General features: G+C 38.3%; 6 protein-coding genes and 1 non-coding gene across 12 annotated transcripts; 4 read left to right on the plus strand and 3 right to left on the minus strand.

The window, feature by feature from the left end:
• Positions 1-17720: 17720 nt before the first annotated feature.
• LOC105941828 (probable inactive 1-aminocyclopropane-1-carboxylate synthase-like protein 2) lies at positions 17721-19430 on the minus strand. The gene has a single exon (XM_012927008.3). It carries the CDS (start codon positions 19428-19430, stop codon positions 17721-17723), a length of 1710 nt encoding a protein of 569 aa, XP_012782462.3.
• Positions 19431-96101: 76671 nt separating this feature from the next.
• Positions 96102-639923, plus strand: PTPRK (protein tyrosine phosphatase receptor type K). 4 transcript variants are annotated; one of them, XM_058676903.1, is made up of 31 exons: positions 96111-96647; positions 218331-218453; positions 290864-291135; positions 370162-370243; positions 372325-372440; positions 388572-388746; positions 418178-418471; positions 509396-509698; positions 513956-514065; positions 515027-515228; positions 521015-521120; positions 534197-534470; positions 537058-537094; positions 598433-598571; positions 607510-607670; positions 609881-609916; positions 614205-614389; positions 616458-616545; positions 617484-617560; positions 620298-620334; positions 622164-622261; positions 622972-623088; positions 625169-625323; positions 627131-627266; positions 627754-627903; positions 628776-628949; positions 631998-632129; positions 632279-632404; positions 634972-635135; positions 635660-635795; positions 638418-639923. In XM_058676903.1, exons 1-31 carry the CDS (start codon positions 96551-96553, stop codon positions 638469-638471), a joined length of 4356 nt encoding a protein of 1451 aa, XP_058532886.1. In that variant the 5' UTR covers positions 96111-96550; the 3' UTR covers positions 638472-639923. The 4 variants fall into 4 exon arrangements, with proteins under 4 accessions (XP_058532827.1, XP_058532886.1, XP_058532762.1 ...); XM_058676779.1 differs by lacking the exon at positions 609881-609916 and having other exon boundaries at positions 598436-598571; XM_058676746.1 differs by lacking the exon at positions 609881-609916 and having other exon boundaries at positions 96112-96647.
• Positions 639924-674337: 34414 nt separating this feature from the next.
• Positions 674338-674444, minus strand: LOC118758363 (U6 spliceosomal RNA). The gene has a single exon (XR_004995661.2). It is a non-coding gene; the product is annotated as a U6 spliceosomal RNA (small nuclear RNA).
• Positions 674445-701622: 27178 nt separating this feature from the next.
• On the plus strand, positions 701623-920423 carry THEMIS (thymocyte selection associated). Of its 3 annotated transcripts, XM_058677019.1 has the most exons (6): positions 701626-701894; positions 762814-762972; positions 787332-787790; positions 804052-805100; positions 903325-903455; positions 920290-920423. In XM_058677019.1, coding segments are annotated over exons 1-6 (1890 nt in total). In that variant the 5' UTR covers positions 701626-701803; the 3' UTR covers positions 920291-920423. The 3 variants fall into 3 exon arrangements, with proteins under 3 accessions (XP_058533067.1, XP_058533002.1, XP_058532963.1); XM_058677084.1 differs by lacking the exon at positions 903325-903455 and having other exon boundaries at positions 701623-701894; positions 920290-920418; XM_058676980.1 differs by lacking the exon at positions 920290-920423 and having other exon boundaries at positions 903325-903640.
• Positions 920424-1000934: 80511 nt separating this feature from the next.
• On the plus strand, positions 1000935-1012797 carry LOC101522308 (protein LEG1 homolog). The gene is made up of 6 exons (XM_058677179.1): positions 1000935-1001257; positions 1002175-1002252; positions 1005138-1005322; positions 1005751-1005872; positions 1009630-1009868; positions 1012491-1012797. Exons 1-6 carry the CDS (start codon positions 1000942-1000944, stop codon positions 1012598-1012600), a joined length of 1050 nt encoding a protein of 349 aa, XP_058533162.1. The 5' UTR covers positions 1000935-1000941; the 3' UTR covers positions 1012601-1012797.
• Positions 1012798-1043010: 30213 nt separating this feature from the next.
• LOC131481231 (protein LEG1 homolog) lies at positions 1043011-1059574 on the plus strand. Its single transcript, XM_058669113.1, has 6 exons — positions 1043011-1043341; positions 1044876-1044953; positions 1053022-1053206; positions 1053646-1053767; positions 1056564-1056802; positions 1059435-1059574. The coding sequence occupies exons 1-6, from the start codon at positions 1043011-1043013 to the stop codon at positions 1059542-1059544; spliced, it is 1065 nt and encodes a 354-aa protein (XP_058525096.1). The 3' UTR covers positions 1059545-1059574.
• Positions 1059575-1132392: 72818 nt separating this feature from the next.
• C1H6orf58 (chromosome 1 C6orf58 homolog) lies at positions 1132393-1147014 on the minus strand. Its single transcript, XM_004587312.2, has 6 exons — positions 1146714-1147014; positions 1145166-1145252; positions 1143583-1143767; positions 1142116-1142216; positions 1133688-1133926; positions 1132393-1132487 (listed from the first exon to the last, which is right to left on the minus strand). Exons 1-6 carry the CDS (start codon positions 1147012-1147014, stop codon positions 1132393-1132395), a joined length of 1008 nt encoding a protein of 335 aa, XP_004587369.2.
• Positions 1147015-1153433: the final 6419 nt, after the last annotated feature.

The raw sequence follows: 1153433 nt of genomic DNA on the forward strand, positions 1-1153433 counted from the left end.
TTACTGTGAGTTTTAATTTGGACAAACTACCATCACTCTCACCACTAATGAGAATAGAAATAATAAATTATACATCGGAGAATAAGATTTAAATTTGAGAAACAAGTACAATATCACTCTTTAATCTGTATAGGATTAAACTGGGACGATGGTTTCTGGGTAAAATGTGACTGACTATACCTAATATTTCCTAAGAAAGAAATCTTTATGTGCAAAAACTCTATTTTCCTCAGATTTTGAGGACACTAATTGTGTGTATGTGAATTCTGCTTCTTAAAGAATCACTAAGGAGACTTGGGGATGATGGTCAAGTAGAAAGCTGGGAATCACCTGACTTGCAGATTCTAAATGAAGACTCCTACAATGGAACACTATTAGCTTTGGCATTCAGCTCCATGGTAAGCAGATTTGCATGTGTTCCAGGAACAGTTTGAATACAGCTTTCAGGAACCAAGATAGGCATAAAGAATCTGGTCCAAATATCAAGATTTATGCCCTCACTGCTGATTGCTGACCATGAGCTCAGAGGTGTGAAAAAACAGTCACTGCAGCTGAAAGTCTCCTCACTGCTGAAACCTTCACCCAAAGGGAGTTACAGGGTGTTTGAAGGGCTAGCACCCCTTTATTTCATTCACTTTTTTCTCATTTTCCATCTTTAGGAGCTACACATTAAAGAGTGGGCACTAAATAATGATGAGGAATATTACAACTCTCTGGGGATTAGCAAAGGTTCAGTACGGACCGGACAAGACCTTGAATTTATTCCGTATACAGATCACTGGGCAGTCTACAACGTTAAAATACACATAAACATACACACACAATGCACACAAGAAAAAAGACATTTCATTTCAAATTTATTTGTATTATTATTAGATTCAAATACATTTTAACAAGATATACAAAGAAATAGGAAACCATGACCTATTAAATGTGAACTCCAATGGAAACCATCTTTGCAATGAGCCCATGGCAGATCAATTGAATAAAAAGTATTGAGCAAAAAATGAGCAGAAGTTAAGGGACTTGTGTGACCCCATCAAGTGAGCCAAAATTTTCATTGCAAAAGTCCAAGGAGAAAAAAGAAAAAGGCACAAAAAGGATGTGTGACTAAATCCCAAATTTGATCAAATGAACTCAACAAGACATATAATGAGACAGAACTGATGTTTTAAAAACAATGACAAAGAATGTTGAAAGGAGCCAGGGAGCAGTGACTTGTTCATGTAGCTTCTTCCCCAAGGTCATAAGTAGATTTCTCATCAAGGTCTTTGGAGGACAGAGTCAAGGTGTTGTGGAACCCAAGTGATGAAAGAGTAGTCAGAGGGTCTGGAAGAGGAAAGATGGGTGCTTTATTGGAATAGGTCATCTTGGATTTACAAGATTGAAGTTACAAAGGTAGATAGTATTGATGATTGCACAATACGAATGTATTTCATGCTACCATACTATATGTTTTAAAACAGTCAAGAGTGTGCATTTTATATTGTGTACATGTTGACAAATGTCCCAGAAAAAAATAACTTGAGGAAAGAATTAACATAGTGGGTTGTAGTGTTCCCAATTTATATTTGTAAGAACACCTATTCTGCACCAGATATCTCAGCTATTGAATCATATTAAGTCTATAGGACGAGAAAAGTCCAGTAGAGGAACAGGAATGTCCACAGACTATTGCAGTGCAATATGATTAATTACAAAGGAAATATATTCAGGATGCATTCAGAGTTACATTAAGTAAGTAAGATCACAGATCACTAAGATGAAAGAATTTAACATCTCAGTGTCTTAAAACAATGGAGCTTATCGCTCACTCTCACAGTGGTCTGAGGCAGGAGTTTCTGATTCAGCAATTGTCTTCCAAGAAATGAATACCGGGAGGCTCCTTTTTCCTAGCAGCACTACCATTGTCAGCACAAGTTAAGGCAGAGTTAAGGATAAAAAGGAAGAGGAAGAGCCAAGGATCTTCTTTCTATCTACTGGTTTACTCCCACATGGCCACAATGGAGACATCAGCCAGGAGCCAGAAGTTTCTTCAAGTGTCCCTCACATTTTGTTGGGACCCAAGCACTTGGGCCATTTCTGCTGCCTTCCCATGCCATAAGCTGGGAGCTGGACCTGAAGTGGTGCAGCTGAGACATGGGCCAGCATGCGCGTGCCAGCATCACTGGTAGCAGCTTTACCCATTATAGCAGGACAACGGTTCCAGGATTGTTTATTTTAAGGCATTTATTAATTTATTTATTTGAGAGGTAGAATTACAGAAAGAGGAAGGGACACAAAGAGAGAGAGAGAGAGAGAGATCTTCCATCTGTTGGTTCACTCCCCAGCTAATGAGCCTGAGAAAGCCAGGTGCCACAAGCTATATTCAAGTCTCCTGCATACCTGACACAGTCCCAATCACTTGAACCATTTTCCTCTGCTTGTCCAGGCAAGTATCAGGGAGCTGGAGGTGGAGCCACAGCACCACTTCCAGGACACACACCAACACCCATTTGGGCAGGCAGTGGCTTTACCTGCTATGACATGGTGTAGGTCCTCACTAAAAGAATTATTTAAATTAGCCATTTGAAAGTGAAAAGTCACATGAAAGATCACAACTGGGAAGAATGTATCATCCAAGACTGAGAATTTCTGCTTCTCATAGTAATACCCGTAGTCTTAAGAACTTCATCAAGAATTCAGCAACCCTTGATTTTATTTGGTGGTCAAATACCTCCAAAGAGCAATAATATAGCTCAAACACAATGTGAATAGGTACATACATATCCCAAATAAACAGTTGTAATTATGTGCAAAAGCTACTCCTCATGGTCTTTTCATACTTGTCATGTGATAACGTCAAGAACTTTGCCTAGGTGACCTAATTTAACAAGAAATGCTCAAAAACTTTTATTTTTTTCTGTGATATGATGCAAGTAGTTTTAAATTAAGAATTTAATTCTCAATTGAAATTTGCCTGGAAAGAAAAAAAATCACAACATGTCAGTTTTGGTCTCTGACATAAATGACTTCAACTACTTTTCATTGTCATGATCTCTGCCCTTAAGACACAGAATCTGAGTTCCAGTTATGACATGGATTATCATTGCACAAGCAGCTCATATTCTACAAACTCAGCACTGAGGTAGGTGAGATAATGGTTAATTCAGTTTCTAGTCTCATCATATTTAAGATAATTTCTATCAGTCACCTTATTTGTACTTTAATAATACAGTCTAAAAACAATAAGCTAAATTCATACATACAAATAGGTCATTCCAGTGTGCTAAGTAATTCATCTACAAACAACAGTAACATTGATAATAGATGTAGTAGGAACAGTGACAGACGGTATCTACTGTGATTACCACATTAAGCATTGTGCTACAGAGCAGGGGGATACCTCTGAGTGGAGCAGGACAGGAAGAGGCTTGTATTTCAGCCCTGGAGACTCCTGGATCCTCACCTAGGACTATCAGTACGGGCACCAAGGGCTATATCCCAACTGCCAAGGAGACCACTGGAAATTGGACTGCCCTCGTAGACCAAGAACTCAGGTCATCCACTCCCTTTCGGAACTCCCACACGGGATGGAAGAACCCCAGATCCTTCCTCGCAGGATCTAATGTCATCAGAACAACAGACGGGAACCTGAGTGGTCCTCAGCAACAGAACAGTAAACTTCCTTCGGGACACGGGAGAGGAGCTTTCTCTGGTGCTTACTTAGTTCCAACCTTGGATCCCCACCCTCTCTTGCAATGACGAGCAGGGTCGCTCTGGTGCCCCCCCCCAAAATTAAAATTAGATTAGATAGACAAAGAGCAATAAGGAAAGCTTAGAACCAGACAGGATACGGACAGCTTGAACTCACATATACCTTACTAGGTAGGACACAAAGATTAGTTACTCCTCACTAAGGTATTGAAGATTTCTCTGCATACCCCTCCTAAAACTGTTTTGTGCCTCAATTGTTAACATATGCCTAGTTAGAATTATAAGCCGATTGGACTCTCCTAAAATTCTCAAAGTTCAGTAAAAATTATGCTTCAATAGTATAAACAGCTAAATATAAAAATGAAAATAGACACGAGACAGCTGAATAGTACCCTATAACCATTTTAAGGCGTATAGCATTGTGCTAAAATTTTAACATCAATGAACATGAAAAATTTAAAGAACTAAAATTTCAACTTAGAGAATAATCTCCAATGTATAGATGAGAAAACACAGACTAAAATTACTTCATAAGTATATTAGTTGACGATAGAAGATCTGATTCAAGACCTTATAGCACTGTATGCTAGTATCATCCCAATCTATCCCAAATTGTGGTTATTGAACCTGAGTTTTGAAAGTGCTTTGAACATTAAAAAGACATGTACCCCAAATCGGAAACTTAAGAAATTTAAGAAATCATATACTTTTTGGACCAAGGCAGATTGGTTACTCTCTGGTTCTGGGAACATCTATAAAATCTGTGTCCAGTATCACTCCCTCTTGCCTCAAGTGTTTGAAACTCTTCCTTTCCTATGGGAGCTGCGTGTATCCTATTCTAGGTTTTGGGATTAGGTGGTTAATGCAAGGGCCACAACTATCCTATGACAGAAAGTACTGTAGCAACCACTGCATGAGCCAGAACATGCAGTGATTTCTGATTTGCACAGATTAGAACTGATGTGGGCAGGAAAGTAGGAAACCAGCTAGCAAGCAGAAAGCGAGTTTGCCAAGCCCTACCTTCAATTCCAACTGTATTAACCACACTGTTCCCTGCATCAAAAAGCTGCAGTTTCTGTGGTTTCCCACTTACAATTTGTTCTGGCTAAAAATAACTAATATGGTTGTTAACACTCATTTTAAGGGCATACAATAATATTACTATGACTGACATACCTATGTCCATCATGATCGTGACACCACTAAATTTCTGTTTTCTGATAAAAGTCAAGGAAGTAGGTAGAGCACAAGCCTTGCTTGCAAACTCTGCCTCTTATGAATATTTAATTAACCCTTGTCTCAAACTCCACCCCCTCCGCTTCCCATTCATATAAAAGGATGAAACTGAATCTTGTGAAGAGCAACTGTTCCTTGAGCATGCTTTCCTTTCTGAGTACATATTTTCACTTTTCATGTAAATTAAATTTTACTTCTCTGCTGACTTTCACAAGCATCTTGTCCTCAGACTCTGCTCTTGTTCTGGCACGATGACATGGCAGTTACAGTGGCCTCTGGAAGCCAGCATCTAATATGGGTACCAGTTCATGCCCTGGCTGCTCTACTTCTGATCCAGCTCATGACTAATGACTTGGGAAAGCAGCACAAGACGGTGCAAGTGCTTGAGCAACTGCTATCCACCTGAGACCCAGAAGAAGCTCCTGCAAACTGGTATGAGCTGGGCTTAGCTCTGGATACTGCAGCCGTCTGGGGAGACAACCGGTGGATTCAAGATTCTCTCTCTCTCCCTATCTCTCCCTATCCTTCCCTGCTTCCTTCCCTCCCTCCATCTATCCCTGAGTTTCAAAGTGAATAAATAAGCATTTTAAAAAGAATAAACTATAACTTATAAATACATACAATTAATATTTAATAATTAAAAATAAAGTAACAAATGTGGGAAATGATAGTACCCTATTCTTAGAAGTTTCTAAGAAGATATAAAAATGACACAGATTTGGAACTTACCTATAAACTGGCAAGGTTCTCTTCACAACCATGTAGACAAAACTTGTGAAGGGCCAAATAACAGACACTAGGGATAGCAAGAAGGAAATTTCTGATATTACTTGGCCAACCATCCCTTTTCCAACCATCCCTAAACATGGGACCCCCTTGTAACTTTTACTCGAGGCCTTGTATTTTTGCTTTCTAAACTGGTTAAGACACAAATTTTGTCATTTGCAACTGGAAGAGGCCTGCCAAATACACACACTTTGAAAATTAGTACATCGTGTAGATGCATTTATGTTTTATTGTTTTCCAAATGAATCCACCATCTGTTCCAAACCACTGTTACTAGTCAATGCCCCTATTTAAACCATTTTAAGACATACTGCTTGCAATATATTGCCAATCAGGTGATCAAAGCCCTTTATAACAGTTCCCATTATTGAACTTGACAAGGGAAGAGGAAAAACAGATATGGGAGATAATCTTGGTGATAACTTGAATATAACTTAAATTCTTCAGCCAACTTTTCTACTGAGTTTAACATTTTGAACACAATTTGTAAGACAAAAGTGGCACTTGCAAAACATGTACTAAACAGAAATTGGCCGATGCCTCTTCAATGGTGTGTTTGTACTTTCTGGGCAACTACTATGCTGGCAAAACCAAATGACTTGTGATTACTAACAGGATTGTCAATATCATCTCTCACGTCTGGACCATAACATTCAACAGCTGATGCAAAACACCCTGTTGCTCGTTTGGGTAAGATTCTGGGTAAACAGTGATACAGAGCAGGGGCCCATGTCACTCACAAAACACACACGCACAATTTGAGAAAGACATAAACCTAAGTTGTTTGACTAACTGATATTTGGCATTGCTTGGTGTTGTAAATGGTACAACCTGTCCTGGTGGGTTTTTTTTAAGTGTGGAAAATGTGAATACAGCTTGTTTTGACAAAATAGGTTAAAACAGTACACTTAAGGGCTTTAAGTGACAGGGAAAACTGGGGAAAATTTTCCAGAATATACTTTGGTAGTGTATCTTAACAACTGATTAGATTATTTATTTTATTTTATCAGCTCATTTACTGATCCTATTACCTAATTTTGAAAGAGAAAAATAATTATTAACATTGAAAAGAAAGGGTTTACTTTCCAGGAAGCTCAGACACTAATTTACTTTACTGAATTTGCAGCATTTCAAACCAACTCTGATTACAGTTCTAAATTATGAATCATGTTACCATGTCTTACTGACTCCCACCAGATACCTTACTGTCATTTAATTTCCCCTTTTAAAATGTGGGGCTCACAAAATAATCAAAATTAATTTGACAGCACAAACATTGTAAATATCAATTAGTAGGGTGACCATCAAAAGAAGTAAAAATATATTACCTACATCATATAATCATTTGCAGAATCAAATGAGCTAATAATATATGTCCAATTTGGCATATGTTTAGGCAAGTGCTCTCCGAATGTCTACTGTTATTATCACTCATGTTTAAATCTTCCATCTAGGCTCCAGAGAATTAAAAAAAAAATTAAGATCTATCTATGTGTGAAGATCCAGCTAACACACAGTTTGGGAATTTGCTGTGTCGTTTACTCCAACGCTGGCTTCTCCTGGCTGGGCTTGAATGTCTAAGTTAAGGCCAACCCAGACCTAGATAGATTGCTTGGCTGAGCTATGCTGAGGTGACTGGAATGTTTACTTGAGTTCTTGTGTAATTTGTTTTTGAGCCTGTTCCCTCTCAACATACACCTAATTTCCACTCTGGGAAATACTGGGATCCTGCCTTTCCCAAGATAAGCCTAAGTGACAAACATGTGGTCCTCAAATATAACTTCTCTACACCAATTATCTTGCTTGTTTTTTTTTCCATTGAAACCATCAGAAAATGAATCCAGATCATTTTATTTCCCTCCACTTCACTGCGATTCGGGTTTTGGTCCACACTAACCCCTAAGGAGAATTGTTTCTGAAGAGTGAGAGGAGTGCAGGTGTTTTGCTTATTTCCTACAGGAGCATTTTCCCGTTGCCAGCACCTGTTTCCAGAGACGCCAACACACTGCAGAACCCAGGAGCTGGAAAACCACAGATAATGTTTACAGTGCACATTTATTAAAAGGTGTTAATGACTAATTGCTTAGCATCACCCACTTAAACACATCACAAATATTATTAATGGGAGTCTGAGGAACATTTCAATTCTTAATAGCTTCTTAAAAGAACAGGGTCCTACAGGAGATGCCACATTTCTGGCTTCCTCCACTGCAATTGGGAGACAGGATGTGGTTTAGCAGTTAAGGGGTTTGCAGTGAGTCAGCCACAGACAAATGTTTCCATGGTGACTTCCCTCATTCATTCAGCGGGAAGCCTTCTGATGCCCATGAGGATTAATGACAGGGCATTAAAACTGATAATCATAATGAAGAGAGCTGTCTGAGAGTGGGGAAACCCAACCCTGACATTTATGAGGAAATAGGTTGGAGGAATACAGCCAATGTGTAGAGGAAGAAAATATTGAACCACAGGGAGAGGAAATCCATTTCTTCTTTCTTTTACAGAATAGTTTTCCTGCTAGAATAAAACCCACTGCTGACAGACTTGTATAATCTCCCCTCTGGGAATTCTCTTAGCTTCACAACACAGGAAGGGTGGAAATAGACAACCCAAAGAAATGATTCACTGGTGGTCAAAAAACCGGTGGGAGAGACTACAGATGCTCAGGATTCAACTCCATTCATTTCTTATTTGCTTGTTGTTGTGCTGGTGATGGGGGTTTATTTAAATGTTATTCAAATGTTACTTAGGAAATCCTTATAGGAAAAAGCCTTTTTACTGAAAACATACCTTTTTCTGCAGCTTCATGTCAGCACTTCAGTCCCTTCAGGAAAAAAACCTTCTTTTCACATTGTACTAATAGCAACATTTCATTTAAGTCGATAGAGAGGCAGGCATTGTATACACTGACAAAGTGAAACATTAGGAGCCTACAGTCTAACTTAGATGCCAGCCTGGATAAAACTACAGTCCCAGAGCAGGATGCACGCGGGGTCTCTCCCGCAATTCCTTTAGTACCCCGTTGCCAGGGGGATGAGCCTGCTGCCTGCCACCCAGCCTCCCAGTCTGCGAGAGACAAGCAGAGGGACAGGGGTTCTGTCCAGCAGTTCCGATTTATTGGGGAAATTTAGTTTCTTATATAGGGTAAGGGATAGCCTTAGGCCAGGAATTTCAGGAATTCCAGGAGGGGAGAAACTAGGAGCCAATTACTAGGAGCGGGACTGCGGAAGTCACCTCCCATAGGCCAAGACAGGTGAGCGAAATGGCCCTGGCCAATCAGTCTTTCTTTGAAACGATGTGATCCCTACCCTGGTTCACGCCCAGGGCTCTGTCCTTGGTCGCCATCTTGCCCGCCACCTGTAACCCAGTGACCTTGACTGTTAGTCTCCATCTTATTGACTTAGTAATGCCTTTGCCCCTGAGCCCCACAGATGCAGATGTTCACAAATTCATGGAGGGCTGAGGTCTGTGGTTGAGTAAGTCGTCCTCATGGTTATCTCCTTGATTAAATTTCAAGGTTTCGTTGAGCAGAAACCTTATCTGATTCATCGCTGGCACTGTCAGAAGTACCTCTGCCACATGCACACCAACAGACACATAAACATACCTCCACACACAGGGAAGCAGACTCTGATCTAGCATGCTGCTTTACACCTCACAACATTGCTACGCTGTGGTTAAATGAGTGGATTTGATCGGCAATACAAAAGCTCAAATGAAACAATTAAGCACCTGTACATGAAGGTTAGAAATCCATAGAATCAAATTATAGTGCTTCTTAAAACTGTGTAACACGGTTTTGCTTTTTTAAATGCCTAGACAAGTGGATTTGACACAAATACAATAATGCCTGAGAGGCAGTAATGAAGAAACTGCAAGGAAAATAATCAAGAGGCTCTCAAGGCAGCAGATTGATTAAATAATAACTGTAGAATCTTGATGGCTGGACCCACCATACCATTTATTAATCAATCCTATATTTATTGAGCACCTACTTTAATAGCAATTTGCTCTGTGCCAAGCACTGTCCTACATAGTTACGCGTATCAACTTATTTAATCTCGTCTAAATACTATTATTAAAACACCTATGTTTCAGGCAAGTAATCTGAAGTAGAAGTAATGTAAGTAAATTGCCTAAATTCACATTGACAATAGGAGATGGCATTCCAAGTTGAACCAAGCTCCAGATCACAAGATCTTAAGAACTGTGTGGTAATGCCAAGCCTTGGGCTATGAGCTAGGGATATAACAATAACCAACAAGTAGGTACACCTTTGTTTCCACAAAGCTGAGAGGAAACATGCCAAAAACAACCCTCTACAATCACATGTGGCAAGTGCTGTAAGAGTCAAAGAACTCTTGCAACAAGTCAGTGCAAGTTTCCCAAACCTGGTTATAATGAGGAAAAGACAAGGGTAGTGAAAAGAAGTTAGTGCCATTTCCCTGCTTGACATCATTTGCTAATAGCCTTTGGGAATGAGATCTGACCATCTTAGCCAGAGGCAGGGGTTGGTTCACTTTCAAGAAGGAAAATTTCCAAATAATTCCTAAGATCATTGGCGAACTTTGAAAGATATCCCTCTGGGAGGCATGTCCCAGGGAACAAAGTTAACATCTGACAGGACCGGGACTATCAAAGCACCTTGACAAGCATTGACTCTATGGAGAGACAGTGTTCCCATGAAATGTGAAGTGTTGGTGTGAGCATTTCAGAACAGAGCTGAGTTGTCAGCAGATAGTGATAAACTCTCCTTGGGTTGTAGAACAAGTCATGGAAATCAGAAACTAAGTAGAGTCAGTCCCTCTTAGTTCCTCAAGTCATGCTGAACCTTACTCATTCATTAAACATTTCTGTTTGTAAACTAATAGCCAATACACATTAACAACTATCTATATGTCAAGCTCTAAGGCAAACTTCATGCAAAATACAAGATCTATAGACATATAGGCAAAATGCATGTACTATATAAAAGGAGCTGTATGAGACTATCATATCAAGCTATAAAGATACAATGCACTTTGCATAGCTACTTCCTGATCAGAGATGAACTCCTAGAAACTGTAAAATATATCTGGACAGTAGGATGCTGGACTCTGCCACTTGCCATACCTACAATTTCAGGATACACTTAAATAGCAGGATGATGGATTTATGACTGTTTTTGAAGTATACTATTGTAATAAAACAGGGGAAATCAGTGGAGGGAAGGAAACTAGCAAGAGAGGAGGGGAAGTCCCAGAGCCCTTGGAACTGTATCATAAAATTAATAATTCATTAATGTTTAAAAAGATGAATGGAGAAAAACAGCATTTCTATTATTATCTAAGGAAATTCAAAGTTTCTTCTGACTGATTAATGTTTGAGTCTGATGAAATGAACTGGCAACCAATTAACAGAAAAGGCAGCAGAGCGGCTTTTTGAGCATAGTTCTATGTAGCATGGAAGTCTTCAGGTTAAGGACCCTGGGTGAGCTCTTCATTTGATAATTGGTTTAATTGAACACAGAGAAATGTGATTGGACAAAAAGGGTGTGATCTAATATACCAACCTGAGGGGAAGCTCGGCAAAGCCAGTCTGTTCAGATTCTTTTTAAACTTTATGTACTCCATCCCCTCCATCTTAGACATGGAGCAGAAGCCTTTCTAGAATGGAAGGCTTTATGACATACAATTCAACAGGGCAGGGCAGGGAATTTCTTGAAAGCCAGCCCTTAGACAGAAAGTCAGGGGAAGTTGTAGTAATATGTTTCTGTTTGTGGTGGCTTTGGTAAAAAGGATTTCTGATTGCTTTAATCTGCCTGGAAAAGGAAATTTCTATGGCTTGCCTCTTGGGAAAAGGAGGAATAAACAAGAACAGGGAAAAAAAAAGTCAAGTCAAAGCTTTGTTGTTGAGGGCTTCACCTCCAAGCATCATTTGCTGAACCCCCATTATTGTTATTCTGACCTGACACACCTGGGATGGAATTCTAGGCCTTGTTGTTCCAAAGCCTGTTCTTACAGTAACTATGGTCTGGATTCCAAATGCTTGCTGGTGATGGCCAATGAGGCAAAGTTAATAGCAGTTGACAAGGAGGAACTTGTGACTCAGAGGATCTGAATGCAGAGCTTGGCCAAGCATCACCATATACCCCCTTCAGCAATTCTTCATTCACAGTCTTTGGACACAGATTAGAAAAAAAAAATGCGAGATATTTTTCTCACCTCAAAGTATGTTATGAATTTCAAATATTGGTTAATTAACTTCTTTCATTCATCATGGGTTATGACAGGACATCTAGGAACAGGACAAAGGGCTGATCAGAGGAGCGAGGCCTGGTGAGAAGCATGTTTTAAAATGTCAGTGAAGTCGGTAAACAGAAGACTCAAGAGGACAGACACACGAGTAAATATTCCAAGTCAGGAATTTGAGAGGCCCCAACACACAGCTTCTGATTCATCAACAGTGATGCGAGGAAAAGCAAAGTGCGTGACAACAAGGAGACAACCAGCAGAAATTGTGAGCAGGGTCACAGAAAGGTAGAGCAGGCAGGGAGGAAGCGAAGTAAGGTTGATATGACCAGCATCCTGGACAGACCCTGGCCTGAGGAAGCCGGATTGCTACCCTGGATGCTTCAGTCCCTCAACTCCCCGCCGAGCTAGGAAAGGCAGCACACATACTAAGAGCTGTGACCAGCAGTGGACCTGTGCATGGGGAGAGGCTACCAGTGAACTCGTTGAAATGATTAGAGTTTAAATAGTCACGAGGCAGGCATTCCACACAGTGGTTAAGACTCTGTTAGGGATGACAATACCCCATACCAAAGTTCTTGGGTTAGCATTCCAGCTTAGCTTTCTGGCAATGCACATCTGTGACAGTGCCTGAGGAGCTGCCCTTCTGTGGAACCTGCAGGGCTTTGGTCTGCCCAGCCCCGCCTGCTGCAGGCATTGGAGGAGCCAATCAGCAGACGGGAACTCTCTCTCTCTCTCTCCTTCTGTGTCCCTTGCTCCCCTCTTTCTCTGCCTCTCTCTTACTTTCAAATACGTAAAGGTCAATAATTCTTTTTTTTTTTTAAAGATTTATTCATTTTATTACAGCCAGATATACACAGAGGAGGAGAGACAGAGAGGAAGATCTTCCATCCGATGATTCACTCCCCAAGTGAGCCGCAACGGGCCGGTGCGCGCCGATCCGAAGCCGGGAACCTGGAACCTCTTCCGGGTCTCCCATGCGGGTGCAGGGTCCCAAAGCTTTGGGCCATCCTCAACTGCTTTCCCAGGCCACAAGCAGGGAGCTGGATGGGAAGTGGAGCTGCCGGGATTAGAACCGGCGCCCATATGGGATCCCAGGGCCTTCAAGGCGAGGACTTTAGCCGCTAGGCCACGCCGCCGGGCCCAAGGTCAATAATTCTTAAAACACATTCAAGTATAAATAAATAACTTAGTAAATAAAGAGTCTTGAGTTCCTTGCAAATCTACCTCAAGATAATGAAGCATTTTAGTTGAAAATACCATTTATTTACAGGAAACATTTGAAAAAAAATGTTCCAAAAATATTTTGAGACAAAAAGATCTTCATTTGTGAGTCCCAATAACTTTAAAGCTTTGTAGTGCTTCCTTCCTACAGCCATCCCACTGTGCTGTGATGTGCTGTATGCATTCTCTCCTGTCACTAACTACATGTTCTTCAAACAGATCAAAATGCGACATATTTGGGCATCTCACAAAGCACACATTAATCCAGAAATCTGTGTTGAAAGGCGCGTTGTGTGTGTCTGAATCAGACCTTCATATTTGATCAGAGCTACTTTGCGACAAGTCCACTAGTTTATTTTGCATCCTAGCTAGGATTGTTAAATATTGGGAAATGGGATACTAGCTTCCTTTGTGAAAGATGACAAAGCTTAAATAAATATATTTTCTATTCCAGGCATGAGTCTACATAGTTATGTTTCTCATTTTCAACAGGTAAGTTCAACATAAAGTTATTTTGTTCAAATAATATGCTTAACCCCTTTGAAAATCTATGACTAAATGGGTTTCTATGAGAGCTTTCAAAAACTAACCAGTTATGTAGCTGCCTTATTCTAATAAGTGGAATAATCTGTATTACTTATAGTAACTTGGGTGTACCTTTGGGAATTAAAGAGCAACAATTGCCTTTGCTGTGTGTAAACCTCTAACTACAAGTTGCTGCCTGGTGCTTCAGCTGACTTACTAAGGATTTTCTGTGTTGTCTTTTGTCCTTTTGGCTCCTGTCACTGTCTTCACTTTGCTTTTTCCTATGGTATCTACTTGGTTCTGGAATCTCTCTTCAGTTGCTTTTTCCCCTTTGTACAAAATGTTGTCTTGTCTTAGCATTTCAAAAGGCCTCCCCAGTGACTTGAATTTGAAGAAAGCTGCAGGGTCACAGCTCAGTGGAAAGCAGAATGGCAGTGAAATCCCTAAGCAGGGACTACTCTTCCTGAATCGGGAAACCTAAAAATAAAAATATGCAGCTGGGGTGGTGTGCCAAGACAACCGTCATTGCAATGCAGAGGAAATAAAAAAACAGAAACAAAAGCCATCTTGCTAGAAAGGACTCAGGTGTTAAATTGGTGCCAACATATGAATTTGGAAAAGGCTAGCTTCGTGGTAGGAGGTTTATCGCCCACAGATTATCAGATGTAGTGGGAGTTTGATGAATCTGAGACAATTCATGCCTAAGAACGGAAGAGTCCACCAGGAAATTCTGAATCTAGTAACAGGAGAGCTTCATGTTGTTCCGATACCTCTGCTGCCACGCTCCTTCTTCTGGGCTGTTTATCCTCCTTCACCATCAATGCTGCCTTGAACAGTCATTTCCAACTCTCAGTTCCCAATTCTCCACCTCTCATTCTTTCTGGGAACACAATTAACCTCTCTCTATCATCATTTCCTTTAAACCCACCCTTTCCTCTTCATCTTGGTCTCGCCTCCTTGTTTTTTTTTTTTTTTTCTCTTCGGTTTCAGGTTTCACCACACTCTAATTATGTATGTACACCCATTGAGCGAATCTCAAATTTAAATGTAATATCTACATCCAGCATGTTGAAAACATCTGAGAAAGAAAAAACAACAATCTTACAGACACAGCCATATCACCCATTTCTTTGGGGAATCTTTCATAAAAGCTTTCTTTCAGTTTCTTCAACAAAAGGCACAGATGTTTCAAATGTTCCACTCAGGTTTCAAAATTCTCATTATTCTGTCATTTTTTGTTATCATGTGAAACAGCACTCTTACTGTGTGCTGTGTGCTTTTCATCTGATCATTTATTCTTGCTCATTCTTAGTTTACAATTGTAATAACATGCTAGTTAACTTCTAATTTAGAAGGAAGGAAAAAGTTTTAAAGTGTGTTTTCCTGGGGCAGATGCTATGGCAAAGCAGATAAAGCCACCATTTGCAGCACTGTTATCCATTGTGAGCTCTGGTTCAAGACCCAGTTGTTCCACTTCCAATCCAGCTGCAATATAATGGCTTTGGAATATCAGTAGGAGATGGCCCAAGTACTGGGCACCTGCATCCATGTGGGACACCTAAAAGAATTTCCTGGCTACTGGTTTTGTCCTGTTATCTGGGGAATGAAGCAACAGATCTCTCTGTGCGTGTCTCTCCTGCTTTCTCTCCATAATTCTGACATTCATACAAATAAATCTGTAAAAATAAAATAACATACTTCTTCCCTACTACATTTCTTGCTTTTCTCTTCTATTGTTAAGAAGAGTTCTAAGCCACAGCACATGCAGGTGTATGCAAAAGCTGGAGTTGAAGGCAGGGAAGACTGGGCTAGGTCACAGCACCCATTGCTGGTGAGTGTCAGGGCAGGGGGCAGGCTATGTCAGGCTGGGCTACAACAACTGCTGGCATGCACAAGAACCAGGATTGAGGGTGGGTGGAGCAGAGGATTGTTGGTTATGCCCCTAGTAGACATTATTCAGAATTACCCGAGACTAGACTGTAGCACATGCTGGTTTGTATGAGAACTAGGGTGGGACTAACCAGGAAGCTGCATCCAGTGGTACATGCATTGAGCCCGATCCTGCACCAGCTGACTCACACAACACCAAATCTGAGAACCTCCTAGGTGAAGTTTCTTAAGGAGCCCCCCACGTAGGCCACTGTGCTCAATCTCTGGCCGCGGGAAAATCACACAGACATGTAGTCCAATCCTGGAGCACATGTATTAAGACTGCATCACCTCAGCTGCTGATTCCCATGCAAGAATGGAGGGCATACCCAGTGGACACAGAAAGACAAGAAAGCAAGCTCATCTAAGCCAACCTCTCACCTCCGGGGTAATGAAGCCTCAATTTCTCAGAACAACCAAGACCCTCCCAGTACTTCCTCCCTCCTTCCCTGCCCACCAATCCCCACCATGGACACAGGAGAGAAAATACCCACCTTCTATCTGACCCTGACACTTTCCATCCTGATTGGAGGCTTACATGAAACTGCAACCCTTTGCACCTTTATAACAAATATTAAAACAAAATTTTAAAAACTTAAAGAACAGTGTTTCCCATTCGTTTCCTTATCGTTTGTTCATTTTAACTGTTACACTTTAACATCAACATTAAATAATGCATGCAGCTGTTTTCTAAAACCATTCACGATAGTAATCAAATATACCTCTGCCTCGGATTCTGCAACCCTTAACTTCCTCTATTAATTCTTTAAACCATCTGAGCTCTCTCATATAAATATTTCTCATCACCAAAGGATTTTTTCCTTATTTTAGGAGGGAAAAAACCTCTGTTAGAACAGAGTTATATTGATGTCAAGGTGAAACCTAGAAAAGACCAACATTCGAGTAGACGGTTTATCACCCACTGATAAACTGATAGTTTGATGCAGTAGGAGTTTCTTTCTAAAATGTGATCCCAATAACACAAGGATAGACTCTGCAGTTTCCAATTGAGAGGATCTGCTGGCAGAGTTCCTTTGCCTTGGAAAGTAATGTTATTCCCACGTTTGATTGATAGTTGGTATGACTATGTAATTCTGTAGTGAACAGCACTTCTACTCAGCTTTGAAAGCACTGCTCCATAGAGCATACGGTGCTGCTACTAAAAAGTTCTCTGATACTTCAGTCACTGTTCATATATATGGTCGATTTTGAAGTTGTTTAAAAATGTTTTCAAACATACAGAAAAATTAGAGAACTTTTTTCCCCAGAGAACATGTTATAAAACTAAAACCTCAGCCTTCTATCTTATGACTACTTTATGTATAGAAACTATAATCTAAGATATTTAATATTTTCCTACTAAATAAAATGTAACTGTCACAATCAGAAAATTAATCTTGATGCAATAGACTATCACTTTGTTCTTTTTAGGCCATTTCTGTAGAGCTCATTCAACTTTAGCCAAATTATGCCTTCTAGTTCTCTTTAGTCCCATTAAGTCTGGAATAATTCTTCAGTTTTTCCTTGACTTTCATGAACTTTACACTTTCGTACAACATAGCACAGTGAATCTGTGGGATTCCCAGTGGGTTGTCTCATGTTCCCTCACAACTACATAAAGCATATGCATTGTTGGCAGGAATACCACAGAAGTGGTGCTATATTTTTCTTAGTGAATCATAATAGTTTTCAAAGGCAAAGCACATTTCTTTCTATACTTTGCTTTTAAAACTGTCTGTGCCATTACATTTAAAACGTATCTTTTTTTTTTAAGAGAATATGGAATTTATTAGATAATCAACACAAGAACCAAACCCATCTAAAATATGTACCCAGGCAACTCCCTTTATCCATCTAGGTACCTCCACACCTTCCCATCCTGATCCCAATAAGAACATTTTGGGTATAAAAGCAAAGAGTAAAAAGAGGCAAAGCTTCTAAAGATGGCAAATGCTTAGCTCGAGGAGGCTCATGATGGGTCAGGTAAGACCGTTCGTGGAGGAGCCTGTTTGCCTAGTCATAGTAACAGTTCAGGACCCCAGTCTTCACACTGCCCCTCCCAACCCCAAGCACATGATTGGATAGAGCCTGAGGCTAGGAAACAGACGCATCCAGCAGCATCTTCTCTATCTGTTTCTGTTCCTGAATCTGTTTCTGAATCTGTAACGCGTTGTGCAACCGTTGCATGGCCACTTCCAGCGTTGGAAGCTTTTCTGCAAACATGAGGCAGAACCAGCCAGGCTCTTTACACTTGAAGCTTTTGCCACGGGATAACATCACCTTCATGTCCAGAAAGTGCTGATGGAGGGCCAGTTCTTCATCAAATGTACATGGTTCTAGGTACGACTTCAAGTTGATCCAGATGTAGAGGCCAGCGACACCACTGAGAAACGGGATTCCCAATAGCTTCAGCTGACCAGTGACATAATTGTAGGCCTTCCTGAGCTGTGAGAGGTTGGTCGGCAGGTACACTGTGTTGATCCATTCTGTGTCTTGGAGCAGGCGGTGTAGTTTGTACTGGGCGGTGCCAGAGGTACTGTGGAGGTAGCCAAAGGAGCACACGGCAGAGGCCACATCCTTGTTGTGGGTGTAGAGAGCACCAAAGCGGAAGCCAGAGATGCCAAAATCCTTACTAGTTCCCCAGATCACGTGGGTCCTATTGGGGTCAGGCAAGCTTTCTATGCTCAGCACGCTGTGGAACTTGAGAGAGTCATCAAACACAGTGAGCATGTAAATCTCATCCATGATCACATGCAAGTAATTCCTCTTGGCAAATTCGAGGTATTCCTTCAGTGACTCTTGGGAGTAGATGCCACCCAGAGGATTCTGTGGGTTGACTAGCACGAGGCCTTTGACTCTTTTCCCCTTGAGTCTAGCTTCAACCATGGCTTGCTCCAGCTTTTTCACAGTGAGCTGGAAAGGACTGGTGTTCTCCTCGGTGATCTCACTCTCTAGGTGGACGCCAATCAGTTCAACTTTGGCATACAAGTAGGAGCTGAAGATGAAGCCACCATAGAAGGGAGTGGGGATGAGAAAAGCATCCCCTGGGTCACACAGAACCATGGCTAATGCAGAGAAGACAGAGCAGCAGCCATTAAGAATAACAACATTGTCTGGATTAAGACTGGCAGGTGCTTTGCAGTAGTAGGTCAGGAACCGAGCCACTTCTTCCCGCAGGAATGGATGCCCTCTCCAATCAGGATATTGCAGCAGGACCTCCTCGATGTGGTTCATGTCACTCTGGCACAACCTCTCAGTCATCAGATCAATACAGAGTTTGTTCTCACTGGTGCCAAGGTTAATGAAGCCCATGCTGTTCTTGTCCTTGTGGTATTTGTCTCTTTGGTAGGCCTGGTAGTCCTGGAATCCCAACTGGAAAGAGGCAGCGATATCAATTCCACGGCTGGAGAGGTCCTGGCTGACAAGTGTAGCTCCAGATTCACTCTGTTGGGGAGTCGGCCGGTAGGGTTGAGAGGACGAGTTCACCCTCTGTATACCCCCAACAGCAGCCCTGGAATTCAGGACTGGGAGAGTCTCCTGTAACCCCAGGCCACTCACAGCCTCGGACCACGTGAGGTTGATCATCACGCGTATCAGGTCGTTCAGCTGTTCTTCATGCTCACAAATGGCTGCAGTATGACTCTGTTCCTCCTGCAAGGTTCTCAGGTGCGTGAAGTGATCCTGCACAGACTGCTGTAATTCCAGTAGCATTTCCAGTAGATTGACATAGACCCTACAGTCCCTAAGGAGCTGGCTCCTTGACTGGCTGCGGAGGACAATAGGGGTGCCTGGCCGGTGACTCATCCTCCAGGTGTTCGTGTTTGCCTCAGCAGGCTTCCTGGAACCTACCTTCAGTTTAAACTCCTTATCACCGACCACTCAGTGAAATCGTCTATGACTGGCAGATCCCAAAGAGCTACAATATAGCCGCCCTCCTCACACCAAGCTTGCTTTAAAACGTATCTTGAAAATAACTTTCAGGGTGCTCAATTATTTTTTTAACCCAGTCCATCATTTTTGCCTTGTGATCAGAGTACTTAATTCATTTGCAATGATGTAATTTTATCTGTTATGTTTAGGTCTACAATCTTTCTTCTGCTTTCTAACCCTCAATTTTATTCTTTGTTTTTTCTCTCTTCTTTTGCATCTCTAGGATTATGAATATTTATTAGTAAGTCATTTCGTTTTCATTGATGGTTTATCACATATATTGTTCTGGTTCCCTGATTTGCAATATGCATTTTTGAACTCTTCACAATATGTCATCCTATGTTAGTAAACTATTTAAACAATTTACTCAACATTAAAGAGTACTATAGGAAGGGTTCCTCTGACAGGACACTGACCCTAGAAATAAACGCAGGAAGTATGGAGGTAAACAACCCAGAAGAGGCTTTGGAAAGTGACCCACTGGCATACATTTGGCTCAGGTTGGGGGCAGACCAGGCTGAGTCAGTTCACGTCATCCACTGGCAAATCCGAGTGCTGGAACTGTGAGGGGGCCTGGCCAGGTTTGGTTGCGATAACAACAGTACAAAACACCAAATGCCAAGGTGAAATGGCCTGTGCCAATAGGGAATGCAGCACCCAACCAGCACACCTCCCACTGATTTAGGTGAGGGATGAGTGTGTGATGGGCAGAGCCAGGAAGTGCTGCAATACTCATCGGATCCAATGGAGGTCGGGTCTCAGAATAGAACCAACCCAGGGATTACAACCACCAGCTGATCGGAGTGATGGACTGTGGCGGGCACTGTGCTTACTAGTAGTGTATTTAGGAGCCTGGACTGGGAACACCTCAAAGTTTCTTTGGGGATTCCCCTGAACAAAATGGAGGAATCAAAACATTAACCAAGAAAAGATAGAAGATGGAGTAGATCAATCAACCACCTCAGCTATATGTTTGCAGCGAAAAACTGGACAAGGGGAAACTCTAAGATGGACTATGTCAATCAGTGGACTCTGCACCAGTCTCATCGTACCTGGATTGTTGCTGATCTAATTGATCGAGGTGAAGCTCTGCTGGCTCTGCCCTCAAACCTGAGAGGGCCTCCCTAAGAGGCCGTTGAACTTGACTGGACAAGTGGGATGCTGGATTCTGTATGGTGTGAGCTTTTAATTAGGGAGTCTTGGTGGAACTTGGGCTGTGGCTATGCATCAAGGTGGGGGGACTCACCATGGGGGAGGGGTTTGGGGTGAAGGAGGGAGAATCCCAGTACCTATGAAATTGTGTCATGTAATACACTGTAATTAATGAATAAATGAATAGAAAAAAAAAGAGTACTATAAACATAGGCATGCAGTGTAGGTATTTTGTTGCTCTTAGAATACTATATCAGGCCACCTGGATTTGAGTTTCAGCTCTGTTCTGAATTCCAGCTTCCCATTAACATGGACCCTGGAAAGTCACAGGTAATGCCTCAAATAGTTGGGTTTCTGCCAGCCAGGTGGGAGACATGGATTGAGTTTCCAAACCTCAGGTGTTTAGGGAGTAAGCAAATGGATAAGAAGGGGTGTGTGTGTGTGTGTGTGTGTGTTTGTGTGTGTCTGCTTACAAAAATAAATAAGGTGAATTTTCATACACACTGTAAGCACACTTCAACGGTAAACTCACATTGCCCCACCATGTGCTATCGTTAAACATTTTACTTCATATGTTACAAGTCACAATAAGTCATTATTTTTCTTTAAATCGTATGCTATTTTAAATCAAATGAAAAATAAACAGAAATGACTAAATAGTTAAGAATTTGAAGTAAGATTAAAATGTTCTGTTGCCTTTTGGAAGATGAGGATGTATGGGAGCTTAATCAACACAGATGAGTTGAAATTGATCTGCACTGACCACTTACAATGATGAGCTCTAGATTATGTATATTTTACCATCAAAACATCATATTTGATGTGTATTTACCAATTCTGGCAATATTCATTGCTTGCAGTTAATTGGACTTCAGTCTCATGCAATTTTACTTCAAACTAAAGAATTTTATTTATTATTTTCAGATAAAATATACTAGCAAGAAATTCTTCAAGCATTTATTTGTTTAAAAAAGTTTGTTTACTTGTCTTTTTGAAACTATTATGTTGGGAAATATTGATAACCATTTTTCTTTTAGCGCTTTAAAAATGCGACATGGCTTTCCACTGACATTGTATTACGGTAGAGTCTGTGATCATTGTTACAGAGCTTATCGCCTTTGCTGAGGAAGTAACAATGTGTTTGCTCTTTGACAGGTCAATCATATGAAAACAGTGATTTCATATACTTGGCCCACTGCTCTAATTCTTTATGGGGAAATGGCAATGTGACTCTCTACTCAAAATGAATAGAATTCATAGATATTTTTTGTTACTGTTTAGTCCCTCAGGGAAGTAAATGGAGTTTACCATCCTATTTCAAAGTTATCTGTTGTACTTTGATTATTATTCAGCTTAAAACATTTTGTAACTGTTATCTTTGATATCATAGAGACAGTTTCTTTAATTTCTAAAAGTTCAAAACTTTTTCATATGCATTATGTTTTGCTAATTTACATTCTCTGTGCTCCGAAAACATATTCAATGCTGCAGTCTTCTGAAATTTATTCAAACATGTTTAGAAAATTCAAATATCAGTTCTATTGGAGAATGTCTAATGTGCATTTTAAAACACTGAGGATTTCGCAGTTCCTGGGTGTGCTCCATGGCAGTTAATTCAAAATAACCAATATTATTCTCATATACTGATGCTTTTGTCTAGTTCTGATAAGAGAAAGGATTGTGATAATTAGAATTGTTTCCTGTTTTGGGTTCTGTTGTTTTCTTTTTTTGCTTTAATTAGGAAGTTCTGTTTCAAAAAGTTTGTGAAAATGAAATTAAAAAATAATTAATGAGGTACATGCTTAGCACAGCTGTTAAGAAGCAACTTGTCCCATAGAAGGCCTAAGTTCAAATCCCAGCTTCACCTGCTACCTGTCTACTTGTTATTGCACCCCTGGGGGTTGGGGACAATAAGTCATGGCAAAAGCACCTTGGTCCTTGCCATACACAGGAGAGACTGCTGTTGAGTGTCTAGGTCGTTGCTTCAGCATAATCCTGGCTGTTGCAATCATTTGACGAGCAAACCAGATGATGGAAGATCTCTCTCTCTCTCTTCTTGTCCATATTCAACTTTAGAATTAAATCAAACTAAAGATAATTCACATTTTCCATGAGTTTTCAGAAGTCCCTTGTATAATTGTTGCATTTCCTTCTTAAGTCTGCCATTTGTTGTTGTATATTATTTTTTTTAATCTTTGTGTTGAAGTTTTACTTCACTTGACATTAAAATTGCCAACCTAAATTTTCTATGCTTATTGACTGCAGTTATAAACTTTTCCATAGTTTCCCTCTAATAAATTTACAGTTTTTCAAGCAGAATTTTTTCACTTACAGGTAGAATATAATTTGGCCTTACATTGTAATTCACGCTAAGAATATTGTCATTTAGTAGGACTTAAGCTAAGCTTAATTGATAATTACATTTGGTATAAATGAATTACTGCCTCCTACAAAAAGACATAAATTCTTATCCTGATCAAAGGCCGGACACAATTACAATTTGCGCTTGTTTCCTGTTTGCATCATCTATATTATCTGTCTCCATCTTCCTGCTTTCTTCCCTTTACATAGGTTAACTAAATTTAAAAAAAATAATCCTCTGAATGTTTCTATTATTTTTTTAAACATGTACATACATTTTGCCTCATGCTTAGTGAACGTCTTAGGATTATAAAATGCACTAACTACCAGAATCCAGTTAGAGTTAATATGGTAACAATTCGAATAAAAGATCTTAACTTTGTAAAATGTAAGTGTTGCTGACAAGTCCTATTTTGTCGTTGTCATCTGTGGTTTCCTCAATCATAAAGCTTTTAATGTTGGTTTTCACCTTATGTCTTTTAAGAAAATTGATATTATAGTAAATAATGCAAATTTGTTTTTGCACACATTTAGCATTTGCTGATGAGAGAAGTGGAATTTAGAACCAGAGCTTAACTTCTTATATTTCCTGGGTTTTATAATTCATTTTTCCTGTGATGGCATGAATAAAAGCACATATCTCCCCCACCCATATCTCATTGGGAAATTTGTTAATAAAAAGCAAAAGCTAGATTATGAAATGTCTTACTTATTTTTTTTCAAGTGCATAACATGTCTTTTCTAGAAGAATATATACAGATACATTGTGTATGATAAATTTGATAAATATTTTCTCTGGAATATGCATATGCTTTATTGCCAGATAAAATAGATTGCAACATAAAGCACATTATCAGATATAGAAAACAATATTGTACAAAGCTAAATCATTGCTTCATTAAGGAGGTTTAGCAAGTATACATCATGGCATTTCATTAAGTTCATGAAAATGTGCATTATCTTTCAGTTATTTATTTTATTTGAAAGGCAGAGAGACAGACAGGCAGAGAGATCGTACATCCTCTGGTTGATTCATCAAAAGTATACAACAACCAAGGCTGGGCCAGGCTAATACAATGATAGATTAAATAAATGATAAATAAATGATAGATAGATAATATATACTATGATATTTATATAATATTTTTGTTGCTTAATTTTGCTGAATCTTCCAAAGGACTCAGAGGTTATTACTTGATATCTTTGTCTTACTTTCAGCTATCATCTACATTTGATCTCTGCTTTGCTCTCATGCATTCTCACTCTGCTCTAACCAGATTGCTATGCATTACTTTCAAGCACTGTATTTTGCAGTTTCTAATCTTGAGCATTTCCTCTGGTCCCACTTCTGTTGGACAAGATATTAATCGATTGACCATATGGAAAAACACCTTTGAAGACTCAGTTCAAATGTAATCTCCATTTCCAAGACTGCACTTCTAACATCAGACACCCAGGTGGTAAAACACTGTCTTTCCATGGATCCCCAATACATTCTACTACTGCATTGGTTCAGATGTACTAACTTTTGTAACCATTTTTAAATGACAGAATATAATCTCTTACTCCTCATTATTCCAAGTTTCTATCACAGTGTCTGTGCTGGAAGATATTCAATGCACAGATGACCAACTGCCTAAATATATGAACAGAGGAATGGAAAAATATAGAAGTTTGCCTTTTACAGGCGTTTAGTCAAGCAGAAAAATCTAGAATAATAAAATTAGAGGTAAGGTAGTCTTCTCCAGATAAATAAAATTCAACTATGCTTGCACATTTCAGGAAGTGGTAGAGGAAAGAGATTTCAAATTCTAAAAATCTGAAGTTCAAGGCAGAGGGAAAAAAAATAGGCTTTTTCTTCTCTCTTTTAAATCAGCATTGAAGAACAGTTTTGACCAAGTAAAGTTTAGGCTAATTGCTATGGTGATTTCTGGAAAAGAATGAAGCTAATGAGTTTCTGAATGTCAACTGCAATTTTTGAGTACTTTTAATTTGCAATATTTTTAGTTAATGAAAAAAGCACTGGGGAATCACTGAGAATGTATTCAAACTGCATTTTAGATTGTACAGCTGTATTTTAGTAAAAATTATATTTTACTGCAATATCCAATCAGTTTTTGGAACTAAAGTCTTAGAAAGTCTCCACTAGGAATTGCATATCAGACATTGTCGGATTCCAAAAATAACTTTGCTCCAAGCAACACGGGATAAGAATCTTGCCTGATACACTAATCCCATGATCAAGAGCAAAACGGCCGATGGATCGCTTGACCTAGGAAATCATTCAGATAACTGTGCTAGGAGCAATGGCTATGCCATATTTTTAATTTAAATCTTGATTCATATACATTTTTACTGAAAGAAGAAAACTCCTAAGTAATTTTGAATATACTCTAGTATAAATGTCTGTCTTAGGTAGATGGAAAGCAATTCTCTCTTATGTTTGTGGAGGCAAACAGCAAAACTAACAAAGGTTTTTTTTGTCTTTGCTTGCCTTTTTGAATATTAATTCAAATAAATGAAAATAATACAGCATAAACACCTATACATTTCAGTCTACTTTGGCTTGCAAATTTATGTGAAGATCGAAAGTGAGAAGCCCAGGAAAACTATGTACACACATAAATAATTGCCATTTTACCTTTAGACTTTAGGATTTTGCTTTGCTCTTCCAGTATTGCTGTTTACACAGGAGTGAAATGACACTACAAAGCCTAATGTACCAATCACACACAGGAGGGAGGTAATGAGTTGATTCTCCTCATTTTCCTTTGTGCTTTTACTTCTTGAATTTTTTTCTTTGGCACCAAGGTAATATTTGATATCTTGGAAAAAAACATACCAAGATAAAACAATGAAAAGACAGAAAAAGGTATCACATCAGGAATGATGCTTTGTGTCTGCATTTCATATTCGTGCTGCCAATTACTTCAGATCAGGAGACTCAGGGACACAGCTTACCTACTAACACACATACATCATTTCCCTTTCCTTATGAGTCTGGTAGACAACATGACAATACATCTTTACAATATTTTGATATGCAGTTAATGGTTTCCTAAATCTACATTCAAACAACTATAGGAAAATATCTGCCCTGTGATTTTCTTCTCTCTTTACCATGTAATTGAAAGAGTTTAACAAAAAGTATTGCTAGTTCAGAGGACTACAGTTCACAAACACTGCACTGATTTAACAGTTTTGACCTTTGCCTGTCTAACTCAGAGGTACTGATCTCTGAAAAGCTTTACTCAAGATAAACACTCACACACAAATGAAGAGTTCAGTACAATTAGTTGAGGGGCAGAGAATATTAAATTTAACAAGCAATATATAGGCAATGGCCCATGATGTCTCCAGACCTATTATAATAAATTGCATCTAATTGCCTGTGCTTTTATGATAGCTGTTCAGGTAGTTTTTCCTCTATCAGTATTTAGGGAAAAAACACAACTTTTTTTCAAAGATATATAATTTTTTACGTTTATTTTTATTGAAAAGTCAGATTTACAAAGAGAAGGAGAAACAGAGAGAAATACCTTTCATCCACTGGTTCACTCCCCAAGTGGCCACAATGACCAGAGCTGAGCTGTTCTGAAGCCGGGCACTAGGAGCCTCTTCTGGGTCTCCAAAGTGGGTGCACATTTTCTACTGCTTTCCCAGGCCATAAGCAGGGAACTGGAAGGGAAATGGAGCAGCCGGGATACAAACTGGCACCCATTTTTTATTCTGGACATGCAAGGCAAGGACTTCAGCCACCAGGCTACATACCAGCCCTAACACGCATCTACCTGTATAGCAGTTCATAATCAGAACAATACTACATTTTAGTGACACCTCCAGGATTTTTCAACAAAAAAATCAGTATACAGTTTATATTCCAAATGTCAATCTGTAAACACTAGTTTCAAAAATCATACCATGCTGAGTGACATTTGTACAATATTTTAAAAATAGAAAAACTTTAAAGCTTTTGCAGACAAATGTTTTCTTTTAACAGAAAATAAACAAGGTGTTGGGAGACTAAATGACCTATCCAAAGTGAAAACTTGAGATTGTGAAAAGACCAAAACTAGCAAAGACTTCCCTGTTGGGAGATATAGTCATCAGCCCTGAATTCCATTGAGGTGTCTGAATGTTTTCCTTGTCTTTCAATTTTTTTTTTTTAGTAGTTTATATTTAGAATAGTGGCATTTAACAGCTTAGTTTATCATTAACTCCTCTAGAAATATAAGTTTTTTATTTGCAATCTTCAAGTATTTTTAATAATAATAATAAAACTCTACCTGTAAAAGACTGAAGGGCTCTGTCCATTATTTAAAAAGAAGAAGAAAAACCATAACGTTTGAAATCGTCCTTTAGAAATTTAGGTAAGTCAGTTTATATGTCACCATTTGAAATTCAAGAAGTTTATTCTCCAAGGGTGCAAGTGTACTTTACTTTGAAATATCAAGTAGGTATGAATAGAAATATTTGTTTCTGAGTTTTTTTCTCATTTCCATTTTTTAGATTTATTTATCCTTTTTTATTGCAAAGTCAGATATACAGAGAGGAGGAGAGACAGAGAGAAAGATCTTTCATCCAATGATTCACAAAGCAGTCGCAATGGCCTGAGCTGCAGCGATCTGAAGCCAGGAACCCGGAGCTTCTTCCAGGTCTCCCACTTGGGTGCAAGATCCCAAGACTTTAGGCTGTCTTCAACTGCATTCTCAGGCCACAAGCGGGGAGGCGGTTGGGAAGTGGAGGAGCTAGGACACAAACCAGCCCAACAGGAGATCCTGGCACTTGCAAGGTGAGGATTTAGCCTTTGTTTTATTGTGCCAGGACAGGAATTCATTAACATATTTCTGGCAACTGACTCCAATTCAATAACTTCATTCTAAGTATTGGTGGATTTTATTGCACATATGATCACTTTAATGTAAACAAATAGTTTAATTTTGGAAAAAGATTGTTTTGTTGGCACCAATTATCTCATGTCTGCTGATTTATCAGATATCTAGCAAATTTAAATGGTAATCAATTGAAAACATTGCTTAGGATTTTTTCATTGCTATGAAGTATACAGTTAGATATCTTAAGTACATTTCCAGCTGTAGCTTCACCTCTTACTGAAGATACCAATGAGTCTAATGAAGACTAACAATTCAAAAGATCAAATCAGAAAATTAACTAAATCACCAAAAAGTGCTCAATTAACATTAACAAACAGGTTCACTGATTTTCCTGTATAACTGAGTTTAATCATCATTCTACCTACTATAGCTTAAACAGTAAGTTATACACACACATACACAGGCACACAAGCAACTAACCTGCTTGATATGTAGAGATATGCACAAGTGATTATTTTAAATTGAATAGTCAGTAGAACCTGCCTTATAGGGAGCATATTCAGGTGATATTCAGGGCAGGAGGCCTGCCATTGTATGTGGCTTTGTATGTAGACCTCCATTCTAGCTGTTATAATGATGCTTTTTGTCATGATCACAAAGCAATTTAGAAAAGAGAGTCAAGAGCAACCGGGATTATAATTTGAGACGGGGAAAGTGACATGCAAAACATAGAGGGCATGCAAACAACAGGATAATAAACAATGAATGATTATAACGATCAACCTTCATGGTAGCACTGTATTTCTGAGCAGAATCTGCATTTTGGACAACAAATATAAATGCTTGCTACATGCCTTAGCAGACCTCCAGGGATCAGGCTTGCCTAGTGATGCACCACTAGTGGAGATACAGTCAAAACCGAGGTCCACAGAGTTATTTCAGTACACAAGGCAAATCAAGTGTTTTAGTGTATGCACAAGGGATCTTCAAGAAGGTCATGGCAAGTGAAATTTTGAAGTACATTTGTCACCAGTTATTACATAATGTTTCTCCTTTCGTGTAGTAAGCGTGATTATAATTGACACTCTCTTTTGCATTATTTAGACACTAAAAACATACGAACAAAATCATTTTTTTAATTATTTGAAAGACAACATTATAGAAGGCAAGGAAGAGACAGAGGTCTTCTGTCTTCCAGCGCACTCCACAGATGACGGATGGGGCTGGGCCAGGAAAAAGGCAGATATGTGACAAGGGCACAAGTACCTGGGCCATTTTCCACCGCTTTCCCACGTACATAAGCAGGCAGTGGAGCACCCGAGGCAGGAACCTGCAACCGTATGGCATGCAGACATCATAGGAAGTGGCTTACTCCACTACACCATGACGACTCTGGCCCCTGAACTCTTTTAGAAAGTGATGAGTAGCACAAAGAAATATATGTTCAAAAGATAACAACAAAGATGCTGATGATCATCAGTTCTTCCTTTTAAATCTTCCTCCCATGATGACAAATTTCAAAATGTCATGAAAACTTTTTTTGTCAGTCAATCTTTGTTCCAGGAAGAGGAGAATTTTAGCAATGTTCATGTACTTGTACGTAAATGTAATTGATAATAAAAGGAGAGGAACCTAAGAAGAAATGTAATTGTTTTCTTGTCATGTTCTCTCTGAAGACATTGTAGCATATGAAGGTGGAATGAGGTGGATGTGTGCTACATCAGTTAAGATGCTGCTTGGAACACCTGCATCCCCTAGCAGGTGCTTGGGTTGACAGTCTGGCTCCACTTCTGAATCCAACTTCCCAGGAGGAAGTTGGTGCTGACTCAAGTACTTGGGTCCCTGCCACCCAAGTGGAGGATCTGTTTGTCTGTAAAATCTTTCTCTTCAAATAAATAAAAATATTTTTTAAAACACTGACTTAAAAATAATAAGGCATAAGTAAATAAAGCCTCAGTGCTAGTTGAACATCAATATGAAAACTTTTCAGTGTTTTAAACGCTTCCATGTCCTGATGGTAAACACTTTAAATTCAGCAAATATTGCTACCAAAGAAGAAGCAAAACAATTGTGATTAGCAAATAAAAACTTTGCCTTCATATGGATTTACAACATTAAGTTTTCAAGTTTATCAGAAATTACTCTCAGTTATCATTTAATGCAACATAGGATTAAATATCTTCATGCTATGCAAAATTCCATAGAAAAAAAACATGGGATATGATAGTCAAAATTTGTTACTGGAACATACCAAAAATAGCTAATAAAGCAATGACACAATTTTACAGATTTTTAAAGTTAATACACAAATACAAAAAAATAAAATAAATATGGCACTTTCTCTTGAAAATGATTGGAAAAGGCTTGTTTGTGCAGAGTTGTGCTCTGTGTGTTATTTTGAAGTTGTAGAATGAAAGTTTTCTGAAATCAACAGGAGCTGTATGACAGTATGTGGATTGCATGAGCCACCACTGGTCCTTGTGAGATGTGAGTCCTGCATTTTACTGACATTCCCATTTATATATAAACATTCCCATAGTTTCCCTATCAGAGAAAAAATATATAAAGAAATGCAAATTTCCCCTTACATTAAACTTGTTTCTCAAGATATCAATTACACTGGACAAAATCACATATAAAAACCCCAATAATTGAAAGAATCATCTATACAACATTGGTTTTATTCCTCATTTTACTGGTATTTGTCAGAATAAAAAAAAATTACCAAGGGATCCATTATCCAGACACTCACAGTCTTAAACTGTAATTAAATAGATATAAGGTACCTGGCAAGTGAGCATGCAAACCACACAGATTGATGGTGGAAGACATTGTTAGACCAGTGGGTCCCAAAAATCAGCATCAGTGTTTGCAAAACTTCAGATTTTTCCTACTCCCAGAGCTTCTGCTTCAGTGTCTGCATCTTTAAACATTTCCTGTAAATTCTGAAGCCTCTGACTCTGGAGGTAGGGCCAGATTTCAAAATGGCTAAATATCATTTAGTTAGACCATAATCTCACCGCAGAAAGCATATAGGTTACTGTGACTTAGTGCCACTTAAGAGAGAATATCTATTTTGTCATAGTCCCCAAGAAGAACATGTCTTTCTGTCCAGTGTTTGGCTTAGTGATTGAAATGACACTTGGAACATGTATACCCTGAATTAGAATAACTCTTGGCTCTGCTTCTGAATCCAGCTTCTTCCTACTGTAAGCCGTGGGAAGAAACAGCTGATGACGTGGAGAGATCCAGATGAAGTTCCCAAATTCTGGCTTTGGTCTGGCTCAGCCCAAGTTGCTGTACACATTAGGAAGTGAATCAGTAAATATAAGATGTCTCTATCTTGTGCTTTTGTCTTTCTGTCCCCCTCTAGCTTTCAAATAAATGAAAATAAATGAACTACAACTACATTTAAAAAGAGAGTGTGAGTTTCTCATCAAAAAGATACCAATAGTCTTCCTCCAATATTTTCTGTCCCCACGTTTATGGCAAAACCTAACAAACACAGTAAAGACAAATTTAACGTGAGAGTATCACAGTAAATAGTCATTTTGGTTACCTCCCAACAAGTATTAATTATTCCCCATGGTACAGAAACCATGCATTTGTGGTACAGATGATCTTCTCCAGAGATGTGTCTTGCTTAAAATAAATCAGCTTAATTAATCTCATTCACTTTTGGTATCCATTCAGAGAAAAGTTTAGAACTTCTGCTCAATTGGGAAGCTATGCTTTCTTTCTTTTTATACATCGGGATGGGGAAACAGGTCACTCCAAAAGTTGTTGAAAGTCATTTTATAATCAAAGGGCAAGCTAAACTGAGAGCAAAGCTGAAACTGCAAGAGAAGAGCAGAGAAGTCCAGCAGGTTCTTCAGTGATGCGAATCTGAAGTTACGTTGCCATGAAAACTTTCATTCACATTAAAGCCTTAAGCATTTTTACTTTTCACACTGTTTAAATATGAGTTCTCTGCTACTTTAACAAACATAAATAAATAAAACAAATAGACAAACACACAAAGTCCTTCCTACACAGAACAGATGAGGCCAAGTAAAGAGCTAATAAGTCTATCATACAGGAAACCTTTTTGGAGGGATGAAGAGCCTCCATACAGTTTTCTATTGATAAACACGTAACAGAAAGTGAATTTGGCAATTTGAAGGTATAAGGGCTAAATTTTGTTAAAAAGCATTCTAAACCAAAACAACATCAGTCAAAGATATCATGTCTTGGAATAAACTAACAAGAAGATCAAATGATTCAATATTCTGAAGGATACAAATTATCCAAAATAATCGCATGTGGAAATGATTCTCATAACTGTTTCAAGTGGATCTGTACCAGAACGCATGTAGCCTCGCCTGAGTGCAGCTCCACTTTCTCAGTAAATCTTTTGGTGAGCTTCATTAAGTCTCACGTGAAAGAATCTTTCTGAATGATTGTCACATACAGGTTTCTCAATTGAGTAGAACCTACCTGTTACAGTAGAGATGCAAGGCCGAATGTGGGCAAAAGCAATCAGGCAGACACGCTGCCTTACTACGTTCAACATTCCATCTTAATTACACTTACTGTTGATTGAATGTACTCTGTGTATACCAACAGAAAGGAAACAAATATTAGAACCACAGAAAGTGAAAGTCTTTTCAAGAAAAATAAATTTGATTTGCCAGTTTGCTCATTAAAAGAGAAATTCTTTCACGATTCTTTGGTACCAGAGTAAAGTAAATCCAGTAAAACAAATGGCAAGTAGAAAAAGCATCATCTTGAGGGTGAAATAAACCTGAGTCTGAAATCCAACTTCTGCTAGTTGACTTGAAATAAACTACTTCATCCTATGCACAAGATTCCTCACTCAAAGAATAGAGACAACATACAGAATGTTTACATGTGACAACCAAATCCGACAACACACAAATTGACGTAACAACTGCACAATGTATGGAAATTTCCCGCCTTTCCTTTGTCCTATGTACCTCAATAACTTCTTAGGAAAAAAATGCTACACTTCTATAGCTAGGCTATCTACACGTTTGGCTATTCTTGGAGGAGGACAATCTTGAGCCTAGCTGCCCATAGACTCACCAACAGCACTGCTTATTGGAGGGATTGTCATCCTGAGGGTATCAGACAAAACTGGTCAAAGGACATTCACCGGGTAATTGATTTGCAGAGGAAATCATAATGACATGAGGACAACGTTCAGAAGATAAAATGACTTCTATAGCAAAATGTTTCCTGTCATGAAGAAGGCAGAGTCTTGATGCGCTTCTTTAATCAAATAATTCCTGACAAGCAGCTTTTCCGTTTAGCAGCTGAATATGAACCCCAAGGGCCAAGTATGTCCATGGACAGTAGGTCATGAAACAATGAAGTCACAGGAAAATTGCACAGTGTTTTAGGGATCATCTGTCAACAATGTTGACCTTGTGATCAAATTTACTCATACACACAGTCACAATTTCAAACTGCTGAGCTCAAGCAGATAAAAGGTTGCTTCGAAGTTTCTGCATATACTGTTCTTGCTATATGTTATGTAATAGAACTTACAAAATTGGAAGCTTCATCCGTTAAAAATAATGTAGATTTCCGGTTCCATATTTTAAAGGTTTGTATTTTAGATGGGTCTCTGGAATTTTGTTAGCTATTGTCTTTTTGGTTATTTTAACCTTTTTTTTGGCACTCAGTGTGTATTTTTAAAAGCCTCATCTGAACGATAGATTCACTTAGGAAAACTGTGGAATAGAGAATAAGATATGTAAGGATTTGTGATTTTACTGCCTGTTGCTGTCACCTCACTATTCAAGTTATATTCCTGAATATTATTCAGAATATCTAATATAAAAAGTTGATCTCATTAGAAGTTAATTCAAAGGCATTCCAAAATCACTATCACATAATAATGAAATTTTAAAATCCTATTTGTAAGAATATAGAGTTTTGTTTTAAATATTGATCTAGTGTTTAACATTTGCAGCTCATTTTTTTTCAATAAACACACAAGGAATTCCAATTCTAGCATTGCCAAAGAAATGAGATTAGAAAGCTCTACCAACAATTATACATCATTAAGTCAAAAATTATAGAGGACCATATGGACAATAAGTAGCTGGACTCTATGCTTGGTATATGTTTGCAAGGAAAGGATCTTGATTGAATTTGAACTGTAATACTGCATCAAGGTGGAGGAATCCACCAGGGGGGAGGGGCGGGGGAGGGGTGGGGGGATTCCCAGAGCCTATGAAACTGTCACATAATGCAAAATAATTAATAAAAAAAAGTACAGCGGAATCACAGTATTATACAGTTCACTATAAAGAATAGACTAAAATATAAAAATATAAATATTTTCTAAATTAAAAATTGCTGAAGTCATTTTACAATTTCAAAATATTCTAGATACAAGTGTTGACTGTGCTATGTATAGTTATGTGACCTTGAGAAATAAATTATTCTGTCCAAGCCCAGGTTCTGCACTTGTACACAACCAAAAATAATCATACTTATTTTACAAGTGACTGTGAAATTCTAATGAAATCATGTTATTCTGCAAGCATTGTCAACTGCAAACTATTATGTAATCCTTAACAAATAGATATTCTTGTCATTATAAAAGATCATTTCGCAAAAGCCCTCCTGATAAAACTAATATCAATTTCTAATTTTGTGACAGAGACATTTCAATTATATATTCTAGATAGTGGACTCCATGACATTAAGATTTTTGATTCCTTTGTTTGTTGGGGTACTCTATACATAGCAGTTGTTCAGTAAATGTGTGTTCAATAAATATTAGCATGGACACACAAAAAATCTTACTAAAGTTATGATGTTAATAATGACACGTCAGAAACAAGATTATGATTTGATGTTTATAGAAACCAACTGGAAATGTGAGAGAATTTTCTGGAGGGAAAGAAAGTAATTTGAGGGAAGTCTGTGAATTTTTCTCCTATGATTCACATTGGGAAAGAGTGGTCACATCGTACTTCCCTTGAGGCCAAGCAATAGATTGGCTTTCTTCCACAGATATGAGAAAGGGAATAAACCAATGAAAATAAACTAGGACGAAGTATTCAGAAATCTGAACATCTTTTTACCAAAAACAAACAAACAGACAAAAACATGATCTCTCTCACCATGTTGACACTCATCTGGCCCTATACTCTGTATCTTTATCTGTACGTACACTTAAAATGAATAAAATAATCATTTTGAATAAATGATTCCAAATCCTCAAGGAAATGTTTAATTATAGTCAATTTTTTCCTTAATAATATAGAGATGGGTAACATGTTTTACAAATAAACGCTATAATAAAAAGTTTATTAGTTTCAAGTTATGACATCTGCTTCTGTATTTTTTCAAGGAATTTTAATTAAACAACTACAAAATATAAGAAAAGGGAGCTAATTCAAAGAAGAAATAAGCATGTACCATGAAGCTGCAATTCAGTGACTGTACTCCTAGATCACTATTAATTACATATCAGATCTTTTTTAATCAAACTAAGAAGTTACATTGTGGTAATGTGCATCAGAATTGATATTTTAGATTTTTCCTGAGTAACTTGGCTATTTACTTTTTTTTGAGTGTTAGATTTAATTTTGTGTATTTTCTCTGTGTAAGAAAGTGTGAGTGAGGGTAATCCAATATTATCATATATTATTTTCTAATATCTTCCAGTGTGTTTGTGTGTGTAAATAAAATAACCAAAAAGAAAATACGAATTTTTGTATCTGCAAATATATATGTCATAAGGGCTGTATGAGACCCAACACTTGTTTCTCATAAAATATGGTAATTGTTTGCATAACTTCTCACTCAACAGTTGCACTATGGGTCTATTGGGAAAGGTAGTTTACTCTTACGAGCTTTTCCTAACACATAGCACAGCACCTGTATATTATCGACACCAAATACATGTGGAAGAAAAGTGGAAGAGAGGAAGAAAGAAAGGAAAGGAGTGAGAGGACGGTGGGTTGAATGGGGATAAATTCCTTGTGGATACATGTCACAGTCTACACAATCAAACTGACCACATGGTCTGAATCTGGAAGATGGTTAACAGAACTAAATATATTGGTGACAAATTATGCTGGGGATTTGAGAGCATAGGAAAAAAGGAAAAGAAACAAAGCAAGGAAGAATCAGTTTTGGATTCAGAATTAGATCATGTTTATCTATATGCCCTAGTTAATGTCATATATTCCTTCTGTCACACACAAAAGATTACAGACTTTTGAGTGGACATATAAACTTTCCCAACATATAAACTTCTCACAGCCAGAAGCTCAAGCTTCCATAACCTAAAGTTGAGCATTCTGAATGCTACCTCAATAACAAGGACAGGATGGGAGAGCACACCCAATTACATCTTTCCTTTGTTTTTATCTCAACTACCTGCATTATTGGCTTAACCTTCCCTTTTGCTTGGAATGCAGAGCTGTAAACACAAATTTGCCTGGTCTTAAACTTATGGTACCAATCTCTTTGTTATTACCCACCCCCACATCCTAAATAAGCAATAAAATGACTAGGAACTCACTGGGAAAGGTTCTGCCAAAAATTACACGCCTGCTGCTTCCAGATTTGAGAAACAGAAACTCCAAAGTGATTTACAGGGAAACAAAAGAGCAAATAAAAAGCTAGCCGTCCTACAGAGCAGGTTTTACTGGTAGAGCTGCAATCTTCCTAGCAGGCTATGTGAGTGCACTATTTCCCACCCAGGGCCATGCCCTTGGGCAGCTGGACGGCCTCCCATCACCACCCTGTCCCGAGAGGGTATGTATCAGTGGTAGCTGTTACCATGGCAGGGAAGATGTTATATTTTTTTTTTACTAAAATAAACTTGTTTTTGTTATTAAAACTTATGATGACTGCACCTTCAATATAGCTCAGCATGTGGTGTGTCAGCTTTGCTATGCATTATTTTCCTTTTACTATTCCGGGAAAGATCTCTATCAGGGATTGCCTGCTGAGTATGAAAGAGAAAAAAAGTGTAAAGTGGAGCATTATAACTTATAGTCCGGAGAACAGCAAAAGCAAAGGAAAAGCAGAAACAAAACAAACAAACAAACAAAAAAAAACAACAACCTGCCCTGCGTTCCCATATCCATGTGACATTTAGGAAAGGGGAAGATGAACCTGATTTGGGGCAGTTTTGTTCACATACACAAAGTTTTTTGGTTTTGTTTGTTTGTTTGTTCATGCCTACAAGAAAAAATGCTTCGGCCCCCAAAAATTGAAGTGCATTTAAGATGTGGAACAAAAAAATGCCAGACAACATATCAAAACAATCTTTTACCTGTGGGACATTTCCTGTCTTTTCCGAACTCCATATGATTCATCCTCCTCCACACTATTTGTGTGTATGCCTGGAATGTTCCATGTTGTCCTACAGTCTCTTCCATTCCCACCCTTGGTCCTCCTAAAAAAAAATAGCGTCAATGGTCCTTTGCTTGAAGAGACTTTCTCTGCCCTTTGTATCACTCTTTCCTGCTGGAGCTCTCGTATGATTTCTTCATCAAAATTATTATGAATTATAATTACTTAATCTATTTTTTTACTTCATCTGTTTCACTCAATAAAGTTTAATTTCTCAAAGTGCAAGTAACTTGTCTGTCTTTTTGATCATTATAGTCTCAACATCTCATTGATTCATGTATACTAAGTAATTAATTTTTATTGGGCCCGGCGGCGTGGCCTAGCGGCTAAAGTCCTCGCCTTGAACGCCCCGGGATCCCATATGGGCGCCGGTTCTAATCCCGGCAGCTCCACTTGCCATCCAGCTCCCTGCTTGTGGCCTGGGAAAGCAGCAGAGGACGGCCCAATGCATTGGGACCCTGCACCTGCGTGGGAGACCTGGAAGAGCTTCCAGGTTCCTGGCTTCGGATCGGCGCGCACCGGCCCGTTGCGGCTCACTTGGGGAGTGAATCATCGGACGGAAGATCTTTCTCTCTGTCTCTCCTCCTCTGTGTATATCTGGCTATAATAAAATGAATAAATCTTTTTAAAAAAATTTTTATTTACTTTTTTTGAAATAATTTCAGAAAAAGTTAAAGAGAGAGAGAGAAAGATCTTCCATCTTCTGTTTCACTCCTCAAATTATTGCAATGGCTGTGACTGGGCTACAATACAGCTGGAGCCCGAAGCATCATCTGGGCCTCCCATTCGGATGGCAGGGTACCAAGCCCTCTTGCCATAAACCTCTGCATTCCCTGGCACATCATCAGGAACTAGATTGGAAGTGCAGCATGTTGGTGTTAAAGATGGCAATTAAACCTGCAATGAAAAATTTCTGGCTCCAGCACTGAATTAATTCGTTGAATGAAGGAATAGTAAAAAGTGGTGATAAATGGACTGTTGGCCACTTATAAATCTTACAATTTATTTACTGTCTAACTTCGAGAGAGGTATTTACCTCCCTCAATATCTTCTGATTCTTTCACTTGTCTAACAATAGTAGTTTTAGCCATAGAAAGATACTGTAATAAATGAAATAATAAGAACCATATCCAATGAAGAAGGAATTTTGACAGTTTTCTCTGTCACAGCCATTGCATAAATGAAGAAAGAGAATAGAGAGAGATAAAGGTGAATAACTGAACCTGGAATTCCTTCATGGGAAAGAAAGACAGTTTTTTAAAGGTGAAAGACCTTTAAAAAAGGTGGAAGATCACCTTCTAATCCTTGGGTCTAAAGGAGGGAATCAATAAGCATATTTCTCCTTGGAAACATTCAAGAGATAAGATTTCGATAGAATTTCACTGTTCAGCTCTTTAGTGATTCCATGGTATCACCTCGCTGAAGCTCTTTCCTAGAAGGAGCCATCTCTGAAACAGTCACGAGAAGAACTGGATTTTCAGGACTTTGTGCCCAAGCCCATCCTATCACTACCAGCAGCCCCTCCTCCCCCCCACCGTGGCAACAGCTCAGAGAAAGGAAAAGTTTAGGAGAAAAGCTCTGCAACAAACCTGTGAGTTGATCTCTCACTTGAAGGAGATGTATGTTTGCCTTATTATATCAGACTTATTCCACGAAAACAAAGAAAATGTAAAAGACAATGATGTTGGGGAGATGTGTAGGCAGAATAATATCCCCCTCCAAAGATGCCCATATTCTGATCAGTGGAACAGGTGACTGTGTTAATTTACATTGCAAACAGAAATAAAGGATGCATGGAAGGAAGTAAGATTGCAAATCAGCTCACCTTGCAAAGGGAGATCATCCTGGATTTTTGCAAGTTTACTATATATAGATAATGGTTCTTAAAATTTGAAGACCTATAGAATGCAAAAAAAAAGATGAGTCTCTTTATATTAATAAAAGAACTTGTTTAAAAAATAGAAGAGAGTTAAATAGATACGTGGAGGCAAAAGCTAGGTCAGAGAGGTGAGGATGTGAATAGACCCAGCTCACGGTGCTAGCTTTGAAGGTAGAAGAGAGCACAAGCTTAAGAATGGTGGAAGTCAGAAGAAGCAAAAATATCAGATTTACCCCTACAGCCTCCACAGGAAAGGTGTCCTGGCCAAACCTTAATTTTAGTCCAGCGACACCTATGTCAGACTTCTAACCTGCAGAACCATACGACAGTCAATGTTTGTTGCTTTAGTGATCAAACTTGCTGTTACACCAGTCACAGAAAATTAAGGCAATAACTAAATAGATAATTCTTTCTTACAGGATTAGAGAATGAGAGACAAGACCTAAATTGAGGTAAGGGTGACAAGTGAAGTTAAATTACAAACTTCCATGGGGGAGGGGGAAATGAAATAATGATATCCTCACAAATGAGTTGAACTTTTACAAATATGAGAATAGAGTCAAAACAACTCCCGAACTTATAGTATGCAATAGGAGAGTGATGTTTCTCCAGAGAAAACATACCTATTTCTGAAAATTCTACCACCTGTCATGACATATATTAGGTTTTTGGAACCTAGAACATGTCATGTATTTATCTATTGAGTATTGGTGAAAAGGAATATGTTGGGTAAAAGCAATCAATACTAGGAAACAAAATTTCATAAAGAAATTGTTATCCTCCAGTAACAATATTTAATGTAAGTTTGAAAACAAATTGCCAACCCAAACTAATATGAGAACGAAGTACTTACCAATGGGTTCTAGAATAAATTAAAACCATACAAGTTAGAAAATATAAAATACAATTAAAATTATCTTTACTAATGAGATATTAGACTTCTGAAATTTCTGCTCATTCATTTAATAATCTAAAATTCTTAAAAGGAGGAAGAAATCTCCTCTTGAATATATTTACATGCAAAAACTACACATATAATCCAAGGCAGGTGAATTGTTCAGACAACTCATTATCAGGGCCAGACTTAACATGAGGCGTATGAGTGTTCTTGGACAAATAATTAAATGATTTTCATTTTCCCAAGAGCAATCACCTCCTTGAGTTGTGAATTCTGGTTTCCTATGTCAAGTATCTTAATGTCAAACGCCATTGAAGTATTTTACCAGTCTACTTTCCTTTACAATAACAGATACCCAAGGCTAGGTTTCATTAGCTCACAGCTTTGAAGCCTGAAAGTTCAAAGAACAGACGTTGGCTCTTGCATTAGGGGCCCTGACTATATTACCTGTCGAGGATGATGATAACGTGCCAGAGGGAGAGATCACATGGTCCAACAGGAAGCCAGAGAATGGGGATGACAAGTCTTGCTTTTTTATAATGAACTGTCCTACAGTAACTAACTGGAATTTCATAAAAACTACACTAATCCCTTCTGAAGGCCCACCCCCAGTGATCTAAAGATCCTTGACTACTTCTCACCTCTCAAAAGTTTCACTACTTCTTTATACTACCACACTGGGAAACAAGTTTCCAACACATGAATGCTTAGGGAGAAAAAAAATCACATCTAAACCACAGTACATAGTCTGATATCATTTTCTGTCGCTGTCCTGCAGCGATGGACATGGTGCACGGAGCCGATAATAACACGCTTGGACTACTGACTGATGATCAATAGCCAAAATTTATTAGGGGCAACAGACTTTATATGCTGAGGGTCATACAAGATTAGGGTAGAGATACTTAGTTCATCAACAGAACCATCAACTATTTCTATGCCTTAGTTTGGAAGTCCTTTTGCCTTGTATATTACTTCCCATTCAACTGTTCTTATACAAATGATATCTCATCAGGTATACAAAAGGTAGCCATACAGTTGTTCTCATGCAAAAGATATCCAATCAGTCACACACAAGACATCCATTCAGTTGTTTATCATACAAATATTGTCCCATCAACTGTAATCCTGTGCTCGCTGACTACAGTCGCTGACCTACGGTCACAATGTCCTCCTACAATTTTCCAAAATCATAAAAATGTTCGTAAAATTTCAAACATTAGTTTCATTTGCTCCAAAGCTACATTTTTTTTCACTTTATTTTGACAATCTTTAATTAGTTGACTAAGGCACAAAGGGTCAAGGGATACAGGAAGGTGGGTAAGACTATTGTTTCCACATTTTTTTTTCTGTGTAACTCTGTTGAGTGTTGAATGATGACAAGTGGACTATTCTATTTCAAGTAAGTCATACGTTAGTTTGAAGAACTGGGGCTCTTATAACCACATCAATTTTTGTTGGCAGTGCAGAAGAGTCCTCATTCAAAGCAGAAATATCTTCCCTGATGGGAAATGTCACTGGACATGCCGGAAGTGTGGAAGTCCCCTTCAAACACAAGTAGTTTTCTTTAGATCTGCATTGTCTTGATTTATCTGAATGCTACCAGAACAATGAATACCTCTTCTTAAATGGGTCTGGTTATCTCCACTGAGGACTTTCCTGATCGTAGAGCAAACATGTGGGAAAGGGAACTGTAGAGGGAAAGAACACTGTCCTGTCAGATTGTTTTTTACCACAGCTTCGGTCACAGAAAACTTTGGATCACTACTCTGAATCTACTCATGAGAAAGTGACCAATTGGATAACTATTTTGAGTCAGTGATTTATCACGTAAACAACTTCTGGCTGCCTGACTAACAAGGACTGGGATTATTTGGGATTTGGATTTTGTTTTTGGTCTATGTTTTCTTCATTTTTATAACTCTGGTCCTGGAATGATATTCAAGGTCACTATAACCATTCCTCATAAACAAGTAGGATTTTTCTCTGAGTTTTTTGTTTCCTTCCTTAGAGTTGCTTCTTTTTGTTAAGTATTTTTGGTCACGATATTGATAAATAAAATCTACCTCTTTACACAAAAATTAGTAACAACAACATTATATTTCTAAAAATTAAGAATATTTGAAATTTTTTTCAGAAAAAAAAATGAGGATAAAATTCATATGAAAACACAAGATGCTCCAAACAGCTATGGGAATCTTAAACAATGAAAGCTAAGCCAAAAGAATTGCAACAGCAGTTGTAATCAAAACCAATTACAACTACAGAGCAGTTATAATCAAAACAGCCTGGTACTGGCACAGAAATAGACACTTACATTAATGGAACAGAATACAAATCCCAGAAATGAATCCACACATCCACAGCCAACTAATTTTTGATAAGCAAAATGAAATTATTGAGGGAGAAATGGTGCATAGAAAATCGAATCTATGCCTACTGAGGTATACAACAATACCCTTACCTTACATCTCATAGTGAAATCATCAAGAATCTAAATCTACTTCCTGACACTACCAAATTACTTGAAGAAGACACACAGGAAACTCTGCAGGATATTGGCGTAGGCAAATACTTCTTGGAAAAGATCCCAGAAGGACAGATAATAAATCAAAAATAGATGAATGGGTTTATATCAAATTAAGAAACTTCTGCACTGAAAAGCAAACAATCAACAAAATGTAGCCGTAACTGATAGAATGGATGAAAATATTTGTGAGTTATGCATCTGATAAGGAGTCAATATCTAGGAGATACAAAAAGCTCAGAAACTCAAGAACAACAAAACAAGCCATCAAGCTAAGAAACTGTCAAAGGGCATAAACAGGCATTTTTTTTAAGAAGATGTATTTATTTTTGTTGGGAAGGTGTGTTTATACAGAAAAGGAGAGACCATTGATTCCACAAATGGCCACAACAGTCGGAGCTGAGGCAATCTGAAGCCAGGAGCTGCGAGCCTCTTCCTGATCTCCCACATGGGTGCAAGGACCCAAGGCTTTGAGCCATTCTTTACTGTTCTCCTAGGCCACAAGCAGGGAGCTGAATGGAAAGTGGAGCAACAGGGACACGAACCAGCCCCCAAATAAGATCCTGGCATGTGCAGGGGATGGAATAGCTAATTGAACCATCATGCTGGGCCCACTTTTTTCAAATAATGAAATATAAATGACCAATAGACACATAAAATATTCATGACCACTAGCCGTTAAAGAAATGCAAATAAATGCTATATGCTATTTCACCTCACTCCACCATTCTAATGGTTATCATTAAAAAAGTATATAAATATATTGCTCGTGAAGATATGGGGGAATAGCTACCCTGGTACAATATTGGTGGAAATGTACAACTACTGAAGAAGACAATATGAAGATTCTTCAGAGGTATGAAACTAGTTCTAACATATGATCCAACCATCCCACTCCCAGAACGAAATAAATTCTTCCAAATAAAATGAAAAGTTATTCACATCTCCATTTTTTGTAGCTCAATGTGAAATAGATAAGATATGGAATCAATCCAGATATTCATCAAATGATAACTGGAAACATTGTGTGTGTGTGTGTGTGTGTGTGTGTGTGTTATGGAATACTACTCAGTCATAAAAAGAATGAAATCCTGTCTTGTGGAACACAAAGAATGCAACCATTATGTTTAGTGGAATAAGCCCACTCCCAAAGGAAATTACCATAGTTTTCCCTGATTTGCAGCAAATAATGTACAGATTGACCAAAGTTGGCATGTTGAGATTGGATGTGTACACCCCTTGTCTATTCTTACAAGCAACTCTGATTTTTCCACTTACTGCTTGCTGAATTCTTTATTTTGTGCAGTGTGAAGCTTTTATTATAAACTAAACTGAAAGTAGGTATTATAAAAATTAAAAGAAATAAGAAAGTAAGGAAAAGGAAGTGTGGGAGGATGGGCAGAGGGGAGGGTAGAATATTAAGTATCAGTATGCCCTTAAATCTATGTTTGTTTATGTTGTATAATTAGAAAAGAAAGAGAAGAAAGAAAGAAGGAAGGAAAGAAAGAAAGAAAGAAAGAAAGAAAGAAAGAAAGAAAGAGAGAAAGAAAGAAAGAAAGAAAGAAAGAAAGAAAGAAAGAAAGAAAGAATCACCAAGTGAAACATTAAGCTTTTTCCATTACAAGTACTTAAGGTGGGACCCGGTCACTTGGATTTCCTAAAGTTTTACTGTGCAATATTGTTGAGGCTCTCCAATCCAAGAATGTGGAGAATGAGGGTTGTTGATAGAACTTCCTAAGAAGATATAACTCCCAACCTTGCTCTATATGTATTTTTAATACTCGGAGGAAAATACTGCTCTACTGTGCAGAATTTACTACTACAAATTCAGGACCTGGAGTTATTAATGGTGATTTGGAGCTGCCACTACTTCTGTCAAGATCATGGGTCAAGAGGGCAAGCATAGAAGTCAGAAACACTATTTTTTATCATCCAGCAGCTCTGCTGAACTGGCTCCTAGCCCAGCTAAAATCACTCTCACTCTCTCTCTCTCTCTCTCTCTCTCAATCTCTCTCAAACAAGCACGCACACACACACACACACACACACACACATTTGCACACACTAACAGATTGCTGGGATGGCTGCAGATGTGGGACACCTCAAGATTCTTTCATAATACTTATCAGTTTCCTGTTCTAATTCCTGAAGGTTGAAAGCAGGAGATGGATATAGCTGTTGTGCTACTGTAGTTGAAATGAATATCAAAACCCAGTGCCTGCTGAAATCAATCCCCAAAATTACACAAAATGAAAAGATTTTACATCATGAAAAGCAGTGTTTCACATTGGATTTAGCTGAAATTTCCTATGTGAATATTTGTGGGGTGCTTATAGGCTATGCAACCTCTGAAACAGTTACTTCTAATGTAATTAGATAGCACCGCCTTGAACATGGAAGTTTCACCATCTTATCCTCTGTCTCTTCCCTAAAAATAATACAATGTTTAGTTACTTGTGAAAGGTCTTGTAAGACACGATAAATTTGAATCATACCCCAAAAGTCACTGGAAGATTAAAGGTTTATAAGAAGAAAAATACAGAATTCAATTGGATGGTAGTGAACTGGAGTTGGCTGTCAGTTCTCTGAGAGAGGTAACATGTAGATATCAGAACATTACCAGAGCTTACCTTAGTGAAAAGCAAGGCAAATAAAACAGAATAAATAGATGGGTATACAGAGAGGAGGAGGAAGAGTGCTCACAGAAAGCATGAAGATCAGTTTGGGTCTAATAAAGTTGTATAAAATTTATCTAATTGTCAGAGAAGGCTCAAACCACAAGAAGCCCCAAAATAATGCTGCTAAAATATTATTCCTACACACTATGCACAATTTCTCAAACTTAAGTCTTTATATTTTACAGGAACATTCTCAGGTGTAAAACATGAATTTAGTGAAAATTTAGTTGAATTTATATAAAGAAGGCTTTATTACTTTCTTCATAAATTTAGTTGAATTTATATAAAGAAGGCTTTGTTATTTCCTTCATATAATCAAGCTACTCAAACCGACAACCTTGTAAATTCAACCATGAATCTGTCTGATGTTAGCTGTTACTGAATGAACAGTTTTTTAGACATTTGTTCCATTTGGAATTGTTTCTCTAGTTCCATACTTCAGTTATGTTACGGAACTGATCATGTTTAAACAACACTCAAGAAGGTTGGCATTTGGCTAGATTACATTATCACTTTGAACACTAACATCACCTACATCCCATTTCAGAGTATATACTAACTCCTCTGTGTCCCGTCCAGCTTCCTGCTCACGCAGGAAGACCCTTATGGAGAGATGAGCTCTGAACTTTGGCCCAGTGCACTGTTGGTTTTTGTAGGTTTTTAGAGGGTGAGTCAGTATATGGAATATCTCTTTGTGTCTCTAATTCAAGTAAAATTAAAATAAATTAGTAAAATTTAAGGAAAACAAGCACTGCCACACATCAGAAATTTCCAAAATCAACAATCCTCAGATGCCTGTTTTATAGAAAGCTTAATTGGTGACAAGGGGCTTTAGGGAATCTTGGATGTAGTGGATAATTCTTTATAATATAGAAATGAATTGAACAACATAGTCATCTACTAAAGAACAGAATCATTTCTAGTGTGGGAAATAAAATATATTGGGAAAAAGGCAAGAAAACTAAAGACAAGGAGGTCATAGGCATGGTATAAAGTGGGGTTCTCAACAATAAGAGAACTCAGGATAGAGGTTGAGTTCAGTATGAAAATCAAAATGGTTTCAAGGAACTTGCAAAAAGCAAAAACAAACAGGCAGTGAAAGCCCTAGTCTTTAATCAAGTTTGATTTTACATGTACAATGCAAAGATACAAGAATAGGGATTTACTGAAGAAAAGTAAAAGTTAATTTTCAAAAAAGATTTTAAAAATTGTAATTGGGCCAGCTTTGTGTAACAGGAGTTTAAGCTACTGACATTGATGCTGGCATCCCATATGAGCACTGGTTTGAGTCCTGACTGCTCTACTTCCATACCCGCTTCCTGTTAGTGCACCTGAGACAACAGCACAAAGTGACCCAAGTACTTAGGATGTTGCTATTCCCGTGGGATACGTGGACAGAATTCCTGCTGCTGGCTTTGTTCTGGCAATACGCTAATCATTGTGGCCATCTAGGGAGTGAACCAGTGTGTGGAAGATTGATATCTTTCTCTCTCTCTCTCTCTCTCTCTCTCTCTCTCTCTCTCTCTCTTTCTCTCTCTCTCTCTCTCACACACACACACACACACATCTATCTGTCTATCTTCTTTGCTATATCTCTGCTTTTCAAATGAAAAAAAAGATAAAAATTAAAAAGAAACCTCCCAGATCTGTCATCACATGAAAGTTACACAGTATATCAGTAGAATAGAGAATGGTGCTACATAAATAAATGAACTCATAAATAAATCTTGCTGAGAAAGACAGATACAAATATTTATGGCAAACTTTGTGCCATATTTACAATAAGCAAATTTATTTAATACATCTGAATCTGGAACAATTATGAGGGATCCTTAAAATGTCAAAGAAGATGTAGATTATCTTTGAATTTCATTTTCCTTGTGCCTTTTGAAGTACTCTCATTCAAGATTTCTAAGGTATTGAGCAAGACAATCCACCTATGTTCTCCAAGCAAATACACAGGAACTAAATCATAACAACCTGTAAGGATTTTTGCGGATTGTATGCAGAAGAGATTGTGGCCAGGGTTTGGGCAGTGAGACATTCAATGCACAACCAGTTGGCTAAGTTATCAAAATGAAGCACTTTGTCCTTAGCTCCTTCTACTCACTTACATGTTCTTTGATTTATTCTCACCACCCCACCCCTCCCCACTCCAGGCTTTCTACATTCTTAGGGTCTAGCACTTTCCCCCAAAGCACAGGCTTAGAAAAATACTCCTGAAAAATACACGTTTAAATGTTAGTCAATGGGGCGTCCCAAGTGCATGCTAGAGACGTCCAAAGTGCATGCTTCACCAGGCCCTTCCAGCAACACATTTTTTTATTCTAATACATTTTCTGGAAAGAAATACATATAGCCCAATCTTTTCCAGCAAATATATATCTTCCCATAGTCTAGAGGAATTTGACAGGATATGACATAAGTTACTAGTCATTATCCCTCATCTTTCCTCACTTATGCACTTTACAAGTACGGGCTTTCTGAATAATGGTAAGAATTGTGAAAATGATGAACAATTCCCCAGACAAAAGCAAGAAAAAAAATTGCTGAAATAAGAAAGTGATATAAGCCACATAGGTGATGAGATTGCATTTTACATATTCTATTTACATATCAATTTCCAGGCTAAACGAACTTTAGAAACTTAATGATTTCAAGGGTCATTGTAACAGTCAAAATGTAAGAAAGAGAAAATAATTGGAACAAAGAGAGAAATAGCAGAGGTACTGGAAAAGCAAATGGGGAAAACATGGCCATCTTATTAGAATGTTGATGTTGTTTAGTAGCTTGCCAGCAATAGATCATGATAAATTGTTCAATGTTTCTTCTTCTCTATTTCCTTCTTGCAAATTTTGTGCTTCTTATTTACTCACTGTAGTAGATGAACATGTTCCCATCACAGAAGTAATTGGGTGTGAACACTATTTGAACAGAGAAGGCTTTCTGAAAAAAAAAAAAGTGCAGTATTGCTAATGAATAGTATTATCACACACACAAATTTCTGAGAATAGTTTACAATGGCTTGCATCTGTTTTGTCAAAACAATTTTTGATAAATATTAATTAATATCATGGAAGCAGGAACAAGATGGATTTACAAGCCCTGAGGTTATCCTAGAAGCAGGCAGAATGTGAATTGCAGAACTCCTGTGACTCTAAATATTTATTTTTTTATTGTTCTCACAAACCTATGTAAACCTCCCTAAAACATTTTTGTTTCAAAAGAAAGCAATATACATAACCCACCTATTTTATAGATTTTTTAGAAAAAAGTAATAATCACTTCATAAAAATTTTCGTGGGATTCTAATCTTACCTATTCCAAAATTAGGCTTTCCAATGAAATTTAGGTTGATTTTCTTTCTGCCTCTAATTTTGCTTCATTCTCCTTAAGTTTTCCAGGGAACTATCTGTTCCTGATACTTTTTTCCTTTCTGTCTTCTTTCCAATGTTTATTTCCTATATTTGATGAAATGTGCCATTTTTTAAATTATTTTGTGTCTAGTACATCTGTTAAAGCTCTGTTTCTATCTTCTGTTTTCTCAATGTAATGTATGGTCCTCTCTGGATCACTTGTATGTTGCTCGCTCAATATTAGGGTTTCCTAGTATTTACAAGTAATAATTCAAGCTGCAAGGGCCAAGGGAAAATGCCAATTAGGGTAAAATTGTTAACAAGATTGGAGCTAAGACTTACTGCCCAAAAATCATTTGAAACTTTCATTCAATTGCCTAATTTAGACTTGTTTATTCTCTACTTTGATAAAAACACAAAGAATATTCTTTAAAAATATATTAGCTCTGTTAAGTATTTAATGAGGTGATGACATACATATTGTATTTTTCAGAATTTTAGTATTTCAGAACAATTGGAATAATCCTATTATTTTGATATTATTTGTTGGCATAATTCACTGAGTTTTGTTTAATTGTTTTCTTATAATGGTTTACAAAGGCAGTTGATGTGTTTTCCTCTCCATCAAATTTTCTTTCAAAGAAAATCAAAATACTTATTTGAAAGGCAGAGTTATTGAAAGAGAGAGAAGGGTCTTCCACCTGCTTAATTATTCCTGGAATGACTACAATACTTGGTGCCAGGCTAAATACAGGAGCCTGGAAATTCATCTGGGTCTCCCAGGTGGGTGACAGGGCCCAAATACTTAGAGCATCTTCTGCTGCTTTCCCAGGTGCTTGAAAAGGGTTGGATCTGAAGCAGAGAAAGCCAGGAATAGAAACAGTGCTCTCGTGGAATTAACGTCAGTTCCCAAATGGCTTTCTTAGCATTACTTGTGCTCCAAGCCACATATGCTATGGACAGCTTTAAGGATTTAATATATAAAAGGATCTAAAGACTGCAAATCATGTAGCTTAAAGTGACAGAAACTTCTCTAATAATTTTTGAGCCAAAAAAATCTTGAATGAAGACGCCACAGGGCAATGATCTACCCAAAAGCTTAAGAAGAGGAACCTTCTTTAACTCTTTCAAGGTTCTTTCAAATCCTTGAGGTGTCTTGGCTGGTGGTAAAATAGCTACCATTTTTCCCAAAGCCGTCTTCCTGCTTGTATGTTTTTCTATTTCTGTTTTCTCAGCACTGGTCCTTTGTAATCACATACCTCATCTAACTTGGTCACAACCACGCAAAGCTTATTTCCAAGTAAGTTTACATTCATGAGTAGATGGGTTGGGACTTGAACAGGTCTTTTTGGTAACAAAAGTCAACCCATACCAGATTCCTTTCCCCTTTTTGTTTTCAAATCTAAAATCATAGTGATAATTTTTCTTTTTTTTTTCTTTTTATTTTTTAATTGGAAAGCCAGATATGCAGAGAGGAGAGACACAGAGGAAGATCTTCCATCCGATGATTCATTTTTCAAGTGACTGTAACAGCTGCTGCCATGTCCACTCAAAGCCAGGAACCAGGAGCTTCTTCCAGGTCTCCCACCAGGAACAGGGTCTCAAGGCTTTGGGCCAACCTTGACTGCTTTCCCAGACCACAAGCAGGGAGCTGAAATGGAAATGGAGCAGCTGGGATACGAACCAGCGCCCATGTGTGATCCCAGCTTGTGCAAGTGGAGGACTTTAGCAGCTAGGCTACTGTGCCAGCCCATGATAATTTTTCTAATGTGATACATTATTTGACATTGATTTCTCTACTTAAAGTGCTTTTCAATATTAGCCATTTTCCTGATTGCAGTGTTAAGAAGATAACTGTCACAAATATATATCTGCTTTAAACAGGTTGAAATACAAATTTCAGTTATAAAACTTTATTTGATGTTCAAATGGTAATTTTGCTTTAACTCTTAATATATTATAAAAGCATACAACCCATATGTGAATGTTAATCAGAAACAGTAACATTGAATTCTGCAAAAACATATAGGCGTAAATTACTGTCTTCAAATCAACTAAAGAAAGACTATCCTGAAATGAAGTAATGAAACTCAAGCTTCCCTTGAATGGTAAACAGGTGTTAAAACCTAAATATTCCACAGCAAGTGAAGAGAAAACCTAAAACTCTGACTTTTCATTTCAGTTAATTATACTAATTAAAATTAAAATTCCCTCCATCAAAATTACCACGAGCTGTATGGTTCTTGTTCCTGTTGTAAGAGCATACAGAACATACTCCAACAGAATGCACCAAGACTTGTTTGTGATCGACACACCCACACAGCCTTGACACAGGGGAAAGATTGCAGGCAGCATAACTAATAAAGTTATTGTGCTCTTGTGAGAGCATAATAGTATGTTTGAAGACAGCACATTAACCCTGTTGTTAAGTATTGATTATACTCTGCAGTAAAGGAAATGAGAGAACAAAGGCAAAGTGTTTTTAATTCTTACTCTGTTTGCTCTTGCTTGCTTTATTCCATTTCAATTTACAACTATATTCAAGAACACAGAAAATACTTCACCTGGCCTCCAAGCTATTTTATTTTTCCTACACACTTTTGTAACAATTTGATACTTTGAAGAACAGATGTGTAATCTAACTTAGAAAGTGATAAGTAAGAAATATCTAAATTCAAATAGCTGTGAACTCAATTCACTCTTTACAATTATGAAATAAAGAGACAGGGAGAAGGAGGACGAGAGAGAGTGAGAGAGAGAGGGGGGAGATAAAAGAAAGAAAATAAAGAGAGAAGAGAGAGAAGTTAGGGGGGAACACTGTTATTTTGATTTGCTTTTGTTATCTTGGAAGATTTTTAACATTATCTACTTTAAACCTGATTACAAATTCTTTCAGAATATAGCAATAAGCAGAACATTTCAAAATTTAGATTTTGAAATTTAGAAAGTTTTTAAATGCCTTTTCATTTTCATTTCTATAGACTAAAGGGCAGAGACGTTCACTTTGCTGCTTCATGCCCAAAATGTCCACTACGGCCAGGGCTGGCCAGTGGAAGCCTGCAGTGACAGGAACCACAGCACTGATCCCACTGCCTCCCAGAGTGCACGTTAACAGCAAACTGGATCAGAAGTAAAGGAGTTCAGACTTGAACCAGGCACTCACTTTGGGATACAGGAAACCCAAGTGGCACTAAACCACTGTTTCAAATACCTATGCTTGAAGATAGAAGGTTTTATGATGTGCTAATCATGATTAAAAGTTACTGATGTTAATAATATGGTCACAGGGTCTGGGCCTTGGGGTTAGGGGGCAACTGCAACTCCCTGTAGTGTGGCGGCTGTGGGGGTTGGCCCTGCCAGGTCAGACCCAATGTTGGGGACTCACGCCAAAGACACTGCCAGAAGGCAGTGCAGGAGTCCTTGGCTTCCCCCAGGACCCAAGAGAACTCTTCCCTCAGGGTAAGTCTGCCATGAGGGAACTCCGGGGTTTTTAAGATATGTAGTTGCTGCCTGGGGACACCCATGACTAAGTCCAGTTTTAGTGTAGGTGAGAAGTGAATGTTGAGTGATTCCCACTGACAGGGTCATGAAAGTTTCAGGCATATATGGGGACTGAGACCTGGTGGTTTTGAGGGAAGTATCCAGAAGATAATTTGGGTTAGACAGATTCACCAGCCCAATTAGGAATCCAGAGATGGGCTGTTAGCATAGAACATCACTGCTCGCCACACACCAGCCCACACCAAAGCTATGGATGGGGCCCTCTTTGGCAGTGTTCGGTACCATTACCCGACTGGGTGGTGGAGTGGTGGAGTGGTCACATTTGGCAGGGTCAAGACTCTACCCAGTACGTGAGAGAACTTGGTCTGGGGGTAGACTCTGTGGGGTTGTGTGGGCCCAACCCTGTGGAAATGCAAGTCCCCCTGGTTAGCTCACAAGCTGGGGTTGCGATAGATGAAGCTAGGTGTGACCATGGCACCTGCCATCACTCACGGGTAAAGGAACCCACAACAGTCTGGGCAGGTCAAGGCAGCAGCACCTGAATGTGCATCCTTTAACAGGATGTGGGGTGTGCTGGGCTGCCACTAGGAGGGGGCAGAATGGGCAGGGTCGAACAAACCTTAACTCACAAAAAAAACAACAGAAATCAGGTTCGAGCACAGGTCATGCCAAGTAGGTCCTTGCACTTACTGATCTGTGTGAGACAGGGACGCTAAGCCACAGCATCCAAGGGGCCAGGACAAGTGAGGGGCTCTGCCAAGCTGAGTTAGAGCAACCAGTGGTCTGCATGTGATCTAAGGCTAGGAATAGGCCCGGTTGGGGAACTAAGGGGACACCCTAGCTGGATTGAGTTTCCCAACAAGGAGTGCATGGGCTGGAATTGGGGCTGCGTTCTGATCAGGATTTGATTGTAATCTCACTTGGCACAAGTGTGGACTGGGACTAGAAGCACCAAGCCGGGCCAGATTCCAACACCATCTGGTGCTCTGGAGGATCAGGGGAGATGTGTGACAGACTAGGCTAGGTCTCAGCCCTTACTTTACCATGTGTAAGCTGTATGGGGGTATGGAAGAGCCGTGGCTGGGTTGAAACATCCAACAGTGAGAACCAGACTGGGTTGAAGGCCAGTCAGGAAATACCACTGTTCCTGATAGGACAGGAGGTGAACTGAGTAGGCCTGGTTCATGGACCCACTGGAATGCACAAAATCTGGCACTGGGAGAGTTTCTGATGGAGGAGCCTGGACAACTTCTCTGGCAGGACACAGTCCCTGCAGGTAAGCACAAGAAGTACAATAGGAAACAGCACAGAATAGGCAATGGAAATTATCCCACTGGCATACACATGGCATGGGTCGGGGGCAAACCAGGCTGAACCTGTTCACATCACCCGCTGGCAAATCCGAGCACCAGAACAGAGTGTGGGTCGAGCCAGGTTCGGTTGCGACACATACCAGTACACATTAAGGAATGCCAAGGTGAGATAAGCCATACCAGATGTGGTTGCAGCGCCCAAACAGCACATGTGATAATCAGGGGGAGGAGGCAAAGCTGACAGGGGGTTGTGGGCTCCCCTGCTGGACAATTACTTCAATTGGAAAGTGTGAGTCGGGATGGGGGCAGATCAGACTAGGCAGGGCCATAACACCTGTGGGCTTCATGTGAGCTAGATAAGGGAAGGGCCATGGTGGGCTGACTGTTCCGACTGGTGCAAGCAACAGAGTGGGAGAGGGTTGGTTGGGCTTAGCCACAGCATTAGCTGGCACAGGCTGGCACTGGGAGCTAATTCTGTCAAGTCAAATGCCAGAACCACCTGGAGAGTGCATAATTTGGGAGTGGGTGTGGCCTAGAAGGGAAATAGTGGGCACCTGCCTCGGGGTTACCACTTTCACTGGACAGCACGAAAACCAGGACAGGGGCAAGGGTGGCTAGATAGCAAGGCACCTGCCATTATGTGTATCGGCTGGATAGTAGGTTGGTTGGGTTGAGCTAGGCTTCAATGCCCATTGACATATGCGAGAGCTAAATGGGATGTGGGACAGACTGGACAAACCTGCGGTACATACTGGCAAGCATGGGAACCACGGTAGGGGGCAGAACTGCTGGGGGTTATGGGGAGTTGCCCCAACTAGGCTGTAGCTCCAACTGGTTTGCGTGAGGACCAAGTATGAAGTGGGTAGGATCGGGCTGAACTACAACACCCGTTGGTTCACGAGGAAGACAGGGCTGGAAACAGAACGAACCCAGCAATCCCAACGACCAGCATGTGCATAAGCTGATTGGTGTGACAGACGGTGTTGGAGTCTGTACTACCAAACTCACGCAAGAATCAGGTCTGGGAACATCTCAGATGAAGTTCCTTTGAAGATCCCTCCAACTGAACTGCTAATCTTAGAACCCCAACCATGAAGAGACTGTCAGCCAGTGGACTCTGAATAGGTTTCATTGCGATTGGAACTGTGAATTGGCAGCAATCCAAAACTGATGAACTATCAAAACTGTATGAGCAGGACGCTCGGAGCGTGCCTCCCGTTGGGGATCTGGGATGGGTGGGAGGTTGGGTGGGGCTTTTCCCTTTGTTTCTCCCCTAACCCCAGATACAGGGAAAAATGATAATATTAGGGTGTCACTCTCTCCCTCCTCTTTCGAGAGGCACCCCACCTCCCGGCTTTTCGGAGGTGCTTTCCCCTTCCTCTCCCTTCGCTGCTCACCTGGTCCCTTCACAAATAAACTTATCTGTTTGCAACAGATTTCTGGCTTTTTATTTCTATACTAAGCTGAGGAAAGAACCCACCGGGCATTTCTGGTAACATATTTTCTCTGGCGCCCAACATGGGGTGTGAAAAAAGAGACTTAGATGGGAGCCACGTGGCCCAACTCAACCAAGAGAAGATTTCATAAGTGGTCTTCAGACTCCAGGTGGCCTTGAACATGCAAACTTGGATGACAACCAGATCAACTTCTGCCACAACAACTTGGATGACCCATACCATCTCTAGGGATCCCACACCTTTAGGGGGCCCCCAACCCAAACGACGTTCCAGTTCAGCAGAAAGCAGCCAGAAGACATCGTCGCCCCCTTACCCCTACAGAAATAGGGTGTGGGATTTCAAGAGGGGGGTCTGAACCCATCCAGGCCTGCTGAGGTCTTGGCCACACCTTCAGGTGGTTGGCACCAGCATTGCCCACCCATTTTCTAATGAAGAGACCACCAATGGGGAATATCTTACCTGCAGGTTCCCCACCCAAAAAGGAGGGGTCAAGGAAGGCTTAAAATCCCAAGACCCTTCCTCATACCTTTGGTGTCTCTCTCTCCTTCCTCTTTCGAGAGCCACCCCACCTCCCGGCTTTTTGGAGGTGCTTTCCCGTTCCTCTCCCTTCCCTGCTCACCTGGTCCCTTCACAAATAAACTTATCTGTTTGCAACAGAAAAAAAAATGATAATATTAGTGTGGAAACAATGGTATTACCCACTTTCACACTGTAGCCCTTGACCCTTTGTGCCCTAATCAACTAAGTCAGATTATTAAAAAATAATTTAAAAAAATAAATAATTTTTTCCTGCCTGCAAAAAAAGAAATTATATATATATATGGTCACAGATAGGAGTATTGGTCCAAACCAGCATTGTTATATGTATTCTTGGAAAGCCTACTGTGTGAGAAACAAGAGTGATGAAAATTATTTGGCTATTTCTTAATCATTATTGGGAAATTCTTGGAAATTCTTCTGCTGATTTTATATTTATAACACTAGTGCACAAAAAACATGGTATATGTAAAAACAAATGATTTCTTCTGTGTTCACTGTAGTGTAACAGGTCTGCAGGGCCGGTTCATAAGTATGAACTTGTGAAATTAAATCGATTCCATGTCAATTCAACAATGTATAAAATTTAAAACTGTAAGGAATTTTACATGTGAAAGTCATTACTGGATAAAGTTCAAAGTTTTTGAGTAATAGTTGATGCACATTTCTTACATCAATTATTAAAATAAACTAATATTTAAAATCAGTTAAATCTTTATGTTAATGAGCACCATTTGAAATTATCCTTTTATGATAAACAGATAAATAGAAAATCACTCATCTTTTCTGATCTGTTTCTTTTAAAGCAGAATTCATACAATTGCATTTCTCTCTCTGTCTGTCTAGAGGTGTGTCTGTAAAGATATTTGGCATCTCATCAACAAAAACAGGAGCTGGAGGAAGACCTTTCTCTGTCAAGGGAATTGCAACTTTAGGTGTTTTTCATGGACATCAAGGATTCACTGACATAACAGTGATTGCATTCTTTCATTCCATTATTTGTGCCTTTCCCTTTTAATGGAATGAAAACAATTATGGAGCAGAACAGATAAAGCTTCTCACTAAGAGTAGCACATTATAGTCCATGAGGAACAATAAGCTCACAAACACATATATAAAGTAGGTATTTACACAACAGAATACACTAGCTGTGTTTTCAAACCTGAAAAAGCAAAATGTATGAAAGCTGAACCAAGCTAACAAATCAATAATATTCTTAGATAGGCCAAAGTATTTTAAAACTTTTTATTATCATTCTAATTTATGTTTTTTCTGGAATTATCAGTTATTATTTATCTTTTTTTTAACTGTTTCTAATGCTATAAATTATAATTTTGAATTTAATGCATTCACGCATTGGTTGAACCCAGCACTGAACATGGGCCTCAGCAGGTGCTGAAGGCATTTCCATGAGTGGCTCCTTTCCCTCACAAAGCATCAATAACAGCACGTGAAGACCCATGCCTCTGATTGACTCTTGAAATTTTCCACAAACGACAGAGTTTTGTGCGAGTTTTCTCTCTGCTGCCTAATAGAGTGTACTTCAGTTTCACGTATTTTGCTGAGCGTATCAGGATTTTATGTTTTCTAAATGGCTGGCTAATGTTCTACTATATGAACGTAAGAATAGTAATTCTGGAGGCTGGAAAGGAGCTGAACGGGGGCACCCAGGAATATGGACAAACAGGGAACAAACACAGAAGAAATTGACAAGTTCTAGTGATTTACAGCAGTATGAGTGGGCCAGGATTCACCATGATGTATCCATATTGTCTAATCTAGGATGAGCAAGAAGATTGAAGCTAGCAATTTGCAAACAAAAAAGAAGGAAAAGCTAAGTTTCCAATCTCATCAGTTTCTGCTGTATATAAGTGTTAAAATTTTGCACTGTATCCACAGGGGGAAAAAAACACAAGTAATATATGGCAATGGAAAAATCATTACCTTGACTAAAAAACCCAAGCTTCAATTAAAAGAAATAACAAAAATATGTTTGATAGTCCTCGAGGGGCATATATGAGTTGTGGGCCTTATAAATTGACTCTGTTCGAATTATGATTAATTATCAGGTTATAAAAATGTGCAGACGAAGCTTATTCTCGTGTCAAACTCAGCATTCATTTTAAAGCAAATTTTTAAAATATAAAACAAATCTATGGGTCTTGTGGTAATTTCAGGAAACAGGTTTCACTTACGCATGGTAAATTGAACCCTACCTTGTTTCTATTCCCTCTGAAAATCAAAGTAATGCTAATAAAAGAAGAAATCTGAAAGGAAAAGGAAATTTGAAGGTCATGGACAGTAAAGGTTATGAACAAAATTTTGAAGGTGAAAAAGACACAGAGGAGCAGTGATACAGTTGACAGAGCAAGATAAAGTTGAACACCTGCACATAAGGTAGACCATTCTTCAGTAACAATTAGAAGTTTAGTATTCTAGTACTAAGTACATCATGGAATTGCAGATATAGACAAAGACAGAAAATCTGGTATCATATTGTCAAGATAAAATTAATCTGTTTCACTGGGAGTTCTCCTTTTATGCAGGGGCAGGGATGCCTACTGCCATATATTCTCCTTCCCAAATGTGCTAGTCTCTATGATCCAGTCCATCTTTGAGAATATATGTATATATTTGTTCACATTGATGTCTTTGTTTTGTGTTTTTGAATGAATATTGCCTTATATCTGAAAGAATGCGTGGTATTAGTTCTTTTTGAATTGGTTTATTTCACAGGGATTAATTTCTATTTAAGATCATCTATTGCAAATGGTAGGATTTCTTTGTTTTCTTTTTTTTAATGGCTGTGTAGTATTTCTCAGGGTAGATATGCAACAGTTTCTTTATCCATTATTTTTTTGATGGACATGTGGGTTGGTTCCATGTTGGGGGTTGCACTACTATAAACATAGGATTGTATATCATTTTTCATATACAGTTTTTGTTTCATTTAGATATATTCCCAGGAACGGAATAGCCTTTAAGTAATGCTACCCTATCTACAATATACAGCTATGCCTAAACTATTTATGTACATAGTTTAGTCTGCATAGTATGTATTCAAATCTCTCCAAACATATTACTTAAGACATTCAAAGCCTTGAATATGTCTCTAAGTTTTCCTTTTTTGGTACCTAAGGACATACAGATTTACGGGGTATACTTGATGTTGACACTATATATTGCACAATATTCCAAAATGGGCAAATATATCTCCTCAAACATTTATCAATATTTTTGGGTGAAAGCTTTCAGAATCCTCTTTTCTAAAATAAATATGTATGTATATGCATATGTAGATGAATACACAAACATATGATACATTATTATGATCTACAGTCACCCCATTGTGTATAACACAGGATCTTTTTTCCTATTTAACCATAACTTAATAGCCATTAATTAGCCTTCATAATCATTTAAGATAGATTTCATTGCAAAAATGGAAAAATAAACTCACTGCACAAATATTCAACTTTAATAATTATAGACATCAAACATTTGTTTGTTTTTCCTTGCTCCTTCTTGACTTTTTTATATTGTTTGCCTCACTTTCAAGTATGTTTGTTATCTTTTTATTTGATTTTCTGAAACTTCTAATAAAAGAAGCAGAGCTAGAAATGGGTACCAACCAAACAAATTTGAAAAAGGAGAATAAAGATGAAAGAATCACATCACCTGATGTCGAGACAATATAAAGATACAATATTCAAGACGGAGTGGTAATTGTAGAAAGGGGGAAAATAGATCAAAGAAGAGAATACAGAGTCCAGAGGTAAATACAAATGAATGCAGCCACTTGTGTTTGACAGAGTATAAAGGAAATTCACTGATGAAAGCCTTCTCTCTTCATCAGACAGAGTCGGACTAGTTGGGTAGACACCCACATGCTAAGAGAGGCAACACACAAGCCATACCTCGTCTCAGATACACAAGGAAAATCAAAGCGCATCACAAACACAGAAGCAAGTCTAAAACTATGAAAATTCTAGAACAGATAAAAAAGATTTGTTTCAATAGCTTAGATGTACTTCTTAGATTAAAATTTAAGGTATAAAATAAAATAAGGCAAAATCAAATCAAACTTTTGTTGTTCAAAATGCATTGTCCAAGAGAGTAAAAGGACCAGTTGCAAACGTGGAGAAAATATGTCCATATCCTATACTTGGCAAAAACTTACTGTCAGGAGTATATTTCAGACTGTCAAATCTCACAACTGAAAAATACAAGCTATTTTATTTATTTATTTTTAAAAAATTTAGATTATATTTACATAGTAAATCAGGGTGGGACTGATCCATGGTTAGGGAAAAGTGAGTGTGATTATTGTTTCCAAACTTTCTATTTTTATTTCCCATTTCTGGGGGAGAAGAGTGATCAGGGGAGAAGCAACACCCAGCCTCCCAACTGTTCCAATACCCAAGGATGGGGAATGGCCACTCAGCATCAACCCAGGATCCCATTGTGACAGATGCCCTGAGGTTTCTGCCCAGGTGGATGCAAAAGTTCTGAAACGCTGTCGATCATGGCGACCTGTGGATGAGAAAATCCTCCCAATGTCCATTGGCTGACTCTGTCAACCTTAGTGTCTTAGTGTCTACATTCACCCAGATATTTGCTGTCATCCTTTGACTGGGTTAATTGCTCAAGATGTTTTGTTCTCCATTCTCTGCTGTGGTACCGGATATCCTTTGCAGGCCCCAATGGGCTACCATATCCTGTATGTGTAGCAAGGCCTGTCGTCCACCACTCTATCACAAGCTAACTTTAAAAATGACTACACGCCAGATAAAACTGGATCATCTTTTGTAACAGAAAGTAAAGAGATGACCAAAACCAGGACAAGCAAGAAACAACCTTCCTTTCATGGAACTGTTACACAAGGGATGCTGGAGTCAGCTAACAGCAGTCTCAGCAGTAAAAGCTGAGAGCATTTTAGCAATGGAAACAAGTACAAAATAATTCTTAGATTATTTAAAGAAACCTAAGTCAGTGTATAAAATAAAATTTCTTGAATCAGTCCATGTTGCAATACATAAATGAATAAGTTTCAGGGTGAGGGTGAAAAGAAAAAAATTCCTATGTACGGAAAAATTCTAATAATGTACAAGTATGTAAATACTTCACCCTCAAAAGGGGAGGCATATAACTTCCCATATATTAAGTATAAGCTGCACATAGTGATTTCATTGTAAGTAGAATAATATGGAAGGAAGAGAGAAGGGGTGTAACTTTTAGCAGAGATTTAACAGACTTGACCTTAATTAGGGGAGGAAGGTCAGTGTCATCCATGATGAACTGATAATAAGAACCCTATAAATCCTAAAAAAATGATTAAAATGGACTTGAGCCATTGCGGTCTATGAAACTATTATCGTAGTAAAACCACTAGAAAAATATCAGACAGATCCTACTGAAGGAATCTCCTGTGAAATGCTTCGTCAGTGCTCTCCAAAACTGTCATGGAAGTCAAAACTGACACAAACAAAATGGACCTGGAGAGCATGACCCTGGAGAGAACCCTGCAACGACTACAGGGCAAGATGAAGAAACAAAGGAGCTGTGGGTATAGGTTGCAATCAGTAGTGAGATATTAACATTCCTTCATTAATCGCAACGAATGAGACACACTAATGGGATACATTAGGGAAACTGGGTGTGTGGTCTATGGGAATAATCTGTACTATCCTCTCAGTTTTTCTGTAAATCTATAAAACTGAGGTTTCTCCTTAAGGTTTAAGTATGAAATTTGATTAAATTCTCACCAAAAAAATATGCAGATGAAAAATAATCATAGATTCCTTCGCAAGATGGCCAACATAGGAGGAAGACTGTGAGGGAGCTCACAGACAGAGAGGGCTAGAACGAGACAAAAGCGTAAGTGGAGCAGCATAGAGCTACAGGGAGAAGAATGTGAAGTTTCCTGGACAGTGTGAAGCCAAAAAAATCCACACAACTCGGAAGAGCAACCAGGGAAAAACAAAACAAAGGGCAGGGAAGACGGTTTTCCGCTCCTGACCTGCTGAGTCACCTTTGAGTGCAGCCGCTGAGAGCCGCAGTCGACCCGCAGACCTCAGGATCCACAGACGCTGTGGCCGTGAGGACCAGCAGTGATCAGGACCCACGGGCACCTGCCCACCCTAGTCGCCAGGACCCGCCAGGCACTGCATCCACTGCAGACATCAGGACCTGACATCATCAGGACCCGCTGGCATCCACCAACCCTAATCGCTAAGCCCCGCCAGGACCTGCACCTGCCGCGGCAGTCTACAGGTCCTATTGGGACCCGCCAGTTCCTGCAACGGACGCAGTCGCCAGGAGACGCACCCGCGGCGAGGGTTCCCACCAGAGGAAGAGGCAGACTGCAAGAACCTGAGGTTAGAGTGAGTTGGGTGGGGACAGTGGTGGGTTGGAGGCTCCGGGAGTTGGCCCCCCAGGGGCATGCACAGAGCCTGAACACCCTCGGTGCTCATCTCCCCCCCTCCCCCCCGAGACTCCAGCATCTAGGGACACAGGGCGAGTGCCTTGAAACTGCCAAAACTGTGTCTGGGAGGTGACGCACAGCGGTCCAGTGCACTGAGGAGAAAGGCAAAAGGCACACGGAATACTCCCCCGTGCCTTTGCGGTCTGGCACTCAGCTGGGCGGTGCTATCCCACAGGGACCCGAGCACGCCTCTGGGCTGGGCAGCCCCGTGCTAGCGCTGGGGCGGTCGGTCCCCTGCAAGCGCTGGGGTGGGCGGGCCTGCGCAGGAGGCGCTTCCATAGAGCACCTGGAACACCCCACGCCCTATAGTCCCGTGCTTGGGAGACGCACCAGGAGAGCACTGCGGACCCACGTGCAAGAGGCGTTCCCAGAGAGCACCTGGAACCTCCATACACTGCAGTCCCTGGCACTGGGGACACACCGAGAAAGCACCTAGAATCCTCCGAGCCCTGTGATACCGCACACAGGGGGCACGCACAGAGAGTGCCTTCTCTCCCCCACGCCCTGTGGTAGCATACCTGTGGGGGACGAGCTGAGAGTGTGCTTTGAATCCGCTGGGCCCTGGAAGTGGCGCCCTGAGGTCCAGTGCTCTGGAGACGCACCAAAAGTGCCTTGAAAATTCCCACACCCTGCTACTCCACGCCTGCAGACTCTGATCTCTACGGGATAGTGCTTGGAGACCCCTCAGCACACTGGTGCCTAGGTCTCTCAAAAAAGAAACAGTAACACAATGGGAAGAAATACCAAAAAAGGTAATGATCCAGATGAGAGAGCCAACACCCTTCCAATAAAGAATCGAAAGCCAATGTCTATTTCGGAGATGCGAGATGAAGACATAGAAAAACTACCAGACAAGGAATTCAAAAAAATAATGTTAAAATATGTCGGAGACAATGAGAAGAATTGGGAGGACTTCAAGGAATTCAAGAACCACATAGTCGCAGAAATACAACAAATGAAAAGTAAAATTCTTGACTTAGAGCACAAAATTGAGAGCCTAACCAACAGAACAAATACAGCAGAAGAGAGGATCTCTGAAACGGAAGACACACAAAACGAAAATACCCAGCTCATGAAACAGCTGGAGACAAGTCTGAACAAAGCCAATAAGACCATACAAGAAATGAAAGACAACCTCAGAAAATCGAATATTAGGATTATTGGCCTTCCTGAAGGAGTGGAAAAAGAGTCAGGAATGCAAATCGTGCTCGACGAAATTATACAGGAAAACTTCCAAAACACTTGGAACATGAACCCAGCCCAAATCCAGGACGGTCAGAGGGCTCCCAGCAGATATGACCCAAAGCAATCTTCACCCAGACATATGGTGCTCAAGTTCCACTACAACGAAGACAAAGAAAGAATCCTGAGACAAGTACGAAGCAGAGAAAAGATCACATACCGGGGAAAACCAATCAGGATCACTGCTGACTTCTCTGAACAGACCTTACAAGCAAGAAGAGAATGGACAAAGATCTTCCAAATCCTGAATCAGAACAACTGTCAACCAAGAATATTGTACCCAGCAAAGATCTCATTCGTATTTGAGAATGAAATCAGATACTTTCATAGCAAAGAGAAATTAGAAGAATATGCCAGCACAAAACCAGCTCTACAAAATCTCCTTAAAAATGCACTAAATCCAGAAAAAAAGGAGGTGAATCATAAGCAAAGATGGCAAACAGGAAGGTCTCCCCACTAAAGTCCACACAAGGAAGGGCAATTACACAGATATCAACACCCACAAAAACAAGTATGGCAGGGCAAAATCACAACCTCTCAATTTTAACTCTTAACACAAATGGCCTGAACTCACCAATCAAAAGGCATAGATTAACAGAATGGATTATCAAACAGCACCCAACTATCTGTTGCCTACAAGAGACACATCTAACCAGAAGAGATTCTAAGAAACTGAAAGTGAAAGGTTGGAAACAGATATTTCATGCCAATGGACGAGAAAAAAAGGCTGGGGTAGCTGTCTTAATTTCAGATGATGTGGACTTCAATCCGACACACATCAAAAAGGACAGGGAAGGTCATTATATAGTGGTGAAGGGACTGATCCATCAGGAAGTAATTACCATTGTGAACATATATGCACCAAATTCAACCGCACCTAGCTACGTGAAGCAATTACTCAGGGACTTAAGGGGAGACATAGATATGCACACAATAATAGTGGGTGATCTTAACAACCCCCTAACAACAATAGACAGATCAACAAAACAAAAACTCAACAAAGAAACAACAGAGCTCATACAAACAATAGAACAACTGGACTTCGTTGACATTTATAGAATTTTTTACCCTAAGGCCACAGATTATACATTTTTTTCAGCAGTGCATGGCACCTTCTCCAGGATCGACCACATGATAGGACACAAAGCAAACCTAAATAACTTCAAAAAGATAGGAATCATACCATGTACACTCTCAGACCACCATGGAATGAAACTGGAAATCAGCAATTCAAAATGCCCCAGGAAATACAGAAACTCTTGGAGGCTGAACAATATGCTATTAAACGAACAATGGATCAGAGAACAAATTAAAGATGAGATCAAAAAATTTATGGAAACCAATGAAAACTCTGACACAACATTCCAAAATTTGTGGGACACTGCCAAAGCAGTGCTACGGGGTAAACTCATCTCAATTGGAGCTCATGTCAAGGCCCAAGAGAGGCGCCAAATACAGGAACTAAACACACACCTCCAGGAATTGGAAAAACAACAGCAGAAGAGCCCCACACACAATAAGAAACAAGAAATCATCAAAACAAGGGAGGAAATTAATCAGATAGAAATAAAAAAAACGATACACAAAATCAATGAATCAAAAAGCTGGTTCTTTGAGAAGATAAACAAGATAGACACCCCACTGGCCCGACTGACAAAGAAAAAACAAGAGAAGGCAAGAATTAACAGCATCAAAGTTGAAAAACGCAACACAACAACACACACCGCATCCATTAAGGAGATAATTAGAAATTACTACAAAGCACTGTACTCCAACAAATCAGAAGATCACCAAGAAATGGAAAAGTTCTTAGACTTCTACCACCTGCCAAAACTTAGCCCAGAGGCAACAAACGACCTGAACAAACCCATAACTGAAGCAGAGATTGAATCAGTGATTAAAGACCTCCCAACAAAGAAAAGCCCAGGCCCAGACGGCTTCACTACAGAATTCTACAAAACATTCTGAACAGAACTGACCCCAATCCTCTACAAACTCTTCAAAACAATAGAAAAGGAAGCAACCCTTCCAAATTCATTCTATGAAGCCAACATTACCTTAATCCCAAAACCAGACAGAGAACTAACAGAGAAGGAAAACTACAGACCTATCTCTTTGATGAATTTTGATGCTAAGATTCTCAACAAAATCCTAGCCAACAGAATTCACAAACACGTCACAGATCATTCATCCAGATCAAGTAGGATTCATCCCTGGAATGCAGGGATGGTTCAACATTCGGAAATCCATAAATGTGATACACCACATCCAAAAACTGAAAAACAAGAATCACATGATAGTATCAATAGATGCAGAAAAAGCTTTCGACAAAATCCAACACCACTTCCTACTAAAAACCCTAACCAAGGTAGGCATAGATGGAAAAATCCACAACATAATTAAAGCCATATATGAAAAACCCAATGCCAGCATCATAATGAATGGAGAAAAACTGGAACCCTTCCCACTGAGATCTGGAACAAGACAGGGATGTCCACTTTCTCCACTACTATTCACCATAGTCCTAGAGGTTTGCTGAGGCCATAAGACAAGAAAAAGAAATCTTAGGAATCCAAATGGGAAACGAAGAAGTCAAGCTCTCACTATATGCAGATGATATGATTCTTTATGTAGAAGAGCCAAGAGACTCAATACAGAGACTGCTAGAACTTGTACGAGAGTTTGGTAGAGTGGCAGGGTACAAAATTAATGAATAAAAATCAATAGCCATAGTGTATGCTAACAGCCCCAAGATGGAAAAAGATTTAACCAGCAAGATAGCATTCAAAATAACAGAGAAAAGTATGAAATATCTGGGAATAAATCTAACCAAAAATGTAGGAGACTTATTTGAAGAAAACTACAAACTACTTAAGAAAGAAATTGAACAAGACCTCAAAAGATGGAGTAACATCCCATGCTCCTGGATAGGTAAAATCAATATCATTAAAATGTCTATACTGCCAAAAGCAATATATACATTCAACGCAATTCCAATCAAATTGCCCAAAACATTCTTCATGGAACTGGAAACAATGATCCAAAGGTTCATCTGGAAACACAAAAAACCACGGATAGCTAGAACCATCCTGAAGAACAGGAAGTTAGCCGGGGGAATCACAGTTCCGGACCTCTGGACATACTATAGGGCAGTGGTTATCAAAACAGCGTGGTACTGGCACAAAGATAGAGAGGAAGATCAATGGAACAGAATAGAAACACCAAAAGGGAACCCAAACAGGTATAGCCAAATAATCTTTGACAAAAAGACAAACGACAATCCAGGCAAATGGGAAGGTCTGTTCAATAAATGCTGTTGGGACAACTGGTTAATAGCCTGCAGAAACAAAAAGAAAGACCCACATCTCTCACCATACACCAAGATCAGATCTAAATGGATAACAGATCTAAACCTACTTCCAGAAACCTTCAAACTTTTGGAAGAAAATGTTGGAAACACACTGCAACACTTAGGGGTAGGCCCTCACTTCCTAAAAAAGACTCCAAATGCAGTAGAAATCGAGACCAAAATAAATAATTGGGACCTCATCAAACTAAGAAGCTTCTGTACAGCTAGAGAAACAATCAACAAAGTAAAAAGGCAACCCACACAATGGGAGAAGATCTTCGCACATGACATAGGTGATAGAGGGCTGATCTCCAGAATATACAAAGAGCTACAAAACAACCAAAATGTCAAAACAAACAAGCCACTCAAGAAATGGGCACGGGAAATGGGCAAACACTTCACAAAGGAACAAACCCAAATGGCAAATAAACATATGAAAAAATGCTCAAGTTCCCTGGCAATAAGGGAAATCCAAATTAAAACATCAATGAGGTACCACCTAACGCCAGTAAGACTGGCCCACATGAATAAAATCACCAACAACACTTGTTGGCGAGGTTGTGGGGAAAAGGGAACCCTACTCCACTGCTGGTGGGGCAGCAGGCTGGTACAGCCTCTATGGAAATCAGTATGGAGAACATTCAAACAACTCAAAATCGACATACCATATGATTCAGCAATAGCATTCCTAGGAATATACCCAAAACACCTGTTTTATGAGAAGCCAACATGCACCCCTATGCTCATAGCAACACAATCAGTAATTGCAAAAACATGGAAACAACCAAAATGCCCATCAACAGAGGATTGGATAAGAAAGCAATGGTTCATCTACTCCATGGAATACTACTCAGCTATTAAAAAAAACAAAATGCAGTTCTTTGTGGCCAAATGGGCCAAACTGGAAACCATAATGCTAAGGGAAATGAGCCAATCCCAAAAGGTTAAATACCACATGTTTGCCTTAATTTAAGATGATATGATGTTATGTATAACATGTTATGTTATGAATGTTATATGTTGTGTATAAACTAAAATTGAAATGTAAGTGAGGTGGTCATAGAAGGTGGTTAAGAACTCGCATTTACTTTCTTTTTTTTTTTAAAGATTTATTTTATTTTCATTACCAAGTCAGATATACTGAGAGGAGGAGAGAGAGGAAGTGGAGCTGCCGGGACCAGAATCAGTGGCCATATGGGATCAAGGCGAGGACCCCAGCCATCAGGCCACGCTGCCGAGCCCAGCATTTACTTTTAACATATTGGTTACTCATTAATATGTCAATTAATTCCATAATGATGTAAATTTTTGGCTGATGGTATGTTGGAGCTTTCAATTGACTGGGATGATACTCTGCTGGCTCTGTCTTCAGACCAGAGGGGGTATACCTAAGAAGCCGTTGAACTTGACTGGACAATAAGATGCTGGACTCTATGTTTGGTATATGCTTGCAATGGGGGAATCTCAACTGAACTTGAGCTGTGGTTATGCAACAAGGTGGAGGAATCCACCATGGTGGGAGGGTTTGGGGAGGGGTGGGGAGAACCCAAGTACCTATGAAACTGTGTCACATAATACAATGTAATTAATGAATTAAAAATAATAATAAAAAAATAAAAAAAATTTAAAAAATTTAAAAAATTTAAAAAAAAAGAAAAATAATCATAAGCAGAGATTGAGAACATTAGTCACCGGAAAACATAAATCACAACCATAATTAGGCAACCTATCTGAAGTCCTAAAACTAACGCGCTGACCATAGCAAATGCTGAGGAGTGTTTAGAATAATTAAAATCCTGACACATTCCTGATAAGAATGTAAAATTTTGAAACTTTTGTGAAAATCAACATAGCAGGTTATTTAAAAATTGTATATAACCAAAAAAAATGTACCTTTTCCATTGTAGATGCTTACTCAAGAAAAATTAAAACAGAAATAAGCATGTGGCACAACAGAGGATGAGAATAATCTTGGGACCCAGTGCTCACGTGGGAGACCTGGAGAGAGCTCCTTTCTTCTGGCTTCAGATCAGCTTAGCCCTGGCTATTTCAGCCATTTGGGGAATGAACCAGTAAATGGAAGATCTTTCTGTGTCTCCCTCTCTCTGTAAAACCGTTTTTCCAATAAAAATAAAAACATCTTTAAAAAAAAAAAACAGAATAAGGACAAAGGTGCACTGCAACTTTTAAATTGTATAATAATATTGAAGTGTAACTTGCACATAGCAAAAAAAAGAGAGAGAGAGAGAGAGAGCTTTGTGCCTCAGGATTAAGGCTCTACCTAAATATAACTTGGTTAAAAGTAATATTCACATCAAGGAAATAAGGGAACATGTGATTGGCCAGTTGGCAGGATGAGGAGGACTAAAGGATGAGTAAACAGAAGCAAAAAAGGAAAGGAGGAAGGAAGAAAAGGAAGGAGGATTGGGTTAGCATAATCCCCTCCCCAAATTCTCTTACGATATTAATAACTTAACATATGAAATCCCATGTGCAGAATACATAAGCTGTTTTCTTTTGCGATCCGTGGATGAAAATACAAATGCTCTGGATATGTTTGAGATAAATGAGATATGGCCATAATGAGAGTTAAATGGACCAGGGCATAAACAATTTCATGATTCATAGAGCAGGATGGCAGCATAGTAAGAATGATCTATCAAAAACCTTTGAAAACATCCGGATTATGGCAGAAAAGCATAGAAATTTGGGCAGTACACAGCACCAGGAATCTACTTCAGGTATGTTGATAAAACAAAACTACATTTATATGTTTACCTACCTAATAGCCTTCTATTTCCCTCAATAACACAGGTGATCACATTTATTTGTTTGTTTTGATTTTTTTTTTATTGGAAAGGCAGATTTACAGAGAGAAAGATACTCTATCTGCTGGTCCACTACCCAAGTGACAGCAATGGCCAGAGCTAAGCCAATCGGAAGCCAGGAGCTTCTTCCCAGTCTCCCACCCTGGTGCAAGGTCCCAAAGCTTTAGACCATCTTCAGCTGCTTTCCTAGGTCACAGTTAGCTGGATGGAGCAGCTGGGACATGAACCAGCACCCATGTGGGATCCTAGCGCATACAAGACGAGGATTTAGCCACTAGGCCATTGCGCTGGGCCCACATTTATGCATTTTTAAATGCATACTCTTCAATGATAATGAGTGTTTTTCCTCCACTCTAATACACATGACTTTAATTCTACTTTGAGCAGTTCACAAGAATTCCTGAATTACTAACCCCTGACCAGTTTCTAAAAATGGCAGATTTTTAATGTTCACAAAAGTTAGCAGAGATTTTTCCACGATAGAAAAAGAAAACTTTCAGTTGAGAAAAAATTAATCTTGAGGGAATTTCTCCAGGTCTGCTATCTCTTGAATTCACAAGGTTAGATGTATATCAACATATCAGCCTTTATGATTTTATAACAGTGATTTGGTACTAATACCACATATTATATCCTCCACTGTTATCAAAAACATGAGTTTTTTTTCAGGGATATGTATCAACAATCACAAATATGCAAAATCAGGATGATAAATAGCAACATTTTCAAGATAAAGAATTTCAGAAAACATTTTATTCTTCAGATTATTTGGGATATCAAATTTCAATGCCCTAAAAAGGAGATAATAAAATTGTGATATAAAGTTAGAAAGAGTAAGTATGATAAAAAAATGAATACACATTTAAGGAGATATTTTAATTATTCCAATGCAAATAATATAAAACTATGCCTAATAAGATTTAATATATCTTATCCAAATTTTGCTCTTCTCAGAAATTTTACAAACTCACCTTGTAGTTTATTAAATATGTAGCCATGGGTTCATGAACCCAGTGTTTACAATGTTCACACTTTTTATCTACAGTGATAACGAACAGTTGGCGGAGCTGGGTTTGGTAGCCTAACAGCTACAGATCTCGCTTTGCACGCACTGGGATCCCATATCGCGACTGGTTCTAATCCCAGCAGCTCCACTTCCCATCCAGCTCACTGCTTGTGGCCTGGGAAAGCAATCGAGGACAGTCCAAAGCATTTGAACCCTGCATCCACATGGGAGACCCGAAAGAGGCTCCAGGCTCCTGGCTCCTGGCTCCTGGCTCCTGGCTCCTGGCTCCTGGCTTTGGATCAGTTCAACTCCATTCAATGTGGCTGCTTGGGGAGTGAATCAATGGACAGAAGATCTTCCTCTCTGTCTTTTCTCCACTCTGTATAATTTGACTTTCCAATAAAAATAAATAAATCTTAAACAAAAAAAGTGGTTGGCCACGTTGGTGCTTTGAAGTAGAAACCAGGTAAAAAAGGGTATGTACTAATGAGTTTCTATTGATACTGCTATTATTAGATTAAAACACTCAAGAATTGTGAATTATAATGCTGGGGTTGACAAAATTTAAGAATGGTAGTTTAACATTGTTCAGATAGGGTAGTGAAGATATACTTTTACATATAGATTCTATAATATGTTGAAGATAAAATGTCATGTTCCTATTCTATTAAGACCTCTTGTGATGCTGTCATCCGAGTCCATGCAGGGCAAACTTGTAGATTATTAATTTTTTTTAGACTTTTGTGTCAGAATCAGCATTGTGACATAGTGGGTAAAGGCATCAGTTGCGATGCCAGTGTCCCATATGGGTGCCAATTTGAGCCCTAGCTGCTCTGCTGCTTCTTATTTTTTTTTTTTTAAGATTTTACATTTTTTTAATGACACATGTTTTGTAGAATTTTTAGCTAACTTCTTCGAATAAAAGCTCAAAGTATACACATACTCCCTAAAATTGTTTTGGCAATATGTCGACCTGATCACTCCAGAACCACGTCAGGTAGAGTCTAAGGAGTTCATTCCAGAGCTCAAGGACTCAGGATCCCTTATGTCAAGGCTAACAATTAGGTTGTTTCATGTGTTCCCTAATCTGGAATCCAGTGCTTTTGCCACGCATTATCTAAGGAGCTTCCTCTGAATCTGGGTCATTCTGAGAAGGCATGACATCAGTAATGCTTTGTAAGCAATGCCCTGTTGCAACCTACATTTCTATTCCGTTGCCCAGAAGAATCAAGTAGCATCAAGTAGCACCCAGATGTTTTGAGACATTTGGTTAGCAGGAGTTCTCCCTGTGAACGTGTGAGGCATTTATTTTGAGATGTGTGCTGTTACCCTGACTGTTACTATAAAACTGAGGGTTGCTCTTTCTTTTTGTCATAGGAGTACTTTATAATTTTGGAAAGATTCTCTCCGCATGAAATAATGCAGTTTAATGCAGATTTCCTGCAGCAATCCACAAATACTTCTCTGTGGGATTTTATGTTTCAACAAAATCTATGTAGTCGTAACTGTTAAATTCATTTTTACTTACGTTTTTATGATGTTCATCCTGACTAGTAATTTTAGCCATACCATACATATTTTTTCCTTTTCTCTCAAAATCCGAAAACCCTAAAACTAACCAACATAAGACACAAAATTTTCTTTTTCTGCAATCTCCACTTCAATAGGGAATGACAAGCTATAGATCACAAAATGTTTAAAAAAATGAAAGTTATTCTTGCTCTTAATATGACGAGGATGAATTTAAAAATAAACTACTTTTAAAATAATCCTATTCTGTGCTAACTTGCACTGCAGTCAGCCAAGAGCTTGAACAATATCCCCTCTTGGGCACAGCCTACATATGTAATTGTTCTCGACCTCTGGGCTGCTTCCGTTGGCTTAAGCTTTTTAATTCTAACTCCAATTTCAATAAATTTTATTGGCATGGCAAGGAATGCAAGCATGGGTAGAATCCATAAATTATGTTTGTGACTTTAGGGCAAGCAGGTTTCACAGAGGTAATAGGATTTTTTTTCCTTGCATCTTCATTTTCCATTAAGTAAGGGAAATGGAAGAGAATGTTTTCGGTCTAGAAAGAAAGAAAAGAAGAGGAAAGAAAATGGACTTCTCAATGGGGCTGCTTTCTGAAATGAGTCATGAGCAGAAAGTAAAGACATTGTTTTAGGGGAAGAAATGAAATATCTATTTAGCAATTTACTGAAAAATAAGATGTGTATAAAGGGCAAAATGATTTTATGGGACCAGAAGTTCACAAAACTTTTGGGATCATTTTACAGGAAAAAAAATTAAAATTACAAATTCAAAATTGGTATCATAAGTCAATATTTAATATGGTTTTAAAAATGGCAAATAAAAAACAAAACTTAAAAAATTATCATTTTAATTAGTTGGTTATCTACTATATCTTTATAGTATTTCTTTTTCAAAGCTTTTCTGGCATCTCTCTGATCAATTCATTATAACACAATTCCTTAATATCCTTATTAGGAATGGACACATAATTCAGTTTGTCTTCTAGCAGAGTTGAACAAAGTTTACTTTAAAATAACAAAAATACTCTGTCAGCTTTGCAGCTTGTGTCTGGGATATAATGCCAGGATTCTCCTACATTTAGGATGTATAAAGCAAGTGAGTTTAAAAATCAACATTCATAGATTATATCAGGTGCTTACAATCAAAATGTCTCATATGAATGATCTACTAATGCATCTCAAGAAGTTATTAAAAAGGAAAAAATGAACCAGAAGCATAAAAAGTTAAAATTCACACCAAAAATAAGTGGATGTGAAGCTGAAAAATTATAAATCGAAACAAGGAAGAACCATTTTTTAAATATGAGCAAAATATACTTTTACCCTCATTGACAAAGAGCAGCAAAGGGGAACAACCAATTAAAATTAGAGACAAAAAAGAAATGAGTCTAAACTTTCTACTATTACATGGGTCATGACCCTGTTGGTATAGGCAATGGTACAAAGTCTGATATTCTGTTGCCCAGGTATATTTAGAAGTTTCATTGGAAGTCTACTTTTACTCTGTAGTATAGATGTATTCTGTTACTTTTCTTTGGTTTGTGGTACTCTGGTCTCCATTACATCTTTCATTTGTGAGGTTACATGTGTATGCTTATTCACCATTATTTTTCTTTGTTTTGTGTTTTCAATGGATGTTGTCATATTAGTGCAAACATGGTATTTATCCTTTAGGGATTGGCTCATTTGACTTAGTACAATGATCTCCAGTTGGGCTCATTTTTTGCAAATTATAGAACTTCATTCTTTTTAATAGCTGAGTAGTAAGTATTCCATAGAGCAGATGTACCACACTTTATCTTTAATTGGGCAACCAGAGCACCTTATGTTATAAATGTCCATTTCAATAATGTTTTCGCTACATGTCGTGGTCACTGATGTTTTTGTCTTTGTTGTCATTTTTTCAAAAACTTTGTATTTTTCTCTTATTATTTTCTTCAGTGACACATAGCTCATACAGTAATATTGGTTGCTACCAGAAGGTTTTTTTACTTTTGGTTTTTTTCTTTTTAATTTCTTTAGTGACACATAGATCATTCTGTAGCACATTATTTAACTCCCTGTTGTAAGTTTTCTTTCATCCTGTTGTTGATTTTGTTTTATGGCTTTGTATTTAAAGGGATGTATAGTAACTGTGTAATAGAGGCTATCAAATCCAGATGTAAGCATGCAGTGCAGTATGCATCTTTACTCCCAAATCAGAGATGGCCTCCAAATAAAACTGTTAAATATGTCTTGACAATGGGATGCTGGGCTTGGTCATCGTCCATACATACAATGTCTGCATACTTTTAAATTGAGGAATGATGGACTTGTGAATGTTCATGCATTGTAATAATACAGGGGAAGTCAAGTGGAAGAAGGGGACTTGGGGGATGGGGGCAGAGGAAATCCCAGAGCCTATGGAACTGTATCTTAAAGTAATAATAATAACAAATGCAAAAATATCCATTCAAAATAAGGTAGACCCAGAAAGTCAGATATTACATTTTCTCTTATTTGTGTACATTAATATAAAATATAAAAATAAACATTTATGGTTTTCTTAAAACTGCAGATTTTTACCCTTCCTTCATAGGAATTGTGTAAAGTCCATTTTAAACAATTTACATCAAAAAGAAAAAATATGAAGCTGCATTATGATGCTCCTGAGAGGAGGAGTTTTGTGTTGAATAAACATCTTCCCTTCAGTTTTGTGTGTCCGGTGTTTGGACACCTGATCTCACATTATCTTGTGACCCATGTCAGTCTTTCTCTTCTACCCGCCACATATGTCAAGAGCCAAGTACTGCACAGCAAGTCCATACGGTGATACTCTCTTTGACCTTACATCTTCAAATCATGACATTAGTTACATTAGCACAGAGTATTCCTGGAAACCATCTTTATACTCACACAGGCAGGTATAATTTAAGCACACATGTAGGCATCTGCAAACCAGAATGATGCTCTCCACTCAGCTGGGAATTCCCACTCTTGGCCCTACTGGCATTTTTGAAAAAGTTTCATTGCAGGATGATTCATTCTGTGAATTCCTGGATGTTTGGCTGGCCTCTTCTTGTACATCCATTATCTGCTATTAGCATCTCAAGTCCCTGCCACAGTTGTGACATCCAAAAATGTTCTCCAAATGTTCTCAAATGCCACCTGGGAATGGCAAAGTAACACCCAATTGGAAACCACTGTACCAGACAAAACTAATTGAATTCCAATTCATCTTTTCAATTAGTTATCAAAAAAGTCCCATACTATTTAATACCAAAACAAGACTTAAGGCCAATGAAGAGAAAAGAGACTGAGAGTTAGCCAGGATCTTTATGTACAAGTTTTCTTTTTTTTAAAGATTTATTTTTTTTTTTTATTATAAAGTCAGATATACAGAGAGGAGGAGAGACAGAGAGGAAGATCTTCCGTCCGATGATTCACTCCCCAAGTGAGCGCAACGGGCCGGTTCTGTGCCGATCCAAAGCCAGGAACCAGGAACCTCTTCCAGGTCTCCCACGCGAGTGCAGAGTCCCAAAGCATTGGGCCGTCCTCGACTGCTTTCCCAGGCCACAAGCAGGGAGCTGGATGGGAAGTGGAGCTGCCGGGATTGGAATCGGCGCCCAAATGAGATCCCAGGGCATTCAAGGCGAGGACTCTAGGCACTAGGCCATGCCACCGGGCCCACAAGTCTTCAAAAAAGTTTATGTTAGGGCCCTCTTAAAGTTTTGAAAGACATCCAAATGGCCCATCAAGTAAGCTCCAACAATCTGATTTAATAATAAATAAGTTTCCGCCTTTACTTAAGTTGTTTTGTATTGTTACCCAAGGGTTCTCTGAATTTAGATCAGATACTTCCAGTTGGCAGTAGCTGTACGAATTCAGCTACATATGAGGGACAGATATGGTGCAGTATTTAAGGTGGTACCTGGAAACTTGTATCCCATATTAATGATCCTGGATTCTAGGCCTAACCCTGATAACCACTATAACTTCTTGCTAACACGCGCCCTGGGTGGTAGCAGGTTACAGCTCAGTTCCGTGGGTTGCTGCCACCCACCTAGGACAGCTGGGTTAATTTCTAACCTCTGGACCTCTGCCTAGCATAGCTCTGGATGGTTTAGAAATGTAGAGAGTGAAACAACTGGTGGAAAATCTTCTTCTGATTATGTATCTATCTCTGCTGTTCAAATAAAAAAAAAATCAATTTTTTATTAGATACTAAATAATTTTGCTTCATGAATATTTTTGAACTTCCTTATGCACCACTGCTCTTTTCCATGTTCATCACTGCTCCCTTACATCAGTAGGGCAATACACCTGAACTCATTTGTGTCATGTTCATTTCTCCTCTGGCTCTTTAATCTTGATGAATATTGCCATTCATAAAGTTATTTACTTCTCATTTTCACATCTAAATGATCGCTTTTTCCAATGCCAATAAAAATATTATAGTGTTGTCAAATTTCACTAGAAGATGTAAGATTTAAATGAAATAAATCTTTCAGTTGGACATTTACAATCCTGCAGTAAAATGTGACCTACTAGCCAATGGCTCTAAACCATGCTAGAATTAAGACAAATTGTTAAAGTCCTCAAATTACAGTAAAAATTATAACAATATTTCATGGTTTCTTCTGTACACTGTCATCACAATATTTTTTAAGATTTATTAAATTGTCTTGGAAAGGCGGGATTTCCTAAGAGATGAAGGAACAAAAAGAAAGATCCTCTGTCCACTGGTTCACACCCCATGTGGATGCAATGACCAGAGTTGAGTCAATCTGAAGCCAGGAGCCAGAAGCTCCTTCTAGGTCTTCTCACATGGGTGAAGGGTTCCAAGGCTTTGGGCCATCCTCAACTGCTTTCCCAGGCCACAGGGTGGCAGGGAGCTGGAAGGGAAGTAGAGCAGCTGAGACAAGACGCCTGTAGGATCCCAGCACATGCAAGGTGAGGATTTAGACACCGGGCCACTGCATCAGGCCACACAATAATTTTGCTAAAACTAACCCATTCAAAAAAAAGTTGTTGATTTCCTATTCTGTAAAAACCGCATCTGTATTTCATATCTTGTAGTTTAAGTCAGTTAAGTTACCTCACAATCTGACACTTCTTCTATTATTATTAAGTGTGTATCACTATTGTTCTACCCAGTTATTGACTAACAAACTGAATTTACTCAGCAGGGGAGGGGTGTGGGAGAGTTACTCCGTGGAACAGTTAGAGATTTTCCTTGTGACTCGGATAACCGTAATAAACTTTGAAGAAAAAGATAGCCGGTACCTTCCTCCTAGTTCACATGCAGCTCAAGCATGGAAACGAATCAGAAAAAGATCTAGATATTCCAGTGACCCGGATATCCATGTTACTGCATTCTTGATGAGCTGTGAGGAAGATTTTTTACTGCCTCATCTTCCACAAGGAAGAAGACTACAGCAGCTTAGGTGAATTAATATGTACTTCTCAAAAGAGAGGTTCTTTCTTAAACAGGTTTTCCTCGTAAGTAAGAATAAGGAATTACCTATTGCAGTGAACTGAACGTGTTTTTTTCCTAAAATGCAATGTTTCACAAATGTACTTGAAAGTGAAACCTTTTTTGGGGTGATGCAACATTATCTCAATGGATACCACTGCTTTAGAGAACACCTGGGAAGGTGCTGGTGTAGTGGTAGGAATCTGAAATTTGGTAGCAGGGTATTTAGGATTCAAATCTTGGCTCAGGTCTTTCTTAGCAAAGTTGCCCTTACAAAGTCCATGAATCCTTCCAAGTCTGTGAAACTTTATCTATAAAACTAGGATCAAAATACCCATCCTGAAATAGTATTAAAGAATTTACAGTTAGTACATAGAGTGTCCCACAGAGCAACTGGTCTATGCTGTTAATGTTTGAGTGTGTTCTTTTCTGGAATTTTAAGGGAAGTTTTTAAGATTAACTTTGTAAGGAGAGTAAAATTTGCCAGTACTGGTTGGATACTGTGAATTACTCAGTTATTTTTGTTTAAAAAAAAAACAAACAAACAACTAGTTTGGCTCTGGGAGCATATAAACCATCAGTATTATCTAAAAAAAATGCTACTTTTCAGAGCTGACATAGCATATCTGGTAAAGCTGTCACATGCAAGGCTAATGCTCCATAGTATTCTGGTTCAAGTCCCAGCTGTTCCACTTCTCCCTTCCAAGTACTAACCAGGCCCGACCCTGCTTAGCTTCTGAGTTCAGATGAGATCATGAGATTGGGCATGTTCAGAGTGGTATGGTCATGGACTCAACTGCTCCACTTCTAATCTAGCTATCTGCTAAGGGCCTGGGAAAAGCAGCAAGAATCAAGTCGTTGGGTCCCTGCTATTCACATGGGAGACCTGAATGAAGCTCCTGGCTCCAGAGTGGCTAATTCCTGACCATTGTTGCCATCAGTAGATGAAAGCTCTTGCTTTTTCTCTCTCCATTTCTTCCTATCCCTGTAACTCCATCTTTCATATAAACAAATACCTCTTTTAAGAAAAGACATACTATTTTTCTTAATAATGATATGTATTACCTGTGGTAATGTCTGGGCGGGTAAGAATTTTGATGTTCTGCTAGTTTCTGCTGCTTGGTTTTTTTCTGTAGTGAACATGTATTATTTGCACAATGAGCAGAAAAGCTATTTTTAATATTTAAAATAATAAATCCCTGAATTCTTAAAGCCAAAATTCTGGTGATGCTCCATAGTAGGAGGAGATTACATCCCTGTAGACAATGCTGTAACACAGCATAATGATTCTAAGATATAAAAATAATCATAGTCTTTAGAACTAAAAGATCCTAAGGATCCCTTTTTTATTATGCTTCCAAGAAAAACACAAAAAAATTGGAACATTTGGGTGTTGAGAACTTACAGGCAGTGAGTTAATGATAGGACGAGGACTCCTGTGCTTCTCCGTGTGTTTATGTGTAGCAGATAAAGACTGGAGGGACAGGGAGAAGAAATGCCTGGCAGACTGAGGTAAACATCCATTATAAAGGTTTGTTGATGATTCCTGCGCTGTCTGCTTCATTATTCATGTCCTCATTCCTTCCAACTTATCCTACTAACCTGATGCTGTTTGATTTTTTTTACCTTTGAAAATGAACCCTCAATGGTAAGTTTAAACAGTTGTGGACTGCCTCAGCTCCTGTGTTTCTCCTAGTAGACATTGTCTCCTAAATATTGCACCTGTTCCTTCGCATGCACCCATTATGTCTTCATTCCATTTCTGGAACTTGAAGTCTCTATCCAAGCATTCACACCCACCCTTCCCATTTCAGAATGTTTATACTTCCCTATTTTCCTCATTCTATAGCTCTAGCTAACTCCAACTTAAATTTCAGTTTATTCAAATTTCTGGTTCGGTTTCAGAAGCCATTATCCAATGCTGTAGGCTATGTTGGATGTTCTTCCAGATAGCTAGCACTTATTCAAATTACAGTTTTAGTTCTTCCTCCTCAACTACACCTAAGTGAAGGCTGTTCATTTTGGTAGCAACTAACAGGTCTTAGCATGTGTGTGACTTCCTGGGTAGTCCACCTCTGATGGACATTTAAAGAAGGGAGATATGATGAAATCATCTTAATTGAGGGATAAATGATAAGAGATCTTCTCTTATGCCCTTTCTAGAACATTTGGATGTCTGCTAACACACATACAGTGCTGGCCTTTAGGACAAAGTGACTCCAAAAAGAGCCTTTGGTTTCATACTGCGTAGGTAAGCAGGTTGTGCTGGTACTCAGCCTTCTTGATTGTTGAAGTGTAAGGCAGTTAGAGGAGTCTAGCACACGATGCTAGTGAAGAAGGAAAAATAAAACACTGGGAAACACCCACAGGAGACTGGGGAGTCGGAGTAGAGGAGAGACGGAGAATGAGGAAATACAGTTGGAAGCAAATATGACTGGGAGCATTTCATAATACAGAAAATGGCAGCATCATCCTAGTAAGAGAGTTGTTCCTTATAGAGATTTGGTCACTTTGCTGTTCCTTCACTGCAAACAGCTAAATACAGCATCCTCAGTGGCTGGCATCAGAATAAATTTTATCCTCCGGTTTCACATTTTGGTAGCAGAAATTGACAACCCAGATCCCAAATTGTCCCCATTATAAGTGAGAGAAACAGATGGAAGGGGAATAAACAGAGTGAAGATATTTGTCACCCGTCCTTGCTAGGAAATGACAGAAATTAATTGCCTCTTCATCTGTTTGCACAGCAGGTTGTTTGTACCTCAATTGTGGCTATCATTTTTGCTTCATTCTTCGTTCTTTTCTCATTTGTCATTCTGTTTGCCCCCCATCCTCACCATAAGGCAGTAACTTATTCTCCTGGTTGTGCAGGATTTGATGTTCTGTGTCCACACTTCTCAATGTCCAGCACAGAACACTTTATGTAAGAGGACAAGGATACCCAAGAGCTAGAAAAGATGCAGAAAGAAATTGCGGTGCCTGGCATGATGACTCACTGGCTAACTCCTATCCTTGCAAGGGCTACAATCACATTTAAGTACCAGTTCTTGTCCCGGCTGCTCCACTTCCCATCTAACTCCCTGCTTGTGGTCTGGGAAAGCAGCAAAAGATGGCTCAAAGTCTTGGGGCCCTGCATCTGTGTGGGAGAGCCAGAAGAAGCATCTAGCTCCTGGCTTCAGCTCAGCTCAGCTCCGGCCATTACAGGCATTGGGAGAGTGAGCCAGCACATGGAAGACCTTTCTCTCTGTCTCTCCAAATGGTCTCTGCAAATCTGCATTTCCAATAAAAATAAATAAACCATAAAAGAGAAGACATCGCCGTATCAGAATTGTTTAAGTCATTAAGAAATAGATGTGTGTGGCAGGCTGGCTATTCCGGTGACCAGAACAGGGGAAATCCAGCTAAGCATTGAGGGAAGGAAAAGAAAACAGATAGTAATGATCAATCAACTGCAAAGAAAAGGTTTCAATTCATTTATATTTCTGTGACCTTGCCAAGAGTTTTGTAGAGTCTGGTGTTTCAATTTTATTGAAGTACTCAGAACCAACTTTTCAATTTATTCCATTGCTAAATAATTAATATGCCCCATGGGTTCCTTAGTAAACTGATCAGCATCTGTATTACTACAGGATAAACAGCACTGGGACAAGCCTTGTCACTTAACAACACAGATGTCATTTTTCTTCTTTGTAAAATGCTTCTGCACCCAAATCACGTAATTATTTTTTTAATGAAGGAGAAGGTTACCAGAACTTAAAAACTTTTATGATCCCTATATGCTATGTTCATTTGTTGTGCCTTACAGATTCTACACCAAGATTTATTTTTCTTCCCAATTTTGGTAGGAATTTGCAGGACTAGTATATCATCCTGATCACTTTCAGCAACACAGAGAACTTGCACCATGTCACATAGAGGAGATAGAAACGCAAAAGCCAGGAGAAGCTCATGATTCAGAAGTATCTTCAGAAGTATACTTCCAATTACATTTTAACCAATAGCACTGCTAACGTAGAAAGCGTACCTACTTCCGCTTGACCTAATGAATCACTTATTAGCCATTGTCTAACAGGTACAGTTGTTACCTCCTATGCAAGATTTTGCTTCGGCTCTCCAAGCAATAGTGGGTTGAAAATATTAAATTAAAATAACAGAAAAAAATCCATGAATTTCAGATATCTTTTTATTGTACATGGTTACAATTCTATTTTAACATATATGTGATTGCTGATCTTTTACTGCGTACAATTACTAAATTAAACTTCACCATGACATCTATGCAATGTTTACGCCATTTTGAAATTTCCCATCCTACCTATATTAAAATGTCTGAGTTTGAATCCCAGCACTGCTTCTGATTCAAGTTTCCTGCAAATGGGACACCTTAAGATATAGAAACTGATGACAAGTGTTCTGGAAACTGCTATGCATTGCAGAGACTTTGAGTTTCAGGTTCTTGGCCTCTGTCTGGGCCAGCCCTAGCTGTTCTGGGTATTTGAGGAGTGAATTGAGGATGGAAGCTCTTTTTCAATATGTCTTTGTATCTGTCCCTGCTTTTCAAAGATGGATAGATATCTATCTATATGTATATATATCTATATATATGTATCTATGTATCTATGTATATGTACATATAGATATATCTATCTATATGTATATCTATATGTATATCTATCTATATGTATAGATACATATAGACAGATATATCTATATGTTTATATAGATAGATACAGATGTAGATATATATAGACAGAATTTTAAAAATACAAATATTAATATATTGGAGAAATAATCAGTTTTGGGTTAGTGCTGTGGCCAAGTTGGCTAAACCACTGCTTTCAGCGCCAGCTTCTGATATCTGAGTGCCAGATCTAGGTACTGGCTGCACTCCTTGCTGATACACACCTCCTGGTAACAAGGTGGCGATTGATGCCCCAGGAGATTGGAGGGAGTTCTTGGTGGTGGGCTTTGGCCTAACTGTTGTGGCCACTCAAGAAGTAAACTAGTGGATGGAAAATGGCTGTCTTTCTCTCTCTCCCTTTTCTCTCTGTCACTCCTCCTTTCGAGTAAGTGAATAAAATTTTCAAAAAAAACAATCCATTTTCATTGTGTACTCCTCATGGTTTCAGGCTTTTGCTGTGACGTCTTGCAGGACATCCTTTAGGGATACTGGAGACCTCCACAATTAATAAATCATGACTGAACATCTGCTATGAAATCTTGAATAAGCTACCCATTCTTTCTGTGATGTGTCATTTTCATCCCAAAGTATCTAAGAAGCAGGAATATAGAATCTCCGGATTTATTGTCTGAATCTTTGATACTTAAGAACTCATCTTTCAGGGATAGTTTCTCCTATTGGTCATTTGGTGTGCCTCCTCATTTACATAAATGAAAATACCACCGTATAGTCCAAATGAAAAACCAAAGTAAAAAGAGACACAGGATAGAAGAGTAAAATAAAATTACTGAGGATCTGGCATTCACAATTCCTTAGTATGACTACAAAGTATCTCTGAGTTTCCTAGCAGCCAAGGAAAGAAAATTAATTACACTGCTAGTGTTAAATATAAATGCCCATTGTTTGTATGGAAAAATCATATGGTCCTTTTTTTAATGTATTTTTTAAAGATGTATTTGTCTTTACTGGAAAGCCAGAGAGAGAAGGGGAAACAGAGAGAGATCCACTGGTCCACTGCCCAAGTGGCCGCAATCGCAGGAGCTAAGCCAATCCAAAGTCAGGAGCCAGGAACCTCCCGACTCTCTCACACAGAGTCCCAAGGCTTTGGGCTCTCCCCTACTGCTGTCCCAGGCCACCAGCAGGGAGCTGGATGGGAAGTGGAGTATCTGGGATATGCACCTGCATCCATGAAGGATCACAGTGGATGCAAAGGTAGGTGGATACTCTGGATCACTCATCGCGCCGGGCCGCAGTCTTTCCTTTTATAAATTTATTTTATTCTTATTTGAAAGGAATATTTACAAAAAAATATTAAACAGAAATGAAAGAGAGAGAGAACCTTTAAGTGCAGTTTGATTCCGTAAATGGCTGCCCCAGCCATATTTAAGCCAAACCAAAACCAGGAACCAGGAGTTTTCCTTGGTCCTTTCATATGGGTACTGGAACCCAAGGTCTTGGGCCATCCTTTGTTGTTTTCCCAGTCTGTAAACAGAGAGCTGGATCAGAAATGGAGCATCTGGGACTAGAATGTGTACCAATATGGGCTACTGACACTTCAGGTGGAGGATTAGCCTGTGTGCCACCACGCCAACCCCACACTTTAGTCTTATATTGAGTCAATATTTCATTTTGACAATATTACACTGAATGCAGGCATTGGTTTTGAAAACAAAATACAATGAAAGTCAAACTTTTCTGATGTATTTCAAGAATTAAATTGGTTCTGGTAGTAACATTCATTTCTTCTGGCTCATCTTTGCATTTTATTTATCATGCCACTAAGGAATGAACAGAGCAACGATTTTCGAGTACTTCCTGCATGCTACATAAACACAGTCTTACAACGAAGGAAGAGCGATTAGGTTGGGTAGAGTGGCAGGAAAGATCCCTTAGTCAAAACACCATGAGTGAAGATGGTTTTCCTGCTAATTGGATCCAAGGGTCATCCTGCTGGTAGGGGGTTGTTCACTAAAGCGTTGTGCCAATGAAAGATGCTTGGAGTTAAAAGCATGAGCCTGGTTTTCTCTGCTGGCAATTACCTATGAAGGCTAAAATGTCAAACACTGAAATTGAAGGTGATTTGAACCATCCTAAAGTTTTAAGTGTGCACTCTCAATTTACTCATGTGCCTTGGGTTTAGGAACCGAGTTCCAAGCACCACTCAATGGGTTGTGGAAAAAGGGCTCAGACTCTGCATGTGAGTACTGGTGGCCACAACTCCTTGCTGTGGTTTGGGGCCATGATTTCCTGAGGAACAATTCCAGAAGTCATAATCCTGAATGTTGAAATTACAAAACTGAAGAATAAAATCTCTGAGAATCAAAGTCCTGAAATATAATTCTGCAAAACATAATTTAAAAAATTATTAACAGTGTCTTTACATTTTCAGTGGGACACATATTTGAGAAACATAAAAACAGTATAGTTAATTCTATAAGGCCACTTTAAACAAGCAAATAAGGAGTAGCACACCTCTTTTGGGAAACATAAATACTCGGGTATAATGGTGAACAGCAGATGAAATATATTCACAAAAAATAGGTTAAGAAATGAAACACGGGCCCGGCGCGATACTGTAGTGGTTAAAGTCCTCACCTAACATGCATCGGGATCCCATATGGTTGCAGGTTCTAATCCCAGCAGCCCTGCTTCCCATCCAGCTCCCTGCTTGTGGCCTGGAACAGCAGTTGAGCACGGCCCAAATCCTTGGGACCTTGCACCCGAGTGGGAGACCTGGAAGAGCTCCTGGCTCCTAGCTTCGGATTGGCTCAGCACAAGCCGTTGTGGCCGCTTGGGGAGTGAACCATCTGATGGAAGATCTTCCTCTTTGTCTCTCCTCCTCTCTGTATATCTGCCTTTCCGATAAAAATAAATAAATCTTAAAAAAAAGAGAAGTGAAACACATAAACGCATATCACTGTGGCTGTTAAGTGCATGCACTTAGCTCTATAACCATGGTCTGCCATTTGTGTAAGTGTGAAGGACAACAGTCCTGCAGTGTCACCCCTGCATATGCAATGTGTGTGTGTGTGTGTGTGTGTGTGTACAGAATACATGCGTATATATATCTGGAATATGTATGTGTGTATATGTCTGGAACATATGTTCTTGTATGTTATATATCTTTCATAAAAGTGAATTTACATAAAGAACTTCTCTCAATTTGAGAAAAATCTAACATCTTTGTGTGTATGTGCAATATGCACATACAATGTCATCATTGTGAAATGTGCTTCTTGAGAAGTTAAATTTGAAAACCTTGCAAGAAATGAATTGGAACTCACTGAAAATCTTTATATAATGTTTTTTTTATTTTCATCTTACCTGAAAGTTTTAGAGACAGGGAGACCCTCTGGTTTACAAAGGTCTTTTACCCTCTGATTTGCAACAAATGTCTGCAAGCAGCCATGTTTATACCAAGCTAAAGCTAGGAAGCTGGAATTCTGTGTCTCGCACTTAGGTGTCAATGGTTCACTGCCTCCCAGACGTATTCACGAGAAATTGTATCAGAAGTGGAGGAGCTGTGACCCCAACCAGCAGTCTAATTGGGGATATGGTTGTCTAAGCAGGGCTTTAACCACTGTACCACATATTGCTTTAACCCATTTACACTGCTAGAATTAAACATGATTCAAAGACAAAGTGAGCTGCAAAAAATAATAGTAAAAATTTCAAATAGCAGGCCCAGCGCAGTAGCCTAGCACCCACCAGGATCCCATATATGCGTCAGTTTGTGTCTTTGTGGCCCTGCTTCCCATCCAGCTCCCAGCTTGTGGCCTGGGAAAGCAGTCAAGGACAGCCCAAATCCTTGGGACCCTGTAACGTGTGGGAGACCCGGAAGAGGCCCTGAGCTTCTGGCTTTGGATCAGTGCAACTCTGGCCAGTATGGACACTTGGGGGTGAATCAATGGACAGAAGATCTTCCTCTCTGTCGGCCCTCCTCTCTGTATATCTGACTTCCCAATTAAAACAAAATTAAAATAGTAAGTCAAAATATGGAAAGAAGAACAAAAAGCTAAAATATAAACTTTGCATTTGAAGAAGAATGTTATTGGGATAGAATTTGGATTCGTGCCCCACTTTTATTTTTTCTTGTTATTGCATGGTTTTCCCCAGAGAAAATGGTCACATTCACTTTCCGAAAATGTTTTTGAAAATCTTCTGAGCCAAGTGAAGTGGCTCAGTGGCTAAATCATCACCTTGCAAACACCAAGATCCCATCCTTTTCCCATCCAGTTCCCTGTTTGTGGCCTGGAAAAGCTGTAGAGGATGGTCCTAAGCCTGCTGTAGGAAATACGGAAGAAGTTCCTGGCTCCTGGCTTCAGATCAGCTCAGTTCTGGCTGTTGTAGCCATTTGGAGAGTGAACCAGTGGGTGGAAGATCTTTCTTGCTGTCTCTCCTCTCCATGAATCTAATCTGTCTTTCTAATAAATAAACAAACAAATAGATCTTTACAAAGAAAAAGAAACATTTCTGATTCAATGTACACAGCTGAGAGCATTTGCCAATGAATTTTCCCCTCTTCTTTGCCTTTCTTCCACATTGTTCTGTATTTATAGGAATCCATTCTGAATGTACTTAATTGCAGACAAGAAGTTGAGCAGGCGTGATACTGGCTCTGAAGCAGCAGCACGTTGTCCTCTGATCAGCCAGTGAGTATTGTCACGGGTAACCTCAGCAAATTCATTGAAAGCTCCAAGAATGTTATCACTGAGATGTCATGCCATTGTATAAAAATGATACTTTAAAAATCTATTTGTTTATTAGTTTATTTGAGAGACAAAGCAACACAGACATATAGGACAGTACTTCCATCCTCCTGTTTCACTGCTCAAATACTCACACTTGCTGGGAATATAATGCAGGGCTCCCATCATTGCTGACACCTAAGGTCTTCATTGACAGAAAGCAGGAATCAGAAGTCAGCTCAAGGAACTGAACCGATTCCAGTGTGGGCTATAGGAGACAACCGCACCAAGCCTAATGCCCCTCCCTGACACTGCAGTGTTTGTGGTACCTTGACCAATATCTTCCCTGAATCTGGCTTTTTTACACCAGATTTTAAAAGATTTATGTATTATTTTTGAAAGTCAGAGAGAGAGAAAAAGAGAGAGTGAGAGAGAGAAAGAGAGATTGATTTAATTTCTGTCTGCTGGTTCATTCCTCAGATGGACCCAGTAACCAAAGCTATCCCAGGTGGAAGCCAACAGCTTCTTCCAGAACTCCCACATGGGTGGCAGGTATCTAAACACTTGTGCCATCTTCCCTTGCTTTTCCAGGCTGTTAACAGGGAACTATTTTAGAAGCGGATCAGCTGGAATGAAAACTGGCACTGCTATGAGATGCTGGTATTGCAAGTGGTGGCTTTACCTGCTGTGTCCTAAAGCTTGACCCTTCACTCCTCTTACATAAGAATTACAATTCCCGGGAAATGGGCTGTCAAGGTCTCAGCATTCAGATTTTTAATCTTTTAGAATTGTGAATTTTCAAGACATTTGATTTTGGGATTTTGGTATTTTGAGATTTCAGTATTTGGGATTATGGGACTCAGAATGTTTTTCGAGAGTAGGATCAATTTCAAAATTATTTTGCAGCAAAATAAACTTATCTTTTAATTCTCTCCACTTTATTGAAGTTCCTGCATATGAAATTTTAAATTCTAACAAGTTAGACTGACAGCCCAGAGGCCAATGAACAAAAGCGTCTTTTATTCTTTAGGAGGCAATGATTCTCAGCATAATGACCAGCAGATTGTTAAAGATCTACAGATGTGAGCAACATGGATGAGACGATGTGAGCTATGCACCTTACAGAGCCATGCATAGCACCATCTCAACTTTTCAATGACATACAATCTATGGAAGAAATCACAATGCCAATTACAGAAAATATATCAACTGTGTGATAGTCTAAGATCACTAATGATGTTAGTTATCTTTTAGTGAATATATTCCTTTCATTAAAAAGGTACCAGATTATGATTGGTAGCACTTATAACAAAGACATTTGTGAAGAATTGCCTGCATTATGAATCCAGAGAAAATACAAATATGTTCAGTAAAACTATAAATGTTCTATCGCAAAATACCTTTGTTTGGTAATTCAATATACTTATGCGATTGTAAATTAATGTTTTCAAGCAGCATGTTTCTTAATAAGGCTGACTTTGAAATCAAAGTGCCTGGATGTGCAGATGAACCTGCCATATAAATGAAGTGCTTAACCTATTTCACTGTCAGTTTTCTTCTTGTAAAATGAGTTAAGATTTATATTTCTGAATGTAGGCCAATCTCACTGGAGTTATAGGGATTCTCAATGTGGTTTTTATTTATGTTCACATGATAGCTAGGGAACCTGATCATTTTTTCATATGTCTATTAGCCATTTGAATTTGTTCTTTTGAAAAATATCTATTCATTTCCTTCATCCACATCTTCACATGATTGTTTGTTTTGCTGGTGATAAGTTTCTGATTTATTGGTAAATCCCAGATATTAATTCCCTACCAGTTGTGTAATGTGCAAAGATATTCAAACTTTCTGTGGGAATGCCCATCAAAAGAGGAATGGGTGAAGAAACTGTGGTACATCTACTTTATGGAATACTACTCAGCCATTAAAAAGAATGAAATTCTTACATTTGCAACAAAATGATCCCAACTTGAACACATTATGCTTAGCAACATAAGCCGATCCTCAAAGGACAGATATCATATATTCTCTATGATATAAAACAACCTTAATGATTAACACAAGAGCAATATATATGTAAATATATGTGTAAATTCGTATATATGCAAACATGTATATACATATCTTCATCTAGAGGAACTGGATAATGGAGACTAGCAATTGCAGTATGTATTTCTGCTCCTGAATAAATGACGGACTCCCACTGAAACTGTTACATAAACCCTGACGATAGGATGCTGGATTTTCTACCATTGACTATAGGTACAATGTCATGATAACACTTAAACAGCATAGTGATGCACTTTTTAAAGGACTATATTATTGTAATAACATAGGGGAAATCAGTTGGTGGGGGAGAGGTAATGAGAGTGGTGGGGAAAATCCCTTAGCCTTTGCAATTGTATCCTAAAAGAATTTAAAAATTATAAAAATAAGATTTAAAGGATTTAATGCAATAACTCAAACATGTATTAGTTTCCAATTGCTGTTATATCAAGTAACAACAAACTTGATGCTGAGAAGCCTGACATGGGTTTGACCGGACAACAGTCAAGGTAGTCAGCCGTGCCACCTGCCATCTCAAGACATGAGGGGGCGGTCTGTGCTCTTGAATTTTCCAGCTTCAAGAGGCATGCGCGCTCCTTGACTCCAGAAGCTTTGCTCCATTTTCAGTCTCTAGTGTATTAATTTCTTTCCTTTATGACTGCTACTTCTATCCTAAAATGCTGCCTCCTTAATTCTCCCTCAATTATCTCTCCTTAGAAGAACCCTTGAGAAATTTCTTGAACCCACAGTGATAAGCCCAGGATAATATTGCCATTGCAAGATGTTTAATCACATCTCCAAAATTCCTTGTCCTGTGAGGTTACATATTCATGAATTTCAGTAACTAGGTGATTATTTTTTAAAATGAGTGAGGTTTTCATTAGTCTGCTTACCATATCATGTGAAATGCTTTTTAATTAGCCAACAAAAACTTTGTATGAGTATAATGGAAAGTGGTTATTTTATATCACACAGAAACAAACACTGAGTTTTGACTTACTCACCATGAGATTCTTTCTCCCAGACTATTTTTTACTGGTTGTTCTCTGACTTTCTGCTGAGATCAGTGGACCATTAGTTTCTATCAGCTGTTGTTGTCAACAAGTGAAAAGTTAATTGACTATTTCATTATGGCCCCAGAGAAATTGCATGTGATTTTAATACTCTACTGTGCTCATGTGGCTATTTCTTAATGAATTCTTCTCTAGGCTTATTAAGTTAAGATACTTGCGAAGCTTTAAAAGGATATGAACTGATATTATGGGAAGTCTGTTATATATGCGATGCATTTCTCAACAGGGTTTCTCAGGTGATTTGAAAAAAAATCTCTCAATAAAAGAAGTCATTCCCAGGAAAAATATCACAGTCACTATTACTCTTTGGTCAACTATGAAGAACCATCTACCTCCCCAAAAGACTGCCTATGCTAGAAGTTCAAGCTTCAAAAAGTGATTTACCTCCAGGACTTCTTATCTTTCCTGCCACAACCATCACTCTAAAATCCAACTCCCAACTAGCTATCTCCCAAAAGCTTTTCCGTCCAACTATGCTTCACCATTTCTTAATACTTCGATTTCTGTTCCTTGGCTTTTAGGGTAGTACAAACACAGGGGGTTCCATCAGAAAGTTCATACAAAATATGGAGCAAATTATGATGTACGGATTTTAAATTTTTGCATAAAAATAACTTGACTTTTAATTAAATGTTCTGTAAACTTTTGGGAGTACCCTCATATACATACATAATAGCCATATTTATTTTTTCTCCTCTCTGTTCCATCAACTAGTTTGCTGCTGCCTATTTTTTTCTTGCCTGTTAAATGCAAATGTAAACTACTATTTCTTCTGTATCCCCCACAGAGTAACAAGCACTGTGCTGTACACTTAATAAATGCTTGCAAATGACAAAATGAATTCTTTGCTTTGGGTAAAGAGGACTTCAGCCTAGAAATGAGCCCCTATATTTGTGTGTAGGTTTTAATGGCTCATTTTCTTGTCAGACTTCCCCTGGTTATGAATGCTGTGGCAGCACCAACAGTGCTGAGAGAGGATTTTATTGAAGAACATTTAGAGGATTAGAAAAACCTCCTCCAGTGCCCCAGAAACCCCACATTTTGTGCTTAGACTTCTTCTTCATTCTGTCTCAAGACCACAATGAGGAAAGAAGAAACACAGCAAAAATCCATAGGGTTCTCTATGTGGAACCTTTGGAAAACTGGAGATATTCGAGAATGTCTTATTTAGCTGTGCTGATTTTCATCAGGCTGCAACTTTGCATATGAGCTCTTAACCCTATAAAATGTATTACTGAACGCATGATGCAAGCAAAGTATTGTAAGTGACCCTTTATTCTGCTTTTGTGTAAAATAATATATACACAATAACTCAGAATAATGCATTCATTCATAGCAAAATAATTCAATCAGGATTCAATGAGATACCATGTAGCCAGTGTCCTTTAGGTCTGTTCTGCTATAGTGAGCTACAAAAAAATCAAGTACATCTTTGAGGGCATGGAAAATACTCACTAACATAAAGGGAGGATGAGGCATCGTGTAACGTGTCAGGAAAGATAATTTGTCAAACACATACTGGGTTACTGGGAAGACCAAGCATTTTTTTCCCCCTGAGTTTAATCTTTGAGTAGCATCATCAGACCAGGCTTGTTTGAAAATGGGGAGAGGCTCTCAAGTGAGAATATTATCAGCCTTGGCAGTGACTGCCCTGTCCCATCTCTCCACCTCAGTTCAATTCGCACTTTTATGATTGGCTTCCTTTTTGACCCATGCTTGTTAATTATATCCAGCTGCAGGCAAATTGCTCTTCCAAATTGGCAACACTGAGCTCTCAAGCTGCTCACATTTTTTGCTTCCCTTGATAAAACCTTTGGAGCATGCATTTTCTTGACTAGTGTTTCTGAACTAAGCCCCAGTTATGGATATGTGAAAAGGTTCAAGGGACTCACAAAAATAATTCTGGTTTTGAATACAATGTACTCTCTACTTATTCGCTACAAGATTGTCTAAGAACATATAGGGAGGAGAATTTCCCTGGGGGTAAGGGTGTGGAGACTGTTCTTAATCCTGGACACTCACCATGTCCAGAATGAAGCAGGAAGTGGCCAGTGACAGCACAACATCAAGTAGCAGTTGAATTTTACTTTAGAAATGGATCCTTGTCCATAAGAACAGCTTTTAAGAACGTAACTTGGACTCTGCCTCCCACCTCCCCTGAAATCTCCGCTCTGTCCAAGGGTTTATTCTTAGAAAATTCTGCCCCTTCTCCTCCAGGGACCCTATTGAAAACATACCTACCGAATCAAAGACTTTACTGTAAGAAAATGTTTCTAGTTTTATTTCTTCACATTATTTTCACGTATTAACCCAAATGGTTTTGCCTGATAGGCTGGCATTGAGAATTTTCACATTTTCACACTTACATCTAATGAATGCTTTCCTTTTTAAAATATGTATTTATTTTTATTTGAAAGATTTTACAAAGAGCAAGAGATACAAAGAAAAAAGTCTTCCATCTGCTGGCTCACTTCCCAAATGGATGGGGCTGAACAGATTGAAGCCAGGATCCAAGAGCTTCCTCCAGGTGCCCCCATGTGGGTGCAGGGACCAGAGCACTTGAGTTATCCTTCACTGCTTTCCCGGGCCAGAAACAGGGAACTACTGAATTGGAGCAGCTGGAATGATAACCAGTGCTTAAATGGATGCCGCACTTGCAACTGGAGGATTAGTAGGTGCAGGTGAATGCTTTTTGGAGAGAATTAAGTTAATAGCAATTGGAGAGGAAGAAAAGTCTTAGAAGACCCAGGTTGGAGTTGCAGCCTTGCTATTTACCAGCTGCGTGAACCTGGGCAAGTATTTTAAACCCTCGAAATCGTGATTTTCCTGCTTGATTTGCTTTCTTCATGCAGCTGCAAGGAGGATGGGTTGAGATCTGTGGGTGAACAGGCTTTACAAATTGAAAAGCATGATATAACCAATTAGTTGCTATTAACAAGCAGAGAATATTTTCTAATTGCTTGTAAATACATGTTGTGTGTAAACTCATGCTCTGTCGCTGGATAAATAAAACCCCGTTTGTGCAGGATACAGATTTGTACTTAGACCTTCAGTGATCAAGGGAAGAAAAATAACATTTACTCAGTAACTATCATCACCTCATCATCTAAGCGTTTCATATCTATACCTATAATTAACTCTACCTGCAACTAAGTCTGTATTTCCTTTAAATCTCTGAAAAACTACTAGCCTCATTTTCATAGCCAGGAGGTAAAGATATTAAAGAATTCTTAAGGCACAGTTCCCTACATTCTGCTCCTGGAACCTTAAACTGGAACCATCCTTCAACACTAAAATATTATGTGTTCCAAAATTGGGAGAATCACAGCTATATTCCCTACCTCCCAGCAAATAGATTTATAGCACACAACAGCATATTGGAAATCCTGGAAAAAATCCCAATGTGAATAAAACCTATTTGATTCCGATCAATTCAAAGTTCTCTAAGCTTATTTGATTTTTTTAATAACATTTTTTGAAAGGAAAAGGGAGAGGAGAGAGCCCTCCACCCAAGCTCTGTTTGCTTCTCAACAACCAAAGTAAACAAGCTGAAGCCTGGAGCCAGGAACCTATCTGAGTCTCTCATCTGGCAGGGAGCTACATGCATGAGCCATTGTAGGCTAACTTCCCAGGCATAGCGGTACTGAGTTGGATGAGAAGCGGAGTATCAGAATTTTCACCCAAAACAAGACTGTCACATGTGATGCTAGTGTCCCAGGCAGAGGCTCCACTTGATGTACCACACTGGCTCTTTTAACAGATGTGCTATACCCACGTACTAAACACTACAGGAAGACAGAAAAGGGCAGCTATAAAATGCTGCTATTTTATTTATACTGCCAGTTAACATTGTGATTTGTGGGTATTTGGTCTATTTTTCTTTCTTGGTGGTTAGCAATGTTCATGGAGACTTTTGTCTTCTGAGTTTAATTGTTGTAAAATACAGATAATTCACTTTTTAAATTATTTTATGAGTGCAGTTTACCTTATACAATTCATCATCATCATCCTTGTGTGAAACTTTTTCATTTTTCCCAATGCAAACTTTGTACTGTCTTCTGATTTTCCAATCAGACATTTTATCATATTTCTGTGCTTTTTGGTATTTTTGTTATAAAATATTCTACCATTTCTCATAAATCGGTTATTTCCACTTTTGTCTTTTGTAAGTGATAATTTAGTGTATGTAACATTCTTATGTTGTTAGAGTAGCTACAAGAGAATATGAACATTTCAGTGATTTCTAAACTTAAGCTGTCAACTTTTTTTTGGACAGGCCAAATGTATGCTTATGGGTTGACTGATGTGGTCATTCATTCTTTCAAACAAAGTCCTAACATGGTTCTAAAAGTTGTCAACATTTAGCTATGCAGAAGGCATATTCAACTCTACTCAAATTATTTCAATTCATACTGGTTGATGGCATTAGCTACAGTCTCATAAAAATGGGCCTGTATGTTGTTTGATTGCATTTCTTTGGTCTCTCATGGGAAAATGTCTTGGCTGGTTTGCTGTTATCATTTTAAGAAACTTCCTTCTGCTTTTGTTTCCTTTTCTTCTGTCTTGTGCCTCTGGACAAATCACAAAATCCACAATCTTGTTTCTTCATATGTTATATGTGAATAATAATTGCACAATATCATGGGATACTTGCTTAAGCTCATAAGACATTTTGTATCTCCATGTATCAATGCAACATTGTATGCATTGAGATAGTATGTAATGCATTCATTGTAGGTCCTCTCAAAACATTACTTCTATTTACAGTACATAAAGTGAAGCATATTCTTCTATTAGTTGTCCCAATGGGCAAGAATTGTGTTCACTTTTCCTCTCAGTACTATGAATCAATCTCTGTGTTAAGACAAATCATGAACTCCCTTCATCTTTATCACAAGACCGTAGTAACCTATGGATTGGTATGTAGTTGGTGAGGTTTTGTTTGTTCTTACTGGGCCAAATTGCTGGTAAGTTTAAGGAAGTTCTGGTAAGTCCTTAAGTATTTTGTTACCTGGTATCCAGGAATATTCCTTTATCAAAGCAATAAGACTGGTGATGGTATGCTAATTTATGGATTAATGATTTAATAAAAAAATCTACATTGCCCCCTAAGGATGAACTCAAGTATGTTGAATTGAGTTGACAAGTGTTGAATGAATGAGCAAACTCTTTGAGACTCCAAATTCTGTTCAAACTATTATTCTTGACTATAGATATGTATATACCATATCTATAGTCAAGAATAATGTATATAGTACATGCTTTGTGTATTTTCCCTTATACTCCCGGTTCTGTCCTAAGTCTGGTCATTGAGAGCATATATTCTAGCAAAGGGCGATGGTGCTTGGTAAACTATGTGACTGTTATGTCTCAGTGAATTGCACATTGTCTTGATTCGCAAAGGCTAAAGAGAAGATGCTTGAGCAACTGACAGATGTCAATCAACAGACTATTGTATCCATGACATGATTCTGAATATAAACCACGGTTATATTTCACCGAGAGCACTTGGTTGTAATGTTATGGGAAAATGAATAAAATAAGCCATATATAGCACTATCCTGGAAGCCAGTAAGGTTGGCATATGGTGAACCCACTTCAAGCTGCCTCCGAAGGAGCAAACTGTAAAGCACTCCAATGTCACAGATAGCATCATGTTGCTCCCGATGACTCATTCGCTGCTGTTTTCAATGTTGGCGTAAAACCCTTTTGTTAAACACTGATATCTTAACTAATTGGCAGATAAGAAAACCAAAACCATAAACCCGCCTCTACTCCATCTGAGGCCATTCCTAGGTGAGGGAAGGATCAGCAAGAGGCCAGAAGGTTTCAGAACAACAAGCAAAGTCAGCGAAGCGGGGCATCCATTCAAACTATTCGCCGAATGACAAATAAACCAGACCAGAGACTCGCCAGCTGTCTATACTGGAAAGTTACCGAACGTTTATTCGGGTTCAAATTTTATTTATGACATGCAGACGGAACAATGCATTTCCTACGGGGTTGAGATGATTTCTGATTACGTGAACAAGGAACTGAGTTCTCTCGGCAGAGGAGTACTTCCTCAGAGCGCTTCTACACTCCCCTATCTTCCCACCAGCCGCTCCTGGGACCCGCACCTGGGGGACCTAGCCGTCCGTCGCCTGTCCTCGGGCGGCGGCTGTGCTCTGCGCTCGCCTACACAGGTCCGGCTTCCCTGCTTACCAAACTCGTCTCTCAAACTCCGACTTCTGGCACAGGCCAGCGAGCCGCGCCGGATCCGCTTTCCCGCTCGCAGTCCGCCAGCAGGCGCAGGCGGCGGGGTCCGCGCGGCGAACAAAGGCGGCGCGGGGAGCGGGGCGCGCGGCCGGGGCTGGCGCGCGTCTCTCCGGCTCGAGGCGGCGGCGCCGAGCCCGAGCCCGCATTCCTCAGAAGCTCCCGGAGCCCGCCGGGCGACGTCACCCCGGCTCCGCCCCCGGCCCTCCCCGAGCAAAGTAACTCTTGACTACCAGGAGCAGCCTCGGCGGAGCATGGAGAGCAGGCGCCGTGGCCGGCCGGCCACTCTTTCGCCTCCGAGGTAGTTTGGCGACCGCGCAGGAGGGAAAAAGTGCGGGAGGGCGGTGGTGGACTGCCGCCCTCAACGCGGGAGCTGCCCGGCGTGCACCTCAGGCGCGGCTTTCGCCGCGATTCCTCCCCTCCCCGCAGCGCTTTGCAAAGCTGCTTGAAACTTCTCCCAAACTCGACATGGAAGCAGCGGCGGCGGCGCTGCCCGCGTTCCTGGCGCTCTGGTTCCTCTCGTCTTGGCTCTTCTTGGGGTCTGCCCAAGGCCAGTTCTCCGCAGGTGAGTGACCGGAGGATGAGGCGTTGCGGAGCCCCGGCGGGTGCACCCCAGCCCAAGGCTGACTAGGACTAGGAAGCTCGGTCCTCGCTTGCGTTTGGAGCTAGGATCTGGAGGCAACTTTGGCGGCCCCGGGACGGTGGAGTGGGGGGGAGGACTCTGGTTCGAGGGCGGGATGTCCCTGGAGTTTGGGCCAGGTGGGACGTGGGGCAGCGGACCAGGCGCCACTTGGCGCAGGTAACTTTGGTCTTTGCCACCCATTGTTCCTCCTTGTAGCGCGCTGGGGGCGCAGGCTGCTTAGAGACTAGGCTTCTTGTGGGGGCAGCTGGTGGACTCGGCGTCCTAAACAGCCTGTCCCGCTTCGTGAGGGGAGAGAAAGAAAAAGTAGCTGGGACCCTGAACGCAGCTACTCTGTCGCTCGCGGCTCAGGCTTGTTGCTTTCTGTCCCTGGAGTGCTCAGGAGAATTCCCCGGGAAGCCATTGTCGGTAGTGTGGACACGAGAAGCGGCAGCCCTGGGCGCGCTTTGCCAGGTGCTTTTTGTCCCGGGAATAACCGCCCCGGACTATCGTCCAACTCCTTCCCTGTCCCTCCCCGAGTCCTCCTTCTCCTCTACCAGCTCCAAATCTCTGCTGGGCTCGCCCCGTGGGCTGGGTCGCCGCTTGGAGTCTCTTCCTAGTGTTCTGGCAGAGCAGTGCGCGGTATTTTGAAATGCGATCCTAAGGATCCGGTGCTCAGCACTCCTGGGCAGCCAGGTCTGGACGCCCGCCGGGTCGGGGAAGCCCGACCCAGCGCCACGGAGCCCGTTTGTCTGGCAGAACCGCCGCGAAGCTGGCCAGCACTTCCCAGAGCCTGCCTGGGTCACCGGGGCTGTGGACGGCTGCTACCCGCCAGAACTCCCGGAGAGGTCTGGGGAACGGTACCTCAGGTGGTGTCCTTGGAGTTCCCTGTCCAGCCACTTGGAGAAGTCGGTGAACCCTGGCTCTCCCAGCACAATCCTCGGTTCCGTTCCCTTCCAGTTTCGTGTTTCTTCCCGGAGATTGGTTGGCTCTGGCGTTTTCTTCCAATGGGGCCTCTGAAGTTTCGCCAGGTGGACGCTAGCGAGCGGGCCCCGGGACGCTCGTCTGCCTCCTGCCTGTCCTGAAAACTTTTCTGGCCACCACACCCAGTTTGGCGAGGTTAGGGAGCCATTGTGGCTGGCGGGCCAGACGAAGAGGTTAGAGGTGGCCTAGAGGGTAATCCAGAAGGCAGGAAAAGCGACATCCGTGCTCCTGGTTGAGGCCTCAGAACGTGGAGAAAATAACTTTGGACTTGACAGTTTCCCCACGATGTTGTGGCTACTCTGTTTCCCTGGAAGTAAACTCACATTGTTTTCCGGAGTAATCTTTTGTTTGTCTTCCATCACGCCTCTCCCCCTCCGCCGTACCCCCCCCCTTCCCCACCTCCGGAGAACTATAAAAGGACTTAGACAACAGATTCAGGTGGCAGCTTGTGTTGTACGCCCAGGCAGATATGACAGCACACACAGAAAAGCCGTGTGTATGTGTGATGTATGCAGAGGGCAGCCACTCTTTGCAATGAATGAGCCCATGGTTTAATTTAATTCTCTCTGGAGTGAACGTTGCCGCGTGCCTCTGTGACATACAAAGCCCGATAGGATTGGAAGCGTGCTTGATGTAGCTCATTATATGCGGGCAGGTTGGAGTGAGTATTGATTTCTGCAGTGTTTCTCACTGCACGGAGAGCCCACGCTCGAAGAGGCATGTAGTTGGTTAATTGAAAGTTTCAACTCCACCAGTGCGTGATTCAATTTACATGCAACCTAAAGCTGCAGCAATTAATGCCTCTGTAGTTGGTGGATGTATTTTGGTCGTGAAGAAACTTTCCCTTTTCTGAAATGTTATTTACCCTTGGATGAATAAGTGAATATTAAATTTCCTCCAGCACGATGTTACAGATGCGCTTCGCTGATACCTGGAGTCTAGATGTCTTGAATGAACAATTGTGTTCTAGACTTCCACTTCTAAGTAGTTTAAATCAACATGCCCAGCCTTTCTGTTGTGACAAAGTAAAAAATTTTGACTCTGTGGGATATTTGAAGAAGGGAATGTGTAGTTCTAATACATATGAATCTTGTATTTCGAGATTTTTGTCGTTTTTAGGATTCATGGCTATGCCTCAGATTGATGGCCTTTTGCGCCTAGATTGTAGAGTCAGATTGTGGATCTACCTTTAACCATAAATTAAGTTTATAACTATTTTTTAGGTATCATTAATTATTTTACAGTCTAATGTTTATTCAGTTACAGGTTTGTTGCAAAGACTTTGGAGATAGGTGATACATTCCTGTGGCTTTCTGGTTTAAATGAATGGCTTTTATTTGTTTTCAGAAATTCAAGTAAGCTTTAAAAGTCAAAGACATGTTCACTTTCAGAATCTTAAAACAGCAGTTCCTGTTCCATGTGTGTTTCACATCACGTTAAGTCCAGTTCACCACTTTTGGATATGACCAAGTGGTTCCTAATGAAATGATTTTCAGAAGTGAATTTGAAAAACTGCCAATTGCTGGACACTTAGGTGTCATCTACTTAGTCTGCTTTTTAAAAAAACCACCAATCTAAGAATTTTCATTCTTGGGCTTTTTTCCTCTGAGCTTTGGGAGTCAGATTGTAAAACTGCTGCATGGCATACCTCTTTAAAACCAGAACTTACTGAAAACCTCACGCTTATAGTCTTAACCTGGCCCTTCAATGGCAAATCAGGGGTGTGTGTGTGTGTGTGTTATATGTCAGGAGAAACTGCATCAAAGGTATACATCCAGACACCGAGTTTTCGTTCTCTGGGTTACATAACTGCCATCTCTGCTATCATAACATAAGAAAGTTTTCTGAAGTGGAACCACGATGAGTGATAGAAACCCATCAGAGATGAGGTGCCTCAACTTTCCCATCTGTAAAGTGGAGATAGCAATTCCTGTCCTACTTTTCCCCCTGGTTTTATGAGGATTCAGTGAAGTAATTTATGTGTACTAGTCCTGTGGATTGTAAAGCAGGCTGCAGCTCTCAGGGGTGTCATCATCTCAGATAATGTGTGGCCCAGCTGCCTTCCTCCCAGTTCCACTGTGTATTGCCCCTGAACTCTAGTGCCACTGAGTACAGGCTGTACAAGGTTTGTGTTTATGAAGGTGGGTATGATTCACACTGGCTGTCGTTCATTTTAATCAACGTTAAACATAAATGTCCTGGATTAGCCAGACCATAATCTTATCAGTGTAACAAGAGAAGTTATGCTTCAAAAATTTTGTTTTTGCCTGCTGCGTGTAAATCCTTACTTGAGTTCAACCTGTGGACTGACTTGCTATTAGCATTCGTGGTATGCTAATTGCGGAAAAGCTATATCTTTAGTCTTTTTGTTTAGCTGTTTGTTCAACTGTTGATTCAGCCCTCTCATCTCCATGCAGAGAACAATATATAGCTTTTAGATGCAGTCTTATCCATGACCTGGAGGGGGACTGTTGTCTCTCTGGTGTGAGGTGAGCCTGGGATGCTGCCTTAGACCCCGCCTTGAATGTACTCCCTGACACGGCAAACTGTTGATCCCTTAGGACCTTGCAGCCTGACCCAGCAGTGCCACTTTTCCTGCATCCCACTATTGTCTGTCTGTGTTTGGAAATAATTTGACTTCTATGGATTACCTGCTAGGGAGGTACCTTTGTGCCCGGCTTGTCTTTTAGTTTTCTGTGTTTATTGGCCAGGGTCCTTTGGTGAGATTATTGAAAATGCATTCTGTTCATCAGAAATGGTATGTGACTGGCCATATCTGGGATGGGCTTTTCTCTCATGTGTCCCCTTAAATCTGGCTATTGGTGTTTCTGGATTGCGAGGGGTAGGTGACTTTGTGTCTGGCCTGGCCAGACGGGAAGAGGCAAGTGTGGATGCTATTTGGGCCCTGGCATGAATGCTGCTGACAGCTCTTCTCTCTGTGTTCATGAATATGAATTTGAAAAATAAATCAACCCCTCTGCCACACTGCCCCTCTCCCACACGCCCCCCCCCCCACTTGTCTGGTAGCACCAACAGAACTCCAAGGACACAGACACAAAATCACAGCCTTTTTGTTTTTCACTGATCTCTTTTGATGTGTTCTTAAAAAACTGAAAATATGACTCATGCTCTACTCCAAGTCCTTGCCAGTTGTCTCACCAAACCTTATATTTCTGGCAAGGATAGTGTAATATATGTTGTAATCTTTGAAAGAATGTTTAATTCACGTAATTTGATTCTACATGGAGACAGTGTTGATCCACTCAAGGTGGTATTCAGGACAGGGTAAGCTATGCTCACTGTGGTTCTCTTTGCTGTTTATGGAGCCTGGAGGAAGAACAGTGGAAAACTGAGAGCAGGAAATATCAAAGACAAAAGAAGGAATATAAGGATTCTGTGTATAAATGTGTGTGTATGTATTTGATCTTTTAATTGTCAAAAGAGGCAAACTGCCCTATTTTTGGGCTGTTTTTTGGAATCAGCCTTTGCCTTTGTCCAAATGCATTCATTTCATATTCTGTCGATGCAAACGTTTTCCTCTGTGTATGCCTCTCAGACTTTACCTTTGATCATATGTCTCTGGTTGGTGTTCCTTTCTCAAATGGTGTTTCTCTTTTCCTAAAAAGGTTGTAATTGCTTTTGAACATGTCTTGTTTTTTTCATCCAAACTCATGCTGTTTGTCATGGTTACTGAAAAATAGTACAAGACATATCAATCCATGATTGTGTTTTAAAATGGTATTTGATTGTAAAGTAAGTGAATAATGTATCAATCAACCTAATTTTGATTTCAGTTGAAACCAGAAGCAAACTTGCTTATCTGTGGGATAATCTTTTAAACTTGCTAATCTGTGGGATAATCTTACTTATTTGTCTCTGAATAAGTCAGGGACTTAAAGCTACTTATTTGTAAAATAGGGATAGAAGATGGTGCTTGATTTTTGGGGGCATAAGAGATAAATTACATGAAACTATGCCTTAGGAAACTTTAAAAAATAGTGTGCTCCAATGTTTGTTATTGGGGATTTAAGAGGTTTAAGAGGTTTTCTAAGTTTCAGGAAAATTCAGTTGAGACTTGTTTATTTTTCTATTGTTGAGAGAATTCTTGTGATTTGTAGTTAATATTTCAGTAATAAAAATGGGATTCACGTACTTTACATCATCATGTGAAGCTTTTCAGAATGGTGAGATTCTGGGAAAATGTTAGGCTGGGGATGCGTTGATCACATTGATCCTACTATGGAACAAGGCCAGTTCCCACTCCACTTGGTTGGAGTGCTGGGCACTGTGCTGTGTGTATGTACCTAATCCCTAGCAGTCTCAAGTGGCTTATTTTGCCACTTACAGTTGTTTTAAGAGCACATTAACTGGTCCTAAATGAAATACTCTGTTTCCACTTGGTATGATTGTAGAGTTGTGTTAATAAAAATGATGAATGGTGCTGGCTGTAAGCTTCTACAAGTGACATGCTAGGATGTTTTAATAAGAGGAATTCAGAAACAAAGCCAAACAAAATAGTTTGAGCTTATTTGTACTTCTTTTCTTGAGAATCCTGAGAGCTAGATGGATATGTATTTGTGAATGTATGTGTGAATGTATTCTTGCAGTTTCATACCGTAACAGTGATAGTACTTAATCCTAAAAAGACTCAGGTTAGATGGAAAGCGAATGCTATCTGGAGATGGATAGAAACTATTGTTGGGGCTGGTGCCATGGCTTGATTGCCTAATCCTCAGCCTGCAAGTGCTGGCATCCCAAATGGATGCTGGTTCATATCCTAGCTGCTCCTCTTCCCATGCAGCTTCCTGTTAATGGGCTGGGAAAAGCAATGGAAGACAGCCCAAAGCTTTGGGACGTTGCACCTTGTGGAAGACATCCCTGCATGGAAAACATGGGGAGGCTCCTTGCTTTGGATCAGCTCAGCACAGCTATAGGTGTTGTGGCCCTAGGAGGAATGGACTAGCCAGTGGAAGATCTTTCTCTCTGTCTCTCCTTCTCTCTGTGTATCTGTCTTTCTAATAAATATAAATAAATATTAAAAAGAAAACTCCATTGTATTTTTGGACGAAGTATTGAAAATAGATCACTGATATTCCTATTTCATAGATGGGGTAATGGAGATGGAACATGAATGGAGTATGTTGTCTATATCATACTCGTAAACTTTGCCTTGATTTTAACACAGAAGTAAGAAATCTTCCCCTAGATTGGTGTCTATTTATAGCAGCCCTTCCCAATGCAGTCTGTTCCTTACCCAGCTGTGTGGAGTTTGACTGTCCAGACTCTGTCCAAGGCAGCAGCTGATCAGCGACAGAAATTCCCCTCATCTTTGTAGCATGGTGGGGTGACCTAGCAGCTGCGTGGTGGAAGACTGATCACAGTTATCTGATGTGATGTGCCTTAGACCACTCAGCAAATTCCTGAGTGGAGAAGGAGGCCGTTTGGGACTCTCACACTCACCGCAGGATTGATGGCTGCAAATCTTCTGGATCCTTGGCTTCTTCCACTTCATGGTACTGTGGAATTCTGCCCCTTGAATTGTGACCTTTGGGCCAGCAGCTTCCATCTCCCCTGGGAACCTGTGAGGGTCTGTTATCAGACTCCACTCTGAATGTGCGTTTTAATGAAAACCTTATGTAACTTCCTTGAACATTTCATTTTCAGAAACACCGCTTTATGTCAAGGACAGCTGAGTTTTAAAAGACTGCTAATTGCATGTTGCTGTAGAAATATGAGAGTGTTGTGAAGGATTAATTATGACATGAGACAAATGTCTGAGGATTTGTACTTATCAATTTTTACTTTGACATATCAAAACGACAGTATCATACAGGTTTTTAAAAGGTGACACTCTGGGGACTGGTTTTCCGTGGTATAGTGGGAAAAGCTGTTGCTTGCAATGTTGGTATACCACATGGAAGCCACTTCATTTTCTAATTGTTGCACGTCTGACCCAACTCCGTGTTTACAGCCTAGGAAAAGCAATGGAAGATGTCCTAAGTGGTTTGCCCCCTGCCAACCATGTGGGAGACAGAGCTCTTGGCTCCTGCGCTCCTGCCTCAGCCAGGGCCAGCTCTGGTAGCTGCAGCTATTTGGGTAGTGAACCAGTAGATGGGAGCTCTGTCTCCCTGTCTCTTGCTTTCTTCCTTTAACTCTGAAATTCAAGGCAAATGTATACATCTTCAAAAAAAAAAAAAAAGAACACTCAAATGATTTAAAAGTATCATAATTTTGCAGATTTTATTTGTTTGTTTTAAAGATCTTTCATCTACTGATTCACTCCCCAACTGGCCGCAGTGGCCACAGCTGAGCTGACCTGTCCTGAAGCCAGGAGCCAGAAGCTTCTTCTAGGTCTCTCATGTGAGTGCAGGGGCTCAAGGACCTGGTCCATGCTCTGCAGCTTTCCTAGGCCATCAGCAGGATTGGAAGTGAGGCAGCTAGGATGAACTGGTGCCCATGTGGGATGCTGGTGCTTGCAGATGGAAGATTACTTTGTTGAGCCACTGTGCTGCCCCTGAAATATCATTTTATAGGAAAATAATTAAGGGTATATAGTTTGATTGTGAATATCTAGTGTAAGAATTTTTAAAAAGTAAACGTCGTATTTAGGCCCAGTGTGATAGAGTAGTGACTAAGGTCCTAGGCTTGTATGCTCCAGGATCCTCTGTGGATGCCATTTAATATCCTGGATGCTCTACTTCCTATCCAGCTCCCGGCCTGTGGCCTGGGAAAGCAGTGGAGAATGGCCCAAAGCCTTGGGACCCTGCACCCGTGTGGGAGACCTGGAAGAGGCTCCTGCTCCTGGCTTTGGATTGGCTCAGCTCCAGCTGTTGCAGCCACTTGGGGAGTGGAACATCAGATGGAAAATTTTTCTCTTTGTCTCTCCCTCTCTGTGTAAATCGGATTTTCCAATAAAGATAAATAAATCTTAAAAAAAAGAGAAAATGTGCAATTTGTAGTATGATTTGATAGATGCAGTTTTTTTTTCTACCTAACGTGTTTTGTATTGGTACAGAAACACTATTTCCTCTAACATTCCTGGGTAGCAGTCTCTATAGTACTTTAGTTCATAGTACTCTTTCCCCAGAAGTGTAATTTAAAGTCTTTCTAATAAGTTCATTTTTAGGATGTCAGATTTAGTGAATGGGAGTTTGCAGGTGGAATCCATTAAGTAACAATAATATTCTTTTACTGTCTTTTGTGTTCGTACTTAAGAACAGATATTCTTTTCAATTTTCTCGGGAGAAAAATTATGATGTAACAGACAGTGTACACTATTCATGTCAAAACACAATTTTACTTGCATTTTATAGCTTGCTTTCACATTTCTTTTTGAAAACGAATTTCCCCAGAAGACCTAATTGCCTTCTTATTAATGAGCCTGTAAGCGTTTTTGTTATCCATTTGCGATTCTAAATGTGTCTACTTTTGCTAGCTGTTTCAACAGTGAAGTCTCTGATTAGATCACAACTGGTACATTTGTTTTTGCCATTCGCTAGTGATTCAGAAAATGCTGGCATAATGGCATGGTTATCGGAGAGACTAATGAAAAACAAGAAGTATAAATTAATGTTAAGCCTTAATAGTTGGTCGTATTGTGATATCAGCAGCTGGAGTTTGAGAATAAGAAACAGCAGTGGCATTCTCTGCATTTTAGCTACTGTAAATGCAAGGCTGCTTAGCTTATGTTGTTTGAAATACAAAAAACCATATATTTGTGTGGCGAACAGCTAAATTGCCATCAGTGTGTTTCCATGTCAGTATATCAGAGAATGGTTCTTCAACACAGTGGTTGAATGGACAAGTTGCTGTTGGAGGAGCTCCTACAATGGTGAGCTCAGAAAGGGACTTACCTATTCTTCACGAGCTGTGAGGTTGCAGTGTTGTCTCATGACTTTTCCTAATTTTCCTCCGGATTTTACAGCCTTGCTCTGATTGTCTCCACTTCTTTATTCTTGCAGCAATCAGCTGTTTCATTTATTCTCTCCCATGTTGGAGAGGAGAGTCCCTCCCCCACCACCACGCAAATAGTGGCATGAACCACCAAAGGAGCTGACACTGATTGAGAACTTTTGACCTACCAGGCCATAGGATCCATGTGTAATGTAATTTCTAATCCTTCAAAAATAGGAATCATCTTCACGTTACAGAGTGAAGCCTAGAGAAGTTGAATATGAACTTGCCTCAAGCTGAGTTTGTGACAAACTAGGTGAGCCAGGATTTGTTCATAATGCATACACATCAGTGAAATGATTAGATGTGTAGGGGGAGACAGTGTCTTTGTGAGAATTTAGCTCAGATGAGTGACAACAGAAGAGGAATTTAACATCACGTGTAGCTGACAGATGGGAAGGAGACTGATTTAGAAGTACACGTTCTTATAATGGGGAGTGATCTCTCTCTGCCTGCTCCATTTAGCTCCTGGTAAGGCTGGACATTCTTAGATTCCATGTGGAGGCAAATGGCAGTTCCCACCTCACAGGATGCATATCCACCATTGAAATGTGAATTGCCTGAAGAGTCCAGAGAGAGGCTCATGTGCTGGGAGCCAGTGGATCACGTGCGCAGTCCCTGAAGCTATGACCGTCTGGCAGGGAGATGATGTGGATTGGCGTTGTCCAGTATTCAGAGCTCAGCCCCAGATCCCTGCCCTGGCCCTGGTTACCTGGACTGATGAGGAAAGCTGAAGATTCCCAGACAGGCAATTGTTGATGCATACAGAGATGGGTTTTAGAAATACAACCAAACTGCAGTTTAGTTGCTGGAGTTGGAGTTGAAAAAGATTGGCGCAGCAATATAAAACGTGAGGGAATGCATCTTTCTTCAGAGGAGAACAGGAAGTCGTGGGAAAATGAGAGTTGGAGCAGATGATGTTCTATTCTGGACCACTGGGTTGTGACACCAGGAAAGCTTGTTGTGGTCTGAACCTTCATCTAAGGGAAGAAAGGGAGAGCAGGAAGAGAGGAGAGAGGCAACATGTGTCTGGTGAATTTGTGTGCGTTACAAATCCAGTGGATGTTTATTTTTTGTCTACTGTTTAAGCTTTGCAATGAAACAGGCATTTTATTATTTTCATCATTTTATTTGCTTCAGTAATGACTAAGCCTAACATTAAACTAATGACGCCTTCGTTTTCTGTCATTTGACTAGAGTTATACAGCTTGGCAGAACTTGAACTCAAAATCTAGGTTTTAATTTATACTCAAGTGTTGTTACTACATATGTGACATTTTGCTTATTAGGAATTGAAATAGATAATTATTACTTAAGATCTTCTGTAATCATTTTGTTTTGCATTCTGAATTTCTAAAATACTGTTTGCAAATAGGAACCTGACTTGAATCCTGGTTTGATTAGCTCATTAATAGAAATACAAGGTGGCTATATATGTTTATGAATGAAAGAGATTATCTTAGACAACTGTTTGGTTTTAAGGTATTTTATAAAATTTGTTTATACTCGCTTGTGCATGCATGCAATGGTATTCCTGTTGGCGCCTTTTTTTTTTTTTCTGGTTATAGAAGGCAAAGGGTAAACTAGTTGAAAGAGAAACCTACTAACTCTAGTTTTGAAAACTAAGTTTGAAAAATGCAACAGTTGAATGTGAATTTGCTTATAATTCTGATCACCTAATCTCTGCTCCATCTGTTTTATGCTTATCTGAGCATGTGGGGATTTTGTTGTAAGATATATTCTTGGGATTCTAAGTAACGAATAATACGCAGACAAGTAACAACTGTTTTTCCAGCTATGTTTTTCTTGTAAAGGGAAATTTACACAGCCTGTCTTGGATACATGTCCGTGCTAGTGCCCTAAGACTGGGTTTGCCTGGTGACCATGGCTGTGACTTTTAGGCCATGGAGCATCCTCAGGCATCTCTGTGGTCCACACTGGCCCCTTTGTGGCCACAACAGCTAGCCTGGCGTGTAGGGGTGAGGACAGTGGTGACAGAGGAAGGCTTTTTGACTTCATGATGCTTCCCTCTGTCACTGGAGTATTGTTTTCACAAATGTTTGTCTATTTTCTTAAAGAACTTAGTAAAGTAGCATTTATTCCCTGTGCGCACCTAGCTTTTTTCCCCTGTTCCATTGATATGTGTCAGTTGTGAGTCTTGAGTGATGAAGTTGGTCATAATTTCCCTTAGTAACTTGGCTAGGTTGGAATAGATTGCCATGTAGTGTTCGTTATCACTGCTTTTTTTGTAAAAACATACATCTAAGTACTCTGGAAAAATCTATCTGGTGTGGGCCAGTGCAGTAGTCTAGTGGCTGAAATTCTTACCTTGGATGCACTGGGATCCCACCTGGGGACTGGTTTATATTCTGGCCGTTCCACTTCCCTTGCAGCTCCCTGCTTGTGGCCTGGGAAAGCAGTGGAGGATGGCCCAAAGCCTTGGGATCCTGCACCCGTGAGGGAGACCTGGAAGAAACTTCTGGTTCCTGGCCCTGGATTGGTTTAGCTACAGCCGATGCGGCCACTTGGGGAGTGGAACAGCTGATGGAAAATCTTTCTGTCTCTCCTCTTTCTGTAAATCTGACTTTCAAATAAAAATAAGTACATCTTTTAAAAAAATGAAGTGCAAGGGATGGTTGCCACTTACTTCAGAGAGGAACTGATGCTTTGATGGTATGTGTTAGGGGTGTTTGAGTGTGTTAGGACTTGTTGCTATAGGATGGGATGTAGGCATCCCAAGCAGTATCTTTACTGCTGTATCAAATGCCTGGCCCGTGTTTCCTTTTTCTTTTTGGATATTTTCATGGAGAGGTAGAACATGCTCTTGCCATCTCGGTTTGGTTCATTTCTCAGAGTACACTTATGATTTTATATCCCTTGCTTTATTTTTTATTCCACAGCTCTTTGTGCATGTGTGTGCTGTGTGGCAGGGCTGTGTCAGGGCCTGCGGATAACAGCAGACAAGGCAGACCTTGCCACTATGTTTCCCAAGCATGCATGTTTTATGAGCTAAGGAGTGGTAACATTTGCACAGTTCCACAGTTAGTGATTCCCAGGTGAATGCTGGGGCTATCTTGTAACTGACCATACCCTTGTGGCTTGGCACGTCTCCATGCTTAATCTGTTTCTTTTTGTTTCCTGGTCCACCTTGCCTAGGATAATTCCAGCCCATCAGCAGTCTTTCCATGGCCTTAAGGCTACATTAAAAAAAAAGTCTACTGGAAATGAATTAAGCACAAATTGCCACAATGATAGTAAAATTCCACCAAGTGGAATTTCTCAAAATTGTGTAATCCAAAGTGTAAACAAAGCTGAGCTGGCAGAGAGCAGAGCACACAGTGATTTCTGGAGAGCTCTGGGAGGTTGAGGAGGTGCCTTACATTACCGACAATATAGGTCAACGTTCTGCACCTGTGCATTGATAGGCAGAGTCCCTGGTTGTTAGCCTGCAGATTCTTATTTGCTGTGACCTACAGCTGCTCTTGCACTGCCTCGGTGCCTGGACTTTGATCAGCTTTCCCTCTGCCGCTGTTGCTGTGAAACCCATTGTCCTGAGCAGAGGACGTTCCCTAGGGAAGGAAACCAGAGGCCAGCGTAGAGGCCACCCTAGTAACAGAACAAATTTACTGTGTGGTGCTTTGGTCAATCATTATGAAAGGGAAAACACAAAACTGCTTTTCTTTTTGTTTGAAAAGGAGAGGGAGAAATTGAGACAGAGAGAGGCAGACAGACAAAGAGAATTCTCTTCCCACCCTTGTCTTACTCTCCCCAAAACCCACAGTCGCCTCAGGTGGGTTCAGAACTGCCTCCCAGGGTGTGCATTTGCAGAGGTTAACTGGAGTGGGATGCGAAGCCAAAGTTTGAACAGGCACTCTGATAGTAGATGTGGTATCTGAGGCTGTGGGCCAAGCACCTGCTCTGATATTATTGACTTTTAAACCTTGGCATTATTTTTACCAGGAAACGGAGGTTTCTAACTTCTATCTTGAAGAAGGTCCATGTGACCTTCAGCATGTGAGTTCAGGAAAGAAGTCATTTTGAGGACGTGCACGGTGTTTTTTTTTTGTTTTGTTAGAAAAGTATAAATTGCCAGCTTATTCCTAAGTCTCAAAACTAGAGGTGTATTTTAACCCAGCCTCTGTTATTTTGTGGCAAGCATGCATACTCAATGCTGCTCTCTACTCGGAATGTATAGAGAGCAAAGTTTAAGAGCACAAATGTTGGTGCCCGATTGCTTGAGTATGAGTACAGTTCCCATCCTTTCCTTTCCACATTTTCTTTCAGTTTCCACATCTGAAAAATGAAATATTGAAAGTGTCTTGTCCAGATACTTGTTTTGAGGAATATTGAGTTAAATTGGTTTTAAAAGAGTTTCTGGCACACTCATAGCATTCATTGACTTCAGCTATTATTATTGTTATCAGCGTTATAACTGGGCTAAATTAATCAATGTTTGCAAAGTATGCAGTCCCATGCTGTTATCTTTCAGATTGTTCTAAGTGCATTGTCTTTTACTTTAAAGTAAAACCAGCTGAGAGGAGATAATAGGATGCCTAAAATAAATCAGCTCACTATGCTGATGAGCAAAGACCACAGGCAACACCACAAAGAATATAATTCAATGTTTATGAAAACAAGAGGCAGATTTACACCGATTCCTAAGAATCAGAATCTCAGGTTGAATGACAACAAAGTGCTAAAAATGGTGGATAGAGAAGCTTAAATACCTGTGAGAGAAGTATTGAGTTTTAGGCAAAAGAATACCCCCAATGTCTTTGGAAAATGCACTTTAAAATTTCTGAGGTTGGGTGATATGGGATGTTTTTGAAATACAGGAAACTACTTAGCCATGAGAGATTTATTCTCAAATAAAATTTGCAGTCTAAATTGGGGGATGAGATTAATGTGGAAATTGACAAAGGTGAGGAGCAAAATCTCTGTCACTTCAGGAATTACCCATTCCAATAAAATAAATGTATTTAGGAGCCCCAGTCAGATGCAGAATTGAAAGAATTACAATTCAGCAAAAAAAAAAAAAAAAAAAAAAAAAAAATTAACAGATATATCCTTAACTCCCCCAAAGTACTGTTTCATCTAAGGTTATGAATGGCAAAAGGCATCGTTATTGCATTAGACACGTCTGCTGGGAATAGCAGTTAGGATACTCCTTGCCTGTGGATTCTGGGGAGCAATTTTGGTTCCTTTTTTAGAGTTATGAAGAATAAAATAGTTTCAAATCTGTTAGAAACCCAAGACTTTTCCAAACCACTGTCTACTGTGCAAAATTAGCCTAGCACATGATGGAGAGATTTGGCTAAATGTTTGACAAAGATTAGCTCACTTATAGAGTTGTACTTTGACCAGTCAGTGCACAGAAAAGCTTGTGTGAGCGTCCACGTGGATTTTATGTTCGACTCAATCCTCAGATTTCTTGAACTGTAACAGCTTTGTATGATATCTCTTCTAGTTTTCATTGAAAAAACATTGCCTTCTCCTTATGCTTTATTTATCAGATCTCTAGATATTTGAATTTTTGTTAAGTTTCTTTCCATAGAATCTCTTTCCGCTGCAGACTTGAATCACACAGAAATGTGATATTTAATCGGTCATAACATTGTAGCATGTGTCCTGACTGCTAACAAGAGGGTCTTTGTGACTTTGGTGGTAGCAGGTGTTTTGATAAACCCCTGTGAGGTTAAGTAGTAAGCTTCCTAAGATGTCATTCTGGGACACTGACCAGCTTCATAGTTGTAGTCAAATGAGCGTTTATAGAGCCACCACACTTCTGTGACATTCTAGATTTAGATTTAGAGGTGTTCCAGAAGAGAAGATGCATACCTGTTTGTGCTGGGCTCCAGAACCATCCCTGAGTTAACTGCAGTGGACTGCACCATCTTGTTTGCTATAATACATAAAGTATATTGAGCCAGAAAATGCATGACCTATATATGGAATGAACATATCATATAATAGACAGTATAGATACGTATAATGATGTACGTTGGAAATTTTACCCAATCTGACTCAGACTCTGACCTCTAATCTGCCTGAACTAGGGAACTGGAGAAACCCACGACGAGGGAAGGTGAGTGCAGAGTCAGATCCCAGGTGCTGTGATTACTTGTTGTTTAGGCAGAATCTCTTAGAATCTGCAAGGGGATTGCAGCCTTTGCTGCTAATTCTTTACCAAGAAGCCTGGGATATCCTTTTAGTTTCAATGCAGAAAATCAGCAAGGTAATCTTTTGACTTTCCCAGTTTCACAAAGTAGCCATTTGAGAATATTCCTGGTCCGCACCACTTTGTTTGTGGTTTTCAGTCCACACATCATTGGGAATAAGTGCGTTGTCTGCACTATCACTCAGTCACTGTTATTCCACAAGCTTCTCCGGCTGCCAACACCGTTTATAAAAAGCGTGCAATTTTGTTAATAGTGCTCTTATTGCTTTCAAAAACAGTCAGTAAAGGGTAGGTGAGAGAGAAAAGTGGGATATTGTATTCACATCTTCCTTCTCAGAGGCTCATGCCTTGAAGCAGCAAGAGTTCTCCCTTTAGGTAGAGATTCTTATTGTTGTTGTCACCCCAAGTATTGCTGTTGGAGTAGCAGCTCTCTTTAGCCAAAGTGTTTTTGTGAGCAACGACAAAAAGAATATATCTTTTCTGTACATTGTGACAATGGACTTGAACTTATGACAGCCTGCCAAGATACTATCCTTCAGCACTTATTGATGCTTGTGATGCCCATCTACATTATTAGCACTTTTCTTGTTAGCAACACCTTGTTGGGGCAGGAGTCATTGATTTGTGCATTCACACGATTGATTAGGATGCCTGTTAGAGAGGCTGGTGAGCTTGTGGCCTCTTCCTTCAACAGAATGTGCCTGGCAGAGCTTGCCGCCTTTCTAGCACCTCTATTTGGTTAAGTTCAACAAATATTAAGTGCGTGTCTGTTTTGTGCCGGGCAGAGAGCTGAAAGATGAAAGCATTAACTGAGTTCCTGCACTTAAGGTTCTTACAGTTACTTAGAGCATCGAGCAATTTAAAAACATTTATTCAGGGTGGGAGGTGGAATAGACATGCCATCAGCACATGGAGAAAAGATGGTTGCCAGCTTGTGGTGTGATTAGTTGGGCTTTTCTGGTTTGGAAACTCACTGACCAATGAAATTTCCAAGAATGGACACATAAAGTGCGTGGTAAAACAAGAAAGAAATGTTGAGGTTGGTAAATATCCAGCAGTCTGCTCTGCAGTACATACACACTCACACACACACACACACAGAGCAACCTTCTTCCCCCAAATAAAGCAACTTTGATGTTTTTAGCATTTGTTAATATCCATCGTGTCAACATGTTGGAGAGTTCAGAATACTCAGAATACACCACTGTTGAACAGAATTGGAAAGAGAGGCACAGTGACAGGTTATATAATCTCTAAAACACAGACATAAGAAAGACTATATAACCTCAAGAATATGATAAATATTTAGGAAGTGATGAGTTTTGATTCCTTGTTTTTAACCATAAGTAACTATAATTAAGTTAAAATAATTTGATTTTTGAATAATGGCTGTGATAGACAACTGGTTCACAATTCCTCAACTTTTCGGTAGTTAAATTCCTTGTAGCTGGAGAGGGCTGGTTTTAACACATCGGTTTTGAACAGAAATGTGAGAGATTCAACAATAGCAGCTTTTTTTAAAGTGAAGACAATCCTAAGTGATCAAAGGTTAGTATTAGAAAGGCTGCCTCAGTTGTATCTGTTGGCAGCGGTTTGGCTGGCAACACCGTGATAGCCAGCTAAAGCTAGACAACCTTGACCTCAGAAGGCTATTGGAACATCCACTGTGCAGTTTAATTTCTGGAAAATTCCTGAGAAGAAGAGTTGATTTCAAGATCAGTTCAGAGTTCCCCAGTGCACAGATGGTTATCTGTCACCTTGTGTGTAGACTTGGCTGTTCAGGTGTTCCTTGAGGGCTGTGAATTTAGAGCTTGGGTAAGCCAGTATTGAAGGTAAGTCTTTCAATGCCTTTGAATTATGACTATGTTTCACATTAAGCATCATCTTTTCAGCGGTATGACACAGTAGTCTAGGGGATTCCAACAAATACAGCTTGAAAATTATCGCATAATCCTTATACGAACACATATCTTGTGTCCCGTGAGAGTACTCGGTATTTAAGTAGTTTAGAAATACTGGAATAAATGTTAGTAAAATTGAATGGATTTTTATCTACTAATACTGCATTGTCACGTTGATAGACTTTTTTTGGGGATGTAAGATTTTAATATGTACAAAACCTGTATTCCGTTTTTAAGAAATGTATAAATATGTCTACTTGAAAGCACAGAAAGAGAGAGAGAATGGGATCTCCTGTCCTCTCGTATATTTCCCAGATGCCCTTGATGCCTGAGCTGGGGCCTCCATTTAGATCTCTCGGATAGGTTCAGGAATCCAGTGTCACCACTGTCTCCCAGGGTCTGAATTAGCAGGATGCTGGAGCGCGGAGGTGAAGGTGCGTGTTTAAGAAGACACTGTGACTGAGACATCTTAACCGGAATATTAGCGACCAGGCTGAACACCTGCCACATTTTAAAAAGAAAATGTAATTGGTTACTGTATTTTTTTCTTATCTGAGCAGTAGAGAAATTGCATTCTACAATATGAAACTTTTTTTAATAATACTGTATTCCTAATTTGGCATTTTGTTTAATGATCTTTTGTTATCATTTACCCTGAGTTATCAGTTACTTTTAATTGTTTTAACTACTTAGTTAATAAAGTTACTCTTGATTCTTGTACTTGATTTTAGAAATTCTCTCATTTAACTTTTTCTGATTCTGCAGACAAAGGTAGAGTGTTGTTTTATCTCATGCTATTATAGTTTTTTTTTTCTGTAAAACAGTATTATTCCATGTCCTCTGAAAAGTATTCTGTAGGGTTAATGCAAAGCTAAATTGAAATGGCTGTGTGCTGTGTGTCTTTGTTGAACTCAACCCACAAAGAAGTTAGTGTCTGAAACTCAGATATGTATTGTGATATGTTTCTTGAAATTGGCAGATTGTGAATGTGTTGGGTATGTGTTTTGCTTTGGTGAGAAGAGCTTTTGTATCTGTGTATGTTGAATTTAGTAGTACAGAGGGTACCTAACTTGATGTTAGTTAAATGTTGTGATGGTGTGGAAGTGAAAGACATTCAGTAGAAACTTTGCCGTTGGGATTTAGATCATGTCCTGGGCTGGTGATCTGTGGTGCAGTCTTGTGCTGTTCCGTGCTAGGCTGTGGCTGTGAGTCAGCCTTCCAGTCATGAGTGTAAACAGTTGATACTCCCCGTTGTGCTGAGGGGCTGAGCTGTGATGCTTTATCTGTGAAATGCCTTAAATATGTTTTTTGTTTTATGATATTTTCAATTTACAGTGATTTTTTTCTCGGGCATAATTACATTGTAAGTCAAGGAGCATCTGTATGTGACAAAGTGTTAGCAGTCCCCAAGGGATTTATTTCGATAAAATGCACTACAGTGATTTCTCATTGTATATTTCCGATAAAATATTTTATCATATCTGAGTGTAAATCTGTTTTCCTCACATATACGAGTATTAACAATTTCCAGAATTTATAAACTTCACAGTTTCAAACTAGATTCTGTAACAAAACACTAAACAAAATATATATTTGTAATGCCAAGCAATTGGGGATCTGTGCCCTTGAGGAAACCACATGAGAAGAGACCAATTTTATTCCAAACTCATAAAGCTATAGTACTAATTGACTGAAAATTTTTCTTTTCTGTTCCCCTGAAAGAGCCTTTGTTAATATAAACTCAGATATATTTAAAGAAATCAATTTCTGCTGGATGACGTGGGATGATAATGCTTTAAACTGAATCCTATCACCTTTATGCCTGTAATACTATAATAATTAATTGATATTCAGAATGTTGGTTAAGTTTGCTGATCATAAATCACAGATGTAATTATGCAAGGTGGATTATAATACAGAAAGTTGAGACGCTTGTAAAGAGTGGTCACAGTGACTGAAATGAGACAACTCCTGTTTTTATATAATGACATGATTTTATTAACCACAATGACCTATTTTCGAACATCTGACTTCATAGATTTATTCAGTTTTTATTTTTCTCATTTGAGATTCAGGTAAGACAAACAGAAAACTCAAGAGAACTGTAGTGATTTCACTTCTCAACTACCAATGACAGTTGAGGGTGGGGTGGTCAAACACAGGAGAAATAATTTAATTCAGGCCTCCAAGGTGGGTGGCAGAAACCCAGCTACTTTGAGCAGCCTCCCAGAATGGACCTTAGCAGGAAGCTGGAATTAGGCATGGAGTAGTTGAACTTAAACCTCAATGGTGTGATGTGCACCAGAACTTCCTAGAGATTTTGGCAGACAGCTTCTGATTTGTGTTATTGTTGTAGGGTGCGAGCAAGACCATACCAGACATGTCTAAGGCTTATTAAGGAGTCTTTATTAAACAAACTTGGTGATAATAGAGCACAATAGCAAATCACAAGTCCATACGTCAACCCAACCAATCATAATCCAACCAATCATAATCCCAAAAGAAACAAATGGTCATCATCCTTAAGTCCATCCATTAAGCTGAAGACCTATGTCCCAGCTTCCCCAGCAATATAAGTTATCCTAAGAGACATACAGCAAATAACCAGGACACACTTACAAAGAACCTGGATACACTTACAAAGTTGCAGACATTCACCTTTCCGTGGCTTCTCTGCCCACATTCTACTACTGCTTGGCCTCACCCCTCTTGGAACTCCAGATAGTACACAAAGCAGAAACAACATTATTATAACCATTGCCTTTTCTAAGCAGTACACAGGGATCATGCTCAGGGGATTACCTGTCCTGGGTCAGCCAAGAGTCGAGGTGCTAGTGTAATGGAAGCACCTGGCCAGAAAGAGTGAGAGCCCCTGCTTCATGGGCCTTTTAAAGGGGCTTTTGAGGGGAGTGGTTTACACGACAATGCAGTACCGTCCCCTCTCAGTTGATAGGTGAGTCACAGGTGGGCAGGAGCGAATACCTAAGTGTTGTGGGCTAAGGAGTTGATTAGTGCTTGTTGGGATGCAGGGACAGGAACTGGGCTTGTAGCTAAAACACCTAGACTAATTGGACTTCCAATATCCTGGCTAATTTAGGATGTGGGGGAAGTGGTTGAGGATGGAATTAACAGTCCATTGCTGTTAGGACTCACCTTCAGGACAGAGGGTAGAGAACACAGCCAAGTTTCATTTGCCCACTGTCAATGGGTGCTGGCTATCACTGGTTGCATCCCTTGACACTTTATTCAGTAGGCCCTGATAAAGATCCGTAGTTACTTCTAACCCAGCAGCCATTTCTTTGCTGAAGCCTTATGACAACAATGCATGGACATCAGGGTTTTACCTGCTTTTGAATCAGAAACTGAGGGTGTTTGTGCTGTCATTTCAGGGGCACACACTATCTGTTTTTGAAATTGTTTGGTTCTAGTAAGCAATAATGCTAGAACTTTTGAAAGTATTGTTTTTAATAGCTCATTTTTTGGTGCTTATTTAGCCTACAGCATTGAATGACATCAGTTCAGTTTGTGTGTATGTGTGTGTGTATGAAAATTTATTTATTTGATAAGGCTAATTACAGAAAGAGAGAGGGAGAGGGAGGGAGGGAAAGAGGGAGGGAGAGAGAGGGAGAGAGAGGAAGAGGAAGAGAGAGAAAGAGAGAGGGAATAGAGCTTCCATCTGCTGATTCACTTCCCAGATGGCCACGTGGGTGGCAGCGCCTAAGTGCCTGTGCCACCTTCCACTGCTTTCCCAAGTGTTTTAGCAGGGAGCTGAGTTGGAAGTTGGCCAGGAGTTTAATCTGCACTCATGTATGCTGTGGTCTGGATATGGTTTAACCTAATGTGCTGCCATGCTGTCCCTATCAATGCAGTATTTTTAAATTACATATGGTTACTCATGTGGATACGAATTTCAATGCAGGAAGTAGTAACCAGCTTAATAAAGTAGTGAAGGGAATATTGTAAAAACAAACAAACAAGCAAACAAAAAACTCCTATATCTCACAGAGAAAGAGGAAAGTATTGTTTTATGAAAGTTTGGTTTTGGTTGAATGGATTTCTGTATGTTAGGAAATGGGAATTTGTTTGTAGTTGGGTTAAGAATCGTGGAAATAAGCCTTGGAAGCAGATCAGCAATTATGTATCTGAAGTTTTGCTGTTGTTTGATGTCTTGTTTGGTGGGTTCTAGCTCTCTCCTGGGACAGTTTGGGAGAATGTTCCCCCCCACACCAAGGAGGCTATTATGTCCAGAAATGGTGCACTGATAAAATCTTGGAGGAGCTCAGACAATTCCAATCTCAGAAAGCCTACCCCTAGTCATATCTCTGAGGAGAGGTGTGGGTGAGGGGATGAGAGAGAGAAAGCTCAGACTCATGACCATAAAAACTCCAACCTGAATATAGACTGTGTTCAGTTGTTTCCTGAGAGGCTCTCCTGGTCTCTGTCAACTGTATTTCTTTGTGAAACTTTGCTACTTCAGTCACCATTACTGTCTTACATCTCATCTTCTGGGGCTAAGAATCTCTGATTATACTGAGTCACAAAGAAAAATGAATTTCTAACTCTGTACCTGGCCGAAAAAAGTGGGAAAGCTCCTTTACTTTATAATACATTCCTTAATATAATCCTGTGAAGTTACTTTTCCAAGGTCACACAGCTGATTATCTTCAAGGTCATTTTTTTAAAACTATTATATTGTGGCACTTCAGGAGACTATAAATGGAAACATTTTGCTTCATTTGCTGAATAATTTTTAAGTTTGAGAAAAAAAAACCCTTTAAAGGGATTTAGTTTAACCTTCCATCTCAAACTTGATAGCCCACTATTATGTGATGAACCGAAGAGCAAATTGCTGTGCTACTTTGGTGGGGCTCTTGGAGGTTAGAAAAGCATATCCCCATAAAATACATAATGTGACCCTCACAACCCATTAAATAGATGACATTACCCTCAAATAGAGGATGTGGAAACAGGCAATTCATGTTTACAGGGCTGTGAGGGAAGAATGAGGCAATTTATGTAGACTCCGACTGGCTCTTTGATTCTTCACTCCTTAATAGACCAGATACTTTGACAAGAGAATGAGGATTTTGTGTCTTAAAGTATTTTTTTTTCAAATTCAGTCATCTACCATTTGCTGGGTCTGGAGTTGCGATTAGTCTTGTTGAATACTTTTCATCATCTTTTATTTCTTCTTTATGATAAAATGTTATGAATAAAGAAGCTATGATTTTTATTCATATTTACTCCTAATTTGGTGTTGCTTTTGATAAAATTAACTGAAGACAAGTGTGATTTGGTCATACCTGTATAAACTCCTTATTCACATTTATCATTAACTTGTAATTTTATTTGAAAAGAAAATAGCATTCATTAATATAACTTGCTCAAAATCATTTGGAAATATCCATAATGACACTTATTAGAGAATTAAAAAAAATCTAAAAATAAAAAGATATCTATCCACGATTTAAGAAAAACCAGAAAAGGAACTGCAACAGCAAAATAAATAAAACATCTCATTCAGCATAAAATTTTTGAATTGGGATGTTTTCTGTAATTCAGAATACCTGTCTATTCCCAACCCCTTTTCTCTCTGTCAGTTATTTTGTTGTTGGGGAACAGTAAGCCTCTATATGTGTGCTTATGCTATAAAATATCATCTAATAAATAATAAAGGGAAATATGCCTAAAAGAATAAGAAAATGCATGCATAGTGTATTTTGTGTGGCAGGATGGCATGGCTGGAGCGGTTAGAGTTGTGAGTGTTACAGGTGGATATTTCTGAACATTGATGAATAGAGAGTTATCTGGACAGAGAAGCATTGATTGATGCCTCTTCCTCCATCCAGCAGCCCCATAGTCCTGTCTTGCTAAGAGCAGGGAGGATATTGGGATGCAAATTAGGTTGAGGAAAGGCTCTTTGCCAGGTGTTGTTTATTGAACTAAGTAAATGCTCCCCCTTGGGTTGATGGGCTCTGTTTGGTTTAAGTGGGCAGGAAAAGCACTTCCAAGTACTGAGATTTCCTAAATAAAAAGGCCAAGTGGGGGGTTTCCTGATTTTTTTCCAGGTGCTTGGGTAGGAAGGCTGCTTCGCATTCAGGAACCCAGGTTGGGAAGAGTACTTGTTCTGCAACTGGCGATTGCTTTTAGTTTGACATTAAGGATGGTTAGAATGGAAGGTATGCTGTGATTTGTTTTTGTAAGATCTTAATAGAAGGTGTTAAGGAAACAGGAAGCTACAGTTTCTGGGCACTTACTTAACAGTTGCTACGAGTGCTACTGCTTTTTTTTCTGTACATTTTAAATCTAAATTCACTGCTGATATCAAAGCATCTATGTCTATTTCAGAGAAAAAAAATTTTTTTAAAGATTTATTTTTATTACAAAGTCAGATATACAGAGAGGAGGAGAGACAGAGAGCAAGATCTTCCATCCGATGTTTCACTCCCCAAGTGAGCTGCAACGGGCCGGTGCGCGCCAATCCGATGCCAGGAACCAGGAACCTCTTCCAGGTCTCCCACACAGGTGCAGTGTCCCGATGCATTGGGCCGTCCTCAACTGCTTTCCCAGGCCACAAGCAGGGAGCTGGATGGGAAGTGGAGCTGCCGGGATTAGAACCAGCACCCATATGGGATCCCGGGGCTTTCAAGGCGAGGACTTTAGCCGCTAGGCCACGCCGCCGGGCCCCAGAGAAAAATTTTTAAAGGACATACTTGTTGCTATATTTTCTAAAACATGTGTTGCTAGAGATAGTACTTCAACAAGCTACATTCTTTAAAAACATTCTGAAATTCAGATTTTAAGTGACTTGAAATCACTTTAGTTAATTTCTAGTTAATAAGATTTTGCTGTTTGTGAGTTAATAGTAAGTTTGGGAAACCCAGGCTTTTGGACAACTAATAAAAATGACTTCAGCTTGGGATTCAACCACAGACAAAATCAAACATATGGATGTATTACTGCTGGGAGAGAAAGCACAGGAATATTGGAATAAGAAATAAAAGAGGAGAAATAGGATAGGTTCATTAAAAAAAAAGTCAAAGTTTTAAATGATATTCCGTTTGATATTTATGTGATTAAAATGTGATAATTTTGTATTTAGCTATTTCAGAACAAGTTTAATTTTCTTTCCAGATTGTAGACTGAAAATTATATTTTCAGTATAGGTAACAAGGTATAATTAAGTGTAAAGATGTTTAAAATGATTTTATTTATGTATTTTTTTCTCTTCAAACTCTGGCATCATAATGTTGCTAATATTAAAATACTGAATGGTGCTTATGTTTTCATTCTGTATTTCTGAAGTTAGAGTTTACTTAAATACAGGTAGTACAGCATATAACTTTTCAACATTAACACTTCATGTGTTACAATTTCATAAGTTACTATTACATGCCATTGTGTATGTGGGAGGAATGTAGCATAGAAATATTTGGTTACCCTTTGTGGATATTACCCTTGTGTTATGGAAGGGGCAGAAAGATGGGGTCTTTTTCTCCCTCTCCCTCCCTTCTTTCCCCTAAGATTTACTTATTTATTTTAAAAGCTAGTGATGGAGAGGAAGAGACAGTGTAAAAGCGAAAGTTTCGTCCATTGTTTCTCAGCCTTTTGGCTAAGATCAAGTGTAAAAAACTTACATGCCCTGTGATTCACTCTCCAAATGGCCTCACTGACTTGGCCTGTCTCAAGCCAAATTTAGGAGCTTGGAACTCCAATGGAATCTGTCTCCCATATGGATGGCAGAGCACCAAGCGTATGGACCTTCTTTTGCTACTTTCCCAGGCACATTAATAGGGATCTGATTGGAAATGGAGCAGCAGGGATCCAGACCAGCACCCTGATATAGGATGCTCGTGTTGCAGGCAGTGGCTTAGTCTGCTCAACCACAGTGCGAGCACCCTTTTCTTAGTTCTTATAGGGTCATGGTTTATATCCCTGCACAAGAGAAAGTATTATATTTGTTTCTTCCATGTCTTCCATGGCATGAGGGCTTTTAAAAGGAAGATCCAAAGATTCAGAAAAAAGTGAGTTTTCCTGCTTAGACTTGATGAAGAATGGCTACTAGCTATGTAGAAATGCCTTTGGATTGAAGAGGTTGGATTGAATGTCATCTACTGAAGGCAGAAAACTCAGGAAGATCCCTCTGTTCAGATTCTCTTGACCTCTCTGTATAGCATTTTCTCTGCTCTCATGGAGGGCAGGGGCCCATCTGCAGTGAGGATCTTAGGATCCACATCAGGCTAGGTAGGTCAGATACGGCCAGTGCTTCACGCAGAATGTGGGGGAGGTTAGAGTTGTATTTTAGTCCGCTGCGGGTTACTTGGGGTCCTGGTTGCTGTGATTTATGCTGGAGAAAAGAAAGGCTGGTTGCTGTGACACTCTTGGGGCAGAATGAGGCATGGAAGAAACAGATAAGGTCAGGGAGACCTTTGTTCTGAGGCTCCTTCTGAAACTCTGATGTTCTTTAGTTCAAAGTACTAGGCATGCCAGAAGGAATTGTTTTCTAAGTCTGATCAAATTTTGGTAAATCTAGAGCCGCCCGGGATGCTTTGCAGTTACTGTGATGCTAACTCTCAAAAACATATTTTGAGATTTTGTGAGGAGAGCAAAGACATCTTTTTAAATAAAGAACTGCCATGTTAAATCAAGACAACAGTAATTCCAGGAACCACACCTAAAAATGTCATATTGCGTCATTAGTGGTTTACTGTCATGACTTGTGGAACTCTTAAGAATGTTATAAATTTCAAGGCAGTTATTCTTGGTCAGTATGATTTGTTTAGAAGATAATATATTTTTAATGGCTATAATTTTAAAGACTGTGAGAATTTCACTAGTGATCAAGCTGAAGCAAGAAGCATATTTTAAAGATCTGAATCTGTATGGTAGAAGACTGGGAAACTGTTAAATTTGGATCTGATGCCAAATCCCAGGATCCTGAATTAAGTTTCATTACTTCATTTGTTCCATTTTATATTGATACTAAAAGTGGTATTTTCCTAAAAATGCGGGTGCTAACTGTATGTGTGGAATTTTCTAGGAGATGTAAGGATACGATGAAAATTCCCTAAATGATGAGTATAATGGCAGTGATAGAGTCTTAAAATTCTCTGCTTTCTACTTTACAGTGGATCATGGCTTTAGGACTAACTCCCCTTTCCAACTGTTGTGCACTAAGATTTAGAAAAAAGAGTGTTTTCCTACAAATTAGATTACTGAAATCGAAGATGAAACTTCATTACGTATGTTTACGTATATATATATATATACATAATATTTAAAAATCATTTTATGTATTTATTGTGTTTCATCAGGAGGAGTCTAGGTTTCAGTGAAACCAGTTAGCAAGACGTTGTAATATGTGAGAGGCAGGGCTCGCTGATCATTTGCGTGGGTGTAGTGTGAGGGAAAGATGAAAACTGCCACTGGAGCACCTGGTTGGAACAGAATGTTTACCAAAAGAGAGAACGTTAAATTTGGGATTTTTGAGCCTGCCTTCATGAGGGTTTAAAAACATGTTTGTGTTGGGCTGGTATGGTAGCTTAGTGGCTAAAGTCCTGGCCTTGCACGCCGTGGGATCCCATATGGACCCCACTTCCCATTCCAGCTCCCTGCATGTAGCCTGGGAAAGCAGTCAAGGATGACCCAGAGACTTGGGCCTGTGCACCTGTGTGGGAGTCCCGGAAGAGGATCCTAATTCCTGGCAGCGAATCGGCTCAGCTCTGGTCAGTATGGCTGCTTGGGAGTGAACCAGCTGGAAGATCTTTCTGTCTCTATTCTCTCTGTAAATCTGCCTTTCCAATAAAAATAAGTGAAGTGGTTTAGTTTTTTAATGTGCTACTTTCCCTGTTGTTTTACATCTGGTTATTTTAGGCAGCATGATTGAATATTACTTTTCATTTTCAAAATTGTTTCCCTTTAGATTTTAAGATGTTTGTTCAAGTTATATGTGTGTGTGTGTATCTGTTTCATTTCCAAACAGCTGGATTCCTATTTCAAGCAACTTTCTGTATTGATTTTCCTTTGTACTTCAGCTTCCTTAAATTCTACCTTTGGTAACTTCCTCTTTCGTTATTTGAGAGACAGAGACAGACGTTGCTTCGACTAACTCACCCCATCTCCACCCTCCCCCCACAATTGCTGTTATAGTTTGGCTGGGCCAGGCTGAAGCCAGGAGCCTGGAACCCAGTCTGAATCTTTCACATAAATATCACTGATCTAAACTTTTGAGCCATAATGTGCTGACACCCAGGATTTGCATTAGCAGGAAGCTGGAATAAGAAGCAGAGCTGGGGCTTGAACCCAGGTACTCTGATATATAATGTGGACATTCTGTCTCTTTACTAGATTGTATATAAACACACATATGTTTTTGTGTGTGTGTAAATATGTATACACACACATCTGCAGCTCCACTTCCTCTTATAATTTCTATTAGACTACACTTATTTATGAGTGATAAAATGTGGAGAAAGGATGAAAAATGTCTGTTAAACTTTCTTTAATGGGTTGTTGTAGAAAATGGACACAGACCGGAAAGTTGAGAAATGAATGTGTGTTTCTGTCCATGTGGATGTAAGAATAGCAAAGGTTTCACGGTTTATGTATGGAAGTCAGAAAAATAGAAAGCTAAAACGATTCTTTTCCCCACACACTCTCAGGGCATTATGACAGTTTTAATGTGAATTGTAAAATGTAGGGAGGTATACTCTAATTCCCTTTCATGCACATAAATCAAGTTTCAGGCTCTTCGGGAAATGTTTACTAGGAAAAACATCATGGGCAGATTTTAAAATGCCTTTGGATTGCATGACTGCATGGTGCCACTTCGATTGAAGGCTTGTAATATTTTATTTTCTTTCCCAAAGAGTCAAGATAAATCCTGTAAACATTTTTTCTCATTTTGTTGTTTCTGTTGTACTGTTGTGTTTGGCTGGAACCTTTTGCCCCCAGGAAACAAAAGTGTTTTTTAACTTCAGTGCTCCTGCTGAGTGCTCCAGCTGTTGGGCAGCAGTTTCAAAGTTGTTCTTTATTTACACACTGTCATTCTGGCTGATCAGAAAGCTTCCTAAGATTTATCTGAAGCATGGTCTATCCATCTGAAGGAATACATCTTGAAGGGAAGTCTTTTTCAAAACTTGCCAGAGTGTAGCTTTTTTAATGCTTTCTTTCCTTAATATAAAGTGTAATTTAATCAAATCGTTGCAGTCCAGAAATTGGTTATGGGGAACTGAAATAGAAAACCAAGTCTTACAGAGATTCACCAGCCCACAGCTTCCGGTAGCAAATCATTCAGCATTAAATGTCACACACGTGGTAAGCTGCCTGTGTGTGCCACGCACTGTGTCAGTGTTGGAGACTTCGAGGTCAAAGGCATATGGTGATTAATGTTACGATTCACTTAGGAATGCTGAGTTGGGAAAAGTGAAATGAGAGGAATAGGCTCGGCTTGGAGAGATTGGGACAAACAGGGAGATTGTGTTAAGCTCCTCTGCTCTTGGAGTTTCCACAGAAAAGGCACAGAAGCAAAATGCTCAGACACCACATCTTCTCTTTGACCGAAATAAAGCGTTTGGATTTGTTGATTTTGGGGTTTCTGAGCTCTCTTCTGCCTGTATGAGTAGATGATGGTGCAAGTTTAGTTGAGTTGTGTGCTTTTAAACTAGGCACAGAGCATTCATATTTAGCAAATTTAAAGTAATTCTACTTCCCATTTCAAACTTGCAGTGGATTTAAGTAAATGGAACTTGCTCTAGGGAGACATCAAAGGGGAGAATCCTGGGTATTATTGCTATTTTTCACAAAGGGAGCAGTCAGTTCATTCAGTTAATGTTGTTGAGTGTCAAGTATATTCCTGTATTATCATGTGAAAATCAACTCTACATTCCAGGCCCTGAAGTGCTTCCATCCTGGTGCTGCACAAGAAACTGCTGGCTTCAGGGAGAGATGTAGCAATTGCCACAGGAGTTGAGAAGCCATAGAATTTCTGTGCCATCCCAAAAATTCCTTAGGGGGCTGGCCATGGAGATGGTGGGAGCGGGCCAGAGTATGAGAAAGGAAAGGTGAAATGGGTACTAATGGGCTCTCTTGAAAGTCCATGTTTTCGTAGGCAGAAATTGAGAGATTGGGCCTTTCAGTGGAAGAGAAGGCTCAGACTAGCTGAAGGCCAAATGGTCCAGTTAGGCAGTGGGGGTATGTTAAGAAGGATTGTAGGAGAAAATTTTCTACAAAATAAGAAGCATTTTCACAGATAGGTGCTGTGACAAGTATATTTATTAAAATCTCAATTTTGTAAAAATTCTTGTGTCTTTATTACAGTTTTTTCACCTCTTAAATGAGTGTAATACTGATGACCTCAAACTCATGTCAGTGTGATAAAGTATGTAGGATTGGACTTATCATAATATATTGGAATGTTTACCTTTTGTATTGCAAGTCCCAAGATAATGCAGAAAATCGTGAGTAGTGGAGTTGTTTTTATATAAACAAGCATGATAAAGTTAGTGTTTAGCCATTGGGAGCAGATTGGTGGAGTTTTCTCAGAAATTTATGCTGGCATTCAGGGTTGGGAGGGCAAGAGAGAACCACTAGGGAGGGTTCCTGTAGTGGGATCCATCAGGGAAGGGCTCAGAAAGAAGGCGGTCTTCAAAGAAAACTGGTGTCACTGAAGATGCTAGAGGTGGAGTTGGGGCTCAGTCCCTTCAGTCCTTGGATCCTGTGTCATAAAGGATTGACTTGACCTTGCAGGCAGTCTAATCTGATGTCATTAGAGGCCTTTAGATAGCAGGCTTATAACATCCAAATCCCACAGTTAGAAGGATATTTTGAATTCATTGAGTGTGGTCAGTAGTAAATAAGAGGGGAAGTGCATCACCCAGGCCTCTCCTTGCCTTGGAGCTCACTTAGGCTGTTACATGCCTGGCAGCTTTAGCATTAGCATTCAGTCTTTGGTGCTTGCTGTCATTTCTGCAACCTTTGTCTTTGCTACAAGAGGTTAAAAAAGTGATGACTTAATGGAAACCTAATGTTTATTTTAGTGGTAGATTTTAGTTTTCTTATTGCTACTAGAACCTTCAAAGTTAATCTTATGTTCTCAAAACAGTTTTTTTTTTTTTTAAGCTCTGTGCTTGACTGCAGGTGAAATAATTGAAAATTATTGGTGTAGCCCAAACTGCGTTATAGCTGCCAAATATGGATACACAGGTGCCAGGCTGCTTTTGTCTGCTTCCTCATAAACATTCTTTCCGCATTCTTTATCAGCACGTAATCCTGAAATACAAAAAGCCTTTGTGCCCCATTGGGCATGTGAGAAAATCAAACCTGTCTGTTGGGTTTGTTCCTGGTTAGTAGCCACTAACATTTCTATGTTAAATACCCAGTTTTTGAATTGAGATGAATGTGATCATCAAGATGGATCCCACATTTTCCCCAAAGATACTAGCGTATCAATACAAGAAATCATAAAGGCAGCCTGAAAATGTCTGTTTTCCTGCCCTTGATATTGTGATTCATGGGTAATTGCTAGGTAAGTAAATTTCATGAATCTTATCCCAAGGCAGGCATTATTACTAAAGACTGAATACTTTGCCCAAATTTTGTTTTGTTGATTTCCTAATTTCCTGATTTCCTATGCTGATTGTTCTTTGAAGAGGTAATTACCTGTGGCTAGTATCCTTACTAGAAAAGGAAGAGATCACAGGAATGGGCATGCATAGGAAATGGGCTGGGTAACAACACAATGAAGGTACACTCATCTAAAACAAAGAAAATATCTTGAGAGAAAGTAGCCTGCTAGTACCATAAACTTGAACTTCCAGCTTCTAGAACCATCAGAAAATTAATTTCTTTTGTTTAAGCAATCTTTCTTATGTTAGACTGGCAAACAAAAGCACACATTTTACTGTATGTATCATTGGAGACACAAGAGGGATCAAACAAGTGGCCCAGTGTCATACGACTAGACAATGACGAGTCCAGGATTCACATTTGGCGAACTTGATTATGGAATCAGTGTTTTTAACCAGCATGTCTTGGTTCGTCTCCAGAAGTTAGAGCTCCCAAGCACTGGCCTGCAGGCTGCTGGCATCTTCCTCCCCTGCTTTCCTCTGTTCAACACCCTGCCTTCTACACGGTGTCCAGGGGCTGTTCACTTTGGGCTGTACCGTGTAGGAATGATGCATCTGCAGAATCCTTTACTGCTGTCATGGTTGGTCATTTGCCCTAGCTCTAGCAATTGCATGGATCAGAATGAGCAGGGTCAGCAAACCCTGTTAAATTTTTCGTGTCATGCGTTAACTTCAAATAATGGTAAAACTCACCTTCATTTTTTTTCCCCCCAACGTTACTCTCATTATTTGTTAGACTGCTCTAGTAGTGTAGTTCCCTGACTGCCATCTTTTGGAAAAGAATTTTGGAGAAAGTACTCAAAGAAGGAAAATGAAGGGAGAAAGAGAAGTTACTTGAATTATAATGCCTGTGTTGTAGGAATGAGCACTTTTTCATTATTTGAAATTTTGCTTAATTGTTTTTAAAATAATCCAGGAAAAAATTTTTTTGTAGATCATAAAGCATAAAAACAGTGTACATGGAAAGTATGCATCATGCATTGTTCTGGAAAACGCAGATGCAAAATGGATGTGTACATCTATACTGAGATTGGTCTGAAAAAGAATTAAGTTATTTGAAACTATCAAACACCTCCTATAAATCTCCCATAGTACTGAATATAGAGGAAACAGATAAATTAAAATGAGTGAGAACTAAGACTCATCCCAATCCTCTTTTTAATGATGCGGTTAGGCAGGTGTTAAGTTGCCGCTTGGGAGATGGGTATTAAGCTCCGTTTGTGCCTTCAGCCTGGCCCAGCCATGGCTGTTGCAGCTGTTAGTCAATCTGTGAACACAGTATGAAAGATGCCCCCTTTCTTACTCTCTGTTTCAAAAAAGTTTCACAAAAGTCATGTAATTAAATGAAGAACACTTTGTGCTTTGCTGGGTACTCTTTGTAATTTGATACAGATATTAAGGTACAGCTTAAAATAAAATAGCATTTTATTGGGTAATATATTTGATTTCGTATTTTACTTAATTCAGAGAATTAGATGGTAAGTGTAGCTGTATTTCCGAAACTAGATCAGCATCACTTCTGTTATGACAGGGGCCTGAACAAATGAGTTATTTCTAAATGAGGTTTGTTCTCAACCCATGGTCCAACCCATTACCTAGTTCGTGTAGGGACCTCTTAACTGAGTTAGAGGACACAGAACACTACGTTGAGCTTTACTCTTTAAATGGGAAACTGAATACAAACTACCTTAGGAGAAGTTTCAAAGAAATTTTTTTCCGTAATGGAGCCACTGGTATCTCTGTATTTTTTTTTTTTTTTTGCATTTTATTTCAGTAGAAAAGATACTCCATTTTCCAAAAAAAAAAAAGTCTTTGTAATAATTTCATTTAATACCCAAAGGTGTACTCCTCCATTTATGTCCCTGAAATTGGTTGCTGTGGAAATATTTTCAAAGCTCAACACTTATGATTTGTGGAAAATGTTCCAAAGAATCACATGCATGGTTATTTATTTTTTTTTTTTAGATAGGCGCTTTGTTCATGCCTTTCCACAGTCAAAATAGATGTAAGTAAATTGTGGGAAAAAGATTATTTTAGAATGCAGTTTTTTTTTCCATTAGAAGTTCTTTATGTTTCATTGACTTTTTTTATGTTAGGATTATTCTGGTTTTAAGCCATTCCATTTGTGATTGAATGCTGAAAGAATAGCTATAATAGTTTTCATCAGAGCCGCAGTCCCTTTTATTTTAAACATTCTCTTGAAGATTGTAAAATAACTAAATATTTAAATTTCTTTATTGATCAACTTTAAAATCATTATAGCAATATAGGTATGATGATTTTCTGTTTCAACTGCTTCTCTTCCAAAAGCTCTCCCAGAAATGCTCTCTGGGATCCCCATTGGCACAACCAAATAGGGATATGGAGGTTTTGCTCTGGGCACTTGAATAAGCAATTTTACTGTGTAATTATCCAGCGTACTGAACATGAAAGATGCGGTAGAACCCCAATTTCAAAGATAATTATGTGCTTTTGTTTGTTACAAAAGCATGTTCTGTCACATCCTACAGGAGGCAAATGTGGTTGGTTTCCATGCACTTGTGTGCCCCATTCTGAGAGCAGCATCCGAATTTGCTTTGGGAAACTCCCATCCTTTCACTATATGCAGTCTTGGATAGAATCAGGGTGTCCCACCTTGCTTTATCCAGGGGTGCATTATTGAATTAGACCTGGGAAACAGGAGTCCTGCTCCAGGATTTCTTAAACTCTGTCTGAGAAAGTCATTTCCTCTTGGATGCTGAAAACAGGAAGATTGGAAATATCAGAGAGCTTGTGACACTCAGGTTCCTTCCCTGTGAGGAACACCTAGGGGAGTAGGGAGGATGCCGAGGGCTACTGGAGAGGCTTCCCCTGTCACACCCAGGGCTCCAGGGGCGAGCTAGGACTGGCTCCGTCTCTACAGAGCCCATGCTTTAACTCTTGAGCATTTCCTTTGGTTCCAGAAGTCCACATTTGCCTTAGCTCATTTATATTCCATTTATGTCACAACTATAGTGATAGTCACTTCAATCAAACAATTTTCCTATATACTTATTTGCCTTCTAAATGCATACATTTTTAGTAATTATCATCACAATTTTGTTTTCAGGTGTTTTCCCCCAATAAAGTAGTTATTTGGAGGTGTCATAAAAGTCCTCAATATGAATTTATGTCATAGTTGAGTTTTTCCAGTTCTTCTGTGTTACATATTTTGGTTTATTTTTGTTCACTTTTCCTTAGTAATGGTTTATTATTTGAGAAGAGAGAGAGAGAGAGATAGGCAAAGCAAAAGAGAGAGGGAAGAAAGAGAGATTGATCTACCCTTTCCTGCTAATTCTAAATGCTCGTGGTAGCTAAGACTGAGCCAGGCCACAGCCAGGAGCTGGTAATTCAACCCAAGTCTCACACCTGGGTGACCGGCTCGCAGTTGGCTGAGGTGCCTGGCAGGGTCTGCAGTAGCTGAGAGCTGGAGTTACACACAGCCGCCGTGACAGGGGACCGACACAGCCGCCGTGACAGGGGACCAACACAGCCGCCGTGACAGGGGACCAACACAGCCGCCGTGACAGGGGACCAACACAGCCGCCGTGACAGGGGACCAACACAGCCGCTGTGATACGGACCAACACAGCCGCCGTGACACGGACCAACACAGCCGCCGTGACAGGGGACCCTGGCGTCTTGGTGCCAACTACTATGCCAAGTGTCTCCCCTAGTTTTTTTTTTTTTTTTATAAAGATTTATTATTATTGGAAAGCCGGATATACAGAGAGGAGGAGAGACAGAGAGAAAGATCTTCCATCTGATGTCTCACTCCCCAAGTGAGCCTCAATAGCCGATACTGCGCCGATCTGATGCTGGGAACCTGGAACCTCTTCCAGGTCTCCCACGCGGGTGCAGGCTCCCAAAGCTTTGGGCCGTCCTGGACTGCTTTCCCAGGCCACAAGCAGGGAGCTGGATGGGAAGTGGAGCTGCCGGGATTAGAACCGGCTCCCATATGGGATCCCGGGGCTTTCAAGGCGAGGACTTTAGCCACTAGGCTATTGCACCAGGCCCACTTTGACAGTTCTTAATAAACATGGTCTTTTCACCCTTCCTTTTGTTTTCAAAGCCACATTAGCTCTGTGTCTTTTCTGCATGACTGGAACTTTGCCTTTTTTAATAAGAATATTGCTATATAGTAGGCATTATCTTGGTGTCTGTATGTATGTATTTTCAAGGAAGGAGTTACTAGGTAAAATACTATAACGATCATGAGCTTATAAGGTTACATCAGTATCACATGCCAGGAAAGTTTTCTTCTATTTTTCCTTCAATTAAGAAACTTACTGGAAACCTGGTGACGGTAGAACTGAATGAAGACTAAATAGCCTGATAGCTGATTAGTTATGTAGAACTTGACGATAAGTGTATAATGTGTGCAATTATAAACCATTGTTCTAAGTTTAGAATATTATTACTTAAGTGATTTTAAAAAGTGGTTGTAGTTTGATTGCAACAAAGCAATAGGCTAATAGTTTTATAGACTGCTAAGTATTTCTGATGATATTTGTAATCATATGGTTGAATTCTAACTATGCAGCTTGTGTTTACTTGTGGGTGGCATTAAGCCTCACATCATCTACGTTTGTTTTTGGTACACTGTTCTTCCTTTGCGTTGTGGTTCACAGATCCACACTAATGCTCTGATCCTATGAGCCTCCTGTTGTGATTGTCTGCTTGTTAAAATGGAAATTTAATTTTTATGAGGATTGCATGGGTTTTGAAGCAAATTAAAATCACAGTACTTTGTATTGTGAATTTGATTTGTATTTTCTGAAAGGAAGGAAACTATTGAGTTTTAAAAATGTGGTTTGACTTTAATAATGAAGGCTAAATAAATTTGCTCTTGAGGACACTATTAGATGAAAAAATTGAAATGGGGCAGGATTTTGTTGCCTCTTTTTACATTTCAGAAGCATAATTCAGTATTTTCCGATAAAATTTCAAAAATAATGCATTAACAAAATTTCCAAGTGACTTATTTATTTGTGTTTTAGTAAATCTGTTATAAAAGATTTGTCAGGAAATCGTTTCCTCCCTAATTTACTTTGGATCATAAGAACCAATATATGTTCATGTTATCAGTTGGTTACTGGCTCAACAACAATGAAATTAACACCACAGACTCAAATCTTATTCAGATTTGTTGAAGGTAGTGTTTGATTGTTTGACTTATTACAGCCAAGCAGAAATTTATAGAAGGTTAATAATTCACTTGAAAATTTAGCTAAAATTAGAAACAGAACTGATAATAATTTGTAGAAAGCATTACTCTTCTTAAAATAATCATAATTTTCCTGTTAGGAGTTTAAAATGTTGCTCAACATTTAATTTTAAGGCTTTTCAGAGAAGGAACTAGAAAAAAACCTTAGATGAAACAGTATCTTTAAGAAAATGCTAAGAGATCACTATTCATTAAGACTACTTTAGATTATCTTGAATATAATTTAGGACCAAGAATGATTGATAAACCCACTGATGTGACGTGTACAAGATAAATGACTTCCCCTACCTTTGTTTTTTTTTTGATAAACATGGCAGTCATAACATGTATATCTCGGATTTGTCTGTTACTTCATTTGAAGGGCGTTTTGGTTCCTAATTAGGATGTGTTTCTGGGGAGTCAAGGGTAGCTGGGACTTTAACAGAATCAAGGAGAGGGGAAAATAAATTGAAAAGGAAATGGCTGGCCCTGGAAATTATTCGGACATCCTGCCCAGGATGTCATTACCAAATCTCTGGTCTGTTATTTTTATAAAAAGATAAGATCTATGCCAGAGGACAATGGCAAACAGATACAGTGGGCCTGTGGACATCTTTTATCACAGAAGCATGATACATTTAATTAGAGTTTCACTTTAATTACAGTAAAAATTGTAACTAGTTGAAGGCACTGCCTGATAATGCCATTAAGAGATTTTATTGAGGGCCTTCTTTTCCATCAGGTGCTAGGCATGTGTGTGTGCAAACTGAAATTCGCTTGCAAAATAAGTTCATGACCTACGCAGGACAGAAATATGCACTTGTTTTAGTACACAAGTATTCTTTTTGCCTGTTTTTCTTGTTTATTTTGTAATGAATAAATACTAATTTTTGAAACATGGTTCAGTGTAGCATTACCTTAGTTACCCACTGATTTTGTAACATCAAAGGGAGAAGATCAGGAAAAGGATGTGAAAAGTCAGAATTACATCATTTTTCTGTTGTATTGTTTTTATAAGCATTGTGATTCCTTTTTTTTCTATCTCTTAAAGTGGGAGATCTCAGTGATCTAAATGGAAAAATACAGTTGCTACGAAAAAAATGGTTTTGTAGGAGTTAAATCAAACTTGCATTGTTTTTGAATTGTTTCTATGAGAGGTCTGCTGCTTTTTTTTTGTGCTTTTAAACAGAGTGATGGAAAACAAGACATAAATGAGTCAGAGGGATTGTTTTAAAAGTATATAGGACAACGTGTGTAAGCCTTGATAATGTAACAAATTGCTCAAACTTTTAAAAATGAATAGTAGAGAAGCTCCGTGTTAATGAATTTGTTACACTAAGAGCCCATGTCTGAATACTTAATGGGAATTGAGATTAGCAATTTTATTTTTGTGGGAATCACAGTTCTAAGGAAGTTCATCCTTCACTTGAATTGACTAAGCCAAGAGCAAAATGTGGATGCATCAAGTGGTTTCCTGAGCAGGATACCACCTGGTTCCTCCTTGCTGTGACTTCATTTGTTGTTGTCTGGAATAATGAGAACTGCTCATTGGCTCAGTGCCTTCCGTTGTAAGAGACAGATACTATTTGATCCCTTCATAAGAAGAATTCCCAGAATAAACCATTCAACCAGGAACAATTGGTGTCTTGTTGATTGCAAAGCGTAGAAGAGGGCATTCTCTATATTCTCTGCCACCTTGATTTTTCGGTCCCTTTGTGCTCATCAGTAGCAGAAGCTGTTCACTGAGCCTCAATAACTGAAGTGGTCCATGGATGGCTTGCGTTGGTATACTGCTTTTCCGTGATTTTCCTAGCGTTTGTGACTAATGTAATTCCTTAGTGTCTAAAGATGTACAGATTGCTACTTGTAGTATTTTTTTATTGAACCTTATCTCCTAAAGAGTGTGTCTGATTACATATATGTTTTTTATTTTAAATGGTTTTTTTTTCCTAGCCTTCAATTTATTTTCCAACCTCTTCTGTTTTCCATCCCGGGACCACACCTTTTTCATAGTCAGGGTTATTGTTAAATAATTTCCCATTTCAGGGTAGCTTAAGTCCCCTGTTGTGGCTAAAATCTAATATATTGCACTGTAATATAGACTGCGAGAAAAGAGAGAGATGCACATTTGGGATGCATTTGCAGTTTCACTTTATAGGCACCTTGGCCATTCTACTTGACGTTTTATCTCTTTGAAGGGCTGGGAATGGTTTCTAGTCTCACTCAGAACAAGTCTAGGTCTCGTTAGGGTCTGTTGATCTGTTCTGTTTGAAATGCTGGGGCAAGTGTGCAAAGTGAAGAATGGGGAAGGAATCATGGAAGTTGCTTATTTATAGAAGTTCCAGCAACATTCATTCATTTATTCTTATGTATTTTTGGGACTACATGTTGTGCTTAACAAAATTAAATTCTGAGAAGATATGCAGCTGCCAGTCAGATGTTGCATTCTAGAACTCCTTTTCGGTTAGTCAGTGAGTCTTTATTGTGGCTTGTTTTTGGGAAACTACTTTGCTATATGATGCTTAAAGAGAGAGAAAGCCAGTTATTTTTAAAGTGTGTATTTTTGGCACACTTTTTTGAGATGTACATAAGAATCACTGTTTCACTTTATTTGGGGCCTGGATTCAGTTGCCTATTGTATCCCTGAACCCACGTATTTGAGTGAGTGCTGTTTTGAGTTCTGGTGGCTCAGCTTCTTATCCAGCTCCTTGCTAATGCACCTGGGACAGCAGCTAAATATGGCCCAACTCATCTGGGTACTTACCATTCATGTGGGAAGCCTGGATGGAGTTCCAGTTTCCTGTCGTTGACCTTGATCAGCCTTGACTGTGCTGACCGTTTGGGGAATATCTCAGTAAATGAAGTCCTCTGTCTGTCTCTCCCTCTCTTTGTCTCTGTTACTCAGTTTTTCAAGACAGATACACAAATAGAACAAATAATTGTTCAAGAGAGAAAAATAGACAGCGAGTACAACAGTACACAGAGGTCTCATATCTTGATTTACTCCCAGGGTGTACCTACCAGTGGAATTCTGAGTCTGGGAAACAGGTAGGTGCTAGGAACTCAGTGCAGGTGCCCTACGGAATACTTAGGCTGTTATTATTCCATTCCCAGTGTCTGCCGTGGTGGGAAGCTGGAATCTACAGCAAAGCCAGAAGTTCTTTGACATTCTGTTGGGTGACCTGGGCATGTTGATCAGCATCTTAACCACTAGCAAAGATGACCACCCTCTTGAAAATGCTTTGTGGAATCTAAACATTCAATAAGTTAATCATAGTACAATTCAAAACGTGTCATCTAAAGAAATGGATCCTCGTGAAATATTTTCGAATACTTTAAAAGTAACTCTGCATTCATTAGTCTTATCCTTGCCTCGACCTCTGGGTTGGTTAGTGTCCTGGGGAATACTACACTTTTTTTGGTTTTTTTTGGTTTTATTTTTATTGGAATGGAGGAGTTAACACTGAGAGAAAGAGGCAGAGGGAGGGAGAGAAGGAGAGGGGAGAGAGAACGAGAGAGAGAGAGAGAAAGAGAGAGCTTCTTCTGGGTCTTCTACAGGAGTGCAAATGCCCAAGCATCTGAGAGATCTTCCACTGCTTTGCCAGGCCATTAGAAGGGAGCTTGATTGGAGGTAGAATATCCAGGACATGAACTGGTGCCCATATAGGATGCCAGCACTGTGGGTGGAGGCATAGCTTACTGTGTAACAGCGCCAGCTCCAAGTAGTGCAAAAGAGTTAAAATGCTGACCATTTGGAATACAAATATTGTGAAAGAAGAGGGGTTTTATATTGTAAATCTTGCTAATGAGATTAGCTATCCAGTTAACAGTTGAACTTCACTGGCTGTGTGCTTAGTTTTTACAGAACAAAATTAAAGATTGTGTTTGAAATGATGAAAACACATCATTCTGGAAAATATGGGGTATAATTTATATTTTAAAAAGATTTATTTATTTATTTGGAAAAGCAGATTTACACAGAGAGAGAAATTTCTGTCCACTGGTTCAGTCTCCATGTGGCCGCAATGGCTGGAGCTTAGCCGGTCTGAAGCCAGGAGCCAGGAACTTTTTTCTGGTCTCCCACATGGGTGTAGGGTCCCAGTGCTTTGGGCCATCCTCTACTGCTTTCTCAGGCCACAAACAGGGAGCTGTAAGGAAAGTGGGACAGCTGGGACACAAATAAGCACCCATACGGGATCCAGGCACATGTAAGGTGAGGATTTATCCACTGAGCCACCATGCTGGGCCCAGTTTGGACTTTTTTTTTAAAGATTTATTTATTTTTATTGGAAAGCCAAGCCAGATGTACACAGAGGAGGAGAGACAGAGAGGAAGATCTTCAGTCTGTTGTTTCACTCCCCAAGTGACCACAGTGGCTAGAGCTGAGCTGATCCAAAGCCAGGAGCCAGGAGTCTCTTCCGGGTCTCCTATGTGGATGCAGGGTCCCAAGGCTTTGGGCTGTAAAAGACTGCTTTCTCAGGCCACAGATAGGGAGCTGGATGGGAAGCGGGACTGTCAGAAACAGAACGGGTACCCATATGGGATCCTGGCGCAAGCAAGGCTTGGGCTTAACCACTAGACTACCGCGCCAGGCCCCAATTTAGACTTCTCAGTAACTTCTTTCTTCAGTTCTTTTAAAGGTTTACTTAATTTTATTGGAAAGGTAGGTTTAGAGAGGATAATGGAGAGAAAGATCTTGAACTGCTGGTTCACTCACCACATGGCTGCAGCGGCCTGAACTGAGCTGATCTGGAGCCTTGAGCCAGCAGCCTCTTCCAGGTCTCCACGATGGGTGCACGGTCTCAAGGACTTGAACCATCCTCTGCTGTTTTCCAGGATGTAAGCTCAGAGTTAAATTGGATATGGAGCAGCCAGGATGCAATCCGGTGCCCATATGAAATTCTGGTGTTGTATACTGTGGCTTAACCAGCTGTGCCATTCCCTAAATAAACTTTTCATTCAACAAAATTGGAATTAAAAGTGAAAAACTAGTTAATATTGTGGTTTTTAAGTTTATTCACTTGCTTTTACTGTCAGAAATAGAGACTCCTTCATCCAGGGTGTCATATGTCCCTAGTCTGCAGTAAAGTTAAGAATTTTATTGGTATGGATGTGGCCGAGAGAGTGATTGAAGAGGTTTAAGTAACGGGTAATGAGAAGTGAATGGAGAAAAGCGGTGAAAGTATTTTTAATGGTACATTAAAGATTCAGGACTCACTGGACCTGAGTAGTGAGTGGTGATGCAATGTTGAGAAGTATCTTAATACAGTGGCTAGAACACTGACGTGGAAGTCGTGATGTCCATGCTTTTGACGCTTGACCCTGCCTTCATTTAGGTAAGTAACCTTGAGTAACTTGTGTTTCCTCTTTGAGCCTTAGGCTTTCATGAGGAAATCTGGGCATTAGGCTGTTCTGCAAGGTTTTTTTTTTTTTTTTTTTTTTTTTTAAATGTTGTTCTGATAATTCAACAATTTAGAAGAATCTGAAAGTGTAGATGAACTTGGGAGATGTTCATGTGTGCAGGATAAGGGCTTGGGTTGGAATTCTGCTTAATGTTGAAGAGGAGATGATAGATTAGGGAGCTATGGTAGCCGTGAAAATGGGAATCATGGACAGATTGCATGTTACCCATGACGAAGAGAATCTAAACTAACTTCAGAGGATTGGCAGAACAGAAGTAATATTGACAGTTACAGGAGAGTGTGAACAGTTGCTTATCGTTGGGGGCAGAAGATGAGCTCAGGTTTTCAGCTGTGCAATTTTAGTTGACATCTGAGTGAGACGTCCTGCAGGCATGTGGAAGAACAAGCATGAAAGCAGGATGAGAGAGGTCAAACGTGGTGATTGCTGCTGGGTGTCAGCCACCGTGGCGGGCTGTCTCAGCACCAGAGAGTGAATGAGCTCGTTGAGCAAGGAAGGGTAAGGGAAAATAGGTTATTGTCCTAAGGTTGGATATTGGAGTGGGGAAAAATTCTTGATGTAATTCAAAACCAGTGGTGTGGAAGTCAAGGATAAAAACCAGTTAGAGAAGCAGGAGGAGGCCAAGGGTACCTGAGGGGTCAGGAAGCCACAGAATGTGATAATGAGGTAGGAGGTGCCCACTGAACAGTTTGCTTGAGCTGTTTCTTGAATGTTGAGGAAGAAGAAGGTAGAATTTTATGGAGGGAAAGGAGGTTGAATTTAATTTCAATAAGTGTGTACAAGTTCTGAGTGGGAAAATAAGCAGTGTTAAGTATAATTCAAAGCAATTTGTGTGCTAAGAGAAAAAAAGTTTTCTTTTTTTTGAATTTTAATTCTACTTTCAGTGAGCAATTAGGGGTCCTTTCTAATCATTCCTATCTCACATCCTACCAAAACTATACTATTATCTACGCAAGTGAAGCTTATCTTGCAGGAGTGCAAATCTATGTATCAGATCTGTCCTTACACAGCTACTGAGATGAAACCTATGCATGCCCCAGACTTCCTCTACACTGTGACCTTTGGCCAGTTTTGTTTCCTCATCGCCATGTACAAATGCTGTGTCTGGATTAAGATGGATTTAGTTACAGTGGGATTTTGGTATCAATTGGAATGGATTCATTATAGGACTTCATGGCTGTTTAGCTTTAAAAAAGAATTTGAGCCAAATTGTTAAGTGTTCCTCCCCAGTTTTCAGTTTTACAGTCATTTCTGAATCAAAAATACCTAATTTTTTTTTTCCCATTACAGTTTTATTGCCATTGGGAGAGTAAAGTTTTAGTGAGTGTCTAAACCACTGAACACATGATGTACTTTGTGGTAGGGCTAGAAGTTGTCTGAATCTTAGGATGTGAGCTAGTTACTAAGTGGTAGTTTTTCTTTTCTTTTTTTTTTTTTTCCGCCTTGACAGCAGTGCTATCAGCTACATTCTTAGGCAGTGATATTTACTGCTGCTTTATCCTACCCTTGAATCTAACCCTTCCTACTTCTTGGGAACTCTCCAAAGGAATTTGGGAATCTAGCTGATTGACTAAGAAAAATTCGCCCTGGGGATGGCTAAGATGAGGTTGCTATGGAGCTGAATGCTCCACTCCACTGTTAGTCTAGGAGGAGGAATGTTGCTTTTTAGGACCTAACAGTCCTGGTAATATTCTACACTCTACAATTGGAGACACTTCTTAATTTGCCTGTGTATTAGTAAAACTCTTAAAATGTTTCGCTTATTTTTCTTCTGGCTGTAATTCTGTTTTTCTTTGGGGGAAGGTGAAAAGTAAAGCAACTGTGAAAAATGTAATGCTAAATAACAAACACGGCATGATTGCGCCTGTGTTAAGCAAGCAAGCAAACAGTGCAGCCCCACGCGCCTCTGAGGTCCTCTGCCTCCTAGAGTGGGAAGTGTTACACAAATGCTAAGTACCCGTATACACTCTTGCTCTGCAGTGTGATTTTTCTTTGCCTTTGTCAGAAAAGAAGTCACCTTGAGGCTCCCTGAATGCACATTCTCCACTTTCCAGCAGAGATGAATGACTCATGACAGGTCTGAGCTGTCCCAGTGCTCTATATAAAATGAAGGTCCCAAACACTTCTCCAGGTATCAGCAGATGCACCTCACTGAAACCACAAATGGTGCACCGATGGCTCTGCACTGCATCCAGTGAGGTAGAAAGCAAGAGGTTTGGGTATTTGCTGGTCAAAACAATGGCATACGGTGAAATCATGTATAAGATGGGAAGGAACTAAGGAGTTACCCTTAGTTTTCTTGCCTTCCTTAGAGCCATTTTCTTCTTCTGCGTTTTAATTCATCAGTTATTTTTATTGTTGTGAAGAGGCACAAAACAGAATTTCCCATCTCCTGCTTCACTCCACAGACACCCTCAGAATTTGGGGTTGGGAATGCCAAAAGCAAGAGCTTGGAACTCAGTCTGAGGGACCAATCACCCAAAGCATCACTTGCTGTCTCCCTGATTAGCACAGAAGGAAAACTGGAGGTTGGGAAAGGAGCTGGGTCTGTAACTCAGACACTGCAGTGTGCACGTTTGAACAGTGTGTAAACTGCTAGGCCAAACGTCGGTTTTTATGTGCTGTATATGAAGCTAGCGCCTTCAGAATATCCTTCCTAACCCGTTGTGAGAGTCACCTGTCTCCCTCCTTTGCTTGCACAACTTCCTCCAATCAATCCTTTCTCTGTTAACACAGTTATTTACCTGAAATAAAATCCCAGTTATGAGTCCTGTGTTAAGTGTTCACTGCCTGCACATTGCCAAGCAAATATAGTTGTACCTCTCAACATTTTCTATGTACAAGGCAGTGTTTAAATATTGTGCAATCCTCATAGCAACTGAATGAGGTACTGGCCGTTATTATCTTCATTTTGCAAATCAGGAAACAGATACAGAGAATTTAAGTACTCAGCCCAAGGTCACAGAGTTGATAATTAATAAGGTTGGGTTTTGACCCAAGCAGTGTGATGCTAGACACCCTGTTTGTAAACATTAGGCTGTGGCGCTTCTCGTCTCAGCTTCCTGTAAAGGCAGAGTCTGAAAATCGAAGTAAGCTTGGAGAGAGTAGACCCATTTTATATTACATTTTTGATTGTGGCTGTTTTGCTATTTTCTGTGAAAGAGTTTGCTTTAAATTTTACAATCTATAATTGATGCTGAAAATCAGTGGTTCTTGTGAGTTGATAGATTCACTTATAATTCTTAGGCTATTTGTTGGATTGTGTGGTTTCAGTTTTAGTTGAGACATTGAGTATTCCTAAATGTATTCCCGACACTTAGTCATGATCTTTTCCTTTTAGCAATGTCTTTTCCTGCCCTGTGTTGTTGACAGGTTGGGCATACATTTTACTGCAGAGAAAACTAGAATGACACTGAGTCTTGGTATGAAGTTATTTCCCTTTCCACTTCCCTAAGGCCGTTGTGAGTTTTCAGCTATTGCAGAAGTTCAAGCCCCTCTAGCCTTGCCCAGACTTGGCTGTTGTAGAAATTTGGGAAGCGAACCAGTTGAAAGATTTTTCTCTTTTTGCTTTTTAAATGTAGTGGGTGGCAAAAGCAAAACAAAACAAAACAAAAAAAACAGCTCAGAAATATTAAGTCACATTTGTGTGAGTGCTTTCTAAGATTCCCTTAGAGAGTTTGAAAATTTTACAGCTGCTCATTTCAGTGATCCAAAAGTTTCTTAGACTATACAGAGTGCTTTATTGGTAACAGGTTCTTTGTCAGAATGCAGATAAAGCAATTGTGTGTTCTTGCACAAATAGGTGATCCCTTGTCTGCCCCTCCTAACAAAATATGGGTGGATGAAAGGTAGAGAAGTAAACACATTTAGTCAGTTTAGCTGATAGAAGAAACCACAGCTCCAAGATGAACTCTCACTTTTAGTAATTAGTCATGTAGAATATGACTAATAGTAATGACCTAAGAAGGGGAACTCATCCAAACTTGCCATATCCTTCTTGGTCTCTGCAAGCAGCATTCCTTTCATTCTGGGGTTTGAATTGAACCCATTCTGGAATGGGACACAGGGGAAGTGGTCTGTAACCTACTACAACCCCTCTGGGTAGGTGCGGATAGAGTTTTTTTTTTAATGATCAGTGGCCGTTCTTACACACAGTAAGGTTTAGGTTTTGTGGCTGATGCTTAGATATGGTTTGTATGTGTCTGCAACAAGGGGTTGTGCATTGAAGGCTTGATCCTGGAAGTTGAAATGTTGGAATTTACTGGAACTTGTAGGAGACAGAGACTAATTGGAGATGGATAATCAGGTGATTAGGGTTGCTACTCTCAGAAGAAATTAATGTTGTTCTTATGGGATGACAGTTCATTCTTGAGGGAGGGCTGTTACATGAAGACAAGAGTGGCTTTCCCTGCTCATTCTTTCCTACCCTCCCCTGTGATGGCTCCCTCTGGCACATGCTCCCATATGACCCATGTGCACACACATCCATTTTTCTGCATGTAACTGTGAGTAGCACTCACACCACTTGGTGAATTGAGCATGAATGACACTTACTTGTGCACACATGCCCAGCCATGTTAAGCCATGCGTGGCACTTAAGTGCAAACATACTCACTTGGTGCTTTTAGGACTGAGCAACACCCAGGTTCACACTGACACACTCGAGACCTTCAGTTGGAGAAGCACCAACCGTTCGCATTGATCTATTCTATGCAGCCTTCAGTGATATACACACGCACACTCGCTCACTTGGTACATTTAGCTCTGAGTGACACACATGCACAATCATATCTTACTGCCTTTAGCTTCTGAGTTGTATACACATCCATTTAGCACCTTTAGCTGTGGGTGAAACATGCATGCACACATGTACTTGTGTTTACTTGTATGAGCAAACACATGGACACAACAGTTTACTGTGTTTGCCTGTTAGTAGTGCACACATAAACACTTGCTGCATTTAGCTGTGCTGTACTGCTTATGTCGCAGCCAGGTGAGAACAAACAAACTACAAATCCAGGCTTCTGGGAGACAGTTCAGATTAATGCAGAATTCATGAGGAGAAAACAAAACAAAACAAAACAAAACAAAAAAAACCAAGGATAGAATGAGGAGCATAGGTCAGTAAAATGGCCTGATTGGGCCTGTTGTTATCTGTCTTGAGAGAGTGCCAAGGACGTCAGTAAGGGATGATGGGTGCAGATGGCTTCTTGCTGTAAGCTTCTCGTTGGCCTTCCCTAGTGGTCTTCTCCCTTTTCCTCACCTCCCCGTGTGTCTCCTTCACTCCTGTCCCCCTCTTTTTGACATCTGCAATTGGTGTTTTAGTCTTCCGCTCCCTCCCTGGACCATGGGCTGATTTGTTTTTGATACATACTTATTGTACACGAGTTCCATTAAAAACATTGATGAGAATTCATAATCTTCATGGCTAAGTGCACGTGATTTAAAACCCAACTCCGCACTGTAACATGAAAGCATCCTGTAGTTACCTCACGTGCGTTTATGAACACCTGCTGCTCTCATCTCTGGTAATTCAAACCAGGAAGGGGTGTCTTTACCAAAATCCTACTTGTCTGGTTAATTTCACAAGTAGGCCATTTCCTTCTTAATGATTGGTCTGCTTTCCTTGTAGATTTTGTTTAGAGGTGGATTTGTACCAATGCAATGCATTTCTGATTTCCATTTTTCCTGAATGTTAACTATTCTTTTTAAGACATCTGTTTTGCGTATATTTGATATAGTCTTTCTATGTTTCTGTTGTGCCATTAGAATCTTGTGTGAAACTTCTTGATAACTTTCCATTATCGTTGTTTGAATTCAGCGTGCTAGCAGTACTTTTCTGCCCATCGTCCAAAATGCCTAGAATACTCCATGCAGTTTTCTTCTTTCTATTTGTCCTTTCCCCAATTTTTACTTCTAAATGTCTTGAAAAGCAGACATGTATTTTGTTGGATAAAAATGGAAACAATACAGCGATTGTATCAGGTGTTTAGATCAGAAAACTAGGCATGCTGGAGGCCAGTGTTGTGGTGTGTTGAGCTAAGCCACCGCCTGCAATGCTGGCAACGCATATGGGGTGCTGGTTTGTGGCTTGACTACCTCATTTTTGATCCAGTTTCCTGCTGATGGCCTTGGAAAAGCAGCAGAAGATTGCCCGGATATTTAGGCCCTTTCCACCCATAAGGGAATTTTGTGAGACACTCTTGGCTTCAACCTGGCCCAGCCAAGCCCATTGTGGCCATTTGGAGAGTGAGCCAGTAAATGGAAGATCTCTTGGTTTTCCTCTCCCTCACTGGCTGTAACTCATGCTTTAAAATAATATATCTTAAGAGGCCTAGACATCCTGCAAAACAGCTTTGGCATTTGGTTTATTTATGACATTTGGGAAAATGTTGCACAACTGTATTCTCTCTTTTCAACTATTGGCCGTAACTACTGGTTTTTGCAGGAATACTAAATTAATTAAAAGTCTTCAGAACACTGTTACATAAAATTTTCTTTCAAATGATATCTGTCAGTTGTATTTGTTGAAGACATTATCATACTTTAAGGGGCCAGCTTATTCTGGCCTTTAATGTATTGTGAATTTGTCAGGTTTCTGTGCAATTTGATGGCTTGCTTTTCTCTTGCTCAGCTCCATTTTTGAGAGAAAGGACTTTACAGTATGAATGAATGCAGTGTAAATGTCTCCCCCCATTGTAGATATTAAGCAGTACAGTTAATAACAAAAAGTCTTTAGCCACTAAAGAAGAGATAGTGTTTTTTTTTTTCATAACCTAGAAAATGCCATGGTGAATTCATAAAGATCTATAGTTGGCAATTATTTAAAAGCAAAAATTTCTAATTAATCTTCAAACCTCAACCATCACTTTGTCTTGCCCTTTTTTGGGCTGGAGATAACTTGATGCAAAACTGAAGCATTCTCAACTTGAACTTGATCCTTTCCAAAGATGAGAGAGATGCTGTTATCAAAGCAAACTTGTTAGAAACTTACACTGAAAGGACCTGGCTTATTATGAATAATTTTGTAAACTTAGACTCCTTTATAAGTATGACTTTGTGTGAGCAAATCTTATTAGAGGTTAACACAAAGAGGTTTTATAGAAAATGTTTAAGCTTAAAAGACACTCCATAATTAGGTTTCTGGAGACAAAGGACTTTTGAAGGAATCTTAGAACATCCCAGTCTACTCTGTTTTATTAAAAATAAGGACAATGAAAGAAGAAATAAGTTATTGTTTTAGTGGGATTTGCAGTAGGTCATGAGGTTTTGTTGTGTTTTTGAAATTATAAATCATAGAAGATGTTTAATATCATGCTTAGGAAAACATGGTGCTATACATTTTTGTTAATTATGAAGTGTCTATTATATTAATTTTCTATGATTCTTGCAAATATTTGCAACAAAATTAAGGTTTCCAGGCATAGTGAGGTATTAACCTTCGTTTTGCAGGGTGAGGTCGATTGAGACCCACTGTCTACATTAGGGTGTGAGTAGGGTTGGTGCCTGATTCCTTAGGGAGGGTCTGTGCTTTTGCCCTTTTGCTTTCCAGGATTAACTGTTGTCCTTGGCTCACTGCTCCCCCTCCCCTGTTTGTGTGTTTAGCCAGTGAAGCGAGCTGAAGTTTCCCTCATGTCGTTAGCTTTTGCTCCTCTACTGCTTCCGTTTTTCCCTGTTTTGGGATACTTGTGATGATATTGGGTCTATCTGACTAATGTAGGATAACCCTCTGACCTTAGAATCTGCTGGGCAGCAGTCTTCATTCCATTAGCAAACTGAGTTCCTCTCTAGTTTGTATCCTCTCCTGTTTGCATGTTCTGTGGCATGGTGGCCATGCGAGAGGGAGCATTATTCTGACCGCTGTAAGTAGTCACCTCCATATTCATGGTAACAGCATTGCTGAAAGCAGCTACGTGCCTGTTTGTCTGCAGGCACAGAAGTGAAGTTCTGTGATTTTTTTTTTTTTTTTCATTTTGCATTTCTTCCCTTGTCCCCGACTCTTGGGTTAGAACATCTCTTGAGAGCTACTTTAGTGTGTTGATAAATAGCAACAGTGTAAGAAATGGCTAGCATTTTGTTTTACTGCGTTTCAAGTGGCTTCTCAGATCAGAATATAAATGATGTTGGAGGTGGTTTCAGGTTATTAGAAGTTGAGCTAATCAGCATGGTCTCCTTGTGCAGATGCTTTATTGATTTGTACTAGCGTTTTCCCTGGGTGTACAACTATAGCTAAATATACAAGATAACCTTTTGTTTCTTGAAAGATGGCTCAATATAGGCTTTGTAGTAGATAAAATAAATGGAAGAAAGCACACATTTGTAGTGGTCATTTCTATTTTTCTCAAGGTTAGATATTGGCCTGGTCTTGTTAATCTTACCATGGATACTGTGCTATTATTTTTCCACAAATTTGAAAAGTACATTTATCATTTGCACTCAACCAAATACTCTATTTCAGAGTTGTGAAACTCACTGAAGAAGCAAACTCATCTTGTGTTAGTGAAATCAGATACATTAAGGCTTTGTTTGTTTGTTTGTTTCCCAAAAAAGTTGTATAATGTGTGTATTGAAATCTCTTGGCCTGGGGCATTGTAATTGTTTGTTACAAAGATTTTAAGAAATTATTTCTGATTGAAATAGAAACATTTCAGCTTTAAAAAGAGTTGGCAAAAATCCCTGACTAAAAGTGCAAATGCTGGTTTGATGAGATATGAATAAGAGAAAGCTCCAGGGCCAGTAGAAATTTGTTTCTTGAGTAGGCATGTCTGGAAGTGAATTACCAGTGAGGAGGTTTAAGGGGGTGTTCACAGAATTCGTGGAACTGTTGATGCTTTTTGTGGGAAATTCTTTTCTTTAAATCTATTCCAGGACAATTTTCTATTCATGAGGCTTTATTATCAGAGAAATAGGCATAGCAGCGGTAGAAACTTGAACACAACATGAAAAGAGTCTATGTGATGACAAATTAGACTACTTGGAAATAAACTACTTGAAAATGTCCACTCAAGATTTTGGCAGGCACTGAAATGAGGGGCCTCATAAATTTCCGTTGAAAAATCTGGCTAACGAAAAGCTCAAGATGAAAGATTTCTGTGTTGTTGCCAGGCTGAGTTTTGTCAAAGATTGAGTATTTCTTACGTATGTGTGTGTGTTAAATAACATTGCCATATAGCCTGTCAATATTTCTGGAAATTGCCAGTATTTTATTAATTTGTTCTGATGACTCTATTCTCAGTAATAAGATATTTTCCTCTATTATAAGTTAATATTTCACGAGCAAGAATTATTTTTACTTATAAGAACATGAATGTTTATTAAATGTCAGGCATTATGCTAGATGCTACATGGAAGATACTGAAGATTGTCACATTTGGTCCCTGATCTCATGGCCTTATAATCTTTAAAAAATTTTGTTTAAAAATATTTATTTTATTTTAATTGGAAAGTCAGATGTACAGAGAGGAGGAGAGACAGAGAGGTAGATCTTCCATCCAATAATTCACTTCCCAAAGGCCAAAACAGCTGGAGTTGAGCCAATCTGTAGCCCGGAGCCTCTTTTGGGTCTCCCACATGGGAGCAGGGTCCCAAGGCCCTGGACTGTCCTTGACTGCTTTCCCAGGCCACAAGCAGGGAGCTGGATGGGAAGTGAATTTGCAGGGAATAGAACTAGCACCCATATGGGATCCTGGCACGTGCATGGCAAGGACTTTAGCTGCTAGGCTACTGCACTGGGCCCCGTGTTTATGATCTTAAAGTGAAGATACACATTGGTTAATTATATGAGGGCCTTTTGAAATGATATGAGAAATTTGTAGTACATAAAAGCTGTGTTTGGACTTTTTTCTGCATCAAAATATAGTTATTTCATTTCTACTTTTTCATGTACTTTCTGAATTTTTCTTGTAGAACATTGTGTGTGCGCTGTGAAAGCCATGTGTGTGCTGATAATGAACATCTGGCAGAGTTCCTAAGGTGTGATCTGTGACATGAAAGCCCACTAACATTAACATTGTGACATGGAGCAGAATATAGGAAACCCATGTAGCTGGCAGGTGTTAGAGCTTCAAAATGGAAGATTTTGACTCAGATAAGGATGCAGAGGAAGGTGGATCCTGGTTTAAATGGCGACAGTGAGAGGCCCTGAAAGGGTTTGAAACAGGAAGTAGTGGTAATCACATCGGATTCCAGTTTGAAAATCAGATTTAGGCTACCAGGTAGACAGTGGAGTGCTAGTGAGTAGTTGTGGTCCTGGAGAGATGAGAGAGACGCTGGTGATGTGGTGAGTTCTGAAGGATGTGGAGAGAAGAGGTAGTGTCTGAGAGAAAGCTGCAAGACGTTGGCGACTTCAGGATGGGGTGGATGTGAGCGAGAGAGAGAATGAAGGAAGAATGCATCTTTGGTTACCAAATGTGAATGAGAGATTTTAATTCCTGGGAGAGGGAAGCCTCAAGAGGGTGAGAATGGGGGAGTAGATTTAACCGGGAAGTATAGATGTTTGAAATGTCTTCATAACATGCAAGTGGAAAGTACTTAGTCCAGTGGATAGATGCACAGATGTGGTGAGTAAAGGGAGTGTCTGGTTTAGGGAATTTGAAGAACTCTAGTGATAACGTGATTAGCATATATAGTAGAATCAGTTAACAACAGATAAGACATTCCAGTGGCTGATTCAAGAAATTAGGATCTGCAGACGATATCTAGGAATGGCCAGAAAGTTTGAGAAGAGCCTAGTAGGTATGCATTCTGAGAACCCGGAATGTGCAGGACAGGGAGCCATCAGCAGGATTGAACTCTGTACAAACAGAAAGAGAAGTGAGAGCTGAAAGTTGAATTGCTCGTTGGGACCCCAGGGAGAGTGGTTTTGCCTAACTCAGCTCTTTAAGTTTTTTAGATGGGGTATAGTTCTGCGAGTGGCTATGTAATCTGATACAAATGTTTATTTGCTCTTTTGTAGAATTCTCATCCAAGTTTTAAGGATTTTATTTATATGATGCTTGTTTTGCTGTCTCAAAGTTAAACTGAATGAAATTAGCAAAATAAGATATACCGTTGTTAACAGCATGCTATTGGTTCTGAGCGTACTTTTATTTATCTATTTCTGTTGCCCAAAATGTAATAAAGCTGGTTTGTAATTTTTAATGTCTCTCAGTTTTAGCGGGTTCTTAATTTTAGTCTCTCTGACAGGGTGTATATGTTATTTTTCTAAGTTTTATTTTACATTTTATGTATGTTAAGGGTCTTAATCAAAGAAAATACTGTCCATTTTTTAAAAAATTCTTTTAATTTTATTGTAAAGGCAAATATACAGAAATAAGGAGAGACAGAGAGGAAGATCTGCTGTCCACTGATTCACTGCCCAAGTCACTGCAACAGCCTGAGCTGAGCCTGCCTGAAGCCTGGAGCCAGGAGCTTCTCCCTGGTCTCCCACGTGAGTGCAGGGTCTCAAGGCTTTGGGCCATTCTCTTACTGCTTCCCCAGGCCACAAGCAGGGAGTTGGATGGGAAGCAGACCCTTCAGGATGTGAACCAGTGCCCATATGTGATCCTGGCGTGTTCAAGGCAAAGACTTTTGCAGCTAGGTTGCCATTCTGGGCCCATACTGTCCATTTTTAAGTGCACTCTCCCCTTTCAATTAATTATAATTGTATATTCAGTTTTTTTTAATCTAGACCAAGCCATATTCTTTTCCTTTGAACTCATAAAATCGTAGTTTACCCCCATGTCCTTTTACAAAATAAAAAGGCAGATCTCTGAATATGTCTGCTATTTCCGTCCCTACACAGAGGAAGCATCACTGCTCCGCGCTTCTGCCTTCCTGACACTTCAAAGGCCCAGAGTGCATCTACAGACAGTAATTGCCCTGGGGCCAGCAGGAGGCCCCTGTGCATTATGCATAGGAACTGCTTCAGCTGTAATTGCTTTATTTTGTAGATTAAAAATCTACCTGTTGATATATTCATTTCTGCTCTCCTGCCCCTGTCATCCTAAACTTCAGTCCTAATTTGCTTTGCACTAAGCATGCATGATCTGACATGTTACTTAATAGGTAAGATGTATATTTAGTTTGTTTTCCCCCTGTTAGATTTCTAGTTGTAACTGAGACGTTGGCAAATGCTTTCTAGTGGATACTGTCTGTACAGAGTCATCCAAGTAAACTGGCTACAAATCCCCCTGTACTCGTTTTTCTCCTTAATCTGACTATTCTTGCTAGTACTCGCTTCGGGTAAAGGTAAGAGTTCAAACATTAGGGGACTGAAATTCAGATGAGGGTCTGTGCTTGGGATGTAACATCCTGTGATTGCTGTCTTAAGATTCCTGTAGAATTTAGATACAGACTTTTTTTTTTAAGATTTATTTATTTTTATTGGAAAGTCAGATATACAGATAGGACGAGAGACAGAGAGGAAGATCCTCCATCCGACGGTTCACTCCCCAAGTGTCTGCAATGGCCGGCGCTGTGCTAATCTGAAGCCAGGAGCCAGGAACTTCTTTCTGGGTCTCCCACACGCGTGCAGGGACCCAAGGCCCCGGGTCATCCTCAACCACTTTCCCAGGCCACAAGCAGGGATGGATGGGAAGTAGAGCTGCCAGGACTAGAACCAGCGCCCATATGGGATCCCGGCGCATTCAAGGCGAGGACTTTAGCTGCTAGGCCGCAGCATTGGGCCCTAGATACAGGCTTTTAAGATGGAAAGCCCAGTCGCACAATGGATCAAGAACTGGATACGTGGACCCTCTGCTCACATGCTTCCAGTGGATCTTGCCTTCTGAGTATGGCTTTTGGCTATCCAGCTACTGACCGCCACTCATCCCAGGCATTCCATTCTTTGTCCCTGGAAGATGCGTGCGTGCAGGAGTGCTGTTGTGGCAGCTATGGGCCAGCTGCTTATTAATCACCGTATAGGGCACAGGTACGTGTGAGGCTCTGCAGTTGCCCTGAATGTCAGCCCAGGAGAAGCTGACATTCAAGAGAAAGTAAAAAAAATTACCCTAACAATGAGAAAGGCAAAATATACGTATTTTTCTGGTTTTCTGTAAGAGGGCCACGTTTTCATTTTGTTCCGGGCAATTATGTAGTTGATTTTGGCGATGGTTAATAGTGAGCTGGCTCGAAATGTGTTCCACCTTTTGAATTGTTTTATGAGAACCTAAAAGAGATTCACAAAATATTTAGTTTAAATTCTGCTGTTTTCTTCCTGACATTATAAGACATTTGAGTTCAAAAATTTGGGTTTGTAAAATTAGTAGCAAATTTGTACAACTATTTCACCCAGTTTGAGTTTAAAAATAAGCTGTTTACTCGATGAAAATTCATCTATTTTGGTTAAAAAAAGTATTCATTTATAAGGTAGAGTGACACAGAGAGACAGAAAGAGAGATCTAGATCATGCCTGAGATCTTCCACGTGCTGCCTCGCCCCTCAGATGGCTTCTGCCAGTGCTGGGCCAGGCCACAGCCAGGAGCCAGGGTTTCCGTCCTGGACTCCCGTGCAGGGTGGCAGGCGCCCAGATGCTTGAGGCATATTCCACTGTCCTCCCTATGTATCAGCAGGAAGCTGATTTGGAATTGACAGAATTAAAACTTAAACTGGTGCTTTGATATGAAATACTGGAGTTGCAGTTGGTGGTTTAACACACTGCTACAATGCGTGGTTCTCCCCAGAATTTTAAGTGCTCTCTTTCTAAAACATTTCATTTCATGGTTTTCTGTTTGAGTAATTTTTTTTTTCTGAGTGACTCTATCCTATCGCATCACTACTTCTTTGTTCTGACTACTATCTTTCATGGTGTTGTTTCCAAACTGCTTTTGTTAGAAATTATAAATTTTGCATGATTGCTTTGTTGCTGATCGTATTTGCTTTGCAAAGGGTTTGCAATACAGCAGAGTGCTGTGTAAACTGTCCGTGGTAAAAATCTCAAACCTATTTTTAATCACAGAAAACACATTAAAAAGAGCAAAATTTTCAGCCTGTAACCTTGTGTCTTTTTTTATTCCCATGCCTGTTCATCTACAGTTTGTGTTGTCAATGTTTTAATTTAAACTGCGGTGATTTTTTCTTCTGAATAGAAAAACTATGAGTGATTTTCTGTTGATTTTATCCAAATTAACTTTTTGCTTGCTCTGTTAGATCACATAAATAGGTGTTATTAACGCATTTTTAAAAGTCTTTAAGTTTACTTTGGTGTTTGTGCTGCCATTTAGTAGTTCAGGATCTCTCATTTTTCCATAAATGAGGTTTGCTTCTCTAATGTACTTGTTGAGTTTGTGGAAATTTAAATAATTTTATGGTTAAAGCGACTGTATAACTATGTAAATATATATAGCTTTTATTTTCTGTAAAGTGGCCTAGTGCCTAAAATATTACGAAATAGATAAAGTGTTTGCGTTCCAAACATAATTCAGTTTATCTTTCAGCTTATCATGGAATTTATGGATGACATCACCTGCTTGAAAGAGAAGTATAGATTTTTACAGAAATAGCTGAATTATTTTGTAATAGCTAAATAAAATGTCTGAAAGTGCTGCTATTTTTTCACTAATATCTACTTTAATCTTATGTTATCTATAAGGGTGCTCTATTTCATTTTATTGTTTACAGTTTTGCTTTGATAGGCAAACATAATATACAGAGGAAGATGGAGGAAGAGAGAGAAAGAGAAAGGAAGGAAGAGAAACATTGAAAGAATGAGACAGAGAGATACTTCTCATATGCTGGCTCACTTCCCAAAGACTTGGAGCATTCACTTCTAGGCTAGGCCAAAACTTGAAAGCTGACTGGCACTCTGCCAAGATCTTTAGCCTGGTAACAATAATTTACCTACTTGACCCGTCACCAGATGCCACCCAAGGGTGCACATTATGGCTGGTAGATGGAGTTGGAAGTGTACCTGGAACTTGATGTAATTCTTTTGAAAAGGGGTGAGGACATCGCAAGCCAAGTCTTAATTGAAAACCCACTGCAATTTAACTTTAAAGAATAAATTTATTTCATGTAAGAGTACTTAAGGTAAAATATCAACGATATCTAAAGTATTAATGAGAAGCCTGAAATGTCTGGTGAACCTCGGCTAGGAATGACAATAAATTGCAGCTCACAAAGAAATTCAGTGAGACTTTAGTGACTTGATAAAGTGAATGTGGATGAAAGACGTGTGACATATAAGTAGGATAGAAAAGGTTATTAGTCCTGGAAATAGGATGCGCAGGTTGCCAGGTGACCAGAACACTGGTGTTGAACAGACTTTATTTGAACTGTTGTCATAGACACAAGGGATAGAACCAAAGCAGAGAGAGAAAACGAGAGGATACGCTTGGAAGGGCAGTGCTGAATTCGCCCTGATGGGAATCAGTTATACCACCTCTCAGCCCTTTCTGTGTCTCATGATCTGCATTTGTCATGTAACTCGAGTTATTAAAATGGTTTATTTCTGTTCTTGCTGATGTGTTGAGGACAGGCATACATAGTTCCTTATTTATTTATTTTTTTAATATAGTATCCTTGGTCTTCCTGTCAGTTAATTAAAATACCATGTCTCAGGCACTGTGATAGGTGTGGAACTCCAAAATATTTAAAGATAAAAATTTGCATCTGTCACTGGGTGTGTTTTATATTGTACTCCTTTTGTGTTCCGTATTCCTCATCCAGTGTAACCATTCTCATCTTTGTCTTTGGCTTGTCTCCTCATGTTCCACTGGCTAGATTTATGCTTTCCAAATGGTAGCAACTGGTTTTGTGTACCTTTGCGATTATTACAATAAATATCTAGTCTACATTGAGATCTTTATAAATGTCACATGGTAGAAATGATATGAAAACAATATAAATACTCAATAATTTGAGTATTTTATTGCATATACATGTTAACTGCATATGCCTTTTGCTTTCTAAAATCCAGCTACTATATACATGAACCAATTTATATTTCTGTTAACCTGTAGATTGGTTTTTCTCCTGATTATGTCACCTTCCTATTCATTCCTCTCTTATTCCCTAAAAAATATTTTCAGAGTCCTGAAACTCGAAAAAGAGAAATTTCCTAAAACCACTTTTGAAAATATTAGATGAAATATTACTCAGTGCTGATTAGCTATGAAGTGGTTTATTGCTTCTGCTAATATGAATGAGACTGAAAAATTATGCTAAATGAGAGAAGCTAAGCACGATTGCCTACGTAATATATATTTATATATCATTCTTGATATAGGTGAAATCTCTACAACAGGCAAATATTTGGAGACAGAAAAGAAATGAGAGGTTGGGGGAACAGGGGAAATTGAGAAAAGCTACTAACAGGCATTTAGTTTCTTTTAGAAGAGAAAAGATATAAAATTGGTTAGTAAAAAATAGCGCACAACTCCCTATGTACTAAAAAAGCTGAATTGGAATTTTATTACAATTTTTTTTTTAAAGAATGGTTAAATGTTACATCATGCTCATGATATTTAAGTGTCAACAGTCGTCAGGTGCTTTCCTGTTATAAAACTGATCAATACAGGTCAATGTGTGTTGGAACTTGTATTAGCAGTTACAGTATCTTTTAAAAACTACCATGTGTTGGTATTTCACAGCTTCATGCAAAATGGAATTAAAATCAGTTTAGTTTCGTGCCAATTGTTTTTTTCTTTAAAGATTTGCTTATTTTGATTGGAAAGGCAGATTTACAAAGAAGAGACAGAGATAAATATCTTCCATCCACAAGTTTGCTCCCATAGTGGCTGCAATAGCTAGGGTGGAGCTGAGCTGAGCGGGCCACTGGCTCCACTCTGGCCATTGCGGCCACTATGGCAGAGGAGTTTCTTTCTTTTTTTTTTTTTTTTTAAGATTTATTTATTTTATTGGAAAGGCAGATGTACAGAGAGGAGGGAAGACAGAGAGGAAGATCTTCCATCTGATGATTCACTCCCCAAGTGACCATAACAGCTGGTCCTGTGCCGATCCAAAGCCAGGAGCCAGGAACCTTTTTCTGGGTCTCCCATGTGGGTGCAGGGTCCCAAGGCCTTGGGCCATTCTTGAGTGCTTTCTCAGGCCACAGGCAGGGAGCTGGATGGGAAGTGGAACTGCCGGGATTAGAACTGGTGCCCATATGGGATCCTGGAGCGTTCAAGGTGAAGACCTTAACCATTATGTTTTTGTGCCTGACCTGGCAGAGAAGTTTCTTCCAGGTCTCCCACGTGGATTAGGGATCCCAAGGGCTTGTTCCGTCTACTGTTGCTTTCCTAGGCCTCAGTCAGGGAGCTGGATGGGAAGTGGAGCAGCCAGGACATGAACCAGCACCCATCTAGTATCCCTACGATTGCAAGGTGAGGATTTAGCTCCTAAAGTAAACATTTTGAAATTTATGAACAGGTTTTTTCATGATAAACTTTAAATACCCCCTTTTTTTGCAAAAAAGTTAAGTTTTCTGGTTAAGGAAACTTATTAAGCTATATCATCAATGTCTATATTAAATATATTTAAGTGTTTATTTATATATGTCAATATATATGTATTTAATTTGAGAACTAGAATGGTTCTTTCCTCAAACACCTACAAGTGCTGAGGGTCGAAACTGAAGAGACTGGGACTCGGTCCATGTGTTAGTTTGGTGGCAGAGGCCCAAAGAGTTGAGCCAGGAATGGTCTAGCCTGAAACCAGGAACCTGGATCTCAATCTGAGTCACCAATGTAAGATGCAGGACCCCACTTTTGAACCATCATTTGCTACCTCCCAAGATGCATGCTAACTGCAACCTGGATTGGAAGTGGAATTAGTATTTTAGACAGCCACTCTGATAGGGGATGAAGGAGTTGCCAAATATTTACCTTTAGATTTATTTTTAATGTTACTTCTCTTGGAAATAGAAATCTTGATGGTTTTTCTCACTATACTTGAGCCATGTGATAAATTCATAGTCAGTATTACTTTATAATGACCCATGATTTTGCCTCTTTTCCTATTAACAGAAGACTTTTGTCTTCAGTATAATGTTGTTTTTCATTAGATAAGCTCTTCTTGTCTTGTTTATTAGGAGCAACTCATAATGGTGAATTTGGAGACCTTAAGATGGTTATGAGTTTCCCTCAATCTATAATGAGCAGAGTGCTTTGTCCAAATGACCGCCTGTTGTTGCTTTAAGGCATCTGTTTTTATTTTGTGGCAGTGTCATGTTGTCATTTCAGGGCCCAAAGAAAGAAAGCAGCGATGGGAACATGGAACTCCAAGGTGTGAATTGGCAAGTGGAGAAGTGTACCTTGTTGACAGTGGAGCTCTCACTTGCCTTTTTGTTTTCTTTTGTGCCTGTGTTGGTTTTGGGCATGAAAGCTAGGAGTTATCATGAACTTTGGGAAGTTTAGATACTACACACTGACTTTAATGAAGCTAGGTATAGTAATTAATATGGCAATCTAACTGAGAGGAGGAATTGATCTATTGATTTATTGACTGTTTAGAACATGAAGAGATGCTGGCAGTGGGGTTTAGTGGGTAAAGTTATAGCTTGTAACTCCAGCATCACATATGGATTCAGTTCATGTTCTTATTGCACTTTGTCCAATCCAGTTCCTTGCTTAAAGCCTAGGAAAAGCGGGAGAAAATGGACCAAATATTTGGGCCTCTGCCCCTCCCTTGGGACACTCAAATGAAGTTCCTGGCTTCAGCTTGGCTGTCGGGGCTATCTGAAGAATGAACTACTACAGCTCTCTGTCTTTCTCTGTTGCTCTAACTCTGCCTTTCAAGTAAGTAAATAAAGTCCTTTACAAGAAAGTCCTTTGCAGAATCTGAATAATGAAATTCATCTTTTATTTCCAGATGAGGAGTTTGCCAAGGACTCCATACACTTCCAGTTGATCCTTTCCCTTTTTCATGATAGATTCCTGGTCATTTTAATTGATGGTACCCATCTTTCTTCCAGCTTGCAAGCTATTAGCATAGCTTTAGATATGCATATAGTTTTAGCATACATTGATTTGTTTGAAACATTTTGTCATTGTTAGAAATCAAATGTTACCAAAAAGGTGTTAATCATTCTGTGTGTGCCTTTTTATTGATAGTAGAGATGGGGATAGGAAACAATAAGGAGATGAGCATAATGGGTTTCTTTCATGTAATTAGACAAAGAGTTACTCTGTGGCTTTCTTAAATGGGATGATTCATTTCATCCCTCTAGCTTTGTCGAAGTATAATCGACTAATACAAGTTAAATATTTAAAAAACATGGTGATTTGACACATTGCGTTACGATTACTGCAATCAAATTTGTATGTCCTTCACCAACATTGTTAGCATTTGTGTGTGTGAGTGTGTATGTACATGGTAGTACACTTATGATCTTCAAATGGCTAATATTATGATTCTGAACATTGAAAATGTGGTAGCCATTCACTATTGTCAGTTGTAAACTGTCTGACTTATTCTCTTTGCTGAGATTTATTTATTTTTTTAAGATTTCATTCTTATTTTTAATGAAAATCAGACATACAGAGAGGAGGACAGAGGGGAAGAGCTTCTGTCTGTTGGTTTACTCCCCAAGGAGATTTATTTTTAATTTCTTAGTATATAGTCCCCTACCCTACATTGTGGATATATGGCTACATACTGTATGCTCTGTGAGGAGAGCTTTATCTGTTTATAAGCTATATTTATAACAAAGAAAAGATAGGACTTTGCTTGAGCTCATTGATAAGTAATGTTTATTAGATGATTAACTATGTCTTCCCTCCTTTTCCTGGCTTTGTTCTGCTTTTTCCTAAAATATTTTAATGTTGACCAAATTTTTCTGTTGGAAGAGAGAAGAGCACTGATTGCTTGAATTTTAGCATTGTTGTTGCTATTGTTTATAGTTTGTAACATTAAGAAGCTGAATGTGTGTCTCTATGGAGACTGCAATGTTGCCTTAATAGAAAAAGTTGAGGATACAAACTGAGACTCATTTCCTTGCTTTTGTAACTGCTTGGACATTTGACAGAATAAGGTGTTTGAGGGCAATACACGTGGGAAGTGCCTAAGGAGTTAACATTAATAGTGCCATGGCTAAGCAGATGGTGTGATTAGCCCACAGTGGGGAAGAACAAGGTTTTCATGTTTGGATGAAAAGGGCTCACTGTGGGTGGTTAGAGTGAGCGCTTCCAATTGACAGTACCTTGGGAAGACTGGGAGAGTGACAATTTTACAACTCATGATTTAGGCATTTATTTATGGATATCTGCACATTTACCTACAATCCAAACTGGCTTCAATGTAATGTTACATTTATGGGAAAATTCTTCTTAACTGATGTGCAAATGACCGTAATTCACTTTATCCCAGAAAGCATGGTTAAATATTGTGGAGGGTGTAGAAAATAATTTAATCTTTATATTCAAGCAGATAATTTTCTGAGACAAATCTATGCAACAGTGACTAATATATGATCTAGAAAATATTTTTAGTGGGAAAAATGTATTCTGAGTCGTTAGCTGTGTTATTACTCAGCAGAGTTCCATATTCTTCCCAGGAAGCTGGTTTCAGTAAGACACTGGAAAGAGGTAAAAGGACAAAATCTGTTGCTTCAACTCATTCAACATCATTTCCTCACTACCTGTGTGGAATAAAGGCTTGCTTTTATCAAATTCTATTTATTCTAAACTTGTCTGTATACTTTTACGTAGTACGAAAAGTGATATCGCAAGCAAGAAATTAATCGAATGAATAAAGAACTTCGTGAGCCTTTCTGTGTGTATATATTGAAAATATTTTCCTTAGTAATGTAGAAATTGAAATTGGATGTATTCTGTGTTCTCTAGATACATTTTTCTAATAATGCAAATTTAGAGTAACACCTCACACTTTGGTAATTATTAGAGAAATATTTGCAGAGATGTTTTTCCCCATCTCAGCCCATCTGCTCCTATGGTACACGCATAATGTGGAAACATTGACATCTCCATTATTTCCATGGCAACAAATTGATGTCAGGATCCCACATTTGACTTCCCTGCAGGACCAAATAGGATTTGGATTACAGGGGAGGATTGGGAGTTCTGATTGAAACAAAGTCTTCTAGAAAAGGAAACAGGAATATCTTTGGGAAATAATTTTGTGTATTTTTTTTTATAAAACCATATAGGAAGTGTCTGCATAAACATTTTTCTTTTTAAATGTAGAGAGACAAAATGATTGCCATTTCCTTGTTTGAAGCATCTCCAAATGAAGCTTTGAATCTGATTTATTTCTCTCAGAAGCTAAAGGGATAAAATCCAAGGAGTTGTCAATATTATACAATAGGAAAAGTTCAGTGCCATTCACACACACACACGATGCTTCCTCTACTTTAAATCATGTGGCCTCTGTGTCTGTGTTTGGTGACACACTACAGAGACATAACGGATTGTGGGAGCACAGCTTCAGAATCTTTGGAAAGCCTTTTCCTTTCTGTGTCATTTGTTATAATTTGTCTTGTATTCTTATTCTGCATAGAACCTCATTCTTTATCATTGACACTCAGGGGAAGCAGTTAGGATTATTTCCTAATAACAAATTTTGTTGAATGTAAAACTGTTTCTGATATTTTTCTATTTCCAGGCTTTGATAGGTAAGCTGTTGTAATTTCACGTTCAAGTTCCCTTGGCCTTCTGCATCTCCCGGCTGATTGTGAGAGAGCATGTCTTCTTCATGCTCCCGTCACCTGGTACCTAGTGGGTACTTTAAGTCTGTTCATCGAAAATGAACTGATTTCCCACAGTTTGTCAAACTGAGCGTGTTGATAGCTCCCTGCCTTTGAGTTACTGCCACTTGCGTTTTATAAGGTTGATATATTCATGTTCCCCATGTGGAGGAGACTGAGTCATGATAAGCAATCATTTATAATATGTAATTTGTGATAACCATCTTTATCTCTGTGAACTTCTGCTAATGACTGGGTTTATAGAATGGATCTTGTTCTAGATTAGTTGCTGCTGGGTGAACCCTTCCTTGAACTTGGCAGATTGGGTGTTCAAAAGTGTTGTGGTTGCTTTTTTAAAGTTGTCGCTGGGCAAGCTGCCAAGCAGTTACCTCTAAGATAAAAATATTTTCTCACTCTTTACAGGACAAGCTTCTCCCCTCCCCTAAATGTCATGCGCATATTCCCTGCAGTTAATTATTACTTGAGATAGTAGAATATGAATACACTCTTAATGGATTGGTTATTTGCCCATGGTTTAATGTTCCTGAGATGTACCCTGTTATGCCCAGTGCCCATCCAAGTCAAGAGTTTACTTTGCACCTGACCTTCTATTGAAATGTACCAGATCATTTCATTTAACATTTCTGGAGATGTGCTGTAGTTCTTCCAGACAAAACAGAGGGAAGGAGAGAAGTAGAGAAATAAATGTTCCGTAACATGTCCAGTGTCCAAATCACACCTGCAAGTATGTTGGAACAGCTGGAATTTGAGACTGATTTTGAAGTTGGGGCATTGCTGCTGGACTAATACACAGCCCAACAGGTTGTTTAAAGTAGAATGCATGGATCATGTTTTCAATTTTATTTTTGTTTTTACTTTAGTAAAGTGCCCTTCTTTCCCAACACTAGTGCCTCAACATCCACACCAAGGTCTGTCTTTGATCAGGTCACTGGATCCATTGATTAGGGAAGTAATCACCTCCGAGTGATCTCTCAACTGAGTTTTAACATCTAAAGTTTGTTCAAAGAGTGAACTGGATTGGGCTTCCTTTCTGTTTTCTTTTTCCTATGTTTCCCTTGTTTACTCTTTGTTTTTTTTTTTCAATGTTTGAATCCGTCAACCCAGGGCTTATGTCTGTAACATGTAGCTTGTGGGTTTTCTGCTTTTTAATTTTTGTGTTTGCCATGTAATTTTTAAAATTCAGTTGTTAGAATTCAAGTGTATGCTTTCTGGATTTTATCATTTCAGGATGGGGTCAAGTTGGGGATTTACATTAGGTTTCTAATTTCTTGTCCTTATTATCATGGTAGTTTGGTTAGGAGTTTAGTAGTTTTCTATTCTTTGAAATCTGCTTTTATGAGAAACCGATATTGCCTACCATGAGCAAACAGAAAATACCCAGATCAGAAAACTGGGTGCCTAGTTACACTGGACAGAGTGAAACCTGACACTTCGGGCCAGGAGTAGTTTCAGGATCAGCTAGAATGAGGAACATAAATATTCGTTTTCTATTTTCCTTCTTTTTTCCCTTCCCATCCTCTCTACTTCCCTTCCTCCTTCGTGATCTGTTGTTTATTTCTCTTCCCCTCTTTTTATATGCTCCTCTTCATTCTGTTTTCACTTTCTTTCCCTCCTTTCCTCTGTTAAACACACACACACACACACACACACACACACAGACACAATTTGAAGCACATTAAGAAAGGGATGGTGGGAAAGAAAGAGAAAGATGGAGAGAGTGAATGAATATCTTCTTTCTTACTGGTTCAGTTTTTCAAATGCTTGAAGAGCAAAGAGCCCGGGATGTGCCTGGTCAAAGCTAGGATCTTTCACATGGGTGGCAGTGTCCCATGTATTAGCAGCAAACTTGGAATTGGAAATGGAAACAGTGCTCAAACCAATACTCTCTGATATGGTATTTGGGCATTCCAAGCAATGCCTTAATCACTGCATTAAACGTCTGCATTTCTCACTTGTTGTTGGTGTTGTTTTTAATCTCCTTCCACCTTCCTGAATTGCTCCTCCTTGTTCATTATGCCTTCCACTGTAAGCACTGTTTATTGTATTATAGCTCAAATATATATGAAGATGGATTATCTACACTTAATGTTGGTAAGAGTGAGCAGAGATTTCAAGTAGTAAAAGTCCAGTTGTTTTCATTATAGGATTCATCATCAACCTTATACTCTAACGGTTTTGTAATTCATTTCAGACTGAGGCTTTATTCTTTGAGGGTTAAAAATTAAGATTTGCTCATTATACTGTAATTCATACATTATTCAGAATAACTTTATATGGAAGAAATAGTTTATCTGCTAGAATTGTTTGTTTACCTTGAAATATAGTATGTCATCGCATACTGGGACAATTCTCTTCCTTATGCATCCGTTTTTAGCATACTAAGTTAATGCTGCAATATGCCTTGTATTTTAAAAAATCTCTCCAGGTGATTCTTAGGTGCAAAGAGGTCTGAGAAGCACTACTCCAGAACTTGGATACATCACAAATCCTGAAATTTTGTTACTTATTATAAAAACAAATGTAGAAGACAGCTATTGTTATACCGCATGATATATTCTTTTGCCAATCTTTATCACATTGTATGGATTTTGTTCAAGGCAATTTCTGTAGCAGTGTTTCGGGAGTTGCAAGCTTGTATTTGTTCATATACAAACTGAAGTAAATGAACCATAGAAGAAATACTCCAAGGGCAACCTGGAGATAATAATACAATAGCTAACATTTGTTCAGGGCTTATTCTTTATCCAGCATTGAGATTAGCCTTTTATAACTATTAGCTCCTTTGAGCCTCCCAACATCCCAGGAGGCAAGAGACTAATTTCTCATGCAACCAAGTTAGATCCAGAAGATAAAATTTATTTCATTTTATATTAAAATTTTTGAAGATTTACTTATTTTTATTTGAAAGATTCACAGAGAGGAGAGACAGAGAAATTCTTCCATCTGCTGGTTCACTCCACACAAGGCTGTCTCGGTTGGAGCTGAGCTGATCCAAACCCAGGAGCCACAATCCTCCCCTGGGTGTTATGTATAAGTCCAGGGTCCCAAGCACATGGGCCGTCCTTTTCCAGACCACAAGCAGGAGGTAGATTGCTAGCGGAGCTGCTGGGACATAAGCTAGCACCTATATGGGATGCCGGTGCTTAAAGGTGGAGGATTAGCTTTTTGAACCTTGGTATGACCCTGCTAATATTTGTTTAATTGTGGGGATGAGCAAAGTAGTTTTAGGGTGCACTCACAGCCAGTGCCATGGATTCCGGTCCTCTGCTTCTTGCAGATGGGGTGTTTACTTGACTGACTGCATCCTTTTCGTGGATTCTTCCTACTTCCATTCTAGGGGCATAAAAATAAAATAGACTTGGTTTGCATCTTCACATTCTGCCAATGGAAAATAGATGTGGGTACAGCTGAAAATAATGATTGCATTTTGATTATGTCATTATAACTAACATTTCCCACATAGAATATGATACAGTTTTGCTTACTTATCTTCCTGTTACTATTTAATTTTTGAATCAGATTAGTTATTATTGGCTCTGTTTTTATGTCTAAGGAAATAGGCTTAAGGAAACCGAGTGCTCAGTGAGCCCCAGTGGGCTTGGACCCAGTGGCTGTCTGAAGACATAGCTCCAAATTCCTTACCACGAGATTCTGACCAAGTAAAAGAGAAGGTAAAAGGAATTTAGGGTTATTTGGAAAGGAGCCTCTGTGTAAGTTAATTGAAGGTTGTTTTCCAGCCAACAAGGAAGACACAGATAGTAATTAACAATATAAATTTTAGTGATTATGGCCCAATTAAACTCTCCTGATACTGGAAATTGGCCATGTCGCTATGTCTGGTTGGTTTCATTTTTCAGTTGTTCCTTCGTGTTGGACCGTAAAAGAATAAAGTGTTAGTAATTCTCAGAATTTTGCTGTGATTTTTCAAGAGGTGTTGCTCATTATCTCAAAATGAGTCCTTAGTAAGAGATCTGCCTGTATTATTCTTGTACGATGTGCTTCATTATGGTGGTAGAATTTGAATTTAAGAAAAGTAAGTCTATCTTTTTTCTTCAGTGATTAAAGCTTGCTTTGTTATTACCCATTTTTACCTTACCTAAATCTTTTAAAATTTAAAAGATTCTGAAAAGAATACAGTGCATTTCTTCAACCTTCTTGTTGGTAAGAACAGAATCGGCAACCAACAACATATAGCCTCAGCAAAAAGTACAAAATGCATTGCACTTCTGTGTGCCTTCAGAAGAATGAAGGAAGGAGCACGTTGTGAGCCTTTGTTTATTTATACAGGGGAAAGGTTTATCTGAGAGATGGAAATCACAGAATACCTAAAAGGAGACCAGAAGAAACGAAAGGCAAAGGGAAATTCAATGAACAGAGTTAAATGATAGCACTGAAACTCTAAGAAGTGTTCCAAATGGGTAACACAATGGTGTATTTTGGGAGTATGCCCAAGTTGCCACAGGTCATGTCTTCAGATAATGCTGGCATGACTAACATACCTTTTTTCCAGATTGTAGGCAGCTTGAAGGAAAGAACCAAGCATTTTCATTTTGTGTCACCAGGAGTTAACATGGTCTTTGGCATTTGGTAAACTCTATTAGAGTGTGAATAGAAAATAACCCTGTATTTGTAGAAGTGCTTCTTGGATTTTGTATCAAAATTCCAATTCTAATCGCTTAAGAATTTGAATGTGGGATCTAAGATTTTATCGATAAAGATTTTACATTTTGTTACATGAAAATACTTTGGTGTTTTCTGCACTTTGGATGGACCCTTTATGTATTTACGATTTTGTAGCATCATACATTGCTCAGTTGGAAAAATAACAGCTCGCTATGTTGGGTGTGGTTTCTAAAGGATGACTCATTTTAATATAAGTCAAATAAGTATATTTATTAGTATCAAAATGCTTTAAGTGTTGTAACTTATCAAATAGAAAATGGTGGATGAAATATTTCAAGGCACTAATGTTGGCTTCAAAGCTCAGAATTCATCATAAGTAACAGATATTATTATTCATTTTCCTTCATGTGAGAGGCTCAGTTTTCTTTCAACAAGAAGGTCATGGCCACTTCAGAGTGGTTTGTCTTCTTTCAGCCATCCATTTGAGTAAAAGTGATGTTTCCTGAAAAGGTTGTTTTGCTCAGCACGGGTTTCTGTCTCCTAAGTGCTTTTCATTGAAATCTATCCCACATTATTTTCCTATGTAGCAGACATGTGGTAGGTGCATTGCTCTTCATCACACAGGATGTTAAAAGGTCACGAAGATTGTGACTCAAACTTTTAAACCAACTTTTTGGGTTTATCATGGATATCCTCATGTAAAGCTACATTTTCTTTACTGTGACTGAACGTCAGTGAAGAGTGAAATAACTGCCAGTAGAATTTGGTGTCCCTGCCCTTACTCCTGCTGGTGGAATCAGCAGTTTTATCCACCCACAATTTCATTATACTGTCAACCGAAATGGCAAGCAGTGTGTTAGTGCCATTATGAAAATAGTTGTGACCTCGAAGATTCCTGCAAGGGTACTGTGAAGTGATCTTGGTTTAAGGGTGTTTGTCATGTACAGTAAAGCAATTAGTCTTCTAGCTAAAGATATTTTCTCTTAGCACATACATTTCTAAGTAGAATTTCTTCAACACATCTGAAGAAATGGTTTTGTTTAATTGGTTCATTAACAGCTTGAAAAAAAACCTAAATTGCTATTACAGAGAAGAGCATAATTTGTTTTTAATTTTCAAATAAATTAAGTACAATAATGCTTCCCAGTGAATGTCTTAATAGTGATCATGCTCATCATTAGAACTGAGTGTATTTCCTAAACAGCAAATATGACTTGAGAAGTTGACACTTTTCCACATTGATAGTATTAATCATTTCTTGCTTATAGCAGTTTAAAAAGAAGATTTAATTATGGAGACAGATTTGTATCTGCGGGTTCACTGCCCAGTTGGGTGCATGCTCTGGCCAGTAGAGCCAGTAATGAGGGCAGGGAGAGGGTCTGAGGATGAAGCACCGACAGGAGACCAGTGATGGTACAAGTCTCTGGGATGTTTCTCTTTATAGCTCCTTCACCACTCCTTAAATACTATTCCCTCCCACCCCTCCCCCGTCCTAATTTAACTAGGATATTTTATACAGATGAGTCCAATTAGTCTAGGTGTTTTTAGCCACAAGCCCAGTTCCTATTCTGGTGCATTCCAACAAGCACTAACCAACTCCTTAGCCCATAACAGGTGCATTGGCCCCTATGGGGCCAGTCAGAATCCAGGAGCCAGGAGCTTTGTTTGAATCTCCCAAGTGGGTGGCAGGGGTCCCAATCAACTGTGCCATCCTGTGCTGTTTCCCCAAGCCATCAGCAGAAAGCTGGAGAGAAGGAGAGCAGCTCGGGCGTGTGCTAGCTTCTGCGCTGGATGGGAGCACTGGGGCTTGCTGCTCTACAACAGTGGCACCAGTAATATTCCTGGTTTGATTTTTCCGCTACTACAGTTATAATTCAAATTCACACAATAAGCAGATGGGCAAAAATGACAAAAGTGTGAATGTTTTTGACTCTTCAGTTACTAGGTTCCCATGGAGCATGTTCTATACCTACATGCGAAATGTTGTTTAATAGTCAATTGCTTTGCTTAATACTCAATTAAAAAATTACACTTTGGCAAAAAGTATTCACAGATTTTATTAGAGGAACAGAAATAAAGTTCAGTTTTTCCAGTATTTTCTGTAATTATTGCCCTTTCAAAATACAGATTTGCTTTCTGAGGAAAAAAATTAGCATTAAAGTGTAAAGGAGAATGAGAAAATTGGTGTTCCATTAGGAAAATGCCTGTTGGATGTTTCTTCAGGAGTATTATAGAAATGTTAAGAGCAGTGTATGTGTTGATGTCAGACACTGTGAATGATCAAGTAGTAAATCCAAATAAAATGGTACATCACGTAGAGTTATTACTGGTTTAAGAAAGTCAAATTATGTTGACAAAGGAAGAAAATAACAAAAGATTTTAAAATAGGCTATCTTTCCATGTGTATGGTCAGTGTATTTGTTTGAATATGTGTACTATGAGATACATGTGTGAATTTGTGTGGGATGATGCTTAAGTCTACTGCATTGGAACGCATTTTATAAAACTTGAATGGCATAGGATAAAATCACATGAAATTGCTATCTTTTCTATTTGTAAAAAAGACAATTCTTTAGGGGATTGTCAATGAGTTGACTATTCTTTTTACATTTCATTAAGTATTAAAATTTGAATTGTGATTGATCTGAAAAACTTATTGCCCCTATTTCACCCAAATACAACTCTAACACCTGATGGCAAGGAACTGCATGCATAAATAAGTTATTTCCAACGATTATTTAGTTTCTAATATATGCCGTTGTGTGTGTTAAATGCTGAAAATGGAAGAGACATAAGTTAGCAGAGAAAATGTAAGCAGGGAGAAAAGTGTTTTGATACCTGTAATATGTACAGTGGCTTCATTGAGAGCTCATTTCCATTGGAGTGTATCTGTGAAAGAGAGAAAGAACAGAGTTGAAATCTTTGCAGAAGAGGCGTCCTGTAAAAACGAGTCCAGAAACTTGTATATAGTGTGTTATATGGCAGGGTCTGGATAAACTGACATTCACAGCAGACTACAGTCTAGCAGAGTGGTCACATTACTTCAGCATGGTTTGCTTCAGTTTTCTGGAGGTCATATGCACAAAGGGTCATTCAACATGGCAGAGCTGGCCATGTCAGCAGATCATGCATATTTGTGATAATTCAGAAACATGCTTCTTCATCATGGAATCTTTTCTAATATTTACCTGCTATACCTAAAAACAAAGCGAATTTTGTTTTTGTGCTGTATATATTTGTCTGTTAGGAATACAGTCTTGTACTGGAAAATAGCCAGGTTTTCCCACTACCTTAGGTACTCAAAATCTATCAAGCTTGGTTCAAATCTTGATCCCGCCACTAATAAGCTGTTGGATTCTTTACACTTTAATTTCTTCTGTTGTAGACTAGAGATGACAACAGTACCAGACTCCTAGCATTTTGTGAACCTGTGATGAGATAATCTGTGCGAGGAGGTTCCCAGCTTATGACAGATGCTTGTTGTGTGTTAGCTGTTATTATTTTTCAGTAAAGTACTTTGGTAAATTGTGTAGCGTTAGTCCTCATAGCAGCTGTAAAATAGAACTTTTTTATTCCTTTATTAAAAGGCTGGTAGAAATATTGGTATTCTCGGATGGCTCTGCAGTGCCAGCTAGGCGAGAAAGCTAACTTGTTCAAGCTGCAAGCTGCGTTTAGTGTTGATGGCAGTTTTCTATAGTGATGTGGTCCCTTTTTCCTCTGTGTGCTTACAGCTCTCCCTGTGTTCTTAGCTCCCGTCCCCTGTTAATGTATTCTTAAGAAGAAACTTGAAACTGCAATTACTCTGTCCTCGAGAAGCTTCCACTCTAACATCAGAAATAAGATAAATATTTAAGTAACAGTGCAGCAGAATATATAATTAAAAACGAAAGGACAGGTGTGACTTGGCTTTGTCTCATTTAAGCTTTAGATATTCTGAGATAAGAAGACATAACTTTGCAGTTGCTAGAAAAGGCCTTTGCTAAAGACACTGTTTTAAGTATTTTCCCCTACTGTTTTCTTTAGTTTTATTTGCAAGCTGGAGCAGGTATTAAAGATGAAGTGTTCTGGTGGGAGCAGTAGCCCTGGGGCGCTTGAAGCATTGCTAATTTCAAACCTTGTAATTTAGTTAAATTGAAACATAACTGCATTTAGATGAATGGGCTGCTAGCTTGGCTTCCCAAAGCAAACATGCCAACCTTTCATTACTTCTTGTCTGTGCTCTGGCTTCCGTGCTTTTCAGACTTATCGTTTATACATAGTTGACATGGAGCAGTTTACAGATTTTTTTTTTCTATTTTGAAAAAGGAATTTAAAAATGAGGGATGCTTTCTGTCACGTATGGTATCAGTCATCTCAGAGAGGGATTCCTGGAGATGGGATGGGCTCGTGGAGGGTGGTGTGGACTTGGTTTGGGCTTTTTCCAATCAGTCAGAGAGTCAGTGACTCAGTAGGTCTGATTACAAATACAGTTTATCTTCATTTGGGATCCATGGCTTCTATTAAATTTAATTACTTCCCCCCATGGCTTCTATTAAATTTAATTAATTTCCCCTGCAGCTGGCATTGTAGAGGTGCTGTTGCTAACTGAAGGTGATTGCTAATTGAGCGAGTTTTGTGCATGAGGTTTTACCCTTTCTCTCATGCGTCTGGAAGTCACTTTTCCAGTGAGTCCTCTCCGAACATTGGTAAGTAGTTGCAGGATTCACAACCCCAGTTGAATTCATCATTGTGATTTGGGGCACTTTGTAGGGATTTTTGCTTCCGACCCTTCTGTTTGCCAGTCTTTTGTGAGAGAGCTGTGTAGGATTCTAGACAAGAAGGAACGTGTCAAGCCTGTTACACTTGGAGGTTTCTGCAAACCATTTCCAAGATTTACTGTTGCTTAGTTTTAATAACCTGGAAGAAGGGAGGGAGCTCCTTCACCATTTTGAACAATGTGTTACTCATCTCACAATTGTTATTTGCAAGACACTTTGACATTAGAATGAACAGTCTGTTTAATAGAGATTATTTTGATTAGGTCATGCAATTTTCATCATTATATAAATGGCAGTACACATTCCAACCTGCTGTAATACAATGCTGGCCCCACAATGCATAGTTTTTAAATGCATCTATTGCCATTTCTTTGTTTATAGAAGTTAGCGAAATGTTTGGAAGAAAAATTGAGTACTGTAGATGACATGAATTCAATGCATCTGTTACTCTCAGCCGTTTAATTTGTAATAGAAAGGGACTCTTAATTTCTGAGTGCAGTACATGCTATTGCTTTCATATGCATTATATGTTCGTATATTTATTTAAAAATTTTAAAATTATGTTTTTATTTTTAGCTAATACATGAAATTGTACTTTTAAGAAGTATCAACAAGTGTACCGATGCACATATACATTGCTTTATGTTCAAATCAGAGCAAATATGACAGTATCCTCAAATATTTGTCATTAATTATAGTTGAAACACTCAAAATTCTTTCTTCTGGGTTTTTATCTGATTATTCAGCATATTATTGCTATCTGTAGTCATCTCCTAGTGTATAAAAGAACAGCAGAATTTCTCATATTACTAAATACTCACTAATCAAACTTTTCCTGTCCTTCCCCCCCACTTACTCTCTTTAGGCACTATTGTATTCTCTAATTATTTTAGATCAACAGTTTTAAATTTCACGTAGAGTGAGAACATACAACACTATTACATTAAGAGTTAGAATTTTAATGTGTGCATTTGGAGATGGGGCACTTCCATAATGTTTTTCACCTTTTCCAAACTTTGGCTTCCAAACTTTAACAGTCCAGCATATCAGTTACTTTACACGTAGCTTTCCAAAGTGAAGGCACACACCATTTGTTAAAAAAGCTATTATGAAAATGAGAAAAAGTGTTGGTGAGGTTGTAGGTAAAAGGGAATGCTTGTATACTGTTGTTGGGAGTATAAATTAGTGGAGGAATTATGGGAAACAGTATAGAGGTTTCTGAAAAACTAAAAATTGAACTACCTTAAGATCTAGCAATCCCAATACTGGTTGTCTATAACCAAGGGCAGTGAAACCATTCTGTCAAAGAGAGATTTTCACTCATGCACATGTTTATTGTAGTCTTATTCACAATAACCAAAAAATGAAAGCAACATTAAAGTCCATTGAGCAGTGAATAAAAAAATAGGGTGCATATGTACAACGGAATACTACTGAGTTACAAAAGAAATGAAATGTTTTTGTGACAACATGTGTAGGGCTGAAAATAAGAATGAAGAAATAAGAATGCAGAAATACAAAGATTGCATTCATAAAATTTTTTTCTGTGCCTCTTAAATAAATAAGCAAGAGAGAGAAAGAGAAGAGACAAAGAATGTGTGGGCAAGAGCAGGAGGAAGAACAAGAGCTTTCCTTTTGAGGGTTAGTCACCCAGTGACTGTAGTGGTCAGGGTTAGGTCGGGGCTGGGAACGGGGAACTTAAAGTCCAGGTTTTTCATGTGCATGACAGGAACTCAAGTGAGCCATCCTCATTGCCTCCTGGAGTCTACATTAACAAGAGATGGAGTCAGGAGATGAAGCTGGGTATCCATTCCAGGTACTCTGGTATGAGATGTGGGTTCATAGCCGGTGTCTTAGTTCTAACCTAATGTCTGTAATTACGTATCTGCTTTATAGATATGTAATTGTATATGGACTGTAGTGCAAATAGAACATGCATAATACATGTAGAGCTGCATATATTACATAACATTAAACAGAAAGCGCTCATGCGTGCACACACACATATTTTTCCTAGAAGTCGTGTGAAACATTTTTCAACACATGATGACTTGAGGTTCAAGTTCTTGTCTTTCCTCAGTAACTATAATTGTGTCTGTTGGTGATAGCTTGTGGAATGTCCTTGCTTTGGTGGAAATTCTCTTGTTCTTTAAATGGGCAAAAATACTTTTGATGACAAGTGCCTTAGAAAGCTATAACCCTTGCTTTCCAAGTCTCACTTTTTGTATTTTTCTTTAAAAAAAATTTTTTTTTCAGAGCGCTCTGTTTAGCTCAGACTGGACTGTCAGTTTTTCATTCTTATTAAACTTTTGCACGTTTTTAGCTTGATAATGTTGATACTTCAGGATGGACTTAATCTTTTTCTTCTAAATTGTTCCCTGGTCACAGAGCTACTAGTACCACTTGTAAACTCATTCTTGCCACTAAATTTCGATTCACCATTCTTGCCTCTAAATTTTGACTCCAGTCCTGACCTCTCTTCTGAACCTTTTAGAGAAACCAGGGATGGACAGTTAGTTGAAGGAGTAAAAGCATTTCATCCAGTGAGCTTGCTGTAGGAGGAAGGACCTTATTTTAGAAGTGTATGTGGTTCTGAATATCGAATGAGCATGTGAGGATTCTGGCTATGGGACAGGTAAAGGTCAGTGGATTCCTGACCTTTAGAGGAAATTCTGGGAACACAAATAGCAGGGGCAGAATTGTGCTTTAACAAACTTAACAGGATTCTTGCTGACTGAGTCCTGGGTGATGAGATAGCCAGCGATAGTGGTGGCAGATTATCAATTTAATAATAAGTGCAAGGTAGGGGATTCTTACTACGCTGTTCAGTGGGATGTTTCCCAGAATTGGGTTGCACCAGCCTGGCCAACCTTGGTCCTAATAAAGAAAGGAGCTCAACAGAGTACACAAAAAAATAGGGCAAACGGTGTCCTTGTCAAGCCCTTGGATTGTCCATCACACCTTATCTCCATTTGGTTATTTCCTATGCATGGCAAAATAGAATAGTCATATTCCTGTTCAAATCTGTAGCTTCTCCCTCCAGGCTTACCCATTAGCCTTGATGCAGCGATTGATGTTAGAAACGTTGAAGCCATAATTCCTCAGGTTTCTCCTTCGAGGATTTATTTGTTTCTTATTAGCTACTTTCCCTTTTAAAGTATTACCACAATGAATTCTAAAATCTGCCTGGACTATAAAATTTGCTGCTTAATCTACTTAATGTTTCCACATATCTTGCATACGCCAGGATTCCATTTGTGTGCCAGTTCATGTCCTGGCTGCTCCACTTCCCATCCAGCTCACTACTTGTGGCTTTAAAAATCAGTAGAGGATGTACCTGCATGGGAGACCCAGAAGAAGCTCCTGGCTTTGGACTAGCTCAGCTCCAGCCATTGCGGCCATTTGGGAAGTGATCCAGCAGATGAAAAATCTTTGTTTCTGTCTCTCCTTCTGTTTGTAATCTGCCTTTACAATGAGGATAAATACGTCTTTAAAGAAAATAATTTAAAAAAAAGTAAAAATTTTATTTCCATGTTGTATTTGTTATTCAGTTTGATTAATCAGCTGGATGTGTACATTACAGTCATCTACCATCAGTTCTGAAATTTACAGCTCTAGTACAGGCACACACATATATTACTCTTCACCAGTGCCATCAGAATTTGAATCTCTTTTACAGGACATCTTCATTTTTCTTCTCAGCTAGTCAATGTTTCTAATCATGACTTAGCTGATACTGTATTAATGTACTGGCTATACTAATTAGAGCCATGAAAATGCAGGAGTCAATCAATGAATACATGAGACCTTATCCCATCCTCCTGTATGTCCCTGGGATCATCTTCAGCTGAAGACTCTTTTTTTAACCAGGCAAGAGGATCTACTTGCCGCTGTGTGAAAAAAATAAATAACTGATAAATTGCATGTATGTAGGATTAGAAACAATCGGTGTATCTTATTACACTGTCTTTTACATAGGAGGCCCTTATGGATGACCATGTGTTTGCAGGTGTAAGGGCGTGGGACTTGTTTTAAATCTACATTTATTTTATAAGTTAAATACATTAAATAAATGTATTTCTCTAACTGAAATGCAGTTATTTGATGGGATCAGAGGTGCTTGGTGGGTTGTTGAGCCATGTATACCTGATCTACTGGGATCCCAGCAGTGTGGAAGCCAAGGAAGAAAATGTAGACAGATAGCATGAGGATAGGGAGACTCAAAGGGAGGAGGTGCCACAAGGAGGTTGGCAAGGTACAGATAAATGAGATGACCACAGCAGTAACACAACAGGATTTGACCTTGTGGAGAGAATTCAGTGAGAAACATGTACCTGCTTAATTTATGGATTTAGGAATAATTTTATTGTTCATCTTTTACGTATCTTTGTCTTGATTTGGAGACATAGGTTTGTCCTCTGATAAATCATCTTTTCCTGGCCTCCTTATTATTTATGAAAATACGAGTTCAGTACCTGAGATACAACTTTTAGTAGCTCCCTTGTTGACCTGTGTTTGGCATCTGAGGTCCTTATGGTTTAATTTTAATTTATTTTTCATTTTCCTGGAAAAGGAGACAAAGAGACAGAGACTGGCACAGAGAGATCCTCAATCTGCTGTTCATTGCCCAGTTGCCTGCGATAGCCACCATTGGAACAGGCTGGCACCAGGGACCTGTCACTCAGTCTGAGTCTCCTGAGAGGGTGGCGGTGACTCAAACACTTGAGTCACGATGTGATGCCTTCCACTGTTCATTTTAGCAGGAGACTCAATTGGGAGTGGAAGAGTTGGGACTCAGAGGACCAGTTCTTTAGTGAGGCATTCTGAGATGGGCTGCAGGCATCCAGAGCAGCACCTGGCCCACGACAAATGCCAACCACAAGATTTAGTTACGATGCTTCTTCGTACTTATTGAGTGTTTTAAAAAAAAAAACTTAAAAAAAAAGATTTATTTATTTTTATTACAAAGTCAGATATACAGAGCGGAGGAGAGACAGAGAGGAAGATCTTCCTTCCGATGATTCACTCCCCAAGTGAGCGCAACAGCCGGTGCTGTGCTGATCTGAAGCCGGGAACCAGGAACCTCTTCTAGGTCTCCCACACAGGTGCAGCGTCCCCAAGCTTTGAGCCATCCTTGACTACTTTCCCAGGCCACAAGCAGGGAGCTGAATGGGAAATGGAGCTGCTGGGATTAGAGTCGGCACCCATATGGGATCCCAGGGCATTCAAGGCGAGGACTTTAGCCACTAGGCTATGGTGCTGGGCCCCATATTGAGTGTTGATGGCAAGAGTGACCTACACTCAAGGGTTTTCCTAGGCTTTCTTTTCCCATTGCTTCAGTTTAGGTTTGGTGTTAGTGGAAACCATTTGTTTGCTTATTATTGAATAATGTGAACAAAACAAAACAAAACAACAAAACAAAAACCAGCTCCGTTGGTTTCATGTATGATTACCTATAGAGATAGTCAAAAGTTATGAAAATGCATATTATGAAAAAAAAAAACTAGGCACGGGGCTAAAAACTTTTGTAGCCAAACTAAATTGGCCTTTGAATTCCATATTACTAGGTACTTTTGAAGTACCTGCATGTCTTTTAAAATTACCCATCTGGTGGTTATTTCCAAGAACACCAATCTTAGTGGATTTGCCCCACTTAATCCCCCTTTTTGGACTGCTACTCTTTTGTTATTTTCATGGCAGAGGTGTACCTGACCCTCAAGCACGTACATATTCGTCTTCCTGGTTGTCTAGCACACAGACGGGGTCTGGGATAGTGGCCTGGTTGGAGGAATCGAGGAGTGACCGAGGTGAGAGAAACCGTGAACTCCAGTCTGATGAAGCACAAAAATAAATGCTGGCTTCTCAATTGGTTTATTTCTGTAATTTTTTTGATTTTCTTATTTATAAAAGAACACTGCAGAATACTTAGGCCAGGTTGACCTAGCTCTGGGGTAATTACTTTTGCCAAGTAGTAAGTTCTACCTGACATTTTGATTTCTTTCATGTGTCTAAAATAGTACCACTTAAAAACTCATTTGGGAGATTGTATCTTTTTAAAAAGCAAAAATGCTTTTTACGGGTTTAAGTGGGTACCAAAATTCATACTGTTTGTAAGATATGAACAGATTATTTACACTAAAGTAAATACATTTTTTTTTTTAATTTTGGAAGGGCGGAGAGGAGGTTGGGAGGGTAAGAAAGAGAGCAGTAATAGCCGTCCTGTGATTCACTTCCAAAGTCTAATAAATGACCAGCTCTGGGCTTGGGGCTGGAGCCAGGTACCAGTGACTCAGTTAGTTGAGCTGTCCCTGCTGTGTCTGAGAGCATGCTATGTCAAGAAGCTGGAGCTGAGAAGTAGAGCTGAGAGTGGTCCCTGGGCACTCTTAGGTGGGTCACAGGCTCTTTGCTGGTAGCCTACATATTAGCTCTCCCCACTTTTAGAGTGATGAAAAAGAATTCCTCTTATAATTAGATTCTTCTTATAATAAAAATAAAATAAAGTGAGAATTATACACTGTTTCTACTATCAATTTGATAAGGATCCCCAAGTTTGATAATACAATTAGTTGGGAAAGGTTTTGAAAGTAGGCATTCTTACATGCTGTTGTTTGATGTGAATGTTGGAACACATACTATAGAGTTTAATTTGGCTATGTCCATCAGCTAGAGATGGGCGGAATTTTCTACATAGACAGTATTCATTGCTTGTTATTTAATAGCAAAAGAGTGAAAACCAACTAAATATCTACCCGTTACGGAACTGCTGAAATGAATTATAGTCCATTCATACAGTGCAAAACTCTCCAGCTGTTTAAACATTTTTAATAATGAGACAGTTCTTTATATATCGTATGGAAAGTTCAAGACATTTGATAAAAGATACTTTCAAAAAGCATTTCAAAATATATATAGGGTACCTCTTTTTAAGTAGCAGAGAAAACAAGATGCATTTTCCCTTGCTTCATAAATACATATAAACATAATGTGTACACATATAGAGACATATATAGCACATGAAGTTTAAGAAGGATCCAGAAGATACTCATTATCAGCTGTTACCTCAGAAAAGAGTATTTGTAGTATTTTGTTGTATCTTTCAATTTTTAAATAAAATTTATTCTATTTTTATTTGAAAGGCAAAGTTACAGAGAGAAGGTGAGACAGAGAGAGAGCAATTTCGCATCCACTGGTTCACTCCCTGAATGCTGCAAAAGCTGAAGCTGGGCTGATCAGTAGCCAGGAGCCATGATGTTCTTCTGCGTCTCCCACGAGGGTTTGGGGGCCCAAGGACTTGAGCCATCTTCCTGAGTAGCTGGACAGGAACTGGCTCCCATAAGGGATGCTGGTGCTGCAGACAATCAGAGGCTTACCCTGCTGTGTCATGGCTATGGCTCAAATATGTTTCAAGTTTGAAAAATGTTATCTCTTGAAAATGGTACTTCAGTGTCAGTTCACTAAAGTGCATTAATTACACTGTTTCATATAATTAGTGATGTTCACACTGAACTGGACTCGAGGGAGGGAGAGTTTTGGTTGGGCATAGTAGGAGGAACTAAGCGGTTCTGTGAGGCAGCTTTCTCCCTACAGTAAGGACAGTTTTGAGATATGCAAAGATAGGAAATTAGGAAGTAGTAGTGGTTTTGCTAGAGTTTGGAAATCAAAGGATGCTAAATGCTGATTTAAAGCACTTGAACATTTTGCTTAAACCGTAGTAGAATGGCAAAGGAAAATGAATAGTTGTTCAACCACTGTTTGTGTTCCAAAAATGCAGCCCCTACTTAGTAAAGAAGTTTATGACCATTTATTAGCATGCTAATTTCCTAAGGAATTTTCAAAAGGCAGTTTGTTGATTACTGGAAAGAGCTTCTTAAGCAAATCCCATGTGCCCCTGGTGTTAGAAATGCAGCATTGGATAGTAGAAAGGATATACATTTGGAGTTCTGATTGGAATATTGATCCATTAACAATTAATGGTATTGTTTAGGTTATTCTGCTGCTTAAATTTATGGAAAACAAAGGCAACTACCTCCAAGACTTGATTAAAAAATGGAGAGATCTCTCTTGTGTGCATGGTATGCACTGGGAACCCTGTATAGATGCTATCCAGCATTTGCTGATTAATTGAGAAGCAACTCATCAATAAAAGCTTCAGTTGTGGCTTGGTGTCTGACTTTTGTCTTTATGCTTGCTTAACCTAACTGTCTTCTGGGACAGCCCTAGTTCGCTATTAGTATATATTTGTAACTTGGTGCTGAATTGCTCTTCAGGTGTGTAATGGCTCTTTGGTTTGATCCCGAAATCAAGGGAGGTAAGATGAAAGCAGATGATGAGGGTGAGGAATAGCTGTATAGAAGCGAAGAGAAGTGAATGCTGAATGACTCCACTTTTTCCCTTCTTTGCCCATGGCAAGCTATTAGCTGTTTCCTGAATACAAGCTTCTGTGGATCCTGGCAGTGATCAATTCTTAAAGCGCTCGCTGGTGCTCATTGCCAGGACTAAGGAGAAGATACTTCCAGTGGAAGAATCATTATGGTTTAAAGTGTTGGTATGTGTTTGATTCCATTAGGGAGAGTGAAAAGTCAGGATTCTCATCCATTCTGAAGTAGCCAAATCTTCATTTGTTGGTGTTACCCTCACATGTCAGTCTTTCAGAAACCCCCATGCTGGTAGGTGACTGGATCTAGCAAAATATCCGTTAGCAGGACCCTGATCTCTAAGGATAGAAACACCTTCTAGCCAGAGGTAGGAAGTATGTTGAAAGTTCCATATACTTTTGGGTCCTCATGCTATACAGTATCCACTTACTACCCTACTCTCAGCATGGAGCGTGGTTGCGGATACTGTTAATTTTGATGTGCCTGTGTTGCTCTACTTGTGGCTCATTTATTCTCATTCTGCATTTTCTACCAAGAATGTCTTCATTCTGCTATCTATTCCTGATCATAGACAGCTTAATCATGGCAAAAATAATGGCTAAAAAGGTCTGAATGTGCCTTTTTTTTAATGCATTGTTTTTATTTGACAGGTAGATTTTATAGAGAAAGGAGAAGAGAAAGAGAGGTTTTCTATCCCGGTTCACTCCCCAGATGGTCACCATGGCTAGAGCTGATCTGATCTGATCTGAAGCTTATTAGCCAGGAGTTTCTTCCAGGTCATCCACACGGTTGCAGGGGCACAAGAATTTGGGCCATTGTTTGTTGTTTTCTCAGGCCATAGTAAGAAGCTGGATGGGAAGCAGAGCAGCTGGGACACAAGCATGGGATGCGGCGCTGGGAGGTGTCGTGTTAGGCGGTAGAGTCATTGTGCTGGCCCAGCCTGACCTTTAATTATCTTCCTATCTTGTGATCTGGACAAGGTACCTCATACTCTCTATGTCTTTGTTTCCTATAAAATAGAAACTAAACTAAAATAATGCATGCAAAGTTCTCAGTATACTATTTTATGTGAAAAGAGTCCCTCAATGAATATTAGTTTTTATTATTTGACTGCCAACAAACACAACTCTTCATTTAGGTGCCATAAATGATCTCAATTGATAGAGTTAATGTTGCTGTATACTCAAGGCATGGAAAACAGCACTTGTTTTAGAGGAAAATAGCTTTACACCAATTTTAAAGTAACTGAAAAATTTGGAAGTTGTCTTTAGAAACTTTATATATATAAATATTCCTCTTCCATAAGATATGCAAATCTGCTCAGCTTTAAGCTCCAGAAGGTGAATCTATTTCAAAAGACCAATTTTAATAATTCTGCTGTTATAATTGTTGTTATGCTATTTAATTTTCTGTCAATCACCAGTTTTTGTTTTGTTTTGTTTTAAAAATAGTTTATTTTGAAGGCAGTTACTGAGAGAGAATTGGGGAGAAACAGAGAATCTTCCATCTCCACAAATGCGCCAATTGCTAGAGTTGGGCAACGCCAAAGCCTAAGCTAGGCCAAACCAAATATTTTCTAAGTCTCCCAAATGGCCAGAAACCAAGTACTTTCACTGTTTTCCCAGGTACTTTAGCAGGGAACTTGCTCAGAAGAGGAGCAGACAAGACTCAGCTGGGTGATGCTTGCGTTGAAGGCAGCAGTTAACTAATCCACTCAGTCACAATGCTGACTCCAACTTTCTTCTTTTAATATAAAATTTTTGAATATATTTTAAACCTTGGAAAAAATACCTATCAGTTTTTGGGGGAGGCTGTTCTTGGAAACTCACCATAATTGACAAAAATGCTTCTGGGGGAGGCAGTGTTGTAGTGTAGTGGATAAACCTGCTGCCTGTGATGTTGGCATTCCAAAGAAGAACTGGTTCTAGTTCCAGCTGCTCCCTTTCTGATCCAACTCCCTGCTAATGGTCTTGGAAAAGCAGCAGAGGATGGTCCAAAGTGTTTGAAACCCTGCTGCCCATGTGGGAGAGCCTGAAGACCTGTCCCTGTTATGGTTCAGCCCTAGCCATTCCATTCATCTATGGTGTGAACTAACAGATGGAAGGTGTCTCTCTCACTCTGTTGTAACTCTTGACTTTCAAATCAATCAGTCAATGAACCAACTGATCCTTAAAAGACAAAGCAAAAAATAACTTGTAACAATTTTGTTGCGACTTCAAAGAGTAGCATTTATATTATCCTTTTGCATAAAATGGAAGAATAGTCTTTACTCTCCAGGACGTCTTATGTTGTGTTTTTTCTCTTGTTTTGAATGGTTGACTGGAGAATCCGGCCAAGTAGTTGGCTTCTCTTCTTAAATACCGATCCTGTTGTCCAGATGTTGATTTCTGCTGTGGTTTTAAGCACATTTTTAAGAACTAGAAAGCATACATCAACTGGCTTACATTATAATTTGAGTACTTCTTTCTTGCCAGTATTTGTTTTCATACAATGGCCAAACTTTTTTTTTTTTTGGAGTAAAGTGCGTCATTTTAATACACGTTTACAACGTGTACAGATAAAAATCTTTTTGACATTGCTGTAGGAGAGAAGGCCCCACGCTGCTCCTGCTTTGCGTTATTGTGAATTCCAGCGCCCGTGCCATGCTTCCGAACATGAGCAGGTTGTTAGATCTGGCTGACTTGATCCATTATCCTGACTCCTATGCCTCCCAAGCTTTTTGCAGCTTCTAGTAATTACGATTCTGTTCTCAGATTGAATTTTTTTTTTTTTTACTTCCATATGTGAGAGGGAATATGAGGTATTGGTCTTTCTGTGTCTGACGTATTTCATTTAACCTTGTGTCTTCCAGTTCTACCCATTTTTCCTGCAAATTACAGAATTTCATTATTTTATATGACTGAATAAATATGTGGTTGTTTACTTACTGGATTTTTTAAATCCATTCATCTGAGGATAACTCTCTGCTTGATTCTACATCCTCACTTCTAGAAACAGTCCTTCGATGAGTGTAGTAGAGCAGCTATCTCTTTGACAGTGATTTCATATCATTTGGAGATAACATATATCTCCAGTAGTGGCACTGTCAGGTCAAATGGCAGCTCCGTTTCTAGTTTTTAAAGGAATCTGGAGAGGAAGGTGTTACGAAGTGGGTTAAGGCACTGATTGGGAAGCCCATATCCTGTAAGATCACCTGTTTACGCACCAGCTCCTTAACTTCCAATCCAATTTACTGCTGATACACTGTGGAGGAGACATGATAGGCTAAGTGCTTGGATGCTGTCCGCTCGTGGGAGACCTGTATCCACTTGCTGTCTTCTGACTTGCCTGCAGCTGTTGGGGGCAGTGATGGGGTTGGGTGCCTCAGCAGATGGGATCAGTCATTCTCTTTGTCTCTTACTCTCTCTGTTTGATTCTATTGCATAGCTTTTCAGACAAAGACTGTTTTAAAAAATTCTGTTGAAAGGGGGAACTCATGCCATGTGATTGTAGATTAGGCTGCTGCCTGCCATGCTTACATTGTATTGCGTTGCTCAGCTTCTGATCCAGCTGCCTCCTGATGTGCCTGGGAGAGCAGCTGAGGATGCTTGCTTCTGTATATATAGAAGACCTGAAAAGAAGCTTTTGGCTTTGATCTGGCTAAGCCCCAACTGTTTTTATCCATTTGGGGAATGAACCAGTAGAGGAAAGGTGTCTCTTCCCCTTTTTGCTCTGTAAATGAATAAATGAAATCATACAAAAACAAAATCAAGAGGAACAAGTCAATATCTGAGTGGCAATCTTTAAAAAAAAACCAATCTCTTACTGTTTTCTAGAGTAGCTGTACTGATAGTCCACTTTACTAGAGTTCCTTTTTTCCAGATCCTTACGAGCACATGTTACTTTCTGTCTTTGAGAACAGGTCTTCTAAAAAAGGGTGAGATGATAGCTCATTGTGGTTTTTATTTGCATTTCTCCCGTGGCTGTTGACATTGAGCATTTCTTTCATACATTTCTTGGTAATTCCTATCTTTTATTTTGAGAACTGCCATTCAGATCTTTGCTCTTGCTCTCATCTGTTGTTTTTTCCTGTTGTTTCAACATGTGATCCAGATTGTCTTGGGCTCTTGGCCTTTGTCCAGCTTCTCCAACGTGAGTTCAGATGTAAGCCACCGACTGCTTGTCTTACATCAGCAACACATCCAAGAGAAGAAAGTCATTTTAGAAAAGGAAGAGTAATTGTTGAATGTAGTGGTTGCCACTTGGGACTTTTGCCTATAATATAAAGTGCTTGGGTTCAAGCTGTGATTCATCTTCTGACCCAGCTTCCTGCTAATGTGTGCTCCATGCCTCCAGTATTTGCACAACTGTCATTCATGTGGGACATCTGGAATGAATTCAAAGCTTCTTGGCTACAGTTTCATTGGGAGTCCATCTTTGATTTAGGAGTAGGGATGCATATTGCATTGTATCTTCACATCTGAATGATTGTCTCTGTTACCCCATCACTATACATTCTCTTAAATGAGAAGCCATGAAAACAAAGTCAACAACAGGTATGAAGTTACAGCAAAAAAAAAAAAAATTGTTATAGCACCATGCATTTGAAAAGAATGCCACTGAATAACCAACACATGGGTGAAGAAAACACAAAAACCTCTTGGGAAAAATGATGCCACTGTGTGATATCTATAATATGGGGTGCTGGAGTGTCTGACATCGTCTGTGCCAGCAGTTTCGGGGCACACCTAAATAACAGACTAATGGACTTATGACTGCTTATGAAGGACTGTACTATTGAATAATATGGGGAAAATCAGTTGGGGGTGGGAATTTTGGGGAGAATCCTACCATATAATTCATAAATTAGGAAAAAAATTAGAAAAAGATACTTCTTGGATTTGGCATTTGTGTTGTACTCATTTGGGGGAGTCAATCAGTAGATGGACGGTCTCTATTTCTATGTCTCTCTACCACTCAAATGTAATTAAATTATTAAAAAGAGAAATTCACATTGCTGATGATTGTGAAATACGTCTTAAATCAGCTCGTTTTATTTTCCTAAGGCCAACATTTGTGTGGTTAACAAGATTGGATCTTGTCAGAAGGATTTTCATTACAAACCAATCTTTCAGGGCCTGGCATCATAGCCTAGTGGCTAAGGTCCTTGCCTTGCATGCACCAGGATCCCATATGGGCACTGGTTTGTATATGGGCTGCTCACTTCCCTTCCAGCTCCCTGCTTGTGGCCTGGGAAAGCAGTGGAGGACAGCCTAAGGACTTAGGACCCTGCACCCGCATGGGAGACCTGCGGGGAAGCTTCTGGCTCCAGGCTTCAGATCAGCTTGGCTCCAGCTGTAGCGACTACTTGGGAAGTGAAGAGACGAATGGAGGATTTTTTTTTCCTCTGTATTTCCTTCTCTCTGTAAAACTGACTTTCCAATAAAAAAAAAATCTTTAAAAAACAAAACAGTGTTTTTAGAAATATTAAGCTTTGACATTGTTTTACATAGCTATAGAAATTTTTCGGGAGAAACTCAACTACTTGTTTTTATTACAAACAGTAAAATGGGGAGGGTTACAGATGAAGAACATTTAAATTTCTTAAAATAATTTACTGTATACCAATTTTCAAATGAGGCAGCATAATAGAGATTATAATGGTTAAATGTGACTTTTGGAAACAGCTAGTTAAATTTGAGTTCTTTAAATAGCATATTCTGTAAATTGAGGGTCTCATTTGATATTTTCATCAAGTTCTGTAAATTGACTGATATAATAAGGCAGCAAACTGAGATTTTAGGAGTTTAAGCAGTTAGTGCAAGACTATATAGTTATCAAGTGATGGTGCCTGCTATGGTTTGGCTCTCAACCATGTGCAGCTGCCCTCTTTTTCTGCCTCATTCCAGATAAGAGGAAAGGTTCAGCTGTATTTAGTTATACTCTATAATGAGTTGTGTAAAAGGTCGATTTAGGGAGGTACTGTGTGCCTTCCTGTATATATATGGCCAGTTTGCTTGGGAGGAAAGACACAAGAGTGTAATTGTGCTCCTAGCCCATGGTTCTCCGTCGTGTCCTGATCTCTTCAGAGAGGTGCAAGGCACTGTTTGTGCTTCAGTTCACCTGAAGCAGTGTCACAATGCCGACTATCAGGCTTCTGTGATGATGGGCCCAAGCAGATCCCAGATTGTCATCTAAATGGATGAAGTGTGAGTGTGACAGCTACTACTGGCTAATTATGATTAGAATAAATGCTTCATCTGTGAGCTGTCTGCTTTGAGATACAAAGTGGTTTCAAACAAAAACAGGCAAGATAACCTATTTTTTGCATTTTCTCTGTGTGGCGACTGCTGTGCTTAAATATCTTCCTAGTGCCAATTCAAAAGGGGTTAAAACTGCTTGCATGTATCTAAAAATATAATTAGAAAATATCTGGAGATGTGGATAATAAGTAAAGGGTGTGGGATAAAAACTTTAAATTTGAAAGCAAGGTAAAATAAACATAGTAGAATGGCTATATCTTGATTTAGGGAAGCAAATTTCAAGTAAAATAAATTTTAGATGCAAGTTCATAATATAAACAGAAATGAAATTGCATACACCTCTAAATTAGGTTGCGATATTTCTATTTGTAATATAACATAACTATATAATAAATGTGACATTGCTTTAGATTCATCTCAGACATCATTCCTGTGCTCAAAAGACAAAACTGGAAGTCAGAGGCTGTTGCAGAGGCATACAGCCTAGTCTTTGTGGCACTGGCATGCTTTATGGGTGCCAGTTCCAGTCCTGGTGCTCCACTTATGATCCAACTTCCTGCCACTGATCTGAGAAAACAGTGTGGGATGGCCCAAGGCGTATGGCTTTTGCATTCACTTGGGAGACCTGGAAGAAGCTCATGGCTCCCAACTTCAGATCAGCCCAGTTCTGGCTGTTCTGGCTATTAGGGAAGAGAATTAGTTTATAGAAGGTATCTTTCTGTCTCTTCTCTGTAACTCAGATCTTCAAGTAAAATAAACAAATATTTAAACAATGACCGTCTTAAAAAGTGGGATACTTGTATCCCATGTGAGTGCCATTTCATAATTCAGATGCTACACTTGTGATCCAACTTATGGCAGAGGAAGAACAGCTGAAGATGGCCGAAGTGCCTGTGTACTTGCCACCCCCATCCCAGGAGACTCCAATGAATCTCCTAATTTCCTGGTCCAGCCCTGGCCATTGCTGCTGTTTGGTGAAGAGAAGATCTCACTCCCTGCTTTCTTTCCTTCCTTCTTTCCTTCCTTCCTTCCTTCCTCCCTTCCTCCCTTCCTCCCTTCCTTCCTTCCTTCCTTCCTCTCACTCCCCCTGCCTCCTTCCTTTTTCTCTGTAACTCTTTCAAATAAATAAGCATGTTTAACAAAATAAACTCAACTGACCCTTTTGTGAGAATGATTAGGTGAAAATCTTGAATTATTGAGTCACCTGACAGATTCATCTTGGGAGTAAAGGATGGATATATAGGTGTATTTTTGTATGGTTTGAATCAGAGCTGGTAATCTGATGTCTTGTAATGAGCCTAAATGGTTCTACAGTTTTATAAAAATGTATTGAAATTGTCAAAGCTGATTGCTATGTAACCATAAATGGATTCTTTTATAATAATAACTTATATTCGTTTAGCTCCTTATCGTTTAAGAATTATTCTCAATTGCACTATTTCATTTGCACATATGCCAGCAATTCATTTTGATGTAAATACTGCAGTAGCGGTTTTAAAATGGTTTAATTTATTATAGCATTTTTCTTTTCAGAAACATGAATCATGTTTAAAGTATACATGGGATTCCTATATAGTAACACGTTTTCTCTATCTCTTGAAAATTAGAAGTAGTTTTGTTTTCCTTGAGATTTCTCAGTTTCTGTTTTGAGTGTTTAACAACCAAATCCTTATTAATCAGTAGCCATAAAAACGGTGCACTGTAATGCTTTATAACAATCAGAGCAAATATCATGTTTTCTGTGATATAAGGGGGCCTTCATGCAAAATACAAGATCAGCAGATATACAGGTAAACATGTATATACATATATTCACCTAGAAGAACTATGTAATGGAGACTAGCATAACAGGAAGTGAAGATACAGTGCAATATGCATCTCTACTGCTGAATAGAAGATGGACTCCCAGTGAAACTGTTAAATATACTTTAACAATAGGATGCTGGACTTTATACCATTGTCTATACTTACAATATCATTATACACTTAAATATCAGAATGATGGACTTGTGAGTATTGCTGAAGGACTATACTGTTGTAATAAAAGGGGTAGCCAGTAAGGGAGAGAAGAGTGGGGAGTGTTGGAAGGAGAAATTACTGTGATATGGAAATGTATCATGGAATAAAAAAAAGGAAGGAAAAAAGATAAAGCTCACTAGAATTGTAAGAAGTTTGGTGCTGCATTTATGATCCAGCAGGAAGTCTTAGGATCAGCTATTACTCACTATCTTTTGTAGATGAGCAAATTCAATTGTTATTATTATTATTATTTTTTAAAGATTTATTTTTATTTTTATTACAAAGTCAGACACACTGAGAGGAAGAGAGAGAGGAAGTGGAGCTGCCGGGATTAGAACCAGCAGCCATATGGGATCAAGGCGAGGACCTTAGCCACCAGGCCACGCTGCCAAGCCCAATTGTTATTATTTTATGATAGAGTTCCATAGACTCTGGGATTTCCTGTTCCCCTCTCCAAGTTCTCTCCCTCCCTTATTGATTTCCTCTCTAGTATTACAATGGGTGGTCCTCCATAAATAATCATAAGTCCATCATTTTGATATTGAAGTATTCCCTAACGTTGTAGGCATAGACAATATCAGAGAGTCCAGCATCCTAGTGTCAGGATATATTCAGCTGTTTCACTGGGAGTCCATCTTTGGTCTGGATGCAGAGAGACTGCTGCACCATGTCTGCACATCTGAACAAGTCAGTCTCCGCTACACTTCTATTATAGATCCCCATAAAGAGCCAGAAAACACAGTCCACAACAGGGAGAAAAACAGAGTATTTACATCAACATTAAGTTAAACAATATGCTACAGAATGACCAATATGTTGCTGAAGTGATGAAAAAGAAAATCAAATACTTACTGTAGGAATTGATGCTACTGCATGACCCATGCGCTGCTGAAGAAATAGCAGTAGAAACAAGAACATCAATGGCTGTGAGATGTAGCAAAAACAGTGTTGAAAGGGACACTTACAACATCATGTGCTTACAAACAGTCAGAATGTCTGTTACGAATGATCTATTAATGAATCACAAGGACTTATGGGAAAAGACACAAATGAATAAGTGCAAAAAGGTAAGATTCACGACCAAAATAATTGGATTTGACTCCAAAACAAAATCAAGAAAGAGCCATTCCTGAGGAAGATGAGCGAAACCACCTCCAGCCTCATTAACAATGAGTATCATGAGAGGACAACCACTTAAAATTAGAAACAAAAGACAAGCGGTTCCAACATGTTGCTCTTTCCATGGGTCACAACACTGTTGGCTTGACATACCCCGGAGCTACGCGGCTTGGCTCAGGTTATGTCTTCCTAGAAGCACAACCTGGAGTTGAACTCCAAAATCCTCGTAAACAATGTCTTCTAATTTTGGATTTGATAGCAGAAATTCATTTTGGGTGTCCTACTTATTTTTAGGTTTGCTATTTAGCTAGTTATTGAGGTAATTGTCCCCAAGGCATTTGTTTGAAGCCAAATCATGTTGCCAAGTTTGAGGATAAGTATTCATTATAAAATGAAAATGATATCCTAAAATCTGTCCCATACTTCTTGGCTTCCTAAATGTTTCTTCTATGTTGTGTACTCTGTACATGTTGAGTACTTTCCTGTAATAATTCTTAACTGTTGGTCTTCACATTGCTGTTTTCCGTCCCGACCCCAGTCGCATCCCCTCTGTCACTGTGTTTTGTGTCGTCATTGTTTGTGTCTTCCATTGTTTGTGGGATCTATTTTCCAGGATCACTGCATTGTCATTGTTGATCTCAGTGTACTTAGACCTGTGCTTCCATGTTAATATAGACAATAGAAGATTTAAGATCTTAGTAGTCTAATTGAGTATTTATATTGTTAAAATTTGCCATCTCTAAGGCTGAGGGTACCAATGCTTAGGTTAGACCTGGTACAGAACTTTTAGGAACTAATCTTCAGTGGAATGGGATCATTTTGACTCCTAATCCAGTGATTCTATCAGATTTTTCAGAAAAGTAATCTGTTCTTATGCAATGTCCACAAAGTGTAATATGGTGTGTTGCTCTCTGTAATAAAAGCTACTATATCAAACATTGTTTTATGCTGTCCTCTTTGCTGATAGTGAATGGCTTGTATCAGCTGAGGAAAGATTGGTTGGGAATGCCGCAGCAGCCGTCTAGGCATTGTTGAAAGTTTTCACTGGGAGAAAAGCGAAAGTACTTAAAAGAGTCATTATGTTTTATTCATATTTTATATTGTCTTGTTCCTAAAACACACATTTCACTTTTCTGAGAAGAACAGATATTAATGCTTTCCAGTATCTTGAAATATCTCTAGACTGTCAGCAATGACAAGAATGCCAGCTGATAGAAGTGGCCCTCCAACCGTGAGTGTAGCTACACAGTGGCTCTTGTGTACTTTAATAAAAAGCAAGCAGGAGAAGTTGGTGGCTGAGAATGCAGGTTTGAAGGGACACCCTGGGTGCAAACCCTGAACCTCACATTGCCAGCTCGGTGACCTTGTCTGGATCACATCGTATTTTCCCAGATTTTGTTACTTCTGGAGGTTATATTTGATTGATAGGTAGATTGATCGAACATTGTTATGTGTAAAAGTGAAGTATCAAGTATAAAAGACACAAGTACTTTCAAGCACCTAGTAGGTGACAGTGTTAACTGTTTTGTTTCTGTTAGTATAACCAATGCTAGCTGATGCCCTTAACCGCATGTCCATTCAGTACTAATGCAGACTGGAACATGTGTTGGGGAAAAATACCAGAAGGTTGTACGCTTTCAACATTTTTGGTGTTTTTTATTTTGATAGAACTTGTGCTGAAATCTTAGATGATCCCTTACAGTAAAATTGAAATTCATAAGTACCAGGAAAAAGTACAGGCTCTGGAATCATTGGAATGTATCAGTTTGTTACAAAAAAAGAAAAATGTTTCCTTGACAGTTCATACTTGCAGTAAGAACATTGTGTATTTAATTTCAGGTAAATCGAGGAAAAAATGACTTTATAAGGTTATTTTATGCAGGAACAAATGTTCTTTTATGTTCACCACCTCCTTTAAAATATTAGTTATAAAACATTTTTTTAGTTGCAAATGACAAGATGACATGAGAAAACACTGAGTGAACTGAAATTGTTAGGTTTTGTTCGTACATGATTTTAAAAATGTGGTGAGTTTTGGAATTGTTGAGTCTTTTATTCATTTTTTTTTCCCCAAAGCAATGAACATTTGAAGGAGCTTGCTGTGTGATCAGGGTCAAAGGGAGTTATAAGAAGTTGTAAGGATCAGATTGAATTTGAATTTTCATTCAAGAAATTGTTAAAGCCCACTGTTGGGTGCTGAGAAGAAGAAAGAGATGAACAAGGCCCAGACCTTGCTTTCATCAGGGTTACAGAGTTTGAATAAAATACTAGGAAATAGTGTTCTCTGGGTGATGTTCGTTTTATCTCAGGACCTGTGGACTGTAATGGAAGTTTTTAAAAATGAATTGCTGTTTGAAGTGGGCTTCAAAAAAAAGGTCACATTTGATTAATATGGGTGCTGCTATGCATTGGGGGCCATGGGTTGGAATTGCATCCTGAGCAAAAGGAACTAGAATGTGCAGGAACTGGAGGTAGTCTCACACACACACACACACACACACACACACACACACACACACACACTGTGGTTGCAGAGATGGAGCTCCCAGCACCTGACTCCTTCTCCACATGCCCCCAACAACTGGGGCCGCGCTAGACAAAAGCTAGGAAGCAGGAACTCAGAAGTTAAATGTGGGTAGCAGGGACCTAAAGTGTTGGAACCATCACCTATTGCCTTCCAGTGCACATTGGCAGGAAGCAAGATTAAAAGTGGAAGCAGGACTTGAATGTGAGCGTCCCAGTGTGAGGTATGGGTCTCAAAAAATGGGCTAACCACAGAGCAGCAGAGCACACACTATGAAATCTCCTCTTTCAGGAAAATGCACAAATATCCTACGAAGCATTTTGGGATGGGTACTTTGTTTACAATATTTATTCATAAATATGTAGAGTCAATGTGGTGGAAGACCTGAGCACTGCAGTTAAGATTCTGTGGGTGAGTAGTCATGTGTGGAAGCTTCCTGATAAGGGTGGGCCAGCATGTTTTTGGTAGTGTTCTGTAGACTTCAGATGAGCTGGGATGGACTGGGGACTAGGAAGGGATTCCTGAGCTACATCTATCCTGTAATAAGCCACTCTATAGCCAGCAGAGCCTGAGGTCATATGAGACTAAGCTGAAGTGACTGTGGTAATTACGGTTGTGAAGGTTTGAATGTAAAGGTCCTACAGGAATAGAGCCAGCAGTTAGCTCTCTGATGTCAGCTGTCTCTAGTTATTTGATTTTAAAATACACTTTTTATTCACATGTTAATATCTCTGGAATCAGGAAATAGCTTAGCATTTAGTCACTGTTTAATTGTTGGTATCTTTCATTCTTAGTGGTCCATAAACTCAGATATGTGGAAATACCCTTGACATCAAGGATGCTTTTGAGGTAAAGGAATTAAGTAGTCTGAGACAACCTGGCACTTACAAGTTTAAACAGCATGTTCTCCGGAAGAGAGGTGACCATGGAAGAATTTGCTTCAGTCATTTGGGTCAAAGGAGATACTTACTTGATTCAGAGTTGAAGGGTGGCAGAATGCCGGAGCTGGCATTTCCTCTGACTTTTGCTGCTTCTGTAAGTTCTTTGGTCCCAGCAGTAAAAGAGATGGATCCTTTGAGCTTATGCACAAGTCACTTACTTGTTTCCTTGCTAGCCTAATTCTTCCAGCTAGGAATTGTGTATTTTTGCATAAAAGGCTGCTTGGTTGAGAGATGTGAGCATTAACCTCACTCTGGCCGACACTGATTTGATAGGACAGGCCTACCCCAAACTTCCTGTCTCTCCCAAGTGGAGAACATTATGCTCAGTGAAATAAGCCATTCCAAAAGAGGGAAATAACATATGTTCTTTATCGTACAAAACAACTTTCATCCAGAATGCAAAACAAAAGGATATACAGGTAAACAAGTATACACTTGTTATCTCCTAAGTGAACAGGGTAATGGGAAACAGACAGCTGTGATATGCATCTCTACTCCTGAATAAAAGAAGGCTCTTAATAAAGATGTTTAAATCCAATGTGGCTACAAGATACTAGATTCTCTACCGTTGCCTGTGTCTATAGAGATGTAGCACAGGTGAAGAGCAGGAAGGTGGAATTGAGATTACAGCTGCAGGGCTATAGGATTGTAAAATGTGGGAGACAATGGGAGGAGGAGAAGAGGGAGAGAGGACAGGGAGGAAGAGGGGGAGGGGTTAGACCTACAAAACCGTATAATGGAATAAAAAACAAAACAACAAAGAAAGCTTTTCTGTGTCTTACAGACTGTTTAGTGGCTGCCATTTGTTCCCTGCACTCGGTCTTCACACCTTACGATCTAAACACTTTAGCTATGTTTGCCCTGTAGCATTTTATTGGCTGTGATTTTTGTAAGAGTATTGTAAACTGTTTCAAATAAATTGACAACGTAGAGTTACTATTGTATGTATTGTTCTTCGGGCCTGAAGAATGAAAGAAGTAGTGTTTAAGTGGAGAATGCCCCAAACCGAAACGTTATGATACAAAATTGTTTTGAAAGGGCCTGTTTATTATATTTATGAATTACTGTTGCTCTGAAATAACAATTTGATCCCATCTACTTGCATACATATTATTGTCATGAAACTAATAGTGATTTTATTATTGTTATTTTCTTATAAAACTGCATCCTAGAGGCGTGAGTCTTTACCCTAATAATTAGAAGCTAATGTTCCACATGGGAGGACCTGGGTTCATTCTCAGCCTTCTGACAATGTAGACCCTGGGAGGTAGCAATGTTGGCTCAGGTTAATGAGTTCCTGCTGTTGACAGGCTTAAATTGTGTCTTTTTGTTTCTCCAGCTATGATCTAAGCACTTGCCAGTATTTGGATAGTGATTGTTTGGGTGGGAGCTGTCTGCCTTTTTTCATTCTGTTACTGTATGCTTGTTAAATAAAAACAAAGTTAAAAATATTTACATTCAAACAGAGGACTTTGAAATTCCTCTTTATTTGATAGGGTTTAGTTGCTTTGTAAGATTTTAATATATAAATAAATCTTTTTTTTAAAGGTTTATTTATTTTATTACAAAGTCAGATATACAGAGAGGAGGAGAGACAGAGGAAGATCTTCCGTCCAATGGTTCACTCCCCAAGTGGGCTGGTGCTGTGCTGATCCGAAGCCGGGAAGCTGGAACCTCTTCCGGGTCTCCCACGCAGGTGCAGGGTCCTAAAGCTTTGGGCCGTCCTCCACTGCTTTCCCAGGCCACAAGCAGGGAGCTGGTTGGGAAGTGGAGCTGCCGGGATTAGAACTGGTGCCCATATGGGATCCTGGTGCATTTAAGGCGAGGACTTTAGCCTCTAGGCCACGCCACTGGGCCCTGCTTTGTAAGATTTTAAGCTTTTTAATTTTTAGTTTGACTGTTGCTAAGATATGGGAATAGACTCAGAACAGTTTAAGTGTGTTACGAAGTACAGCTACTATATTACTGACCTGCGGACAGGTGCTACATGAAGAACAAAAGAAGAAAATCAGAAACCACGTCTCTTTGAAAGCAGAAAAGCTGGATTTTCTGATTTATTTTCTAGCAAAATATCTTAGTTTAGGTGATCAGAAAGATCATGTTGCTTATCATTGCTGGGAGAACTGAGCCTGTTTAAAGATGAGAGTATGGTAGTCTTGAGTGGGAACTATTGAGAGTAGGAAACAAAGAATTGCTTTAAAAATTTTTAGTTTTGGTGTGTACTCTATTTGACTGCATTGTTATGTTGATAACTTCATGTTTTATTCTGTGTTTTAAAATAATTTGAAAGAGCAGAAATACTCAATTGTTTTTTTTTTTTTTCTAATAAAGACATCTGTGAAACATTAACAACTCCTTGAAATTCTTTGAGAAAAGAAGTATTCCACCATGCCTTGACAGATGGGACCAATGAAGTACTAGTTAAACATCTATTGATTATATGCGAAGATTTGGCTGGAGGAGAAAATGATATGTATTAAAAAGACACAGGGGGAGGGCCCGGTGGCATGGCCTAGCGGCTAAAGTCCTCGCCTTGAATGCCCCGGGATCCCATATGGGCGCCTGTTCTAATCCCGGCAGCTCCACTTCCCATCCAGCTCCCTGCTTGTGGCCTGGGAAAGCAGTTGAGGACGGCCCAAAGCTTTGGGACCCTGCACCCGCATGGGAGACCTGGGAGAGGTTCCAGGTTCCCGGCATCAGATCGGCGCGCACCAGCCCGCTGCGGCTCACTTGGGGAGTGAAACAACGGATGGAAGATCTTCCTCTCTGTCTCTCCTCCTCTCTGTATATCCGGCTTTCCAATAATAATAATAAAATCTTTAAAAAAAAAAGACACAGGGGACATTGTCGGCATCCAGGGATGAAGTGACCAATCGACACCCTACAGTGGGAAGGTCAAGGATGCCGGAGCGCTTCGGAAGTGGGCTGCGAGACACAGACCCCACAAAGTCACTGTCTCCCTGCTTCCTTTCTTGTTGTGCATTGGCTTCCTTTGTGTTTCTCTGAGATGTGCTCCCTTTATCCATTCAATATTGTGACCCTGAGGAGTCACATCTTCCATTGAAAGTAAGTTTTGCTTGCTTGTGAGAGAGGAGGAAGGGAAGTAGAATTATAGAATAGTGGTAAGATGTCAGAATGATTGTGCACATATCTTGTGTATATAGAAATATACACATAAAATTCATACCTTGGAAGATAAAAATGATGTGCATAGGGAAAAATAATGCATCGTGAGTAATTAAACCCAGCTTGTTATCAAGACGCTCATTTATTCAACATCAAAAGTGAGTATAGCCAGGGGAATTCTAAGTACAGAGTACAAGGCAGCTCTGTTGGCTCCTGGTTGCAGGCTGGGGTGCTAAGGTGGGAGAGTCTTTGTATGTTGCTTAGCAATGTGTGTTTTCTTGTTTGAATGAGTCTAGCCTCATGATTCATCTGTGGTTAGTTTACAGGAATAAGTTACTTTTATAACCTGCCAAAAAAGTAACCAAACCTCGGTTCACAGGCAGTCTAAGGCAGAATTTTATCAGATTTGTCAGGGAACTTAATGAAATATGATTTGATGGTAATTATGTCATTATAATTATCCTATGACTGCTTTTTATATGCTGATCTTTGTGATTCTGGGAGAAACATAAACACAGGACTAATTAGACTATTGATCCACAATTTAGGGATATTCTGTGTGGTTACTGAGATCTTCTTGAAGTGAATTAAGAGTTTTCAAGTGTGAATGTCATAGAAGTATTTTAAGTGCTTTGCACAGATCCTGTTCTTGGGGTGGGCATTTGGCTTAAGTAGTTAAGTCGCCTCTTGGTATAAATATTGTGCTGACTGGTTTGGGTGCTGATTCCTCTGCTTGCATTACCGCTGCCTGCTAAGGCACATCCCAACGGATGCTGGTTCAGATGTAGGGACTCCTGTAATCCTAGAGGAAGCCAGCTTGAGCCCAATTTCCTGACTCTGGCCTGGGCGGCTTTGACTGCTGTGGGCATTTGGGAAATGAACCAGCGGAGAGAAGATCGTCCTCTGTCTTTTAAATAGAATAGAATAATAGAAAAATTTTAATACACACAAAAATTCTAAAAAATCTACCTTACTTCAGCAAGTTTTGAGTCTTTGTTGTGTGTTTACAGACTTTTTTATTCTTTATTTTATGACACAGTTTAATAGGCATTGGGATTTCCCCTCTCTCTCTCCCCGCCCCCCTTTGTTCTCCCCTCCAGTCTTTGAATGGATGAGTGTCTTTAGTTCCTCAGAAGTCCATCATACTGACTTTGAGGTGTCTCCCAAGAATGTAGGGGCTTATCTGTTGTTTGGCTGTGAGACCTTGCTTATATCGCTTGTACAGGGATGTGCTTCTCTCTGTTTCTGCCTGTGGACGTATTTATTTCTGCAGCACTTCCACTATACCTTCCCGTAGGTACAGTTCAAGAAATGGGCAAGGGAAATGAACAGACACTTTACAAATGAACAAATCCAGATGGCTAACAGGCATATGAAAAAGTGCTCAAGCTCCCTGGTAGTAAGGGAAATTCAAATAAACACGTCACAGAGATACCACCTAACTCCAGTAAGAATGGCCCACGTTCAGAATACCACCAACACCTGCTGGTGAAGATACAGATTTTTTCTTAATTGGGAGAAACCCTCGAACAATGAATACTTTTCTTATTTTCCGACTCTTCTCTATTCTCACTTATTTGGAAAATTGACTTAGACGCTCTGCCACAATCACCAATGTTGTTTTTAAATATCTGTGGGAATGGTCTGAGCACTCATCTCCCCGTGTTCTGTTTTGTCACCCTCTTCAATTCCAGATTGCAAAATTCAGTAATGCCAAGTTGGTACTTTCCGACTTAATCCTGTTTGATGAAATTTGTTTACTTCCAAACTTTGTTGCTTGATAAGCAACTGATAGCCTAAAAATACAGCAGAGTTTTATTTGCCTAAAAATGGCATTAGTAAAAATAGGCCTGATTTCATAAAGACTGATTGAAAGATTCTGAAGAAGTATGATTCTTTTTGCACAGATCACTAGAAAGTGATTTTGGAAAGGTGATACTGAAGTTCTGGAGGTGAAGGCAAACTGCTGAGTTAGCAAGTGACTTGATTCTCTTGAGATGTGCAAGTCGAATTTTAGTGTTTTGTCTGGAGTTGATGATTTTGCTTAAATTAGCCTTCCACTTTTTTTTTTAAGATTTATTTATTTTTACTGGAAAGCCAGATATACACAGAGGAGACACAGAAAGATCTTCCATCTGCTGATTTACTCCCTAAGTGGTCACAATGGCTGGAGCTCAGCCAATCCGAAGCTAAGAAGCCAGGAGCTTCTTCCGGGTCTCTCACGGGTGCAGGATCCCAAGGCTGTCCTCCACTGCCTTCCTAGGCCACAGGCAGGGAGCTGGATGTGAAGTGGAGCCACTGGGATATGAACCTGCACCCACATGGGATCCTGACACATTCAAGGTGAGGACTTTAGCCACTAGGCTATGATGCTGGGCCCCACTTTCTTTCTTTATTTGCCACAATTTTCCTGGTTTAAGTCCAAGCTACGCAATGCATGCTTTCCCAAATAAACAATGTGGCTTTCTGTCCTACACTATCTGCACAACTTAAATGTCTTACTTCAGCTTCAGTTGGCAAAGTAAAGTTTTGCATTTTAATTCCAGTGCCTTCAGTTCCAGGAGTTCTTCCTTATCATAAATGGCAAATGTCCAATGTATTACTGCTGTTCTCTAAGCTCTCACATGGTTTTGATTGTGGTATCTGTTGTACATCAGCACAGGATACTATAAATTGTAAGCCCTCTAAGAGCCATGGGGAGACTATTCCAGATATGTACTGTTGAGCCTTGTATGTAGGAGGTGGTAATTACATATTTATTAGGTAAAAATAAACGGTTGGTTCAGAGCAAAGATGGAAAAATACGTGCTTTAGCTTTTTGTTAGCAAGACTGTTTTCAAACCTTTTGAAAACCTTTTAATGTTGATTAAAAGGTGAGGGAGAGAAACAGAGGGAGGGATATAGAGCAGGAGACCAAGGAGAGCAAGATCTTCTTCCTGCTGGTTTACTTCCTAGATGCCTAATGTGGCCAGCGTTAGACCAGGCCAAAGCTGGGATGTCAGAATTTCATCCAGCTCTCCCACTAGATTGACAGGATTTCAGGTCACAGGATCATCTTCTTCCGCTTCCCATGCCATGCATTAGAGGGCATTTGGGAAGCAAGTGAAGAGCTGGACTTGAACCAGCCACTTCAGTATTTGAGGTGGGTGTCCCAAGCCACCACTCGAACTCTGTTAACACCTGTCCTGACCTAGTTAGATCTCTTTATTCTCAATAGTACAAATAATCATGTCTTTGCTAGGGACTCTTTGGGCTTTGGTCCTAAGGACCTAAAATGAAGCATTTTATACCTGCCTAAAGCAACTTCATGAGTTTCCACAATGGAGGGATTGAAGTTGGACGGTTCAGAGGCACAGTTATTGGATCCTTCTTTGGCTTCTTTTAGGAGTAACTTTTTTGGAGAAACAGATATTTTTCCTAAGTATTTTGTTGTTGTTGTTGTTGTTGGCTGAGCAGCTTTTGGTTGGATTTCTGGAGCTGTGGTCTCTCATGTTAGAACAGGTCTGTCTGACTTCCCAGTCCTGGCTCGGAGAGCCTGCAGTCTTCCTCAGCAGTCCTCACACTGCTTTGCTGTTGGACTTGTGTCTTCCGTCTTCACTTCCATTATTTGGAAAAAAGCGGCAGAGTCCACAATATCTTTTTTTACTCATCACTACATCGGTTGAATAGACTGAGTCTTATGTTTCAGATAATGGCTCTCTGTCCTTTCACTACTTTAGGAGTATCTTATTGTAAGATTCAAACAGATACACAAAAACTGGTGCTAACATGGATTTTATTTGATTTTTGATTGCTAATTATATGTTGGTACTTTGAGATTGTTGATACCTTTAAGTTTCTGATAAAAATTTTAGAAGAGGAGGAGAAATGATTAATTATGTTGTGGGGTGGTGTGAGTTGATGACGTGAGAAAGTGTTTCACAGAGCTACAGGGAATCTTTACAGTAAAGTATTTCTGAGTAGGGACAGGAACTAGAGACTGGAACGGGTAGAGGGAATGATTTATAAAGTGTCTGACACCGAATGCAAGCTATAGAGTTTGGCAGAGATGAGATTTGCTGTGGTCAACTCTAGCCTGGTCAATTCTAGTAGCTCTTGCTACTTCAGGTTCAAAGTATTTTGCTGCTGAAGGGGCTCAAGACATGGACGCAGTAGACAGAGTTAGGAGTGCATGCCTTTGGATGTAAAGAATGTAGAGTTTTTCACAGAAATGTGGTCTCTGGCTAAACTACAGTTTTCCTAAAGGGTAGAATTTTTTTTTTGGAGCATTTTGAATTTTGAGATGAGGGTGTTTGAAGAAAGTACCCTATGGATGTTAAATGACCATAACTTTATATGAGAGTAATTAAATGTGGTATTGGTAATAATGTTTTAGTTATATCTGAATATGATAATAGAGACTTATGGCATGCTAAAAACCATGCCTGCATGTTAAAGCATTATTTTCTTACAAAGAAAAAACAAGGCAGTTCACAGATAACTGGGCATTTTTTGCTTTCGCTTCCTCTTTCTCAGTATACTTGGGAAAGAATAGGCTGTATTCTGTGGAAAGTGGCAGACAGACTTGCTGAGAGTGAAGGCTGGATGGGGCTGCATCCTTTCTTCTCCTTGCTACCAGGCATATGAGATTTTCTTTGGCAGCAGGCTTGTACTTCAGGAACGAAGGGAAACCTGTGCGTTCATGGCAACATTATTAGGAATGCAAAATTCAAATATGGACTAAGTGACAAAAATATTATGATCAAAGAGATTTCCTTGTTATTAAAGAAATTAAAATGGTAAACTGAGTTTTATTGCATAATTACTAAATGTTTTTTGATTGGTAAAGTCAGAATTGTTTATTAGAGTGGTAGGTCCATTCGCTTTCCTGTGTCAAATCGAGATTTATCTCTTAGCATTAGCAAATGACTCCCATAATTTCCATTGTAATGTTATTGTCTTTTTTTCGATTTTCATCATTAACCATTATGTTTTCTATAAACAAGTAGTATATAGATTTCTCTTTGGAGGTACTGCTGTTTCATTTTCTATCTTTGGGAAAGGGTGTGTTGAGAATTGAGTTATCCATGTAGTGATTTTGAAGTTATAATTTCATTTCTGTTTCCTTTTGTATAACTTTAGAAACGACTCATTTTGTATTTTGTCTCTGAGGCTGTCTTAGTAAGAAGTTACCAGAAGTTCTAAAAAAGTTCATGGAAAATGTACATTATGTATAGACTTAATGGATTTAATAGTTTTTATAACAGCATATACTTAATTTTTAAAAAAAGCAGTTAGTTTTTCGACAGAGTGAGAGCGAGAGCGAGAGAACAGACTGAATCTCCTCTACTGGTTCATTCTGGAAATGCCACAGTGGCTGGCCTGGCTCTGGGCTGGAGCTTGAAGCTGGGAATGCAATCCAGGGTTCCCGATTCGATGATGCCACCCCGATCCTGTATTAACAAGAACCTGGAATCAGGAATCAGCATGAAGAATCAAGTCTGGTACTCAGTTATGACACACTGGCATCCTAATACCTATGCTGATTGCCTGCTACCTACAAGTTCACTTCTCTTTTCCACTAAAGCTTTGCACTACCTATGTGTGTGTGTAAAATTACACATGATTTGTCTGGCTTAAATAAGAGACTGATTGAATTACGATTCCTTCTGAAGGACTACACTATTGTACCAAATGGGAAAAATCTGACGGGGGTGGGAGTTTGGGGGGGGGGGATCCCAGCCTATACAAAAATGTACCACATAATTCAAAATTCAAAAAAAAATTAAAAAAATAAATATCATTAAATCAGAAGTCCTGAGACCACCGTGTCTGTGAAGTAGAGTGTTTATGGATGTGTTGCAGATATTAGCCAATCCAGGTCCTGGGCCTGGTTTCTGTGATTCCCAGAAGAATTAATAGTTGGAAATACTTACACAGTTGCTGCTCCTACACCTAAGTGTTATAATAAAATATGGGAAGGGAAAGCATAACCTGTTTCTATTGATGCTACATTGACCAAAGATAAGAGTAAGGCAGCATCAAGCAGGGAAACTTGGTCTTTGTTAATTTGTTGGGATTTTGAACACCACATGGTGGCACCTAGGTAACTGCAATAGGATTGAGTTAGGATTTAATGCACATTTGGCATGCAAAATGATATTTTGCTGCTTCCAGCCTATACCAGCTAAGTGATGAATATTCCCCATTTACCTCCTCTCTCTTCTTCTGCCCCTTGTAATTCAGGCAAGGACATTTTAGCATTGTGCCCTTTCCAATTTCTGCTGAGACTGTTAGCATTCTAATTTGACTTTTGCAAAGTAATTTTCTGTAATTTAGAAAGAATATACATCTTAGTATATTTGCATACATATATATGTGTATGTAAAATCGTTAATGTAAAAAAATGGTAAAAAAATTTGAAAAATACAACAGCTTATAATCCTAACCATCTGAAAGAAGTGCTGCTAAAATATCTTAAAACCTGTCTTTATTCATAAGTGTGCATGTATACATTCATTCATATCTGTAGTGAGTATATTCTGTATATCTATACCTTGTCTTATAATTTGGAATCTGAAGGAAAAATAAGACAACCTATTGAATAATTAATTACTTTTAATTAAGAAATGATGCTTTCAAGTTTATAGTTTTATGCTACTTTTCCGCCATAGTACACAAGGATGAGTTCTTTAATGTACCACTGTGTAGCATTGCCTTTTTTTTAAATCTTGAGAAGAAATGTAGGGAGACTGAAAAATAGAGAGGGTGATAGAGTTCTTATCATTTTGTTCATTTTCCAAACACTTGCAATGCCTGGTGCTGAAGCTGGGAGCTAAGAAGTCAGAGCAGTTCTCCCACCTGGATTGCAGGGACAGAGCTCTTCAAGCTATCAGCACCACTTCTTGGGGTCTGTGTTTTGGGCAAATTTGGGGCAGAGCTGGGAGAAGAACCATGGCACAACCACCAAGGACAGAGATAGTCACCGCTTTACAGCTAGGCCAAGTGCAGGCTTCTAGATCTGGTTTTATACGTTGCTTGATTCGTATTCTCAGCTCTCAACCAAACTATTCGAATTTTCTTTTTTCTGGAATTTTGAAGACTTCTTCAGATCTTGTCTGTCTCTGGTGTGTGTGTCCTTGTGCGGTTCATCCTTTGCATACTGCTAATGTGGTCTGTTTGAAACGCCAATGTCAGTAGTGTCCCTCAGCTGGCAGGTGAATTCATGATACGTTCATTACATGGTATCCAGCCTTCACTGAGTGCTATTTTCCTTCTGGCAGTTAGCATTCTCCTCTGAAACTGGATACTGGCCACAAAGTTCATGCTGCTAAAGTGTCTCTTCTTTGTACCTACCGTTTTCTTTGTTTGATAGTTTTCATTACTGCTTTACTTTTCTGTGAAGACTTTACCAGCCACACAAGCAAAAATAGCCCTTTTAAAACATTTATTCAGTTGTCTGTCTGTGTGCATGGTATTTCTCACTTTATAATTATTTGTTCAAATGTCTCTGGTCCCATTTATGACAACAATGTTTCTGTATTCCTAACCTATGATTTGAATAATTTGTATTTTAATAAATGTTTATTGGATTGAATTCTTTATGATTGACTAGATTCAGGGAGCTTTGCTGTCATCTACAAAAAAATTACAGGCCTCAGATGTAGAATCCCAATCATCACAAATGTGGCAGTAGCAGACAAAGTCTTTTTGTCTTATCGTACACACTATATATGATATGCATACATATGAATGGGATTTTTCATTTTGTATTTTTAATTATTTTGAATATTTATTTGGAATGTGTGTGGGAGCTTGGGGAGAAAGAGACAGAGAGAGAGAGAGAGAGAGAGAGAGAGAGAGAGAGAGATCCTGAATTCACATAGGTTATTGTATCTGAGTGAATAAGCATGAAGATTTTTTGCTTGGTTGTGGGGGACAATGTGTAAATGAAGTGAGGATATTTGTTGTATCATATCTTGTTTTCACGTCGTTATCTTCAAACACACTCCCCTTTCACATTGTGGGTTCTTGTGTCTCTGCTTCTTGAAAGTAGCAAGAGTTAGGTTCTCTTAGAAGGGAAATGGCCTTGAGAAATGAACACTAACTAAAGTATTTCATAGGATTGATTTGTGACAATATGGGTTTTTCTGATTGTATTTCTCAAATGACACTTTTTCAGTACTGAAATATGAATACAAATCTTTTGCATTTATTAATATAATAGTTAACTGTTATTCATTAAAAAGGAAAGCTTTCTTTGAATGTGATAATTGTCAGTTGCTTTGGGCAGGAAGCACAAGATATGTATGATGGTTCACTCCAGTTTTTCTCAAGAATAAAAACCAGAATTTGTAGAGAATGAATTATTTTTCTTTGATTTTTCATGTTGAAATCTTGTGATTGGGAAAGTGTCAGGTTACTAGGGAGGAAGCTTGGACAGTGATAAGTAGAGAGTCGATCCCATTGTCTGTGTTTGCTGCCAAACTGTGTCAAATCTTAAATTATGGGATCAAAGGAGTGCAAAGTAAATGTGATCTGTAGGAGAAAAATCAGGAGCACCAGCTTTAGTAACACTTTCTGGCCCTGGACAGGGCGGTTCTTCTTCCACTGCTCCCAGGATCCCGGTTGACTCTGTCAAAGAGGGCAGATTTCCCGGCCCTTCGGGAAACTGTTCTGCTTCCCACTTATCTACATCTCCCTGTCTTGAGTCACAAGATGAGAATAAATGTTTTAAATGAAATCAAATGTTTACATTAAAATTTCACATTAAGGGAAAACAGAAGAAATTAATATTTATGAATATTAAGAAACATAAAATTAAATGAAATGCTTATCAGCATGAAGTCAAGGTAACATCTGCAAGGTCTATATATGGTATGTGGTTTTATTAAACTACTTTGGTTACTTGCTTTTTTCCTTTTAAACTTTTAATCTTTTCCTGAAGTGTCGGGTTTCTCATATTCTATGTATCACATTTAGAAAAGCTTACAAATGACTTTATTTCATTGGGCTAACTGGACAGAGCAATAAAAGAGCTAATCTCTTTCAGAAAATGAGTTTTAAAAATGAGCAGTGGCAAAGCAATCTGACTTCTCACCTATTTGATTCATTTTCTAAAAATTAGATGAATGATACACAATATCTGCTATCTTTAAAAAGTTTTACTCTTCAGCGATTTCATTTATGCACATTATTTAAAAAATTACAGACAAGCAGAACAATAAATGTTAGCGGGTAGCATTCATTAGAGAAGAACTGTTGTAGTATGAAAGGGGCATCTATGGTTGGAGAGACTCGTCATTGACTGAATCTGGGAAAGTCGGTTAACCCCAGTAAACATAGAGAGAAGGGACTGGTGAAATAGCCGACTTTTCATTCTGAGTTACATGAAAATCTCAAAAATTTGTAATAGCCAGCTTGTTATTAGTACAACAAAATACCCACCAAAAGCTGTTTATTAAAGCGGGTTTACTTATGCTCACACTTGTGGAGGTACCCGTATAGGATAGCATGTCTCTCTTGGTTTGCTGTCTGGCTGCTAGTGCACGTACGAGGTTAGAACGTTCCCTGCAGGAAGGCGTGCGGAGGGATCACAGGGCAACCTAGGAAGCAGAGAGAGTGGGTACTCCTAGCTCTGTCAATATAACTAGTCCTTTCACAGGAATTATCTCCAAAAGACCCACTCAGAAATGATGGTAAGGACTTCTCACCGGTTCAGCTTCTTACCAGACTAAATGTCTGCAAGAGTTTGGGAGCCATATCTTATGCAAACCATGAGAACAATCTGTCTGCTTCTGAAACCTTCATACTAGGAGTTGAAAGAAAATTGCCCCTTTTCTGTGATTAGTTATCTTACTTACCATTGCGGATGTATTTAGAATAGCTCGTCTCTTAGTTTGCATTCCTCACTCTCTTCAGTCCTTCATAATGGCTGAAGAACGTTCACATTTCTCCCATTTGTGGTCTGTGAGATGTCAGAATACCACTGCTGTAGTTTCTGTTGCTTTCTAGTTCCTTATTAGCATGTGTTTGTTTTTATGAAAAAATGTTTTTCAGTTCATACAAAAGGATAGAAATAAAAAAAAAATTACAAAGTTTGTACCAACTTCAATAATAAACCAACAGAATTGATTATCTCTTTTCAAAAAGTTTGTTCAGTATGGGAGAGTAGTTGGTGTTCATGAAATGCTTATTTTGTTGGTATGATTCCCCTACGCATTCACCCCTGTAGACCTTCAGCTTAACCAGTGTAAAGTGTGATCTGAATTAAAATAAAAAATGATCTGTGCTTCAGTGATCCTTGATTTCTTTTCCAATTCTGGAGTTTGAAGTTGTGTTCCATGCGGAAAGGCATAGCTGTGGGAGGATCTAATTTCTTGCAAGTGCCATTCCATTGCAATAATCAAAAGATTTCAAAGCCAAACTGGAGGAATACCATTGATGTCTCAGTGGTCCTGGCTTTTCTGAAGATGAAGGATCGAGACGTTTCGAAGCAGATGTCGAGGGGCCATCTGTTCTGAGACTTGAGGACATTCCTGTGCTGGGTGGAGAATTGTACACTGGCCTGAGAATCTTTTACAACTCCTCACATTTTTAAACCTTCTTGTTTTACATGAATGGGCATTTAGAAAAAGTGGAATCCTGTGTTCTCCTGTAAAAACAGATGAAATTCTCGGAGAGGAAAGGGACAATGAAAATTCTTGCATGTGCCCAGTTCAGATAGCACTGTGCGGATAGGCGCTTGATAAATGCCCTTGATGTTTTGTTTCTCTCCTTTATGTTATTGCTTTGAACTCTGTCAGGAGTCAGGGTAGAATATCATTGCCTTGTCCTGCTTTAGCAATATGTAGGCGGGCTTAAATACAGTTACTATCTTCAAATAGCTGGTTCTAGTAAATTAAGAGTCCTTTAAGACGGAGGAAATATATGGGTTGTAGTTGCTGAAATAAACTGGGTTAAAAATATTTATTACACAGAAAAAGTACAGGCTGAAAGAGGCACATACCTTGTTTTCCCAATAATTGTTGTTTGTAAATGGCATCTCTAAAATTTTCTCCAGATTCTTCATCCTGGCTTGTAGAGGACACAGCTGAATCCCACCTGCCAAGAGACCATGCCTTCTTCCCCTGCTTCCTCCAAGAGAAAGAGAGAGAGAAAGAAAAAAAAAAAAAAGGAATGGAAAAGAATAGGTGCCAATAGCTTGCTTAAAATTCACTGGCTTGAGAAGTCTGAAATTCTAAGAGGAAGCTGCTACTCCATGATATGGAAGTGTTTGGAGCATGAAATCTGTTTTCCCTGAGAGGACTCTTGTAATTGGCCAATATTTGAGCAGACATATGTCTTCTCTCCCCACACGATCCTTCCTGCATTTGTTGGAATGTCTGTGGTTTCTTGCTTAACATTTTGAGGTTGCCATTTTATTTGCATCTTGCCTGGCTTACTTGTTGGCTTTTTTCTTCAAGTTTGATGTTGTTCTTCCATTTGAGATGCTTATTTCCAACCCTTGGAAAAATGTTAGGATATATTCTGGCTTGGTGCTTCACTGACAAGGTGAAGGCATGACCTTCAGCAAAGTGAGGTGTTTCTACCTTGATTTCTTTATCTGTAAGATGGAAGTGATAGTGTGACACAAAGTGAATGATTTCACATGGAATGCTTGGAACCCTGTTCCTCTGGAGCTGTTTTGGCATCCCTGGCCACTGTGAAATCCGTGACTGCTCTCACACGTGCTTCAGTTTCTACTACAGGAATGTCTACATTAGCACTATTATGAATTACCACACTGTTTACCCTGTGTGTATTCGTACCAGAAGTAGCATAGAAGATGAACAGGATGAAATACTAATATACTCCTAAATTAACACTCTTGCTTTTAGAAGGAATGGCAATAAAAGAACATCTGCTTAATTTCATTTTTATTTTAGACATTCTTGTACATTTAAATAATCATATATCCATATGCAAAGGAGAGCTAGCAACAATATTCAGGTAATATGAACTTATACTTAAAATTCCAGTGACATCAATTGTGAAATTAATAGTAGATCATTAGCAAAGAGATTAGATTCTTGAATTTCTAAAATGTGGTAACTTTCCTCAATATATCATCAATAAATACCAAGAAAATACAATGGGAAAGAATAGCAAGAAACACAAGCCAAAATATTTGTACTTGCTATCTCTGGTTGTGAGAATATGTGATCTTTCAAATTAGAAAGGCTATTTTTATTTTGTACTTACTGTGTGCTGTGAACTGTGTTAATATTTTTGGTATCTTAAAAATAGCTTTTGGCTTTACACTTCATTTGTATGCTGACCAAATATTTTCATTAATCCCCTTTGAGATCCATAAAGCCTTTCTGAGTTTTGTTTGCGCATTCTAATGCATCTAAAGATTGTAATTGTAAAGCTGCATTCCAAGTGGCACATATTGTAATTTGCTGCTACTTATATCAGCTTGAAGTTGTCAGTTTGTGAGAATAGGTTTGATCAGACGAGTGAAGTAAAAACGGCTCTCAGTTTAGGAGTCAAACTTTTAAAGACTCCTCCTCGTCTCTGTGTGCGAAAACAGATGTTTATATTTTGAGTATTATCTACAGAAGGGTTTTGACTTAGAAAGATCTGATCTTCCAGGTAACACAGAAATTGAGAGAGTGTAACGTGTCTGACACTTTGTGCCTTTGAGGAGCTTGCCTTTGCCTCCGAAATACTTCAGAGGTGTCAGTTCCGTGCTTTTTCTTTGGAGGTTGTGGTTTTGATTGTGATTATAAATTTAAGCCTGGGAAGGAAGTTTTACCACTGAAGGTTCAGCTTCAGCCAAGTCAGTGATTGGACAGGGAGTCAGGTTTCTTGCTAATCCTCTCTCTATGGTTCCAATTTTAGTGTATGTGCTGACGAAGTGAGCACAAACTCTGTTGCCCTCAGTTACTTGCACAGTAGTTCTTCTCGCTGCCTCTTCGAGATCAGTATTTTATAGTATATAAAGTTCTGTTCTTTGATTCACACACTCCTCACTTCATCCTTTAAGGTATAATTAATGCAACTGAGTCAGATTCAGTAGTTACTCACCAAGCTCTTAGGGTGTTTAATTTCAGTCTAACGTCCTGTCATGTTGAGGTCACCTCACCCTGGTATTGGCACCACTTTCAGTATTTTGGTATAAATCCTAGTTTATAAAAATGACCATGTTATTGCAGGTGTATCTTATAGGAAAAGCAACATTTGTGTGTTTTACAAGATGGTCAGAATATATTGCAAATAACTTTACATGGGAATCAGCTAATGTCTTTTGTGGATTACGCAAAGGAAGTGGAGTGGACTGCAGAATCCTGTCCAGTGATAATGCTAATCAATGAGGTATTTACTTGTAGAGCTGGTGAGTGCTGAGAGAAGGTGATTTCTTGATCTCATAGCTCCTTCTGCATGTGGCAGCCCTTCACCAGTGGAATTTAAACAACATTGAAGAAGAATCTGAATGCCTCTTGCTTGTCTACCTGTTTTCTTTTTTTTTTTTTTAATATGTATTTAAAAGACAGTTATGCCAGATTATCCATCCTCTGTCTCACTCCCTGAATGGCTGCAGGGGCCAAGGTTGGGTCACACTGAGCTAGCAGCAGGAGCTCCATCAGGGACTCTCACATGGTGTCAGTGGACTTTCTGCCACCTTTCTTGGTGCGTTAGTAGGTAGCTGGGTCAGAATTGGAATAACCATATCTTGAACTGGCACTCAGATAGCTGATACTATTGCTGTAGGCTGCAGCTTAACTCACTGTGCCACAAAGCAGGTCTGTTTTTGGCTTTTTGTGTATTTACAGATTGTTCTATAAGAGATAGGGTTATATGGATGTGGTGGATATCATAAACTTCCAGCCAGTTGTTACTTAGCTGTAGCTTTGTGACATGGATGAGCATCTCAAACTCCACTCCAGGTACAGCTGGTTCCCTTCTCAGTGTCTTTATTGCTCTTTGCACCTCCTAGGTCTGGTCAAGCTTAGCCTTTAGGGTCTCACTTTCCCATCCCTGCCAAGAGTCCCTTCTGTTCCTTCTTCAAGAGTCATTTTTGATTCTTCTGGCTGTCTGTCACTTGTTTTCTATGATCAACAGCGCTTAGTTTGTTTAAACACCGCATTGCATGAACGGGTGGACTATCAGCTCATTGCTTGCACTACCATGATTTTCATGCTTTACTTCCTCCAGGCCTCCTTCCAAACTTCGTCTACATCTCAGTAAAACTTAAGGTGATGTCCAAGCTGAGTACTATGGTTGGTTAATGATGGTATTGAGATGTATGAGGACAGGTTAGCAAGGGGCTTGATATTTGGTGATATTTCCTTCAGCTAACTAATTTAAGAGCTTATTTTAGTGGTTGGTCTTGTTTGTCCTACTCACTGGAATGTTTTTTTTAAGAAATTTATTTATTTTGCTAGTATCAGATGATGAATGAAAATATTGAATTTAAAAAGTTATAGGCAAATAGTAGCTACCTAGTCTCAGTTATGGCCCAAGGCTTTCCTGTAGATGTATGTATGCTTTCTCTGATACTATCGTCACCTTCATGTTTTACAGATGAAGGAGTGTTAGAAATGTTTTTGACATGTCCATCTCTATCATGCCTTAATTTATTTTGCATTTTTGTTGTATCTTAAGTTAAGACCTGAATTTGCTGAGGTGGTGTCAGGTAAACAGGTTAGGTTCTATGTTGTGTCAGGAAAACTACAGGAGTTTATACTCATAGCCACTCTTTTAAATAATCTTATTTTTGTTTGACTTAAATTGCTATTGAAATAATTAATCTTATCTTGAGTAGTTTGTAACAAAGCATTACTTTGCAAAAGTAATTTCTCTGAATTTTTTTTTTCATTCAGCTAAAGAGCTAGCTGAAAGAACAAATGGCTAGCGAGGGAAGCTTATGTATCTTCAATCTCTTGTGACACTCTTTATAGTCGTGCACTTGATTCAACATTTCTTTATCTTTTCAGCATCTTTGTGTATATTGTATTCCCTTAGCTTTTGCCCGATATCTGGTGGATTCAGTGTTGATTTTTTCCTTTTTTTCAGTGTTGAGTTTTAAAATATATTCTTAGCTTCTCTGTTGAAAATATCAAATGTTTAGGTTTTCTATATGAATTAGCTATTATAATATTATTATTGTTGATTAGTACAAAGTTGGAAGGTGTCTGCAAGGTTTTGCTGTTGGATGCAATTGAAAAGGCTCTTAAAAGTTGTGTTTTTTTTTTTTTTTTTTGCTTGTTTTTGGGGGATTAGCAGGCCTAACTTATTTGTAAGGGTCAGGTTAGTACTATGCATTTACCAATATTTTAAAAAGTTAATATATTTTAAAAAGACTTAGGAGAGACAGGAAGATCTTCCCTGCAATAGTTCATTTGCCAGTGGCTGCAACGACTGGAGCTGAGCCGATCCAAAGCCAGGAACCATAAGCTTCCGGGTCTCCCGCATGGATGCAGGGTCCCAAGGCTTTAGGCCATCATCTACTGCTTTCCCAGTCCATAAGCAGGGAGCTGGATGGGAAATGGAGCAGCTGGGATAAGAATCGGATCCCAGATGGGATCCTGGCCTAAGCAAGGTGAGGATTTAGCCACTGAGCCATCATACTGGGCCCTTAATACCCTTAATACCGACATTTTTTAAGGCTACATTTATAGAATTGAAGTTGCTGTGTAAAAGGTGAATGCATTATGAATTTGGCTAAATAAAATCAAATGGCTTTTAAAAAAGAAGTGCTGATTGTTTTGGTGTTATCCCATTTCTTGTTACATGTTTTATGATTTATTGAAAATGTTATGTGGACAAACTCATTTTTGTCACGATTTTCTTTTTCTTGAACAGCAAGGATACAAGATATTTTATAAATTTGTTGGCACTTTCATTAGTAGTGGTTTGCTTATTTTTAATTATTTTATGATACAGTTCATTGGCTCTGAGATTTCCCTTCCCCCCTCACCAAGTTCCCTCCCACCCACTGATTCCCCCATATTATTTTTATTTTTTTTCAAAGTCAGATATACAGAGAGGAGAGACAGAGAGGAAGATCTTCCTTCCGATGATTCACTCCCCAAGTGAGCTGCAACGTCTGGTGCTGTGCCGATCCGAAGCCGGGAACCAGGAAACTCTTCTGCGTCTCCCATGCGGATGCAGGGTCCCAATGCATTGGGCCGTCCTCCACTGCTTTCCCAGGCCACAAGCAGGGAGCTGGATGGGAAGTGGAGCTGCCGGGATTAGAACCGGCGCCCATATGGGATCCCGGGGCGTTCAAGGTGACGACTTTAGCCGCTAGGCCACACTGCCGGGCCCGATTCCCCCATATTATTAGAGTAGTATAGTCCTTCATAAATAGACCTTTAAGTCCGTCATTCTGCTGTTTAAGCTCATGCTGACATTGTAGGTCTGGACAGTGACAGAGAGTTCAGCATCCTATTGTCAGTATGTATTGAACAGTTTCATCGGGAGTCCATCTTTCATTTGGAAGTAGAGATACATACTGCATTGTATCTTCACGTCTGGGTATGGTAAGTCCCTATTACGCGGTTACTGTACATCCTGCTAAAAGGAATAGTTTGATTTTTATTAAGTATTTGTCAGGATATTCTAACCAGCCATATTTTAGAATAGTGTGTTTTATCTTACACATTTGAGGTTTGAAAATTCCAGAGTATAAACTGTGGCTCAAGGTGAGAAGTGGGACAAAAGCTGTCACCCTGCATAAGAGATACCACACTTCAAATGCTCTCTTCATAGTGCTACTGCTTTTAATCTATTATTCAAATCTGAGTTGCCAGCTTCTCTCTGCTCTTCGTGAAAATGGAAAAACAGCTGCAGGTTTTTGTGTTTCATTCTAAGGATGTGTATTTGTGCTTTTAGAGTCAACCTTACAGCTGAATATTTTCAAACGTGATCATAATGTGTTAGAGCAGAGCTTGAAGGAAAACTAAAGTAGGACTTTTGAATCAACAGGTTATGAAACTTCAGTCCGTTACCCAAACTTGATGAGGTCAGTACATTTCAAGTCTGTGGATATGTTCATGCCTTCTTTGTCGGGGATGTCTGTGCCTTCCCCCAATCTGCTGGAATTCACAGCAGCATTTGGCTTGTTGGCAGGGGCACTTGGCATGCTGATTGAGACGCCCGTTGGGATGCCTGCCTTCTGTTGCAGTGTGCCTGAGTTGGGGCTTACGCTTCTACTCTGGATTCTGCTTTCTTGTTGATGTGCACCAGGGAGGCAGTAGGTGGTGGTAGATGTAGTGGATTTGTTCTTGCCGTTTATGTGCCATAATGGTTAGTTTCTGGCTTTCTGCTTCTTCATGGGAAGTGACCAAGAGATGGTAGATTTCTGTCCCTCTATTTTTCAAATTAATAAATTGCAAAAACTGTAATGTCTTAAGTATGTTGTATTGTTTTTCCAGTCTCGGACCTGTGTTGCTCCATATGCTTCTAACACAGGCAGAGTCAGCAGCTTATGTTATGTATTTGTAATGCTTTTTTTTTTTATTTGTTTGTAGCCACAATTGTGACAGAAAGTGAATTTCCATCTGTTGGTTCACTCACCCGACAGCTGTAAGCTGAAATCAGGAGCAGAATTCCATCTGGGTCTCCTATATTGCTCCCTGGAGCCAAGTCTGTGGGCCTTCCTTCCCTTTGTCAGGTGCCTTAGCAGGGTATTAGAACAGAAGTGAGGCATTAGGGATTCAGATTGGTGCACATATGGGATGCTGCCATTGCACAGAGCAGCTTAACTTGCTGCACCATAATGCAGGACCCAGCATCTTTAAATTACTTGTTTTAACATTTGAGAGTAGATGAATTTTTGCAGTTTATCCAGTACGAGTACTACTGGGGAGTAAAATATTTTCTAAATTTCCAGAATTGCTCCCCATTTAAAATTTTGTGTAAAGTAAGACAATAGTAAGTTCATAACTATGTACTTCTCGACTGAAATCTTAACTTAATGATAGTGAATTCAATGTGCGTAGCAGTTAGTTTCCAGTGTCAGAGGGGACTATAGAGAGATTATCAAATAAATTGACGAAGTATCTCTAAGTAGGAATTGCATGCAGAAGCTGAACAGTGGACACCAAGAAAAGTCATTGTTTCTTTATTGACACAGACATAACACAATGAAGGCAGGGACTGACCTGTACCATGGTGAAGAGCAATATGCAGCCATAACCATTAATCACCTAAGATTTTTCATTATTTTATATGTGTATATTAGTAGTTTTCTACTTTTTATAAACCATTATTTTATGTGGCAAATCCACTAAATGGCAATTAGATGCACAGTCCCAAGAGAGGAAGTTTGAAGAGTTATTGGGAGCTCACAACTCATTTGGACTGAGATTGATGTTTTTAAAATCTGTAAGTAAAGTCTCCTAAAACCTTTATTAAAGCCCAGAATGATTCCTTTACAAACAACGTGACACTGGTTATTGACAGCAAGGATCCTGACAGTGCTTAAAACCCTTTGCGTGTGTTTATGTGAGTACTTTGAATACTGAATCAGGGACTATAGTTAGGCACAGAATGGGGAGAATCTGGTAATGTGTTCAGTCGTTTATGTGCTCGTAGAAATGATGATGATTTCCTGTGTTTTTGTTTTTGTTAAGATTTATCTTACGTATTTGAAAGGTGGAGTTCTAGAGAAGGGGTGAGAGAGGGAAGACATCTCCCGTGAGTTGGTTCACTCCTCAGATGGCCACAACAGCTGCAGCTGGGGCACACCTCAGCTGAAGGCAGGAAGTTTATGAATCTTCCACACGGGATAGAGGCCAAGAATTTCCGTCATTCTGTGCTGCTTTCCTCGGTGAATCAGCGGGGAGCTGGACTGGAAGTGTGGAGCGCTGCAAGTAGCAGCTTAGCCAATTATGACACCATACCAAGTCCTCCACTTTTAATATCTCAGTTCAGAAAAATAGCAGAAAGAGGCATACATCTTTACTCTTAAGATGATTCCTGACAACTGTGAACAAACATTGGACCGAATACTTCTGTTAACCACGTCTAGAAACATTTCAATAAAAAAGGCCTTTCGTATTAGTGAAAAACATAGAAAGATAAAATGCTTTGTTTTCTACTGCCGATAAATTTTAATTATTTAATGTGTTGGTTATCTGTCCTTTGAGTATATTTTGGAGTCTCAAGAAACTAACTTTACTCTTTTCAACTTGAACAGTTTTTGATGAAATCAGTCTAGCTTCAATTAGTACAATATGGCATACATCTCAATTTATATGTATATCTCACTTTAAAACTTAGTATTAGTTATAGTAATAGTTTGACTTGATTGCCAGAACTATGTTTGCAAGAAAATATTGGCACTCATTTCACACACACACACACACACACACACACACAATAAGAACAGGGGTTCCAAATAAAACACAAATATTACTACCAGAGTATTTCAAAAAGTTCCTGGCGAGTGAAATTTTAAAAAAAAGTTTAATGCAAAATACTTTAAATCTATATAAAAAGATTAGTGGAATGTACCTAAAATTCCTTGGCCAATTTCACATAAAACGTTACATTCAGATCCCCCAAGCAACTGTTAGCCCTTCCTGTAGAAGGCTATCTCCTGGAATTCTGTTTCACTTGACTCCAGCATTTCACAAGTGAAAAATGATGTGGTATGTATGGAGCTTGAGCTGGATCAGGAGCCACTGATGAAATCAGCCACAGTGTGTCTAGCATGAGTGAACTAAGAAATAAAGCAAAACAGAGGAAGGTTCAATGTGAGCTTGGGTAGTTTCCAATTTTGCCAAAATGTAAATATGGGTTCAGTTAGGAATTTTATTTTTCAGTACATTTATTCTCAATTACTTTGTTCACTGAGTTTTTATAGTGTATCTAATGCTAAGAGAGAAGGATGAGATTTTACTGGGTCAGTTAAAAGGATAAAAACCAGAAAAAAAAAAAACCCTGAGTAAATATGCTAAATGATGATCTCTGGGGAAACACTTAATTTCTTATCACACAGGTGTTATCAAGGTAGCTGCAAATATTGTCAGAAAAATTTGCTTTTAATTTGTTTATTTCTTATAAGTTACCAATATTTAATATAGAAAAGTCTTTTTTTGTATCGAGTGTAGGGGAATATGAGGAGAAAATTTGTCCAGCAAGAATCATAAGATGATGTTATGAGAATACCAATTTTCCTACTTCAGTAAAATTACTTGCAGACATTACCGATCAGCTAGAGTTTAAAAGGTTAATTCAATCAAGACCCTCCTCTGCGTTACTGGTTGCTTGAGAGAGTGTGACCTGTGCTGTCGCTGGGGAAGTTTACAACAGTATTTCTTCAAAGGATGGGGTAGGGGAGTGTAATATCTTTGGAGCACTAACTTGAGGCCGGGTCTATTACCCAGAGCTATCCTGGGTGGTTTGAAAAGCTCATCCTGCCTCATTTTGAGGAAGGTTAGTTTGTTGTACCTGTGTGGACTCCCTTCTGGGGTCTCTGTTCTGTTCCCTTGATTTTCCTCTCTGTTTCTGTGCTGTACCAGACTGTTTTGATTACCATTGTCCTGTAATATATATTGAAGTTTGGAATTGTAATTCTTCCAGCTTGATTCTTATTTTTCAGGATAGCTTTGGCTATTTGTGGTCTTGTGTGTTTCCAGATGAATTTGTTCTTTCTGTTTCTGAGATGAATGTTGTTGGGATTTTGGTTGGCATCTCAATGAATCTGTATATTACTTCTGGCAATATGGACATTTTGATGGTGTAGATTCTACTGATCTAGGGACATGAAAATTTTTTTTTGTCTTTTAATGTCTTATGCTATTTTTTCAATATTTTGTAATTTTCTTGAAGTAATATTTATATGAAGGATATGTATTGCATTTTACAACATTTTATGCTCAAGAGTTCCTTACTAATGTAAAAATTAAAAAAACTCGTGAAAGATAGTTACATATTTTTTGCTATCATAGTTCATTATAAAATTAAGACTGTATATGTAGTCGAAGGCATCTCTTAAAAAATGACTTTCGCAAAATATTCAGGGCTGTTTAGTACCTTAGATTGTACTTTTTTCCATCTCAACTCAAATGAAGTTTACCTCCAGACTTACTGAAAAGTCTGACTTTATGAAAGGCTTGGGTTAAATATTCATTTTTCAAAATTCTACAGCAAAGGTCTCTATTATTACATACTCTCCAGAACCACAATATTGATGCTACTCTGGGTTTAAAAGGACAGCCAGGAAGTATGTGGGCACTTCGAAATGTCGGTGGAAAAGTGAGATTCAATAATAATGTTTATTTTGATTCATAAGTATTTTGAAACCCATGTATAGTTTTTCAAAATACCCATTTTCTATGAATAAGCTTTAAATCTTTTTGTAACAAAATAATTATAAAGTAATTTGATTTTCTGTAAGGTTTTGTAAGTGCTCACATAGAGTTCTCTTGCCAGGTACATTTTTCAGGAGTTCGGGATGAATGTAGAATATAGAATGTAGAAATGGAAGGAATTTCTCACATGTCCAATTCAGCTTGATTTTAGTGAGCAACAATTCTTGTGAGTTAGCGGTTTGTCAGTGAGCAGTTTAGGAATGGAAAGGAATTCTGCCATGTCCAAATCAGCTTATCTTGATTTTTATTTACTGGTGAGCACGTTGCAAAGCCCCTTCAATAGCTTGCATTAGTAGAAGCAGACCCTTGCACTGGCAGACCTGTTCATCAGATGATTGCCATAGAGGAATTAGCAATCTTCGAAACGTCCTTCAGAAGTGATTTTCCTCCAAGGGTCATGGAGCTTTCGTGTCCCGATTTTCTGGCATGATTTGTGGCTACTCATTTTAGCCTTAGCAAATAGAACTGTAAATGGGAGATTCTTGCTTGCTTGATTTTTCTTCTCTCTTTCACTCTCTCTCTTTTTAATTCTTTATTTGAGTTACGGTGAGAGAGTTACTGAATCACTGGCCTCCTCCCCCCCCCCCCCCCTTACACAATGACCCCAGCAGCTGGGGCTTGGCCAGTTTGAAGGCAGGAATCAGGAGCTTCTTCCACATACCCTTGATGGGTGGCCCAAGGCCACACTTTTTAGCTGTCCTGTTTTTCTCAGTCCATCAGCAGAGGGCAGGGACAGGATGAGAAGTAGAGTAGCTGGCACATGAACCAGCACCCAGGTCTTACCTGCAATAGCCTTATACATTCCTCTTCTTAAGTAAATTAATTGGATTATTTAGTCTTGCCTTTTTCTGTTTCATTATCCAGCTCCGTGAAATTTAAACTCATGAGCGTTTTTTTTTTTTTAATGAAGTAAAAACTGGCTGTGTCATTTCTCTTTCAAAAAGATTATGGTGCCACAAATAAAGATGTTTTGAATCTAGGACATGCACACAGAGGGCTGTTTATCAGAGAAGACTATGTTTAGTATTTTCTGTTGAGTCTTAAATGGTCCAACGGGATTATGTAAGGTGGAATTAGCTCAATGTACATGATTTGCTTTTATTGTAATGGCTGAAGCACATAAGCTACCTTCTTCGCCCTTATTTCCGCTTTAAACTCAATGTGGACCGCTGGAGTTACTATTCTTTTAACACAAGGTTTGAATTATGTCAGACCCATGTATGAGACCATTGCATAGATTTAGTATAACTAGTGACAAGTCTAAACTCTTTTTGTTTAGACTTTTTAAGGTTTAGTTTTTATCTGTCTTGTCCATTGTATAATTTCTTGACTATTATATACATTACATGAGAATTCCCAGTGTGTCATGAACTTAGACTTTTACTTTTTTTTTTTTTTTTTTGTGATTGCAGAGCCTTTACATTCTGGATTTTCTTAGCTTGGCACATGTTTGCTCATCCGAAGAGTAGAATAGTGAAGGCTTCCCTTTCCATCCTGGCCTCAGGGGCCAGTTCTCTAAGGATGAGGCTCATGCCGTATGCTTCTCTTTGGCCAATATGAACTCATTCCACTGTGTGTGATTGTGTATATTTTCTTTCCTCTAATCCAGTACACTTTATTAACCCATAACTGAAATTCAAAGATCTTTATAAAATCACTGATAAAAATATTGTTAGCAAAGATTTATGGAAATTTGGTACAACTGGTAGGTAGATATTTAGAACTCTTTGATTGGAAATTATTGCAAACATTAAGTTAATGCCTCAAGAAAACCAGTAATAATTTTCTAACAGTTTCAGTTTGAGATATGTCTGAAATGGCAGTGATAAGCAACAAATAGCAGGGGTTGACCCACTTACTTGGCTCAGCTGCTTGTAGTTGTTTTTAATCACAATCCTGGAGTCCAGAATTAACTGTGGCCATGAAGGACAGCAATTAAGACCATTTGTCTTCCAAATGAGTCAATGTAGGTTCCACTGGCAGTTTAGATTTATTTCTAGAGGACTCCCATGCCTATAAAGGGTATTGGGGGACCTGAAGTTTTGTGTTGGAAAGCAATACATCATTTTAACATTGTGATAACAAATTATATTTTGAGATGAATTTTCCCCTTGCTATGTGAAGATAATATTTCCTAGCAACCTCTTTTCATTGATTAGTTTTAAATTAAAAATTGCATAATTTTTCATGAGTATGCATATAAAAAGGCTATTCTAAGTGTATTTAATAGTGGTAACCTTTCCAGCTGCTGGAGTATGGTTGTTTTATTATTATACAAATATGTGTGAGAGGCAGAGACACACAGAGAACTCCCATCTGGTACCTGTACTCATATGTCTTGAAGCCTGAGCTCTGCCAGATCAAACCTGGACCCGCCAGCGAGCCAGGGACTGTATTTCATTCTCTTGTTCGAGTGATGGCTCCCAGTTACTTTAGACATCATCCCTCTCTCGCAGATGTCTGCATTAGCAGGAAAGTGGAGTTAGGAGCTGGAGATGTGAATTGAAGCAACGCCAACACTCCTGATATGGAAGACGAGCATCTCCACTTCTGGTCTCTATTCCTGTTCCTAGCTGTTACAGAGTGATTAAGACTGATTCAAGGATGCACACCACACATTGGGCTTTTGAGAAGCATTTAGGGCTGTGCCGACATCTGAATGTCTCTGAGATCCTACTTGGCTCTTCACGGGAGAATGCGATGTCACTCATGTTCACACTGAGGAAAACTTGATAAAGAAAGCCAGAAGAGCAGAATTTATTTACTGAGGTTCATTCTTGAACTTCTGATGCACCTGTTGCTCAGCAGAGGATTTGCGACTTTCTTCTTAAAGGTTGTCATGAACATTAGACAAATAAGACATTTGAATGGTGGCTAGTTATTGGTTTTTCTCATGAAAGCCACTGCTGGATTTTCATTAGTTCTAATCTGTTTTCTTTTAAGATTGGACATAGGGCTGGTTTTCATTTTCATGATTTGACTAAACTAGAAATGTTGACTTGTGTGTGTGTCTGCATATGTAGGGTGACAAGGAAAAGTAATTATTCTATTTTTTTGCCATACAGTTGCCCTTAGAAAAAGAAGCTTACACAAAAAAGGAAGTTCTTGTTATTAAGCCTATTAGGTAGAAGTAGTGAATGTGTGTATTGGCTAATCTGATTGATTTTTTTGCTATAGGGTCTGCAACCCATTATGATTTCCTGTGCAAATAGTCTAAAAAAGTATGAGAGTGTCACACACCTCAACAATATTCTTCCTTATGAACTGTTATGTTTCATTTGCTATGAGTACAAAGAACTTACATTACGAGAAAAGCTAATTTTTACTGTTACTTCCCCTCTCTCCATTACATTTATTAAAAATGTCTTAAATTCTAGGCAATTTGTGCATTTCAGAAAAGACTTGGAATGTATACTTCTGGGGTTCTTTTTAATATTTCAAAGTCTGTGCCTCAGCCTGTTTTTTGAGGCTCAAATTGGTTTCTTACTCAAACAGAATATACTCATAGAAATTTCTTATTTTAAAAATTCTGTCTGCCAGGCTGCATATCTCAGTGATGCCTTTTGCTCCCCAGCGCCTCTCCCCTTGAAGACTCTGGATTGTAACGGTGGTCCTCTTTCCTCCTTGCAGGTGGCTGTACTTTTGATGATGGCCCCGGGGCCTGTGATTACCACCAGGATCTGTATGATGACTTTGAGTGGGTGCATGTCAGTGCACAGGAGCCTCACTATCTGCCGCCTGAGATGCCACAAGGTGAGAGTCAGTGTTGGCAGAGGAAATGTGTGGCTGCTAACATTTGCTTCCGTATAACCAGTTAACTTATTTGTAGTAATAAGCTAATTTACTTTAAACCTTGTGCACATCTGAGAGGCTCAAAGTGTACTTTGCTTTACATATAATAACTTTCTCAAATCCTACATAATAGAAAATATACTAACCCCTTTTCTCTGTTTTAGTAAAAAAAAATAAAAATTATTAGAAGGGATTCCATGTTTAATAGACATAATAAACTAAATCAAAATAGAAGAACAACAGAAATTCATTTTAAAACATCTTTAAACATGGTATTACCTCATTTGATATTTGTTTAATAAATCACACTGGTTCAGTTCACCCAGACTGAGGGAAAGCAAGAGGTTAAGACCCACTGGTGGGGAGAGAGGTCGTCTGGTTCTCCTGATGGCCATGGACTCATCTGCCAGGGGTTCCCAGAGGACACAGCATTGCCACAAAATTGTCAATGGGAGAAGGTCTTCCCAGTGAATTCCCGAGAAATAGGGCTGAAATCTTTGCATTCCTCAGGTAGACCTTGCTGCATGTTAAACAATGAACTATATTTTCTAATTCTTTGCTTGAACATTCACATAAGATATCAATATATACATGCAATTCTAGACTAATATTTTTTTTTATTTCAATTCTGCATGCTAACTGGCAGTTCATTGCAAGTACTGTGCATATATATTCAGCAATAAAGTATTAAATTATTAAAAAATGAAACCATACGAAGGAATTTTAAACTATAATACTAAAGAGGAAGGACTGTTTTCCTTCTAATATTTACAAAGAAATTAACACATACAGTGTGTAAACATATTACCATGCATTTATAGAATAAAATGATACAATTGTTTTGTTAATAAATGATCATGTAATTGATTAACTTGTCTATTGCTAATTATACTTGTAGCAGTTTTTGTGATTGTTCAACTGTAAGTGATAATAACTTTTCCTGAAAGTTAAAAATGTCCTTCCTACACCAAGGGTGAGTTTCCGATATGATAACTTCAGACATAATTATTTAAGGGTTACATGTCAATCCTGCTGACAGGAGAGGGAAAATGCCATCCGTGCACTCTAATTAATACGATTTTTTTTAAGGAGTGAAAACCTCACCCGTAATTAACAATGCACCCTAGAGCATCAGTCACAAAATGTAACCTAAATGCCCCCATTTCTGTATTTTGACTGGCAAATAAGCATAATAATTACATACTTTATCAAGTTGCTTTTTTATTATGTTTTTTATTATGTTTTTTATTATGTTTTATACACATTCATAGTGGAATGAATTAAATCTGCTCTGTATTCTACACTGTCACTTTCCATTGCTGAGTAGGCAAATTCTATTTATGAGGCTGAACTCAGCCTAATTTCCCCTGCCAAGTAATAGATTGGTCCTATATGTGCGTAACAGCCTTTACTTCTTACCATTGACGTGTATGTTGTTAGCAGACTCTCTGAGTTTTGTACGTAGGTTCCTATTTTTCCTTCAAAGAACCCAACTTTATGTTTCTGAGCATTTTAAATAAAGAGGCTATTAGTTTTGTTTGTTGTTGTTTTCATCTGAATTTCTCTGTGGCATATCTAGACTGAGATTAGTTGATATAAAAGTGTCTGGGCTGCAGTACCCACGTTTTGATTTATTGTCAGAGAATAATCAGAAAGCTGTTGAGTTATGGAAGTGTTGTCATTGTTAATTACCATTGACAGTAGTAATGAATAGCTAAAGAGATACTGCTCAGAAGACCTTGTTGGCTCACCTTTCATAAACAGCTTCATCTGTGCTTACAACAGCGGATGATATGCACAGAAAAAGAAAGTGTTTGAAATTTAGCCACAGCTTCCAATTAATAGGACATAAGTAATTAATCATGCAAAGAAGGGGGAAAGGTCACAGCCCTGTGATTTTTGCCTAATGTAAGTAACTGTGTTTAGTTTTCAGAGACTAGAGAATGTGTTCCGTTATATTTTTCAGCTGTATTGATAACTGTTTTCCCATTCTTCTGCTATTCCTTTAAAGTGCTGACTAAATGTTATCTGCTTCTGAATTGATAAAAAGGTGATATTTTGATTCACCTTATTATTGCATTTGGAATGATCCTTATATTTTGAAATAACTGCTTGCCTTAAAATAAGTCTGCCTTGATAAATAGCAAAATTCTGTCAAGCATTTGGCAGCTCTAAGTTAAGAAAGTTCTTTCTCTGATACAAACTTGTTAGTGAACTTTTTAGAATATTAACTGACTTCTGCTTACTGGTCTTTTTGAGTTAGAAACCAAGATAAGTACAAGAACAGTAACGTGACAAAATAAAGAAATGCAGAGAGCCAAAGAGAATTGAGAAATGGAAGAAATGAGTTCTCTGGTAGGAAGATAGAGTACCGTCAATTATTGTGTAAAATGTCCTGCAGCACTTTCCTGCCGCATAGTCTGCTCTTGTCAGGTGGCAGTATATCTGAAAACACTCCCTAGCCTGTAACAGCATGCTAAAGGAAAAAAAAAATAATAAAAAAATGGAGGCTTTGTAAAACTGACTTGGTGTTCAAGAATCTTATGAAAATAAACACCATATTAATCATCAAGATTATTCAAATTTAAATAAATATTACAAAAGGACTAGACACTCACTGGAAGGGTGCTAATCAGGAGCCTGAGTGCCGCTCAGGGGAGGAGGAGGAGAAACTGCCACGTGCTACTTTTCAAGAAATTCATGGAACCTTTTGTGCGACTGCCTCCATCGCCTGCGGATTCTTGAGAGTGTGAGGCAAGGAAAACTGGGGATACAGGATCACTAAAAGATATGCATGGGGAAATTTATAATACTAAAGTTTGCAGTAGTCTGAACCTGAACAGAAGTCAAATGTGTCAGAAATGTAATGTGTGAATAAGTGAGTATATTTATGAAATGGGATACTGTGTTGCAGTGCAAAGAAAACTATTGCTATACATAACATGATGGGTAAAATTCATAAACAAAACCCACACAAAGAAGCTAGTGATTATATAAATTGTAAAAACAATAGTCAAGGTCTTACTTGGCAGTAAGTAGGAGATGAGGGCAGGCAGTGTTTACTTCTTTACAGGTGGAAGAAGGGTGCTTCCTAGATAGTGATAATGATCTGATTTATTCATGATTTTTTTTCACAGGCTCAAACTGTCTGAAAATTACTGAGCTGTGCGTGGCTAGTTATGTATCTTTCAGTCATTCCTTACAAAGATACCTTTAGGAAACTAAAATAATGAGTAGTATTTCTGTGGATTAGAACAAGAGTAGAAGATTTTATTTTTTCCACCTTTTTGATATTCTGCCCATACTAACACACACACATCTGTATAATGTTTTTTGACACCAATTCTTTGTCTGCTTGGGGTTCATCCACTTTGGAAGGAGCTTCTCTACTGCCTTGGCACTCTTTGATCTCTGTTCTTCTGGCTGAGATTCCCCCCACTGTGTTTTGTACATTACACTTCCACGGAGGCTGTTAGGGTATCGTTTGTGTCTGTTGTTGTCTTTCCTATACTGTAATGTCATTATGAGCAGAGACCATGTTCCCCCCGAGCCAAGATACTACTTCTTCATTCCCGTACAGAAATTTCAGCTTTTCTAGCACAAGTCTTAAAACATTTTAATCTAGTTTAAATAGTAAAGGTTACTTTTTTCTATTGTTAGGGAATTTGTTTTTTTTTTTTTAATTATTTATTATTTAACTTCAGTAATTACATTGTATTATGTGACACAATTATATAGATACTTGGGTTCTCCCCACCCCTCCCTAAACCCTCCCACCATGGTGGATTCCTCCACCTAGTTGCATAACCACAGCTCAAGTTCAGTTGAGATTCCCCCATTGCAAGCGTATACCAAACATAGAGTCCAGCATCTTATTGTCCAGTCAAGTTCAACGGCTTCTTAGGTATACCCTCTCTGGTCTGAAGACAGAGCCAGCAGAGTTTGTTGTTAAAAAATTTTTTTTGCAAGTGTTATATTGAGTTCATACTTTAGCACTTAATCAAAAACTTTCCCATCATTATCAGTTTTTGACTTTTGCCTTTGTAAGTGTAGCTTACTTTCTGAGCTGAAGTGTTATTAATACTATCAGGAATTTTCCTCTTCACATTTCTTTCATTTTGTTTCCTTTGCTCTCTGTTATGTCCTCTGCTTGTCAAATTAACTCCTCTGTTCTTTAAAAACCTGTTATATAATCCATAAGGAATAAGAGGTGTTGAATGGAAATGTAAATTATTCTTTGACCTGAAATGCCTCTGTGCCCATGACTTTGTTTGCCAAATGTTCTTTTATGCTTATAGTCCTATGAAACAAATTTGTTGGGCTCTTGTAATATGTGCTACCCAGAATGCAAGAAGAGATTGTGACTTAACATCTCAATACACACATCTTTCGTTGTACTTTCTCTTTTTAACAGATTTTTATAAAATGACTAATTAAATTTTCCTTTGGGGTCTCTGGAGTACCCATTTGATAGTATTTAACATTACAACTACTTGGTGTTCTCAGTCTGGTCCTTTTTACTGATAATAATGTAAATGACTGAAATGCGTAGTGTGTATGTGTCTGTGTGTATTGATGATTGAAGTAAAAATTCATTCCTCCTTTGTAAAAAGTAGAGAGATGTGATTCAATAGTTTAAAACTTTATTAACTTGCATTTCTAACCTTCTTTTCAAATCCTCAAGCTAAAATTCAAATGTTACACGCGATTACATAAAGAAGAAAAATGCTGTCAAGAAATGTGTCTTTATATTAGCTTGTTATTTTTAGTAATGTGTTTCATTGTTTTGCCCTAGATTTTAAACAGCAACTTTTATACGAGTTGCTAAAAGAAGACTTTCCTTCTTTTCAAATATAGTTTTGTATATTCCCTAGAGAGTTGAAAGGGTCACATGATTCCTACCTTGCTTTAAATTTTTTTTTCCATTTCATATTGTTTTCATAGTTGAGAGGGATGCCCGCCTATGTCTACTTCTCATTCAGCTGGGGAGAGTCAGATACGAAGGAAAGTGGGTGGGACAAATGTTTGATATATATTTCTCCTTTCTCTGCATGGGAGTGGGAGACTGCTCCTTGCTGTCAGACTACATTAATATCTGGGTATGAAGGGCAGTTATTTGAGGGCCACTTAGAGACACTGATATGTGGAAGAATGCTCCAAAGATGTTTTATGAATGGTTTTGGTAGTGAGACATTGTTGGTTTCATTGCTCCAGGATTGAGAAAATCTTTCCAATGTCTATTGGTTGATAAAGTCCACCTAAGAGCATCTACAAACTCAGAAACATGCTGCGTAATTTGGAAAGGAGAGTTGTCCAACCTGTTCTGCTTTTCATCCTCTGATGAGACAGGAGACATCCTGCTGGCCTAGGTGAACTGGCTGTCATGTACTTCATGTGCATCACGGCACGCTGTTCACTACGCAGGTATCAATAGCTGAGGAGGCCCAATCCTGATACATGCACTCCAAGGTCAGATATTACATCCTGTCATTTTTCTCTGTGGCCAGCATTTGAATCCAGCAGTCCAGTTGAGGATCCTCCAAGAAATGTTGTTTAGGGTGACTTTCAGACTTTTGTTTGCACCAGCCTGTGGGGAGTCAGGTCCATTCTGTCAGCTGCACCAGCCAGTGCACATAACAGTGGATACAGTGGCCTTGCCAGTTCTGCTCCAACCCCATACTTCATGTGGATCAATGTTTGCTGAGGCCCACCCCAGACAGCCCATTACAGACATAGTCCTCATATATACCATTGGGTACTCCTGTGTAGTCAGAGGAACCCCAAAACTCCCAACAGGCCAGCTCCCATCCCTTGCTGTTTTCAATCATCAGCCCAGCAGGAGCTATGGCCTAGTAGAGGGGTTCTGTAAGTTCCCCTACCAGGCTTGCTCACAGCCCCAGGTCCCGTGGGGGCTGGTGGGTGCAGCAGCCCTGTTTGGTGTGATCTGCCCCCAGTCCTGGACTGGGTGGGTGCTGCAGCCTCTCCCGCCTGTTCTCCTAGCCTAGTTCTTATGAGTGTTAAGTGTATTCCTGTCAGGTGAATTCAGTGGTTCAGCCTGACTCAGGCCATTACCACCTGCAGCTTTCCATGTAAACCAGTGGATGTTGTAGTCCCAACGAGGTGAGCCCACAAGTCCCTTGCAGAATCTATCCCCAGATATGGTTCTTTTGTATTCTGGTGGGTACTATAGGTGGGTGTTATGGCCCATTTCCTGCCTTGACTTTTCACTGGTGAGTACTGTGACCTAATCCAGCCAGGCATACCCCTAGCCCCAGCTTTTGAGTGCAGCATTGGTTCATGGGTGATGCTGTTTAGCCCAGCCCAGTTCTTCCATGTGAATGGGTGCCTTGACCTGACCCAGAAATGCCCTTGTGTTTCCCACCTGTAAACTACGGCACCTCAGCTCTGTTGCCTTCCTGCAAGAGCTGTGATCCAGTTCAAGAAAGACTCCAGACGTCACTCCTCCTGGTCAAATAGATCCTCATCTGTTCCCACTCTAATACATCTGCAGAACTCCTTCTGTGGGTAATCTGCACACTACCGCCTGGGGGTAGGGATGTTGTGCGCTGGCCTAGTATTCCTTGCCTTACTTATCTTAAAGAAAGAAAGAAATAAGCAACTCTGCTGGCATACTGCTGTAGTTAATAGAAATTGGGCATGAAGCAGGCCTAGAATGCTGGACAGCTACTGCTTGCTGCTCTCTCTGCAGTGTAACACTTAGCTAGGTACAAAGCATCCTTGGCAGTTTCCTACAACTTGGGTCTACCTTGCCTTCTTCCTTAGTAGTGTACTGACAGCCAAATATTGATGTCACTTTTTGATGTATATAAAGCTAAATTTCTGCCAAATTTTGTCTGTCTCGGTAGTACTCTTTTAATAATATGGAATATATAATTATCAGGTATTGAGTAATGGATGTTTTATGCCATTTTCATACATATGAGAACAAATTTAAAGGAGTTTTTGCATTGCCTTTCATTTATAACCTGTGGTTTCTCTCTCTAGAAATGACCATCACTCATTAAAATTAGTGGATCGTGTTGTCTAAGTTTTCCACTGTTTATTTTAAAGACAATTAATGTTAAGGTATATGTTTTTACATGGTTATAAGTGACAAAATCCTCACAAAGCTAAAATAACTCGATTAGAAAGCAAAGCTGGCCGAAATAAACATGGCACAGTGTGGGAGCAGAAAACTACACTCATGAAATGTGGGTAATGCAGATACTGAGCTGTGAGCATTATGGCTGGTTTGTATTAGAGGACAGAGAAAATGACCCCAAATGCTTGCTTATTTTCTTTTTTCTATTAGAGTTTCCTGTGAACAGAACCATCTATGGTGTCTGCATGAACATGAATATTTGTCCTAAGCTGAATGGTCTGGTAGTAGAGTAGTTACAGGCAAAAGAAGATAAGGGAGTTAAGACAGATAAGATGGAGGATGGGTGAGAAAATGACTCAACATCCCTTCCTGAATACAGCTGGGAAAACTTTATGTCCTAAGAAGCCAGAAAGCCATGGAAGTGTAAAACTGGAACACTAGATGAATTCAGTGATTTTCAGATAATTTTAAGTAACAGAATCTTTTAAGCAATATTTTTCAGTAGTCAGTTGGTATTGGAAAAATGTAATCTGTAAAAAGGAACTGGACCCTTCCTTGCTTTGTGTCTCCTAGCTTCACTATGGGTCTAAAATTTAAAGCTCCAGGAGGGAGTATGCAAATAAGAGTTTACAGACTCCAACACTTTCAGATATGTATGTCTTAGATAAAACTACTTATTACAGTGAGCTACCAGTTAGCTTGCTGAGTTTTGAATCTACTAGGGACATAATATAGTTTTTTTTTTAATCCTCAAAGGAACTCTGCAAAATTGGTGGTATTTCAGATACAAATGGAGTGAACAGCTTGCAGTAAGACACCCAGGGACAGAATCTGAACTTACGTCTCTGGTTGTAATGTCAAAGAAGCTCTCACCCTTATCAGCTTTGTAGTGGCAGTTTGAGCCTCTTTCTAGATATGGGAGTTCAGACCTACTCTGTAACAAAGCATATAGATTTCTAAAAAACCTTAATCCACTATGGTTGTCCATCATTTCATTTGAAATATGGTTTCCCCCTAGAATTGGGCAAGGTTTAAATAACTGCTCCTTAGTCTTCACAGGAAGTGGAATCTGAAATTCACTACTGTTTGGAACTGTTGCAGAGCCTGCAGGCTTCTGCTCTGTTAGTTTTGTCTGCTGGGAACATACTTGACCTTTGCTTTGATTTACCTGGATGTTATATTTAGTTATTTGATGAACACTTGCAGCATGTCTGTATAAGCAATCCTTTAGAAACATGTAGATTACCTGATGTCTCATCAGAGTGTGTACAAGGATGACAGAGACAACATTTACGGGCTAAGGGAATGAGACTACAATCTAGGGTTAGAAGATACTTGTTCTACTGTGCTGTCAGTGGGGTATTTTTGGATGAGAATCACGGGCTAATTTCAACGTGTTCTCTCAAACCATGTTATCATGTGTCTATTGGTGCTTTTGCTCTAAGCACAGAGAAGGTAGTTTACCACATTTCAGTTGCTTATTAAAAACAATGAGAGTTGGAGACAGAGCAGGGTGAGAACGTGAAAGGTTATAATGGACTACTTGAAGGCTGAGCCACTTAATGAAGGCTGCTTTTTAATGTAAGGATTATAACACTTATCGATATAAGTGCAGCATGAAAAGTGTCTAAATTAGAGTGGACAGAAATGGCATGCTGAGACAGAACTTTTTCAGGTACATAATGTATCTAAGTTAGATATACCCCAATGTATCTATTGAGGTGGGGAAACCACTAGTATGAGAAAATGTGATGAGAAAAGACAATACAGTTGTTAATGCTAGAGAACTTCAAACCTCCCAATTAAATTAGCAGATAAGATTGCACAGTAATATCAGAGGCACTCACCTTTAACACCTACCTTAAAATCAATACATATTCCACAAAATCAAAATGACTTTCCCTTGGAAGAGGTGTGCCGGAAAATGCCGTTGTGACCTTATATATTTCTTTCTAAAAATAAGCTTGTCCTCTGATGGTGCAGGAGTGCCTCGGCTTAAATGTAGGTTATCTTTCAAGAGCAAGAGGAATGCCAGGAAAATGAATTTACAAACAAACAAAAACAACCGAAGTTCCTTGGAGATTATTAAATGTGTAAATATCAATGATCTCATGCAGGTAATATTGTACATGTTTATGTATTAGCACACTTATGAAGGTTGTTTTGCAATTTGGGAAGGTTGTTGGGTTTCAGACTTAATTTCGGCTGAGACACTGTGATATTTTTCAAGTCCCTTCTCACATCTCAGAGGAAGAAATTCTTGACTGAGAAACATTTCTCAATGAGAAGTCAATATTTTATGTATTTAGAACACATGACAGCTTGGAGATCTTCTATAACTGATGTAGATTAAAATGATAATGTGTACTTTGTTGTTTTATGAGAATAAGAGGAGATAGGACATTTTGACATGGTTCATTAAGCTTGGTATGCATTCAGACTACTCCACTTCCAAGTTAAGAGTTGCCGATTTAAATAGGGAAGTGGCATGGCAAATTCAGCTGTACATAAGTTATGTTTTGAAGTCATACGTTTTACCCTTGCTAGGTTAAACTTTAAAAAATTCTTTCTGAAGTATTTTTATGTGTCATTTCACTTATTTCTTAAAAAAGACCTTGAGGATATATGCTAAAGTCCTTCCATTGGTGAGTGTCCTAAAGTTCAGAAGAAGTTAAGTCAATTGCCAGAGATTTTATATTATGGAAAAGACGAGACGAAGCATTCAGGTATGTAGAAAATTACAGGATAGGTTTTCCTTTTGAACTCCGTGTAACCAAGTGATAATAGAGCTGCTTCCTTTAGAGTGTAGCAAGCACAGAGCGTCAGTGCTGGTTGGAAGTAGTTTTATGCTTTCTTAAGCGGGAAGTTGTGGAAAACTCAAAAAAGCTTTTGAACCTTAAGGAAAGTTGCATTCGTACAAAAAGATGTCAGAGATGTGCAAATCCAGTGGCTCAGTTATATCGTGAGGGATCCACCTGTTTGTGCTTGAATTCTGGTATGCCAACTGTGCCTCAGGCTAGCTTTCCTCATGGGTGTAAGATTGGTAGTTCTGCGGTCTCAAATTCAGACACAGTAGTAATCCAAACAAATGTTCCTGAAAGTGTAATGAATACATATTTTAGGGAGAAGTATGTTTGAATTCCATTCTTTTTTTTTCAGATTCTTACTTGAACATTACACTGTTTTATGTAACAGCATATCCCATGAATGTTTTGAGATGCAGCTCAACACAAAATCATTGTATCTTACATGCACCTGAACACAACGGGCTCTTCTTTCTGAGGTGTCTAAACCAGTGAGTGATGAAGATGATAAGACCATCCTCCAAACCCATCGGAAGTCAGTACCATTTCTCCTGGTGGCCATGTCTGGACAGGCTGTTAGAAAAAGAATGGGATGGCTGCTGGGTATGCAGCTGTATCAATGCTGATTAATGAATAGCTTATTTACTTTGTTGAGAATCCAAACAGCCTAGCATAAATTGTGACAGCAGTGCCATGCAGATGGCCTAGGGCAGATGACAGGGGCATGTGTGTAAAGAATTGTATGTCAACACAGGAAACTGGAGAACCACTCAGGGTCAGGCTCTGCCTGAATTACTGCTCACTCTCAGGAGAACTGACTCCAGGATACTGGCGTTCCCTCCAGACACCAGAGGCCCCAGTGTCCTAAGGACCTCTGGTAGGTCCACTTCTTGAAGATTCTGGTTTCTATAATGCTGCCACCATGGGAACTCCCAACATATGAACCTTTGCTGAAAAAAAAAATCGCCTCACAATAGCAAATAAAAGATTTACTATAGAAGCATTTACTGCAGATATACCCAAGTAAATCCAGGACTACATTTCCTTCCCTCCCTCACTCCCTCCCTCCTTCCCTTAAGATTTATTTTTATTTGAAAGGCAGAGTTAAAGAGAGAGAGAAAGATAAATAGATAGATAGAAGATAGATAGATAGATAGATAGATAGATAGATAGATAGAGATCTTCTATCCCCTGATTCACACTGGTAGGCTGGGCTGGTCTGAAGCCAGGAGCCAATGGCTTCTGTCATGTCTCCCATGTGGGTGTAAGGGTCCAAAGACATGGGCCTTCATCTGCTGCCTCCTAGGTCATAAGTAGGGAGCTGGATTAGAAGTGGAACCTCCTAGTCTTAAAGCTGTGCCCACAGAGGGTGTTGGCGTCACAGGCAGAGGCTTAGCTTGCTCTACCATGGCTCTGGCCTTGGGATTGTATTTAAATTATCTTGATCAGTCCCAGTTATTGCACATAAAAGTTCTATTATTTATTCTTTTATCTACAAACCAATGGAAAATATTCATTCTGTACAGGAATACTCCATTTGATGTATTTGGAAAAATACAAATTCCTTTAGACTTCCCAATAAGAATGGAGCTACTATTTTTTATTTTCTTTCACGCAGAGATACCATAAACATGGACTCTATGTAACACATCCAGTTACTACAGGGCTTGAGATGTGTTGGTTCAATTAACATTTGAAATTCTGCTGTAGCTACTTTGTTAGACATACTGTATCGGAAGAAATTCTTAATTGTAAGCTTTGTACATGGACATGGTTTTGTTATACAGTTGGTTTATCAAATTATATTGATATGAAAAAAGTCAGAATCATTTTGTACTTATTTGCTTAATTAATTTGTCACTGAGTCAAAAACAAAGCATAGAAAAAAAAAAGCAGTGTAAAGAAAGGAAAACAAAAGAAAAAGCTGTCTTCCTGAATTTCTGAGTGTCATTTGGAATGAGATGTATGTCAACAGTGTATTGAAGAGTTACTGTTACTATTTTCCCTGAAGGTCACACTGCAAGCAGTGAGGGTACTAACAAATCCCCAGGGTCTCCCACAAAGTGCTTATATTGGACAAATATTTTATGGAAACAATTAATACACAGGAAGTTGAGCTCCTGTTTTGGAATGTCTGAATAACTTCTACATGGATATTAGGAACTAATTAAAAAATGGAATATACCAAATCCATTTAATTAATTTTATATTCTTGGAATTTTTTGAGTTTTCATTGGCTTCCATAAATTTTTTGATCTCATCCTTTATTTCTTCTCTGACCCATTGTTCATTTAACAGTATATCGTTCAACCTCCAAGAGGTTACAAATTTCTGGGGCATTTTGATTTATTTCCAGTTTTACTCCTTGGTGGTCTGAGAAGGTGCATGGTATGATTCCAATTTTTCTGAAGTTAGTGACACTTGCTTTGTGCCCTATCATGTTGATTTATTCTGGACAATAAGATGCTGGACTCCCTGCATGGTCCATGCCCGCAATGATAGAATTATGACTGGTTATGAGCTGTACTGCTGTAATAATATGGAGGAAATCAATATGGGGGGAGGACTTGAGGAGCGATTTGGGGAATCCCTGAGCCTATGAAACTGTGTCTTAAAATGAAATAAAAAGAAATAAAAAGAAAGTAAATTATTTTGGATAATCAAAACTATTAAAAATTCTAAAATGCTGTGTAAAAATTCAAAAGACAGAATTTTGAAATTTCTCCTTTGTGTGAATTTAGGAGTCCAAAGAATTCATGTAGGGGATTGGTCACTTGAACAAGGGAATGATCTGTGTGATCAGAGCAAAGACTTAACATTTTTACATGTCTTATATCTGTATTTATAGTAATTGTATTCATGTAGCAATTATCTTAATACTTAATACTTAAAATATTGTAGTAAACAAGACCATGACTAAAATCACCTTGGTGCACAATATAATGGTCTAAGGAAGCACAGAAATACTGAGTCTCTCTTCAGATTCAGTAGCAGATTAGAAATCAGGTTACTAGCTCTTGTTTAGCAGATAGTGAAAATAGTGAAATAGTGACGTCAATTATTATGTTAATAAAGAGAAAAACCTAATTGTAGCCTGTCATTAATGTAATATTTGATTATAAAAGCTCAAAAATAAGTCCATCGAAGTTCAGTCATCTTTGCAAAAGGTTTTAGCTCTTGATATGCATATCCTATATTCCAAGGCAAACTTGTCAGAATTTCTTACAGTCATTTAAGCTTTGCAAGGTGTAATTTCTTTCACATTCTGAAAAAAATACTTTTCTTTTTCACAATGAAATTACTGTTTCTCTCATTTTTCTTTCTCTCATTTCTTAGCCTTCAGGAATCTCATTTACTGTATTTAAAAGACTGTTTCTAAGAATCAAATGTTTCATGTGAGCATGCTAATAATCAGAAGCTACCTGCTTGACACATAATAAACTAGACAAACTAGTTTATTAAACAATTAGTTTATTAAAATGTAATTAAAAGCAGACATTCCAAAGTTTCAAAATAGAATGAATGGCATTTGTAACTATTTTTGATCACTCAGGTATTTTTATAATTATTATAAAAATGCATTGTGTGCAGTAGATGGCTTTGTATGCATTGTGGCTGTATATTCTTGCTATTTCTTGTTTTTCCAAGATTTTAAAATATCTACCTTTTTCTGTTGTATTTTAACTGTAGTTCTTTCCACTTGTGGTTTTATTTTCATATTAAACTGAATTTTTGAATCCTATGAATAATATTTACAATTTCAAAACACTGCTCAAATATTTTTTATGCAGTGATAGACAGCTTCATCAAACTTCATGTTGAGAAAGATCTCTGTTAAATTTAGGCAGTAAACGAAAAGTGTTTTTATTGACAAAAATATTAACAAGGGAAGCGTTTTGTATGATACACTTATTTAGTGCATCATTACAATTACATCTGAAACTAGCTTTCAACTCTTTTTCTTGAACGAGAATTAAAAAGTTAATTTGGGGCCTGGTGCGGTGGCCTAACAGCTAAAGTCCTTATCTTGAACGTGCCAGGATCCCATATGGCCGCTGGTTCTAATCCCGGCAGCTTCACTTCCCATCTAGCTCCCAGCCTGTGGTATGGGAAAGCAGTCCAGGATGGCCCAGAGCATTGGGACCCTGCAACCACGTGGGAGACCCAGAAAGAAGTTCCTGGCTCCTGGCTTTGGATCGGTGCAGCACTGGCCATTGCGGCCTCTTCGGGAGTGAATCATCGGATGGAAGATCTTGCTCTCTGTCTCTCTTCCTCTCTGTATATCTGACTTTCCAATAAAAATAAAGCTTAAAAAAAGTTAATTTGAAATTATGGTTTTGATTTAATTGTTGATAGTGACTAAGCACAATTGTATGGGAATATATTTCTGTAATTACTGGAAATGCAAAAGCAGGTTTTTTTCTCTCAAAGATATAAGAAATACATTTACCAGAAAATAGTTACTTTTTTTCTAATAATTCTAGTGTTTTAGTCTATGCAAGGATAAACAATTGTTTAATTTTGTGTTATGAAGAAACCTAATTTTCCAATTGTCAAGACTTTTGTGACTCTAAACTACTAATTATTTTGATTTATTACCTTTGGCTCTTAAAGCAATGATAGGTAAAACAATTTTAAAGATATGCTAGTGTTTATTAAATGATATCCGTTTTGCAATAGAGTGAAGGAGTGTTGCCTCAAATTAAGAACACGGATAAGCAATACCACCTTTCACTTTCTTCACATTAGCACTGGACCTGACACACAGATTTGCTTTGGTGAATAATTGTTGCATGACTAAGAATATTTAAAATATGAATGTTTTTTCTCATCTTCTTAATTGAAAACACCTTAGCTATCCTAATTACCTTACTTTTGAATGATTAAGTAGATGGATTTAGAATATGGGTATAAGAGAAAAATAGAAATGATGTGAGATAGTAGGTTGAATCTACATTGTTATTGTTTTCCACTGTTGCTAAACTGGCTTCTTAAACATTTTGACATTGATGAATGGATGATTCTGGTTGGAGAAATTGTCTAAGTAGGCTTAATTTCAACCCTGTGTGATACTGTAATACAATTTTGTTGGTGGTGTTAATGCTTTTTCTGAATCCATGTGGAATATCTGAAAGTTTAGACATTTGTTGTGATACTGGAAGATAATATTTTTCAAGTCGTATTGTATAATTTAACTTGTGTATTTAGGATATAATTGTGACAATAAACTTGACTTTGTGTGTTAGGCACTGCTATATAGACTTTTAAAAAATGAGTTATTCTGAGAGCTTTATCTACAGTGAAACCTAGAAATATATTCTCCTTAGGCTGATAAAAGTGATGGCTTCTTCTCGCTTAATCAAAATTAGATTTAATGAAGAAAATAAACCAGAGTGAAGAAATGTTGCTGTGACACGTGCATTCCCCATTCCAGTGTCCAGATTTTTTCCTAGTCATAATGTTTCTGTGTATGCTTTGTACTGAATTCTGAAAAAAAGAAAACAACTTTCGTGTTGCCTCTTGTTTGTGTAAACTGAGAAATTTTTTAAATGAACAATGGCCGTGGCACAGGATTGAAAGAATTTTGAATGTTACATATCTGTTTACCAAGTGGATTCCAACAGGACTCAAGAAATCATTAGAAGGCAGTGAATGAAGAGAAATGAGTGGTCAAAAAAATGTGTTATATTCTTTGTATAGCTTTTCTTAGTGTCTGTTTTGGATATGTAATTTCTAGGCATTTATATATTTTATTCATTTGAGAGGCATAGAGAGAAACACATGGAGCTTTCTGCTTCTGTGTGAGTCACAGGTACCCATTACGGCTCCAATCTTGGGAGCCAGGGCTTCCATCCGGGCTCTCCATGTGAGTACTAAGCACCCAGCCAGTTGAATCAGCACTTGCTGCCTCTCAGGGAGTGCATTACTGGGAAGCTCAAGTTTGGAGTGGAGCCCAAACTGAAATGGGGGCAGTGGGAAGTAGGATGCAGGTTTTTCAAGCAACACCTTTACCTCCGGCTAAATCCTTGCCCCTACTCTCCACTTTTTACTGAACATTTGCTTATGTTAAGCACGAAATAGATCATTTTATTTGTATTTTACTTGCTTTTGCTATGCTGAAGCTTATAATAATATGAAGACAGGAAGGAATGATACAGACAGTGTAAAAATGTTAAAATTTCATCAGACTACAAAAACAGTGTTTCTACAAAATAATCTTCTAGAAGTTCTGGCAAGCATGTGCATTTGATAGGCAGGATCTGAATGTGACTGTCATAGCTTATTATCATTTTTCTTTTGGAAAAGAAGGAGAGAGAGAATGTCTTCCATCTGCTGATTTACTCACCAAATGCCCATTAACAACCAAGCCAAAAGCAGAAGCCCAAGACTCCAACAGGGTTTCCCTTACGGGTGGCAGGGACCCCAGTACTTCAGTAACCAGTCCTAACTACCAGGTTGCATCTTGTGAGGAAGATGGTTCAGAAGCAGAGAATGGACTTGAACCTACATTTTTAGTTGGGATGCTGGTATTGTAGGTGTTCTAACTGGTATCCTAACCAATGAGCAAACATTTGTTCTTATGTTTGCTTGTTTGATTTGTTTGTTTACCCAGCGATCCAGGGAAATATATTGGAGGGGATATTTGAACCACATTGACGATTGTCATGTGTTGTTATGAATGGGAGCAAGATATGTGTGTAAGTGTGTAGAAATGTGTGTGATTTTTTTCTGTGAAAATATTATACATTTAATATCACCAAAAACACTTAGTGGCAGTGATTCAAGTGTGTGTACCGTCTTTGGCTGCCTTTCCAATGCAGTGCCAGAAAACGGAATAGAAAACATAGCAGCTGGGTATCAAAATCATACCATGGTGTGGGTACTGGCTATGAAAACAGGATCTTAAGCTTCTGGGCCCCAACACTGCTTTTTTCTCCCTTTACCCTGTCAAAGCATTAAACAGAAAAATAAGCATTCGCTGAATTTGATACCAGTCCCTATAGTGAATACCCTGGATGATCCAGCCTTTTCCCTTGATGTAGCTGACTGATGTTAGGGAAAAATCACTTATTAGGCATTTCTCAAGTGTTTGTATATTAACATTGCGTATCAAAGATCACATATTTTTGGTTATATGAAGGCCATTGAATTCCTTTAGAATCTTCAAAGATAAGGATGTAATTTTGGTATTTTGACCAAAGAGCTTCTTATTTTTGGAAGGCTTAGACTCTGGCATATTGACTTAAACAAAACAGCCTTCTCACAATGTACTACTAAGTAATATGTGTTGCAGTAGTTGTTTTCTGATAGTACGCAGAGTGGTATTTTGCAGTGGTAGATATTGAATATTACAATTGGCTCTTAAGTTTTCATCTCAGAGTTGATTCTAATAATGATGAGTAATATTATTTTGCTGTTTTTAATCTTATTTGAACTTTGCATGAGTAATGATTGTACTGGAATGGAGATAATTATACATTATGATTAAATATTGGTAAAAGTATCATTTTTTTTAAGTCTGTGAATAGAGTGCATTTATTTTCTTTGCTGCACAACTCTTAGGGGCTCAGATTGGTAAGAAAATGATCCTTTCTTAGAATCAATTTGTCCTCCTCAGTATCATTATAATTCATGAATGCAGTGTCTTCTTCATCCATGAATTGTTGATGAGTCTCACAGACTTTTAATTTTCGCCATGTTTCAACTGGGTGAATATTTTTGTCTCAGTTGTTGACTTTGGAAAATGCATGCCTTAATAGATTACCTTGTTCCCAGTCCCAGGTCTAGCCAGTACCAGAACTGGGAAGCAAGATACGTTGTCTTACCCTGAAACCTGTAGATCTTATACTGTATTTGCTCTAAAATTACAGAAGGCATGAAAGAACCACAAAGGAGAGCACTGTTGTGGGAGAAGGTGGAAGAACCTGGAAAGACTCGATGATGAGAAAACTAAGTGTTTCAGGGAATGCATTTTGTTTAGTGCTAGTAGACTCCTGGGTAAATGGGAACAATGACTGTAATCAAAAGTATCATGTTCTAAGAAGATCGGCCAATCTTTCTTTTCTTTTCTTTTCTTTTCTTTTCTTTTCTTTTCTTTTCTTTTCTTTTCTTTTCTTTTCTTTTCTTTTCTTTTCTTTTCTTTTCTTTTCTTTTCTTTTCTTTTCTTTTCTTTTCTTTTCTTTTCTTTTCTTTTCTTTCCTTCCTTCCTTTCTTTTCTTTCTTCTTTCTGAAAGGTATAGAACCAAAGACTGAGAAAGGCAGGGAAAGAGATAGGCAAAGCAAAACGAGAAGAAGTAGTAAGGAGAGGAAGGAACAGTAGAGGGAGATGCTCCTCTGTTGGCTCACTCTGGAAATGATTGCATTGACTGCAGTTGGTTCATGCCAAAACCAGGAGCCTGGAACTACTTTTGGATCTGTCATGTGGTTGGTAGGGGCGCAAGCTTTGTGACCATCTTCTGCTGTCGCAGAAGCAACAGCAAGAACGTAGATTAGAAGCAGGGCTGTCTGAACTCTGTTCAGCACTCCCCTATGTGATGTTGACATTGCAAGCTGGTTTTTTTTAACCCATGGCACCACAATGTTGGTCTCAAAACTTCTTGTTTCTCTAAAATCTCTTTTTAATGCTGTGCAGCAATTTAGGAGTGTGCCAATAGTTGAAAGATGGCTACCTGTCTCTTGGTCTCTTTCATCACTTTGCCTTTTTTTTTCTTGAAAAAAATAGAGGCAACTGTGAAGTTACAGAATTCTATTTTGTAAAGATTATCCTATCTGAGACATGTATGTATTTCCAGGTATATGGAATATTTGAATTATACACTTCGGGTTTCTTTGAAGAGAAGAATGTGTATTAACTACTTATTTTGAAGTATAATCTTTATTGTCAGATTTCTGAAGAATTCTTTTTCTCTTCATTTGCATTTTTGGAAAATTTTATGCTCATTCTTTATATAATACAAATACACACATAATGTGAAAACCGCAAATGACTTAAAAAACAACCCATACAAATCACATCGAAGTCTCAAATGCTAGAGAGACCATCCCTGCTTGTTTATGCTTGTAGTCGTGTGATTTTAACATATGATTTCTTTATTTTTTTGCTGTGCTACTTAATGTTGCAAAAGTAATGAGCTTAGTTTCAATTTTTATTCATTTATTAATGAGGCAGAGAAACCAAGAAAGGGATAGAGTAACGGAGAGAATGTGTGAGCTCCAGGCTGAAGTTGCAAATGGTGAGTGAAGCTGACTCTTGGACTCAGTCCAGGTCTCCTCCTTGGGTATCAGGGACATTGTTAGCTGCTCTATCGTTGCTGCCTCCCAGGGTTGGCACTCGATGCTGGAGTCAGGAGGCAGAGCCAGGAATTGGATTCAGGTACTCCTTATGGAGATCCGTATGTCTTCCCTTTTAGACTAAATGCCCACTGCCCAAAGTTTCTGTGGTCATTATTGTATTTTTAAGAATGGTTGGTTCCTTAGGAACTGCTCGATCTTGTCAAGAACCAGGGCCTAGAATATGTGTTATGTGATACATGTGCTATCTAGAGCAAAAATGAAATGTAATGATTTTTTAAAATATATAAATATATAACCTACATGTTGAAATGTAACTTTTATTTTACTCTGTGTATTAGCTTGTGATGTTTCCATAAAGCTCTGTCAAGCTACAAAGCCTAACAAGCTAACTGTGCTCACAGAGTACACCTAAAACGTGATCTTTGTCTGCATTGATGTTAAGCCGAGAAAAGAAACAAGTGTTCTTCCTCAAAATTAAGACAGGAAGGTTTTTAATATGTTTAAAGCACAGCCTAATTTATATGCTTGTTACTGTTCTGAAGTTGATTAAAGTCTGTAGAGTGAATGAAAATTGCATGTAGTTCTCATTTTAGTTGACCTTCCATGTTAATTAGGACATTTTTTCATTTATGTTGGAGCTAAGTACATTTTCTTTGTCTGGTAAACTTTGATTCCTTTTATTTAAATTCTTTCTCTGAAGTTGATCACTTTTGTATCTTTTGCACTTTTCTTAAGATTTTGAATAGCATAGTTCTACAATGAAGAGAATTTCTTGAGTTTTAGCTATCCAAAACTGACTAGTTTAATCATTATTGCATTTATTAGTTGAAGAAAGTTTAGCTAATAGTACTGAAACTGAATCATCTTTCAGGCACTTGAAATACAATGCATAAACAGGGTAGACAAAATTCCTTGCCTTCAACTGGCTTTTATTTTCATGGGGAAGGAGATAACGAAACACAAATAAAATATGAAGTGTTGGTAAGTGCTGTAGAGAAAATTGGAAGTAAATACTGAGAGGGCTCATCGATGTACACACATAAAAGAAAGGCATTCCCTGTAGAGAAATCAGCAGTTGACAAGTCTCTGGAAGCAGGAATTTGGCAAAAAAAAAACACAAAAATTAAAATAAAAAAGGAAGTGTTGTGGTAGGAGACAAGGTCCTGGAAGCTACAGAGGAATGATTGTACTTCCCGTTGAAAAAACGTAGCAGAGTTTTGTGTGAGGTGATGTGATGTTTCTTTCACAGGTTCACACTGACTGGAGGATGTGGGGAGTAGACTTTACAGGGAAAATGGTTAAGAGCCTGTGGTGATGACCTAAGAGAGATTATTACCTCCAAACAAATAGGATCAAGATGACTGTTGACTATTAGCGTCCATTGCATTCAGGAACAGATTGCATTTATGGTATGAGACAAAGCACGGGCATATACAAGTTTTAGTGAGGCTGAGATGAGGATGGCTTTGGAGTAGGCACCTGATTTGGCAAGAAGGGAGTTAGAGTTTAGAAGTGGTTAAGTTTGAAAAGAAGGTAGTTTAAAAGATCCTGGAATTGAATTCTTGGAATTAAAATGTATCTTTTGGAAAGATTGAAATGCATATATTGGCTTCTAATGATACATATTTGTTTCATGAACTTTTAAAGACCTAACAAATGTGATATGAAATTCTGTTATTCAGAGGAGAGAATGTGTTGAGAAAAAGATGCTATTTAAAATCGTGAGACTGGAGGGGATCACAATTGTGTGAATAGAGACCAAAGAGTTTCCAGGTCTGAAGCTTGTATTAATTTATCAGATCAATGTTATCAGATCAATTATTAAGAAAAAATAACAAAGGACTTGAAACAATAGTGTCTTGCTTTGTTCAGAGAACTAGGTATAATATAGACATACAGCAACAGATATTAAACATGTTGCTGGAGAATGTAGAATAGAACTACTAAAAAAAGTCAACTTTTCTACTATCAGTAGTCAAAGAAAGTATATTCAGTGAATATCAGTGATAAATAATATCAATAATGTCAAACAGATATAAATAATATTTAACTATGTTGACTATGTCTTAAAAATTATGAAATGGGGAATACATACTCTGTTTCTTTAACTTTTTTTTCTAAGATGTATTTAATTTTTATTTGAAAAGCAGAGGTACAGACAGAAGGAAACACAGAGTAACAGAGCGTGCATCTGCTGGTTCACCAGAAATGGCTGCAGTGGCTGGATCCCAGCTGATTTGAAGCCAGGAAGCAGGAACTTCTCCCAGGTCTCCCAGATGAGTGTAGGGGCTCAAGAACTCAAGCCATCCTCTGCAGCTTCCCCACTAGAAGAAGGAAATTGAAGTGGAAGTGCAGCAGCTGGGACAGAGGGTGCCTGTGTAGTTTGCTGATGCAGCGGGCAGAGAACTAGCCTGCCCTCTGTTTTTTCTTTTTAAACGAGCCTGAGAAAACCTAGAATATGATGAATGCAATGTAAGAAGTAATGACATAGGCCCAGCGGCGTGGCCTAGCGCCTTAAGTCCTTGCCTTGAATGCCCCGGTTCTAATCCCGGCAGCTCCTCTTCCCATCCAGCTTCCTGCTTGTGGCCTGGGAAGGCAGTCGAGGATGGCTCAAATCCTTGGGATCCTGCACCCACATGGGAGACCCAGAAGAGGTTCCAGGTTCCTGGCTTCGGATCGGCACAGCACCAGCCGTTGCGGCCACTTGGGGAGTGAATCATCAGATGGAAGATCTTCCTCTCTGACTCTCCTCCTCTGTATATCCGACTTTGTAATAAAAATAAGTAAATCTTTAAAAAAAAGAAGTAATGACAAATATGCATATAGTGGGAACAATTTTATTTCTAAAGAGATGCATAACCACCTCTAAATATTTAGCATTGAGACCATGAAGTATTTAAAAACAGGCAAATAGTTTTCTCAGAAACAGAAATTTGACTGACCACTGACACCGAGTGAATCAGTAATGGTGAAGCCTGTATTTGAGTGCATTGTACATAGATGGATAAGGCTTGAATTCAGTACTTTACAGTGTTGAAGTTATTAGTTTCATGAAAAATACATTTCCTGGTGTAAAGTATGCTTAAGCAAAATTTTAGTATAAATTATGGAACATTAGTGCTCAAAGCTGGTTGCTTTTCAAGTAGATGGATAGTCTATTTAAATGATCAGTGCCATCCTCCTAGAAACTTGTGTTTAATTGGTTTGCATTAGGATCAGGGCATAGATCATTTAAAGCTTCCCATGTAATTTTAAGATCAATGTAATGGAGCCAAAGGCAGTGTATGTTTGTGTGTGTGTGTGTGTGTGTGTTGTAAAACTGTTTACTCTTCTTTATGCTACATCAGATTATTCTGCTTTTGTCTGAAGAAGTATGGAATATACATTACTAACTATTGATTCCTGTATGATGCACATCAGAATGTGTGCCTCAGCCTTATAATTGTTCTTAAGTATATGAAATCACATGATCTGTGAATCATTGGAACAAATCTTGTTGGCTAAGTAGCAGTTTTAATACAGGATCTTGGCTATGAAAAATAAAGGCTCCATGTATTCCTTACTTTCACTTGCAAATGTAGACTTTTTAGGTTAGATTATTCTTTTCTCTTTCGAAACTACATTCCTCATTATTTCTCAACATACACAAAATGTGCTATATCCATATTGCACTTGCTTACCAGAAATGTCTTTGTGATGTACCCAGAAGTTAGACATTTTCCTAGGTGTCAAGTAAGAGTCCAGATTAGATACCATAGTATACTTCCAGACCAGCCGTTCGGCCAGGCAGAGTATCATGCATGGACTCTTGCAATCCAGCATATCTAAATTATCTGTCCTCATTATTATTATCTGTTCTCAAAAACTTAGAGTCAGATAGGGAAGAGTGACTTGAGAAAACCTTTATGTGCCTGTAGATTTCTGGCCTACTTTTCCACTGTTTGGAAATTGTCTTTAAAAATTCAATTAGCGATGGATGCAGTGTTCCTGTGGTGTGTCTGTCCCTTTTTCTTTGATTTTCTGGCACACTAATTCTGTGAATGAACTAGAAGCTGATTTTTGTTTTTGTTTTGTTTTTTTTTAAATTATTTTTTTAATAATCTTACTCAGTTGATTAGGGTACAAAGGGTCAAGGGCTACAGGGTGAACGTGGGTAATACCATTGTTTCCACACTAATGTTATCATCTTTTCCCTGTATCTGGGGTCAGGGGAGAAACAAGGGGAAAAGCCCCACCCAGCTTCCCACCCATCTCAGATCCCCAGCGTGAGGCGCGCTCTGAGGGTCCTGCTCAAACAGTTTTGATAGTTCATCAGTTCTTAATTGCTGCCAATCTCGCTGTTCCAATTATGATGAAACCTATTCAGAATCCACTGGCTGACTGTGTCTTCATGGTTGGGGTTCTGAGATCAGCAGTTCAGTTGGAGGGATCTCCAAAGAAACATCATCTGAGATGATCCCAGACCTGATTCTTGCGTGAGTTTGCTAGTACAGAGTCCGACACCGTCCTTCATCCCAACCAGCTTGTGCACATGTTGGTCATTGCAATTGCTGGGTCAGTTCTGTTTCCAGCCCTGTCTTCCTCGTGAACCAGCGGGTGTTGTAGTCCAGCTTGATCTACCCACTTCACACTGGGTCCTCACGCAAACCAGTTGGAGCTGCAGCCTAGTTGTGGTGACTCCCCATAACCCCCAGCAGTTCTGCCCCCTACCCTGGTTCCCATGCTTGCCAGTATGTGTTCCAGCAGTGTCTTAGGCTTGAGTCCCCAGCATTCGGTCCCACCCAGCAGGGGCACCCCCCACAGCTGCCGCACTGCAGGGAGCTGCAGTTGCCCCCAACACCAAGGCCTGAACCCGGAAGCTGATTTTTTTGGTTTGTTCCTTTTGTTTCTTTAGATCAGTATTTACATAGCATTACAAAATGTCTTCCTGTCTATAGATTTCACTCCAACTGCCTTTTCCTTGCAATTTATTTTCTGCTCTCTCTGATAGCTTGTCGTTGATATTAGTTGGTAGTCCCACATTCCTAGAAAAATTTGTTAGAAATTTCAAATAAAAATTATAGGAAAATCACACAGTACATTGAACAGCAATGGATATTAACTGGATTAGAGCCAAAATAATAGGTACACATGTAGGGTAATAAGGCCAATGTTCATTCCATTCAGTTGTATGCCTCACTGTTCCTAAAATACAAGCAATTTTTCATGCGGTAAAATGTGATTGAATTCATACTTAAGCAGAGAGTCATTAATAAACCAAGACATTAGAAATGGACAATGAAATCTAGAAAGGAGCCTGTATCTTGAGATTTGAATATTTACTTTTTTTTTTTTTAAGCGAAGAAAATCTTGGTGGGTGGTTCAGAGAGTTAACAGGTTGATTCCAGTGACTATTTTGACTATCCCAGCATGGTAGAGAAATAGGAGGCTGTTTAACAAAGTACTGAGCTAGGCCAGAAATATGCTGAGGAAATGGGAGTGACATAACAGAAGCATAGGATGCACTTTGAGGTGTTCTAATTTATATCAGTAACTACCAGTTTATACCTTTCAGAATAAAGACACAAAGGCAGGAATGTAGCAGAAAATTGCAGATTACATAAAAAATCAATTAGACTATGTACAATAGGCATTGCTAACAACTTGTTTGTATTAGATATACATTTGCAATTAAAGTGTTGTTTCATGTGATTGATGGTGCAGTAGCCATTTGTTTTTACTAACTCCTCATTATAATGCTGCTAGAGTCCACACTATTTGAGCAGATGGGGTGGATAGAATGAATTCACTGGACAACGATTGTATAGGGAGGAAATTAAAACAAAGCAAGGTTTTTTTTTTTTTTTTTTTGTAATAGTGGTTTTGGTAATGGAAGCGTGTAGGAAAGTATGATGTAATTTATGACATATCCTATTGTTTCTGTTGATTCGTTGTCTTATTATACATGAAATGTTATCTTGAGAAGTTTTAATACTAGTGAAATTCAATTAATTCAATTATATTGAAACAATAGCCACAGAACAACACAAAGTTACTGCTAATGCTGATGATTGGCAAAAACCAAAAAAAGCATGATTTGTATTTACTATTATTGCTGATACTAGTTCCAGTAATATTTTTTAGAATGATTCAAAAGAGCAAGAGGCTTTAATTTAATGCTGAATTGTTATAATAATAATGATGCTATTATTTTTATCCTTAAAATAATATGCTGAAGTGCTTTTTAATGTTGGAAGTAGACTTTTTTTTTAGTGGTAGTGGGGGAGATAGGGATTTTGTGTAAGAATTCAGAATGTTTGCATGCTAATTTTTAACCTGTCTTTTATTGGGTAATTGTTTTTATTCTAGATAATATGCCATTGAGATATATTTCAAAATAGAAAATTAGCAGCTGGAGCGTTGGCTCAATTAGTTCTTTGTCTCCAAGCACAGTCATCCCATTTGGGTGCTGGCTCTTCCAGCTCCCTGCTTGTTGCTTGGAAGAACAGGAGAGGATGGGCCCCTGCACCTATTGGAGAGTCTTGGGAAGATTCCTGGCTCCTGGCTTGATTGGCTTAGCTCCAGTTATTGTGGGTTTGGAGAGTTTATCCCTGGATAGAGGATCTTTCTGTCTCTCTCTCTTTCTCTCTTTAAATCTGCCTTTCCAAAGAAAATAAATAAATCCTAAAAGAAAAAAAAACTGAAAAAAGAAAATTGGAAAAGCTTTGATGAATTGTCTTAGGTTAACAATGCGCTATTTAATAAATAATATTCCTATGAAAATATACTTAAGACCCATGAGGGAGCAATATTTTATTTGGGAAATGAAAAAAATTATCTGATTCAATAGCTTAGGGAATCTTAAGTTTTATTCCCTATTTTACTCTAAATTCTCTAGCCGCTGGCAACCAATTTAACTTTCAAACTCCTTTCCTCATTTGGGTAGGGAATGAATAATGCTTCGGAGCTACATCAATAACAGGGATACCCTGGTGAATGACGATATTTATTTAGTGCACGAAGCTCTGTGGGTGGGCGGGCAAGTTACTACAAAATGAACACAAGCTGTTATCACTGAACCATTTGTATTTAATGTAGTTATGTCTGGTACATGCAAAATACCAAATGACATGACCTTTCTGAACAGTACTCAGGCTTTGAAATACAGCTTTCATTTCTTATTCGATGTTATATCCAGTCTATTTTAAGATTTTGTGGTAAATAGTGAATAAATATTTTGAATGGTTTTAAATTTCCAGTGATTTGTTTCGCCGTAAGCCTGTTAGCTTTAGGAGAAAAAGACTTGTGTTCCCACAAAGATATCCATGGACTACTTAACCGATATGTGGTATGTGCCATAGTTTAGTTATCTACTAAATACAAGAAGAGTATAAACTAAACAATTTTTTAAAAAATAAAAGCCTTTTTAATAATTGGCTTGATCTTCATAATCTATGTATTTCTCAAATGTTTAATGAGTTTGAAAAAGTAATATAGATTGGGCCCGGAGGCGTGGCCTAGAGGCTAAAGTCCTCGCCTTGAAGGCCCTGGGATCCCATATGGGCGCCTGTTCTAATCCCGGCAGCTCCACTTCCCATCCAGCTCCCTGCTTGTGGCCTGGGAAAGCAGTTGAGGACAGCCCAATGCATTGGGACACTGCACCTGCGTGGGAGACCTGGAAGAGGTTCCTGGTTCCCGCATCGGATCGGCGCGTACCGGCCCGTTGCGGCTCACTTGGGGAGTGAATCATCGGACGAAGGGTCTTCCTCTCTGTCTCTCCTCCTCTGTGTATATCTGGCTGTAATAAAATGAATAAGCCTTTAAAAAAAAAAGTAATATAGATTTAAAAAAAATTATATATTGCAGTTGTTTCTTTGGGTGTAAACTATTTTTTTTTTATTTTCTTCACTATATCCAGAATTTAAGGATGAAGAACAGTTGTTTGCTGTTTGCACCACATAACATTTTCAAGGACAAAATTTAGTTTTATTTATTATATTAGATTCTAATATAGTTTGCGTTGCTTGTGTCTGTTGTTCTTAACCGTGCACAACTGTTAAACCTTTTTTTACATATGGAAATCTTCATTTGTCTTTAGACCTCTTTAACACTCAGCAATTTTTGCAAATAGCCTGCTTCTCAAACTATGTCTTTGAACATGGTATCCTTTCAGAAATGTAGTACTGAGAAATACCTCCGTAGGACTTTGTTGAAAGGGTAATGGGACAGTCATGAGAGGATTCAGGGTATAAATGTACTTTCAAGGTAAGTTTTTTCCCTTAGTGCAGTGGCTGCTTCATTCTGAAAGGCAGAAAGCTCGCTTTATGATGTGCTGGTGAAATGTAAATCAATGCAAAGTGAAGGCTTTTTCAAGAAGTCAATTAAGTGCACTGTGCAGGTTTGCTTTTTTGTAAATTTTCTCCTTTTGGAAAAAAATAAAGTGACAAGTTTTATTTTTATATATTCTTTGGGTAATGGAACAATTTTCTAGTACCTGGATTTAAAATGCTATTACTTGGGTCTGTAATCTTTCAGTACTTTGGAACTAGAGGTTACTGTAGAAGCATAGCTCAACTTCTTCACTTCACAGATGTAAAAAAAGCACAGAAAGGTCCTCAGAGTACTACTGCTTACTTAGTGAGGTGCATGGAGTGACTTCCAGTTACTGTCGGAATGGTTGACCCCTCCCTCTGATGTTGCAACCCCGAAGAGTTAAAAGAAAATTCGTTCTGATTCAGATACCTCTCATTCAGTCATTTTCAAGTTTGAGCCAGTAGTACTCAATTTATATGAAAAAATAAATGGAAGTGACTTGAAAAGAATGATTAAGCTTCCTACCTTTGGAGGAAATTCAGATTACTCAAAGGAAATTCCAGAAGTCAGAGGAAGCCACTAAAAAGAGCCAGATGTTGCTCACTGGCCTTGTCATAGATTGTTCTTTGTCTTGACACGTTTTTCTTTAGCTAATTCCTTTTTTTTTTTTTTTTTTTTTTTAGTGGCAGAACTAATTGTTATGGTACTTCACCCTTTATTAGGCTTGCTGTTACATTAATTGGTTTTGTTTTGTAGGTTTCAATGAATTAATTGTGGAGCATGGCCTTGTCCTTTTCTTTTCATCCCCAGATCTTGATTTGATTTGTTTCTGCTGCCCTTTCTCACTTTAAATTTGTGCTCCCTTTCAATCCATGATGCTTTTTTGCCCTGCCTGTCTTCAGCAGCCTTCATTTGCCATGTCTAAATTTCAGTAAAATTTGGACCAGAAAATTTCCTGACACCTGTAGATTTGCCAAATATGCTCAGTAATCTGAGGATGAAATAACAGCTAGAAAAACATGGAAAAGCATTAGTATTATTGTTATTATTATTTTTCTCTGAATATGAGGCAAACTGTATTAAGAACATTGGGGAGTCCAAGGTTAGGTGATGAATTTTCTTCATGTAATTGCTTTATGAAATTGAACTAATATTGTAATTCATTAAAGGGAATTTTCTCGAAGGCTTTCTCAAACTCTTGTCAAACATTACTTTTAATATTTTTATACCAGTTAATGTTTTCCATTTCAGCACTGCTATTATATGCTAAGAGGCTTGTTGTTGATGTAGGGTCCTAGTCCCTTGTGTTTGATGTAGGGACCAAGTGAGGGATTGGATAGATAGATATAGATATAGATATAGATATAGATATAGATATAGATATAGATATAGATATAGATATAGATAGATATATAGATATAGATATGTGACAACTGTGAAGGATATATTCTCTCTCTTGCTGCACAAAATGTTGTCTCTTATTTTTAGAAGAACCTTCTTCAGTGTTTAACTGAGAGATGCCACAAAGGACAATGGTGAACAATTTGGCTGCTTAGAACTTTTCTGAGATTTGCAAATACATCTGTGCCCAGGTCTTATCTGGGACCTCTGAAATTCAAATTTCTCTAAGACTAAGGCTAGGAAATTTGTGTTAAACAACAACAACTGCAAGAACAACAACTCTTTGACAGATGTCAATGACAATGATAGTGGCTGTCTGAGGAAAATCCCTGAAGCTCTGCTTTCAGGCCAAGCAGATGTTCCATTTGGTGGTTTCAAGTGGCTCTTTAATTTTAAAATCCTAAAAAAATGATAGTAATTTCTTTTTAGTAAGTGCTGATAAATTGTATAGAAATTAAGGGGCTGGGCTGTGGTGGAATGCTGGATCATTCAGCATTTTCAGTTGTTAATATTGGAGAAACAAGCATGGAAAATGCAGTACAGTTGCTTTTAATGTAACCTAATACCAACAGATATTTAGTGAAGAAATAGGAACTAAATGTGAAAAAAAAAAAACTCTTCTTTTTGAAGTTTGCAATCTTGATGAAGGCTCCACATAGAGAAAGTGGTACCAGTTATATAGTATTTATATAGTAGGTCCACCGCAACTGGATTTCCTATCATGGAAAGAATTGTTGAGCATCATGTGAGAAGTTAATTTGGTGCTGTAAACCTGTTTTTATAAAGATGCATATTTTCCAAGATTGGAGTCATCATTTGCATCTACATGAGCTAATACTGTGAGCCATGAAAATGACAGGAAGGAAGGAAGAATTTGACAGGTTGAGGAAAATAGCAAATCCATGTTTGATGTTTGACATGCATGCTTGTTAAGTCTAAAAGAAAAAAAAATACTCCATGACTGCAGTTTTCTGTCTTTTCTTTTTCATGCAACCAGGTAGATGATTTTACACATATTGCTTGCATTAAGAGGTAACCATGCATCTTTGGTTGTACAGTATTGTTTCTGTAAAGCTACAAGGCACTGTAGGGGCAGTCTCTGAGCAAGAGCTGATGTGTTTCTCAGCTCTGTCCCCTGTAGTGTGTAAATTACCTTATCCTTCTGTAAGCTATTATTTAGCCAAAATCTGCATAGGAATCTAGTGCATGTCTGAGGTAGACAGAGAGTTGGTACATATAGATGTTTAGTAAAGAGAAATGTGTATATTCTGGAAATTTTTTTAATACAGTTGGAAATGTGCGAATTTTAAGAAATTTAACATACCATAATAAAAGAGACATCCACCTTGACTTGTTTGTATGAAGCTTTTTGTCCAAGATTTGAAGATTTTAATTAACTATTTTGGATTGGTTGGGAATTTCTGGAATGATCAAAATACTTTTATGTAACAATGCCGTATTTTCTCTTTCAAAGACTGTTTCAGAAATTTTGACCTAAGCATCTACAATGTTGTGCCTAAAGAGCTAGTTAGAATAATGTGCTGTCTTCAGAAGCATCTAGAGTCTATGTTATTTATGTTATTTATGTGACTACTACGGGCTTACCCGTAGGACTCCTCAGCTGAAAAATTTCGTCAGTGATAAGCACCAGTAATCAAGTTTTTTCTGTTGAATGGTTTCTGTTTCTTCTTGTCCAGTAGGTTGTTCTCTGTTAGTTATTTGAACTCGGAAAATTTGGCATAGTGCTTACCAAATGTTTGCAGTTTGATTCAGGGACTAGTAACACAGTACTCTGAGAACTTAATGCAAGTAGCACTATTGGGTGTTACTCCTAAGACTAGAACTGCTTCGTCTTTAATATCAAATCAGATTAACTTTTAAACCAAGCTTATCAAATTTCCCTCTTCTTGATCGTAATTCAGCATTGCATAAAGTCTTTTGCTTGGGGCCCAGGGTCGTGACCTAGTGCCTGAAGTCCTCGCCTTGAATGCCCCGGGATCCCATATGGCTGCCGGTTCTAATCCCGGCAGCTCCACTTCCCATCCAGCTCCCTTCAGGTGGCCTGGGAAAGCAGTTGTGGAAGACTCAAAGCCTTGGAACCCTGTGTCTACATGTGAGAGCCTGAAGAAGCACCTGGTTCCTGACTTTGGACCAGCTTGGCTTCTGAGGTTTGGGGAGTGAACCAGGAGATGGAAGGTCTTTCTTCTCTGTCTCTCCTCCTCTTTGTATATCTGACTTTCCAATAAAAAATAAAATAAATCTTTAATAAAAACCATAATGTAAATGAAATATTCATGTGCATATATAATATATTTGGTGTATTAAAATAAGACTATTACAGGAAAAAAGATGTTGATAAATCTGTTGCAAGTGTCTAATAATACTGTCTATTCAGTTAAAATTTAGATAGATAGATGATTAGTGAAGGAGAGTTTTTCAATATTGATTGAGAAAATTAAAGGCTTTGTAGTCCCAAAGGACTGCAGTGAAGCAAGCTGGGCCAATCTCCATGTGGGTTCCCCACAGAGGTGGCAAGGATCCAAGTGCTTGAATTGCTATTCACTGCTTTTCCACATACAATTATCAAGGGATCGGGACTCAAATCATTGCTGTTATATGTGATGGCAGTGTTTCAGCCAGCAGACTAACCTACAATGCCACGGCACTGGTGCCAGTTACTAATTACTGTGACTTTGATGAGGTAATTCATCATGGATATGAGTATGGACATTGTCAATGTCACAAGCAGCATGCAGAGTTAGAATTTAAAATTCTGTGTTTGCACGCAAACCACACAGAATTTTGCAACTAGATTCATGTACACTGGCCTCGCTCCTTGGTAGATATTGGGAGATAGGGTTAAGTTTCTTTGATTATCTGCATTTGCATTAATTTACTAAATCACAAGTGACAAACATGGTAGAAAGAAATGTGTGAACATCAAACTGATCCCAGATAAAAGGATGTGATGTTTACTTCTAATGAGGCTTTAATTTAGGAACTAAGATACAGTGGCAAGAAGCCAACTTTGAGCATACAAATAGGAATGGAAACAGCTATTGTTTTTCAGGTAGCTTGAAACAGGTCATTGATAATGAACATTGGTTTAATTTTGAAAGTTACTTTTATCTAGCAAGAGTAGATTATACTGTAGCTGTCAATTGAATCAAGCATTCAGTAATAGTAACACCGTATTTTATATGTTGACATTTCTACAACCAATCATTGAGGGAATTATACTGACTTGTCGCTCAAAGACCTGTGTTGGGTGATGTTACAGTTTATGTACTTGTGCCATTCATTTGGAGTGCAAAAATGTATCTCAATGGCAAGAGAAGACAGTGAACAGAGAAGCTTCATGGGCCTCTACAAGTAGTCTTTGCCACAGCTCAATGGTCATGAGTCACTTTCTATCTTCAAAGTGCAACCTACTGGAAACTAAGGGCCTCACATGGAGTGTATCACTGTGCAAAGCAGAAAGCTAATGCTATGGAGCAAGGATTTGCTGTTCAATTTTTGTTGTATTTGAATAGTGGAGAGCAAAAGAGAGCTTCCGTATGCTGATTTGCTTCTGAAATGCCCGCAATGGCCAGAACCAAAGCCAGAGGCATGGGACTCAACCCAGGTTACCATGGGAGTGGTAGGGAGTCCTCTACTTCAGCCTTCATCTATTGCCTCTTGGGATGCATGTTGGTAGGAAGCTGGTGTCAGAAGCACAGCTGGGACTTGAGGCCAGCAACTCTGAGGTGGGATATGAACAACTCCTGGGTCTTCTTGGCTGTGCCAAATGCAGGCCCTTGGTTTTTTGTTATGTATTCGAAGTTATAGTAATTAAAACAAGTTTATTTTAATATTCAAAGTAATGTTGAATTCTAATTCATACCTTGTAGTTTGTGTATTGACATCTATGTTTCTGGTAAAATGCATATACAGTTGAAACTTTCACTTTAATTTATTTTTTCCCAATTTGTTGAAAAAGTTTAGACATTTATATTTTTATTCTGTAATTTTTCTCTTTACAGTTTTGGTGTTAAATTTGATGCTTGCCTCCATCCTCTAATGCTATTTTATTTCATATGATGCTTTATAAATCTTTTATCTGGCATTTCATTTCAGTAACATTGCATATTTGAAGGGTCTCAATTTTTCTTTTTAAATGTAGAAACCAGAGTTTATGTTAGGCTTTAGGAAAAACTTGTGCAGGTGTTTTCCCCCTTAATATGTTGAATGACAGTGATAAACCACATTTACCCTTGTGGTTAAGGTGCTCATGTGTCACATCCCAATGCGTGGATTCAGTTCCCTGTTCCGGCTCATGGTTCCACTTTCTGCTAATTCAGACTCTAGTTAAAATGCTGCTGGGTTCCAGCATTGCTTTTTTGGGTCATGGCTTTGGTCCTGTGTGTTGTGGACATTTGGAGGGAAGTGAACAAGTAGAAACAAGTTCCCTGTATCTATTGGTCACTCTGTCCCTTTCTTTCTCTCTGTATCTCTGTCTTTCCAATTAATTGCACATCAAATTTATAATCACTTTTAAGAATTAAAATTAGATATGTCTTTGTAACTCTTCTCTAGGATAGAGTGTGTGTAAAATGACTTGATTGTATCTGTGGACTTGTCATACACTGGAAGACAAAGTATACAAGATATTTCTTTGTTGGCTTTAAATAAGCAAGATAATGGAAACCTGATTTGTATCCTATTCATAAAGTGTTGAGATAATACGTAAGAGGCTGAGTACTTATGTACTCTGGAAACTATGAAATATGTTGTTTATGTGGCATTTAGCTAACACAATGACATTAGATTATATTAATTCATCAGCTTTAAATTATTTTGCAACTATTTAGTTTGCAATTATTTAACTTGTGGTTATTTAGTTTTTTATTTAAATTATTTACATGAGTGAATTTTTTATACCCTATAGGGTTAAAGTATCAATAAATGTGCATCAAGACATATGTCCAGTTATACCTGTGGTATTAAAAAAAAATAAAAAGGCACAGAAATTGAGAATTAATTTGCATTAAGAACATTGGCCTATAAGGCACATAGTTTTCTTGTTGAAATATCAGGTTTATGTGTGTGGCTTTTTCTGTGGAGTACTCATGATGTAGAGTTAATTGAAATGTTGGCATAAATACTGGAAAACCCTTTAAGCAGAGTTGAGTGCTGCAGTATGTGTTGAAGTGTGAAACAATCTAAGTTCCAGAAAAGGTAGTCTTCAATATTAGATACTTAATGCTTAATTATACTCCCTTTGATTACTTAATGATTCATAATTTTGCTGAATTTTTATGTAAGCAATAGTATGGGCAATGGTAATCTATTACCTATTTTCATTATTTCAAAGATAACATAATGGCTCTTGTGTTTTTACCAGGGGAAAATTGTTCATTTTGTCTGGAACATCCACATTCTCTGATTTAGTTTTTAAATTACTAATATGTCATTTCATAATTCTGCATAAGTTATCCCTTGTTTAAGTAAGCTCTAATGAATGACATTTGCCTATTTGAATTAAAAATAAAGTTTACCGCTGCTTATGGCACGTTATAAACAAGTCTGTGTTGTTTCCTCACAATTGACTTCAGCTGTGCTTACTTAAACACAAGGTACAATTTTAGTTACGAAAGTGATCATGTGGTGTCCTAGCCTCTGAATGTTTTTGGAGATTTACTCTAAAAGTTCTGCCATGGGAAGTGGAAGTCACTGAAGAATGAGTTTGGAAGTTAATTGCTAGTTTCAAGCTTACACATACTGCATATTAGTACTGTGTACATTTCCCAAATGCTAATTAGTGACTCACCTTGAGATAAGTTCACAGCTGTCATCATATCTCAGCATTGTTTGAATACTTGTTTGTTTTAGTGTGATGGTATTGACTAGGACAAAGCATTGCAATCCCAGCGTTATCCTGGCTAATGACTTTAAGATCACTGTTTTCTTATCTGAAGTGTAAATGTTAAATGAGAATTAAGTGAAATAATAGATACTAAGGCTTACTACCCTGTCTTAGATAGTAGAGATTACTTATTGTTTCTCTGTGTTCCAACTCTTGCTTGCAGGTACTTGAAAATCAAAACTACCTCTTCATTTAATGATGTCTCTACCTATCCCTGGGCTATGATAGTTATTTGCTTGGGAGCAGCGTCTTAGAAAGTCATCTCGCTTTTAGCTGATCCACTATTGAAGACAGCACTGTGTCACTGAGTTACTGCACTGTCTAGGTAGAATTTTTCTAGGCTGAACACCACAGTCTTTGGAAAATAGCCCAGAGCTTTTCCCGAAATTTTCCCTTTCATTTGTTATTTATCCACTATTGCTACAACTTTTAGGATGCATGGCCAGATCTGTTAATATTTCACTCTGGTTGGAACATTATTTTCTTTCAGCTGCAAACCATTTGTTGCTTTAAGCAGGTAGCAGATATTGGCCTCTTCAGGTACCAGAGACAGAAATGTGCATGGAAAGGGTGGAGCAGCTTGCACACAAAGGTGACAGTACTGTCACCTCCTAAAGATGATTGTTTCTGGAATGGAATTGTAAGCGGTGGCCCAACCATTGTTATTGGTCAAATGTAACAAGGGTTCTACTTTATTGAAACTGCTTGGAATTTCATTTATCTGCTTTTATCTTTCTGACTGAGGTAACTACTGTGAATATGGCATCTTGGGGTGATGGAGTAGAATAATGCCCACCAAACATTTTTAACAAATGCCAGAGCTGTATCTGTAAGAATGTCCGTCTAGGTCTTCAGTTCCTTAAAAATGATGCTCTGATTTAAGCTATGTTTAGAATCAAATTGAATAGATGTACCTAACCCATAGTGGAAACACAATAGTTGCCAGCAAAGCAAGATGTGCAATCAGACTAAGATGTACTAGCAAGATTAGAAATGGAAACATTGTGTCTTTCATTTTGAAAAACACAATCTCTCTTGAATGTATGAATACTCCTCATTGTTTGCTGTGGATCTCTTCTGGTTCCACAGTGCTACCTAGCTTATGCATATAAATAGACTGAAGCTGAAGACAGTGTGTTGTGTGACTTAGACCAGATAGGCTGCGTCTTTAGCCCACTTACTGGAGCTAGATATCTGCAGCATTTAGTAAGGAACTCTAAATCTCTTTCCTGTACTTCTGTTTTATTCCAATCTTTATTGCCCCCCTACGGAAGTGGCTACATCCTAGATCATTTTGTGCCAGTTGTGAACAGCAGTTCCTAATACTTATCTGTGATCTCTATCTTTGCTTCTTTCCTGTTACTTAATGTGATCTCATATAAAACTATTAAAATGTAAACTCTGGTCTGTGGATGATTGCTTTCTGTTACACCTACAGAATTATCATGCTTAAAGCAAACTTTAATGTTGTATTAGGTAATTGAAAATCCACGAAAAGGAAAGGGCAAAAGACAAAAATGGTCTCATTTTCTCAGTTTAGGAAGGATGGATATCTGTCCTCCATCTTGTCTTCCCAAGCCCACAAGCTTCATTCTCATTCTTAATATTTGTGTAGAAATTTTCTTTTCTGTTTGTCCTAAATCTTTCCTATACTCCTCCATGGACTGATGCTCTTCTGTAAACTATTTATAAATTCTACTACTTCTTTGAGATGCATCCCTCTGTTGTAGAATTGGGAAATATATATGCTGCATTTGAAAAATATAGGATTCAAATGGAATTAGGAATTGTGGCTTAGAACTGAATGCCCATCATGGTTACCTGAGTCATGTACAAGAAACAAAATCATTTCCAAGCTTGTGTTTAATATGACTTTGGGAAGTGACACTGAGTAGAGATAGATTGATACCTCATTAGCATAAAATTACTGGCCAAAACCATTTTATAAAAAGTTGTGTAATTGACTGTGTTAGAAAAGCAGAAAGGAATCTGAAAGATAGCATCCCAGTAAGAGATAATCAAAGACAGAGGAGGTCATGAGAAGACTGGAGAATGTCATAGGGGGGTTAATAAGGGAAGCACCAGTAGTTGCTATGGAGGGGAGGACACAGTGAAGAGAGAAAATGTCTCAGTAAGAGATGCTGAAACACAGAGGAGTTGATGAGAAGATTGGAGAACTTTATCAGAAGGTTAATAGCAAAAGCAATAGCACTGTGGAGGGAAACGTGGGGTGCAGTGATGGGTACGTTTCCAGAAAGTAGATGAATGGTAAATAGTTCTTCTTTTGGACAGATGCAGTAGGATGAGAAGAAAATGTTTAATAGATTAATTAGTTAACGTTCAGTGGTAATTTAACCAATCTAAAATTGTGAAACTAATAGAAATTTTAAGTGCTCAGAAAAGCACTTCAGTAAGAATAGTTTTTTAAAAATTGTAATGGAGAGGCTGGGGTTAGGCTCCCTGAATGACCCGGGACAAGCAGCGTAAGATTGCTGAAGTGCTTGTCCCCTGCCACCCATGTGGGAGACATGGGTAAAATTTCCACCTCCTGTCTTCGGCATGACCTAGCTTTGGCTATTGTGGACATTTTGGGATATGATACAGGAAATGGAAGACCCCTTTATTTATTGGAAAATTCATTATAACCTGTTTAGGTATTTTTTATAAGATGATGGATTTTATTTTATTATTATTTTTTATGTGTATATGGAATGTTCTAGTATATCATTCCCTAGGGAAGCAGAGGATTGTATACTGTTCTGTTTATAAAGCCTTCCACACATGTCGCATTTTGCTAATTAGCAGTTCCCCTGAACCTAGGATTCAACTTTTAGTTACCAAGATATTTTGACGGTGAATAATTAAAATATCAACTTTATTGATGAGTCTTTGGGTTACAGATTACTGTGTAAATGGTAGGTGTGTGTCATGAGCATTGACCAGTCACATCTATTCTTATATCTGTTGGTAGGTTGACACTGACTTTCACTTTTTCAGTGGAACGCAGATGAGGGTATGTATGTATTTCCTGTGTGACAAGACTGTAGGAGAGAATAAAAGTGTAAGGAACTAAAAAGAGAATTGGCCCACAAAATGCTAAACAGCAGGTTCTCCTTAGTGTATTTTATTGCTAAGTAATGAAAATATGAATGAGAATATTTTCATTTGGTGGTTCACTTCCCAAACAGCTGCAAAAAGTAATGACTGGGTTAGGGTGAAACCAAGGGCCAGAACTTGCATCTCCCAAATGAGTGGCAGCAGCCAAAGTACTTGGGCCAGTAGCAGGAAGCTGGATCAGAAGCAGAGCATTTGTGACTTGGAAGTACACTCGTAGGTGGAATGTAGGTGCAGTAACTTGAAGCTTAGACTACTCTACCACAGTACCATTCCTGATTCTCCTTTATATTGGCATGTTTTTCAACATTTCTGATGTTTCATGTTTCACATTGGTAAATAAGTATTTCCTTCACTACTAAATTGTTATTCTTAGTCATTAAAGTGGTTTATTTGCAGAATGTGTAGTAGCATGGATATTTTTACAAGCCTGTACTATAGAGCAAAGCAAAGGCTGTCTGAATGCATAACGAGTGACATATGTTTTGTTAGATAGTCGAACATGGTGAAGAGAGAGCACAGAGCCTTTGGGAATTATATGTCTCTTTTGGCATCTGTGCCTGAATAGCAGGTATGCTGGTGGAGATAGAGAGTAGGTTGGTTTTTCACAAAGAGGGAATTGAACATGGGAAAACTTAGAGATACAAGTGTACATAACACTTTGTTGGAGATAATGAGGTTAAGTATGGTAGGAGCATAGGACTGGAAGAGCAGTAATAGCAATGTGGCAAAGATGGGTGGAGGCAGAGTTGTAAACATGTTATCATCTCTTAAAACACATGATCTGTGTATTAGGGCCTATTCAGAGACCCAATCAAGAAAAAGAGTTTTTTGGGCCTGGCGGCTTGGCCTAGCTGCTAAAGTCCTCGCCTTGAACGCCCCGGGATCCCATATGGGCACTGGTTCTAATCCCAGCAGCTCCACTTCCCATCCAGCTCCCTGTTTGTTGCCTGGGAAAGCAGTTGAGGACGGCCCAAAGCTTTGGGACCCTGCACCCATGTGGGAGACCTGGAAGAGGTTCCAGTTTCCCGGCTTTGGATCGGCTCAGCACCAGCCCGTTGCGGCGCACTTGGGGAGTGAATCATTGGATGGAAAATCTTCCTCTCTGTCTCTCTTCTCTGTATATCTGACTTTGAAATAAAAATAAATAAATCTTTAAAAAAACAAAAAAAAAGAAAAAGAATTTTTTCCTCCTTTTCTGGTTGCCCAGTAGAAAGTAAAATATTGCACAATACATACAACTATAATTTATATTCATGGTTGCTTTAATATCTATGATTCTTTAGTTTTTTTCATTAGCAGAATGTTTAAAAATATTTATTTATTATAAAAAAGGTCATCTGAAAATGTGACCATTTGAAGTGTTATATTCATGGTGTAAAACTGATTAAAATTGAGATAATTGTATAAATTTGAGGTGGAAAATCCAGGCCCCAGAGATCTGATTTTGTCTTTCAATATCCAACCAAATTTTTTTTTTTTTAACCTCATCTCTCCAACTGCAGGACGCTGTGGACTTTTTAGCTGAGGAACTAGCCAAGAGTCCCCCACCATTTTAGGTTTTATTTGTTTTGTCTTGATTTATTTGTGTGATTTTATTTTCATAAAGATACTCTGTGAACAAAATGAAAGTTCCTACCCTTGGTGTTAGAAGTTCAGATTATTAAATTCTAATTTAGAAAAGGAAAATTTTAAACCAGGGGTGCAGTTTTAGTAAGAATAAAGGTGAGAAAATGAACCACCAGGAACTTTCCTTGAGTGAATTTGACTTGTGAAAATTAGGTGAGAAGCTGACGAGCAAGCCCTTTGCCATATTTTGGTGTTCACTCTTGTACGTTAAGGTCCCATGTGCTTTATACTTACCTATCAATTCAGATCTTTAAGGACTGATAGCGATGATTTTCCCTCTATTCTACCTGTCTGAAGATGTGTTAGTTAAATTCATAGTTCATTTTCTTTCACATAAAATATCGCAAAACTTATTTGGATTTTTATTTCAGAAAAGTTTTAAATTTACAAGAAAAAAAAAGGGAGAGATGGGAATACTGAGTTCCGCATACCACTTAAACATTTTGGTTTATTAACATCTCCTAGTACTATGCGACAAACTCAAGCTTCCTCTGTTTTGTTTCTTTCAGACTTCTTTTATCCATTCCACATTTCCCATGTTCTAGGAGTCAGAATTCTGTGTTCAGACTGAGGTGTTATTTGCCAATTTTAGTTTCCATATAGAAAGGGAAACATATATTTAAGTGTCTTCCTTATTTCAACCAACATGATATCCTCCAATTCCACTCATTTTGGCTGCAGATGACAGGATTTCAGTTTCTCTAGCTGAGTGGTATCAAATTTCCTTATCGAATCATCTGAAAGTGTTTGGGCATATTGGTTGATTCTGTATCTTGACTGCTGTCAACAGGTCTGCTATGAACATAGAGGTACAGGCGTCTCTTTCTTACATACCGTATGTTGTGTTTTATAACCAGTAATGGGAGTAATGGATTACAAGACAGTGTTATTATGATTATTATTTTTTTTAAAGATTTATTTATTTTATTACAAAGTCAGATATACAGAGAATTGAGACAGAGAGGAAGATCTTCTGTCCGATGATTCACTCCCCAAGTGAGCCGCAACGGGCCGGTGCTGAGCCGATCCGATGCTGAGAACCAGGAACCTCTTCCGGGTCTCCCACGCGGGAGACTTTAGCCGCTAGGCCATGCCGCCGGGCCCGACAGTGTTATTATTTAGGTTTTAAAGAAATCTTTATATTGTTTTTCACAATTGGTGTAGAAACTTGTAAGTCACCACTTATTTTGACTCATGAAGCAATATTTTTTTAATGGTTGTAATTTGGTCTGTAAACTTTCTCACACTTAGGTTTTCAGACTTCAAGAAGTACAAATGTGACAGAAGTTAAAGCTCCAAGACTGTATGGGGTTGCTTCAGCTGTGGACTTAGGGATCTCTCCTTGAATTCCGGCAAATATTAGTGTTGGCCTTACTGGTGTGTTAGAGTACTTAACAGCCTGTGCTGGTTTTTGAAAGTGCTTAGGCTGTAGGAGCAAAGTTGAGTTGAAATCATCTTGTTGCTCCACCCTCCCTCCATTCTTGCAGGTTAGAGGGCAAAACAGTATATGCCATTACATTGCAGATAGAGATCAGCTTTCTGGCATCAAAGGAGTCAATGTAGTTTGTAAATTTAAAACTCTGCTGGCCCATTCATGATAAAAATTGACTTGGCTAAGTATTAAAGAGTACTCCAGTCTCACAATTTTTTTTTGCCACATAGATATGTAGGCTCCGTCTTTGTGTTAATTTTACTTGAAGTTCTTGGGAAACTAGAAGTACTGATTTTTTATATTTAGTTTTCCCTTTGGCTTTATGTTGGCTTAATTGTTTATAATATTTTACACAGACCATACGCAACATTTCTGTGGTCAGAGTGCAGCTTTTTGTTGAAAGATGTGTTTGTTTATTTGAAAATCAAAGATATAGAGATATTGTATTCACTGGTTTATTCCCCAGGTGGCTGCAGTGAAAGTGACAGGGCCAACCCAAATCCGGGTGTCAGGATGTTCTTCAGATCTCTGATGTACATGTTGGAGGCCTAAACACTTTTTCCATTTTCTGCTGCTTTTGTAAGCCATTATCAGGGAGCTGACTGGAAATGGAGCAGCCAGGACTCAAACCAGCACTCATCTAGAATGCCGGCATGGCAGGGAGTGGCTTTACCCACTACTGAGAATGCTGTCCCCTGGATCGCATTTTTTTTTATAAATCCAATTTGAAAAACTTTCTTTAGTGTATCCACTACTGGGTTTCACAATGTTAATTACACTGATAAATACAACTCTCCATGTGTTCAGCTTTACTTTATCCTCATTTTTGAGGCATTTTGATAGAATTGGAAATTCTACTTGACCTTGAGCTTTAACAGGTTCCTTTACATCTTCATCCTCTGCACATACACAACCCCTCTGTACAAACTTTGTAAAAAAGATCATCAACTCTGTAATTTCAGAGCATTTTTGGTTAGTGACTTTGATAGATGCTTTCAGTATCTTCTGCTTTGTTGTGTGAGCTTATCCTTAGGTACTCCTTTATTCTAGGATTTATTTATTTGAAAGGAAGAACTACATAAATAGAGATGGTGAGGCAGAGAGAGGTCTTTCATCAGCTGGTTCACTCTCCTAATGGCTATAATGGTTTATTGGCCAGAGCAAGCCTGTTTGAAGTCAAAAGCCATCAGCAGGAGCTTCTTCTGGGTTTGCACATGGACGCAAGATCCCAGACAGTAGGTTCATCCTCCATTGCTTCCCCAGACACATAAGCTTTCTGCTAAGTTTGGAAGTAGAGCTGCCAGGCAAGTGGTTATATGGAATGTTGGTGCTTCAGACGGTGGCTTTACTTACAGCAACACAATGCTCACCCGCTTTAGGTATTTCTTTTTTTTTAAACTTCAGTGCTTTTGATCGTTAGACTCCTTCCCTGTCCTTTTATTTCTGGTTCCTATTTTGTTGCATGGAGTTTTGATGATTTTCTCTGCTATCTCTACCTAACGAATGTGTTGGTAGTACCATCTTCTTGTACTTGGTATGTAAGTTGTCTTAATGCATTATTGTGTCTTCATAGAAGCTACAATGAAAAACACTGGTTTATGTTCTGAAATTGGTGGTAATTGTTTTTGTGCGTGAATTTTCTTGGGATAGTCTTGGTTCATATCTAAAGCTTTGGCATTATTTTCTTTATTTTATATGTGCAGTGTATACTACACCTATCTACCCATCTATCCATTCTGCTAATTCTTTCCTCAGATGCCATCTGCAGCCAGGGATGGGCTGGTGCCTAAAGCCAAGAACTCTAAAGCTATCTCATGTGGGAGTTAGGAACCATGTTAATATGAACCTTCACCTGCTGCTTTCTAGGGTTCATGTTATCAAGAAGCTGGAATTAGTTCCTGGAATTAGTATTGCATGTGGGTATTCTAACTGCTGGGTTAAATGCTAGCTTCACCCAGAAATAATTATCACAGCAGTGTCTTGGGGTGGAATTGTGGCACAGCAAGAACTGCTACGACTTGAGATGACTGCATCTCATACTAGAGTACTGGTTTGAGTCCTAGTTTTCTTTCTTCTGACCCAACTTTCTGCTAATAGGACTGTAGTGAGGATGACCCAAGAACTTGGGTTCTTGCCCTCTGTGAAAGACCTGTGAGGAGTCCATGGTTCCTAGTTTTGGTCCAGCCTAACTTTTGTTGTTTGAGTATTGGAACTTAATCAACAGATGAAAGATCCTTTTGTCTCTGTTTTCCCTTTTTCTGTCACCCTACTTTTCGACAATGGACAAAAACTTACATTTTCAAGCAAACAAAATACTTTTTTTTAAAAAAATATGCATCTTACAAGCTTTCTTTACACATGGACTCTTTCTCCTAAAATCATCACCAGATTTCTCTTGGTGGCAGTTTTGTCCAAAGACCAAAGCTTACTAAATTTCAGATGCATGAAGTTTCCTTCTAACCCAAGGAAAAAACTCACACAGAAGTTAATACCTGAAACTTCCAGTAGTATTTCTCATTTAGAATTTTAAGTGTATTTTACAAATAAGTTCTATGATGTGCACTTTCTTTTTTCTTACAGCAGTCTTAGTTGTGTTATCTTTCCCTCAAACAGAGTTAGCTTCTGAAGATATGTGATTTCTGAAGATAAGGAGTTTGTTATTTACGGAGTCAGTATAATAGCAGTGTTCACCAAAATTATTACAGTGTACCTCTTCTCACATTTCATTTATTCACTTATATTTGATATTAATTAAACATTTGATAGTAATAAGAACATTTAAGAAGATAGAGAGTATGGGGCCTGGCGGCGTGGCCTAGCGGCTGAAGTCCTCGCCTTGAACGCCCCGGGATCCCATATGGGCACTGGTTCTAATCCCAGCAGCTCCACTTCCCATCCAGCTCCCTGCTTGTGGCCTGGGAAAGCAGTTGAGGACGGCCCAAGGCTTTGGGACCCTGTACTTGCGTGGGAGACCCGGAAGAGGTTCCTGGTTCCCGGCTTTGGATCGGCACGGCACTGGCCCGTTGCGGCTCACTTGGGGAGTGAATCATCGGATGGAAGATCTTCCTCTCTGTCTCTCTTCTCTGTATATCTGACTTTGTAATAAAATAAATAAATCTTTAAAAAAAAAAAGAGGGTATGAACACGTAAAAATGGAGTGGATTTTTACTTTTTTTTCTGTTGCTATAATTCATCTGCAGTTGTATCCAACTATAAAGAATTATCAAAAGAGTTATTTTTAAAAACAAGTTTACTAAGGGATATTTACAGGCAATTCTATTTCGCTGTTGTATTTCCTGTTTACATTTGATTGAATGAATAAGTGGAAGTACATGGAATCACAAAATCTCACTTTTGCTACTGTTCATCCTGTTTCTCTTGGTTGCCTGAGATTTTGTTTTCCTTTCTCACTGTCTCTCTCTCTCTCTCTCTGTTTCTTTTGATTTTTCACTTGAGTTCTTTGGGACTCTGGTGAAAATCTGCTCTAGTGAGTTCTCTTTACATTCTTTCATTTACCTTAATTTCTGTCTGCACTGGTATGTGGATTGAGGGAGAGTGAGCATGGTATGGGAATCCGTGCTTGTGAAAGCCCAGAGTAATTACTAGCATTCTCAAGTAGGTGGGTTGCTGCCTGATTTAATAAGGACTTAGTCATTGTGATGCTGTGGCACCCATATACTTTTATTCCTCAGTAGCCCAGCTAATGATTACTTTTCCTTTTAGTATTTAACAGGAAGTTTGATTTGCTCCACCTACATTTAGAAATTTAGCAAATCATTTTGGGGTTTCTGAATTTTCATATATGACTTATTAAAAGGATAACTAAAAGTACTTAATAGCTAACTATAAGGTATTTATCTTGTTTGACTCTGAATTACATACTTAGTTAAGCTTTATACTACAAAAACAGAAGAATAGATTGTATATTTGTTAAGAAAGTCCATGGATATATTTCAGCTTATAGAAAATGGACGTTTTTGTTATTTGAAAGGCAGATATACAGAGAGGAGATACAGAGATACAGATTTTTCATCCACTGGTTCACTCCCCAAGTGCCCACAACGACTGGAGCTGAACTCATCCAAACGCAGGAGCCAGAAGCTTCTTTCGGATCTCCCACATGAGTGCAGGGTCCCAAGGCTTTGGGCCATCATTGATGGTTTCTCAGTCCATAAACAGGGAGTTGGATGGGAAATGGAGCAGCCAGGACAAGAACCTACACCCATATGCGATCCCAGTGCATGCAAGGTGAAGCTTTAGCAACTAGGCTGTAGCTCTGGACTGAGGAATGGAAATTTTTATGTGAATAATGTGAATAAGTTGTTTTGACTGTAAAATTCACTATATAAAAATATGATGCTCTTTCATATTAGTTTCCTGTTGTATTTGTAAAGGACTTACTTATTAATTGAAGGCTCCAGGAGGAAGTTCCAGAGTTCCAGAAGAAAACTACAGACACAGAGAGAATGAGCTTCCTTCTGCATGTTCATTCCTTGTATGGCTTCAGTGGCCAGTGATGGGACAGGCTTGGGCAGGAACGAGGAGCTTTAAAAATGTCTTTCGTGCAGTTGGCAGCAACACAAACAGTTGTGCCATGTTCTGCTGCTTTTCCCAGACCATTAGTGGAGAGGGGATTTGAGAATGAAGTAGCTGAGATATGAAATGACACCTGTATAGGATGTTGGTGTTGTAGAATTGTGCTTAATTTGCTATATTAAATACCTACTACTCCCTGTTGCATTTTGTGAAAGTATATTGTTTTGCATTAATGCTGTAGTGGATGACCTATTCTTGAGTGCCATATGTTTAAATTTTTTGTCACATTCTTGGGGTTATTGGCAAATTCAATTCCTGTGTGTACTGTATTTCTGATAAGGCAAGAGTTCAGTAATTTAGAATAACTTTCTAAGCAAAAAGGAAAGCAACATTAATGTTGCTAAGTCAGGGAATATTGTTTTGTTGCTGGCTTGCATTTCAACATTTTATGTATAACAGAGACTGAAATGTTATAATGATACAAAATGTAGGAAAATTCTGAATTTCTTCACAAGTTTAGTTCCATCTACTATAATTCAGTAACTTACTTGTAGTTAATATTGATATATTTTTTCTAAACTATATTTTGTATGATGCAAAACATTACTGAGCTTTTTAAACGTATGAAATGAGGAACACACCCGCTGTTCCTGTTCCTTTACATTTAGACTATTACAGAATTCATATTTAGACTATTACAGATTAAATGAAAATTTATAGGTTTCTGGTGTGGTGTTGAGTTTGTGCCTTAAAATTTCATAAACCAGAAAAGGTTGAACAATTTGTACGTACTGTATTGACCCTGCTTCTATATACATTTGTCCTGATTGTCTACAAGTTCAGAGATTCCTTGGTAAGAGACGCATTGGCCTCAGTTAGCAATGCTTTTATGTTACCATTTTTGAGAAAAGAGAAAGCATGAGTAGTCCTGAGATAACATTTGTATCAAAAGTTTAGCAACACCTGACAGTTTGCCTTCTATGTTCTTTTCTCTCACCTCGTTGCCATTGTTTGCAGTATCCCACCAAATCTGATTTTCACAGAACAAACTTTAAATGTTATCCTAACATGTTGTTTTACGTGAAACAACTCTGTACTATTTATTCGGGTATTTATTTATTTATTAGGCTATGAAGGTCAAAATCATATTAAAAGTCATACTTCCTTTGTACAAAATATTTTTTTCATATTTCTATTTTACATACCTGGATAGGCAGATAGAAATTACTCTCAAAATACCTTAAGTGTTGCAGCTGAAGCCAGGAGCCAGCACCTGAGTTAGAGCCTCTCCTCTGGGTAGCAGTAACCTGGTTACTTAAACCTTCACCTGTGCCTCCAGGCCGTGAATAAGCGGAATCTAGACTCAGGAATAGAATTAGGACTATAACCCTTGGCACTGTAGTCTGAAATGGGACATCCCAAAGGATATCATTTTTTTTTCTTAGATATTATTTACTTTTATTGGAAAGGCAGATTCACAGAGAGTAGGAGAGTCTAGAGAAACATCCTCCATCTACTACTTCAATCCCCAAGTGGCCACAATAGCTGGAGCTGAGCTAATCCATATCCAGGAGTCAGGAGCTTCTTCTGGGTCTCCCACGTAGGTGCAGGGTCTCAAGGCACTGAGTCATCCTCTACTGCTTTCCCAGGCCAAAGCAGGGAGCTGGATGGGAACCAGTACCCACATAGAATCCCAGCACTTGCAAGGGGAAGATTAAGCGACTGACCTGTCACGCCAGCCCTCTCCTCCCTCAGGGGCATCTTAATTGAGATGAAAAGAAAAACTGCCTCATTCTCATTTTCTTTCAAGGAATAATAAACATGAGTTTATTATACATTAAAAATGTGGGATGGGACAAAACACATGCTTCATGGGTTTTTGATGTTTCTGGTATATTCTTTTTTTTTTTAAAGATTTATTCATTTTTATTACAGCCAGATATACACAGAGGAGGAGAGAAAGAGAGGAAGATCTTCCGTCCAATGATTCACTCCCCAAGTGAGCCGCAACGGGCTGATGCGTGCTGATTCAAAGCCGGGAACGTGGAACCTCTTCCAGGTCTCCCACGTGGGTGCAGTGTCCCAATGCATTGGGCCGTCCTCCTCTGCTTTCCCAGGCCACAATCAGGGAGCTGGATGGGAAGTGGAGCTGCCGGGATTAGACCTGGCGCCCATATGGGATCCCGGGGCTTTCAAGGTGAGGACTTTAGCCGCTAGGCCACGCCGCCGGGCCCTCTGGTATATTCTTAATGGCAAGTCTACAAAACAGGCTTTCTGACACCAAAAATACTTACCTCCAAAATGAGGAAATAAACTAAGATTGCATGCTTAAGAAAGTTTACCGGGCCCTGTGTGGTAATCTTCCGGCTAAAGTTTTCACCTTCAAGTGCTGGGATCCCATATGGGTGCCGGTTCGTGTCCCAGCCATTCTACTTCCCATGCAGCTCCCTACATGTGACCTGGAAAGGCAATGGAGGGTGGGCCAAAGCCCTGGGACCCTGCACCCATGTGGGAAACCTGGAGGAGGCTCCTGGCTCCTGGTTTCAGATCAGCTAAGTTCTGACTGTTGCGGTCACTTAGGGAGTGAATCAGTGGATGGAGGATCTTTCTGTCTGTATATCTGACTGTCCAATAAAAATAAATAAATCTTTTTTTAAAATTTTTTTATTGTATTGTTGTTGACAATCTTTACATAGTTAATTACGATAAAAAAAAAAAGGTTCAGGGGGTATAGGGAAGTGGGTAATAGTATTATGTCCATATTGTTTCCATCATGTATCTGAGGTAAAGGGGGGTATTGACGGAGAAGCCCCACCCAGTTTCCCACCCACCCCAAGTCCCGGATGTGGGGTATGCTCTGAGATCCTTGCTCAAATGGTTTTAATAGTTCTCCAGTTATGAATCACTGCCAGTTTCACTCGATGAGGTCGTCCACTGATTGACACAGTCCATCATAGAGTCTTCATTTGCCCAGTATTTCGCTGCCAACATATAGCTGAGATGGTTGATTGACTTGCTCTGTCCTCTGTCTTTTCTTGGCTAGGGTTCTGAGTCCAGCAGTTCGATTGGGGAGATCTCCAAAGAAACTTTGAGGTATTCCCAGACCAGATTCTTGTATGTTCTAGCAAGCACAGGGCCCGGCACAGTCTGTCACTTCGATCAGCTGGTGGTTTCAATTGGTGGGTTGGTTCTGTTTTCAGTCCTGATTTCCACTGGAACCAGTGGGTGTTGCAGTACAGCCTGGTTCTGCCCAGCACACACTCGGCCCCTGCATCAACCAGTGAGAGCTGCAGCCTTGTTGGGGCGACCCACAATACCCCCACCAGGCCCGCCCCCTACCCTGGTTTGCCAGTATGTATAGCAGACTAGTCCAGTCTGTCCCACATCCCATTTGGCTCTTGTACTTGTCAATGGGTATTAAAGCTTAGTTCCATCTAACCAACTCAACTCTCCAGCCCTCACGGATGTTGTTGAGTGCCTCTCTGTCTAGCCACCCCAGCCCCCATCTTAGTTTTCATGCCCTCCCGCAGGAGTAGTGACCCAAGAGGGGGGAACCCACTTTTTCCCTCCCAGGTCTCTCTCACTCCCGGTTTGTGCACTCTTCGGGTGGTTCTGTGATTTGACTTGACAGAATTAGTCCCCAGTGCCAGCTTCTGCCAGCTGATGTTGTGGCTAGGCCCAAACAGCCCTCACCCACTCTAATTTATGCTTGCACCAGCAGGAATAATCCGCCCAGCCTGGCTTTTCCCTGATCTAGTCCACGTGCAGTGCACAGGTGTTGCCACCTTGCTTAGTCTGGTCTGTCCCTTTCCCAGCCCAAGCTCTTGGGAGTAGCTGTCCAGCGAGGGTACCAGCCCCTTAATCCCCCCGCCGGCTCTGCCCCTCCCTTCCTGGATCTCGTGTGTGCTGGTTGGGTGCTGCAGTCAAATCCAGTACAGGCAATCTCACCCTAGCGTTCCATAGTGTGCACTGGTTTTGTCGCGACCAGTCCTGGCTCGACCCACACTCTGTTCTGGTGTTCAGATTCACCCGTGTATGACATGAACTGACTCAGCCCGGTCTGCCCCTGACCTATGCCAGATGTATGCCAGTGGGAAACTTTCCATGGCCTATTCTGGGCTGTTTCCTATCATGCTTCTTGTGCTTACCTGCAGGGAATGTGTCCTGCCAGAGGAGTTGCCCAGGCTCCTCCATCAGAACCTCTCTCAATGCCAGATTTTGTGCATACCAGGGGGTCCTTGAGCCAGCCCTATTCAGTTCACCTCATGTCCTAGCAGGAACAGTGGCTTTTCCTGGCTGGCTTTCACCCCATTCTGGTTCTTGTTGTTGGATGTTTCAGCCCAGCCATGGCTCGTCCATACCCACGTACAGCTCACACATGACTCAGTAAGGGGTTGAGACCCAGCCTAGTCCGTCCCACATCCACCCTGGTTCTCCAGGACACCAGATGATGTTGGGGTCTGGCCTGGCCTGGTGTATCCAATCCCAGCCCACACTAGTGCCTTGGGAGATTGCAACTGTTTCCTATATAGAACGCAACCCCATTCCAGCACAAGCGCCCCTTGGTGGGAACCTTAACCCAGTTAAGGTGTCCCCTTACCTCCCCAACTGGGCCTGTTCCTAGCCGTAGATCATGCGCCTGCCGGTGGTTGCTCTGACTCAGCTTGTCTCAGTCCCTCACTTGTCCTGGCCTCTGCCTTAGACTGTGTGGCTTAGTGTCCTTGACTCAAATAGACCAGTAGGTGCCAAAGCATGGCTCGGCATGACTGGTGCTTTTTGCTGGTTTCTAGTTTTGCTTGTAGGCTAAGGTTTGCTCAGTCCTGCCCAGTACATTCTGTTCCGTTACCAATTTCTTCAGAGGAAGAGTTACCACCATTGGGAATGTTAAGAATTGACTGAGATCCCAGAAGCACAGTGGGATCAACCTGGAGCTACCTAAGAAGCGATTCAGACAACCAATACCCCATTGCTCCCTGGCTGGGCGGCCAGCAGGCAGAGCCTGGCACCACATGGTGCACTGGCCGCCCTTGGGGAGGCTGAGGACTCGTTCACTGCCTTGCGGCAGTGCCTGTTGCGTGAGCCCCCAGCATTGGGTCCGACCCGGCAGGGGTACCCCCCACAGCTGCCACACTGTGAGGAGTGTCACTTGCCCCCGTCTCTTAGGCCCGCATCCCTCCCGAACTCATCCAGCCACAAGATATTAGCAGCTGGGTGGAGCTAGGAATTTTAACCCAGTTCCCAAGTTCCCTCATGGCACACTTACCCTGAGGAAAGAGCTCTCTTGTGTCCTGGGGGAGGCCGAGGACTCGTTCACTGCCTTGCGGCAGTGCCTGTTGCGTGAGCCCCCAGCATTGGGTCCGACCCGGCAGGGGCACCCCCCACAGCCGCCACACTGTGAGGCACGTCACTTGCCCCCGTCTCTTAGGCCCGCACCCCTCCCGAACTCATCCAGCCACCAAAAATAAATAAATCTTAAAAAAAAGGATAGTACCAGGAATTAAATTTTGTTGGTCACATCCAGTCTTAACCATTGGGAGAAAGTATAGCCTGTATATGAATATTTTACTTTTCCCTATGGCTGGCCTGTATACTGAGAGATATAGAATCCCCATTTTATTAATTCTTCAGAAAATGAAAAGGGTTTCCAGGCTTAAACTTTTATTGGGTAATCTGCTAATACAATCATATTTGTGATAGTTTTATGATACCATAAGATGTGTCAGGAAATGGTCTAAACATTTCAACTTGTTAAAATAATAGGATTGCTCATGATGAGGCAGAAATGAAGGACTGAGTCTCAGTTCTCCGTTTTCTTTTTTCTCTTGCCTCCTGAATATTTAAGATTTGGCCATATGTCGCTCCATTTCAGTATTTTTAGATTTGAAACATATGTATGTATAAATGATGTACAAATGGAAAAAGAAATAATTGTCTATAAAACAGCAGAATTCTGTAAGATTGTAGGTAGGCACAGAGCATAACATAAAGGCATCAGTAATAGAATATCCTGGCATCTCCTTTCTTGCTCAAATGTATCATTTTGGGAAATTTTCTAATGGCAGATGTACCTTGAGGGGAAAGCAGATTCTTTTTGTAAGTTGTATAAGACACAATGTTTGGATGGTAACTTTTTTAACATATGGGTTCAAACAGTATTAAAATGATAACTTTCTTTTGTAGTTGAAAATTGCTCTGTTTAAAATAAATATAAATGTAGTGGCTGTAAGGCATATGCTTTCAGATGTACTATCTCAGAATCTTTGGTGTGACAGGTATGATTTTGTGACATATCAATGATGAGGAACACAAGTGCATGCATTGGTACTCCCTCACATTGTGATGGGGCCATATGTTATCTCTCCAACCAAAGCTATGTACTGAACTGTAATCCTGGACAGTATTGGAGGAGAATTAAATAAATAAATAAATACATAAATACATAAATAAATAAATAAATAAATAAATAAATAAATAAATAAATAAATTTCTTGCTTCTTCAGAAGCTGAGCTTCACATCGTAGCTTAATTATTTGTGTCTCAGATGTTGGGCTTTTCTGAACTGTCAGTGATTCAATTAGCTGATACATATTGATTTCTGAGCCCTGCTTTAGTGCAGTGAGAATCAGAGAAACAGCACTTGTCCTGTTGGGGAGAAGGTGTCTAGTTTAAAACGTTGTGATTATACAGCAGGCTCCAAAGTGAAACAAATTACTGTTTACTCAGTGGATATTTTATGATGGTGTTAGGGTTAGGTTTTCATAATTGTGTCAAAATCAAAATCACATTTACTGCCCAAATTTAAGGTCTGAGTTCTCTTTTGTGTAAAACCAGAACAATTGTATGTTTAATGTAAAGAAGTGTTTACAATAGCATGCTTTCACTGAAAATTCTCCCAGATATGTATGCATTTGTGTGTTCCTGTTTTGTGTATGTGTAATATAACTATGTGAGTGTGTGTGTATGTATCATAACAGATGGAAAGTCTTGCTGCAAAAACACTGTTTATCTGGCTCCTCAGTCTTTCACATCACTTGGTAGTTACTCCTATTTTGTATGAAAACCCACAAATAAAAACTTCACTTGCTTAGAGACCTACTGTTTTTGTGCTTGTTCATTTTCCCGTTTTGTTACATTCACACTTAGTTTTTTTCTGTTTCTTAGATAACATTTTCACAATTGATATATAAACATTTTTCTAGATTATTCCAAAATGTCTCTCTTTATTTCCTTTTCCACAAGTGAATAACACCATTGAGAATTACAGAAGAAAGACCTAAGGAATGAAAGTAATGGGTTAGAGAGAAGACAAAAGGTTAAATAATGAGAAAAGGCTAAATAACTATAGTCTAATTTTATTGAACATAGCTGTATATATTTTGCAAAGTCTGGTACAATTGGATGTTTTGAACTTTTTTGGTAAATATAGATCTTCAGTCCTCATGGAGTTCAGCTGAAGAATAATGATACTGACTTAATCTCTCAAAAATGGATGTCATTTCTGTGTTGAAGGGTGATGCGAGGGTTTCCGAGAGAGGAAGCAGTATTAGTGAATGCAGAAAGCAAAGGACAGGAAGCGTATGGAGCTGTGTGCTGTTGTTCAGGAGACAGTTGTTTACTTGGGTAGAAAAAGGACCCATTTTACCACGTTGAATGCCTTTTGGGGAGACCAGTGAGTGTGTATGTTTGAGATACTAGAGAGCAGAACAAGGAGAGGTATTATTATTGCTTTATATAGTATTTAGGATATTTAAAAGAATAAATGTGTGCTTTGTATGTCTTTAAAATTCCCATTAGACAGGAAGTATTTTCTTTGTGTTACAAGTAAAGAGCCCAAGTCTTTTGAAAGAGGAGATGATATGAATACCATTGGTCCAGGATTCAACAGAGACCGGTCTGACTGGAGTTTGCTTGGTTACATGCTTAGAAAAAAAAAAAGGCTAAATTGCGTATGTTTCTTAGCTTATAATCTGTCTTGGTTATTGCTGTTGGAATTGGGAGAGATAAGAACTTTGCCTTTGTGTATTTGGTCAATCAGTTAAAAATGCAAACAACTTTCACATAATTTTGGAGATGATTTTGGGTCACGCATTTGACATTTGAATTTCTGTTTAAAAAATCTTTATTCTGGAGGAATTTTTAAGTAAAATTTTATTCTGATATACAGTTGACTTATCTGTAGAAGTAACTTCTTTATTATTCTCTTTTTATTTTTATGTATTACATAAGCTTATCTTGATTTTATTTATGATAACAAACTATTGGTTGCTTTTGTTTCTTATACACAGTTCTGTGATGTTTCACTGAATTGACTTTGATATTCAGAAGAACATTATATAGAAAGATAATGGACATCTTGTTCATTTCTGTTTTTTAAAGGAATAATTATGAATTCTTAAGACTTGACAAATTATGATTGGTAATGCCTTTTGATAGCTATGTTTTTCATTAAATTAAATATGTCTTATTCAAATGCCTTTTTTCAAAATTTGCAAAAATCAATTTGAAAAAATTATTATTTTTTCTGAAGGTGCCTTTGAATTTATGAATGTATCATTGCCTTTGGCTTTACAATTTTAATTTCCCTCACAATTTTCATTTCCTGCTTTTTGTTGAAAAGAGGGTTCAATTTTTTATTTATAATGTATTTTAAGAAAGTTTATGTTGTCAGGATGCAGCACACAGCTGCTAAGGAGGGTGAGGTCCTTAGGGGACAGATGTGTAACTTTAAAATGGCTTTTTTTTTTGTTACCACTATTTAATTTCGATTTTTTGATAAATACACAGTTAAATGGTCTTAATCCTTTTATCTAAATTCATAGACAATCACAATTGATTATCTCAATTCACAGTTTTTAGTTAGAATTGGCTTTGAACAAGGTTTGGCAGGCATGTGAAAAACATCTTGATCTTGGGTTCCAAGTAGACTCTGTCTTCTTTAAGTGTTTAATATTGGAGTTGTATATTTTCATGTATGTTTTGAAATTACCTACCACTCTTGAGAAGCTGAAATTTCCTAAGCTATTAAGAAGTTAGAGCCAGGGGCTGGCATAGTGCCAGGGAAAGCTTCTGCTCCAGTGCCATGGCTGTTCATGTCCATGCTGCTACTATTTTGATCCAGTTTGCTGCTGTTGTGCCTGGGAAAGCAGTGCAAAATAGCCCATGAACTTGAGCCCCTGACCCTACATGGGAGACCCGATGCTGCTCCTGGTTCCTGGCTGCGGTCATTTGAAGAGTAGCCCAAAAGAAATAAGATTTTTTCTCTTACCCTCTCTTTTAAGTAAATATATCCTCTTTAAAAAAAAAGCAAGGTAAATTCTCCTTGAATGTCTTTTAAAAATATTCTTTTCCAGAAATATTAAAGAATGCTAAGAATCATCTTCTAAGGAAGCAAATTTAGACTCAACTAAACATAACTTTATTCTAATATGCTTTTGTTTTTTGCCTTTCCTTATTCTGCAGGTATCTTACTTGCTTTTGATCAGTCTTCTTTAAGGCTGAGTCATTATTAATGTGCTAGAAACTGCTTCTCAAACTATGTTTGTAGTCAGAATTCCCTGAGTTCTCTGAAGATTAAAAAAATACTTTTTAAAATCTAAAATGAATAGATATAATGTACGTACAATGTGGATGATTGAGATATAATTAGGGATATTATTTGAAATTTATTTGTATCTGTGTTAAGTACGAGTTTTGATTGCCTCTGAGTTGAGCATATAAATGAAGATTTCAAGGTGATTCATATAGTAACCATGTAGCCGAACATGCATATGTGTGCAAAATTTATAAATCCTGGGTAATGCTGGTTGATATCATGCAGTTTTTGTTTTTTTATTGTGGGTAGTTCGCTTCTCTTGAAATTGTTCCTATTAGCTTGAGAAAATCATTAACACTATCTGTGGTAACTTAGTCAGTTTTGTTCTCTTAGCTTGTTTTTGGATGTGCTGTTAAATTTATTGACTTGTTTTTTTAAAGATTTATTTATTTTTATGGGAAATTCAGACATACAGAGAGGAAGAGAGACAGAGAGGAAGATCTTCCGTCCAATGATTCGCTCCCCAAGTGGCTGCAATGGCTGGAGCTGATCTGATCCAAAACCAGGTGTCAGAAGCCTACGCAGGTCTCCAATGCAGGTGCAGGGTCCCAAGGCTTTGGGCTCTCCTCGACTGCTTTCTCAGGCCACTGGAAAGGAGCTGCATGGGTAGCACGGTGGCTGGGACATGAACCAGCGCCCCATGTGGGAGACTTGAATGAGCTCCTGGCTCCTGATTTCATATGGCCTGAGCTATGGCTGTTGCAGTCATCTGGGGAGTGAACCAGAGGATGAAAGATCTTTCTCTCTGTTAATCCTTCTCTCTGTAAATTTGATCTACCTTTCCAATTAAAATAAATAAATCTTTCAACAACAACAACAAAAATAACAAAAAGGAAACAAAAACAAAATGCCCTAGGCAGTGACTCATGATACTTCACTCTGGTCAAAAGCAATAGACTATAGCCAAGTGGCAAAGTGTAGCACCCATATGCATATGTTTTCACTATGTAATATAGTATTTGATATTTTGATTCAACAAAGCATCATTTAACAGGACAAGTAAATGTTAAACTTCATTGATTTTTGTGCATTTGTATATTTGATAAACTTGTGATAAAAAGTTAGAAATCATATTGATCTGTTCAGTCTTTAATTCTGAGCTCATTGAGAGAGTTTTCTATATCCAAGATTGGTATGTTGCATATGTTTGAGAAACTCTGGATCTGGAGTTCAGTCTTAAACTCTTTCATTTCTTTGGGGATTTAATGTAGATTGCTTTCTTGCCAATTTAAAGGTTTCTAGTGTAAAAGTAGTAATGGGTGTCCAGTTGAGAACTCATTGGGGAGTGAGGCAGAGGGAAATTTGTAATGAACTTAGTGCACTGAGCCTGGTGCCTGAGAGGTATATTCTCCAACAGAGCAGGTGTGGCATTCCTGTCCCATTGCCATGCATATGTTGTGAGCCATGTGGGTTTGCTTTGAGGTCTCACACCACTGAACTCTTATCTGCTTTTACAAATTTGATGATAGAGAACCAAGAAATAGTTTACACTTAGACAAAATGAATTATTTTAGGAGAAAATTCTAGCCACTGGAGAAATCGATCCTACTTGAAGGTCATCCAAACAAATCTATTAAGTTTGTCCAAGAATTAGATTCCCCAGATACCTGTATTTTTTGCTCAGCTTCTTAGGTTCTTAAACTTCTCCCACTAGCAATTTCCTTTTCTTTGTGTTCTTTTCTGTTTAAAGGAGGTGGTAGTGGTTATTTTTCTCTTTAAATTTTGTTTTAAAATAGTGATTTGAAGGGACTAGAAGGATGGATAAAACACCTCTTTCCATTTCCAGCTGTATTACCTTGATTGTGAATCGATTTCTACCTGTAAAAGGAAAATCAGGAGCTCTGGGGTGTAAGTTTGCCCCGTAACGGACCTTTCTGTATTCCAAAGAAGAAAACACGGCAGGAAATTTACATGAAGCAGTCTGTCTCCATGAACTTGTTTGTTATATTCTCCTTTATTTATTTATTTTCAGTTTTCGTGCATTTGAGGAATTGTGTGTGTGTGTTTGTGTGGTGGTAGTGGGAGGTGGGTGTTGTGGGAGGGTGGGTGGGATGCTTTTCTGTGTTGCAGGAAGCATTTTTAACTCAAGATCATTTTACTGGATTATTGCTATTACATTTCGGTCACAATCAGTTCTGGTTTTGCTTCTGCAGATGTACATGTCTGTAGTTTTATCTTGTTAATTTTTGTCAAGATCTTTTACATTGAAAGTTTATCAGGGCAAATACACATGACAGTCTACGCATATGACACTCAACAGGAAATTTTGGTTTTGTATCTGAGAGAAGTCAATCAGTGAATGGCTGTTCCAATTCAAGATGTGTCTGGTGAGTGTCATAAGGTGGATACAGTTGACACACTCCTAGTTATATGTTCTTGTGTGTGCAGCATCAAATTGTTGTCATGAATTGCGGTCTTAGAAGTCACTAAAATAGTTAATCACTAATGAAACAACATTTTTTAAAAAAATAATAAGAAATTTCTTAGTTACCGAAGCCAACCTGGAAGTTAATGTATAGAATACATGCTGCCTCCCTTTCCCTCTGCGGTAGAAATATTTGTGTCACTTTTAGTGATAAAAATGTGATTACAGTTGAACAGTTCATGGCCTGTATATTTTATATATATATATATATATATATATATATATATATATATTTAAAGATTTATTTATTTTTATTGGAAAGGCGGATATACAGAGTGGAGGAGAGACAGAAAGAAAGATCTTCTGTCCGATGATTGACTCCCCAAGTGCCTGCAACGGCTGGTACTCGCTGATCTGAAGCCATGAGCCAAGAGCCAGGAGCCAGGAGCCAGGAGCCAGGAGCCAGGAGCCAGAACTTTTATTTTAAAATAGTTAACACCTTTTGGAAAATGTTTTTAAGCATATAATGGCATCGTGGGATTTCTGTTTGTAAATGTATGTAAGTATGACTTACATACGTATTTATGGGCTAGGAGCTTTTTGTTTTAGAGAACTAGTATTATGTTAAACTCTTAATATTTTCTCTGGAGCATTTCAAGAAGGTGAAAGTCTCTCCTTCCTTAGACAGTTTTTGTTACTTGTTTAGGATGACGTTGTTATATTTGGTGAGTTTCTGCCTTATGAGTACCTACAGCCAGAGAAAAAAGTAGCAATTTCTGCTTTTCAACTATTTTTATAAGTAGTACAATGAAGAGGTGACAGAATCTCCATTCCTCAGACCACTCCCAGGAAGTTAGATTAGGTAATGATTGTGGGTGGAGGAAGCATCCGAAAGCTTCCCTTTCTGCAGGCAGGGGAAGCATCGAAGCCATGAGAAGCAAATATGAGTCTTAGTCTCTGTTATGGGAGCTGCGTGTTCATGTTCGGTAGGGATCTCCAGTGGAGGTTTTATTTCAGTCTTTTAAAAAAGTTGTTTATATATTTTGATTGCTTAGTGATTTTGGAAACATACATATTTATATTTTATGATTATGCATTCTTATATAACAATGCTGTGAAAATGTCATGTAGATGTATAATCTGAAGAAAAGACATAAGCAGGTCCTAAATGGTATAGCTGATCTGTGATTCACCAGGGAAAAAAGTTGAGTTTTTTTTTCTCTTGTTCTTCATCCAGTGCATTATTGCTCAGAAAGAGAACACTGACATTTGGGTATATGAGTGAAAAATACATAATTTTTGAGGATTATTTCTTCACATAAATATTTTCTCTATCACTAGTTTTTACTAATTTTGCTATTTTTGTGTTCTATATAAGTCACATTACCTTCATCATCTGCTGCAGAAAGTGAATATAATTGATTCTCTTCTTGAATTCTACAGTTGCTTCCTACCTGACATTCTGTATATGCTTTGTTTACTGCCCTCATTGCCCATTTGTTCTAGTTGTAGTAAGTTTTTAACATGTTAGTCTTTCATTGGCAAGCTCCCCTTCTAGCTTTTAGCTTCTTTGTGTCCTACTATACCACTCAAGATGAAGACAAGCACCGTTTCTATGTGTACAAGTTATCATGGGCCTACCCATGGATACTTCCTGTAACTTCCCGTATCCCTGCTTTCTATCTGGATGCAAGCAGTTGACTGCCAGGGATGCCCAGTTATTCAGACACCACCAATCTTGAGACACTGATCTCGCAAATTGACTTCTGTGTCCTCAAGGCTCGCCCCCATCCTCATCTTTAGAGGCTAATTTCAAGCCCCAAGTAGTTTTACCTGACTTATGATAGGATACTTACTGATTGCGGTTCCTACAACCAAGGTGGCTATTAATTTGCTCAGACAGCTCACAGTACTGAAGAAACTTACACCTAAAAAGATACAGATGAAGAGATGCTTTTGGCAAAGCAAGTAAGAATTGCTGTCGAACTTCCATTCTGTTGCTTATTGCATCACCTTCCAGAGCCTCCCTGAATCTAGCTCTCTGAATGCTTTCATTGTGTATTTTTGTGGAGACTTCATTATGTAGATATGGTTGAATCATGGTCAGCCATGTAGAAATACAACTTGACATAAAGGGTATGATCTCCTGCTAACAAACTGAGTGGGGAAACCAAACAAGCTTTGTCTGTTTAGATTTTTCTTGGCCTCTGCAGTGTCCCATTTCCCCAGGTTGTGGGGCAGAACCTTATTTGAAAGGGGTCTGATGACTTTTCAGACAAGAAGGGTCTGAGAATTCCTTTATGTGTTGCCTGAAGATGGAAGATGTGCAAGGTTAGAGTTTCTGTGCACTGTTTTAGGAGCAGAGAGATTCTAGTTTGTATGACCTGTCAGGAAGGGAGGTGATTATACATCAAGAGCTTGGATGAACACCATTTTATATACAAATGCATTTATGAATGCCCAGGTAGATTTATATCTCTAGATGTCAAAATACCCTAGTACATTTTTCACCAAATGGTTTGGTGAATCAAACTATTTTTACTGCCTTATGTCACTCCATAACTACCAGGAAGCTCTCGTTATAACTTCTCTTCAGTTACTTGGGTAGTGAGTAATGACATAATGAAAGATACTGATCTCTAGTATGCTTACTATTGCATTTGTAAACATCTGCACATTATAACAATGCACGGTAGGAAATGTAGATCTATTGATCGCCTAAAAGAGTTAGTGAGTGTTGTTGACATTGAGCTTCCTGTGTTAAAAAGTGCAGCATTAGCCTTCCAACCAAAAAAGGTGAGATGTAAGTCAAAGCGAAAATGTGTATCATAAGCAGTGAGCTGTGATGTTTTTGCTAGTGTTTTGGACAAACACGTAGTGCAGCATTTGTCTGGATCAGCTCTGTGAGGATTTTGAGTATCACATGGGATGTATGGTTCTTTTTGTGCCTGGCCATGCAGTTCATTGCTTCAACTAATAAATTGTACTATTTCTGATGGAAGGAGTAACTGAGATTTCACTGCCAGATCATGGTGCTTATAGAGTTCAGTCCCTGCATTGAGATCATTTCAAATCCACATACACACGCACTGACACACATTCACACAAGTTACATGAACTGTCTCATGGAGACATATGATATTTTTAGTGTAAGAAGATCGTAGTGTTGCTAGTGGTCCTGGTCAATGGAGAGGAATTTGCTCCTATTTTATCTGGTGAAATGTTTTAGTTTAGCTTTTGAAAATGAATTCAATCTTAGGAGTACAAGTCAATAGTAACTTGAAAGATACAAAAGTCAAATTATTGAAAGCTTTCTTTTTTTTCTTACATCAAAAATCATCCTGGCAATGCAGTAGCGCTGAATATGGGGAAGTGGGGCGTGGAGAGGGACACCTGCTTTTGATTGTTGGTCACAGTTTTAGCAGTTTTGGGTGAAACTATTTCCTATTTTCGGTTGTGTAGTACACCGTAGAGGAAAGCTTTTAAAAGTTAGTGTGGGAACTAAAAGTTGATTTCGCAATGTTTATCCTCATTCACTGAGCCTTAAGTTAGCATTTATGAAAACATTAAAGGAATAGTTCTCAGGGAAAAATGGCATGGAGGTCACTTGTATCATGCAGCTTTTCTGGTTATGCTTAGAAGGAATATTTGCTGGAGAAATATCCTTGGTGATTGTTGTTAAGAGGAAGTTAAATTAGCAGTCTGTTGACAGAGAAAGTTTGTAACTTTCCTTATCTTTGGCTGATATGGCATTGTACAATTTTTAAAATTTTGCTTTGTTTAGGAGGGAGTACGAGAGGGAATAGGAAAGGGAAGAGGGGAAGGGGATGGGGAAGGAAGAACCATGATGGCAGAGAGAACTTCCATCTGCTGGCTCACTCTCCAAATAGAAAGTCACTTTGATTCTCTCATGGGAAACAAGCACTCCTTTACTTGGGCCATCACTGTGCCTCCCAGGATTTGCACTGCTCTTAGCCAGAGCCAGGAATCCAACTCAGAATTCTGAGTAGGAAAGCAGTTTGCTGACTGCTGTTTTAGCTACTAGGGCAAATTCTTGCTTCCTACTCCACCTTCTTAAGCCATCTTTCATTTTTAAAATAACTAGTGGGTTGACATCACTGGGAGTAGAATTACTTACGCTAGAATATAATGATTCACTATTACACTTTGCTCAAATATCAGGAACTACTAGTTCCAGTAGAGATTTCTTAAATAAATGATGATGAAGTGGATGTCAGAGGTCTCAGGCTTTCCCCCCATAACTTATTCAAAACCTTGAATTGTAGCTGATTATCTTGTGATCAAAAGGTACAGTCTTGTTCAGTCTTGCTTTTGAAGTAATGACACAGTCTTTCTTCTTCTTCTTCTTCAATTTTTGGGACCTCTATTTTTTTCATCTTACTTGGGTAGTTAATGAAAAACTGGGGGGCATGGAAATGCATAGAACCGTTTTTTTTCTTACCTTTTCTCTCTTTTCTCTCATCTTCTCTGGCTTTGTTTCATTTTCATTTTTCTCCCCATTCATTTTTCTGTATGTTTTTCTTTTCAAACGATTTTCATTTCTGGCTTCTCCTAGTTACCCATACTATAGATTGGAATTGTTGGCATAATCGTCTTAATGGAGTTTCCAGAGATTGCAGACTGCACTATCTTATCTTTCCTTTCACTGTTCATTAGAATTTTGATGCTTTGGGAAAGGCAAGTGATGATTGCAGAATTGGCCACAGGACAAAGAATCTTTTGCATTATAAGACAGTGTAACTCAGACTGTTTTGACTCAGATTTTTTTTTTTCATTAGTAACTACCTAACAAAACATTTCAGTGCCACATACTATCAAAGCTATGCAGGTTTACTGGCTAGAGGGGAATATCAGGGTTATAGAAAATTAAGAACTCTTACACTAGAAGTTTTTACTGTTAGATCTGAGTCATTTACAATTGTTGGTGATGGTTTGTGTGTATACGTCTAGAAGTGGGGATGGAAGAGAATGTATATATGTGTATGATATTTCAGAGAAATGAAGAATGAGGTAGTTATGGTCATAAAGAAATAGGAAGGAATGGGCTGAAAGGAGAAGTGATATGCTGGGATGAAACTGCAGAGCTTTGAAGGGAAGGGTTAGGAAAATTTGACATTCCAGTGCCAATGAATTGTACATTTTTAAGAGCATATCTTCTAACTTTGTCATCTCATATTTAACTTTAAAAATATTTGTAAGGAGTTATTCCAATATCCTTCCCTGGACCCTGCGCCATTCCTTCTTCCTCACAGCTCATGATGTTCGCGCCGGTCCAGCTGTCCACCAATCAGATGTAACCTGGCATTCCACCTGAATCCCAACCCCCAATCTTCCAGCCCCCTCCCCAACTCCGTCAAACTGACTCTTCAAACTATTTTGTAAGGAAAGGAGTAGGTATGCCCAAGGCGACAGATACACAGGACTTATCTGTTTTTTTCATAAGCATGTCATATAGACTGTCTTATTTAGTCTTCACATCCTACCTTACATTGATAGATATTTCAGGATGAGGAAAACTAAAAGGGAACTTTGTTTTCCCAAGCTAGATAGATAGGTGGGGAGTTTGGAAAACTAAAGTTCTGAAAAGTCCTAGAAAGGAAGCAAAGCAAGTGTTAGGAGTAGCTACTGCTAAAGAGGAAGAGATGATGCTTATGGTTTTCAGAATCATATAGCATGGGTATAGATGAGCTAGTTGAAGCTGAGTTTTTGTGGTCAAGATGAGGGTTAAGGACTTGTTTTTGCTTAGATGCAGGAGGAGAAGGGAATTCCATTATAGGACAATATGTGGCTCACTTTTGAAATGTTAATACATAGCAAGTGAACTCCATGAGCCATTTTGTCTCAAGAGAGAGAAATGTGTTAATTTAAAGTTTTGTTATGTTTTTAAGATTTTAGAAGCTGTTTTCTGAAAGGCACCTTTGTTTTCACATAGCATAAGTTAGCAACCTAAAACAAAGGTAAAGCTCTTAGTCAAGGATTAAGAGAAATCTTATCCTAAAGAATGTGAATGAAGTCTTTTTAGAATTGCCATATCAGTGTGCTGCAGGCATTTTAGGGAGAGCACAGTTGTTGAAAATAAAGTCTTCTACAGGGCTAGTTCCGCCCTTTTGTTTTGGAAGTTTGAGAGTTAGTTTACTTTTTCTAATCTGACATTTTAGAATGAGTGCCTCATTCTGTCTGTTAGAAATGAGCTGTGTGATGTCAGGGAGTTAGTTCCAGTAGAAGGGAAACATTATCTTAAGAAACAATAGAATGTGAAAACATAAAAAGTTAATAAGACCATGCAAAAAAGTGAGGGCACTGAGGTCAACCTTAGCAAAATGATCGAATTCTCTGAGGGAGTTGTCAAGATGGAGAACATGGTTTAAAATGATTACAAATTGCATGATTTTTTTTCCATATTGCTCTGTCATTTAAATCTTATTTTTTGGCTTGTTCTTTTTAAGTTCATTGAATTTACAGATGCACAATCTCTCTGGCCCTGGGTGTCCAAAAGAGATTTCTGGTTTTACAGAGCTGAAACTAGAGTTGGGAGATATGTTTGGTACCTGTGTGAATATTAGATAGGTGCTATTGGAATGCAGAGCAGGAAACACAGCTAGTTGTTGGATTTTGTAGTAAAAACATTCCTGAGATTTTTTTTTTCTAGACTCGTTAAAACAAAATAGCTATAATCTCCAGTTTTTCATTCAAGGAAGCAAATTAAATTCATGAAGTGACGCGTTATATGAAGGATACAACCAAAAGTGATAGGTTAACAGGAAGTACTTTAGCTAAGAGACCAAGAAACTCTGTCCACGGATGATATTTGAACCTGATTATAAAAATAAATCAGCTGAGGACAGAGCATATGTAGAAGGAGAATTCCAGGCAAAGTCCTTGGTATCTAGAGCAGATTAACCAAGGGAAGAGAAATATAGGAGATAACGCAAGAAAGGTAGGCTAGTGCTTGTTCCTGTTGAAGCTGAGCACCTAAGGAGTCAGGATTTTATTACTGTTGCAATGTGAAGTTGAGGAAACAAGTGGATTATATATATTTGAAAAAGTTAATATGGTGGCTTATAGAATCCTACCATAAGGCTGTTAGTGTGTGAATTATAAAAGTTGCTAGTTGTCTTTGTGAGGGATAACTAGCTTGGTAAAACTTTAGTAGAAAGAAAAGTGAAGAGATTTCCAGTGAATTGTATTTTATTTTATTTCTTTGTGGAAAATGTGGACAATGATAGCTAGTCAATATGAACATGAAAATAAAGGGAAGGGGGGGAATCTTGTTTCTGACATTTAATTTTTGGGTATATTGTGGCAAATGCATTAGATGAAGAAAAATGGTGGAAGAAGAAAGAGGCTGAAGAAAGAATGAACAGTGAACAATATTGGAAAATAGGTTGTGTGGACTGCACTGTGGCTCAACACGCTATTCCTCTGATGGAAAGCATTGGCATCCCATATTGTTGCTGGTTCACATCTCTGCTGCTGTACTTCCAGTCCGGTTGAGCATGGTTCAAGCCCCTGGATCCCTGAACCCACAGGAGAGACCTGGAAGAAGCTCCGGCTTCAGGCTTTGGATCAACTTAGCTCTGGCTATTGTGTCTATTTTAGGAGTGAACCAGTGGATGGAAGATCTATCTCTCTCTTTATCTCTCCTTCTCTTGTAAATCTCTTTTCAATTAGCAATAAATAAGTCTTACTTAAAAAAAGAAATATAGGGTAATGATTTTGACTTTAGCAAAAAGTAATAGTGTCAGAAATTCTTAGAGACATAAAGTTATCATGAGGACAGTCTGGCCATGTGGGATGGGATCCAAGTTAGAATTTCAGTTATCACTCTTGCTAATCAAAAATCAGATTATTGCTTTTTAACAGCCTATGTATGACACTGCATTACTGTATATTGTCTTTAGGTTTTTCATGGCCACAGTTTCTAGCATGCTCTTTTGTCTACTTGGAAAATCTCACTCAGTGCCAAGAACCGATTGTTTTACACAGTCTATTGGTGCTTTGGTAGCTAATCAACCAGTCTTAAGAACACAAGAATTGCTTCTTACAAGATTAAATATTATTTATTCTTTTCTTCTCTTCTATTCATATCTAATGGCCTGATTCTGTGATTGTGGAAGCCTGGAATCAAAATCCTTGGTGATGGTTTATTTTCTGTGTTAACTTGACTTTGCACGTAGTACCCTATGTACTCTGTGTACACTGGGCATTTCTGAATGTGTCTGTGGGGGTATCTCTGGATGAGATGAATATTTGAATCACAGGCCAAGGAATGTAGATCACTCTCCTGATGAAAGGAGACGGGCCTCATCTCATGTATTGAAAAGATGAACGAAACAAAGGTGGGAGAAAGAGTCAGCCCTGTGTCCTGTCCCGGAGCAGGCAGATTGGCCTTTTAGGCTTCTTGTCTTGGACTAAGAATAGAATGTATGTATGTGTGTGTGTGTGTGTGTGTGTTAGTTATGTATACTATATAGTATGTATATGTGTGCATTAATTTATAATATGATTGCATCATATATATCATATAATCTATATAACACATTTGAGAATATTTATAAAAAACATCATGTATGTATTTGTATCCATATGTATGAATCTACCTGTGTAGTACTGCTTCGCTTGCTTTTCGTAGAACCCTCACATCCTTTATATTCATATCAGTGTAGAAAATGTCACCTTTTGCAGCTTTCATTCTCCAGTTATCCAACACCACACTAAAGAGTTTTACTTCATCCCTCATGCTATAGAGTAGACATTTTTGCTTTGCAGAGGCTGAGTGGATGAAGGAGACTTAATATAAATAAAAACATGAATAAGATTTTCTATGGAAAAGATAAAAAGAGTTATTAAAATGCAGTGGTTCTCCACATGTGGTCTGGGAGTTTCTATCATCTTCCAAGACCCTTTGAGGGAATCCAGGAGGTAAAAATTATTTTGACACAAACAATGAGATGTTGTTTTCCATTTTCTCTCTCATCTCCCCATGAATGAATGATTGAATTTTCCAGATGCTATCATAGCAGATTGAATGAAGAAGTAAAAATGATAATTTAGCTGTCATAATATGTCAACATTAAAGAGATTATAAAAGTAGTTAAACCTTGAGGTGCTTCTTACTATTTTGTGTTTGTTATGGAAAATATGGTTATTTTGCATTAAAAGGTGCTATTATATTAATATAAATTAAATTTATTTAGTCAAGTTGAAATAAGTTAATAAGTATTTCTGAGATTCCAATTTTTAATTTCTGAAATAGACAATTTTGCTGGAAATCATAGCAACAAAGTTTTTTGGTAAAATCAGCAGTTTTATGAGGGTAATATGATTCTGTGAGTAACATTTGACAATACTGGTCAACGGTTTCTTGTATGCGCAGAGTGACTTTAACACGAATGTATAATGCCTACTTTCAAACTATATTCCTAGGCAGATCATTATGTGTGAAAACAACATAAGCCAGATTCAATCACTTGCTTTATTTTGATAACTGCCTTCGTTTTGTGTTATTGTATTCCAAGAACTGGTATCTGTTTTTTAAAGATTTTTGTTCTATTTTACAGACACACACACACACACACACACACACACACACACAGAGAAAGATCTTCAGTCTGCTTGTTCACTCCCTAAGTGCTAAGTGTCCAGAGCTGGGCCTTCAGGAAACTGGAAGCCAGGAACTTCTTCCTGCTCTTTTATGCGAGTGCAGGTGCCAAAGGACTCGTGTCTTTCTCCATTGCTTTCCTAGGCCATAAGCAGGGAGCTGGATGAGAAGTGAAGCAGTCAGGACAAGAACCAGTGCCCATATGGGATGCTGACACCAGAGCTGAAGAATTCAGTAGCTGTCGTGCCAGCTACTGAATTAGTGCCTTGGTGTTCTTATTCAATCAATAATCCAACTAATCGACTAACAAGTAATTGCTTCAATTCACTCTTCTTGCTCAGAGCTCCAATTCACCATTCATGTCACCTGCCCTTTGATCCTGGAGCCTAGCTCTTTAATCATCTCCCCTTTATAGGTAGCTTTGTCAGTAGAGGGTGCTGGATGGACATTTGAGAAGATATGCAGGTTGAACTGTGCCACTGTTTTTGCTTCTGGTGCTTACATGTGTCCCCTCTGGGAACTTTTAGTCTGTCTCTAAACTGGTCGAACATGGTTGTGCATTTGCTGACCGCCCGCTGCAGGACACAGTGAATACGAGGGATGCTCACTTTATACTGTGTGTGGAGTTCCTCCAGCTTCTCAAGTCCTGTGAATCCACTCTGAATTCAAGTTGCCCAGTGGCAGGCATCCACAAAACCTGTTTAAGAAGATCCAGTTCTCAAAAATGTCTCCCCCCTTTCCACATTTGTCACTTTCTGGGATACTGTGGTAATTCCTCATTTCTCTTTGTAACTATACAGTTTCTACCACCAAATAGGCTAACATTATTTATGTTTCATTTGCTCTCTAATTTACTATAACTTTTCTCTTCCAGTTGGCCTCTGAATAAGTCAAGTAAACTCTAGAGCTGTATTATTGTCTGAGGGAGATAAAGGATCCATTTTATGGATTAGTTAAAATTTGCACAAGTATTGTTTATAATTAAGGGCAAAACCTGGAATTCAAAAGTTATGTTCCACTTCTGGGAAAAGAAAACTGGTGTAGTGTTTGCAGAAAATAATGGGAAACCTGTCAGATTGGGGAGAAGTAGATTTATTTAGAGAACAGAGAATAAGGTGAACAAATCGATTGGGGCAAGATCATGGCTGATGGTGAATATTAAACGGTGCAGTAATGTTTCTCAATTGATAGGGAACATTCAGTGGGTTTTCAACAAGAATTAGGTTGAAGAGAATATTATGCTGGTGTTTAAAGTATGCAAATACATAGCACATATTCAAAGGAGCATTAGAGTGAAATACAGAAACCACTTTATCACTCATTTCTTGTTATTAGACTTTTGTGTTGCTAGATTATTCCTAGAAGGATAGTTTAAATAGAAAAATCATTAACAGTTAAAATCCAGAGAGTATTACTCATTTATAGTTTGGGATATAGACTTTTTCTGTGCTTTTTAAATTGTTGGGGTTTTTTTTGGGTGGGGGAGAAAGCCAGTCATTCTAGATATATTCTTTCTCTTTGTAATATACTAAAAATAAGAAGTAGCTGAATTTTGTAGCATTTTTGTTAATGCCAAGATGCTGTTAATCTCCAGGATGAAAAGAGGATTTATTTTTAAAAGCCCCAGAACTTGTTTACTTACCAAGGAATTATCGCTATTCATTTGATGTTCCTAATTTTAGATAGTATTCATGGAGTCTCTTGTTTAATGGAAAGTACACATCTAATAATCAATGTATAATATGCAGAAAATCTACAGAAAAATAAGAAAAATGAAAACAGTGATAATCCCTAATAATACTATTAACATTTTGCTATCATATTTTTTCTTGTTTGCATTTATTTGCTTTATTTGTAAGCATTTGTGAGTACAGACGCAGACTATGAAAAAGTTAATTGTCTACCATAAATGAATTTATGTGTGTGTAGTGTTTTATTTATTTTTATTATTTTAAAAAATATTGAAATAATTTTATTGCAAAGTCAGAATTACAGACAGAAGGAGAGACAGAAAGATCTTCCATCCACTGGTCCACTCCCCAAGTGGCCACAATGGCCGGAACTGAACCGATTTGAAGCCAGGAGCTTTTTCTGCGTCTCCCATGTGGGTGTGGCATCCCTAGGCTCTGGGCTGTCTTTGGCTGCTTTACCAGGACAAAAGGAGGAAGCTGGATGGGAACTGGAGCAGCCGAGATATGGAGCAGTGTCCATATGGGATCCCCTTGCATGCAAAGTGAGGACTTTAGTCACTAGGCTGCCATGCCGAGCCCATGAATATAATATTTTATAACTTACATACTTTTCTCAGCCTATTCTGAAATTCTTTCATACATTGCTGCTAATTCTTAAATTAAATATGTGTGTATAGATAGATAAATAGATAGATAGACAGATAGATAGATAGAATGTATATTTGAGAAATGGTAGAGGTGAAGGACTGAGTTCCCCTTTGCTGATTGACTCCACATGTCTGCATTGACTGGACTGGGTTTGGCCCAAGCCGAGAACCAGATCGTAGTTCAGATTTTCCAGAAGGGTTGCAGGCACACAGTATTTGAACCACCATCAGCGCCTTCCAGGGTCTGAATTATCAGGCAGCTGGAATCAGCACTGGTGCTTCAGCACACACACACACACACACACACACACACACACACTGAAATGTGGAATGTAGGTGTTCCACCTAAGGTCTTCTACACTGTGCTAAATGTGTTTCCCAATAATATCATATTTATTTCTTTGCTAGTTTCTAACTCAAGAACTAAAATACTTTTGTTTTTCTCATGTTTAGAGGGTTTAATCATGAAAAGAAATGTCTTTTAAAGTGGCGTGCATATTGTGGAATGTTCTACCTGCCAGGATTGAGATCTAGATTCTGGGGCACTGCAGACATAATTTTTAGAGGTTGATAAGAAGTGTCGTCTGTGTTTGGGGTGATGTTCGTGTGAAGCAGAAACCTACGGAGTATATTGATTGCTGCCGTATCAGTTCAGTAGGTTAAAGATTTAGATAGTTTTTTGGTACTGGTGTTTGTTTTTTCCTTTCTGGATCTGTGCAGTAAATCATTTGTTATTCCATAGCACGTGAAGAATTTAGTAATAGGCTGTATTGAAAGAAGATAATTTAGCAATAGCATTCTATAGTTATGAGTAATCGGAACTAATTTTCTTTATTATTTAAGTTTCCTTGAATGTCCTGGAAATGTTGAGACAGTTTGGATAAGCTTTTGTTTTGTGACTTTTGTCTTACTAATGATTAAATTAGCAATGCCAATAAGTAAATATATTTTGTTCATCCCATTTCTTTAATAAGAAAATTATTGTAGTTTAAAAGTGCAACTGGCTGAAAATTGCTAAATAGTCTTGATGGGGAATATCATACTATGTAATTAAAATGTGACACAAGGCATATTTTGCTATAAAATTTATTGTAAAGAGAAGAAAATGACTGTTAGAAAGCCAGGGAGTCATTTAAAGCTCAATACTTTAAATTGACAGTCAGAGGCTGTAATAATTGCAGACTTGTAAAAATAATTTAAGTCCTCTGTGACTACTGTCTGTCATCGGAAAAAGTATTGTAGCAGCAGGTAAGTCTGTCTCAAGCTTAAGAAAAAAAGAAAAAAAATGAAGCATAGTCCCACTAAGCACCATCCAATGTCTTCAGCTTTCTCCTGGTTCAGGGCAATAGCTGCTGTGCTGTGGAGTGGTGAACCACTCAGAAGGACATTGTCAGCCATGGCCTGCAGAATAGGAATATAACCAAAAAGAGAAACATCTTGCTTCTATAAATTTAGATGAGATGCAGGATATCTTGTTTAAAACCTGTGATTGTTCAAATATTCTGTGTGAATCGGGAAAGAAATAACGAGTTCTCACTGAGAAGAAAAAGAGAACTGGGAAAATGAACTGAACCACGTGAGTCAGTGTCACTATAGAAGGCTAATGTTGTACTGGTCTCTTCTGATGCTTTTCATGGAATTTTGACCAACAGTCTAGACTGTTTAGATAGCACTCAATGGGAAGTAGTCACTTTTGAAATTGAGCTGAAGCCCTGTCGTCTGCCAAGATTTGAACCTGTTGGTGGGGCCTGGTTGAACTATTCAGGTTAGCGGACATCAAATGTTTTGTGTCATCAGTACAAGTTACTAGGTTTTTGATTGCAATGCAGGTAATTGATTACTTTTGCATGTCAGGAATAGTGTAACCCTGGAATGCTGGATTCTGTAAATTAAACCTAATATATTTTAGCTGAAATTATAATTTAGGAAGAAACACTGCTTTTAACTAAAATCTTTTGTTATGCCTAATCTATAGTATTTTCACATCTTGTTGCGGTAACTGTTAAAATCCAGCCACCTGAAAACACTTGTTTCTTACATATTTCTGAATTGGCTCTTGGAATACTATCAGTATCTCAATAGCTTGCCGCATTTTTCTGTTCCATAACTTGCTGGTCTTTGTAGTGCATAGTCTGTGTGTCAGTACTGTGAAAATAGGACTCCCCATGTCCTGTGCTTCCATCATAAATAACCAATAAAAATTCATGAAATGGATTTATGGCTTTATACTGGGTTTTTTTTTTGTGGCTCTGCTGACTATGGAAGTTATGACAGAATTGTTTCCTGTAATGGTGGTTATTAATTGACAAAGTAGTGCGTGAAAATCCAGGTGAGGGCATCTACCTTGTGCCTAATTCTGAGCTCCTCTACATTTTAAAGTTCACCCTGGTACTACCTACGGAGTATCCTTATTCTATGAACTAAACTTAAAAGCAAACAGTATACAATCAATGATGCTACAATTAAAAATCTGAGATTATTCCATTGCCTGCACGGTGTTTCTCCTTTCAGTAATAAAGGTGCATCTTCTCTAAACAAGTACAATAAATGATCAGTTTTGTTTAATTTTAATGAAAATATTTCTGTTTAGTAGTACTAGAGATTTTTTTTTAGAGTGATATCTGGAATTAAATCAGGTCCTAGTTGGTCTACTCTATATGATTTTGAATAAGCTGCTTATTGGAACTCAATATCCTAATTTATCAAATAACAATCTGTTTTCAAGATTAGATGGTATTAATGTATATGTGTTAAAGTAATATCCATTGGCTGGCATGGTTCTAATTTACCTTTTAAATTGATTTGTATCTTTTTGCGTCTCTGTTCTGGAGATTCAGCCTTTTCTAGTTAAATTTAATGTTCAGGATGTATTGCTGTTCTTCTGTTGCTGTATAATCGTTTTTGGATATGTATGTTTCACGTTCATGTTTGTAATGTCTTTTTAGGTTCCTATATGGTAGTGGACTCTTCCAGTCATGACCCTGGAGAAAAAGCCAGACTTCAGCTCCCTACGATGAAGGAGAACGACACTCACTGCATTGATTTTAGTTACCTGCTGTACGGCCAGAAAGGACTGAATCCTGGCACTTTGAACATATTAGTTAGGGTAAATAAAGGACCGCTCGCTAATCCAATTTGGAATGTCACTGGATTCACGGGTCGAGATTGGCTTCGGGCTGAGCTAGCAGTGAGCACCTTTTGGCCCAATGAATATCAGGTAATCGTCTATGTTTTTCTGGCTTATATGTTGATTTTCATTGGCTCCCACTAGACGTGCGTCTCTAAATGCTTAGACATAAGCTTCCTCTCTGTAGTATGAGGGATTTTTTTCCCTCTTGCCCCAGCTCCCCTCAACCTGGAGACTTGTTCTTGAGAAAGTTTGAATACAGTGGTCCAAGAGAAAATGTTCACAGAGAGAAATGGAAGTGAGGTTAGGTCTAAAATTTGCTGCTTATTTGATAAAGAGCCTCCTATTGATTTCTTTGGCTTTGTTTCAAAAGAAGTAGCCTTTTTGAGTATGGAGGACTGGTTGAAAAACTTCTGAAAAGTAATGTCTGCAAATAAACATGAAATACTCTTTCATGAACTATGTTATCTTAAGGGAGGCATTAAAAAAAATTAGATTTATTGAAAAAGAATCCGTACCTTTCACTGTTTTCCAGAAATACTTTGTTTCATTGTGATTAAAGACGATAATAGGTATTAGCAATACCTATTTTAGGTTGTGTACCTAAGATTATATGGTTAGCTAAAATGTCCACCTGCAGTTTGCAAGATTGAGCGGAGACCTTCACAGGTAATGAGAGGACTTGGAACAAGAAGTTGCCTTCAAAGAAGCTTGCTTTTGTGTTAGGCTTAGATGCTTAAGCTTCTGAAAGTCTTTTATATTTATGGCTTATTCTGGAGCCGTTTGAGAATTCATTTATGTGAAAGTGTAGTTTATAGTGATGAGAGAACAATATGTAACTTGTAACAGTTTCACTTTTGCATTGTTCCTGTTTTCTTTGAGAGACAGACATACACAAAAAGAGAGAGGGAGAGAGGAATGCTGTCATCTGTTGGGAATCTTTTCCTAAATACCAGCATTAGCAGAAGCTGCAGTTGGGCCAGGCCAGAACCAAGACCAAGAACCTGAATGTCAATCCACGTGTCTCATGTAGGGGACAGAGAGACCTAAGTACTTGAGCCATCACTTGCTGTGTCCCAGGGATGGCACTGGCAGGGAGCTGGAGTCAGGAGCTGTAGCCAGCAATCCAGCTCAAGCACTCTGATGTGGTATGTGGTGCCTTAAATAGCAAAGCAAATTCATGCTCCTCATTTTTGTTTTGGAGAAATGAACTGAACTGGTTCAGGTTGATTTGGCATAGTGGGATAAGCTACTTTCTGTAATGGCAACATTATGCTAGCAAACCTTCCTATTGGAACTTGGACAAAGAATTTGAGACCCTGGCACCACGGGGGAGACCCAGTTGGAGTTTCCATGTCCTAGCTTTGTCCTGGCCAGTTCAAAATTATTTCAGCTATTTGTGGAGTGAACCAGTAGATCAATGATCTCTTTCTCTCATTCTCTCTCTCTTTATCTCTCTACCTTTTAAATAAAAAGACCAGGTCTTTGAAAAAGAAACCATTTCTTTAAGTTAGGCTTGGCTTTTTTTTTCACTTTAAGGAAAAAAAAATCAACTCCTTGTGTTAATTGCTTTGATTTAAGTTGATTTTTCTATTCTATTAAAACCCATTGCATTGTGAATAGAGATAAGGTTCTTAGTTAAGGCTTGTATGTATTGCAGTTTCATGGGTTTTCATTAGGTTCACATTGTTCCCATTATTCATAAATGGAGAATGTTGCTCTTCCCTCTGGGCGCACTCTACTGTTGATGTTTACACGGCTTGAGGGGACTGCATCATGTGACCGGAATGTGCATAGGCTGTGTGAAATTGATAATGAGTAACTGAATTCAGAGCTAATGAGCTCAGCTCCATCTGCAGTGAGTAGATTGCCATCATCATTGGGTCACCCTCACATGTTATCATTTTGCTGGTTGCGGGAGGAACTGTCATTGGACCGTGGTGTAGCACTGAAAAAAGGCAACCCTGATTCAGCAGAGTGAAACTGTCCGTGACACATTTAGCCATGATGCAGCCTACAAAGCAACCCCGCCCCGCCCCAAATGGCATTGTAGCAAAATCACTAAAATTGTGTGTTCTGGATTTAGATAGCCTTTGGTTAACTCTGCTTGCTGTTTTCTACCTAGAAAGATGGTTTTGGAAGAGATCGAACTGTTACTTGTACCTTTTTTAGTGTAGGAATACTATTTGACCTTGTGATTCGTTATGTTGGTTAGGACATTGGTGTCTTACGTTGAAGCACCGGGTTCCATTCTCAGCTGTGGCTCCTCACTCCAGCTTCCTTTTCAAGCAGACCCTGAGAGGCAACAGGTGATGCTACGTGCAGTTGGGTCTCTTCCACCCAGGCAGAAGTTCTGGACTGAGTTCCTGGCTGACAGCTCTGGCCTGTGACTTTTACATGCACTTGAGGAGTTAGCCTATGAACTGGAATTGTCTCTCTCTCTCTGCCTCACAAACAAATAAATAAATTGAAAGCAAAGCTAAACACTGAAAACAACATTATAGCAGTAAATTTTGATAAATGAAATAAATTTATCTATGCAGATTTCCTTTATCTAATAATTAAAATGTGATACCCATACAATCATTATACATTACTTTTTTATCTATATGTGAGTCATTAATATTAACCACATTTTCCTATGGCCACACACTACATTTTAGTATTACTCCTAATGTAGGATTATTTTGCCTTGAACTGGATGAATAGTTTTTTGTTCAGTTTTGTTGTGCTTGACAGTTTGCTAGATTATGTGTGCATGAGTCTTTCAGCCTGACCAAGGAGATACTTTTAGATATGTCTTCTCTGAGAAAAAAATGACTAACTAAATGAAGCTATGAGTACATTTCTTGTTGAAGATTAAAATTTGAGCTGGAAATTATTTCCTGTGTGGCTGTTTCACTGCAACACGCATTTAACCTAGGAAAAAAATGAATCAATATGAGCAGATAACAGAGTATTTTTATTTGCATCATGCTCAATAAAATACATGACTGATATTTTTATCAGTTAGTATAGATCTGCTGTGCCTGTACACAATCATTGAAACAATTAGCATTGCATATACTTTAGACATTATTTCTGTTATAATGAAAAATCATGAAAAAAAGTATCCCATCGTTTTTTTCCCAGAGTTTTTTGATAGCTTTCAAAATCAGTACTCATGCAGCTTTTGATAAGTGCTGATTTACAGATAAAATGTGGCAGTTTTTTAATGCATGCTATAGGGTGAAGAAGGTCTCTATTTAAAAAGCAATTAAATAGCTTTAAGCACTGAATGTCAGAGACCAGTTTTGAAATGCCAGTAGAGAAATTGGAGCTGTTTTTTTTTTTTTTTGTGTGTGTGTGTGTGTGTGAAAGAAAAGGAGCACCTCAAATCTGTTCAGAAGGATGTGTCAGATTTGTCTCAGTGTGAAATAAACTTAATTTAACTATATTTCTGTCTAAACAAGCTTTTTGGAGTAAATGGTTAAGGTTCCAAAAATATTTCACATAAAATATCTTTAAAATATGCGTTAGATGAAAAACACTTCAAGGAAAATAGCCTTGTCCATAGTAGAAATAAGTGTCAGGTGACTGTCTTGACCATGAACACTATGAATCATCTAGGTTTCATAGAATATTTTACTAGATTTACCAGGGGAAGTGAGCTCAGATTGTAGAAAATTAAATTAATGAGTTGACTTAATGGATTTTTTCTTCATATTTCATACTTTACTTTGTTTTTGACAGTCTATGAAAATCAGTTTGCTCTACCAATAATTAGTATTCTTTGAGGCTGCTGTAGCTCCAGAATGGAGGAGAATACTGGTTATTTGTGACGGTAGATTGTATTTATATTCCAGTCACCTTTAAGTATAAGAATGCCCTTGAAAATACTGGTACATATGCATGTAATTATAGCCAACATTTTATTTTTTGACATAGTAATTGCAGTAAGACATTAACACTCACATAAGAAACTAGTTTTTGTCTTCAGAGTAATAGAAGTCTTCTCAGCTCCATGTATTAATTGTAGAAATTGTCATATTACATTTGTTCTACTTGCCATAGTTACAGCATGCTATTTTATCGATTTTTACAGATCTTAAGTCAATGCTATACATTCCTAAACCAATTACTAAACATAAGTGAAAGCAAACAAAGTCATTAGTGGTATATTATCTCACTATTAGATTTGCAATGAAGAGCTGCACACCTCTGAAGTGTACTTTTCTCCACTCTGGAAATCTGACCTGTCTTGTATACATGAAATTAAGTTCTGCTTTGGGATTAATTTCATCACTTTCCTGCTGAACAGTTAGGTTGTTACTAAATGAGGCAGACTGACTGTGTATGTAACTTGTGAAACTATTAGTGGAAACCTAATCTGCTGTATTCCATTAACTGAATGCACATCATTAATCACAAAAACGATGCATGATGAAAACTACAGGGATCTGGCCAGAGAGTGGAAAGTGAGAATTTAGCAGAAAGTACCTTTGTTATACCCTCCTCCCGCAAATCACTGAGATACAAACACTGAATCTTTGCCACTCACTTTCTTCTTAATGTTTGCTGTTCTACAGAGTGTTTGAACACACCAAGCATGAATTTTTCTGTTTTTGTCTCCTTTGAAAAGGTTTCTGTTGACTTGTATCACTCTGACATTGTAGCAAGAGAAAGATCATTGTGCTTCATAGATCTTGCTGACTTCTGACCTGAGAAGGCTGAGATTTAGACCAAGGGACTGACAACTTTGATAAAAGCTTCTAAGAAACTTACCTTTAGATACAGTTGCCTGGTAGGAAGAGCACCTTCATGAGCCATGCTGCAACAGCTGAGGAAGAGGGGTTGTCATTCCTCTGTCTTAATTCTTGTAACTCTTCCTAGTTCTGCTGGTCCTCATTTATATAGAGACCCCAATTCACAAAGGATGCTGTTAAGCATGTCCTTTCTAGATAAGTTTTATAGAGGTCACTTCTTAGTTTTTAAGCATTCCCCACGACTCTCACTTGTTATCCTGTGTAGTCGCAGATACTTTTTCTTCAATAGCTCATTTCTTCCTTATTGGCTGGAATTCCTCCCATCTTTCACCCTTTCCAAACTTTGTGGATGAAGGTGGCCATGGGACAAGGTGATGCTCAATGAGTTTTGAAGGAAATTCTGATAAGAAAATTTTGGGAAAGTGGTTGTTTCTGATAAGGTATAAAGAACAGTGTTGTGTGTAAATACCCTGTTGGTGGTGCTACTGCAATCCCCATAGCTTTGAGAAAGGAAATAGGGGTTAGTTGCCAAACTGAGCGTGTAAACTGAGCAAAAGCACTTGAATGCATTAAGTCGTTTCTTTCTTGGATATTTTGAGTATATTATCACACAATGTGCAGTATGTTAAGTGAGACATGCTTAAACTGCAAGTATGCATATCTACTAATGACTGAAGACATTCACATTTTATAGTCTGGTGGAAGAGAGAATATAAAAGCTGCAAGTTAATCAGTGACTCAAAGATTTTTTTTAAAAAAGGAAAGAAAACTGTGTTACTGAGTGCCCACCATTTGTAGTTGTATTTACCTTGTTTTAAAAATGGATCAGACCCTAAGTAAGCTCTTCTTTAGACCAGGGCCACATCACTGGTTGCTTGTTGATGGGTCTTTTTTTTTCTTTGTAGTCATTTAATCTGACTTTTAACAGTTTTAACTTTTAACTTCAGCCACAGAGAGCGAGGCCTATTTTTTGTTATTGCAATAATGATCGTGTAACACAGTCAATGTGGCTCATATTTAGTCTGCCACAATTTGCCGTCTGCCTGAGAAGTTATTAACAAAGTAGCCTGCTGCTGCTGATTTTTATTCTTCACAGTTCTCATTGTGAAGAATGGGTTTCAATAGTCTCCTTATTATGATAGTCTTTGTTTTCTTAAAACATGTAACCTTGCAAGGGTGACTTTGTCCTATCCTGAGAGAGATTTGCTTTAATACAAGATGTCTGCTGTAACTTTCTATTGATCTGTTGATTAATTTTGTAGTTTTGAAAAGGCAGATAAATAAATAAATGAGTACACTTATTTTAACAGTCACTGTGAGTGTATCTTATCATTCTTGTCGGTCAGAGCTGTTCAAGTTTAGGGTAGCAGAAGGTGCCCCATTCTGTGTTGTTTGGAGAAATACTTAATGATTTGTTAAATTCTATATTAGTGACTGATGTAAGGGTTTTAAGCAGTAAGAGGAGAAGGGATTTATTTGCTCATTTTTGTGATGGAGTTTGTTTCACCTAAGGAGAGTAAGGAACACAGATGCTAGAAAGAGGAATGCCTTCATTTCAACTTCCAGATTCTGAATCGATACACTTCTTCTTTCCAATTTTTAAAAAATATTTATGTGTATTAATTATTTAGCATGTCATGTCAATCATTATATACCAGGTTTTTCAAAAAGTGGCTCCTGGCTTCAGACTGTGCCAGCTCTGGCTTTTGTGGCCATTTGGGAATCGAATCAGCAAATGGAAGGTCTTTGTGTTTCTCCTTTTCTGTATAAATCTGCTTTAACAATAAAAAGTTAACCTTTCTTTTTAATGAGAAATCTCTTTTTTTTTTTTTTAAAGATTTATTCATTTTATTACAGCCAGATATACACAGAGGAGGAGAGACAGAGAGGAAGATCTTCCCTCCGATGTTTCACTCCCCAAGTGAGCCGCAACGGGCCGATGCACGCCTATCCGAAGCCGGGAACCTGGAACCTCTTCCGGGTCTCCCATGCGGGTGCAGTGTCCCAAGGCATTGGGCCGTCCTCAACTGCTTTCCCAGGCCACAAGCAGGGAGCTGGATGGGAAGTGGAGCTGCCGGGATTAGAACCGGCGCCCATATGGGATCCCGGGGCTTTCAAGGCGAGGACTTTAGCCGCTAGGCCACACCGCCGGGCCCATTAATGAGAAATCTCTTTATGATATTTACAGAATATAATGAAAGTTCCCAGGATCCATTTAAATCTCTCACAAATAATAATCAATAGCTAGAACTAGCAAAGTTGAGAGAGAGTGACAGAGAGAATATGAATGACATGAACAGATTTGAGATAGTTTTGCAAGATTTAACAAAAATAGAGTAACTGAGCCCAAAAAAGAAATTGGACCCAGAATAGACCTGAGAACATCGATCCAAAGAAAAATATGAAGCATAATCAGGTGCACATGGAGGATATGGCAGTGTATCAGAACCTGCAGAGGATACCTGGCATCACAACAGAGGACAGAACTAATCAACTACCCCAGCCATAGGTTGGCAGTGAAAAACTGGGCAAACAGAGACTCTTAAGATGGACTATGTCAATCAGTGGATTCTGCAGCAACTTCATTGTGTTTGGAATGGCGAGATTGGCAGCAATTCAAGACTGTTAAACTATCAAAACCACTTGAGCAAGATTCTCGGAGCATGCCCTATATCGGGACTTGGATGGGTGGGAGGCTGGATGGGGCTTCTCCCTTTATCTCCCCCTTTACTCCAGATACAGAAAAAAAGAGAATGTGATAATAATAGTCTTAGCCACTTTCCTGTAGCCCTTAACCCTTTATGCCCTAATTGACCATGTAAAAATTGTCAAAAATAAATTAAAAAAAAAAAAAGAAAGAAAAGAAAAATATGAAGCAAGTCTTAGAAACCACATTGAATCATTTGCTCCAGGAAGGATTGCCTGAGGAAGTGATCTTCAACTGGAAATCTAAACTATGTAAGACTCATGCAGAGGGAAAATGCATTGGAAAGACATGAGCTGATCCAGGACCCCAAATCTGGACAGATGCTGACACTGCAATAGCACGAGACAGGCATAGAGATTGAACCTTATGATTTGAAGGTGCAATAGGAGAACCCAGTGATGTGAAATTCTACTACACAAGAAAAGAGTTTACAGTTTGTTATCAGAGGCTACTGCTTACCAACTGTTAATCTCTTCAACACATTTTCCAAACTTATATTCTTTAGTCTTCCTATTGCTTATTCTCTATTTACAGCTCAGGTTCTGTACCATCTTGATAATTGCTACATTACAAATCATTTACTTCATAGTGTGCTAATGTTAAACTGTACCGCTGAAAGCCAGTGTTTCCTTTAAAGTAAAAATACTTATGTTAATTTGAGCTCCTTCATAATTCAGACTGAGCCAATTGTTGCAATCTTTCTGAAAGCTTCTTCTGCTTTATTCAACTGCTCTATTTGTTAAATATTTTGAGTACTTTTGGTGGGGATTATGAAATCACACATGATGTATTTACCTCTTGAAAGAACTGTTTCTTGCTATCGCTTTACAACCTCTGCTTGAACATCCGAAATTCTGCCCTGTTCTGCATAAAACGTTTGGTAGAAACCTCACCACTTAGTTATTAGCCCCTTTCCCTTGTATCTGTTTTGCCTACACTGCCAATTAGACACTTAAATTTCAAAGTGATTTATCTCTTTGGCCTAAGTTATGTTGCTTTGAAGTTCTGATCCCTTGCTTTGAAGTTGATTATTGCAGATGTTTATTATTAGTGATTTTCTTGTGTTGGTGTCAAAAGAAAGTTCGTTTTACTTATTAAATACTGAGTGATGATTCAAGCATAGTTTATAATTGCGTGATATAAGCTGACTACTTGCAGGATGCATCCAAATTTTGGAGAAATGAGTTTTAATTCATTTCTACAACCTAATATTCCGTGTTACTATATGCTTAGTACCAATCTGGGCTGTGAAAGACAATAACTAAAGTAGAATGGAAACAATGTTATGCTTTCTTTTTAAGGACAGTAAAATCCCCTGAGGCATCTGAACGTGTGTCCCTAACTTTTGATAGTAGATGATTATATGAGGCTTGGTTTTGCATTTATCGCTAGTTCTGCATCTGTTTGAAAATACTTCAGTAAAACATTGGAAAAGAAGTTTTCTCCAAGATTTATTTATTTATTTATTTCACATTTTACTTTTATTGTTATTATTATCATTTTATGATACAATTCCATAGGCTCCTTGTATTTCCCTTATCCCAGCCCCAATAACCCTTCCCCCCTCGTTTCCTCTATATCATTACTAAAGTATATTTCCTCATACACAGTCATATGTCCATCATTGCGGGCATGGACAATGGCAGAGTCCAGCATCCTACTGTCAAGATATAGTAAACAGTTTAATTTAAGCCCATCTTTTTCTGGAAGTAGAAATGCGTACTACATTGTATCCTCACATCTGGATATGTTAGTCTCCATTTCACAGGTACTGTACATCCTGTCAAATGAAAAATCATAATACAAAATCAACAGTAGAAAGAAAAACAGAAATTTACAATGCTATGAAGTCAAATAACAGGTTACTAGATATGACAGTCTGCATTACACAGCTGCTATACATCCCCTTAAATGAAAAGCCACAAAACAAAATCAACATCAGGAAGAAAAAAGAAATTAATAACACCAAGAAGTTAAAAAGCATGCTACTAAATGACTAAACCATGCTACTAAATGCCTTTTATTGAAAAGGCAGGTCCACGGAGAAAAGGAGAGAAAGAAGGATCTGCCATTGGCTGCTTCAGTCCCCATATGGCCACAATGGCCAGAGCTCATTTGAAATCAGTAGCCAGAGGCTTCTTCCAGTTCTCCCATACAGGGTCTCAAGGCTTCAGGCCATCCTCTAATCCTTTCCAGGCCATTAAACAAGGAACTGTATGGGAAGTGGAGCAGGCAGGGTACAAATCCGCACCCAAATGAGATCCTGGTGCTTGCTGGGGAGGATTTAGCCAATTGAACCATTGTGTTTGGCCCTGGAAACAAGGTTTTTTGTTTTGTTTTGTTTTGTTTTGTTTTGTTTTTTAACTGAAGTATCTAGAAGGGGAGGTTTATCCTTTAATTCAAAGTCCAAAGGAGTGAGGAAAATGAAAGTATGTAAAGTGTAAAATAAAAACAAAAAGGGAGCATCAGAGGGTAGGGAGGCAAATATCATTTTGCTCTTAAAGTTATATTATTAAATGCATGCAGTTTGTTCCCTCCTTGTAAATAGAAAAGGAATAGAAGAAAAGCAACGGAGTATTTCAATACAAAAAAATAATGCCAGAGTGTGTTGAATAGTGAGGACTCTTCTACTGAGAAGCTTTAAATCCAAGTCAGGATGTTTGTCATTTGTTTTGATAACTACATGATTTTGGATCCCTTGGAATAGACTCATCAGCACAGTGCTTTGATGACATTAGGGATTTTTAAAAGTCAATCTTGTGACTGAGCTCAGCACATCCAAGGTGGATCTTAACTCAGCATTTGCTGTCCATCCACACACCACCGTGATTAAGTCCCATCTGTTCAAATTAGACTCCTAAGGTTGGGACTTTCATCATTTTTAGATGGTGACCCTTAGGGGGCAAGGCATACTGTTGTTACTTTCTGCCAGGAGAAGATTTATTTGTTATCAAAGGTAATCAGAATTCTGGCAGACCAGCTCACAAATTAAAAAAAAAAAATGTCTTCAAGGATTCTTTCTTTGTCAACAGAGTTGCTATATTTTGCTCTTAAATGCGCATTCTTCATGCTGGGATCACTGGGGAGCTTTCCATTATTATAAAAGATGAAGGATGTCCACATGATGCTGTTGTCCTCCCTCTGGCCCTGATGTCCTTAATCTCCCACACCTGGGTGACTGAGCTTTTATTTACTCTATGTACCAGTGGTTCCAAGTCCTGTTTTACATATGCCAAGTGAGTTGCCTTGTGCCATGAGAGGACAATCTACTTCCCTGGGTCTCAAAAACAAAATGGATTGCTGTTCCCAAACGGACCTGCCAGATTTCATGCAGCCCTGTTAGTAAAGGGCACTCACTTCACAGCCAGAGGCGCCCCAGTGACTGGCAGCAGGAAGCTAATCTCTGCAGGACTGCTAGTCTCTGAGAATCGTCTGTGCACTGTCTCTGTGATACCGTGCAAGTTTCTTTTTACCTTTCTCATTGCCCTTTGCCACCGAGTTTGGACCCAGTTGAGTGAGTTATTTATTTATTTATTTGTCAGAAAGTTGAGATGTAAGTTACAAAAATTTTAAATGAGTTTTTTTGAAAAAAAAAATATTTTTTGTCATGGTTCTCTTTTTGGCAGAAGATCAAGCAAAGAATTCAGGAGACACAGTTATCCACTGCTTCTCAGTTTTCACTGTACGGAATGAAATTCAGTGGGCCACCTTGTCAAGAGGTTATGCCCTACTTGAGTTTCAGCCTTGAATCCCAGTCTAGTTCAGAGAGCTCATGTTTCAGAAACAGTTCTCTCACCCCCGCAGCAGAAGCCTTCCTCTTCAGTCATTTCTCCTCCTGGTTAGACAAAGTATGTCTAGCAACATCCTCAGGAGTGATTGGAAGTCGCAAAGAAAAAAAGGGCATTCCACTTGCACTTTTCTCCAAGTAAAATTCTCATCTAGAACTCAGCAACACAAGGTAGTTGTTTGGTTATCCCTATTTAATGAAAACAAAAAGATAAAGACAGGTGGCATTCACTGCCAAGGGCCTCTGCATTTTTGATTAGCTACAGTCCACATAGCTGACTGTGTATGTTAGGAATAGGGACGAAATATTTTTATGTTATTTTTTGAAAGTCATTGACAGTACAGAAAAGACAATGTGTGGGAAGACTAACCATTATTTGCAACTGTATTTTTTTTAAAGATTTATTCATTTTATTACAGCCAGATATACACAGAGGAGGAGAGACAGAGAGAAAGATCTTCTGTCCGATGATTCACTCCCCAAGTGAGCCGCAACGGGCCAGTACGCGCCAATCCGATGCCAGGAACCTGGAACCTCTTCCAGGTATCCCACACGGGTGCAGGGTCCCAAAGCTTTGGGCCATCCTCAACTGCTTTCCCAGGCCACAAGCAGGGAGCTGGATGGGAAGTGGAGCTGCCGGGATTAGAACCGGCGCCCATATGGGATCCCGGGGCTTTCAAGGCGAGGACTCCAGCCGCTAGGCCAAGCCGCCAGGCCCCGCAACTGCATTTTTTAAAAGGAGTTAACTGCTTTGAACCAGAATGGTAAGCTTACTCTAATAAATATTATTCTTTTGTCCCTGAGAATAACAGGAAGTAAAATGATTTATGAATATCTTTAGAGGATATTTTTTAGAAAAAAATCCAATTTACAATAAAATTTGGATTGGCCACATAGAACTTTAATTCTTTAATGTAGAAGAACTACAGCTCCTGATGTTATAAACTTTAGAGGCAGTAACTCCCGTGGGAAAAGAGCCAGATTGCTTCATGTAGCAGTTACTATTATATGATGACTGTCACCCTACAAATAATCTGGGCCTTGCTTGATGACAGGACCTGCTGTCCCTGGTCTCCGAGGCGTCCCTAGAGTTGTTCTGATCTGCTGACTTCCCCTGAACCATAGCATCTGCAGTGCCTCCTTGCCTTCAACCTGGATCCTTGACATCACATACATATTCTGGCCTTGCGCGACTGCCCTGACCCAAAGAAAGCCATTTGCCTATGCCTAAAAGAAGCAAATCACGTCCTTGGAACAAGGGATTTGGAGAATTGGGACTCAGTATAGGTGATGTCTCCATTGTATTCAGCAGTAAGACTTGGTTAAAAAGTCTATGGAATGCTCAGTTAGGCTGGACTTTGTGGGTGGTAAAATCAATGAGAAAGATCATTTATGAAGTAAACAGGGTTGTAATTAATAACCTATTGTTTTACAGCTGATGAGTGGTGACATTTAATATAAGTAGTGCTCATCGCATCACTTTTTTTAAAAAATTAAGATTTATTTGTGTTTGTTGGAAAGGCTGACCTACAGAGAGAAGGTGATACAGAGAGAAAACTCTTTTGTCTACTGATTCACACCCCAAGTGGCTGCAATGGCCAGAACTGAGCCAATCTGAAGACAGGAACTTTTGTGTCTCCCAGGTGGATGCAGGGTCTCTAGACTTTGGGCCATTACTTAGCTGCTTTTACAGGCCACAATCAGGGAGCTGGATGAGAAGTGGAGCAGCTGGGATTACAACTGGCGCCCATATGGGATCCTGTTGGATGCAAGGCATGACTAGGCTTCCATGTTGGGCCCAACCCTATCGCTTTTTAATGTTCAGCTTTTTGATATTATTTATTTAAAAGTAACATCTATCTTGTATGAATACCTATTTTTTCCTACAGCATGGCTAATTTTTTCAGGCGTACTTAGACATCATGTGGCCACCAATGCCTACTCATTTCTCCAAGTGTATACAGATTGTCTCATCCAGCTTAAAAAATTTACACTGTGTGGGTTTTCATATAAGATAATAGATTTTATGTTTTTCTGGTATACCCTGTTTTCATTGTGGATAGGGAACTTTTGTTCACCAAATTCTTGCGTTTTTATGTCAACTGTGTTTCTTTGTTTTCTAAATTTCTTTTTTCTTTCCTTTCTGTACCTTTACTTTCTCAGCTAGAGGAAGCAATACCCCAGTGGTAGAATTAAGATCAGGTTCTGGTAGACTGGATTTCTTCCATTTCCATTTTCTCCATGTAGGCCAAGTCATAGTAAAAAAATGCCTAGATGTTTTATGGCCTTTTGTGGAAAAAGGAAACTGAATCCTCCAGGCTACTAGTGAAGCAGAAGGTGAGTATAATTTGGTGATTCATGTAGGGGAGGGGAAAGGCAAATAAAAGAGTAAAACTAGTGGGAATATTTGGTTCCAGAGTCTCTGTGCATCAGCTTTATTTCAGATACTAATTGGTCTGTGCTGAAATGCCAGTGAGTATCAGTGAAACAATGGCTTTGTAAGTTTGCTTGAAGGATCTACCAAAATACTTATCAATGTTTCCTGTCCTCTGCCTCAAAATTACTGCCTCTTTGTAGCATTCAAGAAGAGAATACTTGGAAGACAAGTAGGCTGTTGGCAACGCCTGCGTCGGCACGTACCCCGAGCCGAGCGGAGGGACTAGGGTTACAAAAAAGACAACACAGTGAGACAACACAAGACAACACGCAGTACACAGAATGCCGATTGATGATAGATTGATCTTTATTGAAACTCCAGGCTTTCTTTTTATACTCTGCCTAGCTCCTCCCAGTGTTTATCCAGTCCTCAAGTGGCCACCCTAAATCCTTCGAGTTCCTCCCAGTAGTGGCCACCCTAAATCCCTTGAGTTCCTCCCAGTATTTATCCAATCCTCTAGTGGCCACCCTAAATCCCTTGAGCATTCTGGCAATATTTATCAGCATTCTCAAAGGCTATATGCTTAATTACTGGCATTGCTGGTTCCACGTTACCAAAGATCTTAGTAGCAACCTGCATAATATGGTCCACAAATTCTTGAAAAGGTTCTGTAGGGCCTTGCAAGACCTTGGAAAGCTGGTCTCCTGTATTAGCATTAGGCAAGGACTTCCAGGCTCCAAGGGCTGCATTTGCTATCTGTGCATAAACTCCTGGATCATAATTAACTTGTTGTTGGATGCCCTTAAAAGGTCCAGTGCCAGTAAGCATTTCAAGGCTTCGATCTGCATGTCCCCCAGCCGCGTTCTGCTCAGCAAAAAATCTGCACCTATCTTGAAAGTCCCCTCTCCATAGGAGAAAGTCGCCACCATCGAGAGCAGAGCGGCACAATCACATCCAATCACTAGGAGTAAGATTCAAACTCGAAAAGGATTCTATGAATGCAAGAGTAAAGGGTGCCTGGGCACCATAATCTTTAACAGCCTGCTTTACATTTTTGAGGTCTTTAAATTGAAGGGGCTGATGCTCCCGGCGAGGGGGACCTCCTCGAACTGGGGCCTCTATTACAGGGAAGCATCGAACCCCACCCACAGGCTGATCAGTGAGGCCGTCACTCCATGGCTGCGTGGGGTAATTATTGGGTGAATGGGCCGTGGCTTCCTCCTCAGGAGGAGCGGTAGGGGTCACAAAATTAGGGACATATGGTGGTGGTCTGGAACTGGACAGTTTGCCAGAGGAACGTGCACCTATTCCTGCTTTCTTTAACTTTCTTTTAATGGCCCTAATTTCCCGCTTTAAGAAAACCTTCTCCTTATCCTTAATTTTCCGCTTTAAGAAAACCTCCTCATCTCGTTTGTCCTCACTCTCTTCCGAGGAAGAGGCCTCGTTCTCATCTGAAGAAGAGGCTTCTGTCTCCTCTAAAGAAGAGACCTCACTCTCCTCTAAAGAAGAGGTCTCACTCAGGGTGACCTCACTCGAGGCCGCCTCATTCCAGGCTTCCAAGGACCTTAGAACTTCCCACCCCTGGATTTCTTCAAAAGTAGTCTGTACTTCTCTTAACTGTCTCTCAACTTTCACTTTATCAGTAAATAATGAATCACGGACTAAGCGCCACAAAGAAAAGTTAACAATGGGGAAATTATCTGGGTCTTTTTGTAAACAGGATTGTAAATTGGCCTTAACCTGTTCCCAATCGGGAATACTCAAGTTGCCTGAAACAATAAACCAAGGACTGCTAGATTGAATGGCTTTAACAAAATTTCTAATCATTTTAAATTTAACTGGCATCCCCAGTTGATGTAGAAGTTCTTCAAGCTCGTTGGCCAATTTATCCTGGGAGAAGGCAGAACCCATTTTATTGTCCTTTTCACCGGATAAATTAAACACCAAGACCTAACTATACTTCAAAATAAATCTAAAACCTGACTATACTTCAGAATAAATCGAAAACTTACAAAAAAAATCTAAAACCTAGTTATATTTCAAAATAAGTCTAACTCTAACTGTATTTCAAAATAAAACTAAAACCTAACTATATTTCAAAATGAAACTCCCTCTCCTACCAGTTTAGGAGAGACTTACAATACGTCCCACTTACCTGAATCAGCTGGCCAGGATCCCCGGATGACCCTTCCTCGTATCCTCTCTTTCTCAGTCTCGGTGGGACCTCCAGATGTTTGCAACACCCGCGTGGCCACGTACCCCGAGCCGAGCGGAGGGACTAGGGTTACAAAAAAGACAACACAGTGAGACAACACAAGACAACACGCAGTACACAGAATGCCGATCGATGATAGATTGATCTTTATTGAAACTCCAGGTTTTCTTTTTATACTCTGCCTAGCTCCTCCCAGTGTTTATCCAGTCCTCAAGTGGCCACCCTAAATCCCTTGAGTTCCTCCCAGTATTTATCCAATCCTCTAGTGGCCACCCTAAATCCCTTGAGTTCCTCCCTTGTTTATCCAATCCCTTGGCAGATAACTTGACAAATAGGAAGCAGGAACTTGCGGTTAAGCCAGTGGCTAGATGTATCAGGCCAAAATTGCCAATCCTGTTACGCTTTGAGAAACAAGCTAAGCTGTGGATTTAATCCTTGGGAGACCAGGGCCTGCAGTAGGCTAAGAATGAATACATGTGTATGTATATATATAATCTTCACAAACCATTTTATTTGAGAAAAGAAATTCAGAAATAGCACAGGTGTCTGAGCAACTGCCAGTGATACGGCTTTGGTCATTCTTAAAGCTTTTTTTTTTTTTCTGAATTAGTATTTTTTTTTTTTATTTAACTTCAGTAATTACATTGTATTATGTGACACAATTACATAGATACTTGGGTTCTCCCCACCCCTCCCCAAACCCTCCCACCATGGTGGATTCCTCCACCTTGTTGCATAACCACAGCTCAAGTTCAGTTGAGATTCCCCCATTGCAAGCGTATACCAAACATAGAGTTGTAGGTGACATTGTCATACGCTACAAGAGCTTGTGTCTCACAAGTTCTGTTTAATCAATCTTGTTCTTCCTAGATTTTCCATGTGTTGCTGACCTTCCCGCGGACTGTTAAAGGTATACTAATTGTATTTGATTATAGATTCCTTGAACATACTCCTTAATTTTGTTGAACAGGCAAATCTGAAGACTGCTTTTCTTTGTGCATGGTCATGTTTTTTATTGGGATAAAATTAGTCTCTTTTTTTGATGGTGTTGTACAGGCTTTAATCTGGAAGCCTAATGATTATTTTAAATAAGCTGTTGACTTTTAGAGACTCATGGTGTGTGCTGCACTTGGATTTGGTTTGGCATGTGAAATGGCAGAGCTGTTGTAGCACCCACCTCTAGTAAGCAGGAAGAACAGACAGCACGGACACTGCTCTCCTGCTCTTATTAAGAAAGCCGCAGGAAAACATGGAGCACGTCTTAGTCTTTTGAATGTTCTAGGACTGCCTAAGTCATGGACTGTGATAGGCTCTTCTACAACTAGCTTTCATTTTGACCATATTGAAGCTTTTATCCTTTTAACGTAAGCCCCTCTGTTATTTCTTCACATTTTAGACTTTAAACAATTGTTACATGAATATTGAAATACAGTTAGATTTTGGAACTACAGCTGTTGTAGACTCATGTTTCTTATAATATTTTGTAAATGCTGTATTTTAACTGAAAACTCAGAAGGAGAAATATACTCAACAATTTGTTTCAATAGCATAAAATTAAACAATGCATCTTCGTTTTACTACTTCAACTGAAGTCTTTTGGCTTCAGATAATGAATTATCACAGAGGTGCTTTGAGTAGTTAAGAATCATATTTACTTAGATAATACATGATTTATCACAGAACAAAGTGTATTAACATAGAGAGATCAACCTACATTTAATCTTTCATTACAAAAAATTGTCCAGGAAATTGCATGGAAAAGAATTAATGAGAAATATAGTGGGGTTAATACACTGACGGATGGGCTCTCCAGATTGCTGTTATCTGCCCTGTTCCTTAGCAATAAGGACACTTTCACATATAAGCCTCAGTACCTGTACAGGGCATCTCCTCAAAGTGATAGAGAAGATGACTTTAAAGGGATGGCAGTAGTAGAGGCTTAAGGCTAATTCCCACTGAGTCTAAGGTAAGAGCCGAGAGGACGAAAAGGGTGTGGCAGTTGTAGAAGATCTAGTTAGAATACAGAGTGGGTAGGTAGTATTGAAATGAACCTGTTGAGTTAACAAACATCTGTAGAAGTTCTGATCTGAGGTGGGAGTGGAGGACCTGATTTCAGGAATGACTCAGACATGGAATTAATTGGCCTTGAATGTTGGTTAGCTTGTAAGGTTAGGAAATGAAGTCAGAATTGATGCCCAGTTTCTAATTTTAAAGCATGAACTCTATTAAAGTTTATGGAGGCATAATGGTTTATTTGAAAGGAGTCAGTTTGTGTGTGTGTGTGTGTAGCTGTGTATGTATTAGCAGTTATGGGGTTGACTGACACTAAGATGATGATGAACTGGATCTGTGGAGTTGACTCATGATTTTATTACACAAGGGTCACCAGTGAGAGCCTACATACAGAAATAGATTTAAGATCAATATGATAAGAGATGCCAGCATTGCCCAGGGAGAGTATAAAAAGATTAAAAGGAGGTATTCTAAACACCAGCAGTTTTGATAACATATAGAAGCACTCAGAATTTGAAACCTACTCTAAGGAGCCAGAGAAGGCACACACACAGTGTTAACAGACTACTCCAGAATAAATAGAGGATTCCTAATGAAACTGTCAAATGTACCTTGACAATATGGCTCTCGATTTTTTACTATTGCCAATACCTACAATGCAATGAAATACTTCAGTAGTAAAATGTTGACCTTGTACCTGCTGCTGAAACACTGTACTACTATCAATATTTGGGGAAAAATGATTGAGAGATAGATATGGGAGGGAGAAAGGAGAGATAGAGGGGGGAATGCCAATAACAAAACCATATGATGGAAAATAATTGACAGTAAAAAGTTACATAAAAGGAATTCAGATAAAGCCAGGGAATTTTGTGGGAAAAAATTAATGGAAAAAAGTATTTAAAGAGGTTGATAAAACCCTGAAGAAATCCCAAAGCGTGGTTTAGAAGCGTCTATTCCTTTCAGCATGGACAGCCCTGTTTTAAATAGTTTGAGACCAAGGATATTCAGTTCTTTCCTTACTTTTTTCTTGAAAATGGAGACTTTTTTGCTTGCTTTTGCTGTGTTGGTTTGTTTGTTTCTTCTATGTAATTCAGTTGCAGGAAAATAGAATGAAGTCATTTGTATTGTCTGCTATAGTTAGCAGAAGACCAGGTTTTGAATGAACTCGAAAACAGTCCACTAGCAGAAGGGAAAACAGTAAGTGTAGAACAATTTATGTAAGCTTAGAGAGATCTAGGAAATACAACTTTGCGATAACATCTTTATATGAGTAGGGACTGTGGGGTAATATAGATTTCTCTTAGAGGAAAGAAGCAAGTCTAGTAATGAAAGTGTGTCTGCAATGGAATTCTCTCTTGCAGAATGAAGAAGTGTGTATTCAGACAAATAAAAATTCCATTCAGTTGGTTCGTTGATTAGATTTATGCCTACAGAATTCTGCTTTAATATAGAAAAAGATTTATAGTTTAAATTGAAATTATTTAAAGGTGAATATACTATAGGCCAGAAAGCATTATAAATATAAATACATGTCTAAAATATACATAAATATATAATATGTGTGCAACACATACAAATGCATAAAAATATATTTAAATCATTAACATTTTTTGTATTCTTGCTCACTGTATTTTAATGGAACAAACATTTAAAAATTTACCTTCAGTTTAATGCCACATTTTTTTGGATTATTTTTTACCTATTTTTTTTAGTTTATTTTTAAAGTTTTATTTGTAATTCCGTGTCACAGAGAGAAGGTGAGACAGAAGGAAACATATTCCATCTGCTGACTCACTCCCCAGAAGGCCACAAGGGCTGGAGCTGGGCTGATCTGAAGCCAGGAGCTAAGAGCCTCTTCTTAATCTGCCATGTGGATGCAGGGACCTAATGTCCTCAGCTTCCTTGGCTACTTGTCCAGGCCATACGCAGGAATCTGGATTGGAAGTGGAGCAGCCAGGTCTCGAATAGAAGCTCATATGGGATGCCAGCACTGAAGGTGGAGGATTAGAGTACTGTGCCACCACATGAGCCCCAACCTATGATCTTTAAAACATGAAGACAGTGATGAAAACTTTTATTTTTATTTATGTAACTAGCACCAGGTATTAAGATAATCCATACAAAGTGAATATAGTATTTCTGACTTTAACATCTAAAGTAGAGAGTTGAATAAATGTGTTGTGCTGGGGAAGCAGAGTTTTATTTAAGTGACGCTAAAGTTTTCATAGTAGGTTAATGACTATGTTTTTATAGTTAAATGAAGTAGGAATATTCACCATCCATTAAAGCATGCATTCATTCATTTGAAAAGGTTTTATTCATATTGAGCAATTATCTGAGTACTTACCAAACAGCATGGAATGAAAGAGAAAGGAAATCACTGCTCTAAAGAAGCTGTTTTACTGTACAGGAGAGGTAAGGTCACGGGAGTCAACCATAAAGCAAGCTCTGACTGCTAGGATGAGTTGGTCCTAAACTGGCAGCCATAGTACAGAAGCCAAAGTAGGGTGGTCAGAGTGTGGTAGAGAATGAAGGCATGCTGAGGCTTTAAATCAGATAGTCAACGTGGAGTACATTGGGTTGAAGCTTGAGGTGAAGGTAGGAGCCATAGCAACCAAAGTGCTTCTGAATGGAAAGAACCAGGGTAAGAGCAGTGCTGTTCAGGAGCAGAAGGGAACCACTGCTCCTGGTAGGTAGCATAGAGGAGAAGACATGAGGGAGTTAGCTGGGATGCTTCTGGGGCTTGGAAGGACTTGCTTTAACTCAGAGCCCTGGGCTTCCTTTGGAAATTTCAGAGTAGAGGAGAGGTTGATAGCAAGTGAATTTCAGTCACGTTAATACATTCTCATGTTTTGTAGAGCATACTCCATGAGGATGTAAGCTTATATACATTTTTTTGTGCTTGAAATGATTCTTACAGTCTGCTAGCCATAGGGAATTGTATGTGACTATATGGGGGTGCTGAAGTGGTAACTGTACTGTAAATGTGTTCTCTTTTCAGAAAAAAAATCCAGTTTTGGAGAACTAGGGTTTAAGATTATTGCCTTAATCTGAGATGCAGAAACTAATTTGACTAAAAAGACAAAGCTTGATTTACTGGAGCTGGGGTTAGGATTTAGAGTTTCTGATTGTGAATTAAAAGCTTGAGAAAGAAAAACCAATATATAGCTACTGTGACCTAACTTGTACACATTACTTTAATTGTTCTAATCTAAATTTAATTTCCCTTGTAAATTACACCATACTATTTTTATACATTTTTGTAATTTTTTTTGGCCAAATGTGAATGTATCATTGTTTTCTGCTTGATTTTCGTCAGAATTGCTATTTTAATAATGCTCATTTCCCCTCCAGGAGTAGTTTTTTCCTTCTTATTTTATACTCACTTTGAGAAAGAGTAATTTACTTTTCCCTCTAAGTTATTTCCACATTCAACAGCTGAGTTTAGCAAATGAGAGCCAATAAGCCAGGTCTGTGATCCATTAATGGTTTTAACGTTTTAAAATGATTGGTGGGAAAGAAGGAAGAAAAAATAGTATTTTATAGCATGAACCTTTTGTAAAATCAGATTTACGTGTCCATGACACATGACCATGTTCATTCTTTCACCTGTTGTCTGTTGTGTTGTTTGTGTTACATTGCCAGAGCTGACTTATTAGACAGTTTGTGACACCAAGGACATTAAGTGTTTTCTGTGACATCCTCCTGGAAACAGTTAGGTAACTCTTGTGCTAGAGCAGTGCTTCTCAAACTTTAGCAGGTAATGAACTGTCTTGAAGCTTTGGTAGCCGTGTTGCAACGTATCTCCCAGATGCTGTGGCTTCCTCTCCCTAGGGCCAGTCACAGTGCTGCACACGCTAACGAGTCCCCAGCCAGCCAGCAGACAGTACACTGACCCAAACAGGGTCTTCTTGAACTTGACAAACTTGAGTTTGTCTTCTATGTTTAATGGTGATCAACTGTTTCTGGAGGAAGAAGCCTAACAGGTTGCTTTTCAACGAAGATTAAATCAGAGCAGTCTCAGCAGCAAACTAAGACCCAGCATATTGAATTATTATGACATAGCTGAATATATTTTAATATAAACATCCTTTCCCTTTTCTCCTTTGTCCTCACATGTATTCTTCTTTATCTCATTGTTACTAAAAAAAACAAGGTTGGGACTGTCACTGCTCGAAAGTCAATACTCAAGAGACAAGGGATGTTGCTAGGAAGTTATTTATTCAAGAGACTGGCAGTCTTAGGATGTGGTATACCACCTTTTCCAAAAGTCTGATTCATTTTCTTCAGTTAGCAGTAGAGAGAGCTTTTGAAGGCAGCAGAAAGTGAAGGTAAGAAAGGGTCAGGAATAAGGCTGGCAAAGGATGGGACCAACTATATGTTGCCCTCTGGATAGGCAATAATGGGATGGTTGGAGTCACAGAGGTTATTTTAAGCCTGCAGTCAAAAACACAACTCTGTTGGCACAATGACCAAAACTAGATTACATTGCAACTACAGCAGGGCTTCTCCAGGCTGGTTTCTGCAATTCTCAAACATCACTTAACTGTTAAGCTAAACAGAAGTCTATTACTCAGTTGCAGCGTCAGCAGTTGGAGGGCGGTAAGCAATCTGGAGTCCTTTGAGCTACAACCACTCTGTGACTTAAATGTCTCTGCAGAAACTTCCTAAATCTTTTGTATAAATGACAGTTGGTTGCATTCATGATCTACGATACAATAGTTTTCTGAACAATTCATCTCTTTTTTTTTTTTTGCTTTCTTCCTCTCTCACTAGTGAAGATTTTTTTGTTTATTTTCAGTGATTAATACAAGCCAGTACTATAAAGTTTTTAAAAATGCTATTCTAAATATGGAGACTAGTTAAAATATTCATGTGCTACACATTATTTAATGCGGTCTTCTTGAATGTAAAGTAATCTTGTGGTAGACTCGTGAAAGAAAATCAAATATTACAAAAGTAAGATTTCTGAACCACACAATGACATCACATTCATACACATTTATGTTTCTGCTTATGTAGAACTTGCTATATATTTACGCTTTCATAGTGTAGTTTTATACAAATGTATTTTTCAATGATGTTGGCTTTGTTCCAAAAAATCTAAGCTTTTTTTTAAAAGTTTTTTTTTCTCTCTGTATGATTATATCTACACTCATATGTAACATCAGAATGTAATTAAATTTTAGGTAAAGCAGAGGTAGAACATACAAGTATTATACAGACATTATGCGAACTATACTTATAACATGTGTAAAGCCATAATAATTGCAGGCAAAGTTGAGTTTCTAGCTAATGTGGTGGTTAAATAAATCTTAAAGTTTTATTAATAACTACAGATGTATTTCAAGATAATTTCAGATATACTTTCTGTTCCCCCAAAAGAGAGTTGAACTGCAATAAACTTTACCTCCCACCCTCATACTTTCATGCAGTGCCTTAATTCACTAAAATCTGTTATGTAAAATGCAGGCGGACATTTGCAAAAAATTGCTAGTGATAAAAAAAATAAGAAACCAAAGTCCATGAAACCAAATGGGACCCCAAAGATGATTGTTTTGAAATTCAAGTGACAGAATGAAAATAAACATCAAACAGCATTTCTACTTCAAGGGTCATGAGTGAATGAAAATGGAGGAGTTCTCTATTTTTTCAGCCCACCAAGAAAAATAGAAAAAAAATGTGGGCTGACGGATGGTTGTTAATTTCCCCAATAACGGACACCTTTGAAAAATTGATTGTTAACACCATGGTAGGAGTAGGAGAATTATCTGCTCATGGCAAGAATAAGACATATGTATTTATTTCCTCCTTTTATGGATCTTTGCTTATGAAACAAAATCTAAAAAAAAAAACAAGATAAAATTGTAAATACCTTTAAGGAATATTCCTAGTTTACTGAAGTATCAAAAACAAAACAAAACAAAAGAGCAGTTGTCCTTGGAGGAAATGTATAACTGTGTTAAAAGATCAAAGATAAAGAAAAAGTCAACAGTGGTAAATACATAAGTTCCATCTGAGGGATATCAGGCGGCTAAGAGATTCTGTCAGGTGCATTGTTGTCAGCTAGTGTGTATCTGATCACAGTGTGGAGGAAGAGAGCTCTTCTATCTTAGGTTTGTACTTCTTGCCCATGTGTTATTTCTAATAAGCAGTAGCAAATTGACTGTTAAAATCGATTGAATTCTACCTCATTCATTGTGGGTACCAGCTCTTTCTGATAATTTGAATTTTTTAATTAGATTGACCTAACAATGGGAAATATTTTTGTCTGGTATGTTGCTTTGGAAAAAATTGAGCTTCGCATTCTCCAGTATTTTATTTTGCATTTTTGTCCTGACATTAAAAAGCTAGGTAAATGATGTTGGTGTTTTTGGAAATGTTTTTTAAACATCTCAAAGAAAGGAAATAAAGAAGTATAGGATTATGAAGCTGTATAATATAAAATTACTTCTGCTGTAGGTTGGATGTGTCCCTTTTCTAAGTCAGGCTTTGTTAACATGATAGAATTTAGACAATTTACAATGAAACTGTTGGATATATCTTGACAATAGGATGCTGGACTGTCTGCCAATGTCTGTATTAACAATTTTTACTGGAATTGCATAAATAATTTTTTAATCTGAGAAAACTGATCTGTGCCCAAAGACATTGTTATTTTTTTTTAAAGATTTATTCATTTTTATTACAGCCAGATATACACAGAGGAGGAGAGACAGAGAGGAAGATCTTCCATCCGATGATTCACTCCCCAAGTGAGCCGCAACGGGCCAGGTGCATGCCGATCCGAAGCCGGGAACCTGGAACTTCTTCCAGGTCTCCCACGCGGGTGCAGTGTCCCAATGCATTGGGCCGTCCTCAACTGCCTTCCCAGGCCACAAGCAGGGAGCTGGATGGGAAGTGGAGCTGCCGGGATTAGAATCGACGCCCATATGGGATCCCGGGGCATGTTCAAGACGAGGACTTTAGCCGCTAGGCCACGCCGCCGGGCCCATTATTTTTATTTTTATTTTTATTTATTTTTATTTTTTTTTATTTTTATTTTTATTTTTTTATTTTTTTATTTTTATTTTTTTTTAATTATTTATTATTTAACTTCAGTAATTACATTGTATTATGTGACACAGTTACATAGATACTTGGGTTCTCCCCACCCCTCCCCAAACCCTCCCACCATGGTGGATTCCTCCACCTTATTGCATAACCACAGCTCAAGTTCAGTTGAGATTTCCCCATTGCAAGCGTATACCAAACATAGAGTCCAGCATCCTATTGTCCCGTCAAGTTCAACGGTTTCTTAGGTATACCCTCTCTGGTCTGATGACAGAGCCAGCAGAGTATCATCCCAGTCAATTGAAAGCTCCAACATACCATCAGCAAAAATTTACATCATTATGGAATTAATTGACATAGTAATGAGTAACCAATATGTTAAAAGTAAATGCGGGTTCCCAGCCACCTTCTGTGACCACCTCACCTATACTTCAATTTTAGTTTATACACAACATATAACATTCAAAACATAACATGTTATACATAACATCATATCATCTTAAATTAAGGCAAACATGTGGTATTTAACCTTTTGGGATTGGCTCATTTCCCTTAGCATTATGGTTTCCAGTTTGGCCCATTTGGCCACAAAGAACTGCATTTTGTTTTTTTTAATAGCTGAGTAGTATTCCATGGAGTAGATGAACCATAGCTTTCTTATCCAATCCTCTTTTGATGGGCATTTTGGTTGTTTCCATGTTTTTGCAATTACTGATTGTGCTGCTATGAACATAGGAGTACATGTTGGTTTCTCATAGAACAAGTGTTCTGGATATATTCCTAGGAGTGCTATTGCTGGATCATACGGTATGTTGAATTTGAGTTGTTTGAATATTCTCCATACTGATTTCCATAGAGGCTGTACCAGCCTGCAGCCCCACCAGCAGTGGAGTAGGATTCCCTTTTCCCCGCAACCTCGCCAACAAGTGTCGTTGGTGCTTTTATTCATGTGGGCCAGTCTTACTGGCGTTAGGTGGTACCTCATTGATGTTTTAATTTGGATTTCCCTTATTGCCAGGGAACTTGAGCATTTTTTCATATGTTTATTTGCCATTTGGGTTTGTTCCTTTGTGAAGTGTCTGCCCATTTCCCGTGCCCATTTCTTGAGTGGCTTGTTTGTTTTGACATTTTGGTTGTTTTGTAGCTCTTTGTATATTCTGGATATTAGCCCTCTATCACCTATGTCGTGTGCGAAGATCTTCTCCCATTCTGTGGGTTGCCTTTTTACTTTGTTGATTGTTTCTCTAGCTGTACAGAAGCTTAAAGATGTATTTTTAGGGCCTGGTACTGTGGCCTCTGTATATTTGACTTTGTAATAAAAAAAGATTTATTTTATTGGAGAGTCAGATATAGAGAGAGGAAGATCTTCCATCTGATGATTCACTCCCCAAGTAGCCACGGTGGCTGGAGCTGAGCTGATTAAAAGATTTATTTGTTTGAAATCCACAGAGAGAAGAAAAAGCGATAGAGATTTCTACTGTCTTTTAGTTCTACAGGTGGGGCTGGAACGGATCAAATCCAGGAGTTAAGGACATCAGCTAGGTCTCTCACATAGTGGGTGACAGAGGCTAAATAGTTTATTTGTTGTCTGATGCCTTGTGGATGTGCACCGGCAGGAGGCTGGTTTAGAAGCAGAATTGCCATGTCTGGATCCAAAGACGCCAAGGTAAGTTGTAGGCAGCCCGTTTCCTGGTTTAACATAATGTGTTATAGTGCTCACTACCAACAGCATTGTTTCTCGAAGTGAAGCAAATGATTTAAACCTTTGCCATTCCAATCACAGAAGAGTACCTGCCCTATACCCCTTTGGATGCTTCAGTTATTTTCTACCTTTAGTCAGTTTAGCAGTAGGTTTTTCCATTGTGAAAATGATAAAATTGGACCACTCTATTTCATTGCTTCACTGCTTCACAAATCAATTGTCTCCTAATAATACTGTCATGAAGTTACTAAACATTCTGCCATATTTTGCAACATGACATTTATGTGGAGCCAAAGATATTCCATTGTTATATAATGCATGAAAACAAAATGTTAAATTAATAACGCTGTTTGACATATCCTTATAATTGCCTTTGAATTGCACTCCTATAAAGTATGTAACAATTTGTGTCATGCTTCAAATAATATTGCTTTGATATCAAGCCTAAAATAAGTTTCTGTCTTCAGGAAGAATATTAAAGTGACATAGTTCAAATTTTGTGTGTTTATCTCTGAACAAATGGACTTAGGAAAAAGAGAGAAATCAGATGTGCCACTGTAAGAATTCAAGAATGTTACTGACACAGTTGACTCTTTAGAATCTTTGCTCAGTGGTTGAATTGATGCTTGGGATGGTGTATCCCATATCTAAGTGTCTTGTTTGAGTCCCAGCTACTCTGCTTTCTAGTCTTGCCCCACACGCATGTGAACCGTCAGAGGTGGCAGATGGTGCTTCCAGTACTTGTGCCTCTTCAGGCATGTGGGAGACTTGGGTGGAGTGGCAGGGTGCTTGGCTTCACCCTGGCTCTACCCTGACTATTGTGGCTTTTAAAGAAAGTTAATGTCATTGCGTTAAGTGTACAGTAATAGGGAGTCTTAAACATTGTTTAAATAATTTCATCTTTGAGCTATTTAGCTTTATATTTAAGATATTCTGTTTCAGTACTTTCCTACTTTTAGATTTCATACTCATATTTTATAAATATCATTTCATTGAAGAACATTGCATGTAATGAATTGCATTTGGTACAGTCTGAATGTTGACCATGACAATATAATACATAAAACAACATAGTAAGTCATTACAACATAGTAAGAGAATAAGTTGGACATTTTTGCATTTTAAAACAGACGCAGCTTTCAGCTTCCAAAACTTTCATGTTATAAGAATTTTGGAGTCAGCTCCAGTGGCTTGTAAACAGCAGGGTGCTCAAGATTCACCTGGTATTTTCCTATAAATGTGGAAACCAGAGTCCTCCCTCTGAAAAATGACATGCTCAGTTTTAGTAGAACCTAGAAAGGTTGATTCTTAGCATTTTTGTTAGATGCTTATTTAGTTGTTCAGGGGTCACACTTTGAGTAGCAGTGGTCTGGGTTCTAGTCAGAGTGGCCATCCATTGAAGGGAAGGGGACTAGATAAATGATCATGGGTTTTATATAGAAAGTGGAATAAGACATATATTGGCAAAAGACAGGAGCCCGGCATTGTTATGATACCAGGAGAGAGGATTTTGATTGTTCAGATTAAAAATATAAAAGCATCATGTAATTTTTAAAAAGTTTTCAGATTTCAAGGGTGTTTTCAACTAAATTTCATATTTAACATTAATGAACTATAAATTGTGATGGAGGAAGACCCCTAAGAATTATTAAAAAGAATAAAATCTCTAACTTTAAAGTATTTCTAATTTAATATGATGATTTTTATATGTTTTGATTCCATAATCTTGTTTATTTATTTATTTTTTAAAGATTTATTCATTTTATTACAGCCAGATATACACAGAGGAGGAGAGACAGAGAGGAAGATCTTCCATCCGATGATTCACTCCCCAAGTGAGCCGCAACGGGCCAGGTGCACACCGATCCGAAGCCGGGAACCTGGAACCTCTTCCAGGTCTCCCATGCGGGTGCAGGGTCCCAATGCATTGGGCCGTCCTCTCCTGCTTTCCCAGGCCACAAGCAGGGAGCTGGATGGGAAGTGGAGCTGCCGGGATTAGAACCGGCGCCCATATGGGATCCCGGGGCTTTCAAGGCGAGGACTTTAGCCGAATCTTGTTTAAAAGGTTATCATTTGTATGTCAAAACTGAATATCAGAACTAAAGCAAAATTAAACCTCCAATAAGATTTTTCAAGGCTCAGAGGCCTAAGTGCATTCACTCCTTATGTTTTTTACTTCCCACTCTTCTGAGTTATTTTTTTAAGAATCACCATGGAAATATTAGGATTCCTTAATATGCAAATAGAAAATTATGACTTGAGAAAATGTCTCACAATTAGATGCAGATAAAGAAGTTATTCGTGTAAATTGGGAAATTAATCTAGATTAATGTTTGCATTATTTTATTAAATATTAGGGTACAGTTATAGGTTTGAAAATTTTGTAATGGATTAAAATTTAATGTTTAGTATAGTAATAGGAGTATATAAGCCAAGAAATGAATCTTGAAGAATATAATTTTCATCAATTAATGGAAAGTCACAAAATGAGAATCAGTGAGCACACTATGAAAGTAAAGCTTTGATTTTGGTGGAATCCAACATAGTCAAGTGTGTATGAGCACGTGTTCACAGAGAGGAGGTTGGAACTGGCCATGAGTTTAGTAATTACACAGCTTGCTTCCATGAGTCGGATACCAGTAGAATTTTATTAAAAAAATTTATATATATATATATATATATGTATGTATGTATGTATCTCAGTGGGTTAGACGTCACTTGGGGGTGGTAACGTACAGCAGTTGGCAGAGAGTAGAAACATGCATAAGAAGAAAATGTTTGGGGAGTGGCTGCCTAATCAGTGTGCTCAAATGAAGTCTTCTAAACATGAAAGAAGCTATGTGAGGATGTTCATAAAAGGCTAATGGAAATGAGCACAGCGGAAGCAATGCTGAAGAGACAGATAAAAATGATGATGGACAGAGTGGGCTGCAGGAAAGCACGAAGTTGAAGTTAGGGAGTTAGCCATGAATAGCTAAGGCCACTCATCTTCCAAGAAAGAAAATTAAGAGTGAGTAGTTTTTGGCTTTGGGACCAGGATGTCTTGGTTTCTTTGATTTTTGATAAACTTTGATATCCAGCTTAATTATATATAGAATGTGAGGCTGAAATACAGGAAGTACAAATCAAGGTTACAGGTAAGAGAGGAATTTAGATGATTCTCTGTAAGATTTAAGGTAGATGATGTTTTGGAAATATTTCTTAGGTGAAAAAACACAACAATACTATTATTAGATTATCATGTGTGGAAGAAACCCTGCTTTTGCTTGTGAGGATGTAACTACTGCAGATGTTGTGCACCTGACCTAAGATTCCTGAATAATGTAGAACATGCAGCACAGTACAGTACTGTCATTCCTACCAGAAGGGAAATGAATGAGGTGATCCTTAAGATTATCCCAGTGTGGATCCTGAAATTCGGATCTAGGCCTTTCCTAGGTGGAGATAAGCAGCCAAACACAGTGTGTTGACTGAAACAGGGCGGATCGTCATAACTGGGGAGTCCAAGTGGTGAAGTGTAGTGAGATGTAATTACATGAGGCAGAATTAGGAGTAGGATTCCTTGGTAGGGAGCCTTCCCAAAGCAGACTGTGTGCTGGAGTGTTCAGACTTAGAATTGCCTTCTTGTGTGTGCTCTACTCTAAAGTTTGCTCTGAGCGGGATCTAATATAGTTGCCTGTCAACCCAGTGAGCATGATATCCACTCACACATAACAGTGCTGTCACCGAAAAGTCAATCTCATTCTTTCGAGGAAGTAAAAAAACAAACGAAAAAGCAGCATAAGCAACATAAAATCCACAATGCTTAGCATGTACATGAGAATGTTGCATGATATGCAGGATAGCATGAATTATGACTGGTAGTAAGCAATAGTCAACAGAAACATATGGGAAAGATGGAGAAGGTGGAATTAGCAAACGGTAATGTTAAAAAAGCTCTTAGAACTGCAAATATGCACAGTGTGCTCAAATGAGAAAAGAAAGGTAAACATTTTAAGCAGAGAAACAGAAGATGCAACAATGAGATGTGGAATTTCTATGGCCAATTCTTACCTTTTCTTCAAGATTTATGTATTTTGTTTATTTATTTACTTATTTTAGAAAGGCGTATTTACAAGGAGAATGAAAGACAGAGAGAAAGAGCTGGGTGGGAAGTGGAGCAGCCGGGACACGCGCAAGCGCCTGCGTGGCATGTGTAAGGCGAGAATTCAGCCAGTAGGCTACCAGGCCAGGCTCAGTAGTTCTTACCTTTACAAATGCATGGCTTTAGCAATTATGGAAAATGAGATGCAAAGAATATATAAAAATTAGTCTCAGTGATTGGTAGACCATCATCAAATAGCACCATATGTAATTGAGTTTCCACAAAGTAAGGGAAAATAAAAATGTTTTGAGAGAAACATCTTATTTTTCTTGGATTTAGTGAAACTGTGAGCCGAGGGTCAGTTTTTGTGGTCTAGTGTAGTAAGCTAACACTTTTGCTTCCCAATTTGGAGTTCTTGTGTGAGTTCTGAGTCCTCTGTTTCTGATCCAGGCTCTTGTTAAGGCACCTGGGAAATAGTCAGTGGTGACTTAACGACTTGAGTTCTTGGGAAGAATTCATGTTTTATTCAATTTTTAAATTTCTCAAGATTTTATTTATTTGAAAGGCAGAGTTACAGAGCTAGAAGGATAAGCACAAATATCTTCCGTCCAGTGGTTTGCTCTTACAATGGTTGCAAAGACTGGGGATGACTGAAGCTAAAATCATCTTCCTAGGCTCCCATGTGTGTGCAGGGGCCGAACGAATTGACACATCAGTAGAGAGCTGAACTGGAACTGTAGCAACTGGAATTAGGACCAGCTCCCTAAGGGATGCAGGCACTGCAGGGGAAGCTTAACCCCATTATGCCACAACATTGGTTCCATATCTTTTTAATGCTTAACACATGACTCCTTACTTGAATATAAGGTATTTAATGAACGTTTCCATGTCTGTCTTAATTGCTGGCATTATTTAGTACCAGAAAAAAATTAAGATTTAAAGACATCTTTAACCAATCCAGCATACTTCCGCATCTAGTGTCGCAATAGTAATGTAAAATTCTGTTTAATACTTTCTACAGTAGCGCTCCCATAGAAAAAGTATTTGAGATTTAACTTCTTAAGCTTTAAAGGGAAGATGATACTTCTGACCTATTTTTTTATATTACAAATAATAATTATAAAACTGCATATACTTTATAAAATGTTCTATAAATGCATCTTTTCTATAAATAATTTGCAGACTCCCCAAAAGTAGGTCATGGTGGTTTTGTCCTTCCAACTGTAGTGAAACTGAGAGTAACTTTTGGAAATTTGTTGAGAAATAGCAACAGTTACCCTTAATCGCAACACTTTGCATTGAATGAACATTTGAAGGAAGGAGAGGTAATCTTGGAGAAGGGAAGGTGTCAGGTTTTTTTTTTTTTAAGATTTATTTATTTTTATTGGAAAGTCTGATATACAGATAGGAGGAAAGACAGAAAGAAAGATCTTCCATCCACTGATTCAATTCCTAAGTGGTCATCATGGCTGGAGCTGAGCCAATCTGGAGCCAGGAGCCAGGAGCCAGGAACTTTTTCCAGATCACCCATGTGGATGTAGGGTTGGAAGGCTTTGGGCCCCAGGCCAGAAGCAGGGAGCTGAATGTAAAATGGGGCAGCCCGGACTCGAAACCAGGCTCATATGGGATCCTGACGCATACAAGGCGAGGACTTTTAGCCACTAGGCTACTGCTCCAGGCCCGAGTGTCTCTCTTCTTGAAACAAAAGATAGAATTAGTGTCAGTTGTCAAGTCACTGTATGAAAAACATTGTCTGATTAATCTGTGTAATGTCCCCTCCTTGTGAAGGGTGGTTGGGAGGATATAATCAATTAATCATTGTGTTGAGGAAAAAAACACATTTGTTTGTTGGGACTGGTGACACTTGAACAGTGACACCATAAGCACCTGTATTGTCATTTTTATAAGGTGCTTAAGAAATTGGAAGATGGACATTTTGGGTTAATCACAAAAGTTTAAACTAAGTAGTATTTGCAATTCCTTTAAATTCAGTAGAAGGTGGATTGTGAGAAGCGAGGAATGAAAAGTAGGGCAATTTTGAGCTGTATCTAGGTAGATTGAAACATACCACTGTGACAGCTTACCTGAAATGAATGTCTTCAGAGCCTTGATTCAGAGAAATTTACTTGAATTGTGTTTTATTGTATATTGGCCACATGCAGTCTGACAGAATAGTAGTGGGTCATTTTGGCAGTAGGTGTAATGTGCTACTGGCCAAGAAGGAAATATGATGCAAGAAAGATAGTTGAAAGCTGAAGAAGAGGAACACGATTGGAAACTGCTGCTGCTATACTGGGAAATGATGGATGCTGACTCTCTTAAGGAGAGTTTAATCATTCCTTAACTATTATGATTTCCCAATAAGTACTTTAGATTTAAATTTTGCATAAATGCGTATATTCCTTTTTATTTTTATTGTGCTTTAGTCGATATTCCCTTGTCTGAAAATAATAATGTATGAATTGAAAAGTTTTATGGATTAGAACATTGCAGTTATATCATGCAGGAGGCAGTATTTAGAAACCCACAGAAGCAATAATTTACATGTAAAAGTGCATGCATTTTAAAATGCAGGTTTCCACCTTGGAAACAGTATCACTTTTGGGTTCTGAAATTGAAGAACTGTCTTCTATGTGGCTTCCCAACTGAAAAATTCTTCTTATAAGTCAGGAATATAGTATTTGCACTTTTAGCTCTCCTCCGTAACTTCAGCTCCTCGATGAATAGATATTGCTGACTCCTGTTTGTTGACCAGCTTGACTCTTTATTCAGTATGTCTCCTTTTCATGTTTGTGCCACCTTGGCATTTTCTAGATTGATTGGGCATCCCTGGGGGAAATGGTCTGTGAAGGACATGAGTCACAGAGAGCTCTGTACCCAGGTTAGCACAGAGGCAGTGCAGGGGCAAGTACAGGGCCTAGGCAAGCTAGGTGCTGTCTGTACTGCAGGAGGCCATGGTACCTCACTTGCTTAACTCTTTATGCTGGGGTTGATTGCTTTGGTTTTCTTGAAGGAAATCACCATCTATTGTCTAACTAATACATGGCTATTATTCTAATATAATTTGCATAATTTGTGCACTCTCTAATGTGTTTAACAGTTATTCATTTTGATCCACAGGACCATTCTCATTTTTCTCATAGCTCTTGTATTTCCTCTTTTTTTTTTTTTCGCTTCCTCAAAAATTGCTGTATAATAAATACATGGTGTTTGCAAACTGTTTTGGCAAAAGCACTCATAATGCTTTCTAGAGAAATCTTCTAATTAATCTTTACAGAATCCCTGTGAGGGAGACAGGAATAGATGGAGTATTCAACACACAATTCACTAGACCATGCTGTCTCTCTATTATGATCGAGGATTATTATGATGTTAAAATGTTTATACACTGAGCACATAAATTCATGGAGATTGATGTAAACCAATCCCTTGGCAAAAAACATGAATATGGTTTTAGCATAAAATTGCCATTGGAAAGCAAGTTTTATCATAACCTGGTATTTGAAGAATCATTCCCGATCCCTCTCCAGCACGTCTTTTGGAAGTCACTTCCTCTATCGTGTCTCCTTCTCAGTGACTAGGGCAGTTGAGGTACTGAACTTATGGGATTTCACCAAGTGACAAATACGGATTCTTGATAGCATATTTAAAGATTGTAAGTTCCTTTGGCATGTGTGTAATTCATATGCATGTTTATAATTGCTTAATTGCTTTGTATAATTAGCATTTTATGTAAGCATGGTGATATTTATGGAAACCTGATGCTTTGTGTTCTTCCGTGTAGACCAGGTGGATTATCCTTTCTGCTAAACAAAACAAAGAACAAGAAAACAACACCTTGAAGACATTGCCACTGGAGAGAAGCTCCAGTATGTTGAACAAGCAGAAAGTGTTGTGTAGTCCTAGGTTACATTAACATTTTCCCCCACATTAGCATGTACTTTCACTGGGAGAAAAGCATGTAACCAGCTGCCAGCGAAGAGAAGGCTGGGGAGGCAGTTGTTACTTTTCTCATTTTTTGCGCATTCCTCCTCTCTCTCTCCCGTCCTTCAACGTGTAGTTGCTGAAGACAAAGGGCAATATAGTATGTTTGGATTCCACTTTTTTCTAAACACACACAAAACCATTCTGTTAGGGATTCTTGAGTGTATTAGAGGAACTTGGTGATAAGAAAATTCAGTGTATGTGTCTGTCCTGGCATGCCACTTTCCAGCTTCTGTTGGGATTCCAATAAAGTTGTATCCAAGTTGCGTTTGACATGGGTGCTGCAGGGAGTGCAGAGGGAGGAAGTTTTCATTTGAAGCCCAAGTATTGAGGAAGATGGGCTGTGTGCTTTGAGCACTCAGGTTAAGTTTCCCTCCCTGGGGTGGACTTGTGGGAAAATAGATTCCAGTAGGGCACACACCCAGATTCAGGATGCCTGCAGTGCTCAATCAAGGGTCTTTTCTGGAGTTTAGTAACAGGGAGCATGTGATGATGAAATCAAACCGAGGGAACATGAGTTATCAGCTTAGCCTCAGATATTTTTTTTTTTTTCCATTTCAACTGCCTTCTTTCAACTATTGCTTCAAAGTCATATAGGGGAACTCAGTGAGGGGGGAAGGAATTGGGAGGGGATAAGGGAAATTCCAGTTCCTATGGAATTGTAACATATAATGATAATAATAAAAAGAAGTAAAAAAAAAAGAGGAGTAAAAATAGTGTTATTTATTGTAATTGCTAAACAAATGGATAATATTTAAACTTAAAAATGACTGAAGGTTTCTTTCTTTTCTTGTTTTTTTTCTTTACCCTTACATCTTTTACGTTCACTCAACACTTCCTGCTAAAGACTTGTTTATAGATGTCCGCTTCTGGCCATGGGCTGCTCTGGGTTCACTGCCCTGGGCATGTGGGGCCTCTGGCTGCCCTTTGACCCTTGACCAGCTCAGCATGGTTCAGCAGTGTGGGTCCTATTACTGGGGTCAGCTCCAAGTCAAACTGTCTTTATAGTGAAGGAGAGAAATAATTGCTGCTTTGTGCTGTAATGTATCTCTGTGTTTGCAAATAGAGCTTCTTTTTTTTTAACCTCCCATAATCCTCTTTAAGGATCCAAATGTGAAATCACTGTATCACCCAAATTTTTATCCTCAAAGCTTAATTTTCCTAATTAGCAAATTAGTTTTGAAAGCTATTATTTATTATGAAAAGCATGCAAAAGATTAAAAATTGTAAATCTCAAATATATAGCTTCATACCTCAGTATTTTCCTAGTTTTTCTTTTCTAAGTTCCTACCAGTATATTTTGATTTTGATTGAAAGGTATGCATACACACATACACAAAACACTTTGTACACAGATCTTCCATCTACTGTGTAATTCACCAAATTCCCATGATTCAGAGCTGGGACAATTTTAACCAGATGCCCAAAACTGAACTGGGTTTGCCATGTCGGTGGCATATTTCCAGCTGAACGAATCATAACTTGTTGCTTTCTGGGGTTAGCATTAACAGGCAATTGGAATGAGAATTATTACTGTTACTTGAACTCCAACATTCTTAACTGGATTTCAGCAAACAAAGCAGTGCGTTAAGTCTGGCACTAAACACTCTTTCTTCCTTTTATACAGGTGTGATTTCTTTAAAATATGTATAATATTGTATGTGTATATTATATGTATTTGTGGGCCTGCTGTAGTAGCCTCGGGCTAAAGTCTTCTCCTTTCATATACCTGGATCCCATATGGGCGCTGGTTCATAGCCCGGCTGCTCACTTCCCATCCAGCTCCCTACTTGTGGCCTGAGAAAGCAGTCAAGGATGGCCCAACACCTTGGGACCCTGCACCCATGTGGCAGTCCTGGAAGAAGCTCCTGGCTCTTGGCTTCAGATCAGCTCAGCTTTGGCTGTTGTGGCCACTTGAGCAGTGAATCAGCAGAAGGGAGGTCTTTCTCTGCGTATCCTCTTTCTGTAGATCTGACTTTCCATTAATAAGTAAATAAATCTTAAAAAATTGTTTGTGTAGGGTAAACAAATTTCACCTATTCCACGATACAGACTTTGGAGCATGGTGACTTTTCACCTTCTACCCTCCCGCCTGACCATGTTATTCATCATCCTTCTTTATTTCTCTTTTTCCCCCTTAATCTTTAAATGCTATATGTTTATTTCACTTTGCAATCACATGCTTCATTAACACATAACACAACAATGAAACACAAATCTGTTTCTCCAAAATATAGACAAAGGCTGAAATCTAGAAGCAAATCCATGTATGACAATGTTAGTCATATTTTACAAGTCTTGTACTCTGTATAGTAGTTACTACAAAATCAGGAAAAGTATATGATGCTTGTCTTTTGGGGATTGGCTTCTTTCAGTAAGCGTAATGATTTCCACTTGGATTGATTTAGTTGCAAAAGACAAGATTTCATTATTTTTTTATGCTGAGCAGTATTCCATAGTGTGTGTGTGTGTGTGTGTGTGTGTGTCTTTGTACACGCACACACACTCCATTCTTCCTTTATTTACATTGATGGGCAACTGGGGTGATTTCGTATCTTAGCAGTTGTGAAATGAGCTGCTATAAACATGTGGGTACTGATAACTATTTCATATTCAGAATTCTTCTGGTTTGGACGGCAGGGGTCATTTGTATTTCTGTTTCCAGTTATCTGAGGAATTTATGCTATCTTCCATAATGGTTGCCTGGTATAAATTTAAACTAGTTTTTTTTGTTTGTTTGTTTTTAGATGTTTATTGATTTATTAATTTTACAGGCAAAGTGATAGGTCAGGAGTTGGAAACTTCCTTCCATTGGCTCAGTACCCTAAAGATTTCAATGTCCATTTAGTTGTTTATTTATTAATGTTTACATACAATCAACATATTTACCCATATATTATTTCTATAGACCTTTCAAAGATGGTTTTGGGAATCAGAAGGGATGACTCATGAGCTGTGCTATTAAATTGACGTCATGAAATACTGTGCCTTAACAAGTGGCGTCTTAGGCTTTTCTCTTACCGGAGTAAATTACTTACTTACTTCAAAAGTTCCATGACAGTATATTCACATAGGGAAATATGCTATTGTTAATTTCCTAAGTTAACTAAGATAGTGTAGTGCTTCACTCAGGGACATGGAGGAACTATTATTTTGCTTGCTAAATATGAAATACCCATTGTGAGTGTACAGCTCTGCCCTAACTCTCAAGGACCAAGCAAGATGTTTCTGAGGGACTGGGGGAACCGAGACTCCCAGTAGCTGCTGATAAGGAGTTTTCAGTTGAAAGCTGGGGCCGCCTTTTTGAAATATAAAAAAGAAATACAGTTATTTAACTCAAGCTGTGTTTTCAGATTCATGACATGAGAAAAGTTGAATATTTTAAAAGCCTTGATTTTCATGAATTTAAAATGAAACACTGCTGCTAAAATAGGAAAATGTCAAAAGCTTTCTCTATATACACACATAGATACATGTGTATGTTTTGGTTTTGGGAATTAACAGACCATTTACATTGTAGGCTGGTGGTTAATGGGAAATGACTGCAGATGGAATTTGAGAGGTTGTTAGTAAAGACATTTAGTATGATAGATGAATGTACGTCTCTCCACTCATTACACTGAACTTTTGGGGGAATGTGTAGCTATTTTAGTCAAAATTCTGTCATTATTTTAATGGCCACTCTGAGAATATATTTTTGTGTTTTGCATCTTTATTTTCAATTGATTAAATATTTCAATGATAGTTATTGAGAGGGCTTTCTTTCTGTGGATTAAATTAAAAAAAAAAAAAAACAGGGAAAACCAGTGGCTAGTTCTTTGGGTTGCAACTGGGGTGTGTATCTGTTGGCTTTCAACTATACTGATCCTCATCAGAATAGCTCTTTGCCCTGGCAGATCTACCTGGCAGACAGTTCTGTAGTCCACAAAAGAAAGCCATTCTCTGGTGAGTGAGCTTATTTACTTTGTCTTTTTAATTAAAGATGTCAAATGTTGGCGTACCTGTTGCTTTTCTGTTTTCTTAAACATCACAAATCAATACTTTTCTATTTTTTCGCAATCTAGGGCCTGGTATATTGATTTTTGTTGTTAAGTAACATTTGGCTGAAATGCATTGCGTACGTAAGTTGAAGTCCTAAAGAAATTTTCTCAGCTTTATTCTCTGTCTCTTTCCTAATTTGAATTTGAGCTGAGTAAGACCTTAATATACTTGTTCATTCGGGGATTGATATGATTTCCAACATTGTCATGGTTCACTGTGTGTGCTCGTTCTTGGCTAAATAAGTGCTTTGACCAAAGCTCAAGATGATGAGTGGTAGGAAAGTTGTATACTCAGCACTTTGTGAACAGAAGACCAGATCTAACTGGTTTAAATGATTGAACTCCTATCCCTGTCCGCCTAGCTGAAGAGTTTTTTTCTAGACTTTCCAATATTTTTGTGCATGAATATGGGGCTGTGTACCAAGAGCCCTGGCCTATGAGTCAGGAGTTTGTGTTAAACTCTTCTTTAGCATCTTAGATATATCTCATTATTATGACTAACAATTTTTCCTATTATTGTTAGGGAGTGAATTAGGTATTCTTTACACTCTTGCATGTGTTTGATAGGAATTGGTTAGTTATGTTCAGGGTTTGATTGTAGCACAAAGTATGCTAAGGCTAAAGACCATTCCTGGGGCCCTATACAGGATGGCTTTTTTCTGGTTGGTTACAGCGTGTTTATTAAAATTTTCCTTATATAGAGGTCACACTAGAAATATGTTGAAGTTAATGCTGTTGTCTTTTACATTTCTGCATTGTGCCCATTAGTGGAATGCTTTTTTGAATATGAATAAATTAGAAGTTACATTGATTCTGTTATTATTGTGCTTCTAGGTTTTTTTTAGGGGAAACACTGAAAAAATATTCTTTGAAAATATCAGTGGAATTGTAGTCATAATTTGGGACCACGGGTTTTTCATTTTTAGAAGGACAGTTTATTCGGTTTTTCATGTATCAGCATTATATTGGTGTTCAGGTCCCTGTCTCTTGTCCATGTATAGTAGTGTCAGTATTAGCAAGCAGCTAATCCTTCAGCCATCATTCAATAAACAGTGTTTAAACATCAAAGAGGGACCAAGTACTTGTCCAAATTTTCTTCTTATTTTACATTATTTATTTGGACCAGAAGCCTGGAATTAACTCAAGACAGCTATTAAGGCAGGTCTAAGCCATTGGCCGAGGTCAGTTCATCAATCATGCTAGAATGTTATTCTAACCGCACAGAAATTAATGTGTGTCCTTTCCCCAACCTTTACTTCTTTGTTCGGAGTCTGTTTTGAGCTAGGTTGCCCAGCTCAACATCAACTCTGCTCTCCAGATATTGATCTCCTTTCAGAATTTGTCTCTATATTACTATTTCTAGAGGCTGGGTGAGGAGGGTTATTGTTTTGAGAGATACGGTCTTATGTTTCATTAGGGTAACCAAAGATTGTATGCTGACCTCTCGTCTCTTTAACTTGCTCCTCAGTGCCTGACAGAGCTCTTGCATGCCTCTTTTGTAACAGCACATAGAGTGTAATCACTTTCTCCTAGGATAATTTCATAATTTATTACCTCACTTAAAAAGTGGCATAATTTGGTAACTGCAATGAACTATTTTTGGCTAGTAAGTGCCTTGGTTGATGTGAGAGTACTTAAAAGTTAGAAACAAATGAAAATAGTAGTGAGTTTAATTTGGTGCATGTATTTTTAAATCTATATTGTTTTCATATTTATCTTTTGTGAAGTTTTGCATCAAAATAACCTCATCTTAAAAAAAAAAACACGTTTTATTTATCTGTAAGGCAGAAAGACCGAGAGCAGTAGAGCTGTCTTATCCACTGTTTCATGCCTCACACACCACTACAGCCAGCATTTGGCCAGAACAAAATTAAAGGGCTCAGAAAATCATTCAGGTTTCCCATGTGTGTGGCAGGAACCCAACTACTTAAACTTTACCTGCATCCCAGTGTGTGCATCAATGGAAAGCTAGAAATGAGAGCAGAGCTGGGACTTGAAGCTAGGGTATGCAGGGTAGTGTACAGGTGTCCTAAAGCAGTGTTGTATGCTGCACCAAATGCCCACTCCTAAACCTAAGTTTTAATTCCATTCTCTTTGAACTTTTTTTTTCAAGTTTTTATAACTTAGTTCCAGGTTCTATGTTCAGAATATGTTTCTTGCATTATTTTTTTTCAAGATTTACTTATTTTTGTTTGAAAGAATTGTTGAGAGGAAAAGAAAGATCATCCTTCTGCTGATTCACTCCCCAAATGCTGCAATCACTAGAGATACATTGATCCAAAGCTGGGAGCCAGGAGCTTCTTCCAGGTCTCCCTTGTGGGATCAATGCTCCAGCTGCTTTCCCAACCAAGCAGAGGGTGCTGGATCAGAAATGGAGGAAGCAGGATACAAGCCAGTGCCCACATGGAAGCCTGCACCACAGATAGAGGATTAGCCTGTGGCACCACCACGCCTGACCCTTACATTAGTTTCTAAGAACTTGAGAAAGACAGCAGCTTTCACATTAGGGACATTTTTCTTTCAAGACTGGTGCTGTTTTGCCAGTGTATAAGAGATAAAACTCTAAAGGTGGCAGGGTATTAACAGCCTTCCAAGGAGGTTTAAGAAAATTTCTGGATGGAAATTTGCTTTTCCAGCATAGTGCTGTACGTAGGAGTGATAGTATTACCCTAAAAAAGTTATGTTTAGGTTTCAAAAACTCTCAGTTTTTGTGAAAGTGGAATAACGTCATATCCGTAGTTTCTAAAAAGCTAGAGTTTGTTGCAATGTAGACCTGCATTTAAATGACGGTAAGGAAGAGTTTCACATGGTACAGAATTTTAGAGCAGTTGTAAACACGTTAGTATCTGTTGCTTAGAGTCAGGATATGCAGAAAAGATTGAAATGTAAATGATCTCTCTTCCAGTTTCCATGTTTTCTTAAAATCTGTGAGTGTCCCCAAATCAGGCTGTGGAGACTGTCATAAGGAACACATCAGTTTGTCTCCTGTTAAAATTGTTTCACTTAATAAAGTTACACTAGTGGCAATTTGCTGCATGGATTAGTAGAATACTTCAAGCCAATTTGTGTCTCTCTATTAACTAATATATAATTGATGATAAATGTACATGAGGTTTTTTTTCTGGTCTAATTGGTGTCTTTATTCTCATTTTTCTTTATTCCTTCCTTCCAATTTTATGCTTTTCCTTTGTCTTTGGAATGAAGGCAAAATCTAAACTAATGCAAAACAGCTGTAGCATAAAACTGTAACTCGAAACGATTTTATTTCTTTTCAAAATTTATCTTGTGGACGAAGGCATGATTTCATCTGTCTTAACAAAATATGGTCTGATAAAGGCTATTAGTAAGTATAAATAAATAATTATTGCAATTACAAGTATCATACAACTTTACATATATTACCCTGAGCAGAATCTTACGATCTTGTCTATTTAGTACATTGGTACATGTAATTAAAGCATGTGATTGCAAGTTAACAATTGATTTTAATATTAATCACATTATATTTACATATATATTTATTACCTTGTTTTTGTAATTAAAATTTAGTTGTTTATTTATTTATTTTGAGATTTCAAAAGACAGTTTTACAGAAAGAGGAGGTAAGGCAGAAATACAAAGAGAGGTATTCTGTCCGCTGATTTAATACTGAAATGGCCAATGACCCTGCCTGGGTCAGGATAAAACCAGGTGCCAGAAGCTTCTTTCAGGTCTCTTACATGGGGGTAGCAGCCCAAGGACTTAAGCTATCTTCCACTGTGTTCCCAAGTGCATTAGCATTGAGCTGGATCAGATGTCAGACAGTCAAGGTTTGAACCCACATGCTACACAATGCTTGCCCCAAGGACATTTTTAATGAATGATTTATTCATGTATATATTTGAATATCAGAATTACAGAGAGATGGAGAGACAGAAAAAAAGCAATCTTTCATCTGCTGATTCACTCCCTCAATGGTTTCATCACCCAGGAATGGGCCAAAGCCCAGAAGTTTGCTCCAAGTCTGCCATGTGGCTGCAAGGGGCCCAAGCACTTGGGTCTTGCTCTGCAATTTTGCCAGGCAGGAAGGTAGATGAGAAGCAGAGCAGCGGGACTCAAACTGGCACCATTATTGGATTCTGACACTACATACATGGCTTAACATTCTGTGCCACAGGACTAACCTGAGAGGGTTTTTTGATTTTTTTCCCCTTTCAGTTAACAGATAAACCCCATTTCTCAAGAGTGGGAATAGGGGCTGTAAACAATATTTAAATCACCATATATCAATTTTGCTCTTCTACATTACATTTTTTGATATTCTATATATAAGTTGCTGCAAGTCAGAAAAACATTGTTTTATTTTTGTTTGTTGTTGTTACCTCCTTATTTCAAGTTGCATTTATTTTGTTAGGAATGATAGGACTTCATTCCTTTCTAAGCTTGAGCATTATTCTATCATGTATATATGCCATGATTTCTTATTCCAGTCATCAGTTTCTTCACAACTGGATTGATTCCATATTTTAGCTATTATTAATGTGCTCTTATAAACACTGGGGTACAGCTAACTGTCCTATGCTGATTTCATTTCTTTAGGATCATTTATAAATCTGCTTTTAGGTTTCTGATGAATCAACAAATTTTTCTATAATGATTATTCTCGTTTAGATTCTCGTCAACAATGAATTAGGGTACATCACCAGCATTTGTTAAGTTTTGTTTTTGTTTGTAATAGCCATGGCATGAGGTAAATCCTCTTTGTGGTTTTATTTTTTTTTTTCTCTTTGTGGTTTTAACTGGCATTTCTCTGATAGCTAAGGATCCTGAGCATCTTCCTATATATCTGTTAGCTATTTGTACTTCATACTTTAAAAATGCCTATTCATGGGCCCGGCATGATGGCTCAGTGGCTGAAATCCTCACCGTGGAAGTGACAGGATCCCATACGTGCTCTGGTTCAAGTCCCAGTTGCTCCACTTCCCATCCAGCTTCCTGCTTCTGGACTGGGAAAGCAGAAGCGAATGGTTCAAATCCTTGGGAGCCTGCACCCATGTGGGAGAGCCAGAAGAAGCTCCTGGCTCCTGGCTTCAGATCAGCTCGGCTCCAGCTTTTTAAAATGATTTTCTCCAATTTTGTCAGTCTCCTCTTTGTTTTTTGAGTGTTTTCTGTGCTGTGTAGATTCTTTGTATCTCCGTGTAATCATATTTGACATTTTGCTTTCACTGTCTATGTTTTTGTTGTTTGATCCAAGAAGTCTTTTCCTAGGGCAGTGTCTTGCAGTTTTGTTCATGTTTATTCCTCTGAAAAATTGATGGTTTCTGGTGTTAGTTTAGATCCTTCATCTGTGATGAGTTGATTTTTGTATAGGGCTTAAGCGGGTGGTGTTGTTTTATATTTCTGCATGTAGAGATCCAGTATACCCAACCCATTTGTTGAAGAGACCGTCTTTTCTCCAGAGAGAAATTTTGTCTCCTTTGTCAAAAATTTGGTGTTGATCACAACATGGGTTACTTTCTGGGATCTCTAATTGATGTTATTCGTCTGCATGTGTGTTCTTTTGCCAATAATAGGCTGTTTTGTTTTTACTTTCCTGTACTGTTTCCTGAAACCAAATATTGTGATCCTTCCAGATTCATGTTTAATTTTTGTTTTAGCAGTTTGGGGTCTATGAAAAATTTTATGCATATAATCACAAAATATTTCTAAGGTATTTGTGGTTTCTGTGTATTATCTCAATTTTGGAAACTTTAGGGTTATGATTTGCCAAGAAATACCATGTGATAAATAAGTTATTAAATATCCTAAGAACCCTAAGAATTATTCCTAATTCATCAATACAGCAAGGTATCTTTCATTTAAGAGATATAAATACCAAAAAATGTACTCTAAAAAGGTTTTTTTTACAGGTTTTCTATTGTATTGAGGAAAATAGCTGGATTGCTAGACAAATTTTCCAAGTAAGGGATGTTATGCAATTACTTGCTGACAGAATAATGTTGTAGTTTGACTTTTGCTACGCATCCAATTCTCATTTTATTATGTTATATTTCCCCTTGCTATAATCCACTCATTGCAAAGTTCTCAGATGAATATAAGTTCCATGTTCCTTAAGGCTGTATTGATCCTGTTTAACTTTAAACAAAGTTGAGTTATGCAGCCTTCATCCTATGATGGCTGTTTCGGTTTTTACTCTGTCAGTGTGTAACTGTTGTGAAGATTTTCTTCTACAGTTTAATAAGTTGGTTATCTTTTTTGCCCTCATAATTATAGGGACTGTGAAAGTGAAAATTGTGCTGTGGACCCTTAATTATTTTTTTCTGACTTTTAAACTTAATTTTTAACTGATCTATGAAAACGTACCTGTTTATTGGGTACCACATGGTATTTTGATATATGTGTACAATCGAAGTACATATCTTTTCTCAAATAATGATCATTTCCTTATCAGCAAAACATTGAAGAGCCTTTAAACACTATCACATCATTGGGTGTAAGCAGCCTGCTGTGCAAAGCCGAGCAGCAGGACTTCCTTTTCCTTTCTGACTGTGACTTGGTACTTATTGATAAACATTCCCCCAACATTGCCTCTCTTTTACTCTTCCTAAGCTCTGGTAACCATCATTTTGCTCTGTGCTTCTATGAGATCAACTCTTTTTGGATTATACATTTGAAATGAAATCGTGTAATATTTTGCTTCTGTCCATATGACAATTATGGGTTTTCTTGTTGATTATAAATAAACAAAAACAATCAACCGAACAAATATACGTAGATAACCCATGTCGGGATTATGAAAAGTCGGCTTCATACTGAAAGAAGCAAGCCAGGTGCGCATGGAAGTACACTTGGTAGTATTACATACAGAAACACAAGTTTCAGAGTGATGTGAGTTCAAATCTTAGATCCATTGCCATTTGTTGTGAGCTCTGTTAAATGAATCAGCATCTATAAATCTTTGTGTCTCCATCTGTGTAATAATGGTAATACCGCTGTGGAAATAGCTGATATGGCTAAAGTGAAAAGGTATTATGTGTTGCTAAGCATTAGTGAAGCCCAAGATACTGTGCATGATAGGTGTTGATGCAGTGTCTAATATTTCACAGTCATACAGATTCTCCTGTTATTTACATTGGAAGCATTATATGACTGGACTTAATCCGCAATTTAGTTATGGAATTATATGCTGCTTTCAAAAATGGTTATACTTAATAATACTTATTGGATCTTTCCAGGAAAAAAAATCCGAAACAAAGCAAGACTGTGTTCATGTATATGGTCTTTGCTGGTGAACTGTAACAAGAAATTCGTCTTTTGACCTTTTTCTTGATTATCTAACATGGCCTAAATAGAGAGTGGTTTGTTGTAGTGTGTACCCTTCTATGAGATGATCTCAAGTGAAATAGCATGACAAGCTGTTTGTTTGGGTTTGGAGGCATTTCTGAATCAGTGTCTATGCTCAGAATAAAACTGCTTTCATGATGATTGATGTGCTGACCCTTGGAGCAACTCGGGTTTTTTTTTTTTTTTTATAAAGATTTATTCATTTTATTACAGCCAGATATACAGAGAGGAGGAGAGACAGAGAGGAAGATCTTCCGTCCGATGATTCACTCCCCAAGTGAGCCGCAACGGGCCAGTACGCGCCAATCCGATGCCGGGAACCTGAAACCTCTTCCGGGTCTCCCACGCGGGTGCAGTGTCCCAATGCATTGGGCCGTCCTCGACTGCCTTCCCAGGCCACAAGCAGGGAGCTGGATGGGAAGTGGAGCTGCCGGGATTAGAACCGGCGCCCATATGGGATCCCGGGGCTTTCAAGGTGAGGACTTTAGCCGCTAGGCCACGGTGCCGGGCCCGCAACTCGGGTTTGTTACCTGGATGACAACGCCTGTGATTGCCTCTGCAGATCGGCCGTCCATGGAACAATTTCATGTTTTCAATTTTAGTTGGCAAATTGGAAATTGAATGCATAGTAAATTAAAGAACTCTTCCAAAAGCATTCTCAACATAGTGTTTTTAGTAGTTACTGTATTATCTTTAGATGCCTATAGCAAAACACTGACTTATGGTTATAGTTTACTGATTTTTTGATGAGGGCCAGTGTGCTAAAGAGCTGGAAAATGACTTTCAGTTTATCAGTGCTAATGCCTAGACAGAGTATATGAATCCTATTTTCTGTCATAGGAATGCAAGTAATTGTGGAAATTAAATACACTAACAAAATAATGCTATTTCAGTCTTCAAATTTGAAAACACCTTGTTTGTTTGAAGCAAGTGGATATTATTTAGGCTTGCTATGTAATTCCCAATGTTTTTTATTGTTGTTTTTTTGTAAAGAGTATTTAACAATGGTAAATAGGTACCTTACATAATGGAATTTCATGTTTTTGTGCTGTTGGTATATAGTTTCTTTCATTTTTCACTCTTGCTGTATGAAACTCAAAGAAAATATATTAGCAATATAAGAGGACCTTGACCTTATCTCTGTATTCATTATACATGAGGTTAGAGTTTGCCTAACTTTGTAACTACCTTTTATTTGATGAATAATTCTTTTGATAGTGTAATAAGAGCTTGTAAAATTCATTCTACTGTGTGGCTTTTAAGATATTCTAGCAATGTGTTGCACCTTAGGCTCCAATGAGCATTCTCTATAGCCCCCACTAGAATACTTATTATTGGGAAGTTGTGAGTATATTAAAGGGAGATGACATTACATATTTTTGTATCTAAAGTACAAGGACTATTCATCATGCTGTAAACATGTTTGATCTAGAGTTCAATCACAAAATAATTACAGTAAAAATTACTGAAACTTGAACTGTAGGTTTGAAAGTATTTTATGCATTCAGATTCATAACTGAGACCTGTGGACCAATTGGTTGTACACATTTTAACCTCAAAAGCTTGTAAAAATTGTATATAAACTTTTAGGTAAAGTGACAAATGGAACTTACCAAAATTAAGTTTCCCTTCTTTCTGTAAATAGATATTTTAGCTTTATAATAAAAAATACATTGTATATCATTTTGGCCTCTGTTTAATTACTAATTTATCCATGAATGAAGCCATTATATTCATGTGTGCATTACATATTTTATAGTAGGATCTGTGTTGTATGAAATTGAATTGTTACCATATTAAGTAGTACAATTAATATAATAATTTGCATTCTTTTCACACCTGGTGAAATGTTTCAGTTTGATAGTAATTTTAAGTGTATTTGTTCCAACGCTTCAAAATATGGTAACTTAACCAATTAAATATACAATGGACATAAAATATTGGCCAGGGAGTCAGCATCAGTAGTCTTGGAAGAGAACCAGAAATATTGTAATCACAGTTTGTCAGGTTTAAATAACGATTGCTTTAAAGTTGAGAGCACTAGTGTGTAACTTTCTGAGGAAAAGCTTTAAACTTTGATCAAGGAAGGGGGGATCTGAGCCCAGGCCAGGGTGCCAGTAGGGATCTGCACCTGATCATACCTTTCTTTTTTTGAGTACTTAATAGCTGCTTCTGCCAGAAAACCAGATCAAAGCGTAGCAGGGGAGATTAGTACATTGGTTTTATCAGCCATTTTCCAGCTACCTCTTTATAAAGTTGATAACACAGTGTGTTGGGGTGTGAATAAAATCATCTGCTTGCAGCCTCCCTGTGGTGCTTTCATCTGGATTTGTTTAGGAACCCGGAGAACTGCATCTACAGTGTGGACACCTGGTCTGTCCCCTCTCCATTCCTGTCAGCAGAAAGCACTAACCTAGTAGTCAGGGCTCTGAGCAATGGACTACCCTGTTTCTTTGGCTTTGGACTTGGCAACTGCTGTGGTTTCTTCAGCACCTGGTCCTCTGCAGCCATCTCTGTTACCTTGGCTTGATTATAGAAGACGATTGAAGTTTGTGTTGCTCCCACTTTTGTCGAAGCAAAGGGCTGCAGCTTCTGTCCCTTCCCTCCAGAGACCACAGAACTCATGCAGCCTGTTGTGCGCCCTTTTTGTTCTTTCAGGTGATTCATGATGTTGAACACCTGAATAAAGCACATCTTACTTGCCTGGATTTGACACGTGAAAACAGAATATGTGATCCTCTCCTGCCATCTTCTTTTATGTTGCATATATGCAGCTTAGTTTAAAAAAAAAAAAAGAAGCTATACTCTTGGTTTCTTGATGACTGACTACCGCACTGATTTCCCCATGACAAGCTTCTGCACTGGTTATATTTAAATATAATGATGCCTGAGATGGTTTTACTTCCACATTTTGGGTGAAAAAATAAAATTTTCTTGAATAGCATATTAATGACTTGTATGCTAAAAATGATTTGAAATATATTAAAAAATTAATATTACAGGATGCTGCCTATTATACATTTTGCAAAATCACTTGTACAGTGGTATTTCTAAGATTTCTTATCTGTACTTATGTGAAAACCAGTAATTGAAAATGATGAATTGCAGCTCTCATAAGGGATGTGAGATACTTTAGGGAAAAGTTATGGAAAAAAATAGAATTAAAATGAGATTAAAATATATGTTTGGTTTGGGACAAATGTGTTTTCAAAGATTTCTTATTTATTTGAAGGACAAAGGCTCAGAGAGAGAGAAAAAGAGATAGAGAGCTTTTGGGACAAATGTTTTTCCAAAGATTTATTTGCTTTTGTAAAAGACAAGGTGAAAGAGAGAAAGAGAGAGGGAGAGAGAGAGAGAGAGAGGTCTTTTATCTACTCTTTGATTCCCCACATAGCCAGAACAGCCAGGTCTTGCACAGGTTTTAAACCTGGCTTGTATCCTACATGGGTGGCAGGGACCCACGAACTCAGGCCATCTTCTGCTGCCATCCTGGGTATTAACAGGAAGCTAGCAGGGACTCAGACTGTCATTGGACCTTGAATGCCATCCTTGCAGGTAGTGGCTTAATTTCCCACACCACAACACCAGCCCTGGTGCATGCTTTAGAACAAATACAAATGTTTTTATAATATGTATTTCCATGAACTCATGGAGCTTTCCTCTTATATGTACTTTTAGTAGTCTACTTTTATGTAGTTTTGTAATTTAGGTGGTAAAAGTGCATTAGAATCGGAAATATCTTGACTTCGACCAGTACAACTCAGTTCAAGTTCTGTTTCTGTCTCATATATTGAAGACTTTGGAATCTGCTTTAAACTATTTGTGATCGTTCCCTCATTTAAAACAAACAAACAAAAAAATGCAACATTGCATTCTAGGTACATTCTAAGCTTTCCTCATTGCAGAAACCCTAGGAGGTGACTTTGTGCAATCTTACTACTTACAACTATTATTTTGTGTGTATGATTATTCATTTGCACTTATCCATTGTTTAAATAATACGTGGTGGATGTTGTTGCCATTCACGCATGTTAAAAACTCTGCTTGAGTTATAACATCCTTCCAAAAGGAAAGTGCAACCCCTTTGCAGCTGTCTGTTTTATGATGTTATTTCCAGGAAACCATCATTGCCCCAAAGCAAGGACCGCCTATAATAGGCTAAGGATAATCGACCAGCAGGCACAATCAGCAAAAGGGAAAGTTAATTTAATTGGTGTAAAGACTTCCTTGCAGCCACAGAGAATGCTAAATTGATTTTGTTTTAGTATATAGAGAAACAGCAGCATATTGTACTAGGGAAGAGCTTTTGGACATTATATTACAGTGGACATAATACATCAATAATTTTCAGAAACTTGAAAATTATTGCCCAGCACTTAACAGACTATCCCGTACAAGTACCTCTTATCCGAAGCCGTTTAAAGGTAGTAACTAAAAATACACAGAAATAAGCAGAGGTTTCATGTGAATATAGCTACGGGCTATTTTATGTTTTGAAGTATCATTACATTCAAATTGAACTGTTTCCATTTACAAAAGCTTATAATCTATCGTTGGCCCATTTTTTCTGTTTCTTTGATTGACACAATCATTCTCAGAACTAATTCAGTTTTTATAATACAGACCATACCTCATTTTAATTAAAATCAGTTGATGAATTATGTCTTTATACTTGGGTTCCTTGTCTGGGAAAACTTCAGTGTTGCCACTGTCGCCTGGAATTCTGTATGATGTTCTGCTGATGGATTGGCCTCTCTAATAGGGATATGCAGTGTTAGGATCCTGAAAGCTGTTAGGCTTGGGCGTGTCAACACTGTACTTGACTTTGGGATGTCAAAATATTTTGCATAGTTTTCAGGCCTCTTTTGTCATGCCTTTTTCGGTGATCATGTTAAGTAAAATATCTTTCTTTTGACCTTCCGTAGCTTCCCCTGACACTTGCACTGTCCCTGTGTTTCATCTGTTTTATGTAGGCATGTCTATCATAGCCCATTTAATGTCTTCTTGTCACTATTCATGTCTGTGCAGTCTCTGGCTTCCTCACCGTTGGGAGTGCCTTTATTTTAACTTTGTGGTCTGTTGCCCTGCAGCACCGCCTGGCATAATACAGATGGATTTTTAAGTACTTTTTCTTCTGTTAAGAACGAGCTCGGGCCCGGCACCGTGGCCTAGCGGCTAAAGTCCTCGCCGTGAACATGCCGAGATCCCATATGGGCGCCGGTTCTAATCCCGGCAGCTCCACTTCCCATCCAGCTCCCTAATTGTGGCCTGGGAAAGCAGGAGAGGACGGCCCAAAGCTTTGGGACCCTGCACCCGCATGGGAGACCCGGAAGAGGTTCCAGGTTCCCAGCTTCGGACTGGCGCAGTACCGGCCGTTGCGGCTCACTTGGGGAGTGAATCATCGGATGGAAGATCTTCCTCTCTGTCTCTCCACCTCTCTGTATATCCGGCTTTCCAATAAAAATGAATAAATCTTTTTTTTAAAAAAAGAACTAGCTCTATGTATTCTTTTTTCTTTTTTTAGGATTTATTTTCCATTATTTTATTTTTATTGGAAAGTCGGATATACAGTGAGGAGGAGGGAGAGAGGAAGATCTTCTGTCCGATGATTCACTCCCTAAGCGAACGCAATGGCCAGAGCTGCGCCGGACTGAAGCCAGGAGCCTGGAGACTCTTCCGGGTCTCCCCGTGGGTGCAGGGTCCCAAGGCTTTGAGCCATCCTTTACTGCTTCCCCAGGCCACAAGCAGGGAGCTGGAAGGGAAGAGGGTTACGCTGGGATTAGAACGGGCACCTATATGGGATCCTGATCCACATGGGATCCTGGTGCATGCTAGGCAAGGACTTTAGCTGGTAGGCTACTATGCTGGGTCCATGTATATTATGTTTTAACTGCAGTTCTCCATACCATCTTCTACAGTATTGGACAAAAAATAGCTGTTAAAGTTAAGAGCTATCCCTTAATCCCTTATCAAATTTTAAGTACTTGTCCATTTTGATTAATATGTGACAATTTTTGTTCCACAGTATTATCTGTTCAAAAATGTTTTTAGTTTTATTAAAACACACGTATAATTGTTGAAGTTTAGTATTCCTTCTTGAATCTCACTAGCAGGTTTAAAGCTTTTGCTTGTAATTGCTGATGTGTAATTAGTAATTTAGAACTTATTCTAATAGAGGACATGTTAATTTAATATATGAGTACATTTTTATTGGACAATTACATACCAGTACCTTTTGCTGATAAGACTGATACATTCTGGAATTTTAGAGCTGAATTTTAGAAATCATTTCATTAAACTTTACTTCATTGCAGAGAATACATTCCTACTGTGTAGGACTCTGCTGGAACTAATTAGCCCTTTGCATGTGAGATAAGAGACCGTTATCACCAGGTGTTCTTGCCTGTCTGATTTTTTACTTGACAGGGATATTGCTGATTGATATAGCCTGTCTTCATAAATGTGACATCAGAGTAATAGCTTATTACATATTATTTCACCTGGATCATTTGTTTCGATGAGGTGATAGTACCGGAAATGACTGAAGAAAATCGCATAATAGGTGAACAATAGCAAGTCATCACCATTAGGAATTCATATTTAAGCTTTATTGGTCGAAAGCAAATAATAAGATGGATGATTATTCCCCTGTGTAACATAAACTGCACAGTTCCCAGTTTCATTTCAAGGTGAGAAAAGAAATTAGAAAAAGTATGTCTCAGTGGAGCATATTAGATCCATTGCTTTTCCAGGAAGACTTACCAATAAACACTTGTTATTATTTTAAGGTTGGAGAACATGTAGTTAGCAAAGAGTGAAATGGAGCATTGATTAGTTCAGTATGTTAAAAAAAACTTCCTTTTTATATGGAGATATTTAACGAGTACTTAGTACTTCAGATAGAGGTGTCGTTTGAAGTTAGGTGATTGTACTGTAATTTTACTAGAGCCACAGTGTTTTAGAGATTGTAAAACAAATGACTTGTTAAAAATAATTTTACTGTTCACTGACTCCCTGTGGTTATTACAGAGTAGTAACTTTCTACTGCTGATGCAGTTAGAAGGTACTTTCTGAGCTCCTTGCATATAGGTGAACTATTCTACTATTGCTATCTATCTTTGATGCTTTTTATCTGTCTTTCTTATTATGGGCCAGGTCCCCCCAAAACAGTTGAAATCATACACATTTGTAATAGTTCTGTCTTCTGTTTTATGAAATTCAATTAATAGTCCCCTCACTTTCTTTGCAGTTATGATTCCCCTCACGTAGAAAAATACGTCTCTTTGTGCTTAATAATGGATGACCCTTGGAGTGTAGTGACAAATGTGGGTTAATTTAAGTCATCATCATCAATTTAAGAAGTGCCTCCCGGTAATCCGTTTTTCACTTATAAAAAATTGTTTCATGCAGCAAAATGTGTTTCTCTGGGGTGCAGCAGTGGTTTTAAGTTAATCACATACCTTTTGGGCATAGGAAGGCAAAATGTATAGACAGGCAGATGTATCTGCTTCTTTGTCATAATGTTCATTTCATAGTAACTGGGAACTTGCATTCCGGTCCTCCTTGTCATGACATTGTTATTTTTCCTGGTTTCTATTAGTCTGAGAGAAGAATAGTAGAATTTTTCTTAAGTGGTAAATACGATGCAGGGAGTTTATGATGCTGCAGTATATATTTTAGCTGAACTCTACAATTTCTTATAATAACAGGAAGTAGAAATTGTTCATTTACCCAGATAGTTGCTATAATAGAAAAAATAGATTTTTCATGACTTTTCCAATAAGACTTAACAAATCATTTTTTCTTAATCCTCCCTAAAATCTCCAATTTGATTCCGTATTCTGTTGTTTCTGCTGACAATTTAGGTGTGCAGTCTTATGTTTTGGAGTTTAATATTCTTAGGAAATTTTAAGCTAATAATTTAATATTGCTTTTAATGTCTCAAGAACTCCATATGGCTATAACCCAGAAAAACAGGCAAATAGTTTTGTATGAGGGGACCTTGAAAAACGTGCAGAAATAAAACAAAAAGATGAGTTTGTTTGGGTGTAAGGGTTTGTGAATTCTCAATTTGTTTGATCTTTTGAAGCCAACTTCTATGTTATTAGATGTGTTGTGTTGTGGTTTGCTATGTTAATTTGTATGCACTTTTTAAGGAATCTATTTTATGATTTCTTAAGAGTAGGCAGACATTGGAGGAAAGAATTAGTTACAAAGAGCAGGGGCCTGAGAATGAATCCAGTTATGATAAAATCCTGGCTGAATCGCTTGCAGTGACTTTGTTTTTCCAACTTGTTTAATGTGTCTCAGCCTCAAAGTTTGCAGAGGCACAGCCTAGCAGATAAGCATTCAGTAAGTATTTGTAATAAATAATAGGTGTCTGATTTTTTCTTTTCATTTTGGTCCTCCTTGATTTCTAAGTTTGACTGGAGCATGATATGAGGTGGGTGGGTGGGTTCAGGCTACTTACGAATCATTTTGGATGAGGACAGGAATAAAGATATTTGTATCGGTCCTCAGTCTTGGGATAATCTAAATGACCCAATGTTCCTGAGATAGGTCATGCAGTTGTTCCTTATCAATGCACAGAGGGCCTTCGTGAGAGTTGCATTTTGTTGGTCCTCTCACTGAAATTGCAACCTTTGTTACAGAAATCTGGCAGGAAATTAGGAACTTACTTAATGATAGTGCTGTGTTGGAACAGACTGTATGCTATCACATAACTTTGTCTAAACAGTGTTACTATTTACTGCAGAAGGGGAGAGCGGCTGTGGGAGGCTTCAGTGTGTTCTCTGAGCCCTAGACTATGCAGTGACTCAGGCTTCCAGTTCCGGAAGGTCAGTGCTGATTTACAAACGTCATAGGACACTTAGGGTCGGTTTGAAAAATCAGTTCCATAAAAATTAGTCTTTTTTTTTTTTTTTTGGATAGGATGCCTTGGTCACTTTAGAAGACAATAGTTCATAGTTACTAAATTGCATGGTTGGTGCTTCTTTCAGTTTGCATGTTTTACCTGTAAGTGTGTGTGTGTGTGGTGTGTGTGTGTGTGGTGCGTGTCAGATTATACAGAGAAGGAGAAACAGAGAGGAAGATCTTCTGATGATTCACTCCCCAAGTGAGCTGAGCTAATCCCAACCCAGGAGCAGGAGTTTCTTCTGGGTCTCCCACATGGGTGCAGGGTCCCAAGGCCTTGGGCTGTCCTCGAATGCTTTCCCAGGCCACAAGCAGGGAGCTGGACAGGAAGCCCGGCCACTGGGATGTGAACTAGTGCCCGTATGGGATCCTGACGCGTGTTAGGGGAGGACTTTAGCCAGTATGCTATCCTGCCGGGGCCATGTGTGTTTATTTTCTGTACCAGTAGTCACATGAGCAGGAAAGTAGGGAAACAACCCTGATCCTACCTGCGTGACGTGCATTTTTTAAAGATTCATTTATTTTTATTGGAAAGAGAGATCTTCCATCTGTTGTTTCACTCCCTAAATGACCTCAGTGACTGGATCAGAGGCGATCTGAAGCAAGGAGCTTTTTCCAGGTCTCCCACAATTGTGCAGGAGCTCAAGAATTTGGGCCATGCTCGAGTGCTTCTCCATGCCACAAGCAGGGAGCTGGAAGTGGAGCAGCTGGGACACAAACTAGCACCCACATGGGATCCTGGCGCTTGCAAAGTAATATTTAGCCAGTTGAGCCGTTGCACTAGGCCCAATACATGGGCTTTTAATGATGCAGTGGATATCAAATTACATAGCAGGAATAGTCACAGCTTGGAGTTCTTTTGCCCAATATGACACAATTACAAGTAGCATAGCGCAGATTGAATCTCAGGCTTAACTTTAAAATATGCCATTCTTTTCTTTAAAAATTTGTCTGGTCCGGTGTTTTTCAGACTTTCCACATTGGTAAAGGCAGCCTTATACTACCATTTTTCTGAACCCTCTGGGACTGCCTGACTACCAAAAATGATGGGAAAATTCCTAAACCCCGCAATAACATGACTTTGAGCATTTAGATTTCCCTGCAAAGCCAGCATCCACTAGTGCCACAAGTCCTCTCTGGTCCACTTCCCTGCTAGTGTGCCTGTGAAAGCAGCCAAGGACAGCCCAAATTCTTTGGCCCCTGCATCCATGTGGAAGACTATGAAGTAGCTCCAGATTTTGGCCTGTTCCAGCCCTGTCCATTGTGGCTATTTGGGGAGTGAATCAGTAGCTGGAAGGCATTTCTTCCTCTGTCTCTTACCCTCTTTCTTTGTAGTTCTGCCTTTCAAATAAGTTAAAAAAAAAAAAAAAGTGGGGACTGTGCCATGGTGTAGTACGTCAAGGCCTTGCTTGCAGTGGGCCATCCTGGATAGCACGATTTTGAGTCCCCGCTGCCCACTTATGATGCAGCTCCCTGCATGGAAAATCAGTTGAAGATGGCCCAAGTTCTTAGGCACCCATGTTCATGTGGGGGTTCTGAAAGAACATGCTTCTGGCTTTGGACTGGCCAGCTCCAACTGTTCTAGACATTTGAGAGTGATCCATTGGGTAGAAGATCTTTCACTCTGTCTCTCCCTCTCTTTCTGTAAATCTTTGAAATGAATAAGTTAAAAAAAGAGAAAAGTTAGATTACGTTTTTGTTGTTTTATATGTCCATGGACATTTAGAACATTGCATGTGCTGTTTTTTTAAGTTAATGTTTCTTCATTGTCCACAGTAGGACTTGATTAAATTTTGTACCAATTTAAAGATTAAAATTACTTGCAGTTTAAAGTTGTAGTTCAAGACATGATGTTTACAGATAAGTCCACTTGATGATTTTGCTTACATTTGATGCTGCATAGAAACACAAAAGTCATGGGAAGGGATGGTGACACCAGGTTATCATGTGTTTGAATCCTGGGCCGCCATTCACTCATTACTTGACCTTTGGGAAAGATATACTTAACATTTCTTCAATTTCTCACTTTATTAGTAATAATAGCCCTACTTTTTAGAACTATGATTATATTAATATGATTAATATTCCAAAGAATATTATTCCAAAGAACTGTGATTAGATCAGTATGATCTAATCTGGAATATTATTCCAAAGAACTGTGATTAGATTAACATGATTAATGTTCCAAAGTAGCTGGAATGGTTTCTAGTGCTTGATCAACATTATTAATATGTTAACTTATGATTAAGAAAAGTCCTTATTGCTTAGATTTATAGTTAGCTTCTGAAGATTGACTTCTGAATTTACACTTCAGTCATTAAGTATTCAGTCTAACCCAATGTGTGTGTATTAGCTACAGCTTTTATGATTCTCAAACTAACCTCAAATCATGCAGTTTGTGCTGATATGATTGATACACTGCGTAGACCATGGTACATCAGATAACTGATGGTCTGGGCTATTGAGCAAATTCAAATTTGGCTTTTTAGTGAACATTCCACTCAATTTCTCTGAGCTTCCTCTTTGTTACCTACAAGATGTGGCTGTTAATGACTATTCTACCTACCTATCAAGTCTTCAGGGCGCATCAAATGAAATAATGTGCCTAACAAGTACTTTGTTAACTGTCGAGTCCTATTCAAAGTAATGATAATGTTGCTCTTCTTTGTTTTAAATATTTATTTGAAAGTAAGTGACACACACACTGCAAGTTTTCATATGCACCCTGGAGAGAGACAGACAGGCAGACAGGCAGACAAGATGAGAGAGAAAGATAATGGAAGCTTGAACCTATTGGTTCATTCGTCAATTTCCTGCAACAGCTAAGGCTGAGCCATGCTGAAGCCAGGAGCCAGGAGCTACATTCATGTTTCTCACATGGATTGCAAGACCTGAAGTTACTTGAGTTTTAGTCTGGTGATCATATATGTGAGACAGAACAGTTGTGAGACAGCAGCGTTTAATAAAGAGACATGGACTTGGTAGTCCAGGTGGACATCATAGGCAAGAGCTAAAGGCCAAGTCTATATTCACATTACTAATGAACAGAGTATTCCTGATGGACCAGGCAGGCATCTGTTTAAACAACGATAGCACAGCTTATGTTCAAACTAGAGTGTTTTTGGATATGAGTAATTGTCCCCTCCCCACTGCTCATTTCTCCTCCTCTCTTCCGTCTTCTGGGAAATTGCTTAGTTGAGGGATTTCTGGTACGGAATGTTCTGAAAATACTTCCAGGACCTTATCAGGACGGTAGTATTTTTCCTAATAGCCCTTCTGGTGCTCCTCAGGGGAGATCTGCGAGGCTGCCCCAGGGAAAGGGGCTGACACCTATGTACCAAGGTGATTGACCAAGAAAGGTATTTTAGATCTGTAGACTCTGATCTGCTTTGGAGTCTTGTTCCGTTGTTCCACAATACACAAACTCCCATTTTCTTTCAAATTTCCTGTTTTCTTCAGCCCATCCTACACATATAGGCTGATGTCTGCCTACCTACTAATAGTACAGCTTGATGTAAAAAAGGATAGTCTAGAAATCAGCCGATTTATTGATTGCTTGATGGATTCATGTCTTCGTCATCGAGGATGGATTAGATGCAGATGTTTGGGTATCTTCAGTGGATCTGCATCATATGTAGGGAAGAAACTTTGTCATCCTCTGAATTCGTTTTGGATCTTTGTTTCATACTCAATAAATAGTCAGGTCTTAAGTGTGGCAGGTGGGATAACCTGCTGGATGTGACACTCTTTACTCAAGGACCACTTGAAAAGAGGAAACTGTCCCTTCTGCACCCAGAGAAAACACTTACCCTGGCCTTTTCAGAAGGGGTGGGTGGCCTTTTTATGGGATGGCCTTGAACTCCAGCACCGCCTTTACAAGAAGCTTTGCTTTTTGGATATAGGTGGACCTCCTCTTTATCCTCAGACTGCAGGGAAACTCCCATCCATTTACCAGGCACACCAGCAAGTTACAAGAACCAGCTTGTCCTTGCTCGCAAGAACCAATTATTAAATTTTCAGGTATTATGATTTTGCTGCTACAACCATTACTGATTTCATTATGTAAGGATAGTAAAAAAGATTATGTTAAAAACAAAGTGATAAATGCTTAAGACGTATCACTTCCTAATTATCTTACCACATTTTATTATTATCTCTGATCTGAATGTTGCCTTACATCTGTTGTGTAACTACAGTTAAAATTACTGTAGGATGGCTAATTTTGTGTATGTTTTCTTGTGCCACCTTTAGTCACTTCATGCTCATTAGATTAGGATTGTTCTTTGCAGAAGTGTTTCAATTGCTTCTCAGCCTTGATGTTAATATTAAACACAGAAACAATTCTACCACTGAAATAACAAGTGCCAGAAACCATGGTCTGTCACTCGCTTCTTCTCTTAGCTCTTTGTTGAACACTTCCTGGCACATGACTAGGTTCCTGCTATTAGTCTCTTCAGGCTCTGCCACCATGGTGTATGTGAGTAAGGAACATGAGCAGTCTCCAGAAGAAGAAAGATTGCCTCTTAGTGCTTCCTCTGCCCCTTGTTCTCCCAAGAACTCTTTATAAAGCCTTCTTCTGTCAGTCTGATGCCAGTTTCTCCTTCTACAATGCACCAAATTTGATGGGCAATCATTTTAGAAAGTCTTTCTCTTCAGCTCTAAGAAGGATCCCTTTGATTGAAGGATTTTAATTGTGGTGATTGGAAAATCTGTTGCTGTCAACACTGGACAGCTATCACATTTCCTGTGACTCTGCTACAATGAACTGAGTACATAGAGGTGATCAGTTGGTAGGGTTGAGTTTATCCCTAACAGCAAATATTGCAGGAAGATTGGCAAGATTACCTGGAATATGAAGTGCTTGGGTGTTCTGTGTCCTTCATTTGAGCTCACTCCAAATTCTTAGAAGAAAAAGAGCCAGTATACCTCCTGATTTGGAAGGCTGTGAGAGGCAGTGTGTGCTGTGACTTAGCAGTTAAAGCCACTGTCTGTGTTCCTTTGAAGCTCCCCATTCAGACCTTGCTCTCGCTAATGGGCATGAGAGAAGCTGTGGAAAATAACTCAAATACCTGGATCCCTGCCAGTGTGTGGGAGACCCAGAGAAGCTTTTGGATCCTTCTGAAACATGAACTAGCTGATGAAGAGTCTCTTCCTGTCTTTCCTTCTCTCTCCACCTCTTTCCTTCCTCTCTCTTTCTCTCTCATGTCCTTCTCCTTCTCTCTGTCTCTCCTTTTCTCCTTTTTTCTGTAACTCTGACTTTCTGAAGTATTTCAGTTTGAAGGTTTATTTCATAAAATAAAGTTTTGGCAAATCAATAGCAAAGGCAAAAGGTAGCATTTTTCATTGTTTATGTCTTTAGTGTTAGATTTTTCAATGCACTTGAACATTGAGTTCATTTTACAGAAAATTGCCTTATTCTCTACACCCATCTGCCTTCATCTCCTTATTTTTATCCTTTCCAGTATCTTTTTAAATACATCTATTTTAAAATTCATTAAAGTGGTTTAAGTAAATAAACGTGAGTTTTTCTTGTTGGGAAGCTGGTGCTCTCAATGTAATAACTCTAACACTTGTCAGAATATTTCATGCTGGGAAAAAGAAACCAAAGAGCTGAAATTTCAGATTACTGGATGCAGATATGACTGTGTGTGTTTTAGACTCTGAATCTGATTCCCTTAAGACAAAAATCACCATTTAAGAGAATTTAGTTTATAAGCTATTTCCACTGCCACGAACTTATTTGGTTTTAGTAATTTAATCTTGAGTTTGTCTCATACTAGTTGAGTCTAGGGAAAAAAATCATGTTGGAAATAGGACATAAAATTGGTTTATCAACTGTTTTGCTGCTTAATTTGTCATCCATAAAATTAGCATGGGATGAAATCCAAATCTGGCAAGTAATAGGTGACTGTAATAACAAGTCACGTTGCATTACTGGATCCCAGTGAAGCAGACTTGATCAGTTCTGTCGCATGCACATATGGAGGGACTTTTCCCAACCTGGGTAACTCCTAATGTTGGGTACTTGACTTAATCCTGTCAATCTTGCTGTTGATGTTGTGAAGTCGTTAGTCTATCATGCAAGATTTCAACTAGGCAGCATTTCTAAGGAGTAGCACTGACATTCTTGATTCTTATGGAACATATAAATTACTCTTACATAAAGCTTTGCTGTGAGACACTAGTGGCTTTTGTTTTTCACTATTGATTTCTCTCTCATTAGCATTACTTTTTTTATTAATTATTTTGCATTATGTGACAGTTTCATAGGCTCTGGGAATCCCCCACCCCTCCCCCTCCCCTCCCACCTGGTGGATTCCTCCACCTTGATGCAGTATTACAGCTCAAATTCAATCAAGATCCTTTCCTTACAAACATATACCAAGCATAGAGTCCAGCTACTTATTGTCCAGATGGGTTGAACAGTTTCTTGGGGAGACCATTTCTGGTCCGAAGTTAGAGCTGGTAGAATATCATCCCAGTCAATTAAGAGTCCCAATATAACATCAACAGTGATTTGCAACATTATGGAATTGACATGGTTTTGAGTAACCAGTAATTAGCATTACTTTTAAATGCTTTTCTTCCAATTTGTTGTAATTTTTTATTTCAGAATTCCGCTGTCCAATGATACCTAGTGGCCAGCTGTAATTATTTATATATAATTTAAACTATATAAAATGAAAATTGTTTTTTAAATTTGTTACACTTCAAGTGCTCAGTGCCCATGTATTGCTGTCTAGTGGGTACCATATAGGTAAGAATATCTCGATATGCTAGTAGCTTGGATGGGTTGATTTAGTCTGGCTTGAGAAGTTCTGTTGATATAAAACCTGCTCTTTAATGATTATGTGCCCGTATTTTATTGATTTAAATATTTTGCTAATTCATGACTGGTGAAAACATTTTGCAAAGAAGATATAATAAAACTAAATGTGTTAGAAATATCCATTATGGTATTACAACTGTCTTACGGACTGATATAACTGAAGAACTTACTTAGAAAATTAACTGTTGTTTTTAACAATAGTCTCAAATTTTATATTTATAAAAACATGTAGAAAATCTGTATGAATGTTGGCTTCTGCTTTGCTATTTTAAATTATGATCAAAAGAAATAAAACAATGGATCATCTAATATGTTTGAATAGAAATTGAGGCTCATTTTGAATAGTTATTTTAAGCATTGAACATATATAGTTAAACAAGGACAGATGGAATTTCTATTTGGGTAAGTAAAATAGAGAATGAACTTTAGAGAAATGACAGAGTGACAGACCCAGAAGAGTATACAGAAGATGATTACGACTCAGGCTTGAGATGAAATAGCAAGTAGAAACCTCAGCCTGTAACCAAAGCAGTGGGGGAGCTCAGAGAATGCAAATCAGCCTTAAATTTAAAGTTACTTTTTTCAGATTTTAGACCCATGTCATAGCATTAAACAATTGAAGTTGCGTTTTTTTTGGATGTCTTTGTAGTCATTTTTGCATAATTTTTTAAAAACAGGTTTGAACCTTCAGTGACTTCATGAGTTAATACTAGAGTCAAACTGAGTGAAGAGTTTGTTTTAAAATAATTTTCACCTCACTTGGCTTCAAAATTTGTTGTAATAATGTGCTATATAAATCTTTAATATGTTAGGGATTTGGCAACTAACTCTTTGAATTGGACATTATACAAGCGTTGCCAGAAAGAATGCTGCTTCTTTCCAACTCTGATCAGGAAACTGCAACCCAGCCTTCCAGCTGTCTGGCCTGTTTCCTCCCTCTCCTCTTTGTCCCTGAAGACCTATTTGTGGAGGACATATAAGCCACTTGCTCTGCCAGGTACTGGAGGCAGCAAAGGTAAAGGCTTCGCCTTTTCCCGGAGCAACTCCAATGGGCATCTGAAGAGTCTGGTTCTGACTTTCATTCAAACAGACCTCCTTTCCTAACAGGCGTCAGAAAATGCTGCTTTAGATCACAATTCAGATTATGTACTCCTGTCTTGGAAGCCTGTTTCCTGACATCTGCGGTAAAATCCAATCTCTTTCTTAAAAAATGAAATTCAAAAGGTACTTTTGATAAAGCCATGCCAATGGCAGCGTAACCTCGGGGCTGGACATCTTTCCTCATAGAACCCTGAAAGATTTTTATGAATTTCACAAGTGACTTTGATATTTGCAAAAACTTGAATTAATGTTACTTAAGTAAAAAGTTAAATGAGTCCTTCATATTGTTCAAGTCCTTCTATCTACTTCTTGCTCAAGATAACCGTTGTTCGTTGGGTGTATAATCTGCAAGAATTTTTACTGTAGACTCATGTCTGTGTTGTACATTGTCTTTGTATATAGATATCAATATTACAGTGGTCAATCATAGAGATCATGTGTAAAAGTTCTTATTTTACAGAAGGAAGTCATATTCTGCTGTTTTCTGTTTAACTTTGTGAAATAAAAGGAAACAATAGTGCTTTAAGTTGCCTCTTCAACTGCTAGGCAAATAGCATTGTTAGAATCTTTATGATCTTAAAGATTTCTGATTCTCACATAAAAGAATGAAAATTGAAAACACAATGAATCATTTTTAAAACATTCTTCAAATTTGTGTTTTCTCTTTGCTTCTGAAGAATTAGTTGAAAGGGCATACTAAATTTAATTGAAGAGAGACAAAGGCCATTCATGCTTTTACCAATGTGCTGCCACACATGCATTTAATTTACTACAGCAATGGAAACTTGAGGTATGAATAATGGAATCACTGCAGAATACACAGACAATGAGTGTACCCCAAACCTCACCCTTCTTCCTTTTCAGTGATGGTATTGTATGTACATATATACAGATGTGTATGTGGATACGCACATTTGTGTGTGTGTGTGGGTCTGTCTGTGGAATAATGATACCTAATGTTTTTGTTTCTTCTGTTAGTATATTTTGGTGACATTTCTTTTCCATACCAGAATAGGATGTTAATAAGCATCCTATTCCAATCTGATTGACATATTCTCACGTTGATATGTACCAACCATAAACCTTGATATGTGGTGCTTCCTGGTGGAGTTATTACAAGTGTGAAGAATGTTTGACTTAGGGACTTCGTCCATAGATTGGAGTCTGGCGGTATGAACAGCCTTGTCCTTTTCCTGCAGAGCGCTATATAGCTATTAACATTTTCTCTTTGTTACGTGACATGAAGACATTTGGGAAGCACTGTGGAAGGCTAGCTCCTGCTGTGTCTCACCTCAAGCCAGGGCCTCCAATGATTCACCCTTTTTCTGCTCTGACTCTTCCTGGGCTATTCTTAGCAAATTCTTAACAAGTACAGAATAAGATCCAGATTTCCAGGGTGAATCTGACTGCTGGAAGCTCAATGCTGAGTTGAACTCAATACTGTAGGCCACTTGTTGTGTGAAGATTTTCTATTTTTTATTCCTTCTTCCTGGAGAGCAGTTCCATCTTTTCCCATCCATGTTTTACCTCTCTGTGACTTCTATGATTGATCATATCATCTCTACCCATCTCTTCCATAATCGCTTCCCTCCATAGCCCTGCTTGCATGCTGCTCTCTCCCCCTTCCCTGTTCTTTGCCTTATCCTGTTCTTCCCCTTTCACTTGTGTGAGCACTCTCTCCACCTCTAGCCCCTCTTCCTGTCTGCCTCTTTCTGTCTCTCCCCCCTCCTCCCCTACTGTCCCTCTCACCCACTCTCCCTCTCCCCATATCTCGATGTCCCTCCTTCTCCCTCCTTCTGCTTCCCCCTAACCCTTCTCACTCTCTTTCCATCCCTTCCTGTACATCTCACCCCCATTTTCCTTCTTGTCTCTCTTCTTTTCTTTCTCCTCTCTGCAAAATTTGTTTATTTGAAAGGCAGTGAGAGAGACAGAAACCTTCTGTCTTCAAGTTGTTCACTCAAATGTTGTGATGAGTATAACTGAAAGCCAGAAATTCCATGTGGGTCTCCTAAATGGATGGCATTGAGTCACATACGTCTCCCATCTTCTAGACACATCAGCGGAGAGCTCAGTCCTAAGCTGAGTAGCTTGCGCTCGAACAAGCACTCCAACACACGATGCAGACAGTGAGTTAACAGGTGGCTAGTTAACTCACTGTGTCGCAGCACAGGCCCCCACATACTTGGTCTCTGTTAAGGTATTTTTTTGGCATTCTACATCTATGTGATTTGCTGGCACTTTGATGCCAACATTTAAATTTATTGCAAAGCTAACAATTACTGAAGTCTCTAGGAGAAGTCTTTTTTATTTAAGAATTAAAAAAAAAAAAAGAATAAATCTAGGATCCTTTGAGTGACAGTCTCTTTCAGCGCACCCAACTTTTCAGCTGGTTTCTGTTTGTGTTCTTCATGAAAGGAGGCACTTGGTTGTTAATAATTATAATGTCTGTCACTTTTCCTTACTTACGACTACATGCTGTAAGTGTTGCTGATAAAATTAAGATAATTCCCTCTTCTATCCCTGTATTCTGTTCTCAATAGATAGCAGAGTTTAGTTCTTCTTATATATCTTTAATGATAATATTCCATTTCTTGTGTTAAAGACAGATTTTTAAAAAATTGGGCTGTGAGCCAGTCACAATTTTAAAATATGATTTTAGGCCTTTATAATCATATAAAAGATTCCAAAAATTACTTTGTTTTTAGTGTTGTGAGCTCTTAAATACTGTGGTGCTAATTATTTATTTTTAGTGAGTAGCAGTTAACCTAAAGAGGCTATGTGTAATTTTTTTTTTCTAAAATTTTTTTCAAGATTTATTTTATTTTTATTGGAAAGGAAGATATACAGAGAGAGGAGGAGAGACAGAGAGGAAGATCTTCCGTCTGATGATTCACTCCCCATGTGAACACAACAGCTGGTGCTGTGCCGATCTGAAGCCAGGAACCAGGAACCTCCTCCAGGTCTCCTATGCGAGTGCAGGGTTCCAAGGCTTTGGGCCGTCCTCGACTGCTTTCCCAGGCCACAAGCAGGGAGCTGGATGGGAAGTGGAGATGCCAGGATTAGAACCAGCGCCCATATGGGATCCTGGTGCATTCAAGACGAGGACTTAGCCACTAGGCCACGGTGCCGGGCCCCTATGTAATTTTCACGGATAGAATTGATTTTGTCTTGTGGAAAGGAGGTGATTTTCCCTTTTCCTTGATTTACTATGGGTTTCTGAGTTTTCTAGACAAACCTTTCTGCTGTGAAAGTATTTAGAAGACTCGAAGTCTTAAAGAATGTGTGTTATACCTAGCTTTTTTTTTAATAGAGACTTAATGAAGTATTCCATCAAATATTTCAGTTTCTCTTCTGTAAAGAACTGAGTGAGCTACATACATTCGGTTGATTACATTTCACAGTACATATAGAGAGAAGGATAGACAGACTGACGATCATCTACAAATCAGACAACATCCACGGTTTATCAAGCTGAAACAGCACAAGGGAGTTTCACATGGTCTTCCATGTGAGTAGCAAGCATCCAGGTAACTGGACCGTCTCGCCTTCTTTCCCAACTACATTATCAGAGAACTAGCTCAGATGTGGTCTGCAGTCTTTAGTCCTTCATTAGCCAAGTTAGCATTGTTACTTACTGTTTCATTTCTAAAGTAAAGCAGACAAAACGCGTGGGGACTTTCTCTCCCTAAAGTGTGGATAGCACACTAGTTCATTCTGTATGAAAGTTTGTCCACCTCAACTCTAACCTAATTTTTCAAGAGGGATTTTCCAGAACTTTTCAGGTGACATATTTCTAAACAGCCATGATGAAAAAAGATGTCTTTTTATAATGAGACAACAATAAGTATCAGAATGCTTGAATTTGTGACACGATAGCTTGTTGATTTCCCCCTGTGTGTGCTAACTCCTGGATCTGTTCTGTGTAGTGATAATCAACTGGTATATTTAAAGCTTATTTCCTATGTAAATGTATACTGTTTTTGGATTTTATATGTTAATTGATATTTTGTGTGATAGCACATAAGGGTTACAGTCATAATCTTAATTTTTTCATTGGGCTGCTTGACTGTAAATTAAAGTGCTTGAGGGTTGTTTACATTTATCAAGGAAAAGACTGTGCTGTGTTAGTTTGAAAGCATGCTTCTCAGATATAGTTGTGCAATTGAAGTGATGTGCTTCTGCTATGTGTAAGCTTGGACTGCTGGTGATAAAATTTAAAAGGTTCTGCTTCTGAGTCGTTGGAAGACAACGGCACATCTCAGGAAGCAAGGAAAAATAGTGCTGTAATTCAGTGTCATGTTGATAGAAATAGAAACCTTAACCAGTCATCTTTTATTTTTGGCTCAGACAAGTAACTATAAAATATAATCCAGATGGTGAAGCTATGATAGTGAAGATACAGGAATGACATTTTGCTGATGAATTTTCTGCAACCCTTTGCTTCCCCTCTTTCATTTATAAACCGGAGCTTTATGGTGTAAGTTCCTTGCTTATCTGTCTAAGGACAGATCAATAGGATCAGAAAAAGTGTTGAATGGCACTTTTAGATGTCACGTAATTTCAGTAAACTTTTGTTTCATTTTCCTATTCTAAATGCGTTTTTTGGTTCTTCCTCTCTTTTTGTAAATGTTCACTTTTTTTTCCCCTAAACTCACAGTATAACTTAAATTATGCTGTACTGTGAATACTGGGTCTTCGTTCAATTTTATTTCTCCATACATAATTTAAAGGCATTTAGATTATAGCTTGCTCTTTCTGCATGTTTTGGAATTGGAAAGCTTCTAAAGACAGCAGGGAGTTGGTATATCTTATGCTTTGGTCTCACCCTGAGCCAATTATGTTACACTTATGCCAAGAACTGATGTAGAAATGGATCCACAGAGTAACTTTGTGATGGAGGATACAAGAAAACCGGAACAGGGAAGTTAGTTGTCTTGTAGCGCTGAAAGGTTTTTTTTTTTGATGGGTGGGGGGAGTGGGGCATGGAGAAGCCTTAAGCAAAGCTTTTCTGCAACCTCCAGCATCATGTCATCTGGAGCTAACCTTTGGCCTGCTTGTCTCCCACCAGCTGAGTCGTAAGTCACTGCCTAGGGAGGAAGCGCTGGCTGGAGGAGGACAAGCAGTGGAGAAGGAGGACAGCATTGCAGGAAGAGCCCCTGAACTGTGTGTGGTTTAATTCTCGTAATGAATACATGTCCGACCTGTGATCTGAGATGAGAGTTGTGGCTCAGAGTTGTTTATATCTCTGTGGGATAGTCGTGTAATAAAACATTTTTGAGAAACTGGCATATATATATATTTTTTTTCTTCTTTTTTTTCTGAATGACCTACTGGGTAGAGTGCACACAGAGTAGACAGTCATCCTGGATTTATTTGTTTATATATTTGTTTATTTATATCAGACATGAAGTTTCCTCGGGTCATCAGTAAATTATGAAGAGTCATGTGAGAGTGACATGTATTAATTTGGCTAAGTATCTATTAGAATAATTATCTTTTATAAACTTTCAAAATGAAAAATTATATACAAGATTGCTTTGAATTTGAACAGTTTATCATAAGCTCGAACGTGAAAATCTTCTGGATATATATATTTTTTAGATATTTTGATTTCGATTAAAGATAGCCACCTCCCTGGATAAATTTGAAGCATAGGAAAGCATTATTGTTTCATATTCATTTCAGTATGGAGTCTGCTAAAGAACTTTTCGTAAGGCTCTTCTTCTACTCTGTATACTTTGATGTGAAATCTTTTAGGTTTCATTTCCTTCTTCAGATCTGTGATCTTGTGTTTTATTGTTTCTTGGACAGGATCTTGTGTTTTGCGTGATACTCTGTTTTTTGTCAGGCAACATACAGTGTCATTCTGAAAATCATGGCAGGCCAGTGGATGGGGTAGTTGCTTTTCATGCAAATACAGCCTAATATTTTCATGCCTGTTAAATAATGTCTGTAGTCCCTCTCAGCATAAAAGTAATTGGTAATGCTTAAACCTCAGTTTTGTTTTTGCAACTCAAAGCTCTTGTCTTTGAATATATCAATATTTTATTCCAGAATACTTCGTGATGAGGTACGTAGTATTTACATTCCCTAATCCATTTGAGTCACGTATTATGATGATAGACAAACAGATACGATTATGTAGTTTGTGGACATAAAAGAAAAAGAATAACCATGTCCATATATTATTGCTGAGTGGTACACTCTATGTGCTATGCACTAAGTTTGTTTATCTAACAAAGAAATGTTAAAGTTGTAGTTTCTGGAACCATAAATTGTTTTTGCAGATAACAGAGTCTTGGTGTCTTCAAAGCACTAGTGCTTCTAAGCATCAAGTCATATTTTATCTTACAACTTCTCAAGAAAGGCGATTGATCTTGAATTTTTCAGTATCTACAAGTGGTTGAAGTAGTAAGGATAGCTATTATATAAGATATGAAGTTCAAATGAGGAAGAAGTTGGGCTTGGCTGTATGTATCTTCTGCCTTTCATATTTAGTTGACATGCATTCAGAATCTTGTTAGTCTCATGATCAGCAATTAGGGTCAAAAAAGTGTATTTCACCAGCTTACATGTTATTAAGTTCCTTTTGAGAATACAGATACCCATGTCCTTTAAGAAACAAATTAACAAGTAAATAACCAATAGGAAAGTGTTGCTGACATTTCATTATTTTCAGAGCTCCCAAGACATTTAATAAAACTGTATTTACACATTGGATTCCTGGAAGAAAACCAGTACATGAGTCAGTATCAAAATCAGCTGTGTGGTAAAGTAGACACTCTTCTCCCTAATACTTTGAGTCAGAATTTTAACTTGACAGTGTCTTTGAGGTGTACCTCATTTGATAACAAAAACAGGGTATCCACATTTTTTTATAGATTTATTCATTTTATTACAGCCAGATATACACAGAGGAGGAGAGACAGAGAGGAAGATCTTCCGTCTGATGTTTCACTCCCCAAGTGGCCACAACGGGCCGATGCACACCGATCCGAAGCCGGGAACCAGGAACCTCTTCCAGGTCTCCCACGTGGGTGCAGTGTCCCAAGGCATTGGGCTGTCCTCAACTGCTTTCCCAGGCCACAAGCAGGTAGCTGGATGGGAAGTGGAGCTGCCGGGATTAGAATCGACGCCCATATGGGATCCCGGGGCTTTCAAGGCGAGGACTTTAGCCGCTAGGCCACGCCGCCGGGCCCAGGTATCCACATTTTTAAAGGAAACGAGTTCTAGAATGTTAAGTGTTTGTGCAAACGCTTGACTTGTCTATCAAAGATCTTCTGGGGCCTATCAACAGAAATGTATGCCTTACAGCATTTTTTTTATCTATTCAACAAAAGTAATTTTGCTTTTGTCTTTTCTAAATTGGCTTGGGGGAATTATCTGGAACTTTCTCAAGGGAGTATCATTTTATTATGTCAGCAATATATGAGGTTAAAATGAGCTAAGTATCCAATGCTATTTTCCCCTTAAGGCAGATTATTCTGTGAGAGAATGGAATTTTTTTTCAGTGTTGATTTTCTACAGAATCCTCATCGCCTAGTGATGTGATGATATGACTAGTCACTACTATTACAGAAAGTTTAATTAAATTGAAGAGCAAAACACCATACTTTATTTTTGCACACTTCTTCCCAGTATCTAAAAGAGAGCAAAATCAAAACAATAAAAAATAATCAAAATGAAAATTAAAACATAATAAAACAATAAATAATGGCCAGGTCATCTGATAGAAGATACTTTTATATTTTGAGTTTCTTTCCTTTCAATCACATTACTTTTCTTTTTACCTTTTAGCATACCAAGCAATTTCCTTATGGTCTTCATAAGTTTGCTTTGAGCTTCATTTAGAGTTGCTTTCTCCATTTCCAAGGTTGGCCAGCATTCCAGTGACTTCAATATTTTTCTTCAGTAGTCTTGCATATAGTTCATTCACCTCTCACCACGAAATTCACCCTTTTAATTTTTACTTCAAGACTCTAATTCTTTGTTTCACAATCTATTGAGCAACCTACAACTGTTATGACTTCCGCTTTTCTCCACACGCTTAAAAATTACAAACCTGTCTCCTTCTGGTATATTCATTTACTTAGATTAACTACCAACTTCCTGGAGAGCTCTGTTAAACTTCCTATCTTGTGGCTGACATTATGGCACAGTGCCTTGGGAAACTGCTGGGTTGGCTCTCAGCTGCTCCACTTCCCATCAGTCTTCCTACTAATGTGCCTTAGAATGCAGCAGAAGATGACTCATGGTGTTGAAACCCTGGCATGCACATGGGAGACCAGGATGGAGTTCCAGGTCCTGTCTTTGGTCTGGTCCAATTCTGACTACTATTAACGTTTGGAGAATGGAACAATCTCTTTCTCTCTCTGTCTCTTCCTCTGTGTCAACTCTGCATTTTAGATAAATGAATAAATCTTATAAAAGAAATTGTCTATATAAGCTCTGTCTTTTACCAATCCATCAACTCTATGATCATAGCAAAATTTGATTTCATCATCGTTGATTTTGTTACTTACTTTCCTTTTCATAAATTCTTTGCTTAGTTTAATTTTATTTACTTTTTGTTGATGTAGAGAAGATGCTTTTGAACAGTAATGCCAAATGATAGATTTAGATCACTATGAATTCATGCTTATCAAGTTCATTGAAGTATATATAGTAGAATTGAGAAACTCGGCTACATGGATTGTTTCTTTCCTTCCTCATTCCCTTCCTTTCTTCTTTCCTGTCTGTATTCCTTTCATTTTTCATCCCATCCCATCCCATCCCATCCCATCCCATATTCCGTTCCCTTTAAAATTTCAACTACACCTTCTTGTCAGCAGCTCATTGCTTATATCCAAGGAAATTGTGGCTATATAGTAGAAACTCATTCATCTACCAAACATAAAAAAATTATTTACTCAAATGTATTCTTTCCTCATTATAAACATGATTGAGCCCCTGATATGGTCAGTATAAGGAATAAAGAAAAGACTTAGACCTACATATCTGAAGTTCAGAATATAGAGATGAACTCTGTGTGTGTGTGTGTATATGTGTGTGTGTTTATGTATTTATAGTTGTTGCATTACCATTTGTACTATTTTAGCTATATTTGAGCTTTATTGACACAGAGCTTAGTCAGCCGCAGTCCTGTTTTGAAGCCATATGTCATAATGAGTGGCACAGACATATGTTTCATAATTGTTCGTGTGATGGGACATACAGCCTCTATTATCCTTGTGTGTGCTACAAAGGAGTATTTTATTCATTATCAAAATGTAAGTGTGACCATTTTGAAATCAGTTTTAATTTTGGCATATCCTTAAAGGCAAATATATAGCTTATTTGTATTTTAAATTAGCTAAATTTAATGTTTTAAAATATCATGAAGACAAAATGCAACAAGTAGTATAAAATATTGGTTTATCCTGTGTTTTCAAAAGTGGTTTGGGTAGGATTTAGTTTAACTTAATTTTGTTTTTATTTTTATTCATGTGACAGGGAGTAAGGAAGGGAGAGAGCTAGAGGTGCCCAGGAAAGGAGGTGTGGAAGTAGCGCCTTGTTCTGAGAATTGAATCTGTGAACTATATCGAATATATTCTCTTTGTATCACTGTTAGTACAAGAATAGATAAGAACTGTTTTGTATCGTTGTCCATTTGTTGTGAGGAGAATCTAGTATATTATTAAGTTCCAGAACGAGGGAAGGAAGAAAGGGAAAGAGAGATGAAAAAAAAAGCAGAGTGGAAGGAAAACTCTCATTGTTAGTTTATTCCCCAAATGGCTGAACTGCTGACATATCCTGGGTGCACTGGTCCAAAGCCAGGAGCAAGGAACACAGTGAAGGTCTTCCTGGAGGGTAAGAAGAGCCCGATTTCTTGAGGCATCACTTAGTATTCCCTGGATTGGCATTAACTGGAAGCTAGGATTGGGAGCCAGAGGCAAGAATTCAACACAGGCACTCCTATGTGGAATGCACGTATCTTACCCACATGTTAGTTTTAGGTCAAATTCCTGACCCAGGAATGGGTTTTTGATGACATTGAGAAGGGAGTGGGAAGAAATTTTATTTTAGTGTGTATGTCTTATATATATCATTTCTTCCTAATGGCAGTGGTATCACTTAATTGTGATACTTATCCGTGCCCACTGCTATGCTAGATATTTTGTATTCATTCTCTTATTTAATTCTTCCGGCAACCTGTAGGTGGGCATTAATTTCTTTTACAGAAGAAGAAATTGGGATTTAAAATTTACAGAAAAAGTTACATAGTTACTTTATATAACTTTTTAGCTCAGTTATACTTTGAGCTGTAGACTATGAAGTAAGTAAGTATATATCTGATGTTGGACTCATACTACTATGACACACTGAAAGAAAATTAAGGACAAAGTTTTATTTTTGGATTTTTCTAGTATTCATGATAACTTGTTTGGTTTCTTGTGTATCTTTTAATTATTTCGTATGTTTCATTTAGTCTTGACACCGGCAAGGCCCATACTGTCTAGATGGTGCTGAGAAAACATAAGGAAGTTGCTTGAGATATTCCTGACAGTAGCCAGCACACCTAGATGTCAGGCTTCCTAATGTGGTATTCCGCTTTCCATTATAGGAGATGCTTCCTTCTCATTAACTTAGTTTGCCAGAGGATAAAACTGTCCTTGTTCTTTAGGGTTTGCCATTTCTTGCCCCCTTTAATCCAACTTGAGTTCGCTTATTTAGTTAACAATCCAGGAATGTTGCTGGAGTAGCAAAATTTTGATTAGAATCATCACTTTTCAGTATTTCAGGTAATGGAGTATAAACAGCGTGAAAAGAGTAGCCCATTCATTCTACTCCCGGCTTGGCCCCTGGATGGGGTAGTGCTGACAGGCTGCCCTGACTCCCACTGCTGTCTTCTGGGAAGCCCTGGTTGACTACTTGACACTAGTCATTAGGTCTGACCTAAGCATTAGCCTGAGAAGCTTGGTGTAATTAAGCTATTGGAGTTTGTTTCTCCTGACTGAAGATCCTTACAAGGTGAGGATTAGATCTTTAGCAGTAAAGGAGTCTGATCTTAGAAATTTCCTCTAGCTGTTGTTAATGAAGCAAAGATAGTGCTTAGTAAGGAAAATGAGGTCACTGAGAAACTTTTTCCCCTTCAATAAAGAAACAGTCATTTTGCCTCTTAAATCGAGACGTAAATATCTTGTCCCAGATAGAGATTAATTGAAAGGAACAAATAAGATTTTTCTCAGCAGTTTAGTATTCTTGTTGAAAAGTATACCCCAAAAGATGCCAAACAACGTAAACAATTAAAAAATGTAAAACATATCAGTTAAAATACCTTAATGAATGCTGGCAACTAGACAGATAATTGGCAATGATCAGCTCTATGTACTGTAGTTTATTCATTAGAGTATAATTCTGTTCAAACATCATGTTCTTGGGAGGTGTGTCTGACCTAGCGTTAAGAGTGTGTTTGGGGTATATGAATTCCATTCAGAGTGATTAGCTTCAAGTCAGGACTCTGATTCTGGTCTAACTACCAATGGATATAAAATTCCGGGGAGCAGCAGGTGATGGTTCAGGTATTTGGGTCCCAGAAATGCATAGGCAAATCCTGGATTGGATTCTTGACTCCCAGTTGATGCGTGGCCCAACCCTGACTATTGTGAACATTTTGCAGAGTGAACAGGTGGATGGAAGATCTCTGTCCATCTCTATTTGAGTGTTAAATAATAAAATTAAAGAACTTAACAAATTGTGATTAATGTAATTTAAATTTTGATGAAACACTTTTTCCTTAAAATGTATTTTCCTTGCACTGAGACTAAGAGCTGGGAACTCCCTCCAGGTCTCCAAAGTGAATGCAGGGGCCCATGTTCATGGACCATCCTCTTCTTTCCCAGGCTCATGAACAGGGAGCTGGATTAGAAGTGGAGTAGCCAGGTCATGAAATAATGCCCATATATGGTGCCAGCATTGCAGTGGGACATATAACAGTGCAATGCCATGACTAGCACACCTAAACTTGAATTTTTATATGTGTATTTAAAACGTAGACTTAAAATATATAGCCTTGTACCTGCTCAAGTCATCTTACTGTGTCTACTTCTTAATCATTTGAGTCAGTGTAGTGAAGTTGACAGGAATATGAAAGAAACTGAGTGGCTTGGACCATCCGTAGTTTTATGACTTGTCATTAGCTGAATCTTGTTTCTAGAGATTTCATTTATCTCCTTTAAAATGACAGTCAAAATAATACCGACCTCATATAACTCTGCAGAATACTACATGAGTTAAAATATGAATATAAATAAATAATAAGGAAAACACTTTGGATTTGTGCTGTAGCTTAGGACAGTCTGTATTGTAAGTTCTTCATAAACACTATAGTTGTTATTATTAGCCCAGTAAATCAAACTTTTCTTTTATCTTACATTTGATATTATTTGCCATGACATAAATCAATTTTTCATTCTGCCTTCCAATTTTGCTTGTTTTGGTCCTATTTTTGTGTAACTACAAGTTCCCTTCAGTAATGAACTAGAGCTACAGCCTAATCGCAAAATTGGCAGTTACACCCGGAAGTGAAGAAGACTGGACACCAACAGATAACGTTTGGAAGACTGTCTAAAATTTGTGGCTATCTAGGTGCATTGCTTATGCAAATGTTTGAGGTTTTTAAACTACTATGTTCTATGTCACTTGAACTTTTCCATCCCTATGGTGCAAATGCTGGAATGTTCTTTGTTATCTTCTTCAAGTTCATAGTTACTCTGCGTCAGTAGTTCTGGCTAAGAATTTTGATACTAGCAGCTTAGTCAGAAATTACTGAGTTATGCAGTAATTTATCATAGTAAATGAATCAATGTATTCAGTCCTGCTGTTTCTTAGATTTTTTGCTTTTTACTTCTTCCTTTCAGTGCTCTGTGCACACTGCCTGTGTCTTCCGGAGCATCTTCTACCTGAGAGCCAAATGTTTGTTTTTATTATTAATTATTTCGCATTATGTGACAGTTTCATAGGCTCTGGGAATACCCCCACCACTCCCCACGCCCCTCCCCCCTGGTGGATTCCTCCACCTTGATGCAGTATTACAGCTCAAATTCAATCAAGATTCTTTCCTTGCAAACATATACCAAGCATAGAGTCCAGCTACTTATTGTCCAGATGGGTTGAACAGTTTCTTGCGGAGACCATTTCTGGTCCGAAGTTAGAGCTGGCAGAATATCATCCCAGTCAATTAAGAGTCCCAATATAACATCAACAGCGATTTGCAACATTATGGAATTGACATGGTTTTGAGTAACCAGTATGTTAAAAAAAAAAAAAAAGCAAGTTCTTAACCACAACCTCTGATTAGCTCATTGACATTTCAATTTTAGTTTATATACAGGACCGGCTGCTATATACCTTAAAATGGCTATAAGGTACCATTCAGCTGTCTCGTGTCTATTTCATTTTAGTATTTAGCCATTTGTTGTGTTGAAGTATAATTTTGTTAATCTTGGCAGATTTTAGGATAATCTAGACTGGCTTGTAACTCTAACAAGACGTTTGTCGACAATTAAGGTGCAGAACATCTTTTTGGGGGTGTGTGTGCAGGGAAATCCTCAACACCATGGTGAGGAGTGACTAATCTTTGTGTCCCACCCAGCGAGGCATGAGCCAATCCACGCCAGCTCTTTCCTGTCAGATTCCAAGATCTACTTTTTGTTGTTTGTCTATTTATTTTAGGTTTTTTTAGCTTGTAGGATTGTTTGTTTGCTATGAGGGGTTTTCGAAGCGATCCCAATGGTCATTGCGAGGGAGAGTGGGGGTCCAGAGTTGGAGCCAGGCTCGGACCAGAGAAAGCTCTCCTCCCTGGTCCCGAAGGACATTTATTGTTCTTCTGTTTCTGTGGACCACTCAGGGCTTCTGGTTGTCTTTCCCATGACGTTGGTTTCTGCACGGTAGTGTTTGGACTTCTTCCATCCCCTGCGGAAGCTCCGGTTGGGGGTGGGTGACCTCAGAGTACTCAGCCTCCAAGGGCATCCAATTCCCTGTGGCCTGCTTGGCAGTTGGGATATAGTCCTTGTTGCTCGTATTAATAGTTTGTGGTGAAGGCCTGGGAGTCTTCACGGTTGGGATCCAAGCTTCCTCCTTACCACCTGCTCCACTCTGGAGTGTCCCCCTGCTCCACGCACATGACCTCCTGTTAAGAGGTTGTCAGGATCGCACCCGATTCCCCCCTCATGCATTGGTATAGTAGTTTTACTATTGTTTAGTGCCGCTTTGAGTCTGTTGTCTATGAATTACCAGATTTGATCTTGATAGGCTATATTGTACTTTTTCTTCACTCTTTTAATGGTCCTGTAAGACTTCCCTGCACTCCTCCCCCCCATTACGGATTAACATAGCATATTGAGGGTATAATAGGTTTTACAGTTTTCCAATGTAGATCTTAAGTATTCTGACATTAATTGTTAGTTTATAGATTATATCGCATTATCTTATTGCATTGGATACAGGTTGTTAGAGATTGCACTAATATTACAATTTTCAGGTACTAGCTTCCAAGTTGTCATCTTTTCATCTCAGATTAAGGCAAACATGTGGTATTTAACCTTTTGGGATTGGTTCATTTTTCTTAGCATGATGGATTCCAGTCAGGCCCATTTGTCCACAAAGAACTGCATTTCGTTTATTTTAATTGCTGAGTAGTATTCCATAGAGTAGATGAACCATAGCTTTCTTATCCAGTCTTCTATTGATGGGCATTTTGGTTGCTTCCAGGTTTTTGTGATTGTAGATTGTGCTGCTATGAACATAGGCGTGCATGTTGGTTTCTTGTGTAGGAGATCTTTTGGATATATCCCTAGGAGTGCTATTGCTGGATCACATGGTATATTGATTTTCAGTTGTTTGAGTATTCGCCAAACTGATTCCCATAGAGGCTGTACCGGTCTGCAGTCCTTTCAGTGCTCCGTGCTCACTGCCTGTGTCTTCCAGAGCATCTTCTACCTGAGAACCAAATGTGTTTTTTTCTGTTAAGCCAGTTCAATAATGATATATATATATATATATATATATAAATTCCTCTTTTAAAAATCTGTTTATTCTATGTTTCCCAAAATGCTTTGATAATTCTCCAAACATGATCTGTGTATCTGCATGAATTACTGTCACATTTCAGATTTAGTTGCTGAATGCTACGACTGTTTTCTCTTGCGAAATCCTACCAAGAATTACTAAAAGAAACACTCTACAGAATCTTGCTCTTTGACTGTAACAAGACCTTTGGTTTAATGTTGGAAACCTTCTTCCACTCCAAACATTTGTTAATGTGAAAATATTTTCAAACTGCACAGCTGATCTCACATCTTAGGTCTTCCAGGTCTGCCTCTAACCATATATTTTCCTTTTGGAGCCTTTGGAATCTTAAAGATTGTATTAATTAATTCCTAAACAGGCAACACTATTCTATTTCATTGTATAGTATTAATTTTTCCTGCATGCCAATAATCTCTGTGTTATTTGGTGTTGTCTGTGGTTAACCTGCTGCTTGGCACAAAACTCAAACTTCATGCATTTTAAACAAGCAACAAAATGGAGACAGTCATTCAGAGAAAATTATATTGAGTATAGCAGATTTAGTTTATCTGTGTAGTCATTCTATACATAGGTTGCCCATCCAGAAAGTCTGGCAAAACTTGATGGAGGCTGCTTAAAATGTGTGATCTGCTGAACTTCAGTAATCTTTCTTTCTTTCAGTGTCATGCAACTGCAAAAGTTCAAAAGTTTAAGAAATAACATTATAACATACAATTTTAAATTTTATAGCAAAAAAATTGAAGTTTACTGTTAAGTGTATCCTGCCTGTTCTTTCTCTGTAGGCACACCTTAAAGATGGTTGTTGTAGGGGCCCACAATGGTAGTCTAGTAGTTAAAGTCCTCACCTTACATGCACCAGGATTCTATTAGGGCGCCAGTTCTAATCCCAGCAGTCCTGCTTCCCATTTAGCTCCCTGCCTGTAGCCTGGGGAAGCAGTGGTGGAAGACTCAAAGCCTTGATACCCTGCACCCGTGTGGGAGACCTGGAAGAAGCTCCTGACTCCTGGCTTCGGATTGGTTCAGCTCTGGCCATTGCGGGCGCTTGGGGATCATCGGATGGAAGATCTTCCTGTCTGTCTCTCCTCTCTTTGTATCTGCCTTTTCAAACAAAGAAACAAAGAAATCTTTAAAAGAATGATTATAGTAAATATTTTCTGTTTCTCCCTGATAGGTGATATTTGAAGCTGAAGTCTCAGGAGGGAGAAGTGGATACATTGCCATCGATGACATCCAAGTCCTCAGTTATCCGTGCGGTGGGTAGTTATGAAGCATTGTGGGTGTTTTTTCTGTGTCCTTTTGACACCTGTCTTAGGTTGCCCATGATGGTTGATCGTTTATAACTTGGCCATTGCCATCTCTCTTTTTGTTGTTTCTTCTAACCCTTTTTTTTTTAATTTTAAAAGAATGCCAAAATTTCCTGAATTCTTAAATTAGTTTTAGATTTATAAGTAATAATTATACACTTAAATTATTTAACTCATGTGGACAAAATATGTGTACAAAGGCTATTCTGTAGAGCCTCTCTAATCTTTTTAATATTTATAGTTCATAGGGTTTTTTGCATCTGTCTAGTGTTGTTAAATTATCTGGGAAAGCAAGAAGAATAATAAAACAGGGCTCAACAGAAAGGGGAGAAAAGTGTCGCTCAGTTATTTGATCTGTTTTAGTGAAGAATGAAGAAAATCAAATAATTGCCCGTATTCAAAGTTTACGACTGTTTCATATCAATGAATATCTAGAAATATGTATTGAAATATAGAAAGTTAATAAAATAACCTGTTTACTTACATGTAATTTTGTTATGAGCTTGGGTTCACATTAGTTGTTTTTCATATGGTGAACCTAAATATGGGTTTAAATTAAATTCTCTGAAAGATACTTGTTGCATTTATTGCATATGAACAAAGGGCCAGGCAAAATGCAGTCTGCCAAAATTGATCATTTTCATACCTTCTTGATTCGCAGCATTTGGGAGAAATGCTGAGTCTAGATGATCCATGCAGTAATCTTTCCAGAAGTACTCTTTTCGCATCCTTAGGAGCTGAGCAAGGGCCATCATGTAAAGGAACTGAGGCTTTTGCTCCTACTGAAGGGTTGTCCAACCATTCAGATTCCTGAGGGGTGTGGTCACTTACTTATTATCCAGCCCCTTTCCTGTCTCTGACCCAGTAAGCCTAGAGTGGGCCCTGAGAATTTGCCTTTTTAATCAATTCCCAGCTATTACTGATGTAACTGGTCATCCTTTGAGAACCACTGTTGTGGCTCGTACGTTTGTTTTCCGCAATTCCTACTGAGGTAAGACACTAGAAATGTGAGTGGTAAGGATCAAATTGTATGTTCTGTGTAACCTAAGGAAGAGAGCATGAAGTTACCTTAGTCAAGAGTTCAAGTTTGACTTATTCTTTCAGTTCATACTATGAAAGAATTGTGCTTTCGTGTACTGTTGGTGTTCACTCGTTGAATGAGGGTTGGAAAAGAAAAGCTTTTATGAGTAATAAAGACAAAATTATAAATTGGGCATACAGTGGCAGTTTCAGTGCCATGGGTTTGCCCACAAGTGTTTTATTTACTCATTGAGACTTCGCTATTACTGTTTTTGTTTTTGTTTTTGTTTTCAATGGAAGACATGGACAAAGCTTCAGTTTAAAAGGCAATTGAAGAGAATACTGGTTTGACAGTGATATAACACACTGGTATTTTGATTGCAGTCATCACGTTTTGTTGGTCTTGTATTTCTTTCCTATCACAGCTTGATGGAATAGATAGTGAATTTCACAGCGTTTTACTTGATATTGTATATGAGAGAGGCAAAAATAGTCCTTGTTCTTTGAAGTACTGGATGATTGTAACTATATATTTGAAAAAAAAAGGGGGGGGGAAAGATTATCTAACTGCCTAATTATTCAGTGACCCCAGCACTGTCATTGTTCTAGAAATCATTACATGTTGTCATTTTATTTTTTTTATTATGCTCTGTTTCCAGCATATTTAAATTCCTCTGTTTGTTTTGACTTGTTCCTGTTATTATCCCCCATTTGCAACATTCTGTGACATCCATTCAGCAGTAATTGTTGCAATGCTCCCTTTGTGTGGAACAGTGCTCTAGCGATTATGGGGCAATAGGTAACAGAGCTACCAGGGAAAAGAGCACTGTGAGAATAAGAGAGGAAATGGCATCTTCTAGCACAAAGAGAAAGCAGTTTTCTTCTGAATATTAGTCTGGGCCTAAGGTAGAAACGTTGTGAACAGTATTCTGTTGGGAAAAGGTAACACGGCATAGTTTCTCTTTGTGCAAAAAAATATATATATATTATTTTTTTCTCTACCTCCACAGATAAATCTCCTCATTTTCTCCGACTTGGGGATGTAGAGGTCAATGCAGGGCAGAATGCTACGTTTCAGTGTATTGCTACAGGGAGAGACGCAGTACATAACAAGTTATGGCTGCAGGTAAGGGCATGCTGGGACTCGGTTAAACAATTCATTTTAAAAATAATTCACCATTGTACTGATTGTGGTCTCATTCTTTTCTGTGTATGTGCGAAGGTGGGAGAGGCTATCTAGTTGGTTGGTATTTAATTGGTTCCAGGTTCATGTAAGATAATGGCTTGCCTGGAATATGAATGAAAATTTGAGAGTTTACAATTAACAAGTGTTCCTATGGGTGTCTTGTGAAGCTTAATGATTCACTCATGATTTGTTCAGCATGTGAAACTAAATTTCAGATGCACTGAAAATAGAAACAAGGAGAGTTACTCTTACTAATAATATTTTAAAATTCTGGATGTACATGAATATATATATAGATAGATACATATATATATATAATACATGGGGAATTGACATATGATGATACATTATAAAAAGTATTTAAAAAGCCTTCAGGAGTCTTTTTTGCAAACATAGGTTGGAAGGGAGCTGTTTAAATTTTCTCATTCTTTTTTTGTGTGAAAGTTTATCCAGGATCTGTGGTCTACATTTTCACCTTTCTCTTACCTAATCCTTAGTAGATTTCTACTTGATTAGTTACACATGCATTGTATGTGTGGGAGGAATGTAAATTGTCCATAGAAACAGTTTTTGAAAGCACCCAAGAAAAAACAGTCAACCGAGAAATATGTTGTGCCTTCCGAGAGTTTGCAGCAAGTCTGTCAAACCCAGAGTGCCGGGATATAGAATGAACAGAGAGCAGACTTAAAGCTGGAGGCTCTGCTTATGACTCTTGACAATTCAGCCACATATTCAAAGGCAGATAATATTTATATAATATTCTGTGAGCACTTGCATTATTGTTATTATTTTGGCTGTAACTTCATCACTATAAGGAAAGGGATTTAATTAGTTTAGCATTGTAGATTTTAGAGGGTGCCATTAGAGACTAGATATAAAAATCATAGTATGATTAACTTAGTGTTTTGAGCACATACATGAGGAATTATTTTAATATGTTCGTTAGAGAAGTGAAATTAGTGTTCAGGAAAATCATTAGTTTGCAGGTGCTTTGGGTACTGGTACTAATAAATGATTACTGAAACTAAGCCTACTAAAATGCCTGACATTATTTTTGCAAGTTGTGTATGTCGTTTTATCAAATTTTCATAAACTATTAATTGTCTGTTAGAGCAGATGTACTTGATATTAATTTCATTATCACTATTTTTGTAAACTGATTTCCAGTTATTAGAATACCATATTTTATGTCCAAATGGGAGAATGAAAGACTGCCTTTTATTTTTGTCATTGTCTGATTATCAACTAAATACCAACTCAGTTTTCTAATCATTTTTTCTGCTCATCTAAATAAACAAAAATAATTTATGCATATTTTGAAATTATTTTACTTAATTTTACATTTAGTTGAGAAAATTCATATTCATTTGGCTTTACTTGTGAACTATGTACTTTTTCTTGGAGACCCAATGGCTCTGTGGTCTGTTCCTGGTTTTATGCCCCATAATTTAATGTGGCATTGAATTGGAAAGGTTTTTGTACACTCACTTTACAGCTGCTTTTTGACAATACAGACATGCTATTCTGGGTTCCTCTGAGTGTGTTGTAGTCAAAATACTGTTCATTCAGTTTCTTTATATTCCTGTTAATCACCTCATCTTTTTGTGGTTCATTAAAATTTTGTTTCTTCAAACAATAAATGAAAGCTAAAATAGTCAGTGGCATGTCTATTTTGCTTTCTTTTTTAACCCTCTTGATATTTCCCCCTTCTCTTGGTATTTGCCACAGAAGATGAATTTTTGTGTATTTCGTGACTGACATTGAAGCTACCCAGTTCTGCAGCAATGCACATGTTCTTCTTATGCTTTCCAAGGCATCTCTACTTCTTGCAATAATGCTTCATAAACTACCTGAGTGTTCTGTAAACTCCTTTCTCTCCATGCTTAAGCAATTTTGAATTCTATTGTTTGTTTTTGGGATATTTCAAATAATATAAGTATTTTCTTCATGGTGGTACCATAACAGTGAGTTAGATAAGACTGGTCATGTTTATAGGAATCAGTTTATAGTTGGCCAAGTGCTAACAAGAAAAAAGTTTATATTTTGGGGCTATAAATTGTGTGAACTTTTTGAGAAAAATTATCAGCTAGTCCACATAAGTAGATTTCCAGTTACCATCTTTTGGCGTAGAATCACAATTGAGTTCAAGAAACCCAGTTTTAATTCTACTTAAATTCTAACCCTCCTTTCCCTTCTCACTTAATTTTAGTCACCTTAGAGATTTCATTAAGTTATAGCTGATCTCACTAAACTTAAATATGAAAAGAGATATTGGAAAGAGAAGAAAATGTCTTCTAACTCTGTGATGTTAAGCTTGGTCCTTAATATTACTTTTGAGGTTCTCTAATATGTTGAAAACCTTTTTGTTTGATGGGAGATTGTAAAATTGGTATGTTGTTTTTTATGAAAAAATACTTAAAAATTAAATGGCAGTGTGACAAGTACTGCTTAAAATATCTGATTAGGGGGCTCGGCAGCATGGCCTGGTGGCTAAGGTCCTTGCCTTGATCCCATGTGGCTGCTGGTTCTAATCCCGGCAGCTCCACTTCCTCTCTGTCTCTCCTCCTCTCAGTATATCTGACTTTGTAATAAAAATAAAATAAATCTTTTAAAAAAAATCTGATTAGGGTTGTTTATTGCGACAACTCTGAGAACATTCACTGCATAAAATCAAAGAAACAATGGAATAGTAAAGTAGCTGCTAGTCAGTCTTGCCATGATCAGGTGAAATAATGAATTGCGATGAAATTTTTGTTTTCCAAATATTTTACATGCATTTCACTTCAACTGATAAGACATTTCTAAATATGGGGAAATTTCTCAAAAGTTAGAAAAGCTACTAATTTTCCTTCTTAAAGGAAAGATGCTCTACATTTCTACGAAAGATATTCACCATAATACCTATGTATATTTGTCATTTAATATATGTGTATGGAGATATATTTAGCAGATAAATTATCTTTTCTTTCGTTTATGACTCATGTTTCAATGATGTTACTGAAGAAACTGACATAAAATTCTGGCAAGTTGAAAAACGGAGGAAAAAAACAATTTGTTAACTCAGGATGTTGTAGAATGTTTTATAACATCAAGTGGTTCTAGAACGAGTGCCTATGGAGTATTCTTTCTTGTATGAGTCAACCTATATAATTTATTGTATGAATCAGTTTTCATGGTCATAATTTTGTAGTAGATCATTAACTCTAACTATAAAGAAAGTGATAGCAGCATGTGTAATCCACCTCAACTTGTTTGTAAATGCTGAATGAAGTAATGGTATCAGAAACAACAGGACTAATTGTCGCAGTGTCTTGACTGGCAGGAAACTAGGGACATGACACAATATTGAGGCTTTTTGAAATATAGTTTATTAAAATGTACTCTGTGATATGTTTATGTGGTTTAAAGAGACATAGAATAAAAGCAATCTTAGAACATCCAAATTGAATTTTTATTATATGGTTCAAGGAAGTATGGTAGATCTAAATATATTATTTTTGTCAAGACATTCCATACAGTTTTTTCCACATCAACCTATATTTTTCAACTGTTACAATAGATTTTAGAACTATCCCATTTTAATTCAATTGGAAACGACCCCAGTGCCAGAAAATTTGTAGTGAATAGAGCTGACAATATACAGGCTATAAAAAAAAAATAAGATCATAAATGAAATTTTAAGGTATATTTTAAACTGAAATAAAACTACTTGGGCAGTATTCCTGAGACGTGTCATGTTTTTACAGGAAAAATAATAATTAATCTGTGCAGTTTATGGGTATATAAAATTACTGCAATTTTATTGCAACTTTTACTGAAAATAAGAGTATTATGTTTTCAATAAAATTATAGAAAAGAGTGTAACATCAATACAGCAATTAAAAAGATTTTAAAATCAAAATAAGCTTACTAATAATTTTCAATGAGCATTTTGAAGTACTCATTGAATCTGAGTAGGAAAAAGTAAATATATATGCATATAACTAACATGGTACAGCACTATGTATATCTTCACAAGAAAGATTCAAGATATACCCACAAAAATATCTGTCAGTTTTGTTCATAAACGTCTAGGGGTAGGGCAATAATTGAATGATGGGTGGTTCATTGAAGCAATGAAATGTTTTCACCAATGAAAAAGAATGAATGTATGTACCCTTATGGATGAGTCTCAGCAGTGTTGTATTTTTGGAAACATGACAGTTACAAAAGAGGGCATACAGTGTAATTCCATTTGTTTTGAGTTCCAGAAGAAACAAAAACTAATATGTAGTGATAGAAATCAGAAGAGTGCTTGTCTCTAGGGGGGTGGAGGGATAAGGATTGATGGGGAGTCGGCCTGTGGGATCTTCCTGTTACTATGTCAGCATCTTGATTATGATGTTGACTCTATGGTTGTACATAAGATATGGTTGTAAGATCTGTGCAGAAAAGGCAAACTAAAGTGAATATATGACACATGTTAGTGAATGCTCAACTCAAAAGCAGTGTTAATCAAGCCATAGGTAGGAATGGCCTTTAAACATTATTTTTGTTTCTGTTCATCTTGTCCACTGAAAGAGATTAGATGTAATTTGTAAACATTAGTTTCAGCTGAGCTAAAAGAAAGCACACACTGAGTATTTTAAGGACTAAAGCAGGGATAATAGAATAACTTAAAAACTAGTATACTATCATGAAGGGCCAGTGTAAGTGGGCATCTACACAACAAATCAAACAGAGCCCATTGGTGGAACATCTGTCACACCATATGCTTTGGCTTCAGGTTCAGTGTAGAAACTAAAATGCTAATGACTCCATCCATCATTACAGAGCTTGGCAGATAGGCATCATTGAATTGGGCAGAGAAATTTGATAGTGGAATTATTGGAAGTACAGAATTGTGTGCGTAGATTTCGTGGCACCATTTGTTTTGGTGAACTGCAGTGATGCTGTTGAATGTGTGACTAGTGATCCTGTGCAGATTGCCATCAAAGCTGTGGCAATTCAGCCAATCTGTCAGCCTCCGCTGTAGGTGTTGGCAAGGTGCCTCCTCATGGGCCTGCCAAGGGAGAAAGTCAGGCACTGCTTTGCCCTTGATGAGTCTCAGAGCTGCTAATGTAGTGTGATACAGCGAGTTTCTCAGCCAAAGGAAATGTCATTCCTTATGGAGCAACAGATAATGTAAGCAATGGCTTGAGAGGAATAATTGCAGAGTGGAATTAGTAAAATGAGATGCAAATTGTTCTCAAAAACAACCAGAGTGAGGCTGACCTCTTGTTGTACCAACTGTTGTCAGCTGAGGACTGTTAAAAATAGCTGATGAAAAACTTTGGGCAACATAGTAGTTAGTGCTTTACCTGTTTAGGCACATGCCCTGACCATTTCTGTTGTTTATGTTTACAGCGTCAAATTTGAATAGCAAATTTCTTAAAATTTATTAGTAAGAATTTTTTTTCAGTCAAATTTTTTCATATTTATTAACTATTAAAGTATGACTTTTTAAGTATTCAGTGTAATTTGAAAATGCAAATGTTGAAACTGGTTAAATGTGTCACATTTCAAATGCCGTTTAATGAATACTCAAACTACATTGTGACGCTCACATGCTATGGTATTTCCTCCTGGTATTTTCTCTGATATAAATGGTTCAGAAACTCATTCCATAATTTTCAAGAGAGTTTACTATTCTGAATAGTATTTATTTTAAGGGAAAATTACAAAAAATGTCATGGTTTTATAACGTATGAAAGTTCTCTGAAGCCATTGAGTTGTGCCTAGATACTGCTATCCTAAACGTTTAAAGTGATAATTCATGATAAACTGATTTTAGAGGAATATTGCAAAGGCAGTCAAGCATTTCGTGTGTAGTATTTGCCCGGCTCACATTAGATATTGTTTAAAAAGTAAAAACTTTTTCAATAAGAAACAAAGTATTTTAATGCCTAGAGTTAGTATTGTGACATTTTCTAGATAATTGGCATTAAAAGTAGTTAACATACTTCTGAAACATTAGATTAAGAAAAAGTAATATATGATTACCTGGACACTGAGTAAACTTGACGAAAAGTGAAAAATTGCTTTAGAGAAATGGTATATCGTGAGTTCTCTGAATGACTAACAGATTCTTAAAAACATTAAAATATGGGACGTATACAAGAGGGGTTTAATTCATTCTTTGTGGAACTGGTTCATTCTGTATAGAAATAATTACTGATGGTTTAAAGCTGCATGTTCAGAAATCACAAGATGAAAGGTCTACGTGAAAGAACTTTATAATTTACACACAGTGAAATCTATGGCGAACTCTATAAGAGGTAGTAGAATTGCAATCAGTTGAAGTGCCAAACAGAACAAACACTTCCTAAAGATAGAGAGGAACTTCATGCCTATGAGAGGTTTGGAATAGGACCATTTGTTCTTATAATACATGGATGTCTGGGGAATGAGTCTATAACTGAGTAAGGAGATCTTGGTGGGAATGTAAGAACTATACTTCAGAGAAGACAGTTCGTGATGTGGGCCAAATGTTTGGGAAATCATTAGAGAAGACATGATGGAGGCCTTGGGTGTGACTGGAAAATATTATGTGTGCATGATTGTTAATTTTTAAAGACACAAATTGAACTCTGTTTGTATTGAAGTGGAATAGAAACATAAGGAGAATGAACTTACTGAAGGGTAAGGTTCATAATGGAAAGTAGAAGTTAATGTTACAGGGCAAAGTAGGGAACATACCAAGACTGAGACAGCTGGGGAAGAGACTGTTTACAGATACCACACAGTGAAATCCTGAGACTGGATAATGCCAGAGAATGGGAGGATCAGTACTTAGGAGACCTAAGAGACTTTATCAATTATTAAGGCAGAATTTTGCATCTGGTTGGTAGCAGTTTACAGAATTTGGGAAGATGTAACTGGAGTGTTAAAGGACAGGCTTCTGAAATTCCTCGAGTCTAGAATGTCAGTCTAAGAGATTTTTTTCCTTATGTTAAATTTGAAACAAATCTGTCCCTTAGAAACCATTGTTTATTCCTTCTTGCAACGTCTTTAATTACATCTAAATGACCCTAAATCAGAGTGAAATAGGAGTTGGCCTTTCCAATTCTTTCATCTCTTTTTAGCTTGAATGAAAGTCACTAAGATGATTTGAAGCTTGTGCTCCAGTTAAACCTCTGGGTGGTGCTGGGATCCGAGGGCAATTAAGCTACAGAAAGATTGTTGTTCTTCAGCGTGGACTTTTTCCTAACCTGTGGGTCACTAGAAGTAAGAGAAATGTGGACCCTGTCGCTTATACACTGTTCTGGACCTTAACTGACCATGACATAAGAGCCTTCCATCTAGTTACTTCTAATTTTCCCTGTTCATACTCTGTTGAAGTTGTTGTGATGTTTTCTGTGTATATCTTAGTTCACAAATAATTCTGCTCCACTTAAGAGACTGTGCTCCATTTGCTGGCTAATAACTATTCACTCTTGTTAGTTCTGTTTTTGCTTGAACCATTGATTTATTCTAGTTCCTGGCATTATATCATCCCATCAGGACTTTGTTATAAAGAATTCTGCTCATAGTTCTGGAGGTAAAATTGTTGACCTGTGTAATGGGTTAGGAAGTTCAACCTCCATCTACTGGCATTTTGAAGAGAGCATGTTTATGTAACAGTGAATTTCAGAAAATTTAATCGTATCCCATTTTTAGGATTTCTAGGTACTACTGAAGTTATATTGTCTGAGTGTATATGGCTTTCTTATATGGTATTACGCATTTTTGCTTTATTAATAATTCATAAACTAGAGTTAGTGTCTCTAGACAATATAATTGATTTAAGTGAATATTATACAGAATGTTCGTTCCCTTCATTGTCTGTCCCTGGAGCAATGTAGTGAAAGCTTGACGGTCATTGAAGCTTAAGGGTTTCTTCTTGTTGACATCTATAAAAAACAACTTGCTGCTCTTTCTATGTAGGAATGATGTGCTCTCATAGTGTTTGCAGAGCTGTCTTTTCAGATATGTCACAGATTGTATGCTGTACAATCTTCCCATTGAGTTACTATGATTAACATCAGAACATGAAGCTTTGGCAGAAATCCATACATATGTAAAAATTATTATGATTGGAAAAAAATTCTGAGCCCACACTTGTCATAAAGAAAGCTCTGCCGGCCATTACAGAGGCTTCTTTTGCTTGTACATGCTCCACGGCAGATAGAAGTGAACTTTCTTCTTCCTCTACATTTACCGGCTGCTATGACATATAACCCTTGTAAGTGTTCTTCACTCACAGATGTATCTCACCGTATGACACTTTAATCTTATCTAGTTGAAACAGTAACTGTAATTTTAATGTGTTTCTGATGTTGGTTTTATGCTCTTATTGCATTGCAGTTTGTTGAGAAAACTAGGTTATGTGACACCTGGCTTTGTGCTGACTGCATAATAATGCTTTCTTCAGTTCACCAGGTTTCCCTCCTTGTATTCCTAAAAATAGGCAGTGAGAATCAATGATATTTGATCTTTCAGCAGTAGTACAGGTAACACTTCGTGTCATTATGAGGAGCACAGAAATACCTGGCCTTTCTTGTTGTGATCTTGGCAGCAACAGCTGCTACTTACTACCTGTCCCCTTCTCAGAAAGTTGCATTTTATGATATTCTATTACTTCTTCTTTATTTCTTTTATATTTGCTTAGGAGATAAGGATAAGGGAGAATAAACGTTCTGATTTGTGCTTTATATGCTGGTTTTCATAGAATGAATTGATTCTCTAAAATCTCATACATAAACTGATTTTTTAAATTGTCATTATGATCTCATTGGTGTAAAAATGTAACCGACTTCGATCATCGCAGTTGATACTATTGAAAGTATTCAAATTGTCCCATCTTTGTCCACTGCTTGAGTGTGGCTCGTGATTCGTTTTGACATGAACTTCATAGTCTGACAGACCTTTGTTGATGCTTGCTGTTGTGAGATATTTCGTTTTCTCCCCAAGATCTGAAATCAATCTTTTTTTTCCCTTTAGTTTGTTGTAGGTGGGAAATTGTATTTCAAGACTGTAGTGTGGATGCTGATAGATACTCATTGCTTGACATTTCAGTGAATACATTTAAAAAATACACACTTATATGTAGAATAAAATGTGTAGTGAATTATTGATGTTTCTAATTTAAGGTTTAGGTTTTGCACTTAATTTGTTTAAGAGATCGTCAATTACCATATTTTTTTCCCTCACAAATATCTTGGTTGTCGGTGACATAATGTAAGGTTTAGAAAATTTTATTGAATGATGTTTTCAGTATTTGTATCTTCACTCTGTTGTCAGCATGTAGCTTTTGAATATACATATACACATGCTGTCATTATGTCATTACTTTTTGTTTTATTTCAACATGTTATTTAACAGGTTTGGCTCCGTCGCAGGAACTGCAGTCAGAGATGTGGTCATATGGAAAAGTCCAGAGTATACAGAACTCAACTAGAAAGCTCATCGATAAAGCAGATTTTTTTCATGGTTGTTCAAATATCACATAAAAATTAGGAACTCTATCTCAGGGTATCTGTTTACTTGAATGTGGGGGTTGGCAAGGCGTATCTGACATCTTTAGGGCATTCCTTAGGAAGAGCAGATTGGAGGAGCCATGATTAGGTTGATGCTGCTGTTTGCTTCTTCAAAGTAGCCTCACCTCTGCCCCTGAGGCCTTTCAGCAGACAGACTCCAAGTTCAGCAAGATTGTTTGTGATAGGTTCATTCACTTTTTACAGCCTACAAGCATATCTTCAACATAATTTCACTGGGACACCTAGTTTTGTGTTTGAACAACTATGGAGTGTAATATACTGAACTGAGATATCAGAAGACCATCAGATTTACAACATAGATTTTCTGGTTAGATACAATTTTTATCCTTGTTTCAGAATATTAGTGTTATCTGGATGAATGTTTTTACACTTACCTAATATTCTCACAGTATTTAAACAACCAGATGCAGGTTTTTTTTTTTTTTCAATCCCCAGGGAAAGATAAAAACAGAGATTTGAGACCATAAATGGTCACTTCTGTACTGGAATCCTGAGTGTCGTTTCTCTCAGCCTGGTTCTGTCCATTATGCCTCCGATTCCTGCCGGGCTTCCCTTACTGGTCACCTTGTCCTTGTTGGATTACACAGATGCCTATGTTTCCTGCAATCAAACTCTTTTCTTATTTGGTAGCCGACTCTGTTTTTGTTACAGTTAATGATCTCATTTCCAGAAATTTGCTATTCACAGCACTATTTTATACTGCTTTTAATGAGAATTATAGTATTTCATACCTAATTTTCTTAATGTGAAATATCATTTACCCTGCTTCTATTAACAGATAGTCTATATATTGTCATAATAGTGTAATTTTCAATAGAAGAACGCTATCTTCTCCTAAGGTGTGTCATTTATGCAAATAAATAATTTCTGGTTGATATGAATGAGTATTTTCTCAAAGCCACCGTTTTTTTTAGTTGTAGAAATTGAACATTTCTAAAACTTTTACATTCCTATGATACCTCTAATGCTGTTGAAATTCATTAATTTATTGTTCCTATGGTAATATTGGTGATGATGTTGGCAATGATCATTATCTCACAATGCAAATAGAAATTCAAGCAAGTTTATTATAACAAGCAAATACTTATATGCAACCTTAGGTTCTTGGGATTAATTCAGTCGGTTGCTATATGATTCATTTCAACTTAGCTGTTTTCATACAAATTCACTTGGGATTAATTTCAAAAAAGGAAAAAGATGTGTATTGACCACCCATAGGCAGTCTCCTTGATGTTTACAACAGGGAATTAAATATTAAACATAAGAAAATTGTTTCTTCCCTGGTCTTATAATTGTATGAAGATGATGGAGTTACATGTAATTGTGTGCCCAGAAAAGACAGTGAAAAATAAGTTAAACAATAAATATAATTCAATCTTTTCTTTAAGTCAATAGAGTGAAATGATCTCTGCAAGTGTTCTAAGTGCTACATTATTTAATTTAAAACTAAATCGGATTAGTTTTATCCCTCAAGGTTTGAAAGGAGAAGCCGAATAAACTGTGTCATATTTTAACTGTTTCGGTCTTTCCTCTTAGGGATACTTGGAAACCGAATGTAGCAGAAAACAGTAAATATTATTTCACTTAACAGGAATTGTTCAGACAAGGGTTTCTGAGAGTCGATGACACAGTCTTAAAGACTTGATCATGAACGTGTTTCTTTCTTCCTGTGTGCTCTCCTTAGTACATCAGCCTTTCTCTTCAATCGTTCCCTAACATGTGACAAGTAGGCTCTTTCATTTTTAGCCATGACATGGAGAAAAAGAAAAGGAAAGCCACTTTCATGGATGTCTTTTTGGAAATGATGAAACGTAGCTAGAAATAGCCTATTTCTGTCATCTATCCTTGCCAGAACAAGCACACACACCCATTTCAAAACATGTCACCATTAATGTATTTGATTAATAGAATGCTTGGAACAGACAATGAAAAATCAGCCTCGTTTGCAGCTATCCTGCTTTATGACAGAAGTTGAACCTGTCGTGTAAACACTGAATGCAACTTGTGTTATGAAGTTCTTGAAGTTTAATAGAAGAGTAATGACACTCAGGATTTGCAGTGCTTTGCTCAGTTTTCTCTTGCTAAGTGACAAATTCAAATTAAAAAAGCATGAGATGTATCTGAAAGGAAAAAGGGAGTAGTGATAACCAAATGGCTTAATTTCCATACTTGGACCCTATAATTTTAAGATTCAATTTAAAATTTGTGCATATGAACAATCTTCTGATAATTCATGGATAATATGTATGATATAAAAACTATGCATAGGTTTAAACTTGTTTTTCAATAGAATAAACCTGATGTTTTAATTCTGTGTTCCTGGAACTTTAAAAATTATGTAATTTTATGTAACAACTTTTATCCTATTCATACAGAAATAATTATATACAAAATAATTATGCAGATAATTTATGCATACACTGATACACAAAGAAATTTACCACTATTTCCAGTATCCTTGTTTATGGCCTACCTACTGTGATGAATTGAAAGTACACAGTAAATACCTAGCTAGTATGTGGGGCTTTGTCTTCTATAATGTCTGTTCTGTAGACTCTGCCCTTTAGATGTAATGTGTAGTCATACTAGATTTTGAGCAAAGACAATTACATTTAGTGCAATAAATTAGATTGCCTCATTGAAAAAGTTCTTTGAGGCTCAATAGCAAATATTGAATGCACTGATTTAGACTTTTGATAAAAAAATATAATAAGGATCTTTGATTTAGTGTGGAGAAAATGCTCCTGGATAATGTGTCATCAAATCTGGTTTTGAGTGTTAGCGTTACTATTGATAGACTACGTACAGCCTGTTTGAAAGGCAGAGTCATGGGGGGGAAAGGGTGGGAGGAAGGAACGTGTGTGTGTTTGTGACAGAGAGAGAGAGAAAGAGAGAGAGAGAGAGAGAGAGAGAATGAATAATCTCCCATTTGCTCTCCTGATGGCTGTAGTGGCTTGGAAGGAGAGAGAAATGGAGGAACGGAAGGAGAGCTGGGAACAGCCAGTGTTGGAGCAGACCAAAGCTGGGAGCCCAAAACTCAATTCAGGCCTCCCCAGTGAGAAAATTAAGTGTTTGATCTATAATCTGTTTTCTACCAAAGTACATGTCAGCAAGAAGCAAAATTGGAAGTGAAGCAACTGTTTCTCAATTTAGCCTCTCCAACTGAAGATACAGGAATTCCACGGGATATCTTAAACATGAATCCATCTGCCCACTCCAGTTTTGGCCTTTTATATTACTTATGGCACATGGAGCAATAGTTGAAATGAAACTGTCTCTCTTGGCTGATGGATGCAAATGCCAGGCATAAATGATGGCATCATTATGAAAATCACACGGAATATGTCTTTTTGGTTAACATAGATTTTTCATGGCAAACAAATGACTGATTTGAAAGAAAGTAGTTTTAAAATAGGTTTAAAGAAATTGGCAGTGCATATATAACAGAAATTTAGGATAATCCAGAATTGTATTAGACTGATGAAAACCCTTGTGAAATAACAGGTTATAAAATAAATGACCAGAAAGTGGGACCTTACTGACCATGCAGATGATTGAATGTTTTGGGGAAAGAATCATGTGGGCAGCTAAAATTCTAGGAGATGCTATCACAGAATAGGGATTTGAATTTTTCCATGCAGGAAAAGACACTGTACTACTTCACTTGAGTGTGAATTTGGGGTCTTTGAAGGTGTTAGGACTAGGATATATGAGGATAATTTGGTTTGCAGATAATCCCAGCAACTTGGAATAATATTTGTACTTAATGGAAATTTCAGAGTGATGGTTGGGTGGCAGAATAGAAGTTTAGTCCGCACCATAGGAACAGGAATGCTACTAGTGTATCTCTTAGAATGAGCATATGCGGTGTTACAAGAAAACATGTTCTCCCTTGAATGTGTTGTATTATAAGAACAGTGTAGTGAAGATGAACAAATGCAATCATATGTTCAAATGCAAATATTAACAGTATTCATGATCTCTTCACAAGAGGAGGGATTTTCTTATCTTTTTTAATAAAAAGATTATTTATTTATTTATTTATTTACTTACTTACTTATTTATTGGAAAGGCAGATGTACAGAGAGGAGGAGAGGCAGAAAAGAAGAACTTCTGTCCGATGATTCACTCCCCAAGCGGCCACAACGGCTGGTGCTGCGCCGATCTGAAGCCATGAGCCGGGAATTTCTTTCCAGGTCTCCCACACAGGTGCAGAGTCCCAATTTGGGCATCCTCAACTGCTTTCCCAGGCCACAAGCAGGGAGCTGGATGGCAAGTGGAGCTGCCGGGGTTAGAACTGGTGCTCCTATGGGATCCTGGAGCGTTCAAGGCGAGGACCTTAACCGTTACTCTATGGTGCTGAAGCCAAGAGAAGGGATTTTAAAGGCATATTGTTAAAAGTCTTGGGTGGTTATATGAGGATGTGAGAGAATCCAACAGCAAGAGCAGGTTGGAGGGATTAGCTAGTCTTGCAAAACAAGTGGAAGAGTGTAAATATGAGGGTGAATGGTGACAAAGGCTGTCAGTACTGGTGGAGGTAGGTTGGAGGAAGACAAAACCAGATCCTGTACAAAGGGGAGTGGTGATGCTTTCTTCCAGTCAGAGACATTATGAGGAAGTGACAGACTAATTGTAAAAACATAGGCTGAAATTTTCAGGAATACTTGGGCTGATTTTGTAGGTGTGTGTATCATAATACAAGCTGCTATTGAAGGCATGCTGCTTTTTCTTTTCATTAGTTAGGAGAGTGGACGAGAGTTCTTGGTGTAAAAATCATGGAATGGGTGGATGAGCAGAAAAGAATGAACAAAATAGTGTAAGAATAAAAAGTGATAAGATTGTAATCAAGACTGTAGATATGTTTTATGTGATCTATATACACATATGTATATGCTTATATATTATTTCAAATATGGTGAAGGACGGTTGATTTTAGAATTCAATTTTTAAGGTAATAGCGTGACTCCTCCCTCCCTGAAAATCTAATCCAAAGTAGAACAGTAAAGTAGCCATTAATATGGCTAATACTCTGACTTATTTTGTGACATTTTGAATTCATGTTTGAAATTTTATCTAAAGGATATTATTTTTATTAGCTGATTTTTAGAGCTGTACTTATTTTCATGTAATAGTGGTCAATAGAAGGCTACAAGTCAGTGAGTACCAGGCAAGGGAAAGGGAACAACCCCACAGGCCAGCACTGTGCCCTTTTCATTGTGGAACTGATTCACATTTTCTCAGTGTGCTCTTCATCTGAGGTTGCGTAGTTTACCTGTTTCTGTAGTTACTGAATGAATAAAATATGAATTAGAATTCACTACTTAGAAATCTGGGCTCATGTTACGATTCTAAATTCCACTTGCTCCTAACTGCTGGATATAAGAGTGATTCTAATGCAGAAATTTGGAAAAGGAATTGGTTTGCTCTGAGGATTGAACATCCTCAACTTTACCAGTAGTAGCATCATCTTCTAAAATCACTATCAGCCTTTCCACTTTATATCGGTAATTTTATCATTTTGTTTCTGTTTAGTTTTATGAAATAGTATTGCAAATAGTGTGGAAGAATATCAGGCTACTTACACCAGTTCTCATAGTTTTGCTTTTCTTTCACCGTGTATTTGTCTTTGACACACTGAAGTTGTAAAATTTAAGTTCACAATTTGCTTTCATGGTTGTTAGACATACATTTTTTTCCTTTTTATTGCCTGTCCATTTTAATTGGGTTATCTTCATTCTTATTAAACTAAGATCTTTTCATATTCTGGCTGTTTATCATTTGATGTCTATTTCTTTGACAAATATCCTATCACATTTTGTGGATTGTTTTTGTTGCTTTATGATTTTTTAACATATAAAAGAAATTTTATTATGGTTGCATTTTTTAATCATTCCTTCATAGCCAATATATATTGATCTTCTGTAAAATATTCCGATAATATCAATATGCTAGCTAATATTTTATTTTTAGTGTGGACAGGTATGGTTGTGATTTGTAGACTTTTTAGATTACTGCTTCTAAAATGTATAAATTGGTTGCCATTCATACCAGTACTGATAATAGTACAAATTCAGCATTGAGTATGAGGTACTATATATTTCATTGTCCTTTGGACATTCATAAATGCATAGCTCAGGTACTTGGTACACAGGTGGGTATAAACGTGTTACATTTAGCATATGCCATGCACAGAAGGCATTTTTGAAGTTTGTACTTATCTCTGGGGCAACAGGGCAGTGAGTCATTTGTCCTGGAATCTTTAACTTTCCTGACAATTTACTTGAATGTAGTAGTAATTTTGTGGAAAACTAAGTGTTTGCCCTATATTCAAGGATAACATACCATATCAAATCTTATTCCCGATTAAATTGCATTTTTAAAAATTTGTGACTCTACATACATATTTGGTTTCTTATTCCACAAGAAAAATTCATCACAGATACTGCTTGCTTAGATGCCCTAGATTTATGGTGAGGTTAAGAATCTGGTTTTAAAGATTGGTTTCTGTTTGCAGAGACGAAATGGAGAAGATATACCGGTAGCCCAGACTAAGAACATCAATCACAGAAGATTTGCTGCTTCCTTTAGATTACAAGAAGTGACAAAAACTGACCAGGATTTGTATCGCTGTGTAACTCAGTCAGAACGAGGTTCGGGTGTATCCAATTTTGCTCAACTGATTGTGAGAGGTAAAGTGAATTGTTTTCATTGCATGAAATTGCATGGCTCTACTAGAACAAAAGAAACTGTAGGTCATTTGATTGATTTTTAAACCACAGTGGTCTTCACTCTAAGTTACCGTAAAGACCACATCGTTTGAAGTTTTGATGATTTCTTAAGGTCCAATTAAAACCATACTATAAAGCTGATCTATCAATTTTCCAGCAAGTGTTTTTTTTTTTTTTTTTTTTTTTTTTTACCAAACTGGTAATTATAAGGCTCTAGAGGGGATAATCCTATTAAAATACCTTATTCCATGCTTCCACCATCTAGTTTCCATATAGTATCTAGCTCTTTCTGTTTAAGACAATTTTGTAGATACTACTTTTATTTTTTAAAGCCTTAGGGAGGTGAGATCCAGGTAAAGGTTCTATTACCGTCTAAAACTGTAAATTTTATTCATAAGAAAATGTGGTAATGCATGTTTATGAATCCTGGTTCATGTTTGAATTTAAGAAAATTAATACTGCTAAAATATTTTTAGTATTCCTGTATTACTAGAGGAATGGAGGGTTTATGATGTAGTAATAACTACATATATTAACCTCCGGAAAGTATGCATAAATGCAAAAACACTTTACAGTCATTTGAAGTTTACCGAACAATATTGTATTCCAGGTACTGCTATAGTTTTGTAAAAGTACAATTAAAATTAGACTTAGCCACGAATATTAAAAAGAAAAAAAATACTTTTAAAACTACTTTTAAATTGTAATTAATTGTCATAAGTGAAAATAATGTTAAATTTTGGAACTTTTTAAAAAGATATATTTAGTTTCATTTGAAAGACAGACTTTTACAAAGACAGAAGAGGAGACAGGGATCCTCCATCTGTTCACTCCCCAGATGGTCACAGTGATCACAGCTGAGCTGATCCCTAGCTAGGAGCCAGAAGCTTTGTCTGGGTCTCCCATGTAGGTGCAGGGTCTCAAGGCCTTAGGCCATCCTCCACTGCTTTGCCAGGCCATAAGCTGAGAGCTGGATCAGAAGTGGATCTTGCAGCTAAGACACAAACTAGCACCCCTATGGGATGCTGGCGTTAAAAGGCAGGTGATTAGCCTGATGTGCCCTGTACCAGCTCCTGGAACACGTTTTAAGGAAAAATTTGTGAGATCCTAATGAAACAGACAGACAAACTGTACTGACATTTGTCAGAAGCATCAAGGTACACAAGAATGAGTCCTGTTCAAGATGAGATCTTACGTTTGAGAAAGAGCTGCCCAGGTGATTTCTGTGACAGAAGGGTTGATTCAAAATATGATGTTGATTTGAATGTGTTAGCCCAAGGTTGCTAATATTGTCAAAATGTATTTTTATAGTTTTGTCAATTTTGTATGTATGATCATATTTTGTTTTTATCATTTTAAAAAATATTTATTAATTTTTATTGGAAAGTCAGATTTACAGAAAAAAGGAGAGACAGTGAGAACATTCTGTCTGCTGGTTTACACTTCAAGTGGTTACAATGGGCATTGCTGAGAAAATCCAAAGCCTTGAAGCCTCTTCCCAGTGACCCACATGGATACTGGTTCCTACGACTTTGGGCCATCCTCTACCAATTTGCCAGACAACAATCATACATTATTTTTTATAAGTTTTCAAAATCTGGGCCTGGCATGGTAGCTCAGTGGGTAAATCATTGCTTTGCATAAGCCAGCATCCCATATGGGCACCATTTCATATCCCAGCTGCTCCACTTCCTTTCCAGCTCCCTGCTTGTGGCATGGGAAAGGAGTGGTGGTAACCCAAAGCTTTCGGACCCTGCAGCCTCAGGGGAAACCCAGAAGAAGCTCCCGGATCTTGGTTTCAGGTCGGGTTGGCTCTGGCTGTTACACCTACCTGGGAGTGATAAAGGAGACTGAAGATCTTTCTCTTTGTAAATGTCATTTTCCAGTTGGGCCCGGCGGCATGGCCTAGCGGCTAAAGTCCTTGCCTTGAAAGCCCCAGGATCCCATATGGGTGCCGGTTCTAATCCCGGCAGCTCCACTTCCCATCCAGCTCCCTGCTTGTGGCCTGGGAAAGCAGGAGAGGACGGCCCAATGCATTGGGACCCTGCACCCGCGTGGGAGACCTGGAAGAGGTTCCTGGTTCCCGGCTTCGGATCGGCACGCATCAGCCCGTTGCGGCTCACTTGGGGAGTGAATCATCAGATGGAAGATCTTCCTCTCTGTCTCTCCTCCTCTCTGTATATCCGGCTTTCCAATAATAATAAAATCTTTTTTAAAAAATGTCATTTTCCAATAAAGGTAAAATTTTTTAAAAATTAAAAATCTTGAAGGCAAAGAGAGAGTAAGTGCCAGGCAGAAAGACAGGGAGAACTCTTCTGTTTTATTCCCCAAATCTTCATAATGTCTGGGAACCATGAACTCTGCTTGGGTCTGATAGGAGGAAGCCAATTACTTGGCCGTCATTGCTGCCTTCTAGTGTCTAGGTTAGCAGGAAGCAGGAGTCAGACCAATGCCAGGACACTAGCCAGACACTAGTAAGATACGGTATCTTACCTGCTCAGTTAAATGCTGCTCCCATCCCAATGTTTTAGTTTGTGCAGTCTTTAATTTGTATAGGTTTTCCTTTGCTGGCTGTTTTATTTCAAAATCAATTTAAAGGAATACATTTTCTTGTTTCTCTAGATAACCACCAAATAAATATTGTTAACTAGAAACATACCTTTGGATGTCAGCTGTCCTAATGTTTGAGCTGTGCTGAGAATTAACTACCATGACAGGTCCTATCTCTCATTGGCACTTTCAAAGCTGACATCCTGTTACATGGAGACAAAAGATGGTAATTTTAAAGGAAATTTTGGGGGCAGTGATATGAATGGTCTTTAATAAGAGCTGGCATATGATTGCCTGTTGTCAAAGATGACCCATGGGTAAGAGTTTATTAGTGCATTTTCTTCTAAACTAAAAGTGACAGGATATGCTTAAGGCTTTTTTCTTTACGTGGCTGTTTGTTATAAATGAAAAATTCACTGAGAAATTCTTGTACAGAAGAGGATTGATCTGTGTGTCCACAGTCAGGGAAGAAGAGCAGTTTATGGTGAAACAGAACTGAGTTTGTCAAGGCTGCATTGCTTCCACATCATTCTGGGTAGTGATCAAGTCTGTAACCTGTGAAAGCCAATCTTTATTGACAAAGAAGTTTTTGTAGAGATGAGATGAAGACCAGGTTTTTTCCCAGTAGGTACACAGAAAACAAGTTTCAAAAAATTTCTTGTTTACAAGCTTCAAACAGAAAAGCACTAACTGCATAGTCTGATTTTTTTATAGATTCTTATTGTTCGTTCTCTAGCTTCTTGATTTTTCTTTTCATCTGTTCAAATAAAAGGTTCGCTTACATCACTGATCAACTGACCCACAGCAAACTTACAAAATTTTTTTCATTGCCTCAACTGAAACACAGTTTGCCTTACAAGTTGTTTTATAACTATCAAGTTTATCTGTGACAGCAGCAACACTGTACTTTTTTTTTTAAATTATTTTTTGATAGTCTTACTTAGTTGATTAGGGAACAAAGTGTCAAGGGCTAAAGGGTGAAAGTGGGTAATACCATTGTTTCCACATCAATATCATTTTACCCTGTATCTGGGGTCAGGGGAAAAAAAACAAAGGGAAAAGCCCCACCCAACCTCCCACCCATCCCACATCCCCAACGGGAGGCGCGCTCTGAGGGTCCTGCTCATACAGTTTTGATAGTTCATCAGTTCCGGATTGCTGCCAATCTCAGTTCCAATCGCAATGAGCCCTATTCAGAGTCCACTGGCTGACAGTCTCTTCATGGTTGGGGTTCTAAGATCAGCAGTTCAGTTGGAGGGATCTCCAAAGAAACTTCGTCTGAGATGATCCCAGGCCTGATTCTTGCACGATTTTGCTAGTACAGAGTCTGACACCGTCCGTCACACCAATCAGCTTAAGCATAGGCTGGTCGTTGGGATTGCTGGGTTTGTTCTGTTTCCAGCCCTGTCTTCCTCATGAACCAGCAGGTGTTGTAGTCCAGTTCGATCCTGCCCACTCCATACTGGGTCCTCACGCAAACCGGTTGGAGCTGCAGCCTAGTTGGGGCGACTCCCCATAACCCCCACCAGTTCTGCCCCCTACCCTGGTTCCCATGCTTGCCAGTACACACCGCAGGCTTGTCAAGTCTGTCCCACATCCTGTTTAGCTCTCGCACGAGCAACAGTGTACTTTTAAAATCTAAGCTATAGTTATGTATATCTTACATCTAAAATGCAGTCAGTGTTTTTTTTTAATATTGATTTTATTTTTATTGGAAAGTCAGATATACAGAGAGGAAGATCTTCCTTCTGTTGATTCACTCCCCTAGTGGCCGCAATGGCTGGAGCTGAACCAGTCTGAAGCCAGGAACCTGGAGCTTCTTCCAGGTCTTCCCCATGGGTGTGTCGATCCTAAGGTTTGGGCCATCCGCGATTGCTTTTCCAGACCACAAGCAGGGAGCTGAATGGGAAGCACGATTGGTGGGATTGGAAGCAGTGCCAATATGGTATCCTGGCGCACAAGACAGGGACTTTAGCCACTAGGCTACCTCTCTGGGCCCAGTGTTTTGCTTGGTGTTTAGATAATGTTATATGGACCTGTATTCTTGTGCCACATCCATCAACTGCAGCACGGATTCTCATATGAGCACAATCCCTGGCTTGTTGTAGTCTTTTGGGGAATGAATCAACAAATGGAAAATTTGACTCTCCCTGCTCCCCTTTCTTCTCATCATCTCCCCCTTTTCTTTTTTCCCTTTTTCTTCACTTCGCTTCTTTTCTTTTCTTCTTCTTCTTCTTCTTTTTTTTTTTTTATTTATTTCTGTTGGAAAGTGAGATTTACTGAGAGCATACAGAGAGATCTTTCGTCCACTGGTTCACTCCACAAATGGCCACAAGAGGCACAGCTGAGCCAGTCTGAAGCCAGCAGCCAGCAGTTTCTTCTCACTCTCCCCTCTGGGTGCAGGGTCCAAAGGCTTTAAGTCATCCTGTATTTAGGCTTTCCCAGTCTACAGGCAGGGAGCTGGATGGGAAGTGGAGCAGCTGGGATATGAACCGGCATTCATTTGGGACCCTGGGTTTGCAATGCAAGGATTTATCCAATAGCCTACCATGCTGCCCCCATCCCTTTTTCTGCATTTTTCTCTTTTTCTCAAATTCAACCATTCCAATAAATGACTGAATTCAAATAAGTGGCTGTAAAATAAAATTAGCTACAGCAACATTTGGCCATTAACAAAATCTGTGAATGTCAGTAGTCTGTTACTATATTCTTTATTTCCAGTGAAAATTAAGCAACTAGCTGAGCATTGAGTGAATCTGCCCATTCGTTGTCCTCATTCAGAGCAGTTTCTCAGCCTTTCTCCAAGGTCAGGTATTTAAAATCCTAAGAAGTTAGGTTTGGTGTCAGTACATCCCAGTGTAAGACATTATTACATAACTTAAAAATACCAGTATTTCCTGACTTCAGTGATTGGAAAGCAAGGAGATAGGGCTTAGTGTTGGCTAATCTATAAATCAAGGGTCTAGATTATTTTAGGTTGTTACTTAAGATAACATACCACTTAATGAACCTTACTCATTAATCTAGGATGGAAAACTTTTTTTTCCAATCTTATCCAAATGCAGATTAAGAGAGAACAGCCACCAAAAAGTATTAAAAATTTTTTGCCAAGGGGGGCGTGTCCCCTTTTTTCCTCCCACTCCCAGATTGTACGCTCTTCAGGTGGTTCTGTGGTTTAATTTGACTGAATTGGCCCCCCAGTGCCAGCTTCTGCTGTGGTTAGGCCCTAACAACCCTCACCCACTCTAATTGTAGATTGCACCAGTAGGGACAATCAGCCCATCCTGGTTTTTCCCTGGCCTGGTCCACACGAGGCACACAGGTGCCGTTGCCCTGCCCAGTCTGGTCTACTCCCATCCTATCTCACACTCTCCAGTGGGAGTAGCTGTTCAGCAAGGGAACCACCCCTTATTCCCCAGCCGGTTCTGTCCCCTCCCTGCCTGGTTCTCATGTGTGCTGATATGGTGCTGCAGTCACATCTGGCACAGGCAACCTCACCTTGACATTTCAAGTTGTGTACTGCTTTTGTCGTGACTGGACCTGGCTTGACCCACACTCTGTTCTGGTACTCGGATTTGTCAGTGGATGACGTAAACTGGTTCAGCCTGGTCTGCCCCAACCCATGCCAAATGTATGCCTGTGGGATTCTTTCCATGACCTCTTGGCTGTTCCCTTCCGTGCTTCTTGCGCTTACCTGCAGGGTCTGTGTCCTGCATGGGAGTTGCCTAGGCTCCTCCATCAGAGCCCCTCCCAAGAAACTGATGAGCTTTTCTAGACAATAAGATGCGGGACTTCTTGCCTGCTAGATGCACGCAATGAAAGAATCTCAACTGAATTTGATCTGTGGTGTTGCAACAAGGTGGAGGAATACACTATGGTGGTGGGGGGAGAATCACAGGGCCTATAAAACCATGACACATAATGCAATGTAATCCAAAAAAAAAAAAAATGTAATACAGCAACAAGGTGGAGCAATCCACCATGGGGGGAGGGTACAGGGAGGGGTTGGGGCATCCCCAGAGCCTATGAAACTGTCACATAATGAAATGTAATTAATAAAATTTATATATTAAAAAAATTTTGCCGAGTATTGTAGAAATAATGGAAATGTCAAATATAGAACTTTGTGTGTAGGACTCGAGCATAAAGTATGTTATTCAGAGTAGTTGTTTATTCTATTTTGGTAGGAAATAATCGAGGAAATATTTCCAGAGGATGTTTAGCAATCTTGGAGAGGAGACGAGTTTGGAATAGTATTGGAGATGGTGTCATGGATATAATGTGATCAGTGGAGTTCTGATTGCCGCTGGGGCGTCTGCTTGCTGCAGCACTCTTTCGTCTCTGCTGCTTTCCCTGCCCCACTTGTCTCTACATGTGGCTCTGTTGTTGACCTGCCCACCTCTAGTTCTCAGATTGTGTCCTTTCTGCTTCTCATCCTCTCATCCTTCTCTAGCCATGTTAATGTGTATTCACCCTATACTGTCATTCTGCTCCCTCTCAATTTTTTTTTTCCTCAAATGAATTAGCAAGAATGACGTTAAATTTAGCATGGAATAGTTTTCATTTGAAAACAAATCTTTATTTAGCCACCATTCTATATAGTACCTTTGTATATATTACATAGCAACTTAAAATCATTTCTATTTGATTTTAATATTTTTCCATCAGGGCAAGGTAATTTGTTGGCAACGCCCGTGTTGCCACGTACCCCGAGCCGAGCGGAGGGACTAGGGTTACAAAAAAGACAACACAGTGAGACAACACAAGACAACACGCAGTACACAGAATGCCGATTGATGATAGATTGATCTTTATTGAAACTCCAGGCTTTCTTTTATACTCTGCCTAGCTCCTCCCAGTGTTTATCCAGTCCTCAAGTGGCCACCCTAAATCCTTCGAGTTCCTCCCAGTAGTGGCCACCCTAAATCCCATGAGTTCCTCCCAGTATTTATCCAATCCTCTAGTGGCCACCCTAAATCCCTTGAGTTCCTCCCAGTGTCTATCCAATCTTCAAGTGGCCACCCTAAATCCCTTGAGTTCCTCCCGTGTTTATCTAATCCCTTGGCAGATAACTTGACAAACAGGAAGCAGGAACTTGCGGTTAAGCCAGTGGCTAGATGTATCAGGCCAAAATTGCCAATCCTGTTACCCTCTGAGAAACAAGCTAAGCTGTGGAGTTAATCCTTGGGAGACCGGGGCCTGCAGTAATTGGAAAATTGCAAGAGACACATGGAACAGCTCACTGGTACTTTTGCTAATTTGTGGTAAAGGCAGAACAAATGTCAGCTGGAGATCTTCAAAAGTTACTTGCTGAATTACTTACAATGTTATATTTAGTTTTCAAAGCAAGTTGTCAAACTAATGATTTACTATAAGGATTATCTCTATTTAAGGTGATTTGAAGACTCATTTGTTCTAATATAACAGTGTTCAACTTGACAAGAATTTGGAGGTTGAGAAAGAAACTTAAACATCCATGTTTTATGAATCCAGACCTACAATGAAAGTGCCTATTGATAACTCACATACTAATTTTCAACAAATATCTCTTTAGTAGGCAGGTACATAGTTGGTGGCTAGTGAATGTCACAGATTTGAAGGAGATTCCAAATTGTTGCATATTAAAATTATTATTATTATTATATTTACTCTCCTTAATATGATAAAAGAAGCATTTGGAGTCATTCATAGTGCTTTTTTTGGAGTTTAGGTGAATTAGTGTTTAAGATGCCTGGTACCTACTTACATACTAAACAAGCAAAAGCATACTAGTTGTTCCTGTCTCAGACATTATGCTATCGTTCAACCCATCACAGAGTACTTATACAAGTTTTTCATATAACCAATTTAGGAGTGCTTTTGCAAAGTTTGAAAGAAGAAAAACAGTGATAAATTTTATGTTTATTTAAAAGTGGTAGAGAGATGATGGCTCTTAAATGTAGTGTTGATGTAGACATGTGTTTGGTAATTTTACTGACCTATGCTATCCACTTCTATACATAATAATTTCAAATAGTTTCCTGATTTTCTCCTCTCCCTGAGTTTTATTGTAGCCAGTCTACCAATATGAAAGTGTATAGCACTTATTTTTTGCTAAGGCAATTATTTTAATTTTATTTTTCCTAGTTTCTTTTAAGTGTAGGCATGTAATGAGAATTATTTTCCAAAGAATATTGAATTCCCTTAGATGGTTCATATCTGTTGGTCAGTTTAATATAGAACAGTGAAGTCTCTGTTCTTTAGGATGAATTTTTGGAAAGCTGGATTTTGTTAGAACTTTCTTCTTATGAATTTGCTTATCAAGGATGAATAAGAATCGCTTGCATGCCAAATAGTGCTTGCTGGAGATACTGATAAGAGTTTTAGAATTCTTATAGTGGTCTATATATCCTTCCCAAGTCTTTCAGTTCTCTCAGAGTTTCTGATCAAGGTGATGTATGTAATTTGGACCCATTTTTATCTCAGGACTTCTATATATACTGCTTTGACCAATGGTTCTTTACAATTTATATTGGCTTCATTGATCATCCAAAAAGAGCAGAGTCCATTGCGGCTTCATTGCAAAATCAAGTAGCAGCCTTTTTTGAGTGTTTAATGTAACAAGCAAGGGGCAAGAAGTATTGTTGAGCCACTACCTCTTGGGACACCCAGCATCCTATATGAGCACAGATCCATTTTGGCTCCAGTTCCTTACTAATGTAACTGAAATGGCAGTAGAAGATGACCCAAGTACATGGGTTCTTGGTGGCCATTTGAGGGGCCCGGATGGAGTTCTGGGTCTGGCTGACCACAATGGAAATTGATCGATTCCTGGGCTCCTGGTGTTGGGCTGTGGCTCCTGGTGTTGCAGACAGTTGTGTGTTGAAAGAGCAGCTGAGATATTACTCTATATGTCTCTCCCTCTTTGGTTTGTGTTTAGCTTTGTATTCAGCATAAACTCTTTGCCACTTAATTGTTCATATCTCATGAAGATCCAACTAATACTAGCTTAATCTTAATCTTAATGTTAAAATGTACTCATTTATTCGGTACTTGCAGTACAGAAAATGTATGGAAAATGATCATTGACATGTTGTAGATATCTAATGTATAGAAAGAAGACAATTATGTATTTACTTTGTATGAATGAAATCAGTAAAAATTTAATTGATCCAAATCTTGCATGCTACCACACAAAACACTTTTCCTTCTGTTATATACATGATTTTTTCTCATCTTCTAAAAAACATTAGTTTATTACAAACTAAAACCAGAAGAAGTACATATATTTATCCTATGACGTAAATCAAATGAATTTGAAATAGTCTTTAGCATGAAATTGTTTAGTTCAGTAAGTAGTTTTTAAGAAAAAATTGGAGGAAGTTGTGTCCTGTCAGTGTTAAACCTGAGGATTTGGGTGACTGAGTACTGGAAAGAGATTACATAATAGACATACATTGAAATTGTTCTCAACACATCAAAATAAATCTACTTCCTATACAGTTTTGCCTTAGGTATGCCTTTTTTTTTAAATAGAAAAATTATGCTGTAATGATAACTCAAACTTTCTAGGAATTAGAGGGACAGTTTTTCTTTAAACTTTAGTTTGCTGTAATGGTACACAATCTGTTAATGTTTTTACACTAACAAACAATAAAGTAAGAATTACCTATATCCTAGTGAGAGAGAAATTTATACACATCTTCTCTCTTGGGTCTACTACATGTTATATTTTTCTCCATTTTCACTGTTTTTTTTTTCAAAAATCTGTAAACTTTCACATTCTTTCTCTACTCAAATTTCTTTGCCTTGACTTTCCAAAGGAATATATGATTCATATATTAGTAATCTGTTTTGTACTGTTAGGTACTCACTTCTTTTCAGCTTAGTTAAAGGCCCAATACAAGGTATTTTCCAATTACATATTTGGTTTTATAATTATTCCCAATAGTATTTACCTTTAAAAATGTTCTTAAAAGATCTTTATGTTATACCTTCTATGAATGAGGAGAATGAGGCAATGATCTCATTATTTTATGATTGCTGAAATTACAACAAATGTAAATTTCTTTATTTATCGGTGTATTGTTGCATATGCTGTGGGCATTTGGCCATTTCTTTACCTTGATTTCCACCATTTTATATCTGCCAACATCTTCTTTTTCCCATAATTTTCTTAAAAGCCTCCCTTTTTCTCAGAATTTGTCAACATTTTACTCCTCGAAGTCAGTCTTCACACAGCAAGCAGGGTGGCCACATGACACAGAATAACTCAGAATATACTGTTGCTGGCTCTGGCAGTTTCCTGTTCATGCAGTATCCATTCCATGGGTCTTATCACAGTCGCTGGGGTCCTGCTTGTTGTGACTGTGCCCATCTTCTTGAATGCCTCATGTGATTTGACTTTGCTCATCATACTCAGGCAACCATGGCTGTGTTATACTTGCCTTAATGGACCATTTTTCCTGCTATCCTATGGTCTTTTATTAAAAAGTATATTTATTTGCAAATTTCAATTTGAAACTCATTGTCATACAGACACACACACATTATCACCCTCAAAACAATTGCTATAGCAAGTCTGGCACAGGCAGAAATCAGCATTCTATTCTTCATCATGGGTTTTAGGGACCCAAATATTTGGGTTACTATTGTTGAATTCCCAGATACATTAACAGGATGCTAGATTAGAAACTAGCTGTCAGGAGTCACTCTGGCATTTCCATACGGAATGCCAGTTTAGCGAATGTTAGCTTAGTTTACTATAGCACAACACTGCCTGACTTTTGAAAGTCAGTGAAATAGAGATGAACATATATGGATAAGCACACACAGTCATACACAGAGAGAAGGAAGGAGAGAGAGAAGGAGAGAGAGAGAGAGAGAGAGTCAGTGAGCTATTTCTCACCTGGTGTCCACTGTCCAAATGCTTACAGCAGTCTTGGTCGCATCTAGCCAAAACCGACCAGGTGACCCAACCTCTGGTTGAGCCAATATCTGCTGACTCTGAAGGCAGATGTTAGAAGGAAGCTGAAATTGGAAGTAGATCTTGGGCTCAAAATCCAGGTGTTTTGCACATAGGGATGTAGTCATCCCAGGAGGCATTAAAACACTGTGCCCTACTCACCCAAGATAATCCTTTCTCTACTTGCAGCACTCAAAAACAGAAAAGACCATTTTTAATCTTCTCCTTCCACACTCAGTTGATAAACACTATTCATTCCCTATTCATTGTTCATGATTGACTAACACAATTACTAAAGTCTTGCAAATAAAATTAAATAGGTATTTTTAAAATTTTGTTGTTTTATGATACAGTTTCATAAGCTCGGGAATTTTCCTTACCCCATTCCCCATATTATTACTGTAATAAAGGAACAAAAATATTGTAGGTTGTAAAGGATCATATGAAGGACATGTGTATCAGGGGCTTAGCAGGGAACAGCAGCTTCACGCTGCTTGTGGTGTTCAGGGTAGTAGCTGAGGAAGAGATGAAGTTTCAGCTGACCCTTGACAGATGGGTAGGCTTCGCTAGTCAAATATATGTCACTGACATTCAGGTTGGAGAAAATAGCATTGGAGAATATGTGTTCCATTTGGATTAGTGTCAAATATTGACTATATGCATGGTTCTCCAGGGAGAAAACTTGAAGTCAGGTTGAAATTGTACCTTTAGATATTACTGAGGAGGAATTTAATTGACAGACTGAGAAATTTTAATATCATTTGATAATTTAGAAGAAAATTGCACTCATAGGTATCTCAGAAAACCAGGATTGTTAATGAGTGCGGGAATGTTCACAGGGAGTAAGTTTTGGGGTCTCTAACAATCCAAGTCCAAGCTTGAGATGAATAGTTTTTGGACGTTGTGATGGAAAGACCTAGCCAAGAAGGAGAGGTTTGGCAGCAGCGTTAACAACACTGTGAAGAGGTAGAAGGGCAACATACATGGTAAATGAAATATAGACTGAGACACTGGACAGCGTAGTGTACCATGAGTATTAATTTGAAATATGTTTTCACAGATAGCTTATTTGAGAACATAAATAATGATTTCAAATTCAGATTTTTGGTTGAGACACTAGGGAGACAGTGAATTTGAAAAGCATCATCCGATATACGGGCAGGGCTTATACTAATTGCAGGATATTAAATTAGGATTCATTTCCGAGGAATGGAACAATAGTTACTTAGTCCATAAAAGTATTCACATTTTATAAAGCTTATAGATGTTAGCAATATTATTAGAACTTTTCATGTTAAGGTCAGAATAAAAGAAAGTGTATTCAGTTAAATGGAAACTTTAAAAAGAATCCTGGCATAATCAAATATGATGACATTTTTATCTTTATAGTTGACATTTGCCTATAAGAAGACATGGAGGATATATAATATGTATGAATATTTCCCCCTGTTGCTTATGTAGACTTGTGGCTAGATTTTAGGCATATATTTTTAAAAATACAGATTTATTCATCTTCATTGAGTAAACAGGTTTACAGAGAGGAGATGAAGTCTTCTATTCTCTGGTTCAACATGAGGTGGCAACAGGACCACAGCTAAGCTGATATGAAACCAGGAGCCAGGAGACTTTTCTGGGTGTCCAGTATAGTTGCAGGATCCCAAGGACTTGAGCCATTATCTGCTGCTTTCCCAGGGCCTAAGTGTAGGGAGCAGGATGCCGAAGCCGATCCCAGGAATAGGAAAGGCCATCGCAGGATGGCGGCTGACCCAGGGCCAGGAGGCGGGGTTGGTCTCATCAGTGGGTAAACAGGAAGTCACAGGGATAGGCTGATGCCCTCGCTGCGATTATGTCATTGCTACTGGCCTATCAGGTAGCGCCAAGTGGACCCACGGGGAGAAGTTATTGGTGGAGAGCAGTATAAAAGCAGCCCCTAAAAGCTATGAGATGGACAACAGAGAAAGACGGGGAGAAGAACCATGGACGGAACGAGAAGAATTGGGCAACAGAGAGGGGTGGAAAAGCTAAGGCGTAAGGGGAGAAAAAGCAGAGAGGGATTACAAAAGCAGTAAGACCTATGAAGAGAAAAGTACGGGGACAAGAATGGGAAAAAGTAGCAGAGAGAGGGCTAGAAAAGCAGCAGAGAAAAGCTAAGACCTTCGGGGAAAGAAGCAGTGGAGAAAGAGTACTAAAGCAGCTGCGTTTGGCAATAAGGGGTCCGGTTGTGGTGCGACTTTTCCCAGACCCCCAAGAGTGTACCTCGTCGTTAGTGTCGCTGCTGGTCTGCGGCACCTAAGCAAATAATGCATCAGAAATGAAGCAGCCGAAACAAGAACCAGTGCCTCTGTGGAACACTGGTACCACCGGTGGAGGGTTAGCTGTTGAGCCACAGCACCAGCCCTGGGCATACTGTTAAGTGTTCTACTTTTCCCTGCTTTTTGTGAAATTTTTATCTCGTAGAAATGGACTAGACACTTCAAAAACTTCTCCAACCTTCTCTGCCCTTCAGAATTTGATTGCTTTTGCCGACAGTGCTCATAGACCTGTCTTTTTCTCCCAGAAATTTCTTAAAGGGATGGAAGGTTGGAAGGCAGTAGGCAAATGACCCTTTCTGGAAATTCTGGCCAATAGCATGTATTACACCTCAAAGAATGTCAGAAAATATTTAGTAAAAGGGAGATAAAGAGACCCTCTGCCATAATTTTCCCATATTAAACTCCCACTAGGTTTGACATTTTTGTGTATTGTGCAGGATTGCTAAAAAGGAGTTACCATGGGCAGACTGGTTGATGCATGGTAATGATGAAAAGCAGGGTGTTTGGAATTCAACAAGGATGGAAGAAATGCAAGATGTCAGAGAAGCCATATATTAAAGAGAATTTGAATTGGATCCTGAATCCCAATCTGCCACTGGGAACATTTTGATCATTTTGATTTATTAAACTTTTATAACAGCATTCAAACAGAGCTGAATTAAAACCTTTGGTCTTGGATAGTTTATGGCACACTAACCAGTGTGTTACTGGCATCATTCTCTTAGCCATCAGTAAGGAGGAAAAAGAAATCTGGTATGTGAAGGACTTACTTTAAATGACAGTTTTCATTTATTTTCTTGCATCTAACTTGAAGTCCCTCTCTTTGGTTCAACTCTTGTTAAAGATAAACACCTTTTTCAATTTCCGTTAAAATTAAGTACCTAAAAGTCTTGAATATTAGTATTGAACATGTCTAGCCTTGTATTTTTGATTTTTATAGTGCAGCATTCACATAGAAATACTAATTCTGAAGTTTTACTTGTAGGAATAAACGGTGCATTTCCTTACAGCTATTACAGTCTTATACGGCAGGTCCTTTAGAAATCATTGTTCAATGTCAGCAGCCATGGGTAGCCAACACTAGTTTTGCAGTAAAAAGAAATCAATTCTGATTAGAGAGGCACTGTGGGTTAAGGGCATTTACTGGTTCACACTTGGTTTCTGCAGCTGAGAGAGGGTCCTTAGCTGTGAATCAGGAATGATGCAAAAGATGAATGAGACAGAGTTCAAGGAGCAGTAATGTGAGGGTCCAGGACCATCATTCCAAGCTGTCTCAGCAGTAATGATGTATGGTTCGGTGGTAAGAAGTAATAATCCCAGATGATGAAAGATCTATCTCAGCATCTTGAGCTGCAGCATGCCATCTACCTGATGGAGTTCTGGGGTGTAATGATTCCTGATTTGCAACCAAACAGGTCTGCTGCATTTAGCAATCTAAATTTCTGGCAGCTGTGAAGGAAGCGAGTAGCATATCAAACACTCCTGCACATTGTAAATTTAATTACCTTATACTTATGCATAGTAGTTGTTGACAGGAATTTGTAAGCTATGCTAATATGGTAGGTAATTTGTTACCTCCAGAAATCACTTTCCATGTGTCTTCTGATCATTATCATGAAACATGATAAATGATCTAGCCCATGAGGTTTAAATGAAAATGAAATGGATAATTGGATTCTATGTCTAAATTCTGGCTGCAATAGTAACAGCAATTATAATTGAATTTATCTCATAAAAATGTATTTGGTAATTTATCACTGACCTTTCATCATGTAGAGCCTATGTTATATGAATCCACTCTCACTATGGCAGTAATTTTAAAAATTCTCCCATATTTACATTTTTTTCTTTGCTGGCCTAATATTTTTTTTTAAAGTATGCTCTCAAGCTGCAACAGGTCGAAGCAGTTAATAGAAGCACTCTATTTTTATATGGAAAAGTTAATGCTCGGCTGTTGCCAATGGAATTATGTAGGAAGAATGAAACATACTGTGAGAATGTTTCTATGAATACTTCCATCAACAGCACACATCTTTCTGCTCTGTTAGGGAAGTGAGCTCTTTTACTGAAGCTCTATGTTTCCTTGGTCCTAAGAGGCTGTTTTTGAAGTACTAAAATGAATTTTTTTCTTTTTATTTAGGATTTGTTTTACATATTCTCAGACTTTGTTCGTTTCCTTTTCTTTCATTCATTCTAAATAACGTGCTATTTTATTAAATATCTTAACTTTTGTATAATCTTGCAGGAGTTTATTGATTTGACCGACATTTGAGAGTATCATCACTATTTAATCATTTGGCAAGGACCTAAGCACCTCCTCCATTATCTACTGCTTCCCAGGAGTAGACGGTTAGATACTTACTTGGAGACAAAGTAGCTGTGATTGGAACCATGCACTCCCATATGGACTTCAGATATCCAAACAATGATATAACAGCTGCTCTAAACCCCTACTGTATTTACAGTCTACTTTTTCCTAGTATGAAATAATATTTCTAGGCATATAGTCTTCTGTGTATAATCTAATTTTTTTACCTTATTCTAAAATTCATTTTTATGCTATAGCTTTGTGTGTGTGTGTATGAGAGATCCAAGAAGCTAATAAATCTTTTCTTGATTATTCTGTTTTCTTAAAAACACCCTTCCTCAGTGCTCTCTTTGTTGGGGTTGGCAAGCGAGTTCTCACCTTCAAGGATAGAATCCTGGTCCCTACCTCTCAATGGGAAGGTCATTAAACGATGTTTGGCCATGTTTTCAGATCATACCTGTGATTGTGTTGTTTTGTGACATTTAGTTTTATTTGTTTATCTATAATTCTATAATAATCACATAAACTAATTAGCCAGCATATGTTTCGTTTTCCTCCCCCCCCCCTTACCTTTCCTCCTGCAATTGGAACTTATTCATGGTTTATAGTCTTAATTGCTGGCTTCTTTTTCACCATATATTTGCAAACAGTTTTATAAACAGGAAAATGTGAATTTTCAATTGGTAAGTTTGCTTATCCATATAACATTGTGGACATGCATGTACTTAAATAAAGTAACTTTTTAAAGACTTATTTGAAAAGAAGTCACAGAGAGATGGATAGAGAGGAAAGGAGAGGAGAGGAGTGAAGATAGGAGAGGAGAGGGGGAGAGAGAAGTGAGCCTGAACAAACTCATAGAAATACAGATTTTAAAATAAGTGTATACCTATTGTCTTGAAGTGGTTAATGTTACCATTCACTTACAATAAGTTAATCTATCAGGTATCAATATACATTAAGATGCCGTTTTTCAAATATGCATGGAAAAATATCCAGTTGTTCTCTCCTCTTTTTAATGATCAAAAATTTAGGTTTTGTTATTCTTTATTAAACTAACACTTGAATTGCTGGTTTCTGAATTTTTTCATGTAAGTACAAACATTAACATATTGATTTTTACTATATTTCCCTGTATCAAATTTTTAATTAACCTAACTTTGGACAAGAATGGGTGTTTGAAGACAGAAAAAATAATACATCAATGGTCTGTTTGTATCAAATTTGTGTCCTTATTTCTCGTGATATTTATGAACGTAGAGCAGAAAGTTTTGTGACTCTGAAAAATCAGTAACTGTGAAAGTGAGCTCTATTCTTTAGATGTATAAATGTATTATGTATTTCTAGAAACCCTTAGTCTAACTAATTGCTTTGTATTGATGTGTAGCAGAGCTGGGTTTGCTTTTTAGCAGTTCATGTTGTAGATGATATAACTGAATGTGATAAATTCTATTTTCAATAGATAGATATCCCTCTTTCATGTGGAAGTGGAAGTGTTCATGGGGAATAGGTCGTTCAGGCCGAACTGTTAACCCTGGCATAAAATGTCCTTGGGCAAATATCTGCTTACCTGGTTAAATATCTTTGTAATGTCAGTAACTTACTATTTGTCCAGGCAGACTGATAATTATTTATGTGCAGCTTTTGGGAAATTTCAAATTTAAATCAGTTTCTATCTGATTATATATCTAGATGTGGTTATTTACTTTTTGGTGGCACATTGACTATTAAGTATGTGTATTTTTGGTCCATAAAAATATTATAATAGAACTGGATGACAAAAAGAGTTATTCAGAGGTCCTCACTATTGGGTGTATCATAGTTCTGGCTCTGCTTTTATGACATCACCATTTTATGCATCATGATGCTGATATACTGTGCAGTTACCCATAATACCTCTTAGTTAACAGACTTAAGGACTTTTTTTTCATCTCCTCTGCTGCATTCTGAGCAGGAACCCTGACTGCAATATGGTTTCCGTCATGGATATGTTATTTTGGAGGCCATGATTATATTTGCTGATCACTTTTCTTTTAAAGCTTTTTGTCTACTGAATTAATCCAAGCTGTTTACTGAACAGGCAGCATAATTATTTTTTGTTTATTCGTCAAGTTGAAGAGATATTCTACAATTGTTAATTTTATCATATATTCAGATCAGTGGATTCAAAACATATTGTTAAACCATGAAATTATCAGGTCTGCATAAACTAATGGTCCATTTTCTTTACCATCAAGATTTATACAGGCACTGAAGATTTATGTCCATATTTTTGAACTGAAACGAATTAAAATTAACACTGCTGTCTAGTTGGTGTCTTCATAAACTGTGTTAATATAGGAAGTATGCATATGCTAAAGTCCTTTGAAACTGCTTTTACTATGCTAGCATAAATTCTTTTTCATAAAAAAATAAGTTTTTCACTATATGCTATTTCAAACAGTGTAAACTCTTTTCTCAACATCTTGTAGAAATAGCAGGTAAATAGTTGTTTACTTGATTACATTTAGGTAAATAAAATCTTTAATGTTTCCTCCCTGGAAACTGGGGTCGCCAAGTGGAGGAAGTAGTTTTGCATTATTTCATTGAGTTTCTGAGTTATTACACTACCTGGAATGTTTCATAAACTGTAATAAAAATGTGTTTATTGTGAATCATAGTGGAAGGAATCAATACAATGAGTATAGAGACTGGAGAGCGATTTAGCAAAGTTAGATTTTAATTTGTTAGAATTAAATGCTAGAGAGGTCGGCATGGTAAAAATCTGCCTTTGAAATTAGAGTCAGTACATATATTAAAAAAAAATCAAATACTGGGTGCAGTGCGGTAGGTTAGCTACTAAGGTCCTTGCCTTAGACGTGCTGGGATCCCATATGAGTGCTGGTTATAATCACAGCGACCCCACTTCCCATCCAGCTTCCTACTTGTGGCCTGGGAAAGCAGTTGAGGACAGCCCAAAGCCTTGGGACCCTGCACTCACATGGGAGACCTGCAAAAGTCTCTGGGCTCCTGGCATCGGATCAGCTCAGCTGCAGCCGATGTGGACACTAGGGGAGTGAATCATCGGACGGAAGATCTTCCTCTCTGTCTCTCCTCCTCTCTGTGTATCTGACTTTGTAATAAAAATAAATAAATCTTTAAATAAAATAAAAGAAAAATCAACAGAAAGTCTTCCCAGTAAAGGAGAAGCAAATTTTGAAATCACATGATCCTAAATTCTAGCATTTGATTCTATTATTATTATTAGAAAGTCAGATTTACAGAGAGGAGGAGAGACAGAAAGGAAGATCTTCCGTCTGATGATTCACTCCACAAGTGAACCGCAACGGGCTGTTACGCGCCGATCCGATGCCGGGAACCTGGAACCTCTTCCGGGTCTCCCACGCGGATGCAGGGTCCCAAAGCTTTGGGCCGTCCTCGACTTTCCTTCCAGGCTGCAAGCAGGGAGCTGGATGGGAAGTGGAGCTGCCGGGATTAGAACCAGTGCCCATATGGGATCCTGGGGCGTTCAAAGCGAGGACTTTAGCCGCTAGGCCACGCTGCTGGGTCCCCTGTTGATTTTTCTTACAAAATAAACATGTATTCAGAGAATGTGCCATCATGTTTTTAATCTTTTCACTGATATTTCTTTTTTGGCTGAATTTAACCCTTTTATCTTAATAGTAGTAATTAAAATGTTGGTATATGTGCTTATATTGTAATTTGCTAACACATTTCCACTCTTTTCCGGGTCCTTATATTTTTATGCTCTTCTTATGAATCTCGACTCGAGGTAACTAATAGAGCTGAAACTTCCTAGTTTTACAAGTTGGTTTATTGTTACCTTTACAATAAATAGAATGTTTTTTGATGGTATGAACAGTTTGAACTTTGACAAAGCTGAAATGAGGGATTAAACAGCTTAAGAATGCCCTGTGTTTATTAGCTTGTGATTCATTCATAATTTCCCCCATCTATGTTTTATTGCAATGCGGTTTGTCATATTTGAGGAGGCTTTTCTAAGGTTGCGAATAAGCAAAATTTATATTTTTACACCAGTCTGTGTAGACAGCAATAAGGAAATGAGGTACAGATTCACAAGTATTGTACAGTTTATTTATATGGATCAATAAGAAAAGAAATCCCTTCAATTTTAAAGCCTCCTTTCTCTTTATGTATCCTATGTTAGACTCCGACTATGTAAAATTCCTTTTCATTTATGGAACAAATCGAAAATAGTGTTACTACTGTTTTATTTCAAGCTATTGATAACATTATTGCAGCCATGTTTCCAAATCAGAGTGAATAAAATGCCATGATAATGCATGGGATGCAATATTCAACATGTAAAACTTGCAGTTTTGTTGCTGTAATGATTGTTCTTATATCAGTTCTTCTGACAGCAATGTCACAGGCAGAAAATAGTGTGGGTTCACAGATCTTCAAACTTAAAAAAAAAATTTCAGTTAAACAGTGAGTTGAGTTTCAACAATTGTTTTTTGAACTTTTTGACCCTCTGCTTCTCCAGGGACACACCTTTGTCCAGAATTCTCCCAAGAAGTGCTTTTCCCCTCCATTTTTTTTAAAATGTCAACTTGTTCACTTTGCAAATAAAACTTTTGTGTAACAGAGGGGAAAAAAAGAGTTTTTGAACTTGAGGGGTGGCATTGTTGACATCCAAATTTTCTCTGATGCTGAAGTAAATTTTTATTCAGCATACATGAAGGTTCCTTAAAATGCTGTGTGAGATGAAATCAAAGCTTTATTTGGCATAAATTTCTGTTAGTTTTCTATGAATTTTTGGAAGACTTGTGTATGCAATTTCAAAATTTCCTTGCAGCAAAATACTTTTTCCAATTTCTATGAACTTTTGAAACTTCTAACGTGTATACAAGTGTATAGACATTGGTCAATCAAAAGATGGATATTCATTCATTCTCCTATTAGTACAGGTATATATTTTGATATCATTGTTGATCAGTATCAATATATTTATAATTTATTGAAGGAATTTTTCACCTTGAAAATATTTTTTGCAAACATTTTCATTGACCTGCTTTGACTAAATGACAAAAAAATGAATTATTGCTTAGTTTAATAGTTGTGCTGATTTTAGAATCTGGATAAATCATTTGCTGTCATTTGGTCACTGTGCAATTGCTTAGATAGTGTTCTGTTGTTCCACTCTACTAACTCCTTTAATTAAATAGTAAAGTTTTGCAGGTGCTGTGTATCAAGAGCAATTGGTTAACTCCATTTCACAGGAGGCTGAAGTAAAACTTTCCTTTGGGGAATCAGTGTCACCATCTGAAAATAAGTGAAATAAAACGTACACAACATTGCAGTATTATCCTCTTCAAATGCTAATGTTCACATTCAAGTTGAAGCATACACTTTGTAGAATAGAATAGCTTCCATTTATGTGTGTAGTTTTTTCGTACAGTGTAGTGTTGTTGTACCACCCATTCCTTTTATAATCAGATACATCTTCAGGCACAGCAGAAAGTAATGGGAATGTAATGATGAGCGAGTTTTCTACCCATGTTGTAATTTTATAGGAAAACATATAGTAAAGAAAAATTATGCATGAAATCATAGTTATCACCACTGTTATCTTTTTATTTATTTATTTTTATGATTTATTTTATTTTTATTTGGAAGGCAGATATACAGATAGAAGGACAGAAAGGTTTTTCACCCACTGGTTCACTTCTCAAGTGGTCGCAGTGGCCAAACTGAGCCAATCCAAAGCCAGAACCCAGGAATTTCTTCCAGGTCTCCCATGCGGCTGCAGGGTCCCAAGGCTTTGGGTCATTCTCAACTGCTTTCCCAGGCTACAAGTAGGGAGCTCGATGGGAAGTGGAGCAACCTGGGCACGAACCTGTGCCCATATGCGATCCCAGCAGGTGCAATACAAGGTTTTAGTCACTAGGTCATTGCACCAGGCCCTACTGTTACCCTTTTGATGTGTTTTCTTATGATATGGTGGTGATTTTAATGCCTCCTCCTTTAAAAGGGGTATGTGTTTTCCTTTGTTTATTTGTTTTAAGGTGAAAACGACCAAAGATTGAATATGTGGACCAGTGTTTGCTTCACCATATGCATGTAACGGAATGTTTTTGTTTTTATTTTTGTCTGTCTAGGCATTGCTCTTTTAAAAAAGATTTATTCATGTTTTTAAGATTTTTTTGGGGGGGAGGGATGCGAATATACAGAGATGAGGAGAGACACAGAGGATCTTCCGTCCGATGGTTCACTCCCCAAGTGACCGCAATGACTGGAGCTGCGCCAATCCAAAGCCAGGAGCCAGGAGCTCTTCTGGGTCTCCCGTGCAGGTGCAGGGTTCCAAGGCTTTGGGCTGTGCTCAACTGCTTTCCCAGACCACAAGCAGGGAGCTACATGGGAAGCAGGGCTGCTGGAATTAGAACCGGCACATGTATGGGATCCCGGGCATGCAAGGCGAGGACTTTAACCATTACGCTATCATGCCGGGCCCAAGATTTATTCATTTTGATTTGAAAGAACTATATATAGAGAAAGAGGTACTAAGAAAGAATTTCCCATCCACTGGTTTTCTTCCAAATGGCTGCAGTGGCCAGAACTGGACTGAGTTTTTTAGGTGAAGTGTTTTCTTGTCACAAGTATAACTAATTAGAAAAGAGTGGAACTTAGAGTCAGAAACAAGAGTTTCTTCAGTGTCTCTTATGTGAGTGAGTGGGCCCAAGCTTGGGACATCCTCTGCTGCTTTTCCAAGTACATTATAGTAGGAAACTGGATTGCAAGTGGATCAGATCAGACCCCAACTGGTGCCGCTATGGGATGCTGGTTCTGATAGTGGAGGTTTAACTTGCTGTGCCATGGACTCCTGTCATCTTCTAGACATTTCTTAAGGTATCTGCTGATAGAAATTTCATAAAAATGAAATTCTTGTGAGCTCAATATACACAGTATACACATCATTATTTGGTAGTAAGTGTTAATGTGTTCTTTGCAAAGGTCACTGTTAATGGTTTACTTGCCTGAGCGGTCAAGCCTGTCTGAATACATGGTCACATAAACTGCACTTATGGTCACACGTTCAGCATTCTGTTCCATTGCTCTAGTTACAAATGTATAGTAAGTGATATAATTTTGAGTAAACAGAGGCCATTAATTTATTCTGTTCTGCGTGCTGACCTTCTTACCTCTGTGAAATCATGTGCGTCTGCCTTTTGCCTGGTTTTCAGAGCTGCTGACACAGTGTGAGTGGAGCCAGTGAAAAGCACTGGACTCTTTTTTCTGCAGCTCATCATATTTTCATATTGACAGCATCTAATTTCATTGTGATAATAAAAGGTAAAAATACTTTCTTTTTATTAGTACTATAGTAAGTGTATTTGCTGACATCGGGGCCTTAGGTTAGACAGCATCTAGATTTTGTAATGCATTAATCATAACTTTATTTGATTGTTACTAGCTTGTAAACCAACTGATTCATACCAAATAAAGAAAATTTAGAGGATTTGCTGATTTCATCATTGTTTGGAGCGAAAGTCATGACACAGTATCTTTTTAAGTGGACATAAAAGAATGTGAGTACCTAAGGTACTTGTTAGGAGTATAAATCTAAAGTATCAAAAAAGAACAGCATGACAATAATCAAAGGACACTCTCCTAAATACAGTGTGGTTGTAGTTCATAAACTGCAACTCCTGGGAAAACCTTATTAAATAAAAATGAAACTTCTCAAACACATATGCTGCCTTGTGACATCTAAAGACAGGTGAAATAATTCACATTGTTTACATGTGACACTATGTACCTGAAAAAATGCTTCTAATCATGTGTAATCTGCTTTCCATTTCTTTGGGGAGTAAAGTTTATCTTTGTATTCATTAACAATATTATTTTAAGTTGCTTTACTCCCTTAAACACCATTGAATTACATTGTTGTACCATTGAAGCTTAATTTAAAATTATTTCAGAATGATATGGTACCTTGCCCAATAAATGTGTTAATTATTTCGTGCAATGATATAAACTTCCTTCCCTTGGTCTTTCTTACATCCATTCGCTTTACTGGAACTTCCAGTAATTTATGGGATAGAATATTATGTAAGAAGTCTGGATTTAGGGCATTCGTTGTTTAACGACGAGGAAGAACTGAATCTGCATTTTAATGAGAATAATAATAAAACAAAATTTGGAATTTTCTGTTCTTTTATCCAAATGACAACAAATAAGAAACAAGAATTTTCTAAGATAAATATATTGCATATCTTCTGAGCATAGGAACTACTCCCATAGTCATCTTCATCATTACCTTTACTCTTTCCTTTTTTTTGTAATTTCCACTACTGTGAATTTTTTAGGTAAGTTCTTTTCTGGTCGCAAGTCTAACTAATTAGAAGAGAGTGGAACTTGGGTATTTTATAGTAGGAACCATATGTGTTCCGATGTTGTTCAATATTGTTCTGTCAGGCCCGTGGCCCAGTGGCTAAATCCTTGCCTTGCACGTGCTGGCATCTCGTATGGGCACCTGTTCGTGCTGCTGCTGCTCCGCTTCTTATCCAGCTCCCTGCTTGTGGCCTGGGAAAGTAGTGGAGGATGGCCCAAAGCCTTGGGACTCTTCACCCATGTGTGAGACCTAGAAGAAGCTTTTAGCTCCTCGTTTCAGATCTGCTCAGCTTGGCCTTTACAGCCACTTGGAGAGGAAACCAGAGGACTGAAGAGCTTTCTCTCTGTATCTCCTTCTTTCTATAAATCTGTTTTCCCAATAAAAATAAATGAATCTTTTTTTTTTAAAGATTTATTCATTTTATTACAGCCAGATATACACAGAGGAGGAGAGACAGAAAGGAAGATCTTCCGTCCGATGATTCACTCCCCAAGTGAGCCGCAACGGGCTGTTACGCGCCGATCCGATGCCGGGAACCTGGAACCTCTTCCGGGTCTGCCAGGCAGGTGCAGGGTCCCAAAGGTTTGGGCCATCCTCGACTGCTTTCCCAGGCCACAGGCAGGGAGCTGGATGGGAAGTGGAGCTGCCGGGATTAGAACCGGCGTCCATATGGGATCCCGGGGCGTTCAAGGCGAGGACTTTAGCCGCTAGCACGCCGCCGGGCCCAAAAATAAATGAATCTTAAAAAAAATTAAATTCTGTTCTGTGGAGTCTGTAAATCCTGCACTATATGGGAAAATGATACTTGGATGTATGATTAAGCTAATACGTTAGCAATGGTGTCTCCAGATTTTTCTCAGATGGTCCCTAAATGCAGTCACAAATATCCAAAGGCATGGAAAGCAGAGATTAGATTTGAGTCCAACCAAAAGAGAAGGCAACCTGATAAATGAGACAGTGATTGGAGAGGTAAGACTGCAGACAAAGAATGCCTGGAATTTGCATAGGTTAAAAGAGGCAAAGAATGAGTTTCCTTAGAATGTTTGGAGGAAGGATGGCTTTCTCACACCTTCATTATGATTGAGCGATACTGATTTCAGATTGATAGTTCCCAGAACCGTGAGACTGAATTTTTGTTAGTGTAAGTTAGTACGTCTGTGTTTACTTGTTAAAATGTTCCAATTAATGACATAGCATTACTTGCATCTACAATAAGGTTAGTTTTACAATGCTATGTCAAGTCCTCATGGACAGATAAAACAATTATGATGGAGTACGATTTTAGCATATAGAATTTATCTCTTTAGAACCATGAATGAAAAATGTTGTTTGCTTTGTGTTTATCTTGTTACATCTTTTTCTGACTTTCTGGCTTCTATTTCTGATTTTACATTTCACTAATTAATCCTATAAGTGACACCTGTGTTTTTAAAATAGTATATGCTTGTTACACAAGAAATTGGATAAGAATCCACTTTCCTATTGATTCACTTGATTTCAAGACACTTTTAAGAATTATTTGGAAAACAAAAACAAAGCAATTATATGTATAAAATTGAGATTTTATAATAGGCTGAGTTCTAGAATAATGAATGTAATTCATTAATTGAAAGTTAATTGGTAACATCAGAAAAGTTTATCTTGTATTTTGAGAATCTCATGCTTCAGTTGATACCTAGTGTGCAATTGGGATTTATTGGTACAGTAGCTTTGCGTCTGGAAATGTATTAAGTTAGGAAGAATATTAATATTTCTGCAGAACAATTACTTGTTCATTTGCTACCTGATTAAAATTCATGCATAATTTATTGAAATGAATAGAGATTTTTATAAATAAGCTTCCATTTCTCAAGGGCCAAAAAACAAAATACCTATGCTAATTTAGTATGCTTTTTACCTCCAAAGTAGAACGTTTAATCTGTATTAGTGTGTCATGCTCAAATCTAGGTTTTTAGTTCTTATAATTATGCAGTTAATCAGTGTATATAATTTTACCCACTCTCAACCTTGTCGTAGTTCTGGAACTGAAATACGGCTTTGACTGGTGGACTGACCTGTATCCCTACTGTTGAATATTAATTTTTGATTTTAAAATATATATGTTCTGTTGGAAAATAAAGCAAAATAGTGTGAAGTACAGGTCTGGCTGATGTGTTTAGAAATGTAATCTTTTAAGATTTTTCAAATATTATATCATTTACCACCAAAGAATTTGTAGTGCAAAGAAGTGGTTAATGGATTCGCATTTACCCATACATATATACATATATATACACACACACACATAAACACATGCATATATACACACACATACACGGTTTGTTGATTGCAAATTTCATTTATTTATTTTTTGGTCATGAAGATAGAATTAGGGGAAACATACGATGCTTTATCCTTTCCCTATTTGTGATACTTATTCTGGCCTTTTTCTGCTTGCCATCTCTGCACTCTTGTTTTCATTTTACTTTTCATTGCTAGAATGTGTGGGTTTTAATAGGTGAGGTTTAACATTTGATACACATAGATATAATGTAAGATTTCAGATTCTTTGTAGCCGTGGTTACTTATTTATATTTCATTTGGAACATCATTCCTGTCTGTACTACGTGTCAACTGTCAGACCTCTTTAAGTCATTGTTGACTAGTAAAATGAGTGAAGCATTTTTGTTCTGAAGTAGAAATTCGGTGAGCTTTGAATTCAGCATTATTTCTGATTTAAATTAGTTGGTATATGAGCCATCTGGAGTGAAAACAGGCATTACACGTATGTGATAATTCAGCTTATTCAACATATACAGAAAGCTTCTTAATATATGTGCAACTTTTAGGTAGTCTGGGATAACTTTTGCATTTCTTCTATTATGTTCATTTTTCTGTTCAGTTGTAGCTTAGCCTAGGGTTTAGACAGTGTCTCAACTTTGCTTTCAACCAGAAGTTGAAACTTCTGCATTTAAAACCTGTTGGATGAGTTTGTAAAATCCGTGGTACTGAATGTTGCCTACACCTTAACTTTTGCTGTTAAGCGAAAACTGAATGTGTTGGTTTCATTTAAACTTTTTTTTTTGGTTGAGTATGACTTCTCTGTTGAATTCATTTGTGAAATTGAAAAAGTTCAGATGTTCACGATTTTGACTACATATTGTGAAACAAACACTAGATTTTATGTTTCAATTTAGTGAAGTCCTGTGGAGAAGTATATTTGTATAGTATATTATATGTACCATACAGTATTGTCATATAGGTTACATAGATAATGAGTGTAGGTCAAATGGTTACACAGATAATGAGTTTGAAAGTTATTGCTGTAGTGAGATGCATTTAAGGGAACTATCATATATTTTTAATGTGATTTTGGATTTAAAAAAAAGAACTCCTACCTTTACCTGTTCTTCTTTACCTAGTAGTCTGTTTGATTTCTACATAAGCATTTAAAGCAACATTTTTTGTTGGTATCTTGTTACTGTGTCTTCCCACACTATTGTATCTGTATCCAATGTGTTGAACAACCTACGAATTAGTAGTTTTGAGTCCTGCTTACTCAATATAAATCCATCATATGATGTTCAAGGTCATATTCTGGAAAGCAGATTCATCTGCGTAGAGACCCAGACCAGTTAGCCTGTCACTTGTTAGGGATACTCGCAGTGTACAAGCTGGAAGGAAGACAGAAATCAGTGTAGTCAAATTTCAAAAGCAAGTTGAGAACTGAAACAGAAACTTCATGTGTCCTGTACACCTGCCAAAGAACGCAAAGTCTTCTGTGAGCTTCTCTCTCTCTCTTTCTTTTTTTTCCCTTTATTTTTTCTGTGTTTGTGCAGCACATTGCCATGAAAAAAAATCTAATCCATTTTGAGCACATCTGATTGTGTGTTTTTAACCTGTCTGAATGCGTGTGCTTTGGTACTCCTCCCTGTGGGGTGCTCAATGTCATGCAGCACTGGGTTGTTGGAATTAGCAGATGTGTGTGCTCCCTTTAGAATTATTGTAAGTCATTTTTGACATTGACCACATTATTAACCCTTTGAAGTCTTTTCACTTCCTTGAGAGTGTGTGAGAACAGTGTTTGTAGAATTTCAAAGAGACCCCCACTTGTACTAATTAGGACATCATGATATAATGTATCCTCCAGAGAAACCATTCTAACAAGAGCCAGAGCTAGGAACAAAGGAACAGTATGAAGTATCGTATTTTATGTGCATCGTTATGAGGGGAAAGAAGTGCTCAAATATATCTCGGAAATATTGAAATGATGTTTCCCAGATTATCTTTCCATGGAAAACTTTACCCTATTCAAAATTAAATTGTGGCAGGATTTCCACATTTAAGTTTAGTGTTTGATGTCTTGTCTTTTCCTACAACCCTCCCAATGTCCTGTGGTGTACAGTGAATTGTGCATTGGCCTAAGTAGAAATTTCGGTTTTCAACTTTCTGACATTGTTGTGTGGAAATTAGAACCTCACTTCAACTTCAAAGGTGATTTTCTATGCCATCCTCCTTTGTGCATTTTTAAGAACTGAAAAAATTAAAAAACATTGAAAATAAAATCCAAATTAGCAGTTGATTATTCAATGAATAAAAAAGTATCAAAGACCTACTCTGTTCAGATTGTTAATGAGAGCTATTCATCTCTAAATAGTTTTTCCCCCTGTTGGCTTGTTTTTACAAACTTGTGTCATGGAGAGAAATATTTTTGATAGATAAATATGCCAAGTTAAAATGTCCTGAACTAGCCACTCACATATTAATTGCTCTTAAAAAGTGCAATTGCTACACCACTCAGTCCTGGTTTTTTCCAAATATTTATCATGTGCTCCTAAATGAACCATTCATTAAGATTTTAGGCTCTTGATATGCTCTTATATATATGTATGTATTACAAATATGTCGATGCTTAACTAATTAGAATTTACCCTGATTTCTTCTAGAACCACCAAGACCCATTGCTCCTCCCCAGCTACTCGGTGTGGGGCCTACCTATTTGCTGATTCAACTAAATGCTAATTCCATCATTGGTGATGGTCCTATTATCCTGAAAGAAGTGGAATACCGGATGACATCAGGATCCTGGACGGAGACCCATGCAGTCAATGCCCCAACGTATAAATTATGGCATTTAGATCCAGATACGGAATATGAAATCCGAGTCCTACTTACCAGACCCGGTGAGGGTGGAACAGGACTGCCAGGACCTCCACTGATTACCAGAACGAAGTGTGCAGGTAAGATTGAATAGCAGACCGTTCCGACGCAAGAAGAATGTCCCAAATGATGAATAATGTTGAAAGTTCTCTTTGTATGGTATATGATACAGTCGTACTGTTCTGAGTCCCTAAATTAGGTATGTCATGATTTTGATTGTGTTGTCATTGCAAATATTAAAATGCAACATGAGTGATATTAAAATGGAACATGAGTGCTTCTCTGTTGTCATTTTGGTATTACTATGACTTAACATTGATATATATATATTAATTTTAATATACATATATATGAGAATGTTAATGTAAATAGTGATTTTGTGGAGAATGTTACTGCCAAAAATCTCTGTTAGCTATAGGTGATAGTATAATTGATGAAGAAGAGCTTTGAGCTGAGGCAAATGTTGGACACCTTTCTACCATGTGCAAATTATATTCTTCAGTCATTTTTTTTGTTGTAGTTGGTGTGCAGAGGCCATTTTATAGCCTAGCTTTAAAATTTCACTCTGGACAGTGGCCTGGTATGACACCCCTTCTGTTTTGTAAGTCCTATTGTGAAAGATTAGCTCAGTAGCCTGAAATCAGCCATGAAATACAGGGAGGTTTTCCTTAAATTTTTCATGTTTCTTGTGGCTGTCCTTATGCCTCACACAAACAGATGAAAATAGTAACATATGGAAAAGCATAAAAAAGAATAAAATAAGCTCAGAAGTATGCATATTGATATCTCCTACCTCCTTATTGTAGCAGATTACAATGGAAGAATCATAGCTATTTATTAAAGGTCACAAAAAGTTTAATCATCTAAGTTGAGTTATTTTTTGTTGCCTTGTTTATAACTGGAAAACGGTTTTCTGCAGAGGCATTTTCTGTCAAACATTATATTGAGGTATCTGTAGAGTTGGTGTATGTACATATACGTATTAAACATTTAATATGTCAGCTTATGAAAACTTGAAATTGAACTGTGAGGAGATCTGAGTGCTTGCAAAATATCTTTCTAGAACATCTGTTCATCATTTGTACAAACTGTTAGGCTAGCCACCAAGAGTATTCATCTATAATTAAAGCAAAATCCATCCAATTAGCCAGTATAGTATAACCCTTAAATAATTTTTAAATCCAGCTGAATTTTTAGATGTTAAGAGTATCTGCTAAAATATAACTTAAACTATCTCTAGTATTAGCTGCTTTTTATGATTGACTTTTTAAAACCATACAATTTTGTCAAAATCAGGGGTACTTAGTATTGAAGACCTGAAAACATTACCTTAGAGGAAGTTCTAATAATTGTGCTATATTTTGTATGCCAGAATGCTTGCTCTGTAGCATACTAGTTCCACAGCCATTCTTCGCAAATCAACACAAGGTGCACCCCACCTTGAAGCTGTAATGCTTTAAGATTCCTATCATCTATTTTAATAAATGCTGATTATTTAAAGTAGGCATTTTAATATACCCTGTATTTTGAGACTATGTGGAAAGCTAAGTACACATACTTCGTAAATGCGTGTTTGTGTGAGATATTCATTTCACATAAATACAAGTTGTAAAGGAGTAATGATTTTTTTCTTTCAAAATATAATTAAATTATATCACAGAGTCACGATTTTTGATTACTTTTAATGAAAGAAATTACTGGGTGATGATTGTTATGGGTGGATGAAGAAACAACAAAATCTGAGAGGCCTGTGCATTTTAAACATTATTCTTTTATGAATAGTGTGCATGGCCAAGTGAGTCCTTTAGGAAACTTTTGTTAATATTTGCAAATTTAACTTTCTTAAAAGCACAGTTTTTATTTTGAACACTCCTGCATATATGTATCTGAATACATATCAGTTAATAGCAAGTGCCAGGGAGTGTCATACTTCATTGTTTTTGAAAACGCCCTGCCCTGTTGCCGAGGTGGGTTTTTTGCTTGGTTTTTTCATTCTCCAGTGATTAAAACCACTTGGTAAGAGCAATTACCTGCTTCTGGGTCTCTTTAGACAGCCGAGGTGGTGATTACAGCCTCTGGTGGCTGAAGACACCTGGGCTTGTCTCATGTTCTCTAGAGGACCTGGCAGTTTATGCCTCACCCATGTTATTGTTCATAAAATGTTTTCCCGGAATTTTATGAATTTAAAAAAACAGTAAAAATGTGAACACTTAAATCTGCAGTAATTCAGATAGTGCATAGAATAATCGTGCTTGCCTTTTTTCTGTGTGTCTGTTTCCTCTGGGTATGCCATCTGGCAGAGAAGCTAAGAAAGTACAGTTTCCTTTTCTCTTATTAAATGCAAATAAAGTATGCCATCATCAGAAATCGTCTGCATTGCATGCTTTGGCAATTGCATGTTAGAATTGCTCTTTTCAATTGCCTTGTGCTGCAGGGTGAGCCATTGTGGAACTATTTATGACTAACTGACATTTTAGCAGCATCTTCTTCATAGAGAAGGTCAAGAGTTCAGTATGTCCAGAAGGTAATATCTTTACACAGTTGAAAGAACTACTTTGTACCCTCATACTTAAGTTCAACCCTCCTAACAGTTTTCCATGGAGAATGTAATCTATAATGCAACGAAAAAGAACACAAATTATTTTAAATGTAAACATTTAACTTAGAATATATTTTTTGAATACTGAATCCAAAAGAACATGCAGAAAATTCACAGATCACAAGTTAAATTTTGGTCTTATGTTTTATGTTCATCAGCAGCATGATGACATAAACTGATTTTTACTGTTCTCCAAGATATGCATGCATCAGAAAGACCAGTTGCCATGGAAATTCAGCCTACAGGTTAAAACCAATTGAATTGTTTTGTCTAATAGTGTAAGAAAGACTTAAAGTTTTGATTTAAAATGAAGTCTTGTTTCATTCAGTGCTTCTTTCAAAATTTTTAAAATGATTGAACTGCCTATATATGATCTTTATATGACATTCAAGAGGCAGTACCATCCTTATTGAAGTCAAGAAAACTAAAACAGCTATGGGAGAAGTCACATAAAACAGTTCTTCAGTTTTCTGAGAAATCAAACACAGTAAAATCTTGAATGAGATTCCTTTTTTTTAGTGAGTTATAAGCTGATTTTGTTTTCCAGATTCTATAGACAATATTGATGCTGCAAATATATTTATTCAGAAAATCTTAGGTTGGCTTCTTTCTTTACAGTATAGGGTGAGTGCAAAGTCTTCAGAGATGCACAGACATTGCTTTGCCAATAAGCCTGTAATCCGCACCGGGGATGGATGTATACACAAAAGCTAAAATGTAAAGTGATATGAAAAGAATCAAAACAGAGGAGACTGCATGTTTAGCCCAGTTGTAAACACTGTGGATGGGTTTGTTTTCAGTTCTGAGTACAGATGGATGGGTCAGAGGATCACTGGCTAACTCTGGGCTTGTGGTCAAATAAAAGCTGGCAGATAAACCTTGGGTAGCTCTAACATGATTCAGCTGTTATCCGGTTGGATTTATAAAGCTGCCTGAGATTAGTAGATTTACTTTTAGAAAGATCATTCCTTCTCTGTGGGAGATGAGTTCAAGAAAGGGGAAAACTGTAGGCGGAAAGACCTTAACAACATACCTTTAATGATACACACACACACACACACACACACACCCTGCACACAGGAGGGTCATTCAAATAGTTCCTGGAAAAATTGATGTAAGGATAAATTAGTTTTGACACAAAAATGTAAAATCCATAAACATGAAAGATCTTCACAGAGCTTGTGTAATATATGGAATGCTTGCTCTGTGCGTGGGAGAACTGTACATGCAATGCCCCAGTATAGGCCTCAAGAAAAATTTTTTCCCCCAAAAGAGAGATTATAGGTATATATTTTTTTGTAAACGACCTAACTTACTTTTTTTTGCTTAAAATACGTTTATTTTTTCACATATATGGACTGTCCCATGTAAACACATTTTATAGGAGAAAATAATGAATTATTGGGAGAAATGCAGGAGGTGCTGTGTATTGGAAGAGATATATCTTTAATTATTTTTTATTTGAGACCTGTGATATAGACATTTGTCATATTTGGGACCACAGAAGACAATATACTCAAGATTCCTACATTTACACAATTGATAATGTAGTGTTTAAACACAATAAAAATTACACTACAGTGAATGACATACAAAAATCAAATGTTCCTCATAAATCTTGAAAATGAGGAAGAATTTGTGACCAAAAATATTGTTATTCACTGTTAACATTTCTAGGTAGAGTTAGATTAATGCCTGTGTTGATCTTTAAGCCTGCCTCAGATTCCTGTGAAATTATGTATAAAATACTATCCAGCCAGTTGTCGCCTCAGGTTGTGTACATATAAAATATATACGGATAGATGGAGGTGTTTAAAGAAACATGTAATTCATGCCCTAATTTAAATCTTAAGTATAATTGTATGTTCAATTAATCTCTGGGATCCCGTGATCCTTCTTTGGGAATGAGAAAGAGAAATTTTTACGAAGGAATTGATAGCTGTACATTCTGATAATATTTAAAATTAGGAGCATAAGATTTATAAAAGTTGAACAAATATGAAAGTATCTCAATCATTGCCTTTTGAAAATGTTTACCTCAGTACTGGGTTCTTAGTCTTACCTCTGTTCATTGCACATTTCCTTACAGGTAGTGTGTCCTCAGTACCTCTGTAATTGATATGACTAAATAAAATTGAGTAGGTTTTCAGCTTAAAGTGGTTTACTGTGAATAAGCATTTGTTAACTAGTGATAGTGACAGTATATTTATTTATCCTTAGTACTTTACCACATGTTGAGCTGTTAACAGTGTCATTAAGTACTCTTTTTATTGGCTTCATTTGTTTTTATTGAGTGTTGCAGAGTACAATAAAACTGGCAGGTGGAAATGATTTGAGTAGCAGCATCCTTCTTATGTCTTTTTTTTTTAAAGATTTTATTATTATTATTGGAAAGCCGGATATACAGAGAGGAGGAGAGACAGAGAGGAAGATCTTCCATCCGATGTTTCACTCCCCAAGTGAGCCGCAACGGGCCGGTACTGCGCCAATCCGATGCCGGGACCAGGAATCTCTTCCGGGTCTGCCAGGCAGGTGCAGGGTCCCAAAGCTTTGGGCCGTCCTCGACTGCTTTCCCAGGCCACAAGCAGGGAGCTGGATGGGAAGTGGAGCTGCTGGGATTAGAACCGGCGCCCATATGGGATCCTGGGGCTTTCAAGGCGAGGACTTTAGCCGCTAGGCCACGCTGCCGGGCCCATCCTTCTTATGTCTTGGGATTCCCTCTCAAGTCGTGGGACTAGTATTTGCTACTGGGATGAAGAAAAGCGTTATAAAGAAAACCGTGTATTAATAATGCTCAAAATGAGGTAACACGGGAGGGTTTGACAGGAAAATGGTAGAGGTAGAATTAGAAACACTTGGAACCTCTCAGGGACATACTCATTATGAAAGTGAATTTCAGAGACCCAGCCTGTGGGCAGAAGCCATGGCACTGGTGGGTCCTCAGTGGTCAGGATGACTTCACCCTGACGTCCCCTTCCCTACCCAATATATCAACCTTGGCTTTCACTTGTCATTTTAAGAATTTGTTTATTCAGATCCATCCTAATGCTAACTGATTTTAATGAAGTGTTGGTTATTCTGTATAATTTTGGAATGGAAAAATGACATTATTTTATGTCTAGTTATTTTCATAATTTAATTTGACTTTTATCTAAATTTGTACCTAAGATAATCAGCTTGTGGTCTCTCTTTCTGGTCATCCCTGTCTCCTTACAGGATATGGTTTTACTATAGACAGTAATTGCTGTTGGACAATTACTCTGTCCTTTTTTCTTCCGAACTGCGTGTCAGCTGAAGGAGAGAGAAAAATAATTCTATGGAAGGAGATAATGACTAAACTCTACTCTTGAGTCTTGCAAGTTATATATCATGAACCAAACAGAAAATTAACTTCAAAGCAGAGATATGCATGCCTTTTATGTCATTCTAAGCATAATCACCACAAATTTAGCTGTCACTATGTATGATATGGCCTGGAAAGCATTGAATGATGTCCATTTAATTGTTCAGCTAAATCATTTCAGTGAAGTTGGATTTAAATAATTCATCTTTCATTCTTCTGCCATGTTATTAATTTCACATCACTACATAATCCTCTTCGATAAGAAAAGAAATACAAAGCAATTCCTAAAACAGTGGTTTTTGTTTGTTAAATTGTTTTCAATGGATAGTATTTTCTGTTTATATTAACCCCTTCCTTCCACACTCCCCCACCACACACAAATTACTAAATGTTATGATTTTTGTACTAATGTTGCCTACAAATCTATAATACTTTAATGCCAAAAGTCTCACTTATCCAAAAAAATATTCTCTGCCTAAAGAAATTATTGTTATTAAATAATCTCTTACTAAAACATCATGATGCAGACATATTTAGCTGGCTCATGGGTTCCAAGTTCCTCTTTTGTTTCTTTTAAATATTTATTTTTATTGAAAAGTCAGATATACAGAGAAGAGGAGAGACAGAGAGGAAGATCTTCCGTCCAATGATTCACTCCCCAAGTATGCACAACGGCCGGTGCTGTGCCGATCCGAAGCCAGGAGCCAAGAACTTTTATCCAGTCTCCCACACGGGTGCAGGGTCCCAAAGCTTTGGGCTGTCCTTTACTGCTTACATTTATCATGCTCACTTCATGTGTAAACATTGTACATGAGTACATACACACTATTTTTAATTCAAGAATGGGTATATTAATATCATAAAATATAGGCTTCATGACAAAGATGACGAAATGAGGAAAGATGACTCTAGCATTAGGTAAAACTATAATTAAATGAAAAAAGTTATAAATACATAGCCACTAGACTTAAAAATACATCCAGAGTGCGAAAATATTTATTTGACCATTTCATTTTTGTCAAGCCAGTATTGCTTTTATCTTTTTCTATGCTTATGGATTATCAATTTCTGTTTGTCAGCATAATACACATTTAAGTAATGATTCATGTATTTATCTACTTTTACAGTTTCTGTTTATCTTACTAGCCTTCATGTAAACCTGTTTTTGGTTTTTACACAGCACAGTATCACTTTTAATGACTCTGACATTCTATTTGATGTATATATTTGACTTTTTTGTAATCATTCTATTACTTAAGAGTTTATCTTAGCTGGATATTTTTTGCTCAGTTAGGGACTTGCATACATTTTTAAAAGATCTTTATTTGAAACTCAGTAGAGAAGAGAGTGAGAAAGAAAAGAAGGGAGAGAGGCAGGTGAAAAGGAGGGAAAGCAAGGAAATAGAAGTAGAGTGAGAGCGAGAGAGAATGTTCCATCTGCTGTCACTCCCCGGTGACCGCAGCCTCTGCTTAGGCTGGGAACCAGCAACTCCAAACATGTCACCATGTGACTGCTAGGGAACCAAGTTCTTGGTTTGTTATCCAGTGCTTTCCCAGGACCTGCACTGGCAGGGGGTTGGAGCAGATGTGAATCAGCCTGTAGTGAAGCAGTGCCCAGATGCGATGCCTGCCTGGCTGCGAGGGTGTGGGGAGAGGGAGAGGGCTTGACTCTCTACCCCACAACACTGACCTGTGTTTTTACATCAGATGATAAGTTCTTGACACAAACTGTTCAAAGTTTTCAAAGTATATTACTTTTACATTTTATACTAAAACTATTTATACATGAGTACCGCTTGTATTTTACCCTGTCCTCAGTGTTAAAGAGTCTAAGGTAAAAACTGCTTTTTAGCTGCCCACTGAAGGACCACAGAATTACAGGTTTAGTAGTTTACATATACTAATTGCTGGTTGTCTGTCAGGCACCAGTTTACATTCTTTAAAATATGTCATGTCTATATTAAAATATTATTGTTTTGAACTTTCTAGTAAGGTTAAATAGTCAAAATAGAGATGAATAGTTGGACTAACAAGTTGTATCATAGATGAGCTTGCAGGCTGTGTGCTTTTTCAACATACCAACTATAAGCAGAATTTCCTCAAGGAACAAATGAGACCTTCAGGCTTTGAGTTAAAATTGGGAGCCAGCAAAAGGTTCAGTCTGGTTTTAATATTAATGGGGACATAGCTTTATTTGTAACTTTAAATTTCTTTACCTAGGAATCAATCACTAAACCTATCCAGTTATGTATTTGTGAGCTTATCAGAAATGTGCTGAAACAAAGAACTTTTTTTAAAAAAAATCAGCTATTTTACCACATTGTTGTAAAATGATTACTTAAAAATAAATGGCATAGGGCCCGGCACAGTGGCCTAGCAGCTAAAGTCCTCGACTTCAGTGTGCCTGTATCCCATATGGGCGCTGCTTCTAATCCCAGCAGCCCTGCTTCCCATCCAGCTCCCTGCTTGTGGCCTGGGAAGGCAGTCAAGGACAGCCCAATGTCTTGGGACCCTGCACCCACGTGGGAGACCTGGAGGAGGCTCCTGGCTCCTGATTTTAGATCTACACAGCTCAGGCCATTGTGGTCACTTGGAGAGTGAATCCGCAGACAGAAGATCTTCCTATGTCTTTTCTCCTCTCTGTATATCTGACTTTGTATTAAAAAATAAATCAATCTTTAAAATAAATAAATTAATGACTTAAACTTACAACTATTTTTGTTATAGTTTACACAAACATGTATGTATTCAGGTTCCTAATTATTGTAACACATTTCTGCATTAACTGTGTTCTCAAAGCTGTTTATATTTCGTATTCATATCCAAAAATAACACTGTGTTACCATTAATCCCAGTTCTCTCTATGTAGTTGCAGTGTAACAGCATGGAAATTAGATAGTGGTAAGTGACAGAAATTTCGATCATTTCCACATATTTTTATTTTAGAGAACCTAGGTCATATTTAACATATTAAATATTTTATGTGTGTTACTAAAGAGAACTTCATGCTTTCTAAGTCTGTGCATTGTATGTGACAAGGCCAAAGTAAATACCAGCCATTAATACATCCAAAGTCATTTTATTAAAAGTAAACCTAATGTTTCAGCAATTACAGACATGCAGAAAATCTGAAGTTATTGTATGCTGAAAACATACTACAATTTACCTTTTCTTTTATTGATAATACATTATTTTCACCTGTGTCATTTTAGTCACTTATTAATCCTATTTGCTTTTTTAAAAAATTTGATGATGTTTACATATTTAATTAGGGTGCAAATGGTCAAGGGCTTGAGGAAAGTGGCTATTGTTTCCATATTCCCTTTTTTCTTTATTGTATCTGGAGGAGCGGGGATGAAGGGAGAAGCCACACCCAGCCGCCCAACCATCCCTGGGTCCCCGACATGGAGCATGCTCCAAGGACACTGCTCAAGTGGTTTTGATAGTCCAACAGTTCTGAATTGCTGCCGATCTCACCACTCCAATCATGATGAAATCTCTGCTGAATCCACTGGTTGACCTAGTCCACTTTAGAGTCTCCATTTGCCCAATGATTCCCTATCAACACTTGGATGGGGTAGTTGAATGATTTGTTCTATCCTCCTTCCTCTGTTATGATACAAGGTCTCCTCTGTAAGTTCTCATGTACCATAGTTATCTTCCAACTGGATATGCTGTCCACTGTTTCATCTAAAGCACTGAAGAGGCCCAGCTCTGACTCATGCACTCCATGGTTGGACCATGGACCCTGCAATTTTCTTCATGGCTGAAGTTCTAAGTCCCGGGGGTCATTTGGAGGCTCCCCCCCAAAAACCTCATCCTACATGATCCCAGTCCTGATTCTTATGTGCTTGCCAATACAGGGTCCAGTTTGTCACCCCACTCAGCTTATGCTCACAGTGGTGGTTGCAATTGTTAGGTCAGTTCTGTTTCCAGCCCTGTCCTCTACGCAAACCAATCAGTGCTGCAGACAAGCCCCATCCCACCCACCACACACTTGGCCACGTAAACCAATGGGAGCTGCAGCCTAGTTGGGGTAACCCATAAAAGCCAGGCCTGCCCCTGCTATGGTACTCATGTTTGCCAATATGTACAGCAGACTAGTCCAGTCTGTCCCACATCCGATTCAGTTCTTCTACATGTCAATGGGCATTTAAGGTTCAACAAAACCATCCCCACTATCCAGCCCACACTGGTGCTAGCAGGTGCCACTCTGTCTAGCCATGCCTGCCCTGTCGTGGTTCTCCTAGTCCTGTTTACTTTTTAAATTAATGTATTAATATATTTTATGCAATGGAAAGATATTTTTAAACATTAGTTGCTTGACTTTGTATTAAAGATTAGTTGTTCAATTTATACTAAAATGACTATAAAATATAACTCTAGTGGTCATTTCAAAAATGAATGAAAGGAAATTTCAGGTATATTAGAAGGCTGTTATTGCAGAGTAAGCACCAATTGGTTCATGCTTGAACTGAGGCAGTGTAGTTAAGAATTCCAGTGAGGGTACAGAGATAAATGGGATTTGAGAAATGCCATCAGAAAAACTTGGATATACACTAGTAAAGAATTCAGGATTCGGAAATTATGAAATAGTGACAGATTTTGTGTGAAAAAGGTAACAGTTGAAACAGGTCTTAAGGGGAAAAGCTCAGTGTTTATTTTGAGACATGACAGAGTAGATAGGCAATCTTGTACCTAGATCTGTTTTCAGTAGAGAGGGCAGGAGAGCAGAATACAGAAGTTTGCATGTCAGCACCGTTTCTTTCCTGGTGTCAGAGTCATTCATATGCTATATTACTTTGAATTGGAAATTCAAATAAGTGACTTTCAAGTGTTTCTTGTAGAAATTATATTCTATTTTGGAGAACATTGTATTGTATACCTGACACTCTTATATCATGAACTATTCTGATTATAGAAATCCTCCTTCTTAGGAAGAGAGAATGTTAATTATTTTGTACAGAAACAAAAGATTCATTTATTTATTTATGTGAAAGAGAGATAAAGAACAGATCATTTAATGTCCAGAGGTCTGCACTTGGGTCATCTTCTGCTGCTTTCCCCATATAATATTAGCAGGGAAGTGGACTGAAAGCAGAGAAGACAGGAGTGAATTCAGCACCCATATGAGAGGTCAGCATTGGAGGTGGCAGCTTCACCAGCTAACCTACAACACCAGCCTCTTTATTTAGAAACAATGTAAAAATACTAAAATGATTGTCATGTTTACATGTTGTTATTGTTCCATATATGTGAGGCAGAAAGATTTTTTGTTTAGCTCTCAGGTTTTGGACAATCGGGACGTGGGAATTGTGTTGTCTCAGTTCTTAATAAAAGACTCAAATATGGTACATGGCATCACATGGCAAGCAACAGATAACTGTGTTTCTTATGAAGCCACCATAAGTCAATCATAAGAGTTCCAGACTAAGACATTATTTGCCTTTTAAAGACTGAACCTCTAAAACCCTTAATGTCGGCATTTAGTGTCATTAGCAGTTGTCCAGCAAGGGACAGAGTGGGGCAAAGCATATTGAAGTTATATAGCACACCCCATGTAGATTCATTCGATTGTTTTTCTTTGAATTTTCATCTCATAGGTAAGCTATAAATATTCCCTGTGAAGAACAGCTAAATGCTATTATCCTAAGGACAGAATCAAGCTATGATTAAAGTTGATTTATCAATCATAAGCTGTTTATCAATGTGCTGGATTCACATATTTCTTTTTCTCTGTTTTTAATCTTTGCTCCATTGAAATATGAGTATTCTGTTTTTGCTCATCTCAAAGATTCATTCTCTTTGTTTATAGAAGGGAGAGGAGCATGAACACATAGGATGATGCTTAACAGTATCATTTTTAGGTTCGTTCCTTTAAAAAAGATTTATTTATTTATTTATTTTGGAACGACAGATTTGTATTAAGGAGAGACAGAAAATCTCTCATCTGCTAGTTTGCTTCCCAAATGGTCACAATGGGCACAGCTGAGCTGAGCTGAGCTGATCCAAAACCTGGAGCCAGGAACCAGGAGATTCTTCCAGTTCCCCTTTGCAAATGCAGGATGTCTAAGCTTTGGTTTATCCTCCACTGCTTTCCCAGATCACAAGCAGGAAACTGGAGAGGAAGTAGAGCAACAGGGACACAAATCCAGCACCCATACGGGAATCTTATGCTTGCATGTGGAGGATTAGACAGTCGAGATATTGTGGCCGCCTCTATGCTCAATCTTTGAATACTAATACTGAAAAAATATTGTTGCATTGATGTCTCAAAACGATTATCACTTATTGTGAACATGTGTCATAGTTGCATGTTAGGAGCTGAAATAGTATTACAACTGAAATGACTGATCTGGTTATTTAAATCCTCATGTTAGAAATTTTTTAAGTGAGACCCGATCATTTAGACTTCTGTAAGGATCCTCACTAGTCCGACTGAAGGAAATAAAGCAACTTTCCTGTTTCAATGTAGAATAGGAATATTTTTTTCTACTGTCACATTTTAATGGAATGTTCTCTTGAATGAAGAAGTAGGTCAGCAAGACGGTTGTTATAGGAATTGCAGTTCCGACTTTCCGCTAACTGTGCTGGGCCCTGTGCTTGCTAGAACATATAAGAATCTGGTCTGGGAATACCTCAAAGTTTCTGTGGGGATCTCCCCAGTCAAAATGCTGGACTCAGAACCCTAGCCAAGAAAAGACAGAAGAAAGAACAAATCAATCAACCACCTCAGCTATATGTTGGCAGCGAAATACTGGGCAAATGAAGACTCTAACAATCAGTGGATTCTTCAACGACCTCACTGAGCTGGGAGTGGCGAAAATGGCTGCGATTCATAACTGGTGAACTATTAAAACCACTTGAGCAAGGATCTCAGAGCATGCCCCACATCCGGGACTTGGGGAGGGTGGGAAACTGGGTGGGGCTTCTCCCTCAATATCCCCCTTTACCTCAGATACAAGAAGGAAACAATATGGACATAATAGTCTTATCCACTTCCCTATAGCCCCTGAACCTTTTTACCATAACTATGTAAAGATTGTCAACAATATTAATAAAAAATTAGAAAAACAAATTTTCCACTAAAGAGATGATTCTGTAGTTGCCTATTGTTTAATAAAAAGGTAGGGAAAATATTTGCTGATTAATTCCTAAACCTGTTCCTACCTCAAAGAAACTAGTTTTATTTGATAGATTAATTTGATTCCAACTTGTTAGTGGATCTTTTTCTCTGAGTGTTAATACTTTTAGAATTTTATAACTAACCAGTTACTCTATTGAAGATATTTTTAGTCAAGTCAGCTATTTAGTTGCATACAATTTTATTGACAAGTTTCTCAATATATGCTCCAAGGTGAATCAATTCCTTTATTATATTTTAAATATTTAATTAAAAGAGTAATAGAGTGTGAGAGGTGGGAAGAGAGAGGAGAGAAAGGGAATGAATGAATGAATATAAATCTTTTACTGAAATGATTCAGTTCCCATATGGCCATAGGCTGGACCTGGGATGAGTAGAAAGCCAAGATCCTGCAATTTCATCAGAATTTCCAGTTTGAATGTAGGGATACAAAGATGTGGGCTCTTTTCCCATTGCTTTCCCAAGCATGTCAGTAGGGAGCTGAATTACAACTGGAATAGCTGGGACTTGACTTGGTATCCATATGGAATGATGTCATTGCAGAGAACGGTTTAACCCTTTGTTCCACAAATTTTCTGCCTCTGATTATATTATTATATTTTAAAAACATTGGTGTTATCATTATTATGGAATTTATTCTGAAAGAAGGAATTAAGAATTTGGCATTCTATTGAGCTCCTGGAAATTTTTTTTTCAAATTTGTATAGTAGTGTGTTTATATACATTTGCAACACTATAGTAAAAAAAAAGGAAAATATCAATTGTATTCTAAACTTATGAACAGGAATTGATGTGATGTAGAAATTATTCCAAATTAAAAAAATATTCTGAAAAGCAAGAGAGTATAATTAAACAATTTAATACATAATCTTTGAATTGTCTTGAATAAGTGATTACCTGCATGCAGTGAAATAGGTCTGTTCTTGTAGGATGAACAGCATGTAATATGTTAATTTTCCTAGGAAGTCTAAAGCATTTATTACAATGACGTTTTTAGCAAGGAATATTGCATATGTCTTCGCTTAAATATGTTCTCCACTTGGACAGGTGGCATTTAAGGATTTTGGAGTGAGAAATGATTTGGCAGTATAACAAGGAATATTACAAGTGATTGCCTTGAAAGGAAAGAAAGACATTTTCCATTACTACCTACTGCTAAGGTGCTCACATTATCCGCCTAACGTCATGCTTGTGGCACTAATTATGCACTGTTGTTTTTGGTAAATATGAAAGTGCAATTTAATCTTTTTGACAAATACTGCATCATTTCTCTCATGGCAAATTTTTGTCACTCACACTCGATTGATGTGTAAGTGGGTTGTGACATGCTGGATGCATTGACTTGAGATTAACTGTTGAAGAAAGCAAAATTTTCCTTTGGTAGTCTTACTTTTCCATTCATTTCTCTGTGTTATCCAACCCTCTCTTCATTCATTTTGTGAATTCAGATTCATCCTTTTTCCTTGTTTTTATAGAAGTGGTTATCGTCAGACATCGGGCCATATAAGGCCCAGAAAGTCCTTTGATCTGTCTGTGTGGAGATTACCAGAGATGGGAATCAGAATTCAATAAATCTATAGCAAGGCAAATTCTCAGTCAGCAATTTACTGTAGTCTATGAAGTATGTCATATATATCCAAACCAGCCTTGGTAGAGAAAAGGTTCCAAACACTTGTGTTGCCTTACAGTGAAACTTGAGGTGTTCCATTAATATGCAGTTTACTCTTGTATTTTCTGTCCATATTTTCCCATTTAAACTCTAAAAGGTGTGCATTTTTTGTACTTTTCTCCGAGGATTCTACTTCTAGATCAATTTATACATCAGCGTCGATAATCCCAGCCTGTTGAATTCATTCATAGTCTACTGATAGTTATATGAATTTTCTATCTTTTGCTTTTCTCTATATATACATATATTCTAAGTTTTAGAGTCCTAAAATTTCTTTGCAATCATGCACATTAGTTAGGGTTTTTTTTTTTTCTTCATAATGTTAGCTGCATCTCCCATGGAAAAGAAAATACAAGGTAGCATTGTTACCACTTTAAAGAAGACCTGTGAATCTTTAGTGCTCATTCCCAAAATGAAACTCCTGAGAGTTTTTTTTTAACCCACAAAGGAACATGCCAACTAAGATATATTATCTTCAGACAATACAGACTATTAAGTATTGCTCCTTTCAGCCTTCAATAATATTGCTAAGCAATTACCCTTATTTTCGTACGTTTTTTGCCTCCGGTACAGTAGGCTATAGCATAGCAATAGTTTGATATTGACTTAGATATCTACAAATAAAAATTACATATAGATATAGAGTCTTGGATACTTCTGCCCCTGTTTCGTTGTGATCTACAGGACAGTTTATCTTGTGCTTATTCTACAGAGACACCCTACAGGCAATACTCCTGTTCTGCCTAGTTCTGTTTTATTGCTGCTAAAACGAAAACTCTAATTGTATGAAATTTTACTTTATTTCAAATTAAAATGTTACTTAGTCAACTGAAATAACCTTTCAAGACATCAAGAGCACCATTGTCAACATTTCTTCAGAGCCTAGAATTGAAAAATTTGAGTTGAAAAAGCAGTAAAAAATTTTAGAAGACTTTTATTATAATTTGAAAATGTTCTCTACTAGAATTTAAACATCTATTTTGTCACTAGTAATATGGTTTGTTTCTCAAAAACAGCTAAAATATGTTTTCACGTGTTTTGGAAGATTTATGATGCTTATGAAAATGTTTACATCATTTGTCTCAGTTGTTAAGACCATCCTCATGTAACGCATGGATGCATATTTTTAATCTAATATTTATGATTTTAGAGTAACATTTTTAATTTGCATTATTGTCATAGTTTTAATGCTATACTTATTAAAGAGTAAAAACACCATAGTTCAACAGTAATTTAGGCAAGGTCAATATGCAATAATCAAATGAAAAAATATTTGTATTCACTCATACATAGTAAACATTAAAATAGGCCTGGCAGCGTGGCCTAGCAGCTAAAGTCCTCGCCTTGAACACCCCGGGATCCCATGTGGGCGCCGGTTCTAATCCCAGCAGCTCCACTTCCCATCCAGCTCCCTGCTTGTGGCCTGGGAAAGCAGTTGAGGACGGCCCAATGCATTGGGACCCTGCACCTGCGTGGGAGACCCAGAAGAGATTCCTGGTTCCCTGCATTTGATCGGCGCGCACCAGCCGTTGCGGCCACTTGGGGGGTAAACCATCGGATGGAAGATCTTCCTCTCTGTCTCTCCTCCTCTGTGTATATCTGACTTTGTAATAAAACAAATAAATCTTTAAAAAAATAGTCACAGAACATTAAAGTAACATGATATTCATATTGGCCAGAAAGTCCAAAAAATTGCTTAGCAGGGCCCAGTGTGGCTTAAGTCCTTGCCTTGCACGTGCCTGTATCCCATGTGGGTCCTGATTCTAATCCCAGAGCTCCGCTTCCCCTCCGTCTTCCTGCTTGTAGCCTGGGTAAATATTTGAGGACAGCCCAAAGCCTTGGGACCCTGCACCTGCGTGGGAAACCCAGAGGAAGCTCCAGGATCCAGGATCCGAATTTTAGATGAATTAAAGCTCCAGTTGTAAGGCTGCTTGGGGAATGAATCAACCAACAGACAGTAAATCTCCCTCTCTCTCTTCCTCTCTGTATATCTGCCTTTCCAAATAAATAAACAAATGTTTAAAAAAACCCTTAATTACTGAAAATATATTTTAACTTTGCATCTCTTTATTAAGAGATAGCAATTTAAATTATAGGTATATAAGTTGAAATTGGAAATTTTCATATAATGTTATATAAAAATATACTTAGAAATACATATATATTACATATAAGTATGGAAATGACATGCAAGTATATATAAGCAACATGTTATTCATTAAATCAAGATATGATGAAAAAACAAGAAAAGACTCAATGTGATAATAATTCAAATATTGTGTTAAATCCTTGCTTTTCCTCAAAATTGGAATTAGTTGGCCCCAACCTAGAATCCAGTGAAATTTCTGTTTAAATGGAAATTGTTTGCAACAAGCAAATCCTTTGATAGATCTTTAATCTGTAAAATGCTAGCTAAGATGCAGCAGGTTGACTCAGTATAAAACTAAGTTTTAGAAAGGAGTTTAAGAAATAATATTAAAATGTGCATCACCAGTTGTGTAATGGGAATATTACAACTAAGTGCAATATATGTTGATTTCAAAGGTTCAAGTTGATAAAATGTCCATTCTGGCTTTTAATCATGCTCTTGTCATTGTGTGAGGGATCTTTTGCATTCGGAATGTCTGGTAATTCTTTTCTATGACAATTATCTGGGAACTGTTTCTTTCCAGTAAATGGTGTGATGACTTGCCTTGTAACACAAACTGTATTGCATTTATATACCAACCGAGAAAGAAGAAGCATAATATAATCCTGTTTGAGGGAGAGCTATATAGCAATACTAAAATTAATTAATTAAATCCATTGCCAAGTATCACTAATAAAGTAAGACACTTGAATGACATACAGTATAATTATATATTCTTCAACTTAGTTTCATAGTGAGTTAACCCAGGGTTTTCTTTTTATGGTAAATATTATTTTAATTAATTTTTTAACTTTAGGTAGAATTTTAAAATTTGACTTTGTACATTGGATGTTTATTTTGTAAGTTAGATTTATTTCCAGCAAACAATATATTAGTGCAATCTTTATGCTTTTTTTATTCTGGTTCATTTTCTTCTCCATTTTGTTTTTCTGGCCAACTGGGCATAGTTCTTTGAGTCAAGGAGATTTATATATGTATAAATATGTGTGTGTATATATATACACCCTGGCATAGGCAATGTCTCAAATTCTTAATTTAAAGAAAGATTTATTTTTGTTTTTATCATTGTTGATAATTTATAGGTGGGTGTTAAATATTTAATCCAGAATTATTGATACGTTCTTTGTGTTTCTTTCTGAACATTGTTGCTAAATTATGGAATGTTGGATAGCTGAAATTGAGTATTAGTGTCAATTTTACATACTGTAGATAATTATCAGTCTATTCTTATAGGAATATTTTTTACTCAATCAATCCTAAGAACAATTTGATGTGATTTATTATAATTCAAGTAGTTAACAGAATAATAAATTCATTAGAAATTTAGGAATAAAGAGACATTAAAATTGAAAAATACACTCAGTGGTTACTGAGGGTAAATAAAACTATGTGTGCAGTAGAATATTACAGTATTAGAATAGACCATAACTTCTCATTTTATTAGTAAAATAAATTCTTTATCTGTGGAACCTACAATATTTATTTTTTGTGATAAAAAACAAGTTCTTCTAAATCACTAATAATGCTTTAAATATTATATCCATTTTTTGACATCTGATAATCTGTATTTATTCTAATGACACCGAGAGGTGGTGGGTTGTATTTTACGTTTTCATAAGTAGCATTTCAGGGAAACTGATTTTTTCACTTTTTCCTTTGTCCCTTAAATTTTATTCTTTAGCTTTATTCTTTTTTGTGTATTTATTTTATGATACAATTCCATAAGTTCTGAAATTTCCTTTACTTCCACCCCAAAGTCCATCTCCCTCATTGATTTCCCCTATATTATTACAATACTATAGTCCTTCATAAGCAGTCATATGCCCATCATTCTGGTATTTAAGTGTATCCTGACTTTGTGGGTATGGAAAATGTCAGAGAGTCCACCATCTCTCTTTCATAGTACATTTCATAGTTTCATTGGGAATCCACTTTTGATTTGGAAGTAGAGATACACACGGCATTGTATATTTCTGGAAAGGATAGTTTCTTTTACACTGTTACTATATAGTCCCTTAAGTGAAAAGTCATAAGACAAAATCAACAACAGGAATAAAGTTTTAAAATTTACAGTGCCATGATGTTAAGTAACATGCTTCTGAATGATCAATGTGTCACTGAAGAAATGAAAAAGAATGTAAAAAACTTTCTTGAGGAAAATGAAGCTACTGTATGATCTGTGTGTCATTGAAGAATCTAGTAAGAGTAATGAAATTGTTTTGAAGAAGTAAAAATAAAAACAAAACTTTCAAAACCCATGAGATCAGCAAAAACAATATTTAATGGCTGTCAGTCTTACATTTTGCATGAAGGTTGCCTTATAGCAAAGAGAAGGGAAATTGTGTCTTTGCCAGTGATACACAACTGCAAATTTGCTTCACCAAGTTTGTGGAAAAGATATTCTTGCTTTGGCATAAAACATGTTTTGAGATTCACACCGCAAAAGTTATCTGAAATGTTTATTATGAAGAAAACATTGCTTGGACTTCAAAATCTTTTTGCAAGGCATTTAAGTCATCATTTAATTTTATTATGCTGTCAATGTTTTAAAGTGCCCTTACATGATATTATTCAGCTATGAAAGTCTGTTTCCAAATCCATTTTCCTAGTCAGAGAAGTTACTTTTTCATAATAAAAAGTAAATCAGAAAAATTTATCATGTCTTAAAACTGAAAGAAAGAAAAATCTTACATTGTGCCCAGGATAGGTTCAGGAATAAAATGATACCTGTCTAGAAGTCTGTGTATAAGTTAGAACCTCCAGGCAATCCTTGAAGAATACCTCTTTAGTCTTTGTCAGAACCAAACTATTTAGTTTTAAGGCTATTGACAAATTGCTTTTCCAAAAGCTATGCTTCCTATAAACAGTTAATATGAAAGTCAACAAGAAAACTTTTAGTGAGAGTTTTAGTAACTTTGTTCTTATCCAAAAAGTTCTAGTAAGAGCATGTTATACTAGTAATTCTTCTGGCAGGCAGAATTTTGATAAATATTCAATGTTATTTCAAAATCAGTTAAATTATTTTTATATATGTACTTTATGTTTCTAGCATCTTTTCCTAACTATGGAATGATGTTTTTTCTAAGATATAAAATGTGGCAGAAGATAAATTAAGGTTTAATTCCATACATCTTTCATATATGCTTAAATGTTCATTCTTGTTACTTTATAAATTTATAATAAAGTTTATTACTTATCTGTAAATGTTATCAATGGAACGTTCAGAATTTATAGTATTTTTACTTTTCCATGTGGAGATATATTTGCATATTTGCCCTAATGAGCCCAATGAAGAGAAAAGCAAACATCTGTTTAAGTATGAAAATCTCACTCACTTATCTAAATACATGTCCATTTTGATTCTGCATTACATTAGTTGTGTATGTTTCAAATGTATTTAAAACTGGTGTTCATTTTGATGACTGCAATCATCGGCTGTGGAACCATTGTTCAGGTTTTCTTTTCCACTTCTATAATTGTTTTAGAAGTTTTGAAACAAGCAAATATACAAAGAATACATTTGCTTCAAAGCCAGGTAGGACCAGGAGTTTAGCAGCCCTGGTAAATTTCTGAGACTGAAAGTTAACCATGGTGCTAAAGAATGTTTCCTTTCTCTCCCTAGCAAAAGAAAAAAAAATAGATAATTTAACTAATAGGGATATATTAGAAGAAAAACCTGTGTTTGGTACTTAGCCTGGAGCTGGGAACTAAATCTAGCTCTCACTTGAGTGACAGAGAACCCAATTACTTGAGCTGTCACTACTGTCTACCAGGGTCTGAGTTAACAGGAGGGTGCAATCAGGAAAAAAGTTAGGTATTGAAGCCAAACTGCAATATGGAGTGCAAGCATCTTCCATTGTAATTGAAGCACATGCCTTGACCATTAACTTGTGTAGGACTTTCCTCTGCACATCTCTGTAAGTTTTTTGTGTGTAAAGTGCAAGACAGAAAGAAACAATTAGTTACAGTTGGAGAAAAAGAATGTGAACACCGTTCCATGTACTTCTGCACAGTACTAAAAAACTAGGAATGTAAAATAAAACCATAATAATTGCTGTCAGGTGAGATTTTGTGTCTTGGGTGTATTTATTTCTTTCATTCCTCTCTTAATTTATTAACTTTTCTGGCATTTTCCAGAACACTGTGATTGATATGGTAGCAATTTGAGCCTAATTACTTGTAAACGTGGAATTTATAAGCAGTATAGTAATATAAAAATTATGTAAAATTGAGATTCTTATTTACGTGGAGAAGCATGTATGTTGTAACATTGGGAAGCTAATTCAGTCAGTAAAAAGGTATTTTAGAGCTCCCAAGATGTAAATACAATGGATTGTAAACAAGTATGAACTATTCCACATTGTTTTGTGCTGACAGTGGTTTCTTTTTTGATGGTAATTCTTAATGTTTTGCTGTAGGTAGGCACATCCTACCTCACTATTTCCATTTAATTAACTAATACATGTCAGATATGTCATTTAACACTGGGAAATAATTCATCTAATAATTCATGTAATGCTTAAAATTACTTTTGATTATAGTTGGTTTATCTTTGGTAGCGATTGAAACTGGAGAATTTCTAGTCAGTTGTTTTGAAGAGTTCAGTGTGCTGAAATTTTTTTTAATCAAAACAAATTTAAACGACATACATTTTCTTTGTTTCTAATCTCATGATTAGTATACTCATGTGGAAACATGTACAGTTTATTAGTACAGTGACTGAAAAATTATTCAACCTGATTACTTACCATTAATGTACATTATCCTACCAAAGGCCGTTTAAACGATTTATGTTTTTAAAAAATTATGTATAATTCTGTAATGAATATTATTCTAGGTGTCTTTTTAGGTGTTTATTTTTTATAATCCAGATCCATAGATTCAGGGTTTCACACGGAGTCCTTGTTTCCTTACTGGTATTTGGGATTGTAAAACTTTAACTGGTTAGTCTTGAGTGTAAAACTGAAACAGAATGTAGAACTTTCTTTATTGATATTCATGTAGATTATATAGTAGCTACTCAAAGCTGAGACATCTGCTTTTTTCTTTGGCTGTTTACATTTCCTGCTTGGTGAAATTGAATTTTTATCTTCATTTGTTTATACTCTCTGCCTTGCACTTTATGCCTGATTGTTTTGAGAGGTTTTATTGGCAGAAATGTATCTAAAACATGTACTTGAGAACACTTGGGCATCTCACTGCTTTTCTTCAGCTAGTTTCATTTTCAAATATATTCTTTGCCTTGTGCGTACTTTTCTTCCCTTTGGTTTTCCTACCCTCAACAATCGAATCAATGTTTTTAGTTTCCTTCACCCCACTTGTGTTTGGTATGCCTTCTCAAGGCAGAATTTACTACATATACGCTAGCAAATCTGATTGCTGCAGCTATAGGCAAAAAAAGCAGAAATAGACTTAAGACTTAAGATTTCTTGATTTTGTTCTGTTTTTAAATTTGGAGTTATTCCTGCCATATGACTGATTGGGAAGCAGATGCATATTAATTTTCCCACAGTAAACCTTAAAAGGGCAGATAGCCACTCAAATGTAATAGCATATACAACGTTCAGTGACGATAATAAGCTGTTAGGATTATAACACTGAGGGTAAACGTAGACTTATAACTTGTGTGACCTGGAATTGTAGGGCATGACTCCCTGTTTTGGGGAGTTACACTTCTGAATGCGAATGTTGTTTCAGTGACGACTGCCTAGGATTCATTTAGATATCATTTTGTATGAATAATTTTCATAAACATAAGTATTTATGTTTGGCCATTACCGCAGCAAGTATAGAGTTGATTATTAGGCTCGCTCCAGAAGAACATGAAAAGGAGTCAGGGATTTGTGTTTAAACAGAAAATGAAAACTTCTACAGCAGGCTCAGTGTAGCTAATGATAAGTAACAGTTCTGGGATGTCAGGATACCATCCCTTCTCTCCTTCACTTTTGAGATGGCATGTATTTCTTTTAGAATGTGTGAAAATACTGCTCAAAATACTGCTCAAGTGAATATTACAAATAGCAATCAAAATGTTCTTTGTTTAGCAAAAATATTGGTGTTATAAACAATTATGCAAATGGAAAATGACCTTTCCACTCGTATATAATCAATCTCAAAATAACCACAGATCTTTAAAACTGTAGTAGAGCAACTTTCTTAGCCAATAGTTTGACAGAGGTAACAACAACAAAAATACTTAACTGTTTTCAGCTGCGCTAATAGACACAGGCATTTCTTTTTGAAAAATGGGTTGTTTACCTGGGTGTCCGTGAACTTACATATGAAAAAAGCATGGACTTCTAATTCTTGCTAGCTTTAAATTAAAATTTCCTTTAATTAAAAAGAGTTCACAAACTACAATAGCACACCTGTTAGTAGAGCAATGCATTTTTCTCCAGGTATCACTTATAATTTCATATCATAATAGTGATGCTTCTGGTATTTATGTTTACCATGTAACATTAAAAAAATGTTTAAGAGGCACAAGGTCAGAGAGACACGGGAAACAAAGAAAATCATGACTGATTGGTTTCTTAAATACATGTAGTAGCTGTGTGTGATCTGGCAGACATCAAGCATCAGGGACAATCCAGTTCTGGTGGTGAGGACCCCAGTACTGAAGCTGCTGTCTGTGATCTCCCAGAGTATGCCTCATCAGGAAGCTAGAACCAGAACTCAAACCCAGGCACTGGAATGTTGGAGAGGAACATTCCAGCCATCATTAAACTACCACACCAGTGCTCCCCACTATTATCATCATTCTCAGACTATAAAACTTGAGATCCGCTTCTAATTAATGAAACATGTTATGGTAGATGTTGTGGTGTGGCAAATTATGACTGTACCACACTGTTTTATCACATATTTAAGTAAAACTTTAGTAATTGTGTTTCACTATAATTAGTTTCTGGTGTAATATCCAGCATTTAATTTTATGAGTTTTCAAGTTTTATTTTCACAAGGGGACTAAACTTCAGTAGACTGCCAAAGGAAGCCATAGCGCATAAACATGCAGGAACCTTTGCTGAGGTAATCTAATTCACTACTTTTTTTTTTCTAAAAAAAAGTTTATTTTTATTTAAAAGGTAGAGTTATACAAATAAGAGACACAGAGACGTCTTCGATTCACTCCAAATGACCACAATGGCCACAGCCGTGGCAATCCAAAACCAGGAATTTTTCCCCTGATCATCAGTGTGAGTGCAGGGGACCCAAGGACTTGAACCATTGCATTCTGCTTTCCCAAACATTAGCAGGAAGCTACATTGAATGTAGAGCATCTGGGACACCAACTGGTGCCCTACAGGCTGGCAGCTCCTGCAGGAAAAGGTTTAGTCTACCATCCCGCTTTTTTCATTTCTTTTCTTTCTTTTCCTTTTTTTCCATTTTATGACACAGTTCCATAGGCTCTGGGATTCCCCCAAGCCCTCCCCCCATATTGATTTCCTCCATATTATTACAGCAGTACAACTCATAACCAGCCATAATGCCATCATTGCGGGCCTGGACCATGCAGGGAGTCCATCATCTTATTGTCCAGATAAATTCAACAGTTTCATTGGGAGAACATCCTTGATCTGAAAGTAGAGCTGGCAGAATATCATCCCCTCCAATGAAAAGCCACAACACAACTTCAACAACAGGAAGAAACATGCAAATTTACAAAATCATGAAGTTAACTGACATGGCACTGGATGACCAATTTGTTAGAAAACGCAAATTCTTAACCACATCCTGTAACTACTTCATTGACATCTCAATTTTAATTTATACATAACCACTGCTATAAACCTTAAAATGGTCAGGGGGTACTATTCAGCTGTCTTGTGCCCTTTCGTTTTCTTCATATTTATATTTAGCAGCTTATAGTATTCAAGTGTGATTTTTACTGAACTTCATGAAGTTTAGGATAGTCCAAACACACTTATAACTCTAACAAGCCATATGTTAACGATTGCGAAACAGAACAGTTTTAGGAGGGGTGTGCAGAAATCATGAACCACTAAGTTCATAGCAGCACAATCAGTAACTGCAAAAACTTGGAGGCAACTGAAATTCCCGTCAACAGGAGATTGGATAAGTAAACTAGGGTTCATTTACTCCATAGAATACTACTTGGCTACTAAAAAAAATGAAATGTATTTCTTTGTGGCCAAATGGGTCCAGTTGGAAGCCTTTATGCTAAGGGAAATGAGCCAATCCCAAAAGATTAGATATCGCATGTTTGCCTTAATTTATGATGAAATGATGTCAATCCTAAAAATAGTACCTGTAAATTATATTATTACACCCTCAAACAGCCTGTACCACATGCAGTAAGATATTGTGATGTAACCAATGAGCCAATAATCAATGAGAGACAGGCTGCTTATGATCTGCATCAAAGAACTGAAAACCCTAATATACTTTTAATACCCTATGTTATTCTTCTTTTAATACCCTATGTTATTCCACAATGGGTAGGGAGAGTAGAGAAATAATTCAACTACTTTCAATCTTCCTCTAATCAGCTCTAAAATTTTGCAACACCTCCCCAATTTATCTGCCATCAGGCCTAATGATAAAACGGAAATTGAAAATATATTTTTACCATGATGTTTAATCGTGCTATTGTCCTGTTTTTAAGTAATAAATGTACCTTGGTGAGTGGGGGTGGTTGAAGAAAAGTTAAATGTTTCTGTTAGGTTTTTCAAAGCAAAGACATCCCCAGTATCACAATGAAGCTAAACTATAAGGTAAAGTACATGTCTAAAAATGTCTCGTAGGGGAAAATATTTGCTTCTATACACTGAATGTTATAGAAACTTTAGAGCTTATTTTGATTAATAGGCTTAGAAGTTTAGCTTTGGCCATCTGAAATAATTTTATTGGGAATAACTGATACAAGAGACAAATGATTAAGTGGCAAGTAAAAGCTGTGTTAATCACATGAGAAGGAAAACAGATAGTCAAGAATCCTGTGGACATTGATGTCCGCATGACCACTCTCACGTTTGATCATCATCGCTGAGGTTCGTTCTGGGCAGACTTTATCAAACTTATAGCTTCCTGCAGTTACTTTTATTCACTTTTCACCATTGCTGGGACCTCTCAGAGATGGAGTTAGGTGGGTATGTCCACTCTTTATTTCATTGATTAGTACATGAAGTACTTGTGTTGAATTACAGCCTTTATCTAAATCATTTCTAAGTATTTTGGAACATACTGCTTTTCTCTTGGCACTGTGTGCATGGCAGGTTAAGACAGTAGTTGGGGATGTATAAGCCGAGCCTGCATTCTGATTTACCAATTAGCAAATGTCTAGAGTCAACGTCTGGAGTCATAATGATAGCATATATTCTTGAAATAAAAGTGGTTCTTTGCTTTTGAGTGCTAGAACATTAGTCCAATGAGGTCCAGAATATCAGATAAATTGAAATTGGGCTACTTTATACAAAATATCCAGCAAATACTAATTCTTCAAAAAACAGGGACAGTTTGAAAAAGTGTAATTGACAAGAAATAAGGAAATCTGATAAAATGCATACTGTGCTATCATGAGTACAATCCTAGAACCGAGCAAGGACATTAGGTAAAAGCAAAGATATTTAAATTACAAAGGGTAAATGAGATACGATAAAATTATTTGCAAAATACAGGAATTCATTTTTTGCTAGTTGTATTTGAAATAACTTTTTTTTTTTGCTATAATCTTTGTGTCTGGAATAAACTAAAAAAGAATCAGCTAATCAGCTTACACAACAGCTAAGTCTTATTCTCCAACATCAGCAATCAAAATCAAAACTATCCCATTAGTTGTGTAATGGCATATTGGGCGCTTGCTGTTATTTAAATGTCACGCCTATTTCCTTTTTGTAGTGATGAGACTAACCTTGTAAGCTCAAATTGTCTGGAAGTTAATGGGCTGTTATATGAATTTAATAGTTCTTAGTGAAAGAATATTAGATTATATTATGCAGTTTGGAATGTAACTTGATCTCCACCTCATAATCATAGATAATGACATATTCCCGGTTGCAATTAAGAACATTTGTTGTGTTCTGCTCTTGATGTCCATAGGATAAGTGAAGAATTTCTATTTTTTATTAAACTTTGAACAAATTGATTTGTCCATTATTACACTTTATTTGAGAATGGGGGAGGGGAAAGGAGCTGACATTCATAAAGGTAGAGTGTTGTTTTTCTTTTTTTTTTTTTTTCAAAATCAGAATTTAAAAATTCTTACCTTAATTTTGTCACATCCAGAAGTGTTATATTCTCTCAGGGCCCATTTATAACCTTGTCAAGCTTTCAGCAAGTTTCATTTTTTGCTTTAATTTTATGAGTGAAATTCAAATCGAAGCTAATGTAACTGACAAGAGGAAAACAGAAGCAATTGGCTTGCACTAAACAAGTTCGAATGACTGTTAATGTGAATGACTTTCAGGCAGTGAATGCCAGGGAACAGTAGATTACTTTCTTTACCTCAGGCGTTTTAGACCATCTCCTTTGGTAGGAATGACATAATTTCTCTTCCTTTCTCTCTTGAACTGGGAAGGAAGGTAATTGGTGTCTGGTAATTGTGGCCTATGGCTGATGAAGATAAATCATAACCAGCTATGGAATACACACTGACAATCCACACAGGGCTGCTAGAACACAGACTCTCAGTAATACATTAATCAAATACTGTTACTTTCTTATTTGTATTCAGGAAAGCCCGAGAATTGCTAATTACCAATGTACCCATCATTTATTATTTTTTGCTTAATTTCACACCCTAACCAAATTGTTTCAAGTTGTAAGCCATTTGTTCATAAGTATTATCCTTCAATTATGTCCATTTTGTGTGGTTTTGAGGAGCTTATTTGTTGAGCACAAACTGAGGTTCTAAAATAAAAGAGGTAAAAGAGAATTTAAGACCATCTGGTCTAGCCTTTCTCCTTAAGGCTCATGAATCTTTAAATCATCTTGAGCAGATGCACATATAATCAGCTAAGATTTTATAGAAATAGAGCTAAAACTTATTTTAGTAACTCTTCAGTTAATTGGATTATTAATGTGTTTTAATTTGTTGTTACGTTATTTTGTTTAAGTCCATCTGTTGCCCTAATTTTTGGGTGGGACTTTGTAAGCTAGCCTGTCAGTTTCATTTGTTCAGTACAAATTTATTAGTAAAAAACATAGTTCAGGATGTTTATTTATATGATCATGTTCTGGGCATTAGAACAGCGCTGAGAATTTAACTGAATTGTCATATGCACTTCAATACCCAGTGAGCTTAGATTTTGCTCTCTCTATTATGCAGTGAGGAAATCAGGATGAGTACTGTGGCTAAGCCTGACGGCCTGGAAAAAGTTTCTCCAAAAAAAAAAAAAAGTTTCTCCACCATAAATTCCATGTTTTCTGACTCAAGTTACTTACAAAGTGATGTCTCCCTCCTCAGTGTTGGTTAACCCCGTCGTTCTTGGTTTTGACTTTTCTTTCCTTAACTGTCCTCAGCTGAAGGAGTCATGTCTTGTGTGCTCAATTTGTGGTTCCAGTGTCACCTTCATGAACCATTTTGGAATTTTTTCTCTGATTTCTCTGTGAGACATTTTAATGCCACAAATCTATGACATTTCTGTTTCTGTACCTTGTTTTAAAAGGACCCTTTCATTCTTAGAGCCAGTGTTGATCTTATTCAGGTGTAATATTGCTCCCACCATCACCACCTGCTCCCTGTAAATGTGGCATGACTCTTAGGAGTCTCCTTTTTTGACTGCATAAGAACAGTCAATGGATAAAATGAATGACATGTTAGAATGGTAGCGTATGAGGAATATTAAAAAGTCAATAGTAACAACCATGCTTTTAATGATGCGAGTTCAATGCCTTGAAATAATCATTGTTTTTAAGAACTGTGTGAACATTAGGCAGCAGGTGAAGCTTAATACTAACAAGAAAATGTAGTTTTAACTTAGGAAAAAATATTCAACTTGTAAGCAAACATTACCTGTCTTATTTTGATATACTTTAGACCTTTTGGCAAATTTTCTGCCTATACACAGATGACCCATTGTTATTTTAAATCTCTGTTGTCCTCTAATTCGACATTCCAATCTGGTGCCATGGAATTGATTGATAACCTACATTTAGTTTTATGTCTTCACAGCAGTTTCAGAAGTATTGTCAGTAAATTTTTAAAGATGATGTATCCCTTTTATTGTTCATCTTCATTTGCTTTTAAAATACAAGACTGGCAATTGATACTTTAAAATATATAAGACTTTGCTTTCTGTTTTGTAATTTCTTTCATACTTGTTTATGATCCTTTTAAAAGAATTCAAATAATAGGCTTTCCACCATTATTTATACCTCAAATAACCTGGGGTCTAGAAACAGTGGAATCTGAACGTGTCCAGTAAATTCATGTTATATACATATACAACACTTAAATATAAACCTCACTGATAATTTCCTTTAAGTTTTATTTTATTTTTTGTTGGAAAGTCATATGCACAGAGGAGAGACAGAAAGGAAGATCTTCTGTTTGATGATTCACTCCCTAAGCAGTTGCAAAGGCCTGAAGTGCCCTTGCCTGAAGCCAGGAGCCAGGGACCAGGAGCTTCTAACGAGTCTCCCAGGATCCCAAGATTTTGTGCTGTCCTCAACTGCTTTCCAAGGCCACGTACAGGGAGCTGGATATGAACTGGCACCCATATGGGATCCCAGTGCATTCAAGGCAAGGATTTTAGCCACTAGGCTGCCGTGTCAGGCCCTGATAATTCCTTAACAGAAATAACACAGAATTGGTGGAAATCAATTAAAGCTTTTATATGCGGACTTTTGAAAGGACTTAGCCTTGGGCTTTGCTCTTTTTCCTTTATCCAAAACATGGCAGACTGAGTCTAGAGACGTGTTATCTCTGTTTGGAACTAAAACCAGTATTGAGTTAATTTACCTAGATGAAACTCATGAGTTAGTTGATGACCTAGGAATGCCTTCCCTCCACAGTGGTCTCCCCTGTCCCCATGTTGTTTTTGGAAAGTGTGTAGCTCTTTATCACATGGAGAAGCATTTAGTAGTATTTTTGGTCACTCAAAAGTAATTTTTACCTCGCTGTTTACTGAGTGTGAAGTCGGAAATTAAAGAGCACACTATACAGAAAGAGAAGATGACTGTTTGATAAAGGATTGGAAAGAGGAAATAAAAGCCCAAAATGACCAATGTGAAAATCTGAGCTGAGTGACATGAAGTGACTTTGGTTTGAGAGCTACAGTGCTTCAGAGTGCTTTAGCTTTAGAAAGAGAATGAGGATAGGAAAGAGGAACCAAGAAATTTATGAAGATCAGCGTATATTTGACTCCTGATGATGCCTCTTAAATTTCCTATGCATTGCGGATGCAGCATTCTGTTTCAGCTCCTGCATTAATTGTATGCTTGATACTGTCCACAGAATAAATCTTATTCAGCCAGGACAACTACACAGAGAGAGATAGAGACCATTCATTTAGTAAGCTGTCATTTCATTATGAATATCACAAAAATTATCTTCTGAGGGTTTTATACTTAATGCCTTTGAAAATTATGTAAAATTTGATGTCAAGTGGTGATAAAATGTTTTTATCCATTCACAAGGTGCATATAATAATCCAAAATGAATATCAGGTCACTTTAGTGGTGGAGTGATGTCATTCTTTAGAATGTTTATGATTTATTATTCAAATGAGATTTACTACACACATGCTCTCGTAGTACATTATCCTTAATTGCTACTAAAAAAGTCATTTGTGATATAAGAAATGACATGATCCTGATAAGTCTTGAAGTATTTTTCACTAAATTATATATCAAGTGAAAGGTTGTGTTTGGATGCTGTAGAGGCTAATGATGCGGTGGAGCAGTTAAAGCTACCACCTGAAGATGGCAATGTACCAAGACCACTGAAACCATAGTGGATATTCAGAAGAAGCATTTTGCTTGGAACTGGACCGGCTCTGGCCATTGCAGCCAGAGCTGGAGGATCTCTCTCTCTCTCTCTCTCTCTCTCTCTCTCTCTCTCTCTGAGTGTGTGTGTGTATCTGTTCATCTTCCCTTTTCACCCCTCAACTCTGCCTTTCCATCTGGGGAGTAAATTAATAGATGGAAGATCTTTCCTTATTTTTCTCTGTAAAATCTGATCTGCCTTGTCAATAAAAAGTAAATGAATCCCAAATAAATAAATGAATCTTTAAAAAAAATAACAGAAGAAAGGATGCTATAACATCCAAGAAGACTAAAGAGACATTATGAACAATCAGTAACTTGTGATGTAAAATAAAAGCAAAAGTTATGAGCTCCATCCTGTGATCAATCTTGTTAATAGTTTTTCAGATGAGAGAAAGAGGATTTTTCTTTAAAGTGTCATCTGCCTCACCAGAGTGTCACATTTGAATCAACTTCTTGCATCCAGGCCTGTTTTTTCTTATTTTGGATAAATGATCATGGGCCTTGTATATTCTCGCAGTAACATGATAAAATTGTTATTAATAAGACCCGTTTCAAAGGCAAAGTAATTCAGACAAGCAGGAGTTAACTAACCTGTTTGGGATCACACAGTTATTAAAATTAAAAAGTCACACTAGTTAATGTTCCAGATTCTTATGTTTAGCAAAGTTCAGAGACCGCATTTATACATTGCCAGTTGTGTAACAAAATAATACATTCTCCTAGGCAAATATATTGATATAATGAAAAATGATACTATTGTATTAGTTGTCCTATTATGCGGGTGGGGGGATTCATAAGTTTTGTTTGGTTAATGAATTGAAATGCTGCTTATCAATGCTGTACCTATCAGGGGGTTCTTAGCAAGGTTTAAGCCATTTTTCTGAGTCAGCATGTTTACTAAAAACATACTTTTCAAAAGAAAGAGTCACAAATTCTGACTCTATAGTTTATGTTCTTACTCGGGGTGCAACACTGCTGCTCTGACAAACACAGGCAGTTACAGACATGAGCAGGTGACTAACCAGGAACCAGTTAGCAATGATCTAGGAAACTACGTGTTCTTTTTTTAAAAGGATTTATTTATTTTGATTGGAGAGGCATATCAGATTTACGAGAAGGAGAGACAAAGATCTTTTCATTTGCTACTCCCAGAATCGCTGCAATGGCCAGAGCTGAGCCAATTAAGGAGCCAGGAGCTTCTTCAGGATCTCCCATGTGGATGCAGGGTGCCAAGGCTTTGGGCCATCCTCCACTGATTTCCGAGTCATGAGCAGGGAGCTGGATGGAAGTAGAGCAGCCAGTACATTGAACGTTGCACTTAAGGGATGCTGGCACTTGAAGGTGGAGAATTAGCCAGTTGAGGCAAAATGCTGACCCCAAAATTCCATATATTCTATATGACTGTTTTAAAAAATTTTTAATGGAAATGTATTTCTCCTATCATTACCCATATTATAATATATACATATCATATATATATAAAATATTCAGTGTTTTCTGTTAATATCAAAGCTTGTATGTATCACATGTTTCATTTGACATTTGAAGAAATTCACCTATGTTGACTTTGCTTCATAATAAAAATATAACAACTAGAAATTACATTTTATGACATTTATTACAAAAATACTTCCATAAGCAAACACAAGTACTCATTGATGAATTACAAGAAAAAATGTAATAAAAACCATAAGAAGTACCAAATAGTTAAACTATGAAATTATTTCTGATTTACTAATTAGCATGAGACATGCAATAGTGAAAGCCAGGTTTAGTGCCTGGAGATATATATACTTGTAACAGAATTTTTTACTTTTGGTAACTTCAGCAGTTAGAATGCTTCTGAATATCCATAATTTAGCTTAAAATTACTCATCTTGAAATTTCAAGGATGTGTAACCCATTGGTGGATTGGTGGCAGAAAGGCACACATTTATTTTGGCTGTCAGCACTCTTTCCCAGGATCGTCTTAGGAAATGGAGATGAGGAGCTGGAGCCAACTTTTGAACTCTGGAACTCTGATTTGAGCCTCTTTTATTTTTTCTTAAAAGTAAAACTAATGGTTTCTTAAATAACATTACCTTTGTTTTTTAAAAAAAAATGAGAGAAAGAGAAAAAAATTCCCACTTCTGATTCATTCTGTAAAGGAGAAATAGAGGCAAGAAGGCAGAGAGGAAGGCGGGAGGGAGGAAGGAAGAAAGGAAGGTAGGAATGTGTGTTCCGGGAAAGGTGGGAAGTGCTGTGGCATATTAGACTGAGCCTCTTCCTGCTGCACGAGCATCCCAAATGGGTGGCAGCCTGTGTCCTGGCTGCTCCACTTCCCATCTAGTGCCCTATTTATGCCCGTGGAAAGCAGCATAGAGGAGCTCAAGCCCTCGAACCCCTGCACATGACTTGAAGGCGAGTCCTGGATCCTTGCTTCAGATTGGCTCAGCTTCAGCACTTGTAGCCATTTGGGGAGTGAAACAGTGGATGGATGATCTCACTCTCTTTCTCTGCCTTTTTCTTCTCTCCGTAAAGCTGCTTTTCAGTTAATAATAAATGAATCTTTAAAAAGAAATAGGGAAAGAGGAAGGTAAATGGATTAAAACATAAACTGTTAAAAAAAAAATATATATATATATACATATATATATATATATATATCTCCATACTAGGACTTACACAGTTTATATCCTTAATAATCTTAAAATAATGATAGGAAACCAATATATCCTAAAAATTTATAGAAAGATCATCAGACATTGAACCTGCTTTTCTAAAATTGTATAAGACTCAGTAATTGAAAAGAGAAAAGCTCTCCTTACAAAAGTATTTCAAATAGTAAAGGAAATTGATAGAGTTATATTCCATTTTATAAAACATACTTGTAGGATGAGCTTCATCAATGCTCACTAATGTCTTTTAACATCCCTGAAGAGAATCTGGAGATGGGATTCAGAACCTGGCGGAGATACGGATCAGGACTGAATTCAAGAAGATTCTGTGCCTTCTGAGAGATCACTACACCTATGTAATGTTCTTACATAAATTTAAGCATGAGTCTGATTGAGTTTCTGCATCCAACCTCCAATTTACAAATAATTCTGGTCAATGATGTGTAAATAGTGTGGTATATACAAGCCAAAAAAGCCAAAATGTAAGAACATACATGTTTCAGTTACCTGATGTATTTATCCATTGAAGTACAGTATGACAGAATTGAAGGATGATAGAAATAAAGGGAGTGTAGGGGAAGCATCCAGTATTGCTGTACCCACCCAGTGGTCCTTCAGTTCCCAGCTTCCTACTATTGCACACCCTGGAAGGCAGCAAAGCAGGAATGCCGTTAGATCTGGAGTTGGCAGTGTGGACTTTGAAGAGATTGAGCTGGTGCTTGATAGATGTATGTCTGCCTGCCTCTCTAATTTTCAAGGAAATAAAATGTTGATAAACAAATAGATGGAAAAACTTATCAACAAAACGTAATATGTAGACATGGCTGAGATTCTCAATTGATCAAATAAATATTGAAACTATCTACATAAGTTCCAGTATTCCATTTATTCTTCTGTATGTTTAAACATTTCCATAAGAATAATAAAAATGACATAAAGTTTGTACATTCAAACATTATGCAATTAACAAATTATAAGAATTTGTAACAATTGGACATTGTACTAACATTTTCATTATGTTTTGAAGTTATCTCATTGCACTTTTATTTCCTCTGTGATGAAGTAGCCTTTTAGTTGGGTCATTTGTTAGTTTAGTATTTGTATTAGATTCTAATCATAGGAAGAGGTGTTGCAATGTATACCTTTAGAGAAGTGTAAAAACATTTATTCATTGCCAGATATTAATTTTTTGAAATATTTATTTATTTTTGTTGGCAGGTCAGATATACAGAGAGGAGGAGAGACAGCAAAGATCTTCCATCCAGTGATTTCACTCCCCAAGTGACACAATGGCTAGTGCTGAGCCTGTCTGAAGCCAGGAGCCAGAAGATTATTCTGGGTCTCCCACATGGGTGCAGGGTCCATCTTCGACTGCTTTCCCAGGCCACAAGCAGGGAGCTGGATGGAAAGCAGGGAGCTGGGATTAGAACAGTCACCCACATGGGATCCCAGGCCCCTGCCTGGTGATTATTTGGGCTACTAGGCTACTGCTCAGGCCCCAGATTTTAAACTTTTTTAAAGAGTCTGTTCCGCATGACAGAGGTAATGCCCTGTAATGTGATTTGCCATCATTCATCTTTAATTCTCGTATCACTTCCGTCAGGCCATCTCTGGTTAGAGTGATCTTTTAAACATATTGATGATGAACATCAGTCCAGTTTTTTTCTAAATTTCTTTTTATCCTGATGTTTCTTCTTACTGCTAACCTGATGCTGTATGTTCCAGTGGAACCTGTGATTGTTGTATCATCTTTACAAATTAAATTTTCTCTGGCTAGTAATTAATATCTAAATTATTCATTGTTAATATATCAATTATTTATTAAAATGCCTATGAGATATGACATGCAAATTAGAGTACTTAATTATGCATAGCAGTTATGGCCCTTCTATTAAACTTTAGCACATAAACCTCAGCTCTCTCCAGCTTTATGAGTCTGTAATGTACTCGTGGTCTGCTTCAGTCGTAAATCAGCTCTTCATTCAGGAATACAAGCTGGTGAATTTCTAAGCCTCTGTCATCAGTATCGATAACCTTTGTGGAGTTTCACTTTTTTCTCCGGACCATAGAGAAAGGCATTTATTTTGATAAAATGAGAGGCTGGCTACATTTTTCTACTGAATAACATAAATGTATTGTATTTTTATTTATTTATGATATATTTATTATTATTTTAGAAGAAAGGTCGCTTTTTGTTGGGAGTATTTATTAAATAAGTTTCAATCAAATGAAATGATTAATGTGCTCTGGTTTTTACATTTTTCATTTGGTAACCTTTGAATCTTAAATGCTGGTGTTGTCTGAGCAGTATTATAATCCTTTCTCTTAAATTCTTTATAAATTAGTTCATTTAAAAATTAGGGGTGGACAATGTGTTTTTTTCACTTTAACTCAAAAGGCAGATTTCAGAGTGTGGTGTTACAGTGAAAACGTATAGTTTTAATCATGCATTTCTTGTCTACTAGTACAGTTTTTTATCCAAGTAGAATAAATCAAAATCAGCAGAAAGTATTTCTTCTATCTTATAGCAGATATGTAATATGCTTTAGGTAAAAGGCAAACACATGTTAGAGAATCATGAACATGATTAAATAGACTTCATTATTTCCATATATTAATTCTTTTTCCAGTATGTCCTAGTTGCGAAAAGTTTTGGTTTACATACTGAGAAGTTTGCCTAGTAAACGATCTTCATCATTATCATTTTAATTGATTGAAATTCTATTAATCTCATATCTCTGATCTTATTTTAATTTTGATCTCACATGTAATACAATTAGACAGCTAATTTCCTGATAAAATTTATTTTTCCTGCAACACATTCTATTCTCTTTGATTGCAAGAACTGTCCTGGTTTCTGAGACTTTTTCCCTATGGTACTCATTTTTAAGCAGGTGAAAAAAGCGGTAAATTCCAGCTTATGTTCTGTAATTTACAAAAAGAACCATGAGTATTCCACAACCCGTTCTTCAGATGGCTTATTAAGGGGTCTCTTGTAGGTCACCCCTTATGAGCAAGTCTGAGAGTTATTCAGTCGTCACCTGACACTTCTTCCACATCATCTCTTTGAATTGCTCTTTCTTTGTGAGTCATATAGTATAAATGCATCTGTCTTTTTCCATGATGGGCGAATGATCAGCAAAATGTTCAGTTAGCATTTTCTCCCTCAAATTTGCTCCCTCTTCCATTACTCTGTCTTCATCTTGGGAAATAGCTATCCAGTAAACCACTTCTTCTCTCACGGTCGTCTGTATGCGTTTCAGATACTGTGATGCACAGCGTTAAACTTGCGAATTCTGCCTCATCCTGGTTAAGCATTTCTTTCAGTTCCATTGTGAGTGTCAATTCCCTAGTCTTTATGAACTGCTCTGCTCCACGTTGTTGGATAATGGTGCTCAGTACTTCACCAGTACACTTTGGGTAGGTTGCATTTCCTGCCACAGTCCATCTTCTAACAGGTCCTAAACAACTGCTTTGTAAATGTGTGGATAAGTCTGCTTGTCGCGCAGATTAACCCAGTGCAAGTCATGGTCAGTGTCTGTATTCTGATTTACCTCTAGTCAGTTCGTGATCCTTAATCCCTAAAATACTTCTTTTGAGGCACCTAACTTTTCTCTTAATTTTTAGCTAAAAACGTTTAACTTTTGTTTTGGTGACAAAAATGAAAGTTACTGATATCAACTTGACAGTTGTTGCCTTCATGTTTTTCTCCAAAAAAAAATTTCTTCAAGTTTACTTCCTGCTGCTTTCCCCCGACCCTTTAGCAGCTGTATCCTGTCTCCTCTGCAGATGAAGTAGGCCCACTCATTTCCAGTTTAACTTAACTACGCTTATCGTTCCAGGGCTTTTGCTATCAAATGCTTCATCACGCATATGTCTCTTCATAAGTGAAGGCAAATCCTTTACATCATCTTTCAAGTATGCCTATTCATTGAAAGATTATGAAAGGCAGAGTTGCAGAATGAAGAGAGAAGTCTTCCATCTACTGGTTATTTCCCCAAATGGCTGCATCAGCCAGAACTGAACTGCTCCAAAGCCAGGAGTCCAGAACATCTTCAAAGTCTCACACCTAGGCGCAGGGACCAAAGGAACTGGGTCTTCCTCTGTTGCCTTCCCAGGCTGTTAACTGGGAGTAGGATTACAGTGGATCCTCCTGGACTCAGTCACCCACCCATTTGGGATGCTGACAGCACAGGCAGAGGCTTAGTCTACATGCCAGGTTGCAAACCCCTCAAGTAATTCTTACGTATCAGACAAAATTACTTCTTTATCCTGTCTCTTACCATCCAATAAAAGACAGGATTCAATTAGGATTACTGAGGAAGATCTCAAAAACTTATGAAGTCCTGGCATGTTATAACCCCAGAATACCATAGTAAATTCATTAGACACGATCTCTGTCTTAATGATATTCACTGATAACTGCTACTTCTTTCAACTGTAATTTGTATACAAACAAATTGAAAGCTGAATTAGTTTGGCCGAAATAATAATGAAGAGTAGTAGTAAGAATTGTACAAATAAGCTTCCATGTCTCAAAATAGATGATAATGGGCCCAGCGCAGTAACCTGACAGCTCAAGCCCTCGCCTTGCATGTGCCGGGTTCCCAAATGGGCACATGTTCACATTCCATTAGCCCCACTTCCCATTCAGCTTCGTCCTTGTGACCTGGGAAAGCAGGTGACCACAGCCCAAAACCTTGGGATCCTGCACCCACATGGGAGACCCTGAGGAAACTCCTGGCTTCTGGCTTCGGATTGGTGAAGCTCTGGCCGTTGCAGCCGCTTGGGGAGTGAGTCGTCAAGTGGAAGATCCTCCGCTCTGTATATCTGACTTTCCAATAAAAAAATAAATCTTTTAAAAAATTAGAAGATTATGCTAATGGTAGTATATAAAGATTTAATTGGTTGTGATTTTTCCAAATGCTGAGATCTTTGGCAGATATTTTGTGTACAATCTTAACTATTTCAGTTCCCATGTATATCCAATGATATATTAACTTTGAGATAAGAAGAAACTTAAGGAGTCTATGGAAGCATCACAGAGGGAATAGCAGGTGATATTAGATTATATATCTGGTAACAATGTTGTTTTCTGTGTGGGAGTGCAATATAACAGCTGTCAAAGCTCGGAATATTGTTCATAAATCAGAAAAAATCTAAAATATCACTGTATTATCTTCAATGTTTAATATACCCATTCTGATTTCTGAATTATCAATGTCATTTCATTAATTATGCTCTGCCTTATAAATATTGTTTGATTTTCAGGGAAAGTTTACATCATCGTATAAATTTGGCTCATTCACTTCAAAGTTTGCTTTTATTTAAAAATATTTCAGTCATTATGTATGTGCAGTCAATAAATTACTCTTGAAATTGTGACAATAGGTCATTAAATTGTGCCATTTTACCAATTTTTTGCTCTATCTTTTTTTTAGGGAGACATTGTATAATCTTAAACCAGATCTTATTCCCCCAAAGTTAATTAGCATGCAAATAAATTGACTCAACACTTGTGCACATATTATTTTTAGGCAGAACTTATTATTATATTTTTAGTATAGCTGCACATATTATTTTAGCAGAAGCTATTATATGTTTCTGTAAAATTTTTGGAAAATTTGCACAGGTAAGAAATGAAATGCTAATGTATGCTTTTTCCACAATCAGTCAGTTCTTACATTATGCTCTGATTGGCACATTGAAGAAATGGTGATACATACCCGTAACCTGTGAGGAATATCAAGCTGCTTTAGGAATGATGTAATACCATGCTAATGGTCAGATTTATCAGTTTGAATCAAAAGGAAGTGTAGAGGAACATATTTGTTCTTTCTTCACAATGAAGAATTGCGCATAATCTAGGCTGTAGTGGCAATTCTTTGAGAGAAAAAATATGAATTACTAATACAAACTATAACTTCATAATTCCACATTCTATCATTTTATATAATATGCTTTAAAACTGCCCAGTGAATATTTTTAAATATCCAGAATCAAACGCATTCATAACCTCATAAAACAACCCTTTTCATTGTGTGATTGAATTATGTTCCCATCATCCTTCGGTCACTAATTATTGAAAAGTTCATTCTTGGATGAAGATCCACTAGAGAAACCATCAACCAAACAGGTGTCTCTTGCAATAGAACAGGGAGAGCAGAACTCCGTTTGTTACCAGTATTGGATGTCGGGAGGTTTCTGCTGTCTTTCCTTGGTCACTGAGTTTATAGTGTAATAGTTGCCAGCCTATCTCAGCTCAAATTAAGCAGTGAACACTCATATCTGTAGAGGTTTTTTTTTTACGATTTTCAAATATATTATTATTGTTATTATTATTATATGATTTGACCTTTTCACCTACTTCACAATAGACAAATCTTCACAATAAAATAGTGAAATGGAAGAAATTATCCAGGCATAAAAGTGTGTATTGTTTTGCTTTAGTGAGTGAGGGGAGAGAAGGCAGAAGGGCTGCTGCCATTTTGCAGATATCACACGTTTTCATTTTTAAGTGTTTTTATTTGTACAAGGAGACAATTTGCAGGTATTTCATATGAATACATGTTAAGAACATAATGGTTTTCCCTGCTGTTGCTTTCCCCTCTCAACCCTCAATAATAGTTTCCTATTTTTCTTTTAATTTTTGCAATGATATACTTTTTCTTTATAATCACAGTCTTAATGTGCACCAAGCAGGGCATTCAACAGATATTTTCCTATCAATGGCACTTTGTCGTTTCTCAAATTGTACTGATTTTGTTGTTATTCAAGGTTATTTTTAAATACTGTTGAGTTCATTTATCCATGCTGAACTACCAGTTCCTTCTATAGTTATAGCATGCAGTGATCAAACCCCAGTCAATGACATGTTGCTTGAAAAGTATTTTGATTATGTGAATGTTGGAAATGATTACAATTTACATTTTGCATCCATTTTGTTCAAGTTTTGTTGCATTCCTAATAGTATGTTTTGCATTTTATATATTCTTAATACTCAACAAAATTCATGCTGATATGGCAATGGCTTCTCCCAAAGCACAAAAGAATTTTTGAATGTGTTTAGGTGACAGATATTTGAAGTTTCACTCTGGAGGGTACGCTAAATTTGGGTTTTTATTTGTTTTTGTTTATTTTGTTCTTGTAATACTAGCCTTGATAAATCGATTCCTTGCAGTCATACAATGTTCTTGGTTTAGCACACGTTTAAATGTAAAACTTACAGAAAACATTACAGTTTTGACTTAATTTAAGTGGATTTATTTACTGGAATGCTTAATTATTATTAAATACTCTTCATAAATATTCTCCATACCTATTTATATGAACCCTATATGAATTTCATGTTTTATACACAATGCATTTATATATATGTACATACACACACACACACACACACACACACACACACACACACATATATATAACTAACAACAACATATTTACTACTTCGGCAGATTATTTAAAATGGAAGCAGTTTTTTTTTTAGATTTATTTTATTTTTATTAGAAAGTCAGATATACAGAGAGAAGAGAAAGAGAAATATCCTCCATTCATTGGTTTACTCCCCAACCTGCTGCAGTGGCCAGAGTTGAGCCGAAGTCAGGAGCCAGGAACCAAGAGCCCCTTCCAGGTCCCCAACATAGGCGCAGGGTTGCAAGACCTTGGGCCATCCTTGACTACTTTTCCAGGCTACAAGCAGAGAGACAGATGGGAAATGGAGCAGATGGGATACAAATTAGCATCCATATGGGATTCTGGCAGATGTAAGGCGAGAACTTTAGCCACTAGGCCACTGCGCTGGGCCTCCAAAATAACTCTTAGTTACTAATTTCTGTCTGCACAAATCTGAGAGAGAGAGAGAGAAAATCATGAACCCAAAACATCATCCAGTCTCCCTCAGGGACCCAAGCACTTGATCTGTCACTTAATGCCTCCTGGGATGTATTAGCAGGGAGCTGGTTGGTAAGCAGAATAACCCGGACTGCAGCCACTGCAATTTCCATGCAGTTACCCCAAGAGGCCACTTAAATGTGCCTGGAAAGTCACACAGTTATCGTTGCCTACAAGTAAAAATGGTTGCTTTGTGAGGCAAAGAATTTATGAGTACAGAAATAACCTGAATGGTTCAGGGCCTGGGAGTTGATAGGAATGTGTAGGGAGGAGGGGTAATGTGAAGTTGAGCACAAGAAGCAGAGAGGGGTCAGGAAATCAGCAGGCTGTTTAGCATGGCTGTGCTGAGGGGATTACTAATCCAATTATTATTTTAACTACTTTTATTTTCCTGAGAAGTAAGCACTGGACAGGTTTCAACTGGGTATTGAAATCTGGAGATCTTTCTGGGTAGTAGTAAGGTTGTGGGGGAGAGAAAGAATTGAGGGTTTGTGGATGGATGTGATTGTATCAGTGTTTTCGAAATTAAGCAAGGTAAAGATGAATATGAGGGCAAAGGGGATTAGGCCAGTGGAAAAGAGTTGTGAACTAGAAGTGCTGGTGAGGTGAAAGATTGGAAGCACTAGAGACCATGAATCGTAAGGTAAGGGCAGTAAGTCAATGAGAAGGATGCCCAAATGGGTGTTTTGGAAATGGAGCAATTACTGATAATGACTAAGGTGGGAGAGAGGTCACCTCATTGTACATTTGAACATACTAATAGAGAGCCTCATTTCAGGCTTGTAAAGCCCAGGGAGTCATTAACAAATATTTTAGGTGAAGTCAGTCACCATTAAAAAAAAAAACATTAGTGTTCACCCATAGAATTCCACATTTCAAGACAGTTAATTAACATTTTGTCAGATGCTTTTCTTAAGTAAATATCCAGTTGCCTTGAATGTCAATTCTGTATGTAGCAAGAGATGATTTCATTTATAGGGGATGCGTGTTGATGAGTTGAAGCAAGTGAGGAAGGCAGGAGAGCATGAGATGCTGAGTTATTATAACCATCTGCTCTCAGGTGACTAATTTACACTATTGCTATTGCATTTAATTCCCAGAGTTTAAAAGGTGGACGTGAAACAATTTATGGTGGAGAGTTCTGTGTTGTAGGAAGGAAAGGGGAGATTGTAATATAGTCCAGTAAAAATCAGCTTTGGAAGAAACATTACTTAATATAGTGATTCCTTCAATGCACATGAGGTTATATTAAGAAACGATCTGTTTCTTTATTTACTTATTTGAAAGACAAAGTGAAAGAGAGCTTCAGTTCAGTAGGTCACTCCGCCGTGGTCCTGCGACAGCCAGAATTTGGCCTGTTCAAACTCAGGAATAGGGAACTGCATTCAGGTCTCCTGTGTAAAGTGGCAGAAACCCAAGCAAGCGGACCATTATCTGTGGCCTTGTACACATTGGAATAAAGCTGGATTGGGAGCAGGGAGTATGTGGTACTCAAGCCAGGCACTTCCAAATGAATGCAGATGTCCCAAGGGAAGAATGTCTCACACCTCCCTAATATGGATGTATTTTTAAAACTATTTGAGAAGTCAGTTGTCTAAGATCAAAGCCTGTAAATATCTTGAACAAAAATATTCTGACAATTTAAAATTATATGAAACAGTGCACTGAATTCTCTCCATTGTGCTATGGCTTAAATTATAGTGTGTTCTGTCTCTGACACTGCCCCAGCTTTGTTTCATTTGCAAAAAAATGAAACATGGATGATGCTTTTTACATATACAATATCAGGATGCTCAAATGATAAAGCATCATATTTTTACATTAGTAAAATTTTTTAAAAAATTTTAAAAGTTTTTGTTTAAATTTTAAAAGTTTTTGTTTCTGCTGAAACCTAGTTTTCCCTTTTATTTATGTAATGTAAAAATATTTTCAGCCACAATAAAATGACCTTTTTAATTGTATTTTCTTAAAACTTTTTTCAGTATGCCCATATGCACTCAAATGTTCATGCAGCTCTTTATGCAAAAGAAAACTCTTTATGAATTATTTTGCACTGTATTTCATGTATCAGAAATATATCTCTTTAAATAAATATATTTCATGTATCAGAAATGTTTCTTTAAATAGGAAGAAACGTCTTTTTTAGAAGACACATGTCTGAAATTCTATGTAAGTACATATTTTGCAATATTTATCCTCTTAGCTTCCAATGTAATGTTGTATACATAATTTCCTATATGCTCCCAGTGTTTGACTTGCTGGGGTGAAAGCTGTGATGAATCTCTACATTTTACATGATATTTATTCCACTTTTCATTACATATAAGTCACCTGTGCCAGATCTTATAGTCTGTATAGACTTTGCCCTCCACTAGACAGCTTCTCAGCCTCTCTGCAGGCTTCTGCATTTGAATTTTAAAGTAAAAGTGAATGACTTTGTGTTGCATGTTGAGCCTGTATTCTGAACGACTTCTCTCTGGTTCAGGGTGATAGTTAGAGAATGGAAAGCAAGTTCATAGGCTGTTATGTACCATGCCTGTATTAAACATATATTATCTTAAAATATATAATTATATGTACACAGATATATGTGTGTATTTGTATATGCATATATATTATCCACATAAATATATGCATACAGATTCGCCTTTATATATAATGTTTGTGTGTTAGAGAAAGAGAAGAGCTACTCATTGATGTTAAGAACGAATTTGATCATGGAAACAAGAAAAAATATACTTTGGGCAATATATTGAACTGGTTGTTAAAAGCACAGTCTTTTGGTAGCAAAAAAAAAAAACAACAAGGTAAAAGATCACTTTAGGCTTTTTCATCTGTATTTCATATGAAATCAGGATTAAGCCTTATGAACCTCATCGTGAGGATGGAGGTTTGGCAGAGATGAGGAATCCACATCCCATGTCGTGGTGCCTGGTGAAGGGCCATGGTTCTGCTTCTGATCCTGGTTCCTGCCAGTGTACACTGTGGTAGGCAATGGACGAGAGTTCAAGTACTCGAATTGCCATGTGAGACTTGAGGATGCCGTCAGAGACCCAGATGGGCTCCCAGCTGCTCAGCCTAAGTCCTGTGCTCATTGTTGTGGCATTTACAAAGGGAACCAGCAAATGGAAGTTCTCTTTCTGCCTTTCAAATAGAAAGAAAATCAAGTGAAATAAGTGAGGCCCCAGAAAAAACATTTCTTTTTTGTATGTGGCAGTTAAAATAATGTCAACTCACTGAGAACACAAAATGGTGATTGCTAGAGGCTGGGAAGAATAGATGTTTTTATTTCTGGTTAAAAAAACAAGGGAAGCAGATTGGCTTATAATTGTGACAAAGATGCTAATATGAAATGTTAATTGGGGGAGAGGAAGTTTCTGGCATATGGAAATAATTTATATTACAATCTCTACTTATTGAACAATTTAAAAAACAAAGTGTGAAATCCTCTTAAAAATTTTCAGCCTATTACATCAAGAAGACCAGAATTTGAGACAGACCAGATTAAATGGAATAATTTTGTAATGAAATTAACATAAAATGCTTTTGCAGTTAAAATTGGTTCATGTATCACAAGCAACTCTAAGCAGTAACTATTTTAAATAATAAAATGTTGGAAATATAGTCAAACTGTTACAAAAAGTTTGCACTCAGATCAGTATCCTTTTGATATTGCTTTTCCCTTTGAAGGATTCTGTTAATTCTGCGCAGGAAATTTTGTTTTGTTGATTTCTTTGTTTTTCTGAGGTTATGAGTGCAGCCAGTGTTCTAATGCATCATCACACATTTCATTCTTTTCAAAGAGTTTCTTTTACTATATTCTTTGTAGCTTTTATGGACATAATTGAACATAGCTTAAGATCTGTTGTAAGTTAATTCATGTCAAATTTCTTTTCAAGTATATATAAACACATTATTTTAAGCATGACAGTAGTCATCAGAAATTTGCATTGAAATTTTAAGTTTCTTTGTCAGTCACTTCTCAGCCTTTTGGCTAAGACCAAGTGAAGTTTCTTTGTCAAGCTTGTTTTCTTGAACTATAAAGCAATTTATACTATGATAACAGTGAAATAGTAGCTATATATTGTCAAAGCTTAACTTATGATGTAGTAATTTGAAAATTTCCAGATTTAAATTTTACAGATTAAAATTTACAGATTTGAAAAGTAGTTAATAAATACCAAGTCAAATATCTTTAGTTAGTTTCATCATGAGTCAGACTTTTCTGGGCTTAAATTTTTCTCACCAATCTAGAAGTCAAGTGGTAAGTGAAAGTACCAATTAATAGGTTAATACAAACTCCCTGAAAAGACACACATGAAAACATATTGCAGATGTAGGAACAGTGTATGGCCATCCCAATCTGAACACACCTGATCACACTTGAACATGCCTGATCTTATCTGAAATCACAGATCCTGTTTGGTTCTGAATAGAATCTTCTGCTCTTTGGCCAATGCACTGTGTTATATTTCTGTTTGGTCTTTGAATTTCTAATCCCTGCATACTACAAAGATATAAAATCATTTCTGCCAATATAAGGCTGTTTCTTTATCATGAACACTAAGCTTTTATGTTGATTTGTAAGTGTTTTCTTTACAGAAACCAAAGAAGCAATTAAATATGTAAAGTATACTGTGTTTATCTGCCAACTTCATTTTTATTTTAAAAATGTTACAGTCACAAGGAGGTTGCCCAGCTCCCTTCCTTCCCACCTTCCTCCCACCATCTTCTGCCTCCCCAGGCAATAAGAAGGAAAGTAATTTGAAAGTGGAATAAACAGAAGTCACACTCTTCCCCTGATATGGTACGCAACATCACAAGCAGTGCCTTTACTGTTTCTCCACACCGCCCCTTACAACACTTTTAACATATCTTGTTTCTGAAATCACAGCTGCAAAGGCTTGTTTCTGCTTGTAAAAGTCTAAATTCCTCATTCAGCTTTGATGGTGCTCCATGGCATGACTGCTCTTTGTTCTCATTTTTCTCACTATTATTCTCTGACCAGAGCCCGAATTCCCACTACCTGACTTCTATTTATTCTCTCACCACCTGCTATTTACCTTCTGCTTATCTAAGTGACAGTGCTCTCCCCTCTCTGACTATTCACTGATAGCCCCGTATGTGGTGCTTAACTGTCCACCCTTATACCCTATTTAATTGAAGGCTCTTGGGGAGCTAGAGGCCTTGCCATGTCTTTTGTGTTTCCCACATGACTTGCATGATGAGAAGTGCTGTCTGCAGAGAAAGCACTCAAGTGATTATAGAATATGTCCATTAAGTTTCCTAAGCATAAGACCCCTTATTTTGTCTCCTATTATGCTGCCACTCTGAAAACTGAGCTGAGATTCTGAAAGGCTCAATATTGCTGATTCCCCAATGACAAGGAGTATAGCTCTCTGGAGTCCAGGTAATGGATGGAAAAAAAATCATTGCATTTCTTCAATGTAAAAATGAAATTGATTAGCAAATCCAGTGGAAGTTTTTTAAAAGTGGGAATAATTCACATAATTGAAGGAAGAATGATGAATCAAACAAAGGCTATATTTAAAAAATAAAAGTGAAAATCGATGACAAATGCATTAAACAGACTTTAACAATAAACATGGGAAAATCAGAAGAATAATCTCTGAGGGCAGACAATACATTCAAGTTTCTTGAATAACTAGTGAAACAATGGAATTGAAACACAAGTAAATGGTGAGGCTACCCCAGTCCCCATGCATAACTGTTCAGTAACCCCCGTTGCACTTCTGTTCTTACCTGCTGATATTCAGAGAAGTCAGTAAGGAAATGAGTGAGAAATATAATGTGAATGTGAGGCGGGCCAGAAAAACATCTCTGCTGAGCAAGAGAGAATTATTCTGACCTGCCTCTGGCGTTCATACTAATAAATTCAACATTCCTCTTTGTTTATATTATGTAATACCTAAATAAGAAGAAGTCATATCTTTCCATCTTTAATTTGGGGTAGGATCTAGCAAGGTATATCAAAAAAGTAATGGAAAATTGATATAAAAGAAATGCAGCTTTTGATGCAAAGAAAAATTTAAAATTTTTACACATTGTCTTTCATAATAACCATTTTCCATGAGAATTCTAAAGACCCCAAACCTTGTATTTTTTTAAAGAAAAATAATTTGGCACTCATTCTGATACACATGTATTTTTGCTAAGAAAATAAGCTTTTATTTTTATTGAGTTATATATTTTTCCAATCGAATGTCTGTGTCATTTGTATATCACAGGCGCTTATATTTCAAATGGGAAAATCATTTTAAAAAGGGGTCAATATATTTGTGGAATAAATCTCATTGTTTTTCTGGATGAATATAGGATTTTCTTTCAAATAATCTTTAAGGGAAATATAATCTTTGCATTTGAAAAAATATTTATTGAAATATCATTGCAAGATATGAACAAAAAGGTACAGATGAATTGTGTCCATTTATTAGACTCAAACACCCAAGTTAAGAACAAAATGTTATTAGCACCCCAGGAGTTGTCACTCTTCCACCTGCTCTATAACTCATTAGGAAACCTTGTGATCCTTAATATTTTGCAATGCTCTGTATTTGTCATTTTAGCTAGAGGGAACATTTAATAAAGTTATATACTGCTCATTGTATTTTGCTTCTAAAAGAGCCTTTGGTACTTTTTGGGTTTAATAATTGAGTATTTGTTTGTTAATATGGACTAAAAATTTCAAGGCTGTTTGGCCTGGAAAGAGCCTAACAACCCAAACAAAATCATTATGAAAATTTAGATATCAGCTGCAAATGTATAAGGTAGAAAACATACCATGATGGATGGCTTGCTGCTGGAGTTTGAAAGGTATTCTGGAATTGTTTTTCTACATGCAATAACATGGATTTTTAAAAACACAACAATTGAAATAATCTAGTATCAGACATGCACAATTGCCATCTGTATTTTACTCCTTTATAGTTATGTGTGTGATTACACACACCCCTCTGTTAGAGGCCCTCAAATTAATGCAGTTAATAGGTTCTTGTGTTATGCTCTTGAAAATAGAATTAAACTTTCTTTAAAGAAAGATGTAAAGGGGCCAGCATTATATACTCAGTGGCTCAAACTACTGTTGACACTTGTGTCTCCTACCACTGTGCCAGTTCAACACCTGGCTACTTCTACTCTACTTCTGCTCCAGCTGCCTGCTGATGTGTCTGGGAGGACAACTGATTATGGCCCAGTGCTTGAGCTCCTGCTGTATATGTGTGAGATCTGGTTGATGTTCCTGGTTCCTGGTTCCTGGTTCCTAGTTCCTGACTTCAGCCTCACCAGTTGTCACCATTTGGAGAGTGGGCCAACTTTGTCTATGTGTTTCATTGCCAATAGATAGATAGATAGATAGATAGATAGATAGATAGATAGATGATAAATAGGTAATAGATAGATAGAATATAGTTCCTACTAGTAAAATGTTGCAAATAAAAGAGATAACAGTTTCTGCAGAAGCTTTTATATTACCCATTCTAAACATGAGTGCCCTGGCCAAGAATGAAGGCTCACCCCCAACTTCTGCTAGCTTCTAGAGCATAGTTACAACCATGCATATCAGTCAGCTATTGACTTTCCCTCTCTCTTCCCATTTTTAAATTGATAGAAATGGGAAAATGTCCATACGTATCAGTATTTCTGCAAATACAGTTATGTCAAGTTTTGTTTTAAAATTTTGGCAAAACAATAATTATAAATGTTACTCCATAGTTTTAATATTAAATCTATGATTATGTTAAGTTTATTGTATATGAATAAAATGGTCACTTTTTATTGATTATTGTTTATTGCATTTGCCTATAATATGACTGAACTATAGTATTATATCATTTTGCTTGTTGAACCCTATTTTGTAAAGCTTTATACCCCTAAATGTAATGTAAATAAAAATGCTATATTTCAAAAATGAAAGGGAGGATAGCCCAGGGCCTTGGGAACCTAAACCATGTGGGAAACCAGGAAGAGGCTCCTGGTTCCTGGTTTTGGTTTGCAGCCACTTGGGCAGTGAGCTAGTCGATGGGGGATCTTTCTCTCTGGAAGAAGGAAAGAAGCATGAAAGAAAGAAAGATGAGAGGGAAAGAGAGAGGAGGAAGGAAGGAAGAAAAGAGAGGGAGTGAAAGACTGGGGAAGAAGGAATAAAAAGGGAGTGTAAGGAGAGGTAAAGACAAGGAGGGAGGAAGGAAATACCATACTTTTACAATAGTATCTATAAATTTTTGAATTTGTTATCATAGTCATATCATTTATTATGCAAAATGAAGGAAAATAATATTTATATCATCAATAGAATTTTTAAAATTAGAAAAGTTACAAAATTCCATAGCTGGTAACTATTTCGCTATCTGGCTATTTTGTCTTTCATCATTTTAGTGTGCATTTTATTATGTTTCTTTCATTACAGAAGTGCAATTGTCAGCTATTCCATAATTTATAATTGTCAAAATTGATTTGGCCTTTTATAGTTTTTGGAGTGCTTGAGGTCGTGTTTTAAAACATTTTCCTTTGAGATCATGTTCACAAAATTAATTGTTATATTTTGACTTTAAATAAATATAGTGAAAAATTATGTTTGAAGAGTTATTCTTGCATTTCTGTTAAAAGGATGGTGGATTTTGGCATTTCCCTTTTAATACAGCCTCATTTTAGAAATAAAATAGTACTATTATGCAATCCCCTTAATTTGAAGGGCATTTTATTATGCAAGTACCCAAGTTTAAGTCAACTTGTTCAGAAGGTTAAGGCACCATTTCTTAAAACCATTTTTCTTTCTGTTTTTGATGAACCTGTGAAGTAATGCAGATTCAAAAAAAACAAAAAGAAAGATTGATAGAATTTGAAGAGAACAAGCAAGATAGTAAGGTGAAGTTGACACGGGTTACCAGGTGTTCTATTTATAGCTCACTGCTTGATAAGCCATTGATGGAGAGAGACACTGGAGTTATTATGACTTTCAAATATCATTTTCTGTTAGTATTCACAAAGCACTGCTCAGTACCATTTTAGGAGTTTTTTGAGAAGTGGAGAAAGACAGACGGACTGACTAGAGCCATCACCACTGCGTTCTGTATTGTCTGTTAGCAGGAAGCTGTAACGGAGACTTCGGGCAAGGACTGTAGTCCATGCATTGCAGTGTAAGATGTGAACATTCTAACTGGAGCTTAAACACTTTGCTGAATCCCCATTCCTCATATATTTTAAATTATCTCCAATTTACTTGTCACATGTGATACCATGTAAATCCTGTATCAGTAGTTTTAACCCTATGGTGTTTAGGGAATAGTAACATGAAAAGAAGACTTTTTGTTTAGTCCAACTGCATTTTCCTTTGATGTACATTCATTGCATCTATAGCTGTAGAATCCACAGATACAGAGAGCCAACTGTATGTCTGCTTAATAGAGTGTGTGGTGTTCCTTATTTGCAGAAAAGAGGCCAATTGTAAGATTTGTTATTGAGAGAATCTTCATTTGAAACAGCTTAATGCCTGCAAAAATAGATTTAGTGTTCTAGTTATGTGAAGAAGCAGAACTGAACAATGTGAGGTAGAAGAATTATAATCAGAAAAATCAGAACAGATTGCATTAAGATTGCCTAAATCATTTTGACCCAAGCAATTTTTAATTGCTCCATTATTGTCATATGAAAACAAAATGTGATTTAGTGAAACATAGACTGTATTACAACTGTTACTCTATTCTTGTACCTTTCTGCCAAATACCATGAGAGAGTTGTACTTTCGCTTTTGGTGAAATGATATCTAAATATGGCATTATCTGATGACACTCAGAAAGCCTTTAAAGATAAAAGATGTACTGAAATGCTTCATTGCTCTCCTTGGATGACATTTTTCCCATTGAGCCTAACCAAGATTAATTTTCTCAGCTGACATAATGACACCTCTAGCAATAAAATGATAATATAGTGTATACAAAATGGGACTAGGGACATGCCTAATAAAATGCAGTACCTTAATTTTCTCTAAATAGTATTAGTTTCAGATTGTTCTGAAGGTAATGATGTTCAACTTGTAAATGGGTTGCATATGCCATTATGTTTATACTTGCATGTATGTATACTGTTTTTGTTAGAAGTGATGGATCATTCCACTTTTGCTTTGACTTCTGTATCTGAAAAAAGAGGTGGTGTTTCTTATTCTTTTCAGTTCCATTTACCGAATTTTTACTGAGTAATTTATCTGTTCAAGGTACTGTGCAAACAACTTCCTACATGAATGTAATAAAAGAACCTAAGGCAATATGCTTAATTTAGGCATTACTTAAGTCCTGCATGACAAAGGTATTAATGATTGAATTTTTTGAAGTCTAAAAGTACCACTATAAATATTAGATTAGGTCTAATTTGATGAATTGTTGTTGAAAACACATACTACTAAATCTATCCTCAATAAAGATGAGAAGGTGACTTGAGAAGTGTAGAGAAGGCATTTGAGGAGTCATTGACCTAAAATTTACAATCATGAGAACAAAAAAGGAAATAAATTCAGTTAGATTCACAATACGACTTAAACAGAAGTGAATAAACTAAGGAAATTTGTGTAGGTTCACAACATGGGAGGAGACCTGGTCTTGTAGAAGACATAGTCAAGATCTCTTTATAAGTTGTGATTCATAAGAGCAATATATAGAAACATCTAGCTGACAGTGGGAATGTATCCTGATCAAACCTGAAGGCCCTTACACACTTCACTTTCCAGTGTGGGGTATTACTGTTGAAACTAACAGGTGGAGCCACTTAATAGGGTTCTTTTGGCTCATGTGACTTTTGTGCTTTGTTTTTAGTGTTGCTTTATATTCCACAAGCACTTTATATCTTGGAAAAACATAAAAGCAACTGCCCATCATATAATGCTTACCATTAGGGGAAGAAACATTGGCTGCCCCTAGGAGGGTTGTTGGTATATCCTGCACCCTCTTTATCTTCACTGTTAGATGATGACTGCCGACCACCCACTGGGTACAATAATATCAGCAAGTTTTCCAAAGTTGTAAGAAAGCTTTATTGGAAAATCTGCTCCTGGGTCCCCTTTGGGCAGTGCAGAGGAAAGAGGGAGGAAGCAAAAAGAGTGGCTGAGATACATTTTGGGGAGACTTATATCCCTCTGGACACAGGGGCTGGCAAAGGGGCTGTCTGTGCCCTAGTTAAATAAGGAATGCCCATTCAGGTGTGTCAGCTGGAATCCTGCCAGGCCATTGATGCAACTGGCTCCTGTGGCCCCGTCCTGCTCCGGGCTGAAGCCTGAGTGTCATGCCAGGTCTGAAGTGGATCCTCAAGTGCCCTGGGTAGCCATCATCCATCAGGACAATTTCTAAAAACTTTTGCCACATCTCTGTAACTTCTGTAAGTGTTTTATTTTGTCTAGCATATTAATATGCAGTTTTTGTTCCAAATTCTTAGTGTCTGTGAGGGATTTGTAGTAGTGACCTTGTGGTTTCTACAGTCTTACTTGAGAAACACGGTATATTTCAGGTGATTAGCTCATGGTTTCCTAGGAAAGTGTTAAAAGAATGGTCATCCGGAATACCTTCGGAGTAATAGGAAAGAAGTTGATGGCTGAACCTGTGTTCAGTCATAGTATCAACTCAGTGTTGATGAGTGGGAGTACTGTGATATACTGAAAGCCAAACCTTCCAGTTTGAAGCCTGGCACCATTTTGTCTGCTTAGGGCAACAATGAAAATGGAAATAGAAGTACTTTGTGTTCATTGCTATGCAAGCTAGGAATTTGGGTCTTCAGATTATATATCTATGATGCTTTAACAACGAAAGCCATTTTTTCAAGTTACTCTGTGTGAAATTCCAATGAATATTTTAGAAATACATACCAATTTCACAATTTTGTAAAGCTTCAGAGGTTTCCTGATTTAAACAGATAATTCGTACAGAAATCAATACTGATAACCTCCTAGAAACAGATATTAATTTTTCATTTGCAGTCTGAGGATAATCTTGTAAGTGGCTTGACAAATTTAAAAGAAATAACTGGAAAATACTGTTTTCTTGCTGAATCACTGGGAGAATTTAACTGCTCAGAGTACTTACTAGCAAAGCATATAATTTCGGTGGGATAAACCAAAGTGTTATGTGATAACAAATGAAAATAATCCCAAATATGAGAATGTCTTGCTTACTCAGATATTGAGAGTACATAAATAACCCTTGTTTTGCCTTACTGTGTACGCTGAGTGTAACTAGCTAATTTTACTTTCAGCAGAGAAGTTTTCATGCAGATTACTTTGTGGTCTAGATTTGAAAATGTGATTTAGATTGGCTTAACAAAATTCTGACTCATTTAATAAAATTCTGACTCATTTGATGCTTACTCTTGTCAAGATGTTTATGTAAAAGAGCCAGTTAACAGCAAATATATAAAAATAATCATTCTTTTCATTTTCAATAGTGCATTAGCAACTGTATCCATAACTAAGAGTGGATTTTGGTGGATTACTGGAAATTCAAAACATACCTCTGTAACTTAAAAGAGTTTTTTTAAAAAAAGCATTATTTTTGATGTTTCAAAACACACTGGCCCTACATGCGTATTGTAGGGATTTGCAGGGTGAACCATCTGACATAGATACTTGTCTCCATGTCTTTTTTCCCCTGCTTCAACACCACCAATGCTGTCTCTCCCTTTTGTGTCTCTCTGCGTTAAAAAGTACATAATTTTAATGCAAATTAACATGAGTTCATACTCAAATTGGGTAATTCTCAAATATGGTCAGTGATGTTCTTTTAAGACACTAGAAGGCTACGTGGAAATTGTGGCAGAGATTTAATATGTGCTGCTTTAACCCAGGGTACACTGTAGATTGGCAGCAACCCACAGAACCTGGAAAAGCTATGGGACATCCCTGCAAACTTCCAGAAAGAACCTCCCTGTCAACACCTTGATTTTAGATAAATTTTAGTCATATTACCAAAATGTTTACTGAAACAGGATGTCCATTTAATATCAATATCATGAAATTTTTTAACTGACATAGATATTATTGAATATGTACTGACACATATTCCACACTTTATATTATATTCCTTATGATTTTTCTGATTTTTGTTATTTTGTCTTTCCTTGAAATGATTTTGTAGGCTTTCAAAGCGTTCTGCACACCCAAGTTTCAGACACTAATTATTGCCATAAATAAGGAGTTTGCATGACAAGAAGCAATTCTAAGATTTCCCCTGTTAAAAGAAACTTTGGCTGTAAGTGAGAATTTTGGGTATATCGCTTTCATGGTTTTATTAATAATGTTTGCACAGGCTAAAAAGCCACATGAATTTTAATAGTTGTTGCTACCAGTCCTTTTCTTAGTCATTCAATCAAATTTCTTTAGATAATATGTTAGTGCTAAGAGCTAAATGAAATATTTTCAATGTACAGTAAATACCAAGTCCATGATTTGATTCATGGTACAAGTCATTACCAAATCCCTGATACAAGTCAGGAGGGGATTCATGGTGTGTAGGACCCATTGGTGAAAGCTGATCTGCTTGCGGGTGGCTCTTTTCCTCAGTTCAGAAATAACAAGTAAGCAGTTATTAAGTGAATATGCCCATTTTTTAAGCTGGTTTGCCCTAGAAAGCAAAGTGTCTTCACAACAAAGACATCAGCTGAAAGTATCTTCTTCACCTTGGTTTGGAATTTAACTGAATTTATTTAATATTTATATAAATTATATCATTTCTCTGGCATTTAAAATATGACAGTAATGTCTTTTGCCAATCTTCTTTTGCGTTATGCTAATACGCAGTGCAAGGATTACATGAGAAAATACTGAATAAACCTATCCAAATGTCATTTTCTGCTTGTTAACCAAGGCCCCAAGATGGCTCACTGGAGAAGTTAGTCTTTTCAACATTGCCAATTAGTGCTGAGTGATTCTGTTCAGTGAGAGTATTAGAATGTAAAATAACTTTTAAATGAGAGAAAAGTGATAATTGTTAGCAAGGATGTGAGCAAACAGGAATTTCTGCTAAGGCCAGTAATAACACATATTAGCAGAACACCTTTGTAAGACAGTTTGATGTTTCTTACAAAGGTAATCATGGTGTTACACACTAGTCCACAGTTGTGTACTTCCACAATTGATTTACAAGCTTCAGTCTGCAGAACAACCTGTGTTCTTATTTTAGCAGATTTATTCATAGATGTCAGAAAGAGGAAACACCGAAAGTCCAATCAGTACTTCAACGAATCAATAAACTGTTACATTTGCATGTGGTGGAATATTACTCACCAATGAGAATTTAATTAGTTGCATCCAACCACAGCTATATATAATTAATTTTTAAATACATATTATTTGGAGAAGAAAGTCAGTCTTAAAAGACTAAAACTATACAGACTGCAATTATGTACATTTTGAAAAGTTTAAATTATAGAGATAGTTTCTTAAAACACTGGCTCAGAAAATTATGCTGTTTATTAAGTTTGAAGTCTGCTCTGAATTCAGGCCTGTAACCTCGAGAACCAAAAACACCAATGATGTATGTCCAAGTAGACCCAGGGAAGCTTAAGGCACAGGCCTAATCTGAAGTTGCAATATTGCAGGTCAAGGCTGAAGGTGAATGACTGCTGTTGCTTCTGATCTGTTCAGGTCTCCATTTCATTGGACTTGTTGGAGAAAGATGCTTAAAGTTTACTTGCTTCAATGTTAAACTTGTCCGCAAACACTTCATAGCCATGAGGGGGAAGGTGCAGGAATTTGGGAAAGCTGGGGGAAGAACGTCCAATTGGTGATGTGCTGGGGTTTGTTTTAGGGCAAGAAAACAATGGTCCTGTTACTATAATATGCTGACTCAATGACGATCCCCCTTCTCCAACATTGTCATAATACTGGAAAAAAAAAGTTGCCATCGTATCTCCTGAGACATAGAATTAGTAACGTAGATTGCAAAACGGTGAATATTATATAATAACTGATTTGTTTGATAGATATAATGAAGACTAAAAACATAGGTGATTACCTTGACGAAGCAAAGCACTGTGCCAAGCAGTTAATTAAGTGATTAAGTTAATGTTATGCATCCTTGAAATGGCATGGTGACTGTAGAACTTTGACTTTGTGTTCTCCATCTGAAAGCTTTTTCTGGGGATCCTCTTCCAGATTTTGGTGTCTGCTATCCTTTCTTGGTATGTTTTTACTTCCAGATGCAACAATTTATTCTCAGCTCCTGTCGTCAGAAAGCTGTTTTCCCTGTTTTCTTTTCTTTTCTTTCTTTTTTTTTTTTTTTTGGTATATAAAAAAACATGCATCATTGACTTCAGAGATCACCGTAATCCAGGATGATCTCATTTTAAGATCCTTACCTTAATCACATCTGCAGAGAACCTTATTCCAAATAAGGAATAACCTTATTCCCAATAAGGAATAACCTTATTCCCCTTGTGAATTTAAGATGTTGGTAACTGTTGAATGCACTTACACTATTGTAATGTCTCCATAGTATATTCAGACACCAATTTTAAAATGGTAAAAAAATTGCAGAAAAAAATTAAAATTATCGTACAATGAACATAATTGTAGTGGTCTATCAAGTGTTAAAAATTGTCCTAGTGGTAGTTACAACAATAATAGGGAGCAGTTGTTGAATTCTGTGCTATTCTTAAATTCTTATATAAAGACTTCCAGACTCTGCTATAAGCAAATGTCATATTTCTGGAGGCTGGTAGAAATGGGTAGATATTAAGCAAATGTACATGATGAAGTAAGTGATTCAAATAAAACAATTAACAGATGGCAGGAACAATTACATATTCATATTTCTGGCCAACAGCATTTGGTAGGTATAATTACCTTACAGGTGTTAGCTGCCCTTCTGTCATGGAATGAGACATCTCCAAACACTTCAGAGACCCAGTTAAATAACTAATGGTCACAAATTACCTAACATTCAATTGGCTCATTTTTTTAGACATGAATCTAAAAGCTAAATTCAGTTCTTGGAGTCTAGCAGTAAGTTCAGAAAAAAGTGAGTTTTAAATAGGAGAGCAGGTGTGGTATAATCTTCACGTTGATTGCTGGGGTGGGAAAACCTGCACATTAAAAGACACTTAACATTCACTCAACATTTGGAAGGTACAAAGTCCAAAAAGGCAGTCATTTAGGGAAAAGGAAACAGCTGTTGAGACTTATTACTTTGAGTATCTTTAAATTACCAGTTTCATATGCAAAATTGTATTATACAGTTCCCCCCAAAAAGTTTTATGAAGTAGATAAGTTTGTTGATTCTTTGTTTTCTTATCATGCAAGCTTGAGAAAATACAGTTTTAATGCTATTTTAAATATTGCAGGATTTTTGGCTAGAAACATCACATAAAATTCATTAGGTCACTTGAACATTTTTATTTTGTTTATCTTCTTCTTTGAAAAGAACTTCCATTTGAGACTATGATTTAACATTTGCATAGGTTCCAGCTATTTTTCCAAAGGATCCTTAAATGAATCTCTGTCCCTGCTGGGAATGATATTGTCTGATTAAAATTGGAGGCTTCCTCCCCTCTGGTTTACCTGTAAGTCAACTCAGAATCTTTAGATGTGAGTCATAAAAAGCACTGTAATTTAAAGCTTACTGATATTACTTGCTGTTCTTACACACACACACACACACACACACACACACACACACACACCAGACAGCACATACGTATGTTTTATATATGGTTTATTTACATATTTGAAATATGTATGTATATATGTTTTAGTTACACTTCTAAACATCTTTTCTATTTTGAAAATAATGAATTGACACCTAAATTTCTTGTGCACAGTATTCACTGTTTTTCAGTAACTTATTTATACATAGACAACTGCTATTATTCAATACATACGTTGATAGGTTGATTCATAAGAACCTATTTTAAATAAACATTTTGTAAAATTATTTGATTCCAGTCATATAGAAGCAAAAGTTTCTTTTTTCCTCCCAAAAAGTGTGTGTTGGAGAGGTGGAGGGTCTTTAATTACAGTAGCACTATACTTTTACGTATGCTAGCAGTGTTATTTTTTATGTCACTCTCTTAAGTGTTTGTATGGTTCTTGAAAAATATTTGCTATGAAAACCTACTGAACAAAGAGTGACATAATGCATATAGAATTTTTTACCTAAATAAATTTATTTCAAAGGTAAGATTGGTATATATGCAGTGTGGTACCCATTCCTTACCAACTGAGTTGGAATAACGTGCATTCTGGACCAGATCTATTCATCTGACGCTGAACATATTATCCAATAACCTGTCTCATTGCTTTAAATATTGCATTTTTATTCTACAGTATGTTATTATATTCTTATGATTACATTTGAAAATCACATTGAATCTTAAAACCAATTAGTTAAATTTTGAAAAATTAAAGTATGTTAAATGTTTATCCCTTGAGTATGGTGTATATTCAGAAATTTTCAAGCACCTTTCCCACAGGCATTATAATATATAAAACTTACACTCATCGATTTTCTCCTTTCCTCATCCCTCATTTATGCTTGCTGACTTTGGTAAATTCGTGAGTTTTAAACGTTCCCACGTGGCAACATTTTTACATTGACTTTTGATAGTTCCTTACTAGTATGATTATCGCATCCAAAATAGGCAGCTGAAAATTGGAATACATGCCAATAATGTTCAGTGGTCAGGTTGTTCTAGATTGGAAATAGCTTAGAAGTTTATGAAATGAAACCTGCTAAAGAAAAATAGTGCACTTCTACAATACTTTTAGAAATAATATTTTAAAACTTTTCTTACTATGGAAAATAACCACTGTGGATAGTAAGAGTCTAATAAAACATCCCAAAGAATGTGTTTGTAAGGGTGAATCCTCCACCTTCCCCAGCATCCCATAGGGGTGGTGGTTCATGTCCTAGCTGCTCCACTTCCCATCCAGCTGCCTGCTTATGACCTGGGAAACCAGAGGAACATGGCTCAAGTCTTTGGGCTCTGAACACTTTGTGGAAACCCATAAAAAACCCCTGGCTCTGGGCTTCAGATCAGCTCAGATCCGGCTGTAGCAGCCATTTGGAAGTGAACCAGCAGATACATGGCCTGTCTGCGTCATTCCTGCTCTCCATAACTCTGCCTTCCTGATAAAAAGAAAAAATAGATAAATCTTTAAATAAAAAGTAAATATATTTGTAAATGAATAGAATATTATTGTTTACCAAAAAGCCTAGTAGTCTTCTTTGAAAGTTAAGATTAGTCTAAAATTATATGATTACAGCAAAATATAATGAAAGTAAAGTATCATGGTAATTAAGAACATTAACTTCACTTGAACTTTTTCCAAATGTCACTCAGTTGTTGTATTGAAAAATCAAGCTTCTTCCTGCAACATGAGTTCTTAGAAACAGCATTTGACCGTATTTTTTCTAATAGCAATCTCATATAGTCATTCTAATCAAAGAAATGACTTTTAAAATAAATAATTATCTGATCTATAGTCATTGGATATATATCATTAATTATTTTTTTAAATGTACCCATTGGCTTAATTGGAATCAGAATATCTAAAATAAATATTTTTAAATCTGTCCTCATAAGCATTGTAGTTGCTGGTCTTTCAGTGTGTTGCCAGCTTTCATGATTTCACAGAGTTACTATGAAAGTAGTAATCCCCAAGAAAGAGAGCCTATATAAAACTAAGTCTGTCTATTGGAATAAAGTAAATTTGGTCCTTGAGTAAATTTACTTTGCTAGCTATTATTTTCTTATAGACAACTTTAGCATACCTCTGGAAATACCTGCCAAAGTCAGCAGCTGTATTAGAAATAAATCCTTTGAGAAAATATTTCCAAGCCTCTATATATAGTTCTGAATATTTTCATTATATCTAAGGACAGTTGTGAAATGTGTTTTAACAAGAAGGTTAATATTAAGAGTCTTTCACGTGTAAGAATTTTTTTCATTCCTCATTTGGAGAGTATAATTAGGATTTAGGTAACAGAATTATATTCTGCCTTTGAAATGGAATTAAAATGAATGGTTGTTCAAGAAATGGATCATTTTTTAACACACTCATTGCTTGTTAGAATTTTGTGTACTTTAGTTAGGCTTTTATGCTAATATTTTGTAAAGTATGCTTTTATTTCAAGAGAGAATTAAACCTTTAAGTCTGGTTTTCTAATTTAGATTCCTTATAATAGCAAATTATGCATTATTTTGTCAGTTGGATGAAATTTTAAATTTACTTATTTCACTTAATTTGTTCCCATGTCTTATTATATAGCTGATTTATACTATTAGAGTATCCATCTATTGAATCTAACTTTTCTGTTTTACACTAAAGAGAGCCTTACCTAAATGAGATCTAGTAAATGATGTAGATTGACAGATGTGATATGGAAAATGCACTTCAACTATCTTTCAGAATTCTGAGATAATGCTAAGTCAGTCAGAATTGTATAATGCATTTGGTCTATTGATATGTGTGTATGTGTGATTTCTATGTTTACCTGTTTGTTTATTTGAGAGGAAGAATGGTTGGCAGAGAGGTAAGCCAGATTGGGGTCTTCATCCATGGTTCGCTACCCAAATGCCTATAACACTAAGGCCAGGCCGGGCAGAGGCTGGAGCCAGGAACTAGTCTGGGTTTCCCACATGAAGGCCAAATAATTGGATTATCTTCCACTACTTTCCAGTGCGTTAGCATTAAGTCATCCCAGAAATGAAGTGGCTGGTAGTGCTACACACTGCAACAAAGGATATATGACATATGTATTGTAATCCATGTTTAATTCATTGTATTGCAATGGCAGCTCCCAGTTCATATTGCAAATGTGACAGTTTGCATTGGATTTTAATTATAACTTACCCCTTTATATATAAGAGGTTTTCAGCAATTTCATGAAAATAAAGCTAAAGTAATAATCTACAAAGAATTTTTGAAATCCATGCATATTTTTCATAATATACATTCATTTACTTGTTTATTTATTTATTGGAGGTGCAAAAGAAGAGAAACTCTTCACTTAGCGGTTGATGCCTAAAGGCTAGAATAATCACTATTGTGCTAGTAGCAAAACAGCAATCAGGAACTCAGTCCTGAGCTCCCACGCAGGTGGCAGGTAATGCAAGTATGTGAACCATCATTGCTGCTTTACAGTTTGTCTGATTTAGCGGGAAACTGGAGTCAGGAAACAGAGGGGGATGTTGAGAGCACATGCCACCAATATGGGATAAGGTGGTTCAAATATACCAGTTCCTAAGCCTATAAAGTCCACTTCTCAGACTTTAATAATTCTTTTTTTTTACATTTTATGATTATTATTATTATTATCATTTTATGATACAGTTCCATAAGCTCCTGGCATTTCCTTATCCTCTCCCCAATTCCCTCTTCCCCCGTCTAGTTCCTCTATATCATTACTAAAATATTGTTCTTCATACACAGTCATGTGTCCATCATTGCGGGCATGGACAATGGCAGAGAGTCCAGCATCCTATTGTCAAGATATAGTGAACAGTTTCATTGTAAGCCCATCTTTGTCTGGAAGTAGAAATGCATATTACATTGTGTCCTCACATCTGGATATGTTAGTCTCCATTTCACAGCTACTGTGCATCCCCTTAAATGAAAAGTCATAATACAAAATTAACAATAGAAAGAAAAATAGAAAGTTACAATGCCATGAAGTTAAATGACATGTTACTAGATATGACATCCTTTCATATGTATTCATGTCATACTCATGTTAAATTTGAGAGCTGTTGGTAGGTAGATATTGGCATTTCCATTTTATAGGCAGAAAGGATCAGATACTAAATGATTTTAATTCTGTTTTTATAACCAATTTCAATGATACAGTGAAGAGTGGTGGTTTACCTTTCTGTATTTTTTTCCATTCTGTACATTTATACCTACATGTGTGTTTCATGTGTATTCAGCCAACTCACATAGCAAAGTGAAGGCAGGGTATGTAGGTATAACATGTAAATGAGGACAGTAGGTGTCTTGCCGGGAAGACTTGTTGTAGGAAATCAGACCTTACTTCTGAATGCTCTGCATATATGGGCCCACATATCCGTAAAGTGTTTGACTTAAATACTAAGAATGACTGCCCAGTCAGGCAAACTGACCCGTTCTGGGTAACTGGTGCCTAACATGATTGTGTGGATACCCTGCGGGGGCAGAGCAGTATCCACAGCCTGGCCAGAATGTATGCATCCCAGTGTTTTTGTTGGTTGGTTGGTTTTTTGTTTTTGTTTAATTGTCGTTAATACAAAATGATGTATGTGTTCCATATGTGTTCCATAGGTACAGTTTTAGAAAGATGACTGTGTTCCCCTCACCCACCCCTAAATATGATAGCAAGCAAGCAGAAGAGTGATATAATGGAGTTAAACTTTAGGAACATAACCCTGGGGATTCTGTCCTTTCAATAATAAATTGAAGACACACAGCAGAGAGCTGATTGAAGGAAAACAAGACTGATACTCATGCAAGTGTACTTAAAAAATATTCATAGAAAAAATGGAATTTAAACATAAGTGTTTTGTAATGCAAAAAAACTTGAAAAACCTCATGAAAAATGTATACTCTGAGAAAAATGAAAGTCCACTCAGATTTCAAAACCTTTTTTTGCACCAGCACAAGCTTACCTTTTAATTCCATTTTCTTTTTTTTAAAAGCTTCCTGCTTGCATGGTTTGTGCAACTTTACATGCACACCGTCTGTCCATTGCTCTCCGTGCTACTGCAGTTCCTGTCTTTGTTTCAGTGACCCCACTGGGCATCCCTCTGCTCTGGCCCTGGCACTTCACAGTGCGCTGTCTACATGCTATTCTCCCAGAATGCCTCTAGGAAACCAGTTGCACTTGTTCATCCTTCACGATTCACTCACAGGATCTTTCTTCAAAGATGCCTGTCTTGATTTCTTCTTTTTATTATTTGAAAAAATAATACAGTTACAGAGAGGTAGGGGGAGGGAGAAATAAATATCTTCCATCCACTAGTTTGGAAGTGAACTAACATCGATATTGGGTGTTATTGTTGAAAGCAATGGCTTCTCTCATTATTGCATGGCTTTACGCCTTCTTTTCCAATACAGCCCCCTTGTAAGTTGTCTCAATTCAAAGTGCAAATCATTCTGTATTTAACACCACCGGGATTTATATATTACGGATTTATATGTTCATGAGTATAGGTGTGCATATGTATAAACATATACATTCAGAATCAGATTCATTTTCCTTTGCAGGTTTTTCTCCTAAAGGTAAAAGTGTGGGAAGAGCCAGAGAGAAGCTGATATATTCAAAGTGACTACGGTTTGAGTGAGAGAGTGGGTGACTCTAGAATGAAGCAGCAGTTTGGAAAGGGCGGTAGGAAGGATGAATTCAGTTACTAGGATAAGTTGAAGTTCCCTTTAAGAAATCAAACTGCATTTACTCAGCGAATGATGCTATTGCAGTTTACCAATAAAGTGGAAGCAAAAGAATATGTCCTCTGAACTTTATGTGCTAAACTAAATTTAGCTTCTGTGTTAGAAAAGGCCTAGTGCATTATTAAGGGAGCTGCCTCCTCTTCCCTGGAGGGATGCTATAAGCACACAGAAGCCGTTGACTGCTGTGATTTGAAAGTGATCTCCCCTTGGCACAGAAATTTCCAGCCCTGATAACCTGTGGAGACTCTTCCAGAGCTCTGAACCTGTGATGAACTTCCTTTTATGTGGACTCTTGTGTGCTTAGTATACCACAGTTTTCATCAACCAGTATTTCTCCATTACCAAGGCAATTAGAATTTATTATGATTTACTGAAATATGTTCTCTCCATCATAAAGTCAAGTGCCAGGACCTTATATTAACAGCAGAAGCTATAATTCTTTATTATATTGATTTTCTTCTGCTTTGTTTTCATTACAATGCATAACAATACTCCAGGAAATGCAATCTGTATTAGCAGTATGTTTGGATGTTTCAAATTTCTCTTCAGTATGATTGAACTAAGCTCAGATAACAAGAGCTTGTGTTTTCCAACTAGAATACACATTAAAAATGTTGCTAAAAGGGACTGGGCACTAGATTGGCATTAAGCCAATTTTTGTATATCTACCCTTCCCAATATAGAGAATTTGTTTAAGTAACCCAGATAATAGCTAAATTAGTTTCATTGGCAAAGTATTGACACCATTATGATTCTCTTCTTTTTAAGATTCATTTATTTGTTTTTGAAAGGTATAGTCACAGAGAAAGAGATCCTCCATCTTGTGTTTCACTCTGCAAATGGCCACGAGGCTGGAGCTGAGTCCATTTGAAGTCAGAGGCCCAGAGCTTCATGCGGGTCTCCCAGGCAGGTGCAGGGTCCCAAAGACCCAAATCATCTTCTGCTGCTTTCCCAGGCCACACAGAGGAAGCTAATGGGAAGTAGATAGGAAGCGGAGCAGCTAAACATATACTGTACCCATATGTGATGCAGGTGCCATATTTGCAGGATTAGCCTATCAAGCTATGGCTCTGGCCCAGTTCTAACTGTAAATGTGTATACTCTCAACAACTGTTGACCATAACAAATTTTGTGTTTCTTTCTATTGTTCCACTGTATAATTTGAGTCATTTAAAATGTTCTTTTTTAATTGTGTCTGAACAAGTAATCTGGTTCTGGAGAGTGGGGAATAAGAACAACCAAAAACACCAAAATTCTTCGTTATTGTGTAGAAATTAGCTTGCCTGCAAGGAGTAGAACATTGGAGAAATCGTACTACTTATCTGAGAGAACCTGAGTTGTATATAGAGCTTATCAACGGATAGCTTATCTGCGTAATTCACAAATGACTCCACCTGGATTTTACAAAAGACAAGTTTAATAATCTGCATCCCAAGCTAAACATAGGAACCAATATCATTGTTGATTCTCCTTTGCTGCTTTCCCAGAGACTCTCAAATATTATTCCTGGTATAGTCTAAAGAGGCGGAGATAGCAATTAAAATAGTGTTACTAATGGTGAAATAAAAAATGTGTGAATGTTTCACTACTTAAGATTTTAAAAAAGTGATATATTAAAAAGACCTAAAAGCAGCATTGTTGATGAAATCTATGAGTACCCCATAGTCAGCTGTCTGTCTAGAACCAACCCAGCGGTTGCAACCACCAGCTGATGGGGTGACGGACTGAGTCGAGCACTGTGCTTGCTAATACATATAGGAACCTGATCTGGGAACACCTCAAAGTCTCTTTGGGGATCCCTTCAATCAAAATGGAGGAAACAGAACATTAACCAAGAAAAGATGGAAGATGGAGTAGATCAACCAACCACCTCAGCTATATGTTGACAGCGAAACACTGGGCAAGGGGAGACTCTATGATGAACTATGTCAATCAGTGGACTCTGCACCTGCCTCATTGTACCTGGATTGCTGCTGATGGTATGTTGGAGCTTTTGACGGAGCGGGATGATACTCTGCTGGCTCTGCCTTCAGACCAGTGGGGGTCTCCCTGAGAAGGTGTTGAACTTGACTGGACAATGGGACGCTGGACTATATGTTTGTTATATGCTGGCAATGAGGGAATCCCAAATGAACTTGAGCTGTGGTTATGCAACGGGGTAGAGGAATCCACCATGGGGGGAGGATTTGGGGAGGGGTGGGGAAAATCCCAGTACCTATGAAACTGTCACGTAAGCAATAAAAATATTAAAAAAAATTACATCGAGTGGTAGGTACAGTGAGGTATTGGTAGAACTGGGCATGTGTTAAAGTGGTAAAACCTTTATGAATACTTTCCTTGCATCTTCACAGGTAAAACTGAGAATTTCTTCAAGTGCAACTCCTTCATGGATACCACTCTTTTATGTTAGATATTATGTTATATTCTGGGAGTATAAAAGTGAAAAAGAAAGAGACATGCTTATGCTTCAGCAGTAGATAAATGGGTAGAAACTGATCATTTAAAAATGTAAGTTCTCTGGTAGCAGTAACACAAGTCATTGTAAAGATATCTGCCTGCAAATGGAGAGGCTGGGAGAATATCATAATGCCTGAGCTAAATGACATTAAAGAGTGACCAGAAAAAAAGTAGCCAGATGAGATGGTTATGTAAGGGGGAAGCTGTCATAAGTGGAAGCGTGTGTCATACAAAGTGGCTAGAAAAAGTTATGCAGGAAGGAAAAAATTAATGTTAAAAACTATTAATGGATAGTTTGGTGTTACAGGAACAAGAGCTGGCAGTGTTGAACAGGTAACAGTGAATTGATAAATCAAGCAGGATCACTGAGGTTATCAATACACTTTGCTAAACTTTTTGTTCCTTATCTACTAGGTCAGTGTTCTTCATGATTTTGTTATTCTCACGTTATGGATGACGTAGAAGAGTTTCATGTGGGATAGGGGTGGATACTGGCATTGTGGCATTGGGGGTAAGCCACTGCTTGTGACAGCCATTCTCATATGAGTGCTAGTTTCTATCCCTACTGGTCTATTTTTGATCCAATTTTCTGCTAATGACCTTAGAAAATCACTGGAGAAAGGCCTTAGTGTTTGGGGCCCTGCTACCTGCCTTGGAGACCCAAGTGAAGCTCCTGGCTCCTGGCTTCTGACCCATTGCAGTCATCAAGAAAGTGAACCAAAGAACAGAAGGTCTCATTCTTTCTCCTCTCTGTAATTCTGACTTTAAAATAAACAAAATAAAATCTTCAACATTAAAGTTTACTTGTACTTGAAAGATAGTTATCAGTACCGTTTAAAGTAAATGTAGAAGACTTCAAACTAGAAAATTTAATTAACATTTTTAAACTGTGATGTTATTAGGAGCAATTTTATTTGTATGCAAATTTGAGTTGAAAATTCTAAGACACAGCTTACATAGTAGGTTTAATCTGTGTGTTCATCTCTACCTTTTCCCTCTATCTTAGTAGGCAGTGATGCACAGTACCGGTACTGGGAAAAGTACAGAGCAAGTATTTATTCACTGGAAATTGTGAATATTGATAATGGGAAACTAAAAATGGGAAAATACATTTTACTAGAAAGTACTTAATGTGAGCTGCTAGAATCTGAGTTCAGAAGCATTTCATTGTGCTCAGAAGTTAGAGGGTTCAATGTTTTCAATCAGGACATGACAGCTTACAGGTTTTCATAGAATGTGGTCTCACTTGAATAGAAATCATCTTTTCATGTTTTGTAGTTTTACCCAATGACTTTAATATATGCCTACCATTTTCTAAAAATATAGGAAAGCATTGTGCTGAACTAGGTCCAACTGGCAGCAGTCATGTCCTTTGTACACTATTCAATCGTCTTCAAAAATCTTTCTGATCCTCAAAATTAAATGTAGTAATACTATCATACTGAGGTGATAAAGTTATTACAACTCAAGATTGAGTATATTGATAAAATCAGGCTATTTGAGCACACCCTTTGACAGCATTGAAATGGGCATTAATAGCATGAAAGTGTTAGGTAGAATGTATTGATCTCAGCTGCTCATTCTGAAAATCTGTATAAACTTATTTTTCTTAATAGTTGACATACTTCATTCAGCAGGACAGTCCTGTACTGAATGGCCATTTTGACACTCCATACATTGAGCATTCATGATTTAGTTGGAATTATTTTCTACATCGAGTCAGGATCAGATGGTATTGTGCTTGGGATGTTTTCAAGTGAATGACGTATCTTTGTCAACCAGTTGAATTTTATTTAAATCTCTCTCCTAGAATCAGTTTTCAGTGTTGTGCATGTATCTGTTGGATCTATCACGATCCTTTCCTGTATCAGCAGTTTTTGTTTTTGTTTTCCTATAGAATGACTGGTTCCCAAGATTACAAAGCCTGTTTCTCCCATGTTTATTCCACATGTGCATGAAGAGACTAGTCTGTAGTCATCAGTGGTTTGTCCAAAGTGTCAAATAGTCTGTACGTACTTGGAGGAGATAAAGTTTACTTTTCAGGTTTGTGTAGCTTCTCCACTGGACACCGTGCGTTGATGCTGGCATTTTGCCAGTAACATCTCCTGATTTTTATTGAGTTCATAAGAGTGACTACTTTTCTCAGTAGCCTCATAATCCTCCCGGCAGTAGTGGATATGCTTGTTTGGAGCCTCTGTTTTTTATCCCTTGTCTTTGGTGGCTACAGTTACGGTTTTCATCATGGAAAATACAATTTTGCATTTGTTTTGTGGAAATCTGTTTGATTTACTACTGAGGTTACTGAGCTTGTTCTGAAAATGATTAAGCATTGTGAATGGATTGAATATACTAATTGAAAATACTTTTATAATAGGACACTGAAATCCACAGATGAATGAATCACCACTATAAAATTAAAAATCCAAGTTTCAAGTACCTAAGTTGTATTTCCATTTTAAATGCAGTGCCTTATTATCAGTCTGTGTCCTACCACAGAGAAATTCACATTATCTCTTTTGTAAGATTTATTTGTTTTTATTGGAAAGTCACATATACAGAGAGGAGGAGAGACAGAAAGATCTTTCATTTGCTAGTTCAATCCCCAAGTGGCCGCACTGGCCAAAGCTGAGCCAATACAAAGACAAGAGCCAAGAGCCTCCTCCAGGTCTCCCACACAGGGGCAGGGTCCCAAGGCTTTGGGCCATCCTTGACTGCTTTCCCAGGCCACAAGCAGAGAGCTGGATGGGAAGCAGTGCTTCTGGGATTAGAACTGGTGCCCATATGAGATACTTGTGCATGCAAGGTGAAGAACTTTAGCCGCTAGACTACCACGGTGGGCCAGAAATTCACATTAACCTGTTACAAGATATGACTGTGTTCATCATTATGTTTAGGCTCTCATGAAACGATGCTGAGGCACTGATAAGTGAATTGTTGTTAAATAGCAATGTATTGCTATTGTTAAATATGTATTTACTGCATATATATATACTCTATACTGTGTCCTTTTCTACAGCACGTGACATGACTTAGAACATCTCCATATATTTTCTGAAAAGATAATCACATTAGAAAGTTATAAGTATGCTTTTCTTACCTTCATTTATTTTTTCTTCATAATATTTAATATATTTTCTATCTTGATAATCTAAAATGACTAAATTAACATCATATGGAAGATATACTAGTATATTTTTCAACCATAAAATTGACTCTGAGGCCTGACACAGTAGCCTCGCGGCTATAGTCCTCACCTTGCACACGCCAGGATCCCATATGAGTGCCGGTTCATGTCCCAGTGGCCTCTGGTTGCCATCCAACTCCTAGCTTGTGGCTTGGGAGAGCAATCAAGGATGTCCCAAAGCCTTGGGACCCTGCACCCATATGCATCCAGAAGAGACTCCTGGCTCCTGGGTTCACATTGGCTCAGCTCAGATCACTGTGGCTGCTTGGGGAGTAAATCAACGGACGAAAGATCCTCCCCTCTGTCTCTCCTCCTTTTTGTATATCTGAACTTTCCAATGAAAAAAAAAACTTTAAAAATTGACACTGAAACCTTTTTGCACTGAATAATGTACCTAGAAATAATAATTTTGAGTAAATTTTTGTGGTATTTTTGTGTTTCCTTTTGTTGATGTTAACCTTGCGTTACAACATCATGAAGTAGCTGAGACATTTCATTTAGAGGTATGTAAAATTAAAAGAAAGTCAAAATCCTGAAATGATTGAAAAATGAAAGAAAATGGAGGCTTTTGAGGCACGGGGTGAACTGTGTGTTGGGAAGTGACAGTTGGGAGCTGTGACCCTCCTTCTGCCCTCGGTATGAGGTCCTGCCCAGTGATGAGGGCACACGGCAAGGGCGTCAGACGGACCCCGAGATCAACACAGTCACTTTTTACCTTTTGAAAGATATGTGACAAAATTGTAAGTGTATAACAATTTATTAAATGAAAATTTTCACTGCAATATTTAATAGGAAAACAAATAATTATGTAATTACATATTGTTCACTTGTATGAAAATTTTTCAATTACTTTTTATATCATACATCCCTGACTTAAAAAAATACAGTATAGGGCCCGGCAGCGTGGCCTGGCGGCTGAGGTCCTCGCCCTGGGCGCCCCGGGATCCCATATGGGCGCCAGTTCTAGTCCCAGCAGCTCCACTTCCCATCCGCTCCCTGCTTGTGGCCTGGGAGGACAGTTGAGGACGGCCCAATGCATTGGGGCACTGCACCCGCGTGGGAGACCCGGAAGAGGTTCCGGGTTCCTGGCTTCGGATTGGCGCGCACCGGCCCGTTGCGGCTCACTTGGGGAGTGAATCATCAGACGGAGGATCTTCCTCTCTGTCTCTCCTCCTCTGTGTATATCTGGTTGTAGTAAAATGAATAAATCTTTAGAAAAAAAATACAGTATAGGCTTTGCTATGAGTTACCTTTGAAAATGTTTTTAAAGTTAATGTATTTCTTATATTGCATTTTGTTCATGAATGAACCAGAGAAACAGGGTTTTTTTCTTAGAAAATGAATATTAAGTAATTTAGATTAAAAAAAAATAGGGGAAACTAGGTGTCTCATTAACTGTAACAAAGATTATAATACGGGATGTTTATGGGGGAAATGTGTGAGGATTATATGGATACTATCTGTATTACTATCATTTTTTTGCTTGGTAAGTTTTAAACTATTTGGAAGATAAAATTTAAAAAACTTCTTTGAAACGGGAAAAGCGAAATGAATGCAAAGTCTGTTCTCTCAAGCCACATGACAGAAATGGAAGGAGGAGCAGAAACTGTCCTTCTCTAGTTCTAAGTACTGCATTTTCATAATTTTCTTTAAGGTCTGCTTTTTCTTAATCCTATCTGTTAAAACGAATATTCAGAGGGACACAGAGACAGAACTGAACTGCCGTAAACTGCTAAGGCTAGGCACCTGGAAAGTCAACAACCTGGAACTCAATTAAGAGCTATCACATGGGTGGCAGGGACCCCGGAGGTAGAGCCATCACTGACTGCTCCAGAGGTGTCAGCTAGCACAGCTGGAGTAGTGACCAGGGACGGAACGTGCACTTAGGAACTCTAATACAGATCTGTCCCCCTGGCTTTTTAACTGCTAGTTCAGTGCCAGCCCTTGGGTACATCATATCGCTGTATATACTTTTTCCTAAAACTAGATAGACACAACTTATTTGCTAGTATGCTATTGTAAGTAGCCATAATTGTTCAAGCATAACGACTGTTACAGTCAGGTATTCTATATTCAATACACATCAATGTCAAAGGAAAAAAAATACTAACCACATAGATGCTTTTTCCAATTAAATCCAGTTTTGAAGAAATTGCAATAAAGATTCTTTTTGTAAGGCTATTCATTTCATTTGTAAATAGTAAATTTCATTGTTTTAATTTTAGAAAAATTCTAAGAAAACAGAATAATTTATATCTTTTCTTTTTTTATTAATTACATTGCATTATGTGGCACATTTTTATATGCACTGGGATTCCCCCCCCTCCTCCCCAAAACCTCCCCCCACGGTGGATTGCTCCACCTTATTGCATTTCCATAGTTCAAATTTAGTTGAGATTCATTCATTGGAGGTATTTACCAAGCATACAGTCCAGTATCTTATTGTTCTGGTAAGTTCAATAGTTTCTTGGTGAGACCATCTCTGGTCTGAAGGTAGAGCCAGCAGAGTATCATCCCAACAATTAAAAGCCCCAACATAATATTTACAACCAATTACAACATTATGGCATTAATTGACATGGTATTGATTAACCAATATGTTAATAGGAAAATGCAGGTTCTCAACCACAACCTGTGAATTCCTCATAGACATCTGCATTTTGGTTTATATTCAACCGTGTTCTATACACCTTAAAATGGCTATAGATTGCCATTCAGCTGTCTCATGTCTATTTTAGTTTTAATATTTAGCAGTTTATAGCACTGAAGCATGGTTTCTCTGGACCTGGCTGTTTTTTGGGTAGTCTAATTCTATAATATGACATGTATCAACAGTTTAATTAAACAGTTATAGGAGGGGTGTGCAGAGAAATCTTCAATACCCCAGTGAGGAGTAACTGATTTTTGTGTCCCACCCAGTGAGTTATAAGTGCATCCCCACTGACCGTTTCCTGTCTGTTTCTAAGCTTTCCTTATTATTCTCTATCTATTCTAGTTTGTTTGTTTGTTTGTTTGTTTTGAGGGGTTTCTGGAGCGATCCTGATGGTCATTCCGAGAGAGGGTGGGGACCCAAAGTTGGAAGCAGGCAAGGACTAGAGAAAGCTCCTCTCCCTAGTCCCGAATAAACAGAGAATAATTTAAATAGTGAAGTTTGATCATGGCATTTAACTGCTGTAAATGTCCTTGAGCTCCTATTCATATAAATGAAAAATAAACATTAAAATAAACATTAAAATAAAATTTCTCCCTATAGCTTTACTTTCAAAGCAAAATTCTTGAAACATTCACTACCAGTGTTTAATGACACATTGAAAACTTCACATAGGAAAAAAGATGTTTGCATTCATCTCTGAAAATGAGTGGGTAGACCCGTGGCATTTGGTGTAGTGGAAAACTGTTGTGTTTCATTGCATTATCTATTCTTTTCTAAAGTTTTTCTGTTTGTGTCAGGTTTTTTTCACGTGATACAATTTTGTAGATATAGGGGTTTCCTGTCTCCACCTTCCCTTCCTCCCTTGCCACTATCTCCCATGTATTATTTTCTGCCATATTATTACAATAATATAGTCCATCAACAACAGTCACCATCCAACATTATGCTACTTAAGTGTATCATGTCAGTGTAGGTATAGCACTGGTAAAATCTAGTATCATATTGCCAAGATATAGTTAATAGTTTTACTGGGAGTCCTCCTTTTATTCAGGAGGAGAAATGCGTACTATGATGTTTGTTCACTACTAGTGTGGTAGTTTCCATTTTATATAGTTAATCTAAGAGAATATTTGTATATGATTTTTCAAATCAGTCTGTATATTATTTTAACTTGTATTTTGCATGAATATTACTTTCCATCAAAGAGAACATATGCTATTTGTCTTTTGGGGATTGGTTTATTTCACTGAGCTTAATATTCTCCACTTGAGACCATTTTGTTGCAAACGGTAGAGTTTCATTCTTTTTTAACGCCTGACTAGTATTCCATAGAGTGAATGTAACACGGTTTCTTTATTCATTACTCTTTTAATAGACATCTTGTTTGATTCCATGTTTTTGCTCTGGTGGTTTGTGTTGCTATAAATACAGGGTTTCAAGTCATTTTCTCATCATCGGATTTCACTTCCTTTGTGAATATATTCCCGAAAGTAGGAATGGCTGGGTCATATGGCAGATCAGTTTTCAGTTAGCTTGGCATTCTCCATACTGATTTCCATAGTGGCTGTACCAGCCCACACTCCCAAAAATAGTGGAGTAGGCTACCGTTCTCCTTACATCCTTGCCAGCAGGCTTTTTTAGAATTCTGAGTGTAAGCCAATCTCATTGGAGTTTGTTGAGACCTCAGTGTGGTTTTAATTTTTTTAAAGATATATTTAATTTTATAGGATTATTATAGAGGAGGAGAGACAAAGAGAAAAATCTTCTGTCTGTTGATTCTCTACCCAAGCCCTGCAATGGCTGGAGATGTGCCGATCTGAAGCCAGGAGTCTGGAGCCTGTTCCAGGTCTCCCATGCTCATGCAGGGCTCCAAGGCTCTGGGCCATTCTCCACCACTTTCCTAGGCCACAAACAGGGAACTGGATGTGAAGCAAGATTACCGGGAATAGAACCGTTGCACATATGGGATCCCTGCACATGCAATGCAAGGACTTTAGTTGCTAGGCTACTGCGCCTGACCCTCTGTGCTTTTTATTTGTATTTCCCTAACACCTAGTGAGCCTTAGCATTTTTCATATACCTATTAGTCATTTCTATATGTTCTTTTGAAAAATGCCTGCTCATGTCCTTTGCCAATTTCCTCACAGGGTTGTTTGTTGTGCTGCCATCGAGTTTCTGAAGCTCTTTGTAAATCGTGGATATTATTCCCCTGTCTGTTGTGTGGTGGGCAAAGATTTTCTCCCATTCTGTTGGTTGCTTCTTCACTTTTTTGATCATCACCATTGCTGTACAAAAGCTTCTTTCTTTGGTGAAGTCCCATTTATTTATTTTGGCTTTGACTGTCTGTGCTTTTGATGATTTTTTTAAGAAGTCTTTACCAGTGCCTGTTTCTTGCAGAATGCTGTGGGTACAGATTAAGGTCCTTGAGTTATTTATAGCAGATTTTTCTTATAGAGTGAGAGTTGGGGGTCTTACTTCTTATTCACTTCTCAGGCTGCTCTCCAGTGGTCCAAACAGCAATTATTGAAGAGACCAGCTTTTTCCCTGGTCTTGTCAAAGATTAGCTGACGGTGCATGTGTGGGCTCTCCCCTGGGGTTTCTGTTCCATTGATTTTCTTCTCTGTTTCTGTCGTAGTGCTAAGACTGTTTTGGTTATCACTGCCCTGTAGTATGCTTTGAGTTCTGAAATTATGATTTTTCCAGCTATTTTTTTTCCAAGATAGTTGTGGCTCTTCATGGTCTTTTTTTTTTTTAACAGATGAAATTCTATTTTCTATTTCTGAGAAGAATGTAATTGGAATTTTAATTGGAAATGTATCGCATTTGTATATGATTTTTGTAATATGGACATTTTGATGATATTGATCCTACTGATCCAGGAACATGGTAGATGTCTCCATCTTTTGTTTTGATGTGCTCTTTTAATACTATTTTTATTTCCAGTCGCATGTTTTCTAAGTCCCCTATTCATATTTTTTGAATGACGTGAAGTAGGCCAAATAATCCAAAACCCTGTTGTTTTCCCAAACTTACTTAGTTTAACATCTTGAAATTTTTGCTGTCTATGTGGAAAATAGATGATGAAGAAATACCCATGATAGTTACTTAAATTTGGAAAAAGAAAATGGCAAACTTTTATCCAGACCTTCAAAGGATTATGTTTTGATAAAGGAGAATGCTACCAGACCACTAGCATCTCACTGCATTAGAATTGATAGCCACATTGTATTCATAAGGTGCCAAGAGTGTTCATAAGGTTTTCATGTGGTAGCTTATTCTTCCATATTATACCTTTGTATTTTACTCATTTGAAAATGATGCGTATATGGAAATTAAGTAACTTAAAACCTACCCACATTTCCATCTTCTCTCTCTTTCTTTCTCTCTCTCTCTCTCTCTCTCTCTCTCTCTCTCACACACACACACACACACACTTACACAGCCTTTATAATTTGCCTGGTTCTGGCTTCCCATTGTGGCTCTACTCAATAATTTAAGCCATGTGTCACAGAGAGAAACACAAAGTCCAGGAAGCTTGCTATAGATCATAGTGGGCAGGCTGATACAAGATAAAATGAACACGCAAAGTAACCTTTAGAGAAAGAGAAAACATGATTGACAGTAAAATCATGGTAAATAGTAATGGGTTAGGCAATAATTAAAGAACTAAAGTTTTGGGTCTCTATGTGAATGAAAAAGAAGTTTAATGAGTATTTAATGGTACCATCTGTTATACAGTACAACCTAAAACAAAGTCAATAGTTTATGAATTAATTTATATGGAACATATAACTTTAGCTGAAATATAAAGTAATTAAGCCACCATAGGTCTCATTTTCCAGTGCTATGAAATAGCATCCAATGATCTTAATGTGATTTTTTGTCTCTATGAAGTTTATTTTGAAATTTTAAGTTTAAAGTCTTAGATTTCATAATGCTGCCTTTAGGGCATAATTACTTGAAGTTTATATAAGCATTTTGCTTTGATACACTATGCTTTGTATTGTTGAAGTAAGTATTAGATATGTTCCTTGGTCTGGAGAAACTTGCCCTGTAGTTTAGAAAAATACATGAAAGATCAGAGAAACAAACAGTTCACAATGTGTATTAGACTAGTCTGATATTCATGGTAGATAAATTTTTTAAATATTCTTCATGATTCCATTCTAAAAGGTACACTTGCTTGTGTCTAAGATTTTTCCACCTTTGTTTTTGAATTATCTGCAGTTACATTATCCACTCTTCTCACTTGATTACACAAGGTGATTTGACATTCTTGAAATCTTTACTTTGCTTCTTAAGCATTAAGTCATGTCAGAGGTATATCTAGGTGATGAATCTGGTCAATTGTTTAAATCTCACAAGTCAATTCAGAGTTTCAATTTTGTATGTAGCTTTACTGTTATTAAAGGGTAATTTCCAGAGGACAGCTTTGTGGCATAGGAAGTAAAACTGCCGCCTGGGATACCAGCCTCTTCTATGGATGTAGATTCAAGTCCATTTCTGATACGATTTTCTGCTAAAAGCCTGGGAAAATCAGTGGAAGATCTCCGAACTATTCAAGCCCCTTGATAGTGCTTCTGTCTCCTGGTGCTTGGCTTCAGTCTCATCCAGCCCTGGCCATTGCAAGTCAGCTAGAGAGTAATCAAGTATATGCAATATTTCCTTTTTTGTTAAGATGTATTTCTTTTTATTTGAGAGGCAAATTTACAGAAAGAAGGAGAGACAGAAACATCCTCCATCCTCTGGTTCACTCCCCAGGTAGCTACAACAACCGGAGCTGAGCCAATCCAAAGCCAGAAGCCAGGAGCTTGTTCTGGATCTCTCACAGATGGCCTCTAGCCGTCCTCTCCTGCTTTCCAACGCCAAAACCACGGAGCTGGGTGGGAAGTGGAGTAGCCTGGGTGTGAACCAGTGTCCATATAGGATCCTGGTGCTTGCAGGATGAGAATTCAGCTACTGAGCCATTGCACTGGACACTCTATTTCTTATGTTTCTGTCTCCGTCTCTTTGTCACTCTGTTAATACTTCTTTCAGACATATAAATAAATTTATATTTTTTTAAAAAGCCTCCAACCATAGATTTTTGTTTTCCAATAAGTTTTAGGAACTACCTGACTGCAGAAAATACAATATTCATTAATTCATATGTTTGTTAATTTAGTTATTTACTAACTTAAAACCCATTAAGAAATCATATACCTATCATTTTATCATGGGAAGCAGAAAATAGCAAAGTAAAATACAAGTGATAATAAATAGTGATTAGTAACAAGTACAGGAAAGAATAACAAATTAGTGAGTAGATATCAAAATTTCAGTAACGTGGACCCAGAAAGCCTTGTTTGGAGATGCAAATTCTTTTCTGTGGTGAAGCAGTGAGACAGGTGACTGTCTGGTAGAACAGAATTCTAGATGAAAAGAAAAGCAAGTGCAGTGGCCTTCCCTGAAAGCAAGAGATGTAGTTGGCACACTGAACAGAACGAGTGAATGTGGGAGTATGGGAAGATGAGGTATACTGTGGGAGGACTGAAGCCAGACGTGTACAGGACTTGTGAGGGCTTGCAGTGTGATTCTGACTTAGGTGATCACTGGGAGGGTTTTGCAGCGTGCTCTGACTACTCTGTCATAGAGCAAAGGAGGAAACAGCAACTTTCACCTTTGAAAAATTATATTCCCAAATGATGAAGCCAGAAGAAATAGTAGTAATGGTAGAAGTCATTATCAGGTTATCCTACTGTGTGTGGGAAAGAGATTGGAAGATTTTGGACAAGGAAGTTGAAGAGATGTTTAGGCGGGCTATTGTGTGATTCTGAAGATTTCATGCTGCACATCTGCACTTGTTTCAATGAGATGAGGGAGACTGAATGATGAACAGAATACGGAATACCATTAACTAGATGTGGAGATACCAGCCAAGCCAAGATGTTTGGGAGTTTAGGGAAAGATCCAACTGGAGGTTGATATCTAAAAATATTTACCTTCATCATACATTTTGCTGTTGTTGTTTTTGTCCTGAGAATCAGTTAGTATACCCATAGCTGTTTGGGAACTTCTCCGGCTATTATGGTAGTTAAGATTACCCTCAATCATGTATTTCTGAAAGTCCCTTATAATTATTCCATTTGCAACAGAAACAGAAGTCATCTTTTTTAAAAAAGAGTGTCATTTTTACTTTTGTATTAAAAATATGATTTTCCCTTTAACAAAATGTTATATTAGACATACTTATTTGTTTGAGTAGTGCCTTAATCTTTCCACACTGAGATGCAGCTTCCTGTTCCTGAGTCTGGGCCCTCATCATTTTGCGAGTGAGTTGTACAAGAAGAGGAATAGGAGTAATGTCTTATTCATCTTTGAATTCCAACAAACTGGCCTGTTTATATTTATTTTCTAATCACTTGATGAAGATAATTATTCTGGACATTTAAACATCTGTAGGAACTGATCTTGAAGTTTAGTCTATGTCTTAAAAATCTGTGTTTACTGCAAGTATACATTTGCTTATAAAATATATTAATACTTTATTGATATCTATCCCTTCAGGGCCCAGTATACATGAACTATTCACATATATAAAGGACCTAGTTTCTGACTACTAGTTTACAAGTTAATGTAGGCCACTGGAACACAGAAACATGGAAAATAATGGAGAATTACTATGGGCTGAATGCCTTACTAAGATACAGATGAAAATCGAAAGATTAAAGGTTGTATCGGTTTGTCAGGCTTCCTGGTCAGGTTGTAGGTACTAAATAGCTTTGGATTCTTTGGGAAATTTAGGTGTGCATATTCAGCCTTGAAGAGCCCAAATATTTGTTAGAGGGCCTTATCACATAATGAGGCCTTAATTTTGGAAGATCTGGAATGCAATAGAGATTTTGAAAGTCCTAGGGATTCCTAATACTTCTCCTCAGAGAAACGTGATCTATTTTCTTTTTTTTTTTTTTTTTTTTATATAATCCATTTTATTGTATTGTTGTTGACAATCTTTACATAGTTAACTATAGTTGAAGGAAAATCAAGAAAGAGAAGGAAAAAAAAAAAAAGGTTCAGGGGGATAGGGAGGTGGACAATGCTATTATGTCCATATTGTTTCCATCATGTATCTGAGGTAAAAGGGGATATTGAGGGAGAAGCCCCACCCGGTTTCCCACCCACCCCAAGTCCCGTATGTGGGGCATGCTCTGAGATATGTGCTCAAGTGGAGTTAATAGTTCTCCAGTTATGAGTCACTGCCAGTTTCGCTCGATGAGGTGGTCCACTGATTGATATGGTCCATCATGAAGTCTCCATTTGTCCCATATTTCGCTGCCAACATGTAGCTGAGATGAATGATTGTCCTATTCTGTCTTCTGTCTTTTCTTGGTTAGAATTCTGAGTCCAGCAGTTCAAGTGGGGAGATCTCCAAAGATACTTTGAGGTATTCCCAGACCAGATTCTTGTATGTTCTAGCAAGCACAGGGCCCGGCACAGTCCATCACCCTGATCAGCTGGTGGTTGCAATTGCTGTGTTGGTTCTGTTTTCAGTCCCGAGTTGCACTGGAACCAATGGGTGTTGCAGTCCAGTCTGGTTCGGCCCTTACATCAACCAGTGGGAGCTGCAGCCTAGTCGGGGTGACCCACAATAACCCCCACCAAGCCTGCCCCCTACCCTGGTTAGCCAATTTGTGTAGCAGAAGACCAGTCTGTCCCCCATCCCATTTGGCTCTGGTACTTGTCAATGGGTATTAAAGCTTAGTTCTATCTAATCGACTCAACCATCCAGCACTCACAGATGTTGTTGAGTGCCTCTGTCTAGCCATCCCAGCCCCCATCCTAGTTTTCATGCCCTCCCACGGGAATAGTGACCCAAGAAGGGGGAACCCACTTTTTCCCTCCCAGGTCTCTCTGTCCCGGTTTATGCACTCTTTAGGTGGTCCTGTGATTTGACTCGACAGAATTAGTCCCCAGTGCCAGCTTCTGCCAGCTGATGCTGTGGCCCTGATCTTGTCCACATGCAGCGCACAGGTGTTGTAGCCTTGCTTAGTCGTGTCTGTCTCTATCCCAGCCAACACTCTCCAGTGGGAGTGGTTGTCCAGCGAGGGGACCAGCCCCTTAACCCCCCCGCCAGCTCTGCCCCTCCCTTCCTGGATCTCACGTGTGCTGGATGGGTGCTGCATTCATATCCAGTACAGGCAACCACGCCCTGGCGTTCCAGAATGTGTACTGGTTTTGTCGCATCCAAACCCGGCCCATTCCACACTCTGTTCTGGTGATCGGATTTGCCAGAGGATGACATGGACTGATTCAGCCTGGCCTGCTCCTGACCCATGCCGAATGCATGCCAGTGGGAAACTTTCCATGGCCTATTCTGGGCTGTTTCCAATCATGCTTCTCGCGCTTACCTGCAGGGACTATGTCCTGCCAGAGGAGTTGCCCAGGCTCCTCCATCAGAACCCCTCCCAATGCCAGATTTTGCGCTTGCCAGGGGGTTCTTGAGCCAACCCTACTCAGTTCACCTCCTGTCCTAGCAGGAACAGTGGCTTTTCCTGGCTGGCTTTCACCCCATTCTGACTCTTGTTGTTGGATGTTTCAGCCCAGCCATGGCTCGTCCATACCCACATACAGCTCACACATGGCTCAGAAGGGGATTGAGACCCAGCCTAGTCAGTCCCACATCCACCCTGTTTCTCCATAACACCAGATGGTGCTGGGATCTGAACCGGCCTGGTGCATCCAATCCCAGCCCACACTAGTGCCTCGGGTGACTGCAACTGTTTCCTAGATAGAACGCAGCCCCCATTCCAGCACATACACCCCTTGGTGGGAACCTCATCCCAGCTGTGGCATCCCAGATTGGGACCGTTCCTAGCTGTAAATCACGCACCTGCACGTGGTTGCTCCGAGGACCATTAGGTGCCAACCTGCTACACAAGCCGGAGCTTATCTTTTACTTGATAGGTGTTCAAAGCTCAGCATTATTAAGGGATTGAAAGTTCTTCAAAGGAAGAGTTACTGGCATTGGGAATCTTTAGGATTGACTCAGATCCCAGAAACAGTGGGGTCACTCTAGAGCTATCTCAGCAGTGATTCAGATGTCCAATACCCCAGAGCTCCCCGGCCGGGCGGCCAGCAGGCACAGCCTGGCGCCAAATGGCGCGCTGGCCACCCGGGCCCAGCCCGCCATGAGCCATGGGCACATGGCGGACTGGGTTCGGGATCCGAGCTAGACGTCCTCTCCCGCAGCCCTCGGCTCGCCTCTGGCAGCCGGAGGTTAAATCCTGCAGGCCCGAGGTTGCGCCCCTCCCCAATCCCGTTCACCCACCACCCAATGAGGGTGTTGGGTGGGTCCCGGACATGCCCAGTCACGGAGGCCTCCCCCCTCGGCGTACTCACCCCAGAAGGAAGCAGGCCGCACCCAGGCATGTCCGGGCCCAGCCCGCCATGAGCCATGGGCATATGGCGGACTGGGTTCGGGATCCGAGCTAGACGTCCTCTCCCGCAGCCCTCGGCTCGCCTCTGGCAGCCGGAGGTTAAATCCTGCAGGCCCGAGGTTGCGCCCCTCCCCAATCCCATTCACCCACCACCCAATGAGGGTGTTGGGTGGGTCCCGGACATGCCCAGTCACGGAGGCCTCCCCCCTCGGCGTACTCACCCCAGAAGGAAGCAGGCCGCACCCAGGCATGTCCGGGCCCAGCCCGCCATGAGCCATGGGCACATGGCGGACTGGGTTCGGGATCCGAGCTAGACGTCCTCTCCCGCAGCCCTCGGCTCGCCTCTGGCAGCCGAACGTGATCTATTTTCAATTATTTTATAACAGATAAGGAACTGTGTAAAGATCAAAGAACCCAACAATTGTCAAGGTTTTGGCCTGGAGAATGAAGCCTTTGATAAAAACTGGAAGGTTTACAATGAGGCACCTAGAAAAATAATATATTTTGTCTTAAATGTTGTTGCATGTTAGCATGCACATGGAATCTACACGCTATTTGAAATTTTGAGCCTAAATCCAAGATATAGTTGGAGTTATTGATGTGGTTTTGAATATGGAAATCACAGATTAATATAGAAGCATGTGCATGAATAAGCATGAAATAATCACTTAGTGCTTTTCACTGTTGCACACTCTTTTCTTTGTTAGTTGTTCTTCTACAAGACTCTGTAGTCATGAAGAATTTCTCTGTAGTACTTCAAAATGTAGACTTACCTGGACTTACTAGTGAAAGCAAAGGGAAGGACCATTTCCATCTATTTTCAATGTTTTCTGCCTTCCTGTGGAACCATTTAAAGTTATTAGTAGTTTTCAGTAGAAAATGTCTTCACCAACTGTCTTGCTTAAAATATTTAACGATACATAAATTGCATTTGTAGCTTCACATTTAAGGGGATTTTTATTTTCTTTCAAAACCACCAGAAAGCATATGACTAAACCTGTGCAGTGGCTTCAGGCAGTCCATTCTTTCAACATTATTGTTGGTACATTTTCAGAGATAAATTTGCAAATCATTCAGGATGCATATCAAAGTGAAGTGCCTTTAATTTATTTCTAGCTGAGGTATCATAATGTAAAGGACATATACACATCTGAACTATAATCAGAATGATAAAATATATCTCACCAAATACATACATAAAATTATATTCAGCAAGCTGTAGTAAACACGAAAACCAAAGTCTAAGATTTTTGAAGTTTGAAAATATCAGTTTCCAGTAATGTTTAATAAGTATGCAGAAGTTTGTTTTTCTCTTTTCTGTATAATCTTAGGCTGAAAATTCACAGACATATACGATTTATGATGTGCTAATTTTTAAACTTAGAATATTCACAAAACAGCTTTATTTATGAATTTCATAGTCACTAGGTTATTCACTAGCTTGAAAACAGCAACAGTTATTTTTCAATGATTAAAATACATCGTTATTCCTTTTTCTGAAAAAGATGGATCAATCTTTAGTGTCAGTGTAGCTCAGATTTTGTAGCTAGAAGTTAAGGAGTTCATTATTCTTATCTCCACCAATTTCCTAATTTAAAAATGAGCTGAAGCAATTAAACGTTGCCTGTTGTATTAATTATAGTCTCAGGTAGGTTTCCTTGTGGTTTTCTAATTCTTTTTGTCACATTTTCCCCTGTGTTTACTATCCGGTTTGATGCTTGTTGACAAGTTGATTCATGTTTTAGTACACTAGGTAGGTTTTATTTATCTAGAGGAATGAGTATAAAGGGGTCACACCTTATAATCACACTAACATTTCTAGTATGTGCAGGCCATATATCTCCTTTTAATTTAATCTCTGAAAAATGTACAGGGATTTCTGCAGTTCAGCTGTACAAATCGATAAATTTTGTAATCAAGGCTGTCTAATCTCTAAGTCTAATATAAAACTTCACAAGTATTGATTATATGTGCAGGATCTGCAAGCTGTTTATCATGCATGAAAGCCTGGCATAAATGATGACTCCAGAAAAGGAAATGGATAAATAATCTTCCATCCTGTAATTCTTACCTTTCCATTGCCCCTGAGCCAGCATGTTACCAGGGACTTGTATTTATAAAATCAAATTGCATGTTGAAGTGTATCAATAGCCATGATTGCTTTTGAAATGTGTATATTATAGCTCATTTCTCTTATTATTTAGAAGTTTGGGCTTCTTTCCCCCACTTAAACGATCAATAACAAATTATTCTCTTTAATAAGCTTCTAGAAGGAACAGAAAAAGGACCTACGCTGATGTATTAGAGTCATAATCAAATCAAAGAACAAAATGAGTAGTAAACACTTGGAATATAATATAATATGAATCCTATGTACTTTGGAGGGATGTTCAGTGACATAGCATAGACTCACAGAAGCAGGATCCTGTTAATATTTCGTTACAAAACAAAGGAACTTTCTAAGACTTTATTGAAATAGAAGATGAGTCTTGACCAGTGTTGTGGCACAGCTGCCTAAACCATACATACACCAATACACCATACATGCCAGAGCACTGGATCAGTTACTGGCTGTTCCACTTCCAATCCAGCTCCCTGCTAACGAGCTATGGAAGGAAATGGAAAGTGTCCTAAATACACACACTCCTGCCACCCATGTGGGAAGTCTGGATGGAGTTCCTGGTTTCTAGCTTCACTGTGACCCAGCCTCGGCTGTTGCGGGCTCAGGAGAGAACTAGTAAATAGATTTCTCCCTCTCCCTGACTCTCCTTCCTGATCAGTCTGTCACTCTGCCTTTCAAATAAAAATAGAAAAGAAACAACAAAAGATAAATTTGCTATTCTGATGCAAATAAGATAATAAGCCGACTCATTTAAGGAACAATGTAAAATGTTTGCAGGGATTATCTAGTTGATGTAAAAGTATTTATGCAGCCTTTTAAAGGGGTTTAGGTGAAAATACTGTGCTAAACATGTTTTTGTTTGGTTTTGTCAATCCTATCCATTACCAGGTAAATAAATTCAATTTGTATGGCAGATTTCCTTTATACACACCTCTCAAGTCATAGTTGCATAAGTATTTTACAAATTTTTATATTTCAGTGATATAACAGGTTACTAGCAGGAGATTATCTCAGGTTGATAGCTTAAAATATTCAAATTTCTTCTGAATTACCAGAATTGTTAGTCTAACAGTTAGCATAGTGTGAACAAGTCCACCAGACCTCAAAAAACACATAGAACGTGAAAGCAAAAACACATCCTCTGAAATCCTGTGGTCAAGCACATAGCCATAAACATGCTGTGTGGCACCTACCAAGCACTGCAGTGCGTCCCATTACTAAAGAGCGTATTAGAAATAAGCATCGAGGAAATGATATTTTTACATTCCTGTGAATTTATGTATATTTCCTCAACAGACATCTCATAAAAATCAAGGTGCTTTGTGAAATGAGATTAGGAGAAAAGATGGAACCAAAATGCTGAGCAACAGCCAACGCCAAAATCTCACTGGTAATTATAGCTTGGCTCACACATCTGCTGGAAGACTGGCTGTTGACACATATAGGTTAGTCTCTGATGTTACAACCGGGAAGACAACTCTACTCAATGTGTAGAGCATATTCTAACAGGGTTGCTGAAACATTTTTCTGCCAAGGGCATTTTGGATATTCATAATATCACTCGCAGGCCATACAAAATTTTCAGCGTAAATATGAACCTACTATATATATGTTGAGTTTCTAGTCCCACTTGCAATTGCCTTGGCAGGGCCAAATGAAATGAATCTGGGCCTTATATGATGCCTTGAAACCACGGGCTTTATTAGACATAGGCTAAGAACTGTTATATCCACATTTTGCTCCTTGACCAAGGTAAGGCCAATGTCAAAAGATTTGCCTGGATGTGAGAAATTGCAAGGAAACATGGCAAACAATGTGTACAAGAAAGTGTCAAAATTATAGCTATTGGGCCCAGTGCAACAGCCTAGTGGCTAAAGTCCTCACCTGGCTCCGTGCCAGGATTCCATATGGGCACCAGTTTTAAACCCAGAAGCTCCGCTTCCCATCCAGCTCCCTGCTTGTGGCCTGGGAAAGCAGTCGAGGACGACCCAAAGCCTTGGGACCCTGCACCTGCATGGGAGACCTGGAGGACGTTCCTGGCTCCTGGCTTAGGTTTGGCTTAGCTCCAGCCGTTGCAGCCACTTGGGGAGTGAACCATCTGACGGAAAATCTTCCTCTCTGTCTCTCCTCTCTGTATATCTGACTTTCCAATAAGAAAAAAAAATAAATCTTTTAAAGAAAAATTACAACCATCGTTGCAACTGCCACAAGGGAGAAATGGATTTTGTTTTCTTCCTTGGTTCCTGAGTTTAAAAATATTTCTAGCTATGTAATTTATTGTGCAGAAAAATAAAGGTTCCCAAGCGCATACTATGTGGTCCACCACCCTGTTCAGAACACTGTATGTTTATATCAATCTGAAAATGCCTAAGAAGTTGATAATTTGTGTTCTCTTAACAGATGTAGAAGCATAGCAAATACTATTTATAATTTTGTAATTTCTATTTTGGTAAATTCATCTTTTATAGTGCATGTTATACAGTAGTGTTTTTCATATTACACTTTAAGGGTTGTAATCACTACCTTTTGTGACTTTGATTTATGCTGTTGTTGAAACCTTTCATGAAAAATAAAACATCACTTATAAGATATATGTCCTTTTATTTTACTTTGTAAATCATGTTTCTTTTCTCCAGTTTCTCCATGTATGGACAGTTATATATACAAAATGTTCTATTTTGTTCTGTTCAAATAAAGCATAGTGTTATGCATAATATCAGAGATAAATAAATTCAAATCTATCAATTATGCATACATGTTTATTCTGACACTGTCTAATATCATAACATGAAAGTATTGAGTTAAAAATAGTAAAAGCTTCCCAAATTATCATCTACTCAAATTGTGAGGATTAGGTTTTCATCATCAGACTGTTCGTGGGACATGTCTGTTGACAAAAATATTATTTGTGTTTCTTCCCAACTTGATTGGTGATATTGCTCTTTAAAAAAAATTTTTGTTTAATGATTGGGTCCAGTCCAAGAGCCTAGCACCTAACGTCCTAACCTTTCATGCACCAGCAATCCCATATGGGCGCTGGTTTGTGTCCCAGCTGCCCTGCTTCCCACCCAGCTCCCTGCTAGTGGCCTAGGAAAGCAGTAGAAGACGTCCCAAAGCCTTGGGACCCTGTACCAGCATGAGAGACCCAGAAGAACATCCTGGCTCCTGGCTTCAGGCTTAGATTGGCCTAGCTCCTGCCGTTTTGGTCACCTGGGGAGTGAATCAATGGATGGAAGATCTTCCTTTCTGTCTCTCCTCCTCTCTGTATCTAACTTTCCAATTTAAAATAAGTAAAAATCTTTAAAAAAAATGGTTCCCTTAGTCTCATTGTAGAGATGGTCCAACTGCTAATATTAGAATTGTCTCAGAAGCTTCAGTGACACTCTGGGAAGAGTGGCAATGGCTTGTTTTGGTTTCATGTGATGCTGTGCTTTGCTTGGTGCTGATGACACTGGGTAAACATTGCTGTGACCCTGGAGAATGCTGAGCGAGCCTTGCACCCTCTGTCACAGTAGATGCCTCCAGCTCAAGCATGTCGCATCAGCAGGACCGCCAGAGAGCCAAACGGGCTGACAGTTGGTCTGTGATTATTCCTGGACCTGAGGCTCCTTCATGTTACAGTACGAATCAAGTCATCTCTCCAACTTATCATTAACTCAATTTGACCTGTAGGAGCAAACATGAAATCATTTTGGCAGGAATAATGGTGCCCTAACATTGAAAAGATGTGAAATATAAAAACATGGTTATCCTCAGTCCTTTCAGAGGGAAAGAATCAAAATACAAAGAGTAAAAGACATTGTCTTCCAAATGCTCTAGGTTTTTTTTTGGGGGGGGGGGTGCTTTTTTTAATTTACTTACACTCGGAAGAAATTCAGTCTTAATGCTTTCTTATTGCATATAAACAATATTTTCTCCGGTGGCCTGAAAATTCTCTTTTCTTGTATTTGTTTCAATAAATGCAATGGAAATTGTGTCTTGCAGTCAGCTTCTAACATTTCTGATGAAAAGACAGCCAGGAGCATAGAGCTGCCGTCAAGCTTCAGTGTTCTGAGTTTGTGTACATCTTTGACAAGATCTTCCCTTCTTTCCTTGGCATGAGCTTTGGGACATCTTCTATTTTTCTCTGACTGACAGCTAGATAATAAGTTTTATCATTAAAAACTGATTCTAGGAATATATGAATCTTGCCTTTTGTTTTCCTGCAGCTGCTGAAGGTTTGTTTTTCACTACAAAAGACATGCCTTTTGACCTCGCCCGTCCTGTTTAGTTTAGCAAGTTCTTCAAAAAAAAGTGTTCCCTTTTGTCTGTTACCTAAAACCGCTTATTAATTTATCTTTGCTTTGAGTGGTGACTCAAAGCCAGGGGGTTCTGTCTGTTCATGTTGCCTTTATGTTTATTAACCTTTAGAGCATTATTAAGTAAGTTCTGAATTTTATCTTTTGAACATGGGTTAAATATTTGACACATAAATTATTGAAGGCATGAATTCTGTGCTGTGTATTTTGTCTGTAAGCAAGCACAGTGATTATATTAGTTCTTTCTGACATGTAAGTTTTCTGGAATTTTGTTTTATTTAATCTTGAATTCACATGGTCTTTCTGACTGTACTAATGAAGGAAGGGAGGCCATAAAAGACAGTAAAAGAAACGTGAAAAATTAGTAACCTGCTGATCAATATTTGGCAGGAACATAATTAGTTAGTGCTGATACTGCCTTGGCATACACACACACGAGTCACATCATAGCTTTGAAAACTGCCTGTCATGAAAAAAAGAAAAAAAACCAGCTATGCATGGGTGTCAGAATTTCTGCAACAGAATAGGCTTATTTTTAATTCCATACTGCCATGAATTTTGCAAAGTATCTTTCTATATAGGAAATAGGTAAGTTTTTTTTTAATTTAATGGATATGTAAGAACAAAGGAGTTTTATCCTGACTTGTTTCTTTGTGCATCTACCACAGAGCACATAATAAGAGTTGATTTTTACCAAGAGTGAAATGTGAAAAGAATTGTATTTTTTTTACTGTTCCAATTCTATAATCTCCTTTGTAATTTCTCCCAATCCCATCACCCTATCCTTGGAGTAAGATTTACTGAAATACATGTGTCCTTAGCCTTCCTGATTTGCTTACTCAGTCTGTATTTCATGGATATATACCTAGCTTGAACCCTCTGATTGCTCATCGGTTTAGGGGAAACAGTTGCATGAGTGTGTACATTGCACTGAGATTCAAAAAGAAGAAGAATGGGCTCAAAAGCCTGATTTCATGATGTGTGTTTTTTTGTTCTAAATTCGAGCTATTCTGGAATCACTAATTTTCAAACTGAGTTTACCATCATTTTCTGTTTTTTGGATCACAACTGTCACATAAAGTGAGTCTGCCATGTTGTGATTTCTACCAAAAGATATTTTAACTCTCCTAAATTATTACTACTTTCCATAGTAACTTTCCATGGTTACATTTTTCTGTTTGTATATGCTCGACCTAAAAAAATACTGGATAGAGGAATGAACTTTTACTGTACTTAATTTCATCAGTATATGGCAATTGTTTAGTCATGTACTCCTTGCGTTTTCATGGGAAATCTTCCTTTGACATTTGAATACTTTTAGATCTAATTGTGCAATAATATGAACATGGCTCCTAAATATTATCTAGCTACTATCCGTCAGGCAACACTTTCATTTCCTGGAATACATCCCCATTGTCAACAAGGCTCCAGAGCTCAAGCCAGTAGCAAGAAACTCAGAGTTTCCACATGAATCATAGGAACACAACCAAGTGAGCCATTATGTTCTGCATTTGCTAGAGATTAGAATCAAAATTTGGAGCTTTCATTTGACCTGATTTTTTTCAACTACTAGGTCAGTTGCCCACCACTGCCTTGGAATTTTTAAGTGGACATAGAATAAGTTCCTGTTCAGGCTGCAGTGTCAAAAGATGTTTGTGTCCAACACTGTCTTTTCAGTCTAACTAGACTGAAGTATCATCAATTCACTGTTATGTCTGAGGAGGAAAGCATTAGTGTAATGTAACACAGTGAACGCGTTCATAAGAGGAAAGAAAAGTGGAAAAACAAGAAAGCTCCATATTGGAAGAGTCATGAAACTGGCAAGCTGCATCAGTACTTTTGAGATATTTATTTTTCTTTTTTGGACTGCTGATTTCCTTAGTGAGTTGAAGGAAGCATCACAAGATCTTGGCCTTTTTTCTTGGGGTCAAATCAATGTATTAAATTTTTGTTGCATATTGGTTTCTTTATTGTGTAAACTTTGCCAATCCCATGGCATTCATAAAGAAATTAAATTGATTTTTTGAGGGCCCGGCGGCGTGGCCTAGTGGCTAAAGTCCTCGCCTTGAAAGCCCCGGGATCCCATATGGGCGCCGGTTCTAATCCCGGCTGCTCCACTTCCCATCCAGCTCCCTGCTTGTGGCCTGGGAAAGCAGTCGAGGACGGCCCAATGCATTGGGACACTGCACCCGCGTGAGAGACCCGGAAGAGGTTCCTGGTCCCGGCATCGGATTGGCGCGTACCGGCCCGTTGCGGCTCACTTGGGGAGTGAATCATCGGACGGAAGATCTTCCTCTCTGTCTCTCCTCCTCTCTGTATATCTGGCTGTAATAAAATGAATAAATCTTTAAAAAAAAAAAAAAAAAAAAAATTGATTTTTTGAAACAATTGATGTTAGTCTTACATGAGGAAAGAATATGCCTGGGAAGCAGTGATGAATGGATATTTGTCTTTGGAATGCTTAGTTCTGCCAGCATTTTCCAGTTGGGTGGAATTGTCTTCCCAGTTTGTGTTGGGTAACAGTGAGTGGATTTGCAGATCTGAGTCTTTTCTAGAAAAAGACAAGAGATCAAGAAGGAAAGAAGATATTGTAAACATCTACATGTGTTCTTGTAATTTTTCTGATTTTTTTTTGCTTCGATGAACAGCATCATCTCTGAAGTAATTAATGTTACCTCATAAATGCATGATTTTTTTGAAAATGGTAGTTCGGTGTTACAGAGTAATTAGCCTACAGCATAGCTTGGTGACATGACAAGTCATAGTTTGTTGACTCTTATCCATTATGATACATTAGCTAATCCACTTGCTCATTCATGAGAAAACAAAGGGGATACAGAGAACTGAGCAGTAACAAGTGTAAAGGCGTGTGGGCAATTTTGCAGGTTTTAATTCTCTGCCAAGTTCATGAACACTATGGATTATGAACACACACAAAAAGAAAAGAAAATGACTTCACATTTTGTTCAGGATGTACTTATGCTAGATCGGACTCTGTGTTTCCAAAATCATTGATGATTGACAGCTATCTGAAACTCTGTCTTTTTCTTTTTTCAGAACCTATGCGAACCCCAAAGACATTAAAAATTGCTGAAATACAGGCAAGACGCATTGCTGTGGATTGGGAATCCTTGGGCTACAACATTACTCGTTGCCACACATTTAATGTCACGATCTGCTACCATTTCTTTCGTGGTCACAATGAGAGCAAGGCGGACTGTTTAGACATGGATCCCAAAGCCCCTCAGCATGTTGTGGACCATCTGCCTCCTTATACAAATGTCAGCCTCAAGATGATCCTAACCAATCCAGAAGGAAGAAAGGAGAGTGAGGAGACAATTATTCAAACAGATGAAGATGGTATGCTCATACTTCCTTACTTCATTAAAAAAGGGACTTCTGTGACTGAATAAACGTTAACATTATACATGCATCCACTTTTGCACTATATCACTAATGTACATATGATCCCATTTCTACCTTTAACAAAGATGTATACACAAGAGTACAAATTTTAATGTTGTGACTATAAAAGTAATCAATTATTTTGATATAACATTTCATTTCAAATTTTCCTTTTACAAATACTGTGTGTTCTATGCCATGAACTGAAGCAAAGCTATGCTGGGAATTTATAATGAGGAGCTTTACATTCAGTTTTCATAACTCCAACCTTAGCAAATTCCTCCACCATTCTAACTATTGATTTCTCATTTCTTTATGTAGGATTTATATTAGGTGATCATTAAGGTTACTTCTATTTCTAAAACTTTTCAGTAATCCCACAGTTGGACTACAGGGTTGCTTTATAACTATCTGTTTCCAGCTTCCATTCAATTCTAAATTATTGGCTTAGATGCAAGTTTTTGTGCCTGCAAGGTACAAAACTTCCAAAAGTATATTGATATGCTGTGGTTTCTACAACTATTTCTTATCACTTCATATCTTCCTACTCTGAAAAACACAAGCAATACTGGTTTATCCCGTTGTTTTTGTTGTCATAAAAATAAGTAAGAGGTCAGACATCCTTATTTCAGTACAGTGTTGAGGAAAAAAAGTATGACTCTACAATTAAATATGGAATCCTTCCCATGATTCTAAAGTTTCAGGGAAATACCCAAAGGCTCATTTATAATGAATCTGCTTTTTCAGGATTGGAATACTCAGGCAGGGTGTCCTCAGCTGTTATCATTGTACTTGCATATAATTGAAAGGCAAAATATTTAAGCAACAGCTCTGCCTATTTTATAAACATACAGACAGCCATACATTCTTCTACTTGTTGCTACAACTACACATACACAGAATTTTATGTCTTTAATATAAGAAAAATTAATAGTTTTCTTACATAGGTGTTTGATAGCAATGAAAAGATAAAAAAACTGAAATTCCTCTCTCATAAAGTGAGATAGATGTTACAGCATCTCTGTATGATATGCAGGATGGTTTGTGAGCTTGCTGTTTAATGACAACCAAACCAATGCAGTCAGGTTTACAAGGTTTCTATGTTTTATTAAATCTTCAAGTACCATTTTGTATATCATGTGGTTGGAGTAATGATGGAGGACTGAACAGCTAAGATATTTTAAATTATATCCAAAGTTAATCAAAATTAATGACATCTTTACTTGATGAAAAATAATATTATAAAGGTAAAACGATATTAACTGTATTTACTCTGTTTTAGATGACTGTGTGTTTGAAGAATTTTTTTTAGTTTACTGATATTGTTTCGCATATTATTCAACAGTGTAGTCACAAACTAATCCACTCTACTGTGCCTCTGCTTTTGTTTTTATTTGATGAATATTATGTGAGGATTGGTGTGCAAGCTTTTATGAAGCATTTTCAAGTAATTCTGTTTTCAGATGTGCGCATGTGCGCTTCTGTTTCCACGCAGAGTTCTTGATGTATCTTACTGTTCCTGAGGGGGGAAAGGATATCTAAGTCATAATCTGTTGTTGCAAAGATCGATGGCTTATGATGATCTGATTAAGTCAGTCTTACTAAATTATTGCTGCCCTATATACATAGAAAAAGAATGAATTATCAGCCATCTAATAAAAGGACATAATTTTATGAAAAGAATTCTTGGGACATCCATAAATCATGAGAGCAAAGCTGGAATGATTTCCCACCTGAACCTGAAGGTAGAATTTATATTTAATTTATTGCACACATTTTTTAATGCATGGGCAGAATTTTTATATGAGGTTTAGTTTTCATTTTTTATTCCGGCATTCATAAAAATCAATATTATGAAGTTAGCTCAGCAGAAAAAGCTGGCTGGAGGACATTTTGAGGGAATACTAAGCTATTTTTGAAAGTGCATGTATTAAAGGCTATAATGCTTATTTAATATATTCCTGCCCCACCCACCTCTCATTTTTCTTCTGTTACATTTTGAGATTTGGACATTAAAGTGCTCTTCATATTCGAAAAGATTAGCTGAAACAGCTCTCATATAAATCGCAGTCGGGAGGGGGGTGATATGAGCACTCTCTGTTAGAAGTTGTTGATGTGGAGATGTGATGTGACAGTCCCTGTGACCCACGACTGCCATGAAAACGGTTGTATAACTTCATGTTGAATTTACACAAATCATAAGTACATGGAAACATGGTGTGTTTAGGCAGACGTCAGCTTCCTTCTAATGCGGAATGTTATGCTGGCGTCACACCCACAAATGTTAATGTGTGTTTTGTACTTCACCTATATGTAGGGTTTTGTCTTTTTCTTTTTTTTTATGCACTATGCTAGTCCAAGTAGAGACTGTTGTATAGCATTTGCTTTCATACCCTTTTTCCACACATTTTCCCTCTTATTAATTTGACTTTGTGGTTGCTTAAAGCAAATTCAATTGAAAACAAAATTTTTAAGAACCTAGAAATATAAAACTTCTAGGGAAGTTTGTGATTCCAACTGTTCCTCAATACAGAGCTTTTCACAGTTTACATCATCCCTGTTTATGAAATCTTGATGTTTTGTACTGTTTGTATCCAACTGTGATAAATGAAAACACAGTTATTAAAATCAAAGTGTCATGGAATAAGCATTCACTCACTAAATGGAGATTTTGCCTGCCACCCCTACCCTGGTGGCCATCTCCAAGAAATATATACAGATGTAAAAGTGTCCGTTCCTTAATTACAGCCATGAAGTATATCAAGTCAGTGGAACAGAAGCAGCAGGGACTACCTTGGAAAACAAGTCAATGCCCAAAGCAACCTAAGGGAATGCCAAAGATTATGTAGTCAGGCTGTTGCTGTCGTTGCGTTTGCGAGGCCACCTGTGCCTGTGGACGGACTGGAGGTGGGAAAGGGACCCAGATGCCTGCAGTTACCCTTTCACCAGGCCTTCAGTTGACAGTGCATGAACATGGCTTCTCAAGTTCAGTGCTGACTTTTTTTCTGTTTACTGTGTGTTTCTTTCCTTTATACATTTATAATTAATGTGCCAAACCATGTTGTCTGTCTCAGAGGTCATAATATCATTTATAGTCTCCTTGTAGATTAAAATAAATCTTACTCTTGACATATCATTCAGAACTTCTTGAGGCTGCTAGCCACAATGCAATGCATTCCTTTGATCCAGTGATTTTTAATTTATTTCATTCCTCACAAAATTGCTCTATACTTTGAAATGACATTTCTAGATAATGTCATGTGTGAAGTTCACTGAAACGTGAGATTAAGGGAAAATATTAATTAAAAATCATGCTTGCCCAATGCTAGGTTGGTATTTTCAAAAGGCAGCATGGTTTTTAAGCCAGATAGGATAAATAAAATGTATTTATGAAATATTATCAGAAGTGTAAGCTAAGTTTAAGTGAATGATTAGCTGCTGGATAGTTAAATGTATAAAGGAAAACTACACTGTAATACAGCACCTTATATTTTGTCAACAAAGGGTAAGGCAATATTAAACATCACTAGACGTTACCACAAGCATATAACATTTTCAGATTATTTCTGGAGTGAAGGCTCCTCACATATGTACGCAGTCACTTGAAAGTAATTAACAGATTGTTGAATTCTAAACAACTCTGATGTTAATACGTGTGAGTAACTTTGATGATTGAGTTTTATTTTCAAAAATGCATCACTGATACCTAAATCTATTCAGCTTTAACAAATTGTTAAAACTTAACAATAATCAGTGCTGCCTAGTTTTAAAATTACACAAAGTCTAGTACATATAGCAATAACAGCTGGATATTAATGGACATTTCCATTTAGTGCTATGTGATTTGGCTTTTTGAGTCCAAGGAGCATTGGTTATTATTATAATTCATTGTTTTATGAACTTTGTTTATATGAACCCTTTAGGGATTATTTTAAATCTTCAAAAATCTTTCAGGGAAATCAGCTCTGTTCTTGAAACAGATTACAAATAAGATCTTCATATTATTAGAGGTATACAGCAGAGAATACTAAACTGCATAATATATGCAACTCTAAGGTGATGGATATTCTTTTGAGTAAGAATATCTGTATTTCTATATTTTTATTTATGTCACTTTATGTTTAGCCTTATATATCTAGCTTACAATGTAGATACTTACTTTTTTGTTTTTAATATAAGCATTCTTATAAATGATAATGTATGTATTTGTAGTGCCTGGTCCTGTACCTGTCAAATCACTTCAAGGAACATCCTTTGAAAATAAGATCTTCTTGAATTGGAAAGAACCTTTGGAGCCAAATGGAATCATCACTCAGTATGAGGTAATGAGAGAACAAGAAGTGTTTTTTGGAATTGAAGGGCTAAGCGCCTCAAAAACACAAAGGGAAATATTAAATGAAAATAATGGAAAAAAAGTTTGTGAAGAATAGGAGAATGAAATTGCTTTGCTTCCATTTTTCTTTCATTCTAAAATTGAGTAACACAATATATACCATATAAAATTTTCAAAGTCTTAAGGTGTCTGCATATTTTTTGGTTTTCTTTCAGGATTATTCTTATCAAACATGTTGGCTGATGATTGTAATGAATGATCTAACATAAAATCGCTTGTTTCCCTTTTATATAAAATTAAGAAACATCATCCTATGATTTAAGAGAAGTAAAGGATGAAAAGCTAAGAATTTAAGTGGATTAAAATTCTGAGTATTTTAGAGCTTCATGTCAACTTTGAGTATGAATCATGTTTTTAACTATAAGAGAGGAAAAAGAAGAAAGGAAAGATGATTCTAATTTCAAAAATCTATAGTTGCATCCCTACTCAGTGATTAGCGTGTAGAGATTTAAATTCCGAGAAGCTACAGAATGAATCATGAGTAGTGGGAATCACAAGTGATTTGATTTTTTTCTGAGTGTATACTTGAGTACTGTTTATGTGAAATTTGTCATGTAATGTGGAAAAAGTATAAACTTTTTGTGTACTTTCTGTGTTTCATAGACATTAAAATCCATGAGATTTTATGTAGAAGCATAAATATATATAAATATATATGAAATTTGTTTCTTTACTTGAAGAGGATCTATATATTTTGTCCATTTACACATAGTTTTAGGTATATCTGTACAGGGATGGTGGGTGCATAACAGAAATAGCCTGTCAAAGTAAGGAGATTAAGTGGGAAAAAAATAATGCCCTGGCTCATTACCTTATTTGTAAAGGTAGCAATTACAATTAATTATGACTGATATTGGCTATGTAATGCAATAATATATTTTATCCAATAGGTCAGCTATAGCAGTATAAGATCCTTTGATCCAGCAGTTCCGGTAGCAGGACCTCCCCAGACTGTGTCGAATCTGTGGAACAGCACTCACCATGTCTTCATGCATCTTCACCCTGGAACCACCTATCAGTTTTTCATACGAGCCAGCACTGTCAAAGGCTTTGGACCACCCACAGCCATCAACGTGACTACTAATATCTCAGGTGTGCAAATGAATAAAGTGCAAAAAAGATAGTTAATTCTCTCTGTTCATAAGAATACGTCCTGGAGAATTATATATACATTGAGTGAGGTTCATCTTGCTTGCTCAGTGTGTGATGCGGCAATGCATGACTGAAGGCTCTGTGAAGAATCACTTGAATATGGATTGTATGTCCAAGCCCAAGCTACTCAGAGTCACTTTTATTTAGCAATATCTTCCTGAAAATCGTGTGCGCCTTACTAAAAAACATTCCAAGTTTATTGGAACTAGTCGTATGCCATATTAGATTTTGTCAGATCTTTACATTAAACTGACTTTATCTAGAGTGGTGGAACATCCTTACCCTAATATTATAAAACATCATTGCTCAAGTCCATTCCATTTTCCTTTGTGTTCTGATAGCTACAAAACATGTGGGCTTTCCTGTCTGTCTTATAAAACTCACATAAATGAATCTAAATGTCACAATGGGAACATGCAGGATGATTTTAGGTTGACGAATATAATTAAATTTCACATCCCGTTATGTTTAGAATTGTATAGCTTGTTTGATTAGATTGTTTACAGATGTTATTTCAGCTTCAGTCAAATCACCAGTGAAACCTGATTAAATTTTCCCTAGGAATTAGCATTACAATGAATCCATTCCAGTTTATATAAGGTCTTATCTTCTTTATTTAAGATTACTGAAGAAAAATTAGACTTGAAAAATAGATGTTTTTAAAATCAGCCATAAAACATGTGAAAACATTAATTTTGACTGTTTAAAATTCATTTTCATTATTAATTCGATTTTCATTATACTTCTACATAGCACAATTAGTGATTGATCCTAATACTCTAAAAAATTCTGTCCCTGGTCTGGATCCATAGCATTTCCATCAAAAGGAAGTTATATAGTGTTTTAATTATATTTTTTAATTTATTATTTTAGTTATTTTTGTTTTTGATGATTTTTACATAGTTGATTAGGGTGATAAGGGCCAAGAGGTACAGGAAGGGGGTGAGATCACCATTTACACTTCCTCTTTTTTTTCTTCCTGTATCTGGGGGAAAGAGGGGATAAGGGGAGAAGCCATACCCAGCCTTCCAATCATCATAAGGTCCCGGATATGGGGCATGCTGTGATAAGAGATTTCGACGGTTCAACAATTCTGAATTACCACCTATCTTGCCACTCCAAGCATGATGAAATGTCTCTGGAATCCACTGGTTGGCATATTTTCAAACTTATTTATTTTTATTTGAAAGGCAGATTTTACAGAGAGAAAGAGAGATATATCTTCCATCTTCTGCTTCAGTCCCCAGTTGGCTGAAAAGGCTGGAGCTGAACTGATCCAAAGCTGGGAGCTAGGAGCTTCTTCTGGGTATCCCACATGGATGCAGGGGCCCAAGGACATGAACCAGTCTCTGCTGCTTTCCTGTCCAAAAGCAAGGTGCTGGCTCAGCTAGAGTCAAGGCCTATGTGGATGCCAGCACTACGAGATAGAGAATTAGACTCTTGGACCAATTTGCTGGGCATCTACTTCGTTTTATTTTAACCTAAGTGAAAGTGTCTATGACACAGTTTCCCAGAAACTTGTTCACTCCCTAAATGACCACAGTGGCAAAGGGGTGAAACACCTGGATTAGGATTAAAAAACCCAATCTACTGACCAGCTAGAGGTCTGCAATGAAGGAAAGTTAGCAGTGAGAGCCAGAGCCAGCAGTCTCACAACACTGCAATATTGATTGGGACATTTTAAAAAAGATTTATTCATTTTTATTGGAAAGTCAGATATACAAAGAGGAGAGACAGAGAGAAAGATCTTCTGTCCAATGGTTCACACCCCAAGCGGCTGCAACAGCTGGAGCTGAGCCGATCCGAACCAGGAGCCTCTTCCACGTCTCCCATGTGGGTGCAGGGACCCAAGGCTTTGGTCCATCTTCAACTGCTTTCCCAGGCCACAAGCAGTGGATGGGAAACGGGGTTGCTGGGATATGAACCGGCGACCATGTGGGATCCTGGTGCCTTCAAGGCTAGGACTTTAACCGGTAGGCTATCACACTGGGCCCGATTTGGATATCTTAGTCGGCATCTTAACAACAGGCTCAGTGCTTACCCACGGAAATGTGTTGAATATAATACAAACTTTAAAAACTTAAATCACAAATAAAATTATTCTGAGGTTTGTACATTTGATTGATCTTCATATTTAAATTATGTTTTGAAGCTCTCACTTATTATATTTGAAAATGACAATGCATTAAATGCCATTATGAGGGCTGGCATGGTGATACAGAGGCAACTCACTGCCTACAGACCCCAGTTCCCCTATGAAACTGCTGGTTTGAGTCCTGACTCTTCTACTTCCAGTCCAACTCCCTGCCACACGGAATAGCAGCAGAAAATAGTCAAAGTTCTTGGGCCCCTAATGGAGTTCCACATGCCTGGTTTCAGTCTGCACTGATCCCACTGCTGGAACCACGTATGGAGTAAACCAGCAAATGGAAGATTTCCGTATGTCTGTTCCTCTCTCTTACACACAACTTTTCAAGTAAATCAATGAATCTTGGAAAGCAAAACTCTGGAGCAGGTGTATTACTTAGCAGTTCTGAAGCCAGTGGAGCACCTGTTTCCCATTTTAGAATGCCTGGAGTCAAGTACTAGCTCAACTCTCATCTCCAGGGTCCTTCTGATCTACATACCCTGGGTGTCATCAGATATTACTCAACTAAATGTGTCCCTGCCAACCATGTGAAAGACCTAGGTCAGATTCCAGGATCACAACTTAGTCCTTAGTCCCAAGCACTATAGCCATATGGGGAATAAGCCAGGGGATCAGAGCTCGTACTCTCTCTCTCTCTTTTTTTTTTTTTTTTACAAAAATTGAAAGCATAATTTTCATTTTTTCTGGTGAACCCATTCTGAATCATCAATTGAAAACATTTATGTTATCACATTACTACATAATATTATTTTGGCAGTGTTATAACGTACTGCAGCATGTAGAATTATCAGTAGTGCTAAAACTAAAATCTTTCAACAGCTACAGCTAAGAAATATAAATTCATGAAACAATAATTGAGCACATGTACATTGTTGAGAGTTATAGGCATGCATAGGCACATGCATACAATAACTTATTATGTCTTAGACATTATAGTTGTTTTGAACTAAAAATGAATAAAGACTAGAGCACAGATCTAAATATCTTTGAATTTTGGTTTCACTTGTCTCAACCTAAGTATATTGAGTTCTGTATTAAGCATAATATTCAGTTGTATATTAAAGGTTGCACCTGAAAAACGCAGTTGAACTCGAACTGTACTGGGCCCTGCTAGCTGTCATAACTATGGCTGAAAAAGTTTATAATTAGGATGATTCCCAACGAAATGTAATTTTAAAATAATTTGTTATTTCTTCTTTAAATCTGGGAATAATATTCATCACAGTTTTAAAATCAATTCCAGTAACACTCAGATTATTGAGGGTTTAAAAATCAAAACATTTATATACATGTAAACACGGGCAAATATATTGAACATCTGTTGGGTTTACGTTTTTGTAAGGTTCACTTGTTTGTAATGCAAAGTTACAGAGAGAAAGGAAGAGAGGGAGCGAGAGAGAGAGGAGGAGGTATCTTCCATTTGCTGGCTTACTTCCAAAATGCCACTATTACTTTCTCTATATTTGGATGCGTCTTTGAAATGTCTGTGTTACTCTGCCTTCACACTTATCCCCCTTCAATTTATTTTCTATCAGTCTTAATCCAACATATATTTCCTTTTTTATTTACACACACAACCCCACACACGAGGGGGCCAATGCAGGGGTATAGCAACCTAATCCTCTGCCTGTGGTGCTGGCATCTCAAATGGGCACCAGTTTGTGTCCAGCTATTCTTCTGATCCAGCCCACTGCTTATAGCCTAGGAAAACAGTAAATGATGGCGTAAGTCCTTAGGCCCATGCACCTGCATTGGAGGCATGGAGGAAGCTCCGGGATCCTGGATTTGGATCAGCTCAAGCTCCCAGCATTGTAGCCATTTGAGAAATAAACCAGGGGTTGGAAAATCAATCTTTCTTCCCTCTCCCTCTCTCTCTCTCTTCTCTCTTCTGTCTTCTCTCTTTTCACTCTCTCTCTCTCTCTCTCTCCCTCTGCAATCTGTCTTTCTAGTAAAAATAGATACATTTCGGGTGTGTGTGTGTGTGTCTGTGTGTGTGTGTGTGTGTAACCAGCAGGATCATATCCAAGCACCCCCTCATGTCTGGCTCACCCTTGTGGGGCTCTTTCTGCCATTTCTTCCCATGTACCACAAGGTCTAGCTTATAGTTGTTAGAATACATCATGTGGTTTTATGTTTTCTTCTCTTCAAACATTCCATGTTGTTAAGAAACAATTCTGCAATTTTAGTCCTTTATATATATCTTGCTAATCAGTTTCCAACTTCTGAAAAATGAACTCAAATATTTCCTAAGCCTTGAAATCTTCCAGTTGTTTTAAGCTGTTGTTGTTACTTTACTAAAATGCCCGAAAAGAGCTTTTTTTATGCCATGAGGTCTATTTCACAGTATGGTTTGGAGATTGTAGTTTGGGACTCAGCAGTCCAATGGCCCAAGCCTGCCTAAGATATCTTAGGTTAAACATCTTCATGAGTTTTTGGAACCAACATCTCCTTAATGTGTAAAACCTATTTCATTGTCCCACCTCCCAGCACTTACTTGACAAGTGTGTTCTCCTGGCTAGCACCATGAGCACCACCTGGAAATATTCTAGAACTACACTCAGCAGGTCCCTTCCTGGGTTGACTGGCTGAGAGACCCCTGTGGAGACGTGAGCCTTGGTTTTAGAATCCCTCCACTGGCTTCTGAGTTTACAGGTTTGGCCACTGTTAGTTTAGCAGGTTAAGGTTCTTAACTCATTTAGTCTCTCAACATTTTGATCATCTTTGTTTAGTTTTGCAGATTCTCTCCATAAACATGAATTCCTGTTTTTTTAATTTGACAATGCTTTGTTCTTTACATTTATGCACATATAAGCTCAGTACATACTACTGTGTCCAGTAAATGTTGAACTAAATAAATGCTTCAGAAATGCATACATACCACTTGATTTCCGTGTTTTCTAGTGATGCACACTGAGTGTATACTCCTTTAAACATCTTTCTACATATAAATAATCCATAGTTCTTTGAGGTCACTCCTTTACCTAGTTTGAGATAGGAAGTCTTCCCCTCCCACTCATAGCAAACATCATCTCGTATTTTGAAAACATATAATTTTCTTTTGTTCACAAGTTGGAGCCCAAGTGCACTAGTTCTTGGGAAGGTGCCCATCGTCATTCACCAGTCTTGACTGGCAGCGTTTCTTTCTGTCTACGGTGGCCCAGAGGGAAATGCTGAGTTTTTCCACTGCCTCCAATCCTCAGTGGCAGTGCTACCCTTCCCTCAGCTTCTACCGACCACAGCTCCAGATTTCCCTGTCTGGATGTTGTACTGATAATCCTCAGCTTCTACTCCGAACTCTTATTGCTCACCTAAAGATGTTCATAAACTATGTGATACTCATGTCACACATGGCTGTATTGTTTAAATTTCAGCAACAAATCTTAACCTGATAGCATCCTAGACTTTAGATTCCTGCTGTTAATGTTCAGTAGCAGATGGTGTGCAAAATAGCGTATGCTTTTATCTAATTAGGTATTTGATTTTATCCTATGTTAGAATCGTTTCTTTATCTTGATCTTTGATATTTTACTATGAATTGATGGAAACTTTCTGTTTGCTCTCATTACTCACTTATCAGCTCCGACTTTACCTGACTATGAAGGAGTCGATGCGTCTCTCAATGAAACTGCCACTACAATAACTGTATTGTTGAGACCAGCTCAAGCCAAAGGTGCACCTATCAGGTAAGCATGGGGAAAAAATCTGTAAAACAAATCATTCTTGGCTTTTTGGCTAAGATCAAGTGTAAAAATAGGTAAAGAAAAAAGGAGCCAGGAGAAAGACCATTAGCTTATAGTTGCGTATCACCCTAAAGCATGTTTTTTTTTCTCTGTGACGTTATTTTGATAAGTACCACCAAAAAATTTTGATTTTATTTTTTTTCCATTTTGAGAATTTCTGCAAGTGGTCGTGTAGTCTCTGTAAGTTATAGGGAACTCTGAGATATTAATGAACTGAACCAGTAAGAGTTTTGGATTTTCCCCCCATCAGTCTTTTTTTATTTCACATTTTTGGTTGGTGCCTATGGGCATAAAAGATTTGAAAATATTTGTCAGAAATACAATAAGGAAATAATTCTTGTGCAATGTAGTCATTCAGTTATAAATAATTTTATATGAGTGACTAAAGCATAGGAGGCTTTGAGGACATAAAAGCAGTATGATTATAATGAATGAATCCTATTTCTAACTCCTGAATTACTCCTTCTCAGAAGTTTCATCGTAAATATCAAAGTTCAGTTTGTGTTTCCTTCATCTTTCCAATATTAAAATTTTTAACATTTTCTTAATATTCCCCATCTTTACAGAAAAGTGTGAGCTACATCATGTTTAGGAATTGATTCAAATTATTACAATTATTTCAGTCTTTCACATCTACAATTAGATGAATGTCCTAAAGTCAAACAACTTTCCATTTGAGTCTTGTAGATTTTATGGAAATTTTGATATCAAGCTCCTGTTGAAAAATAATTTACCATGCAGGTGTTTCCTCATATCAGCAGACATCTCAAGCTACTTATGTGCTTATTTATCAAAATAAAGTTAAGATTTGTTCGGCGTGTAAAGTGAACATATTTGACATCATGCAAACAAATCAACCATTCGGGGAATCCTATGTCACTAAAGGAAAGAAATGTGTTTCTCAACTTAAAAAGCACATATTCATATAAGAACATCAGTCATACATAAAGCATGAGTTCTATCTCACTATAAAAGAGAGCTGTACTACACTGCAAAAGAAGGATGGGTGAGTGGGCTTACCGCCTAAACACTCATGAAGTGCTGGGTACTTGAAAATTTAGGCTATATAATGTTCTTCATAAATCGGTGATCTGTGAGTGAAGCCGGTGGCTAATGCAATGAAGAAAGAAAAACACTTGCATCCAACATCTGTTTGTTGACAAGTCATCAGGGTCATATACGTGTTCTCACATGTAAAGAAATGTACTTTGTAGATGGTCAGTGTTGCTGTTCCTGTTTAAATGAGCTACCAGGCACTTACATTATTCTTTAAGAGAGAGATATTTGAACAAATTCAGCTTTGCATAGCCTAAATTGCAAATGTTATTATTATTGTGTAACTATAGCATAAATTGCATTAAGTCCTAGTTCATTTATATCAAATTTTTCACAAATTTTGACTGTGTGTAAAGTGATGATACTATGCCATAATAATAATAGTAGATGAAAATGGCCACAACAAACACAGAGCCTCCAAGCAGTACATAGATTGTTGGAACACTGTCAGAGGTAGCTTTAACCTTGAAAATTCTTTGTTCATAGCTGATGTCAAAAGCTTAGTTGACTTCATATGTTATCAATTACACATTCTTTTCATAGAAATCCTTTCTTCTGCTTTTTTTCAGCTTTGTGTATCTTATAATTTTTAGTCACAAAGAATCCACTTATTCTGTGCAGAAGCAATCCACCATAGCTATAGAGTCTTTCTCTGACACCAAAGTATACCTGTTGGTATCTGTTGACAATATATATGTCACTTTTCTTGGAACTGAGAGCATTGGCTAAGAATTCCAGATCCTAAACCAGAAGAAATTAGCGTTCAAAAACAAATTTAAATCCCAGACAACCATAAGAGAAATAATTTATGGGTAACATAAAGAAATACCAAATTTGTTTCTAAAATCGAGGGTACTCTAATCTCACCAGGTCCACATTTAGAATTTTGTCATGACTTGCCCAGTTCATCTGTGAGTACCAGACAACAGGACCAGGTAGGTCTAGTCTGCATGGTTAGCCTCAGGTGAACCCTGCCTTGCTTACTTTGGATTCTTTGTCAAGTAGTGTTGTCTGCTTTCTTCTGGCCGCTTTCCTAAGTGGTACTTTCTACTGGTAATCAAAGCCTTCTCTTCTGGTTATGTCGTGCAGTGCCCTTAATTTTTGAATATGAGGACCCAATTTGATGCTGTTGTTTTATTTCATTGATGGATGGTCTGGCACCTTAGATCTCTATTAAGTCCCATCCTTCTCTTCAAATGTATTGGCAGTTGTATGACCTTCCATATCCAAGTTTGTCTCATTTATGCCAATGTGTCAGATTTCCTCTGATAGCCATGGCACTCAATGTAGTTCACTTTCCCTTATGCCCCCTCCTCTCCTTGCACAAAGAAGCCAGAGCTACATACTATCCAGCTAAAACTCCTAGGAACATACTAAAATTAGCTTGACTGATATTCTAGAACCTAAACTCTGGGTCTTAACATTATCAATATTATAGTATTACTAGTCTCTGCCAGAATGTCTTTCACTGTTTATTCCTTACAACTTCCATAGAAATTCTTGCAGTATTTCTGGTGTCAGACTTCAATTTTCAAACCCTGTGCTAGAGCAACTAGCAAATTCTTGTTTTAGAGTTTATATATTTATTTTTATGTCAGGATCACCAGCCATTGGGGAAAATCAAATAAAAACTACAACTATCACCTCGCCCCACTTAGATTGACTATTGTTCAAAAAGCAGAAAATAATGAAAACTGCTGAGGATGTAGGGAAAATTTTTCTATACATTTATGTGAGAATGAAAGCTAATATTATCATTACAGAAGACAACATAGATATTTCTTAAAAATATTAAAAGTGACCTATAGGTCATATTACCCAACCATCCCACAGCTAGGACTGTGCGCAAAGAAAATTAAATCAGCATATGAACGAAAATCTGTACCCTCACATTTATACTGTTTCACTTCACAATAGCTAAGTTGTGGTATCTAACCAGGTATCCTGTAACTGAAACCTGAATAATGAAGTTATGGTTTGTGTACATAAAATAATACTACTCAGCCCAAGAAAAATGAAATCCTTGGCCACTAGCATTGTGGTGCATCACAAAACACTATCACCTACGGCACTAGACTTCCACATGGGCACCAGGTCCAGCCCCCACTCGTCCACTGCCCTACTAGGGCACCTTGAGAAAGCAGCGATGATGGCTTTTGTCCTTGGATCCCAGCACACATGTGGAAGATTTGAAAGAAACTCTGGACTCCTGATTTCAGACAGGCCCACGTCCAATCATTGCAGCCATTGGGAAGTGACCACTAGATGGAAGAACTCTTCCCCTCTCCTTCCAATTTGTGGTCAATACACAAGTCTTTAAAAATAAAAGGAATGAAATCATGTATTTTGCAACAAAAAGGATCCAACTAGATGCCATTATGTTTAGGGAAATACACCAGACTCCAAAAGATAAATATTTTATGTTCTTTTGTTTGTAGCTAGTATGTGAAGTACAAAAAAGTGTAAATTGTAAGAATAAAATTGACATCTTAAGAATTAATTATTAATTATGCTCCTTGTCAATACTACTATGCAATAGGATCATTTCTACTTTCTTTAAAACAGAAAGTTCCATGAGTAAAGTGTGTTGACTCAATAACATTCTCTGTGTTCCATCAGCTAGGCTGGATATTTAGAAAAAAAAATCCACTTGTGACATTCTAGAGTGTACCCATGAGCTTAGTAGGGAGTCATAAATCAGTGGTTGGCAGCAATATGTGAAAAGTGCAGTGCTAACAAGAAAAGTGGTTAAATCTGGATCCTTTAAAAAATATTTTGTATTTGTTCTAAACTTGGTTATGAGAAAAGAGGGTGGGGAGAAAGAGAATCTTGCATTCACTGATTTACTCCCCAAATGATTACACATTGGACTGGATCAGATTGAAGCCAGGGGCTGCATTCTGGATCTCACACATGAGTGGCTGCATTCAGAGCATGTGGGGCATCTTCTTCTGATTTCCCAGGAAGATGGGTTGGAAGTGGAGCAGATAGGACTAGCGTTGGCATCCATGTGTGGCACCGGCATCACAGATGACAACTTAACCCACTGTCACCTAATGCCAGACAGAGGAGCTGAATGTTGAAAGAGGAAAAACTGGGCATAACTTAGAGTTATGGTGGAGCTTTCTGAGAACCCATGGGAATCATGATTATACTATACTTCCAAATATGTATAATATAGGATATATAACATAGCAAGAACTTCAGATGATTTGGACCATTGAGAATGAAGGGTGTGTAGTAGAAGTCTGGGCTACTGAGCCTCACCTTAGAGATCCTGGGACACCAACAACCCATAACCTGATTTAAGATCAGACTATTTTAGAGGCGGGGGAGTTATCAAGTAATTACAGATATCATTGTATTAGCACTCCAACTTTAATCAAGCATTCCTGTCTGTATGAAATAGAGTTACTTTATTTGTTTTGATTACCTTACCAATGTTTCCACCAAATTGCTCATCTAAGATATCCTAGCATGTATAAAAGAAATAAGGAACAGTACATTGAAAAATCCCTTTGTAAGTAACAGTACCAACCATTTTGTCCTTCTGTTAACCATCAAAATTAGCCTTCTGCTAATGTACTACACATTTAACTCCATTCTGACAAGTGTAGTTCTTTAGCAAAATTAATTAAAATCGCTCTGAAGACAGTTTCTGACTGAATGCTCCTTGCAGTTTTCATTTCTTGTTAATCATAGTTTTTATTCAAAACAAGTACAAAATTAGAATCAATTTCCTAGATACCATTTATTTTATTTAATTATAAACAGTAGAATATTTTTTTAAAGATTTTATTATTATTGGAAAGCCTGATATACAGAGAGGAGGAGAGACAGAGAGGAGGATCTTCCATTCGATGTTTCACTCCCCAAGTGAGCCGCAACGGGCCGGTACTGCGCCAATCCGATGCCGGGACCAGGAACCTCTTCCGGGTCTGCCAGGCGGGTGCAGGGTCCCAAAGCTTTGGGCCGTCCTCTCCTGCTTTCCCAGGCCACAAGCAGGGAGCTGGATGGGAAGTGGAGCTGCCGGGATTAGAACCGGCGTCCATATGGGATCCTGGGGCTTTCAAGGCGAGGACTTTAGCCGCTAGGCCACGCCACCGGGCCGAAACAGTAGAATATTATAAAAGAAATATATAGACCAGTTTCCTCTACAGTTGGATTAGTTTACTGAAAGTTGTAATGAATAAAGCTTTTATTGGTAATAAACCACCTCTCTTAGAGTTAATTTATTTTGTGATTAAAATCTAATTTTACATTCCAAAATATTAAGCATCAAATACTTTAAGTTAAGTAAATGGGATATAATTATAAGATGTTGTCAACATCACCATTTCTAATAAGGCTGTAAACCATCTGATATTTTAAGTCCAGTTATAGCCTTCAAAAATGCAGATTAATGTACACAAATAATTTCTTTAATTAATGCATGTTGGAGAAACTGCTTGAGTCACTTGGTCATATATTCGAAGATTGGGATTACGATCCTTATTCATCTTCAAATATTCAGTTTTATCCCAAAAATTTAAGGAGATCAAGTAATTATATTCCCTATCATGAAATGGGATTTACTTGAACTACATATAAAAATGCCTCATAATTTAAGACAGAAATTTTTGACTCATTTTCTAGGCTTTATGGTATATGGTCCAAGTTAAAACAAATTTCATAGGAGGTAGAATCATAGGAGGTAGAATTTTTTCCTGAGAGAATGAGAGTTGTGGAACCTTTATGTAACAACAACTTTATGTAAATCTTTTTCCAGCATTTAAATAAATGTCTCAGGTCAATAATTTGATCGTGACATTGTGAGGAATCCTGAGCCAGAGCATTTAGTTAAGCTACTCCAGAAATCCTGACCTTCATACATCATGGGATAATAGAAATTCTTTGCTTTGAGCCATGGTGTTTTAATGGAGATTGTTATGCAGAAGAGATAACCAGCAGGGGTGCAATGTTCTGGCCTGTCAAGTTTCTACTGACAGGATTTAGTATCACAGCGGTCCTCCTTCACTGCCTTATAACATAGCACTCTGTTCTCGTCTGTTCCTGCCTGCCTTGCCCGGCTTTCTCATTTTTATACTACTACCCTCTTGGCATATGTCTAAATTCCTTTAATGTTTATTCAATTTGCATGTCCACACTAGAATATGCTTTGTAAAGTCACATACATTTATTCACGTGTTCTTTATGGTGATGTCACTTAAATAATGCATACTATATAATGGCTACAGAAATAAATATTTGGTGAAAAAAAGGACAGGGCTCGGCGCAGTAGCCTAGCGGCTAAAATCTTCTACTTGAGTGTGCTGGGTTCCCATATGTGTGCCGGTTCTAATCCCGGCTGCTCCGCTTCCCATCCAGCTCCCTGTTTGTGGCCTGGGAAAGCATTTGTGGACAGCCCAAGGCCTTGGGACCCTGCACCCATGTGGGAGACTTGGAAGAGGTTCCTGGTTCCCGGCTTCGGATTGGCTCAGCTCCGGCTGTTGCATGCCACTTGGGGGGTGAATCATTGGATGAAATACCTTCTTCTCTTGCTCTCCTCCTCTCTGTATATCTGACTTTGCAATGAAAATAAATAAATCTTTTTAGTAAAACAAAAATGGCAAGTTAAAAATACCACTACCACTGCCTTCAGTGTGTTTGTAATCTAAAGAAAACACATGCGTGTGAAGAAATATTTAGGATAATATACTAGCAATTTATGTGATATAAAATAAATGTTAAGGTATTTTTTTTCAGTCTCTGATTTTTCAGTCTCAGATTTTTTTCTGTCTCTGAGAATACTCATCAGAGTTGCAATCTGTCGATGTCAGTGGATTTAAGAGTCATTTTAAAGAGCATCCCGTTTTGCTATCATTCCTTGCCCTATGGCATACCCAAACAGCCTCCACCTCAAAAATTACCTCCCTTGGATTTACAAGATAGAGGCCTTATGAATGAGTTAGCCTGAATAGATTTCATAGTAGGAAAAGGGAGATACCCTGGGTATATGTAGAATGGGTTGGCATAACAATGGTTATACCATTTCAAATCAATAATATATACAGGGAGTACTGAGAGCTAGAATGGAGATGGATATAGACATATAGCCACAGACATAGATCTATAAATAACAAGGTCTATGGTGTGACAGTATCCCCAGCATAGAGTAGGATAGGGTTTGACTTACAAAATGGTGGAAGAGAAGCAGTGGAAATGGAGAGAAATGGTATATACAGTCATCATGATGACACATTATATGGAGTTTGACCTTATTGCTAGGATTCTGAGCTGCACTGGTTCAGAAACTGATAGTTCTTCCTACAAGAAACAGGAAAATAATGAGAAAAGTGGCTGTGTGCATCAGTAAAGAGGCTTATCAGGCATTACAGTTACTATCAAACAAAGCTTAGATTTCTTTGGTCCTCAAAACCTTGGTAGAAGAATGGCACTAGAAACAGTGACCAGTAGTCATGGGTTCTTGTAATTCATTTCAAAAGAGAAATAATCGCCTCTATGTTTGGTATACGCTTGCAATGGGGGAATCTCAACTGAACTTGAGCTGTGGTTATGCAACAAGGTGGAGGAATCCACCATGGTGGGAGGGTTTGGGGAGGGGTGGGAGAACCCAAGTATCTATGTAACTGTGTCACATAATACAATGTAATTAATGAAGTTAAATAATAAATAATAATAATAAAAAAGAAACCACAATGAATATTAAAAAAAGAGATATAATCAAATGTGGGAGCTAGAAAATTCTTCCTGATGCCTTTAAGAAGATATTTTAATTAACACAGGAGGGAGTTTTTAGGCCACTGTGTAATTTGTTAGTTTGCTATCACCAATAGGTCTTGTGTGAAAAAAAAAAAAAGCTATGATCAGATTCAGAATATTTATTTAGCAATGGGTTAAAAAAGCAAAAAAGATCTTTGGAAGAGTCTTGTAGAAAATTTTGACCTCAGCCTTAACATTTGCAAGCATTCAATCCAGAAGATCACCCACCATGCATAGCATATAATCTTTTATTCCCTTTCTGAGCTATTGTTATCATCTCCTCAAGTGTGTATTTCTGCTTGGAGGGAAATTGTATTTGCAGGAGTACAGACTCAGTGACTGTGTACCAGTGTTCAGTCAAGTTAATTATGCATGTGGAATAAGTGCTCTGTAAATTATTTATACCTGAGAAATTCACCTTCTGAGTATTAAATGAAGATGCATAATGACAGCATATTGGTATATTGGCTTTAATTTCATTATGGAAATATTTCAAATTAAACATGAATGTTGGATATCTGAAATATTTGCACAGCAAATTAACATAGTAAGGTATCTTATGAATATTTTCAGTTGTTGGAGTCCTAAGCCTGAATAAGTTTTGGATCTAGCTAGAGTTAAGTGCCAGTAGGTAATAACACAACCGCAAGGATGGAAAAGCAAAGGCTTATTTTATGTAACCAGTCAAATCATTTCTCATGTGAATTTTGATTTCTTACTTTCTGTCCTTAACTTAATATTATTGATATGAATGAATGTTACAAGAATAAAAACAGAGTTTTGAAAGTGGAAATGTGTTTGGAGAAACCTCAAATGAGGAAATGTTGGAAAGAATTTTTTTTAATTGTGAAATTTGTTGATATTAGTTTGGTTGCCATCCACGGTGATGAGCTTTCTCCCTAAAGTGACTTTTGATCATCTCTGTGGCCACTTTTCAGTAAGTGCCAACACTTTGTAAGGAGTCAACAATATTTTCAGTTATCTCAGTGCAAGTTACATGTAGACCTTCTCAAGTGCATGAAAAAGAGGGAAATAGATGCGCAGTGATGTGTTCTGAAAGGAGCTGATTGAAGCCTGATCCCAACTAATGACTGAAGTGCCACTGGAGTGCTTTGAATGGTATCATTATATGGAGAGACATGTTTCTATTTTCAGTATTTTGAAAAGGTAGCATGGGAGGGGATTCTAAAATGAAAAATGACAGTGTAGCAGACAAGTCAGTCAAGATTTTAAGTTGGAAAGGGATATTTCCTTGCTTAGCTATTATAGATGAAGGATGGTACAGTTTCAGCCTGGCTTGACAGTATAGAAAAACAGAATATGTGAGATAATTTAAGATTACTAGAAATCTACCTTTGGATGACTGCTCCTGTTACTTTTAGTGTTTGCAAGGACAAATAAAGAGGATTTTTACAAAAGGTGGATAGTTTGGGTTTTGCAGTTATGTTAAGCTGCATAAAGGGACAGAAATACTATAACAATGGTAGAACGTTCAAGATTTTACCAATGAAATGTGACTGTGAAGTCCATGAAAGATGCAACCCTCTTTCATCGCTCTCTGCTCTGTGCCTACAATGGGAGCTTCAATGATTGTGTATAAACAAATGAACTCCATGTAACAAAAGCAAAGTTAGTTGAGGAACTGCAGTTTTCAAATAGTTTTCAGAACGTATAAGATGTAGCAGTACTTCTGAATAAAGGAAAGGAGTACTTTGTGTGTCCCAACTAAGCAAAAACGTCAATAAAAATAGCAAATTAAATTTATTCTGCAAATGCTTACTAAGTGCCCATTGTGGTATTTGATACCTCACTTGATTAAAAAGCATGATGGCTGGTGAATCAGTAAGAATTAAAATGTGTTCAGAAACTGAGCTAAATTTTATATGATGAAGCATTTCACCAGACACTTAGAAAGTGGCCAAGTAGGATGAACGCGGAGTGTAGAGATCTCCACATTGAGCCATCAGATGTTAATCACTGCAGAAACTGTATTTCATTATTACATTCATTCATTTATTTGAGAGTCAGAGAGAGAGAGAGGAATCTCCCATCCACAGGTTTACTCCCCAAATGTCTACAATGGTGGAGACTGGACAGAACCAAACCCAGGAGCCAGGCACTGACTCCAGGTCTCCAGCGTGGGTGGCTGAGCCATCACCTGCTGGTTTCTAGGGCCGGCAGAGCAGAGCAGTGAATTTGAGAGGAAGCTGTGTCTTACACTCAGACACTGCAATATGGAATGCAGGCTTTCCAATCAACATGCTAACTATAATACAGAAACTACCCCAAGTATGTTTCAGGGAATATGCCTGGAATGTGCCAGTTTTCAGAATGCTTCATCTGCTTGTATATTATTCTGCTCAGATCTGTAACAAATGTACTGGGTAACTTTAGCAAAGAGGCAGGGAAGTACAAGGTCATGGTGCTGTCATAATTATTTCTTTGTTGAGGGTTGCTTATCTTATCTGATGACTTTCTCAAAGCTCCGTCCCCACATATTGTCACCTTGGAGTTAGGGGTTTAATATGTGAATCTTAAGGAGCTATAGACCATCATACTCTAGAAATGTAGGGGGGAAATAGAGAAAGAAAAATGTAGGTCCATGGCTTATAGGAGACCCATTTGGCTTTTTTCTCGGATTCCCAGTTGTAGCACATCACTGATTCCGTGGCCATCCAAAGAGTAAAGTAATATATATATATTACAATTATTAGTAAAGGAAATATATGTTACTATTACACAATTAAAATGAAAGACCATAGCGTCCAATCTTAGCATAGCAGGCTTAGCTTCCAGCTGGGGATCCAACATTGCATAAGGGAGCCAGTTCAAGTCCTAGGTGGCTCCACTTCCTATCCAGCTCTTTGCTGATGGCTTGGGAAGGCACCCAAGAGGAGCCCAGGCCCTTGAGCCCTGCCATAATATGGAGACCCAGAACAAGATCTTGACTCCCAGATACAGATAGGCACAGCTGCAGTTATCGAAGTGAACCGGTAGATGGAAGATCTCACTCTTTCTCTCTCTGAAATTACCTTTTAAATAAAAATAAATCATTTAAAAGCATTATTTCCATACAGTATTTGTGTTTATATCTGAGTTATTTTCTTATATTCATTTATCTTTCATTTCATTAAGAATAGTGCTAAAGCTGAAACATGAGTGCAAGATGTTGACATTTATCTTGTGTAGAATCATATTCTGTTCTTCTCAAAGAACATCATTTTTTCTTCCTTCATTATTCTCTGACACTGGCAGTTTGCTGTGTCCCTAACTGATCAGCAGTTTCAAGCTATCTTGCTTGAAACATCTTAACTTCTGTACACTCTCTCCCCCCACAATAGAATTACTTAGCTCTTAATAGAATTACTTAACCCTACTTTTTTTTATTAGGGAAAGAATGTAGGGTTAGGTTTGTTATACGACGTGTATGATTTTATTGCACAGTGGATGTTTCCACAGCATAGGCAAGTGGTTAACAGAGAAATCAGAATTTTAAATTAAAAATAAAATGAGAAAGTGCTACACTTGCTGAACATGGCATATGTCAAATATGATCATTCTTTTCTTCTTTCTCGAGGGCTTTGCTTACATATTTTTCCATATTTTTAAAATTGGCAAGTGTCTGCTCTGTGCATCCCTCCGTGAATATGCGTCTTGTCAGTAGCATTCTAAGTTTAGCGACCCACCCTGGCAGAGGTGTAGGGGAATGACGCAGGGCACGTGTTTGAAACATTGCGAGCCTCAGCCTTACTTCTTGCTCAAATAATTGTTTCTTTCCTGTTGCTAAAGAACGAAGGCAAATGCCAGCCTACCCATGTCTTAGCAATGTTTTTGTGGAAAATAAGAACCAGAAAAATTAGGAGAACTAAAGAAACGTTAGCTTATAAATTCATTTTAGTTTAATCCTTTCTTTTCATTAATTAATCTGCTCTGTTCAATCTGCTTTCAGTCCATGAAGATTTTGTATCTAAGAGTGGCAAGAATTTATATTGAGTTTGAGTTTTGTACCAGATTATAAACTATGTAATTTTCTTATGATGAAGTTCAGTTTCTTTGTCTGCCAAACTTCCCTATTTTCTGCTCTGTATCTCACTCTGGTGGGTTGAAATCTGTAGAAGAAAATACTCTATTCCTGCTGGAGAGTCCTTGAATTATGACTGCTTTCCATATAGAAGAATCATATTTTCTTAAACAGTCAAGATTGAACCTGCAGCCCCTATAAACACCTTTTTTTGACCTCACAGGCATTATGCTGTTAGTTTTCAGAAAATTTGGCATATACTTGCTTTCAAATATGATATGAAAGATACATTAATAACAACTTATATATATGTATCCTTTTTTGAAAAATGTACATCAGTGATTTCCTCTAAAATATATTTTTAAAGCTTTTGGAATTGATAAAAGACAGAGAAAACGTAATAATTTTTTTCTACTTTCTAATCTAGAAATCATAGCTATTGTAGAAAACTTCTAAGTATTTCAATAAATGTATTAGATGGCATCGATTAGAGCTTTCATAGGCCAAATGCCATCTGTTTCTACAATTTGTAACATATTACTATTAACAACTCCAGAAGGAGGAGAGGTCTATTTGCCTGGCGAGGACAGATTCCTGTCCATCTGTGCTGTATCTCCGCATTTCACTTGTACTTTAGATCTGCACAGCCCTGAGCCAGCACGGATGCTGAGGCAGGGTCAAGAGGTGGAGACGCTTGTCAGTGCATTCTGTCTCAAAGGCTGTGACAACTGCAAATCCTGGCTCCCGGCACTGCCCCAAGGCAGCAGTTCTGCTGGGCCTTGGAGCTGGGCTGTCCCTACTATCATTTCGAGAGAAAATATTCAGGTTAAGCAGTTTAAAATATCAAAGAACTGAATCCATGCCATGTCGCCAGTTAAAGGCAGGGTCCTTGTTCAGGTGACTTCTTTCTCCACATTTGAAAACGTGACAAGTTCTATGGTGGTGTTTTCTTCCCTTTTCAAATTCCTTAGGGACTCCAGTGATCTTAAGAAAGCAGAACCCAGGTGAAATGAAATTCTATTTTATTGCGACATAGTTGACAACAAGGATTAAGATTGAATGTAAATACTTGTTTGTGGGACATGTTCTCATGAAACCATTTGTCCCCGTTTTGCATTTTAAGACTTAGTGTCTCCAGTCTCTGAACTTGAACCTTTTTTTTTGTTTTGTTTTCCAAAAGTGCCTATCAGATCGTCGTGGAGGAGCTGCACCCACACCGAACCAAGAGAGAAGCAGGGGCCATGGAGTGCTACCAAATTCCTGTGACCTACCAGCATGCCATGAGTGGGGGTGCACCTTATTACTTTGCGGCAGAACTCCCACCTGGAAACCTCCCAGAACCTGCCCCGTTCACAGTGGGGGACAACAGGACATATCAAGGTTTTTGGAACCCCCCTCTGGCTCCCCGCAAGGGATACAACATCTATTTTCAGGCCATGAGCAGTGTGGAGAAGGTGGGCTTCCTGCATGATGTGCCTTTTCACTGTTTGGAGAAAAAAAGGGAGTCAAATTGTATAAATAATGGTAGCATTTGTCAGGCAAAATCAGAGTGAAGTTTTTTTAAAAAAAATATTGGTGTGTAGGGAGTATTGTTTCAGTTCTTCACAGTGTGTGACTGGAGCCTTGTTGTCAGGCAAGGGCTACATGCCACTTTTTTCCCAGGATTCCTGTTTCCTAGTTACTGCTTCAGCTGGAGCCTTTTTTAGGAAAATCCACAATAGCAGTTGTGCGTAAAATGAGTTGAAAAGGTGGGTTGCTATTGCCTAACTCCACCTGCTTATGCAGCATTGTTTGATCTTCCTTTTCGGTAGTGGTATGCTATGAAAGATGAAGTTTTCTACAGGATAAACAGAATGCATGTTCCACACCAGGCTAATAAACCCTTATAAACTTTTCAGGAGTTACAAGCCACATAGTAAATAACAAGGAATGATCTGTTGATTACAAAGTAATGGGGCACCTGTGGTATACCTGACAGAACCCACACAGAAGGCTGCTGGGCAAGGGCTGGATGCTGCGCCATTACCCAAGCCTGAGTTCCATTTCCCCGGTTGCCCCTCCTTTTCCCATTTTGAGCACAGTTGTTCTCAAATGCTGCTACTGCTGATCCCAAATGAATATTGGAGAAGAAAACACAACAGGACATTAGAAACCACATATGGTTCCTTATGTGAGGAAACGACGTGGCTTTTCAGGGCTCATGCTGTTCTCTTTGAAAGATTTTGTTTCCTAAAAGTAACTTATTTATTTATTTACTTAATGGCAGAGGAACACAGCAAAAATATTGAAGAAATGAATTTCCACGATGTAAAATCCAGTAGTATAATATTGCATTTATGAATGTGTAGCTATGAGAGAAATTGCTAGGTTTGTTTAATTGAGTCCCTCAGGTGGGCTCAGGAAAGCGGATGTGATATATGTGACTTATAATTGTGTCAGTTATATTATATCCTGGGCTCATTTAACTGGCAAACATAACAATTCATTTACATTTCTTCAGGGGCCAGGACAACTTGAGCATTGATTAACTGCTTTTGAATGTGAGCTTTGTCTTTTCTGCTCAGAGTTGACTCACAGGGTCTGGCAAAGACAAATGCCGTGGCATCTGCCGAGGTATACTTGAGAGCTGGAGGCTGAGAAGCTCTTGTCCTAGTTGCTGTCTGCAGAACTGGGCCACCGGAGTTATCATTAAAATCCAGTGCCCACTTTATTAAAGCGTTTAGGGCAGACAGTGACATAGAAGCGGAAAGCATAGTTCTGAGCTTAGAAAGATGAGAGTTTCGAATGAATTTCAGCTATCTGGTCTTTGGATGAAAGCATTGTTAATGAATGCCTTTTATATATGAAGAGTTTCTTTGGCAACTGTTAGAAGATTTAATATGAATTTTTCCTTCTAATTGCTAACATGTAAACTGAGCTTTATAACAGTTAGAAGACTTAACAAACTCGATGTGACTAGTACCAACAGAGCCTGATCGTGTCTATCAAGATAGTTAACAGAAATCACTTTTAGGGAGTTAAAATCCCTTTGGCCCTTTAGTACAACGTGGAATGCTCTCACAGCTTTCTATGAGGACCTCGTGTCACAGTTAAGTAATACAGGTGTAGATCTTCATGAGTTTTTAAAAAACACCTCCCCCCTTTATATAGTATTTTAAGAATAATAAATGCTTTCTAGAAAATTTAAGACGTCTCTGGTTTATTGACATGTAGAACTACTCAACATGGGGTTTTAAATGAATTCTGAAGATTAATTGCATTTATTTTTGCCCCTTGGCCTTGACTCATTTCGAACTGTTGGGTATTCCTACATATACAGGAAATAAACGAATTTCTGCAGGAGCAAGGCATGCATTCAACAGTAGCTGATAGAGACATTTGTTACCTGCTTTTCCAAAAATTAAAGAAAAATAACACTAATAATCCTTGTCCTTCCGTGCCTTTGCTTCTACTTTCTCTATTTCCTCTGTGTAGAAAAGGAGGATAACAGTCAATGGCTAAAAGCTATTTTCACTCCTACCAAGGAAGTTAAGGAAAAGAAATACCCGATCACAGTTTTGCCGCTGTGACACAGCATTCTGATGATCTTCCTAAGGACTGTCATTTAGCTCTTGGTTATACTTGAAGTGAGAGTATGTAATGTTTGACTTTTGTCTGAGTCTACAACTATCGGTTGAAAAAAAAAAATAGATCTGATCTATATTAGCTTTACACAGACATTTTTCATCCTAATAGTTTAAGAAGTAAAATTAAATGCACATAGAATGTTATATCTCTCATCCCAAATTTTCAATTCCATTTCAAGATGAAACAAATATTAATGTGTTTAGAATATTAGATTTATAAGATTTACTCAAGATTTTAAACCAATTCTCTGATTATACCTATTAAAATAAAAAGGTGCACTTTTCAATGTCCTTCTAGTATTTATAATCCTGTTTTGATGACCCCAAACTAGATTGAATTTCATAGTAGTTAGAACTTATAAAGCAGGAAGTATCACCATTACATTTACCATTTCTTTTATTTCTCCCCCATCAGGAAACTAAAACCCAGTGTGTACGAATTGCTACAAAAGGTAAGTGCTTGCTTTTTAATTTTTTTTTTAACTTTTTGTCCCTTTTGGAAATTAAAGAGCTTGTTGCCTTTGTCATGGCTAATTAAGCACAACATTTTGGTTACAAAGCATTTTTAATAGTGTCCAGTTAAACCAAGCCAAGTTCTCGAACTCACTTGGGTATCTTCAACACATTATGAGATGTCACAGCCCAGCCTCTGGTACTTGACTAAGGTTGTAATTCTAGTTGAAAAAAAAAATCTTAGATTGACAAAAAGCAAAGAATATTGTTATGAAGATAAGAAGGATTAAGAAAATGATATATGGGCTTATTTCTACTATATAGTGCCTGCTCTTTTGTGCAACTGATAAACCACTGGCATCAGAGTATCTGTCAGTAAGAGCGGCTCAAAAATAGTGAGTTGCTTCATTTAAAACTTTCTGTTCCTATTTCTGCTACACAAACATAACAATAACCCAACTAGTCCATGCCTAAGAATCTATGTGTAGGAATTGGATTCAGTGTTATGCCAAAAAGACTTTTTTAAAAAAAATGCTAATGCCAAAAGATGTTATCTGTAATGGCTAATACCCAGGCTGATTCTTACTGACCGTGTGTATGATGACTTAGCTACTTAATTTCTTTGAGAAAACATTTTCATCTTTGAATAAATACTTACAATTCTTAATGAGTGGAAATTGCCCTTGTTCTCTGTGTTAATAATTATCTTTCAGCAGTTGTTTGTGCCAGTAAGGGAGAGAAGCTACAAGCTTTATTCTTGCAAGGGAAAACGCAAAGTCTCTCTGTGTGTGGACTTGGGATTCCTTGCGGGTTGGTGCTCCAGGTGGTTTGCTATTAGGAGTGTTAAGTGGTATGAGACGTATTATTCAATTAAAAATGACTGGCCATATTCTGTGCTTGCATTTCATATTTTTCCTTCATCTAATCATCAATCTACTCAATTAACATTTGTGTTTTACTCTTGATTTGTAAAGGCAGTAAAATCTTTCCCTTGATTCATGAGAATTATCATAGTCACAGTAGTAAAGAAATATGCTTGATCTATTCTCATATTAAGAAGCCTTGTGTTAGTTTCAAAACATGGCAACCCCTAATGAAGGAAATGAGAAAATATCTACAGATGCATAAAAATGCATAAGCATTCATTTTACTTTAAAATGTAATGCATGGTTAAGGATTTAAAGCTGGAATTTTAGAAGATAATTATGGAATACATTTAGATGTGTATCACCTATGCTTTTCTGGATTTAAAATAGAAACAGAAATGTGAGAATCTTTACATAAGCCTCTAAGAAGTCTCTTTAGATACAGTGTTGCAATTCTGTAACTGAGAAGAGTTACCTATAAACAAGTCTTAACATTTAAAACTTTCTTATTTAGTTATTTGTCCCTACCTGGGCTGTGTGTCTTTTTGTCCCTCTCTCAATCCCCATTAAATCCTGGTGTCAGATCTGTGCTGTGCAAACTACAGCAGCGTTTTCATCCAAAATGGGCATTACCATGTTGCTGAGCAATAGTTACAAGAAACTTAGAAACAGTGAGTTGGGGTCTGTTTAGAGTGGTTCCTCTTTGATCACGTAGCCTGGTAGCCTCTGTGTTCTGCCTCTCAGTGGACCCTTGTGATGTAGTATGTAGGAGAGCACACCTTTTTAATGATCTGAATTCTAAAATCCTATTTTTTGCTTTTATATTTTTACTGCTTGTTCATTTTAGAACACCAAATAGGAAAAATAGCAAACCTACTCATTGGGAGGCCTTTCGGATCCCAGAAACATGAAATAGAAAATTCATTGGGAGGACTGAAATATTTATACAGTAATCGCCCACATCTTTGGATTTGGTTAATAAAGATTCATTGACCCTTGTCAGTAACTGTCTAAAAATATTAAGCAGAAAGTACAAAAAGTAAGCAAGAATTATCTTAAAATGATGTGCTGCTATGAATAATGTGGTGAAACCTTGGTGCCATCCCACTCACCTCTGCCCAGGCTTTGTCCAGTATATCCATGTTGTGTATGCTACCGACCCATTGATCACTTAGCAGCTATTTCATAGTAACTGTTGGAATATTTCATTATTTAAATAAACTTCACTTACTTTGAGTAGTAATTCTGACGATGACACATGAATACTTCATATTTTTCTAATGATAAACTTTATTTCTTTAAGTGTCTTTAAATTTTACATTCAAAGCAAAAAAGAAATAAGCAGTTTTTATGGTTCTGGAACATAAGATTAAAACTATACATTTGAAAAGGATATGGTGTCTTCAAAATGGCTCCCTTCATGATATTTTTGAATGATTCTTAAAGTTGATGCCACTTCCATCATCAGTACTCTATGTCTGGGATATCCTCCACTAATGATTCTTCTTAATATGCTTCTTTTTTATGCTAACTAAACTTTTTTCACACAACATTTCCGGACAAATATCTCAGTCACTGAAAAAAAAAAGATAATGATCTGAGAACCTTCAAAAATGAATGCTTACTCGTTTTGTTCAATTCAAACTAAGGTATAAGTTAAATATTTGTTAACTTTAAAATTGCATAGATTCAAACCCTGCAGCAAAATGGGCAAAGGAAATGAACAGACGTTTCTCAAAAGAACAGATACAAATAGCTAATAAACATATGAAAAGATGCTCAGGCTCTCTAGCCATCAGAGAGATACAAATGAAAACCACCTTGAGGTACCACCTAACTCCTGTGAGACTGGCCTACATCCAGAATTCGAAAAACAACACATGCTGGCATGGATGTGGGGAAAAAGGTACCCTCCTTCACTGCTGGTGGGAGTGTAGGCTAGTACAATTATTGTGGAAATCCATATGGAGAGTGCTTGGAAAATTGCAAAGAAACCTGCCATATGACCCAGCAATCCCGCTCTTAGGAATATACCCAACAGAAGTAAAATCTGCATACGAGAAGGGGATCTGTAATCCTATATTCACAGCAGCACAATCCACAATAGCAATGTCATGGAAACAAACCAGATGTGCGTCTAAGGAAGAATGGTTAAAAAAACTGTGGTACATCTATTCAATGGAATATTATTTAGCTGTCAAGAAGAATGATATTATTCTATTCAAATCCAGGTGGTCCCAACTAGAAACTATTATGCTCAGCGAAATGAGTCAATCACAAAAGAATAAATACCATATATTCTCTCTCATATGAGGAAGCCAACATGGAAAGGTGGAGTTCATCAAGTGCCCATGGAGTTCTGATCTAAATATAGATTGCTGCAAGTCAGGTCCCACGGCAAGAGATGATGAAAATTCTCTGTTCTAGGCATGTAGGCATTCCATGGATGAAGTAACAGCAGAGTATATTTAGCACGTTGTGAACATGAATATGGCAAATTGGCAGTTTCCGTCAGTTGCTGGCAATAGTTTAGAGTGATGACAAATATTATTTTGATTTTTTTGTGTGTTATTTAGTTATGAGGAAAGTGTATGGTAAGCAGTCCATTTGATGGTTTACTAATTTCCTCGTTGTTGAGAAGTCCGAGTTGATTATGTATTTAATATGATAACCATTTGTGTGCTGTGAATTGCATTAAGAGTTATGTAGGGCAGAGATGATGCTTACTAAATGTACAAAATGGATTGATGAGATTAGCCAGTTAAATCTTTTCACCAGTAAGGCACTCAACAGCCCATGAGATATTTATTAAAAATGTCAAGTAAATCCTCTTATTTTTGTATCATAGTGTCAAATAGCAGTAAAATAAACATGTTAAGATCCTTAATCTACTGCTATGTTTCACTGTAAAATTTACCTTTGTTAAAATTTGCTTCTGTTCAAATTTGTTGAGACCGCACGTAAAAGTATCCTAATATTACTTTGGCTGGTGTTTTCTAATTACTGTATAATATTTTGGGAATGCAAATTTTATTTGAATGTCAACTACAGTTAAGCATGTGCTGTTTGTTTTTCTTACTCAGGTTTTGTAATTTGATGGAATGTTTTTATCACAGTTTAATAAATGTTTGCTTTATTTAAAAAAAAATTGCATAGATTGAAGTCTGGTGCCATGTTATAATAGGCTAAGCCTCCACCTATCCAGTGGCCTCCCAGATGTGCATCAGCTGGTGTCCTGGCTGATCCACTTCTCATCCACCTCCATGTTTATGGCCTGGGAAAGCAGTGGAGGATGGCCCAAGTCCCTGGGACACTGTACCTGCAAGGGGACCCAGAAGTTCCTGGTTTCTGATCACCTTAGCTCCATCCATTGTAATCATCTGGGGGAGTAAACCAACAGATGAAAAGACTCTTTTTCTCCTTCTCTTTGTAAAGCTGCATTTAAAGTAAAAACAAATTAAATCTTTAACAAATGGGTAGATTATTGTTTGTGCATATAAGGTCACTATCTTATGTCACTATCTTATCTTTTCATATAGTATACATAAAATGGAAGAAAGTTATAAGGAAAATGGAGTTATTTGGCCTCGGTATATTCAATTATTGAATTCCTCAAGATTGAAAATAATAAAACATTATAATTAAGGTAAAGATATCATGATTATGGACTAGAATATCCTTAATAAATACCTTAAGCAAATTGAGTGTAGAAAGAATATAATGCAACATAGTTAAGACAATATATGACAGACTCATATTTAATGGGGAACAGTTGGAAGCATTTCTACTAAGATTCAGAACCTGACAAGGAAGCCTAGTTTCATAATTGCTATTCAGCATGGTTCTTAACATGTTGGCCACCATTGCAAAGAATAAGAAACCAAAGGGGGATTCAAGTAGGAAATGAGGGAGTCAACTTCACCCTGTTTGCAAAGTATAAGATTCTACACATAGGAACACCAAAGAATTCCTATGAAAAATTACTGGAACTTATGAGAAAGTTTAACAAAGTTGCAGGGCATAAAATCCATACAGAAAAATCAGTAGTATTTTCTAGCCCAACAATGCCATTGCTGAGAATCAACTTGCAAGTTCAGTCCCATTCACGATAGCTACAATAGAAGTAAATACATGGGGATAAATATACTGACAGATGTGAAGGCATGACATGAGTGGATTTTGTTCCAGCACTCCATTTGCATGTGGTTTGTTTTGGCAGAGGCAACTAACTCTACCCCTAAACCTAACCTGTTATTTTTCTGCCCATTAGCTATTCTTTAATGCCTTCCAATTTCATTTGGGTATCAGTTTTCTAATTATTCAATTAAAATATTTATTTCAAGCCCATTATATGCCGGGCAGTGATTTAGCCTTTGAGGAAACAACTGTGATCAAATAGAACTAAGCCCCTGCTCTCATGCTACTTAAATTTGATTAATAGGAATACTCCGGTCAGAAACAAGTATTTCAGATGATGACAAGTCTTGGATGGTGACTACACTGGTAAGCAGGTCACAGGGGTAAGCAGTGGTGTGGAAGTGTGTCAGGGCATTACCGGTTTGTGTACAGCTGTCTGAGAATGGCCACTGATAAGGCGATATTGAAGTGAGAAGTCACCCGTGTAAGAGATGGCAGGGCAATCATGCAGAGGGAACATGTTCTGATACTTTGAGGACTAAGTGCCTCAGCTACTTAGGGGAGCTTTACACATGACCACAGAATGAATGTGATTGTCCTGAATCAGCCGTTCTCAGAGCTGGGCTTTAATTGGGATGCCTGTTGTCGTAAGTGTGTGGTGGACTTTCAGCTAAATAGTTGGTAAATCACAACTCTAGGCAGAGACACAGGAATTAACATTTCTTGCAAGTTAACTGCTTACAAAGCTAGTCTAGTGAACACATTTGGAGACGCTCATAGGAATAACAAATCCTATTCACTTCTATGATTGGTTTAGGGCTGTGTCTTGATCCCACAAACTGTCAGGATTTATAGTCTATAACATCTTGTGAGAAATATTTTCCTCCTTGATTTAGAAACAGAGAGATGACAAGGTCATCCCCTCACCCCCATGCAGCCCATGATTTATTTTACAATGATAGGATATTTCGAAGTAGAGCCAAATTGGCTAAACAGGAGAAAGTCAACAGAACAACAAATAAGTCAACTCAGAACTCCAGGACCAATCAGCTTGAGTTCCCTGTCGCCAGATCTGATTCCAGAATCTATGTTTGAAAAAACATCTTCACAATAGAAACTGTTTCTAGATATGTTACTCACACCAAAAATGTCTGAACTGTTGTCAGACTTCTATTTTCAACTAGAAGTAATAACAAAAAACGGTGGTTAGATTCCAATATGAAGTTAGGAACTCTCAAGTTTCCCACAAAAATTATTACATAGAAGCATTTGGACTCTGTCACCTAATAATAATCAATGGCTTTTTAGATGTTATTTTTCTTGGAAAGGCCCAAATACAGGGATAGAAGGAGAGAGATCTTTCATCCTCTGCTTCACTCCCCAAATGGTCACAATGGCAGGAACTGCAAAATTCTAAAACCTGGAGCCAGGAGCTGTGTCCAGGTCGCCTATGTGGATGCAGGAGCCCAAAGCCTTGGCCCTGCTTCTGCTTCCTTGCCAGGACATTAGCAGGGAGTGCAGTCACAAGTGGAGAACAGGCAGATAGAGACCTGGCTTACCGTGCGGCTGTCCTGGCCCCTCAATGCTGTTTGAATAAATTTATTTATTTGAAAATCAGAGTTATGGAGAGGGAAAGAGATCTTCCACCTGCTAGTTAACTCTCAATATTGCCAGTGTCCAGGGTAGGCCACACCAAAAGCCAGGAGCCTAGAATTCCATCAAATCTCCCAATGGGTGCCTGGGCCCCAAGTACTTGGGGCATCTTTTGCTGCTTTCTTAGCTGCCTTGTCAATGAGCTGGATGGGAACTGGAGCAAGCAGGACTTGAGGCTGTGCTGGTATTGCAGATGGTGGCTTAACCTACCATGCCACATAGCTAGCCCTGTATCTGTTATGTATTTGAAACATGGAATCTCTGTTATGATATCAGTCTAGAATAAACACGCACACTTGCTGCTGCTATAATAACTTACCTGGAATTTTTAATCACTGGCATCCAATGAAATCTGAAAACAGGAACTCAAAAGTGTTTCCCTAGATGCCATTGTTAAAAAGTAATTCTAGGATTTTGTTGAGAATCTTAGCATCAATGTTCATCAAAGAGATAGGTCTGTAGTTTTCCTTCTCTGTTAGTTCTCTGTCTGGTTTTGGGATTAAGGTAATGTTGGCTTCATAGAATGAGTTTGGAAGGGTTGCCTCTTTTTCTATTGTTTTGAAGAGTTTGTAGAGGATTGGGGTCAGTTCTGTTCGGAATGTTTTGTAGAATTCTGTAGTGAAGCCGTCTGGGCCTGGGCTTTTCTTTGTTGGGAGGTCTTTAATCACTGATTCAATCTCTACTTCAGTTATGGGTTTGTTCAGGTCGTTTGTTGCCTCTGGGCTAAGTTTTGGCAAGTGGTAGAAGTCTAAGAACTTTTCCATTTCTTGGTGATCTTCTGATTTGTTGGAGTACAGTGCTTTGTAGTAATTTCTAATTATGGCCTTAATGGATGCGGTGTCTGTTGTTATGTTGCCTTTTTCATCTTTGATGCTGTTAATTCTTGCCTTCTCTTGTTTTTTCTTTGTCAGTCGGGCCAGTGGAGTGTCTATCTTGTTTATCTTCTCAAAAAACCAGCTTTTTGATTCATTGATTTTGTGTATGGTTTTTTTATTTCTATCTGGTTGATTTCCTCCCTTGTTTTGATGATTTCTTGTTTCCTATTGTGTGTGGGGCTCTTCTGCTGTTGTTTTTCCAGTTCCTGGAGGTGTGTGTTTAGTTCCTGTATTTGGCGCCTCTCTTGGGCCTTGACATGAGCTCCAATTGCGATGAGTTTACCCCATAGCACTGCTTTGGCAGTGTCCCACAAATTTTGGAATGTTGTGTCAGAGTTTTCATTGGTTTCCATAAATTTTTTGATCTCATCTTTAATTTCTTCTCTGATCCATTGTTCGTTTAGTAGCATATTGTTCAGCCTCCAAGAGTTTCTGTATTTCCTGGGGCATTTTGAATTGCTGATTTCCAGCTTCATTCCGTGGTGGTCTGAGAGGGTACATGGTATGATTCCTATCTTTTTGAAGTTATTTAGGTTTGCTTTGTGTCCTATCATGTGGTCGATCCTGGAGAAGGTGCCATAGGTGATAGAGGGCTAATATCCAGAATATACAAAGAGCTACAAAACAACCAAAACACCAAAACAAACAAGCCACTCAAGAAATGGGCACGGGAAATGGGCAAACACTTCACAAAGGAACAAACCCAAATGGCAAATAAACATATGAAAAAATGCTCAAGTTCCCTGGCAATAAGGGAAATCCAAATTAAAACATCAATGAGGTACCACCTAACGCCAGTAAGACTGGCCCACATGAATAAAAGCACCAACGACACTTGTTGGCGAGGTTGTGGGGAAAAGGGAACCCTACTCCACTGCTGGTGGGGCTGCAGGCTGGTACAGCCTCTATGGAAATCAGTATGGAGAATATTCAAACAACTCAAATTCAACATACCGTATGATCCAGCAATAGCACTCCTAGGAATATATCCAGAACACTTGTTCTATGAGAAACCAACATGCACTCCTATGTTCATAGCAGCACAATCAGTAATTGCAAAAACATGGAAACAACCAAAATGCCCATCAACAGAGGATTGGATAAGAAAGCTATGGTTCATCTACTCCATGGAATACTACTCAGCTATTAAAAAAAACAAAATGCAGTTCTTTGTGGCCAAATGGGCCCAACTGGAAACCATAATGCTAAGGGAAATGAGCCAATCCCAAAAGGTTAAATACCACATGTTTGCCTTAATTTAAGATGATATGATGTTATGTATAACATGTTATGTTTTGAATGTTATATGTTGTGTATAAACTAAAATTGAAGTATAGGTGAGGTGGTCACAGAAGGTGGTTAAGAACTCGCATTTACTTTTAACATATTGGTTACTCATTACTATGTCAATTAATTCCATAATGATGTAAATTTTTGCTGATGGTATGTTGGAGCTTTCAATTGACTGGGATGATACTCTGCTGGCTCTGTCTTCAGACCAGAGAGGGTATACCTAAGAAGCCGTTGAACTTGACGGGACAACAAGATGCTGGACTCTATGTTTGGTATACGCTTGCAATGGGGAAATCTCAACTGAACTTGAGCTGTGGTTATACAACAAGGTGGAGGAATCCACCATGGTGGGAGGGCTTGCGGAGGGGTGGGGAGAACCCAAGCATCTATGTAACTGTGTCACATAATACAATGTAATTACTGAAGTTAAATAATAAATAATTTAAAAAAAAATAATTCTAAAATTTGAAAGACACATCAGCTTTCACTCGTTCATTCAGTAACAGTGTCTGATCCTTTTGATAGCCTGAAGTGGACAGATATGAAAGGTGTCTTTGGCTCCGTTAGACATATCACTATCCTGACAATAGTTTGACTAGTAATTTTCCAGAATGTTGCTTATGTTAAACAGTGATGATATAGGTCCTTCCCCTGCTCCTAAAAAAATTAAATTTGTATTAGCATGAATGTATACATATTTTCCAATATTAAGAGCAAAATAACTGTCACTATACAAAAGTCTAGTATGCACAGAACATTTTATCCAAATGTAGCTGATAAAACCTATCAATGCTGGTAGTAATTTATTTATTTCCTTTGGCAGTAGTTTCCTCCTTTGCTGTCTACTCCCCAGTTACTTGATACAGAGCAGAATTTTTTTTTAAAGATTTTATTATTATTGGAAAGCCGGATATACATAGAGGAGGAGAGACAGAGAGGAAGATCTTCTGTCCGATGTTTCACTCCCCAAGTGAGCCGCAACGGGCTGGTGCGCACCAATCCGAAGCCGGGAATCAGAAACCTCTTCCGGGTCTCCCACGCGGGTGCAGGGTCCCAAAGCTTTGGGCCATCTTCGACTGCTTTCCCAGGCCACAAGCAGGGAGCTGGATGGGAAGTGGAGCTGCCGGGATTAGAACCGGCGCCCATATGGGATCCTGGCACGTTCAAGGCGAGGACTTTAGCCGCTAGGCCATGCTGCCGCGCCCGGAGCAGAATTTTTTTAAGCCATATTTTTATAATCTTAATTTTGGCTCATGCTGCTTTTGTCAAATATTTCATTCGTGCCCCTTTCTTTGAGTACACAAATGGATGAAAATGTCTGTGTAAGTGACAGACTTTCAAAAATAACAAGCACGATGAAAAAATGTACAAATAATCTGTCACAAAGTTAAAATTACAATAGGGATTGTAGCTGGCACAGTGGTGTAGCATGCTAACCCTTCACTTGAGATGCTGGTGTCCAAAGTTAGTACCATATTAGGAAGCATGAGTTCCACTTTCCATCCAGTTCCCTGCTAATGGCCGGGAAAGCATCAGGGGAGGATCCAAGGCTTTGGGCCCTGCTCTCATGTGGGAGACCCAGAAGGAACTGCTGCCCCAGCTTCTCACCAGCCTGTCTATGGCTGTTGTGACCATTTAGAGAGTGAACCAGTGGATGCAAATACTTGATCTCTCTCACTCTCAGTTTCTCTCTGCCTATCTAATTAATACTGATTTCAAGTGAAATAAATACATCTTAAAAAAAAGAGAGACAGAGAAGTTTTATGGATCCTTGTGTGTGGAAACTTATTTGACTACATTTTACCATACCCATCATAGGTTAAGTTAAATGAGTCTAATTTGTCTGGTTTGAGATTCCAGTCTTAAGCCTACTTTACAGAATTTACAACAATGAAAGGTGACTTAATAGCTGGGTAAATTGTCCTTAAGAAGCTCAGTTTAGCCAGGCACATATTCAAGGAAATAAGAAAACATCAGGAATAAATTTAAAGATTTTTGGACCACTTTTTTAAGATGATGGAAACTATGATCAACCGTGATAAATTAGCCCATACTTTAAGAAACTGTGGATGTGATTATTCCTAGTCCCAAAAATGGGATTAACTTTGAAAAAGCTGCCATCCCTTTGGAAACTTGTCGTCACTGATAAATAACTGTAATTTTTCCCTCTAAATACCTACATGCTCTTTCTGGATCTCATGTGTTTTTCCCTCCAAGAAAACAAATGTACATCATTCTTCCTTCCTGTTGGATCTGTATACTTCTTCAAAATTAGTCTGATGTGGGGATTTCATTTTTCTTGAATGCAGAAAGGAAAAATGTCAGAAAAGTATATTGGTAACTCAGTAATGGACTGTGGCCTAAGGGGCAACAAATAGTAAATGAAACAAAGCTAAGCATGTCATATTTTTAAAATATTTTTAATGATTTATCTGTTTTTATTGGAAAGGAAGGTTTATAGAGAACAGCAGAGACAGGGAGAAAGATCTTGCATTCTCTGGTTCATTCTCCAAATAACCACAATGGCCAGATCTAAGCCAATCCAAAGTCAAGAGCTTCTTCCAGGTCTCCCATGTGGGTGCCATCCTCTTTGAACCATTCTCTAATGATTTCCCAGTACATAATAGTGAGCTGGATGGGAAGTGGAGCAACTGGGGACATGAACTGGTGCCCATATGAGATCCTGGCACTTGTAGCCTAGGGATTAGCCTGTTAAGGCATTGTGCCTATCCCACAAGTGATATTTTAATGAAACTGAGAATTGTTCATTCAGGGGTGGACATTTAGCCTAATGATTGCAATTTCGACATCCCATCATATAGTACTTTAGCTCAGGGCCTGCCTCCGGTCCCTGGCTTCAACTATTATCAATAAAAATTTTAGAGGCAACCATGATGGCTCAGATACTTAAGATTTTTGCCTACCCAAATGGAAGACCTGGAACGTGCTCTTAGCTCATAGAGGGGAAATCTCAAAGCTTTTGGAAATGTGTGTCATAAGATAAATTAATTAATTAAGAAAAAAAGAAATAAGAAAGATAGACATTTATTTTAGTGGTAAATGTAAAGGACTTGTCTGTAGATCAGTTATAATAAATGAAAGAGAGTAGAATTGAGCATGAGTGATAGATTTTTGGCTTGTGTCACTGAGCAGATGAATTTGCCATTGCATTTGGTTATGTGATTACAGAGAACTGTATTCTTTCAGGTCCAAGAAACATGAAATTGAAAATTAATTGGTAATTTTAATACTATTTGGGCAGAATGAAGATTAAAAATACCAAATTTGATGTAGTGGAAAAATCAAGCTCACTGAAAAATAAAAGCATAAAATTTTCAAGTTCAAAAGTTATTTAGCAACTATAAATTTCGAAGATTTTCTTTGTTTATTTCACAGACATTTCAGCTGCTTTTAAGTTTGGAAGCACTGTTTAAATATGCAAATCTGTTATATAAAAATATGAACAAATACCTTCCCATAATGATATCATAACGTTTCTTCATTTTTGTGGCACATCTTTATTTCCTTGTATTTCCTGGTAGTTTTAAGTAGATCTGGAAATTGCAAAGTAAGTAACCAGATAGATAGTCTCATTTACAATTAAATATTTTAATAATGCACAACCAAATAAAACACTAAAATACATAGTCCCGATAAGATTGCAGCTATCACCCTTACACCTCATTTCAAATCCAGCACTTAGCAACCCTTACCTGTTTCACTGACTGGCTTTAAAGAAATTGAGTTGATACTTGCAATAGTAAATTTAAATTTACAGAACTATTAATAAAAATACATGTATCTCATTTAGTATTGATTGTGTACTATTGATTGATTTAGTAATGATTGTATGATGAAAAGTTTGGAACTCCTGGCCTGCATCAATGCCCTCTTAAGAATGAGAACACTCGTGTTCACTGATGGCTTGATTTTTTGGCAGCACGGTACACAGTTGGCATAATAGAACCCGTAACCAATTCCCTATGCTTTTAACAAGGTCCCATATTCATCCAGTGTTGCCCATTTAGAATCACCAGTTTAAATGCTAATATGTTCAATCCTCATTTTCATGTCAACCAGGGCAGCATAATTACCAGAGGTTCATTATAATAGTCATTTCTCTAATGTGATTAAACAACAGCCTAGAGATTTTTATTTGGTAGAGGATAGTAATAACATCCAACTTGAGAAAGCCATTTATTTCACAAACAGAACTTTATAATTTAGATTCACTCACATAACATCACAGCAAAGTCTAAATTACTTTGTGCTTTTAATCCTATGAATGTTGCCTTATGTGAACAACAAGACTGAAATAGTTTCATTACTCATGTAACATTTTCATAGATATTTGTGTTGAAGCAAAGATGGCAAACTGTTGATTATGGGATTTTTGCCTACCTGATTACAACCTTTTTTAAAGCTGTTAATAGAAGCAGGCCAGTTAATGTTTCTATATTAAGTAGGAAAAAAAGTTAATGAGTTTCATTTTCGGGCTTTGTGGTAAGCTGAATAATGACTGCCACCCCATCCCCAAGTTGTGTATCTTCTCACGCCAAGATGTTTTGTATACTTATATGTTCCCTTCCCTGGAAAGGACCTCTGCAGTTAAGATTAAGTTAAGGGTGATAGAAGGTATTACAGAATGTTTTTTCTGTGAACTCCATGTAATCCAAATAGTTCTTTCCAGTGGGAAGTGTCAGGATCAAAGTCAGAAGATACGTGATGACAGAACAAAGATGGACTGATATGGTTTGAAGAACGTGGCTATAAGCCAAGGCAACAGATAACTGCAGTGAGCAGAAATGTACAGGGCAACAGATTCTCCTTTTGCTGACTTCTGAGAAACAAAGCCCAGTGGTTCCATTGGTTCCAATTCCAAAAACTCATCAAGGAATCTGCCCTCCAAAACTGCACAATGGTATTTTTTTTTATTTTATCACCAAATGCATACTAACTTGTACAGCTCTACTGTACAATACTAGTACCAAACTAATTCAGATTTTGGCAGCAGGAAATAGTACCCTATTCTATCATTATAACCGAAATTGGGCAGCAGGCAGCAGCTTGGCAGCTTGGCAGAATAACATTAAAAAAAGCCTACATCACCTCTACCAGGCTGCTAGTAAAATAAGAACATTAAAGTCTCTGTTGAAAAACATGTTCTTGAAAATCTGTTGTTATGTGGCAGTCATTTAGCTGAGCTGTGTTTGTAGAAACCAGGTTGATAAAGGATGAACTTGGATGAGGTGCGGAGCTTTCAAACAATGTCTAAGGTACAGCCTTTCCACATAGTCATGTAATTTGCTGATTTTATTATCTTTACATAGTGGCAGTTCATATTTTCCGTTTTAATCCTTGGAGTTTGTAGAAGGCAAATGCTAATTACAGAAAAGTCTAGGTATTTTGATTCTTAGCAAGTAAAAATATGTCTTAGGAGTAAGTCCTGATAGGAAAAGGATTACATTTGTTTTATTGTAATATTATGTTATGCTGTCTGCCTTTTTTTCCCTATATTTATATTTATTTGGCTTCATTGTAACACATTTACAGAGTGCTACAGAGCATTGGTTTATGATTATTGCTCTATGATAGACAAACAATATTTTAATCCTCTATCAGTTTAGTGTCTGAAATTGTGAATTTTATTCCATTTTTAATGAAATGTGGATTACTTTAAAGATTATCTCTTTGATTTAATAAATGTCTTTAGAGTAGAAAATTAATTGGATTTTTCATGAATGAACAATGACCACTATGTGTGATTGATTGGTGCTAAAGATAACAGATATATTTTTTCGTTCATTTTATCTGCTTCAAACTAACTAGAAAATAATTTTGTATGATTCATTTTTGCAAATAAGTTCTATCTCCCCTGTTACATTTAAAAAGGTTATAAAGCAATTCGAAAGAACTTTAAGGTTTTCTTAAATCCTTCAAAATGTTGTATAAAATACTGCAAACTGAGTTACATGTAAGTTTAGTGTGTTTTTGTATGGCAAAGAAAAGTAGTATTGCGACATCCTGAGAGTTCTCTGTTTGTCACTTCCTATTTGTGACATAGTTTTCAGCCGAGCATCAGCTTCTCGAATCTTGCTCTGCTTCCTGTTTTACCTGTTTACTTGATACCTCCTAGATTTTGTGTTAAACTAGTTGATATTTCTGCCTTGTTCACACAGAAGCTCTAAATCCATGTGCTCAGCATTTTAAGGAAATGCAAAGATTTAAATTCTTAAAATTCAGTGATTGAGGTGGTAAAGTAATCTTCCCCATATTTTCTCCATCTCTGGCAGTGGCAGAAAGAAGCTGTGTTTTGTTCTCTCACATTAATGCTCTTCTTCTGACAGATGTTTGTGTGTGCAGGCAGAACTTCTAGATTGTCAACACAAGAAGATGAGGCTTGAATTTCTGGATGCAGCTGTTATTTACACCTGCCTTTCCATCTGTGCCTCTTAGGTTCCCAGAGTTGATCTTTGAGGGAAAAAAAGAAAAACAAACCCTATTCCTGTGTACTTACTGCTTTTTTGATCTATCTACTGTTTCTATTTCCCAGATGAAAACCAACCTGATCTGTATTTGCAGTGGTTTCACTGGGTAACTAAAACTTCTCTCTGTTCGACCTCATAACTCTTGTCTCAGTTTTGACTCTATAGAAAGCTGCTTTGGATTGTCCAGGGGGTATTTTCTTGACTTGTTCAGCCACTAGGGGAGACGGATTGAAATCAATGTGGGTCATTGTCAGTACTTTAACAGTGCACTGGAGATTGGAGCAAATAAAAAATTTAGCACAGAGATAACAAAAGGAAGAAAAATATTAAAGGTCATAATAAGTATGTATCTAAGACTTCAGGTCTTTTAACTTTCTGAGTATATCACTTCTTAGAAGAGATAATAGTAAAAACCACTTTATGGTGTGTATTTTTTTTTTTTAATTCACATCGTTGTGTCAACATTTGTTTTAATACCATCTTGACCCTTGCTTGATTTCCTGCACTAACCATCCCACTAGCCACTGGCCATGGAGTTTGGTCTTCTGTTCAGAAAGTATCTTTTGTGTCCTTCTTCCCTGTCGAGTACTATACTGCGTTGAACACTGAGCTGGAAAGAAGGTGGTGGGAGGAAAAAAGACAACATCCGTGAAGAGCAGGGGTGACCTTAAATGTCAACATTGACAACGTTTGTCTTCAGTTGAAATTATAAGCCACTCAGTCAAGTTCTGTTTTTAAAAATATCTCCCTTTTCACTTTGGTAGAATACTTAAAGTCTATGTTACTGTATTTCTAGAATCTAGAATCTGATAATCAGCATCTTTAAGCACAGGCATTCTTGTATGAAATGTATATTGGCTGTTTTGTTCCAATTTATAAAACCAATCACCAAGCCTGTGCTATTGTATGTGTATTTATATGTTATCTATTTGCTTTATATTTACTTTTTTAGATTTTAGCATGATTTTTGAGACCTGTCTACATTTCCATCTGCATATATAAACAGAAAAATGTAAAGTTTTATCATTTTTATCCTATGAAAATGGTCGGAAGCATGCATTTTCATAATTGAAAAATCTATTTGAAACTTTTTTGAAGTAGAATAATATAGATATTTCATTAGAGGAGTGTATGTTGAATGATTTCTCTAGTGGTAGACTTTTAGGAAGCTCAAATAGAGTCTCATTATATTCAGTAATACGGTCAACATCCCTGGCTGATTTCTTTGCATCTTCTGTTGTAGGGTAAATTCTTAGACACAAGTTACTAAGTCACATGATATTTATAACTTTTTGATAATTATCCTCATTGTATACAACTTTATAATCCAGACAGCTTATTAGAGTGCTGAATTTTCAACATTGTTATCACTACTAATTAGTACTTGTCTCATAGATTTTCTTTCTCCTTGGAAACACAAAAGATCTTCAAAAATATGCTCAGATTTAAAAACATTCTCCAGGAAAAATAAACTTGTTTTTTAATTCATTTTTCACAAGAGCTTTGGTGTCCCTTGTCATATGAGTCAGCTCTGGAGTGTCTTCACAAACAGTGATCCTGTCATATTTCCTAAACTGAATCAGAGTGGAATCTTCTTTTTTGCATCATTCTTATTACTCATTGGCAATCTCTGACATCCTTGTTTTTCAGGCTCATGCTTAGTAGGGTAAAATCCTCAAATCCTTAAATAAATAAATAAATAAATATGTCCAAAAATGATCAAATTGGAAGAGTGTGCGAGTAGACACCCTAATACGTTGTAGTTCCTAACAGGCTAGTTGGCAATAGTTAGTAAAATACTTTTCAATTCACTGCAAAGAGAAACCTTCAAGGAAAAAATATCTTTGAGACCACCATTTAAAAAGTCTGTACAGTATTTTAAAGAATGGCATATGTCATAAAACATATCTAAGGAAGGCTAGTATTTTACATTTTTCACTTAAATAAGCCTTCTCTTCCAAGATATATGATCAAGTTGGGGGGCAATAAAAAAAAGCATATCAGTAGCCAAGTTTGACTTAGTCAGTTTGACTTCTGTTCCCAGATATCCGGATGGAAGTCCTTTTCATCGTTCAGTATAAAGATGCCTGTATCTTCAGTTGCTGTGGAACATCTAAACTATATGTCATGTTAGTTAGGAATGCATAATTTAAAAAACTGTCAAAACTTCATGCAAATTTTTTGTAAAGCAAAATTTTTAATTTTACTCCCAATACAGTAATTATATTGAAACCTTAAAAGATAAATACACTCAGTCTTTTAAAGGAATATATTACAGAGAAAGCATATTTCACATTAATTGTGTATTGCATGTTTTATATTTTCAATTTTATCCCTGACCAAATAACCAATAATGTATGCATCTTTTTAATCTATGGCCATGAGCAATATATTGCTTCACTTATATTCTACTAAAGCAATTTCTATAGACAAATAAATGTCACTGGCATTCTTTCTATTTATTTCCCAAAACTTAACTGAAAGTAATATTTAGCAAAATTATAATTATGCTGGATTTTCTGCCTGTATATATTAGTGCTAAGTGAATAGTAAAACCTAAATTTTATTTTCTAAATGTTATTTTAAATATACATCTTTAGAGCTCAGTAAACAAATGTTTACATAGACTCTGAGAAAGCTTATTTGAGTAACTCTCAGGGCACTGGCTTGCCCCACATTTGCATCTTGCTTTTGTTTGGTTCTGTTCACAGGAACAGTTGCTCATCATGCAGGGTATCAGGAAGTGACCTGAATTAACTTTTCTGCAGGAAGCAAAGAGACCTCAGAATAGGGGACTCCAGATTCAAATTTCCCCTGAGATATAAATTAATTCAGTCTTAATCTGGGAAGACTTAAATCACTTCGTATATAATGTCTCTCCCGAAGAGAATCTATCAGTGACAATAACCTGGGCCTAAGGATCAAATGTACAGGCCTACTTACTGAGAAGAGGCACAAAAATCCAATTAGAACAGAATAAAAGGGCAGAGAGAGGTGAGAGCACAGTGGGCTAGACTTGCTTCCAAGCACTCCCAAAAAGATGATTTATAGAAAAAAACAAATCAGGTCCTTTGCTTTCAAAAAGAGGAATGATTGATTGTCCTTTTTCAGGAATTCCGTATCTCTAATTTTTGGCTGGTTTTGGCCATTCTTTAGTTTCCATATTTATTTCTATATTCTTTTTTTTATTAGGCACATGCATTGCCATGTGATAGGTATATAAACTCAGCAGAATAAATACAAACATGGATAATAGGTATTGGTTTTTAGACTCTCACATCCTGCTTATTTTTTTATGTTCCTTTTTCTACGAGTTTCCATTTATGAAGGCTCACAGTTCTGTTGTTCATGGCTAATCAATTGGCATTTATCTCAGCAAAACCCCTTTTTAAAGGTTGTTTTTTTAAAACTATTTTCATTGGAAAAGCAGATTTGAAGAGAGAAGAAAACAAAAAGAGAAATATTCCATCCACTGGTTCAAGCCCCCCAAATGTCCACAATGACAGGAGCTGAGGAGATCCAAAGCCAGAAAGCAGGATCTTCTGCTACCCCCACATGGGTGCAGGATCCCAAGGCTTTAGGCTGTCCTCTACTGCTTTCCCAGGCCACAAACAGGGAGCTGGATGGGAATGGAGCAACTGGGACACGAACTGGAGGCCTATGGGATCCCTATGGCCTATGGGTGCTTGGAGATAGAAGATTAGCCACTTGAGCCATCGTGCCTGTCCCTTTTAAGATACTTCACCATCATGTGTTTGTTGACAAAAAGACATTGAGAACAGTTCATGCCCATCTACTTTGGTTGGGCCATCCGAGTAACCTAATGACTTCCAGGCTACCACATTAGCAGGAAGCTGGAATCAGAAGCAAAGCCAGACTCAAACTTCGGCACTCTGATACAGGATATGCTTGGAATCTCAATTATTAGGCCAGCCTCCTGTTTCTGTTATCATCTTACCTGTAAAATTATTGTTCTTTTTGCAATGTGGTATCTAACAACCAGCTTCGATTTGACTTATCTGTGAGTGTGAGTACTTTTCTTGGAAGCATCTCCTGAATGTAGCTGCTCACAGGAGCATAATGCAGTTGCCATTTGTTTATTTGTTTGTTTGTGTTAATGGACTCATTACTTCATAGACCTTGGCCATTACTATGTGGCATTTAACTCTTTGTCCATAATTTGAACCATACTTACCAAACAGGTTCCCAACCTTACTAGACCTCAAATTTAACTACCATTGTGTAATTCTGTTTATATAATAAATCAATATGTATTCCATCTCTCAGCATGCATAACTTCAAAAGAAAACAACTTCCATATTTTAATATGAAAAAGAAGTAAAGGAAACAACTTTTATACTTACTGCCTAAATTAACAAACATAATCATAATAGAAAATGTAAGGAATGCTAATTTTTACTATTATTCTTAGAATAAGAGAAATCAACAATTACCAATGCAGACTTCTGTTTGCATCTTAGGATGTCTGTTGACCTTCCTCTTATCCTGCTAGATATTATTCAGCCTGAACTCATTGCTGGGAAACCAGTAGACCACTATATACTTCCTAGGTGCCTCCAGGAGTCTCCTCTGGCACCACTGTAAAAGTTCACCTTCAGTACCACTGTTGATCTTGACATCTTTCTCTGCCTGGTTGCTGTGAGGAACATCTTGCTCTCAGTTTCTCATGAGTACAGAAAGTCTTGGAATAGTTTTTCTCCTCTTTGCCCTATATGAAGGCAAGAGATGCTCATGGTTAGGTTTTATGTATTTTAATGAGTACATCTTCAAATGCAGATCATAAAGTGAAATTCTGCATTTCCTCGTATTGTATGATCATCGTGTTCTCATCTGAGTCCAAATGATTCTGGCACAAAGCACTGAAGGATTTGGTAATGTTTTGATGACAAGAGAATAGAATTGTTTTGATAGGAAACATCCTTTGGATAAAGTGCAACAGAAAATGAGCACACTCAGACTTCGTTCAACAAAAACAACCGTAAATAAATGAGCAGTTTTCCTATTTCATATGTTTCACTTGCTTCTTTCTTCCAGTTAATAAGCTTCCTGATATCACAGTGAAATGCCTAGTATTACCTCAGACACTTGTTTCTTTAGATGTTTTTTCACTTTGTTTCAAATGTCTTACTCAGTTAATCCAGCAGCATTTATTAAGGAGTTACAGACTTTGCATAAAAACAAATCCGATCTTGCAGCATCTCATTATTATTGCCCAATACTTATCTTCAAGTTTAAAATGAAAAATAAATGCAAACAGCGTTTGACACAGCTCCTGCATTCTTTAGAGGGAAGTTATGAGTTTTAAAATTTTTGAGTGTTTTATTTTTCCTTCTTATGATGCATTTAAAAATCAGAAGGGAGAAACCAGTATTATTTCCTTTTTATGATGTATTTAAACATCAGAAGGGAAGAACCAGTTAAGCCACCACCTGACATGCTGAATGAGCATCAGTTGGTGTCCTGGCCAAATCTCTTCTAATCCAGATCCTTGCTAATTTTCCGAGGAAAACAACCGAAAATGAGCCTAGTGCTTGACCCTTTCACCTGCAGAGGGCCTATGGACCAAGCTTTTGGCTCCTAGTTCTGGCCCTGACCAGACCAGGCTTTTGTGGCCACCTATGGAGTGAGCCAACAGAAAGAAAATCTCTCAGTCTGTGTCTCTCTGTCTCTTTCTGTGTAACCGTGCTGTTCAAATAAATAAATATTTTTTAATGAAAAAATATATACAATGAGAGCTTAAGGTTTCAACACTCTTGAACCTTTGTTTTTTTTCTGTCGGTCTGAGTATATGCTTTACAGGACTCGAGAGATTTAATAATTTTGTGCTGACAGCGTGAATGAGTGTACAAACGTGTGAGTGAATACAGTCTGTATTTTAAACACACAATGTTTGATAAAGATTTTATGATTCTCTTCCTTTACCAAAAGAAAGCTTCTGTTAAACCCTTTGAGGGTTGAAATGGTATACTCAAAAATTGATCACCAGTTTGAATTCTTGCTATACCTTTCGTGTTATGCTGTTTGGTTATTTTTTAAAATATCATAAAAGTCTCAACTGCACTGCCTTAGCTGCCCTTTTCTACAGTGATGTGTCATTTTAACTGTGTTTACGAGCACACGGATCTTTTGACTAAAAATGCACTGCCCCTCTTTATAAAAATGGCAGCGTAAGTTTGCAAATGGTTTCATCTACACAGTTGATGACCAGAGGCACAGTTATACATACAGGTGTTACAGACCAGTCTTTAAAGAGTTGGTCCTGAGGCAAAGAATGACTTACAAAATTCATACAAAATGAAACTCATATGGCTTTCTGTGCGAAGTTAGGTCTCTGGGAGGTTCTAGGTGTCTCATTGCTAAGCCCCTCGCTGGACCCAGTGATGTATGCTGCAGTAACCCTGACTTGTGAAATGATTCTGTAATCATCAATTTTACTCTTTGATTTAACATTTTCCCCATAACTGTAGATTGCCATTTGTTTAAATTCTAAACCTGTGGGCTGTTAATGTAAAGCAAAAATGCATCTTCCTACAGTGATAACAGTCATAGGCTCTCCTAAAATCCTTGGAAATTGAGCAAGATAAAAACTCTGGAGACAACTAACATCTGATGAAGTTTGAATATAGTTCTAAACTCTTCAGAAAGCTTTGTCAGCTGAATTTAGGGGCTCTAAATCTGACTTCAAAAGCTTCCACCTTATACCACAATTCATGTATTTTACTTTAGTGTTTCCTGTCTTCCCCCAACAAAATCTAGTGTCAAATTACAAACATAATTCTGGCTTCTGTTCCAGGCCCAAATTGGTACCCCTATATTCTAAAGTCAGTAGTGTTTTTCCAAAGCTATTCTTTAGAGCCTGTGTCAATAGGAACAACTTAAAAATGCTAATAGTGAGTTCTCTTCTGGCTTCTCCTTATCCATCCTTCCATTCCAAATAATATATTACTATCTTCCTTATGTTGTTATCTGCTGTTCTACATAAAACAGGTGGTTTTTGTCTTGGAAGGTCAGATAGCATAGCCTTGTGTCAGAGTAAAGCTGTAGATATTACTGAAGTGGTTTACAATGTGTGTGCATGTGTACATATGTGTGTATGTGTGCATATCTATGCATATGTCTGTGTATATATGCACATCGTATGTTAAACTATTGCAGCAGTTATCAGGGATATATTCATAGATATTTGTATTCATTTGTTTATTTATGGAGATTCACATAGACACATACACACACACATTGTCCACTTGCTGGTTCATTCCAAAAGTGCCCACACTAGTTGGGACTAGACCATTGTGAGCCAAGAACCAAGAACTTAACCCAGGTCTAACATGTGGGTGACAGGAAGCAAACTCCTTCAGCTGTCATCTGCTGCTTCTCAGAGTATGAACTCATTGAAAGATATCATCAGGAGCCAAGAAATCAGACCTCCCATATGGCATCTTAACTCTTGCACCAGATGCCTGTCCTTAAGCTGTTCTATTCATCATCAAAGGCAACAAGATCCAGAGTCAGATCCAAGCAGTGCTGTCTCAAAGGCTTTAGCTCCTCACAGGACTGATATCCCTTCACTAATATACACTATAACATGAGCTCACTGTGCTTATGGTTCTTCGGTAATCCAATATACATCTGTAACAGAAGTAATTGACTGCTTCCCTAGTAGTATTGATTTAAAATATTTCTAAAATGTAAAGACTACAAAATCATGAAGGCCTTTCAGCCCTTGGAAACTTGAATTATTGTATTTTTCATCCTCTCTTGAAAATTGTAGTATTTTCACCTTTATAGTTAAGTAACTATTTATATCTGCTGCTTATTTCACTTTTTAAATCTGTTTACAGCCAATATGGAGGCTATTAAGACATTTTAAGTAATGACCCTTAAATTCAATTGAGCATTGCTTGAATTGTCTGTAAACAGAATTTAAAATGGCTCTGCTAAAAGTCTGACTGGAGGAAGCTATTTTAATCGTGGCCTTTAGAAACAACTAATAAAAATCCAGCCCCTGTTACTGTTCTGATTGGCAGGACAGGCTAAACTAGTGGGAAGCAACATGAAAGCAAGGCACCTGAAGCCGGATGGAAGGAGACCACACGGAGGCTGGAAACAGAGTACCCAGTCAGTAGTAAGAGAGCACCTTGGGGGGCAGAAGTCAAATGAAGTGAATGGAAAGAATGCTAAACTAAGAAGGCAGGACTTAAAGGGAGTTTAGAAGTATGAAACAGACTAGACTTCAGACCAGGGATGCAAGTCCAAATTGGTCCCTGGACTTTTCTGTTTTCCCTTTGGGGAGGCAAGTAGTAGGAGTGGGCAGTACATCTTTGTCAGTTTAAAATTCAGTGTCATTCAAGCTATCTTAAATTAGTTTGAGATGTACAAATTGAAAGGTTAGGTAGAGAAAATCAGGCCAAGCACAAGCCGTTTGCTTGCAGAAACGTTTGAATGTCAGCCTGTTAGGGGAGACAAGAGTGTGGTTAATTTTTAAAAATGGAATTGGAATTTTGGCTACTGTGCATTTTCTGATTAGCTACATGCCTCTCAGCAGCAACAGAAGACAATTAGCATAGTCTTTTCTTATGCGGAACATTCAGAAACTTTAAAATGACATCAAAATTATGGCATACATTGTTTTATAGTGCTCTATAGATATTTCATGTTTTAGTTTCATGTTCACAAAATTTTTCTACAATGTGGCTCACTTTGTGTCCTCATTAAATGTTGGCAAATCTTGGGCCAGATCCAAGGCTGGGGATTCAGACCAAAGCCACTGCCAAAAGGCAGTGACTGAGTCCTTGGCTTTGGGCGGCCAGCACACCAAGTGGTGCCAGGCTATGCCTGCTGGCTGCCCAGCGGCGAGCTCTGGGCTTTTTTAGGATATGAAATTGTTGTTTAGGAACACCCATGAATAACGGCAGCTTTAGTGTAGGTGAGAGATGAATTATGCGAGATTCCCAGTAGCAGGGTCATGTAACTTTCGGCCAAGCATGGGGACTGAGACCTGAAGGTTTGGAGGGGAGTGTTCATAAGATCTATAGACTGATTTGCCAGCCAAATTAGGAATCCTGAGATGGGCTATTAGCATAGAGCATCACTAACTGCCACACACCAGTCCACACCAACGCTATGGATAGGGGCCTGTCTAGCAGGGCTAGGTACCATTACTTGACTGGGTGGTGGAATAGTGGACTGGTCACATTTGGTGGAGTCAAGACACTAACCAGCATGCAAGAGAACTTGGTCCAGGGTAAACTCTGTGGGGGAAATGTGGGCCCAACCCTGTGGAAATACAAGTCCCACAAGTTAGCTCGTGAGCTGGGGTGGCAATAGGCTAAGCTAGGAGTGACCATGGTACCTGCCATCACTTATGGGTAAAGGAACCAATGGCAATCTGGACAGGTCAAGGCAGCACCACCCAAAGCTGCAGCCTAAAATAGGATGGGGGTGGGCCGAGCTGCAACTGGAAGGGGTCGGACTGGGCAGGGCCAAGCAGACTTCAACTCACAAAAAAGAATAGAAATCAAGATGAAGCACATGTCATTCCAATCTAGGCTCTTACCCCAACTGGTCTGCATAGGCAGGGATACTATGCCACAGCACTGAAGGCAAAGGCTGAGACAGGTGAGGAGCTAAGCCAACTGGGTCAGAGCACCCACTGGCATGCATGCCATCTAGGGCTGGGAATAAACTCGATTGGGGAGCTGTAAGAGAACACCCTTGTTGGGTTGGGATTCCCATGGGATGTTGCGGGGACTGGAGTGGGGGCTGCATTCTGGTCTGGATATGGCTGCAATCTCCCTAGGTGCAATTGTGGACTGGGGCTGGGTGCATCAAGCTGGCTAGATGCCTTCACCATCTGGCGCTTTGGAGAACCTGGGTAGATGTAGGATGGACTAGGCAGGGTCTCTGCCCCTACTGAGCCATGTCTGAGCAGTGTCTGGGTATGGACAAGCCTTGGCTGGGTTGAAACAGCCAACACCAAGAACTGGAATGGATTGAAGGCCAGCAATGAGGGCCAGCCCATGGAACCACCAGTATGCGCAAGACCTGTCATAGAGAGAAGTTCTGAAGGAGGAGCTTGGGAAACTCCTCTGTTGGAATACAGTCCCTACAAGTGAGTACAAGAACCACAATAAGGAGCAGCCCAGACCAGGCCAGAGGAAGATACCAACCATCATATATATGGCATAGGTGGAGGGCAGACCAGGTTGAACCCATTCACATCAACTGCTGGTGAATCCGAGTGCCGGAGTCCAGCTCCAGCCTGGTTTTCGGAACTCGGGAAGGGTACGTGGATGAGGCGCAGAAAGAAAGAGACGGACCACTAGGATTCCATGATGATAGTGGACACAGCAATAAAACTGTCCACTTTATTTATATAGAATCAGTTAAACTCTGGCTCAGACTTTTTAGGTCATGATTAAATGGGTGGTTCTAAGAACAACCCTGCCATCTGCTTTATCCAAAAACAATAGAAATTCCTGCTACAATTCTTACCCTACAACCTAATCTTGTGTCACAAAGAAAAGGAGAACCTAAAGATTAAGAAAAGAATGAAACCCTAATCACAGGTCCCTTGATTAGCATAAGGTCAATGGAGACAGCCAAGACAGTAGGAATAATAGAAGGCCCTTTTGTAAGACATTATTATTGACATTAACCTCCAAGCTCACATTGTGTAAAAAGCCAGTCTCACAATAGCAAAAATGCCTGGACAGATTAGAATTCTTCCGCTGAGCCGGCATAGTAGGCACAGCGAATGTCCAAGCGAAAAGCAAAGCACCGACACACCCGGAGACCATGGTGGTGGTAGAAGTGCTGGGAGCCGTCTGCTCATAAGCCTCTTTGTTACATATTATCTCCTCTTCCCCCAAGCCCATTGACAGGACAATAGGACGTCAATGAGTCTGCAAAGGCCAGGTGCTACTGCCTTAGGCCTGATTCCTGAGTGCTCAGCTAAAGCAACATCAGCTCCTCAGCCCACAAAATCTGAGCACCAGCATAGAGTGTGAGTCTGGCCAGTTTGGGTCACAACAGATACCAGTGCACATTAAGGAATGCCAGGGTGAGGTGAGCTGTACCAGATGTGGTTGCAGCACCCAAACAGCACACGTGAGAACCGAGGGTGTGGAGGCAAAGCCGGCAGGGGAATGTGGGCTCCCCTGCTGGACAACCACTCCCACTGGAGAGCATGATTGGGATGGGGGGCAGACCAGACCAGGCAGGGCTACAACACTGAGGGCCTCATGTGAGCTAGAATGCGGAAGGGCCAAATTGGGCTGACTGTTCCAACTGGTGCAAGTAAAAATTAGAGTGGGTGAGGGTTGGTTGGGCTTTGCCACATCATTAGATGGCAGAGTCTGGCACTGGGAGATAAATCTGTCAAGTTAAATGCCAGAACCACCTGGAGAGTGCACAATCCAGAAGTTGACGTGGCCTAGTAGGGAGATAGTGGGCACTTCCCTCGTGGGTAACCACTCCCACTGGAGAGCACGAAAACCAGGACAGGGACAGGGGTGGCTAGACAGCAAGGCACCTGCCAGTATGTGTGTGGGCTGGATAGTAGGTTGGTTGGGTTGAACTAGGCTTCAATGCCCATTGACAAGTACCAGAGCTAAATGGGATGCGGGACAGACTGAACAAGCCTGCGCTGGCATGCATGAGAACCAGGCTAGGGAGTAGGCCTGGTGGGGGTTATGGGGAGTCACCCCAACTAGGCTGCAGCTCCCACTGGTTTACGTGATAACTGAATGTGAAGTGGGTAAGATCGAGCTGGACTACAACACCCATTGGTTCAAGTGGATGACAGGGCTGGAAACAGAACTGACCCAGCAGTTGCAACGACCAGCATGTGCACAAGCTGGTTGGGATGACGGATTGTGCCAGACTCTGTACTGGCAAATTCACACAAGAATCAGGTTTGGGATCATCTCAGATGAAGTTTCTTTGGAGATCCCTCCAACTGAACTGCTGATCTCATAACCCCAGCCATGGAGAGACTATGTCAGCCAGTGGATTCTGAATAGGGTTCATCATGATTGGAATGGCGAGATTGGCAGCATTTCAGACCTGTTGAATTATCAAAACTGATTGAGCAGGACCCTCGGAGCATGCCTCACATCAGGGACCTGGCATGGGTGGGAGCTGGGTGGGGCTTTTGCCTTTGTTTCTCCCCTCACCCCAGATACAGGGAAAAAAATGATGTCAGTGTGGAAGCAACAGTATTAACCACTTTCCTGTAGCCTTTGACCCTTTGTACCCTAATCAACTAAGTAAGATCATTTAATTAATAAATAAAAAGAAGTAAGTAAGAAAAAAAATGTTGGCAAATCTTGCCATATTATAGGCTTTTCTATGTTACATCTACTAAGGTGATCAGTCAGTGATTTTTGATGTTACTGGTGTAAATGCTTTGAGTTGCCATAAATCCATATAACGTAGCCCCATTGCATTGTTCTGCAATATTTCTAAGAACTCCTTCTTCCCTAAAATACAATGACATTGAAATTGGGCCATTTAATAATCTGGCAATAACTTTTAGGTGCTCACTTTAAATCAAAAGCTGGAAGTGATTAAAACCAAAGAGGAAAACTTGTCAAAAGCCAGGGTTGGCTAAATGCTGTGTCTCATGCATGTGAAAATTCTTGAGAGAAATTAAAATGTTGCCACAGTAAATACACAAATGGTGGTAAAGCGAAACAAACTTACTGTTAATGTGGAGAATGTATTAGTGGTGGGTATAGAAGATCAACCCAGCTGTTTTTTCTTAAGCCAAAAGCTAACCCAAAGCAAGGCAAAGTGAAACCCTGTACAAGTTATAGCAAGTGGTTAAATCCTCACCTTGCAAGAGCCACGATCCTATATGGGCACGTTTTCATGTCCCAGTTGCTCCACTTTCCATCCAGATCCCTGCTTATGGTCTGGGAAAGCAGTGAAGGATGGCCCAAGGACTTGTGTCCTTACACCTGCATGGGTTGGCTCAACTCTAGTTTTTGTAGCCATTCGGGGACTGAACCTGCAGATAGAAGATCTTTCTGTGTCTCTCCTTCTCTCCGTAAATCCAGTATGCCTTTCCAATGAAAGTAAATGAATCTTCAAAAAAATTATAGCAACTGATCTAGAAAATCTAAGGTCATTGATGAAGCTGGCTAATACAGTTGATTTTCAGTGTAGACCAGATAGGCTGCTCTTAAAAAGAGATGTCAATTTCAGACAGAGAAGTCAATGGCTGGCACTCACCTTCAGTGACTGGGCTGACTGACCTGTAAGGGGCTAATGAAGAATAAGACCTGACGTTGAAGCCAGTGTTCATCTACCATTCCAAATATTTGGAACCCGTAGAAATTACACTCAGCATGTCACCACACCTGTTGACAACATGGTTTACCAAATATGGTAAGCCCACCATTGAGATATGTTCTTTAGAGAAACCAAAAAAAAGAATTCTTTAAAATTGTTACCATTCAGTGACAATGTACCTGGTTGCTTAGGAGTGCTGACTGTGATGTATAGTGTGATTAATGTTGTTTTCATGCCTGCTAACATAACGTCCATTCTACAGCCCTTCGGTCCAGGAGTAATTTTGACTTTCCAGTCTTGCTGTGTAAGAAATTTATTTCCTGGCAATATAGTTAGAGGAAAGCAATAGATTCTATTGTTGCACAGCACAGTATTAGACTTTAGTTCTCAATAATGGAGTGTATGTTGTATCAAAAATTATACATGGTAGTAAGCTCCAAACCTACAATGGTTAAGGCTGGGGCAGGGATGGTGCCAGAGTCTCAATCCATCTCTCCCACATGGATGGCAGGAACCCAGTGATTCAAACTGAATTCCACTGCCTCTTAAGGTCTAAATCAGTGAGAAGCTGGAGTCTGGGATTGGTGCTAGATACGATGTCTCAACTAACAGGCTAACCACTCACTCCCATGTTTTTTTTTTCCCATGTTGTTTTAATAACTCACCACAGCTACCTCACTTTCAGCAACAAGCATGCAGATCAGTGAACAACTGTCATCCTTGATTCAAGTCCTTCCATTAGCAAGAGGGAAAAAAGAGTGACACTGAAGGCACAGATTATGTTAGCACCTTTAGTAACTAAGTATTTTGTGAAGTATTTATGTATTTGAAAGACAGAGAGAGAAATCAGAAACAAGCACAGAGCATATCTGTTGGCGACAATAGCCACTGGATGGCCACAATAGCCACGTTGGGCCAGCCAGCTGAACCCAGGAGCTTGTAACCCCAAACTGGTCTCACATGGACAACAGGAGCACAAGTACTTCAGCCATCACCTTCTCCCAGCCATAGTCTTTAGTTGAATCAGAGACACAGCCACCAGAACGTGAATTTGAAGTCTGATGTTAGATGCCCACGTTGCAAATGGTGGCTTAGCCCACTGCACCTCAATGTAGGCTCCTGAAATAAGATATTTTAATTAAGGTATATGTCTTGTAAGTTAAGTGAAGTAATAAGGCATGCTTAAGTGATTGAAGAACAGTATAAGTGTAATATTGCACTGAAAAACCAAAATGTTCCGGTGGCTTATGTTCATGTGACTTATGCTATAGCAATCTTCATATTTGCATTATTGCAATGGTATAGAACTGATCTTAAAGGTGCTCTGAGACGTGCCTGTGCTTCATCACTTTCTGAGAATAATTCAGTGAGTTACATTTCACATCTCTCCCTTCTTTTGAATTCCTAGCATTTACCCTGGAGAATTTGCAATATTAGTGTCATACGACTACATTACTGTACATTTATTTGCTCTCCAAACAAAGCTTGGTTGAAGGAGTGCTTGTCGAGGATGTTAAACAAGATGAAGTCAGAGCACTCAAGGCTTGGTTTCCTTATGTCTGCTTAACCTACTATGTCTGGGCTTTCATTTCGTATATTGTGCTCCTGAAAAGGCTTCTTTGTTTGTTTGTTTGTTTTTCCACTGATGACATTGTCCAACACTTCTTCCGTACTTGACTTCATTTCACTTGAGTGTTTTGCCTGTCCTTCTTTAGTGGATCTCTTTGGATGTAGCAGTGGTCAACTATCTCTGATTGGCAGCCGGGGAGGGGGTAGAGTCAGTGCATGCTGTTATACAATCAAGCAATATTCATATGTTCATCATCATTTACACGAGAAAAGGTCAGAATTGCCTGGAGGGTATGCTATTTTAGACTTTTCAGAAGAATTCTTTTTATGTTAGCTTAACATTCTTCTTGAACTTGATATCTGACTTAGGACAATAGAATTCAAAGCTGATGTGTGCATGCTTTGCACAGCAAATGAGCTGCTTTTAAAAGAATAATCCATCTGCTATCTGATCAGCCATGTAGGACTGATCTTTAGAAATGAAGAAGCTCTCCGTTTTTAGTAGAAGTCACACATATGAAGGCTTTGATAAGATTAAAATAATCCAAGGAAGCAATTTCAAGATGTGCAGCTAGAAATAGGAACTGAGAAACAACCCTGTCTTGTGTGACACTCAGTTAATGGAAGAATCAGGTTGTAAGGACCTTCTTCAGATAGTGTCAGGCCACACAGATAAATATGAACAGCCGCTGATTGAGCTAGAAACACTGCTGGTTAAGTTAGAGATCTTATGATTTCTATCCTTCAAAACGTGTCTCTTTCCTGCTGTTTTATATTCTGTTTAAAGAGCCAATTATGTTGTCAGTTGTGGGTTTACTTTTTGTGTGACTATTTGCTTTAGATGTTCTGGCAAATCAATCTTATGAAGCTTGTAAACCCTAGTTTCTGTGAATGTTAACTATTAACAGTCTTGCCTTCTCCTCTGAACCACTCAAGATGAAGAGCACTTGCTTTTCGAGAGCTTTTGTATTCATGCCACAACCCCATCAGTTCAGAACCGTGACCAGCTGGAACAGGGAGTACGAAAGCTCCACTCCCTTATTTCAAGTGGAAGTCACTGTTGGAACGATTTGAGCTCCAGAGCTCCTCAGTTGATCAAACTGAGTTCAAACTCTATTGGAGACTCCATTTCTGTTGTCTCCTTATACTCCAAATCTTCATTCCCACTGTGCTATTCTGTGGAGCACTTGTTTAATTAACCATGTGCAGCCTAATCCTTGTATTAGGCCAGGTTTCCAGTATCACTACCCTACCAACGTGATTACTGTGAAAGCATGGAGCCTATCTTCTTTAATCTTTCACCTTTATTTGTTACAGCAGTATGGTACTCACAAATACTTTTGGAGAGTGAACAAAGAAAAAAAATGTGACCTTCATTTGGCCAAGATCTGAAGGTATAAATGCATAATCAAATTCTCAAGAACTCTAATGATTTACAGATTCATCTCTGTTTTCAGAACTCTTGAAACAATATAGGAATAATAAAGTGTTTAAAAAATCCTAACAACTATTTCCTATTTTAATTTATTTTATTACGTGCATGTATGCTTTTCGTAAGTACAGTGATCATCATTTCTAATTATTTCTAATTACTATTTTATCATGAGCTTTTCACACACTCTCATGTGCTTTCATTTTCTCTGAGAACCTTGTAGATCATCAATAAGGACAGCCACAATTTGAAGCTGCAGTTACATAAGGGTGAGCACAGATTGGAGTCAGAAACTAGGATAAGGGAATTGCCTTACTGCAGGGTCAGAAAAGAGGTGATACTAAACTCTCAGTGCCGTGATACTAAACTCTCAGTGTCCTCATCCCTACGTATAAAAAAGATAGAACAAGCCTCAAAGGTGCTTGTGAAAGTTAATTGAAACAATATATTAAAAGAACTTGGCATTTATGAAACTCTTAAATGATCATTCATCCAACAGAGGAAACTCCGAAGAAAATTTTTGAAAAGGTCAGTTTGACTTTTAGGCACCCAATTTCCAGAAACTGTTTGAACTCTCTGGATATGGGTGCTGTTTTATTCTATTTTATGTGATAACTACCATTGCCATACTTAGCCAACACATATGTTTCTACTAATGAATGGCCAGGAGAAAAGCCCGTTCATTAAATGGACAAAACATAGGAAACATGCTAGTTGTGTCTGGTTTTTTTTTAAGATTTATTTATTTTTATTACAAAGTCAAATGTACAGAGAGGAGAAGAGATAGAGAGGAAGATCTTCCATCCGATGATTCACTCCCCAAGTGAGCACAACGGCCAGTGCTGTGCCAGTTCGAAGCCAGGAGCCAGGAACTTCCTCCAGGTCTCCCACACGGGTGCAGGGTCCCAAAGCACTGGGCCGTCCTCAACTGCTTTCCCAGGCCACAAGCAGAGAGCTGGATGGGAAGCGGGGCTGCCGGGATTAGAACTGGCACCCATATGGGATCCTGGGGCGTGTTCAAGGCGAGGACTTTAGCCACTAGGCCACGCTCCCAGGCCCTGTGTCTGCTTTTAATGGGACTGCTATATGCATTATTCCACAATTTCATGAGTTAGTAAATTACTTCAGTCATCTCATGGTGTCAGGTGTTTATGTCTTCTGCAAGTGAAAGTATGTTTTAACTTAACTGTGTACATTAATGGAAGTGTGTGATTGCTGCAAACTGAAAGTTTAAAGGGCCATCAGAAATCTTGAGGTTTTTGAATATTTTGAAATGTTAAGGCCAGTCTAAAAAATTAAGTAGATTTTATTTTACCTAGATAGCACTGAAGTTAACCATAGTAATTTGTTTAAAGTCTACTTCCAAGTCTAGATTGCAGACTCCATGAGAGTGAGAGTTGTTCAAACCTAAACCTCTCTCAGCAGCTGCCCCAAACCTATTTGTTAAATGAATTAACAAATACTATAATGGGTGAAATAGGACATTAGTTAGCATCTTGAGTCAGCCATATTAGTGTGATCATATGTTTTGCTTATGTGCTTATTCTAGTGGGATGGAATAGAGTGTAAAATGGCTAACCCTACTCAACTACTACTGAATCACAAGAGACACGCCACAAAAATATACTTCCTACATTTTTTATTTCTAGTGCCCCGATAAAAATGCTAATAACTATAACAATAATAACAATAATTTATCAATAACAATAACAATTATTTATCTCACTTTAAATATGACAAAACTGAGTATCCAGAAGAGTAGAATAATTTGTCCCTGACCACAAGTAGCTTTTCCTTGCTCAAATACTTTCTGGCACAGGGAGGACACTGGTCCCTTTTCCAAATTCTGTCCTTCACTAACTAAGAAACAGTTAATATATTTGGATTGTGTAATACATATACAAATAAGAGAAATGTAGCATTGTAAGCCAAGTTGCAAGGCCTTCTATTACTGTTGCTTATCTGAGTCAGTGGAGAATGACCAGGGGTTCTGCTAGCAATAAGAAGTAATGGACATTAGAATTAGAAAAGTTACACTTGTCTTCCAGGATCTGTGAAATAGGAAACACAATACGTTTTTCCCCTTTTCATTATCATGTGGTACCATTAAATAGATATTTTTCTTGCCCTAAGCTCTTTCTACCTCTTGAAATTCATGGGATTTTCCTGATTACTTAAGACATTGTGTTAGTCATTTTTATTAAAGTAATAAATGCCTGAGGTTTGGTAGAGATCTGTTTAGCTCACAGTTCTTAAGGTGCAGAGCAGAGCATCCGCAAGTGGTGCTGGCTTTGTTGCTGGCAAGGCTCCAAGGTAGCACAGTGCACTACATTGCCAAAGACAGTGCACGTATGTGGGCTTTGTGGGTTCTTGTATCCCAGAATTCAAACATGAGATTCCGTCCTCCACCTCAGCACTTCCAAAAAACCCCACCTCTGAGCTCCATAGTTGGATTACATTTTTGTCTTCTGAATAACTTCCATTAGGGATTAAATTTCAACATGCAAAACCTTCAGAGTAGTCAGACTAAATCCTAACCATAGTAGACATAAACATTGAAAACTACCCCTTAAAACATAGACAATATTTTGGTTTTAGTAATCTGAATAATGCCTACTCAATGACTGCAGATCCTAATTCCTGGAACTTGTAAACATTACCTAAAAAATAAATAAATAAATGTGGTCTATGTAAACATATGTAAATGAAAGCTTTATCTAGAGAGAATGTCCTTCTTGCAACATTTTCTTTTTTGAGATTTATTTATGTTTTGATTGGAAAGTCAGATATACAGAGAGGAGGAGAGACAGAGAAGAAGATCTTCCGTCCGATGGTTCACTCCCCAAGTGGACACAACAGCTGGAGCTGAACCAATCTGAAGCCAGGAGCCAGAAGCTCTTCCGGGTCTGCCACACGAGTGCAGGGTCCCAAAGCTTTGGGCCATCCTCCACTGCTTTCCCAGGGCTCAAGTAGGGAGCTGGAAGGGAAGCAGGGCTGCCGGGATCAGAACCGGTTCCCATATGGGATCCTGGTGCGTGCAAGGCGAGGACTTTAACCAGTACGCTGTCATGCCGGGCCTGGCGCAGTATACTTGTAAAAATGAAGCAGGGCACACTGTGTCAAATAGTGGGTAAAGCTGCCACCTATATCAGAGAGAAAATATGATATTTGTCCTTCAGTGATTGGCTTATTTCCTTGTTCATAATTGGAACGATTTTGTTGCAAATGGTAGAATTTCATTTTTTCTAAATGGCTGAGTGGTATTTCATAAAGTAGATGTGCCGTAGTTTCTTTATCTATTCCTCCTTTGAGGGGCATCTAGACTGTTTCCGTGTCTTTGTTATTGTAGATTGTGTTGCTATGAACAAAGGGTTTTAGGTCATTTTCTCATATTTAAATGTCACTTATTTGAATATATTCCCAGGAGTGGGACAGATGTCTGAGCACAAACCTTACTGACCTCCACAATGGCTGCACTAGTGCATTCTCATCAACAGTGGAGTGGGGTGCCTTTCTCCTCACATCCTCTCCAGCAGGTGTTAGTAATTTCTAAAGATAGGCCCATCTCACTGTTGTTAAGTGGAACCTCAATGTGGCTCTTCTTTATATTTCCCTAACAGCTCGGGAGCCTAATCATTTTTTTGCATGTCTATTAGCCATTTGAGTTTTCTAACTGACTGTCAAACAAATTAGTAAATCTTAAAAAAAAAAAAATGGTGAAGCAGAGGAAATTTGAACACATGGGGTGAAAGGGCCGTGTGACCGCATGGGGCACAAACTGGAATGGGTGTAGCCCTGGGTTCCAAGGCCTCCATCTTCCATTGGAAGCTGCCAGCAGCTGATTCTGGCACAGAGCCTCCGGAGGGCGCACGGCCAGGCATTGGTTCAACCCTAATGCTACTACATTTGGATTTTAGATTTCTGTTAGTGGATGTATGTAAGAACTTTGCACTTCTCCAAGTTGGTGACCAGTTTTTAACCAGGGCCACTGAAAAAAAATATATGTATATAAAAAATTATTTTATCTTCTTTTGTGTTAAGGGTAGTGATTTAGTTAGCATGTTATATTGAGCTGCAACAGATCCAGGGATTTTTAATGTACAAACTACTGATTTTCATCTTCATTTAAATTTGTTTACTTTTTCTTCTTTCTCCATAAGGTAGGGCAATTTAGTAAAAGATTTAGGAGAATGTCTCAGCTCCTTTGAGGTTCAGCTTAAATAACTTTGATACAACAAGATTTTGAAAATACTGTCTGTCTGAATCTCAGACTTTGGAATATGAATTCATACAAACTAATGAAGGGTATCAAAACTTGGCCTCACAGGGAGAAACTATCTTCTGCAAATCTTTGTTGTCTGCCAAGTTCATATTGCGGGATGCAAAGCTGTGCTTCACTGTTTATTGGGAGATTAGAAAAGCATAAGATAATCTAATTTGAAAGAACTAGATAGTTCTCCCAGCTTGTACAATTTATTCCACATATGTTGAAAATGCCCTTATTGTAATGCAAAATAAACTAGCACTGTGTGACTAGCATTGTAGAAATAAATATTACATTGTACACCCTCCTTCCCTCATGGCCATTGTTTTGGTGCTTGTTAATGAATTACAAAAGCAGAGTGTTGATGCTGCAATAGCAACTAAAATATCTGGCAATTAGCAGATATTACTTAACATGTAATACTGGTTTTATAGAGTAAGAAAATACTGAATTATTAGTTTTGATGCTTGGGATTGCCTTTACATGTATCCTAAACGTGTACTTGTAAATAAAATGGAGTAACTAATCTTTCTTCGTCCATAGACATGTCCCCAGTAAATAGAGGGAAAAAAATTTTGGTTTGCTGATGCCATACCTCTATAATCTTGTACTGAGAACATTGTCTGTTTAAATACAGGTAGTTGTGGCCATGTGCTTAGAATAGATTTGCAGTTACTAAAGTACATGATAATGTTATAGAACAAGATTTTCCCAGTGTTTACACAGCTCTTACAAGGAACCATTTTAGCCGCTTCTTATGGGTTGAAATGTTATGTGCTCAAGGGATTGAGTAACTGTTATGACCAAGAATATTTAAGTAGTGTGAACTGCAGCAGTAACTAAAATGCCTATTTGGAAAAGAAAAGTAATGTGAGGGTGCAGAGACTAAAATGTGCAAATTATCTAGTTGTCCTAGAGTTGTTCTTTGTTTAGGGAATAAATCTAGCAGGTTATATACTAAATAAGTATATGTACTTATTTATAAAATATACTAAATAAAATGATTTTTATTATCATTTTTGAAAAGAATACTTCATAACAGAATTTCTACGAGAGACCATTGCATAATAAAGAATATATTGACGGAATAATTTTAGTAGTAAAAAAAAATTAATAATAGAAAGAGATGGCTCAGTACAGAGTCCAGTGTTGAAGAAAGAGACGGAAACTTGGCAAGGACTCAGAACATGAATCCACCTTCCATGCCAAGAGGCTTCATAGACGATTTTTGGCTTTATGAAGGTTTGAATTTAGGGTCAGAAGTTAGCACATGGAGAACAGTTTATATCATAAAAACAAAGGTATGATGCTTTAATCTGTTTTTATACCTATAACCAAACACCACAGACTCATGGTCTATAAAGGATAAGGTTTATTGAGCTCATTGTTGTTAAGGTCCAAGGCCAAAGGGCACAATTGGGGAGTGCTTTCTTGCTGCTGCTGCAGCCTCGGTGGAGCTCCAAAGCAGCAAGTGAAGGCATCACGTGGTGAGGCAGACAAGTTTGCTAACATGGATCACTGCACCTGTTTTTACTCATCCAGAAGACAGTCAGAGGAACTCAACCTTGTGAACACATCTAAAACTAACTACTGCCCACAATTTGCACCTTCAAATAATGTAGTTAGATTAATTTTCCACAAACTTAATGGTTCACAATAGGAATTCACTTTCAACAAGGCTTTTGATGAGGACATTCAAACCATACTAGGTATTCTCTGACCTCCATCAATTACCAATGAAGAATGCTGGTCTTAACACCCATTCTTTAGCCACACAAATTTCCAAGAAATTAGTACTCACTGGTCCCAGACAAAAATTAATTCTCTGTCTTCCTTTCAGTTCATAATTGAAGCATTAATATGGTTTGTTACCTCTGTTCCTATCCAGAAATGGATCCCTTTCAGAAAAAGTTGAGACCCTTATTCTTCCATTGTACGACCCAGAAGTATCTGTGAATTTGGGAAATTTTAGTGTTTTTATAAATTGGTTACTTATATTGTTCTATACTATAAAAATATTAAATGCCTTTCTGTTATATCAGACACTGATTTTATAGATGTATCATTAAAACAATGATGTAATAAGGGTGCAGTAGTCTTTTTTTTTTTTAATTATTTATTATTTAACTTCAGTAATTACATTGTATTATGTGACACAGTTACATAGATACTTGGGTTCTCCCCACCCCTCCCCAAACCCTCCCACCATGGAGTAGTCTTTTATTTTTCTGTAAAAATTTATAGGAGAAGCAAAAGAATTCCTAAGTTCATGGTTTAAGGTACTTTGAACATATGAGGCCCATTTTTTCCCAGCTTAGGACCCATTCCATTTTTTTCTCCTGAACCAAACCTGCTTAGGTCCTATCCTATCTTTAAGAATGACTCAAGAAGTTAGAAATTGTAAATAAGGACTCAGTATGTGATTTTCAACTCATGCAAGTATGTCCTATAGCTTTTCACAACTTTTACAAAACTTTCTACACTTAGACCGTACATGAGATCTCCTTTTAGGACTCTTTCCTTCTTTCAGAAACCAGCAAGTATCTCCTCCAAAGAATGTTGCACAAATTTGGTGTGTCTTTTATGAGCTCTCAGCAGAGGCCAGAGGTTCCCCCTCCTCGGGTCTGTGGGGTACGCAGGTGTATATTACAGAGGTAGACTGCAGTGAATCATAATCATCACCTCTGGTAATGGGTCCTAGTTTCAGTGCAGTCCACTTTTCAGGAACTGTTGTAACACCCCTGTCTCATTAGCAAATTGTTTGTGAGCACAGATTGCTTCAAAGAGAAGTTTTTAGTGTGTCTTGTTTTGTTTTGTTTTGTTTTGTTTTGTTTGGAATAAAATACAATCTAAATCCATGGTAGGCTTTCTTACCTATCCCCATGATTTTGGCCTCACTATTTTCCTGAGCGTAACTCTCCTCATGGTTCCTTGGTAGGTAAACGTGTACACCCTCATATAAAAGAAGCATAGAGCTCAGTTTGCCCTATGTGAGACCTGCCTGGCCATGAGAGAATCATACTATCTGTCACAGCTCATTCATTTTGCTATCAGGGATGGACAGGGCCAGCTTTCATGTGCCAGTTGAATTGAATTCGCTTGACTTTGGGCCTGCTTCTGATGAAAGCGAGGCAAGTGGAATTCTGCCAGTTCCTCCCACCATAAAAGCACCATGGAAATGCCAGATGCAACATGAGTGAGAGGGTGAGAGTAGGGAGTTTGTGTGAGGCGCCTCTCCACACTACTGCTCTTGTTTCCTGCAGTCCCCAGGCTGTCTCATGTGGCCACATCTAACTGCGCTGACAGGATTCAGGAAGGAAACACAGAGTAGTCAAGTCTGTATGACCTGGAGAAAATAGAAGGAAAGGAATTTGAAAGGAGAAAATTATTACATCATAATAAAAACTGACCTTCATTCTTGTAACACTGAATAAATTACAATGTTTCAAAATACGGAGGAGAAAATATGTAGACTACGATTCCCCCAGATTCTTCCCTTGTAAATTCATCTTATTTCTTATTAAGGCAACGGGAAATTGATCTTCAGCTAAGAATTTTGAAATAATTGTTGACATTCATGTATGACATAATTCATAATTTTTAAGGTATATGATTTTTTTTGCCTCTCAAATTATGCTTTTTTTTCAAACGTTATTCTTGGCTTTAACTCTTTCTTTGCCGTTTTCCCACTTCTCAGATCACTCAATGTCAGAGAAGATTTTCTGATTTTGTTTATTCACTTGTTTATTTTTCTGCTTTTAAAGTAAGAAAACATGGTGTTGACAGAGCTTTATAAGTTGTTTGTTTTCTTGATGTTAGAGCATTTGGGTTTATGCAGTGTTGTCAAATAGCTAACATTAAACAGAACCCAGTGTGCCTAAAGTAAAAATCATGTGTACATGTTGTAGAAACAACACAATTTTCCCTATTAAAAAATACTTAGCTTATTGCTACCAAAGAATGTAAGGATATATTAGAAGTGGGAGGGTTGAATAAAATACGGTTATAAAAAATGAAGGTGAGTGAATCCTGTGAAAAGCACAGACTCACATTTATACTAATGGGAGAATAGTAACACTTATCCAGGAATGGTTGAATCTTCAGGAAATACTGAGACCCTGTGAACCAGATGGTGGCCTGGTGATCACAGCCTTAGGAATGACTTCAGCAAAAAGGCAGATTTGTCCCATTCTCCATGTACCAGGAGTCATCTGCAGTAATAGGGAGAGGGAATACAGAAAATATTCTAAATATGCAGACAGTAAGTGGAAGAAGTGTGTGAACCATGGATTCAATGAGTTTGAAATTCATTGGAAAAGCAAAAATGTGTGTGAAAGGTCAAAGAAAATTAAGTCTCTTATTTAATGACTACTGGAAACTAGGTTTTAAAAGAAGAACAGCATAAGAGCCGAAATTTTGGATTGCAGAACAGTAAAAACACCAAACAAAAAGCATTGCTGCATTTTCTAAAGTTCAGGCAGTGGAATATAAAGCAACGGGACCAGAAAAAAAGGATGTGGCTCAGAGCATGAGAGAGCTGAGGGTATTACTGATAGGTGTGACTGTTCTGAGAACTTATCTGTACCAAACACCCTCGATTTTAGAGAGTAGGCCAAAGATTTAAAAAAAAAAAAACCCAATTTGCATTTACACTATAAAATACCATGTTCCAGATGCCCGTCAAAAGAAATGGTTAAAGAAATTGGGATAAATCTCCTCTGTGGAATACTACTCAGCCATTAAAAAGAATGAAATTATATCATTTGCAACCAAATGGTCCTAACTAGAGACCATTATGCTCAGTGAAATAGGTCAGTCTGAAAGAACAGATATCATGGTCTCTCTGGCATAAGGCAACTTTCATGCGAAATGCAAGATTAATTTCCCTTTTAATACTGTTTGTGCTACATGTCAGGGATTTTGATATCTTTGTTTTTTATTTCATTCATTCAAAGAAGTTTTTGTTTTTCTGATTAATTTTCTCACTAACTCAGCACAGAGTAGCATCATTTGCTTCAAGATGGTTTTTGATTTGTTTCATTTCTTCAGCGACACATTGGTCAATCAGTAGCATGTTATATAATTTCATGCTGTCAATTTTCTATTTTTTCATCCTGTTGTTGATTTTATTTCATAGCTTCTCATTCAAGGAGATATATAACAACTATGTAGTAGAGACTATCATATTCAGATGTGAAGATATAATGCAGTTATACATCTCTACTTCCATGAAAAATGGACTCCCAATGAAACAAAAATAGCTTGACAATAGGATGCTGGATTCTCTGCCATTGTCTACAACTCCAATATCAGGATATGCTTAAACAGTTTAATGATGGACTTATTGTTTTTGAAGGGCTATACTATTGTAATTATATCAAGGAAATCAGTGGAGAGGTGAGGGTTTAGAAAGGGAATAAGGGAAATCCCAGAGCCTATGGAACTGTATCATAAAAAAAAAAATTTTTTTTTTTAAATACTGTGTTCCAAAAGTGGTCTGTAGATTGTAGATGGTTGGGCTTGGCACAGTAGCCTAGTGGCTAAAGTCCTTGCCTTGCATGTGCCAGGATCCCATTTGGGTACTGTTTCGTATCCTAGCTGCTCCACTTCCCATCCAGCCGTTGTGACCACTTGTGCAGTAAATCAGCAAATGGAAGATATTCTTCTCTCTCTCTCCTTTTCTCTGTAAAATCTGACTTTCCAATAAAGATAAATAAATGCTTATAAAAACAGATTGTAGATGGTTAAGCATGAAACCAAAGCCAGAATTTGGGGCTCAGATATTTCCTGAATCTGTACTCATTGCCGTGTAATGGAAGAGCTAACTCAAAGATATGTTAAGCAAACAAAAGAAACAAACTGGAGCTTTCTTGAATATTATCTTGCTTAATCTTTGAAGTTAGGAGAACTCTACAGACTCTTCTGGGCTGCAGCTCCCATGGATGAATGCAAAAGCCAGGACTGTAGGTAGACCAGGCAAGACAAGGCTACGATATTCCAAAGAGACAGAATTGATGTGGGACAGTTCAGGCTAGGCTGTGGCAACCTCTGGTTCACATGAGAGCCAGGTCTGTGGGTGGGCCAGGATGGCTAGCACGTAGCATCCAACAGCGAGAGCCGGAACTGCACTTAAGCTGCAGTACCAACTGACGAGCACCAGAACGGGGGCTGGCCAGCTCTGTCTGGAAAGCAACACCTACTGCCATAAATGAGATTTGTTTCTGGGAATGACCCTGGTAGAGGAAATTGGGGAACTCCCTTGCTAGGTGTAGTTCCCACTAGTGACTGTAATAGCCAGTACTGGAAACAGGCCAGATCAGGCAGGGTTACAGCAACCATTGCCATCCATGTGTGATCTGGTTCTGAGTACAGTCCATGCAGAGTCCATCCACAGAACACACTGGCACAAATGAGAGACAGGACAGGGCACAGGCCAGACCAGGTTGGATTGCAACACCCACTAGTTCACATGAACATTGAGGTGGGAAAGACTGGTCTAGGCTGCTGCACTCACTGGCAAGAGCTGGAACTGGAAATGGTCTTGGCTGAACCAGGCTATGGCACCTTCAGGCAAAAGCCAGCACTGAGGACAGGCCACCTCAAAAGGGCTGCAGCACCAGCTGGCATGCACAAGACCCAGTGATGGGAATGAACCTTGTAGGAGAACTTGATGGAATTCCTTACTGGACCGCTGCTTCCAGTAGGAAGTGTGAAAGCTTTGGGTGGGTCTGTTTGAGTGGGCTGTGCACCTGCTGGCACACGAAAAACCCAGAGATGGGGAAAGTCTGGTGGGGATTGCTGGAGGTCACTCCAACTAGGTTGCCTAGCTGGCTGGTATGTGTGAGGATCTGTGATGGGCTTGCTGGACTGGACCACAGCACTTGTCGATTTACATGAGAAATTGGCTGGGTCTGAACTGACTAGGCATCTTGCATCCACCAGTATGCGCATTGGCTGGTGCAAGTGACAAGATCAACCTGACCCTACACTGGAAAGCACACATAGCAGCCAGGTCTGATGTCACCCCACAGGTTTCTGAGGGCCTCCCCAACTAGACTGCTAGATTCAAACCACAGCTACAAGGAAGATCCCAAGATTTCTGCTCAGACCCATGAGTACATGTATCAGGGCTGGGCCTGCTCGATTTCTGATGCTTATGCATTGGACAGCATGCTCAGATACACACGGGAGCCATGACATCTGGAGCAGCAAGAGATGTTGTACTCTTCAGAGGGTGGAAAACCAAACAGAATGACCAAGCTTTGCAGCATGTTGCTGGGTCTGTGGATGTACTGACATGGGCTTGGTCAGCCAATAGGCCTTGGACCTCTTCTGCTCTCCTGTGCACACAGAAGAAAAGGGGAAAAAAATTGCCCCACCCACCTTCCTCCACACCTGACCCTTGCCACCGTGAGCAGAGGCCCACATGGATGTAATCCCTCTCAACTATGTAAACAATATTAAAAAAAAATAGAATTTAAAAAATCTTGGTTATAAATATTGGTTAGATTTTGGGGGGGATTACAAAGTGTGAAATGCAGTTGTTAGATTTTTTTTTGACAATCAAGAACCATTTAAAATGTGGTTTCAGGCTAGTTATTCACTCAAGGCCAAAGGATATTTTAGGATTGAAAACTAACCCCAAATTCTAAAGCACTTATTCATAATTTAGCCTATATACTAAATTATCTTGGAAAAGCTAGAACTCAAATAAAATTTTCTAATCTGGCTCCTCCATCCAGTATTAAGGCAGCTTCTAATTTAGTAAATAAACACCTGTGAAAATTACAGTGCAACCTCTATTAATATGATTTAAACCATGTTGTGTGTTCTCCTGAGATATGCCAGATTAATGAATTATCCAAGCTTGGTGGAAAATGACCTGCTTAAAATGAAAGCGGAATTCATAACTAAAAGCAACCAAAAAAGCAGCTAGTCTTAACCCTTCACATTACAAAATGAATGGGAAAGTAGATAAAAAGGTAAGACATCTTAGCATCTTTGATAACACCCTTATCATTTAAACACAATTAAAAGCTTTATTAGATTTATAGTTTTATTTCTCTATTATTCAAATTATGTTAACATTCAAATGTGCCTTTTTTCCTTTTCATCTGTGCTTTGAATGGCTTATTTGGATGGCTGGCCCAGATCATGCTTTCTAAGTTTGTGCCAACAAAAATGTCAAGTGCATTTGCCTTTTAATTATGCTCAGTGCCTAGATTTTAATATACCAAATTTCTCCATGAAGAAGACACTTTTACTATACTTTAGTTTGTGGATGGAAAAATATCACTGATATTCTCACCAATCTTTTTTCCCCATATCATCTCCAGAAACCCTTATTTATCATTTTATAAATTTGTCATTTTAAAGTTTGGTTTTAGTTGTTCTCTATCCTACTTTAAATGCTGTGTGGATATTTGATTCAGCCTCATTTATTTTAACTATTTTCCCAATAACATTCAGTTAAATCTGTTTTTCTCTTTCTAACATCATTTGAATCTGTTTTTCTCTTTGTAACAATCAGTTAACTGGAGATATATTTCTTTTTCACTTCCCTTTCTCTTATGTTTGCTTTGTCGGAATTGGGAACTAATCCATTACTACTACTACTCGGGACTGTAATAGTGTATTATTTCGTTTCTGTCTTTTGGGCTTTCCAACAGTACAGAAGTGATATTAATTTGTCATTCCACTCCTCTGTTTTCTTCCTGATTTCTTTTAGTACTGCTATCATTCTTTGATATCCTTTTTTATTTAAGGTGTGTCAGGATGGACATGGTGGCTATGGAGGCGGGAAGGAATCAACTAAAAGACTCCACAATCTCTCAGCTACCTTTACCTAGAACATGGACAAGGCACTGAGAAACCATTTTGTTGTTGATGTTTTGTGTTTTTCTTTGTTTAAGAAAAACCGATCATCTACCTACATGATTTCTTTAAGAAGCTGTCCTTGCACACCATGTCTGCCATGTCCCCAAAGTCCTCTGTTACTCCTCTACTTTCTTGTTTAAGAACGTCTCACTTTCAGATGATGGTGCTTGTTGCTAGTGACATAACACAGGAATGTAAAGGAATGGGTCAGATATCTTCTTTGTCATGTTTTGTGATGATTCTTGATGGCCAAGAAGGAATGAATAATCTGTTTGCTGAAAGACACTAAAGAAATAAAAAGGAATACATTGGTAGAATGAATATGTTATGAAGTATGTCTTCCTTTTTTTATTTGTTTGTTTTTATGACTTCATCATGTTCTCAACTTCTATCCATTCTTCTACCCATCCAAGTCTTCTTTTTTAAGATTTATTTATTTTTTTTAATTATTTATTATTTTTAATTCATTAATTACATTGTATTATGTGACACAGTTTCATAGGTACTTGGGTTCTCCCCACCCCTCCCCAAGCCCTCCCACCATGGTGGATTCCTCCACCTTGTTGCATAACCACAGCTCAAGTTCAGTTGAGATTCCCCCATTGCAAGCATATACCAAACATAGAGTCCAGCATCTTATTGTCCAGTCAAGTTCAACGGCTTCTTAGGTATACCCTCTCTGGTCTGAAGACAGAGCCAACAGAGTATCATCCCAGTCAATTAAAAGCTCCAACATACCATCAGCAAAAATTTACATCATTATGGAATTAATTGACATAGCAATAAGTAACCAATATGTTAAAAGTAAATGCGAGTTCTTAACCACCTTCTGTGACCACCTCACCTATACTTCAATTTTAGTTTATACACAACATATAGCATACATAACATAACATGTTATACATAACATCATATCATCTTAAATTAAGGCAAACATGTGGTATTTAACCTTTTGGGATTGGCTCATTTCCCTTAGCATTATGGTTTCCAATTTGGCCCATTTGTCCACAAAGAACTGCATTTTGTTTTTTTTAATAGCTGATTAGTATTCCATGGAGTAAATGAACCATAGCTTTCTTACGCAATCCTCTGTTGATGGGCATTTTGGTTGCTTCCATGTTTTTGCAATTACTGATTGTGCTGCTATGAGCATAGGAGTGCATGTTGGTTTCTCATAGAACAAGTGTTCTGGATATATTCCTGGGAGTGCTATTGCTGGATCATACAGTATGTTGATTTTGAGTTGTTTGAATGTTCTCCATACTGATTTCCATAGAGGCTGTACCAGCCTGCAGCCCCACCAGCAGTGGAGTAGGGTTCCCTTTTCCCCACAACCTCACCAACAAGTGTTGTTGGTGCTTTTATTCATGTGGGCCAGTCTTACTGGCGTTAGGTGGTACCTCATTGATGTTTTAATTTGGATTTTCCCTTATTGCCAGGGAACTTGAGCATTTTTTCAGATGTTTATTTGCCATTTGGGTTTGTTCCTTTGTGAAGTGTTTGCCCATTTCCTGTGCCCATTTCTTGAGTGGCTTGTTTGTTTTGGTGTTTTGGTTGTTTTGTAGCTCTTTGTATATTCTGGAGATTAGCCCTCTATCACCTAAGTCATGTGCGAAGATCTTCTCCCATTCTGTGGGTTGTTTTTTTACTTTGTTGATTATGTCCCTTGCTGTACAGAAGCTTCTTAGTTTGATGAGGTCCCATTTGTTTATTCTGGTCTTGATTGCTATTGCCTTTGGTGTCCTTTTTAGGAAGTCGGGACCTACCCCTAGATCTTGTAGAGTATTTCCAACATTTTCTTCCAAAAGTTTGAAGGTTTCTGGATGTAGGTTTAGATCTGTTATCCATTTAGATCTGATCTTAGTGTATGGTGAGAGATGTGGGTCTATCTTTTTGTTTCTGCAGGCTATTAACCAGTTGTCCCAACAGCATTTATTGAACAGACCTTCCCATTTGCCTGGGTTGTCATTTGTCTTTTTGTCAAAGATTATTTGGCTGTACCTGTTTGGGTTCCCTTCTGCTGTTTCTATTCTGCTCCATTGATCTTCCTCTCTATCTTTGTGCCAGTACCAGGCTGTTTTGATAACCACTGCCCTATAGTATGTCCAGAGGTCTGGAACTGTGATTCCCCCTGCTAACTTCCTGTTCTTCAGGATGGTTCTAGCTATTCGTGGTTTTTTGTGTTTCCAGATGAACCTTTGGATCATTGTTTCCAGTTCCATGAAGAATGTTTTTGGCAATTTGATTGGGATTGCGTTGAATGTATATATTGCTTTTGGCAGTATAGACATTTTAATGATATTGATTTATTTTTTATTTTTATTGGAAAGTCAGATATACAGAGAGGAGGAGAGACGAGAGGAAGATCCTCCGTCCAATGATTCACTCCTCAAGTGACTGCAACGGCCAGTGCTATGCTGATCTAGGAACTTCCTCCAGGTCTACCACACGGGTGCAGGGTCCCAAGGCTTTGGGCTGTTCTCGACTGCCTTCCCAGGCCATAAGTAGGGAGCTGGATGAGAAGTGGAGCTTCCAGGATTAGAACCGGCGCCCACATGGGATCCCAGCGCGTGCAAGGCGAGGACTTTAGCTGCTACACCACGCTGCTGGGCCCCCCAAGTCTGTTTTTATTTTCCCAGAAAAAATGTCAAGTAATTAATTTTATTTTAATCTCTTTCAACTTTACCTCTTGTGAAGTAGTGGTTAAGCATGAGACCTCGATTGTATCCCCTTTCCTTGTAATTCTGCCTTTAAAGATAGTATTAAAAACACCATGATCTTTTTCCAAGTTTTTCTAACATATGGGAGTCAGGAAACAACAGAATTTTTTTGCTAATATAAAAAGCGAGTACTTACCACCCTGGAGACTTTTTTCTCCATATCTGAAAATCAGAGTTTTGCTTTTATGTTGAATTGTTCTTAAAAATGTCTTCTAAGGTGCAATAAATGAGATATAATATCTAGTAAGCAGAGGAATTCTGATGATAACTGTGGTATTCTTTTGAATACTTGCCTTTGCACTTCTGTTTACATAGTCTCTTAAAGAAGAGTATTGATTTTCGGGGCTTTTTTGGTCTTATAGACTGTTCTGTCAGATATTGAACAAATTTGTGCTGAATGATGAACTCCTTTGTTCTTTAAGAAAGTAGATTTTATCTAATGATGTTTATTTGAAATTATGGCATCTGTAATTCAGAAATTTAGACCAATAATACATTTTAATTTATAAATTGTAATTTAATTCCAGTTTATTATTTTACATATAAATTGCAATTCCTTTATATATAACAACCTTTACTGAATTTTTAATAAGTGCCAGATGTTACTTTTCTAGACACTTTCCATTTTATCACATTAAATCTTTCGCTTTGGATTAACTTAAAGAATAGGCAGTTTTATCATTGATGTTTTCCCAATGAAAAAATGAGGAACAGTTAATTAGATAAATAATCCAAAGTCAACTAACCATTAAGTGGCAAAGCTGGAAATTCTATCCAGGTCATTGATTTTCTTTGGGAAAAATATTTTAATAGTACCTGATCTGAATATTTCTTGCTAGTATATATTCTAGGCTTGTTGATGTTTTATCAACTTATAGCTGTTAAAAATCAGATTTTTCTTAAGGAATAGTTATGTAAAACACATTTTCACAAAGAATAGTTATTGGCAACAATAACTATGGTTATTTATTTCATCATTCACTTAGCCCCCACAATAATATATGTATGTGTTTCAAAAATGTTTAAACAGTGCAATTTAGCTAATGTAAGCTTTTGTATATTGAAAAACATGAAGTTTTTATTCTTCATTCATAAGATGAGTGAAGACTGAATTGATTATACCTTTATGGATATATTGCTAGACTCACAGCAGGGGAAAGCTCTATGGAATTTTGATGTTCCCAGTTCTTTAAAATGAGATGATTTGTGCGTGGGGGGATGGTACAGTAAATCAAGTTTCTGTGTTGAGCACCAACATTCTATACGGACACTGGTTTGAGTCCTACCTCCTGGCTTTTGGCCTGCCTGGGAAAGCAGCAGAGGATGGCTCTGGTCCTTGGGCCACAGCTCCCACAATGGAGACCTTGAGGAAGTTCCAGGCTCCTGGCTTCCAGTTTAGCTCTGATATTGCTGCCATTTGGTGAGTATATGAGCAGATGCAAGATCTCTTCCTCTCTGTCTCTCCTCTGTGAAACTCTGCCTGTCAAGTAAAAGTAAAAGAAACCCTTAAGAAATGAGATGAACTCAGTGCTACGTTCTAAAAGAATAAAATATTCTAAAAGAATATTTAACAACAAAGGAATAAAATAGTCTAAAAGAATATTTAACAGGAATTCAATTATTCCAATAATCTGAAAGTTACAGAAATCTTTTCAAACTCCGTTTACAAGACCAATATCACCCCAGCATCAAAATTAGGCAAAGACATAGCCAAAAAAAGAGGGGCCGTAGAAAGAAAGAAAGACATAAGATGACTAGATAATATCCTTGAGGAGCATAGATGCAGAAACTCTAAACAGAACACTACTCAACAGAACCCCATAACTCATTAAAAATATTGTTTGCCATGATCATTGGGATTCATTATCAGGGATACAAGGCTGTTCAACATCTGCAAATCAGTAAGAGTGGCATACCTCATCAGCAGAATAAAGGACAGTATGATCATCCTTAATAGATGCAGAAAAGGTATTGATAAGATCCAACTTTATGATTTGAAAAAGAAAAGCTCAGAATAAAGATACTAAAGGTCATATATAACAAGTCAACAGCAGACATTGAACTGAGTAGAGAAAACACTGTGTACATTCTCGGCAAAATCCAGAGCAAGGCAACAATACTTACCTTCACCACTGTCACTGAAAATCTTACTGGATATCCTAGCTAAAGAGATGAGACAAGAAAGACAAATAAAGAACATCACAACTGGAAAGAAAAGGAAGTAAAATTATTCTTGTTTGAAGAAGTCAATCTTGATAGAAAACCTCAAAGACAGCACACCTCCTCTCCCCGCAAGAAACTATTTAAAACAATTCAGAAAAATTACAGGATACAAATCAACATACAAATATCAGCAACACTATTATAAACCAAAAGCAATCTACATGAGAAAGAAATCCAGAAAGCCCATATTTAATAGCTACAAACATAAAGGAACTAAGAATAAATTTAACTAAAGAGATGAAGGATGTTGAAAACTATAAAATGTTGATGAAAGATGTTGAGGAGGACAGATAGAAATGGAAAGGCCTCTCGTGTTCTTGGATTTGAATAATAAATATCATTAAAATGTTCATTGTATTTAGAACTATTACAGATTCTGTACAATCCTATGGAATTACCAATGTTGGGTATTAGTTTTTGGTTTTTTATTTTTTGTTCTATTGGCTATTTGAAGTAACTGGAGAAAAGCAATATTTGAATTAGTATGGAGCCAAAAAAAGACCTCAAATGGCCAAAATAATCTTGAGCAAAAAGATAAATGCAGGCAACATTACACTGCCTGAATCCAATATATTGCAAAGCTACTATAAATAAAAGTCATGTTACTAGCATCAAACCAGACACATAGACCGTGCTACTTTACAGAATCACTTAATGTAAACTTGCACCTCTACAAGCCAGCTGGTCTTTGACAAACATGCTAAAAACACGCATTGGAAAAAGGATAATCTTTTTAGCAATATTATAAGAAATGAATAATTAGGGATTGCAGAAGAATAAAACAACCCTTAACTCTCACTGTGTACAAAATCAACTCAAAAATTTGAAACCATTAGGAGAAAAGTTGAGGAAAATGCTTTAGAATATTGGAATGGATGAAGACTGGAGTAATATCTCAAAAACACAGGAAACAAAAACAAAAATAGACAAATCATATCATGTCAACCTGTAGTGTTTCTGCACAGCAAAGAAAATCTACAGAGTAAAGAGACAACTTGCAAAATAGAAAACTTTTTAAAATTACTAACACCTAAAATTAATAAGACTGCAGACAACTCACCAGCAATAACAATAAGCAATCTGATTTAAAAATGAATAGTAGGTATTAATAGACACTTTATCAAGGAAAATATACAAGTGATCACTAATTGCATGAAAAAATTCTCATCATAGCTAATCATCAAGAATAGAAAATCAAAAGCACAATGAAATAAGATATAATTTCAGTTAAGTTAGCTATGAACAAGAAGACAAATGGTAACAAGTGCTGGTAAAGATGTGGAGAAAAGGGAACCCTTGTTCATTGATGGTAAAGAATGTAAATTAGTGTAACTCTTTGTGGTTATTCATAAAAACTAAACACAGGATTGTTTGTCATATGATCTGGCAGTTCCACTACTGGGGATTTATCAGAGGGAAATGAAATCAATCTGTCAAAAATTCTGCACTCCTGCATTTATTGCTGCAGTATTCACAGTCACCAAGAATGGGGACAGCCTAAGTGTCCATAGGTCAATGAGTCAATAAGGAAAAGTTGGTGCATATATACACAAATGCACAGTGAAATACTGTTCTGCTATTAAAGTGATGCAATCTTGTCATTTGCAATGATGGATACAACTGAAGGTTATTATGTTAAATAAAACAAGTGAGTTGCAAAAGGATGAATACCATGTCGTCACATGTGTGAGACCAACAACAATTGATCCTCATGGAATTTAAGAACATGAGAGGTGGTGAGCAGAAGCTAGGGAAAGAACAAGGAAGGAACAGATAGGACAATATCGATTAATGGGTAATATATAGTAGTAACGGGAATAAGAAGTTCCAGTGTTCTTTATCATTGTAGGGTAACTGTGAATAATAATTTACTCTTTCATCGTAAGCTAAAAAGTTTCCGCAGTGACGGAATATTCTGTGTTTGAGGTGCTAGATATGTTTATGGGTCAATACATAAAAGTATTAATATATCACATGGTAACATAAATATGAACAACTTTATGTGTTAGTTTTTTTTAAATTAAGAACAAAATATCATGAGACTAAGCCTGAGGAGAGTGAGCAATGGGAATCTTGGAATTATTCACACTTGATTGTTCTTGATACATTGATCTTCAGGCTGGTAATACTGGGTTTGCATAAACCAGAAGCCCAATATAGATTTGACAGAGGTGATCCGAGTCCCATAGTACCCATGGCTACGGTAGAAAGATATGCAAATTCTATTTTCGATGAAAACATGATCAATTTATCCCTGCAGGATTCCCACAGACTACATAAAGCAATTAACTTACAATCAAAGGTCACCAAGCATTCCTGAAAGTAACACACTGTGAGAGTTCTTAGAAAAAAGAGCAGATCAAAATCCTCAAAGGACTTGCAGGTATTAGGACTGCCGAGTGCAAAAGAAAAAAACTAGCTGTGTACAAAATGCTTAAAGAAATTAGGAACGAATCATGAAAATTTCACATGATGCTACCAGAAGCACTTGAACAAAGGGCGATTTCCCAGGAAATAAAAAGGAATTTGTCAGAAAGGAAAGCATGATTGTCTGCATTTTAAAATAGTTCCTGGAATGGACATAATATCTTTTGACAAAATGTACAAAGAAATTTTAGCTATAATTTAGGCCTGAAAAAAAAATCATGTATAGCAAAATACAAAGAACGGTTAAGACACCCAAGAAGAAAAGAACACGATACACACCAACATATACACATAGAGACAAAGCTGTGGTAATTAACACCATATACTCTCAGCTCAGAATAGATTTGCTGCCTCTTGGGAAATAATAGAAAATCCAGAGAGTGATTCATGAGTTTGTGTAACCTTGTTAAGTGACAGAAGTGATCTCGTATGTGAATAGATTATTTCAAAAGTTGTATACAGACAACTGGGTATTTTTGAGAGAGTGGGTTTATGAAATGCTTTTCAACCATATTTCACACTGAGAAAGCAAGTTCATGTTAGTCTAAGGTTAAATAAGAAACATATTCTTCGAAACTTTTATAGAAAAAAAATTAATCGAGATTGGGAAAAAGCCTGTAAATAATAAATGCTGACCCACCAAAAAGAGATTGATATAACTATCACCAATAAAATGAAAAGTGTATTTGCAGCAAAATGCCATAAAGTAAAAGAAAACTCACAATGATGTAGAAGAAGTTCTCCAAAAATGACACCTTGATATATTGAAGATTTAAGTTGAGAAGATTTGAGATGCGAGAGAGGCATAAGAATGTCTTTGACATTGCCTGTGACTTTCATCTAAAACAGGTTTTAAAATTTTGGAAGGATTTTCTAAACAGGCCTCTCAACTTTTCTCCATTTGTCATACTGACATCATTCCATTTGCCTCATCAGACTTGTCTGTCTGCCTGCCCTTCATCAAGCGTGATATAAAAACATGCAGACTTAACTATTATTTTGGGTCTTCATTTCATTATGAAAGTTGCCATGTCTCACAAAACTTACTTTGAATACACTTGCATGCTTTTTTTCTTATCAATTTGTCTTTTGTTGAAGACAAAAGCTAGCTATTTATTTAGGAGATTAAAAGGAAAAGATGTTCTTCCCACATACCTTCCTATAGAGGATATTTGTGACAGAACAAACAGTGGAAAAAGATCTGCATACAAAATAATTCTGAAAAACAAAGAGAAAAAACAAAATAGAAAAAAGTCATCATTTTATACTGAACATTTTTAAGAAATAAGTATATTTTAACAAAGTAACTCAAGATAAATTAATTATGTAATAATTGAGTTTATTTTAGGTATTTTTCCATATTGACAAAAAGTAAGAAATCTGATAACACAAGTGTTAAGAAATTATTAAAGGATTTGGCACATATTGTGGTTAGATATGTAAAATATTAGCAATTTTGCATCTTATAAAGCTGAATGTTTAGAATCTTTGCTTCAGCCAAAAATGAGCCCAAATAACTATGGGTGAGCGCTTTGTAAATGAGATTGAATGATGAGTGGTTTAGTATGTAGGGATTGTCAGCCTTGTTTGGAAAGGCCTTGTGTGTTTTAACTTTTGCCTTTCCTTTTGCATTTAAGCAGACTCAACCTAGTAACAATATATAGTCTAAATCTGAAGAGGTCAATATGGGAAATAAGAGGGTTAGTGAAACAAATGAAGAAGACTAGGTCTCAGAGGCAGTACAGAATGGAGATTCTAGGACAGATTTTATGTATATCATCAGGCTCAACTGTCTGTTTTACCTACTTGAATTAATTTGACTGAATGTAATACTTCAAAACTTTATATGTTTGATGGAATTTGCCGTTAAGTTGGCATGGAGTGAAATAACATAACATATTCCCTACTTGAAAGATGTTACTTACCTTATTCAAAACATTTTCTGACTTTTTCATATTTTTATGCAATATGAAATGCCATTTTAAAGTTAACATGAATTTAAAGTGTCTAAGACTAGGAAATGTCTTATGAATGTGAAATTAATGTCAAATATTTATAATATTTATATTGATTTTGTACAACTGTTTAAAATTTTTGCAGATGCTGACACTATTAATTTTCCACATCAGACAAATCTATGTCTTTATTAAATAGGAACAAATCATTTTTCAATTACTGCTAAAATATAATGTGGGCATATAGCAGTTTTCTTTCCTTTTTTTTTTAAACAAATACCTGACTCTGTCTTTTTATAGTTATCAAAACTATAAAAGACTAGACAAGTGTCAGAAGATCATTTGAGATGGTGAAGCAAAAATGACTTCAAAGGATTATTGAATTAAATAATGCATATTTCAAGATGCCCACAGGCTTCAATGTCCATTCTTACGTACTATTTAATTAATAACATGAGCTTTACAAAACCCATCATTATGTATTTATGTGATAGGCTGCAGAGACTTTCCAAAAGGTTACTCATTTCTTCACTTTTATGTGAAGGACCCAAAAGGCTTACATTTAGCTCATGTCTAATGAGCAGACACTACTAATATTTCTTTTTTGTTTTAAAGATTTATTTATTTTTATTGGAAAGTCAGATATACAGAGAAGAGGAGAGACAGAGAGGAAGATCTGCCATCCAATGATTCACTCCCCAAGTGGCCTCAATGGTCAGAGCTGAGCCAATCTGAAGCCAGGATCCCGGATCCTCTTCCTGGTCTCCCACACGGAAATAGGGTCCCAAAGCTTTAGGGAGTCCTGGACTGCTTTCCCAGGCCACAAACAGGAAGCTGGATGGGAAATAGGGCCTCTAGGACTCAAACCAGAGCCCATATGGGATCCTGGTGTGTGCACGGCAAGGAATTTTCATATATATATATATATTTGTTTTTATAGATTTTATATATTTATTTTTATGTATTTATATTTATAGTTATGTTTATATTTTATTTTATATATTAATATATACTTATATTTTTCATATATATGAAGTATATATATTAAGGCAAAGACTTTCAGATACATATGAAGTAAATATATAGAGATATATACATATATGTAATTAGACATATGTACACACATATGAAGTTGATATGTATAACTTAAGTACACTTTTATATATGTAAAGTAGGTATACATAAATTTATATTTATATGAAGTAGAGCAGCTGAGACACGAACCGGTGTCCATGTGGTTTGCTGACACTTGAAGGTGGAGGATTAGTCTGTTGAGTCACAGCACTGACCCTTCAACTAATACTTTTGCTAGTTTCCGGCCTTGCTAGAAATAGAGTAGAAAGCAAAATTAACACAGTTCCTGTTTGCACAGACGTTATTTTGAAAACAACAGAAAACCTCTGGAGGACTGAAATTAACGAAGTAATGATAGGATTGAAGTTTTAGGAATACTTTGTGAGTTTTGATGTGGAATAGGCAAATAACATGAGAGATAGGTAAGCTAGGAAGCTGTTGTGTGACCTTTAGTGAGACGTGATGTTGGACTGAGTTCAGTTAGCAGTAGTGGGGATAGGAAAACAAAAGAGATATTTAGAAGCTTCTAGTGCTTTGTACTGAACCATGTGAGATAGAAAATTAAAATGACCATTCACTCTAGTTTTTCCAAAACAATTCTATTCTTTCCTTTTTATTTATTTTTGCACCATCTTTTTAAAAAATAACCCCCATCAGTTTATCAAACAGCAGCAAATGGATGATAAATTGTGTACTGATACTGGAGAAAAGGAGAGGAAGATTCAATAATGGTGCCTAAGCTTCTGGATTGAATAACTAGGGGATAGTTATACCATTTAATGAAAAAAGAGAAAAGTAGAAAAGAAACAGGACTGGGAAAGAATATAAGTGCAACTTTGTACATGGTGTGTTTATAGTAACCATTCCAAAGTTAAGTGAACGTATTATCATCAGATTACTGTGTTTCAGCAGTGCTATTCAGAGCTCTAGATAGAACGTATGCTCCTGGGCCAGGCATGGTGGCCTAGTGGCTAAAGTCCTTTCCTTGAACACGCTGGGATCCCATATGGATGCCAGTTCTAATCCCGGCAGCCCTGCTTCCCATCCAGCTCCCTGCTGGTGGCCTGGGAAAGCAATCCAGGATGGCCCAAAGCCTTGGGACCCTGCACCCACGTGGGAGACCAGGAAAAGCATCCTGGCTCCTGGCTTCGGATCAGCTCAGCTCCAGCTGTTGTGGTCACTTGGGGAGTGAATCATCGGATGGAAGATCTTCCTCTCTGTCTCTCCTCCTATGTGTAGATCTGGCTTGGCTTTCCAATAAAAATAAATTAATCTTAAAAAAAAAAAGAAAAGTATGTTCCTTTGGGGCCCAGCTCAATAGCTCAATGGCTAAATCCCCACTTTGCAAGCACAGGGATACCATATGGGCCCTTGTTCGTGCCCCGGGTGCTTCACTTCCCTGCGTTTGACCTGGGAAAGCTGTAGCCTTGGGTCCCTGCACTCATGTGGGAGATCCAGAAGAAACTTGTGGTTCCTGGCTTTCAGATCAGCTCAGTTCTAGCCATCAGAGCCATTTAGGGCATGAGCCAGCAGATGGAAGATCTTTCTATCCTTTTCTTTGTAAGTCTGATCTGCTTTCCCAATAAAAATAAATAAATCAGTAAAAACAAATAAATAAGTAAATAGAATAATGTTGCTTTGGAGGTAATCAGCATAGATGGTAATTGAGGTGATGGAAGTAGGTAAGAATATCAAGGAAAAAAGTTGGGCATCCTCATCAACAGGTGTAGCGTGTGGCTGCTGTTTGGAAGCTGCAGACTAAGCCACCACTTATAACCCCAACCTGCCCATATCATAGTTCTAGTTCAAGTCCAGGCCATTTCCCTTACGATCCAACTTCCAGCTGATACTCCTGCGGAGGCAGTAGAAGGTGGCCCAAATGCTTGGGTCCCTGCCATCTATGAAGGAAAGAAAGATGAATTTCCTGGTTCCTGATTTTAGTCTAATCCAGAACTGATTTTGTGGCTGTTTGGAATGAACCAGGGATACATCTGTCTTTTTCTCTCTCCACTCCCTCTGTGTCACTCTGTGTCACTCTTGCCTTTCAAAAAAAAAATAAATACAATTACATCTTAAAAGATAGAAGTAGGCTTTGGAGTACCTCAAACGGCTTTAGGTTTAAAATATGGGAAAACGGGAACCCACAAAGGAGATCAGGAATGAAGAGGTGAGAATCACAGAGAAACTGAGAGATGCCCAAAATAGGGGATCAGGAAAGAGAGGACAGAATGTCAAACATCATGAAATAATATGAGGAAAGTGCATACAGAATTTAGAAAATAGTAAGTCATTGGAGACATGATGTCCTTTGTTGGAACTGGGGTCGAATGATTGAGACATTAATGTAAACCATTTTCTGGAATTATTACTAAGGAAGGAGGAAAGCAATAGTGAAATGCCAGAAGGATTTGTAGAATTTGAATGACGATAATGTCTCCAAAGATGCTATAACATCGCTTAATACATTTTGTTTGTGGAGCCTCCATCACTAATATTCACTGTAAAAGTCAGAGATTGATTTTAAATAATCACGGCTATTAAAACAGTGCTAATTTTAGGGAAGTTTGTCTGACTCAGACATTATTATGTAGGGAGAGCAAGGACACAACTTACAAAGCTACTTTTTCTGTTTTTTTTGCTCCCTGAATGCATTTCATAAATTTGTCTAATAAAAATGATATTCTGCCTTTTTGTTTTCTCTATGCTGATCCTGGTTGAGGAACACCAGGGATTCACTGAGTGTTCTTTGGCAGATAAAAACTCGAAAGATTAATGGCAAAGGGAAGTATTTTCTGAAAAAAGTTCTCCACCTTGTCTCTGCATATGTGCATGCAATATGTACAGAGCTCAGAGGTGCAGCCACTCTGTTAGCTTTTACTCTCTGTGTGGAAAATAAAAAATACTCAAATAGAGGCTACTGCGTTTATTTCCACCTATAAATCTTCTAAGCTTGAATGATTTTGAATGGGATATTTCTGTTCATTGGATCAAGAACTTACAGTGAATAAAGTATGTAATAGGTTGACACAAACATTTTGTAAATGATACTGTTGTTAATAGCAGTACGGATAGTAGGAATAGTAGTAATAGCAGTAATAGTGGTGCTGGTGGTGTTAGTATCTACAGAAATAGCAAGAAGTGTCACGTCTGATGTCTCTGAAGAGGCAAGGGTAGGCAAGCTTCAAATCACCTGTACTTGAAGAATTTGGTTAGCCTTCTCAACTCAGGTTTAATTACGTTGAATACTGATGAACGACTGCACAGGAATTGTAATGATGAAAGACAAGCACCCTCAACAGTTCATTTGGTAGGATTTTTTTTTCCCTTTTTTAACCATCTAGTAAATATAAATAGAATTTCAGTCTTTAACACATTAAGTTTGTCATTTTTAAATAGTAGCATTTATTTGCACAATAGGTTATAAAAATCTCCATGCTTTACTGTCTCAGTACACCTGCCTGTTTAATGAGATAACTAAAAATTCTTCCTTGTGAATTTGAAATTTTTTGTCCATTAACCCGATCACACTTGTATTATTCAATTACTTAATCCAAGTAGTATTAATGCTTTTACTCCTTGTTCATGGTAATAATTTATCTTTGCAACAAATGTAGGCATTATCTGCTTGGAAGGGTCTTGGCCTTAGCAATTCTGAAGAGTCTTACAGAATAGAATGATGCTCCTTGTGGTATACTGTCTTTAGAAATCACTGTATCAGAGAATTTTGTTGTTGTTTAGTTAAAGCCATTTGAAAAAAAATAGTGGTCTCTTCATAAAAACCGATCTTACAGATAATTTTCAGTAGGTTGGATATGTCAGATAATCACAATGGGATTCTTATCATTACTGTCTGAAAGCCAAATGTAATATACTCATACACTATGAAGAAAACGGGCTTTAATTAGTTATAATAAGAGTTATTACATGAACTAAATTTTTCCCCCTAGGGATTTCGCCATCTAGCATTGTCTTCGCCTTCCTACCTGGAGCAGGAACTGTAACAAGCCAATCTTAAAAGTTGCCAATAGGGTCTAGCCCAATGGTTCAGTGGCTGAATCCTCACCTTGGAAGTATTGAGATTCCATATGGGTGCTGGCTTGTCTCCCAGCTGCTCCACTTCCCTTCCTTTCAGCTCCCTGGATAAGACCAGGGAAAGCAATAGAGGATGGTCAAACCCTTGGGACTCTGCACCCACATTGGAAACGCGAAGGAAACTCCTGTCTCTTGGCTTCAGTACGGCTGAGCTCCAACTATTGCAGCCATTTGGGGAGTAAATCAGCAGACAGAAGATCTTTGTCTCTCCTTTCCAGAAATCTGATCTGCTTTTCCAATGAAAATAAATAAAGCTTAAAAAATTGCAAACAATAAACATGTTATTTTTGATGATATGGCAACTCAGGAATATAATCCAATTATTTTTGTATTTAATATGCACTTATAAGTAGAAATACAGAACTGTCTGCATTTTTCACGGGAAAGAAATAGGTCTCCAAGATATTTACTACGTAGTTTGATTAATTGCACCATAAGATAGTTTGAAATGTGATAAACATTGAGCTACATCTAATTATGAGGGGTGAAATTTCCCTATAGATTGGATATATGAAAGTGCCAAGCCAGAAAAATTCCCTTTGCTTACCAGAAACCTCAAGTTAAAGACTTGCTATTTGTGCATCAGAAAAATGGTTGTGAAATGCTGGTCTAAGGGGAAATGTATTCTATGCAATTGAAATAAAACCGTTGTGGTAGTTGTTTTGTTTTACCAAGTTAACCATATTCTTTTTATACTGTTTTTCAAGCTATGTCTTTCCAATTGGTGTAGCTTTAAATTAGCATTTTATGAAAATATGCTAATATTACATACATGTGTATGTGTGCCCACGCTCTTTTACATTTCTTAGTTAAGAAAAAGTATCATTTCTCTTTGATAGAAACTCTGGATTGTGGAAAATCATCAAAAATCGGGGTGTTGAGGGGAATGAAGGCCAAAAGGAAAAGCCAAAAAAATGCTTGAAATGTAGGGAGGAAATAGAGAATTTTTAAACTAAAACTTCCAAGTTGGTCATTGAAATATATGAGATTCAATTTTGGAGATGTATCTGTGTGTATTCGTTCAGTCATCAGCTTTTGATGCTGCATGCACGGCGCTACGGTGGTAACATAGGCAGTTTCCCAAAGTCACTCCTAGGAATCACCTGGGCTGTTATCAGATTCTTAGCAAAGGGGTCTCTGTGTTTGGAAACATTGATAAATGCTATATTGAAACCTTAAAAAAAAGTATTAGACTTGGCCGCTTTTCTCAAGCAATACATCATCTATCCTTGATTCTTTAAGACTCCGGTTTTTCTCCATCTGTAAACGTGATATTACTTCCTTTGCCAATTTTCAGGGTTTATGAGGAAAACTGGTAATGCCTTCAGAGTTACTGGGGATTATAAATTGATTAAGGCTTATGATGTTAATTGTGCGTGTCTGTACTGATGGGTGGTTTTGAAAAAGGAACTGAGCATATATAGTTTTAAAAATCCTCTTTGAAAGTTCTCTTATATATATATTTTTAATCTGGACTTTAGTTGGTTGATGAATGTGAGATCTTCCTTTATGCATCTGTCATGTTTCCATTGTTCTACTGCCAGACTGATTATTCATATCAAAATGTTCTATATTAAATCTTGAAGTCATGGCTCCAGCCATTGGAGCATGTATTTACTCCTCTGCAAGCCTGGGACCCAGCCAGTCATGGCCACTTCTGAAAGCACCAAACACAGCAGCTTGTCTTGCAGTCAGCGTGTGTTTGATGGGTGAACTGACAAAAAGGAACATCTATCTATGACCCCATAGTGTTTCCTATATTCTGTTTACTGAAAACTTGCTTTGTGAATTTTAGAACATTTATAGAAAACATAGTTCATCATTTTCTTTGGTGCTTATTTCTGGATTATGTTTTATGTTAAAAACAGAAAAACTTGTAGTCAGAAAAGTTTTCCTGACTTTGACCCCACATGTCACATGCTATAATTTATTTTCAAGCTGTATTTGTATTTTCAGATTATTTTTATTCCAAGCCAATAAATCTTGTTGTCTTTAGGAATAGTATTGGCTGGAGATCTTTTTCCTGCTGTCATAATTAGTTAATTTCAGTAACTTATTTTGTATGATTCATTTAGCAGCAGCAACAGAAGAGCCAGAAGTGATACCCGATCCTGCCAAGCAGACAGACCGAGTGGTGAAAATAGCAGGAATTAGTGCCGGAATTCTTGTGTTCATCCTCCTCCTCCTAGTTGTCGTATTAGTTGTCAAAAAGAGGTAAGACTGACAAGGCACTGTGCCACTCACTTGCCACTTACGTCCGTGGTGTCCAAACACTTTATTTTTGTTTTTTTGTTTTTTCTCTTACGCTTTTAAAATTAGGGGGAAAAAATATGAAAAGGGAAGTGTGGCCAGCACCTGGGCATATCACTTACGCTTTTTAGCTAAGTCCTTACAGTTCAATTTGGGGTATAAACATAAACATTTTCATTGTTAACCTTGAAGTTAATGTAAGGACTTGAATGTCTGAAATGCAAAGATGTCTTATGTTTGAAATGCTATCCTCAGTGACAAAAATCAACTTACTGTGATACCTGAGCTCTTATCTCTGAATAGATTTGTTTAAAATGAAGAGTAAATTGTTTTTATTTGCATGTTAGTCCTTTAGACTATACCAACCAATATCGCCACCTTCTGGAATTATAGGAACACATTAAGATTTACTGGAATTTAAACTGAACTTTATTCTGGAGATTAAAGTATATTGTTAAAAAACATTTCAACATTTAGAGTTTTTATAATTTGATCTGATTTGCCATTATTAATGTCCTGATCTTTACTGCATTGTCATGAAAACAAACCCAATCTTTTCAGTAATGTATTTTGGATGGTGATATCATTTGGAAGGATTAATATATATATATATATATATATATATATATATATTTTTTTTTTTTTTTAAATGCCGAGTTCAGTCCTAAAATACTTTTCTGTGTAGATGTGGTTGACCTTATGAATTCAATTGAATAGTACAATAAATGATGCTGTTTATATCACATTATATTCTATATTTACTATTACAGTTATTTTATACTTCAAATAAGGCATGAATTTATAGATACGACTCATACTTACATGTTTTAACAATTCCATCAGAGTTTATTTTAATATATTGCCTCTTTACAATTATTCCCTGGAGATATATATGTTGGAGAAGACACATCTGCATTAGAAACATTAGGTATGCATTATAGTATTTTGTGTTAAATTAGCTACATACGTGCTTTCCCAAAATAGTGCTTTCTCCTTTTGCTGTTGTCTACCACTGTGGTCGGAAGATTATTATATGTGAAGCAAGAAGGTTTAAGTATTTTAAAAATACTAGTTTGCCAATAAAGGTCAATGAAGATCACTTTCAGATCTTATGTCCGTATTTAGTTTAAATTTACCTATGCATGAAGCGTCACCTAAACAATAGGCAAAAGGCCCAGCCAGTCCTTGCTTCACAATGAAGATTATGCTGGTCACTACGGGTTGATTCTGGTCATGAAAGTGGCTTCTGGTTATGTCTTTGCTCAGTTAGCATTGGGTTAAACTAAGTTATATTTTTTAGTTACTTGGAGACACTTACTTGGTTTTGAGTATACTTTCTCATCCATGGCTTTTTGTTTTAAGATAACATTAGCATTTTGAAAATCAGTTAAAATAAACAGTTTCTAATCAAGTCTTGGGTGGGGTTAATAGTGAAACGCACCGACAACTCTCTAAAATTGCATAATGTAAAACAAAATTTTCTGGCTCATATTTTAAAGGTTGAGTAACCAACTTGATTAAAAGTTTGACATAGGTTTTCATCCTTCTGCTTTAATGGATTTTGATAGAAAGTACGCTAGGGATCTCACTTATGATGAGGCAAGGCTGTAATCTTATAAACTTCCACAGGTTATTTCCTTTTTTTATTTGTCTAAATTACTCGACTACCTTCATTACCTACACAAGTTTGCAATTACTTTTGCTCATAGTGTATCAAGCATAGATCCCATGATTTGATTTAAAAATAAATATACATACACAAAAGGATATTATGATACCATCAAGTATTATCACGTTCTTTATAAAAATGTTATATAATGTAGCTTCCCTTTTAACATATAAATTTATTATAAAACTGTTGGAAATACAAGCTGTCTTAGCCTGTAATGATTAAGGGGATAATTAAGTTCCTCCAGACTTTATCCCTGATTGGCAATCATTTCTGTGGGTGTATTTCTCATACTAAAATAAGTTCCATGTGGTTTTGTTGTTTTGTAAAAGAATGGTTGGGAATTGAGTAAAAATTTACAGCTGAGAGTGTATATATAAAGTAAGTTTTAGGCTAAGAAAAGGGATATTGCATCTTTCAAAATGCAGTCATTTTTTTTTATTTAATCGCTGTTAAATTATTTCCAGATGTATGCCATTTTTTCCCATTAGTTTTGTATTTAAATGCACAGCATGGACACATCAATAATTCCAAATAAGAATAAATTTGAAATTATGTTAAAATACAGTAAATGTGTTTGTGTGATAACTTCACGTGCATCTATTGTAGAAATATCTTCATTTTATACAGTGTATGGTATATATGTATATTCATATAACCTATGTGTATGCCTATGTACCATTGAAATATAGTGACACCTCCAGAAATGTGGTATTCTACATTATACATATAGATTATATTAACATAATAAATCTTTATGTTTTATATCTAAAGAAAAATAGTCTGTTTAGTACACAAGCATTAGTACACAGCTATTCCATTTGTCATGACATTTAGATGTTAATGAATGATTCTATGCTTAACTGCATGTTGAAAATACACCGTCCATTTAATTTTTTTAAGTTTTTGGCAATAAAAAGAGTCAGCATGTTATTTTTTCAAATTTTGTATTTTAAATTTTATTTTTCTATTGCATAGCTGTCTGTTTAATTGCATGGCAAAAGAATTCTAACAGTGCATGAGCAAATTGAAATGCAAAGCAAAAAAAAACATGAATTTTTTTTTTGTTTCATTTTCTTTTTTTAACGCACATTTTTCTGCTTTATTGAATGTGACAGAGTCATGCTTTTCATTCACCATTGCTTCTCTTTTTCCACTGTCTGTGATTTGCTTGCCAGGAGGAGCTACTATTCTTACTCCTACTACCTGTAAGTAGAAAACGGGTGATGTACAACTTTACATGTAATTGAAGATGCAGTATCCCTTTTCAAAAACACAAAATACAAAACGCAATAGAATGTTTGCAATTTTGGTAGTATTTCAGACCTAAATTTTCCTGGACACTAAATGAGCTTTTTATTTATCACCTGTTTTGCTAACCTTTTTAAAAAGGGATATTGTATTTCTGTATGTTCAGCTACTTTTGTTTTTTCTTTATGGTTTTCCATAAGTAGCTTAAGTCTGCAGCCAAAATCATCACTTACTTAAGTCAAACTTGTGCCTTACCTGAGCAAGATGACACTTAACCTCATCTAGCAAGGTAGAGAGAGCAATTACAACTCACTAATCCTTTCTTTATTAATTGCTATACTTGAGCAGATGACGCCAGTGAAATTACTGGAGGAACATTTGAAATATCTGCAGACCTGCGTGTGTAATATCTCTCTCCAGAGTTTGAGACCTCCAGCATGGAATGTTTCATCAGATCACCATTACTTTGTCCATTAAGGCAGTAAATATGTTTTTTAATAACAAATTAGTAAAATCATAAGGTTATGAGGATATATAAAAATTGTTTTTAGAGAAGAAAGGTGAATTTGTTTATAATAAATAAGACACAGATTTTGTAAAACGAAGACCAGATAACTTCTTATCAGCCTACATGGGAACAGGCACAGTGTTATATATCTCCATTTTTATCCCCACAGCCCATGACTCATCCTAGATTTAGGTACAGATGGGTTATTTTACATGGCAGACAAGTTATTTTCTGCTCCAAAAGAAAGATACAACAAAGCATTCATGGCTCTGCTTGACCAGTATTGGATCTGTTAGCTTCTGAGGCTTGAATGTTGACATGCAGTATGTTTGGGACATATGTCCTGCAGCCTTGTTATCACTAGCTAAATTTAAGCTAGCACTCCAACAAAATTTTATGAGTCTCAATAACTATAACACATTGCCACCAACATTGCAAATACTATAAACACTTGGCATTCTAAAATCTGCTAAAACAAGCAGGTGTAAACCAACAGTGTTCATAGCTTTCGGTGATAAATCATAATATCCTTGTTAATTCATGTTTGATGAAGCAAAAGGTAATTAACTGTACTATTTCATACAGTGATGGAACACTTTTCTCCTTTATGGCTTACTCGTATATCCACCTGCAGTTCATGCTGTTGGCTGCTTTGATAATGAAAGTCATTTGCACATTTGTCAAGCTCAAGTAGCTGCAAAATGAATTGCCTCACTGTCCTAAAGTACACATTCTGTTTGCTGGTTGCTCAGGGGGAGACATGCCTTCAAACACGAAGATATCAATAAATGTTTGTATGAGAATGTCAATAAGCTTGCCGTTAACTACTGATGTACAAATATTTGTAATATCATAGTAGGATTTCCTTCTGGTTGGATCATTAATGTTTCTATGCTTTAGACATTACAATAGGTTATGTAGATTTTTTAACATTTATTTATTTTTATTTGAAAGTCAGATTTACAGAGAGAAGGAGAGACAGAAAGATCCTCCATCCGCTGATTCACTCGCCAAGTGTCTGCAACGGCTGGAGCTGAGCCGATGCAAAGTCAGGAGCCTCTTCCAGGTCTCCCATGCAGGTGCAGGCTCCCAGGCCTTTGGGCCGTCCTCGACTGCTTTCCCAGGCCACAAGCAAGGAGCTGGCTGGGAAGTAGAGCAGCTGAGATAAGAACCAGTGCCCATATTGGATCTTGTCACACATAGTGTGAGGACTTTAGTCACTAGGCTACTGCCCCTGGCCATATGCAAATGTTTTGATATTAAAGATGGTAATCTTACTTTGTTTATTATGATTTTTTCGAAAAGGCAGATCAGACTTTACAGAGAAAAAGAGAAACAGAGAGAAAAATCTTCCATCTGCTGATTCACTCCCCAAATGGCCACAATGGCCAGAATTAAGCAGATCCAAGACCAGGAGGCAGGAGCCTCTTTCAGGTCTTCCACATGAGTACAGGCACCCAAGGCTTTGTAACATACTCCAATACTTTCACAAGCCATATGTAGAAAGTTGAATGGGAAATGCATCAGCGGAAACACAAACCAGAGCCCATATGTGATGATGGTGCTTAAACTAGAGAATTAGCCAACTGAGCCATCGTGGCAGCTCCAACCAAGATCGACTTTTGGATGGTGCTTAAACATAGCTACTGGTGCTAATCTGGTTTTATAAAAGTGCAAGTAAATTAAAGTGGAACTTAAGGCCAAATTTGATATTTAAACTAACATTCATTGACAATTGACATTTTTGCTCAAAACATTGATATCAATATTTATTTTTTTGGTAACTACTTGAATGAGAACCTATATTGTAGGGTTATTGTGAGGATTACGTGATAAGGACCAAGCTGATAGTGCAGCTCTGGTAGATATTACCAAAGCTTATTTCCCCCATAAATTGTCAAATATTCTATGTTGTAACTCTGAGCAACAAAGGTCTTTTTTGACTGAAAACTTCCACCATTGAACATATTCATTACCTCTGATTTCTCCTTAATCATGAAATAGCACTAAATTATACATGTTAAACTAGAAACTGGAAGGCTAAAAAACTTGTCATCTGATTTTTAAACTGCCCATCTACAGACTTTTCACATCTCTGAAACCAAATTTCAGGTTGTACTGTTTTTACACAGTTCAGTCTCCTATATGTTTTTGAAGAACAAATGCTTTCTTTTGTTTTTGCCCAAGAAGCAAAGACAAAATGTTATTTCATCATCTACTTTTACTGTTTTGAAACATAGAAAAGGCAAAACACTTCTGCAGCATGCATATAATTCTTGAAATTGTAGCAACTAGGGCCTAATTCCTAAAATAAGTGGTGCTTTGTGTAATAATACACATTGTAATATGACAATTAAAAGCATGAATCATTAAATATAACAGCTTAGGTCTTAGAACTAGGTAATTCTTCATTGCTTATTAGATAAACAACCTATGGCAAATTATTTAGTTCCTTTGAGCCTTAAGAAATTCCTCCATACAATTAGAACCTCTTATCTATTCAGTGGATTGATCTTAGAATTAATTGAGTTAACAAATGAGAAATGCCAAGTACTACACAGGCTTAATTTTTCTATTCAATGAGTATTTATTGGGTTCCTGCTGTGTACCAGACAGGGCTGCAAATGCCAAGACATACAGATGCTGCTTCTCCTTGTGGATCAAACAATAGGGGGGAAAAGGTGCATGGAATAGAATGGGATGGATGCCTTCAAGGAGGGAGGATCTCTTGCTACAAAAAACAGAAGAGGGGGAGAGAACAAGAGAGAAGGCAGAGAAGGAGGAATAGAAACAGGAAGGGAGGAAGGAAGGAAGAAAAGAAGGAATAAAGGAGGGAGACAAAGAAGAAACAAATAGCGTGGTGACCTATCTTGAAATGGGTTGCAGTGAAATCAGTCCTAGGAAGCCTCCCCAGCAAACCATCCTCAAGTTCAGAAAGAACTGACAGAAGTGAGCCAGTTATCATAAGAAAAAGAATGTTGTAGATGAATGAGTAGGCATCCTATACATGCTAGAATAGAGTGAGTTTCAGAAAGTAAACTATGACTTGACATTGTTTAATTAGACCCTCTGACTGTCTCCAAAAAAATCAATAAAATGATTATAAACTATCAGATGTAGGTCTTCTTTTTTTTCAGAACAAAGAAGTCGTATCAGAGGTTTAGCACAGCATCAAATGCCGGTTGCCCCAGGCAGTTCTCAGCTCTTCACAGTCATCATTTGCCAGTGCCATCTGTGGTCACTGACAGGCAATCTGAACATTTATATGTGGCCTTTTCTCAATGCCTAGGAAAGTGTGATGATGGCTCATTCTAGGTGTGGAGTAATTATTCTTAGTAGTGATGGTTGTGATGGTATTATTGTCACAGTAGTGATAGTGATGGTGGTGATGGTATTATTGTCACAGTAGTGATGGTGGTGGTGGTGATGGTATTATTGTCACAGTAGTGATAGTGGTGGTGGTGGTGATGGTATTATTGTTACAGTAGTGATAGTGGTGGTGGTGGTGATGGTATTATTGTCACAGTAGTGATAGTGGTGGTGGTGGTGATGGTATTATTGTCACAGTAGTGATAGTGATGGTGGTGATGGTATTATTGCCACAGTAGTGATAGTAGTGATGGTGGTGATGGTATTATTGTCACAGTAGTGATAGTGATGGTGGTGATGGTATTATTGTCACAGTAGTGATAGTGGTGATGGTGGTGATGGTATTATTGTCACAGTAGTGATAGTGATGGTGGTGATGGTATTATTGTCACAGTAGTGATAGTGGTGATGGTGGTGATGGTATTATTGTCACAGTAGTGATAGTGATGGTGGTGATGGTATTATTGTCACAGTAGTGATAGTGGTGATGGTGGTGATGGTATTATTGTCACAGTAGTGATAGTGATGGTGGTGATGGTATTATTGTCACAGTAGTGATAGTGGTGGTGGTGGTGATGGTATTATTGTCACAGTAGTGATAGTGGTGGTGGTGATGGTATTATTGTCACAGTAGTGATAGTGGTGGTGGTGGTGATGGTATTATTGTCACAGTAGTGATGGTGGTGTTGGTAGTGATGGTAGTTCTTGTGCCTTTGTCACTAATACTGTGATTGTCATAATTGTTATTTCTATAATAAAATGGACCCATCTTCAAATCTTTGTTTATGACTAACTTACTTATCAGATCTGTTGTGTCAATATGTTGTGTATGTTGGATATACACTCACTAAAGACAAGTACTGTAATTATTAGAGGAAAAAAATTCACACGGGAGCAGCTCTCAAATTTCTAGTATGATTTTGTAAAGGAAAAAAATCTTTGTACATAAACTCAACCTATAAAATGAGCTTATATATTATTTGAGGTACATTCACCCTAACTGATACAGACACCAATAAGAACCAGCAGAAAATACAGTACCTTATGTCCATATAGTTGACAGACGGTGTTCTTAAAACAACCAAATAGGAATTACATTGCAACTTAAAGTGTAGCTATAAACTTGGTACCATCTTTTCCTAATATAGTCTTTCAGGGATTTTTGTATCATATGTAAATTGTTTTGTTAATTAATCAAATATTTTGCTTACTTTCACTTGCCTTCCCCTTGTGTAACATTTACAAAGTACTTTAATATGTAAAATACAATAATCAGTATTACATCCATTCAAAATTCAGAAAAATCCAGTAATTGCTAAATCATTTGCCCTGATATACATTGAAGGCATTGCTGTAGTACAGATACTCTGCTGTTGGATTCTGAATCACATTTTTAGGATTTAAACATTCAAACTCCAAACCGATGACACTTTTGCATTATAGCTTTGCATACAATTGATACAACTCCTGTTCCACGTTTTATAGTTAGTTCCATATATACATTAATGTGTTTGAGTTTCAGCTACCCAAGATGGACTCCATCAGACTACTTTAGAGTTTGATTAACTTCATATATAAAAGTGTTGCTAGGTATTTTAGTACCACACATGTTGCATTTTTTGTTAATTAATAGTAAAGAGAATAAAGAATGAAACTAATCTGTTTGTTTCCTTTGGGCTGCTTCAGTAAAACCAACTGGAAAAAAATAAGTTGTTCCCAAGAACATCTAAAAGTTCATCAAGAGGATTAATCACCCAGGAGAAAGACCAAAATGTATCTTAAAGTTTCCTTGAACTACTCTAGTTAAGAAGTACTTATTTATGCTTTGAATGAAACATAGCTATATGCTTGTGATTTTATTTTGGCCAAATAAAATATAGGTAACCATCAGACAAGTTTGGGTTGACAGGTTGAATATGGGCATATCAAGGTGACAAATAAAATAGTTTCATCATAACCAATAAACATATTTGGATGTCAAGTTTAATTGCTGGAATTATGATAAGCTCTTAAGGTTTCAACCACAAGCTTACTAGAATTACTCGTTGCTGGTGTCAGTTCTCCTTCAGGTTCCAGCCTAAGGTCCCTTGTATTTGCCTTGGCAGCAAACTTGCTAAAAAACGCAAAGATGCTATGGGGAACACCCGGCAGGAGATGACTCACATGGTGAATGCAATGGATCGAAGTTACGCAGATCAGAGCACCCTCCATGCAGAAGATCCTCTTTCCATCACCTTCATGGACCAGCATAATTTTAGCCCCAGATGTAAGTATTTCATTAACATTTTAATAAGTGATGCTGACACATATTAAGTTACCTTTGGATTCTGTGTAACTACCTACACATTACTTAATGAGAGAAAATTAGGTTTAGGGAAGAAACAGAGAAAAAAATGAATATAATGGGATGACTTACATTCAGACTTACCTCTGGATTTAGCTTTAAAAATAAGAGTTTATTTGCTGTTTCATAGTGACATTCCAAGCATAAACCACTCAGAACATATCATTTATCATTGCTTTAAGGTAATGTATTTGCCTATATAAATTCATCTCAAAATTTATTATCTTACCATTTACTTTCTTCCTGTATGTAAACTAAGGTTAATGTTGGGAAAAGAGGCAACAGTAATTCTTTTAGTGTGTTTTAGATATAGTGTTTTAGATGAAATCATTTCATTAAAATGGCTTACTAAAGAGTCCTGGATAAATTCCATACTATAAAATTTACTAAAATGAATTCAGTCTTTGTGCAACAATTGGCTAATGTGAAGTGTAAAACCATACTTGATTATCACGATTTGCAAGGAATGAAATCCACATACCCATCAAACTAAGAATAAAAAATGCTGATCCATGAGGATTTTATGATTTGTATTTCCAATGGCTATTTTAAAAATGAACAAATCTTTTCATATATGTTTATATATAATATGAATTTATATAATTTTATATCAATATATCAATATATATTTGGCATATAAATACATTTAATAAATAAATTTTTAAATAAATCTAGTAATTTTTCTCCCTGTTTTTATATTGTTTCTCTGGAAATAAACACAGCTGAAGAACATTTAAGCAGAGAATTAAAAAGGATTATTAAGGAAGGAAAGTAGGAATGATTTGAAATTTAACACAGTTTTACTTACCTGTTAGCAAGTCTCACCAAAAACAGTCTCCACAGGAAACAGTAGAATGCAGTTGCCAAGGCAGTGTCATGCAGCTTGATCCTGAATTTGTAAAAAAAAAAAAACTGTTTTTAAAGTAGTTCCACTGAAGTAGCTTCTGTGACATAGCTGATTAAGCTGCTTCCTGCAGTTCTGCCATCTCATTGGGTACCAGTTTGAGTCCACACTGCTCCATCTCCCATATCAGCTCCCTGGTAACACACCCAGGAAACAGTGGAGGACAGCCCTAGTGCTTGGGACCAAGTAGCATCTATGTGGAAGAAGCTCCTACTCCTGGCTTCAACCTGGCCCAGCCGTAGTCATTGTGGCTGTCTGGGGAGTGAACCAGTTGATAGAAGACCCCTCTAACTCTCTCTGTAATTCTGTAACTCTGCCTTTCAAATAACAAAAATGTATCTTAAAATAAAAAATATTCACTCAATTTTTTCTTAATGCCAAGTTGTTTAAACCATAATCCAGGGAGAGCAGTATTATTTGTCTTCAAACTTCCTAATAATTTCATGTTTTGTTCTAGATTTCTTGTGTTTATTTTCATTTAATTAAGTTAAATTACCTTTATATTCAAATCCTAAAGCAAAATTGGTTCTTGAGATAGACAAATCAGTATTATCTGTGGCTTTTTAGATAGACATGCAGTTTGCAGTGGTATGCTTACCACCATTTAATTAAAATGGGTACAGGAAGAGAAATGAACAGGACTATTATGTCCTGTTTGTTTACAAATATCCATAATGTTAAAGTTGAAAGAAAAGTATAGTTCATATGGCTTATGTATTTTCAAAAGGAAGCTTTTTTTTGAATTGCTTAGCTTGATGAAATTTTTCAGCAATTATTAGCTCTAAATACAGGCCATCATTTTTGGTTATATATGCATGTACTTTGTAATTGAAAGTGTAGTGCGAATCATTCTGGGGCTTAGATTTAATCTAAGTAGTTTGTTTCTGATCTATATATTTTATTCCTTGATGACATCAAGAGGATGGAGAACACAAAATTCTATCGATTCTCGAAAGTAGGTTTTTCTAAACATGCAGGTGTGTTATGTCTCTGTCAACTTCAATTTTTATCTTTTTAAATTGAACAGAGTACTGAGGTCTAATTCAAGATAGACATTTCTCTACATTTTGGGATAACCTAAGCTGGAAGAAAGAACTTGTACCTCTTAGAATACAGTGATCAGAGCAGGTTTAATCATTGTCTTCCTCCCGAAAGCATAAATTTATTTTAAAGAAGAAAATACAGCTTTAGAACAACGTATTACTTCATGAGCTTTGTTTTCCTACAGTGCCCAATGATCCACTTGTGCCGACTGCTGTGTTAGGTGAGGCCCTAAATCTTTATCATCTTATTTTTTTTTCTGCATGGATCATGCTTCCTTGCATGGGCTATCTTTTTCTTTATCATAATTATTTATAGTGCAGGAAGCAACTTAGTTTTGAAAATGACAGCCATAGACTTATCAAAGAGAGCAACTCTTCAGCCCGATTGGATCTAATGGATTAGTGGATTTTCAATTAGCATGGCCCCCTAATATACAACAATGTAAAGCACACCTAAGTTAGTATAGTAAACTGTAATGCACAGACCTCAGTGGAAAGTACTGCCTGAATAGGCAGTGTCTGTGTGACAGGAATTCAATTATCCAAAGCCTCCTAATTTTGTAGCACAAAAGAACACATGTATAAATCAACACTAGTGCTGTGTACAATTTGCTTTAAATTTTCTTTAAAAAGAATTTATAAATAGAGCCAACTTTGCTAGTCTGTGATTTTAGGCACTTTGCATGTGTAGTGTTGCCATTCAAGAAATTTAGAGCAAGCTACTCTGTTGATCACTTGTGAAGGGTCCTCAAAAAGTTCATGGAAAGTGCATGTTATGAAAACACTTTCCACAGATTTTTTGATCCAAGTAAGCTGATCTTTCAATTATATTTTTTCCAGGAACTTTTTGCAGTGTTCTTGTCTACAATGTAAAACTGCTGGAATTCCTTCTGGTGAAAAGGTCATCATGTTTGTCTAGTTACATTTTTCAGAGAGGAATAGATTTTACTTAAAGTTGTACCCTATTTTTTACTAACTGTACACTAGTGATTCATGAGCAGCTTGCATATGTATTTGCATATGTATTTACAAGTTTCAAATAAGTTTTATACCTATGTGTTTTACATGTACCTTAAAAATTCCCAAATGCCACATTTGCTCTTTATAGTTAATATTTCCTACAAAAAATTAGCTTTCACCTACATCTTAGGCATTGAGTGTTATTCATATATTTTAAATTTTGTTTCATTTTTTAAAAAAATTTTTGAATCAATATATTTAATTTAGTTAACTAGAAATATATCTTATATAGAAAGGCAATTATTTAAAATTATAAAAATTTGTAACAGATATAAGAAGTGAACATTCTAGAATAAACTGCAAATAGAAGTTCTCCTTCCCTGATTGCCTTTCCCTCCCCTTTGTTCTTCACAAATTGGGGCAAGACAGTGAACTGGGGCATTTTGCTGAATTGGGTGGCTGACCACACGAGGAGGAACCATCACAGGCGATCACTGGAGAGGAACCAAATACCTCTGGAAACATCTGTTGAGCACCGCAATACTGTGCATCCAATCCCAAAATGGACTTTGATAAAATCAATAAAAAACTCATTGAGAGAAATTCATTTCCTTAAATGTTCAATTTTTATTATGGTGGTTTTTTTTCTAAGTATCATACCAAGCTTGCAGTCCTCCTGTGGATTTCCACTAAGAACTCAGTTAAAAAAAAAAAAGGAATGTTTGGCTCCTAATATTTTAAAATGGTGTAATTTCTGCCATGGCTTTCGTGAGAAAGATGAGATGATTCCTGTGAGTTTTAAGAACTATAACATTTAAACAGTTACTGTAGTAATTCTCCCCATGAAAATAGACATTTCTGTTGAGAAAGGTTAGAGTTAACACAAAAGAGATGTGAAATTACCCACATAGGCATTCATTATGCATTTTATTTCATTTTGAAAGTTAAACTCCTTATTTAAAAAAGAAGCACAATATTGACATTCTTTACAAGCTAAATCTGTCACTAATCATATTAGATCTAGAAATTGTGTGTTGTGTTTCACATCATTCTTAAAATCATGGTGTATACAGTAGTTTTGTATTCAATTGATTTTGTATTTATAAGGCAACTTTTGAAATCACCTCAAATATTGCTTTATATTGATATCTACTTGTTGACCTAAAGCAGCTTAGAATCTTTTCATATTGATTCATATTTTTGTGTTTTTGTGTGTGTGTGTGTTTTACTGCTTCATTGGGTTTAAGTCCCTATAACTGGTAAGTGTATTGCAATGAACTCTAGAAAACCCTTTAATCAAGGATGGATTTGAAGTTGTTGTTCTTAAACGTGTAATAAGGATAATGATCAGTATATGTACCCTCACTAGTAGTCATATTATTAGGTAGTTTAATGAGGTGAAAATGTATTTGAATTAATAATTCATATGTGATTATTTTAAAGAAGGTACTGCTCCTTGTTCTACTGTATTAAAGCTTAATGCAGAACAAAAGCTGCTGTTTCAGTATTGCAGCATAATCATGTGTAAGATTTGGAGTGTGAGTGAATTCTGTGTTTCTCACTGAAGTTCGTATTGTTGTAAATATACTGCAGCAGGTGCAGTGTAAGCCATGGGGCTGTTCTGTAGCACCACAGCTACCTTATTTACCAGTTTAAGTGATTACATTTTCCCTCAAGTCTTTATCTGTTCTCTCAACTCCTCCTCTCCAGCTGTATATTCATTCTGTAATAGTGCCCAAAACAGTTGCTGCTGAATTAATTTTTCGAGGGCTATGTATATATGCTTTATACTACTCTGTAACTGTAATTCTTCAGGAAAGACACATGAGTTGGGAGTAGTCTCATAGTAAAAGGAGGAAAGTCTTCAATAATGTTTATTTAGCATGTTTGTACATAGAGGGGTGGGCAAAATCCGAACAAAAGGTGTTAATTTGCGCAAGTGGTTAAGTCACAGCAAAGACCACCAAGGATTTTCTTTGATTCCATGTGGTATTTTTTTAGGAATGAATCCAAAACAAACAAAAAATGCATTCATTTTATTAAGAGGGGGCGATGATAAATGCGATCACGCTACATTGCAGAGGCACACAGAACTGATTGTAGGGTTTTGTTTTTTTTTTCCTTCTCCAGGAAGAAAAAATGTTTATCATGGGGACAACAATTCATTTTTTGCCATATCCTATTTGTAGAGTTGTTGATAGCACAGGCAAATGTACCAGTACTTGAACTATGTTTAACTGTTAAATATCGTTCTCTACAGTATGCATTATCATTAAAAGCAAAAGTTCCCCTAAGAGTGTACGTTCTCTTCTGTTAATGAATATTGCAGTATAACGCTTTTCAAAGTAACACCCATAGAAACATTTGTTTTTATTTTTTAAAGTGGTAAGTTTAAATGTGATAAATACAAGCATGCTTCTCATTGTAATGATTAGTACTTCGGTCATTAAAATCCTGTTTATTCTTCATAGGCAAAAGGTGCTTGTCCTTTTCTTCTTGTGAGAGAAAGACAATTAAGCTTCTCTTCATTCTAAGATGATAACACAATCGGGATGCAACTTATGCTTAAAACGTGGGTGGTGAGGGATTCAGTTGATTTTGGCTCATTCATTCATTGGAATATTTATTGAATGACTGTCATGCACCAGATGCTTGGAATAAAAAGAAAAACATGGCTGCCTATACACTGTAGCCCTCAGAGGCCTAGTGAGGACAATAGACAGATCAATGATGAACATGAAGGGTTAGTGAAGCAATCTATAGGACAGAAATCCATGGGAACGTCAAACAGGAGCTGTGTGCTCAGCCTGGATGAGGGAAGAATTCCAAAGAAGACACTTGCATTTTGCTCCACAAGCACACCTTTGTGTCTCTCACACAGTGGCCAGTAGAATCAAAATGTTAGCAACAAAACCACAACAGTAAGAGTGAACTCGCAGGGCACAGATTGAACGTAAGTCCACCTGTGGCCTAGCAAGTAAACTATGTAGGGTTTGGGTGATTCTGAGTATATGCACGTTTCCCAGTCTGGAGTGTGTTGTTTTAAGAAGCCACAGAGAGTCTACAAGGGAGAGATGGTCAAAGGATGGGTTGCCTAGAAGGGGTTTCTGAGGGAGGTTGGGATAGGAATGGAAAGAGTTTTGTCCACCTTAATGGATAATGAAAACAGTGCTGCTATTGACACCTTCATCCTTCAGCTCCCCCCTTTAGAAGGCTATGATTGCAGATTTAAGAAAACTAAGAACTCAGCTCAATCTCCTACTGGTGCTTTTTTAAAATGAATCAGCTGTCTCCCTACACCTCAGCATCTGTGGTCTTGCTGATACACACACAATATCCTGCAGCCTCAAATGTTGAGCTGCAGTCAGATGCTAAAGCTACGTCTGTGTAGAGATGCTGCCGTTGGCCTCTACTTTCTGACATTTCTTTCCCTTTCTCCTGTCATCAGCAAGATCTTAAGGGCTGATATCTCATTTGAATGAATGTATATTAAACAAGATAACTTTGTCTTTTTTTAATCTTCTTGGATCTGAAAAAAAAAAATGCCAGATGAAAACCACAGTGCTACGGCAGAATCCAGCCGCCTTCTGGACGTACCTCGCTACCTCTGTGAGGGGACAGAATCCCCTTACCAGACGGGACAGTTGCACCCAGCCATCAGGGTAGCCGACCTGCTGCAGCACATTAATCTGATGAAGACATCAGACAGCTATGGGTTCAAAGAGGAATATGAGGTGAAGGTTTTAATACTAAATTCAATATGATTGTTATCCTGATGCTCAGTGGAACAGACCATTTTCACCTCCCTTTAGCTTAACAAGGAGAGCAGGGCTCCACAAGCAGCCTAATCCAGGGGCCGAAACTGAGGCTGTGGGGAGGAGAGAGAGACCTGAAAGAAGGGACTGCTCCTCTTGGGCACAGACTTGGGTCTGATTCTTTAGGAGACATTTTAATGTTGGTTTTCTTGATGTATTCTACAATGTAATTAAAACACATTTTATGAGAGCTTATGTTTCGTCATTCAAAAATCAAGTGGTGTGGCACTTAAGGTCTAAATTCCAGCATTTATACGACTTCAGGCACAGTTATGTTTTGGCCTCATTGCTTGCTGACCCTCTGATTGAGGAGGAGACAACTCTGTGCTCTAAGTGCCACCTTCAATTTAGTTTTATGGATTGTTGAACCCTAACCCTAATTCCCCAGTTCAGTTTAATTTTATGGATTATTGAAGGTGGCAGGAAAAAAAAGCAGAGCACCCTGTAAATAACGTTGAAAAGGCAAAAAAAAAAAAAAAAAAAAAAAAGGATGTGGGAAATTCTTTCAACCTCATTTTCCCTGCTAACTATAACCAAAAATTTTGTCTTACAAAAACACTTATTTAAATTGAACATTCCAGAAACATAGGCAGGCTCAGGGTGGGGTTTAGGAGGAAAAGGGTGGTAGGAATAAGTTCCATTGCCTCCCTGCAATTACAAAACAGTGTCAGGCTGCCACAAGGAAAGAAAGCAGCCTGTTTGAGACCCATTCACACACCACAGCTCATATGCATGAAAAGTGAAAGAATCCAATCTGTACTTCATTTCAAAACATCATATATCCAGTTTTGTGAAAAAAATCTTTTAAACTCCACCTTGTACCAACAGATTACTTTTATACATTAACTCCTGAAGGAAAAAAATTATCTCTGAATAGTGAAGGTTGGTTTTAGGTATGTCGTAGAAATAACCACGTTGCAGTCACAAAATGAGTGCCCAGAATTAGTTTGCTGCTGGTTCGTTCTTGTTCATTTCGTGGGTATTTCTGTGTACCTCACTTAAAAAGCTATTGGTGCTTTGAAGACCCCACTTCCTGCTTTGAGTCAAGTTCAAGTCTTTCTGCAAAAGCAAATCTGTATCCACTGCTACATATGGCAGTTAAATCAACCAACAAGTTCATCTGTTCCCAGACTGATAGAGCAGGTGATTCTTTTCCATTTCAGCATGATCCCTTGTGGAGTCAGTCGTTTTCATTATCTTCAAAGAAACTGAAATGTGATATATGTATCACATGTGATTTAATGAAGATTATGGAAGGAAGCACAGTATTTTTTTCTGTTACAAATTGGAAATGCACTCATCAAAATTAATTTTTGCAAATTTTAATGCATTATTATTCATCACATTTTTTAAAGATTTTATTATTATTATTATTGGAAAGCCGGATATACAGAGAGTAGGAGAGACAGAGAGGAAGATCTTCCATCCGATGTTTCACTCCCCAAGTGAGCCGCAACGGGCCGGTACGCGCCAATCCGAAGCCGGGAACCAGGAACCTCTTCCGGGTCTCCCACGCGGGTGCAGGGTCCCAAAGCTTTGGGCCGTCCTCGACTGCTTTCCCAGGCCACAAGCAGGGAGCTGGATGGGAAGTGGAGCTGCCGGGATTAGAACTGGCGCCCATATGGGATCCCGGGGCTTTCAAGGCGAGGACTTGAGCCGCTAGGCCACGCCGCCTGGCCCTGTTCATCACATTTTGAAAACAATGATCATTTTTAGGCTTCAATATCAAACAATTATAATGATGTGAAATTTGAAGGACTTTCAGTGTTTTTTTTTTTTTGTCTAAAATTTTTTGCCTTAATTGAATTTAATCCAGTCCAAATGAGGAAGTGTGAGTCCAACAAACCCACTCTGAGGTTGAGAGAAAAACTTGTTTATCACGATTGGAATTCTGCTGAGAATGTGGCTTTTACTATTTTAATTTCCAGAAATGATAAACCTGTTTCAAATGACTTAAATTCAGTATGTTATTTCTTCTTTTCCTTAGAGTTTCTTTGAAGGACAGTCAGCATCGTGGGATGTTGCTAAAAAAGATCAAAATAGAGCAAAAAACCGATATGGAAACATTATTGCATGTAAGTTCCCTTACAATTCTTGGTGAATATAAGTCTTGTGTGTGCAAAGATAAACAGTGGCTTTTACAATGTCAGATAATCCCAGAACATAGGATATCTGTTTATACAGTGATCTGGTTAATATTAAAACAGCATTGGCTATTAGCAGTGATAATGAAATTGTCATCATCGTTAATTTTATTGACTCAGGCTCTTTCCCACTGGAGATAACCTACTGTTGGTATTCATGTTTGTTTATAAATGCATGGGGTGTTGTTAGCGGCTAAGAATATCACCTCATTAAACACTCAAGGATGAATTACCTTACTGCAAACTTGTATGCCTTACTTGGTGTATTTATATCATTTGGGAATTGCTTGTGGTCAACTTTTAAGATATTTATGTGGGATCAAGTCATTTTATGAAACCAAAGGAGGAATGAAGAAAGTAACAGATAGTTAACTTGGAACTAGCTGTTAATTTATTTCGACCACTCTCTTCTCAATTTAAATCAGTTTAAAGTGTCTCACCACATGAAGATGTAAGCTGGATTCTACATGTTAGTTGTCAAAGTGCATTGCAAAGCTCACTCTTTGGTTCTGTGGCCCATTAACTATAACACAAACAAGAAAAGGACCCTACCCATTTGAAATCAAATATAGAAATCAAAAGTAGAAGTTAGCAAGTTCAACTCTTTGTTCAAGTCAGTGACTGAAATGATTTGACAGAGTAGGTCATGTTGCCCCAAACTTCCAAACTGTGAAGATGCGAGACGCTTGAAGCATCAGAGTCTAATAACTTAATGAACTCATTGAAGGGCTTTGTTTAGCCAGAGGACTGATACGATAGTCGTGTACCATGCTAGAGAATTGACTTCACTGAATTAAGCCTCTGCCCATGACGTTGTCTCACAATAGACATGGAATTTAAAGACTATAACTATTGTTATAAAATTTTAGATGATCACTCCAGAGTAATTTTGCAACCTGTCGAGGATGATCCTTCTTCAGATTACATTAATGCCAACTATATAGATGTAAGTATTTTTATTTTTCAGTAGATTTACTTATTGACTTATGAAAGTAAACATTTTTGCTTATTACGTATACAGTGATGACTACCTTTGTAAAATTAAGAACAAACTGTACACTTTTCCTTGTTCTACGTCCTACTTCTTACTGACGCTGTTGTGCTTTCTTTCACACCTGACTTTGGTTTGGGCTGTAGATTTGGCTGTACAGGGATGTAAGTACCACTATATGTAAATAACAGCACCCTATTATAAACACTTACGATAAATATTCTTAATTTCAGTAACTACTAATGCTTACTACTCGTAATCTCTGCATGCTTCACCTAACTAGCTCCATACAGTAGATCTATGTTCATTTTCTGTAGTTTTTTTTATACGTGTAAAAATGTATTTGACCTCCTTCCCTTTTCTTGTCTAGAAATTTGGGAGCGTTTTTAGCTTCAACAGTGTATTATGTCCTCAAGTTTTATTTGTTGATGATTTCTGTTTCTGGCTTTTTTTCTTCTTACCCTTCCCACAACATATGTGAGATGCTGGATAGTATGATGTGTAGTAGTTTTATGAAATTTTACTTTTTACATTTCATCTCTGACATTCAAAAATGAATATATGACCATTTTGTAGTATGTGGGATTGGATTATGAGGTGATAAATTAACTCAGGCAAAATAATTTGTAAATTGAAATTTTAAAATACACACCACACATATATATCAAGTTGCATAAGTGAAAAAGTTTGCTTTGGTCGTATATTCCACTGTTAAATTTTATGGTTACATACGTATCTAGTTACAAATTAATAATTTGAAGAAAAGTAATTATCAAATAACAAATATTGTCTTACATTATGTATATGGGGATAGGCTGTTGAGTCTTGGTAGCTGGTTCAAAATCATATTGGACTTCTCAGAAATGTCGCTTCTCTTTCTCTGTGGCTCAGTTCCCTGAGTTTTTACAGTGGGGTAATACTAATAATATGCAACCCCAGCACTTTGAGGTGAAAAGTAAACGAATCAATGCATGGAGTATATTTAACATGATGTGTATACAGGTAGCACTCATTACGCTTCAGATACCTTTGCACAACTAAAATGTAGGTGTGCTGAAAGTAATGAATTTCAAAAATACATAATTACACGTAGAAATACCAAATTGCAGTCTATGATACTCTTATACACATTAGAAATGTAAAACTTCGGTCCCAACTTTTTCTAATTGCGATAAGTAGAAAATAATTCTTATCACGTTTAATCACATTGATTGAGCTCAAATGTTATGCTTTTTTGTGAATTATAATTATTTGAAGAAATATATTTTGCTAAGGATAATTTAAGGATGTTGGAATTATCTTGATCATATACTCATTCAGTATTTAAAATGAGCCGGCATGTCATGAAAAGTAAGCTAATGATCTAATCTGTATAGTTAGAAAAATCAGCTCCGTGATAGATTTTTTTTCATTGTTCTTGCCCGTTTTGCTATACCTTATTTCTCTGCCAAGGTAGAATCCCTGGGACCTTGTTGTAATAGCACCTCATGTTTGCTTTAGGACTGTGTTCTAAAGGAGACATCATCCAATCATTCTGTTAAGACTCCAAGCATTTCGACTGGTTGCTACACAGTATTATAGTTTTTCCTGTTCCATTAGTTTATTTTACTAAAAAGACACCTATTGATATTGGTACATTTGTCAGAAGGAATAGGAGATGATATCCTTTAAAGCTTGGGGGGGATGTTCATATAACATTGCATTAGGTTGGTATATTAAAAAACAAAAATCTTCCGATTTTGAGCAGTGTAGTGCTCACTGCATTAGATTTTAGTTTGAAGATCTGAGTTCAGCTACATTTGCATGTGTATTAAATTTCCCACACCAAATTCTGGATTAATTTCATTATCAGCATTTATTAAAACCCTTTGGTAAGTGAGCAAAGCACTCAAAAGTGAACTCTGTTATCACCAACTTTTCTGAAATTTTTCATCTCTTGTTATTCAAATCAATTGAGATCAACTAAGAGTTCCTTCTTTTGATAGGAACAATTTGTTGGTTCAAACTGCATTAAATGTTTAACTACAAACAGCTATGGAGCACTGAAATAAAATGGACTAAACTTTTTGTTCAGGATAAGATACATCCTTAGAAAATCTTTCCCTGTATATGTGTGTATTTGTAGTTCCATGTGTGTACATCAGCATTACCAGCACACATAAAATCGTTAGTGTAGATTCCTGAACATATTTTAGAGCCACAACCGAAAGATCTCGGCAGTACTTTGATTTGTTGCACACATGCATTGTCCAGCTCTAACATTGGAATGTTCTGTTATTTTTTTATGGTGCTAATATGTCCTTGTCCATCTGTAATGCAGTGTGTTGTACTTTTGAATGATAAATGAGAACTGATATTTTAAACACAATTTTACCAAAAATGACTGGCTGATGACTAACATGAAGGCATAAACATTTCAGTGAAACCAAACAAAATCTTTGAGGTTTTTAAGTAATAAATAAAACTCAATTATAAAATATATATTCTAATCAGAGCCTTTGAAGTATTTAAGTTTTCATGTTTACCCTGCAGATAACATAAGTTTGAGAAGTGAACTATATGTTCACTGCTCATTTCTGGATTTTTACTATAACTTAACCTTAACAGGTGGTTGTCTTCATCTTTTTTATGCCTTCATTATTTATTTCCGATATTGATGTAAAATAATAACCAATTTGTCCCCCTATTTTAGGGTTACCAAAGACCAAGCCATTATATTGCCACTCAAGGTAAAACTTTGTCATTCTTTGTACTGTAGTTTAAAAACAATTATATGTTTATGCAACTCTTTTGCAATTTTGTCTGAATTAGCTTTTAAAGAAGAGCCTTTCTGACTAATCCTGTTTCTTATTCATGTATATATTAATTTATTTTTAAATATATATTAGACATAAATTTAGGTTTGATGTTTTTAAACCAAATGTGAAAGAGAAGCTAGTGGTGGTTTTTCCAATTTTTTGCTTACTGTTATCCAGACAACTTAGAGTACCAGTCAATAACCATGTTCAGCAGAAAAAAATTACTTATTTTTTAAACTTATGAAAGTTCCTTGTTATTTGAGAGACAGAGCTGCAAGAGGCTAGTTTTTCCCTCAGATACTCACATTCGCTGTGACTGAACATCACTTGGACCTAAGCAAGGTCAAAAATAGGAGCCAAGAATATAATCCTGGTCTCTTACATGGGTGGCAGTAGCCCAGCTCTGTGCTGCCTCCAGGGGCATGAAGTGACGGGCAGCCAACATCAGGAGCTGCGACCAGTGTGGGACACAAGCATCTAAAGCAATAGTCCAGTGCTCCCGAGGAACCACTTATTTTTTTATGAAAAGAAGGAGATGTCTCTTGTGGCATAGGATGGTTGTCTTCTCATTCCTTAAAATATATTACTTATGATTCTGAAATAGAAAGATCTTCATTTACTATTTCATTCCCCAGATGGTCACAATGGCTAGGATAGAGCCAGGCTGAAGCCAGGAGCCAGGAGCCTCATCTGGGTCTAACCTGTGAATAACAATGGTCCAAAAATTTAGGTCATCTACCACTGCCTTTCCCAGACCATTAACAGAGAGCTGAATTGGAAGTGGGACAGCTGGGACTGGAACCGGTGTCCTTGGGATGCCAAAATCACAGTCAGTGGTTTAACTCACTATTCTGTAATACCAGCCCCAACCTATCTTCTTGTAGGGTCGCTTATCATCCTGGAATGTAATGCTATCAATATTGTTGTAGTGAGATGTTATACTGCCTTCCAGCAGTTTTTTTTTTTTTTTTGACAGATTAGAAAAAACGGAGCTAAAGGGATTTCAGTCAGATTCATTCTGCAAATAATTTTTTAAGAAATTTGTGAAATATTCTGATAGTAATTTTCTAGGCAACAAAAGTATCCAAATCCTACCCCCATCCCCCCCAAATGAGACATCTTTCCAAACTGACAAGTAGTCATCAGAAGAGAACCCTGCACGTCTGATTTATACAAGAAGAAAGTAAAACAAAAGTGATGTTTGTTCTTTTGACAGATGTCATTTTCTATTTTTTCAGATAATTGAGTGAATACTCAATTGTATACTTTGTATACTTTGTTAAGATAGAAGGATCAACCTTGGTGTCCAACAATACTCATTGTATACTACTGAGTGAGCATGCCCCTGTGCGTTCTTCTGCTGTGTGGAAGTAATATTCTAGGAAGAGCTTAGGATGTGTTTTGGAGTGTGAGGATGCGTCCTCATAACTACTAAACATGAATGGTTTATAAGGATGAATATTTCATATGTATTTTGAAGATGCACTTGAAGTGACTTATCAGCAAGAAAATACCCTAGAAACAAGAGATACAACTTAAAAAGTACAGAAAATAAAATTGAGAAGCAACAAGCAAAAGAGAAACCCTGTTACATGGCTGTGTTTTTGAATGTGGAGTGAATTTAGATATGCATATAATTGAAGTATTTTCAGTGACTTTTATATGTTGTCTTCACTTACTTGTCCTGCTTTTACCTCATCTAAACTTCTTACTAAATGTGAAATTTCTCTGACAAGATATTAAAATTAATGTTTTCACAGGCCCAGTTCATGAAACAGTATATGATTTCTGGAGAATGATTTGGCAAGAACAGTCTGCCTGCATTGTAATGGTTACAAACTTAGTTGAAGTTGGCCGGGTAAGAAGAAGAAAAAAATACACACACATATATAGAGACACTATATATATATATATATATATATATATATATATATATATATATATATGTGTGTGTGTGTGTGTAAATATATACTTATACACACATATATATAAACATATATACATATATAGAGACACTGTATACGTGTATATATATACACACATATATATACATATATAGAGACACTATATATATTTCTATTTGTCTACACATTTATATATGAAAATATAATATACTGTCCTATTTATGCATGTATGTGTGTGTGTGTGTATATATATATATACATATATATATATATACACAAGTGTAATATACAACATGCATAGTAAAAACCATGAGGATATTTGGGAAGCAACACATTATATTCAAAATCAATATTACAAAGCATTTAAATTTTATTCATAGATAAACTGTTTCCATTGTGTTCTTCTAAATGGACATCCAGTGGTTGAGGAATTATTTGATTTCTTATTGAATAAGAAGGGAAGCTTTGATTTTTATGCTAAAAACTTATTCATTATTAAACTTGTGTATTTTTGATGAAACTACAAAAGTTCTTTACTTATTATGTAGTCAATTTTTCTCATTATAGATTTGTTTATAATCTAAAGAGTTGCTTCAGGAACTAAATTGTCTTGACTAATGTGTATCTGTATTCTGTTTGCATTGGTATTCTTTTTTTCATTTAGGTTAAATGCTATAAATATTGGCCTGATGATGCTGAAGTTTATGGTGATTTCAAAGTCACTTGTGTAGAAATGGAACCACTTGCTGAATATGTAGTTAGAACATTTACCCTGGAGAGGGTAAGTCGAGTCCTGAAGTGAATTCTGGAAATAATATCAACAGGATCTGTCATCATTCTTTTTCAGGAATGCAATGATATGTCAACCAGAGTGGTAAAGCTGGCAGGATATATTTTGTTAGTCATCTAATGTAATAAAACTGTGATTTTATTGATTATTTCAGGTAAATTTATTAAAATATCTTTGTGATCATATACTATTTAGGAAAGTGAAGACTTTCTAAACGTGATGAGTAGGAGTCAGCAATAACTGGTAGCACACATATTAAGTAGTGAAAACTAATGGCTAATCATTTATTACAAAGAACTAAGTCCATTGTCATTGTTATAATTGGGAATCTGATGCAGCAATCATTATTACTAGTGTTAAACAGTCTTGGATGCTTGAGCAACAAAATTTGACTACCAAAAGGAATAAGTTGTATTCACTATTAGATTAAAAATTATTTCAACTATGTTTTAAAGGAACTACTATATTTTTATATAATCATATATACAGTTTAAGTGACTTATAAACATTCACAAACCACAACTTTGTTTTATTTAGCAATAAATGGAATCTGTTAATCTTGAGAATAGCATAGACTTGATTGGATTATACTGGCAGAGGAGGTATGAGTCCTATTTGTATAAAAACATGGAATTGTGTTGAAGAACATAAAATAAGATCAGAATTATTGCAGGCATGCACCTTTCTGGAAGATTATAAGAGTGCTGGGTGTAACGATCATTTTGTAGATTTGACACAGTCCCATTAGAGAGTTATATGAGAGTAATATTGGCTTTCTATTTTGTTCTTTCGTTTGAATCTGGAGAAGACTAATTAATTAAGACTGCAATTAGAAAATTACTCAGGAAAACTTAATGAAAAGAAACGTAGGGGCACATGCAATGCTCAAGATGAAAAGTTAGTAAAAAGAACAAGCACTAATATAAGCAAAAGAAAAAGGGTGTAAAAACCTATCAAAAAGGGAAGATAAAGAGTAAATCAGATCTGAAAATAACTTATGATCCTTTCCATGGATGTTACTTGAAAAATAGAAAACTGTCACTTTTTTTACATTTCTATAATGTCACGATGTTTATCACTGGGACTACTATATTTATTGAACCCTGCTTTGTATAAACTGTTGAGCTAGAAACAATATCTTTATAAAAAGTTTATAAAACGTGATTACTTTCTTTTTAAGCTTTGCTATTATTGGACTATATGGGATACAACCTAAATTTAATTTAAATTTAGTTTACTTTGTGCTTGTGTAATATTTTTCCTTTTCTGATTGAATGTATGAGATTGAAATTGCATTGATGGCTAACAGTAGAGTAAAAATTATACAGATTGTACTGTTTTTTTTTCCTTGCAACAAATGGGACTTTTTAAAAATAAATTTCTTAGTATTTCATTTAGGCTCTCCAAACTATAAATGTAAAAATAAAATAAAGGGCGGGGGTGGGGGAAGAGCTTTGACATGCGCATTTCATATGTTCTCTTAAATTATCCCAATAGGAAAGAAGCACATTTTGTTGTTTTTTATTATTTTAAATATTTCTCTATCTACTGAGTTATTTCAAAGGGCTACAAAAAAAATAGTTTCCCAAAGAACAGTTTAGTTGTCTGTATATTTTCATAAACCAATCTAGAGTACCACTCTCCCGGAAAACCCCTACATGCTATGCTTTAAAACCATTTTCAACCTGGATAAGCAAGGCATGAAAATTTCTTTGTGAGGTGAGAAGCTGGAAGGGTGCTTTTATATACCACTTAAGAACTCGATGCTTTGGGTCAACAGGAAAGCATTTTAGCTTTTCCATTTCTTCCTTTCCTCCCAATAATTTTGTCACTGGCAGTTTGAAACAAGTTGTCAAGGTAAATAAAGTTTACCCAGACTTACATAATGGAGCAAGACTTCCTTCCCTTCTTTGACAGTTGCCTCACGATTAAAGTAATTCTTAGGCCGCACGAGGCCAGCATCATTTTTTACAAACTGTGGCTTATTTACTGTCATCATTCAACTCTAATAATTATGTTTAATGGCTTTATTTTCATCCTTTTGAAAATTCCTCTTACCATCCTTGCACAGAGAGGCTACAATGAGATCCGTGAGGTTAAACAGTTCCATTTCACTGGCTGGCCTGACCATGGGGTGCCCTACCATGCTACAGGGCTCCTTTCCTTCATCCGGCGAGTCAAGTTATCTAACCCTCCTAGTGCTGGCCCTATTGTTGTGCATTGCAGGTGAGTGGTATTAATGTTGCTGACTATACATTGTCAGTCTTTTTCTTAAGAGCATAAACATAAGGTTTTTAACACAAAAATTATTGTACAGTTATAAAATCCCCCCCTTGTATGTACTACATAAAATAGTAATAAAGGTTAGCAGTTAAATGGAAATTGTAGAAAAACATACCCTGCTTCTGATAAGTGTAGTGTTACACCTAAGTGCAAACTCTGCCTTTTAGGGACAGTATTTTTTTTTTTTTTTTTTTTTTTGCTGGGGGTTGTTGTTACCGCTTTTATAAATCCCATGTTGTATGGAATAGTTGCTTGAAGTACAGGTTTCTTATCAATCTAGTAAATTCTCAATAGAAGCTTTTAAAGCTACATTTGAAACATGCAGACTTACCACATGGCCTGAAAGGTAAGAATTTGTACCTACAACACAGCTAGTTTAAAATTTCCAATGTCATCCATCAGAGGACCTTGAACACTGCATCAACAGGATTCAGTAAATGTATGCCAAACACATGAACATTACATTCAGACTGTCCTCTGGTTAGAACCTTCTTGTAAAACAAGCATTCAGAGGCACTGAAACCAAGTTTCATGGCCTCATTTTGAGATGGAACCAGAAAAGTATTCTGAAAAGCTTTCTGAAAAGCTGCACACTCTTCTCAAATATTTTCTGCTGCATAATAGGTTGTAGTGAAGCATTTCCAATATATTCAGGATTTAAATGACCGTGTGTAAAGGTAGGGGAGAGGGGAGGATCAACAGAGAATGAACTAAATGTAAGACATCCCGCAAGGTCCAGATTCTATACACGTTGGAAAAAAAATTATGCCATTTCAAGCCTCAGGAACCTGATGTACTATTCACTTTACTCTTCTCCAAGCATGGGAATAGTGATTGGAAAGATGGGGGCAGGAAAAAAATAGACCTAGCCACAATATCTTATGCTTCAATTTCTGAAAAGAGTAACGAGTATGACAGAAGTGACCAAATCTGGATAAAAAAGAAATAATGTTAGCAGCACATCGGTGAACTTGAAAGATGAATATAAAAGTGAATTTTAATTCAAAGATTTCTTACTTTATCATAGAATTTCTTGCTCCAAGAATGCTTCAAGATTTGCAGATACTCTGTACAGACAGAAATAGGTTAGGTATTTCTTGAGTTTTGCAAAAGAAGATGCTGATTTCAAAGTGATTTTCTCAAAAATCAATATCTTATTTGCTCTATTGGCAATTGTATATGAAACTGTGGAAACATTCTGAAGGAGTAAAATTGCTAACAACGAGTTGTTATGATTTAGCTTTTTGAATTAAACGCAATAAAATAATGGCTGTCTTTGTTACCTACTAGGAACTAATAACTCATTTTCATTTTCCCTTCGGGTGATAATTCAAGTATTTTCTCTACTGTTAGTCTCTTACCCTTTGAAAGTTCTATCTACTCTTATCATTTACAATTCCTCTGAATTGCATCATTTCTGATTTAAAGATTTCAAAAGTTATTTTGCCTTGGTATTTAAGAATATTTTTAATTCTTGCATTATTGAGCATGGAAGCTTTTTAGTCAATATAGAAGAACATTTGAACATCATTTTCGATTTGATAAAAGTTGGCAGTACTCTAAAGTCATTTGAAACTCTGTGAAGTTTTATTGCTAAATTAATGTTTTTACACAAAATAAACAATTCATATGTTTTTGTGCTACTAATTCTGGTTGAGTACTCTAAAAGTAGAAAAAAGGTAGAAAGGACCTTAAGGTTAGAAAGAGAAATGTATCTTCTTGTAATTTGTGGGATGTAATTATTTTTCAGTGCTGGTGCTGGACGAACTGGCTGTTACATTGTGATTGACATCATGTTGGACATGGCTGAGAGAGAAGGTGTTGTTGACATCTATAACTGTGTTAAAGCCTTAAGATCTCGACGCATCAACATGGTCCAGACAGAAGTGGGTTGATCAACTTTGGTAGATTTCATTTTGCACGGGTCAGGGTTGGTAGGGTTGCCAACGTTTATCAAACAAGAGTAGGTGGTTTTCATTATATAATCAATATTAGTTCCTCATATTTTGTAGGAAAAAAAATTTTTTTGAGTGTTAGAGAAATAGAAAGATCCCGTCACTGGTCCCCCTCAGTCGGCTGCCGTAAGTAGGACTTAGTCATGGCAAGAGCTGGGAGCTGAGTTGGGTATCTAGATCATCGGCCTGGGTGGCAGGAACACAGTTTCCTGTGGTCCTCCCAAAATCAGCATCAGCAGGAAGCTGGACTCATAAGGTAGACCGCAGTATTGAGTCCAGGTACCCCAAAATGATGTGTAGCATTTAGGCTAAAAGCTGTATCTAAGCATCTTAATGAACAATTCCTAGAAACTTGTTTTTCTAACTTTGGTTAAAAGTTGTATTTAAATAGTGTGGCTTTTTTCCCTTTCTTTGATAGGAGCAGTACATTTTTATTCATGATGCAATTTTGGAAGCCTGCTTATGTGGAGAAACTGCTATACCTGTCTGTGAATTTAAAGCTGCATATTTTGATATGATTAGAATAGACTCGCAGACTAACTCTTCACATCTCAAAGATGAATTTCAGGTATTGACTATTTCTAAGGCCTCTTGTACAACTTATTATAATTCTTCTAGGAACTAACAGTTCTGTTAAGGAAGATCTTTCAATTCACATTCATAACCTTTACCCTATTTTAAGTCTAATATAATGCCTGTCTCTTTCATTGTACATATTACAGAGTCACTTTTGTATTAATGAGCTCTTATCTCTTGTACCCTGAAGGGCAAGTGAGTTCAGACACAGGGAAGAAAATAGGAAAAAGAAATCATGAAGTCAAATTTGGTAGAGACTTGTGTTTACAGCCTTTTTCTAAGCAGCTTTATGATGACCTTCTTTGTCATTCACAATTTGATCAAACACACTAATAATATTAGCTGAAGCTTGTGCTAAATATTGTCTCTGTGTAACCCCAAATGTTTTCATGGCCTTCAAATTTTCATGAATGAGCTTGGGTGAAAATGAACCCGAAGCTTGCTTGAGATACCTGGGGTTTTGATTCTTGGTTTAGGATTCTAACATGCCAGTTTGTCTTCCAACATGGCATGCCAGCACATGTGCGTACATGACACAGTGCGCAACTCTGAAATGCCATCCTCATCCTGGACTGACTGGAACGCATTGTGTTTGATTAGACTTTGCAGACCACAGGTAAATCATTCAACTTTGGTGTTTTTGCTTTGTAGAAGAGGCACATTGAATAATATGTCTTGTTTCTTTGTCACTCATAGGCTTCCTTAGCTTCAACTACAATCTACCAGCCTGTCATATTGGCAAATGCCCTTTGCCTTATACAAATCCTTTACTTTCCACTTGGCTTCCTCAATGTTTGATGGATAGGTGTGTTCTACTGTTACATGGGTCACTGTCTTTTAACCTGGGTTCCCTTTTCGTTTTAGACTCTGAATTCAGTCACCCCTCGACTACAAGCTGAAGACTGCAGTATAGCATGCCTGCCAAGGAACCATGACAAGAATCGTTTCATGGACATGCTGCCACCTGACAGATGTCTGCCTTTTTTAATTACAATTGATGGGGAGAGCAGTAACTACATCAATGCCGCTCTTATGGATGTAAGAGAGTGCCTTCTTTATTACTGTAGAGTGCCATGAAAATCTGCTTAGGCCACTGAACACAAGCTAGTCTTCTGTCCTAGAAAATTAAAACATCCTATAAGGAAAAATTGGGAACATATTTTGAAATGTACTCTCCTGAAGAATTTTTTTTTTATATATTTATTATTTAACTTCAGTAATTACATTGTATTATGTGACACAATTACATAGATACTTGGGTTCTCCCCACCCCTCCCCAAACCCTCCCACCATGGTGGATTCCTCCACCTTGTTGCATAACCACAGCTCAAGTTCAGTTGAGATTCCCCCATTGCAAGCGTATACCAAACATAGAGTCCAGCATCTTATTGTCCAGTCAAGTCCAACGGCTTCTTAGGTATACCCTCTCTGGTCTGAAGACAGAGCCAGCAGAGCATCATCCCAGTCAATTGAAAGCTCCAACATACCATCAGCACAAATTTACATCATTATGGAATTAATTGACATAGTAATGAGTAACCAATATGGTAAAAGTAAATGCGAGTTCTTAACCACCTTCTGTGACCACCTCATTGACATTTCAATTTTAGTTTATACACAACATATAACATACATAACATAACATGTTATACATAACATCATATCATCTTAAATTAAGGCAAACATGTGGTATTTAACCTTTTGGGATTGGCTCATTTCCCTTAGCATTATGGTTTCCAGTTTGGCCCATTTGGCCACAAAGAACTGCATTTTGTTTTTTTTAATAGCTGAGTAGTATTCCATGGAGTAGATGAACCATAGCTTTCTTATCCAATCCTCTGTTGATGGGCACTTTTAGAAGCTATTATTTTTGTAGTTGTATTATAGATTTGGAGCTTGATTTTCATTTGTTGTTCAAAAACGATGCAGGTCATGCTTTTTTTTTGGTCTCAGTTATTTTCAGAAAAGAAAATAATAGCCAACCCTAAGAACTATTGAACTGCCTTCTAATCTTCCTGAACTTCAGATGCTCCCACAAATACGCAGTGTGTTAACAGGTGTAGACAGCACATCAAGAGAGACGGTTAGGCCTTCAGCCTTCTGAGCATGATCACCTTGGAAAGACACAAAAAGACTTTAGGGTTCAGAATTCTTTTAAACAGTTTCATCATCTTCATTTTTCACTTCCACCATTTCCCCCTAAACAGGAGAGTATAGGGACCAACGTTTTTTCCTGTTCTACTCTAATGAGGCTAAGCTGCTGTTCCCATTCTATTTTATAAAACTACCTTTTGCAAGTAGAGACAGAAAAATCCACATCCTACCTATAGCTTCAGACAGTTACTGTGATTTTTGGGGGGGGGGGGGGTGTGCGTGTGTGCAGTAGACCAGAGACTAGGTGTAAAAGCAAGCTCAGATGAACATATGGAGCGAAAAAGCACTTATGAAAAACAAAAAGTATTATTGGGAAAAGTATTGATGTTTGATTTTTTTCATCTTCATCAACTTTGTCAACTTGTGTCTCAATTTCATTTTGCCTTTTTTCCATATAAATATCGAAACCTTATATTCTGTTTCTTGTGTTTGTTTAATCTCCTATGATTCCAGACAAACATATCCCATAGTTGAAGCTGTGTGTGTCTTTAGCAACATAACTTAATCTTCCGAAAAGTAAGACTGATTTGATTTACAAGAATAGGACTTATTGCTGATCATTATGTCTTGCCTCTAATCTTCCACATGAATGTTAAAGAAACCAGTGACATTTTAGGAGATACTGGCAAATGTTTTGTGACTGCTAAGCCTTACAAGGAAACGGAAAGTCCCCTCCTTCATCAGCTCTTCCTGATGAATTTCCCTATCATTTAAAAACTGAGTTAATATCAGCTTACTCTGAAATTTAAATTTAAAAAAAGAAAACACTGTCCTTTTGATTGTTTCTTGTAAGTCTTTATACCTTTCTTAGGAGATGCTCACCCCTACCTGATTGGTGTAATTATAAGGTTGTTCGAGGTAGTTTATACGTAGATGGTGAATTACCTCCTACTCAGCTATTTCTTGCAGGCTCCAGTGCAATGCAATGCCATGATTAATGGCAATTTTCTAGTGGTGGCAGCATCAATTAAGTCCAAGGATCAGTTCCTGACAATTTTTGTCTGTGCTAGAGAAATGTATGCTAAACACTGTCTGGTTATTGATTTTACAGACAGATGGGATCTGGGCCAGCATTGTGGCATACCAAGTTAAGCCTCTGGCTATGACACTAACATCCCACATGGACACTAGTCCAAGTCCTGGCTGCTCCACTTCCATTCTTGCTCCCTGCTAATGCGCCTGGTAAAGCAGCAGAGGACAGCACAAGTGTTTGGACAGCTGTATCCATGTGGGAGACTCAGACTCAACAGAGGCTCCAGCTTAGGAGTGACACATCCACAGCCACTGTGGCCACTTGAGGAGTGTACCAAGGGAGAAGTCCATGCTTCTCTCCCTGTAACACTGCCTTTCCAACAAATAAAAAATTATTTAAAAAATTACAAATCGTTGTATACAAATGTATTTCTTTGTCAGTATAAATCACCAATTGACAAAATGAAAAATTCCCTAGCCAACATAGACATTTCTTATACCACTCATACTTCTGCGAAGAACTAATGTATCGACTTTGTCCCAATTATGACACCCTCGGTAAACCTGGAGCCAGAAGCACAAGGGATTTTGTGCTCACTGGACCTTCAGTCTATCAGAGTTCATTCATTTCCTTTTGAAAATTGCAACAGCCCAGCAGGCACCTCATGGTGGATCTTAACCTCACAAAATTCTTTCATTTCTTTTGTATTTACCCTGTAGCCTTTCAATAAGATAAAAACTCAATTATTTCCTTGAATTGCTTTGGTGACATCTAAATCTTCTTACCACATTGGCTCATTCTTAATTGCAACACATTCAAAATCCATTACTCCAGGGCTAAGCAGAAGAATGGCTCCATCTCTTACTGATCCTGTTCTGAAGTGTTACTAAATCTGTTCATACAGCTAATTGTATGTTGAAATGCTTATGTTTCTCTCTGTCTATCTTGTTTCTTCACAGAGCTACAGGCAACCAGCTGCTTTCATCGTCACACAATATCCTCTGCCAAACACTGTGAAAGACTTCTGGAGATTAGTGTATGATTATGGCTGTACCTCCATTGTGATGTTAAATGAAGTCGACTTGTCCCAGGTCAATAGCTATGAGTTGCTTTTGTATTCTTGTACACAACCAAATAAAGTAATAATAAATGGGTAAAATCTGCTTTGTAGTACAATGATTACAAAAAATAATGTCCGTTTTCTTTCTCTCTTTTTTTTTTAATATTCATCATCATCTAGGGCTGCCCTCAGTACTGGCCGGAGGAAGGAATGCTGCGATACGGCCCTATCCAAGTGGAATGTATGTCTTGTTCAATGGATTGTGATGTTATCAACCGGATTTTTAGGATATGCAACTTAACAAGAGTAAGTCCTTTGAGGGTCTTTCTAAATGAGTTGATCCAGAACTGGGAAACTGTAGCTATGATGGAATAATTTCCCATTCGGACAATAGGGAGAATGGAATTCATGAGCATTGCCTACTCCATCACAAGACTTGTAATAATTACCTTACGCCTGTACGACAAAAGTGCATTCCAAATGTTGCACCCTAGGTTTTCTGCTAGAAATGCTGCATGCTAGTTTTTTTGGTCAGTTACTAAATGAACATAATTCCATCTGGAAACTTGCTCAATCAAGTTTAATTATCTGAACCTGGCCCCTGAACATATGTAGAGTTATTACAAGAATGCTTTTCTTGATATTGATATCTAACAGAACAGTCCCATGTCTGAGAAATGAGTACATCAAATAAGGACACAGATGAGTACAGATCCACCATTGCAGGAGGAGTCCGCATCACTATTGCAAGTCCTTGTGTGAGAGAGAAATCCCTTCCTTAGGAAGTGGAAAGTCACAGGCAACACTAACTCTCCTCTGATGCCCAACTTCATCTTTCTAAACATCCCCACTTCTAGTCTGCCAGATCTACAGCGAGGGAGGTGCTGCTGCTACCTTCCCCCGGGAGCGAAATGAACAACTTGGTCCCTCGGGAACCTTCCTTTCCCTGGCTCTTCATGTGTTTTGTACTGAAATGATTCATCTTTTGGCTTGTCTCTCGTTCAAAAGTAATCAAACACTAATAAAAGCTGTTGCAGTTATATAACCAGATAGCAAGTGGAATCTGAAAAGAGCACATTAATAACTTCCATGGTAATACATATCTTTTAAAGGGAAAGACGACTGAATTTTTTAAAAGCACCAGCTCTCTGTATGTGTATTGCTTTGAATAACAGTTAGGGATTGTCATGTTTCTGTGTTTCACCATTCAGAATGGTGAAATGCAAGCCTAATAATTATGTGTATCACTATGAGCAAGGAATAAAGTGATATCCAACGCTGCTGTTCATTTCAGTGTAGAGAAGAAGAATAACTTCAGCCACATCGTAATATCCATGCATAGCTTAGATGTTAAGTAGAATCTCATTATGTCTGCACATCTGTTACATTATGGTTCCACTATTATTTTAACTGAGAAACCATTGCTGCCGAACCAAGACTTGTCTGCAAATTGAGCTGTTTACATGAAAATTATTCTGGGAACCGAAGTCTGTGCTCATGTTTTTCCAGCATATTTATATATTCCTTGATTACTTGGTTTTTCTTCCTTTGCATGTGGTGATTCTGATCCTCACTAGTGCATTTGTTCTTTTTTATCCAGTTTAAATATAATTATTTGTTATCATTGATTTTATGAATTACTTACTTTATAGCAATGAGAAGCTCATGATTGTACTAAGTAGGGCCCATGCCCTAACCGATGTGATTATAATGCGGCACTGTCGGTCCGATGCCTGTGGCATGACTTGTCCATGTGTTTCCGCATATTTTCATTTGAAGGTTTGAGATTTCAGTTCATTGTTTCAGCAGTGCTACTGTTTGAAAAGCTTTATGCAAGTATCTAATGATAACAGAGTTTGGAGAACCAAGAGAGTTTGCTTTTCCTTAGCAAATTTATATTGCATCTGGAAAGCAAACAGTAACCAATCAGAGGTAAAATCACCAGTGGCAACTATGATCTGTTTTGTAGAGAAAATGTACAGAATATACAGTGCTTAACTGGGCCAACTGCCATAACTGGCTGATCAAAGGAGACTTGTTGGTATTTAAGCCAAGATTTGAAGAAACATTACTTGATATTCTTTCCCACAAGAACGTCCAAGACAAACTCACCACAAGTTGGTCACTCTTTCTGGGACTAAAAAGCCTAGGCAAGAAAATCCAAAGCCAAAAGAATAGTACATATAAATTCTGCAAGGCAGGAAATGATTTGAAAAATGAATTTATAAAAAGGCCACTATGTCTAAAGCCTTGAATGGTCTGTGAAACTAAAAGTAAGTTTAAGGAAGAAATGGAGTCATATTTAATAAGGATGTTTATGTCATAGAAGTGATTTGGGTTTTTACTAAGATTATTGGAAGCCATGAAAGCAAGGCATTGACAAGATCACACTTGCATTTGAAAATAATCATAATGCCTGTAATAAGAAAGGATTGGAAGGAGACCCTTGCTTATCCAGGAAATCAAGAAGATTACTTATCATGATCTGTGATTAAAAGTACAGTGATATCAATAAAGAGAACGAGATGAACTTGATTTATGTAGGAAGTATAATCTTAAGAACTAAAAAGATGGCTTCTGTTTTTCTTCCTGCTGTGACTGTTTCTTATGCACAAGGACCCTTCAGAAGGCTCACAGAAAAATGGAATTAGAAGATAAGTTTATATTAGTATAAAAGTTTTGAAATCATACATGGTTCTTCAAGATACGCATTTCATACAAGCTGAAATCCCTTGTGCAAGTATAAGACAACATCAGCTGGAATCAGTCCAGTGTTAAGTCTCTTTTCTATTATAAATGCTGTGCATCTTTTACCTGTAAGTAAAAAATTGCTATCACAACTTATTTTCACGGAAGTGCTTTTGCCTCTACAGCCCCAGGAAGGCTATCTGATGGTACAGCAGTTTCAGTATCTAGGCTGGGCTTCTCATCGGGAAGTGCCTGGCTCCAAACGCTCGTTTTTGAAACTGATACTACAGGTGGAAAAATGGCAAGAGGAATGTGAGGAAGGGGAAGGTCGGACGATCATCCACTGCCTGTGAGTCCAGCAACCAGGGCCAGCCACACACATGGCCCGGGTGCTCATTTTGTGATCAGCCTTTGCATTTTCTGTGTTAAAGCAATTCTAACTCACACCACAGAGAGCTCTTCGAGCTACTGCTTTAAAACAGTCTTTCTGGCTCATGATGTTACACTTAGTTATCACCTTAGTTTTAGTTTTATCACCTTAGTCTTTCTATGTTTAGAAATATTGGTTACTAGGTCATTTTGACATGGTTTAAATTCTTTGAGACATTACCCTGTACAAATGATTGACACAGCTTGCACATGCATGAAAATCTATGCATCAGCAACAGTCTGTGTCTGTTGCATATTCCTAAGGGTGAGCTCCTGAGCTAACCTTAGCCTCAACCTGCCCTTCTGCACTCACCCAAAGTAAAATGAAGATGCAAGTCGGAAAATTGAGAGGACAGTATTTTCTTTTCCCAGATATACAGTTTGATGTTTCTCATGGGCTGTCAAAACTGCTAACTACAATGACTTTCTTTTGTTTGCTTTTAGAAATGGTGGCGGGCGAAGTGGAATGTTCTGTGCCATAGGCATTGTTGTTGAAATGGTGAAACGGCAAAATGTTGTTGATGTTTTCCATGCAGTGAAAACACTGAGGAATAGCAAGCCAAACATGGTGGAAGCCCCGGTAAGTAAAGGAGTCTGACTTAGAAGGGATCTTAGAGATTGGGCAGTCACCTACGTAGTTACTGATTTGACGTGGTACACACAAGGAATCAGACGTGACAAGTGAGTCATCTTGGGGACTTTCCTACCTAATTGATAGTTCGCTAAGTATGTTCCTCTGCTGACACAAACTTCATTACACATGACAGAAGCAGCTAATGACAGAGAAAAAATATTTCCATTTAATTTAGGAACTGCATATTTTTCCCTTTTATAGCCAATAACTATCTTCTACACTAAACTTTGTTGAATGCTTCTAATGTAATAATAAATCCTGCTGCATAGGCTGTAACCTTGTTTTTTCTTTCTTCTTCTTTATATTCGTTATTTTTATTTCTTAAAACATACTGATTTAACTGGTAGAACTTTCATCTGAAGGATCTGTTTCTCAAAATTTGGTTATTAGGCATCTTTTGGGGTTTTTTTGGCATCTGATATTTTAAGAATGCAATTGAACTTTTTTCAGGTATTACCCATTAGTCTCATTTCTAATCAAATTATGAATTATTAGATTATCATGTTGGCATTCATTGTTACCCACTCTAGAACATAATTCTTATTATGTCAGTTGAGCTTTCAGGGCTGGTAAAATCAGAAGGCCTCTTATACCGCAAGGCCAATTAAGGGTGTGTGAGAGAGAGAGAGTTCACTTGGAGGGAGCTGGAAGCTATGAGAAGCCGTAGAGTTTTTTTATACTCACTAAAAAGTAAACCAGAGAAACCAAGGCATCATTGCTCTTGCCCAAATGTGTCAAGATTATCAGATAACTGCAATGAGAAATTCAGTAAACCTTTGAGGTAGTTTTACCGCTTCCTGCTCATGGATTGCTCACAGCAGGGTGCTTTGCTTCTTTACTGTTTCACTTTTACAAGTGGTAGCAGACTTCTCCCCTTTATACAATGCCTCAGTCTCCCTCTGGTCCATTTCTTCCCTCGAGGTTTTTACTGCTGTCTGGACAAGCAGATATTTGATTTTGATTGGGGAGTTTAGCAAAAAGAGGGAGAAAGGTGGAGAGATTTTTGAGGTAGAACTCTCAGATCCACTTGCAAAATGGATGGGTGATGGTAATATCGTTAATGTACAAAGAATGTCTTGATAGAAACTCAGCCTCCCAGCCCGGCACAATCGATCAGTCGCTAAATCTTCACCTCGCGTGTGCTCGGATCCCATATGGGAACCGCTTCGAGTCCCGGCTGCTCCAGTTCTCTTCCAGCTCCCAGCTTGTGGCTTGGGAAGGAGGAGGGGATCGCCCAAAGCCTCAGGATCCTGCTCCTGTGTGGGAGACCCCAAAGAATCTCCTGGCTCCTGGCTCCTGGCTTCTGGCTCCTGGCTCTGGATCGCCTCGACTCCAGCCATTGCAGCCACTTGGAGAGTGAATCAGCAGGCAAAACATCTTTCTCTCCATCTTTCCTTCTCTGTAAATCTACCCTTCCAACAGAAATAAGTAAATCTTTAAAAGAAAAAAAACTATGTCTTCTCTCTCAGATCAAAATGTAAAATCATTAGCGGACTCATTTCTGGTAACTTGGACTCCAAATTTAACTCCAAAGTTAATTCTGGTTATCCACTCACAAAACAAACAAAAAACCCTTAATACCCTCCATTTTAGAGCTTTGCAAATCCTTACATATTTTTCTTTACATTCCTATCACACTAATTGTTACTAAAAACCCACTTCATCAGAGTTGATCATGAGTTCTGTGTGCTATGCGGTTGAGCTATCAAGTTGGTGAGGAAATTCAGACAATAAAAATCGCTAGAGACTGCTTGAGATAACTGTTTCCAGCACTTTTTGATTCTTCAAGTACACTTGCCCCAGGGAGAGGCTAATTTAAAGCATATTTACTTGGTAATTCAGATAGGAATGATAAGACTTCTGATGGAAGCTTTTATTGCAGGGGTTCTTAATTTTTGATAGTTTACAATAGAATTTTAAATTGTAAAAGACAGTTTTAAATGAAAGGATTTTGAAATTTTTGAGTAAATCTTAAATGCAAGGAAAAATGTTAACTTATGTTTATTTTATCCTTATATAACAGTGAAAATAGAGTTAATCTATTAATCAAATAATCCAGATGTCACACTTTTATGTAGTGCTAGAATATATGTTAAATAACATGGGAAAAGACTCAAAATCATGTTTTTACAGTGAAATGATTATAATGCTACATACATGCAGTCATGTTAAAGTAATTTATCTCAAGCATACATTTAGAGAACGGACGCAAATTTGACAGCATTTTCACAGCAATTGATGTTGATGATAGAATTGTATTCTGATTCTTGATATTTTTCGGTGATGATCAGATATTACTGCTATAATCTGATTTAAAATGCAAATATAAGATGTCCAAGAGAAGATACAGGGAAAATCAAATAGCTTTTTGACATTAAGCTCCTTTTCCTCAAACTGGCATTAGTAGACTCAGGTGTAAAATATGTGTGTCCAGACATTAATCGTGCAAATAGAAAAACAGATAGGAGTCCCTAGTGTAAGTGGATCATCGAGCCTCGTTCACTAGCTGTTGTTCTCTTCCAGTCTTTCCTGAGCTTGACTCACTGGCTTTCTTCTCACACCTTTCAGGAGCAGTACCGTTTCTGCTATGATGTGGCTCTGGAGTATCTGGAATCATCTTAGTTGCCTGAGACTCTGAGGCACATTGAAGCGAGGAGCCGCATTGTCTGTGGAGCTAGCAGCTGTTGCACCTGTTACACCTGTGCAGAAAGATGTTGATGTGGGGGGTGGGAGACTTTTACATTTGAGAGGTGAAAGTATTTTTCTTATGAAATTGTGTATCTTCATGGAAAAAAAGGACTTGATGAATTTCTCTTACTGTATTAAAGCATCAGCATTTCGTGCCACATAGATTCTATTTAATCAGAAGCATTTTCAGGTGAGATCTTACAAGTATTTGTACAGTGAATCTTCAGCTTTCTCTCTCCTGATTACAGTAGAGCAGCCATCACATGTTGCATGAATGGATACTTCCTATGTGGCATAGTTGTCCTTTTTTAAAAAAAAGTAAAAGCTATTGAATCTTAAAAGGAAGAACAGAAAAACTGCAAATTCATAGTAAAGGTCATTTTTATACGTTTCAGGTGTAGCAGATCTCTATATAAATATATAAATATATATAACTGGCTTATTTTCTTTTCATGTGCAATGATGGCTAGATCATTTAAAGTTCTTTTTAGAAAATAACATAAGCCAAAGACTCAAGTGTAAATATTGTCTATATGGAGAAAGCACATTATATTTATTGGTTACTGAGATTCCTTTTTTTGATGGCTAAAATACTACCACCACACAATCACTTTTTTTTTTTCTGAAGAAAGCCTTTTCTTTAGCTAAAATCAATTGTAAACGATTTTGTAGCTTATTTTTTGTATGTTCCAGTGTAAGTAGAGGATAATCTTTCTATTCACAAATGAGGAAGCAATGTTCTTTATAGTGGTTTCTCTTGTGTACATGCTCGTGAATTAAATCATTATGTACAACCTCTTGGCAAGTGGGTCTTTGAATATAGGACCAAATTAAAACATTTTGTTGAAAAACATACAATTTTTCACGATTTCATGAGGCCACTACTGATTTTGGTGATCGCATATGACAAATGCACACATTGAAAGGCCTTGCTGATGACTTGCGCAAATTAGAAAATATCCTTTAAACATCATTGAAACTTTAAAGGAATTGAGCCTTTCAGCTTGTGGCCCGGCACTGGTCAAGAAATCAAAGTCACAACATTTATGCTTTCAGGGTCAAATTTTAGCAAACTGTCAAACAGTCAGGTGATTGAATGTTTCTTGTGATGTTTACATGCACAGGCTTTTGGGTCTGACCCAAGTAAGTGTGTAGAAATCAATGTCAGACTCCTGTTCCGTGCATTGCCAGGGGACTCTCAAATGAACCTTGCTTGATGTGGTCTTGCTCACATGCTCCCTGTAGCTGCTCCTTCACATCATTAGCTTGCAGTCTGTTATTGACTAAAGCATCCTGGTGTCCTCTTTCTAGATTGCCAGTTCATGACATGGTGCTTATAAGGATTTAATTAAAGCAAGAGTGAAATAAAGTTTTTATAATTGCAACGATTCTTATTTGTGCCTCATTTTTCCTTCTTAGTTTTCACACCTTTCCTGATAATCTATTCTTAAATTGGCAAAAGTAAACCAAAAAATTCTAGTACAAGCAAAACTAAGACCAGGCCTCAGCTTTTATTTTTATTCTCCAAATGAACTGCCAAGAAGTCCAGGTGATTGGAGAGGAAACGACAGCCAGGGAATTGACATCATTTTCAGCTTTCTTTCTTTTCTTTTTTTTTTTTTTTTTACTTTTGCGTTTCTAAATTTCTGCTACTATCCAGTTGTGTAATACACATTTTCTTCTTACTTTTAACAAACCTGATAGTATTGATCATACCTATTTTACAGTTGGTGGAAGTGATGCTGTTATAAAAGTGAATGATTTTTCAAGAAATTCAAATCTGAGTCTAAGTAAGAAGTGCCCTCTTTTCCACCAGACATACTGCTTGCTTGTTTTAAAAAAGGGGGCAAAAGTACTGACATTTATTCCTTATTAATTGATTTTCTTAGAAACCATTATCATTATGGACATCTTCAAACTATCTTTTGATATATCTATCATTATAACATTTGTGAAAATTTTCATTACTGAAAATTCAGATACAGCAATATTCTCTTTTCCTGGGAAGACTGATTTCCTTTCAAACTTGAAGACATTTACAAATAGGCAAGTAACCATAGATCATCACTTGAAGACATTTACAAATAGGCAAGTAACCATAGATCATCACTTGAACAGAATGCCAGCAACTGGAAAATGTGTACAGAAAAGTTTATTTTGCTTCATAGTTCTGTGGGGAGCTTGTCCATGACCACCTGCTCAGCCTCTGGTTAGGGTTTCAGGGAGTTTTATATCTCACCTGGAGATGGAAAGTTCAAGGAGGCACATGCAAAAAGAAATGAAAGGCCAGGCTACTTCACTCAAAAAGCTTCATTAGACACTGCTAAATACTAAGCAGGAGAGCAATAACCGTAGCTCATTTGGCAATACAAAGTAGTCTAATTTAATTGACCATCCCCTCTGAGATTTGCTAAAATTTTACAGAGCAATAGCAATTGTATACTTATATTTAATTTGCATGACCTTAGACAAACATCAGTAATATGTCATAAATTCTGATATAATGTGTAATATCTACCCTATAAAATAATCCAAAACACAGAAGTTCACAGCAGAACTGATGCCATTTTTTCGTTGTCATTTTTAATAAATAACTATTTGATATAGGGCCAATATGCTGTTTTATTCCATATTTTACTTTGGCAAAATAGGAGATAGCTGGCTTAACCTCATCAATATGTTCACCTACAGAGAAATATTACTTCTGAACATTTGGCACAGCTTAGGAAGGCTTAATATAAGAGTAATGCTGAGTTCTTTGCAATTGTGTTCTATTCAAGTGGTCTGTAACCTTAAAATATTATCTCTAAAAATAAAAGCAAAACACTGTCTTGAGATCCATTTTAAGTAAGCCATAAGTGGCTTCTAGAATGTAAATTGTCCAAAGATCAATGGACATGTGGTGGATGTGTAACACTTCTCAACTTCAGCTGCCTCCACAGTGAATTGAAATGCTGACCTGGAAGATAACAAACACCTGAGAGACACCATTTTTGTCAGATCCCAGAAGAAATCAAAGGAGAGATTTCCAAACCATTGAAGCAAACATGAGGTCCCTAGAGAATATCTGAAAGCTCTTTATAATGTGAAAAATCTTCCCAGGGAAAGGGAGAAGTTTTATGAGAGATGTTAACCCTCATGATGAACTTGCCAGTTACTGGAAATTTCTCTTCACCTTTGAAATCTCACACAGATAACTTAGGGCTGATTTATTCTAATGCAGTTGTATTAGTCTCAACACTGTCTTATTATTTTGATTTTCCTAACTTAGGTTCAAAGACAGCAGTGACACTCAAATACAACCTCTGAAATCTATTGAGATATAATTTTGGAGAATAAGAATTCCTAAATTAACTCACCAGAAGCTCATTTCTTCAATGAAAAAAATGTACAGGTAGCAAATATATATTTAAAATATGCTGCATGGCCCTAAAAACAAAACAGTAAGTGGAGAAAACACGGTTGTTCGGACATCTACTTGCGATTTCTTTAGAAGATAACAGTATCACTATATGTATAGACCAGCCAGCACCGTGCAGAAAGGAAACAGACCCATGCAAGTTAAAGAGCGGTCGGTTGCTCAAGTTGTACTAGTGCAGCAAACATTCTCAGCTTGTACATTTTCTAATATTAATGTTTTTAATCTCTCAAGTAAATAATGATGCCTTCCATTTGCATTAGAACACATGTTTCTCTTGGTCCATCTGGTGTTTTCTCACTTACGATTGCAAAGTAGATGCTAGGCATTCTGTCATCGTCAACTCTATTGTAAGTACAACCGCCTGATGATGAGAATTGGCAGCCGCTGTTTGACACGGGGACCTGGGAGATAATGCTGGAAGCCTGGGTCCTGGTCAATTTTTGAAAACTTCCACCAATGCATTTAAAACAAAAACAAACAAAGAGGTGAGGGAGTGGTGCAGTGCCACAGCCACGCACACACTGGAGTGTCTGGGATTGTGTCCCGTCTTTGCTTCCAGTCCAGCTTGTGCGAGAATGCCTGGGAAAGACAGACGATGGCTCCAGTATTTGGGTATCTGCCACCCATGTGGGAGACCCAGATGGAGCTCCTGGCTTCACCCAGCCCCGACTTTTGTAAACATTTGGTGAGTGAACCTGCAGATAAAAGATCTTTCTGTTCTTCACTCTGTCACTTTGCTTTGAAATACATACTTTTTAAAATGAGGATAAAAGGCGTTAAAAAAAATTGGCTAACTCTGTGCTTAGGAAAACACAAATGATGCTACTTTGGTGTAGTTGTATAAAAACTAGAAACTCCCAGTTTGTGACTTCCATTATAGAATGGTTTACTTTGTTGTTTCCATATATTAAAAATTCTTTCAAAGAAATTTAAGTTTTAATTGTCTTTAAATAGCTATCTTACCTTAATATTGAGCTTTTTTTCCTATGTGCCTTAATTTCCCTCCTTGAGGTAGGGGGTTTTAAAAACATGTGTACCTGAATCTCAACTCCTAAAATTAAAAAAAAAAAAATTTCAGTGTTCCTTGTACCTGGATTAATTCTACAAAACATTGTGTTCTGAAAATGGTTCATACATTTCAGCTTGAAGGCATCCCCCCCCAAAATGACTAGAAAGTAATTCTTCTGTAAACAATAGTATTCAGAACTCAAAGTTGAACACTTTTCTGTGTCCCTGAACTATTTCCGTCACAAGTGCAGAATAGCTTATGTGAAAACACCACATTAGCAAATTGTGATGGTGCATTCTGACTGCAATAACAGGTGCAACCAGTGTGGGTTCATGCCAACCCACCATGGACACCTGAATTCTCATTCTATATATAAATCCAATTACCGAAAGCACAGTCAGCAAACTTAGATTGAGTTCTTTTCACCTTCATTTTGTATTCTTGGTATGCTAAAATGCATAAGTACAGGTTACTTACTTTACTATATCAAGGTCCGTATTGCCTAAAATCAGATGTAATCAATGAGGGAAAAAAATACAAAATAACAGGAGATAACAGGGAGTGGACATTACACATGAGATGATTGAAGGTTTGAAGGACCTTATATCAAATCCAATTTCTTTATTTTTAAAACTTATTTCTAAAGGACCAGATAGAAAATACTTTAAGCTTTTCTTACTCCGGTGTCTGATGTGTTTGTTGCTAACAGGCCTCCCCTAAAAGAGGCTAAAGGAAGCTCTTTAAGCAGAAGAGAGATGACAAAAAGAGTTTGCAAGCATTGGGAAGAAGGAATAGAACAGAAGTATGGATCCTTAATATAAAATATACTTTTTCTGTGCGTTTATTTTGTCAGTTATACTTGACAATTGAAACAAAAGTTGTAACAATATGATGCTCAGAGTAAGATAATAAAAAGTAGGAAAGAAAAAAGAACCTTTGTAGAGTAAATAGTTCCATATTTGACTTAAAATAATGAAATGTTGATACCAATAACCTGGAGTAAATGATCTAAATACACGGATACCTGAAACAGTTAATAAAAAATGGAATAAGCAGAAAATGCACATTTTTCACAGACAGTTGAAAGGTGTATTCTTGTATATACAATGCTGAGATAAATCACTGGGAAAATTTTACTGAAAGACATGCTGAAAAAATATAGGTGGATCATCGTGAAATCTTAGAACTTGTTTCTGTAAGACCCTCAGGAAAATAAAGGTGGAGAAATCGAGAGAAAGAATGAGGGGAAACATGCCTAAAACATTAACATCACTAATTACCTAAAATTTTCTAAATATGCCAATAAAAAATCATGCAGTGAAAGACTGGGTTTTAGGATCTGATTCATTTACACATATAGTATAAATGAAAATTTTACTTCAGAACCAGCATTGTGTTTGGGAAAGCCAGCATTGGCTCATGTCCCAGGTTCTCCAATGTCAATTCAGCTCCCTAACGACCGGGGGGAAAATCAGCAGTTGACTCAAGTGCTTGGGTCCCTGCCACTGATATGGGAGAGCCAGAAGAAGTTCCTGGATTTAGCATGGCCCAAGACTATCCATTGCAGGCATCAGGAGAATGAACCAGCAGATGCAGCAGATGGAAGATCCTCTCTGTAACATACACACACATACACACTCACTTTCTGTATTTTTATCAAATAAGCAAATAAATCTTTAAAAAAATATTCACTTCTATTAAATCAAGTTAGTAGACTGAAATGAAAGAACTGAAAACTGTATATCACAAAATATTCTTGTGTAACTGTATTATAATCTTGTAGACATTTGAGCAAATAAAACTATTAGAGAATAGACAGGCATTACACAGGATAAAAAGGTCACACAGGAATATACAGTGATGCTAAATATATAGACATAGCATCACAAAGCCTCAATAAAGATAAAAATGCAAGGTACAAATACTTGAATACGTTTGAAAGTCTGAAACTCCCCTCTCTCAGCAACTGCTGGTCAGGAAATCAATGATGAGTGATTTAAACAACACAAAATCAACGAATAAGACCTAATTGAGATGAATATTATACTTAACTACAGCAGAACATTTTTCAAGTGCCCATGGAATACTCAGCAAGGTAAGCTATATTCTGGACCATAAGATAAGTTTCAGTGAATCTGAAAGTAATTAAAATAATTCAATGCAGTATATACATACAACATGAAGGTATCAGACTTGATTTTAGTAACAGAAAAACAACAGAAAAATATCTAAACTTATGGAAATTAAACTATATTCCACTAAATAATGAGACAAGGAGAAAGTTTCAAAAAATTATGAAAACTCAATAATACTTCTTAATTTTGTGAGATGTAAAAAGGAAAAACAGGGATGAAAGGGAATTTATAGCATTATTAAAAATGGGTTTAAATCTCGGGCCGATGCCATGGTTCAATGGCTAAATCTTCACCTAGCAAGCACTGGAATCCCATATGTATGCTGGTTCATGTCCCAGCTGCTCCACTTCCATGCAGCTCCCTGCTTGTGGTCTGGAAAAGTAGTTGAGGATGGCTCAAAGCCTTGGGCTCCTGTATCCACATGGGAGACCCTAAAGAGAATTCTGGCTTCTGGCTCGTGGCTTCTGACTCTTAGCTTAAGATCAGCTCAGCTCCAATGGTCATAGCCATTTGGGGAGTAAACTAGCAAATGGAACATCTTTTTCTCTGTCTCTCCTCTCCATAAATCCTATCTGCCTTTCCACTAGAATCTTAAAAAGTTATAATTCCATTATCAAAGAGTATCACAAGAATATAGAAGAAAAAAACCAAAAGTTAACAGAGAATATAAATATAAACATAGGCACCCAGATAGCCCAGGCGCTAATGTCCTCGCCTTGCATGTGCTGGGATCCCATATGGGTGCCAGTTCTTATCTCAGCTGCTCCAGTTCCCATCCAGCTTCCTGCTTGTGGACTGGGACAGCATAGAGAACAGTCCAAAGACTTGTGATCCTGAACCTGTGTGGGAGACCCAAAAGAAGTTCCTAGATCCTGGCTCCTGGCTTTGGATCAGCTCAGCTCCAGCCATTGTGGCTGCTTGGGGAGTGAACCAGCAGATGGAAGATCTTTCTCTCTGTCTCTGCTTTTCTCTATAATCTGACTTTCCTAGAAAATATTAATAACTTTTAAAAATTAAGTAAAAATAAAACTCAACAAGATAGACAAAAATAAAATAAAATCAGAATACGTAATCCAATAATACAAAAATCCAAGCAGAGGATGTCACTACAAATACTGCAGCCACAAAAAAGAAAAAAATATCAACCCAAAAGTCTGAAGTCCTTAGGTATGCATGTCACTTAAGATGCAATTCATTCTGTAATAAATGTACCCTAAGCAGTAGCCTGTAAACCAAGTATCTTCCAAAATAACTGGTGGGACATGCTCAGGTTAAACATTCCCATGTCCAAAGGAGAAATGGGCAAGTGGAAAGAAATGATAGGCCTGGGCATGGTGCAATAACGCAGCAGTTAAAGTCCTTGTATTGAACGCACTGGGATCCCGTAAGGGTGCCAGTTAAAATCCTGGAGGCCCCTCTTCCCATCCAGCTCCCTGCCTGTGTCCTGGGAAAGCATTTGAGGCCAGCCCAACGCCTGGGGACCCTGCACCCCCGTGGGAGACTCAGAAGAAGCTCCTGTCTCCTAGCTTCAGATTGACTCAGCTCCAGCCATTGTGGCCACTTGGGGAGTGAGCCATCAGACAGAAGATCTTCCTCTCTGTCTCTGCTCCTCTCTGTATATCTGTCTTTCCAATAAGAATATATAAATCTTAAAAAAAAAAATAAAGAAGGAAATGATAGGCCTAAGGTTGAAGCATACTTCCTTTTGACTTGATGTGACTCTTCCAGGCCCACTAGGGCTATGGTCCCATATTCTGGACCCACCATGAAGAATCTTTCTGTACATCTAAGGGTATTTCACAAAATTTGTGGTAAGGTATAATTAAAAGGTAAATTTATTTGACGCAGTAAATGAAAGTCATGCTTAATTTTCTGATAATATATATTTTCTTTGGACTTCTTGGTGACCTTTTCAAACCGATGAATCTTTAACTTTTCTACCATGATGAAGTTATTTTTCAACTTCATTTTCAATGAACATTTTGAAATACCCTTATATTTTTGCTCATTCAAATACTTGTATATTAATATTTATAGGAGCATTATTCATAACAACTGAACACTGAGAACAGCCCAAGGGTGAATAGTTAAACAAACCATGATACATCCAGACTATGAAAAACTGCTAGTAATAAAAAGGACTGAACAACTTGGATGACTCCCCAGGAAGTTATATTGAGTGAAAGAGTTGATCTCAAAAGGGTATGTACTATATGATTTCTTTTATGTAACATTTTTGAAATGGCAAATACTAAAAACTTGAAAATAACTTTTTGCCACACTAAGAATGGGAGTAGAGTACAAATAGGAGGTACATGTGGTTTTAAGAACGGGGGCAATATAAGGTCCCCTGTGGTGATGGAACCACCTTGAGTGTCCTGTTGGAAGAATAAAGCAACACATACAGGAAAATGTATAGAACCATATACACATACAAATAAATAAAAGTAAATTGAGTAATTCTGAACAGTGTTAGTGGATTGTATCAGTTTCTACATCCTGGTTGTGATATTCTATTTTATTTTTGAAGAAATAAAGAGCACAGGCTTCTATGAAAGATGAGACTCAAATCAAGAGATCTTCCTACTGAATAAAGTAAGTTTCCAAGTTGAGAGAGGCAGGTGTTTTACAATATCAGATTATATCTTTAAATACGGAAGATACTGTAGGATCTGAAAATGGCCTCAGGAGGGAATTTGGTCCTAAAACAGAAGGAGCTAGAATTTTCCAAACTGCATGTGCCCTGAAAAGGACCTCAGATTTCAAACGGAAACATCTGCAGAATATCCACTTAAATAATGCTCAGATTGCTGCTGCATGGAAGCTATATGCATGTTGTTTCAAGTCCTCACGAATATGGCAATTAATTAAGTTTGATAGCAAATATGAGTAGAAAAAAGAAAAATCTAACATATGGGCATATATGAGGATACTTTAGTAAGTTTACTGGAAGTACAATTGAATGATAAGTTTGGTTTCAAATATTTTTGAATCCATCAATTGTTCATAGTAGGCATCTCTTGCAAACATTTTGAGGATAGTTTGTATAAATGAGTTTCACAAATTTTTGAACAAAAGTAAATGTGTATATCCATTTGCTTTGAATTTCTGAAAAACTTTCATAATATATACATCACAAATGAGGAAGAAACTTTATATTCATAGCTACTACACTCCTCGTTTCTGTAACTGTTCTTAAGGCCATGGTTTTCCTTACATGGAATGTGGGGCCTGCATGCCCTGCTGAACTCAGTGCACCTTGGGGTAGACTAAACCAAATTGTAACTTCTGGAAGATTTAAAATCTTGGTGGTAATGCTTTTTGTTTAAGATTTTTTTTTTTTAATTGGGAAGTCAGTTATAGAGCGGAGAAAAAACAGAGAGGAAGCTCTTCAGTCCACTAATCAGTCCCCAGTGGCCCAGAGCTGAGCTGATCCAAAACCAGGAGCCAGGAGCTTCCTCCTGGTCTCCCACACAAGTGTGGGTCCCGAGGCTTTGGACTGTCCTCCACTGCTTCCCCAGGCCACAAGCAGGGAGTTAGATGTGAAGCAGGGACATTGGATATGAACCATATGGGATCAGGGCACACACAATGTGAGAACTTTAGCCACTAGGCTAACGTGCTGGGTCCTGGTGGTTCTGCTGTCATTGAGTTCATTCAAATTGCTATTTATTTTCTATTATGTTGCAAAGAAATATTAATTTTGTATTAGTGTTAGTGATCACAAACCTGTTTTTTAAATAATAGTAATGTGTCTCCTCACAGTTTCTGAGACCATTAGTCTGAAGTCAAGGGGTTGGCAGGGCTTGTAAGCTCTGCTAGTGAATGCAACATGGGCTCTTTTTCAAGCTGCTTGATGCGTGGACAGGTCACTCCAACTGTTTTCATCCGCATGTGATCCTCTCTCAGCTTTTCCTCTTCTTTCTATACCTTCTTCTCAAGTAGGTTATCTTGTCATTGGATAGCGCTCACCGTGGTAATCCAGAATGACCTTAACTTGATTCAAACTGCAAAGATTCGCCACACCCCCTAACTTTACTTTTCAAATAAGATCCCTTTAAAGGTTCTGGAAACTCATCCCTGTTCCTGCAGCACCTTATTGTCGAAATCCTGGAGGCCCATGAGGGTCAAGCAGCAGATTTTTCAACATCCAGCTGGCTAAAATCTTTGTTATGGCCTCTGCAGTAAGTTAAGACCGAGACCAAAGGGTCAGGGATAGAATGCAGAGAATCACAGGTTGCTTTATTGGCTGTTAACTTTTGAAAACCTGTTTCTAGTTTTACTTTCTCTTTCAATGGCCTCCAAACCTGGTCTAGCCAAATAGTAAGAGGAAGCCCAGGGAACTAGATAAAGGAAGCTGTCTGGATCCCAGAAGCCACCCCTTCTACCTGCTTGGGATGGATATGCGTATCTACATGTACGTTCTCATATATTTTTCCTAAGACATGCCCTGCTACACAGATGACGTAACAGGTGATCTGCCTACATTAGACACTCTCTGCATTAGCAGGTGAGCCAAAACCATCTTCCATTTCAATGAACTTAAGAAAAAAAAATATTATGCTGTTATTAGTATCTAAGTCAATTATCCCATTTTTCTTATGAGAAAAAAATACCCTTTTTCAGTTTTTCCCTTTGTCTACTGTTAGAAGAATTGCATCCCTAAAATATGAAATACAAAAGAAGATTTTTATTAAAATCTTGTGTTTATCCAAAGATGTCCAAAGAAGTGAAACCAGATGGGAAAGACAGAAGACTAGCAAATATGTTGAGGAAAAATAAACAAAGCATGTGTTGATTAGTGATATGAGGACTCTTCAGAAAGCTAATGGAATTAAAATTTTTTGTGAAAAAAATGTTGCAATCTATATGTAGTTATTTTCAGAATACAGCATAATTTCACAAGAACTTATTGCAGCCCCTTTTTTCGTACTAGGCATATTGACTACAGTTGGATGATGTGTTGTCATGTGATCTGGCTATCGAAAGAAAATGAAAGAGAGGGTCCCTTTAATCTACAACCCTGAAACGGTCATTAGCACTTAATTAGATATTGAAATATCATTTAATATGTCTGTGTCCTAGATAAAAGTGCCTGGAGTTGGTATCAGAATTTACCTCCCAATTCAAGATCCCTGGTAATGCACAACCTAGAAGGCTGCAGTGAGGATCAGGTGGTTAAGTTTCTGCCACCCAAACTCAGGATCTGGGTTAGGCTACCAGGTCCTAGCCCCAGCAGTCGCAGTGCTATCTCTCTGTTCTCTCTTTTTCTACACACACACACACACACACACACACACACAGAGAGAGAGAGAGAGAGAGAGAGACAGAGAGAGAGAGAGAGAAGAGAAACAGTTACCGAAATAAAATGAAGCCAGATGTGAACAAGGAAGAAGTGGTGAGTGCAGACAGTGGACTCAGTGTATGACGTCATGCAGCATGAGACCAGCTGGAGAGTTCCACATCATGCACGACTTGGTAAGCAGAGCCTAGAACTTGGATAATAGTTGCTTCATCGTTAGCTTCCAGTCTTTCTACCTTCAAACTGCATGTTCCAGAGCTTGGTGTTCTGTGTTGTGCATAGTTGATTTCACTGAATGTTTATTAGATAAAATTCAAGCCACGCTTGGAATTCAGGCTTCTTTCTTCTCATTTTTTCCCCATTACATGAAACAGTGTTTCTGAAGAGAAAACAAACAAATGAGACCCAAAGGCATCTGTTCCTGGGTTCTTTCCAAGATGATCTTTTGAGTACACTGGGTAGCTCATTCCCCTTAGTACTTTGGCGCTTCGTTTATAGTATTCATGAATTCAATGAGCACTTTAGTAAATAATTTGACTCAGGACCATAAGAAATAAAAAATAAATCTGGATCTAAAAAGACAATGGCATTCATCCTATTCAAGATCATTGATTCAATGCAAATAAAATCTTCCTTAATCCTAGTCCAAACTTATAAATGATAGCAACATAGACATATTTTGTAAACATAGAGCCTATGGTGAAACTTACAAAGAGAAATCTCATGTATAAGAAATAGAGAGTCTTTGCTGAAAATCAAACAGAAGGGCATAGCAGTGAGTGGGACTGAAGCTGTGTAATATATAGGGTGTCAAGGGAGATGGATGGCCCTATAGCTAAACTATCTGTGAAGTTAGGGCCTTGGTGGAGAGAAGAAGTCATCCAGCTGTTCAACTGAGGCCTAATAGCCTCAAACCATGTTACATACTTTGGGCAAACATCCTGAGACTATTAGATTCCTATTGCTGCCACATGAAACCATACATTGGGTGACTTAGAATAACAAAAATTAGTTTTTTCCAATTCTGGAGTCTGGAATTATGAAATTAAACAGTTGGCCTGGCCCTATCGCTCCAGATATCTTTAGAGGAAATTCCTTTCTTGTTACAGGTGGTTTTCCAGAGATTGCTGGTCTTCCTTGCTTGCACCTGCACCACTCCAGCCTCTGCCTCCAACCTCATGTGGTTACTTCCTAGTGTCTCTTCTGTTTTTATAGCACTAGTCCCATCCCAATAAGGAGTCATACTACAATATGACTTCATTTTACCATAACCGCTTGTATCTTCATAGACTATTTCCAAATTGGGTCACATTTTGAAGTACTGAGGAATAAAACTTCAGCACATCAACTACAACTCACAGCATGAGGCAACTAATATACACAGCCAAATTATTCAAGTGTGAGGGTAGAATGAAGATATTTTCAGACATTTCCAACCCATAACAATGATGCACACAACTTTAATCCCCAGTAGTGGCTATCATAAAATCTTTTCCCTCTGTATATATGTTATCTATAAAAAAGGCTTTACTGGATTTTAAATGTTATATAGGTATTGTGCTATGAGTATCCTGCTGCTGCATGCTGTTTTTCACTTATATTTTTGAGATTTATTTATATTGGAAAGTCGCTTCAGATTTTTTTTAATGGCTATGTTTAATTATACAGGCATTTTTCTCCCGGATGAATTTGTCAATAAAGAGTCCCCATTTTCTTTGTTTTTCTCATCAGAGGCAGTTTCTGTTTCTGTGTTCTGGAAGGCTGACCCATTGTGAGTGCATCAGCTTTGGTTCCCTTGTTATCTGACCTAGACAAAGGTTTGGTCATACTGTGGCACCAGCAAATCAGGTGGCAGAAGAAAACAAGTGTTACTTCCCTTATCCTGATCCACAGTTTTAAAACTGGCTTCAACTGTTTTATAAACATCCTGGAAGGGAACCATTCATCTTTTGCAAATGGACTTCAAAGGTTTATGGAAAATGAAATTAAATGATATGTTTTATATATACATTAGAGGGGCTGGCACTGTGGTGAGGCAGGTTGGGCTTCTGCCTGAGGGCCAGCATCCCATAGAGGCTTTGATTGTAGCTCCAGTGACTCCACTGCTAATCCAGCTCTGCGCTGACGTGCCTGAGAAAGCAGTATAAGCTGGCACCTCTGCACCCACGTGAGAGACAAAAGCAGCTGCTCACTCCTGGCTTCTGCCTGACCCCTTCCCAGCCAACGCGGCCATTTGAGGAGTGAATCAGCAGATGCAGAATCTCTCTCCCTATCTCTTCTGTCTGTGTTTCTGAAGCCTTGCCTTTCATATACACAAGAAATAAGTCTGTTTTTTTTTTTTTACTCATACAATTGTATCATGCATTTTCTGTGGACGTGCTGAAGAACTCCTGGTATCTTTAGCTCTCTAGATTCTAGTGACACTGCTTCACTTTCACCCTTAGGTTCAGGAATGATCCTGACTTCCAACTTCTTTTACTTCCTAGGTGCTTCATACTACCATATGAAGTCCTAAAATCAAAACAAAACTAAAGGAAACCTCTCCATTAGTTGTTTGAGTATGCCATTTATGCCCTGCCACAAATTTTAGCTGATATTCTGTAATTGATTCAAAACGTGGCCCCAGACTGCAGTTCATCAAATTGTATCATGAGGTTGGATCATTCACACATCTGATGATTGCCTGCACAAACTCCCCACCAGGGGGACACGGAGCACTGGTCATCTGAGTCAATCAGTAGCCGGTGTCTTCACTATAACACATTTGCCTCTGGCATGCAGTATGAACTCACTGACCTACCAAATGCTTTCCTTTTAGTTTCTACCAGTAAAAGTAACCTACAATGCTTCACCTTTGCCCAAAGATTCAGCAGTGCAACTTTACTGTACTTCATCAAAGCTATGCCAGATTTCTGTCGTGTTGAGGTCTGGACTAGAGCAGTGATCCTCAAAGTATTAGCTGTGACCTGATTCTGGTCAATGTTTCTGACTTGTCCCTGGTGAACTGGGACATTTGTTTCAGAATGTGAGTGCTGTCACCAAGCTTAGTGAAAAATTTCTAGCTGAAAACTTTGCCCTAGATAAACATTTTTGATAAAATATCTGCACATTTATTTATATTCTGGTACAAGTTCCTCATCTCATTTTACAAATGGGTCCTTTGAATAATGACTTTCTGATCATCTGAATATCCAACTGAATGTTGTGTTGTATCATTTATTTCAACCATGTCATCAGGAATAAGCCATATCCCTCAGGAAGACACTTGGTGGTTGTAGAGAAACAAAATAAAAACTCACACATATGATATTGTAGAATTCCAATAAAGCAGTGGGGTGAAAATGTCAAGCTGTTTCAAGCTAAGATGACTTACAAGCTCATTAAATAAGAGCCATAGAATCAATTGTATCATCAGACAGCAAGTACCCCATTTGGGTATGCTAGTCTGTCCTATCTACTAGGTAATCCATAGGACACCTGCCCTAAGAGGTATTCAGAGCAGAAGAACATTCTTTAGCAGATGTGGTTTTGTACAACCTGACCTGTCTTGAGGTCTATGACTTAGCATACTGGATGGCACTTGAAGTATGTACAGTTGAAAAGGATAAAGCTGGTTGCTGGCAAGAGTGCTAACACATTGGAGATCTCTGAGGTTTTGTAGTAAGCCTCTTTCGTGATTTCTGATCACTATTCTTCATTGATACACTTGCTTTAGTGAACTAACTGCCCATGGTAGGAAAGGAATAGTGGTTTGTGTTGTGGAATACCAAGAGACTATAAGAATGGAGATAGCAGAAAGAATTTAAGTTGGATTTCTGCAGAAATATATTCATTACTAAATGTAAATGACACATGGAAGTACTTCAAATATTTGGGGAAAGTTAAATTTAAGCATAAATTTATTTAGGTATGTCGGGGTCTTCCGTCCCGCAGAAGAATTCACCCAACACTCCAGGCTCTGTTTCTTGAGGAACTTTATTCTTCCAACCAGTCCGTTTCCCAGCCAGTCGACTCGACTTCTCCCTTTTCCTCCCGTTTGTCTCTGTTTCATTCCCCAACCTCCTCGTCACCCCTAGTCTTCTTTTGTCTGTCCGTCCTGTCAGTCCATTCCAGTCGTACCCTGTCCTCCGTCTCAGTCCGTTCGTCCGTCCGTCTCCGTCTTCCTGTCCTGGCCCCCTTCTTCCTGAAACCCCCACCACTAAATACAATCCTAGTCCAATCAGCTTAAAGGTCACTGATGCACGCGGCAGGCATGCCAATCATGGCTCTGATCATGCGTAGCAAGCGCGCTAAGCATGCAGCTACGGGCCAATCAGAAGGCACTTCCTGAAACCTGTGTACCGCCCAGCTCCGGGGGGAGGATAGGTCTCAGAGCCATCTTAGGGCACACGTGCAGTGCTCCCGACATAGGTACAGAAGATTGAAATCTATGCACTGGAAGGAATTTTCAGATTATTCATGGAAAATAGCATAATGGAAAAATCGCATAATGAAAAACTACATGAATTTAAAAAAATTTTTGCACCAAAACAAATTGATCTTTTAAAAAAGTTATTTATTTGAGAGGCAGAGACACAAAGACATTCATTTTTGTCTGCTTCTTCACTGCCCAGATGTCTACAGGTGAAGTCAGGTTCCAGGGAGTTCATCTAGAACTTTACCATAGCTGGCAAGTACCCAACTACTTGAATCATTATGTCTAGCTCCTAATATCTTCTTCAACTAGAATTTGGGATTAGAAGTGGAATAGGACTAGAACTCAGCCACTCTGCTGCATACATCTTTACTGCTAAGGCCAAGCAGTAACCCCAAACCTCTATTTAATATTCATTTTTCTGTGAACATCGAAGTACCCATGCATTCAAAGCTGAAACTGAGAGGGTCAAGAGACCACAAAAACTCTCTAATATGTTCTTCTGTGTCTGTCCCCCATACATACCTATGGCCTATTGCTGCCATGGTGATTTTATTAGTTACAGACCAGATTGTCAGTGGGCACATTCATGCTACTTCTATTCTTCTTGTTTTGCAGGCTCTAGAGCAAGGATTAGCAAACAACTGCCTGTGGGCCAAATTCAATCTGCCACCTGCTTTACATTGTTCATGCTAAAACAGGTTTTACATTTTTAAATTGTTGCTGGAAAAATGAAAAGAAAATGAGTTTATAATATGCCAACATGATCTGAAATTCAAATATTTGTTGTCTATGGCTGTTTTGCATGATTCAGTTGCAAAGGCTAAAATAATTGACTATATCACTTTTTACAGAAACTATAGGCTGACCTTAATCTAGAAGCTTGGGACTATAATGCCCAGAATTTCTGGCAGCAAGTCATATCTATTAGTGAAACATTGATACAGAAAAACAAAGAAAATCTCACAAAACATTGAGAAAGAAAAGAAGTAGCAGGCATGAGTTAAGGAAATTGTGGGCTCGAGGAGATTGCTGATGGGAGGTTTAGCCTGCAGCTTACAGTCATACTTTGGTGAGTTAGCTGCACAGACTCAGTCCAGATCACAAATAAACTCCTGTATGTCATGATTTCTGCAGTTATTTTTCTAAAAATCAATAAATGAATGAGAAAGGCAGAGAGAGAGAAATGTGAGATCTCCAATCTGTTGGCTCACTTCTCAAATGCCCAAAATATCCAAGTCCCAGGTAAGTAAGGAGGCAAGATTACAATCCAAGTTTCCCATGTGGATAGAAAGAGACCAGTTACTTAAGCCATAATGGGGCCTCCGGGGATCTGCATCATCAGAAAGCTGGATTCAGGAACCAAAGATGGAAAGCAAAACCGGGTGCTCTGGTGTGGGAAACCTGTATCTTCACTGCCAGACTTCCTCCTAGACATACTTCATGTCGGTATTTCTGATTTTCAAATAGATACTTCTTATTTTCTACCCAAATCCTGTATTGGCCAACAAGCAAAGCACGGTCTCAATATGAAGAAAGTGGGTAACTAGCATATAGTTTACCAGTGACAGCTGCCTAGAGAATTACATGCTCTGAAAGTATACACTAAAGAAACTTAATCTTGGAAAACAAGACCATGTTTCACTGAGAAGATAAAAAATGATCTTAAGTTGAAATACTGAGAAACAGCTAGGTAAGAAACTCTAAGGCAAAAGGCAGGATTATTGGAATGAGGAATGAGAAGTAAATGACTCTTGGAAGCAAAAGCGGGTGCTGCTGTGGTCTGAAGTTTTCTCTTGTCCAAAATTCGTGTTGAAATGTGATTGCTGGAATGAATGTATCGGGAGGTGGAATCACAAAGAGGGCTCTGCCCTTACGAATGAGTTAAAGCTGTTTTCACAGCAGTGGGTTCATTACAAAAGGGTGAATCTGGCACTCTCTCTTTCTCCTGGTCTCTGATCTTCCAGCAAACCAACTCTCATCAAATACCAGACTTGCACCTGCCCCAGACTTGATCTTGCCCACCCCACAAGACTCGAGAACTACAAACACTGTTCTTTAACAAATTATTCAGTCTCGGGTATTTTCTTCTAGCAACAGAAAATTGACTAAGGCACATACTACAAGAGAACACTTCATTTGGGCTTGAAACCCAAAAAGCAAAATGTGAGATAAAGCTGAACATGGAGGGAGAGCTTCTACAATGCAGGACTTCCTAGGCTGTGCCGCAGACTGTGGTGTTTCTCCCATGACAAATGGGAGATGATTGTTCTGTTTTTCCTCTGTTGTTCATGAAACCTTGGTCACAAATGACAGGAGAAATGGGACTTGACCAATATGTAGGAGAGTTGTGAGGGAGGAAGGCATGACAACATGGAAAAGATTCTTAGTGAATTGCTCATGAACCAGTTTAGACGAAGCGTAATGGAGATTACTTTGAAGACAAAGTGTGAAGCACATGATATGGTAGAAGTTTGGAATTTATTTCGGTGTCAGTGCAAAGTTACTCCAGTAGCCAAAATCATATTTTTCTGGTGATTATTTTGAGTAATAAGACTTAACTGAAAACTTTGAATTAAAGCTGTGAAACGTGTTTGGTTTTTGTTAATGATAGCGTTTTGTGGTTCTAGAAGTGAAATAGAGACTTAAAGTTACAGGAAATCTGTGGCTGTGGTAAGCTAAAAACTACATTGTTTCATATTTAGAGGAGTTGTGCAAGGTTTTCTTTCAACCATCACATTAGCAATAGAAGGAATAGATTATGGCACTTTTGAGCAGTTGATGAGTAAAAACCAGATTTGTCAGGCTGTTACCCTGGTCTGGAAATCTCACCTTATGAAGAGAGCAAGGTAAAGAGGGCTGTGTAAAATCAAACACAATATCCCTGCAAAAGTCACGAGAGACTCACCTATGTGCTATTAAAGCATTGTACATTCACATTTAAGTTTAAGAGTTTATTTATTGTCTTAGAATAAAATAAATACAGTTATGTTTATAAAGGGTAAGTAGGAAAAAATATGATTTGAAAAAAATGAAAATGGTGCACTTTGTTGTGCCTGAAGGAAGGCCAGAAAATGGAGATGAGCACACAGACTGTGGAGTGGAGATTGCTTCTAAGAACTATATGCTTGACGGGTGAGAAAAGCAGAATTGGAGAGAGGGAGAAGTTCAATCATGATGCACATTTAAGAGAGATGGAATGGCTCTTCAGGATTGCATCAAATGAGCTGAAGATGCCAGGCCTTTGTGTTCTTGCAGTGACAAATCACTGGTATTGGAGCTCCCTAACGGCAAGGTGAATCACCTTTGAGGAGGAAGCTATACAAACAAAAGTGATACCTTTTGGAACATTCAATTAGCAGTTGTCCACAGAAAATACTTCTGGAAGCTTAGTGATGGAAGCATTGGCCCTGCTTAGAGATTGGAGTGCATACAACCCAGTTCAATCTCATTTGTTTCTGGGATCCCTTTGCCAAAGTCACTGCATTTTGATTCAACTCATTCAGGATTAGCTTTGCTCTCTATTATCAAAGCACCATTCAAAACGAAAGTAACAACTCAAATACCAGACTACACAGTGCTCTGGCTAAATCTGAGAATATGCATCATTTTTTTCCCTTTACTACTTTCCTTTGCATCACCAATGACTAGCTCCACTGCTAGTCCTCTTATATTGTAGTGGGGATACAGATCTTCATTTGTAAGGAGAGCCCCTATTGCTCATATAATACCCAAATCATAGCTGCTATACTTGACTGTTTAGTGTCAATGACGGGCATTAGAAAATAAATGTCCCGTGCATCGTCTGGATGCTGAATGCATTCTTCCCTGGTCTGTTGTGTACCATCAACCTTGTCCCCTCCCAAATGTCACAATCAAGTATATCACACAGGATGGTGACAATATTCCTTACCCGCTTAGGCTTTGGATGTGAATCTGAAATGGCCAACAGCAACTTTGGTTTGAAAACCTAAGAAGGTTCTCACTGTGATATCTGGTACGAATGCTCCATTTCTGGGGACAAAAATCACTAGAGCTGCAAAGTTGGAGTCAAGGTTTTGGAAAATAAAATCCACATTAAGTCACTGAGCTTGATGATGATTAATTCCCTCTTACCAGAACCTATTGCTTCTCTTACCCATGAGTTTACACACTGGAACACACTATATCATAGATACAGATTTTGGGTGTATGTCATATCCTGAGAGATGGCACCCTAGTGTTCAAGTTAGTGAGTAATATCCACAATCAACAAGCTGCTCCCTCACTCCATCAAATGAAAAGTTTCTGAACAGTGCTGAATGTAATAGGACCAGTGGATACCATGACTATGAGTTCACTACCTAATTTTATTGCTCTAAAATGATTCCCTATATTCAATGTGCTGTTATGAAGGATCCATGCTGATGGATCAAATCTCCCAAAGCTTTTGGACAGTAGTACTGGCTACAGCTGTGCAGATTAAATCCCTGGCTTTCCAGTGTAAATAGAGTGCAATGTGCTCAACTCATCAGTTTGAATGTGTGGCAGTGACTATGGCAGAGGCTGTGACCAATAATCAGCTGTGTGATTCTGTACATTGAGTTTGCTGGATATTCTCTAGTAATAATACCCAGTTCAAGAACTGGCACACAGGGTGCATTCTCTGAGGGATCCTGCCACGTTCATCTTCTTCAAATCTCCTTCTCTGAAATTTGCCAGTTTTCTTAGTCTAGAACCATAAACCAAAAGTCATTATCCATGTTTTTACTTATTCCAACTTGGCTATTTCTCTTCCAAAACAAAATAGATGACCAGAAACACTGCTGAAACTGGACTTCTACAAAATTTCCGAGTGTGTTTTTTCTCTCCAATGTCTTTAAAGGTCACACCAAACAAAGCTAGTAGATTAATGGTCCATCTTCAACTTGATCCTATACTGAACCAGTATATATATATATGTTTTGCTCGGCTGTTCTTTCCCATGTCAGCTAGTCACAAAGGCTCTTATATTTAACCAGAGATATTTTGTGAGAGAATGTTACTGTTACAGGTTGTAGTCGGTGACATTAAATCTGAATCATCGAATTGTGTAGTTAACTTTTCTGCTATTACTTTTTCTTGGCTTGGTGATATCACATTCAGCTTGCAATAGGCTTATTACTGCTAAGTATGCCTGGTCTTAAGACATAATCATATGAACCCAAATTTAAGAGGGTAGCTCTGTTTTCCATGTCATTTCATGCTTGTGGTCAGATGCTCGATTTCCAGTAGCATTACAAGAGCTGTTTTTACAATGATGTTTGATTGCTGTTGATAGCACAGCGTTGTTCCAAATCCCATCCTGTGGCTCTCCTAATAGGAAGCACCTGAAATGTCACTTGACGTATTTCCTCCTATTGATAATTTATACAAGACAGTAGAGAGTGAGGTATTTCTGTAGTCCAAGGTTTAAATGACTCCTGGAATTCAGAATCCTTTGGTGCATTGTCCCAGATTACCCTGCTTTGTGTCTCAGGATTCGACTCCTCCTCAGTCAGTGCCTTGATCTTGGCATGTCAACATATCGAGGTGGAGAACACAATTTGCTGTGCAGCACTTTCTCTTATAACTCACTGCTGCATCTGATTCTCAGTCTTTTCTATTCAGCTAAACAAAGTCTCTGATGTCAAGGAGACTCTCCTTTAATATTCTGTATTGGTAATTAATCACTTCAGCTTTTCACTCTTTTCAAAATATCCTTATGCTTATGATTTCCCTTGGATCTCTCCCACACAACACCCAACATGACGTTGCATGTAGTGGTATTCCACCACCATTCACCACTGGCAACATTTCCAAGAAATGTACCACATGCCGGGGCAATGTGCAAATGCTTCACTTACCACCACTAATCATGTCTTATTGCCACATGGTTGGTAGGGGATGTAGAGCTAAAGTTAAATTTCTGAACAAACTTGCGCTCAACAACCCTAGTACCAACTCTTTTAAGTAGGATAACCAGGGCACAGTTTGTAAGACTCTTGGGATTTCCAGAGCACGTTCATGGGGAATACCTTTATATTAGGGAACAATGCAAGTCAATAATGAAAGAAGCAAAAAAGGGAAAAAATGAAATTGAACGATAATGAAGTAGAAGCTCTCCTTGCTCTTCTGGAGGTTTCTGTAACTGGGATAACCATGGAGTGCGGACTCATTTGGGTGAGTAAGGCTGAGATATTTTTATGCCATAACTTTGACTATTCACTAAATTTAATCAGCCCTCAAGAATGCATCTTCATCTGAATGAGGCTACTTTTTCCAGCCACGGAGAAATCCTAGAGACAAAATTTGACTGTGAGTCCTTGACAGTAACTAACACTGTTGGGTGCTGAGGGAACTAGTTCACTAGTCCTGCACAATTAAGAGTTATTTCAAACAAGGTGTTGTAGTCAATATATATTCAAGCTTTAAAAAAAACAAAATGTGCAGAAAAATATAATCTTGTAGTATTTGTATTACAAGAAGTAAGTGTAAGGATAAAAGAACAGCAGCACTAAGCCTTTGGGACCCATCCACCTTTAATGATTAATATTTCCCCTCCAGCTGAATTTGACTTTAAAGAAATCCCTGCCCACTATACTGAGCTGGAAGACCCAGAAGAGTGAGGCACTGAGAATTTTATAATAAAGCTATGATCAACTTTGGGCAGAGGAAATTTTTCAAAACTGACACTTCTGGCATTAGGAGTTCTGAGTTCTTAAGAAAACACAGGGGAGCAACTCTTGTAATTTTCTCTGAACTATTTTTGAAGGATTTTGACTAGCTCTATTTTGCCGCTTGAGACATTTCCTTAATATAAATATTAGAAGAAGCATAGACTGAACCTAGACCACATAAGTTCAAGTCCTGCTTACCATTCATTATTTGAGTGACAAATCTGCTAATGTTGGCGTGCTTCAGTTTCCTAACATGTCAGGAGGGAATAACAATGATTGTATTTTGGGGATTATTGGTTGTGAGAATTAAATGAACTGAGTTAAGCAATTTGTACAGATATTGGCATATCTTAATTATTCATAGGCCTGTGTATTCCGTCATTTAAGTAGATATTTCTTGTGTAATCTTGACAATCTGTTAACATTCAACTAAAAGAAATAATTACACCACTGAAGATGGTTCCCTGGAACCTCCTGGGTGGGTCCCCTGCTGCCCAGCAGGCCTCTTAGGCCATTAGACCCCTGGGTTCCACAGTTCGGCTAGCATGCCCTGGGTTAGGGACTGTGGGGCAGCCCCTTCCTGGCCCTGTCTGTGCTAGGTAGAGGGGTTGAAAACTTGCCAGCACTCCTAGCACCAAGCCATGATGGGAATCTCAGGAATGGCTCCAGGTGTCTCTTCTGTGCCTGGATTCAGTGCGGCCAAGCTACTTAGTCCAGGTTCCTACTAATGCTGCCTTTCTTTCCCACTTTGCCTCAGAGATCCACCTGGGTATTCCAAGATCAACTTCTACCTCCTGAATTTGGTCCTCTGGCCGTTATGGACTGTTGGTTGAACAAGCAGAGGGTGAGAATCTCAATCTTGAAATTAAACTTTTAAAACCAAGGGAAAAAATGAAATAATTTTTAAAAAATCTGTGATTCCACAACAGACTATAATATGATTTAAATCTTCATCCAACTAAAAGAACATCCCATCCCTATCTCAACTAATGGCTAATGTTCATATGGGACTGGTAGCCTTATGTTGGCAGGTATCTATTTTTTTTTTCTCTGTCTTATCCAGTATAACAAAAATCTGAAGTTGCATAGTGAAGGGAAAAAGAGATCAGATACAAGAGTGTAAACATTGATTTAACTTCCTTGATCCCACAGTTTTATTTTCTCCATTATTCCACTAACAGATAAATCATCAACACTGTTTTGCTAATTTATCTCGTATTTAATGCCCTGAAGAACATGTGGGGGTCTCTTAAATTGTAGTTTGCTAATATGGGTGATGTCCTCTCTGGCTGACTTCTGGCCATGTCCAGACAGGATCCTACTCTGGTGAATTAATCCTTTTCTCTGTATCTGCTGACCTTCTATTGGGCCTGCTATCTACCTTCATAATTATGGAGCTTCACCATGGAACATTCCTGGTGAGCTGTTGGCGAGTGGTGGCTATATGTTGATTTTTTTTAAAGATTTATTCATTTTATTACAGCCAGATATACACAGAGGAGGAGAGACAGAGAGGAAGATCTTCCGTCCGATGATTCACTCCCCAAGTGAGCCTCAACAGGCCGATGCACGCCGATCCGATGCCGGGAACCTGGAACCTCTTCCGGGTCTCCCACGTGGGTGCAGTGTCCCAATGCATTGGGCTGTCCTCGACTGCTTTCCCAGGCCACAAGCAGGGAGCTGGATGGGAAGTGGAGCTGCCGGGATTAGAACTAGTGCCCATATGGGATCCCGGGGCTTTCAAGGCGAGGACTTTTAGCCGCTAGGCCATGCCGCCGGGCCCTATATGTTGATTTTTATTTTCAGGTGCTGCCCTCCTCGCCTGCTTCAACTACCGGTTTGACTTCAGTATTACTGAGGTGAGAGAAAATGTGTGGTTCTATGTTCGACTATTCTCTCAAACTATAAAAAAAAGACCAGCTAAGCTACCAGGGATTCTTTTATTGTCACTCATCTAGATACAGTGAGCTAGAGCATCTGTGTGAGTTTGTGAAGCTCATCAAGTATGAGTGTGAGATGATCATTTCTAGATTTTTTCATGGGCAGCTTCATCCTTTCAGGAGCTGGAGAGAGTGCAGGAAAGGAAAAAAACCACAAGCCTCTCCACCAATGTGATAACTACTTAAAAAGGAGTGACTTTACTCCCAAGCAACCCCTTCTAAATTTCTATCTCTCCTTTATATACAATGAACATAGATAATGATTTGAGGATGGCAGTACAGTTGGACATGTTTTGTAAAAGTTTACAGAGATGCATAATTGGCCCTTCTTTAGACTAAATGGATTTATATCATATATAATTCATAATATTGGTAATTTATTTAGAATTCTAAGGGATTAAGAAAATTTCCACATATTTGTGAAAGACATTGACTAAGTTGTTCAGCCTCTTTGTTCTTCGGTTTTTTCATTTCCAAGAGTACTAGATTTTTTTCTAGTACTTCCTTCTAAATACAGTAATCAATGTGGAATACACACGGGATTATCGCAGTTCTAAACTCAAATAAGAATTCAATCAGAGGAACACATTGTGGTGTAGTAGGTTATGCTGCTGCCTGAAGATAGCCCAGTTCTTGAGCCCCTGCACCCACCTGGGATACCTGGATAGAGTTCCAGACCCTGGATTCCACCTGGCTTAGCCTTGGCTATGTGGTCATTTGAGGAGTCTCCTTCTAATTCTCTCTCCCTCTGTAACTCTACCTTTCAAACAAACACATTTTAAAAATTTTTAGTCAAAATTGGACATTCGGTTTGGTGCTTAGAATGTCACTTGGGAGGCTCTTGCTCCTTCTCAGAGTACCTGGGTTTGAGTTCAGCTCTATCCCCATTTCACATTCCTACTAAATGCAACCCTGGGAGGGAGCGGTGATGACACAGCCAGCCCAAAGGGAGGCGTGGCTTGAGTTCCAGGACCCTGGCTTCTGACTCAGTCCTGGCTGTGGGTGACATTTAGTTAGTAAACCAGAAGATGAGGTGTCTTTCCCTTCCTCAAAGAAGTCAAAAACCTCTGAAATACACTAAAAGCTAACCCAATCCTTGTTAGCTGCTACTAATAATATATAAGGAAACTTTAGCCTGTTATCAGAAAATGTGCTAACTGAATTCACTATTATAATCTCCCTACATTAATTCTCAAACAGGTAACTAAGCCTGATACTTTCTGAGAAACAGTTATATCAAATTATGTAGATTAATTTGGCATTTACGAATGAACAAGACGGTTTATATTTAATGCTATGCATTGGCTTAGCCTGGAAACCTTTTTGCTTGCCTTTTAGCATGATTTTTGTTGTTGATGTTCAACGTCAGATGTGAGGTAACAGAGACTGAGCTAAACAAGCCTTTAGTGTGAAGCTCTGTGCTTGTATCAATCTGGCCAGAAGCTGAGCTATTATGCTTAAAGTTTGCCAGCTGTTGGCCTGAGACTCCCGTGGGGTCCCTGTCTGTGCCTGCTGTCTCTGGCTTCCCTGAACTCTTTCTTAGAATCTGCACAGATCTTTCATCTAGAGTCTATTGTTACACACTGGGGCCCTCGTAGTATTGGGGTAAGCTGCAGGAGTGGGCAAGTGACCGGCAGTTTTAGGATTAAATGTCTTTCAGCCAGCCTGTGGTTCTGGGCTTTGACCTTCACAGGTGTTTTTTTAGCTTTCTTCACTCTCAGGTGAGACAGGAAGCCTGGTGGGAACAGAGCTGAGTAAATTTTCCTTGTCGAAGCTGGAATATGGCTCTAAAGAACAGATCTTTATTTTGGAATATGCTATGTGTGTTTCATATAGTTAGAGCCAGGATATACTATTTTTGGATCTGCACTATGAACGCACATGGGTTTCTGGGGGAGTGATCCTGAGAGTATATGGGAAGGATCCTAATTTTTAAATGATTGTTTATTAAAATATAACCTATATGCAGATATGCACAGCTTATCATGACTATTTTTCAGAAAAGAAAGTACCCACATAAAGAGTAACCTTCCCAAGAAATAGACAGTGGCAGAATGCTAGAACTCCTGCTGTATCAATTCTAGTGACTGCCCTCTTTGAAGTCACCATTATTCTAACAGTATGCCTGCTTTCACCTGTTTTTGAGCCTTACATAAATACAATCAAGCATACAAGAGTTTCCCTAAAACTTTTCAATGAATTGCCCCCCTGCTGTTTTTATAGCTTTATTTTTTTAAAGATTTATTTATTTGTACTTGACAGTCATAATTGCAGCAGAAGGGGGTGGGGAGAGAGGTGGGAGAGAATCTTCCGTGTGCTGGTTCATTTCAAACATGGCTGCCATGGCCAGAAGGTTGATCTTTTTTCCTACAGAGAACATAATAGCTGTGATAATCTCTCTTCTCCATAAGAATTAAGTCATTAAGTTATTCTGCGATGTGTGGATTTCCCATTCTAAAGAAAGTGTCATGAACTGATATTTGTAATTTTTGGTATAACTCATTTTCAGAAGTGTTGAGGACAGCACTTATAATCCAAAGCGTACAAAAAAGACTCTGAATTTACCTACAGTTTAGTAGAAAAATAGATGGATAAGTGTATTGACATTGTTTTACTGTCCACAAAGATAGCACTAAAGTGTTGAAAAGAGCAATGCATATTATCATTTTGTGAATCTTAACGGTTACATTGCATTGAGAACTGATGGAGGAAAAGATGAAAAGAAGCAACTAAGTGTATCTACGATTTAACTCAGAGGCTATGGAACACGCACACACACACACACACACACACACACACACACAATGTTGCCTGAGGACCAGTACACTCAGAGAAAGCATGAATCAGCAAAAAGGAGACACGATGACTCATCAAGAGGACGAAAACGATGAAGAACACATGCAGGATTACTTTTTGCTCTGATTTTAGATTTTTTTTTCCTCAAATCTTTTGGAATCTAAACAAAATTACTAAAAGTGTAAAGACGTATTTTGTACATTTAGCTTTTTAAAAATTTTGTACATTTTTAAAACTGTGTGGTGCACATTGCTATCTATTATCAAATTCTTCTTTCTAAACAGATTTATTTATTTGAAAGGCAGAGTTAAAGAGAGGGAGAAAAAGAGATAGGAGGGCAGAGAGAGACATTCCTATCTGCTAATTCACGACCCTGATGGCTACAACGGCAGGGCTGAGGCACCTGAAGCAGCCACCAGGAGCTTCAGCCAGGTCTCCTGCAGAGTGTAAGGGTTCAAACACTTGACGTCATTGCTTCTATGATTAAATTCTTACTTCTGACTATACCAAAGAATTGTGGAAATGTTAAAGTATACTATACTATATGAATGGAAATCCAAAATAATCTAGTTCTAGCTTTGGAAAAAATGGATAAAAAGAGGCACAGTGGCCTTTTTTCACTATCACAATGGAAAATGTTAGAATAAGTGTTGTTCTCCCTACTCCAGCAAGGCTCAGCTTTAGCTTTTTCTAATCTAAAATATATCTCCTCTCCTTACAGAAAGAAAAAGTTGGTTACTAATATTTTTTCCCCATGCTGTGTCATGGGTGAGGAATATCATAAAGTATAAAGGTGAACAGGTTCCTGCCCCTGTCAAGGATTCCCTCATTCATTTGCATGGCCAAGATTTCTGTGTGTTTAGCATCGGCTGAGGGTAGCCTGTTCTGTTGCCTCTTGGAGTTGGAATTTATTTCACAGGTGTACACTGTAAGGTCAAAGAATGTGCTGCACCTGTCTTGTCAGTTTTATGTAGTCTGCTGGGACTCTGCTAAGACCACATGCCTGATGATTAGTGTCAGAAATAAGGGGTAATATTTGAAAGGTTGAGTCTTTCCTCCTTCTGCTTAGGACATACAGGCCTTCAAAGAGGGATTCATTTTTCCTCCCTTAGTACGAAACCAGGGAATTTCAAGGTCAAAGCTATTTGATGTTCTCTAGTTTATCTTTATTAGTAAAGAACTCCTATTTCATAATACAGTGTCAACAGTGAAAAATAGGTCCTACCAATAACAGTAAACATTTATCTAGTGTCTTAGCTTGTGCAAAAGACATGATTTAGGTTTCATTATGAATCCAATTTGACAGAGGAAAAAATAGGACTGCAGAGATTTCAAATAAACAACATAAAGTCATGCAAGACAGAGGAATTCCCATAGTAAATGCTATTATGGATGGTCAAGTTCTGACCTATGGCTGGAATAATTTAATTTCCTTTCCATTCTGATGACTTTTAGCACAGCTTCTAGAGTGATTAGGACACTCTCTCTCTCTCTCTCTCTCTCTCTCTCTCTCTCTCTCTATATATATATATATATATATATATATATATATATATATATATACACACACACACACACACACACATATATATATATCTTTCCCTGGAGTAACTTGGTGAAAGAATGCTCCAGGCATAAGCTGATTGGGTATTCAGTTCTATATTTCTTTAGTAAAATTTCCTTCTCCAAAGAGCTCATGTGTTTTGGGGCTGCTCTCTATTCAGTATTTCCAGATCAAAGATCAATAAGTATATTCTTTCCTTTTACTCCATCAGAACAACCCAGTGTCCCTCTCCCTAGAAGAAAATTTTCATTCATAGACTCTATTGCCTTCCCCTGTGACTGGAAGTTAGTTAAGGTTTCCCTGGTCATCTCTTAAAAATTTCCTTTGGTTTATGTTTTTCTCACTGAATAAATTCTGAAGATGATGCAATGTGCCAAGGGGGATTAAACAATGACATCAATACAAAACTAACAACAAAGATGATGATGATGAAACTGTTCCTGTTATAGCATAGCTTTTTAAAAAGATTGTTATTATTTGAAAGGCAGAATTGCAGGAAGAAGGAAAGACAGAGAGAGAAAGAGATCTTCCACCTACTGTTTCACTCCCCTAATGGCTGAAACAGCCAGAGCTGAATTGACCTGAAGCCAGGAGTCAGGAGCTTCCTCCAGGTCTCCCACATGGGTGTAGGGGCCCAGGGACTTGGACCATCCTCTGCTGCTTTTCCAGAACACAGCCGGTAGCTAGAAGGAAAGTGGAGTGTTTGGGACACAAACCAGTGCCTGTATGGAATGCTATAGCCACAGATGGAGACTTAACTTATTATGCCACGGTGCTAGCCCTTAGCTTTGAATCACAGCTTGGAAGAAGTATTCATTTTGAATAGCTACATAAAGTTCCTACTGCTTCTTATTTGCTGCATATACCATTTGCTAAGCACATTCTTGCTGCGTGTATCTTCCCTGCTGGAGAGCTCTTAAGAACTGTTCACTGCTGAGTCGATTTTACAAGCATGTTATCCGTGATGTTGGGAGACATCAATGTGAATGAGACAGTCTTTTTCTTCGAGGAGTACTTTCTTTCTGTTGGGAATTAATCTTTACATCTGTTGAGTTGCAGATGTCTAATATAAGAGCATGATCCCTGCTTTAACTAAATTTCTTCTAACAAGCAAATCCTATCTGTTCAAAGGTGATATTTTTTTATTTTCAATACGTAAAGCAAAATAACCCTAGGTTTAACATAAAGAAGGGGTAAGATGTAGGCATGTAGATAAAACAACATACCCAGATAAATTTGAATTTCAAACAAATAATGAATAATTTTCATTTTTACTTGCTAAAACCAACACTCCTAAATAACTAGAAAGTGTGTTATTTGTTTTTAAATTTACATTTTATTGTTTTGGAAGAAAAAATGACAAATAGAAAGGCAGTGAATTTGGGATCAATTAGATAAGAATTGACTTGAGTAACAAATAATCCCATAGTTCTTTCTGTTTCTGTGTGCTTTGTTCATTTCAGTTTTCAAATGTTTCTCAAAATGTTGATTAACCTTGTTTCTTTTTTTTTTTAAGATTTATTTATCTTTATTGGAAAGGCAGATATACAAATAAAAGGAGAGAAAGAGAGAAGATTTTCAATCCACTGATTCACTCCCCAAGTCGCCGCAATGGCCAGAGCTGTGTCGATCCGAAGCCAGGAGTGAGTCCAGAGCCTTTTCTGGGTCTTCCATGAGGGTGCAGGGTCCCAAGGTTTTGGGCCATCCTTGACTGCTTTCCCAGGCCACAGGCAGGGAGCTGGATGGGAAGTGGGGCTTCCAGGACTAGAACCGGTGCCCATATGTGATCCCGGAGCATTCAAGGCAAGGACTTAAACCGCTAAACCACTGGGCCAGGCCCATAAACCTTGTTTCTTCTTTTCTTGAAGTGTCAGTGCTGGGGGAGTGGGCCACAGGAAGGAGTTTTGTTTTGACTTTCTGCGTATTCTCCCCGTATTCTACATTGAGTGTGCTGTTCTAATGCTTTCCGAAAGATTACCTCAAAATTTAGTTGTTTCAACTAACACTACCTTTTAATCTTTTTTGGTGTCGACAAGGCTAAGTGGTTGGCTCTTCCTTGGGGTCAGTAGAGTATGCAGTCAGATGACCTGTGGTTGGAGGCACCATGGGGCTTCCTATCTGTCAGCAAGGCTTTTTGGTCTCTCTTCATGTGGTCTCTGTATGTGCCCAGCTGGCGCTTGTTCACACTGTGGTAGACACCCCAAGTCTGAATTTACTGTAGAGTGGCTGTCTTCCCCCAGAGCAAACACTTCTGTAAAGAGAAGGTAAAACCTTTGTTCTGCTTGGTCAGTTGTTCTAATTGTTTAGAGCAGCTACAAAGCTCACCTAGACTGGTGAAGAGTAAAATTAGATCTGTAATTCTAAGTGTAACAATTCATAACTATTCTTAATCTGTCATATTAGTATTGCTCAGTAAGTTTTGCATGGATGGACTGGGTGAATAAATAAAAATATCTAGGCCAAAGAAAGCAGACAGATATGAATGAAGAAAAATGCCAACAGTAAAAATAAAAAGTGGTAAAAAAAAGAACATTCTATTAAAATTAAGTTTACAAGTATCTAAAACTATGTCATAATCCAGATACATGATATAAATTGTATGAGCAAACTAGATCTTATATAATAAGAAATAAATATTGGGTAGTACCTTCTTTTTCATTCTAGTACATTGGAATGGAGATCTCTGGAAAAAGTTGACATGTGACAAGGCTCTCAGCCTCTTTAGATGATCATCTTATTCCTTCTTGTTTTCATTCAAGTGTTTCTTCTCCATTCAATGAGTTTATCTGTATGAAAAAAATCAGATTTCAAATAATCTAGTGATTTTATGATTTCATTTATTATTCATTTTTTGTTTCCCTAAATGCTTAAAGTGATTCTATTGCTTAATTCTGTTTTATTTTGAAAACTTCATATAGTAGATAGAAAACCTCTACTATTTTGTCTTCATATCCATTGTAACTAGAACAAACCTTTTTGGCTTCTATTTCATACAAGTATGTGGATGCTTCTGTCTCAAACTCTTACATGCCCCTATCCCAGAGAAATTACTTTTTAAACTCATGCAAATTATTTAAACTTTCTCACTATTTCCTGGGGAGGAGTAGCTGGGAAGTATGGGACCTGAACAGGAGAATAATGAGAAAGCAAAAACCACCAGGATTTTAAATGTTAAAATCCATAAAATATGAAAAATGCCTTGAGGCAATGTAATATCACTGCCTCACAGAAGGCAGAAAATTACTAAGAGAAATTTAAATGATGTGCCGGAGAATGTCAACTGCATTTGGAATGGAGCTTTGGATTTTTATAGGAATTGAATACACATTTCAGTCATTAAAATGAAATGCTCTGAAATTGTTTCAGATTGAACTTTACATAGGCCAAGGAAGAAATTACAATTAAATATATCATGCCAAGATTTTAATTTATGAAACAAGACGTGAAGTTTTCTGATAAAGGAGTAACATGCAAATTTTGACTGTGAAACCCTTTCCGTTTCTACCTGTCAAGATTTGGGACCACAATTTCCCCCCTCCCTTTGTGCCCCATGAAAGCCCTGTGGGAGCAATGTGTGTGTGACCTTCACAGGCTTCCAGAGAGAGGTTATAACCGAAAGCAAACACAGGCTAACTCCTCAGAGCTCTGATCTACTGCTGGTTGGTCCATTGTAGTCCAGGAATCCCAGCCATACAGTTACTCTGGCCTTTGCTTGGTTACCACATTCTGCTTCTCTATTTCTGATTTCATACTGTTTCTATCTTGCTGGTTTTATATCCCCTCAAATGCAGGTACCAGGGTTTCCATCCTAAGTCAGGTTCTCTGACTTGTTAACTGACAGTTTGCATGTGGCAGCCTTGACCTTGACTGAACCATTTAAACAGTTGACACGAAGGCCTCTGGAGAGTCTCATGAGACATTCATCCAGGAAATGGGCCTCTGTGGTTCCTCTTTATCTCAAAGACCAGCAAGCAACACTGGGATTTATCACCTCTTGAAGGACCTGCACTAGGCTGTTTGCATTTTGTGTCTCCAGAAATGTGAGCCAAAAAAGCCCTGTGCATTTTTGTATTCATACGTTTAAGAATATTTGTATGTATATGTGTACACTAAGTTAAATCTGAATTCATAAAAATGTATCCAATGGCAATCTCTTACCACATGGGTCATTCAAGCTTGCTCCAGTTGTGGAGCTCCAACTTCCTTCTCCAATAGTAAGAAACCTGATTCCTACCATCTGCCACCATTTTAGTTACTTGCTCATTACCAGCATACATACATAGCAATACCAGAATAACTAATCAAAACCTTCATGGAGATTCACTTAACCAACTAGAGTTTAGTGCTACAATACATGTAGTACCCTTTGCCTTTAGTCTTTGTTATGTGTTGAACAGGATTTGGCTCCTCAGACTTATAAAACTATTAAAGCCCCACATTTTTATGTTAATAGTCAATGGATTAGGGTTGGGGCTTTATATGGGTGTGGTGTCGAAGTGCAGGGCTATAGGCCATTGGATTGTAGTTCCCATGAAGCAGTTGGTTGTATAAGCTGAACCAGCCCCCTGTCTCTCTGCTTTGTGGTCCTGATATGATTTTCTTCCTCCATACGCACTCACCCATTGCCAGTCTCTGGCAGACATTAGGCTAATGGAATTACCATGTCTTGATCTGTTGTGAACCTTCAGACTGTAATCAAAATAAATTCATTTATGAGAAGCTCCTCCAACATTCTGTAGTTAAACTAATGAAAAAGAAGAAGCCAACAGAAAATTAGGCCCAGAAAAGTGTATTTGTTGCCATTAACTGTATCTGCAGAAGTGCAAGAGTCTTTGGAATTGGTTTAGGAGAAAATGTTAGAACAGTTCTACACGGGGATGGAGGAGATGGGAGAGGTAGGGCAGAGGCAGGATAGAGAAAGCCTGAAGTATACAATTTAGCCATCTGTCCCTTCTGCTCCCACAAGATTGGGGCAGCTTGGGCAAACTGTTGGAGGCTCAGCTCCCAGCAGAGTGTACCCAGGATGCCTGACATGGAATGTTAGGACTTAATGACTGCCCAATTAGTTTTTGAACTTGCTCTGGCCTGATTAATCTTATCACTTTGCCATGTTCCCTTGTCAGAATGGAAATATTTATCTTGTGCCTGCACTGCATTTTGGAACTTGTTTTTTGGTTGTAGAATGATTTATTTTGAGGTTTAAATGGAAATTGGTCTTTGGAATTGATATTGAACTTAATGAGGATTTGGGGACTGTGGAATGCAATGATTGTATGTTACATGTGGGAGGAATCTAAATTTTTAATAATCAGGGGTATAATGTTATGAATTTAGTAATATTTGACTCATGAAGATATTTAAATCTCAGATTATTATGTTAAACATCAGGTGCTATTTTATAGTAGATTAAAGCAAAACCTACGATGCTGGTATCCCTTATGGGAGTTATTTCAAGTTCTGGCTGCTTCTCTTCCAATCCAGCTACCAGCTAAGAAATCGCTAATAAACCTGGGAGAGCTGTGAATGATGGCCCAAGTCTTTGGGTTCCTGCACCCAACTGAAAGACTCAGTTGAAGTTCCTGGCTCCAAGTTTCAGCCTGGCACCACTCTAGCTGATGCAGCCACTTGGGAATAAACCAGTGGATGGAAGATTCTCTTTTCTTCTCTAATTTCTCTCTCTCTCTCTCTCGCTCGCTCTCTCTCTCTCTCTCTCTCTCTCTCTCTCTCTCTCTCCCCCTCCCTCCCTCCCTCCCATCCTCCCTCTCTCTTTTCCTCTCTTACTCTCTAACCTTGGGTCTCTCTTCTCTAACCCTGGATCCAAATAAATACATACTTTTCAAAAATATTTGCTTTTACTTGAAAGGCAGATATACTGGTTCACTCCTCAAATGGCTGCAGTGGCTGGGGCTAAACTAATCCTAAACCAGAAGCGAGGAGCTTCTTCCAAATCTTCCACATGGGTGCAGGGTCCCAATTTGGGCTGTCTTCTACTGCTTTCTCAGGCCATAGGCAAGGAGCTGGATGGGAAGTAGAGCTGGATGGGAAGTGGAGCAGCTGGATACAACCAGCATCCGTATGGAATCCCGGTGCATGCAAGGTGAGGATTTAGCCACTAAGCTATCATGTTGAGCCCTAATTAATAAATGTTTTAAAGTTTTATGTTGATAGTTCATGGGGTAAGATTGGAGATTTTATTTACTTGTGGTAACCAGGAAGTGGGCCAAGGAGAAGGTTTTTAGGTCAATAGTTCTTATGAGAGAGTCAGTTAAATAGGTCAATGTGTCCCTTGTGTCTTGCTTCCTAGATCTCCGTAATGTTCCTTTGCACTTGGGCTGTTACTGGCAACCTGTGCCAGAAACCAGACTTAAGGGACCCTCAGATTTTTAACTTTGAACTTCCAAAGCACAATCTAAATTAATTTTTTTCTTTCCCAATAAACTTTTCTCAGACAGTTTCATTAAGGCCATGAAAAGCTGACTAATAGAGTCATACATTTTGTATATTTTTTTTCCAAAATGTTAAGGTTTTATTCCCAAAGCTTTAAAAATATGGAATGCTTCACAGATTTACATTTCATCTTTTCACATGGGCCATGCTAATCTTCTCTGTATTGTTCCAACTTTAGTTTATGTGCTGCTGAACTAAGCACTGTACATTTCTTACATTGCTTTTATTGGTACTTTTCCAAACTCACCGCAACTTTTTTCATGGTATCATGCCCTTTTGCCAATCATAACATGTAGGTTTGTCCTTTTGGTTGCAAGATGGTTGTTTGACTTTTTCAGTCTTCTAGTATGCATTTTTATCATAATAGATGTATTTTATTTTTGATGAGGCTTACATAGTTGAGGAGAACACATGCCTATGTGAACCACCAATTAGGATGGGAAGTGTCAAGGAAGAGGAGAAAGTGGATGAGACAACTGCTTCCAATCTTCATTTCTGTTTTTCCTATTTCTGGGAGAAAAGGAGAGAGAAGAATAAAAGGCTGCTCCCAGCAGCCTAACCATACCAGCCACCAAGGATATGTGATGGCCACTCAGTGTCATCCTCAGGCCCCTAATGTGCAGCGTGTTCCAAGGGGACTACTTAAATGGTTTCAATAGTTCTGAGATGCTATTGATTTCATTACCCCAAAGCTGGGGAAATCCTTCTAAAGTCCATTGCCTGACATAGTCCATCTTGAAGTCTCAACTCGCCCAGATACCTGCTACTGAAGTTCATCCAGAGGTGTTGTCCATTTTGCTCTGCTCTCCATGGTATTAGACATCCTGTGCAGACTTCTGTGATCTGTCATGTCCCCCGCGGGTATCTTGGCATGTCATCAACTGCACAGGCTTCAGCAACCAAGGAGGCCCAGTTCTGATGCACACATTTCATAGTCAGACCATAGATCCTGTGATATTTCCCTGTGGTTGGAGTTTTTAATCCAGCCATCCAGTTAAGGGGGATCCCCAAAGAAACCTCACTTGTGGTTACCCCAGACCTGACTCCTGTGTGTGCCAACCAGTATGGGTTCTAGCTCAGTCCATCACCCACACAAACCTACACAAGCACTAGTCGTTGCAGTTTTTGGGTGAGTTCTGTCCCCAGCTCAATCTCATATGCAAATCAGTGGATGCTGTGGGCCAGTCCAACCCCATCAACCACACAATTGGCCCTTACATTCACCAGTGGGAACTGAAGCCTGGTTGAAGTGACCCGTAAACCCCTACCATGCCCACTCTCAGTCTTGGTTCCTGTGCTTGCCAGGAAGTTCATCAGACTGCTCTAGTTTGTCATGGCATCCCGTTTGGTTTGTGTAGACATGAATGGGTGCTGTAGCCTAGCTCAACCCAACCGATCCCACTATTGAGCCCACACTTATGCTGGCAGCTGCTACTGTGTATGCAGTAAGATCCACTCTAAGCCACAGTTGTCATACTCACAATGAGAGCTACAGGCCATCAGTTTTCCTACCAGGTCTGCTCTCAGCCCTAGATCTTGCAGTATACCAGGTAGTACTGTGGTTTAGCCTGACAGAACCTATCTACAGTCCTGGCATTTGCCAGCTGGTACTGTGGCAAAGCCCAACCAGCCTTCACTTATTCTGGCTCATGCATACACCAGTGGATGTAGTCACTTAGCCTAGCCTGAGTCTCTCCCTAACCCAGGTCACATGCATGCAAATGGGCTTTATAGAGCTGCTTTGCCAGGTCTTCCCCCAGTCCCAGTTCTCATACTTACCAGTGGGAGCAGGGGCTCAGCATGTGTGTTCCTGGAGCTCCCATACTGGCATGCCCTACCGAGGAAGGTCGGTATATGCTGTTGGTTGTGGCAACCCTCTCTGGAATGGCCCATTTTATGTTGATATTTACCTGCCCCCAGTTCCAGCTCATGTAGGCAAGTGTTGCAACCCAGTCCAGCCCAGCCAGTCCTTAGTGAGTTGACTGGTGTTCCAGCCCAACCTGTCTCACATTCCAACCTGGTTCTCACATCTGTCAGTGTGTACTATGAACTTTTCTATCCTGGCCCACCACCAGACCTGACCCACACATATGTTGGCTGGTGCTATAACCTGGCTTGGTCTGGGCTGCTCCAAGACTTGATTCTTGTGCTCATCACAAGGACTGTATCTTGACAGAGGAGTTCGCAAAGCTCCTCTATCAGTTCACCTCCCAGTTGCACATCTCATGCACACAAGTGGGTTCTTGGCTTAGCCTAACTTGTCCCATCACCTGTCCTGGCAGTTACAGTAGCCTTGCCTAACTGGCCCATACCCATTTAGCTCTTAATGTTGAATGTTACAACCCAGCCCTTTCTAGCACATCCCAGACCCTACCCACTCTGGCTCTCATAAGCATCAGTGAGTATTAGAGCCTAGCTTAGTCTGGCACACACCATACCTGACCCACACCCATGACAAGGGATCCTGCAGCCATGTCAAGCCCAATTCATTGCCCCCATTGTGACTCTTGTGCTGACCAGAAGGAACTGCTGTTCAAGCAGGGGCATCCTCCTAGCTCCCTGACAAGTCCTGCTTCCAGTCACAGATCTTGTGCATGCCAGTGGTTGCTTTGACCCAGCCCAGCATAACCCATCACTTGTCTTGGCCTTTGCCATTGGATGCTGCAGCCTGGCCTGACATGGTCCACCCCAACTGTCACTGGTGAATGCTGCAGCCTACCCCTGCCAAGCCTGCCCCCACCCCTGGCTTTCATGCAAGCCAGTAAGTGTGATAGTTTAGCCCAGATTGGCTTGCACCCCATGCTAGTTTCTGTATATTCCAGTGTGTTACAGTTTGGCCAGGACCCGCCTGGTCTCTGTCCCTATCCTCTCCGCCCACCCCCAAGCCAACCTACACACCTGCCATCAAGTGTAGCAGCCATACCTGCTCTAGCCCACATGTAGCCTTAACTCGTGCTCACCATCAGGAGCTATAGCCTACGAGGGGAGTTCCCCAAATGCGCCCGCAACAAACCCCGTCCCGAACTGAGGATCTCATTCATGCCAGTGGGTGCTAGGCCCTTACCTGGTATAGTCTGCTCCCTCTGTTTCTGCCTTAGTGTGTGCTGGTGGATGTTATTGTCTGGCCTGCCCCACACCCACTTCTTGGATGTGCCTATGGTACTACAGACTGGACTAGCCAGGGCCGGTATCCAACCCCAGCACCCGTGAGTGTTGATGGGTTTCATGGTCATGCCTAGCTTGGCCTGTCATCACTCCTAGTCCTGGAGCAAACCAGCAGGTATTGCAGTGCTACATGGATGGTATATTATGCATTTTTGTTAAGGAGTAGGGATAAGGATAAGATATCAAAAAGAAACAGTGTTCATTATTTACATTTATATCTCATTGGTTAGAACTGAGTGAAATGACTATGCATAAGGAAATCACTGGAAGTGAGGGAGACAGTGAAGATTAGTTAATTGTTTTAGGGTCCAGTCATTCATCATTGTCTGTTGTACTTCCTCTAACAAAAGCAAGCACCATGAGGATATTTACTCATTACTTTGCTCATACTGTGTCCCAACTTTATGGTGGTTACTATTTTAGGTGCTAGATATAACATAACAGATTTCTTCTTTCATGAAACATACAATCTAGTTTAGGACCTAAAATTCAAGTGAAGCAAGCAGTCATTTTAAACTATCCTAAGTGAAGATGAATGAACACCCCTTAGCTAGGGAAAAGCTTAGCTTGTTCCAAACAATAGAAACTATTTGAGGGAGGCCAGATGAGAATCAACTAGGAAGGGAACAACTTGCTATGAGGCAAGGGTCATACTCAGGACCTAGAGAAACCAAACCTTTTGATGATGGAGAAGAGTGAATATTTTATTTCATCAGTAAGGGAAAAAATCGAAAGTCTTTAAACCCGAAGATTAATTGATATAATATACACTGTGATATGGTTGCTATGCCTATTTATGAAGCGTAGATTTCAGGAAACAACAGACAGAAGCTGAGAGAGCAGGCATGAGGTTCCTGAAGTAGCCAGATGAAGGGTATTGGAGGTTTGGTCTAAGTAAATATGAAAAATGAAAAGTGGTAGGATTGTATTTCCATTTTAGAAGTCAAATGGGTTGCATTTTCTGAAACATTATGAGGAGAGTCTTTACTTCAAAAAACTGTTAAGAAAAGGAAGACTGGACATGTTCTGCTGTGTAACCACTCGAAACTGTGTCTCTTTCTTCTGTCATTTTATTATTTCTCTCTGGTTCTATGGGACAAATATTCATAAAGGACTTAGCATCACAATTGTGGTTCAGGGTCTTTCATGTGGTTCCATGCAGTCAAATAGTGGTTGAAAATGAAGTTATCTACTAATCATGTATTCTGTCCCCTCCCCTTCCCTCATCCTCTGCCCCATATAGTCTTAGGGTTTCTACATATGAACTCTGTGTGGTCTATTTTGGGCTTCCTCTTCATATGGTAAACTTAGTGAAATCAACTTTCTCACATGGAAAATCATGGGCTTTAATGAACCAGGCTGAAGCTCAAAAGATTGTATCACCTATACATAAAAATCACTCTGGGTCAGGCCTATAGGGCTGAAATGCTCTGAAGCTGGGAGCCAGGAGCTTCTTTGTAGTCTCCTACATGGGTGCAATTGCGTAAAGCCCTAGGCCTAACTCTGCTGCCTTCCCAGGCCATAGGTAGAGAGCTGGATCAAAAGTGGAGCAGCCAGAACAAAAACTGGTGCCCCTATGGGATACTAGAGCTTGAAGGCTGAGGATTAGCCTGTTGAGCCACCCTATGTTTTGAATTAAGCCAGCCCCAGTTTTGAATTTCTTGTGACACAACTCTTAGTATTTTGTAAGCTTCTTGGGTATTAACTTGTAAGTTACCTTACTAGACAAAAATGACCCAATTTAGAAACATACATCCTTTGAAAATAAGCTGTACTCTAACATGGATATACCTGTGTAACTGATGAAAAACAATGCATCTGTGATTCTTAGAAACTCTTTTATTAGATTATAAACATCTGTGACATGTGACCTTATGGTGCCTTAAGGTATTTCTGTCCAAAAGTGCCTTTAGGTTCCACCACAGGGTTTTCTGAAAACTTCATAGTTTTATTTTGATTTGATCTTCAACCTGAGATATGTTCATATTTTAGAAGAATTTGTTAACTGAACAGACTATTTTTGGGATCTCTACAGATTTTTCAAGTTTAATTCAAAATCTGAACACTCTTTTTGTTTAGTTCATATCTTTCTTCTCATTTTCCCATAGATAATTCAAAGAAACCAGGACATACTATCAACAAGCTGGCTGGAAATATCCTTAAATGAATCACTGAGGTCCCATCCAGTTACCAACAGTGACTAACAGTGGAGTGGTAAAGGGCTTCATCACTTTCTCCTTTCATGTAGTCTTAGGCTTTAATTGTTGATCTCTCTGGTTAATGTGAGCTTCTTCACAGAGTAGTGGCCTCAGGGCAGTTCAGTTGCTTTCAATGCAGCTTAGGCATCCACTGTAAAAGACTGAGCAATGAGACACAAGATGAATTGGTTGCAATTATGTAATTTTGGAATTTTACCAGCATCCTACCTGCTACAAATAAGAGCACATAAATTCCAGCAGAAGAAAAATGTGCTCCATCTCTTGAAGGAATAAGGCAAGTATATAAAGGGGGAAAGTTTTGTTCCATGGATGTGTGTGTGTGTGTGTGTGTGTGTGTGTGTGTATGTGTGCGTGTGTAGTGACTTGAATTTGGCTTCCCAACATACATGAGAAAGTGAAGTCCCTACATCATGGACTGATGGTCCTTAGAGGAAGGAGATGTGAGCCAGGTATGTTGTTCAGGAAGCGGGCTAATGAGAGAGCTGTAGGTCATTGCAAGCACTCCCTTGGGAGGTAGTACTTACCTAAAGGATGGTTAGACAAACCTGAGTCAGCCTAGCTGTTCTCTTTTCTACTTCTTGGCCTAGACATGTGACCCTTCTCTACCTGTTTTATTTTTCACTGACATCATTTTTCACATCAGCCCAGTGATCCCACCAGATCTTGAGCTGTGAGAGCTCTCACAACCATGAGCTATGTCTCATTCCATCGTGTGTCAGGTACTTATGATAACACTGAAAACCTGTATTACCACAAACTGTGATTAGCACAAAAGTCTTTGTCCTGGTATAAAAATATACAAAGATGATAGATCTATTGAAAAAAGAAACCTAGGAGACTCTGGGAAGAAATTTCTTCTACTGCCTAGGAGTAAAAGCTAGACATAATTACTTTTTTGTTAATATAGAAATTCACATTTTAATCATTTTTAAATATACAATTCAGTGGCATTAAATACACGGGCTGCACAGCTATCAGCACTTTCCAACAGAGAGACAGACCCATAATTACCATTTGAGAGGATTTAGTTCAGAAAGACCTGCATCATGATCAATGACAAGAAAGAAACCACAGCTCCAAAAGAGAGAATGGAAATTTTGAACAGCTGACCTACTTTTATTACACGTTGTGGGAGGGCATATTCTGGTGTTTATGCGTTGCTGAGAAACCCTGGTGTTAGCAGCCACAGTGGCATGACATAGCAAGACCATCCCTGTGCAGTTGAAAAGCATTGACTGAGCAGATTGAGACCAATTTCCACAACAACCCCCTGGAGGAGAGGCCAAATCAATGGAGACAGCAGGCTGTCTGAACTTCCCAGTCCTTTCTTAGTATAAAAATTAGTCCTAATGTTAAGCAAACAGTTTGTTGCTGAGTGGCAACTCATATGGAAGACATGGACTGCTGTATAAGTCATATAGTGATTAATCATCAAAGTAAAGTGAATATAGCAATATGGTGCTCGAATTTTGTGTAACCCTGCTAGCTTACAGTTAGGAAGGAGTACACTAGTCTTCAAAAAGTAGAGAAAGTTGTACTTCAATTTACCTTTCGGTTTAATATATTCTGAGCAACTGCGTTCACTCGAATGGAGGTTATTACATTTCTGACTTAAGTCAGACATTAGAATAGATAAGGCAAGTGACAAGCCTGTTTTCATTCTAGTATTATTATAACTCTTTGCTGTCAGAAAAGCCAGGCTGTGTTGCTTTCTTTCTGTAAGAAATTGTCAGTTGATAGGCAAAACTTCAAGAATAATTAAAGAAATAGGACATGTACATTCCCTTGGAAAAATCAATCTTTTGCAAATGTATTTAAATGAATTCAGTATCCTTTCCTTTTAATAGTGTTTATCTGGGTAAAAATATTTACTTTAGATTTTGTTATGGCACTCAGAAAACTATGATGCCTCTTTAAAAATAAATTATAGTGTAAAAGTCACAGAGGAGGCTGATTGAAAAGAAAACCAAAAGACCTCAGGAACATTCTCTGTGTGTTTCCTGTAGTCTTCTGTGCACTTCAAGTATGTCAAATAAATCTCAAAACACTTCCTGTTACCCAAGACTTTCTTGCAGTGTCTCAGTAAATGTTTAATACATCCCTATCTCTTATTCAGCATGCCAGGAGGAGAGAGATTTGTTTTTGGCAGGGATTGACTTCGTGTAAATGCCACACAGTAATCCAGCAGGTGCTATTGTCATCTGTGAAAATTGGGGTAGTTTGATAGCTGTCCAGACGTACTGGCCATTCTTCTGGGGAAACGAGACTGTTCATGTTACCAATATGAATATCTTGAGAATTCTTTAAGAATTCTCAAGGCTGCATTGTTGTGTTTCAAATTTTAGATGAGATGGCAGAGCTAGTTGGACAATTGACAGGAAAATAGCAATACAAAGAGGAAGTGGTATTCAAAAATTTGCCTTGTATTGCTGTGCTCTGGGTACCGTGTGTGTTCATTTAGCTCTCACAGCAGTACCAAGTGGGAGATGCAATGATGAATTCTTATTAAAGATGAAAAATTGTTATGGGGTGCAGCCAGTGATACCCAGCACCCATTGACAGTGGGCAAATGAAATGTGGCTGTGTTCCCTACCCTCTGTCCTGAAGGTGGGTCCTTACAGCTGGAATCTTAATTCCATCCTCAGCCACTCTCCCCCAACCACCACCTACATATACGCTACTGCCCACCTTTGACTCACCTATCATCTGAGAGGGGACCCTATTGCATTGTTGTATAACCACTCCCCTCACAAGCTCTGGTAAAACTGGGGCTTTAAGCTGGGGCTTGCACTCTTTTTGGTCAGGTGCTTCCATTGCTCTGGCACCTTGACTCTTGGCTGATCCTGGACAGGTAATCCCCTGAGCATGGTCCCTGTGTACTGCTTAGATGGGACAATGGATATAGCAATATTATTTCTGGTTTGTGTACTATCAGGAATTCCAGGAGAGGTGAGACCTAGAAGTAGTGTAATGTGGGCAGAGAAGCCAGGAAACGGTGAGGTGAATGTCTGCAGCTTTGTAAGTGTGTCCAAACTATTATTCGTTGCATGTCTCTTAGGATAACTTATATTGTTGGGGAAGCTGAGACGTAAATCTTCAGCTTAATGGATGGACAAATGACCATTTGTTCCTCTTGGGATTATGTTGGATTGGGATTATGTTTGGATGGATTGCCATATGGATTTGTGATTTGCTATTTCTAGTATGTTCTATTATCACCAAGTTTGGTTAATAAAGACTGCTTAATAAGCCTTAGACATGTCTGGTGTGATCTCGCTCACACCCTGTAACAAAATGAAAGAGTTCATGAGTGTAAGTGATTCTTTTTTCAGTGTTTTGCTAATGTGGTGCAGAATAGGACATATACAACTTTCTAGTCCGTCAATCTACACAGCACCCTGATGAAAGAGAACAGAAATAAACCAGGCTTTTTGCAGTTGTTCATCAACGTCATTTGATACCTTTCCTTTCAGTGCAATTTACCATTTAGAAAAACTTGAAAGCAGTAACACTTCTCTCTCTCTCTCTCTCTCTCTCTCTCTCTCTCTCGGCAGAATTTTGTGAATCACTCCACAGAACTTTTTTTTGGGGGGGGGTGTTGTGGTGCTGTGGGTTCAGTTACTGTCTATAAAACAGACATTCCAAAATGCAGTGATAACAGGAGTTCTGAGCTTCCAATCGAGGTCTCTCCTGGGAAAGCAGCAGAAGATGGTCTAGGTACAGGGGTTGCTGCACATATGTGAGAGAACTGAATGGAGAATTATTCTCTTGGTTTTAGCTTGGCCTAACCCTGGCCATTGCAACCATCTGGAGAATGCACTAGAAGATAAAAGATCTTTTGTTGCAAGGTGTGAGAGAGAGATCATGCTAGACAGGTCTAGAGTGTATTAAGGAATCGTTATTAACCAAGCTTGGTGATAACAGGCCCACTAGAAATTAGCAAATGACAAGTCCATATGACAATCCAGTCTGAATCCCTGAGAGGAACAAATGGTCATCACCATGAAGTTCATCCATTAAACTGAAGACCTGTGACCCAGCCTCCCCAGGAATATAAATTATCCTAGGAGACATGCAACAAACAACCTGGGCACACTTACAAAGGAAGGAAAAGTCCTGAGGAAATCATGGAAATGGTGTCTCTTATGCACCATCTAGGGAGGGGGACAAAAGGCAGAGAGGGAAAAAAAATCTGTTTTGTGATGAGCAGTGGTGCAGCACCTTGTCCAGTGCCAAAGGACATGAGAAGGGTGAGACTGATTGGTGGCTTTCTCTTTCGGCTCTGATGATAAGCTGAAAACTCCCACACCGTTTGGCGGACAGTAACCCAGAGTTGGGATTAGTATGGGCTAGGTCTCCTGGTTTTTGTTATGACAACAACTCTAAGAGATGGGAATTGATATGTTGATTCTGACCTTTATTTCTCTCTCAAGGAGAGAACCTGCTCTTGGAAGGGGAAGAAATGGGGAGAAGCAGGATTTTATATTTTACAAAGGTAACTTCACCAAAGACCAGAGAATCTATTATTCCAGCTGACTCCTCTCAGTAAGACCAACCAAATCAGCCTTCAAAGCTTGCTTTTTCCAGCATGGCATGGAAGCCTGATGTGAAGCTTCAGTTCTCACAGCTGTCAATAACAAGCTGTTAACCTACAGAATGACATTGCAGGCTCCCATTTTAGTTCACCGTCCCAGAAATGTTTTCTAGTCTAGCTCTGCCAAAATTATGCTGTATTGTCATTATCATCTGTGTTCTTTTTTCAGTTAAAAAAAATCTATGTGTTCAGAATGTCAACTCTGTATGTGCATGTGTTTTGCAATTGTGGGGAATTTCACATGAAAAAATGAAGGCAATCTCAATTTTCGTCTCACATAAAAGAATTCTCATGATGACAATTTCAGTGTGCAAACCAAGACTAATTAAAGATATTAAAGATGGAGACCTCCTGAGCAGCATCAGGTAGAGAGGTTCCAAAGGAAAGACCCCAGAAGATGGTGACAGTGGTGCCACAATTTGGGTAAGAACGGTGGCTAGCAATTAACAAGAGGGAAGAACAAACCCCTTCCGAGGCAAAGATTATATTCCTGTCTGGTTTGCTCCTGAAAAAAACAAAAAGCCAACCAAAGGTGTGATTGGTAAAAACTTCTTTCTATTTTTATAATTTAAAAACTCACAAGGGTGGAAAGACACTTCTGTCTTGCTAAAAGTATCTTCTGAGAAGTGAGCATTATGTGCACTTTAAAAAAATTATTTTATTTTTTATCAAAAAGGTAAACCTATAGAGAGAAGGAGAGACAGAGGAAGAACTTTGTCTGCTGGTTCACTCCCCAAGTGGCCACAAGGGCAAGAGCTAAGCTGATCTGAAGTCAGCAGCCTCTTCCAGGTTTCCCACTGGGCCACTCTCTGCTGCTTTCCCAGGCTACAAGCAGGGAGCTGGATGGGGTCTGTAGCAGCCGGGATAGAAAGAGGCACCCATGTGGTTTCCCTCCAGATGCAAGGTGAGGATTTAGCCACTAGGCTATCACTCCAGGCCCCATTTTGTACATGTTTAAAGAGGCTCTGCTTGGGTCCAGTGCAACAGAGTAGTGGTTTAAGTCTTTGCCTTGAAAGTGCCGGGATCCAGCCGTTCTGGCCGCTTGGGGAGTGAACCATCAGGAGAAAGATCTTACTCTTTGTCTCTCCTCCTCTCTGTATATCTGCCTTTCCAATAAAAATAAATAAATCTTAAAAAGTGAAAGAGGCTTTGCTTTTTTTATTCCATCAGGGATCTGTCTATCAATTAATCTATCACACAATCACAGATTGATACTCAGTTAACGTAACAATTATTTTGAATAAGCTACATCAGAGATAACTGAAGATGAAAATACTGTCTTCTTCATATATAAGTAATTCGTGTTGTGTATCAACTTTAGAATTTCATGCCCAATTAAAACCCCTGCATTGTACCAGGCAAGCTATTGAAAGATGCCACTAAGACAGGTGTATCTAATGATATAGGAGGCAATTTGTTAACGATGCAAAGAAAAAGTGCAGTTTACAAACAGATCTTATGCAACCTTATCTTTCTGTTTTTTCTTTGAAGAGAGTGAGTTGAGTATGGGTTAAATGCTTTATAGACAAAGGGGAAAAAAATGAAAGCCTTGCTGTAGAGCCAACTTATTCATCATTTTTACAGGAAAACCGGTGAGATGAGTCTGGGTGCATGTCCTGGTGTCAGTGAAGATTTATGGAGACCAGACACCGGGTGACAGTAGAAGTGAAGGTTTATTTTGGTAAGATAAAGAGAGACAGTAAGATGAGAAGGGCTGGTAGAGACCAAGCCTTAGGGACTCTGAGTATTTACATGTCTTTACCGTGTTATCTCAGGAACAAAGGTAGTGATTATGCATAATTACTTCGAGGGCCTGGGGCATTAATAGAGCCCTTGTGGCTTGATTTTTTGGGGAACTTAGGTGCTGACTTAGAAACCTAGATCCTGTAATCTTCCTTGAAAGTACTTGTTTAGGGTACAGTTGATGGGAAGGAACAGCAGCCCACATACTGGGGAGGAGTCGTAGGGTGGCATTATTTTGTCCTTTTTTAGTGCCAGGGCTCCGTCCTCATCATCTTCATCTTTATCTTCTTTATGGTCTTCTTCGTTGTATTTCTGCCTCTTTTCAACTTTGAGGACTCTTCTCTCTCCACTCCGTCTCCCTGCCTCTTGCTTCATGTTTTCCTTTAGTTTGGCACATGCCAATACCCTTTTAGCATCCTTCCTTCAGCTTAACAGTCTTCTTTCTTATCAGGCTGCTTAGCATCTGCAGCAGTGTTATTACACAAGCCTCTTTGCAACATCAACCATGAATAGGCAAGAATGTTCTTTAATTTTTGGGTGATATTCAGAACACAAAAAAACTGAAGGAAACCTCTTGGGTGCACTGGGCTCCTTGAACTTCCTTTTTTGCATCTGCTTTAGGAAGGAAATACAGGTTTTTATTTCTTTTTCATAATGAACCTTTCCCATTTTTGCCATGTCTTTGAGTGATCCCTTGTGTTTAGCAAACATGAGCTGCCCCCCATCTCTGAATGATTCTTAGAAGATGCAGAGTAGGAGAAGGAAGTACCTGGGTTCTTTTTCCTGTGTTCTAGCTAAATTCACACAAAGTATGTACATGGTGACATTTTGCCTGTCTGCTTCTTGAGCTCTCCGTGGCACATCTTTAGTTATTTTTTATAACTAAAATAACTTTATTTTTATAATAGGCACAGACTTGTAAGATGCCTGTCTGGCACTCAACGGTACATTTTTTTTTTCTTATATCTGATTTCAATGTCTTTTTTCCTGAAGGGAGAGGTATGATAAACCTCATTGCATATGCCAACAAAAGCTTTAAATGTTTTAAAATATAAATTTAACAGGCTTTATTATGAATTCATCAATGATGAAATTTATGATGGGACTACAGTGTATATGAGATTCAAATTATATGGATTTGATTTCAACCTGGAGCAGGTATGTACAGCTAAGCACACTGGCTCCCTGTGGGGGAAAGCAGCTCAGTGGGCTTCCAGGCCCACCCCATCCTGGAGGTTAGGTTTTTTGACCCTTATGGGTGCCTGTAGCTGAGCTGTGTGGCTCCCCCTAAAAGGGCTGATGGTGCACCCTAATTGTTAGAGGGTCTTGATTTACAGGAAGATGATGGAATCACGCAGGTGGTAGTTAGAGATGACCTGTGGTTTTTATGCCCAGGTTAGGAATTACAGCTGAAGGACTTTCATAGATAAGTCCACGACATGTGTATGTAAGCAGGCGACTGACACCAAGTGGTTTGGGGCAGAGAACAAGAATGAGAGAAGTGGGTCTGATAGTAGAATCTGTTGGGGGCAACATGGGCTCACCCCTGTGGAACTCAATATCTGCTGGCTCACCCGAGAATTGTGGGTGGGGTTAGGCCTTGCTGAGGAGCTTAGGAGGCACCCAAGCTGGGTTGGAGTTCCCACTGATGAGGACGAGAATAGGATGAGGTCAGCAGATATGGCTATACATTGCTACAGCCTGCGCCAGTGCGGGTGTGCACTGGGACTGTCAAGTGACAGACTGGGGCTTGACCAGCTCCCACTGGTACTCATGAGAGCCAGTTTGGGTGTAGAACAGGCCAGGCTAGGTCTTAACTCCTTCTGAACTATGTGAAAGCTGTGTCTGGTCACAGACCAGGTATTGCTGGGCTGCAACACCCAACAACAAGAACCAGAATGAGTGTGGCCAGTTGAGCAAAGTCACTGTTCTTGTCAGGATAAGAGGTGGACAAAGTTAACCTGGGTCAACAACCCACTGAAGTGCACGAGAACTGCCACTGGGAGGAGACTCGATGGAGGATCTTGGAAAACTCCTTCAATGGGACACAGTCCCTGCAGGTGGGTGCAAGAAGCAAGGCAAGGAGCAATCCAGACCATGCCAGGTTACAGTACCTGCTGGCATACATGTGGGTATGTCTGGGAACAGACCAGTCTGGGCGAGCACATAACACCTACTGGCAGATCTGAGAATGAGGGCAGGGGGCGGGGGGGAGCCAGATCAGGCCGCAACACCAGCCAGTTCACGTTAGGACTGGGACAGCAATCAGGCTATGCTGGGATAGGCTGCAGTACCCACCAACAGGATCTGGAACATGGGTAGACTAGACTAGGCCAGGCTGCGCAATAAGATTGTGGACGCCGAAGTGAGGTGCGTTATGCCAATCTGGGCCCAGCGGGGCTCAGGTACGTGAGTCCCATGGACAGGGGATCTGACAGGGCTTGGGTAGCTAGGCTCAGGTCCTGGGACCCATCTGTGTGGTGGGGGTGGGGTTCCTGAGCCCTGGGGATGGGAGAACCGATGGGGTTTGAGTTGCTTAGCCCAGATTCTGGGACCTACCTTTTAGGTGGGTGTTGGTTTTGTGAGCCCTGGGGGCTGAGGATCTGTCAAGGCTTGGGTTTCCTAGCCCGGGTTCTGGGATCTGCTACTAGGTAAGTGTCAGGTTTGTGAGCCCCAGGGATAGGGTTCCAAGTGGGGCTCAGGTCATCTAACCCGGGTCTGGAGGCCCACCTTCTAGGTGGGTGTCAGGTTCATGAGCCCCAAGGGTGAGGGATTTGGCAGGGCTCAGATCACCTGGCCTGCATCCTGGGGCCTACCTGTGTGGTGAGTGTTAGTTTGGTGAGCCCCACTAGTGGGGGATCCTGTGCGGCTTGGGCAGCCTAGCCCTGGTACTTGGACTTACGTGCAAGAACATGCCCTACTTAATGAAAAAGGTGGAGCAGTGGACCAGGGCCCTGTTGTAAAAGGAGAATATGGCAGCACATTTGGTGTTGTAGCAGAAGAAAGAGAGCAGAACAAACTGGACAACTACCCAAACAAACGATGACAGCAAATAATCTCGGTGAATGGAGCCAATGGGCATTGGGAGGGTGACATCATCCTTGGATCAGTGAAATTGGCAGCATTTCAGAACTATCCAAATCACTTGGACAGAACCCTTGGAATATGAACACATTGAGACTCTGGGTTGATATGAGGTGGCAGTTCCTCATCCCTGGGTACTGGGATGTGTGGAAAGTCATGAATGGTTTCCTCTGTCTCTCCCCTTCTCCCAGGAACAAAAAGAAGAAATAGCAAATTTGGAAGCAATCAGTTCACCCAATTTTCCCTAAACCTCGATCCTTCCCACCCTGATCAATCATGTAATCACTATTAAAAAATAAAATTTATTTTAAAAAGAAATAAAGTATTCTGAAGTTTAAAAAAATTTTATGGATTTGATTCCAAAAGTGGTTCAATATCAGCAAAAGTAGCAACTTTTTAGTTCACTAATTATATATATATAAGTACATATATATATATACATATATTTTATATATAATGTATTAAAGACAAACTAGCCAGTTACTCTTCTGGTAAACAAACTATATGTATTTATAATAAAGTAATAACTTGATATTTTCTTTAAACATTAATTTGTGTCAAGCAAGGTTTGAATATATTTTGTGGAGTCTATGCAGTTATATCCTGGTTCTACTGTAGAAATACATGTGGTTACTATAAAATGGGGAGCAAAAGAGTGGTGGTCAGGTACATTTAGGAAATCCTTTAATACTGAAATTCTGTAAGCAGATGAGATGATACATTACATAAGGAATTCATCGCTTGGGGATTTGCAAAATGAAAAGCAAAGGAGGTATAAATTGTCCTTATACACAGACATGCTCTTAGTGGATAACAAAATAAATCTTGCCTTTATCATTTCTTTGCTGCTAAGGGTTTATTTATTTATTTTAAGATTTGTTCATTTAAAAAGCAGAGTTATAGTGAGAGGGAGAGGCAAAAAGAGATACTTCCCATCCTCTGGTTTACTTGACAAACAGCTGGAATGGGTATGGCTGGAAGGCCAAAACCAGGAGCCAATTACTTGGGTCATCTTCTGCTTTCTAAGATGTGTCATCGGTAAGGTAGACTGGAAGTGTTTCATAGGAACAACCTGGTCCTGCTCGCCATTGGCAGTCATATTGATATACTAGGAATATAGGTCAAGTGATTGAGTGCTAAAGTACACGTTTACATAGGAAAAATACACTTCAGTTATTTCATTTTATTTAAAAAATATATTTTTACGCTTGGACTTTTTATGTGGTTGATAACCGGTTTTGGGGATTAAACAGTCATGTTTTGGGGATGAAAGTCAGGCTTCAGGGATTAAAAGCCTGACATTCCTGTCTTACTTCCAGTGAGAATTCTGAGTGGGAGCAATGCTCTAAGCACTGGTGACCAGGTGTGGGGGTGACTTTTCTCTTGTCATCTCTGAAGGACTGGAGGTGAGAGGCAGAAGTCAATCAGGCTCAATTTTTGATTATTGAATTACACTGAATGAAGAGGTGACACCTTTAACCATTAACTTTTTCTGTAAACTCTTTTAAAGCATAGAGCTTGTGAAGATACTAGATATTATGGAGTATACACAATGAGCACTGTTTCTTACATTTGTTTAACACATTAAACTGTGTTAGTTACACATTAATGGATGTGAATACTTCATTTGGGATCCCAAAAATTGTCATGATTTTTTCTGGTGAGATGCACTTCTTCAAACATTCCTGAATGTAAGAGATCCTTAGTCTAAACTGTTAAAAAAAAAAAAAGGTTGAAAATAACAAGATGAGTTGCATAGTTCTTCATCCTTACCAGCCAAGTATACAAACAGCAGGAGGTACAGAAAGATCTTCTGTCCACTGACTCACAAGATGCCTCAATGGCTGGAGCTCAGCAGATCTGAAGCCAAGAGTCAGGAGCTCTTCCAGGTCTCCCAAGTGAGTGCAGGGTCCCAAGGCTTTGGCCCGTTCTCTATTGCTTTCCCAGGACACAGGCAGGTTGCTGGATGGGAAGTGGAGCAGCTTGGATATTAACAGATGTTCATGTGGGATAGCTTCAGATGCAAGGCAAGGATTTAGCCATTAGGGTATTGTGCCTGGCCCATGTCTAAGGTCTTAAGATGCAAACCAGCTCCTGAGGATGAGACAGAATAAACTGCATCCTTGATCATTAAATTCAAGAAACGTTTGAAAGAGTTGTTTATTTTTTATTTGAAAAGCAGTTTTTAGAGAGAAGGAGAGACCTAGATGGAAAGACCTTTCATCTGCTGGTTCACTTCCCAAATGGCCACAATGGCTGGAGATAAGTTGATCTGAAGCTGGAAGGCAGGAACCTGGAGCTTCTTCTGGGTTTCTCACTTTGGTGCAGGGGCCCAAGAAGTAGGGCCAAATTGCTACTTTCCAAGGCCATAAGCAGGGAGCCGGATTGGAGGTGGAGCAACCAAACTAGACTAGTGCCCATATTATTGCCAGTCATTAAAAGTGGTAGATTAATCTGTTGAGCCATGGTGCTCATCCCTAAATTTAAGAAATTTTTGGTGAAAAATTAGACTGACAATTGCTGCAAACACACGCCAGACTGTAAGTCCACCTGGTGACCCATGTGAAATCCCTAACATATCACCCAATGCCCAGTAGATGTTGCAACCAGTGTTCACAAAACTTATTAATTAATATATTGTTTTGGTTACTTAAAATTTATAATTTTAGGGCCTGATGCACGATAGCCTAGTGGCTAAAATCCTCACCCTGTATGCACCAGGATTCCATATGGGTGCCAGTTCGTGTCCCACTCCCCATCTAGCTGCCTGCCTGTGGTCTGGGAAAATAGTTGAGCATGGCCTCAAAGCTTTGCGAACCTGTACCCATATGGGAGACCTGGATGAGGCTTTGGATTGGTGCAGCTCTGGCCACTGCAGGGACATGGAGAGTGAATCAGTGCATAGAAGATCTTCTTCTCTGTCTCTCCTCCTCTCTGTATATCTGACCTTCCCATAAAAATAAATACATCTTTAAAAATATATTAAAAATTATAATTTTAGGTAGATGGTTAAATCCATAAGCATAGACATTTACTTAATATGCCTAATAAATCTAAACAGTGTTACAGATACTGGTAAAAGCACAAGGTCGGATTAAAGAGTTATTGTTATATCTATTGTCCCTTAAGGTTATTACTGTCCTATTTTTCTTAGATTGTACTTATTTGTTTTTATTGTTATACTTTTAAAATTATATTAATATGCTATATATTATAGCATACATGTTAGAATATATTGTCAATGCAGATAGACACATATAATATTCATGGGTGTGGGCATACATATGGTGAAAGTTGGAATGAGGTATAACATAAAAAGGTAGTATTAGATTATTATACAAAGTGTAAAATCAATACCAATAATGATGTAAATAAATGGTCAAGAAGCAAATATTTCTCTATCAGACCTCTAAACTATTTATATAGCTCTTCCTTCTTCAGCGAGTAACAGTATGAATTTCTAGCCCTTGAATGTGGGCTGTGCCTGATCACTGGCTTCCACAGAGAATGTACCAAGCAGAAAAGTAGCATTACTGTGGAAAAACATGGCTAAGTACAACCCTGGCCAGTGTATTAGTGCATTTTCTGTTTCTATAACAAAACCTTTGAGTCTGGGTCATTTGTAACACCAAGACGTATTCATGTCACCATTCTGAAAGCCTGAGAACTGCCTGTTGCCAGGCTGTGGTGAGCACCTCAATGTGGGTAGCCTAATCGGGTTGGAAGTGTGTATAGAAGAGGTGTGGTGAGACAGGAAGCCAGAAAGCACTGGGTGGAGTCAGCTTGCTTCTTCTTCTTCTTCTTCTTTTTTTAATTAAAAGTTTGTTTTGCAAGAGCTAGCTCACTCTCCAAGAATACAACATTAGTATCTACTAAAGTCAGTGACTCTGGGGCCTCTTTACCTCACAGGAGGATCCACTTCTTAAAAGTTGCAATTCCATTTTCATTGCCATAACTGGGGACCAACTCTTCAATACATGGACCCTTGGGGGATGCATAAAAATCGTTTCCAAGCCACAGCAGTCACATTATCAAAAGTAACATCCTCACTGATCAGTTATGTTAACAATGTACACTCTTGATAATGATGGGATGAGAATAATACTTTGCCATTATAGGCTTTCTCCTCAACGCCAGCAACTTCAACCTATCCCAATTGATCCACGAGAAAAGCATCACACAACCCAAACTGTCAAGGTCATGGAAAACAAGTTTCTGAGAAGCTGTCTCAGAACCTAGGGACCTAGGGGAAACTTATGACTAGATGTAAAAAGGTTCCTTTGGTGGAATTATAAAAAGGCATTTGGGAAGAAGGGAAATACCAAGACATAGTTTTTTTGCAAATAACGTTTCAATAATAGTTTCTAAGTGACAAATGCAGCATAGAAATTCAGAGATCTGAATTGGGAAATTAGGCATGAATATGTGTATACAGAAAACTTCTGTGTTATACCTGCAATTTTTCTCTGACTCTACAGCCTATTATAAAATTTGGCAATTAAAACAGTTTTTAAAATGTCTTCTTTATTTAGAAACTCCACTTAAATATGAAATCCCCTAATTATCCTCCTCAAGGCATGGTGATAAGCAGGAACAGATTCCTCAACGCTTACTCTGTCTGGAATTTTGCTCTGGAAGAATTATTGTGGATAATTGATTAAATATTGACTTACCCTTGAATATATGCTAAGAACAAATGAGATTGTAACTGTTTATATCAAGAATTTTCTTCCCTGATAACAAATTCTTGTGAATAAATTCGTGTTTCTTACAAATGAAATAAATACATCCTCTAAAACAATGAGCTCTCAATATGATGAGGCTCATTGCAATGTTTTCTCTGTTTAATTGGAAAACATAGTCATTGAGACAAGCAATTCTAACCATGGCTATAAACCTTTATGAAAAATCATCACCTAAAATAAGCTGTTTAATGCACTTAAGCTTGGCTATCTCATACACAGAAAAAGAAAGAGAAAGAAAGAAAGAGAGAAAGAAAGAAAGTAAGAAAGAAAGAAATTGTTTACACCAGAAACTAATGAAATCTACACCTATTTCTTTCTATAGGCTAAGTCTGTAAATATCTCATTTTGCTTTCCATTTCTTTGAGACTTTTATTTAGGGGAGTTTTCCAAAAGATTGATTCTTTTTCTAATCAGTAATTTTGCATCCAGGTTTTCCTGCCATTGGATTTATGACTTTTCCCACTTTGAGTATTTTTTTCAAATTGTGCATATCTTGTGCTTAGGTTACAAACTAGAAACACTTTTTAATCTTTTTTAGAGTAAAAAAATGAACTCAGTTTTGAAATATTGTTCTTTCATTTCCTTTCAACATAAGAAATTCCTGCCTATAACATGTAATTCTGTACTGAGAGTTAAACATATCTTCCTGAGTCAGGGAGACTGAGAGGTATATGTGAAATCTACAACAATTACATTAATTGCCTTTCACATTTTTCTTTTTATGTGTAAAGGTGTTACAATTATAAGCTTTTTGTATTTTTGTATTTTAAGTTTTACCTGTATTAGTAGATTCACAGTGATTCTTAGAAATAATTCTAAGAACACAGTGACATTTTCCTCTTCCCTCAATTCCTCCCATTCCCATACTTAATTCTTCCTTTCTTTCTACCTCTTTATTTTAGAATATTTATTTTTATTTGAAAAGCAGATTTACAGAGAGAAGGAGAAACAGAAAGATCTTCTATTTTCTGGCTCACTTTTCAATTGACCGTAAATGCAGGATCTGAGCTTACTGGAATCTGAGAGCCAGGAACTTCCTCTGGGTCTCCCACACAGGTGCTGGAGCCCAAGGACTTGGCCATCCTTCTCTGCTTTCCCAGGCCATAAAAAGGGTCCTGGATAAGAAATGGAGCAGCCTAGGCATGAACCAGTGTCCATATGAGAGAACGAATATGTTCCATCTTCCCCAAAGCTTGCAGCAGTCAGCACGACCAGGCATCACGGCAAAGCAAGGAGCCATGGATTGTTTCTGAGCCTCCCACATCAGTGACAGGGATCCAAGCACCTGAGCTGTGATCTGCTACCTCCTCGCATGCCTATCATCAGGAAGTTGGATGGAAGCAGAAACATACGACTCAAGCTAGGCATCCTGATAGAGGATTTGAAGTCTCAAGTTTCACCTTAATCACTGCATCATATGCCCACCTAGGGTCTACATTTCAACCTAACCTGCTCTGCTACAATAGGTAATGGGCAGAATGCCCCCACACACCTCCACAAGTAATATACAGATCCATTCATTTGAAACATGTCTCCATAAGGAAGGCAGGATATCTATAAAATTTTTACATCCTTAACCACCAATCTCAGTGGGTAGATGCTTGGCCAATAAATTAAGACAGTTAACAGTTGCTCACAACCCACACTGGAGTACCTGGCTTCCGTACCTGGCTCACTCCTCTCTCCAGCTTCTCACTGATGCAGATCCTTGTAAGCAATAGTGATGGATCAAGTAGCTGAGTTCCTGCCATTCTCATGGAAGACTTACATTGACTTGTTCTTGGCTTCTGGCTTTGGCTCCAGTTGGGGCAAGTTCACCAGTAGACAGGAAGTTCTCTTTGTATTACTGTGGGAAATCACCCCTGGATCTCTGCCTGCTTGGCCTATGTGGGAGGTCATAGGCACACTGTGACCCCGAGGGAATCCCCTCACAATGGTTTCGGCTGAGACCTCAACCAGGCCTGTTCACTGAATATACAGGCTAGCACAATGGGCTGCATCTGGGTATCTTCTTCTCTGTCCTTGGACGAGCTGTGCTGAGACGTTCTTGAAAAGCAACTCTGAGAAGTCTAATGTGACTCATGGCCTACCTACTCTGACCTGAGGCATACCTTCCAGCCTATGGGTTGTATGTGACCTGTGATTTGATTGAAGGGTCCAGAGAGACATGCCTTCTAGCCAATTACAGTGTCATTGTTGTGTGGGAGGACTGTCAGGAAACACCCTACTGCTTGCCCATTTCCTAGTCTATATAAATTTGTACTTGCATTACAATAAGCAGACATTCTTGACCAGACTGTCTCTGGTGGTTCTTGTGGCCGCAGAACACCATTGCCTCACCCCTAGGTGGTTTTGGGGGCCTGCTGGCAGGAAAACCCCAGAAATATCTCTTTGTGTCTCTGCTTTTGAAACAAGTAAATAAAAAAAATGCTAACAATACAAATATCAGGCCTGATAGAATGGCTTAGCTGACTAATTCTTTCCTTTTAAGAACTGGGATCCTATTGGAGTGCTAGTTCATGTCCTGGTTGCTCTACTTCCCTTCCAGCTCCTGCTTTTGGCCTGGAAATGCAGTAGATGGCCTAAATGCTCTGAGGTCCTCTACTTGCATGGGAGACCCAAAAGAAGCTCCTCATGTTGGATTGGCTCAGCTCTGGCCCGTGTGGCCACTTGGGGAGTGAACCAGTGGATGAAAGATCTTTGTCTCTGTCCTTTTTTTCTCTGTAAACCTTCTCTTTCAAATGAAAATAAATAAATCAAATAAAAATATATCAATCCAAGGAACGTGATTCCCAGGGAAGCTCCTTCTCATTCTTGAAATTTTTCAGCTAGTGTTTGGTATATTCTCAGAAAGAACATGCACACATCTCTGTGCTGGGCCTAGTAGGCTCACCAAGGACAGACAGTACTCCTTATCTATTCCCCGTTTCAATAGTGCTTTGACCAAGGTGCTTTGTTAGCTTCCTTCAACTCTGCTCCCAGATATCACCTAATTCTGAGTTGTGTTTGAACTATTGTTTTACTAAGTGTGTAAGAACTATAACCCTGGAAATAAACTTTGTCCCTGCTCAAGAGAACACTGTCCCCAATTTCTTTTTGGTTACATTTCCTCCCCAGGAACCTGCAAAGGAAACTTGAAGATATCTGCTTCTCAGATGTAAGAAGCAAGATCCCCTACCTTTAATCTTACATAAAAGTCAGCCTAAAGACATCAAATACGTAAATCTGCACCCAGAAAATCACCAAACTATTAGAGGAAAACATAGGAAGCACCGTGCAAGATACAGATCTAGGCAAAGAAGTCTTTAGAAAAGTCACCAGTGGGCCTGGTGCAGTAGCCTAGTAGCTATAGTCCTCACCTTGTACACACTAGGAGCTCATAGGGGGGTGCTGATTCTAATCCCCATGTCCCTGCTTCCCACCCAGCTTCCTTCTTGTGGCCTGGGAGAACAGTGGAGGACAGCTCAAATCCTTGGGACCCTATACTTGTGTGGAAGACCTAGAAGAAGCTTCTGGCTCCTTGCTTTCGATCGGCTCAGGCCTAGCCATTGTGGCCATTTGGGGAGTGAATCGGCAGAGGGAAGATGTTCCTCTCTGTCTCTCCTCATCTCTATATCTGAATGATAAGGAAAATGTGTTATATATACACAATGGAATATTCTTAGCCATAATCATTGAGATACTACCTACACCAAACTTCCATAGTGTTCAAAAATATATAGAAATTCTGTCCATTGTTCCTAAACAGATTTTATTTACTCTGCTTTTCTCATTAAGCTAGAATAGGAGCTGATAACCTTAATCCAATGAAAAATTGAACTAATTTTAGTCTTGGCTTCTATTTTTGGAAAATTTGTTCTGCTTGTAGTTTGCCATTTGAGAGAATCGTTCCAGGGGCACCTGCTCAGCTGGTGGACATTTCATTGGAGCTCTTCCCTCCTCATCAGCAGGTTTGCTGAACGAAGCCCTGCTTAGCTTCTTCCATATTTTGGGCCATCATTTTTAATTTCTGTACTGCTCAGGAGTTAGCAGAAATTTAAATGGACAACGTGGTTTTGAACAACAAATTTCGAAGTCTTTCTGGATGACTTGCTAGCCGCAAGAAGTATTTTCCGGCCATGTGAAGCTGTTATAAAATCAATTTTCTTTTTTCCTTAATCATCAGTTTTTGCTCAGATTCTCAGACTCTTGGTGACAATTATTAATCCTTAAACACCTCTCTAGAGAAGTAGAGAATATTGGTCTTGTTTCGTCATGTTGCTTTGCTTTCCAGGATTTTGGATTCTCATGTTCCAATACTCATGTTCCAACAGCTCTCCTTTAGTCAAGAAGCTTGCCCATTTTCTTTTGCATATTAGCTAATAAGTACTTTTTATACACTCAAGAAAGTAATTCTTTGATGAAGCAACTTTTTCATATTGATTAGTTTCTTTCTCATTTATAGAAATATTTGTTTGTTACAAATGTATCAGTGTTTTCCTTTGAAGCTTTGATTAATATGTTACAAATGTATTAGTATTTTCCTTTGAAATTTTGATTAATGCTTACAAATAATTCTTTCATCTTCTTCTAGATATTTTTCTTTCATAATTTTGTGCAAAATAAGTTTTTACAAATTAATTTTTGTGTTAGTCTGAGACAAAAAATACTTTGAATTATATAACAGACATTTGTTGAGTAAAAACATTCTTCCTTAATGCACTGAAATATCTTCCATAGGGAATTATTTTATATGGTCTAATTGATTAGGAATTCTCAGTAAAATGACTGTTATAATCTGAGGTTTTAGTGATTTAAATTTTAATAATTAATCTTGCTACCTGGTTGGATAAGTACCTTTTCAATACTCTTTGTCAATGTTATTCATGGTTTTTCAGAGCTGATTCTTTTGCTAACACTGCCGGGATAGATTATGATCTGGACTCAGGCAGTAACAGTGGAAACACAAGGCAAGGACAGAGTGAGTATAATTGAAAACTGCAATTTAAGGAGCTTAGAGGATTTGGGGAGTGAAGACATGATGGCATCTAGCATGACACTAAAAGTCTTGGCTTGGGACACTGACATAATCATAAGTGTGGTTAACTACTACTAGGTGAATGAAATAGGCTGTAACAGATCAGGAAGAACATTTGGTAGAAGAACAGAAAATCAGGGTAGCAAGGTCATTGTAAGAGACTTGATTTTATAAAGTGGCTGCTTTGAAAAACAGGGGAAAAAATTGATTTGGGACTTCTACATGAAATTTCATGAAATCCAATTTGGACCAGACAATAACTTAAATTCTTGTAGTATCAATTCTAATGGATGCATGATTTTCTAGCATAAAGATTTACTATTATATTTGAAATGTAGAGTTGTTGAGAGAAAGAAAGGCTGGGTGGAGTGGGGCTGGTGTATTCTCCAAGTGGGTTCAAAGATCAGGGATGGGCCAGGCTGACTCAGGTGCCTGGAACTCCTTCCAGGCTGACCCCAAGTGTCTAGAATTCTTTCCAGGTTGATGGCAGGTGTCTGAAACTCCTTCCACTTTTCCCAAGTGCATGGGACATGAGTAGATTGACCTTCTTCTTCTTTCAATGTTTTTACTTTTTATTAGAAAGGCACATTTACAAAGAGGAGGAGGGGTAGAAAGATTGTCTATCTGTTGGTTCGTTTTCCAAATGGCCATAAAGGCCAGAGCTGATTTGATCTGAAGCCAGGAGCTTCTTCTGGGTCTCCTATGCAAGTGAAGGGCGCCAAGTCTTTGGGCAATCCCCTGCTGCTTTCCTAGGGCATAAGGAGGGAGATGAGAAGTGGAGCAACCAGTATATGCACTGATGTCCATATGGGATGCTGTGCTTAGAGGTGAAGGATTAGCCAATTGCGCCAATGTGCTGGGCTCAGATGGGCCATCTTTTATTGCGTTCCCAAGCACATTAGTAGGGAGCTAGATGGAAAGTGGAGCAGTGCAACTTGAATTGGTATTCAAATGGGATGCTGGCATCACAGGTGATAGCTTTAACCAGCTCCTCCACAATATTAGATTTGGTATAAATGATTTTTAGTGAATATTCTAAATTGGTTATTATCGTATATTCTAACATGTGATATATACTGTTAGGCCATAAAAACATTTTTCGTTGATTAAGAAACCTAAGCTTGGGCAGTGTGCCTACTAAATTTGGAAGATTTCAATCCCCCCCCCCCAAAAAAAAAAAACAGAAAAGGAAAAAGAAATGTTGCAACAGAGGAAGTAGAATCCTTGATGGTAAATCTATTAATGTAACCAGGCATAAATACTAGTTTGGAAAAGAGAGAAATAAAGAAAGGCAGAAGATTGTGTCTAATATGGTTATTTTTTTTTTTTTTAAATTTTATTTTAAATTCATTAATTACATTGTATTATGTGACACAGTTTCATAGGTACTGGGATTCTAATATGGTTATAAAGAATTAAAAGAATTTTGTAAGCTCTTTGTAAAAACTAGACCATATTTTTATCCTTTGTCATCTCTATAAAATATAGGACCGAGCTGTGATGACCCTGACCTGCTCTAACTAGCTATTTATTTTAAAGCTACAATAAACAGGCAGGCTGGAGTTTAATTTAGAAGAAGAACTGCAGCTTCTTGGCATCGTTCAGCTGTATCTATACAAATTGCTCTTCCTTTGTTTTTTCTTTAAAGACAGAAAATATTACCTGGAATTGTACACCTAGTTCTCAGATACTTTTAGTTAGATACTGAGAACACAGTAGTTCATGTTCTTGAAAAATATTTATATGTTTCTTTATTTGAAAGGCATTTGCACAGAGACAAGGACATACAAAGACAGAAAGATACTGCCTATTCTGTAGTTCATTCTTCAGCCAGGTGGCCAAAATTGCCAACTCTGGAACAACCCAAAGTTGGAAGGCAAGAACTTTAACTGGGTGTTATGCATGCCTCCCAAGGTGTATTAGCAGGGGGTGAAAGTTGAATAGCCAGGGTTCAAGCAGGTCCTCTGATACTCTAATGGCAGATTAGCTGAGTGTGCCACGCCACCTGCTCTGAAGGGGAAGTTTTGAAATTAGTTTTCATGACATTTCCTCTCTGCCTTTAATTTCAGGCATTTTTTTCTTCCTCAGTTTAAACTACAAGATGAGAATTATAAGATTTTGGACTTGGAATTAGTCACAAAATTTATTTGATTCCTTGTACTTTTCCTGCATGTATTAGTAAAAGGAGGATCAGAGATGAGAAAGATCAAGTTAGCTAAACTAAATCCAGGCAACAGGTTTTCCGAGTGACCAGATTGTTTTCCACCATAGCATAGGGATTTGAAAGTTTGCATTGCCCTACAATTTTTAAGTAGTGTATCACTTTCCCTAGTGTATCTCACCTCTACCCTCAACCTGCCTTTAAGATTCAGCAAGATTCTAATAACAGAAGAACTAGAAGTGGTTTCAGTACTATCTCCTGAGTATCAGATTTCTAAAAATTGCTGACACAAAGCATTTCTGTAACCAAATTTAATATAAAAGCATTGATGGTATGCAAATAAGGCATAACGCCAAACTTTTACAAATCAGCTAGAGAAATAATGAAGTAATGTGGTGCCGCTTTTAAGATTAGCTTTCAATACTACCTTTTTGTTATTTTTCTGGTGGGTAAGTCATGAGGAATTCCAACCTTGAGATCTCTTTCAATTGTTAGAGATCCACCATGACAGCAACACAGCAGCTCTTATCTGTTCTCACGTTTTTTTTTGGCAGTGTTGGTTCAGACACATTTACCCCTCCCCCACCCTGTTCTACTTCAGTGTCAGAAAGATAGGAAGCCACAATAAGAACAAAAGAGCTGTAACTCCATTTGTCTCCTGTCTTCTTCCTCCTCCCTCCCCACTGTCCCCACGCAGAGCTCATAGACTCTGGTGTGAAGTCTGTGCATGCCCTGGGTGGGGAATGGTGAGCGAGAACTGACGTGGACAAGTGACACCCAGAAGCTGTAAGTTTCTGCAAGTACCAGGTCTACACCACAACCAAGGCAAAGCAATGGCATTATCCCTGGAAGAGTTTGTCCGCTCCCTTGACCTCAGGACACTCCCCAGGGTCCTGGAAGTCCAGTCAGGCATCTATTTTGAAGGTAAGCACTCTCTAAATTTTTGACCACTCTAGAGTACTTGGAAGTGGGAATTTGTAGGAGAAATCTTGGTTGAAAGTATGAGTTCTGTAATTAACTGATAACTGGTGAGTGATCAAGGCTCAGAAGTGTTAGAGAAGGGAGAACCTATATGGACTCCTAGTAGGAAGGGAGGAGGAATTACATCTAAAAATTCTTGTATGCTTTCAGTGGTTTAACATGGTGGGTAATCACTAGTGGGCTTTCTTTGAAATTGGTTATAATCAAGAGTGAAAAGTTCATGAAAGAATATACACCAATGAACCCCAATGTAAGTGAGGAATTTTGAGTGATATTGGACTCTAATAAATGGGACACTCTGACTGTGGGTATTATTAGTAGGGAGAGGTATGCATTTGTTGGGGGTATGAAATGTGTGAGAGCTTTTTTTTTTTTACTTTCTGTGATCATAAAACTGTTCTAAAACTAAACACTCAAGTGTCAAGAGTGTGCAAAACATGCATAGATGGCATGTTATTTGGTATGTTTTAAACGCTACCTTCATTGAAGTTTACTCTCTACATAAATATATCCTTTACTCGCATAGAAAACAAGTGTAACTTTTAAGAGACGATCAGGCCCTACACTTATGAATAGATTAATACTATGATCTTGGGAGTGCATTGGCAATCCTTGGATTGCCTTAGTTTTAAAGGTGAACATTCTCTCTCCCTCTCTCTTTCTCTCTCCCTCCCTGCCTCCTGCCTCCCTCTTGAGTTCTCTTACACCTGCTCTCTCTGTTTCAAGTGCTGACTGCCCTTTTACCATATTATGACGCAGCAAGAAACCCTTGCCCAGATATAGCTGCTTGATCTTACATTTCCTAGTTTCCAGAACTGTGAGAAATACATTTCACATTTAGAATTGAAAGAGACACAAGACCAGGAGAAGTCATCAACAGCACAAGTGTTGAGAAGGAAATATTCTCCAAGCTCTTAAATACTTCTTAATATTGCTAGCATCAATGTACCTTTCAGCCATTCTGTAGCGACCTTTCAGTTCCGAAAATAATGCTACTTTTTTTACTTGAGGGTATAGAAATTATTTATTCACAATAAGATATTTTTAAAAATATGTTTTGAACCATTCAGAGTCCAGCTAGAATTATGCAATAGCAAATTAGTGAGTTTTGGTGTAACTTACTACAGTATGTTAATCTACATAAAATTATTAAAATCTCAATAAATATTTGAAGATTTTTTTGAGGTTAGTTTTAATTTATACAAGACAACGAAAATGTCATTTTCTAGCTAAACATGAGAGGACTTCACAAAGTTCATGTAAAAGCACTTTATCTTTTAACTCTATTTTTCTGTGAACATTTGAGGCTTCCTTGTGTATATCTCTGATCATAAGAAAGGTAAAACTGAATGAAGAATAGCAAGTCTAATCTGGGAAAATGGATTAGAACTGTATGTAGGCAAGTCTTTCCTGTTCAACAACAGGAGAATGTACACAAACTTTCTGAGCTGAAATAGTTCAATTCACAACTTCTTGACTTGTAATTTTCTGAACAATGGTGTAAAAACACACTCTTACAATCATTCTGCTTTTCCACTTTCAGTATAGTGTTTAATAATTTATCAGATATTTAAAACTTGAGTATAAAATAGACATTTTGTTGGATGATCTGACTTCCTTTTAGACATTTCAGCATTCTGAACACATTTAAGGCAGAGTTTAAGGGTTTAATTGTGCTTAGGTAGATTGGGTGTATTAGGTACATTCTGATTTAATTTTCAGTCTAACAACCAGTTTATCCAGAACAAATCCGATTGTCATTAAAGAGCATCTGTATCATATCATGAAATGAAAGAAAGATTGGTAAATGTTATCTCTATGTCTAGGTGCAGACACACAAAATCAACACACCTCCAGTTCCCTTATACACAGTCTTGTGAGCAAGGAATTCATATAGACTGTCCAAGTCGATACAAGAGTTTGTTTAATTATAAATTGATTATTTGAAAGTCAGACCACGTTTTGTCATCAATCTCATAATAAGAATGTCTGTGTTTCTGAAGCAGTCCCAAATCAGTTTGATCTTTATGCATTTAAAGTTTTGCATCACAAATCTTTCTTTATGTCTAGGCTGCAAAGGCATTCCCCTATAATATTTTATAGTGTCTCTACAGATTCATATTTCATAAATTTGTTTTTGCTCAGTTTGGATGGCACCTAACCATGAGCTTTACAGCGACCCAATTTTAATTTTTCTGTACAGGATAAACCTGATTTCCAACGCTCATTGACTTGCCAGGCCATCTTCTCCACTGCCTTGTGCTGCTACCAGCAAATCACATGACATGCTTTGATCTCTGCCAGTCTATCTGAAGCATCACCTCTCTTCTATTAGTCGGTTTTTTCTTAACTGTGCCAAAATCTTGCCATTTTTTACACTTGATCTTAGCCAAAAGGCCAAGAAGTGATAAAATCTTGCCATTTTTTAGTAACAATATCTCTGGAATAAATGTTGATATATGATCGGTATATGAACCAATCCTTTGTTTTCATTCAGGTTTTTTTTTAAGTTAATTTAACTCTTAATAAACCTTTAAAACATATTTTTAAACAAGCACTGATTTTATAAAAAATTAAGCTGTGATTTTATTTAATTGCATTTATTTTCTATATAAATTTGGGTAGAATTGACATTTTTATTGTCTTACAAAAGAACACAATATGACTCTCCGTGTATTCAGGTCATCCTCATACTGTGTTAACTTATTGTGCTATACCTCAACTAAGATGAATTTTTACAAAGTAAACAAATTCGTGTAATCAACATGAAGATCAAGAAGAATTACAAATGTTCTAGAATACCCATGTTGAATTGTTTTGCAATTTTCATCTATTGTGTTTACCAAAGTTATCACTATCATGACTTTTGTCCATTATGAACTTTATATAGTTGGAAAATCAAGTATGTGTCCTTTCCTGATTAAATTATGTCTATCATTATGTCTATAAAAAGTAGTCTATGCTGTTGTATTGTGGTTCATTTTCAGCACATATGATATTGCATTGGAGAAATATTGTCATAATTGATTTATCCACTCTGAACATTTGGATTATTCCCAGCTGTAAGTTGTTACTAATAATGTTATCAAGAGATTTGTATTCCTGTACATTTACAGTTACGTGCACGCAGCTGGTAATGGCAGTAGGGGAAATTGCAAGGACATACGGTACGTGCATGGCAGACTTTGTAGGTAATGAAAAGCAACTTTTCAAATAGTCAAGTTTGCATTTCTACCAGCAGAATATGATAGTTCTAGTTAATCTATGTGTCTGCCAGACTGGACTTCAGCCCCGAATTAGAGTCATTCTGATGCGAGTTCAGGGACACGTCTTAGTTTTAGCTTGCCTCTTCCTAATGAGCACTTTTCCACACATTTTCTAGCCTCTCGGAGATGGTCTTTTGTGAGCAAATTGCTCATGTTTCTTGTTCACTTGTTATTTTATAACTTTTAATTATGGATTTACTTGGCATACTGACTGTCTGGTATGTATTTTGCAAGTCTAGAGCATGACAATTCATGTTCTTACTGGTATCTTTTCTTGGGTGGAAATTTTTTATTTGTTAGCTACATTCATTGTACTTTCAAGGAAACTTCCTTTTACTACGTTTGTGAAAATATCCCATATTATCCTCTAGAAATTCATTTTTTACTCTCACTTTTGATCTGAAATTTACTTGGAGTTTTTTTTTTTTGAGAGAGGGTGGTACATATATGAAATTGTGGCTAAAAATTACTTTTTTCACCTTTAGAGACAATGAGTTCAAATATGGAAAAGCTGTCTTTTTCTAATATCTTGCTGAATTATCTTAGTCATAAAGTCTTTTTTCTACAGCATCTGTACTGTTTCAATTTTCCTTAAGACGTTTTCATCCTGTCTTGATTAAAGTAGATTTGCAACTTATAATATTTCACTTATATTGTATAAATATATTGCATAAATAATTGTCTAACATAATGTGTGGCAGAATCTTGATTCTCTAAGTTCGTTTCATTTTTTAAACATCAGAGATTTTTAAAAAATATAAATGCATGAATGCATCCTCCACAGATGAAGATTTAATTATGTAAGCAGAAGGGTGCCATCAGCAAGGTTTAAAAATGTCCCCAGTGGCTCTGATACGTAGTCAAAATGCAGTCAAAACCACTACATTGCATAAGTTTTCCAGTTTGTTGTTGCCCCTCAAATTTGGCTCTTCAAATGTTTGTATACAGTTTAGGATTAACATCAACATTTACAAAACCACTCTGGAATTTTGATTAGCAGAGGGTATTCCAGAGAAAATTAACATAATTCTGATTAGGTCTTCTGAACCATCAATCTGGTATTTCTCTCTGGTTCTAGTATGTCTTTTAATCTATGTCGGTAATAATTTAACTTATCGTGGAGATTCAAATTTTTCAGATTTATAATTAGCTATTTTATTTTTATATAATTATAAACGATGTGTATTAACATTTTCACTTTCTCTTTGCTTTATGTCTTGAATTGTAAGAACATACTTTATCTTGCTTTAGACTTGTTAGGTGCACATTCTTGATGCATAAGAACGTTGATGACTTTTTTTTTCTTTCCAATGATTGCACTTTTTTCTTAAATGGCTTTCATGTTCGGGGAGTCTAGTGCTTAGAGAGTCCAGTGTTTACAACGCTTGTGAACTCTAATAGCAATAACAACTAAGAAGAATTCTTGTTCACAACTGTAGAGAGAAAATTTCACTAATTACTCATTAAATGAATCTACTTTAGAATAGTTTTCCAGTGATTTTTTTAAAAAGGAGTTTATATCTGGTTTTATCAGAAATTTCTGTAATGCTTGTGATGGTTACACAGTTTTATTTTTTACATTTTATTAAAGAAGGCTTTCATTGTGGAACAAAATAAATTTTTCAAATATCACTGAATTTGATTTGCTGTTTTCTGAAATAATCTTTGTATTTTGGGGGAAATAATATGATCTTACATTATTTATTGCTTGCAATATCCTAGCTGGTGTTTCCCATCAAGTTTTGTTGAAATTATGGAACTTCTTGGCTAGACTCTTTTTCCAAAGGTTTTGTGTGAGGTTATCGTTATTGCTTACTCGCATATTTTGTGGTGAGGAGATTCTGAACTAGAATCTTAAGAGTGTTTTAAATTATAACTTCATTATTTTTCCAAATATTTATTTATTCTTATTAGAAAGGAAGGTATACGGAGAGAAGGAGAGACAGGAAGATCTGTTTGTTCATTCACTCCTGAAGTGGCCTAAAGGGCTGGAGCTGAGCCAACCCAAAGCCAGGAACCTGGAGCCTATTCTGAGTCTCCCACGCGGGTGCAGGGTGCCAAGGCTTTGGTCCATCCTCGAGTGCTCTCCCAGGCCACATGAATGGGGTTAGATGGGAAGCAGGGCTGCCGAGATTAGAACTGGCATCCATATGGGATCCTGGCATATGCAAAGTGAGGACTGAAGCCACTAGGCTACCGCACTGGGCTCAACTTCAATTATAGTTTACCACTCATTTTGCAAAGCATCTTCTAGAACACTTGCTAAAAATAAAAATTTCTCTATGTATCGATGTATAGACAATTCCTAGAATGCACACACAGGCACATAAGTAGGCTATTCGACTGATATATTTTCTTGTATTTTCCTATGACAATAACTGAAGTAGAGAAATGCAATGAAATATTACCAGCAGCACCAATTAATTCTATCATGAATTCTGAGTTTATCATTCTCATGGCATTGATTTTCCTAAATAGATGCTGATTTCTTTGGAAAATATCAAAATCATGTGTATTCCCTATTAGTTTTTCAACTTTCTCTTTTTTTGTTGCCTTTGCAGTATGGGCAAGGACCTCCACACTATGTTAAGATACTGTGGAGATCCCTGTCTTATTCCTACCTATAAATACTACAACCTAAAATTTTTCTATAAGTATAAGGATCTAAATTTTATTGTTTGATTTTTACTAAATTGAGTATGATTCTATCCATTCCTGGCTTTCTAAGTGTTTTCATAATAAATATTAATTGAGTTTAGTCATTTTTCTTCATCATTGATTGAGATGTTATTTGTTTTATTTGTGTGAGTTAATATTGAAGATGATGCAAATTTGTATGTTTATATTGATGAAATTTATATCTTTTTGTTCTGTTGTCATCATTTTTCCTTGTTACGTTTTCTGTTAGGTGCTGCTGTGTTACATAATAGTAATTCCCCAGCTTTCTTTCAGTATATGATTTTTGACTATTCTGATTCGCTGTTTGCTTTAAGGGAACATAGCCTTCATCTCCTCTCTGCTTTTTCTATCACTGCAGTTAGTGGAATCAGATTCCAGCCACCCTCAGAGATGACTTCGTGGCAACAAATAAGGGGAAAGGCAACTTAAGAAAGGCTGACATCAAGTAACATTAGGTTCTGTGGTAGTGGACTACATACTGACAACCATAGTAACATACAACCACAGCATGTTTATTTTTGATAATGTGTTATAAAAGCACTTGTCGCTTTTGGAGGGCAAGGTGTTTATTTGATATGAACCACAGATTTGTCAACTCCAGAAGTGGGATTATGCCACCTGCATAAACTACAAATGAAAGGTGATTTTAGGGCCAACTACAAAAACTCAATATTTGTTTTTGTATGTGGATTATTTAGCAAGATAACTGGTTGTAGCAGTCTTGCAATAAGTTATAAGTATTACTTTTATTAACTTTTAAATATTTATTTATATATGAAAGGCTGATTGTATTTATTTGAAAGGCAGAGTTATATAGAGAGAGTGAGGGTTAGAGAGAAGTCCTCCATCCTCTGGCTCACACCCCACATTGTTGCTTTGGCTAGACCTGGGCCAGGCTGAAGCCAGGAGCCAGGACCTTCTTGGTTTCCTGCCTGGGCTCGGGAGACCAAGCATTTGGGAAATTTTCTTCTGTTTTCCCAAAGAAGAGTGGGTATGAAAAGGTAAATGGGTAGAATAGACCAACGGCAATTTACATGCCCTAATAAAACAATGAGTTTCATATTTACTAACAGTTCACATATAAACCATTAGTTCCTTTTTTGGTTCACAATAGCAAAAGGCTCACAAGATCCAATGCAAGCATGAATGCACAGCGAGAAAGTGAGACATACTTGGTATATAAGTAATTACAGACTTTCCATTGTTTTTGCAAAGAAAGATTAATTTATCTGAAGGAATAAGTTATATAGAAAGAACAAGTGAGTATCCCCACCCCCGGCGCCCCCCCACACACAGAAAGGTGGAGGGGATAAGAAACAGAGAGAGAGAATCTTCGATCTACTAGCATACTATCCAAAATGACTGCAAAGGCCAGGGCTAAGCAAGGCTGAAGCCAGGATCTAGGATCTTCTTCTGAGTCTCCCAGGAAAGAGCCTGGGCCCAACCTCCTGACTCATATTTGCTACTTTCCCAGTCACATTGGCAGAGAGCTTCATCAGAAGTGAAGCGGCTGGATCTTAAACTGGAGCCCATATGGGATGGCAGGTGGTAGCTCCCCCTACAGATTTTCTAGGTAGCAATTGGATTGTATGTATCAATATGTAACATACAGAATTTGAATTACAATTTAAAAAAGCAAAAGAAATGATCATATGTGAATGTTTATAGAAGTATCTTTTGTAGCGAAAACTCAAGTAAGTCTCCATATGGAATAGCTTCCAGAGGTTCCAATAATATATTATCAGGCATCTTTCAAGTTGCTAGATTAATTGTTGGTAACAAAGCAGAGTTCCCCCATTCCTGAAGATGATATTAAGCTGGATGGTTCAAATGGCCAATGACAAATTTGAAATATGCACAAATACCATAAAGAACTAACTAGAGAGTAAAGCAAAGCAGTAGGGGTAAAAACTTTTGATAATGATGGATAGCTTTGAGTAGTGGCCCAAGTAATGTGAGGAAATGAGCCTTGCCTAACATCTGGAAAAGCAATGCCGCTGCAGACAGGGCAACTATATATCTTTTTTATTTCTGGTTATGAAATAGAGGATGAGAGTGGGGCTAAAGCATAGTGCTTGACATGAAAGGCATGGGAGGAAAGGCTAGAGATTGGGCAGATCCAGTTCTCAAATAGAAATTCATTCCTGCTAAGAAGTGGTCATCAGGGAAAGCTACTCTGAGGAACCACCATTGGGAATCTAAACATTGATGAGAATCAACCAAGAAGAGCTCTATGTGATGAATTGTTCTAAAAACAACAAATAGTGCAAATATCGTCAGGCACAAAGACATTTAGTTTGAAGAAGAGAAAAAATATTCCTGTGCTTGGGTCTCATAGAAAGCAGAGCTTGACCCTTTGCAACTGAAATTGGCAAGAGTCCAACATACAACTTAGACCTGGTTTATTTGGGTGTTAGGCTCAGCCACAAAGGGGATAGCCTAACAGGAAGAAGGGTTTTTTTTTTAAGATTAATTTATTATTTTTATTGGAAAGTCAGATATACAGAGAGGAGAAGAGACAGAGTGGAAGATCTGTTCATTAATTCACTCTCGAAGCAGCCGCAACGGAGCTGAGCTGATCCAAAGCCAGGAGCCTGGAACCTCCTCTGGTTCTCCCACATGGGAACAGGGTCCCAAGGATTTGGGCCATCCTCCATTGCTTTCCCAGGCTACAAACGTAGAGCTGGATTGGAACTGGCACCCATATGGGATTCTGGCGCATTCAAGGCGAAGACTTTAGCCACTTAGCTACTGCACAGGGCCTGGAAGAATTATCAACTGGCTCCCAAGCTCCCAAATAACCACTGAAAAGTTTTCTCTCTTTCTTTTTAGATTAATTAACAGTTTAACAAATTTCTTTCTTTCCTTTTTTTTTTTTTTTTTTTTTTTTTTTTTGGTTTGGTTCTACATTCTGTTTTTTTCCTTCCTGTATCTGAGGGAAGGGAGGAGATAAAGAGAAAAGCCACACCTAGGTTCTCAACTATCCCAAGGTTTCAGATGTGGGGCAAGCTCCAAGAGTCCTGCTCGAGTGGTTTTGATAGTTCAACAGTTCTGTATTGCTGTTAATCCTAATCATGATAAAATCCAATCATGATAAAATCTCTCCAGAATCCACTGGCTGACATAGTCCACCTCAGAGCCTCATTTGATCAGATATGTACTGCCAACACTTGGCTGGGGTAGTTGATCAATTTATTCTGTCCTCCATCCTCTGTTACGGTACCAGGTGTCCTCTATAGGCTCCAGTACACTGCCACATCCTCCATGTGCATCTGGATATGCTGACCACTGCTTCATCTGAGTCACTGAGGAGGCCCAGTTCTGGCACACTCATTCCATGGTCAGACCATGCAACCTGCAATTTTCTCCATCGTTGTAGTTCTGAGCCCAGCAGTTCAGTTGTGGGGTAGGGACAGGAATCCCCAAAGAAAACTCATCTGAGATGATACCACAGCTGATTCTTGTGTGCTTGCCAATACAGAGTCTGGCATAGTCTGTCGCCCAAATCAGCGTATGCACACACATGTGGTTGTAATTGCTGGGTCAGTTCTGTCTTCAGCCCTGTTTTCTCTGCAAACCAGTGGGTGTTGGAGCCCAGCCCAGTCATGCCCACCACACATTTAACCTTCATGTAAACCAAAGGGAGCTGCAGCCTAGTTGAAGTGACCTGCAATAACCCCACCAGGCCTGCCCTTGCGCTGGCTCCCGTGCTTGCCAGTATGTACAGCAGACTGATCCTGTCTGTCCCACATCCTATTCAGCTCTCATACTAGTCAATGGGCATTGAAGCCCAGTTCATCCCAACCAGCCTCATTATCCAGTCCACACTGGTGCCAGTGGGTACTACACTCTGTCTAGTCATGCCTGCCTCTAGTCCTGGTTCTCATGATCACCAGTGGGAGTGGCAGCCCAAGAAGGAGTTGCTTATTGTTTCCCTAATGGGCTCACTCCCACTACTATCTTGCACTCTCCAGGTGGTTCTGCTGTTTAGCTCGACAGAATTTTCCACCCACCCCTTGCCAGCATCTGCTAGCTGATGCTGTGGCAAGCCCACTAATCAACATCCACCTTGGCATTGCATACACCAGAAGGTACAATTAGCCCAGCATGGCTTTCGCCTGATCCAGCTCACATGCAGGCCAACAGGTGTTGTAGCCCTGCCTGGCCTGGTCTGCTCCCGATCCCAGCTCTCACATTCACCAGTGGGAGTAGTGACCCTGAAGGGAGGCCTGTTGCAGCCCCCATACTAGGTTTACTCCTCCCCCTCACCGGCCCTTACATGTGCTGGATGGGAACTATGGTCCAATCTCGCATGGCCCGCCTCACCTTGGCATTTGCCAGTGGTGTTGTAGCCTGGCTCAACTTGGCCCAACCCCAGTTCTAGCTCATGCTGGTGGGGGCTACAGCATAGCCTAGTCCAACCCACACCAGCCAGCTCCCTTGTGTTTTGTATGGCATGAGTGGCTGCAATCTTTTGGTCTCTGGCCTATTGCCTTTAGCATACAGCATTTTCATGCGCATTTGGTGTGGTGTTCTGCATAGACATTGTTTTTGTATACTACACCTGAAGTGGTAGTGTTGCTCACCATCATTTTTCACGTAAATTTACATAATACTGTAGTAGGTGGTTCTGGACTAGCAGGCAGGTTGAGAATGTCTTTAATGGGGCAGAGGGATCTGGAATACTTGTGTCTGGAACACCTTGCTGATGATTGATTTGGAAATGGATGCAGGTCAAGAGGAACTGATGTGGATCCTATGGGTGAGCACAGAAGCTGAAATGGAGATGATGATCTTGGCTGGACATGGCTACAGTGTCATCATCTCCATTCCAGCTTTTGTGCTCACCCATAGGATCTACCACCCAGCTGGGACATCCCCTTAGCTCCCTAACCAGGCCTGTTCCCGGCCATAGATCTTGCATGTGTCAGTGGTTACTCTGATTCAGTTCGGCATAGCCCATGCCCTGTCTTGGCCTTTGCTATTAGATACTGCAGCTTGGCCTGTCTTGGCGCATCCTCAGTCTCAACTCTTGCTGGTAGGCACTACAGCCTAGCCCTGTCAGTCTGCTTCCATCTCTGGCTCATGCAAACCAGTAAGTAGGGTGATAACCTAGCCTGACATGACCTGCACTCCAGTCTGGCTCCTGCACATGCCAGTGGTCTAAAGTTTGGCTGACCCTGCCTGATCAACCCCCCTCTGGAACCAACCCAAACACTTGCCACTGGGTGGAACCACCTTGCCTGGCCTGACCAATACGCAGGTCTGAATTACATGTTCACCAGCGGAGAGCTATGACCCACCAGAGGAGTTTCCCAAGTTCCCCCACCAGGCCCACTTCCAGATCCAGATCTCACATATGTCAGCAGGTGCTAAGTGCTTACCCAGCATAGCCTGCATCCTCTGTCCTGGCCTATGTGTTAGCTGGTAGATGTTGCAGCCCAGCGTGCCTCTCACCCTATTCTTGGGTGTGTCTGTGTTGCTACAGCCTGGACCAGCCTGGCTTAAATACAACCTCATTATCCATGAGTGCCAGAGGGTTACATGGTCATGCCTAGCTCATCCCATCACCACCGCCAACTATTAAACAAACCAGCAGAAATTGCAGTTCCATAGGAGTGGGTCCACCTACTCCCATCCCCTCTGAATCTACCCCCTGACCTGATTTTCTCTTGTGCAGTTTAGTGTCATGACCCAGCCTAACTTTACCTGTCCCCTGCTTTGACTCTTACTGGTGGGTACTGTGGTCTGGCCCTGCCAGGTATGCCCCCAACCCTAGCTATAGTGTGCACCAGTGAGTGGTAGCTGCACATGGGCTGGCACATTGGTCTAATCCTTAGAAGTCCCCTAATTCCACCCTCCAAACTGCTCAATCTCAACCCCCTCTCTTACCTGCAAGTACAGTGGCCTTGATGCATGTCCCTTACAGGTCATTCCTCACCTGGACATGAGCTCCCAGGTCTCTACATGCCCCAACCTGTGACGTCCCCCAGGCCCTTTGCAAGCCCGCACCCCTAAGCTCCCATGATCATGCCACCGTATAGTCCATGGGTTGTGTCTGGCACTATTGAAACCCTGGGTTACCCGACCCGGCCCACTTCTTGCCCTCTCTGGGACTCAGGCTCAGGGTTTCAGCTTCTACCACATATGCGGGCTGAACAACCCAGGCTGGGCAACCCTGATAAAAAATGTTAAGTGCTTTCATTACTAAATAATTCAGATCTTTGGAAATATTGATTTAACATCGTATGATAGAACAATCCAAGTGATTCTAATTTAATTTATTTTGATACTTGTTTTGAGTGACAGCTATTAGATATTTTATAAAGGTCCTGTATATACCATATTTAATCTCCTCCAAGTAGGCTTGTTGTTAATGTTTGTGTCTCTCTGTGTGAAATAATCTTCGTATACCTATGCGCTTCACTGAGAGTGATTCCTTTAGCTGGTGACAAGCTTATGCCATCTTAACTGTTATTCTGTCATTTCCATCACAACCACCTCTGTAATCTAACATTTTTAAGGGTCTTTGTAGGTGTCTTGCAAAATTATTTCCTATATTGCAGGATTTGGTCTAGGTACAATTAGCTTTATCCATTCTTAAATCAACTCAACATGTATAAACTCCACTATAGAGAAATAAATTGAAAGTAAGTGAATGGATTAGGAAACTGTTTTATGTCTGATTTAAAAAAAAGAAATTCTAGTCACTTTTAGTATATTATATAATATGCATGTCATGTTGCCATCTGATACAGGGGTAAATAGAATATTTTCATATTAAATATGTTCAAAATAAAATATTAGTAAATCTGTACATTAAATATCAAATTTTTAGTTTTATGTAGAGTTGAAAATAAGTTAAAGTTCTAGTATTTTATTAAAATAGTTACTTATTTGAAACACAGAGTTACAGAGAGGGAGAAGTAGGGAGAGGGAGGGAGAGAAAAAGAAAAGAAAGAAGAGGGAGAGGAAAAGGAGAGAGAGAGGGAGGGAGAGAGAGAGAGAGAGAAAGAAAAAGAGACAGACAGAGAGAGATACCATCCATCTGCTGGTTCACTTACCTGCTGCAATGGCCAGGGCTGTTCCAGGTGGAAGGCAGGAACTGAGAACTTTTGGGTCGCCCGTGTGGGTGGTAGAGACACACACATTTGGGTCACCTATCGATTTTGCAGGCACATTAGCAGGGACCTGAATTGGAAGCAGAGCAGTCAGGACTGGAATCGGTATCCATATGTGATAGCAGCATTGCAGGCAGAAGCTTAATCCACTATGCCTCTCAGATTAAAGCTTGGGTAATTGTGACATGTGCCCTAGAAAGGTTCACATGTGTTGTCATGTTATTTAGAATTCTCTAAAAATGAAGCATATAACTGAGGAACAAATCTAAAATATAAGAGAAAAATTAGTGATTATTTATTTTTGTTTTCTTTTTCTTCTCCTGACCCATCACATGTGCAAGCTCTTTTATGAGTCTAAGGAATCTTACTACTAAATTTTTTTTCTAATTTGATTTTTTATTATATTTTTGACAATCTTTACATAGTTAATTAGGGAAAAAAAGGTACAAGGGCTATAAGGAAGGGGTAAGACGATTATTTCCATATTGTTTCCTTTGTGTATCTGAGGTAAAGGGGGATAATGAGGGAGAAGCCTCACCCAGTTTCTCACCCACCCCAAGTCCTGGATGTGGGGCATGCTCTGAGATACTTGCTTAAGTGGTTTTGATAGTTCACCAGCCATGAATCGCTGCCAATCTCGCCACTCCAAGCACGATGAGGTGAAGAATTGACATAGTCCATCAGAGAGTATCCATTTGCCCAGTATTTCGCTGCCAACATATAGCTGAGGTGGTTGACTTGTTCTGTCTTCTGTCTTTTCTTGGTTAGGGTTCTGAGTCCGCCATTTCGATTGGGGAGATCCCCAAAGAAACTTTGAGATATTCCCAGACCAGATTCTTGTGTGTTATTGCAAGCACAGGGTCCGCCACAGTCCATCACCCCAATCAGCTGGTGGTTGCAATTGCTGGGTTGGTTCTGTTTTCAGCCCCGACTTCCACTAGAACCAATGGGTGTTGCAGTCCAGCCTGATTCTGCCCAGCACACACTCGGCCCTCACATAAACCAGTAGGAGCTGCAGCCTAGTTAGAGCGACCCACAATAACCCCCACCAGGCCCGCCCCCTACCCTGGTTTGCCAGTATGTGTAGCAGACTAGTCCAGTCTGTCCCACATCTCATTTGGCTCTCGTACATGTCGATGGGAATTAAAGCTTAGTTCTATCTAACCAGCTCCAGTATGCAGCCCTCATGGCTGTTGTTGAGTGCCTCTCTGTCTAGCCACCTCAGCCCCCATCCTAGTTTTCATGCCCTCCCATGGGAGTCGTAACCCAAGAGGGAGGAGCCCACTATTTTCCTCCCAGGTTGCTCTCACTCCCAGATTATGTACTCTCCAGGTGCTTCTATTGTTTGACTTGACAGAATTAGTCCGCAGTGCCAGCTTCTGCCAGCTGATGCTGTGACTAAGCCCAAACAACCCTCACCCACTCTAATTTTTGTTTGCACCAGTGGGAACAATCTGCCCAGCCTGGCTTTTCCCTGATCTAGTCCACATGAGGCACACAGGTGTTGTAGCTCTGCCCAGTCTGGTCTGCCCCCCTCCCAGCTCACACTCTCCAGTGGGAGTAGCTGTCTGACAAGGGGACCTCCCCCCTAATTCCCCCTGCCGGCTCTGCCCCCTCCCTTCCTGGTTCTCACGCATGTACTGGTTGGGTGCTGCAGTCACATCCAGTACAGGCAATCTCACCTTGGCAATCTGTATTGTGCACTGGTTTTTGTCGCGACCAAACCTGGCTCGACCCACACTCTATTCTGGTGTTTGGATTTGCCAGTGGGTGACGTGAACTGATTCAGCCTGGTCTTCTCCTGACCCATGCCAAATGTATGCCAGTGGGAAACTTTCCATGGCCTCTTCTCGGCTGTTTCCTATCATGCTTCTTGTGCTTACCTGCAGGGATTGTGTCCTGCCAGAGGAGTTGCCCAGGCTCCTCCATCAGAACCCCTCCCAATGCCAGATTTTGCACATACCAGGGGGGTACATGAGCCAGACCAACTCAGTCCACCTCCTGTCCTAGCAGGAACAGTGGCTTTTCTTGACTGACCTTCAACCCAATCTGGCTCTTGCTGTTGGATGTTTCAGCCCAGCCATGGCTCGTCCATACCCACATACGGCTCACATACGGCTCAGTAGGGGTTGAAACCTAGCCTAGTCCGTCCCACATCTACCCTGGTCCTCCAGGACACCAGACGGTGTTAGGGTCTGACCCGGCCTGGTGCATCCAGTCCCAGTCCACACTTGTGCCAAGGGAGACTACAACCATTTCCTGATCAGAACGCAGCCCCCATTCCAGCCCATGTGCCCATTGGTGGGAACCTCAACCCAGTTGGTGTGTTCCATTAGCTCCCCAACTGGGCCTGTTCCCAGCCATAGATCACGCGCATGCCATTGGTTGCTCTGACTCAGCTTAGCTCATCCCCTCACCTGTCCCGGCCTCTGCCTTAGACACTGTGGCTTAGTGTCCCTGGCTCACGCAGACCATTAGGTGCAAGAGCCTAGACTGGCATGACCTGTGCTCCATGCTGGTTTCTAGTTTTGCTTGTGGGCTGGGCTAAGGTTTGCTCAATCCTGCCCGGTACACCCCATTCCATTACCAATTGACACATTAGCCAGCTGTTGGAGCTACTTTATCCAGCTTTTCCGACCCCCAGGTCTGGACCACATGTTCATCAGCAAGAGCTATGACTCACCAGGGGAGTTTCCTAAGTTCCTCCACTTGATCCACTCCCTGACCCAGTTCTCATACATGCCAATGGGTTTTACCAGTGCCCGGCTCTGTCTGGCCTTCCATTTGGCCGTATATGAGCTGGTGAATGTTGCAGCCTGGCCCACCCCACACCCTATTCAGGATGCACATGCGGGTGCTGATGCCTTGACTAGTGCAGACTGTTGCGGGTTCCTTTACCTGTGATTGATGGCAAGCTCCTTGGTCACACCTAGCTTAGTCCATCACCACCCAAACTCTTGAGCTAACCAGTGGGGCTAGAATTTCCACAGGTTGTGGCCCACACATTCACCACAAAATCTACACCAGTTCATGCAAAAGCTAAGGCTCAGGGCTTGTCCAGCAGGATATCCTATTACCTGACATGATGATGGATCAGCAGATGGGTCACATTAGGGAGGGCCATGACATTAACTAGTGCTCAAGAACCATGTGCACATGGTGGCTGGCATGTGGGATCCAGGCATGAGGTGCCCCATCCTGTGGCTCACCAGCAGCTGGGAGGCTGCTGGAAGTTTAAACCCCCAGACCCAAGGTCGTGCGCCTCCCCAATCCCATTCACCACCCAATGAGGGCGGTGGGTGGGCCCCGGACCTACCCAGTCACGGAGACTTCCCCCCTCGGTGTACTCACCCCAAAGGGAGCAGCTCCCGGAGCCCAGGCAGGCCTGGGGACAGCTCACCACGTGCACATGGTAGCTGGCATGTGGGATCCAGGCATGAGATGCCCCATCCTGTGGCCCACCCAAATCTTACTACTAAATGTAATGAGACATGTGTATCATTGTGGGGCAGATGCCTTAGGAACCACTTCACAATCTAACATATTCCTTTTGGGTAGATGATGACAGCATGGAATCTGCCTCATCCTGGATTGCTAAGTGACCACAAGTAGTAGAGACCCTTGCCCACCATCCTTACTGATTATATATATATGATAGTAGAAAAAATACACCTATAGTTTGAATCCGAGATCTGTGATTATTTGTTGTGATAAACATTTTACTTAAAAAATGTTACAGCAAGCTGTATTACTTATTCCTGTAACTGAGCTCATTGGTTAAACATTTACACATCTAACATACGCCATTCTGGTAGGTGATGATAACATATTTGGGACAAAGCAATACAATGTCAAGAGAACTACCTGAATAATAATACTATCATGAAGTCATAGGACCCACTCTCTATTCAGGAAACATCATCTTTCACCCTGCTGAATACTCTTCATGTTGGCAACTTTGCCACTTAGACCTCTTTCCCTCACCTGTCTGTTTTGGTATTAATCAAAATATATGACAAAAAGCAGTTTTTGTCATGATTTTTTAAAAGATTTATTTATTTTTATTGGAAAAGCAGATATAGAGAGGAGAGAGATGGAGAGGAAGATCTTATGTTCGTTGCTTCACTCCCCAAGCAGCTGCAATGGCTGAAGCTGAGCCAATCCAAAGCCAGGAGCCAGGAGTTTCTTCTGGGTCTCCCACGCAGGTGCAGGGTCTCAAGGCTTTGGGCCATTCTCAGCTGCTTCCCCAGGCCACAAGCAGGGAGCTCGATGGGAAGCAGGGCTGCCGAGATTAGAACTGGTGCCCATATGGAATCCTGGTGTGTTCAAGGTGAGGACTTTAACCACTACGCTATCATACTGGGTCCCTTTCTTCATTCCTTATGTAGAATTTCACCACTTCACAACCTTAATCATCATCATTGGATCAAGCAATCATAATTCACTGTCAGGAGCATCAAAATTTCCAATTTCCGCACAACTTCTCACCCTATCTGTGTGGTTTCATCCCTAAATTACATTCTCAACATAACATCGAAGTCATGTTTCAAAACCATATGTCAATTCTTTAACCTTACAATGATTGACATGACATTGCATTGTCTCTCGGTTTCTTTTTTTAATGTGAGTCTATTAATGAATCTCTTTCTTATACTCTTGCCGTAAGGCTTTTCTCCTACCCTTTCCTTGGTCTGGAAAGCTCTTCCAGAATAAATCAACTTGACTCACTTGACTAACTCCCTTGTCTATGAGATTTTATCCTTATCACCAGTTTAATTCTGCCATTTTTCACTCCTCCTTGATTTTCCCTAACTTCCATATTCTGGTCTTCATTTTATTTTGTTCTGAAGGTCCTGGCTCCTCCCTATGTAGCAATTATTTATTATTATCTTTCTGTCTACTGTCATACAAATTACTCATTGATTTTTAAAATTATTTAAAATTATTATGTGGACTCCCGTTAGATTTTTCTTACAACTTTATTGATGTATAATTCATCAGTATGCATGTCAGTAGTTTTGAGTAACTGACAGTGGGTGCGAGCGTTGCCAGTGTAAGAAGACATTACCATTCCCTCTAAGAATGCCCTCACATAGCTTGCTGTCAGTCCCCATTTGCATTTTTAGCTGCAGGAACCACTTTTTGACTTTTGTTCATATATTTACTTTCCACAGACAAGACATTTAAGAGGAATCATATGACATGAAGTCTCTGCTTTTTTTTGTTTGTTTTTGCATCTTGCTTTTTTCACTTGCCATTCATTTGTTTGTGCTTCACTAATGTTACAAAATGGTTCAGTATTTTCTGACATGGTTTCTCCAATTGACTTAAGAACGTTTCATCAAGTCCTGTCTTTTATGGGTCCCACCATCTCCACACTAAGGATCAAGCTTGCTACACATGGGGGACAAAGCACATTCAATCCATAGTAATAATATAGTCAGTGATACGCCATTGTAGTTTTACTTTCCATTTCTCTATTAACAAATGGAATTGAACATTTTCTGCCATGTGCATTAACTATTTCCTTTCTTTCCTGAAATATTTCTTTGAATTATTTGCTCATCTTTGAGTTGTCATTATGTAAATGTGTTACAAGAGCTTCTTTTGTTCTGTCTTATGGATATTTGATTTGGGAACATTTTCATAAATAAAATTTATTAATTTTCCTCATAGTTTTTGGTGTTTTTAATGTCTTTAGAAAGAAAATGTTTTAAATTTTAATAAAGTCCAATTTATCTTTTTACCCTTTTGACATCATACTTTCAGTTTCATGTTGCATAATTCAAGATTATAAAGTTACCTTCTGTTTTTTTGTTTCGGGGCTTCAAGACCATGCTCAATTTTTATGATTTCAATGACTCACTGAACTAAAACAGTGGTGGAATGACATCTATGGTTCATAATACAGATTAGAATCAGTGAAGAAAATTACGAATGCAATACAATTTAGATACCAGGAGGAAACTTTCCCATATCCAGTGGTGGCACACGAATGGTGTTTATTAATCTTGGCAATGACATGTGGCAAAAAAATACCAGACGATTCTAACCGGGAAATCTAAGCCAGTTTTTCATGCCCAGGAATTTCGCTGAGGGAAGTCACGTAGACAGGCAGTGCCCACCTGAATGGCTTTCATTACACAGTCGCCTATATTTTCAGATCCTAAACTGTACCGTGTGGTTCAGGACTCCAGGTTGAAAAAATAAGACTTTGGGCCCGGCGGCGTGGCCTAGCGGCTAAAGTCCTCGCCTTGAAAGCCCCGGGATCCCATATGGGCGCCGGTTCTAATCCCGGCAGCTCCACTTCCCATCCAGCTCCCTGCTTGTGGCCTGGGAAAGCAGTCGAGGACGGCCCAATGCATTGGGACCCTGCACCCGCGTGGGAGACCCGGAAGAGTTTCCAGGTTCCCGGCTTCGGATCGGCGCGCACCGGCCCGTTGCGGCTCACTTGGGGAGTGAATCATCGGATGGAAGATCTTCCTCTCTGTCTCTCCTCCTCTCTGTATATCTGGCTGTAATAAAAATGAATAAATCTTTAAAAAAAAAAAAGAAAAAAAAAAAGAAAAAATAAGACTTTGCCATAAATCTCATGTTCAGGTTAAACTGTTGGGTGATGTCCAAACTCTTGGATGTGCAAAACATTTTTTATCTTGCAAGATAATCAAATAATTCAATCTGTCAGGAATCAGTCAAGAACTAGTCCTTTATGATAATGTTGGGATTTGACCACCCAAACTGATATTGAACAAACGGAAAAAGTAGTTACAAAACATGTCATGAAAAATTCAAATAGAAAATCTCTCTCTTTCTAGTTGAGGAAAATGACGGAATTACATGAAAACAAAAAAAATATATCCACCATAGTGAAAGACATAGGGAACAACTTTAGCACAGAGTAATGGAAGGAATATGTTGACATACTTGAGGAGAAATTAGAAACCAGTGGATCTACATAGAGTAAAGGGACCAAGAAATTAAATTGCTTTCAAATCAAAGATGCACTAGCAGTGGAATTGTTAAATATATCTTTTAAAAAAGATTTATTTATTTATTTATTTTTATTGTAAAGTCAGATATACAGAGAGGAAGATCTTCCATCCAATGTTTCACTTCCCAAGCAGCTGCAATGGCCAGTGCCATGCCGATCCGAAGCCAGGAGCCAGGAACTTCCTCCAGGTCTCCCACGTGGGTGCAGGATCCCAAAGCTTTGGGCCATCCTCAACTGCTTTCCCAGGCCACAAGCAGGGAGCTGGATGGGAAGTGGGACTACCGGGATTAGAACTGGTACCCATATGGTATCCTGGTGTGTTCAAGGTGGACTTTATCTGCTAGGCCACCGCTCTGGGCCCAAATATATCCTCATAATAGGATGCTGGGCTCTGCCATTCTCCATACCTACAATGTCAGGATACATTTAAATAACAGAATGATGGACTTACGACTGTTATCTTTAGCCACCAGGTTATCATTGCAAACTCCAGAACTGGTATTTTTAAGTGCCATATTTGGATAAATTAAATATTATAGTGTTGCTTGTTGTGACAAAGGACTTGTTAAATCATAGAAGTTGGGGATTGGCACTACGGCTTAGTGAGCTAAGATTCTACTTGTGGCACTGATGTCTCACATGGACATTGATTTGACTCCTGTTTCTTTTAGTATCCAGCTCCCAATTATGGCCTAGGAAAGCAGTGGTGGATGGCCCAAAACCTTGGATCCTTGCACTCTCGCGGGAGACCTGGAAGAAACTCCTGGCTCCTGGTTTCAGATGGGCTCAGCTCTGGCCACTGTGGACATTTGGGTAGTGAACCTACAGATGCAGAATCTCTTTCTATATGTTTCCCCGATCTCCTCTCATTAACTCTTCTTTTAAAGTAAATAAATAAAGTGAATTAAAAAGCAATGTAAAGTTATTTTCTAATTCTTTATCTTTGTCCCTTCATTTCTTCTTTTTTCTTTTCTTTTTCCCTCCTTAGTCCATTTTCTACTACTTTTACTGAATATCATGTGTTAGGGTATTTATTTTTTATTAAAAATTCTAATTTAATTAAATTTAAATTTAAATTTTGTTTACCCAGTTGAGAGCGATGCATGACCATTCAGGTCTCTGATTAGGGCAGGGAGGGTCGAGGTGTGGAGGAAGGTGGGTTTGACAAATATTTTAGCTTTTCTTTCTCTTTCCTCCTCTGTTCAAAGGGGAAAAGGAGCCCTCTCCTTGCTGTCAAACTACATCACCACTCAGGGGGTGGAGACAAGTATTTGGTAATACTCTGGAGACCTTGATGTGGGAAAGAATGTTCCAAGAGTGTTGCTTGAATGGTCTTTATTGTTTTGAGATGTTGTTGGCTTCATTGCACCTGGGATTAGAAAAGCTTTCTGAACTCTATTGGCTGATCTGATTTACTTTGTCTCCATCCCTAAGAAACCTTGCCTGTGTAGCCCTCAGACTTGACTCTTGTTTGCATCAGCTGGTGCATGGTCAAGTTGGGTTCATAATTTGCAGCAGCCAACATGCATGTTAGTGAATGCAGCTTCCTGTACAGCTCCGCCCCAAACCTATCTCTCTTGTGAACTAGCAGATGCTGTGGCCTAACCCAACCCAGCTTGCCACAGGCTCAGCACTCAACCACACTCCCAGGTGCTGCAGCCTAGTTGGGTCCACCTTAGTAATCCACAACAGGTCTGCCCCCAGGTGCATCCTGTCTTGCTCTCATGCATATCCCTGGGTGCTGTGGCCTAGCTCAGCCTGTCATCATACTTGGCCCACATGCATGCCAAGTACTGTAACCTTATCTAGCCAACATCCCTAACCTTGGCTGTTGTGCTCACCAGTAGGAACTGCAGCCTAGAAGGGGAGTCGCCAAAGTCCCCCCTCCCTGCATGCCTGGGATGAATCCCACCTGGTCCGGGTGAATAATCTGCCTAATGTGTTGTTGGATCCTGTTGGCTAGTATTTTATTGAAGATCTTTGCATCTATGTTCATCAAGGATATCGGTCTGTAGTTCTCTTTTTCTGTTGTTTCTCTCTCTGGCTTTGGTATTAAAGTGATATTAGCTTCATAGAACGAGTTTGGAAGAATTGCCTCTTTTTCTATTGTTTGAAAAAGCTTGTGTAAGATTGGGGTAAGTTCCTCCTTGAACGTTTGGTAGAATTCAGCAGTGAAGCCATCTGGTCCCGGGCTTTTCTTGGTTGGGAGGGCTTTAATTGTTGATTCAATCTCAGTGCATGTTATTGGGCTATTTAGATTGTTAATTGCTTCTTGATTCAATTTTGGTGGATTGTATATGTTCAAAAATCTGTCCATTTCCTCTAGGTTTTCTGATTTGTTTGCATATAGTTGCTTATAATAGTTTCTGATGATTCTTTGTATTTCTAAGGTATCTGTTGTTATATCTCCATTCTCATTTTTAATACTATTGATGTGTATTTTCTCCCTCCTTTTTTTAATTAGTCGAGCTAGTGGGGAGTCTATTTTGTTGATTTTCTCAAAGAACCAACTCTTTGATTGATTAATCTTGTGTATAGTCCTCTTGGTCTCTATTTGGTTTATTTCCTCCCTTATTTTGATGATTTCTTTTTTCCTACTAGTCTTAGGATTGCTTTGTTGATGTGTTTCTAGTTCCTTCAACTGTAAGATTAGCTGATTTACTTGGTGCTTTTCTTGTTTCTTGAGATAAGCATTAATTGAAATGAACTTTCCTCTCAGCACCACCTTGATTGTGTCCCATAAGTTCTGATAAGTTGTGTTGATGCCTTCATTTGTTTCAAGCAATTTTTTAATTTCCCCTTTGATTTCCTCTCTAACCCATTGCTCGTTTAGTAATATATTGTTCAGCCTCCATATGTTTGTAAGTCTTCCTTGGTGTTTCGAATTCTTGGTCTCAAGCTTCACTCCTTGGTGGTCTGAGAAGGTGCATGGTATGATTTCCACTTTTTAAAATTTGCTGAGACTTGTTTTACTGCCTATAATATGATCAATTCTGGAGAAAGTTCCATGTACTGATGAAAAAAACGTGTATTCTCTGTCAGTAGGATGAAAGGTTCGATAGATGTCAACTAAGTCCATTTGCTCTAGAGTTTGAATGAGTTCTATTGTTTCTTTGCTGAGTTTCTGGTTTTTTGACCTGTCCATTTGTGTTGATGGGGTATTAAGGTCCCCCACTATGATTGTATTGGAGTCTATTTCTCCCTTTAATCCCATTAATATTTGTTTCACGTAGCTAGATGCTTTGGTGTTTGGAGCATAAACATTTATTATGCTGATCTCTTCTTGCTGGAGGTATCCTTTGATCATTATGTGGTATCCTTCTTTATCTCTTTTGGTGCTCTTCACATCAAAGTCTATGTCATCTGATATAAGAATGGCTACTCCTGCTTGTCTTACCTTACCATTTGCTTGAAATATCTTTTTCCATCCTTTCACTTGCAATATTTTCTGATCTTTGTTGGTAAGATGTGTCTCCTGTAAGCAGCAGATAGTTGGGTTTTGTTTTTTGATCCAATCCTCCAATTTATGGTATTTGATTGATGAGTTTAAGCCATTGACATTCAGCGTTATTAAAATAAGGGACAGTTTGGTCCTGTCATTTTGGCGATGTGTTGTTCTTAATTAGGTCTTATGTTAGCGTTTTAATTGGATGTTCTCCACATTTGCCTTTGTTTCTGGTGGTTGCTATTTCTTTTTTCTTTCATAGGAACTTCCTTGAATATCATTTGTAGGGCAGGTTTAGATGAGACAAAATCTTGAAATTTTTCTTTATTGTGGAAGAATTTTATTTCATTTTCAAAGACAAAGGAGAGCTTTGCAGGGTAAATTATTCTGGGCTGAAAATTTTTCCCTTTTAGAATCTGGAATATATCACTCCAGTCTCTTCTGGCCTGTAACATTTCCTCTGAAAAGTCAGCTGTGAGTTAAATTGGGGTTCCCCTATATGACACTTGATTTTTTTCTCATGCACATTTAAGGATTTTTTCTTTTGGTTCCACTGAAGACAGCTTGATTATCATGTGTCGTGATGAAGTTCATTTTTGGTCAACTCTGTTAGGAATTCTGTAGCCCTCCTATATTATTTTCTAATTCTTTGCTCAGCTTAGGGAAGTTTTCCTGTATTATTTCATTGAATACGCCTCTAATCCCAGCTTCTCTTTCTGCACCTTCTGCAACACCCATAAATCTTATGTTAGACCTTTTAATAATATCTTTTAATTTTTGGATACTTTTTTTAGCTTGACCTAGCTCTGCTTCCAGCTTTTTGTTTGTTTCTTCGTGGTGGCAGGAAATATCTTCTAATTCTGAAATTCTTTCTTCTGCCTCATTCATTCTGTTTTTGAGACTCTCCACTGTATTTTTAATTTGCCTTACTGTGTTCTTCATTTCTGATATATCAGCCTTAATTTGATGTATTACTGCTATTTCTTCTTTGAACTCTTGTTTGTACTTCTCATTGTTGACCAGCAGCTTTGCAATGAGTTTTCTGAGTTCTTTGTCCCCCATTTTCTCAATGTCTTCCTCAGTTAACTCTGAGAATGGATGAAGCTTTTGCTCCTTTGTTAAAGAGACTTCAGTAACATTCATAGTGTTTTTTTCTTGTCTTTTACCTTTTGTAATTGCCAATCTATTTGACGACATCTCTATGGTCTGTTACCTCAGGTGTATAAAAGTCCTCCCTAACAGACCCACTCCCAGATGGGCTGGGGGAATCTGTAGAAGTTCATTTAGCTCATTGTTCTGTAAATTCGAAGAGCATGGTTCCAGCATCTGCTTGTCATCAAACATAGGCCTTCCAGCTGACAGAGGGCATCATAAGGCAACGGAATAAGCAATTAGAGAGACTTGGTGTCATAACAAAGCTACTCCCACGACAACCCATTGAGCTACAAATCAATTCAATAGACATAGGCTTCATAAGGTACCAATGGTGGGTCCTGTGAGCCAATCATCTTTTCATGTCCCCATATCTCAATACCTCACAGGGAGATGAAATTTTAACACAAAATTTGGTACAGCCAGTCAAATAATAGCACCTCTTTGCTTACTTTCACAGGATGGATGGTGCTAACCCTTAACAACTTTACAGACCAGCACAAGAAGTCAATTTAATTGGACATTGGCCCAGCACGGCAGCCTAGCAGATAAAGTCCTCGTTTTGCACACACCAGGATTCCATAGGGGTGCCAGTTCATACCCCAGCAGCTCTGCTTCCCATCCAGCTCCCTGTCTGTGGCCTGGGAAAGCAGTTGAGGATGGCACAAAGCTTTGGAGAGCCAGAAAAAGTTCCTGGCTCCTGGCTTCAGATTGGCTCAGTTTCAGTCATTGTGGCTGCTTGGGGAGTGAATCATGAGACAGAAGCTCTTCCTCTCTGTCTTTCCTCCTCTCAGCATATCTACCTTTCCAATAACAAAATAAAACAAATCTTTTAAAAAATTCAATAATTATAGTGCAGTGAAAAAGTACTTTGACATAAACTTTTCTTTTTCAAAGATTTACTTATTTTACTTGAAAACCAGAAAGAGAGAAAGAGAGAGAGATATGGCAGGGTAGACAGAAAGATCTTCCAGTCACTGGTTCACTCCCCAAAAGGGCACAATGGCCAGAGATGTGCTGGCCTGAAGCTGGGAGCCAGGAGCTTTTTCTGGGCCTCTCACATGGGTGCCAGGGCCCAGGGACTCAAGCTAACCTCTACTGCTTTTGCAGTCCAGTTGTAGGGAAACTGTAGGAGGTAGAGCAGCCAGGGTATAAGCCGGCCTGCCTATTGGACGGTGACATTTCCAGCAGAGGATATGCAGGCTGTGTCACAGGGCCACCCCAATAAACGAGTTTGAGAACAATAGACAGTGTATAGCTTTACACATAGAAAGGTGAGAAAAACATTGCATACTAAATAAAAGCTAACCAAATAAGTAAGAAATTTCAGAATGAGAGAAAAAATTTTAAAAATATTGTGAAAGTTTCAAAACTCAAGAGACTTGGAGAAGAATGGATAATCAGATAATTTGTGGCCTTTTTTTCAATGGCTTCTGAAATACAATAAAAATATTGAACGTGTACCATAATCAGTAGGAAACTGCAAAAATATTATCTTTATAATATATGTTATATGCTGAATATTCACATGGCCTGAGGTTATATGCCAAAGCCCTAACCCCCAGTGTGATTGTATTTGGAGATGAGGCTTGTAGAGAAGCAGTCAAGGGAAGTAAAGTCTTTACAGTGGGGCTCTAATCTCATAGCACTGCCATCCTCATAAGAGGCATGAGAGATGGGCCCAATATGATGGCTCAGTGACTAAATCCTCTCGTTGCAAATGCCAGGATGCCGTATAGGTGCTGGTTCATATCCTGGCTATTCCACTTCCATCTAATTCCCTGTTTGTGGGCTAGGAAAGCTGTCAAGGACGGCCCAAAGCCTTGAGACCCTACACCCATGTGGGAGACCCAGAAGAAGCTCATGGCTCCTGGTTTTGGATCAGCTAAGCTCCAGCCACGGCAGCCACTTGGGAAGTGAACCAGCAGACAAAATATCTTTCTTTCTTTCCAATAAAAATAAAAATGAATGTTTTTTTTTTAAGAAGAGACATGAGGAAAAATGTTTTCTTTGTACACACAAATGCACAGTGAGGCAAGGCACTATGAGGCCACAGCATGAAGACAACAGTTTGTAAGACAGAGTTCTTACTGGCAACTGAATTGGCTGGAGCCTTGTTCTTGAACTTCAAACTTTAAATAGTTTCTCTTGCTATTTTCTTTCTGGCAACTGGCGTTAGTACAGTGGCTTTTTCCAATAGCAAAATTACAACACTTTCATTGCAGATACTTTGGAAGGATAGAAAAACCTGTAGAAATGCTGAAATGTTTAGGACATAAAAAAAATCTCAGGTGAGTAGATCAGATATCTGTTTCAGTAAAAGCTTGTCAGATGAATATGAGGGGGAAAAAAAGAAAAAGAAAAAAAAAAAAAAAAGAAAGAAGAAGAAGAGAACTGCCAGGAGCTAAGAGCAGCTGCAGAGATAGAATCTGTGGTTTTCCTGGGCTTTGAATCTTTTGAACCTGACAGCTCATGAGAAATAGTAAGCAAGAAGGAAAAGCTGAAGCTTTTGTACTAAGAGCATGGTTGATGAGAACAGTGTTACTTGCAAGATTACTTTTAAAAGGAATAATGATCTAGGAGATGGAAGGATAACTCAATAGCATTTCAATGAGTTTGATGCTCTTATAAGATATTTACATGTAAGTAAAGTAAAAGGAGTGTTAGTGTTGATACAGAAGATAAAACAGATTTGTAATGTTGGTGAAAGAACTGTTTGTTCTTTCAGGGATTGACATCTAATTCATGTGTCCTCTCAGAAGACCTATGTGGGTCATTAGGAACACCACCATGAGAAGTGGGATAGAGCTCAAAATCCTGTCTCTCTGGCTTATATGAAGTAGCAGTAATTAGGTAATTTTCTATTGGCAAGAAGTGATATTAAGTGCCAGTGTATGGGTATGTCCAGGATAAGTTTGGCATGTAGAGGTGGATTACAATAGATTATGTATTATTCATAATGATAGATAGGTGACTTGAAGGCTTACTATTGGCCAGCCATGCTGCCATTCCATTTTGTATACAGAAATGGGTGTGTAGCAGATGTAATAGGATACATTTGTATATGTCTCAACCTAAAATGTGCAGATATATGTTTTACATAACATATATAATTATGTATGTTCATTTACACATAAAGTTAGTGTTCCCATGTGTGCATACACACACATATATATGTTTGCTCAGTTAATTAATTCATTATGTACATAAGATATTGAATCCTAGAGAGCTCATGAAATATTATTATTTCCATTTTCCAGGGCCATCTCTTTGGTATAGTACCTGCTTCTGTTATAGGAACAAACTTACAATAAAGTTTATTCTTGCTCTTTCCTACAGAGAACTTTAAATGAGAAACTTACTGTTATTAAACAAAAACAAATGCTTTTAAAATATTTTAAAAATATTTTTGACTTTTCAAATTGCTGGCTAAAGTAAACATGCATAAGAAATAACTAGAGTCAGCTACATGTTTGTTCTGTCTTACAATGACTTATTACTGATTATAATTTAGCAAATACGATTTTGAAGAATTACCCTTAAAGTTGCTTGAATAAGTATATTTAATAATGATATTTAGCAAATTATGCATTATATAAATTGACTTTTATGGGTTTGATGAATATGCAACAGTTCATAAGACAACAATTATGCATATTTTAATGCCCATGTAATTGTTTTATGGCTAATCACAACTAATTTTTTTTCTGGGTTAATTTAATCAGTCAGGGGCATGGTAATAGAATGAAGGAAAATCTGAAAATTACAATGTTGTGTTTTATTTGCATTTATTCATATTTTCCAAGTTTTAAATATTTAGACTAAACCTTTTTGCTTTTCAATGTGTATTACATTAATACTTGTTTAGACAAACCCAAGTGCAGTGAAATTAAGCATTCCAATGAAATATTGTCTGTTACAATTTTAAAAAACAATTGCAGTTAAATGAAAATAGAGTACCAGTATTTTTCTGCATGAGCTTATATTTTCAATGATTTAGTAAAGATAAATGTTAACTTTCTAAAGTAGACATTTTTATGTGTTTACGGTGAGTTCTGTTGAACATCTGGATACTGAAATTGCTCTTCTGCATGAGGACAATCTAAACTCACAGAGGTTGGAATAGGAAAACTTGATATCTAAGTTTTTCTGCTGTCCTGAAACTTAAACATGATAGCGATTTATTAGATAATTATAAATCTTCTCCTTTCAATAGCTTTTTCAATGTTTGTTTAGTTTTGGTGTATTGAGTGACTGTCAGAGAGGCAAGGCAGAGCAGTGGGATATCTACCTGCCCTCTCATTATTGCCATTCAGCTCTGTGTGTCTTCATGCATCTGCCTGATTGTGTGTTCCTTGACAGGCTGGAGATGATGGTTGGAGTATCTTATCCCTACCAGTCATATAGGTGCCTTGAACTTAGTTCCTTCCTGCTGGCTTCAATCTAGTCAATCCTTCTCTATTGTGGGTATTTGAGGAGTTGAAATAGCAAATGAAAAGTTTCTTTTTCTACATTTCCAATAAAGTAAAATTTGATTAATTTTACAATTTTAAGAATAAGTATTTGAAATCAACTCAAATGTCCAGCAGTGGATGAGTAGATAAAGCAAATGTGATATACATTTCATATGGAATATTACTCTGCCATAAAAAAGAATGACGTCTTATCTTTTCCAAAAAAAAAAATGCAACTAGAAACCATTTTTTAGGCTTATTGAATAAAACTCATCCTGGTAAGACAAATACCATTTGTTCTCTTTAGTAACTGAAATTCAGAGTAGACGCCATATCATCTATATGAGTGAGACCAACATTTTGAGATCTGGTTGTTGTTTACAGTCCGTGACCGTGTTCTTGAGAAACAGTGTTCTTATTGATTCATGTTATTTGTTGTTGTTCTACTTGCTGTTTGCTAAATTCTTTATCTAATGGAGTGTTTCGTCTGTTATTGTCAGGCCAACTGAAATAATGTCCTTGTAAAGCTTAGAAAAAAAGAAATTAAGAAGGAGGAGGCTGCATGAGGGGATGTGGGCAGGAGGGTGGGCAGTATAAAGTATCACTATACTTCTAAATATGTATTGGTAAATACATAAAGTGTGTTTACCTTACAAAAAATGATTTTCAAAATGACTATTAGAATGGAATTTCGAGTTTTGCTATCTAAAACTTGGAACTTTCGCTACTAGTTGGCTACCAGAATGTATTTAAGTCACACACGATACGTCAGTAGGAGTTCCCCTTTAAGTCTAATTAAACATCGCATTTCTGAAAATGAGTAAACATGAATTTTAAGAATTGTAAAATTGGTACATAAAAGCTTAAAGAATTTTGGTGTGTGTGTGGATGGAATATCTTTCTCCCTACACTTTCTTTTCATAGGATCTTATTTTCAGGAAAAGTTCTGAAATAGCTGCATTAAAACCAAAGCAAACAACAAACATAGATGAAAGTAATTCCGTTTGTATTACTTTCAAAAGCTGTAGAGTAAAAAGAAAGAAAAAAAAACTATTGGAACATGTTTTCATGTTGGTTAGATAAGTGTACCAAAATATAGACTTCTTCTTTAGACAGAATATATTATTTACATGTAGAAGAGTGGATAAGAACTGCCTGAACATGTTTTTGTGTTGTTTAGCTTAGTGTAAATGAGCTAAAGTGTGGATTGCTTTATTATTTACATGTAGAATAGAGTGTTCATACTTGAAAATTCTAACCTTGTGTCAAGTTCCAACTTGATTATGTAATGCAAAATTACAAAATTGTGTGCTGACAAGATCCTACTTATAAAAACACTATGAGCTTGATGTGGTTTCTTTCTTTTTTAAGATATAAAGAAATAATGAATAAGACATTAACAATTATTTTTAATTTCTGTTAGGGTCTCAAATGCTGTGAAATTAACTCTTACTAGTATATTAACAAATGCTGTTTGTAAGCTATTTATTATTGAACTGTATTTACTAATGAAAACAAACTTAAAACTTCTGAGATTTGTAGTTTACAGTTTTGTATATTTTGATGATGTTAGGCTTTGTTGGGTACTGCCAAATGACTAGTGAATAAACATTAAAAAGAATTTCAAGATAGTATTTTTGAAAAATCACAAAAGATGATTTTTAGAAATGTCTATCTTGGATGTATCTTCAAGTTCTTGAATTTAAAAAACAGAATATATGAATTGAAACATTTACTTTGCTTAATTTTCACTAAATATTGGGAACCATTTCTCCTTTTAAAACCAAGATTTTTAGCAAAAGCTGTGAGATGTGTTTAACTTATACATATTCCTTTCATGTTAATGCATTTTAAATGGGAATGGACAGTCACATTGTTACTTTAAAGAAAAATAACGTATTGACATAAGTTTTCCTAGGGCAATTTCCTGCTCATTCATGTAATTACATTAGTTGTCCAATTTTCTAATTCTTACAAAGCATAATTGTTTCTAAAGAGAGCTTTCTGTAGGTTAGAGGGTTTAGTTTGGTAATTCAGTGTTTTGTCAGTTGAGGAAAGAACACCTGTGCCATAAAGCATGTGTAAATTCTAACCACAAACCAAAATTCTCGTTGCTTTTATATCTTTTGTTTCTTTCTTTTCTTTTTCTGTTTAATTCAGAAAAAATTTAAGACAATTTTAAAGCAATTTCCCCCCCTAAACTCTTCAAATCCAATATATATTTTACGTTATTTACTAGAAGACACCAATGTAAACTTTAAGAAATAGTATTACGGTATATTATATTATTATAGTTTTAATACACTATAGCATTTATAGTCTGTGTATTAAAATCAATAGATAGTTTGCTTGACCAAGTCATTTATAGAAACTGGACAATAACAGAAATCTAAAGTCATTATAGATCAGATAAAGGCTGTCCTCCCTCCCTCCTTTTCTCCCTTCCTTCCACCTTACTTTTCGTTTAAAGCCGATGTCTGAAATGGAAGTGGGAGTGGGTAAGTTTGTAGGCACTCCTGAACAGAAGTTTTACTTTGAGCCTGTTGGGTGCTCAAATGCGTAATATTTGATACATAGAAAATTTATAAAATACTACTCTACTTCTCCTATTAAGTATTTCATTCAACCAAAAGAGGATATGAATAAAGACAATATATTTTTTAAATGCTTGACCAACTGTACACCAGTATTACTTTGCTTAAAAATTCATCTTAAAACTGAGTTGTGATATCTTATTTTTGCTGTTTGATTTCATGCTACTTTACGTTTTAAAAAAAGATTTATTTATTTTTGCTTGAAAGTCAGAATTACAGGAGTACAGAGAAACAAAGAGATCTTCCTTTTCCTGGCTCGCTCCACAATGGCTACAATGGCAGATGGACCCATCTGAAGCAAGGTGCCAGGAACCACGAGCCTCTTCTGGGTCTCCCAAGTGGGTGTAGGGTTCCCAGGACCTTGGGCCATCCTCTGCTGTTTTCCCAGGCCATAAGTAGGGAGCTGGTTGGGAAGTGGAGCAGCTGTTACATGGCTAGGGTCCACATGGGTTGCCAGCATCATTAGTAGCCTCAGCCTATCACGCCACAATATTGGACACATGCTGGTTACATTTCTAATTCAGACCCATTGGCAAATCAAGACAGAATTAATTGAAAAGGCATTACATTTAAAACACACACACACACCATCTATCCAGGGTTCGGTAAAGCACCACAGTTTCATTTATTAAAGTAGCTTTATTATTATTAACAATAATCAAGGAAAACCAGGTGAAACTTTGTGGAGAAAATGACAGTTGTTGCAAATAGAATAGAATTGATTTAGTCACTGACCATTATTTGGCTATTTTGGCTATTTTGGATTGATATCAGTAGCATTCATTCCTTGGACCAGATGATGGGTCCAAGGGCTTGTCTGGGTTTGATGAAAGACATGTTTAGAACAGAATTTTTCACATATATAAAACTTTTCTTTTTCTCCTGCGGGCATAAAAACAGTGATATGACCCGTATGTCAGTTGATGTAGTCTTAGCTGTTTGTCTTTTAAGGATCTGTTAAATTATATTACTTGAAAAGTTCATTAAAGATTCATCCAACAGTAGCAGCAGGATGCAGCTACCCTTCCTGTTAGCACTAATAACTGCTTTGAACCAGTTGGTTCACGGGAGTCTTGGTAGAGCAGGTGGGAGTGTATGATAACTGGAACTTATAAACACACTGAGAACATCACTCATTTCACCCATAAAGTAGCCCTCCTGATAATCACTAGCGAAAGAAATGTTAATAGTAGACGAAAAGTACGTGATTTTCGTGAAAGTTGTTTAAAGAATATGAAATATTGATTGGTGTTTGCATGGTAAGCAGCTGCTTTGTGTTTATATTTTGGTTAGAATACTTCAAATGTTACTATTATTTTCCTTTTTTTTTTCACTCAGGGTTAAAGCTATTGAACAACTACAAATATATTTTATTTTCTATGGTGAAATACTGTGAATTCCATGCATATCTTGTTAATCTTAAACATTCCTTTCCTCCCATACATGTCCCAGGGTTTCTGCTCTGTGGAGCAGATGTAATTGTAATGTTTCTTGTTTCTTATCCAAATAGCCTTAGCTAACTCTTCAATATGTATGTTATTTCCAATTAGTATTGTAGTATTACGATTTCCCTTCAAATAGGTAGAAATTTGTGACATCTTTTTGAAATGTTATCTAGTTTTGGATTCCATGTTGGAGACTGATTGAAAGTTGCATAGTGCAAGAAAGTATGTTTTAAAATAGCCCCTTATTCTGGGGACAGATTGTATACAGTTTCTAAGGAGGAGTTAGACAGGGCCATCTCTAGTTAAGGAAGACTAATGGTGTCAGAAAAAAATGCATCACGAACTGTGTGATTGCTTTATTTCCAATTTTTTCACACCATTGATTATTAGTATGCCATCTTCTCTTAGCACCTCAATATCCAATAGGTAAGTCAGTTTGTTCTTGTTTTTCTATTTTTCTCCCACCAGTTAATGGTGGGCTATTTTTATATTTGCAGTTGCCCTCTATTTAGGCACTGATGCATGCCTGGATCACCTTATAGCACATCTCATTGCCCCTCATATTTCTTGCCACACTATAGAAGGCAACTTTTCGGAAAACTTCATTTCAAAAATTGCATTTTATGGCCTACACTTCAAATTCACTCTCTTTGCAGTCTCATCAATCATTTGAGTTTCATAATCAGATGATCTTGGTAATAGGATGTCAATAATCTTTGAACACATGTTAATTTATTTAAATCTAAAATAATATGATTTTACTTTTTACAATGTCTTTTCCATCATCAATATTGATGGCAAGTCATTCATGTTGACTTTATTTAGCTGCAATGACGGGTGAATTATTCCATGTGCAGATAATACTTTCCCTCATTTGTTTGCTAAATTAGTATGAGAGGACATCCAAACGATAAAGAAATGCTCAATTTTTCTCTTTTTAAATGATTTTCATTTATGCAGGAAACAATTTTCACATATTTCTTATATATACAGTTTCACATGAATAATGATATATTTTATTCTAGTATCTCCATTATGTATTTCTCTCCCCCCTCCTCTTTCCTTTCCTATTTCTTTTTAAGTTTTTACAGTGACATACTTTGAATTTACTTTAAACTCACATGCCTAAACATCCACAAAATAGAGAATTCAATATGTAGTAATTGGAAAAAATGCTATTTTGCAAGAGTATGGGCAATTATAAATAATAATCATATTTCATGGATCTTATATTTGTATATTTTAAAAATTTTTGTTCTTGATGATGTTTTGGCATAGTTAATCTGGGTGGGAAGGATCGAGGGTTAGGGGAAAGTGGGTGAGAGCATTGTTTACAATTTTCATTATCTGGTAGAATGTGGGAAATAAGAGGAGAAGCCACACCCAGCCCCCCAACTGGCCCACTACCCAGGGATGTGTAACTGCCACCCAATGTCATCAGGGACCTGCCATCAGGTCCCTGATGTGAAGCATGTTCTCAGAGTGCTGCTCAAGTGGTTTTGATAGTTCTGAAGTGAGTCAGTCTTGCAAAACCAAGAATGAAGTAATTCTTCTAATGCCAATTGGCTGACATAGTCCACCATAGAGTCTTTATTTGCCCAGATATTTGCTGCATTACTTGGTTGGGGAAGTTGTCCAATTTGTTCTGCATTGCTTCTTCTGTTATGGTACCAGATATGCTCTGCAGGACCCAATGGACTACCATAGCCTCTGTGTGAATTTGGTCCTGCTATCCACTTACTCCATTCTTTCTACTGAGGAGGCCCATTTCTGACACATGCACTCCATGGCCAGACCACCAGTCCTGGATGTGAGCCTGCATGTCCCCACAGTCCCCCACCTGTGCCACTCCTAGAATTCCTACAATCCCACACCCAGCCCCCACAAGTGTGCTGCAGGGTGGTCAAAGGGCTTCGCCCAGCATCATTGGCACTCTGGGCTTCCTGACCCAGTCCCACTGGAATCCCTGATCCTGGGACTCATGGACCCAGCATCCATCACTCAGATAGGCCTAAAGACCCAGACCAGCTGACCCAGGCCCTGCTGAACCCCTTACCCCTGGGACACACTGGCCTGGTACCCACAACTTAGGTGGGCCTAAGGACCCAGGCCAGGTGACCCGGGCCCCCTGGACCTACTACCCTGGGATTCACAGATCCAGCACCCCCAACATATCTTTAGAAAAAAAAATAGAACAGGCTAGGTGGTTGTGCTGGAACAGTGTTATAGTTAGCACAGATTTGACATTAATCAGGCCCAAGATGCCCACCGCCTATTAACTGATTTTCTACTATCAGTGTAACACTTGCCTTGATACATTGCAACCTAGGCCATTGCCCACAGCTGGGCTTATATATGGGCTTATATATGTTTTGCGCTATTCATATTCATTACCATAAATCAGGGAACCTGCATATTTGTCTTTTGGAGACTGGTTTATTGTATGACACATAATGATTTCAGTTGTGTCTATTTTGTTGCAAAAGACAGGTTCCATTCTTTTTCGTGGCTGAGCAGTATTTCATTATGTATATATACTACAGAGCAAAGACAATAACCAGGAACTTCTTCGAAGTCAACCATGTATGTGCAGTGGCCAAAACACTTGGCCCATCTGTTACTGCTTTCCCAGGCACATGAGAAGGGGTCTGGCTTGGAAGCAAAGCAGCTGAGACTAGAACCAGCAACCAAATGATATGTGAATATCACAGGCAGGTTCTTTACTTGATACTCCACAAAATTTATTCACTCATAAATTGATGTACATTTGATTTAATTTCATATCTTAGCTATTGTGAATTGAGGGTCTATAAACGTGGAGGCACAGATAACTCTTAGATGTTTATTTTATATTCTTAGGGTAAATTTTCAGAATTAGAATGGTTGGGTAACATGGCAGATGTGTTTTAATTTTTCTGTGTAATCTCTACAACTTATTGTCCATAATGATCATATGATTTTACATTCCCACCAATTAGAACACCCCTGTCCATTTCCTTACAACATTTGTTATTCTTTGATTTTTGAGTGACAGTGAGTCCACCTGGTTGAAATGAAATCTCATTGTGATTTTTTTTGGTTCTTTTTTTTAAATTTATTTATTATTTTTAATTCATTAATTACATTGTATTATGTGACACAGTTTCATAGGTACTTGGATTCTCCCCACCCCTCCCCAAACCCTCCCACCATGGTGGATTCCTCCACCTTGTTGCATAACCACAGCTCAAGTTCAGTTGAGATTCCCCCATTGCAAGCATATACCAAACATAGAGTCCAGCATCTTATTGTCCAGTCAAGTTCAACGGCTTCTTAGGTATACCCTCTCTGGTCTGAAGATAGAGCCAGCAGAGTATCATCCCGATCAATTAAAAGCTCCAACATACCATTAGCAAAAATTTACATCATCATTGAATTAATTGACATAGTAATGAGCAACCAATATGTTAAAAGTAAATGCGAGTTCTTAACCACCTTCTGTGACCACCTCATTGACATTTCAATTTTAGTTTATGCACAACATATAACATCCATAACATAACATGTTATACATAACATCATATCATCTTAAATTAAATCTTGTGATTTTCATTTGCTTCCCTTGTGCCTAGTACTCTTGAGCATTGTTTCATGTCTCTGTTACACATTTTTAACATATTTGAAAAATTGCTGATAATAACTTTAGCCTATTCCTTCACTGGATGTTTTTGTTTTATTGTTATAGATTTTCTTAAATCTTTCTATATTTCAGATTTTAATATTTTATCAGATGCATAGTTTACAAATATTTTCACCCATCTGTCTGTTGCCTGTTTACTTTGCTGATGGCTGCCTGTGCTGTGCGAATGCTTCCTCACTTGCTGGAATCCCATTTTTTGATTCATTTCTTTATTGACTATGCTTTGAGGTCTTATCCAATTTGCTTTTGTTTATGCTAATATTCTGAAGTGCTTCCATTATTTTTCTTCAAGTGATTTTATATTTTTAGGTCCATGATCCACTGTGTGTTGATTCCTGTATAAAGTGTAACGCAGGGATTTTATATCATGCTTCTGAATGCAAAGATACATTTGTTGAAAGGATCGTCCTTTCCCTAGAGAGTGATTTTTGTCTTCTTTGTCAAATGTTGGTTAATTATAACTGTATGGACACGTTTCTGGGTTATCTAATCTTTTCCATTGATCCACATGGCTGTTCCTATGTTGTTTCGATCATAATTTATTTTTATATAGAATTACTTTAATCAAAACTATAGCCACAGACCTTATAGGGCATTTAAATGAATTAAGGGTAAGCAATTTTAAAACTTGAATTTCTCCGTTATAATTGTTAGGTTGCAGATGTTGATGAGCCAGGTTGCTGTTAGCTGCAGTGTCAGGTAGGTCAGTTTGCAATATTTTCATATTGGAAGTGGTTTTACTGGACAGGATTGCTCTGAAGTTTCTCTGGGAGTCCCAAGGTGAGAGGAGGCTCATGTCCTCTTGTGTGTCAATATGGCAAGTGTCTCTGCTATTGAAACTCTCACAAGGGCTAACTCTAGTTTCAAGCCTAATTTTTTTCTCAGGTTTCTTGTGTGCTTTCACCTTATCTGTGTGTGTTTGACCTGATCTTTCAAGTCTGTTACTCTTGGGAAACATTTTGTTGTAGTGCCTGTGCAAGCATGTAAACGGAATTCTTTCAGTCTAGCTTTTAATTTTTGAAGATGGCAGGGTCACCTGAAGGTTTAGGGAAGAATTTTGAGAGATACTTTTTATACTTTGATTCAGTGCTTTGATATTATCTCTCAAAATGATGGGTCATATTACCACCAGGGTATTGCTGTTGGTATGGTAAAGACACAGAGACCCCCTTTTTATCATCACATCTCTCAATTTGCCCTTTTTAGCCACACCATTTCCTTCCACTTCCCCCACCATCCTCTTTAACCTCTTTAGACCATTAATCTGTTAATCATCTTTATTATTTCACATAAGTTGTGGAAAAAGGGACTCAAGAATTGGGCAAAATCTCTGCCCCCATTAAACCCAGAAATTTAACCATATCAAAGTATCTGGGTTTGATAGTCCTGGCTCCCTACAAGGGAAGACTCTGGAAGGCAGCATGTGATAGCTCAAGAACTTGGGTTCTGCCACCCACAAGGAACACCTGAACTGAAATCCTGGCTCCTGGCTCCAGTGCTATTCCATTCATGGGCCATTTGGAACAACTGGGGCTTAAACTTAGCAGTTCTTTATCTATCTTCTTGACACTTGAAGGAGAGAAACAGAGAGAGAGAGACTCATTAAAAGTCTTTTGTGATGGATGTTTTTCACTCAGCATAAATCTTACAGAGTCACTCAGATTTTGGGGCATATAAGTAATATTTTTTTATTGTTGGATGTAATTCTATGGTTTGCTTAATCACAGGTTGAAGAGAGCTGCTTCCAGTGTTGTGTAAAAATTCAAATTGTTGTTTCTCTCAGATTAATGTCAATGAGTGGAAGGACTGATCACATCGTAACTATGTGTCTATTATAAATTTTTTCAAAAGAAACTCCTATAAGCTCCCATTAAAAAATGTAAGAATAATCCAGTTTCTATGTGAGCATTGAATGTTTTTCTTGTTCTTATATTAGTCATTTTAACAGTATATAGTGATATCAGACTATGGTTTTAATTTTCACTTCATGACTAACAATGTGCTCATTTACCATCTGTATAGATTTTGTGAAATGTCTATTCATGTCTGCTGTGCATTTTACAGTTAGAGTAGATATTTACTGTCTGAATTGAGTTTCCTGTGCATTCTAGGTTTTGACATGTAACCTGTAAATATTGTCTCCCAATCTATATATTGTCTTTTTAAAAATTCATTAATTACATTGTATTATGTGTCACAGTTTCATAGGTACTTGGATTCTCTCCACACCTCCCCATACCCTCCCACCATGGTGGATTCCTCCACCTTGTTGCTTAACCATAGTTCAAGTTCAGTTGAGATTCCCTCTTTGCAAGCATATGCCAAACATAGAGTCCAACATCTTATAGTCCAGTCAAGTTCAACTACTTATTGGGGAGACCCTCTCTGATTTGAAGACAGAGCCAGCAGAGTATCATCCCGATCAATTAAAAGCTCCAACATACCATCAGCAACAATTGACATCATTATGGAATTAATTGACATAGTATTGAGCAGCCAACATGTTAAAAGTAAATGCGATTTCTTAACCACATTCTGTGACCACCCCATTCACATTTCAATTTTAGTTTATATACGACATATGACATAACATCCATAACATAACATGTTATGCATAACATCATATCATCTTAAATTAAGGCAAACATGTGGTATCTAACCTTTTGGGATTGGCTCATTTCCCTTAGCATTATGGTTTCCAGTTTGGCCCATTTGGCCACAAAGAACTGCATTTTGTTTTTTTTAATAGCTGAGTAGTAGTCCATGGAGTAGATGAACCATAACTTTCTTATGCAATTCTCTGCTGATGTGCATTTTGGTTGCTTCCATGTTTTTGCAATTACTGATTGTGCTGCTATGAACATAGGAGTGCATGTTGGTTTCCCGTAAAACAGGCGTTTTGGATATATTTCTAGGAGTGCTATTGCTGGATCATATGGTGTGTTGATTTTGAGTTGTTTGAATGTTCTCCATACTGATTTCCATAGAGGCTGTACCAACCTGCAGCCCCACCAGCAGTGGAGTAGGATTCTCTCTTCCCCACAACCTCACCAACAAGTGTTGTTGGTGCTTTTATTCATGTGGGCCAGTTTTACTGGCTTTAGGTGGTACCTGATTGATGTTTTAATTTGGATTTCCCTTATTGCCAGGGAGCTTGAGCATTTTTTCATATGTTTATTTGCCATTTGGGATTGTTCCTTTGTGAAGTGTCTGCTCATTTCCTGTGCCCATTTCTTGAGTGGCTTGTTTGTTTTGGTGTTTTGGTTGTTTTGTAGCTCTTTGTATATTCTGGAGATTAGCCCTCTATCACCTACATAATGCTCGAAGATCTTCTCCCATTCTGTGGGTTGCCTTTTTACTTTGTTGATTGTTTCCCTTGCTGCGCAGAAGCTTCTTAGTTTGATGGGGTCCCATTTGTTTATTTTGGTCTTGATTGCTATTGCCTTTGGTATCCTTTTTAGGAAGTTGGGACCTATCCCTAAATCTTGTAGAGTATTTCCAACATTTTCTTGCAAAAGTTTGAAGGTTTCTGGATGTAGGTTTAGATCTTTTATCCATTTAGATTTGATCTTAGTGTATGGTGAGAGATGTGGGTCTATCTTTTGGTTTCTGCAGGCTATCAACCAGTTGTCCCAACAGCATTTATTGAACAGACCTTCCCATTTGCCTGGATTGTCGTTTGTCTTTTTGTCAAAGATTATTTGGCTGTATCTGTGTGGGTCCATTCTGATGTTTCTATTCTGCTCCATTGATCTTCCTCTCTATCTTTGTGCCAGTACCACGCTGTTTTGATAACCACTGCCCTATAGTATGTCCAGAGGTCCGGAACTGTGATTCCCCCTGCTAACTTCCTGTTCTTCAGGATGGTTCTAGCTATCCGTGGTTGTGTTTCCAGATGAACCTTTGGATCATTGTTTCCAGTTCCATGAAGAATGTTTTTGGCAATTTGATTGGGATTGCGCTGAATGTATATATTGTTTTTGGCAGTATAGACATTTTAATGATACTGATTTTACCTATACAGGAGCATGGGATGTTACTCCATCTTTTGAGGTCTTGTTCAATTTCTTTTTTAAGTAGTTTATAGTTTTCTTCAAATAGGTCTCCTACATTTTTGGTTAGATTTATTCCCAGATACTTCATACTTTTCTCTGTTATTTTAAATGGTATCTTGCTGGTTAAATCTTTTTCCATCTTGGGGCTGTTCGCATACACTATGGCTGTTGATTTTTGTTCATTAATTTTGTACCCTGCCACTCTACCAAACTCTCGTATAAGTTCTAGCAGTCTCTGTATTGGGTCTCTTGGCTCTTCTACATAAAGAATCATATCATCTGCGTATAGTGAAAGCTTGACTTCTTCATTTTCCCATTTGGATTCCTCTGATTTCTTTTTCTTGTCTTATGGCCTCAGTGAGTACCTCTAGGACTATGTTGAATAGTAGTGGAGAAATGGACATCCCTGTCTTGTTCCAGATCTCAGTGGGAAGGGTTCCAGTTTTTCTCCATTCAGTATGATGCTGGCATTGGGCTTTTCATATATTGCTTTGATTATGTTGTGGATTTTTCCATCTATGCCTATCTTGGTTAGGGTTTTTAGCAGGAAGTGGTGTTGGGTTTTGTCGAAAGCTTTTTCTGCGTCTATTGTTACTATCATGTGATTCTTGTTTTTCAGTTTTTGGATGTGGTGTATCACATTTATGGATTTCTGAATGTTGAACCATCCCTGCATTCCAGGGATGAATCCTACTTGATCCGGATGAATGATCTGTTGGATGATTTTTTGAATTCTATTGGCTAGGATTTTGTTGAGAATCTTAGCATCAATGTTCATCAAAGAGATAAGTCTGTAGTTTTCCTTCTCTGTTGGTTCTCTGTCTGGTTTAGGGATTAAGGTAATGTTGGCTTCATAGAATGAGTTTGGAAGGGTTGCTTCCTTTTCTATTGTTTTGAAGAGTTTGTAGAGGATTGGGGTCAGTTCTGTTTGGAATGTTTTGTAGAATTCTGTAGTGAAGCCGTCTGGGCCTGGGCTTTTCTGTTTGGAGATCTTTAATTATGTTCTTAATGGTTGCGGTGTCTGTTATGTTGCCTTTTTCATCTTTGATGCTGTTAATTCTTGCTTTCTCTTGTTTTTTCTTTGTCAGTTGGGCCAGTGGGGTGTCTATTTTGTTTATCTTCTCAAAAAACCAGCTTTTTGATTCATTGATTTTGTGTATCGTTTTTTTTATTTCTATCTAATTATTTTCCTCTCTTGTTTTGATGATTTCTTGTTTCCTATTGTGTGTGGGGCTCTTCTGCTGTTGTTTTTCCAATTCCTATAGGTGTGTGTTTAGTTCCTGTGTTTGGTGCCTCTCTTGGGCCTTAACATGAGCTATAATTGCAATGAGTTTACCCCGTAGCACTGCTTTGGCAGTGTCCCACAAATTTTGGAATGTTGTGTCAGAGTTTTCATTGGTTTCCATAAATTTTTTGATCTCATCTTTAATTTCTTCTCTGATCCATTGTTCGTTTAATAGAATATTGTTCAGCCTCCAAGAGTTTCTGTATTTCCTGGGGCATTTTGAATTGCTGATTTCCAATTTCATTCCGTGGTGGTCTCAGAGGGTACATGGTATGATTCTTATCTTTTTGAAGTTATTTAGATTTGCTTTGTGTCCTATCATGTGGTCGATCCTGGAGAAGGTGCCATGCACTGCTGAAAAACTGTATAATCTGTGGCCTTAGGGTAAAAAGTTCTATAAATGTCTACCAAGTCCAGTTGTTCTATTGTTTGTATGAGCTCTGTTGTTTCTTTGTTGAGTTTTTGTTTTGTTGATCTGTCTATTGTTGTTAGTGGAGTGTTAAGATCACCCACAATTATTGTGTGCATATCTATGTCTCCCCTTAAGTCTGTAAGTAATTGCTTCACGTAGCTAGGCGCGTTCGGATTCAGTGCATGTATGTTCACGATTATAATTACTTCCTGATGGCTCAATCCCTTCACCACTATATAATGACCTTCCCTGTCCTTTTTGATGCTTGTAAGATTGAAGTCTATGTCATCTGAAATTAAGACAGCTACCCCTGCCTTTTTTTCTCATCCATTGGCATGAAATATCTGTTTCCACCCCTTCACTTTCAGCTTCTTGGAGTCTTTTCTGTTTAGATGTGTCTCTTGTAGGCAACAGATACTTGGGTCCTGTTTGATGATCCATTCCGTTAATCTATGCCTTTTGATTGGTGAGTTTAGGCCATTTGTGTTAAGAGTTAAAATTGAGAGGTTGCGATTTTGCCCTGCCATACGTATGTGTTTTTGTGGGTGTTGATATCTGTATAATTGCCCCTCCTTGTGTGGACTTTCGTGGGGAGTTTGCCATCTTTCCTTATGATTCGTCTCCTTTTTTTCTGGATTTAGTGCATTTCTAAGGAGATTTTGTAGAGCTGGTTTTGTGCAGGCATATTCTTCTAATTTCTCTTTGCTATGAAAGTATCTGATTTCATTCTCAAATACGAATGAGATCTTTGCTGGGTACATTATTCTTGGTTGACAGTTGTTCTGATTCAGGATTTGGAAGATCTTTGTCCATTCTCTTCTTGCTTGTAGGTTCTCTTCAGAGAAATCAGCAGTGATCCTGATTGGTTTTTCCCAGTATGTGATCTTCTCTCTGCTTCGTACTTGTCTCAGGATTCTTTCTTTGTCCTCGTTGGAGTGGAACTTGAGCACCATATGTCTGGGTGAAGATCGCTTTGGGTCATATCTGCTGGGAGTTCTCTGACCATCCTGGATTTGGGCAGGGTTCATGTTCCAAGTGTTTTGGAAGTTTTCCTGTATAATTTCGTCAAGTACCATTTGCATTCCTGACTCTGCTCCTTCAGGAAGGCCAATAATCCTAATATTCGATTTTCTGAGGTTGTCTTTCATTTCTTGTATGGTCTTATTGGCTTTGTTCAGACTTGTCTGTAGCTGTTTAATGAGCTGGGTATGTTCATTTTGCGTGTCTTCCGTTTCAGAGATTCTCTCTTCTGCTATATTTATTCTGTTGGTTAGGCTGTCAATTTTGTGCTCTAAGTCAAGGATTTTACTTTTCATTTGTTGTATTTCTGAGGCTATGTGGTTCTTGAATTCCTTGAAGTCCTCCCAATTCTTCTCATTGTCTCTGACAGATTTTAATATTATTTTTTTGAATTCCTTGTCTTCATCTCGCATCTCTGAAATAGACATTGGCTTTTGATCCCTTGTTGGTGGGGTGCTGGCTCTCTCATCTGGATCATTACCTTTTCTGGTATTTCTTCACATTGTGTTAGTGTTTCTTTTTGAGAGACCCAGGCAACAGTGCGCTGAGGGGTCTCCAAGCGCTATCCTGCAGAGATCGGAGTCTGCAGGTGTGGAGTAGCAGGGTGCGGGAATTTTCAAGGCACTTTTGGTGTGTTTCCAGTACACTAGACTTCAGGGTGCCACTTCCAGGGCCCAGCGGATTCAAAGCGCACTCTCAGCTCGTCCCCTACACATATGCAACCACAGGGCGTGGGGGAATGAAGGCACCCTCTGTGTGCGCCCCCTCTGCACGCGATCACAGGGCACGGAGGATTCTAGGTGCTTTCTTGGTTTGTCCACAGTGCCAGGGACTGAAGGGCGTGGAGGTTCCAGGTGCTCTCTGGGAACACCTCCTGCATGCGGGTCTGCAGTGCCCTCCTGGTATGTCTCCCAAGCATGGGACTGTAGGGCGTGGGGTGTTCCAGGTGCCCTCTGGAAGCCCCTCCTGAGCAGGTCCGCCCACCCTAGCAGCGCGGGACCTCCCACCCCAGCACTCGCACGGGACTGCCCACCCCAGCGCTCACAAGGGACCGCCCATCCCAGAGGCGTGCCCAGGTCCGCAGAGCCCAGAGGTGTGTGTGGGTTCCTGTGGGTCAGTACCACCCAGCTGTGTGCCAGTCCGCAAGGCATGGGGGAGCATTCAGTGCGCCTTCTGCCCTCTCCTCAGCTCACAGGACCGCTGTGCGTCACCTCCAAGACACAGTTTTGGCAGTTTCAAGACACTTGTCCTGTGTCCCCGGATGCTGGAATCTCCGGGGGGGGGAGGGGTAGGGAGATGAGCACCAAGGATGTTCAGGCTCTTTGCGTGCCCCTGGAGGGTTAACTCTGGGAGCCTCGACCCACTGCCACCCCTACCCAGCTCACTCAAACCTCAGGTTCTTGCAGTCTGCCTCTGCTGCTGGCGAAGACCTTCGCCGCGGGTGCGGTTCCTGGCGGGTGCAGTGGGTGCAGCCGGTGCGGCTGTCGGCGGTTTCTGTGGCTCCTGCATCTCCTGCGGCTGCAGCTGCGGCTCCTGGTGGCTTCACTTAAACATGACTCAGCAGGTCTGGAGCAGAACGCCGTCTTCCCTGCCTTTTGTTTTATTTTGTTTTGTATTTTTCCTGGTTGCTCTTCCGAGTTGTGTGGATTTTTTTGGCTCCACACTGTCCAGGGAACTTCACGCTCCTCTCCCTGCAGCTCTATGCTGCTCCACTTACATTTTTGTCGCGTTCTATCCCTCTCTGTCTGTGAGCTCCCTCACAACCATCCTCCTATGTCAGCCATTTTGCGAGTCTCCTATATATTGTCTTTTAACCCTTTCACAGGGCTTTCACCGCATAAAATCTGCTGATTTGGAAAAAATTCGATTTATCAAGCTTTATTAAAAGGTAGGGCATGTTAATTTTAACACACTTGGGGAAGCAGAAAAGTTAAAGGTCTGGGCCACCCTACAAACTAGAGGTATTTCCAGATGGCCCATGCAAACATAGACACAGGTTATATTTATATCTAGAGAAAGAGAAATGATGAACTGAAAAAAAAAATCTGGCTGCAGTCACATTTGCCTTTCATAGATAGAATTTAATCTGTTGGCCCTCTGTGAATTTCTTAAACTTCACTGGTGTAATTGGCTGAGACTCAGTTACTTGATGACAAGAGTATACTCTTAGGTTGCAATTTCTTTTCATATCAGAATCTTGAACTCATTACAATGTATATATATTGCCTTTTTATTTTTAAAAATTTATTTTAGTCTTATTTGAAAGGCAGGAAGCAGGAACTCCCTCCAGGTATCTACATGGGTGTATGGGCCCAAAGACTTGAGCCATTCTCCACTGATTTCGCAGGCCATAATCACGGAACTGGTTTGTAGTGGAAAACTCAGGACTGGAATAGGTGCCCACAAGTAATACCAGTGCTGCAGCTGGAGACTTAGCTTTCTATGCCACAGCTCTGGCCCCTACAATATCTTTTCCGCAAGGCATAGATGAATTATATAGCTACTGGAAAAATAATTTTTGGAGTGAAAAATATTTGTATTGCTTTGGATAAGAATAATTTATATTTCTACAATTTCTACATAGCTATATCATTCAAAGGTCTATGTGTCTATGGAACCAGATAATTCCAAAATAATTACTAGACAATATTTAGTTCTCCACTAAAGGACACACGATTGTCTCTTTTGCATTTTCCAAGTCTTGGATAGTTTCTTTTCTGATAAGCTTTAACAAAGTCTTAAGTTGTGGCTTTCAGTAAAGAGTGAATTCTGTATACTGTGGACATTCACACATTACACATCCCAAAGAAAAAGCAGCTTTGCTTTGCTCTGAGGGATACCCTGTGATCCCTTTGATCATCCAGCTTGTTCCACGTGTCTTTGTATAGTGTTGTCCTTGTCCTTGCAACTCTCCAAATAGCTTGTGCTAGCAACAACAGTTATTGAGGATATCTGTTTTGGATTTTATGAGGCCATGGCCATACTGCATTAGAATGATCTCTTAGAAGGTCCTGGATATTGAGAAGTTAAGACTGACCAGGTGGGCACTCTATGCCCATGCTAACAATCTTTAATAAAATTCCTGGACACTAAAGCTTGGGTGAACTTTCTTTTTATTTTATTTTATTTTATTTTATTTTATTTTATTTTATTTTATTTTTTTGTTATTAATTTTATTCATTAATTACATTGTGTTGTAAATTCGTAGGAACTGGGATTCTCTCCACACCTCCCCATACCCTCCCACCATGGTGGATTCCTCCACCTTGTTGCTTAACCATAGTTCAAGTTCAGTTGAGATTCCCTCTTTGCAAGCATATGCCAAACATAGAGTCCAACATCTTATAGTCCAGTCAAGTTCAACTACTTATTGGGGAGACCCTCTCTGATTTGAAGACAGAGCCAGCAGAGTATCATCCCGATCAAATAAAAGCTCCAACATACCATCAGCAACAATTGACATCATTATGGAATTAATTGACATAGTATTGAGCAGCCAACATGTTAAAAGTAAATGCGATTTCTTAACCACATTCTGTGACCACCCCATTCACATTTCAATTTTAGTTTATATACGACATATGACATAACATCCATAACATAACATGTTATGCATAACATCATATCATCTTAAATTAAGGCAAACATGTGGTATCTAACCTTTTGGGATTGGCTCATTTCCCTTAGCATTATGGTTTCCAGTTTGGCCCATTTGGCCACAAAGAACTGCATTTTGTTTTTTTTAATAGCTGAGTAGTAGTCCATGGAGTAGATGAACCATAACTTTCTTATGCAATTCTCTGCTGATGTGCATTTTGGTTGCTTCCATGTTTTTGCAATTACTGATTGTGCTGCTATGAACATAGGAGTGCATGTTGGTTTCCCGTAAAACAGGCGTTTTGGATATATTTCTAGGAGTGCTATTGCTGGATCATATGGTGTGTTGATTTTGAGTTGTTTGAATGTTCTCCATACTGATTTCCATAGAGGCTGTACCAACCTGCAGCCCCACCAGCAGTGGAGTAGGATTCTCTCTTCCCCACAACCTCACCAACAAGTGTTGTTGGTGCTTTTATTCATGTGGGCCAGTTTTACTGGCTTTAGGTGGTACCTGATTGATGTTTTAATTTGGATTTCCCTTATTGCCAGGGAGCTTGAGCATTTTTTCATATGTTTATTTGCCATTTGGGATTGTTCCTTTGTGAAGTGTCTGCCCATTTCCCATGCCCATTTCTTGAGTGGTTTGTTTGTTTTGGTGTTTTGGTTGTTTTGTAGTTCTTTGAGGTGAACTTTCTAGGTTGGCAACGCTTTTTGTATGTTAATACTATCAATTCTTAGAGAATTATGCTTCATCTCTATGGCATCATTTGCAAGAATACAGCTGGAATCTTGTGCCTGATTTCTCTGAACTTAATTTTGAATGTCTATGTGTTCTTGTATTAAATTGTCCAATCTAAGTATAGGCATAGGCTTCTCAAATACATATGTATATACGTGATTTGTTATGCATTCATGTAACTATTGAAGGAGGCTTCCAACAGATAGAACTGATAAACAGCTTGTTTTTTTCAGGTTGATTTCATGTTCATTAGAAGGGTTATTAGAACCAACAATGACATGTTACTGAATCTGATTGTAGAAGATGCTGGTGAGGATATTTGTAGAAAATGTGTACTTTTCCACAATGTGATTTCAAATCAGTTCTAAGTAATCTCCACAAACAATTCTCTATCAAGCTCACAACCTGCCTTTCCCAGCATTCTCCCTGAAGATATTTTCAGAGAATTATATTCTCAAGCTAAACTTGTCATTTTAATTTCCTCAATTAGCAATGTTTCTTGTCAATCAGGAAGTTTTGAATTATAAAACTTTTTTTTCTGATAAGACACACAAGACAAAAGTAAAAATATCATAATTTGAAGTTTTTGTGTGTATAATGAAAAAAAATAATAAACTTCTTAGCAGAGTGAGAAAATTTTATGTCGTCATGCACTAAATCTCTCTTTGCCCAAAGACTCTGATAGTCAATAATTTTCTATTAGTTGATTCTCCTAATTGTATCTTTCCAGGATTATAATTTATCTTTCCAGGTAATCAAACGCTGAGTTTCAAAGCTAAATCATGACTGAAGCTCTCTGTTCCCTAGGGAAATAATTCTTAGTTCTCAGCTGTCAGGCTGAAGGCGAAATCCAGTTACTGAGAAAGTATTTTATTTCCTAAATTTGCTGCTCAGCTAGAGTCATTTTTACTTTTTCTTCTATAGGAATTATTTTGGCTATTGGTTGGAAATGTGCATTTACTTAGTATGAATCACCATCTTTCCTTTATACAAAGATTTTTAGCTTCTTGCTAGAAAAAAAACTCTTTGCGACATCCCTGACAGATATGACCCAGGCTTCCCTGGAGCAGTGACAACTCATATTTTTGAGAGGCAGGCTGCTGTGTGGCACAATTCCAATGATACTATACAGATCTATAAACATAATTCAGGTAGCTTTAAAAGTGGACAATTATCCTGTAAACAGTGTCCTAGAACTACCCCAGTGGCTTGACAGCTTTATTTGTTAGCTAGGACATCAGATGGCTGCTTTTTTCAAATATTTAAAACATTCTGTGTGGAAAAATGAAAGCAGTCCCTTTCTGTAAGATTCTAAGGGATTAAAAAAATAATTGTAATGTGTATGTCTTATATGATCATATATTCCATCCAATAAAATTAACAGTTTTTGAACAGAAAAAAATTACTCAAAAATAAAACCAATCACTTTAAATAAGTTATATCTGTGAAAGTGTTCAAGTAGCTTGTACAACTGCATGGTGAAGTGATTGTATTGGAACTAAATCATTGTATTGCATTAGTGGGATGCTCAACTTTCTGTCTGATACTGAAATTCAGCAGAGATCATTAAACTTATTGGAACTTTGCTTAAAGATGTAAATTAAACTTAAATACATTCTACAATTGCCTTTGGGCTATATGAAATTGTGATCTTTATGAAATTAGATGGTTTGGGCCTCAATTCAAACAGCCCACCTAAAATTAATGCTGGATTGAGGAAGACTATATTATCCTAACGAAATTCTTTTGATTAAATCTTTGGGATTAAATTATCACAATCTGAGGAATAAAATAAAAAAATGTTAGCCTAGGAAGCTTAACAAATGCAAGATAAATCAAAGTGCAGGACTAGGTTAAGAATAATTTATACCTGACCTCTTCAGTTGATGAATATTCAGCTAGAACTCTATGTTGAAGAGGATTATTTGGATGTGCTTGGAAATATATCACAGATAATCATGTAAAATGTAACTGTTTGGGAAGAAAAATGAGCAATGCACTACATATCCTTGTCATTTCTCTTGTAGAGAATGCTTGGCATGCTGTAGGTAAAACTCACAGAATTGTCACCTGGAGGATTTTATTTGCTCAAAGCCACACAGATCCAGCACCTCGAAGCATCCAAGGTCAATTAGGCTCAAGCACTGCTTCACAGCAGTCAAAGGCTGTAATGTAGACATCAGAATGCCCACATTGTGTTTGCAATTAGAAGTATTACTGTCAAGTTGATTAAAATTCCTGTGTCTTGTAGTTAGGGTAATCAGGCTGGTGGTGTCATTAATATATGAGCTAATGACACTTATTAAGACTTTGCATGTGAAATTAAAACTTTTCTTACTAGACTAAAATTTCACTGTAAGTTTCTACATCTTAGTTTCCAGTTTTGAATGTAGTCATATGTTTTTAGTTAATGCCTTTGAAAACTGCTTCTCAAACAATTGTTGTAAAGGCTCAATGCAATTTGTTTTTTCATTCCATTACAGACTGGCACTTGATGCAATATAATGTAAATATCATGAAAATGAGAAACAGATATAGATATACAAAATGCAATCAGAAATATGATTCAACTCAATGGATATAGCTTTTTAAAATTTCTTACAAAAATGTAAATTTTTTAGTCTCAATTTCTACAAAACTCTCAAGTAAACTAATTAATGGAAATTTAATTAATGATAGTTAAGGAAATTTAATTAATGATAGTTAACTTATGAAAACATGATGTGGTAAAATCTCACTGATTCATTATCTATGCATGTTATAGTGCATTCAAATTTATATAATCATTGTCATCATTAATCTGATGAGATATAGAAAACAGATGAGATTTATGATTTTAAATGTCTGGACTATGAGGTTTGTTGATAACATTTGCAAAATACATACAAGTATATATATATACATATATATCATGCTTTAACTAAATACTTGTTCAAAAAGGCAAACTCCAATGTGATAACGTTCAAGTGAGAAATTATGACATTATTTATGATGCCATTTTGAGGAACAAAATTATGAACTTTATGAATATTATATAATCATTAATAGTGATGGGAGATGAAGAATCACTAACTTATTCCACCAGCAAAATGTGTGGCTGTTTGTGGGGTAATTAGTTTCATATATGCACACTGCCAAATTCTGTTGCTCTGGTAATCCTTGGTGCAAAGAACCACAATATTGACCACTTTCATAGTAAACACTTGCAAATCTACTTAGTACAATTTTAAAAATATGTTAAACTGATTTTTTACAGTAATAAATTGCTACCTATTGTGTGAAATTGTGAATCATTCTTTCTGAGCCACAAAACTTAGTATTTGCATTCAATGCATGTCAGTCATGCAGAGTGATTGAAGATGGAATTTTTTAGTTCCTCGCTCTACTACAACTTTAAAGACTTACTTAGTTATTATTGGAAAGGCAGATTTATGGAGAACAGGAGAGACAGAAAAGTCTTCCATCCACTGATTCACTCCTCAAGTGTCTACAAAAGCTGGAAATGAGCTTATCTGAAGCCAGGAGTTTCTTCTGTGTCTCCCATATGGGTACAGGGTTCCAAGGTATTAGGCCATCTTCCACTGCTTTCTCAGGTTGCAAACAGGGAGACGGATTGGAAGTGGAGCAGACAGGACACAAACTGTCGCCCATATGGGCCCATATTAAGTCATCACACTGGACTCTCTCTACTAAAACTTTAGCCTGTGTTTTTATTTATGTTTTGCTCTAAGGTCCAGGTTTGCCAGCAGGTAGGGGCTTTTATTGTTTCTTCATCCTTGTTCAGGAATATTAAGACTCAACAACATTCACTACAATCATTAGTATATTCCCATCTTTGGGTCGGTTTCTTGTATAATCTTGAATCCTCCACTGCTTAACAAAGATTATATTCATAGAGAGTAGAGAGGTTATATATTAATTCTTTGTATGGTCATCATTTTTATTCCCATCAAATTCTAACATTTTTCCCTTTTTTAATTGATACTTCTGGGGTTGTGGTGGCAGTATTTGAAGAGTCTTTCTGATCTTGACAAATCAGTGTTCTGCATTATATTTGGATACACATCTCAGTGTTGTTCCTACTATCAGTTTGTAAAATCTATCTCTAATAAAGGTACAAACTTACTGTTACTTTTTTCTTTTATTGATTTATTTTTTATAAAGCTACATATTTGTTTTCTACTTTTTATTGGAATGCAGATTTACAGAGAAATGGAAAATGCAGATTTACAGAGAAATGGAAAAGCAGAGTGAAAGATCTTCCGTCCCCTGGTTTGTTGCCCAAATGGCAACAACAGCTGGAGCTGAACCAATCCAAAATCACTGATTCCTATGGTGGACTGACTAGATATTCTTTTAGCAAATTGAGTACTTTAATATTATGATCTCTTCTTTTCTTCTTGCAGTCAGATTTATACTTAAATTCTATATGCATGTTTAAAGGGTTAATAATTTTGTTTTTAAAATTAATTTTAATTTTAATTAATAGTTATCAAATTCAATGTGATTTATGGAAGGGATTCTGAGAACATAAAGATATTCTCTTCTTTCCTCCCTTCTTTCTCTTTTCTAGATTGGAATGCCTTAATTTTGTTGCCAATTTCAACTGCTCTCACTAGATTTTCCAGTATTTCACTGAGTAAGACTAGTGAGATTGGACATCTTTGTCTTGTCCAAATGTGAGGAAATGATTTTGGCTTTTCCCCCATTTGATATGATATTGGCTGCTGGTTTGTGATATGTAGCCTTCACAATTCTGAAGAGTATTTCTCCTATACCTAATTTGTGGAGGACTTTTATCATGAAAAGATGCTGAATCATTTCCAATGCTTTCTCTGCATCTATTCCTGTGATTTATGATGTTTATGAATTTCTGCTTCTTGAACCACGCTTGCACTTTTTGTATAAATCCCACTTGGTCATGATATAAGAATTTTTTGAGGTGGTTTTGGATGTGATTTTCTGAAAGCCGTTTTGGGAATCTTTGTATCTAAAATGATTAAAAATATAGGTCTATAGCTTGTGTGTGTGTGTGTTGTCTTTGATTTTAGAATCAAAGTTATGCTGTCCTCATAAAAATAATTTGGCAGAGTTTCATGCCGCTCAATCCTTCAGAATAGTTTGACGCATATTGGACTTACTTCCTCACGAGTGTTTTGTAGGATTCAGTAATGAAGCTGTCAGGCCTGACTTTTCCATGATGGAACAGTCAATCTCATTGTTTGTTTTGAGTTTGAACAGGTTATCAATAGCTTCTTGATTTAATCTCAATAGATTGTGTGAAGCTAGGAACTAATCTACTTTGTTCATTCTGCTATTTAAGCTCTCAATTCTTTTTGAAACTTCACTGATTAAATATTTCATTGTCAAAACTTCTTTTTGGATCTTTTCATGGAGTTCTGACTCATTAGCAATATTTTCATTTGTGTCCCTCATTGTTTGATTTATTTCTTTAACTTTTCTCTCTGTATTCTCTTGTATCTCATTGAGCTTCTTTACAATCCTGATTTCTATATATATCACTTTATAGGTTTTCTTCAGTTCAGAAACTAATCTTGGAGGATTATTGTGCTATCTGTAGGTGCCATGCAACCTTGTTTCTTCATGTGCCCTGTGACATTTGCACATCTGGCATACCTGTGTCTTCTTTATATAGTCGATTTTACAGGAAAAAAAAACCCTTCATGTTTGTTGTTGTTTTGGATTTGGTTCTAGCTGAGACTATGAGTGTAGTCTCTGACTTTTTTTTTGTCTTAGTGTCAACTGTGTCTATAAGTAACACAGTGATACAACCTGCTACATTTAATAGGGATAGAAGTATGGGTTTGAGACAAATAAGAGTTTCCTGGGCTGCATATCTTTGGCCCACAGAAAGTTTTGTCAGTCTCCTTGGGAAATCTGATAGTCAAGGCCTTGTTCCTGTGACCAAGTGAAAAAAACATGGCTGTGCCCTTGCTCTACTGGCAAGCATGAATGATGTTGTAGCTTGTGGCATCAATTAATGTGGCTCTAGGATTGGGTGACACATTGAATCCTTCTTGAGGTTCTACAAAGGAAGTCCTACTGCTGCTATGGCTTAAAATTGCAACAATTCTAGTCCTGCAGGGAGATGTGAACAATCTAGTCCTAGGGGGATGTAAACTGAAACCTATTCCAGTCCTGCAGGGTGACTATGAGATATGCCAGAGATTTTATTTTGTAAGATATGATTCTACAGAGTGAGAAAATTTTAGTGGCACTAAGAAATTGAGAATGAATTGTTACAGTCTGGATACTGTGTGTGAGATCTCTCAGGGTGGGAACTGATCTTTGTGTTACTTGATTCTGTTGTTAACCTCCTGCAGATCAAGTAAATCTGGTTTCTCACATAGAGTGTATGGGCATAGCTCTGAGGTAAATGCTCCCAAACTCTCACAGGTGCAGGATGCCTGGGATCTGTCCTCTGGCCCACACATCACCCAGACTTGACTGCAGCACAGGCAGGAGCAGAACAGAGCTTGCTGCAAGGCTTTTTGTGGCTGAGTAGGTGAGGGAGGGAAGGCAAGAAAAGTAGAGTGGCTTCCCTCTTCCCCACATGTCATTGTTCAGATTCCAATCAGTTCTCCAGGTTTGAGTTTAGAGAGCCAGCGTTTGACTGTAGAATAACCTCTGAGCTAAAACATCAAGTGGCAGGACATGCGGCAACTTTTGCTATCTTGAGGAGGCAAGATGGGCAGCTGGCTGCGTCACATGGCTGTCTGCAGAGATGTCTGATGTCTTTTCGCTCACATTGACTTCCTTTTACTGTTATTTTGTTTTTACACTTCTCTGTAACTTTGTGTCAGATCTCTGGAAAGCAGTCCTTCCTTGGTTCTTTTCATATTCCAGAGCAGCTTAAGTTAGTGCGACTCTATCCTTCAGCCAGGAGCAGGTTTTCTAATGCACCCTTTGTAATAATGACTTTTCTACTACTTTGTCTAGAAATATGTTTGCTAATAAAGTAATTTCACATGAAAGATTTGTTTTGTGAGGATGCTCCTTCTTCACAATATATACCATTCTTAAGTAAGGTATAATCACACCGTTTTATGAGGCTAAGAGGGACATGTCCACTGGCAACTCCAAACTTTTGTGGAGTCGAGTGGTCTTCTACATTGAAGTTGAAAGCCTGGTCAACTCAGGGCTTCAGTATGAGTTATATCTTCAGTAGTTATGTAAGAGAAATTACATGAGCATGTACTTTATTATCTGGCCACTTTGTGGATTTTCTAGACAAGGGGTAGGAAGGTTAGATGATTCTGTAAGATGATTTCTATTTGCTATGTCACCGCTATATTATTATTTCTGTCATCTGTATATTGCCGGACTTGAAGTGTGAGCTCATGTGATGATGTGACACATAGATTTGGAGGTATTAGAAACAGACACCGACAGGTAAAGCATGATTATGGTTTGTAGCAGAAGTATAGATTCCACAAAGGTTTGGTTAAAGAAACTGGCGAGTATAGCCACACTAACTTAAGCTGCTCTGGAATATGAAAAGAACCAAGGAAGGACTACTTTCTAGAGACCTATAAGAAAAATGAAATAATACCATCTACAACCAGGTGGTCCCAACTAGACACCATTATGCGCAGTGAAATGAGTCAATCACAAAAGAACAAATACCATATGTTCTCTTATATAAGGAAACCAACACGGAAAGTGTAACTTCAATAATTCTATCCATACTGTTTTTTTTTTTTTTTACTGCATTCTGTGTGTTTGGATTTTTTTTTTTATTTCGGCTTGGTTTATTCCAAATAATTCTTTTTCTCTTGTTGAATTCATCACTGGCTTATAGGTTGCATGGTGGCATCATTTTCCCCAAGAGACTTTTGTGTTTCCTTTTTGTCACTCATGTGTTGGTTACTCAGTGGTGCGTTTTTTTCATGGTGCTGTAATTTGTTGTTGATGTTGTTGTTGTTATTGTGGCTGTTCTAATTCATACCAGTTGTTTACCTTGTTTCATGGCTTCCCACTTATGGTAATGTACAGCGATGGAGTACTGGGGTCTATCATACACAGACGTGGTGGTACAATGGAACATGCATCCTTGCTTTCAGACGAAAGATGGATTCCCAATGAAACTGTTGCGCATGTGTAGACAATGGGATGCTGGACCGTCTGACATTGTCTGTACCAACAATGTCGGGGTACACTTAAATAAAGGACTGATAGAATTATGATTCCTTATGAAGGACTACACTATTGTAACAAAATGGGGGAAAAATTTGATGGGAGGTGGGAGTTTGAGGGGGAATACCAGACTATATGAAATTGTACCACATAATTCAGAATTCAAAATAAAAATATATTTTAAAAAAGCAACAGAAAATAAATGTGTATGGGAGCAAAAAAAGGAGGGGAAGGAAACCTGCAAACAATGCAGTACCCTCATTTGTAACTGCCATACATTGTTAACTTTGTAGGGCAGATGGAAGAAAATGTGTTGACCCACTTGTTTCAGCTGTTCTTATGTGATCACAGCATTGCTTATATGGATTGTGAAACAAGGGATGAGCTCATAAAAGGATATTAATGTGTCATTTTTATTGAGCAAAATAGCATTATGGAAAAGGTGATTTCAAAGGCACATGGCTCTTTCATTACAGCCTTCAGGGATGATGTTTGATCACTGAAAACAGGCTGCTTTGTTCCATCTTTCTCTGATGTTTGGCATTATCATGAATGCATATGCTCCAGCTTGGAAAGGATCAGTTTGTAAAGATTTAATAGATTTTAGACTTGCATATTCAAAATCCGTTTCTTATGGTTAGGATGAAATGAAGACCACTTTAATATATATTTCTATCTATACATAAACATATTTCAGACATTTATCTGAGAAAAATATAAAAAGCACTAATACACATTATGTATATTTATTCTGAAATTGTGAAAATGGCCTTTTATGAATGTATCACTTTATATTACCCATGAGGAAAAAATACCTTTCAGAGGCATTGTTTTGGTGGTCACAAAGCATGATTAGTTTTCAATTCCAGAGTTTGAGATTCACTCTGTGTTGCTGTTATTTAGCTCAGACCAAATGTTTTAGTGCTGGGTACCTGTGCAAATTAACTTCTCTCTTGATTACAGAAGACCAAAAGGGACAAAATAATGTTAAAGATTATTATTTCTATCAGGTTCTTTTTCTTGCGAACCAAAGGGAAGAAATGTCTTTTATTCTTACTTATTATAAAGAAGAAGCTTGGCAAGAGACGTGAAAAGTCAAATGCTTTTCGTGTCGTGGCTGAAACTTACAGAATTTTCTCCACAGAGAATTCCCTGGCTTCTAGTCTCTGCCAATTGATATGTAATCCCATGCAAGTTTGTCTTTTTGAGTTTTAAGTGAGCCTTTGAAAGAAGGATGCCATTCCCAGTTGGCCAGTTGGATATACATTACATCTTACTGTATAATTAAACACTCATTGCATTGAAATTAAGCCCAGCAGGCATCAGGTAAAGCAGGTGTGGCTAAATTATGCTCTATTTCATGTGATACAGAAACTCTCTTTGTATCACTTCCCTACAACAATGTTTCCCTTTCTCGGTCCCCACTCAGTCTCCTCCACCTCAGTGACACAGGCTGCGTCCTCTGCATGGCAATTCCTCCTCCTCTAGTTAATTTTGCCGCAGTCTAAAAGCAGAGGTTACTTTAGTTACACACCTTTTTGCCAAAAGCAAAGATTTACAAGCCTTAATGTACTTAGAAACCATCTGGGGATCTTGTTAAAAATGAAGATTTTAATTCGCCAGGGCTGGAGTCTGACAAAGAGTATAATAAGGTCCCAGGTGATGCACCAGACCACACTTTGGATAGAGAGTACCTACAGTACAACTGACCTCTTATTAAATTGTTTTTTTTTTTCCTGGACACACGTAACCAGAAATATAAATTCCCTGAGATTACTTCTGACTATAAATAGTTTTTGTTTACTGGCGATTTCATGAGTACTCTGTGATTGTGGGCCTCCTCCACCTTTCTAAAATCCTTGTTCACATCTGTCATTTATTTAGATTGTATATAATACGTATTTAATTATTTATTTATTTCATTAGTTTGAAAAGGAGGCAAACACACAGATTATTGTTCCATCTCCTGATTAACTCCCCCTATGCACACAGTCACCAGAACTGGGTCAGGCTACATGCAGGATCCCAGAACTTCATATAGTTCTGCTATGTAGGTGGCAAGGATCAAAGTACTTGAGCCATCAACTGCTAGCTCCCAGGGTTCACATTAGCAGGAAGCTGACTTAGAAAGAAAGAAACAAACAAACGAACAAAAATCCAGGGACACAAATCAGGTCCTGCATTATTGTGGCAGCTTAACTGCTCTGCCATATGACTATCCTTAGATTAGATTTTAGATAGAGCAATCCACTGAAAGTTTCCAGGGTATATCAGATTTTTTTCACATCTCAGTACCTTATCATTCCTGTTTTCTCTGCCTGTCCTAGCATCTTGATACTTTGTTTACTTATAAAGTTCAGTTATGCTTTCATCTCCTCCAGGCTTCCTTCTCTAATCTCTTTGCCATATACTTACCTAACGAAATGTATCTGACATGTTCCCACAATGCCTTATAGTTCCTATTTTATAACTTTTTCATAATCGCTTGCAATAGTCTGCTTGCCTATCTAGTCTCTGTAAGACAGTCCTTGTGAGGAAAAGAGATTATGCATTTTATCTCTTATACCTACTGCCAATCATAATGCCTGATACATAAGTAACATTTTATTTAAATTTACTGAATGACTAAAGGGAAGTTGACTTGTTGCACAAAAAAATCTGTTATATTTTCTCTCATAAAATCAAATTCAAATGGAAGTGATAAAAGCCATATTCACAAAAGTTAGGTACAGGGTGAGATAATACTGAAGATATAAAATATTAGTGTGTAATTAATTTGTTAAATGAGAGTCATAGCAGAGAATGTGTTGTATCCATTGGGATACAGTTGGACAGTGGATTTTCAAGTAATTTTTTATTATCTTAATTTGTTCTATAAATTATTTGAACTTGCTGTTAACTCTATGTATTTGATGTCTATACCTATAATGTCATGATACACTTGAATAGCAGAGTGCTGGACTTGTGACTGTTGCAGAAGGGCTATATTATTGTAATACTATAGGGGAAAACAGTGTGTGGGGGAAGGCAATTGGGAAGAGTAGGAATGGAAATCCCTCGGCCTATGGAACTGTATCATGAAGAAAAAAAAAAGAAGAAGAATTAAGGAGGATATAAACACGGACTCATATGTGGGCAAGGAATGGTTTGGAAAAAGGAGGATGTCATGGATGTGTTACTCAGCCCAGGGAACAGATTAGCATGTCTGCGAAAGCACTCTTCACTCACTGAGTGATGGATATCATTCCTTCTACTTTGCCTGCGAAATTTATTTCTGTAGAGGCACCAATGTCTTTCCTGTCCTCTGGCTTCTGCTGGGTTGTGGATCATAGGAATTTTGTTGTTTTTGAAGGGGGTTGCTGGTTGCCTAGAACTGGTTGTGCCAATAAATAAACTGTCCCTACACTAAACCTACTCGAATTATTCTGCGAATGTTCTATGTCTATGGCCCCATACCACCCTGAACGCGCTCAATCTTGTTTGATCTTGGAATGCTCTAGAACTTTTTGCTCCTGCATTTATATTTAGTGCAATAAAAGGATATAAAGCATTTTAAAAGTAAAGTTTTAAAAGCCTCATCAAATAACTTAAAGTTCTTTTGTTTTGTTTATATCTGTCTCTAGTTGACTGTTCAGTTGTAAAGAAAGAATATGCCAGAGATAGTCTTGAGTTGTTTCCTTTTTTAAAAAAAATTATTTATTTTTATTGGAAAGACAGATACACAGAAACAATGAGAGACAGAGAGGAAGATCTTTTGTCTGCTGATTCACTTCCCCAAGTGGCCTCAATGGCCTGGCGCCTCTTCTGGGTCTCCCACGCCGGTGCAGGATCCCAAGGTTTTGAGCTGCCTCCACTGCTTTCCCAGGCCACAAGTAGGGAGCTGGATGGGAATCAGGACTGCCAGAATTAGAACCGGCATCAACATGGGATCACAGCGCACGCAAGGCACGGACTTTAGCTGTTAAGTCATCGCGCCCGGCCTGTTGTTTCCTTTTTACAAGTAGATGATTGACACTGTTTGCCTTTTTCTTTCCTGTTGTCATCTTCTGATTCTTTCGTTGCTCACTACCCATGAACAAAAGGATGGATTTTTTTTAAAAAATAAAAGTAAATTTAATGAATGAAAAGTTTAGCTTTCACATTTATGTTTAAGAGTTCCTCAGGAAGGAGACAGAATCATAAACTAAATGAGGTTGCCTTTATCTGGCTTGGTTTGCCCCTTATTGCCATAGAAATATCATGTTTTGTTTCCAGTTTACTAAAAACCAAGAGACAAAAGTGGGAAAAGTCTTATATTCATGATATGAAGGGAACCACATCAAATAAATACATAAATAAGGCTCTCCTGAGCAGTTCTTCAGATCTTGGACTGCATTGCACCTTACTTTTGGTACTTACTTTTATCATTGTTGTGTATGAGCCTAATTCAGTGACCCAGAAAAAAACTGATCATAAATTTTAGCAGCAGAAGACATGTTTGTAGGTTGACCTTAGAGAGATGAGCTATAAGTGTTTGGAAAACATGAATTCAATTTATAGTAATAAAGGAAGTGTTTTTGCTTTCCGAATGGATGGAGTGAAAATCTAATATTTTTTCTGTTGTGCTCTAAACTCTTTACCAGACTTCATTAAATTCAGCCTCCATACGTAGCTAAAGAAAGGTACTGAGTATAAACGTTTATCTGAAATTTTACACACTAGATTTAGTTTTCACTTTGTAATAATTTTTTTGAAAGCTATTTTCCTTTTTCTCCCCCCCACCCCACAGGCTCCATTTATGAAATGTTTGGAAATGAATGTTGTTTGGCAACGGGAGATGTGATTAAAATTATTGGTCTCAAAATTAAGAAGATCATAGCTGAAATTTGTGAACCTATTGAAGGCTGCAAGTCTCCAGATTCATTTGAGCTGCCTATGAATTTCCCAGGTACAGTTGCTATTGTCTCTCATTCAGGAAACTATACTGTTAGTAGTTACATACATCTGCACAAGTGAAAATAATGCAAAGTGACAGCTTTTCGTGGTGAAAAAAATTCTTACGGCTGAGTCTCTTTAAGAACTAAAGAGATTGCAAGTATTTTCTAGATTTTGAAATAAACATACCTTAAGAATTAAATTTCTGGGAGTCCTCTTTTTATTAGGGAGTAGAGATGCGGTTAAAGATATCTTGACAATATGATACTATATTTTCTATCTTTACTTATAGCTAAAATTCCACGATGTACTTCAATAGCAGAATGTTAATCTTTTAACTGTACTAAAGGACTATACTACTGTAAGAATATGGGAAAAATGATGGGAGAGAAACTGGGGAGAGAAAAATGAGGAAGGAGGGTGGAACCCTTATGATGGAAAATAATAAAAATAATTTTAAAAAGAAATAAATTTCTTTTATCAGAAAATATGTTGAGTTCAAACTATGCATCACTGAATGCTAATGAGATCAGCTTATCAGAGCTATATTTTTATAAGCTGTACACAAGTGGCTAACATAACTAAAATGTGTCTACTTTTGGTTTCTACATGCTGTTACTACAGTGCCTTTGATAAATTATTGTTCCTACTGATCTACTGGAAGTCTGACTCTTCTTTATCTCATTAATTGCACCCAGAGCTCCAAACAGATCAAATATCACACTACCTAGAAACTTTTGCTCACCTTTATTGTACTCTAGATATCTCTCTGTTTTTAAAAAATATTTATTTATTTTTATTACAAAGATCTATCTATCTATCTATCTATCTATCTATCTATCTATCTATCTATGAGAGAGAGAGAGGAAGATCTTCTGTTACTCCTCAAGTAACCACAATGGCCAGAGCTGCACTGATCCAAAGGCGGGATCCAGGAGTTCTTCTGGGTCTCCCACGCAGGTGCAGGGTCAAGGTTTTGGGTAGTCCTCCACTGCTTTCCCAGGCCACAAGTAGGGAGCTGGATGGGAAGAGGGGCTGCGCCCATATTGGATCCTGGAGCGTTCAAGATGGGGAATTTAGCTGCTAGGCCACTGTGCTGGGCTCTAGATATCTCTCTTTTATGTTGTAGTATTTGGGGCACTATAGAATGTACCTTTTTGGGCAGTCATTTATTCTTTCCTTTTTCTGTCCTGTTCTAAGGATCAGAGGTTGGTAAATTTTTCTTGTGAAGAGCCTGTTTGTAAATATTTTAGTCCTTGCAGCCAGATGGACAATGTTACAACCACTGAACTCTGACATTATATATTGAAAACAGCTAGAGATTGTGCATGAACTGATAAAATAGAACTTTATTTATAAAAATGAGTGGCTCATAAGATTTTTTCCTGTTAAATTTAGTTTGTTTACCTCAGCCTAATCTGAAACTCCCTGGTAGATGAAATCACATACAAAACTTCATATTTCTAGTACCAAGTACATTTTCAGTATAATATGCTACATAATTATACATTGAATGAAAAATTGGTAGCTGAAGAGAACATCTTATAATTATTTATGATTCAACATGTTTCATGGTATGTTTGAGGTATTGTTAAGTTCTATAGGAGACTTAATAAATAACTTCAAACTCAACTTTGAATTCTGTAGTCACTATATTTCAGTTTTCACTCTCCTAGTGTTATCATGACCAGTAAGTACTGAAATACAGTTCGGTTAAAGAGATTAGAGTGTTATTTGGCAGGTAGCAAGGGATTTCAAATAGTATCTGCTTTTACTATTATTAAGATAATTAAAGCTCTCTCTTTATCAGGTAAAGCTTTTCACAGAATGTGATAGTTGATGATTCCTGGAAAATAAAAATATATCAGCAACAATTTGTAATATTCCTTTGATTTGAAAACTTTCACATTGTTCAGTTCTATTTCTTCATTACTCCTGTCATTTACAATAATGGTTCTCAAACTCAACTACACATTGAAATCATCCAGTGATCTTAAAAAATATTGATGCCCAGGCCGCTATCATATGTCTTCTGATTTATTTGGTCTGGGATGAAACCTGGTCACCAAGATTTCTAAAAGCTGCAAGGTTGATACCAGGGATCAGCCCAAACTGAGGATGATGGCTTTATTAGAAACCTTTCCTAAGTACTCCAGCTGAGTCTAACAACTCCCTTTTTGAATCATTATAGTCTTTTATGTCTCACTCATCACATTTATTATATTTTTCTTGTAATTGAGCTTATGTATATACTTGTCTACCTAGCTTCTCTATTTAATCAATCAAAAGATTGCTTATTGCAGAGTCTGAATGTTATTTATTGACATATTTTTAGGATGTCATACAAACTTGCTTTTTCGTGTGTGTGTGTGTGTGTGTGTGTGTGTGTATTAGCTTCTACAATATAAGAGAAAATATGTGGCTTGTCTCTCTGGGTCTGGATAATTTCATTCAGCATAAAGACCTGTTCATTTGGTCACAGCTGTCTTTTATGGCTAATTAAAAATATTCCATCATGTATCTACACAACATTTTTTATGCAATCGTCTTTTAGTGGAAATCAAGATTGCTCCTATATCTATGCTATTGTGAATTCAGCTACTATAAACATGGAAGTACAAATAGCATATTCATGTTGTGAGCTTATTTCTTTTGGCTATCTCCAGGAGTAAAATAGCTGGGTCATATAGCAGATATATTTGTTTTCAGGGAAATATCCACATTGTCTTCCTTAACTGCTGCACCAATCTGCATTTCCACCAACAATGTGTTACACTACTTTTTCTCCATAACGACACCAACGTTTGGGGAAGGGGGTGGTAGCCATTCTAACCTCCTGCTTTGGTGAGATGATAGCTCACTGTGCTTTTTATTTGTATTTCCCTGATGGCTAGTTATCATGAGCGTTATTTTACTGCGTCTGTTGGCGTTTGTATTGCGTTCTTTGAGAAAACTCATCTTCATATCCTTTTGCAATTTCCTAACGAGACTATTTTTGTTGTTGTTGCTGAGTTTCTTAAACTTGTTAGATATTCTGAATAACAATCCCTGTGAGATGCATAGTTTAAAATATTTTCCCTCGTTTTGTCAGTTACCTCATGATTTGGCTACTTGTTTCCTTTTCTGTTCAGAAGCTTCTTAACTTGATGTAATCCCCCATGTTTTTATTTTTGCAAGGATTTGACCAAGACATTTTTTAGGGGACAAATCAGAAGCTGGTTTTTGGTTGAAGTATGAGTGGGGTACTAAGCTTCCGTTATATATTTTTGGTTGTGAGTGATATATAACATCATGTTTTAATGTCTTTATCTTGTCACTTCAAAACACATCCAAATATATTTAAAGAAATAAAAAGCTATCATTCCAGTTCTCTGTAGGAAAAAGCAAAATGCTTTAGAAGCACGCATAATTTGTTCTTTTAAAAGACAGCTCTGTTATTTGAGCCTTTTTGGGAGCTACAGAACATACGATTCTTGCCAAACACAGCTAAAATATATCATGCTACTTTTTTGTTGATTGCACTATTTCTGTAGATTGGTAAATCACGTGATGTTTAGTTTATGATGAAGTTCCAAATTTCTTTATTACCTCCTGGAAAAATTTGTTCCTCATTTTCTGTGTTATAAAGCATGAATAATAAATGTATTCTCTGATAAATCACGTGATGTTTAGTTTATGATGAAGTTCCGAATTTCTGTATTACCTCCTGGAAAAATTTGTTCCTCATTTTCTGTGCTATAAAGCATGAATAATAAATGTCTTCTTTTCAGTCATGAGAAATATCTTGAAATACACTGTTTCAGTACATCTTTGTGTTTCACAGATTTTTTTTTGTCAAACACTAAGTTTATATCTAGTTTCTCTAAACTGTGTTCTAGAAACACCATGGTTGCATCTGTAAAACCACAGGTAAAATGACAAGGCTAGATCAAAGAAATCTTTCTGTTTGAATTTTTAAACCACAGTATGACATTGATAACACGATAGGATTTATTTCTGAGGACAGGTATGTAGAAGTGTAGTGAAGCTGACAAGTGGACTATATCCTCCAGTACGCTACACCAATCCATGTCACAGCCCCAAATGAATATGCTAATGATGTTTAAGAAACTTTACTTAATGTTTTATTTAACTACAGGATATTAATTGAATTTACATTTTATAGATGAGAAATCAGTCATTGAGATGCCAGGTTACTTGCTGAAAGTCATAGTAAATAGATATGTTGACCCTGCCCTGGTACTGTTCTATAGTCAAAATATGAGAAGAATACGTGACTTTCGATATTCTGGCAGCCTCATTATTAGTTATATTTCACTGCAGAGAAAATTACTCCTAAATTTAAGACAACAAACATGTATTTCTCATATGCCTTCTGACAGTCAAAAAGCCTGGAGTCTTTTTTTGTGGTATCATCCTGGCACAGTGTTCCTAAAGGTTTGGCTGGTAGGGGAGGATTCATTTCTATGTTACTGCCGGTGGCTGTTTTTGAAGGTCTCAGTTCATTGACCCATGGTGATCACAACAGGGTGACCTGAGTGTGACAGAAAACCCACAAATGACATCATGATCTCTTATGAACTAATCTGAGTAATGATACTCTACCATTTCTTCTTTACTTGTACGAACCAACAAAATTGCAGGCAGAGAGGACAGGAGAACTGGAATCTGTCTTCAAGGTCACCTAACAGAGTTAAGTAAGAAAGTTAAACAGAGAATGACTATGGCGCATTAATTAGTACTATAAGTATCCATCTAAAATATTTTCTTTTGAATAACTGGTTCATATACAAGTTATTGAGATAGTTTACATTCTTCTCATGTTAAATTAAAAAAATATAATATGTATGTCCCACTTACCACATGTAATTTCTGGCTGTACAAATTTCAGATAGCCATATTTCAAGTGTTCAATCTGTATTGAAGAACATGGTTCTAAATTGTGTCTGTGGTCCCAGTCGCTGCTTTGAAGCTCTTGCTGCTTAATAAAGTAAAGGGATGAGATGGTCTTGTTGTCAGCCCACTTTACTACCATAATAACAGTCTACAAATATCCTGAATATGTGGCTTTCTTTGTAAATTTCTTACTGTATAATATATGCATTGTAATGCTGAAAAAAGATCTGAATTATTGCCACTCAAAAATATTATGACATGGGAATTTTATATTAGTTAACCTATATCAGGAAAATGTGATGTTTTTCATTTTGGCACTGGCTTCTTTCACCATGCATAAAAATCTTCAGTTGTATCCATTTTGTTACAAAAGACAGAATTTTGTTCTTTATCATGACTGAGTACTATTCCATAATGTCTCTATATACCACATTTTCTTTAATTAGGCATCAGTCGATGGCCATTTGGATTTATTCCATACCTTAGCTCCTATGAACTGAGCTTCAGTAAATTTTAGGATAACTCATATGCTGATTTCATTTCATTTCAGTACATTTCTTGGAGTGGAATGATTGGGTCACATGATAGATCTATTTTCAGATTTCTGAGGAATCTCCATATTGCTTTCAAACCAGATTACACTCTTACAACAGGGACTTAGGGCGACGTATCTGCCAGCACTTTTTGGTTTTGATTTTTGGGTGATAGCTATTCTAACTGGGGTGTGTAAAACCTCATTTAAAAAAATTTGCAATTCTTTGGTGGCTTGTGATCCTAAGCAAGAAGCTTTTAAAATTTTTTATTATAAATGTGAATATAAAAAAAATCAGGAATAATCAACGACATAAATTGAATTAGTAGTTAACTGCTTCCACAATAATCAAATTAAAGTTAAGTCATTAAAATGTACGAAGTCTGTTCTTAATACCTGAGTATGAAAATACCTAATACATTAACATTTTTCAACATGGATTATGCCATTGTTTCTTTTCATTGGATTTTTGTCTATGACTAAAACAACTATTGTTTTCATCTTTCATCATGTTACTTATTGTGGCTAATTTTTAGGTGACTAAATACCAGTTTCTAAAAGGACAAGAAGAAAATGGTTATACAAAAGCTATTTGAGATGTATTCACAGCTCTATGATGAATGATTTATCTTTAGTTTTTGGGAGGGCTTTTGTTAAAAGAAGCAAGATAAAAGGCAGAATTTGCAACTGTTTTTCCATCTGGCTGAAACATGATTCAGAGAGACCCCACACTGAGCTCCCTGCCTTTTAGATAACTTGCTTTCCAAGGAATCAAGGGCAATTCTTTCAAATTTCTGGGTCAGTTTCTCTAGAGGCAACTCTACCCCACTGTGCCCACTTAAGCAAAATAAATGCAGCTGTGCCTGTTATACACAATACTTTCCTAGCCAAAGAAGGGAGATGCCAAAAATTGGGCAAAAAAAAAATGTGAAATAGTTGACATGAAGTAGACATGATCAAATCACTTCACTGAGATCTTATCTTTGGAAATCTAGCAAGCGTATTGTTTGGAAAGCAAAGATATATATTGCAGACCTGGGTTGTGATTATTTGACTCATTTATTTATGTTTGGCATCAGACCAAAATTGTCTGAAAAACCATTTGAAAATAGCATTTCTAAAATCAGCACTTGTATACAAGTTTTTTAAAATGCCATTAATTTTTTTTATTACATTGCATTATGTGACACAGTTTTATAGGCACTGGGATTCCCCCCACCACTCCCCAAACTCTCCCCCCATGATGGATTCCTCCACCTTGTTGCATTACTATAGTGCAAATTCAGTTGAGATTCTTTCATTAAAATGCCATTAATGTTTAACATGTATCTTTTAAAATCTATACCATAACACCCTTTTCTTGCATTATCATCTTTTCTACATGTATAATTCTGCTATGGTCACTTTGTGATGTGGCCGCATTGTGCTCACCATGTAAAGATTCTCATCAAGCAAAAGATATCTACTAAAATACTGTTTACTCAGATCTTCAGTTTCTTGAATCTTAACTGAAAATTGATAGATAACATTACTTTTATACATAAAAATTGATAGAGTACATTGCAATTTGTACAAAGTGGCATCTCTGGGAGTTAAAACTTTTGCCTGTTCAACCAAAGTGCATTCCCTGCTATTTATAAAAGTAGACTGGCTTTCAGAGAAGATTAGATTCATGGTGAGGACCCATCATGGTGGCTCAACAGACTAATCCTCTGTGTGTAGTGCTGTGATCCCATATGGGCGCCCGTGTTAGTCCCAGCTGCTCCACTTCTGATCCAGCTCTCTGCTTACGGACTGGGAAACAGCCAAGGATGGCTCAAGTTCTTGGGTCCTGTGTTCATGTGGGACACCTGAATCAGCTAGGCTCTGGCTGTTCCAGCCATTAAATGGAAGATTTGTCTCTGGGATCTGTAAATCTGTCTGTCAAGTAAAAAGAAAGAAAAAGAAAGAAAGAAAAGAAAGGGAAGAAAGAGAAAAGAAAAGGAAAGAAAGGATTAGAGTAACAGCAAAATGTAACAGAAAGTATGGCAAGTTCTTTCCTATCTGAAAGACCTCCAACTCCACAGATTCTTCCACACAGCCCCTTTTAGAGTATTACATTTGTTAGGATCAATAAGCTTACAATGACAATCATTGTCATTTGACTTTCATGTTGTTACACTGTTTGCGTAGTTCATTCTATGGGTTTTGACATACGTGCAGTGCCATGTTCTCACTGTTCGAGCCATTATGTTACCATATGCAGCAGTTTCACTGGCCTACACATGTCTGTGCTTTTGCCATTTGTTCCTCCCTCCAAAACTAACTTCTTGTAACCGCTGATCTTTTATTGTCCCTTTGGGTTTGTGGAATTGTGTTGTATGTAATCATTTCTATGGCTTTTCATATTCTTTCCTAATTGTTTTTTCAACTATGAAATCTAAAACCTGTAACATTCAAGAAAATGACAGGGTCTGGTATCAGTGTAGCAAAAGATCACGTAGCAAACAGATTCAGGTATAAGCACAAAGACCTCAGTGAGTCATACAAAAACAGAGCGTTGTTCTTAACAATGATACTTGTGTTGAATTTTATTTAACACTGTTCTAGAATACTAAGTATAACAGAAATAATGAGATTTCAAGAAATGAAGTCATGATCTTTCTATTCTGATAAGATCACTCAGAAAAACCAATAGAATTAAATAAAATTTTAAAAAATTAAAGCTTGATGCTGTGTCATCTTACCAAATTTCTCAGTAACTTAAGCAAGTTTTAGTTTCATTTGATTCTATTGGTTTTGCTGGGTATACAGATTGAGAAATTTGGTAAGATAACAAGATGAAAACAAAGCTGAAAAACAAAATATGTAGGTAAACCTTTATACAAAAGAGGGCAAGACTATGCAGTTAAACTCATACTTTTTTACTTAAAGAAAATTAGAAATTTGTACTTAATTAAAACTGAATATATGTAAGTTCTTGAATTAGAAAATAAATGTATCAATTGCATATGAACAGATTTGTATTTAAAACAATGAAAATATAATTTTCAAGGTATAATGATTTTATTTGGCTCTTGGGAAAATCTCAAATTTGTTGGGAGAATAGCAAGGGAAGCTATTGAAGCAAATATTTTAAAAATACAATAATGAGATTTTACTTGTCCTCTCACTATTAAAGCATTGGTATCAATATCATATAAATAGTGCTACATTATATAAATAGCACAAAAATACATGGTGCTGTATGTCATTTACAGAAAATTAAAAGCTGAATCTATACACTAGTTTAAAGGATTTATTTATTTATTTTATTTATTTATTTGAATGTCAGAGTTACAGAGAGAAGGAGAAATTGAGACTTTCCATCCACTGGTATGCTTCCCGGATGGCTCCAATGGCCTGTGTCTCCAGGGAAAGCCAGGAGCCTGATATTCAAATAGGTCTCCCACATGGGTAGAATAGGAAGAGGTACTTGAACCAGCTTCTGCAAGGCTGTTAACAGGGAAGTGGATTGGAAATGGAGCGGCAGGGCCCCCAAATGTCACCCATATGCAGTGCTGAGTCACAGGCAGAATGACCTCTACAGTGATTTTTACCTGCACAACATTAGCACCTAATAAATTATTTCAATAATAGAATTACTAGCTTTAATGACCACTTAACTCTACTGCCCATATAATTCAGAATTTTTATATCTCAGAAATAGACTTATATAGATTATTTTCTATTTGATGAAATTAGTGCTATGTGTCAGGGGTTATTAGAAGAATTAGTTAATAATTTGCCATTGCTATTATTAATGTATAAAATGATAGATCAAATCAATCATCAGTATTGCATCACATAGCAATAGAAATTTGAAATTGATTCAAAGGTTGCATTTTAAGTAGAACTGTTCAGTCTGTATTTGAACAACTTTCAGATTTACAAATACAGTGAGAGATCATAAAGAAATAATACTCTGCAGAAGTCAATTTGTAACTTCATCTATACTGAACATTTTTTAAAAAAGAAAAAATTTAGTATAAAAATGTGGCTACTGCCACTTATAACACTGGAGTCCCATATCAATGTGCTGATTTGAATCCTGATGGTTTCACCCCCAATACTCATCCATACTAACATTCTGAGAATGCTACAGAAGGTGGCCCAAATACTTGGGCCTCTGTCATCCATGTGAAAAACCCTGAGGGAGTTTCTGACTACTGCTTGCAGCCTGATCCACTTTTGACTATTATAACTTTTGGGGGAGTGAACAAGTAGGAACAAAATCTCTTTGTCTCTCCCTCTCTGAAACACATTTCTTTTCAAAAATGTGGAAAGTGATTCAGTATTACAAAGACTAAATATATGTCCAGTAATAACCAGGACTTAGAAAGAACTTCAGAAACTCAACAGTAGCAAAACTAACAATGGTGTGAAGAAATGGGTGAAAGAAATGAGCATGCATTATTTAAAATAACAAATACACACAGATAACAGACATGAAAACATGCTCATAACTCCCTAACTGGGCCTGGCGTGATTACCTAGTGGCTAAAGTCTTTGCCTTGCATGAGCTGGGATCCCATATGGGCGCTGGTTCATATCCCAGCTGCTCCACTTTCCATCCAGCTCCCTGTTTGTAGCCTGGGAAGCAGTAGCGGACAGCCCAAGGCCTTGTGTGAGACCCGGAAGAGGCTCCTGGCTTCAGATTGGCTCAGTTCTGGCTATTGTGCCCACTTGGAGAGGAACCAGTGGATGGAAGATCTTTCTTTCTGTCTCTTCTGCTCTCTGTAAATATGACTTTCTAATAAAAAAGTTAAAAAGGGGGGGCTCTCTATTAGTGAAATTGAAATAAAGACTACATTGAGCTTCTACCTAACTACATTGGCCTACATTTGGAAATCTATCATTTGGAAATCTGCTGTCTCCTGGTTAATAGGAGTGTAGGCTTCAGCGGCCACTGTGGAAGTTAGTATTGAAAGTGCTAAGCCAACTGAAAATGACTCTTCCATATGACCCAGCAATTCCACTTCTGGGAATATATCCGTTGAAAGTGAAATCTGCATATGAGAAAGTGACCTGCAACACTATATTTATAGCAGCAAAATCCATAATGTTGAAGACATGGAAACAACCTAGATTGAAAGAGGAGTAGATAAATAAACAAAGGTGAATCTACTCCAAGGAATACTGCTCATCCATTAAAAAGAATGAAATTTTTCCATCTGCAACAAAAGGGCTTCAACTAGACTATTATGTTCAGTGAAACAAGCCAATCTGAAAAGGACAAATACTGTATGTTCTCTGTGATACAAGGCAGCCTTCATGCAAAATACATGATAACTAGATATATAGGTTAAAATGTATGAACATATTTTCACATCCATGAACTGTGTAATGGAGATCAGCATATGTGGAAGTGAAAATACATTGCTGTATGCATCTCTGCTCCCAAACAAAAAAGGGACTCCCACAAAACTGTATACCTTGACAATATGGTAATAGATTTTTCACCATTACCAATACCTGCAATGCCATGGTACACTTAAACAGCAGAATGTTAGACTTGTAACTGATGCTGAAGGACTATATTATTGTGACAATATGGGGGGGATGGTGTGTAGTGGGAAGAATGAGGAGGGATGAAGGGCAGATGGAGGAGGGAATTCATGCATGTACAAAACCATATGATGGAAAGTAATTACATGAATAAAAATTTTAAAAAAAGAAACCCAAATCACATTTAAAAAATTATACTGTACTAACTATGAAATCTACAAAGAACAGGAGAAATTAAATGTATGGTGATTATATTGAAATTAGTTTGGATTCATTAGTATAGATTAACACAATAACATATTGGATATTTATTTGTTAAAAAATCATTTTAAAGCATGATATAAAGCATAGCTCCATGTTGAAAGACAGAAATAAAATTCAAATTAATGTATACAGTGGAGTTTCAACATTATCAGAAAAATCTTTTCTATATCGTTACGCATCAACTTTGAAAAAGATAAAATTGAGCTGAATTAGCTTTGACACAGAATATACATATGCATAGATGTATGTGTGTATACACATGTGACACAAAGTCAAAAAAAGGCTAAATTCCTGGGTATGTTTTAGCACTTCAGTTGTGAATTGCCCTATCTGTAAAGTTGGGAAACACTACCTCTTGAAATTCTAGTGAGAATTAAGTGAGTCAAATAAGATGGTCAGTAAGTATTTACTACAAATGCTTTGTAACAAGTGCTCGATGATTATTAGTTATTGTTATTCTCATTGTTAGCATCTTTAAAATATTTAGAAGGCTCCTCTATTTCATAAGATCAGCATAAGCAAGCTTAAATATTCTTTTTATATCAGCTTTATTTTCTTTATGAGGAATGTAGGGGTATTTTTGACTTTGCAGCAGTGGGTAGGTTTTGAGGACATGGTAAGTTTTCATTTTTGTCTAATATTTTCAGTTGGCTTTTTAAAATACTTCACTGGGAAGTCTGAGATAGTTGTGCTTGAGGCTGCTGGATGGTCAATATTTAAACCCTTCTTCAGAAGAAACCAGAGATCATAGCACTTTGTTCATTTCTAATGTCTAAAGAGACCAACAACAAAAGCAAGTTTAGTGTCTCTGGTCTTTTACACAGGCTACTCTGGCTTGTGTATGAATATTTTGAGACCATGTTCTCTAAGCGGTACGTGCAAATGCCTGAAATAGCTCATTTCAGAACTATTCAGGGACTCGTGTTGACCAAGTGCCAGGTCAGGTCCTCTGGTGAAGGCTGTTGGAGGAACGTGAGCTGCTCCCCTAGAGTATTTCCTGGGATAGTGACAAGCAACAGATTCAAGATCACATTTCCAAACTCATGTTATTGCAATCAGTTTTCTTGCCCAGCAATATGGAATCTAAATATGTGTTTAGAGAGAAAATTTTCCTTTCTTATTTGCTGGAGAATTTAGAAAAATAAATCTGTATTCCTTATCTTGCAAATTGAAATCTGCTTAAATCATAAACTCTGAAATCTATTTAAAACTTACGGTTACATCAGAAATTGTACCTCATCCTAATTTGAATTTAGTGTAAACTGACTTTTTATTGCTTTATATAACCATGGGTAGCAGATTTTTTTTTTAATTTGCATGGTAAAAATCAGCAAATATGTCAGACGGAGCACAACATTATAAGGAAACACCACAGCATATGTTGACAGTTAGAGAAGAATTGCTGCTGTTTTCACCCTTCACACCAGAATAATTTTTTCAATATTTACCTCCCATGTGTCAAGAGGGAAACATATGGGGCTTTACATAATCATAAGCATAAACAGGTGGCTACTTAGGTACATTTAATTTGCAAGCAACATCAATGCTGAGCAGCACAATCAGCTCCACATGGCTCCCAAACTCTTTCTGCTAACATTCCATTAGCAAAATTAAGATCATTAAAATAGAGGGAGGGTATACTCCTCCAACAATTGGCTTCAGCTACCTTTCAGAGTCATGAATAAAACACATTTTCAAAAATGCTAAGGCATTTTGCTGTTGCTTTTGTTCAAGGGAATGTCAGTCACTATGTATAATGTATACCTTGCGAATAACCCAGAGCAGCACAATATTTGCATTTGAAATGTGCTTACATCTTTTATTCTTCCTATATAGTAATCTGCTCATTATGGGAAAGAAATTATAGTAGTTAAACTCTGGGTAATATGTCATAGCATGGGGTCAGACCAAGTCCTTTAAGAAACCTGGAAATATTTCTCTGAAGGCTGGCCACCTGATGAGGTCACCTAAGGCTTACTTTCACATCAAAACACTCAGCCAGAAGCTGGGGAAATTATCATTACTGGGAATTTTTGCCCAATCTTTACTAGATGCTGAGCTCTGGATTCTGTACACATTGTTTCTTATTTGGTCTAGGTTAGAATATCTAGTTTGCTTTCTTTGGATCAAAATCCATAGGTTTGAATCACTGTGACCTTACAATTAACTGCAATGGCTTACAATCCCAAAATGAAATAAAATGAGGAACATTGCAGCTACTGTTTTTCTGCTGGTTTCTTTTTATTTGCTTATTTATTTATTTTTGCTGCTTACTATGTGCTGCAGCAATTTTGCAAGTAGTAACTCAATCACTGTGGTGATAGTTTTCCTCATTTTACAGAAAGGAGACTGCAGGCCCGAGCGTTTCAATCTTAGTTATGTTGGCAGAGAAGCTCTGGCTAGAGCTGAAATTAGTGCTATCTTAGTCAACAGTTCATTCTCTTAACAAGTCTACTATGCAGCTGGGACAGTCTTTCTGTCTGGAACCTGAAACTTTGACTTCTCAAGGACCAGGAGTAGCAAAGCTATGGTAGTTTTCAAGATCCTTCTACCCAAAGTTAATGAGGGATTTTAGGGTCCCTGAGGTCCATGGAGGCCATCTGCAGTCCGAAGCCCCTTCGTATGCCTCGAAATACCAGCGCTCTGCAGGATTGAGAGGAGCCCAGGGAGCTATGTTTTCACCAAGGTTTAAGAAAAGAGTAAATTCCAATGTCCACTTCCCAATTCCTGAGTCTATTACTCAAGCTCACTGCTTGGGAGAAAGGCAGTTTTAACATGAGCAATATAGACAGCCATATATTGATAACCTAATGGAGCTTTAGGCACAGATATTAGGCTGTAGTAAATGATTCCAATAACTAACATAAGTGTCAGTTATTTGTTAAATATTTCAATTGTATTTGATGTTACAGTCACTTCTTTTAAGAAGCTTAGTTATTGTTGGGTAAGAGTCATTTTTTTTCTTCTATGCAACAAGTGAAATGAAGAAGTAAGCATAAATTTCAAGGCTTCTTGCTGAAGAACTATTAGAAAGTTTAATAACTTTACAGATACTTTATAATCAATTATTTACGGAAAAGTGTTCAAACATAAAAATTCTTCAGCCTTATAGTCTCACCTAACATTGAAGAAACTTGGTCTCCATCCTTAATATATCTTCTTTCTTCCAAACTACTCTAGTAAATCTTTATGCCACATTTTCCTTTATGTCTCATTTTGGAGACTCTACTGTGAAGACTGTTGGACTTGATCACTAGATTATAATGTTCAATACTTCTAACTTTGATGAGAAATTAGGTGAATTTTGTCACAGCTAGGACATTATTTTTGCATATGCTAATACTTTGCTAGGAGATCTTGAGTTTTTTGCTTTGATTGGTCATTTAATGCACACTATTTCAATCTACAATTGATTGCAATAGTTGGGCTAGAATTTCCAGGTGAAAACAGGAATTAGGGTAATATCCAGAACATAGCTTAGTAGAATTGTTTTGGTAATGTAGCCAGATTAAAAAGCAGAAAGAAAAAAATGAGAAATATAGGTATGCAAATATATCATGGGGATGATTAGAAATGTAATTGCAGGCCAAAGTATGATTTCTTTCCAAGAGACAAAAATTGGTTAGAGACATTGTGTTTCACTGGTGAGGAGATATCTGTGGACAAAAATACATGCAGCATTATTTGTCTCCAAATCTTCTTCACATGCCTCAATTCATCGAATATTTTAAACATGTATATACATAAACATATACAAATACATAAACATAATATATTAGCTTATTATAATATACAATGTATATTTAGAATAATGTGTTCTTGTTCATGTATATCTGACTTATCTATACCTGTATCTCAGCGGCAAAAACATAAAAGAATATTCATATTTTGACAGTCTTAGTGTATTTGAAAGATTTAAACAAATTCATAATCTAGAATATCATTATTTTCTTCCTTTTTTTAAATTTATTTTATTGTACTGTTGTTGACAATCTTTACATAGTTAATTATGGTTAAAAAAATGGTTCAGGGGGTATAGGGAAGTGGGTAATACTATTATGTCCATATTATTTCCATCATGTATCTGAGGTAAAGGGGGATATTGAGGGAGAAACCCCACCCGGTTTCCCGCCCACCCTAAGTCCCAGATGTGGGGCATGCTCTGAGATATGTGCTCATGTGGTTTTAATAGTTCTCCAGTTATGAATTGCTGCCAGTTTCGCTCGATGAGGTCATCCACTGATAGATGTGGTCCATCATAAGGTCTCCCTTTGCCCCATATTTCGCTGCCAACATATAGCTGAGATGAATGTTTGACCTGTTCTGTCTTCTGTCTTTTCTTGGTTAGAGTTCTGAGTCCAGCAGTTCAACTGGGGAGATCCCCAAAGAAACTTTGAAGTATTCCCAGACCAGATTCTTGTATGTTCTAGCAAGCACAGGGCCCTGCACAGTCCATCACCCTGATCAGCTGGTGGTTGCAATTGCTGGGTTGGTTCTGTTTTCAGTCCCAAATTGCACTGGAACCAATGGGTGTTGCAGTCCAGTCTGATTCTGCCCAGCACATACTCGGCCCTTACATCAACCAGTGGGAGCTGCAGCCTAGTCGGGGCGACCCACAATAACCCCCACCAGGCCCGCCCCCTACGCTGATTTGCCAGTATGTGTAGCAGTAGACCAGTCTGTCCCCCATCCCATTTGGCTCTTGTACTTGTCAATGGGTATTAAAGCTTAGTTCCATCTAACCAACTCAACCATCCAGCCCTCATGGCTGTTGTTGAGTGCCTCTCTGTCTAGCCACCCCAGCCCCCATCCTAATTTTCATGCCCTCCCGCCAGAGTAGTGACCCAAGAAGGGGGAACCCACTTTTTCCCTCCCAGGTCTCTCTCAGTCCCGGTTTATGCACTCTTTAGGTGGTTCTGTGATTTGACTTGACAGAATTAGTCCCCAGTGCCAGCTTCTGCCAGCTGATGCTGCGGCTAAGCCCAAACATCCCTCACCCACTCTAATTTATGCTTGCACCAGCAGGAATAATCAGCCCAGCCTGGCTTCTCCCTGATCTAGTCCACATGCAGCGCACAGGTTTTATAGCCTTGCTTAGTCTGGTCTGTCCCCATCACAGCTCACGCTCTCCATTGGGAGTAGCTGTCCGGCGAGGGGACCAGCCCCTTAATCCCCCTGCCAGCTCTGTCCCTCCCTTCCTGGATCTCACTTGTGCTGGTTGGGTGCTGCATTCATATCCAGTACAGGCAACCGCGCCCTGGCATTCCATAATGTGCACTGGTTTTTGTCGCGACCAAACCTGGCTCGACCCACACTCTGTTCTGGTGTTCGGATTTGCCAGTGGATGACATGAACTGATTCAGCCTGGTCTGCCCCTGACCCATGCCGAATGTGTGCCAGTGGGAAACTTTCCATGGCCTATTCTGGGCTGTTTCCTATCATGCTTCTTGCGCTTACCTGCAGGGACTGTGTCCTGCCAGAGGAGTTGCCCAGGCTCCTCCATCAGAACCCCTCCCAATGCCAGATTTTACGCATGCCAGGGGCTCCTTGAGCCAACCCAATTCAGTTCACCTCCTGTCCTAGCAGGAAGAGTGGCTTTTCCTGGCTGGCTTTCACCCCATTCTGGTTCTTGTTGTTGGATGTTTCAACCCAGCCATGGCTCGTCCATGCCCACATATAGCCCACACATGACTCAGTAGGGGATTGAGACCCAGCCTAGTCAGTCCCACATCTACCCTGGTTCTCCATGACACCAGATGGTGTTGGGGTCTGAACTGGCCTGGTGCATCCAATCCCAGCCCACACTAGTGCCTCGGGTGACTGCAACTTTTCCTAGATAGAACGCAGCCACCATTCCAACACACACGACCCTTGGTGGGAACCTCAACCCAGTTAGTGTGTCCCCTCACCTCCCCAATTGGGCCTGTTCCTAGCCATAAATCACGCACCTGCCCGTGGTTGCTCTGAGGACCAGTAGGTGCAAGAGCCTAGCTCGGTATGACCTGTGCTCCATGCTGGTTTCTAGTTCTGCTTGTAGGCTAAGGTTTGCTCAGTCCTGCCCAGTACATTCTGTTCCATTACCAATTTACACTTTTCGGAGCTACTATGCCCTGCTTGTCCGACCCCCCAGATCTGGACCACGTGTTCACCAGCGAGAGCTATGACTCACCAGGGGAGTTTACCACGTTCCTCCACTTGATCCACTCTCAGACCCAGTTTACATACATGCCATTGGTTTTTAGGCCAGTGCCCGGTGTACTCTGTCCTTCCATTTGACCTTGTATGAGCTGGTGAATGTTGCAGCCTGGCCCACCCCACAGCCTATTCAGGATGCACATTTGGGTGCTGCCTTGCCCAGTCCAGACTGTTGCAGGCCCTTTTACCTGTGATTGATGGCAGGCTCCTTGGTCCATCACCACCCAAACTTTTAGGTTTACCAGTGGGGCTAAACTTTCTACAGGGTGTGGCCCACAGATCCTGCACAGAGTCCACCCCAGGATAAGGTTCTAGAGTGCTAGTTAATACTATGGCCCTGCCTAATGTGACCAGTCTCCTGAACCAACATCATGTCAGGCAAAACAATATCCTGCTAGACGAGCCCTGAGCCTTATCTTTTGCATGATAGGTGTTCACAGCTCAGCATTTTTAAGTGATTGGAAGTTCTTCAAAGGAAGAGTTGCTGGTATTGGGAATCTTTAGGATTGACTCAGATCCCAGAAACAGTGGGATCAGCCTGGAACTACCTAAGCAGCAATTTGGACAACCAATACCCTAGAGCTTCCCGGCCGGGTGGCCAGCAGGCACATGGTGGCTGGGATTGGAATCCGAGCAAGACACTCCCTCCTGCAGCACCCAGCAGCCTCACGGCTGCTGAAGTTTAAACCCGCAGGCCCAGGGTTGCGTCCCACCCCAATCCCGTCCACCCCCCAATGAGGGCGGTGGGTGGGCCCAGGACCCACCCACTCCCGGAGACTCCTCCCTTGGTGTACTCACCCTGAAAGGAAGCAGTCCCCGAATCCAGGTAGGCCCGGGCCCAGCTCACCATGAGCACATGGTGGCTGGGATTGTCATCTGAGCAAGACGCTCCCTCCTGCAGCCCCCTATTTTCTTCCTAATTTGGTTAAAAGAAAACTTCAGTGATAGTAGAAATTCTAACTCATTCGTTTTTTGTTGTTAACTTATGATTATGTTTGCATTTAATGATTTTTAACACATCATTTCAGTGCAGGAAATGGTTGGTCATTTATTCGTTTTTATGATAATCAATTTGTTTTAAAATATGGTAATATATTCTGGAAACACAAGTAAGACCAAATGATCGGAAGCGCAATAAAATACATGAACTTGGATAGGGTGCACAGTTAAACTCTTTCCCTAATATTATGCCCGGGTGAAGGGATTTAACCTCCCCTACAAAGACAGGGACAATTGTTAATCAATGCCTTCAATGTCAGTAAAATTCATTGTCTTATGTTGTTAAATTTTAAATGTTCATCATATTTTTGCTACCAAAAGGAAGGCAGACTCCCACCTTGAAGCACAACTGTTAACTGAAATAATGGTCAATTTTTGATTTCCAAAAATAATTAAAAGTTAGAATATTTTATTCTGATGAAACCCTTGAGCTTTAAAAACATGAAGGCCTATTCTAAATCTTATGAGTTTGTGGTGAAATAGTTTATAATATCTCTGAATTGTCATGTCCTCACGTGTTAAATATTTGTGTTTTTATTTTTCAAATGACTACCTTGTAGTTCTGTTTGGAAAACTAAATTGTATCATACTTATAAATGTTTGGTATATTCTAAGTTGCTAATAGTTTAATAACTCTAATTTTGATTAATTTTGCAGTTAGACTGCAACTTTCACTCCAAGACTTCTAATCTTAGAAATGAAGAAAAAATATTTTGTTCCAAGTCTGTAATTAGACTATAACTTAGACTAGGAAAAAATTATGATGCATGTTATGTATATAAATGTTTATATATTATGATACATAGTAGAAATTTTAATTTTAAAATTACTTCCTATTTATGTATATATTGAAAAGAGAGAAGGAGTACAATGTAGGAAAAAGTTGATAAGAATAACCTTCATAGCCTGCTCCAAGAAATGACTACTGCTTTTGCTACACTGGAGGTTTCAGAAAGGCTGCTCCATGCAAATGGAAGTCCATGAACTGTAAAAAGCTGTACTGAAACCTGGAAAAAACATGTTGTTCTTATGAACAATGATCATAAAAGTTGTATTTGTAACAGGGAGGTAGAATTCAATACAGATCTTCCACCTGGGTAGTGGGTATGGCTGTCTGCCAGGTGCTTGCTGGGATACACACTGACAGGAAGCTGAAAGAGTGGATTCAGGACTACAAAACAGGTGCTTATCTCATTATTATATATGAAATGTTCCATTTCTTTTGTAGATTCTCCTAATTTGTAATATCTTTTTTATTTCTTTTTATTATTATCATTTTAGGATACAGTTCCAAGGGCCTGGGATTTCCCTTTCGTTTCCCAATTCAACCCCTCCCCACCTAGTTCCCCTATATCATTACTGAAGTATAGTTCTTCATACACAGTCATATGTTCATCATTGAGGGCATGGACAATGGCAGAGTGTCCAGCATCCTATTGTCAAGATATTGTAAACAGTTTCATTGTAAGTCCATCTTTGTAAGTGGAGATGCATACTACATTGTATCCTCACATCTACATATGTTAGTCTCCAATTTCACAGTTACTATATATTCTCTTAAATGAAAGGTCACAATACAAAATCAACAATAGGAAGAAAAATAGAACTTCACAATGCCGTGAAGTTAAATAACAGGTTACTAGATATGAGTCTCCATTACACAGCTACTATACATCCTCTTAAATGAAAAGCCACATAACAAAATCAACAACAGGAATAAAAATGAAATTAACAACACCATGAAGTTAAATAACATACTACTGAATGACTAATGTATCACTGAAGAAATGAAAAAGAAAATCAAGAATTTTCTTGAAGAAAATGATGCTACTGTATCATCTATGAGTCATTGAAGAATTTAATAAGAAGAAAGTGTTTTGAAGAGATGAAACTAACAGAAAACATGAAAATCCATGAGATATAGTTACTGCTGATTTTTTGTTGGTGAAATGTGTCTCTGCTAGACAACAAATAGATGGGTTTTGCTTTTTAACCCAGTCTACTAATCTATGTCGTTTGATTGAGCTTAAGCCATTTACATTCAGGGTTAAAATGTGTGGGTGGTATTTGGTCCTGTTATTTTTGCAATGGATTGTTCATTGGTTTAGTCTTCTGTTGTGATTTTACTGGAATGTTCTTCACATTTGCCTTTGGTTTTATTGAGTGCTATTCCTCTTTTCTGTCAAGAGAACATCTTGAAGTATCATTTGTAGGGCAGGTTTAGAAGAGGCAAATTCTTTTAACTTTTCTTTACTGTGGAAGAATTTTATTTCATTTTCAAAGACAAAAGAAAGCTTTGCTGGATATGTTATCCTAGGCCGACAATTTTTTCTTTAGACTCTGGAATATGTCACTCCATTCTCTTCTTGACTGTAGAGTTTCCTGTGAGAGATCTCCTGTGAGTTTAATTGGCATTCCTTAATATGCCAGTTGATTTTGTTCACGTGCACATTTAAGGATCTTTTCCTTATGTTGGATTGAAGAGAGCTTGATGATCAAGTGTCTTGGTGAAGATGGCTTTGGATCTGGCCTGTTGGGAGTTCTGTGCCCCTCCTGGATGTTGTTTCCCAATTCTTTCTCTAGATGAGAGAAATTTTCTGTTTTTATTTCATTAAATATATTTGTAAAACCAGTTTCTCTTTCTGCACCTTCTGGGACTCCCATAACTCTTATATTAGACCTCTTAATAATGTCTTTCAATTCTTGCGTGCTTTTTTTTTTGTCCTGATGTAGCTTTGCTTCCAGCTTTTTGTTTGTTTCCCTCTGGTGACAGGAAATACATTTCAATTCTGAGATTGTTTCTTGTGCTTGCTTCATTCTATTTTGGAGACTCTCCACTGTACTTTTAATTTGCTCTACTGTGTTCTTAATTTCTGATATATCAGCCTTGATTTGCTTTATTGCTGCTATTTCTTGTGTAACATATTCCTTAAATTCTTTGAACTCTTACATGTGCTTCTCATTGTTGATCAAAAGCTTTAAAATGCGTTTTCTGAATTCTGTGTGCCCCATTTTCTCTATGTCTTCCTCGGTGAACTTTGAGGTTGGCATAGGGTTTTGCTTCTTTACAGGGGAGTCCTCAGTAATATTCATTGTGCCTGTGTGTCTTCTTTTGCTCTTGGTCATTGTACTTCTGGTTAGCAGAGTCTTCTCCTTGGGGCAGGTTTCTAAGCTGCGTCACCCACAGGTGTACAGTTTGATTTTGCTTATTGCAGTTGTTACACAGCTCTTTGCTTGCAGCCAAGTGTGCCACCTCCTTGAGCAAGTTCCAGGTCTGTGTTCTTATGCTAGATTTCCACAAAGAACTCCATACCCCAACTCCTGGCTCACCACTCTCCACCTCTGTGATATTGTGCTGAGGTTGCATTGTTGTCTCTGCAACCTTTCTCCCACTTCCTGTTGGAGCAGGTCCCAGGATTAGGGAGATACCAGGTGTCTTATATAGCTAGGTTGTTGAGGGTGCTGATCTTGTTGGAACCTGTTGACCATTAGGTCTGGGTGCTGCACAGACCTATTTTGACCCATACAATGCCACAGTCGACATTATTTTCCTGTGGGACCAGTGCAATCCACGGAACTCAGTGAGTTCTGGCAAGCTCAGCACATGCGCAGTTCACTGTTGTCCCCTGCAGTCCCAAAGCTATTGCCATAGTGTACAAAATGGCTCCTGACATGCCACTACTATAGTTCTTGATACGCTGGCTGTTAGGTCTAAGAGCTACCCAGACCTGTCTTGGGTAGAACCTATAGAATGTCACGTTGCTGCAGTTCACTGAGTCAGAAATGAGTTCATTCCCAGCTCAGCGTATGTTCAGTCCTTTCCCTTGCCTTTGCCTCCTTAAGCAAAATGGTGCCCAATTTGGCTCTAGGGGGCTGACCAGGCTGTGAAATCCACCCTGTTCTCGCATTGTCCATCTGGAATCTTCTGCTCTATTTCTGCTCCTGGTCAAATCAAATGGACCAGCAGAACAGACAGTTCTTTGTCTCCCAAACTCCCAGAGAAAGTTCCTGCCCACTTGGTTGCTGGTGGAGTTCCGGCTGCTGGTGGAGTTCAGATTTACTTTAACTGAATGCCACTGGAGTATCAGTCACTGCAAGACTACACTGTTGTGTCCACTGCTTTCCTCTATCTGACAGTCTCCTGGTACTCCTTTCCTGGTACTCTTTTGCTCTGTCCTCTCCTATTTCCTGCAATGTGTCCTCTCTGCTTCATCCTGATTAAATGTTTCTGTGTCTGTTTAAACGTGTCCTTACCCTATTCTGCCATATTGATTCTCCCAGTTTCTCCTAATTTAAAAATAACTACAAAATCTATTAATACTTAATAATTCAAGGTGAAAGTAGAAAATATTTTCTCTCTGTTGTGTAACACAACGTTTGCATATTCTATAAAAACCTGCTTATTTTTCTAACTGTTGTAATTACTACACTCCTAAAATGTGCTTTGTTTTTCTTTAGAGGAATAATTAGACATATTTCCCCTAGTATATAGCTATTAAAGTCTTTGTGAAAAAAGAAAGGAATCATTGATTAGATTTAGAGTTGATCAGTTCCAATGGTGTGTTAGTTTATATTTGACATCTTTTACTGTGAAGTTGAAATTCCATAATTATGTCGCATTAGAAAAGAATTTGTGTTAGCTTTATAATACTAAGTAGCTGTTTAGAAGGAGATGCTCCAGGGACTGTCTAAAATGATATGTGAAACAGTAATCAAATACTTCTGGCTATATCCTTACACTTAGTGTGCTAACTCAGGAACTTCCTGGAAAAGTAGGAAAATACACCAGGAAAACATACAGTTGCATGGCTACATTTTTCTTTCAATAGAGACATTCTACAAGACAACTCTGAAGATTATAATTAGCTTGAAACAATGGTGGCCCTTAGGGTGTCAGTATTTTTTCTACTTGATAATATTTTAGGACTTTTATACCTTACATGAATTCCATTCCCCAAGAACGCTGAATTAATTCTTCTGTGACTTATGTCATCAATAAAGCTAGTAGAAGTAAAACTATATGCTTTTTGTTTATGGTAGAAGCCTTAGTATAAAGTAGAAACCTTTTCTGAAATTCTAGGTCTAGGAACTTATTTCACAAAAATTGCTATATTATCTGTACCCTAACAATGATTGAGAAGCTGCAGAAATAAATCTTCAGACACAGACAAATGAGATCAAATAGGCAGGTACCCCAGCACAACCTCAACATATTCAGATACATATATAAAAAGGTACTCTCTATATATATACTTATACTCCAAAATGTACATAAAAGGTGTTATAATTTGATTAATGATGAATGCGTGGGATATATTAGTTAGAACACATATTTAGTTTTTTTCTGGACTGTATCAGGTTTTAAGGGTTTTTTTTTTTAAATTTTTCTGTATAAAAAAAGCAAACTTTTCTTTGTTTTTATATTTTCTGGAATTTATTAAAATTTATTCGTTAAATTCCCAAAAGGGATTTAAAAGGTAGTATATCCATAAAATGTACAATTTAATTATTTTAAGCAAATTCCCAATTTTATCTCCAATCATCATGTTCTACTACTCAGTTCCAACAGCATAGCTTTACAAACTACAAATTGTTCTGATATAACTTATTCATTTTAAAAATAAAAGTTAAAAAATGTGGTCTTGAGAGATTAAGTGTCTTGCTTGGTGTCACACAAGTGGTTGGATCTCATCGTAATAGCCCATTTCCAAAAGCAAAATGTTTTCTGTTTCCAGAGATGCCGCTCTTTTCTCTGTATCACCTGATCTGATGATAGTAATTCAAAAATAATATATTAACATTTTATCTAAAGGAATTCAGATTAATGCAAATATCAACAATCATCAAAAAGAAATGTTACTTGAAAAGTTCTGTAATAGTTATTTAATGCCTCTGTTATTGTGCTTTTCCTATGATAATTTTTTTGTGGTAAGAATTTAATTTATAAAATTTTTTCTTAGGCCTTTTCAAGATTGTGGCTGATAAAACTCCATATGCTTCCGTGGAAGAAATTACTAGAACCATTAAAATTGGAGCAAGTCGATTGGGGCATCCTTGTTTCTATCATCGGAAGAATATAAAACTAGAAAATCTCACCATAAAGCAGGGTGAGCAAATCATGTTCAATTCAGTCGAAGAGATTAATGGAAAAATAGTGGTGAACTGTGGAGTAGTAAGGAAACATCAAAATCACTCCTTCACTCTGCCTTTGTCCAAAGAAGGAGAATTTTATGAGTGTGAAGATGAACATATTTATACTCTAAAAGAAATTGTTGGCTGGAAGATTCCCAAGAACAGAGCACGAATTGTGAAGCTCACAGATACTTCAAATAAGTGGGATTCAACAAACCCACTGCCTGAAGATTTTCGTGGTGCTCTGATTCTCAAGCCTGTTTATGAAATTCAAGCTGTGATGAAATGTAAGTATATATGCACTGAGAATAATGCCTTATGAAAATGAACATTGTGGCGTTTGGACAACAGGAATGTTTCAGAGTTTAAATAATGGGGTTCTGTTCCTGCTTCACCTGTAAAGCATTGGGGAGTCAGGTTCTCCACATACAAATTATCGATTATCCCTGTCCAAGAATTCTGTTTAGAAAACAATCTTCCTTCAGACAAAAAGTGATTTTAAAATTTATTTATTTATTTATTTGGAAGGGGGAGTGAAAGAAACAGAGACAGGCAGCCAGAGATGTTTGGATGGACCCTGATTTAGTCTCCAAATCCCTGCAACAGCTGGGGCTTGGCTGGATGGGATTCAGGAACGTGGAATTCAATCCTTGTTTCCTACATGCATGACGGGAACCCGACTCAATGGATCCTGTTCTTCTGACCCCCGTGTTGATATTAGCAGGAAGCTGGAATCAAAACCTGATCCAGAACTTGAATTCAAGTAACTGATAGGAAATGTGGTACACCCAACAATGTTTTACCTACAGCAGCAAATACCTACCACTTCTTTTAGAATTTTGATGTGTTTCTCCTCTATCTTTCACCTTCTTATATGCATTGCCTTTGAGAGATTAGTCATATTCTGAAGTTTCCCAAAACATTGCTTTGTTGGGATGCTGTTCTTTCACTGTTATGCAGCTGTCAATCTGGAAAATAAACTTTGTTACTGGAGTAATGTCTTAATGTCCTCTCAATTATATTTTCTGTTATTTCTTCAACTGTCCATTTTATGTTGAAGGTCACACCTGATCTTCTAGGATCCATTTCTATTTTGTATCCTTTTACCTCTGGTTTACCACCAGGAAAAAGTTCTTAGTTCCATTTTCAGCTGTTCTATTGACTTCTTAGTTTCAGATATTACAGATTTAATTTTCAAGAATTATTTCTTACATCATTTGAAAGGGTTATCCTGTGTTTGTTGTAAGTATGCAACACTTTATCTGTGGAAATGTTCTGCAGCTTATTTAATGTTTTCTATTGTTCTCAGAGAGCTGTCTCCTTCCAGTGGCCTCATTTAATTTAATTTTTAAAGTTTCTAGTGACATTATTTTAAGTATTTATATCAAAAGGCCAATGATTATTTGACCTTTTTCCACCTATATATGTAAGATGCTTTTAAGAAAGTATAAGCAGAACACTATCCACACTCTAGTTACGATTTTTTGTTTCCTTCGGTACTGCTGTTTCAATATGTTATTTCCTTAAATTCAGGTCTGTGGATCTTGGGCCATGCTCACTTTTGCTGAGTATAGTCTTACTACTGAGCTATTACAGCTAACTGAGTACCAATTCAGATCTTTCTAATTTGTCTTCAGTCCCTTGCTTCTCACTTGCTCACCAAAGCCTAGTGCTTTGGTTCTGCTGTTCCATGTATTCTGTTTCCTGCAGGGGATAATGCCTGGGTTCCCTAGATTAACATGGAGGCATGGTTTTGACTGTTCTTCTGATGGACAAATAATTTTGCTTTTAGTATTCTAGCTGCACTTTCCCTCCAGAAGGATCATGCCTCTGATTCTCAAGCCTTCTGGGGACTTGAGGGACAAGAAGGACTCATTGGTTTCCATCAACTTAGGAAAATAGCCATTCTTTTCATGTTTTGACAAGTTAATGCCATTCTTCCATTCCATTTCTGTCTTCCTTTTATTAAGAATTCCAAGGGCTGGTTTTATGGTCACAGCAAGTTAAGCTGCCATTTGCAACACTGTCATCCCATACAGGCAGGTGCTGGTTTAAGTTCCAGTTGCTCTACTTTCAATCCAGCTTCCTGGTAATGTACTTTGGGAAAGCAGCACAGACTGCTCTAAATGCACCCATGTGGGAGATGTGGATGAATCCCTTGGTCTAGGCTTAAGCCTGCCTGGCCCATCATGGTTTTTGCGATCATTAAGAGAGTGAAATGGGATGAAAGATTAGTTCTCTCTCTTTCGTTGAAACTTTGCCTTTTCATATAAATAAATGTTGAAAAAAATGTAAGTGCCTCTTTGATTCATTGAATCATTTTCTCTTTTTTTATGTTTTCTTCTCTTTATCCTTGTAGTATATTTGAGGAAAGAAAAAGTTGGAAATGTATATACTTGACTCATAAAGCCTATTACTTACTGATTAAAGATAAGATTTACTGATTTATTTGAAAGATAAAGTTAAAGAGGAGACGCAGTCTATCTTTTAACTGCTGATTCTTTAACCAAATGGTCCCAGTGGCTGGGCCTGTGTCAGTTTGAAGCTTGGAGTCAGGAGTTTCATCAAGATCTCTCATGCAGGTAGCAAGGGTCAAACACCTGGGTTATCTTCCACTACTTTCCATGTAGGAACATAAGTAGGGAGTTGTATTATAATTGGAGCAGCTGGGACACAAACTAGCATCTATATGGGAGGCCAGCATTGTAGGTGTTGGCTTAATCCTCTAGGCCACAATGTCTCATTACTACCTAAATTAATCCCAGCCTACAATGTTGCTTATCACTGCTATAATCTCTCGAAGTACTGCATGGTAACACTGCTAAAATAACAAGTATATTCTATTAATTCAGTATTTTTATTAAAATGTATCTTTCAATAATTTATAGAAATATAAGAATTTCTGCCAGTTTCTCATGCGCTGGGGTGAATATCCTGGGTGGGCCCCACGCCACACTTTCCCCGTGTGTGCTTATGTCACACTGTTGTACATTATATGACCGTATTTATTTTAAGAAAACACTACAGTGTAATAAAGGAATGAGCCAACCTGAAAAAAAAGTCAATTTCTGATTTTTTGTTTTTCAAAAGCAGAAATACCCTACTTGATGGGGACATGGACAATGGCTACAAGTAATAATTACAGAGTTTTTGAGATATAGTAAATGTCTAAAACCTGTTTAGTAAATCAGGTACATGAGTGAGTAAAGCAATTAAAATTCCTGTGTATTTGAGTTTATGATGTGTAGGATGAAACTTCTGTTAGCTAGCAAAAGTTTTTTCTCACTCATATTAGACTTGATTTCTTATGGTGACATATTTGTAAGTTTAATAGCTAAAGAGACTATTAATTTCATGGCACCCATTGTGACATAAATTTTAATCATAACACTTTAATTTTTACTAGTGATGATTTAAAAAAATATTTCCATGCAAATACTGTGATGGCATGATATTTAGAACCAGGATGTATTCTTGCCAGCTTCCCTATCATTTTCTTCTGTTAGCCTGCAATCTTACTCCTAATAGAAATGTTAAAAAACAAGATGAAGAAGGTACATATTTTCATTGTGTATATAAATATTTTAATCATTACATTTTAATGTCTTATCAATATGTTCCAAAAAATAATGCTTGCATATGATGTGTTATAAATATATAACTCTTTAATGTATAGGATGGGTCTAGTTATAGAATTAATCAATTTTAAATTTATAAGACAAACTGATGTGCTGGAAACTCCGGCTTGAGAGAATGCTAATGCCTTAAGGTACAATATGTTTTTTCTGAGAGAACTCAGGTTTCTTTTCTTTTTCTTAAGGCTTATTTGTTTATACTGGAAAGGCAGAGTGACAGAGAGAGAAGGAGAGACAGAGTGAGAGATCCTTCAGCTGCTGGTTTACTCCACAAATGGCCACAGTACCTGGAGTTGGGCCAGTCTGAAGACAGGAGCCATGAGATTCTTCTGGGTCTCCCATGTGGGCACAGGAACCCAAGGACCTGGATCACCTCTGCTGCTTTTCCTGGCCACGATCAGGAAGCTAGATCAGAAGTAGAGCAGTCAGACCAAAACTGGTATTCATGTGGGATGCTGGGTCCGACCATAGAGGGAGTCTTTGCCCACTACACCAATGCAATAGCACCGGATTTTACTTTTAAGACTTCTTAAAATGTGGATGAGCCACACCTATATCTTACAGCATCCTTTACTTAAAATGGACTCATTGTAGAGGTTAAATATATACCCAATGCCTTCAAAGCAAACCATACGTTACTGTTCAATTAGCCAGGTCATATAGCCTAGCCAAATTGACCACCATAACATCAATGGAAAAAAATGTGAAACTACATCATGTAGTAAGAGAAAATGTGTATACATTTTGATTCTAAACCAAATAAAATAAAAACTTTAGAACTGTCTTGTAGATAAACCCATACCAAATGAAAGCATCTTTGTTACAAACACCTTGTGATTTCTCAGTGAGGGTCATGGTAACTTTTCTACTACAAAAATAGGGGAGAAGTATGAAAGGCAATTTATGTATCGTTTTTAAAAATTATTTCTTTATTCTCATTGGGATGACAAATATACAAAGAGAAGTAGAGATAAAGTTCTTCCATCTGGATGGGGGAATTAAGATGGTTACTACTATATCTTGACAATAGGATGCTGGACTCTCTGCCATTGTCCATGCCCACAATGATGGACATATGACTGTGTATGAAGAACTATACTATAGTAATGATATAGGGAAACTCAGTGCAGGGGAAGAGAATTGGGGAGCGGATAAGGGCAATCCCAGGGCCTATGGAATTGTATCATAAAATGATAAAAATAATAAATAAATGAAAGATTAAAAAATAAAAGGTCTTCCATCTGGGGCCTGTTGTGGTAGCGTAGTGTAGTGGCTAAAGCCCTTGCCTTGCATGCGCCGAGATTCTGTATGTGCATGGTTCATGTCCTGATGGCCCTGCTTCCCATCCAGCTTTCTGCTAGTGGCCTGGGAAAGCAGTCAAGGATGGCCCAAAACCTTGGAACCTGCACCTGTGTGAGAGACTGGAGGAAGCTCCTGGTTCCTGGCTTTGAATTGGCTGAGTTCTGGCCATTGTGGCCACTTGAGGAGTGAATTAGCACACAGAAGATCTTCCTCTCTGTCTCCCCTCCTCTTCGTATATCTGACTTTCCAATAAAAAAAAATCTTTAGGAAAAAAAAAAAACAAGCTCTTCCATCTGCTGCTTCACTCCCCATTTGACTGTAGTGGCCGGAGCTTAGCTGATCTGAAGCCAAGAGCCAGAAACAAGAAACTTCTTCTTGGTCTTCCACTGTTGTGGGGACTCAAGGCCTTGGGCTATTTTTCTCAGCTTTCCTAGGTAGTAAGTAGGGAGCTGGAGGGGAATTGGAGCAACAGGGACACGAACCAGCTCCCACATGGGAAGATTAGCCAATTGGGCCATTGCACTGGGCCAAAGGCATTTTCTCTTTTGAGAAAAATGATCAGCACAAACCCCACAGGAGATCCATTTTTAAAAAGTAAAAATTCATAATATAAATTCTCTTAAATTGAAATGGAATTTAATTAATAGAAACGACTGATTTACAAAGCATCCATAAATAATGAAATGATCTTTTTTATTTTTTTATTTTTATTTATTTTTATTGGGAAGGCAGATATACAGAGAGGAGAGACAGAGAGGAAGATCTTCCATCCCATGATTCACTCCCCAGGTGAGTGCAATGGCCGGTACTGTGCCGATCCGAAGCCGGGAACCTGGAACCTCTTCCGGGTCTCCCACACGGGTGCAGGGTCCCAAGGCTTTGGGCCGTCCTGGACTGCCTTCCCAGGCCACAGGCAGGGAGTTGGATGGGAAGTGGAGCTGCTGGGATTAGAACTCGCACCCATATGGGATCCCGGGGCATTCAAGGCGGGGACTTTAGCCGGTAGGCCACGCTGCCAGGCCCAATAATGAAATGATCTTTGAGTAACTGAAGAAGGGGGATGACGAGTGTGAGTAGTTTTGAGGATTGTGTATTCTTGGAACTTAAATGACAAAGAGATGGGATTTAGAAAGTGAAGATGTTGGCCCAGCGCAGTAGCCTAGTGGCTAAAGTCCTCGCCTTGCATGTGCCAGGATCTCATATGGGCACTGATTCCTATTTCGGCAGCCCCCTTTCCATCTAGTTCCCTGCTTGGGGCCTGGGAAGGCAGTCAAGGATGGCCCAAAAACCTTGAGACCCCATACCTGTGTGGGAGACCTGGGAGAGGCTCCTGGCTCTTGGCTTCGGATCAGCGCAGCTCCCGCCTAAACTTAAGGAGTCAATCAATGGACGAAAAACCTTTTTCTCTGTCTCTCCTCCTCTGTGCATCTGATTTTTCAATAAAAATAAAATTCAAAAAAGAAAGTGAAGATGTTAAAAAAGTTACCGTTATCATACGAAGACAATGAAAAAATATATGGAAGTAAATATTTTGTCTTCAGGAAGTGACACATTGTTTCCGGCAGATTTTCATCCACACACTGATTTATGTACAGCTGAATAGGGTAGGTTCTCAAATGGAGTTGAGACGGATAATATTTTAGAATTTAATATTAGGTAGGTATATATAATAATAGAAAATCCAGCATTCCATTCTCAATGCATATTTAACAACTTCATTTGAAGTTCATTTTTATTTGGGAGTAGAGATGTGTAATGCAATGTATCTTCATTCTTTATATACTAGTCTCCATTATACAGTTCATCTTGATGAATATATGTATAGATGTTTACCTATATATCTACTGCTCTTGTGTTTTGCCAGAAGGTTGCCTTACATCAGAGAGAGCATTTGATATTTGTCCTTTAGTGATTGGCTTATTTCACTGAGCTTGGTGGCCTCTATTTGGAACGCTTTTGTTGCAAATGGTAGAATTTCATTCTTTTTAATGACTAAATAGGGTGATTTCTTCTTGCCGAACGTACCCCTTGGTCATTATGTAGTGTCCTTCTTCATCTCTTTTAATGAGTTTTATGTCAAAGTCTATTTTATCTGATATGGGAATGGCTACCCCAGCTCATTTTTCCTTTCCATTAGCTTACAACATCCTTTTTCATCCTCTCACTTTCTGTTTCTGCATATCGTCATTGGTGTGGTGAGTCTCCTGAAGGCTACAGATAGATCTTTTATTTTGATCCAGTGTGGTAATCTATGACATTTGATTGATGAATTTAAGTCATTTACATACAGGGTTTATATTCATAGGTATGATTGGACCTGTAATTTTAGCAATGGCCTATTCATTGTTTGGTTTAGTCTTCTTTTGTCATTTTATTGTGATGTTCTCCACATTTGCCTATGGTTTGGGTAGGTGCTATATTTTTCTTAGCTCATCTGTAAACACCGTGTGTCGGGCAGATATAGTAGAGGTGGAGTCTTTACATTTTTATTTGCTGTGGAAATAGTTTCTTTCATTTCAAAATCAAAGGAAAGGTTTGCTGGGTAAGGTTTTCTTTGCTGACAATTTTTTCTTTTAGGATCTGAAATATATTAATCAGTCCATTCTTTTCTAGCCTGTAGAGCTTCTTCTGAGAGGTCAGCTGTGAGTCTGATTGGGGTTAGTCTATAAGTTAATTGATTTTTTTCACATGCATTCTTAAGTATCTTTCCTTTATGTTCAATTGAAGAGATGTAATAATTATTGTGGTGAGAATCATTTTTGGTAGACTCTTGCTAGTTCTGTGCCCCTCTTGTATTTTTTCCCCAATTTTTTCTCCATGTTAGAGAAATTCTCAATTATTATTTCATTAAATACATCTTTTCACCCATCTTTTCCTTATGTGCCTTCTGGAACACCCATAACTGTTATGTTTTGTTTATTGATGGTGTCCCTTGATTCCTTAATGTTTTCTTAGCTTGATTCACTTCCTCTTACAACTTTTTGACTGTTTCGTCATTATTGCAGGGTGTATCTTCTAATTTGAGGATTCTTCTGCTTTGCTTATTTTATTGTTCAGGTTTTCCACTGAATTTTTAATTTGCTGTAATGTGTTCTTCATTTCAAATAGTTCAGCTTGATTTTGTTTCATTGTTGCTATTTCCTTTGTAACAAATTCCTTAAATTCGTTGAACTCCCGTATGTGATTCTGGGTGTTTTTAATGTACCTTATAACATTTTCTTTTTTTAAATTTGTCCTCGGTTCCTAAATGTCTTCCTCAGTTAACTCTGAGGTTGACATAGACTTTTGCTGCTTTGTAGGGGAGATGTCAGGAACCTTTTTCATTGTGCCTTTTGCCCTTGTTCATTGCAAATCTGATTTGTGGATTTTTCTCCTTGGGGCTGGTTTTTAAGCTGTGTTGTGCACAGGTCTACAGGTCAACTTTACTGATCCAGTTCAGTTTGGTTTTTTAATTGTCACCACATGTGATACTTCTTCCAGCAAGTTTCATTTCTAGGCTCCCATGCTTGGCTTATATCACATTCTTTGTAGCCCTGGCTCCATGATCATCACACTTCATCCTCTGAGATTCTGTGCTGTGATCACAATGTTGCCTGCTCAGTCTTTCTCCTGCTCCCAGCTGGAGCAGTACCCAAGGTTAAGGAAACAGCAGCTGTGACTTCTGGATCACAGTTGTCAGTGGTGCCTGTTACAGAGATTTTTGTTTTTTTTCTTTCCTCTACTTGCTGGAACCTGCTGGCAATTAGGTCTGGGGGGAAACATGGACCAATTTTGAATGGAGCTCACTGGGATGCCAAGTTGGTATTTTGTCCCTGATGGGACTATTATAATGCCTTGAGCTGGAAGTGTCTTCTCTCCTGACTTTACGTGTGCATAGTTCACTGTTTTCCTCCCTACCTGTCCCACCAATCTCCCCACGCACCCAGGGTTTTTTCTTAGTACACAAAAAGGTGCCTGATGTGGCGCTGGTGGGGATCTGGGCCACGAAATTCATCCAGTTCCTGCACCTGCCTGCTTGGGCTCTGCCTCTCTGCTTCTGCTTGTGGTTGGAGTAAACAAATCAGCAGTACCTGCAGTTCAATGGCTAGGTTCACCTCTTGATTTTCTGATGAACTCCCCTTTCTACCTGGCTGTGGTGGGTTTCTAATCCTTGTTGGGGTATCTGTTTACTACAGCTCTGCTCTGTTGTCTCTGTGCTTTCCCATGTCCGTAGGTTTTCAGGTGTCCCTCTGCCACCGGCCTGTCCTCTCTTATTTCCCAGGATCGCTTGCTGTCTGCTTCACCTTGGCTAAATTATTCTTATCTGTTTAAAACTGTTCTCACCCTATTCTGCCATCTTGAAACTCCAGCTAGACCCCTCCTTAAGCAGTATCTTAAATTTCATTCTTTCTGTTGTAATACCTTGTTGCACTAGAGGAGCCCCATTGGTATGGGTGTAAGTACAGATGAGGAGAGTGTTGAACAGACTCGTAGTTATGTCTCAGTCTCTCTGTGAGCTTGTGTCTCTGGGTAATGACCTTCAAAAGAGCTTCCAAAGAGTCCCCACCCCCTTAGAACAGACAAAATATCTGGCAGGTGCTGATTACTTTCCTGTATCTGTGAGTATTAAAGAGATCAGGGTCGAAATTTTTCTTCCTGCCCCATAGATTGTTAGAGATAACTGCACTGGGTAATTCCCTTTTCTTTATTTCGTGAGACTGGAAAACCCAAGTTGGTTAGGCTTCAGGAAAAGAAAAATAACTGTCTCTGAGTGTAAATCCTTGTTAAGGAGAGCAGAATGCTCTGACTGTATTTCAGCACTGATGCTTTTGATCCTGCTGGGAGGACAGGAGATTTTCTCCAGCCTTTACCCAGAAACACGATGGATTCCAAGTAAAACTTACCAACTTTGGGAGATTCTCCTTAGCATGCATTCTCCACTCCCAGTCTCTCAGGCTGGTTCACTTTTAGCATTCACCAACTAATCAGTCTTTTTTTTTTTCCCCTTTAATTGTTATTATCATTTCCCATGATACAATTTTGTAGGTTTAGGGAGTCCCTCCTCTGTCTCTTTTCTTTCCTCCTCATTTTTCCCCACCACCATTTCCAGTACAGTTCTTTAGTAAGAGTTACAAGTTTAACATTCCGCTATTTAAGTCTATCGTATCTCATTAGTTACTGACTCCAGCAGTGGTTTCTGCCCCTAGTGAGCCGCATCTCACTGTGGTCATCTACCTCACCCCTGTTTGAGATGGTGCTTTGCCCTATTACACGAATTCTCTGATGCATCTAAGTTGCTGATTTTCACTACATATGCTGACCCTTGTATTGAATTTCCTTTTTAGCTGATGCAATGCAGTTTTTTTCTGATATTTTTGGCTAAAAATGCTTAAAATTGCATGAAAATATTTTGCTCATATTTGTATACTCTAATAATCAATTATTTGGTTAGAATTTAAATATTATAAAAATTGCATTGAGTAGCATACATTGTAGTTTTTAAAGTTATCAATTATTTTTAGTGTTGATGATTTTTACAGTCGATTAGGGTGATAAGGGTCAAGGGCTATAGGAAGGTGGATGAGATCACCATTTTCATATTCTATTTTTTGCTTCCTGTATCTGAGGGAAGAGGGGAGTTAGAGAAGAAGCCACACCCAGCCTCCCAAATGCCTCTACACCCTGGATTGGAGTCAGACCATGGAACCTCTTCATGGTTGGGATTCTTCATGGTTCATCTTCATGGAATCTCTTCATGGTTGGGATTCTGAGTCCAGCAGTTCAGTTGAGAGGATCCCCATAGAACATCATCTGAGGTGATCCCAGACCTGATTCTTGAATGTGCTTGCCAATACAAGGTCTGGCACAGTCTGTCACTCCAATCAGCTTATACACACGCTGGTGGTTGTAATTGCTAGGTCAGTTCTGTCTCCAGCCCTGTTTTCTACACAAACCAATGGGTGTTGGAACCCAGCCCGATCCTGCCCACCACACAGTCAACCTTTATATATACCGGTGGGAGCTGCAGCCTAGTCAAAATGACCCGCAATAACCCCCACCGGGCTGGTCCCCTGATCAGGTTCCCGTGCTTGCCAGTATGCACAGCAGACTGGTCCAGTCTGTTCCACATCCCATTAAACTCTCATACATGTCAAAGGGCATTGTAGCCTAGTTCAACCCAACCAGCCCCACTATCCAGCAACATATCTGCCAGCAGGTACCACACTCTGTCTAGCCATGCCTGCCCCAGTCCTGGTTCTCATGCTTAACAATGGGAGTAGCAATCCAACAAGGAGGTGCTCACTGTTTCCCTAATGGACCCACTCCTACTCCTGGTATCTTGTGTTCTCCAGGTGGTTCTGCAGTTTAGCATGACAGAATTTTCCCCTCCCCCCATGCCAACATCTGCCAGCTGATGCTGCGGCAAAGCCCATCCAACCCACACTCACTGTGGCTTATAATAGACAATCCAGCTTGGCTTTGCCCTGATCCATCCCACATGAAGCTAGCAGGTGTTGTAGCCCTGCCCAGCATATTTGCCCCCAATCCCCAACTCACACTCACCAGTGGGGGTAGTGGCCCAACATGGGATCTCTCCACCACACCCCTACTGGCTTCACCCCTTCTCTGCCTGGGTCTCATGTGTGCTGGTTGGGTGCTGCGGCCCAGTCTGGCATGGCCTGCCTCTCAGCATTTGCTAGTGGGTGCTGCAGCCTGGCAGGGCAAGACACAACCCTTATTCCAACTCAGGCTGATGGGGGCTACAGCCTAGCCTAGCCCATCCAACCCCCAGTCCTGGCCCTCATGTCAACTGGCTTGTATTGTGACCCAGCCGTGTCTGGTCCGCACTCCATTCTGGTGCTTGGCTTCACCAGTGGGTGATATGAACTTGCCCAGACTGGTTCACCCCTAACGTGAACAAAATGCATGCTGGTGAGTATGGTCCCATAGCCTGTTCCAGACTGCTCTCTATCACTGTTCTTGTGCTCACCTGCAGGGACTTTGTCCCATTAGAGGAGTTGCCCAAACTCCTCCAACAGGATCTCTCCCAGTGCCAGATCTCACGTACACTGTTGTGTCCCTGGGCCAGTCCTACTTAGTCTACCTCCTGTCCTAACAGGAACAGTAGCTTTTCCTCACTGGCCCTTACCCATTCTGGTTTTTACTGTTGGGTGTTAAAGTGTAGCCAAGCCTGATCCACACCCAGACACAGTTCACACATTGCCCAGCAGGGGCAGAGACATAGCCCAACCTGTTCTACACTTACCCTAGTTCTCAGGAGCACTAGTGGGTGCTGGAGTCTAACCCAGTCCACACCTGTGCTGATGGACACTGCAGCCATGCTTAGACTAGCCAGCAGCCACCACTCTTGCCTTTGCACTCACCAGTGGGAAACACAGCCCAGCCAGGGCACCCCCTTTACTCCCTAACCAGGCCTGTTCCCAGCCATAGATCTTGTGAGTGCCAGTGGTTATTCTGACCCAGCTTGGCACAGCTCCTCTCCTGTCTTGTCATTTGCCTTTGGATGCTGTAGCCTAGCCTGACCTGGCTTGGTCTCAGTCCCAACTCTTACTGGTGCGTGTTGGAACCTGGCCCTGCTCAGTCTGATCCCATCCCTGGCTCATGAACAACAGTAGGTATGATAGCCTAGCCCAGCATGACCTGTGCTTCAGCCTGATTTCTGCACTTGTTGGTAAGCTAAGGTTTGTTCATCCCTGCCCCATCTGCTCACTTCCAAAACCAACCAGCACATTAGCCAACAGTTGGAGCTACCTTGCCTACCCTGCCCAACTCCTAGGCCTGGACCACATGCTAACCAGCAGGAGCTATGACGCATTAGAGGGGTTTTCCAAGTTCCCATACTTTGCCCACTCCCAGACCCAGATCTTACGAATGCCAATGGGTGCGAGGCCCTTGCCCGGCATAGCCTGCTCCTCCATCTTGGCCTAGTATGATCTGGTGAATGTTGTGGCCTGGCCTGTACCACATCCTGTTTTAGGATGCACATGTGGGTGCTACAGCTTGGACTTGCTCAGACTATTCTTGGTACCTGTATCCATGAGTGTTGTCAGGTTCCATAGTCACACCTAGCTTAGTCCATCATCACCCAACTCTTGAGCTAACCAGCAGGACTTACATTTCTACAGAATTTGGCCCACAAATCTCCCACAGAATCTACCACCAGACCTGGTTCCTTGTGTGCTGGTTAGTGTCATTGCCCTGCCTAATGTGACCCATCTCCTGTTCAGACATTTAGTCCTGTACTAAGATCTCATCCTGCTACACAGGCCCCCATCCCCAGCCATAGTTTTCATGTGGACTGGCATGTGGTGGTCAGCAATGTTCTATGTTAACAAGCCCACCTCCAGATTTCCATGTGGGCTGGGGCATCAGTCTGACCCATACAAATCTTCCAGTCTCTCCCCTCCAAGCCACCAGGTCTCAGACCCCTCACTTACCTGCAAGTACAGTGGCCGCATCTTTGAGGGTCCCCCAGGATTCATTCCTCAACTACATGTACTATGTCCTTATTCATGGATGTCCTTAGGCAGTAATTCCAGACCCCCAAGACCCCAGAGCTCGCCGCCAGGTGGCCAGCAGGCAAGACAAGATGGTTCTTGCAAGCCCTGGATTCACCCACCACTTGGCAGTGGTAGACAAGGAGCTAGCATCCCCACCAGGAAGCCTCACCCACTTGTTTCCTACAGGGGTGACAAGGGCCCAGGTATTTGGGCCAACATTCACTGCTTTTTCAGACCATTTGTTAGGGGCTCATTTGGATGTGGAGCATCCAGGACACGAATCGGTGGGAAGCCAGCATTACAAATGGTGGCTATACCTGCTTAAACAGCCTGGGTTGAAGTTTTAAATGAGGCAGCTATAGTATATATCTTATTGACAAAATGATATTTAAGCAGACTCAAAGAGGTGCCTGTGAAAATATCTGAGTAAAGGATGGAGCAAGTAGATGAAACATGCCACGAAAAGATCTGATTGACAACTGGTCAGGTAGATATGGTATTCAAATGATACAACATTGGGACCAAATAAGGGCTTTTGTTTTGTTGTTATTGAAAGACCAGTGGGCCTGGCATGATGGCCTAGTGTCTAAAATCCTCATCTTAAATGTGCCAGGATCCCATATGGGCACCAGTTCTAATCCCGGCAGCCCTGCTTCCCATCCAACTCCCTGCTTGTGGCCTGGGAAAGCAGTCAAGGATGGCCCAAAGCCTTGGGACCCTGCACCTGTGTGGGAGACCTGGAGGAGATTACAGGCTGCTGGCTTCATATTGGTGCAATATCGGCTGTTACAGTTGCTTGGGGAGTGAATCATCGAACAGAAGGTCTTCCTCTCTGTCTCTCCTTCTCTCTGTATATCTGCCTTCCCAATAAAAATAAATAAATCTTAAAAAAAAAAAGAAAAAGACCAGCATTGTCAGCCTATGAACAGAAGAGAAACATCATTGTTCTAACATTTGCAAATATCCCTTGGTTGCCTTGTTAAAACTTAAGTATAAAGAGACTGGTTAGGCTGCCACATATGAGATCCTGATGCATAATATTTCAGATGTTAGATAAAGAGGTAATCTGAGGATATCTCTGAGATTCATGGACTGAACAAAGTAAAAGAAGTTGCCAATAACTGGCACAGATAGAGCCAAGTTTGGGGAAGATCAGGTTATAGTTTGAGCCTGTTAATTTTGAGATATCTGTTGGATGTCCAAATGGCAAGCTTACATAGACATATGGAGATAAGGAGAATGAATTGGCTAGAACTTTACTTTGCGATTCATGAGCATATAGATGATATTTAAACATAAGAATGTGCAAGATCACTGTAGGCGTGTCGTACACAAAGATAACAACAACAACAAAAAACCCCTAACAACCTAAAAGACACGCATGTGTGAAGAGTGGGTGATGTACAGAGAGAAGAAACCCACCACCAAAGACTTTGAAATGAATCACAAGTAAGAAAACAAGAAAATATGTTAAAGAAGATGACGTGAAAAATCTGCTTTGTCAAATGTCAGCGAAATGAGATAAAGTAAAATCATTTCAGTAGATTTAGACAGAAAAATTACAGCCAGTATAAGATACAAAAAAAAATTAACAAAAGTTATATAACATGACATGGAGATTTTCTCTGGCAGCTGCAAAGTTCTCCAAGGGCAATAAGGCTATCCCTGGCCTTTAGTCTCTACAGGGCACTGATATAGATTGGAATATCACTTGCATTATTAGGTCCCTGATGTTCTGATGGATTATTTTAAACTTCCCAAAAGTCCTGTAAGGCATTTATCATACCAATATCCAGCTCTTATCAAGATTTGAGGAATACAAGGATCTGTGACGCTCAACTAGATTTCTTTCATGTAGCTCTCTTGGATCTAAATGAGGATTTACTTTTGAAACTTGCTTTGCCTTTAGAAAGACTAGTAGTTTTTTAGCCTCTACACAATGAACTGATTATGACATGAGATTTTTCTTTTTGCTTTGTCATTCTTTTTTCTCTCCTAAAAATTGAAGTATCTTGAGACTTCTGTATAACCATTGACTTTCATTGTGCCTTTCAAGAAAATAAAATAGTACCTTTCATGCCATTCTTTAAAGATAGACTATGTTGGCTACAGAATGAAATTAAGACTTAGGGTTTTCAAATGTTTCTAAAAGAGTTAATAATATACAAAATGGTAACATTGGTTGTATTTAATAAGAGGTAATTGTATATTGTAAGTGATCCACAGTGTTCATTTTCAAAAGTATGGATGGACAGAAGACTTGACACATAGCAGATAGAAATATTCTGGTATAGTGGAGACTGGAAAAATGTTCCCAGTGACAGATGTGACCTGTTAGGCCAAGGATATCTTGGTAAAAGCCACCAGTGTACCCAGCTTTCATGTGTGACCCCTCTGTGACTCAGAACCCTTTTACTTATTCCTTTTTTTTTTTTAACTTGGGAGTAATATTACCCTTGTGGGGAATGAAAAAAAAAAACTGACATCATAGAAAGAAAGATCTTGGTTTCCATTTCTTCCTATCACTCTGAAGACCTTCAATCTCATGATACTACACATTTTTATCCACAAAGAATTGTTTCCTGTGAAGAGTGTGTGCCTTAAAACTAAGTCTTGAATTAATGAGACTTTTTCAACAATAGTTTTACATGTAATGTCTGAACCACAAACATGTGGCTTTAAGTGATATGGCAACGTCATCTTCACATATATTTTCTTGCATGCACATTTACACACCTAGCTGTATTCATGTACACTATATGACATAAATCTATAAGTTCCAAAGCAGAAATGGTTATCACTGAAATCAAGTCAATATTTACCTTTAGGTCACAGGGAGGGGGATGTGATTTTGGTGGTATGGTTCAAAAGACCCCAGATGACTGGTTAATACCTGTTTTATGGTGCTTGAATTATATTAGATATTTTTTCATCTTAAAAATTTGGAAAGGAAATGTCACACGGAAGAATTACTCTATTATGTTCATCATCTCAGCACATTTTTTTCCTAAATAACCTCTATTTACGGGACCTTGAGTGTATCTCATAAAAAAAGCTTTTGATGCAGGAAGAAATATCATTGTCTTTTGTTTTGTTTTGTTCCTTTTTAGTCAGAAAAGATATAATCCGCATCCTACCCAGTTTAGATGTGGAAGTCAAAGATATTACTGACTCTTATGATGCTAACTGGTTCCTCCAGCTGTTGTCTACAGAGGATCTCTTGGAAAAGACCAGTAAAGACTTCCCCATTGTGGCTGAAGTCATAGAAGTGCCCCAAGGGAAGAAGCTGCCAAGAAGCATCCTGCAGCCTGGGAAAACCATTGTGATTCACAAAAAACATCAGGCTTCACGGATTTTAGCCTCCGAAATCAGAAGCACTTTTCCTAAAAGACATTTCTTGATCCCCATGAGTTACAAAGGCAAATTCAAGCGGCGACCCCGGGAGTTTCCAACCGTCTATGACCTCCAGATAGCAACAAATGAACAGGAGCCCCTGCATGTTGTGGCCACCAAGGCCTTCCATCCACTGCACGATCAGCTGTCAGCTGTGTCTGTCGGGGACCAGTTTCTCGTGCATCAGTCAGACACAACTGAAGTCCTCTGCGAAGGAGTAGAAAAAATGGTGGCTGTTCTGGCATGTGAAAAAATCCTCAAAACGTCCTATGAGGCAACTCTGCTCCCTTTGTACATGGAAGGGGGTTTTGTGGAGGTGGTTCATGACAAGAAACAGTATCAGATTTCTGAGCTGTGTGAACAGTTCCGATTGCCCTTCAATGTGAAAGTGTCTGTGAGAGATCTTTCTACTGAAGAAGACATTTTGGCTGCTATGCCTGGACTGCAGTTGGAAGAAGATATCACTGACTCTTATCTAATCATCAGTGACTTTGCCAACCCCAAGGAGTGCTGGGAAATTCCTGTTGCCCGTGTGAATATGACTGTTCAGTTAGTTAGCAAATTGTCAAGTGACCCAGGATCACTTTTGATCAGGAGTGTGGTAGAAGAGATTACTGAAGAGCAATATTACATGATGCGGAGATATGAAAGCTCTCTCTTGCACCCCCCACCTCGTCCTCCCAAATACCCCTCAGTGGAAGAGACAAAGCTAACTTTGTTAACTTTACAAAATGAAAGGACAACGGATCTGCCTAAGTCTCCCAAGGTAAGAAAATGAGCATGTAGCTCTTCCCTTAGAGTGTTTTGTTTTTGTGGGTGATCTGTTTCAAGTCTTTTCTTTTGGCCTGCTTTCTTGCTTTCATGTTGTATTTAAAATGAAGTTTTCAGAATAAACCAAACTGAAATAAAAAAACCATCAAAACACATGGGATACAGCCAAAAAAGCAAACAACAAACAAACAAAAAACAGTATGAATTGGATTATTGAAGTTACACTTTCCATGTTGATTTCCTTATATAAGAGAGAATATATGGTATTTGTTCTTTTGTGATTGACTTGTTTCACTGAGCATAATGGTCTCTAGTTGGAACCACCTGGTTGCAGATAGAATAATTTCATTCTTCTTAATAGCTGAATAATATTCCATGGAGTAGATGTACCACAGTTTCTTTAACCACTCTTCTTTGGACGCACATCTGGATTGCTTCCATGTCTTTACTATTGTAGATTGTGCTGCTGCAAATATAGGATTACAGATCCCCTTCTCATATGCAGATTTCAATTCTTTTGGGTATATTCCTCGGAGCGGGATAGCTGGGTCATCTAGCAGGTTTATTTGCAATTTTCCAAGCACTCTCCATACTGATTTCCACAATGGTTGTATTAACCTAAACTCCCACCAGCAATGAAGGAGGGTGCCTTTCTCCCCACATACATGCTAGCAGGTGTTTTTTTTTTTTTTATTTCAGCTTGGTTTATTCCAAATAATTCCTTTTCTCTTGTTGAATTCATCACGGACTCATGGATTATATGATGGCATCATTTTCCCCAAGATATTTTTGTGTTTTCTTTTTCTCACTCATGTGTTGGTTACTCAGCAGCACATTTTTTCATGGTGCTGTAATTTGTTGTTGTTGTTGTTGTGGCTGTTCTAACTCATACCAGTTGTTGACCTTGTTTCATGGCTTCCCACTTATGGTAATGTATAGTGATGGAGTACTGGGGTCTATAATATACAGACATGGGGGTATAATGGAACATTCATCCCTGCTTCCAGACGAAAGATGAACTCCCAATGAAACTGTTGGACAAGTGTAGACAATGGGATGCTGGACTGTCTGACATTGTCTGTACCAACAATGTCGGGGTACACTCAAATAAGAGACTGACAGAATTATGATTCCTTATGAAGAACTACACTATTGTAACAAAATGGGAAAAATTTGATGGGAGGTGGGAGTTTGCGGGGGAACCCCAGCCTATACGAAATTGTACCACATAATTCAAAATTCAAAATAAAAGCCTATTAAAAAATAAAATGAAGTTTTCTGGTGCACAGTAGATGAATGAACCTCAACAAAGTGGGAGCTGTAGCAGTGCTATGTATGCTGATGTTTAATGAATTGATGCAAGGCAAAGTTTAGGCTGAATTAAAAATGGCAAGGATGATATTTGACTTGATGACTCAAATTGCTGGTTCAGTGCATTTTGGAAATTGAGGATGTTGTCTCAAATACAAATTTCCTTTTCATTTTAGAAGTGCTGTTCATTTTTCCTAGGTGGAATTATTTTAATGTTTCATTCAGGAAATGAGCATGGAATTAACTTTTTCTTCTAGTGGGTTTTTGGTAGCACACAACTCTAACACACGCCTTCATTTTGTTTATGTGCAGAAGATGTAAAAATATCTTGGCAGAACTGTGCGTGTGAGAATGTGAGCATCTGCCCACATTTCTCCTATCTCAGAATTGTCATCTTTAACACTTGTATCGAGACCAAAATCAATAAAATCACAGACACTAAGAGATCATTACAGGATCAACAACTGCAGTCTTGGAGGAGATTCAGTTACATTTTCAGTTGAGATATTTCTTTCTGAAAACTGACTGTAGGATGCTTGGGAAGTGCTTGCCCTTACGTTATACTGCATAGGTGGTTTCATCAGCAGAGTTTCTATGGTTTGTGGAAGGAGTGTGTTCTGGTCTGGCAGATGTTTTGCTGGAAGCTTAGGGAAACAAAACAATTAGTAATGCAAAGAGAGACTCTGTGTCTATTCTTTATACTCAGGAATGAGGGGACCCTTAGGCTAACAGGATTTGGATATGGAAGCATTTTAATTCTGTTTTTCAAAGATGACATTCTGGGTGCTAGGAAATTTGAATAAGAATTACCAAACTCACGTGCGCAAAAAGGTAAAGCCAGCAGAAATTTTCCTTTGAGAGAAACAGCTTTGAAGAATTCTCTTCAAATAACTTAATCATCTCCAATCAAGTTACTATTAATAGGTATTGAGGGCGGGTCCTGTCGGCTCCTCTTGTTGGGAATAATTTTTATTACTGAGATGAATGTAATGAGAGATGGGATGGTTTCCTCATTATTAGTGCAAGCCTGAATAGTGCCCACCTCCAAAGATATCTATGCCTTGATTGCCATAATATATAAATAAATAGCTCTGCTTAGCAAAAAAGAACACACACTTGAATAGAATTTAACTTTGAGATAAAGTTTACTATGGATTATTCAGATAGGCTCAGAATAATCAAAGAGTCCTTAAGAGTTTTGGGGGAAGGTGGGATTCCAGCAGAGTAGACAGAAGAAGTAGTTGGCCTTTGGAGATGGAACAAGGGGTCCATGAATCAAGGTATGTAGGTGCTTTCCAGAAGTGAGAAGACAGGAGAACAATTCTTCCCTAGAGTCTCCAGGAAGAACAGCTGATAATACCTGGATTTCATTTTGAAAGACCTGTGGCTAGAGGACACTGTCTCTGCTTTGAAATCACTATACAGTGTTAGAGACCACTATATTTTATTGTGTTCAGACCTACTGACCTTAACTTTTCAACATTTGTTTTTCTCCATTGTAAAAATAGCAATCTGCTGTGCGAATCATTTAAGGAGTATAAACTCTAGCAGAAGCTCTATCTGTGTCAGCATAATCTATTCAAAAAAGGTTTAAAACTAGCTATTTTCAGTTAAAAAAAAGCAAGACTTATGCATTTATTTAAAAGGCAGACTAATACAGGAAGGAAAGGCACAAAGCTCATCAGCTAATCTTCCCCCCTTCCCAAATGCCCGAAATATCCAGGAATGTTCTAAAAAAAAAACACCAAGAGCCAGGAATTCCCTCTGTGTCTCCCACATTTGGGATATTAACCCAAGTATCTGGGCCATTGCCTTCTGTCTTTCAGGTGTGTTAGGAAGAAGCTGGATGGGAAGCACAGAGTACAATGGTTTCAAACCAATAGTGTTGATATGAGATGTGGGTGTTCCAGCTGACTGCTTGGTCCTCTCTGACATGGTGGCACCCTCCAATCTTCTCATTTCTACAATAGAAGCATATTTCATCTTTTATAGTTTAAAATGAAATTTTATTTTATAAAATACAAATTTTATAAGAATTACTGTTATTGTTATTATTTGTTGTTGAGTTTTATTACCATATGTGGTTTTGGGGTTTGACCTTTTCAGATTTTATTTTTGATGATGTGTACATAGTGGATTAGTGTGGGAAGAATCGAGGTTTGGGGTGAAGTGGGTAAGACCATTGTTTCCAAATTTTCTATTAATTCCTGTGTCTGGGAGAAAGTAGGAGACAAGGGAAGAAGCCACACCCAGCCTTCCAATCTCCTCAGTACCTGGGGATGGGGAAATGGCCACCTGATGTTATCCCAGGGTCTCTGATGTGGAGTATGCTCTGATGGTTCTGCTCAGGTGATTTCCACAGTTCTGAAATGCTGTCCATCTTGATGATTCACGAATGAAGAGATCCTTCCAATGTCCATTGGCTTACAGTCCACCTTAGAGTCTCCACTCACCCAGATATTTACTGTCAGTGCTTGGCTGGAGTAGTTGTCCAATTTTTTCTGCCATCCTTCTTCTGTTATGGCACCAAATGTCCTCTGTAGGATCCAATGTACTGCCATATCCTCCATGTGCATCTAGGCCTGCTGTCCAATGCCCCATCTTAGCCACTGAAAAGGCCAGTTCTGACTCATGCACTCGACGGTCAGACCACAGATCCTTTGATTGTCCTATGGTTGGAGCTCTGTGTCCAATGATTCAATTGAGTGAATCCAAAAGGAAACCTCATCTGAGGCAATCCTAGACCTGACTCTTGTGTGTGCTTGTCAGTATGGGAACTGACTCAGTCTGTCCCCCACATCTGCCTATGCATACACCGGTAGTTGAAATTGTTGGGTCAGTTCTATCTCCAGTTCCATTTCTTAAGGAAACCAATGGATACTGTGGCCTAGCCCAATCCTGCCCAACATACACTCAGCCCTCATATACACTAGTGGAAAGTGCAGCATAGTTGAAATGACACCCAATACCCCCAACTAGGTCCTTCCCCAGGTTTGGTTGCTGTTCTTGCCAGAATGTCCCATTCACCTCTCATATACATATATGGGTATTGAAGCCTAGCTCAACCTGACCAACCCCAGTATCCAACACACATTCAAGCTGGTGAGTGCTACAGCCTGTTTAGCCCGGCCTGCCCCCAGCCCTGGTTCTCATGATCACCAGTGTGAGTTGTAGCCCTTCAGAGAAGTGCCCAAGGTTTCCCCAATGGGCTCCCTCCTAGTCCTGGATCATGCACTCTTCAGGTAGTTCTACAGACTAGCTTGACAGGATTTACCTCCACTCCCAGTGCTTGTTAACTGTTGCAGGCAAAGCCCAACTAGCCTGCACTTACTGTGGCTCATGCATGCAACAACGAAACAGTCCTTTAGCCCAACCTGGCTCTCCCCCAGCCCAGGTCACATGTAGACCAACAAATATTGTAGCCCAGCCCATCCTGATCTGCTCCCAGTCCCAGTTTTCACACTTTCTAGTGGAAGCAATGGCTCAGGAAGGGACACCCCCGTGGAGTCATCCTATAAAGCTTGATCCTCTGTCCCCTCCATCCTAGGTCTCATGTGTGCTGGTGGGTGCTGTGGCCCAGACTGGAATGGCCTAGCTCAGCTCAGGATTTGTCAGTGAGTGCTACAGCTATGCTTAGCCTGGTCTGACACCAGTTTCAGTTCATGCTGATTGTGCTGCAGCCATATATTATATATTTTTTCTTATATGTGAATTAAAACTTTTGTTTCTTGTATATATAATTTTGTAGTATTTGAGAGAACATAGTCTATACATTATAGGCACAGCCATTATAAAAAGCACCTCTAAGATCTTGAATTGCATATGGAATATTAATTTAAATTCATAGACCAATTCGTAGGTTTATTTTATGGAGTTTAAATATTCAAACTCATTAAACTAGTTAAAATGCTATATACACATCAAAGAGTACTAGATGCCCTAATGGTGAGTTTACTTTGACTTCCTAACTTTACTGGATCATTTCTTCTGTTTCCAACATTTTATTTATCTATTTGCATTTACTGTAAGGGCAGAGACAGAGATCTTAGACTCACTGATTCACTGCTCGATACCCACAAGAGCAAAGGCTTGACCAGAATGAAGCCAGGAACCTGGAAATCAGGCTCCATCTCCCAGTGTTAGTGAGAAGCCACCTAACTGAGCCATCACTGCTACTTTCCCAGGATTGCAAGCATCCCAAGCAGCATCTGAAGTGCTCCCGTAAGTGTCCTCCCTGTCCACCCTATGCAGCTTTACATGTAACAATTACAAAAGCAATTTTACTGTTGTTTTTGCAAATGTGCTGGTAACCATTTGCTTAAATAATATATGGAATCTAAACAAAGGTTTAGGTGTATGCCAAGTGACGTTCCTAAATTCTATTTAGGCTTGTAACATAAAAATAAGATAAATGCATTTGGGTTTTTAATCTGATGAAAGCAACTTTGTAAAGTGACCAAATAAGTGAAATCGGGCCTGCAACTGTGCTCTGGATAAGAATGTTTTAGTGGAAATTCTCTGTTTCCAAAGGTTATTCCTATTTCAGCTGTACTTGCAGATCGTTTGGAAGAACATACACTCACTGGGGCTTTTGCCTGTCGTGGATATATATGGCTATGCCTTCTGAGTACCACATAGGAGAAATGTAACTTCTGTATTCTGATGAAAGGGCCTATAACCAGATAGAAAAACAAACCTTTGGTTGAAAGATGAGATATTCCATGTCTTCAGAGACTGCGGCTGGGAGCAGAAATCCTGCATTTCACTAACGATGTTTGGTCATTTAATGCCCAAGGGTCCACTTTGCTGCCAGAATTTCTAGATGTCTGTCGGACAAGAACACACATAGGAGACGTTAAGGCAAAGAGCACAGGAGGCAGTAACGACAAGGCTCTGTGAAATGAGCAGAACAGAAATCCTATACCAGAAACAGAGTGAGGGCTGGAAAAGACAGAACGAAATCAACAGTTCCTGGGAAATGCAGAGAACATTTCAACAGCTGCTGGTGGTGCTAAAATGTCACTTCTCATCTGCTGTGACAGTTAGAGTGGCTGGAATGTGTTAAAGAAACCCACGGTCCTGGGCTAAATCTAGATCTTTGGAGAATAGTATTATATCCTCTCATTTATAATTGATGCGAATTTGTCACACGTGGTATGATTTGTTTTTGTTTTATGTAGCCTGATGTGGTGTAGAGACTTACAACTGACACTGAGGCTCTGAAGCCTGATACCCACTCTTGGTGTGACTTCTGGCTTTAACATGAAAGCTGCTGATTTGTTTTCTATCACAATTGTGATAGCGGCTTTCAAAAACCCCGGAACATGGATGTACTTAGAAATCAGGTGTTTGAATCTGGAAGTAAAGCAATGTTAAGAACTGATTTTTAATAGATAAATTTATAAATGTGAGACTGAGTTTAGAATGAGTTCAGGCATTTGAGCTGATACACACAAGCAGATGAGTGTTTCACGGCTGTTGGTTTGCCTGAGGTTAGTCTAGCAAACAGCATGCCCTGTAAACAGTCAGTTATATTAGGAGGCCTTGATAAAGAGGTAAGGAGAATTAAGAAAGTGTTGAGTTTCATTCTTGTTAATGGCTGAGTAATGAAATTCTGTCATTTGCAATAAAATGGTCCCAACTAGAGACCATTATGCATAGTGAAATAAGGCAATCCCCACAGGACAAATATCATACGATCTCTCTGATTTAAGGCAATGTTGATGTGAAATACATGATAAATATATACATATATATGTAAACATGTAGAAACATGTAGTCCCATAGATGAACTGTATAAGGGAGACTAGCATACTGAGAAATGAAGATACATTGCAATATGCATCTCTGCTCCTGAATAAAAGGACTCCCATTGAAACTATTAAATATACCTTGATAATAGGATGCTGGACTTTTTTTTAGAGAGAAAAGAAGAGACAGAGAGAAAGATCTTCCATCCACTGGTTCACTTCCCAATTGGCTGCAGTGGCCAGAGCTGAGGCGATCTGAAGCAAGGAGAAAGGAGCCTCTTCCTGGTCTCCCACACGGGTGCAGGGTCCCAAGGATTTCGGCCGTTCTCAACTGCTTTCCCAGACCACAAGCTGGGAGCTGTAAGGGAAGTGGAGCACCTGGGATATGAGCCAGCGCCCATACGGGATCCTAGCACATGCAAGGAGAGGACTTTAGCCACTAGGCTACCATTCCAAGCCCTATGCTTCGCTTTTCAAACCAAATTTTCTAGATCAGTGTCAGGACTGAAAATATACATAACATTCCTATGTAAGGATGTGTAGAAAATCTAGCAGGGAAAAATGATCTTAAAAGTAAATTAGTAGGGAGTAAAAATGAATTTCAAGCTTTAAAGACCAGAGGACTCTTAACTTCTCTGAAAATTCATAAAGAAACTATTCATTCATACATCTGTTGCTTAAGGGAAGCCAAACATTTATAGCTTAAAGCATGTTTTCATGTTTGTCAAGAATTTAGCTTCAGTTTGATTATGATGTGCTAGTTTCCACTCAATATTTAAATCTCAAGATACATTTAGCAGAACAAGCCAATTTTAATTATTTTGTACAATATTCAGGCATTCAATGTGTTGACCAAGAACCAATTAGACGGCTGATTGTAGATCTAATGAGAAGAAAATAAAAGGGAGCCATATAAAATTAGAGGGCTCTGCATTACAGAATTACTCAAATGGCAGTCATCTTATGGATTAAAGACCACAGAAGCTCTACACTACATCTGTTGCTGCTTTTACAGACACTGCATTAAGAAGGATTGATGGTAAAATTATGAAGTAATTGTAAAACTACGAAGTGATATGAAAAAGCAGGAAGCATCTACTGCCTGAAAGTAACAGGAAAGGTAACAATGCAACTTGTATCATTATGCTCATGATCTTCACATACTGTTCATCTTTTATAAAATGTGTTCTCAAGTGCTTTCCCAATCTTAACCAAGATTTATAAAAGTATACAATTGCCAGTTGTGAAAAGGAAACAAACATGATATTCATGTACAAGAATTGCCCTACTCAAGTTATTTTTCTACTCTGTCTGGATCCGGAGTCTTTCCTGAGCTTCAGTCACTTGGGAATTTTCAGTGCATGTAGGCACTGTCCTAACCTAAGTCTCTCACGCAGGGCTACGAGGCATCCTTTGGTCGATGAGCTATCCAGAGTCTGTGATCCAGATGGATTCCAACTTGTGTAATAGAAGCACCAGCTGCTCATTACTGAGCTCTGCTGTTGCTAACCATAGGCTAGGTGCTTACCGATATTATTCTCTTATTTAGTTCACTACACAGCTCCATGAAATGGATGCTGTGCAAATGAGGTAACTGAGGCTGACAAGTATGTTATGCATTCTAGTTACCAGTGATACTCAGGTTGTCAAATTTTATACTAGGCCCTTTGTTCTTGCATTTTCTGATACATATAGTATTTCGCATACATGGATATCATACACTTTTTATTTAAAATTCTTTCTTGGTGTTGTAGAATATAATTCTTCCAGGTGTCCTTAGATTTTTTTAATTGCTAATTTTCACTTATTTAGGAAAGAGAGAGCGACAGAGAGAGAGAGAGAGAATCTTTTACCCACTGGTTTAGTTCTCAAATGCCTGCAACATCTGGGACTGGGCAGGCCGAAGACAGGATTCTGGAACTCAGTCTAAACTTCCCATGGGGATGCCAGGATCCCAGTACTTGAGCCATCACCTGCTATCTCCCAGGGTATGCATTAGCTGAAACCTAGAATTTGAAGCCTAGCTGTAACTTTATTTTGAACCTAGGTAATTTGGATTTCCCATACGGCAAATTACCCACTAGGCCAATTGTTTTCCCCTGGTGTTTCTTAACTTTTAATCCTGTAGTGCCTTTTAGAGAACAGTCTTTTTTTTTTTTTTTGAATTAAGACATAATTTTATTTTGGTGAACAATTTTTTAAATTGATACATATGATGAGAAAACTGAAGGGCAAAGATTTGTTGGAAAAGATGCCAGATCCTTTATGTATGCTCCTGTGCACATGTACACAGTGCTTATTTTATACATGTGGAATAAGACACTAGAATTATTCATGAACATGTATGTATTAAGCAATGAATTAGAAATGAAATTATAACTTTTTAGAGAATCTGCCTAAATGTCATATTTTAAAGAAAGTATAATCTTTGAAAGATGACAGACTTTAACATCCTGTCTGGGCTATAAAAGTGACAAAGTTTTCAACTTTATCTCAGGGTGATAACAAAGGTCAGGATAAATGATCAAATGAAGGAAAAAGGTTTCCTATTGACTTGCTATTCTTGCTTGATTTTGTGATTGAAAATTTTCTTTCCTGATCTGGTGACAAGAAGAAATAAGAGAAATTGTGAACTTAAGACACGAGAGTTTTTGCTTATTTTTGTTGACATCAGCAAATTTTTCTACATAACAATTCAGGGTTTAACTGGAAAGAGTGGGTTCAGGAGCTGGATCTGAGACAAAGACAAGGAATATTTAATTTGAATTTCAGATCAAGCAGATGAAGCACAAGGCCCAAAAGGAATATGAAGCCATTGCTTTATTAAATGGGACATAATCTATATGAGGTAAATTCATTAAGGAACTTGCAATGACATATTCCTAACAAAAAAGAAAGGTTCAGACAGTATTACTGTCACCTAGGGTAAAACCAGAACTATATAATTGCAGTAGAAGAATAAAGAGAAACATTTAAAAATATACTGATTTTCATTTGATGTTGAGTGATGTTTCAGGAAGTCCAGACAGAAGGCCCTGCCTGTGGTGGTAACAATGGATAAGCATAATTTTGTTATAAACTAGGAGAGTTTACAATGCCATTAGCTGCGCCATTACTGTAAAGATAAATAAGCAAAGAGCAAATAGGGTCAGATCATGAAAGTTGTGTCATTAATAGTTCTTAAGTTTTTCAGATCACTTGCTAGTTATTGACAAAGATGGGGAATGAGGCTTCCTGCAAAGCAATACCACGTTCTTCTATCCCAGTGGTCAAAACTCAGTCTTAGTGCTACTTCACATATCCCTTACAAAGTGTCAATTATCAGGTAATTGCTTCACTGCATATGTCTCTCTTTTGAACTTTTGCCAAAGACAATTACAGGTTTGGGGAGGTACCAACTACCCTCTCTTCTCTTGCCTCCCTCCCTCCCTCCCTCCCTCCCTCCCTCCCTCCCTCCCTCTCTCCTTTCCTTTCCTTTCCTTTCCTTTCCTTTCCTTTCCTTTCCTTTCCTTTCCTTTCCTTTCCTTTCCTTTCCTTTCCTCTTTTCTTTTCTTTTCTTTTCTTTTCTTTTCTTTTCTTTTTCAGGCATCCAGAGAGAGATGTCACAGGCTAATCCCCTGTGACATCATTCCATATAAATGTTGGTTCGTGTCCTGGATGCTCCGTTTCTGCTCCAGCTCTCAACAAAAGGCCTGGGAAAGCAATATGAGATAGCCCAGGGCCTTGGCCTCCTATAGATGTATGGGAGGCTGGAAAGAAGCATTTAGCTTCCAGCGCCTGAGATTAGCTCAGCTCTGGCCACTATGCCTATTTGGGGTGTGAACCAGCAGATGGAAAACTCTATCTCTTTGAAAAAAACCTTCCTTTTAAATAAAAATATTTTTGAAAAGACAAATACATTTGAAAGCTTCATTTATTTTTATTTGAAATATTTATGGAGAGGAGAGATAGGAAAAGATCTTCCATTCACTGTTCACTCCAAAAATGGCCACAACATCCAGAACTGGGCCAGTTCAAGGTCAGGATCTTCTTCCACTGCTTTCCTAGGCACATTTGCAGGCTGCTGGATTGGAAGCGGAGCACCCAGGACTTGAACAGGCATCTATATGGGATACCAATGCCACAGGTGGAGGCTTAGCTTACTATGCCACGGTGCCAATCTGCTTGTCTTATTTCTGGCTATTTCTTCTCTTCTTTTCATGTTACTCAAAGGCTCCTTACCCTGACTTTGCATCTAACCTTTAATTCTCTTTGAGAACTTAGTGCTTCAGTGCACTCACACAATAAACATAAACTTTGTATTCATATTGAGAAAGAATTATTTTTTCATAAACATCTCCATTTTAAAAATAGTTAGACCTTGCAAAACAGAACAAATTGAAGACAATGTAAGATTTCCAAAATATTGAAAAAAGTAAAATTTGTAGATAGGAAAAGCAGATCAGGAATCCCTTAGAGTGATAGGTAGTCAAAGGGATGAACTGCAAGCAGATGCCAGGCAACTTTTTGAGTGACTAAAAAGTTCTAAATTTACATTCTTGTAGTTGGCTACACAGTTCCCCAAATTTATTCAAACCATTGGATTGTGTACTTACAATGGAGACAATATGAACCATACTTGAATAAAGTTATGAAAATACCCCATGGATAAATCAACTCAAATAGAAACAAGGTTTCCTGGTTAGAAAGTAAAAGCAGGAATACAAGAGAGGAGATGCTCATCTCTGCCAATGGAAAAGATACCTTCAATATAATTTTAGGATATTGCATCTATGGATGTGTGGTTAATAAAATGCAGATAATAAAAAATGCACAAATTTCTGACATAGCATTGAAGTGGATAATGGGGAAATTTATTTATTGTTTTAAAGGTTTATTTATGTTTTATTGGAAAGTCAAATATACAGAGAGAAGGAGATACAAAGAAAGATCTTCCATCTGCTGGTTCACTCTCCAAATGGCCACAACGGCTGGAGCTGAGTTGATTCAAAGCTAGGAGCCAGGAACCTCCTCCAGGTCTCCCAGGCATGTGCAGGGTTCCAAGGCTTTGGGCCATTCTTGACTGCATTCCCAGGCCACAAGAAAGGAGCAGGATGGGAAGTGGAGCAGTGAGATGATCTGGCACCCATATGGGATCCCAATGGATGCAAGGCAATGGGGAGATTTATTTTTAAAAATACATTGAGGTGGGGAACATAGTATATTTGGAGGATGGTTTTGTAGGGAGAGGGTTACAGTTTGGTTTAAAGTAAGCTCAGAATGAAGTGTCTTGGCTGAGGTGCATTATGTAACATTAACTATGGATGTATAATTTAGAAGAAAGGAAATCAATGGTGATTCAAGTATCAGAAAAAAAATGAATAAAGTTTTATAAGAGGGTGCAAAAAAGCAGGAAAGTGTAACTCATGAGAGAAGATGGAATTACACTCTTAGGAAATTCAAAACATAAGGGGGAAAATATGTAAAAATTCTAAATGATAGGATCCAAAGGTTTTATTTATGATTGTTATTTATTTTATTGAGTGGGTATAAAGAGATGAGACGGTGACAGAACAGAGAGAGATGTTTTACACTTGCAGGAAGGAGGAAAAAAACCCTAATCTTTTTTTTTTATTAATTATTTTGCATTATGTGACAGTTTCATAGGCTCTGGGAATCCCCCCACCCCTCCCCACGCTCTTCCCCCCAGTGGATTCCTCCACCTTGATGTAGTATTACAGTTCAAATTCAATCAAGATTCTTTCCTTGCAAACGTATACCAAGCATAGAGTCCAGCTACTTATTGTCCAGATGGGTTGAACAGTTTCTTGGGGAAACCACTTCTGGTCCGAAGTTAGAGCTGGTAGAATATCATCCCAGTCAATTAAGAGTCCCAATATAACATCAACAGCAATTTGCAATGTTATGGAATTGACATGGTTTTGAGTAACCAGTGTGTTAAAAAAAAAAAAAAAAAAAAAAGCAAGTTCTTAACCACAACCTCTGATTAGCTCATTGACATTTCAATTTTAGTTTATATACAGCACCGGCTGCTATATACCTTAAAATGGCTATAAGGTACCATTCAGCTGTCTCGTGTCTATTTCATTTTAGTATTTAGCCATTTGTTGTGTTGAAATATAATTTTGCTGATCTTGGCAGATTTTAGGATAATCTAGACTGGCTTGTAACTCTAACAAAACATTTGTCGACAATTAAGGTGCAGAAACCAACGTCATCGGAAAGACAACCAGAAGCCCTGAGTGGTCTGCAGAAACAGAAGAACAATAAATGTCCTTCGGGACCAGGGAGGAGAGCTTTCTCTGGTCCGAGCCTGGTTCCACCTCTGGACCCCCACTCTCCCTCGCAATGACCATCGGGATCGCTTCAAAAACCCCTCATAGCAAACAAACAATCATACAAACTAAAAAAAAAAAAAACCTAAAATAAATAAACAACAGAAAGTAGAACTTGAAATCTGACAGGAAAGAGCTGGCATGGATTGGCTCATGCCTCGCTGGGTGGGTCACAAAGATTAGTTACTCCTCACCATGGTGTTGAGGATTTTCCTGCACACCCCCCCCCCCCCCCAAAAAAATGTTCTGCACCTAAAATGTTGACATATATCTTGTTAGAGTTACAAGCCAGTCTGGATTATCCTAAAATCTGCCAAGATCAGCAAAATTTTACTTCAACACAACAACTGGCTAAATACTAAGATGAAATGGACACGAAACAGCTGAATGGTGCCTTATGGCCATTTTAAGGTATAGAGCAGCCGGTCCTGTGTATAAACTAAAATTGAAATGTCAATGAGCTAATCATAGGTGGTGGCTAGGACTTGTTTTCCTTTTTTTTTTTCTTTTTAATACACTGGTTACTCAAAACCATGTCAATTCCATAACATTGCAAATTGCTGTTGATGTTATATTGGGACTCTTAATTGACTGTGATGATATTCTGCCAGCTCAAACTTCAGACCAGAAAAGGTCTCCCCAAGAAACTATTCAACCCATCTGGACAATAAGTAGCTGGACTCTATGCTTGGTATATGTTTGCAATGAAAGAATCTTGATTGAATTTGAAATGTAATACTGCATCAAGGTGGAGGAATCCACCGGGGGGAGGGGAGGGGGAGGGGTGGGGGGATTCCCAGAGCCTATGAAACTGTCACATAATGCAAAATAATTAACAAAAAAAAAAAAAAAAAAAGAAGAGGTTGTCAGGATCGCACCCGATTCTCCCCTCATGCATTGGTATAGTAGTTTTACAATTGTTTAGTAAAAGCCCTAATTCTTGCAACACTCCCTCAATGCCCACCAAGTCAGGGATAAGTCAGGCACAAGTCAGGAGCCTGAAACTCAACCCAAAGATCCCTTGTGGGTTGCAGGGGCCCAAGCACTTGAACTAACACCTGATGCCTTCAACTGTGCACATGTGTAAGCTCATTTAATTCTCAAAAGCATAATGAAAACTGTCTCATAATTACTATTATCCCAAAACTTTGCAAGTGGGAAAAAGCTCAGTATTGACTACACTGAAATACACGTTTGGATTATTTTGTGTTAGTTAGAAATGATAGGCAATATTTTAAGACAGTCAATACTATGGGGGAACACTTACAATTGTTTTGTTATTGTTGTTTCAAGCAAAGGGAGATTTAGTAAGGAGAATCCTCCTGTTGCAGCATCAAAAGGGGCTTCAAAAGAGGAACATCCAAGAAAATGTGGGAAGTAAAGTCCTTTAAGAACAGATTCTTGGAACACAAAATTCAAAGGACTGAAATTCTAATCCTGTCTAGCCTGCTTAAAACAAAAAGCCATTGGAGGGTATGATTAGTGATTTCGTCTTTTCATTCTCTCCATTTCAAAGATGGTTGTTAAGTTTTCTCAGAAAAAAAAGTGGAAATTGATATTAAGGTATTTAATTTGTAACATAAAATTTCATGGATGTATAAATTATTGAAGAGAAAATTTTCTGCAGTGAATTATTCCCAGTTGGCTGCTCCATCTAGATTTATCATGTTAAAGGGAAAGGAAGATAGAGCTATGGACTGCAAATAATGCACAGTGCGATCTCTGTCTCTGGCTGCTACACTTACTTAGCCAAAGAAAATCACGGTCCATTCCCCTGTTAGGGTGAGAAAATAAGAAACCCCCTTACGCTTGGAAGTACAAGAAGTGATAATTACTATAGAGTACTAATACAGTCTTAAAAATGGTCATTTGCATTTTCAAAAAATTAGCTGAAATACTATTATATTTGTATGTTTCTTTTAAAATATTTAGTAAAGCTGTTGAAACAGAAATAATTTGATTAATGTTTATGGGAGAAAGGAAATAAAACATATTTTATTTAATCTGTACAGTTAGATTTTGGAGTAAGTTTCCAAAATACTGGTTCTTTTCTACCTAATAAATATATGAAGTACTACTTTTTGTCTAACAAAATATGTTGATTTTTCTATTTGTCCTTAATTCTATTGTTTTTAAGCTTAACCCCACTCCTGTCATTGGTACATATTCATCAATTCTATTTACTTCTTTATTTTTAATAATTTGATTACATACAAACATGCACAGAAGAATATAGGTTGTCTCTGGTAGAAAGTGCATATTATGTAAAAACTGCATAAATTTCTAATTTTGGCACCAAAATGAACTTTCATTTAAAAAAAAGAAAAAAGAGAAATGAATTTAAAAACTAGGGAGAGATACAGACAAATAGAAAAAGAACTTTGTTGGGCCTGGCGACGTGGCCCAGCGGCAAAAGTCCTCGCCTTCAACGCCCTGGGATCCCAGATGGGCACCGGTTCTAATCCCGGCAGCTCCACTTCCCATCCAGCTCCCTGCTTGTGGCTTGGGAAAGCAGTCGAGGATGGCCCAAAGCTTTGGGACCCTGCACCCACGTGGGAGACCCGTAAGAGGTTCCTGGTTCCCGGCTTCGGATCGGCGCGCACCGGCCCGTTGCGGCTCACTTGGGGAGTGAATCATCAGATGGAAGATCTTCCTCTCTGTCTCTCCTCCTCTCTGTATATCTGGCTTTCCAATAAAAATGAATAAATCTTTAAAAAAAAAAAAGAAAAGAACTTTGCTTGTTCACTCCCCAGGTTTTTGCAATGCTGGATGCTGGGCCAGGAAAAGACAGGAACCTGGAACTGAGTTCAGATCTCTCACAGAGGTGGCAGGGAAGCAACTGTGTGAGTAATCACCTGTTACCTCCTAGGATTCTAGGTAGGAGAACGAGGGAGCTGGAATCAGCAGCAGGGTCAGGATCTTAATCCAGGAAATGTGATATAGGGTGTTGGCATCCCAAGCAATGCATACTAAACATCAGCTCCAAACTTTTAATTCCCCCTTTCCATAAATTCATTAAATACTCTCACACATATATTGCATATTATGCATTATACATATTTGTATCTAAATACACATTTGTACACATGTGCATATACTGTGTGAATGTGTATATAAGTATGTGTATATGTGTGAGCCCATCTGATATTTACCAAGAGGATGAGTCCAAAATATCTTAAAAACATTTATTGAATAATTCTTCCTGTAATTATTCATTATCTTCCAGGGTTCTTTGTATTGTGTGTGTTCTTTTATTACATTTCATTCGTTATTTTTATTAATAGCATAGTTTCCAAATAAGAATCATTCTCATTGTTTACACATATATTATACACATTTTTGCTTTAAGAAAGAATATTATAGAAAATAGAGAAAAAGATATAAGAAACAAAAATCAGCAACAATTTTATCATGTTAGTAATTTTCTATTAATAGTAAATTTCCATTATTTGTCCTCATATAGACTGATACATACATCTGTGTATTATTATGAACTTACCCATATCTGTGTTAGAGATATATGGACATATGTGTGAACAAGTGCAGGCCCTGGAATTCACACTTGAAATATGGCTTATTTATTTTCATTTTATTTGATATACATAGAGATAACTTTTTCTTTCCCTGCTGCCTGAAGCATCCAAGTCTGGCACAGGCTAGAATCAGGGGCTTTTAACTCAATCTCATTCTCCAATCTGAGTGACAAACACCCAGGCACCGAGATCTACATCTGTCAGATCAGTTAGATTGGAAGCAAAGTAGCTGGGGTTTGAACCAGGTTCCCCCACATGGAATGTGAGCATCCAAGAAAGCAGCCTTCATGCTTTGCCATTTGCCCAACTCAGACCCTCACATTCCAACAAAGACTTTTGTAGAAGACTTGGATGGTGAAGATCGTAACAACAGTGGCAGTTACATAAACCAGTGTTCCATGGCATAAGCCAAGAGTAAATGTTATTTAAGGGAATGTTCTCTCACTGCATATTAAAATTTGAGAAGCTGACAAAGTGGGAGTTAGAGATTGTTTGCAAGGATTTGTTAATCACATCCTGTCATTGCATGTAATTTTGTTGCTGAACTCTTCAAAATTCATTGGAAACTTTGCTACAGGACATGGGAATTTGAGGAAAATAGGAATTGGAGTTGATTTATATTTACGAAGTCTATCAATGGCAAAGCAACACTGTGCATTCTAGAGAGACAAGATGTGAATCTGAATGCGAGGAAGGTACCCTCACTGATGAATGGAAAAAAGAATAAAATGGAGTATTGGTTTTCTTTTCTTTTTTTTTTTTTTGTTATTTTTTTTAATCTATTTTATTGTGTTGTTGTTGACAATCTTTACATAGTTAATTACAGTTAAAGAAAGAAAAAGAAAAAAAAAGGTTCAGGGGGATAGGGAAGTGGGTAATACTATTATGTCCATATTGTTTCCATCATGTATCTGAGGTAAAGGGGGATATGGAGGGAGAAACCCCACCCGGTTCCCCGCCCACCCTAAGTCCCGGATGTGGGGCATGCTCTGAGATATGTGCTCAAGTGGTGTTAATAGTTCTCCAGTTATGAATCGCTGCCAGTTTCGCTCGATGAGGTCGTCCACTGATTGATATGGTCCATCATAAAGTCTCCGTTTGCCCCATATTTCGCTGCCAACATATAGCTGAGATGAATGATTGATCTGCTCTGTCTTCTGTCTTTTCTTGATTAGAGTTCTGAGTCCAGCAGTTCGATTGGGGAGATCTCCAAAGAAACTTTGAGGTATTCCCAGACTAGTTTCTTGCATGTTCTAGCAAGCACAGGGCCCGGCACAGTCCATCACCCCGATCAGCTGGTGGTTGCAATTGCTGGGTTGGTTCTGTTTTCAGTCCCGAGTTGCACTGGAACCAATGGGTGTTGCAGTCCAGTCTGGTTCTGCCCAGCACGTACTTGGCCCTCACACTAACCAGTGGGAGCTGCAGCCTAGTTGGGGCAACCCACGATAATCCTCACCCGGCCCGCCCCTGGTTTGCCAGTATGTGTAGCAGAAGACCAGTCTGTCCCCCATCCCATTTGGCTCTGGCACTTGTCAATGGGTATTAAAGCTTAGTTCTATCTAACCAACTCAACCATCCAGCCCTCACGGATGTTGTTGAGTGCCTGTCTATCTAGCCATCCCAGCCCCCGTCCTAGTTTTCATGCCTCCCACGGGACTAGTGACCCAAGAAGGGGGAACCCACTTTTTCCCTCCCAGGTCTCTCTGTCCCGGTTTATGCACTCTTTAGGTGGTTCTGTGATTTGACTTGACAGAATTAGTCCCCAGTGCCAGCTTCTGCGGCTATGCCCAAACATCCCTCACCCACTCTAATTTATGCTTGCACCAGCAGGAATAATCAGCCCAGCCTGGCTTTTCCCTGATCTAGTCCACATGCAGCGCACAGGTGTTGTAGCCTTGCATAGTCTAGTCTGTCTCTATCCCAGCCCACGCTCTCCATTGGGAGTAGCTGTCCGGCGAGGGGACCAGCCCCTTAATCCTCCCGCCAGTTCTGCCCCTCCCTTCCTTCCTGGATCTCACGTGTGCTGGTTGGGTCCTGCATTCATATCCAGTACAGGCAACCACGCCCTGGCATTCCATAATGTGTACTGGTTTTGTCGCGACCAAACCCGGCTCATCCCACACTCTGTTCTGGTGTTCGGATTTGCCAGTGGGTGACATGAACTGATTCAGCCTGGTCTGCTCCTGACCCATGCTGAATGTGTGCCAGTGGGAAACTTTCCATGGCCTATTCTGGGCTGTTTGCTGTCATGCTTCTTGTGCTTACCTGCAGGGACTGTGTCCTGCCAGAGGAGTTGCCCAGGCTCCTCCATCAGAACCCCTCCCAATGCCAGATTTTGCGCATGCCAGGGGCTCCTTGAGCCAACCCAACTCAGTTCACCTCCTGTCCTAGCAGGAACAGTGGCTTTTCCTGGCTTGCTTTCACCCCATTCTGGTTCTTGTTGTTGGATGTTTCAGTCCGGCCATGGCTTGTCCATACCCACATACAGCTCATGCATGGCTCAGTAGGGGATTGAGACCCAGCCTAGTCAGTCCCACATCTACCCTCTGGTTCTCCATGACACCAGATGGTGTTGGGGTCTGAACTGGCCTGGTGCATCCAATCCCAGCCCACACTAGTGCCTCGGGTGACTGCAACTGTTTCCTAGATAGAACGCAGCCCCAATTCTAGCACATGCGCCCCTTGGTGGGAACCTCAACCTAGTTAGGGTGTCCCGTTACCTCCCCGATTGGGCTTGTTCCTAGCTGTAAATCATGCACCTGCCCGTGGTTGCTCTGAGGACCAGTAGGTGCAAGAGCCTAGCTCGGTATGACCTGTGTTTCATGCTGGTTTCTAGTTTTGCTTGTAGACAAAGTTTTGCTCAGTCCTGCCCAGTACATCATGTTCCATTACCAATTTACACATTTTGGAGCTACTATGCCCTGCTTGTCCAACCCCCAGATCTGGACGGCGTGTTCACCAGCGAGAGCTATGACTCGCCAGGGGAGCTTCCCAAGTACCTCCACTTGATCCACTCCCAAACACAGTTTACATACATACCATTGGTTTTTAGGCCAGTGCCCGGTGTACTCTGGCCTCCCATTTGGCCTTGTATGAGCTGGTGAATGTTGCAGCCTGGCCCACCCCACAGCCTATCCAGGATGCACATTTGGGTGCTGCCTTGCCCAGTCCAATCTATGGCGGATCCCTTTACCTGTGATTGATGGCAGGCTCCTTGGTCACACCTAGCTTAGTCCAAAACCAGCTAAACTTTAGGTTTACCAGTGGGGCTAAACTTTCTACAGGGTGTGGCCCACACATCCTGCACAGAGTCCACCCCAGGATAAGGTTCTAGAGTGCTAGTTAAAATTATGGACCTGCCTAATGTGACCAGTCTCCTGAAAGAACATCATGTCAGGCAAAAAAATATCCTGCTAGACAAGCTGGGGCTTATCTTTTGCATTATAGGTGTTCAAAGCTCAGCATTATTGAGTGATTAGAAGTTCTCCAAAAGAAGAGTTACTGGAATTGGGAATCTTTAGGTTTGACTCAGAACCCAGAAACAGTGGGATCACCCTATAGCTATCTAAACAGCGATTCGGACATCCATTACCCCAGCGCTCCACGGCCGGGCGGCCAGCAGGCACAGCCTGGCACCACATGGTGCACTGGCTGCCCTGGGTGAGGCCGAGGACTCGTTCACTACCTTGCGGCAGTGTCTTTGGCGTGAGCCCCCAGCATTGGGTCCGACCCGGCAGGGGCACCCCCCACAGCCACCACACTGTGAGGAGCGGCAGTTGCCCCCAAACCCAAGCCCGAACCCCCCGGTTTTCTTTTCTTTTTTAAAAAATGTTTTTATTTTTTATCAGAAAGGCAGATATTCAGAGAGAAGGAGAGACACCGAAAGATTTCACATCTGATGGTTCACTCCTCCAGCAATGGCTAAAGCTGAGCCAATCTGAAGCCAGGAGCCAGGAGCCTCCTCTGGGTCTCCCACGTGGGTGCAGGATCCCAATGCTTTGGACCATCCTCGACTGCTTTCCCAGGCCCTAGACAGGGAGCTGGATGGGAAGCAGGGCCACCGAGATATGAACCGGCGCCCGTATGGGATCTTGGCACGTTCAAGGCAAGGACTTTAGCCGCTGCGCTATTGCGCCGGGTCCTGGAGTGTAGGTTTTTAAGAGTTACAAAGGATTGAATATAGGAGTGACACACACTGACAATATGTTTCCAAGGTGGCTGTGGTTAAAGAAAGGGAACAGGGAGATCATGTTGTGTCTGATGTCATGGATAGGGAAGGCAGGAATGCAGGCGATAAAAAATAGTTAACTCTAAGCTCTTTTCAGTGCAAAGGCAAAAATACTTTTTTTCTGGGTTACGTTTCTCTTCTTAGCATTCAATACGTAATCTTTTTTATGACGTTTCTGTTGCTGACCTCTACATTTTAACTTATTTCTATTTGAGTTCTTTTATTAACAAAATATTCTGCTTTTGAGCTTCAAATAGATTCAATCATCTGGAGGAAAATGTTGAAAATTTAATGCATATTTAGGTAGCTGTGGTGAAAAAATATTTTCTATGGAAAATAAAGAGAAAATATAGTTCTTGTCTCAACTTTGTTACAAAAAATAACACTTTTTTCAGCCTAAATATTTTATCACTTTGCCTTTACCTTGACAAAGAGTTTAAAATAACCTAAAAATAGGCATTTCCTTTTAAAAAATACTTATTTTTATTGGAAAAGCAGATCTAGAGAAAGGAGAAACACAGACAAAGGATCTTCTGTTTACTAGTTTTTACTCTCCAAACGGCCGCAGTGGTCAGAGCTGGAGAGATATAAACCAGGAGCCAGGAACCTCTCCCTGACCTACCACAAGAATGCAGGGTCCCAAAGACCTGGGCTTTCTGGTTGCTTTCCCAGGCCACAAGCAGAGAGCTGGATGGGATGGAATCTGGTTCAGGGACTGGCACCTATTTGGGATGTTAGTGCTTGTAGAAGAAGGATTTAGTCAGTTCAGCCATTGTGCTGGCCCCAAACTCTTCATCTCAGTCCCTTCAAAGAACAATTATGCCTTGCTGTAATAAGAAAATGTATAAGAGAAGCAACAAAGTTTTTGCCCAATAAGCTTACAGATTTTGTGGGTCAGGGGGATAGTGGTCTTTCTGGTGACATTGCTTGTGAGTTATTTTAGCCTTGGAAATCATACAGTAGGACTTGTCAGCAAGGTTTGCCTTTTTTAAAGATTTATTTATTTATTTATTTATTTATTTATTTATTTATTTATTTATTTATATTATTACTATTATTATTGGAAAGCCGGATATACAGAGAGGAGGAGAGACAGAGAGGAAGATCTTCCATCCGATGTTTTCACTCCCCAAGTGAGCCGCAACGGGCCGGTGCGCGCCGATCCGAAGCTGGGAACCTGGAACCTCTTCCAGGTCTCCCACGTGGGTGCAGGGTCCCAAAGCTTTGGGCCATCCTCCACTGCTTTCCCAAGCCACAAGCAGGGAGCTGGATGGGAAGTGGAGCTGCCGGGATTAGAACCGGCGTCCATATGGGATCCCGGTGCGTTCAAGGCGAGGACTTTTGCCGCTGGGCCACGCAGTCGGGCCCAGGTTTATTTATTTTTATCAGAATGTCATATTTACAGAGAAAAGAAGAGAGAAAGATCTTCCATCCACTGATTTACTCCCTAAGTAGTTACAGTGGCCAGAGCTGAGTTGGTCCAAAGCCAGGAGCCGTGGATTTTTTCCACGTCCCCCACCTGGGTGCAGGGTCCCAAGGCTTTGGGCCGTCCTCTGTTGCTCTCCTAGGTCACAAGCAGAGAGCCGGATGGGAAGTGGAGTAGCTGGGACATGAACCGGTGCTCACATAAGATCCCTTGCATGCAAGGTGAGGACTTTAGGCACTGAGCCCTTGATTTAACAGCGACTACATTCTTTACTTTATTCTACGTATAGTAGGAAGTCAGTTCCTGTCTTTCTTTTCTTAACCTTCTCTGGGACAGGAAACACCTCTATTCAGAAACGTCCTTTACTATTTTCTTCATGCACTTTGTTCATATGCATACGAACACCTGGTGGTACCCTTGCTAACCCTTGTTGTTTTTGTTTGTTTTTTATCACTGGTTTGGTCTTATAGTTTTTCATTATTTATTGCTGTTCTTGAGATTACTCTCCAGGGCTTGCAAACTGTCCCAGCGCTTCCTTCACTGGGACTCGTTCTTCCCTGATAACTTGTTCCTGTTCCCACCTGGGTCACACAAGGCAGCTAATGCAGTGTGGGAGAGGATGCTATGCTTCCTGAAATTAACTCAATTTGTTTCCTAGCCAAGACAACAATATTTTCCCCAATTTAAAGGTGTTACATTTGTGACTCTATTTGCCATTGAGAGAACAGAATTAAGATACTAAAAGCCTGTGGAATGAAAAGCAGAAATAGCTTGTTCTTGCAAATGGAAAGAAATTTATCCCCATTTAGCTAAAAGCACATGACCTTTCTAATCAAACATTTGACATCATGACCAGGCTGCGGGAAAAATGTACCTGTTCAGTCATAATTGGTTCTGCTCACAGAAGTGGATTTCTCATTGTCTGTGCAGCTATAGGAAATATGGTTAATAAAAGCACATGTCAGCCTGACGGGAGCTATTCTATAAAGCCTTGCCAGTCCACTCTGTGAGACTGTTATTTCCCACTATGAAAACTAAATCTCCAATCGTCATTAAATGGTAATCGGCGCTAGGGAGCACAGTACCATAGAAGTAAGCCGTAATTCAGATTTGATTGGCAACATGTGCTATTCACGGAACAGTTAAAAATATGGAGCATTCTGAAAGAGCCAGGAACACAATCCAAAATGATCATTCTCAAACTTTCCCAACCATCAGTTTATTGGTAAATATATTATATTTTTTGAAAATTGTGTCTTTGCCAGCAACTATAATAATAAAATATAGGGATTTCGTGTACTTCATCTTGTTTCACCCAAACATGACCTTATGAAATAGGTGTCATTATCAGCAAGTTATGGCAGAAGAAATAAACCCCGTTCCAGGGCACACAGAGTCAGAGCTGGCCTCATTCTCCACTTCTTGCCAACAGAGCGCATGTGATTCTCAGGATCCCATGATGCTTTCTGGTGTACAGGTGTTAACTTCAGTTTTTCTGCTCTTTTCTTCCTTGTGTGGAAGCCATATTTGTTGTTCTTATAGTGTGGTTATAGAGACATAACCCAACGAAATAGCAGATCAAGAAGTACACTAAAATGGAATAAGTATGATTTCCACTCTACAGCCTGATTTTTGTGACTTTTACATGCAAATCTCAAGATTTCAGATAAAGTTTTTTCCTCTAAGTGAAAGATATCAAAATTAGATAAATACACCAATAACACATTTTAAAACAGCACATTCCCTTTCTTTTCATGGAAAAAATGGTATGCATGAAACATTTGAAACATGTGTTGTATACCAATTTTCAGGTTAATTATTTTGTTCTATGTGCTGGTCAAATGAACCAAGAGTGTGTACTAAGTTAATACATTAGCATTCTGTGTTACTTTGCTGCTCATTTATTTTTCCTTTTAAAAAATTCTCATTAAATTAATATCTCTTGACTTCTGCTGTCTTATCCTATACACAGATCTTTGTTTAGAAATACAATTCACTTCACCCAGGAGAATGCTCTTGTTTAGGCCAATAATCCAATAATACTGACAACAGTTTCCTTGAAATTCCAAATCATTTGGTTTCTTCTTCTGATGCTTCTCTTGTTAATATTTAATATTCAACTACATGTCTTATCACATTGGTAAGACCAGGGATATTCTGTAAAGCAAATAACATGTTTGAGTGGATGTATGTCTCATAAGCATACTAACTGATATGTTTTTGTCTAGAGTTGAACATGGGTTGAAATTTAAAAAATCTTCCAGTGAAAACATTTGAATTATAAACAAATGTCCTCGATTTTCAGTTGAGAGCTCCAAAGCTCCAAAATGTTTTTGTAATTGGCATGGTAATCATACTCAATTGTTTATCAAGTAGAATATCTGTTTTATGGAAAAAATTGCCATGTGAAAACAAATAAAAAATGAGCAACAATGACAACCACTGATTCTTTTGCGAATATAGGTGATGTAGGGAGTTACAAGATTTGAAAGAACTCTGATTAATTTCTACTACTGAAATGGTTGGCCATCAGAAGGTATAGCGCAGAGATTTGTCACAATATGGTCTATGCTTTAAACAAAAATCACCATGACTCTAGGAAGACCCTGTGTGATTAATAGTAGCAGTGGTCAGAACCCCTAAGCTATGGTTTTAAAATGTGATCTAAACATTAAACCATTTTGCTTTGATGTTTAAGTGCTTTTGAATATATTTTTACTGTATTAAACATATGTAAATTTTATTTGATTTTTTAATAATAAATCATCCCCTTTCTGGGTTGGGAAAGATTGCTGAAGCATTAAGAGAAGTAGTTTCATCTGTACTATTCTTACAGAGTTAAAAAAAATTATTACCTTTTCAGTAATGAATGAGAGAATCTCTTAGAGTATGATGATTTTTCCTATGTCCTTTCAACAAAAGATAGGAGACTGAAATGTTAAAAGAGCTTATTTCCACATCGAGTATTGCAATCTGAAAATATAGCTTATTTCCTCCTTACTGCCCATGAATGATTACTTTTAAAAGTTCAGGTAATTGGGACTAAAGCAATAAGTATGAATATCAGTCATTTGTCTAATGAAAAATGGCAATAATAGCATACACACATAAAAAGAAAAGCATTTTACTTTACTTCTTCATGAAATAGAAAACTGCGAACTTTCATTATCCAATATTGTGAAGCTGGAAAGCACATCAGGAAAGATCACTAGACTCTTTTTTTTGAACCCCTAGATCTGTTAAAAGACACTTCTCCATGATTACTTCCATATGACCACAGGGTCAACATTTCAGAGAAAAGAGCCCTGGCAAATAAGATTAAAAGGTGATTGAATAGCATACATGTCAAGAAAGTCAGAGATAATATATTGCTTCAGAGAGATTTAGAAATTTATCTATTCTCTAGGCATTTGCTGACATCTAAGTGTAAAGAATTCTCCATTGCCATTGGGGAAGATGAATGTACTACCTGCCAAAGAAGTGAACACCCTGTTGGACTTATATGTACCATCAGGGCAGTTAAATCTCTCATTCCTTCATGAATGCTGAGGCACACCACAAGTTGCAAAATACCTGTGTTTTAGCATAAAGACTTTCTGTTTCTATATAGGGTATCTCCTAGCAATCTATTGATTACCTTTCTGTCCTGTTACATATTTATTCATCAGTGGTAGAATGACTTCATAGCTTGTAGCATATGAAGTTGATAGGTTCATAGCATTATGACTTAGACTCCTCACAATCTCATCTTAATGCTGGTGTTTTCAATATATGAACCTCGTGCTATGTTGAAGTTTGTGTGGAAGAAGAATCAGTCTTCTTTAAAGTTTTAGCCATGAAGGTATTCTGTATGGTATTTTTCTTTCTGCAACATTCACATTCACACACACGCACACACACATACACACGATCCCAGAAATAAGAGAGGTTCAAAAATGGATTTCTTTATACACACACTTATAGGACTATTGAAATATACCAATTGTGGGACTGTTTAAGGTAAAGAAATGAAAACTTTCCTAAGGTGCTGGTGGTTTGTTTGAAATGCATTGCACATACCATGTTTAAGCAGAATCCACAGGAGTTACTTGGTGAGACATTGGCACAGCAGGAAATCTGCTAAAAACACACTGGAATCATGCTGACAGATGTGGTCAACTGGGGATCTTTGGGGCATTCATTTTTCCTGTAAGAGTAGATATGCAAGTGTTTTGAATTCTGAATGAAGAAAGGAATTGGTGTGTGTGTACGTGTGTGTGTGTGTGTGTGTGTGTGTGTGTGTGTGAGAGAGAGAGAGAGAGAGAGAGAGAGAGAGAAACAAGAAAGAAAAAAAAGAAAAAGCAAGCAAGAAAGCAAGCAAGCAAGAAAGAGAGAGAGAGAGAGGTTGGGTAGGGGGATTACAGAGAACGAGAGATAAAAACAAGACATTTTAGTTTATATACAACATATAACATTCAAAACATAACATGTTATACATAACATCATATCATCTTAAATTAAGGCAAACATGTGGTATTTAACCTTTTGGGATTGGCTCATTTCCCTTAGCATTATGGTTTCCAGTTTGGCCCATTTGGCCACAAAGAACTGCATTTTGTTTTTTTTAATAGCTGAGTAGTATTCCATGGAGTAGATGAACCATAGCTTTCTTATCCAATCCTCTGTTGATGGGCATTTTGGTTGTTTCCATGTTTTTGCAATTACTGATTGTGCTGCTATGAACATAGGAGTGCATGTTGGTTTCTCATAGAACAAGTGTTCTGGATATATTCCTAGGAGTGCTATTGCTGGATCATACGGTATGTTGAATTTGAGTTGTTTGAATGTTCTCCATACTGATTTCCATAGAGGCTGTACCAGCCTGCAGCCCCACCAGCAGTGGAGTAGGGTTCCCTTTTCCCCGCAACCTCGCCAACAAGTGTCGTTGGTGCTTTTATTCATGTGAGCCAGTCTTACTGGCGTTAGGTGGTACCTCATTGATGTTTTAATTTGGATTTCCCTTATTGCCAGGGAACTTGAGCATTTTTTCATATGTTTATTTGCCATTTGGGTTTGTTCCTTTGTGAAGTGTCTGCCCATTTCCCGTGCCCATTTCTTGAGTGGGTTGTTTGTTTTGACATTTTGGTTGTTTTGTAGCTCTTTGTATATTCTGGATATTAGCCCTCTATCACCTATGTCGTGTGCGAAGATCTTCTCCCATTCTTTGGGTTGCCTTTTTACTTTGTTGATTGTTTCTCTAGCTGTACAGAAGCGGCTGGGAACCCGCATTTACTTTTAACATATTGGTTACTCATTACTATGTCAATTAATTCCATAATGATGTAAATTTTTGCTGATGGTATGTTGGAGCTTTCAATTGACTGGGATGATACTCTGCTGGCTCTGTCATCAGACCAGAGAGGGTATACCTAAGAAGCCGTTGAACTTGACGGGACAATAAGAAGCTGGACTCTATGTTTGGTATACGCTTGCAATGGGGGAATCTCAACTGAACTTGAGCTGTGGTTATGCAACAAGGTGGAGGAATCCACCATGGTGGGAGGGTTTGGGGAGGGGTGGGGAGAACCCAAGTATCTATGTAACTGTGTCACATAATACAATGTAATTACTGAAGTTAAATAATAAATAATTAAAAAAAAAAACAAACAAAAAAACCAAGACATTAAAGTTGGGTGAATTCAGAATGCAGAAGGAATGATTTGTATCTGACATCTTGCTTGCCGCCATTGGTATCAGAATCTCAGGAATAGACAATATTTTAAAATTATCACGTATTGTTTGATAAAGACCCTAATTCTAGGTGTGTGGAGTGAATTCAAGTAAACACAAATTCTACAAAGTTGTCTTTTTTTGGGAATGTGCATAACTGGTAAAGTAGTGGCAATGCTCTGGAAATAGGTCTTTTTGAGGAGTTTATGGTGCTGCAAGGTTGTTGTTCTTCACAACTACTGAGTTTACAAAGCTATTGATTTTCAAACGTTACCATGAAAGCAAAGAGAGGGGAGTAATAATAGAAAAATTTAAAACATCATCCAGGTTACTGTTTCATCAAGATCCAGCTATTTGTCTTGAATAAAATTTCATAGGATTGTTGTAAACGTTCACACCCACTTTCTAGAGTTCTGAAAAAGTTGGTGATGATAATTTTTGCTAGTGTTCATTGCTTTTATGCAAGGGTGGAGTTCTAGAGGTAGTAACTTGGCACTTCTAAACTGTTGACTTGAGGCATATTATTTTATCTCCTTTTTTTTCACTTTCTCATTTTTAAATGGCAATAATAACATGCCTTAAAGACTTGTGAAAATTAAACATTACCTGGTACATAATGAAGACTAGTAAACACATGAATATCACAGAAATTCATTCTAAATATATAAGTTCAATTTGCACAAATCTACTCTCTTCTAAATTTGGGGTTCCTATATATGGGTCACACTTTATTTTTTCTGAATTGGTTTATCTGAGTAGGATGGCTTATAGATTTTATTCTACTAAGTCTCCAACTATAGCAGTGTATAATATTGTTTTACATCTCAGCACATTGACTGTTCCCTAAAGCTTTTTGGGACAATAACAGATGGCCAAGTTGTTGGAGATATTATGATTCTACTTACTGTTCAAATATGTAGGCCGAAAACAATAATATGCTGGAGTAATAGTGTCTTTTGTAACCTCAGAAAAGTAAGGCTTTCCCATGTATTTATGAACTCTTAAAATATGGCTTATAAAATTTCTCTATTGTAGAGGATTGTCTCAGTGTGCCAATAAAACATGTAAAGCATTTTATTAAATACATACAGTTATCAAACTCATGAATGCTTTTATGAAATATTTACACTTTTCATGACAATCAAAGCTGCATCCTAAAGGAATCTCCTATTAAGGCAGAGTGATTGTGAGAAAATGGGGGATCCTTCAGTGCCTTTAGTGTCAGTAAACTTGAATTAGGGAGAGTAATTGGAATTCCATGAATAGGCTAACTATATCGATTCTGAATGGATAATTCACAATATCTAGCATTTAAACTTAGTTATGAATGATATTTGCTATTCGTCTTCAAGCCTGTAAGCTGATATGAAACCTAATACTCATATGATGATTCTTATTAGAAAGATTCTTATTTTTCTTTTATCATTTATTAGTATTTTTAAGTCCTTGAATTTTGAATAAGAAAGAAACTAATGTTGATTTGCCCACTGTTCTTTAAAAATGTACTAAGATAGTTGAATGGTTATTTTTCTTAAACCTTTTATTTATTTATTTATTTTTTTAATTTTTTTATTCATTGATTACATTGTATTATGTGATACAGTTTCATTTGAACTGGGAATCACCCCAGCCCTCCCCCCGCCCTCCCCCCATATGGAATATTCCACCTTGTTGCATATCCACTGATCAAGTACAGTTGAGATTCCCTCTTTGCAAGCATAAACTAAACATAGAGTCCAACATCTTATAGTCCAGTCTAGTTCCTCAGCTTCCTGGGGAGACCCTGTCCGGTCTGAGGGCAGAACCATCAGATTATCAACCCGATCAATTAAAGGCTCCAACATACCCTCAGCAACAATTAACTTTGTTGTGTGACTAATAGTTATAGTATTGAGTAACCAATATGTTAAAAACAATTGCAATTTCTTAACCATCTTCTGTGATCACCTCATTGTCAATTCAGTTTTAGTTTATACACAACATATAACATAATATACATAAAATAACATGTTTTACATAACATCATATCCTCTTAAATTAACGCAAACATGTGGTATCTGACCTTTTGGGATTGACTCATTTCCCTTAGCATTATGGTTTCCAGTTTGGCCCATTTGGCCACAAAGAACTGCATTTTGTTTTTTTTAATAGCTGAGTAGTATTCCATGGAGTAGATGAACCATAGCTTTCTTATCCAGTCTTCTGCTGATGGGCATTTTGGTTGCTTCCATGTTTTTGCAATTACTGATTGTGTTGCTATGAGCATAGGGGTGCATGTTGGCTTCTCATAAAACAGGTGTTTTGGGTATATTCCTAGGAATGCTATTGCTGGATTATATGGCATGTCGATTTTGAGTTGTTTGAATGTTCTCCATACTGATTTCCATAGAGGCTGTACCAACCTGCAGCCCCAGCAGCAGTGGAGTAGGGTTCCCTTTTCCCCACAACCTCACCAACAAGTGTTGTTATTCATGTGAGCCAGTCTTACTGGCGTTAGGTGGTACCTCATTGATGTTTTAATTTGGATTTCCCTTATTGCCAGGGAACTTGAGCATTTTTTCATATGTTTATTTCTTAAACCTTTTTACTTGATAAAGATGAAACCAAGTTTGATTAAAGGTGAAATATATTCTTCCCAAAATGGTATCTTTTAAAGCAGTGTATCCATTTATATATCTCAAGTGCTGAATAATAGAGGGAGATCTTCTACCTGCTGGTTCATTTCCAAAATGCTCACAACTGTGTGTGGGCCAGGTAAAAGCTGAGAGCCTGAAATTCCATCTAGTCATTCAAAGTGTAGTAGAAATATAAATATTTTAACCATTATCTACTACCTCTTGGGTACATTATCAAGAAGTTGGATTGAAACGGTGGTGGTGGGGGGCTTAATTCTAGGCTTTCCAACATGGAATGCTCGTATCCCAGGCCACAGCTTAGCCCACTGTACCAGAATGCCTTCCACACATGATAAGCATTTAAAGGCTTAGAGCTATGAATCTGGAAAGTTAGTTCATTAGAACTAAATCTTTTACTGAATTTAGTACCTTGAGAGGGATTGAAAAAGAAGGAGGAAATGAGAGAGAAAAGTGGGAAGGAAGGGGCTTAGAGTGATGGCTTAGTGGCCTAATCTTCACCTAGCATGCACCAGGATCCATATGGGTATCAGCTCCTATCCTGTCTGCTCCACTTTCCCTCCAGCTCTTTGTTTGTGGCCTAGGAGAGCAGTAGAGGATGGCCCAAAACCTTGGGACCTTGCACCTGTGTGGAAGACCTGGAAGAAATTCCTGACTCCAGGTTCCTGCCTCCTGGCTTCAGATTAGCTCAGCTCTGGCCATTGCAGCTTCTTGGGGAGTGAGTCACTGGATGGAAGTTCTTTCGCTCTGTCTTGTTCTTCTGTGAATATGTCTTTCCAATAAAAATAAAGTCTTAAAAAAAGAGAGAATGGGAAGTGGGGGGAGAAGGAAACGCTTTTAGCACTGATTCAAACCCAAATGTTCACAATGTTCATGCCAACCTCAATGACCAGTTCCCTATCTCCCCAAAGTTAGTAGGTGGGATCTCAAAGGATCCTCCTCTACTTTGGGTATCAGCCTCTGCCTCCCAGGGTATACAGAAGCAGGGGTGTAGAGTCAAGAGTGTGGCTGGGACTGAGTCCCGTGCCAGTGTCTCAGTTGGAATCTTAACAGCTAAGCAAATAATTCAATCTGACGTAATTTTTATAGCATTCGACATAGTTATGTATATTTTAGAGAGATGTGAATAGATGATAGATACACCGAGTAAATGACCACCTCTGCAATCTGCTGATTTGAAATTGAAATCTTTTCATAGACTAACTTTGTGGACATTTAGGACTCTGTTGCTAGAGACAGAGAATTCATCTCAAACTGACATAAGTAGATGCACATGCAAGGGGATTGCAAAAAGATTTTGGAATAGCAAACCAACAGATAAATACATATATGTGCACAAGTTTTGAATTGTACAATGCTTTTCATAGTATAAATATTCTGTGAACCCTTTGAAGATCAAGTGTGTGTGTGTGTGTGTGTGTGTATGTGTGAGTGTGTGTATGTGATATGAGAAGCCAAGGTTTGAACTCTTTCAGAATTACTAGATTAAGGGCTATGTATGGATTTCGTTTCCAACATTCTGTCTCAGTTCTTCTTTCTTGACCATTTCCATTCATAATTCTGAGATAATCCTCATCATTTTCATAGATGTGTCATGAAGACATTCAGTCCTTAGATACATATCTGTTTCTCTTTGGACTCAAAGAGAGGCCAAGGAATTCAGTTTAAGTAGTCACCAGTTAAGGCTACATGTTTTGTTCTGGTTATAGGCAGGCTGCTTCATCCAGAGTATGAAAACTTATTAGAGGACTATAATTCAGTTTGAGTCAGAACTCATGACTTTGGTACTAGAAGGAAAATAGAATTAGGAAAAACATATCTAATGGAGAAAATTACCCTAGAGCAAATACACTATTCTTTATAAAAGTGAATATTGTGAACTTTTGAGAGAATTGAAGATATCTAGAATAATGTAATTAGAGTTATTAAAATTTAAAAGTGGTCCCTTCCAAATCTCATTTAGTGGTAGAAAACCTAGAGGCCAGGGAGATTACAAGCATTTTCCTTATATCAGAGATCTTTATATCATTGTATCAGAGGGCTTTAGCTAATCTGATAGGCAGATGAACAGGCTATACTGTGTTAGAGGCAGCAATTCACACCCTGATTCTATCACTAACTATACTACATTAGAAAGACTGTCTTTCATGCAAATTCTTTAAGGCAGAGACAATATTTTATTCCATGAAGCATAGCGTGTATTTTAGTGTTTCACGTTGTTATTTGATACATGAATGAATACAGTAAAATGAACAAATTAATGATTGATGATTAACTCCATGTGATTGGAAAAGTCTGGAACACTCAGTAATCTAATCATCCATTCTCAATAATAATGTGAAATGCTATTAATGTTTCCCTCTCTGAAAGATAATGCATAAGTATGTTTAAAATTCTTAATACATCATTGGCAGCCCGATGAGGGTGTGTTGTTAAAGGAAGTGTAGTTGAAATGAAACATGTTTAAGATCTAGTTTATTATTGCTTAATGCCTGAGTGAGGAACAGTCAGGAAGAAACACTTTCAGTACCTTGTAAAAGATGAAGTCAGAAATGATTGAGATCACTCACAGGAATGTGCTGAGCTCCAAATGTGCTCAGTAACCATATGATTGACTGTTCCTCACATAGTTTCGATTTTCACAGAATTTTCTCTCGTGGAATCCTTGCCCAGGCTTCTCAGGAGAGGACTTTTGTAATAACTCAGTATGTATCTCCTGAAGATGTATAACAAGAAGTGGCTTCCGAGTTAGATGAATGATTCTGTGCAAGATAATAAAATTGACTCCGTAAATTGAGAGTTTGGGTTCACCCATCCTAGCACATATTATTTCTTTCCTCTCCAGTTCCTTCCCCTTTTTCAAAAAAAAAAATCCTTTTCCATGTGAATAACTTTTAGAATTAGACTTTAATGAACACTTCAAAATAGTTCTTCTGGATGAAACATTGTCATATATCACTTACTAAAAATAAAATACAAAATTTTACACAATAAAGAAAATGAAACATTATAGTATGATGATTTTCCTTTAATGAATACATGGCCTTTACATGACAAAAAGGAATGCTGTTCCAGCAGATTTTTATTTTGTGCCTGCCTTAAAGTGGCTGGCAAAGTAAAAATGGTTAAACATGAGAAACAGTTAGTGTACACATGATAAGTACATTCCCTAAAAGCAGTCATATTCATAATAATATTAAATACTATTTATAGATTATGTTACATACTACATAATCATATTATCTAATGTAAATAATGTACACATTTATCTGATTATATGTTATATAACATTATATACTATTGCATAAATATGTTTATAAATCAATATAAAATCCAAAAACTGTATTTTCAATACATTTTGCTTACATTTCATCATGGAATGTATGTTAAATATAAAACACACAGGTTGGAAGTAAAGAAATATGTGAGGATACAGTGCAGTATGCATCTCTACTTCCAGACAAAGTTGGACTCCCAATGAGACTGTTAACTCTATCTTGACAGTGGGATGCTGGAATCTCTGCCATTGTCCATGCCCCAAATAATGGACATATGACTGTGTATGAAGATATGTAATGATATGGGGGAGCTCAGTGTGGTGGGAGGAAATTGGGGAAGGGATAAGGGAAATCCCAGGAGCCTAAGGAACTGTATCATAAGATGAATAGATTAAGCTTAATAAAATAAAGAATATGTCCTTAGTTATCAATACTAACGTTGAATATTAACAAACTAAATTCCCCATAAAAAGCCGCAGAATGGAACAGGCATTTGGCCTGTTTAGTACAACGTTAAGGAGCCTGCATCTCATAGCAATGTTGCTGCGTTCAGTATTGAGCAGATGGAAGCTCACTATGTCTTTCTTATAACTTTTGCCTCTCAGATAATTTCTTAAAGGATACAGATTTACTGACTGCATAAAAATAAAAAACCAAAGCATGCTTAAAAGAAATTCAAATCACCAGCAAATTTACAGATTGAAAATAAGAGGATGGAAAAAGTTAATGCAACTTGAGAAACAAAGGTATGTAGGATTAACTATAGTTATTATAAGAGAAAAGACTTTCTGACTGGAAGTATAAAGTCACAATATAATTATCAAGAAATCAATTAAAGAAGAAGATAAAAATTATATATGTACCTAGTGATAGTGTGGCTAATTTTATAACACAAATATTAATAGATCAGTAGGGAATCATGGTGGGAGAACTAAACATCCACTCTTATAAATACAGAGACCTTTTGGGATTGGCTCATTTCCCTTAGCATTATGGTTTCCAGTTTGGCCCATTTGGCCACAAAGAACTGCATTTTGTTTTTTTTTTTTTTAATAGCTGAGTAGTATTCCATGGAGTAGATGAACCATAGCTTTCTTATCCAGTCTTCTGCTGATGGGCATTTTGGTTGCTTCCATGTTTTTGCAATTACTGATTGTGTTGCTATGAGCATAGGGGTGCATGTTGGCTTCTCATAAAACAGGTGTTTTGGGTATATTCCTAGGAATGCTATTGCTGGATCATATGGTATGTCGATTTTGAGTTGTTTGAATGTTCTCCATACTGATTTCCATAGAGGCTGTACCAACCTGCAGCCCACCAGCAGTGGAGTAGGGTTCCCTTTTCCCCACAACCTCGCCAACAAGTGTTGTTGGTGCTTTTAATCATGTGGGCCAGTCTTACTGGCGTTAGGTGGTACCTCATTATGTTATATGTTGTGTATAAACTAAAACTGAATTGACAATGAAGTGATCACAGAAGATGGTTAAGAAATTGCAATTGTTTTTAACATATTGTTTACTCAATACTATAACTATTAGTCACACAACAAAGTTAATTGTTGCTGAGGGTATGTTGGAGCCTTTAATTGATCGGGTTGATAATCTGATGGTTCTGCCCTCAGACCGGACAGGGTCTCCCCAGGAAGCTGAGGAACTAGACTGGACTATAAGATGTTGGACTCTATGTTTAGTTTATGCTTGCAAAGAGGGAATCTCAACTGTACTTGATCAGTGGATATGCAACAAGGTGGAATATTCCATATGGGGGGAGGGCGGGGGGAGGGCTGGGGTGATTCCCAGTTCAAATGAAACTGTATCACATAATACAATGTAATCAATGAATAAAAAAATTAAAAAAATAAATAAATACATAGACCATTAAGATAAAAAAAATCAACAAAGAAACGTAAGAGTCAATCAAGAAGTACAAAAACTCCAAAACACAAATGCTCAGAAGAGATCCAAATGTATACCCAGACATCTACAGAGCTTTCAATCCAACTGTTGCAGAATACACTTTTTCATCCTTCAGTGGAATGTTTTATAATATATCATATATTAGAATAAAAATAAATCTCCAAGTTAAAAACTGAAAATATAGCATGTTTTTGACTGTGATGCTGTAAAACTAGAAATCTTTAATAGAACAAGTGTTATAAATTATGTAAATGTAAAAAAGTGATCACATTATTTAATGATGAATGGATACAAAAATAAAAATAGAAATTTAAGAACATTTTTAAAATAAGTTGAATATAAAAATAACCAAACTTTGTGAGATATACCAATAGAGATATTGAGAGAAGTTGATAGCAAAGAAACCTAAAGCAAAAAAAAAAATTAGAAATACTGCAAATATGGAATCAAAGGTGCATCTCAGAGACCTGGAAAAGGAAGAAGAAAGCATAGCAAACTTAGTAGCAGGAAAGAAATAACAAATGTCAAAGCAGAAATAAATACAATACCGATTAGAAAAAAAATGCCAAAAATTAATTAAATGAATTGGTTCTTTCAAAAATAACACAAAATTGGCAGAAGATTAGGTGACCTTGCAAATAAAAAATAAAGATAAAACTGAACAAAATGAGATATGACAAAGGCAACATCACAACTGATACATAAGAACAATGTAAGTACAAAGCATCATTAGGAAGCTATGACCAACTACACTCAGAAAATTGACAAAGTATACAATAAGTAGATTTATAGATACACAAACTTCCAAAATTGAGTCCACAAAAACAAAGGAAATCTTTTTTTCAAGACTTATTTTCTTTTTATTGGATAGTCAGATATACAGAGAGGAGGAGAGACAGAGAGAATGATCTGTCCGATGATTCACTCCCCAAGTGACCACAACGGCCGGTGCTATGCGAATCCGAAGCCAGGATCCAGGAATTTCTTCCAGGTCTCCCACACGGGTGCAGAGTCCCAAGGCTTTGGGCTGCCCTTGACTGCTCTCCCAGGCCACAAGCAGGGAGCTGGATGGGAAGTGAAACTGCCGGGATTAGAACTGGCACCCATATGGGATCCTGGTGCATTCAAAGCGAGTCCTTTAACCACTAAGCTATGCCGCGGGGCCCAGCAAAGGAAATCTTAAAAGACCAATAATTAGTAATGAATTTGAAATGGTAACAGATGTTTCTAAACAAAAGGACCAGATTACATCACTGATAAATTCCATTAAACTTTCAAGGAAGAAATAATACCAATTCTGCTCAAAATGAGCAAAAAGGAAAAAAAAAAGAGAGGCAGTTGTTCCAAATTCATTCAATAAGTATGTCCCATATACCTATCTGAAAACAATACAGAAAAAAAATCCTGAGTGAACCCAGACATAAACATTCTTAATAAAGTACTAGCAAGTAAAATATTCAAAGAATTCATCTGGATCAAATGGGATTTAGTTCAGGGATACAAAGATGGTCCAACATATCAGATCAATTATTGTAATATCAGACCAACAGACTGAATAAAATCATATGTTCATTTTGATAGATAGAGAAAACATGTTTGACAAATTCAATATCCCTTTGTGATGCAAACCCTGAACAAACTAGGTATGAAGGAACGCTCTTCACATAATAAGTGCCATTACATGACAAATTCACTTCCAACAACATATTGAATGGGGAAAAACAGAATTCTTCCTGTAAGAATTCTCTAAGAATTCCTCTAAGATTCTAGACCTAGAATCTGACAAAAATGTTTACTTTCACTACTGTTATTCAACATTGTGCTGGAAGCTTCAGCTGGAGCAATTATGCAAGATAAAGAAATAAAGGGCGTATTAGCAGGAAGTGGAGGAATCAAGTGATCTTTGTTTTCAAATTACATGACTGTATATAAAAGCATCTAAAGAGTCTGTGCAAAGAATATATCTGATAAAATCAGCAAAGTTTTAGGATACAAATAATAGTATGTGGAATTTATATTTAACACTAATGAATTACTATGAAATAAGTATCTTTAACAGTGAGATTGCTACAAATAATATAATGAAGTGAATACCAAGGAATAATAGTAATGATAAAATAAAACAGGGAGGCAGGAATTCATGTCTGGTAGGTGGGCAGCAGGAAGCCAGTTGCCTTGGCAATCACAGCTACGTCCTAATTGCCCACATCGACAGGAAGGTGGAGTCAGGAGCCAGAAATGGACATCCATCCCAGACACTATCTATGCATTTTTGTCACTAGGCCAAATGGTTTACCTAGGAACAGATTTACCCAAGGAAGTGGAAGACCTCATAGTAAAAATTATACACTAATGAAAGAAATTGAAGAAGAAAACAAACTTGGCAAGATTTCTATATTCATAGATTGGAAAAATTAATATTATGAAAGTGTTTAGACTACTCTTAAGTAATACATAGTTTCTGAATAATCCCTATCAAAACACCAGTGGCTTGCTCCAGAGATCTAGAAAAACCATTTATAAAGTTGATCTGGAAGCATCAAGTCCAAAAAATGCAAATTAATTTTGAGCAAAAAGAACGAAGCTTAAAATGTCATAATATCTGATTTCAAGATGTACTTCCGAACTCTAGCAATCTACCTGACATGATATTAGAATAAAAACATATGCATCAATTCACAGAACAAAATACAAATGCCAAAAGTATATTTAAGCCTCTACAGCCAGCTGGATCTTGAAAAAGGCACCAAAAAATGTTGATTAAAGAACAGCCTCCTCAATTAATAGTGTTGTGGAAACAGTGATTAGAAATGAAGTTCAATTCATCAAGAAGATTCCACAATTATTTTATTTGTGGTAATAAGAGAGTTTTAAATACATAAAGAACTTGTATTAAATGGAAGTGTAAGGAGATTTAATAAATGTAGTTGGAAATCTCAAAACTGTTAAAATAATTAATTGGAAAAGTAAAAGAAAGAAAACAGTAAGTACATGTAAGAATTGAACAATACTGTTGTTTTGGTTGACCTATTTGATTTTATTACAGTACTCTACCCAGAAATAGCAACAATATGCATTCTTTGCACTAAGAAATATAAACACTATCTCCACGAATTATCTAGTGTTACATAAATTTTACCAAAGCACAGTGATTGAAACAGAAGGCATTCATTTCATTCTATTTTCTGTGAGTCAAGAATCTAGAGGCAGCTTAGCCCAGTGGTTCTGATTCAGGGAGTCTCTTATGATGTTGCATTAAGTTGTAGGCTGCAGTGCACTCATGTGAAGTGGTGGCTTGAGTGTTTGATTTCTAGATCATTTGGTTGGCTTGGGCCAGACCTCAGAAGCTGTGGTTTGTGAGCCTTCACACAGAGTGATTTCTGGAAATGGCAGCTGGCCCTTTAAAAAGTACACACTGACAAGGTAAGGCTAATATTTATTTGAAAATGGAAATAATCTGAAGTGGCTAAAACAGTTTTGAAAAAAGAGATACAAAGTTGTAAGGCAACAATGCTTCGTTTCGATGCCATGAATAAATCTGCAGCAATTGAAAATTGTGCTCTTGGTGTAACGCTAGTCCCATAGACCTGTGTAGCTTGGGAAAACAGAGAAATAGCCCAGAGACAGGCAGTCAACCGATTTTCAACAAAGATGGCAATGTAATTTTTTTGTAATTAATTTATTTTGATAATCTTTACATAGTTGATTAGGACAAGGGTCAAGGGCTACAGGAAAGTGGGTAAGACCATTGTTTTCACATTATTGTTGTTGTTGTTATTATTACTATTTCTATATCTGGGGTAAAGGGAGAGATAAAGGGAGATGACCCACCCAGACTCCCATCCATCCCAGGTCCCCAACGTGGGGCATGCAACGAGAGCACTGCTCAAGTGGTTTTCATAATTCAACAGTTCTGAATTGCTGCCCATCTCACCATTCCAAGCACAATGAAATCTCTCCAGAATCCACTGGCTGACATAATTCACCTGAGAGTCTCTGCACAGATTTTCACTGCCAACACATGGCTGGGGTAGATGATTGATATGTTCTGTTCTCTGTCCTCTGTTGTGACACTGGGTATCCTCTGTAGGTTCCTATGGTCTGCCGTATCTTCCATGTGCACCTGGATATGTCATCACTACTCTGTCTGAACCTCTGAGGAGGCTCAGCTTTGACACATGCACACCGTGGTCAAACCATGGAACCTGCAATTCTCTTCATAGTTGGGGTTCTGCGTCCAGCAGTTCAATTGGAGGGATCCTGGAAGAAACTTCGTCTGAGGTGATCCCAGACGTGATTCTTGTATGTGCATGCCAATACAAGGTCTGGCACAATTTGTCGCCCCAGTCAGCTTATGCACATGCTGGTGGTTGCAATTGCTGGGTCAATTCTGCTTCCAGCCCTGTCTTCCACAGGAACCAACTGGTGTTGCAGTCCAGCCTGATTCTGGCCAGCACACACTCGGCCCCCACACAAACCGGTGGGAGCTGTAGCCTAGTCGGAACGACCTGAAATAATCCCCACCAGGCCTGCTTCCCTGCCCTGGTTCCTGTGCTTGCCAGTATGTATGGCAGACTGGTCCAGTCTGTCCCACACATCAAGCATAATACATCTTCATTAGCTTTGAAATTTGCTTTAACTAACTGAATGCAGTTCAAGTGTCATTGAGCAAGTTCTGATTCTAACCCTTAAGAAGGCCTAGGGGATTTGCTTACTTTTTGGATAGCTCTGAACTACAATGTTTGAGTTATTTTTTTTCCTATGGAAAGAGTTTTTGGATTCTCAGCATCCCAGAAGAGAATAACATTCTTGACCATAGCGCAAGTCATTTAGTAAACCATCATTGCCCAAAAGGTGGAGATAATAAAGTAGTGTTGTTTAAGCTGCTAAGTTTTGTGAGGATTTTTCATACATATTATGCATGTTTGTAGTGAAAGATAACTGAGTAGATACTCACAAAGACCACCACTGATGTTAAATACAAGATGATACTGAATAAAAAATGAATTTATTAATTTCGATTTTCTCATTTAAAGCTTAGCTAATCTTAAATTTTCATCTTCAGTCACCAATATTTGAGTCTCCTTCAGTCGTTGCTGTATTAATTATTATTCTTTAAGTTTGCCTTCTGAAGTTTGATTTTTTTTTTTCAAAGTGACAGTTTAAGACATTTATAGATCTTGGCAGGAAAGAAGATACCAGATGCCATGTATGTGAGAAAATACCCATAATCTTTCTGTTGTCGTAAAAAGAGATCTTTTTAAACTCCTTTGGTGGAAGTTTAGATTTTAATGGTTTATTGGTCACAGGAAAACATGTAATTTTTAAAAATACACATGGTATTTTTAAAACTCTCAGAATGTTTTTTAACCATGTTCTACTTTTAATGATAAGTGGAATGAGGCTCAAACATAGTCTGAAACAATACATGTATTTTGGAAATTTCTGGTGTTAGATTTTGGCATGCTAGCTATGATAAAATATACCAGAAGTGTGCATACTGATCAGATACAATTACTGTTTAAAAGGCTGCTACTCCACTTTCTGGTGGATAGCAATGCTTTTGCATTAGCTTAATTATAAGAGACTGTTATATAATGCTGTGTTCTATTTTATCTTCCGAGAAAGTTCATTTCAGACCAAAGCTCTATCACAAAATTTTGAGATTATCTTTATCTTCTTAATTTCTTTTCTAGTCTCAGAATCATATAAAAAGTTATTTGGGGGGTTTAGGAACTCAGAATCAGCATACCTTTTTTTTTTTTTTAATTATTTATTGTTTAACTTCAGTAATTACATTGTATTATGTGACACAATTACATAGATACTTGGGTTCTCCCCACCCCTCCCCAAACCCTCCCACCATGGTGGATTCCTCCACCTTGTTGCATAACCACAGCTCAAGTTCAGTTGAGATTTCCCCATTGCAAGCGCATACCTTTATATGCATTTAGATTATGAATTCTGGCACTTACAAGTGCTATCATGCTGTTTTAACCTAATTTCATTTATATGCTAAGTAGGTCATGACTGACATAATCAAAAGAAGCTAAGTAAACAAAAAAAATTTTTGAAACCCTCCTGGTGTTTATTTGAGAAGAAATAAGAAATACAAGCAGAGCTCTTATCTGCCGGTTCATGGTGTAAATGTCTACAGTTTGTGGGGAAAGGATTTAATGGGGAGAGAAGGTGAACCTAGGTGAGGGTTTTCAGTCCAGGTTTCCTACGTGCGAGGCTGGACCTCAATACTTGAGCCATTACTACTGTCTCTCAGTGTCTACATTAGCAGGAAGCAAGTGTTCAACCAGGATACTGCGGTGGGGCATGAGGGTAGCTTAACTGGCATCTTGACTTCTTGACCAAACTCTCCTGTCTGCCTTAGAGTGTTTTAGCTTGTTGTGAATGCATACCCCTTTCTTTAACAGAGGTTGTGAAACTCCGTATATCTGAAACTCAACACCTTTACATGTATTCTAGCTCTAAAAATCAACAGTTTTAAGGGAGCGGAGTGCAGACTAATCGTCCCTGCTCCATGCCTACAGTCTGGGCAAGCTTTGGAGGATCGTCCAAGATTCCAGGATAATACATCTTGCACAGTCAAGCATGTAACAGCTCCTTGACCTGATATATACTTTTATTCACTCATATTGAATACAATCAAGAAAATTAGAAGAGCTTCTTCAATCATTAGTCAGAAAATCATGACAAAAGCCAAGGAGCACTAATTCCAATGACTTGTAAAATCTAATAGGATCCTTAAAAATGTTAGTTTTACTTGAATCTACTTCTTTCTTCCATTTAGCTATTCATTTGAGGTTCAGGTTTAATAAATAAAATCGCTACCTGAAATAAAATTACTATGTTAATCATCCTGCACTGCCAAAATCAGAGTTCAAGGAGACATGCAGCAATGGAAGTTTGCAAAGGAAATTGGAAATGAGCATTGTCATGTGATGTGTTTCACATGATCTAATATTTGCATTTTAGATTGAACTGAACATTATCTTGCTTCAGGTAGACTCTTTCATGGCTGGCCATGGTGTAAACAAAAAAGATTGAATATATTCCCTGCGGTCTATGCATTCAAACCTGTTACAAAGCAAAGTCTACTAATAAAATAGAATACCTGTGACAACTGACTTTGTACAAAGACAAGATTCATTTAACTTACCGTTTTTATTCGGTTCAAGTCTAAGATTGCATTGCCCTCTGGGGAAGGTATTCTTGCTAACTGAGTGTCAGGGTGGTGGAGCGGGGACATGTGTGTCCTTTTCTACCTAATGATGTGGTCTTCCCTGCTTTCCTGACCAAATCGCCAAAACTTGATCACTTCTAAAAGCCTCACCTCTAAACGCTTCATTGTACTAGTTTTCCACCTTCTCAATAGCATTCATATTAACTAGTAACAATAATGATGTTATAATAATAAGTAATAGCAGTAAGCCTTATAGCTAATGTCATTAATGAATTTAGGAACAAAAAAACAGCCACACTATAACACATCAGAGTTTTAGTTTAGGAGCATTTCTTTATTTTTCTTCAAACTATTAAATTCCTTAATTGACTAATTGGAATGCCTAAATAGTTTAGCTAACTATGTTGTTGGGCTTAATAATATGAATTATACACACACACACACACATATATAACTGATTAATACTGTTTGGAGGTCTCCTTCATATTTTGCTTTCATTGTCTTATAAAATAAAATTTTGTTCTTTGTCTTTTTGAAGGAAAAAGAATTCCCTGGAATACAAATAATGCTACTTAATTTTACTCTGAAAGTGTACTTCTTGAAGTAAATAAAGGTCATTTTATATTCTACTGATTTAAAAGTGTGTGAAAAAAGATATATTATCTATCTAAGCTGGGTAGCAGAGAGAATTGTGTTAGTGTGCACGTGGATGCTGTCCTTGAGAGAAACAAACTGAAAGAAGCAAGAGAAATATTGTTGGCTGGTACTATCATAAACCATCACTAAATATACATTAGGTATTTTGTCAGGCCTTCTAAATGTATTTATATTTTCACTTACCTGAAGATGGTAATTCCTTTATTTCTGAAACTAGAATAAAGGAAGCTGATTTTGTGTCTACAAATAAAAATATTTTAATGAAAATATCATTAAGTCAAGCGTGTTTTAAAAATAGGATTGCCTGGGGCTGGTACTGTGTTATAACATGCTAAACCTCTGCCTGTAGTGCTGACATACCAGGTGGGCATTGGCTTCATCTTGGCTACTCTACTTTGGAGAGTGAACCAATGGATGGAAAATATCTGTCTCTCTGTTTCTCCTTCTCTCTTTATAAATCTACCTTTCAAATAAAAAGAAACAGGGACTGACATGGTGGCATAGCAAGATAACTCTCCAACTGTGATGCTGAAATCTAACCCAGCTGCTCAACTTCTGATCCAGCTCCCTGCTTACAGTTTGGGAAAACAGCAGAGAATGCTCAAGAGGTTGGGTCCCTGCCGCCCCATGGAAGACCTTGAAGAAGTACCTGATTCTGACTTTAGGTTGGCTCAGCACAAGCTCCTGTGGCTCTTTGAGAATTGAGACCCCCCCCCCCCATCTCTGTAAAATCTGCCTTTCACATAAAAATAAATACATCTTTAATTAATAAAAGAGTCACTCTTTTATGTAAAAATAAGGGTGTCCAAGAGTCAGGCATTGTGATATAATATGTAAAGCTACTACTGCCTGCAGTACTGGGAACTCTTGTTAGTACTGGTTCATGTCTATGCTAATCCATTTCTGATCCAGCTCCCTGATAAAGGCCTGGGAAAAGCAGCAGAATATGGTCCAATTTTATGAGCCCTTGTCAGCCAAATAGGAGGTGTAAATGAAGCTTCAGGCTCTTGACAATTGGCTTAAGCCTGGTTGTGCCCTGGATCTTTAGACCGTTGGAAGTGAACCAGCAGATGGAAGGTCTTCCTCTCTTCCCATTTCTCTGGAATTCTGATTTTCAAATAAATAAATTGTTTAGAAAAAATTTTAAAAATTAGGATCTCCAAATGTTATTTAGTATGTTGATGTATATAAAAAATGGATTACTGCATCAAAAGAACCAAACAAATTTAGTTATAATATTTGAAAATCGGTTTCAGAATTGCTAATGGGAATCATAATAAAAATATAAGCAGTTACATATAGGAGCTATGACTGCAATGTAAAGAATCATTTAATTATGATTGAGCCAATGTTATAATTTATATGTCAAGGTACCACAGGCACAGAATATTTGTGATTTTAAATATATGCCACAAATGGAAATCATGGGGGTTGATGCTGTCAATTTTGGGTGCTGAATTTTGAACTATTTGCTTACCTATCAGCCATTAGCCACTGTTTAAAGCCTTACTCTAGACTGTCAGTAAGGATTTACGTCAGATTAATTACAGATTATTTCAAGGAATGTTTTATTGTTCTGTTAGCACTTAAATACATATCTGATGCAATTCAAGTTGTATTAAATGGGATATGAAATAGTTGATTCATTTTGAATTACAAATTTCTTTCAGTGTTTGTAATCTTTAGGTGCAATGACATGTAGCATTTGCAATTAACCATGACTGAAATTGAGTCTCCTGTGCTTCCCAGTTGACAAACTGTTGCCAATGCCTCCATCCATTTATTATTATTATTATTCTTTATTATCATTTTATGATACAGTTCCATAGGCTTCTGGCATTTCCCTTATTCCCTTCCCAATTCCCTCCACCCCACCTAGTTCCTCTATATCATTACTAAAATATAATTCTTCATACACAGTCATATGTCCATCATTGAGGGCATGGGCAAAGGCAGAGAGTCCAGCATCCTATTGTCAAGATATTGTAAACAGTTTCATTGTAAGTCCATCTTTGTCTGGAAGTAGAAATGCATAATACATTGTGTCCTCACATTTGGATATGTTACTCTCCATTTCACAGCTACTGCACATCCCCTTAAATGGAAAGTCATAATACAAAATCAACAATAGAAAAATAGAATTCAACAATACAAAAATAGAAATGCCATGAGGCTAAATAACATGTTGCTAGATATGACAGTCTCCATTACACAGCTACTATACATCCCTTTAAATGAAAAACCATGAAACAAAATCAACAACAGGAAGAAAAATGAAATTAACAGCACCATGAAGTCAAATAACATGCTACTGAATGAGTAACGTGTAGCTAAAGAAATGAAAATCGAGAACCTTCTTGAAGAAAATGATGCTACTGTATGATCTATGAGTCACTGAAGAATTCAATCAGAAGAAAGTGTTTTGAAGAGATGAAACTAACCAAAAACATGAAAAACCATGAGATATAGTTTTCTGCTGATTTTTTGTTGGTGAAGTGTGTCTCTTCTAGACAACAAATAGATGGGTTTTGTTTTTTAACCCAGTCTACTAATCTATGACATTTGATTGAGTTTAAGCCATTTACATTCAATGTTAATATGTATGGGTGGTACTTTGATCCTATCATTTTAGCAATGGCTTGTTCATTGGTTTAGTCTTCTGTTGTGATTTTACTGGAATGTTCTTCACATTTGCCTTTGGTTTTATTGAGTGCTATTCCTCTTTTCTGTCAAGAGAACATCTTGAAGTATCATTTGTAGGGCAGGTTTAGAAGAGGCAAATTCTTTTAACTTTTCTTTACTGTGGAAGAATTTTATTTCATTTTCAAAGACAAAAGAAAGCTTTGCTGGATATGTTATCCTAGGCCGACACTTTTTTCTTTAGACTCTGGAATATGTCATTCCATTCTCTTCTTGACTGTAGAGTTTCCTGTGAGTTTAATTGGCATTCCTTAATATGCCAGTTGATTTTGTTCACGTGCACATTTAAGGATCTTTTCCTTATGTTGGATTGAAGAGAGCTTGATGATCAAGTGTCTTGGTGAAGATGGCTTTGGATCTGGCCTGTTGGGAGTTCTGTGCCCCTCCTGGATGTTGTTTCCCAATTCTTTCTCTAGATGAGAGAAATTTTCTGTTTTTTTTTTCATTGAATATATTTGTAAAATCGGTTTCTCTTTCTGTACCTTCTGGGACTCCCATAACTCTTATATTAGGCCTCTTAATAGTGTCTTTTAATTGTTGAGTACTTTTTTTTTGTCCTGATGTAGCTTTGTTTTCAGCTTTTTGTTTGCTTCCTTCTGGTGACAGGAAGTATCTTCCAATTCTGAGATTGTTTCTTGTGCTTGCTTCATTCTATTTTGGAGACTCTCCACTGTACTTTTAATTTGCTCTACTGTGTTCTTAATTTCTGATATATCTGCCTTGATTTGCTTTATTGCTGCTATTTCTTGTGTAACATATTCCTTAAATTCTTTGAACTCTTACATGTGCTTCTCATTGTTGATCAGAAGCTTGAAAATGCGTTTTCTGAATTCTGTGTGCCCCATTTTCTCGATGTCTTCCTCAGTGAACTCTGAGGTTGAAATAGGGTTTTGTTTCTTTACAGGGGAGTCCTCAGTAATATTCATTGTGCCTGTGTGTCTTCTTTTGCTCTTGGTCATTATACTTCTGGTTAGCAGAGTCTTCTCCTTGGGGCAGGTTTCTAAGCTGCGTCACCCACAGGTGTACAGTTTGATTTTGCTTATTGCAGTTGTTACACAGCTCTTTGCTTGCAGCCACTTGTGCCACTCCCTTGAGCAAGTTCCAGGTCTGTGTTCTTATGTTAGATTTCTACAAAGTACTCCATACCCCAACTCCTGGCTCACCACTCTCCACCTCTGTGATATTGTGCTGAGGTTGCATTGTTGTCTCTGCAACCATTCCCCCACTACCTGTTGGAGCAGGTCCCAGGATTAGGGAGATACTAGGTGTCTTATATAGCTAGGTTGTTGGTGGTGTTGATTTTGTTGGAACCTGTTGACCATTAGGTCTGGGTGCTGCACAGACCTATTTTGACCCATACAATGCCCTAGTCGACATTATTTTCCTGTGGGACCAGTGCAATCCACGGAACTCAGTGAGTTCTGGCAAGCTCAGCACATGCGCAGTTTACTGTTGTCCCCTGAAGTTCTAAAACTTTTGCCACAGTGTACAAAATGGCTCCTGACATGCCACTACTACAGTTCTTGATACGCTGGCCATTAGGTTGTGGGCTACCTAGACCTGTCATGGGTGGAACCTGTAGAATGCCACGTTGCTGCAGTTCACTGAGTCAGAAATGAGTTCATTCCCAGCTCAGCGTATGCTCAGTCCTTTCCCTTGCCTTTGCCTCCTTAAGCAAAATGGTGCCCAATTTGGCTCTAGGGGGCTGACTGGGCTGTCCATCTGTGGTCTGGTGCTCTGTCTCTGCTCCTGGTCAAATCAAACAGACCAGCAGGACCGACAGCTCTTTTTCTAGGTTCACCTCCCAAACTCCCAGAGAAAATCCCTTCCCACCTGGTTGCTGGTGGAGTTCTGGCTGTTGGTGGAGTTCAAATTGGCTTTAGCTGAATGCTGCTGGAATATCAGTCACTGCAACACCACACCATAGTGTCTGCTACTTTCCTTTGTTTGTCAGTCTCCAGGTACCCTCTGTTGTTGTTCTGTTCTCTCCTATTTCCCGGGATGTGTCCTTTCTGCTTCATTCTGATTAAATGTTTCTCCATCCATTTAAATGTGTCTGTACCTTATTCTGCCATCTTGATTCCATCCTCCATCCATTTTTGCTAGATGACAGGCCACATCTTTGGGCTTTCATTGTTTTTCCTTCATCATCTTCTATATAGTCACATATATGACATTGTGCAAGTTTTGTTGCATTGTTAAATACTTCCTAGAAAGTAGCTGACTGATAAAGCTGGTTAGTAATAAAAGGGTCAAAGAAAATAATTTAGGCACCTGCACTGGGATCCTATATGAGTACTGTGTTGTGTTCTGGCTGTTCCACTTACCATCAAGTTCCCTGATTGTGACCTGGGAAAGAATGGCCCAAAACCTTGGGACCCTACACCTGCATGGGAGACCCACAAGAAGCTCCTGGCCCTGGCTTTGGAATAGCTTAGCTTTGGCCATTGTGGCCACTAGTTGAGTGAGCCAGTGGATGGAAGATCTTCCTCTCTGTTTCTCCTCTTCTCTGTATATCTTACTTTGCAGTAAAAATAAATAAATAAAAATAAATGAAAATAAAACAAGTATTTAAAAATAGCAATTCTCATCACAGAAATAGCTTTAAACATGATTTTAGACTTGTATTTGTGGAAACACTAGGATTTTGGAGAGACCACTAACTTTTCTTTCTTCTTACTTTTTATTATTATATTTTTCATTATACATTATTGTAATTTTAAGTGAGAAGTCACACACTATAAAGACATTCTTGTTGCTGAGAAGTCTTAAAATCTCAGGGAATATGCTAGAGAATGCAAAGGTCACCTGTAACAGGATTCGATTTATGGGGTGCTTGTGTTTACATGAAGTTTTGAAATTCACAGTTAATAAGGTTTCCTTAAATAGTGGCCTACATAAATATATATGTTAGCACAAAATGATGCATAAACTCATTACAGTTGGGAAAGTCTAATTTTAGGATAATGTGGAAAAATAAGAAGAGTGAAATGTGTAATATTTACATTAATTTCTTTAGGAAAAAGAGATAAAGAAACTTCCGGAGATGCAAATAAGTGTTTTAAGACAAAGTTAAAACTATAGATATTCCTAAAATATCCCCAAACCTCTAATGATATCATGGGAGGAGTCATAGAATAATATGCAAGTTAAGCTATTATTGAGCCACAATGTGATTATCAGTGATTACTCTGCCTTAGAGTAATGCCAACCTTCAACACCTTTCCCTGAGATCTCTTCAGTCAATTGTCTGTGCTCTATACATTTTTCTAAACTGATAGTAGATATCATTGAGGTCTCAATTATTTCCTCTTTAATTATCCTAGTTATACCATCTTCTATGAAGTATATGATTTGTGGATCATGAAGACTTTCAGAATTATCTATCGATAGTAGTAGAACATGTGCTACAAATGTGAATCATATGTATACATTCCAATTAAGAGTTTTCTAGAAACCATATCAAGAAAGCCAATGAAATAAGCCAAAATTCATTTTAATTATGTATTTAGCCCAATATTTACAAAATACTAATCAATTTCATTGGTTTATGTGTGATTGATGTCAAATTATTTTTTAAAACACACTTTGATTTATTAAATATATGTTTGCTACTTGATTCCATTTTATTTAATACTGCTAAAAAGACAATGACATATGAAGTTGAAAAAAATGCTATGGAAAAATCTCTTGTGTTTCAAAAATCATCTGTGTATATCTCACTTTCATATATCCCAGTTTAGACTAGCTGTATGTGAGGTATCCGTTGTGATGCATGACTACTAGTCACATATTGAATGTGCAGAATAAAGAGAGTGAATATCAATGTAAGCACAGGCATCAACAATTATGTATTTTCAATCATTGACAAATGGATGAGATGATTTTGTTATGGAGTGTATAACAAGGAGTAAAGCAAAGCTAAGACAATTGCCTTTATGTGAGTGGTTATGCTTGTCAAAATATTTTCATACTGTACTGTGTTAATGCAAAAACCTGCTGTTCAGAAATACCTTCCTCACACAACCATCGATTCTTTAGGGTATTCAAAATTAATTTTTGTCTATTCACATGTGATTTAGCTAGTCAAAACTGCATTTCAAATCTTGATTTTCATTTTCAAATGAAATAGAGGGAGCGCAGTCTGTAAATAAAAGGCCGTGTGTCTACCTGTCTCTGTCTTTTCCTTTCTCTCTGTTGCTCTTGCTCTACTCTCTGTCTCCCTCCACAGAGAGTCAAGAGTTTTTACTTTACAAGTTACCCATGTAAATCAGGAAATTATTTTTTTTCTCTAACTGTTCCATATCTTCGCAGAAATAAATATACTATTGGAATTTTACAGAAAGCTTCTTGAGGAAATGTTTATTAAGTTATAAAACAATATTGTTGTTGGAATTATATATATTTCCCTCTAATTTTTAGTAAAATAAGACAATAGCCATTCAGTTTTGGTAATGGCAATAGTTCGTTATTCTTTTTTCTACACAAATCATAAATTGACAAAAATGCTCCAATGAAACAATATCTGAATTTAAAAGTGATTATATATTGAACACTAGTTGGAATAAAATGAATCCAAGAAGAATTATGGTGGTCTTTTCTGTTAGGGTATTAATTCTTGGACTAGAGAACAAGGATATTTTGGAGCAGAAAGTACATGCCTGTTTCTTTGTAATAGCTAAGCCTCAAGCCATACTTAGGAGACATTTATGGAATTAATTTGAGTAGCATATTAAATACTAGAAAATATACTCATTTTGGGTATCATATTTTCAGTGAAATTAGCTGTCACACTTGTAAACAGTCAGTAATTAGTGAGAAAAAATACTAGACGATACAGATGTGTAACAATCAATGGAACTGGAAGAAAAAAATCAAAAGCACCATCTGAATGTGCAAAGTACCTTCTGAAGTATAGTGTATATTGAGCATTCTCTCTTTGCATTTAAGATCATTTTACTAAAAGTAACCATTAGAAGCAATGAGCATAAAGCAATCTTGAACAAAATTGAATTTGATCACAGATATTTTCAGTGAGAGACTGTCATTAAACAGTTGTCATCTTTTGTGCTGCTGCCAAATTTAAATTTATTAATAGTAACTTAGGTGCAGTAAAGCTTGTCCATCATTTTACAGTTGCATTTCTGGCTTTTATCTACAAGTTAGTGAGGTCCTTGTGTACTATCGTTATAACCAACAGCCACTCTGTACAATTGTACTTACAAAGTCATTCAAATGAGTACTTGCTTTCGTATTACTATTTTACATATAGATATTTGGAAAGCTAAATTGAACAGCATTGAAATGAAATTTCCATTTTTTTCAAAGAGAATGATGATAAACTTTTTTTTTTAATGAAAAGGGAAGGATTGTTTAATGTTATACCTTGGTTCCACACAGTAGATCCTTTTTCATGCATGGATGCGTTTGTGTTGACTATCTATTGATAAAATATGACACATAGAATGCCAGGGTTGCTATTGTCTGTTGTTGCTTTGATTATAGGAAGCATCTACACAATGCACAATTCAGAATTATGGCAAGCTGGTACCCCAAATTTTTTAATCTTTAAAAAACAGGGCCCGGCGGCGTGGCCTAGCGGCTAAAAGTCCTCGCCTTGAAAGCCCCGGGATCCCATATGGGCGCCGGTTCTAATCCCGGCAGCTCCACTTCCCATCCAGCTCCCTGCTTGTGGCCTGGGAAAGCAGTCAAGGACGGCCCAGTGCATTGGGACCCTGCACTGGCGTGGGAGACCTGGAAGAGGTTCCTGGTTCCCGCATCGGATCGGCGCGTACCGGCCCGTTGCGGCTCACTTGGGGAGTGAATCATCAGACGGAAGATCTTCCTCTCTGTCTCTCCTCCTCTGTGTATATCTGGCTGTAATAAAATGAATAAATCTTTTTAAAAAAAAACAGTGTTTGATATTCCAGATAATGTATTCCAGTATTCTGTTCGATCATAGAGGAAAAAATATGTTTTTATAAATATGTGAAATACTAAACAACTTATCAGAAATTATATAATTCTTTTTTATTTATTTATTTTTGATGATCTTTACATAGTTGATTATGGCTCAAAGGGTCAAGGGTTACAGCAAAGTGGGTAACACCACTGTTTCCACATTTTCTTTTTTCCTTCCTATATCTGGGGATGAGTGGAGAGGAAGAGAAGAGCCACACCCACCCTCCCAACAATCCAAAGGTCCCCAGTGTGGGGCATGCTCCGAGGGCACTGCTCAAGTGGTTTCGATAGTTCAAATGTTCTGAATTGCTGCCAATCTCACCATTCCAAGCATGATGAAATCTCTTTAGAATTCACTGGCTGACGTAGTCCACCTTAGTGTCTCAACTTGTGCAGATTTTCACTGCTAACACTTGGCTGGGGTAGTTGACCAATTTGCTTTGTCCTCTGTTGCGGTATCAGGTGTCCTATGCAGGCTCCAATGTACTACCACATCCTCTCTGTGCACCTGGATATGCTGTCCTTTGCTCTGTCCGAGCCACCGAGGCAGCTCAACTTTGACACATGCACACCATGGTCAGACCATGGAATCTCCATTGAATTCTCTCAATGGTTGGGGTTCTGAGTCTGTAAGTTCAGTTGGGGGAATGCTCAAAGAAACTTCATCTGAAATGATCTCAGACCAGATTCTTCGGTGTGCTTGCCTATACAGGGTCTGGCACCGTCTGTCGCCCCTATCAGTCTAAGTATATACTGGTGGTTGCAATTGCTGGGACAGTTCTGCCTCCAGCCTCATCTTCTACACAAACCAATGGGTGTTGGAGCCACTCCATCTAGTCAATGTAAGAACCAGGACTGGGGCAGGCATAGCTAGATAGAGTGGCACCGGTTGGCAGGTGTGTGGGCTGAATAGTGGGGCTGGTTGGGTTGAACTAGGCTTCAATGCCCATTGACATGCATGTGAGCTGAATGGGATGTGGGACAGACTGGATCAGTCTCCTGGCAAGCATGGGAACCAGGGTAGGGGGCAGGCCTGGTGAAGATGATTGGGAGTCAGCTCAACTAGGCTGCAGCTCCCACTGGTTTATGTGGCCAAGTGTGTGGTGGGCAGGAAATCATATAATTCTTGCATTTTGATTTCCCTGTTGCTTTCTTCTTTTTTAAAGATTTATTTACTTTTAATTTTTATTGGAAAGTCAGATAAACAGAGAGCAGGAGAGACAGAGAAGAGTTTCCATCCATTGATTCACTCCCTAAGCGAACAAAATGGCTAGAGCTGAGCCAATCCGAAGCCAGTAGCCTGGAGTCTCTTCCAGGTCTCCCATGCTGGTGCAGGGTCTCAAGGTTTGGGGCTCTCCTTGATTGCTTTCCCAGGTCACAAGCAGGGAGCAAGATGGGAAACGGGGTTGCCAGGATTAGAACTGGCTCCCATATGGGATTCTGTCATGTGCAAGGCAAGGACTTCAGCTGCTAGGCTACCATGCTGGGCCCATGATTTCCCTGTTGCTTTCTTAGTAGAAATCCATGATTTGTTTAAATCAGCAAATCAAACTAACCTGTCCCTTATGAAAATATTTCATAAAAAATTTTTAAGGCATTTAATGTTTGTTGTGGGCTATAACTATAAAATGTGTCTCCTGAACCTTACTGATGTCCCTAGAAGACACATATTTCATAGAGTCAATAATTAGTGTAGAAATGTCTTGCATATTAGTGGATCTGAGTTTGCTTCTAGAAAATGTTTACCTCTAAATTAATGAGCAGTGAAATAAATCCTTAAGGTGGTTTTTGTAAAAGAATGTTTACAGAAAATAAGACAATTCTTAACCTGTTTCTTAATGAAAATTCTGAATGACTTGTAATGATTTCCGGAAACCCAACCCTTCAAACATTTCATTATGAATAGTATGAACATCTGTAACATTCACTTATGAGCAATTAAAATTTGAATAATCACTATTCTTTTTTTCTTCTGCTTTTATCATTTCCTGGCAGTCCTTTTCCAAAACTCTTGGTTATCTGAATTCTCACAATGTATTCCTCTCTTATTCTTCTGAATTCCCCTTCCTCTTTTTCAAGCTGCAACCAAAGTCCCAGGTTTTTTTTTTTTATTAAATTATGGCAATTATCTGTCAGCCATTGTTGGTGTAGAGAGGAATGTTTGACCCAAGTTTTCCCAGTGAGATTAGTGGGGCAAAATGTATCATCCCTGACTGAGCAGAGATTGCACGTCTTGCATTATTGAGTTGATGCTGGTAGCTTCTTGTAACCAAGGAAGTTTGAGAAGCTAAAAAGGACTCGTTGATAATGTAGAATAGGAACCTGCATTATGGTGAAGTGTTTTAACTTTCTACCTTAGTGTCATCCCATTTGAGCATTCATTAGAATCCCAGTTTTCCCACTTCCAACAGCCAACACCTGGCAGTTGCCATTCAGCTCTCTGCTTCTATGAGCTTAAGCAAGTACACTAGAATGAATGCACAATAAGATCATTTACTGTATCTCTTTCCAATTTTGGCTTATTTTACATAACATATTTTCTTTCAGTCCATCCTTGTTGTCATAAATGGGACGATTTGCTTCATTTTGTGGCTGAGTAATTTTTCATTGTAGGTATATACCTAATTTCCTTCACCTAATCATTCATTTATGTAACCTTAGGTTGTTATCATACCTGGGCTGTTATAAATAAACAGAAATAAACAGTGCTGCATGGACATGGAAATTCAGGTGTCTCTTCAAGTCTCTCACTTCATTTCCTTTGGATAAATAACCACAGATGGATTGCTAAATCATATGATTTTATTTTTTATCACTTTCATGAAAGTTACTTATTGATTTTCATTTTATTTGAAAGTCAAAAAGAGAGACAGATGGAGAGAGTTCTACCATTCTCTTATTTACTTCCTAAATGCCTACAATAGCCAGCTCCCTCTAGTTTCCCACACAGGTGGCAGGGATGTAAGCGTTTAAGTCGGCATTTCCTGCTTCACAGGGAGGTTTATTATCAGGAAGTTGGAACCAATGTAGTGTAAATAAAACTCCAAGCAAGCATTTTGTTATGGGATGTGGGTTCCCAATCAATAACTTATCCACTATGCCAAAGTCTGCCACTATTTTTAGTTTTTGAGGACATACTATATTGTTTAACATTGCAGCTGTAACATTTTTATCTTCTCATGAACTGTATGCCAAGTCTCAAAACCTTTCCAGATCCTTTTTTTTTTTTTTCATTCTTGTTCTGATAATGCTTATATAGTTGATTAGGGTGGGAAGGATTGAAGGTTAGGGGAAAGCGGGTGAGTTCATCGTTTTCAAATTTTCTTTTTCTTCTTCCTGTATCTGGAGAGAAGAGAAAATAAGGGGTTAAGCCACACCCAGCCTCCCAATTGGCCCAGTACCCAGGGATGGGGAATGGCCACCAGATAACAATCCAGTGTCCCCAGTGTGGAGCATACTCTCAAAAGTTCTGTGTAAGTGGTTTTGATAGTTCTGAAATGCTGTCGATCTCACCCCTCTAAGAATGAGGAAATTCTTCCAATGTCTATTGGCTAACGTAGACCACCTTAGAGTCTCCATTCTCCAAGGTATTTACTATGAACGCTTGGCTGGGGTAGTTGATCAATTTGTTCTGTCCTGCTTCCTCTGCACTGGTAACAGATGTCCTCTGCAGACTCTGATGGACTGCCAAATGCTCCTTGTGCCTCTGAGTATGCTGTCTTCCACTCTAAGACACTGAGGAGGCCCAGTTCTGACATACACTGTCCACTGTCAGCCCACAGTTCCTGCTACTCTTCTTCCCATGGTTAGAGTTTTGACTCCAGCAGTTTAATTGGGAGGACCCTCAGAGAAGGGTGATCCCAGACCTGTGTGGGCCTGGGATCCTGTTTGTATCCACCAGTATGGGGTCTGGCTCATTCTGTTACCCACATCAGCCTACACACACATTGGTAGATGCAATCGCTAGTTCAGATCTATCTCCAGTTTGGTTTTTTATGTCTCTTATGCAAACTGGTGGGTGCTGTGGTTTAGCCCAACCTTGCCTGCCACATGCTTGGCCCTCACATACATCATCGGGAGCTTTAGTCCAGTCAGAGCAACCCCTAATAACCTCCACTGGACCAGACTCCAGCTCCAGCTTCTGTGCCTGTCATCATGTGCAGTGCACTGGTTTGGTCTGTCCCATTTCACATTTTTAGTAGTAATGCTTTTACAATTGTGTGGTTTGGAAAAGTTTCTCTCATCCTAGGTTGCCATTGAATTTTATTGATTGCTTCCAGTACTGAGCAAGCAGACTTTGCCACTTTGATGAAGTGAGAGTTCATTATTTTCTACTTTTTTCCCTATTATGTTTTTAGTGTTATATTAAAAAAATGAAAGAAAATCGTTCCCATCACCAATATCAAGACATTCAACCGAAGACATTTTTTCTTTGAGAGGTTTTATACTTTTAAATGCTGTATTTAAATCTTTAATTCATTCTAAGTTACTTTTTGTATATGCTACAAGTATGGGTCTATTTATTTTGTGTGTAGGTATACAACTTTTCCAATCATTTATTGAAAGAAAAAACTTTCTCAATTTTCTATTGTTGGCACTCATCAATATATGGGTGGACCTATTTTCCGGGATTTCTTTTTGTTCCATTAATCTGTGCTGATTTTATGCCAGTATTATGCAAATAATACTTGCAATGTAATTTGAAATCAGGAAGTGCAATATCCCAGCTTTATTCCTTTTTCACAAGATTTATTTGTTTGCTTGTTCAGGAATCTTTCTAGTTCCAAGTGAATTTTAGTGATTTTTTTTCCTACTTTTATTTTTAATTTTTAAAAAATTTTATATTGGAAAGTCAGATATACAGAGAGGAGGGGAGACAGAGAGAATGCTCTTCCATCTGCTGATTCATTCCCCAAACAGCTGCAATGGTCGGAGGTGAATTGACCCGAAGCCAGGAGCCTCCTCCAAATCTCCTATGTAGCTGCAGGGTGCAAAGGCTTAGGGCCATCCCTGACTGCTTTCCTAGGCGACAAGCAGCAAGCTGGATTGGAAGTGGGGCTGCTGGGATTTGAACCGGCACCCATATAAAATCTCCAGAGCATGTAAGGTGAGGACTACCATGCTGGACCCCTATTTTTCCTACTTTTTGAGGAGAATTTCATTGACTTTTAAAATTAACTAATTTTATTTGTTTTACTAAAAAGAGAATATATTTCATGTGGTTTTATAGACACAATTTTAGGAATTTGATAAAATAGGCATAATTGCCTGAATAAGTCACCTTGTAAGTCACCTGTATGTGACTCATTTTAACATTATTAATTCTTCCAATTAATGAGCAAGGAACACTGCCCATTTATTTTAGTCTTTTTCCATTTCTTTAATCAATGTTTATAGTTTTCATTGTAGAGTTCATTTGCCCTTTGGATACATTTATTTGTAGGTTTTCTTGGCGTGTTATTATAAATGTGATTGATCTTCTTCATATAGTAGGTTAGTATGGTGTGGAATGATCTTAAATTCTGCATCTTCATTTTCTATCCTGCAACTTTACTGAAACATTTTATTAGGATGAGCAGCGTTTTTGTGTACTTCTCTTGGTTTTATTTACATAGTATCAGGTGATCTGCAAAGATGATTTCATTCCGTGCTTCAGGTTGATTTGACTTTAATTTTTTTTCCTTATCTAATTGTTCTGGATGGAATGTCCAGTATTAAACTGAATGGAAGTGTTGAGGATGGTGTCTTTGTCTTCTTACTGATCTTATAGGATAAACTCTCACATTTCACTCTCAGGTATGATGTTGTAGGCTTGTCCTCTGTAATCTGTAATTTATTGAAGCACATTCCTTCTAGCCTTAATCTTTTGAATAATTTTTGCAATGAATGAATGTAGAGCTAGTCAGATGTTCCTTTCATATATTTAATCATATTATTCTTTTCATTCTATTAATGCATATATCTATTTAGATTTGCATGTTGCGTCAGTTTTTTTATATCCTAGTTGACTGTGGTTCACAATTCTTTTAATGATTTGAAAGTATTTTGGTAAGAGTTTTACATCTATATTTCGGTGATGTTTAGCCTGTCATTTTCTTTTATTTTAGTGTCTTTTTCTAGCTTTGATATCAGGATAATGCTAATCTCTTATGGTAAGTTTGTAAGTACTCAAATTTTGCGTAGAATTTGGTAAAGATTGACATTAATTCTTTAAATGTGTGATAGGATTCACCAATGGAGACATTAGCTCCTGAATCGTCCATTGGAAAATTTTTTTACTGATTTAATTACATTCTTCTTCTTCTTCCTCTTCTTCTTCTTATTATTATTACTATTCAGTTTAAACCTTGTACTTCACATGTAGCTCTCCCTCTGCAGGTTTCATGTATCTGGGACCTTACGCATTTCTTCTGGATTTAGCAATTTGTTGATGTATGATGGTTCATTGTTGTCTTTCTTTTCATTTCTGTGATATCAACTGTAATGGCCCTGCTTTCAGCTATAACATCACTTAGTCTTTTATTTAGGTCTTGCTAAGAGCTTGCTAATTTTTATCTTTATGCAACTGAGGATTGTTTTAATCCTTTATTAAATTGCTTTTCTAGTCTGTTTTATTTCCTTTTGTTCTAATTTATTATTTCCTTCCCACTGCCAACTTTGGAGATTTTCTTTTTGAGGTGTAAAGTCAGATTATATAACTGAAGTTTGTTTCCTACATGTAAGCATTTATTGCTATAAATTTCTCTTAGATTTGTTTTGGATGTATCTCCTATGTTTTAATATGCTGTATTTCTAAGTTTTATTACAACAGATGTGCAAGAGAGTCAGTAGCCTGAAATCTGGATAAAAGTATAGTAATACCTCCATAAGAATGATTATAATGATTCCATGAACATTTTAAGAAAAAAAAGCAATCGGTATAGACAGAATAAGCATTTCCAGTGCTCTAGAATACAAGACCTCTTGGTGTAAGAAGAAGAGCACAATTTATAGCTTTTATTAATTTCTTAGAGCAGATCAAGCTATTCAGTTTTTATTAATAGCTCAGCTTACTCAAAATTCTGAATCTCTTCGTGTATTCTTTAAAGTTTGTGACATGGTGTTATTGTGGTCAGTGGAACTAATATCAATTCTCCATGATGTATTAGGCTCTGATAAACTTCGAATTCAGCTGTACATGTAATAGATAGGGGCTATTTTATGGCTTAATGTCATCTTCAATCTAGTAAAATACAGAAACATTTAACCCCCATGGCCCAGTAATACTTTGTCAAGGTCTTATAGAATAAGATTATTTAATTGGAGTCTTAACCTCCTTTCACAGAGACTTCTATGAAGTTTCTGGCACTGTCAGAGCATGGATTTCAGGCTGACAAGTAACTTTGTTGCTGAGGCATCTGGCGTGTTCAGCAAAAACCCTAACAGAGAATTGACATTGTGATTCCCTTTTGTTTCAAATCTCTTTTCAATATGGGATTCTGATGTGTACCTGGAATGTGGTTACAAGAAAACTTTTCTTTCCTGTTTACTTGACATAATGTTGAGCGCAATTGCTTTGCTTAAAGTGAGTTTATAATCACCATGTATCTTATACTGCCTGTAGATTTGAGCCGTGAATACTGAAGAAATTGTTACACACACTATGAGGGACTTAGACTGAATAATTATAGGCCTTTACAGATGAAATGCTTTTTCACGAACAGTAAATTCTAGATTCAGGAAGCTAAGTCACATTTTATGATGAAAAGATATTACCCAGAGGCAATATCAGGCATATGTAATTATTACAGATGCTATATTCAAGGAATCATAGAACACTAGACTAAATGACACCTTACAATTCACCTCTCACTCATTTAATGTAGATTTTTTGTTTGGGTCCCGAGTCATGATTTACTGAATATCAATAAGAAGTTCAGTATGAAAATGATACTAGCTAACTAAATCTCCTGCCTTTCAATTCAGGGTTATTTTCTAATGAAGCAGTTTGAAGCATGCATTTTTACTGATTATCAGATTTTAATTTAGTGAAATATTTAAGTTCTGTGTAATTATATTTGTATAGGGGAACATGGAGGTTAGATTTCTGAGGAATTAAAACTTTTCCAAAGTTCTGTGATAGTTGTAGCAGAACTTAGGATACAGGTTTATTTTTTTATTGCTATTTTGCTGTGGTAACCATAGCACTTATATTGTTCATTAGATCTAGACTGGGCTTTATGTTAGCAGACCCGTGAGTGAATAAACAAGATGGTGATTCTCCAATAGAAGAAAAACTTTAGTCCTAGTTGTATCAGATTCTATTCCACAGCAGTGTTGATCGTAGAAACAATAGCAGGAAAAATGAAGTCTCTTCTGGATATGTACTGTTTTCCTGTCCTTTTATTAAACTATTTTAAACATAGAAGGTGAATAAGTTTCCTGTATTTCGCAGTGCACAGTATATTTCACTGTCCACATTTCTGATCTGCCCTATTCCTTCTAGATTTCTTTTTTTTTTTCAATTTTAGCATTGACAAGCTTTCAGTTCACTTCACAACTACAGGCTTGACATTCCCTTAGGTAAAAATTTCAGCAATTTACAAGTAGGAAGACATAGAAAGATTGAGATATCTGTCATCCACTGGTTTGCTTCCCAGATGGAACAATAACTGGGGTAAAGTCAGAAGCCTGGAACTCCATGTGGTTCCCCCCACGTGGCAGGGATGAGGGACTTGGCTTATCTTCTTTTGCTTTGTCACAAACTTTAAGCCACAAACCTGGACTCTGTATAACTATTTTGAGCAAACCATCATGCTGGATACTATAGGAATATATGAAATTGTCACATCTTTGTTACCAGGTGTTGTTTTATTCTAATTGTTCTTTGCCTCTTCCTTAGTGTAGGTTAAACATCCATAATCACAAATCAAAAATCTAAAACGCCTCCAAATCTTAGCTTTTGAATATCAACATTATGCGACAAGCAGAAATTCTAGACCTATGTGAAAAGCTACAATAAAAATGCATAAAATTATCAAACATTGTTTGAAATGAACTTCAGGTTATGGCATAAATGTATATGAAATATTTCATATTTAGACAAATAATATGGACACAACATATACACAACATACATGTAGCATACAAATGCATATACAAATATAAAAATGCATCTATTCACACGTTGTATATATATAGATAAACACAGAAAAACATACAGAATTTGAAAAAAATTCAAACTAAAACAGTTCTGTTCTCAAGTGTTTTTGGATAAGTGACACTCAATGAGTAAAGCACAATTCCTGATTTTTAGGGCATGGTTTTATTTGATACATTATCTTTCCCAAGCAGCCTTTCCCTTAAAAGCTATATTGATTATGGGGCAAAGTTGTGGCCAACGAGATGAGCATGAAATGGCATATGTAAATCTCAGTATGTTTCTTTCGGGGTGCAGTTTTGATCACTGCAGGAATTGTGAAGCTTGGGCTTCGGCAGCTGTGTTGATCACTGAAGAGGTAAGAATGATGAGAGAAACAACAGAAGGGAGGGCGTGAGCTTGCCACCGTGACGTCTGCCCTTCACAACAGTTCTGAATAACACATGTGTATGTGTTTTTCTGTGGAGGGAAAAAAACATCTCAACTGAGCCACTACTACTTCACACAGCACTGAAATCTTGTGATACTTAGTAGTTAATTGTTTCTTGGAAGTCAGGCTAAGTAAATACATGGATGATAGGAAACAGAAAAGCAGCTGGATGTAAAGTTAACTTGGAAAATTACCTCAGGAAGGCTACTGCGTCTCTATTTTTGTCATTATAACGCTTGGCATGCTAGTTTAAGTGCAGAGCAGCATGTTGTTAACAGTGGAGCAGCTCTCAGCAACTTTCTCACCTTGCAGGAACCTACTTCGCATCCATGGAACAAGGGCCCCCCATTTCTCCTTCTTGCATTTTAGAAATTGCCATGACATTTCTTGCCTTCCACCTTAGTGTTAGAAGGCAGGTCCACTATTTGTCCTTCTGGATGACTCATTCGTGTAGCCTGATGTATTCCAGGTATACCCGTATCATTGCAAAAAATATTATTCTCTTCCACCTCAAGGCTGAATGTTTCATGCTGTTTCTTTACTCACTCATGTATCTTAGGCATTTTGTTTCTGTGTCTGCTCTAGTAAACAGGTTATGAACCTAAGTGTTCCAATAGATCTGTTCCTTCCCCCACCCTTCATAGTTCTCAGTTGTGCATTTCTGGAAGGTGATTCAGCATGAAGGTCCAGGGTAACAAAGTCTATTAAGGGAGGTGGAAAATTGAAATAGAATTAACAAGAGAGATTAAATTTAAAGAAAGAATAAGAAGAAACCACAAAAGGCAGTCTTTGTTCCCTTGAAAATTGTCAAAGGAGCAACTGCTCTTTAACTGCCTGAGGCAAGTGACCAGATGACTCTGGCAAACACAATAAAGAAGTTTCAGGTTCTCTAAGTTATTGAGGAATAATTTGCTGGTGCTGTTAATGAACAGTCTGTTCCATGGGCAGAAATGATCCATGTATCTGATATTACATACCTGACAGTCGGTCAATTTCAATGACTTAATAAAAGTTTTACTTCTGGATCTTAGTTATTTGTTTCTACTATCAATTTTTCCTTCTGTGCTGGAAGAAATTTTCAAACAATAACATATCATATTGTTGGTAAAAACCTAGAGAATTGTTGTTCTTGTACCTAAGGAAACACCCTTAGGCACAATAGAGAAATGACTAGAATATTATTGAAAAACTTCAGTTTACTTTCCACTATTTGTACTCTGTTGTCAAAAAAACTGATTCTAAATAAAAGATCTTCTTTCATGATATATTGTGTACCTGAGAAATTTGGGCAAAGATTTATGAGAAGAATTGATTTAATCATCATCTTTTTCATCATCACACATATGTCAAGAAGCCTGGGGCACGGTACGATGTCTCTAATTTTATTTGAATTTAGCGTCTGCCTACAAAGCCAGTACCATAGCAACTAACAAAGACTTGCACATTTTTCCTAAGAAACTGTATCTTGAGAAACCTTTTATATTCTGTTCCCATTACATTTAAAGACTGAATGGGGCCTCCGGTGACATCACATTTCTATCCTTCCCTTTGTCAGGAGACTTCATTCTTGACTCTTCTTAAACATCAAGCATATTTCTAACATGCATTTCTTCCTTTATTTCTTCCACATCCATATATTTCTAAATGTCAAGAAGACTTTTTCATTTTACATGGCTTTGGGTGAAAGAAAAATTGAGGGTTACAGCATTTTCTCAGACTTGCAGCTCTTATCTGGAGGGTTTGATGCCCAGGAGATTAGCAGCCAAACTTGAAAATTAAAGTACTCTAATGCAAAACTATTACTGGAGCCCAGATGTCATTATTTTAATCTGAAGCAGTCACATAGTGGTGATTCTTCACTTTTGGTGATTTTTTCCCTCTAGACTTCTTGTTACTACTCTTAAATTCCTGAAAATAACTCACTTTATCTCTTTTCTCAATTTTTTCATTACTTCCAAAACATTTTTGGCTTTTACGTTGGTCAAATAGTTTATTTTTTTCAAAATCCAAGAAAGCATTCTGCGGAATCATTTTTGAGGATGTAGTTTACTTTTAATTCATACAGGATAATTGTGCAGTGAGTACAGTGAGATATTTTGGGAGATGTAAATAATATGTGATAATTCAATTAGGGTTTTTAAAAAATTTTATTATTTATTTATTTGGAAAGTCAGATATATAGAGAGGAAGATCTACAGATAGACAGGAAGATCTTGAGTCTGCTGGTCACTCTCCAAGTGGTTGCAATGTTTGGACCTGAGCTGATCCAAAGCCAGGAGCCAGGAGTTTCTTTTGGGTCTCCCGAGTGGGTGCAGGGTCCAAGGCTTTGGGCCATCCTTAACTGCTTTCCAGGCCACAAGCAGGAAGCTGGATGGGAAGAAAGCCTGCTGGGATGAGAACCGTATCCCATATGGAGTCATTATGTGTTCAAGGTGAGGACCTTAGCCACTAGGCTACTCTGCCAGGCCCAATTCAATTAGGTTTATCAGCATATGCATCACCTCAGGCATCTACCAATGCTATGTGTTGTAAACACTGAAAATCTCTTTTGACTTTTTGAAACAGAGCAAAATTGTAAATTGTGCTATAGAACCCTAGATCTTATCACTCATGTCAAACTAAATATTTTTGAAGATTTATTTTTAATTTTTTTATTTGAAAGGTAGAGTTATAGAGAGAAGGAAAGAGAGCGTGAGCGACTCTTCCATTTCTGGTTTACTCCCTATGTGGCCACAATGGCTGGAGCTGAGCTGATTTGATCCCAGGAGCTAGGGGCTTCTTGCAGATTTCATGCATGGATGCAGGGGTCCGAAGACTTCAGCCATCTTCCAAAGCTTTACCAAGCCAGAAGCAGAAAGCTGGATCAGAAATGGAGCAGGTGGGAAATGAACCAGCATGCATATGAGATACTATTGTCTCATGTGGAAGTACGATCAGGATGCTACACCACTATGCCAACTCCCAAACTGTAAAATGCTACTCATTAACCTATGCTCTTATCTTCAACTTTCAGTGTTATTATTATTATTTTGACACATGGCCCCAAGTAGGATTGCTGGATCATGTGGTAGTTTTTTTTTTTATTTTTATTTTTGATGAAGCCCCATGATGTTTATCACATCCACTGCTTTCCAAAGTCACCATGCATTTCATGAAATTATATTGACTGTTTACAAAGAACTTGGTTAAATTGCCCTTCATTTATTTGTTCTGAGGCAACCAGTTCTTTTGTGATTTTACTCTAGGAGCAATTTGTTATTTTCTATTGGGGGAGTACAGTTACTTGCTGGGTTTCGATGATTCCTCCTTTCTCTGTCCACCCACAGGATCCTCATGTAACCCTGAGAAATCACTTAGGCTAGTCGTTTCTCCTGCTGTGCAGACTGAAAAATATATTATGTGATCATTTATGTTAGGATGATGCGTTGATGTCATAAGTGATTGAATGAAAGGCAGAACAATCATAAATAACTGTCAGAAGAATTCGGAAAAGTGGTTATAAAATCAAGGCCCATAAACTTGTAGAACAACTATGCTTGAGGATTTTTGTGTGCTTCAGGCTTTAGAAACTCATTCTGAAACAGTTATGTGTTGATTTTTGTTATTGGTTGATTTTCTTAAGTTTTTCTTCTATTTTATTTTTAACTTTATGACACAGTTCCATAGGCTCTGGGATTTCCATTACCCTGTCCCCAAACTCCCTCCCTATCACTGATTTCCCCCATACTATTGCAATAGTATAGTCCTTCAAGAGTAGTCATAACTCCATCACTCTTCTATTTAAGTGTGTCCTGACATTGCTGGTACAGACAACAACAGAAAGTCCAGCAGCCTATGGTCAAGATATAGCCAAAGTCGGATGGCGAGTCTACCTTTGATTTGGAAGTAGAGATGCATGATACATTGTATCTTTTTTTTAAATTTATTTATTATTTTTAATTCATTAATTACATTGTATTATGTGACACAGTTTCATAGGTACTTGGATTCAGCCCCCCCTCCCCAAACCCTCCCACCATGGTGGATTCCTCCACCTTGTTGCATAACCACAGCTCAAGTTCAGTTGAGATTCCCCCATTGAAGCATATACCAAACATAGAGTCCAGCATCTTATTGTCCAGTCAAGTTCAACGGCTTCTTAGGTATACCCTCTCTGGTCTGAAGACAGAGCCAGCAGAGTATCATCCCGATCAATTAAAAGCTCCAACATACCATCAGCAAAAATTTACATCATTATGGAATTAATTGACATAGTAATGAGTAACCAATATGGTAAAAGTAAATGCGAGTTCTTAACCACCTTCTATGACCATCTCACTGACATTTCAGTTTTAGTTTATACACAACATATAACATTCAAAACATAACATGTTATACATAACATCATATCATCTTAAATTAAGGCAAACATGTGGTATTTAACCTTTTGGGATTGGTTCATTTCCCTTAGCATTATGGTTTCCAGTTTGGCCCATTTGGTCACAAAGAACTGCATTTTGGTTTTTTTTAATAGCTGAGTAGTATTCCATGGAGTAGATGAACCATAGTTTTCTTATCCAATCCTGTGCTGATGGGCATTTTGGCTGCTTCCATGTTTTTGCATTTACTGATTGTGCTGCTATGAGCATAGGAGTGCATGTTGTTTTCTCATAAAACAAGTGTTCTGGATATATTCCTAGGAGTGCTATTGCCGGATCATACGGTATGTTGAATTTGAGTTGTTTGAATGTTCTCCATACTAATTTCCATAGAGGCTGTACCAGCCTGCAGCCCCACCAGCAGTGGAGTAGGGTTCCCTTTTCCCCGCAACCTCGCCAACAAGTGTCGTTGGTGCTTTTATTCATGTGGGCCAGTCTTACTGGCATTAGGTGGTACCTCATTGATGTTTTAATTTGGATTTCCCTTATTGCCAGGGAACTTGAGCATTTTTTCATATGTTTATTTGCCATTTGGGATTGTTCCTTTGTGAAGTGTCTGCCCATTTCCCGTGCCCATTTCTTGAGTGGTTTGTTTGTTTTGGCATTTTGTTTGTTTCGTAGTTCTTTGTATATTCTGGAGATTAGCCCTCTATCACCTACGTAGTGCGCGAAGATCTTCTCCCATTGTGTGGGCTGCTTTTTTACTTTATTGATTGTTTCCTTTGCTGTACAGAAGCTTCTTAGTTTGATGAGGTCCCATTTGTTTATTCTGGTCTTGATTTCTATTGCTTTTGGTGTCCTTTTTAGGAAGTAGGGACCTACCCCTAGATCTTGCAGAGTATTTCCAACATTTTCTTCCAAAAGTTTGAAGGTTTCTGGATGTAGGTTTAGATCTTTTATCCATTTAGATTTGATCTTGGTGTATGGTGAGAGATGTGGGTCTATCTTTTTGTTTCTACAGGCTATCAACCAGTTGTCCCAACAGCATTTATTGAACAGATCTTCCCATTTGCCTGGGTTGTCGTTTGTCTTTTTGTCAAAGATTATTTGGCTGTATTTGTGTGGGTTCCCATCTGGTGCTTCTATTCTGCTCCACTGATCTTCCTCTCTATCTTTGTGCCAGTACCACGCTGTTTTGATAACCACTGCCCTATAGTATGTCCAGAGGTCTGGGACTGTGATTCCCCCTGCTAACTTCCTGTTCTTGAGAATGGTTCTAGCTATTCGTGTTTTTTTTGTGTTTCCAGATGAACCTTTGAATCATTGTTTCCAGATCTGTGAAGAATGTTTTTGGCAATTTGATTGGGATTGCGTTGAATGTATATATTGCTTTTGGCAGTATAGACATTTTAATATTGATTTTGCCTATCCAGGAGCATGGGATGTTACTCCATCTTTTGAGGTCTTGTTCAATTTCTTTTTTAAGTAGTTTGTAGTTTTCTTCAAATAGGTCTCCTACATTTTTGGTTAGGTTTATTCCCAGATACTTCATACTTTTCTCAGTTATTTTGAATGGTATCTTGCTGGTTAGGTCTTTTTCCATCTTTGGGCTATTTGCATACACTATGGCTGTTGATTTTTGTTCATTAATTTTGTATCCTGCCACTCTTCCAAACTCTCGTATAAGATCTAGCATTCTCCGTATTGAGTCTCTTGGGTCTTCTTTGTAGAGAATCATGTCATCTGCGTATAGTGAAAGCTTGACTTCTTCGATTCCCATTTGGATTCCTTTGATTTCTTTTTCTTGTCTTATGGCCTCAGCGAGTACCTCTAGGACTATGTTGAACAGCAGCGGAGAAAGCGGACATCCTTGTCTTGTTCCAGATTTCAGTGGGAAGGGTTCCAGTTTTTCTCCATTCAGTATGATACTGGCGTTGGGCTTTTCATATATTGCTTTGATTATGTTGTATCTTCACATCTTGATATTATAGTCTCCTTTACATAGTGACTATACATTCCCTTAAATGAAAAGCCATGAAACAAAATCAACAACAGGAATAAAGTTAAAAAATTGCAAAACCATGGAGTTAAATGATATGTTATTGAGTAAGCAATGTGTCAAAGAAGAAATGAAAAAAAAAAAAGACTTCTTGGAGAAAATGATGGTATTGTATGATGTACGAGTCAGTGAAGAATTTTATAAAAGAAACTATTTTGAAGAAATGAAAATAAAAGCAAAAATTACAAAACCCATGTGTTGCAGCAAAAACAGTATTGAAAGGGCTATTTATCTGGAAATTTGTATGGAAGTTGCAATATATCAGAGAGAATAAATGGTATTTGTTCTTTTGGGATTGACTTATTTCACTGAGCATAATGGTTCTAGTTGGGACCATTTGGTTGCAAATGGTAGAATTTCATTATTTTTCATGACTGAGTAGTGTTCCATGGAGTAGATGTGAAGAAGCAACCAAAAGAATGGAATAAAAATTTTGCACACTAAACAACTGATAGGAGACTAATATCCAGTATTTACAAAGAGCTTCAGAGACTGTGACAGAAAATGCACACACACACACACACACACACACACACACACACAACGATCCTGTGAAGAAATGGATGAAGGAAGTGAACAGACATTTTTCAAAAGAATTAATTCAAATGGCAATTGACATATGAAAAGATGCTCAGGCTCCCTAGCCATCAGGGAGATACAAATGAAAACCACGTTGAGTTTCCACCTTATTCTAGTGAGATTGGCTTACATTCAGAACTGTACTAGCAACACCTGCTGAATTGGATGTGGGGAGAAAGGTATCCCCTCTTCACTGCTGGTGGGAGTGCAGGCTAGTACAGCCTCTATGGAAGTCAGCAAGGAGAGTGCTTAAAGAACTGCAAATAAACCTGCCATATGACTCACCTATCCCGCTCCTAGAAATATATTCAAAGGAAATGACATCTGCATATGAGAAAGGGATCTGTAACCCTGTATTTACAGAAGCACAATCTATAACAGCAAAGACATAGAAACAACCCTTATGCTCATCCAAAGAGGAGTGGATAAAGAAACTGTGGTACGTCTACCTCACTTCATTTTTCACATCTTCATTTTGTTATGGGGTAGAGTCATAATATGTGTAGCAGAGTCGTTCTCCTTCTATGATTTTAAGTCTGTAATATTGCAAGTAAGAATTTAAAAGCAACATCAAACCATGCTATTTTATTGGTTGTTTTCAAGATCAGAATAAACATAAAAAACTTCACAATTTAAATGAGGTAGAGATAATTATTTAATCACTGAAAACTACTGAGAACGCACCAGGAAGCTCATTGTACTTTGAGCGTAGCTGATGAGCTCATCCATGTGTCCCTGACTGTGGAGTGTTCTCTTATGCTGCCCTTGAGTCCATAAACCATGCTTTTTTTTTTTTTTTGAGAAGTGAGATACCATATATGTTGATACCACTTTCCTGCATGACTACAATATTGGTAGAGTTTTTTGAGTTCTCTATGGTGTTATTTATACAATTTAAATGTTTTTCAAATGTCAGCAAGGAAATACGCAGAAGCATCTCTCCACACATACAACGGAGGCAGAGAGGGCAAAGGGAACAGTCTCACACATGGTTACAAAACCAAGACATTGTAAGGGTTTTTGAATTTTAGTTCTAACTTTTGCTGGTAATATCAAAGCACAAATTATTATCTTTTAAATAAAGCTAGTGAAGTGTTCATGGCTCATATTTTGACTTTCTGGTCTTTTATAAATGATCTCTAGAGACATACACATATGTGGATGACAGATGGCTCCAATCAATAAATTCTCTTCTCCATTGCCATTTGTAATCAAACTCTAGCTTTATTTTAAAATCCCTAAATAAATAAATAAGCAAATAAATGACCAAGATATTCACACTCGTATGCCTTTCATAGTGAGTCACAAAACACACAGGCTTCTTTTATGGGCACCCTTATGTTGACAACAGGTTGAGTTAGCCCAGTTGAAAAGAGTACTGTACAGCTGAGTTTGATTGAATTACATTTAACTTATTTATTTTTTAATGGCTATGACCTTTAACAGTTTATACTTTACATGCTATAAACAATTTTAACAACATTGAAATCCAGTGAAGACTCCCAAACCTCAGTTGGATTCTTATAACATGGCACACTCAGTTACTGGGAGCTACTAACTGATAACTTCAGTTCTCCCCTCTGTCATAAATACAGTACTTTGCTTCCATCCTGAGACCAGAATTATGGGTCGTAGATATATTTCAGTGTCCGGCAAATATTACCACAAATATTTAACGTAATCTTAAAGGACGTTAGTGATCAAATATTCATTCTTACCTGTCTGAGAGAGAGCTGCAAAGCAGGAGATGGGAAGGGGGAAGCAAAATCTCCATTAGATTCCAATCCAGTTAATTTTCTATGTCTTCCTCTGGAACCATCAGAGAAAAATCTAGGCCTCAAGGTACAGGGCTCCCTCCCCTAATTGGTATTTTTCAACTCTGTCCTTAAACCTGTGGGGATAGCCAGTGATGATGCCAAAGAGGGCATGCCAGGCAGAACATGCCTTGTTCAGAATAAATGCTTGTCTGCCCTGTAGCTATGGTGTGAGCCTAGCAATTCATAAGATTAAACATATTTTTTTCACTATTAGTCTAGTGAATTCTAGAGTACAGGTATACTTGGAAAACTGAAGATCACTGGGTCACACCAAATCTCATTGTAGTTTAAAGATCTGGGACGATCTGTTAGGTTAACATCACTAAGCAGGTCCTCAGTGTTTCACATGGTCAATCCTTCACGCTGGCTATCCTTTACGCTTAGTAGTAGGAGGCAGCTGCAAGTAAGCTTTGTTAACGTTTGTTCTACAGCACTTTCATGTTCTCCATTTCTCTTCCTATTCATTTTTCCTTGGAAAATAAATTTATTTTTTATTTTTGGGCATCTTTTTAGCCTTTTTGAACTCTTTTCAAATTTTTTCTCCCTTGATTCTCCTTGAATGTCCCCTTATTTGGCAATACACTTTATTAAGATTCTTGTTGTTTCCATGGAATCAAGGGTGGACCCTTAATTCTGTAATAACAATTTTATAACAGACGTTTAGAGTTCAGATACACATAACACAGAAAAGTCAATTTAAGATGAAGGCAGAAATTGAAATGTAGTTGCAAACCTCTAGAATTTTTAGAGAATGAGATTCTGTTTCTATTTTAATTGTGATAATTTTCTGTACCAGCCCTAGGAAATCACAACAAACCAGTACTGCTCAAGGAAATGTGAATAGGGATGCATTCTCAGGCATTTTTGAAATTTTAAAGAAATGGTCTAGTCTCAAAAGCTCCCATGAGTCTCTTGCCTAATTAATTTAGCACATGCATTTTGATGGTTCGATGGAAAGTTAAAGGGTAAAATGACAGGAACATGGCCAGGAACACACTGTCAATTGGTTGGACTCAAAAACAAGCAAACTCAGGGCTTAGTCCACAAATTATAATACAAAGCACAAAAGATGAGGTATAAAATGTGTTTTCAGAATAGTCTTCAAGTCACAGGTAGTAGTCTAGAACTTTCTGTATGAGTAACAGAATGGGAGTAATAGAGGAGTTAGAGAAGTCAAATGGACAACTATAACTTTACAGGAAAAATATCCTATCACTGCTTGCTGTTGAAATACAACAGAGCTTTCTGTTTCCAATTGCCTTGAACAATACCATGGCCATTTCCATGTTGCATTGTTTATCTAAATAATTTGATCCTAAATTCCTCACCCAAAGTGTTCCTTTTCTATTCATGATTGTATCCACACATGCTATATTATTTGGAAACTGGATTATAATACCATTCTCTGTGGATGACTGAATTTTGTTCAGAATAACAAGGGTTTTTTTTTACTTAAATTTATACAGAATCATAACATCTGCTTATTTATGCATGTTAACAATAGCTTAGAGTCTCTTGATTTTTAGCATAATTGTGTAGAATGAAGATAAGAAGAGAAAATGATACCCGAGAGCAAGGTGGAAGTTACATATAATTGTGTTTAATGGCTTGTGATTTTCCGTTATTGTGGGTAGGACAGATTCAAGGTTGTAAGACCAATGCCTCACTTCAGCCATAGCTCTGCGAGACACCATCTTGTCTCTCTCGGAGAAGCCTGTTTCCTGAAAGCCCCATCCTTGGTTCTGCGCTGTACACTGTGACACTGCTCCCAGCCCATTCCCTGTATGAAATGGGGAGAACAGTTCTGTTGAAAAACTGGTTCCACAAGGCTGATCCGTATAAGAAGTATCTGTTAAAAGTCAGGAATAAAAATCACATTAGAGGGCCGGTGGCGTGGCCTAGCGGCTAAAGTCCTCGCCTTGAACGCCCCGGGATCCCATATGGGCGCTGGTTCTAGTCCCGGCAGCTCCTCTTCCCATCCAGCTCCCTGCTTGTGGCCTGGGAAAGAGTTGAGGACGGCCCAATGCTTTGGGACCCTGCACCCGCGTGGGAGACCCGGAAGAGGTTCCAGGTTCCCGGCTTCGGATCGGCGCGCATCGGCCCGTTGCGGCTCACTTGGGGAGTGAAACATCGGACGGAGGGTCTTCCTCTCTGTCTCTCCTCCTCTCTGTATATCTGACTTTGTAATAAAAATAAAATCTTTAAAAAAAAAAATCACATTAGAAATAGTGCTCATGTTTCTTTCAGCAGCAGAGTCAAAGGCTTTTCCACCGTTTGTATTTCTCTAAGGCAAACATCTCCAAACATTGTGACTGCCTATATTCTTGAATTTATTTATGACATATTTGTGTCCGTGAACAGAGTAAAATCTTCAAATCTAATACATAAGCCAACACATACCAGAGACAAATTAAACGCATTTACATATCTCTTTGCCAAGAAAATGAAAATGTTTTAAGTAAATACTCTAGAAGCTAAGATTAGATGGTGTGGGTAGCGTTTGAGTACTTTGTACTTTGCTGTACTTTAAAAAACACAATACTCAAACATTCACAAGTGCATTTATCAGCCTTTTGGAGTCATGAACATCAAAAAAAAAAAAAAAAAGTGCCGACTGAGATCCTGAGAGGCTCAACTTAAGCCTGAAATTTATGTAAATAGCCTTTATCTTTAAGATGTATGTATGCCTTGAAAACAAAGCAAAGCAAAACAAAACAAAACAAAAAAAGTCCTCTTTCCATGGAAACCTTTTTTCACATGAGAGACGTGTAGTCCTAATACCAAAAAGTCCTGGCAGATTTCCCATATTCAAAGGTGTATATGCGTAGAATGTTGCTGCTCTGTCGGCGAGGCGCTACTCTGGAAGGTAGATGCCAAGAGTCGGGGAAGACTGCCATCTGGTGGAAATATTGCATTATTACCAAATGCTGGTTACAACTTGGCAATTATTTTACAGCTTGTTTATAACTCAACTTTTAAGGCAAGAGTGAGATGAAAATTTAAATAAAATGCCACATAATTGTGATAAGCAATGTTTCAATAACGAATAATTACTACTGTTTTGCAACTCCCTTCAGTCGTTTGCTCTAGTTGTTTTAACTTTTTCTCTAACATGGCTTTTAAAAATATCCTCAAAAACATTTTTATTTTGTTCAGTTTGGCCATTCAAGTTTTCCTTAGTCGTCATTTCCTGGATTTCCAAAACTTGGAGAATTTCTCCTATAAAAAGGGTTACGTAATACACCATCCATAGAACATTCCAGTGAACAAAAAGGAATAATACAAGCAAACACTGAAAGCAGTCCAGATTTAGGTCTGGAAATGATGAGTATTTAGTATTGGCTCCAGGGAGGTATACATATAAGAGTATTGTTAAATATTTTGTACTTGAATTTCACCGATCTCCTTTGTGTCTCACGTTTTTTTCTGTAATATCAGATATTGTTAAATCCTTTTGTTTTGGGTTTTCCTTCATCAGCTTTGGTTCTGATAGCTTCTCTTCTAGCTGAGTCTCACCTTGGCAAGTGACAATGACAGACCAAGCCTTTGTACAGAGGTTTTAATGAACCCCAAATGCTAAGATGATCCTGAGGCTAGACCTTGATGTCATGAAGTTTGCTTTCGAAAAGTTCAGATCTAAAATATCCCTATTCATAATTGTTACTCTCTATCCCACAGAGCTTATTTCTCTCTCTTCACAATGAATGTGTGAGTGGCTGGAAGCATTTATTGCTAAATTTATATGGGATATGTGTTTTTCTGTTTGTGTGTGAATGCTCCTTTATATTTAATATTTCAGTATTAATTCTCCGTTCATGTATCTAAAGTAAAATCAAATTAAATTAATTTTATAGAAATATGTGATTTTAAATGTGTACTCTGAAACACCAAAAGGCAAAAGACAAGTTTATATTAATGTGTAGATTAAGTGAGAATTTCATATATTGGTGAAAAAGAGAGCTAGATCCAAATATTCTTCTCTTTTTAACTTGCTAAATGTAATCAAACAGGCACAAATACTGGGATGATGGTGCAATGGCTTGATTATTATCCTTGCTAACTCCTAAATGGGTTAGTGAAGATTTCTATGGCCTAGTAAATGACCCTTACGTTGCTAAGAGCAAACCTTTGAAAGATAGTGTTATAAAGGTATGGTGTGAGCTGATTTTTTTTTTATTATTTTTTGATACAATTTAGTTGGCACTGGCCTCTCCCTTCCTCCCCCCCAAGTTCCCTCCCCTCCCCTCCCCTTTGCTCTCCCCTCCCCTTTGCTCTCCCCTCCCCTCCCCTCTCCTCCAGTTTCACAATGTGTGTTTTTCGTGTATTTTTCCAAGTCCACCTTACTGCAGCTGGAATGTCTCCCAGTCATGTAGGACACTGACTGTTATTTCATTGTGGGTTCATTCTCGTATCCCAGGGCCATAATGTAGGTGCAGTGAGGATTAGATCTTCGTTACTTACAGGCAGTACCAATATCAGTGATAAAAGCGACGTCAACCATCCCAGGTGATTATTATCCTCTTATGGATGGTTGATTAATGTATTACATCACAAGATCTTATTACAGAAGGTACAAGAAAGTATGAAGTGACAGAGTAAGATACACATATAATATCCCTAGATTTGATATCATATTATCTTATATTAGAGCAAGCATATGATACCTGACCTTTTGGGATTGGCTCGTTTCCCTTAGCATAATGGTCTCTAGTTTGGCCCATTTGGCTACAAAGTAATGTATTTCATTTTTTAATAGCCAAGTAATATTCCATAGTGCAGATGAATCGCAGTTTCTTTATCCAGTTTTCTGTTAAATAGGTTGCTTCCATGTTCTTGTGATTGTTGATTTTGCTGCAAAGAACATTGGGGTTCATGTTGCTTTCTCGTGTAACAAGTCTTTCGGATATAGTTCTAGAAGTGGTAGTGTTGGGTCATGTGGTAGGTGAATTTTTAATTGCCTAAGTGTTCTCCATATTGACTTCCATAGTGGCTGTACTAGCCTGCATTCCCACCAACAGTGGAGTAGGGTTCCTTTTTCTCTGCAACCTTGCCAGCAGATGTTGTTGGTAGTTTTCTGCATATGGGTGATTCTTTCTGGCACTAAGTGGAACCTTAGTATTGTTTTTATTTAAATTTCCCTTATTGCCAGGGAACTTGAACATTTTTTCATGTGTCTGTTAGCCATTTGAGTTTGTTTCTTTGTAAAGTGTGTGCCCATTTCCCATGCCCATTTCTTGATTGGTTTGTTCAGTTTGATGTTATGATGTTTCTAGAATTCTTTGTATATTCTGAAAAATTAGCCCTTTGTCTCCTGTGTAATGTGCAAAGATCTTCTTCCAATCTGTTGGTTTCTTGCAAACACTGCATCCTGTCTCACTGCTCAATCCTTTTGTAGGTATTCTGCCACTTGCCTTGTGTCCCTCAACAGACCCAAGGCGAGTGTCAGACCAGTTGCATTTGAAACCTCCAAACTGTTAACTCTCTTTCCTTCATAAATACCCTATGCTAGGTATTTCATTATAGTAGCAAAAAGGAGACTAACCCAGAATATCAGCAAGAAGCGAATCCATCAATGCAACCATAACTGAAAATGTACAGGAGCTTTTGGAACAGGTTATTGAAAGAACGTTGAAAGAATTTGGAGGAACAGGCTAGAGAAAGCAGACAATGACCTAAGAAAAGCCTTCCGGCAGTTTTGGTGATGGTTCAAAAGCCAAGGATGCTGATAAAAATTTGGAAAGTATAGGCCATATTGAAGAGATTCCAGTTGGGATGAGAATTCTCTTGTGAATTGGACTAGTGGCCAACTTTTTTTTTTCCACCATAGCAAAGAACATGCCTGTGTGGCCCTTGCCCTGACACTTCATAGGTGGACAAACCTATAGGAGATGGATTATTTTATTTGGTGGCAGATATATCCAGGCAGAACAACAGTTAAGCTAAAACATGGTTATAGTTAACCATTTTAACTTAGTTGTAAAGCAAGAATCAGGAGCAAAAAAAGTAAAGAAGGAAAAGATATACAAAATATACAGCCTCATCAAGAAAGGGTGAAAATATATGAGGTTACTAACTTGTCAATCAGAAGTGAAGTGCTTTGCTTGGGGTCAATACTCCACCTCAGAGCCCTCGGTCCCAGTCACAGAATAGTAGCAGTTGAAGTCTTTTGTAAAGACTGAGTCTTCACCCTTCCTATTTTTCTATTCCTCATGTTTAGAATAGGAAATTTGAATTTGTACCTATCCTACCTTCATGTATTGGAAAATTTTAAACCATTTTTTTTATGGGGGCTAGGAAGTTTTGTTTGAGTTTCAGATGAGATTTGAACATAGACTTTTGAGCCACTGTAGAATATTTAAAGCTTTCGGAGCCTTGGGTGATGCAACGAAAATATTTTGCATTGTGGGATGAACATGAACTTTTGGAGTCCAAAAATGTAATGTTGTAGTTTGGATGCTGATTATCCTTTAAAAGCCGTGCGTGTAAAGTCTGGATTCCCAAAGTCGTGCAAGTGGGAGGTGGTAAAAATGTTTGGGAAATTTTGGGGTCATTGGAAGGTGATTGTCCTTGACTTTGTGAGTTCTCATGGGAGGGTTATTCTAGAGGCCTTCATTCGAACCAGTACACTGTCTTCACTTCCTGCCTCGTCATGTGACCTTTCCCCTGTGCTCTGCTGCCCACCACGTGCACCTTGCAAGTGCCAAAGCATGACGCACAATATATGGACCCTGACACTACAAAGCTGGTAGAACTAAATCTTCTTTTTATAATTTAATGGAGTCAATTATTTGATTATAGTAACAAAGAAGATGATTAATACAAATGATGGATTTTGTCACACTGGAGAAACAAACCTATGCTCTTGCCAAGCAACCAATCCTTCTACGTCATCCAGATCTACATGATTGGATTTACTGATTATTTCTTTAACAAAGAATGTATGCAGTTTATTGAGTGTTTTGAGTCTTCAAGGCTGAAAATCTTCAAAAGAAGCACATATTACCTGACTTTCTTAATGTTTGCTGGGGAAACTGTCAGAAGAAATAACTATTTTTGTTTATATTTTAAAACATACACTCAATGCTAAAGAGTATTAAATTTAGGGCCCGGCTGCGTGGCCTAGCGGCTAAAAGTCCTCGCCTTGAAAGCCCCGGGATCCCATATGGGCGCCGGTTCTAATCCCACCAGCTCCTCTTCCCATCCAGCTCCCTGCTTGTGGCCTGGGAAAGCAGTCAAGGACGGCCCAAAGCTTTGGGACCCTGCACCCGCGTGGGAGACCTGGAAGAGGTTCCTGGTTCCCGGCATCGGATCGGCGCGCATCGGCCTGTTGCGGCTCACTTGGGGAGTGAAACATCGGATGGAAGATCTTCCTCTCTGTCTCTCCTCCTCTCTGGATATCCGGCTTTCCAATAATAATAAAATCTTTTAAAAAAAAAGGGTATTAAATTTAAAAAATGATCACTTTTGTATTCAGATTACCTGATAGTCATGAATTCTGTTTCCTTGAAACACATTGGATCATTCAAGACTAGCATTAACTTCATTGAGAAGGTGAAGTTGCTGCAAAGAATATTCACTAATATTTCCTCTAAAGACAACCCTGTCTATTTTATATGGACTTAGTACTGTGTCATTTCTAATAGTCTCAGAGTTTTCTAGGGACAAGTTACAAATTTAGGTACCCAAACTTCATTGTAATTAGATCACAATCTTTATCATTGTTCATTTCTGGTAGTATTGTCCAAACTGAATTTCTTCATGACTTCTTTGGAAGTAGATTTGTCTCTAAAATCTTCTTTGCCAAAACCATGGGAAGTCTAACAATGTTACTTTAACCATCTACTAGTCACCAAATTTGATTTTATGTGAAGAAGATAATTTGAGAAATGATAGTCTATTTTCCTGAATGTCAATGTTTCTTCATGTTTTTTTAACACTATACATAAGCCTAATATTGTTTGATCTCAAGTCTCACAGTAATTTTTCAACTTATGGTGTAAAAAAATTGAGGTGTACATGAGTACAAATAGTCAAGAGATAACATAATGAACCTCCAGGTAGACATCACTCAACATCAGTTATCAACTCAAGAGAGTTTTACTTCAACTTTCCTTGCTTTTCATTTTCATGGGATGTTCTGAGAAAAATCCACAGATTTTATTTCATTTTAACAGCAACTTCTTCATTATATAACTCTATAATTTAGAAATATTGAAAAATGAACAACAGAGTATCAGAAGGCATAAAAATATTGTAATGTCACCAAATACCAAATAAATCTCAAATATTCCTTGTCTCTTAAAATTTTTCTTACAATTTGAATCAAGATCACAAAATGAACTAGTGTATTTAAAAATTATTGAAAAGAACTCACAGATCAAAGATTCTCTACTAGACTCCATTAAGAAGTGAGACTGAACCACAGACTATGCAAAACTCTTGACAAAACACAGCAAGGACATTAAGAAGGACTTGTATTCAGAATAAAGAACTTGTACTAATCAATTATAAAATATAAATAGCACAGTAGAGAAAGTTGGCATAAAATTCTACTAGTTACTTCACAAATTAACCACATCACAGCCCGATGTGGTAGCTTAGCAGCTAAAGTCCTCGCCTTGCACATGCCAGGATCCCATAAGCGCAGTGGTTCATATCCTAGCAGCCCCGCTTCCCATCCAGCTCCCTGTTTGTGGCCTGGGAAAGCAGTCAAAGACGGCCCAAAGCTTGGGACTCCCAGACAAAGATCCAGGCCCCTGCCTTCGGATCTGCTCAGCACCAGCCATTATAGCCACTTGGAGAGTGAATCATCGGATGGAAGATCTTCCACTCTGTCTCTTCTCCTCTCTGTATATCTGACTTCCCAATAAAAATAAATAAATGTTAAAAAAAAATAGACATTTCACAGCGGGAAAGATATTTGATCTCATGGGTCATACGATAAATTATAAATTAAAATCACAGTGAGGGGTTATCATCAGCACCACAGAATCACCAGAATTGTAAGTGGATGGATACAGAAACTGGAAGCTCATATATTCCTACTGACAGTATGTTATTTGGGAACTGCAAAATCTACCAAATCTGAATACATATGCATTGTGACTCAGCTCCTATGTTTTCACAGATGTGTGTGTGTGTGTGTGTGGTCAGTAGAAATGTGTTACATGTGAAAAAATCAACTACAAGTCAGAGTAATCTTATTTTTAATAGAAGAAAGTTAGAAATGACTGCAATTATTTTCCACAGCATAATAAATGAAGACATTTTGATATATTCATGCAATATACTCTATAATGTTGTGTGTTTAAAGAAACAGGAAAAAGAGAAATGAGAACATTCTTTATATGTCAAGTGTATTATGTTCCAAACTAGCGGAGAAAACTAAGTTATGATCTTAGTGTGAGGATAATGTTTAATTTTGGCACAACAAATTGAAAATATGAATGGATGGAATCCTGAGGGAGTTCCTGGACATTATTAGCATTGTAATTCCAGATCTGAGTGATAATTGCAAGGATGTATTAAATTTATGGTTAAGTCAATGATATATGTCCTTATTGTTGATGTATTTTTAAAAGTATTTCATGATATAGCGAGTACATTAAAATTGCACTAAAATGCCAAAAAAGTTAGAACAGTTATATATTTTCAAATAGAATTGATAATTTTTCACACATCCAATGCTGAAATGAAGATTTGCAAACATTTAAAATGACAACAAATTTCCCTGCAAAACCATCATGATGAACAATCTATTTAAAGCTAAGCAACAAGATTATAACCATAGTTGTCCACAGTTTTCAGGGCAGCTTAGATGTTAAACTCGGTCTGATACATTATACTTAAAATCCACTGAAATAAATAATGCTTTTTAATCCTCTTAAAAAAGTGCTGAAGAACAGCTCCCTATTATTTTGAGTAAACCAATTCTTTCTTAAAATGGTTAAAATAATGTAGCACAGCTATTTATTGATCAACTAAAATCACTTATTTTTTCTGCCTGTGTTGCTGAATATACCTAGAAAAATGCTGGGCTTTGCATTTTAATACATGTAACAGGCTTACAAGCGTGCCTGGCACTTAGTAAACACAAAGTAAGTGCTAGTCTTTATTAATATTTCCATGAACAGATAACTACAGTATGAGAATTTGGGTTTTTATCTGACATACCTGTTTTTTATAATTGTTAGATTCTTTGTAATGATAAAATATGTAAATAAGTAATTTTTATGCATTGGAGAAGCCACTGTTCTATATCTTAACAACTTATTTAGTGACAGCATCATTTTATGGATGACTTGAATAAAGGCAATCACTTATAAATGTGATAAAAATCACGCTTTATCTGTCTCGGATGTTTTAAAATGATCCTAAGGAAAGGCTGAAAAATAAATTCACATCCAAAATATATTCCCACTGACATTATGGACAGATTACTGTAGTAAAGAAGTTGGCTCCAGAAGCTTACAAAGTTCTATAGAGTGTTCTGGATACTGTGCATTTGTATAAATGGAGCTATAAAACATAGTAAAATTATCATAATCCTTTGTGAGAAGAATGACCATCCCACTCTTATTTAAGTTTCTTTCCAAAATGTTTTTTTTTTTTTAATTTCTGTCTTGACCTCTTTAGTTTTGCGTGAAGGTAGAGAATCAGTTTCTTTCTTACTTACTTTTTTTCATTGAATCTAAATTCAGTTTATATTTTAAAATATTGAAATGTTTCTACATGTATTTTTAAAATTGTTTTTCATGATACTGTTCCATAGGCACAGGGATTCCCTCCAACTCCCCTCCAACTCCCCACCAACTCCCTGTATTATTATAATAGTCTAGTCCTTCAATAAGTCACAAGTCCCACATCCTGCTACTTAGTGTATCATGGCATTGTAGGTATAGACAATGGTAGATACTCTAGTATGCTATTGTCAAGATATATTCAACCGTTTCTTTGGTAGTCCTCCTTTTATTCGTGAGTAGAGTTTGCATTCTGCAATGTATATACACTTCTTGGTATGCTAATCTCAGTTATACAGTTAATCTATGGGAATATATGTTTATACATGTAGTTTATCTGTTATCTGTATTTTTGTGCGAATGTTACCATTCATCAGAGAGAACATGTGATATTAATCCTTTTGGGATTGGCTTATTTCATTGAGCACAATAGTTTCTAGTTGGTATTATTTTGTTGCAAATAGAAGAATTTTTTCAATGGTTGAATAGTATTTCATGGAATAGATACAGCAAAGCTTCTTTATCCATTCCTCTTAGGATGGGCATCTGGGTTGCAAAATACATTTTCCAAAGGATGTATTACTATTATAATTTATTTCATAAGTTTGCCTGTTTGATTTACACTGTGTGCACATTGTTGATCAGTGTATAATCACTATGTAGGCACTGTAAAAAATTTGTAGAAATGGAATAAAAAGATTTGGTCAATTTGATGAAATATTTTTAAAATTCATACAGAGTTATCTTATAATACACATACTTAGGAATATTTGAAGGCTTTCCATGTTAGAAGAGTACACATATGAAATTTTATGCACATTTACAAGCATCCCATTTATTTTGTATGCTTAAACCTTTTGTTAAAATGTGCAATCATAGTAATTTAGAGATCACTGATTTAGCTGTTGCTAGGAAAGAAAAAAATGGCAAAAGAGTTGAGTGTACGGGGAGCCTAAGTTGATAGATTACACTGTGGCTCAAAACTAAAGTACTTAAAATGATGAGGTACGTAATAGGATTATGTGCAGTAGACAGCTTAAGAATTGTGAGGTCTCAGAAAAGATCAGCTCTTTGATTGATGACTAAAAGGTCATTAGTGATCATACTGTCAGTTAAGTGGTAGGAATAGGAATGAGACTTCGTTAAAAATAAATATCGGGCCCAGTGCAGTGGCTTAGTGGCTAAAGTTTTCACCCTGAACACGCTGGATCCCTATGGGCACCGATTGTTGTCCCGGTGGCCCTGCTTCCTGTCCAGCTCCCTGCCTGTGGCCTGGAAAGCCCAAAAGTTGTAGGACCCCGCACCCACGTTGGAGATGCGGGGGAGGCATATGGCTCTTGGCTTTGGATCGTTTAACAGACGGAAAGAAGATTTTCCTGTCTGTCTCTCTTTCTCTCTGTATATCTGACTTTTCAATAAAAGTAAATAAATCTTTAAAAAATAAATAAATACCCAAAAAATTAATAGGAGGGAAGAAAAACAAGTACAAAGCATTGACTACTGTCATTATGGCTCACACAGTAGAAGTAAGAAGATTCAGTAAGTTAGCATGACCAGAGTGGGAGAGAAAGGAGTCTCCAGAAAGGAGAAAAAAAAAAAAAACACTTTCAAAGTCAATAAGGATAAGAATTAAGTATGTTTCCAAGAATCACAGAAAGCTACAGCAGTGGGTTTCAGAAGGCCAGTGTCTCTGTGGGGTGAATGATTGACTTCCTACTATTGAGGAATAAAAATTGTGGATTGTGAATGTTTCAAAGAGTAATATGCTGGAAATATCTTCACCAGGTGTCTCAGAAGGAATGAAATTAGAGATCCTGAGATCCTGAGATTTTCTGAGATCTCAGAAAATATGAGTTTATGTCTGAAACAAAGGAAATTACACTTAAAAAAAAAAAACGGAACAAAACATAACAAAAAACACACCAGGGCCCAGCACAGCAGCTTACTGGCTGAAGTCCTCACCTTGCATTGCCGGGGTGTCAAGTGGGTGCCAGTTTGTATCCCAGCTGCTCCACTTCCCTTCCAATTCTCTGCCTGTGGTCTGGGCAAGTTGTTGAGGATGGTCCAAAGCCTTGGGACCCTGTACCCCCTTGGGAGACCCACAAGAAGCTACTGACTCCTGGCTTGAGATCAGCTTGATTCAAGTCAGCTGTTGTGGCCATTTAGGGGAGATAACCAGTGAATGGAAGAGCATCCTGTCTCTCCTCTCTGTAAATCTGACTTTTCAATAAAAAAATAAAGAAATTGGAGATGGCAGGAGGAGGATGCAGCAGCAAGCAGGAAAGCAGAATAAGTTAGAATCCAAGATCTTCATGATGAATTCTGAAGGAAAGTGATGTTCAGTTCAAAAGATGTTTTTAAGAGACTATTAAAACATAAGAAAAAAGGTTAAATAAAATGTGAACATTAAGGTTGACCCATGTTGTCATGTTAGCGGAGGGAAGGCAAACAGGTAACAGGAGTCAAATAGGGCACTATGCTCCAAGTGGGAGACAGTTCTGGAGGTGAGGCTTCTTACTTAGATGTTCCAGGAATGTAGTGAAGGTGTCAGATGGTTGTGCTAGGTGAAGCTTTGAAAAGAAAAGGAAGATGGTTATTTGACACAGTAGCTTAGGAGGCCATATTAAGTGCCTGACTCAGATCCTGGCTCTGCTTGCAATCCAGCTTTCTACTAATACATTATGGGAGACATGAAATGATGGGTCATACAATTACTACTTGCAGACCTGATCAGAGACCCAGATGAATTTCTGAGATTCGGATATTGGCCTTTCCAATCCCACTTGTTGCAGCCACGCAGAAAGTGAACCTTGGATGGATTATCTCAGTCTCTGTCTCTCTCCATTCTCTACTTTCAAGTAGAAAATGTAAATAAAGACATTGTTTTGAAAAGAGGTGATGGGGCCCGGCTGCGTGGCCTAGCGGCTAAAGTCCTCGCCTTGAAAGCCCCGGGATCCCATATGGGCGCCGGTTCTAATCCCACCAGCTCCACTTCCCATCCAGCTCCCTGCTTGTGGCCTGGGAAGGCAGTCTAGGACGGCCCAAAGCTTTGGGACCCTGCACCCACGTGGGAGACCCGGAAGAGGTTCCTGGTTCCTGGCATCGGATTTGGCGCGCACCGGCCCGTTGTGGCTCACTTGGGGAGTGAAACATTGGATGGAAGATCTTCCTCTCTGTCTTTCCTCCTCCTCTCTGGATATCCGGCTTTCCAATAATAATAAAATCTTTAAAAAAAAAAAAGAGAAGAGGTGATGGCTGGGAATAGGATTCCTAAATCAGAAGTGGTCAAAGAGCTGTCTTTTGGAAAAAGGATTAAAAAAAGTTAGAGGCTCAAGTTAAGGTGAGGAGGTAGATGCAAAGCAGCTTTTTAAGACCCGTAATCTGTGTTGTGCATGGTTCATACAGCACAAGCTTTTATATTTTAGTGACAAGAATGCCATTTAACATTTTCTATTTTATGATTGGTGGAAAAAGAATGAGATGAGTCCCTTTCCTCAAGGTTGTTTCTAGCTCAAATAGTAATACAGCAATGTTTCAAGTAAGGCTGCGCAGGAGTCCAAAGACTCCTGTGATGGGCTGCTTTTGGGTATCCAAGGTTAAAACGATTTCAGTATAAAAAAATTAGCCTAGAAATGTTTTTCTAGATACAGATCTGATATTATGTAGCACACTAAAATTTCCATGTGCCATCTGCAGCAAACACAGCGGTGCTACACAGCATTTAAATGATATTCATATGTCCTCTGACTCAAAATTAATTTTACCCCAAACTAATCTGGCTCAGAAATATGCCACATAGATTATCCCATTATAATTTCTGTTCCTGTAATGCAGAGTAAGATTAATTTTCCCATTCTTTAGCTGTAAATTACCCTCACAGAATCTAAAAGTTATGATTTTTCATTAAGACAGGGGCTACAAAAGTTATGACCATAATTATGTAAATTAATTACTTATAAATTTTTAGGAAGGCAAGCTTGGGAAGAAAGAACAGGATTTGTATGTTATGCAAAGAGCAACTGCAGTGTTCATGATGTCAACATTTGAAGATATTCAAACTTCTTATTTTGAAAGGGAGGCACGTGTCTTAGAATTTGTTTGTTTTCCATTTTTAAATTATTATTATTTTATGATACAGTTCCATTGGTTCTAGGATTTCCCTTATCCCCTGTCTAAAATCCCTTCTCTCTCCAATTGATTGCCCTTATATTATTACAATAGCATAGTTCTTCATATAGAGTCATAAGTCCATCATTGCAGGCATAGACAATGGCAGAGTCCAGGATCTTATTGTCAAGATATAGTTAACAGTTTCATTGGGAGTCCATCTTTGATCTGGAAATAGAGATGCATACTGCATTGTATCCTTACATCTGGATATGACAGTCTCTATTACACAGTTACTATACATCCCCTTAAATGAAAAGCCACAAAGAAAATCAACATAAGGAAGAAAAATAAAAATCAACAATGCCGTGAAGTTAAATAACATGCTACTGAATGACCAATGTGATGCTGAAGAAATTAAAAATAAAATAAATTAAAAAAAGCTTCCTTGGAGAAAATGATGTTATTGTATGATTCATGAGTCAGTGAAGAAGTCAATGAAGAAAAAATAATTGTTTTGAAGAAGTGGAAACAAAAACAAAAACATCAAAATCCATGAGATATAGTTTCCACTGATCTTTGCTGGTGAGATGTGTGTTCTGTAGCAACAGATAAATGTGTTTTGTTTTTTGATCCAGTCTACTAATCTATGACATTTGATTGATGGGTTTAAGCCATTTACATTCACGGTTAATATGAATAGGTTGTAATTTGGTCCTGTCATTTTAGCAATATGGTATTCATTGTTTAATTTAGCCTTCTGTTGCTATTTTACTGGGATGTCCTTCACATTTGCCTTTGGTTTTGGTGGGTGCTATTCCTTTTCTCTGTCAAGAGAACATCTTTAAGTATTCTTTGTAGAGCAGGTCTGGAAGAGGCAAATTCTTTGAGTTTTTGTTTACTGTGGAAGAATTTTATTTCATTTTCAAAGACAAAGGAAAGCTTTTCTGGGTCCATTATTCTGGCCTGATAATTTTTTTTTCTTCTAGAATCTAGCATATGTCACTTCATTCTCTTCTGGCCTGTACAGTTTCCTGTGAGAGGTCAGCTGTGCGTTTGCTTGCCATTCCTCTATGTGTCAACAGATTTGTTTTTAAAGATTTATTTATTTTTATTGGAAAGTCAGATATACAGAAAGGAGGAGAGACAGAGAGGAAGATCTTCCATCCGTTGATTCACTCCCCAAGTGGCCACAATGGCCAGAGCTCAGCCAGTCCGAAGCCGGGGACCAGGAGCTTCTTCTGGCTCTCCCACACGGGCGCAGGGTCCAAAGGCTTGGGCTGTCTTCGACTGCTTTCCCAGGCCACAAACGAAGCTGGATGGGAAGCAAGGCTGCTGGGATGTGAACTGGTGCCCATAAGGATCCTGGAGTGTGCAAGGTAAGGATTTTAGCTGCTAGGCTACCAGGCTGAACCCCAATAGATTTTTTTCATGTGAACATTTAAGGATCTTTTCCTTATGTTCAATTGAAGAGAGCATACTTATCATGTGTTGTGGTGGAGTCTGCTTTTGGTCAAACATTTTGGGGGATCTGTGCCCTTCTTGGATATGTTTTCCAATTCTTTCTTCATATAAAGGAAGTTTTCCTTTATCATTTCATTAAACACATTTCTAAATTCAGCTTGTTTTTCTGCAGCTTCTGGAACTCCTATATTTGGCCTTTCAATAGTGCCTCTTAATTCGTGAATGCTTTGTTTAGCTTGGTCCAGCTCTGCTTCCAACTTTTTGATTGTTTTCCTGTTGCAACTAGAAATATCTTCCAATTCTGGGGTTCTTTCCTCTGCCCCCTTCATCCTATTATTGAGACTTTCCACTGTATTTTGTGGGTGAGGTCCACATGGTGGAGGCATAGACCACGAATGGAGGAGAAATGGTGCCTAACTATGGGCAGTGGCTTAAAATGTGCCGCATAAAGACTGTGACTTGCTAAAATCCTTTCCAAACAACTGTAAAGAACTCTTACTGAAAGTTTTAAGCTAATTTATTTCCACTGCCACAACTTGATACATTATGCTTTGTGAAGTTCAGAAATCCCATCTCCTCTCAATGTGCCCCTATCTCCTTCCCAGAGAAGAGAAACCATAAGTTGCTAAAATGTAGCTAATTTGAGCACCATTTATTGTTATTATTACTACTACTATTTATTTTCCACGACACCATTTTGTAGGTATAGGAATTCCTCTCATTCTCCCCTCTTTCCTCATGTTCCCCTCTTCACATTTCTCCCATATTATCACTGTAGTACAGTCTTTTGATAGCTGTTACAAATTTAACATTCTGCTATTTAAGTGCATCATGTGGTTGAAGGCATAGGCAGTTATATTTAACTATTTCATTTGAGGCTCTTCCTTTATTCAGGATTAGAGACACATAACTGTAACATATCATCATTTGCTGTTATATTGTTTTGCCTGCTAATCCAAGGTCTGAAATGACAGGACTAACCTTTCTGAGTGCAGCAGGAATTCTTGATGCTCTCTCTAGGAATAACAATTATACACATTAACTGTCTACTTAGCATTCACTTTAAAACAAAGATATTTTTTTCTAAGGATTACTTCAAATACCCATTTCAACTTTAGTTAAATTAAAAAAAATAGAGGATCAAGAAACTGATGGGGCCTGGTGGTGTGGCCTAGAGGCTAAAGTCCTCTCCTTGAATGCGCCGGGATCCCATATGGGAGCCGGTTCTAATCCCGGCAGCTCCCTTCCCATCCAGCTCCCTGCTTGTGACGTGGGAAAGCAGTCGAGGACGGCCCAAAGCTTTGGGATCCTGCACCCGCATGGGAGACCTGGAGGAGGCTCCTGGCATGATGTGTTCTTGAAATACGTCTCTAAAAGTGAAGTGAAGTATTTTTTTATATAAGATTTATTTATTTATTTAAAAGTTAGAGTTACAGAAAAAGAAAGAGAGCAACACAGAGAGGCTGATTTTCCAATCTACTGGTTCACTTCTCAGATGGCTGCAATCAGTGGTGGCTCCATCTGAAGCTAGGAGCCAGGAGATTCTTCCTGGCTTCCCAATGGTTGCAGTGACCCACGTGTGTCATGCTCTGTCATATTCTCCAGGCCGTTACTAGGGAACTTGATTATAAGTGGACCATCTGGGATGCAAACTGTCTTCCTTTTTGGATGCTGGTGTTACAAGTGTCAGCTTTACTGGTTATGCCATAATGATGGGCCCTAAACTAGTCCTAATATTAAATGAGGGGTTTATTTCCAGGAGAACATGACAAGATCTTTAACACAGCACATGTTATGATTTCAATTCATAGTTCTGACAGATATGATTTTTTTCCTTGGTTCTGATTCCAGCAAGTCCAGGAGGAAGAGGAGGCCCCTGAAAAGGTGATCTGAAAATTCATCTTTCATCAGATATACTTACACGTATAACTAAGGAAACATATACTTACTGCCATAGTTCTTGTTAATAAGCATATTGCATCTTTTCTGATTCAAAGAAAAGATAGAGGAGGTAGAAAACCATGACTCTTAAATGATTGACATTTCATGGTGCCTAGAGTCAGTTGTGGGAAAGAGGTGTCTCCTAACTGGAAAATACAGTTGGACCAGAGTGACTGTCAAGCCACATGCATGCCTCTGGGGCTAATGGTGACGGTCCTGATCAGTTGCCAGCCCAGGAGCGGGGCCCTTTAAAGATGGCATTTGCAGTCAAGGAAGCAGTAGTGCCGGCTGAGGAGAGCAGATGCTGCCAGCAAGGGGTCTCACCTGGGAGGGTCATGGCCTGGGTCAGGGAGTGATAGGTTTAAAATTGAAAAACATTAAAACCACTTGAGGTTGATCGCAGCTAAATAGTCTACCCAAGAAGCTGTACATTCTATCTGGACAATGAGCAGCCGGACTATGTGCCTAGCATCTGTTTGCAAGGGAAGAATCTTAATCGAAGTTGAACTGTAAAGCTGCAATGGGGTGGGGGGGGTTCCACCGTGGGGGAGGGGTGTGGGGAGGGGCGGGGGTGAACCCCAGAGCCTATGAAACTGCCACATAATGCAAAATAATTAATAATTAATAATAAATAAATAAATAAATAAATTGTTGTGGAATACAGGCCTGAGCAAGCCACCTGCAAGCAGCGTAACTTTGTATGGACAAGGAAAGGCACAGAAAGATAGCATACTTTAGGAATCCAGTGAGAGAAACTTAGAAGCATTTTCTTTCAGTTAGCTTAGAAGATACTCCACACAGAAAGGCAGTTTCTGATTATGTTTGGATCATTTTGTAGAACCTTGGAATGTGGATGATAAGCTTTAGATCAGTTTTTACGGCTTATACTCTTGCTTATTTAACTATTTTCTTCAATAAAAATGAAAGATGTGCATCTATTAAATTGGATCTTTATAATATACAAAATGAAGTTTATTAGGTTTTTAAATCATGATTGATTCACCCATAAATAAAACATGTTCATAAAACAGAGGAGGAATTGTGCGTAAGATTGCAAGTTGTCATGTTGTTGTATTTGAGACCAGTCCGTTATCTCCTAAATTACTGGATTATTTATGGTTTTTGAACAATATATCAGTGAGCGCATGCAAACACAGAAATACCCATACGTACACATTAGGACACAAAACTTCTTTTGGAATAATTACTTGAGTATACATAACAGTCTGTATTTCTTAGAATTAGGATTTGGCCTTCCTATATTTCCCTGTTGAGGCTTTGAATTATTGCTTTTCCTGTTTCAAGGAAAATCAAAGCTAGAGGAAGAAAGCTGAGTGAGAGTTACTTCCAAATGACAATAAATTTTTTTTAAATTATTTATTATTTAACTTCAGTAATTACATTGTATTATGTGACACAGTTACATAGATACTTGGGTTCTCCCCACCCCTCCCCAAACCCTCCCACCATGGTGGATTCCTCCACCTTGTTGAATAACCACAGCTCAAGTTCAGTTGAGATTTCCCCATTGCAAGCGTATACCAAACATAGAGTCCAGCATCTTATTGTCCCGTCAAGTTCAACGGCTTCTTAGGTATACCCTCTCTGGTCTGATGACAGAGCCAGCAGAGTATCATCCCAGTCAATTGAAAGCTCCAACATACCATCAGCAAAAATTTACATCATTATGGAATTAATTGACATAGTAATGAGTAACCAATATGTTAAAAGTAAATGCGGGTTCCCAGCCACCTTCTGTGACCACCTCACCTATACTTCAATTTTAGTTTATACACAACATATAACATTCAAAACATAACATGTTATACATAACATCATATCATCTTAAATTAAGGCAAACATGTGGTATTTAACCTTTTGGGATTGGCTCATTTCCCTTAGCATTATGGTTTCCAGTTTGGCCCATTTGGCCACAAAGAACTGCATTTTGTTTTTTTTAATAGCTGAGTAGTATTCCATGGAGTAGATGAACCATAGCTTTCTTATCCAATCCTCTTTTGATGGGCATTTTGGTTGTTTCCATGTTTTTGCAATTACTGATTGTGCTGCTATGAACATAGGAGTGCATGTTGGTTTCTCATAGAACAAGTGTTCTGGATATATTCCTAGGAGTGCTATTGCTGGATCATATGGTATGTTGAATTTGAGTTGTTTGAATATTCTCCATACTGATTTCCATAGAGGCTGTACCAGCCTGCAGCCCCACCAGCAGTGGAGTAGGGATCCCTTTTTCCCGCAACCTCGCCAACAAGTGTTGTTGGTGCTTTTATTCATGTGGGCCAGTCTTACTGGCGTTAGGTGGTACCTCATTGATGTTTTAATTTGGATTTCCCTTATTGCCAGGGAACTTGAGCATTTTTTCATATGTTTATTTGCCATTTGGGTTTGTTCCTTTGTGAAGTGTCTGCCCATTTCCCGTGCCCATTTCTTGAGTGGGTTGCTTGTTTTGACATTTTGGTTGTTTTGTAGCTCTTTGTATATTCTGGATATTAGCCCTCTATCACCTATGTCGTGTGCGAAGATCTTCTCCCATTCTGTGGGTTGCCTTTTTACTTTGTTGATTGTTTCTCTAGCTGTACAGAAGCTTCTTAGTTTGATGAGGTACCAATTGTTTATTTTGGTCTTGATTTCTACTGCATCTGGAGTCTTTTTTAGGAAGTGAGGGCCTACCCCTAAGTGTTCCAGTGTGTTTCCAACATTTTCTTCCAAAAGTTTGAAGGTTTCTGGATGTAGGTTTAGATCTGTTATCCATTTAGATCTGATCTTAGTGTATGGTGAGAGACGTGGATCTATTTTTTTGTTTCTGCAGGCTATCAACCAGTTGTCCCAACAGCATTTATTGAACAGACCTTCCCATTTGCCTGGGTTGTCGTTTGTCTTTTTGTCAAAGATTATTTGGCTGTATCTGTGTGGGTTTCCTTCTGGCGTTTCTATTCTGCTCCATTGATCTTCCTCTCTATCTTTGTGCCAGTACCATGCTGTTTTGATAACCACTGCCCTATAGTATGTCCAGAGGTCCGGAACTGTGATTCCCCCTGCTAACTTCCTGTTCTTCAGGATAGTTCTAGCTATCCGTGGTTTTTTGTGCTTCCAGATGAACCTTTGGATCATTGTTTCCAGTTCCATGAAGAATGTTTTGGGCAATTTGATTGGGATTGCGTTGAATGTATATATTGCTTTTGGCAGTATAGACATTTTAATGATATTGATTTTACCTATCCAGGAGCATGGGATGTTACTCCATCTTTTGAGGTCTTTTTCAATTTCTTTTTTAAGCAGTTTGTAGTTTCTAAGTGAAGAAGTTTACTGTCTCATATGAAAAAGTACGGACAGTGGAAAAGAACATCTTATATAAAGTAGAGAAGGAGGTTACTTTATTAGCAGAGGAGGTAGTTTTTTTTATAAAATAGAAAGTATATTTTCTAGAGTATCGTTTCTTTTCTGAAATATGAATGATATTTAATTCTTGGCCAAGTCAGGTTCTTTGTAGATCTCCAAGTCAAAATAAGTCCATGTTCCCTTGGGAAAAATAAACAGACTATAATTATGAGCTACTAGAAATCTTAATAAGTTGTTTAGAAAATGATGATTTTACCCAACATTATGCTTTAAATTTGAGCTCAAAGATGAATTTGAGGGCCCAGCGTTGTAGCCTAGTGGCTAAAGTCCTCGCCTTGAACGCACCGGGATCCCATATGGATGCCGGTTCTAATCTCGAAAGCTCCTCTTCCCATCCAGCTCCCTGCTTGTGGCCTGGGAAAGCAGTCGGGCACAGCCCACAGCCTTGGGACCCTGCACCCGTTGGGAGACCTGGAGCAAGTTCCTGGCTCCTGGCTTCAGATCAGCCCAGCACCAGCCATTGCAGTCACTTGGGGAGTGATTCATCGGACAGAAGATCTTTCTATCTCTCCTCCTCTTTGTACATCTGACTTTGTAATAAATAAATCTTAAAAAAATAAATAAAATGCTCAATCTGTCAGGAGTTTGCAACAGGAAAACCAGTGCTTTTGTAACACTGATCCTTAGGTTTTCATGACAATGAATTTTTTAGGTTTAAGAATGCTGAAAAATTCAGCATTTCTTCTTTACACTCTGGAATATAATATACATAATTTGCATGAATTTTCCAACTTTTCCATCAATGATTTAATATTATCAATTGAATTTGGTATGAAAAGGCAGGAAATTATATACCTTTTTCCTTCTAATTTATTGCTCACTGTTGAGAACCATCCAAAACTTGAAAAAAGAGCACAGTTTCCAAAGAAATCGAATTCGAAATCAGGAAATTAAATAGGTTCTGATTAATTCTGATTCTTTGCAAAACTTATGTGATAGCACAGGTTTACCAAAATGTTAAAAAAAAATCTTCCTTGAGTTTGAGTTGTGGTTCATGAGATTAATCCACTGCTTAGGATATGAGTATACCATATCAGAGTTGCACTGTACTTTCTGGCTGCTCTGTTTCTGATCTGCCATACTACTAATGCACCTGAGAACACAGCACAGGATGGTTCAGGAACCTGATACCCTGTCATCCATGTGGGAGACCTGGATGGAGTTTTGGGCTCCTGGCTTGACAACCATGTAGGGACTGAGAGAATCTAAATCTTTTTTTTCACACCCTCTTTCTCTCTTTTTCTTTCTGTATACTCCCCTCTCTGTGGTTAGGCCTTTTAAAATAAATAAAATAAGATTTAAAACCAACAACACAATTCTACTTCCTGAGTTGCTGGACTTGTGTTTTGTTGGATTGAGTGGAATGTCGATATGTGGTAGTTCATTTCCGCTTCACACCCACATCAAAACACTCTTTCTGGGATGTCTTCTGTCCACGGTAAAGGACTTAGAAAAATATCCCAGCTTACCACACTCTATTTTAAAGCTTTACCTAAAAAAATAATTTAGGAAATTATGTGTTAACGTTTTTCCTTTTTTATTTTTGAAAGAATATATTTTCAATTTACATTATAGTTGATGTAATACGGATTAACACTTCACTAAATAAAAGTTTCAACATACAAAAAGCAAAAAGGCCATGGATCAGTAGGAACAAAAAATATATATAGTGTTTGTCAAATTATGTTTAGAGTCTTCTTTGATCAAATTTCCAGGAGTTAATATAGTTTTCATGATCTCTGACTGTTTTCACTGTATATTGGTCAGCTTGCCATCTTTTCATCTGATTGTTGCTTATGCTTTTTTTTTTTTTTAAATATTTTTATTGGAAAGGGAGATGGGCAGAGAGAAGGGCAGACAGAAAGGTCGGGCTGCAATGGCTGGAGCTGAGTCCATTCAAATCTAGGAGCCAGGATCTTCTTCTGGGTCGCCCACATGAGTGTAGGGTCCTAAGGCGTTGGGCCATCCTCTACTGCTTTCCCAGGCCACAAGCAAGGAGCTGAATGGGAAATGAAGCCTCTGGGACACAAAGCAGTGTCCATATGGGATCCCAGTGCATGCAAGATGAGGATTTTAGCACTGAGCCATTGCATCAAGCTCTGTTAAGCTATTGCTTGATATAACAATATAAGAGTCTGACCTTCACCACAAACTATTAATATGAGCAACAAGGACTATATTCCAACTGCCAAGGAGGCCACAGGGAATTGGATGCCCTCGGAGGCCTAGTACTCTAAGGTCACCCACCCCCAACCGGAGCTTCCGCAGGGGATGGAAGAAGTCCAAACACTACCATGCAGAAACCAACGTCATCGGAAAGACAACCAGAAGCCCTGAGCGGTCCGCAGAAACAGAAGAACAATAAACGTCCTTCGGGACCAGGGAGGAGAGCTTTCTCTGATCTGAGCCTGGCTCCTCCTCTGAACCCCCCACTCTCCCTCGCAATGACCATCGGGATTGCTTCGAAAACCCCTCATAGCAAACAAACAATCATACAAACTAAAAAAACCTAAAATAAATAGACAAACAACAGAAAGTAGAGCTTGGAATCTGACAGGAAAGAGCTGGCGTGGATTGGCTCATGCCTCGCTGGGTGGGACACAAAGATTAGTCACTCCTCACCATGGTGCTGAGGATTTTCCTGCACACTCCCCCCCCCAAAATGTTCTGCACCTTAATTGTCGACAAATGTCTTGTTAGAGTTACAAGCCAGTCTAGATTATCCCAAAATCTGCCAAGATCAACAAAATTATGCTTCAACACAACAAATGGCTAAATACGAAAATGAAATAGGCACGAGACAGCTGAATGGTACCTTATAGCCATTTGAAGGTATATAGCAGCTGGTCTGGTCCTGTATATAAACTAAAATTGAAATGTCAATGAGCTAATCATAGGTTGTGGTTAAGAACTTGCTTTTTTTTTTTCTTTTTTTTTTTTAAACACACTGGTTACTCAAAACCATGTCAATTCCATAATGTTGCAAATTGCTGTTGATGTTATATTGGGACTCTTAATTGACTGGGGTGATAGTCTACCAGCTCTAACTTCGGACCAGAAATGGTCTCCCCAAGAAACTGTTCAACCCATCTGGACAAGAAGTTGCTGGACTCTATGCTTGGTATACGTTTGCAAGGAAAGAATCTTGATTGAATTTGAACTGTAATACTGCATCAAGGTGGAGGAATCCACCAGGGGGGAGGGGAGGGGAGGGGTGGGGAGATTCCCAGAGCCTATGAAACTGTCACATAATGCAAAATAATTAATAAAAAAAAAAAAGAAATGACACCTTAGAATTATTTCTTTAAAATTCATTGTTTAATTCAGTAAATTTAGTATTAATTAATGCCAAAAAACCAGAAAACAATATAAGAGTCTGAGTGTGTATTATTTATATTTGTATTCTTACACCACACCCTTTGTCTAAGCAACATATGTAGATAGTTGTTGACTGTATCACAAAGTAGCATGATCTCCAGAAAATACTTTATAGCCAAGATCTAATTTATGTAGTTCAAGAGCTCTGAATTTAAGGTGACTTGAATTAGTGTTGCTGGAATATCTGGGACTTCTCCGGGTGTTGGTCTCGTCAGTTTATACAGTCACCCAACTTTGTTCCATTGCGTGTTCTACCTATAGTAGGTAAGTTTAGGTATGTTCTCATGGCATAGTGGACACACAAGAGGGAAAAAACCAATTATCCCAGTATTCTCGAGGAAATCACAGAAGATCACTCACAGGTTAACAGAAAGGACATGGACACAGAGGGAGGAAAAGGATACTGACACATTACATGGAAAAACTAAGCCAATTAATCATGAATTACATAAAGAATGTTATACCGAGGGTCAGACGGCATTCTTGAGGCTTGGCGTTGTTCATTTTGTTAATTTGGGTGAATTACTTAATCATGCTGCACATGCTACACTCTTATTTCCTTACTTAGCTTTTGTAAGTTTTAAAACCCTGTGATTCTATAAAATCAGACTTTTAATTAATTTAAAGTAGGAGGAAATTAAAGTTATTTATTATCATCTTTGTGTTAAAGATTTACTCATTTGTATTGGAAAGTCAGGTATGCAGAGAGGAGGAGAGACAGAGAGGAAGATCTTCCATCCAATGGTTCACTCCCCAAGCATCTGCAACAGCCAGGGCTGCACCGATCCAAAGCCAGGAGCTTCTTCTGGGTCTCCCATGTAGGTGCAAAGTCCCAAGGCTTTGGGCTATCCTCGACTGCTTTCCCAGGGCACAAGCAGGGAACTGGATAGAAAGTGGGGTTGCCGGGATATGAGCCGGTTCCCATATACAATCCTGGAGAGTGCAAGCTGAGGACTTTAGCCGCTAGGCTATTGTATCAGGCCCTATTATCTTATCTTCTAGTGATTCAAAATAATTTGTGTGGGGGCTGGTATTGTGGTTTAACAGGCAAAGCCACTGCTTCTGACTTTGCCAACCTACGGACACTGGTGATCTAGCTGGTCATTTTCATTTCAGCTCGCTGCTAATGGCCTGGGAAAAGCACTGCAAGATGACTCAGATCCTTGGGCCCCGTCATCTGCACCAAAAACTCATGAAACTCCTGAGTCCAAACTTTTGTCTGGCCAAGGCCTCACTGTTGTAGCCATCTGGGGAGTAAATCAGCAGATAAAAAATTCTCTCTCGCTCTCTGTCTCTCTCTCTTTTCTCCTCCTATGTGTAACTTGTTTTGCAAATAACATAACGTTAACATTAAAAAAAAAAATGACTAGTGTGGATGACCAAAATCCATGAGTCAATTTTGACTTGGCCCATTGATTTGAAGTTTTCTTCAATACATCCAAGATAATACAATTCTATTCTGAATTTTCACTTGAAGCAAAGGGTTGAATTTTATTTTCCTTTTTAGGTGTTTACTTTTCTGCCCCTCGGATTCTTTTGAAGGACATAATGTAGTAAAGCATCAAAAACTATAGCATATCTTAAATGCGAGACAAATTACAGGAGTTGTTGATGCTGAGCCTTAATAATTCATTATTATGATGAATCATTATTGCGAAATTGACTAGAGGAGCTTTATTAAGTTTTCATCATGCTGGTAAAAAAAATCAAGTATTTTCAGAGTAGTTGTTATTGGCTTGTTTATTTAGACAATATGTATCACACAGAACTGAAACCTGCTCTTTATTAAACAATATAGAATTATGCAGTAACTAGAAAAGTGCAAGACTGTTTAACTGTAAGAATAACAATGAGAATAAATATTTTTAAGCCTCACAAGAAAAAATAATGCAGAAAAATGATCTTTGTAGATGACTTTCCATATCTAAAACTTCTTATTCTGGTCATTTACCTTGTCCCCCATACTTAGATTTTCAAACTATATTGAGAAATAAATCTTTTGTAATTTGTTTTGACTTCTAGAATGTTCTATTTCAGATATACGGAAATGATTTGCTGCATGGTAAATGCTTATCCTTGTCATATCTCTGGGAAATATTTATTCTGGATTGATCATTTCTTTTTAAAATCAATCATTTTGGTCTTTATCATTTCAGAGTCACTGTAGAGAGATACCCAGGAAACTTCACTCAAATCAAGGTGGCCTGAATTCAAAAACACCAGCTGGTTGTCAGAATGATTTGGACGATATGGAGAGAGAGAAGAAGAAGCAAAGTGTAACCCAGTGGTAGGCATCATTATAATTGCAGGTCATATAACCCACAAGACGGTGTTTCTAACAACTTGCACAAAAAAAGGCACAGTATTTGGATTCTTACTACCATTTTATTTGGAATGTATGAGTTGTCTAAGTGTCCAGTTGAACTGAAAACCTAAGTGGAATAAAGTGCTAGGTGAAGTCTGATACTAAATGCTCATGAAAAAAAAAATGCTCATGCCAGAAACAAGACTGCTCACTGTTTTCCATTGTTGGATTTTTCTTCCTGCTATGGTTTTGATGCTCATGGAAGTATTGTAAGATTGCCTGTATTGTCATAATAATATTTTTCTATTTTCCTTAGACCAATGAGCAAAAAGGATTAATGGCTTAAGAAGAGGTTAAAATGCCTGCAATGGTTTTAATTTAAAGAAGTGTCAGCCAAGTAATCAAATATAGTCTTGAATTATGAAGCTTACAGATATAGCGATCTGATATATTTTATCTCTACCAAGCACAAAACAAGAACAAGAACAAATGGATTTGTGGAGGAATTGACAGCAATGAATTGAGCTACTTAGGCTAACTTCCTTAGCATAGAAATCTTAGATGAGTTCACCAGGAAATATGAATTTTCTTTCTTAGTGATATTTTCGATACATGAAATCAACCCAGTTTCTATTACATTTTATCTTTGAAACTTCACATTTAGTTTGTAGGGAAATTGAAACTGTAATTATTCTTAAGCATATGGTTTGTTCCCCTTCCTTCCTTATTTGGTTTGTTACTAGCACACATCTTTTTTTTCTCCAAGGACATGTAAAAGTCAACATACTAGATATAAAGTCTCTGAAGTGTTTCTGCTCCAAGCCAGGTCTGCACAATCTGGGTTCTTTCAAGTAGTTAGCTTACCAGCTTCTGACACTCCTACAAAAATATCCCATAGAGCTTTTCTTATTACCTTTTCATTGACTTTCTTCAAGTAATAAAAAATGAAATTCTGGAAAGATCTTTGAAAACTGTGCATATTGCAATTCTTCCGCATTTCAAATACTAATCAAGTCTGACTATAAAAGGAAAAATCTCTGCCATGAAAATGGCTGCGGTGTGTTGAGTCTCATGCCATTATTAATTCATTGGAAACTTTTTATTTCTTTAAGATTGCAGATCCTAAACAGTACCAGATAACACAATTCTTGAGATCAAAGTTTTTGTTTCAACTACAGGGAAACTTGTGATCTTGTCTTTGCTTGTGTGTGCATCTTTTCGGTTGGTATTGCAGTGACTTTGGCTTTGTACCTTGAGTAAATATGCAGAGTGTGTTAGAGACCAAGGCAGCATTTGCTTTCAATGGATTGCCTGTAAAAAGGAATGGTTTTAATGACAAAGACGATCTGAAATGAAAATAGCAGTTCCAGGCAAGTAAGATTCCTAACTTCATTTAAGAGAGCAAAATGAACTCTCCTTTTTAAGACAAATTTCAATAGACGTTTACTAAGATTTCATGCAATATTTCAAATCTTTGCTCTTGCCATTTTAGATATAATAAATTATAGATTCTTTCTTTGTTATTAATCCTGTAAGTGTGATACAAATCCATACATAAGCACAAGAAAGTAGAGAAGGCAAGCAATATAATTTTCAAATTTAATTTTGTCTTGTGTAATATAGTATATTTCTTCCATTGAATGAAGAATCGTCTGACTCATGTTTAACACTGAACATGCTTGGTGTGGATTGATCATCTCTGTATACCCATTGGCCTCTTTTGACTTCAGGATGGGAAAATGAGCACTTTTCTGAGCTTTCCTTTCCTGTCAGTGCTTAGCCATATGATCAACCATTTTCTACATTTCCTTTTGGTGTAGGTTGCAGTGGCATAACCTTTGTAGTTTATCATAGACTGAGGAATGGAAAAGTAATAGGTTAAGTTAGGAGCCTACTATATTGTTTCAGCTAAAGTGGAAACTTTCAAATACGGACCTAAAGATTATATTAAAACAATGTCTTTATCTTTGTATTCACTGTATACAGCTCAAGAATTTGCTGTGAATGAACATGAGTCCTGTAGCAAGAATTGATTCCATTGCATCCAGGAGTGTAACAAACAATATAAATCAGAACAGATGCTGTGGGTCTCCATATCCACCTCAATAGGAAGTTGATGAAAACATTTGTTCAAAACTTTGAGATGGCCTTTCTCTGCAGGTCTTTGATTCACTCTGGTTGCTTGGTGATGCTGATGTCTTATTTTAGGAATGTTGTTATTAATACTACACACTGTTTTGACCATAGGTATCTAAGGCAGCAGTTCTTTGGAAATAAACTTCTAAGTGGCAGGATGATAAATTCAGGCCTTTGGAGTCTGAGCTGAGATTTATGGGTTATTCTGAGCTATTTTCAAATTATATATGTGTTAAATGGAAACATTGGTGTTAAGCTATTTATGTACCATTCCTTGGGTTGTTTTATATGGGTACTATTGATTAGAATGCGCTGTTGAGAACAACATCTGACACAGGGAGGCAGAGGCAGGTCTGAACTAAAGGAGAACTTGAGTTACAGTAGCAACAAAGGCATTGAGCATATGCATCCCATAGGGACCTCTAGACCTTGCAGGGTTCATTTCAAGTTGTCCTGTATTAGAGGGTGGGGGAAGAGTCTTTATATTCTTTGTGTCTGTCAATCATTGGATACAGGTATCCCTGGGAAGGGCTACAGTTATACGCCAAGCTCTTCCTTCAGTCAAGGGCAAAGTTATTCAGTGAAAGAGCATTATTACTTAGTTGTGTGGAGCATCTTGTCATCATGTGGGTCACTCATTAATTGTTGCAGTTGCTGCCCAGCTAAAAAGGGAACTGTTTTCCTTTTTCTTTCTTGTGTGACCTTCCAGAATCTGAAATGTTTGCCAGGAAAGGTAACCTTTCAAATATATTTATTTGTTTCTGCCCTACATACGTGTTCTTTATTAAACAAATTTTATATTCTCCTAATCCATGTACTCTTCTGCAATTTGCTTCCTTTTTGAATCTCAACAGTGTTCTTTCAATTATTCCTACATCTTTATACTAAATCTTCACCACTGTTGTCATACATTAGTCTACTCAGTGAAAGGAACTCTGGGCCAAAAATGAAGCAAATGTGCTCTGGATTCTAGAGCAGCCCAGGCATGTAGTCTTTTACAAACCATTGCATTTCTCTGAATTTGACTTTCTTCACCAAGATAGAAGGACACCAGTTACTACTTATGCCCTGTCAGTTCTGAAGGCCTGTGATTCATGGCATTTTCTCATTAAAGCATCGAGATTGTTGAACTCAAATCAGCTCATCTGTAAGTAAAACTCACAGATGACGTACTACATGTGTGTTCCTGCTTTATTTTGGTAAATGAGAGCAAACAAACTCTATGAAAGCCCTTCACTGAGGCTAAGCAGGAGCCAGAAGAGAAAAATGAAGAATGGAGCTGTAGAGAAAGAAATTTTACTTTGCTTAATCAAAAAGTTAAATCTATAATTGATATTTTACTTGTATCATAGGAAATGAAACCCATCAGTTCTGTTTCTGTACTGTATTTAGGATTGGACATGGTGAGGATTCTATAGTAAAGATTTTGAATCACAGCGTGTTATCAAGAAGTTGGTACTTTACATGTCATCACAAATGCATTTTGTCTATTTTAATAAAGTGATAATTTAATAATTCAGTGTTCTCAGTGGTACTCTAAATTCAATCATTACTTATCTCCAAAGACTAGATAACCTGTTATTTAAAATTTTTAATTGGAGTGGGGCAGTGTTGGGAGCCTTATTTTTTCTAACCAAGGACCATCTGGATTCTTACAATTTCAGTTTAGCTTTCTGTAGATATGTTCAGTCCCTCCTTGGTTGCTTTGGTAATGCCAGATTAACTGATAAAGGCCAGTGGCTGGGAAGTTCCCAATCCTTGACCTTGGACAAGATAAATTGCTCCTTGCAACACCATTAACCAATATTGGAGTGCTATTCTGATTCTGATTCTGATCTAGGTCCCTGGCAATGTGTCTGGGCAGGCAGCAGACAATGGCGCAAGCATTTGTGTCCCTGCTACTCATATTTATCCAGATGGAGTTTGTGGCTCCTGGGTTTTGGGCCTGTCCGAGCCATAACTATTACAAAAAGTATCAGTAAACTTAGAAAAGAACCAACAGACAAGAAAGCTCTCTTTCTCTGTCACTGCCTTTCAAATCAATCAATACATCTTAAGCAAAATGCTCACATTCAATTGAGATCCCTGGATTTGGTACCAACTCCAAGCCCTGACTCAAACTTTCTGCTAATGCAGCCCCATGGGAGGCAGCAAAGATGGCTCAAGTAATTGGGTTCTTGCCACTTACACTGGCAAGTAATGGGAGTATTCTCTCTGTGTCCCTACACACACACACACACACACACACACACACACACACACACACACACTTTAAACTGTACTCAAACTATGATATTTCTTTCCTATTTCTATTTAATATCAATGAAGATTGCTTATAATCTAAAAATCGTAGTGGTAGAATTTCCCTGAAGTTCTAGGGAATGCTGTTTTTTAGCTTTTAAATACTGACATCCTAAAAAAAAATGCTGTAAGATCGCTCTCGATTTTATAAAACCCGCAGTGTTTCACCTTTTTTTCAGAAGGCCTAAAGGTTCAGAATGTACTGGAAAGAAAATTCAGTCATCGCATTCTTTGAGCAGTTGTGAAATATCATTTCCTATTAGGCAGTTGTGTGAGTACTGACAATCTTTCTCCTCTTCTTCCCTGGAGATCAATTTATTTTCTGCAGCGCTTGCTCTTTATGGAAAATCTCACTCGTCATCCTTCACCAATGGGAGATCTCATCAGCAATATGTTAATTATAACAGCAAAGCCACATACTGTGTTGAAGGGGGGAAACAGTTTCATAAGTAAAGCTCCCTCTTTTATTCTCTTATTTCACTCCACTTTTTTTGTGCTTGGACAGGATCACGAAGAAAATATCCTACAAGTTGATGTAATGGAGTAGAAAGCATGCGACTTTGCAACCAGCCAATTCCAAGCAAGAGCTCTAACTAAAGATTGTCACCTTTCTGATATTATTTTCATATATTTAAAATTAGAATAAAGTACCAATCTCTACCTCACATGAAAATTTTATGCATAAATAAGTGGTATAGTATGAATGTTAAAAATATACATTTTGGAACCTGCTCTTCAAATCATGGTTAGAAAACCAGCCCCTATTGGTCAACCCAAAAGCTAAAAATGTTATTTTAAAGTAGTTTTAAATGGGTAGGAATAATAAAAAGCAAACTACGGTATGACATGTGAAAATTGAATAAAATTCAAATTTAAAGATCTATAAATAAAATTTTATTGGTATACAGCCACATTTCATTTGCATATGGTCTGTGATTACTTTATGTATAACTGCTAAAAATGTTTTAAGTGAATTTGGGTTTTAAAATGTAAATATTTTTCAGACAAAAACAATTTCTCATAATTTGTTATTTCTTGGAACTCAGTGTAATAGAAAGTTAGATTCGATGTGAAATGTTCTGCTTGGCCAATCAAAGTGGGCCACTAGGACATCAGAGTACTGATATCATTCAGAAGATTCCTAATTTGGGCAGATTGAGTGAGTTCAGGCAAGGTGACTTGGGAGTCCCTTCTTTTTCTTTTTCTTTTTTTGTTTGTTTCAAATTTATTTATTTCCATTTTCTCTGTTTTTAATTTAATTTTCTTATGATTTTATTTTGGATGATGTTTACAGAGTTGATCAGGGTGGGGAGGGTTGAGGAGTAGGGGGAAGTGGGTGAGACCTCTGTTTTCAAAGGCCACCCAATATCATCCCAGGGTCACCGATGTGGAGCATGCTCCAAGGGATTCTGCTCAGGTGATTTATACAGTTCTGCAATGCTGTCGATCTTGCTGATCCAAGAATGAGGAAATCCTTCCAAAGTTCATTGGCTGATATAGTCCACTTTAGTCTCCATTTGCCCAGATATTGGCCGCCAACCTTTGGCTGTGATAGTTGATCAGTTTGTTCTGTCCTTCTTCCTCTGCACTGGTATTAGATGTCCTCTGCAGACCCCAATGGACTACCAAATCCTCCATTTGCCTCTGGGAATGCCATGCACTGCTCCATCTCACCACTGAGGAGGCCCAGTTCTGATCCTGCAATTCTCCCCATGGTTGGTGCTCTGAGTCCAGTGGTTCAGTTAGGAGATTCCCAAAGAAACCTCCTCTGAGGTGATCCCAGACCTGACTCATGCACATGCTTTCCAGGATGGCATCAGGCTCAGACCATTCCCCACTTCAGCCTATGCACACACTGATCTTTGCAATTGCTAGGTTGGTTCTGTCTCCAGCTCCACCTTTTATGTGAACCAATGGATAGTTCAGCCCAGCCCAACACCACCCAACACACACTTGGACCTTATGTACACCGGAACTGCAGCCTAATAGAGCAACTCCCAGTAACTTCCACTAGCACCCTCCACACCCAGCTCTGCTTTCTGTGCTTGCCAGTAAGTTTTGCCAACTGGTCCAGTCTATTCCACATCCTATTCAGTTCTTGTACACATGAATGAGAGTTGAAGCCTAGGTTAACCCAACCAAACTTACTCTCCAGTCCACACTTAAGCTGGCAGATGCCACTACTGCCAGTCTAGCCAGGCCTGCCCCAAGCTCTAGTACTCATGCTCACCAGTGGGAGTTACAGCCCTTCAGAGAGGTGCCCACTGTTTCCCTACTGATCCCACTCCCAGTTCTTGCACTCTATGGTTGGTTCTGCAGTTGAACTTGAAAGCATCTGCCCTCAGTTCCAGCACTTGCCAGCTGATACTGTGGCAAAACCCAATCAGCCTGCACTTACTATGGCTCATGGATGCACCAGTAGAAACAGTCCTTTAGACCAGCCTGGCTTTCCCCCTACCCTCTTACATGTAGTCCAATAGGTGATACAGCCCTGCCAGGCCTGGTATGCCTCCATTTCAGCTCTCACACTTACTGGTCAGGGCAGTGGCCCAGTAGGTGATTTCCCACAGTCCCCATACCCGTTTACTCCCAACCCCGTCCTCCTCCCCTATTCCCCTCCAACAGGTCTCACATTGTGAGTGCTACAGCCCTATCTGGCATTACCTGTCTCACCTCAGCAGGTGCTGTATTCCGGCTTGACTCAGTCTGCCCCTAGTTCCAACTCATGCTGGTGGGTGCTGCAGCCTAGTCCAGTTTAGCCATCCCCCAGTTCTGGCTATAACATGAACTGGCTGGTGTTGTTGCCTGACCAGTCCTGTTCTTCACCTTGCCCTGGTTCTCACATTTTCCAGTGGGTGTTATGAACTGGTCCAGCCTGGCCCACCCCCAGACCTGACCCTCACAAGTATGCAGGTTGGTAATGTAATCTTGCCTGGGCTGGGCTGCTCCCAGCCTTGGTTCTGGCATTTACCTGCAGGGACTGTGTCCTGACAAAGGAGTTTCCTAAGCTCCACTATCAGGTCTCTTCCAAGTTGCAGATCTCGTGAACACTGGGGGGTGGGGGAGATCTTGGTTCAGTCTGTCTTAGTCCATCTTCTGTTCTGGCAGCAACAGTGGCCTTGCATGACTGACCCACAACCATTCTGATTTTTACTGTTGGGTGCTACAGCCCAGCCAAGCCTGGTCCATGCACAGCTCTTGCATGGTTCAGCAGCTGCTTGGACCTAGCCTAGCCCATCCTATACCCACTCTGGCTCTCACAAGCACCAGTGATTGTTGGAATCTAGCACATCCCATGCTCAGTCCACATCCATGCCTGAGGATACTAGCCATGTCCAGCCCAGATCACTGCCCCCATTCTGACTCTTTCACTTACTGGTAGGAACCACAGCCCAGCTAGGGTGTTCCCTTGGCTCCCCAACCAAGCCTGTTTCTCATAACAGATCTTAGTTGGTCTAAACTCAGCTCGTCATAGCCCATCCCCTTTCTTGATCTTTGCCATTAGATGCTACAGCCTGGCCTGACATGACCTGCCCCTAGTCCCAACTCTTGCTGTTGGATGCTGTATCCTTGCCTTACCCAGTCTGCTCTTACCCTGGCTCATGCAAGTCAGTAGATGTAATAGCCTAGCCCGTCATGACCCATACTCTATCCTGGCTCCTGGGGGTTAAGGTTGGCCCTGCTCTGTGAGTCTGACACTGTCCAGAACCAATCCACACCTTGCAAAAGTGTAAAACAGCCTTGCTTGGCCTGACCAATACTCAGGCCTGAATCACATGCTTATCAGCAGGAGCTATGGCCCACCAGGAGAGTTTCCCAAGTTCTGCCACTAAGCCCACTCCCAGTCCCAGATCGCAGATGTACTGGCGGGTGCTAGGCCCTAGCCCGGCACAGTCTGACACTTCTATCATCCTCTGTTCCAACTCTCACTGGCAGGTACTGTGATCTAGTCCCTCCAGAGACTAAGGCCCACAGCCTTAGCCTTAGTGTGTGCCCATGAGTGGTGGTCGGTAGTGATCCATGCTAACTAGCCCACTTTGGATCTCCTATGTGGCCTGGTGCATCAGTCTGACCCATAAAGGTCTTCCAGCTTCTCCCCTCGAAACTGCTTTGTCTCAGTCCCCATGCTTACTTGCAAGTACAGGGGCTTTGTCAATGGCAATCCCTCAGAAGTCATTCCTCACCTGCAACATAGCCCCTCAATGGTCTTCGCTCCCGTATATCCCCTTGCCCCTCTCCGTGATCAATCCACAGTCCCTGCACCTAGGAGCACATGGGTTCCCCAGCCAGCCTTCCAGAGCCCAGTCTTCCAGTAAGATGGTGTGCTGGCCTGAAGCTCGGCTCGCCCACTAGGGTCTAAAGCTCCTGACACTTGTGCTGGTTTGGGACCTTACTCCTGCACACACCGAAGATTGAGGCCCACTCAAAGTTTTCTAAGAATGGTTCACCAGTACATCCAGCCATCATGCTAATCCAGGGCTCTCCCTTCCCCTCCTGCCACCCTGCTTGAGACCAAGCATCCGGGGAAATCCCCAGGATCACTCTGCCTGCCTGGACATGAATCCACAGGTTCCTGGTGGCTCCTTCCCCTCTGCCCCATGAAAACCCACCCGGGCAAGACAAGAAGGCAGGTGCCACCACTTGCATGGGTGCAGAAGGCCAAAAGTTTCCATCTAAGACTAATGTTAATCCCTATCATCTTAATTTGGAATAAACCTGTTTTATTCACTGATCATTATCTGCCTGATTATGGATTATCATAAAATACTTCATTGATAGTGAGTGGGATATTGATAGGGATGGTGAAGAGTAACTGTCAAAACGATAGACTGAACTTTCAGATGAGAAGCTTATAATAGTATCATGTGAATATGAGTTAATAGCAAGACAATTTCTGTAGTACTTTACATTTTATAAAGTACTTGCTGTTCTCATATTTCATCTGACATTTCCTCAATTGTGTAATTCAGTTATTATTATCAAAACTAATTTTCTGTTTGAAAATAGAATTCAGAATTTCCTCAAGATACAGCCAGTATGGTGAGGAATGATATCTAGCTCTTCACATTTTTTGGTCTTTTTCCTATGAAATATGTATATTTAACTTCTCTAGTCACCCCTGACCCCAAAGAAAAAAACATTGTGGAGATTAAAAATTGTGGTTGTCCCTTTTTACAGAAAGTCACCAAGATAAGTGAGACAAGTAAAAATTAAGTCTGGGCATAATACAAAATAATTTTATGTTTCCTCATTTCTAATTGTGGACAATTGTATTGCTATGTGTTTGGTAAGCATGACCTAAAAATCTAAAGACAACCATTGGGGACAGTAAATCATGACGGGAGAAAGTGAAATCTAGGAAAGAGTAAAGACCAGGTCACTTTTCCTGCTCAGACATTACAACTATCAGCTCTCTTCCCCATTTGGGCCCCAAATGTTGACAGAGGACAAAAAATACAGTTCAGTAGTAGAGTAAGTGTAATGTGTGGATAAATGACCATTCTTAGTATCATGATGTGACTGCTGCTCTTTCTCAGCTGGTTTGTAGTTCCTCAGTAATCACGAGATAATCTTTGTCTTTATATTTCATATACAATGTAAAAATTATTAACAGTCTGTGAAATTATTTCATGTTCTTGATCTTTATTTGTAACTCTTGCATAACATTTGATATTGTCCCTCCCCTACTTCTGTTTTAAAATGAGAAAAGAAGGTTCATTATTGTAATTAACCTACCTTATGTTTTTATTCATAAAGGCAGAAAATAATTCAGTGAAGAACAAAAGGGAGAGGGAAGAGAGGAGTAAAAGACAGAAGGGAGGGAGAGAGGAAATAACCCAGTCAGTCCTAGGCTAATAGGTGGCTGGGGACCAAGAGCTGCCAGGGGTTCCTCTGCAAGTGTAGGGGACAGACACTTAATAACACAGCTATTGGGATACAAGCCTCCTCCTGTCTACCTGCTCCACTCTGGCGCCCCCTGCTCTGTGCACATGACATCCTGTTAAGATGTTGTCAGGATCGCTCTTGATTCCCCCTATACGTTTTTATAGTTTTGCTGTTGTCTAATGTTGATTCGAGTCTGTTGTCTATAAGTTGCCTGTTATGTTCCTGAGAGGTTATACTTCATGTCATCCTCAAACATTCTAAGGAGATGGAAGATTTCTCCACTCTCCCACCCCATTGCCGAGAAGCATAGGGTCTTAAAAGTGCATTAGGTTTTACAATTCTTTGATGTAGATCATAAGCAGTAAGACTCACATTGATTGTTGGTTCATTGCTTACATCACGATATCTTATTGCATGTGATACAGGCTGTTTGAGGTTGAAATAATATTACAATTTACAGGTACTGTTATTTAGATTGACATCATTTCATCTTAAATTAAGGCAAACATGTGGTATCTAACCTTTTGGGATTGACTCATTTCCCTTAGCATAATCATTTCCAGTTGGGCCCATTTGGCCACGAAGAACTGCATTTCATTTTTTTAAATAGCTGAGTAGTATTCCATGGAGTAAATGAACCATAGCTTTCTGATCCAATCTTCTGTTGATGGGCATTTCATTTGCTTCCAAGTTTTTGCAATTATTGATTTTGCTGCTATGAACATAAGGGTGCATGTTGGTTTCTCATGTAACAGGTGTTTTGGATATTTTTCTAGGAGTGCTATTGCTGGTTCATATGGTATGCAGATTTTCAGTTGTTTGAGTGTTCTCCATACTGATTTCCATAGAGACTGCACCAACCTGCATTCCCACCAGCAGTGGAGTAGGGTTCCCTTTACCCCTTTCCTCGCCAGCAAGTGTTATTGTTGGTTTTTGTATGTGAGCCATTCTTACTGGCATTAAGTGGTACCTCATTGATGTCTTAATTTGGATTTCCCTTATTGCCAGGGAACTTGAGCATTTTTTCATATGTTTGTTTGCCATTTGGGTTTGTTCCTTTGTGAAATGTCTGCCCATTTCCCGTGCCCATTTCTTGAGTGGTTGGTTTGTTTTGGTGTTTTGGTTGTTCTGGAGATCTTTGTATATTCTGGAGATTAGCCCCCTATCACCTATGTAGCGCGCAAAGATCTTCTCCCATTTTGTGGGTTGCTTTTTTACTTTGTTGATTGTTTCCCTTACTGTACAGAAGCTTCTTAGTTTGGTGTAGTCCCATTTGTTTATTTTGGTCTTTATTGCTATGGCTTTTGGTATTCTTTTTAGGAAGTCATGGCCTACACCTAGCTCTTGCAGTGTGTTTCCAAAATTTTCTTCCAAAAGTTTGAAGATTTCTGGATGTAGGTTTAGGTATTTTATCCATTTAGATTTGATTTTAGTGTATGGTGAAAGATATGGGTCTGTCTTCTTGTTTCTGCAGGCTATTAGCCATTTGTCCCAATAGCATTTATTGAAGAGACCTTCCCCTCTGCCTGGATTGTCGTCTGTTTTATTGTCAAAGATTATTTGGCTGTATCTGCATGGGTTCCCTTCTGTTGTTTCTATTCTGTTCCATTGATCCTCTGCTCTATCTCTCTACCAGTATCAGGATGTTTTGATAACCACTGCCCTATAGTATGCCTAGAGGTCTGGAACTGTGATTCCCCCTGTTAAATTCTTATTCTTCAGGATGGTCCTAGCTATTTGAATTTTTTTGTGTTTCCAGATGAACCTTTGTATCATTTTTTCCAGATCAATGAAGAATGTTTTGGATAATTGGATTGGGATTTCGTTGAATGTACATATTGCTTTTGGTAGTGTGGACATTTTAATGATATTGATTTTATCTATCCAGGAGCATGGGATGTTTCTCCAGCTTTTGAGGTCTTCCTCAATTTCTTTTTTAAGCTTACTGTAGTTTTCTTCAAAGACATCTCCAAGGACTATCATCATGGTCACCAAGGACTATATCCCAACTGCCAAGGAGACCATGGGAAAATGGAGTGCCTTCGGAGGCCGAGAACTCTGAGGTCATCCACTCCCATCTGGATCTCCAACATGGAATGAAAGAAGCCCAAATCCTACCCCACAGGAGCCAATGTCATCAGAACAACAGCCAGGAGCCCCGAGTGGTCCTCAGAAACAGAAGATCAGTATACTTCCTTCAGGAATTGGAAGAGGATCTTTCTCTGGCCCTTGCTTAGTTTCAACTTTGGATATCCATCCTCTCTTGCAATGACCATCAGGGTCGCCCTGAAGCACCCCCAACAAAAAAAATTGGATTGGATAGACAGAGAACAACAAGGAAAGCTTAGTACCAGACAGTAAAGGGTTAGCCTGGACTCACATATACCTTACTAGGTAGGACACAAACATAAATTACTCCTCACTAAGGTATTGAAGATTTCTCTGCACACCCCTCCTAAAACTGTTCTGTGCCTCAACTGTTAACATATGCCTTGCTGAAGTTATAAGCCAGCATGGACTATCCCAAAATACAGCAAGTTCAGTAAAAATTATGCTTCAGCACTATAAACTACTAAATACAAAAATGAAAATAGACATGAGACAGCTGAATAGTACCCTATAGCCATTTTAAGGTTATAGCATCCAGTTGTGTATAAACTAAAATTGAAAGGTCAATGAAGTAATCACAGGATGTGGTTAAGAACTTACATTTTCTAACATATTGGTCACTCAGTACCATGTCATTTTCTTCTGCTTTCATTTCCTTTATTGAAAGACCTCAGAAAGTGCAAAATAAAAACACAGTACCATGTCATTTAAGGTTGTAACAGTTGTTGATACTATGTTGGGGCTTTAAATTGATCGGGATGATATTCTACCAGCTCTGCCTTCAGACCAGAGATGGTCTTCCCAAGAAACTGTTGAGTTTATCGCAACAATAAGATGCTGGAAACTATGCAAACTACATGCTTGCTATGAAATAATTATGATTGGATCTGAACTGTAATACTGCAACTAGTTGGAGAAATCCACCATGGGGTGATGGTACCGGGAGGGGTTGGGGGAATTCCAGAACCCATGAAACTGTGTTATAAAATCAAATGTAATTAAAATATAATAATAGTAATAATAATAAATAACACAGCTATTGGTGAGCTACAATGTGTCCTGGCTTCTGTGACTCTTGTCAATTGTAGTGCTTGCAATTAGAGTTTTTGAAATCTCTCTTCTCTCTTACTCTGTAAAGGCACTGTGGAAAGGGATGAAGTTTTTTTTTTTTCTGAAAGCAGAATCTTATTTATAATATATCTGACTTTAGTTGAGAGTTCGATAGTGTGTTCGGTTAATGTTGGGTCTGTGTATATGTTAATTATGAGCTTTAGATAATGTCTTTTATGTTTGAGATCTGCTGCTTTTGCTTCAGTTGAGCATTTCTCAATTTCCATTTCATGTTTCACAGTTTTTTTAGAACTCTGTGATGTTTGTACTCCATCCTGCAGTCACAGTGTTGGAGAGAGTATTGCGTCTGGAGTCAGATGTTTTTAGAAGATGATGGGCTTCAATGCCTTACATGTTTGACTGCTAAGCTGGCCACACCTTTATTTTGGCCACTGTTTCCTATGTATATGATATCTCTAACACAGAATTGCTATAAGGATAAACTAGGATACAAACAAAACCATTTTGTAATATCAAAAAGTATTTCACACTAGCACTCTAGAACCTTATCCTGGGGTGGACTCTGTGCAGGATGTGTGGGCCACACCCTGTAGAAAGTTTGGCCCCACTGGTAAACCTAAATTTTAGGTGGTTATGAACTAAGCTAGGTGTGACCAAGGAGCCTGCCATCAATCACAGGTAAAGGGATCTGCCATAGACTGGACTGGGCAAGGCAGCACCCAAATGTGCATCCTGAATAGGTTGTGGGGTGGGCCGGGCTGCAACATTCACCAGCTCATACAAGGCCAAATGGGAGGCCAGAGTACACCGGGCACTGGCCTAAAAACCAATGGCATGTATGTAAACTGGGTTTGGGGGTGGATCAAGTGGAGGTACTTGGGAAGCTCCCCTGGCGAGTCATAGCTCTCGCTGGTGAACACGCCGTCCAGATCTGGGGGTCGGACAAGCAGGGCATAGTAGCTCCAAAATGTGTAAATTGGTAATGGAACGTAATGTACTGGGCAGGACTGAGCAAACCTTTGTCTACAAGCAAAACTAGAAACCAGCATGGAACACAGGTCATACCGAGCTAGGCTCTTGCACCTACTGGTCCTCAGAGCAACCACGGGCAGGTGCATGATTTACAGCTAGGAACAAGCCCAATCGGGGAGGTAACGGGACACCCTAACTAGGTTGAGGTTCCCACCAAGGGGCGCATGTGCTAGAATTGGGGCTGCGTTCTATCTAGGAAACAGTTGCAGTCACCCGAGGCACTAGTGTGGGCTGGGATTGGATGCACCAGGCCAGTTCAGACCCCAACACCATCTGGTGTCATGGAGAACCAGGGGGTAGATGTGGGACTGACTAGGCTGGGTCTCAACCCCCTACTGAGCCATGCGTGAGCTGTATGTGGGTATGGACGAGCCATGGCCGGGCTGAAACATCCAACAACAAGAACCAGAATGGGGTGAAAGCCAGCCAGGAAAAGCCACTGTCCCTGCTAGGACAGGAGGTGAACTGAGTAGGGTTGGCTCAAGGACCCCCTGGCATGCGCAAAACCTGCCATTGGGAGGGGTTGTGATGGAGGAGCCTGGGCAACTCCTCTGGCAGGACACAGTCCCTGCAGGTAAGCGCAAGAAGCATGATAGGAAACAGTCCAGAATAGGCCATGGAAAGTTTCCCACTGGCACACATTCAGCATGGGTCAGGAGCAGACCAGGCTGAATCAGTCCATATCACCCACTGGCAAATCCGATCACCAGATCAGAGTGTGGGATGAGCTGGGTTTGGTCGCAACAAAACCAGTACACATTATGGAATGCCAGGGCACGGTTGCCTGTACTGGATATGAATGCAGCACCCAACCAGCACACATGAGATCCAGGAAGGAAGGGAGGGGCAGAACTGGCGGGGGGATTAAGGGGCTGGTTCCCTCGCCGGACAGCTACTCCCACCGGAGAGCGTGGGCTGGGATAGAGACAGACTAGACTATGCAAGGCTACAACACCTGTGCGCTGCATGTGGACTAGATCAGGGAAAAGCCAGGCTGGGCTGATTATTCCTGCTGGTGCAAGCATAAATTAGAGTGGGTGAGGGATGTTTGGGCATAGCCGCAGAAGCTGGCACTGGGGACTAATTCTGTCAAGTCAAATCACAGAACCACCTAAAGAGTGCATAAACCGGGACTGAGAGAGACCTGGGAGGGAAAAAGTGGGTTCCCCCTTCTTGGGTCACTAGTCCCGTGGGAGGCATGAAAACTAGGATGGGTGCTGGGATGGCTAGATAGAGAGGCACTCAACAACACCCGTGAGGGCTGGATAGTTGAGTTGGTTAGATAGAACTAAGCTTTAATACCCATTGACAAGTGCCAGAGCCAAATGGGATGGGGGACAGACTGGTCTTCTGCTACACATACTGGCAAACCAGGGGCGGGCCGGGTGAGGATTATCGTGGGTTGCCCCAACTAGGCTGCAGCTCCCACTGGTTAGTGTGAGGGCCGAGTACGTGCTGGGCAGAACCAGACTGGATTGCAACACCCATTGGTTCCAGTGCAACTCGGGACTGAAAACAGAACCAACCCAGCAATTGCAACCACCAGCTGATCGGGGTGATGGACTGTGCCGGGCCCTGTGCTTGTTAGAACATGCAAGAAACTAGTCTGGGAATACCTCAAAGTTTCTTTGGAGATCTCCCAAATCGAACTGCTGGACTCAGAACTCTAATCAAGAAAAGATAGAAGACAGAGCAGATCAATCATTCATCTCAGCTACATGTTAGCATCGAAAAATGGGGCAAACGGAGACTTTATGATGGACCATATCAATCAGTGGATGACCTCATCGAGCGAAACTGGCAGCGATTCATAACTGGAGAACTATTAACACCACTCGAGCACATATCTCAGAGCATGCCCCACATCCGGGACTCGGGGTGGGCGGGAAACCGGGTGGGTCTTCTCCCTCAATATCTGCCTTTACCTCAGATACAAGATGGAAACAATATGGACATAATAGTATTGCCCACTTCCCTATCCCCCTGAACCTTTTTTTTTCTTTTTCTTTCTTTAACTGTAATTAACTATGAAAAGATTGTATAAATATTTCCAAAAAAAAAAGTATTTCACAAATTCAAAGTATAATTCTCATTTAACAGGAAAAATGTTTACCTTTTCTGCAGATTTTATATTTCTTTCATTTGTTTAATTTTTGGTTCTTCCTACTTTGCTTCAAAAACACATATGCATAAATATTAGGTGAGAGTAAACACTTTCCTTCATGATTACTTCCAAAACATATTTCTAATAAAAACTCCTATTTTTTTTCTTTTCTTATAGAAATCTTTAAAAATGAAAACCATACACGATGTCGCTGGATACACCTGGGCATTGAACATAAATGTTGCTATGGAGGAGACTCAGCCTTCCAAAGGAAAAACAATCGTTTTCTAACATACTCCAGATGAAACTTGACTGATCACTGAAAAGGAGAAAAGGACTTTAAGAGATAAAACTCAAAGAGAAATTTGCGACTTGCAATTCAAATATACCACCATCTTGTGCCCAAATCTGTATTTTTAATTTCATTGTTAGAGCATATTTATTTAATGTTTGCATTTTGTGACTCACTTCTACCACCAACAGTTAAGTACAAAATTTCATTTTTCAGAGCAAAATCATTCTACAGCAGTGTGAAAGCTCACTGAATATTTTCACCTGCTTATTTTTTTACAAATTGTTTTCATATTTTTCTAGTGTTATCACCATTCCTGTTCAGGCTAACTTAAAGAAAAAATGATTGTATATAAGAATGATTTGAAATCCCCAGGTTTCTTATCTGAGTCCCTTAGAACTCTGAAAATGAGTTTGCCTTCACAACTTCAGTTTCTTTTTATAAACAAACGTGTTGAAGTCTCAAGAGCCAAAGATATCATGAGTTACAGAAATTCTCTGTAACTTCTCATTTTGCCTCTTACAACAACAACAAAAACATCAGCAATTTTCTGGCAATATACCTAAATGTATATAGTTTATATTACATGATTGATCCTTAAAGGGCATGTTTATTAGGATTGTAAGAAGCCCATTAGTTAATCTTAATATCCGATGGAAAGGAAATGATGACAGAATTATGTAGGATATAATAAATTTGTTTGACTAGGGACAAAATGATTCTTAATGAGTATACATTATAATAAAAGCATTAGATTTTCACAATCTGAAAGTTACAACAGCTTTGACATTTTGACAGTTTGTCTTTCAATGTATTTTTACACATTAGAAACTTGTTCAGAGATTATATTTTTTACACAAATTAATCCTTATCAAATCTTCTATCTGATTGTTTTATATTACGTGGAAAAAATAGTCATTTGTTTAATACTGTAGCATTTTAGAAGACAACAAATCATGAGAAAGAATCTAAACAGAAAAAGAGTTCAAGACTTTTTATACAATGTTTACATTCTGATTTCTCTCTCTCTCTCTCTCTCTCTCTCTCTCTTTTTTCTTTTAAGTGACTGGATTTCAATTCCAAAATGTATTTGATATTATTTAATGAGTAGGTTCTGGTATTACTAATTTTTATCCATTAAATAGAATATTTTACGGGTCATTTCACATTTTATTTTTCTTGCTTTGCTGTACCCCTAAGAGCAAGAACTTTTCAGAATGTTCCTACACTTGATATTTGAAGGCCACGTAGAATCCAGACTCAACTCACCAACCTTGGCAAACTGTATCATAGGTATTTTGGGGCATGTAGAATTTGTTATTTTCCAAAAATTAGCAAATGCTTACCCTTTCTCAACTGGTATATGAAAAAAATTACTTATTTTCAGTAAGTCCAAATATTTTATTAAAAATCAAGAGAAGACATATCTTAGTTTGATTGTAAACCATTAAGTGCTTCCTAATAAAATCATATGTGACTGTCCCTTCACATAGTATGCTTCCAGGTGTCTCGATTTTGGAAATCGTAACTCTCATGTTTGTCTATATGAGGTTTGGGTAGGTTGATTATAAATATTATAATTTGCATTTGTGTGTCTTGTGTTTTATATTTAACTACAAAATATATGTATTTCTAGTCCTAGGAAATCAAGTTAAATATTCCTTAATTATATTGAAATGAACTTGTTACTACTATGGATGAGATTGCTTGTGCTAATCCAAGAGAATAAGAATCCTACTTCCTGTCTACACCTTATGGACCTGCAGTGATGAGCGGAGTCACAATGACCAAAGTTCATATTTCATTGAAGTTGCATAAATAGGGACAAGAAATCATGCATGCTTCTCTATTGCTGATCGAAGCATGGAAGCAGTTTGTGAAAGAACATAGAAAGAAAGTGAGAAAAGAAAGAGAAAAATGATTCTTCAGAATGAGCAGGCTCAGTTCTTCAAAGTAGGTCTTTAAAGACTGTTAATTTTAAGATCATAGTCCACTTTTGATGAATCTTCCAAATATTTATCCAAATGTTTTTGATTGAAATTGCTTTAAAAAGGAATAGAATGAAAAATATCTGTTCATTACCTTTGTCCATTTCTTCCCAGGGTTATTTGTTTCACTGTCACTGTGTTTCCATTTGGAAATCCTGAATTCTAGTCCCCTTTCTGTTGTGAACTGTGCAAAGATTTTCTCCCATTCTGTTGGTTGTTTATTCACTTTATCGATCATTTCCTTTGCTATGCAAAAGCTTCTTTGATTTAGTCCTATCTGTTTATTTTGGCTTTGACTGGCTGTGCTTTTAGTGACTTTTCAAAGAAGTCCTTACCAATGCCTATATCTTGCAGAGTGCTTCCTATATTTTCCTCTAATTGCTTGATTGTTTCTGGGTGCAGATTTAGGTCTTTGTTCAGGTTAAAGCTAACTTTTGAGTAATGAGAGAGTTGGGGATCTTGCTTCTTCTGCAGGCTGCTATCCAAATGTCCCAACAATGTTTGTTGAAGAGACCAACTATTTTTCCTGGGATTATTTTCAAAAGAACAAATTCAAATGGCTAATAGACATATGAGAAAATGCTCAGGATCCTAGCTATCAGGGAAATACAACTAAAAACCACATTGAGGTTCCATCTAACACCAGTGAGATTGGCCTACATTTGGGACGCCAATAACAATACATACTGGTGTGGATGTGAGGGAACAAGTACCCAACTTTATTGTTGGGGCTAGTATAGGCCAATATAGCTACCAAGGAAGTCAGTAAGGAGAATATTAAGACAAATAAAAATAGATATACTGCTTGAGATAGCTAGCTTCTTATCTTCTTAAGATTTATTTATTTTCATTGGAAAGTCATATTTACACAGAGAAAGAAAAACAGAGAAAGAGCTTCCATTTTCTGGTTCATTCCCCAAGTGACCATCCTGGCTGGAGCTAGGCAATCTGAAGCCTGGATTCAGGAACTTCTTCTGATCTCCATGTGGATGAAAAGTCCCAGGGCTTTGGGCCATCCTTAACTGCTTTTCCAGGCCACAAATAGAGTGGGAAGGGAAGTGGAGCTGCTGGCATATGAACTGGTGCACATATGGGATCCTGGCACTTACAAAATGAAGACTTTTGCCACCAGATTACTGCACCAGGTCCTCTTTATTCTTTGGAATGTATTCAAATTAAATCTGCACATGATAATGTAACTTGTGATTCTATATTTATGGTAGCACACTCTATAATAGTGAAGATGTGGAAAAAACCTCTGATGCCCATCAAAAAAATGTATAAAAAAACTGTGGTACATCTACTCTAAGAAAAAATGAAATTCTACCATTTAAAGCAAAATTGTCTAAACTAGATCATTATGCTCAGTGAAATAAGCCAGTCCCAAAAGGAGACATACAACCTGCTCTAATATATAGCATCCTTCATGGAAAATACAAGGCAAATATGTCTATAGGTAAACATATTTATGTCTATATTTATCCAGATGAGCTATGTAATGGAGACTAGCAAACCAAGAAGTGAAGATACAGTGCAATATGCATCTCTACTCCTAAATAAAATAACTCTCAATGAAACTTTTACATATGTGTTGACAATAGAATACTAGACTATCTTCTATAGACTAACACTAGTCTACACCTACAATGTCATGATACATTTAAATATCAGAATGATGGACTTGTGACTGTTGTTGTAGAACTATATGAGGAAAACAGTGGGTGGGAGGGAGAATGAGGAGGGTAGAAGCTGAAATCTTGGATCCTATGTGCTGGAGACCAGCTCCGGCTGACTCGAGAGCTTGCAAAGGATGCGTGGATTGGCAAGAAGATAAGAAGAAGCAGAGGAGGCATGGACCATTATGGCATGATGCTCATAGTGGACAACTCAGAAAAGTTGCCTTCTTTATTTATTCACAAATCATCACAAGCTTTTGCAGAGCATCCAATTGTTTCATTTTTACTTCATTATAAAAGAAGGATTACAAAATCAATTCTAAAATAACATTATTATTATTTTACTTCAGAGAAAATATTTTCAGCAAACTATTACTCATTTAAACCTGCAGAGACCTGGCTGAAACCAGGAACTCCATGGTTGGCAGCACATGCAGTTACATAGTGATAAGTGGTTTACTTATATCCAAAATCAATTTTCACTAAATATACACTTATTAATATTACTTAAAATATCAAGGGCACAGAATTAAAAGAAAAGTTCATGAATGAAAGGAATTTATAAACCCATATAACATAGATTCTTTATTAAATCTTATAATCAATCATTCATTAATTACCATCACTTTCACCTAGTGCTGATTCAATTGTTTTTTGTTCTTAGTGCTGGTTGAATTGTTTTTTGTTCTTTTGTTAAAGGGCAGTGAAAGGGATCATGGCAACTCAGCCAATCTACAAACAGAGGGTCTTCCTTTTATCTTTATAAAGAAACTTTATACAAGAAACTTCCTTTTATCTTTATAAACTGTTTTCTTTCCCTAAATGAGTGCCAATATAAGGTAGAAATTTTAAGCCATTTTGAGGGGTTCACATTTGTCCCCCTGTAGAAGATGCCCTATATACTTTCTGCTTCTCATGGTGAGAAACCAAAATGCATCTTTTCATGTGTTATAACAGTTCAACGTGCATGGCAAACAAATTCTTTGTACCTCCATGATTGCCATCTGTTCCAAGATATTACCAAGCCATTTCTTAGGGAAAACATTACTTATATTAGGGCAAGCTTCAGGACAAAGATGGGCACATAACAGGATATTTGGAGACATTGTGAGCTCAATTGTACCATTATATACTTTTATCTGTGTGTCATTGCCTTACATCACTAAAGATGTTTTTATCATAACATGATTGATCAAGTTTGGGGTGTTAGCCCATAGTGGCTACCATGCCCACCAGTATAGGCACATGAACTACAGTAAGGGGTCTCTGTGATTCTAGGTATGAACACAGAACCCTTTGCAATAACCCACAGCAGTCGATCAGCACTTTGAGCCCAGAAGTCCACTCTGAGCTTCTGACGTCAGACACAGTGATTTGCAGACAGCCAGCTATATCCCACACCCTACTGTACAGTCACATAATCCCTACAGTTGTAGCTCTCAAAGCTCCCACTGTCACTGTCTACTCAGCCTGGTAAACCTGCCCCATTCACAGTGAAAACACAGGAATTCTCAAAGCCTGCTGCCTGTGGTTGCTCTACCTCTACTGTCTGGGTCCTGGAGCCTGTAATATAGTGATGGGATGGCACAGCCTAACGGTTTTTAGAAGGTGCCTAGCCCCTGCAAACTTCAAATTCAGTGAAAAATTCACATTTATCTCTTTGAAGAAATCCCCTAGTCATGTGTGTGTGAGTCACTGTAGCCTCTCTGTGTTGAGATAGTGTTTTCACCCTACTGAGGTGTGTGTGTATGTGTGTGTGTGTGTGTGTGTGTGTGTGTGTGTGTGTGTGTTGAGAAAGAAGTGTGCTTTTTCATGGGCTTAAGTGGTTACTTTCTCCCCACTAGCAGTCCATGAAGAACAAAAAGTCAATGTGTTCCATGAGGTGCTGTCTTAGGTAATATCACCAGTGAAATGGGGTACCACAGTCTGCTCTCACCTTGTTCTCAGAAGATGGCATCTCATTGTCATCTATTTTTTTTTCAAGCAGCTATAAGCTTCAAACAATCCATGACTGTAGGTAGTAAAACAGACAAATTCTAATATGGCCCTATGGTGAAGAATGAAGTAGTAATGGAAGAAGTCAAGCTGAAAAAAAAAAACCTGCAGCAAAATGAAAATCATAGTGTTGAGTAAGTATTAGATACAAAAATAGCATATAGTATATGAACCTAATGATATGGATTTTAAGAACAGGTAACACAGCTTTATGCAAATAGAAGAGGATTTTTTTCCGCTTTTGGTTTAATAATGAGTGAAAGGGGATACACTATAGCTCTCTTTGGGAATTGTAGAATTTCATATGTTATTCTGTCTCTAGCTATATCAACACTTATACTGATTTAATTTCACTAAAATTACTATGATATAAAGTTTAGAACTTTGCACGTTGCTTATGTGTATTGATAAGGCACAAGAGTGGCAATCACAAATCTAGAAATATTATTTTTTCCTAAGGTATTAGTTGAGTGATTTGGAGATGAGAGTCTAAGGTGCTGGGAGGGAATTGAGTATGCTATTATTTCCTCTTTAATATATGCAAGTTTTCCATAATATATTTTGCAATGAAGAGAAGTAAGGCAAATGATGCTATTTGATCTGTTCAAAAGAGTCAAAATTTCAGTAGACTTTTCTTAAAACCCACGTTAGAATTTCCTATCAAACTTTTTTTTTATTATATGTCATATTGTTTGACACCTACTCTTGCTCTGCCAACATGCTGGGATGCATTTTCCCTTGGGGATGATCTCATAAGCATTTTCTTATTCTTATCCCCTATCCTAATAGAAGATAAGAAGCACACTTACTTCCCCATGTTCCTTAAAATGCCCCCAAATCCTCTTGCTGAAAATAAATGCTTCCTGTACTGTGTGCCAATTCTTATCTGCTTCAGTCTTCAAAAGTATAAGCTGAGAAGTTTGTTCTGTGTTATCAGAAAGTACCTAAAGTACTTAACACATATGATTTTATCCTTTTTTAGATATGCTGACATTTTATTCATTTATTTATTTTTGCTTTTGTGCATTATATAACAACTTCCAGGCTGCGTTGAACACATCTAATATACAGAAATATAATGTGAAAAGCTCTGACTTCTGCTAGAGATTAGTAGAGAAATAGTAGAAAAAAATTTGTAAGTACACACATCCCTTATTAAACTTACAAGTATACTGTTGCAGGAAGTCCGGCATAATATTTTCTTTTCTCATTACATGGAAATAATATTGACTTCATGCGATTACCAACTTTGAAGCTAAAACTACTAAAACATAAAGCATATCCACATATTTAACAATTAGGTTTTAAAATATGAAAATATAGCTTGTTTTTTTTCAAAATTTTCAAATATGTCTCCCTTATGAAAGTAAACTTGATTATGCATTTATTTCATATTTTATGTTACTTTTGGCCTCATGCTTGAAAAAATTAGTTAGCAATGATAGAGTACTCAAAATAACATTATATCCCTTTGTCACAAGAAATCTATAAAAAGTTAAATTTTGGACACAAGTTTACAAAATTTTGGAACAAACTGACAGGTCTAATCAATCCTGAGTTCTGATATTACTCTGAGTCATGAAAATTATGGTTGAACGCAGACCTCACATTAACCCATAAGGACTGTTTATTTGGTTTATAAATAAAAATGTTACAAATGTGCTTTCAAGTCCTCTAAAAACACTAGTGATTTAAACTTAAACAAATGGAATTCCTGGGAAATAACAAATTTGCCAAACTGTGTGACTATGTAGATATACACGCATAATGAAACAGATTTTCCTGTTTTATTTTCCTGAAAATAAACTTTCAGATTTGAAAAGCAGTTTTTATTGGAACTGACAAATAAGAGCAATATATCTATCACATTTGTATTTTCCAAGGATAATCATTCAACTATGAGAAGACAAAGCAGACATAATGGACTTACATTTAAAACATTTTTTTTCTTAAACAAAAATTTGGCAAATGTTCATATGATTTGGTGAGCTATAGTCTTTTTTTCTTTTACAAAACTTATTTTTTAAATTTTGTTTTATTTATTTGCATTTGCATTTGCGTTTACAACCAAATGATCCCAGCTAGAGACCATTATGCTCAGTGAAATAAGTGAACAGTCAATCCAAAAAGCACAAATACTATATATTCTCTCTGATTTAGGGCAAGCTCTATGCAAATTATAAAATTAATAATCCTTTCAATACTGTTTTTGCTGCAACCCATGGGTCTTGATATTTTTGCTTTCATTTCTTCAAATAGTTTCTTTTCTCCTATTAGATTCTTTATTGATTTATAGGTCATATAGCAGCACCATTTTCTCTAAGAAGGTTTTTCTGTTTAATTTCATTGACACATTAGTTATTTGGTAGCATGTTATGTAACTTCATGGTGTTGTAAATTTTTAAGACATTATTCCTGTTGTTGATTTTTATTTATGACTGTTCATTTAAGGGAATGTATAATAATTGTGTAATGGAGACTATCATATCCAGATGTGAAGATACAATGCAGTATGCATCTCTACTTCCTAATCAAAGGACTCCTCATGAGACTGTTGGCTGTATCTTGATAGGATGCTGGACTTTCTGTTAGTGTCTGTACCAGCAAAGTCAGGACATACTTAAATGGGAGAATGAGGGACATCTGACTGCTTATGAAGAATTATACTATTGTAACAATAGGGGGAAATTAGTTGGAGAGGGAGAATTTAGGGAGGGGGTAAGGAAAATCACAGAGTCTATGGAATTATAAAATAAAAAAAAAGAGAAAAGAACAACAAAGGTTTCCCTGTTTTGAAGATACTTCTTCATTTCCTTCTCTCTGACTACACTGAGTTATAATTTGCAAATGAAAATTGCATATATGTAAGCAGTTTGAGATGGCAGATATAGAAATACATTGTAAAGAAATTAAAATTTATTTTATTTTATTATATCTTTATATTTACTACAAATATGAGGTTTGTAGATCTATATGTGTCTCCAATCAGAATGGAGAGTGTTGGGGTAAGAGCAGAGGTGTTTTTGTTTTCCCTCCTGTACCTGCGGTGAGGGGTGGAGGAGTGCCGTGGGAAGGGCTGTAAGGGAGGAGAAATTGTACTGGTCTTTACTGTCAGATTACATCAGTGCCAGGGGACAGATATGGCCATTTCATGTTACCTTAGAGACTCTGATGTAGAGAATATTCTGAGGGTGTTACTTGATTAATGTCCATTGTCTTGATATGCTGTCAGTTTCTTCTTTTTAAGGCCTATTGACTGTCCATGACTACCTCAGTTTGTCCACGGTTCTCTATGTTCGTTGTAGAGCTTAGCCTTGAATGTTCAACCTGTCCTGCTTCCTATCTTTTGATGAGGTGCTTGAAGTTCTCTGTTACTTAGATGACTGGCTGTCTTGTCTCCTTGGTGCTACTCTTCTTACACAAGAGTTGGCAGCTGAGGTGGTCTAGTTCCATGACATGTGCTCTGGATTAATCACATGCCCTGGTAATTTTCCCTGAAGTTGGGAGATCCAGCACAATAATCTAGTGGGACAATCCCCAGAAATCTCTCCTGGAGGTCCTCAGACCTGGCTTTTGTGTGTGCCAGCTGGTGCAGGGCCAGGCTCAGCTCATCCCTTGGACCAACCAATGCATATATCAAATGGTGTTGGTCCCACCACCAGCACCAGATCATGTGAATGGATACATACTGAGGCCTAGTTAAGGCAATGCCAATAACTTCTACCATGCCCAGATCCTTTCCTGGTTCTCACACAAACCTTACCCAGCTTGCCCCAAGCTTCAGCTCTTGCATATGCCGGCAGGTGCTGTGGTCCAGTCTGCCAAGGCCTGAACCCAGCCTGGACACTCTCCAGTGTGTGCTGCAGCCCAGGTGGACTGGCTTTCCCTTGTCCCTGCTTTTAAGGGTGGGTGCTGCATCCTAGTCCAGGCAAGCTTGCCATAAGCCCCGGTTTTCAAAAGTGCATGGGATACTATGGCCTATCTCCTCTAGCTCATCTGCAGTCCTGGCTTTTGCATGTGCTGGTGGGTGCTACAACCTATCAGGAATGTCTCTAATGATCCCTTACCAGGTATGCCTTCAGGTCTCATTCTTGTACCTGCCAGTGGATGAAGTGGTTCAACCTGGTCCAATCTTGACCCTAACATGCAAGCAGATACTGTAACCTACCCAGGGTTATGGTAGAGAGCGCTTCAAGAATTTTTATATTATATTTATTTATTTATTTTTAAAGATTTATTATTTTTATTGGAAAGGCAGATATATATAGAGAGGAGGAGAGACAGAGAGGAAGATCTTCCATCTGATGATTCACTCCCCAAGTGAGTGCAACGGCCGGTGCTGCGCCGATCCAAAGCCAGGAACCTGGAATCTCCTCCAGGTCTCCCATGCGGGTGCAAAAACCCAAGGCTTTGGGCCGTCCTCAACTGCTTTCCCAGGGCACAAGCAGAGCGCTGAATGGGAAGTGGAGCTGCTGGGATTAGAACCAGTGCCCATATGGGATCCCGGCGCGTTCAGGGCGAGGACTTTAGCCGCTAGGCCACACCGCCGGGCCCTATATTATATTTATACTTATGATTCAGTAACATTAATATTTGTATAGTACACAATGCATAGAAGATGTTTTTGGCTTTTTTCTTCATAAATTTCTTAATTAATTTATTCTTAAATGCACACATAACTCTTCCATCACTGTGTGTTGAATAGTCTTTTCCTATCTGCTACTGAACTGACTTTGCAGATTTGTTGAAAACAAGTTTCCATATACTCTTGAGTCTATTTTAAAAATTTTATACTGGGCCCAGTGCGATAGCGTAGCAGTTAAAGTCCTCGCCTTGAACGCGCTGGGATCCCAGATGGGTGCCAGTTCCAATCCCGGCAGCCCCGCTTCCCATCCAGCTTCCTGCTTGTGGCCTGGGAAAGCAGTTGAGGATGGCCCAAAGCCTTGGGACCCTGTACCCATGTGGGAGACCCGGAAGAGTTCCTGGCTCCTGGCTTCAGATTAGCTCAGCTACAACTGCTGCAGCTACTTGGGGAGTGAACCATCAGATGGAAGATCTTGTTCTCTGTCTCTCCTCCTCTCTGTATATCTGCCTTTCCAATAAAAATAAATAAATCTTTAAAAAATTTTTTTAAGTTGCCCTGAATTCTTTTTTTAAATACATTTTATTATTGTTGTTATTATTTTATAATACAGTTTCATATTCCCTTATCCCCTCCCCACTTCCCTGCCCCCCCAGTTCCTCTATATCATTACTAACATGTCATTTAACTTCAGGCATTGTAAATTTCTATTTTTCTTTTTATTATTGATTTTGTATCATGATTTTTCATTTAAGGGGATGTACAGTAGTTGTGTAATGGAGACTGTCATATCTAGTAACATATCATTTAACTTCATGGCATTGTAAATTTCTTCTTTTCTTTCTATTGTTGATTTTGAAACATGACTTTTCATTTAAGGGGATGTACAGTAGCTGTGAAATGGAGACTAACATTCAGATGTGAGGATGTAGTGTGGTATGCATTTCTACTTCCAGACAAAGATGGACTTACAATGAAACTGTTTACTATATCTTGACAATAGGATTCTGGACTCTCTGCCATTGTCTATACCTGCAATGATGGACATTTGACTGAGTATGAAGAACTATATGTTAGTAATAAAAAATTTTTATACTACTGTCTCTCTTTTTTATGTGATATTTCTGAAGTTGAGGTACATTCTATACTTTGAAAGAAGAAAGGGAATTGTTGATATTTTTGTAGTATGGTGTGGTCAAGAAAGCTAGTAGCCCCATTATCTACTATGTACTGTGTATTGTTTTTCCACGTGTTAATTATCTACTTTTACCACAAGGTTTCAAGAAAGAGTTTTGAAATATTATAGATGAAATTTTATTCAGTCAAGTAATTGATGGGACTCCTGTGTACTTAGTAGGAAGTAGTAGTAAGATAAATCATATATGGCCATAAAAGGCGGCTCCACACTGTATGCACATCTTGATCACATAGGCATTCTTAGAACATTGTCTGTTCACAAGAGGAAAGAAACATGGAGGGGAAATATATAACCTCTAACTGCTTTTATTGCAGTATCATAATGGAGGAACTTTCAGGGGATATGAAATTAGTTGACATAAAAGAGTTGTACCAAATTTTGGCTGCTATAAATATCATCTGTGAGATTTATTATTCTGGAACTTCTAGAATTTCTTTAAAATTTTGATTAATGCTTTGATTAAGAGGGATACATGGATTAACAAGCGCCTACTGTCATACTACTCTTAAAACTATTTTACATAATTTTTTAAACCACAAAACTTAAGAACTCAGCAGATGAAGAAATTCTCACAGTTAATTTTTAAATGTGGAAATTTATTTCACTCTTCTGAATTTAGGCCAGGAAGTCTACTCATTAGGAATTTTTTGTGTCTTTTCAGGGAGCAGATAGTATGTAGTTTAAGCATGCCCATTCACTCAGCACAGAATTGGACTATGTTAACAGTTGTGTGTAAGTGTTCCTGCTCATCCTTGAACACAGCTGATTGGATCAATGTTGGGTATTGTCCCAGGAGGGGAAAAAATCAGAATACTTTCAACTAGAAAGTATAGTCTCTAGATTTTTCTAATAAGTTGAATCTCCAAAACAATGGGTGTGAGCAAAGAAGGGACATAATTCTGCTACTCTTATATTCTCTGTAAAAGACAATAACCCTTACCTTTTGGATCTTTTAGAAATATGAAGCAACCAAAACAAGATGCACAAGATAAACTTAAATGAGTGTAAGAACCAGTATTGTAAAAGTCTGATGAATCAAATGGTGCACTTTGTTTTAATTTCCAAGTTCAAAGATTTAAAAAGTAAAAATATTTTAAAAACATTATCTCAACGGTGTCTCTCAGTATCCCAGGCAAATTGGTTCTAGGACGCCCCAATGGTGCAAAATCTGGGGATCTCAAGTCCCTTAAATATAATTGTAAAAATTCACATCATCCTGTATACACTAATGATCTTGTATTACTCAAACCATCGAGCGCAATGTGTATGCTATGTACATATTCTTCTGTGAAGTCTTAGAGATAACAGCAAGAAGCAAAGTCTGTCAAAGTCAGTACAAAGTTGTTTCCTGATTCATTTTCATTTGCTGTTGGTTGTGTCCATTGATGTGGAACCCACAGATAGGGAGGAATGACTTTTATTGGGAAGTATTTGCCTTTGACAATGGATGGTCAAATACAGTCATTAAAAATTCCATAAAAGGACGTTGATGATAACCACAATTGAGCCAATTAAACCGAATAGCTGTTTATAAATTCTTAGAACTTTGCAACTTTATTGATTAATATAAACTAAAATCATTAGTTGGTCGCTTGTAAAGAACTACATTCAATCAAATTAGGAAAGGTCAGATTGTAGCATTCTTCTGAATATGATTAAACTCCAAATACTATTCACAGATGTTTTTTGACAAGGTTAGTTTTAAAGCCATGTTTCTCAATAATTTAATATAATCAGTTTTAATTTAATACATATTAAACAACTGAGACATGAGCTGTTCCAAATCAGCTGTTCCAATCACTTGTCAGTGATGCTGGCCTTGACAGAACCTGCTGGCTATTAGGTCTGAGGACCACCCAGACCTGTTTTGGATGGAACCGATAGGATGCCAAGTTGGTGCTATTTTCCCCGTGAGACCAGTTCAATGCATTGAGCCAGAAGTGAGTTCTACCCTGGTTCAGCACCTATGCACCTCGCTGTTGTTCCTTCAGTCCCTTAGCCTTTTCCTCAGTACATGAAACGGCACCCGATGTGGCACTGGTAGAGGTCTGAGCCTGCTGGCTGTTAGGTCTAGGGGCCACCAAAGCCTATTTTAGGTGGAACACAATTGCAAGCAATCTGAAGTTTGAAAGACTTGATGCTATCCAACATATAGATATGACATGGATGGACAAATTCAAGACAGTGCTTTTACAGTGCTATGACTGAACAGAACTTGACTCCCTTTGGCCACTCAAATGGCAAACTCTGATGTCACATGTTGAAAGTTGATGGACTAATGCTGGACACATGATTTTTCTTAAGATTTATTTTGTTTTTTATTTGTATTGCAAAGTCAGATATACAGAGAGGAAGAGAGACAGAGAGAAAGAGCTTCTGTCTGATGATTCACCCCAGGTGACCACAACGGCTGGAGCTGTGCCAATGCAAAGCCAGGAGCCAGGAACCTCCTCCAGGTCTCCAACACAGGTGTAGGATTCCAAGGCTTTGGGCTGTCCTTAACTGTTTTCCCAGGCCACAAGCAGGGAGTTGGTTGGGAAGCAGGGCTGCCGGGATTAGAACCGGTGCCCATCGGGACGTTCAAGGCAAGGACTTTAGCCACTAGGCCACTGTGCTGGGCCCTGGATACTTGATTTAATTATGATATTGGAAGAGGTAGGGTTCTGGTGAGAACACTGTAGTTCATTAGGGGCTTACACTCAGATGGTAGTTCTCACAAGAGTGGTGATTATTTCAGCCTAGATCCCATTAGTATCTGGCTGTTTCCTGTGTCATCATAGAATTTTTTTCTCTGCACACTCTCCACTATGGCTAGCACTGACTTCAACTCTACTTTCATGATTTTTCATCCCATCTCATTGTAACATCTCTGTTGTGAATTCTATGAAAGTCATTCAAGTTGTAACCATCATTTCTACCTTTCCTTTACCACCAAAGTACATAGTACAATCGTGTATCTCTAGTATTATGAACATATACATGTTTGTAAATATTTTTCCAATGTTTCACTGGTGTTGACCATGTTTGCATACTCTGTCTTGGCATGTACAATGGTACATCCCAGTTGCACAACACAACTATCATCTTTATGTCTCTATGTCTCTAATCCTGTGTGTGTGTTTAATTTATATGCTACCTTTAACTAGGTTTGCATCTTACTCTGAGTGCCTCAGACATACATTTCCAAGCATTTCATATTTTTCCTGTCATGTTTATTTCACTGTTATCACTTTTTAATCATGTTTTGTTACTCACGTAGATAAGAAGGTTCATCAAGGTAGGCCCTGTATGTGTTGTTTTCCATCTCTTTGACTGCTTGATAACTGAGTGAATGTATGAAATCAAAGGATTTGTTCACGGAATAATGACATATGATGTAATCAGTGGGATACCTTTCAAAACAACATATAACATGGAAACATTTTCTGCTTTTTTAGGACTTGCAAAGCAATGATAAAGCTAGAGGCTGGTGAGATGACATAATAGGTTAATCATTCTGTCTGTTAACACTGGCATCCCATATGGGTGTGGCTTCACCTCCCAACAGCTCTACTTCTGATCCAGCTCTGCTTATGGACTGTCAAAGCAGCTGATAATGGCCCAAGTTTTGGGCTCCTGCACCCACGTGGGAAGCTGGGGAAAAGTACTTGGCTCCCAGCTTCAGATCAACTCAGTTCTGGCTGTTGTGACCATCTGGGGAGTGAACCAGTGAAACAATGACCTCTCTGCTTGTCTCTGGGAAAAAAGTCTTTAAAAAAAAAATGAAACAGTGACAAAACTAAAATTTTCACACTACATCTGAAACTTTTGACTCAATCTATACATTTCCTGTATGTATTTCAATGAGTTGAAAAACTGAGAATGTTAACTTTGGAGTGAAATTGAGCTGAATTTGGATCCATTTTGTTGTTGCTTACTTGTGGGAACACAAGACTTAGTGGAACTCAATTTCATTATACATGAAAAGAAGGACAATGAATCTTCCTCCACACGCATCATGAGGGTGAAGTCTGATGATGCACGCCCAGAAGCAGCACCAGTACCTGGCATTCCATTTTTCCTTCTAGTTTCCAGTTGGCAATGCTGTGTGTGTTTCCAGTGTTAATAAAATATGTTACTGAGTAATCTTTTAGGCTGTTTGAACTATGTTAGCAGGGAATACTCAATTTTTATCTTTTTTCAATTTTTGATTATGTATTTGCAGACTGGTTTTAAAAATACGAAATCTGAGACCCGGAAGAAGTTCCAGGTTCCCGGCTTCGGATTGGTGTGCACCGGCCCGTTGCGGCTCACTTGGGGAGTGAAACAACGGATGGAAGATCTTCCTCTTGTTTCTCCTCCTCTCTGTATATCCAGCTTTACAATAATAATAATAAAATCTTTAAAAAAATACGAAATCCACAGGCTACTTTCCTTTTGCTACTAAGTAATCATTAGCTATTTTTATTTCTTAAAATGTGTATAAAATTTGACTGTGGCTTTTGTGTATTAGATGACTGAAATCTGCTGTGGTTATCACTCAGTTTCAAATATTGAATAGAATATTTAATGGTTCAAAATCAGTTCCAATTCTTCCAGTTAAAATAGTAGGGATTTACCTAGAAACAGAATTCTTAGAATGTCATTTTACTTTTTAGGATTAGAGCTGGTTAATTTTTTGAACTTTTTTATTTACATAAATGGCTCAAATTTATAATTCAGGAATAAGAGCAAAGTGGTACCTCCACCTGATCCTCCCTCTTTAAGGTTGGCAAAATTAAACTTAGTCCCTCAGGTGGAACCATCACAATCCTCATAGTAACTATGATGGCTTACATGAACTTTAGCCAATGTGTGTATCGTGTGTCTTGCGTGAACTTCAGCAAATATATTAAGTTCTGTTGATCAAAAAGCAAATAGGTGTAAATAACAGTATGCATATTGCATATTTTCATAACACCCATGAAAGCAAATACTTAATTTTAAAATTTCTTTAGAATAAAAAAGAGATACATGGCTAATTCTATCAGCTTTGCTGCAAATGCAGTGTTTTGTCAGTATTCATTTTAAATATTAATCAAGTAAGATGACAGGCATTATATCTTACTGTAGTACTAATGATTTTGTGACTGCTTTAGAATTAATTACATGTGAGTGAAACTTAATGACTTTTCATTAAATTATTATTTACAGTTCTTTTCTATGTTCATGCCAAATTGTGCTCTTTAAAATTTTTATTTAGTCTCTGGCTATGCTGCAAATTAGCAATATTCTATTTTAAACTTTAAGAAAAATTGATTTAAAAAATTAGAATGTGTAACTCATGGAATCAACAATTGCCAATGTAGAGAAACTACACATGAGTATGGCCACTAGATGTCGCTAGGATTCTAGTTTATAAATTGTATTTTTTCAAACACTTGCTTTTCCTTTTTTCAATGTTTTTAAAAAATGTTTTGTAAACCAATGAAAATTGGAACACAAAATTCTAAAGTTTATGAGGTACAAATTTATATCATCACTACCGATTCTTTCCTGTGAATTTTAAAGGATTATTTTTCATGTCACCTTTGAAATACAGAATGATACTCCTTTTAGAACCATATTGACTCCAGCATTCTTGTAGTAGGAATAAAAATTATTAGATTGTGTTATGACATGGATAACTAGGCACATTTATTGTGTAACTAAACTAATAATATTTTAGTGTTAAGGTTAAGGATCTATTTCTGTGTTTGCCTCTGCTATACCAGCTGGAAGTCGGGGAATGGATTTGAACAGCAGATTTCTATTAAATTTGAAATTCACTGAGGTCTACATGAAAAATTCTGAGAAGGCAGCTAATTGTTGTTTGAGTTAATCTAGTAGTGTGTATGTGTGCGTAAGGATTTTCTTTTTAAAGAACAATTGAAAAAGGAAAAATCATGAAGCCAGGGAAATGAGTGAAGAGGCTATATGATAACTCTTACTCAATTGAGTGTCTTACAAGGGCTTGCTTGTTGCCTGAAGACCCTACGCAGATGTCATCTGCCATGGATAGGCCATAAAAATGCTCAACAATTATTGCTGTAAAAAAAAAAAAATTGGTCTGCCTGGCGTTCGACAAATGCACAGCCTGTTCTTCCAAAGGAGTCGGAGCTACGTGCTTGGTATGAAGAGAAGCCCAGCCACTGGGAGATGACAGCCCCCAAGCCCTGCCCAAGTTAGAGGAGCTATCGAACTCAGGGAGTGACAGAAACGCATTGGTGTTCATCTGGGGAATCTCAAACAAAGCAGCCCAGAGGAGAAGCATCACTGCCAATGAAGGCTTGTTTCACTCGGAACAGGAAAAGCTGCATCGACGCCCGGAGCCTGTGCACAGGCTGGGCAGAAGCAAAGGGAGACTGAGGCTGCTGCGACACATAAATTGGCTAGAGCTCTGGTGACTGACCTCGTGGCCGACCAGGGACTCCCCAGCCTTTTGAACCGCAGGCTCCAGTGATCCAGGCTCCAGCGATCCGTTTCCAGTGCCAGCCAGACATCCAGCGGTGGCCTCCACATGGACGTTGTGACTGCCAGGTGAGAGCCTGGGTCCATGTGGGGAGCTAGGAAGGCGAGTGTGTTCTGGGCCCTGACAATCTGAGCTGGGTGACTGAGATCAGCTGCAGGCCGAGGGAGTCCGGGACTCAGGGCGCCACCTTGTGTGGAGAGGGGGAAAGCGGAGTTGACAGAGCAACACACAGGCCCCTTTCTGACTGTTCATACGGATCTGATCCAGGGGTGGAGGGGAGCACCGGCTCTGCTCCCTGCAGGGTCGGTGTGGTCCCTGGAACTGAACGCTAGCAGCTGCAGTTCTCCACCTGGAGCCATATCGGGTGGCAGGGCAGCAGGTGTGAACCCTAAGTGGAGATCCAGAGTGGGCGTGTTGCTGGTTAATTGCACGGAGCTGAGCCCACTGCAACAGCCTTGCAGCCTGGGGGGTCTGTATAGTCCCTGGAGCTGATGGCGACAGCCCCCTGATCTTTCTGGTGCCTCATATGGGCGCCATCTTGGACACTGAGGCAAGTGCTCCGAACACTGATAAACTGCAAGAGGAGGAGGAGTGGAAAACTGCGCATGTGCTAATTCAGCAGCTCTCAGATAACAGTGTCACGGGACCAGACACTGTTACACTAAAGGGAGGTCAGCTGAATTGCCCAAGAATTGACTTGGGGACAAAAATATCTCCATCTTAGAGCACTGCATAGGCTCCACAGAACAAAACCAGCCTCTACAGAGTGTGCCACCAAGTCCGCCCAGGGTGGCCCCAGGAGGTACTTAGACTTATTGGCCAGCAGGGGGCGACAAGCTCAGTGCTGCCTACAAAATCAGTGCCATGGACTAAGCAATTATTCAGGACAGCTGTGTTTCCCAAACCCAGGGCACTGATTGAACATTAAAGTCAACTTATACACCTGTAGGTAATAGACCATAGAGATGTCGTCAAACAGATTGGCAACCACATAAGGTAAAAGACACGACAAAAGCACTATGATGTTACTCAAGTCTCTCCAACAAAGGAGCAAAAGCTTCGTCCATTCTCAGAGTTAACTGAGGAAGACATTGAGAAAATGGGGGACAAAGAACTCAGAAAACTCATCGCAAAGCTGCTGGTCAACAATGAGAAGCACAAACAAGAGTTCAAAGAAGAAATAGCAGTAATACATCAAATTAAGGCTGATATATCAGAAGTGAAGAACACAGTAAGGCAAATTAAAAATACAGTGGAGAGTCTCAACAAAGAATGAATGAGGCAGAAGAAAGAATTTCAGAATTAGAAGATATTTCCTGTCACCATGAAGAAACAAGCAAAAAGCTGGAAGGAGAGTTAGGTCAAGCTAAAAAAAGCATCCAAAAATTAAAAGATATGATTAAAAGGCCTAACATAAGAGTTATGGGTGTTCCAGAAGGTGCAGAAAGAGAAGCTGGGATTAGAAGCGTATTCAGTGAAATAATAAAGGAAAACTTCCCCAAGCTGAGCAAAGAATTAGAAAATAATATACAGGAGGGCTACACAACTCCCAACAGAGTTGACCAAAAACGAACTTCATCATGATACATGATAATCAAGCTCTCTTCAGTTGAACAAAAAGAAAAAATCCTTAAATGTGCACAGGAAAAAAATCAAGTGTCATATAGGGGAACCCCAATTAAACTCACAGCTGACCTTTCAGAGGAAACACTACAGGCCAGAAGGGACTGGAGTGACATATTCCAGATTCTAAAAGAGAAAAATTTTCAGCCCAGAATAACTTACCCTGCAAAGCTCTCCTTTGTCTTTGAAAATAAAATAAAATTCTTCCACAATAAAGAAAAACTTCAAGATTTTGTCTCATCTAAACCTGTCCTACAAATGATACTCAAGGATGTTCCCATGAAAGAAAAAAGAAATAGCAACCACCAGAAACAAAGGCAAATGTGGAGAACATCCCACTAAAAGGCTAACAGAAGACCCAATCATAGAACAACACATCGCCAAAATGACAGGACCAAACTGTCCCTTATCTATAATAACACTGAATGTAAAAGGCTTAAACTCATCTGTCAAACGCCATAGATTGGAGGATTGGATCAAAAAACAAAACCCAACTATCTGCTGCTTACAGGAGATGCATTTCACCAACAAAGATCAGAAAAAATTGAAAGTGAAAGGAGGGAAAAAGATATTTCAAGCAAATGGTAAGGAAAGATGAATAGGTGTAGCCATTCTTATATCAGATGACATAGACTTTGAAGAGCATCAAAAGAGACAAAGAAGGATACCACATAATGATCAAGTGATGCCTCCAGCAAGAAGAGATTAGCATAATAAATGTTTACGCCCCAAATACCAAAGCATCTAGCTACATGAAACAAACAGTAACGGGATTAAAGAGAGAAATAGACTCCAATGCGATCATAGTGGGGGACCTTAATACTCCATTGACACAAATGGACAGATCAAAAAACCAGAAACTCAGCAAAGAAACGATAGAACTCACCCAAACTCTAGAGCAAATGGACTTAGTTGACATCTATCGAACCTTTCATCCTACAGACAGAGAATACATGTTTTTTCATCAGTACATGGAACTTTCTCCAGAATTGATCATATTATAGGCCATAAAACAAGCCTCAGCAAATTTTAAAAAGTGGAAATCATACCATGCATCTTCTCAGACCACCAAGGAGTGAAGCTTGAGACCAAGAATTCGAAACACCAAGGAAGACTTACAAACATATGGAGGCTGAATAATATGTTACTAAAACAGCAATGGGTTAGAGAGGATATCAAAGGGGAAATTAAAAAATTGCTTGAAACAAATGAAGGCATCAACACAACTTATCAAAACTTATGGGACACAGTCAAGGCGGTGCTGAGAGGAAAGTTCATTTCAATCAATGCTTATGTCAAGAAACAAGAAAAGCACCAAGTAAATAAGCCAACCTTACAGCTGAAAGAACTAGAAACACAACAACAAAGCAATCCCAAGATGAGTAGGAAAAACGAAATCATCAAAATAAGGGAGGAAATAAACCAAATGGAGACCAAGAGGACTATACACAAGATCAATCAATCAAAGAGCTTGTTCTTTGAGAAAATCAACAAAATAGACTTCCCACTAGCACGACTAATTAAAAAAGGAGGGAGAAAATACACATCAATAGTATCAGAGATGAGAAAGGAGATATAACAACAGATACTTCAGAAATACAAAGAATCGTCAGGAACTATTACAAGCAACGATATGCGAACAAATCAGAAAACCTAGAGGAGATGGATAGATTTTTGAACATATACAATCCACCAAAATTGAGTCAGGAAGCAATTAACAATCTAAACAGCCCAATAATATATACTGAGATTGAATCAACAATTAAAGCCCTCCCAACCAAGAAATGTCCTGGACCAGATGGCTTCACTGCTGAATTCTACCAAACGTTCCAAGAGGAACTTACCCCAATCTTACACAAGCTTTTTCAAACAATAGAAAGAGAGGCAATTCTTCCAAACTCGTTCTATGAAGCTAATATCACCTTAATACCAAAGCCAGAGAGAGAAACAACAGAAAAAGAGAACTACAGACCGGCATCCTTGATGAACATAGATGCAAAGATCCTCAATAAAATACTAGCCAACAGGATCCAACAACACATCAGGCAGATCATTCACCCGGACCAGGTGGGATTCATCCCAGGCATGCAGGGATGGTTCAACATTCACAAAACAATAAATGTGATACATCACATCAACAAATTGACAAATAAAAACCATATGATCCTCTCAATAAATGCAGAGAAGGCATTTGATAAAATCCAACACCACTTCATGTTAAATACCCTAAACAAGATAGGCATAGAAGGAACATTCTACAACACAATCAAAGCAATTTACGATAAACCCAATGCCAGTATCATACTAAATGGGGAAAGATTGGAAGTCTTCCCGCTAAAGTCTGGAACTAGACAGGGATGTCCACTCTCACCGCTACTCTTCAATATAGTTTTGGAAGTCCTTGCCAGAGCTATTAGGCAAGAAAAAGCAATTAAAGGAATACAAATTGGAAATGAGGAATTGAAATTATCACTATTCGCAGATGACAGGATTCTCTACATAGGAGAACCAAAAGACTCAGTCAAGAGACTATTGGAACTCATAAGAGACTTTGGCAGAGTAGCAGGATACAAAATTAATGAACACAAATCGATGGCACTAGTGTACACCAATAATTCCACTGCTGAGAAATTATACATACAGTCCCCTTTAAAATAGAGGAAAGGAATCTTAAATACCTAGGAATTAAGTTAACTAAAGATGTGAAAGACCTCTATGATGAAAACTATAAATCATTTAAAAAAGAAATAGAAGAAGACCTAGAAAAATGGAGAACCTTACCATGTTCTTGGATTGGCAGGATCAACATTATCAAAATGGCCATATTACCAAAAGCAATATGCAGATTCATCGCAATCCCAATCAAAATCCCAGCAACATTTTTCTCAGAAATAGAAAAGATGATACAGAAGTTCATCTGGAATCACAAAAGACCACGTATAGCTAAAGCTGTCCTGAAAAATAGAAATCAAACCAGAGGAATCACAATTCCAGACCTCAAGACATACTACAGAGCAGTGGTTATCAAAACAGTCTGATACTGGTACAGAAACAGAGAAGAAGATCAGTGGAACAGAATAGAAACACCAGAAGGGAATCCACACATGTATAGTCAACTAATCTTTGACAAGAAAACTGAAAACAATCCAGGTAAAAAACCTGGTCTATTCAACAAATGCTGTTGGGACAACTAGATAGCAGCTTGCAGAATAAAGAAGCAAGACCCGCACCTGTTGAATTATATAAAAATCAGCTCTAACTGGCTCAAGGACCTAAATCTACACCCAGAAACCACCCAACTATTAAAGGAAAACATAGGAAACACACTCCAAGATATAGGAACAGGGAAAGACTTCTTAGAAAACACACCTAAAGCAAAGGCAATCACATCCAAAATGAACAAATGGGACTACATCAAACTAAAAAGCTTCTGTACAGCAAAGGAAACAATTAACAAAGTGAAGAAGCAACCAACAGAATGGGAGAAAATTTTTGCATACTACACAAGTGATAGGGGACTAATATCTAGGATCTACAAAGAGCTTCAGAAACCCAGGGACAGTAAAAAAAAGAAAACCAACCCTGTAACAAAATGGGCAAAAGAAATGAACAGACATTTCTCAAAAGAACGGGTTCAAATGGCTAGCAGACATATGAAAAGATGCTCAGGCTCTCTAGCCATCAGAGAGATCCAAATGAAAACCACCTTGAGGTACCACCTAACTCCTGTGAGACTGGTCTACATTCAGAATTCGAAAAACAACACCTGCTGGCGTGGATGTGGGGAGAAAGGCACCCTCCTTCACTGCTGGTGGGAGTGTAGGCTAGTACAACCACTGTGGAAATCAGTATGGAGAGTGCTTGGAAAATTGCAAATAAACCTGCCATATGACCCCGCAATCCTGCTCTTAGGAATATACCCAACAGAAGTGAAATCTGCATATGAGAAGGGAATCTGTAATCCTATATTTACAGCAGCACAATTTACAACAGCAATGACATGGAAACAAACCAGATGTGCGTCCAAGGAAGAGTGGTTAAAGAAACTGTGGTACATCTATCTACTCCATAGAATATTATTCACCTTTAAAAAGAATGATATTATTCTATTTAAAACCAGGTGGTCCCAACTAGAAGCCATTATGCTCAGTGAAATGAGTCAATCACAAAAGAACAAATACCATATATTCTCTCTCATTTAAGGAAGCCAACATGGAAAGTGTTAATCCAACAGTCCAATCCGTACTGCTTTTTGAGTGTCTGTTTGCTCTTTTGGCTGTATCTCATATGTTTTGATGTTTTTATATCAGTTTGCTTGCTTCCAAATAATCTCTTTTCTCTAATAGAATTCATCAAGTGCCCATGAAGTATACGATGGCATCATAGTTCCTAAGAGACTTCTGTGTTTCCTTTTAGTTAAGCATGTGTTGCTTACTCAGTGGCACATTATTTTGTCAGGGTGCTACAATTTGTTGTTGATGTTGTTGTTGTTGTTATTGTTGCTGTGATCAATGTGGCTATTATGAAGTGATGTCAATCCGAAAACTAGTAAAAGAAAAGTAATTTTCTTTGATGTTTTAATCATATTATGTCCCGTTAATGGGAGTATTTTCTTTTTTAAGAACGATGTGTTCAAATTGTATGAAAGGCCCTTTCTTTGATGATGATGGTCATGGTTTTTGTTTGCCAATTTGTTATGATAATATTTTTGTTGATTAGATAAGTATTAGAAGATGAATTAACCTTCCATTTAAGGGATATAAAATATATTGTCTTGATGTATTATCATTTTAAGTTTTGCCAGGCAAGACTTAACAACATTTTGTCAAGAATCTTTCTATCTTTATTTATGTGTTAAGCTGCTTTATAATTTTACTTTGTATGTTGCTTCTATCATTTTTGGTATTTGAGGTATATTAACAAAATATGTTAAAAAAATATTTTAAAAAAATGGAGGGCCTGGCTTGGTAGCCTAGTGGCTAAAGTCCTTGCCTTAAACTCACTGGGATCCCATATGGGTACCAGTTCTAATCCCGGCAGCCCTGCTTCCCATCCAGCTCCCTGCTTGTGACCTGGGAAAGCAGTTGAGGATGGTCCAAGGCCTTGGGACTCTGCACCTGCATGCGAGATCTGGAAGAGGCTCCTAGCTTCTGGCTCCTGGCTTTGGATTGGCACAGCTCAGGCCGTTGTGGTCACTTGGGGAGTGAACCATTGTACAGAAGATCTTCCTCTCTGACTCTTCTCCTCTCTGTATATCTGACTTTCTAATAAAAATAATTTTTAATTGGAAAAGATTGTAAGAAGTTTCATATTTCATTTACATATGTAAATAATGATTTATAACTATGATTAAACTTCTAGTTTTTTACTTGGTCATGCCATATAGTGTAAAATATGTTAAAGATCTCTAGAGGGACTAGTATGGTGCTGCATCATGCTAATCCTGCACTTGCAGTGCCAACATTCTGTTTGGGTGCTCATTCTTGTGCCAGAAATTGCACTTCTGATTCATCTCCCCATTAGTGACAGTATCAGATGACACAGAACCTTGGGCACCTGCCCCCACATGGATCCCAGCTTCACACCTGCTCAACTCGGACCACTGTAATTATCTGTGGAGTGATAAAACTTTATACAGTTGAATATCAGGCAATCACACTAGTTAGCAATGACTAAATTGAAATTACTAAAGTAAATGCCTCTTTGAAAATACAGAGTTAAGATCAAAGATGATGAAATAAAATTTTACCTATACTCTGATAATCGTTCTTTAACAAAAGTTTTCTTTGTGTGTAAAGATCAATGAAGGACTTAGATTATAATGTATGATTAAGAAAGAACCACTAATTCCCACTTTTTAATGATTTATTCTATTGATTATAAAGGAAGAATGGGGTGGGTCTCAGGATGTAGCGTCTCATGTCTGGATCCCAGATGACAGCCACCACGTGCACATGGTGAGCTGTCCCCAGGCCTGCCTGGGCTCCAGGGGCTGCTCCCTTCAGGTTGAGTACACCAAGGGGGGAGGTCTCCATGACTGGGCAGAACAGAACCCAAACAGTGGACTGTGGGAACAGGGTGGATTTCATGACCTAGACTCCCACCGGTGTCACATCAGACACCATTTTGTGTACTGAGGCAAAGACACTGGAGGAGAGACAACAGTGATTTGCACATGCATTAAGTCAGGAGAGAATTTACTTCTGGCTCAATGCATCATACTGGTCCCATAAGCAGCACAATACCAACTATGGCAACCCACAAGTTCCATCCAAAATAGGTCTGAGTTGCTTTCAGAGTTAATTGCCAAAGTTTCTGGTAAGAAGAAGAAACAAAAAATCCATGCAGTGGTCACCACTGACAATGCTGTGATCTAGGTTAAAGAGATTGCATCAGTAATTAAATCCCTCCCCACAAAGCCCAAGACTGGATGGTTCACCAACAAATTAGATCAAAAGCTTCAAGAAGACCTCACCCCAATCCTCCACAAGCTATTCAAAACAATAGAAAAGGAGGAAGTATTTCAAACCTCTTTCTATGATGCCAACATCACCTTAATACCAAAGCCAGAGAGGCAAAACAGAGAAAAAGAGCTATAGATCAATATTTCTGATGAGCATTGATGCAACAATGCTCATCAAAATGCTAACAGAATCTAGTCGGATCATTTGCTTGGACTAGGTGGGACTTATCCCTGGCGCACAGGGATAGTATAACATATACAAATGGGTAAATGTAATATACCATGCCATCACATTGAAGAACGAAAACCATATGATCATCTCAATAGATCCAAAGTAAACATTTGATAATACACAACACCATTTTATACTAAAAACCCTAAGCAAGATAGGCATAGAAAGAACATTCTACAACACAATCAAAGCAATTTACAAAACGCCCAGTGCCTGCATCATACTAAATAGGGAAAGACTGGAAGGTTTTCCACTAATGTCTTGAGCTAGATAAAAGTGTTCACTTTCACTACTGTAATTCACTATAGATTTGGAAGCCCTTGCTGGAGCTATTAAGCAAGAAAAAGAAAGTAAATGAATCAAATATAAACAAAGGAACTAAAATTATATCTGTTTGCAGATGATATGATTCTATACATACGACAATCAAAAGACTGAATCAACAAACCTTTGCAACTCTATTGCAACTATTGCCAAATAATAGTTTGGCAGAGTAGCTGGTACAACATTAATGAACATAAGTCAAGTACACAAGTAAGTTCATGGCTGAGAAAGTACTTGCAAGTACATTCATCATTAAAATAGTCGAGAAGAATCATGTGTGCCTTGGAATAAACCTAACCAAACGTGTGAAAGACCTCTATGAGGAAAATTACAAAAATTTAAAATAAATAAAAGAAAGAATATATTAAATGATTAAGAAATGTATGACATTCTGTGATCTGCAGAATCAAAAATAATTAAAATGTCCAAATTACTGGAAGTAATATACAGATTCAATGCAATTCCATCAAAATCCCAACAACATTCTGCTCACAAACAGAAGCGATGACAGGAAAACACATCTGGAGACACAAGATACCATGAATAGTCAAAGCTATTCTGAAGAACAAAAACAAAGCTGGAGGAATCACAATTCCATACCTCAAGACATACTACAATGCAGTGGCAATCGGAAGAGTTTGGTACCAGTACAGAAACAGAGGAGATCAATGGAACAGAAGAGAAGCCTCAGAGGAGAACCCACATATGTACTGGCTTTTAATCTTCAATCTAGAATGCTGAAAATATCTCAGGAAAAAAAGTAGGTCTATTCAGCAAATCTTGTTAGGAAAATTGAATAGAAATCTGCAGAAGTAAGAAGCAAGATCCCCGCACTTAATCTTGTATAAAAATCAATTCTAAATGGATCGGAGACCTAAAACTGCACCCAGAAACCATCAAACTATTAAAGGAAAATAAGAAGCGCTCTGCAAGACAAAAGTTTGGCTTCTTTGGCTTGGCAAAGGCTTTTTTGAAAAGTCACCAAAAGCACAGTCAACTTCGAAACAAACAAATGGGAGTACACCAAACAAAGAAGCTTCTGTACAGCAATGAAAATGATCAAGTAACTGAAGAATCAACCAACAGAAAGGGAGAACATCTTTGCACAGTTCACAACAAAAAGGGAACTAATATTTAGGTTTTACAAAGAACTTCAGAAACTCAGTGACTACAAAACAAATAAGAAATGTGATGAAATGAACAGACATGGGCAAGGTATGGCAGCTCAGTGTCTGGAGTACTAACATTGCATGCACAAGGATCCCATGGGGATACTGGTTTGTATCCCAGCTGCTCCACTTTCGTTCCAGCTCTTTGCTTGTGTCCTGAAAAAGTGGTAGAGGATGAACCAGGGCCTTGGGACCATACACCCGTGTGGGAACAAAAGGGTTCCGACCAGAGATTACTATGCTCAGTGAAATGAGCCAATTCCACAAACACAAATATCATATGCTTGCTTTGCTATAAGGCAATCTTCATGTAAAGTACAAGATAAATAGATATATAGGTAAACATATATATAAAGAACTGTATAATGGAAGCAGGTATACCAAGAAGTGAGGATATAGTGCGGTATGCGTCTCTACTTCTGATATAAAATGGTCTCCCAATGAAACTTGTAAATATAACTTGACAATAGGGTGCTAGCTTTTGTACCACTGTCATTATAAAAGCTCCCAAACCAAAAACCCAAAACCAAAACAAAACAAAAAACCTGATGTATGTACATGTATTCATCTAGAGGAAATGTACAATGGAAACTAGTATACTGAGAAGGGAAGATACAGTGCACTGTGCATATGTGATTAAAAGGAAGACTCCTGGGCCCAGCGGCGTGGCCTAGCGGCTAAAGTCCTCGCCTTGAAAGCCCCGGGATCCCAGATGGGCACTGGTTCTAATCCCGGCAGCTCCACTTCCCATCCAGCTCCCTGCTTGTGGCCTGGGAAAGCAGTTGAGGATGGCCCAATGCATTGGGACCCTGCACCCACGTGGGAGACACGTAAGAGGTTCCAGGTTCCTGGCTTCGGATCAGCGCGCATTGGCCCGTTGCGGCTCACTTGGGGAGTGAATCATTGGACAGAAGATCTTCCTCTCTGTCTCTCCTCCTCTGTGTATATCTGGCTGTAATAAAATGAATAAATCTTTAAAAAAAAAAAAAAAGAAAAAAGGAAGACTCCCAATGATACTACTACCTTTATCTGGACAATCAGATGCTGGACTACCATTTTCTATGTCTACAATGTCATGGCACACTTAAATAAGAGAATGATGGCCTATGACTGTTGTTGAAAGATTATACTATTGTAATTATACAGGAGAAATCAGTAGAGTGAGGAGGAATGAGGAGAGTGGAAAGGGAACCCTTAATCCTATGAGCCTATGAAACTCTTTTAAGAAAATTTAAAATTAAAAAAAAATCAGCCTGTACTTTCCATTGTGGCTAATTCTTAATGATGTGCATTTCCACATTTTTTTTTATGCTTACGGGCCTTTTGTTTTTTCTTTTTTTATCAAGGATAAGTTGACTATTCAAGTAGATTTATTTTTGAAACCTTTGATCTCTATTACATCCCTTGAGCTATTTGCATATGCTTTTGCAATACTAATACATGTAGGAGAATCAAGCTGCTTTAGTTTAGACTTATGTAGATAAAGATTTTCTTTTATATATATATATTTATTATATTTTTGACAATCTTTACATAGTTAATTATGGTAAAAAGATTCAGGGGCTATAGGGAAGTGGGTAAGACTATTATGTCCATATTGTTTCCTTCGTGTATCTGAGGTAAAGGGGGATATTGAGAGAGAAGCCCCACCCAGTTTCCCATCTACTCCAAGTCCCAGATGTGGGGCATGCTCTGAGATACTTGCTCAAGTGGTTTTAATAGTTCACCAGTTATGAATCGCAGCCAGTTTCGCCACTACAAGCACGGTGAGATCGTTGAAGAATCCACTGATTGACATAGTCCATCATAGAGTCTGCATTTGCCCAGTATTTCGCTGCCAACATATAGCTGAGGTGGTTGATTGACTTGTTCTGTCCTCTGTCTTTTGATGGTAAGGGTTCTGAGTCCAGCAGTTCGACTGGGGAGATCCCCAAAGAAACTTTGAGGTATTCCCAGACCAGATTCTTGTATGTTTTAGCACAGGGCCTGGCACAGTCCATCGCCACGATCAGCTGGTGGTTGCAATTGCTGGGTTGGTTCTGTTTTCAGTCCTGACTTCCACTGGAACCAATGGGTGTTGCAGTCCAGCCTGGTTCTGTCCAGCACACACTCGGCCCTCACATCAACCAGTGGGAGCTGCAGCCTAATCAGAGTGACCCACAATAACCCCCACCAGGCCCACCCCCTACCCTGGTTTGCCAGTATGTGAAGCAGACTAGTCCAGTCTGTCCCACATCCCATTTGGCTCTCGTACTTGTCAATGGGTATTAAAGCTTAGTTCCATCTAACCAACTCAACTATCCAGCCCTCACGGATGCTGTTGAGTGCCTCTCTATCTAGCCACCCCAGCCCCCATCCTAGTTTCCATGCCCTCCCGCGGGAGTAGTAACCCAAGAGGGAGGTGCCCACTATTTCCCTCCCAGGTCTCTCTCAATCCCGGTTTATGCATTCTTCGGATGGTTCTGTGGTTTGACTTGACAGAATTAGTCCCCAGTGCCAGCTTCTGCCAGCTGATGCTGTGGCTAAGCCCAAACAACCCTCATCCACTCTAATTTATGCTTGCACTAGCAGGAATAATCTGTCCAGCCTGGCTTTTCCCTGATCTAGTCCACATGTAGCGCACAGGTGTTGTAGCCCTGCTTACTCTGATCTGTACCCATACCAGCCCAAGCTCTCCAGTAGGAGTAGCTGTCCAGCGAGGGGACCAGTCCCTTAATCCCCCCTCCAGCTCTGCTCCCTCCCTTCCTGGTTCTCATGCATGCTGGTTAGGTGCTGCAGTCACATCCAGTACAGGCAATCTCACCCTGGCATTCCATATTGTGCACTGGTTTTTGTCGTGACCAAACCTGGCTCAACCCACACTCTGTTCTGGTGTCTGAATTTGCCAGTGGAGGACATGAACTGATTCAGCCTGGTGTGCCCCCGACCCATGCCAAATGTATGCCTGTGGGAAACTTTCCATGGCCTATTCTGGGCTGTTTCCTTTCATGCTTCTTGCACTTACCTGCTGGGTCTGTGTCCTGCCAGAGGAGTTGCCCAGGCTCCTCCATCAGAACCCCTCCCAATGCCAGATTTTGCGCATACCAGGGGGTCCATGAGCCAGCCCTAGTCAGTTCACCTCCTGTCCTAGCAGGAACAGTGGCTTTTCTTGGCTGTCCTTCAACCCATTCTGGTTCTTGCTGTTGGATGTTTCAGCCCAGCCATGGCTCGTCCATACCCACATACAGCTCACACATGGCTCAGTAGGGGTTGAGACCTAGCCTAGCCAATCCCACATCTACCCCCTGGTTCTCCAGGACACCAGATGGTGTTGGGGTCTGGCCTGGCCTGGTGCATCCAATCCCAGTCCACACTTATGCCAAGGGAGACTACAAATGTTTCCTGACCAGAATGCAGCCCCCATTCCAGCACATGAGCTCCTTGGTGGGAACCTCAACCCAATTAGTGTGTCCCCTTAGCTCCCCAACCAGGCCTGTTCCCAGCGATAGATCACGCACCTGCCAGTGGTAGTTCTGATTCAGCTTGGCTCAGTCCCTCACTTGTCCTGGCCTCTGCCTTAGATACTGTGGCTTAGCGTCCTTGACTCATGTAGACCATTAGGTGCAAGAGCCTAGCTCGGCATGACCTGTGCTCCATGCTGGTTTCTAGTTTTGCTTGTGGGCTAAGGTTTGCTCAGTGCTGCCCAGTACATCCCGTTCCATTACCAATTGACACATTAGCCAACTGTTGGAGCTACTTTATCCAGCTTGTCTGACCCCCAGGTCTGGACCACATATTCAGCAACAGGAGCTATGACTCATCAGGAGAGTTTCCCAAGTTCCTCCCCTTGATCCACTCCCAGACCCAGTTCTCACGCATGTCAATGGGTTTTACCAGTGCCCGGCACAGTCTGGCCTTCCATTTGACTGTATATGAGCTGGTGAATGTTGCAGCCTGGCCCACCACACCCTATTCTGGATGCACATTCGGGTGCTGCTGCCTTGACCTGTCCAGACTGCTGTTGATTCCTTTACCTGTGATTGATGGCAGGCTCCTTGGTCACACCTAGCTTAGTACAAAACCACCCAAACTCTTGGTCTTACCAGTGGGACTAGAATTTCCACAGGTTGTGGCCCACACATCCTGCACAGAATCTACTTCCAGATATGGTTCTCGAGTCCTAGTTAATGTTATGGCCCTGCCTAATGTGACCCGTCTCCTGATCCATCATCATGTCAGGTAATGGGGACATCCTAGTGGACAAGTCCCAAGCCTTAGCATTTGCATGAACTGGTGTTCACCACTCAGCATTGTTAAGTGATTACAAGTTCTTCAAAGGAAGAGTTACTGCCATTGGGAATCTTTAGGATTGACTCAGATCCCAGAAGCACAGTGGGATCAGCCTGGAGCTACCTAAGCAGCGATTCAGACAACCAATACCCCAGAGCTTTCTGGCCAGGCGGCCAGCAGGCTGAGCCTGGTGACAAATGGCACACTGGTGGCCCGGGGACAGTTCACCACATGCACATGGTGGCTGGAGTTGGGATCTGAGCAGGACGCCCCATATTGGAGCCCACCAGTGGCCTCCCAGCTGCTGGAAGTTTAAATCCCCAGGCCTAAGGTTGATGGAGATTTTCTTAATCTAGTTGGACAACCTGCCTGAACCATAAAGCAAGAATGATAACAAAAAAGACATGAAGAATTCCATTGACCTGTTAGGAGAAAAGCAAGTTCTGGTACCAAAGCCTCTCAGCAGGTCAGATAGTTGGAGTATCTGTGCCCAGACTGAGGATTATTGAGAAGACAAACTGCTCCCTCCCCAACAGAACTCATGATAGAACTTATTTGGTTCCTGGAAATGTCACAACAATTGGAATGGATAGGAGATAAGAAAGTAGAGCTGAGTGCACCAGAAATGCTTTTCTTTTCTTCTTCTTCTTCTCTCTCTCTCTCTCTCTCTCCTTTAATATTTTTTTATTTTTACTTGAAAGGGTTACTGTATGAGAGAGGGTGAGGCAGAGAGAGATATTTTTCATCTCCTGGATCACTCTCCAATTGACTGCTAAAATCAGGGCTAGTCCGGTCCTGGGAGCCAGGAGCTTCTTTCAGGTCTCCATGTGGGTGCAGGGGCTAAAGGACTTGTATAATCCTCTGCTGTTTCCCAGCCCCCCCAGAAATGTTTCTTGTTACAGGAAAGTATTCAAATTTTCCAAATGGTATAAACTCTGCAGATCATTTCCTTAAAATGATTTTTTTCCCCTGATAAAGAAGCCCATTCTGGTGATTTTCATGGGAGTTTTCCTTCTGCTCTTTTAAACTTTTCACTCTACTTCTCAGTTCTTTCATCCACCTCTTCCTTTGTCACAAATAGAACATGCTTTGGGAGTTGCCTGCCAGCTGTAACATCTTGCTTCACTGCCTGGAAAGTCTCCCCATTACTGTTCTTGTTTCCCTTCCTAACATCTCTGATTTTCATTTAGGGCAAATCCTAAAGCTATGGATGTGGAGACTAACTCCCAGTGTGACCCAAAAATCTGATGAAATCCAGCCACTGACAGCCCCTTAGGGTGTCTGAGAGCTGAGTCGCAGTCTTTTTGCTGTTTCTGACTAATTACGCTCAATACCAGATGGGCAAAACTCTGGTGTCCCCCTCAAGTTTCTGCTTTGAGAATGGAACCTCAGTATCTCTCTCCTTTATCCTCTTCATTTATGCGCTCTCTTCCTGAACTTGGCCCACATGTGTCTGCAATCTTTACCTTCTGAATAAACATTATCACTTTCTTAAGCCATGTTGGTGCTTGTGGTTAAAATGCTTTTTAAGTAAGATGCAAGAATGTAGGAAATAAATATTAGGCCCTGACCTAGAGCACAACCTATGTATGACATATAAAGATTGCACAAAAGTAACTAAGATTGAGGCCCAGTGCCATGGCTAGCAGCTGAAGTCCTTGCCTTGAACATGCTCGGATCCCATATGGCAGCCGGTTCTAATCTTGGCAGCCCCACTTCCCAGCCAGGTCTCTGCTTGAGGCCTGGGAATGCAGTTGAGGATGGCCCAAAGCCTTGGGACCCTGCATTCATGTGGGAGACCCAGAAGAAGCTTCTGGCTCCTGGCTTTGGATCCGTGCAACACTGGCCATTTTGGACACTTGGGGAGTGAATTATCAGATGGAAGATCTTCCTCTCTGTCTCTCCTCCTCTCTGTATATCTGACTTTGTAATAAAAATAAATAAATCTTAAAAAAATAAAGTAAGATTGGATCTTGATATAATCTTATATTTTTAAAAGTTGTCTAAACTTATAGAAAATTAAAGGATTATTCTAACATATTTGTGTGACTACTTGATAATTATGATCAAATATGGTCTATAACTGGGTAAGTATATAGAAGAAATTTTTTCAGATTAAGAGATCTTATTTCAGCCAAATATCCAAACATTTTAAACGCCTTGCCATGTTTGTCAGGCTTTCTGAAAATCAGGATTCTAATGTCTTTGAACTTTAAAAGTTCTAATTGTGACCTTAGAAATTTCAAAGATGTATCTCTCATCCTGGAAATATAATAACTAATTAGGATATTTGGATAATATTGAAGGTACTATCAAGATGTGAAATAGTGCTAAACATTAAGTTATGCTAATATAAAAATGTCCCAAGAGTTATAACGATCTGATAACCTCGTGTTACAGGTCTTAATGATAATTTGATGGAAAAAAAAAAGGCCCTGAGTCCTAAAATGGAAAAGCTTCTAAATGTTATGTACAAAAAGTATCCAAAATGCTGTGTACAATAAGAGGTAAGGGCCTCTTTCTGCCAACTAGTGAGGTTATACTTTTTTAAAAAAGACGTATTTTATTTTTATTACAAAGTCAGATATACAGGGAGGAGAAAAGACAGAGAGGAAAACTTCCATCCAATGATTCACTCCCCAAGTGACAAAAATGGCCAGTCCCTTGCCAATCAGATGCCAGGAGCTAGGAAATTCTTCTGGGTCTCCCATGCAGGTGCAGGATCCCATGGCTTTGGGCCTTCCTTGACTGCTTTCCCATGCCATAAGCAGGGAAGTGGATGGAAAGTGGGACAGCTGGGATTAGAACTGGGACCCATATAGGTTCCTGGTGCATTTAAGGTGAGGACTTTAGCCGCTAGGCCACCAAACTGGTCCAGAGTTTTACAGTTTTAATCATGGCTATTGAAAGTCATTTGTCACACACAATTTTGTATTCATCTCTAAAAACATTTGCGATCTGACTGATAAAAAACACTAGCAAATGTTGCTAAATTCAGATATTGCAACAGCTTTAAGATAAATTTCTAGATAAGAAATCTCCAAAATGTTAAAGAAATCCCAAATGCAAAATACGACAAAAGTAGAAGATGAGTTTTTCTAATTTCACATGTTTTTTTACATGTAATTTTACATGTAATTTAATTTTACTTCTGGTTTTCATTAGATTCAGTGTGGCTTGTACATTTGATTATTAACAATACAATGATAGAATCAAGATGGCAGAATAGGGTAAGGACAAGTTTAAATGGACGGAAAAACATTTCATCTGGACGAAGCAGAGAGGACATATTCCAGGAAATTGGAAAGGAAGGAACAACAGCAGAGGGGTACTTGGAGACTGACAGACTCAGGAAAGCAACTAAAATAACAGTGTGGTGTTGCAGTGATTGATACTCCAGCGGCATGCAGCTAACGGCAATCTCAACTCCACCAGCAGCCACTACTCCACCAGCAACCAGGTGGGAAGGGACTTGCACTGCGAGCTTGGGAGGTAAACCCAGACAAAGAAATGTCTGTCCTGCAGGTCCATTTGATTTGACTAAGAACAGAGACAGAGCAGCAGATCCCTGATGGGCAGTGAAAGAACAGGGTGGATTTCATAGCCCAGTCACCCCCCTAGAGCTGAATTGGGTGCCATTCTGCTTAAGGAGGCAAAGGCAAGAGAAAGGACTAAGCATACACTGGGCTGGGAGTGAACTCATTTCTGACTCAGTGAACTGCATCAACGTGGTATTTTACAGGTTCCACCCAAAACAGGTCAGGGTAGACCTCAGACCTGATGGCCAGCAAATCAAGAACTCTAGTAGTGGTACACCAGGCGCCATTTTGTACACTGTGGCAACAGCTTTAGGACTGCAGGGGACAACAGTGAACTGTGCATGTGCTGAGCTTGATGAGAACTCACTGAGTTCAGTGCATTGCACTGGTCCCACAGGAAAATAATACTGACTGTGGCATTGTATGGGTCAAAATAGGTCCGTGTGGCACCCAGACCTAACATCCAACAGGTTCTGACAAGATCAGTGCCACCAACAACCTAGTTATATAAGACACCTGGTGTCTCTCTAATCCTGGGACCTGCTCCAACCGGAAGTGGGAGAAAGGTTGCTGAGACAACAGTGCAGTCTCAGCATGATATCACAGGAGGTGGAAAGTGGTGGGCCAGGAGCTGGGACTGTGGAGACCATGGTGGAAATCTAACACAAGAACCCAGATGTGGAACTTGCTGGAGGTTGTGGCACAAGTGGCTGCAAGCAAAAAGTTGTGTGCCAACTAAAATAAGTAAAATCAAACTATAGACCTTTGGGTGACACAGCTTAGAAACCTGCCCCAGGGAAAAGACTCTGCTAGTCAGAAGTGCAGTGACTAAGAGCAAAAGAAGAGACAAAGGCACACTGAATATTACCGAAAACTCCTCTGCAAAGGAGCAAAACCCTATGCCAACCTCAGAGTTAACTGAGGAAGACATAGAGCGAATGGGGCATACAGAATTCAGAAAACTCATTTTAAAGCTTTTGATCAACAATGAGAAGCAATTACAAGAGTTCAAAGAATTTAAGGAAGCAATAAAGCAAATCAAGGCTGATATATCAGAAATTAACAACAGAGTAGAGCAAATTAAAAGTACAGTGGAGAATTTCCAAAATCGAATGAAGCAAGCAGAAGAAAGAATCTCAGAATTGGAACATATTTCCTGTCACCAGAGGGAAGCAAACAGAAAGCTGGAAGCATATCTGGGTCAGGCCAAAAAATGTATTCAGGAATTGAAAGACATTATTAAGAGGCCAAATATAAGAGTTATGGGAGTCCCAGAAGGTGCAGAAAGAGAGACTGGTTTTACAAATATATTTAATGAAATAAAAACAGAAAATTTCCCTCATCTAGAGAAAGAATTGGTAAACAATATCCAGGAGAGGCACAGAACTCCCAACAGACAAGATCAAAAGCAATCTTCACCATGAGATATGATCATCAAGCTCTCTTCAATCCAACATAAGGAAAAGATCCTTAAATGTGCACGTAAAAAAAAATCAACTGGCATATTAAGGAATGCCAATTAAACTCACAGGAGATCTCTCACAGGAAACTCTACAGGCAAGAAGAGAATGGAGTGACATATTCCAGAGTCTAAAAGAAAAAAATTGTCGTCCTAGGATAACATATCCAGCAAAGCTTTCTTTTGTCTTTGAAAATGAAATAAAATTCTCCCACAATAAAGAAAAGTTACAAGAATTTGCCTCTTCTAAACCTGGGCTACAAATGATACTTCAAGATGTTCTCTTGACAGAGAAGAGGAATAACACCTACCAAAACCAAAGGCAAATGTGAAGAACATCCCAGTAAAATGACAACAGAAGACTAAATCAATGAACAAGCCATTCCTAAAATGACAGGACTAAAGTACCATCTACACATATTAAACTCTGAATGTAAATGGCTTAGGTTCAGTCAAAGGTCAAAGATTTGTAGACTGGATTAAAAAAACAAAACCCCTCTATTTGTTGTCTAGAAGAGACACATTTCATCAACAAAAATCAGCGGAAACTATATTGCATGGGTTTTGTTATTTTCTGTTAGTTTCATCAATTCAAAACATTTTCTTCTGACTAAATTCTTCAATGACTCCTAGATCATACAGTAGCATCATTTTCTTCAAGAAGGTTCTTGATTTTCGTTTCTTCAGCTACACATTAGTCATTTAGTAGCATGTTATTTAACTTCATGGTGTTGTTAATTTCTTTTTCTTCCTCATGTTGATTTTGTTTTGTGGCTCTTCATTTAAGGGGGTGTATATTGGCTGTGTAATGGAGACTGTCATATCTAGTAACATGTCATTTAACTTCATGGCATTGTAAATTTCTATTTTTCTTCCTATTGTTGATTTTGGATTATGACTTTTCATTTAAGGGGATGTACAATAGCTGTGAAATGTAGACTAACATATCCAGATGTAAGGATATAATGTAGTATGCATTTCTACTTCCAAAGATGGACTTACAAAGAAAATGTCCACTATATCTTGACAATAGGATGCTGAACTCTCTCCCATTGTCCATGTCTGCAATGATGGACATATGACTGTGTATGAAGAACTATATTTTAGTGATGATACAGAGGAACTAGGTTGGGTGGAGGGAATTGCGGAGGGAATAAGGGAAATGCTAGGAGCCTATGGAACTGTATCATCAAATGGTAATAATAATAACAAAAGGTAAAAAAAAAAAGAATACAATGATAGTTCCTTCCTCCTTGCTTCTCTCTGTCCCTCTCCTTCCTTCACACCTTTCATCTCCCAAATATTTTTCCTTCCAGTATCCAAAAGACCTTTACTTCTCTTGTACACAGCGCTTTGGGGAAGCTTTGTGAATAAAGAAAAATAGTTGCTTATTTTCTGCTAATTGCTGTAAAAGCCTAAAGTTCTCTGTTTTACTTTAGATTCTCATAACAATATGATCATGTTTTCATGAGTTATGTAAAAATGTGTCACGCCACCTCCAGTGGAGCCTGTGTGAGAAATCGCCGGGCCGAGGCGGAAGCTTCAAGGAAGGATGCCTCCTGGATTCAGCTGCATCTCTAGTGGTCTTGGCATTCCTGGCTGTACTCTCTTTGCTCTTATCTTTATGGCTGGAATAATATTGTTTATGTGCGGCAAAAGCTCAATGTTCCTTTATAGTTCTATGAAGCCTTCTGACAGGAGACTGGACAAGGATAGCAAGCAGTATAGGATAAAAACCATTAAGTCACTAGCTTTAATAAACCTACCTGGGATTGTTTTTGAGAATTCCTAAAAAGAGGATTATAGTAGAAATCTATAGCTTAAAAAGCCATACAGGAAGAAAAACTAAGAAAAATAGACAAGTTAATATTAAAACCAATGTAAGGCACAAAACACAATGAGAGCTAACTGCTTAATGATTAAAACTGCAGCTGGTGCCAAACTGTGTCCACAAGAAACAGCAACTGCATTCTGTCACCAGGTTATTAGAGAACAACCTTTTTTCATCAGACCCGCTTACCTCCCTGGAATAATTGTCTGTAGAAATGTAACCACATGAATAAGCAAGAAAATGTCCCTTTGCAATAATCTATTGTATATAAGCTGATGCCTTGCTTTTGCAAAATGCACTCAGATACAACTGCCTTGAGTTGTCGTGTCTGTTTGTCACTCGCCGAATCCTTGCCCGCCATTCCCGGGGCCCTGTTCCTGTGGGACTGATTGCTCCCGGCCGAGCCGGTCCATCGCAAAAATGTATTCCTGTAATAGGGTGTAGCTAAGCAGTTAATCCACAAACTACAGCACACCTGCTTTTAAAATGCAGCTATCAATTGTTTCAAACTTGCTAACTTTTAGAGTCTACAAGGACTGGTTACTAGTTAGCTCTGTATGTTTCTAGCTTACAAACTTGATTTAATATGCTTTTGTTGGCTTTGTCAAATATTCTCCTGTTTGAGCTTTATGCTTAACACCTGTGAAAATTCTATAGAATTACAAATGCTAGCCTAACACTTGGGGGATGACTCTTGTCTATAAAACTACTAAAACAAAACTTAACAATGGATCCACATATAGTTACCTAAGCCCCACTTCTCCCAAAAACTATTTGTTGCTTAAAGATGGTTAAAGGGTAATTGGCAGTGACTCTTGGCTGTCAGATATTTCCCTGTATTGGGCCAAATCAGCAAACAGGTCAAACTGCATCTGGCCTCTGGGTACAAATGCAACATAACTGATTAGCAATGTGGCCAGGTGGGAATAAAAATCAAGATGACATCACTGGGCTAAAATCTAGCTAAATTAAAGAGAGAGAGAGATTGTAGAGAATGGGTTCTTAGTCAGGGATGCCTGAGAACTGCCCTTAGTAAAGCAGGGCCATAAAGTACTCTAAATGCCTTTAGCATGGCTCATATAGAAACCTAAACAGGACTGTTGAGCATCTGACTAACAAACAGTTCTAAATATTTTAGACCTAAAAATTTCTAAAATTTCTGACAAATGTAACAGGTAGCTTTAGACTAGCTCCTTGCATGAGCAAGTAGAAGTTGAGTAGTACTTCATGATCACTTTCACATATTTTGCTGTGTACATGTCAGTAACATTATACAAGGTGAAACTTGGACCAGTCACACCTCAGGAACTATGACCTGGATGACAGACTTCTAATGGCAGATGTTATTACATTAAATTAAGAAAATAAAAAAAGCTAGTACTAGACATTTGATTCTCCTAACTCAGTTGTGGGGGTTTCACACAAGAACGCAAAGGCAACCTCAGTTGTCTCACACAAAAGAACTTTCATGTGCACTCTATTAATAAGTAAAGCAAGATGTAATAAAGATAATAAAATGGAAATCTGCTGCAAAATATTGGGGACTTTCAAGAGAGAAGACCCCCCCAAAATGGTGGAAGTGTTGTCCTCTGAGAAAAAAAGAAAAAAAAAAAAAAAAAAAAAAACGCTATAAGAGGCTGTAATTCTAATCCTGTCTAGTTTGTTCAGAACCAAAAGACCATTGAAACAGTGTGACCGGCAGCTTCCTTCACTTTTTCAACATCTCAAAATTCAATATGGAATCTCATGTCCTTGTTTTCTTATGATAAAAATTCAGAGAGATGGGAGTTGATAGTTTGATTTAGTCAAAGCTGGTTTTGCATAGGCCGATCCTTTTCATTCCCCTCAAAGGATTTCCAGATTTAAGTAGAATTCAGGGAGGTGAACTTCACACTCTAAAGAGGACTCCATCTGAAACCCAGTTGCTATTCTCATGACAAGACAAGGAACCAGGACATAAGATTCTAAAGGATTAAAACAGAGGAGCAGCAAGATTGCACATAGCCAAAGGAAAATTTCGTCAGGGACCAGAGACCCTAACTATTCTAACAGTTATTGCGCTCTGTCCTTTTTTACACAATTCTCTGAGTATGTGTCTTAATATTTTACAGCTAAAAGCTAGGCATCCTTTTATTGTTACTGCTTTGACTTTGGCTTATTTGTTTCCTTTAACCATCTGTAACATGACACTTCAAAAATTCCTGTTCTTTTGATCCTACATACTGTATTGCTTGGCATAATTTATTTCTCCCTGGGTTGCCTCACTACAATGGTTCTAAAATCAAGTTGTGAATATGGACCTGCTGTTGAGAAAACCTGGACAGCTAGGTGAAAATGCTAGACAAGAGACAGCAGTCTCAATAGTAACACCTCCCAAACTTTTCTCTACTCACATATTCCTGCATTTAGTATCCCTAGACCAGGACTCTCAGAAGGCTAACACTCTGCTTGTTGTCTAACTTTCCTCTTATAGCATGAAGCACCAGCAAGAGTGGTCCTGATTCCGTTCCAAAGTGGCTGTTGAAACCACCTCTGAAGGAATGATAGAGATAGGAGAAAGCAAGGTAGGCTAGGTTAGACTTGAACAGCCAAAGATATGGTGTGGGAGTTGGGAATGGTACTACACGCATAGGAGATGGCCTCTGGTTAATAAAACTGAACCCGAGACTGAATTCCCATAATGTAAAGGCATGACTCCAGACCCATGGTCTTTCTCCTAAACCCAGATATCCTTGTCTGTCCAGTCCAGCAACAAAAGGAATTACTAAAGTGAGAGAAGGGCAAACTGATCCTACAAGGTTCTACTCAGTCACCTGCCCCTTTGTAAATAATAATCATACTGGTAAGTATTGTCTGGAGGGCTTCATCTTGGGAAGGTCTTGGAGAAAATGTAACTGCATTCAGGTAACCCTCAGGTAAGCCGGAGCTTACCTGACCAATGTGAATTGCATAAAGCTCATGACATCACTGATCATTTGAACCTTGCAAAGAAGCACTTCTTAGCTCTAATTTGTTTATAAATCCTCTGGGGCAAAGGACAGAAATTAACAGCTTCCTGGCACCTTGCTCTGCACTTTACAAAGGACATCTACTTTCTTCCACCAGCCTGATGTCAGTGATTGGCATTCTGCACGTTGGGCAAGTGGATCCAGTTTGGTAATTTTATTACAATGTTTCCAACCAGATTGGGTATTGATTGATTAATAACGTTAAGAGGCAAGACATGGGTGGAAAGAGTCAGAGCCATGATGGCAAAAAGGAAGAGAGTAACAAGGAAGCCCTCCACAAATGTGGAATTTTTAAACATCTAGCTAGAAAATCTACCTGAGTTACAGGGTAAGTCTGACAATGAAAGAGACATGAAGAATTTCATTGGCAGGGGAAAAGCATGTCCTGTGGCCAAGGTCACACAGAAGGCCAGGCGACCTGAATCATCTGTGATTAGTCAGGAGTATGGCGTTGACAAATAGCTCCCCTCCTGATAAGTCCCATGATATATACCTTTTCTGTCTTTTTTTTCACAGTTCAAAGTTTGTATTTATTCATTCAAGTTAATTGGACACCTTTAGATATAGGAAGAAATAAAGCAATTTGGGGACTTAATTAGAGCAAAGGTTTACTAAATTGATTTTACAGAAACTAGTAAAATTTGTCCACAATATTCTTACATCTGTCCTTTCCCATGTATTTATTTTTATTGTGCAGAAGATACTTTTATCAAGTTTTTTTTTTTTTTTTTTTTACAATAACCTACAGTTGTAGGAGTCAGAGAATATTGGAGTAGGAAGGTGAATCCATCACAGACTTAGAGCTACAGCTGGCTGACCTGCTGCCATTTGAGTGTGGTAAACTGGGCATTAGGAGAATATCAACTAAAAAGGTGATACAACACAAACCAGGGCAGAGATCAAAGCAAACATGCATTTTCTTTAAGAAGGAATTCAAGGGGCCCGGCGGCATGGTCAAGCGGCTAAAGTCTTCGCCTTGAACGCCCCGGGATCCCATATGGGCGCCGGTTCTAATTCCGGCAGCTCCACTTCCCATCCAGCTCCCTGCTTGTGGCCTGGGAAAGCAGTCCAGGATGGCCCAAAGCTTTGGGACCCTGCACCCACGTGGGAGACCTGGAAGAGGTTCCTGGTTCCGGCATCGGATTTGGCGCGCACCGGCCCGTTGTGGCTCACTTGGGGAGTGAAACATCGGATGGAAGATCTTCCTCTCTGTCTCTCCTCCTCTCTGGATATCCGGCTTTCCAATAATAATAAAATCTTAAAAAAAAAAAAAAAAAAAAAAAAAGAAGGAATTCAAAATTTAAGGGAGCTGAAGAATACTAATCAAAATTTGTGTGAGTACTCTTTCTTTTTAATTGCATTTCATTTTATAGCATCATTTCATAGGCTCTGATGTTCCCCCAACCCCTTCCCGTGCCCTCTCCCCATGGTGGATTGCTCCACCTTATTGCAGTATTACAGTTCAAACCAAGTCTTGTTTCTTTCATTGTAAGCATGTGCCATGCATAGAGTCCAGCATCTTATTGTCCAGCTCAATGCAACAATTTCTTGGGGAGACTATCTCTGGTCTAAAGGCATAGCTGGCAGAATATCGTTCTGACCAATTAAAAGCCATAACATAACATCAACAACAGTTTCCAACATTATGGGGTTAAGTAACATTGTATTGAGTGACTGATACGTTAGAAAATGCAGGTAGTTAACCACATCTTGTGACTACTTCATTAACATTTCAATTTTAGTTCATATACAACTGGCTTCTATCCACCTTAAAATGGCTATGGGATACTATTCAGCTGTCTCGTGTCTATTTTCATTTTTATATTACACCCCTCCTAAAATTATTCTGTGCTTCAATTGGTGACATACGCCTTGTTTTTTTGTTTTTAAAGATTTATTCATTTTATTACAGCCAGATATACACAGAGGAGAGACAGAGAGGAAGATCTTCCGTCCAATGATTCACTCCCCAAGTGAGCCGCAACAGGCCAATGCGCGCCGATCCATAGCCGGGAACCAGGAACCTCTTCCAGGTCTCCCACGCGGGTGCAGTGTCCCAGGGCATTGGGCCATCCTCAACTGCTTTCCCAGGCCACAAGCAGGGAGCTGGATGGGAAGTGGAGCTGCCGGGATTAGAACCAGTGCCCATCTGGGATCCCGGGGCTTTCAAGGCGAGGACTTTAGCCGCTAGGCCACGCCGCCGGGCCCGACATATGCCTTGTTAAAGCAATAAGCCAGTTTGAACTATCCTACAATCTGCCAAGTTCAGTCAAAAATTATGCTTCAATACAATAAACTGCTAAATACAAAAATGAAAATATATACCTTTTCTATGTCCTGCGAAAGTCATAACTAAATGGCAGCAATGGGGGGAAGAAAGCACCACACCAGATCTTGTAAAACTTTCCATTGGGTATAAATCCCCCAGATCACTACCTTTACAGTGAAACTCTTCTTAAAAGTTGGCCTTCTCAAAAAAAAAAAAAGTTGGCCTTCTTAGTTCATTCATTTGCCTCACACTCCATTTCAGATAAATTAAATTTCTGGGATTCACTATTGTCTGTATTGATTACATTGTATTTACAGTAAATCTTAGCCTAGAATCAGGCCTCTGAGTTTACTTTCATTGAAACCTGTGTGGCTAATGCTTTCCTCAATGTCATTGCAGCAGCTGAAACGGAGTCTGGGAGCTTGGTTTATCTGTGACTAAGTATGAAGCAGGCAAACACAAAAGCAGATGACTTCAGAAAACAACAACAAAAAAGGCTTATTAGGATGTTAGGCTAGGCACAGCAGAATGCTGGGCAGAGCAGAGGCAACTGCATGATGAGTATCTATCTGGACAAATGCTGTCTTAAACCAAGAGTCCCACCCAGGGATGTCTGGAATTCCCTGACCTTATCTCTGTGTGCAGAGATCCCACCATGCAGAGTGCCTGCCCTTTGCATCAAACAGATTCACCTTACCTCACTGTTCCCCAGTACCATGCATAAACTATACAAAACCCCAGTGCTCTATACCCTGGGTGGCCAATGTCCTCACATGGTCACCCCTGCTACTCCATCTGCAACTGATCCTGGGCAGTATCTTGTAAGGCAGTGATTCATCAGTCTCTCCTGACAGAATTTTTTGCCTGAACTAACATCCCCTTTTATCTTCCCCTCATATCTCTCTATCTCTCTCTCTCTTTCTCTCTCAGCAATGTCCTAGTATTTCCAAACTTAACAGAGGAAAGATAAGAAATGCATTTGAATTACAGCCAAGAGAAGAAAGGGTTCCATTGCTTTCTTGTGCTGGGATTTTATATATGTAAAATATCAACCATTTTTTCTCACAATAAAAAAAAAAGGTTCAAGTTTGGGGCTTGTTAAGGAATGTGGTATTTTCATCAGGATGCCCTAACCACTGGCAACTACAGTCACCTGGCCTTCTAAGTGACCCTGAGGCTAGGGTCTGCTTTTACCTTCCCTAATCAATGTTAGGGAGTTGATGTTATCTGTATTATCAAACTTACTCTTGGCCCAGGCGACATTCCCAGCTAGGTTAAGAAAGCTTCCATTTGACCCGGTGGACCCAAAACCCTCTCTACCTTTCTGCCATTCTAGTTATAAGGGAGTGCTTTCATTTCCGCAGCTGCTTATCAAACAAAAGAATCTATGACAGTAAAGTCTTAACAGATATCTAGAATATTAAATAGATTGCAAATAGATAGTGAGGAAGAGATTAGGATAACAGATACAGAACCTGATAAGTAAGTCACAAAAACAAGAGATTAATGAAGGCTTTCAAGGTGGCATTATTGCTGAGTAAAAGAGATTCATTCGCTCATGAAGAAATTGCAAACTGTAGAAATATAATACTTGAAGATATAAATAAAACTTGAATATTTGTGTTAATGCTGTCCTAGTATGGACTAGAGTTTTTCCTGGCCTTAGGTTTTATTTTTTTTTTGAAGATTTATTTTACTTTTATTTGAAAGGATAATTTATAGAGACAAGCAGAGAAAAAGATCTTCCATCCACTGTTTTATTACCACCACTTCCCCAGTGACTGCAGCAACAAGATCCAAAATCAGGAGTCAGGATATTCATCCAAGTCTCCCATGTTGGTGCAGGATTCTAAGGACTTTATTGATCTGTCGCTGCTTTCCCAGACCATAGGCAGGGCATTCAATGAAACATGAATCTGTGCCCATACGGAATTCTGACACAGCTTCAGCTTATGTTTTTCCTGGCCATTTAAGCTTTAGATGTGTTTGTCTTGTGTCAGCTATGCAATGCCTTGTATCTGATTTGATAATTAGGTTCTTGTACACTACATACAACAAGTCTGAGTGTTGCATTCTTCAAGAATTTGGACCACAGCATTATATATATATATATATATATATATATATATATATATATATATATATATATTTAAAGATTTATTTATTTTTTTTTATTGGAAAGTCAGATATACATAGAGGAGGAGAGACAGAGAGGAAGATCTTACATTCCAATGATTCACTCCCCAAGCGGCCGCAACGGTTGGTGCTGAGCTAATCCAGAAGCCAGGAGCTAGGAACTTCCTCCAGGTCTCTCAAGCAGGTGCAGGGTCCCAAGGCTTTGGGCCATCCTTGACTGCTTTCATGGGCCACGAGCAGGGAGCTGGATGGGAAGCAGGGCTGCCGGGATTAGAACCGGCGCCCATCTGGGATCCCAGCGCATTCAGGGTGAGGAATTTAGCCGCTCGGCCACGCCACTGGGCCCAATATAATACATTTTATTTTTTTTTTTTGAAATATTTTATTATTATTGGAAAGCCGGATATCCAGAGAGGAGGAGAGACAGAGAGGAAGATCTTCCATCCGATGATTCACTCCCCAAGTGAGCTGCAACGGGCCAGTGCGTGCTGATCCGAAGCCAGGAACCTGGAACCTCTTCCGGGTCTCCCACGTGGGTGCAGGGTCCCAAAGCTTTGGGCCGTCCTCAACTGCTTTCCCAGGCCACAAGCAGGGAGCTGGATGGGAAGTGGAGCTGCCGGGATTAGAACCGGCGCCCATATGGGATCCCGGGGCTTTCAAGGCGAGGACTTTAGCCGCTAGGCCACACCGCTGGGCCCAATATGTTTTATTTTTAAATTATTATTTAATTGAAATGCTTGGGGGAATGAAATGGAAACACAAAGTTGTTTATTCTGCTTATACAATCCCTGGGTTCCCAATACAGCCATGGCTGGGCCAGCCAGAAGGTGACAGCCACAACCCAAGTACATGAGCCATCTTCTGCTGCCTCCCATGGTGCACAGGAACATGAAGCTGGAATTGGAAGAAAAACAGTGTTTGGAATGCTATTTTACCTACATAGAAGATTCTAAAAGTCTTTGCAGTTTCAAAGTTGTCCTTTTAAAAGGTTGTTTATGAAAGTTCAATGCAAAATTTATCAATTAATATGTTGAAGGTGGAATTTTTATTAATCTTCTTTTTTGGTTATAATTTCACCCTAAATTAAAGAGCATTTATTTGTATATTTGGCTCAGTCAGCTGTGATACCTGAGAATTTCCATAACAGGTTATCTGCAGGCTGGAGGCCCTGCAATACTGGTCACTGGGGTATGTTGGTCACAAAACCAGAGGAGTTAAGGAAATAACTCCAAGACCGGAAACAAGGGAACCATCTGTTTAAAATGTGGAGTGCAAATGCTTACAGCTGACATCAATGGTAGGAGTCAAACAGATCCGCCTTCTCAAGGAAAGGCAACTAATTTCCCTTCTTTATGCATTCCAGATGCCCAGCCCATTGATAGTGGCTTCCAACATTGAGGCTGTATTTGCATCTAGTTCACTCTGACCTACATGCCAATCTTCATTGGAAACAGCTTCACAGAAACACTCAGCATAAAGCATTTTGAAGTTTCTAGGTATTCCTCAATTCAGGTGATATCAGAAAATTTAATATCACAGGGAATAGGTAAGGAGCATAATATGTGTATCAAATTTCCAGTGAAGTGATTAACTACTTGAATTTAAATCAATAATCTGAGAGATAGGTCAAAAACCATGGTGGCTAATGAGACATCAAAAGGGACAGTTTTCTTCTGCTAATGCATCAGAGAATCCAGGTAACAGTCTACAGAACTTTCCTGTGGACTTGGTATTAAAGGATGTTAGTTATTTGAGGAGATGAGTTAAGGACATGTTGAGATACAGAAACTTGGCTTTGTTGGCAGGAGAGTAGAAGCAAAAAAAAAAAAAATAGATGAGGAGAAGAGATAAGAACAGCATACACTATGATTGATAGCAGTGAAACTGGACATAAAATTAGGGATTAAGAAAATGGGACTTCACATAAAATAGACTTCGGTGAAAAAAGAGTTGCTTTCAGCATGGGATCCAGATGTGTAATGAAAAGATCAGGAGAGCAGAGTGGAGAAGTGAGCATAGACTTTTCACTTTCTGCAATGATGTAAGAGTTTGCAGATGAGCAACACAATAATTGAATTGCTGCCAATGCTGGGAAAAAGTAGAAAATGTATCAAAGGAGACTTCCCAGAGAGACAGGGTAGGGCCTCAGACGCCAAAGAGAAAAGAATCACCAGAACAAGACAAGCTTTGTGTTCCATTTTCTTTTCAGCATCTACCATGTCTAAATGCATAGGTTTCAGAACGTGAAACTAGGTAGAAAATGGCTACTAAGAGGTAGATATCACTTACTAAGAGAAAAATAAATGTTGTTCAAGCAAACACTGAAGATACCCAGAGGCAACTATTTACTGCATAGCAAGGAATTTAGGCCAAAAGGAATCTAAGGCAGGCATAAAGCAAAATCCTAATGGCCCTGGGGAGATCATACTGGGGATTTGCTTTTGTTCAGCAATCGCTCAATGTATCTAAAATTATTCTGAATCAGAACAAAATGTAATACAAAGTATGTTATATATTCTATATACAATGCTATATATATGTTATATCACATATGAAATGTAATGTATAATGTCTAATTAATAAAGCATAAAATATATATAAATACGTACATTCACACATTTAGTATTTATGACAGAAAACACAATTTTTTATGTGTTGGAAAATGCAGGATATTCATGTAGCATACTTATATGAATATGTGTTTTATGAAAATGCATGTACATACAAATAATATGTACATAATCAAGTATATCATATAATATATAACATGTGTATGAATGTTTACAAATTTCATGCATAGGAAGCATTCTAAAGTGCTATTTATGCAGAATATTCAACATATAATAAAACATTATAGGATATTGGTTGAGGCAGAAAAATAAAACTCAGATCCAAGAGAAAAAACAAGAGTAAGAGCTACCTATGTTTCAGATATTGATATAATCATTAACTTTAAAGTGGTTAATTTAAATGGGTTGTTCTAGAGAAAACATTAGTGCAGGCAGTAACTAGAAGAAAAATTTCAGGAAGCTCATAAAATATGAAAACAAAAACATAGGACGAAAAATGCTGTGGAGCCTGGTCAGCATGAATACAGCCATTTTGCTGAAGGAGTTTTGGTCTCCTAGACACTGAGCTTCATTTCTCTGAAATTGTTTTTTTTTTTTTTTAAAGATTTTATTCATTTTTTATTACAGCCAGATATACACAGAGGAGGAGAGACAGAGAGGAAGATCTTCCGTCCAATGATTCACTCCCCAAGTGAGCCGCAACGGGCCGATGCGGCCGATCCGAAGCCGGGAACCTGGAACCTCTTCCGGGTCTCCCACTAGGGCGCAGTGTCCCAATGCATTGGGCCATCCTCAACTGCTTTCCCAGGCCACAAGCAGGGAGCTGGATGGGAAGTGGAGCTTCCAGGATTAGAACCGGCGCCCATATGGGATCCCGGGGCTTTCAAGGCGAGGACTTTAGCCGCTAGACCCCATTTCTCTGAAATTGTTGATAATGTTGCTGCCGCCCTTTGCCCTGCATCTCAAAGATAAGCTTGTGTGGTTCCCACCTCATCTATTGCCTTGTATACTAAAGATAAGTTTGTAGCTTCCCACCTCAAATTTGTAATTTCCAGCCAAGGCCGTATGGCAAATGAGGACATGACACAACATATTCACTAAACACTGGTCAATTGTTCCAAGATTTAAGTGGAAACAAAACAAAACAAAACAAAACAAAACAAAACAAAACAAAACAAAACAAAACACCTTAACTAAACTGAGGTGCTCTATAAAACCTGATGGAAAATGCAGGTTGGGGCTTTCATTCGCTCCTGCTGTGACAATGAGAGTTGGTAAGACCTGGCTGGAGCCTGAATAAGGCCTTTTTGCTTTTGTGTCTGTGCTGGTCTCAGAGTGATCTCAGGGGGATCAATGACTTGGGCATAACAATGTAATATATAATATAAGTTAGGAAGAAGTGTCACAGTTTATTGATAAGTACAGAAAAATGAACCAATGATGTTCTCTTTTTCTTTTTCGTGCTTGATTGTGCTTTTTAAAATGAGATTTGTGCAATGTTAAATTTTTGTCACACAGGTGAGGGTCTCTGAGTTGAGGAGTCGGGGAAGGAGGACAAAGAGGATGGGGAAGGAAGAGGTGGGTGAGGAAAAAGCCTCCAATTCCAACCCTTGCCCATGAGAGTTGCTTGCATTACTCCTGGCTGTCAGTTCACATCAGCCTCAGGGGACTGATTCAGTCCTGAGATGTTTTCCCTGGGAACCCAAAGCCTAAGTTCTGAGAGTATTACATGAATAATGTTAATTGGTCTGAGATTGATTGGATTTGCTTTGCCTGAAGTGGAAAATCACTTCCAATACCTGTTGACTGTTCATGTCTTTTTCAGTATCTTCATGGATTTTGGTATTTGCTAGAGAATTTGGCTCATATTGTTATACAACCTGCTTTTGTTCCAACCTTTTGATGAGGTACTTGAGATCTTTTGTTGAATCTGAGATTTCCGGCTGTTTTAAGTGTCCATTCAGGCATATTGTTTATTCTTTCGGCGAAGTGAGCAATGGGCTTGGCTCAGTACTGCAATGTGTGCTCTGAGGCCAGTCCACATGTCCATGCAGTATTCCCTGAGGTTGGATATCTAGTGGAGTGGTCATATCAGGATGACCCCCAAGAACGCCTATTAGGTTGCTCCTCAGAACAAACTTTCATGTATGGTGGAGGGTATAGTGGCCTTACCATAGAAACTTCTTGCCTTCAGGACACAGATGCATTGATGGGTTTAATTGCCTAGCTAAGGAGACACCCCTCAGTACTCCTATCACTTTAGTCCTAGCCCCGATTCTTACACATTCCAAGAGGTGCAGTGACTGGACTACTCCCAGTCCTGGTTCCTATCTGTACTTGATACTGTAGCCTAATTCAGAAAGACCCGTAAGAACTTCAACCAACTCTATCCCTCCAGCAAGTTCCACATCTGGGTTCTTGTGTTAGATTTCCACCATGGTCTCCACAGTCCCAGCTCCTGGCCCACCACTTTCCACCTCCTGTGATATCATGCTGAGACTGCACTGTTGTCTCAGCAACCTTTCTCCCACTTCCGGTTGGAGCAGGTCCCAGGATTAGAGAGACACCAGGTGTCTTATATAACTAGGTTGTTGGTGGCACTGATCTTGTCAGAACCTGTTGGATGTTAGGTCTGGGTGCCACACGGACCTATTTTGACCCATACAATGCCACAGTCAGTATTATTTTCCTGTGGGACCAGTGCAATGCACTGAACTCAGTGAGTTCTCATCAAGCTCAGCACATGCACAGTTCACTGTTGTCCCCTGCAGTCCTAAAGCTATTGCCACAGTGTACAAAATGGCGCCTGGCGTACCACTACTAGAGTTCTTGATTTGCTGGCCATCAGGTCTGAGGTCTACCCTGACCTGTTTTGGGTGGAACCTGTAAAATACCACGTTGATGCAGTTCACTGAGTCAGAAATGAGTTCATTCCCAGCCCAGTGTATGCTTAGTCCTTTCTCTTGCCTTTGCCTCCTTAAGCAAAATGGCACCCAATTCAGCTCTAGGGGGCTGACTGAGCTATGAAATAAATCCACCCTGTTCTCACACTGTCCATCTGGAGTCTGGTGCTATGTCTCTGCTCCTGGTCAAATCAAATGGACCTGCAGGACAGATATTTCTTTGTCTGGGTTTACCTCCCAAACTCCCAGTGCAAGTCCCTTCCCACCTGGTTGCTGGTGGAGTAGTGGCTGCTGGTGGAGTTGAGATTGCCGTTAGCTGCATGCTGCTGGAATATCAATCACTGCAACACCACACTGTTATTTTAGTTGCTTTCCTATGTCTGTCAGTCTCCTATGCCAATGTCAGAGTTAACTGAGGAAGACATAGAGAGAATGGGGCATACAGAATTCAGAAAACTCATTTTAAAGCTTCTGATCAACAATGAGAAGCAATTACAAGAGTTCAAAGAATTTAAGGAAGCAATAAAGCAAATCAAGGCTGATATATCAGAAATTAACAACACAGTAGAGCAAATTAAAAGTACAGTGGAGAATCTCCAAAATAGAATGAAGCAAGCAGAAGAAAAAATCTCAGAATGGAACATATTTCCTGTCACCAGAGGGAAGCAAACAGAAAGCTGGAAGCATATCTGGGTCAGGCCAAAAAATGTATTCAGGAATTGAAAGACATTATTAAGAGGCCAAATATAAGAGTTATGGGAGTCCCAGAAGGTGCAGAAAGAGAGACTGGTTTTACAAATATATTTAATGAAATAAAAACAGAAAATTTCCCTCATCTAGAGAAAGAATTGGTAAACAATATCCAGGAAGGGCACAGAACTCCCAACAGACAAGATCAAATGCAATCTTCACCATGAGATATGATCATCAAGCTCTCTTCAATCCAACATAAGGAAAAGATCCTTAAATGTGCACGTAAAAAAAAATCAACTGGCATATTAAGGAATGCCAATTAAACTCACAGGAGATCTCTCACAGGAAACTCTACAGGCAAGAAGAGAATGGAGTGACATATTCCAGAGTCTAAAAGAAAAAAATTGTCGTCCTAGGATAACATATCCAGCAAAGCTTTCTTTTGTCTTTGAAAATGAAATAAAATTCTCCCACAATAAAGAAAAGTTACAAGAATTTGCCTCTTCTAAACCTGGGCTACAAATGATACTTCAAGATGTTCTCTTGACAGAGAAGAGGAATAACACCTACCAAAACCAAAGGCAAATGTGAAGAACATCCCAGTAAAATGACAACAGAAGACTAAATCAATGAACAAGCCATTCCTAAAATGACAGGACTAAAGTACCATCTACACATATTAAACTCTGAATGTAAATGGCTTAGGTTCAGTCAAAGGTCAAAGATTTGTAGACTGGATTAAAAAAACAAAACCCCTCTATTTGTTGTCTAGAAGAGACACATTTCATCAACAAAAATCAGCGGAAACTATATTGCATGGGTTTTGTTATTTTCTGTTAGTTTCATCAATTCAAAACATTTTCTTCTGACTAAATTCTTCAATGACTCCTAGATCATACAGTAGCATCATTTTCTTCAAGAAGGTTCTTGATTTTCGTTTCTTTAGCTACACATTAGTCATTTAGTAGCATGCTATTTAACTTCATGGTGTTGTTAATTTCTTTTTTCTTCCTCATGTTGATTTTGTTTTGTGGCTCTTCATTTAAGGGGGTGTATATTGGCTGTGTAATGGAGACTGTCATATCTAGTAACATGTCATTTAACTTCATGGCATTATAAAGTTCTGTTTTTCTTCCTATTGTTGATTTTGTATTGTGACTGTTCATTTAAAGGAAAGTATAGTAACTGTGAAATGCAGACTAACATACCCAGATGTAAGGATATAATGTAGTATGCATCTCTACTTCCAGATAAAGATGGACTTAACAATGAAACTGTTCATTATATCTTGACAATAGGATGTTGGACTCTCTGCCGTTGTCCATGTCTGCAATGATGGACATATGATTGTGTATGAAGAACTACACTATAGTAATGATATAGGGGAACCCAATGAGGTGGGGGGATGGAGAGGCAATAAGGGAAATGCCAGGAGCCTATGGAACTGTATCATAAAATGATACTAAATACATAAATAAATAAAATATTATATATATATTTTTATTGCATTTCATTTTATAACATCATTGCATAGGCTCTGATGTTCCCTCCCCCCATGGTGGATTGCGCCACCTTGTCGCAGTATTACAGCTCAAATCCAGTCTTGTTTCTTTCATTGTAAGCATGTGCCATGCATAGAGTCCAGCATCTTATTGTCCAGCTCAATGCAACAATTTCTTGGGGAGACCATCTCTGGTCTGAAGGCATAGCTGGCAGAATATCGTTCTGACCAATTAAAAGCCATAACATAACATCAACAACAGTTTCCAACATTATGGGGTTAAGTAACATTGTATTGAGTGACTGATACGTTAGAAAATGCAGGTTGTTAACCTCATCTTGTGACTACTTCATTATCATTTCAATTTTAGTTCATATACAACTGGCTTCTATCCACCTTACAATGCCTCCAAAGGCACTCCAATTCCCGGTGGTCTCCTTGACAGTTGGGATGTAGTCTTTGGTGCCCATACTGATAGTCCCTAGTGAGGATCCGGGAATTTCCAGGGTTGGGATACAAGCCTCCTGTCCACCTGCTCCACTTTGGGATTCCCCCCTGCTCTGTGCATATGACCTCCTGTTAAGAGGTTGTCAGGATTGCTCTGATACCCCCTATGTCTTTGTGGTTTTTCTCTTGTCTAATGCTGATTTGAGTCTGTTGTCTAAAAATTACCTGTTATGTCCTTGATAGGTTATGCTTTACATCTGCCTCACACATTCTAGGGATGGAAGATTTCTCTGCTCTCCCTCCTCATTGTCGAGAAGCATAGGGTCTTAAAAGTGCATTAGGCTTTACAGTTCTTTGATGTAGATCATAAGCAGTAAGACTCACATTGATTGTTGGTTCACTGCTTACATCACAATATGTTGTTGCATGAGATACAGGTTGTTTGAGGTTGAACTATTACAATTTACAGGTACCATTTTTCAGATGGACAGCATTTCAACTTAAATTAAAGCAAACATGTGGTATCTAACCTTTTGGGATTGACTCATTTCCCTTAGCACAATCATTTCCAGTTGGGCCCATTTGGCCATGAAGAACTGCATTTCATTTTTTCTTTAATAGCTGAGTAGTATTCCATGGAGTAAATGAACCATAGCTTTCTGATCCAATCTTCTGTTGATGGGCATTTCATTTGCTTCCAAGTTTTGCAATTATTGATTTTGCTGCTGTGAACCTAGGGATGCATGTAGGTTTCTCGTGTAACAGGTGTTTTAGATATATTTCTAGGAGTGCTATTGGCGGTTCATATGGTATGCAGATAAATAATAAATAAATAAGTAAATATTTTTTTAAAAAAAAACTTCAGCCAAGTCTGTTTTTGAATCAAGCCTAGATACCAAATTTTCTATGCAATCCTTCTAATACCAATGTACAACCCTGGCATTATTGTTTAGTGTATATGGGTTGTGAAGCTAAGCAATGTTTTTTGATTCCTTGGATTCCTCTTTAATGTATTTGTTTCCAAAGTCTTTGCATTTTTCCGTAATAATAAAAGCTTTGGACACCAGGCTAAGGTAAAAGTCACTTATTTCACAGTCACACAAATCATCATGAGACTGTCTCACCATCTTTTGACAAATGGGATTAGAACCAAAGGCTGGCTGGCCTGCATTCCTATAATGGTCAATTGCTTAAAAGGAGGGCTTGACACTAATAGGCCTCTCCTTTGCAAATTCCAGAGAGTAAATGTGGAGATGGGCTTCCTTGATTTGCCTTTTCATGATCATACCTTTACAATTTAAAAAAAGTTAGGATAGAATATGTTAGGCTCTTAAACAAAACATTGCTTCGCAATAAACTTAGTAGAAAACAAGAAATATATTTAAAATATGTAGAAACCAAGAAGTACATTTAACATATGTACAGTTAAATACGTAAAGTCTTGGCATAAGGAGTGAAAAATTGCCTAATGGTTAAAATGCCTATGTCTCCCTTCAGAGTACCTGAGTTGAATTCCCAGTTCTAGTTCCTGAAAACAACTTCCTATTCATGCAGACTCTTAAAGACGGTAGTGATGGCCCAAATGTTTGGGTTCCTGCTACCTTTAGGGGACATGTGAATTGTACTCCAAGCTCTTGCCTTAGACTGACCCAGTCTTCATGATTACCAGTATCAAGGAGTCAACCACAAGATGGGTATGCTCTTTTCTTCTCAAAAGGCGAGTAAGATTTAAATAAATGAAATAAAATACTCGACACAAGTATTAAAAAGTAATATTAAGTTAGATTGCACTTATAATTCAAGTACCAAGACTAAAGATCATGACTGCGATCTGATGTATCAATAATTTTGTTATAAAATTATGTTCAAAGAGTTAAATGAGTTTACCACGATTTGGATATTTTATTACACATACATACATGCGTCTTAGCATCTATTGTACTGGTGCACCATAAATATATTCTTTCTATGTGTTGGTAAAAAGTTAAATGCGTGTCATGGATAACATTGCTTTTAAAAATGGTATTCAACAATGTTGGATACTCTTCTTTACCAATATTATGCAATGTGTTTTTTTTATAGTTGTTCCAAGGCTTATTTATAGACCTAATGAAAGAGGCAACATGGATTTAGTATACTTCCTGCATATTACTGGCTCAGCAACTGAGCCATCATGAGCATCCAACTTGTACCATGTTGGTACAAGTTCAGAATGTGGGGTTGAAGAGTCTTTCAGACAGAGGGTAGACTGCCATGGAAGAACTGTGCAAGGAAGGCAGCCTACTTTTCTATGTTGCCTGAGCCTGGTTCTGCCCAAAGCTGGCATGGTTGCCACCTTGCTGGAACAATGCAGGAAGATGATTTATTTTAATGGCATCTTTCTTTTTGTTGAAATGTTTGAACCATTTTCCAAGTTCTTCACATTTTGCCCTGAGACATTTGCAAGGTATGTGGTGTTCTCAATGGAGGGTAATACTCTGTGAAATGGACAGGCACTCTTTGGCCAATGAACTCTATTTCACATCTTCCAGTGAGTCTGTCAGAGCATTCCTCATTGTGCTGTTCAGTCACTGTGGGGAAGCCAAACCTTTTCCTTTGGAGCATATGTGTAACTGAATTGTCCATAAGACTCTAGGATACACATCTTAAAACCTAACTGCTGAGCCCAGCGTGGTAGCCTAGTGCCTAAAGTCCTCACTTCACATAAGCCAGGATTCCTTATGAGCACTGGTTCTAATCTTGACGGCCTCGTTTAGCATCCACCTCCCTGCTTGTGGCCTGGGAGAAGAGTTGAGTACCGCCCAAAGTCTTGGGACCCTGCACCCATGTGGGACACCTGGAAGAGGCTCAGGGTTCCTGACTTTGGATTGGCACAGCTCTGGCCACTGGGGAGTGAATCATCAGATGAAAGATCTTCCTCTCTGTCTCTCTTCCTCTCTGTATATCTGACTTTCCAATAAAAAAGTAAATAAATAAAGGAAAAAGAAACTGAGGTACATGAAGCTCATTTATGTGTATCTGTATAAGTCTGGGCTGTGCTGCTAATGTGGGTAATTTTCCAAATGTGACTAATATTATTTAAATCTGACTAATTGATATAGACAGAGTCTTGGAACTTTTACGTTCACTAATTTTAGAGAGATTGCAACTTTATTCTGTTGCACTACAGGCGTCAACTTCTATGTGATTGATATAAATTTCCTTGTGGCAGTTAAATCTTGGGTTTTGGAACACGTACCACATGAGGTAGTTTTTACTTGGCCAGGAATGCAGATCTGATTACTGTAACTCACTTAGTGAATGCTGTGCTGCCTACACAGAATCTTTGAATGTAGGCAACAAGTTTTACCAGGTAAAAGAATACAGTTTTTTTTCCCACTGAATGGTATCAACAAAGGTCTTTCAAAAGATTTATTACTTGAAAATTAGCAAATCCCTGTATCTCCATACATACAAACTCTAAATGTGCCCTGTATTCACAGGCTTACTTTTGCAATACTTGTAGTATTCCACAAGTGCGAAGTAAAAAGACCACAAGACCACACTGCACTAGAGTGTGAGCATGGGCCAAAAAATAGGATTCTATTCCAAAGTGACAGATCATTCTTTATAAAAACAGCTTTGGAGCCAGACAAAATAAACTAATTCTCTGCCTGTGATGCTGGCATTCCAAATGGGAACTGGTTCATATCCTGCCTGCTCCATCGCTGATCCTTTGGGAGACCTAGAAGAATCTCCTAGTTCCTGGCTTAAAACAGGCTCAGCTCCAAGGCATTTGAAGAGTGAATCCATGGATAGAAGACCACTCTCTGTCTCTCCTTTGTCTTTGTAAAACCTGAACTTTAAATAAAACAAATAAATCCTTAAACTGTAACTATGATCCAAAATTATATCCTGAAGAATTTATTTCCAAGGTTAAGCTCAAAATGCCTTTTAGTATGAGCACAATTCATCTATTGTAAAAGTGGCTTAGTACTTGAAAGCTGAAGGGAAGATTTTTAACCATTCTGCTGGAAATTTCTGATTTACTATACCACAAATATCTCAAAACTATAATTTCCTTGTTTTTGTTTTGCTACTTTGAAATTCAATATTAAACAGAAAAGCATATATTAACGTTGCAAGTTTGAAATTATCTAAAAATTACCTTCCTTTGATCTTTGCTGCTGGTATTCACCAAAACATTTAATCCCAACTGAAGAAAATTGCTTGATTTTTTTTATACCTAGGCAAATGTTAGACTTCTGGGAGAAAAGGAGCCAATAGGTGATGGCATTTTGGCCTAGGTTAATGTTAACTCTGTGTTCACTGTACCACTTTGTCTGCAGAATTGCCTTTGTCATTTTTTTTTTTTTTAAGATATGATGGCAATGCTGTGCACTGCCATGTGGTTCCTACAATAGGGGTGTGGTATGCTGGCCTGGGACATGCTGCTCTGGCTCCTGGCCACACAGTGCACTGCAGCACAAAGTAAGCCCTGCAGATTGCCCAGAGAAGGTGTTCTGTGTACATATTGAAGTGTGAGCACCAATGGGTGTGTTTGACAGGTGAGGAATGACTTCTGGGAGCTTCCACTAACCAGACCACTGCATTAACAGATAGATGAGAGAGCTGAGATGGGGTGGTTTAGAGGGAGAAACCAAAAGACATCTTTGGTCAGGCCGAGACACCCATCTTTGTGGGAGACCTGGGCTGGGCTAACATCACTGTCAAGCTGGGCCTGGTGGGCATGCCAGGAAGAGCTAGGCCAAACAACTGACTGGGAGGTGTCAAGTTAAGGGGTGGGCCACATCAGGGTTGGCTGCCACACCCATTGGAATATGAGACAACCCTGGGGTGTTTTCTGTGGGAGATTTGTGGGCTTGCTCCTGTTGAAATGCAGCATCCGCTGGTTTGTGTGAGACCTGTGGTTGTTGATTGGTGAAGCCAGACTTGGCTGCAAAACTCATCAACACTTGCAGGAACCAGGCCTTGGAGAAGATAAGGTTGGGCCAGGCTGTATGATCTACTGGCTCATAGAGCCTAGGTCAAGATGTGGCAGCCCATGCCAAGGAGAACTGCAAAATTTGCTGGCATGTGTGAGGTCTGTGGTCTGGTAGGGGACTTGGGGAATTCCCCTGGTAGGGCACAGCTCCTATTGGTGAGTGTGAGAAGCAGGTCTAGGAACAGATGCAGCATCCCTGGTAGGGGAAAGTGGGGAACTCACTTCCTAGGCTATGGTTGCAACTGTGAGCACAAGAACTGGGTCTGGTGGTAGAGCAGCCCAAGTGGGGATACAGTAACTTGCAATATACTTGTGGAACTGGTTTACGAATGGGTCTAGCTAGGCCAATCTGTAACACTTATGGCAAGTATAAGAGCCATGGCCAGATGATGGCTAGGCCCTGCTGACCCTAATATCCACCAGTTTATAGGAGGGTCTGGGCTGGGAGTATGCTGGGTAAACTGCAGTAACTGTCAATAAGAGTTGGGACTGGGAGTGGTCTGGGCTGTGCCAGGCTACAGCACCTGCTGGAAATGCCAAAACTGGGATGGACCTTGCTGAATCAGACTGTAGCATCAACCAGTGAATGCTAGTACTTAAACAGGCCATGCCAGACTGAGTCATATCCCCAGCCAACATGCACAAGACCTCGGCATGAATGCGTGGGTTAAGTTGTTGTACCATGCGGGAACTGTATGTGAAATGTTAACCTGCACCACAATAACCCCTGATAAGTGCAAAATGTGAGGTTGGAAGTGGACCTGTCATAGGAACTATGATCACACTCCAGCTGGGCTGAAGTTCCTGTTGATGAGCACAAGAGCCAAGGATAGGCGTGTGCCAGACTGGATGAGGTAAGAGTGCCTGGTGCCATGCACGTAAGCCTAGCCTGAGGACAGGTCAGGCTGAGATAAGCCGCAAAGCCCTTAAGTGTGCATAAGAGTAAGATGGGAGGTAGAACAGGCTTGGTTGGCATGTGCACAAACCTGTTTTCAGAATGGACCTGATGGGGGTTACTAGGAGTTTTCCTGAGGAGGCTGTACCACCCACTGGTGTGCATGAAGGCAGGGCCTGTGAAGGGCTACACTGAGCTAGGCTGAAGGACCCATCAATTTGCATGAGAGATGAGGCTGGGGATGGAACTGATCATGCTGTTGCATTAAAAGTTATATGCATTGTCTGGATCAGTGGACAGATGGAATCTGACCCTGTGTAGTTGCTGTACACAAGAGGCAACTTATATTACTCCATTGAGGTTTTTTGGGAGACTTCCCAACTAGATTGTTGTACTCAGAATCACAAGAAAAATTCACAAAATATGTGGTTTGATCTTGGAGTGCATGTATCAGGATTGGGTCTCCTCAGTTGCTGATGCTCATGTAGTGGACAGCATGCCCAAATGCGCATAAGGGACATGACAGCTGGCCCATATAGGCTTTCAGAGGACATGAAGTGCCTCATTAGAGAATAAAAAGCAGAACAGGTTAAGCAACTCTCCTAGCCAAGCTTTGCACCAAATGTCAGGCTCTGTGGACTCTGAGGTGGATTGGTCAGTCAACAGATCCTGCAAAAATTTTCTCAACCTGGTATTACAAAGCCAACAACATCTCAGAACTTTTAAAGCCATTCAAGTAACACCCTCAGAACATTCATACTTACATCATGTTCTCTAAGGCATCATCAAATGATCATCCCCAATCCCTAGTGCGGATGAAATTTGACAGGAGTCAAACTCCTTATCCCCAAATCTCATCTCAACACCCCCACAGACATAGCAAAAAAAAAAAAAATTGAAACATTTATCTCACCCACTTTCTTCCAAACCTTGAACCTTTCCACCCTAATCAGCCGTCCACATGGGCATGCATTACTTTCAACTATGTAAATTATATTGGAAATGCAATATAAAACTTATGAAAACTGCAGTCTGAAAGCTGCAGGAACCAGCTATATATTTCCTTTGATGTTACATATAAACAAATACTAGAAATAGGGAAAAAGACAAAGTTCCAGTGGAAAATGGTCAAGAACATGAAAAGGATGCAAAAGAAAAAAAAGTGGCCCTTAAAGTTTAAAACTAGATATGATAAATACATGAGATGAGCATATTAACAAGGCATATCCTACATACACTTCCTATTACAATTAGAAAACAGTGATATGATATTGCCGGAGACCAGGTCCAGCTAAATTGAGAGCTTGCAAAGGATGCGCAGATTGGCGAGAAGACAAGAAGTGGGTGACGTGGACTGCTATGGCATGATGCTCATAATGGACAACTTAGAAAAGTTGCCTTCTTCTTTGTTTATGTACAAATCATCACAAGCATTTACACACCATCCAATTGTTTAATTTTTACCTCATTATTAAAGAATGATTACAAAAGCAATACTAAAAACAGTATTATTATACTTCAGAGAAAATACTTTCAGTAAGCTATTACTCATTCAAGCCTATAATCACCCAGCTAAAGCCAAAAACTCCACAGTTGGCAGCACATGTGGTTACATAGTGACAAGTGGTTTACTTACATCCAAAATCAATTTTCACTAAGCCTAAACTAATATTACTTAAAATATCAAAAATACAGAATTAAAAAGAAAGCTCATTACTGAAAGGAATTTATAAAGGTATATATCATATATTCTTTATTATTCTCATAATCAGTCATATGCTAATTACCATCACTTTTGCCTAGATTTTTGTTTTTTGTTCTTTTTTCAAAGGGCAGTGAAAGGGATCAGGGCAACTCAGTCTTTCCACAAACAGAGAGCCTTTACAAGAAACTTATTGTTATCTTTTTAAACTGTTCTGTTTCCCTAAATATAAGTAACAATATAAGGTGGAAGTTTTAAGCCATTTTTCTTTGGGGGTTCACATTTGTCCCCCTTTAGAAGATGTCTGATATATTTTCTGGTCTATGTGGTGGGAAGATAAAATGCATCATTTCATGTAATGTAGTAGTTTGAGACTGTGTGGAAAATAGTGTTTGTACCTCCATGATTGCCCTCTGTTTTCTTAGATATCACCAAGCCATTTCTTAAGGAAACCATTATTTATATTAGGACAAGCTCCAGGACAGAGGTGGACATATAGAAAGGTGTTTGGGGACAACATGGGCTCAATTGTACTAATGTATGCTTCTAGCTGTGTGTCATTGCCTTAAATTGCTAAAGACCATTTTATCATAACATGATTGATCAGTTTGAGGTGCTATACCAGTTACAGGAATCATTTCACATTTGCAGAAAAACAACACCACTACCCCCAGAAGAATTTTATGACATATCAGAGAGGTGAACGAGTGTCCATACAATGGGGTGAAGCAACAATGAGGTCAATAGAGACATTCCGCTGGGCTTTTCCATGCAGCCAGAAACTCCTCATAACCTTGCTAACAGAGGAGTGGTGCTAGACACACCCTCGCTCCATCTGTCCTCACTGCATGGCTTCCACACAAGACTGGTGTTTTTAAAAACTAACTTTTTCAAATACAATTTTATCATTCACATATTTCTTTAAAATTGCCCAAGATATATTTTTTCATATAAGTACGTATCCAGAGGCATGCATTTTTTAACATATTTTTATTGCATTTCATTTTTTTAAAATTAATTACATTGCATAATGTGATACATTTTTTATGCACTGGGATTCTCCCCGCCCCTCCCCAAACCCTCCCCCCCCATGGCGGATTGCTCCACCTTGTTGCATTTCCATAGTTCAAATTCAGTTGACATTCTTTCATTGGAGGCATTTACCAAGCATAAAGTCCAGCATCTTATTGTCCTGGTAAGTTCAATGGTTTCTTGGTGAGACCATCTCTGGTCTGAAGGTAGAGCAGGCAGAGTATCATCCCAATCAATTAAAAGCCCCAACATAGTATTTCCAACCATTTACAACATTGTGGCATTAATTGACATGGAATTGATTAACCAATATGTTAATAAGAAAATGCAGGTTCTCAACCACAACCTGTGACTTCTTCATAGACATTTCAATTTTGGTTTATATTCAACCATGTTCTATACACCTTAAAATGGCTTAGATTGTTATTCAGCTGTCTCATGCCTATTTTAATTTTAGTATTTAGCAGTTTATAGCATTGAAGCATGTTTTCGCTGAACCTGGCTGTTTTTCAGGTGGTCTAACTCTATAATTCTAACAGGATATATGTCAACTCTTTAGGTGAGCATGTTTAGGAGGGGTGTGCAGAGAAATCTTTCATACCCCAGTGAGGAGTAACTAATCTTTTTGTCCCACCCAGTGAGTTATAAGTGCATCCCCGCTGGCCGTTTCCTGTCTGTTTCTATGCTTTCCTTGTTCTCTGTCTATCTATTCTCGTTTGGTTTGTTTGTTTGTTTGTTTGTTTTCAGGGGTTTCCGGAGTGCTCCTGATGGTTATTACGAGAGGGGGTGGGGACCCAAAATTGGAGGCAGGCAAGGACCAGAGAAAGCTCCTCTCCCTAGTCCGGAAGAAAGTTTATTGTTTTTCTGTTTCTGTGGACTGCTCAGTGCTCCTGGCTGTTGTTCCAATGACCTCGGATCCTGCAAGGCAGGATTTGGGCTTCTTCCATCCCATGTGGTTGATCCAAATGGGGGTGGTTGACCTCAGAGTTCTTGGCCTCTGAAGGCACTCCAATTGCCCGTGGTCTCCTTGGCAGTAGGAATGTAGTCTTTGGTGCTCATATTGATAGTCCTTGGTGAGGATCTAGAAGTCTTCAGGGTTGGGATAAAAGCTCCTTCTGTCTGCCTGCTCCACTCTGGGAACCCCTCCCTGCTCTATGCACATGACCTCCTGTTTAGAGGTTGTTAGGATTACTCCTGATTCCCACATTTGCCTTTGTAGTTTTGCTTTTGTCTAATGCTAATTCGAGTCTGTTGTCTATGAGTTACCAGTTATGATCCTGATAGGTTATATTTCCCGTCTTCCTCACACCTTCTAGGGTGATGTAAGATTTCTCTGCTCTCCCTCCCCATTTCCAAGTATCATGGGGCCTTACAAGTACATTAGGTTTTACAATTCTTTGATATAGATCATAAGCAATGGGCCTTATATCATTGGTTACTTCACAATACCTTATTGCATGAGATACAGGCTGTTTGGGGTTGAGATAATATTACTGTTTTTCCGATTGACATCATTTCATAATAGCCACATCGCTCAAAATAACAACAACAACATCATCAACAACAAATTTTAGCACCCTGCTAAAATAATGTGCCACTGAGTAAGCAACACATGCTTAACTAAAAGGAAACACAGAAGTCTTTTGGGAAAGGTGATGTCATCATATACTTCATGAGCACTTGATGATTTCTACTAGAGAATAGAGATTATTTGGAAGCAAACAAACTGACATAAAAACATCAAAACATTTGAGATACAGCCAAAAGAACAAACAATCACCGAAAAAAAAAACAGAAACAGTATAAATTGGACTGTTGCATTAACACTTTCCATGTTGGCTTCCTTATATGAGAGAGAATATATGGTATTTGTTCTTTTGTGATTGACTCATTTCACTGAGCATAATGGCTTCTAGTTGTAAATGGCTTCTGGTTGTAAATAGAATAATATCATTCTTCTTAATAGCTGAATAATATTCCATAGAGTAGATGTACCACAGTTTCTTTAACCACTCTTCCTTGGACGCACATCTGGTTTGTTTCCATGACTTTGCTATTGTAGATTGTGCTGCTGTAAATATAGGATTACAGATCCCCTTCTCCTATGCAGATTTCACTCTTTTTGGTTATATTCCTAAGAGCGGGATTGCTGGGTCATATGGCAGGTTTATTTGCAATTTTCCAAGCACTCTCCATACTGATTTCCACAGTGGTTGTACTAGCCTACACTCCCACCAGCAGTGAAGGAGGGTGCCTTTCTCCCCACATCCACGCCAGCAGGTGTTGTTTTTCGAATTCTGAATGTAGGCCAGTCTCACAGGAGTTAGGTGGTACCTCAAGGTGGTTTTCATTTGGATCTCTCTGATGGCTAGGGAGCCTGAGCATCTTTTCATATGTCTGTTAGCCATTTGAACCTGTTCTTTTGAGAAATGTCTGTTCATTTCTTTTGCCCATTTTGTTACAGGGTTGGTTTTTTTTTTTTTTACTGTCCCTGGGTTTCTGAAGCTCTTTGTAGATCCTAGATATTAGTCCCCTATCACTTGTGTAGTATGCAAAAATTTTCTCCCATTCTGTTGGTTGCTTCTTCACTTTGTTAATTGTTTCCTTTGCTGTACAGAAGCTTTTTAGTTTGATGTAGTCCCATTTGTTCATTTTGGATGTGATTGCCTTTGCTTTAGGTGTGTTTTCTAAGAAGTCTTTCCCTGTTCCTATATCTTGGAGTGTGTTTCCTACATTTTCCTTTAATAGTTGGGTGGTTTCTGGGTGTAGATTTAGGTCCTTGAGCCAGTTAGAGCTGATTTTTGTGTAGTGCGACTGGTGTGGGTCTTGCTTCTTTATTCTGCAAGCTGCTATCTAGTTGTCCCAACAGCATTTGTTGAATAGACCAGGTTTTTTACCTGGATTGTTTTCAGTTTTCTTGTCAAAGATTAGTTGACTATACATGTGTGGATTCCCTTCTGGTGTTTCTATTCTGTTCCACTGATCCTCTTCTCTGTTTCTGTACCAGTATCAGACTGTTTTGATAACCACTGCTCTGTAGTATGTCTTGAGGTCTGGAATTGTGATTCCTCTGGTTTGATTTCTATTTTTCAGGATAGCTTTAGGTATTCGTGGTCTTTTGTGATTCCAGATGAACTTCTGTATCATCTTTTCTATTTCTGAGAAAAATGTTGCTGGGATTTTGATTGGGATTGCGATGAATCAGCATATTGCTTTTGGTAATATGGCCATTTTGATAATGTTGATCCTGCCAATCCAAGAACATGGTAAGGTTCTCCATTTTTCTAGGTCTTCTTCTATTTCTTTTTTAAATGATTTATAGTTTTCATCATAGAGGTCTTTCACATCTTTAGTTAACTTAATTCCTAGGTATTTAAGATTCCTTTCCTCTATTTTAAAGGGGACTGTATGTACAATTTCTCAGCAGTGGAATTATTGGTGTACACTAGTGCCATCGATTTGTGCTCATTTATTTTGTATCCTGCTACTCTGCCAAAGTCTCTTATGAGTTCCAATAGTCTTTTGACTGAGTCTTTTGGTTCTCCTATGTAGAGAATCATGTCATCTGCGAATAGTGATAATTTCAATTCCTCATTTCCAATTTGTATTCCTTTAATTGCTTTTTCTTGCCTAATAGCTCTGGCAAGGACTTCCAAAACTATATTGAAGAGTAGCGGTGAGAGCGGACATCCCTGTCTAGTTCCAGATTTTAGCGGGAAGGCTTCCAATCTTTCCCCATTTTGTATGATACTGGCATTGGGTTTATCGTAAATTGCTTTGATTGTGTTATAGAATGTTCCTTCTATGCCTATCTTGTTTAGGGTTTTTAACATGAAGTGGTGTTGGATTTTATCAAATGCCTTCTCTGCATTTATTGAGAGGATCATATGGTTTTTATTTGTCAATTTGTTGATGCGATGTATCACATTTATTGTTTTGTGAATGTTGAACCATCTCTGCATGCCTGGGATGAATCCCACCTGGTCCGGGTGAATGATCTGTCTGATGTGTTGTTGAATCCTGTTGGTTAGTATTTTATTGAAGATCTTTGCATCTATCTTCATCAAGGATGCCGGTCTGTAGTTCTCTTTTTCTGTTGTTTCTCTCTCTGGCTTTGGTATTAAGGTGATATTAGCTTCATAGAATGAGTTTGGAAGAATTGCCTCTTTTTCTATTGTTTGAAAAAGCTTGTGTAAAATTGGGGTAAGTTCCTCTTGGAATGTTTGGTAGAATTCAGCAGTGAAGCCATCTGGTCCTGGACCTTTCTTGGTTGGGAGGGCTTTAATCATTGATTCAATCTCAGTGCATGTTATTGGGCTGTTTAGATTGTTAATTTCTTCCTGATTCTATTTTGGTAGATTGCATATGTTCAAAAATCTATCCATCTCCTCTAGGTTTTCTGATTTGTTCGCATGTAGTTGCTTGTAATAGTTCCTGATGATTCTTTGTATTTCTGAAGTATTTGTTGTTATATCTCCTTTCTCATCTCTGATGCTATTGATGTGTATTTTCTCCCTCTTTTTTTAATTAGTTGTTCTAGTGGGGAGTCTATTTTGTTGATTTTCTCAAAGAATCAGCTCTTTGATTGATTGATCTTGTGTATAGTCCTCTTGGTCTCTATTTGGTTTATTTCCTCCCTTATTTTGATGATTTTGTTTTTCCTACTAATCTTGGGATTGCTTTGTTGTTGTGTTTCTAGTTCTTTCAACTGTAAGATTAGCTGATTTACTTGGTGCTTTTCTTGTTTCTTGACATAAGCATTGATTGAAATGAACTTTCCTCTCAGCACCGCCTTGACTGTGTCCCATAAGTTTTGATAAGTTGTGTTGATGCCTTCATTTGTTTCAAGCAATTTTTAAATTTCCCCTTTGATTTCCTCTCTAACCCGTTGCTCCTTTAGTAACATATTATTCAGTATCCATATGTTTGTAAGTCTTCCTTGGTGTTTCGAATTCTTGGTCTCAAGCTTCACTCCTTGGTGGTCTGAGAAGATGCATGGTATGATTTCCACTTTTTAAAATTTGCTGAGGCTTGTTTTATGGCCTACAATATGATCAATTCTGGAGAAAGATCTATGTACTGATGAAAAAAAGGTGTATTTTCTGTCTGTAGGATGAAAGGTTCGATAGATGTCAACTAAGTCCATTTGCTCTAGAGTTTGGGTGAGTTCTATCGTTTCTTTGCTGAGTTTCTGGTTTTTTGATCTGTCCATTTGTGTTAATGGGGCATTAAGGTCTCCCACTATGATCGTATTGGAGTCTATTTCTCCCTTTAAGCCCATTAATATTTGTTTCACGTAGCTAGATGCTTTGGCATTTGGAGCATAAACATTTATTATGCTGATCTCTTCCTGCTGGAGGCATCACTTGATCATTATGTGGTATCCTTCTTTGTCTCTTTTGATGCTCTTCAAAGTCTATGTCATCTGACATAAGAATGGCTACACCTATTCATCTTTCCTTACCATTTGCTTGAAATATCTTTTTCCCTCCTTTCACTTTCAACTTTTTCTGATCTTTGTTGGTAAGATGTGTCTCCTGTAAGCAGCAGATAGTTGGGTTTTATTTTTTGATCCAACCTTCCAATCTATGGCGTTTGACAGATGAGTTTAAGCCATTTACATCCAGCGTTATTATGGATAAGGGGCAGTTTGGTCCTGTCATTTTGGCGATGTGTTGTTCTATGATTGGGTCTTCTGTTAGCCTTTTAGTGGGATGTTCTCCACATCTGCCTTTGTTTCTGGTTGTTGCTATTTTTTCTTTCATGGGAACCTCCTTGAGTATCATTTGTAGGACAGGTTTAGATGAGACAAAATCTTGAAGTTTTTCTTTATTGTGGAAGAATTTTATTTTATTTTCAAAGACAAAGGAGAGCTTTGCAGGATAAGTTATTCTGGGCTGAAAATTTTTCTCTTTTAGAATCTGGAATATGTCACTCCAGTCCCTTCTGGCCTGTAGTGTTTCCTCTGAAAGGTCAGCTGTGAGTTTGATTGGGGTTCCCCTATATGACACTTGATTTTTTTCTTGTGCACATTTAAGGATATTTTCTTTTTGTTCAACTGAAGAGAGCTTGATTATCATGTGTCGTGATGAAGTTCTTTTTTGGTCAACTCTGTTGGGAAATCTGTAGCCCTCCTGTATATTATTTTCTGATTCTTTGCTCAGCTCAGGGAAGTTTTCCTTTATTCTTTCACTGAATACGCTTCTAATCCCAGCTTCTCTTTCTGCACCTTCTGGAACACCCATAACTCTTATGTTAGACCTTTTAATCATATCTTTTAATTTTTGGATACTTTTTTAGCTTGACCTAACTCTGCTTCCAGCTTTTTGCTTGTTTCTTCATGGTGACAGGAAATATCTTCTAATTCTGAAATTCTTTCTTCTGCCTCATTCATTCTTTGTTGAGACTCTCCACTGTTTTTTTTAATTTGCCTTACTATGTTCTTCACTTCTGATATATCAGCCTTAATTTGATGTATTACTGCTATTTCTTCTTTGAACTCTTGTTTGTACTTCTCATTGTTGACCAGCAGCTTTGCGATGAGTTTTCTGAGTTCTTTTTCCCCCATTTTCTCAATGTCTTCCTCAGTTAACTCTGAGAATGGACGAAGCTTTTGCTCCTTTGTTGGAGAGACTTGAGTAACATTCATAGTGCTTTTGTCATGTCTTTTACCTTTTGTGGTTGCCAATCTGGTTGATGAAATCATCTCTATGGTGTATTACCTACAGGTGTATAAGTTGACTTTAATGTTCAATCAGTGCCCTGAGTTTGGGAAACACAGCTGTCCTGAATAATTGCTTAGTCCATGTCACTGATTTTGTAGGCAGCACTGAGTTTGTCGCCCCCTGCTGACCAATAAGTCTAAGTACCTCCTGTGGTTATTTTGGGTGGAGTTGAAGGCTTGCCTTTTCGGGGCTGTTTTTTCTGTGGAGCCTATGCAGTGCTCTAAGATGGAGGTATTTTTGTCCCCAGGTCAGTCCTTGGGCGATTCAGCTGACCTCCCTTCAGTGTAACAGTGTCTGGTCCTGTGACACTGTTATCTGAGAGCTGACGAATTAGCGCATGCGCAGTTTTCCACTCCTCCTCTATCGGTGTTCGGAGCACTTGCCTCAGTGTCCGAGATGGCGCCCATATGGGGCACCAGAAAGATCAGGGGGCTTGTGAAATCTCAAAGCTATTTCCCAACCTTCCTGTGAAGCTTCTCTTTTTGTTGCTTTATCCGTCAGAGCATTTTTCTTACTAATATGACTATCTAATTTGCACACTTAGACTATGAAAACAGAACTGAGTATTTGTAGAGGTTTCTACTGAATATTGAGTGTCATATGTAGGGGATATATTCCAATGGTTCTGCTACACAGCCTGGACTTTCCAAACTGAATTGATATGGAGATCACAATCTATAAATGCCTATAAAAAGAGAATATGTTAACAATTATTTGAAAATATAATCAATAAATATCCACGATGAGACAACACAGGTGTTGAAAGTATACCAGAGACTACTTTCTATGTTGATTTTTATCTATTCTTTATTAACTTTACTAATCTATGGAGCAATAGCCTTCTTTTTATAATTTATTTATTCTTTTAATAGATCTTACTTAGTTGATTAGGTTACAAAGGGTCAAGGGCTACAGGAAAGTGGGTAATACCATTGTTTCCATGCTAATATTTTTTTTCCTGTATCTGGGATTCGGGGAGAAACAAAGCGAAAAGCCCCACCCAGCCTCCCATCCATCTGAGATCCCCAATATAAGGCACGGTCCAAGGTTCCTGCTCAAGCAGTTTTGATAGTTCAACAGGTCTGGATTGCTGCCAATCTTGCCATTCCAATCGCAATGAAACCTATTCAGAATCCACTGGCTGACATAGTCTCTTCTTGGTTGAAGTTCTGAGATCAGCAGTTCAGTTGGAGGGATCTCCAAAGAAACTTTGAGGTGATCCCAAACCTGATTGTTGTGTGAATTTGCCAGTACAGGGTCTGGCACAGTCCGTCGCCCCAACCAGCTTATGCACAGGCTGATCATTGCACTTGTTGGGTCAGTTTTGCTTTCCAGCCCTGTCTTCCACTTGAACCAATGGGTGTTGTAATCCAACTCAATCCACTTCATACTTGGTCCTCATGCAAACCAGTAGGAGCTGCAGCCTAGTTGGGGTGACTCCCCATAACCCCCACCAGGCCTGCTCCCTACCCTGGTTCCATGCATGCCAGTATATACCGCAGGCTTGTTCAGTCTGTCCCACATCCCATTTAGTGCTCGTACTTGTCAATGAGCATTGCAGCCCAGTTCAAGCCAACCAACCTACTGTGCAACCCAGAAACACACTGGCAGGTGCCATTCTGTCTAGCCATGCATGCCCCTGTCCTGGTTTTCGCATTCTCCTGTGGGAGTGCTTACCCATGAGGGAGGTGCCCACTATTTCCCTACTAGGCCTCTCCAACTCCCAGATTATGCACTCTCCAGGTGGTTCTGGGACTTAACAGAATTTGCCCCCAGTGCCAGCCTCTGCCATCAGAATCTGCGGCAAAGTCCAACCAACCCTCACCCACTCTAGTTTTTGCTTGCACCAGTCGGAACAGTCAGCCCAATCTGGCCCTTCTCCAATCTAGCTCACATGAGGCCCACAGGTGTTGTAACCCTGCCTGGTCTGGTCTGCCCCCATCCCGACTCCTGCTCTCCGATGGGAGTGGTTGTTCAGCAGGGGAGCCCAGGTTCCCCTGCTGGCTTTGCCTCTTCCCCCTTGGCCCCCCGTTTTCACATGTGCTGTTTGGACGTTGCAACCACATCTGGTAAGGCTCACCTCACTTTGGCATCCTGTAATATGCACTGGTATGTGTTGTGACTGAAACTGGCCTGACTCACACTCTATGCTGATGCTCGGATTCACATTTACTGATTTTTCTTAAGCCAGTATTTTTGGTACCATATAACCACATAATTGTATTTAAAAACTTAACTAGACCAGTTATTTCCTGGTGGATCATAATTTCTGTGGATCGTATGGAAAATGATCATGCTTTTTACACTGACTTCTATTTTAAATGCTTATAATCTTTTGTCTCTTGTTGATATTACTTAAAGGGTTGAATCAATATATTCGATTCTGAGTGTCACAGCAATACATAATTATAATACAATTCTTATCGATTATTTTGTTGCTGTAATATGAAGAGATTCCATGCAATTCATTAACCCAATTTTGAGATTATTATTCTTGCTTGCCTTCCTTCCTGTCCCTTTCTTTCTTTATAACTTTTGAGTTCACATTCTAAATTTACATTACAGTTAAAACTTGAACTCTGCTAAAGAGTTCAATAAATAAACAGTAAAAAGACCATAGCTCATCAAGAATGTAATCAAGTGCCATACATAACAATCAAATGAAAAGATATCCACTTTATTTAAACACGATGTATTTTAAAAGAATTATAGATTGTTAAAACCAGAGACTTTTTGTTTTGAACAGAAACAAGTAATTTTTATTCTAAGAGACATTTCATTTGTTTGGGATATATAAAAAAATTGACAAAACTATGTTCTAAGCAATGATGTTATACAAATATTTTTCCCTATCTCTTTTTAAGTGTAAGCTACCATATGAAACACAGAACATGTGATGTTTGTTTTCTGTGTCCAGCTCTCTGAATTTCATTCTTTTTTGTAGTTCAATTTTATTCCTCTGTGATCTATCTATCTATAAGTATATTTAACATTTTCTTTGTCCATTCATCTGATTCTGAACAGTATGATGAAATTCATATTTTGGCAATTAGGAGTAGTCCTCTGAAAAGCATGGTGGTGCCAATATCTCTCAACATCTATTTGACACACTGTGTCCAGGACTTATGGCTCTATAGCTAATAGTGGGATTCCTGGATCATACGACAAGTCCATTTCTAATATTTAAAGATGTCTCCAAGCTATTTTCCACAGATTCTGGTGTAGTTTGCATTCCTACCCACAGCGTGTAAGAGCTCCCCCTTCTCCATGTCCTTGCCATTGTTTGTTACTCTCTGTCTTTTGCATAGCAGGCATTTTGACAGGATGAGACTTCATCCCAATTTTTTTTGTTTGTTTTGTTGTTTTGTTTTGTATGAGTGAAAGATACTTAAATTTTTTTTGATACTGTTTACATGTTGATTAGAGTTGGAAGGATAGAGGATTAGGAGAAAGTGGGTGAGACTGTTATTTCCACATTTTATTTTTCTTCTTCCTTTATCTGGGGAAAGGGGAGGTCAGGTGAGAAGCCACACCAGTTTCCAAACTGCCTCAGTAGCAGGGCATGGGGGAGACCCACCTGATATCATCCCAGGGTCCCTGATGTGGAACAATTCCTGAGGGTTCTGTGCAAGTGGTTTTTTGATCTCACAGATCCAAGAATGAGGATATCATTGGCTGACATAATCTGCCTTAGAGTCTTCATTTGCCCTGGAATTGGCTGTCAAGCTTCTTTAGCATAGTTAACCAATTTTCTGTCCTCATTCCTAAGCTATGGTTCCAGATGTCCTCTAAAGTCTCCAATGGACTACAAAATCCTCCATATCCATCTGGGTGTGCTGTCCACTGCACCTTCTTCAGCAATGTTCATCTTCAGAATGTTGTTTTGACTTGGCATTTCCCTTATGTCTGATGCTGTTAAGCATTTTTTTCATGTGTTTCTCTGGCCATTTAAGTTTTTTTTTTCTTTTGAAAAATAAATGCTGCTGTTCTTTGCCCATAATAATTTTTGCTGTTGGTATTTATGCTGGGTTTTTTCATTAGTATTATTATTGTTGATATGCAGTTTACCAATATTTTTTTTTGTTTTTATTGGATGACTTTTTATTAATTATTTCCTTTTCTGTGGAGAAGCTTCTGAGTTTGAAACAATCTATTTGTCCATATTTTCTTTTCAGACCACAAAGGAATGAAACTACAAATAAAGAAGAACAATGGAACACTTATAAATACATGGCAATTAGGCAACAGAGTACTTAAACCTCTTCCAACAAGAAAAAGCCCAGGAGCTGCTATAAAGAGAAAAAAATCTAACATTTTTGAAGCAGTTCCAAAGTACTGAGCAAGCTTGAACTCTGCCAAACTCTTTTTATTATCCCATCCACTTTAAAGTAGCTACTTTAAAATTGCTCAAACAGGAAAAATGTTGACCTAAGGTGTGTGCAGCTTTTCAATAGACTCATATATGTAATTGTGTACTGGAGACCTGTCTTTTACAGATTCTATTATAAATGTAACAAAACCAGTATCCTGATTAATTTTTAAACTACATTTGTTTTATATTTCAATAATGACTTTGTGGCAGGCAGTTTGATGTCGTAGCTTAGCTTGCTGTGTGTACTGACAGTAGCACTTTTGGCAATGGCTTGAGGCCTAGCTCCTTCACTTCCAATCCAGCTCTTTGGTAATATGACTGGGGAAGTGCCAGGATATGGCTCAAGTGTTTAGAACCCTGCACCTGCGTGGGACACCTGAAAGAAACTGATTCCTGGTTTCAGACCACCCTATTCCTGGCTTTGTAGACATTTAGAAGATTTAATATATTTCTTTCTCTTTTTGTTGTGTAACTTTGGCTTTCAAATGAAAATTTAAAAAAAATGGACTGATTTTAATTATCTTAATCAAAATGGGGGAACATAACCCAAATTACTTATCAAAATAATATAATGGAATTCTGAATCAGCACTGGACTCTGGATGACACTTATAAATACACCTCTACATTTGTACTGTGACTTTTTGAATACCGAAAAAAGCAATGGCAGGGGAAACTGGGGAGGGAAGAAAGTAAGAGGAATACATCTCTATACACAAAAAAATTCTCATGGAAAACAATATAGAAGTAATAAAAAAATAGAACCAAAGAGTAAAATGAACAAAATATGTATATGAATTCTTGCATAAATGAAGGTGTATAGAATGTAGAATGCATAGATATTTAGATTTCATAAACTGAGAAATAATTATGACTGATAATAACTAATGAAACATATTCTATAAAATGTAAAACATGGAGGAGACTGACATGGTAGTCTAGTGGCTAATGTCATCACTTTGTATGCTCCAGGATCCCATATGGGCACCAGTTCATATCCCGGCAGCCCCGCTTTCCATCCAGCTCCCTGCTTGCTGTCTGGGAAAGCAGTCAAGAACAGCCCAAAGTCTTTGGTGCCTGTACCCACATGGGAGACCTAGAGGAAGCTATAGTCTCCTGGCTTCAGATCGGCTCAGCACTAGCCATTGTGGCCACTTGGGGAGTGAATCAATGGACAGAAGATCTTCCTCTATGTCTCCCCTCCTCTATGTATATCTGCCGTTCAATAAAAATAAATCAATTCTCTAAAAATTGTAAAACATGGAAACTTATAAAATAAAAATTCTTTACTACGAAAGAGACAAATTTGAATATTAAGTTAAAGCTGATATTGTAACCTAATAAGAAATGAAGATTGGAAAAAGATTCAAAGCAAAAAAGATCAAAGAAATTTGCAGTAAATATGCATTTTTCAGTCATTGCTTGGCTTGTGTGGTTGTCCAATTTATTCTGTGTGCCTTCCTCTGCTGTGGCACCAGGTGTCTTCTGCAGGTTCCAGTGGTATGTCATATCCTCCATGTGCATCTGAGCATGCTGTAAACTGCTTTGACTTTTGCTCTGAGGAGGCCCAGGTCAGTTGGTGCTGAAACCTGGCCCGGCCATGTCTGTGTCCATTGCCAGCACTTGCTGGCAGGTTCCTGTTGCAGCCTACCCCAGCCCAGCTAACTCCCAGTCCTGGCCCTAATGTAAACTGGCTGGTGCTCTGTATTGACCTGGCCTGACCTGCAATGCATCCTGGTTCTCAGATCTGCCAGTGGGTGTTATGAACTGGTCCAGCTTGGTTCTCTCCAGACCCGACACAGGGCTATTCTGGGCTGCTCCTTGCCTTGATTTTTGTGCTCACCTGCAAGATACTGCTTCATGATAGAGGAGTTCCCCAGGCTTCTCTAACAGTTCTCCCCATAGTGACAGATCTTGGATACACTGGTGGGTCCTTGGCCCAAGCTGTCTTAGTCTATCTCCTGTTCTGGCAGGAACAGTGTCCCTTCCCAACTGCCCCACACCCATTCTGGCTCTTAGGTTTGGGTTTTGTAGCTAATATTGTTAATCATAAAATGAAAACATCTGTTGTCACCTTGCAAACACGTGTGATATTTACGTGACAGTTTTCCAGTGGTCTTTCTTGTCCATAATCTCGCATTTCTACAGCCAAGGTCAAAACTAGTGAACTTGAGCAGATGGCAGCTATAGATCTCAGTCTTTCATACAATGTTTGACAAAGGATTAGAAAAAGGTATTCATAGATTATTTAATTGTAACCACACAAAAGTTTAAAACATAAGCATATTTCAATCTTTTGTTTTCTGGTATGTTCATGGAAAAATGAAACTAAAAGAAGATGATATTAAGAAAATACTAACATTTATATATGATCTTCATAACAGATATCTGTGTGTAATTTTGAAGCCCCTCAGTTTAGTAATTACTCTCACCAAAGGTGAGCTAAATTTTTTAGTAATTCATATGTGAAGATAATTACTGCAGCTTAAAAATTGTTTAAGCTATAAAATTCAGGTAGAGCATTGATTATGAAGAGAAAAGTATTAGGAGTAATCAACTTCCATTTGATTATTTGGAAATATTTGCAAATGTTTGTCAAAGGAGCACTGAGAACATTTGAAATCACCAAGATATCTACCGCCTACACAGTGTGTAAAGAAAACATATTATATATGCATGATGAGATAATAGTAAGCCATAGAAACAAACGAAATTTTTATATTTGCTTTTTTAAAGATTTATTTATTATTATTGGAAAGGCAGATGCACAGAGAGGAGACACAAAAAGATCTTCCATCTGCTGGTTCTCTCCTCACATGGCTGCAATGCCTGAAGCTGAACTGATCTGAAGCCAAGAGCCAGGAGTTGTGCTTGATCACCCATGTGGTTGCAGGGTCCTAATGCTCTGGGCCATTGTCCCCTGCATTCTCAGGACATAAACCTGCAGCTTGATGGGAAGTGGAGCAACAAGAACAGGAACCTGAGCCCACATGGGATCCTAGCACATGCCAAGCAAGGATTTATCCACTGAGCCATCAGGCTGAGACTGAAATTTCAATATTTACAACTGAACGGATGAAACTAGAGATAATTTTACCATTTAAGGAAGTCACAATAAAAGAGACAAATATCAGGTTTTTACCTTACTTGTGGTCATTAATTTAAAGAGTACAAAAATTATGTGCATGCGATATAATCAGGTGTTTAAACATAAATAGTTTTAGATCAAATCATGCCATGTGAAAATAATGTGCTTGTAAGGAGCGATTTGAACATCATCATGGAGACTCCCACCCTGGACCTGGAACCATTTTCTCTTCTTCACAGTTCATGAAGTGTGAGCTGGTCCACCTGTTCATCAATCAGATAATCCGGCATCACCTGAGAATCTCGATCCCCGTCCCCTGGTGCCTGCCTTCAATCCCTCCCAATCCCACTGTCCTGCACCTTGCGAGCTCAACCTGTCTATATCTGGCCTTTCCCTCACCGCCCTTCCACCACCTCAGGCATGTTCCTGCCCCGCTGGAGGTGCCTCCATGTTCCCTTTTCCTCGCTGCTCTTCCCACCACCTCTGTCATGTTCCTACACTGCTGGAATAAACCTCATGAAGTGCCTCATTGTGTCTGGTATTTTCGGCTCTGGTAAAAGAAACCAGGCTGTGGGAATTAGCTGCACATAATAACATAAAAACCAGAACTCTTCCTGTTTGAAATAACTAACAATATTTTTCTTTTCTCACAATGAAAATAGGAGTAGAGAGTAACGATAATACTCAAGTGAAAGACTTAGAAGTAAGAGTACATTTCAAGAAAGTATGAAGTCATTGTGAATGCTTGATTGAGCTGTAGGGCATGTTAACAAGAAGAATAAAATTAACTCAGTGAGAGGGTTATTGGCGATGGTACTTGGTACTCTCAAGTTAACAGCTCTGCTGTCTATATCCCCACGGGAATGAACGTAGGAGACTCGGGTGAAAAAAAGAGAAAGAAAAAAATTGATTCAAACATGAGTATGTTTAATAAGGAAAAAAGGCAAACCATAGTATAGAGCCATTGTTAACAACATGAGAAAGATACTCTGCCCAAGCTGTGGTTTCAGGTGGAAGAATGTTTAGTTTCTCAGAAATTAAGCCACTACTCAACATTTTGTATATTGCACTAAGTCTGTAGTTTCCTATGGACGTCTAATCTGCAGTTAGTATAGTATATTGCTGCCAAGTTCTAGCTTGGGTCTGAATGGATGCAATTATACTCAATGCACAGTAAGGAGATAAGGATGCATATTTTAAGTTCTAGAGCCATTAGTAAGCTATACTTCATAGGATCTATGGTAGCCTCAGTTTTTTTTTTTTTTATCACTACCATACAAACGATATTTGTAGGAGGTGGAATAGGCACAGCAGTCTCAGATTATTTAGTTATAATCACATACTTCTTTAAAATTAAGAGACATTTCAGCTTTGGGTCTTATAATATGTTCCTAGAAAAATGGACTTCAAATAGATTTCTTTTTTTTAAAAGATTTATTTATTTTGATTACAAAGTCAGATATACAGAGAGGAGAGACAGAGAGGAAGATCTTCCATCCAATGATTCACTCCCCAAGTGACTGCAACAGCCGGTGCTGCGCCGATCCAAAGCCGGGAACCTCTTCCGGGTTTCCCACGTGGGTGCAGGGTCCCAAAGCTTTGGGCTGTCCTCAACTGCTTTCCCAGGCCACAAGCAGGGAGCTGGATGGGAAGTGGAGCTGCTGGGAATAGAACCGGCGCCCATATGGGATCCCGGGGCGTCCAAGGCGAGGACTTTAGCCACTAGGCCATGCCACTGGGCCCCAAACAGATTTCTATCAAGAAAAAAATTAAGCCCCTTGATGTGGCAAAGTGTACCTACAGCTGAATTGAATTTTTTTGATGATTTCATATTCTAAAAAGTGAACGTTTTTTCTTTTAAAATCATTTCTGAAGAGATAAACATGCTTCCTCTGTTTTGAAAATGATAAAGTTTTAGCAACAAGCTGCAACAGAAATATTTTTGCTTTATATGCTAGTGAAAAGTAAAATGAGTGTCATGATGACATTGCTTTTAATGATGGCATTCAATAAAGCTGGATCCTTTCCTGTGCCAAAATTATGCATCGGGGTTTCTACCTGGTTGCTCCAAGGTTTATGTATACATCTGCTGACAGGTTAGGAAGGTGCAAGTGTCCTTAGGCTAGGGGTTTGTAGACTTTAAAATCTACTTCTAGTGGAATGCTCATTCAGCAGCTGAGCAACCACCAGTATCCAATTGGTCTCTTGGGAACTGTTCCACGTTGGTACAATTTCAGAATGAAGGTTGAAATAATATTTAGTGCAGAGGGCAGGCTACCAGGGAAGAACTGTGCAGGGGAGGCAGGCTCCTCTTCTCTTTTCCCTGAGACTGGTGCTAGCCAAAGCTGACATGGTTGCCACCTTGCTGGGACAGTTCACGAAAATGGTTTATTTTAATGACCATATTTTTCTGTCTTGAAATGCTGTCCCACCTTCCATGTTCTTTATGTTTTGACCCTTAGACATTTTCATGGTGGCTGCTCTTCTCAAAGAAAGATAATACACTATGAAATACACAGCATACAAAGAACTAAAACAGCAGTCATCACACTATATGCCATAGAATTACTATAGAATTATATAAAATAATAATTGTTTTAGGGTCCAGAAGCAATCACTGTAAAGAAATAACCAGCACACAGTGAATACATAAATATAATTACATATGAATACATATATTTTAATTATATATATTTAATTTTAAGATTGAATATAACTCCATCCCATTTAAAACATATACATATTTCTAAAATATTCTTGAATATTAGTACAAAGTTTCTACCATTTACAATGTTAAAATGTTTCATGTCTAGCATGCCATCAAAATTTCTTACTTGACTAAGAGAATGTCTCCAAGTCGTTACAGCTATATAACTAAGGACATGCACAACAGGCTCAAATGAATTTTGCTTCATCTTTTAATCTGTTCCATGGCAAAAACAATTGTTTTTCCTTCTATTTTCTATTTTTTCTTTTTAATATTTTTATGTATGTCAATAGAAAGTAACTTTTAGTATATATGAACATATAACAAATTCTTTAGAAGTCCTGATAACACTTATATAATTGGAACTATAGGAAAAAATGTGCCATTTGAGTATGTATAATAAGTTACATACAAAACATTTATTTACTTGAAGCAGTGTAAAAGGAACTTTGTCAATTTAATGACTATGTTTATATTGGCACTTGTCCTTTAATTTTCTCCTTATTGTCGCTTCTCGGCCTTTTGGCTAAGATCAAGTGTAATTTTTTCCTTATCTAAGTAGGTTGTGATTGGTTGCGTTGTATCTGCTGATAGATCTGTAACTCCCTAACAGGAGAGATTATTGGGCTTCTGTCTACTATATATTGCTTCTGCTTGAGATGTGTACTAGGCACATGGACAGTGAGAGAATGGGGTCAGTTATGATGATTCCCACTTTCCTCTTCCTGAGTCTCCTTGCTGGAAGCTTGGCTCAAAATCCAGAGTTAAGTTCAGATGAAAATTATAATTACCCTGATTTATGGGATGAAGTTAGTGGGGACATATCAGAATTCCCAGTACAAAACAACAAAATAATCATTGATATTTGGAAATATGTTGACCGATTGAGAATGTATAAGATTCTTTTCAACAAATCAGACGAATACTTTTTTCAGTTAGGACAAAACAATACAGGGAATGCTTTGTGGGCACTCAACATGTTTTTCGGAAGACTGTATAAGACGGGTATGTATGTTTTCATTATTTGCAAGGAACACTACTTTTTCTTCATTGCTGAGAGCATGGAATATGTCTAAGTGATGTGTTAGATGTTTTTACTGATGTGTTTAGATTCTAGTTTAATGAAGAAAGAAACAAGTATAGGACATAGTGGCTCAGAACATTAAATATTTGCTTGCATGTTTTGTGCTTTCATTGTTAATGTTTTACATGATGCAGTTTGTAGATCATTTTTTTCCTGCATTTTACAATATTTTAGTACATCAGCAATAGTCACAAGACCAGCATCTTGCTACTTAAGTGTGTAATTGCATCATTGTTGATATTGGCAATGGTGGGAAGTCTTGTATCATATTGTTGAAGCATATTTTGCATTTGCATTGGTAGTCCTCCTTTTATTCAGGAATAGAGAAGCATACTGTAACACATCTTTACTCTCCAATATACTAGTCTTCATTATACAGTTAATCTGTGAGAATAGGTGAATATTCATGTTTACATGTCTACTTATTGTTTGTTTTACGTGAATGTTGCATGAATGTTGTTTTACAGGAATGTTATAGCAGAGAGAACATATGGCATTTTCCTTATGGGATTGGCTCATTTCAGTGGGCATAATGGACTCATTTTGGGGAGAAGAATGAAGTGAGTCACAGGGGTTGGTTTCCTGTGTTGGGAGATGTTCTGCTGATCCTTCTCATTCAACATGGGATCTTTGCAGACTGGTGTTTCTCAGAAGTCTGAAACTCTCCAAGAGTATGGAAGCAAGTGCCAGTGTACCAATGAGTCAAATTAGAAGCAAGGATTGTAATTCTGTGTTTGTTGAAGTGAAATGTGTATCTTTGCCTCTAGTTCTCAACATTTCTATTATAAGTTTGCCTTTTTTATTGTGGTAATTTTTGGCCACTCTGTTTATTCTGCAGATCGACTTTCAGAACCTTCTGATAGTTCAGTCTGTGCTTATGGGAGTGGCTGCATATCGAGCAACAGTGGCTGGGGAGGTAAGTTCTGATTTGCTTCATGTTCCTTTACTGATCTGCGAACATGTGACATCCTCTGCTTTGATATGGGGTGGGTCAAGTTTTGGTAAATTCTGAAATATCTTTGGAGAGATGTACAAATGTCTGTATACTTTCCTAAGAACTAATGGATTTAAGACACAAACTGGTAAGGTAAACTCACATGGTGGTTCTTTAAATAATAATCTATACCATGTTATTATCTTGAGTTATATTTCAAGGATGGTTGTACCATAAATTCCCTACTTTATTCAGGGTTTCCGTTGTTGATTCCACACATACTTGGTGATTTGTGTACCAGTGATTATTTATTCCATATTGATTTCATTTCAAAATATGATTTAAGCTCTTTAATACATGGTTTATATTTGTTCTTATCCATAATTGTTAATGCTGCCACAATGCAAATAATGTAACAGAAGTTAATGGAGCTTGATAAATTACTTCACTCCAAAAAGCAACTAGCACATTCCAAACTCTATTATTTGGGATGTAAAATAATTTTTCTTTCTTAATTTTTAAAATTTATTTCAACTTGAAAACCAGAAAAGTGCAGAAAAAAGAGAAAAGTCACAGTCCATTGGTTCATTCACCAAATGCCTGAAACCCTCAAGTCAAGGCCTCAGTGAAAGCAAGAACTAGGAACTCAGTCCACATGGAGCCTGAAACCAAATGCTTAGGCAATCACCTGCTGCTTTTATAGGCTTTGCATTAGTAGAAAACTACACCAAAGTGAGACCATAAACTGATCAATCTCAAGTGGGATGAAAGCCTTCTAAGCAATATTTCATATTTGCTTAAAAATTTATTTCTCCAGTTATTTACCCAAAAAACAAAGAGAAAAAAAGAAAGAGAGAGAGAGAGAGAATGAGGAAGTCTTCAATCTGCTGATTAATTCCTCAGATTGCCGCAGTAGCAAGCCTTGGAACCAGCGGAAGCCATCAGCTAGCAGGATCCTCCCCGTCCTCCCATGAGTTGCAGGGCTCAAGTGCTTGAAACATCTTCTGCTGTGATGCCAAGGTGACAGCAGGGAGCAGGACCAGAAGTAGAGTGTCTAGGACTATGTCATAATACTGTGCCCCTAACTAACATCTTAACTACTGCACCAAACGCACTGCCCCTACTACCAACCAATTAACCAATTTTAGCTTTCCTTCCTAACTTGTAGTCTAAAACCCACCCCTCCAAACACACACACACACACACACACACACACACACTGCACAATTTACTTTATTTCTTTGATGTAGGCTACCCTAATGCAGTTCGTATTCCCCCAGATTTATTCATTAATGTAAACATATTAGATAGAAAATATTTAGAAATAAATGCACTTTAAAAAAATGTTGTTCTTTTAACGAGCTATACTTTTTTAGGGATAATATATTCTTGGGATAGTTTTTTAGATTTTAGGACTTGAAGAGGAACAGAGATGACAGATTAAAGCATAAAAAGTCGGGCCCAGCGGCATGGCCTAGCGGCTAAAGTCCTCGCCTTGAACGCCCCGGGATCCCATATGGGCGCCAGTTCTAATCCCGGCAGCTCCACTTCCCATCCAGCTCCCTGCTTGTGGCCTGGGAAAGCAGTTGAGGACGGCCCAAAGCTTTGGGACCCTGCACCCGCGTGGGAGACCCGGAAGAGGTTCCCGGCTCATGGCTTCGGATCTGCGCGCATCGGCCTGTTGCAGCTCACTTGGGGAGTGAATCATCGGACGGAAGATCTTCCTCTCTGTCTCTCCTCCTCTCTGTATATCTGACTTTGTAATAAAAAATAAAATCTTTAGAAAAAAAGCATAAAAAGTCATTAATTATAGAAAGGACTGTATAGAAGAGCTCTGGAATAGGCTTGTAGGCTACTCCATGAGGAAGCAAGGAGAATGAAAGTGACTTTTCATCTCTGTGTGTATTGTGCAACAGCCTGTTTGTTTTGGTTTTGGATTTGAATCCTTTCCAGAATTTCCAGAGGGCAAAGACCATTTACGTTCTACTGTCCTGTGTCAGTAATTGGGAGTGTCTTGTGCATGGCTTTCAAAAACAATAAATATTCCACTCTGCTTAAATTATTTGCATGTGTGGAAATTTTTAATCTGCTTAGAAATTTAGTCCTCAGTAATCTAACGTATTCTGTTTGTTTCAATGACCTACTAGTTTGTAACAGACCAATCAAAATGAACTCTATTGCCATTATTCATTCATTTCAAGTGTATAGGTTAAAAGTAAAAACAAATGGAATGAGAAGGTCAGGTAGTATACCAGATATGAAAGAGAAAATATCTTTTGCCATCTAGAAGATGCAAAAAATATGTGTTGAAGCAACTGCGTTGAATGTGCATTTACTTGAGTTCAAGAAGATGATAAAAAAAAGTCAACCAACAGTTAAAGAAATGCAATGCAGGTTTTTTGGGAAAAGGAGTGAGAAACTTGAAAATCTGGAAGATGTGAATTGATTGGCCTCAACAGTTCAGTCTCAGCTTCTTCCTGAGTTGATGCCACACCCCACAATTAGTATACTGAGCACTCTCTACATAAACACAAAGTGATAAACTGGTTCCCCAGACAAACCTTGTGGTCTACTCTCTGCTTGAAAAGTAAGTCAATATAGAACAGTGATCATTGGAAGCTGAGGCACAAGATGTTCTTTTATGTGCAACTATCTCTATCTGGGCTGTGTTGCTGTTGTGGACATTTTTCCAAATGTGATTAACTCTATCCTTTTCAACCTCAGACATTTCCAAGAGCCAATGGATTTGACAATAACATTTGAAGAGAAACTCATTATCATATACACAGAGTCTTGGGATTTTTACCTACTCTGCTGTTGACCAGATATTTGGTGATTTCAGACAACTTTATTGTGTTGCATTACAGGTGTTAACTTCTACGTGCTTAGTATAAATTTCCTTGCGGCCGTTGAATCTGGGTTTTTGGGAGATATACCCTATGAGATAGAGTTTGTACGTGGAAAAGAACGCAGATCTGATTACTGTTACTCACTTCGTGAATGTCGTGCAGCCCACCCAATGGCTATGAATTTGGGCAAAAGATATTACCAGGTAAAGAATACTGTGATTTTTCCCCCTGAATGTTATCAATAAAGATCTTTCATGGATGTGTATTACTTAAAAATTAGCAAGACATTGTATTTAAGTTCATATAAACTCTATAGGTGGAGTAATGGTCCTTCCATTGCAATTATTCTTGAACTGCCACATGCAAGACAGTATCAAATTCATATATTTTTTCATGAATTTTAATTTTTTTCACTACCAATGATATGATTACCATAGCATGCTTTACTGTGGTAGGTATTAAGTTTATGTTCATCTGTTTGTAAAGAAAATGCAAAAAGTAAAATCTCGTATTTTAATGTAGCAGTTGATATTGATAATAAATCTTAAAGAGAAGCCTATTTTGGAAATGAAAGATGCTGATTTGGCTTATTTTATTTTTAATTTGGATTCTTCATGTTGTGTATTTGTAGTATTTGCAATCCAAGACAGCACCACCCACTGCTGAAGATACACTTGATACCACAGCAATCGATTACATGTGGGACGTCCATCAAGCTGGTGTTGATATAGCAACAGCGAAATTCAAAAGCATGTAAGATGGTTGCTCTCTATGACAGAATTAACTGCCATTTTTCTTCCTGTAGGACAATCACAATCCACACACACACACACGCACACACACATGCTTCCTGCAGTCATTTTTTAATTTTTATTAAAATGTCTCAGCAAATGTATGCATGAACTTTTATTTGCAGTCCATGTAAGAATCATTTGGTTCAGGAGTGAAGAACTTGGTGAAAACATGGCTGTGTGTGCATCTCTTCCAGGAGGACTTTTATGGCATTTGCTTGCACTTAGTTCAAAGTAAATATGTTCTTTGTGTTGAACCTATTTTTAATGAGTGCAGAGAGAATGAACTTCTGTTCTAGGATTCCAGATGGCATACAGACATTTCTCAGAACCTGTTGGAAATTGTTGCCAAGAACCTCTGTGCATATCCAAATCAATTGAAATCTCATGAGTAAAATGCTACAGAATTTGCGTATTACCGAAACACAACCTCTTGTTTAGGCCATCTCTATTTTACAGTGTAAAATATAGTGTAAATAAAGTGTAATAAAGTGTAAATAATGCATGAACGTCTTCTGAACTGCTCTGTTTAAAAACTAATGACAAGCAAAGGAAGTCTGTACTTGTGTTACTAGTAGAGAGTTGCTTTGCTTTCTGAATACTTTCTATCTGAACCTAGTTGAGTCCCTACACCCAGAATTTTCAGATATGAAGAGCTGACTGCACAACGTAGTTATGTGACTAGTTTGGTAAAATTCTGAACCATATTTGCACCAATATATTTACCACAGAAAGCCAAAATGGATTGAAAATTGTATTAAATATCAGATCAATCCCTTGATGATGTTTAATGTAAAAAAACATCAAAAAAGAAAAATATTTAATTTTACTTGTTACCTACTGTTTTAAATAACAGAGTAACAGAAAGAGACAGGTGTGGAAGGAGAGACAGGAGAGAAAGAGAGAGAATAGGAAACAGTGAGATAGAGAGATGAACTGGTTCACTCTCCTAATACCCACCACATGCAGGGTTGGGCACATTAAAGACAGGAGATAGGCGCTCCATCCTAGACTCCCATGGGTTGCAGAGACTCATGTACTTGAGCCATCTTCTCAGGCATCAGCAGGAAGCTGGATCAAAAGTAAGAACCAATACTCTGATATGTGCGGTGGGTATCCTAAGAGGCAGCTTAACCCACTGCAGCACAATATCAGCCCTAATTTTAAAAAGATTTGACGTTGATCAAATTTTCAGTTTTTTCCTTTGTTATTTAATCAGTTGCAAAATGATGGATATTATCAACTTTGGGTGATTTTCTATGATTATGTTGGAACTCAATTTCCCTAAAATGTTTAGAAAGTCAACTGATTCTTTTCTTAATTTTCCTCTTACAGTTAAAAATAAATAATTTGATTTTCAATTACAGAAAGATCCTCACATCTCTGAAATAAACATAATTGGCCATCATGTATTATTTTGTTCATTATTGCCTTTAAGAAGCTAAGAGAATTTATAGTTTGCATCTATATAGTTGAGCATGATTGGAACTTAATGTTTTCTTGGACTGTTCCTTTAGGCAACAAATTTAAAAGTGTCCCTCTTGAAGGTTTTGCATACAAGTGATGTACTTCCTTTGTTATGTGTTTTTTCTATTTCACTAATGCAAGTAAAGTTTTTTCACAAACTTTTTTTACAGAGTAAAAATGAAAAGATTTTATTTTTTATTGTTAACATTGTATTTCATTAATTTCAACATCTATTTTCATAAACTTTCAGAGAAATATTTTCTTTTATAGTTATACATATTAAGAAATGAAAATTTATATAATTTATTCACCGTTAAATAAATTTGCTTCAGATGCCACTTTATGTCTAAATTTTGTTAATTTTAATGTATTACATATATCAGCAGAAATAATTTTCAAAATTAAGTTTTTGTGGTAGATATTTCTTTGCCTCCTTTTTACTCTATTTCTTAATTTGTGGGTATGTGGTGTTTTCTGGTATTTTTTTTCCTATGAATTTATTTTGATGGCAAAAATAAATCAGTATGATTTCATGCAATGGAATGTGTTGAGATTATTTTTATGAAAAGAGTTTTAGGAAGTATCTCAAGTGCACTTTAATGAATTATGTATCAGAAAAATTACTTCTAGAACTACTACTCTGAAGGAGATATGCATGTTTTAAATCTTTCTTTGCCAAAATATGTACTATTGGCATAATATATAATCATAAATACCATGAATAGTTTTTATAAGCAAATATTTTTGTAGATATACCTAAGCATTTAGTTTTTAATCCCCTTCTGTTCATCCCAATTCTGCAAATTACCATCTGGCATACTTTGCCTATGTCTAGAAGAAATCCTTTTTTTAAAATAATAATTATTATTTTAGCTATTCATTTTTTTATTATAAAGTCAGATTTACAGAGAAAAGGAGACACAAAGAGAAAAATCTTCCATCAACTGGTTCACTCCCCAAGATGCCACACTGGGTGGAGCTGAGTCGATCTTATCTGAAGCCAAGAGCCAGGGCCTTCTTCTGGGTCTTTCACATGGGTCAGGTTCCCAAGGCACTGGGCTGTTCTGTATAGCTTTCCCAGGCCACAAGCAGGGAGCTGTGTAGAAAGTGGAACAGGTGCCTTTATGGGATCCTGTAGCATGCTGAGCCCCCCAAAAAATCCTTTTATAATTTATTTTCTTCTGGACTTGTAGTGGCAAGTTGCCCCAACATTCATTTGTCTGAAATCTGTTCATTTGGTCTTTATATTTGCAGAATATTCTTATGGAATCTACTTGGGTATTTCATGAACCTGTAGACTCATTTATATTTGCAAATACAATATTTTCAAAATTTAATCTTGTCTAAATTCTTTTCTCAGCATCAATTTTTAAAGATTTTATTTACTTTCATTGAAAATAGATTTACAGAGAGAATTAGAGACAGAAAGACAGCTTAACGTTCATGGGTTCAATCTGCAAGTGGCCACAATGCTTGAACTGAGTCAGTCCGATGCCAGGAGCCAGGAGCTTCTTCAGGGTCTCCTATTTGGATGCTGATTTCAAGGTTTTGGGCCATCTTTTACTGCTTTCCCAGGACAGAAGCAGGAACTCAGCAGTAATTTCAGTGTCTAAAAGACATATTAACTTTAATTTTAAATTGTTCCTTGTGTTTGATATTGTGGTAGAATGAGTAAAACCCTAAAATTTTAATTTGGATGAAAAACAAAGAAGCTGAACCTTTTTGTTGCTTTGGTCTTAGAATTTGACAATAATACAATCCAGGAGGAGACTTTGATTACCATTCCAAATACTGATTCTATGTTTTTTTTTTCATATAAATTTAGATAATTCTACACATATTGATGAGATAGACATTAGCAGATTTATGTGACTTTTGTCTTGTTCTCATAAATTACTGTTACATGATGCTATATGCAAAAATTGTTTAATATTAACAAAGTTTCCTTTGTATGAAATTGAAAGTGAAATTGTTAGGAAAATGAGCAGGCTAGAAAAAGGAGAAAAATATGGAACAAATACAGAGAATACATCTTATGAAAATGATGAAGGGATTGGTATTTCTATAGGTTTTAAATTGGAGAAGAGGTATTATGGAAGTTTAATTCTATTAGAGTAAATAAGTATGTCCTAATGAGTATTCACAGAATTACAGAATTACCTATGTAAAAAGCATGAAAACACATATTTATGTTTTAACTTACATAGAAAATGCACTATTTTGTAATCTTGTTGTTAATTATGCTCCTGTAGATCAGAATATTCTTCAGCAGCTGAAAGGGATTTCACCATGGACTTTCTACTTGCCATTGAATTTTGTGAGGCTGCTCAATATCGCCCCTACTTTGAAAGTGCAGCAGAATTACTAGAGGGATTCCCACATAGGCCACTCACAGACGAGGATGCACAAGACCTCCCGGATGACTTCAGCACACGGCAAAAAGCAATGCTGGTTGCAGTAAAACTCATCAGAACAATAAATGACTTTTCAGGTACAATTACAATTTGCTAAATGAATGCAACACAGATAGTCTAGTCGCATAAGTTTGAATATATTTAATAATTCATTCAACAAGTATTTTCATCTGCTATATTTTATGAAGTGGCAAGAAATTAAGATAAAGCAGTTTAACTTTCTTAAAACCTGTAGCAAAATACATAAAATCCAAGTATAATTTATCACAATACATATTCATTCACAATACACTAAAATAATTTTAATTATTGTGTATATGAAAAGGGGGTTGGTGTTCCTCAACCATCCTCAGTTCTTATTTTTATACCTTATTTTGATATTTGAGAAACAAAGAAGCAGCAAGAGACAAAGAAGTAGTGGGAGAGGGAAAGGAAAAAAAAGAAATAAGAGGTAAGGATGGAGAGAGAGTGAAAGAGACAGAAAGAAGAGAAAGCATATACAATCCCTTTTTCTGGGTTGCTCTTCAAAGCCTTCACAATGGCTTGGAATGGATTTGGAAGAGAACTAGGATTGGGAACACGATTTAGGTGGCTCACTATGTTGCAGGAACCCAGTGATTTCCACCATTACAGCTTCGCCCCAAGGTCTCTATAGACAAGGAGCAGGAGGCAGTAGTCAGTACTAGAAATTGATCCAAGATAGTCCATCTACTGTGGCACGTGGGGATCTCAACTGCTAAGCTCAACTTCCATTCCCTGGCCTTTATTTCTTCATGACTGTGTGTGCCCTCAGTTTCCTGCTCTTTTCATTCTTTCCCAATGAAACATCCAAGCGTATTAATTGAATTAGCACCAGGATATCATTTCCAGCCAAGATTATCTGGTGAATACAAATATGGTAAAATATTCACAAGTATTTCTCAAGCTGACATGTTCATTCATAAGCTGCTTTTGTAATATGCTGCTCTATCCTTCTGCCACTTTGTATGAGTTGATTCTGTTTTCCTCCTCTTCAATGATTGGATTTTCCAAGGACTAATTTTGTCATTTCTCACTTCATTTTCATCATTACCCCTTTCTGTTCTCTATTCTGATTTTGTGTCAATACCATCAATAATTCAGCCACGTCTAAACATAAAAGAACTTCTAAAGTTAATATCATTAAAATCTCTCTTTTAAAATATTTTTTATTGTCATTCTGAATTTCCCATTATTGCTCCGTCCCATTAACCTATGAGATTTAGGTCCTGTATTTCTGGTGCATACCGTTCTCTTGCCTCTTAACTTATCACTATATGTGTTAAGTAGCTGTTGTTGCCTGTCACAGCTGAGATCCATCTCTGCTCCGTTTTTTTTTTTTTTTGAATGGCTATGTGCTGCTCTTAAATTTTGATGATGTCTTATTTTTCAGCTGTGATACTGACCATTCAATTGTCTCAACTACATTGGTGTGATTGGTTGTCTTCTTATCACTCCTCATACTGATGAAGATTCAATATCTGCTGTAATCCTTTCCTTACAACCAAATCATTTACTTCCTTGCATTCTGCTATGGAGTGAAGAATATCTTATCACTTCTTGTTTATTGACTTGGCCAAACGCACACCTGTTCACCATAGGCCCAGTGCTCAAACACTGAACTACGACTGCAACGCAGGAGAACGTTTCACAGATTTAGTTCTTCATTTAGAACCTGAGTCAGAGGAGGAATGACATCCTCAAGGAAGAGGAGAAAGGCAATCTGCAGAGTTCCTGTGAGCCTCACAGTCCCTCAGAAGTTGATCTGAATAAAACAAACAAAAGCAAAACATAAGATCTTTTTAGCAGACAAATGAAGTGATTTTTCAATTAAACAGCTAAAATGATTAGGAATACTACAGAGTAAAGTGTAACTGTGGAATTTGGAGCTCTTGCTAAAAAATTACATATGCATTAGCATATCAGTAGCAGCATAATTTAAATAAGGGATGTGAGGGTTAATGTCTTCGTTTAGCAGCAACAGAAAATATATAACAATACTTCCATTTTTTTAAGCAATGAGTCCCTGAACTTTGATTAACTAACCAAAATTAAAATTTATTCAAATCTGAAGTTTTAGACATAAAGCTGTTTAACTTTAGTTTTGAGAAGTAATTTTACTGTGCTATATTTAATTCTTTGAAAATATTAAACTCTCCATGAGCTAATGAATAATATAATATATATAAACTGAAGTCTCAGCATTTTATGATTAGAACTCTGTATGTTTTCATGAAGTAACTCTAAGACTCTGGATATTACCTTATAAATTATTTTCAGTTTTAGAAAACCCAGGAATCCTTCATCAGTGGAAAACATTCTATCTAGTTTTTAAAAATGTGTAATACACAGAGATAGAAATAGCTTTGCCAGGGATTAATCCTTTTTTTTGAAATATTGTGATCACACTTCAATATGATCCTTTACTTATGTCATAGAATTTTGTGCTTAAAGCACTAGTCCATCATTTCTGAAAAGTTATGAATGTTGATTAAAATAGCAGGCTTTTATTAGTGCTCTTAGAATATGCATTTTGTTCCATAATTTGCTAAATCAATTGTTAATTGGAACTACAAATATAATCCATTTTTAGTAGATTTGGGCACTTTGTGTACTTTTCATTTTAAAATTGTGTTCGTATATTTCTAACTAACTGGAAACATCTGATTTTTTTTTTCCAGGTGGCCTGTTTTTAACCCTTTGGAAGAATCTCATGGCATTATCAGATGTGAACAAGGCCTTGGGGCGGTTCCTTATCAAACGGCTACTCTTAATACCCAGTTTTTGGTAGCCTAACTTAGGTGTTACAAATACGGTGATTTAGAAATTTATGTAGCAGAATTAAAAAATCAATACTGTAATTAAAATTTAGTGAAATCTTTGCTCCTTCTAGCCCTTTTGATGCTTTGAATGTCTGAAATTTTCATCCTAGAATCTCTCTACTGACTCAGTAATTTATGAACTACTCTACCACAAATTAAATAAAAACCTGCAATTGTCTTTTTTTCATTTTGCTACTAGTTTTTACTCAGTTGAGTAAAAATTATATGTTAATTAGGCAAGTTGGAAATTTCCTAAAAATTACAATCCTACAGATTGCCCAGAGTGGGGACTATGTTTATATTGGAGTAGGGGCAACTGTCACATGTTTGGTAGGTGAGAAATAAATCCTGGGAGTTTTCACAGATCATGCCACCATCTTCATGCACAGATGAGGGAACTGATATGTTGCGTAAGTGAGTGAAGCTGGAGAGCATGTCTGCATCAGGACAAGATCTCTGTCTATGTGAGAGACCCGGGCTGGACTGAGTAGCATTGTGGAAGCTGAGCAGGGAGGAAGTTGAGTAAGGTTAGGTCAAAATACCTGACTGTAAGTGTTAGGTTAAGGGGTGAGCACATTAGGCTGGGCCATAGTATCTACCTGAAATGAAAGAATGATATCCAAGGGAAGATTCTATGGTGGATTTGTGGGTTCACTCCTGCAGGGATACAGCACCCTCTGGTTTGGGTGAGACCTGGAGTGGGTGACAGGTTGAATAACTTTAGACTGAAGAACTTACCAGCAACTGCTGGTGATCATGAGAACCAGGGCTGGGCTAGGATATAGTACCCATCAAGATGTGTGTGCGTTGATTGGACTGGGCATGGTCCCAGTAACCACTGGTGCTTGTGAGAGCAGAGTGGGTCCAGGGCAGGCTGGGCAAGGCCAAGGCATGTGTCGGTTCACATACTACTTGGATTTGAGTTGAGCTAGGCTGAGCTAGGCTAGTCTATGTCATCCACTGCAGAGAGCCCAAATGGGCTTGAACCAGTCTGGATAGGCTGTAGTATGGGCTGAGTAATGTCTGGACTATTATGTGGACAACATTAGGTTGGGCTGTCGTGGTTGAGGAACTCCTCTGCTAGGCTGAGGTTTCCACCAGTGAGGTGAGCATATGTCTGGGCCAGCTCTGGGATGGGATGGTTAGATCAGTGCACAACACCCTCTGGAAAGCAAGAGAGGTAGGCTGGGAATGCAGGCCAGGCTTGGTAGATTGCAACACCCACCAGTTTACATGAAGAGCAGGCCTGGGTATGGGCCAGGTTGGGCCAGATAAACCACAGCATCCATAATTGAGAGATGGAACTAGGGGTTAATTGGGTTGAACCAGTCTCTAGTATCTGCTGTTGAATGCCAAAGCAGGGGGTAGGCCTTGCTGAACCATGTTGTAGCACCAACAAACTAATTCCAAGAGTAGGAGCAGGTCATGTCAGACTGAGCTGCAGGACCTGCCATCTTGCACCTAAAAGGGTGTTTAGAACAGGCTTGGTGGTGGGATTTTGAGGAAGATCCTGCTAGGCCACTGCTTTAACTGGTGAGCATAATGCATGGAAGGTTGGCAGGACAAGACTGGTTGGTAGGCCAAGCTAGATTAGGCTTTCCCACCCACTAGTACATACATGAACCAAAATGGGTACAGGCTAACTGGGCTAGGTTACAGCATCTATTGGAAGTGCCTGGAATGTGTGAGGGTGTCAAGATGGATCACAGTTCTCCTGGCAAGTGAGAGATCTAGGAGTAAAGGTAGACCTGTAGGGAAATTATGTACACTCCCACCTGTAGGGAAATTACACTCCCCTGCTAGTCTGATACTCCTGTTAATGAGCACAAGGGCTAGGGTTAAGGATGGGCCAGCGTGGATGTTGCAACAGCACCAGTCATCAAGCATGTGGATTGGTTCTGTGTGTATGTCAGGCTGTGTGAAACCACAGTGCCCATGTGTGTTTATAAGAGGGGATGTGGACAGACTGGGACAGAACTCACCAGGCTTCTGTATCAACCAGTATGTGCATTGGCTGGCTCCAGTGCAAAGACCAAAACTGACACAGCATATTTTGCACTCAGAAGAGTGAAATTTGAGATTACTCCAGGTGAATTTTCTTGGTGAACTCCCCAACTAGATTGTTGGCCTCCAAGTCCAGCCACAGGGAACATCACAAAATACATGCTCTGACCTTGGAGTACATGTATTGGCATTGGGTCTTCTCCTCAGTTGCTGATGCCTATGCCATGAGCAGCATGCCTGGATGCACATGACGGATATGACTGATGGCTCATCTAGGGCAGAAGAGGATATCAAGTGCCTTTGTAGAAGATAGATTGGAGAACAGATTGGACAGCTCTTTTGGTCAAACTTTGCAGCATGTTCCTGGGCAGGTGGATGCATTGAGGTGGAGGTGGCCAGCCAATAGACCTTGGAAAGATTTTCTCAATTCTGGTGCAATGAATGCACTAATATCTTAAAGCCTTCAACACCACTCAAATAGCACCCTCAGAACATTGTTTCTCGATCATGGCCTCTAAGGCATCCTCAACTGACCATCTCTCTCTCTCACCTGGGTGCTGATGGCATTGACAGTAGGGAGTCAGTCTTCTCCTCCATTGTAGAAATAAAAGAAGAAAATAAGAACTGAAACATTTATTCCACCCACTTCACAACATATTTTGGAACTTTCCATCCTAACCTGATGCCCACATGAGCGTGCATCAGTTTAAATTATGTAAAATATATTTAAATTTTAAGAAATATTTATGAAGAAAAATATACTCTGATGGCTGCAAGTACCAGCTATACATTTTTTCTTAACACTACATATAAAGAAACATTACAAATCAATATGGGAAATAACAAATATACAGTGGAATAATGGGAGAATCTAAAAAGCTTGTGCAAGGTGAAATTATAAGTGGCTCTTAAAGTTTAAAACAAAAAATGAAAAATATATTTGAGATGGGAGTATTAATTTTGCACTTGCTATATACACTTCTTATAACAGCTGGAAAGATACAATAGTTCTGGTGTTAAAATATAAAATTTTCAAATTTTCTTAAAATAAGAACCTATGAGCAGAACCCTCACAAATTTAAGAATTCAGTTATTGTTAACTGCCATTACACATTATTAATTGCTCATTTTCCATATGCTGTTTTAATTGTACAGGTAAACACACTCTGCCTCAGGATAATCAGTCTGAAATTATAAATTAATTTCAGTAGTATAAGTTGCCCTAAAGTACCTATTGATGTTTCTGTAACTTGATTTATTTAATGAGAAGAAATTATAAATTTTATTACATAAGTGTCAATAATAAAATGAGGCCATAAATTCTATTCTTTATCATGAATGATGATCGACAGATCAACATTATGCTTCTAATATCATATATCAGATAATGTTTTCATGTGATATTTCCCAAAGTTTGGTTTTGTTAAATAGTCCCAAGGTCTGAATAGATTTTATGTACTAACACTTGTGCAAGAAAAAATTTATCTTTTTTTTAAGATAGTATTTTGTTTACTATATTTGTTAATATCTGCTTCTTGAGAATTGAGTCTTAAAAGGATTAATTTTTTGTGTATGTCTTAGCTTTCTTTCTTTAATTTTTTTTTTATTACATTGCATTATGTGACACAGTTTCATAGGCACTGGGATTCCCCCCACATCTCCCCAACCCCGTCCCCCATGGTGGACTCCTCCACCTTGTTGCATTACCACAGTTCAAATTCAGTTGAGATTCTTTCATTGCAAGCATCTACCAAGCATAAAGTCCAGCATCTTATTGTCCAGATAAGTTCAACAGTTTCTTGGGGAGACCATCTCTGGTCTGAAGGTAGAGCCAGCAGAGTATCATCCCAATCAATTAAAAGCCCCAACATTACATCAGTAACAATTTATAACGTTATGGAATTAGTTGACATGGTATTGAGTAACCAATATGTTAAAAGAGAAAAAAAAAAGAATGCAAGTTCTGAACCACATTCTGTGACTTATACTTTGACATTTCAATTATTAGTTTATATACAACGGGGTTCTATACATCTTAAAATGGCTATAGATTACTATTCAGCTGTCTCATGTCTATTTTAACTTTAGTATTTAGCAGTTTATAACGTTGAAGCATGATTTTGCTGAACCTGGCCGTTTTTCGGATAGTCTAACTCTATAACTCTAACAAGACATATGTCAACAGTTTAGGTGAACAGTTATAGGAGGGGTGTGCAGAGAAATCTTCAATACTGCAGTGAGGAGTAACTAATCTTTTTGTCCCACCCAGTGAGTTATAAGTGTATCCCCGCAGACTGTTTCCTGTCTATTTCTAAGCTTTCCTTGTTGTTCTCTATTCTAGTTTTTTTGTTTGTTTTGAGGGGTTTTTGGAGCGATCCTGATGGTCATTACGACAGAGGGTGCGGACCCAAAGTTGGAACCAGGCAAGGACCAGAGAAAGCTCCTCTCCCTAGTCCCGAAGGAAGTTTACTGTTCCTCTTTTTCTGTGGACCGCTCAGTGCTCCTGACTGTCGTTCCGATGACCTTCGATCCTGCAAAGCAGGATTTGGGCTTCTTCCATCCCATGTGGTAGATCCAAATGGGTGTGGGTGACCTCAGAGTTCTTGGTCTCTGGAGGCACTCCAATTGCCCGTGGTCTCCTTGGCAGTTAGGATGTAGTCCTCGGTGCTCGTACTGATTGTCCCTGGGAGGATCCAGGAGTCTTCAGTGTTGGGATACAAGCCTCCTCCTGTCCTGCTCCACTCTGGGGTGCCCCCCCTGCTCTGTGCATATGACTTCCTGTTAGGAGGTTGTTAGGATCACTCCTGATCCCCCCCACCATATGCCTTCGTAGTTTTGCTATTGTCTAATGCTAATTCGAGTCTGTTGTCTATGAGTTACCAGTTATGATCCCAACAGGTTATACTTCCCGTCTTCCTCTCACCTTCTAGGGAGATGTAAGATTTCTCTGCTCTCCCTCCCCATTTCCGAGTAGCATAGGGCCTTACAAGTACATTAGGTTTTACAATTCTTTGATGTAGATCATGAGCAGTCTGACTCATATCGATTCTTGGTTCATTGGTTACTTCACAATATCTTATTGCATGAGATACAGGCTATTTGGGGTTGAAATAATATTACTGTTTTTCAGATTGACATCATTTCATAACAACCACATCAACACCACCAACAAAAACAACAACAAATTATAGCACCCTGATAAAATAATGCGACACTGAGTAACCAACACATGTGTGACAAAAAGGAACCACAGAAGTCTCTTGGGGAAAATGATGCCATCATATACTCCATGAGCACGTGATGAATTCTACTAGAGAAAAGAGATTATTTGGATGCAAGCAAACTGAAAAAAAAACATCAAATCACGTAGGATACAGCCAAAAAAGCAACCAGACAATCCAAAAAATAGTATAGATTGGACTGTTGGAGTTACACTTTCCATGTTGTCTTCCTTATATGAGAGAAAATATGGTATTTGTTCTTTTGTGATTGACTCATTTTACTGAGCATAATGCTTTCTAGTTGGGACCACCTGTTTGTAAATAGAATAATATCATTCTTCTTAATAGCTGAATAATATTCTATGGAGTAGATGTACCACAGTTTCTTTAACCACTCTTCCTTGGACGCACATGTGGTTTGTTTCCATGACTTTGCTATTGTAGATTGTGCTGCTGTAAATATAGGATTGCAGATCCCCTTCTCCTATGCAGATTTCACTGCTTTTGGATATATTCCTAAGAGCGGGATTGCTGGGTCATATGGCAGGTTTATTTGCAATTTTCCAAGCACTCTCCATACTGATTTCCACAGTGGTTGTACTAGCCTACACTCCCACCAGCAGTGAAGGAGGGTGCCTTTCTCCCCACATCCACGCCAGCATGTGTTGTTTTCCAAGTTCTGAATGTAGGCCAGTCTCACTGGAGTTAGGTGGTACCTCAAGGTGGTTTTCATTTGGATCTCTCTGATGGCTAGGCAGCCTGAGCATCTTTTCATATGTCTGTTAGCCATTTGAACCTGTTCTTTTGAGAAATCTCTGTTCATTACTTTTGCCCATTTTGCTACAGGGTTTTTTTTTTTTTTTTTTTTTTTTTTTTTTTTTTTTTTTTTTTTTTTTTTTTACTGTCCCTGGGTTTCTGAAGCTCTTTGTAGATCCTAGATGTTAGTCCCCTATCACTTGTGTAGTATGCAAAAATTTTCTCCCATTCTGTTGGTTGCTTCTTCACTTTGTTAATTGTTTCCTTTGCTGTACAGAAACTTTTTAGTTTGATGTAGTCCCATTTGTTCATTCTGGATTTGATTGCCTTTGCTTTTGGCGTCTTTTCTAAGAAGTCTTTCCCTGTTCCTATATCTTGGAGTGTGTTTCCTATATCTTGGAGTGTGTTTCCTATGTTTTCCTTTAATAGTTTGATGGTTTCTGGGTGTAGATTTAGGTCCTTGAGCCAGTTAGAGCTGATTTTTGTGTAGTGCGACAGGTGTGGGTCTTGCTTCTTTATTCTGCAAGGTGCTATTCAGTTGTCCCAACAGCATTTGTTGAATAGACCAGGTTTTTTACCTGGATTGTTTTCAGTTTTCTTGTCAAAGATTAGTTGACTATACATGTGTGGATTCCCTTCTGGTGTTTCTATTCTGTTCCACTGATCTCTGTTTCTGTACCAGTACCAGACTGTTTTGACAACCACTGCTCTGCAGTATGTCTTGAGGTCTGGAATTTTGATTCCTCTGCTTTGATTTCTGTTTTTCAGGATAGCTTTAGGTATTCGTGGTCTTTTGTGATTCCAGATGAACTTTTGTATTATCTTTTCTATTTCTGAGAAGAATGTTGTTGGGATTTTGATTGGGTTGCGTTGAATCTGTATATTTCTTTTGGTAATATGGCCATTTTGATAATGTTCATCCTGCCAATCCAAGAGCATGGTAAGGTTCTCCATTTTTCAAGGTCTTCTACTATTTCCTTTTTAAATGATTTATAGTTTTCATCACAGAGGTCTTTCACATATTTCGTTAGCTTAATTCTTAGGTATTTAATATTCCTCTCCTCTATTTTAAAGGGGACTGTACTAACAATTTCTTTCTCAGCCATGGAATTCTTTGCGTACACTAGTGCCATCGATTTGTGTTCATTAATTTTGTATCCTGCTACTCTGCCAAAGTCTCTTATGAGTTCCAATAGTCTCTTGACTGAATCTTTTGGTTCTCCTATGTAGAGAATCCTGTCATCTGCGAATAGTGATAATTTCAATTCCTCATTTCCAATTTGTATTCCTTTAATTGCTTTTTCTTGCCTAATAGCTCTAGCAAGGACTTCCAAAACTATATTGAAGAGTAGCGGTGAGAGTGGACATCCCTGTCTAGTTCCAGATTTTAGCGGGAAGGCTTCCAATCTTTCCCCATTTAGTATGATACTGGCATTGGGTTTATCGTAAATTGCTTTGATTGTGTTGTAGAATGTTCCTTCTATGCCTATCTTGTTTAAGGTTTTTAAGATGAACTGGTGTTGGATTTTATCAAATGCCTTCTCTGCATCTATTGAGAGGATCATATGGTTTTTATTTGTTAATTTTTTGGTGTGATTTATCACATTTATTGTTTTGCGAATGTTGAACCACCCCTGCATGCCTGGGATGAATCCCACCTGGTCCGGGTGAATGATCTGCCTGATGTGTTGTTGGATCCTGTTGGCTAGTATTTTATTGAAGATCTTTGCATCTATGTTCATTAAGGATGTCGGTCTGTAGTTCTCTTTTTCTGTTGTTTCCCTCTGTGGCTTTGGTATTAAGGTGATATTACCTTCAGAGAAAGAGTTTGGAAGAATTGCCTCTTTTTCTATTGTTTGAAAAAGCTTGTGTAAGATTGGGGTAAGTTCCTCTTGGAACGTTTGGTAAAATTTAGCAGTGAAGCCATCTGGTCCTGGACTTTTCTTGGTTGGGAGAGCTTTAATTACTGATTCAATCTCAGTGCATGTTATTGGGCTGTTTAGATTGTTAATTGCTTCCTGATTCTATTTTGGTAGATTGCATATGTTCAAAAATCTATCCATCTCCTCTAGGTTTTCTGATTTGTTCGCATGTAGTTGCTTGTAATAGTTCCTGATGATTCTTTGTATTTCTGAGGTATTTGTTGTTATATCTCCATTCTCATCTCTGATACTATTGATGTGTATTTTCTCCCTCCTTTTTTTAATTAGTCGAGCTAGTGCAGAGTTTATTTTGTTGGTTTTCTCAAAGAATCAGCTCTTTGATTGATTGATCTTGTATATAGTTCTCTTGGTCTCTATTTGGTTTATTTCCTCCCTTATTTTGATGATTTCGTTTTCCCTACTCATCTTGGGATTGCTTTCTTGTTGTGTTTCTAGTTCTTTCAGCTGTAAGATTAGCTGATTTACTTGGTGCTTTTCTTGTTTCTTGACATAAGCATTGATTGAAATGAACTTTCCTCTCAGCACCGCCTTGACTGTGTCCCATAAGTTTTGATAAGTTGTGTTGATGCCTTCATTTGTTTCAAGCAATTTTTAAATTTCCCCTTTGATTTCCTCTCTAACCCTTTGCTCATTTAGTAACATATTATTCAGTATCCATATGTTTGTAAGTCTTCCTTGGTGTTTTGACTGCTTGGTCTCAAGCTTCACTCCTTGGTGGTCTGAGAAGATGCACGGTAGGATTTCCACTTTTTTAAATTTGCTAAGGCTTGTTTTATGGCCTATAATATGATCAATTCTGGAGAAAGTTCCATGTACTGATGAAAAAACATGTATTCTCTGTAGGATGAAAGGTTCGATAGATGTCAACTAAGTCCATTTGCTCTAGAGTTTGGGTGAGTTCTACTGTTTCTTTGCTGCATTTCTGGCTTTTTGATCTGTCCATTTGTGTTAATGGGGTATTAAGGTCTCCCACTATGATCGTATTGGAGTCTATTTCTCACTTTAAGCCAATTAATATTTGTTTCACATCGCTAGATGCTTTGGTATTTGGAGCGTAAACATTTATTATGCTGATCTCTTCCTGCTGGAGGCTTCCTTTGATCATTATGTGGTATCCTTCTTTGTCTCTTTTGATGCTCTTTGCATCAAAGTCTGTGTCATCTGATATAAGAATGGCTACACCTGCTCATCTTTCCTTACCATTTGCTTGGAATATCTTTTTCCATCCTTTCACTTTCAATTTTTTCTGATCTTTGTTGGTAAGATGTGTCTCCTGCAAGCAGCAGATAGTTGAGTTTTGTTTTTTGATCCAGTCCTCCAATCTATGGCGTTTGACTGATGAGTTTAAGCCATTTACATTCAGCGTTATTGTGAATAAGGGGCAGTTTGGTCCTGTCATTTTGTTGATGTTGTGTTGTTCTATGATTAGGTCTTCTGTTAACCTTTTAGTGGGATGTTCTCCACATCTGCCTTTGTTTCTGGTGGTTGCTGTTTCTTTTTTCTTTCATGGGAACCTCCTTGAGTATCATTTGTAGGGCAGGTTTAGATGAGACAAAATCTTGAAATTTTTCTTTATTGTGGAAGAATCTTATTTCATTTTCAAAGACAAAGGAGAGCTTTGCAGGGTAAGTTATTCTGGGCTGAAAATTTTTCTCTTTTAGAATCTGGAATATGTCACTCCAGTCCCTTCTGACCTGTAGTGTTTCCTCTGAAAGGTCAGCTGTGAGTTTGGTTAGGATTTCCCCTATATGACACTTGATTTTTTTCTCGTGCACATTTAAGGATTTTTTTTTTCTTTTTGTTCAACTGAAGAGAGCTTGATTATCATGTGTCATGGTGAAGTTCATTTTTGGTCAACTCTGTTGGGAGTTCTGTAGTCCTCCTGTATATTATTTTCCAAATCTTTGCTCAGATTAGGGAAGTTTTCCTCTATTATTTCACTGAGTACACCTCCAATCCCAACTTCTCTTTCTGCACCTTCTGGAACTCCCATAACTGTTATGTTGGACCTTTTAATCATATCTTAATTCTTGGATACTTTTTTTAGCTTGACCTAACTCTGCTTCCAGCTTTTTGCTTGTTTCTTCATGGTGACAGGAAATATCTTCTAATTCTGAAATTCTTTCTTCTGCCTCATTCATTCTGTTTTTGAGACTCTCCACTGTATTTTTAATTTGCTCTACTGTGTTCTTCATTTCTGATATATCAGCCTTAATTTGATGTATTACTGCTATTTCTTCTTTGAACTCTTGTTTGTGCTTCTCATTGTTGACCAGCAGCTTTGCGATGAGTTTTCTGAGTTCTTTTTCCCCCATTTTCTCAATGTCTTTCTCAGTTAACTCTGGGAGTGTGTGAAGCTTTTGCTCCTTTGTTGGAGAGTGTTCATTAACGTTCATAGTGCTTTTGTGTTTTACTTTTTGTAGTTGCCAATCTGGTTGATGAAATCATCTCTATGGTATATTACATACAGGTCTGTAAGTTGATTTTTATGTTCAATCAGTGCCCTGAGTTTGGGATACACAGCTCTTCTGAATAATTGTTTTGTCCACTGCACTGATTTCGTAGGCAGCACTGAACTTGTCGTCTCCTACTGGCTGATAAGTCTGAGTACCTCCTGGGGTTATTTTGGATGGAGTTGGTGGCGTGTCTTGTCCGGGCTGCTTTTTCTGTGGAGCCTGTGCAGTGCTCTAAGATGGTGGTGTTTTTGTCCCCAAGTCAGTTCTTGGTCGACTCAAATGCCCTCTCTTCAGTGTAACAGTGTCTGGTCCCGTACACTGTTATCTGAGAGCTGCTGAATTAGTGCATGTGCAGTTTACCACTCCTCCTATTGCAGTTTATCAGTGTTCAGAGCACTTGCCTCAGTGTCCAAGGTGTGACCCGTAGAGCACCAACAAAGATCAGGGGGCTGTCGACCGTCAGCTCCAGGGACCACACAGACCCTAAAGGCTGTTGCTGTGGGCTGGTGTTGTGCCGCCATCTTGCCTCCCCCTAGGATTATTTTTTTTAAAAAAATGTTTATTTGTTTTTATGGAAATGCAGATTTTCAGAGAAAAGGAGAGACATCTGCTGGCTCACTCCCCAAATAGCCACAACAGTCAAAGCTGAGCAGACCTAAAACCAATAGAAAGGATTCTCCTCTGGGCCTCCTAAATGGGTGCAGGTTCTCAAGGACCTGGTCCATGTACCACTGCTTTCTCAGGCTTTAAGGAAGCAGCTGGAAGATAAGTGGAACAGCCTTGACACAAACCGGTGATGATATGGTTGCTGGCACTTTTATGGGGAGAAATAGACAATTGAGTCCTTGGAAGGGGCACAAGTGTTAAGTAAAATATATATGTGCATACATATGTACACATATATGCATATACACACACACACATATATCCACATGACTACTCTTAAACATTTGAGTACTTCATAATTATGACCACATTTGATTTACAATATGGTAATTCATACAAGTAAGTGGGGGGATATTACCTTGTAATGTTAAGATATCTTATTCCAACCAAATATGTTAAGGCCACTTTTCATCTTAGACAAGCTTTCTGAAAAACCAGGATTCTAATGTCTTTGAACTTTGATATTTATAATTGGATCCATGGAAACATCAAAAGTATATCTCACATCTTATAAATATAATACCTAATTAGGATATTTGGATTATATTGAAGAAACTGCTAAGGTGTGAAATGTTAAGTGCTAAATGTTAAGTGATACTAATATAAAAAGGTTTCTAAAGCCTTCTACAAGACAAGAGCCTCCTCCTGTCAATTAATATCTAATAAAGTTAGGTATGGCTGTGAAAAATCAATTCTCACACACAATTTTATATTATTTAAAAACATTTGCGAACAGATTTACAAATAAACAAACAAAAGCAGAAATGCTAACATTTCTAAAGACTGATTTTTTGGAAGCCTCAGAATCATTAGACAAGAGTCTTTAAAACTATAAAGAAATTCCTAGGTTTGTTGCTAAAATTCCTCAGTTGTTCACAATGGCCTAGGTTACATTGTACCAAATTGTACACTGCTGAGAAAAAAGCAGCTAATAGTTTGTGGGCATTCTGGGGCTAGTTAATGCCAAGTATGTGTTAACCATACCAGTGTGCTAGCATAGTCACAAGCCCATTTTATTTACTTATGTTTTAAGAAATGTGGAGGATGCCAAGTCCTTTAGCCCCATGGGCAGGGTCATCTAACCTATGTCCTTTGGCCTGCCTGCACAGTGGGAGCTGAATTGATGAGCCCTGTGGTGGAGGGTTCAGTGAGGTACTGGATCCCTGGCCTGGGTTCTTAGGCCTGCCGGTATTGTGGGTCCTGGGTTTGTGATCCCCGGGTCCAGAGAGTCCCTCAGGGTTCATGTTGTGCAGCTCTGGGACCCCTTCTTAGTGTAAAACACAGAGCAGTGATAACAGGTGCAGATGCACATGGAAGATACCGTCTCCCAGGGGCCAGAAGAGGAAATCTGGTACCAGTGCAAGGGAAGGGGGTGGGGGAATTAATCTGACAACTACCCCAACCAGGCAATGACAGCAAATACCTGAGCAAATAAGGACTGTAAGTTTGACTATGTCAGCCAATAGAAATCAGAAGGATTCCCTCATTCCTTTGATTGATGAGATTGACAGTATTTCAGAACTATTGAAACCCTTAATGCAGAACGCTTGAAACATGATACACATCTGGGACCCTGGGCTGATCCTGAATGGCCATTCTCTATCCCTGTGTTTTAGAAGGATTGGGAATCTGTATGTGGCTTATTCCCTATCTCCCTCCTTCCCCCAAGAGAAAATTTGGAAATAACAGTCTTACACACTTTTCGCTAATTCACAATCCTTTCCACTCTGATCAACCATGAAAACGCAATAAAAAATTAAAATTAAAAAAACACTATTGCCTTAATTCTTATTAAGTGCACTTTAATGATCCTTCTGCTTAGTTTTTATTAGATCCAATGTGGCTTGTAACATAACAGTAGTCTTTTCCTCCTTGCCTGTCTCTGTCACTCTCCTTCCTACCCACCTTTTATTTCCCAAATGTTTTCTAGGATCCACAGGACCTAGAAACTTCTATTGTACATCATGCTTTGTGAAGCTTTATAAACAAAGAAAAGTGTTTACACATCAATGCTTAATTTCATGTAGAAAGACAGTTGAAACCTTAGTTATTGTCTCTCACAGAAAATAGGAATTTTCATGCAGAGAATTTTTAAGATGAACAGGATTTCTGGAGATAATAGTGTTGGAAACTTGCTACTGGAGACATGCTCCAGCTGACTTGAGAGCTTGCAAAGGATGTGTGGATTCCCAGGAAGACAAGAAGAGACATGGACCACTACAGCATTATGCTCATAATGGACAACCTGGAAAAGTTGCATTCTTTATTTATATGAAAATCTTCACATCCTTTTGCACAACACCCGATTGCTTCATTTTTACCTCATTATTAAAGAATGATTACAAAAAACAATCCTAAGAAACAGTATTATTATTTTACTTCAGAGAAAATATTTTCAGCAAGCTATTACTCAATCAAATCTGTAGTCACCCAGCTGAAGCCAAGAACTCCACAGTTGGCAGCACATGTGGTTACATAGTGACAAGTGGTTTACTTACATCCAGAATCAATTTACACCAAACCTAAACAAATATTTAAATTTCAAGAATACAAGATTAAAAGGAAAGCCTATAAATAAAAGAAATTTATAAAGACATATAATCATAGATTCTTTACTAACTCTTATAATCAGCATGCATTAGTCACCATCACTTTCACCTACTACTGATTCAATTGTTTTTTGTTCTTTTGTTAAAGGGCAGTGAGAAGAGTTAGGGCAACTCAGTCTTTATTCAAACAGAGCACCTTAACAATAAACTTGTTTTTATCTTTATAAACTGTTTTCTTTCCCTAAATATAAGTGTCAATATAAGCTAGAAGTTTGTTATGAGGGTTCACAACATTTGTCTCCCTTTAGAAGATGCCCCATATATTTTCTGCTCTACGTGGTGGGAAGACAAAATGCATCATTTCATATAATGCAGTAGTTTGTGCTGCTTGGAAAACAAAGTGTTTGTACCACCATGATTGCCCTCTGTTTTCTTAGATATTACCAAGCCATTTCTTAAGGAAAACATTAGTTATATTAGGACAAACTCCAGAACAAAGGTGGGCATATAGCAGGATTTTTGGGGACAATCTGGGCTCAACTGTATTATTGTGTTTCTAGCTGTGTGTCATTGCCTTAAATTGCTAAAGACCATTTTGTCATAGCATGATTGATCAGTTTGAGGTGCTATATCAGTTACAGGAATCATTTCACATTTGCAGAAAAACAACACCACCACCACTCCCAGAAGAATTTTATGACATATGAGAGGTGAACGAGTGTCCATACAATGAGGTGAGGCAGCAATGAGGTCAATAGAGACATTCTGCTGGGCTTTTCCATGCAGCCAGAAACTCCTCATAGCCTTGCTAACAGAGAAGTGATTCTAGACACATCCTCGATCCATCTACCCAATGCATGGCTTCCTGCAACCTGCCACAGCAGAAGCACATTTTCAGGTAAGACACAGAAAATGGTGAAAGGCATGTCTTCTGATCATGATACTGAAAGACAGAGGGTGGGGAGATTAGAATAGCATGACATTGAACCATCATTAGGCAGAATTCTGATCATATCTATCCTGCTCAGAACAAAATGGACATCAGAAGCTGTGATTGGTAGCCTCATTTCCATTTTCATCATATTAAAATAAAATCTCTTCCTGGTACCACTTCCTTGCTTCCGCTTAATAAAACTTCCAAGAGTTGGACATTGATACTTTGAAATGTTCAAAGATAATTTTGGGGAAATATGCATTTTACATTCTCCCACAGGGCATTTCTGACTCATCTAGGATTCAAGGAAGTCAAATTCACATTCTAATAGGTGATCCCTCTAATGCCCAGTTGCAATTCTAGTGATAGGACATGGATCCAGGAGGGAAACGCCTTTCAGGAGTAAAATGGATCATTGAGAATGATTCCTAGTGAGGAATTCTTCCAGAATGCACCCCAAAACTACTATAAACTATTTCAATTTTAAATTGCTATTTAATTAAGAGAGGAAAGGGAGAGTGAAAGTTTCTTCTGTTTATACCACTTATGGTCACATCGTTTTTTTGTTCAGGTTAATGAAACAGAGGATTTAAGAAAAAAAAACCCACAATTATTCCTAAATTCTAGTCAGAGCTCAGTTATCTATGAGTGGTCCTCACTTAACCAGCACACTAAGACTAGGAACACTGAACTAACGAGTAAGGATTTATAGAGGTTTCAGTCTGCACATTGAGTGACATATTCAAATGGTTCTACTGCACAACATGGACTTCCCAAACTGAGTTGACACAGAGACCATCGCCTACAAATGACAGAAATGCAATGACTCAACCTATGTTAACAGGTAATTTACTATTAAAGCAAGATAACCAACATTCTATGTAAACATTCACAAAAGTAAGAATTTTCTATTAATAACTTCAGTGATATAATACTAACTTGTCCAGCTCATGAAAAGAGAAGAGACTGCTAACAATTATTTGAAAATATAATCAATAAATATCCATGATTAGACAACTTAGGTGTTGGAACTATCTCAGAGACCATTTTCAACAATTTTTAATGGATACTTTATTAAATTTACAAATTTATGGAACACTAACACCATATACTCACTTTTGTTGATTTTCCTGAACCCAGTGTTTTTGATACCATAGAAATGCATTTTATAACTGCTAGTAGTGTATTTATCTCCTAGTAATTTTTAATGAACATAAGCAAAATTAGTGTAGTTTTTTTAAGATTTACTTATTTTTGTAATAAAGGCAGATATACAGAGAGGAGAAGAGACAGAGAAGAAGATCTTCTATCTGATAATTCACTCCACAAGTGGCCGCAACATCCGGAACTGAGCCAATCTGAAGCCGGGAGTCCGGAGCTCTTCTGGGTTTCCCACACAGGTGCAGAGTCCCAAGGCTGAGGTGTAAACAACAATCAAATGAAAAAATTTCCACTTCATTCAAATTAAGAGTTTCAAAAGAATTACAGATGATTAATACTGTAGAAGCATTTCATTCTTCATAATTTTGTTGACAGAGATAGAAAACAAAATTCTATAAAACTATATTCTCAGCAATACTGATGTAAAAGCACGTTTCTTATTCATTTAAATTAGTTTCCATATCTAACAGAGAAGATGTGGTATGTGCCTTTTGTATCCAGGTCACTGAACTTTATTGTTTTTTTATAGCTGAATGATAGTCTATCTATCTATCTATATAAACACACACTATGTATATAAACATGTATATGTACACATACGTGTTACATATAGTCTGATAATTCACTATTATTTGTATGTGAGTATATACATACAAATATAATATACACACATATATATGTATACTTAACTTTTTTTTTCATCTTATTCAGGACAGCATTCTGGAATTCATATTTTGACTATTGTGCCCAGTCTTTGAAAAGCATGGTACTGCCAGTATCTCTCAATACCTCTTTGATGCAAGGTGTCCATGTTTTTTGGGTGTATATCCAGTGGTTGGGTTACTGGATCATTTGGCAAGTCTATTTCTAGTTTTTAAAGATGTCTCTGTGGTGTTTTCTGCAGTGTCTGACCTAGTTTGTGTTCCCGCCAGCAGTGTGTAAGACTTGCCATTTCCCCACATCCTTGCCAGCATTTGTTAGTTTGTATCTTTTGCATAGTAGAAATTTTGACAGGATGACACTCTATTCCATTGTTTTGACTTTCATTTCCCTTCTATCTGGTGATGCTAAGCATTGTTTAGACTTTTATTCCTTTGGGGTTTGAAACGTAAAGTTGGGCAAATAGAATTATATCAAATCCAGAATCTTCTCACAGAAAAGGAACTAATTAATAAAGTGACATTCAACAGAGCAGAAAAAAATATTGGCAAGCTGTGCATCTGGCAATGGAATAATATTGACAGATAACCACCCAACCAACTGAACAAACAAAAACATTAAAGATAGCAACAAAAATAAGAAAAATTAAAAAAAGATTCTGAGCAAAGAACATCAATAGATAGTTCTCAAATGATACACTGATGTCCATTGGCTGACACAGTAGACCTGAGAATCTCCGTTCACCCAGATATTTGCGATCATTTTTTGGCTTGGATATTTGTCCATAATTCTGTTCTCCATTCTCTGCTATGGTACCAGATACCATCTGCAGGCCCCAATGGGCTAACATGTCCTCTATGTGCATCATGGTCTGCCGTACAAAACTCCGTCTGTTACACTGAGGAGGACTAATTCTCATAGGTGGGCACATGGACCTGAGCCATGCAACCTAGGCCAAGCTGAACCTCCAACCCTGAGGCTCATGGACATGGCATGCACTTGCAGGTTAGTCCAAGACTGAGACAGACAAAATTCTGACTGGGCCTCCACTCCTGTGGCTCTCAAACCAAGTACCCACTGTGCTTGCGGGCTCAAAGTCCAGGGCCATGTTACCTGGGACCCACTAGACCAGGCACACATGTGGCTCATATACCCAGCAACCACTTGCAGACAGTTCTAGTGACTTGGTCCAGGACTCCTAGACCCCTCTGGACCTCCCACACTGCAGGCACATGCTCCCAGCACCAACAGCATAGGTGGGACTAATGACTTGGGCCAGGAAACCCAGGCCTCCACCCCTTCACCACACCCAGGCAGGACAGTGACTTGAGCCACAAGACCCAGACCCACCTGATGAGTGAAGCCTGCTTTCTTGGCTTCTAGGAAGATACTGTTTCCCTGTGTACTCAAATGTCTTCTTGGTGACTGACCCTGGAGAAGGAGCAAATTACTTGTCCTCTTCTTAGGTTCCAGACTATCTGACTAGGACACACACAGAGTTATGATCTCCTTAGTGGAAATTTCTTAAAGACTCTATTTCCACATGCAATTGCATTGTTATGGTTTCAATATATAAACTTGAAGGTGGGAACTGAATACAACATACAATATGACTTTGGGTCTATGTGAAAACAAAATTCCTGAGAAGTTTGAAAATCATGAAGGTAAGCACGTGTATGCTTACTGCAGAAAAATGGCTCCTCTTCTACAGAATGAACAGAAATCCAGAATTCTACTCCTAACAACTGAAAAAAAAAATTGAATGTTAGGAATTGTGGAAAGTGACTCAAAATCAGCACAATTTGAGTCAATGAAAAGAGACAGCGAAATAGTAAATGTAATAGAATTGATCAAGAAGGTTTTGTCATAATTGTCACAAATATGCTGAAGAGTTTAAATATAAAATTAAGCCTCAAATGTAGTGAAATTACAAGATTAAAATATGGAAAGCTAGGACTGGAAAATACAGAACATAATGATAAAAATTCACTGGATAAACTGCACTGAAGCTTAGGCATATTCATTGTAGAAGGAAAAGAAAGGAGGTGGAAGGCACCAGAGGGGAGAGTGACTGCCAAAACTCAGGACAACAAGCCTGAGAAGAGAGCGTGGACACCGTCAGTGACTGAACCATTATGTAATGAACATCCGGGTCACAGAAGGTGAAGAATAAATATTTTTAAGATGATGGATGCAAACATTCAAAGTTTGCAGAAAGTGTCAAACCCATAGTTACAAGCAACTCAGTTTTATGAAAGAAAGATAAAAGGCCCAACCTGTATAAACTTTTCATAACCACATATATGAGGTTTGGTGATACAGATATAAAAAATAAACACATGAAATATAAAAATTGATATGTCTCACATCGTAATGTATAAGAATTTTAACTTTGTTCTCTTTGGGATCCAAAGTGTCGTAACCGTCTTCTTCAATAATGTTCGCAGAACTTGTTAAATTCTAGAGTCATTATTAGTAAACCATACTCTATAGGGGCTATGGCAGCATCTCAGTTGTGGTTTTTAATATAGGCATCATAAGTCAGAGGATATATATATATATATATATATATATATGCCTTTAGGGTTGATTGTACAAATTTGTTAATGCTTTTGGTGTTTAGGAAATTGTGTTACATTTTCCTGAATTGGTTGTGAGTGAAGTTCAGGGTTATCTCAATATTAGAAACTTATATAAGTTTTTAAGGAAGGAATATAACCAATTATTCTTGACAAACATGGGAAGAAATTTGAGGGATCTGTAGATGGTGTCATGATCAGACTCTTGTTATTCTCCTATAAAAATTTGGATTCATTGTTGCATGCAATGAGCTACTTGATGGAATTTTTCTGTTTTTCAATATGTGGTTCTCTACTCAGTAGAAATTTCCTTTTTCTTGGTTGTAATATCATTTTCCAAAAATATTTATTTATTTTTAATTGGAAAGGCAGATATGCAAAGAACAGGATACAGAGAGAAAGATCTGTCCCTGATTCACTCCTTAAGTGGTCACAAAGGCTGGAGCTGAGCTGAAGTGAAATCAGGTTCTAGGAGCCTGCTTTGGGTCTCCAACATGGGTGCTGGGTACTAAGGCTCTGGGCCATCCTAAACTGCTTTCCCATGCCACAAGCTGGGAGCTGGATTGGAATTGGAACACCCAGGATAGGAACTAGCATTTATACAGGGTATTGGCACATGTAGGTTTAAGAGTAACCCACTAGCTCCCTTATAAAATTGCTATATGCATCTCTTTTTATGTGTGTGTGTGTGTGTGTGTTTATTCCTCGATATATCTTTTTGCCTAACATGCTGATCATGTTTTTACAGGTATGAATTTACATGTTATTTTTTTTCTATCACTTGCCTGCCAATTACACTTCCAGGGAATTTGTATATATGTTTGTATCTATGCATAAAAATTTATGTATATATTTAAATATTTCTTACATTATTGCTAGTTAATGCATTTTCTTCAGTGTTAATTCTAGGAGATATCAGGTGTATTGATATTGTCATCCCATTGCAAGCTTAATCTCACCAGTTTTAAACTAAAAAAAATTGAAAATCGGTATTTTTTTATCAATTTCTATGGACCAATCCTTGTCAGATATCTCTCCAGTGTGAAAATTTGTGAAAACTGTAAGATTTGGAGTTACAAAGCAGTGGTTATGGATTCTGCACCTAAAATATTTAGGAATTTTCTTGTTGTTTGTGGCTGTAATGGAAGTCCTATATAAATATTGTTTAATATATACTATATATATGTTTAATATAGCATTAGATATATAGTTATCATCTATAGATAGTTTTTCAAACTAGTAGATAGAATACATATTTATATGTAATACACGTATTATATATAATACACATATTATATATATATCTTTATACACACATATATATATATTTCCTCTCTCCTGAAAAATAAATAACAAAAAAAAAAACTAAACATGTGTAATGGTGTCAGGACTCTCACTTCTGTATTGTCATACCGCATATCCTCAGCCTAAACGTAATGACATATGGGGATGACTATGTGCCAAACTTATGCATCAAACAGCATGATGAAAGGAAGAACCCTTACATCATTGTTCAATAGCTTCTGTAATTCCATGCATCATTTCTGCTCATTTCAAACATGTCACCTCATATATGAGAACATTGTCAGATCCTGAGGCAGTAAAAATATTTGTGGTAAATAGTGCTTGTTTCTAGAATCTTGATGAGACTCTCTACGGGCAGTGCACATCCTAATACATTAGGAGTTCAACATAAGGTTAAATGGACTCTAGAAACATGTCTTGGTCAACAGCTGTGCTTTAACTACTGAAATTATGAGTGCACTTGGCTCTCAAGTGAAAAATTCTCATTGCTTCTCCCTCCCAGAAGAAAAAAACTAAGCCCACCGCCCCCAAACAAAACACAGTGGCTCACTTGTCACAATCCTTGAGTGATGTGATTTCTGGACCACCTGCTTCACATGCAGATTTTGTTCCTTATTTTTTAAACATTCATATTATTCTTGATGGTGTTTACATAGTTGTTCAGGGTGGGGAGGAACGAGGTAAGGGGAATGTGGGTGAGACTGTTGTTTCCAAAATTTCTTTTTCTTCTTCATGTCTCTGTGCGAAGGAGGGAGATAAGTGGAGAAGCTGCACCCAGACTCCCAACTGCCCATTACCTCGGAATGGGGAACAGTCACCCAATACCAACCCAGGGTCCCTGAAGTGGAACAAGCACAGGAAGATCTCCTTAAGTTGTTTCAATGGTTCTGAGATGTTATTGATCTCACTGAATCAAAGATAAAAAAATCATTCCAAGAGCTATTGGCTGACATTGCTGACCTTATAGTCTCCATTCACAGAAGTGTGTTTGCTGTCATTGCTTGATTGGTGTGGTTGTTCAATTTGGTCTGCCCTCCTTCCTCTGCTATGGCACCAGATGTCCTCTACAGAAAGAAACGAGCTGGACTATTTCCCATGTGCATCTGGGCATGCCGTCCACTTCTTCAACTTTTCCACTGAGAAGGTCCAGTTCAGACACAGGCACTATAGTCACTCTACCATTCCTGCAATTGTCCTCACATTTGGAGTTCTGAGTCTAGTGGTGTAATCGGAGGGGGATCCCCAGAGGGACCTCGTCTGAGTTGGTCCCAGACCTGACTGCTGTGTTTGTTTGCAAATACAGGGTCTGGCTAAGTCCAACCTCACATCAGCTTACCCACACACTGATAATTATAATACTGCTGGATCAGTCTGTCTCTCAGGCCCACTCCCAGCCCTGGGTCCTGTACTTGCCAATATATACAACAGACTGGTCCACATCCCACTCAGTTCTCATGCACATCAGTGGGTGTTGGAGCCTAGTTCAACCCACTCAACTAAGCTTATGCTAGTGGGTGCTACCACTGATTTAGCCAGATCCTCCCCCAGTCCTCTTTCTCATGCTCTCCAATGCAAGGTGCAGCCCATCAAGAGAGGTACCCACAGTTTCCCTATTAGGAACACTCCCTGTCCTGGATCTTGCATTCTCCAGGTGGTTCTGGAGTCTAGCCTGAGAGGATTTTTCCCAGCCTGAGCACTGGCCAGCTGATGCTTGCACAATTCCCAAGAGGCCTGTACTTGTTTTGGCGCAAGCGTGTACCAGTGGATACAGTCAGTTAACCCAGCCTGGATCTCCCCCAACCCAATTCACATGCAGGACAAAAAGTATTAACGTCATGCTGGTTGTTTTGCCCCTCATCCCAGTCCTCACACTCATTAGTGGGAGAATTGGCCCAGGAGAGAATCCCTTGCTACCACCATACCTGACTTACATACCTCCCCCAAGTCACGTGGACTGATGGTGCTGCGACCCACTCTGGCATGACCCATTTAACCTTGGCATTGGTCAGTTAATGCTGAAACCTGACCCAGCCAGGTTTGTGCCCACTGCTAATTCTTGCTGGTGGATGCTTAAGTCTATCCCAGCTCAGCTAGTCCCCTATCCTGGCCCTAATATGAACTGCTTGGTGCTCTGTCATGTCCTGGCCTGCTCTGCACCCTATCCTAGTTTTCAGATCCACCACTGCGTGTTATGAACTGGCCTGGCCTGGACCCTTCCAGACCTGACCCATACTTGTGCCGGTGGGTTCTGTAACCTGAGTTGGTTTTGGCTTCTCTTTGCTTAGTTCTTGCGCTCACCTGCAGATACTGCTTCATGATAGAGGAGTTCTCCAAACTTCTCTATCATTTCTTCTCTTAGTGGCAGATCTTGGACGCACTGATGGATCCTAGGTCCAAGCTGTCTTAGTCTACCTCCTGTTCTGGCAGGATGGCAGGAACAGTGTCCTTGCCCAACTGGTCCACACCCATTCTGGCTCTTAGTTTTGGCAATTGCAGTTGGTATTGTTAGTCAGAAAATGGAACCATTTGTTGTCACCTTGCAAACAAGTGTGATATTTACCTGACATTTTTTCCAGTGGTCTTTCTTGTCCATAATCTTGCATATCTACAGCCAAATTTGAAACTGGTGATCTTGAGCAAATGTCAGCTACAAATCTTAGTCTTTCACACAGTGTTTGACAAAATTCCCGGAGGTGGATTAGGAAAAGCTATTCATAGATTATTTAATCACAAGTACACAATACTGTAAAACAGAAATACATTTCAACCTTTTGGTTTCTGGTACGTTAATAGAACAATGAAACTAAATGAATATGATATTATGGAAAATGCTAACATTCATTTATGATTTTCATAACAGAAAAACAGAAATACATTTCAACCTTTTGGTTTCTGGTACGTTAATAGAACAATGAAACTAAATGAATATGATATTATGGAAAATGCTAACATTCATTTATGATTTTCATAACAGATATCTGTATCTCATTTTTGAAGGTCCTTAGTTTAGCAGTTATTCTGGCCAATGCTGAGTTAAACTGTTTTTATGAATTCACATGTGAAGATACATTATATTAGCTACAAATATTGGTTAAGTATAAAATTCACATAAAACATTTATTATGAAAAGAAGGGTAATGAATAGTCAACTTGGAAATAGTTGACAAATAGCATTGAAATCATTTGAAATAACCAAGATATTCACCAATTACTGAGTGGGTAAAGGAAACATGTTAGATATGCATGATGGCATATGAGTAACCATATAAACAAATGAAATTTTGATTTATTTTTGTTTTTTAAAAAGATTTATTTATTTATTTATTTTAACATACATCTTTGATTTATCACACCTTTTACAGATATCATCATGTCAGATAGACTTAACAGAAACATGATCACGTGGTAATCTCCAAAGACCATCCTGTTCACTGGGACATAGTCTCACTCCTTACATGAGCCCAAGAGTGGCGTTCTACTTTGCAAGCTGAGTTTCTTCAGCAGGATTGCATCTTTTTTTAAAATTTTATTAATTATATTGCATTATGTGACAGTTTCATAGGCTCAGGGAATCCCCCAACCCCTCCACATCCCCTTCCCCCATGGTGGATTCTTCCACCTTGTTGCAGTATTACAGTTCAAATTCAATCAAGATTCTTTCTTTGCAAACATATGCCAAGCATAGAGTCCAACATCTTATTGTCCAGATAAATTGAACAGTTTCTTGGGGAGACCATCTCTGGTCTGAAGGTAGAGCTGGCAGAATATCATCCCAATCAATTAAGAGTCCCAACATAACATCAACAGTAATTTACAACATTATGGAATTGGGCTCGGTGGCGTGGCCTAGTGGCTAAGGTCCTCGCCTTGATCCCATATGGCGGCTGGTTCTAATCCCGGCAGCTCCACTTCCTCTCTATCTCTCCTCCTCTCAGTATATCCGACTTTGTAGTAAAAAAAAACAACAACAACATTATGGAATTGACATGGTTTTGAGTAACCAATATGTTAAAAAAAAAAAAAAGAAAGAAAAAATGCAAGTTCTTAACCACATCCTGTGATTAGCTCATTGATAGTTCAATTTTAGTTTCTTTACAGAACTGGCTGCTATACCCCTTAAAATGGCTGTAGGGTACAGTTCAGCTGTCTCGTGTCTATTTTCATTTTAGTATTTAGCAGTTTATAGTGTTGAAGCATAATTTTGCTGAACTTGGTGGATTTTAGGATAGTCTAAACTGGCTTATAACTCTAACAAGACATTTGTCAACAATTAAGGTGCAGAACAGTTTTAGGAGGGGTGTGCAGAGAAATCTTCAATACCCTAGTGAGAAGTAACTAATCTTTGTGTCCCACCTAGTGAGGTATGAGTAAATCCATGCTAGCCCTTTTCTGTCTGATTCTATTTATTTTTATGAAAAGGCTGAATGAAGATATTCTATCTGCTGGTTCCCTCCCCAAAGGGCTATAATGCCTGAATCTGAGCTAACCAGAAGCCAGAAGCCTGTAGCTTTTGATGGGTCACCCAACTGGGAGAAGGGTCTTAAGGCCTTGGGCTGTCATCCCCTGAATTCTCAGGCACAAGCAGGCAGCTGGTTGGGCAGTCGAACAACCAGGACAGGAATATGCACCCTTATAGAATCTTGGCATATGCAAAGCGAGGATTTAGCCATTGAGCCTGAATTTTTGATATTTGAGATGAATGGATGAAACTTGAGATAATGTTGCCAAGTAAAGGAAGCCACAATAAAAAAAAAGACAAATGTCTGGGTTATTCTTACTTGTGATCATTGTACTTAAGGGTGAGACTTTCTAAAATTAAGGGTACATTTTAAGGAAGTATGAAGTCATTGTGAATATCTGGTTACGGTGTAGGCCACATTGATAAGAATAGGACTGATGCAAGTGAGATGGTTATTGATGATGGAGATTGGCACTCTCAGGTTATAGTCTCTGCTGTTTCTCACCACAAGAATGAATGTAGAAGGAGACCCAGGTGGAAAAGAAAAATGACTAATAAATTAAAATGGATTTAATAAAGCATGATCATGTTTAATGAGGAAAAAAGGCAAACCATAGTATAGAGCCATTGTTAACAACATGAGAAAGATACTCTGGCCAAGTTGTGGTTTTAGGTGGAAGAATGTTTAGTGTGTCAAAAATTAAGCCATCAGTCAGCATTTTTGTATAACAGTAAGTCTGTAGTCTCCTTTGGACATAATTTAATCTACACAGTTATTAGTACATTGCGGCCAAGTTCTAGCTTAGGCCAGAATGGATGCAATGATAATCAGCACACACAGTAAGATGATAAGGATGTATATTTTAAATTCTAGAGCCATTATTAAGCCATATTTATATACAATCTACAGTAGTAGCATCTGTGTGTTCTATCACTGCCATGCAATTTATCTTCCAGAGAATTTTTTATGTGTGCCTACATGTATATAATTACATATTTGAATATTTAAATATATCTTTCCATACAATTAGTTAATGCATTTGTTTCACATCTAACACTATGAGATATATGGTTAATAAAATACTCACCCCAGTGCCAATTATAATAGTATTTCTCCTAAATTAGCAATAATAATGCTAATAATGCATATACTGATAAAATTTAAAATTATTTCACATGGAAACAAAGAAGAGTTTGTAAGTGTTAAATAGTTATCTTTACTAAAATTACATAACAGATAATGAGTATTTTAATAAACTTTGATTTGTTAAAATGTTTTAATAAACTTTAATAAACATTTGGGCTTAGTGAGAAACAGTGAATTACATAAAAGTAGTTAGAAAGCAGTGGATATACATCCCAGCTTTTCGAGCAAAAATATTTAGCAGTTTGTTGATGTCTTGTGGTTATAATAGAGCTCCAACTTAATTGTTGCTATAAATATAGTGTGCAATATATGCATATTTAATACTATGTTTATATGTATATATAAATATATATTAGGGTTAGGATATATATTCAAAGCTTTCCTTTTCCATAAAAACCTATAAAACACAAGAATCTATAGGTACACTCTAGGTTTAAAATTCATGCATATGGCTGTAGGTGAGTTTATGCTACATTTGTATACCAGGCATCCTTGGATAAGGACAAAAACCCCTAATCATTTTTCAGTAGCTTCCGAAATTCCACGATAAAGTTCTACATATTTCTTGCAGGTTTAATCACAAGTGAAAATATCTGTTTCACCTTTGAAAATGTGTGTAATACTTAAAATACAGGATAATCTTTGACAAATACAAATAATTGACAAAAAGACAAATGACAATCCAGGCAAATGGGAAGGTCTGTTCAATAAATGCTGTTGGGACAATTGGCTAATAGCCTGCAGAAAAAAAAGACCCACATCTCTCAGTATACACTAAGATCAAATCTAAATGGATAAAAGATCTAAACCTACATCCAGAAACCTTCAAACTTTTGGAAGAAAATGTTGGAAATACCCTGCAAGAACTAGGTGCAGGCCCTGACTTCCTTAAAAAGAATGCCAAAAGCCATAGCAATCAAGACCAGAATAAACAAATGGGACATCATCAAACTAAGAAGCTTCTGTACAGCAAGGGAAACAATCAACAAAGTAAAAAAACAACCCACAGAATGGGAGAAGGTCTTCGCACACTACGTAGGTGATAGAGGGCTAATCTCCAGATTATACAAAGAGCTACAAAACAAACAAAATGCCAAAACAAACAAGCCACTCAAGAAATGGGCACGGGAAATGGGCAGACATTTCACAAATGAACAAACCCAAATGGCAAATAAACATATGAAAAAATGCTCAAGTTCCCTGGCATTAAGGGAAATCCAAATTAAGACATCAATGAGGTACCACGTGATGCCGGTAAGATTGTCCCACATGAAAAAAAGCACCAACAACACTTTCTGGCAAGGTTGCGGGGAAAAGGGAACTCTACTCTACTGCTGGTGGGGCTGCAGGTTGGTACAGCCTCTATGGATTCAGTATGGAGAACATTCAAACAACTCAAAATCAACATGCCGTATGATCCAGCAATAGAACTCCTAGGAATATATCCAAAACACCTGTTTCGTGAGAAAACAACATGCACCCCTATGTTCATAGCAGCACAATCAGTAATTGCAAAAACATGGAAGCAACCAAAATGCCCATCAGCAGAGGATTGGATAAGAAAGCTATGGTTCATCTACTCCATGGAATACTACTCAGCTATTTAAAAAAAAATGAAGTGCATTTCTTCATGGCCAAATGGGCCAAACTGGAAACCATAATGCTAAGGGAAATGAGCCCATCGCAAAAGGTTACATACCACATGTTTGACTTAATTAAAGATGAAATGATGTTATATAAAACACGTTATGTATGCTATGTTATATGTTGTGTATAAACTAAAATTGAAATGTCAATGAGGTTGTCACAGAATGTGGTTAAGAACTCACATTTATTTTTAACATATTGGTTACTCAATACTATGTCAATTAATTCCATAATGATGTAAATTTTTGCTGATGGTATGTTGGAGCTTTTAATTGATCGGGATGATACTCTGAGGGCTCTTCCTTCAAACCAGAGAGTGTCTTCCTAAGAAGCCATTGAATTTGACTGGACAATAAAATGCTGGACTCTACATTTGGTATATGCTTGCAATGAGGGAATCTCAACTGAACTTGAACTGTGGTCATGCAACAAGGTGGAGGAATCCACCATGGTGGGAGGGTTTGGGGAGGGGTGGGGAGAATCCCAGTACCTATGAAACTGTGTCACATAATACAATATAATTAATGAATAAATTAAAAATGAATATATTTTAAAAAGAGAGAAAAAAAGTAACAGAAATGTAACAGAAATCTCCATTTCGAGTAGGAAAAACGGAAAACACAGCAGTTGCATCTCAGGAACTACCAATCAACCCAGATTGCAATCACTGCCAAGCAAAAGGTTACTTGTATTTTCTGCATTGAACTGGTTCATATGCTGTTCTTTGATCCCTGGACACTGGGTTTTTCAGTGTTCTTTCATGTCCATATTGCATCATAGCTACAGCTCAAGTTGAAATCTGGAAACATGAGCAGAAGATGAGAGCTACATATATTAATGTCTCAGATAATGTGGAACAAAGAACCCAGGAAGTGGAATAGGCACAGCATTCTCAGATTATTTAGCTATAATCACATAATACTTTAAACCTAACAGACATTTCAGCTTTTGGGTTTATCATATGTTTCTAGGAAAATTGATTTAAAACAGATTTGTATCAAAAAAAAAAAAAAATGAAGCTCCTTAATGTGACAGTGTAACCACAGCTGAATTGAGCATTTTTTTTGACAAACTCATATTTTAAGAAAACAAAGTTTTCTTTTAAAATTATCATTGAAAAGATAAATATACTTACTCTGTTTTGAAAATGATAGAAAGTCTTAGCAACAATCTGCAACAGAAATACATTCTTTTTATACACCAGTGAAAAGTGAAATGAATGTCAAGATGACATTGCTTTTAATGATGACATTCAATAAAGTTGGATCCTCTCCTTTACGAAAATTATGCATGAAGTTTTCTCTGGCTGCTCCAAGGTTTATGTATAGATCTACTGACAGGAGTAGGAAGGTGCAAGTATCCTTGGTCTAGGGGTCTGTAGTCTAAAAGTCAGTGTAGGGAGAATGTTCATTTTTAAAGATCATATCTTTCTCTGTCTTGAAATGCTTATTCTACCTTCCATGTTCTTCATATTTTGTCCCTGAGACATTTCCATGGTACATACTGTTCTCAATGGAATATCATACTCTGTGAAAGGGACAGGCACTCCTTGGCCAATGAACTCTATAATCCACATCTTTGAAGAGCTCTGTGAAAGCATCCCCACTGTGGTGTTCCATCATTGTTTGGCAGCCACGCCTGTCAATTTGAGACAAACATGTAAATGAACTCTCAGTGAGATCACAGAATGCTCATCTGGAAAGATATCCACCCAAGGATATTGTGCACACTCCATGAATGTTCATACCCCACATCCCAAGCTTCCTTTGCCCTTTGTGCCGCTCCTGTTCTGTTCCAGGGGACAATGTTGGATGGTGGACCCTTTGCATGACTCATCCTGTTGAACACCTCTGAAGAATCTTTCTCCTGAGTTGCCTCTTTCAAATGGTCCACACTAAGCCATTGTTGAAAGATCACCTGGAATTTTCCAGTTCAAAACCTGACAGCACGTAAACAAAAATGGCAGTTATCAAACTATATGTCATGGAAATACTATAGAATTATTTTAAATAATGATTATTTTAAGGCTAAGAAACAATCACTGGTAAAGCAAAATAAAGGCAACAAATGCACAGTGAAAGATATATATATAATATTTAATTAAATTATTTCAATTTTAAGATTGAATATAACTCCATCCCATTTAAGTAACACATATACATATTTCTTTTTTTCTTTCTTTCTTTCTTTTTTAATTATTTATTATTTAACTTCATTAATTACATTGTATTATGTGACACAGTTACATAGATACTTGGGTTCTCCCCCCCCCATACCCTCCCAAAACATTCTTGGATAGTAATACAAAATTTCTAACATTTACAATGTTAAAACTTGCCTCGTCTAATATCCCATCAAAATTTCTTACATGACAAAGTAGAAGGATATTTCCAATTTATTTCTAATTTCCTTTAGCAATTATACTTAGAAAAGGATCCAATGAATTTTGCTCTATCTTGTAACCTGTTCCAGGGAAAAATGATTTTCTTTCCTATGTCTTCTTTTCTTCCTTTAATATTTTTTGTGTGCATGTGTGTGAATGGAAAGTAACTTTTAAAAAGGAAAATATGGGTTTGATAAAAATGAATACAAAATGTATTGCTAGAAGATCTGAAAATACTTATGTAATTTGAACTACGGGGAACAATGGGCCATTTCACTATGTGTAATAAATTACATACAAAGATTGTTTACTTGAGGCAGTTTAAAAGGAACTTTGTCAATTTAATGACTACGTTTATATTGGCAGTTGTCCTTTAATTTTCTCATTATCTAAGCAGGTCATCATTGGTTGGGTTGTATCTGCTGATAGATGGGTCACTCCCTAACAAAAGAGATTTTGGGGCTTCTGTCTACTATATAATGCTTCTGCTTGAGATGTGTGCTAGGCACATGGACAGTGAGAGAATGGGGTCAGTTATGGTGATTCCCACTTTCCTCTTCCTGAGTCTCCTTGCTGGAAGCTTGGCTCAAAATCCAGAGTTAAGTTCAGATGAAAATTATAATTACCCTGATTTATGGGATGAAGTTAGTGGGGACATATCAGAATTCCCAGTACAAAACAACAAAATAATCATTGATATTTGGAAATATGTTGACCGATTGAGAATGTATAAGATTCTTTTCAACAAATCAGACGAATACTTTTTTCAGTTAGGACAAAACAATACAGGGAATGCTTTGTGGGCACTCAACATGTTTTTTGGAAGACTGTATAAGACGGGTATGTACATTTTCATTATTTGCAAGGAACACTACTTTTTCTTTCTTCATTGCTGAGAACGTGAAATGTGTTTAAGTGATACATTTAGATGTGGCCATCTGAACGTTCAAGGCTTGTATAGTCAATCTCATCATCTATTTTCTAATAATCAGAGCTTCTACTAGTCTAATCTATGTTTCTTTTCTGTCAATAGAGTTATTTTGCATAGATGTTGTGAAATATGAAAAATTATGTCAAAGTGTTCTTTTAAGGAAAATATTCAGGATAAAATTTTAAAACAGGCTTTTAGGAACATACTTTGCTTCAAATTCTGAGCTTTGCCCCATCTAATGCTGTCTATCCATCTAAACTCGTGACACTGAGTATGCAGAATCACTTGTGTTACTACTTTACAGGATACGGAAGAAAGAAATGGAAACAGTCTGTCTTACTAGCAAATCAGGAAGAATGAAACCAAGTAAAGATATGGGGCTGCATCTTGGAACTTCACATTTTTATAGTCATCATCTCTTTCCTTCCTGTGTTCAGGAGACCTTTCCTGTTGAGCATTTTTTCTTCCAGGGTTTGGAAGCAATTTTCTGTTGCAGAGTTTCCTTCACTGAATTATTTATTTCGCAATTTCCTTTTTTCAAAATCCATTTTCTTTGAGCAAGTAGATACCCAAAGAGAATCTCGTTGGATAAGGAAAGAAGCAGGTTTAGGGTGTGTTGGCTTGGAACATTAAGTTATTGCACTTTGTTATTACTTTCCATGAGCTCTTTTGTAGAACTAGAGATTTTACTCATCCTCCATCTGCATGCCAACCCGCCCTGATCACTTCCTTCTACATTTTATAATAGTATAGTTTGTCAACAGTAGTCATATGCTATTTAAGCGTGTTATTACATTGTTTGTATTGGCAATGGTGGGAAGTATTGTATCATATTGTCAAAGTATATTTTACAGTTGCATTGTTTTATTTGGTGTTTTTATGTAGTGTTTTATTCTCTATTCCTTTTATTCAGGAGTAGAGAAGCGTACTTTAACACATTTTATTCCAAATATGCTAGTCTTCATTATGCAGTTCATCTGTGAGAATATGTGTGTATCCATGTTTATCTATATCTCTACTTGTCATTTGTTTTACATGAATGTTGCCTTATAGCAGAGAGAACATATGGCATTTTCCATAAGGGTTTGTCTCATTTCACTTGGCATAACGGATTCATTTTGTGGGGAGGAATGAAGTGAGTAACAGGGGTTGGTTGCATGTGTTGGATGGTGTTCCACTGAGTCTGCTCAGTCGACATGGGATCTTTGTAGACTGAAGTTTTCAGAAATGTGAAATTCTCCAATATTTGGAAGCAAGTTTTAATTTACCAATGAGCCACATTAAAAGCAAGAGTTGTACTTTTTTTGTTTACAAAAAAATGAAATGAAAATGGGTTTACAAAAAATCAAATGAAATGAATATCTTTCCTCTGGTTCTAAACATTTCTAATTTAAATTTGCCTTTTCATTGTTGTAAGTTTTGGCTGCTCTGTTTACTCTGCAGATCGACTTTCAGAACCTTCTGATAGTTCAGTCTGTGCTTATGGGAGTGGCTGCATATCCCACAACAGTGGCTGGGGAGGTAAGTTCTGATTTGCTTCATATTCGTTTACTGCTCTGTGGACATGTGACATCCTCTGCTTTCATATGCTGTGGGCCAAGTTCTGGTAAATTCTGAAATATCTTTGGAGAGATGTACAAATGTTTGTGTAATTTCCTGAAAACTAATGAATTAAAGAAACAAAAGGGTATGGCAAACTCACATGGTCGGCTTTATTAATATTTACCACTTTATCGTAATATTGTGTCCCTAAGTAGCATCTTAACTACTATACCAAACGCACTGCCCCTACTATCAACCGATTAATCAATTTTAGCTTGCCTTACTACACTTGCAATCTAAAACCCACCCATCCAAATTCTCACACACACACACACTGCACAATTTATCTTATTTCTTTGATATAGATTAGTTCTTTTTTAAATACAAAAATTTTATTTTGTAATATAGCTGTGTCATTTTGATAATGACAAATAGTAAACAGATATCCAAAGAGATTTAGTAGCTTATCTGGATTCAGAAATGAGTAAACAAAATCTAAACAAAAGCTCAGATTTCACACCACAAATCCAGCACTTCTCATAGGGCACAGGAACCAAAGCACAGAACTCAGGGAATGCTCATTAAATTACATATTTTTGTCTGATTTTTTTATTATTGTTTCATTTTGTGATACAGTTTCATAGGTTCTGGACTCCCCCAACCCCTCCCCAAACCCTTCTCCCATATTGAATGCCTCCATATTGTTACAGTAGTACAGTTCATAACCAGTCATGATTCCTTCATTGCGGGCATGGACCGCGCAGAGAGTCCAGCATCTTATTGTCCAGATAAATTCAGCAGTTTCATTGGGAGACCATCCCTGGTCTGAAAGTAGAGCTGGCAGAATATCATCCCCTCCAATGAAAAGCCACTACACAACTTTAACAACAGGAAGAAACATGGAAATATACAACATCATGAACTTAATTGACATGGTATTGAGTACAATGCAAGTTCTTAACCACATCCTGTAACTAATTCATTGACCTTTTAATTTTAGTTTGTACATAACCAGCTGCTATACACCTTAAAATGGCTATAGGGTACTATTCAACTGTCTTGTGTCTATTTTCATTTTTATATTTAGCAGCTTATAGTATTGAAGCATGATTTTTACTGAACTTCATGAATTTTAGGATAGTTCAAACAGGTTTATAACTCTAACATGCCATATATTAACAATTGAGGAACAGAATGGTTTTAGGAGTGGTGTGCAGAGAAATCTTCTATACCTTAGTGAGGAGTAACTTATCTTTGTGTCCTACCTAGTAAGGTATATGTGAGTCCAAGCTGACTTTTTCCTGCCTGTTCTAAGCTTTCCTTATTGGTCTTTGTCTATCTGATCTAATATTGGGGTGCTCCAGAGCAACCCTGATGGTCATTACAAGAGAGGGTGAGGAGCCAAACTTGGAACTAAGTAAGGACCAGAGAAAGCTCCTCCCCTGAGTCCCTAAAGAAGTTTACTGTTCTTCTGTTTCTGAGGACCACTCAGGGCTCCTGGCTGTTCCAATGACATTAGATCCTGTGAGGAAGGATCTGGGCTTCTTCCATCCCATGTAAGAGATCTGATAGGGAATAGTTGACCTCATAATTCTTGGCCTATGAGGGTACTCCAATTCCCTGTGATCTCCTTGGCAGTTGGAATATAATCCTTGGTGAGGTACTGGGAGTCTCTGGTTATAAGATACAAGCCTCCTCCTGTCCTCCTGTTCCATTCTGGGGCCCCTCCCCTGCTCTGTACATATGATCTCCTGTTAAGAGACTGTCAGGGTCACTCTTAGATCCCACTGTGTGTCATAGATTTTGCTAATATCTAATGCAGATTAAAGTCGGCTGTCTGTGAGTTACCTGTCACAATCTTGATAGGTTATACTTAACATCTTCCTCACACACTCTAAGAAGGTGGAAGATTTCTCCGCTCTCCTGACCCATGACGGAATAACATAGGGTATGAAAAGCATGTCAGGCTTTTCAGTTCTTTGATGCAGATCATAAGCAGTCTGTCTCTCACTGATAATTGGCTCATTGGTTACATCACAATATGTTATTGCATGTGATACAGGCTGTTTGAGGATGTAATAATACTACAATTTACAGGTACTGGTTTTTGGATTGACATCATTTCATCTTAAAATAAGGCCAACGTGATATCTAACCTTTTGGGATTGGCTCATTTTTCTTAGCATAATGATTTCCAGTTGGGCCCATTTGGCCATGAAGAAATGCACTTCATTTTTTTTTTTTTTTAAAAGCTGAGTAGTATTCCATGGAGTAGATGAATCATACCTTTATTATCCAAACCTCTGCTGATGGGCATTTCAGTTGCTTCCAAGTTTTTGCAATTATTGATTGTGCTGCTATGAACATAGGGGTGCATGTTGTTTTCTCATGAAACAGGTGTTTTGGATATATTCCTAGAAGTGCTATTGCTGGTTCATATGGTATACAGATTTTCAGTTGTTTGAGTGTTCTCCATACTGATTTCCATAAAGGCTATACCAACCTGAATTCCCACCAAGAGTAGAGTAGGATTTCCTTTCCCCCACATCCTTGCCAGCAAGTGTTGTTGGTGGTTTTTCATATGTGAGTCAGTCTTACTGGCGTCACGTGGTACCTCATTGATGTCTTAATTTGGATTTCCCTTATTGCCAGAGAGCTTGAGCATTTTTTCATATGCTTGTTTGCCATTTGGGTTTGTTCCTTTGTGAAATGTCTGCCCATTTCCTGTGCCCATTTCTTGAGTGGTTGGTTTGTTTTGGTTGCTCTAGAGATCTTTGTATATTCTAGAGATTAGCCCCCTATCACCTATGTAGTGTGCAAAGATCTTCTCCCATTCTGTGGGTTGCTTTTTTACTTTGTTGATTATTTCCCTTGCTGTGCAGAAGCTTCTAAGTTTGATATAGTCTCATTTGTTTATTTTGGTCTTGATTGCTATGGTTTTTGGCATTCTTTTTAGGAAGTCAGGGCCTGCACCTAGTTCTTGCAGGGTGTTTCCTACATTTTCTTCCAAACGTTTGAGGATTTCTGGATGTAGGTTTAGGTCTTTCATCCATTTAGATTTGATCTTAGTGTATAGTGAAAGATGTGGGTCTATCTTCCTGTTTCTGCAGGCTATTAACCAGTTGTCCCAAATGCATTTATTGAAGAGACCTTCCCATTTGCCTGAATTATCGTCTTTTTTTTTTTTTTTTTTTTTTGTCAAGGATTGTTTGGCTGTATCTGTGTGGGTTCCCTTCTGCTGCTTCTATTCTACTTCATTGATCCTCCTCCCTGTCTTTGTTCCTGTACAAGGCTGTTTTAATAACCACCACCCATAGTATGTCCAGAAGTCTGGAATTGTGATCCCCCTGTTAAATTCCTATTCATCAGGATGGTTCTAGCTATTCATGGCTTTTTTGTGTTTCCAGATGAACCTTTGCATCATTTTTTTCCGGTTCTAGGAAGAATGTTTTGAATAATTTGGTTGGGATTGCATTGAATGTATATATTGCTTTTGGTAGTATGGGCATTTTGATAATATTGATTTTGCCCATCAATGAACATGGTATATTTCTCCATTTTTTGAAGTCTTCTTCAATTTTTTTAAAGTATTTTTTGTAGTTTTCTTCAAAGAAGTCTTCTACATTTTTAGTTAGGTTTATCCCTGGGTATTTCATTTTCTTTTCTGTTATTTTGAATGGTGTCATGCTTGTTAGATATTTTCCATCTTTGGGCTGTTAGCATACATTATGGCTATTGATTTTTGTTCATTTATTTTGTATCCTGCTGCTCTACCAAACTCTTGTATAAGTTCTAGCTGTCTCTGTATTGAGTCTCTTTGTTCTTCTATGTGTATGACCATGTCATCTGCTAATAGTGATAGCTTGACTTCTTCATTTCCCAATTGAATTCCTTTGATTTCTTTTTCTTGTCTTATAGCCTCTGCGAGTACTTCTAGTACTATGTTGAATAGCAGTGGTGATAATGGACATCCTTGTCTTGTTCCAGATCTCAGTGGGAAGGGTTCCAGCTTTTCTCCATTCAATATGATGCTGGCATTGGGTTTTTCATATATTGCTTTGATTATGTTGTGGATTGTTCCTTCTATGCCTACCTTGTTTAGCGTTTTTAGCATGTAGTGGTGTTGGATTTTGTCAAAAGCTTTTTCTGCATATATTGAGACTATTATGATTTTTGTTTTTCAGTTTTTGGATGTAGTGTATTAAATATATGGATTTATGAATGTTGAACCATCCCTGCATGCCCAGGATTGTTATGGGGTGCAGCCTGTGATAGCCAGCACCCATTGACAGTGGGCAAATAAAATTTGGCTGTGTCTCCCAACCTCTGTCCTGAAGGTGGGTCCTAACAGCAATGGAATAGTAATTGCATGCTCAACCACTTCCCCCACATCCTAAATGAGCCAGGATATTGGAAGTCCAATTAGTCTAGGTGTTTTTAGCTACAAGCCCAGGTCCTGTTCCTGCCCATCCTAACAAGCACTAATGAACTCTTCAGCCCACAACAGTTAGGTATTCGCTCCTGCCCACCTGTGACTCACCTATCAACTGAGAGGGGATGGTTTTGCATTGTTGTGTAACCACTCCCCTCACAAGCCCCTTTAAAAAGGCCCATGAAGCAGGGGCTCTCTCTCTCTTTCTGGCCAGGTGCTTCCATTACTCTGGCACCTCGACTCTTGGCTGACCCAGGACAGGTAATCCCCTGAGCATGGTCCCTGTGTACTGCTTAGAAGAGGCAATGGTTATGATAATGTTGTTTATGGTCTGTGTACTATCTGGAGTTCCAGGAGGGGTGAGGCCAAGCAGTAGTAGAATGTGGGCAGAGAAGCCAGGGAAAGGTGAATGTCTGCAGCTTTGTAAGTGTGTCCAGGTTCTTTGTGAGTGTGTCCAGGTTATTTGTTGCATGTCTCTTAGGATAACATATATTGTTGGGGAAGCTGGGACATAGGTTTTCAGCTTAATGGATGGACTTAAGGATGATGACCATTTGTTCCTTTTGGGGTTATGATTGGTTGGTTTATGATTAGGTGCATTGCTGTATGGACTTGTAATTTGCTATTGTGCTCTGTTGTCTTCAAGCTTGATTAATAAAGACTCCTTAATAAACCTTAGACATGTCTGGTGTGATCTCGCTCGCACCGTGCAACAGGATGAAGCCTACTTGATCCGGAATTATCTGTCTGATGTTTTTTTGAATTCTATTGGCTAGGATTTTGTTGAAGATCTTAGAATCAATATTCATCAGGTAGATTGACTTTTCAGAACAGCACTGGTTCTTTCATCTGACTCATTTCTTATAACCTCACCCCAGGCCTTTACTTTTAACCCTTGACCTCTGCTGCCACCCTGTGGGTAACCTGAGTCATTGCTCTCCTTGATTTTTTTTTTTTTTTTTTTTCTGTTGCTTACAATGCTGCTGGGAGAGCTTACTCCCCCTCCCTCTTCCTTACTGCTGCAACTCTGGGATCCCATGGACACCTCAGTCCTGGGTGATATTAGAGATAGATATTAGGTCTCCTTTTCGTGTAGTTCCCTTGGCCAACGGAGTGGCACAGCCTGGTGCCAGAGGATTCCAATTCCCAGGATCACCCAGCCTCTTTGTTTCTTTCTGGGTGATGGTGGTCCCCCCTTTGGCCAGGTGGCTTAGCTCCATTCTGCCACACATTCCTCAATTCAAACACCCTTTGCCCAAGTTTTGTTCCAGGGGTCCACCTGCCCTTCTCCACCTGCTGTGGGCGGGCAGTTCCTTGAGTTAGCCACTCACCGAGATTCATGCCCTCTCAGGTTGTAGTTCAGTCTTTCGTGTCTATTTCACTGCTGCGTGCTATCTTTCTCAGTCCTGGTGGCACTCGGGGATTTCCCCAAGTGTTCCCTGTCATTCTGTTCCCCTTGCCCTCACTTCTGTCAATTCCCATTCCCTACTTTCCGAATCCCCAATCACATCCGTCTACCACCGTCGGCCATCTTTTCACTCTTCGATGTACGCTAGTTCTAATGCAGTTGGTATTTCTCACATTTATTAGTTAATGTAAACATATTAGAAAATATTTATAAATAAATGTACAGTAAAAATACATTGTATTTTAGCGAGATACACTCTTTAAGGGACAATGTAATCTGGGTTAGTTTTTGAGATTTGAGGACTTTAAGAGGCATAAAGATGACAAATTAAAGTACAAAAAGACTTATTATAGAAAGGGCAACATGGAAGAGCTGTGGGATGGGTTCGTATTCTGCTCTACAAGTAAGCAAATAGAATGAAATGGTTTTTCAGGTCTGCATATTATGGACAGCACCCTATTTGTTCTGGTTTTTATTTGAATCCTTTCCAGAAGGGTTCTTATGTTCCGCTGTCTTGTATCAGTATTGGGGAATATGCTTGTGAGTGGCTTTCCAAAACAATAAATATTCCACTCTCCTTAAGTTATTTGCATGTATGGGGATTTTTAATCTTTTTAAAATCTAGTCCTCAGTAGTCTAATGTGTTCTATTTGTTGTCAGTGACCTACCATTTGGTAGCAGACCACTCAGAATACGCTTCCAGATGTATTCATTAGTATAAACACATTAGAAGGAAAATATTAGAAATAAATGTACGTTATAAATACATAGTACTTTTAGCGAGCTATACTTTTCTAGCGACAACCGAATCTGAGTTCGTTTTTGAAATTTTAGGACTTGAAGAGGCACAGAGATGAAAAATCAAAGTACAAAAAGACTCTAATTAGAGAAAGGACTGTTTGAAGGGCTTTTGGATAAGATCATAGGCTACTTTGTGAGTAAGCAGAGAGACTGAAAATGACTTTTCATCTCTGTGTGCAAAGGACAGCAGCCTCTTTGTGCTGGTTTTGGATTTAAAGCCTTTCCATAAAGGCCAGAGGATGTAGGCTCTTTATGCTATTCTGACTTATGTTACTAATTAGGAATATCCTTGTGAGTGGCTTTCAAAAACAATAAGTATTTCACCCTCCTGAAGTTATTTGCATGTATCGGAATTTTTAATCTGCTTCAAACTTTAGTCCTCAGTAATCTAATGTTCTCTGCTTGTTTCAGTGACCTACTAATTTGTAGCAGACTAATCAAAATGAACTCTGTTGCCATCATTCATTCTTTTCAAGTATATACGTTAAAAATAAAAACAAATGTAATGAGGAGGTCAGCTAGTATACCAGATATGAAAGAGAAAATACCTTTTGCCTTTTACAAGAGCAAGAATATTTGTTTAAGTTTTTGTGTCTTTGCTCTCCTATTTTGTGTTCAAGAGTTATCATATCTTCTCCTGACAGATTGGTAAACTTATTTTCCACTGGTAGCTAAGCAAAATGATGAGTGAGGATGAGTTTCATTGTCAGAAACCCTGAAAACATTTCTGTTGTCCCAGATCTCAGCTTGCAAAATGAACTTAGAGTTAAACACCACTTAGAGTTTCCAGGTTTCTCTAACATAAATGCAGATATTAAAGATAAATTGTCCAATGAAAAACCACTTGCAACACTTAGAATGAGAACTTAATTGAAATAAGTTAGCTCAAGAAGCAGAGGAAAAGAAGCTAAATCAACACTTACGGAAATGCAGTGCAGGTTTTTTTTAGAAAAGGAGTCACAGCTTGAAAATCTGAGAGATGTAAAATGATTGGCCTCAACAGTTCAGTCTCAACTTCTTCCTGAGTTGATGCCACTCCCCACAATTAGTACACTGAGCACTCTCTACATAAACACAAAGTGATAAACTGGTTCCCCAGAAAAACCTTGTGGTCTACTCTCTGCTTGAAAAGTAAGTCCATATAGAACAGTGATCATTGGAAACTGAGGCACAAGATGTTTTTTTATGTGCAACTATCTGGGCTGTGTTGCTACTGTGGACACTTTTCCAAAATATGATTACCTATAACCTTTTCAACCTCAGACATTTCCCAGAGCCAGTGGATTTGACAATAACATTTGAAGAGAAACGCATTATCATATACCCAGAGTATTTAGATTTTTGCCTACTCTGCTGTTGATTAGATATTTGGTGATTTCAGACAACTTTATTCTGTTGCATTACAGGCATTAACTTCTACGTGGTTGCTTTTAATTTCCTTGCGGCTGTTGAATCTGGGTTTTTGGGAGATATACCCTATGAGATAGAGTTTGTACGTGGAAAAGAACGCAGATCTGATTACTGTTACTCACTTCATGAATGTCGTGCAGCCCACCCAATGGCTATGAATTTAGGGAAAAGGTATTACAAGGTACAGGATACTCTCATTTTTTCCCCCTGAATGTTATCAATAAAGGTCTTTCATGGATGTATTACTAAAAGGTAGCAAGACTTTGTTTTGATGTACATATAAACTCTATATGTGGAATAATGATCTTTCCATTGGAATTATTCTTGAAATGCCACTTGGTGGACAGTATCAAATTCATATAATTTCATGAATTTTACATTTTTAATACAAATGATGTGATTATCATAGCATCTTTAAATGTGAAAGAAAATCTGAATGGATCTGTTTGTAAAGAAAATACAAAAAGTAAAATGCCACATTTTAATACAACAATTGATTTTAATAATATATGTTTAATAGAAACCTATTTTGGAAATGCATGGATTGCTGATTAGGTTTATTGTTTTTTTTTTTAATTTGGATTTGTCTATTCACAAAGATCATGTTGTTTATTCTGTAGTATTTGAAATCCAAGACAACACCACCCACCGCTGAAGATACACTTGACACCACAGCGATCAAATACATGTGGGACACACATCAAGCCGCCATTGATATTGGAACAGCAAAGTTCAACAGCATGTAAGATGGTGGCTCTCTATGACAGAATTAACTACCATTTTCTCCCCGGCAGGTTAATCGCAATGCAGATAAATATTTAATTCTCGTTGTCATTTCTCATATTTTTAACCTGCATTAGTGAAGAACTCTGTGAAAACATAGCTGTGTGCATACCTCTTCCAGGAGGAGTTTCAAGTCATTTACTCGCACTTAGTTCAACATGAAGTTGTTCTTTGTGTTTAATGAGTGCAGTGGACAATAAACTGTTCTAGGATTCCAAATTGCATATAGACATTTCTAAGAACCTGTTGGAGATTATTTCCAGAACAATGTTGAATAAAAGTTCTAAGATAGGATTCAAGATTTGTGTGAATAACTTTTCAAAAGTACCTTTCATTCTATTCCTGGCTTCTTAGAAATTTTCTTACATAAGCATTGAATATCATTAGATAATACTTAAAATGTTTAGAAAGTCAACTGGTTTTTCTGAATTTTGCTATTACAGTTAAAAATAAACAACTTTTTTTAAATTTTTATTTTTATTGATTACATTATGTGACACAGTTTTATAGGCACTGGGTTTCCCCCCACACCTTCCCAACCCACCCCCCATGGTGGATTCCTCCACCCTGTTGCATTACCACAGTTCAAATTCAGTTGAGACTCTTTCACTGCAAGCATATACCAAGCATAAAGTCCAGCATCTTATTGTCCAGATAAGTTCAACAGTTTCTTGGGGAGACCATCTCTGGTCTGAAGGTAAAGCTGACAGAGTATCATCCCATTCATTTTAAAGCCCCTACATAACATCAGTAACAATTTATAATGTTATGGGATTAGTTGACATGGTTATTGAGTAACCAATATGTTAAAAGAGAAAAAAAAAAAAGAATGTAAGTTCTGAACCATAGCTTTCTTATCCAGTCCTCTGTTGAAGGGCATTTTGGTTGCTTCCAAGGAAAAACTTCATTTTAAATTAGGGAAAGAGCCTCACACCTCTAAAATAAGCATATTTGGCCATTATTTTCTTTATTATTACCTTTAAGTAGATAACAGAAGTTGTCATTTTCATCTATACCATTAAGCATGATTTTACTTTAATTGTGTTTTCTTGAATTGTTTATTTAGGCAGTAAATTTAAAAGTGTCCCTATGAAGATTTTTACATGAAAGTGATGTAATCCTTCCTTAGGTGGTTTTTAGATTTCACTAATTCAATGAAAGTCTTTTTCAAGAACTCTTTTAAGACTTCCTCAATTTAAATTTTAGTATTTTCAGTTAGCTTTGTGTTTCATTAATTTCAAGCTCTGTCCATTTTCATATTGTTTCTAATAATTTATTTTCTGTTGTAGTTATACATATTAATAAATGAAACTTTTTGCATTTCATTCCCCCTAAGGATAATTATTTGCTTCAGAGACCACTTTCTAAATTTTGGTAATTTTCATATATTGCATATATCATCAGAAATAATTTTCAAAATTCAACTTTTGGGGTAGATATTTCTTTGACTCCTTTTACTCTATTCATTAATTTACAAATATGTGGTGTTTTCCTTTCAGTTTTCCTATGAATTTACTGTGATGAAGAAAAAAACCATTAGGATTTTAATTCAATGGAATGTGTTGAGATTGCTTTTTGAGCAAAGAGTTTTGGGAGTATTTCAAGTGCACTCTAATGAATTATGTGTCAGACAAATTACCTCTAAAATTACTACTCTGGGGCAGATACGCATGTTTCAAATCCATTTTCCATTAACAAAATATACATGGTTGGCATAATGCATAATCTTAAATACACAGATAGTTTTTTTTACAGGCAACTATTTTGTAGATATACCTAAGCATTTAGTTCTTAATCCCCTTCTATTCATCTAATTCTGCAAATTACAAACTGACATGCTTTGCCTACATCTAGAAGAATTCCTTTTTTAAAATTATTATTGTTATTTAAGATTTAATATTTACTTTTATTGGAAAAAATGATTTACAGAGAAAAGGAGATAAAGAGAGAAAGACTTCCATCCAGTGATTCACTCCCCAAGATGCTACAATGACTGGAGCTGAGCAGATCTGATCTGAAGCTAGCAGTCGTGGTTTCTCACATGAGTACAGTGTCCCAAGGCTTTGGGCCATTCTCTACTGTTTTTTCAGGTCACAAGCTAGGACTCAGCATCAAATTAAATGTCTAGAAGAGAAAATTCAGTCTTATGGGTGATTTATATTAGACTACGTTATTTTTTAATTTAAATTGGTTCTTGTGTTTTGCATTGTAGCAGAGTGAGTTAAGCCCATAAACTTTAATTTGGATGAAAATCAAAGAAGTTGAACTTCTTTGTTGCTTTGGTATTAGGACAATAATACAATCTAGAAGACTACTCCAATTACCATTCCAAATACTGGTTGCATTTTTTCTACAGATTTACATAATTCTACACATACTCATGTGATAAATATTAGCAGTTCTATGTGATTTTTTTCTTGTTCTCATAAATTACTGTTACATGATGCTCTTTGCAAATATTGTGTCATATTATCCAAGTTTCTTTGTATGAAACTGAAAGTGACATGCTTATGGAAATGAGCAGGCTAGAAAAAGGAGAAAAACATAGGAAAATATGCAGTAAATCTATTAAAATGATGAAGAGATCACTATTTCTATACTGGTTTTAAATTACAAAAAAAAATTATGGTAGTGATGAGTATTCACTAAATTATAGAATTACCTGTGTAAAAAGCAATGAAAACACAGGTTTATGTTTTAACTTACATGTAAAATGCACTATTTTGTAATCTTGTTGTTAATTATGCTCTTGTAGATCAGAATATTCTTCAGCAGCTGAAAGGGATTTCACCATGGACTTTCTACTTGCCATTGAATTTTGTGAGGCTGCTGAATATCGCCCCTACTTTGAAAGTGCAGCAGAATTACTAGAGGGATTCCCACATAGGCCACTCACAGACGAGGATGCACAAGACCTCCCGGATGACTTCAGCACACGGCAAAAAGCAATGCTGGTTGCAGTAAAACTCATCAGAACAATAAATGACTTTTCAGGTACAATTACAAAATGTTAAATAAATGCAATATGGCTAGTCTAGTCACATAAGTTTGAATGTGTTTAATAATTCATTCAACAAGTATTTTTAACTATTGCATCTTATTAAGTAGGAGGTAATTATGATTAAGAAGTTTAACTTTCTTAAATCTGTAGCAAAATGCATAAAATACAAATACAAATTATTACAATATATCTTCATTCACAATATGCTCAAATTTATTTTTATTATATGTATGAAAAAGGTTTTGGTGTTCCTCAGGCATCCTCAGTTTTATTTTTGTGCATTATTTTAACATTTGATTAACCAAGAATCAGCAAGAGACATAGAAGTAGAGGGAGAGGGAAAGGAAAAAAGAGAATAAGAGGTAAAGATGGAGAGAGAGCGAAAGAGACAGAAAGAAGAGAAAGCATATACAATCCCTTTTTCTGGGTTGCTCTTCAAAGCCTTCACAATGGCTTGGAATGGATTTGGAAGAGAACAAGGATTGGGAACACGATTTAGGTGGCTCACTATGTTGCAGGAACCCAGTGATTTCCACCATTACAGCTTTGCCCCTGGTTTCCATTTACAGGGAACCTGAGGTAGGAGTCAGTACTAGAAATTGACCCAAGATAGTCCATCTACTGTGGCACGTGGGGATCTCAACTGCTAAGCTCAACTTCCATTCCCTGGCCTTTATTTCTTCATGACTGTGTGTGCCCTCAGTTTCCTGCTCTTTTCATTCTTTCCCAATGAAACATCCAAGTGTATTAATTGAATTAGCACCAGGATATCATTTCCAGCCAAGATTATCTGGTGAATACAAATATGGTAAAACATTCACAAGTATTTCTCAAGCTGACATGTTCATTCATAAGCTGCTTTTGCAGTATGCTGCTTTATTCTTCTGCTACCTTCTATGAGTTGATTCTGTTTTCCTCCTCTCCAATATCTGGATTGTCTAAGGACTTTTTTATTTTTCACTTCATTTTCATCATTACCCCTTTCTGTTCTCTATTAAGGTTCTGTGTCGATATTGTAAATAGGTCAGCCAGGCCCAATAGTAAAAGCATTCATAAAATAAATATCAATTTAATTTATCTTCTTAATTGTTATTCCAATGTCATTCTGAATTCCCCATTAATGCTCCATACCATTAGCCCATAAAAATTAGACCATTTATTTCTGGTGTGTAACTCTCTCTTGCATCTTAACTTACCATTATATCTGTCAAATAACTGCTGTTGCCTGTCATACTATTTGAAAGCCATCTCTCCTCCTTCTTTGCATGCTTTTGCTGTTCTCTTTCAATTTTGATGATGATTTATTTTTCAACTATCATCCCAACTGTTCAATTGCCCCAATTACATCACTGTGTTTAGTTGCCTTCTCATCACTGCTTATACTGTTGGAGCATCAACATCTGCCATTATTCTTTTCTTACACTCAAATTCATTTACTTCTTTGTGTTCTGTTATTGAATGAAGACTCTCTTATTTCTCCTTATTTCTTAGTACTTTGGCTAAACATCAACTAATTAACCATGGGTCCAGTGCTCAAACACTGGACTACAGTTGCAAAGCTGGAGGATGTGTAAGAGATTTAGTTGTCCATTTAGAACTTGAGTCTGAATCAGAGCAGGAGTGATTTCCTGAAGGAAGAAAAAGAGACAGGCAACCTGTGGAGTTCCTGTGGTCTGCACAGTTCCTTAGAAGTTGATCTGAATAAAAAAAGAAATAAAATCTGAAACATTTTTAGCAGGCAAGTGAAGTGATTTTCTGTTAAACAGTTAAAATGATGAAAAATACTACTGCGTGAATTGTAGCTGTGAATTTGTAGCTCTTAATCCAAATACTTTACCATATCAGTTGCAGCATAATTTAAATAAGGGGTATGAGGGTTAATGTCTTTATATAGCAGCAACACAAAATATATAACAATACCTTCATTTTTTTAAGTAAAAAAAATTCCTTGAATTTTGATTAACTGGCCAAAGTTGAAACTTATCTGAAGCAGTTTTAACCATGAAATTGTTAAAACTTTAGTTCTTGAGTAATATTTTTACTGTGCAGTATTTACTCCTTCATAAATATTAAATTCTCAGTGATCTAATGAATTATATACATTGAAGTATCAGTACACTAGAATTAGAAATCTGTATGTTCTTTAGCTTTGATCTATGGTTTCATGAAGTGACTCTAAAACTCTGGAAATTATGCTGCAAATATTATTCAATTTTTAAAAACGAAGTATCCTTCATCACTGGAAAACAATCTTTCTAATTTTAAAAATGGGTAATAAATAAAAATAGAAATAGTTTTGTCAGGCATATTAAATTTTAATTTAATTAAAGTGATCACACTTCAAAATTATCCTTTGTTTATGTGATGAATATTTGTGCTTAAAGCACTGCTCCATTTTTTCTGAAAAGCTATGAATGTTGATTAAACTTGGAGCTTTTTATTTGTGCTGTCAGAATATGCATTTTGTTCCATAATTTGCTAAATCTAATTTTAAATAAAGCTATGAATATAATGGATTTTATACTTGAAAAATATTTTAATGACTGTTCAATTTGTGCAATTTACATTTTAAAATTGTGTTTATATATTCCTCACTAACTGGAAACATCTGATTTTTTTTTCCAGGTGGCGTGTTTTTAACCCTTTGGAAGACTCTCATGGCGTTATCAGATGTGAACAAGGCCTTGGGGCGGTTCTTTATTAAACGACTACTTTTAATACCCAGCTTTTGGTAGCCTAAATTTGTTGTTACAAATAAGGTGATTTAGAAATTTATGTACTGAAATAAATAATCAATGCTGCAATTAAAATTTTGTAAACTCTTTGCTCATTCTAGCCCTTTTTAAAAATTGTACTTTCTTTATTATTATCATTTTATGATACAATTCCCTAGGCCCTGGGATAGCTCCTCCCCAATTCTCTTAACCTGCACTGTTTCCCTATATCATTACTATAGTATAGTTCTTCATACACAGTCATATGTCCATCTTTGCGGGCATGGACAATGGCAGAGAGTCCAGCATCCTATTGTCAAGATATAGTAAACAGTTTCACTGGGAGTCCATCTTTGTCTGGAACTAGAGATACATACAGCATTATATCCTCACATCTGGATAAGACAGTCTCCATTACACAGTTACTATACATATCCTTAAATGAAAAGCCAGAATACAAAAATAAGAAATTTACAATGCCATGAAGTTAAATTACATGCTGCTAGATATGATAGTTTCAATTACACAGTTACTATACATCTCCTTAAGTGAAAAGCAACAAAACAAAACCAACAGGATGAAAAAAATATTAACAACACCGTGAAGTTAAATAACATGCTACTGAATGACTAATGTGTAGCTGAAGAAATGAAAAATAAAATCAAGAATCTTTGTGAAGAAAACGATGCTACTATATGATCTATGAGCTATTGAATATATTAATAAGAAGACTTTTAGCCCTTTTGATGCTTTGAATCTCTGAAATTGTCACTCTAGAATCTTCCTACCAACTCAAGTTTATGAACTACTACACTACAGATAGCTCAAATCTCCAATTGTCTTGTTTTCATTTTGCTACTTTTCCTCTGATATTTGCTGATGTTATTCTTCAAAACATTTAATTCCAGTTGAAGGCAATTGCCTACATTTTCTTCTACTTAGGCAAATGCTACACTGCTTGGAAAAAAGCAACCAATAGCAGATGGACATTTTGGGGCAGGTTAATGTCAACTTTGTGCTTGATATAGTACTGGGCCAGCGGAATTGCTTATTGTATGTTTCTAAGATATTCAAGGAAGGCAGCACACTACCGCGTGGTGTTGCACAGTTGAGGGTGGGGTACACTTTGCTGGGATGAGCTGTTGCAGCTTCTGAGAACTGTCATATTGCAGATTTCCCAGAGAACGGGGTCTATGTATGTACTGGAGTAGGGGCAATTGACACACATGCTTGACAGGTGGAAAATAACTGCTGGGAGTTTTCACAGATCAGGCCACTATCTTCATGTGTAGATGAAAGAACTGATATGTTGTTGTTTAGTTGGGAGAAGCTGAAGGGCATGTCTGTGTCAGGACAAGATCTCTGCCTATGTAAGAGACCTAGGCTTGATTGAGTAGCATTGCAGAAGCTCGCTGGTAGGAAGGTGAGTAGGGTTAGTGAAAAGAAATTGTTGGCAAGTGTTAGTGTAAGGGGTGGGCACATCAGGCTTGGCCATAAAACCAATTTGAAAATGAAAGAACTAGGTCTAAAGGAAGACTTTGTGCGGGATTTGTGGGTTCACTCCTGCAGGAATGCAGCACCTGCTGATTTGTGTGAGACTTGGGGCTGGTGACAGGTTGAACGATTCTAGACTGCAGAAGTCACCAGCAACTGCTGCTGATCATGAGAGCCATGGATGGGCAGGATACAGCACCCATCTACATGCGTGCAGGTTGGCTAGACTGGACGTGGCCCCAGTAACCACTGGTGCTTGCAGGAACCAGAGTGGGTCCAGGATAGGTTAGGCTAGGCCAAAACATACGCCAGATCTAGGTTGATCCAGGCTGGATAGGCTGTAGTACCTGCTGAGGAATGCCTGAATTGGTGGGTAGGCAATGTCAGGCATGACTGTGACGTTCACTGGCACACATGATATTTGGGGCTGTGAGCAGCACAAGGTTAGAATGTGAGCCAATATGGGATAGAACTCACTTCTACATAGGTGCAGGTTCCCAAGGACTTGGTTCATGCACCACTGCTTTCTCAGGCCTTAAACAAGAAGCTGGATGAGAAATGAAGCAACCTTGACACAAACCAGTGACTAAATGGATTTTGGTCCTCTATGGAGAATTAGGCAATTGAGCCATCACACTGCACACAAAAATCTTAAATGAAATATATATGTGCACACATATATATACATATGTGTGTGTGTATATATATATCTCCACATATATATTCTTAAATATGTGACTACTTCATAATTATGATCACATGTGATTTACAATATGGTAATTCATACAAGTAAGTAAGTAGATATTATCTTTCAATGTTAAGAGATCTTATTTCAATCAAATATTTTAAGACCACTTTTCATTTTAGACAGTCTTTCTGAAAATTCAGTATTCTAATGTTCTTGATTTTTATAATTAGACCTACAGAAACATCAAAAGCTATATCACATCTTATAAACTAAGCAACTAATTGAGATATTTGGAATATATTGAAGCGACTGTTAAGTAGTGATATGCTGGGCCCAACATGGTAACCTAGTGGCTAAAGTCCTCATCTTACACACACTGGGATCCCATATAGACTCCAGTTCTAATCCTGGCAGCCCCACTTTCCATCCAGTTCCCTATTTGTGACTGGGGAAAGCAGTTGAGGACACCCCAAAGCCTTGGGACCCTGCACCCGTGTGGGAGACCTGGAAGAATCTTCAGGTTCCTGGCTTCTGATTGGTTCAGCTCTGGCCGTTGCAGCTGCTTGGGGAATGAATCATTGGCGGGAAGATCTTCCTCTTTGTCTCTGTTCCTCTCTGTATATTTGACTTTCTAACTGAAAAAAAAAAAAAAAAAAAAAAAAAAAAGATGTGAAATGCCATTAAGAGCTAAATGTTAAGTGACACTAATATAAAATGTCCACATTGTTATGAACATCTGATAATCTTGTGTTATTGCACGTGATTTGCTACTTTGTTAAAAAAGAAAAAAATGAGATAAAAGCTAAAGCACTCTATCACCTATGTCGTGTGCGAAGATCTTCTCCCATTCTGTGGGTTGCCTTTTTACTTTGTTGATTGTTTCTCTAGCTGTACAGAAACTTCTTAGTTTGATGAGATCCCAATTGTTTATTTTGGTCTCGATTTCTACTGCTTTTGGAGTCTTTTTTATGAAGTGAGGGCCTACCCCTAAGTGTTGCAGTGTGTTTCCAACATTTTCTTCCAAAAGTTTGAAGGTTTCTGGATGTAGGTTTAGATCTGTTATCCATTTAGATCTGATCTTAGTGTATGGTGAGAGATGTGGATCTATTTTTTTGTTTCTGCAGGCTATTAACCAGTTGTCCCAACAGCATTTATTGAACAGACCTTCCCATTTGCCTGGATTGTCGTTTGTCTTTTTGTCAAAGATTATTTGGCTGTATCTGTGTGGGTTTCCTTCTGCTGTTTCTATTCTGCTCCATTGATCTTCCTCTCTATCTTTATGCCAGTACCACGCTGTTTTGATAACCACTGCCCTATAGTATGTCCAGAGGTCCGGAACTGTGATTCCCCCTGCTAACTTCCTGTTCTTCAGGATGGTTCTAGCTATCCATGGTTTTTTGTGCTTCCAGATGAACCTTTGGATCATTGTTTCCAGTTCCATGAAGAATGTTTTGGGCAATTTGATTGGGATCTTCGCACACGACATAGGTGATAGAGGGCTGATCTCCAGAATATACAAAGAGCTACAAAACAACCAAAATCTCAAAACAAACAAGCCACTCAAGAAATGGGCACGGGAAATGGGCAAACACTTCACAAAGGAACAAACCCAAATGGCAAATAAACATATGAAAAAATGCTCAAGTTCCCTGGCAATAAGGGAAATCCAAATTAAAACATCAATGAGGTACCACCTAACGCCAGTAAGACTGGCCCACATGAATAAAAGCACCAACAACACTTGTTGGCGAGGTTGTGGGAAAAAGGGATCCCTACTCCACTGCTGGTGGGGCTGCAGGCTGGTACAGCCTCTATGGAAATCAGTATGGAGAATATTCAAACAACTCAAAATCAACATATCGTATGATCCAGCAATAACACTCCTAGGAATATATCCAGAACACTTGTTTTATGAGAAACCAACATGCACTCCTATGCTCATAGCAGCACAATCAGTAATTGCAAAAACATGGAAGCAACCAAAATGCCCATCAGCAGAGGATTGGATAAGAAAGCTGTGGTTCATCTACTCCATGGAATACTACTCAGCTATTAAAAAAAAAACAAAATGCAGTTCTTTGTGGCCAAATGGGCCAAACTGGAAACCATAATGCTAAGGGAAATGAGCCAATCCCAAAAGGTTAAATACCACATGTTTGCCTTAATTTAAGATGATATGATGTTATGTATAACATGTTATGTTTTGAATGTTATATGTTGCGTATAAACTAAAATTGAAGTATAGGTGAGGTGGTCACAGAAGGTGGCTGGGAACTCTCATTTACTTTTAACATATTGGTTACTCATTACTATGTCAATTAATTCCATAATGATGTAAATTTTTGCTGATGGTATGTTGGAGCTTTCAATTGACTGGGATGATACTCTGCTGGCTCTGTCTTCAGACCAGAGAGGGTATACCTAAGAAGCCGTTGAACTTGACTGGACAATAAGATGCTGGACTCTATGTTTGGTATACGCTTGCAATGGGGGAATCTCAACTGAACTTGAGCTGTGGTTATGCAACAAGGTGGAGGAATCCACCATGGTGGGAGGGTTTGGGAGGGGTGGGGAGAACCCAAGTATCTATGTAACTGTGTCACATAATACAATGTAATTAATGAAGTTAAATAATAAATAATTAAAAAAAAAAAAAGCTAAAGCGTCCTAAAACGTATGAGTGTCTTTCGGTCAATTAATGAGTTTTATAGCCTTAGTATACCTTTTTCCTTTTTTTTTGGTACTTCCCCTGGTTTCTTGACTTAGGCACTGACGTCAACGAACTTTCATCTTAACAATGCCTTGACTATGTGCCACAAGTTTTGATACATTGTGTTGATGCTTTCAATCATTTCAAAAACATTTTTATTTCTTTTTAGCTTTTTTCTGATTTATTATTCACTCAGCAGCATGTTGTTTAGTTTTCAAGTATTTGAAAGTCCTCTGGACTTGTTTGACTTGTTGGTCTCCAGTTTTACACCATCATAGTCTGAGAAGATACATGATTATTTCAATTCTTTAAAAACTTTGTTGATATTTCTTTTGTGGCTTATAACAGGATCAATCCTTGAAAAAATTAATGTACTGATTAAAAGAAATTGTATTCTTTGTAGGATGCAAAGACTAGATATCAATTGAGTCCAATTGTTCTATTGTCTGGGTGACCTCTGCCATGTTTTGGCAGAGTTTCTGTCTCATCAATCTAATCTGTTCATTGATGGTAGTGGAGTGTTAAGCACCCACATTGTTATTGAATTGGAGTCTATTCGTTTAATGGTTTTTTCATCTAACTAGGTGCCCTGACAGTTTGTATGTACACTTTTATTAGCATAATTTTCTTTGCTGAATTGATCCCTTAATCATTATGTGTCTTTCTTCATCTTTTAATGCTTTTTCACATTGAATCCTTTACTATCTGATGTTATACTGGCTACACAAGCTTGAATCACTTTACATTAGCCTGGGATATACTTCTCTATCTTTTCACTTTCACTTTCCACATATCTTGAGGTGAGATTGCCCTCGTTTAGGTAACAGATACATGAGTCCTGTATTATGACTGAGTCTGCTAATGCATGTCATTAAATTGATGCACTTAAGCTATTTGCCTTCAGGATTAATGTTGACAGGTAGTGATTTGGTCCTGATATTTTAGCCTTGGGTTTCTCATTGTTTGATCTAAGTCTTTTGTAGACATATTGAGATTCTCCACATTTGCCACTGGATTTGTAGATGTTATTCTTTTTCTCTGTCTATAGCACATAGAAGTTCATCTGAGTGTACACATGTAATTTTATTTCTTAAAAAAATCCTAGTTAATTGACAATTCTTGAGAAGTGAAAGTGATGCTCCCCATTCTTTTCTGTTCTGACTGGAGGCCTGTATTACATGTATGATATTCATTTTGTATATTGTGTTGTAAATATCACACATTTACAAAGATGAAAACTAATGTTTTCATTTATGATTAACCATATCAAGAACTGTATGTCAAAGAGGTGGGCCACAGTTGAAGTTGGTACTGGAGAATATGAGCAGTTGGTAGCTACAGTTCTTAGTCTCTCAAACTGTGAGGAACAAAAGGTCCAAGAAGTGGATAAGGCATAGACATTCACAAATCATTGATTATAGTCCCATAATACTTTTAAAACTTAGAAATCTTCCAATCTTTTGTTCTATGATGTAATCATAGGAATCAGAAATTAAAATATAATAGTATTGAAATATATAAATCCAGATATTGTGTTTTCTCCATACATAATTTTTCATGAACTTTTTGGATAGTCTCCATTTGGTAGTGACTGCAGTCACAATGAATTGAGTTTCTTCACAAATTCATATGTGAAGATAGATTGCATTATCTAATAAATTGCTTAAAATATTAACATTCAGATGAAGCATTTACTATAAAGGGAGGAATATTAAGAATAATCAACTTGGAAATCATTCTGAAAGATGAAAAGAACTAATGCAGTGAGAGGTGTATTGGCAGTGGGATTTGGTACTCTCAGGTTAAATTCTCTGCTGTGACCTCACCACAAGAATGAATGTAGAAGTAGACACAAATGGAAATAGAAAGAAATGATTGATTTGTCAAAAATGATTCAATCGATCATAATCATGTTAATGAGGGAAAAAAGGACAACTGTCCTTTTTCAGAAGTATTTCTACCATCTCCTAATTTTTACATTTTTTTCACCTGAGATATTTGCAAAGCACATGCTGTTCTCAACAGATCATACTCTGTGAAAAGTTCAGGCACTCAATGAACTCTAATTCACATCTTTCTGTTAGTACATCAAAGCATTCCTTACACCATTGTTCAGTCATTGTTTTGGAGCCAAACCACTTACTTTGGAACACATGTGTAATTGAATTATCAGTGAGACAACAGGCTACACATTTTGAAACCTAACTGCTACCATAGCATCAGAGGCATCTACAGCACATAAAACAGTGGAACTGGACTCCACATTTCAATCCAAATGAACATTTTGGCCTGGATGCAAAAATTATGTGAACAACATAGTGACAGCACAGTCATTTTAATGAGCTGATTTGAAGCCTTATTCCTTCTCATCAACACAATCTTCACATGCTTGTCTCTGCAGCTGTGTTCAAAGGGATTTTCACAGTGTTCTATTTCATGAGAAGCCTTTCCTGAGTTTGGGTTTTGTCTGGTGGCCTATGTGCTTTAGAAAGCACACCATGAGTTTTATACTTTGCCTCCCAGAACTTCCCTTTCCCAATGCGTTCTTCTTGTGTGCCTGGAGGCAATGTGGCTTGGTATTAGCTTTTTAAGCTTAAATCCCAAACCCTGACTGAGAAATTATGCAAGAGATCTTTTTTCAACAAGGGAATTGGCGCTGTGGAGTAAAGAGCAGAGAGAAAGAGTCTGACAGAATGCTCCCTGGTGGGAGACAGCCTGGAACCACTTCCAGATGGGAGAGTGACCCATGAAGGAACTGGCTGCCCAGGGCATACAGCACTGGGCTTTTATACATGTTAGGTATGGGGGTTGGGTTAGGAGGCAGCGCCTCAGTTTGTGCATGCTTGTGACATGTCATTATGGAGGGTGTTGATCTGTGCAGACTCAGCATTTGAAACGTTTCTGGAGGAGAGTGTTTCTTTGGCCTCCACAAAGAAAACATTGAGGTTGGTGAAGTGCTCCTCTGTTGCTTGTGGACAGAGGGAAGCAACAAGGAGACATAATATTAGGATTCAGTCTGCTGCTTAGTATTGCACTCAACTCCTTCAGGAGTTGTTTCTGCTTGGCCTAACAGTCAGTAGATTCTGAATGTCCTTTATCCTCAGTTGCCACATAGAAATGATCTATACTAAGTCACTGTCTAAATTTGAAATTGACCACGTCAAAACCTGATAGTATATAAATAACAAAAATAGTAGCTATAACAATATATGTCATGAAATTACTGTAGAATTACATTAAATAATAATTTGGAAGACCGAGAAGCAATTGTAGGTATATACATATGCATATATACATATATATAGCATTCTTAAACATGAATAAAATACCTAACTTCATAACAATAAATCTTTTGTGTGTAATATCTAATCAAGATTTCCATCATGAAAAAGTAGAATACTTCTGATTTATTTCTAATTCCCATTCATCTTTACTGCTAGATAACTGAAAACTTAATACAAGATATCAAATGAATTTTGTTTCATCTTTTAATCTGTTCCAGTACAAAGGTAATTTTCTTTCCTTCTTTTTCTCCTCTTTCTTCTTTACTTCTTTAATGCTAATGTCAATGAAAAGTAACTTTCAAAAGTTTAGAATTTTTTTTAATCTAAATGAATATGTAGCATATTGTTTAGAAGTCCTGACAATGCTTATGTAATTAGAACTATAGTGAATAATGGGCCATTTGACTGTAATAAATTACCTGTCAAAATTATTTACTAGAAGCAGTTTAATGTTGACTTTAGTCAGTTAATGTAACCAAAAACTCACATTTTTTTTTCTTCAGTCATTTTAATGGGTAACTTTATGTTGGTAGTTGCCCTCATCTTCTGTTAGCTTTTATCTGCTGGAGAGATATGTCATTCTCCAACAGAACAAGGGATTATTGGGTTTCTATCTTAGATATATTGCATCTGTTTGAGACATGGATTGGGCACAAAGGACAGTGAGAGAATGGGGTCTGCTCTGGAAGTTTGGCTCAAAAACTGGAGTTAACCTCAGATGGAAATGACGTTTGCCCCAATTTATGGGACTAAGTTAGTGAGGACATAACAATTTCCAGCACAGAATAGCAAAATAATCATTGATCAATAAATGTGATACACCACATCAACAGAGAAAGAATGTTTAAGCACAATCCCCTTTAAATAGGAGAGATGAATCTTAAATACCTATGAATTAGGCTAACTGAATATGTGGAAGACCTCTATGATGAAAACCATAAAATGTTAGAAAAAAAAAGGAAAAGGAAATGGAAGAAGACATTGAAAAATGGAGAAACACACTATGTTCCTGGATTGGAGGGATCAGCATTATCAAAATGTCCATATTACTGAAAGTTATATGCAGATTTAACTCAATCCCAATCAAAATCCTGACAACATTCTCCTCAGAATAGAAAAGAAGACACAAAAGTTCATATGGAAACACAAGAAATCACAAATAGCCAAAACTATCCTGAAGAATAAAAATCAAGCTGACGGAATCACAATTTCAGACCTCAAAACATACTACAGAGCAGTGATCATCAAAGCAGTCTGATACTGGCACAGAAACAGAGACAATCAATGGAACACAATAGAAACCACAGAAGGGAGCCCACACAGGTATAGCCAACTAATCTTTGACAAGAAAACTGAAAACAATCCAGGGGAAAAGCATGGTTTATTCAACAAATGTCATTTGGACAACTGGATAGCAGGGTGCAGAATAAAGAAGCAAGACTCACACCTGTCACATTATAAAAAATAAGCTCTAAATGGATCCAGAACCTAAATCTACACCCAGAACGCATCAAACTAATAAAGGGAAACATAGGAAGCACTCTCCAAGATATAGGAATGGGGAAAGACTTCTTAGAGAAGACAAAAGCATAGGTAGTCAAAGACAAAATAAACAAATGGGACTACATCAAACTAAAAAATTTCTCTAAAACAATTAACAAAATAAAGGAAACAATTAACAAAACAAAGAAGCAACCAACTGAATGGGAGAAAAACTGCACACTACACAAGTGATAGGGGACTAACATCCAGGATTTACAAACAGCTTCAGAAACACAAGGACAGTACAAAAAAATAATCTTGTGAAGAAATGAGCAAAGGAAAGGAACAGACGTTTTTCAAAAGAACAGATTCAAATGACTAACAGACATATGAAAAGATGCTCAGGCTCCCTAGCCTTCAGAGAGATACAAATGAAAACCACGTTGAGGTACCACCTAACTCCAGTGACACTGGCCTACATTCACAACTCAAGTAACAACACCTGCTGGCTTGGATGTGGGGAGAAAGGTCCCCTCCCTCACTGCTGGTGGGAGTGCATGTTAGTACAACTACTATGGGAATCACTATTGAGAGTGCTTAGAGAATTCCAAATAAACCTGCAATATGACCCAGTTATCCTACTCCTAGGAATATACCCACAGGAAATGAAAACTGCATATGAAGAGAGGATGTTACAGCAGCACAATCTACAATAACAAAGACATTATAATAATCCAGATATCCATGCAAAGAAGAGTGGTCAAAGAAAATTTGGTACATCCACTGCGTGGAATTTTATTCAGCCTCTAACAAAAATGAAATCATATCATTTTCAACTAGATGGTCCAAACTAGAGGCCATTATGCTCAGTGAAATAAGTCAATCCAGAAAGGACAAGGGGAGACAGCAAGTGATGATTCAAGTACCTTGAGTCTTGCTGCTCATGTGCCTCTATCTTACATTTTTAATCTGTGTTTACATCACTTCCATAATCTTGAGCAGAAAATAAAAATGCAAGTAATAAATAATTTACAAAGACAACAGTTAAGACCTATTATTCAAAAACAGGAAACTGTTCTAAGGAAAATTGGCTGAGAGGAGAAATGCAAGATTAATATCCATTTAAATATAAACACAATGTTTGTATTAAATGTTGGTATATAATTATTTTTTCTTCAGTGTTTAATTTTTAATAATTTTAATATAGTTTATAGATAGATGTCTAATGTAAGTATATCACCTACCACATCCCCTCTCCCTCCTACTTTATCTTCCTGAAAACAAAATGTATGTAATTAAGCAATAATAACAACCACTTCCAAAATTTACACAGCAAATTCATCTACACCCAATCTCCTCCAAGCATGTATTCAGATTTTCACAGAAGGACAGAAACTGTCACCTGCCAGTGGCATGGCCTCTGAGGGAACAATGATGACAGATCCCAGGGAGTTCCTAATGGTACCAGGGAGTGTGTAATAAGAAAAGTTAAAAAGTGAAAGCCAGAAGAATGAGATTTCATTTTACTCATAATCTATGTGTTTAAGATTGGAATTCATAAGCATGAATGAAATTAATACCTAAACACATAATTTACCAGTCAGTTGTTTGACCTATAATCACGTATGATACACTAAAATATTGTGAGGGCATTTTCTAATTTTTAACTCAATTTTATATTTTTCAGTGAGACTGGTTAATCTCACTGAAACATTTACCTTGAAATCTGTCTGAACATTTACCATCAAGACCCTGTTGCATTTCATTATCTCTGAGTGACATAAATCATTATACCTGTTTTTTCTCACACTGTCTTTTTCAAAGATCGCAAATAGTAGTCTGAAAATCTACAATTCACATTATTATTTGCAGACTGGCCAAGTAAATGAGCTTTGCCTTTGCCCTGGGGCACAGGGCACCATTCACAATACATATCCATGATGAACAATATTCTGCATCACTGATTTCCAATGGGACACAGTAGAAGTCAAGTATCTGACGAAATTAAAATCTCTCAATGTGCTGAAATAGTTTCTCTATAGATAGACATTTCAAGCAGCCATTTGACAACCAGATTAGCCAATAGCATATTTGCAAAACTTTTTCAAAATTTCTAGCTTTAGAGACACATTTATATTATGCTAAGGACCTAGTGCTGCCAAGTTCACAGATGAAGCAAGTATATTGACTAGGAAATATTTACTCAAAGCATAATCATGTTAGAACAGTTTCAGAAACACAATTCACAGAAAATCCCCAATGTGATAGCCTACACAATTCTATGGGCAATTTTATGACCTTTTTTTTTTTCCCATTTTACTTACCACTATTCAACTATTATATTCTCTAAGCCATTAAAAAGCATTTTGTTGGTTTCTCATAAAACAAGTGTTCTGGATATATTCCTAGGAGTGCTATTGCTGGATCATACGGTATGTTGAATTTGAGTTGTTTGAATATTCTCCATACTGATTTCCATAGAGGCTGTACCAGCCTGCAGCCCCACCAGCAGTGGAGTAGGGTTCCCTTTTCCCCGCAACCTCGCCAACAAGTGTTGGTGCTTTTATTCATGTGGGCCAGTCTTACTGGTGTTAGGTGGTACCTCATTGATGTTTTAATTTGGATTTCCCTTATTGCCAGGGAACTTGAGCATTTTTTCATATGTTTATTTGCCATTTGGGTTTGTTCCTTTGTGAAGTGTTTGCCCATTTCCCGTGCCCATTTCTTGAGTGGCTTGTTTAAAATACAAAATTGAAGTACTTTGAACAATACACTTAGGATTACAGTTTTCTAACAGGAGCAATTTAAGAGTAACCTCAATTTAGTAATAATAATATTAAGTAATTTAATATTTTAAAAAAACCATAGAGGTGTTTTGTTTAATATTTTTTTCTAGTTCCTAGCATGTATCATAAGTTTCTGATACACTAGTTTTATTGCATAACTTATGGCTTTTGTAACTGTGTTCTCTAGCATTTATTAGTGGTTGTAGTAATAAGTCTCATGTTCTGATAGATGTGACATACTCTCTGAGAGCATTGCACTTCCTTGTTGGGGCTGACTATGTTGATGGATCTAAAGGGAGATACAGACTCCAATATAATAATGGTTGGGGACCTCAATACTCCATTAACTTCAGTGGGCAGATTGATGAGACAGAAACTTGACAAAGAAGTAGCATAGCTTACACAGATGATAGAACAAATGGGCTTAATTGATACCTACAAACCCTTCCATCCTAGGGACACAGAACATGTTTTTTTTTCTACAGGGCGTGGAATCTTCTCTAGGATTGATCACATAATAGGCTAATAAACCTCAGAATGTATATGAAAATTATCCATGCATCTTTTCAGACCACCAAAGAGTGTAATTGGAGATAAACAAATCAAAGTACACCAGAATATATGCAAATAGTTGGAAGGTGAGCAACTTGCAGATAAATAAACAAGGAGTTATAGAAGAGATCATAAAAGAAATTTTAAAATTCTTTAAAGTGAATTAAGGCATCAACAGAACATGTCAAAACATGTGGAGTGCATCCAAGGCAGTTCTAAGAGATAAGTTTATTGTAATCAGTGCCTATGTCAAAAAAATAGAAAGGTTTGAGGTAAACAAACTAAATACATATGTGAAGGCCAAAAGAAAAATACATTAAAAAAATGACTCAAAGAGGTGATCCTTTAAGAAAACAAACAAAATAGACATCCTATTACTCAATTGGTCAAAAAAATTAATAGGAAGAGGACACAATTCTATAGAATCAGCAACAAAAAAGGAAACATAAAAATGGATGCCTCAGACATGCATTGAATAATAAAGAACTATTATAATCAACTATATGACAACAACCCAGAAGACCTAGAAAAAATAGATTTATGGACACACACAATTTACTAAAATTGCATCATGAGATAATTAAAAATCTGAATAGATTTATAACTGGAGCAGAGATGAAATCAGTAGTTACATCCTTCCAAAGAAAGAAAACCCAGATCACCTGAATTCGTTGCTGATGTTTTTACCAAACATTACAAGAAAAACTTACCCAAATCCTCCACACGCTATTCAAAGCAACAGAAAGGCTATCCTTCCAAGCTCTTTCTATAAATTCAACATCACCTTAATAACAAAGCCAGATAGAGACAAAATAAGAGAACTACATAACAATGTCCATATGATCATTTCAATAGATGCCGGATAGAGACGCAATAAAGAGAACTACAGACAAATGCAAAGAAGGCATTTGATAAAACCCAGTATCACCTCATGCTAAAAACACCTAAGCAAAATAGGCATAGATGAAACATTCTACAACACAATCAAAGCAATATACAAAAAAGAAGCCAATGGCAGATCAGACTGAATGGGGAAAAACTGAAAGCCTTCCCATGAATATATGGAATTAGACAAGCATGTCTACTATCACCACAGCTGTTCAATATAATAGTGGAAGTCCTTGCAACACCTGTAGGCAAAATAAAAATTAATTAAAGGTATTCAAGATGGAAAAAAGTAAGTCGAGTTATCTCTGTGCAGACAACATTATTCTAAACATATCAGAATCAAAGGACTCAAAAAACACTCATAAGAATACATATGTAAGTGGGCAAATAGTCATCAAAAGCACAGGCAGTTAAAGCCAAAGGAAACAAATGGGACTACATCAAACTTATAAACTTTTGTAAACCAAAGGAAACCAAGCAACAGATTCCACTAAAGGCGTTGAATAAGATAAAATACAAATACACAATGGCACTTCAGTATTTGGATGACAGATACATAATAAAATGGCACATGCTCAGGAAAAAATAATCAACTAACATCAGAGTTACGATAAGCCTCAGGGACTGTAGAACCACTTCACTGATTGTTGGTTCATTGGTTACATCACAATATTCTATTGCATGAGATACAGGCTGTTGGGGTCAAAATAATATTACAGTTTACAGATACTGTTTTTTGGATTGACATCATTTTATCTTAAATTAAGGCAAACGTACAGGGAGGGGTTGGGGGAATCCCAGAGCCTATGAAACTTTATCACATAATGCAATGCAATTAATAATAATAAAAAAAGAACCACTTCATATGGTGTAACCTACGGAAGTAATTTAGAATTGGAATAGAAATGGGATGGAACAAATGCTGATGTTAGGCAGAAATCTGAATATGTTGAAAGCAGAAATCAGGAATAAAGGGCACAAATATATAAATAAATGTGGGACTATGCAAATAAATGAATCAGGCAAACTGCCTATTCTAGTCACTGTTTTCTCTCTATTGACTTCTCACTGAGCAAGGTCAGTGCATCCATCAATACCGTCACATGCTGTGCTCTTTAACCTGTTCATGTGGTTTCAACAAAGCTGTTAAATTGATCAATGGAGTAACCATTGACAGTTCCTCTGATATAATTTGTTGTTGCCAACACCATAATAGGTATAATTCAATGCACTTTCTCTTCTGATAACAGGAAGCAAGGATAAAATGATTAGGTAAGGTTATTGAGCAGAGATGGAAAATATTAGTATTTTGGTGGCTAAGAGTAAGTGTTTAGCATTATTTTTATCCATAGATTTTTGGATGTATACTAAAAGATAAATTGTATTGAACAATACAACTTTGAATATTAGAAACCCAAGTTTCTAAAGCAAGTGGCTAAAGTTAATAGGAATTGAAGACTAGGGTGGGCTCCAGGATGGGGCGTCCTGCTCAGATCCCAACTCCAGCCACCATGTGGTGGCCAGTGCGCCATTTGGCACCAGGCTCAGCCTGCTGGCCGTCCTGCCAGGCAGCTCTGGGGTACTGGTTGTCTGAATCACTGCTTAGGTAGCTCCAGGCTGATCCCACTGTGCTTCTGGGATCTGAGTCAATCCTAACGATTCCCAATGGCAGTAACTCTTCTTTTGAAGAACTTGTAATCACTTAACAATGCTGAGTGGTGAACACCAGTTCATGCAAATGCTAAGGCTTGGGACTTGTCCACTAGGATGCCCCCATTACCTGACATGCTGATGGATCAGGAGACAGGTCACATTAGGCGGGGCCATAACATTAGCAAGCACTCGAGAACCATATCTGGGGGTAGATTCTGTGCGGGATGTGTGGGCCACAACCTGTGGAAATTCTAGGCCCACTGGTAAGCCCAAGAGTTTGGGTGGTTTTGTACTAAGCTAGGTGTGACCAAGGAGCCTGCCATCAACAACAGGTAAAGGAACCAACAGCAGTCTGGACAGGTCAAGGCAGCAGCACCCGAATGTGCATCCTGAATAGGGTGTGGGATGGGCCAGGCTGCAACATTCACCAGCTCGTATACAACCAAATGGAAGGCCAGACTGCGCCGGGCACTGGTAAAACCCATTGGCATGTATGAGAACTGGGTCTGGGAGTGGATCAAGTGGACGAACTTGGGAAAATGCCCTTGCGAGTCATAGCTCCTGCTGGTGAACATGTGGTCCAGACCTGGGGGTCAGACAAGCTGGACAAAGTAGCTCCAACAGTTGGTTAATGTGTAAATTGGTAATGGAATGGGATGTACTGGGCAGCACTGAGCAAACCTTAACCTACAAGCAAAACTAGAAGCCAGGATGCAGCTCAGGTCATGCCGAGCTAGGCTGTTGCACCTAATGGTCTACGTGAGGCAAGGACGCTAAGCCACAGTGTCTAAGGCAGAGGCCAGGACAAGTGAGGGACTGAGCCAAGCTGAGTCAGAGCAACCACTGGCAGGCGTGTGATCTATGGCTAGGAATAGGCCCAGCTGGGGAGCTAAGGGGACACCCTAACTGGGTTGAGGTTCCCACCAAGGGGTGCATGCACTGGAATGGGGACTGTGTTCTGATCAGGATACGGTTGTAGTCTCCCTTGGCACTAGTGTGGACTGGGATTGGATGAACCAGGCCAGCCCAGACCCCAACACCGTCTGGTGTCCAGAATGGGTTGAAAGCCAGCCAAGAAAAGCCACTGTTCCTGCTAGGACAGGAGGTGAACTGAATAGGGCTGGCCCATGGACACCCTGGTATGCACAAAATCTGGCATTGGGAGGAGTTCTGATGCAGGAGCCTAGGCAACTCCTCTGTCAGGACACAGTCCCTGCAGGTAAGCCCAAGAAGCATGATAGGAAACAGCCCAGAATAGGCCATGGAAAGTTTCCCACTGGCATACATTTGGCATGGGTTGGAGGCAGACCAGGCTGAACCAGTTCATGTCATCCACTGGAAAATCCGAACACCAGAACAGAGTGCGGGTCGAGCCAGCTTGGGTCGTGACAAAAACCAGTGCACAATATGGAATGCCAGGGTGAGATTGCCTGTACTGGATGTGACTGCAGCACCCAACCTGTACACGTGAGAACCAGGAAGGGAGGGAGCAGAGCCGGCAGGGGGAATAAGGGCCTGGTCCCCTCGCTGGACAGCTACTCCCACTGGAGAGCATGGGCTAGGATGGGGACAGATCAGACTAAGCAGGGCTACAACACCTGTGTGCCTCATGTGGACTAGATCAGGGAAAATCCAGGCTGGGCAGATTATTCCTGCTAGTGCAAGCATAAATTAGAGTGGGTGAGGGTTGTTTGACAGAAGCTGGCACTGGGGACTAATTCTGTCAAGTCAAACCACAGAACCACCCAAAGAGTGCCTAAACCGGGACAGAGAGAGACCTGGGAGGGAAATAGTGGGCACCTCCCTCTCTCCCTCTTGGGTTACTACTCCCGCGGGAGGGCATGAAAACTAGGATGAGGGCTGGGGTGGCTAGACAGAGAGGCACTCAACAGCATCCGTGAGGGCTGGATAGCTGAGCTGGTTAGATGAAACTAAGCTTTAATACCCATTGACAAGTACAAGAGCTAAATGGGATGTGGGACAGACTGGTCTACTGCTACACATACTGGCAAACCAGGGTAGGGGGTGGGCCTGGTGGGGGTTATTGTGGGTCGCTCCGACTAGGCTGCAGCTCCCACTGGTTGATGTGAGGGCCGAGTGTGTGCTGGACAGAACCAGGCTGGACTGCAACACCCATTGGTTCCAGTGGAAGTCGGGACTGAAAACAGAAACAACCCAACAATTGCAACCACCAGCTGATCGTGGCGATGGACTGTGCCAGGCCCTGTGCTAAAACATACAAGAATTTGGTCTGGGAATACCTCAAAGTTTCTTTGGGGATATCTCCAATCGAACTGCTGGACTCAGAACCCTAGCCAAGAAAAGACAGAAGACAGAACAAGTCAACAAGTCAACAAGTCAACCTCAGCTATATGTTGGCAGTGAAATACTGGGCAAATGAAGACTCTGTGATGGACTATGTCAATCAGTGGATTCTTCAACCACCTCATCATGCTGGGAGTGGCGAAACTGGCAGCGATTCATAACCGGTGAACTATTAAAACCACTTGAGCAAGTATCTCAGAGCATGCCCCACATCCGGGACTTGGGGTGGGTGGGAAACTGGGTGGGGCTTCTCCCTCAATATCCCCGTTTACCTCAGATACAAGGAGGAAACAATATGGACATAATAGTCTTACCCACTTCCCTATAGCCCCTGAACCTTTTTCCCTAATTAACTATGTAAAGATTGTCAAAAATATAATAAAAAATTTTTTTAAAAAGTAATTGAAGACTTATTTTCTTTAGAGGCCTGTATCCTCTATCTTACAGACTTATATATTCAAATTCATTATATTATTCCTAATTGTGATTTAATATTTTTTTGAAATTTTACATATAATTGTAAGATAATTGCAAGATCGGGCCTGGCGTGATAGCATAGTGGCTAAAGTCCTCGCCTTGAACATGCCGGCATCCCATATGGGTGTCTGGTCTAGTCCCGGCAGCCCCACTTCCCATTCAACTCTCTGCTTATGGCCTGGGAAAGCAGTCAAGGATGGCCCAAAGTCTTGGGACCCTGCACCCTTGTGGGCGACCTGGAGGAGCTCCTGGCTCCCGGCTTCAGATTGGTGCAGTAACGGCCGTTGACTCACTTGGGGAGTGAATCATCGAACGGAAGATCTTCCTCTCTGTCTCTCCTCCTCTCTGTATATCCACCTTTCCAGTAAAGATGAAATAAATCTTTTTTTAAAAAGATAATTGCAAGATCTTATATCCTTATAATTGCTACAAAATAACACACAAAATCAATTTTATGAGCCTGTTTGAATTTGTGTATGATTATTTTGAACAGAAAGATACAAACTTGAAAGCAGTCATTTCTTTGGTTCTTACCAGAATGCACATTCTGATTAATTATTAACATAATAGTTTCAGATTGACAAGCATTTCCTATACTCCTATCTGCCTTACTTGACCTTATCTTTAGGTATAAATAATGATAACTCCTAAATAAATTTTTAAAAAATATGATTCGCCGAGCCAAGGAATAAGACATAAATGCAAGCATGCATCACTTAACGGTGGACTACACTGTGTGAAATGTATCATTAAGTGATTGTGTCATTGTGCAGACATTAAAGAACACGTGTATACACACCTAGAAGATATCGACTGCCATCCTCATAGGCTATTGGTGTAGCATGAAAACTTCACACAAAATAACTGTAGCAAATGTTGTAGAAAATTTTAACACAATGAAAAGTAGTTCTATATCTAACCATAAACAAAAAACTATAAAAGATTTTAACATTGGTAAAGGGCATTTATTGAAAATGGATTTGCTCTCTGTGGGTCAGTGCGGTGAGTGATTATGAAAACTAGAAAATTTCGGTATCAACTACTGACTTCATGAATTCTAAACACATAAACTACTCCAGATTTATTTGTCTTTCCACATGTAAATTAATCTTAACTTATAATTTACATATAACCTTTATTTTTTAACTTTCTGAATCTTTTATAACACTAAGCTTAAAGCACACATTTTACAGCTGGGCAAAAATATGTTTTCTTTAGATTTTTATTCTAAAGAAAATATTCTATTTTTAAATTTTGTACTTTTTACTTTTGCTTATTTTGTTTAAGTCTAAGACATGCAAATATGAACCTGTACTCACACAAGGATATAAGTATTAGTATTACTATCTTCCATTCCTACACCTTGTACCACTGGAGGGGCTTCAGGTGCAATAATGCCCCTGGAGCTGCCATCTATGGTAACCAGTGCCACCTTCTGGACACTTCTTGAAGGGTTTGCTGAGGCTGTTTTAACAAGAAGAAAGAAGTTCTAAAATAGCAAAAACAAGCATAGCAAAATAAACGTATGTACTAGCCACATAGTCATTCATTTTAATTTAAAAATGTACAAGAGTAGTACTTCATGAAGCTCATGGAAAATGAAATTACAATCCAAACTTATTTTGGCACAAAAAATTGAAATCCATAAACAAAGAGGGTCTTCAAAAAGTTCCTGAAGATACGTATTATAAAAAACTAAAAATAGATTTTGAAATTTTTCATATCAAAATAAATTGATATTTTCTTTTTCTATCTCAAATGTTTACCTTTATTATTTTTATTTTTTTAGTTCGCCAGTATTTTATTTTTACTTGTATATTATTATTATTGTATGATACAGTTCCATCGGCCCTGGGATTTCCCTTGGCCCCTCTACACATCCCCTCCCCCCTGCACTGAGTTCCCCTATAGTATACGTCTTCATACACAGCCATATGTCCATCATTGCAGGCATGGACAATGGCAGAGAGTCCAGCATCCTATTGTCAAGATATAGTAAACAGTTTCATTGGGAGTCTATCTTTGTCTGGAAGTAGAGATGTATCCTCACATCTAGATATGATAATATCCATTACACAGTTACTATACATCACCTTAAATGAAAAGACACAACACAAAATCAAAAACAGGAAGAAAAATAGAAATATTTTCATTCCATTTTTCATTAAATTTCTAAAGTACCTGCAGAAATTCCCTGTGTTGTGCTTTTGTTACATTAGCTCTAGTTTTGGTTGTTTTCCATCAATAGCAACACAAGCTCCAGATTCAGGATTTTCTCATCTCTGTCATAATCACATAAAATAAACATTTATAATATGCTGTTGAATATTATTTTCATTATGTAAGTGTACCTTTAAATATTAATAATAAATTAAAAAGTTGTACTCGGCCAGGCACAGCAGTGTAGTGGCTAACATCCCCACCTTGCATGTACCGGGCTTCTATATGGACACCAGTTGGTGTCCCGGCAGCCCCACTTCCTGTCCAGCTCCCTGCTGGTGGCCTGGGAGAGCAGTCGAGGCTGGCCTTGAGACCCTACACCTCTGTGGGAGACCTAGAAGAGACTCCTGGCTCCTGGCTTCAGATCAGCTCAACTCTGGCCATTGCAGCCACTTGGGGAGTGAATCAGTGGATGGAAGATTTTCCTCTGTCTCTCCTCCTGTCTGTATATCTGACTTTCCAACAAAAATGAATACATCTTTTAAAAAGTTGTGCAAAGTACTTTAAAGTTATATCTCTTATTTCAAATTCACTTCTTTATGATACCACTAATGTATGTATGTATCAATTGATCAGTAATATGCTTACAACCTTATGGCTAGTCAATGGCAGGACTGTGTGGATTCTGGATTTTAAAGAGCTATTAAGGTTTCTCAAATCATTAAAATATGTGTTAGTCTTAATTATCTGTGGCCCACAATGAAACAGAAAAATTGTATTTGCACATCCTTTCATGAAGAATCTAGTCAGGTGTGAGGAGAGGCAGGCTTCAGCTGCAAACATCCACTGTGCTTCAAGCTCTTTCCTCTCCACCCTCCGTCTTGGGTCAGTTAGACAGCTCCAGCCTGCATCCCAAGAGCAGGACTCACCATGAGCATCCATGTTCTTAGAATCTCCTCTGGAACTCTATATAGAAATGTCTTTGTCTCATTTTTGTATTTAGTCCAGCTATAATTTCTTACTGTTAAGTCTTAATTATTTGTTTATATACTGAAAACCTTTTGCATGCTTCTGGCTTCAAGACTCAATGATTTTTTTTATCCTCCCTCCTAAACCAAAGAAAACAAAACAAAGCTATATCCTGCAGGACCTTCACTACCACATGAGTTACTCATTGTAAGAGTATTTGCAGATACTCCTAAAACGTATTCCCAATAGACTTTTGTTTATTTTTACACTTTATGTGTCATTCTTATGTCTGCATACACTCCATTCCCAGCAAGCACCCTCTTGTGTGGTTTACTGATGCAATCATTGTGTTGCATGCCTGCTTAATTTTCTATGCAAATAATTTTTTTATGCATCCCAAGTTGGGAAAGCAAAGAATTCTTATCTCAAATTGCTCAGAACATGAAGCATATTGTCTCCAGTTCTGGCCCTTCACATGCAGGTTGCCAGATACACAGACACAATCCTGTGATCTCCCTCCTACTATCTTGCATTGTCTCATCCACTTTTACTTCTTGATATAGGCTCTTGGAAGATGAAACTGCCTCTAGTGCATTTTGTACAGGAAAACAAAAGCTAAAATTATTTCCAAAATTTCACTTATCCATAAAATTTATTGTGTTGTTATTCATGCCTGATATTTCAGGTAAGAACAAAAACCCAAGCTAGTTAATTTTAGCAATTTGGAAGTCACTTCTCTATTAATTTTTGGCTTCACCTTTATTAATGAGATATCTGGAAGAATTTTAATCCTTCTGCCAAATTAGTGCTATCATGAATAAAATTGCTTCCTGCTTAAAAAAAGAGAAAATAATTTTTATTCCTGACCCTTTTGCAGTGAGAGCTTTTTTGCACTACTTTTTCTTGTTTTCTGTTTGTCATGTGTTTTACTGCCTTCTATTTGCTAGAGCCCCTCCTCCCAGCATCATGCACATCAACTCAGATTTAGGTAAGAGTATTGAGAAATCGTGAGTGAGTGAGTGAGTAAGTGAGTGAAAGGGTTCTACAGTGAACACTTCTCTAAAATAACCTGGGGCTGCTCAGATTATGCTTGATTGACACTTTGACACAATAACTGTTCACACATTTCTCTTGAGCTCATCAACTTTTCAGCAGAGTGATGTTCAGTTGTATCTTACACACTGAAGGACTGGCTCTTGGTATTCTTTTTCTTTTTCTTTATTTTTTTATTTCATTATTGTTTTTTTAAAAATAATGATTACATGGCTGATCAGGGTGGGAAAGATCAAGGTTTAGGAAAAATTGGGGTGAATTCATTACTTCATTGCTTCCAACTTTGCTATTTCTTCTTGTAAGTAGGATAAGGGGAGTAACAAAGGGGAATACCACTCAGGACTTTCCACACATCCAAATACCCAGGGATGAGGAACTGCTCCTTCATATCAACCCAGAGACTCAATGTGTACACATTCCGGGAGTTGTGTCCAAGTGGTTTGGATAGTTCTGAAATGCTGCTGATTTCACCGATCCAAGGATGATGTCACCTTCCCAATGCCCATTGGATCTATTCACCGAAATTATTTGCTGTCAGCGTTTGCTTGGGATTGTTGTCCAGTTAGTTCTGTTCTTCTGCTACAGCATCAAACATGCTGCATTAATCACCTTTTACAACAGGGCCTGTGTCCACTGCTCCACTTTTTTCATTAAGTATGGCATGTTCTTGCAGGTGAGTCCAAGAAGCAGGGCCAGGTGTCCCGTAAGCCACCCCTGGGGCTTACGGACCTGACACTCACCCAGTGTGCAGGCCCTGGGACCAGGACCAGGAGACCCAAACCCTGCCAGATTTCCCACCGGGATTTCACAGAACCAACACCCACCTAGAAGGCAGGTCCCAGGATCTGGGCCAGGTGACCCACACCTTACCCACTCCCCTATCCCCAGGGCTCAAGAACCCATCCCCACCACACATGTGGGCCCCATGACCAGAACCAATCTACCCAAGCCCTGTCAGATATTCTTAAAATGGAGGAAGGAAGGACCAAGCAAAGAGGCTCTTAATTTCTGCTGGATTATACACCCTGATACTACTGCTTTAACTCATGTGCCCTTACCTTCAAGTGTAGTTTTCCAGTGTAAGGAAAGGTGGATATCCATCTTCTAAAAGTCTTGGAAGAAATCTGTGTGTATATGACTATGTCACACCAGATTCCAATCTCCCTCATTTTAGCAAGCAAATACTATACAACCTCACCTTGGTGGGTACGGGGAAGGGGAGAGGATTCTACAATTATTTCAACATTATTTCTCAGTGTTTCTCTCTGGTTGGTTAGAATTCTATTTTAATCCATTCTATTTTGAGCCTATTAAATATTTCAAAACATTTTTGGTCTCCAACTTCCAATTTGTTTAATCCCTTCATGTTATCTTTTTAAATGTCTTCTTACTGATAGGTAATTGGAGTTTGGGTGGCTTACAAAACTAAAAATATGTGTTGATAATAGAATTTTTACTAAAAATATTTAATCCAGAAAACTTCCAAATTTTTCAAATTAGGATTTTGTTTGGAATATCATCGATGTACTATAAATAAATTTATATACACATTCATCTTGAGTAAATGTTAAAATATGAATTTCCTACTCATTCACCTCATTGGACAGTTTGATAATCCTTTTTAAAGCCTATCAATAATCTCTGGATGATTATCATCACTGATGGTTTCAAATACTTGCTTCTGTTCATTGTGCTTTGTAATTGCACCTGTTAATGAGACTTCTGGTTGTCACTTCTATTAATTCATTGAGAGATTATATACTATTAATCATTCACTTATATAAAGCTATAATCTTTAAATTATAATCCTTTGCTTTGCACCATTATATATGAACTTTTATCTTACTCCACTTTACCTGGAATCCAGTGATAAACTGCACTTTCTTATTCTAACAAAGCAACAATAATGGCTAATACAAAGGATAATATTGAGAATTAACAGAGAAATATGCATGCTGCGTTAAACATACTGGTTACACAGGAGATACATTCATAGGAATGTAACCTTTCATCAGCATGACAAGAGACAATATAAATCTGGAGTGAAGAATATGGGCATGAAACCAATTGCCCATGTTTAACCTGACACAATTTATAAGGTCTGTAGTTTATATTTCAGTGGATTAAAGCTTCTTGAAAATAAAATTAGGTCATTGATTTGGACAGCATAGATATGGGAGCAGGAAAATTTATTTTAAGTAGTGGCTCTGTAATTTGCAGCTGAGTGAGCTTCGAAAGTATTTTAATGTAGTCTATATTTCAGTTATTTACAGCTGGAACAAGATTATCTAAGGTTATTTTGAAGAGTCAATAAAAACATAAGCATGAAATGGCTAATGGTCTTTTAAACATGTTGTAAACGTTTATAAATAAACTTCATCTGACACAATATAGAGATGAATGCTTGCTTTATTGATTGGACAATAAAAACCTCTGTGATGGGCCAAGACCGTGAATAAATTTTTGTTGGCTCAAAAAACACACAGAAAATTGCCTGGAGACAATACAGACAGTGTAGTAAATACCTTCCCATAGAGAGTTGTAAGTTCTTCCCATAGATGATTAATGAAATCTGAAGTGCAATTAGACAAGATATCTAGCTATCTAGCATCATCTAGTAGTTTCATACACCTTCTGATGCTCGGATATCAGGCACAAAGCCTACTGCCTGGACAGATGTTTGGAAATAACTGAAGCTATAGGGAAAATAATAGAAAATGACTAACTAAAATGCTTCTAATCCCAGTGTGTTTAATTACAGTAACATTAACATAGGGACAAAATCTTTTAACATATCATCAACTACTTGTTGATACCAGAAATATTTTAATTTTCTAATACTCAGAAAATGAGCTAGCTTTTATTGTATTTAAAATGACTGTATTTTAAAGATTTATTTATATATTGTTATTTTTGAAAGGCAGGCTTACAGAGACACGGGGAGACAGAGAAAAATCTTCCATCTGCTGATTCGCCTCTGAAATGGCTACAACTGCCAGAGCTGAGCCAATCTAAAGGCAGAAGCCATGAGCTTCTCCTGGGTCCTCCATGTGGGTGCAGAAGCCCAAGGACTTGAGCCATCCTTCTCTGCTTTCCCAGGTCACAAGAAGGAAGTTGGATGGGAAGTGAAGCAGCCAGGACAGAAAGCAACGCCCATATGGAACGCTGGTGTTGCAAGACAAAAATTTAGCTTGTTGAGCCACCACACAAGTCCTATTAATACTTTTTAAACTTTGTAATGGGATTAACTATTCTTTAGGATATTTTTCATTTAAGTTATTTTAAAATATATAGTTTGGAGGTGAGGGGTGGTTATATGGTTGGTGTAGTACTTAGTGCTCCAGCTAAGAACATTTTGGAGTACCTACATTTGATTCCAGTTTTGACTGTCTAAAGCTCTGTCACAGAGTGTGTGTGTGTGTGTGTGTATGTCTTGTACATTTCAAACACGCACACACACATACACACACAAATGCACTTACTTTACCTAATAGGTCTGAGAAAGACAAGGAAAAGTTGGATCTTTTGCAGACAGCCATTTACTTACAATTATTGACTAACTGATTTAGCAGTCAGCAAAAAGGGAAGCAATAAGATGCCTCTTAAGCAATGACATCTGTTAGTTTCAACCAGTTATCATTCTTTAGCCAGGTACCTTTCTGTATCTCCACAAGAATAATGGAGCATAGGGAAGCAATTTTGAAATACTTACAGGAATTATACCTCATGAAAAAAAAACAATGCAACTAAGCTTTAATACCCATTGACAAGTACAAGAGCTAAATGGGATGGGGGACAGACTGGACTAGTCTGCTATACATACTGGCAAACCAGGGTAGGGGGTGGGCCTGGTGAGGGTTATTGTGGGTCGCTCCGACTAGGCTGCAGCTCCCACTGGTTGATGTGAGGGCCGAGTGTGTGCTGGACAGAACCAGGCTGGACTGCAACACCCATTGGTTCCAGTGGAAGTCGGGACTGAAAACAGAAACAACCCAACAATTGCAACCACCAGCTGATCGTGGCGATGGACTGTGCCAGGCCCTGTGCTAAAACATACAAGAATTTGGTCTGGGAATACCTCAAAGTTTCTTTGGGGATATCTCCAATCGAACTGCTGGACTCAGAACCCTAGCCAAGAAAAGACAGAAGACAGAACAAGTCAACAAGTCAACCTCAGCTATATGTTGGCAGCGAAATACTGGGCAAATGAAGACTCTATGATGGACCATGTCAATCAGTGGATTCTTCAACCACCTCATCATGCTGGGAGTGGCGAAACTGGCAGCAATTCATAACCGGTGAACTATTAAAACCACTTGAGCAAGTATCTCAGAGCATGCCCCACATCCGGGACTTGGGGTGGGTGGGAAACTGGGTGGGGCTTCTCCCTCAACATCCCCGTTTACCTCAGATACAAGGAGGAAACAATATGGACATAATAGTCTTACCCACTTCCCTATAGCTCCTGAACCTTTTCCCTAATTAACTATGTAAAGATTGTCAAAAATATAATAAAATAAATAAAAAAACAATGCAAAAATAACAATCACATTCTTACTGTCAACCAACCCAGCAATTGCAACCACCACTGTCAAAAAAAAAAGGAAACAAGAAATGGGTTCAAATTCAAGAATTTTACAACCTTGAAAACTGTTATTTTTTTAAAATATTTATTAATTTTTATTGGAAAATCAGGTTATAGAGAGAGGAGGAGACACAGAGAGGAAGGTCTTTCGTCCCATGATTCACTCCCCAAGCGAGTACAATGGCTGATGCTGCACCGATCCAAAGCCAGGGTCCTGGATTCTCTTCTGGGTCTCCCACAAGGGTGCAGGGTCCCAAAGCTTTGGGCCGTCCTCAACTGCTTTCCCAGGTCACAGGCAGGGAGCTGGGGCTGCCGGGACTAGAACAAGAGCCTATATGGGATCCCAGCATGATTAAGGTGAGGACTTTCGCCGCTAGGCCATGGCACCAGGCCTGAAAACTGTTATTTTTTAGGATTTATTTATTTATTTATTTATTTAGAAAAGCAGCTTTACAGAAAGAAGGAGAAACAGAGGCAAAGATCTTCTATCCTCTGTTTCTCTCCACAAGTGGCTACAACAACCAGAGCTAAACTGATCTGAAAGCAGGAGCCAGGAACCTCCTCTGGGATTCCAAGATTTTGACCATCCTCCACTGCTTTTCCAGGCCATAAGCAGAGAGCTGGATGAGAAATGGAGCAGCCAAAACACAAACAAGCACCCATATGTGATCCTGGCACATGCTAGCAGAGGATGAGCCAATTGAGGCATCACTCCAGGTCCAAAAACTAATATTTCTTGCACACAATTGTAGCTATCTAACGATATTACATTACTTGGAATCATTCATTATCACTATGAATATCTTTTAATTCATCTTTACAATTATTTCTCTGTTGCTACTTTCACTTTCATGCTTTAAAGCATATTTAACATGGATCTATTTTCAAAATTGAAACTTCAATAATCATTAAATAAAAATAAAACTTTGAAAAGTTTTACTTTTTCTTCTAAAATCTACTTCACATACAATGTAATTATAATAAACAAAGGGAAATTAATGAGATTTGCTGTTTCTCAAACATAAATTCACTAATATTTTCTAACCTTTTGCTATGTTTTACACTTACTGATATTTCTAGGCAATATAAGTAAACAAGCAAATATTGACACACGTAATTCTTTATTAGGAACAAAAAATTTCCTTTGAATTATTTAAATATGCTAATAAAGTTCTTTATTTCCTTATTTTTAATAATCTTATTTAGTTGATTAGGGTACAAAGGGTCAAGGGTTACAGGAAGAAAGTGGGTAACACCATTGTTTCCACACTAATATGATCATTTTTTCCCCTGTATCTGGGGTCAGAGGAGAAAAAAGGGAAAAGCCCCACCCAGCCTCCCTCCCATTCCAGGTCCCTGATGTGAGGCACGCTCTGAGGGTCCTGCTCAAGCAGTTTTGGTAGTTCAACAGTTCTGGATTGCTGCCAGTCTCACCATTCCAATCGCAATGAAACCCATTCAGGGTCCAATGGCTGACAGTCTCTTCTTGGTTGGGGTTCTGAGATCAACAGTTCAGTTGTAGGGATCCCCAAAGAAACTTCATCTGAGATGATCTCAGACCTAATTCTTGCATGAGTTTGCCAGTACAGGGTCCAACACCGTCCATCATCCCAATCAGCTTATGCACAGGCTGGACGTTGCAATTGTCGGGTCAGTTCTGTTTTCCAGCCCTGTCTTCCACTTGAACCAATAGGTGTTGTAGTCCAGGCCAATCCTGCCTACTTCATACTCGGTCCTCATGCAAACCAGTAGGAGCTGCAGCCCAGTTGGGGCGACTTCCCATTAACACCCACCAGTTCTGCAGCCTATCCTGTTCCCATGCTTGCCAGTATGTACAGCAGGGGTTGTTCAGCCTGTCCCAAAACCCATTAAGCTCTCGTACATGTCATTGAAGCCTAGTTCAACCCAACCAACCTACTATGCAACCCACACACATACTGGCAGGTGCCTTTCTGTATAGACACCCCTGCCCCTGTCCTGGCTTTCATGCTCTCCAGTGAGAGTGTTTACCCTGAGACAGGTGCTCACTATCTCCCTACTAGGCCACTTCCACTCCCAGATTATGCACTCTCCAGGTGGCTCTGGCATTTGACTTGACAGAATTAACTCCCAGTACCAGCCTCTGCAAGCTGATGCTGTGGCTAAGCCCAACTACCCCTCACCCACTCTAATTTTTGCTTGCACTAGTCGTAACAGTCAGCCTACCCTGGCCCTTCCCTTTTCTAGCTAACATGAGGCCCACAGGTGTTGTAGCGCTGCCTAGTCTGATCTGCCCCCTTCCCAACTCACGCTTTCCAATGGGAGTGGTTGTCCAGCAGGGGAGCCCACATTCCCCTGCAGGCTTTGCCTCCTCCCTCCAGTTTTCACATGTGCTGTTTGGGTGTTGCAACCACATCTGGTATGGCTCATCTCACCTTAACGTTCCTTAATATGCACTGGTATGTGTCGCAAATGAACCTGACCTAACCCACACTCTATTCTGGTGCTCAAATTCGCCAGTGGGTGATGTGAACTGGTTCAGCCTGGTCTGCCCCTGACCCATGCCAAATGTATGCCAGTGAGACACTTTCCATGACCTCTTCTCGGCTGTTTCCTATCGTTCCTCTTGTGTTTACCTGCCGCGTCTGTGTCCTGCCAGAGGGGTTGCCCAGGCTCTTCCATCAGAACCTCCCCAATGCCAGATTTTGCGCATTCCAGGGGGTCCATGAGCCAGCCCTAGTCAGTTCACCTCCTGTCCTAGCAGGAATAGTGGCTTTTCCTAACTGGCCTTCAACCCAATCTGGTTCTTGCTGTTGGATGTTTCAGCCGAGCCATGGCTCGTCCATACACATATATAGCTCACATATGGCTCAGTAGGGGCTGAGACCTAGCCTAGTCTGTCACATATCTATTCTGGTCCTCCAAAACCCTAGAAGGTGTTGGAGTCTGGCCTGGCTTGGTGCATCCAGTCCCAGTCCACACTTGTGCCAAGGGAGACTACAACCGTATCCTGATCAGAACACAGCCCCCATTCCAGCCCATGTGCTCCTTGGTGGGAACCTCAACCCAGTTAGGGTGTCCCCTTAGCTCCCCAACTGGGCCTATTCCCAGCCTTAGGTTACGTGCAGGCCAGCGGTTGCTCTGACTCAGCTTAGCAGAGCTCCTCACCTGTCCTGGCCTCTGCCTTAGACACTGCCTTAGACACTGCGGCTTAGCATCCCTGGCTCACACAGATCAGTAGGTGCAAGGGCCTACTCGGCATGACCTGTCTTCCATGCTGATTTCTGTTCTTTCTTGTGAGTTAAGGTTTGCTTGGCCCTGCCCAGTCCTGCCTCTTCCAGTTGCAGCCCAGCATATTCGGGTGCTGCTGCCTTGATCTGCCCAGACTGTTGTGGGTTCCTTTACCCGTGAGTGATGGCAGGTGCCATGGTCACACCTAGCTTAGTTCATTGCAACTCCAGCTTGCGAGCTAACCAGGGGGACTTGTATTTCCACAGGGTTGGGCCCGCACAACCCCACAGAGTCTACTTCCAGACCAAGTTCTCTCGCGTGCTGGATAGTGTCTTGACCCTGCCAAATGTGACCACTCCACCACTCCACCACCCATTTGGGTAATGGTACCTAGCCATGCCAAACAGGCCCTCATCCATAGGTTTGGTGTGGACTGGTGTGTGGCCCTCAGTGATGCTCTATGCTAACAGCCCAACTCTGGATTCCTAATTGGGCTGGTAAATCAGTCTGCCCAAAATTATCTTATGGATACTAAAGTTCTAATTATTTTACTTTATATAATTGATGCCTTTAACCACTTCATTGTTACATTATAATCTCTTACCTTTCAATTTCTTAAATTTGCTGATAGAGTTCATTGGTTTCTGGTTGTAAAGCAAATTGAAATATATTATCACAGAAAATAACTTAAATTTTCAGTTAAAGGCACATGCTATATTTTTGTTCCACTCAAACCTATAAAATGTTTAATATTTTGTTCCTACAAAGCTATTGAAAATATAGTAGGAGAACAATATTAAAATTCATGCCCAACTTGATAGCTTACTGGCTAAGTCCTTGCCTTGCATGTGCCAGGATACCATATAGGTGCTGGTTCATGTCCCTGCTGCTCCACTTCCCACCCAGCTCCCTGCTTGTGGCCTGGGAAAGCAGTATAGGACAGCCCAAAGCCTTGGGACCCTGCATACGTGGAAGACTTGAAAAAATTCCTGGCTCCTGGCTTTGGATTGGCTCAACTCCAGCCATTGCAGCCACTTGAGAAGTGAACCAATGGACCAGCAGGCAGAAGATCTTTCGCTCTGTCACTTTTTCTTTTTGTAGATCTGCCTTTCCAATATTAATTAATTAATTTAAAAATTAATATTCTGATATGTGAAAAGTGATCCTTCAATATCTTCTGAATTTTTAAAATTTCCTTAACTGTGGGTCTGGAGTGATAATGTAGCGATTAAGGTTTTCACCTTGAACACTCCAGGATCCCATATGAGCACCGGTTCTAATCCTGGCAGCTCTACTTTCCATCCAGCTCCCTGCTTGTGGCCTGGGAAAGCAGTCGATGATGGCCCAAGGCATTGGGACACTGCACCCGCATGGGGAGACATGGAAAGAGGTTCCTGGATTCTGGCTCCAGACCGGCACAGCACCAGTCATTGCGCTCACTTGGGGAGTGAACCATTGGACGGAAGATCTTTCTCTGTCTGTCCTCTCTATACATCTGCCTTTCCAATAAAAATAAAATAAATCTTTTTAAAAAATTGCCTTAACTGCAGCTGTGTATTTTGCCACAATTTTTGTGACTTATTATAACCCATTCAGATTGCTCATTATTCCACAAAAAAATTTAATTTTAAATTTCAAAGTTTTATGAGTTATATATATGCACAAGCATACAACTTCATAGTAATGATGCTGATTTTTAAAAACATTCTCAACATCTGGGTAACTAGATTAAATTTTACCAATGTCTTCATATACCTTTTATATCATTTTTAGAAACATGGTCTTTAGTTGCATTGAAATTTTAATGATTTACAGACTTCAGTGAAATATTGTCCAGCCATGTTAAAACTTAATGCTTCATTATTTGGAAGCATATTGAGAGATGTAACCATCAATCATTGATTGCTAGTTTATTTAAGTTTAGCTTAATTTTTCCCTTATCTACGCCTGAATTTTAAACTTGAATCACTACTAATTTGGCCAGCTAATAATTAATCAGTTAATAATCAATAGGATTAAAGTATTTAAATATAACAGATGCAGGTAAATTATCAAAATTGCTGATAAATTAATAAAAAGTATAAAACCTTATTGAACTTTGGTGCACTTTATCATACATAATGTAATTTCCTAAAACTGGGAGTGGGCATTGTGGCACATTGGGCTGAGCTTCACCCGCCTGTCTGCATCTCACACTGGAGTACATATTTTAAATATCCATTCTTCCACAGTTCTGATCTAAGATCCTGTTCCTGTGTTTGTGAGACAAAGGTGTTTGATTTCATGTCACTCACACAAGAAATCTAAATGAAGTTTATGGCTACCAATTTTAGCCCCGCTCAGCCATCATGACAGTGGACACTTGGGGAATGAATCACAGGATGGAAGATTTCCTCTGTCTATTGGAGTGTGTGTGTATGTGTGTGTGTGTGAGAATGATTCTGCCTCTTAAATAAATGAATCTTTAAAAAATGTTTAAAGGATGGGTTTTCATGGTCTCTAGTCAAAGATAGGAGCCATTCACAGAAAATTTAAACAATTTTATTTCTAAAGCAAATAGAATTGAACTGGTAACTTTGATCTTATTTCCTGATTTATGAATATGCAGAGGGAAGGTATGAGAGGCCTCAAGTTTGATATAACTTTGTACTCAAGTCTTCTTATTTTGGTCTATATTACTTGTGATGTTTCAGAGTCACTGAGGGTATATTCATTTTCTCCTTAAAAGAGCTTGTTCGCTGGACAAAAAAGTGATTCTCCCTGGTCTTTAATGAAGCAGCTGGGATTTGAATCTGCACCCATGTAGTATGCTGGCATTGCAAGTGGTGACTTAGTTCACTGTGTCAAAACATCATCCCCAATTTTAATATATATGATACACTCTACTATAATACCCCTGATGTCGAATCTTATTTTTTTTCTTATAACTTTGCATTCTCTAACCACTCCTTGTTCCTTAAAATCTCTTACTCTTCTGCAGAATGCCTGTCCTAATCTTCCCAGGAAGAATTTTAAAAAGACTCTTTTTTTCTACATCTTCATCATCAATTATCATTAATATTTTCATGATGTTATCAGTTAAGGTATGGAGTAGTATTTCATTGTGATTTCATTTCAACTTTTTCTAATTATTAGTGACATTCTTCTTTTTTTTCTTGAATGTGCTAATCATTTGCAGCTCTTTTGAGAAATGTCTATTCAGGTAATTCACATGTTTTTAATTTGGGACATTTGGGTGGGGTGTTTTGTTTCATTTTGCTTTTTTTGTTTATTTGTTTTTGCTTTTTGCTTTTTGCTATTGAGTTGTTTCATTTCTTCATATATTTTTAGCATTTGTCCCACAGTGGATTGCTCTGTGTTTTGAATCTTCACCATTGATTGTTTTATTTACTATGCACAGTTTTTTAGTTTGTTGAAATCTCATTTGTGTAATTTTAATTTTGTTGCCTATGCTTGTGCCAAGGCCAACCTTACACTGATTCCCTGGCAGTTCAAGAGCATGAACCATGTACTGAGGGATTTGCAGCAGTCCCACGAACAGATTCTGAGTGGAACTATCAACAAATTCATTGTGATTTGGTGGAAGAGACCATTTAGCTATCTGCTTGGTGGCTAGGATGAAAATAATGAGTTATCAAATAAGTGAATTATCACAGAATCAGAAAGATAAGACAATATAAGGAAGAAAATCCAGTACTATTCTAGTTCTAACAGATAGAGGCCTTTTGGTAATTTAAGAACATATACCCCAGCACTCAGGAGGAACACATCAATAATCATTTCAAAAACCAATTAGCCTTTGATACCTGGAGTATACCCACAAAACTGGCAGTGAGTCCCTGACCACCCATAAATCATTTGGAACACTTAACAACAGGGACAAGACTGAGAATGAGAAGTGCAGGAAACAACAGTCCAAGACACAGGCTCCTGTGATAGCAATTACTGGGACCATTATGCTCTGTGACCCTAATTGAGCAGTCATTCAAGTACAAGTGAGAAAATCAAAGTAGAGCTGTCAGCACTGTTAGCTTTTCCACTTCCAATCCAGCTCCTTTATAATGGCTGCCTGGGCCCCTGTAATCTGCATGGGAGATCCCAATGAAGCTACTGGCTGCTGGTTTCATTCTAGTTAAGCCCTGGTCATTTGTTGTAACCACTTGAGGAGTGAGTCAATGGTTGCAAGACCTCTGTGTATGTATGTATATGTATGTATGCGGTGTGTGTGTGTAATTCTGACTTTCAAATGAATAAATAGATTTTTCAAAATGGAAAAGAAAATCCATGGAAAATGTTCCAAATATTTGAAGACAGGACATTAAGGACATAAAGAATGACCAAAACTGAGAGGACCAATCAACCCACATTATCTATGTAAACAAGAGGACACTGGCAATGAGATTTTCCTCAACTCTGATGAGTGTGGAGAGGACTCCCAATTGACTTACATATTTGTTGGAGGGGTAAAAAGTTTTGGAACTTAAGAAACTCCCACAATTCATGTGGCCATCTCATGGCTAGATCTCCTAGTTACCTTACATGTTATATGCCCTCTAGCTACATTCACCTCTCCATAACTAAGTTTATCCCTTATCCTGATTTACAAAAAGTGAGAGGGGAAGCAACATACCCCTAAAATCACTGAATACCAAAAGCTACTGTTGCATTGAACAGATGTATAGATGGCTCACTATCATTCCAAATCCCCTAAAAATGTTGAACCCTAAAATTATGCTTCCCATTTCTCACTGCTATGAACAATCTACTACCTCTATCCTATCCTTCTCCCAAGTACTTCATCACTAACTATATATCAGCCCTAGACAACTAACTACCTTCCTATCTTTCCTTGTTTAGCTGTTCTCCCACATTTCCAATGTCCCTGTGATCATCTGTGCTCAATCTATCTATCAATATATTTATCTGTTGTTGGCTTAGTCCCATGAGCCAAGCAGAACCTGAAGACCTTAGGCTTTGGACAATGGAGAATGTTGGCCAACTCTTGACTCAAAGTCCTAGCTTCTATACAATTTATACTAATATTGTAAAAAATAGGATCCAGAGACAACCTTGTTCAACCTCTTCTAGCTGGAAAATTTGAGACAACACTAGCTAAAGTTGTTGAGAAGCCAGGTTTCTTTACCTAGGAATAGCAGATCTTTCTTTGAAAGTTAAAATCACAGAAAATTTTATCTAAGAAGCTTAAGCCAGAGTTATTTAGCCAAACATTGCAATTTATCAATGACACCTAGGGAACAGATAGTAATGAAAATCACTAACATGACTCTTCTACAGAAAATATTTCCATACTGGGCTTCTCCCTCAACATCCCCCTTTATCTTGAACCTTTTAACCCTAATTAACTATGTAAAGATTGTCCAAAATAAAATAAATAATATATATAAAGTAAAGAAAAAAAAAAGGAAATATTTCCATCTAGTGGGAAAAACAATACACTGGTATTCTTATTTTGGCATGTTAATAAATAAGACATATTATTAAAAAGAAAGCCTGGGGATAGGGATAACTACTCTGATTCTTTGTAATCTTACTGATAACCACACCAGTAGGAATGCTTCCTTTCTACTTATCCAACCGTCTTAGTACATTTTGAGATGGGAGCATATCCACCTCCTTTAATCTCAATTATCACTTCCCCTCAGATGTTGATCCTTATTGTCTTGATGAGTATCCACCTGGGCCTCACCAACTACGTAATCCAGAGGGATCATCAAATTCCATGATCCTGATTAGTCACCCTTTCATCCAAATACCACATAATACTTCAGATTCAGGGGCTCAAATATAATGTTTCTCTAAAGCAAAGTGAATAATGTTTTCAAAGTGGATAAAAACTCTAGATAACTTTAATACTTGCCGAGCCAAATGCCTGGACATCAGTGGGAAAGCTCTACCATACATTAAAAAGAGAGATAGACCAACTTACACCACGTTAAGTCTGAATGTGTTATCTTTCTTAGCTATAACCCTGAGGTCATAAAGCAAGAGATCCAAAGCAAAGAGTCTAATTTCTGATTTCAAACAATTGGCAACCAACAATCCTGTCCTCCTCTATAATGGCATGGGTCATTACATCTCCTGCTTTGTCTTCTGATCCAAAAAATGATCCCTTCTCAAATGGTCAGCTAGAAGTTTTCAATTTTCATGGAAAAATACATTGGAAAATGGCATTTGTGATGCCAAAACACCATTAACTTTTTAATTCAGGTTATTTTTCAAAACAAAAGAGTCTTAGAACTCCTGACAGTAGACAGTGGAGTAGACCTTCATCAACAAAGGGTGATGTCTATTTATTAACATGTCTGGAGCTATGGAAAAAATATCTCAACATTCGAAGATAATTTAAAACTCCTTGAAGGGATAAACCCAAGGCTACCTAAAATTCTCTTTACAGGTCTCTTCTCAGATTTGTGTTAGCACCATGGTTAATGTCACTTTTATATGTTACTATGTTGATAATACATTCTCATTATTCTATTCATACTTCATTCATCCTGTGGTATGGATTGTATTTTTCAGACTCCAAAAATTCCATGCTAAGATTATGACTCTAAGAAGTTTACAAGACACCAGATGATAAGGAGGGCTATTCTCTTGAAAAAGACACAATGGATTAGGCTAGTCAAGAATTTTCTTCCTTCAAAAACACACAAAACATTCACCTTTATGCTACCCATGAATGTTTCTAGGGCTTTAGTAACAGAATAGTTCTCAACAGGTTTTTGATCACAGGCTAGATATGGATAATACCAAGGCTTAACCTAAAGAGCATACAGAAATCTACTTCCATTAGAAACGTGTGATGATTAGGTCAAAACTCTTTGAGGGGGTAGATGATGCAGGATAAATAGATAACTAGCACACAAACATGGCCTATCCCTGAGGCAAGCAAGAATACAATCAAAATTACCTCATTATAAAAACAGACCTTGATGAATGGTGATGAAACAGACCCCAATCCTTCTGTGTTCGGATGATAAACAAAAATACAAGGGTGTGCTTGTTTGTTTACCAAGCCAAGTACCAATCTTAGTCATTGAATGTTCTTCTCTTTCATTGTATTAGTGAAAACACATTCCTGAGAAAACTTAAAATGTTAATGAAACATACAATCAATGTCATAGCATGTTACCCTAATTCCATCTGCGTAAATATCCACGCCAAATATGACAAAGAGATTACTCATCAGAACAGAGTGCTAACCTGAATAGAAAACCTGATGAAATAAATTGACCACAAGAGTATATTACAGGTGAAGAATGATTTCTAGCAGACTTACACATGCCAGGATATTGTACTTGCAGGTAAACAAGGGGGGCTGAGATTAGGTGGTTTGGAGGAGAAAAACCAGATTAGCTTTCTTGGTCAGACCAATGCACCCACCCACGTGGGAGACCTGAGTTGGGCTAGTTGATATCAACTACTGCCCACCAGTGCACACAAAAGCTAATGCTAGAGGCCTGCCCTGGCAGGGCTAGACCACAGTACTCACCAAAGAGTGTCAGGGTAGGTGGGCCACACTAAATTGGGCCATGACACTAACCAACATGTGAGAGAACCAGGTCCAGGGGCAAATTCTATGGGGGATTTGTGGGCTTACTCCTGGGAAACTGCAATACCTACTGGTTTGCTCAAGAGCTGGGGGTGGTAAAGGGCTGAGTTAGTCATGTTTGTGGAATGTAGTGGTATTTATGGGAACTAGGGTTGGCATCAGGCCGGGCTGATCTAAGCTTCAGCATCTGCAAGTACTCCCAAAAAATTAGGTGTGGAACAGGCTGGGCTGCAACAGCTGTCAGCACACACAAAGGCTGAGACTGGAGAAAAGACTATCCCAGATTGGGGTCTAGCACCCTCTGACACCCATGAAATCCAGATCCAGAAGTGGACCTAGAGGGAGAACTTGGGGAGCTTCCCTTACTGGGCTGCAGTTCCTGCTGGTGAGCAGGAGAGTCAGAGCTGTGTGAGGGTCAGACTGAGCAAGGCTTCTCGTCAGCTGGTGTGTGGGATGGCTTCACAGGTGGACCAGAAATGGCTAGGCCAAATCATAGAACACTGGCATGCATAGAGGCCAGGAAAGGGTGTGAGCCATGCTCGGCTAACTGGAATATCACAACCACCAGTTTGCATGAGAGCCAGAGATGGGGCAAGTTGACAAGCTTAAGCGGTAGCAACCAACAGTGAGAGTTGGGACTGGCTGCCAGCAGGGCTAGGACAGGCTGCAGAGTCAATGGCAAAGGACAAGTTAAGGGTTAGGTCATGCCAAGCTGAATCAGAGCACCCAGTGTCATGTGCAAGATCTGTGGCTGGGAGTGGGCATGGCGGGGGACCTAAGGGACTGCCTCTGCTCTGATGCAGTTTTCACTGGTGAGCACAAGAGCTAGGAATGGGGACAGACGAGGCTGAACATGGCTGCAATATCCATGGCTGTGTGTGGGCTGGGTCTGGGATGTGCCAGACAGGGCTAGGCAACAGCACCCACTGGTGCTTGTGAGAGCTAGAATGGTTGTGGGATGGGCTGGTACCCGCTAATGCATATGAGAGCTGGAACATGCAGGGCTGGGTTGTAGCACCCACCAATTGGAACCAGAGTGTGTATGGGCTGGTTTGACAAGGTCTTAGTACCCACCGGTGAAGAGTGGGTTTAGAGGTGGCCAAATCAAGCTGAGCCAAACACCCACCAATGTGCACAAGATCTGTGACTGGGATCTTGTCTGACAGGAGAGCTTGGAGAACTCTTAAAATGCAGCTCCTGCTGGTTAGCATGAGAATTGAAGCCAGGGGCAGTCCAGTCCAAATCGGGCTGCAGTACCTATTGGCATATGTGTGGGTCGGGTCTGGGAGCAGGAACTGCAACATCCACTGGCAGGTGAGAGACTCAGGTTGGAATACAACACCTACCAGTTCACATTAAAGTCTGAACTGGGAGCTACCTGGGCTGGGCTAGGCTGAAGCAACCCCCAGCAGGAACTAGGACTGGAGGCAGGCCGGACCAAGGCAAGCTGCAGCACCTGCATACGAATGCTGAGGTGAGAAAAGCCATGCCAGACTGGACTGTAGCAACAACCTGCACATGCAAGACCCCAGTACAGGAGCAAACCTGGTGGGGGTTCTTTGGGGGATCCCCTGCTGGGCTACTGAGAGTTGGAAATAGGAGCAGTCCAGGCTGCACAGAACCTGAGCAGCCTGCAGCAACATTTGGCCTGTGTGAACTGGGTTTTGGGAATGTCTGGGCTAGGCCAGGCTTTTGCATCTGCTGACACATGCAAGAGCCAAGATAAGTGCTAACTGACTGGGCTTTGCCGCAGCATCCACCAGCAAGTGTTAAGACAGGGTGCAAGTTATGTCAGACAGGATTGCAGTAGTCTGGAAAATGAAGGATCTGGAAGTGGGACTTGACCTAGTAGAGAACCTGTGGGCACTCCTCTGCTGAACTGAAGCTCCTGCTGATGTCCATTAGAGCCCAGGCTGGGGATGGGGCAGGCTGGACAAGATAGCAGCACCCAATGGCACACATGTGGCTTGGCTCATGAGGTGGCATGAGCTGAGCGAAGCTCTAACACCCACAGGTGTATATGAGAGCCTGATTGGGATGCAGTACTGAATGAAATATTCTGTTGCACATACTGGCATGAGCAGGAACCCTGATTGGGGCAGGCCTGGTGGAAGTTACTGGGGTTTATCAACTAAACTGCAGTTCCCACAGATGTGAGCAAGGGCCAGGTTTTGCAGCACACTAGGCTGGACTGGGTTACAATACTCCTCAGTTTGCCTGGGATGTGGGGTTGGGGATGGAATTGACCAGACAACTACAATCACCAGTGTTTGCATAGGCTAATGTGGGTGATGGACTGAACCAGACCTTGTACTGGCTGGCACATGCAAGACCCAGGTATGGGACCACACCAGGTAAGGTTTCTTGGAGAAATCACCGACTGGATCCCTGGACTCAAAACTCCAGCCATGGGGAGAATCATAGAATGTGTGACCTGGCTTTGGAATACATGATTCAAGACTGGGCTTATTCAGTTGCTGATGCCTGTGCAGTGGACAACATGCCCAGGTGCACGAGTGGAGCACTAATATGGACTTGGTCAGCCAATGTACCTTGGAAGGATTTTCTCATTGAAACCATTGAAGCAATGATACCAACAGTGTCTCAGAACTCTCAAAACTACTTAAGCAATACTCTTGAAACATTCTTCTCCACATCAGGATTTCTAAGATGACATCAAGTGGACTCCCCATCCCTGGGTACTGATGTAATTTGACAGTTGGGAGCAGCCTCCCTCCTTCTCTCCCCAGTTGTACAGGAAAAAAAAGGGAAAAAAGGAAAATTGGAAGCATTTGCTCACCCACCTTCCCCCATACTTTGTCCCACCCCACCCAATTCATGGGCCTGCATTCTCGTCAACTATGTGAACAACATTAAACAAAACTAAGAAAATAAAAGAAAGAAGCAATCTACCACAAGCTCTAGGCCTGTAGCCAATTCTGCAGAGCCTTCACCCTCACCAAACGTGCATTGTACTTTGTCAATATGGTCTGTCTTCATAGTGGCTTTTGTTTGCATCTCATCCTTGATTATTTCCTTTAAGAACTTGGACCCTTGTATCCCTGCTACAGCTATATCTGAAAACAATGAAGTGCTTTTGAAATCATCAGCTAAGGGAAAATGTTTAAAGTTTTAAGGGGAGGATATTTTTAAAAAGAAGAAGAAGAAGAACAAATGTTGTAAGCAAAACAGGGCAAACACTTCTGGTGAAGGTTCAGAAAATGAAACCAGTAAACTTGTCTTAATTGGAAATGAAGGAATCATTGAAAAATGCACTAAAAGTCATCTTTCCTCTACCCTGGCAAAGCATCAGCTTGCATTCAGTACATTAAGACCTTGTAGAAGGATGAGATGAAAAATGATGGGCAATTCATATGTAAAGGAAATTTCAAAACCAAAGTATTCAGGTTACAGCATTGAGTACTATTGATCACATTTACTTAGTTTCATATTGCAAGTAAGGACTAGAAAGTAATAATAAAATTTTAAAAATGAAGGAAGCAAAAGCTGAGAAGGTTGTGATTGAGGTAGGTATTAGTAAATAGGTTAAAATAAATCAAATGAGCCAAGTGCTTTATATCAACGTAATAATAGAAAATATGCTCAGGGTATACCAGAAGTCCTCCAACCTACCTTTCCCATCACAGACCCAGAACTTCAGAATTGCTCATATGTCTAGAAGCCTAGGACAGACTTACTTCTTGCATGTTGGAGTGCTCTCCACTGACTCACCCAGCATGTCCCCAGGATTCACATCTAACTCGTAGCCAGCAAAGCACCTCGGCTACCGCCATGGTATCAGGAGGTACAGATGCTGATGACAAATGTTGGCAGAGGGAAGAATTCCAGAGCTTTGAGGTTACAATAGTTTCTACTAAAATTTCACAGAACATCTTCAGGTGTCTTCAGAGAGCCCCTGAAGGAGGCAATTTCTATGGGAAGTCTGGAAATGATGCCAATATGGACAACCCAGAGATGTAAAACAAAAAGCAACATGCCACACAAGTCTCTGAAAACCCCGTACATTATCCTCAGAGAGCAGCCCTGTGAGTTACAATAAGACATAGGGATAGATCAACCCAAAGCTTTCAGGATATGCCTCCCTTCATACTTGTTCCCAGGATACTGTGTTGCAGTTCAAAAAACAACGATTATGTGCCCTAAAAGAATGGTTTTCACATGACATGCAAACATTTTAGGTCAAGATTATCCTATGGGCTCTTGCAATTTGCTTTTTGACTCAGTATCTCATTATTACGACCACACCTGCTTTAGCCTACCTCCACTAAGATATTAGATTACTGCTCAAACTTGCAACCTCCACTGTAAGTTGAAACAAAATGTCTTGTCAAAAAAAATTCCACTCAAGAATTTTAGTGAAAGCAATGTAGTCACATTAATAAGCAACCTGTCTTCTATGATTCTTTTGCTATTTGTTTTATTCTGTTATTGACACTTTCTATTGGATTTTTCCATCTCATTTTGCATACCTTTCTTTTGGATTTGTCTTCATCTCCTATTGTAATAAAATGTTTCAATCTTTCTGGTAGGTTTGCGTGATACTTAATCTCAATGGGATTTTCTTAAATAATTGAGTTTCCTTAAAAGTTATTTAAATCTTTGAGAGTTCATATATATTGATTGATTTGGGGTTAGTTTCTGCTTTCTTATCTGATCAATTATGTGATGTCACAATTCTTATAAGTTATTTATATTTGTAAAAGAAAATGTCTTCACATTGAAGGATTATTTAGTCAAATTTTCAAAATTTAAGTTACTTTGTGTATATCCTTCCAGAAATTCTAAATAAGTTGTTTCTTTTCTCTGGGCCTGTGAGCCCTGCCATTGTTTCACCACTAGATGGTGATAAAAATCTAGAGCTCCAAAAATCACACAGTCTGTGTTACAATGTATTTTTTTAAGTTTTATTTATTTTTTTATTGCAAAGTCAGATATACAGAGAGGAAGAGAGACAGAGAGGAAGATCTTCCTCTGATGATCCACTCCCCAAGTGACCGCAATGGCCTGTGCTGCTCCAATCTGTAGCCAAGATCCAGGAACTTCTTCCAGGTCTTCCAAACAAGTGCAAGGTCCCCAGGTTTTGGGCGTCCTCAACTGCTTTCTCAGTCCACAAGCAGGGAGCTGGATGGGAAGTGAAGCTGCTGGGATTAGAACCGGGTCCATGTGGGATCTGGGAGCTGAAGGCAAGGACTTTAACTGCTAGGCTACAGTGGCGGGCCCAGTTTGTGTTACAATATTTTCAGACTACAGGGAGACATGCCATGTTTGTGTGGTGTTTTAACCAGGATGGACTATCAAGGTGTCTGAAAATTATAGCTTATCCCTGAAAACCTCTGGGTGGGACACAATACCAGGTTACATCTGGATTTCATACTCACTAATACAAATATAGCACACAGTCAAGACCAAATCCACAACTGCTATCACCTGTGTACTTCTAATGCATTGTAACTGGAGGCTGCTGGAAGTAGCCAGTGGTAAGATTAACAGGAATATAAATCTTTCCCACTGGGACAAAAAATCTCCATCTAGCAGCAGGAAAGTCAACAATTTTCAGCCCAGAATAACTTAACCTGCAAAGCTCTCCTTTGTCTTTGAAAATGAAATCAAATTCTTCCACAATAAGGAAAAACTTCAAGATTTTGTCTCATCTAAACCTGCCCTACAACTGATACTCAAAGATGTTCCCATCAAAGAAAAAAGAAATAGCAACCATCAGAAACAAAGGCAAACATGGAGAACATCCCACTAAAAGGCTAACAGAAGACCCAATCATAGAATAACACATCGCCAAAATGACAGGACCAAACTGTCCCTTATCCATAATAACGCTGAATGTAAATGGCTTAAACTCGTCAGCCAAATGCCACAGATTGGAGGGTTGGATCAAAAAACAAACCCAACTATCTGCTGCTTACAGGAGACACATCTCACCAACAAAGATCAAAAAAAATTGAGAGTGAAAGGATGGAAAAAGATATTCCAAGCAAATGGTAAGGAAAGGCGAGCAGGTGTAGCCATTCTTATATCAGATGACATAGACTTTGATGTAAAGAGCATCAAAAGAGATGAAGAAGGATACCACATAATGATCAAAGGATGCATTCAGCAAGATCAGCATAATAAATGTTTACGCTCCAAACACCAAAGTATCTAGCTATGTGAAACAAATATTAACAGACTTAAAGGGAGAAATAGACTCCAATACAATCATAGTGGGAGACCTTAATACCCCATTAACACAAATGAACAGATCAAAAAGCCAGAAATTAGCCGGGGCCCTTATGGTGGATGTGGAAGACAGGACGGTGTGAAGAGCATTGTTCCACTGCAGCAGGGCAGCAAGGAACTCTCCGTTGCAGCAGGGCACCGGCGGGATGTTGCTTTGAACACCTGAATGCAGCCAGCTTCCCATTGCTGGACACCGGACTTTCCCACTGAAAGTCTCCAGTAATCTATCTAGGCATTGTCTACCCCTGCGGGGTTAACGTGTAGTATCTATGCGAGCTTGAAAGTTGATGTTGCTGATATTCGCTTTAAGCAAAAAGGTTTTTACCAATTGCTGTCACAGCTGCCTTCATTGGCAATATACTGATCAGGAGTGTTAACTCCCCCTTTTGATCCTATGCTAATCAGAGGCATAGCAGAAACCTATGCTTAGGATCTTCCTTCTCTATTGACCATATGCTAATCAAGGGTGTTCCGTCCCCAGGTGGTGGGAACCTGTGTTAGAGCCTTTTCTCTTCCATTGATCTTATGAGAATTAAAGGTGCTAACTCTCCAGAAGTAGAGGAAATCCATTCTTTCCCTCTTTCTTTTTTCTTTGGGTCCTGCCTCCGGACACATTCCTCCCTTTGCTGATTCAAGAGGAATGTGTTACTGATTGAGCTTGCCTTAGGTGATACATATGGCAGCATTAGCCGTAGTAACACCCATTTGATCAGGATGTAAAAAGTCTGAGCCAGAGTTTAACTGATTCTGTATAAATAAAGCGGACAGCTTTATTGCATGGTCCACTATCATCAAGGAATTCTAGTGGTCCGTCTCTTTCTTTAATCTCTCTTTGCGCAGACTACACGAACCCTTCGTGAGTTCTGATCCTCGGCCGGAGCTGGACACCGGAAGAAACTCAGCAAAGAAACAATAGAACTCAACCAAACTCTAGAGCAAATGGACTTAGTTGACATCTACCAAACCTTTCATCCTACAGACAGAGAATACACCTTTCTGTCATCAGTACATGGAACTTTCTCCAGAATTGATCGTATTATAGGCAATAAAACAAGCCTTAGCAAATTTTAAAAAGTGGAAATCATACCATGCATCTTCTCAGACCACCAAGGAGTGAAGCTTGAGACCAAGAATTCAAAACACCAAGGAAGACTTACAAACACATGGATACTGAATCACATGTTACTAAAGGAGCAATGGGTTAGAAAGGAAATCAAAGGGGAAATTAAAAAATTGCTTGAAACAAATGAAGGCATCAACACAACTTATCAAAACTTATGGGACACAGTCAAGGCAGTGCTGAGAGGAAAGTTCATTTCAATCAGTGCTTATGTCAAGAAACAAGAAAAGCACCAAGTAAATCAGCTAACCTTACAGCTGAAAAAACTAGAAACACAACAACAAAGCAATTCCAAGATGAGTAGGAAAAACGAAATCATCAAAATAAGGGAGGAAATAAACCAAATGGAGACCAAGAGGACTATACACAAGATCAATCAATCAAAGAGCTAGTTCTTTGAGAAAATCAACAAAATAGACTCCCCACTAGCTTGACTAATTAAAAAAAGGAGGGAGAAAATACACATCAATAGTATCAGAGATGAGAAAGGAGATATAACAACAGATACCTCAGAAAAACAAAGAATCATCAGGAACTATTACAAGCAACTATATGCGAACAAATCAGAAAACCTAGAGGAGATGGATAGATTTTTGGACACATACAATCCACCAAAATAGAATCAAGAAGCAATTAACAATCTAAACAGCCCAATAACATGCACTGAGATTGAATCAGTAATTAAAGCTCTCCCAACCAAGAAAAGTCCTGGACCAGATGGCTTCACTGCTAAATTCTACCAAACGTTCCAAGAGGAACTTACCCCAATCTTACACAAGCTTTTTCAAACAATAGAAAAAGAGGCAACTCTTCCAAGTTCTTTCTATGAAGTTAATATCACCTTAATACCAAAGCCAGAGAGAGAAACAACAGAAAAAGAGAACTACAGACCGATATCCTTGATGAACATAGATGCAAAGATCTTCAATAAAATACTAGCCAACAGGATACAACAACACATCAGGCAGGTCATTCACCCGGACCAGGTGGGATTTATCCTAGGCATACAGGGATGGTTCAACATTTGCAAAACAATAAATGTGATACATCACATCAACAAATTGACAAATAAAAACCATATGATCCTCTCAATAGATGCAGAGAAGGCATTTGATAAAATCCAACACCACTTCATGTTAAAAACCCTAAACAAGATAGGCATAGAAGGAACATTCTACAACACAATCAAAGCAATTTACGATAAACCCAATGCCAGTATCATACTAAATGGGGAAAGATTGGGAGCCTTCCCGCTAAAATCTGGAACTAGACAGGGATGTCCACTCTCACCACTACTCTTCAATATAGTTTTGGAAGTCCTTGCCAGAGCTATTAGGCAAGAAAAAGCAATTAAAGGAATACAAATTGGAAATGAGGAATTGAAATTATCACTATTCGCAGATGACATGATTCTCTACATAGGAGAACCAAAAGACTCAGTCAAGAGACTATTGGAACTCATAAGAGACTTTGGCAGAGTAGCAGGATACAAAATTAATGAACACAAATCGATGGCACTAGTGTACTCAAATAATTCTACGACTGAGAAAGAAATTGTACGTACAGTCCCCTTTAAAATAGAGAAAAAGAATCTTAAATACCTAGAAATTAAGCTAACGAAAGATGTGAAAGACCTCTATGATGGAAACTATAAATCATTTAAAAAAGAAATAGAAGAAGACCTTGAAAAATGGAGAACCTTACCATGTTCTTGGATTGGCAGGATCAACATTATCAAAATGACCATATTACCAAAAGCAATATACAGATTCAACTCAATCCCAATCAAAATCCCAGCAGCATTCTTCTCAGAAATAGAAAAGATAATACAGAAGTTCATCTGGAATCACAAAAGACCACGAATACCTAAAGCTATCCTGAAAAACAGAAATCAAACCAGAGGAATCACAATTCCAGACCTCAAGACATACTACAGAGCAGTGGTTGTCAAAACAGTCTGGTATTAGTACAGAAACAGAGAAGAAGATCAGTGGAACAGAATAGAATCACCAGAAGGGAATCCACACATGTATAGTCAACTAATCTTTGACAAGAAAACTGAAAACAATCCAGGTAAAAAACCTGGTCTATTCAACAAATGCTGTTGGGACAACTAGATAGCAGCTTGCAGAATAAAGAAGCAAGACCCGCACCTGTTGAATTATATAAAAATCAGCTCTAACTGGCTCAAGGACCTAAATCTACACCCAGAAACCATCCAACTATTAAAGGAAAACATAGGAAACACACACCAAGATATAGGAACAGGGAAAGACTTCTTAGAAAATACGCCTAAAGCAAAGGCAATCAAATCCAAAATGAACAAATGGGACTACATCAAACTAAAAAGCTTCTGTACAGCAAAGGAAACAATCAACAAAGTGAAGAAGCAACCAACTGAATGGGAGAAAATTTTTGCATACTACACAAGTGATAGGGGACTAATATCCAGGATTTACAAAGAGCTTCAGAAACACAAGGACAGTAAAAAAAAAAAAAAAAAAAAAAAAAAAACCTGTAACAAAATGGGCAAAAGAAATGAACAGAGATTTCTCAAAAGAACAGGTTCAAATGGCTAACAGACATATGAAAAGATGCTCAGGCTCTCTAGCCATCAGAGAGATACAAATGAAAACCACCTTGAGGTACCATCTAACTCCAGTGAGACTGGCCTACATTCAGAACTCGACTAACAACACATGCTGGCATGGATGTGGGGAGAAAGGCACCCTCCTTCACTGCTGGTGGGAGTGTAGGCTAGTACAACCACTGTGGAAATCAGTATGGAGAGTGCTTGGAAAATTGCAAATAAATCTGCCATATGACCCAGCAATCCCGCTCCTAGAAATATACCCAAAAGCATTGAAATCTGTATATGAAAAGGGGATCTGTAATCCTATATTTACAGCAGCACGATCTACAATAGCAAAGACATTATAACAAACCACATGTGCGTCCAAGGAAGAGTGGTTAAAGAAACTGTGGTACATCTACTCCATGGAATATTATTCAGCTATTAAAAAGAATGATATTATTCTATTTAAAACCAGGTGGTCCCAACTAGAAACCATTATGCTCAGTAAAATGAGTCAATCACAAAAGTACGAATACCATATATTATTCTCTCATATAAGGAAGCCAACATGGAAAGTGTAACTCCAACAGTCCAATCTATACTGTTTTTTTGACTGTCTATTTGCTCTTTTGGCTTTATCTCATATGTTTTGATGTTTTTATGTCAGTGTGGGTGCTTCCAAATAATCTCTTTTCTCTAGTAGAATTCATCACGTGCACATGAAGTATTCGATGGCATCATTTTTCCCAAGAGACATCTGTGTTTCCTTTTACTTAAGCATGTGTTAAGTACTCAGTGGTGCATTATTTTATCAGGGTGCTATAATTTGTTGTTGTTGTGATTGATGAGGCTGTTGTGAAATGATGGCAATTCGGAAAACAGTAATATTATTTCATCCCCAAACAGCCTGTATCTCATGCAATAAGATATTGTGAAGTAACCAATGAACCAACAATCAATATCAGTCAGATTGCTTATGACCTACATCAAAGAATTATAAAACCTAATATACTGGTAAGGCCCTATGATACTTGGAATGGGGGAGGGAGAGCAGAGAAATCTTACATCACTCTAGAAGGTGTGAGGAAGACGGGAAGTATAACCTATCAGGATCATAACAGGTAACTCATAGACAACAGACTCGAATCAGCATTAGACAACAGCAAAACTACCAGGACATGTGGGGGGAATCAGGAGTGATCCTAACAACCTCTTAACAGGAGGTCATACGCATAGAGCAGCAGGACCCCAGAGTGGAGCAGGAGGACAGGAGGAGGCTTGTATCCCAATCCTGAAGACTCCCAGATCCTCACCAAGCACTATCAGTATGAGCACCGAGGACTACATTCCTACTGCCAAGGAGACCATGGAGAAATGAAGTGCCTTCGGAGGCCAAGAACTCTGAGGTCACCCACCCCCATTTGGATCTACCACATGGGATGGAAGAAGCCCAAGTCCTGCCTTGCAGGATCCGTAATCATCGCAACAACAACCAGGAGCACTGAGCAGTCCACAGAAACAGAAGAACAGTAAACTTCCTTCGGGACTAGGGAGAGGATCTTTCTCTGGTCCTAGCTTGGTTCCAACTTTGGGTCCACACCCTCTCCCATAATGACCATCAGGATCACTCCAGAAACCCCTCAAAACAAACAAACAAAAAAACTAGAATAGATAGAGAATAACAAGGAAAGCTTAGAAACAGGCAGGAAACAGTCAGCGGGAATGCACTTATAACTCACTGGGTGGGACACAAAGATTTGTTACTCCTCACTGCAGTATTGAAGATTTCTCTGCACACCCCTCCTATAACTGTTCACCTAAACTGTTGACATATGTCTTGTTATAGAGTTAGACTACCCAAAAAGCAGCCAGGTTCAGAGAAACCATGCTTCAATGCTATAAACTGCTAAATACTAAAACTAAAATAGACATAAGACAGCTGAATGGCGATCTATAGCCATTTTGAGGTGTATAGAACAGGGTTGAATATAAACCAAAACGGAAATGTCTATGAAGAGGTCACAGGTTGTGGTTGAGAACCTGCATTTTCCTATTAACATATCGGTTAATCAACACCATGTCAATTAATGCCATAATGTTGTAATTGGTTGTAAATATTATGTTGGGGCTTTTAATTGATTGGGATGATACTCTGCTAGCTCTACCTTCAGACCAGAGATGGTCTTACCAAGAAACTATTGAACTTACCAGGACAATAGGATGCTGGACTGTATGCTTGGTAAATACCTCCAATGAAAGAATCTCAACTGAATTTGAACTGTGGAAATGCAATAAGGAGGACCAAGTTAGAGCTGGTAGAATATCATCACAGTCAATTAAGAGTCCCAATATAACATCAACAGCAATTTGCAACATTATGGAATTGACATGCTTTTGAATAACCAGTATGTTAAAAAAAAAAAAAAAACAAACAAACAAGTTCTTAACCACAACCTATGATTAGCTCATTGACATCTCAATTTTAGTTTATATACAGGACCGGACAGGCTGCTATATACCTTCAAATGGCTATAGGGTACCATTCAGCTGTCTCGTGTCTATTTCATTTTAGTATTTAGCCATTTGTTGTGTTGAAGTATAATTTTGTTGATCTTGGCAGATTTTGGGATAATCTAGACTGGCTTGTAACTCTAACAAGATATTTGTCGACATTTAAGGTGCAGAACATTTTTTTTTTTTTTTGAGTGGGGGTGCTGGAAAATCCTCAACACCATGGTGAGGAGTAACTAATCTTTGTGTCCCACCCAGCAAGGCATGAGCCAATCCACGCCAGCTCTCTCCTGTCAGATTTCAAGCTCTACTTTCTGTTGTTTGTCTATTTATTTTAGGTTTTTTAGTTTGTATGATTGTTTGTTTGCTGCAAGGGGTTTTTGAAGCTATCCCGATGGTCATTGCGAGGGAGGGCAGAGGTCCAGAGGTGGAGCCAGGCTCGGACCAGAGAAAGCTCTCCTCCCTGGTCCCGAAGGACCAGTGCATTTTAATGCACTGAACAATGTAGCCTAGAAAAAAATCCTTTTTAAATATTGTTCAGCAATATTAATGGGTAGGTTTCTGCATGATGTTGTGTTTCATTAGTATGCTTCCTTTCAGTATAGTATGAGAAAGCCCTGTGCATTGTTACTTTGAAGAACATAAACAAATGTAAGCATGGAGAAATTATGACTTACTGGCAAATCAAGCATTCTGATTCATCCTGATTTCAATCAACTGAATGATAATCTATGTAGAAACACAATTATGGAATGCCTTGTGGTGATAATAATCAACATATTGCAACCTTATGATAAAAATTCCACATATAAGTTGATTAAAACAACCATCTGTCAGTTGGAAAACATATTAATGTACAAATATGAGTGAAAAAGATATTAGAATAATCAAGCACCAAATTTACCTTATGAGAATATTTATACCATGTTGCATGCTATTAGGTGTTAAGTCTTTATTCTCACATGCACTTCTGACTCTACTTATGAGAAGTACATTGTACAACAAGAGAAATATAATACCAAATGTCTGGTTTTAAGCAATGTAAAGCTTTGAACACTTCAAAAGAAAAACCATAAAATTCCTTTCAAATGGTTTCACTATTGCTAGTAATTAATATAATTATTAGTAAGCTTTTCAGAAGTACTAAGCATTAAATCTTTCATGTCTTAGTCCTTAGAAACAATGTTCACTTGTCATTCAGGGTGTTGAAAAATTGAATATGTAAATTAAGTTGATTTTTGTTAGGAAATACTGTTATAATTGCCTAAATATTAATGATATTCTCCTTCTTGGGCAGCAGGTAAAGTCACCTTCTGCTAGCTTTGATGACCTCTTGATGTAATTATGGGATGCACATGTCTTAACTCTGGAAGTTGCTCATGAAAATTTTCATAGTAGGTATGAGTGAATCCATAGTAATTTTGGTTAATGTGATAATAATCTTTCTTTTTTACATTAAATTTGTCATTGAAAGGTTTTTCAATTATCTCTAGGCCAATATGTCACAAATGGTAAAGTAGTGTGGCAAAAAGAGAACTGACGAGAGAGATTGCTCCATTTAAGTAAAATTTAAAGTATTTATAATAAAGAAATAAAATAAAAATAAAAGTAGACTTGAAAGTGCCAAAAATAATAAAAGTACAAGAACTTTTTAAAAGCTTATTTTATTACAAACTAATACCTATAAATAATAATGACATAATGAGAGTTATACTTTTCAGTATCATTTTTAATCATGTCACACAACTTGGTTAATTTGTATTTGGAAAGAAATAAATAAGAATCATCTCTTATTTTGCCAGATAACTAAAATAATGTAAAATTCTACCTGTTACATAGTAGGTTGATTGTTAAGAATATTAGTCCATTTTTTCAGTAATATAATTTTATGAAGAAATGAGGTTATCTGGGTCAGAATTTTGAAGATTAACATCTGTGACTAAGCCATTCCTTTTATTCAGCCTCTGCTCATGGTCCAACAGTAGAAGACACCATGGCAATGCATATGAGGGAAAGAAAACATTACAAACAAAAAGCTCAGAGTGAGATATGGGGGATATTGGCAAGGGGAAAAAAGTAGAGAAAGGGAAACAGGAAGGTTAAGAAGAGTAAGGAGAGAGAGAGAGAGAATTGAGGAGAGGAGAGGGGAGGAGAGGAGAAGAGAGGAGAGGGAGGACCAGGAAGCAAAATGGAGAGGAGAGGGGAGGGGAGGAGAGGAGAGGAGAGGAGAGGAGAGGAGAGGAGAGGAGAGGAGAGGAGAGGGGAGGGGAGGGGAGGGGAGGGGAGGGGAGGGGAGGGGAGGAGAGGAGAGGAGAGGAGAGGAGAGGAGAGGAGAGGAGAGGGGAGGGGAGGGGAGGGGAGGGGAGGGGAGGGGAGGAGAGGAGAGGAGAGGAGAGGAGAGGAGAGGAGAGGAGAGGACAGGAGAGGAGAGGAGAGCAGTTGGAAGGAAGGAAAGAGGAGGGAATTGGAGGGCAATGGAAGGGAGGGAAAGAGAAGAGAAGATATTGGGGAGGAAGAGATTGGAGGGAAAAGGATGAAAGGGAGAGGGAAGGAAGAGAAGGGCAGTAAAATAAATATAAAGAAGGAAGAAAGAGAAAAAAAAGGAAAGAAAGAGGACTCCTTTAAGCATGTTGTGAAGTTCTTGCTAATCAACAATTATTATTTCCATTGACTCAAATCTAATTTAGATAAACCGATAATGGTCAGATGACTTACATTATTGTGTATACTTTGTTGCTTCACAGGATATTTTTACTTTGGGCAGTGGAAGAGTTCATACCCTTGGCATGCCCATGGAATGAATTAGGATTGTTGCCATCATAATAGTTTTTCTTGTGTCTTAGCTGCTATTTCTTGTGACTGCTAACGAAGAATGAGGCTATCAGTCAAGGAAACATAGAACCAGTCATCAACATCAAGACTGAAACTGAAAACAATTGATTATAAATATATATTTTAAAAAGTCATTTGAAGAGTTTTTCAATTATACACAAATCTAAACTGCTCTGACAAATAATATTTAAGAGAAATTATCAAAGGCTAAAAAGGGAGGGATAACTTAGGCCTTAAAATTTCATTTCAAGGGCCTGGCGGCGTGGTCTAGCGGCTAAAGTCCTGGCCTTGAATGCCCCGGGATCCCATATGGGCTCCAGTTCCAATCCCCGCAGCTCCACTTCCCATCCAGCTCCCTGCTTGTGGCCTGGGAAAGCAGTCGAGGACAGCCCAAAGCCTTGGGACCCTGCACCCGCATGAGAGGCCCAGAAAAGGTTCCTGGCTTTAGATCGGTTCAGCATTGGCCATTGGGATCATTTGGGGAGTGAATCATCAGACGGAAGATCTTCCTCTCTATCTCTCCTCCTCTCTGTGTATCTGATTTTGTAATAAAAAAAATTCATTTCAAATTCTGAGTGCTGACCTTTTTAGCCTTTGATAATTTCTCTTAAATATTATTTGTCAAAGCAGGTTAGATTTGTGTTAATTATTATTATTAACTACTTGTCATTATTTCTACAAGGGCAATTATTGTTTCTCTTTGTTCCATAATAGAGTTTAGGATTTAAAAGTTTAAGTATATTGTGACAAATATTTGTTTACATGTATAATTTCCATTATTTACTATTTCACCTTTCATATTTTCTTTAACACTACTTGCTAAATGTCCATAACTGGAAAATAATTAACTAATCTTAATAATTCATATTTGTAAATAATCTGACATAAAACAACATCCATATGAATTATCTGATTTTTCTTGGAGCAAAATCAGAATTTTTCAAGCTATTGGAATTATCTGAGTTATCAGAATTATTAGCATTTGCAATATATTTACTCAAAGCATATGAGGAATATAGGTAAGAGTAGTAGGATCTCTGGTATTTTAGTTTAATCTGCCTCAATTTCTGCTGCTCTGTAGTAAGTTTGCAAAGGGCAACCAAGACTTCAAAACCACCCAAATGCTAGAGCATTGTCACTACTTGACCTGTTTTACAGCTTTCCTGAGTGTGACAGGTATTTGAAATACTGTGTAGGGAAAATCTTCTTATTGTGCCACTGGTTAAAAAGAGTCGTTACCAAGTATCTAATATCTCTGAATCCTGAGAATGTTACACTGTTTAGTGGAAACAAGAGCTAACCCCAAAACTGAATCATTTGGGCAGTATAACTTTAGGTGACTTTTGGAAAGCTCTGTAATATTTCTTAGAATCTAAAAGATTATAACTTAAACATGACTGTGGATATAGCGACACAGTAAAATAAGGACCAAGAGGGTCCAAACTTGCCATCTTTTAGCTGAACTTGAGAAATATGTTTAAAAAATAAGCAGTAGAAGTACGGACCTCCCAGCAGCACAGTGATTACTTGGGGGAACGTGGGCCAGGTTGGACTCAATGCTTGGGACTCTAGCCCCAGCCACCACTGCGAAGCAATGGGCAAAGCCTGGGCTTGCTTAGGCCTGAGATATTTTCCCTTCACAGTAATTGCACTGTGAAGAAATCTCCGGCAGCTCAGGTCCTTGGATCTGCCCATCACCAGCATCATGGTGGAAGGTGCCCAGGTTTGTCTGACCTTGGGGCTTGGGGCTTGGGGCTTGGGTGTGCGGGTCTCCATGCAGCATCGCAGCTACTGGGGAAGGTGGGTTAACCTAGGCCAGATTAAGCTTGGCAGCAAACTCTTCGGTCTTTGGGGTGTGGAATTACTGCCTAGGGACATCCATGGATAAGGCCACTGTAAGTATAGGTGAGGAATGAATCCTGAAGGGTTCCCAATGTCAGACCACTATACTTGCAGGTAAGCAAGGGGACTGAGACTTGGTGGTTTGGAGGGGAGAGACTGAAAAATCTATATGGGTCAGACTGATACACCAGCCTGCATGAGAGTCCTGAGTTGGATTTGCTACATGGAACATTGTTGACCACCACACACCAGTCCACATGAAAGCTAGGGCTGGGAGACTATCTAGCAGGTTAGATCCCAGTACCTAACTGAGTGCAGAAAGGAGGAAATGGTCATATTAAGCAAGGCCAGGACATTAACCAGCATGCAAGAGACCCAGGTCCAAGGGTAGATATTATGGGAGATATATGGGTCAAACCCTGTGGTAATACAAGTCCCACTGATTAGCTCAAGAGTTGGTGATGGACTGAGCTAGGTGTGACCATGGAACCTGCCAGCACTCACAGGTACAGAGACCAATAATAGTCTGTGCAGTTCCTGGCTGCAACACCTGCATGTACATCCTAAAACAGGGCATGGGGTGGGCCAGGCCACAACATTCACCAGCTCATACAAGGTCAAGATGGAGGGTCAGTCTATTCTGGACAAGGGCCTACCACCAGCTGGCATGCATAAGATCTGGGTTTTGGAGTAGGCCAAATGGAGGAACTTGGGAAACTGCTATGGGGTCATAGCTCCAGCTGGTGAGCACATGATCCAGGCCTGGCAGTCAGGCAAGGTAGGCAAGATAGCTCCAACTTTTGACAAACGTGTGGGTTAATTTTGGAAGGGAACAGACTGGGTAGGGTCAAGTAAACCCTAGCTCACCGGCATGTGCAGAAATCAGGCTGGAGCACAGGTCATGCTGGGTAAGGCTGTCACACCTACCAGCTTGTGTGTGACAGGGATGAGAGCATACTTAATAGTGTCAAGTTCTAGAACCCTCAAGGGAGAGCTGGGTCTGGGGTCTGGCCAGGTCAGACCAGGCTACAGTATCCAAAGGCAAAGATCAGAACAGGTGAGGAACTACGCCAAGCTGGGTCAGAATACCCACTGGCATGTGCAGGATCTGTGGCTGGGAACAGGCCTCGTTGGGGAGCAAAGGGAATGCCTTGTTGGATTGTGGTTTCCACTGGTTAGCACAAGGGCCAGAGTGGGGGCTGCTACCGCATATAGACATGGCTGCAGTGTCCTTCAGCTCAAGTGTGGACTGGGTCTGGGGTGCACCAGACTGGACTAGATTACAGCACCTACTGGTGCTCTTAAGAACCAGGGTAGTTATAGGACAGGCTGGGCTAGGTCTCTGACTCTACTAAGCCATGTGTGAGCTGTGTCTGGGTTTGGACCAGACTTGACTGGGCTATAACACCCAACAGTAGAAACTGGAATCAGTTAGGAAAGGCCACTGTTCCTGGGAGGATGGGAATTGGACTATGTAGGGCTGACCCATGGATTGACTTGTGGGCATGAGAGCTGGCACTGGGAGAGGTTCTGAAGGAGGAGCTTTGAGAACTGCTCTGTCGGGACACAGTCCCTGTAGGTAAGCACAAGAACCATGATAGGGAGCAGCCCAGATAAGGCCAGGTAATGATACCCAGTGGCATACTTTGGGTGCAGGTTGGGGGCGAACCAGACTGGGTCAGTTCATATCACCCACTGGCAAATTCAAGCACCAGAATGGAGTGTGTGTCAGTTTGGGTTGGGCCACAACACAAGCCAGTTCACATGAGGCCAGGACTTGGGGATGGCTGAGCATGGCTAGGCTGTAGCCCCCACCAGTGTGAGCTACAATTGGGGGTGGCCTGGGTCAGTCCAGGCTACAGCACCCACTGGCAAATGCTGAGGTGAGGTGGGCAATGCCAGACTGGGCTGCAGCACCCAGCAAGCACACGTGAGATCCAGGGGGGGGAGGAGAACCCAGTAGGGGGCTGTGCGTGAGGTTCCCCTGCTAGACCACCAAACCCACTGGTGTGTGAGACCCAGCCTGGGCTATGACAACTGTTGGCCTCATTTGAGCTGGATCAGGGGAAAGTCAGGCTGGGTTGACTGTTCCTATGGTGCATGCATAAGCCAGAGTAGATGTGGGCTGATTGGGCTTTGCCGCAACATCAGCTGGCAGATACTAACACAGGGACCAAATTCTGTAAAGTTTACCTGCAGACCCACCTTGAGGATGCAAGATCCAGGAGTGGGAGTGGGCCCAGTAAGGAAAGAGTGGGTACCTCCGTCTTGGATTTCCACTCCCCTGTTGAACATGAGAACCAGGACTGGCGCAGCATGGCTAGACATACAGTGGCAACTGCTGGCACATGTGTGGGTTGGATAGTGCGGCTGGCTGGGTGGAACTATGCTTCAATGCCCATTGACATGTATAAGAGCTGAATGGGATATGGGACAGACTGGATCAGCTTGCTGTACATATTGGAGCGCAGAGTAAAGGGTAGGCCTAGTGGGGGTTATTACGGGTTGCTCCAACTAGGCTGTAGTTCCCTCTGCTATACATGAGGGCTGAGTGTGTACTTGGCAGCATTGGGCTGGGCAGTAATACCCATTGGTTTGTGTAGAAGACAGGGCTAGAGACAGAACTGACCCAGTAATTGCAGCCATCATCATGCACCTATGCTGAATATGGTGATGGACTGTGCCAGACCCTGTATTGGCAAGCACACACAAGAATCAGGCCTGGGATCACCTCAGATGAAGTTTCTTTGGGAATCCCCTCAACTGAATTACTTGACTCAAAACTTGACTCAGGAGAGAATTACAGCTTCCATGGTCTGATCGTGGAGTGCATGTGTCAGAGCTGGGCCTCTTCAGCATCTCAGATGGAGCAGTGGACAGCATATCCAGGTGCGCATGGAAAATACGGCAGTACATTGGAGTCTGCAGAGTACACCTTGTAACCACAATAGAGGACAAAAGACAGAACAAATTGACCAACTACCCCAGCCAAATGTTGGCAGTGAATATCTGGGCAAACAGAGACTCTAAGTTGGACTATGTCAGCCAGTAAGTGCCAGAAAGATTTCATCACACGTGGAGTGGCAAGATCAGCAGTAATTCAGAACTGTTGAACTGTAAAAACCTCTTGAGCAGGACACTCAGAGCATGCCCCACATTGGGAACCTAGGGGTGGTGTCGGATGGCTGTCCTCCATCCCAGGGTAGTGAGGCATTTGGGAGGCTGGGAGTAGCATCTTTCCTTATCCTCCCCCTTCCCCCAGATGCAAGAAGCAAAAGAGGAAAATGTGGAAATAATGGTCTCACCCACCTTCCTGTATCCCTTGACCCTTACCACCCTATTCAACTATGTAAAAGCATCAAAAGTAAAAATAATTATAAAGAAAAAGTAGCAGAGGGTAAAGCATAGTTGTGAAAGGCCTTAGCATTAAAGATGTGTTCCAAAAGACATATATAGCTCCTTAGCAAAGGGTACAATGCTACTAAAAAATCCCATCATTGGATAATCACAAAATTTATAGATCAGTGTTTTCAATGATAACAATAGAATGCAAGCTGTATATTCATTCATGGAAGTCACTGACCCAACAATAACAAATGAAACAAGCAACAAAAAAATCTTTGCGGGAATGGGCATCTGATTTACAGAATTGCTAATTTATGTTTGTCTGAAATGGTTAGTGATAAAATAAAGAAAGGACAAAGAACCAAGAAAGTATTATACATTGCCATAAATTAAGTCAATTAACCAGATAATGTGGCATGGATTGTGTATACTTGCTCACTAGCAACTTAAAATTTCCTTTTCAGTAAGGGGAGAAAATTTCGGCATTATAGAATACCTGCCTGCAAAAATAAAAATACATATCAAGTGATCTAAAAAGCAAATATTCTCCAAGTTATTCCATTTTTCCATGATTGGGTAACAAAAATTTTGGATTATTTAATGGATGACCAGGTGCAGTAAAATGTTGTGTCATCAATTATAACTTTATCTCTAAAATGAGCAGTGGTCATAGAGTTTAATTATACCAGGTTTTATTTGAGGAACAAAAGATTCAAGAAAAAGTACATATGTTCTTCAATGGTAATTTCCAGATTTACCATTCTAATGTTGTCTCTGATATTTTCAACTCTAGGAGCTGAAGTTGACTCTGAGTTCATTAACCCTAAATTCTGAAGATAAGAGAAAAAAATAGATTTGAATAGAATTTTGAAAATTTGAAGTAGTTTAATTTTAAATGCATGTTTTCCCCACTTGTCTATTAGGTTAAAATATTATTCTAAGCAAGAAGAAGATTTTCAAAGAAGCAGGGCTCAATTTGTGGATCATTTAGCTCCACCACTCTTTCCAACAACTTTGATTAGAGTATGTGAATTCCACAAGGCCCTGCCACCTCGCATACTTAATAGTGGAGATAGAGCGCCTTTCATCCATGGCTTCACTGACTTACAGAATATAACCCTGCTTGCTTTAAAATTCTTCTACGAAGTTCATAAGTATACAGGTAAGAGACATAGAAAAGTCCACGTGTTGTGTTGTTTCCACAGGTGATGAAACAATTGTGCCTCAATGTTTCAACAGAAGTGCTCTGCACTGAAGGATAGTTTTCACTTAATTGAACACATATCATACACCCATCTTTACTTGGCATGTCCTCTCATATAAGACGCTTGCACAATATGGCAAATCACTGCTACTAACACTGCATATTAGCGTAGCCAGGAGATACAGGGGACCTCTGCCTCTTTCTTACGTAAGATTTGTTTTATTTCATTTCATCTTTCATTTTGCCATTAAACTTAAAAACCACCAACAAAAACGTTAGAAAACTTGCCATTACTAATAGAATCACAAGGTATATTTCATTATTAAAACTTTCTGTATCCAGAAATTCTTCTACTTACTGACATATACATATTAGCTGACCCCTCGATTTCTGATAATGGAGTGGGTATATATATTTTTAAGCATTCCAAACCATAGGATCACAATTAGTAACAATAAATTGATAAATAAATAAGTCTGCAATGTTAAGCTTTAAATTATTGTATTATTTAATTCTGCAAATATCATTTGGTTTTATCTAAAAAAAATATGCACCCTGCATAGGTGCACATGGATGGAATTTCCTCTCTAAAGCAAATTTCAGGAATAAAGTATGAGTCAACCATTGTTTATACCTACCATGCCATGATAAACTGAAATAGCAGAATAATGGACTTGTGACTGTTGCTGAAGGACTATACTATTGCAATTATAAAGGGGAAAACAAGACTGAGGGAATGGAACGGGAAACCCCTGAACCTATGGAACAGTATCATGAGAAGTAAAAATTTGAAAAAGAAACAAGTCAAAATGACAATGTAAATATTATCTGTATATTAAATGTCTTAGAGTGCATTATTTTGGTTGATATTTGGTATTTTAATGCACATTCAAGCTTTAATGCTATGTTTGAATGAAGTTCTAGTGCCAGCTCATATAAACACTTAGGGTATTTACTCAATTTCAAAGTAATTCTAAGACCTATGATCCCTTTTAACAGCTGCAACTCCTTCAATCTTGACAGCTTTAACATCACATGTCCTCTGCAAAGAAAAAAGTAGAGGGATTAACAATGGAGTCTTTCTTCTATTGGCTTTCCACATAAGTGACCAACATAACTTTATCTCGAATATGTTTGGCAAGAACAGTTGCACAACTCCACTAGACGGGGGATGAAAGAGCATGAAAAAGTTCATTCTTATCTGAACTTCACAGATAGGAGAATCATAAAATTACATGTTCTGCCAGGCCACCTTTATTCACTATCAGATTTAGAAAGTTATTCTAGGTCTAGGCATTATAAACAAGCCAACTTCCTGGTGTGTAAACAGTGAAGCACTGAATGCATACTTAGAATTGGCTTACATATTCTGTTAATTTTTCAAGTCTTGCAAGTTTCTATTTTATTAAAATTACATTTGATTTCATAATGACTTCTAAGGTGACTCCACAATTTACAACAAAAATTAGTGAAATGGCAAGTTGGAATGCCCGATAACATATTTTAAATTTACATTTTAACAGAAGGCTTAGTGGGTTTCTAAAAAAGAAAAAAAAAATAGAGAAAGAGTCCAACAAATAAACAAAAAGACCATAATTTAATTTAGTAGAAGTACATAGGCAATGGTAATGAACAAAAGTAAAAGGGAAAGTTATTAGTTTCACACACTTACAGCAAGTTTTTTTAAAAAGCCACAGATTATGCCCGGCGCTATAGCCTAGCGGCTACAGTCCTTGCCTTGCATGCACCAGGATCCCATATGAACGCCAGTTCTAATCCCAGCGGCCCTGCTTCCCATTCAGCTTCCTGAGTGTGGCCTAGGAAATCAATTGAGGACGGCCCAAGGAATTGGGACCCTGCACCCATGTGGGAGAGGTTCACCCCACACCCCAGAAGAGGTTCTAGGCTCCTGGCTTTGGATCAGCTCCACTCTGGCCATGGTGTCCACTTGGGGAATGAAACAGCAGATGGAAGATCTTCCTCTCCGTATATCTGCCTTTCCAATAAAAATAAATAAATCTTTAAAAAAAAAAAAAAGAGCCCCAGACCAAACTGTAGCAGTATATACTTCTTAAGAATTTGTTTGCAAAGATGCAGGGAAAAGTTAGACAAAACACTAAATTGGCAGCAAAATTGAAGCACTCAGACACTTATTTTTATATTTTTATCACTCCCTCTTAATTTTACTTCCCACATTTAAGAGAGAACTTGTGTTTGTCTTCCTTTTTCTGGCCTATTTCACGCAGCTTGATCTACTCCAGCTGCAACCATTTTGGTTCAAATGACAGAATGTCGCTTCATAATGAATAATATTCTATTAACTGTATTAATGCCACATGCATATAATTACACCTTTTATTTAAAAATAATTCAATATGGTTTACTTTTACCAAGTTAATCTCTACAGAAAGCTACTAAATGCATATGCTTTGCCTTCTCAATTCTTAGCCTCTAGTCCCACTACTTGTAATTTTGACTGCAATTTTAAAGAATATTATAAATCTCATTTCTATAAAAATACTACATAAAGTAAGTGAATAAATTATTTGATGCAGAAGTTTTGTTTCCATAAAGGATGTATATATGATATTGTCTGAGATCAATGATTTTCCTTGGCCATGTACTTTTGAGATATTACTGAAGTCACTAATGTTAGCATGTTGGCTAAATTACAGATAACTTTATGTTAAATGAATTTCTTTTCTAGTTCTAGCAATGAGAAGTGGCATCCAATAGGTTTATCAGCTTAATTTGTCAGAATAATGACAGAATATAATCCTAGAAATCAATTCCTAGATTGAATATTACATAATGGAAATTTAATATCATGCTAATTAAATTAAATATTGCTGTAAGTAATTTTAAAATTTATAATCAAAATGAAAAACTTATCTGTAACTTTAAATATCTTTACTGCTTTTCTAGGAAAATTTTCTTGGGCTGTATGGAAAAGTTTAATGAAGTTTAAAGTTGCAAGGATACCCTTCTGGAAATTTTGGAATTTATCATTCACTTATTTAATTGAATTTATTTTAAGCATGTAATAGGGGCTAGTATTGTAGTATTTGAGATTAGGCCACTGCCCTGCACACCGGTATGCCGCATCAGCACTGGGTAAAGTCTTGGCTGCTGCACTCTGATCCGTCTACTTACTAATGTATCTAAGAAAACCACCAAGATGGCCTAAGTGTTTGGACGGACCCCTGGAAAACACCCAGGAGATCTTGATGGAGTTTCATCTTAGCTCACCCCATCACTACAGCCTTTCCAGAGTGAACCAGCAGATGGAAGATTTCTCTGTGTGTTTGTCATTCCCCATTTAAACAAATAAATACATCTTTCAGAAAAAGGAAAATAAATCTATAATGAAAATAAAGAATACAACAGTAATTTCTTGAGGATTAACACTCAGATAATTCATCTTCAGCTTTCCTGTTTACATGATTTATCAATATGTATTCCTAAATTTTAGAAATTGATTTATTTTCGCTGTTAACTTGTATAATTTTTATTGAACTAATATTAAATAAAAATTAATTTAAAACTCCCTATATTTCTGTTTTCTTATTGAAAAAATGTTATCAATCCATATTTTGAGTAAATCAAGTAAGAAGGTCAATAGCCAGAGGAGTGAGCCTCAAGTTAAACAGGGTAACACAGCAACTTGCACAGAGTACCTATTTGATGTCATTTAAAGAATTCTGCTGATGAAAAAATTCAACTATCACTCTGATAGATAAGTACAAGAATACAGAACCATGAATCATACTCATATTGAATTACAATTTCACCATGCACAGAAACTTCATTTGTTAATAAATTTCAACAATTATTTTCCTTTTGCTGAGCAGCAAATTCTCTCAATTGCAATCTTAAAGCAATATATATTCCTTATATTGTACTTTTAGAAATTGTAAGTCTGACATGGGTTCACTGGGTGAAAATTCAAAAGTTGATAGGGTCAAGGTCCTTCTGAAGCCTTTAGAGCTCCTGCATCTTACAAATGCTAGAGGTCACACTGATTCTTTGTTTTACATCTCTTTCTTCATCTTCAAATCCCACAGCAGAGCATTTTCATCCCTTCCGAAGCCTAGCTTTCCTAATTCTCTTTTTCCCAGTTACAACTGTCTTACAAGGCCAGCCTTGAAGTCTAGGGGATTTCTGGGAACTGGCTGCAGTATTGATGATGGCTCAATTATTTGGCCCCTAACACCCATTTCAAAGATCTAGATGAAATTCCTGGCTCCTGGCTTTGACCTGGCATAGTATTGGATGCTTTAGTCAGCTAAGATGTGAACCAGCAAATGGGAGATTTGCACTCTCTCTTTTGCTATCTCTCTTAAAATAATCCTTCAAAATAAATAAGTAAATAAACCTTTATTTTTTAAAAAAGGAAACATCATGATCATAACGACCAATGTTGATTATTACAAAGCCTTAAATTAGGGCCTGGCGGCATGGCCTAGCGGCTAAAGTCCTCACCTTGAACCGCCCCCCCCCCCCATCCCATATGGACGCCGGTTCTAATCCAGGCAACTCCACTTCCCATCCAGCTCCCTGCTTGTGACCTGGGAAAGCAGTCGAGGATGGCCCAAAGCTCTGGGACCCTGCACCCGCATGGGAGACCCGGAAGAGGTTCCAGGTTCCCGGCTCTGGATCAACGCAGCACCAGCCGTTGCGCTCACTTGTGGAGTGAATCATCAGATGGAAGATCTTCCTCTCTGTCTCTCCTCTCTCTCTGTATATCTGACTTTGTAATAAAATAAAAATAAATCTTTTTTTAAAAAACTTAAATTAGTCATATTTATGAAGTTTCTTCATAACATACCCATATGTTCTGAACCATCACACGTGGATGTCTTATGGGGTAATTACTTAAACTGTGACATAACTCCTAACATTATGTTTGATTTTGGTATTCAAAGACAGGCAAGTATTCAAGAAAAGTCACTTATAGGTCGCTACAGTAAATAATCACATAACAAATTCCAGATACATCTTCACAAAGTAGTGCTTTTGCTTGCTGATGACAGCTTTAATACATTAAGGATTGTTCTAGTTCATATCAGAAACTGGTTGACATGTCTTAATGAGTTATTAAGTTTGTTGTTAGTTGCAAATTAGGCCTGTTAAGAGAAAAGGGAGAGTTTCATGTAGAGTACAAGAATATTACATCAAAAACAAAAGAATTAAAGAATAGTTTCCTTTGGAACTTGGAACAAGAGCATAAAGGTCATCGAAAATGATCTGATGTTGTTTACATCTTGTGGGCTTTGTGAATTTCATGCCCATGTCTTCCCATGCACTGTGCTTCTTCTCTTGGTGTTTACCAACTGGCTACTTCCACCTGCTTTACTGACAGCTCACCCTCGCAGTCCACAGGTGTAGAGCTGAACCCCACGACTAGGTGGACCATCCTTGTAAAGACAAATATTCCAGGGAATATGTTTTATCTGAATAATGTAGCCTTTGCATTGGCTTCTTAGTTTTGGTTGCACAGACTGGAGATGGACAGGGACTGACACAGTCACTGTGGACATCTTCATGCAGAGCCCCCAGGTGTTGAGGCTATTTCCAGGAAGGAACAAGTGGAATAAACCTTATGTACAAACTTTTCACAGATGATCACCATCTCTGAAGTTCAGAAAGAATGCTGGAACATTATTAAGTGGATTCATAGTTCAGACAACCTTTCTTTTCAAATATTATAGGATAACTAGTTTTACAGTACATACAGTCTACATAAAAGCAAAAGATACTATTGTGAATGCTTCCTAGTTTTAATATTGGTGATATTTTGTCGGAAAATTCTAATTGTTAAAAAGACAAGAGACTGAAATGGTTGCAAAATTAATTGGAGTATTCTATCTTACATTCATTTTTCTTCTCTATTTTTTATCTCTATCATATGTATAGAAAATAATTTAGTCTTAATTTAGTTATTTAATAATCACAGTCTTCAACTTTCATGTTCAGATAATTTAATGCTTTCTTCTCTATTTATCAACAACCAATAACTGTGTCCCTTTGACTTTTATGCCTCTTTTTTACATTGCTTTTCAGTAAACAAATTTTAATTTCACTTTATTAGTTTCCTAACATTTATATCACTTTAAAATATATTTTTGTTGCATATGGATTGTAGGATAAAACTTATTCTCAAGTAACTAACATTGTGTTATTTCATGGGTAGCACTAATACAATAAAATTTCCTTTTTTGTTTTCTTTTTCTCCATGCTACTGTCATACATTACACCTTTACATAGGAAATAACCATATTATCATTATGATTCTTTTAAAACTATTTGATTATTGTTTATAGTAACAACAAGAATTAGAGACAGAGAAAGAGATCTTTCTTCTACTTGGCTGCAAGTGGCTGCAATCCAAAATTGCTTTCATTTTACTCCAATGGCTTTGTGTTCTATCCACCTTATGTATCAACCAATGTTTTTATCACTCAGGACTGCTGAATAACTACAAGTTCTGTTTGGATGACTTCCATAATTTTTTCCACAAGGAAAAAGCTCTGTGACTATTCTTTTTACAATTTCTTTTATTTCATCAATATAATGAGAATACATTTCATCTATTTCATGCATGCAATTCTAAAGAGATAATTATAACTCCTTCTCCTTCCTTTCTTTTATTTTTTCCTTAATTATTTAAAAAAGATGCCTTTCATTTACTTGAAAATCACAGGCTTAATACATCAATAAGATATAACTTTTATTCTTATACATTTTTGTATTCTATATTAACTACCACAAATCAAGAAAACAGATATTTGTGTTTGGGAGATTGAGTCATTTCACTAAGCATAGTGATATCCAGTTGTATTCATTTTGTTGCAAAATACAGGATTTCATTCCTTTTACAGCTCAGTAGTATTCCATTGTGTATGTATACCAACTTTATTTTTCTGGTTATCAGTTGAAGTACATCTTTGTGTTGGGAATTTGGCTGTTATAAACATGGAGGTACAAAAATCTCTTCTACACACTGATTTCATTTACTCTGGGTAGATATCCAGGAGTGCAATTGCTGACTCATATGGTACATATTTTTTCAGATTTCTGAAAATCGAATTGGGGATAACATGCGCAAGAGGATAGTGCCATAGGTTTCTTCTTAATAATCAAAGTTTCTAAGTCTTCTTTAGCTTTTGAGATGGCATGGAAGTCAGTGAGCTTCGGAATAACATTTGTTGAGTTTACTCTTTTTAACCAGAGCTATTTCAGTCTGCACATTATCTCCATATGTAACATCAAGGTTTTATCATTGCTGACGTTACGTAGAGCTGTGCTTTCATATGGTTTAGGAAAGAGTTGTAGGAAAGTGTTTACTACAATGTCTCCAACATCTACAGCTTCTGAGAAATCCTCTTGGTGTTTGTGAAGTTGACAATATTTATTGATGTTTTCAGCTCATCACAGATGATTAAAAATTCCCAGAATTAAAGTGTGCATCCTTCTAGAAGCACAATGACTGTGATACTAGTTGCTATGTATACCTGCTTCTGACATGTTGTGAAGAGCGCTGGTATTTTATATTCATGTTATGATTGACTCATCAAAATCATCTTGTAAAGAAAATTTTACAGTTTTTTATCCTAATAGTACATAAAGTAAAGCTCAGGGACACTGCAGAATTACACTAGCTCATAGAGCTTGCCAACAACAGCATAGTTTAAAATGCCCCACCTCCACTTTAGTAGCTCTACCACTTAAACTGAGTCTAACTTCACTTCCCAGTAGTTAATAGGTAGAGTCAGTCTGTGGATGAAGACTTGGGAGGAAATTTATGTGAAAGTTTCATGTTGCATCAAAATTCACGACATCCTGGCAGTGCCTTCTCCTGAAAGAGAGTAACCTTGACAAAGCTGACCTTATATATTGCTTTTCAAGAGTTGGTCAAAGGAGAAGAACTGTGACATGTAATTGCTAAAATCTTGCACTCAGTATTGAGACCCAGAAGAAAAGGCAGTTTATGAGCCAAATGGGCTGGCCTGCCCCAGGGCTGGATCCCAGGCAGTGGAGCTTGGATCTGGCGCCTTGGGCCCATTAGGCAGCCATATGCTCTGAGCCGGGTGGGTCACTTCATCCAGGGTTGGGGCTCAGGTCTGAGGGTTTGGGCCCATCAGCCTTCCAGGTGCTTGGAGCCAGAAGGGTCAGCTACCCCTGGGGCTAGGGTCCTGGGCAGTGGAGCTTGTGTCCCTGGAACCAGCAGTGCCCAGAAGAAGTCCTTGGGCGACCCAGCAGTGCAATTTTGAGGGGTAGGATAGATGTGAGGAACTTTACAGTTACGACCAAAGCACCAGCCTTTGTGGGAAATCAGAGCTGGGGTAGTTAGATAGATCAATGCCAAATACCACTCACTGGTGCTCATTAAAACTTGGACTGGAGGCCTACCTGGCAGGGCTAGGTCACAGCACCCACCAGTGAGAGTTGGAATAGGGATGGGAAATGTTAGACTGCAATGTGTCACTACCAGAATGCAAGAGACCTGGATTTGGGACAGATTTTGTTGTGAATGTGTGGTCCCACCCCTGTGATCTGCAATTTCAGCTGGCTTACTTGGGAGCCAGGGGATGTGACAGGTTGAGCTAGGCATGGCCTTGAAACCCTCCAACATTCATGGGTACTGAGTACAGGCTGCATTGGACCAGGCTACAGCACCCACAAGCACATCCAAGACTTCAGTGTGGGGTGGGCTGGGCCAAAACATCCACTGTTCATATGCAGACCAGGATGAAGGAGATAGTCTGTGATCAGTAAAACTAACCCACTGGCATGCGTGATACATGGAGCTGGAAGTGGGTCTGGTGAAGGAACTTGGGAAAATCTCATGGTGGGTCATAGCTCCCATTGGTGAGCATGTGATTCAGGCCTGGGTTTTGGTCAGACAAGGCAGGGTAGCTCAACTCATTGGCAAGTTTATGGATTGTTTTAGAAGGGGCTGGACAGGGCAGGGCCAGGCCAACTTTAGCTCATTGGCAAGTTCAGGAGCCAGGCTTGAATGGCATAATTTTTATAACAAGAAAATATAAAACTAAAGTTTGTCTAAAACATAAATTTTATTAGATGGTTGAACAAAGGTGCCCAGATATTGCCTCCCCAGATTAAAAAAAAAAACAACTAACACTAGCAATCAAAGTACTGCATTTCATCATGAGCACAGGAACAGAGCACTGTAACTCAGCAATAAAAACATAAGAGCCCCATGCAACACATACAGGAAATTTTAGCATAAAGAGAAGAACAAAATGCACCAACAGCCATGAGCCCAGGTCCATGGTCAAGGATAATTTCATAGCAAAGGAAAAAAATAATAGGAAAAACTTCTGGGTCTCAATACTGAGTGCAAAACATTAGATGTCAGTAATCTTGGCACCAGGAGGGTTCTACACTGCATAGTTGTAACATAGCAAGAAAAACTACCATGAGTATACATCATAACTTCAGGGAGAGAACTCACTTGCCCAACCCTATCTCACCTCCCCGGTACCACAGACTGAGGCAATGCGACACCTTGACAAAGGAATTACTGTTGGAAGCCTCATTGGTCTATGGGAAATTTTATCTGAAAGCTTTTATTTGAATTTCTTTTTTAAGACATTTATATATTTTAGGGCCCAGCACTACAGCCTAGCAGCTAAAGTCCTTGCCTAGCAGCTAAAGTCCTCGCCTTACATATGCCATATGGATTCCATATGGGCACCGGTTCTAATCCCGGCAGCCCTGCTTCCCATCCAGCTCCAGGACTGTGGCCTGGGAAAACAGTCCAGGATGCCCCAAAGCCTTGGGACCCTACACCTGCATGGGAGACCCAGAGGAAGCTCCTGGTTCCTGGCTTCAGATCAACTTAGTTCCAGCCACTGCAGCCGCCTGGGGAGTAAGCCATCTGATGGAAGATCTTCCTCTCTGTATTTCTGCCTTTCCAATAAAAATAAATAAATATTTTTGGGAAAAAAAGATATTCATATATTTTAAAGGCAGGGTTACAAAGAGGGAAAAAACAGAGGAAGCTCTTCTATGGGCTGGTTCAGCCCCTAATGACTACAGTTGCAAGAGCTTTGCTGACTTAAAACTGGGAACCAGGAGCTTCTTCCAGGTCTCCCACATCAAGGACCAAGAACTTGAGGCATCCTCCTCTGCTGTCCCAGACGCAATGTCAGGGATCTAGATTGGAAGTGGAGTTGCGGGGACTCAAACTCATGCACGTATGGAATGCCAGTGCCTCAGGCAGCAGGTTTATACACTAAGCCCCAGCATCAGCCTCTTAAAGCATTTCTGTCATTGTGAGTTTAGATGCATTTTCATGGTCCCTGCTTTTAATTTATACTTTGTTTAAATTTCTGTGTCATTGTTATATCTTAAAGGTCTATCATCCTTTCATCTCATTTCATTTTTTTTCTGTTAGGTTTTGCAGTTTTCCATAATATTTAATAAGTCTCAGAATTCAATGGATATTACTCCTTCTCTATGACTTATGAATATTTTCTTCCAGGTAATTTACATTTTAGCTATGATACTTTATCATGGGAAATATTTATATATTATGTGATCAAATTAATAATTCATTGCCTATATTCAACTTTTAAAAAGTCTGTGTGCTGGGTCTGTGTAGTAGGTGTGGACGGCACGAAGGTGTGAAGAGAACAGCTCACCTGTTTGGCAGGGCCCAGCGGATTTCTCCCTGACCACCTTGACGCAGTCTCACCACCTTTTTGCATGGAAACTCAAGCACCCCACTAAGAATTCTGTAATCTATTGAGGCATTGTTTGCCCCTGTGAGATGGCTTTGGCAAGTAATGTGAGCTTCAGACTTAATGTTATTGATAATATTTTGGTGAGTGGGCCTTTAACTGCACACAGGAGTACAATTAAACCCATGCCATTTCTGAACACCTTATTGTGTACCTACCCATTGCCCTGAAATCAGGCCCAGACATATAGCATGCCTTCTGGGAAATGGCTTAATAAGAATTTTACAAAATTACGGAAGTGATGGGAATGAGAGCTGAGGCTGCTATGGCAATGAATGTGGTTGTTGTTGACTCAGGGACTAGCCTGTCTTTGTAATTTTTTTGGAGCGTGGAAAGTGTAACTGTTTTAGCCACTTTTGTAGTTTTTGGCTGGAGGAAGTGGGAATGCTTTTGTTATGGAAGGATGCTTTTGATTGTTGTCTCATTATTTATGGAATTGTGGAGTCTGTAGTTGTAGGGGGATTCTGTATTTGGGATTTCTGTTTTGGAGGTTTTTTCCCCTTGTGGTCTGTTTTCCCGTTAGATGATGGGTGGATTGTGTAAGTGAAAAATGTGGTGAGAATGTGCTACTGGTTGGAGGATGGTCGTATGTGCCTTGGCCTTGGAGTCCTGGCTGTTGCTCCATAGCTACTGTTAAAGAGTGAATAATGGCTTGCTTTAAAAAATATGAATACAGTATTTTTTCAGAATTATCTTTTGAGACACCTGCTTAGCCTTGAAGTGCAGACGGAGTGACCAAATGTCTGTACATGCCCCCTGAGTCATGAAGTAAAAATAAAATAATTAGTTGCTTGTGCAGAGGCTTGTGAGGTATCTGAGTAAGTAAAAAGGACAGCCTTTTCTTGGGCAGTGTGTAAGAACGCACCAAATGTGTAAGAACGCACCAAGTGTCAGTGTCTGTGTCTTTCTTTATCACCGACTCCACGCACCCTTCCCGAGCTCTGAACTCGGCTAGAGCTGGGCTCCGGCATCTGTGCCCATCCCAAAGGTAAATACATCCATATATTTTTATAGTCCTTTTACATTTGATATTTTGTGTGATCACTTTCAGATACATATGTCATATCCATGGTTTTCTTCCTCACAAGTGGCACTTGCAAAAGACTACAGCTGGACTACTACCTATTTTTGAGTTATGTTGTGCTTTAAGATAAAAAAAAGTCCCCTTTAAATTTAAGGCTTAGTCCTGTTAGATACCACTTATTCTGAGTAGTTCAAAATCAGGTACAACAAATTTTTTTTCTGGTCACTCAGACTCATGTTTAGGCTGCTTTGCTACAAGACTTCCACCCTGGTCTTCACCTGCAGTTTGTCTGGGTCTACTTGTGCCTGCTAGGATGACATGGGGTCATTGGTGCTGGTTCAGTTTTTGCTGTCTAAGTTATTTTTACTCTTTGCTTGTTGTCTTTTCACATAATATTGAGACTCTGCTATGGTGTCAACATTGCAAAGATGCACAGTTTCTCGTGGTTTCAGATATGAGAGAATATTTACTACACCGCCTATGTTGTCTGCACTTACTGGGAAATCCTCTTTGTGTCTGTGCAATTAAAAACATTTACTGATGCTCTTGGCTCATCATAGATGTTTATATTTTCCCAAAAATAGAACACGCATCCAACTAGAAGAACTGTTATAATGACAGTTTCCTCTCTATGTGGATTTTTCTGACATTTGGAAGGAGTACTACATTTATATATCATGCTTTCATTGACTTCTTACACTAATCATGAAAAGAAAGGTGTATCATTATGAGAGTAAATAAGATGTAGCACAGGCACACCAGAAAATTGAACTGGAAAATCAAACAGCTGAGATTTCAAGTATACTTATCCTTCTTCAATACATAGGCTATTCAAATGAATGTGTCCAATTTTATTTCCCAGAGGTTACTATCAATGGGAAAGCCTTTGTATGAAAGATTCATGTTGGCTTTGGAAATCATCCTTCCCTTCTCTTAAACAAGAATAACCATAAAGCTTTCATTTCAACAGTGGGGCAAAGGATGGAAGCAGTATTAATGTAATTGGCAATCTCTTGCGTCAGCTACAACACACAGAAACAATGACAGTTCTGTTAGAGGATAGCAATTATGTCTTACTGGTTGTAAATACTAATTGAATGTCAGTGTTTTATTTTCAAATATACTAGAATTTGGTTATATATCAGCAGGTAATAGGGCTATATAAATCTTAGGAATTCGAATTATATAGGATAGAAACACAGGAGACATACAAATTTAATAATTGTTTATTAATACCTCAGTGATTTTTTGTAGCTTAAATGAATCATAAACAACTTCATTATTGATTTCAAGAATCGCATATTATTAACTCAACAAAATAATTGTGGTATTAATTTGAATTTAAAATTAGGACTATATTGGACAAAATTCTAACAAATGTGCATATGTCAAACACTCAAAAGCAATGAAATTACACAGATGTGATTATATTAATATAAAGCACTAGTTATAAAGAAATTAGCTTGATTCATTTTTAAATCAATAAACATTTCCAGAAGTTTCTAATTAAGTAACAATGAAGTAATCGAGCAGATCTAGAACTAGCTTCCTTACAATTTGTGCCTTCATTACATTTTTCCATAGGGTCAAAGATAATGAACCTGTAAAAGACATTACATGCAAAATTATTTCTTTTAAATTATTGCAAACAGTTCAAGTACTATATGGCAATGTGACTTGTCAACTTTATTTCATTTCTCCTCTTCTAACTTGGTGGGGAAAATCATAAATTATGCCAAGAAAGGCAAACAGGGTATGTTGTTATCACATTATTGCCAATGCCATTTGACAATATCTGACCTGAAATTTTATTTCATTAGCTTTTCCTTAATTGAGTGTGAGAAACAAAACATGTGAATAGTGTCATTTTTATATTATTGTCAATAGCATATAACAACCAATGTCTGAAATTATGATTACTCATGAAATGAAACAGTCAAAATGTATATTAAATAGAATGAGCTGAATCAGTTCCATTTCTGAAATCATTGCAAGAAAAATCCCCACAGATGAAAGGATACAGTCTATTCCCGATTGTGCAAGAGGAAGCAGTATATAAATGAGAATGTGGTATCATTGCCATAGCTCAAGTAAGAAAAATCTTCAATTACATAGCATTAAAATTGTTTGGGAATTTTGTTTACTTGATAAATGCAAAGGTTTTAAAATCATGCTTAATTCACTCACTTAGAATTTGCATAATTTCTATCTTACAGATTCAATTTTTACTTCAAAAAAAAAACCAGTAATAGTGTAATTAGGCCTTTGGTTTGCTTCAATCCATATATAGAAATAGAAATGACATATTAACTACCAAAGTTGTCATAGGAGAATCCTGTTTTCTACTGTAAGAAGAAAATCTGGCATTGACAGAGCTGGGACAAATAATATCTGATATAAGAAAAAATACTAGATTCACAAAATTCAAAAAAGCTGAATTAGAAATATTTATATTGATCATGCAGGTTTTGCATTGAAATCTCCTTATTTTTTAAAAAAGTAAAATAGAATAGAAAATATTTTGAGTAAATTATGGAGTATGTGTGAGTATCCACTACACAAATGTACATCAGTACACAAATTTCAATTTATAATCTGAGAAAAAGGACAGGCCCTAAGTGTGAACACCAAGGTGTGTGCTTATTCAATGGTCCTGTCATATATCAGGAGTTTTTATAAAAGAAATGAAATATATCCCCAGGCAACGCTGTAACATCCTTTCTAGAGTGTGTGGGAATTTCTACCTCTCTACCTCTTTGACACAGTATTAATGTTGTAATGCATCTATTCAAGATTCTTACCTGTCATTTGATCAACACTACAAAGAATATTTAAAACTGACAGCACTGTGTTCTGAAAATAAGTCAGGTCGCTGATGAATGGGGCCACATCGGTATCAAGAAGGACTCGTGGTGGCAGGCCCTTCTGGGATTCATGCACTCTAATCATGGTTGTAGGAATGCGAACTGCAGCTAAATATTCAACAGCCAATGTCCAGTTTTTACCAAATTCTGCTTCTGGTTTATAATAATAAGCCATTCTAAAATACAAGTACAAAAGTACATAGTCATAGTGAGTCACCTCAGAATTTCATCCTCAATCTCCTTTATAAAAGTCATCTTTGCCAAAAAGCTAAATTCATAACACCACTATGTTTTTAGAAAGATTTATTTATTTTAATTGAAAGTAAAATTACTGAGAGAGGGAGAGTCAGAGAGATCTTCCATCGCTAGTTCATTCCTTAAATGACTGCTACTGCCCAAACTGAACTTACCTGAAGCCAGGAGCTTCTTCCAGGTCTCCCACATTGGCGCAAGAGCCCAGGGGTTTGACCTATCCTCCACTGTTTCCCAAGCCATTAGCAGGGAGCTGGATTGGAAGTGGAACAGCCAGGACATGAACCAGCGCATATATGGCACCCCATGCAGATATGGGATCCTGGTGTCAGGGGCAGAGGATTATCTTGATATGTTACCACTCTGGGTCCATAACACCTCTCTCTTAAATATAGGTTTTATAATGTAATGTCTTCAGTTCATTCTTCAGGATATGTGAAATAGGTAGTGAAATATTTTAATCGAGGAAGGATTATTTTATTATCAAAGATAGCTGGAATAAACTTTCCTTTACCCCAGTAAGAAAAAGAAGATCAAATTTGAGAGACTGGCAGCATGCAAGCTGACAAACCTTACTGAGGTAGTACATCTGACAGTCAATGTAGGTTATTTAATAGAACAAAAGTCCAGTTTGTATTTAGACTGATATTTATATTTACATGTGGTCCAAATCTTCCTACTGTTTCTCCTCTCATGTCTCTCTTCATGGAGATATTGCCAATTAAAGGACTTTTCAGGCATGAAATTCTTCCAAGGCCCTTTATTACATTTTCACCAGATTGAACAGTCTTCTGGGTTCCAGGCCAGGAACATTCAGGTAGATTGTTTACAGTGTGGAAGGTTGATACAATCACCACAATCCGTAATCTCACTACAAAGATAGTCAATACAAGCAAGACTTCTGATGTGCAAATGACTGGCTGCTTCCAAGCCTATTACTTCCTTCTCATACAAATTCCATCTCTTTTCCCTTACTCCTTTCACACACTCAGCATGGCATTTGCCATCCACTGCAATGGAGTGTAAAAGAGAATGGGTGTTTAACATGAAGTGGTGTTGAATTGTGTCGAAGGCTTTTTCTGCATCTATTGATACTAATATATGGTTTTTGTTTTTCAGTTTTTGCATGTGATGTAGCACATGTATGGATTTCCTTATGTTGAACCATCCTTGCATTCCCTGGATGAAACCTACTTGGTCTGGATGGATGATCTGTCTGCTGCTTTTTTTTATTCCATTGGCTAGGATTTTGTTGAGAATCTTAGCGTCAACGTTCATCAGGGAGATCAGTCTGTAGTTTTCCTTCTCTGTTAATATTCTATTCGGTTTGGGGATTAAGGTGATATTGGCTTCATAGAATGAGTTTGGAAGAGCTGCTTCCTTTCCTATTGTTTTGAAGAGCTTGTAAAGGATTGGGGTTAGCTCTGATTGGAATGTTTTGTAGAATTCTGCGGTAAAACCATCTGGGCCTGGGCTTTTCTTGTTGGGAGCTCTTTAATCACTGATTCTATTTCTGATTCAAGGGTGGGGATAGAAGGAACAATTCACAATATAATCAAAGCAATATATGAAAAACCCAATGCCAGCATCATACTAAATGGAGGAAAACTGGATCCCTTCCCACTGAGATCTGGAACAAGAAAAGGCTGCCCACTATCACCACTGCTATTCAATATAGTCCTAGAGGTACTTGCAGAAGCCATAAGACAAGACAAAGAAATCAAAGGAATCCAAATTGGAAATGAAGAAGTCAAGCTTTCACTATTCGCAGACGACATGATTCTTTATAGAAGAACCAAAAAACTCAATACAAAGACTCCTAGAATTCATACGAGAATTTGGTAGAGTGGCAGGATACAAGATAAATGAACAAAAATCAACAGCCATAGTGCATCAAAACGGCCACAAGATGGAAGAAGATCTAACCAACAAGCTACCATTCAAAATAACAGAGAAAAGCATGAAATATCTGGGAATAAATTTAACCAAAAGCGTAGATGACCTTTATGAAGAAAATTACAAAACACTCAAAAAACAAATAGAACAAGACCTCGAAAAATGGAACAACATCCCATGCTCCTGGATAGGCAAAATCAATATCATCAAAATGTCTATACTACCAAAAGCAATATATACATTCGATGCAATCCCAATCAAATTACCCACAGCATTCTTCATCGAACTGGAAAAAATGACACACAGATTCATCTGGAAACACAAAAAACCACGAATAGCCAGAACCACTCTGAAGAACAGGAACTTAACAGGGGGAATCACAGTACCGGATCTATGGACATACTGTAGGGCAGTGGTCATCAAAACAGCCTGGTACTGGCACAAAGATAGAGAGGAAGATCAGTGGAACAGAATAGAAGCAACAGCTGGAAACCCACACAGATACAGTCAATTAATCTTTGACAAAAAGACAGACAACAACCCAAGCAAATGGAAAGGTCTGTTCAATAAATGCTGTTGGGACAACTGGTTGATAGCCTGCAGAAACAAAAAGATAGACCCACATCTCTCACCATACACCAAGATCGAATCTAAATGGATAAAAGACCTAAACCTACATCCAGAAACCTTCAAACTTTTGGAAGAAAATGTTGGAAACACACTGGAACACTTAGGGGTAGGCCCTCACTTCCTAAAAAAGACTCCAAAAGCAGTAGAAATCGAGACCAAAATAAAAAACTGGGACCTCATCAAACTAAGAAGCTTCTATACAGCTAGAGAAACAATCAACAAAGTAAAAAAACAACCTACAGAATGGGAGAAGATTTTTGCACACTACATAGGAGATAGAGGGTTGATCTCCAGAATATACAAAGATCTCCAGGGAAACCAAAACACCAGAACAAACAAACTGCTCAAGAAATGGGCACGGGAAATGGGCAGACATTTCACAAAAGAACAAACCCAAATGGCAAGCAAGCATATGAAAAAATGCTCAAGTTCCCTGGCAATAAGGGAAATCCAAATGAAGACAACAATGAGGTGCCACCTAACTCCACTAAGGATGGCACACATACATAATACCACCAACACTTGTTGGCGAGGATGTGGGGAAAAGGGAACCCTTCTCCACTTCTGGTGGGACTGCAGACTTGTACAGCCTCTATGGGAATCAGTTTGACGAATACTCAAACAACTGACAATCAACATACCATATGATTCAGCAATAGCACTCCTAGGGATATATCCAAAAGTTCTCCTACACAAGAAACCAACATGCACACCTATGTTCATAGCAGCACAATCTACAATCGCAAAAACCTGGAAGCAGCTAAAATGCCCATCAATAGAAGACTGGATAAGAAAGCTATGGTTCATCTACTCTATGGAATACTACTCAGCTATTAAGAAAAACGAAATGAAGTTCTTTGTGGTCAAATGGGCCCGACTGGAATCCATCATGCTAAGAGAAATGAACCAATCCCAAAAAGTTAAATACCACATGTTTGCCTTAATCTGAGATGAAAAGATGACAACTTGGAAGATAGTACCTGTATATTGTAATACTAGTGCAATCTCTAACAACCTGTATCTAATACAATAAGATAACGCGATGTAATCTATAAACCAACAATTAATGTCGGAATACTTAAGATCTACATCATAAAACTGTAAAACCTACTATACCCTCATTACGCTATGTTAACCTGTAATGGGGAGGGAGTGCAGGGAAATCTTTCAGGACCATAAAAAGAGTGAGAAAAAAGTACAATATAGCCTTATCAAGATCAAATCTGGTAATTCATAGACAACAGACTCAAAGCGGCACTAAGCAACAATAAAACGACTATACCAATGCATGAGGGGGGAATCGGGTGCGATCCTGACAACCTCTTAACAGGAGGTCATGTGCGTGGAGCAGGGGGGCACTCCAGAGTGGAGCAGGTGGTAAGGAGGAAGCTTGGATCCAACCACAAAGACTCCCAGACCTTCACCACAAACTATTTATATGAGCAACAAGAACTATATCCCAACTGCCAAGGAGGCTACAGGGAATTGGATGCCCTCGGAGGCTGAGTACTCTGAGGTCACCCACCCCAAACCAGAGCTTCCGCAGGGGATGGAAGAAGTCCAAACACTACTGCGCAGAAACTAATGTCATTGGAAAGACAAACAGAAGCCCTGAGGGGTCTGCAGAAACAGAAGAACAATAAATGTCCTTCGGGACCAGGGAGGAGAGCTTTCTCTGGTCCGAGCCTGGTTCCGCCTCTGGACCCCCGCCCTCCCTCGCAATGACCATCGGGATCGCTTCGAAAACCCCTCACAGCAAACAATCATACAAACTAAAAAAAAAAAAAAACAACTAAAATAAATAGACAAACAACAGAAAGTAGAGCTTGAAATCTGACAGGAAAGAGCTGGCGTGGATTGGCTCATGCCTTGCTGGGTGGGACACAAAGATTAGTCACTCCTCACCATGGTGTTGAGGATTTTCTTGCACCCCCTCCCCCACTCAAAAAAATGTTCTGCACCTTAAATGTCGACAAATATCTTGTTAGAGTTACAAGCCAGTCTAGATTATCCCAAAATCTGCCAAGATCAACAAAATTATACTTCAACACAACAAGTGGCTAAATAATAAAATGAAATAGACACGAGACAGCTGAATGGTACCCTATAGCCATTTGAAGGTATATAGCAGCCTGTCCGGTCCTGTATATAAACTAAAATTGAGATGTCAATGAGCTAATCATAGGTTGTGGTTAGGACTTGTTTTTTTTTTTTTTTTTAACATACTGGTTACTCAAAACCATGTCAATTCCATAATATTGCAAATTGCTGTTGATGTTATATTGGGACTCTTAATCGACTGTGATGATATTCTACCAGCTCCAACTTCAGACCAGAAATGGTCTCCCCAAGAAACTGTTCAACCCATCTGGACAATAAGTAGCTGGACTCTATGCTTGGTATATGTTTGCAAGGAAAGAATCTTGATTGAATTTGAACTGTAATGCTGCATCAAGGTGGAGGAATCCACCAGGGGGGAGAGGAGGGAGAGGGCTAGGAGGATTCCCAGAGCCTATGAAACTCTCACATAATGCTAAAATATTAATAAAAATATATTAAAAAAAGAGAATGGGTAACTAAATGGGGTATGATGAAGTGTGGCTAGAAGAAGAATAAATCTTACTGGTCATAGACTTTGGGGAGGCGGGTATTATTATGGTTAATAAAACACTAGAATGCCTGAGTTCGACTTTTCCTCTTTCAGTTTCCAGTCAAATGTTATGCAGCTGCTCACCCATGTGCAATAAGCTTTATGTAGAACATAAATGAAGATCAAATGAAGATCAAACATGTGAAGATCAAATCTTCAATTCTCCTTCATCATTTTTCTTGAAAAGCCGCACTAACACTTGAGATATAGCTTTTTAGAAAATCCTAGTTTGGGATCTGCAACCTGTTTCAGCATTTGGCTGTTGATTTTAAGCCCCTACCTCTAATTTGTAACATAGCCTCAGTCGTGTCCTCCCAAACAAATCTTACATTTCTGAAATTCCCTTCGTTGGTAGTTTATGAGACTCTGATAGGTTACCACCTCATCTATCAATAAATTGAATTGTCTCTTTCCTTTATCTTTAAACCTTGCCTTTGTTATTCTGATTTGACAACATTGAAAAATATGGCACTTTTGGCTCCTGCTTTGAATCTAGCCTAGTGCTGGCCATTGGGGCCTTCTAGGGAGGTAAACCAGCAAATGGAGTTTGTCTCTCTGTCTTTCAATCTCTATCTCTATCTGTCTCTTTCTCACTTTCTCTCCGTAACTGTAAAGATTTTTGATAGCGATAGTGCGCTGTAAATTTTAAAAAATAAAAGAGATATTTAATGGTTTCACTAATGATGCCTTCAATGGTTCAGGAAAATAAATTAAGGACTTCAAAAAGGCTTGACTAACAATTAGTATAGGTGATGTTAATTTAGGTGCTAAAAAAATCTTCAAATGGATGCTGTTGCAAAAATTCAAAAAGAATTAAAGAAAAACGCATTTCATGGAAGAGGTATGCATGAAATTCAAGAATGTTTTGCAAAAAAATTTAATTTTTACTTTCCATGAAATTCTTGACATACTATTTCTTATAATTTATCCTATTTTGAACATTATGTAAATGTATGTACATGCTGAAATGCCACATGGTATCATAAACAGGTGTACTTTTATGTTTTAGATAAAATTGTAGGTGAAGAATCTGCTGAACAGGACCCCAAAATTACAACAGAAACAAAAATAATTAAATGGGCTTTTATCAAACTACTGCTTCTACACAACAATATTTCACAATTATTTTACTTTTTGAGATGAACCTGAAACATCAATTTTTTAAAAAAAAAGTATGTAGCAACATTTTGCTATCCATCCAAATATGGATGTTGACCATCTTCACTCAAGAACATTGCTTGGGGGGCTCGGCAGCGTGGCCTAGTGGCTAAGGTCCTCGCCTTGATCCCATATGGCTGCTGGTTCTAATCCCAGCAGCTCAACTTCCTCTCTATCTCTCCTCCTCTCAGTATATCTGACTTTGTAATAAAAATAAAATAAATCTTAAAAAAAAAAAAAAAAAAAAAAAAAGAACATTGCTTGGGCCCGGCGGCGTGGCCTAGGCTAAAGTCCTCGCCTTCAAAGCCCCGGGATCCCATATGGGCGCCGGTTCTAATCCCGGCACCTCCACTTCCCATCCAGCTGGGAAAGCAGTTGAGGATGGCCCAATGCATTGGGACACTGCACCCATTGGGACACTGCACCTGCGTGGGAGACCCGGAAGAGATTCCAGGTTCCCTGCTCTGGATCGGCGCACCGGCCCATTGCAGCTCACTTGGGGAGTGAATCATCGGAAGGAAGATCTTCCTCTCTGTCTCTCCTCCTCTGTGTATATCTGGCTGTAATAAAATGAACAAATCTTTAAAAAAAAAAAAAGAACATTGCTTGATAACTCCATGTCTGTTTCCTGTCATCAGAAGAGAGTGAATATTTGAGTTTTTGATGTGATACCTGGAAACCCAAGTTATATCACAGACACTCCTCAGAAAATAAATGGCTGAATTTCCCTTAATATCCAGCAACTTGATGTCATATCAAGGATGAGGAAAACATATCCTATGAATATACTGCTGAACAATGTTCTCTGAAGAGAATAGAAAAGCACTCAAACATACCTGCCTCAATTCACTTATCTACTTATACAATTCCAGCAGCTCCTCCCATCATGACTTCTGCTTTTTGACCTATCTGTAATAATACTAGTTATTGATTTCACCCTTTAACTGGTGTTATTTACTTCCAAACCCTATTGCTCTTACCCACTTTTAGATAACACAGTATTCATACTGACTTTGCAAAGTTTTAAGCTGTCATGTAAACCTTCATGTTCACTAGATCTTTCCAAAGTTGTGTCACCACATTATGTAACTGTGAAGAAAGCAATGAAGGTCGCCCACGAAGGTACATTCTATAATGCTCTCACAATTGGAGGAACCTCTTGTATTTCATTTGTTTGCTTGTCTTTGAGATGAACTTTTATTGATTATGGTAAAAAATATTTATACTCCATTACTATAATCTATAACATAGATTTATTATTTTGAATATTTAGCTTGCAAAGTTCTCCCTTACTGCAGGAGCTAAAATTAAAAAAAAAAAAAAACAGAAAAAATGTCTGTGTATATCAGTATTGTTGCAAAGACAGTTTTATAACATTTTGTTTTGAACTTGGTAAAACCAACAAATTAATATTGTTACGCTACTACAGTTTTAATGATCTGTGATTATTTTAAAATTTGCTGTGTCTTGGTCGAATGCTGATCTTCCTACTTAATTATTATTTATATTGGTTTATCTGTATTTCTACTGTACTAGGTTTTCTTGTTTTCTTACTAAAATTCTTATTCAGTGACATATTAAGACATGTTAAGTAATGTAAATTCTAAAATAAGAACGATGGAAGGAGAGTGGGATGGAGGAAATACAGAGGAGAAGAATATCATTACATTTTTAGAAGGCAATCTGCAAATTACATTGATTTTCTCAATGTAATTTAATTTAAAATTTAAAAAGTAATACAGTATATTAAACTAAAAATAACTAAGTATCAGTTCTTACCTATCGTCAAAATGTTCACTTATACCCTCCAAGCTTGAGGTATGTGCAGCCCATAGGTGTTGTAACAGGTCATCAAAGTTGCTAGAGGGTGACTGCAAATACTAAAGAGAAAAAATTAATAGTTGAGCAGCTGTGACTATTTTTATGAAACTCAGTCTTATCTAAATGCATAATTTTGCATTAGTCCCTGTGAAACAGAAATTTATATTCCAACAACCTATTTGTAAAAACTTAGTGCCTGAACATTGTAAAGAATAAAAAACTACTGTTTATTTCTAATAATGCATGCATCTAGGAAAAACTCATGTCAAGTATTGACTCTTATGTAATGTGTAAAGAATGCATATTTTGTCTCTGTTTTTTCCACTTACATTGTTAAAAATACTATAAAGCATAATGAGTAAGACAAAGAAAATTGTTAGGATAGCTAATTTAATTATATCTGAAGTGATTAACCAATTATTTAAAGAAATTGTAAATCTATCTTTCCATTATTCATTTCAGTACATATCTATGCTTAACCATTAGATATTTACTTTATAACACATAAAGTTTTAGTTCTGCCCATTGTAATCACTAAGTAAACTTAATGTAAATAAAACCATTTCATTTATCACATTTCTTTCCAATTCAGCTGACTCGAGATTTCAAGTAGCCAAAATATTTATTTATTATTTAACAACATATTCTACATGCTCATGATTTTTGTATACTTTATCTGGCTGATAAGAATGGATAGATAGGGCCCGGAGGCGTGGCCTAGCAGCTAAAGTCCTGGCCTTGAATGCTCTGGGATCCCATATGGGCGCCGGTTCTAATCCCAGAGGCTCCACTTCCCATCCAGCTCCCTGCTTGTGGCCTGGGAAAGCAGTCGAGGATGGCCCGATGCTTTGGGACCCTGCACCCGCGTGGGAGACCCGGAAAAGGTTCCTGGTTCCTGGCTTCGGATTGGCACAGCACCAGCCGTTGCGCTCACTTGGAGAGTGAATCATCGGATGGAAGATGTTCCTCTCTGTCTCTCCTCCTCTCTGTATAGCTGACTTTGTAATAAAATAAATCAATCTTTAAAAAAAAAGAATAGATAAATAGATTTTTTTTGAGACTTGATTGTCTTTTTTTCTTTTTAAGATTTATTTTATTTTTATTACAAAGTCAGATATACTGAGAGGAGGAGAGATAGAGAGGAAGTTGAGCTGCCGGGATTAGAACCAGCAGCCATATGGGATCAAGGCCTTAGCCACTAGGCCACGCCACCAAGCCCATAAATAGATTTTATATTAATGATGCATTGCGGCTGGATGTTAAAGACTATAAATCTCAATTGTAATCTCAAGCGTTAATTTTCATTTTCATCAAAGGGGAAACATCACACAGTGATTAAATTTCCTGGACAAAAATTGTAAGACAGCAAAGAAGCACTCTTGCTTTCTCCTAAGTGTATAAACTAGGAAACTAAAAGATAGAAACCTGGTAAAACAAATTCCACTTGTTCATTTTCTCAGGAAAAGTTAAATGACAGCTAGCAACATCATAACAAAACTTCATCTGATCCTTGGGAGGTGGCAAAAGTTTAACTTGGTGTGGAGATACTCCCAATATGCCAGAATCAACCGCAGCAAGGAAGGGCAGTGCACTCAGAAAATAATTGATATCTGTAAGAAAAAAAGACTTATTATTACTATAAACAAATGTCAAAGGTGACTTTTAAAAGGAAATCACAAGTCATTGAGGAAAGACCTAGAGATACAGAAATGTGTGTCTAAAGCTAAGCCCGAGGAAATAATGGTGAAATTCCCACGGCAGTCACATATCTACTTTAACTTGCTTCTATTAATAAGCTATGATGAATATAGATTATCTTAAGTACTTGGCCAAGATATAATAAAACAAAAGTAATTCTGTTGGAATTATCAATACTATTTTTTAAAATAGTTAACTTTAAAAAGCTGTCAATGTGTCCACAGAATCATAATAAAATTTCTCACAGGGACTGTATAGCATTTTTCTGAAATCCTAACCTAGTAATAGATTTGGTAAATGAGTATCATCTATTTTATATATGTAAATTTAACTTGTGATCATGATAGTGCAAAATCCTTTGCCTCAGTATGTGTCTCTAAATTAAAATTTTGGAAAATTCTGTTAATTTTTTGATAATTGAGTTGACAGTCTAATACATTTCATAAAACATGTAGTCACAGATAATCTATTCCACCAGATTCATACATGTTAACTTTTTAGATATTTTGCTTCTGTTGTTTACTGCTGTAAGTCATTGATGCAGAATATTGTTCATCACAGATAAGCATTACAAATGCCAAATTATGCCCTGATCCAGAGGCTAACTACAACTACTAGATAAATCTGAAATTAACAGTCTGAATTCTGCATCTGTGTGATCACTACTGTTTGTGGGTCTTTTGAAAGACTTGAGCTACCATGAGGAAAACTCAGGTGTCATGGTAGGTGTCATTCTGAGAAAGTGAAATTTAACATCATCTTACTTGTGTCAGAATATATCTCTAAGTGCTATGTTATTCAGTTTCATTATTAAAACATAAAATTAGTTTAAATAATTAGTAAATGTCCTCATGTTATTTTAGCATTGATTGTACAACTGGAACCTGAGGTTAGGGATTGGTAAATGACTCGCATAGGTACCAATCTCTCAGACTATGCATTTCAACATTTAACACATCCTCCTGGACTTTCACTAGCCTTCTCTCTTTATTCTAGTCTGCCTGTTACTATTGTAGGCTTCCACATCAGCCAGTGCCGGTCCTTGAAAGGGCATGCCCACTGGCAGGTCAGTCAGTCCTTGTTTCCACCCTTCCATCAGTGCAAAGCTGAAAATATTTTAAGGAATCATGATTGATGTGTGCCTGTTAATTCCTGTAAAGCCACATAAACCACAGAAGGGCCTTTGTGAATCCAATTTCTTTTGAATATTGAACATGACTGTTTCAATTCTGTCCCTGTCCCCAAGCTTTTCGGCTGATGGCTTTCTTTGAGGAAGGCTAATGCCCACTTTGCTGTGTAAGAGAACCTACCAGCCCACCAGCTGTCCACGGAAATGCACAAAGGATCTGCAGATTCATAGCCACAGGATGTCCTTCTGCTAGGATCAACTAGCCTGCCTGGAGGAGAGACGATGGAAATTACTTGTAACAATCTATTCAAACATTTATGTATAAATGACATGTTGCAATTTTACCATCACACCTTCCTCTTCTGTTTACTGTTTTTTTTTAACTGTCTCCCAATCAATTTTTGTTTTCTTAACGTCATATCCCTACAGTTAAGGATACAAAATAGTCTTTCCTTCTCTGCTATGCCTTCTTCACATCTTCAGAAATATGGTGATTCACACAATCCAAATTCCTGCTTCATCATTGCTAGACTTTGTTTCATTATCTACAAATGGGAATGATATTAACTACATACAAAGATTGTTATGTGAAGTGAGAATTCACCTAATAAATATATACTCTCTAAGTTACAAGAATAAACTTTCTTTTCCATGTCAAATTAACTTAATATTTTCTTAATATTTTAATATTTTTCTGTTTAACATTTGATTGTCATGCTGGGTTAGGCACAGGAACCACTATTTCTCTTGGACCAGCTAATCAGCACAGAAGAGAAAGAATGTAATTAGGTTTACTTTGTACATTTTGAAACTACTTGTAACATTTTCTATATAAAAGTCTACTTACAAATTACTTGTTTTGATATTCTATGACCATGAACTCCTGATAGACATAACAAAAACCTCATTTTATCCATAAATATTTTCTTAAAATGCGTATGTCTATGTACTATAGAATTCCAGGTTTCTAAGAGAAATCAATCATACGTGGAGAAAGAGATCCATAAACAAAATGAAGATTATTTGTAAAGCATATCCATCATCCGATAGTCACATATATGCTTCCAGAAATCCAAAGCAATTTTGTATCACCTGTTGTTTTTAATAGACATCTCCTTGACTCTTCTGTTCCTCCTAAAGCTTACAAAAAAGGACACTTCTACTCTCAATAACAATTCAGTAAATATTTGCAAAAATGCTCATGAGGGGCCTACATTATTGCACAGTGGCTACAGTCATGAAATTTTGTAGGCTGTAATTCTAATCCAGCTCCCTGTTGCAGTGTCTGAAAAAGCAGTGCTAGATGGACCAAGGGCTTAGAGCCTTGAGATTCACATAGCCAACTCACATATAGCTTCAGGAGCGTGGTCCAGCCTGTCATTGTGACCATTTGTGGAGTGAACCAGCAACAGGAAGATGCCTATTTCCCCGTAACTCTGCCTTTCAAATACATAAATAAATCTTTAACAAGCAAAAAGAAATGCTCAATAGATCGGTAGGATGTCTTCTATGTCTCAATCTTCAACTACAGTTTTTAGTAGAAATATGCAATCTGTTTTGAAAGAATTGATAGAGAGAAAATAAAGATTATGAGGCAAAAGAAACAAAAAGAGAAAATAAAAATTATGAAGCAAAAAAGGAAGAAACATTAAAATCTGATATAAAGAGTCTCATTTCCCACTTTGTAGTTTATATGAGTAAATAATTAGAATGAGGACAGCATTCTTACCTGTATTATATTGCCAGCCATGCTGCAGACACAATCCCCATAAAATATTCTGTTCATTTTCTGGTCCAAATTTTGAAAAATACCTGGCTGTCTGGTTCAGTAGGATTTTATACATCCCCATTCTCTGAGGGTATACCCAGGCATTAATAATGTACACATTGTTCTTCACCTGGAAGTCACTGAACTGACCAGGACTCTCATCCCACAGAGGTGGATGTAGGTGTGAGAGATCGGAGGCTTCTGCTAGAGACGTAGTACAGCAAGCAACTAGCGTAAGGGCCCAGAAGCAAAGGAAGACCATTGTGCCAACGCTGACACTGAGTTGCAACAGGGCTTTTATTGTAAAGAGGAAGTCACGATATTTTCCTACATCACAAAAGTCAACATCTTTTCCTCTTTGTCTTGGACAGACTGAGTGGTTAGTTCATTTTATGATTCTGAGAAAGATATGAATTTTCAAGCACTGGATGACCCTTGCATGCCAAGTAGATACAACCAGAAAAGATTCATACCATGAAATATTATAAACAAATTGTCAGAAGTATAAAACAGAGAATTCTAAAAACTATAAGACATTACAATTTTAGATTAGATTAGATTAGATTAGATTAGAATAGCTATTGTCAAAAAATTGCTGGCGATGATGTGGTGAAAAGAGAATCCTTTTCATATTCTCTTGCTGGAGGTGCAGAAAAATGTCTCCATTGTAGAGAATAGCATGGAGTTTACTCAAAAAATAAAATAGACATGGCAATATTATTCATATATACAAAGAAAAGAAATTAGCATAAGAAAAAGATGTACCCAAATGCCTGCGTTCAATGCAACACTATTCACAAAAGCACAGTAGTCATCTCTCACTGTTCATATGATCATTGCTAAGATAGTTACTGGAATTCCAACATTAAGTGGGAAAATATAGAGAAGAATTTCATCTATTTTATATTTTAATATTCTAAAAATAGATATTGAAGATAACAATAGGAATTACAGCTTTCAATTGTAGAATGTAGATGAGGAGCATGTAGATAATACAAGTAAGCATCAAGCTGATTACAGAATGAACTACTAGCAGCATGCGACTAATCCATTTTATTTCTCCAAAAGAACATCACTAAGACATAGCATAACACAGTCATCTGGAAATAAAGATTGTATTGACTAGTTTCAAAAAAGACACGGCTATGCAATAAAGGTCTGGTCAAATATAGCTTCAGGCTGGTACGGTCCCAGATGCTCGGCACATTTGGAGAATAAATCAAAGGAAAGAAGATTTCTTTTTCCTCCTTTCATTGATATGTTTTTCTTCTTTTAGTTTTACCATTTATTTATAAGGCAAATAAACAAATAAAATACATAATGAAAATAAAATTTTGTCCCTTTGAAAAATCAAAATGGTAAACCATTCTTATTTCATAGAGTGATTCTAAAATACAAATGTGTAGATATAGAAAAAAGGAGTAAAACAAAATAAAGCACTACAAAAATAAGTGGAAGCCCATTTTTCAGTTGTATTATATAACAACTTAGGAAGATAGTCCATGTTTTCCTAAATCTGTGTGTAGAGTTTTTTTTTATTTTCTTTATATATATTTTTTATTAATTATTTAGCATTATGTGACAGTTTCATAGGCTCTGGGAGTCCCCCCATCCTTCCTCCTCCCCTTCCCCGTTGTGGATTCCTCCACCTTGATGCAGTATTGCAGTTCAAATTCAATCAAGATTCTTTCTTTGCAAACATATACCAAGTGTAGAGTCCAGCTACTTATTGTCCAGGTGGGTTGAACAGTTTCTTGGGGAGACCATTTCTGGTACGAAGTTAGAGCTGGTAGAATTTCATCACAGTCGATTAAGAGTCCCAATATAACATCAACAGCAATTTGCAATATTATGGAATTGACATGGTTTTGAGTAACCAGTATGTTACAAAAAAAAACAAAAAAACAGAAACAAAAACAAAATAAAAACAAAAACAAAACAAAAAAAACAAGTCCTAACCACAACCTATGCTTAGCTCATTGACATTTCAATTTTAGTTTATATACAGGACCGGACAGGCTGCTATATACCTTCAAATGGCTATAGGGTACCATTCAGCTGTCTCGTGTCTATTTCATTTTATTATTTAGCCACTTGTTGTGTTGAAGTATAATTTTGTTGATCTTGGCAGATTTTGGGATAATCTAGACTGGCTTGTAACTCTAACAAGATATTTGTCGACATTTAAGGTGCAGAACATTTTTTTGAGTGGGGGAGGGGGTGCAAGAAAATCCTCAACACCATGGTGAGGAGTGACTAATCTTTGTGTCCCACCCAGCAAGGCATGAGCCAATCCACGCCAGCTCTTTCCTGTCAGATTTCAAGCTCTACTTTCTGTTGTTTGTCTATTTATTTTAGGGTTTTTTTTTTGTTTTTTGTTTTTTGTTTTAGTTTGTATGATTGTTTGTTTGCTGTGAGGGGTTTTCGAAGTGATCCCGATGGTCACTGCGAGGGAGGGCGGGGGTCCAGAGGCGGAACCAGGCTCGGACCAGAGAAAGCTCTCCTCCCTGGTCCCGAAGGACATTTATTGTTCTTCTGTTTCTGCAGACCCCTCAGGGCTTCTGTTTGTCTTTCCGATGACGTTGGTTTCTGCGCGGTAGTGTTTGGACTTCTTCCATCCCCTGCGGAAGCTCTGGTTTGGGGTGGGTGACCTCAGAGTACTCGGCCTCCGAGGGCATCCAATTCCCTGTAGCCTCCTTGGCAGTTGGGGTATAGTCCTTGTTGCTCGTATAAATAGTTTGTGGTGAAGGTCTGGGAGTCTTTGTGGTTGGGATCCAAGCTTCCTCCTTACCACCTGCTCCACTCTGGAGTGCCCCCCTGCTCCACGCACATGACCTCCTGTTAAGAGGTTGTCTGGATCGCACCCGATTCCCCCCTCATGCATTGGTATAGTAGTTTTATTGTTGCTTAGTGCCGCTTTGAGTCTGTTGTCTATGAATTACCAGATTTGATCTTGATAGGCTATATTGTACTTTTTTCTCACTCTTTTTATGGTCCTGAAAGATTTCCCTGCACTCCCTCCCCATTACAGGTTAACATAGCGTATTGAGGGTATAGTAGGTTTTACAGTTTTTCAATGTAGATCTTAAGTATTCTGACATTAATTGTTGGTTTATAGATTATATCACGTTATCTTATTGCATTAGATACAGGTTGTTAGAGATTGCACTAGTATTACAATATACAGGTACTGTCTTCCAAGTTGTCATCTTTTCATCTCAGATTAAGGCAAACATGTGGTATTTAACCTTTTTGGGATTGGTTCATTTTTCTTAGCATGATGGATTCCAGTCGGGCCCATTTGACCACAAAGAACTTCATTTCGTTTTTCTTAATAGCTGAGTAGTATTCCATAGAGTAGATGAACCATAGCTTTCTTATCCAGTCTTCTATTGATGGGCATTTTGGCTGCTTCCAGGTTTTTGCGATTGTAGATTGTGCTGCTATGAACATAGGCGTGCATGTTGGTTTCTTGTGTAGGAGATCTTTTGGATATATCCCTAGGAGTGCTATTGCTGGATCATATGGTATGTTGATTGTCAGTTGTTTGCGTATTTGCCAAACTGATTCCCATAGAGGCTGTACAAGTCTGCAGTCCCACCAGAAGTGGAGAAGGGTTCCCTTTTCCCCACATCCTCGCCAGCAAGTGTTGGTGGTATTATGTATGTGTGCCATCCTTAGTGGAGTTAGGTGGTACCTCATTGTTGTCTTCGTTTGGATTTCCCTTATTGCCAGGGAACTTGAGCATTTTTTCATATGCTTGTTTGCCATTTGGGTTTGTTCTTTTGTGAAATGTCTGCCCATTTCCCGTGCCCATTTCTTGAGTGGCTTGTTTGTTTTGACATTTTGGTTGTTTTGTAGCTCTTTGTATATTCTGGAGATCAGCCCTCTATCACCTATGTCGTGTGCGAAGATCTTCTCCCATTCTGTGGGTTGCCTTTTTACTTTGTTGATTGTTTCTCTAGCTGTACAGAAGCTTCTTAGTTTGATGAGGTCCCAATTGTTTATTTTGGTCTCGATTTCTACTGCTTTTGGAGTCTTTTTTAGGAAGTGAGGGCCTACCCCTAAGTGTTCCAGTGTGTTTCCAACATTTTCTTCCAAAAGTTTGAAGGTTTCTGGATGTAGGTTTAGGTCTTTTATCCATTTAGATTCGATCTTGGTGTATGGTGAGAGATGTGGGTCTATCTTTTTGTTTCTGCAGGCTATCAACCAGTTGTCCCAACAGCATTTATTGAACAGACCTTTCCATTTGCTTGGGTTGTTGTCTGTCTTTTTGTCAAAGATTAATTGACTGTATCTGTGTGGGTTTCCAGCTGTTGCTTCTATTCTGTTCCACTGATCTTCCTCTCTATCTTTGTGCCAGTACCAGGCTGTTTTGATGACCACTGCCCTACAGTATGTCCATAGATCCGGTACTGTGATTCCCCCTGTTAAGTTCCTGTTCTTCAGAGTGGTTCTGGCTATTCGTGGTTTTTTGTGTTTCCAGATGAATCTGTGTGTCATTTTTTCCAGTTCGATGAAGAATGCTGTGGGTAATTTGATTGGGATTGCATCGAATGTATATATTGCTTTTGGTAGTATAGACATTTTGATGATATTAATTTTGCCTATCCAGGAGCATGGGATGTTGTTCCATTTTTCGAGGTCTTGTTCTGTTTGTTTTTTGAGTGTTTTGTAATTTTCTTCATAAAGGTCATCTACGCTTTTAGTTAAATTTATTCCCAGATATTTCATGCTTTTCTCTGTTATTTTGAATGGTAGCTTGTTGGTTAGATCTTCTTCCATCTTGTGGCCGTTTTGATACACTATGGCTGTTGATTTTTGTTCATTTATCTTGTATCCTGCCACTCTACCAAATTCTCGTATGAATTCTAGAAGTCTTTGTATTGAGTTTTTTGGTTCTTCTATGTAAAGAATCATGTCGTCTGCGAATAGTGAAAGCTTGACTTCTTCATTTCCAATTTGGATTCCTTTGATTTCTTTCACTTGTCTTATGGCTTCTGCAAGTACCTCTACGACTATATTGAATAGCAGTGGTGATAATGGGCAGCCTTGTCTTGTTCCAGATCTCAGTGGGAAGGGATCCAGTTTTCCTCCATTTAGTATGATGCTGGCATTGGGTTTTTCATATATTGCTTTGATTATATTGTGGATTGTTCCTTCTATCCCCACCCTGGTTGGGGTTTTTAACATGAAGTGGTGTTGAATTTTGTCAAAGGCTTTTTCTGCATCTATTGATACTATTATATGGTTTTTGTTTTTCAGTTTTTGAATGTGATGTATCACATTTATTGATTTCCTTATGTTGAACCATATTCTCTGGATGAAACCTACTTGGTCTGGATGGATGATCTGTCTGCTGCTTTTTTGTATTCCACTGGCTAGGATTTTGTTGAGAACCTTAGCGTCAACATTCATCAGGGAGATCGGTCTGTAGTTTTCCTTCTCTGTTAATATTCTATTCGGTTTGGGGATGAAGGTGATATTGGCTTCATAGAATGAGTTTGGAAGAGCTGCTTCCTTTCCTATTGTTTTGAAGAGCTTGTAAAGGATTGGGGTTAGCTCTGGTTGGAATGTTTTGTAGAATTCTGCGGTAAAACCATCTGGGCCTGGGCTTTTCTTTGTTGGGAGCTCTTTAATCACTGATTCTATTTCTGATTCGGTAATGGGTTTATTCAGGTCTTCTGTTGCTTCTGGGGTGAGTTTTGGTAAGTGGTGGGAGTCTAGGAATCTTTCCATTTCCAAGTGGTTATCGGATTTGTTGGCGTATAGTTCTTTGTAATAATTTCTAATTATTTCCTTAATGGTAGTAGTGTCTGTTGTTATGTTGCCTTTTTCATCTTTGATGCTGCTAATTCTTGCTTTGTCTTGTTTATTCTTTGTTAATCGGGCCAGTGGGGTATCTATTTTGTTTATCCTCTCAAAGAACCAGCTTTTTGATTCATTTATTTTCTGAATGGTTTTTTTTAATTTCTTTCTGATTAGTTCTTGTCTTGTTTTGATAATTTCTTGTTTCCTCTTGTTTGTGAGGTCCTTCTGCTGTTGCTTTTCCAGGTCCTGGAGGTGTGTGCTTAATTCCTGCATTTGTTGCCTTTCTTGGGCTTTGACGTGCGTGCTAATTGCAAGAAACTTACCATGTAATACTGCTTTGGCTGTGTCCCATACGTTTTGGACATTTGTATCTGGGTTTTCGTTCGTTTCCATAAATTTTTTGATCTATTCTTTAATTTCTTCTCTAACCCGTTGTTCGTTTAATAGCATATTGTTCAGCCTCCAGGAGTTTACATGTTTCCTGGGACATTTTGAGTTGTTGATTTCCAGTTTCACTCCGTGATGGTCTAAGAAGGTACATGGTATGATTCTGATATTTTTGTAGTTAGTTAAACTTGCTTTGTGTCCTATTATGTGGTCTATCCTGGAGAAGGTGCCATGCACTGCTGAGAAGAAGGTGTAGTCTGTGGCCTTAGGATGAAATATTCTATAGATGTCTACTAGGTCCAGTTGTTCTATTGTTTGTGTGAGTTCTGTGGCTTCTCTGTTGAGCTTTTGCTGTGTTGATCCATCTATTGGTGTTATTGGGGTGTTCAGATCTGCCAGAATTATCGTATGTTCATCTATGTCTCCCTTTAAGTCCAAAAGTAGTTGTTTCACATAGCTGGGTGCATCCGGGCTAGGAGCATA

The sequence above is a fragment of the Ochotona princeps genome, chromosome 1 (assembly GCF_030435755.1).
Source record: "Ochotona princeps isolate mOchPri1 chromosome 1, mOchPri1.hap1, whole genome shotgun sequence".
NCBI classification, from domain to species: Eukaryota; Metazoa; Chordata; class Mammalia; order Lagomorpha; family Ochotonidae; genus Ochotona; species Ochotona princeps.

Bases quoted from the DNA above. Each gene is read 5' to 3' on its own strand.
- LOC105941828 (XM_012927008.3), bottom strand. From the start codon at position 19,430: ATGAGTCACCGGCCAGGCACCCCTATTGTCCTCCGCAGCCAGTCAAGG.
- PTPRK (XM_058676903.1), top strand. From the start codon at position 96,551: ATGGAAGCAGCGGCGGCGGCGCTGCCCGCGTTCCTGGCGCTCTGGTTC. The intron at 96,648-218,330 runs GTGAGTGACCGG...TCCTCCTTGCAG, and splicing joins CCAAGGCCAGTTCTCCGCAG to GTGGCTGTACTTTTGATGAT. The intron at 609,917-614,204 runs GTGAGGCCCTAA...AAAAAATGCCAG, and splicing joins TGTGCCGACTGCTGTGTTAG to ATGAAAACCACAGTGCTACG.
- THEMIS (XM_058676980.1), top strand. From the start codon at position 701,804: ATGGCATTATCCCTGGAAGAGTTTGTCCGCTCCCTTGACCTCAGGACA. The intron at 701,895-762,813 runs GTAAGCACTCTC...CCCACCCCACAG, and splicing joins GTCAGGCATCTATTTTGAAG to GCTCCATTTATGAAATGTTT. The intron at 787,791-804,051 runs GTAAGTATATAT...GTTCCTTTTTAG, and splicing joins AATTCAAGCTGTGATGAAAT to TCAGAAAAGATATAATCCGC.
- LOC101522308 (XM_058677179.1), top strand. From the start codon at position 1,000,942: ATGGGGTCAGTTATGATGATTCCCACTTTCCTCTTCCTGAGTCTCCTT. The intron at 1,001,258-1,002,174 runs GTATGTATGTTT...TTTATTCTGCAG, and splicing joins CGGAAGACTGTATAAGACGG to ATCGACTTTCAGAACCTTCT. The intron at 1,005,873-1,009,629 runs GTAAGATGGTTG...ATGCTCCTGTAG, and splicing joins ACAGCGAAATTCAAAAGCAT to ATCAGAATATTCTTCAGCAG.
- LOC131481231 (XM_058669113.1), top strand. From the start codon at position 1,043,011: ATGGACAGTGAGAGAATGGGGTCAGTTATGGTGATTCCCACTTTCCTC. The intron at 1,044,954-1,053,021 runs GTAAGTTCTGAT...GTTGCATTACAG, and splicing joins CCACAACAGTGGCTGGGGAG to GCATTAACTTCTACGTGGTT. The intron at 1,053,768-1,056,563 runs GTAAGATGGTGG...ATGCTCTTGTAG, and splicing joins ACAGCAAAGTTCAACAGCAT to ATCAGAATATTCTTCAGCAG.
- C1H6orf58 (XM_004587312.2), bottom strand. From the start codon at position 1,147,014: ATGGTCTTCCTTTGCTTCTGGGCCCTTACGCTAGTTGCTTGCTGTACT. The intron at 1,143,768-1,145,165 runs GTAGGTTCTCTT...TTTTTCTTACAG, and splicing joins CGTGGACAGCTGGTGGGCTG to ATATCAATTATTTTCTGAGT. The intron at 1,142,217-1,143,582 runs GTTTCTATCTTT...TTTTCTCTTTAG, and splicing joins AGTGGAATTTGTTTTACCAG to TATTTGCAGTCACCCTCTAG.